General features: G+C 35.7%; 7 protein-coding genes, 3 long non-coding RNA genes and 1 other non-coding gene across 28 annotated transcripts in view; 5 read left to right on the forward strand and 6 right to left on the reverse strand.

Annotated features, from left to right (window-relative positions):
* Window positions 1-66,094: 66,094 nt before the first annotated feature.
* LOC141584598 (uncharacterized) lies at window positions 66,095-88,754 on the reverse strand. Its single transcript, XR_012517737.1, has 3 exons — window positions 88,696-88,754; window positions 88,139-88,318; window positions 66,095-70,279 (listed from the first exon to the last, which is right to left on the reverse strand). It is a non-coding gene; the product is annotated as an uncharacterized LOC141584598 (long non-coding RNA).
* KCNH7 (potassium voltage-gated channel subfamily H member 7) lies at window positions 88,665-566,169 on the forward strand. Of its 3 annotated transcripts, none has more exons than XM_003921927.4 (16): window positions 88,665-89,002; window positions 90,677-90,907; window positions 390,116-390,271; window positions 408,611-409,039; window positions 414,404-414,424; window positions 422,406-422,620; window positions 479,636-480,061; window positions 490,527-490,926; window positions 502,653-502,852; window positions 525,664-525,916; window positions 528,967-529,172; window positions 531,570-531,666; window positions 541,480-541,731; window positions 546,427-546,595; window positions 553,422-553,614; window positions 554,981-566,169. In XM_003921927.4, the coding sequence occupies exons 1-16, from the start codon at window positions 88,927-88,929 to the stop codon at window positions 555,245-555,247; spliced, it is 3,591 nt and encodes a 1,196-aa protein (XP_003921976.1). In that variant the 5' UTR covers window positions 88,665-88,926; the 3' UTR covers window positions 555,248-566,169. The 3 variants fall into 3 exon arrangements, with proteins under 3 accessions (XP_003921976.1, XP_074255687.1, XP_074255688.1); XM_074399586.1 differs by having other exon boundaries at window positions 525,673-525,916; XM_074399587.1 differs by lacking the exon at window positions 414,404-414,424.
* Window positions 251,633-251,738, reverse strand: LOC120364392 (U6 spliceosomal RNA). The gene has a single exon (XR_005579654.2). It is a non-coding gene; the product is annotated as a U6 spliceosomal RNA (small nuclear RNA).
* LOC141584597 (uncharacterized) lies at window positions 512,682-531,379 on the reverse strand. 2 transcript variants are annotated; one of them, XR_012517736.1, is made up of 4 exons: window positions 531,269-531,379; window positions 530,892-530,955; window positions 528,411-528,517; window positions 512,682-513,093 (listed from the first exon to the last, which is right to left on the reverse strand). It is a non-coding gene; the product is annotated as an uncharacterized LOC141584597 (long non-coding RNA). The 2 variants fall into 2 exon arrangements; XR_012517735.1 differs by lacking the exon at window positions 512,682-513,093 and adding an exon at window positions 525,809-526,847.
* A 407-nt stretch (window positions 566,170-566,576) lies between the features above and the next one.
* GCA (grancalcin) lies at window positions 566,577-585,475 on the reverse strand. Its single transcript, XM_003921928.4, has 8 exons — window positions 585,317-585,475; window positions 579,980-580,120; window positions 574,366-574,435; window positions 570,588-570,631; window positions 570,158-570,305; window positions 567,878-567,991; window positions 567,478-567,536; window positions 566,577-566,784 (listed from the first exon to the last, which is right to left on the reverse strand). Exons 1-8 carry the CDS (start codon window positions 585,341-585,343, stop codon window positions 566,758-566,760), a joined length of 630 nt encoding a protein of 209 aa, XP_003921977.2. The 5' UTR covers window positions 585,344-585,475; the 3' UTR covers window positions 566,577-566,757.
* A 20,972-nt stretch (window positions 585,476-606,447) lies between these two features.
* On the forward strand, window positions 606,448-658,507 carry IFIH1 (interferon induced with helicase C domain 1). Its single transcript, XM_003921929.4, has 16 exons — window positions 606,448-607,297; window positions 614,101-614,269; window positions 618,197-618,343; window positions 631,401-631,505; window positions 636,666-636,886; window positions 642,441-642,651; window positions 643,483-643,700; window positions 645,304-645,420; window positions 647,081-647,204; window positions 647,745-648,023; window positions 648,489-648,748; window positions 651,510-651,659; window positions 653,308-653,469; window positions 657,317-657,507; window positions 658,019-658,109; window positions 658,209-658,507. Exons 1-16 carry the CDS (start codon window positions 606,845-606,847, stop codon window positions 658,386-658,388), a joined length of 3,078 nt encoding a protein of 1,025 aa, XP_003921978.3. The 5' UTR covers window positions 606,448-606,844; the 3' UTR covers window positions 658,389-658,507.
* A 26,862-nt stretch (window positions 658,508-685,369) lies between these two features.
* On the forward strand, window positions 685,370-756,217 carry FAP (fibroblast activation protein alpha). Of its 3 annotated transcripts, XM_003921930.3 has the most exons (26): window positions 685,370-685,591; window positions 685,923-686,007; window positions 700,386-700,484; window positions 701,422-701,516; window positions 702,459-702,533; window positions 703,346-703,398; window positions 707,094-707,166; window positions 707,844-707,964; window positions 708,872-709,026; window positions 711,024-711,127; window positions 712,942-713,077; window positions 717,017-717,061; window positions 724,107-724,211; window positions 724,310-724,380; window positions 726,690-726,743; window positions 728,455-728,579; window positions 732,559-732,606; window positions 737,492-737,590; window positions 738,064-738,133; window positions 738,862-739,056; window positions 743,754-743,808; window positions 751,975-752,074; window positions 753,126-753,190; window positions 753,692-753,764; window positions 754,029-754,102; window positions 755,822-756,217. In XM_003921930.3, exons 1-26 carry the CDS (start codon window positions 685,586-685,588, stop codon window positions 755,921-755,923), a joined length of 2,283 nt encoding a protein of 760 aa, XP_003921979.1. In that variant the 5' UTR covers window positions 685,370-685,585; the 3' UTR covers window positions 755,924-756,217. The 3 variants fall into 3 exon arrangements, with proteins under 3 accessions (XP_003921979.1, XP_010327911.1, XP_010327922.1); XM_010329609.3 differs by lacking the exon at window positions 717,017-717,061; XM_010329620.3 differs by lacking the exons at window positions 685,370-685,591; window positions 685,923-686,007 and adding an exon at window positions 686,046-687,761.
* An 18,066-nt stretch (window positions 756,218-774,283) lies between these two features.
* On the forward strand, window positions 774,284-783,802 carry GCG (glucagon). Its single transcript, XM_010329628.3, has 6 exons — window positions 774,284-774,372; window positions 777,347-777,447; window positions 779,187-779,348; window positions 781,027-781,164; window positions 782,510-782,653; window positions 783,319-783,802. The coding sequence occupies exons 2-6, from the start codon at window positions 777,356-777,358 to the stop codon at window positions 783,323-783,325; spliced, it is 543 nt and encodes a 180-aa protein (XP_010327930.1). The 5' UTR covers window positions 774,284-774,372; window positions 777,347-777,355; the 3' UTR covers window positions 783,326-783,802.
* A 13,841-nt stretch (window positions 783,803-797,643) lies between these two features.
* On the reverse strand, window positions 797,644-855,875 carry LOC141584600 (uncharacterized). 2 transcript variants are annotated; one of them, XR_012517739.1, is made up of 5 exons: window positions 855,758-855,875; window positions 833,375-833,628; window positions 832,130-832,247; window positions 807,447-807,575; window positions 797,644-807,337 (listed from the first exon to the last, which is right to left on the reverse strand). It is a non-coding gene; the product is annotated as an uncharacterized LOC141584600 (long non-coding RNA). The 2 variants fall into 2 exon arrangements; XR_012517738.1 differs by having other exon boundaries at window positions 832,130-833,628.
* On the forward strand, window positions 855,192-936,663 carry DPP4 (dipeptidyl peptidase 4). Of its 3 annotated transcripts, none has more exons than XM_010329641.3 (26): window positions 855,192-855,392; window positions 855,855-855,942; window positions 880,668-880,763; window positions 881,165-881,256; window positions 882,575-882,655; window positions 889,221-889,273; window positions 889,383-889,455; window positions 890,220-890,340; window positions 893,327-893,487; window positions 895,032-895,144; window positions 903,512-903,647; window positions 905,856-905,900; window positions 907,974-908,081; window positions 908,344-908,411; window positions 909,364-909,417; window positions 909,794-909,915; window positions 911,485-911,532; window positions 911,771-911,869; window positions 914,188-914,257; window positions 916,647-916,841; window positions 919,657-919,711; window positions 920,291-920,390; window positions 923,159-923,223; window positions 933,572-933,644; window positions 933,906-933,979; window positions 935,538-936,663. In XM_010329641.3, exons 1-26 carry the CDS (start codon window positions 855,387-855,389, stop codon window positions 935,637-935,639), a joined length of 2,298 nt encoding a protein of 765 aa, XP_010327943.2. In that variant the 5' UTR covers window positions 855,192-855,386; the 3' UTR covers window positions 935,640-936,663. The 3 variants fall into 3 exon arrangements, with proteins under 3 accessions (XP_010327943.2, XP_003921981.2, XP_074255692.1); XM_003921932.4 differs by having other exon boundaries at window positions 855,193-855,392; window positions 880,665-880,763; XM_074399591.1 differs by lacking the exons at window positions 855,192-855,392; window positions 855,855-855,942 and adding an exon at window positions 869,091-874,588.
* Window positions 936,664-937,503: 840 nt separating this feature from the next.
* Window positions 937,504-1,153,433, reverse strand: part of SLC4A10 (solute carrier family 4 member 10) — a 374,879-nt gene continuing 158,949 nt past the window's right edge. For 3 of the 10 annotated variants that reach the window (XM_074399589.1, XM_039469956.2, XM_003921933.3), the window contains 25 exons: window positions 1,129,120-1,129,266; window positions 1,091,023-1,091,161; window positions 1,071,117-1,071,277; window positions 1,063,294-1,063,482; window positions 1,054,478-1,054,569; window positions 1,053,201-1,053,290; window positions 1,047,948-1,048,105; window positions 1,044,821-1,044,908; window positions 1,026,093-1,026,239; window positions 1,021,708-1,021,808; window positions 1,018,578-1,018,752; window positions 1,017,841-1,017,974; window positions 1,016,872-1,017,117; window positions 984,855-984,960; window positions 980,036-980,197; window positions 978,503-978,616; window positions 976,891-977,052; window positions 970,486-970,737; window positions 969,187-969,255; window positions 963,799-963,972; window positions 962,943-963,065; window positions 954,007-954,074; window positions 951,450-951,566; window positions 950,551-950,589; window positions 937,504-945,210 (listed from right to left, as the gene is read on the reverse strand). In XM_074399589.1, coding sequence (XP_074255690.1) covers window positions 950,577-950,589; window positions 951,450-951,566; window positions 954,007-954,074; window positions 962,943-963,065; window positions 963,799-963,972; window positions 969,187-969,255; window positions 970,486-970,737; window positions 976,891-977,052; window positions 978,503-978,616; window positions 980,036-980,197; window positions 984,855-984,960; window positions 1,016,872-1,017,117; window positions 1,017,841-1,017,974; window positions 1,018,578-1,018,752; window positions 1,021,708-1,021,808; window positions 1,026,093-1,026,239; window positions 1,044,821-1,044,908; window positions 1,047,948-1,048,105; window positions 1,053,201-1,053,290; window positions 1,054,478-1,054,569; window positions 1,063,294-1,063,482; window positions 1,071,117-1,071,147 — 2,811 coding nt within the window. In that variant the 5' untranslated portion in view covers window positions 1,071,148-1,071,277; window positions 1,091,023-1,091,161; window positions 1,129,120-1,129,266 and the 3' untranslated portion in view covers window positions 937,504-945,210; window positions 950,551-950,576. The remainder of the gene's footprint in view (window positions 945,211-950,550; window positions 950,590-951,449; window positions 951,567-954,006; window positions 954,075-962,942; window positions 963,066-963,798; window positions 963,973-969,186; window positions 969,256-970,485; window positions 970,738-976,890; window positions 977,053-978,502; window positions 978,617-980,035; window positions 980,198-984,854; window positions 984,961-1,016,871; window positions 1,017,118-1,017,840; window positions 1,017,975-1,018,577; window positions 1,018,753-1,021,707; window positions 1,021,809-1,026,092; window positions 1,026,240-1,044,820; window positions 1,044,909-1,047,947; window positions 1,048,106-1,053,200; window positions 1,053,291-1,054,477; window positions 1,054,570-1,063,293; window positions 1,063,483-1,071,116; window positions 1,071,278-1,091,022; window positions 1,091,162-1,129,119; window positions 1,129,267-1,153,433) is intronic. The other 7 variants (XM_039469958.2, XM_074399588.1, XM_010329677.3 and 4 more) reach the window with 4 other exon arrangements.

Genomic DNA, 1,153,433 nt, shown 5'->3' on the forward strand with positions numbered 1-1,153,433 from the left:
GATACTGAAGAATAACTGGAGAATTAGTTGGCAATTTGTCATGCCTTTTCCTAAGTTATCTAGGATGTACAAAATGCCTATGGCCAGAATTTCTTGGTGGGCAGTCAGCACAAAGAGTGTGCGATAGACAAGCCAGAGTAACTGGGTTCTAGTTCCAGTTTTTCCCTAAAGCATTGCCTTAAAGAGTGAGTTAATTTTTTCACATGAGAATGCTGATTGTCTCATTTGGTCTACCCAACCCTGCTGGAATATTTTCCATGCTTTAGGGATTAGAAACAAAGGCTAAAGCCATTATGGTCTATTCAGTTAATCTTAGATTCTTCTTACTTGAATGTCACCAGCCAGTTGTGTCACTAGGAAACCCAGTTTCTTGATCTGTAAACGCAATTTTTCCAAGGCCTTTTCAAGTATGATTGAGTCATATTTGTACATTTTACAAACCTATAAACCATAATAAATTACTTAAAAAATAACACCTTTACAGTTCACCAGTCTACATATGTCTCAGATTCTGTCAGTGAAATGGAAAACATTCCTTCTGACTATACTACGTAAGTACTGGTTGTGAATCATAGAAGTATAGATGACATATGATTAAGTAATCTGATTAATTAATAGCATATGACATATGATTAATCACATATGATTTCTTACTGTCTATACATAATTAATTGGAAAATTGTGATTGATTTTAAAAGCTATTAAATTTATTGGATTACAACCACCCATCCAAATCCCTCTCAATCCAACTTGTCTCACTAACAAACACATTCAATAGGATGGCAAAAGTATGAATAGGGAATTCATTGAAGAGGAAATGTATTTAGATAAGATAGAGGGTAGATGATAGATAGATAGATAGATAGATAGATAGATAATAACTAAATACTAAACTTAGCCTTGGTAATAGCCATGAAAATTCAAATTTAAATGAGACACCATTTTGCACACATATGGTAAAGATGTATGGAAATGGGAAACTTCATATACTGGATTATGTTAATATTCTTAAAACTCTTTCTAGCGTCTCTGGCATATGGTAAGCATTTAAACTTTCTTGTTAAAAGTCAATCAAATAATTAAATAAACTGCTAGTGAAAGTGTGAATTGTTTCAAACCTTATAAAGAGTTATCTGGAAATACTTATAAATATTAAAAGTTAACTTTTGAATGAACATTGCTACTTTTGGCCAATACTTTACAGCAATAAAAGCACCAGTACATAAGAATGTAGGTAGAAGATGTTTATTTCAACAAAAATACTGAAAGTAAAATGAATATTCAGTAGCAGGGGAACATTGGATAATTTTATCAGCCAGAGTCAAAGGGAACAGAGAAGTTATGATCATTTGAAGAGTGTTTATCCATAAAGGGATTATTTTAAAATTACAATTAGTAGGTAGAAAAACCACATGTGCTACTTCAATACCGAAGTTTAATAGTATTGGAGTTGCTAACCACTAAGTCCAAAGAGAGGAATTTGTGTCCAAAATTCAGAAGAAAAAAGTAGAGAATAGCTGGGTGTGGTGGCTCATGCCTGCAATCCAAGGGCTTTGAGAGGCAGAGGTGGGCAGATTAGCTGAGGTCAGGAGTTCGAGACCAGCCTTGCCAATATGGCAAAACCCCATTTCCACTAAAACTGTAACAATTAACAAGGCATTGTGGTGCACTACTAGGGAGATTGAGGAGGAGAATCACTTGAACCTGGGAGGTGGAGGTTTCAGTGAGCCAAGATCACGCCTTTGCACTCCAGCCTGGGTGACTGAGCGAGACTCAGACAAGACAAGACAAAACAAGACAAGAGGAATGAATGAATGAATGAGAAAATAGAGAAGAAAACTCTGAGAGGAGAAGTGGCATTCAGTTGAAAAACAGTCAAGATGAGACTGACTTGCATGAAGGGAGCCAGGGTGTAAATATACCCTCACCTTTTTCTCCTCTTGTTAATCTCCTGCCTATTTCGCAAACCAACCAGGGGGAAGGGAAATCATGGGAGTTTGCCTCCTGGAGGGCAGCATAGAAGTGAGTGACGAGCAGATCTGGGAAGTCAAGCAGATGATATCCAGAACAATATTCAGGTTTTATGGACACTGTGGAATAATACATAGCTATTAAAAAGATGTATGAATTGATATGGATGACCATGCATGATACATATTCAGAAAAAAAAAACTGGAGTGTAGGGTTTTAAATATTAATTTAAAAAAATAATTACCTATATGTATGTACATGTGTCTGTATATAATTATGTATAAACCTAAGTTTTGTATTCTATGCCATGGTCAGTCAATTAAGGCCAGAAACAAAGGATTGGGGGAAAAAAAACAATTTCTTACATTCATAGGTCCTGTAGACAGGAGGCACTGCACACCACATAGGGGTGCATGGAAAAGACACTAGGATAGTCAGGTGGCAGAAGACCAGAGCAACAGGAAGGTCCAGGCTGCTACCTTTATTGTGGTTTCCACGGTAAAGGCAAAGCAGGCATGGCGAACAGTTCAGGATTGGCTAATTTGAATAATTTTGGTGAACAGTTCAGGATCGGCTAATTTGAATACTTTTGGTGGGCTTTGACTAGAGGGGTGATCTTAAGTTGCTTGGTACCTGGCTCTGAATAATTAAGGTAGAGGAATATTGTATCCTTGGGTGGTTGGACCACAAATAGGTGATATGGCCCTAATTGCTCAGTTCGTTTAGAAAAGGGTCCCTGGCTGGGCCCTTTGTTGTCTTTAAGAATTAGCTAGCCCATGTGGGACAGTCTGTCTTCAGCCAGAAAGGATTTTTAAGAGGTCAAAACATCACACTGTAGAGAAAATATATATTTACAATATAAATATATATACATATGTATACATACATACATACGTATATATAGTATTTGTACAAAACATATTAGGATGAGGGTTTTTCACACTGACTTGAAACCACTGGATTTTTTGGGTGAATGCAAAAGGTGTGGAAGAAAGGAAGATACAAGGTTAAAGAAGGAAGGAGATTGTGACTTCTCCTTTTTGCTTACATCCTTAGAGTTCTACAGAGTGCATTCATTTGTTATTTAAAAATCTAAAAGTGTTTAATGACATAAGAAAAACAGGGAAAAAAAGAAACTTTAAGACACTGAGTCTATGGGCTAAAATATAAAAGTGTAGTCCAAATTTCTCCAGCATTTCTTTTCTTCCTGAAGAAAATAAGGACCCGATGAAAAATCTGGTGGATCTTGGTGAGTGGAAGGTCAAATTTTTTATAGTTTTTTTTTTTGTGTGTGTGTATATACCTCGCTTTATCTAAGTGGTTCACAAGTACCACTCTATCTTGGAAAAATGATGTAGCAAGTGTTCAGGAAACACCTTGAATACTACTTCTTAAGCAAGAGTGATTCTGGAGAACCTAAGTGGATTAAAACACACACACACAGACACAGACACACATACACATACACTGTCTTGTTCATACACATAATCTGCTCCTGAGATCACCTCTATTTAAATTTCAATAAATCATTATTCTAAAAAATATTGACTATAATGTGAAAAATATACCTTTTGTGAAAGAACATATCGTTGAAAGATAAGTAAATGAATGCCAAACTGCATACTGAACATATTCAAATAATTTTAAAACATCATTAAAATAACTAATTTAAATTAAACCATTAAAATATAAGTAAAGTCTAGAGTGTTTTCGTATGTTCCCAGCAGAGTTTAACTTTTATCTTATGAATATGAATGTTCCATGTAGACAGAAATTCCTCAGGACTGTAATATCTGGGGACTGATTTATTTTTTCCCTTTAGGCTGCATGTGTTTCCAATCTTTTGGCTTCCCTGCGCCACACTGGAAAAGAAGAATTGTCTTGCAACACAGATAAAATACACTAATGACAGCTGCTGAGCTAAAAAAAAAAATCATAAAAAAAACCTCATATTGTTTAAGAATGTTTACAAATGTGTGTGGGGCCACATTCAAAGTTGTCCTGGGCTGCATGTGGCCCTGGGGCGGCAGGTTGGACAAGCTTGCTTTAGGGCATCAACTTAGAATATGTAATCAATAGCTTTCCAAAACTCATTTTGGAATTCATTATCCTTAGCAAACTAACACAGGAACAGAAAACCAAATACTGCCTGTTTTCACTTAGAAGTGGGAGCTAGATGATGAGAACACACTGACCCATATAGGGGAACAACACACACTGGGGCCTTTCAAAGGGTGGATGTTGAGAGGAAGAGGATCAGGAAAAATCACTAATGGGTACTAGGCTTAATATATGGGTGAGGAAATAAGCTGTACAACAAATTCCCATAACACAAGTTTACCTATATAAGAAACCTGTACTGTACCTCTGAACTTAAAATACAAGTTTACCAAAAAAAGATACATGAATACCTATACATACTAGGAATTTTTGTTGCTTCCTTCTTAAATGAGACATACTGAGAAAATGTTAATACCATTAGAAGAGTAATAAATTGAAAACCGAGCTGCTTCTTAAGGATTTCAAAATCCAACTGCAATTTAAAGTCCAAAAGGAGAGGTGATCTTTATTTACTTGTGCTTGAAAAACAGCCTCCCAATTCTCAACCACAAGTAATTACAGACATTCATTGCTTAACAACGTGGGTATGTTCTAAGAAATGCATCCTTAGGCAATTTTCTCACTGTCCAAACATCAAAGAGTATATTTACACAAGCTTTGATGGTACAGCCTAATACAAACCTAGGCTATATGGCATAATCTATTGCTTCCAGGCTACAAACCTGTACATCATGTATTAAATACTATAGGCAATAGTAACACAATGGTAAGTATTTGTGAATTAAACATAGGTAGATATAGATACAGTAAAAAAAAAGATAGAAAGTATTTGTGAATTAAACATATGTAGATATAGAGTAAAAATGTTTATAAAAGATTTTTTTAAATGGTATACTTGTACAGGGCATCTATCATTAATAGGGCTTGCAGAACTAAAAGTTGCTCTGGGTGAGTCAGTGAGTCAATGGTAAGTTAATGTGAAGGCATAGGACATTATTCTACACCACTGCAGACTTTATAAACACTGCACACTTAGGCTACACTAAATTTATTTTTAAACTTCTGTCTTAAAAAATAAATTAATCTTAGCTTACTGTAACTTTTTTTTTTTACTTTATAAACTTTTAATTTTTTTAACTTTTTATAATAACAGCATAAAACAATGTATAACTCTACAAAAATATTTTCTATCCTTACAAGCTTTTCTTTCTAAACTCTTTGTTGTTGTTGTTAAAAATAGAGACACAAATACATTGCACTAGGCCTATACAGGATTAAAACCAAGATGTCACTAGGCAATAGGAACTTTTCAGCTCTATTAAAATCTTATGGGACAATCTTCTTATGTGCAGTCCATCGCTGACCCAAAACATCATTATGTGGCACATAAATGTCGTTTCTTACTCTGTTCAATCCTGGTTTCGGATAAGCACTGTTACTAGTATGAACATTCCCTTTCATCTGCCATGCCCCAGTTTCTGTCTGGATTGCATTAATTTTCAGTGGTCTAAGGGATTCTTGTGAGTGAACCATTGAGAAATTATTGGTTTTATTTCTCTTCCTATTCAAATGATATTTGTAATTTTAAGATCAAGCAGAAGTTTTCACTAGGGCTTACATCTGATTTTAAACTGCCAGGTGTGTGAAATACAGCAGGTTTTTACTGTTCCTACATAGTCCTTTGATATACCTTAGAAATATAAGATGTCATAAAGATTTTGAGACTATTAAGGGTACTTTGAATGTTCATGATAGGTGATGAGCAACGTAGATGAACGGCTGGAGATGGCTACAATAAAGACAGATTGTTCATAATTTACAAAAACTAATTTAGCTTTGTAATACAAATAGGGAAAAAAAGACTGTGCAGATGAATGAACCTTTAGAAAAAGAAGATGCCAATTCTGTGGTTCTCTCATATCAGCCTCATGACTGGAATTTAAATGGAGCAAAGCATACTGGGATCTGACCTGCTTTTTGAAACAGGGAAACATAATCATCATTTGTAGGCAACTGTAATGTGAGGAAGTTCAATGAGGCCATTCCTTCAGCAGCAACTTATCTCAAAGTCAGAAAGTTACTCTTTAAGTCTGGAATGTTCGTTAAATGTTATTTCTGTTTCTTCTGTTCAATTGGGATTCCCTAAATACTTGTGAATTTTTATTGTTTACTTGAGGATTTTGTATTTTGTATAACTCCATCCCTGTTATTCACAGATACCCATGTTTATAATATGTTTTCTTTTTTTTTTTTTTTTTTGAGACGGAGTTTCGCTCTTGTTACCCAGGCTGGAGTGCAATGGAATTTTTTGTATTTTTAGTAGAGACGGGGTTTCACCATGTTGACCAGGATGGTCTCGATCTCTCGACCTCGTGATGCACCCTCCTCGGCCTCCCAAAGTGCTGGGATTACAGGCTTGAGCCACCGCGCCCGGCCACGTTTTCTATTTTTAAAGTATTTTCAAACGTCATTGACTTTCAAATGTTACCTTTCACAAAGCAATTTGCAGATCTTGTTTAAAAACACATGCCAGACTTGGACTTGCTACAGATAACACACCACACTGGCACAGCTGTTTCATCAGCCTTACCTGGGATCATTTTCAAAACTCCAGGGCAAAGCAGAAGTCCCACAACTAAGTGCCTGGAACACTGCCACTTTCACAGCGCTGAGTCAATATGACACACAGTCAGTCAAAGGCGCATTAGATTCTCAGGTCTACAAGATACAAACAACTGGTACTCTCTCTGTTCTCTCTTTCTCTCTCACTCACTTTGAAGGAAATGTGGAAATTTTTACATTATGGGCACAGAGTCTACTGGGATGAGTACTAAGGGAGCCAAACTGTATGTGCAAGCTGTGTTTGTAGGAACGTAACTCACAATGGGATCTTTCCAAACATGGATGCAAATGTGGAGTGTGTCGTCCATCATTAGTGTCAACTTCAGATGCAAAAGGCAGCAATTGTAAAGCTGATTTTTAAAAGGAAAAACACATATGTAGCAAATAATTTATAAAAGGATATTAAAATATGACCCATAATTTAACTCATAGGAGCAGAGCCTGAAGTTTAAGACATTTTGTTAGTACGTATGCAATGGACTTACGTACCATTAGCCTGGGGAAAAACTGCATCAGGTTTAAAGTTTGATTATATAAAATACATAATCTACCAGACTGAAATTACACCCTTGACATTGCAGAAATATAACTTGAACTAAAAAGATCATTACTAGTAAAATCTGAATGTTGTTTATAGATACAAATTTAATGTAGGAAGCTAAACATCAGTAATATTGAAATAGCTAATATCATAATTGCTTACTTTGCTTTAGGAATTCATCTTTGTACTTCTAGGTAACTGAAAGAGTGTTACAGGAGGAGGTTCATGGAAGTATATTAAAGGTCTTACAACAAAGAAAAAACAGGCAATTGCTACTGAAAAATTTGTGTAAAGCAGGTCCAAGTTTGAAAATTGTAATGTCTTCCCATACCTTCAATTACCAACATTTGAGCACATAGGAAGCTTCCATTCTGGTGAAAAAATAGAACAGAAAGTAAAATAGAACAATAAAAAACTAAGTGCCTAAGTAACCAGTAGAAAAAAAACAAAGCAAAGACCATGGCTATTTTGTGATGCTGGGGAAGGCAGAAAAAATTGCCACCAGATGATATGACAAAATTCTTGTGAAATATGCCTCTAGAAAACACTTACAGTTTAGTATCACAGGAAGGGTGCTGGTAAAAGAGTCCTCACCTGAATAAAGAATTTTCAGCTTTTTTCTTAGTACCCATTACTCACAGTCTGTTTTCCTTATTCCTGTGGTGTGTCTAGTAAAGAGATTATACCAGGCAACAATTTTAACAGTGTCATGTCCCATAGCATGTTTGCAGGTGGGGGCCTACTGAATATACTTATTGACTAGTGCTAAATTTTTAATGGTAGTCCATGATTTAATAATGACCAATATAGGTCCCTGCTGCCTCTCAGTGTTACCAATTTTCCCTCACTGTCACTGGCTGTCTTCTACTCCCCCACACTGTGTTAGATCTTGAGGAAAAAAAAAATGCTATTATTAGGGAGCTTGTGGATTCAAATGCAAAGGAAGACACAAAGAGGTTAAAAGGCAATAAAATATTACATACACACACACACACACATATATATGTGTGTGTGTGTGTATATGTGTGTGTGTGTGTGTGTGTGTAAAATATATTTTAGAAGTAGAGTTTTACACTCTTTGACCAGGCTGATAGGCCTACTCTGTGACTCACTGCCAAATCTAACTTCTTCATATGCTTGCTAGCTGAATTTTTCACTTAACTTCCTATTGGCTCAAGAGTTCAAAGGCCACTTGTTGGGTTCCAGGAATTAGCCGATGTGTCTTCTTATCTTTCGAGTGACTGATAAGTAACAAGCACTTTAGTAGACACGTATTCTCACAACTACCCTGTGAGCTATAATAATATTAATCCAATTTAAGATAGAAGGGAGCAAAAGCTCAGAAAGAAAGGTGAAGTAATTTACCAAGACAAGGGTGACAGAGCCAAAATTCAGATATGTAGAACCCCAGGGAATATCTCGGCAAGTAATTTACCAAGACAAGGGTGACAGAGCCAAAATTCAGATATGTAGAACCCCAGGGAATATCTCGGCGGCTGCTTCTGCTATTCCACATTGCCTCTGCAATGTTACTAGCGCTTTACATTTTATGTGATTTAATTCAATCTGGAGTCATTCATTCATCTGGATTCCACAAACATTTGTTGAGCACTGTGTGGAGTACTGTGTTACTTCCTGAAGCCTTGCTAAGTGCAGTAAGGAATTTGAGTCTGGCGTGGGAGTGGGTTAAGTGGCTGCACGTTGATTATTTAGCATACGCATAGATGGGCAATACCTGCGAAGGGCCCCTAAGGACTTCATGGACTAAGAATTAGAAAATAAACTAGATCATGGAGAGTAAGAAGGTAAAAATGACCAATTTTACATCTTTTAAAAGCATCACCAAGTTTGACAGCTTTTAAATTGTCAACTTGGCTACGTTGAACTACATTTCCCCAAATTCCCTGCATGTTCCTGTATAAGGTAGGTACCAAGAAATATTTTTAAGAGAGATTTTGAGGGCAAGCGAAGCAGCACCATTTTGTCTTTATGCTCAGGTCAAAGTGGGCACTTTTGTAGCTTATGCACGTTGTCACTTCTCTGCTTGCTCGCATTATTCTGGTAGGGGTCCTGGTCAAGCTGCACTGCCTCACCTTCCCTGACTCTCCTGTAGGTTTTCTGACGTCTGGGCCAGGGCGTGTTTACTCCGTGTTAAGGGGTACCAGCTTCTCCTGAAGGACAGCCACTTCATCAAGGTTGGAGGCAGTTCCACTCTGTCCCCCTAGGGTTACAATCACCTCCTGCTCACTGGTTCCAGATTGTCCGATGCTCCTTGACTTCATACCCATCTTCCCTTCCCAACTGTCCGAGCCTATTGTATTTGAAGTTCCAGCAACAGACACACGGAAATGGTCTGAGACTGTTTAATCAGCTTCCACAATTGTGTGAAGTCAAATTCCTATGCTAAACCTTGCTTCTCCCATAGTACCCTAACATATTAGGAAGGAAAAGATCTAAAGGTTTACCCTGGCACCTTCTAGACAACATGACCTATCTGTAACTAATATTCTTTTAACATCAGATGTTTATGTTTCTCAGAGACTGCATGCCTCTCTTCTACTTGTTTCCACTTGGTCTCCCTAAGCCAACTCCTACAGCCCATGCTTTCAACTATCTCTGAGAGCCACTGTAAGCTATAACTACCACTCAGCATCAGTAGGCTGAATTTCTCTTGCAAGCTTCAGTCCTGTTCTGCTGCTGTTGCTACTGCTAAAAGTTATTATATTGGTTACACTGAGTTTAATATAACAACTTTAAATCTTGTGCTATACTTTTATTTTTTGATTTGCCAACATTAAACAGTAACAATTTACTTCCTTCAATAAAGTTTGAGAGTTCACTATAGTTAGACTATTGTCCATGCCCCTGCTACAAATTCAACATTTTTATTAATTTAGCTTTAGTTTACTTTGTAGCAATTTCAACTTTACAGTAAACTATATTTATGAATTTATTTCTTCTTTTACCAACTTTTACCACTATCTACTTAGTCTCCTCTATAAAAAATGAGATAATGATTAACTCACTGGCCTTTTCTCCGTCTTATTTTTTCTGTTCCATGTCTCAGATTCCATCATCTCTGTCATGACTTCTGTAACATAAAGATTAATAATATTGATCAGTGTATTCAGTTGCTTCACTCTACTTAAGTCTACTTTCCTTTATTTGAATGTTTTTTAATCAAGGCTGAAAACCAACAAATAACCTTTTTATATCAACATTTAAATACTATTTACTGTAGAATCAAATAAGATATGGATCATAAAAAGAGCAATAAAACCCTGTATAACTGAATCTTCTAAATGGAAAATGGCTTAATGGCTTCTGCTTTTTTTTTTTTTCTTTCCAGTGTCCTTCACTTTTTCTAGGTCATTTTCAAATATAATTTTTCTTATATCCTATGCAATACTTCCTTGGATTATCAAATAATTCCTTGGACTACTTGCATCTGCAGCTGAAAAAGTTGAGTTCATTACTTATTGCAGTAGGAAACTATGGGGCAGCATCTCACTAAGAGGGTGTTAGGATGAACCACCTATGGGACTTGGGATTATTTTACATGATTCGGGAGAGTTTAAGTAAGTAGGGCTTTCCTTTAAATTGTATGCTCTCAGGAATTGAAGTCCTTCTCTAATTGGATGTCTTAGTAAATCTATCTAGAAAAAGAGAACACTAGATAAAGTTTAAGGACATAATTGATAAGGGATTTCTCCCTTATCAGAAATTCATTCTTATTAGAATGAATTCTTATTAGTCATTCTTATTAGACAAGATAGGAAGATGCTGGTCCCATTTGTGGTTTGAAAAATATTCATATTTTGTCTGTGTTCAGACATGATTACTTGGAGGTCTTTATTTCTCTTATTTCATTATGGTCACAGAGTAGACTTGTCTCATGTTGATGTTCTATGAAACTACTTAACTTCAACAGGAAAAACCAAGGCCTATCTGTGAGTGCTAGGACAAATGTCAAGACTTAATGACAACCAGGCCACCAGTTCCAGAATGCTGACTTTCTCTCTAGAGAGAGAGGGAGGTGGGAGGGGAGACAGAGAGACAGGGAGGGAGGAAGGGAGGCGGTCGGGGTGGGGGAGAGAGAGAGAGAGAGAGAGAGGGAGAGAGAGAGAAAGGGAGAGAAAGTCGAGAGAGAGAGAGAGCTTGTGTGAAAGAGCATCCATCCATTATTATCTATCCAATATTCTAGCTATCATCTGTCCATATATTCATTTGACCCTTGAGCAACACAAGTTTGAACTGTTTGTGTCTCCTTTTGCATAGATTTTCTTCCACCTCTGCCATCCCTGGGACAGCAAGACTAAGCTTTCCTCTTCCTCCTCTTCATCAGCCTACTTAATGTGAAGACGATAAGAATGAAGACCTTTATGATGATGTACTTCCACTTAATAAATACTAAATATATTTTCTCTTATGATTTTTTTCTACCTTTATTGTAGCAGTACAATATATAATACCTATTACATGCAAAATATGTGTTAACTGACTGTATTATTGATTAGGCTTCTTGTTAACAGAAAGCTATTTGTAAATGTTTTGAAAAATCAAGTGATATTCAAATTTTTTACTGCATGGGGGGCAGTCAGTGTCCATAACCCCATGTTATTGAGGGGTCAACTATGTAATATGTATACTTTGTATAAAATCTTACATATATACATATATATATATATATATATATATGCAGGCATATAATCTTATAGATTTATATATATGAACTCTTACACAAACACCTATATGTATATAACATGTGGTTTTTGTATATGTGTGTGTGAGTATACATAGATATATACACACATATACATATATATGCAAGGATACCAGTGGTTTCTAACTAGAGGTGATTTTGATTCCCTGCTTCCACCAGACAATGATGCTGCTAAATATCTCACAATGCACTTGATACATTTTTACAGCAAAGAATTATCTGACCCAAAAAGTGTCCACAGTGCCAAAACTGATATGTATGTATATATGCATGTCAAACCATATGTGTATGTACATATTCTTACATATAAACATATATGTGTGTATCTGTATTTAATAAATGAGAAATTTCTGAGTTCCTTCATATTCCCTAATTTTTATTTTTTCTCATAATTTGTTTACATATAGAATTATAGGCTTAGAATTAGAAAATATTACTCCATTGCCTTCTATCTTTCAGTGTTGCTGATGAAACTCTGAGATAAATATGATCTCTATTTCTTGATATTTAAGTTTTTTACTCTCCCTTTTCTCTCTTGTGATCTTTCAGGATTTATCTACATATGTCTTTCTGTAATTTGTTTTATTAATTCTGTGGGTCCTTTCAACATAAAAATTTACACTGTTCCTTAGTTTTGAAAATTTTCTATTAATTTTTAAATGCTTTTCCTCTCCATTATTCCTGTTCGCTACACATTGAGTCTATCCTCCACATATTGTAACTTTTCTCATATACCTTCTTATACTTTATCTTTTTATCATATAGTTTAGGAAATTTGTTTTATTCCTGATCACATATTTGGTCTTCAGCCATTTTTATAGTGTCAACTAGAAAATTCAATATTTTTGTTCTCAAAATTATGTTTTAATTTTCAAGAACTTTTTGTCATTCTTTATCATGACAGTCTGATTTTACTTTAAAAACACAATACAACTTGAAAAATCTCTAAAGATATTAAGTACGTATTTTAATTATCTCTTTTTTCTCAAATGATTTGTTTCCTAGGCATTCTTATTATTGCTAACACCCATGGTGCTGATTGTCCTCGACTCTCTGATTAGTGTTGATTGCCTATTCATAATTAATTGAATGACTAGATTGATTAATACAGGCAGGGAGCCTGGATACCCACACAGTTGCCAAAACACGATGTGACTCTCAAGGTAAAGTAGGATAAATTCTTTTCCTCAGGGGCAGATTAGAATTTCTAGTTTTCCCCCATCCTATCTGCTGTGGCAGTTAGGACTTCTCCAAAGCTCCAGGGTGCTTCTCTCTTAGGACTTCAAACCTTCCCCAGACAGACCAGAGACTTTCTGCAATTTGCTTCTGTGTTTTACCTTGAGAGCAAATCTTTTCTTACCAGTCATTCTGTTTGGCTGTGGGAGAGAGGAAAGCCTTATGCTCTGGGCTATTTTGGATTCAATCATTTAATGACTTTTTCTATGGCCCCAAGGCCCACTTCTGCTCTTTGAATTTGTTGCCTTTTATTTGGGACTCCTTTAGGAATTATTTGGGGAAAAGACTCACAAGCATATCTTGGGCTGCTGTCTCCGGAGCCTCTCTAGATGTCTGAGCAGGTTAAACCCTGCATAAGTCTATGCAAATCGAGCCCCATATAGTTGTGCAATATGCAGCTTGAAAAGCATAGCTCTGATATTTCACCTGCCATGATTTCACTGCCAGTCTTTAGCTCCCAAAGTGTCTGCAAATTCTTACCATTGTGGTTTCCCAATGATCTCATTGTTTCATTCTCTTGAAATATTATGTAAGTATTCAATATGACCTTGGAAGAAAAATAGTACTGGCTAATAACTTGAACCATACTGCATATAGTAGTATATTTTCCTCCTGATATTACCTATAATTGGACTATGACCCTTGCATATTATCTCACCAAAACCCATAAAAGGGAGAAACAATAAAGCATAAAACAACAGGTATCTATAAATGTTTCAATATTTATGAAAAACTGTGACTTAACCAGAGTAACAAAAATCACAGAAATGTTTTGGAAACTGTGTTTGTATCAGCCTCTGATACTTTAAACATAGAAACATCAAATAAAGGGGCATGTATATAAGTGAGAGTCGTGAGGATATAAGTTATTTTTTAAATAATATTTACCAGTATGTTTGTATTTTTCCCTATTAAAAAATTTCAGGTAAGTAAATATGATTGAATGAAAAAAACGACTGGACATTCTTGAAACTTCTAGTTTAAGAGGGAAGAAAACAGAAATAAAAAGGAAAAAATAAAAGACTTATTATTGACTATCTCTTTCTTTACTATTCTAACAAACGGTATACAGTCAATTGTGACTTTACCTTAATATGCATCAATCAAGGAAGGATAAATAATGTGCCGCAGATTCCCTGAGAAGCAGATTCTGAGATGGAGATCAGTATGCAGTATATTTATGAGGGAGTGCACTTAGGATCAATGCTTATGAAAGGAAGGAAAAGAAAGTGGGAACAGCATATTGAACAACGTTGTAGTCCCAAACAAAACCTCAGCCCACCTGACTGGAAGCTCCAGATCTCATCTAGTGTTTAAGGGATCTCTCAAATTAGGATGAAGGAGCTTGGCTTTTATATTCTCAAATTGATCGGACATTAAGTGTAGGCACATCCTAAAGAGGTGTGACTTGGCTAAGGCAACTTTCTTCTGAGAATAACTCCCTAAAAGGCTGATAATTGAGGGCAGTCTTATGCTATTCCTCCCAACAGTTAGGGAAATAAGTGCTTTATTCCTGAAGGGAGATATGGGCAGTATAACCTCATACATCAACCATAGCTCACTTTCTATCACTTGGATTCACTTCTTACAGGTTCTAGGAATATCTCTATTCTCTAGATATTAGCAGGGGTTAAGTGGAAAGTTAGTGGGACAATCCAGCCCCAGACACCAGTATCACAGTATCAAACGCTTCTCAAACACTACAAATCTCTGGAATCTTAGGGGTCTGCATGAGGTTCTCCCATTAAGAGCTTGCCATAAAATCTGTATGACATTTTTTCCAGTCACTTATATCTCCAAAACCACAGGGCCTTCCAAGTCATATAACCCAACTCCAGCAGCAAGATTGCCTGCACTGCAGCCTGGAATTACTGCAGAGCTACCTCTTGCTTAAGAGCCTGTTGTGGGTGTGACTGGCTGGGGATGGTGTTGCAGGAGGTAAAAGAATTTGCCAAGACAGCTGTGAGTGAAGAAGACAGATTTATTAAAGTATGATGATACCTTGCAAGAAAGCAACAGGCAACACAGCAGAGAAGGGGCTGTCTGCAAAGCGTCAGGGACTGCAGAGACATTTTATAGGGTCATGCTGCTGGGGCTACATGCAAACCAAAGTAATTGTGCCGGTAGATTGACTGACTCTCAGAACAATTGTTCTCCCCTACCCAAAATCCCTTCCTTGTTGTTGCTTGCTTATTAGGACTTCACATTCCACCCTCCTGACAGAACAGCAATGACAAATCTTTGACATTGGGGTGGAGGTCTCATCTTCCAATTGCTTCCTGATGGTCTGGGACATAGAATTGACCCTACCTATGGTTACTGATCTTTGTGTCATTGTCCCAGAATGTGGGACTTACGATATTGGATCTGGCTAGAGGAAGGGGTTCATCAGAGAGGAGGACCACGTGAAGGCAAAACTGGTGTCCAGCTGAATCCAGCGGAGATTTGTAAAGATACCAGACATTATTGGGGAGATACTGACATCCTATTCACATCATCATTTGAAGCTGAAAATGCCGAATTCCTTCTAGAATGTCTTCTAACATGAATTTGACAAGTAAGTTACTGGAAAATGACATTCAAGTTTGGGGTGTTGGGGGTAAGGTCGAGGGGAAGAAGCAGATGGAGTAGGTGTAATTGAATATGAAGGTGGTTTGTCAGGGGAAGGTGTGGCCTCAGCTGGTTCAGCTGGATGGGGAGAACAGAAGAGAATACAGGAAGGTCCAGTCAAAATGTCAGAAGAGCCACTGAGACCAAATATTGGCCAAGCACATTGGCAGGGATCAGGATCCCCAGAGAGAGTCATTAAGGCCTGGACATAAGGAACTTCAGACCATTTAGAAGAGCTGTGATGGAAAACGACAAGTTGCAGAGGGATGCTGGGGGCAATGGTTCTGCCTGGAGGTCAAGAGGGTTCTTGACCTGGAAGGTTATAGAGTGATCATGCTGTATTACACAAGAAAATTAGATGTCTCTTTTTGAGAGTCTGAGGGTCAGATTTATCCCAAAGCTTTAAAACACAGCCCAGCGGCGAGTTGGAAGGAATGGAGGAGCTTTGTTCCATGATGGAACTGGGAAAGAATGTCCACCAGGAACATGAACACAATTTATCTCAGGGCATCCCGCCAAGGAAAGGGGGTTCCAGAGCGATGCACTTTTCAAAGGGGCATCCGACTTATTGGAAAGGATCTCCTGGCACTAGGGCCTTCCGCTGGATGAACACTGGTGAGCAAGCCCAGGTCAGTCCAGGTACAAATTACCCAGGGCCCTCAATCCAGGTATCGGGGGTTAGGGGTGGGGAAAATGTTGAAGGAAGACTCACCCTTCCTGTGCTATCGGTGATCACTTGGCTTAAGATGTCTGAAGTAGGGTGGCTGGCAGTCCTCATGTGGGAACTTGGAGAGAGAAGGAGGGAGCCTAACCCTCAAAACATGTGTAGATTCACTCTCATCGACCTTTCACTGCCAATAACGCTGCTCATAGGGACTAGGGACCTTAGACGAGTAAGGACAGGAGAGAGCCTTCCTCCCTCCCTGAGAAGGCAGCCACACCTGTTCACCTTCTGGCCTTCAGGCTAGACCAGGTGCCATCAATTGACAGAGGGCTGTTAGAGCTCATCTGCAAGACTGAAAATAAAAGCAAAACTCTAAACTTTCAGCTGAAGGGGTGATAGTCCTCAGAAGTCTTCACACTGTGACCTTCTGATCCTCCAGTAAGTGGCCCTGGCTGGGGACCTTCACTTGTCTCCAGGTTTGGACGCTATCCCCAAGAAGCTGAAGTTGGAGGAGAGGAAAGAGAGTGAGTAGGAGAGGAGATTCCAAGCAGTCCCTGTATGTGCCACCAAAATGCTATGGGTACAACATGAGATCAGCATCGTGAGTGGTAGAAGAATATACCAGGACAGTTATGGGTAAAGAAGGCAAAATTACTAGAGAAAGTATGAAGATACCTTGTGAGAAAGCAGCAGGCAGAACAGCAGAGAAGGTGCTGCCTGCAAAGAGACAAGGGGATAGAGGGAAGTTTTATAGGGCCCTGCTGCTGGGGCTACATGCAGAACGAGGTAGTTGTGCCCAGGGGTTGTTTGTGATTAGCTGTTTCTCAGAACAATTGTTCTCCCACACCTAGGACCCCTCCCTCCTGACTGCTTACTTATCTTATTAGGACTCCACAGGAAGCTGCCAGCCTTTCAGGTCACTAGGTATATCCCTAAGTGTAAAACATGTTGACTCCAAGTCCATCAGTCATGTGTTTTACCCTTTGTAGTGGAACTCACAAAGTATGATGTTATTCTTTTCAGAGAATGTCCTGGCATACTGAACCCCTAAAACTTTCATTCATTAACATGTTGTGACCCTGAATTTTTATAGAGTTTATTGCTCAAAACCTGGAGTACACGTGACTTCCCAAGACTTCCATCATGCTAGCTATTTCTGCTCATACAGTTCAACTATAATAAAGTCATTTATTTAACAATGGAGCAGAATGATATTCTGTGAGATGTCCAGGCAGCCTGGATTTCTTCAATCTATGTTATGACAGAGACAGAATAGCTACTAGAGACATCAAGCAAAGCTGTAAATATATTTTGTTGTCTGTTCCTTTTTCTCTAATAGAGATACAAAAGATAATATTCACCATATCAAATCAATGTCACTTATCAAATTTCTAAAGCCATGTTACTCCATTCTAGCAAATATACCACATCTGACATCATAGCAATAATTGGGGCTACTGTTTTCTTGAATTTACAGTAACCTACTTTATACTCCAATATTTGTTCATTATGTTTTGTTTTTCAGAAGAAAGCCTTCTATATTCAATGAAGATAAAATGATGACTACCAGCCCTGCATCTTGTAAGTATTTTAAAGTGATGCTAATTTTTGTCATTCCCTAAGAATGAGATATTGTGTTTTATTTACTCTTGACTAGGGGTATGGGTAGAGCAGTTCCAGAGATTTCTACATGGTTACAGTTGATCCTACACCACAGGCCAAGAACCTGGCATATGGGATGGCACCAACTAGCAAATAGAACGATTATACAGTTGGGGATTCTAGAAATGACTTTTGGGTGAGTCCATAAATCTGGGGGACCCAACTGCAAATTATTCCTGGGCCAGAACACCATTTATTACATATTCTCATATGATTCCACCATAAGAGGTGAGTCATGAAACTCTTCAGGTTTCAGAGTATCATAACATCTCAGCCTCGTGTCCAACATTTCTTAAAATGTTCAGCTATTTCTCTTTCCCTACTGAAGTTACCTAAGTAAATATCTGAAGTGCCCCTTGGGAAAAGACTCAGTAGCTAATCACAGCCATGTACAATTTCTGTGGCTTTGCCGGGTGCTTTCACCTGGTGACTCAGACTTTTTTCAGTCAATGAATTGGAGGTCCAAAATCTGGCTCTGAAATGGAAACTGAGTAGGTCATCTTGGCTTTTTATCAGTATATCTGCAATAACCTTCAGACTCCTGATTATTTACATCTTTGGTGTTACACATTGAGTGATACACTTTTTTGGCTACCTTCTGTGTTCTAACCATCTCCATAACTCTGAGTTGGGCTTCCTTGACCTCTTAATTTCAGTCTTATTGATCCCTATGGTAAATGCGACCATCTCCCTTCTGATGATTAAGGGCTATCATTTGGCTCCTATTGTTTTGGGTCCTGTTATTCCCATTGCTATTAGTCGTCTCAGTTCTGTATTAGTATTTCTCAACTCAACTGGCCTAGAGACGGGGCAATAGACAAACTTCACAGTAATGCCAGGTCCAGTCTCACCAGCATATTCATTATTGTTTCAGTAAATGCTGCATCCTATTGTCCCTCCACACTTCCATAAAACAGAAGTGTCTAATGGGCTTTCTTTTCTTTTTTCTTTTTTTTTTTTTGCCTACTACTCTCACCTAGCCATAGCATGCTAGCTCCCCACTGTCCTCTCCAGCTGTATCTTCTCTTTTTCTTGTATTCTGTGGCCATCCCATTCTGAAGGATTCAAAGTGAGTCTCTCTCTTTTTTTTTTAAATCAATTTATTTAGAGAAAGAATCGCATTTATGTATTTATTTTTAAAGAAAGAAAAGAAAAAGAAAAAAAGAAGAATGAAGGAGAGGAAGAAAGAGGAAGAGGTAGAGGGAGAGAGAACAGGAGTGTTGCTTTATTGCCCAGGCTAGAAAGCAGTCTAAAAATGGGTATTGAAAACCTCTTTTATGCCAATAATTGTGCTTAACAATGCAGACAGGAAGGAATAAGGGAGAAAAATAACAAACAAGCAGCCAGCCAATATTTCATTTAAACCTGTGAAATGCTATGCAATTATTGAGGAATGATTTACTGCACTTTTAGAGTAGGTGTGATGTGGTACCGATACGAGTGTATATTTTGTGTATTTGAAGTGGAGAGTTCTATACATGTTTATTAAGTTTACTTGTTCCGGATCCGAGTTCAAGTCCTGGATATCCTTGTTAGTTTTCTGTCTCATCGCTCTGTCTAATAATTTTTTTTTTTTTTTTTTTTTTTTGAGACGGAGTTTCACTCTTGTTACCCAGGCTGGAGTGCAATGGTGCAGTCTCGGCTTACCGCAACCTCCACCTCCTGGGCTCAGGCAATTCTCCTGCCTCAGCCTCCTAAGTAGCTGGGATTACAGGCACGTGCCACCACGTCCAGCTAGTTTTTTGTATTTTTTTTTTAGTAGAGACGGGGTTTCACCATGTTGACCAGGATGGTCTCGATCTCTCGACCTCCTGATCCACCCGCCTCGGCCTCCCAAAGTGCTAGGGTTACAGGCTTGAGCCACCGCGCCCGGCAATCTGTCTAATATTGATGTTAAAGTCTCCCAGTATTATTGTGTGGGGGTATAAGTCTCTTTATAAGTTTTATGTACCTGGGTGCTTCTGTATTGGGTGCATATATATTTAAGATCGTTAGCTCTTCTTGTTGCATTGATCCTTTTACCGTTATGTAATGTCCTTCCTTCTTTGCCTCTTTTGATCTTTGTTTCTTTAAAGTCTATTTTATTAGAGGCGAGAATTGCAACTCCTGCTTTTTATGTATTTATTTATTTATGCTCTCCATTTGGTTGGTAAATCTTTCTCCATCCCTTTATTTTGAGTCTTTGTGTATCCTTGCATGTGAGATGGGTCTGGATGCAGCATACCGATGGGTTTTGGCTGTGTCTTTTGATTGGGGGATTTAGTCGGTTTAAATTTAGGATTAATAATAATATATGTGAATTTAATACTGCCATTTGATGCTAGCTGGCTGTTTTGCCCATTAGTTGATGTAAATTCTTCATTATGTTGATGCTCTTTACCTTTTGGTATATTTTTGAAATGGCTTTTACTGGTCGTTCCTTTCTACATGTAGTGCTTCTTTCAGAAACTCTCGTAAAGAAGGCCTGGTGGTGATGAAATCTCTGAGTACTTGTTTGTTCACAAAAGATTTTATTTTTCCTTCACTTGTGAAGCTTAGTTTGGCTGAATGTGAAATTCTGGGTTGAAAGTTCTTTTCTTTAAGGATATTGAATATTGGCCCCCACTCTATTCTGGCTTGTAGGGTTTCTGCTGAGAGATCTGCTGTGAGTCTGATGGGCTTCCCTTTCTGGGTAACCTGACCTTTCTCTCTGGCTGCCCTTAGTATTTTCTCCTTCATTTCAACCCTGGTGAATCTGACGATTATGTGCCTTGGGGTTGGTCTTCTTGAGGAATATCTTTCTGGTGTTCTCTGTATTACCTGGAGTTGAATATTGTCCTGTCTTGCTAGGTTAGGAAAATTTTCCTGAATAATACCCTGAAGAGTATTTTCCAGCTTGGATTCATTCTCTTTGTCACATTCAGGTACACCTATCAAACGTAGATTAGGTCTTTTCACATGGTCCCATATTTCTTGGAGACTTTGCTCATTCCTTTTTATCCTTTTTTCTCTAATCTTCTCTTCTCATTTTATTCCATTAAGTTGGTCTTCGACCTCTGATATCCTTTCTTCTGCTTGATCAATTCGGCTGTTAAAACTTGTGCATACTTCATGAAGTTCTTGTGTTGTTTTTCAGCTTCATTAATTCACTTATATTCCTCTCTAAATTGTCTATTCTTGTTAGTATTTCATCAAACCTTTTTTCAAAGTTCTTAGTTTCTTTGCATTGGTTAAGAACAAGTTCTTTTAACTCACAGAAGTTTCTTATCATCCACCTTCTGAAGCCTACTTCTGTTAATGGAACACACTCCTTCTCCATCAGGCCTTGTTCTGTTGCTGATGAGGAACTATGATCCCCTGCAGAGGGAGAGGCATTCTGATTTTGAGTATTCTCAGCCTTTTTAGGCTGGTTTCTTCCCTTCGTTATAAATTTATCCATCTGTTGTCTTTGTGATTACTGACTTTCTAATTAGGTTTCTGAGTGGACGTCCAACTTGTTGATTCCCAGTGCCAGAATCTGAGCAACCCACTGCGCTGGCTAAGACAGCGGCGTTAAGATTGATGGTGCATTTCTGCCTGGGAATCTCCGGTCTCGCTTCCTTCTTGAGTCCGTCCTTCAATCAGCTGAATAGGCGGCTCTGCCTTCCCGGAGCTCCAAACGTCGGCCCAAAGGGGACCCAGTCCCGTTTACTCTGCACCAAGAACTGCCACACTGGCCACAAGAGTCACGCTGGCGACCTGTGGGGCTCCTCCTCTGGGAATCTCCTGGTCGGTGAGTAACAAAAATTCATCTGAAAGTGTGGCGTCCTCTCGTTCTCTGCACTTTCACTGGGAGCTACAATCCCGAGCTGCTAGTGATCAGCCATCTTGGATCTCTCTCAAAAGTGTCTAATGGGCTTTCTGACCACGTATTATATGTTTAACATAACCATATCTCTGAGACTTTTATCTCCTCTTCTACCATCTGCCTTGACAGCTCCAGAATCGCCACCTCACTTAGAATGAGCCATCTAAGTGGCATGCTACTACATGGCATTCTAGCTATGCGTTCCCATCGTCTTACAGGGTTCTTTTCAGAGTGATTAATTCTAATTTCTTGAAGAGTATTATCCAGGCTTATGTTCTACCCTTTCTCCTTGGGGCAGCATTCTCAGAACCCAGTCCCGGGCATACTCTCCCACATCACACAAATGTATTGACGTGTTAGTCAGGTCCTAATATTATTTAGATATGTAATTCCTTTTGTCCCTTAGTAGGCCTGGTACATTCCTTCCTAGGTGATCATAAATTTTTGCCTAAAGTATTTTCCTGATGGCCAAGGAGGTCAAGGAGCAGGGAGAGAAGGTCAATACTGAAGTAGGAATGCCTGTTATCTTTTAGGAATGATGTCTCTATGTTTTGTTGAAACAAAGGAGATTGCTAACCCTTAGTGAGATTAATTAGAACTTCTGTAAACTGGGAGGATTGAGGTGGAGTTGGAAATTCAAGACGTCTAGATGTCATCTCAGGTAGCTCCATTCTAGATGCCAATATCTCATTCTTTCCCCACAAGAACTTTACCTTGTCATAACACATTTGCCTTGTTTTCAACCCATTTTGGAGCTTGGCTACTCTGTAATTCAGTTCTAGGCCTGGTCCGCAGCTTCTTCTCGTTTCTTGATGAATAAGATGGGAGAGTTTCTTTGCATGCTACCAGGGAGGCCCTCTGGCTTTCACACTTGGCTTTTATTGCTGATTAATCACTTTTAGCTTGTTCTCTTTCACCAAAATATTGATAGAACTTAGCAATGGCCACCTGAGTCAAATCTCCTTGAAATCAGCCATACTTTCCGTAATTCTCAAATGCCTAATGCATTACACAAGCTAATGCTATCCCGTCCACATTATGCTATCTGTTTGCCACTGATAAAAGTTTTAACAATCTGTTGCTACCTTATGCTCAGGGGCTATCTGTACTCACCTACTACCAAAAATGAAATCCTCAATTTAATCTCCAGCAAAGCTCAGGTGATCCAGTTTTAAAATACCATTCAATGTCTGCTTTCTCTGACCCCACTGACATAACAGAGAGTTTTATTCCTGGGAAGCAAACTCTGAGCTACAGATTAGTATGTAGGAAGAGGTTTTTGTTTTGAGATGGAGTCTCGCCATGTCACCCAGGCTGGAGTGCAGTGGAGGGGGATCTCGGCTCACTGCAGTCTCCACTTCCTGGGCTCCAGCAATTCTCCTGCCTCAGCCTCCAGGATAGCTAGTATTACAGGTACAAGCCACCATGTCCAGCTAATTTTTCTATGTGTGGGTTTTTTTTTTTTTTTTTTTTTTTTTTTTAAGTAGAGATGAGGTTTCACCATGTTGGCCAGCCTGGTCTTGAACTCTGAACTGCAGGTGATCCACCTGCCTAGGCCTCCCAAAATGCTACGATTACAGGCATGAGCCACTGCCCCCAGCCTGGAAGAGATTTATTAAGGAATTCCCTTGGGATCAACATTTACAAAAGGAAGGGCAGAAGACAAAAGGTGATTAGACAGAGAGAGACCGTGAGTTGGGATGAAGTTTCAACACATGCCTAAATGGTACCATGGGAAGTTCTGCAAATGTAGTGGTTCATGAGAGTGGTATCAAGTTGGGACAAGATCTTTTTACATCCTTGTTAAGAAATCTTTGTATGCAAGCTCCTCCTAGAAGGAAGCTTGAAGTTGAATGAAGTAATTTATTCAGCTAAGGAAACTCTTAAAGACAATTGACATCTAAAGGCATAGTCCAAGAGTGAAAAATAAATCATTTATTCTGAAGGGTGATCTGAATGATACATCACAGAATCCACTGCATAAGATGACACATTTCAACTGGAGAGACATCTTTCAAACTGAGGATGGAAACAAACAAAACACATTGTGATAAAATAGTGTAAATACTTCTTATTGTTGTTGGTTTTCAAATGTGACTAGGAGAGGAAAATAATGTAAAGAAGAAAGACACTCATCTGCTATTCACCTATTTCTTGAAGCATAACTTATTGAACAAAAAATCTTGCATTTTAAGTATGAAAGGAACTTAGATGTAAGAGATAAAGCCCTACACTCATGAAGATTACACCCTATAGAAGGAGTCAGATAGTAAACACACTAGCAAATAAATATATATGATAATTTCAGATAATTTAATAATAAGCATATTTTAGTTGGATATTTTTGTATATTTTATTGGGCTCCAGCTTCATGAACATACTAAATACTATACAAAGTAGAGAAAAGTGTATATGTTGTCATTACCCTCAATTAATTTACAATCTTATTGGGGCAATCAGAGTGGCAAATAGGAAATCTGCAAATTGCTAATGAACGCATAATTAAGATTCAAAGAAATAAACGTAATGATAACTACTATGTGGTGTTTCTAAAAGGTTAATCACGAGTCCACTGGCATCTAAATCACTTGTGAATTTTGTTAAAAATGAAAATTCTGTGGGCTCACCATTGATTTCCTGAATCTGAGTATCTAGAATGGACCCTGAAAATGTGCACTTTACAGGCATTGCAAGTAAGTTTGATATGCTGTTATGTTTGAGAGACATATATAAAAATGTAAACTCAGAATGGATTAAAATAATTGCCAATTGGCAGAATGCAAGAGAGATCCACAGAGTCACAAGCATTGAGAAGAATCATAAAAATAGATGGAATTTATGTCAGTGAAGATGGGAGAATATGTTTCAGAGAGGGGAAATTGATTCCTAGGAATGAATAAATGGGCAAAGGATATTTAAGAGATTTTGAAGGGATCATACAAATTATAATGATGTACAAACTGAGTAACCACAGGAAATGAAATACATTTATATCAGGTAGTAGGGAGCTTTGAATCACAGACTCAGAAATTTTTACTTTATTCTGAAAGCAATGGAGAGTATTTATGCCAGAGGAAAGTGTTTATATAGGCAAAGCTTTGTTAACATTAACCTGGTTGTGGTGAGTAGGATAACTTGAAATGAAGAGACACTATAAATAAGATGTTAGTAAAGAGACCATTGAGATAGTACAGGTATATGAGCAGCCAAGATTTAGGCAGTGGAAGTGGAAGAGGTAGATGGACTTAAGGAAGATTACAGAAAGAATACTTTATACATGTTTTCATTTGCTTCTTTAAAAAAATAAAAGCTGATGGTCATTTAATTATTATACCAAAGTATGCACAGAAGATTAAATAAAATAAATATCTGACTTGATAAATGAGAACCGATAATGCATGTCATGTGCCTTGTCTAGTCACTGATGGGGAACTGATGTTCAAAAAATGTCAGCCCCAGCACCAACTATTCTCAAATGGCACAAGCCTGTGCTCTTGTGAAAGGGTAATTAACTATAATTAGGAGTTCTGGGTTCAAATACCAGCAAGGTCTTGTTTTTTGCTAGGCCGTTGCTGTTTCTTCTGGAGTATGCAAGATGGCTTTAAGGTCCTCTTTAAGTTCTGAAATTCTAAGAAATGAAAAGTTAAAATGTGCTATAATAGCTATCCTATACATAAATACGCACCATATACCATAAAAAATAGTAGCAATTTCTTGAGCCTCTTCAAGGCAGAGATAATTTCCTTCTTTTCACATAAAGTTTTTTAAAATTCATTTATTTGTACTGTTTTTGGTGTACAATATGCATTTGAGTTTAAGGAATTTTTAAAAAAACTTTAAACAAAAACTAAGTCTTATTCTATTAAAGAAGATTTAAAAATGTGGTATAACAAAGAATAGAACTGGGCGTCTTATCTTTGCCTGTACTTGTGTAAGTACTTGTAGAAATCATTTTTAAAATCCTGTTTCTAAGAAGAAAAGATACAGGAGCATGAAGATGAACCTTTAAGGCAGGGAAACTATAGAACACTCGTCTCTGTGTATTGAGTTTAGAGACCAAGAAATGTGATTTTGAAAGTCTTTTGTGTCATCTATGAAGAGGAGTGTAACCTGGCTTATGTCAGACTTGCCTTACTGAAATTCATATACTGCAAAGACAAGTGTTTTGAAGTGTGAAAAAAAATTGCTTCTCTCATCTTCGGTTTAAAATAAGACAACTTTCTTTCTGTGAAAAAAATATTTCCAGAAAAAAAAAAAAAAAAGATTGAGAGGTATGGGGACATGTGTGCCTGGTGGTTTAGTTTTTGGCAATCATTTCTAGTCAAGCACATTTTCCTTTATCAATATTTATAAACAATCTGTAACAAAAAGCAACTTAAAAATAAATCATGTTTATTTAGTAATACCTATGATAACTATGAAAAGTTTTGATATCAACAAAGATTTATAGATTTGTTTTATACCAACAAGTATCTTGTTACAAAATGTTGTACAATTTTAGTTGATTACAATTACAATTTTAATCACAACTGATTAAAAGTGTGATTTATGTTTTAAAAAGTGATTATTACTTTTATGGAAATATTCACCTTAGGAAGAGCTTGAGTAGCAAATTTCTCCAGTATATTAAAATGATATTCAGTTTTCTAACTTGTATTTTCTACTTGTTTTTAAGATTTATGTTCATTGAATTTATGTATGTAGTGTTGCATCTTAGATATTGAATTGGCTTCCTGGAATTTATTTAAGTTGATTATCCCTTATGTTGTGTACCAGTGTGTGATATAGGTCCCACTAGAGTAAAAAAAAGTGCATATAGTTTTTTATTAATTATTTATTTTATTTTTATTTTTATTTTTATTTATTTATTTTTTTAATTGCATTTTAGGTTTGGGGGTACATGTGAAGAACATGCAAGATTGTTGCATAGGTACACACATGGCAGTGTGGTTTTCTGCCTTCCGTCCCCTCGCCTATATCTGTCATTTCTCCCCATGCTATCTCTTCCCACCTCCTCACCCCCCCATCCCTCCCCCATTTCCGCCCAATGGACCCCAGTGTGTAGTGCTCCCCTCCCTGTGTCCATGTGTTCTCATTGTTCAACACCCGCCTATGAGTGAGAACATTCGGTGTTTGATTTTCTGCTCTTGTGTCAGTTTGCCGAGAACATCATTTGTCTTATTTCAGATCAGTTTGAAGATTTTTAGAGTGTTTGTTATTTTTATACTTTTCTTCTTCAAAATTTCTTTTGCACCTTTACGTGCTTAAATGATCATAATTTCAAGATATAATCAATATAAAATAAAAGCATATGGAATAGGTGTGGTGGCTCATGCCTATAATCCCAGCACTTTGGGAGGCTGAGGTGGGTGGATTACAAGGTCAGGAGTTCAAGACCAGCCTGGTCAAGATATTGAAATCCCATCTGTACTAAAAATACAAAAATTAGCTGGGCACGGTGGCATGCACCTGTAATCCCAGCTACTCAGGAGGCTGAGGCAGGAGAATTGCTTGAACCTGGGAGGTGGAGGTTGCAGTGAGCCAAGATCATGCCACTGCACTCCAGCCTGGGTGACAGAGTGAGACTTCATCTCAAAATAAATAAATAAATAAATAAATAAATAGTATTTGGTCCATCTCAAAAAAAAAAAAGTATATGGGACATATAATTTTGTAGTCAGGGTTGTCATTTAAACTCATTCTAACAGAACTAATTGGCAGAGACCAAGACGAGGGGAGTGCCAGGTCTATTATGTAGTCACAAGTGGGCATTGGCTGGGAGGCATCATTGTAGAAAGAGAATTGCAAGAAGATCAGAGACATTCCAGGGGAACCAGAAGCATTCAGGAATGAGAAGCAGGATTTAAGTAAGGATCCCTTCAGTTTCCTCTGGAATATCTTAAAGGTAGCATAAGATCTTTGTCACTGGAAGACAGATTATCAGATCTTGAAATTTATAGTTTCCTACACTATTCTTTCCAGATCTGTTTAGGAACAATTAATCTCCATCAACATTCTTTTGAAAAGAGAAAGTGAATGATAGTCTAAGGGAGATTTTAGTAACAAGTCAAGAAGGTTTGAATTTAGATGATATGTATCAAAACTAAATATTCCCATTAACTCCATAACTATGAAAAGCAATTCCTTACAGAAGAGTGCAAGATGTCAGAGGATTTGTGGAATAACTTCAGATTTTCATATCATGCTTACTTAGTTTCTAATAATGTTCATTTCCAAAAAATATTTGACAAAGTAGTGGAAGGGGAGTAGAAAGTTATCTCCATTCTGTGTATTTTTCTTTATCAATTCAAGACAAGGAACCATGGAAAAGTGACAGTTAATAGCAGGAAATCTGGGTCAGACAAATGCATGATGATAAAGACCTGAATGTGTTTGAATTATAGCATTCAGAATACATATTGGGAAATGGTTGCTGAATTATCAACTTGCTTTTGCAGAAGCTTTGTCTCAGTTTGAGAGCCTAATTTTATAAATACTGTGCTGCAAATTTCAAAGCATTTTTTATTGCATTGACTTAATTAGCAAAATAAGCACAATGCTAAGTCAGATGAATAGAAAAACAAATATTCACAGCCACTTATTAATATAACTTTGGTTACTTCTGTTTTTCTTCCTTAGCTTCCAGCACAGTGTTATCCACTATATATGAAATTGCACACCTTGATTTTATTTTGTTGAGTTTTATCTATTTTTAATGCAAAGGTTCTTCCAGACTAGCAAGCAAGTGCTGGGTAAATATGCATAGCCTGTAACATGGACCCTTGAGGCGTGAGCAGCAGATAGGCTTAAAACTTATAGAGTGAAACTGAAATTCCATGTTCCAGTTGCTGAGGCAAATACAGTATATTTCATATGTGTATACAAAATCCATTTGTTTCTGCCGCTTGTCTTGAATGAAACATGCGGGTTTTGTTGCCTATAAGATCCATAGTCAACATGTTGACACTCCTTAATTGGGTTAAGGGTTAACTAGACTGGCTTCTCCCTGTTCATCTCCTAACCCCCCTGTCCCAAAACAATCTCCAAAATTCTGGAAGTGGGGGGAAGTTTGTATTTGTGCAATACATCACTGCTAGGAAAACCAGTCAAAAGACAGGACCAGGTGATGGTGCCTTGGCAGTGACACCTTTTCATGGTTAGTGTCACATATTAAGCGTACTATTCTGATTTCTGTGACTTTTTGTGTCCTATATTTAAATATTAAACTGGATCTGAGAATATGACAAAGAAATAAAGAGCAGTAGTCCAAATAATCAAAATGAACTATTATCCAAATCTGGCTTTCAAGAAGAAAATTATAATCAGTTTAGAGTTTTTCGTTCTTTAGTAGATTTTTTTTTGTTTTTATCCTTTAAGTTCTGGGATACATATGCAGAATGTGCAGATTTGTTACATAGGTATACACCTGTCATGGTGGTTTGCTGCTTGTATCACCCTGTCATTTACATTACGTACTTATCCTAATGCTATCCCTCCCCTCTCCTCCCACCCCCTGCTATCTCTCTCCTAGCTCCTCACCCCACAACAGGCCCCAGTGTGTGATGTACCCCTCCCTGTGTCCATGTGCTCTCATTGTTCAACACCCACTTATGAGTAAGAATATGCAGTGTTTGGTTTTCTGTTCTTGTGTTAGTTTGCTGAGAATGATGGTTCCCAGCTTCATCCATGTCCCTACAAAGGACATGAACTCATCCTTCTTATGACTGCATCGTATTCCATGTTTTATATGTGCATGGAATTTTTTCTTTATCCAATCTGTCATTGATGGACATTTGGGTTCGTTCCAAGTCTTTACTATTGTGAATAGTGCCACAATAACCTTAGCGTGTTTATTGTGTGTGTAGGTGTCTTTATAATAGAATGATTTATAATCCTTTGGATATATAGCTAGTACTGAGATTGCTGGGTCAAATGACATTTCTAGTTCTAGATCCTTGAGGAATCACCACATTGTTTTCCACAATGGTTGACCTAAATTACATTCCCACCATCGGTGTAAAGGTGTTCCTATTCCTCCATATCCTCTCCAGCATCTATTGTCTCCTGATTTTTAATGATCGCCATTCTAACTGGCATGAGATGGTATTTCAATGTGGTTTTGATGTGCAGTTTTCTAATGACTAGTGATGATGATCTTGTTTTCATATGTTTGTTGGCTGCATAAATGTCTTCCTTTGAGAGGTGTCTGTTCATATCCTTCACTCACTTTTTGATGGGGTTGTTTGGGTTTTTTCTTATAAATTTATTTCAGTTCTTGGTAGATTCTGGCTATTAGCCCTTTGTCAGATGGGCAGATTGCAAATAACCAATACCATGCTATTTTGATAGTGTAGCCTTGTGGTATAGTTTGACATCAAGTAGTGTGATGCCTCCAGTTTTTTTTTTTTTTTTTTTTTTTTTTGCTTAGGATTGTCTTCGCTATGCAGGCTCTTTTTGGTTCCATATGAAGTTTAAGGTGTTTTTTTTTCCCAATACTGTGAAGAAGAAAGTCAATAGTAGCTTGATGAGGATAGCATTGAATCTATAAATTACTTTGGGTAGTATGGCCATTTTTACGATATTGATTCTTCCTAACCATGAGCATGGAATGTTTTGTCCTCTTATTTCCTCAAGCAGTGGTTTGTAGTTCTCCTTGAAGAGGTCCTTCACATCCCTTGTTAGTTGTATTCCTCGGTATTTTATTCTCTTTGTAGTAATTGTAAACGGGGTTTTACTCATGATTTGACTCTCTGTCTATTACTGGTGTATAGGAATGCTTGTGATTTTTGCCCATTGATTTCATATCCTGACACTTTGCTGTAGTTGATTATTAGCTTGAGGAGATTTTGGGCTGAGAAAATGGGGTCTTCTAAATATAAAATCATGTCATCTGCAACTAGAGACAATCTGACTTCCTCTTTTCCTAATTGAATACACTTTATTTATTTTTCTTGCATGCTTGTCCTGGCCAGAACTTCCAATACTATGTTGAATAAGAGTGGTGAGAGAGGGCATCCTTGTCTTGTGCCAGTTTTCAAAGAGAATGCTTCCAGTTTTTGCCCATTTAGTATGACATTGGCTGTGGGTTTGTCATAAATAGTTCTTATTATTTTGAACTATGTTCCATCAATACCTAGTTTATTGAGAGTTTTTATTGTAAAGATCAACAAAATACATAGATCATTAGCCCAACTAATAAAGAACAAAAGAGAGAAGAATCAAATAGATGCAATAAAAAAATGATAAAGGGGATATCATCACCAATCCCTCAGAAATACAAACTAACATCAGAGAATACTATAAACACCTTTATGCACATAAACTAGAAAATCTAGAAGAAATGAATAAATTCCTGGACACTCACACATTCCCAAGACTAAACCAGGAAGAAGTTGAATCCCTAAGTAGACCAATAACAAGGTCTGAAATTGAGGCAGCAATTAATAGCCTACCAACCAAAAAAAGTCCAGGACCAGATGGGTTCATAGCCGAATTCTACCAGAGGTAAAAGGAGAAGCTGGTACCATTCCTTCTGAAACTATTCCAAACAATAGAAAAAGAGGGAATCCTCCCTAAATCATTTTATGAGACCAACATCATCTGGTCTGATATTAAAACCTAGTAGAGATACAACTAAAAAAGAAAATTTCAGGCCAATATCCCTGATGAACATTGATGCAAAAGTTCTCAATAAAATGCTGGCAAACCAAATCCAACAGCACATCAAACATAGTATCCAAGTCGCTTCACACCTGGGACGCAAGGCTCGTTCAACATATACAAGTCTATACACATAATCCATCACATAAACAGAATCAAAGACAAAAAACACATGACTATCTCAATAGATACAGAGAAGGGCTTCAACAAAATTGTTCTTTAGTTTTGTTGTTGTTGTTGTTGTTGTTGTTGTTGTTGTTGTTGTTGTTTTAATGAAATCCTTGTGGATAGAATCATGTCTTACATTTAGTACATAATTAACATTAGTTTTACAATTACCACAGCACAAGAAGAAAGACATAGTCAGGCCTGGGTATACTTATGAAGGAGTTAAGTTTACCTCCCGGACTTTCTACTTTCCTGAAAGTATCCCTCATAGATTCTGGAATACATTCCCCAGATTCTGGGAATTGTATCCCAGGTTCCTCCTTCCTAGATCCTAAGGATTGCTGGAGTTGCTGAATCCGAAAGACCCATCGAAGCCATCCAATCAAAGTTGAAGCCCTCAAAGCATCCCTTTTTCCTTCTCCTACCCTACCTCTTTGTAACAAGCCTACTCCTTTATACTAGAAACTTCATCAAATTATAATTTCCAAAAAATCAGAGACCTTGGATGTCTTGCTTATATATTTTTTCATCTAGTTTCTATAAGCAGATCAATATATCTTTGAATAAATAAATGATCTATTCATAGCAGCTGACTTCTGGTAATCATTAGAATAAACATTTCTGATTCAGATCATTTCAAGCAACATCTCAAATTTGATCATAAAAGCGATTACATTTCCTTTAGGCCATCTCTGGAAAAGAGTCAGCTGACTCCTTGCCTGAATCCTCCAGTGGAAAATTAAAGTAGCATTTACAGGTTTGCTTGACTTTTTTTTTTTGCCAAACTTTCACTTTTTGATGGCATTTGCTACCAACAGACTGGAACCCAGCTTTGAGTTTTCAGCTTTCTCATTTATTCAGAACTATTTATTTATATACTTCTATGGGTAGTCTGCCTTACTGTTATTAAGCTTTTCAAATAGTATAATTAAAACTTACAAACTATATATATTTCATTTAATGTTTAAGATATTACAATCACACTAAAAGCAATTTGGGATCAGAAAGGGATTTCAATAATTTAGCAGTTGTTGCCTGTGGACTATACCTAATCCAACAAGGATGAATCTTTTGACATGTGATTTCAAAATATTACAATGATACAATTGCTCTCTTGTATTTACTTGAGGCTGGATAAAAATGTGTGAGGGAGATTGACAAACAATAATAATTTTACTTGTGAAATTTCTCCAATTTCCTCCCTTCCACTTTGATTATTTATAAAATGCTTGTAGATAATAAATCTATTGGATTAAAAATTATTTGAATTTAATAGGAGCAGCATCAGAAAAGTCCTCCATGATGATTTTTATAGGGAAATAAATACATGCTTTGTTTGGTGATGATTAACTAAATGTAGGATGAAGCTTTGAGAGTACATTTGTTTCCTAGGTCTGTTATAACAAAGGGCCACACAAACTGGGTGGCTTAAAACAATAGGAATTTATTATCTGACAGTTTGGGAGTCTACAAATCTGGAATCAAGGTGTTAGCAGGGCCACAGTCCCTCTGAGACTCTGGGCAAAATTCTTTGTCTCTTCCTAGCTCCTGATGTTGGCCATTAATCTTTGGCATTCCTTTCCTTCTGGGGGCATCACTCCTGTCTCTGTCTCTGACGCTACATGGCATTCTACCTGTGTGTCTCTGTCCATATTTTCTTCTTGTTATGACGATCCCAGTCATATGGAATTGGAGCACATTCTGATGACTGCATCTTAATTACTTCGGCAAAGACTCATTTCAAATGAGGTCACGTCTAAGGTACTTGGAATTGGGATTGCAACACATATTTGGGGAAGGGTTACATAATCCATAGCAGGGAGTTCAAGATAGCTTTAAAATATTCATCTTGAACTGTTGGCATGCTGATTAGGCCAGTGATAAAAACTGAGATTATAGGGAGAAGATAAATGAGATAATATTTGGGAAAAAACAGTTTAAGAGGACTATTCTCAGCTATATTAATTGTGTTTACCCAAGGAAATCACAAAGAAGAAGAAGAGGCTGTCAGTACCTTGTAAGTCAATAGCATTTTAATAAACAAGAGGAGATAGAAAAAGAAGCCAAGCAAGAATGGGCAGAATCTTGAGAGAAAATTTAGGAATATGTATAATAAATTAAATAACAATAGAATTTCAAAGAGAAGAGTGATCTATATAGTGGTAAGTTGTTTGTTTCACCTGGAAGGAAATCTTAAAATTCCACAGTTTTGTTCCTTACATATAATAGATCAGAAATTGACATGCGTTTCAATTAAAAATAATGAAAAGACACTCCATATATGCTGAAGCCATAGCTAAGCGTTAACTCAAAATTGAGGTAAGCAAAGTCCTAATTTTCCCATCACCCATGAAGTTTCCCTTGATTGTTTAATATTAGATGGCCAGGATGCAAAATAATTGATGCCGGCACTGTCTGCAGATGTTTGTGAATGTGTGGGCTGCTATGTGATAAGTCCTCAACAGCTTGGTCAAGCCCAGACAGAAACAAACCAGTCCCCTGCCTCGGCCTGCTCTGTGGTCATCATCACAGTAATGAGTACTTGCAGAGACCAAATAATTATATTCATAAGATGAGTCGGCCCTGTAATTATTATTTAAGTTGCTAATAAGTCCTAAGATTGCAATTACAAGCTAGAAGTTACTGGGTTTTGATCTTTTAATGAGTTACATTTAGAAGACCACAGTCATTACATGTTAGGAACAAAGCCCATTCAATAACCCTCCCACACCCATGCCACTTTACAAATTAAATCTGGAACTTTTCTTTTGGCTTTTTACCTGAAATTATTAATAATCAAAGCGTTGCAACTCACCATGTGGCATCCCATTTGTAGTGAAGTTTTGAAGTGTAATGGAAAAAGTGCTAGACTGGGAGCTAGCATTCTGGGTTATGGTTTTGGCTTTTCCAGTAGTTTTCTACATAAATACGAGCTGGTGACTTATCTTCATGAGCTCTAGTTTTTTTTGTTTTGTTTTGTCTTGTTTTGTTTTGTATCACGATTTGAAACATGCCTATAAATTAAAAATGCAAAGATTGTAATAGTCTGCTTAAGATGCCGTAAGAAAATACTACAAACTGAGTGGCTTAAACTAGCGGTGATCCCCAACATTTTTGGCACCAGGGACTGGTTTCATGGAAGACAGGTTTTCCACTGAAGACAGTGAGGGGATGGTTTCAGGATGAAACTGTTTCACCTCCAATCATCAGGCATCAGATTCTCATAAGGAGTGTGCAACCTAGCTCCTTTGCATGCGCAGTTCACAACAAGGCTAGCTCCTATGAGAATCTAATGCCATGTTGACCTGGTAGGAAGCAGGGCTCTGGCGATAATGCTGGCTTGCCTGCTGCCACTTACCTCTTGCTGTGCAGGAGGGATCCTAACAGGCCATGGACCAGTACCATCCATGGGTTGAAGACCCCTGGATTAAACAACATAAATTTACTTTTTTCACAGTTCTGGAGGCTACAAGTTAAGTTTGGGTTGCCAGCAGGTTATGTTTCTGGTGAGGGCTGTATTCCTGGCTTGGTTGTAACTACCTTCTCACCGTGTCCTCACATCATGTAGAGTGGAAGTGAGCAAACCCTTCTTAGAAGGGCACCAGTCCCATCATGAGGATTCTACTCCATGATGTCATCTAACCTAATTGTCTCTCAAAGACCCATCTCCAAACACTATCACATTGGGGGTTAAGAGTTCCAACATATTAATTTTTAGAGGCACAATTCAGTCTACACCAAGTATTCAAATCTACAAGAAGCAGAATCATTCTTATGCTGAGATAGAATATATTTTCAAGGTATTAAGGGAAATAATGTCAACCTTTATGCCTAACAGGAACTGATTATTCCAAGGGAGATTTGATATACTTTTACATTTACATGAACTATTACAGCAATTTTAAGGCTACTTCTAGGCAAAGAAGTGAAAGACAACGTTTTGCATCGACATAGTGACTTTTAAATCTAAGAACCTAAAGCCGCTTTAAAAATTTAATGGGAAGTTATGACCAGGAGAGCAAGTTTTAAATGGTTTGCTGGGAAAAGCATCATATCTTACTGTCACAGTTAGCAAAATAAAAACATAAAATTTTCCATTTCTGTTTTGGTAGTAGGAGTTTAAAAGAAGAAATGCAAAAATCTTGTCAATCAGTATGAACTAGGTCATACTAGCTAGAATAAACAAAAAAAAATGTATTTGAACAGAAAAAAAAATAACTGAGTAGTATATTTAATAGTCTATCCTATCAAGAGTTAACATCAAGAGATTGTTTCCACCAAAGCAGCCATGGAATTTTGGACTATGATAGATAATTAAAATCATAATTCATTCAATTTGAAATGGTTTATTCAGTACTTGGTATATTCTATATGCCAAGCAGTGTTTTGGGTGCTGGGGATAAGAAAGTGAACAAGTAAAACAATCTCTGCTCTCATAAAGATTATATTCCAATGGGCTGTGATAAGAATAAATGAACAAATAAATGATACAAGCTATTTCAGAGAGTTACAAATGCTTTTAAAGAAATGTACTACAGCAATGTAGTAAAGAATGACTGGTGATATGGGTGAAATATTTCATTATGGGGGTAACATATTTGCTGAATGCCAAAAGGCAAGACTGAACCAATGTAGTAGGCAAAATTATACCCCTTTCAAAGATATCTATGGCCTAATCCATTAAAACTGCAAATATGTTACTATACATGGCATAAGTGTCTTTCTAAATGTGATTCAATTTGAAATATCTTTTATCATTTATCTGCTCATTTATTATCTTGCCCCACTGGGATGTAATCTTTTGAGGCAGATATTATACTGAATATTTGGATGGGCTGAATTAAATCAGATGAATCCTTAAAAGTATAAGAGGAAGGCTAAGTGGATTAGAGAGATGATACATGACCAGGAATCTACCTGTCATTAATGAGTTTGCCAATGAAGGAGAAGGGTCAGGAATTGAGCAATGCAGCAGCCCCTAGATGCTAAGAATAGCCCTTAGCTCATGGCCAGCATGAAAATTGGACCTCAGTTGTTCAGCTGAATTCTGCCAACTACCCAAATACCAGGAAATAAATCCCCTCTTAGTAACTCCAGGAAGAAAGGCAGCCAGCTGATACCTTAATTTTAGTCAGATGAGACTTGTATCAGACTTAAAATGCACAGAATTGTAAGATAGTAAGTTCTGGTGTTTTAAGTCACTAAGATGCCATTATGACATTGTTACAGAAGCAATAGAAAATCAATACAACCACATTTATTGAGACGATCATGTGATTTTTGTTTTTAATTCTGTTTATGTGGCGTATCCCATTTATTGACATGGTTAAACTATCTCTGCATCACTTGTATGCAACCCGCTTGATCATGGTGGATTATCTTTTTGATATTTTGTTTGATTGGGTTAGTTAGTATTTTGTTCAGGATTTTAGCATCTATGTTCATCAGGAATATTGGTCTGTTTTTCTTTTTTGGTTATGTCGTTTCCTGGTTTTGGTATTAGGGTGGGGTGATCTGGCTTTTATGATTAAACATCACAGCAAAATCAGCATACAAGGGACATATCTCCATATAATAAAATCCATCTATGACAAATATAGTCAACATAATACTGAATGGGGAAAAGTTTAAAGCATTCCCTCTAAGAAATGGAAAAAGAAAGGGATGCCCACTCTTATCACTACTCTTCAACATCATACTGATAGTCCTAGCCAGGGCAATCAGAGAAGAGAAAGAAAAAAAGGTCGTCCAAATTGGTAAAGAGGTTGTCAAAATTTACTGTTTGCTGATGATACGATGGCTTACCTAGAAAACCTGAAAGACTTATTCAGAAAGCACGTATAACTGGTAAAAAGAATTCAGTAAAGTTTCTGAATACAAAATTAATGTACACAAATTAGTAGCTCTTCTATATACCAACAGCAACCAAGCTGAAAATCAAATTAAGAACTAATCCCCTTTTACAACAGCTGTAAAAATAAAATACTTAGGAATATACCTTACCAAGAAGATAAATGACCTCTACAAGAAAAAATACAAACACTGCTGAAAGAAATCATAGATGACACAAACAAATGGAAACACATCCCATGCTCATGAATGGGTAGAAACAATGTTGTGAAAATGACCATACTGCCAAAAGCAATCTATAAATTCATTGTATTTCCTATAAAGATATCATCATCATTCTTCACAGAATTAGAAAAAGCAATTCTGAAGTTTATGTGGAACCAAAAAAGAGACCACATAGCCAAAGCAAGACTAAGCAAAAAGAACAAATCTGGAGGCATTACATTACCTGATTTCAAACAATATTATAATGCCATAGTCACCAAAATAGCATGGTATTGCTACAGAAATAGGCACATAGACAAATTGAACAGAGAACCCAGAAATAAACCCAAATACTTAGAGCAAACTGATTTTTGAGAAAGCAAACAAAAACATAAAGTGGAGAAAGGACACCCTTTTCAACAAATGGTGCTGCAATAATTGGCTAGCCACATGTAGGAAAATAAAACAGGATCCTCATCTCTCACCTTATACAAAAATCAATTCGAGATGGATTAAGGACTTTAAGACCTGAAATTATAAAAATTCTAGAAGATAACATTGGAAAAACCCTTCTGGACATTGGCTTAGGCAAAAATTTTAATGACCAACAACCCAGAAGCAAATGCAATAAAAAAATAGCTGGTACTTAATTAAACTAAAGAGATTTTGCACGGCAAAAGGAACAGTCAACAGAGTGAATAAACAACCAACAGAGTGGAAGAAAGTCCTCACAATCTCTATATCTGACAAAGAACTAATATCTAGAATCTACAATGAACTCAAATAAATCATTAAGAAAAACAAATTCCATCAAAAGTGGCCTAAGGATGTGAATAGACAATTCTCAAAAGAAGATATACAAATATCCAACAAACATATGAAAAAAATGCTCAATATCACTAACGATCAGGGAAATGCAAATCGAAATCACAATGTGAAACCACCTTACTCCTGCAAGAATGGTCATAATCAGAAAATCAAAAAAATAGTAGATTTCAGTGTGGATGCAGTGAACAGGGATCACTTCTACACTGCTGGTGGGAATGTAAACTAGTGCAACCACTATAGAAAACAATGTGAATATTCCTTAAAGAACTAAAAAGTAGAACTACCATTTGAGCTAGCAATCCTACTACTGGGTATCTACCTAGAGAAAAAGAAGTCATTATACAAAAAAGATACTTGCACATGCATGTTTACAGAAGCATAATATGCAATTGCAAAAATGTGGAACCAACCCAAATGCCCATTAATCAACCAGTGGATAAAGAAACTGATTTACACACACACACACACACACACACACACACACACACACACACATATGCATATGATGGAATACTACTCAGCCATGAAAAAGAATGAATTAGTGGCATTTGCAGCGACCTGGATGAGATTGGAGACTATTTATGTAAGTGAAGTAACTCAGGAATGGAAAACCAAACATTGTATGTTGTCACTCACAAGGGTTAGCTAAGCTATGATGGTTCAAAAGCATAAGAAAGACACAATGGATTTTGGGAACCCAGGGGAAAAGGGTGGAAAGGGAATGAGGAATAAAATGCTATAAACAGGTTTCAGTGCATACTGCTTGTGTGATAGGTGCACAAGAATCTCACAAATCACCACTAAAAACTTTCTTATGTAACTAAACACCACCTGTTCCCCAATGACCTACGGAAATCAAAACAAAACAAAAAACTCAGAGCTGGTGGTTTGGACGCAGGAAGTCAGTGAATGAAAACAAAAACAAGGATGACTAATGATTTTGCTGCAAGGAATTGGCTGGTTGATAGAGCTATGTCTTTTTATGGGGGAAACAAGAGAGAGAAATATAGTCTCCATTGGCTATTGATGATAATCAGTCAAGAAGATTGAATCTCAAACATAAATTTACCAAAGGTAATCTGGGAATATTTAAATTTCACATTTATTTCTGAGGGACTATGTGAGTCTTTTCTATCACTCTCTCCAGCGGGTTAGAACATTTATTCAAGTGTGAGTTCCACAGAACTCAACTTAATTCCTTTAGGCATTCCTGTCAATACAACCACTAGAGCCCATATGCAGCCCATATGCTGTGAATGCTTTTTGCCCTTAGCAGCTGTGGAGTTTATTTTATTTAGGGATGTCCTATACTAGTAGTTTCCCAACCCCCCACCCCAGGGTCTTATCTTTAGATATCCTATTGTTAGAATATAAACTGATTTATGGGACCTAAAAAGTAAAACAATTGAACTCATGGAGACAGAGAGTAGAATGGATTACCAGAGGCTGGGAAAGGTAGTGGGTGGGAGGGGGAGGGAAATGGGGATAGTCAGTAGGTACAAAAATATAGCTAGGTAGAAGGAATAAGATCTTGTGTTTGATAGCACAATAAGATGACTAGAGTCAACAATAATTTATTGTACATTTAAAAGTAACTAAAAGAATATAACCAGAATGTTGATAATACAAAGAAGTGATAAATGTTTGAGGTGATGGATACCCTATTTACCTTGATGTGATTACTATGTATTGTATGTATCAGAATATCTTTTTACCACATACATATATACATCTACTATGTATTCATAAAAATTGCAAATGGAAAAAAAAAAACAAAAAGCACAGAGAAAGATGATTCCACCTCTGGAATGGCAGCTGTGGAGCTTTATGGGCTCACTCCTTACCTAGACAACCGTAACTAGTAAAAATCATTATCTAAAAAAAAATCTATTATTTTAAATGTCCCTAAAAATTGTCTTATGGATATATGAAAATATAGACAAATGTATTCAAGAAAATCTACTAAGTCTCAGGAAGAACTGTGAGAGTCTGCAGAACATGAGTCACAACCTACTCCTTCCCTAATCCCAATTCAGTTTGGCAGAAGCTTGACTATGTGTGAGTGTGGCCAAGAAGATGGGGATCTTCCTGTTCTCCCAACTTCTAATCATGGGCTAGCTAGGTTACCAGACAGAATCAGGAAAAAGGAAGAGTTACAAAGAGCCCTACTAGGATAAGAAAAAATCCATGATGACTGGCTTCAAAAACCACCTTTGCAAATTGGCCTGAATTTAATGGGATCTGACTGTGGAGCAGTTTGTGTTCATGGGAGTTGTTGAAAACAATAGAACAATCACCTGGAAATTAGTGGAAACTAATCGTGGCTGTAATACCAATAAAAGCAGAAAGTTTAACAGAAAAGTTGGGAAAAGAGATAGTCAAAAAGAGTCTTTTAAAAGCACTGTCATCCCAAGATAATTTCACAGTAAAAATTTATATTTTTTATTTTTTATTCTATTAATTTTTAAAGCAAGTGGTTAAAACAATATGTATATATTTGAATTTTGGGGCCTATAATATATAAAAATGTAATATGTTTAAAAACATAGACAAAAAGAGGAGATGAGGGAGTGAATGAAATAACATCAGATGGTAATGTGAATCCATAGAAAAAAACTAGAGAAATCAGAAATGTTAAATAAGAATGTAACCTACAAAAACTGTAAGACATATATTCAATCTCCTTTTTAGTCTCTTTATAAAACATATAAAATTATTTTGCTAAAGTTTACAAAATTGTAGTTAAATAGGAGAAATAAGTTCTAGTATTCTATAACATGGTATGATGACTATGGTTAACAGAAATACATAATTTCAAATAGCTGGAAGCATGATGTTGAATGTTTCCAACAGAAAGAAATGAGAAATATTTGAGATAATGAATATGCCAATTCCCTGATCTGATTACTATATATGTATGGCAACATCATTATGTACTCGATGAATATGTACAATTATTATGCATCAAATTTCTAAAAATAGAAACTTTTTAAAGTAAAAGAAATATACAATTATATAAAGTAATAATTATAATGATGCATTAGTTTAACATATGTAGACATAATACGTATGGCAATAATAGCACGAAATGAGGAAGAAGGAAAAGTGCTGTATAGGAGTAAAATTCCTATATCTCACTGGAAATAAATTATTGTAAATCTGATATAAATTTTAGTAACTTATGATGGATATGGTAAGCCCTAAGAAAATTATTTTTTATGTAGTAAAAAAAAACCGGAATTAAAAACGTTCCAATAGAAAAATATTTGCTTAATGCAAAAGATAGCAGTAAATGAACAACAGAGAAACTACAGATGTAAAACGCATAGAAAACAAAATTAAAATGGCAATTATAAATATAAATGTATGAATAATAATTTCAAATGTGAAAGGATTAAAACATTCAATGAAAATTCATAGATTGACAGATTAGATTTAAAAAAAAACAATATTCTACTATATGTTATCTACAAGAGTCACATTTAGGATTCAAAGATACAAATACAGGGAAAGTAAAAAGATACAAAAAATTTTATGATGCAACAGCAATCAAAAGATAGCTGGAAGAGCTACACTAAAAACAGACAAAAGAGACTTGCAAACAAAGAATGTTACCAGAGATAAAGAGAATAAAGATAAAGTATCAATCCATTAGAAATATATAACAATTATAAACATATATGCACTTCACAACTGAGCCCAAAAATATGTAAAGCAAAAACTGACAGAATTAAAGGCAAAAATTGATAATTCAACAATAATAATTGGAAACCTTAACACTCCACTTTTAATAATAGAACATGTAAGCAGAAGATAAATAGGAAAACATAGACTTTATTATTACAAAGCTTGCTCTTTAACTAAATGTGAAGAAATAGCTAACTGATTATAATCTGGGTCTTTAATCAAATTATCCAAGTTTCAAAGTTAATAAAGTCTAAATAAATGTGATTTGGAGTTGGTTCTAAACAAAACTAAGGTAATTTTTCTTTCTCTCATAGTTGAATTTCACCAAAGTATAAAAGCTTTATGATGGTCATAAAATATTTCAAGTTGCTTTGATGTTAGAAGAAATGCATGCATCTTCCTATGTTGTCTTTGGCCTTTATAAAAGTAACAATAGCAACAGAATGAGCTATACGGCCATATACTGACCATAGAAACAATCAATATTACTTTGGGCAATTTAATTAAATGAAGACCATGATAACATTTTCTCTTCTAATTATTCTTCTATAATGCTTGTATAACATAGTTATTTAAGAATTTAGTGAAAATTGGCTGGGTCAGTGGCTCATGACTATAATCCCAGCACTTTGGGAAGCTGAGGCAGGCAAATCATGTGAGTTTAGGAGTTCTATAACAGCCTGGCCAACATGCTGAAACCCTGTCTCTACCAAAAGTACAAAAATTAGCTGGGCATGCTGATGCACACCTGTAATCCCAGCTACTCAAGAGGCTGTGGCAGGAGGATCCCTTGAACTTGGCAGGGAGAGGTTGCAGTGTGCCGAGATTATGCCATTGCACTCCAGCCTGGACAACAAGAGTAAAACGTCATCTAAAAAAAAAAAAAAAAAAAAAAAGAAAGAAATTAGTAAAAATTATGCACTCTTTCAGTAAACACACACACACACACACACACACACACACGCACGCACACCCTGGAATACAAAATCTTCACATAATACCAGAGTGAGTAATGAACAATAAAGCCTAAGTTGGACTTCAGATTAAGAATCCAGAAGTTAAAATGATATAGAAATGAAAGTTACTATGCATGATATGAATTACTCTGCACACAATGTCAGCTTCATAACTAAACCCAAGTGTTCTTAATTTTATGAACTATACATAATACTTTACCTCTAAAGACAAATTTGATTTTATTTCAAATTGATATTTTTATATTTACAAAGAAACTTTTCACAATTTTATTATGTTGAGATGAAAAAAGAATTGCAGTTTTTTATTTTGAACTGTTAAGGACAGTTACTATCAAACACATTTGTTGCAAAACCCCCACAAAACCAGTGTAATTTTTATATACAATTATTGGAATGTTCATACATTTATTAAATATATGTGTGTGTATATGTGTGTATGTGTGTGTGTGTGTGTGTGTATATATATATATATATATATATATATATATATATATATACCGTGCTAGATTAGATGAGATGGGGAAATAAATGCTGATTAAAGCTAGAATTATCTTCTGTCATATGGAGCTTAAATATCGTGATAGAAATAGATAACAATCAAAAGCTTGTTCAGGTAATAACTGAGTTGAAGAAGCTTGGTGACATAAGAAGAATCTATAATGGGGAAATCTAACAATCTGAAAAGATGAGAACGACATCCTTTTGAAAAGAAAAGAAGCATTTGATCTGTAATATGAAAAAAACAGGAGCTACATAGGTGAATGGGGAAGGAAAACATACTTCACAAGAAGCAAATTATCATATGAATATTCCATGGCTGGAAGAATTATGAAACCAAAATGTTTTCTATATTACAAATATGTCTTTCTCTCTCTCTCATATATATATATATATATGTGTGTGTTCATGTTTTACTTATTTCTTCTCTCTCTTGTGCATGCATATACATATGCACACATACATATATGTGTGTATACATATATGTGTATGTATATGTATATAAGTACAAAATTTCTAGATTTTAAAAAATATCAGTAAATACTTGGCTCTATCATGATGTGAAGAAGTATATAGAGCAGCTAGAAGTTACTAGACACTTAAGATAAAGCAGATACATATATATGCTCTGCATGTATATGTATAACACTGTATGTATATATTAACACTGATATGTTATTAATCATTAGTATCCCTTTTATTCTCAAAAGTGTCTTTGTTTAGACAATGAATGGCATGGCAACCTACACATCTTCTGAGCATGTGGGAAGCTTACAAGTCTGAGTCTTTGATCTTAAAGATTCTTTTTAGCTATGAGTGCTATTGCAATCGTTTTGATAATCTGCAACTTCTTGCTATTTCTCTTTCCTTTTAAATTCAAAAGTGGTTTACTTTTGAATACTGTGCATGCAATCATTGCAAATATGTTCACTGACATTGATTCTGCTGTCTAAAGAGGAGTCAACTACTCTTATGCTTTTACATGTCTTCATATATGCATTTCTTGAATATATTATTGTCAATGACATTTCATATATTCAATGACCATCCTATTATTAACAAACTGGACCTTAGTGATTAATTAAATGACATCCTGAATTTTTATTTATTTATTTTACCATTTCATACTAAAATGTGAGAAATTACATGGTAACCTTGAGTGTTGTTTCCCTGCCACCTGGTGGCAAGAGTATAGAGAAGGCAGCAAAGCAAAGATGGATGACAGACCAAGTGAAAGTCATTTCCCATAACACACAAATGACGTTACCCAGACTTTTTCAAACACCTAGTGTAAGCATTTTTCATATCTATGTCTTGGTTCTTTCAATAAACTATACAGAAATCCCTAAAAATTGCAAGGAGTGAAATTATCAATGATTCATCAGTATATTGTTAGTGAGGAAAAAGTGAAAATAGTGAGATACCAAAAAGATCTGCTTAATTATCAGAGTATAACTTTGAAATGATTTAAGAATATATTTTTAATTTTAAGGATAAACTTTCTTTTAAACTGTCACTTTCTGTGGCCTTAATCTTGTCAGTAAAAGGAAATTAAGCAGACTAATCTTTGAAAATATAATAAATAAATTTTTGTTATCAAATAGATGTAATTCATGACCTCCCTTCTGGTTTAAGTGATTTTTCAAACGAAAATCTTCAAGACAGAAGTATCTGTTTTTAGCATAAGTGTCTGGTTTTTATTTATAGCTGCTTTATTTAGAGAACTTTTTACATCATGATAGATCCAAGTACTTGCTATTATTTTCTAAATATTATACTGTTTCTAAAAGTCTAGAAATTTTATTGTATCCTTTCAAATAATGATATTTAAGAAAATAATAATGCTGAATATCATTTTGACTCTTGCTGTTCAAGTTGTTCTAATTCATTATGCATTTAGTGAATGAATCTCATAGAATAGAATGGCTGACTTCTGTCATTTACTTTTTCTATTTGAGGAATTTCTCATTTCAAGCTTGCAGTTATGTCAAAGTTGTGCATATGTGTCTATTTAAGTTATTCATATATATTACGATGTATTTCTATATTGGCGCTAGTTCAGTCCATGTGTGTACAGTTAGTGTCAAATTATTGTTTTATGTTTTTACTAAGTTTCTTCGTATGTTCTACTACATCTGGCTCTCAAAAACCTATGTGAAGGAAGAAGGGAGGAAAACAGGGCTAATTATTCCTATCTCATAATAGGAAAATAAAAACATAAATTGACTGAAGGAGGAGTAGTTGAACCTATGAATACTGGTTCCAACACTAGCACTTTTTTCACTACATCACAATGGTCCTTTCTTTCTGTTTGAATGCCCACCAAAATCTCACACCATTAAGGGAATTTGGCATGCTTCTAAACAGACACTCCCAAGGTGGTGTGATAGAGTGAAGTAACATCACTTTCAGTTTTACTAGGTGTGTGGCATGGCCTCAGCTGAAAAATTAGAACTATAACACATTTCTCTTCAGTTTCATAAGAGGATTAGAGTTAATTTATGCAAAGCTCCTAGCAAAATTTCTGGAATATTGTAGATGTTAAAAATAGCCATTATCATTAAAGAGAAAACACGAAGCTAACAAGATTCTTGTGGATCATCAGACTTAGGCTGAAGATATGTCTTCTTTGATAAACTGAACTGGCATTTCACTACCTTAAATATACTGGAGATATTATTCCTGTATTTTAAACCTACCCTATAGTTCTGTTTGATGCCTAGCAATGACTATTTTGCTGCCATACTAACACTGACTGGGAAGAATGCATATATGTTATCAGTGATTGCAAATCTACTTCACTTATCTAGAGCCACATATAGTTTGGTCCCATTCACCCTGTCCATGAGGGCCTATCTTATACCTAGCACTGTACAAGAGAGGTTTCATAAAACAAACAGGGAAATAAAAGCCACAACCATACCAAATGAATATATATAGCTAATACAGGAGAAAGAAATTGCACATACAACACATAAAAATCCACCCTGATATGATCATTCCTAGATATGGGATATGTGTATATGTGTGCACCTGTGTGTATGTGTGTGTGTGTGTTTTAATGAAATAAAGCATAATGGCCCTGATCATACAAGCCAAAAACAGCTATGTAATTTTTGTATCTACAGACAAGTAAAGTGAGTGGGTTTGGCCAGGATTCAGAAGTGAGAAGACACTGCTATGTGCCAAGAGAATCTAAGCAATTCAGTATCTAAGAAAAGAATGTTAGAGAGGACAATAAATAAATGGCCTGGGAGAAAAACAGGAAGCGTCACCTAGTAACCACTTTACAGTAGCATGATGAGGCTAAAATGTCCTCAAGATAGCAGTGCCTTATGCAAAACTATGAGAAAGAGGCTTAGAAGAAAAGGCAGCTATGCTGGGAGCCAACGATTTAGAAGAAGAGTTTCACAGCAAAAAAAGAAGCATGTACATCATAGAAGTAAAAGAATCTTATAAAAATAAGTAAAAGTCTTTTTTGAAAATCTAGGCAAGGTTTAATGTAACAAAAATAAACTATATATTTCTATGCAAATACTAAAATGATATATATTTTATTCAGTATATTTGTAACTCTCACAAACAGATATAACTATATTTAAGCAAATATATAGAATTTACAAGAAGTCAATTTGGAATGTCTTTTTTTAAACAAAATAATAAATCACTGAGTATTTCCTTTACAAAGAAGCTTCCATTTATGCATTTAAGTTATGATTTAATTTTCAAAGGATGATGACTAACTAACAACTAGGGTTATGGCCCATGGTGAAGGGTATAATATAGTCTCAGGCAGGAGAGGTATAATAAAATAAAACTGTACACTCAGATTGTGGTTTTAAGTATCACAGAAATTCAAGCATTATAATGGATGATCTATAGGTTAAGCAAGGAAATTGACTTGCTAAAAAGAGAATATAATGTATCTCAAGGCTAATAGAAAAATGAATAAAGTGAAAAGATTCAGTCTTTAGGAACCTGAATCATCAAATATTGAATTTTTGAACTATGACTCTTCTATGGTTCCGTAATAAAGAGATGGGAGTTCTCAGTTTTTACTCAAAATTGATTTTCAGAGAAAAATAAACCACCAGAAGATTGAATGGAGATCTCTATAGTCTAGTTATAGTGAACAAAACATTCAGAAAGGAAGTGAACAAATCTGTCAGAGAAAAGGACACCTAATTGTAACACTCCAGAACTACATGAAGAATGACAGAATGAACAACTAAAAATTAACTCACAGAAAAGCTGTATGATTTTAATGAATGATTTATATTTTTAAGAGAAAAGTTGTGTGTGTGTGTGTGTGTGTGTGTGTGCGTGCGCGCGCGCGCGCGCGCGCATTTCTTCTATAACTGTGATTTTCTGCCTTGGTTTCACATTATAATCATGGGTCGCTTGAGAAGCTTTTTATAAAGAGAGATGCTTGTGCCTTGTTCTAAAACAATTAATTTAAATATATGGAAGTAGGACCTGGCCATTTTTTAAAAGTTCTCCAGATGAAAACCTGATACAACCACAATGAACAAGCACCAATATTCACATATATGTGTCAGGCACTCTTTATATGATTCACTCATATTCTCTCATTTAATCCCTCATAACAATGCTATTGAGCTAGAATACTTTATTCCTATTTACAAATTAGCAAACCGACGCTTAAGAGAGGTTAAGTAACTTACTAAGGTTATGGTGACTGGAAAAGAGAAAAAAGAGATTATCTGATTTTAGGAGCTTGCAGTCTACTTCTATTACCAAACCTGCGAATTTATTCAGTTATTTTTTCAACTGTTCATTTACTCCACAATCAAGTGTTGGGTGCTTATCATGTAATAGAATTTGGAAATGTAGACAAATAGAATGTGGCCTATGTCTTTGGGGATTTCATTCCTAGAATATTTCTAGCTTTTATGCCTGGAATGTAGCTGTGATGACTTGTGTCCTTATGCCTCTCTTGTGTATTTTTCCTATATGAATTTAGCAGCTCTTCAAGATTGCAATTTTACAGCAGCTGTGCAAAGGAATTTTAAACTGATACATGTGCAACATTCTCTATTTGGACCTTGTAATTCCAAAACGCCAGCAGGCTGTTGGCTGGCCAGTAGCTAATAGAAGTTGGACCTTAATGAGTTAATTTCCCCTTCCTAAAAGGTATATTTGGCACCTGTGTCTTGTACATATTTGCTAACATTTATATTCACAGTACCTAGCACAGTTATTACGTAGCATATAATAAATATTTTGATTAATTGAAGTAAATCAAATTGACTTGGAATTGTATCTTAAGATACCAACCCAAGTTACTAAAGAATTCATAGTTTTAAGATTCTCCTTCTTCTTTTAATAGGTTTAAGCATTCTCCTCTCAGACTTATGATAATGGTACTAGACTGCTAAAGCTAGGTATTCTGATGCATTTAAGTAACTCATTAAAATAATGTTGTCTTTTGCATTCTTGATCAGTAAAGGCCTCATTTAGAAAAATGGCATGCTTCTTTTATGTTCTCTTCTGGGATCTATTTATTCTCCTGATTTGATCCAAATTTGAAAATTTGTGAGGATGAGAGTCTTATGAGAGTGCCATGTACACTCCTGAATACTTCATTTAATATAAAGCAGATATTAATGGAATTAAACATTAAACTGATTCCACAAAATTAAACTAAGCAAGGCCATCATTTGGTGGTTGAGGTTTTATGCTTTAAGGTTTATATATACAATTACAGGAAAGACTTTGGGCAATGGACACTTCAAACTTTGGGATAGAAAAAGTTGTAGTCAAATGTCTAGTGTAGGAGGATAAATGTTTCCCCACAGAAAGGTGTGCTAACTCTTGAGATTCAAATGCCAAATGTTGAGTCCTGTCGAGAACTATCAGTGAGACATTCTCTCCAACCAAACAAAAACTGAAAGAGAATAATCTCCCTTTCACAAAGAAGCACTTTTTATGTCATCTTCCCTATAATCCAGGGAATAAAAGGAGTCTAAAAAGAAACTTAACCTTTTATATTTGTATTAAAACAACCATTTTGGTTTTTGTAAAGCAAGATGTGAGAAAAGGATAAAAATGTAATTTAATCCATTCTTATTTGTGCATACCTTTTTTGAGCAGCTTGTGTCATCGGTGAAAAGCTGTCAGAACTCTCAGATCTGATAGCAAGGGGTGGCCACAAGCCTTCATCAGCAATGAACTGGCCAGGACATTCAATTTTAATTAAGTCTCCACGCCAGGAAAGAAGGCTTTGGGGGCAAACAGGCTTTAGAGGTGCCATGTGTTCATGGAGCTGTTCTATATTTACAGAACCATTTGAAATAATTGCAGCTGCTATAGGTATGAACTGACCAATTAAAGGAATTTTGTCACTTGACTCCTGCCAAACATTTGACATAACTATAAAATGATCTTTGAATTATGCATACCTTTATGGCTGCTCATTCTCCTGGGACATGAGGAGACTTTCTTCCAGAATTGATCTCTCTCTTGAATTCAGGCCAGCATTTCCTCTTTCAGTTACCTGTCACAAATAATAAATAAAAAATAAACCATTCCATTCTTTTTGCAAAAACATCAACATCCCAGAGGTAATGTTTTTACCCTAATTCCAAAGAGGCTGGAGGAGGCCAATTACAGCTGTCGAAGGCAAGCTGGACTCTGTCGTTGCAGGTAATAAGATCTGCCTGAAACTCACCATCTGTACCTTCATAGCACCAGTTGCTATCAAATTACATTTTCCATAAAGAAATTAAAGAAAAATTGAATCATATGCCATATGTATATCCATCTCCCTGGTGTTATTTACATTTGCCTTTGCCATTGTGATTATTAGGGGAAAGGACACTGTGACTTGCTGTACTAAAGTATGGCTGGATGAGGAACCTTATGCCAGTAATGCTACCTTTACTAGTTACCTTGTAAATAGGGGACCATAGCTTTGTTGAGCTATTTCTTCTAATTCTGGAGTGTGAAAGATTGTTAGGAAAAAAGAGAGAAAAGAAAGGTAAACACATGCAAATTTGGAGTCTTACCACAAATATTTCCCTTCTGATCCAACAGTGGGTGTTTGGATAAAGAACAAACCTGGAATCCAATTGCTTTTACTGGCTACATGGCCCTGAAAGTGTTCAGAAAATTTATGTCTTAGCTATAAGGCTGTGGTTTATAGTACAACGAGAGGAGGGAGAGGCAAGCATTTACATTGGGTGAATGCTTAAAATCAAGACTAATTTCTTCATTGTTGCTCTGCATCTGATTTATAGATCTTTAACCTCTTGATACATTGCCTCTTTTCCCTAGGTATATTCATAAGCTATAATTCCTTCCATAGACTGGATAAATAAAATATGGCACATATACACCATGGAATACTATGCAGCCATAAAAAGGATGAGTTCATATCCTTAACAAGGATGGGGATAAAACTGGAAACCATCATTCTCAGCAAACTGACACAAGAACAGAAGACCAAACACCACATGTTATCACTCATAAGTGGGTGTTGAACAATGAGAACACGTGGACACAGGGAGGGGAACATTCACACACCAGGGCCTGCTGGCAAGTGGAGGGCTAGGGGATGAATAGCAGGGGGTGGGGGTCTTGGGGAGCGATAGCAGTAGGAGAAGCACCTAGTATAGACGACAGAGCAATGGATGCAGCAAACCATCACCATGACATGTGTATAACTATGTAACAAACCTGCACAATCTGCACATGTACCCCAGAACTTAACGTATAATAAGTAGATTTTAAAATTAAAATAAATACCCATCAAGTCACCTAAGGCCTCTGCTTGGCTATTGTATTATATCTCTCCTTACCTTCGTCATTATGGCTTTGAAAATCCACTTCCTCACTTTCCATCAGCACCTCAGTTCACTGCAATCTTCCTCGTCTATCCCCAGTATTCCATTGAACTAGAACTTCCCCAATACAACACACACATTTTAGCTATTATACTCTCTCTGCCTCAAGAATATTTTACTATTCCTTTATTTTTTTTAACCCCAGCCATATTCACTGCCTCTTAAATATTCTTTTCTGGTTTCCCTTCGACCTCTGTGTTCTCTTCCTCCAAGGGGCTCAATCAAGTTCATCCTCTTTTCTCATGCCCACAGTGTGACACTAATGCAAGACCCTATCATATTACCCTTTCAATGGTTTTCTGGGCTTTCAGGAATTCTTTCTTTTTGTTTCTTGTCTTACTGCTTTGTAATAACACTCATTCATTCTCCCTTGCCTTATTAGAACCTCACAGTTGACATTAGAATAAACCCAAACTTCTTATCATATATCCTGTTAATGACTCCCCAGCTTCCTCTGACTCTCATTCACAGATAAGAAGCCATACCAGATTGTCTGCTAAGCATTCAATTCCATGTTTGGGGAAAGTCCTTATTCCACTCTTTTATAAGGCTAACTCCTACTCATATTTCATGAAATATTTTAAATATTACCTCCTTAGAAAAATCAACCCAGACACCATTTGCAGATAGCCCAACCCCCCTCTTCATTACTTTCATTGTACCCTGTGTATGCCTCCATAGTCACTTATTACATTGTTTTGCTATGGTCTGTATTTTGGCACTAGACTCATCTTCCAGTAATGAATCATGATTTTAATTAATGTATTCTTCAGTATTTATAACAGTGCTAGATATTAGCCACTAATATTGAGTTAGCAGAAAGGAATAGAGAAGGAAAGAAAAAAAGGAAGAGGGAAGGGAAGAAAGGAGGAAGAAATAGACATATATGTTACTGTGCCAAACCAGCATCCATTCATCCATCCATCCATCCATCCATTCATCCATCCATCCAACCTTATAGTAATTTTCTTAGGAAGCACCCTTTCCTATTCAGTATGTGTGATACAGGTAGAGTAAATTTCACACTTGGCTTCAAGGATGCCATATGGATTTTGAAAGTATAAGTATTAACTTTGCCTGCCAATTCTGAATGCAGATGCTTTGAAAGCTCAACTACTTCAGGGATAGAAAATATTTTATGCACGTTTTCCAAAAATACATTATATTAGAAGTTAAGTACACCTTCAGCATGCATAATAACAATGCTGTCTGCTAACTATCCAGCAGATGTTATTATATCAGGAGTCTAATCTAAGAATGAGTGCATCAATTCAAGTGATGCTTGAACTCATTTAACCATGCAAATAAGTCCTTGAATTCAAGTTTACATACTGTTTGTAAAAAACTTCCTTGAATTTTATCTACCTTATCTTTATGCATATCTCTATGTTGAAATTCTTTTGTTGTCTGAGTCACAAAATCCTTTCTCTGAGATATCCTAGGTATTCCACATTGCCTCTCCTTCTCATGTTTCTTATATCCACCATCACTTTCCTTTTCCTTCTGTGTGGTGCCAGCTCCTGGAAAAAATCAGGGAATACCTCAACTCTTCACATTCTTTACCCACCAACATAGATGTGGCAAGTGGGAAAAATCACAAACTGTCTCCAGCCCACAGATGTATTTTTCACCAGCCAACTTATAATGATTTGAGGATTTAACATAAAAACTGAATTTTCAGCTTCCCTTAAAAAATCAATTTCTAACAGATCTAGAGCTCCAGTTTTTTCAGCTATTTTGGGTTGCATGATCTTCCCCATAAGGATTCATTGAAGTCTTAACCCCCAGTAGCTATAAATGTGATCTTATTTAGAAACAGAGACTTTGCAGCTATAATCAAGTTAACACAAGGTAATGTTGGATTAGGATGGGTCTTAATTTAATTACTGTTCTCCTTATAAGAAGAGAGAAATGTAGACATAGAGACATAGACACACAGAAAAGGGGAATGCCATGCAAATATACATAGACAAAGGGAGGTCATCATTATGAAAGAGATGGAGGTGATGTGTCTACAAGCCAAGGAATGCCAGGAATTACTGGTGACCACCAGAAGCCAGAAAGAGATACTGAACGATCCTCCCTTCTCCTTCAGAGAGTGAATGGCCTTGCCAACACATCAATTTAGAAATTTCAGCCTTCAGAACAAAGAGACAACAATTTTCTACAGTGTTAAGCAACCTAATTTATACTTTATTAGGTCGGCCTAGAATACTAACATAGTAACAATAGGCTACAAATAAATGAAGACTACCCCCTTTAGAAAGGGCTTGTGATCTTCAGTTCATGGAGCTAAGATAGCCTTTGACACCCCTATGATTTCTTAGTAACCAATGCCAAATGGCATTTGCTATTTGTCATCTGCCACTCAGACACTCTCCCTTACTCACATTATACCTTTGGTCTCTGTTAGACTTTCCATTTGTGATATTTTACTATTTGTATACCAATACATTCTTTTTTTTTAATTTCAGAGGTTTGTGTTTTATTTAACAACACTCTCAACAATGTCATTTACTACTGCTGCTTTTCTTTGTGTAGTTATTGACATTTTGGGTATTGATTTCATCTTGAGTAAAAAGGAGAGAAAAACCTAAGTTTTCACCTAGATATTGATATTTTGTACTGGATAATTCTTTATTTGAGGGATTGCCTTATGTCTTGTATAATAATTGGTAGCTTCTTAGGCCTCTTCTCAGTAGATGCCAGAAGCACCTTCCATAGTTGTGACAACCGAAAATGACTCCAGACAATTTTCTAGCAGGGGAAGATCCTCCCAACAAAATCTTCCCAACTGAGAGCCTCCATTCTAGGTTATTTTTCCTATGCATTCTCAAAAAGAAAGAATAGTATACTATAATGAATGTTTCAAAATAACAAATGTCTCCTAGAAAGTAATTTACAAGACTTCATGATGCCTTTATACTTTTGTCTTGTCATATATTTCTGTACATCTGGCTGTAAGAATTTTCTTTATGACAAAAAGCGTTAGGTGTGTCCAGTAACTTTTTGGCTACTCTGCCTTAATAGTAAAAAAAAATTAATATTAATTAGGACATTGCCATACAGGTAAAATGTTTTGGTTCCCAGCTAATTGTGGCCAATGAAAATAAGTGGATAGATATTGGGGAATAAGCTATGAGTGGGAGTGCTATGTAAAATGTTAGAAAGTGCCATCAAAGAAAGAGCTTACAAATATTCAGTTCTTTTTTGCTTCCTGCTGCCTGAAATTTGAATGTAATGATTGGCGCTCTGGCAGCCATCCTGAGCCAATTCACTAAAAATAGAGGAAACAAAAATTAGAAGTCTGGGTCCCTGAAGCAGAGGAGCTGCTGTGTTACTTCAGTATTGCCTCCCTTAGGACTTCAACTAAGGGGAAAAAAAAAAAACCCCACATCACTTCCGTTTCAGGTTTCCTGACACATGGAACACAGCCTACCTCTAGTTAATACATAGCTCATTCTTTTTTTTTTTTTTTTTATTATTATTATTTTTTTTTCCCCCCCAGTGGTATTAGTCTTTTTTTTTTTTTTTTTTTTTTTTTTTTTTTATTGCATTTTAGGTTTTGGGGTACATGTGATGAACATGCAAGATTGTTGCATAGGTACACACATGGCAGTGTGCTTTGCTGCCTTCCGTCCCCTCACCTGTATCTGTCATTTCTCCCCATGCTATCTCTTCCCACCTCCCCACCCCCCGCCCCTCCCCCATTTCGCCCCAACAGACCCCAGTGTGTAGTGCTCCCCTCCCTGTGTCCATGTGTTCTCATTGTTCAACACCCGCCTATGAGCGAGAATATACGGTGTTTGATTTTCTGCTCTTGTGTCAGTTTGCTGAGAATGATGGTTTCCAGGTTCATCCATGTCCCTATAAAGGACGTGAACTCATCGTTTTTGATGGCTGCATAATATTCCATGGTGTATATGTACCACATTTTCCCTATCCAGTCTATCATCGTTAGGCATTTGGGTTGGTTCCAGGTCTTTGCTATTGTAAACAGTGCTGCAATGAACATTCGTGTGCACGTGTCCTTGTAGTAGAATGATTTATAATCCTTTGGATATATACCCAGTAATGGGATTGCTGGGTCAAATGGGATTTCTATTTTTAGGTCCTTGAGGAATCGCCACACTGTCTTCCACAATGGTTGAATTAATTTACATTCCCACCAACAGTGTAAAAGTGTTCCTATTTCTCCACATCCTCTCCAGCATCTGTTGTTTCCCGATTTTTTAATGATCGCCATTCTAACTGGTGTGAGATGGTATCTGCCAAGTCAATTCTAAGCAAAAAGAACAAAGCGGGAGGCATCACACTACCGGACTTCAAACTATACTACAAGGCTACAGTAATCAAAACAGCATGGTACTGGTACCAAAACAGAGATATAGACCAATGGAACAGAACAGAGGCCTCACAGGAAATACAACATACCCACAACCATCTGATCTTCGACAAACCTGACAAAAATAAGCAATGGGGAAAGGACTCCCTGTTTAATAAATGGTGTTGGGAAAACTGGCTAGCCATGTGCAGAAAGCAGAAACAGGACCCCTTCCTGACACCTTACACCAAAATTAACTCCAGATGGATTAAAGACTTAAACATCAGACCTAATACCATAAAAACCTTAGAAGAAAATCTAGGCAAAACCATCCAGGACATAGGTGTAGGCAAGGACTTCATGACCAAAACGCCAAAAGCAATGGCAACAAAAGCCAAAATAGACAAATGGGACCTAATCAAACTCCACAGCTTCTGCACGGCAAAAGAAACAGTCAGTAGAGTGAATCGGCAACCAACAGAATGGGAAAAAATTTTTGCAGTCTACCCATCTGACAAGGGGCTGATATCCAGAATTTACAAAGAACTAAAGCAGATCTACAAGAAAAAAACAAACAAGCCCATTCAAAAATGGGCAAAGGATATGAACAGATACTTTACAAAAGAAGACATACAGGAGGCCAACAAGCATATGAAAAAATGCTCATCATCACTGGTCATCAGAGAAATGCAATACATAGCTCATTCTAATTCTACAAAGCTTTTTCAAAGTTTGCTTAACAATAATTTGTACTATTTCAGTATTTGCTCATATATAGCTCTCTTCAAAGTTCAAAAGTTGTCAAAGTGTTGTGTTTTTTTTTGTCATATGTTAAAGGCCATATATACCTTGTGAGAGTATGGGTGGATCAAGGCTAATATATGTAAAGTACCCAAGACAGTGACTGTGTGATTGACGACTGTTGCTACAATCATGAGGATAATTACAAAAATTGTAATTATCATCAGATATGAGAATGTCTTCATCTAGCATTCGTATCATTTAAGAAAAGGATTCTAATACTCTCAAAATATCTCATTTGGGAGGCTAAGAATGAAACATATATTTGACTTACCTATTTTATTTTGTGTCATATTAAATATGGTACTAAAAACAAAACTTATATCTGAAATCTGAATGCCTATTGGCATCGTCAATGGTATTTTGAAACTTACAGATGCTTCTGCACTACTCCAAGAGATTCTGGTATAAGTATTGTCGGGCACAGCCTAAACGTTAAGAATTTTTAGAGCTCTCCAGTTAATCAAAATCCACAGCAGGGTTTGAGAATCACTGCTTTAAACAACAGTAAGAGCAGCTACTTTTCCTACTGCTTGCTATTGTCGTCAGAGACCAGGGTCTGGCATTGGAAATGGGTGAGCAAACTGTAGCTCACCAGGTTGCTTGGGGACTTACAAAATAACTAGATTTTCTTCTTTTATTTTTCATCATGTTCTTCCTCACCCCCCTGCCAGGCTCCAACAATAGTGTCTGGAAGCTATCGTTCTACTTCATCTCCGTGAGTGCAATTGGATGCTCTAAAAGACATGTAAACAATGTTCACAGAGGGTTTAATGATTATATTCTCAAACTAAAATCAACCCCACCAAATCTTTGTCTTTCTGTGCCTGACTTATTTCACTTAACATAATGATCTCCAGTTCCATACACATTGTTGCAAATGAAAGAATCTCATTCTTTTGATGACTAAATAGTACTCCATTGTGTGTGCATATGACATTTAACAAAATCCATTTGTTGTTGATGGACACTTGGGCTGCTTCCAAATCTTAGCTATTGTGAATACTGCTGCAACAAACGTGGGAGTGCAGATATCTCTTTAATATATTGATTTATTTTGTTTGGGTTGTACACTTAACAGTGGGATTGCTGGATCGTATGATAGCTCTATTTTTAGTTTTTTTTCTGTAAGTATAGCTACTCCTACTCTTTTTTGGTTTCCTACTCTTTTTTAGTATGGAATACCTTTTATCATTTCTTTATTTTCAGTTTACTTGTATCTGTAGAGGTGAAATTTCTTTCTTGGAAACAAATCAATAGGTCTTATTTCTTCATCCATTCAGTCACTCCATGACTTTTGATTGGAGAATTTGGTTCATTTACAGTCAGTGTTATTATTGATAAGTAAGGACCCACTCCTGCCATTTTTGTTTGTTTTCTGGTTGTTTTCTGGTCTCCTCTTCCTTTCTTTCTTCCTGTCTTCCGTTAGTAAAGATGATTTTATCTGCTGATGTAATTCAGTTTCTTGCTTTTTATTTTTTGTGTATGTGTTGTATAATATTGGTTTGAGGTTACTGTGAGAGTTGCAAAAACTGTCTTATAGCTCATTATTTTAACCTGATAACAACTTACCACTCTTTGCATAAACAAAGAAACAAGGAAAAAGAAAACTAATAAACACTCCATGCCTTAACTGTTTCCCTGTGCTTAACTTTTTGTTGTTTCTACATACATCTTATCATACTGTCAATGTCTTAAAAAGCTGTTACAGTTATTATTTCCGATTGGTTCACTGTTTAGTCTTTCTTCTTAGGATAAGGGTAGGTACACATGACAGTTACAGTGTATTATATTCTGTGTTTTCCTGTGTACATACTATTACCAGTTTTATACCTTATGATGATTTCTTATTGCTCACTGATGTGGTTTGACTGTGTCCTCACCCAAATCTCATCTTGAATTATACTCCCATAATTCCCATGTGTTGTGAGAGGGACCTGGTGGGAGATAATTGGAATCAGATTATTCCACACTGTTCTTGCCGTAGTGAATAAGTCACAGGAGATCTGATGGTTTTATCAGGGGTTTCTGCTTTGCGTCTTCCTCATTTTCTCTTGCTGCTGCTGTGTAAGAAGTGCCCTTTGCCTCCTGCCATGATTCTGAGGCCTCCCCAGCCATGTGGAACTGTAAGTCCAATTAAACCTTTTCACTTTCTGGTCTTGGATATGTCTTTATCAGCAGTGTGAAAATGGACTAATACATTCACTAACATCCTGTTCTCTCTAACTGAAGTACTCCCTTTAGCATTTCTTGTAGGACAGATCTGGGGAGGAAATCCTTCAGCTTTTGTTTGTCTTGAAAAATCTTTATTTTTTTTTCTTGTTTGAAGGATATTTTCACCAGATATGCAATTCTAGGTTAAAAGAGTTTTTTTCCCCTTTAGTACTTGGAATATATTATGCCCCTCTCTTATGACCTATAAGGTTTCCATGAAAAGTCTGCTGCCAGACATTTTAGAGTTTCATTGTACATTATTTGTTTATTTTATCTTGCTACTTTTAGAATCCTTTCCTTTTCCTTGATCTTTGGGATTTTGATTATTAAATGCCTTGAGGTAGTCTCTTTTGGATTAAACCTGCTTGGTGTTCTATAACCTTCTTGTACATGGATATTGATATCTTTATGTTTGGGAAATTCTCCATTATTATCTCTTTGAATAAACTTTCTACCCTTACCCCTTTATTTACATCATCTTCAGGACCAATAACTCTTAGATTTGTCATTTTGAGGCTGTTTTCTAGATCCTGTAGGCATGGTTTATTGTTTTTTTAATATATTTTCATTTGTCTCCTCTGGGTATTTTCAAATAACCTGACTTCTAGCTTACTAATTCTTTCTTCCGCTTGTTCAATTCTGCGATTAAAGTTCTCAGTATACCAATTGCATTTTTCAGCTCCAGAATTTCTGCTTAATCCTTTCTAATTATTTCAATCTCTTCATTAAATGTATCTTATATAATTCTGATTTCATTTTCTGTGCTATCTTGAATTTCTTTGAGTTTCTTCAACACAGCAAATTGAATTCTCTGTCTGAAAGGTCATATATCTCTGTTTCCCCAGAATGGGTTTCTGGTGCCTTATTTATTTAATTTGGTAAGGTTATGTTTTTCTGGATATCGTTGGTGCTAGTATATGTTCTTCAGTTCCTGGGAATTGAAGAGATATTTATTGTAGTCTTCATGATCTACACTTGTTTGTACCCATCATTCTTGGAAAGACTTTCCAGATATTTAAAAGGACTTGGGTATTGTGACGTAAGCTGCATCTGATTTAAGGGGCACCCCGAGTCTAGTAATATTGTATTGTTTGCAGACTGATTGAGTACTGCCTTGATGGTCTTAGACAAGATTTGGGAGAACTCTCTGGATTACCAAGCAGAGACTCTTGTTCTCTTCCCTTACTTTCTCCCAACCAAATGGAATCTCTATCTCCATTCTGAGCCATCTAAAGCTGAGAGTAAAGTAACACAAGTATCCCTGTGACCACTGCCACTATGATTGTACTGAGTCAGACCTGAAACTAGCACAGAACTGGGTCTCACCTAAGGACTGCTGTATTCTCTCCCTGGCTACTGCCTATTTTTGCTCAAGGTCCTGTGGTTCTACAATCAGCAGGTAGAAAAGCCAGCCAGAGTGTGTTCTTTCCTTCAAAGCAGTAAGTTCCTTCCAACCCCCAGCTGGGTCCAGAGGTGCCATCCAGAAGTCAGGGACTAGAGTAAAAATAATGTTAGAAATATACCTGGTATTCTATTGTACTGTGGCTGGGATGGCACTCAAACCACAGGATGCAAACCTTCCCACTCTTTCCTCCCCTTTACAAAAACAGAATTGTCTCACTCCATAGTCACCATCACCACAGACCATGAGGAGTATTGCCAGCCTACCACCAATGTTCTCTTAAGTTCTAAGGGTTTTTAAGTCAGCTTATGGTGAATGCTGACTAGCCTGAGACTCACCCTTCAGGCCAATGGTCTCCGCTCTGGCCCAGGGAAAGTCCAGAAATGCTATGCAAGAGTCAAGTCCTGTAACTAAGTGCCCCAATACCCTACTTGGGCCTCTATCATCCTGTGACCGTGTTGGTACCTAAGGTGCAAATCAAAGTTCTCTTTACTTTTCCCTGTGCTTTTCTGAAGCAGGAGCAGTTTTTCCTCTAAACCATTAAAGCTGATAATGTGTTGAATCTCTCCTGAAGCCAGCAAGTCTCAGAGGCTCACTTGAGGCCCCTGACTTAGTACCTGGGTATCACTGCTGGTTATTCAGGACCCAAAGATTCTTCAGTTACCAGGTGATGAATGCTACCAGGACTGAATCATTTCCTCAAAGGCTGCAGGTTACCATCTGGCCCAGGGTGTGTCTAGAAATGTTGTCTGGAGCTAGGGCTTGGAACAGGGACCTCACAGCTCTGATTGGTATATCCTGCTGCAGCTGAGCTAGTATCCGAGATGCAAGACAAAGTCCTCACCACTTTTCCCTCTCGTCTCCTCAAAAGGAAGGAAGGGGTCTCTTTTGGAGCCTTGAGATATTTAGCCTGGGGTTAGGGCAAGGGTGATGTCAGCATTCTATTAGCCACCCCAGTTGATGTCTCAATAGGTCACATGCCCCTACAGTCCACTGTCTTTTGGCCTAGGTCAGCACTAGGACTTGCCTAAGAGTTGCAGTCCTTACAGGCTTCCAAGTTTACTTAGAGACCCAAAGCGCTGAGGTGGACTCAAATGGAGATGAGAAACTCGTTGGAAACTGGAGTAAAGTTTCTCTTTGCTATGCTTTAGCGAAGAGAATGGTGAAATTTTGATCCTACACTAAAGATCTTTGGAACTTTGAACTTGAGAGAGATGATTTAGGGTATCTGGCAGAATAAATTTCTAAGCACTAAGCAGTAAAGTATGCAGGAGGTGGCAGAACATAAAAGTTTGGATAATTTGCAGCTTGACCATGCGATAAAAAAGAAAAACCCATTTTCTGGGGAGAAATTCAAGCTGCTGCATAAATTTGCATAACTAACTAGGAGCCAAATGCTAATCATGAAACCAATGGATAAAATGTCTCCAAGGCATGTCAGAGACCTCACAGTAGCCCCTACCATCATAGGCCTGGAGGCCTAGAAGGAAAAAATAGCTTCCTGGGCTGGGTCCATGGTTTCCCTGCTGTGTGCAGCCTTGGGATTTGGTGGCCTGTGTCCCAGCCACTCTGGCCATGGCTAAAAGAGGCCAAGGTACAGCTTAGGCGATTGCATCAGAGGGTGCAAGCTCCAAGCCTTGGCAGCTTCCACATGATGTTGGTCCTGCAGGTGAACAGAATCAAGAATTGAGGTTTGGGAACCTCCACCTAGATTTCAGAGAATATATGGAAATGCCTGGATATCCAGGCAGAAGTTTGCTACAGAGGCAGAGAAGAGAGGTTGTCATGGAGAACCTCTGATAGGGCAGTGCAAAGGGGAAATAAGGGGTCAGAATCCCCACACAGAGGCCCCTTTGGGGCACTGTCTAGTGGAGCTTTGAGAAGAGAGCCACCATCCTCCAGAACCCAGAATAATAGATCCACTAATGGCTTGCACTGTATACCTGGGAAAGCTACAGACACTCAATGCTAGCTTGCAAAAGCCACCAGGATTGGGGCTGTACTCTGCAGAGCCACAGGGGCAGAACTGCCCAAGGCCATAGGATCCCAAAACTTGCATCAGCAAGACCTAGATGTGAGCCATGGAGTCAAAGGAGATCATTTTGGAACTTTAAGGTTTAGTGATTGCCCTGGTGGATTTTGGACTTACATGGGGCCTATAGCCCCTTTGTTTCGGCCAACTTCTTCCATTTGGAATGGCTACATTTATCCAATGCCTGTATTCCCATTGTATCTAGGAAGTAACTAACTTGTTTTTGATTTTACAGGCTCATAGGTGGAAGGGACTTGCCTTGTATTAGATGAGACTTTGGACTTGGACTTTTGGGTTAATGCTGGAATTAATTAAGGCTTCAGGAAACCGTAGGAAGGACATGATTGTGTTTTGAAATGTAGGGACTTGAGATTTGGGAGTGCCCACGGGTAGAATGATAAGGTTTGGCTCTGTGTTCCCAGCCAAATCTCACCATCAATTGTAATAATCTCCACATGTCAAAGGCAGGGCCAGGTGGAGATCATTGAACCATTGGAGTGGTTTTCTCCATGATGTTCTTCTGATAGTGAGTGAGTTCTCACAAGATGTGATTGTATAAGCATCTGGCATTTCTCCGATGGCACTTCTTGCTCCTGCTGCCATGTGAAGAAGGAAATGTTTGCTTCCCCTTCTGCAGTGATTGTAAGTTTCCTGCGGCCTTTCCAGCCATGTGGAAATGTGAATCTATTAAACATTTTTCTTTTTAAATTACCAAGGCAGGTATTTCTTCATAGCAGCACGAGAATGGACCAGTACAGTTGTTTATCAACTATTTTGAGATGAGCAGCAACTATTGGTTGAGAGATACAGTCAGTCTTAGTTAACCTTGCAAAAGCATAAATACTTTGGTCTCACTCTCTGGTTGATATACTCATTGATAAACTTAATCAGAATCATAGAGCAAGGGAGTGTTGTTGACATAGCCCATGTGGTTCAGCCTCCTAGGATAAAGGACAGGTTGGAAAATATTGGAGAACGGATTTATAGGGACAAACAGAATAAGGACTTTAGTATCATTCATAGCACTCATAGATCCTTGCAGGTTTATATGAATACTATGTAAACACATACTTTATAAATCCTCGGTAATTATAGTTTAATATTTAAAAAGAAGCAATGTGATTGTGTTAGTTAATTAAATAAATATTTATTACTACCTGCCATGTGATAAGCCTGCTTAGTCAAGTCCTGAGGATATAGTGATAAACAATAGAAACAAAACAAAACAAAACAAAAAACTCTGCTTCATGAAAATTACATATGTTAAATAGCAAGAATATATGACAGAGCTGTAAAATAATTTGTTATATGTGAGTCATTTAAATAGATTTAAAATCTAATAACCAAATCCTTTATATAGTTTATTAATTTACAAAGGTCACTTGAAAGAAAATAGATAATAAATTTCTTTAAAAGTTATATATGGAATTTTAAAAGTTTATTGTAAAAGTAAATGTAGCAAATTGTTTAAAATGTTGTTACCTGTTTGGGCAAATCCCCACTGTGTTTTCTTAACAGTTGGTGACCATGTATAGATCTCTATCTGTACGTGAGAGCCCTTGGCCATAAAGCACAAATGAATGTGAATTAATTTTCATGGAAATAACTTCCAAAGATGCAGAGTACTCCAGTTTTCAGCTAATTTCCAGCTTAATTTAGCCTCCTGCATTACCTCATTAATAAATATTTTTGGGGGTGGGGTGGGCTGGGAAAATTAGGTACTAAATCTTTCAATTTTAATACTCAATATGGTCTCTTTGAGTTGTTCCATGATAAACCAAGGACTTTTACAGGGATTGTAAAATTTTTAAGTGTTAAATATGAAAATTGCATTAATTTTATTCTCATTTCAAAGCATTAATTTTTGGTGCCATAATGAGTATCTCTAAAGACTCCTTTTATCATATGTAATTAACTCTCATTTTTCCTGTAAGTTTCCCTAAATCCTTTTCATCAAGATATCCAAGGTCAGTAGATAGTTACTATTCAAAATATTCAACATTTAGAATTAAAAGATACTTAAAGGCTTAGAATGAATCTTAATGGACAAGACCTCAGGCAGAAATTCATTATCAATTATTTTCAGACAGTCTATTATTATCATATATCAACTACATACATAGAACTATGTTGGGTACTATGGGCAGTAGGGAGATATATAGGTAATAGAAAATGTACTTAAGAAGTTTCTAATACAATTCTGGGAGAAACATAGGTGAAATAACTATCACTCAAGATAAAATTAAATTTTGAGGCATCCAAACATGGAAATCTAAGAAGATACCAACCATATAGAAACAAGAAATGCTTCAGTGGGAAGTAACAAATATTTAAGCTGATCCCTATAGAATGAAGTTTTTTTTTTTTTTTTTCTTTGTCTAAGATGGGAAAGTATAACATTTCAGGAGGAGAAAATAGCACAACAAAAAAGCAGATATTATAAAGAACAGGGGACTTTGATCATCCACAGTGTTTTGTGTGGACAAACACATGTTTCGTTTTATCCATTAGCAAAAGACTTTGAGGAACATTTCCATAACCACTTTCTTTCTACTGCATCTGAAGATTTTTATATTATTTTCAGAATAATTACATTTAGTTGAATCTTCTTAAAAAATCATAGGTTAAAAGATCAATGATTTAAATAAATAACTAATTGATAAAGAGTTTGATAAAATATGAAAGAGCAACTATTTAAAAATTGTAAAACCTTTGTCCCTCTCTAGTCATCAAAATTCTATTAATCCTTCATGGACTTATTTCTCTGTCTTTATGTGAAGATTTTCTTCTTTTAATTTTGTGTGTTTATAGCCATTTGTGCGTGTTTCTGGTACAAATAACTGTACATTAATTTTAGAATTTAATACCCAATGATATTGGTTGATCTTGAAATATTTAATTACATATCAAGCAATACAATTATATAACAATTTCATTTTCCTTTACGCCTTGAATGCCCAAAAGCATAAAGTGAATTTTAATAATCAATCATAGGTACTACATAAAGCTAAATAATGTCTATTAAATGATGTTCCCTCTCATTTAGATGCACATTTGTAAACTATACAGATGTTATAATAGGTGTTTACATGCAGCATATATTTTAACACTATTACTCTGTTTAATGGAGTTTTTCTTCAAACATGTAGAAAATATAGACAACAAATTACTTAAAATTTTATTTATATTTTGAAATATACTGTTTCATGTCAAATATCCTAATACAAAAAGTTCTCCAATTAATAATCTGTGCACATTTATGAACTACTTGTTCCCAAATAATGTAGTTAAAAGTTATGACTCTACTAAATGAACTATTAAAACAAAGGAGTTTAAGCAGAACAAACTATTTCTTAGAATAAACAGCTTTGTAAAAATTATTTTAAAAAATTGTAGTAATATGCTATTCAGTTATTCTCTTTCAACAATCTGCCACAGGTATATGCAAAAGTTATATAAGTTTAATGGAATATTTATGACTGAAAAGTAAAGTCTCTTAATGCTATATAGCTAAAAACAACAAAAGAAGCTTATGTACAATTACAGATGGTAAAACATTTGTATCAATATATATGTATCAACAATAAAATTACATAGTATTATATATATGATTATATGTATTTTTCTCAAGTTATAGTTATATTTTCTAATTAGAGAATCATGGCCTATGTTCAATCATGTTCAACTGATAATATGGTTGAAAAAGTAGCAAAAAACCTGATCATATCAACTGAGCCACCATGTGATGGACCCTTGACTGATAAACTTCTGATGCTGAGTTTTGGTGAGAATAGAAGGTAATCATTATGCTATCCTGGTATGACAGGAGGAATGAAAGAAAGTGAAACTCTTTAGAAATCATAATGTAGGTAAGAAGTAGTCCTATTTTTATGTGTTGGGGGTAGTATGATTTGAAGTACTTTAGAAAAAGAGAGTTTACTCCAAACGATTTACTAGTATATCCCTTAAATTTTGCTTTTAGCAGTTATGGTTTTGATTTAAACATCGGAAATCTAATGGTCAGAATATTGTATCACCAAACATCTTTGTTTTTGTCAAAGTATTTTGGGAAGGAGCTATGTGAGGAAGAGTATGGAATGAGGACATTTTATTGCCTGAGCATGTATACATTTTCTTAAGATCTTTGCATTTGAGAAAGGAAGAAAACTCTGGTAGAATTTCAGATATCAAGTAAACCTTGTTAAAGTAACTAGCCACTTTTCAGTTGAGGGCTGCTGTGATGCATAGTTCTGACCAAGAGTCATAAAAGAATGTTTGCTGAGTTAGATTTCTGAGAATATGAAGATTTCCCTGAATTTTAAAAAAAGGAGACAGATTCAGCTTATATATCCTTTTCTGCCCTTTCCCCCCTATTTTTCTTCTGATAAACTTCTGATGCCTTAACTCACCTTTTCTGGAATACTGATTGGAAGGCTGGAGATACAGTAGCTGTTTTACAGCCGGAAAGAAACAAACATGAGCAAAAGAGTGAAGCAAAAGTTAGAACCACTCTGTGTCTCTAATGGCATATGCTTGAGCTGTCTGGTCCAGGACTAACAAAGACTCTTATGGCTTAAGACTGACAGACTTTCTGAGTCAAGTATGTTAGTACAGAGTTTTGGGTTGCTTGCAGTCAAGTACAAAACTCTTAGATACACTTCCAAGCATACGATGAAAGGAATTGCCTCCTCTACCACTTAATCTTGTATCAGTGCCAAAGCCAATGAGATAACCTGAACTTTCCTAGGTTATCTCAGCTGACAATGCCAATATTAATTGCTTAATACAGACACAAATGTTAAAAATCTTTATAAAGTTGCCAGATTCTAGAACTATGCTGAATTATTATTACAGAAACTTATTCAACATAAAAAAATACCACACATGAACCCAATGCTCAAAGTGGTTTGTTTCATGGACTATTAAAGCAATTGTTTAGACAGATTTATCCAATCTTTTGGATGGCTTCCCTGGGCCACATTGGAAGAATCTTCTTGGGCCACACACAAAATACACTAACACTGATGATAACTGAAGAGCTTTAAAAAATTGCACAAAAGTCTCATAATGCTTTAAGAAAGTTTACAAATTTGTATTGGGCCACATTCAAAGCTTTCTTGGACCATATATGGCCCACGGGCTGCTGGTTGGACCAGCTTGGTTTAGAACAAAGGATTTCTATAGGTATAACGTCTCTTTTCTCCTACTCTTATTTTCAGCATGTTTCATAATGTAGTGTCTTCCACGTGAAAGTATAAGGAATCCCATTTTTAGCCATAATGGTGAATGACAAAATGTCATGAAACAAAAGTGAAAAGAATTGAAAGAGGAATTTCTGACCTGAATTCATTTTTTAGATTATAGTTGATAGCATAACAAGAAATGATAGTAACAAATGATCTGCCAGGGAAAATGATCCAGTATTATTTGCAGCTATGTGACATTATGCTATGAAATACTAATTCAGATAAAACATAATAAGAAATTAAATCTTCAAAAGTAAAATAGGAAGAATGTATGGCGTTGATTGGCATTATTTCTAATGCTTAATTCTATTCAGAGCTAATAATGTTAATGATTAATTCAATAGAGGGCAGACACCACACTTTTGTTATTCTGATTAATTCCATTTATAAAACACATTAATAATATTCTGCAAAAGAATTTCATTCAGAAGGCTTGAAATAAAATATTAGGGTGATACAATTTTACAAAATTATATTTTTACCAAGAAGAGGCAGAATATTTAGTTAGCACAAATTACGGAAAGATAAATGAAAAATTATGTTTGAAAAGATTCAATATGTCCTCATTGGGTAAAAACATCTAAAAGAATTTCAAGATCCCAGTGCTGTAAACCATTGCTAAAATGTGCTTGAAAGTGCAGTGTGGCTTAGACATGCAGTGCTGGTTAAAAAGAAACATTCAAATTAGTGATCAAATTTAGAAATTTAACAGATTTAGAAGAAGGAGTATGTTTTAGCAGTTAGGAAGGGCATGAAATTTATGTATTAGTTACAAGTCTGGAAACTGAACTGAACTCGTTTTTGTGACCTAAAACAAATCTCCTCTGGATCTCAATTTTCTTAGCTATAAAACTGAGCTGAGAGAGACAACAGTCTTACTCCCTCACCTGTCTCCCTCTGTGAACAGAAGATTCCTGTAAAATCAGTACAGAGAAGGTTGAAGAGGAAAAGACACTAAAAACAAATAGGAATGCACATGCAGTTGCATGTATAAGTCCTGGGTCTTGCTGTTACCATCAGTAACAACCAGTTGCAAATACGATTATTTCTGATATATAGTCAAGCACAAGCTATTTAATTGAAAATACATATTTCCATTTAGCAGTTTCAAGATGGAATTTGTTTTGTATTGCAAATAAACATGCTGCTTTACTCTATGTACATATATATTCTTCCTTGTAATGTCATTTAAATAGATGTCAGTTTGTAGGAAATTATTTCTAGTCTCCTTTGTACTACCAAGCATATGCTGTGATTGTAATCAACTTCATTGAAGCGTATCTACATTTATTTAGAAATAGATTTTTAATGGTTCTTGGAAATTAGGTAGTTCCTTCATGTCATTTGAGATGGGAGTGTTGGTGTGGATTTGGGGTAGTGCTCTTTTAATTGGTTATTAAATTGTGTAGTTGTAGGAATGGCCAACTTCCATAAAGGTTATGGTGGGCTCATGGTTACCTTAATTTCTTCCTTTCTTTTTCTTTCCTTCTTTTTTTAATGTGTGTGATTATCTTTTTTAAATTAACATACTTTAAGTTCTGGGGTACATGTGCAGAATGTGCAGGTTTGTTACATAGGTATACACATGCCATGGTGGTTTGTTGCATCCATCAACCCGTGATCTACATTAGATATTTCTCCTAATGCTATCCGTCCCCTACCTCCCTACCCCCAAAAGGCTCCAGTGTGTGATATTTCCCTCCCTGTGTCCTTGTGTTCTCATTGTTCAACTCCCACTTATGAGTGAGAACATGCAGTCTCTGGTTTTCCATTCCTGTATTAGTTTGCTGAGAATGATGGTTTCCAGTTTCATCCATGTCCCTGCAAGAAACATGAACTCATCCTTTTTATGGGTGCATAGTATTCCATAGTGTATATGTGTCACGTTTTCTTCATCCAGTCTTCCATTGAGGAGTTCCAAGTCTTTGTTATTGTGAACAGTGCTGCAATAAACATATATGTGCATATGTCTTTATGGTAGAATGATTTATAATCCTTTGGGTATATACTCAGCAATGAGATTGCTGATTCAAATGATATTTCTGGTTCTAGATCCTTGAGGAATCTCCACACTGTCTTCCACAATGGTTGAACTAATTTACACTCCAACCAACAGTGTAAAAGTGTTCCTGTTTCTCCATGTTCTCTCCAACATCTGTTGTTTCCTGACTTTTTAATTATCACCATTGTAACTGGAATGAGATGGTATTCTCTTCCCTTCTTTCTACTTCCTTCCTTTTCTTCTTTCCTTCTTTCCACTATTCCTTCTTTTTCCTTTCATTCAAACTTCCTTTACTTTTTTCTCTATCCTTATCTTTCATTTCTTTTTCCTTTTCTTCCTTCCATTCTGTCTTTCTTCTCTTGCTTCCTTCATTTCATCCTTCCTCTTTGTATTTTTCTCTCTTTTTATTTTCTCTCCCGTTCATCCCAATGGCCTCCTATCTTTTTTCTTTTTCTGTCTTCTGATGACTTCCTTTCCAATCATCCATCCTGCTTACTTTTCTTACTTGTTTGCATTCACCTTGCCTCCCTTCCATCCATTCATTCATATATTCACCAGATATGCTTTTCTTTCTTCTTTGATAAAACAACATTTCTTGGACCCTGCTGTGTGCCAGAGGAAAACTCAGTATTAGGAATACTGAAATAAATAACACATGGTCTCCAAGGAACTGAAAGTGTGTCTAGAAGAAAGAAAGAGAAAATCTTAAATGTCTTGGTAAAATCATACAGAGAACTACGGAGAAAGAGGTATGGCTTGGAATAATGTCATTTGTGCACAATCTTCAATTTCTACCCTCCAGCCTAACTTTTGCTGACCACTTCAGGTATCCAGTGCAGCCAGTAAGCCTCCTCCTCCATAGTGACACATTGTGATAGAAGTTATTACAACCATTAAAAACTGCCCCCACCATCAGTAGATCTCCGTTTTTTCTTTTAAGAATAGTCCATAACAATGTCATAAGAAAATTCACTCCAAAGAACCCTTGGATTAGTCAAGCACCAGAGATTACCTGCTTGGGTTTTTCAATGCCTGCTTTTCCCCCTGCATTCTACCCTACCCCCAAAAGGCCCATTTTCAGGAATGGTTTGGCTCCTGGGAATCAATCTCTGAGTTTCTGTAACATCCTGCTTGATAAGAGTGGTTTTTTTTTGCCTAAGGCCTTTGATAATGCTGTATCAGTTTGATCTCCGGGGATCTAGAGCCTGAAAAGCTTTAGTCAGTCACACAGGTACTGCATAGCTCTCTAACTCATCTCCAACTAAAACCTTAAGCAACAAGTCTCAGGTAAGCTTCCTTGGTGGGCAACATGTCACATGTGTGATAATACATCATTTCTGGGAAAATTAATCCTGTCTACATGTGGCTTCACTGGGAGATAGCATCTGGAATCTTACACCTGATTCTCTTTCTCTTTCACTTATGTACTTTTTCATTTTGTTGATGTTCGTCTTTGCTCTTTTCACTGAAAGAAACTGTAACAATGTTATGAGTACTGTGAGTGTTCAGTAAGCGTGAGGGTAGTATTGAGGACCCCCAGCATACCAAGAGATGCCTGCCGATTCTCTTGTACTTTCTACAGACCACATATTGTACTATAGTTATGAACATGATATCATTGGGAGAAACCCATGAAAGTATAAAAGATCACTATGTATTGTTTCGTATAATTACATGTAGGCTAATAATGATCTCAAGATAAAACATTTTTTAAACACTTATTTTAATTGTACCCTTAAAATGGGTACATTTCATTTCATATGAATTATACCTCAGTAGAAGTGATTATTAAAAAGTTCTAAATTACTTTGTTACAACATCCTAGTCCTTGGCCTTTATATAATAGTCTGAAACATTTCCATATCTCATAATGATAAGATTTTGTACTACTAAATCAACTTTTCATGCTTTTCCACTTAGATTGAATATTTCCCGCCACACAAGGCTCCTCAGTCTCTCTCACAAAACCTCTCTTGTAAGGCAGCCCCATTGTTTTGTAAGAAGTACTTTAGCATGTGGTAAAACCAGTTAGACACAAATTAAAATGCCTCCTTCAAAATAAAAGATAAATTTAATAACCCATACTCAACCAACTCAAATGTTTTTATCAAGTACTTTTTTAATGCTAACATTGTGCTAGGAATTGCAGAAATTAATACATTTTTTACAAAACAACGTCCAAGGTTTTGCAGGCCTTATCATAGTTCTGCCACATGCTAACTATGTGATCTTGGTTAAGTTTCTTAACCTCTTTCAACTTTAGTTTTCACATCTGCAAAATAGAGAAAAAAAACTACTTACCTCATAAGTTACAAAGTTTAACTTTTTCTCAGTTTTATATAAAAATGCAATGGAAATGACCTCATGGCTGGCAAAAAGTAAATATACCTGGAGATCCATGAGAAGAGAGTGAAACAATGATTAAAGGACTCCCAGAATTATGAAGATGGTAGGATTTGAGTTACATGTGGAGAAATGAGGTGGTAGAGGAAATAAAAACATGAATAACAGGGGAGGATGTTTAACACTGGACTATAAATGGAAGTGAATCTATTAACATATGATTGTGGTGGGAGATGAGGTTGGATAGGTGAAGGATGCAATTGTAGAGACTTTGAATAATAAGTAGAACTTAGATTTTTATTCAAGAAGTAATAAAAACAAGAAAAAAATTCTAATATGGGTACAATAAAAATTTAGTGTTTTCAAGATTGCAAGTGTGATATTAATTAGTAGGATGCTTTAGACTGATAATACTCTTTTAAAAAAGGAAAGAATTTAGGAGACTACTTCAATGATACAGAAATGAGGCAATAAAAGTCTGAAACTTTAAAGTTTGGACCCAAAAACACAGTGAAGAAAGATACACAGACTATGTCATTTAGTAGAATAATTTAACCTAATAAATTATTGAATGAATGGCAACAATATGATCTAGTGATGTGTTCTTTAATGAAAGAAGTATACGTTGATTTGATGGTTAGTTAATAGTTTCTATTATTATTTCTCCTTCACTGAAATTTTTTTTAACCCCCCTCAGGAACTCATTATTAATGATAATATATTAAACAAACATTGTTATTTTTTACTAAATTTGTTACATAATTATTTTCAGACTGCTCACTATTTAGCCAATGAAAAATACATACTGTTTTAGGTTTATGAAACATGTATGCTTTTATTTATGATATATTTTATAAATTACAAAGCTTCAATATATATCCTGTTTTCAATTTCATTTCCACACCCAGATAAATGTGCCCACCACAATACTGACATAAAACACCTCCACCATCCCCTAATATTTCTTCTGTCTCTTCTGTATTTAATTTACTTCTTCATTCTCTAGCTGTTGACAACCACCAACCTACTTACTGTGACTATACTTTTGCCCTTTTAAAAAGAAAATTATATAGCCGGGCGCGGTGGCGCAAGCCTGTAATCCCAGCACTTTGGGAGGCCGAGGCGGGTGGATCACGAGGTCAAGAGATCGAGACCATCCTGATCAACTTAGTGAAACCCCGTCTCTACTAAAATTACAAAAAATTAGCTGGGCATGGTGGCGCGTGCCTGTAATCCCAGCTACTCAGGAGGCTGAGGTGGGAGAATTGCCTGAATCCAGGAGGCGGAGGTTGCGGTGAGCCGAGATCGCGCTATTGCACTCCAGCCTGGGTAACAAGAGCGAAACTACGTCTCAAAAAAAAAAAAAAAAAAAAAAAAAAAGAAAAAAAAAGAAAATTATTTAACTAGAATTACACAGTTCATATTCTCTTGTAACTAACCTGTTTATAGGTTTAGAATCTCATAATGCTTCAGAGATGCACACATATTGTCAAGTGCATCATTATAGTTTTTCTATTTTGTTCAGTTGTGTGACTAGACCACAATTCCTTATTCACTCACTAGTTATTGGGCATTTGGATAATTTCCAATTTGGGATTATTATGAACAAAGTTTCCATAAAGGTTAAAATACATGTCTTTCTACAGACATATGCTGGGTCATATGACAAAATACACTTAACTTTATAAATCTTTGTAAGAAACTTTCTAAATATTTTAAGAAACTTCTTTGAGTAGTGGCTGTACAATTTTTTATTACTCTGAGCATTTTATGAAAATTTCAGCCATTCCACATCCTCGTCAACACTTGGTATTGTCAAACATATTTTTAATTAGTCATTCTATTGGCGGTAAACTGGCATTGCTTTGTGGTTTTGATTAGTGTTTTTCTAGTAAGAAAAAATATTGACCATATTTTCAAGTATTTATTATCATTCTTATTATTATATCTTATTATATCTTCACAATTATTTTTCAGTTTTATTAAGGTGTAATTGAATAGGAATTATATAGATTTAAAGTCTACAACTTGATGTTTTGACATATGTTTACGTTGTCATATGATTAGCACAAGCAACCAGTTGGTATATCCATCAAATCACATAGTTATTTCTCTATCTTCCCTCTTTCCTTTCTTCCTTCTTTCCTGAGAACTTTTAAGATCTAAGAAAGCAAATCTTCTGTAATATAGTCTCTTCTTTAAGATCTAAGACAGCAAATATTAGTGTCTATTCAAATATATCAGTCATTGTAATTTTTTTCTTGTCTTATTATTGACTTTTAAGCAACCTTGCCTTTGTATATTCTTAACTGAATAAAAGATTTAATTATATTGAATTCCAAAGCATCATTTTTTTCTTTTATAGTATGGTATATTTGTGTAGTCTTTTGATTCGATTATGCTTTCTTCTAGATATGTTGTACTTTTAGTTTTGATATTTAGGGGTATCACATAAATTGAGATAAATTTGTATATGTTGGTAATGTAAGGGTTGAGATATCTCATTTTATTTCATATGGCTTCCAATTGTTCTAGCATCAATTATTACTAAAAAGTATTACTTCTCCATTGAATTACCTAGGCTCATTCATTGAAAATCATTACTTATTACTCATATATGTTTGGGTCTACTTTTGAAGCCTTCCTTTGCTTTCATCATCTATGTTTCTATTTTTACACAATGCCACATGCTCTCGATTAATGTAGCTCTATGCTGAGTGTTGAAATCAGAAAATGTAAGTCCTCCCACTTCCCTTTTAACATTCATTGTTAAGTGAACATTAATTGTTTGGAATATTTTAGGTGGTATAAATTTTGTATAAATTTTATAATTTTACTGTTAATTTATTTAATCAAACTTTTTGGATTTTCATTATAATTATATTGAATCCATAGACCAATTTTAGGGATAATTGAAATTTTGACCATAGTAAGTCTTTAGATCTATGAATATTATATATCTTTCTATTTATTTATGTCTCTAATTTCCCTCAGTTATGTTTAGTAATATTTGGTTTATATGTTTGTTTATTATCTTTTAAGTGTATCATTATGAATTTTTACAATTTTAAACTATTTTAAATGGTGTCATATTTAAATTTATATTTCTAAATATTAATTGCTAGCATATAAAAATATAACTGACTTTTAAAATTCTCCTTGTATATTACAAGGTTGAAAAAGCTAGTTTTACTTCTTAATATTCAATGTGGCGTATGCTTTTATTTATTTTTCCTAACTTATTACACTGGTAACAACCTCCAATGGAATATTGAATAAAAGTTGTAGGTGGATATTTTTGCTTTGCTTCTGATCTTAGAGAAGAAAAATTTAGTTTTTTAATAGTTAAATATGATTTTGAAAGCAGCTTTTCTTAGGTGCCCTTTGTCACATTGAGGAAAATTCCCTAGCACTCCTAACTTAACAGAAAATTTTTAAAACGATAAATTTGTATTCAACATTACTATTATTTTGGTATGTAGTCAGATCATATGAGTGTATATATATATATGTATATGTATGTGTGAATATATATATATGTGTGAGCATGTATACATATACTTTTTTTCTGTTAACATAGTGAATTACATTGATTTTTAAATGTTACACCATCTTTACATTCTTCGGACAAATTCCACTGAGTTTTCTAAATTTTAGGGGGAAGAGGGATGCATCTGTGTTCATAAAAATATTACTATAAGATTTATTTTCTTATAATTTATTCACCTGATTCTAGTATCTGATTACTATTCTTGTGATAGTATATTCTCCGTCTTAGAATTAGTTAGCTTAGAATTAGTATTTTTCTTCAAATTTCTGGAATAAAGACATTTACAAACAGAATTTATTTTTAGGAATGTTTTAACTACAAGTTGTATTTCTTCAATAACATAGGACTATTCAGGATACCTACTTCTTGAGGAAATTGTCTTAATTTATGTATTTCAAGGACATGTGTACTTCATCTGATTTGGCAAATTTGCATAAATTTTTATAAATTTGAAAGTTATTTTTCAAATGACTGTAGGATCTGAACAATTAATGCCTGTTTTACTGCTGATATAGTTAATTTTTGTTTCTCCTTTTTTTCTCTGATCTATCTGGCAAGAGGGTTTATTAATTGTATTGATTCTTTCAATGAGCCAGTTATTGTTTTCATTGACTTTCTCTTTAGTTTTTGTTTAATATTTCTTCTCTTATCTTTATTATTTGATATTTTCCTTTTTGTGCACACTGTTGGGGGATTTTGTTTTGATGTTTCTTTTTAAGTTCCCTAATTGGGGAGTTTACATTATTGATTTGTCAAATTTGGGTTTTTTGCCACATTTAATGCTGTAAATTCCCTGTTTAGTCCTGTTTTATTTTCATCTCACAAACTCTCATATGTCATATTTTTCTTTTTCATAAAGTTTAAATTATCTTCTAATTTTACTTGTTATTTTCACCAGAAATACACAGAGAGAGAATGAGAGAGAGATTTTATATATATATATATATATATATATATATATATATATATATATATATATATATATAAATCTATTGCAAGAAAAAGGAATTGGCTTACATGATTGTGATGGCTTGCTTAGCAACTCCTACTTCTGTAGGGCAGGCAGTCAAGAAGATAGGCTGGAACTCGTAAGCACAAGCTAAAGCTGTAGTCCACAGAATGATTTTTGTTTCCAGAGAAGCCTAATTCTACTTTTGGAGACTTTCAACTGATTGAATCAGGTCCAAATATCTTCACAGCAATACCTTGGTCAGTGTTTGATTGAATAACTCGGAACTATAGATTAGCCAAGTTAATACACAAACAGGCTGCCTTAGTCTAATTTATAAAGAGTATAGATTTATTGCTCACAATTATGAGGCTGGAAATCCAAGATCAAGGGTGTCCCAGGTTTGATGTCTGGTGATAGCCTAATCTCTGTTTTCAAGATGGTGCCTTGAATGCTGTGGTCTGACATGGTGGAAGGAAGGGAAGCACAAAAGGGGCTACCTAGTTGCCTCCACCCTTTTATAAGGTTCTAATCAAATCTATAATGGCAGAGGCCTCATTGCTTAATCACCTCTTCAAGGTCCCACCACACATTGAGAACTAAGTTCCAACATGAATTTTGGAAGGAACACAAACATTCAAACCACTGGTCATCACATTGACTCAGCAGTAAAATAGAAGTACATTTTTAAATTTCTGAATATTTGGGGATTTGTGTATAGCTTTCTTTTTGCTTTCTAATTTAATTCCACTTAGTAGGAGAACATACTTTGTATGATTTAAATATTTTACATTAATAGAGTTTATATTATTGATTTTTTATCTTGGTAATTTTTCCATAACTACTTGAAACAATTTCTGTTATCCTTTGATGGAGTGTTCTATAAATGTAAAATAGCTTTAAATTTTTGTTAAATGTTCCACATCCTCACTGAAAACTGGTCTACATGTTTTATATGGCTTGGCTGTATCCCCACCAAAATCTCATCTTGAATTGCAGTCCCTGTAATCCCTACATCTCCAGGGAGAGACATGGTAGGAGGTGATTAAATCATGATACTCTTCGTGCTGTTCTCATGATAGTGAGTGAGTTGTCACAAGATCTGATGGTTTTATAAAGGGCTCTTCCCCCTTTGCTCTTCATTATTTTCTCCCCTACCACCAGGTGAAAGTTCTTTCTGCCTCTTCACCTTCTGTCACATGAAATTGGGGAAGCCTCAGGAAACCTACACCTCTTTTCCTTGTAACTGACTTAGTCTTGGGTAGAATCTTTATAGCAGTATGAGAACACATTAATACAGTAAATTGTTGCCATGAGTGGGGCACTGCTATAAAGACATGTGAAAATGTGGAAGCCACTTTGGAACTGGGTATCAGGCAGAGGTTGGAACAGTTTGGAGGACTCAGAAGAAGACAGGAAGATGTGGGAAAGCTTGGAGTGATGTGGACAATGAAGTGCAGGCTGAGGTCTCTCAGATGGAGATGACGAACTTATAGGGAACTGGAATAATGGTCACTCTTGCTACGCTCTAGCAAAGAGACTGGTGGCATTTTGCCCCTGCCCTAGAGATTGGTTGAACTTTGAATTTGAGAGAGGTGATTTAGAATATCTGGCAGAAGAAATTTCTAAGAAGCAAAACATTCAAGAGGTGACAGATCATAACAGTTTGAAAAATTTGCAGCCTGAAAATGTGATATAAAGAAAAACCCATTTTCTGAAGAGAAATTCAAGCCTGCTGCAGAAATTGGCATAAGTAACAAGAAGCTGAATGCTAATAGCCAAGACAAAGGGAGAAATGTCTCCAGACATATTGGAGACCTTCACAGAAGCCCCTCCTACTAGAGACCCAGAGGCCTAGAAGAAAAAATTGGTTTCTGGGCCTGGTACAGAGCCCCAGTTGTTGTGTGTAGCCTAGGGACTTGGTGCCCTGTGTCCCAGCAGCTGGGGCTAAAAGGATGGAAATAAAGCTTGTATTGTGGCCTCAAAGAGTGCAGACCCAAGCCTTGGTGCCTTACATGTGGTGCTGGTCCTGTGGGTGCACAGAATTCAAGAACTGAGGTTTGGAAACCTCCACCTAGATTTCATAGAATATATGAAAATGCCTGATGTCCAGGCAGAAATCTGCTGCAGGATTGGAACGCTCATGGAAAACCTCTGCTTGGGCAGAGTGGAAGGGAAAGAAGGCATTGGAGCCTCTACACAGTCACCACTGAGTCACTTCCTAGTGGAGCTGTGAGAAGAGGGCCACCATCCTCCAGGTCTCAGAATGGTAGATCCACCAACAGCTTGTACCCTGTGCCTGGAAAAGCCACAGACACTCAAAGCTGCAGGCACTCGACACTCCTCCCGGCCTGTGAAAGCCAGGAGGGGAGTTGAGTATCTGATAGAATTCATGATAGAATTGTGAAAGCAGCCAGGAGGGGAGTTGTACCCTGAAAAGCTGTAGGGACAGAGCTGCCCAAGGCTGTGGGAGCCCACCTCTTGCATCAGCATGAGATGGATGTGAGACATGGAGTCAAAGGTGATTATTTCAGAGCTTTGAAATTTAATGACTGCCTCTCTAGATTTTGGACATGCATAGGGTCTGTAGCCACTTTGTTTTGGCCAATTTCTCTGATTTAGAATGGGAGGTTTTATTGAATGCCTGCACCTCCATTGTATCTTGGAAGTAACTAATTTGCTTTTGGTTTTATAGGCTCAGAGGCAGAAGAAGGGACTTGCCTTGTCTCAGATGAGAATTTGGACTTGAACTTTTAAGTGAATGATGGAATGAGTTAAGACTTTGGTGGGAATTTTGGGAAGGCATGAATGGTTTTGAAATTTTGCCTTTTCTCAGATGAGACTTTTAACTTAGACTTTTGAGTTAATGCCGAAAAGAATTAAGACTTTGTGGGACTGTTGGGAAGGCATAATTGATTTTGAAATGTGAGGAAATCAAATTTGTGATGGGTCAGGGGTGAAATGGTATGGTTTGATACTGTCCCCACCCAAATCTTATCCTGAATTGTAACCCCCATAATCCCAACATGTCTAGGGAGAGACCTGATGGGAAGTGATTGGATCACAGGTACAGTTCACCCATGCTGTTCTAATGATAGTGAGTTCTCATGAGATCTGATGGTTTTATAAGGGGTTCTTCCTCCTTTATTCCTCATTCTTCTCTCTCCTGCCACCATGTGAAGAAGGTCCTTGCTTCTCCTTCACCTTCTGCCATGATTGTATTCAGAGACCTTCCCAGCCATGTGGAACTGTGAGTCAACTAAACCTCTTTCCTTTATAAATTACCCAGTCTCAGGTAGTGTCTTTATAGTCATGTGAGAACAGACGAATACATTGTTCTATCTTTTACTGACAAACAAGTGTTAAAATTTATAACTACAATGATAGAGTTGTTCATCTTATTTGTTCTCTCAATTTTTTTGTTTTAAAATTTTTAAATGGCCAGTTTTAATAAGACCTAATTTACATACCATAAAAGTTATCCTTTTAAGTTACACAACTCAATGGGTTTTATTAATAGTTATGTATCAGTTAACAATAGGAATGCATCCTGAAAAATACATTGTTAGGTGATTTCATAATTGTATGAACATCATAGGATATACCTACACAAACCCAGATGGTACAGATGGTACAGCCTATGATGACATAGGCTATATGGTATCCACTATTGCTCTTAGGCTACAAATCTATGCAGCATGTGACTTTTCTGAATACTGTAGGCAATTATAGCATAATGGTAAGTATTAATATTTGTGTATCTAAACATGAAAAGATACAGTAAAAATATAATATTATATTCTTCTGTGAACACAAGCATATATGTAGTTCTTCATTGACCAAAATGTAGTTATGAGGCAGATGACTGTATATTCACAGATTTGAGAAACTATCAACACAATCTAATTTTAGAATATTTCCATCACTCCAAAAATAAACCTCATACTCATTAGAGGTTATTCCCCATTCCTCTCCCCACTAGCCCCTGGCAACCACTAATCTATTTTATGTCTATAGGGATTTGCCTGTTCTGGGCATGTCACAAAAATGGAATCATACAATATATGGTTTTATGTGTCTAGCTTCTTTCACATACTATAATGGTTTCAATGTTCATTTGTGTTGTAGTATGTGTTAGTATTTTACCGTTTCTATGGCCTAGTAATATCCATTGTATGAAAATATAACATCTATTAGTTATTAATTCATGTGTGTTAAAATTCCATTAGAATTGAATACACGTTTATGACTGTCATATTTTCTTGAAAGATTAATGTCTCTATCATTACAAAATGTCCCTCATTATCCCTAGCAATTGTTCTAGTTCTTTAATCTACTTTGTCTAACATTAATATAGCAACTCCAGTTTTTTAAAAAAATAGATTGCAGGTTGAAGTTTTTCTCATAATTTAACTTTAAATTTATTTTCACTTTTTATTTAAAGTTGATTTCTTATAGATAACTGATACAGGGTCCTAATTTTAGGCTGACAAACTCTGCCTCTTAAATGGAACATTTAGATTCAATGTAATATAATTATTATTTCTCAGAATAATTATTATTGAGTTAAATTTACTACATAGCTATTTTTTGTCCTATCTGTTCTTGATTTCTTTTCTCTTCTTTTGCATTTGTTTGAAACTTTTTATGAACCTTTTTAATCTCTACTATTGGCCCAATAGTCATATATCTTTATTGATTTATGTCAGGGTTTCCTTAGGTTTATAAAATACATTTTAGAATATTACAACATAAGTTTAAATAACATACTGCATTTGTTATAAGAAACTTGCAAGTATACTTTTTAGTTCCCTCTCAATATTATTACAAACCTCACAATTCACTGTTCTTAGGTTTATCTTAAATATTCAAATATCTTTTACAATACTTTTGAAATGTTGGGAAAAAATTATTTTGCCCACAGATTTACCATTTATTTGTGGTCTTCATTGCTTTGGGTTAATTTTTCTTATGGTGCGATTTTCCTTCTTGTTCTAAATTAACAATAATTTTATTATAGGTCTGTAGTTAATTAATTCTCTTGGCGCTGTTTGTCTGAAAAATTCTTTATTTCACCTTAATTTGTGAGTGATAAATTTTATTGCATAGTGAATTCTAGATTGACAGCTGATAGGTGTTTCTTTTGTTTTCGTTTTACTATACCATTCATGTTGCTGAATTATGTTATTATAATAGATTCTGATTAAAAAATCTCCATATGTGTATTATGTCTCTTTCTTTAACTTGTTTTTAAGATTTTTTATGTCTACTACAAGTCATCATTAATTTGATTATGATATGTCTTGGTGTGACTTTACTTTTCTTCTGTTTAGGCTCTGTTGTACCTTGTGGATCTCTTAATTTAAATTTTCTACCATAGTTAGGAACTATTTAGCATTACCTTTGAAACAGTTTCCCTGTTTTTACTCCTTTTTCCCCCTGGGACCTCAGTTATATGTTTGTTTGACCACTTGATATTGTCCCGCAGGTAACAAATGCTGTTCTTTCATTGACCAGATCTTTTCTCTGTGTTTTGTTTTAAAGATTTTCTATTGCTATGTCCTCAGTTTCACCGATTTTTTTTTTTGTTTTTTGCAGTGTCAAGTTATTGTTATTGTCATCCAACATATTTTTTTCTTGGATTTTATATTGATTATATCTACATGTTTGATTTGTATCTTTTTTATGTCTTCCATTTTGTCTATATCACATTTACATTTCCTCTACTTTTTTTGTACATATATAGCATACTTACAATAACTTTATAGCATCCTTGTCTACTAGTTCAAAAGCATTTGTGTTCTTTCTGGTCTGTTTCTATTGATTGATTTTTCTCCTGGTTATGGATTAGGGTTTTCTGCTTTATTGCATGCCTGATAATGTTTGGTTAGTTGCTGGACATTGTTAATTTTATGTCATATGGCACTTTATTTTCTTATATATATTTTTAATATTGTTGAGCTATTATCTAGGACAAAATTAACATGACAGGATAATTCTTTTGAAACTTGTGTTTGAGCTTGACAAAGAAGCTTTACTTAAGTTATCATTTCACCACTCCATTAATGCAATATATTTCTAAAGATGCTAAACAGTGTCCTATGTATACAAAGGTTATTCACTTTATGTGATGAGAATAGCAACTAATTCCAGTTATGTATGAGCTTAGCTAATTGTTCTGACAAATATTTTTCTTAGTTTCTTCCCCTAGTCTTGGGTGGTTTCCCTACATAGTTGTACAAATTAATACTCAGACTTGCTCTGACCCTATGAAGATATCTAGATTTCTCTTTCTGTAAAGCTCCCTCTGTTCCAGGATGTTGTCTCCTCAGTTCAGTTCATTGAGCTCTGTTTGGTTTCTTACTCCATGAACTGTGGTTTGGAAGATCTTTTTAGCCAGTAACATAGGGAAATTGTAGGGTATAGCTTGGTTTTGCCCTTCTTTCAGGAAATATTCTCTTGTACTTCTTGCTATTCAGTGTCTAAGCACCTTCATTTCTCTATTTTGTCCAAATACACAATTGTTAAAGGTGAGGCATTAAATCCTGACTTCATTACTTTATCACAAGCAGATAGATGTACAAGCCTTAAATGACTTCCAAATTATTTAAGTTTGGAAAAAAAGCTGATTTGTTGTGTACAGATTTATCTAAATACTAGATATAGACTTTCTGTAGTCAAATTAAACCTACACAGAGAGAGACAATTTAACCATCACATTTGAAACAAACAGCTGTGCATTTTGTCCAGAAAAGAAACAATGCAATTTGCTGTAACTTGAAATCTCTATCACTATATTACCTATATCTATATCTATTTATCTGTATACACATATACATATTTCCACAAGATGTAAAGACCAATCAAGTTAGCCTTAATGAATATAGTGAAGCCATTAATTTGCATAATTGCAAGAGTAGATATGCAGGCCAAAACAATACAACAATTTTAAGGTCTACTTATATCAAAGTGTTTCATACATCCTCTTAGCCTTCAATAAAGCTATATGTAACAAAGCTCATTTTTGACCCATGTGCTATATTACTTATTAAATTTAGTATATAAACAATCTTATAAAACAGCCTTACCCATGAACTCTAACAAATCTTCACCCAGAATATCTATATATTTTTATTTTAACAAACTCACATTTATAGGTGTATATATGTATTCTTTTCATAAAATATAATAGTTTTGTTGGGTTCCTAGCTATCCTATATGTCAATTATAGATGAATGTATGATATTAACACACATATGGACAGACTATTTTCTGCAGAAATATTCATATTTTAGGAAAAGGATTGCCAATAACTTATTCTTTGCAGGGAATAATTTATTATTCTAGTAAGATTCTCATGTCATCAATAAGATTAGCCAAATCTTACACATTTGGATAAAAATTTACATGTGAAATATGTTGTCACAAAGTATCTGAGATAAAGTGACTAATAACAATTGGACTAAAACTAATATGTATAGTATGTAATAAGAAAGGTGTCTAAACTTTCTAAAGTGATATTCAATTTTCTAACTACATGTAATTATATTAATATGTTAGGAACAGTCATTGGTATTAGTCACTGGTATTAGTTCATGTTGCCTGGATGAGCATGATTCACCAATTCCATTTTATACCTTATTCTCATCCTCCCTCCCCCACAAAACACTGGGACACCCTTAATCTAAATTAGTTAAATACTACATGTTAATTTAAATATTATTTACTGATTTTGAAAATGTAGCATATTTACATCAGAGGATAACTGTTACTTAAATATTCACTATGTGCCAGATTTTGTCCTAATCTCTGTATATCTATTTTCCTACTTCACATAAAATTGAATGTTGGGAATCGTTATACCGATTTTAGAAATAAAGCTATGAGCAAAATAGCTGAACTACTTTCATCATTTTCTCCTAAAAATGGTCATCTTAAGTTAGAACAATGTTTCTTTCTTACACTTGCCACTATTCTATCCTGCTCAGAAATGTTATGGTTTTGATAAACGGCCTCAAAATCTCTGCCTCTTCTGAGATTTTAAGACTACATTATAATAATGTAAGCTGAAATTTTCCTGACTTATAACTGTAAAGTCAGACGTTTCTTCAGTTAAATGTGACCCAGTTAGTAGAATAATACCCAGGATCCTCACACAAAGCTACGTTAAAATAACCATTAAAATGTTGCATTAGGCCTGGTATAATGGTTCATGCCTATAGTCCCAGCATTTTGAGAGACCAAAAGGGATAGATCATTTGAATCCAGGAGTTTGAGACCAGCCTATGCAACAAAGCAGGATTCCATCTCTACCAAAAAAAAAAAAAAAAAAAAAAAAAAAAAAAAAAAAAAAAGTTTTAAAACATTAGCTGGCACAGTGGTCTGTACCTATAGTCTCAGCTACTCAGGAGGCTGAGGTGGGAGGATCACTTTGTCACCAAGGGGTGTGAGGCTGTAATGAGCTATATTATGCCACTGCACTCCAGCCTGGACAACAGAACTAGACTCAGTCTATAGAAAAAAAAATAAATAAAATAAGAAAAACTAAAATATACACTATAATCAGCAGATTAAGCTAGTTTTGCTAAATTGAGAAAACTTTACATTAATTTCATTGATTTATATTCTGCAGCATTGTTAAAATGTGAAACAAATCACATTACCTAATTTAATATTAAAAAGTTTTCATTCTCTACCAATATATGACTGTCACTTAAACATCTCATAATGACAGTTGCAATAACATGCTGCTTGAATTATTTCTAATGTTTTTTTAAGCAGAGTTTTATTAATTCTGTGAGGTTTTAGGCAGAATTTTGTGTGTGTAAAATTTATTGAGCTGTTATTATGTTGTAGACATTTAAAGTATTTTACTTACATAAATAGTAAATGATTTAATTTTAAAGTAATATGGATAATTAGGTAATTTTAAGAATATATCAATCTATTCTGCATTCTTGCCTATAAATAGATTGTATTGAGTGTTAAGCTGTGTACATTATAGGATTTCAACAGTTGAATTTATGTGCTTCGTTTAATATTTGGACTTCCAAAAGGGTCCAAAAGTACTAAAAGCTTATGAAACTGGGTCTCAACACAAAATGTAACATTAGCTTTTGTAAAGAGTGGTGTGGTGGAGATAATATTCCAGCCAGCAAGCAGTTATGATTACCATCCACTGGTTTGATTCTGTTATTGGCCGAATATAGATTAATGCACTTGTCTCCATTGTTTCAATGTATACTATATAAACATGATTACTGGGGTGATTTAGAAGCAGGATGCATTTAATCTGCTGCTCAGATCAATCAATTATAATACATAGGTTATAAAATGTTCTGTGATCTTACAACGAATCCTTAATAGAACTAATCTTGGACTTAAATGAAATTGGGAAATGTGTGAAGCCCACAGAGCTCACACACTTGTAACAGACAATAGAGCTTTAACCATCACATATTTAGTTAACCAACCCAAGCAAACAGAGACCACTCTGAAAGTTGTAGAGAAAGAGACAATACTTCAGGAAGCATAAAGCGACTTTTTCTCTTGAAGAAGAAAAGTGGAATTCAAGGGTTTCCAGATTCAATATCCTATGAAAGTTAGTTTTAGACTTATAATTAGAGACATTATACACAGTTACCTTCTGCATGTCAATATACGTTGTTATGTGACAGATAAACTTTGTGTTTCCTGCTGTATTTGGAGATACCTCTTTCTATAAATCTATTCATTCACTGAATTTATGTGTAGTTTTAAAAAAGTTTAGCTATCTTACCTTTGCCTAACTTATCGTTATATTATTATGCTATAAACTCTTAATTAAAATACAACTTTATGCATGAAACTTTAATCACAATCTACACAATGTGCAATTTCTTCAGTTTTTTCTGGAGTTCTTGATGCATTTTGGAAGAAAGGTGGACTTGGGTTAAGATGCTTAAGAGAGAAGAAATCTGTTTTAGAAATGGATGTAAAAAGCACTCTGTATTTCTCTGGGGATTTGGTGAAGAAAAGTGGTGTGTATGGATACATCAGGGCCACTTGCCTGAGTTTGTAGTTCTATTTTCCGTGGCTGATTGTAGGCAGAGAACAGTTGCCAACGGCAGAGTCGGATTCAGAACCATGGATAGCTCCACACGTTTAGCACCTGGGAGAGAAACTCTTGTCTCCCAAGCTCAGCTGCCGCTAGCGAACAGTATGACAGAATGATCAACATATATATATATATATATATGCAGAAAACAAAACCATACACTAGTAATGTATGGCTTTTTATATTCCCACAGAGGCAACTGTAAGGATTCAGGAAAGCTCAAACTACTATAAGAGCCTAGAGGTTGTCATAAGTAGCTTATTTTTAAAGTAAACCTTATTGGCCATAAAATTCAACATTCGTAGGAACGTATTCCGTTTGATTCATTTGCATTACTCTGATATGAAACAGGAGAAATTAATTTGGTTCTTGTTTTTGTTTAGATTGGGAGGGTTGTGGTTTTGGAACATAAAAGTTGTTATGCTTAATTCCTGGTTATTGTAATCCACCTGATTCATCTTCCTAAACTAAACCTGCTTCTCGGCCCCTCTCCGTTCCACACTCATTATTTACTTCAGATTTTAAGCTGTAACTGAGAAAATTAGAACCCAGCTGACTCAAGGTACAGGCATAGCAGGCTTATGAGCTACAAGAAGCAGCCCACCCCAACCCCCCTCAAATTCTATCATGCAACTGCACGTGTTGACAGGAATCTCTGGACCCTTATCTCCTGCAGGAAATGAGAGTTTCGTCTGTGTTCTGCTTGAGTAGATTGAAGTCGTAGCGAATTCCATCTAGAGAAAAGGACGTGGAGAGGGGCTACCAGGTTAAGGGGACGGGGGAGAAAACAAAAATAAAAGGAAAAGAAGCAAGAAAAACTAGAAAAACAATTTCAAAATCAGCTTTTCTGGCATGGATTGTCACATTTGTTTTCCTAAGTCTCCAGGAGTGCTGTTTGAACAGAAGAGTCTATACCCTGAGATTCCCACGCTGACAGCCTTTAAGAAGTGAGAAGGAAGTGGACTCTATTCTGCCATTTGAACCCTTTCTTATCCTATACGAGATGATTCTTTAGAGATGGTGGAGGAGGGCAGAATGTGGCTAGTGGGTTCCGGAGATGAGTGGCATCGGAGGTCGCAGCAAGGCTGGTAACTCTTAGCCCCACCCACCTTTTGTTCGTTCTCCCTGGCGCCCAGCCTCACCTATTTCAAACTCCTTCCTTGTTTTGTACTAGTCGCTCGCAGTCTTTGGCCTTCTCATCTTTGGCCGTCTCATCTTTCTCGCAGCCTACGGCACCTGGAGACCAAATCAACCCCCAACCTTGCAACCCTCCAGGGACTCAGGCAGAAACTGGGCATGCTCAGCGGCGCGGGCAGCTTTCAGTCTTTCCAGGCGCGGCTCAGCGCTGGGCAGGGACCCGCGTGCCAATTCAGTTCGGGCTTCAGCAGCCACCTCCGCTAAACCCAGGGATCCGAGCTGCGCCCTGAGGCTAAATCTACACCCTTAGATGGTTCATTCTCAATCTTCAACCTGCTGAGCGCCAACAGAGCTTACAAATAATCCTCATTAAGGAACTGTTTTCCCACCTGTTTTTTCCTTGCAGCTAAGGGTCGTTTAGCTACTGCGGCGTGAGGAGCTCAGCCCTGTGGCTGCTGGCTGTAGAGATCACCTTCCCCGAGTAGCTGTTTGTCACTGAGTTTTGGAGATTTCTTGGCTGGCTTCCGTTAAAGCATGCTTGAGTAATCCGAGCTGTGGCGGCGCCCAAGCTGTCGGGATAAAGGGAGCGTGTGTGTTTGTGTGTGTGTGTGTGTGTGTGTGTGTGTTAAGGGGAGAGGGCGGGGATAGAAACGTCAACCCACCCTCCCCGACCCCCAGTCTCCTTTTCTCTCTCTCCTTCCTGCAAAAGCTGCACAAGTCTTCCATCCCCTCTCAGCCATCCTCACTGCTGCTCTGGGCAACCGCCAGGTTAAGCCCATTTGCACTGAGAAATTGGCGCCGTTTGGGAGAAGAGAAACAGATCGATTGCCCTTGTGACTCCCCGCCCCCTTCCCACCCCACCCCCACCGCTCCCTCCCTCTTTCCCTCCCCCGCCACCTCCCCTCACCCCGCCTCCTTCCCGCTCCCCACCCCCAAACCCTCTCACCCGCGGCAGTCCGGTGCGAGGCCCCCTCCGGAAGGTGAGGGGAATGGATTGGACTCCAGTGGGGAAAGCGGGTGTCTAGAAGTGGTGCTAATGGGAAGAGAATTCTGGTTTCAAAAGAGGATGCTCCGCCACAAAGAGCGGCTCGCGCGCTGGCCTGGGCTCTAGCCGAGGAGAGATCCCGGGAGAACTCCAGAGCTCCGGGGGAGCGCTCCTCGGAAGACCGGGGCCAACATGCCTGTGCGCAGGGGGCATGTGGCACCACAAAATACATTTCTGGGGACCATCATTCGGAAATTTGAAGGGCAAAGTAAGTTCATTTGTTCTCTTCTCTCGCCCTCGCTTTCTGCTTTGATAGTGCAGTTGGCGTCCGCCGCTTCCAAGCTGGGGAGACCGGCAACTCCAGGCTCTGTCAAGTTAAGAGGCTGTGAAACCGAGCCAGGAGGTTCGAATGGCAGCGGGAGTGTTCTCCTTCTGATATTAATTTTGATTTACATTTTAGATTACGGTCTCCATTATAGGAGGCAATTTGATCCTCCTCTACCACTGCTCCATTATCTGCCTTGCTACTTAATGCCCTACTATTCTACTATCTTAAAGGGAACGTGCTAGGTTAACATGGGTTTATATTTTGAGGCTGTTTTACTGTAGACTTTCTGAAAGTCGGAAGCAGAGCAGACCATACTATTCCAACAAGATAATGTAAATGGTAGTAGCAATGTAAATGGCTATGCAAACTCTATTTTACCTTGGTTAAACTGCAAGGCAGTGGTATGACAGGGATGCTTGCTTGCTATTAGTTTATAGAAGCTAAATTTTGTATTGAATCAATGCAAATATATCCTCAGCAGGATAATTTGGAAAAGCAGTATCTCATCTGTGGTGGTTCCCGATGCAAATAGCTCATTATTCAAAATAACATTCCTATTATTTTTTAATCCCCTTTAAAATTTCCATCTAGAAATTTAAAAATGAAGTGTAATAAGTAAATCCCACAAAGACTGAATGCACAGAAATTTAATGTTCTCATGTTGGACTAATTACAGGGAATAAATTGTTGGTATACAAATATATTAATTTAAGATCCTGTATTTGTAAACTTATTTTTGTCCTTTTCTTAAAACTCTATTAATGCATTTGTATGCCATACATTTTGCGGTTATTTCAGCACTGTATTTAGAGATGTGAGGATCTGGTACCTTGCATATAAAATAAACTTGTATATCTTGCTTCACCATCTATCTGGAAATAGTAAATACAATCTGTGATCAAAATTAATAAGCTATTTGTATTAAAATGCCTACTACACACACACAAAATCAAGGATCTCCCAAAGTAAAAGTAAAAGATGTTATCATGATATTTACTCTGTGTATGTAAATATTTTTCTTTCAGAAAATATATATTATGAAAAGGTGAACCTTTGCATTATTGAACTGATATTAAATGTGAAGTAGTTTCATTAATAAAGCTAGTTGTCTTTGTTTTTAACATGATGTGTGTGACATGCCCAAGAGAGATAGAGAGAAGCCAAAGAATAATAACTACTTTAAGAAAGTTGTATTCAAAGGGCCAAGGTTGAAATGAGAGGTCTGACAACTACAGAATGTTTCACTGTTTGACTTTGAAAACATTTACCTTACAATTAAATAACATTCTGAAAATATCAATGGGCAGCTGCTTGTCTGAGTGTCCACTAGGATCCCCAGCAGTTGCAGGGCTTGAGAACTAGACTATTTGGGAAATTCTATTCTTGCAGTTTGAAGAGTGGTTTCTTAATATTTTCTGTTAAAATTATTTAGGATAATTAATCTCACATTTAAATTTTGCAGGGTTTCTTGTGTTTTCTTTTTTATAAAGGCTGGGGCAATTAGTAATTTGGGTGCACCTGCATTTTAGACTCATTATGCAACAAATTGCTTCAGTGTTACAGAGAATATTGTGGAAGCTTTTTAAAACATGCCATACTATTTCCCTATTACAGATAAAAAATTTATCATTGCAAATGCCAGAGTGCAGAACTGTGCCATCATCTATTGCAACGATGGGTTCTGTGAGATGACTGGTTTCTCCAGGCCAGATGTCATGCAAAAGCCATGCACCTGCGACTTTCTCCATGGCCCCGAGACCAAGAGGCATGATATTGCCCAAATTGCCCAGGCATTACTGGGGTCAGAAGAAAGGAAAGTGGAGGTCACCTACTATCACAAAAACGGTAAAATTTATCTATTTAGAATTCTTTCCATTTGATCCCATTGAAAAGATATTTTGACTATTAGAAGTTCATATGCAGAGAATCCCAAAATGTTCAATTGCAGATATGTGCTTTGCTTGTAGTATTTGGGGATCCAACATATATGGGTACTCTGATGAGGGGTCTGGTAGAAACAACTTCTTCTTTGAATAAGGATACCATGAATTGTTCAAAAGTAAAATAACATGATGTCACTAAGGTTAAAATGCTACCAATCAGTCTTAGATACTCCTTTCTTTACAGTATTATAGAAAGATCAACAATTTACTGCTTGTATTGGTATGCATTTGGTAGGTGAAAAATACAGTGTTATTTGTTTTAACTTTAAAATACTCCACAAAGCAAATTCATGTTGAAAACTGTATCTAAAACTATTAGTTATGTCTCTTGGCTCTTTAGATTTAGTTGAAAGGCAACACCTCTTGTTTCTTTTGCTCCTCTTTATGTAAGATTAAGGATAATAAATAGGAACTTTTACATTTATCCTATTAACCTGTGCATATTCAAATAATAAAGGCTGTTATGTAGTCATAATTTGTTTTAAAATAAGAAATGTAGAAAAAAATTATGATACTGTAGAGTTATTAGTATTCATTTTTATAACTACAGCAAAACTGGCACCTTAAACCTAAGGTCATACCTCAACTTCAAGGGCAACACCTCCTTCTGTCAAACTTGCTATGAGAGCAATAAGAGTTAGACATAATAGCTCTCTTAAAAAATTACACATGTAATATATAGGCATGTCTTAAATACACAATATATATGTAAATGAACCCACATGTATAAATGCTCAGATATGCCCATTTTAAGGTATATATATTCCCAAATATCTATATGTATATCTATAATGACATTTGACAATTTAGGGCTTAAAGGTAAAAATATTTTTAAAACTTTCATGTTATAGTTAATTTTGTTGATATTTTATCATCACCTATTTCTTTTTATCCCACTATCAGAAATTAGAAAGGCAGAGGGGTAACTGTTCAGAGTTTTAGAAAACTCTTAAGTTTTTAATAAATATGTAATGTGCCATAGCTTATATCATATAATGACTCATCATTTCGTAAACTACAGAGAAAAAAAGACAGCAAGGAAAATGTTTAACTCTTACTCTAATTTTCTTGTAATTCAAAGTACAACGTACAATTCTTAATTACAACATTTTCCTTAATGAACTTGAGTGGTTACAAAACATTACTGGAAAAACCGGTTTGTACAACTTTGTAGTCATCTGTAATAAAAGCAATTGTATAGTTATTAAAAAGATAGAAATTGTTTTTAAAGTTCTTCCCACATTTCTCTTACTTTTCTATCAGTAGTGTCAGCATACTAGAAACAGCCTAATTGCTCTGTTGTCTTGAAAACATTTGTTGGATTGAGCTCTCACTACCCAAATGCAACTCATGTCTTTTGAGTATCTGATGCCAACAATCTGGATGTTTGAAATAGTTTGAATGTCTGATTTTTTTTCTTATTGAATATTCATTATGATGTCAACAGTCTATATTGTGGCAACTTGAGTGTGTGTTGGTCCATCTTTGGTCATTATGTTTTCTAGACCATTTCATGGTTTTTTACAACTCATAGAATTTAAGTATGACATTAATCTGGATTGCCCAAAATGCTCAGATATTAGGTATATCTTTCAGAGTGTTTTCAAGTAGCAGTTATCTATTATACCATAAGTGGTATGATGATGTTTTGAAAGTTGTGCAATGGGGGTGTGTAAAATGATCTCAAAACACCTTAAAATAGCAATTTAATAGGAGTCACAAACATGATTAATCCCTCTTAAATTGTTGAATCTTCTGTAGTAAACATGTTAGTATATTGACAAATGCAAATCTTTTTGTTTGAATGATTTTCTTGGTTATATGAATTAAAACGCCTCTTTTTCAGTAAAGGATTTTGGTTTGGAAGCTTGTTTAGGTCTGAAAAATTAATCTTTGGTAAAAATTTTGATTCTGTTGACTTCATTTTCAGATGTAACTCAATCTCGAAGGACTTGAGTATCTTTAGCATTAACAATAAAATCTACCCGTTTTGCTTTAATTGATATGGAAAATATGAGCTGATGGACCAAGCATTTTCTATTCTTCCAAATAAAAATATTAATTTGAATGACTTTTTTAGATAGTGAAGACACAGACATACTTATTTGCTTTGCATGTAATAAATTTGTGTTTTAGCTACTAGTTTAAATACCTTGAATAGAATTTTCACTGTGTCTTGGGATTATTTATATGACAAACACAAAATCAGTTAGCGCTTATGAGGTACAAATTCTTGGATAGTCTTACCGCTTACAGATAAGACTACTGCCAGCTACGCTACGTTTATAAAAGCAGGAAGGGGGAAAATCACCAACATTTTTGTTGATTTGTTTCTCAGTTTCCTTAATTCTTTGTTATTGATGCCACGACTTTTGAGAGTTTCTTGATTTCTTAACTGTATACAGTAAATCCTTCTTTGGCTTATTCTTTATTTAGCATTTCACAAGAATGTGAAGAATGATGTAATAAGCCCAATGAGCAAATCAACAGAACATTGATACATTCTGTTTCCATTTCTTCCATTTGCTCTTACTGGAGGAGTAAAGATATCACTGAGGCATTATTTTGGAAAGCTTGTTCACTAAAGTGGCCCAGAGGCTTTATAAGCAATTTAAACCCGTGATCTATGCAATGAATTCACATTGATGCAGTTCATGGTGAATGGCATGATTGTCATTTTGAAATAACACTTTCTACTACGCTCCTGTATGTGATTGTGCTAGGTACAATTAAACTTGCTGTTTATCAGAATATCCATTTTTAAAAACCAGTTATTTGCGGTAGGAATATTTGACAGCTCTTCCTTTGAGGATTCTATTTTACAGTTTAAGTCATTATTGCATAAATCATCCTTGGCAGCTGTGAAATATTGCTTGAGGTGATAAAGCTGTAAATCTTTTGACATAAAACTCTAATTATACAAAACTATAATTATGCTGTGACTTATATAAGAATGGGCATGTATTTTAATAGCATAATAGATTCATTTAAAAATACCTTTTCAGCAAGAAAGATTAAAAAATAGCAAACACTTCAGTTATTAGCTAGTTTGTAGTTTGTAGATGATGCAAATAGAAAGGAAACAAACAAAAAAAATATCCCCCACAACTAAGTTAATCCTTCATCTTGTTTGGACTATGTCACAGAATAGAGCTAGCTAGTTTAAGTGCTAAACCCCTTCAGGCATATTTAGAAATGTGACTTTGACCTTAAATTATCAAGCAACTTTAAACATTTGAAAAATCAAAGTAAATTTCTCCAGGAAAAATAAAGGTCTTTACTCAGGTGGAAAGTAGGACTTAAAATATATTATTTTCTGAGATCAGAGCATTCTTGTATTTTTGCCATTATGCTTCCATACACACTACGGTAGCAATTTTAAAGAACTGAAGAATGATAAGGGGCTGAGGGAAGTCCTTACCTAACCCAGTCAGATATCATTACAAAGTTTCAGAGGTAGAGTTTGATTAACTAAACTCAGAAGAGGTCTTGCTTTGGTAGTATTGAACTTACTATATCTGAGAATTATGTGGAAATAGCTTCTAGAAGCAGCTTTGTTTTTGTGAATCAAGGTGAAGATGTAGATTGAGTGCCTCCTCTCTCTCATGTAATGTACCAGGCACTATAAGAACAGAAAGGGCCAGGCGCGGTGTCTCACGCCTATAATCCCAGCACTTTGGGAGGCCGAGGCAGGTGGCTCACGAGGTCAAGAGATCGAGACTATCCTGGTCAACATGGTGAAACCCCGTCTCTACTAAAAATACAAAAATTAGCTGGGCATGGTGGCACATGCCTGTAGTCCCAGCTACTCGGGAGACTGAGGCAGGAGAATTGCTTGAACCGAGTAGGCAGAGGTTGTGGTGAGCTGAGATCGCGCCATTGCACTCCAGCCTGGGCAACAAGAGTGAAACTCCATCTCAGAAAAAAAAAAAAAAAAGGAATAGTAGGAAGATATACAAAGGAGGATTTCACCTGATCTCTGTAGGACATTTGTATTACAGAGTGACTAATGTTCATTTCTATCTTCTACATAGCAGCTGTTTTTATAAAATTATTTTGAAAGGAAAAACAGTATTTGGACTATGGGGTTGTTAAATGCATAGAGAGCCTACAAAATTTAGTATTAATTGCTGTTTTCCTTCTATTCCCCAAATTTAAAATAAACATGCTTATGTGTATCTTTTTTCACCTTTGTCATGTATATATAATAATATATTAAAGAAGCAATGATGTTTAGTTAAAAGTTTATTAGCACAAACAGAAATTCCAAAAAATTTCATAATAGCTTTATATAAGTTATACGACATATAAAACATTTAGCTCTCTTAATTCTTGGATTGTGTAGAAGAGATACAGATGGTAGTTTTTTAGACAAGAACAAAAATATATTTTATGTGTGTGTAATTCAAGCAATGAGAAAGATTTTCAGAGAGTATCTTGCCTAGAGTTTGCTTGGGTGTTCATTTTAACTTCCTGTTTATAAATTTTTATGTTCTATTCAATAGACTATTGCAACAACAGTAATCCTAAAATTCATTTCTCTTATGTGCCTAAATCTTGTATCATCTCATGGACTTTGAATATTATCCAGAATTCAAATTTCATCAGTTGTAATTGTTGATAAAACAGGCATTCTCAAGAAACGCTCTTCACAATTCGAAAACAATTTCAGTATTGTCCTAAGTAAAACCAAATATCCTAAAATGTAAGTGAGCTGTGTTTATCAGTTAGTTTTCACTATTCACCAACCTCATACCTCTGAGCAGCTCTGGTGCCAACAAGAAGCCATGTTTTCTGCCAGCTTGAGAGTGAACTTCTCAAGTTATTTTCACATCCAAGGGGCTTGAGAACACGTCAGTTTAGTATTACACGAACAAAATAGGGTTAACGTGAGAAACTTGCTTCCACCGGCTTCAAAAGGTTTTTGGTTGGTTAGTTGGTTGGTTTTGGTTTTGTTGCTGTTGTTGTTTCCTATAAATAATCTCTGAGTCCATTGCTAGCAATCTGGCCTGCCCAGTTAGTTGAGCCACAGGGAAGTAATAGTTGAGGTATGAGTACTGAGGTGTCTTCATTCATCTGGGCTTGTAAACTAGAAACTTTGGCATAATTTTCCACTTTTCTCCATCCCTCAGCTCCCTAAAACCAATTGGTTACCAATCCTTTCAATATTTACATCAGAAATCTCTCTCAACGCTTCCTCCACTTTTCCAACCACTTCAAGTGGTCTGATTAAAGCCTGCTGTCCTTCTGAAGTAATCAAGTTTCTAGTTTCTCTCCTCCAATCCATCCTCTATATGCTATCGGAGAGCTATTCCCAAAACATGAATCACCTACACTAATGGCTTATTAATGCCATGAATGACTGAAAGTAATTTTTATATATCAAATAGTGGATACAACCATCCCATAAAATATATACTCTTATTATCCCCATTTTGTGGAAATAACACTGAGGCCCAGAGAGACTGAACAATGTGCCAAATTGCACATAGCTTATACATGGTGGAGTCTGAGCCCTTAACAAATTTGCCTTACAGCTGCTCTATGTACCAATATCAGACCTCAGCTTGAAAACCTGTTTTCAGTCATTAAACCTCTCAGGGTACTGGCTGCCTTCAGAATTGAATTCACTTGAGATTTCAAGAATGGTGTTGTCTTAGTCTTTTCCTGCTGTGATAACAAAATACCTTAGAGTGGGCAACTTACAAACGATAGAGATTTATTTCTCACAGTTTTGGAGGCTGGGAAACCCAAGATCAAGGCATGAGGCTGGTAAAGGTTGGGTCTTTGCTTTCAAGATGGAACTTTGTTGTCTGTGACCCATAAGGCAGAATACAGGGGTCTAAAAGGGGTAGTCATCTCTCTGAAGACTCTTAGAGGCATTAATCCCATTCAGGAGAGTGGAGCCCTTATGACTTAATCACACCCCAAAAGTCTACACTTCTTACAACTCTCATGTTGGGGTTGAAGTTCCAACATATGAATTTTGAAGGAACACATACATTGAAACCATCATAGGTATGTTTAGAGAAATCGAACTGGATTCCCAGCTCTGAAAATAACTAGACCTTCTTTGTGCCTCATTTTTCTTTTCTGGTACCTATTTGGACAATATCATCTATGTTGTTAGGCTTATTGAGTGTGTTGCGTGCAATCAAGAACATTATTTCTGGCATGGTTTCTGGGCTGTAATTTGTTCAATAATATCAACTAGTTGAATATATTGCCACCTTAATTTCTCCCACAAATCTTATGATCCAGTCATACTTGATTGCTCAGTTTCTTAAAGAAGTAACACATTTTTCTTCTACTAATACTCTTTAACCTTTAGAAATTTCTCTTTACCTATAATGAATACTTCAAAGTATTTCTAAATGGATTGCCCTTCTTTCAGCTTCTTATCCTAACGAAACCATCTTTATACTTTCAAAGACAGGTCAAAAGACCTCTCTGTGAAGTTCTGCCTGATGTTCTCACTACCTGCACCTCTGTGTCCCTATAGCACTTGATTCTAGACTCCTTGGTAGCCTCTGAAGTGTGCTCCTTGTTATTACGTATTATTGTAGTTAATTTAGTCTATTTGTCATTTATTGAGATAAAACACCAAGTCTTATTAATTTCTGTCTCCAGAATATACAGAAGAGTAATGAGTACTAAGTGGGTGCACTGTTAGTATTCACTTAAAGAATGAAAAGAAGATGAAAAATGGTACCATGCAGTTAGAAAAAAAAAACAACTACTTAAGATAATAATATCTAGGGGGAAGTCTGTCATAGGAAAAGTGTGATGCTTTGAATTTTTTTATTTTCTTAACATTTCTAAAATATTAAAAACCATTTTTACCTTAATTTTATTAGTGGCCATATTTTTTGCTTAGTAATCTAAGATATTAAATTATCTTCTTAGCCTGAAACTATATGAATAGCTAGAAAAATATTTAATGAAGAGTTAGAGAGAAACTGTCACCAGAAATTATTAACCTGTTACCTAAGTGTCACTCACTTGCTACCCCACCAATGACTTACTAGTGTCTCCAACAATCTCTAATAGAACAAATCGAAGTTTTTTTCTGTTCTCTTCTAACTTGATTTCATTGCTATGGTTGACACAATATCTAATGGAACAGTTTATCCTTCCATGTGTTCTTGAAAATTCTTAATCAGTAATGAAGCTTGATTTCAGGGTTATACAATAATGCAAATGTAAAATGTAAAGTGATAAATTTAGATTATTAATAATTAATTATGACTGACAAAGGAATATTTCCTCTCTCTGTTTACTATGCTGCCTGAATTTACAGACAGTACTGAACTACCAAGAAGCAATAGAGTCAGGTAGTTAAAAGGCATTAATTACAGTAGTGAGAAAATATGTCTTATTATGAACAAATTAAGAAAGTTAATAGGTTATGAGAAAACAGAATTCCAGATTCTCAAGGCTGTTGCTGAATATTCCATAATCTCTGCCTCATCCTCCTTTAATTTACATGAAATATCTAATTAAGAAAAGCAAAGGGCCCTTTCCATGATAGCTTGAATCCTGGCTGAGGCGCCTCCTATGACTTCTCCCAAGTTAAAGTAGGCCTGCTTGTGTGCAAACTTGTCCTTTCCATGATTCCCACTGTTTTGTAGAATGTCTCACACTACTTTTTACTCAGAAAATGGGTAAAAACAGCTGTGGCTGGTGCTCAGTGGGCAGGAATTCAAGGGAGGAGTGAGAGAGGACTGTGGGTACATTTCTGCCTTTAGTTGGCTCATTTTGTAAAATGATCTCAAACTAGACTGTGCAGGGCAGGATGTGTGAGGTTCTCTGAGCCACGTGGCTTCTGCTTACCTGCATTTTCTTTCCAGATGAGTCAGAATACAGTGTAATAGCAAGTGGACTCTCACCATTGTGGGTTTTATTGTTTCCTTTTTCTATTTTTATTTTATTCTTTCCTTCTTCCTTTGGGATCATTAGGACTGTTTTCATTTATCATTCTTTCTTAATTTTGATAGAACGTTAATTCTTCCACATTTTTTGAAATACTGGTTTTGAGAGAAATGTAATAACTGCATGAGTTCAAGACAACTTAAAATGTCTGTTACCTATCATATAGATTATTGTCCTTTAGCCTCAAAACAATCTTCTTACTTCTATTCAGTGAAATCTGTATCAATGACTTAAGATGATGGGCATGATGACAAAAATGAAAATACAAAACTAGTGGTGGTTTCATGACAAATAACAAATAAATAAAAATCTATTTGTGCTAAAAAATGATCACCTATTTTAACACAATTTTAAGGTATTTGCATATGCTAATTAACACTGTATCAATTGGACAAAATCAGTGTCAGAGCTGTGCAAGATTGTATGGTGTGTGAATGCTTTTTAATAAAGTTTCTGTTTACTCTTTTAGCTAAATCCATTAAAATTTCTTCTGATTTTGCTAAAAAGTCCTATATATACCATCTGTTTTCTTTAATAACATTAGTCATTTGATCTTTAGCTGTACATTTATTCAAGGGGTTTACATGTAATGGATGTGCTCTTTAGATTTTAATTTTCTTGGTTGTAGGCAATGGACACCAGCCCTCTACTCAGTATAGATTTTCTCCCAAAGGTCGAACATTGAGTTCCACCTCAGTGATTGGTTCTCCATATAAATTGCTTTAAGTGATTTTCATGATAGCTTTGGGAGCAGATATTATCCCATTTTACAGATAAGTTAAAGTGAGTTTCAGAGAAATTAAGTACTAATGATCACAAGCAATGTGGAAGTGTGGTTTACAATCTATGTTTATCTATGCTTGCAAACTCTAGCACATTGCCTCCAAATGATACACCTGTTAAACCTCAACCTACTCTGTTCTATATTTCCTAGTTCTAGTTCTTAATCATAGATTCTACTGATCATCCAAGGTTTAAATTTGATTAACTTGGTTCATATCAAAGAGTGAATAAAGCAAGGCATTTTGCATTTTAAACAGAACTTTATCAATCATAATGAATCTCTATCAGACAGAGTGTTAGATTTTAGTAGAATGAAGATAGCTAGAATATGCTTATAATTTGCATCATTTTTAATGGCATTCTTTTTTGCTCTTAAAAGTGTCCCAGTTTTGGACTATACATTGTATGGTTGACTTAGATTTTGGGGGCATTTTTGGTTAAGGCCCTCTCAGCTACTGTATGTCTAGTCTTTATCCACAAAGTTATGAAGAAAATTCATAGAGTATTGTGGTTCAGTAGGAGGGACATGTATAGTGTCCTCTCCCCTCTCCTTCCCACAAGAAAGTTTTATTTCTTGGCAAGATTATGTGATTTGACAAAATTCACCACTAGCATTTCAAAGGAAAGGCATAAATATACTGTGTGGAGAGAGTCTGATTGATTTAAAATGCCTCCAATTTTCTACATCTTGAGCCAAATGTCAGATTCAGTTCCTGCTACACAGCCTAATATCTTGTTTCCCTGAGCTCCTCCCAAACCCAGCATCCTCAGGAGTCCTCCCTTTGACCACTGGGTTCCTTCTTCCTGAGATAGCCTTAATGTCCCCTCCCTGAACCCTTCAACACTCCTTTACTTTTAAGCAAATTCTGTACAGCGTCAATCTCGGCTCATTTCTAAGGTCTCTAAGTCCCTTAGGCAGCCTTCTCCACATTTCCTAATGTGTTTTCCTTTTCTCTATAGGAACGTTTATGAAATTGCGTTGTAGTGATTTGTTTCCATGTCTGTCTTTTCCACTCTGTGTTGAACATTTTGACGGTACTTTTTAAGGCAGTTTTTTAAAAGTAGAAGAAATGGTGGGTGAGTAAAGAATAGACTTAGAGATCCCAGCAATACACCCATTTACAGATGAATATGTATGTTAGGTGTCAGGGTCTGTAAAAATTTTATTCATTCACCATATTGTGCCATTTTGCTAGCTAAGAGAATGGTGAAAATCAATAATTTATATTGTTTATTGACTAAGAAATTAACTTGCTGGCATATGGTTTATATATTATCAACCAATTTATTCTAATACTTAATAACCTGTAACTCATTATAAAATTACATAACAAATCACTCTTCCTAGTTAGCCTAGAAAGAAAAAGGTGAATGGTCAGAAGAGTTCAGATAGATCCCTGATGCCAACACAGTTGACTGATGCTGATGGAACATCCACAAGTTCGATAAAAGGAAGAATATCTCTACATGTTCTCATAATAATAGGTGCATGTTTACAAATCATCCCAGCCCTCTCTGGATCTCCTCAGTTAAATACACTTGATAAAAACTTATAAAACCTTTCAATTATTCTGATGTATTTTTCTGCTATCTTTTCCCACACATTGGAAGCAGCTTCATACTTACACTGGTCTCACAACACATTTAATTATTTTTCCAAGCCATGGGTCATGGCTTGAGATTGTAAGGCCTGTATGATATCAGAAGACACTTTAACAGTGACATCCTGATACAGGATTTCACCACTTCAGCAAGGACTTCATATCTCTACTCTGTCTCTGTCTCTGTCAAAGTGGTATAATTTCACTGTTGAAAAATTAGAAAATACAGAGAGAAAATAGAGAAAAAAAATCTTAATCCTAAGAGATCTCCACTGTTACAATGATGGCGTGTAGTGCAGCTCTAACTTTCCTATACAAATACACTCGTGTGTGCATTCATGCAAGTTTTTAACAAGACCAGAACAGCACTATATATATCAGACTGTAGTTTGTTTTCCTCGCTGAGAGATTTCTGTTGAACATGCATATGCTTTTTAATGATTTCATAGTATTTTTACACAGACAGCCCTTAATTGTTTTAATATCCGCAGAATATTACCAATATTTATCACTGAATAATAATTGAACACTTAACTATTTCTAACTTTTTACTATTGTGCAAATGTACCAGGAGTCTATGCACCCATCTTGATCACCTGTACTTGTTTTTCTTACAAAATACTTGTAGAAGTATAATTACTGCATAACAGTATGACTATCTTAAAAACTTTTGATACCTCTTGTCAAATTATAACTCCAAAAAGGAATATGGTTAACTGCACATTTTATGTGTCTAATACAACTTGGCATTCTTTTTAATTTTTGTTGATCAAGTAGAAGGAATACCTTATTGTCTGATCCCTAAATTTAATCCAAAGTCTTTATTGAAAAACACATGTAGAAAATATTTGAGGCAATTTATTTGTCTATTTAAAAAATGCCAAGTATTTTCAAACATAGGGAGCAATGAGAATCTCTTTAATAGTTGAATATCCTCGCTGGGTTCCCCACTTCACACCAGGTTCACTCTTCCAAATACTGCTTTTCACATTCACATTTTCATTTAAGTAATTTGCTGGCATTTTTCCAAGCCTCATATTCAGAAACTGATACCAAGTCTTTACTATTTAAATAATTTAGTATTTAAAAGTTCAAACACTCCTTGACACTTTTTCTCCTTTCTATAAATTGGATTTTAAGTTATTTTCAATATTTCTTATATATTTTAATATTTCTTGTTTCTTATCTAAATAAACTTTGATGAAAATTGTAACTAATGAAAGAGCTTTTCTTCAGTAGTTTTTATCTCAACATATACATATATGTATACTCGGATTTAAATATACTAAATATACAATATATACATATATAGTTTTGCTGAGATGCAAAGTGATGGCCAGGGAAGTTAGCAAAGTCATAATAAATAAACATTCTCCTAGGATATCCTGTAACAGAAGTGAAATGCGGTTATGAAATGCCACTTATAGTGGCATCAAATGCTCACAATTTCATATGATATGTGAGGAAAGATATAAGCAACAAAATTATTACATGGTATTAGATGAACTGCTAAATTTATCCCAATATAATATTATTGAAATGAATGCAGGGAAGGATCATTCTTTTCCTAGGCTGCCTTCCTTAACCAAGACATGCAGAGCTCTGGTAATCTGATCTTTCTAGCTGTGACTCAATTGTCAGGTCTTCCCTCCAGGTGTTCTTTATAATGAATGTCACTTAACCAAGACTCAGTAGGATTTATGGATTTTCAGATTGCTGTTTTCAGAATTTGCTCCCCAATGAAGGACTACACAAAAATGCCATTAACGATGCACAAACTCAACTGTCCTATTAGCTGGCATCTATTCATTCTAAAATCGTATAACTTGTTTCTTTGCAGGTCATGTTTCCAGAGTAAGAAGAAGGTGTCGTAGTGAAATTTCATACCCACCAACATTCATTATTTTAAATATATTCAGAGCAATGTGTCCATAGTGTGAGTTACACAACCTTTTATCTTAATTACTGGCACCCTCAATAACTTCAATAATGAATTTTCCTCTAAAGAATACCTCATCTCAGAGTTACTACTTTTTGTTATTAATCTAAACTTTTTGAAAATTGGAAAAATGCTGGTTACAGCCTTTACACCTTTACCAAGTAAGATTTTATAATATAATTCTTCATTTTTCTTCAGTATTAGAAAATGAAATTAAATGTTGGTGGAGCTAATGCTCTGCTACAGAAATGAAAATTAATTTCAAGTGTAAAAGAAAAGACAAAATTATTTTCATAGGTACTTTTTATATGGCAATTAAAAAAATAATTGATAACATTTAAATTTTCTTTTCCAGAAGAGAATAATTAGAGATTTTAGTTAGACTATCTACATTTAAAATTCTATAAATTTAAAATACAAAATATAAAGAATAAAGATGAAGCCTACTCTTTTAACAGCTTTAGTTGCATGATGAAATTCCTGGAAAAGACAAACAAAAGAAATCTCAGGCACTGAATTTTCATTCCAGCAGAAGCTATTTGTGCTGACTTCTATTAAAGATTCCAAGAAACATGGGCTAAAAAAGACCAGAGACTTTTTCTAAATGTAATGACTTTATTATACTGTAAAGTGTAATAAAGACTATGTTATAATATAACAAGGCAAGGCTGTTTTGCAACCAATCCCATAGTCCTAGAAACGGAATTATCAGCCCCTCCCCATTACCTCACTAAGTTTAACTATAACTCAAGTGAGAAATCAGATCCTGGAATTTTGTTATTTTTGCTGATTTTAGTTTATTTACATTCATGCACACTACTATATTGGTAATTATTTCAAAGATTGGGCTAAATTCTGTGGCATTATGAAATTCTATAATTGGATATAAATAATAGGGTGTGGTTTGAACACTTTAATATTAAGTATTTATTGAGTACTTGTAATGTGCCTGTACTCTTCTAAAAACTTTTTTTTTCAATTTTTAGCACATCTGAAGACATGTATATTTTATTGTTCTCATTTTACAAATTTTACAGATTGAAACGATGAAGTTCAATAACTTCCTCAACACAACACAAGTAGTACATAGCAGCTACCATCTGAGTGCAGACTGTCTTCTTTCAGAGCCACGTGCTCAGCACTCTACCACCTTGCCCATCTCCTGTTCAGGTAGATACAATGACATACTCAGTACACACGTATGTGTAGTCAGGTCTCCCCTTGATACAAAGTGTAAAATGTTTCTGGATTTTAGACATTTAGATGTTTTAGTTTTGGAGGCTGATAATCTTCTTTCCTTAAATGCAATTAAACAAGCATCTGCCTCCAGTTGTACAGGAGGACATGCTTGTGCCTTTGACACCCCAATCCTACTCTACTTTAGAAGCAACAGGCATTATAATTCTTGTGTTTCTCATGCACTGTCAGGTTTAAGAACCATTGCTATATGTTGATTTGATTATCTATGGCTTCTGGAGGATTTTAGAAATAATTTAAATTCACCTGTTTCCCACACCACCTTGCATAGAGTAGCTGCTCAATAAACAGTTTCTTTAATTAATTGAATGACTTGAAACATTAGACACATTCTCTTAACCAAGCTTGCATTTGATCTATTAGTTACTTCTTTGATAAAGTGAAAGTAGTTCCTTACCTGTTTGAAAGGGATGATAAGGAGGGACCATAGTCTAGTGTTTCAAATTGTGAACACTGGAGTTGTGTTACCTAGGTCCACATCTTGAACACACACATTGTGTGATCTGTTACCTTTCTGCCCTGTCCTCACTTTCTTCATCAGTGGAATGGGAACTATGATTATACTAGAAACTATCATACAGCTTTGTGAGGACTAACCGTGTTTACATTTGTAAAAGCACTTAAAACAGTTCCTGGTACCCAGTAAATGCAATAGAAGTGCTAAATAAAATAAGAAAAGAAAAGAAAAATGTGACAAGGAATTTGTAAAACAAATTTTGACATCAGTAGGTTAAAGAAGAAATCAGCAGCAGTTTTTGAAAATTTAAAATGTGAAAATTTAGGGGCTTTATTGTGGAGATTGTGGCCTCAAATTCTGGACATTTTTTTAAAAATTTGAACACTGAAACTCACTTTACACATAGCTGTATTGAAAATATCAGCAGTTTGAAGAACTTGGGCTCATGATTTCCCTGTGTATAGCTGTCTTTCAGCTATATTAAAACAATTTCACTAATGGTGTTCCAGAAACCACTACGTCTTAAAGTAAAAGTTACTCAATTCACACAGTGAGGTGTGAACTCAGTAAGGTGTAGATTCTTTACTCCCCAGGATTTAGTGAGACCCAAGATAAATTTTATTGAAAGCAAAGCTGTAAAAATAATTGTAACCCTATCTTTTGAAGAAAATAGGTAGATGTAAATATCCAAATATAAACACTACAGTTAAGGTGACCATATAATTTATTATTCAAAGCAAGATTCTTTTTAAAGTGAAAGAGGGAAGTTTTTATAAATTGTACCAAGATGTTAGAAAAAAATCCAGTACTGATCCAGGCAAACTGGATGTGTAGACACCCTGAATACAAACTATACCTGACATTTTTCGAAATGTATGCCATTCTACAGTATAGAGTTTTCATGAACATTTTTTAGGCTTTCCAAACCAGTGAGTTTAAAAATGTAGCCACTCATTGTTTTGATGCCTAAAATGTTTATTGTGTAGACAAAGACGATATCTTGCGATCTGGAGAAATGAGTCAGAATTGCGCTAAAGAATACATCACACCTTCTGACCTCTTTCAGATAAGACTGCCAGTGAATCCCTCTGTACATTCCATTGCTTAAGGTTCTTAGTAAAGAGAATTAACCTTAACCATTTTGTGAACCATAGTAAGTCATGAGCACAGCAATGGACTAAAGGTAAAATAGATTGAGTTCATTGTTGATGGCAGCAGTCCCTTACATGACTTTGACTTTGAAAAGGATCTTTATCTTGGAATCTGTTAAAGTGTGGGTGTGGATAGGGTATGTGTAGAGCCATTTTTTTTTTTTTTCTTTCTGGACTCTCCATCAAGCCTTAGTCATATGTGTTAGTCTATTTGTAATCCTGTGATAAAATTAGCCTTGTATTGCGTGTAACCTTTGTTATCTAAAAGATGTTTATTAAGTAGGAAGGACACCCATGAAAAAGCTGGAACTGCTACATTAAAGCAGCCAGTTATTAACATTCTAATAAAAACAATACAGAATAATGAATTCAAATTTGTAATATACAGTAAATTCATTTGTTCTCATGAGTTAAGTAGAAAATGATTTCTTCAAATTTCAAAAGTGCAGATATAAAAAAATCAAAATTAAGGAATAAGAAATTATTTATCAGAGGAAAGTTAAAGGAAAGTGATATAGCTGGCATACTCATAATCATAATTCTGCAGATACAATACAAACATAAGGAAAATTATCTTTGTGAAAATTGTGTTTGAAACAAGTTTAGCTTTTGCAGACTTATAATCCAAGAAAAGAAAGAAAAAAACTCAAAACATGAATTAGCCACTATAAATCTCCTCCCTTCTCTTTCCTTGCAAGTTCCACAAACGTTTTCTTTTAAATTACCCTTGAATGTTGAGGTCATTGTATGTGATGAAATATCACCAGAAACATGATGGCAAAGTCAATGGAGGTATGAGGAATTATATCTTCCACACCTAATTAACTGTTTTCCTGTTGACTTATGGTGTCCTTTTCACTTTGTATTTGATCAATAAAAGTTTATGGAATAAAGAAATACCCAAAAAACACATTTTAGAATTTATGTGATGTGTAGTTAGGAAATTGCATTATTGTAGGTGATTATATTTGCAGCTGAATAATGCTTTATTTTTCCTTTCAATGAACTAAGATGATACAACAAAAAAAATTTAAAAAAACAATAAACAGCAAACAGGCTTTCATTCTGCATTATTTTTAGGTTTGTCTTTGTGAAAATGTAGTATTAGAAAAGAATATCCAGGACATTCTTAGTTTAGGAGCCATTTCTTCTTGTCTACAACTCTTTTTTCCAGGGAACGATTGTCTTGTGTCCAAACTAAGAATACCAAGTCAAGGAGTGTAGAAATCCTTAGCAGCACAAAAGAAAAGTGTACTACTGTCTTTCGAGTGGCAAGCAGATTAGCATTGTTTTTGCTAAATTACAGGAAGAAATGATTCATATATCTAACTTTACTACTATAATGTTAATTAAAATTTCTGTTTCAAAAAATACTCTGACCTAGAGAAGAGTTGCAAAAATATTACAATAAACTCTCCTATAACCTTCGAGTAGATTCAGCTATTGTTTATAAGTTGCCTCATTTGCTTTAGGGCTGTCAATATTTTGTTTGTGTCATCTATTTATATACTCATTGCTATTTTGTATCTACTTATTTATTTTGCTGAGCCATTTGCATTTATTTGCACAGATGCAGACCGTTCATCTTTAAATGCTTCAATATTTTATCTCTTTGCTGAGCCATTTGCATTTATTTGCACAGATGCAGACCGTTCATCTTTAAATGCTTCAATATTTTATCTCCTAATAATAAGGAAATTCTTTGATATAACCACAACTTAATTATTCAGGCAATTTTACACTGATACAATACTATTATCTAATAGACTCTAACTATAAATTTTTCCAATTTCCTCATATTGCCCTACAGATCATTTGTCTTTAACAGTTCAGGATTAAAGCAGTATCACATGCTGTAGTTTTTTTTTTCTTTTTTTTTTTTTTCTCGTGTCTCTTTAGTTTTCTTTAATCTGGATCACTTATGCAGCTCTTTTTGTCTTTTATGACATTGATATTCTTTGAGGGTACAGGTTCATTGTTTTGTAGAATGTCCAGTTTGGATTTCTTTGATGAAACCTCTTGATATGATTTAAGTTGTAGATTTTTGTCAGGTTTAAGTGATGTGTCCTACTTTGACGATTGGTAGAAGCACTTGATGTTGGTTTGTCCTGTAATCAGTGGAGTTAACCTTAGTCATTTGTCATGCCATGTTTTACATGTTGTAACAAAAACTTGAAAAATGAAATTTAACAATACTCTGTAAGTAGCACCAATAGAATAAATTTGACAAAAATGTGTAAGGGCATGGTGGACGTGGTGACTGGACGCGGTGGTTTATGCCTGTAGTCCCAGCACTGTGGGAGGCCAAGGTGGTGGATCATCTGAGGTTGGGAGTTTGAGACCAGCCTGACCAACATGGGGAAACCTCATCTCTACTAAAAATACAAAAATTAGTCAGTCGTGATGGCTCATGCCTGTAAACTCAGCTATTCTGGAGGCTGAGGCAGGAGAATCTCTTGAACCCAGAAGGTGGAGGTTGCAGTGAGCCAAGATTGTGCCATTGCACTCCGACCTGAGCAACAAGAGCAAAACTCCATCTAAAAAAACGTACAAGACTTATTTTGTAAAATAATCATAAACATGGCTCAGAGAAGTTAAATAGCAAATAAGTTAAAGGAGAAATAGTCTATATTCATGAATTGGAACTTTAAGTATTGAAAAGATCTCCAGTCTTCCCAATTGATTTGCAATCCTTACCAAAATTATAGCAGACTAAACAAGGTGATTCAAAAATTTGTATGAAAATAGAATCTAGAATAGATTGAAGAAACATTGAAAACAACATATTCTGAAGATTCAAAGCACCTCATTTTAAGAATTACTGTGGACTGGGCTTGGTGGCTCACGTCTGTAATCCCAGCACTTTTGGGAGGCTGAGGCGGGTGGATCACGAGGTCAGGAGTTCAACACCAGCCTGGCCAAGATGGTGAAACCCGTCTCTACTAAAAATACAAAAATTAGCTCGGTGTGATGGTGGATGCCTGTAATCCCAGCTACACAGGAGGCTGAGGCAGAGAATTGCTTGAACCTGGGTGGTGGAGGTTGCAGTGAGCCGAGATCGCGCCACTGCACTCCAGCCTAGGTGACAGAGCAAAACTCCATCTAAAAAAAGAAAAATTACTGTAAAGCCATGGTAATGATAACATGATAACAGTATGGCATCGGCATAAGTACAGATAAATAATAATCAAGGAGACAGGGTAAATTCATAAATAGATTCACATATATATGATTTAATTTTTGACAAAGCACCAAAGTAAGTCTTTTCAACAAATGAACTAGATTAACTGGAAAAATATATGAGAATAAATAAATCTTGACCCCTGCATTATACTGTGCACAAAAATTAATTTGATTTAGATTGTATACCTAAACATAAAAGCAAAAATTGTAAATTTTCGAGATATAAAGAGAAATATCTTTGTAACTGTGAGCAAGTAAATATTTCAAAGAAAGGATACAAAAGGCACTAACCATAAAATTAAAAAATAATATAACATTATCAAAATTAAAAACTGGTACACTTCAAAGCATCCCATTAATAAAAGCTGTGTATATGTGTATACAGTTTCCATTAGGAAAATAAAAACTGACACAGACTGACAGATGATATTTAATACATTTATTTGACAGGGAATTATTTTCTACAGGTATGTACATATATATTAAATATGTCCATATCTCTATATTCATATATATGTGTGTCTTCAATCAGTAATGAAAAGACAAACAACCCAAATAAAAACAGGTGTAAGAAGCTTGTGTAGACACTTCAACAAGGAAAAATACACAATGGCCAATAAGCACATGAAAATGGAAGTGTGATTTAAAATTAAGATGCTATTCAAACCCTCTGGAATAGGATTAAAAAGACTGAGAACGCCAAATGTTGGTGAAGATGTGGAGCAATTGAGACTCAGGTAATGCCAGTGAGTTTAAAAAATGATATGAACATTGGAAACACTGTTTATTGTTTCATTATAAAGGTAAAAATTCAGCTACTATATGATCTAGCAGTTTCTCTTCTAAGTCTATATCTAAGAAAAATGAAAATATATGTCCACAAATGATGTGTATGAAATATTTATAATGGTTTTCATTTATAATAGCCCAAATCTGGAAACAAGCCAAAAGTCTATCATCAACAGGTCAATAAATTAAGTTGTGGTACAACTAGACAATGGTACACTAATTAATAATAAATGATAATAATGCATGATTTCCAAAAACATAATGAGCAAAAAATGCCAGAAACAAAAGAATGCACATTGCATAACTCTAATTATATAGAGGTCAAGATTAGGAATAACTAAACTATGGTGATAGAAATCAAAAGAGTAATTGCCTCCAGGACACGGGGATTAAGGATTGAGTAGAAGGGAACACACAAGAATTTTGGGGAATGAAGGCATATTCTACATCTTGATTGGGTATCAATTACTTGAGTCTGTGCATTGGTATAAATTTGCATTTCACTGTTTGTGAACTTTCACTCCATAAAGTCACCGTTTACTTTCAGTGTCAGATTATTTTTTCTATAACCACATGATCATTATGCAGACTTAGTGAGACAAATAAATGCATATGAAGGAAAATACATTCTTGAAATTCTGAGCTTTTACTTTTATGTATAGGAAAATTGACTGGTATTTAATATTCTGTTAGTTGAATTTTCATCCACAGCAGTCTATAATTTATTTTTTGTATTAACAAATTCAACATTGAAAGACACTAGAAATATCCTGACATATTATCCAGGGTTTATTTTCATGATTTAAGAAATCAGGGCTACTAATACTGATCAGCCGTTGGGTTAGTTTGTTTTCCCATTTTTCTTTCTGATTTTAACAATGTCTCAAACAAACTAAATCTATTGTTTTATTATACTTTGGCTTATTTACTATCCACACTCACTTCTTATAACAGTGATGAATCCTGAATTTTTAATCCAGTATTTCATCCTCGAAAACTATATCTAAACCAATTCCATTTAATTCTTTCCTATGTTAGGAAGTGATGTATAAGGTTTTGTTTAGGGGCCCTGTTTTTACTTAAGTGGGAAATAGATCTTCAGTAGTCTCTGAGCCCTTCAGGGTAGGGTACTTTCTATTGATTTCTGTTTGTAATTTTCAAGATTCTATTATGGGAAAGGGCAGAAATGACCATTTTAATGAAAGTCAGTTCTTCTTTGATGCAGATTCAGAGTTCAACTAAAAACACATAGTCAGTGAAGAAAGGAAACTGAAATAATAGGAATGTAAGACAGATTTCTTAGTAATTTTTTTAAAAATCTGGATAATGTTGTGAGGAAATCTAATTACGTCATTCAAAAGATACATGTGTGCTACTTATGTGGTCAGATGGATCTCTTCTTCTCCATAATCCTGAAATTTAGATGCTGGAACTTTCTTTGAAGACTGAAAGAAAACATGTTTAAGTGTATGGTTAAGTTGGGATTAACATGGCTATGCCCAAGAGATGGTACTGGTTGAATTTATAAATATGTTTTAAAAGAAAATTTGATTTGTGGCTGCTAGCGCTGAGACAAGCATATCTGAAATGGAAAATTAACATTTGATTGACTTTTGAGATGGACATAAAGTGTCTTCCTCAGTGTCTGTCTGCCCCTTGCTTTCCGGTCCGTATAACCCATCACGCTTCCTGACCCAGGTTTTGTTGTTTCTCACTTTCTTTTATTCTTTATGGTTAATAGCTTCAAAACCAATTCAAAATTACACCTAAAGCCTACTGGACATACAACTGCATTATTTCATGAGATTTTTATGACAGAATATTTACTCATAAGGAGTACTTTAACTGTGTCCTAATTATTTTGTTATGTGATAAATCATTATAATATATTGAATACATATTTTTGTCTTTCATGGGAAAAAAACATTTCTCATTTTTTATATTACTCTGATTACTTACAAATATTTGTAATCTTTAAGGCTTCCCTAGTTTGAATAGAAGGCTTAATTTTAATAATTATGTTCCTCTGATTATAAACTGAACCAACATGTTTAGAATAAGTTGAAGGGTAAAATATATCTTCTTTAATTATACTGAACATTAGATTAAGATGTGCAGTCTTTAAATTTGAAATATTTAAAGAGGTTACTTATGAAAAAAATATGACTTTTGGAGTATAAAGGCAAAGCTTATATTTGCTACTTAGCTATGGGAGGAGGCAAGGTAACCATCAAATGCAGAGGCAGAAAAAAAAGGAGAGGATTTCAAGTACAGGAAAACAAAACTCTGAGGTGTAAGGAAAATAAGTATGCGGTCTCATAGTGGAGAGTGAGCAGAGTAGGAAAACTGCTTCAAGGCTTAGGAAGAATAATAAAAGAACATTTAAAAAACAGTAACAATAACAACAGCAAAAAGACTGCAGCTCACTCCCTCCAAAAGAGAGCATGCCAATGAAATCTCTGACAAGCAGAAGTTCAAGAGGGTTATCTGAAGCTAGACACCAAGATCGTAGAAGGATGAGTTCTTCAGTGTGAAGAATATTTTTTCCTTGGATCTGTTTACTGTTCTATTTGGAGCTTAGGTGAGAGTGATGAATAATTGATAGCAGGACACCCTAATAGTCTCTGTAACAAAGGCAGAAGCACTGGAATTCATTACATCTTATTGTGTGAGAACCATATATTGACAGTTACACAGATGAAAGAGCTCCCACTCTGTAGATAACACGTCTTTGTTCCAAACGACAGATTTACTTTTCCAGAGAAGACTTGAGGCCTATTTTGCCTACCACACCTTGTGTCTTTGATGAAGCAACTAGATTAAGCCTCATGGAAAACAATAGGATAACAATAAGGGCATTTCCATCCTTGAGTCGATTTAAAACAATATTATCTAAAGATTAAATGCTGCGGAATCACACAATTTTAAGATGATAAGGAATGAGAGTCATCTATTATGTTTTCCAGGAAGCGTGCCAATGGTTTGTGGCTCAGAGTAGCTGCCTCCCAAATGCTCTCTGACTAACCAACGTTCTGCAAACCTGCTTGTATCATGAACACTTTCCCTCCATTTTCTCCCTCCCACTTCCTCCCCTTCCTCTTTATTTTCATTTTATAAATGTTGAAACCAAGGCCAAGCAATTGCCCAAGGTCACTCAGCATCAGAACCAGGGTCCAATTTGCTTTGTCCAATTTCTAGGTTTCTGTATTTCAAATTCTTTTTTAAAAATCAGAATTTATTAATGGAGTGATTTATAATTTTTTTTAATGGTAGACATATTACTATAGTGCACTGGAGTTTGTATCAATATCAGCTCTTCAAAGAAAAAGGATTTAACATTTTTATGAACCATTCTATCATGTTCGTTACAGGTTTCTTACTAAATGAAGTTTAGAAGTTAGTAATCTTGGAAGTAAGTGACAATACAATTCACTGGAACTCATTTCTTCTGGTCCTAAATAAAGCTAGGTTATGGTTTATTAAATATTTCTGTGCTATTTAGTGAGTAAAAATGCAAACAAGAATACAAATATTAAAAGGACGTTTTCCTAATGACAGACTTAGTAGAAATTTGAGTGAATTGTTGAATGTGTCAAGCTGTGTGAGCAGTGGTTGATAGTGGATAAAAATTATTAAATCACTCAGTGGTTTGATAGCTTTCCCCATCAATATTTGGGAGAATGAGCAATGGAGGTAAAGTGCTAACCCAAAGGTTTTAGAAGTTTCTCAAGTTCTAATGAGCCTCACCAATCACCTCTGATGGCAGTCTGATGTTTTACAGCTCCTCTAATAAAGTTTTCTTCCCTGGTTTTCAGTGACACCACCATTGTGTACACAAATATAGAGGAATGTACCTGATTGAGGAATGTATCTTATTCTGGCAGGCGTAAGAGTGCACATTTGGGGTTGCTTTTTATCCATGATTGTCTCACTTTATTTTGAACTAAAGGTTAAAGTGAATTGACTATTCCTGGGCCTGCTTGGGTTCTGGAGAGAAGTAATCTAATGTTAACTACACACTCACGTTTTCTGACTTAGCCTCTTATCTTCAACATTTCCAATTCCCTGTCTCCATAGTCTTCCATCAGACTTTGAACATGCAAATATATTCCCTAAATTTACAGAGGGCAAATAGAGAAGTTTATTATCTTCCTGATGGTTACTCTGATTCCTGTCCCCTCCTTTCCATGTAAAAATTCTTAACATTTTTCATGTTCTCCTTGCATGTGCTTACCCCATTCTGTATCCTCAAGTTCCAGGAATCTTTGAGTTTTAGCCATCCTAGTGAAACTGCACTTTGAAAGGTCACCAGTTACTCCAAAGCCATCGTCTTTCCTCAGATACACTCTGGTCTGCTCTCCCTTCCTGGCTTTCTTGATATTTGCAATGTCCTTTTCCTCCCATTAGTTTTTTGATTCTTACTTCCTACTGTCTTTGAATCCTAATTCTTTTATGATTATTATTACTGATTTCTCATCTGTAGTTTGACTTCTCAAACTTTACCTGAACTGTTTCTTCACGTGAAGTACTTTATATCTTAATGTCTAAAGGTTATTTCAGCTTTACTGCAAGATTAACTTGGCAAAAACCATATTTGTCTTCTCCTCAGAATAATCCTCACCTTGAACTGGTCCCAAAACGTCCTTTTCCTGTTGGCATATATGATCAGAGCTTCATGTCCTTTCTAATTTATTCCTTGCCTTCCTTATTTACTTAGGTAACAATCACCCTGTGGGTTTGTGCTTTGAAAAACCAGTCTCTACTTTTTCTTTCTTTCTATTCACAACTTATCTAGATCTCTTGACCTCCTGATCCACCCACCTTGGCCGCTCAAAGTACTGGGATTACAGGCATGAGCCACCACACTGGCCTATCTCATATCAATATTTAACTGCCAGTCTAATATCTCACTTAGGCTGTGTTTTCAATGTGTCACTTTTCCTTAAATATGTAGGGGCCTCTCTCTTCTTTCTGCTTCATGTGTACATTCTCTGCTGTGGTGTTAATTTTCCAGATATTCCATACATTACCTCTAGTCTGCATCCTGATATTTATCAAGCTATTGAACCATGACCAGATAAAATATATTTTATGTTTCAACTTAGTGTATGTGCACATGTACGCTCTCTCTCTCTCTCTCTCTCACACACACACACACACGCACGCACACTATGCTGTACATTCACATAATTGAAATAAGTTTTCTAAAACAATCTTTACACCATAATTTTTGTGTTTTATTATGTTTCTTTTAGCAGGTGAAGTACATGAGCTGCCATATTGAATTCCTGTCATGATCCCATGGTTTGAAGAGGCCCAGCTTATCTGATTTTTTTATTCCTTTATACTTTACCCCATCCGCTTTGTCCAAAAGAGTGTATGCCTGCCCTGTAAGCATGCAGTGCTAGTTTCTAAGTTTTCAGTCATGTTTTTCTAGTTCAAGTCTCTTCTAATAATGAAGCCTTCTCTGCCAATTTTAGCTCTTAAAAATCCATAATTCCTCCAAATGACAATTGTATTATGCAAGATGACCCCTAATCCGCTGCTGATTTTCAAATGGTTTTATAACAGTAAATTGTATCTCTTCGGACTATCTACTTTATTAACACTTTGAGAATAGCTCTATGTTTCCTATAACACTTTAAATAGTCTAGATATTAGATTCTTTTGTAATTGATAAAATAAGAAGAGTAATTAGTTCATTGTTCAAACTGCCAGATTTGAGTGATGATACAAAAATAATTTAGTTTCCAAGGCCTGGGTACAAACCCTTGCTCTAATATTTTTGAGTCATGTGATCTTGGGTAAAATCCTTAACCTCTCTTCCTTAATTGTAAAATAGGAACCCTAAAACTTGCCTCAGAAAATTGCCAGAAGGAGAAACTAGATGACTTATGGAAAACTTTGGCAAACATGATACCTAATGAACGTTCAGTGTTAAATATACTGTCCCTGGCATTTAACCTTTTCATAACGTTGTTTAGCTTTCTTTCTGTTTGTAATACCTTCAAATACAATCCTTTCTCTAGTCCTCTATATTACACTTTTCTGATTATTCCAGTTACTTGCTAGATAGATTTTTTTTTTAATTTCTTTGAGATAAAATATAATAAAAAATAAGTGGAAAAGTATCCATGCCTTCAGGTTTCTGTCTTCCTTCATAGTATTCAATTCATGACTCTAATGTTTCAGAGGGCAAAGGGATATAAGACCAGCATCTGTATTGTATTTACTTTGTGGAAGAGCCATTCTTCATAAGATTTGCTGCCACCAAATCTGAAAGTTCATTATATCAAATTAAATTGATTTACAATGTGTTATTTAAAAATAGAAAAATTTCTGAAACAAAAAGGGAAACATTTTGTGCTAAATTCTCATTTTGGGGGGGAGGGGGTGGCCTTTACCATAACTAGTTTTTCTACCAATTATAATGTGATATGCTTTTTTATTTATGAAGAGAGGGTTTCGTATTTTAAGATAAACTAGGACACTAAGTTTTGGAGGCACATATTGCATCAGATTTTAGAACTAAATTTAAATTCATTTTTAACATTCTGCACTGTGATATATGCAGATTAAAAAGAAAGTGGCACACATAAAATCATGTCTGTTAAGCATTTTAAATTTTAAAAAATAGTTTTTTACTCACCAAGTCTCCCAAGAGGGGTACTTTGTGGCATAAATTATCTAACATCAGTTAGATGGCATAAGGTAATGGGGACCTAAAGCAGATCTAAAGGCTAAAGATAGGTGAGAAATGCAAATATAAATATAAATGTAACTTTCCTGTTAATATTAGCTGGCCTCTACTTAAACCAAATACAGTATAAAACATTTTTCTTTCCTATTTCATTGGGTTTCTATTATGTGTGTTGCATATATCCTATGATGTGATGTCAAATTCCTGACAGAATTTCTTCTGCACCCAGTTCTTATCTTTGTTCACTCATTCATTTTCTCTCCACTTCAGAGGTATGTCCACAGTGTAATAAACTTATTTTTTATGTTTAAAGTATAACTTTTATTGGTTTCAATTTATTTGATTATACAATAAATATCATATTATAGATTTATTTGATCATAAATGTATATTAAGAATAGGTGAAAATATATGATTACAAAAGAATTCTGTAATCTTTAAATTGATAGCAATCAAAATCATAAAAACATTTATAAAGTCAAATAAATGAGTTAATGTTATTCTAGCATCAGAGTGCGTCTGCTCCTGTCAGTAATATGAAAAATTTTGAAGTTATCTATTGCTTAGATATTTACTACCTTTAGTACCTAGAAATGTGTATATGAAATGAAAAAATTATACTTTTCATTTCAAGGACTTGATTGTTCTTGTCCTAAAAGAAAGATATTTTTATTAAACTTTAATTCTTACAAGTTCCAATGGTCTTATGCTCCTCAAATATATTTCTAGCAAAATTTATTTCCAATATTCAAGTCTGATATTTATTTTTTACTAAAATGCACAATGATAGTTATTACGGGAGTGAAAAGTACTGAATAAAGCTTTATCTTCAGTGAGGTCAGGTTCCATATCAATAAAGCTTTGATATAACTAGGAGGAAGAGGCAGAACAAGAATTTATAAAATGTCATGGTTACTTATTAGTGTTGCAAGTTAAAAATTCGGCGTCTTCTGAAAAATTTAATTCTTCGTAAATTTACATCAAAAGAAACAAGAAGCTGAAGAATGTTAACAGACCTATGACTTAAACTGATAACAATTTTAATTTTTTAATTCAGATTCCATCAAGAAAAGATGGGGGAAGTTGCTAGGTAAATTTTTGTCTTTAACTTTCTGTATGCTGCAATATACGGTTTAATAATGTCTTAATTCTGTATCACAATAAAAAATTCTTCTTTTTCTAGTCTTAACATGTGGATTGACAGTTTTTAAATTTAAAAATTAATAAATCACTTAAAATTTAACACAAATTTAGTAGAACAAAATTTGAACAGACTATGTAGTATAAAGTCAAACGTTAAGTCTTTCTTCTGTCCCTTTGAAGCTCAGTTCTGCTCCTCAGAGATGAACTCCTTTTTCTCTCTCCTGGTGAATTTCCTCCATACTAAAAACTTTGCAGGGTAAAGACTGTCTCCATAGATTCAGAGCCTTGCACAGTATCTGGCATTTATGGAATAGTTGGCCTTCCTATTCCCAGGTTTTGCCTCCACAGAGTCAACTAACTATGGATCAAAAATATGTTTTAAAAAACAATAAAAATTAATACAAATTGAAAAATACAGTGTTACAACTATGTAGTGTTACATTGCATTGGGTTTCATAAGTAATCTAGGGATGATTTAAAGTATGTAGGAGATGTGTGTAGGTTATATGCAAATATCATGCCATTTTATATATCAGACTAGCGCAACCATCAATTTTGCTATCCACAGTGGCCCTAGAACCAATCCCTGTACCAGGCATTCAAGGAATATTTGCTGAAAATAAAGAAAAGATAAATTGATGAAAATATTATAAATAGTATGTGGTTTCAAGCCTCATGGTTTATAAACTATTGAAAAATCACTTTTCTACTTCGTGTCCTTATTTGTCAGCTTGCAGAGGAGTGTTAAATTCTTTTTCAAATACAAATAAGCCAGGAACTTGTATCAGAATCTCCACTGCCTATTAAAATTAACCCTTGCAAGTAAATATTTTTAGAGTTTTGTTTTACTTTTTGTTTTTTGCCTAGTCTGGAGTGCATTGGCAGGAATCCGCTTGCTGCAACCTCTGCCTCCTGGGTTCAAGTGATTCTTGTGCCATAGCCTCTCCAGTATCTGGGACTACAGGCGTGCAGCACCACACCTGGCTAATTTTGTTCGTTTTTGTATTTTTTGTGGAGATGGTTTTTCACCATGTTGGCCAGGCTGGTAGGGTTCTTGAACTCCTGATTTCAAGTGATCCACCAGCCTTGGCCTTTCAAAGTTCTGGGATTACAGGCTTGAGCCACTGTACCTACCCTTGTTTTTGTTTGTTTTGTTTTGTTTTTTTTTGTTTGTTTGTTTTTGCAAGAAATTAGTGGTAACTTACTGCATTTTGATACTATAGTTTCATATTTTCTGTTTCAGTACTATTGTTATTACTCTACTTTCCATACTATAGTTCTATTTCTATTGTTATAATTCCTTATTTTAATGATTTCCAACATAATTGTTTAAACACATAATGTTCTAATCTATATAATGGTCAAACCCTTTCTGCTATACTTTGAGTTAATTTAGTTACAAATTATCTTTAAAAAAAAAAAAAATTCTTGTTTGACCTAATTAAAAACAAAAACTTTTCCTTACTTTCACAACTTCAGGTTTACCAAAACCACAAATTTCATTTAAATTTTCAGTATTGCTAGTGGTGAGAATGCCTCACGTAATATCAAGTTATCATTGCCAGATTAGGACAACTTCTATTGTCTGAGACTACCAATATTTCTTCCATTGCTGAATTTAAGAGAATACCCTAAAGCACAATGCAAATTATAACAGTGAATAGCAGAATTTGAGGGCTAGAAGACCAAATCATTTTCCATTTTATTAACTATAATGACAGCCATTGGTAACTACCTGCTCCCTACCGAGAAATTACAGATATAAGGACATCTATGACTTATAGTAACAGTATGTGTTAGTTATCATTCAAAGGCATTTACTATTTTCTGGCATCAAGGAACAGAGCACATAGTAAAGACACAATAAATTATAATTTATAAATAACATTTTATAGTCTTTATTTAAAAGCTCCTCTATTGAAGATGATGTATGGAGAGAAAAGCTGTTATTCCTAAAATTTAGTTAAGCTTAAAATTGTTTTGTTTTTTAATTTTTAAGATTTCAATAGCTTTTGAGGTTTTCAGTTGTGGTGAATTCTGAGAATTTAGTGCCCCTGTCACCCAAGTTGTGAATGTTGTTTCCAATATATAGTTTTTTACTCCACATCTCCCTCCTACCCTGCCCCTTCGAAGTCTCCCAAGTCCATTATATCACTCTGGATGCCTTTGTGTACTCATAACTTAACTCCCACTTATAAGTGAGAACATATGGTATTTGGTTTTCCATTCCTGCCTGAGTTACTTCACTTAGAATAATGGACTCCAACTCCTCCCACGTTGCTGTAAAAGACATTATTTCATTCCTTTTTTATGGATGAGTAGTATTCTGTGCTGTATATATGCCACATGTTTTTTATTCATTCGTTGGTGGTGGGCACTGAGGCTGGCTTCATATCTTCGCAATTATGAATTGTGTGGCAACAAACACACAATTTTCTTATAATTACTTATTTTCGTTTGGATAGATACCCAGTTGTGGAATTTCTAGGTTGAATGGTAAATCTACTTTTAGATCTTTGAGGAATCTCCATATTGTTTTCCCTAGAGGTTATCCTAATTTGCATCCCTACCAGCAGTATATAAGCATTCTCCTTTCACCATATCTACACCAGCATCTATTGTTTTTTTGACTTTTTAATAATGGCCATTCTTGTAGGAGGAAGGTAGGATCTCATTATGGTTTTAATTTGTATTTCCCTGATGATAAGTGACATTGAGCATTTTTTCATTTTTGGGCCATCTGTATATCTTCTTTCCAGATATGTTTATTCACGTCCTTTGTTCACTTTTTCATGGTGGTGTTTTTATCGTTTTTTGCTTGCTGTTTTTTTTTTCTTTTTTTTTTTAGTTTCCTGTAGATTCTGAATGCTTGTTTTTTGTCAGATGCGTGATTTGCAAATATTTTCTCCCATTCTCTAGGTTGTCTGTTTACTCTGATAATTATTTCTTTTGCTGTGCAGAAGCTTTTTAGCTTAATTAGGTACCATTTACCTATTTTTGTTTTTGTTGCATTTGCTTTAGTCATGAGTTATTTGCCTAGGCCGGTGTCTGAGAGAGTTTTTCCAAGGTTGACCTCTAGAGTTTTATGGTTTCAGGTCTTAGATTTAAGTATTTGATCAACCTTGAGTAGATTTTTGTATAGGGTAAAAGACAGAGATCCAGTTTCATTCTTCTTCATGTAGCTAGCCAGTTTTCCCAGCACCATTTATTAAACTGGATGTTCTTTCCCTAATTTATGTTTGTCTAAGATAAGTTGATTATATGAATTTGGCTTTATTTTCAGGTTCTGTATTCTGTTTCATTGGTTTATGTGTCTATCTTTATACCAGTAAGATGTTATTTTGATATGTATGGCCTTGTAGTATAACTTGAAGTCCAATAATGTGGTGCCTCCAGATTTGTTCTTTTTGCTTAGGATTATTTTGGCTATTTGGGATGCTTTTTGGTTCCATATGCATGTTAAGTTATATATATATATATATATATATATATATATATATATATATATATATATAATTCTATGAAAATGACATTTGTATTTTGATGGGAATTGCATTGACTCTGTAGATGGTTTTGGGAAAGATGGCCATTTTCACAATATTGATTATTCCAATCCATGATCATGGGATGAATTTTTATTTGTTTGTGTCACCTATGAATTTTTTCAGCAGTGCTTTGTAGTTCTACTTGTACACATCTTTCATTTCTTTGGTTAAGTACATTCCTAGGGTTGTTTTTGTTTGTTTTGTTTTGTTTTATTGCAGCTATTGTAAAGGGGATTAAGTTTTTCATTTGATTCTCAGCTTGGTCATTGCTGGTATATAGCAGTACTGCTAATTTGTGTATATTGATTTTGTAAGCTGGGACTTTACTGAAATTCATTTGTCAAATCTAGAAGTCTTTTGAAGAAATCTGTCAGGTTTTGTAAGTATATCATCAGTGAGCAGTGAGAGTTTGACTTCTTCTCTTCCTATTTGGATGCCCTTAATTTCTCTTACCTTACTGCTCTGGCTAGGACTTTCAGTACTATGTTGAATAGAAGTAGTGAAAGTGGGTATCCTTGTCTTGTTTCAGTTCTTAGAGAGAATGCTTAGAATGATTTTATACATCTGCATAGTTCCTTGAGGCAGTGAAATGGAAAATTTTATGTTTGTTAATTTAGATATGCCTAATGTTTTTGTTCGTCAACTACCCATTCTTTCATTCACAGAAATAGCATTATTCTAATTTTACTAATGGTGTCAGATATACTTTTACTTTCAAAAATTAAATTAATTGGATTTTAAAATACTTTGGAGTGCAATTTCTTGATTTTTTAAAAGATAATTGTAGATAATCAGGCATGTCATGATGATCAGGGCTAGTGCACAGAATGTGTCGTTGTCCACAGGTCCTGTAAGTAAAAAATGCAAACACAAGAAAAGGGGGCACCAATCATTTGAAGTGAAGCTTCAGCCAAACTCCAAGTTTCAGTAAATGTCCCTGTTCCCTTTTTTATGCTAAATATTGTGCTGTGAATTATATACCAAAGTAAAAACTGTTCGCTACAAGCCCTCAGATTCCAGGGGTGATTCTCTCATTAGAATGAAATATGTAACAATAATTTTGACTGTCAGATAATTAATCTATGAGTGATGATTTTTACAAGGTAAAATTATATATTATCTCATGGTACAGTAAAAAGTCTTTAGGCTACTCCACAGGCAAAAATGAATCATTTAGGAGCTGCGTGACCTTGGGGAGATTATGTACTCCAAGTATTGCTTTCTTCATCTGTAAAACAGGCATGATAAACTTCTGGGAGTGGAGAGTTAAGTCCAATGTTACAATATAACTAAAACATTTCACGGAAGTATTTAATAGATTGACAGAAATGCATACAAGTTTATTGTAAACATGATTAGTTTATCAATGGCAGCTAATCCAGAATCACTTTCAAACTAATACTTTTTTTTTTTTTTGTCTATTGCTAGTTTAATCAAAGTTAATTACTCATTTATGGAAACTGAACTAAATTGGAATGTATTTTAAATAATTAAAATATTCCTCTTCTGGAGGAGACTATCAAGAAATTTAGAATAAATAATTTTGTTTGTGAATAAATTAGCGATCTCACTGGTGATGTTTGAATTGTAAGAGTTATTCTTAGTAGAGCTAGGATAGCATTTATTAATCAAAATAGAAATCTTAGGGAAACCTCCTAACAAAGGAAAGGGATTAATGCTATGTTTAAATGTACAGAGTTGGTATGTCTTTTGGGGCGGCCTCCTACTCATATATAGCTATGAGACAATTGAAATGAATATCTGATTAATAACACTGAGAAGCTGAATTTTTAAACTTTCTATTATAGAAATTAAATAAAAAACCTGAAGCTTAAAATATGTCTCTGTTAAAAACTATTATCTTTCTTACACATCTTAATTCAAACTACTAAAAATCTGGCATCTGAATTGAGATGGGCTTTACATACAAAATGGACACTAAATTTTAAAGATTTGGTACAAAAAATGTGAAGTATCTCAATAATTATTGTATATTTTTTTTTTTTTTTTTTTTTGAGACGGAGTTTCGCTCTTGTTACCCAGGCTGGAGTGCAATGGCGCGATCTCGGCTCACCGCAACCTCTGCCTCCTGGGTTCAAGCAATTCTCCTGCCTCAGCCTCCTGAGTAGCTGGGATTACAGGCACGTGCCACCATGCCCAGCTAATTTTTGTATTTTTAGTAGAGACGGGGTTTCACTATGTTGACCAGGACGGTCTTGATCTCTTGACCTCGTGATCCACCCGCCTCAGCCTCCCAAACTGCTGGGATTACAGGCTTGAGCCACCGCGCCCGGCCAATTATTGTATATTGTTACATGTTACAATGTTATTCTTGTGGCTATATGGGATTAAATAAAATATATTGTTATAATTTATTTGTTTCTTTTTACATTTTTCCCTTAGCTACTAGAAAATTAAAATTATACTTGTAGCATACATTCCATTTTTATTGGATAACACTGGTATAGGGAGATGGCTGGAGTAAAATTACTCAACTCTGAGTTAAAATATCCCACTGAGAATTAATTGCGGGCTTCATGTAAGTCAAGTCATACTTAGAATATGACCTGAAAGAGAAGGTAGCTTTGGCAGAAGTTTAACAAAAGTTGTTTGCTCTTAAAGATTCTGATTCAGAAGATAATGTGGAGTTTAGTCCTAACAACCAGTATGTGAAACTATTCAACAGCTAGAGTACTACTAACTGCTTTGACTAATAGCTTAGGTTTTTCCTAGCCCAGTTGAATATTGAGACACTTTGATAAGATTTGATAATATTGGGAAATTATCAGTCTTTTCTTTGAAAGAAACTAGAAAGTTATTAAAATAACAGGGTGGTTCTCAAAGTAGTTCCAGAACCAGGAGCATCTGCATCACCTGCCAAGCTTACTACAAATGCAAATTTTCCAGCTCCACACAAGACCTGCTGAATCTGAAACTCTGGGGATGAGGTCCAGGAGTCTGTGGCTTAAGCTTCCCAGGTGATTCTGATGCACACTAAAGTTTGTGATCCACTGTTTTGGAATATATCATATTCTTGCTAACTGATGAATAAAATTTGCTCTAATAGACTGAGATTTCAGTAAATGAACAGGTATTTAGTGAATAACTTCAAGGCCATAATGAAGTACAAGGCTGTAAGGAACTCATTTAAGTACAAGCATGGCTCCCTCTTCCAACTACTTCTTGTATTAAATCGTTAGTATTCAGGCACAACCCCAAATGGGGATTTTCCTTGTGTAGGGTTTCATTATTATTAATTGAGTTCTTAATGGAGTTTATTGCTTAGCATTCTCAAATAACTTCTATTTTATTGTGATACAAGAAAGTCTAATCCGCCGCAATGCTTTTACTTTTTATAGTGGCACAGAATTGCTGAATGTGATATTAGCTTAAATGCATTCCACTATCCTTCATCTATTTGTAATGAAAAAGGATTCTGTTGCCTTTTGAGAACATCAGAATGATTATGTAACATTTTGTGGTGCTGAATTATTTTAGATATGACATTCTTAGTAAGGAAAAAATGGTGCTTCAAGAAGTTACTTCCAAAAATGGTAAAAAGGAATTTGAGAAAAAAGAAATTACTTCAGAATCCTACTAATTTTTTATACCAAATTTGCTTGCATAAGTAAAAAAATAGTCAATTGTTGAAAATTGCTATTCCTGCTGTTAATTTCAGCACCCTAAATATTGAAGTGTAAATATTTAGGTTAAGAAAGGAAATATTTGTTTGAAAAAGCTTGTCTTTTTCATACTTCAAATCCTACTAATACCTTTTCTCTATTATTATTTATTTTTTTAGAATGGCTTTATTCTACTTTATCAAATATGCACTTGTTTTTTAAGTAGTTCTACTCTCTTCATATTAGTTCAGAATATGCCAAATACTTTTTTCTTCTTTAAAAAAAAGAGAATCCTTGTGTTTTTCCTTGCATAACTATAAACATGGATTTAAAAAACATGAATGTTATGTAAAATGTGAAATAAAATGTCCATATTTTTATGTAGCATTTGACTGCATTTTTCCTTTCTTAAGAGAAAAACCAGCAAGAGATTTCTTATAACTACCACCATCCTAAAGTCTGTTTTTCTAAATAATACCCCTTGACACCTAATAAAAAATTGTGAAACAAATAGGATAAGACTACAAGAATGCAGTATTACTTTTAGTTATCTAAAGGTAGGAGTTCTGCAACATTGTGAGGGTGTCAAAGGCAGAGTGCATTGGCATTTGCCATTCATGGTCAACATTGATGATTATTGTATTTTAGCATTCAAAGCACAACGAATAATAAAAGCCATAGAAGGTTTTATTTTCAGTAGTTTTTAGCAAATGATATTGTTGTACATGTGTATGAATAATATATTTTTTAAAACTTAGTAATCATCATCATGTGAGTGAGCAACAAAGAAACAATATTCTTTACCATGACAAGTAGGCTAAATACTTCAAAGGACACTTCACAAAGCATTTGGAATTAGAGCTTGATGTCTGGTGAAGTTAAACTGTTTTAGTCAAAGTTTTTAAGTTGGAGGTGATGGATGAAAGAAACAAACAAATTATCATTGTTGATAATAGTATGTTCAATAAAAATCTAAAAATACTGACGTTGTACAAGACTTTCAGTAAAATGACCTGGCAAATTTCCAGGTATTAGTGGGTATTTAAAATATTTTTAACATAAATGTTTCCCATCTTAATTTAAATATTTATTTGCTGAAATTATGGCAGCAATAGCAATTCTCACTTATATTCATGTTTTACAGTGCCGCACCTGGTTATTTTTCTATCCTAGTTTAATTCCCTTCACCATAAGTCCTTCTTTCTTTTTTGGAAGGCTCAATGAATGCCCTATGATCTGCGCCTGGAATACCCATTGTTTGTAGTGGTGGAATGTTGATAAGCAATCTATTTTTCTTATAAAAGATAAAATGTGTATATTTATATTTTTTGTATTCAATAGTTTTGAATTGGTGCACCCAATTCTGAGTAGCTATTCATTGTGTGTGTGTGTGTGTGTGTGTGTGTGTGTGTGTGTGTAAAATGAAGTACTTTATAATGCAAAGTCCCCTTTCTTACATTTACATAAGCACTGGTAAGACAGAAATACAGAAAAGACAAGTGTAAAATTGATAGTGCCTTGGATTTTTCTAAGGCTTTGAAATGAGAACCAGGAACACAAATTGTTTTACCAAAAATGAAAATGTCCTTTTGCATGACAGCAGTTTCTTCCAGCTGCACCTGTGCTTTGCTATGATTTGCAAATTAGTTGAACTTTTGCTCTTGGTATTCTTTTAGCTGAAAAATGTTCTAGAATTTTAAAAGTAGGGGGAACTTGATCATATATGTACTCTTAAATCTGATTTTAGATGAATTCTACTTTTATGAATATTATTTTTTGAACAGAAAAATTGGAGAAATTGAGAATTACTTATAAATATGATACATAAAATAGTCTTCTAAATATTAAAGATCTGAGTTAAAATGATAATATTTATCTCATTTAAAAAATATTAATTGATTATTACTTATGTTTCATGTGGTTCCATGAGGAATATGTAACTATTTTAGCAAAGATGCATGCACTTCAATAGTAAAATATTTTCCAAAAATGTAAGCAAGAAGATATTTAAGTTAAATAGAAAATTTAGAGAGAAAAAATTAAACACAATATATGGCCCATTCAGACCACATCATTGCTATATATGAGAATTGAATTTGGCATTGAATTTTTTGACAGCTTTAGGAAAATGTAGAAAACATCTGTTTCTCACGGGAAACAAAACTTTGCCTACTACTTAAAAAATAAAAGATATTTCTCAAGTGGGGCTTCACAGAGAGAGTCTTTGGTAATAGACACATAACTGACTCTACGCAAACACTGCTCACTAAGAATATACTAGAATTAATCATAAATGACCATTTGGAGTTTGTCTAAAAGTGTTGCAGAGTAATTAGCCAATCCAAAGTGAACAGTGTGTCAAATCATACTGGATGTCTGGTCTTTTGCAGCAGATTTGTAATTGCTTTTTATTTTCTATTCCCCTTATTGAGTTGGTAACTCTTTATAGGTGGGGATTGCTTTTCATTCATAGTATAGTACCTAGTTTATACTATACAGTTGATAGGCAAATAATTAGTGTAAAAATTGTTAAAGGTCTTCTATCAAAACATTCTATGGGGCATTTCACTATAAATCTTTTTAAGATATTTTTAAGGCAATATTTTAAAAAACATTTTGAAAAGTAAATTTTTTCATACTGCTTTTTTTAGAAGGTGACAGAATCAAACACAAACGTAAGGTGTTCAATAAATATTGCTGAATATTTTGATTTGAGCCAAAATTTCACCAATAATGCATTTGGACTGAGTATGTAACTAATATTCTTGAACTACAAAAACAATAAAATTCTTAGAAAATGAATCCTAGAAGTTTGTTCGATTCTATCACATAATATGAAGAATATGTAGTGAAGATTTTGAAACATCTCTGTATAATTTTCAAAAATTCATGTGTATTTCCTAAGAATCCTACCATATTAATATCAATTGTAATGCAGGTCAGAGATTTGGCAAAGATCTTCTTATTTGAATTTTTTTCAAAAGTATTAGCTCTGTAATTCTTCTTCCAGCAATTCTCTGGGACAGCAAATTCACAAGGAATAAAATGTAAATTTTAAAATGCCTAGGGCAAACTACTTTCATTTTTTTCTTAAAATACTCTGCTTCTAGGAAGAATGCTTCTACTAAGGAGAACAGGAAAGTGGCATAAATGATCTGTAACTATATATAGTGTGTATGGGACACAGAAGGACATAGCAACATAGCTTTTCCCCTTTGTTTTTCATTCACTGAAAGCAGATAGATGTATATTTATTTAAGGATGGCTTGAACTTACATTATAAATTCTATTATTATTCTTGTCATTGTCCACATTTTTCTTAATTTTATCAAGTGTGGAAAGAGAAAAGCAGAAATAGTCTTTTTAATTTAGAAATGGGCCACTATAAACAGCATACTCAACAATTCAAAATTGCAGTTTCTTAATGTTATGCACTTGATTAATTTGTATGAATTCAGGCCACATTTCTCTGAACTTTGCTGAATTACCAGTATACAACTTGGCTTGTATTTCCAGTATGCTTCTGGCTTACAGATCTCCTAAGGGCACCCTGCAGGTTAGTGCTGCCCGCAATGCTCTGGTGTTTGGAGATCTGCACACACAACTTCATTACCCCACCTTTAGCATCTACGTCACAGATTAAGGGTTTGCAAACCATGATCCACAGGCCAAAAATAGTACAAAGAATTGTTTACTATAGTTATATTTTGTTCTTAGAATTTTTAAAATTTAAATACCTTTGTGTCTGCGATCTGCTATGATTCTAGTCCAATCAGTCCTTGTTTTGGCATGCAGGCCATGAGACTCATGTATAATAATAGCTTGGTTCCTAAAGATATGTTAGCTTTTCATCCTTATGACCACTCCTGTTTTCCACCACGTAATGTTAGATTTTTCTGTTCAAATATGAAATGTTAATATTCTAAAAGCTATTAATAAACAGATCAGTTCTCTTAGGTGACTTAAGTGTTTTCAGTGAGAATCACCAATGCAATAATCCAGAGATACTAAATACATGACTGACTTTGCTCAAACATTGTTGGCTTCACAGAGCATAGCATTGACAATATTTCTGAGACCAAACGCAAGTTCACAATAAGAGATTGTAGTCATTGGTGGCCATAGGATACGAGAGATAGAGGCTGTCAAACTTCTGTAGTCCCAGTAAATGAGGATTTACCATATTATGCCTTGTAACAAAGTGAGTCATATGCTTATTGTATTGCCTCATCATCCTTCAACCAGATTGTACTCCTTCTAGGTGGACTTGTATCTTAAATCTACATATCCTTGTGATGTTTATTTCAGAGCTTTACAAATGGAAGGCTATCCACTTAATTGGAACTGTGCCAGATCAGAAGAGACATTTTCTGAGTCCTTCTCTTCTGCTGCAACATTACACAAAAATGGGTTTAGAATTTAAAAAGAAAACAAGATTAAGCAAAAAATTGTTTTAAAAAAGCCACAAGTGATCAAGAAACAAATACAAACATCACCTCTTTTATTGAAGCTACATTTCCGCAGTTGCTGGTGGATAGGAGTTGTGATTACTCTCTCATATATGCACCATGCTAATATCAGAAGATGCTCCACATAGCTGCTGTTACTAAGGAACCACTGAAAGTGCTTGTCCTTTGAAATATTTTCCTGATAAGAAGTGTGTGATGATATCACATATTTTGTACTATCTAAGACCAGGTGGGTTGGACATAACCATAGAACAGTATCACCTGAATTACATGAGCAAAGAATCTCTAAACTTGCTATCATTAGTTAAGTACGTAGGCGCACTAAGCTTACCTGAGGCAGATAGTTGAGCATCCCACTACGTGCTCAACCCAACAGACACTGCCACCTTCAGTTTCAATGAGCAGATTTTTGAAAACAGTGTCAGATTGCAGTCTTTATGTGCTGGGTTTCATCCTGACCCCTTATATGCATTATCACATTCAATCTTGTCAAGAAACCTTTGAGTTTCAGATTGCAAAAGCCATTTTACAGATAGGAAAAATGAAGTCTATAGAAACTAAATAAATTTCCCAATGCCATGTAGTTGTTCAATGATGGACATGAAATTCAGATACAGGCTTCTGATTACGGTGTCCATACTGTTTCTTTGCAGTCATCCGTAACTATAAACAACTTTTCATTTAAACAAGATGCAAATGATGTTGGTATAAAAGAAATGTATTCCAGAACTTCAACTTTCCTGTTCCTTGGATCTGGTTTTTCTTATCCTCATGTGTGTATATATATATATATATATATATATATATATATATATATATATTTTTTTTTTTTTTTTTTTTTTTTTAGACAGAGTTTCGTTACCCAGGCTGGAGTGCAATGGCGCGATCTCGGCTCACCGCAACCTCCGCCTCCTGGGTTCAGGCAATTCTCCTGCCTCAGCCTCCTGAGTAGCTGGGATTACAGGCACGCGCCACCATGCCCAGCTAATTTTTTGTATTTTTAGTAGAGACGGGGTTTCACCATGTTGACCAGGATGATCTCGATCTCTCGACCTCGTGATCCACCCACCTCGGCCTCCCAAAGTGCTGGGATTACAGGCTTGAGCCACCGCGCCCGGCCCTCATGTTTATATTTTGAGGTGACATCTTACACTGTGGTCTTCTTTACTTTTCTATTTCCCTTCACTTCACAGGAGTAAACTACACCCAACATTGGACTGTAATTCTGTGTACAGAGGCTGTCCCTGACCCTGTGCTCCTAGCCTTGTTTATAGGGAGAATACAGGACAGTATTCTCTCTGAATGTAAAAACAGAATCAGTCAGAGCAAGGTGTTCACAATTATTTATTGGATCCTCCAAATATGTACTCTTATTTGGGGTGTGGCTCAAGATAAGATGAAGAGAAATGGTCCCTGATTTCCAGAGGTTTTCTTACATACCTCAGTGTAATCAGAGAAGTCCTTGGTTTAGGAATCTGAATGTAGGCAAAGATCTCCTTTATAGTTTCAACTTTCTTCTCATTTCACAGGGTTGGAACTATAGATTTTCAGGGCTAACGGTCACTGACTATCAAAATAGGATCCTGAAGATGAGGCTTAAGAGCTGCTAGGAGTCAATGGGGAAGTGCCCACAGGATAGACTTCACCACGCTTTCACCAGGGAAGCTACATTTGAATTGAATGTCCTTCAAAAAGACAGAGTCCCTGAAATGAAAAAAAAAAAAAAAAAAAAAAAAAAAAAAAAAAAAAAAAATTGAACAGCATTATAGCCTAGATTCTTCATCTGTTGCTGCCCCCTTCCTTTCGTACCGTTGTCTCTCCCCTTTCACCAGCAAACTCCCCTGAAAGTATAAAGTCTTCAACAAATGTATTCCAGTTTATCCACTGAATTTGGTAATGATAAAAAAGATTTTAATAGAAAGCAATTGCACTGCCTAATTACTGAATAATAGATTATTAAATCATTGACAATATGCAAGGCAAACCTCAATATGCAACTGAGTCCCCTTGTATCTATGAAATAAGATATCTGACTAAGAATATAGATTTTTTTATATACTTATTCATTTTAAAGATAGTAAAAACTAAATCATATTCTTTACTACTGACCAACTGGGCAAAATAGTTAAGTGTGTAATGAACAGCTTGAAATAAAAAAAAAAAAAAAGTAGTGTAATTTCATTAGCTCTCAGATGTATTTTACTCAAGGTTATTCATGAGAACTTTTAAAACTATTAAAATTGAAGGATATCAAGAAACAAAATAGATGTGTTTCTATACATATTAATAGGTCATTTTCCATGTCAAATTCTTCTAAGTCTTAAACTATGTTATAGTTTGAGGTGAGGCTTTTTTGGAAGGCATTATCATATATTATGAATGGGAATGCATAAATTATACAAAAATTGGCTTAGTAAGTCTAATAGGCAACTTCAAGTAATTCAATCAGGTAAAACTTGTCTAAGACTTTCTTTTACTTTATGGGCAATAAGAATAGGCTTAAGAGTATGAATGTCTTAAAGTACATTTGTACAAGAGAAAAAGAGAAGAAGTAAACATTAAAAAGACAGCAATTGTTGAATATTTGCAAAAGTTATTCTGGCAGTTAATGTGTAAGTACCAAGAGAATATACAGAAGCCACAGTTCTAAAAGTTTCTTCAATGTTTTAGCATCTTTTTCTAGCCTAGGACTGAGTGGAGTTGTTTTTAGGAGAAAAGCAGTAATGCCATCTGCAGCACACCTGTAGCTCATAGGCAAGAACAGGAAGTAGATTACATGCTCAGTTATCAGGTATACAAGGCATCTGAGTTAGTTCCTGGCATGTAAATGATTAACATCCTCCTCCTCTCTCTCCTTCCTTCTCTCCCTCCCCACCTCCCTTCCTTCCTTATTCCTTCCTTCCTTACCCCCTCCACTCTCTTTTTTTTCTTGTTTTCCTTTCATGTTTTGACTTTACTATTAAGTTCTAGCCAGGATAAACACTTTTTTTTTTAAAGTTCTAAAAACATTCTTGCAAAATTCTGAATGAGGAACAAGTAAATTTATTTATTTTTTCACCTTTCCTGAGGAATAATTGACAAGTAAATTTTTGCATATATTTAAGGTGTGAGATGTGATGTATTGACATATGTAAACATTGAGAAGTAATCACCACAATCAATTAATATATCTACTACCTCACAGAGTTATCTTTTTTGTGGTGAGAATATTAAGTATCTTTTCTTTTAGGAAATTTCAAGTACACAGCACAGCACTGTCACCAATAGTTCCATGCTGTACATTAGATTTCCATACAAGGCAAGATGAATGCTAAGTTAAAAAACAAATAGAAAATAAAAAATAGATCTCCAGAGCTTATCTCTCCTGAACAATTGAAACTTTCTACCATTTGACTAACATCACTCCATTCCTCCCAATCCCTGGTCCCTGGCAACCGCTATTCTATTCTCTGCTTCTATGAAGTTGACTTTTTCAGATAAGGATTACATTGAATCTGTAGATAGCTTTGAGTAGAATGGACATTTTAACAATACTAACCTTCCAGTCCATGAATGTGGGTATCTTTCCATTTATCTGTGTTTTATAGTTTTCATTATATAGACCTTTTACCTCTTTATTAAATTTATTCCTAATTTTTTTAAGCTATTTTAAATTGGATTGATTTGTTAATTGCTTTTTTTAACTTTTAAGTTCAGGAGTACATGTGCAGGTTTGCTATGTAGGTACACTTGTGTCATGGGGGTTTGTTGTGCAGACTGTTTCATCACCTAAGTATGAAGCCTAGTACACAGTAGTTAGTTTTGCTGATCCCTCCACCCTCCTACAACAGGTCCATTGTGTGCTGTTCCCCTCTAGGTGTCCCTGTGTTGCCATCATTTAGCTCTCACTTAAGAGTGAAAACATGTGGTATTTGCTTTTCTGTTCCTGTGCTAACTTGCTAAAGATAATGGCCTCCAGCTTCATCAATGTCCCTGCAAAGTACATGATCTCATTTCTTTTTATGGCTGCATATTATTTCATGGTGTCTATGTACCACATGGAGTAAATAATAAAATTAAGGCAGAATTATAAAGTTGTTCAAAACTAATGAGAACAAAGATACAACGTGCCAGAATCTGAGACACAGCTAAGGCAGCATTAAGAGGGAAATTTATAGGATTAAATTCCCATATCAAAAAGTTAGAAAGCTCTCAAGTTAACAACCTAACATCACAACTGAAGTAACTAGAGAACAAAGAGCAAACAAATCCCAAAGCTAGCGGAACACAATAAATAACCAAAATAAGAGCTGAACTGAAGGAGACTGAGACACACACACAAAGAAAACATTTAAAAAATCAACAAATCCAGGATCTGTTTTTACTGCTTATTAGATTAATGAAGAAGAAAAGAGAGAAGATTCAAATAAACACAAGGAGGATCAGAAACAACAAGGGGGATATTACCACTGACTCTATAGAAATACAAACAACCATCAGAGAAGATTATGAGCACCTCCATGCCCATAAATCAGAAAATCTAGAAGAAATGGAAAAATTTCTAGACACACACACTCACTAGAAGACTGAGCCAGGAAGAAATTGAATCCCTGAACAGACCAATAATGATCTCTGAAATTGAGTCACTAATAAATAGCCTACTAACCAAAAAAAGTCCAGAACCAGATGGATTCACAGATGAATTCTACCAGATGTATGAAGAAGAGCTGGTACCATTTCTCCTAAGACTATTCCAAAAAAAATTAAGGAGGAGGGACTCCTCCCTAACTCATTCTATGACCCGGCATCATCCTGATACTAAAACCTGACATAAATACAACAAAAAATAAAACTTCAGGCCAATATCATTGATGAATATTGATACAGAAATCCTCAACAAAATACTGCAAACCAAATCCATCAGCACTTCAAAAAGCTTATCTACCACAATCAAATAGGATTTATCCTTGGGATGCAAGGTTGGTTCAATGTATGCAATACAATAAATGTGATTCATCACATAAACAGAACTAAAGACAAAAACCACATGATTATCTCAATAGATGCAGAAAAGACTTTCAGTAAAATGCAGCACCCCTTTGTGTTAAAAATAAAAATAAAAATAAAAAAACCTCAATGAATTAGGTATTAAAGGAACATACTTCCATATAATAAGAGCCATCAATGACAAACCCACATTCAGCATCATACTGAATAGGCAAAAACTGGAAGCATTACCCCTGAAAACCAGCACAAGACAAGCATGCCCTCTCTCACCAATCCAATTCAACATAGTATTGGAAGTCCTAGCTAGAGCAATCAGACAAGAGAAATAAATGAAGGACATCTAAATAGGAAGAGAAGTCAAACAATCCCTGTTTGCAGATGACGTGATCCAATATCCAGAAAACCCCGTAGTCTCGGCCCAAAAGCTGAGACTAAGCAATAATTAGCTGATAAGCAACTTCAGCAAGGTCTCAGGATACAAAATCAATGTGCAAAAATCACTAGCATTCCTATACACCAACAGTCAAGCTGAGAGCCAAATCAGGAATGTATTCTCACTCACAATTGCCACAAAAAGAATAAAATACTAGGAATACAGGTAACTAGGCAAGTGAAACATCCCTACAAGGAGAACCAATAAATATTGATCAAAGAAATCAGAGGTGACACAAACAAATAGAAAAACAGTTCATGCTTACAAATAAGAAGCAGCAATATTATAAAAATGGCCATACTGTCCAAAGCGATTTATAGCTTCAGTGTTATTCCTATTAAAATACCATTGACATTCTTCACAGAAGTAGAAAAAAACATTTTAAAAATTCATATGGAGCAACAAGAAAAAAAGAAGCCCAAACAGACATGGCAATCCTAAGCAAAATGAACAAAGCTGGAGGCATCGTGCTACCTGACTAAGTTTCTTTCCAGATAGTTTATTGTTCGTGTATTGAAATGCAACTGATTTCTGTCTGTATGAACTTTGTATTCTGAAACTTCATTAAATTAGGTTTCAACAAATTTTGTGGCATAGTCTTTAGGGTATTCTTTATATAAGATTATGTCATCTGTGAGTAGAGATGATTTAACTTCTTTCTGTCAACTTTGGATGCTTTTTATTTCTTTTCCTTGCTTCATATTTCTGGCTAAGATTTCCAGTGCTATGTTGAATACCAAGTGGCAAGAATGGGCATGCTGATCTTATTTCTGATCTTAGAGAAAGAGTTTTCAATATTTCACCATTGAGTATGATTTCAACTGTGAATTTGTCATATATGGCCTTTTTAATGTTGAGGTACATTTTTTCTCTATCTAATTAAATAAAAGTTTCATTTTGGAAGAGCTGTGAATTGTGTCAAATGCTTTTTATGCATATTTTAAGATGGTCATAGGATTTTTATCCTTCATTTGATTAATATAGTGTATCTCAGTTTTTGATTTGTGTATGTTGAACCATCCTTTTCTCCCAAGCATAAATCTCACTTGGCTATTATGAATGATCCTCATAATATGCTGTTCAATTCAGTTTGCTGTTATTTTGGTGAGGATTTTCGCATCTATGATTATTGGGGATATTGGCTTATAATCTTTTTCTTGTAGTGTCCTTATCAGCTTTGGTATCAGGGTAGTGCTGACCTTGTAAAATGAGTCATAAGTGTTTTCTCCTTAATATTTTTTGGAAGAGTTTAAGAACAATTTATACTAATTCTTTTTCATGTGTTTGGTAGAATTCACCAGAGAAGCCATTAGTTTCTGCATTTTTCTTTGATGAGAGATTTGTGATTACTGCTTGAACTTTATTTCTTCTTATTGATTATTGTTCTGTTCTATTTTTTTTTTATGATTCAGTCTTAGTTGGTGTGTTTTTCTAGAAACTTATTCATTTCTTCTCAGCTATTTGATTTGTTGGTGAGTTATTATACAAATAGTATCCTCTAATTCTTTATATTTCTATGATATCAGTGATTATGCTTCCGTTTTCACTTATGATTTTATTTGAGTCATCTCTTTTTAGTCTACTTAAAGGTTTGTCAATGTTGTTTATCTTAAAAAAACAGCTCCTACTTTTGTTGAACTCTATTGTTTTCTACTCTATATTTTATCTCTGTTCTAATATAGTTTATTTAATTTTTTGTGTTAATGTTTGGCTTAGCTTTGTTTTGTTTTGTTTCTTTGGGTTCCTTAAGGTGTAAAATTAGGCTGTTTATTTGAGATCTTTATTTTTTCTTAATGTAGGCATTCATTGCTATAAACTTTCCTCTTAGAACTGGTTTTACTATATTCCATAAGATTTGATATGTTGTGTTTCCTTTTTTATCTAAAGATATTTTTTATTTTTTGATTTCTTTGATTTATTGAATGTTTAATTCTAGCATATTTTTAAATTTTCTAATTTTCTTCCTGTTATTGTTTTCTAATTTCATACCATTCTCTTCCTGAAAGATCCTAGACATGATTTCAACCTTCTTAAATGTGTTAAGCCTTGTTTTGTGGTCTATATATGATCTATCCTGGGTAATGTTCAATGTGTGCTTGAGAAGTATCTGCATTCTGCTGTGGTTGAATGTAATGTTTTATATATGTTCGTTAGATTCATTTGGTGTACAGTGTTGTTCAAGTCCAATGTTTGTTCATTGATTTTCTGTCTGGGTGATCTATTGATTGTTGAAAGTGGGTTATTAAATTCTTGTTGTATTGCTGTCTATTTCTATTCTTATTGTATTGCTGTCTATTTTTCCCTTTGGTTCCATCAATTTTTGCTTTATATACTTAATTGGTTCAATAGATATTGTGTATCTATTACCAAATTATGATGGCCACAGTAATTTTAATAGTCTTGTCTTTTAACTTTTATATTAAAGGCAAACATCTACCTATAACCATTACAATATTAGAATATTCTGAATTTGATTATGTTTTTACCCTTACAGTGACTTTAACATTTTTATGTTGTTAGTCTGCTTTTGTTTCAACTTAAAGAAGTCACTTTAGCATTTTGGTAAGGCAACTCTAGTGATTAACTCCCTCAGCTTTTGTTTGTTGGGAAAATATCATTTCTGAGGAAATCTTTCTAATATTCTCAGTTGACAGCTTTTTATTTTATTTTATTTTATTTATTTATTTTTAATAGGTACCTGATTGTATCATCCCACCCTCTTCTGGCACCAAGGTTTTTGCTGAGAAATATTATGATAGTCTTATTGCGGTTCTCTTGCATGTTATAGGTTGCTTTTCTAATGCTAATTTATTATTTATCCTCTCTTTGTCTTTGACTTTTGATAATTTGGCTATAATATGTCTCAGTGAAGATCTCTTTCTTTTTGATCTATTTGGGGTGTTTTACATTTTATTAACATAGATATTCATCTCCTTCTCCAGAGTTAGACTTTTCTGTCGTTTTTTCTTTAAGGAATACCTCTGCCTATTTCTTTTTTTAGTTTATTTCTTCTTGGACTTAAATATCATATTAATTGGTTTACTTGATGGTCTCGAATATGCCCTGTAGGCTTTCTTCCATCTTTTTCTTTATTTATTTCTGTCTTTGTTTCTCTGATTAGGTCATTTCAAATGACCTGTCTTTGAATTTGCTAATTCTTTCTTCTGCTTTATCAAGTCTCCTACTGAAGCACTTGAAAGAATTTTAAATCTTATCTATTGTGTTCTTCAGCTCCAGAGTTTTTGTTTTGGGGCGTGTGTTTGTGTGTGTGTGTGTGTGTGTGTGTGTGTGTGTGTGTGTGTATACACATACATACGTACATATATGGTTTCTGTCTCTTTGTTGAACTTTTAATTTTGTTTTTCATTGTTCTCCTGGTTTTTATTTTAGGTAGTGGTGTTCTCTTGTAGCTTATTGAGCTTCTTTAAAATTATTACAGATGCTTCTCAACTTACGATGTGGTTATGTCCTAATAAAACTATCATAAGTCAAAACTGCATTTAATATTTCAACAATTCCATTGCAAAGTCAAAAAATCATAAGTCAACCATCATAAATCAGAGACTATTTGTATTTCGAATTGTTGCCACATAGTTCCTGGATTTTCATTTATTTAGGATAGGATATGGGTACTTCATTTATTTTTTTTCTTTGTTGGTATCATGATTTCTTGATTATAAGTGATCCTTTTGGTCTCCTCTTGGTATCTGACCATTCGAAGGATTAGGGTCCTCCTCTACTCTTTACATATTGTGTTTGGCAAAGAAAGCACTTCACTAGTCAGCCTTTCCAAAGATTCTAGGTAGATGAGCTGAAGTTCTGCAGGAACCTTGCTGCTGGAGACCTTACGTTGCTGGTCTGGTACCTAGGTCAGCATGCACATGGGCCAGGAGCCTTGGTTCACTGGAGTAGGCCTGGAACTAGGATCATTCTGGGTGGTCCTGGAGCCTGTGGGTCTGTGGGTCTGTGGGTCTGGGGATGCCAGCCTGACACCAAAGTCTACTGAGGTGGATCTGGAAACTGTGTATACAGCATGTGAATTGATGTTAGCTGGGCCTTGAGTCTGAGTCTGTGGGGGCTGGCTTGGTACTGGGCCAGGCCTGCTATGGTGATCCATGGGAAACACTTGATTTTGAGTCTGTGAAACCCAGCCAGGCACTGCAGTCTACTGTGGCAGTGTTGGCACTTGAATACAGAGAGGTGGGTCTGATGTCTGTGATTATTCGTGTGGAACAGGATCCAAGATCCATGAATACCAGCCTCCAGTCTGAATTCATGGATGCTGCCTGGTGCTCCTGGCCACAGAGGCTGGCCTGACACTGGGTTGGGCCTGGATCCTGGGGCTATGGGAGCCAGCCTAGACCCTGGGGCCACTAAGGGTACTGTTGCACTGAAGTGAGCCTAGAGCTTGGGTCCATGGTGCCAGCCTAGAGCCCAGGGCTGCAGGAGTCAGCTTGACACTAAGGTGAGCCTGGAGCCTGAATCTGAAGAGTGGGCTTGAGTTCTGGGTACTTGGGCACTGACCCGGAGTCTGAGTCCATGGAGGATATCCTACACATGGAGCCCAAATCCACAGTGCCTGCCTGGAGCCTGGGACTGCCCAGGCCAGCTTGAAACTAGGGGAAGCCTACTGCTTGGGTCTACAGGGCCTAGGCTGATACCAGGGTTAACTGGGGAAGGCCTGATACTGGGGGGTTCACTATGAAGTGACTGCCCATGTCATTTTTCTCTGCACATGCTAAGGATATTGTTCTCCATGCTGTGCTGCATGGTTTTTAGGGAAGGTTGATGCAGGTCATATAAAACTGTCCTCCTTACCACCTTCTATGCATCTTTTCTTGTTCTTGTGCTTCACTCAAATGGCTGTCATCTTTCACCTGCATTCCTTAGTTCTTGTGAAGGTATTTTCAGGTGTGGATAGTTGTTCAAATGGATATTTTTTGTGAGGGGAAACTCCTATTCTAGTATGATGCTGATGGCACTTCTCGTCTTATTTATCTTGCAGGTTAAAATGTTGGAAAGCTTGATAACTCCCTAAATTAACATAGGTCATGTTCAGTAAATTTAAGCATGCTGTGTTAGACAGCAACTTACATTTAGAATTTTTTTAATTGAAGATGTAATTTAAAAATACTTTGTTTTAAATACACTGAAGCTTTTTGAAACGTTTTCAAATATATTATACCAACATTTATTTAAACCGAATCTATAAAAATCATATGTGTTTTAAGGTTTGTTTGGTTTATAATAGAAGTACAAGCTCAAACATCACATTCCCAGGGTGTAATATCTGGCTTCGTGACTTGCTTAATGTATGGCTTTGGACAACTGACTTACCTGTATGGATGTTCTCCTATCTGTAGAATGGGGATAACTGTAGCTACATAATAAAGTTTAAGTAAGGAGGGTTAGACACATGTCAAGCTCATGAAACAGTACCTGGCACACAGTAAGTGTTTCCTGAATGTTGGCTCATGCTCCCAGTTTTAACTCAAGTTGTCAAACCATTAAAAGGGGAGTTTATTAAATAATTGGAAAAAATAATAATCTAATAAGATTGGTGCATTTACAACCCAGTGTTCATTCTCAGGAGATGCTAAGTAGTACTGATTGTAGACTCTTGCCTCAAAAAGTTGTTCCTCAAAACCAACAAAACCCAAACAGTCAACAAGCAACAATAACAAAAACAACAAAACAAAAATTCACCCCTAGATGCAAACAAACAAAAAAACAATTCTACATCCAGCCTGAATAAGGAGTAATAATGGAAAACAGAAGAAAATAAAATCTAAAACACAGAAAGTCTTTCTTTTTAATTCACTCATTTGAATGTTTAAAGCAAGTTGTACTTGAGTGGCTTTAAAAAAAAAATCCAGTGAAGAAAATCAAGACAGCCCAATAATGGCAAATTGTCATAAAATAGTAAAGTCATTGAAATATTTTAAAAATTCTGATGTAAAATACTAAATGGTCATGATATAGTAAACACTAATACTTAGCAAGAACTATAATGATATAATAGAAAGAAATGAATAGAGGGACTCCAAGTTTCGATCCCCTTCCACAAACACTCCCTTTGTGGAAGCCATCATTCTCTCTCCTGGATTTTCCCTCTGGAGTCTCCTTCCACACTCTCTCTTGGAAGCCTGTCTTCCCCTCCTAAACTCTGTCTGTTTCTGTTCCCTTCCACTCAATGTAAAAGTTGCTATCCTCCCCTGGATTCCATTTTTCTGGATTCTCTTACTCAGTGTGAGAGTTAGCTGTTTCCTTCTCTCTCTCTCCAAATAAATCACTTTCTACAGACAAAACAAAACAAAAGAAATGAATAGATAGTAAGAGATTTATTAAAGTGTTATATTTAAGACTCAATCTTAAGAACAGGCATTGATAACTGGTGTATTTAGCTAAATGTGATTCATAGTAGTCAAAAAGACTGATGTCTCTTGGTTTATCCTGTTAGATGACAAGCTAATAGTTTCTTTCAAAAGTGAAATGAATGTATAGTTAACAACATTTTAAGTTGATTCTTAAAACTAAATTAGGAAATAGTACAGACCTATCTTTGACTAGAAGAGACCATCCTTATTGGGCTCATGTCAGCTTTTACTGGCAGATTGGGAGTTCCATTTGTCAGAGGTCGAAGAAAATATGGCTCCCTCCAACACAGCTCCACCACTTCTTCCTTTTTCCTTATCCTTCATACCCTTGTGGTCTGGTCAAAATTGCTGTGGAGGTTAACAGTTAAAAAGCATTATAACCCCTGCTGGTGTAGAATTAACTTGATCATAAATTAAATGCTTCTAAAATATTTCTGTGACTAGGATGCGATAATTTTGTCAAAGATTCATTTTACCATTAAATATTTGCTGAAATTATCCAAAACAATAGTGTGTCCAAAATAGTACTACCTTCTAAGATCTTTAGGAAAGGAAGAGAATCTAACACTCATGTAATATCTTGCTCCATTTGATCCCTACTGAAATTCTGTAGGCAAAGTAAATCTTGCTTTATTTGTGGATGAAGACAATGAAACTCTGAGAGACATTTACCGAAATTTGCCAAGTTTCCAACTGGTGGATCTTGAACCTGGAGTTCTCTGGCTTAAGCTCTTTCCACGACTTGATGAAATTAGGGGAAGAAAAGAAAATTTAGCATAAAATCATTTAACAAGAAGATAATTCTTCAGTGCTCATATCAATGGCTATATAGTTAGGGACAGGGGAATTAATACATCTCTGGTAAGGATTAAATAATAAAATGTTGCAGTCAGTATTATTATTTCTATACCTAATACGACAGAGGTTGAAGGAAAGAGCACTAGTGGTCAATATGCCAGGGTCCACAGTGTAAATCAGCCAGCCACTGGGTCTGAGAAAGTGGTCAAATTATTTAACCTGTTGTAACCTCCATGTTATATAAAAGCAGCCCACAGGATAGTCATGAAGATTAAATAAAACAATGTGATGGGGAATCATGACCATATATGAGCTCAATAAATCATTGATGACTTTGAAACGATAGTATTCAGTAGCATAAATTGTTTTCATTTTTAATTTGCTGGAGACTTCCACTGCTCTTCTATAGGCAGTCTGTATTTTACAAAATCCAAATACTATATTATAAAAAAATTCAGATTAATGGGAGTTCTCCATAAACCAAAATTGTGAGAATTTCTGAAATTTGTTGTTTGAAAGAATATCAACATATATTTTACTCAGACATCTAGTAATTAGGTTTTTGAACTGCAATTAGAGTAGACTCAATATATTTAGAAAGGAGAAACCCTGAAGTCAGGAATCACCAGAGAATAAGCAGACTTTTTTTTTTTTAACATTTCAAATTGAAACATGCAGAAATATTCTCTTTAATATAGGTTCCTTATGTTCGAAGCTCAAGTATTAAAGATGGAAACTTTGTTGAGTTTTAATGACATCTTTTTATATTCATCATCTTAGAGACGTTGCCTCTAGAGGACACTGCTAAAAGGATTGGCAAAATAAATTTAAGAGAGAATATTTAATCAGTCTAGTCTCACGTTGTCTTTCCTTCAGAGAGTGTTTGCTGAGGCATCAGACCAGCAAATATATCTCTGTCAACATCTGCTCTCATTTTCTAAATTGACAGCATTCGAAAGCAGAAGTTGGGATTAAATGTTATTCTTAAACCTTGGATCATGCTATGAAACCACATTCCGTCTGCTACAGAAAAACCTTCCTGAAAACATCTCAAAACATTGTTGGCTGAGCCAAACACATCCTACAAAGAGTATAATTTTGTTTTCCAATTTTCCAAACTTGCCAATATTTGCCAAGTTTATCAAATGTTGAAACAAATGGATGTTTTTCTGCAAATGCACTATTTTAGGCAGGTCTAAACAGGGGGAGTCATTAATGAGTGTCATGGGTAGGAATTTATTATCACAATTATATCTTGCACAACTGTGGAAGGAACCATGAAAGTGAAGCCAAATGATTATTATAGTTGGATCATCAGAAAAGCAATCCAGGAAACCAAGCAGTTCCAGCCAAGGAAAGCTTATAAAGACATCTGTAGGCAACTATTGCTCCTGATATGTTATTACCTTTGTGGCTCCACAGTGAAGCACTATGTGGTGGCCCTAGCCACTGTTGAATAACAGAGTACATGGTCAGAAAGATGCTGGATGCATAGTGGAGAAGAGTTAAGACAGGCTAGGACCCACCAGGTGTCTCTGCATCTGTCCATCACAACATCTGACTGTGATGAATCTCAGAGACTAACTGCTACTCAACTGTTCCACTTTCACCTCCTAAATCTCACACGGGCTACTCTTGTCAACTTATAAAAAACAAGGAAGAAGATTTGGGGAAAACATGATTTCCAGCTTAACCAGACAAACAGTTCTTCATCCTATATGCTATTGATGCCTGTTCCATGGATGGCCTTAGTGAGGATCTTTCAGTGCCCCTTTGAAGTTTTGTCGTCAGAATAACGTAACAGAAACATACTCAGGATCATTGCTTTTCTTGATACTCAGATGTTTTCTCTTCTTCATTAAATCTCTCCAGTGACTCTCTTTCTATCCCCATTATTAAAGCAAAATTCTTATAATGACCCACAAGATTTGAAGGTTGGGCCCTTTATTTGGTCTCTGATCTTGTCTCCCAACCTGTTCTGTCTCCTTCCCTCAGCTCTAACCACACTGGCCTTCTCATTGTTCCTTGAAAATGTCAGACATGCTCTGCTGTAGTGCCTGTGCACTTGCTCTTCCTGGAATGCCTTTCTCTCAAATAGCCACATGACTCATTCTATCACCTTTTTCTGGTCTTTCTTCAAATGTCGACTTCTCAGAAAAGCCTTTCATGAAAATTTTATTTAAAACTGTGCCCCTTACTTCCTCTTCAACCTTCATGTTTTAATTTTTTTCATTGTCCTTTTCATTACCTACCTACAATGTAGCACATATGTATTTTGTGTGCTATCTTTTCTTGCACACTAGAACGTAAGTACAGTAAGGGCAAGGATTTCATCCGTTTTGTTTACTGCAATGTGTGGCACATGAGGGTGGACCAAAGCCAGTAGTGTTTCAAGTATTTGTTGAATGTATTTTATAAAATAGAGTCACAAAATTGTTTGATCTATTTGTAAGAATTATGCATGGGTTTTGTGTCATAAAAGCAAGACCTAATCTGAAATGCCATATTTCAAAATTAATAACACTAGAAAAACCTAAATTTCAGTCAGTTTTTTACTCTGATTTTCATCTCACTAATGAGGAAATCTGCAATGTGAAAAAATATTCATTAAATTTGTCTAGCTTCATAATTTCTTTCATGCAGGGTGTTGAAATAGCCAGTCACTAAAGCAAATTTTCTCAGCTGTTTTGAGCAATGTGTTCTCCAGCTAAAGGCTTGAAGTAGTCATTTTCTAACTGACCCCTGAAATGTTAAGGGTTAAGCTTAGTGACTTAAGGAAAGGACAGTCCAAAACCAAGTATCCAGATTAAACTGCTGATTCCTTACACATCAGTATGTAGACACTAATCTTTAAGTACCCTATGCTGAGAAAAGTATAATATATGTAATGAAATTCTAAAACACCTTTACTTACTATGTCACTGCTCTCTCCCATTACTACTTTCATGGTTTTTTCCACTTTGAGTCTAATTTTTGTCTTCCTCATTCTCTTCCACTAAGTGTATTTGTTCTCATTCTCTTAGATTAGCAGAATATGCATAAAGTTGAAAGCCAATAAACAGGGATTTAGTTAATAAACATAAAATTTAATAAATGTGTAAATTAATGTCAATAAACAACGTTAATTAAGTCTCTGGCCTTATTGCTTACTACAGCTTGACATTGTAAATTCTTTTTATTTCTCTTAGTTTCATCCATTAAACTAAATAATAAAAAATTAATAATAATAGATGCTATCAAATGAGGCATTTATGAGGATGAGATGAGCTAATACTCACAAAACATTTCGCACAATACTGAAGGTACAATGTAAACTAAATTCATGTTATTGCCAATATTGTTTATAAATGTGAATGTACACTTTATATATAATACTTCAAATGTCTTGTTCTCAATTTCCTCAGGAATATAATAATAAAAAAAACTAGACTATCTTTAATCGTCACATCAGCTATAAAATTCTGAGTCTATAATATATAGATTGGATGTGTAAATGACCATATTTGGATACATAAAATAGGAAATAATCTCTATTGAATGACCTTTTAAATTAATGATGGTAATTTAACATAATACATCAGTTTACCGGCTTATTAAAGTCTTTTTATGTGACTAATAGCTGTTCTAACCTTAAAAGGGATCAAATAATATTAATTTTAAACAGAACACTTTTCAAATTGAGTAATTTTTGTTTAAATAACTAGTCAAAATAATGTCTACTACAAAAAATCTCATAAGTACATTCCAAAGGTTTTGAGTCAATTGTTTGAAACTCTAAGATATTTTACATGTATCTAACTTTACAGGTTAGACATGGGGGCTGTGTGTCTCCATGCTTGAGAAAAAATTAGTTCAATAAGGAAAATACAAGAGAGTAAATAAAAATGATTTTGCAGAGTCTGAAAGCCGTGTTTGGACTTTGTCACAAAACTTAGGGCACTGGGTAGTAATCTTTAATACTATTTTCTGCTCTTAACCTTAGAACTCAATGGTTCTGTTTCTAGATATTGATTGTATAACTACCCTAGTGTGGACTGACACAGAGTTATTCAGTGCATCATTTTTCGTAGTACCAGTAAATGACAGTGGATCATTTTTTGTAGGAGTAGTAGCAAATGATTAGGAAAATATCCCTACAAACGCTTCAGTACAGAATGTGTCGCATAAGTGATGGCACAGCCATGTGGTAAAATATACTGTGGCCCTTAAAAAGAATGAGATAGCCCTCTGTGTACCTATCTGAAAACATCACTAAGATCTATCATCATGGAAAGGAGATGCAGAAAGGTTTGATTAATAGGCTACAGTTTTTTTGTGGACGAAAATAATATTTCTATACATGTGTCTGTGGATTACTACTGACTCTGTTATCTTTAAGGAGGGGAATTACTTTTCTGCCAACAAGGAAGAGAGATAGAAAAAATTTTGCTGTACTTTGTCAAATTCATAATTCATAAGTAAATTATTTAACTTTGTATTTTCCACCTGATTGTATTCATTTGTACCACTAGTGTTCGTGATATACCAGTCAATCATGAATCAGAAAGTTTTTGTTCAAACTCAATTGCAACAGAGTGAAGGAGAAAACAGATATGTACCTTGAGGAAGTGGAGGCAATTGAGAGGGGGAAGAGTGAGAGGATTTAAAAGGATATCTGAACACATGTGAGAAAGAGATTAATTAAAGCGAGATAATTACTGTGTCTAGTAATTATGCACAATGACACTGAGTTAAGCAAAATTATTCTGAGAGGGAAGAGACGGTGAGGGAAGATGGATGGCTCAGACAGTTTTCTATCACCAGGTGGCATTATCAACCCAAGACAGTTTGGATGCTATTATAAGTGGGCTAGCAGAGGGAGGGTAAAAATGAAATGGCTTTTCGATTAAAAAGCAGAAAGAAGTATGTGAGCAACAATTCAGAAGTTACAGCAAGAGTACATATAATAACTCTGCTCTTACAGGATTGGAGAAAGGTATAATATTGTGTGCATATGTATAAAATGATGTCTAAAAATTTTTAAGGCTTGCTTAAGTGCTGTTGTTTTTCTTAAGGTGAAAGCTTGCCTACAACTTTTGGAAAAAATAATTTTTGCCATAAATTTTGCCAATTAATAAAGCAAATTAAGCTGAATAGTAAAATAGTTGATATAAGTAATTAAAATGACCATAAAGTTTTTTATTTTTTTATTTTTATTTATTTTTATTTATTTTTTTTTTCACTAAATGTTGGTTTGAATGACCTAGGAAGAGAAACCCCTCAGAAAGAGAGAAAAAAAATTGGTTTATCTCCACTACAGTGTGCAGAATCAATGGGTCAATAATTTACCAAGTAGTAAATGCCTGTGACTCAATGAATAAATTTACTGTAAGTAGGCATAGGTCAGTTGTATGTCAGAATATCTTGCTAGGCTGTGATGTGTGATAGCATATATATTATTTTAAAACACAAATATCTACAATATCAATTTCACAGTGAGGTAAATGTGAAGCACACCCACTTATTCTCTATCAACTCTTTTTACATGATTTAATAATTTTAAAAGAAGTATTATAAATCACATTATAAAATATATCTTTTGATATTTATTGCATATAGGAAAGAATATTGTGAGATTATTTATTCAAGATCATTCACTGCTTATGTACCGTGTGCCAGGTTCTGTGCATGCACTGATAATAAAATCAAGAAAAATGTACATACTCCTGCCCCTCAGAGTATAGAGTAACAAGAAAATAAAGGATTTGGATTTAGACTTGTCTGGTACACCAAGATGCTGCTCATAGATTGCATTACTTGACAATTTAATGAGATTCTCTGTTTCTCCATTTATTCAAAATATATTTAAGGAGACCCTTCCATATGCCTACTACAGTTTAAGATATTGGACAAACAGGAATGAATAAAGCAAGTAAAAATCCTTGATCTTAAGAGATTTACATATCAATTTCTTTATCAGATAAATCACATATCAATTTCATTGTAATAAAGATTAAATGAAAAATTATACATATAGAGTACTGAGATTAGTTCTAGAAAACAAATTGACTTCCAATAAAGAGAAATTCTCATTTTCCTTTGATTTATGGCTCTTTAGATAAATTTTCTACAAAGCTTCATTTTGTAAGAAACATGGATCTCTGTTTTTTCCATCTTCGTATTCAAAATAAGAACTTAAAGTTTATCGAATTGCTATTATTTGGAGAATCATTTGTTTACCTAACACATGCCAAAAAGGGTCATCATTTTAGACAAAATTAGCCTTTTTTCAAAAACAAATGACAATAACCAGTCTTAGAAATTATGTAAAATCTGCCTCAAGTTATTATATTCAATATGACAGTGCAATTACTGTTACTTCAATTCATATCACTAGTTTACCTGTTTCACACAAGGTACCAAATAAAGTACATAGTACTCTCTCACTTATGGCATAGTCAGAGTCATGCATTTTAACCTTGGTTGAAATCTTGGTCTTGTTACTAGCCATGAGGCTGCTGGTAAGTGCTTCACTTGGTGAGTCCTTCTGTTTTCTTCTTTGTATAACAAGGATGGTGCAAAGCTCACAAGGTTGTTAGGAAAATAAAATGAGACACTGTAATGCAATCAGTTTATGTAAAGCACTTAGGATAGTGCTTGGCCTATATAAGAGATGCTTAACATATATTAGTCTCCTCAACTTCAGTATTTACTCTTACGCTTGTCCTACCATAAGTAGAAAGTACAGTCAGCATTCTGTATCCATGGGTTCTGCATCCATGGATTCATCCAACTACAGATCAAAAATATTGACATAAAGAATGGTTGTGTTCACATTAAACATGTTACAGACTGTTTGTTCCTGTCATCATTCCCTAAACCGTACCATATAACAATGATTGACATGGCATGTACATGGTATTTGGTATTATAAGTAATGTAGAGATGATTTAAAGTAAACAGCAAGATGTACATAGGTTATGTGCAAATACTATGCCATGCCATTTATATAAAGAACTTGAACATGCTTAGATTTTGGTATCTGTGGGGGTTTCTGGAACCAATCTTCCATGGATATTGAGTGATGTCTGTACTATAATGGTGGTATTTGTTAAACAAACAGCAGAATAATCCTATGGAGTCCAGGAAACCCTTTAGGAGTTTTGGAACACTCCTCTCAGAGTTTCTATTGATGCTAAATCACAGCCTTTATGTACTAGTCAGAGATGGCGAGTGGGCACTGAACTCCAAGTACCAACTCTAGTAACAGAAGATTGAGAACAAGGAAAGAGTGAAAAAGAAATAAAAGTTGTTAGAAGACTTATATGAAACTTCTTATAGACTAAGAAGACTGGTCTCATGACCAGTCTCTATCCAAGCCGGAAAGTTACTTCATGTTCATCTTCTCTACAGTACTTCAGTTAAAATTCTTTGGGAAATAGAAGCAGAAATATACCTAATATCGCAGTTAAAAAATCAGTGGGATCACAGCAGTTAGGATAAAGATATGAGAGTAAATCCCATTACCTTTTAATATTATGGGATGAAGTACAGTGAGGTCCCCTGGAAAGGAAATTAGGAATCATAAAGTCCTAGACTGAGCTATTCTCGTTTTTAGAGGCTACGTGGTCTGAAGCTTTTTCCTCTCTTCTCTCTCCCAATGCATGCCCTTAATAGTTCCCCTCTCTCCTTTCTCTCCTCTTCTCCCTTACCTTTCTTTCTCCTCTGCATCTCTCTCCTCTCTTTCTGTCTCTACCACCATTTTTTGACTTACACTTGGCCTAAAATACAGTCTTCAAATCAATATATCTTTTCAGCTGAACACCCAAAGATAACCAATCCAGTCTTGTACTATTTTAATTACACTTTTCAGAGAGAAACTGATTTGATTGGCCTCCTGGGGCACATGGATTGTGTACATATAATACTTACATGAATCCTCCCCCCAGAGGTTACAGGTAGAGCAGATTCACTAGAAAGGGATCATTTATATTCCTAGCACCATGCAAGAGATCTGGAATGTAGCATGTGCTCGATAAATGCCTGCTAAATAAATGAGATAACAGCAAATTGATGGCTTTTTTTTGTAAATTTATAGCTTTTTCATACTTTACTAGCTTTACTAGAAATTGACAGCCAGTGTATGTGGTGTGCTTACGAGCCAGAGATTGTTTGATAAATATTCCATGTATTTACTTTGTAATCCTCACAATATTCTTATGAGAAAATCAGGCATGGATTACTTAAATAACTTGCCCAAGTTTACAGAACTACTAAAGAGCAGAGTCAAGAATGTGCCTAGGCGCTTTGACTTTAGCATCCACACTGTTAACGTCTATGCTAAATCCAGTCTCCACATGCACTTTATTCTAGACAATATAAAGCAAGTCTATATTCACTTATACCACTACTGATATTTTAGCATTTTGTAGTCGTTATTTTTAAAAATAAGGGAACGAAATTGTAAAGCAGCAACTTAGTGGACACCAAGGAAGTTAGAGTTTTCTGGTACACAATGCAAATGAATGCCTAAAGAGTGTAATCATCTTGGCCCTAAAAATCTATTAGCTTTTTTTCCTTTTCTTTGCATTCTCTGGTTATATATCTTTATGTTCTTTCCTTTTATAATCAGTATTTTTTACTTTGATTATTCATTTTATCCATATCCATTTGATTCTCAAATATGATGGCTACTCTTTCAAAAGCATCATTTACACTCAATTTCTGTTCTGGAGTCCCAAACCACAATTCATCAATGCCTCCTCAAAGGGTAACATGTTAGTGGAAAGAAAAGCATGGTGGACAATAAGAGGAGTGTCTTTTGTTTGACAAAGAACAAGTCACAATGGCAATGTAATTTCTAAAATTCAAATACTTTATATATAATACAAAGATAATGAAATGAAAAGTACAATATAGTTCAAATTAAAACTAGACTCATTGTTAAAGAAACACAGACTAACAAAATCATACTTTTTTTTTTTTACTAAACTAGTTTGTTTTTCCGAAAGATAATATTCCTTGATATAGAGAAGGCATGCAGTAGGACTGTAGTATATTTCTAGCAAACAATATGGTTATACTTACTAAGAGCTTTCAAATGTTCTTTCACTCCTCTTTCAAAAATTATATTCAAAGAAAATTATCTCAAGGATCTCATAAATTTGTGTCAAATACTGCTCATCACTGTTCTATTTATACAAATTAAAGCCTTGTAATTTAAATGATCAATAATGAGAGAATATTAAATTATAAATTATACATGTAAAATATTGTGCTATTAAAATGTCTACAGAAAATTAACATTATTATTAATTGCCCTTGAAGTGATGCCTATGAAATTATTCCAAGAAATAAAGTATGGATGCATACACATTCATAAACAAAAGCAGACTCAAAAGAAAGACACCAAATTATTTACAATCATTATTTCAGAGTGATAGAATGATACATTACTTTTCCTTTTTTAAAAATTTTGATACTCAAAATGTTCTGTGATAAAGTTTGTTTTGAGGGTAGTATTCTTCCACTGAGTTTATAGTTAAAGAAATTTCTTTACTGTTTGACTTCATACCACACATAAGCCCAGAGAGTCCATATGCCAGTTTATCTTGAGAACAGGCTTGCTCTTGGTACATTTGGCCCAAAATCTTATGGCTCTAACTTAGAAGAAACTTACAGTTACCTTACCTCCACTCAGGATAAGAGCTGTAAAATAGGATCAAATACCACCATTCTGATAATCCCATTCCCAGAATGAAATTCTTGGCATAGGCAGCACAGAAATGAATGTTTCTATTGAATTCCTTCTTTCTCTCCCTTCCTTGTTGAGGATATAAGGTCTCTCCACTTCTGACTCATGTTTTACTAATCACTGTAAAAGCAAGTATAAAGTAAATGAGGCAAAGAAAATAAAAAGTTTAAATAGTACAAGTTTAAATGACTCAAGCTTAAAATAAGCTTAAAGTGAAAATAATAAGAATATATTTTAAATAATGATTTATAAAAAGGACATTAAAATAAGTATAGAAAGTTTCTTTTCCTGATCCGAAAGGCTTTATATTAATTTTCTTAGATTTGTATTTTATGGTATATCCCTCGATCCTGCTCTCAAAAAAAGAAGTCACTAAACTATGACATTGGAGCTCTGAAATTCAATTAAAATAGCACCTTTATTTTAACAATAATTTTATTACCAGAAAAAAATTCATAAAATATAAAGTTTGAGTGTTGAAATTAAATTGTCACAGTTGGTGAAAGCAGTGATAAAATATTTTTGTGTTTATAAATTTAATAGAAAGACAATCCCCTGCTTATCATATCGTATTATTTTTTATTTAAAACAGAATGAATAATAAGGCTGTAAACATTTATGCAATACTAGTATTCCTTAGAAGTGTTTTATCCTAAGTACTGTTTTGTGATAACACTGGTTATGATAATCTAATGTTTAATTCCAGCACAAAATGAAAAGTTATTTCATAGGTTTTAAAAATGTTGAGTTCTACGCATTTTTGTTTTTGTGGGTTTTTATTTGTTTTTGTTTCTTGGTGTGCTTTTTGTTTCATTTTGTGAGTCATAAGTTAATGTTATTTTTATTTGCTCTTCTTTCATTGTTGTTTGCTGACACCTTTAATTCAAGTTGGCAAGACATAAGTTTCTTTTTTTTTTGACAGAGTCTCACTCTGCTGCCCAAGAGGCTGCAGTGCAGCCGCGTGATCTTGGCTCACTGCAACCTCTGTCTCCTGGGTTCAAGCAATTCTCATGCCTCAGCCTTTCAAGTAGTTAGGACTGCAGGTGCATGCCATCATGACTGGCTAATTTTTGTATTTTTAGTAGACAGGATTTCACCATATTAGCCAGGCTGGTCTCAAACTTCTGACCTCAAGTTATTCCCCCGCCTTGGCCTCCCAAAGTGCTAGAATTACATGAGTGACCTACCACACCTAGTTTCTGTTTCTTTGATATTGGAGGACAGATTATGTCTATTATTTGACAGTTACAAATTACCTTGTTTAAGGAAATACAGCCATGTTTTACTCTGGGAAGAATTTTGACATGGCATAAAAATTAAACAAGTACAGGTCTACAAAATGTATTAAAAGGTCACTGTCATGACTGAGGTGAACTTAACACTTGAGGTGAAACCTTGCAATAGTTGGGTACTTGGGGAAAGATAGCAAACCTTCAAGGAGAGAGATTAGGTTAACCATGTGTAGGATTTTTCCTGTTTATGGAAAAAGCGGAAACTAGTCCTTTTTGCTTTTCTTCTCTGAGTTATATACGTCTATTTTCTCCACTGTTATAAGATTCTCAAAACATTGTATGAGAATCTTACAGGGATGATATTGTATTCACATTGGTACACATTAAATGAATGGTTAATGCACTGAATTTGTTGAAGTGGGAAAAAGAGAGAGCAAAATGCTGGAGATGTAAAAGCTAAAGTTATATTTACTTTAACTGTATTCCTAATTGGCTTCTACTACTGATTCTGTGTGTCCAAATGGGACTTTCAGTATCTTAAGTTTAAAATAGATTGACGTGTTTCCAAATATATCTGAGCCGGCTGATCTGGTGGTCACTTGACTTTAACACTTGTGGCCAATGGAAAAAGGGAGAAAATGGAAGATATTCAATACTCTAAGATGGTAAAATGCACAATACTGAATTAATTGGAGCAAAAGAAATGTTTAATATACAGAGTTATTGTCTTGGGGATTGAATGTGATAAAATGCTGTCTTTTTTAGAGATGATTTAGACACAAGAACCTGAAAACTATTTACTAATACACATACAATAGGAATATATTTTAGAGGGTACAGGGAAATTCCTTAATGACTAATAATAATAATAATAATAATAAAACCATAGCTTACTTCATAAAAAAATGGAAAGTCTGGCTGGGTGCGGTGGCTCACGCCTGTCATCCTAGCACTTTGGGAGGCTGAGGTGGGCAGACTGCCTGAGCTCAGGGATTTGAGACCAGTGTGGGCAACATGGTGAAATCTCGTTTCTACTAAAATACAAAAAATTAGTGGGCATGGCCATGGGTGCCTATAGTCTCAGCTAGTTGGAGGCTGAGGCAGGAGAATCACTTCAACCTGGGAGGCTGAGGTTGCAGTGAGCCAAGATCACACTACTGCACTCCAGCCTGGTCAACAGAGCAAGACTCTGTTTCCAAAAAAAAGAAAAAAAAGAAAAATGGAAAGTCTACATTAGTCTCTTTCCTTCTCTCTCCCTGGGATCTCATGGTCTGTCATCAACTCATTTCTCTTAATGCCTGTGCCATTCTTTATGATGTTTTAGGTCTAGAATAACAGAAAATCTAACTTCAATAGGCTTATATAACATAAGATTAATCGTCTTATATAACAAAATGTCTGGAGGTAGGACAGATTGAGCAGTGGTAGTTCAACAGATCAACTATGGCATGATGGATCCAGGTTCTTATCTTTACGCTTTTCTACCTTAGCCTGTAGGCTTACCTGTTAAGCTGGTGACTTCAATGGCTCTCAGATAAATACCTCAGTCTCAGGCGTCATTTGTCTTGAGAAATAAAAGGGGATAGTGTTCTTTCATGCACATTTCTTTTTAAGAGCACAGACTATCCATTAGGCATACTCTAACAATAATTTTATCTGTGTACTACATAGCATTATAACAATAATTTAAAATTATAAAGATTTCAAATAGTGCTAAAGATATAAACATATGAGATCAGATAAAAGACTAGAAAAAATTCAATTTTCACTCTGAGACTTTACTGATAGATCAAAAGGTTATAAGCAGTCATATGTAAATTGCTTAAATTTGTAAAAATTTTATTCATTTGAAATAATTTTTATATTTAAGTTTATTATAATAGCTGTTATATTAATTCTAAATTAAATATCATATCCAAACATCTAGTAGAAACAATAAAAAACGTATAAAAATAAGAATGATGCAAATCCAAAAGTAAATTTCAGCAGAAGGAGCAAGCAGGTCTATTTTAACAGAGAGGGAAGAAACTGAGGAAAGCTTCATGGCTTAAGGGATATTTGAACTCTAGAAGTTGGGATAGAGAAAACCTACACAAGGGAGGGAAACAGAGTAGGTATAGACTCACAAAAGCCAAGTTGCAAATACATGAATAATGTTACGGAATCATGAGAAATTTCATTTTATATGAGTGACAAAAATAACAGTAACATGTAGACTGGATCTTGATCATGAAATGCCCTGAGAGTCAAGCTAAGAAGTTTTTAGCTGTGCAGCTAGAAGCCAGAAACCATAAAATATTTCAGGGAGTCAGTAATGTGCTTCAGAAAAAAGAAATGGTCTGCAGAATGTTGGGGAAATTGGAGATCTGTAGACACTACATTAGTCTAAGCAAGAATTTGTGATTATCTCAACCAGAGTTGAATGAGAATGAAAATGAGAGCTCAAATCCATGAGATAGCACCATGTTGTAGAGGTATAAAATAAAACCATTACCTGGGTAGGAGAAAAGGCAACTCTAAGATTTTTGGACCGGACCTTAGGAACTAGAAGAAAGGTAATGGCTTTACCAGAAGTATGACAGTGAGAAGAAATTTTTTAGGAAGCTGTGATGAATTGTTCAGATTTGGATCCAGTGCAATTGAGATAACTAATAGGACATTAGTTGCAAATATTTGGGAAATTCAGTTCTGGAGCCTGGAAGAAAATTCAAGAGTATATTTAGAATATATAGGTATCATCAACTCTTAATACTCATAATACACAAGAACATAAGAGGAAGAGAAGAGATAAAAATAAAAAGGATTCATGAGATGAAAAACAAAACTTACTACGTTCTCACAATGTATGTTATTCTAACAGAATCATACAATAGTCACAGTTTTAGCATGAATATCTGTCATCTTAATTGATTCTCTTGAAGCCATAAAAGGTGTTAGTATCATCGTTTTACAGTTTGTGAAATGGATGGTCAAACAGATTAGATATTTTCCCCAAAGCATACAATCTGAAAGCAGAGATATTGGAATACTTGTGCTTGTCTTTGGACTGTAAATCTCACCTTTAATAGTTTATAATTAACTGAAAGAAATATAAGTATAAAATCTTTGGATTTAAAAATATTATTTAAAGAAGCAAAATAAATATGTATGTATATTATATCCAAGAGTAGTGTCAGGAACTCTGTATTTTAATTAAATAATTTAACATCTCGACTGTTTTCTAAATTCCTTTCAACTTTGAATTATCAAAGTAAGTTCATTCAGGTTTTATAAAGTAGAGGGATAAAATGAGTGGATTGTTGTAAGAATTATTAGGCAAATAATCAAATTGCCATATACTCAGTCTTAAGGTGTAGCACCTGTGAATAGCTGTAGTTGTCAAACCAGTCAATTGTTTCATTAATGTTACTAAAAATTTAAAGTTTAAAAGCTTCTAGTTGGACAAATGGTGAATAAATTTAAATTTTAAATAATGAGCATCACTTTGCTTTTATATTGTACTTTTCCAGAATCCCAAAGGGTTAAAATCATGATAATACAATTATGTTCAAGATTAATTTGTTTAGAAGGACAGCTGTGCCTTCCGATTTGCTTATTTGCATCTTGTTTGTGTGTTTACAGAATTTGACTGTTCAACCTGCAGATGCCGTTTTTAATGTTTTTCTTCAATGCTTTTAACCCCTTGAGTTTCTATTTTATTCCACATTATCTATCTATATGCATATATGCATGTATTTTATAACATACATATATATGAGTAATAAATATAGACTACATATAGAATATGTATATACATAAACTATAGTATATACAGTTCAGTTGGTAGGCTGTCTGTTCCTTGAAATAAAACTATATTTTTCTCTACCTTTTCCTTGGAGATGGCCTTTCTTTAGTATGGTCTGTAGAAGGCTCTTAAGCTAGTTGCAACAGCAGTATATGGGCAAGAAGACTGTAAATTCAGTGAATGTTATTAGTTTATGAATATTCATTAAATTTGTTTGTATGCAGAAATTCAACTTTGTAAATGGTTGCAGCCAAAAAAAGCTCTAATTAGAGGAATTAATTAGTATTTGGAAAGGTATACAGGGATTTGTGGGCATTTTGAAGAGATATTTTTTTCTCCTGTTGAGAAAAATACCTCCTAGGGAGCTTGCAATACAATTTGTGAGCATTATCAGGTGGAAGTAAAGTGGAGTGTTTCAAGTTTTAAGGCCACAAGAGAGTGGAGACCTGTTGTTCAAGCTAGCACAAGATTTTTGTAGATCATAGCATACCTTGTTCCTTTCTTGTTGAAATTCATCATCTTTTAAAAGATCTTGTTACTCACCAATCTTCAAAAGCTACATTTAGCCCAATGATAAAGTTAAACCCAGTTGAACAAGGATAATCTGACAATGGAAATGGTTTTCTGTGTTAGAGTGGTGCTTCTTTGCCTCTGTTACCGCTATAATATCCCTGCTACCAGACACCAAAAGGAAGCAGCTGTTCTGAATATGTACAAACAAAGGAAGCTGTTACTACAGCAACCATAGAACCCTGTGGAAAACTCTCCCTTTAATACTAGCCAATCTCTCCTCTTTACCCCTCCTTCTTTTCCTTTCCTGCACAAGCACAGACTGTCCTTGGACAGAAATGGTGGTTGGTGATTTGACATGGGGAACCAAAGTGAGCACTACAGCCTGCATTCACTCTTTGCAAGAGATGGAAGATTTGCTCCTGGCCAAATCCTGTGAAAAGGCTGCAGAACCTGACAGCACTTACGCAGCACTTTAATCCTTGATTCCCTAACCTTCCTTCATCCTCCTTTAAAAAATCCTACTGGCTTCTGTCACTCATTACTTGATGAAGTAATGATATTTCTTTCACCTCTGCCTTTCTTGCCAGTTTTTCTCTATCCTATATCCATGTTTATAGCCAAATATGGCATTGCTTAACTAAGTCTGTGATTAGCTGATTCAAGAGTTAGTGGTGAATGAGATTGAAGATAGGACAGTTTTGACTTCAGAGGTAAATGGATGATACTTGATGATCAATGCTGTTGGTTTTTTCCCTCCATATGGTAAAACGTAAAGGCACAACTTATAAAAACTAAACCCAGCTTCTGAAAATCTGTCCCAAATGATTAAAATTTGAAGCCTTTTATTCCTATTTTAATGTTATTCCAAAGTTGTGTTTTAATCTATCAATAACAAGTGACTTACTTTTTTGTGTCCTTTGATAGTCTTCAATTTACTAATTGCTTATACTCCAAAATTTGTCTTTAAATTAATCACTTATAAAGTTAAATTTGTTTTAAGTCAATAATTTAAAACACGGAACATATTTTATTGTGGATGCTACCTAATAACTATTCAGCTAACCCAGAACATGGCTGACTACCTTGCAAACACAAGTCTATTTATTTCATATTTCCCTTAAATCTTTTATCTTTGCCATGTTGTAGGATACCATTTAAGTTTTTCAATTTACATCATGGCACTGTATAAACAAGCCTTTGGATCCAACAATAACTTGAATGATGCCTTTTAACTGGGGCTAACCTTGTTAAAATTTGTTCATATTAATTTAAAATCCTGAATTATAAACTAAGACATGGAAAATTGTTCTATTGGCTATTGAACATGTTTTAAAACTTTCATAAAAAAGACTATGAAGTATTTGCCCAGGAATAAACAGATCAATGTGATATGATAAAATGAGAAAAAAGGCCAACTTACTTATACAGTTATAGTATATAATAAAGATAATCTTTTAAATCTGTGGGAAAAGGATGAGTTAATTAACAATGTTGTGGGCACTATTTTAGTAGAATCTGGGGAAAAATTCATGTATACTTTAAACTTTACATTATAATTAATTCCAAATAGATGAGTTAAATATAAACAATGAAACTACAATAGCAGTAAAACTATGGGAGGAAAATGGCGAGAGCACTGAAAAACCTCTTTTCACCTCTCAAGTTCAGGAAAAAAATGTATAATTATCTTTGGTGTTGATGAAAATGTGGGGACCAAGCTTTAATTTATTGTTCGTGGAAAGGTAGATTGATAAAATTTCTATGAAGGGAAATTCTGATATAACTTTAAAATTTGTTAATGTGTATACTGTTTATTTTTTTTAATGTGCATATTCTTTAATTTAGTACTTTCACTTCTAGAAATGAATCCTCCAAGTACAATTAAACATACTAGGAGTGAAACAAGTATGTACATGGTTATTCATTGCAGCAAAAGATTGGAAATACCATGTATGCCAACAAATATGACATGGGTTAAATACATTATTTTACATTCATATTATAGGAAAACATTCTGCCATTGTGACCAAGAGATGGAGACAGAGAGAGAGGATGCTCTTCATGAACTCTTTATAAACTTATAGGGAACAATCTCAAATATAAATTGTTAAATTTGTTTAAAAGCCAGAAGAAAACAATGTACAGAGCATTCTACCTTTTGTGTAGAAATAAAAATGGTGTGTGTGTGTGTGTGTGTGTGTGTGTGTGTGTGTGTGTGTTGTGTGATGTGCTTTGAACATCTCTGGAAGGCCACAAACACACACACACACACACACAGAGCACAGATTCCCTAGAAGCATCAAAACTTCTCTGGAAAAGTAGCTCAGTGTCTGCATTACAGCTGGGAAAAAGACTTAATTTTATATCTTTTGTACATGTTGAATTTTTAAGATATTGCCCATATGAAAATCAAAGTATGTAAAATGGCCTGAAAACGGTTGCTTTCTAACCGGTGCTTCTCAAATGTTAGGCAGAAAACGAGGCCAACAGCACAGGTGTGAAGAAAAATGACAAAAAATAAACAAGAATCAAACTTACCAAGAGCTCTCCATTAATCAAGCTTTTTTGTTTGCTTGCTTGCTTTTTCTTGAGAAACTCCTTGATCTTCTGACCACTCCTGGAATTTAGGCTTATCAAAAACTATTGAGACAACAAGGGGATGCTGGACAGACTTGAAACATTAACAAAAGGGACTCCGTTGCCACGTTTTAGACTTTCGTTTTACTAATAACTAGGTCTTTCACAAATTCACAAGCCCTTTCTTGCAGTTGAATTTTTGTTTTGTTTGCTTTTGCATAACTCCTTTCACCTCAAGGTACATGTGTAAATGTGAGCAACGCTAACTAATGCTGAAACTGAACTTTCCTGATCAGCAAGGGGCACAGGTAATTTCAAGCCTTTTTTCCTTTGTATCACACACACCTCCCCACACACGAATACTTTAAAAAGAAAATGAAAACTACAAGAAAACAAAAGCATTAAATATCTTTTAGTAGCTAAAGTGGAGAAAAGGAGAAAATGAGTCTGAATAGCAGATCATTTGTTATAAAAGAAAAAAGATGTTCTGCAATCCCAGCTACTCAGGAAGCTGAGGCAGGAGGATGGCTTGATGGTAGGGGTTTGAGACCAGCCTGGGTAGCATAGTGAGATGCAATCTCTATAAATAAAATACATAAAAATTAGCTGGCTTGGTGGGGCATGGTCTCAGATGCTTGGGAGGCTGAGGCAGGAGGATCACTTGCGCCCAAGAGTTCAAGGCTGCAGTGAGCTATGATTGTGCCACTGCCCTCCAGCAGCCTGGGTAACAGAGTGAGACCCTATCTCAAAAAGAAAAAAAAAGAGAAAAATATGGAGAATTTTATAATGAAGTTCAAGTAAAATTCATTAATTTATTGTATTTTTATTATATTTGTTCTTTACTATGTACTGAGCCATCACCATGAAAGACAGTAATATGACCACTTAAATTTATAGTTGTCGCCCCCTCTATTAAATTCAATATACATCTTTCTTATCTTTTACAAACACTACTCATTAAAATAGTGTGTTGTCAACAGAGTAAGACATATGTACCCACAGTCCCTATGAAGAAAACCTTGAAGCACATAGCTAAGAGCCTACCACATATATTAGAAGCCCCACAGAATTGAGAGGATTGAACCCCATCGAGAAGAGTTGTTACAGAGAGCAAGATTGAAAGTGTGCACACTCATCTTTGTCAGTCAGGGTTCTCACTCTGAACCACAGTGTCAGAAGTAAACTGACGGTTGTTTAATATTTAGACAAGAAGATACATGTGAGTACATTTTTGGACTTGTGTATATAGCGGGATTCAATAAGTATCATCTATTAGTGGAGTTCTGACATTTACATCTTCATTTCATTTCCCTTTTTCTGCACCCTGCAATCAGGCTTTCTTTCTCTTCCACCTTGTGCTCTGAAGAGTAAGTTTATGTTGAATGCTGGTGTTAGCAGCAGCTTGATCTGTTTTGTGCCTGCCTGTATTCTTTTTCCTACTTCCTTACCCTTCTCCTGGTTATATCCAATACAATAAAGTCAGTGTAAATATTCATGTCAGCACTGTGACATTTTAATATTTTTTAAATTTGTTTTTATAGCTCTGATGTTTATGTGGTTATATATGTCTAACAATTTAAAAATATAACAGCTTTAAAAAATTATGTTGGCTAACCAAAATATGTTGGCTGAGCTCTCTTCGCCTATTTAAAGTAAATTTATTTTGGCTAGAGTAAATGTATGTATGATGCTTCATAACATGCTAAAATATCATGAATTTGGGAAAATAAATTTAAAGTTGAAACTGCATCTGCTTAAATATACTTATGTTTACATTGGATATTTTTACAAATGTCTTTAGTTTTTTAAAAATAATTCATGAATTGATTTTTTTAGGCAGCTGTATCTAAGCCTACGTTGCTTATCCTGTCAGTTTTGATATGGATTTTGTACTTGCAGTAATCTGTAGAGAGAGTGATTATTTATGCTTAGACATAATTCTTGCAAAAACAGGTATATTCTGTATGTTTTAAGTGCATTTATGTATCATTTTGCATTTCTAGCAGTTTATAATAATGACTTAGAATAATAATGCTATATTACACTAGATTTGATCATCTTTAACAATATTTAGATAATTGGGAAAATATACTGTCTAATTATAAAATATAATGAGGGAGGCCACATGGAGAGAAGGCATATTTCCTTGGAAATGATTTCATTCTTAATACATATATAAAATATTGCCACTGTGTGCTTTGAATTTTTATGATCATGCTAGCCATAAAATCAAAGCATCATGGATTCTTGTAGTTGTTGATATTTTTCTTTTATAAAAAGAAACTTTCAGAGACTTCATACTGACTATTGATTTTCCTCTTCCTCATACTCAGTACTCTGACATGAGATTTCCATGAAACCTTAGGGAATCGTACAGTTGTAGTAACATATTATTGGGAAATTTTACCCATTTTTATGTGAAAGATATAAGCAAGGGAAAAGCCGAGTATTTGGAAGGAAAGAAATACTAAAGACGAACTTTAAAAACACTGCCTACTGGTATAAAGTCTTTCCTTAGGGCAGAGAAAAGGACTCCTCACAAACACACATTTCTCACACACACACACACACACACACGCACAGATTCCTGTGGCGTCTTTATTAAATTCCTCACATCGATTTCTTTGTAACATTGTTAACACAAAGGCAAAATAGCTAAATTTTATCTCCAGAGACTACTATAGTAGTTGACAGATAGTAGACACCAAATGAAAGAACCAATAAGCAAAAGTAGTAAAAACAAACAAACAAACAAACAAAACACTCCCACTTCAAATGCCTTCCTTCCGGATTAAATTTCTACTAGGTATTTACCAACTAAGACAACATAACCAGCCCTCTATAACTTCTCCTGGTCATTCTTTTTTCTTAACCCAATCCCTATAACCCATTTCTCTCCCTCCAGTTTGGTTGAATGTTTACTGTCTACAGATGCATCAAACTCTGGCCATCTTATTTTCTAACAATTTTGGAACTTTACTGATCCTTTTAAGTATCAGCATAGTGACAGAAACTAGAAAGAAGCACACTGTGTAACTTGCAGTGAGTAATTTGCAGTTTTAGATAATGAAAGTCAACTGCCTATGGGTGCTATTTGCAATTAACAAACTACATCTACTTGGTATATCATAAGTGGGAAGCAAATGGCATAGTAATAATTGATACAAGTAGATATAGGACTTTTGGGTTCAAAACTCATCCATTAAATGATTGTAAAAATGTTTCCAATAATATTTGTAGTGGTTACTGAGTACTTAGAATGGTGCTTAATCATGGTTCCTATCTTAAAGAAGCCATGATTTATAAACATCCATTTGTTTTTGGAAGTAAATTTGCACAGATGAGACAAAGTTATAGAAACTTCAATAAATTAGTTAGATGGATCTTGGGGTATGATTCCTGAAATATATAAAAGCGGACAAAAATTAGAAAGAGGATCATAGTAGCAGTTATGAATCTCATCATCTTTATCCTATCCATTGTATTATGAAATCTTTTCAAGATATCATGATGAATATGTTATTTTACTGGCTGAAGGTTCTTCCTCTTCAATTTTAATGAACTGCTTAAATAATTGTTTCATAAATTCATAGACTATATTGATTGCTTATTCTAGATAAAACAGATTAAGGCTCATACCTCTCATGTTTACCTATGCCTGTACAGTTTCATAAGCATATTTATATTTATATAACTTTATGTCCCACAATGATTTTATAAGGTGGACAGGAGTTATAATTATTGTATGAAAATGAATGAAGCATATACTGATATTGGGACTAAAATCCAATTTTCATGGTTCCTCCAAACTTTCTTCAGATTCTCCCATAAAAGCTCAAACTTTCAAAACGCAAATACCTGAGACATTTAGAATGAGTTCTAAATGAGTGAAGCATACAATCCTGCTAGTGTTGAGATGAGCACCCCCCCCCCCATCCCTGCTAACCTTTGTGCCACAGTGTGGTCTTTATCAATTTCACACCTGGTAATTAGATCAGAATGGATCTAAAATCCACCTTCTTTCTTTCCACTGCTCTCAAAAGTATAATTTTCTACATCTCCTTCCTTCACCACAGTCCCCAGTGCTAGGCTCTGTTTCTTTCTAACAACATCTTTCATTAGCTCAAGTTATTTGCTGGCAAGATGTTATAAAAAAAAAAGCCTATATATATATATATATATATATATATATATATATATATATATACACACATATAATTGATAAAAATGGATATAGGACTTTTGGGTGAAAAAAGTGGGCTTTTGTTATAACATCTTGTCAGCAAATAACTTGAGCTAATGAAAGATCTTGTTGGAAGGAAAGAGAGCCTAGGACTGGGAGCAGGGGGTGAAGGAAGGAGATGTGGAGAGAAGAATTATGCTTTTGGGAGCAGTGGGAAGAAAGAAGGTGGATTTTAGGTTTTAGGTCCATCCTTATTTATATAATTTCTTGATCCGTTTCAAATAAATTGTACATTGTGCAGAAACAAACAAACAAAAACGTTAAGAAAAAGGAAAGAAGATCTCTAGCCAGGGAAAATAAAATGAGTACTTAGTGAAAAGCAGTGGAGAGAAAATCAAGATCTAAAGAAGAGAGAGGGAAGTGGAAAGAAAGGGATCCTTTGTATTCTCGGGAGACAAAGAGAGCAACACTGAATTTTGGCTTCTCAATTCCTCTGCCCATTCCTGAGGAACTTGCCTTTGCTATTTTTCCCTTCCTTGGAAATTCAGCAACTCAACTCAAATTAGGTTAAGGGAGAAAAAAGTTGAGACTTATTGGGAGAATGGGAAACATCAGAATTAAAGAAATGTTTAACAGCCACACTCTAGGAAGGGAAGAGGTGCAGGCACAGCTGAGAAGCAGGTGGGGCTATACACTCAAATACCACCATCCACTCCTGTTGAATCCTTCATCTGTGCTTCTCCTTGTGTGATGCACCTCACACTCTCAGGCAAATTTCTTCCCACTTTTCGAAAGTGATAGGTAAAAGTTGCCAGATTAAAATTAGACTGCCTGACTTAGATAAAAACACTATCACTTATTTGCACTAAGACTTGGGCAGTGACTCTAATCTACAGTTTCCTCACCTGTAACATGTAGTTTATAATAATAGAGTTGCTGTAAAATGTTTAAAGTGCTTAGTAGAAAGTCTGAACTTAATAAAAATGAACTGTTATTGCTGTAATCAAATCAGATATTTTGGCTTTAGGAACTCTCTTTTTTTTTTTTTTTTTTTTTAAGTGCTTTCACCAGACAGAGACTCTCTTTAGTTATAGTTTGAAAACAACTTGAACAACTTGAGAAAGCTTCTGATATTCTGAACATATGTTCAGGTTGTAAGGACACAGGGATATTGAAACTCCCAAGTTTGAAATAGGAAAAGAAGGATGTTTCCAGAGGAAAAGGTGGAAATGTTGCTAAGCAAACCAAACAATAGATGCTCACCATAGATGCCAGCAAAATCGATTCAATATCTACAATAGAATTCCCTCACTTAAGCTTGCTTGAGTAGCTTTCTAATCAAGACTTTGATATGGACAGGGATATAAATGTACGGGAAATGTAGATGAAGCAAAAGTACTGACATTCAACATGTGTCATATGACCAAGAGAAAACTGTGGTACTCGTTTTTACAGAATAATAAAAACAAGCTTATTTTTGCTGTAATGTATCAACCTGACTCTTAGGTAGGGAATTTATTAAAGGCATTCGTAAACTTAGAAATCATAGTCGAGCAACTAGAATAATAGAGTAATTATAATTAGTTGCTATTCTGCACATAAATAATTTATTGTTCGTAAGTGAAACCATTATTCTCAGCAAACTGACACAAGAGCAGAAAATCAAACACCGTATATTCTCGCTCATAGGCGGGTGTTGAACAATGAGAACACATGGACACAGGGAGGGGAGCACTACACACTGGGGTCCGTTGGGGGGGAATGGGGGAGGGGCGGGGGGTGGGGAGGTGGGAAGAGATAGCATGGGGAGAAATGACAGATACAGGTGAGGGGACGGAAGGAAGCAAAGCACACTGCCATGTGTGTACCTATGCAACAATCTTGCATGTTCATCACATGTACCCCAAAACCTAAAATGCAATTAAAAAAAAAAAAAAAGAATAATACCCTGTGCAGATCTTTCTAAGGAAGTTTTGTTAGAATGCATTATCTAGAGCAATCTTAAGTATGCTGTTCAAAAGACCGTATTTAGGTATTCAATAAAGCATATATTTTAGAGGGAAAATTCCTGTTGAGCAGAGGCTGTGATGAAATAAAATATTAAAGGCAAGCTTATTTGTATGCATATCAGACACTAAACATTTCTGGTGTAATTAGGTTTAAAGACAAGTGATACACTACTTTTGATCTCACTGAGAATACTATTATATGGCTTAGAAGATACTATTTAGAGGAGTAATGAGAAGGTGGCCATTAATATCACTTCACTAAAAATAAAAATTTATACTATTTTGGACTTTTAATGGTAACTAAGTGATTATACTCTTAAAACCTATGATGCATAAACCTTAAGGGGATGCAGAACTACTGCATGGATCCCCTGAATTTACGGGAGAAACAAGCGTATCTGAACATTGAATAAATGACATGTCTTGCACACATAGTGATTTTTTTTTTCAAATACAACAAGTTTGTTGAGATTTATAAAAATGTAACTTAAGAGCAAAGTATTATTTTTCTACTTGAGAATTTTTTTAAATTATGCAAGGTGGTTATTAAACAGGAAAATGTTTGAATACCCCGCGTTAGATTTCCACTGAACATGTCATGTTTCAAACTATTTCAAAGTGTTTCTGAAGATAAATAAATATTCTAGCTAGCTATCATAATCTACACAAATTCATAGCATTAAGTAATTGTGTGCCATATACCATACACTTGGTTAACATAGTGAAAATACTAAGGCTTTTCCACTTAAGTGATGTTATTAGCTTTCATTTTCAGTAAACCCACTATATGCAAAATTATCACATACTCTTTATGACTCTGTATCTTTTGAATGCCTTGATAAATGGGACTCCAAAGCCAATTTTTGGCAATTTTTGCGAAGTTGAGAACAATTAGTGAAAGCAAATACACATTATTATCTAGAAAGTATTTATAAATTTGTGACATTAAATTGTTTCAAAATTCTCTCATTTTAAAAATTCCAAAAGTGTTTGTTCTCTGGATTTTTTCTTTTTCTTTCTTTCCCTCTCTTCCTCTCTTCTCTCTTTTTCCTTCTTTCCTTCCTTCCTTCTTGCTTGCCTCCCTGCCCTTGTGTTCTTCCTTCTTTCCCCCCTCCCTCCCTCTCTCCTTCATTTTCGTCCTCAAGCTAATCACACCTAGCTTGCAACTTCTTTCCAATCAACATCAGTGATAAATCTAAGAGCAATCATCGTGATGTGCCCTTACTATTCTCAGGCTGTAGAGACGCCAGGACTTACATCATTCCAGAAATTTGATTGAGAAACCTTGATTGGTTAATCCATTGTGATCACCACTGAAAATGCACCCTGTTTGTCCTAGGGATCTACTTGAAAGATGACCTTTCTGCGGTCAGGTTTACTCCGTCAGTGATGGGCTGAGCTATTCTCTCCAGATTCCAATGATACCACGCAGCTCTGAGTCCCTAGAAGAGGTATAACTTCCTAGGACCTGTGTGAGGCAAGGTTGTGGATCTCCACCATTAATAGAGAGAACAATCCAATTTACTCCTCTGGCTTGGGCCTCTTACCTTTCAATCCCAAAGTCCAAAGGTCTCTGATCTATTCCTTATGGAGGGTGTGGTTAAATATTCCCTTCACAGATCTACATTTTTATAAACAACAAAAAAAAACCCTGTTACTCCTGGAGGTGAAAGAAACCCAGGCCCAATTGCTATTCTATCTAGGAAAGAGTGGAAAGTTCCTCTTGTATTTGGAGGAGTCAAAAATTTCTCAAGCCGTTCTTTAACAAGGAATTTTCATTAAATCAATGAATTATACCATATTTGAATATTATTGGTGTCATCCTTTGTTTTATCAAAAAATTATCTATTTTTCCTTCATATTTCCTTGACCTCAAAATGCAGACCCTTAAATGTCCTCCTGTGTGTAGCAAATCATGAGACTTCAAAACTTAGCTAAAAGGCAATAAAGTTGTTATTGCTTATTTGCTTTTAATTTTTATTGAAACTTGTATAAATTGACTCACATTTGAAATAGACAAGAAAAACCTATAAGAGGATTCAATGGTAAAGCCTTAAGTATAGAAAATAATTTCTACTGAATGTAATGTTTTATCAGATTTGCTTGATTATATACTTGTTTATATATATATACATGTGTGCGTGTGTATATATGCATATATATATACACACACTTATATGTGTATACATATATACATATATATGTATATGTAGATACGCATAGTTATATTGTTTACATACATATAAACAATATATGTGTGCGTTTATGTGTGTATATATTTTGGCTTTGGGAACTCATATATATATATATATATATATATATATATATATATATATACACACACACACACACACATACACACTCACACATATATACATACAAACTTTAAGTTACTTTTAAAAGCATGAGTTTCTTCAACACTTTTGGCTTCCTGTTTATTTAAAAAAATAAATGGTGTTTCAGTTTGACTAAAGAACATAGCCTTCAATAACAATATAGCCTGGCAGCTTATACCACGTCCTTTCCAATGTTTACAGCTGCCCGGGATCTCAGGGAGCTGTCATCCCCTCCAGAGAACTTGCCTTGACTTTCCTCCCAGTTCAGGTCTGGGTCCCATGTTTTTCCTAGAACACACTCATGAAACACATCCAATTTTTCTTCAACATATATTTACTCAGCTCTTGCTATGTTTCAGTGACAACAGATCCCATGGAAATAACAGAGAATAAATTGTTTTTACTTTTCTCCTGGTTACTGATGTTAGACCCTATCTGCTTATAGAATCTCCTTTGTGAGTAGCTATAAATACTCTTACTCATAAAGTACTTACTCTAGCTCTGGGTCTGCCCAAGTACAGTGAGCTTATTGAGAATAAGGAATATATCTCATTTGTGCATGGGAGTAACTCGTATGAATTGGATGGCTGCACATATAAAAATACGGCACTCTATGGCAGTGTGTCTGGCAAGAAATTATTGAAAAACTAGATGACCATAATTGTTCCAACAAACAAGATATTCATCTGCTATTTGCTTTTCCTCAGTTTTCATGCCCTAGTTATTGCCTTGTGAGAAATCCAAGGTCTGATATGATGTCCCAGGATACAGGGGGAATTTTTTTCACATCATTTTCTATAGGATGATTATGAAACTGTAGAAATAAGTATCTCTACATGGCAGTTTCTTTATCTAGAAATTTTGGTAACTGAGATATCTTTGTGGTCAAACGTTTCTAAGGCTGTACATATTGTTTTCTGGGGATTACAGGGAGACATGGCTAACTTTATTATCATTCCAGGGAGATTTTGTTTTGTTTTGTATTTTCAGTAGATTTGAATTTTAGCAAAAAAAGCTATGTTATTTCATCAGGAACCTCGTTAAGACTGCACTTTTGTAAAGGGAAAAAATCATTTAATAGACTAATGGAGAAACCTGAAGGGTTGTCATTAAAATCAGCTGCTTTTTCAATACATGTTGGGAGATTTGTCTGGGAACCTTTCTTCCAAATGATACTGTTTCAATCATGCCTAACATTTAAATCTCTAAACACCGATATTCCCATTTTAATTTTAGCTGGCACCAGAAGGAAATGGTAAAACAGCAGATGATTACCTCAGTAATTTATTCCACATTTTTTAACAGCTTTACAGATTCAAATAAAAAATAATAATCTAAAAATGAAAAATGTACAACTAAAATTAAACATAGAAAAAGGTATTTTTAAACCAAGATTTTTTTTTCCTTTTAACCTCCCAAAAGGTAGAAAGTAAATTTCACAGTGACATGTAAACAGTACTTAATTTTACCATGATTTTATTTTGATGACTAACTTGGGCATTAAAAACATTGACATTGATTCAGGCCCTATTAATTTAAATTCGGTGATTTTTTTAGCTAAAGCCTTAATTATTGTTTGTTTTTTAGTTTGTGTCATCTAAAGCAAATCTCACTTTAGAAACATCCTGTGTATAAGTTAAATTGTCCCTTAAAGCAAGTCTTCCAGATACTTTAATTTAATTTAATTAACAATTTCAGGGCCAGGAACAGTGGCTCACATCAGTAATCTCAGCACTTTGGGAGGCCAAGGCAGGAGGATCGCTTGAGCCCAGGAGCTTTAGACTAGCCTGGGCAACAGAGAGAAACCTTGTTTTTCTAAAAGAAAAATAAGCAAAAATTAGTCAGACATGGTGGCATGTCCCTGTAGTCCCAGCTACTAAGGAGGCTGAGGTGGGAGGATCCCCTGAGCCTGGGAGTTCAAGGCTGCAGTGAGCTGAATGTGCCACTGCACTCCAACCTGGGTGACAGAGTGAGATTCCTGTCTCTAAAAATAAAACAAAAACAAGTTTAAATAGAAGCAAAAGAATTGAAGTTTTCCTCAGATGTAACATAAAAGAATTGGGAGGAGTGTCACTTCAACAGCATTAATAAAGAGTCTAATATATGACAGAATCTGTCCTAAGTTCTGGCGATAGCAAACATTCCAGTCTTAGAGTTTACATGCAAACCTATGACCTTAACTAGAATTGGAACATTGGTACATCATTCAACCTCTTTTGGTTGTTTTTATATGTAAGATTGAACTCCTGTTTAAGCTCATACTATTAAAATGTTGAATTACTTTGAAAGATTTATATAATTATATCAGTCTCTTGAAGTCTACTGAATAATAAAACTGTGTCTTTATTTTATAACTCATTTGCGATGAGGTTATAAAAACTCAAAAACAGAATTTTAGTCACCAAAATTAGAGTAGAACTCTTGAAATGTGAAACATTGAATTTAAAATATCACTTGCTTCTCTTTATTTATCTTAACTTAGCATTTTGATAATACTAAGATCTTAATATACTTAATTCAACCACAATAAAGAAGATATAAATAAGACTACCACTCTGGTTACATATACACCACTTCTAGAATTCTTTCTCATTTTTATTTAGATGTACCAAGTATATGCTAATGATTTTTTTCCAAAATACATGTTGACTATGGCTCTTAGTATTTCATATCATACATAACATATAATATGATAAATGTTTTCATAATTCAATAATGAAATAATAGTATCTGTCTGAATATGTCTGAATTGGATTGAAATTTTTATAATACTTTAAAGTAGGTATATTGTACTTCCTTCAACTTATGTTTGCTAAGAGCTGTTCAATATGAGCATCTTTAAAATAAAATCCATGCTCACATAGTGTCACACAAGGATTCTAACTAAATACTCCTGAGCGAAACACGTAGGTCAACAAACTAAATAAAGAAAATTGGTAAACTTTTAGAAGTTGATTTGTTGGCCGGGCGCGGTGGCGCAAGCCTGTAATCCCAGCACTTTGGAAGGCCGAGGCGGGTGGATCACGAGGTCGAGAGATCGAGACCATCCTGGTCAACAAGGTGAAACCCCGTCTCTACTAAAAATACAAAAATTTAGCTGGGCATGGTGGTGTGTGCCTGTAATTCCCAGCTACTCAGGAGGCTGAGGCAGGAGAATTGCTTGAACCCAGGAGGCAGAGGTTGCGGTGAGCCGAGATCGCGCCATTGTACTCCAGCCTGGGTAACAAGAGCAAAACTCCGTCTCCAAAAAAAAAAAAAAAAAAAGAAGTTGATTTGTTTTGTTTTTGAGATGGAGTCTTGCTCTGTTGCCTAGCCTGGAGTGCAATGGCATGACCTCGGCTCACCACAACCTCTGCCTCCTGGGTTCAAGCGATTCTCCTGCCTCAGCCTCAAGTAGCTGGGATTACAGGTGTCTGCCACTTTGCACAGTTATTTGTTTTTTCTTTTTGTGTTTTTAGCAGAGACAGGGTTTCACCATGTTGGTCAGGCTGATTTCCATCTCCTGACCTCAGGAAATCTACCCGCCTTGACCTCCCAAAGTGCTGGAATTACAGGCGTGAGTCAGCACCCAGCATTTTTATTTGCGTGTGTGTATGATAAATACATATTTTAACATCAGCCATATAGAACAGATCCTCTGTTTTAAAGAAATGAAATAAATTATTTTGGAAAAAGTGTTAATTTGTGTTGCTGTTGTTCTAGAGGATAAAATAATGTCTGAGAATTTTAAACACAGATAGGAAGAATGCTATAAAGTAAGAAGCATTTTAATTTCTGGGAAGAGTGTTATTGTGCCAGTTATTATGTTCAGAACAGAGTAGCTGATTCCAGCACAATGTAGACTTAGTGATCAGGAATTCATATATTCATTTTGGAGCAAAATTAATTCCTTGCAAAGTGAATCTTGTTCTTAGCACTCCACAAAAGCTGCTTTCCTAACAGTTTCCAAAAATTTACTAAGTCCTGACTACAGTGGCTTCCTCATAGTTTCATTTTTTTTCTTTGCATTTTATTTCTTTGGATTTAAAGATATTAATTCCTCTTAGTTTTACTTTTCTCAGTCTCCTTTTCCAGGTGATTTTAAAACCCATCTCTTGAATTTCATACTCTCGTTAAAGTCAAGGTATTTCTCCAAGTTTCTGTTCCTGGACTTGCTCCTGTGGCCTTGTTTCAACAATTGCGTTATTTTTTCCTGTAATTTATAAATGTATACATCCAGCCCTGGTTTTTTACCTACTACCTGGATGTCTCCATACTGAAATCCTACTAATACCCCAATCTCTCTTCTGGTTGAAAACTACACCAATAAAATATTTCCTTTCAAATCTTTTGCTTTCTCATCTATTAATTTTTGCTAGAAATCTTTTTTCTTTTTACAATTTTCATACCCTCTCTATCCCTTCTTCTAAAATTAATTGCCAAAGTTGTCGATTCACTCTCTGTGATGTCTTTCTTTTTCATTCTCTTTCCACTTTTTTTTTCTCATTTCTACCACTCTTGTATAGTTTGAGACTGCTGCCTGTTGATCTATTGCAGCAATCTCCTTTCTCCCTTCTCTGTTTTCCGTTTCTTCCCTCTCAAATTCACCCTTTGTTATTATGAAAGTCATTGTGCTGGTTTGGCATTATGCACTCTGGGAAATGAAAGGCTATTTCTAAGGATATTATAGTGGAACTAATAAATATCATCATCATTTAATAAACTATATTATTCTCTTGTATTTGGGTAGCATTTTATCTTGTTCAAAATGCTTTTATATTCATAATTCTTATAGATTATTGTAAATATTTTAAAAATTGTTATTTATTATAATGTTTAATCAAGCTTAAAATGGAAAAATATAAATAATCAACTTAATAACCCATGTGAATTACTACTCTGCAAATAAGTCTTTTACAACTTGACTGTGTATCAATTATGAGTTTGTTAAGCTTTTCAGAGGAAGATAAAGCAAAAACATAAATTGAACAGAAAGAGAAAATAATTCTTGAACCCAAAATCATTTATCTAGGAAATCTTATTAGCAAAGAAGGGGGAGCAGCTTGTGCCAAACTAATTTAAAAAATTATAAAATGAAATAATCCCATCTGCAGCAACTCCTCTAAGATGCCAACTGAGAGATTACAGAATTAAAGTGTTTCGTTTCAACAGAACTGACTCCAACTAACATAAACAAGAAATTATTGAAAAAATATTTTAAACATTCTCCAACCTGAGCTGTGGCTGGATTCACTTTAGCACCACCATTAGGGTAGAATAGAATACCCACGGGTTTCAGCCTCTTTGCCATCTGCTCAGAATTTCTTCTCATGATTCAGATTCCAGAGAGCGGGCATCTGAATGGTCTTGTTTAAGTCCTAATTCTTAATCTGTCTCATTAGCTTCTGTGAAATTAAAAGGTATATTTTAAATATAGAAAATAATTATGACTAAATTATATATATGTCCGTTTCTTTAGGAAATTGAAATTGTATGTGAGTATGTTCCATATCTAAACTTTTTTTTTTTTTTTTTTTTTTTTTGAGACGGAGTTTCGCTCTTGTTACCCAGGCTGGAGTGCAATGGCGCGATCTCGGCTCACCGCAACCTCCGCCTCCTGGGTTCAGGCAATTCTCCTGCCTCAGCCTCCTGAGTAGCTGGAATTACAGGCACGTGCCACCATGCCCAGCTAATTTTTTTGTATTTTTAGTAGAGACGGGGTTTCACCATGTTGACCAGGATGGTCTCGATCTCTCGACCTCGTGATCCACCCGCCTCGGCCTCCCAAAGTGCTGGGATTACAGGCTTGAGCCACCGCGCCCGGCTCAGCTGCCCTGTATTTTAAAAAATGCAAGCTACATACTGGAAAACAAGCAAATACTTGAGAAAACAAACAGATTTTATTTTTTTTTCTTGAAAATATCGTTATATTTTATGATCCTGTCTAGTTAGATAACTAGTTAATTAGTCTTTTGAAAGATTCAACATTTTATTCTAGCATAAAAAATGTTACTTTTTTCTTTCACTGGAAAATTCAGTGAGTTACAGAAGTACATTCTTTTTAACATTTTGATATAATATGTTATATAATAAATTATTTGCACAATCAGCCTTCATCTTAGGTAAATATAACATCAGTTAAATAGAATAATGTTTACTGTGATGTACAAAATATGAATTATGGCAAAAAGGTGACAGTGGGAGAAAAGCTAGTGTAGAATTTAATATAAGCAGAAAAAGATAAATTAGTATATTATTTCTTTATTTTACTTCCCCTTTTTGTACATCATTCTTCTAGTAGAACAATGTATAATAATGTAGTACTTTGGTGAAAAATAATTCTGCTTTATAAACCACAGCCTGAATTTCCACTTTTATTTTAATCCATTCTTGGGAAAAGATGAGTAACTTCCTCTTAAGATAAAGGTTAAATATAATGTTACATGAGATAAGAAGCCTAAGACATCCAGAAATCTGATGAACCTGAGTATCACACCGTTAGACTCCTATGCTGAGACGATGCTTTGCTTGTGAAAGAGTACTGGGGAAGGATGGTGCTTCGGAGGTGATCAACTGTTGTCCTGTTTTTTAAGTTGAATATAAGGGAACTAGTCTTGTCAAATTCAGAGGGGAAAAAAGCCAATTAAATTTTAAGACTGGAGAATTGAAAATATATATTTATCATAATATGACAATGAAGTACAGATATTCAGTGAAGTTTTGTTTTTTGTTTTGTTTTGTTTTCAGACTTAGTGTATCTTCCCCATAAATACTGAGAGGCCGAACTTCCCCCCTTGTTCTTATGTGTGAGAGAATTTGAACAAAAAATAATTCCAAGGTGACACATTCTTCCATGCATCCAAAACACATGACTCAAACACAATTTAAATACTTTTGAAGATTACATAAATCAAACTGTCTTACGGTGTTAAATGTATCTATTAACTTGTTCTTTAACTTTTATAAATGGCTTAATGTGATTCTTATACCTCTGTAAATTATCTCTAGAATAGTTTTATCATTTAAGTTCATTAATTAAATACGGTATAACCTTAAATGGGAAAATGTTTTATAATTTATATTAACTCTTTTGCACACACTTTATGGCTTGTGCTAATTATCTGCATTCTAAAACCATTTTATTCATTTTAACATGAAGCTGACGCAATTCTAAAAGCATGTTATTCTTATAGTTTATCCAGAATGGCTAAGTCTTTTATTTCTTTTACTACACAGTATATATGCCAAAATGTATCGATTTTTTTTTTTTTGTAATTTTTGCTCCCATGATTTTTTTCTTCTCTGTGACATTAAAAGTTAAGTTCCAGGGCCCTCTGTGTGCTTTCTGTCTTCCTCCAGGATACAGCAAGGCTGTAGTTCACTTTCTCTGTAACTCATTATTCCATTGCTACGTTCTTGATATGGCACCACCTTGAAGCCAATGCCCATGTATTTTTGTGGACTCCTGGGCTTTGCAAAGGCTGATTTCCTGTCACTAATGATTTTAAAGTTTTCATCCTTATCTTCTCTATGTTAATATGTTGAATCCAGAGTTGTCATTCCTTTTAATTAATCTGATTAACCTTCCTAGGCTAAGTCCCCAGTGTAAGTTTTATGTTTTAAATCACAGAAGCCCCACTTTCAAGGTCTTTTCAGGTTGTTAGTAGAGTAAAACTAAGTTTACTCATTAAAAAGATTTACCTACTCCTATTATAGAATTTATTTCATTTTACCTTCATGCTTTACCCAACTCTCAGCAGGAATGTTCTTTTCCTTTCATTCAATTCTTATTATCGTCTTTAAATTTTAATCACTTCTATGCTATCCATTCTTTTAACACCCATAGAGACCTGCTATATTCCACTAATTGGCCCTTTAGATTATATTCCTTTTGGTATTATCTGTCGTGTTTGATTTATCTATGTACTTCCCACCCACTATAATTCAAGCATCTTAAAGATTAACTAACTTGAAGATTGGCTAACTCCTTCAATCTTTGGTCAAATGTTAGCTACTTAGCAAGGTTTATAATTTAAAGTAATTTGTTACCCTCTCCCCAACACTTGTCATTGCCACATTCCTGAATCCCTTAGTCTGCTGAATGTTTTGCACATTACTTCCACATGTTATATAATTTACTTACATATTTGTTATGTTGTTGTTTATAGTCTGAATTTCTTATTAGAACATAAGACCCACATGAGCAGAGATTTTTGTTTATTTTGATCACTAACATATTCTATGAATCTAGAAGAGTAACCAATATTTAATCTGTGATCCAGAAATAGTTATTAAATGAATGAATAGTATCTATTTTCTGCTTTGTATCCCATTTCCATGTTCCTTAACATTTAGTGCAGTGTGTTTTAAAAAAGTTGATCAAAATCCTAACTGGGTAGATCTCCAATCAAAAGAAAGAAAGAACAAAAGAAAGATAAATAAAGGAAAGCAGAGGAAGAGAGAGGAAAGGGGAGGAAAATGGAGGGAGAGAAGGGGAGAGAAAGGAGGGGAAAAGGGAAAGAAATACAACCACTTTGTTCTGAGACCTGAAATTATAGAATATCTACTTGCTTCTGAAAACTCTTCGGAAAACTTCTCAGGAACTGAGATATTGTTTTCTGTCCTTTTCAGTACAAAAGAGGAGGGAGGGAGAGAGGAAGGAAGGAAGGAAGGAAGGAAGGAAGGAAGGAAGGAAGGAAGGAAGGAAGGAAGGGAGGGAGGGAGGGAGGGAAGGAAGAAAGGAAGAGAAGGAAGGAAGGAGGGAGGGAGGGGTGAGGGAGGGAGGGGGGAAGAAGTATTAAAGATATGTCTGTTGGGTGTGGCTCTGTGGAATATTGCTTTGTTAATTTCACATCTCCTTTCCTTGTGGTCGTTATCTCCATAATCTTCAGAGTCATTGGAAGTTATTACAGAAGAGAACAGCAATTTGTAAACTAATATTAGAAGATTTATTCCATTCTGTCTGGCAAACTTAAATTTTGGAAGAAAAACAATTATAAGGAAGGAAGAGGATGTCTGTTTAGCCAGCTGAATTAGCCCAATCAATAAGACTACTACATTTAGATAATCTTAATGCATGAGGACTCTTCTATTTTCATTTAGTCTTTAGTACCTTGGCATAGGTATTTTACATTCCACATGTACACAAAAATTTGTTCTTCAAACAGCTTGACTAGGCACCGAAAAATGAGGAACTAAATGAATCTAGAGAAAGGCATAAAAACTTAACACATCTTGTCTCAGTGAAAGAACTATTGTTCTAGCTGAAAAATATGTGAAACATGAAAAATTCAACCTGGATATCATTTGGAAGCACATGAACTTTTAAAACTACAGTGAAGACACTTAAGGCACATTCACAAAAGCCATAAAAAAAAAAAACCCTATGGTACTAAGAGATCTGTATTGTGTTCTGAGTACCCTGCAGGATTTCCCCAAGGGCTATGAAATAATGAGTTCCCAAGAGCATTTGCATTTCCCTTGTGCAGGTAAGTCTACATAAACCATATTTAATGTTTTTTTAAAGATTTTTCATCGTAAAATATTTTTATTTATCTCCACAGATTATCATTTCAAATTTCACTATTAGCTTTGACGCTCAGCAACCATTTCAATCACACTATCTGTAAACCATATAGGGGCTGCCAAGAAAGGCAAGAATGAAAAATTAGAATAAATATTTGCTCATAGTGAAGGTGTGCACATTATATACATTACTGCATCTTCTTTCCGGACCACTGTAAAAAGTACTGTAAGTAGCTCTTATAAGACACTGGGTCATGATATAAAACATTTTTCCTTTTAAAAAATAAACTATGTAAGTATTGGGTGCATGTGAGTATCGAGAATCCCACTCTAGAAGTCATAACATCAAACTACCTGGTTAGTTTTGCTAGCTTTCACTCCCAGCATGCTCCACTTTATAAGAAGCCTTTAAATTCAATTTATCTGGTAGAGTGATTTCAATTAGCAAGCCAGTCTACCCTCTTGAACTAGACTATTGGGTGGAATATTGACTTCAGTTCTGCCTACGCATTTGCTGTCATTCCGCAAAATCCCAGCTGTTCAACTCACACCCAACTAGAATGTACAAACAACACTTTTTAAACACATCAACAAGAAGCAATAAAAATATAACCACGTTGTTTTCAATAGTAAAAGTATAGAAAATGTACTTGCTTCTCAAAACACTTGGGAATAATTCCCAAGAACTGAGATATTGCCTTCTGTCCTTTTCAGTGCTAACAGATCAAAGTTCTTGATGGTTTCTTTTATTATTTTTAACTCTCACTGTTGTTAAACTCTCAAAACCTAACCCCCATTTAAATAAAGCTTCTTTTTAAAATTCACAGTTTTCTTACTCATTCAACTGCTGTTCACACCAGATGGCTTTTTTGCTACCATATTTTTAAGATTTTTTTTTTCTTATCTCTTCATCCAGCTCCTTCTCCATTCAATGGAATACTCAGTCTGCTACAGTCTGGAGTTGAAGTTTAAGATTCTGAAAATAAATGCATTAAGAATATTTTATAGGCAGTTTTTGTATTTTGATCCAACAGAGTGACTAAGAATTTTTATACTTTTTTTCTTTTTGCTACTTTGGCTCCTTTATCACTTTCATGTAGACAGAAAAATCTAGATTTTTAATTATCAGTGGCTAAGAGGATCATTTAAAACTTCATGGTAATCTAGGAAAGATGAAGAAAATAATCTCTGCTGGGTTTTTTTCCTCTTTTATGTCATCCTGACAATTTTGAGAGGCTGAATGGACAAGTCAAGTTTTAATTTTTACAATGCTGTTTTTTTAAATCTGATTTTGGATTTCCATATCTGACTTAGGTGTACAGCAAGTTTTATTAAATTTTCAGGACCTTAGTGATTTCATATAATTTGAATTTTGAACAAATCTGGGCTATTCAAGTGTGATTTATTATTTCAGGGGAAAAAAAGTGTAAAGTTTGGCAGTGTGAGATGAGTTTTGAGTTATCTGGTTCATTTAAGCCTGAATCTCAAAGAAAACCTCTAGGGATAAGAACCCACAGGAACTGTATCTAAATTTACTATAAATATTTTAAAAATAAAAATGCTTTCTGACCTCTGGCTCAAATTATTTTTTTATATATTAACTCTCAAAACATTACTGTCCAAATTAGTCATCTTTTTACAGGCTATAGCGACAAATTACTATTTCAAGATGTTAAATTTTGCTGTAGTATTGTTAAGAATGATTCTGCTGCAATCCACAGTTAATTTTGCAATTATTAAACCCATTTTTCATAATATCTGTTTCTATATTTATATTGAAGTTCCAGCTTAAAAATCTAAAAACCAGTATACCAAAAGGAAAGGAACTTAAAGGAAAATAATTGTTATATACTTACTTTTAAAGATATTCAAATACAGGGATGACAGTAACATTTTGCCTTAGATTTGTAAGGTAAAAGTTTGTTAGTTGCATTTTGCAAAGTATTCATATGTAAAAATAATCCTCTTTACAAAGTTATTTCAGTTTCAGTATCAATGTGTTAGCTGAGCTGGGACAGAACAAAGCTTGGCTTAGAAAAAAAAGCATACAACATGCTGAAGTGCTCCTTAATACGTTTTTTTCCCTTAATCTAAACATTAACTGAGAAAAAGCAGAAATATTTTTTAAGAGGAAAAATATCTAAGATATAGAGAATTTTTGAGATGTTTTATCTATTACATGCTTAGAATAAATTACATATTACCTATTTTTAAATTTTTGTTTTCTTAAATTATGATTAAACAAAAACACTTCAAAAGTAGAAAGTGGTATACTGCCATATATTTTTATGCTACAATATTTAATATCAAGTTGTCCTATTGGAAGATATCTTCTGTAGAGACCATTGATTTTTCAAAGAAAAATTATTTAAAGAAAGGCAATAGAAGTCATGAAGTCATGCTTACTATTTCTTTTTTAAAGGAAATTGTTATTGAAATTATCTGGTATGATTTTTATTTTCAAACTAAAAGAAAATCTATATTAGAGGGCTTAACCTTCATCACTTCCTAGATATTCCATATGATGTTCTTGGTCATTTATTTGCTCAAAATGATGGATTCTTTGGTTAAAAAAAAATAAATAAGTCTTCAGGTAAAGACATTTATTTTATCAAGCTGCAGTTATAAAAGGTAGATCCAATGCAGTAAACTAGTAGAGATAAGTGAGCCTCTTTTAAGGTAAATGAAGTTTAAACAGAATTGAGATTGAATTGACAAATGACTATATCATTGCTTCCTATTTTATAATTGTCGACAAGGCTCTTCTGTATCTTGCAAAGTGTTTGGTTACTTGTATGTGGGAGTCAACCAGAAGGTTAAACAGTGTCTGGGTGTCAGCAAGACTGACAAACCAATCTTATTTCTGGAATCACAGGTTACAGTTGTAATTGAAAGTTTTGTGAATTAGAATAAAACTGTATGTGTGGAATTAAATGGTCGGGACAGAGCTGATGAGAATATGGTTTTGAGAACTAGGTGAAACTGGGAATACCTGCCTGGTAGGGAAGCTTGTTTACCTGGAGAGAACTTAATTACAGTGCATACAAAAAAAAAAAAAAAAAAAAAAAAAAACAAACAGAACCTTGAGAGAAAAGAAAGGCTGTTGCTTAATGCTAAAAGGTTTTATTGACAGCAATTACGTATTTTAGAGAAATTATCAAAAATCAATATTTGTTTTATGCAATAAAAATACCATTAAGTCCTCCTTGACAATGAGTATTTTGGGACAATTTATATTGTATTTAACAAGGTGGGCCTTTATGGCCTTTTAAATCCTCTGTGATTTGAGATGTAAGTACTCAGGCATGTTTGTCAGATTTTCCATAATCTAACAAACGGATACTATTGCAAGGATGATTTCTTTTCTATTTCTTTATTAATTGTTTTACCTCCCTAATGATTTCTGGGTCATCAACATTTTGAGGGTATGGTGAATCCATGTATTATGTGGGATTTGAAGTAGAAAAATAGTTCTTCTCTTGGTGTCTGTAAAATGTCTTGAAATAAATCCAGTTCCCCGGAACTTAAATGAATGTGAAATTTGCTAGATAATTTTGACAAAGTGGTTATTCCGTTTTGCCCACTAGTATGATATATGAAGATATATTTTAATATATGTTATTTCTCTTTAGATGTATCTCTTGATAATGTGTCAAAATTCTTATTCTGTGATTAAGGTTTTAATGAGTAAGCCAGGAACTGGCATTCTATAGTAGCATAATTTAAATTTTAAGGACATCTTTACAATCATTCTTTGTTATTTTATTGTCTTTGCTGTCATTGTTGACAATTTGCTCTGGACTATTGAAATTTTGTCTTTTAACAATGTCCATTGATTTGCAGAGCCAATACATTAAAACATTTTATATACCTCTAATTTTTAATACCAGAAACATGATGAATCTTGTTCAGTGAGCCTACATTTTGATTCCATTTCTTAACTAGGTTTTTAACTAGTCTGCATTTTGATTCCAGTTCTTAGTTATGTTAGGAAGTTGGTGTTCTGTAGATTTTTCATTTTTTCTTTGGTAACATTTTACGTTATCTGATATAATTTTGACTTTGAAAATAGCCTCTGGTTTGTCATTTTTATTTAATCTTAATGCATTCATCTTTTATTATCTTTCTTCCCTTTTTTACTTAATGTTACTGCTTAGGAAATGCTGTTTCTGGACCTTTATTTAAAATTTATAATTTATTCATTTTTTAAATAAATGCATAATGTACAAAATTAAAAACGCTAAAAATGATATGCAAAAGGCTCTCACCTCTGGCCATCTAGTTCCACTTGCTGGAAATTAATATGGTAACTAGTTTCAGAGAGAGATGTGCGGATGGTAGACTCTATTGTACAGAGGTATGTAGCAACTAACAGGGGAGCCGGTAGGTTTAGGGGACAATCAATGAAATAAGAAGCAACAGCAACTAGTGAGAGACTCACAGGAGGGAAGCCTGAGCACAAAATCTGGTAGACAACTAGTTTCTTCTGGGTCCCCATAGACTGTGTCAGGTTACTGAAAGCAAAGAATAACATTCTACTTTACTTAAAACCTGAATGTATTACTTCTGAAACAGTTCTTATTCTTCTGTACTTTGTTTCTTGATTTAAAACAAAACAAAACAAACGAAAATACCTTCCACTACCTGAATTAGAGCATATCTGTAATTCTTGTCACAAGAGCCATTAACATATGTCACAAGCAAGTTATGTGTCTTTGCTAAACTTCTAGAATACCATCTATATCATAGGGAGGTCTCTTGCTCTCTTTGTTCTTCTCTTCTATAGTAGAAAGTTAGTACTATAATACAGAGTGAAAAGAAGGCCTAAAATGAAAACATCTGTACTGTTTTAATCATACTGTTAGTTGAATTGCAGATAATTTGCCTAACATGTTATTATGTTTTCTCTGAATAAATACGTTTAAAACTTTTTTTAGTTCTCAAGAGAAAAAAAATAAAGTATTCAATTTATATCAAGGAATGAAACATAAAAAGTATAATGTGCAAAAACAGATATCAAAATGGATTAAATATGCCAAACATATTTGCGTCAACAAGAGATTCAAGTTAACATTTAACTTCTAAAAATAAGAAAAAGTATTTTTTCACTTTATAGCTAATGAAGAAACAAAGGAAAAATTAAGAAAGGAAGTGAGGGGAAGCCCATTTTACAACTACTCCATGAACAAATATAAACTCAAAGAAGAAAAAAAATTAGAAGATAAATTAAACCAATTATTTGTGGCGTTCTTATCACACCCATTTTCGGGTCACCTGCATCTTAACTATCCATACCACCCTACTTCCTGGTTCTTTCATTCCTTAAAACTGTGTTTCTGGTAGAATCAACGAGGCAAATATCTTGAGATGTGGTCTTCAGGCGCAGAACTTTTGATGTCCTAATTTGTACCTAAAAGCATCTCCTGCTCGTAAAGACAAAATTTGGAATTCTCCGCACTATTTTGAACACTGATTATTCCATATCAAGAAATAAAATAAATATATTTTCAAAACAAAATATGAAGAAATCCAGCTATTCTCTGCATGTATAAATGTATTCACAAGAAACATGACTGCTTTAAAAAATATATTAACTTCAAGAAAACAAGACTTTTTAACATTTAAAAAGTTTCAGTATCTTATGCATAGCTCTCATTGCTTCAGAAAAATGACTGAATATTTTGTAAAGGGTTCTAATGATGTAGTAAAGTGCCTTGAGAAATATAGTGTTTCATAAAACTCTACATAAATGTAAAATATCATTATGTTTATGTTTTGAACTGGTAGTTATCCATATTTCTTAAGAGAGATGCATTAAATATTATAAAAGCTGACATGTTCATACTTGATATGTAAAACCTGCAATCAATTACCAGGCTGTTGACTAAAATAGAATTACAAATTTCTGAGCATACTAGTAAAACAGTGATGATAGATGGATAAAGCATTTAATATGTAGCACATAGCATATAACATCTAACATAAATAATACAATGGTATATAACATGGTATAGTATAATAATATAAAATATGTATAACTCAATTACAAAATGCTTTTGCTCTTCTTATCTTTTGCTTTGCTTTTTAATTTAACATGAAAGTAACATATGTTAATATGTATAATGCTAGCATATAACTATACCATTGTATAAAATTAAATAACCCTCTCCAAAGCATTGCTTTAATTTTACTTTGAGAAGACTAGTTGACTTGTATCTGGATCTGCATAACAAATTAGTCAATCATCATGTATTTCTGAAATCTATATCATATGCAAGATTTTGAATTAGATTCATAGAGAACTCCAAATAAACACTAAGAAAAATCCAAATCCTTGGATACCAAACACACATATAGAAAATTACCAAACCCAGAAAGTCCAAAAAAGTACTTTGAAGATACACACTGACTATAAGAGGCATAGCACTTCCAGTGACTTGACAGGGCCTGCAATTGTAAGGGGAAGAAAAAAGGAAATGGCAGTGGAGGGACTAGAGCAAATTCTTAGAGGTGGAAAGAGCAGAAAGTTCAAGGGGCAGTATTAGATGGCATTCTCTGATGTCGAGTGGAGGGTTACTGCTGGAGATCTGGCCAGGAATTCAGAGGACTTGGACCTTCTGTAAGATTGACAGGCTGAGGACACCAATCTCAGGATTCAAATTTGATTTCTATTGAGACATCATTACAGTTGTTGAGCATGGTATGACTATAATAAAGTTTGCTGTATTCCATGCCTTTCTCTTTAATTGGATATACTTATGAATCTCGCCTGCAGATACAAACTTCCTTCCGTCCAGTCTTTGAGGCAGGTCAGCCTCCTCAGCCACTCCATCTGGTGCTGATTGGAAGCCAGCTGAGTTAACCAATTTGTCAATGCTTGTTGTGCCTGGAGGAAGCCATGAGCTCACTTTGGCTGTTCACTCACAATGCTTCCTAACTGCTAGACAGTATCTGCTTTATTAGCTGCCTAATGCCTCAGGTTTACCTAAAACTAGGACATTTTTCCAGACCATCTTTGTATTAAGTCTCTGCCTCCTTTGAATATTTGACTGCTATTTCTTCTTAATTCCACCTTATCCTGACACATATACCTGGTGTCCAAATCCTGGCTGGGGTTCTGACACAAGAGGAAGGTTTTGCCTGAGCAATGATGACTTAACATTATCATCTTTCACTGAATCATCAGTGCTTTTAAGCACCATACACGGAATTAGAGCCACTCCAGGTACTGACATGTTGTAGCTTGTCTCTTACTTCTGACATAGTGGCCCCATGGGACACTGCTCCATGAACTACTTGGCTCCTCTTATTTGGATTCATTTCTGCAATCCAATTAGCTGTCCCCATTTGTAGTGATTTAATGAGAAATCACTTGGACTCAGTCAACACCCAGCCCTGCTCATCCATGTACTGCCCTCCTAATATTCCTATCTCATATCTCTGTCTATTCTCATTAGGTCTAATGATCACATCTTTCTATGTGGCTATTGATCTCATAATCCTCATAGTAGAATCAGATAGGAGGAATAGTCTGGGGCCTGGGACTCTGACCACCCTTTAGGGCCAGACCAAGCTACATGGAAATATTTTGAGGAGACCCTCCCAATGATCAGGTCTCAGGAGCATGCCTGGCCTAGGCTGCCCTCACTGCAGGTTCCAGCCTCTGAGGGAGACAGAAAAATCCTGGAGAGGTTCGCCTGATGACTAGGCTCCATGGAGGACCTGGAACAACATATTCCAGTGGTCAGCAACAGCTCAGCATGGTTCCCACTGGTGTGGTTACAGTAGCAATTAATAGAGGTACAATACTAGCTGGTTAAAAAAAAAAAAAAAAAAAAAAACTAGCAGATAGTTCTCTGTTTTTGCCCCAGTGATAAGGCAAAGACAGAGAACATTAGAGTGGGGTGGCTGGCAAAGTGTCAGATGAGGTATCTAAGAATCTATGGTGACAACAGTCAGAAATGAGGGTAGACTGCTGACATAAGGAATAATGTCAGCTGGGAAGTGGTCCTTGGCCATTTAGCAGGTATTTGAAGCATGGTGTTCCTAGCCCTCAAGACTAGGGTGAATGTAGTAAGAAGGAAACTTAGAGCCAAGAGCAGAGCAGGCATACAAGGGAGGTTTTGAGAAGAGTCATTGAAAGTGGGCATCAAGGCAGAAGCTCATTTATAAGATATGGGGTACACAGGGGGTGTCTGAGGCTTCCAAAGAAGATAGACATCAGTACTGCAAAGGGACCTGAATGAGAGTGGGCATGGGGAACTCAGGGGAAGTTAAGCTCTTGCACAGGTTGTGATTAATACCCAGAAGAAGAAGCAGAGCAGGTGTGTCAGAGTGGGGACCCAGTGCAGAAGAATCATGAATGAAATTAGGCTGATTCTGACTTAGACTTCATGAAAATGATGCCCTGTCAATAAAAAACACACCTTGTAACAGAGTTTAGCATAGATATGGGTGGAGGCGTATAGACAACTTGATTGTCGAGCTCTCAAGAGACAGATTCCAATTAAAATGTATTAAATGCTATTTTATATTTTTTATTATTTTATTTATTCTTCAAGGAGCCCACATGAAGTAGGTGTTAGCCTAATTTTATGGCTGAATCTCAGTAAGAATAAGAAATTGTGTAACAGCCAGACATACCAGAATAAAGGACATTGATTTTTTTTTTCTTTATGAGCATTTGTCCAATGTGCTCTATCAGCATCAACTCAGTTCCAGTGTTTCCTGTAGGTCTCTTATTTTTTGAGAAGAAGTAGGTCAGATTAAGCAACATTCAATATGAAGCTGTACCTCCTGACTGGGTCTGAAAGCCTCCACCAGCAAGTTCTGGAGAACCCTGATTAAATGAAAACCACCAAAGTAAACTTGTCTTTGAAAAATGTTAAATTAGGACAGTGACTGTCTTAATGTACAAGGGCTTTGCTCCTCTGTGCTGAAGAACTCTGACAGAGAGACTTCTTAGAAGTCAAAAAGGGAAGGTCATTAAAACCTCACTCAACAGAAATTATACACAGAGGGAGTAGAGTCATTACAAATAAAGAGTTACAGGACATTCATGTGTATATACATATACACATAATACCAAAAAACACGCATCATCAGAACACGACCAATGACTTGAGTATTAACTTTTAAGGTTAGAATTTTTAAAAGAAACTTACACAGAAAGATTCTATCTTGTTGTTGTAAAAAGTAGAGCTGTTCTTTCTTCACAACTTTTTTTTTTTTTTTTTTTTTTTTTTTTTGAGATGAAGTCTTGCTCTGTTGCCTGCCTAGGCTGGAGTACAGTGGCGCCATCTTGCCTCACTGCAACCTCCACCTCCCTGTGCAAATGATTCTCCTGCCTCAGACTCTGGAGTAGTTGGGATTACAGGTGTGTGCCACCACCAGCTGATGTTTGTATTTTTAGTAAAGACAGGGTTTCGCCATGTTAGCCAGGTGGCTATCGAACTCCTGACCTCAAGTGATCTGCCTGCCTTTGCCTCCCAAAGTGCTAGGATTACAGGTGTGAGCCACCACACCCAGCCTTTCACAACTATTTTCAAACGCCAGGCTGTATAGTCCTGTGCTTGGCCCACTTTGCCTTATAGCAGGGGACTGCAGATAATAGTGGAGAAAGCAAAATTATTTTGGACTCAGTAAAGTTTCATAGTGTGTTTGTGATTTACTTTGAACGTTATTATTCTTGTCTAGTAGTCATTAATATAATTTGCCTTAAATATAATATGTGATTTGGAAGGCCTTATGTTAGTCTTCATGTATGAGAGGTCTTATTTAATTAAATATATATAGCTCAAGTTCTATATTTTGTCTTGTACCAAATGACAGCAGAACCTTGACACCTTCCTCTAATACTTCTAAGAATGCTTGGAATACTAGAATATTCTCACTCTCACCTGCCTTTGTCTCCATGTCTCCTTTCCTCCTTCTGCCTCAGGTGAGCTCACCTGGCCTTGTGTTTTTGCAAGGCTACTACTCTCACTGCTCTGATCTATGAGCATTAACAGGGTCTTCTCTGAACCCATTAGCAGCTGTTCCTCTTAGAGCTTACAAGTCCTTACCTACTGCTCTTGGCTCACCTATCACTCAAGGCAGAGAAAGCCAAATCACACAGACCAAGAAGATCACTAGCCCCAGGGGTGCTTGGAACTACCGTTTCTGTTAGCAGATGGAAATGGGCTTCAGGCTTCGCTGGATAGTTGTACACATGGTACTCTTAGAGTTACGTAGAGAATCAAATTCTCAGTCTTCTCTGAGATTTTCTTTCTCTCCTAGTTAGAGTTTAGAGTGTGTTTTTTCCAGAACCATAGTCCTTACTTTGTTTTTGTTTATTTTGGATGCCTTGATCCATGAATATAATTGGGTAGTAAAAAGAATATACTTCCCTAGTAAAGCTACTTTAGTTGCTGAATCCTCAGGGGGGAAAAAAAAAAGTCGTTTTTTTAAGGGTTTAATTGGTAGTCCTTGGGCAGAACCACAATAAAGATAACCGCATAATCTTACAGAAGCAGCCTTACAGTGTACTGCTTGATGCTCTCTACCTTCCTCTGATTAACCGCTACAGTCCAACATCCATTTGTCCTTCTGTGACTTTGGTTACCTCATAAATTACAGAAATCCCTTTTATTAGAAGGCATCACATCACCTATAATAGGTGAATGAATGATGAATCATTTACCTTTGGGGTAATTTCCAATCAGCAACATCACCCTCAATCTATAATCACTGACCTTTGCTTTATAAAAGAAAATTACCTTCAGTCATTTCTTATAAAAAATACTCTTCCTTAAAAGCCTCTATTTTGATGTAAATCATATCTGATGGGAATCACAAAGGCATCGACATACATAGGTTCCCAGAATTTTGGAGTTCCTATGTAATGAGTGAAAAATTTAGAGTTCTTAAAATAATACATGCTAAAACATAACTTTAATTTCAGTTATTTTTCTATAATCATATTTAATTTTGATTAAGGGATTCCATTCTATTCAAAAAGCAAGTCATTGTATGAAAGGTTTTCTTAGTTGAACCAGGATTTTTAGTCAGTGTAGGGATCCTTCTCTTCTCCTTGCAGGTTTGCCAATGATCTAAGAGAGAAAGACCTACTCCTGAATCCTTACCTCCTGACTAGGTTGGCATCAGTTAACAGGAAGAGCATGCACTGATTTTTTTAATTATATGTATTATTATTTGTCATCAACCTAAGTTCCTCCAGACATTAGCTAAAATGTCCATTCCATTCATGGTCAAGTCATTGGCCCATACAAGTACCTCTGCATTTGATTATTCTGACCATGAGGCTCTGCTGGCCTTCTCTTAGTTAACTCCAAGCCCTTCTCAAGGAGTGTACTCTAATATGTAAAACTGTCACAGCTTGACAGGCTGTTCTTCCCCATTGCTCAGAAAAGCCAATGCACTGAGAACAGCAAGTATTGTAGCAAAGAAAGAGTTTAATAATTGCATAACCAGCCAAGTGAAGGATAAGAGATATTTCTCAAATCTGCCTCTTGAAGAATTTGAAGGTTAGGGCTTTTAAGGGTAATTTGGTGAGCAGAGGCTGAGTAACTGGGGAACTAAAACAATCGACTGGGGATGAAGTCACAGAAGTGTCTAAATTGTCTTAGCAGAGTCCAAGTCAGTTCCCGGGGGAGGTTTCAGGACAAGGCAGAAGGATTACCAAAATGCTAAATCTGAAAAATATCTCAAAGACCAGTTCTTTATGATTTGCAATAGTGACATTATCTACGGGAGTAATTGGGAAATTTATAAATCTTGTCACTTCTGGTTATGTGACTCTGGGGCAATAAGCAACTTATAGAAAAACAAGCAAAGCAATGGCAGGTTATTTTTTTGCTATGCTTATTCTTTAGCAGGATTCAATCTCTTATTATAATTTTAACCTTGTCATGTGAATGTGGCTTCACTTTCCAAATGAGAAGAGGGTTCAATGTTGGTTTCACTCTCCAAACAAGGAGAGGGTTCAATTTTCCTTGCTTCCAAGTTTAACTGTAAAGTGAATTCCTCTCATAGTTATCTTGACCTTCAAACTAGAATAAAGAAAAACCAATTCAGCTTCTGAGATTAGAAGCAAGATGGAGTCAGTCATGTTAGACTTCTCTCATTACTTGTAATTCTCCAAAAGCAGTTTCAAAGTGATTGGTGAGCACTGTATCTTGCATGTCTAGACATGTCATAGTCATTGCTTACTATTTCACATCCTGTGAAACTTACTGTAAGTTTTATCATGAGCCAGGGAGGAAGGGACAGGTTCTGCTGACTTTTAGATCACCAGATTACTAGGCTTGGATAGAAGGCAGAATAATAAAAAGAGTTTAAAATTCCTTTTCAAAGACTCCCATCAACATCTAAGTTTGTTGCTTTCATTTGTGATTCCTTTCCTTTTACACCACTCTCTCCAGTCCCTATTTTCATTTGTTAAATGGATTGACAAGAAAGATCACTGTCCAGTAATCATAAGTTTTTCTATGACTATGCTTTATGATATAAAGTTCATGTATTGAGTCCTACTGAGCTCTGAGTTTTAATGTTCAAAGCCATGGTTTTGAAATAAAAAAATATGTATTCTTAAATGCTCTATGGCATGAGTTTGAAAAGTTCATTTTGAAATACAAAGCACTCAATTTTTGTTTAAAAATCTGCCGCTTAGGCAAGGAGAACCACAGTATGTTTTTGGGAGGAAGGGCTTTCACATTGAAGAGAATCATGGTGGAAAAAACCAGCATATTGTTTCAAAATACATTCCATCATAACGGGCAGGAAAAATGATATATTGACAAAAAGTGAGAATGGACACCATGTTGCTTTAGTGCTTACAGATAAAGACATTACATAAAATCAACATCTATGACCACTATAATTTCTCATTTAAAAAAATTTGTTATAAAAGCAAAAAGGTTATAATCTAAAAACAAAGCATTGTTCTCCAAATTATTAAATTTTTTAAAGATAATATTCAATATTATAAAAAAAAGAGCCACCACATTTTCCTATTCATAGTAATTCTTTTTGTCCTAGGAGGAATAAAAATAAATTTTATCATATGATGTCCCAGATTCATGAAGGAATTACTATCTCTACTCAAAAATGCTATTATATTATTATGTAGAGCTTTTTGAATAAGACTTTCTAGAATCTACAGTTTAACAATGGAATGATTTAAATTAAAAAAAAGAAGAAGAAGAACATAAGCTCTGAACCAAGAAGTATATCCATTCAAATTATAGACACTACCAGTTATTTACATTTCTAAGCCTCAATTTCCTTATTTGAAAACTGGTAAAAGCAGTAATTATGCATTTCAGTAATGCTGGTGGTTTAAATGAGGTAAAGCATGAAAAATACCTGGCACATGGTGAGACTTCAGTTAATATTAATTTGCATTCATTTCACTCTAGATGACAAACTAAAGAATATTTGTACCATTTTATATAATGAGTAGATATTTCTATCTCGTTCTATTCACTTCTCTTTCTTTAAAAAAATGTCAGATTCAGATCACCGGATCAAATGCTCCTTTATTTTTAGGCAGGCAGGGGATTGCTGCTGATGTTTGACAAAATAAAATGGCTAGAGGAGCTGAAAGGATGCATGGGTTATCTTAGGCTAAGTTCTGTTGTGATGGAAAATGATACCAAAATCTCAGAGGCTCACAATAACAGTCACTTAATTTTGGCTCATGCTACATGCACATCATGAGTCCGTTTCAGCTCTGCTCTGTATCATCTTTGTTCTGAGAATAGACTAAAAGATCATCCCCCATCTGGGGAAATCCTGATCCCTTGGCTGAGGGAAAAATACAGAAGGCAGAGCCACATGATGGCTCTCACAGCTTCCGCTCTTTAGAAGTGGTGTATGTCCCAGTTCATTGGCCAAAGCAAACTACACAGCCAAGCTGGATGTCGATAAGTTGAGCAGAAACAATCCTGCAATAGGGAGAGATTTAACAAATATTTTGAACAATAATGTAATCTACATGGGCAAAAGTAATGAGTTTAAAGAAGATCAGATATAGACAATAGAGAATCTGGGAATGATCCACAGCTAACGACTCAGCTCTAGTTTATTTGCTTCCACACAACACTGGAAAGCCAGTCACCAAAGCTGTTTTTTCAAGGAAGCCGGGAGCTGATGATTGTCAATTCATAGCTCCTAGAGCCAAGCTCACCTCCTAGAAGGTCCTGGCTCCAGAGCTCTAATACCACGTAAGAATATACCAGGACTGAAAGGAATGGACTCCCACTGTTGCTAAATATGCCAAATTTTTGAGACAAGCCATAAATCTGGAATCTTAAATAAAATCTTTATATTTCCCAGTATCAATAAATTCAATATTTTAAAATAAAGTGCCAGATTAACAAAACATTGTTTCAGGCAAAATTTGGTTCACTTAGGTGTGGAGAGAGGTAACCACACTTTCCTGAATCAGCAACTTACAAGAGGGAGAAATTTGTATCTCTATCAGACATAACAGAAGTATCAGAAACTTGTAAAGGGATACTGTCCACATCTCATCATGTTATTCAAACCTCACAGTAATGCTTTGAAGCAGATATTAGCAATTATAATTTTACTGTTACAAATGAGGATATTGAAGTTCAAAGAAGCATGACCTGCTGATGTGAGTGCACCTTATAATTGAAAACGCAGACCATAGGATTCCCAATTCTATTGTCCTTCCATTGTTCCTTGCCTTCAGTTTAGTTCTGCCTACCAGATCCCTAATATGCCTAATATGTGACTTTTTGAACACTCACTCTTATCTTTAACTGGTAACTAATTAAATGTGAAGCGTTCCTTATCCTCATGAACATACTAACTCTAGGGTAATATACTCTTTGAAGAAAGATATCAAAGAATAAAATATCTATATACTGGGTACCTGCTTAACTTACTTTCAGGTTCCTTTTTCTACATAAAACATTTTGGTTTCACAGGTCCTTGATCATTGGTGACATTCTCTTTCACAGTCTCCATCAGAGGCTGTCACATCATGAGTTGAATGTTCCCTTAACTACTAATATCAGCTCAGGAGACATCTTGCTACAGAAAAGAGAAAAGAACATCTCCATCCTCTTCACACATAGTCCTTCTAAATGGTCCTAGAATCTGCCCACTACCAGTGCATCTTGCTCCCTACACCACCATGGGGTAGTGATGTCCCTATGGCTACAGGGGAGAGCAAGGTATCCCCAGACAGTCCCCTTAATATCTGCCTAGAGGCTGTAGTTACTTACTGTTAGCTTACTTTGCCATTTAGTTGAAAACTCCAGTGCCTTGTTTCCACCAACTTTATCTGCTAGGGGTCAACAGTGCAAGTTTCTAAGCCCACAGCTTTCTTCTTATATTTATATTTTTGTAATTAATATTTCAAACATAGAAAGTAATATAATTGACCTCTGTATACATACCATCCAGCTTTACTCAATTTAACTTTTGCTGCAATTATTTCAGTTTTCTAAAATTACATTCTTTAATTGTATTTCCCTGCCCTTTATAACCTTATAACCAATTCGGAAGTAACCTGCAACCCTAAATGTGGTATATATCATTTTCATAAATATTTATATGCTTTCATTCGTAGCAGATATACATAAAAATAAGGTATCGTATTCCATATTTTATAAAATATTATAAAATGACTACTTTCTGCACAGTTTACTTCTCAATCACTATTTGTTTATTTACCCAAATTAATACCTGTAGCATAAGTTTATTTATTTTAATTACTGTGTAGAAGTCAATAGAATAAATATATAAGGATTGCTTAGTCAATATTCTGCTTATGGGCATTTAGGTTTTCTTTTTTATCTTTTTATTTCCTTTTAGTTCAATATTGCAAACAAAGTTATAAAAGCAGTTCCTTACATACATGTGCAAAAAATTGTCAGTGTATATAAAATAGAAGTGGAATTGCTATACTATAAATTTTACTAAATATTGCCAAATTACTCTCAGAAGGAGTGCTACAGATTTACTGTTTTCACCCACTGGTTTAAAATCACATATTGCTTCACAGCTTCAGGAATACTTGTTTAATATCATAGGTGTACAATTATATGTCATTAGTGAGTTTGAACATCTTTTTGTATTTATTTGAAATTTGAATTTCCTCTTTTGTAAATTGTTTATTCACATATTTGCCTTTTAGAATTTAGGGAAAGTTGTCTCTTTTATTGATTTCTAAGAGCTCTCTCTCTCTCTCTCTCTCTCTCTCTCTCTCTCTCTCTCTCTCTGTGTGTGTGTGTGTGTGTGTGTGTGTGTATTATATGCAGGGCATGAACCCTTTAAGAGTCAAAATGCATTGAAGAAAGCCTTCTCAGACTCTGACTTTATGTTTTCCATGTTGCTTATGATTTTCTTTCCTTTTTCTGGTAGAGATATTTCTACTGTTGTCAGTTTTCCCCAATTGTTTCTCTTGCAGTTTGTATTTCATTTAAGACACATTTTTGCTCTGATAAGATAAAGATTTTTTATCTTATATTTTTTATTCATTTTAATTTCATATTGGGTCCATAATTCACTGCAATTCAATTTTGTGTATAGTATAAGGATAGAGCCAATTTTAGTTTAGCTTGCCTGCCTGGCTTTTTGTTTTCTTTCTGCTTTCCTTTCTTCTTTATTTTGATAACCAGTTTTCTTGGTACCTTTAATTTTGTTGAAGATTTTTATGTCTACATTCATGAATGATACTGGAACATATTTTCCTTTTCCCACTGATGTGTTTTATATCAGGTTTATAATAGAATGATTAGATGAATCAGTGAGTTTCTTGATTTATAGTGTCTGCCATGCTTTATGTAAGATTGGTAGAAATTGCCTATCATACCACATGAGCATTACTGGCCAATTTCAGAGGGAGAATATTTGGAGAGGAACATTTTTTAACCTATTACTTTTGTTGTCATTTGTTGTTCAGGTTTTTAATCCATTTTCTTGCTAGTAATATGAAAATACTAATGTAGAAATTTATTAATAGTATTCTTTAATAATTTATTAAATTGCTTGTCATTAGGTTTGAGCCTTTCACTTCTAATCATATTTGTGCATTTCCTAGTTTTGTTGATTCCTCATTTAGGAAATACAATTTTATAACAAAATATCTAGGTCTGTAATTTTTAATCTTGCCTTGGAATTTCTTTTACTTATAAACCTGAGAACTTATGTTTCACAAGAATTCTGGGAAACTCTCAAACATAAACATTTTTTTGAAATTGACTCTTCTCCATTATATTTGTTCTTTCTAGTATTCTTATTAGAAATATTTTGGATCCATAGTTCTTAATTTTTCATATATTCTTTCATATTTCCACCTCTTTTCATTCAACATCTTCTAGCTTTCTAATCTGGCCATGTCTAATATGATGTGTAAACCATTCTTTAATTTTTTTTTTTACTTTTATTACTGGAATATAATTTCTACTCATTGTATTTATATATTTTTTAAGATCAACCTGTTCAGATTAACTTGGTCTTTTTTATGTTTTTAATTTCATATTCTAAAAGTGATATAATTAAAACTACTTATTTTATACACTTGATTTTATTGCTAAATAGTAAAAACATATGAACATCTCAGGAAATGCAGAAAAAAAAATTCACAAAATAAACACACACCCAGCATAAAAAACAACCAATATAATAAGCACTTACCCTATTTGTTATCTGAGGATACAGTCATCAAAATTCAAACTGCAGAAATCCTTACAGAACGAATGACCTAGTTTAATATATGTATGTGTATATATACACACATATATATTTTATATATATGAAAAACAGAGGAAGGCTAAGTGTATAGGTCAAAATTAAAGAGGAAAATTTATAGGTAAAATCTATAGATCAAATAGAAAAGGTATATATCTACTAAATGCAATGAGTGGACTAGTGTCTCAATTCAAACAGTTTTTTTTTTTTTAATCAGAGACATTTTTATATTTATTGCTGTATTGGCAAAGTTTTAAAAGCATAGTAGTAGAATTATGACTATGCATTTGTTTTAAAAGAAAATATTCTTTTAGAAATACATGCTGAAATATGTGCAGATGAAATGATACGGTATCTGGAATTTGCTACAAAAAATCTTATGCATTTGGGATGCAGGTAAGGGTGAAAATGAAACGTTACCCATGAGTTGATAATTATGTAAGCTGAGTGTTTGCTACACGGGGTATTTTTACTCTTTTTTTTCTTATTGTGAATAGATTCTAAATTTTCCACAATAAAAAATATCCCTCTGGGCAAAATCACTTGTCCTTTATATACACAGTGTAAAAGGAAACAGGCAAGACCTAAATGAGAGTGATTAAAGAAACAAAACAAAATAAAACAAAAGCTTGCCTTCTCCTTTTTGGTGGTCTTCTTCATGAATAACTTCCCAGTGCTTCTATTATTCTGGTATACAGAGAAGAGACTGAGTAAGATAAGATAATTAAACTTTAGATAATATAGAGTACCTTTGGTAAAAAGAATTCAGGAAAGTTGTATGAACATATTCTGAATGTATCTTCCAGAATGTTTGCAGTTACCCTATAATTAAAGATTTTTGGTTACAATTACATATCTTAAAAGAGAAATCCTGCCCTAAAGAATATTCACTATAAAATATAAGCAAAGATGGTAATAAATGTTTCTTTTTACAATTTAAACATAGTAAGGAAAAAAATTAAGGAAGACTTTTTTATCAGTGTGATATTACTTATACTGTCTATTCAACTATTACAATAGGAATATGGTTAATTGTGTAGAATCAGTGAATATAAAGCATAGAAATGAGTTTTGCAAATAACAAATTCGTTTGCATTATTCAAGTTCAAAGTTGTAACTAAATCTTATATTATCCAAAACATTTGAAATAATCTTCCTTGAATCTAAATACAATCAGATTGGAAAAACACAGTCATAGCTAAAATTTGGTTTATGAACTTTCTTTTTCAAATGACAGAAATGTTCATCCGCAAGCTGTTGGCTGATGTGACCTTAGCTTTTCAGAAGACATTCCAAAAATAAAACACACTTCAGTGAGTCATGAGAAAAAGTGTTTTTCAGGGTTACTGCATAGGATTTAAGGAAGTAACCCTTTCCTTTGATGCAGTAAGTTGCTATAATATCTATTTGACTATACAGTAGTCTCCTCTTAGACATGGTTTTCTTTTCTATGGCTTCAGTTATCCATAGTCAACCATGGTTTGAAAATAGGTGTGTATAGTACAGTACAAGATATTTTGAGAGAGAGAGAGATCACATTTCTTTAACTTTTATTATATTCTTATGATTGTTCTATTTTGTTATTAGTTATTATCTTTTACTGTGCCTAATTTGTAAATTCAGCTTTATCATAAATATGTATGTATAGAAAGAAATAAGAAATATATAGAAAGCATTGGTACTTTCTGTGGTTTTAGATATTCACTGGGGGATCTCAGAACGTATCCCCAGCAGATAATTGGAGGCTACCGTATTCATTGTTAATACTATGAGGCGCACACACACACACACACACACACACACACACACACACACACACACAGAGTAGGTTTAATTATATCAACAGGTCTAGCAGATTATCATTCTAAATGGAAAATATATTAGACAGGTTGAAGTTATCATACTTCAGTACTACCTGTTACTCCAAAGTTGTTGTTTTGCTCTAACTCCGTTTCCAAATTCATAACATAAACTACAGGTATTAGAAAACTTTTCATTATAACTCTCTCAACCAATAATTTCATTGTCAAATTCATCTTTCCAGGAAAACATAACAATAACCTATATTTGAAACTGTGTAGATGGTCCTTAATTATGATTGTAGCCTACATAGTTCTGGCCCCAAAAGTAAGGCCTCAGTGTCCTTTTATATGCTGTATACTTTTTAAAGGAATTCCTCACCACTTGTGGATAACCAGATATTCTTTAAAAATTATTTTTTCATAACTAGACTTTTATCTGTTACATTTGTATTTTAAATGTATATGAATTTGCCTCATATATGTACAAAAAAAGAAATTGAGGTATAAAGATTGGAAAGTTGATTAAATTGGGATTTGTAAACAGTGTGACTATATAGAAAAATCAGTAGGATTAACAATTAGAGTCTCTACGATAGCTTAGTAAAGTTGCTAAAGGTAAACTGAACAAAATAATATGGTATCCCCCTGTCTTCATCATTTGGTGGTGCATTCTAAGGTTTATCCTGGTTGTCACATATGGCAGGGATTCCTTCTTTTTCTGGCTGAATAATAATCCTTTGTATGTGTATACCACATTTTCTTTATTCATTCATCCGTCACTGGAAATTCCTTTAATTTGCAATGTACGTACACAACTCCAGAGAAGAAACATGCACACAGAGGATTTGAGATACCCCTGGAGTTTCTGTCTGGCCTGATTAGTGGGGGGGTTTCTCCTGTAAGAGACTAGTTCATGAAGACTGGGAAAGGTGGCTGTTTTTTACAAATACACATAGAACATAGAAGAGTTAAGGGAAATGAAGAAACATGTAAATTACGGCCCAAAAAAACAAGAAATATCTCCAAAAATTAACACTGGTGAAGAGATATATAATTTCCCTAAATGATATATAAATAAAATATCATCTTTATGGAAGATAAATTAAAATTTCTTTCATAAAGATGCTCAACCAGGACAGCAGGACACCAAGGTTAGCATAAATAAATTGAGAATTTAACAGAGATTATGTGAAAATTTACCAAACAGAATTTGTGGATCTGAAGAATGCAATAACTAAATTTAAAAATTCTCTAGTAGAGCTCAGCAACAGACTAGATCAGGTTAAAAAAAAAAAAAAGCAAATTTGAAGACAGATCATTGGATATTACTCAGGGGAACAACAAACAAACAAACAAAAGAATGAAAAGGATTGAAAAAAGCTTGATGAGTTTATAGGACACAATCAATGGGCCAGTATACACATTATGTGAGTTCCAGAACAAGATAAGAGAAAGATAGGGCAAATATATATATATATATATATATATATATATATATATATATATATATATATTCAAAGAAATAATGAATGAAATCTTCCCATATCTGGTGAAGGAAATAGATATTCATATCTAGGAAGTTCAACAGATCACAAGTAAGATGATCTGAAATGGTCTATACTGAGAAATGTTATTTTATCAAATTTTAAAAAGGCAAAAGAAAAAGTCTGAAAACTCCAACAGAAAAATGACTTTTCACATATTAAGACATCCACATAAAGCCATCAGTGGATTTCTCAAAATAATTGCTTCACTTTAAAAAAAAAAAAGTCTATTTTCTCATTATCTTCTTCTGCCCTCTGTTATAGTACATCAATTTGATTTTCTTATTAAGTAAATTATTATTTGGATTTTCCATCTTGTACTTTTCTGATATACTTTAATATGCATTTCACGTTATATTGTTTATTCCTCAAGTTATTCTCAAGTCTTTTTAATGAATTCTTGTTCTTACTTTATCATTGTATCTACCTTAAACTATTTAGGTACATTTATCATGTTATTTTAATGTCTTAAATTTTCTGATAATTTTGGTTCATTTAGTAAAAAGTGTCTATATGGTTCTTTTGTCCCATGTGGTCATGTTTCCTTAGTGGTAGGTACTATTGTATTAGTGAAGTGTTGAATGTTGACCCCTAAAGTCATCGTAAAAAAGAATGCCATGATTAAAATTTATATATGGCAAAATATAAAAGTGTCTAATATTACTATTTTTATGTAGATAATTTAACATAATCACCTTTTACTGTTTCTTTACTTTTAATTATGTATAATTACTTTGTAGGACTTAAAGTTATTCTGCCACCATTTTCCTTTCATTGAAAATTAAATGTAGCTCTTCTTGTCTTTTCTTTCTTTCTTTTTTTTTTTTCAGGCTGGAGTGCAGTGATATGATCTCACTGCAACCTCTGCCTCCTGGTTTCAAGTGATTCTCCTGCCTCAGTCTCCTGAGTAGCTAGGATTACAGGTGCACTACCACACCTGGCTAATTTTGTTATTTTCAGTAAAGATGGGGTTTCTCTGTGTTGGTCAGGCTGGTCTTGAACTCCTGACCTCAGGTGATTCACCCACCTTTGCCTCCCATAGTGCTGATATTACAAGCATGAGCCACAGCGCCCAGCTCTGAGTTTTTTTTTTTTTTTAAATAAAGACAATCAGATACTTATTTGAAATTCTTATTTATTTTTTATAGTACTTGAAATGTTTTGACTTCCATAAATGAGATGTCAGTCCTTCAAAATGTCTTTGAATTTGGTGTAAAATATTTACTTAGAGCACTTGAGATACAAAATAATGAAAAAGCATACTAATTACATGTTATTGTATTTGGCCAGTAAGAAGAATGGCTAATGCAACCAAAAGATTAATCCAAGCATAACCATGTATGTTTTATTCAATTCTTCTTACTTTCCGTACTGAACACTGACATCAAGTAATATAAGGCAGCTGATCAGAGGAAGTGATCTGAGAGACAAGGTAGACCGCACCGTGACTGGGAAAAGAATCTTAGTGTCTGCATGTTTTAGTATCTTTAACTTATGTAGATATTGGGGTAAAAAAGGAAAAAAGTCTTCTTTTCTGATTTCAGATGTCTTTCCACATAAGTAGTGGTGTGCTGGTATCAGCTTGGCTGACCGACAATAGCTGATTTTTAAATCTTTAGGAATTTTTTGATGAAGTTGTTAAAAAGCATTTAAAACTACTATTAAAATTAAAGCCATTTTAAAATGCCAGCCAATAATAAAAATTAAGTTCTATAAATTTACAATTAAATTATATTCAAAAGAAAATTCATCATTTCCTTTATTAGTTTACTGAATTTTACTATTATCGATGCTCTTTGCATCTATTTTCTGAATGGTAGAAATGTCACATGATGATGTGCTGCTGCACGTCTCTTCTGTCACATTATTCAGCAACAGAAGCTGGTAGCTTGAAATTAGTCATGGTGTTAGTATCTACACCTTGGAAATCTGCAAGCCATGCAATTTAGGATTTATTTGTTGTTTTGTCGATTATCTAAATTAAGGAAAGTAATAGAGAAAATGCTAATCCAGTTGATTACAAATAAAAATGGGTAGAGACTGTAGTGATTAGCACAAAAAATGAGGGAATATTCTTCTAGTATTAACAATTATTGAACTCAACCAAGGAGTGAGTCATTCATGTCCAAGACAAAAAAGTGAAGTTTCTACACATACCACAGTCGCTTCACTTTGATCTTATTCATTATCATAAGTGAAATATCAACCAATAATCAGGTTGGAACTACACTAATTCATCAATTGCAATTATTTTGGCTATAGATACAGGATTCAGGAAAATTCAACTAAAGAATTATGTGAGAATTAATGATCTTTATGGAACTTACAACAGAATGGTATATATATTGTTAAATTGCGTGCTATACAACCTTTATATCAGCAAAAATCATAGTAAACTTGCATTTGTATATATGTATATACATACGTAGATTTTTGTAAAATACAGCTGGTTTTTAAACACCTGTGAGCACTACAACTGTGCACATGGATTAAGTCTGAGATAACTCCAAACATTCATTTAACTTCTCACATTATGGTTCATCCTTTGGTTCATTGTCTTTCACCCTTTCTCTATCTCGCCCTCTCTTTTCTTTTTAATCACACATCACTAGATAGTGATGGACATGATAGTACCCAGAAAGGAAGTCTTATAAAGAATTTGTGATTTTAGTTGCTCTCTTATACTTGACTGAGACAAAAAACCTGCACCTCAAGTCTTCTTCAATAGGGCTGTATGAATACTAGCATTTCAGCAGACCACTACTGTAGAGATGCAAATCAAATTGGATTCGATGTGAAGTGTGCAAGTAAAAATACTTGATTCTTGGACTTTCTGATAAAATCTATCTCAAGGCAGCGATAAAAGCCATACATGACCATTGTCTCAATACCTATAACAATAACAGAAAATTTGTTTGAAATTGGGGACTTTTCTTGGCCATGCCTAACAGCTCATATTTTAAATAACAGTAAACATATCCACAAATGAAGAGTGCATTACAAGTAAGGTTGAAGGAAACTATTTAAACAAAGACTCTTAACATGAAGGGCAAGTCTGCATGGCAAATTCATGCAGACCTTTTCGGTTTTGGAAGAGGTTTTTTTGTTTGTTTGTTTTTTTCTTGAATCTGAGGATGTTGATTGAAAATTGCTAACAATCCAAAATAGCGGTAGGTTGAAGTCATGTTTTTGTATTTAGTATCCAGCCCACATATTCCTATTTAAAAACAAAGTGCAAAAATTAGGGTTTTCACTCCATCTGTTTAAAACTGGTATTTGCCTAGTATGGGAGTCATTTTTTAATATTATAAAATGGAATATTTCTCACTAAAACATGTGAAACTTTATTACTAAGAAATCAGAGCTATTCTGTGGAGATTTGAAAAGAAAAAATAAGTCAGTTCACTTTAGAACAAATCCTCTCATAGCTACCCATTGTTAGTATTTTGACATTTTGACCTTTTAGAAAGCAAGTTAGGATTTATTATATGTCATTCAACAAGAATAAACAAATGAAAAATCCTGCAGCTAATAAATTCAGCATACCTGTAATGAAAATAACGCTGATATGCCATGTTTTATGCAGATTTACTACATTTTTCTAAAGAGCGGAATAAGTATAGATATTGACTGTATAAAATATTTTACGATAAGGTTCTTGAAATAGCAAACTCCCACTAATGAGCTGAATAAAAGAATAACCAGGATGGAAGGAATTGGTGTTAGTAGGCCTACATTCACATTGTAAATTCTAGGAATTAAGGCTCTGTTATCTTGTCTGAAATGTACAGCATATTGGGGACAAGAGCTTGTGTCACCTGACTTCACTTGTTTCAGAGAAAATAAAATTATCTCTTTGAAAGAGAGGTGGGAGATTTTAATTACAAATTATATTCTGCATTTGAAATTTTTAACTTTGACTCTTAAAATTGGGTAATCACACAACATGTAAGAAACATAACCACCAGGCAAAATAAAGTTTACTCAGATAATGAACACTACTTTATAGAGAGCAACTAAAAAGGTATCCATAGACAGAATCAGAGACTTTGAAATTCAAGGATTTCTGGAGACTGGAGAGGAAATGTTTTATTCTAAATTCTGTGTATGTTAACTATAAAAATGGATTGACACTTTTTAAACATAAAATATGTCATAATATAAATATCAAAATGACTGTTTTTTTCATACAATAGCATGGCTCTTATACTATGACACTCCCAGCTCAATTCTGAAAGTTCTTCTAGAGCCACTTTATGAGCAATCAGTGAAAAGGAGAGTCTCATTATGTTTCAGTCCCAACACATTTTTGATGAAAAATGTATAAGCTCTGCTTTGTTCATACCATGTTATCTACAGTGGGTTTTAAATGATTTCTGACTATTTCCAAAACCAAGTCTACTCTCTGAGAGATAAAACACATCCACTGTTAAATGTATTAATGTTATGTTAAATTTTCACAAGCTCTGAAGATAAAGAGTGGTAAGAAATTTGTTTAGACAATGACGGTCATTGAAGGCAGCGCACCACCTGCCAATAGGTTGATTTTAGGATGAAAACACTACTTGGAAGTTACAGCCTAATATGTTAAAAAGTATCTATGGCCATTCAACCCTGAATGCACCCAATCTGGTCTGATATGTTAATAAATCACATCACTGCCGGGCGCGGTGGCTCACGCCTGTAATCCCAGCACTTTGGGAGGCTGAGGCGGGTGGATCACGAGGTCAAGAGATTGAGACCGTCCTGGTCAACATGGTGAAACCCCGTCTCTACTAAAAATACAAAAAAATTAGCTGGGCATTATGGCATGTGCCTATAATCCCAGCTACTCAGGAGGCTGAGGCAGGAGAATTGCCTGAACCCATGAGGTGGAGGTTGCAGTGAGCCAAGATCATGCCATTGCACTCCAGTCTGGGTAACAAGAGCAAAACTCCATCAAAAAAAAACAAAAACAAAAACAAAACAAAACAAAACAAAACAAAACAAAACAAAACAAAACACCAAAAAAAATCACTTTTTAGGTACAGCATTAATTCAGTTACATGTGGCATGAGATTTTAAAATCAAATATTGGTGTCCAGAGTTTCTTGGGCTTCTTCTAGTTATCAGCTAAGGAATTTTATTCTTTAGGTACTATTTTTATAATTGTTGTCCTTTTCAAGTAATACTGAATTCATTTCAATAAGCAGCTCTTATCTCATTCAATTATTCACTCAAGTGTTAGGAAAACAGCTGTGGGAGAAAAGGTGCTTATTCTCCAATGAAAGAAACTAACAATAAATATGCAGTGACTACTATAGAGTCAAGATAAGAGCTATGAGGAAAAATTAAGCAAAAGAAGGATGTATGAAGGAATCCCAATTTAATCAAGAAAGTCCTCTTTGAGAAGCTGACAAATGACCATATATCTAAATGCATAGAGTGGAAGTATTTTCCTACCAAAAGGAACAACTGCATAGATTCTGAGGACTTTGAAGAATGACAAGGTGCAAATTGAGGCTGAAAAGGAGTGAGCAGGGGCTGGTGATAAGAGAGATGGACCCTGCCTTAGCATGGTGTTTGGAAAGTAATGAAGGGCACAATGCCTGGAGTCAGATCATTTGGGTCTACATATTAGCTTTATCAAATATTATCTGTGTACAATTTAACTAACTTCTCCATGTTTCGGAAATCCCCACCCGCCAAATGGAGAAAGCAGTAGCACCGTCTCATAGATGTGGCAATTAAACAACGTGTACAGCACTTTATACATTGCACCAAAGATGAAATATTAGATGAAGAGTGAAGATGTGAAGTTGTATCTTAAAAAAAAAAAAAAAAAAAAATTGGCTGTTCACATATTAAAAGGGGGAATCTTACAAAGATTCTGCCTTTTAGCTCTATCTCATCATTAGGGCTTTCCATGCTGTTATTTCTTTCAACGCTTCCTGCCACAGCTGCCATTTATTTACAGTTAGGTTTAACTGCCCTTCTTTAAGGCAGCACTTCTTCTACCCAAGATCATCATAAAAAACATAACTTTTTGATGATTTTTTTCTATAATCACAAAAATATTGATTGATAAAAAAATTTTTCAACAACCAGAATTATAAATACAGGAAAGTAATATGTGTCATGGCTGTAATAACAGAGTATCATTCAAGGTCATTGCATATTAGTGAATTGAACTCTTTCCAGTAATTTAATATTGTGGTAAATGTTTGGTCATATTTTATGGCTTAATTTTAACATTAAATTTTCTAGTGCATTATAATTTTATCTTGCTGTATGATAAAATGGGAAATTAACATTTTTTTCCAAGGCAAACATTATCATATGGCTTGATTGAAGTGCAATCTCCCCAAGAACTAAGATGTAAAAAAAGTGCTTGGGTCTGTTTTTTTTTTTTTTTTTTTTTTTTTTTTTTTTTACTTTTAATGTTGCCTAGAACTACTTTTTTAGCCAGCAGAGCCTTGTTTTAATGATTTTGCAATAGAATTAAATATATTGCATATATAATAATATAATCACAAAAGTAAAATATATTGTAGGGAAATTTACAATACATTTCTCCTCCTTAACACATTTATTCTGGTCTATTCTTAGTCTATTACACTTCCAGATACAATTTATATCATTTTATCAAGTTAAAAAAAGTATCATAGAGATTTTTATTTGAATTATGTCAAACTTATAGATGAATTTGAGGAGATTTGACATTTTTATTTTGTACATCTTTTCATTTTGGAATCTGTCGTGTCTCTATCTGAGAGAGAGTGTGTGTATAAGTGTGTGTATGGTGTGGCCTTTTAACCAAACTTAGTTATTTATAAATCAAATGTAAAAGGATTTCATTAATCCTTTCTTTAATTTAACATCATTAACTATCAGGAAAATGAAAATTAAAACCATGAAGAAATATTACTACACACATATAAGAATGTTTTTTTTTTTTTTATAAATAGGAACACCACCAATTGTTGACAAGGATGCAGAGAAACTGTGTCACTCATACATTGCTGTTGTGAATGTAAAATGGTACAACATTCTGGAATACAGTTTGCTAGTTTCTTCAACAATTAAACATGTAACTACCACCTGACCCAGCAATTGCACTCTTATTTCAGAGAAATAAATATGTGTACTCTTACAAAAACCTGTCAGGAATTTCACAGGAGCTTTATTTGGAATAGTCAAAATCTGTAAACAGTCAGATGTCCTTCAGTGGATAAACGGTTAAACAAATTGTGGTACATCCATGACACGGAATACTACTCAGCAATAAAAAAGAGAGATATTCATTCAATTCAAGTGAATTACATTGAGTGAAAAAAAGTCAAACCCAAAAGGTTACACACACACTTGATTTCCCTTATGCAACATTCTTGGCAAAATAATAGAAATGGAGAATTGATTAGTATTTGCAAGGGATTAAGAAGGGAGTATGTGTAGGAGGGAAGTGGGTATGGCTATAAAAACGATATGAGAGGACCTGTGGTGATGGCAATGTTTGTGTCATAATGGTTTCAATGTCAATATCCTGGTCTTGATATTGTACTATAGCTTTGCAAGTTGTTACCTTTGGGTGTATTAGGTAAAGTGTACGTATATGTCTCTTCTATTTCTTATAACTGCATATAAAGCTATAATTATCTCAAAATTAAAACTTTACATAAAAATAAGTGGAAAGTATAGAAAGTATTTTTAGAATTTTGATTAAAATTGTGTTAAATGAATAGATTCATTTGGGTTGTTCTGATGTGTTTACAGTATAAATCTTTCTAACTGGGAGTATGTTTTGTGTGTGTGTGTGTGTGTGTGTGTGTGTGCACGCACGCACGTGCATGCATGCACACACTTGGAAGGTCCTTTAACAAATCTTAGTAATTTTTAAAGTAATTGAAAATTTTTATTCCTTACTTTTCCTGCAGTACTATGCTTCTTATTCTAAAAGTCTCAAAATAGAATACCTATATAGATAAAATAGGTTTAAAATAGTGGATTTCCACACTTTAAGTTCTTTTCTATGACATTATCTTACATACTATCAAAATAAATCTTCTCAAAGTTCTGACTGGTCATAGCCTTCAGTGAAACAAGGCTCCTGTAGTTCATGGTGGCTGATTAGCACACAAAGCAAACCCCAGCCAAAAATTAATGTTCCAAGTTTTTTTGAAGTCCAATCATGTGATTGACATTTATTCTATTAAAAAAAAGTTCTCAAAAATTAAAAAGGCACTGAAATAGGTTTGGAATTTTTTCAAATGTACTGTTTTAGCTTCTGTGAGTTTTAAACAGATAACATTTTCTCTGAGCCTCAGTATTCTTGTCTGTTAAACAGAAGATAGATTGTATGTGTTCTTTCATCTCTGTTTCCCAGATTGCTGAGTGCTTTACATTCGCACAATCTTGTAATAAAACGTTATCCAGTTAATATATTATAGTACTTACATGCTACAATAAAGTGTTTTATATTATTTATTAGGACTTCTCAATAGGTGAAGAAATCGTTGACTATTAAGCCCTTTTGAAAAGCTCTTTGTCATTCTAATACCCAGGGCGTTTTATGCTACAAGTTTATGTGAAGCAGGAGCACAAGTTTGGGAGCAGATCATTTTAATTCAAACTGTGGCTCCACCATTTGCTGGTATAATACCAATCTTTAAATGTCACTGGACCTTTCTAAGCCCCAGATTCTGCATCTGAAAGTGAGTATTTGAGGGTTGCAGATACATCTGTATTTCTGGCACATGACAGTCTTCATATATATATATATATATATATATATATATATATATAAACTCTAGTATTTATTAAATTATAAATTTTGTAATCAAAAAGAAAACTGCAGACCAAAAAACCTCAAATTATAAGACTAGACAGCAAAGTCTATAGGAACACCATGAAGTGTGTTACAAAGATTCTGAAACATTAAGTTACTGGCTGTTTTCATCTCCATTTCAATAACTTTACTATAAAATAGTTGTTATTCATCTATTTTAAAATCCCAAATTCACATCTATTCTTACATTAAATTATGCTTCCTGCTTATGATATCAAACATCTCACAGGTGCCAAATTTTAATAATGGTCTTATGCCAATCCATGCAGAAAAATAAGACAATGCAAGAGTCAGATGAGGACCATTAATGCACAGATAATAATTAATAATTAATGCACACTGGCCAAAAGAACTAAAGAAGTTTTTAAAAACTATAAACAGACCTCAAGAAAACTGGGTTACTACTAAATGGCTCTCAACTATTAACACCCAAGTTCCTTACATTAAATAAATTTCTCAACAGAGACATGTTAGACATTTTAATTAGTAATTAGTATTTGACAATAATTATGGCTCTTTTTCGAAATAAACCAGTTGCTATTCCAAAAGGAAAAACAAATTGTATGTTTTTTTTGTAGTCTCTAAATGATCTAATAAAATATATGCCCTTGTGACTTTCTAAAGCACCCAGATGATACCACATGGGATTACAAACTATTTCTGATGTCAAATCCCGAAGAGTTCACATTGGCACCTGATATGTATGACTTACACGTAAAAGTAATGTGAGTTTTTTAAGATAGCATTCTAGACCCTATAGCCAACATAAAAAGATATTATCAATTTTTTGGTAAGAGGCATTGCTCAGTCTTATACGTGAGCACACCTTGTTTAATGTTATTTGGAGACTTAGATTCCTTATACAGTGCAATTTATAAAAAGCATTTACCTAAAATAATACTTAGGATAACATTCTCTAATATATCACTTTTAGGAAAAGAAAACATATCAGGATTGATAATAAAATTTAAATCTCTGCAATCTAAGCAGAACTTACTTAAAAAGCTATAAAGCTTGCATGAGATTTTATTTCATAGTATTTAAGATTAAGACTAATTTATGAGTTCTCTAACACATTCCCATTGACCCCTAGGGGCAAATAATTGAATTAGATTGTTATCTTTTATTTCAGGATACAGATAGATAGATATGTAAGTCTATAAACTTTTCTTTGAAATACATTTATTAAATGCATTCATAGCTCTACATAGTCTTAGACCTCTCCAGCTGCTGCTTTGTGCATTCTTCTAAACAGTTAACATGCTTACCTCTTGCATCTTAGCTTCTGTGTTTTCTTCAGATTAGATTTGCAAATAAATAACCTAAGTTCTGGTCTTAAATGTTGCGGCTTCTCTACTCTTGTAGTTCAGCAAGTGGGAGGGAGTGTTATACGTCTTTCACTCCTGCAGTTCAGCGAGTTCCAAGTTCTTGTCACATGACCAACAGGAATGGGGCATGTGAACACTGCGGAGTGAGTATGGCAGAGTAGAATTTTATTGAGCAGTGGAAAGAAAGAAAGCTCTCAGCAGTGAGAGGGCACCCAAAAGTGGCTTGCCAGCTGCAGGGCTGAATCTGGGGTTCTATGGACTTAGAATGGGGAAATGTGAACTGATTGGTTCATGGGTAGTCTTGGAAAAAGCACTATTCAGAAGGAAGTACAATACTGGAAAGAACCAACTGGGGGCTGAAGTGAAACCCTGGCCCAGATCCAGTCGGGGGCTGAGCACACCGTATGGGAATGGAAGTCCTCACTTTAGTCTGTGGACTCTATCAGGAACTGATAGTTTGGTGTTCAGACTTCAGACTGTCTTTGGCTTGAAGGTTGAATTTCACTGGGACTCATCCCTGTCTGACAAGGAATTTGTCTTCCCTCCTAATCACTTTCACTACCTGTGCCAATTACTAACTATGATTTAAGGAAATTCACAGATTTAGATTCTTAAAGAATTCGTTTCATAATATAGCTAAGTTTGATCCTTTGTAAACAAAGACAAAAATATCTACGTCACTTATATATTGGCATAATAATTTCACATAATAAACAGTCACAAAATTTAAGCTGCATACAGTTATAAACATTTATTTGGCTCACATATAAGCAAGGGTGAGCTGATCTTGACTGAGATTATTCACATAGGCAAGATCAGTCATGGATTGGTAAGGTGCTTTTGCTGATCTGGACTGAGTTTCCTCACATGTCTATGGTTCCCTGGCTGTTGACTGGCCTATGGTGGCCTTGGGTTAAGTTATGGGGTTCTCAGCTCTGTTTTATGTCTTCCATTCTTCAGCAGGTTCTCATGGTAGTGCTAGGAATGATCTGGGACCATTATGGGATCAGTCCACCATACCAACTGACATAGTTTGGATATTTGTCCCCACCCAAATCTCATGTTGAATTGTATTCTCTGATGCTGGAAGTGGGCCCTAGTGGGAAGCGTTTGGGTCATGGGGGTGGATCCCAAATGGATTGGTACTGTCTTGGTGATTGTGAGCTCTCTCGAGATCTGGTCATTTAAAAGTGTGTGGCACTTACCCACTTCTTTGCTTCTGCTTTTTGCCATGTGAAATGCCTATTCCCACTTCACTTTCTGCCATGATTGTAAGCTCCCTGAGGCCTCCCCAGAAACAGATCCTTCCTGTGAAGGTTGCAGAACGATGAGCCAATTAAGCCTCTTAAAAAAAAATTACTCACTCTCTGATATTTCTTTATAGCAATCCATAAGAGCCTAGTACACCAACTTATTACATTGCTGTGAGGATGAAATAGTGTACTTTAAAGCCCTTAGTATAATACATTTTACTCATTTTATTATTGTAGATATTCTCATTATTAGCATGACATTTGTAGCAAAGCTGTTTTAACTCACCTGTAGCTTTAGAAGAGAGGTCAGCAAAGTTTGGCCCCTGGGCTGCACCTGGTCCATTGTCTCTATACACAGCCCATGTGAATGGGTTTACATTTTTAAATGGGTGAAAAAAGAATTAAAATTTAAGGATAATATTTTGTATCATGAGAAAATTATATGAAATCTAAATTTCAGTGTCCATAAATAAAGTTTTATTGGAACACAACTATCCTCAGTTTACTGCTTTCCACACCAATGGCAGAGTTGTGTAGTTACAAGAGAAGCTATGTGGACTACATTGCCTAACATATTTACTATCTAGTCCTTTACAGAAATAGTTTGCCAAGCCCCCTGTTTTAGATTTATGTAGGGCTCCTCAGGTTTTAAACAGACATATCTAAAGAAGTCCAGCCACATTATTGAGTCACTTGTCTAAATCCTTCAGTGAATATTTGAAAGGGTTAGGAGTGTTATTATATGTGACTTTAACTAGAAATACTAAAAAAGTCCAGTTCTGGAAGCACCTATCAATTCTCCTACCCGTCACAGGCAATAAAAACTATTAGCATAGCCCTCAGGCTGGAGTCTGTTGGCTCTGACCTAACTCTTTAGGTTCAAACTAGACATAATCCTGCAGAAATAGGGGATAATAACTAGTAAAAGGAATAGCCTGGCATGGAACTCAGATATTCTGACTATAACTATTAGAATAATACTACAATGGCCAGGCACAGTGGCTCACAGCTGTAATCCCAGCACTTTGGGAGGCCAAGGCATGTGGATCAACTGATGTCAGGAGTTTGACACTACCCTGGCCAACATGGTGAAATGCCATCTCTACTAAAAATAGAAAAAATAGCTGGACATGGTGGCAGGTGCCTGTAATCCCAGATACTAGGGAGGCTGAAGCAGGAGAATCACCTGAACCTGGGAGGTGGAGGTTGCAGTGAGCTAAGATCGTGTCATTGTATTCCAGCCTAGGTGACAAGGGCAAACTCTGTCTCAAATAAACAAACAAACAGTAAGGCTACATTAATATATATATATATTTGGTTCATTAAATGTTTAACTCACATTTTAAAATTCATCCTTATTTTTAAAATTAAATAATTTTTCTTAAAATAAAAAACTCAGAATTAAAAATCTACACTCAAGCATAGCATTACATTTATATTTGCTACCTTTCAGCTTTGAACTGCTTTCTGTTATCAATATATTTAATTTTATGCTTATTCACTAAACTAGCCTGAGAAATTTTATGTAATTCTTCGTAATCAAATGTAAACATAAGCCTCCTTTTTTATCTTTCTTAATACTAAAATAAATTTCTAAGTATTCAGTACAGTTTGTGATCAAAATACTATGAATTTTGTCCACAGGTACAAGCCACATGACTTGTCCTCTATCAGATATTTTAGGGCTCAAACAGCAGTTTTCTTAATACTTCTTTGTCTCAGAATTTGCCTTCCCAGTTGAGTTGCTCTCTCTCTCTGTCTCAGTTCATGAAATAAAGTATCTACATCCCTGTTGTCTCTTGCAGTAAATACCTTGTCTATGTCTGCTTTCTCCAGTCATAAGAAATCATCTGGAGTTTGAGACCAACCTGGCCAACATGGTGAAACCCCATATCTTCTAAAAATGCAAAAATTAGCTGGATGTGGTGGTGGATGCCTGTAATCCCAGCTACTCGGGAGGCTGACACAGGAGAATCACTTGAACCCAGGGATTCATCTTGAATCATTTGTTTAAACTCTGTACACATCTTTTCCTCTATATGACTAAAAACAAGAGTGATTACAGCCAAGTAGCTACATTTTCCTAAACAGCATCCAACTGTCATTTTACAATCAAATATAAATACTCTTTTTCCTTTACTTTAAATGAAGTAGGAAGAAACTTTCTTCTGGCTAGGAAGGCTCAGTGAACTGCTGTGACAAGTGATGCTTGGAAAGTGAAAGCTGAAATTGCCTTCTGTACTTTTTAAATGGTCATCTAAATGACACGTTGGAAACTATTACCAAGTAAGTTGCTAAAATAACAGCATTAAAGTATTCATGTACTAAAAATGGCACCATAGATATTTTAGAAAGTATACATTAACCTATTTCAAGAAAATTTTGAGACTGATTTGTTGATTTAATCTTCATCTTCCTTTGTTTTAAAATCACTCTGAGAGCTTGTCTGTCTCAAACTATTATTATTTTAAGCCATTCTGAGTTTAGATGAATAACTGTGTCTGAACTACTCTCCCCTTAGGAAGCAGAAAATCAGCTTTTTATTCATGAAAAGCTAGAAGAGAAAGTGGAAGGGGTTGCAGAGTAGGACTCTTGGATAGCCCTCTGCCAGTGCCAGAGAACAACTTTATCAAGTGAGGCAGAGATGGGCTTTGGAGCTGGTGATAAAGTAAAACAGGAGACATTTTCACAAAGAGGACCAACAGGTATGCTCAGAACTGCAGAGAAAAAAAAAATGTGCATCACAGGGCAATTTTCTGTGATTCTCAAAAATCTGCTTTTGTCCAGCTGACATTAAACTTCTTCACTTTGTTTTTCAATTCTAAAGATGCCAAGAATTCACTGGCTAAAAATATGACTGGAAAAACCATGCTACATTTCAAAATTTAGCCACTTTAAGTGCTATGTAAAGAGTCTTGTACTTGAGGGCAAAGCATACTTTGATCAAAGCACTGAGGTCCTGTTGTGAAGCTTTGAGGAGAAAATGCAACATCTTAAATGTATAACAATGAAAAAAGGAAAAAGATTTGGGAAGACAGGACCGAAAAACTGCTCTCCTTTTGTCATCTTCTCCCTCTTTACCCTTTCATATTTATTGTCTTGAGCTTTTTTTTTTTTTTTTTTTTTTTTTTTTTGGTCTGTTTGGGCCTCTTCCTTTTTCCTTTCTTTTCTCTGCCCTTCTGAAGGTAATAGCTATTGTAAATCTGCGTCACTGTGGGAACTGAGGCTTCTGCTGCATGGTCTTTCTTTCAGAGGAACAAGAAAACATTTACTGTGTGAAGCTTTCAGAACTCACTCTGGTTGCAGACTTCTAAGTTGATAGCATATTTTACCCTTTACAGTTTTTGAGTTATGTTAACTGCTAGAGAGTGACATGACTTTTGGGCATTAGGAAAAGGTCCTCCAAGGTTAAATGGGCACAGAACAGCTCAAAAATTATTCTTATAATGAAAATGATATGAACTAAGTTCCCTTTGAAATCTATTACTGAAAATGCAGGATGAAGATGGAGGTGGGGCACTACTTGTGATTTTTTTTTTTTTTTTTTTTTTGAGCAATGCATGTTGCAGAAGCCTTTCAAATGTATAACCTGTTTCCCAAAGGACCAGCCATTTCTCCCATTTATATTTTATTAAGGTGTTGCTGGTCAGAGACTCTTTTCAAGTGCCTTCCTGGCAAATGCAGAGACTAATAGATTAATGGTGATAATAGCAGCCTCAGTGAAAGAGTTCTAAAAATACGGTACCTTTCAAAATCTCTGCTGATACAGAAGGCCCGATGACGACATCCAGATTATTACTTTAGGTATATTTTCGGCCCAGAGGTCATGCACTGAATAAAACAGAAGCAAGAATATCATGTAATCTACCTTTCCCCTTAATAGCTGCGGCCCCTTGCCTCGTGGTTTTCACATATCATTTCAAAGACTTTTCTGTTACTTTTAGATCAATGTTTCTTTCAGATACATGAAAATGTATTATAACTAGTATAATGGTTATTTTAAACATTTTATAGGTAAGGTTTTTTTTGACTGTGGTTATAAAGTTGAAGGGACACTGAAGAGGATCATGATATGAATCCAAAGTAAAATTGCAAAATGGCAGTTTGTAGGCCATAACACCTCTGTTCTGCTTGTCCCATAATATATTAGAAGAATTTGAGTCAACTTTTAAAATCTATAAATTTCCCATTAAGAATCAGAGTGCCCAGCTTCTCTTGAAAACTTGGAAGATCTGGCTGCACTAAACCTCCATTCAGAAAGAGTAAATATAAAAAGCTAAGTAGCAGCAGCTGCTAACAAGCAGCTCTGGCCAATGTTCGCTGGAATCCTTGACACTTACTGCATCCTTACACAGTCTGTGTGTTATGTGCCTGCTGTCCTCCTTCTGCACCCATGCATAAAACTTTCCCTGAAGGCTTTGGAGTCTGTGATCCTCATTCCAACCAAACACTAAAATGGGAAAGTGTCTTCTCCCAAATATTAATAGACAATATTGCTAACTTGCTTGCACTTTCTAAGTGTGTGTGTAAAAACAGGTTTCTGATGACTCATTGTGCAAATCTGCTGCACAGTGCACTCAGCTTCTCCGCAGGACCAGCGCCAAAGGACAAACAATAAATAGGCTTGGGTCATTAGCAGATCAATGGAAACAAAAATAGACAGTTCTAAAAAAAAATCTAACAATCTAAGCTTATCTAATTTTATCATACATGCATGTTTTGTAGTTTACAGCTTAGCATTGTTTTTGTTTCAAATTATTATGGCATTCCCCACATTCATTTTAGTGCTTCAGAATTAGCCAGAATTTGTCTGGCTAATTCTGAGCAACTGGCTTTAAAGCCCCTCTTGAGTCTTAGAGATAATTTGGGGTGTCAGGTTTATTTCATATGATACAGAGCAAAACTATCTTAACATCTAACCACCTCTGATCACATTATTGGCAAGTCTTTGGCTGTCACCCTGGAAGACTAATGTACTTCTACTTGCTCTTTTCTTTTTTCCTTATCTTTTTTATTTCATGATCATGCATGTGCAGTAGTGTGGGTTCCCTTCAATATCCACTCTTGTCCCTTCAATATCTACTGTTAAATTACCAAGCTGTATACCTTCATAATTTCAGTGACATTACACAATTCTGAGCACATAGTACATACTGGGCAGTCTGCAAGGGTGCAGATTATAAGTTTGACAGATATTCAGGGAGGTTAGTGAAGAGAAGGAGTTCTTAGGGAGGGCTTGAGTAGGGCATTTGCAGAGGCAATGAGGGTGGCTAGTAAGTAGAGACAAAGGAATTCTGGACACAGTAAGAAAAACAAAGGCTTAAAGATACGGTGTGCCTTGGGCTATGGGGAAAGTATAAACAGACCTGTTTGACTGGTATAAAATTTTACAAAAGAATAGAGGGGCCGAATGTAGCAGACCTTGAATTCCAAGCTTAGAAGTTCAAAATTTTTTCTACAGATAAGAAATAGCTGCAGAAGACTCAGACCACCATTTTACCTGAGCAATTAAGAATCTCTGCCTTATTACCCCACTGTTACAGATGATCACCCATCTTATTTTTCAGTTATTTTGGGGAAGGAAAACTGTTATTGGATTGAGAGGTTTGGTTTCCAGGGTTTTACTCAATCATTAATAATAAGGAATAAGCTTCTGGATCCAGAGATTCCCAACACTTAACTGTCACATTATTGTTCTATATTTTTTAAAGGTAATACTTTGATCCTGCCTACTCTGAGCTAAAGACTGTTTTAAATACTTTGCCTTAAATTTCCATCAGTTTTTAATCACTCTCCTAATATCTTTTCTCTCCAGAACTAAAATGAACTTTATTTAATTATCACAATAAACTTAAGAGATAGGTACTAATACCGTCTCTATTTTGGAGATGATAAAATTGAGGTATGTTTGGAATCTTAAGGCATATTAAGGTTACACACAACTTTTAAATGATGACCTTTAACATGCTGTTGCCCCACTTCTCTCGATCACAAAATCTAACCTTTATTCCTTCATTTGTATAATTCTTTAAATAGTAGCAACAAGATAAGAGCAATCATTTATTGAGTGCCTACCTTGTACTTCTCTACTGTGTTAATACCAGTATTAGGTGATTCCAAAGATATATTCACTTTTTCTACATCATATCTGTGTCACCTGATAGTCTGCAACTCTAATTTTCCCTGTCTCCAGGTCTAGATGACATTCACAGTGTTCTTTCTCTAGTCTATCTCCAGGATGTCAGGGTGTGTATGTAATGTTGATTCCTCTATAGTTGCATATTATACTTGTCGTCACATTCTCGCTACTCATAACCATTCTGCTCATCTCTAGTGATTCTCTTTGGCACTCTATTGAACAGTGATTCCACTCTTTCATCCTCCCAGAGCTCCTGTTTCTACCCCTACATCCTTTCACTTAGAAAATGGCCTTAGAGAAGAGTTTCCTGAGCTTCACTCTTCTCACAGTAAAAAATTCTCACCTATCTCTCTCCCTGCTTTGATCCTGACTTAAAAGATGAGGTGTTCCTCTAGAGGGAAAACTAATTGCTGTACTTATACCTCTAGGCATGTATCCTTCCATTCTTTTAGGACTTTGATCTTCAATACTTTCATTTTTAAAACTTATTTTTCTTTCTCTAGTCCCAACCTCATATTTCCTGGCCTACAAATAAACCCACCTTAGCTTTACTAAACCAAGGCTTTCTCTGGACCCTGACGATAGTCTAGCTGCTCTCTCAAGTCTTTTATTCCTTTGCTGTAAGGACCCCCATCCTAACCTTGTCAATACTTTGTATATTTATTTGACAATATATTGTTGAGTGCCTACTATATGTTAAGAACTATTCCATAGTCTGGCAAATTCACAGAAAACAAAATTCTTTGTCACTATGGGTCTTACATGGCAGAAGGGAGAGAAATAATATATTTAATAAGTAAGAAAATATTTTACCATAGAAATTAAGAGAACCACCAAGAAAAATAGGGTAGGCAAGAGAAATGGGAAGTAGATGGGGAGGTTACAATTTTAAGTAGATCAGAGAGGGAAGGACCACTATGAAGGAAATATTTGAATAAAGTTTAGATGAAAATGAGGGAGCAAGCTTCATGGATAACTGGGCAGAAAAGAAAGCAAGGGCAGAGGCACTGAGACTGAAGAGTATCTGGGTGTTCAAGAAACCACTAGGAGGTCAGCCTGGCCAGAATTGATCAAATGGGGAAAATGTAATAGTAGATGATCTCAGATATGTCCAATGATGTCACTTTTCTACTTCTAGTGTATCCTTCCCTGCCTTGCATTTTTTTGGGATATTAATACTTCTTTATGTCAAAACTATTTATATATATTTCCTACATCCTTATTTGAATTTCATCTTCCTTACAGTAGTATTTAATCTTGTTTGTGGTTGTATCACTCACAGATACCACCTTTGTTCTTTGAATACAATAACGTACTTGGTCAATGTTTCTTTAACTGAATTAAATTAGGTAAATGACAGTATTAAAATGTGGCATTTCTTTTAAAACATATATAAAATTATTTTAGTTAATTTTTTTCAGGTACAACTGAGGGCTAGCTACATGGTTTGTGATAGAAACTATCTAATTCATATCCTTCAGTTGTAAATAGAACGATATCTACTAATCAATTTGGCTATTTCCAACTGATGCCCATGCTTTCTCTCTTAAAGGTTAACAATTCTAGTTCTTTTTACTTATTATTAAAATTTATGAATTCTGTTTTCTCCTTGACATCCAAAGAAGTGCTGGATCTTCCTGAATTAACCTCAAATTTATAGCTAAGATTTAAAAAAAGCTAAACAAAAATGGAACCAATTAGATGCTAGATAGTTACACCAATTTGTATTGTCTTTTTTTAATTTCCAAATGCAAAGAGAATAAATGATGTTCTTTGAATGTAAAATTCTCTTAAGAGAAAAAAATGTACCGTTACAAGATGTGTTAATAAGTTATGTTCCTGGGCTTGAGTGAATGCATATTCTAGTGCACTGTTAGAGAACACCGTGAAACTAGAGACATCCCTTGGCTTTCAGAAATAGAAAGCTCCTCACTCCAATTGTACTCATTAAAGGTCTCAGTGACACACATTGTAAAAAATAAAGTGTTGGTTTAAATGACCAGACCAACCTCTAACTGTGGCTATTGTCTTTTTAAGTATGAGAGGCAATTTAAACATTATTATTTTCTATGTGGAAAAGCATTATGCCAATCCTCTTCCCTCCTACAGGCAGCTGCATTTCAGAGGTGGTGCCATGACTTCCCTGTGGGTGAAGGCAATTAGAGGCAAATAATTTATCAAAAGCTCTGTAAGCTTCCGAAATAAAAACATGTTACCAGTTAACCAGTTAGAATATTTTTGGTGGAGTTTGAACATTTTTGATTATGTCATACGGTAGGATATTAAGAGTAAAAACATTGTAGTGAGGCATATCTGAGCTCCTGACTGGGCTCTGCCATTTGCTACCTATGACCTTGTGGGGTTACCTAATGCCTGTGACCTTAAGTCTTCTCATCTGTAAAATAGGGATAATAGAATCTCTCTTATAGAGTTTTTATGAGGTTGTAATAAGGCATATAAAGTACACAGCGGACAGTGTGTGAAAACTGTTCCAATCATCATTATCAATAACAACAGCATCATCATATCATAATCATGATCACGGAATTACTAAAGTAATTTCTATGGAGATTATAGATTTTCTCTAGTTTTTTTACTATTGGAAAAATTTTTACGTTCTTAAGGTTTCTGTAGGTCGAAAGGGGGAACTTTAAATAAGTCTCCAAGGTTTACAGGTTTGGCTAAGCCAGCCTAACTGCAACAAAGCATCACGGTCTCCAGCACAGCTCCTTCGTCCTTCTATCTTTGTGTAATGTAGCACAAAAGATTTTGCATTTAACAGAGCACTCTGCTGTGACTCGAAAGTGTACCTCTGTGGGTATGCACAGCAGAAGCTCATCTGAAACATCAGGAACTTTGAAATGTGAAGTCTGACTTATAAATCAAGTAATTTGTATAGAATGTGTTTTCTTTCCAACATTCTAATTTATTGAATCATGAATACTCTGGCTGGAAGCACCAGCCGACAGTTGATTTGTAGTGTTTTAACTTAATTTTTAATGCACCTTTGGTCTTTTCCAATTTGGTTCCCAAATTCATTCATAAGAAAAATATTTTGGTGACTTAATTACCAAATACTGATTTTCTGCTGGATCCTCTCAGCAAGGATTTAGATGGGCAAAGGCTAATCTAAAACTACTTGAAACCTGAAACTACTTGAGTTGGGTCTTGCCAGTTATTCATAACATAGCATAGTCCACTTTATCAGCCCAAATATAACAATGAATATTATTATTGGACAAATCCATGAAGACCAGCTTAACATTTTCATAGTTTACACTGTAATGAACTTAAATCTGAGGAGACATAAAGGACTTATATCCAGACATAATTAACCAATGAGAAATAAGGTAAATGACTTGAATCTACTTCACAATTTCAGTGTCTTGAAAAGATAAGTGTTATATAATGTTACAACTTTCCCATAAACTCAAGATTTAGAAATAGTATCTGAGTAGAACCCTAGCAATAATACAATTGCCATTACACCTTACAGCTGCACAAGGTTGCTACTTTTTAAATACTTTAAAGTATACCATTCCATATCTGCTTTCACTTACACAGGTATTATCTCTAGTTTCTAGATTAAGAAATAGACCTAAAGAATTTGTTTATGGTTCCAATAGAACCCCATGGCAGACTACACAATGTGGACTATAGGTAAATTCTATAAATTGTATATCATTTTTAACTATCAGATTAATTTGATGTAAGTTTCCAAGCTGTTATGAAATATTTTGCATTAGATTTTCTTTTATCATATGACAATGATTTCCACATAGCTGGAGTTTGTAAAAAATATATAAAAATTGATGTGAATTACGAGTTACAAAAATCACTAAAAGTGCTAAAACACTTAATTCATTTGTTTTGTTTTACCCATCTTAATTTTGTCAAAACACGGATTTTAAAAAATAGGAGACTCTTAATGAAAGAATTTCTTCTTCCTTATCTCAAACTACTTCCAATTAAGAAGAGAGAAAAAATATTCATGTAGGTTTCTGAGTCTTTGCACATGCTGCCTGACCATGTAGCCATTTTGCCTTCAATCACTAGAGATGCCAAGTGGGGGTCATGGTTTTGGAGACAGATGGCTAACACTCAGGCTCAAAGCAGCAGGGTATCTGGAAAAGGGGATGGAAAGAAATTGACTTTTCCTTTGCCCAGTAGGGTTCTTTTTGTATCTTATCTTCTGAAGCTGGAAAGAGAAATTCTAGCTGTATAAAACTGGATTTTTGAATCACATATTTTAAAATAATAGCTCCTTAGAAAGACAAAAGTTTCTGAATTTTAACACTTACTTTCACCTTGAACCCAAGCAAAAAACTCATATAATAAAGGCTGTAATTTCTATATAATCAAATGTTATATTTCAAGTCAGTTTAAACTCATGGGAGGAAAAAATAGTGTCCATAATGTGTTTCCCTAAGATTTCATCAATTGAATTGCTTCTCTAATTGACTTTGTTGTTGTTGTTGTTGTTATTGAACATACGAAAGTAAGAATAATGATTTGCCATTATATCTTTTAATTTTCCAATCTAGCAACATCGGCCCACCCTGGAACAGGTACATTTCTCTGAGGGAACTAAAACATAGGAAATATTGTGTGATTTACTCAAAGTCAAACAATTTCAGTGACTAGGGTGGCATAAAAGGATATCTAAAACATATACAGTTATTTGCTAATATTACGGATTTCGCCATGGCCCTTTAAAAGATAATCTTGTAGCAGAAATCACAGTATTACTATAAGCAAATCTTTTGTACCTTTATATTTTTATGTTAGTGAAAAATTTTATATTGTTCTTCTCTCTTCTCTTTTCCACGAAACTCACATATAATTTTTGAGCAGTTGGCAGGTGGATTGCTTGATCAAATCACCTTCTACTGTTTCTGCCATTGTAACATCATATGTTGTGTCTCAGAAGTGCAGAAAGATCTGGCTGTATTGAGTCAGTATTTCAGATAGCTTCTCTTATTCTCCTAGTACTATGATGGTCATGGTGTTGGGGATGCCTTTCTAGAAAAAGTCAATGTTCTCAGTCGAATTGTGAAGTAGTTAAAGTTTCATGCTTCTTTATTTTATTTTTTTATCAGTTTTAAAATGTCTGCCCCTTAAAAGAGATTAGCTATCATATAGACATTTTATATAATGTTTAACATTCTCTGTGTTTAAATACATTGTCATTTGAAATTGGTTTCTTGCTGAAATGCAAACATTTATTATGAAATAGCAATAGAAATTTTATACATTCATCAAACCATTTCTTCTGACATTTTTTATTTCTGCTGGTTGTATTATCTAAAGCATACATGCTTAGATCCTTCAAGTCATGGACTCTATCCCTTTGAGGAAATAAAATGAAAAGTTAAAAGTTCAGACATGAGTATTATTATACCCTATTATACCTAGGGTTGAATTTGAACCCAAGGTCTAGTTCTTATGGCTTATTATCTATTTCACCTTAGATATATTGCTTAAGCTCACTGTAATTTAGGTGTCTCAAATATAAAGTAGAGATAAAATGGTAGGCACTTTGTGGATTGTTTGGGGGATCTAACTAGATATTGCATATTGTGTAGCATATCTATTATTAGCTATTATTATTTACCTCAGAATAGTATATTTTATTTAAATATCAGAACTACTCATTCTTTTAAATGTGTATACATTCAGCATTTAAAAGAATCACTTATTCAACCATCGTGATAATCCAGATCTTTGCTGCCTTCCTGAACTATTCTGAAACAGCACTCTTTACAGAAGCATTTATTGTGTTCTTACCGAGATCTAGTGTACTTAGGGAGCCCTATATTTCCAAAGATAAAGCAAATACTATTCCTGAGGACACATTCAGTCTAATTAGGAAGAAAGAAAATATTCAGAGATTTATAATTACTAAGACCAGAGAGGATTAAGAAAGGTTACCTGGAAGAGGTAAACTTAAAGTGAGAGTTTATAGGACAAATAGAAACTAATTTGATAGAATCAAGAGTTAGGAGAAGGATCCCCAGGAACAGAGATTAACTTTTATTAAGGACCAGAGTGCTAAGAGAGAAAGAATTAGAGATGCACTACTTTAAATGCATGAATAATAATTTAACTGGGAAATTTGACTTCTTTTTCTTAAAATATTGAAATACATGTCTTAAATTCTTTCCTACTATGTCTACAGTGCACTATTTGACAGACAATATATTATGGGATAATTGTTGCAATTATTTTTAGATAATTTTTAAGTGATTTAAGCAAATGATGAGTAATAACATTTAAGGCACAGTAATTCCATTGACTGTAATAAAGTGATAGCATATTATATTCAATGTGAGAACCAGTAGTCTCTACTTTATGATATCTTTTATTTGACAAAACTAATTGATATCATACAACTTATTTTACTACTGTAGTTAATCTATGTATAATATGATGTAATAGCCTCAGATTTTCAATACTTTAACAGAAAGGAGGGAGCTACCAAATAGAGATCTTGCTTTGTCTGACTTCTAAAGAGAATATTGTGCTTATCATAATCAGTAACAATAATAATACTATACTGAGTATTATCATTTTTGTTAATTGTTATTTCTCATTATTCTTGCTTTACTTTAAAAGAGCCTAATATTTTGGCAATAAAATTTTTCTCCATGCATTTTTCTCTAAAAAATTTAAATTAACTTATCTATACAATGGTGATGCACCAACATATAATTTTTTTTTTTTTGTCGGGGGGATGGAGTCTTGCTCTTTTGCTCAGGCTGGAGGGTAGTAGTGTGATCTTGTCTCACTGCAACTTCTGCATCCCAGATTCAAGCAATTCTCCTGCCTCAGCCTCCCAAGTAGCTGAAACTATGGGCACACACTGCCATGCCCTGCTAATTTTTGTATTTTTAGTAGAGACAGGGTTTCACCATGCCGGCCAAGCTGATCTCAAACTCCTGACTTCGTGATCCACCCACCTTGGCCTCCCAAAGTGCTGGGATTACAGGCATGAGCCACTGCACCCAGCCCAACATATAATTTTTAATTTGCTCTTATATGTTTATAAAGTTAAACTCTAACCGTTACACTTCATTTTAAATTGTCTAGTGACTACCTTCTAGAGGTATTTTAAGATGTTATAAGATTACAATTTTGAACAAAATGTGTCATGTGTCCTGCTCCCCAAATAACCATTTCTATCATATCTGGTCCCTTCTGTCAAATTCATTATTTTCTGGATACTTGGGACTGAAAATAGTAAGTGAAATTATTTTTAAAAGAGAGAAATACTATATAAATGGATTTGAACTGAGATAAATTTTTGGAAGTAGTTTATAAGTATGTAACGAGGACTTCTAAGATAGAAAATAGAATATTATTTACACACACACACACACACACACACACACACACACACACGTGTTTGCCAAACATGATAATTCTCCAGGTAGCACATTAATAATGCATGATTACCAAACTTTTTATTATGCATGTCCCACAATAAAAATATTTCCAAACTTTTTATTATGCATGTCCCACAATACAAATATTTCCAAAGTTTACATTGGAGAAGCTATAAATAAAAACTAAACCATAGAAATTAGATATCCTTATTATTCATATCTGGCAATATTGAAAATAGCTTTTGTTGTTGTTGTTCTCCAGTGACTTCTTTGAAATCATTATATTTGACAGTGTCCTTAGTAACAATTCATTGACTGTATTGTAATAGTTCTGAAGAGGCAAGGGGTGCGTCATTCCTTATTAACAACATCTGACTATGTGAAAAACTGTTGGTCTCATTAGTTATAAAATCAGTGCCCTGCCATACAGAGCAAACATAAGATAATTCCATTTCTAATGAACAATCCCAAAGCCTTAAAGAGAGCAACCAATATTTAACTATTTTAATAAGCCAAAACTCTGATTTTAAAGACACCAAAACAGATTTGTTGTATCATGTTCATCCAGGGGAAAAAAATCTAAATGAATGAGCAACAATCTTCCAATTTGTTAAAAGCTTTTGACAGACTCAAAAAAGAAACAGATTCTTAAATGTTAAGGAAAAAACTGAGAGCAACAGTTTTTAAACCTCTGACACAATCACTAAGAAACAGATTCTGTTCGCTTCAAAGAAGTTGGAAATGATCTTTATTTTTCAAATATGCTGACAGTCATGAAGTAATAGACTTTTTAAAAGAAGAGAATCCTTGCAAACATTTACATTTTTACATGTAGAATTCTAGATTGGTTGTCTGCTAGAGGAAGGAATGGCAGTCTCATCGTATTTAAGTCAGCCCCTTTTCCTTTTTCATATGTACCAAAAAGATAGATTTCAAATCATGATCTTTACAGAGTGGAAACTTTCTCACTGAAAGGAAAGCAGAGAAGCTGGCCCAAGGGGATCTCTCTGACTTTCCAATCACGAGGTCAGTCAGCTTGCAGCATGAACAGGGATTCAGAATAGCATCTCATGGTTCCATGGCAAAATCATAAGCGAATGAAAAGTGTTTGCTTTGGTATTTTCCTACAGTGGTACTCACAATGTCTCTTCTCATCTCCTCCCCTTGGCTGGGGCTCTGGGGGATTTTGTGCCCCCTCATGCCTAGTAGCCTCAACTTTTGATATACTTCTTATATTCTGAATACCTTTATATGTTAATAGGGAACACTCAAAAATTTTCCTGAAAAGGAAATACACAAAGATTTTCAAGTTTGTGTTTCTTTCCATTGCTTCTGGAATCATACTACAGAGAGGTCAATTCCAACTTGGAAGACTGATCAAGAGTGAGAAGGTATCATAGCCACTTTTAATGAAAAAAAAAAATAGAAATACTTTTTCTCTTTTCTTAATTTCCTAGGTCACATTTCCTAAGTGCTATTTTCTTTGCTTTATTTCCCCATCGCGAATTTATTTCAGAAAACAAGGAGTGGAGGGAGAGGGAGGGCATTATCTTAAAGATGTAGAACTTAATGGTTCTTTCCAGTATGTTCAAAGGGTGGCCTCCACTTTTCTTTAGAACATTATGAGAAAGAAAGCTGTGTTCACCAGGAGCAGGAAAAACTGTCGCTTAAGTTATTAGGGGTAATTATTGATGATCCATTTGTCAGTTAGCAATTACTAAGTTAAAAGCAAATAAAAGATTCATATGCTATCAACTTTCAAGCTTATCACAAAAGTAACAAATTTGTAAAAATATAAATATTTGACAAGAAGCTCAGTATGACATAAAGTAAAGATCCATTACTTAGGAGTGTAAGTCATAGAGTACCATACACGTATCTGATACGTTTCTACTATATCTTTTTGATTAAAATAAATTAATGGGGAATGTGGATAGAATGAAGTTTAAAACTGCAAATATACAAATGAAATACTTTTTTACTATTAAAAAAAGGAAATCCTGTCACCTGTGCTAACATAAATGAACCTGGAGGACATTAAGTGAAATAAGTCAAGTACAGAAAGACAAATACCACATGATCTCACTTACATTTGGTGGTTATAGGGGTTGGGGTGACTGGGGAGATGTGGATCGAAAGATACAGAATTTCAGTTACACAGGAGGAATAAGTCCAAGATATCTATTGCACAACACGGTGACTGGAGTGAAGAGCAATGTATTATATTAATGAAAATTGCTAAGAGAATGGATTTTAAGTTTTCACCACAAAAACATGATAAGCATGTGAGGTAATGCATATGTTAATTAGCTCAATTTAGCCATTTGCAGTATGTATAAATATTTTACATATGTGTATGATAAAGATATATAATTTTTATTTGTCAATTTAAGAAAACTACAAATATGCCTGACCAAAGAGAACATTTTCCCATGTAGTAACTATTTCAGAACTAAATCTACTCTGCCATGGAACATAAAATTTAGAAAATAATAACGTAAATTATTTTAAAAATAATTTAGAAATACTTAAAAAATAATAACGTAAAATATCAAAGTTGAGCATAATTACAACCTAGAGAGTATTTTAAATGCACTAAATATTTTAGGTGCATTTTGTCATTTATCTCCATTGTAGTTCTGTGATGTTTATCTTATGTTCTCCATTTTGCAGATGAAGAAATTGAGGCTCATTGAGAATTGAGGAGATAAAGTAATTTTTTTCCTAGGTAAATGCAGTACCTAGGAATGAATTACAGATCTGTTTCATATGAAGCTGGTGTTCTTTCTAATATCCAATTCTTTGAGTTTTGCTCTAACACATTTGATCTTAGGGGTCTATAATTTGTAACTATTATAAAAAAATGGAAATCTTATGTGAAATACAAACCTTTTAAAAAATACATGGCATATTAATAAGCCTGAGGAAAACTCATGCAATGGAAGTAAAATTAAAAAAAAAAAATGTTAATTAAAGTTATCCTCCAAAACAAAAAATTATATTCACTGTCCCAGAGAAAAGAGTCACAGGCAGAAAGAACAGTTAAAAGGGAAATTTAGTGCTTGTAAGTTGTCATGGCTTTCAATATACAATCGTATGTGCTAGGGAACATAACATTTCCCGACAGAGGAATTAATTTAACAGGATAAAGCACTTCTCATTGGTTATTGGTAGTATTCCATTCATATGTATAAAATGTTATCTTCCTGCAAAAATTAAATGTATTAAGGATTTGAAGTAAAAATAGAAGAATAGCAGACTCAAGTTTGAGGAAAAGTAATTACAGAAAAGATGAGTTAGAGTCCATGAATTTTAGTCTTCCTGTATCAAGTATGTGAATGCTGAATCTAATTTGTGTGTGCTCTGAAACTATGAGAGTAGTGGGGCAGCATTAATTTTAGGAATAGTAAAATCTCACATTCAAACTATTTGAAGTCCTCCTTGGGAAATTAAATATTCTTATTTTTTTCAGAAATTGAGACAAATAATATGCAGTTGTTTTTCTTAGAGAGTCAGAGACAAGAGATTAAAACGAGAAATAGGAGGAGTTAAGATGAGGCAACCAAGGTAAAAAGAAACTAGTTGTTCACTCCTTAAGTCACTTCAGCAATAATCTCATTATTATTTTTCTTTTGGAACATTAATACATAAATCACTTATACAGAAAATTATGCAAAACAAATGTTTAGTATTATTAGTTGTTAGAAGACAGACATTCATCATTCTCTAACTAGGTTGAGAAATATGGGCTATCACTTGTCCCAGAAGCCTTTCCATTTCCTCTACCAATCTCAATCTCCTGACTTTCGTCACCCCCAAATAATCATTACACTGACTTTAATATCATTAATTTATGGAATTTACTTTCCGAGTTCTCATGCAAGTTGATATACTTAGATAAAATAGTTTATTTAGCCTTGCCCATTCTTTATTAATTTAAAATGTGTTTAAAAGTATTTCAGTCTACAGGTTGTCCCTTAGTCCCTTAGTTTTCTTATAGTTGATTGGCACAAGCATACAGGGCTTTTGACCTGTAGAGTTCCCACAGTCTGTACTTTGCTGTACAGTGCAACATGATTCTCTGCACTATGTTTTCTACATGGCAACAGATGGATTCAGACTGGATCAAGCTCACTTGTACCCTTCTGGCAAAACTATGGGTGATGGGATACTCTTTTCTCAGGAGGGATATAAAATCAAGTTGCCTCTCTTTTGTGATATAAACATTCACTGGTACTCAGTACCTAGACCTATAAATTGATTGGTGGTTACAAACTTTGAGCATTTATTTTTTAATTATTAATGGATATGGTTTTATAAAGAAACTCCCTTCATCAGTTTATATAGGAAGGTTAAATAAGTGGAAATAACCAAGACAAAATACTTGATTTCTTCCATTTGTTTACTGGTTTTCAAGATAAAATGATTTCCTATCATCACTTAAAGACCAATTAGATTTTTAGAATATAATTCTGAGTTCATAAATTTAAAAATATTTAGAAGATTTCAATCATTGCAGTTACTATCCTTATTGAAGCTCAAATAGTTCTGCTTTTGGCAGAGGAAGCATTTTTACTTTGGTTCCTGCGTTTCTTTGATATGATTTGACCAGTTGTTGCTAGTTTCTTCAATAAATGATATGACAAGATTTCTCAAGCTCATTTATATTGACCTTGCTCTAAACCTAGATTAAATCTGTTTTTTTTTTTTTTTTTTTTTTTTTTTTTTAAAGAAGCCGTAAGATCTTTTTGAGGAAAAGGATATTTTAAGGCCACAATTCAAGTGCAAGAAATGCTCATTGCTAGTGCAGTGTTTTTTGTCTCTAGACTTCTTCAGTAGGCAGCATTAGGAAATACATCTGTAAAAATGAAATACCACATAATTTTCTACTCAATTCATATCAGGACTCCAGGATTTATGGTTATTATTGAAGCTCTTCTTTATTTTACACAGCAAAAATTCTAGTTTTGAAAGACTCGGGATGATAGAATTATAGGAACCTGCAATTACTTATTTATTTTATACCACATTACACATGTAACAGATGCAGAATAACAATACTACTTATTCCACTTTCAACATAACCACTAAAAGCATTCCTAAAACATTTTTGCATAGTATTTCCAGTTCTGTGCCCCATTTACATGTTTATAATGTAGATAAAGTAATACTATATATACTATTCAGGCTTTGATTTTCCTTTTTACTGTCAATAAGCCTTAGTTTTACAAGTAAAGCATATGTTTAATTATCACCTTATCACTTATTTCTAAACCTTCACTAGTCATTTAACTTACCTGAAGCTCCTTGCCTGGTAGATTCCTTATGAAGCACTTATGCAAACAATATTTCTTGATTTGAAGTTGGTCTGTCTGAGTTTTTAAGAATAGCTAGGTTTCAGGATTTATTTTCTTTTTTTGTTATTTATTTATTTATTTATTTTGAGACGGAGTTTCGCTCTTGTTACCCAGGCTAGAGTGCAATGGTGCTATCTCAGCTCACAGCAACCTCCGCCTCCTGGGTTCAAGCAATTCTCCTGCTTCAGCCTCCTGAGTAGCTGAGACTACAGGCATATGCCACCATGCCCAGCTCATTTTTTTAATTTTCAGTAGAGCTGATGTTTGACCATGTTGACCAGGATGATCTCGATCTCTTGACCTCATGATCCACCCGCCTCGGCCTCCCAAAGTGCTGGGCAGGATTTATTTTCTAACTACACATAGCTTATTTTTTGTTGTGTTCTTGAAGCAATTCAAAATATAAGCTGATTTGCTTTCCAGGATTTCATGTAGCTATTCTTTTACCCCACTTTTATATGGACATTCTCTCTCCTTCATCTCTATTGTCAATACCCAGTTGGAATTGGCTCTCCTTCAATATTTTTCCCTGGTGTGGGGCCCTGGCATGTCAATTTCAAGAGCTACAGGGCCTAAACAGCTGCTGCCCTTTCTGCTTTGAAGTTATATCTGGCTTGCATCTTTTGCACCACTCACCATTATACCAGGCAAAATCATCCCCAGATTCAACTGGTATTCTCAAGCTGGTCTTTTGTGCAGTTTAGTAAAAACTTCTAGAATGTTTTGAGATTCTCAGGGTCATCAGATGCCCATTGACTTTCCTCACCACAGAGACTCAAAGAATCCTTGAGCCTGTGGCTGGCCGTGGTTTGTTATCAGGATCTTTCATTTTAGAGTTCAAAGAAATATCTTGTCACCCAGTTTTGCTGCAACTGTTGTCTATGGATTTTTCGTTTCGCTATCATGTTTAATCTGCTCATTTTTATGTTGGGATTTGGGCAAATATGAAAACTAGGTGCTGCTGTGGCCATCACCATCCTTCCTGAATCCAATAACTGGTTGCTTCTGAGTAGGGACATAAAAATATTCTGGTTAACAGCATATAGAAAATTAATATACTTCCTTACATAGATAACCCAACCAATATATTTCCAAGTGCTTCCTTAGAAAAAGCATGATACTTTACTCTTTAAAATATTATTAGTATCCAAAAACCATTGCAAAGTAAGAATAGCTAGATTTAGTAAACATCTTCTCCAATAATTGAGAAAATAATGACTTTAAAAAGTACAGATTACTAGGCTGGGTATGGTGGCTCACACCTGTAATTCCAGCACTTTGGGAGGCTGAGGCAGGCAGACCACAAGGCCAAAAGTTCAAGACCAGCCTGGCCAATATGGTGAAACCCTACCTCTACTAAAAATACAAAAATTAGCCAGCCATGGTGGCAAATGCCTGTGGTCCCAGCTACTCAGGAGGTAAGACAGAAGAGTTAGTTGAACCCAGAAGGCAGAGGTTGCAGTGAGCTGAGATCACACCACTGCACTCCAGCCTGGGCAATAGAGCAAGACTCTGCCTAAAAAAAAAAAAAAAAAAAAAAAAAAAAAAAAAAAAAAAAAAAAAAAAAAAAAAATGCAAGTTTCCTATGATTCTAAGGTCAGGGAAAGTTGTATTTCAGGCAATCTTCTGGCTGTGAGGAGTACTTCTACTTTCCTACCTCCTCTTAATAGTTTTGCTAAAGCTTTTCCTCCATTTTTGGGGAAGTGCATTCTTGGAAGGAGCATGAACCAATGAAGTTACCTCTGATTATGAATCCTCACTCCCAGATAATGGGACATCAGATTTCTGATTGAGGGGATTAAAGAATCACAAGAGCCCGGATTCCCCATGTGAAGATCACACACACACATACACACACTCGCACACACACACACTCATTCACACACACCCACATACACCAGATGGTTCTCTATGAGTGTTTAATATTGCAAAGATCTATGAATGCCCGCTGCCTCTCTGCCAGAGTAAAATAGAACTATTTAAAGCTGAGCTGTTATGGTAGAGGAGAACAGTCTGAGTTCTGAGTTAAAGTTTTAACGATCTATTACAGATATCTTTCTCAATGACATCGGATGTCTTTTCTCTATTAGTTGTAAAAGCCCAGCCTCCAAACTATGAATGATGTTCATTATTTCTGAAGCTCTGAAGCACAGATGAGAGTTCTTTATAATACTTATGCTACATAAATTACTGAATGATAAGAGATTTAAAACTATGGTGATTAATTATAGTTCCTCAAGAATGGTTTCAGAATGGGAATATATATCATTAAAATATGTAGATACTTGTTAATAGCTAGATTTATACTTGTATAACACCTTTCTCTAAAGGACTTTGAAAACACTATCTCATCAATCTTCACAGACTTTTTCCATTAAATTATTAAATGACTGTACCATTCAAATTTAACAACAATAGAATACTGTTTTTTTTCTGTCCATAGTATATTAATTGTCTCTTTATTATCTGTAATCTCTTCTGATATAGAGGCCAGTCTTCCTTTTTTTTCTATATTCATTAACATGAGAAAAGTTTAATATTTGTGTTCAGATTATATTGCCACATTTTTCAGAGATTTGGAAATTATCCTCATTCTTCGCAGTCATTAAATAAGACATACCATCTTATTTTGTAAGGTATGACCACATGTTCACAAGCTACTGCCCCTTGGCCAACTTTCTGCTCAAGAGAAATATTGCCAGAACCCCTTGAGACATGCAGCCAACAGTGCTTTCTTCCTTAACCATTCTGATTTGCAAGGGATGTATCTGCTAAGGCCCTAACTCATTGCACGTTGAAAATAACCTTCAACTCTCCTGATGCTGCTTGAACGTAGAAGAACTCTTCCACATTATCTTATTTATCTTTAATACTTTCTGGATGCATGATATTTTCTGATGTGTGATTAGAGCTGGTCTGAAGAAAGCACAAATCTCATGCTATAGCTGAAAACTAAATTAACCTTATTCACCACACCCACCTTGAAAATTTAGCTCATTTCTTTCCCTTTTAATCTCTTATCTTCCAGACTGTTTCTAGGTATGGCAGATGGATGTATGCTGGATGTGATCGTTTTTTGGTGTGTGGTCAATTTCCTGGAGCTCCTTCATAATGAAGAAGCAGAGTTAAGCCAAAGGGCTCAGGAATGTGTTTTTCAATGAGCAGTTTTAACAAGTAAAAGATCCCTAACAAATAGTACATGAAGGTAACTATTTAGAGAATCCTTTTCCTTTTCTCCCAAAACATTCCTTCCCTCATTTATTCAGTATCTGATTGTGGACTACCCAGCATTATTATCTATGAGGATAAAATCCAAATTTTTCTTTTCACAAATTTACCTTTTTACAAACGAAGCAAAATAAATGACCATGCAGTTTCCCTTTATTTGCTTATTTAGTTCTTTCATCTGGATTATTTAGGTGCATTTAGAATCTCAGCATTAACTTCCTTTTACACTCTCTCTTGCTGGATTACTCTCGGTGTGCTGGCTACCTTATGGTGTTTCATTTTATTGGATTTCATTTATTTTGAAGTGGCTTTTAAGATCTCCCTGGTGGTCCCAAATTCTTGAACACTAATATTTGTTTTCTTCTTCAACGATTGAAAATAAAGCACAAATATGAACTTTTCTCAACCCTTATCAGCTCACCTCAAGAACTGCTTTTTCCTGCATGATATTTGTGCCAGGTATACTCTAAAATGTCAATAGAGGAAAAAAATCAAATTATCTACACTCTTTGTACCTACTGGGTACAAAGAAAAAGAAATTCTACTGGGTTGTCAGTATAAAAATATGGCAGTGAAAGTCTGTTTCTCACTGTCACAAAGACTTTTCAAATTTCATATACTGTCTTTTTATTGAAGTACTCACACACTTTAACTGACATTTCAGATGCAAAAGTGTGTGTGTGTGTGTGTGTGTGTGTGTGTGTGGTATGAGTGTGCATCTATGTATATGATGATATTTTATTCAGAGAAGTCAGGAATGGATTCTAAGATTCACAATTAATAGTACTCCTGGTGAGTAGATGAGCCCAACCAACATGATGAAACCCCATCTCTACTACAAATACAAAAAATTAGCCAGGTGTGGTGGTGCATGCTTGTTGTTTCAGCTACATGGGAGGCTGAGACATGACAATTGCTTGAACCTAAGAGATGGAAGTTGCAGTTAGCTGAGATGGCACCACTGTACTCCAGACCGGTGACAGAGCAAGACTCATTCTCAAAAAATAAAAATAAAAATCTCAATGTTGTTTGCATCGCCATTAATTTCCTTAGGCAATGGCAATGTCATAGTCCTAATGATAAGTAGATACAGGTTATCATATTTGCAGAACTAAACACAATTGATCATATCATGGCACCAAGAGATCAGCAGCAGTAGAAATCACAGGGGGAAAATCTAAGTTTTTAATTTAAGCTATCAAGAGACAACCACCAAATCTTAACCTCAGGGACACTGGTGTTTGACATAATCCTCGAAGGTCAGAATTGTTTCACAGTCTTTCAATTGACTAATATCATCATTTAAAAATTACTTAGTAGTAACAGTAATATTTGACTTTAAAATGTGACATAATCTGCCAAATTAATAGGTATTTTTGGAGGTAATTATCAAATTGTGCAGGTAGTCTTGTTTTCTATTTAACTGAGGGGTTTGTTGAGGAAATGTAGAATCAAGGAACAGTTTTTAACCTTATTTCAATGGAATTTTAAATTGTGCCTCACACCCATGTGGAAAATATAACCTCTTAGCCTGCTATCTTCATGTGTAGACATGACCTAACCAATCATAATACTTATGAACTTAGAATAACAGACTGGCCACAGTTACAAAAGGATTATCACAAAAAGTATCTCTTGCTTTTCCTATAATTCATCATTTTAAAGACTTTGCTGCTATAAAAATTTTCATAAAAGAAATGAATTAGCAGAAATCACTCTTACCTTACCTGCTAAACAATACCTCTTTGACTGGTTTTCAAAATGAGTTTATAGGTAATATTTAACTCAAACAAAGGTCTCCAGAGGTTAGAAAAAAATTAACTATTGACCCAGAGCAATAACAAGTGGTATATAAAGCCTAAAAATATAAATAGGAATGGAGTCAAGGAAGTTAAATCATAACAGTAGTCCTAGAAAAATAAAATATTTCGAAACAATTCAGAGGAAACCACGACTCTGCCTTCTCTATGAATTTATTTATCAACATGCTTTCTATTATAGTTAAGGTATATAGTCATTTAATCCCAAATGTGATCTTTACAGATACACCTGTTTAATATTTATTTAGAGAGCTGTTTGTTGTTATTGTTGTTTAATTTAGTAGTCAGTCCCTATTATTCATGGATAGAAATAACCCTACTGAGTAGAGTCTGTGGCCAGAAGCAAACAAAGTCCTCCCCATCTTTATTAGCACTTAGAGGTAGAAGAAAAGATAATTGGAACTGACCTGATATTTACCTAATAAGAGTGCAGGCAGCTGACCAAGAAATTCCAGCACATGGGATAGTGCTGAAAATGATATGAGCAATAGGCTTCCTCTCTAGAAATAAAAAGCCAACTTTCCTATGTAAGTTTTCTCTTCCTAAAAAAAGGTGCTGTTAACATGCCAATTATTTGAGAACATAAGTTGATCAGATTCTACTTTATAAGGACAGACATTGCTTCCCTTTCTTCTCTTCCTCCTTGCTGGATTGTATAAAGTCCTAGGATGCCAGTAGAAAGCAAAGATTCTTCAAAAAGCCATTGCTTATAAATAAGGTAGTAATGCTTCTCCTGTTCACACTCCTTACCCTCCTCACTCTTCTCAAGTATTTTTTTTTTATCTAAAAGGCATGTTGAGATGTTTATACATTTTCTTTATGAAACAACATTTCTAGAAATTATTTAGTTGTATACTAAATAGTGCATCTACAATCCAAGAGAAATGAATGATGGGTAAAACCAGTATTTCCTTTACTTGAGTCAGTAAGTACCTGAAAGGCACTAAATACTTTTTTAAAAAACTTGTATTTTAAGTTCAGGGGTATAATTGCAGGTTTGTTATACAGGTAAACTTGTGTCATGGTGGTTTCTTGTACAGATTACTTCATTACCCAGGTATTAAGCCTAGTACCCATTAATTATTTTTCCTGATCCTCTCCCTCCTTCCACTCTCCAACCTCTGAAAGGCCTCACTATGTGTTGTTTCCCTCTATGTGTCCTAGTATTCTCATCATTTAGCTCCCACTTATAAGTGAGAACATGTAGTATTTGGTTTTCTGTCCCTCTGTTACATTGCAAAGGATAATGGCCTCCAGCTCCATCTGTGTCCCTGCAAAGAACATTCTTTTTATGGATGCATATTTTTCCATGGTGTATATGTACCACATTTTCTTTATCCAGTCTATCATTGGTGAGCATTTAAGTTGGTTCATTGTCTTTGCTATTGTGAATAGTGCTTCAATGAACATAATGCATGCATGTGTCTTTAGTACTAATCATAGAATGATTTATCTTCCTTTGGGTATATAACCAGTAATGGGATTGCTAGATTGAATGACATTTCTGTTATTTGGGCTTCTCTCTTATTCAGTAGCACTGGAATGTTAAAAATATTTTTTCTGCTGATAAAGCAAACATAATGCTTTAGAACTACAACTCAATAACTACAATATGTAAGGTTCAGTTAAATCTGCTTAGATTGTTTCCTATTAAACATTGAAGAATGTTTAATTAATTTAATTAAATATTTTATTAAATTAAACGTTAATTAAATATTTTATTAAATTAAACATTAATTACATAAAATGTTTCATATTAAAATGTGAGACCTAAATACATTTTAACAGAAACAATGTAAGCAGATTTAACTAAACGTTGCATATTATAGTTGAGTTGTTATTCCAGGCATTGTGTTTGCTTTTTCAGCAGAAAATATATTTTTAACACTCCTGTGCTACTGAATGAGATAAATCTAAATAATCATAATGTTTAATTTGGCTGGGCAAGGTAGCTCACACCTGTAATTCTAGCACTTTGGGAGGCTGAGATGGGTGGATAACCTGAGGTCAGGATTTTGAGAGCAGCCTCCTGGCAGATGGTGAAGCCCCATCTCTACTAAAAAATACAAAACGTTAGCCGAGTGTAGTGGTGGGCACCTGTAATCCCAGCTCCTCAGGAGGATGAGGCAGGAGAATTGCTTGAACCCAGGAGATGGATGTTGCAGTGAGCTGAAATCACATCATTGCACTTTAGCCTGGGCAACAAGAGTGAAACTCTGACACAAAAACATAAAAATAATTATGATAATTAAATTTAATACAATAATGAAATACTGTCTCCAGCATTTAGTATTATGGGAGTATAATAATAGATAGAATTCAGACAAAGATGCATGATGTGCCAGATAGTGACTTGGGCAATTGGGGAACATTGTTGCGTTTCTGCTTAGAAATACAACTCTGTCAAGGTAGGAGGAAATAAATCCCTTTAATAGATAAGAAAAGTGAGGCTCAAAAGTTACCCAGCAAATAAGTGACAGGAAAGAGATTCATTCCAGATCATTCTGCCTCCATATATTAGTTCTTCACACTGTAGCAGCTTATAAAACTCTGGGAGACAAAACCATACACTAACCTGTTAAATGACAATGAAACACAACATGTCATTAAACAGCAGAGACCAAAAAAAAGGAGGTCGGGGGAAGAGTGAGGGCAGGAGAGGTAACACTTCTTTTATCTTCTTAAAGAGATAACTTCTTTTTATCTTCTTAAAGAGATAACACAGAACCAGAGAATTATATTAAAAATACCAATACCACAGTGATTTTTATGCAGACCTGATTCTAGGAGTCATTCAGTGGCTTGCATCCAGGACAAAGTTCAGTGTGAATTCCAGGTGCAAAGAGTGATATGTATACCTCGAAAACAGATTTCAAAGTTATGATTTCTGATTAAACTAAAAGAGAAACCACTCTGTTCTCATGTACTAACCACATGATTACAAATCTTAACCTTTTGTGTTCCCTGTTTGTTGAGGCTATGGAATCTCTGTATGCAGTACAACTGGGAGTGACACAAGAGAATCCTAGGCATAGTGTACAACTATGTAGTTATGGAAAGGTGCCAGTAGAACTTTTTGGGTGAAAAACTGGAATCCATGAATCTGTCTCCTAAAGTTAAATTTGACAAAAGGAGCTGAACATATGTTCAGGAATAAATATGACAGGAGACAGTTTGTATTTTTTCCTGAGGTAACTTCATTTATATGTTTAAAATTCTTAACAGCTAACGGATGAATTGAACCAGATTATTTAATAAATCATAACTAGTGGAAAACTGTAAATTGACTTTAAATGGAGTGTCTTAAATAGAGTTACCCCTGTATTCCTCTCTGATGCAATAAAATAGGCTGGTTAAATCTACATGCCTCCTAATTGCATAAAGAGTTTTAATTTTATTCTCAAAACTTTAATATTGGTCCTACATATTATAAATTATCACTACTTAATTTGCTTTTTAATTGTTTCCCATACAGTGAAATATGCTTTAGTGAAAAATTTCTCGATTAAATGTCTGATAGCATTAACCTGCATTGTGCATACAAATAGTTTTTATTTACTAGAAAGGCTTATGAGCCATTTTACTTAGAAACCCATCTTTTGAATATACTCTTGTTAGAGAAAATTAGTCCAGTGATGTTCACACATAAAAAAGCTGATATTTAAATTAATATATTCTTAATCTTGACCCATGGCTCAGCTGTCAAAACAGTGAGTTTTTACTAGTAGTATGCTAATAAATATCTAATAAGCAATTTTCTAATGAGCCAGGGAGTTGTGATTTATAGCATTTGCCAATTTTTGTGGTGTAAATATTACCAACATAGCTGATCTCTAGCTACCAAAGTGACATCACTGAATGTTGCATTAGGAAAAAATTGCAGTCACAAGGTTTATTTCCTATTAAATAATTTCTATTATACAGATTCATAGGCATACGTGACTCAAAGGCACAGAAACTAATAAAATGTTGTCCAATAATTAGAAAGTAAGAGTTTTGTGTATTTGTTACCTTTTAATAAAATATAATCTATTTAATTGTAAATGTACACAGTTTAATATTAAAAATAGTTATGTTTAGCCACTGTTGCACAAAAGTTCTGAAAATTGGTTCTTGAGAGCCACTGATATAAGCCAGGTCTAGCAGGCCATTGTTACTGACCACATTTCCTCCATGATCACATGGCAGTACAAATTGTCAAGATTTTGAATGTGAGGGAGTGGGGCATGAAGTTGCCACTGTGGAGAATATGACCTGAGAATGAGCAAGCTGAGTCAGTGTCAAGGCTGAGGGTGTTACCAGTCATATTTTTCCAAATGGGAATTTTTATTTCTGAGGAAAGATAGAGGGATACTCAGTTTTTGGTGTCTTGCTGCTTATGATGCCCTTTACAAATCTAGAGAGGGAATCCTGGGGACCGTTAGCAGCCACAACTCTTCTTTGATAGAAATACTTTCTTCTAAAAATAACCCTGTCCCATACTGAACATAGGCTTTACTGGGAATCTGGAGTATTCATATGAACAGAAAATTGTTCATCTTCAATAAAGTAGTTGTTGAAACCTCATCTGTGGCAGGCCGCATGCCAGGCAGAGTGATGACCCTCAAGAATTTTTTTGACCTTGGTAGGTTTGTCTGTGAAACTTGTTCAGGCCTAAAAGGCACAGGCACACTTATAAAAAGAAAAAAATAGAGAAGAATATACCCAATTACAGGAAGGATTAGGGAGATCTCAAAGGAGACAAGTAGAGATCCACAATTCTCTTAAGGCATGCAACTTTATTCAGATATTTAGATGAACCCCTGCCGGACTCTCTCTAAAGCCTGAACTAATTTGCATATTTTATAGGCTGACATTTGTAAAACATGATCCACATTGTCTCACTGGGTACTCCTTATGATCTAAACAGGACAAACATCTATAGCATTACTCGCTAAGTTTGGTAATGTTATCTCCGATGATAAATAGAATATAGTTTGTACTGTCTAATCTTGGCTGATAAATTACTTTTATTTATGTGGTAAATTATATTAGCAAGAACTCGGGATTGGAAATGAATTGGTACATTCACTTCTCCGCTTGGCTGAGAAGTTAACTACTTTGGATATTTTTTTGTTTTGTTTGTAACACAAGCTAAAAAAGAAAGCAAACATGTTTTTAAATTTGGACTTTTGAGTTGGAAGATTGCTGTTAATGAATTAGTGTTTAAATCCTCTGCTATAAAAGAGGAGTATATAGAATGATAGCAAAATCTTTTTAAAATATATATATAATTGCACTTTAGGTTCTGGGGTACATGTGCAGAACATGCAGGATTGTTGCATAGGTACCTACATGGCAATGTGGTTTGCTGCCTCCATCCCCATATCACCTATATCTGGAATTTCTCCTCATGTTATCCTTCCCCAACCTCCCTACCCTCCACTCCCCTTCCCTAGTCCCCCCTAACAGACCCCAGTGTGTGATGCTCCCCTCCCTGTGTCCGTGTGTTCTAATAGTTCAACACCCGCCTATCAGTGAGAACATGTGGTGTTTGATTTTCTGTCCATGTGTCAATTTGCTGAGAATGATGGTTTCCAGATTCATCCATGTCCCTACAAAGGACACAAACTCATCATTTTTTTATGGCTGCATAGTATTCCATGGTGTATATGTGCCACATTTTCCTTGTCTAGTCTATCATTGATAGGCATACGTGTGCATGTGTCTTTATAATAGAACAATTTGTAATCCTTTGGATATATACACAATAATGGGATTGTTGGCTCAAATGGAATTTCTATTTTGAGGTCCTTGAGGAATCGCCATACTATCTTCCACAATGGTTGAACTAATTTATACTCCCACCAACAGTGTAAAAGTGTTCCTATTTCTCCACATCCTCTACAGCAGGCAGTCCCCAAACTTTTTACACAGGGGGCCAGTTCACTGTCCCTCAGACCGCTAAAGGGCTGCCACATACTGTGCTCCTCTCACCGACCACCAATAAAAGAGATGCCCCTTCCTGAAGTGTGGCGGGGGACCAGATAAATAAATGGCCTCAGGGGGCCACATGTGGTCCGCGGGCTGTAGTCTGGGGACGCCTGCTCTACAGCATCTATTTTCTCCAGATTTTTTAATGATTGTCATTCTAAGGTGCATGAGATGGTATCTCAATGTGGTTTTGATTTGCATTTCTCTAATGACCAGTGATGATGAGCATTTTTTCATATGTTTGTTGGCCTAATAAATGTCTTCTTTTGAAAAGTGTCTGTTCATATCCTCTGCCCACTTTTGAATGGGTTTGTTTTTTTCTTGTAAATCTGTTTTAGTTCTTTGTAGATTCTGGATATTAGCCCTTTGTCAGATGGGTAGATTGCAGAAATTTTTTTCCCATTCTGTTGGTTGCTGGTTCACTGATTGTTTCCTTTGCTGTACAGAAGCTCTGGAGTTTAATTGGATCCCATTTGTCTATTTTGGCTTTTGTTTCCAATGCTTTTGGTGTTTAAGTCATGAAGTCCTTGCCTATGCCTATTTCCTGAATGGTTTTGCCTACGTTTTCATCTATGGTTTTTTTGGTGTTAGGTCTTATGTTTAATTCTTTAACCCACGTGTAGTTAATTTTAGTGTAAGATATCAGGAAGGGGTCCAGTTTCTGCTTTCTGCACATGGCTAGCCAGTTTTCCAAACACCATTTATTTAACAGGGAATCCTTCCCCCATTGCTTGTTTTTGTCAGGTTTGTCAAAGATCAAATGGTTGTAGATTGTGGCGTTGCCTCCGAGGCCTCTGTTCTGTTCCATTTTTCTGTATCTCTGTTTTAGTACCAGTACCATGCTGTTTTGATTACTGTAGCCTTCTAGTATAGTTTGAAGTCAGGTAGCATGATGCCTCCAGTTTTGTTCTTTTTGCTTAGGATTGTCTTGGCTATGCAGGTTCTTTTTGGTTCCATAGGAAGTTTAAGGTGGTTTTTTCCAGTTCTGTGAAGTGGGTCATAGGTAGCTTAATGGGGACAGCATTGAATCTCTAAATTACTTTGGGCAGTATGGCCATTTTCACGATATTGATTCTTCCTAACCATGAGCATGGAATGTTTTTGCATCTGTTTGTGTCCTCTTTTATTTCCTTGAGCAGTGGTTTGTAGTTCTCCTTGAAGAGGTCCTTTACATCCTTTGTTAGTTGTATTTCTAGGTATTTTATTCTCTTTGTTGTAATTGTGAATGGCGGTTTGTTCTTGATTTGGCTGTCTGTTAGTCTGTTATTGGTGTATAGGAATGCTTGTGATTTCTGATTTCTGCACATTAATTTTTTATCCTGAGACTTTGCTGAAGTTGCTTATCAGTTTCAGGAGTTTTGGGGCTGAGATGATGGGGTCTTCTAAATATACAATCATGTCATCTGCAAATAGAGACAATTTGACTTCCTCCTTTCCTACTTGAATACCTTGTATTTCTTTTTCTTGCCTGATTGCTCTGGCTAGAACTTCCAATATTATATTGAATAGGAGTGATGAGAGAAGGCATCCTTGTCTAGTGCCAGATTTCAAAGGGAATAGATCCAGTTTTTGCCCATTTGGTATGATATTGGCTATGGGTTTGTCATAAATAGCTTTTATTATTTTGAAATATGTTCTGTCAATACCTAGTTTCTTGAGAGTTTTTAGCATAAAGGGCTGCTGAATTTTGTTGAAGGCCTTCTCTGCATCAATTGAGATAATCATGTAGTTTTAGTCTTTGGTTCTGTTTATGTGGTGGATTACGTTTGTAGACCTGTGTATGTGTAAACCAGCTTTGCATCACCAAGATGAAGCTTACTTGATCATGATGGATAAGCTTTTTGATGTGCTGTTGCAGTCGGTTTGCCAGTATTTTATTGAAGATTTTTGCATCTATGTTCATCATGGATACTGGCCTGAAGTTTTCTTTTTTTGTTGAGTCTCTGCCGGGTTTAGGTATCAGGATGATGTTGGTATCATAAAATGATTTGGGAAGATTTTTCTCTCTTTGTATTGTTTGAAATAGTTTCAGAAGGAGTGGGACCAGATCCTCTTTGTACATCTGGTAGAATTTGGCTGTGAACCCATCTGAACCTGGGCTTTTCTTGGTTGGTAGGCTATTAATTGCTGCCTCAACGTCAGCCCTTTTTATTGGTCTATTCAGGGTTGTGACTTCTTCCTGGTTTAGACCTGGGAGGATGCAAGTATCCAGGAATTTATGAATTTCTTCTAGGTTTACTGGTTTACATCTACATAGTTGTTTGCAGTAATCTCTGATGGTAGTTTGTATTAGGGTGGAATCAGTAGTGATAGCCCCTTTACTGTTTTTTATTGCATCTATTTGATTCTTCTCTCTTTTCTTTTTCATTTATATTGTTAGAGGTCTGTCTATTTTGTTGATCTTTTCAAAAAACCAGCTCCTGGTTTTATTGATTTCTTGAAGATTTTTTAGTGTATCTCCTTCAGTTCTGCTCTGATCTTAGTTATTTCTTGTCTTCTGCTAGCTTTTGAATTTTTTTGATCTTGCTCCTCTAGCTCTTTCAATTTGGATGATAGGGTGTCAATTTTATATCTTTCCTTACTTCTCATTGGGCATTTATTGCCATAATTTTTCCTCTAGACACTACTTTAAATGTGCCCTAGATATTCTGGTGTGTTGTGTCTTCATTCTTATTGGTTTCGAAGAATATCTTTATTTTTACCTTCATTTCACTGTTTATTCATTCAATATTCAAGAGCCAGTTGTTCAGTTTCCATAGTGTTGTGTGGTTCTGAGTTTGTTTCTTAATCCTGAGTTCTAATTTGATTGCACTGTAGTCTGAGAGACTGTTTGTTATGATTTCCATTCTTTTGCATTTTACAGGAAAATCAATTTTAAGAAACTTTTTATGTCCATCAGATGGTAATATTATTGCCCCACCATACACTAAACTTTTCTCAATAGTAGATGAGTACACTTTCCCACTTTATGTCTCATTCCCCTTGGCCTGGGTGACTTATTCTATTAAAACTAGCTTATGGTCTGGACAGTAATATTAGAGAACAACTGTTTCTCATTTTAGCCTGATACATCTATTTTATTGTTTTGTTCTGCTTTATTCTATCTTTCCTGACTGAACAATGAGTAACAATCATTCATTATTAAGGTTATGTAAGTTGATTTTTTTAATATCCTATTTAATGTACTTTTCTCTGATTTTTAGTTGTGTACCTTTCTTTCTGTTCTGTAGGCCAGGACCTGACATGTTTCTTCCTGAATGACTACCATAGCCTCTCAAATGTATCCCTAACTTCCCATTATGGCTTTTTTTCTCTTTTTTCCTCATATATCTGAAATGTTCCTCACACCAGGCACTTCTATCCCTGCTGTAAAATGTCATACATCTATTTACTTGTTTGAACCTTTGCTTCAGTTTTCAGAACTCTACCAATCTCCCAGCACCACCTCAGGTACACTAAGATTATTGGGAATGGGATTTCATCCTAGAGTGATTCCAAATAATCCCAATATTTCCTTCCAAGCATTTGTAACAAGTCATCCTCTTGCTATACAATTTGTTGCTAGAATATATTCAGTCAGAATTTTATTCCATATTACCTTGTACTATAGCAATGTTCTAATTGTACAGGTTATCTCTTAAGTATAATGCTAAGTTCCCCAAATATATGGTCCAAAAATATTTTTTATGTTGAATGCATTATGGAATAATTTTTCAGGTACCCAACAAGTACTAAAAAATTAATTGTTGATACCAGAAAAATGCTATGTTTTAATTCGAGAGACATGATTTCTAAATAAATTAGGACATACAGGGAAGGTCTTTCTATTTTAGAAAATTAGACACTTTCCTAATGTGACCCTATCCCCATTGTTCAAAATGTCTTCACTTTGTTTCACCTTTGTGAATTCTGACATTCTGGATTAGTTTCCTTGAAAGTTTGAGCTGAAAAGTCACCTAATTTCTTTATTTCAATGCTTGCATCTCAAAAGTAAGGAAATTATAGGTGATGAATCCAAAGCTTATTTTCATCACTAAAATACTGTAATTTTTAAGGAAGAAATTTTTTTAAATGAAGAATTTTAAACACATAGATTTAAAGACATTAAGTTAATTTAAAAAATATCTACACTCTCTCTGAATAGGAAATTGTATGCTTTGTTACTGAATAAGATATGTATATTTAAGAAACTGGATATTCTGATTTGCTACAGTAAGAGGGATGCAAATCTCTATGTCCTTAAATTTAATGTGTCTCTAAGCAAATAAACATACATCATTGCCTTGTCATGCCCTGCAACAGAGAGTTCTGGTTCATTTAGCAGTAAAACCGTTTCTATATTACACTTTTTGCTACAATGCTTCAAATTTTAACTCTTGCTTCAGCATATCCTATTTCAATATCATCTCCTGTACCTATTTTTGATCCATACCCTTAGGAAGAAGAAATAAATAAAAATTAGACTACCCTATATTAACCAAGTCATACTCAGTGCCAGAACACTATAAATAGTCTTTCTGGAGTTGAATTGTATTGATTGAGAAATCATTTATTGTCTGGGTTTTTCCTGGACCAACATTCAGGAAATGATGGTTCTCCATGGTTATATATAAATGTTGTGATATTGATCATTGCAAATAGAGACAGGTCTCTTTGTCAATTTTTAAACTTAGTTTCAAGGTCTCTACAATTTGCTATTTTCCCTTTGATTCCAAAAGCAATTACTGTCTATTTAAAATTTAAATTACAGAATGCATAAAGAAAGTAAAATCGTGTATAACCCAACTACACAGAATAATCATGGATAACATTTAGTAGGACATTCTTTCAGTATTTTATGTTATAATACCTATGTCTTGAAAAATAATCGTGTCACTCTATCAATCTATCACTGTTGCCACAAATTATGAAATAAGATTATCTAAACCATGACTTTGTTGTATTAGATATGAGTACAATTTTTGTCACAAAGTTTCCCACTCTCTCTCTCTACCCAATTCTCAGGACAACTAGACTTATTAATGAATCAGTTTTCATAATTGGTAAGAATTGGGTGATGTCAACACCAAGGCTTTATGGTTCTAACTTTGAGGGACAGATTTCAATTGCTATGTACATCACACGTATGTATTACCATTCTGGACTCCCATTGCTGAGAACAGTACCTGGTACCTATGGACATTTAGATAATTTTTTTTTTCAATGAATGGTTGCATTTTGAATTGGAAGGAAAGGAGATCTGGCTCTTCCATTGTGGCTTCATGAAATTTCTGTGCATTAGAATAAGTACTGTATTCTAAGATCTGACCCATCATTTAACAGAGTCAGTAATAGCTTTATGTCTTTACCTTTGTTAACTAATCATGTAAATAAATTCACTTTACTCAATCTCTAAGAAAAAAATTACTTTTGAAAAATACAGAAAAATTTAATTTCCTGTAATAGCAAGTAACAAGTGTCAAACAGCTAAGATTTTCAGAAATTTCTTTATCTCTTAGGACTTTCATTTTATAAGACACTGTTTTCCAAATGCATTAAAGCAAGTTAAATAACACAAGGATTTCTTTTAAAGTAAAAAGAAAATAATTTTCACATACCCCAAGTCTTGACTTGAACTCTTTTTGTGTTATTTAAAAATGTACATACTTAAAACTAGTTACAAACTACTGTTATGCTTGTAGCCAACACTTAATTTTAAAATCTAAATTTACCTTGGCTTCAAACAAACTCTAAAACCTGTAACCTTTCAATTTGCAAAATTAATGGGGTGATTTTTTTGGGGGGTCCAAATTCAACCAACATGAAGAGCATGAACATAGATAGTACTCACTGCTAAGGTATGAGTTTTTGGGTAGGGCTGAAGGTGAAGTCTGTACCTTTCTCTATTTTCTCTTAAATTGATTTAGTTGTTGAAATATATAGAGAGAGCAGTGCATGGTTCATAAGCATATAGCTTTCTAAATTATCACAAATGAACACCTCATATAATCATCACAAGAACAAAAAAGATGATATCACCATAAGCCCTAACATTTTACTTATGCCTTGGTTGTATCACCACCCTCATCCTTTTTCCATAAGGTCACGTAGAAACCGTTTGTGTGTGGCATATTCATACTACTGCATTCCCCATCACTACTTAACTTATGCTGCTTTTTGTCTGAACATTGAAAGCTTTATTTTTACAGCTCACTACAGTTCATTACTGGAATATGAACATTTTACACTTACTATCACTTTATTCATTTTGTTTACACTTACTATCACTTTATTTATTTTTATTTTGCCTTTTTGCTTTTTAAAAATAGACATAAGTTCATTTCCAGAAATTGAAATTTCTCAAAAATGATTAATAAAGTGAAAATTCCCCATAATCCTATACCACAGAAATAATCACCATGTAAAAGACTACTGATGTCTTACTTTTCTTAACTGTTCTAAAAATTGTTTTTAAAGATTAAATAAAAAGGATTTATATGTATACAAAAGAATATATGTGATATACATTAGCATGATAACCCTCAGTCACACTGTACTCTGCAGCCTGAGAAGTGTAACTATACCAATTCCAAAGCCCGATGGGCATTTTCCTGATCTCATCTTGTAACTCCCCTTCTTTGGCATATTAACTCTTTAATTTTAATTGGCATTTTATAGAGTAAATACTAATATTACACTCACTTAAAAGTGAGTAAATGAAGGCTTAGAAGATTTAATAACTGAGAACCACTCAGCCAATAAGTGAACCAAACCTAAGACCCTGACTTCAAAACTCAGACTTGCAACCCTTCTTCCACACTGTTTTTTCTGGACTCTCATACAAGATTTGAGATCCTCTCATACAGAATGTCACTTTCATAGAATAGTCATTATTTTAATGATAGGTATTTATATATCTGTTAGTATAATGGTAACTTCCTACTAGATTATTAAGTTCCATGAGGGTAGAACACAGCTGTGTCTTGTTCACCACTGTAACTCTAGTTACTGGAACTGAGTATATGTCTAATGAATAAATGAGTAGATAGACTGGGGCTGATGATTCATATGCATAACACTTTATAGACATTCAGCTGATGCTATGGAAAATACATATAAAAAGACTTGAGATTTTCCTATGTTGTATATGCACATCACACATACCTAACTCCTTTTCTTTCTCCATGAGTCCTATTCACTCATTCTTGCCCAGCAATTGTGTCATCTCTTTCTGATTTTTCACATCACTCCTTTTGTTTGTTTCTCTTCACCATTTCTTCCTTGCCTGTCTTTCTCTTCAAGACTTATAGACTACTTTGGCTTGGGTAAAATATTGTTAGAGGGAGGGTGGCCCACTAGGTGTTAATCACCCAGCCTTCCACTCTTCTCTGGGAATAATCATGGTACTGTTCCAGTAAAAATTGCTTCCTCATTTGCTTTTGTCCTTCAAAGTGAATCAGCACAAAATGCCGAGACTGTAATGTTCAATACTATGAGCCCTTAAAATTGCAAAACATCAATTAGTTACATATTGCCATTATTTAACTAGAAAGATGCTATATTCTTTGTGGATTTTGTTTCTATAGCAGATTTAAATATCTCATGTGTTCCACTTTTATAAAACAAAACTTTTTTATTGCCTTAAATGTGTAAATTCCAAAGACATTACAAAATTCAAATACATTTCTAGAAAGGTTCTTCAAAAGCACATTAACTGATACTCAGAAAGATGTTTCAGAAGGCCAAGTAAAACAGAGAAATGTAGGGTGTAGAAATAAACTAAGCATAATACATTAATTAACACAAAGCTGAACCCCGCCTTGGTTTTCACCCTGAAAGACAGATAATTAAAAACAACACTGTAAAGCATTTTTGGTATGACTCTTAGGTTAATGAATGGATAAGAAATAAGATAATGATATAAAGAAAAAAGTTGAATGTGAAACTCAACAGAAAAGCAAGACATGCATACTTTGATGTTGTTATTCTGTATTTAACCCTCTAAATTGATCCTATATTTTAAACAACTGCTCAGAGTGCTTCAGTAATTAGTACATCAGGGATGCATTAGTATAGAATAATAGTATTAACTCTAGAAGTTATTAAGGCTTTAATAATCCCTCTTCCCCAAAGCATAACATTAAAACAATATATCTCAATCATCTACCAATGTACTCTACTATATTATTAAATACACACAAGCATATAAGCCTACACATGCAAACCTGAAAATATTAAAATATTAATAGTGTTGAACAGTTGTCTGGGATGACTGAAAATATGATTACCTGATAGCAACCCTTTCTATTCTGAAAACTATAGATTACTGTTCTGAGAAAGTATTATTCATCAATCTTAATTTATGGGGGCTCTTCTCTTTCCTTTACAACTCAGAGACTTATAGTCAATTTGGCTGAAAAGAGTCACCTGTTTCTGAAGTCTCACATTCCAGGATAATAGGCTGTTCTTTCCAGTTTCACACCTGTGACCTGTTATTTCAAATTTTCCCTCAGCATTAATGTACATTTCTGAAAGTTCACGTTGAAATACAAATATCCTGGACTCAAATATCCTGCAAAGGCATTGGTGACAATTGTGTATACTTCAAATTCTTTGGTCAATTTTAGTATAAATGTGTAATCATCAACTTTCTTCAATCTCAAGGCAACAGACTTTTCTCACTCTACATTTGGATACATATCCTGTGTAAGGCAAATAATTTCTCTATTCTCCAAATGGGATCAGTATCTCCTAGGAAAATATGACCAATCAAAAGAACTTTGAAAGAATTCCTGGGCTGCGATCAACAGGAAATTAGGTCACCTGATTCAAACATATGTATCCAAATTTGTTAATCGTGAGTTACAGAAGTTTCTTACTCTCATAGACTTAAAGCAAAATACACACAGAAAAAGACCCCAGAATATTCATTTGAGTTTGATATGTTGTCTAATGCTGCCAGTGAAGCCATAATCCTTAGGCCGACAGCTTTCTCAGATTATTCTGAGGTACTGGAAAACCTTACACAAGGCCCTTCTATCTAATATTTGTGAAGTCATCATGAGGAGATTTTTATTAGAAAAAAATATATAATAATTGTTGATGAAAATCTTTGATCAGCTATCAGTTGTTCCTTTGGTTTGATTTTGAGCTCCATGTAGTACAGGGATATCATCATTCCTTAGCAATGTTATTAATGCTTCAAACTCAAGTCAACTAAATTTTATAAGAGTATATATAATAAGAGTAGCTGTCATATTTATTGAGCTTGTACTACACTTCCTATTCTCTCCTGGGGAATTTACATACACAGTTTCTTACTCTCACAAGAGGAAAGTTGTTAAGAAAATGCCACATTTGGCCAGACACAGTGGCTTACACTTACAATCCCAGCACATTGGGAGGCTGAGATGGATGGATCACCTGAGGTTGGAGTTCAAGACCAGGCTGACTAACATGGAGAAAACCCATCTCTACTAAAACAAAACAAAAAAAAATTAGCTGGGTGTGGGGGTGCACGCCTGTAATCCCAGCTACTTTGGAGACCGAGGCAGAAGAATCACTTGAACCTGGAAGGCAGAGGTTGCAGCAAGCTGAGATTGCACCATTGCACACCAGCCTGGGCAACAAGAGTGAAACTCCATCTCAAAAAGAAAAGAAAAGAAAAGAAAAGAAAATGCCACATTAGGAAAACTCTCAGCCTTCATGTGATCTAGTAAATGGGCATCTTCAATATTTCATACACAGACACACACATGTATATATGTGTACATACATATATACATATTTAATTTATTAAAATGTTTTCTACTTAACACCTGCAAATTTACAAATATCCTTTTAATTGTGGTGTTTTAATCTAGCTTCAAAATAACTTGATGACAATCCAATAGAAAAAATGAACAGAAACTTTAAAAAGAGACTATTCAAATGGCCAGTAAATGAATAGATACTTACCAGGACAAAGCAAATTAAAACCAAAGGTGATACTACTACACATCCACTAGGATGGCTAAAATACCAAATGTTTGTAAGAATGTGAAGCAACTAAGATGCCCACAAACAACTGATGTGACTGTAAATTGACAAACTCAGGCTGGAAAGATGTTTGACAGAATCTACCAAGCTAAACACGCAGGTACCATATAAGTCAATAATTCCACTGAAATGTATAATATGTTTGCCAAAAGAAATGTACAAGAATGTTTATAGAAGCATTATTCATAATGAACCTGAATTGAAAACTACATATGCTCATCAAGCATACAATAAAGATGTTGTAGTATACTGTGGAATATTACATGCCAATAAGAATGAACAAACTACAGCTTCATGCAGCAACATTGATAGCTCTCTCCAATGTAAGTCTTAATAAAAGAAGCAGGCACAAGAGTATCTGAGGATTGGTGTCTTGAATGAGGTAGGAAGGATGCTTTTTCAGTGTTGATGGTGCTCTGTTTCTTAATTTGAGTGTTGATACAATAGATATATTCATTCTGTAAAAAAATCATTAGGTTATGCATGACAATTTGCTGACTCTTCTGTGGGATACATTTTAATAAAATGTTTAAGGAAATACTGTGATGAGTATGAATCAATGAATGAATTAGTGGCCAAACAATTAAACAAACATTTTTTGAGGTATATGTTCTCAGATCTCTATACTTTCTGCTATTTAATCTGTCAAAAATTACAGATTTTTGTAATTTTTGGATTTGCTATGATTGCTGTCTTTTAAAATAATCTTTTTACATTCAGTTAATTAAATTGCTTAAAACAATTACACAAGTTAAAGGATTATTGCTATTAATCAACACAAAATTATTATTTTGTGCTGTAGAGTGATGTTTTAACAAATTTAAACTAATTCCTCAAAAATTATCTCTATATTTAAGCCATGTTATCAAAATTTTTTTCATAAATGATATCCTTATAAACTCCTAGACATGAGTAGTATTTCCCAGGGAAGCATTAAGCATGCAGAACAAGAATATGAGTTTTATTCTGTCACAAAATGGACCCTTATGTGGTAGTATAGAATGGAGAAAGGTTTTCTGTGAAGTTATACTGGAGCTCTCCAAGGTACTTCTGTTTGCACCATTTCATTCTGAATTTCTTTAAAAATTGCCTCAAAAGCTCCAGAGGATGTCAACTCTGACAGTTGTATCTCCTAGACATTGAAATAGAAATTGAAAGTGCCTTGTTTACTAGGGAAGGTACATTCGGTTCTTTCTATTTTGAGACTTTTCAAATAGTTTTCCGTGTCATCCTTGCGCAGGGGCCATGCTAATCTCTGTATCGTTCCAATTTTAGTATATGTGCTGCCGAAGCGAGCACTCAAATACTGTTTTAATGCAACTATGTCAATGGAAGTAGAGGAACTGGAATGTTTGGTGTTTCTCTTCTTTCCCTAAGTTCTGAATCCCAAATGCTAAAAACTTATAATTATTTCAGAAACAGATAAGAACATGAACCATACCTGTTTTACCATAACATTGCTGTCTGTTTAAACCTAACAGAAATTTGGAGGTGCCGTCAATGAGATTTACCAAGAGATTACTTCATAGTTTTAATTGCTTATCTTTAAACCCTTACCAAACTTTTTCCAGATGCTAACATGCTTTCCTGTAAGTGAAGCAGAGCCTTAGAGGTAAATCTTCCTGCCTGCATGGAAGATAGCTTTTTAACAGAATCACTAGCATAAGGTATCCAAGAAAACACTGCGTCTGCTTTTAGGCATCCAAGTTAATTTAAATTTTGAAGAGGGAGTGTTTAGGAAAGGACATGGGAGTTAAATACAGGTAGATTCAGCACTGCTTTCTTAACTATCTGCCTCCGTCCAGACAGCCTATTTCTAATTTTGAAATGCTATTACCCATGTGTTTAATATAGTAATTGAATTCTAGTAGTTAACATACATAGGACAACTTCATAGAATCTTAATTGATTTGTATACACTGTTAATTCTAAGACTTTGCATGCCACCTTCATGATTTTTACCATACTAAATTTTGCTTAATTTTTTGAATTTCATAAAATAATTAGCATATATAAAATAGTATTTTAATATGTAAGTTAGATAGAATACCTAAGTATCCACTACTCAGCGTAAGAAGTAGAACATTTAAAATCCACTTAGGTAATCGCCGGGCGCGGTGGCTCAAGCCTGTAATCCCAGCACTTTGGGAGGCCGAGGCGGGTGGATCACGAGGTCGAGAGATCGAGACCATCCTGGTCCACATGGTGAAACCCCGTCTCTACTAAAAATACAAACAATTAGCTGGGCATGGTGGCGTGTGCCTGTAATCCCAACTACTCAGGAGGCTGAGGCAGGAGAATTGCCTGAACCCAGGAGGCGGAGGTTGCGGTGAGCCGAGATCGCGCCATTGCACTCCAGCCTGGGTGACAAGAGCGAAACTCCGTCTCAAAAAAAAAAAAAAAAAAAAAAAAAAAAAAAAAAAAAAAAAAAAAAATCCACTTAGGACATCCTCTCCTTCCTACCTAATGTATTTCTGTGTTTATCATTATTCTCATTTTTTAACAAAATTAATAAGATACCAGTAAAACGCATGGTTACGTTTGAACGTTTTTGAATTACACGTAAGTGGTAATATATTGCATCTTACTTTGTACCTGCATATTTTTTATTCAAATTACAGCTGTTAGATTTATCTTGTACTGATGCATGTATCAATAATGCATTCATTTTTACCCCTAAGTGAATACCTATGTATGAATATACTACAATTTATTTATCCAATATTCTTTAATATACATTTATTGTTTCTAGTTTTTCTTTTGCTGCTGCAAACAGTTCTGTAGGCTTTAATTTTACTAGATAATTCAAAATTATTTTTCTGAGTAATTGTATCAATTTATTTTCCTCAGGAGTCTATAGGCTGCCTGTAGATCCACATATTATCAATGCTTGATGCTATCCGACTTCTTAATTTTGGCACTACTAAATGAATATAAAATGCAAACCAACACATTTGTAGCTCTGATTTGAATCTTATTTACTACTAAGTATCTTGATCATTCCTTAATATTTTAATGTATCATATATTCTATATATCATTTGTTATGTTTTTGTTTTTCCATCTTTAAGTAGAACCAGAACATAATATATCTTGCTCTATAAAATATCTGCTTATTTTTCCTATTTTATTAGGCTATTTATTGTAGTCTTAATTATTTGTTATTTCTTTCCTGTAAAGACCATTTTCCAATTTGTAGTTTTTCATTATAAATTTTCTGAGTTGTTATTTGTTGAATAAAAGGTGTATATTATAAGGTAATCATATTGATCAACACTTTCTTTTAAGATTAACGCCTTAGAAGTCTTCATTAATAAATCTTTCCTTATTGAAAGGTCCTAAAGATATTTTCCAAGTTATCTTCTAAAACTTTTAGTTTGCCTTTCATGTGTGATCTTTAATCTACCTGGAATTGATTTTTCAGTGTACTTTGAAGTATATATAGACATTTTTCTGGTAAAATGGTCTTTTTATACACTGATTTTCTGTGCCTTTTCTGTTCTTTAAATATTTTTGTTATGTATGGAAACGTTTCTGTAATTTCTATTTTGTTAAATTGCTCTATTCATGTATATGTCTGCTATATCATCTCTTTTAATTATTATAGCCTCAGAATGAATATTGATGTCTCTTGGATAGATCCCCTAAATATTTTGTTTTTAAAATCAGTGTTCAAGCCATTCCCAGACTTTTTAATTTCTATAAAAGACTATGAATCAGCTTTTTAATTCCACAAAGAACACTTGTTAGGATTTTATTGTACTTACGTGGATTCTGTGGTTAAATTCAGGGAGAAGTAGCATAATGAAGATATTGACTTTTCTATCCAGGAATGTGGATATTGTTCCATTTATTCAGATTTTCTTAAATGCCTTTCATTAAAATTTAAAATATTTTTCCATAAAGGTTTCACATATATCTTATTAGATTATACTTAATTACTCAATAATTCTGTTACTATCATTTTTGCTACATTTCCTAAACCTTTTTTCTCTGGCGTATATAAATACAGTTGATTTTTATATTAATATGTACTCAGCAAAGATGATAAACTATCTTATTCTAAAATTTTACCATTCTTTGAACCTTCCTTGTATATAAGTATGTCATCTGCAAAGTCTTCTTTTTTAATTCATGTTCATTTTTTCCTTTGTCTTACTATGTAGGCTGGATGATATTTAATAGCAGTGATGATTGTGGACGTTTTTTCTTGTTTCTAATCTTCAACATAAAATTTATGCTATTTTATTACTAAAAATTGTAAAGTACTATGTAAGTATGTTTTGTTGTTTTGGTTTGGTATTTTGGCAGATAGCGTAAGTGAATTTCTTCATTCTCTACTTTGCTAAGATCTTTTGTAAAAATTGTAAGTAGACGTTAAATTTTAATAATGTATTGCTCCATTGAAGATTATCACAAGGCTTTGCTACTTTAATCTGTTTTGCTGCAGTAACCAATAATTAAATGTCTTCGTGGCTTACAACAAAACACTCATCTATTCCTTATGTCACGCGATTGTTGTGTGTCAAATGTATATTAATTGAGCTCCAATTTCTCCCCTTTCCAGGGGCCATATCAAATGAGCATCCTCTAACGGGGGCGTTCTATTCCCACGGCAGAGAGCAAAAGTACAAGGGAGAAAACCAAATCATGCAATCGGACATGGCGTGTTATATTTCTTCACACTCTATCAGGCAAAGTAAATCACATAGCCAAATCCCAGGCCCTGGGATTAAGAAACATCCCAGGAAGGGAAGGAATGAATTATTGTGACTAGATAATACAGTCTGATATATGGTGGATTCTACTAGTTGATATCTTAATGTTAAAGTAATATTTCTGGGATTAACCTGACTGATAATGTTGTTTCTTTTTTTTCATACCTTGTGAAATAGGATTTGCTGTATTTTATGTAAAAACATTGCACTTATATTCATGAGTGATACTGATCATACTGATCTCTATTTTTTCTTTCTACTACTGTTCTTCTCTCAATACTATTGTAGTCTAGAAAAGGTGAATATTTTCATAATCCCTTTGTAGAATATTCTGATAGAATTTGCAAATATTGCAATTTGGTAGTTTGTAAACATTCTTGGTAGAATTGTTTGTAAACATTCTTGGTTGCATGTGGAACTCTTATAAAGTATTGATACACCCCTTTAATTATTGTAATACTTTCCTCCATTTATTCTTAAATCAACTTAGATAAGCCATAGTTTACTAGGAATTAGTCTAATGCATCTAAATTGGCATTTTATTTTCAAAATATTGTCTGGTTTATCCTCTCGTTATTTAGACTACATTTACATCAGTAAATTTGTCCTGTTTTTCTTTCTTACTTTTGTTATTGGTGGGTTCTTTTATTCTATAATTTGCCTATTTTATTATTTTAAAGAATATTTGGGCTTGTTTTTAAATATCATATTTTAATATTTGGTCTAATAATTCATCATATTCCTGGCAAGGAGAATGTAAGTTAATAAAAATAAAAAACCTAGAACGATGTTCAGCGTACATAGTTCAGTAATCACTATGTGGGTGTCAGCTATTACTATTTTTTTTCAGCTTCCTCAGGTTAAAAGCTATTACTATTATTTCTATTTTTTCTGCTCTTCATTAACATTTTTTTATTATTTCATACATTCTTAAGTCTGTTGCTGAGTTTATTCATCTTGTTTTGAAAAATAAATTAGGCCAGGCGCGGTGGCTCACGCCTATAATCTCAGCACTTTGGGAGGCTGAGGTGGGTGGATCATGAGGTCAAGAGGTCAAGACCATCCTGGTCAACATGGTGAAACCCCATCTCTGCTAAAAATACGAAAATTAGCTGGGCATGATGACACACGCCTGTAGTCCCAGCTACTTGGGAGGCTGAGGCAGGAGAATTGCTTGAACTCGGGAGGCGGAGGTTGCAGTGGACGAGATCGCGTCATTGCACTCCAGCCTGGGTAACGAGCGAAACTCCATCTCAAAAACAAAAATAAAAAAAAAAAATTAAAAGAAATTAGTGTTATTATACTACCTGTAAATATTACTTTAGCTGTATCCCACACAGTTTTAACTATTTTTGTTATTGGTCATTTCCAAATATTTCTTAAGTTTGATTATTTTTTCTTCTTTGAGCCATGAGTTATATTTACAAGTGTGTTTCTAAAATTTTCAAACATTTGATCATCTTCAAGTTGTTTCTTTACTGACTGTTAACAGAATCATTGTGATCAGAAAATGTGGTGTACATAAACTCAACCTCTTGAAATTTGCTAAAATTTACTTTATGCATATTATTTGGTCACCTTTTATAAATATTTCATATAGATATTGGCAATATTTATACATATTTCCTTAAATTAAGCTTTTTATTTGTGTTTATCAAATGTTTTGTCTGCATATTTTTGTCTGCTTGAAGTATCAATATGGTGTATTAAAATCTCCTACAATTATAATGAATTCATATTTTTTTCTTATGGTTCTGTCAATCATTGCTTTATGTTTATTGAGTTACATGTTAGTTATATGTCATTAGTTACATATAATTTTTTCTTTATAGTTCATTGAATTTCTGCTTTATTGTATTATTACTTACATGAATGTTTATAGCTGTATAGTGAATTAAATTTTAATCATGCATTTTGAAAAATTCATCTCTAGTTTATCTTCAGATATTGTTTTATGTCTTAAACCTATATTATTGGTAATAATATAGCTAGATCAGCTTTCTTTGGTTTGAGTTACTTGACTCATCTTTTTTTAATAGAACATATTTATTTCCTTTTTCTCTTTTTGAAAATTTTTATATATTTCGGAGGTACAGTTATTCATGTCATGCAGACATGGATATCTTGCAGAGTGGTGAAGTCTGGGGTTCTAGTGTACACATTACCCAAATAGAGAACATTGTACCAAATAGGTAGGTAGTATTTCATCCCTCAATCTCCTCACACTCTCTCACCTTTTGTAGTTGCCAATGTCATTTCACTCTGTGTGTCCATGTGTACTCATTTGTTAGCTCTCACAAGTGTGAACATGCAGTTTTTGACTTTGTGTTACTGAGTCATTCCACTTAGGACAAAATCCTCCAGTTCTATGCATGTTGCTTCAAAAAAACATGACTTCATGTTTTTAATGGTGGAATAATCATCCATGGTATATATATTTCACATTTTTAATTGTACTTTGCGTTCTGGGGTACATGTGCCGATCATGCAGTGTTGTTGCATAGGTACATACATGGCAATGAGGTTTGCTGCCTCATTCCCCCTCACCTATATCTGGCAATTCTCCCCATGTTATCCCTCCCCAACCTCCCCACCCAAGGTGTCCCTACTCTAGCCCCCCTCAAGAGACCCCAGTGTGTGATGCTCCCCTCCGTGTGTCCTTGTGTTCTCATTGTTCAACGCCCACCTATGAGTGAGAACATGTGGTGTTTGATTTTCTGTTCTTGTGTCAGTTTGCTGAGAGTGATGGTTTCCAGATTCATTCATGTCCCTACAAAGGACACAAACTCATCCTTTTTCATGGCTGCATAATATTCCATGGTGTATATATGCCACACTGTCCTTGTCCAGTCTATTGCTGATGGGCATTTGAGTTGGATCCAGGTCTTTGCTATTGTAAAGAATGTTTCAATGAACATACATGTGCATGTGTCTTTATAATAGAACAATTTGTAATCCTTTGGGTATACACCCAGTAATGGGATTGCTGGGTCAAATGGAATTTCTATTTCCAGATCCTTGAGGAATTGCCATACTATCTTCCACAATGGTTGAACTAATTTACACTCCCACCAACAGTGTAAAAGTGTTCCTATTTCTCCACATCCTCTCGAGCATCTGTTGTCTCCAGATTTTTTGATGATCGTCATTGCAACATGCATGAGATGGTATCTTAATGTAGTTTTGATTTGCATTTGTCTAATGACCAGTGATGGTGATCATTTTCTCATATGTTTTTTGGCCTCATAAATGTCTTCTTTTGAAAAGTGTTCATTTCCTTCACCAACTTTTGAATGGGTTTGTTTGCTTTTTCCTTATAAATCTGTTTTAGTTCTTTGTAGATTCTAGACATTAGTCCTTTGTCAGATGGGTAAATTGCAAAATTTGTTTCCCATTCTGTTGGTTGCCATTTCACACTAATGATCGCTACTTTTGCTGTCCAGAAGCTCTTTGGCTTTTGTTGCCAATGCTTTTGGTGTTTTAGTCATGAAGTCCTTGCCTATGTCTATGTCCTGAATAGTTTTGCCTGGGTTTTCTTCTATGGTTTTTATGATGTTAGGTCTTATGTTTAAGTCTTTAATTCATCTGGAGTTAATTTTAGTGTAAGGTTTCAGGAAGGGGCCCAGTTTCTGCTTTCTGCACATGGCTTGCCAGTTTTCCAAACACCATTTATTAAACAGGGAATCCTTTCCCCATTGCTTGTTTTTGTCAGGTTGGTCAAAGATCAGGTGGTTGTAGATGTGTGGCATTGCCTTTGAGACCTCTGTCCTGTTCCTTTGGTCTATATCTCTGTTTTGGCACTCGTACCATACTGTTTTGATTACTGTAGCCTTGTAGTATAGTTAAAAGTCAGGTAGCATGATGCCTCCAGCTTTGTTCTTTTTGCTTCGGATTGTCTTGGCTATCCAGGCTCTCTTTTGGTTGCATATGAAGTTTAAGGTGGGTTTTTCCAATTCTGTGAAGAAGGTCCTTGGTAACTTGACATGAATAGCAATGAATCTATAAATTACTTTGGGCAGTATGGCCACTTTCATGATATTGATTCTTCCTAACCATTAGCATGGAATGTTTTTGCATCTGTTTGTGTCCTCTTTTATTTCCTTGAGCAGTGTTTTGTAGTTCTCCTTGAAGAGGTCCTTTATATCTTCTGACATCCTTTGTTAGTTTTATTACTAGGTACTTTATTCTCTTTGTAGCAATTGTGAATGGAAGTTTGCTCTTGACTTGGCTCTCTGTTAGTCTGTTATTGGTATATAGGAATACTCGTGACTTGCACATTGATTTTGTAACCTGAGAATTTGCTGAAGTTGCTTATCAGCTTCATAAGATTTTGGACTGAGATGATGGGATCTTCTAAATATACAATCATGCCTTTTGACCAGAACCGCCATCTTCCAATAATTCGCCAAAATGATGAACACAAAGGGAAAGAGGAGAGGCACTTGATACATGTTCTCTAGGCCTTTTAGAAAATATGGAGTTGTTCCTTTGGCCACGTATATGCAAATCTATAATAAAGGTGATATTGTATACATCAAGGGAATGAGTACTATTCGAAAAGGAATGCCCCAAAAATGTTATCATGGCAAAACTGGAAGGGTCTACAATGTTACCCAGCATGCTGTTGGCATTGTTGTAAACAAACAAGTTAAGGGCAAGATTCTTGCCAAGAGAATTAATGTGCGTATTGAGCACATCAAGCACTCTAAGAGCCGAGATAGCTTCCTAAAACGTGTGAAGGAAAATAATCAGAAAAAGAAAGAAGCCAAAGAGAAGGGTACCTGGGTCCAACTGAAGCGCCAGCCTGCTCCACCCAGAGAAGCACACACTTTGTGAGAACCAATGGGAAGGAGCCTGAGCTGCTGAAACCTATTCCCTATGAATTCATGGCATAATAAGTGTTAAAAAAATAAATAAAAGACCTCTGGACTGTTAAAAAAAAAACAAATATACAATCATGTTGTCTGCAAATAGAGACAATTTAACTTCCTCCTTTCCTAACATAATAACCTTTATTTCTTTTTCTTACCTGACTTCTCTGGCTAGAACTTCCAATAGTATATTGAATAGGAGTGGTGAGAGACAGCATCCTTGTCTGGTGCCAGATTTCAAAGGGAATGCTTTCAGATTTTGTTCATTCGGTATGATATTGGCTGTGGGTTTGTCATAAGTAGCTTTTATTATTTTGAGATACATTATGTCAATACCTAGTTTATTGAGAGTTTTTAGCATAAAGGCTGTTGAATTTTGTCTAAGGCCTTCTCTGCATCTATTGAGATAATCATGTGGTTTTTGTCTTTGGTTCTGTTAATGTGGTGGATTATGTTTATAGACTTGTATATGTTGAACCAGCCTTGCATCCCTGGGATGAAGCCTATTTGATCTTGATGGATAAGCTTTTTGATGTGGTGTTTCAATTGGTTTGCCAGTATTTTATTGAAGATTTTTGCATCTATGTTCATCATGGATATTGGCCTGAAGTTTTCTTTTTTTTTTTTTTTTTTTTTGGAATCTGCCAGATTTTGGTATCAGGATGATGTTGGTCTCATAAAGTGATTTGGGAAGATTTCCCTCTTTTTATATTGTTTGGAATTGTTTTAGAAGGAGTGGTAGCATCTCCTCTTTTTATGTCTGGTAGAATTCAGATGTGAACCCATCTGCACCTCGACTTTTTTTGTTTGGTAGACTATCAATTGCTGCCTCAACTTCAACCCTTGTTATTGGTCTTTCAGGGTTTCAATTTCTTCCTGGTTTAGTCTTGGGAGGGTGCAAGTGTCCAGGAATTTGTCTATTTCTTCAGGTTTACTGGTTTACGTGCATAGAGTTGCTTGTATTAATCTCTGATGGTAGTTTATAATTCTGTGAAATTGGTGGTGATATCCCCTTTATGGTTTTTCATTTGATTCTTCTCTTTTCTTTTTAATTAATCTGACTAGCCATCTGTCTATTTCATTGATCTTTTCAAAAACCAGCTGAATTTATTGTGGGTTTTTTTTTGTCTCTATCTCCTTCAGTTCTGCTCAGATCTTAGTTATTTTTTGTCTTCTGCTAGCTTTTGAGTTTTTTTTATCTTGCTCCTCTAGCTCTTTCAATTTTGATGATAGTGTGTTGATTTTAGATCTTTCCTTGTTTCTCATGCGGGCACTTATTTCTATAAATTTCCCCCTAGACACTGCTTTAAATGTGTCCCAGAGATTCTGGTACATTCTGTCTTCGTTCTCATTGGTTCCAAAGAACATCTTTATTTCTTCCTTCCTTTCATTGTTTATCCAGTCAACATTCAGGAGCCAGTTGTTCAGTTTCCATGAATTTGTGTGGTTCTGAGTTAGTTTCTTAATGTTGAGTTCTAATTCAATTCCACTGTGGTCTGAGAGACAATTTGTTATTATTTCCATTCTTTTGCATTTGCTGAGGAGTGACATACTTCCAATTATGTGGTCAATTTTAGAGGAGGTGTGATGTGGTGCTGAGAAGGATGTATCTTCTGTGGATTTGGGGTGGAGAGTTCTGTAGATGTCTATTAGGTCCACTTGGTTCAGATCTGAGTTTGTGTCCTGGATATCCTTGTTAATTTTCTGTCTTGTCGATCTGTCTAATATTGACAGTGGAGTGTTAAAGTCACCCACTATTATTGTGTGGGAGTCTAAGTCTCTTTGTAGGCTGTTAAGAGCTTGCTTTATGTATCTGTGTGCTCTGATATTGGGTGCATATATGTTTAGAATCATTAGTTCTTCTTGTTGCATTGATCCTTTTGCCATTATCTAATGCCCTTCTTTTTCTCTTTTGATCTTTGTTGGTTCAAAGTCCATTTTATCAGAGACTAAGATTGCAACTCCTGCTTCTTTTTTGCTCTCCATTTACTTGGTAAATCTTCCTCCATCCCTTTATTTTGAGCCTATGTGCGTCCTTGCATGTGAGGTGGGTTTCCCGAATATAGCACAGTGATGGGTCTTGACTTTTTATCCTGTTTGCCAGTCTGTGTCTTTTGATTGGGGCATTGAGCCCATTTACATTTGTTAATGTTGTTATGTGTGAATTAAATCCTGCCATTTTGATGCTAGCTGCTTGTTTTGCCCATTTGTTGACACAGTTTCTTCATTTTGTGACTGGTCTTTATCATTTGGTAGGCTTTTGGAGTGGCTGGTACTAGTTGTTTCTTTCCATGTTTAGTTCTTCTTGCAGGAGTTCTCATAAGGCAGGCCTGGTGGTGATGTAAGCTCTCAGCAATTGCTTGTCTGTAAAGGATTTTATTTCTCCTTTGCTTATGAAGTTTAATTTGGCTGGATATTAAATTCTAGGTTGAAAGTTCTTTCTTTAAGGATGTTGAAAATTGGCCTCCACTCTCTTCTGGCTTGTAAGGTTTCTTCCAAGAGATCTGCTATGAGTCTGACAGGTTTCCCTTTGTGGGTAACTCGACCTTTCTCTCTTGCTGCCTTTAGCATTTATTCTTTCATTTCAACCCTGGTAAATCTGAAAATTATGTACCTTGGGGTTGCCCTTCTTGAGGAATATCTTTGTGGTATTCTCTGTCTTTCCTGGACTTGAATGTTGGCCTTCCTTGCTAGATTGGGGAAGTTCTCCTGGATAATATCCTGAAGAGTGTTTTGCAGCTTGAATTCATCCTCCCTGTCACATTCAGGTACACCTATCAAATGTAGATTAGGTCTTTTCACATAATCCCATATTTCTTGGAGACTTTGTTCATTTCTTTTCATTCTTTTTTCTCTAATGTTGCCTTCTCATTTTATTTCATTAAGTTGATCTTCAATCTCTGATATCCTTTCTTCTGTTTATTTGATTCAGCTATTGAAACTTGTGTATGCTTCACAAAATTCTGGTGCTGTGTTTTTCATCTCCATTAAGTCATTTATGTTCTTCTCTAAGTTGGTTCTTTTAGTTAGCATTTCATCTAACCTTCTTTCAAGGTTCTTAGTTTATTTGTGTTGGGTTAGAACATGTCTTTTAGTTCACAGAAGTTTATTATTACCCAGCTTCTGAAGCTTGCTTCTGTCAATTCATTAGACTCATTCTCCATCCAGGTTTGTTCCCTTGCTGGTGAGGAATTGTGATCCCTTGGAGAGGAGGTGGTCTGGTTTTTGGTGCTTTCATCCTTTGTGCTGGTTTCCTCCCATTTTCATGGATTTATCTACCTGTGGTTTTTGTAGTTAGTGACTTTCAGATGGGTCTCTGAGTGGACGTCTTTTTTCTTGATTTTGAAGCTATTTTTTCCTGTTTTTTAGTTTTCTTTTTAACTGGCCCCTCTGCTGTAGGACTGCTGGACATCCACTCCAGACCTTGTTTGCCTGGGAATCACCCGTGGGAGCTGCAGAACAGTAAGGGTTGCTGCAGGTTTCTTCTTCTGTTATCTTCATCCCAAAAGGGTACCTGCCAGATATCAGCAAGAGCTCCCCTTTATGAGGTGCCTCTTTGGATCTATGGGGGTTGGGGAGCCACTTTAGGAGATAGTCTGTCCCTTATCAGAGCTCAAGTGCTATGCTGTGAGCTCCTTTGTTCCATTCAGAGCTGCTGGGCAGGTATATTTAAGTCTGCTGCAGCAGATCTCATAACCACCTCTTTTTCCAGGTGCTCTGTCCTGGGAAAGTTGGCTTTATTTATAAGGTCCTGATGTGCTGCTGCCTTTTTTCAGAGATTCCCTGCCCAGCAAGGAGGTGGTCTATTCACAGTCTGCCATCAGAGTTGTTGCTGAGCTGCCACAGGCTCTGCCCAGCTGCTGTGTAAATTTCCTTGTGGTTTTGTTTACAGAGGTACAGTTAGAACTGCCTCAGTAATGGCAGTCTGCCTCCATAATGGTGGGCTGCCTCAATAATGGTGGACTGCCTTGATAATGGTGGACTGCTTTGGTAGTGGTGGACTGCCTCTGTAATGGTGGATGCCCTTCCCCCCACAGAGCTGGACCATTAGGCTCCAGCTGTGCTTGCTTCAAGACTCTGAATACAGAGCATTTCAGATTTCTGGTCTTTGTAGTGGTGGGACCCGCTGAGCCAGATCACCTTGCTCCCTGCTTTCAGCCCCCTCCTTTTCAGCTGAATGAGCAGTTCTGTCTCCCAGGTGTTCCAGGCGTCAGTTGAAATGGCCACCCAGATTTGTGTGAGTTTTTGTGTGCAAACCGCAGTGCCTGCTGAAACAGCCATGCTGGCTGAAACAGCCGTGCTGGAAACTTGTGGTGATTTTTGGCCAGGGATCTCTTGGTCTGTGAGCAACAAAAACTGCAGGAGAAGCACAATATCTAAACCACAGTGCTGGAGTGGATAGAAAAACCCCCGATGGCCTTCTTTCGGTAGGGGGGGCTGGGTCCTCTGGGGATTGCACTTCCCGGGTGAGGCAGCATCCTATCCTGCCTTGGCTCGCCTCTCTTGGGCTACACTCACTGTGGTGACTGTCCCATTGAGATGTATCTGGTACCTCAATTTGGAAATGCAGTGCTCACTGATCCTCTGCATTACTCTCGCTGGGAGCTATCCTCCAGAGCTGTTCCTATTTGGCCGTCTTGGATCACACCTCAAGCATTCTCCACATTTTTAATCCAGTCATCCATTGGTGGACACTTAGGTTGATTCCATGATTTTGCTATTGTGAATAGTACTGCAGTAAACATATTAGTCCAAGTGTCTTTTTGATAAAATAATTTCTTTCCTTTGGGGTAGATACCCAGTAGTGGAAATGCTGGACCAAATGATGGTTCTCTTTTAGTCTTAAGAGATGTTTTCATTCTGTTTTCCACAGATTTTGGTACTAATTTACGAATAGGGTATAAATGTTCCCTTTTCTCTGCATCCTCACCAAAATCTGTTGTTTTCTGACTTTTTAATAATAACCATTCTGACTTGTATAAAATGGTATTGTGGTTTTAAATTGTATTTTTCTGATGATTAATGGTGTTGAGGATTTTTTACATACTTACGTGTCTTCTTTTGAAAATTTTGTATACTTTTAATTCCATTTGTACTTTCACTTCTTAGTCTGATCATCTTTGTTTTTAAGTTAAATTTATCATGATTACTGTTTTATTCATTTTATTTCTTTCATCTTATTTTGTGCTTTTGATTTTTCCCACCTTTTTGGAAGAATTTTTCCAACTTTCTTATGTTTTCTAAATTAGGGGTTTTTTTGGTATTTTTTAATTTTTTCTACATTAATGTTTAGATTAGCAAAACTAATCATTACAGGTTATCCTAGGAAATGTGTATCCTATATACCTTACTTGACAACAAAGTGTAAATCTTATCACTATCTCCCCTGCTCTCCGAATAATAACAGGGCAATAGAAATGTAATTGCCTCCCAATTTATATCCTATTCATTGCTAGTAATTTAAATCTATTATTTACCTTTGAATTATTGTTTATACAGTCAATATTTATGACTGGGTAGCTTTATCTTTTCTTTTCCTTTCTTTTCTTTTCTTTTTTGAGATGCATTTTCACCCTTATTGCTTAGGCTGGAGTGCAATGGTGTGATTTTGACTTACTGCAACTCTGCCTCCCTGGTCCAAGTGATCATCTTGCCTCAGACTCCCAAGTAGCTGGGATTACAGGCATGCACCACCATGGCAGATTAATTTTTGTATTTTTAGTAAAGATGGGGTTTTGCCATGTTGGCCAGCCTGGTCTCGAACTCCTGAGCTCAGGTTATCCACTTGCCTTGGCCTCCCAAAGTGCTGGGATTACAGGTGTGAGCCACCATGCCTAGCCTACTGGATACCTTTTCTAATAATCTTTTCTTGCATTTGCATTTCATTCTTTTGGGAGTCATTTTTTTCTTTCTTTTCTTTTCTTTTTTTTTTTTTTTCTTTGAGACAGAGTTTCAGTCTTGTTGCCCAGGCTGAAGTGCAATGCAGTAGTGGAATCTCTGCTCACTGCAGTCTCTTTCTCCTGGATTCAAGCGATTCTCCTGCCTCAGCCTCCCAAGTAGCTGGGACTACCGTCACGTGCCACCATGCCTGGTTAACTTCTGTATTTTTAGTAGAGATGGGGTTTCACCATGTTGGCCAGGCTGCTCTGTAACTCCAGATCTCAGGTTATTTGCCCACCTTGGCCTCCCAAAGTGCGAGGATTACAGACGTGAGCCACTGTGCCCAGCCTTCTTTCTTAAGCACATGCTTTAGACATTACCTCAGTACTATTGACATTGGGGACCAGTGGATTGGGGGCTGTCCTATACAATACAGTATATTTAGCAGCATCCCTGACTTCTACACACTAGATGCCAATAACTCCAATAACTCTATTTATTAAGATCAGAAATGTTGCAGACATTACCAAATATTCTCATATTCTCTGAATGAGGGATGCAGATAGGGGTACCAAAAATTACTCCTGTGTGGGAACCACTGCTTTGGAAGTGTCCTTGTTATTAAACTCAGGTTGTCTTGCTCGTTTGAGAGCAATAGCAAAATTAAAATCTTGCAGAAAAATTGTATACCTCCTAGACATACAATTCTAGGTTAAGAGTTGTTCTCTCTCAGCAGTTTGAAGATTCATTCCACTAGTTTTTGGCTTCTGTTGTTGCTTTTGAAATACTGTCATTTCTTTGAAGCTAATATGCCTTCTTTAACTTTCCTTTGGTGTCCTGCAGCTTTTCAATGAGGTGTCTAGTTACATGATTTTATTAATGTATGTAAGTAAGTCTACATTGTATCTGCTCTCTGTTGGATTTATTTTGATTTTTGAGTTTAAAGTGACATCTTTCAATGCTTTAGAAAACTCATCCCTTTCATTACTTTCCATTCATTTTTTTTCTATACTCCATTACTGGATATCCAGTAAAGGAGTATAGATATATAACATATAATATATAACATAACATATAAAGGAGTATAGATATATAACATATAATATATATGTTATATTATAACTTCTCACTCTTTCATCTATAATTCATAACCTTATAGATTTTAAATCTTTTCATCTAGGATGACTTTTAGTTACATTTCTTATATCTACACTCTAAGTTTAAAAAATTCTATTTAGCTGCACTATCTGCTATTGAACACATGTATTAAGTTTTAATTTCAAGTATTACTTATCTAATTTCCATAAGACTGTTCTTTTCCAAAGTTGTCAGCCATTTTTAAAGTTTCTAAATCTTGATATGTACTTATGGTGGTATTTACACTTGTAAGCAAAATAATTATAGTTATTTTATAGTTTTTGTCAAGTAATTCCAATACTTAAAATATTTGAAATTGTAAAGCTTCTGTCATTTTTTTCCCTACTGCCTTTCATTCATGATACGTTATTCTTGCATGTGTTTTGTGAGTATGTGCTCATAGTCAAAAGAATTTTTTCTAGGAGAACATTATGAGCCCTTTGTGGAAGATTTATTTTCTTTTCCAAAGAGAAGTAGTTCCCGCATTGATCAAGCCCTAGGGAAGGCTACAAACTCTGGGTCATTTTAATTCTGTACTTGGCATTTTACAGATGGCTCAGGTAACTTAATTTGAGCCACAACTCTACATCAATGATGGCCTGTGATTTTTACTTCTCATGAAAAGTTTTGTCCTCTCTCTACCTGGCAACAAGCTAAAGGAAAAAATATTTACTGTGTATTTCTGTTGAGTGTAGTTTCCTTGAAGCATAGTCTTTTGAGGCTCTAAGTTTCATATGGTCATATTTTTAAAGTTTGATAAACCCTAAACTTTATGCCTTGTTATCTACACAGTGAGAAAATGTTCAAATGTAAGCCCACCATAAACATGGATTGGTAGATGACCTCAGGGTAGCTGTCAAGTTCAGATAATAGTTACCTTCCTAGGTTCCTCCTTTCCCTTATTTTAGCTTCCTGGTATATTCCATACTTTCTTGACATCTCAGCAAAAAAATTAAAAATATAAAATAATTCAGTAAGAACTTTTAAGTTGTTTTGAAGAATAAACATCAGTCACAGGGTTTTTCTGATATACTGCTGAAAGTGGAAATCAATCTTACATGCTTTTAAAATGCTGGCTTATATAAATAAACTAAAGCCTAACAATGCTATCTACTTTAACCATAAAAGAAATATTTATTGAACATATACAATACTCTACTCACTGTTTTAAGGACTTAACGTATCATGTGACAGAACAGAATTTATCCATTCAATGACCTTAGCATATTCTAGTGGAAGGAAATAAAACAATAAACACAAAACAGGTACGTGAAAAAGAGTAGTGTTGAACATCAATGAGTGCCATGAAACAAACAAAGTAAGGTGATATAGTGGATTTATCTGAGACAAGGGTCTGATTTATCTAGGAATTGGACCCTCTAGCTCTGAGAAAGTAAAATATTAGTGATACGTGAATAATAAGTACTAGACACTCATTCAAAGGGGAAGGGTATTCCATACAGAATGGGTACCAATTGAAAAAGTTCTGAGTTTCAAATTAGTTTGAATATTTGAGGAAAGAAATATAGCAGTATAAATTAATTATAGAAGATGAAGAGATAAGTAGAGGAATATATGGTCAAGTTAAAGGCACAGGATAAATAAAGTATATAGGCCATGGTGAGGGATTTTGATATTTTAGTAAGTTGAATGTGGAACCACTAGAGTGCTTTATACACGGGAGTAGCATGATCTGATTTACACTTCTGGAAAATCCACCTAGCTGATGTATGAAGAAGGGATAAGGGTCAGGTATGGTGGCTTATGCCTGTAGTTCTAGCACTTTGGAAGACTGAGGCAGGAGGATCACTGGAGTCCAAGAGTTTGAGAATAGCCTAGGCAACATAGTGAGAACCTATCTCTATGAAAAATAAGAAAAATTAACTGGGCTTCATGGTGCACACCTGTAGTCCCAGCTACTGGGAGGCTGAGGTGGAAGGATCACTTGAGCTTGGGAGAGTGAGGCTGCAGTGAGCCATAATTGTGCCATTTCACTCTAGCATGGGTGACAGAGTGAAACCCTGACTAAAAAAAAAAAGGAAAAGAAAAAGAATACACTAGAAGGTATGGTTCTGCCAAAAGAGTGGAATGGGTGTGGGTAATGTTTCAAAAGAAAATATGCAAGAAAGAAATGATGGTATTCAACAAGAAACTCAGAGGACATGGCAGTGACTAAAGATCAAAGTAAAGGAAAAGATAATTTTTAATGACTAGAGGAATTAAAAGGCCAGGCTTGGGATTGACAGTGGAAATCTCTAAGAACATTGGCAGAGATGTCAGCAGCCAGTTGCTGACATCATCCATAAATAATATAATGTGATCATGGTTAGTAAATGACAATAAAAATAAGTAAAGGATGATAAAATTTGATAGTGTGCTTTAAAGGAGTTGTTTTGTAAGGAGGAAGGGGTAGAGAAAGGAAGGAGCAGTAGTGACCAAATAAGACACTTATTATAGCTACAGGTCTTAAAGGCACATGCGGTGTAGGAGAGAAAGAAAGGAAAAAGCAGCCTGGGTTTTATTTGAACATAGCAGGGAAACAACAGTCTCAGGAGAGAGCAAGTTTTTACTAAGAGTATGGAAGTGAAGAAAATCATAGAGGAGTTTGAGGGTGGAGGGACGTACTCCTTGGATGCAATGGGAATTCTCAAAGGTATTTTGGAATGCTTTAGGAAGGAAGTTGTGAAGGGGGTGAGGAACAGGATTTATTAGGGATTGTATGGAGCATTTGGAATATTTGGAAGATGATAAGATGTTAGATAATCTGAGAAGGCTGAGCTCCTAGTGCAGTTGGAGGTAAACAGAAGTGTATGGTATGATGACATTAGTGCTGAAAATTAGAGCATACAGGTATAATTGCAAACCAAGGGGCAACTGGCCTTTCTATTTGGCTTAAGTGTTAGTTGCCTTCTAGAGCACAAGGTAATGGAGAATCTGAACTCCTAAACTCATTCTAAGTAATAATTTTCATGAAAGGAATTTCTTGATGTGGTAATTCTTGTTATTTTCTTAATCGACACTAAAATAAAAAATGAAATTGTAAAAATGAAGAAAATATTTTTCTCTATACCCTTTAAATACCATCTTTGTTATATATGTACTATGCTGTACAAAATACTGATTTTCACATACCTTATCACATTCATGAATGCTTTGAAGCAGCAAATTTGATGAGACTAGGGAAGAATAAGGAGGTGAGTCAGAGTTGGAGAGGAAAAAAATATGCAAAGAAGCAAAGAGGACTGCCTGCATATTTTAATTGAATTGAATTAGATTAAAGAAAATTAATCAGGACATAGGATCCATGTAGTAAAACACTTGATTATTAAATCACTGGATAATTAGAAGTAGAGTGGAATCAAGATTTTCTTAGTAACAACCCAAAAATGAGTTGCTTATACAAGACAGCAGGTTAGGGGTAGTCTCTCTTTTTCTAGTTTGCAACAGTTTCTGTTAGTATTTAGAAATTTTTTTCATCTTTTTTTAGAGAGATATTAGAAAAAAACTCCATTTACTAAATGACAAATTTAGTTTTTCTGGTAATTTCACATTTTTGGTGTCAAACATAACTTTTCATCAAAATATATGAATAGTCAATATATTAGTGAGCTATATTTAAAATTTTGTATTCTTATTAGTAGAGTCTATGTAAGTTTTTAAAATCTCAATTATAAACAAGCTCATTCTTACTTGTAGACAATCCAAAATCCTTTACTGTGACTTTGGATTGATTCAATATTCCTGTAATAAAAATGAGGATTTTTGTTTGCTTTTTATACTCAGTAGTAATAAGACAATAAAATAATACAAATTCCAATTTGGCATGACTTGTGTGATATAAGATATTTTCAAGATTATTTTAAATCATTTATGTTCTTACAGAATTCACAAAAAGAAATGAGAAAAATAGGAGATCAGAATACATCTCAAAATTGTGAGCAAAATCCAAAGGCTTTTTTTCACTTTTCCTAATGCATTTATAGGAATAGAAGTACACTTTCAAAGTGAATAGTAAATGATTAAAAATATGAATTGAGATGACTACTTAAGAAAGAAGTAGAGAAAGACCAAGAGTGATATTCAAAGTATTTAACATCTGCACATCTGAACAGACCATAGCTGGGGGCCTGATGTAAACAAGCTTTAGCATTGTGATAGTGATATATTCTTTGTGAAGGGTTGGGAAGCCAGATCAGCTATAATAAGAGCACTTGGGGAATTTAATGCTGAACATTTTCTGTCAAATACTTCAATTGGCAAATACTTTTTTTTTTCAATATTTAACAATTAGTATGTATACTGTATACTAGCTGAAAGCAATATTGCTCATTTCTACCTAATACTTCTATATAAAAGGACATTGTACATTGCATATAGAATAACTAATACCTTATTCAAACTCAAATTTATTACCTGTAATCTACAATATTTCAATTATTTTCTCTGTCTCTCCTTCTTCTCACCGAGTCTCATGAAGCAGTATAGTGTAGCGAGAACAAGATGCATTTAGAATTAGATTTTGATTCATATCCCAATTTCACTATCAACTAATTGCATATCGGCAGGCTAGTTGTTTAACTTCTGTTCCACTCAGTTTCATCTTCTGTTAAATGAGGCTTGTGAGTTTTAGAGACAAAGAATAAAAGACATCCAGCATAATGCCTGGTGTATGACAGTTACCCAGTAAATGGTAACTGTTGCTACTGCCTGGAGAACTGGAAAGAAATTGCTAACACAATTCTTCACCTAGAGTTTTATCTAGGATTAGACTTCAGGATGTCCAAGAATCCTCTAAAATTAAAAGCAAGAGAGGTTATATATGCACTTCTCTGGAGAAAGGGTCAATAACATTTGTAAAGTTCTTAAAGGGTGTTTTAAATTTAAAACAGTGGGAAAGAAAAAGTGAAGGCAAGTTGGCAGAAAGAGGAAGGGGAATGACATGGAACGAGAAAGAAATGAAGATCAGGGAACTGATGAAAACTAAGCAGAGGAATCAATGTGGAGAATTTGCAAAGAAAGCAGACCACAGCATTGACGTGGTCTTGGAAGGAAAAGTTCAGTTGGTAAATGAGTAGATGAGATAACTAAAAATCAATGAATCTGGACAGAAAATATTTCAGATTTGTATTGGATTCTGCAGTAAGGCAGTGATTCTTAAAAAATTCCTGGGAAGCTATTACATTTTAAATTGCTTCTGTTTCATCTTTCCTTGGTACTCAAAACCATTTACATAGCTCAACTTATTGTAATAAGTGTTTCATATTGATATTTCTATCCCATTTTGAGACATCCAAGCCATTTCATCACTGTGATATCATATTGTCTGATGCTCCTTATTCTCAATACTAATATTAGGGTTTGATGAAGCTTATTCAGAATGCTTTTTCCTACACAGGTTAAATGTTTAGATTTGCATTTCAATTTCTATTCACTCTGACAGCTGATCATTTGATTCTCTTGAACATTTTCTGAGTGGGGAAACAGTTAATGATGGCTTTCTAGAAGAGTAAACTTATCAGTGCTACATTAAAAAGGAGAATTTAGTGATAATCAGAATCATGCATTACTCTGAAAGAAAAGTGAAAAGGAAAAAGAAATTCAACTTGAGTTTATTGTCATTAGTAAAACAAGAATTATCATCAAAAAATATCCTAAATTAAAGCTAAATATGAAAAAGAAACTAAAGTTGATGAAACCATAACAAGAAAAATTTCTGCATATGTAAAAACTTTTTCTCAGACACATAAAGTGAAAATATGGGTATTGAAATTAATATTAGAGAATACAGTTTCTTAAAATGCACATTCAACAGATATCCGCTATGTGGCTACTCTGTGCCAGGCACAGAACTTATAGTAATCATACTGTCACTTCACAATAACTCAATTACTGATTTTACAGATGAGTTACCCAAGGCTACACAACCTTTATAACAACTATTTACCAAGAACCTATCATGTGCTCACACTTCTCATTGACTGTCTTTCATCATAATAACCACCATGTAAAGGAAGCCTTATTGTTATATCCCTATTTACACCTGTTCAATAAGGCCAAGATCAATAATTGGCTTACATAAATGGAAAGGTATTAGAGGAGTAAGAAGAACCCAAGTCTTTTGACCTCAAATGTAGTACTTTTTATACTATGTCATCTTTATTCATTTACTTATTCTCAGAACAAATATTTATTGTGTACCTAATATTTGCCAGGCATTTATTAAAAGCTGTGCACACAATCGTGGTGAACAAACATTCCTATTCCTTATTCTGATGGAGTTTATACACTTTTAGGTGAAACAGGTAAACAAGCAAGCAAACAAGGGCTATAAAGAAAAGAGGACACTTTATCGAGACCAAAGAAAGGAGGGTGATCACAGAGGACCTCCGAAGGGACTAGCTATAAAGAAAGAGCTTTCATATGTCAGACAAAAGATGTGCAAAGACTCCGAAATAGCTGAGAGAATAGATTTGTTAATTTCTAATGAACACGACAATCAAAGACTTTTTTGGCACAGAGGATAAAAATGTGTTTTACATAGAAAGATTAAATAAATTGATTGACTAGTATTTCAAGTTTCTGTCTATAATTTGCTTTGCCTAAAACAAGCTTGTTTGAAAATATAAACATATATATTTTACAAATATATGTGAAATCCACAATAGTGTGTAAGTAGTGTGTTCAAAAAATGCCTTTTTACTGTCATTAATACTACATGGAAAATCAGAATTTTAACACAATATAATTTTCTTTAAAATTGAAAATGGCATCATACAACAATAATATGAGAGGTTGGAATTGCTGCTGTCTTAGAAACAAAACTACTTAACATCAGGACCTGTTATGACATCTGCAACAGACTATGAAAGAGAGATGATGCAATAGTTCTTTGGAAACATCTGTAGGTGTCATTGGATTGCTCTTTCATTTCATTTCTAAATGTGTAGGATATCCTTCTCAATATTACATGGCCTTTACCCCATGAAGTTTATGATGTTTTCATTACCTAAAAAAACTTCTTACAGAGACATTTTTGATGTGTTAGAATTCAAAGCTCCCTGTCTATACCACAGAGATTGAGCCCCCAAGATGTCAAAAATATCAAAAACTGACACACCTCATTTGGATGTGGGGAAATGTTTAGGATTTTTACATCTTACATCTTCTTTCATAAACAATCTTTTATTACATACAATGACATTTTATGTTAATAAATATAAATAACATTCTCAAAAAATTAAAGATTCCCAACAATATTTATTTTTTCACTGTATTTTGTTAAAGATGCAATACCCCACTTTATATTTAACATCTGTTTTTTTTATTTTATATATGTATTTTTTTATTGTTCTTTAGGTTCTGGGGTACATGTGCAGATCATGCAGGATTGTTGCATAGGTATGCATGGCGATGTGATTTGCTGCTTCCATCTCCCCATCACCTATATCTGGCATTTCTCCCCATGTTATTCCTCTCTAACCTCCCCATCCACCACCGTCCCTCTCCAGCCACCCCCAACAGAACCCGGTGTGTAATGCTCCCCTCCCTGTGTCCATGTTTTCTCATTGTTCAACACCCACCTATGAGTGAGAACATGCAGTGTTTGATTTTCTGTTCTTTTGTCAGTTTGCTGAGAATGATGGTTTCTAGATTCATCCATGTCCCTACAAAGGACACAAACTCATCCTTTTTTATGGCTGCATAGTATTCCATGGTGTATATGTACCACATTTTCCTTGTCCAGTCTATCATTGATGGACATTTGGTTTGGTTCCAAGTCTTTGCTATTGTAAACAGTGCTGCAACGAATATTCCTGTGCATGTGTCTTTATTATAGAACGATTATAATCCTTTGGGTATATACCCAGTAATGGGATTGCTGGGTCAAATGGAATTTCTAGTTCCAGATCCTTGAGGAATTGCCACACTGTCTTCCAGAATGGCTGAACTAATTTATATTCCCACCAACAGTGTAAAAGTGTTCCTACTTCTCCACATCCTCTCCAGCATCTACTGTCTCCAGATTTTTTAATGATTGTCATCTAACTGGTGTGAGATGGTATCTCAATGTGGTTTTGATTTGCATTTCTCTAATGACCAGTGATGACGAGCAATTTTTCATATTTTTGTTGGCCTTATAAATGTCTTCTTCTGAAAAGTGTCTGTTGGTATCCCCTGACTTTTGAATGGGTCTGTTTGTTCATTTGTTTGTTTGTTTGTTTGTTTTTTGTAAATCTGTTTTAGTTCTTTGTAGATTCTGGATATTAGCTGTTTGTCAGATGGGTAGATTACAAAAATTTTTTCCCTTTCTGGTGGTTGCTGATTTGCTCTAATCATTGTTTCCTTTGCTGTCCAGAAGCTCTGGAGTTTAATTAGATTCCATTTGTCTATTTTGGTTTTTGTTGCCAATGCTTTTGGTGTTTTAGTCATGAAGTCCTTGACTATGCCTATGTCCTAAATGGTTTTGCCTAGGTTTTCCTCTAAGGTTTATATGGTGTTAGGGCTTATGTTTAATACTTTAATCAACATGTAGTTAATTTTAGTGTAAGGTGTCAGGAAGGGGTCCAGTTTCTGCTTTCTGCACATGGCTTGCCAGTTTCCCTAACACTATTTATTAAACAGCAAATCCTTTCCCCATTGCTTGTTTTTGTCAGGTTTGTCAAAGATCAGATGGTTGTAGATGTGTGGCATTGCCTCTGAGGCCTCTCTTCTCTTGCATTGGTCTATATCTCTCTTTTAGTACCAGTATCATCCTGTTTTGATTACTGTAACTTTGTAGTATACTTTGAAGTCAGGTAGCGTGATGCCTCCAGCTTTGTTCTTTTTGCTTAGGATCATTTTGGCTATGTGGGCTCTTTTGGTTACATATGAAGTTTAAAGTTTTTTTTCCAGTTCTGTGAAGAAGGTCATTGGTAGCTTGATGGGAATAGCATCGAATTCGTAAATTACTTTAAGCAGTATGGCCATTTTCATGATATTGATTCTTCCTAACCATGAGCATGGAATGTTTTTCCATCTGTTTGTGTTTTTTATTTCTTTGAGCAGTGGTTTGTAGTTCTCCTTGAAGAGATCCTTTACATCCTTTGTTAGTTGTATTCCTAGGTATTTTATTCTCTTTGTAGCAGTTGTGAATTGGAGTTCGGTCTTGACTTGGTCCTCTGTTAGTCTGTTATTGGTGTATAGGAATATTTGTGCTTTCTGCACATTAATTTTGTATCCTGAGACTTTGCTGAAGTTGCTTATCAGTTTCAGAAGATTTTGGACTGAGAGGATGGGGTCTTCTAAATACACCATCATGTCATCTGCAAATAGAGGCAGTTTGGCTTTCTCCCTTCCAAATTGTATACCCTTCATTTCTTTTTCTTGCCTGACTGCTCTGACTAGAACTTCAAACACTATATTGAATAGGAGTGGTGAGAAAGGGAATCTTTGTCTAGTGCCAGATTTCAAAGGGATTGCTTCCAGTTTTTGACAATTCATTATGATATTTGCTGTGGGTTTGTTGTAAATAGCTTTTATTACTTTGAGATATGTTCCATTTATACCTAGTTTATTGAGAGTTTTTAGCATAAAGTGCTGTTGATTTTTGTCAAACGCCTTCTCTGCATCTATTAAGATAATTATGTGGTCTTTGTATTTGGTTCTGTTAATGTGGTGAATTACGTTTATAGACTTGGGTATGTTGAATCAGCCTTGCATCCTCGGAATGAAGCCCACTTGATCGTGATGGATAAGCTTTTTGATGTGCTGTTGCAATCGGTTTGCCAGTATTTTGTTGAAGATTTTTACATCATGTTCATCATGGATATTGACCTGAACTTTTATTTTTTTGTTGAGTCTTTGCTGGGTTTTCGTATCAGGATAATGTTGGTCTCATAGAAATATTTGGGAAGGATTTCCTCTTTTTGTATTGTTTGGAATAGTTTCAGAAGGAGTGATAGTAGCTCCTCTTTGTATGTCTAGTAGAATTCTGCTGTGAACCCATCTGGACCTGGGCTTTTTTTTGGTTGGTAAGCTCTTAATTGCTGCCTCAACTTCAGCCTTTGTTATTGGTCTATTCAGGGTTTCAACTTCTTACTGGTTTAGGCTTGGGAGTGTTCAAGTGTTCAGGAATTTATCCATTTTCCCAGGTTTACTGGTTTATATGCATAGATGATTTGTAGTAATCTCTGATGGTAGTTTGTATTTCTGTGGAATCTGTGGAGATATCCCTTTTATTGTTTTATATTGCATCTATTTGATTCTTCTCTCTTTTCTTTTGTATTAATCTGGCTAGGGGTCTGTCTATTTTGTTGATCTTTTCAAAAAAACAGCTCTGGGTTCTTTGTGTCTCTATCTCCTTCAGTTCTGCTCTGATCTTAGTTATTTCTTGTCTTCTGCTAGCTTTTGAGTTTTTTTTATCTTATTCCTCTAGCTCTTTCCATTTTGATGATATGTTGTCAATTTCAGATCTTTTTTGCTTCTCCTGTGGACATTTGTTGCTATAAATTTTCCTCTAGACACTGCTTTAAATGTGTTCCAGAGATTCTGGTACATTCTGTCTTTGTTCTTATTTGTTCCAAAGAACATCTTTATTTCTTCCTTCATTTCATTGTTTATCCAGTCAACATTGAGGAACCAGTTGTTCAGTTTCCATGAATTTGTGTGGTTCTGAGTTAGTTTCTTAATGCTGAGTTCTAACTTGATTGCACTGTGGTCTGAGAGACTGTTTGTTATTATTTTCATTCTTTCCCATTTGCTGAGAAGTGACTTACTTCCAATTATGTGGTCAATTTTAGAGGAGGTGTGATGTGGTACTGAGAAGAATGTATCTTCTGTGGATTTGGGGTGGAGAGTTCTGTAGATGTCTATTAGGTCCACTTGGTCCATATCTGAGTTCATGTCCTGGATATTCTTATTAATTTTCTGTCTTGTTTTTCTGTCTAATATTGATGGTGGAGTGTTAAAGTCTCTCACTCTTATTGTGTGGGGGTATAAGTCTCTTTGTAGATTGTTAAGAACTTGCTTTATGTATCCGAGTGTTCCTATATTGAATGCATATATATTTAGAATCATTAGCTCTTCTTGTTGCATTGATCATTTTTCCATTATGCAATGCCCTCCTTTGTCTCTTTGCTTTAAAGTCCATTTTATCAGACACTAAGATTGCAACTCCTGCATTTTTAGCTCTCCATTTGCTTGGTGAATTTTCCTCCATTCCTTTATTTTGAACCTACATGTGTCCTTGCACATGAGATGGGTTTCCTGAATATAGCACACTGATGGATATTGACTTTTTATGCAATTTGCCAGTCTGTGTCTTTTGATTGGGACTTTGAGCCCATTTACATATAAGGTTAATATTGTTATGTGTGAATTTGATCCTGCCAGTTTGATGCTAGCTGGTTGTTTTGCCTGTTATTTCATGCAGTTTCTTTATTGTGTTGATAGTCTTAACCATTTGGTACACTTTTGGAGTGGCTGGTACTGGTTGTTTCTTTCCATGTTTAGTGCTTCTTTCAGGAGCTCTTGTAAGGCAGGCCTGGTGGTGATGAAAGCTCTCAGCAATTGCTTATCTGTAAAGGATTTTATTTCTCCTTCACTTATGAAGCTTAGTTTGGCTGGATATGAAATTCTTGGTTGAAAGTTCTTTCCTTTAAGGATGTTGAATATTGGCCCCTACTCCCATCAGGTTTGTAGGGTGTCTGCCGAGAGATCTGCTGTGAATCTTATGGGCTTCTCTTTGTGGGTATCCTGACTTTTCTCTCTGGCTGCCCTTAGCACTTTTTCCTTCATTTCAACCTTGGTGAATCTGATGATTTTTTGTGTTCTTTGTGGTGTTCTCTGTATTTCCTGGGCTTGAATGTTGGCCTGCCTTGCTAGGTTGTGGAAGTTCTCCTGGATAATGTCCTGAAGAGTGTTTTCCAGCTTGGATTCATTCTCTCCATCACATTCAGGTACACCTATCAAATGTAGATTAGGTCTTTTCACATAATCCCATATTTCTTGGAGGCTTTGTTCATTTCTTTTCACTCTTTTTTCTCTAATGTTGCCTTCTCATTTTATTTCATTAAGTTGATCTTCATTCTCTGATATCCTTTCTTCTGCTTGTTTGATTCAGCTATTGAAACTTTTATATGCTTCATGAAGTTCTCATGTTGTTTTTCAGCTCCATCAAGTCATTTATATTCTTCTCTAATCTGTTTATCCTATTCAGCATTTCATCCAACCTTTTTTCAAGGTTCTTAGTTTCTTTGCACTGGGTTAGAACATGTTCTTCTAGCTCTGAGAAATTTGTTATTATCCACCTTCTGAAGCTTGCTTCTGTCAATTCATCAGACTCATTCTCCATCCGGTTTTGTTTCCTTGCTGGTGAGGAGTTGTGATCCCTTGGAGGAAGAGAGGCATTCTGGTTTTTGGTGTTTTCATCCTTTTTGAGCTGGTTTCTTTTTAATCTTCATGGTTTATTTACCTGTGGTCTTTGTAGTTGGTGACTTTCTGATGAGGTCTCTGAGTGCACTCCCTTTTTGTTGATTTTGAAGCTATTTCTTTCTGTTTTTTAAATTTTCCCTCTAACAGTCAGACCTCTCTTCTACAGGACTGCTGGAGGTCCACTCCAGACCCTGTTTGCCTGAGGATCACCTGTGGGGGCTGCAGAACAGTAAGGGTTGCTTCAGGTTTCTTCTTCTTTTATCTTCATGCCAGAAGGGTACCTGCCAGATGTCAGCCTGAGCTCTCCTTTATGAGGTGTCTCTTTGGATCTACAGGAGTTGGGGAGCTGTTTGAGGAGCCAATCTGTCCCTTATAGGAACTCATGTGCTGTGCTGTGACCATCAATGTGTGGATTTAGTTCTAGGCTCTCTATTCTATTCACTGGCCTGTGTATCTGTTTTTAGGTCAGTACCATGCTATTTCTGTTACTATAGCTTTGTCATATATTTGAAAGTCAAGTAGTGTGATGCCTCCAACTTTGTTCTACTTACTCAAGATACATTTGGCTATTTGGCATCTTCTGTGGTTCCATACCAATTGTAGGATTTTTTTTCTACTTCTGTGAAAAATGTCATCAGAATTTTGATAGAGACTGCATTAACCCTACAGGTTGTATTGGGTGGTATGGACATGTTAACAATATTAATTCTTCTAATTCATTAACACAAATGTCTTTCTATTGATTTATGTTTTATTCAGTTTATTTCATTAATGTTTTATAGATTTCAGTGTACAGATTTTTGACCTCCTTGTTTAAATTTATTCATTGCAGTTATTGTAAATGAGATTGTTTTCTTGATTTCTTTTCTAGATAGTTTATTGTTCCTGTATAGAAGTTCTACTGATTTTTGTATGTTAATTTTTGTGTCCTCCAACTTAATTTATTTATTAGTTCTAGCAGTTTTTTTAGTAAAATATTTAGGATTTTCTGTATATAAGATCATGTCTATTGCAAACAAGACAATTTAATGTCATCCATTCCAAGATGGGTGCCTTTTATTTCTTTCTCTTGCCTAATTTATCTGGTTAAGACTTCCAGTACCATACTTAATAGAAATGTCAATCAATAATTATATTGAGTTCATCACAGTATCTGTATAAATATAATTACAGGAATATATAGTTTGGTGGCATAGTTTTACCAAGTTCAACATCATACATTCTAAATTGAGAACTGTCAGGTTTTTCCCATAAGCCTCAGTTTCCCCAAATGAAATGGAACTGTAACTCTGGGTTTGCATGAAGATTAATGAGAAAAAGTAAGGTCTTTGACATAAAGGAATCACTCAGTTGTATTTGCAGCTACATTAGCTCCAAAAACAAAGAAAGGTGCTATCCACATTCAGATTCCTTGACATCCATCTATTTTCATTCAAATAGTCTACAGCTTTTAAAACTTTTTGAAAATGTGTACACTATATAGAGAAAAGGAGCTTTTTATAAATACTTGTCATTATGAAAATGTTGAAATTGAAACTTCTTTTTATAAAGTATCTAAAGTGCACTATTACTATACAACGGGGATCCCCAACCCCCTGGGCCATGAACCCATAGTAGTCCGTGGCCTGTTATGAACTGGTCCACACAGCAGGACAGCTGGAGATAAGTGGCAGATGAGCAAGCATGACCACCTGAGCTCTGCCTCTGTCAGATCAGCAGTGGCATTAGATTCTCATAGGAGAGTGAAACCTATTGTGGACCGCACATGTAGGGGATCTAGGTTGTGTGATCCTTATGAGAGGATCTAACTAATGCCCAATGATCTGAGATGATCTGAGGTGGAACAGAGTCATCCTGAAACCATTCCCCACCCCAGCCCTCCCCCAACACTCTCCACTGCCCTGTCCAAGTATTTCATAACACTGGTCCTGGTGCCAAAATATGTTGGGGACTGCTGCTATATAATTTTCTTTTTTTTTCCAAAATATTTCATGTTCTCATATAATCTTCACAGAAGTCTTACTAAGTGGTATTACTACAATTCCCATTTTCAGGATGAGATATTGAAGGCTTCAAAACTTTAGATTTTTCCCAAGAATACATGGCTAGTGTGTGGTTTTGAACCTAACAGGTTTTAGGTTACAAAGTCTCAGCTGTTTCCCCCATATCACAAGCTTAAATTTCACTACTTCAGAATTTTTATAATTAAAATGAAAAATAAATATGAAGTTCATGTGAAACAAAACATTTTTCTTTAATTGAAATCCTGTTTTACAAATTTACAAGAGAAAAAAAATCACAGAGTGGACAAAGGACATGAACAGACTTATCACTTGTGGGCAATAAGCATATGAAAAAAAGCTCAACATCACTGATCATTAGAAAAATGCAAATCAAAACCACAATGAAATGCCATCTCACACCAGTCAGAATGACTATTATTAAAAAGTCAAAAAATATCAGATGCTGGTGAGGTTGCAGGGGAAAGGGAACACTTATACCCTGTGGGTGGGAGTGCAAATTAACCCAACCTTTTCTCAAGGAGCTAAAAACAGAACTACCACTCCACACAACAATCCCATTATTGGGCATATAGCCAGAGGAATATAAATCATTCTACTCTACTATAAAGACATGTGCACAGGAATGTTGATTGCAGCATTCTTTGCAATAGTAAAGACATGGAATCAACATGAATTCCACGGTGTATATGTTCTCCATTTTCTTTATCCAATCTGTCATTGAAAGGATATCGAATATTCTCACTTATAAGTGGGAGCTAAATGATGAGAACTCAGGAAAACAGAGAGGGGAGCAACAGATACTGAGTTCTACTGGAGTGAGGAGAGTGGAAGGAGGGAGAGGAGAGGAAAAGATAACTATTGGGTACTTGGCTTAACATCTAGTTGATGAAATAATTTGTGCAACAAACCCCTGTGACACAAATTTACCTATGTAGCAAATCTTTACATGTGCTCCTGAACCTAAAGTGAAAGTTGTTTTTTTTTTTAATCCGGTTTCAAAAATTATGCACTAAGATACTTCTCCCTTACATTTTATAATATTCATATTTCAAAATTTAGCTTGGACATGCATGCAGAACTTTATACCAATTTTAAAAATGGTCAGTATACCTTTGGGCAATGTTTAATCCTTCATAAATGTTTCAAAACCTTAGAAGTCCTCCTTTACATGAAAGCATGCACTTTTCAAGACAATAATTATTCATGTTTTCAATATGCTATCTCTGAATGCTACTCATGGTGTGATTTTCTCAGAGTTTGGAGGGTAGAGTGTGGCTTTAGTTACATGTACCTACCTGCTGACAAGGCCTCAGTGAGTTCACAGGCTCTTCTCTATTTATTCAGTCACTCACTGAATATTGATGGAGTGCCTCCTACTTACCAGATATTATACTGGGAGAGAGAGTACAAAAGCATACGTAACCCTTGCTCTGGTGGAGCTGAACATCTAGTAGGGGAGGCAGCAGCACATAAGTAGTCACACTGATAAGATGGAAATTGGCAACTGAGTTAGGTTCCATAAGGGAGAATTATCCAGTGCTGCGAGAGTAACTGACAGGAGAATTTAACCTTGTCAGAAAGTTCAGAGATGGCTTCTCTGCAGAGATGATATATGAACCTAGGTGAGAAATGAATAGGACTTGATCCAATGAAGAGGAAATAAAAATTTCCCCTCATGGTAGCAGCATATGCCAAAAGTCCTTGGTAGCTTCTTTCATACTTTTGCAGATACAATATATTGAAACACAGCCCTCAAGAATATTCCTGAACACCTGGATTCTAAATCATGTAAAAGATTTACTGTAGAATTACAAATGAACTACTAAAATCATAAAAATATTTTTCTTTCATACACATCTTCATACCAAAAAGATTTTTAACTATATAATCATAGAAACAATTATGAAACATTTTTATTGACATATGAGGTAACTTTATTACATTATTTTTGAGCATGGAGAAATGTGCAAAAGTTTTAGCCATGTTGAATTCTCTAAAGACCTTCCAAATTACTACCATGTGCCAGGAATTATACTAGGCTTAAGTGATTCAAAGAAATATAAGATAATTCCTGTGTGCTCCCAGCCCACAATCAAACTAAAGATCTGTAATAGCAATGAGCTAAATAGTATGTAATATGTAAAGGGTCAAACTTAGTAGCTTATTTAAGTGCTGTAAAAACATAATGCTGGAAGCAACAGTTTTTACTGCATTCTTTTGCTTTACCTAATGGCCCAATGTATTAGGAATATGTTAACTGTCTTAAATGAGTAAACATGCTGTCAAGTAACCTGGGGTCATTACAATAAATATATATTTTTATTGCTGTTTAGGTGTATATATAAAGGTAAATGTAGCTATGTTTAATTATGCTCTTTTACTGACTCAACAAAGAGAGATTGTAGACTTCCTTTCAACTTAGAGTAAAAGTTCTGAATGGAAAATAACCTCTTAACATTTCGCCTTCTCTCTCTCTCTCCCTCTTTCTTTCTCTCTGTCTCTCTGGTACCAGTATACAATGGCAACAGACCACAGCAGTCTTTCAATGGGCAATCAAGACTCATTTCTATAGGATTTGTCCTCAGGTTCTGCCATTGTTGCACTGAGTTCTCATGAGAAGTCTCTAAGAGTCAGCGCACACAAGAAGGTACATGCTGTACTATTATACACAGGCAATGGGACTTCTCAGGAGATAGTTAATATTTAAATGCCTTCAATATAATAAGTAAATATTAAAAATTCATTGAATGCAAAATAGCACCAGACAGTTGTTATTACAGAGCTAAAGGTAAAAATCATTTTCAAATGTTTGGCATGCTTTTATTCTCTAACAATTTAAAGTTTGTATAGAGTTAAGCTTCTCTCAAAACAAAAAGCCTTGTGACATAATTATTCAGATATAATCTTAAGGAAATCTTCAGCATACAAAAAAAGGTTTTGGTGCATTTTATTTCAAAATCCATTCATGCATAACAAAGAGCCTACTCTTTGTCTGAGGTTTCTTGTTGAATAGATTAGAGGAAGAAAATACTCAGGTGAATTTATTTAATAATTGATAGTGGAAATAGAGTCTTAATGAAATTTCCATCTTGCTGAAACATGAACTCTGTATTTATTACTTCTGTTATTACCTAATACAGTTGCCTGACATAACTGTAACTCGTAATAGCAATATAAAATATTGGCTGTGAAAATTTTTAAGAACTTACCCATCTCCTTTAATTTCAAATAAAACTATATTAGCAGTATTGAAGAGAAAATTCTCATGATGGAATCATATATTCTTGCTCAACCCATTTTAATTTAAATGAGTAAGTTGTTTTTCAGCTTCAGAGACTCATCACTATTACTACTAATAGTATTTCACTGAAGCAGACAGTAGCTCTTGCAGGGTTTTTGGTAGAGTTATGTAAATTCAAAACCATGATCCTAAAAGTGGTTAAATTTACACTTTTCTTAAATAAAATTTATAAAATAATCAACACAGAATCATAACATTTTAAAAAGATCTCCAAATACTAGGGCTACTACCTCTCCAATCCTTTTTATTTTACAGACCTGAAGCCAAAAAGGAAACGAACTCCAATTGCCTAATGTTCTAGAGCCCCTACATCAGAAACCATAATAAATCATTAGTGTCTTTACCAACCTGTCATCCCAGCAAAGTAGCAACTTAACATGGCAGATAAGTGGTCATCTGGCATCTGCTGGAGCACTTCCAATGACAGGAAGGCCCAAATTGCTCTCAAACTGTCCATTCCATTTTTTAACAAAGCTATTCGTAACTTTCATTTATTCATATCTATTCTGCCATCTAGAATAACTAATTATTGTCTCTTATCTACAACCATCTTTCAACTCTGATTACAGCTCTCATGGCCCTTTGAGACACTTCTCTCTTGAGCATCTTAATTTTTCCATGCATTTGTCATATGAACTTTGCCTCAGACTTTAAATCTACTGTTGTCTCTTGCTTTGAGGTTTTATTCTATCAATTTCCCTTCCAAAAATGTCATATCAAGAATGGAAGACTATATTAATCTTATTACGATCTCATTGGACAGGTATGATCCTATTATGATGGGAGCCCAGAGATCCTATCACCATTATTTGTGTGGCCACTAAAATTTTAGAAACTGAGATTAAAATTGCATTATGTCATTTTAATATTATTTGCAATATTTTGTTGTAGCTGATTTTAAACAGATGTACTCTAAAGTGTGATTTATTAATAATATCCACATTACAAACACATTATATAAAAATTTATTTACTACATTTTTTTCCTTTGGATTTGAGGTATTTGCAATGTGCTAGAAAGGATAAATTTAGGACAAGTAACAAATTATCTACTTTGCAGATTGTAGTACTTTAATACAATGGAAAATATTCTATAGCAATGTCTAAAGCAGTGATTTTGCAATTTCCTCGGGCCAGAGAAACAGAGTCTCTGTAACGGGGAGATAATTGGAGCTCCTTTCCTAATAAGTAGGTCAGACATTAGCTAGAGGCATCTCAAAGGCTGTTAAGCATTTGTTAATATTATGCGAAAACCCAGCTGCTGTAAGCCGTAAAGAAACCATGCATTTCTAAACAAAATGCCAATAGTTATTAGCAGCTTATTTGGGAATTACTACTCTTTCTTCATCCAGGAATTTTTGTTTAATACTAATATGTAAAATTAAGTAAGTACTTACATTATGCTAGGAACCATGCTAAGTTCTTTATAATATTTCTCTTCTATTTCTCATAATGTTCTGAGTTATGTAGCACTATTATACCCATTTTAAAGATAAGGAGAATAAATTTTATAAAAATATTTTGCTGCAGGTCATACTTCTAGTTAGTGACAAAGACAGAACTTGGACTAGGCATGACTGATACACAGTGTCTTAACTACTTTGTTATCAATCCACCATTACTTGGCTAATTAATTTTAAAAATCTTTCTCCTAGTGTTGATAAGGCTTAAAGATGTAAATGTAGTTAATAAATACTGAGTCTTAAATAATATTAATGAGCTTAAACTTCTGACCCTAAGACCTAGAGCTCTATACATTGACATGGTAAAGAGATCCCAGGTTTCTAAACTACAATGTCATATTTAGCTCTAATTGTATTACATATTTTGGAATTGCAGAGACACCAACATATAGTTTGGTATCTCTATTTATCTTCTTCCCCTTAAGTTAAGCTGAAGCATCTCGAACTTTCCCACATAAATATTCCTAATAGCAGAAGAGAATGAAAATGCATCCTTGCCATGTAATAGATAAAAGTTCCTTGTACAATCTATGTATTTCTTGAAAGCTCTGACTTTTAACTTAAAAATATGTAAAATGTATACCATACTGCATGATACATGATTGTTTTCTTTCTGTGATTTTTTCCCCCAAATCTCTTTAACAAAAAGTTTTGAAAGGAAGCACTGTCTGATTTTTTTTAAATTCCTTGGTTACCATCATGTACCCATAAGACATTCGTACCTCAGTTTAAAGAGTAGTATAAGTTTCATTCAAAATACATTAATTAACTTCTTATTCTTTCATTCATTTTAAAATATTTAAGTACCTATTTTATACAAAGACAATACAGTTAGGATAAATGCACAAACAATAGGTAATATCTTTGTGTGAAAAACTTCAAAATCATAGTAAGGGAGTCAGTGTAGCAAATTATGCTAATATTTACTGAGCCTCTAGTGAGAAAGACTTTTGCAGCAAGTCTTAATAGTTATTAAGAAAATATTAACACTTTCTATTTATGTAGCTTTGCACTGAAAACCCATATGGCCTGTTTCAGAAAGTGAATGAACACTGACACCACAGATGTAAATATCCATTTTTCAATTACCTTCTCATTTAGAGCAATATTTTTTCTTTAGGTGCATTTCTTAAAACCAGCTCTATAGAAAAGTGACCTGCTTTTTTCAGGTCACTTTTGAAAGGAAAACTCCCTCCCAAATGAAAACTCTCTGTCATTACAGCATTTTTTGTATTTATTTGAAATATTCAACTCTGGACTTCAACATCTATTAGTATAATATTATTATATTTTCCACATTACAGCCTTCTTTCCTGATAACAATGTGTTTATTACCGACATCCAGTACTTCTGTTTGATCAATATTAAACAATTTCACTGTTCTCATATTTATTTTTATTTTTAGAGATGAATTCTTGCTCTGTTACCCAGGCTGGAGTGCAGTGGCACAATCTCAACTTACTGCAACCTCAGCCTTGCAGGTTCAAGCAATTATCCGGCTTCACTCTCCCAAATAGCTGGGATTACAGGTGCCTGCTACCATGCCCAGCTAATTTTTATATATTTAGTAGAGTCAGAGTTCCACCATGTTGGCCAGGTCAGTCTTGAACTCCTGATCTCAAGTGATCCTCCCTGCTTAGCCTCCCAAAATACTGGGATTACAGCATTAGCCACTGCACCCAGTCCACTGTTCTCATATTTAGACTCCCACTTTTGCAGTGTTCCTGTCCATCTTCAATATCCTATTACAGGATTTTAGTATCATTATCTATATAGATTCCAATATATTGTTAGCATTTCTTTTGTGGTTTGTCTGAGTCATTTCACATGGTTCAGCTATTTTTATACTTTTGAAGCTTTTACTTATTTATATATTTTTTGAGAGAGTCTCACTCCTTCGGTCAGGCTGGAGTACAATATTGTGATCTTGGCTCACTACAACTTCTGCCTCCTGGGTTGAAGTGATTCTCATGCCTCAGCCTTTGGAGTAGCTAAGACTACAGGCACCCACCACCACACCAGGCTAATTTTTGTATTTTTAGTAAAGAAGGGGTTTTACCATGTTGGCCAGGCTGGTCTCAAACTCCTGGTCTCAAGTCATCTGCTTCCCTTAGCCTCCCAAAATGCTGGCATTACAAACATGAGCCACTGTGCCCAGTAACACTTCTGAAGCTTTTAAACATAAGATTTATATATTCTCAAAAGCACACAAGCCATTAAGCCATCATAAACATTTATATTTTATGTACTATTACATTCCAAATATATAAAACATATTAATAGTGTATACTGGGATCAGAGGCCTGGTTTTGGCAATATGGAGTAAATACAAGTCAGCTAGGCATAGAGATTTTATAAACACTCAATCTCTAACTGTCATCGATGAATATTAACATTTATTAACTAAATAGTTTTATTCAAGTGGTCCTTGTATGTTTAATTTTTCTTTGTCAAGAACGACTTGTGAAAACAATGTCTGGCCAAAACCTGGAGAATCATGTCTGAGCATTTTATATGTAGACATAAGCAAAACAATGTGAAATGAGTGCTTAAAATGGTTATAAGCCATCTCCTGAAAACTTAAAATAAGCCTCTTCCCCCTCTTCACGCTCTGCCTCTGAGAAGAATTTAGGTAAGCTCTTGAAGAAGGTAGTATTTCAAATGGATTTAAAGCAAGAGCGAGCAAACATTTTTTTTTTTTTTTGGAAGGGGGGTGGTAATGGTCTAGATAGTAAATATTTAAGACACTATAGGAGAAGAGACAAACTAATTAAAAACAGGTGGAAAACTGGATTTGGCTGCTGGCCACAGTTTGTTGACCCCTGACTTAAAAAGTAAGATATGAATTGGGGGGGGAAAGAATATTCTAGTCTGAGAAAAAGCATAAGCAAAAGCACAGAGATGTGTATTCATGGAATGTGAACAGGCACATGAAAAGTAGAGAGAGATAAAACTGAAAACATATTGTAGGCTAGATCATGGAGGGCTTAGCAAGATGTGGTTGACATGGTTTGGCTCTGTGTCCCCACCCAAATCTCTGGTCAAATTGTAATATCCACATGTTGAAGGAAGGACCTGGTGGGAGGTGACTGAATCATGGGGGCAGACTTCCCCTTTGCTGTTCTCATGATAATGAGTGACTTCTCAGGAGATCTGGTTGTTTGGAAGTGTGTAGTACTTCCCTCTTTGTTAACTTTCTTTCCTGCCACCATGTGAAAATATGCTTGCTTCCCCTTTGCCTTCCACCATGATTGTAGGTTTCCTGATGCCTCCCAGCCATGCTTCCTATACAGTCTGCAGAACTGCAAGTCAATTAAACTTCTTTTCTTCATACGTTACTCAGTCTCAGGTAGCTTTTTATAGCAATGTGAGAATGAACTAATACAGTGGCAAAGTTTAGTTAATGGAAAAATACTGCAGGTTTTTAATAGATAATTCATTTGTAGTACTTACCAATCACTTCTTATGAACCAATATTATGCTGTCTGGAATTTGACTCCAGATTCTATATCCTAACCCCTATGACTTATTTATTTTTATGAACATCATCAATTCAACAATTATTTATTTAGTGCCCACCACAGGCTAACTAGGGATATGACAATACATATAACATAGTTCTTATTCCCAAGGTATTTAGGGTTTTCTGAATCACAAACTACAAAGGGATATGTATTAGTCTTTTCTCACACTACAAATAAAGACAACGTAAGACTGGGTAATTTGTAATAGAAAGAGGTTCAATTGACTCAGTTCAATGAGGCGGGGGAGGCCTCCCAATCATGCTAGAAGGCAAATGAGGAGCAAAGTCCCATCTTACATGGTGGCAGGCAAGAGGGCTTGCGTTGGGGAACTCCCATTTATAAAACCATCAGATCTCCTGAGACTTATTCACTACCATGAGAACAGCATGAGGGAAACCACCTTCATGATTCAGTTATCTCCACCTGGTCCTGCCCTTGACATGTGGGGATTATTATAATTCAAGGTGAGATTTGGGTGAGGACACAGCCAAATCATATTAGGATATAAACAAAGAATCTGTAAATTTGGCCACACAAATTTAGAGATAATGCCCCCCCATAGTTTTTAAACAATTCATCAAACATACTGTAAAAGCCTCATATGTAATAGGGGCTAGCTGCATTTTACTGTATCTATTAAGTATAACAATCCCCACAAAACACACTTGAACACATACACACCAAAACACACACAAAAAAATGTCAAACCCTGGTTGAAACAGGAGTTTAGGAGACGTGCAGCAACCCTGGACAACTGTAAATCTCTTAGGAGTTTGGGCTATGAACTACTTAACCAATTAGCATGGCCCCATGCCATTAGATGGACACACAAGCTAAGGTTATCTAGCTTTTCTTTTTGGAGCCAGCAACCTCATGACCCTGGAAAGTCCCGATTGAAACCTCTCTGTATTTATTGGTACCACGGACAGACTTTAGGTAAGGTCTGTGTATATTTGTTTCCTATTGCTGAGTAATATATGTATTTGTTTTCTATTGCTGGCTAATGAATTACCACAGCTTATCAGGTTAAAACAACACCCTTGTATTATCTCGTAGTTCTGTAGGTTAGAAGGCTGAATGGACTCAGCTGGTTTTCCTGCTCAAGGTTCACAATGCTAAAATCAACATGTTACCCAGGCTGGGCTCTTCCCCGGAGGATTTGCAGAAGAGTCATTTTCTAAGCTTATTCAGGTTCTTGGCAAAATCCTGTCCCTTGCAATTGTATATCTGATGACCCTTCTTTTTGATGACTGTCATCTGAGGGCTGCTGTCACTCCTAGAAATCACCCATATTTCTTCTCTTATGGCCCCGTTTATCTTCAAACTGGAAGCAGCTCATTCTCTCTGCTTTCCCCTTCAGCCACCAATTAGAGGATGCTTTCTGTTTTTCAGTCCTCGTGTCACAGAATAAGTCCATTGAATAAACTCCTTATCATAAGGTCAACTATGCCATGCAACATAACACAATCACAAGAGTGGTATCTCATTACATTTCAGGTTTTGGAGATGACAACTGACATCTTTGAGGGGAGGGGCCATTCTGTGGTGTAGGGTAGAAACAAGGTGAGAATAGAAAGAGAAAGCAGTAAAAGAATAGGAAAGAGGAGGAAGAGAGGACAGCATAGGTTACTTGTGTGTGGGCTCTGAAATGCATAACATACCAGATAAATTCATCTTCCTCTTTAGAGTGTGATGGATCATATTGATGTATGAGAAGCAGATGCAGCATTGTTGTGTTTTAGTAAGGCCTTTTACTCTGTCATACCTGGGAATTCTCAGTTCCCACATACACAAATAAAACACAAATGAATATATTTGCAAATATAAAGAGCTTATTGATACTCTCTTCTTGTTTTTCCTGGCTTGAATCCTCAAAACATGGTATGTTTTACTGTATACACTGAGTTGACAAAACTAGTTCTTGTATAATTTGACAACATGGATTGTCTATTTTTTTTGTCCCTAGAGGTTTTATGATGTCTGGAAAGTACTCATTTATGCCTTTCTAGAATTAGATGGGCAAATAACTGTGACTGGCTTATCAACCTGGGAAAAGGGTGATTGGGAGATGTGTTACATGAGAAGTTCAAATTCTCTCACTGGGCAGCAATGTACAAACTTTTCCAGGGAAACGTACACTCTCTGGGTGTTACCAGAAACTCTCAGTGTGACCTCATTTGGGAAAGAGGACAGAGAGCTGGAAGAAGTGGTTACTGTTGGACATTCTACCCATGCTCAATGCATAATGAAAACTAATGAATTGACTTACCCTCTTTTGTAAAGGAAATCAGTCTCTAGGAAAGTAGGGGATAAATACTATAATCTAAAAAAATCTAGATGAAGTTTCCAAGATTTCACAAATCTGAAAAGAGCAATGTCCTCTTTAATTTTGATGTTTATAAAGATGAAATAAAGATAATAGTGTTAAACACATTCCAAATTTGCAAATGACCTCAGATTAGCATTGTACCTCTGATCCATGGTGAATTTTTTCCTTTAAAATTTCATTTTATAGTAGGCTAGGTGAGGTGGCTCACGGCTTTAATCCCAACACTTTGGGAGGCTGAGGCTGCTGGATCATGAGGTCAAGAGATGAAGATCATCCTGGGCAACATGGCGAAACCTCTTCTCTGCTAAAAATACAAAAAATAGCTTGGTGTGGTGGCGGGCACCTGTAGTCATAGCTACTCATGAGATTGAGGCAGGAAAATTGCTTGAACCCAGAAGATGGAGGTTACAGTGAGCCGAGATCACTCCACTTTACTCAGCCTGATGACAGAATAAGCCTCCATTTCAAAAAAAAACCCAGCTTCAATCAATGTAAACTCACTTAAGCAAAGGTGGAACAAAGTGGTGCCATGGGGATTCTTTTTTAAATATGAATTTTCTGAAACATAAACTGATTTTGCTACAGCAAAGCAGAAAAGTTGTACTACTAAAATATAAGTAGGCAAAATGGTAATGATTTTTAGAAATTTATACATACACACATATATTGACTAAATTGTATTCACAAGGTTGTTATTTTCTAGTGTCAAATAATTGGTTACATAGGCATTCTGCGTATTTTGCAGTATTTGCAATTTAATGAAGCAGTGCATTAAATATAGTCTTCACTTGCTGTAAGAAGGTTTAAAGGTTTTTGGAGAAGATAAACTAAAATAATTAAAGAAAAACTAGAACCTCTGAAGAAAACAATTAGTGTCATTTTGTTTGGAAAAGACAAAGCAAAGAGGTTTCTTCCCCCTAGGTATATGACACTTTAATACAAAAAAAGAGGAGTTTATTCTGAATTGTTACCACTTAACTGAAAGTTATTAGTAAAATAAATGGTTAATATTTATTTTTGAAGTATTGATAGATAAAATCTTACATTTGTACTTTGGATAAATCTTTATGTTGGTCAGTTTTCAAACCATTGAACTACCTTTTTGGTTATATTCAGGACAGAATGGCTTAGCTCACCATTTTGGACAAAAAGAATTCTAGATATGTTGTGATAGAAACTCAGGGAACGTTTTAACTGATAAAAATAAATAGATTCAATGTATGACACTATTGGGTATTGCTCTGGGATGGTACCATTAGTCACTTTTAACCATTTTACGTGGACAACTTTACTCAAAAAAAAATCTTAATGTACTAAAAAGACACACCACTACCAATTTCCTCTCATTTAAATGACTTCTTACTTGCCAATTTCCTTTCAGAGAAACAGGTTATTTGTTGATACTGAGTGGGTCGTTGTAAATAGCACAGATACAGTTCAGTCTTTTTCTCAAGCCCATTTATTTTTCTGAAGGTAAAGGACTTCCTTGTACTATCGACAGAGATGTAGGGGGCAGGGGTAGGAGGGAATAGCAGATACGAGAGAAACATACCACAGAAAAGATAGTTAAGTAGAAAAAGAGAAGTATGGTGGTGACTCCAAGCCCATAAACTTAGTGTTTGGCCACTAAATAACTAGTTAGAACTTTCCATTATAATGTTCCCTCTATCCCCTGAGTGTGAATCACTATTTTTAAAGGTCTAGACAACTCTAACCTACTAATATATCAATCTGCTCCATTAATCATTTTTCTTTAAACAATTAAATCCATTTTACTTTTTCCATAAAGTAAATGCAATTTCATTTCAGCTATAAATTTTCAAAAATACTGCTCCTAATATTTATACCTTAATTTACTCTGTAAATATTCTGAGAAGTTTTTTGGTGGTGGTTGTTGTTGTTTGTTTTTGTTTTTTTGCAAATAGGTTCTGATGAATTCCTCAGTGTTCTAGCTAAAAAGAAGTCAAGAGTCTGACTGATCATCTCCTGGGGCTGCTCTGAGCCAGCCTGCTGCCCTGCTTGATACAAAAACCTTGGAAGGTGAATGGCCTGAGCATTATTTGGCAAAAATCACGATAAAATATTGGAAGGGCAATTCTTAGAGTCACTAAAATATTTCTAAGGAAGAAATTCTATTAAGTCAGAGTTTCTCTAAGTAATTGCTTGGGCTGTGTACAGTTTCAAGCTTTAATTGCATAAATATTTCTATTTTATCTCCATTGCACTCCATAAAATATTCTTAAAATTCTCAAACCATATGCATTCTTTCATCTTACATTTCCCCAAGTGCCCATAATTTGACCAGTATGTTATGCCTGGTTAAACTGTTTCAGCATAAAGTTAAATACAGATGGAAATCTGTGGTACTTTCCTCAGCACTTTTCTGGTTACTCAGTGCTTCCTACAGCCTCCTGGTTATCTATTCTCCATTCTATAGGACTAGCAAGAACACAGCTGCATGCTGATGTGGATTTTGAGTTAGGCAAGTGTCACTGCAGCCCTAGAGCACATCTGTGGCTTCCAACAGACATCTATAGGTGTTCCTGCTGCCAGGTGTCCTCTTGCTCCTAGAAGTTACTAGAGTGTGATATAAATGAAAGAAGCACTATAACAGCAGAAATGGTCCTGCATGAATCATTCAACTGTTGACAACAATACATTTCTCCAAGAGCCCGAAATGTAGGCTATGCCTTTTCCTGTGGAAGTACTATGAATAGCTAAATTGAGACTCTTCCTGTTAAGTAACTCAGAAATATGTGCAATATGCCTACTGGCCATAAGATCTTATAATAGGGTCACGGTACATACAGAGACAAGATTCAGAGGCAAGAATTAACTTAAGGGCCATTCAATTCATTTGTTAAATTTTAAGGAAACCATTTGCAAATGCAAATTTAAAAGAATAAATATTAAATGACAAGATAATAATGTAAAGGCAGTGTTTTTGCTCAGTGCTTCACAAACAGGATAATCAATATATATCTATTGTTGTAATTAGCGTACTAGCTGAGTTGTGCTTACATGTGGGGAACATTTTTGTGGCCGACGGTCGCCGACACTTACATATTGAATGCCTTAACAGTCCAAACAGGAGCCATCACTGTGAAGTATTTAGGAAGCCTGCAGAGAATTGTGCAAAAATGGCTAAGACTTGAGATCCTGAATTTAACTACAGCTAAAACCTCTCATACTCTACAATTATCTATTGAAAATTATTGGGCTGAAGAGTCTTTAGTTTGATTTGAAAGATGTCCTTTCAGTGGCCACATCATTGTCCTGCTTCTTTATGAGCAAACAAAATAAAATGACCATTGGGGCTCCATTGAAACTGAAATGGTTAAGAAAGGCTTTTCAGTTATTAAATGTACCTAAATTCCCTAGATCCTATGTCATATTTTTAAATTAAGATTTTTATTCTGGGATAATTGTAAACAAATGCAGTTGTAAGAAATAATGTAGAGAGATTCCGTGTACCATTTACCTAGTTTCCACCAATGATAACATTTTGTAAAACTATACTATAAGACAGCAGCCAGGATATTATCATTGATGTAATCAAGAAACAAAACATTTCCCTCACAACTAGTTTGCCCTTATAATCTCTTCCCAACCCTTTCCTTAATTCCTGATATCTAACCTGTTCTCCACTTCTGAAATTCTGTCACTTCCAAAATGTTGTGTAAGACTCTTTCTGTATTAAATAAATAAATAAATAATTTAAAAAATAAAAATGAAAAAAAAAAAAGATTGCATATGAGAGGGTCTCACTATGTTGAGGAGGCTGGTCTCAAACTCCTGACTTCAAGGCTTTCTCCCAAAGTGCTGTGATTACAGGTGTGAGCCACTGTACCCAGCATACAATATAGTCTTTTAGTATTGGCTTTTTTCACTCAACTTAATTTTCTGGATATTAACCCAGGTTTTTGTATGTATCAGTAGTTCATTTTTAGTATTCCAAGACACGAATGTACCACAGTTTGTCTAACTGTTCATCTTTTGAAGGTCTCTCTGTTATTTATGGGTTTTTGCTACTAAAAATAGAGCTACTATAAACATTCATGTACGGGTTTTATGTGAGCACAAGTTCCAGGAGTGTAATTGCTGAGTCACATGGTTGTTCTGTGTTGAGTTTTTTTTTGTTTGTTTGTTTGTTTGTTTTGAGACAGAGTTTCGCTCTTGTTACCCAGGCTGGAGTGCAATGGCGCGATCTCTGCTCACCACAACCTCCACCTCCTGGGCTCAGGCAATTCTCCTGCCTCAGCCTCCGGAGTAGCTGGGATTACAGGCACACACCACCATGCCCAGATAATTTTTTGTATTTTTAGTAGAGACGGGGTTTCACCATGTTGACCAGGATGGTCTCGATCTCTTGACCTTGTGATCTGCCCGCCTTGGCCTCCCAAAGTGCTGGGATTACAGGCTTGAGCCACCACGCCCGGCCTGTGTTGAGTTTTTAAAGAAACAGTCAAACTGCTTTCCAGAATGGCTGTATCATTTTACCTTCCCACCAGTTATGTCTGAGTGATCCAGATTTTCTAACCCTCACCATTTGGTTTTATCAATATTTTTTAGTTTAGCCGTTTTGACAGATATATAGTGCTGTCTCATTTTGGTTTTAATTTGTACTTCCCTAATGGCTATGAAGGTCGAACTTTTTTTTCATGTGATTTTTGCCATCTGCAAATCCTTTTCAGTGAAACATTTCTTCATGACTTTTATTTATTTTCTAATTGGGTTGTTTCTTTCACTGGTGAGCTTTGAGAGGCCTTTACATATTCTAGATCTGGGTATGTCATTGCAAATATTTTCTCCCATATTATATCTTATCCTTTTTCTGTCTTCTTAACATAATTGTTACAGTAAAAAACTTTTGATATTGACTAAGTCCAAATTGTCAGTTTTTCCTCTTATGTATCATGCTTTGGGTGTCAAGTCTAAGAATTACTGCCTATTCTAGATCTTGAGTATTTTCTTCCATGTTTGGTTCTAAAGTTTTATAGATATACATTTTATATTTAAACCTGTGATACATTTTGAGTTAATTATTGTACAAAGTTTGAGACTTGGGTCAATCTTCTTCTTTTTTTTTTTTTTTTTTTTTTAATGTATGGATGGGAGGTCTAATTGCTCCAGCCTCATTTGTTGAAAAAGGTTATCTTTCTTCCACTGAATTGTTTTTATAACTTAAAAAAATTAGGCAGGCATATTTATGTGGGTCTGTTTCTAGATACTCTGTTATATTCCGTGGATCTATACATCTATGCTTCCACTATTAACATGCAATCTTGATTAGTGTAGGTAGGTAATAAGTCTCAAAGTCACATAGGCTAATTATTTCCATTTCATTACTCTTTTTCAAATTGTTCTAAAACTGTTCTAATTCCTTTGCATTTCCATGTAAATATTGAAGCAATATTCTCTAGATTTACATAAAAACTATTTTGCTGGGATCTTGATAAGAATTGTGTTAAACCTGTATAGCAATTTGGGGAAATTTGAAATCATTTCTATTGAATCTTCCAATCCATAAACACACTTTATTTATTTAAATATTTGTTAAAAATCAGCATCATGTAGTTTCCATCACAGAAGTGCTATACGTGTTTTTTCAGCTGGCACCTAAGTATTTCACTTTTGGTGGTGGTTGAAATGGCATTACATTTTTAATTTTGCTCGTGGTCAGTATATAGAAATATAATGGGTTTTTTGTATATTTATCTTTTATCCTGTGTGCTTACTGAACTCATTTATTAGTTCAGGAGAGATTTTTTTTGTAAATTCCTTAGGATTTTTGCATGTGGTCAATCATGTGAACTACAAATCGGAACATTTTATTTCATCCTTTCCAATCTGGATGTTTGTGTTTCTTTTTCTCGCCTGATTACACTAGGATTTCTAGCACTGCATTTAATAAGAGTGGTGAGATTGGACATCTTTACCTTTATCCTAGTCATAGGGGGAAAGCTTTCAGTCCTTCAGTCTCTCTGATATTGTAATTTTGTCATTATGGTTAGCTATTATGTCAGCTATTTTAATGCCTTTTTAAATTTCCATAACAGGCCAGTAAAGACTATACTTAAAAACCTTATAATGCCCTACTTACATGTATGAGCTTTGGGGTTAGTTAGAATTAGCTATAATTCTTCACTCTATCAATTTCTAGTAGTGTTACCTTGGGAAAATTTCTTAAACTCTGTAAGTCTCAGTTTCTTCATCTGAAAAATGGTACAATGCATTCATTCATTCAATAAATTTAAATGTAATATTTTTAAAGAATGGATAATAAAAGTGCCTACCTATCTCACAGAACTGTGAGAATTGAATAAAATAATGCTAGTAAAATGATTAGCACAGGGTAAGAATTTAAATTTTAACTATCATCACTGCTACTGTTAGATAAAATAGTGTTGAGTAAAAGATTCTCCTGTAAGAATGTAGTTAAATTCGTTGTTCTCAACTGGGATGAAAAGAATGATCTTTCCCCATCACCAAGGGATGTTTTACAATGTCTGGAGATATTTTTGGGTGCCAAAACTGGTGGTAAGGGGAAGTGTGCTATTAGTATCTAGTAGAGAGAGGCCAAGGATTGTGCTAGGCATCCAACAATGCACAGGACAGCATTCCCCCGTAACAAAGAATTATTAGTAATGTTCATATGATAATAGTGCCAAGACTGGCAAAACCTGATTTGTATGGATAGATGTCTGTGTGTGAATAGTTTAAAAACAGCTTACAGTTTACCAGTGAATTTCCATTTCCTGTTTAACCCTTGGACTAAACCTACTTTCTCTAGGACTTCTTATTGATTGGTCTCCCCCAGTTTAGAAGTGCCCTTAGTCTGGTATACATTCAATTATATATTAATTTATACTTACCAATCTAAACTGGGTCACCAGCCAGAGAGAAAATGTTTGCACACAGAAATTTTATATTCCTTGGGAATAACTAACTTCATTTTTGTAGTACATATTGCTAATAGTCATCAAATACATTTAATAATGCTTCTTTTGGCTTTGACTTTTTGGTCTGAAATACTGGTTACTTTTTAAACTCTTGCTCATTATGACTCTTACATCAGCCTTTCAGAATTAATGATGTGACATTTTGTTTATCAATAAGTTTCAGTAACAGTGCTAGGAAATTTCTCCTCTGCTTTCAAAATGCAGAAATTTAATTTGTTATAACCCTAAGCTATTAATATTTTCTGTTAAAAATACTCCAAACACCAATGCATGTAAAATGACCTCATATTGATAGTCAAATCAGCATTTGAAAAATTGAATTAAAATCAGTATAAAAAATTCAACTGATAATTAAGTATAAATCCTCTCCCAAGGGCACCAATCTAAGGCAGAATCTAATGTTCCGTGCCTTCAGTGACTGGTTTTGCTTCCTGTGAGGTTTGTCATTGACCATAAGCACTTTTATAACGCAATCCTTGGTATTTTGAAGGTAAAGCTGGAAACGTCCAAGAAGTACCTCCAGGTTATGTTGCAACTATCACCTCAATGTCAAAAGCAATCTAGCCAAGAACTTTCTCCTTAAGTGTTATACCTGTAGCTAGAGTGAGCTTCCCATTCAACAATAAAATGTAAGGGGTGCATCCTATTTAAAAATGCTCCTTCATAGGCATGCTATTGAGTCTGATTTCCCTCAATCATGGTAACCCCTTTAAATTAAAATGTCATTTCTCACATGATGCTATCAAAAGATAATGCAAACACAGGCACTAAGATATGTAACACACTAGAACTTTTCATCAACTTACATGTAAACTAGCATATTAATGTCTGTCTCTGAAGGAACTAATAAATCACAATGATCCCTCTTCTATCTTCCCAAAATCAGATGGAGATCAGCACATCAATTTTTTTGTTTTGTTTTTTAATAAAAGTTATATATATTTATGATATACAACACGATATTTTGATATATGTTTACATTATGGAATGACTAAATCAAGCTAATTCTCAAAATTGTTATGTCATATACTTGTTTTATTTATGGTGAGAACACATAAAATCTACTCTCTGCATTATCAAGTATATAATATGTTGTTTCTAACTATAGTCACCATGCTGTATGTTAGAGCTTCTAAACTCACTTCTTCTTTCTAAGTGAAATGTTTTATCCTTTGACTAATATATTAGTTGATAGCATATGAGCTTTCTAATTAGTTAAATGGATTAGAGAACAAGGCTTAGATGTTTGCCACTTGGAACTATTGGGTATGTTTCTTCCACTAATGCAAGATGATCCAAGGGATAGTCTGCCAAGCAGACACCTATGTGGAAATTTGCAAGGGGAATCACTGCCTTACTCCACAGGCCCTGGCAAAGGAGAGAAGAACAGGTCACATAGGGAAGGATTAAGTGGTATGGAAAGAGACTAGAAATGTGGAAATTCTCCACATGAAAACAAGAGGATGGAATTCCCCTAACCATTAACATGGAAAATGGTACTATCAACTTTCAGAGATGAGAAAAAGAGGCACAAAGAGGTACATTGTGAAGTAGGCAAAGTTATAGGGGATTGTGAGGAGTGAAGAAGGAAGAAACTCCCCCAAAACCTAAAATGCAATAAAATATTTAAAAACGAAAAAATATAGAATAAATAATAGACTAAAAGTTTAAAAAAAAAAGAAGAAAGAAAGAAAAACCCAATACTGAGTTTTCTTGATTGAGTCTGTAATGAATTCTTTTAAAAGGGACTCCTCGTATAAGATTTCATTGTTTGAAAGAATGGTGGGGAGGGTGGTGCTAAGCAGCCTATGGGCCCTAGACTAAATGAAGAAACAGACTGAATAACAGCAAAGAGTTGACAGTCAAACTGTTAATGACAAAGCAAGATCTATTACTTAGTAAAATGTATCAGGCTAGCCTTGCAGAGCAATGTTAAAGACTTGGAAAATTGGAGGAAAATAGAATAAATAGCTTTGTTTCCTACCGTCAAGGGATTTGTAGATTAATGCAGTGAGATTATTTTCTTTCATTCATATTAATGAAATGTATTGCTTCCATTTTAGTGGAAAAACAAACAAACAAACACCTAAAAGCAGCTGACTATGATCGGTTTATTAAAATGTGCACTTGTGACATGACATGAAGTATGTGATGACTATGTCACGTCAATGAATTTTTATGTTCAGTCTTTGGTTTGGAATTAAAATGTTGGTGCTTTGAATCATCAAGGCCTGGGAACAAAAGGAAAATTTTATCTAGACAGTTTAAATAAAAAAGAACACAAGAAACTAGTGAAGGCTGATTTTGCATGGATTAGGAAACACAGTGAGAGTCCATCTAGCAGAAAGCAGTAATCGACACAACATTGGCTCTCTGGTTGACAGCACTTGGCAACAGCTACAATGACTGTCTTAAAAACAGAATGATCCAGGTAAATACTGGGAAACATTCAAGACAAGTCTTTCTCAGAAGAAGACGAAAGTTGTAGATACACATAACAATTTCTTCTTTTCTGTTTCTATCTTTGGCTGAGATTCTAATTTACCTCTGATTTGATAGTGCTAATTTTAGGCTTTTTTCATGAAATAACACCACCCATAAAATCTGTTGCCAAGTAGAAAAAAAAAATGTTCCAAATAAATACTACTGAACATCAGTTTGGAAGGGATACATTTTATGCATAGATACTAAAATGCCTGAAACCAGTGTCAAAAAGGAAACTAATGAAATGGACGTGGGCTCTTCCAAGAAAGGTAAAGTGAGCTTTTAATGTATTTTGTAAAGTGAGAAAAAGAATTATTCTTAAGAGAGAACCCACTAAGGAGGCATATTTGATAGCTTTTTCTGGCAGCAAGATGGTTCCAAAAATTCCTCTGGCTTGTGGATGAAAACTCGTAGGGAATTTGAGCTTTCTTGTGTGAGAAAACAACAGGGTTTTTCGGCAGCTTCTCATAAGTTAAAAATTTCAAATGTTTAATAGCAAAGAACTGCACTGTCACTGAAAATGTTGTCAGTGGTCATTTTGCACAGGCAAGTGAAGAAATATTCTAGATCAAGATTTTCTCTTTTTCGTTAGGTAGCAAAGACAAAGAAGAGGTGACTAGATCACAACCAACATAGTTATTATTCAAAAAGAATTAGCAGAAATTGTGATTCAGGTATGTGCATGGCCGCAGTTTTAGGCCTGCGTCAGTGGGTGTAAAATCAGCACTGGGATTTTCAAAACGTAAAGCCAAAAACCTGATTCTTGAGGCAATAGATAATTCAGAGCGCCCCAGATCAATCTGGAATAGGCAAGGATTATGCAATCTGAAATAGGCAACAATTCTATGGGGAAAGAGACCAGAAAAAGTACAGAAATATCCTGGGGATCTATTATTATTACTATTTATTATTATTGTTATTCCCAAGAATGGCAACTTCATTTCATTTCTTTGACACTGGATTTTGAGAAACTTAAGGAAAGAAACTATTTTATATCTCAAATCTAGCTCATATCCTGGAATACATTAAATATTTTGAGAAAATGAAATCATAAAGTGACTGCAGAATATGACCTCTGGGTCAGATATGCTAACTCAGCACTATCCAGTAGAAATTTCTGTAATGATAAAATTTTTTTTACACTCTTCAACATGGTAACTGCTGGTCACAGGTGGCTATTAAGCGGTTGAAGTATGGCTGATATAACGGAAGAACTGCATTCTTAATTTTATTTAATTTTAATTAAGTTGAATGTAAAATTAAGTAGCCACATGTTAAGTAGTATGGTGCTATATTTTACAAGAGAATAAAGGGAACAGAACATGTTGGTTTTCTGACTATTTTAATACTATTTGACTATTATCTAGCTACTCTCTAGCTATTATCTTCCAATTTATCATCTTTCATCAAGAAACCCAAAGTAAAGAAAAACAGTCTTATAGTTTAAGTTAATGAAAGGTGACAGGTCTTTTTTCTTATTTACCTTCAATGACTTTCTTTTGTTGCCTGTTCCCTCTCATAACCATTGACTCTGTCTACAGCCTAGCATAATGGAAGAATACTAAGCACACAGACCTGTTGGACTTGCACTGTAACCGTGGGGACATTCCTTAAGCCCCTGATCCTCAGGCCCCTCATCGGAGAAATAGGGATTACAATGCTCACCTGATAGGTTGTTGGGAAGATTAATGGTAATATTTTTAGTTCCTGTTGCAACACGTATACATAAAAGGCAGTAAATTGCAGCTGATACTACTGTAGTTGTTGCTAGGATAAGATAATGTGCTGATTGCTGTGAAGATAATTAAAGATATAGTTAAGTACCAATAATTTTTCTGCCTTATGTCAATATGTCCCTTGTCAATATGTCATCCTAGCTGCTGATATAAAGATGACGTGCCCTTCTACCAGGACCTGCATGCTTTTGAGGACTCTGTCTTACATATACATGTTTTCAAGATCCCTGTCTTACCTATGTTTTCATACTCCTAGCACAGAGTCTGGTATTTAATAGTATTTAATAGTGCCTTAAAATGATTATTGAATTTAAATAATATAAAAATATAGTCTTTACTGCTGCTGCTAAAGGAAAACAATGTCCTTATAGTATACAGCAGTGAGTAGCAGTGATGAGTAGAAGATATGATAAATGGAAAACATCCTAGTAACTATAGAAACATTAATTTCCCACACAATTCATTTGATACACACACAGAAAAATACATATTCCAGAAAAATATTTAACAATAAACAAGAAGGACTTATGCAAAGAAAATTGTCAAACTTACATAAATTATGCAATATATACAAAGATTTCAGTTAATGCATAGTCATGCCTTCTTCCTGGATGAAAAGGTTCAATGTTGGAGAGAAGCATAATTCTTTTGAATGGCTTGTGGAGAACTTCCAGGATATTTTTGAAAAATGAGAATAATAAGATTGCCCTATCAAGTATGAAACAAACTACAAAGCTGCAATAAGTAAAACAAAGTAATATAGGTACAAGAATAGACACATAATATGTGAAATAAAATAGATGCATTCAAAATGGTCCCTAGTAAAACAAGTTAACATAGAAAAACGGTCATCTGCAAAAAAAAAAAAAAAAAAAAAAAAAAAAATCAGTTTACCATTTCTATTTGTGCTGTACACCGAAAACAAATTCTAGACGGATTAAGGGTTCATATAAAATGACACCAAGAAATAAAATGAAAATATTATCTGATGGGTGTAGGGAAAGCATACTAAACTTTAAAAAAAGCAAATCACCTAGACAACAACTAACAGTTATACATCTGTAGAATCTTTCAACTTTGTATCATCATTAACATACGAACAAAATTAAATTATAAACCATAAACTTGAAAAAAGGTTACATAAGCATGAAGAAAGGGAAATTCATGTAGTACTGCAGTTAGGGATTATTTACCTTGGTTTAAATAGGGCATATGTAACTATATAACCTTAGCCTGATTATTTCAGGCAAATTTATTTTTCTTATATTTAAAAGGAATTTTTGAAATAATAGATACCTTACAGGTTTAACATGACAAATTTGAAAATGAATAAAATCCCCTTGTATTACCTAAAACATAGTAAAATACTTAATAAATGACATGAAGGACTAAAAAAAAAAAGCAGTTAAGAACCTAGTTATATAGCTTTATAGATTGTAAATATTAATATTAATTTCTTTCTGATATGAAACTCGTGAATATTTTTCCAAGGCAGTTACTCACTGTGACCTTTATTTCTCTTGTATGTTGCACATGAATAGTCTTTCATTTTTATTTAGCCAAATCTATCAATTTTTTTTCTCCAACCTTTGGGTTTTCCATTTTATTTAGAAAGTCTGTCCCTCCTTTACAACTTTCTAATTATTAAATATTCTCCTATATTTTTATCTAATATTTGAATTTTTAATTTATATAAAATTTATTTGGTAGGACAGAGCACTATATATTACCTAATTTTGTTTCATTTTAAATTGTTAGCTGATAGTCACAACATTATTTATTTAATAGCCTATCCCTTCCTTCTTCAGGTTTTTAAAGAAAGCTTATTCAATGTATATTTATATTTATTTATAGATCTTTTCTTGGAATCAATTCTTTTCCATTGATCAATTATGCACTCCTCAGCCAACCTCTCTGTTATAATTACAATAGATTCATATTTTGATCTCTTTTTAGACACTGTTCTTTATGAAAGTTTCCATTATTTAATATTTTCTTTTTCATATGAATTGTAGAATCAACTTAACAGGTTCTATAAATATGTTGTGTTTGATAATTTTTTTAAGTTTATAGATTCTTTTGAGGAAAACTGATATCCTAAAACACTGAGATTTTTCAATCTTGGAATTTGATATACTTCTGTAAACATTGAGGTAGGTTTAGCACCACACAATCAATTAAACTTGCAATTTTCTTCATATAGTCATATACCTTTCTTTTTAAGTTCATTCTCAAATATTTTAATGCCATGTTGTTGTTGCTATTCCAATGATATTATACTTCCATTAAATTTTCACATTGGGTATTCCTGCTTTATGGAAAAGCTATTGAATTTGTTAAACTTACCATCTTTCTGAATCATTTTATGTCTTTCAATGGTTTTCAGTTGATTAATGTAGATTTGTCTGTTAGATAACATTTGTTATTAGATAACATTATTATTATATTAGATAGCATATTATCTATTAGATAACATTTGTTATTAGATAACATTATCATCTCCAAATACTGACAGCTTTGTCCCTTCCTCTCCAACATTTATACCTTTATTCACTTATCTTTTTTTTTTTTTTTCTGTAAATGAATAAGACCTAGATATGATGCTCACTAGTGGTTTTCTACCTTGCATTTAGAGCCACCACTGTTTCTAATATTTAACCATTAGGAATTTTTTTTTTTGGTATGGGTTCCTGGTAGATAATCTTCATTAAATTTTTGGAGTTAATTAATAACATTTGTAAACAGAATTTCTTGCCAAGCTTTAATATTTCTTATGTCAAACTACATTTACATTCTTCTTAATCCTCTTAATTTTTCTAATGTCTCTGACTTCAAATTCTTCCTTTTCAATAAGCTATTAATTTCTTTCTGTGATTCATTATTATCTGGTATTGTTTCTTTTGGTTACTTTTTAATATTTTTTCTACGATGTTTCAGAAATTTTTTGGGTGTTACAGCTATATTTACCTACTCAGATAAAATGGAAAAACTTATATTATTTATGATTTAACTATAACCTTTTTTTCACAGATTTTCTGTAATTCAATATTTTAAACAAAATCTTATAAATTAAAATTAAGAAATAGTGTATGATTTATTTCAACTTTACTCTTACTTAAGAGTTAAATACAGAATCTATTCATTGATAAGAAATAGTTCAGATACATTTTTTTCCTCCAAATTTTTACCATATCTTAACCACCTCTGTTACAATCATCACAGGGAGATATACTCTCATAGAAAAATACTCAGAGACACAGGGAAAAAAGTGCAGTTTACCCCAATGTACAGAAATAAAAATGCAATGCGTCAGTAATACAGTGGTACTAGCAGTAGGGGCAGAGGGCCAGCATCTCATCAGGTGAAAGGGCAGCAGAACCCTTTTACAACACAGTTAAGTGGCAGCCTGTGAAATTCAATTGCCTAAAATGCAATTGTTGGAGATAAATGAACAAACCTTCTCAGGACAAACCTGCTCAGCTTGCCAGCCTGCTGTTCTTGAAATCCAGCTGTGAAACCTCACTCTGCACAGGTCCAGCTGCAGTTGACACTAACCTAGTAGTGGTCTTTTATTCTGGCTTTAATATGAATGCTGATGGTTCTAGGGCCTGTGACAGATAGGGAGACTCAGAACCGTAGCAGCCACGCCAGGACTCTCCAAGTTACCTGGAACCCGATCTGGGAGATGAGGCTGGCAGAACACCAAGACAGAGTTGCTTATATTTTCTCCACCCAACTTTTACCCTCTCCTTTTAAGATTAAAACTGTAGCCCACTTCCATCCTTAATGGGAGACCTTATTTTTTAATTATTTTCTCATGGATGCTATTTCCTCTGACTGACCCCACCTTTAGACCTGCTTAGAGTCTATTAATGCACTACATTAATATTGCTAATCTGTGTTTAATCATTTCTTTTACTTTGAACAACATCTATTAATATTCTCAAAAGGGATACTTTGCATTCAGTGTTTTTGTTGTCTAATTTTAATCTGCTGCCTGAAACGACTCTCCTTTTAGGAAAAGAAAAACAAATCCTAATCGGTAAAGCCAGCGTCTTCACCTGTAGCTATAATGACATTATATTTTTTTCACTTTTCTTGCATCTTTATTTTTCCATGTCTTTTTTAATGTTATTTTTTATTCCTCTTCCTCTCCCATCTATTGGTTGTAGATGTTCCTGAAGTCTTGTCCTTAATGTACTTCTCCCATCTAACTCCTATTTTCTAGATAATTATCTAGGAAAATTATCTTTCCCTGGATAATTTTCATCTAGCTTCATATTTTCATGAAATAATAAGTGTGTGTAATTCTCAGAATTGCATTTTGAATCTCTATGCTCCTCTAAGCCCTAGATCCATAGATCCTGTGGCTATTGTTTATCTATTTATAGGCCCCTGCAGAAAATTCAGATTCAATATTTGCAAATTTTAACTCAGTTTTGCATATATCTGAGTTTTTATTCACCTTGAGTTATTTTCATGCCTGCAGGATGACCTTTCCAGGCCCTAAGTCTTGTAGTTTCTTGACTGTCTTAATTCCATGGAGCTTCATATTCATTTCATTTAGGTAATTTATTCCATGATCAACATTTGGATGTTGTCATTTTTTGGACATTTTCTGCCCCTGAAAACTGAAATATAAATTATTTATGTCAGTCAGTAGAATCAGCTCAATCCAAATGTTCTCATTTAGTTCCAAGTCACAGCATAGTCTTTTTTGGGTAAATCTAAATTCTAGTGTTGTTCTATCTGTCACTATTAGTAATTCAATGTCCTGTCTCTAAAGATTCACTTCAAACAGTGGTATGCTGGTAAACATTTGATAACCAGCTCACAGAAAAGAAAACCCCTGATCTGTAGTATTTGCCCATTTCTGGGGTGTAAATACTCCTACCATGGCCAATTTCAAGCTGCTAACATGATGTCACTGAACGTGGTATTGAAGAAAATGGTGCACTATTAGCTCTGGAGAGCTTGCACGAGCAAAGATGACTCCAGCACTATCACCATTCATATTAAACCCAGAGTATAAAACCAGTACTAGTTTAGTGTCAACTGCTGCTGGAGCTAGGCAGAGGGAGGTTTCTTACCTGAATTTCAAGAACACCAGGCTGGCAAGCTGAGCAGGCTTGTCCTGGTATTTCATTTATCTCCAACAATTGTATCTTAGTTCACTTCATTGCCTCTACACTTCCTTTTCCTCTATATCCCACCTCATGACAGATTCAAACCCCATCAGGCCCTACATTTACACTTCCTCTGACAGCAATGGTAGGGGAAGAAATGGCAATGGGACTATCAGGGGAAGCAATGACCAGGAAAGAAAGCTGCTGACTCTATTATGGGATCCTCTGAGTTTCCACTAAAACGCCTCAATCATAGTCTCTCATGCCAGTGATCCAATGGAGGTATAACTACTTGGGAACACTCACCAGAGTCCTGTGTGGGGGTATTTCGCTTATTCATCAGCCCCTAGTGAGGTGAGAAAGTCAGTGTTGTCCTGTGGGGGAGACTTATATTTCCACCTCATTGCGACACAGTTCCTAGCTCTATAGAAAACTTGTGTGTATGTGGTTGTGGTGCGGGTGGGATGCCATTGATTGATTCTGGCCTTGTCCCAATCCTCTATGCTATACTGCCCTCACGCCTCACCCCAAGAGTGATGATAATGCTATGTGTTCTGCCATTCATGAACTCGGAGTCCAAAGTATATACTGGTCCTTATGTTCAGAAACACCTACAATCTTCTGTGAGGGAGGACTCTTTCTAGGACAAAAGTGATACATATAGACCATGGAATACTAGCCAGCCATGAAAAATAGAAACAAGATCATGCACTTTGAAAGGACATAGATGGAGCTGGAGGCCATTATCCTTAGCAAAGGAACACAGCAACAACAACAACAAAAAACAAATACCGCATGTTCTCACTTGTAAGTGGGAGCTAAATGATGAGAACACATGGACACACAGAAGGGAATAACATAACACCGGGGCCTGTTGGAAGATGGAGGGTGGGAGGAGGGAAAGAATCAGGAAAAATAACTATTGGGTAATAGGCTTAATACCTAAGTGATGAAATAGTCTGTACAACAAACTCCCATGATACAAGTTTACCTATGTAACGAACCCACACATGTACCCCTGAATAAAAGTTAGAAAATTCCTCACTCCACAAAGAGAAAGGAGAGTGTGAAAAGATTGGGATAAGGCACAGAAACTAAGGCATCACAAAACCTCTTTGGCCTGAAGACCTTTGCTTGTGTCTGGTTAATACTAATCTCTTCCTGGAACAAGGAAAGCATGAAATTTCCTTGTTCTATGGATCAGCAACCTAATTTCCCTGTTCCATGTATTCACTTTAAGGCATATTTCAAGTAGGAGAAGAATTATCTTTCTCCAGTACTATGCTATTTTAAAAATCTTCATTTACAATACAATTTATGCCAGTTGAAAGAAAATAATGTATTTTCCTCTTAATACCAATACTCTCATCAAAAGAGTCTATCTAGATAGATAGATACACACATATTCCTTTACTACGCTTCCAGATTTTCTGGATTTTATAAAAACTATAATTCATTATTCTTTATTTTTACTCAATTTTATGTTTTCAGTAGGGGCAACAAAGACAAACTTTCTTAAATGTTATAGTCAATAAATATGTCATTATTTTGACTAGCAACTACTAAGTGCCCATTCAGCACAGGTCATTTCAACACTATGAGGCTAAAGGGAAAATAAAGATACAGTTTCTCTTCTTAAAGATCTTAATACTAGAAAAACTTAAATGTTGGCTATGCCAATCACTCAATTAGGCAAGTCTTCCCTGGCAATCAGTACAGTGACAGATGTCATGGCCAGATTTCTCCAGAGTCCAAGCCAGCCACTGAGCCACCACAAGTTCCTTAGTGATTCCAAGTCAAATATACTGAAATTTTCATTATATAAATGATAAAATATGAAAAACAATCACGGTCTCATATCCTTCAGTTTTTACTTCATTCAAAAACATTTAGCCATGGATTTTAAATAATTCCTATTGTCTATGAATGTTATCTTAATATTTATTATTCGTAAGCAAATTAAAATTTTCAGTTATCTCAATTTTGTTTGCTTCAATGCATGTTTAGGAACATAGTTTAAGAAAATACATATTAATTTTGCTTCAGTGTCTATGGATTCAATTTTTTCATGTATTTAACTATGGCATTGATAGGATAATGTCCTCCTGGGTGAGAGATAGTAATTTCACAATCTTAATCCCTTTGTTATACCAGTTATAATGCAGAAAGATGGGAATTCAGTGGTCAATCACAGACTTCTTCAATAGCTGCTGCTATCTGAATCTGGAAGCCCTAAGTAAATCTAGTATGCAACGCACTCAATGCCTCTAGCAAAATATGAGAGGATAGACCTCAGTTTCCCCACACATGTAATCCACATGGCTGAAAAGCCTGTTTCAAGGCTACAAGGGAATTCACTTACTAATTAACAGTTTTAGAAACTCAATGACAACATGTTTTTAAATTCTTATCTTTGATTGGTACCACAGCATAAGAAAGACAACTCACTCCTGGGGTTTTGGAGAAATAATTCAGCATAATAATTGAAGTTCCATCAGCTTAGTTACCCTCTATTTCCTATAATAATAATTGTCTTTTTAACTAATTATCTTTAATGTCTACACCTTGTTGTTATACAGGGTAAGTTATTAATTCTCATGTTTTAAGAACCCTGTGTTAACTAAATATTTAAGAGTGCCGCCATAAAGAATATATTTGAACTTCTCTATGCAGTAATAGCACCTATTCCTAATGCTGACGCAGCTGGCCTACAATTCAGATAAATTGGCTCAAATTTTATGACTGAATTTGTTTTGTCACAGCATCCGTTACTTATCAAACTTTTTTTAGATGACCATATATCAGACATGCCAGTCATTTATTTTTGCAGGTAAAATAAACTTTGTATCTTCAATCACAGAAAATAAATCAGTGTACTTCATGACCTTCAGAATTCCAGTCTTATCTTATGTTAAACACTTCTCTTTTCTGTCAAATAGCATCTTCCATTTTCAAAAAAAAATTGTCTTATGATTATTTCCAGTTTTGTATTTATTTTATGAGATTTTCAACATGACTTAAAATGGCTATACAAAGTTATATTTACATAAGGCCTTCATCTTCCAAATATGCCAGTTTTCAGTAGGTATTCTACATATAAATATTTATTATCTTAATTAACAAGTTGACTGTTTGCTGACCTTTTTTCTCAGTTGTTTTTCCTACAGTTAGTGTTTTGTTTTTGAGAGTGCAACTGAAACTGTATATCAGAAAAATAGTATATATTTATTGAAAATTGAGCTAAACAATTATATATTAATATAAATAAATTTCTGCCACATCTGCAGTATCTATAGCAACTACACCCAAAGTTGAACATAATTTAACTAGTGGCCCCTAAGCCTAGCTCTGTGGCAATATCACATTCAAGTGAACTCTATCTGAAGGGCATAATTATGCATTTTTTTTACATTTTCAAATATGTACTAAGATTTCCAAAGCAAGACTTCTTAGAATCTCTTTCCCCCAGGTGACCAAAGACTCTCTTCTCTCACCTCACACACATCTCAATCTATGTCTTTTTATTTCACTCCTCCCTTACTTTTCTTATTTCCTCTTACTATAGCTTTTACTCTTTCCAATATAAATTATGCAACGTAATCCCCTGCCTGCCATCACAAATACTAGAAAGCTAAGCAGAAAACCCCTGTGAGGTGGGGTGGAGTTGTAAAGACTCTCATGTTGATATTTTTATTTGTGTTTACCCAATTCTATTTTTCACATCTTGTAAGAACTACAAAGCATCATTAAAACAGGATATTGCTTCGCAGGCCCTGATTCTGTCTAAAGCAGTTGTACTTCTAAAATGCTTCCTCCCCAGCTGGTTTGTTCACCCCTTACTAGCTCCTACTTGCCTCAAGTGAGAAAATAATAACAGGCAACTTGTGTTGAAGACTGATCACATACTGGGTAAAGTACTAAGTGCTTTACCTGCATCAACGAAGTATTCACAGTAACTCTGTGAGGCCAGGGCTCTTCTTTTCCTTCTTTTATCGATTAAAAAGTAGAAGCCCCAAGGGGTTAAGTACATTGCCCCAGCTCATAGGACTGCCTGAGTCTCAGAACTGATATTTGAACTTAGAGAGTTAGAGTTGAGGGCACTTTGGCTGGGCATGGTGGCTCACTCCTGTAATCCCAGCACTTTAGTTTGTATGTACTGGACGAAAGGATGACTCACATTTGGGGCGAGACAGAGCAGGATGGGATGAGATTTTCTCATGCTACCCAGAATGGTGTACAGTTTAAAACTTTTTAATTATTTCTGGTTTTTTCCATTTAATATTTTCAGACTGTGGTTAACTGCAGGTAACTGAAACTGAGGAAAGCAAAACTGCAAAAGGTCCTGCACTACCTCTTAAAGGCTCCTCAAATTATTGAGTCAAAAGATAATGATATTGACTAACATATATCATGAGTACCAGGTGCATTCACTGTTCTAATAATTTTACAAATGTCAGCTCATTTTGTATTTATCACAGGCACATAAAGTAGTAGTGCCCCTATTTTATAGGAAACTGAGATATAGAAAGGTGACATAATCCATACAAGGTGACATAATTCATTCACAGAGATGGGCTTTGAACTCAGTCAGCATAGCTCTAGAATCCACGCTCTAAATCTCTGCACTAAATCACATTAAGAGGAACTTTAATTACGTCAGTGTTTTTCAATGTGTGTCCATGATATTAACAGACTACATATAAAAAGCAGTTCTACCATCAAATGAGTTTATTTTTGTTGAATTATAAAATTCTTTTACAAGATAATTTATAATTCTTACTAAAGCATAAATTATTACTGTTAGATGAGACCATATGAAATTATTAATACTAAACCACTTTAGACTTACAAAATTGACAATAAAAGACAAGTTACAATATGCAGTATCTTTAGGCAAATGGTTTTGTGAAATATAAATGTTTTAGAAACGCTTAGAGTAAAGCTGTGATTGACAAGTATTTGCTTCTAAGGAAACCCAGAGGTAAAGAAAGAAGATATCTTCAACTTTTCTAGGTTAGTGTTATGGAAAATCACCAAACCCTAGTGGAATCCCTGTTTTTGGAAAACAGAATTCGGATAATCCATGAAATTTTCAAAACCACCTTGTGACTGTTTTTGAGCATAAAAACTCGTCTCAATGTATTGTGTTCTACCCATCTCAACCGTAAATAATGTAGGAACCTTTCTGAAATAAAATTTTACTTACTTTTTTTTAATCTTTGTGCTAATTTGGTTCATAGAATAAAAATATGAAATATTTCATACTTCCTCTTTGTTTTACAGAATAGAAATCTGGAGAAAAACAACCCCAAAAATTAATGAAACAGGATATATGAGAGACAAAGCCAATACCCAAAGCACAAATTCCTTGCCAGTACCTCTTATTTATTTCCTAGTCACATCTCCTAATGGTTTTTTATTCTTTGAACATTTGTAATCAGGATTTTTTATTCTTAGGAGATTTACTACCAGGTTTTATGACCGGTTGCAACTGGCATCTTAGAGGCACATAAATATAAATTAGAAAATTTAGCATTGGATTTCAGGAGTCTAGGAATTAAGAGACACAAGTTTGAACCTGGAAGAAAATTCAGAGATGAATTCATTCTTTCACCCCATCCCCAGTAAAGGACAAAATTGAAACCAAGGGAGGTACTGAAGCATCCTTAGGCATGTAGCTACTTAACTGTAACTATTCTGTGTTAAGAGGAAGCTAATTTAAATCCATTTGACCACTGCCAGCCTTGAAGGACCTGTTTGGTGACACTTGCTATTTATTTCTAACAAAAGAATGAACAAAATAGTTATGTTAGACCCAAAGAAACCATTCTGTTCTGTACATCCCATTGTGATCAGGTGGCTAACATCCTTTTCCTTTTCCCTCGCTGGCTCACAAAAGCAAAGCCTGAATATCATATGAAGGGATGGTACTGACTCAATTTTAATACTCCCTCCCATGATGTCTTATATGAATGCAGAGGTGATCATTCTCATCAGCAAGACACAGCTCCTATGGGCAGCCAACACAGGAGTATTGTATATTTGATAACTATGCATAAGAATGTCAGTTAATTCTTTAGGAGTTTAATTTAAGCCTTTCTGCAGTTTCTAAAAGTAAGTAGGAGAATGAATAGAACAGAATGTTCTCATTTTGCAGAAATAGAATAGCAAACTATATATCAAGAGAGAAATTAGAGTGAATATTCTTTAAAAAGACACATGAGAAATGGCAAAAGGAAACTACCCTTTAATAGAAATTTTATCTTTTGATAGTTTGGTTAATTTTCTCATAAAAGAAATATTTGTACTATGCATGCAACTAATGATGATACAGAGAATCATGCAAACTGATTCTTTAAAAAATGTAACTAAATAAACCTGCTTCAGTTTTGCTAAAACAAAAGTCAATGGTTACTTTGTATACTGAACAATCTCTCATATAAAACAAGATGTTACGTAAAAGTTCAGCCTCTGGAGAAATATAACAAGCCAATAATAGTTAAACTTTTTGCTTTTTCTATGCATATATACCCTGGCAGAGAGTAGGTACTGTATATATACTTCTGAATTTATTTAAAGTCTGTGACTTAAATATATATGTATATGTATATTGTACGTGGTTTTATTCACCCACTCAGCAAGTGGTATGTAATCAATTGTCAAGAAAAATGTATGAAGCATACATTGTTTTCAAAACCCCAGAGAAGTATGTATGGGCTTACAGTATCTGTTAAAAGGTTTCAGCCCTCTTTCTCATCCCTACGTTGGAGCACAGGGAGTAACATTGTTGAGTGTGGCAGAGTAAAGGAGTGTTCTCAGTTGAGAAGCATGTCATTGTGTTGTGGCTCCTCATTTGCCATCAGTGGCATGTCTTCAGTAATCCCCATGCTATGGGTCACTCTAACATATTCTCTCTCTCTCTCCTTCTCTCTCTCTGTCTCTTAAGATGATGATACCCAGGTTGTGAAGCAGAGGAAAAATAAAATAAAATAACCCTAAAATAAAATTAAAGAATTCCCTTTCTAGAAGCCACAGTGTTTAAAATTAGCAACATCCTGTGGAGACAACTAAGAGAACTGCTTAACCAAATGAATATATACACACACCATAAGAAGGTGTGAAATGAAAGAGAGATTAGGACAAGGTAATTTGATGGAGGCATTTGGAAGTCAATGAAAAAGGGTTGGGTCATTTATGTTTACAGTGACCATATGTCCCGATTTACTGGGGCAGTCCCAGCTTATGCTTTTCATCCGAGCATAATAACAGAATTCCTGTTTCTCAAATGTGTCCCAGTTCGGATAATCTGTCATACTTATGCTAGGTATTAGAGATTTCCCGCATTATTGAGCAAATGAATTATGTGACAGGGGATCTGTAATAGGAAGATTATTCTATGATTTCTTGGCACCTAAAAAAAAGGACGCAAGAAAAATTTTAAGGATGCCTCGCCATTTCTCTCTACCTGAATTGACTGTTATTTGGTGATCAGAAGACAAAAAATAAGGAGAATCTATGAGATTTCATAAAAAGGATAATTGGCATAATTTAAATATAATTCGAATAAAATATAGATGAAAGCTTCCAAAAGTAGATGCAATTGTAAATCTGAGGGGCTTGGAGAAATGACATTGTCAGTAACAGGGATGAAATGTTGGGAGAAGATTCTTAAAGAGACCATGATCTAAAATATTATTTTCAGGGGTCAAAAAAGGAAATCCAATGAAGTTATGACCTGCTCTAATGCTCAACAAATGAAGGTATAAAGAAACAGAAAATCCACATTTGAAATCACCAGCATATACATGATTTTGCACGGATCTTACAATTTCTGGACCACGATGACATTTGAATCTCTAAAAGGGACCTTTGAGATCATGGAGTTTAACACCTTCACTATAGAATTTCATAAACATATATATATATATATATATATATATGAAAAATTTCTCTATATAGAGAGATTTTACTCTCTCTATTTTGATACATATTTTATTTGTGTGTGTGTATATATATATATATATATATATATATATATATATATATAAAATAAAAGGTTACCTGACAAAAATAATTTCTAGCTATATATTTCTCTATCAATCGATTTTTCACTATTGATTGTTATACACACACACACACACACACACACACACACACACACATATTCTCTCTCTCACTATACACACTACAGTGGCTCTGAGAACTGACCACAGGTCTTCTAGTCCCAGAACTTTGGACTTAGCTCTTCATTATAATTTAGCTGCTTCCTTAGAACAAGTTGTAAAATCCCCAAAGCTTAAAGGTTAATAAGTATTATACTTAATATAGATATTTTTTGCAAATACCTTATGTCCTTTTAAAAATAAGTTATACAAATAAATAAAAGTTGATTAAAATAATAAATTAGAATGCCAAACTTTATACTCTGGAATAAGGTCTTGTAGAAAAAGATGAGTTTAATCACTATGGAGCAGCCTTCAGGATCTGGAGATTAAGTTGCAATTGCCAACAAGGTCATTAGTTTTCAGCAAATTCAAGAATAGATTTTTTTTAATCAGTGATAGGGATATATGTTGGCTTATTTATAAAAATAATCTCTTTGCAAGAAAGACATAATTGTCTTCTCTTTTGCTTTCAGACTGTGCTATCACAGAGGAAATTACTAGATTCGCTGTCATCTGACATTGATTTTCTAGGCAGAAAGAGACTAGAAAAGGGAATCAGCCTTTTTCTTTTCTTTTTTTCCTTCTTTCTTTTTTTTTTTTTTTTTTTTTTTGGAACAATTGAGTGTCCTGGACCAAGGGGCCAATTCTTATTGCTCCATACTTGTAGAGAATTATAAAAGATGTAACTACATTTCAAAGAACTTTCCAATATTATCTTAGGTCTATTTCCCTGACTGGCCACGGAATATATGCAATTAATAAAATTTTGATACTTTCTGACCTTGTACTCACCTCTCTTAGTATCTTTTCAAACCTTTTATATTTGTTTGGGACACATCTTAAAGTGAAGTGTATCGTATTTCTTATGGTGTGTTACTCTTTCTTAGTTAGTAACTGTACTTTCCATGGTTAGTGTCTGAATAGCATACCACAGTTCTGACACATAATTGATTAAAAGTAACTGAATGAATGAATAAATGAATGGCTAGGCAGATAAGTTGAACATTCAGTGGAAACTGTCCAAGATAATAATTTTCTTAAGGACACCAACTTCTTTACTTGATGTCTTTGTCTCAGAGTCTAGAAGAGTAATTTGCCCACACCAAAATATTAACAAATATTTGCTGAAATAATGAATCAAAGGAGCATAAATAAATATGCAAATGAGCCATAGCAACACTGCTTAGTTTAATATTTCCTAATCTAGCTAATTTATTCTTCTGAATCCCCATTTAATTAATTGATATGATGACATGTCTTCAAATTGGTTTGTTGTGTTAGACAGTTTTCTATACCTTCTCTAGTGTATATCAAGAATCAGAGATATTTATTAAGTTAAATTATGTAGTTTTATTATTCAAATCAGTACTTGAGGGTTTTTTCTTAACTACTGATTTCTGTGTATACATTTAAATTAAAGTTCTATGTAAGCATGTATGTGTGTCCTCTTAAGTGGTCTTCAAGATGCAGATTTTCTAATAATTAGCTTATTTAATTATATTGTAGGACCCATGCTGTAAAACTCAGTATCAAGGATTATCAGAATAATTTGATTTTATCTTTCCTAACCATAGTAATACTGTCTGAGAGAGAAATTGGGCATTTGTCATTTATGAAATAAAGAGGCCTGAAACTAAATAATAAGAGAAAAGGATAGATAAAATTCTTCAAGATGCAATAATCTATGATGACATGACCTTATAGTCATTTTACTACTATTATGCAGTGCTTACTTAGAAAATCTAAACAATCTTTTTTTCTTCATTTCTCTACTTGAGAGAATAAATTAATAACATACATCTCTTTACTAAAGCTAGGTTTAACTGAAAATATTATTATTAATTTATTTGTAATTTTGTATTAATTATAAAAATAAACATAAATATTTAAAAGCTCCCTAAATTTTAAGCTTGTGTTTATCAGGATAAAACAGCCCCAAAATCTTAAGTACTCATTCTATGATTTATGCAAGAGCTTTTAAGGGAGACAAGAAATTAGAAAAAAAATATTTCAAATTGCACATCATTTTAATGAATGTAGAAGATTATTACCCTATTTAGAAATTTAATTTTATAGTCATTATTACAGGTTTTATTTAGAGACAATTCACAATCTATTACAAAATATTTTGATTTTTATTAGACATGAATAACCCATTTAATCCCTTAGAAATATTACACTAATATTGGTTGCCAGACAATTGTTCTCCAGACAGTTTCTGTGTATCTGACTTGAGACAAGCGACCATGGTCTCCAGAATCCTATCTCATGTTCAGCTTTATATATATCACTGTTTTCATGTTTTTCTGTATCACCCATTATTCCTCCAATGTCTGACCCAATGCAATCTCTCTTGGAGACATGTTACTTTGCTTTTCTAAATTCTTTAAGCCAACTGACAACCTGTCCAAGATCTTAGTCTCAGCTGTCCTTCTTCATAACTTTGGCTACTATTATCACATTGTTAACTGACTTACTATATCTCAGATCCACCATTCCCCTCCCCAACCTTAAATTTTATTTTTCTAGGTCTATGACATGACTTGATGTATGTAGAGCCTGAGAGAGAGAGAGAGAGAGAGAACAATTATGCACAAACTAAAAGACACCCTGTAGGCAAAATGGGATGACAGAAGGCTCCTCTGTAAAATGAATTTCCATACTTTCAAGCAGAAAAGTTAGTGGCATTCTGGAGAAAAAAAATAGGGTACATTTTTAAGTAGAAATAAATTTTCTTTGTAATATACATTATATAAATGCTTTCTATCATTATAAATTTTCCCCGTGTCACAGATAAATCCCAGGATGGAAGTAAACTCTAATGGCTTTTATAGAATTTTCATTTCTATGCCACTTGTTTTTCATCCTGCTACCCAACCCAAGTTTCAACATGATGTAAAGAAAGTTAGGATGAGGCCAATGATAAATTTTATAAAAGTACAAAAAGTCTAGGACAGTTGATGGTGCAGGAAAACTGGAAGGAAGTTTAAACATCATACAATCTGACTCACTCACTGTACAGATGATGAACCAAGACACTGAGAAATTAAAAGCGATACTGTTCCAAAGATGTACAACTAGTTAGTAACACTAACACACAGGATAAAAGTCTAAGTTTTCTCAAGTTCAAGTTACTTCTCTACACCACCCCTAACATGGCACATTAATTGTTTGAGTTATTATATATATATATAAAATAAAATTATATATATATATAATTTTATTGCACTTTAGGTTCTGGGGTACATGTAGAGAGCATCCAGGATTGTTGCATAGGTACATACATGGCAAGGTGGTTTGCTGCTTCCATCCCCATCACCTATATCTGGCATTTCTCCCCATGTTAAAGATTTAGTATTCCTATGGCTTGTCTATCCCCAAAACCCAGTGTCCACATGAGAGGAGCTGTGTTATCCACTGAATTTTTAACCTTTATAATCATTACAATGTAAGGGACATAGGTTTATTTAATACATATGAATTAGATGGAGTTGAAGTTCACTCCTTTATCCCATGAGTCATAAATTGAACTTTGGAAATGGAGATCAGACTAATGAGAAAAATAAAATATGGATTGATGGGTCATGCCTGTTATAACCTGTACACAATCAGAATCTTCAGCATTTTAAAATAAATGTGCTTGATTTTCATTCCAGCAATACTTCTGATTTGAAGACAGTTTAGAAAACCGTCATGTAGAAACTCACCTCAGCAATTTTTCTATCTCTGATTCAGTAACTTCTAATTTAGTGGGAAATAGGACATCATTTTAATTACTTGAAAACTAACTTATAAGCAATCCAGGAGAAAAGTATTAATTTTCTTGCCAGGGTATTTAGAGTATCCATCATTAGTACATTTTTGTGGGTGCATTCATAATTATAATTGCATTTGTAAACACTGTCCCAGAGCTAGGACATTTTGCTGATCACAATCTTAAAAAAAAAAATAGAGTAGAACAATGGGAGAGTTTCGCCACCTCATTGTTTTACCACTTTAACAATAAATAAAAATGACTCTAAATTACTCTGCATTGAAAGAATGTTGCATAAATGATAAGTAATTATAATTAAATGTAACAATAGATAATACTTTCTATGTGTGTACTATGTAATATGATTCTTAAGACAGCTAATAAATTTTTTAAGCCTCAGGAGAATCTTACAAAGAACACACAAGTGACCCTGACCACTGAGGCAAATCCTAGCCAGATTTAAGTTGTTAATTGAATCCCTTGACCAATATATTATTAATGTCTTTTCCTTTATGTAAATAGGCAATGGAGTATAGCAACTGCCTATTTATTTACAATGGACATATTTGTAGACAATGTTTAAAGTGCTAAATAAGAAAAATAAAAAGCATGCAGTAGTTAATCTTGGTTTACAATATGAGAGGCACGGCAGTTTTCCATGATTATTATAATCTATATGTGCAATCGCCTGTGACTGGCTACAGGCTCCCTGCACACTGATGCCTAGAAAACACTTTGTGTAGAGGTAGGACTCAGGGCAAGGTGTTCAAGTGAATGAAAACCACAAGTGATAGACCTATGCTAGCTTGAAATATTAAAAACAAACCATTTGAAGTTCTGAAGAGTAAAAAATCAAATCCTTCAAGTATGTTAAAGAATGGCAGATCTGCCCGGCGCGGTGGCTCAAGCCTGTAATCCCAGCACTTTGGGAGGCCGAGGCGGGTGGATCACAAGGTCGAGAGATCGAGACCAACCTGGTCAACATGGTGAAACCCCGTCTCTACTAAAAATACAAAAAATTATCTGGGCATGGTGGCGCGTGCCTATAATCCCAGCTACTCAGGAGGCTGAGGCAGGAGAATTGCCTGAACCCAGGAGGCAGAGGTTGCGGTGAGCCGAGATCGCGCAATTGCACTCCAGCCTGGGTAACAAGAGCGAAACTCCGTCTCAAAAAAAAAAAAAAAAAAAAAAAAAAAAGAATGGCAGATCTGAATGATGGCTTACATTTAAACCATATTGCTATACTTCTAAGCTCTCAATTTACGAAATACTTTACGAATTTATCTTTTTCTTTTTAAATTATCAAATCTTTTAAACATACAAAAATGATATAAGGAATACAATGAACACACTTGAACTTTCTACTCAGCTAATGAAGTATAACAGTACAAATACAGTTCAATAGCCCTATCCAATATCATTTTCTTCCCTTTTTACCACGTAGAAAACGTAATTATCCTAAATTTTGTGATTCTTCTTCCTATCATGTTTCATACTTCACTACAAATATATATGTACATGTATTCCTCAAGAAAACATAACATCATTTTGTATTATGAATACTATCATATGACATGTATTCTGAAAATTCATTTTTCTACTCTATGTTTTTAATATTTATCCACTTTGATAAATCTGATTAATGTAGTTTTAGTTCATTCATTCACATCACTAAATATCATCAGATGTATCAGTATTTCACATTTTACTAAGCCATTTATTGGTGAGAGGCATTTAGCTAGTTTGTTTTGTTTTGTTTTGTATATTGTAATAAACAAAGCTACTTTGATTAGTCTGGTACGTTTCTCCTTATGCATGTGTTTAAGACTTTCTATAAAACAATGCTACTCAAAGTGTGGTTTGTGGATGAGTATCAATCTCTCAATTGTTAGTTATCTATGATGAGGTAAGTACAACTACCAAGAGTAAGCATGTGAAAACTTTCATAGCAATTTGGCATTGCTATAACTTCCATGTATGCAATTTTTCATTTTGCAAAATTATGGTTTTGTAGTAGATTAGGCACTTTAAAAGGTTTTTATAACCATAGATGGCTTAAGATGTACTGCTCTAGTTTATATACCTTGGAACGAGATTGCTTTGTCATGGGTTATCTACAACTTAATCTCTAAGTTATTGCCAATTATTCTTCAAAATAATGGTGCTGACTTAGACTTCCACTAGAAGTGGGTAAGAGGCTCAGTTTCTTTGTACTCTGCATATTTAAAAACAAAGAAAAACTTTCTCTTTGGGGAAGGATTATTTACGTTTCTACTTCATGCTTTCTTTCTAGTAGAATTTAAACAATGTTTCCTGTTAGAGATAACCCTTCAAAAATGCAGCATGCATATTTATCTATGATTACTCTCTTCCCTCTTATATGTTATTTTTATCCAGTATATTTCTCCTATCTCATTTTTTTCCCTTCAAATGAATAGTTATTTTATACCACCCATGATTGTCTTAGATCACCTAAATTTTAATCAGGTGGCTTTTTTGTTTTTGCCCCAATACGTTTTGGGCAATACTTTAGAGAAAAGAAACTAGTTTGAAATATAAAAAAGAACAATGTATTTTTTAAAGAGAGTCATAATTTTAAAAAGGAGTTTCAGAAACAAAAAAAAAATAATGGCAATTAAAGTGTGAATTCCACTGAAAAGCTTAGATAACAGGCTATTATAACAGGCTTCAGGGATAATTTTATTCTTAGTAACTAAGATTTTATTTTGAGTTAGAATTTTTCATTTGCTGAGGATTTGTTAAAGCAAATTCTTAGCGTTGTTTTGATTAAATACATGTTCATTCTTTGAATAAAATTCTATGTAACAGGATTTTCTCTTTACAGATTGAAGAATTTTTCTACTGTCTCCTGACTTCTATTGATGCTGTCAATATGTTGATAGTCACTCTAATTATCATCTTTTGGAGAAAATCTACCTTTCTTTCAGGCTGCTATTGAAATATTCTTTTGTACTTAGTGTTCTGCAGTCTCACTGTGATATGATACCGCTGACTGTGGATTCCTTTGTATTGAAATGTATTCCTTGATTGAAATGTATAAGACTTCCTTAATCTGAGTATCCATGCTTTTCCATTCTGGAAAGCATCCGTGGTTATTTTCTCTCTTACTTTCTCTCATTATATAATATGTTTTTTTTTTCCAGAGCCCAAGTAAATACATATTAAATATTCTTATTCTGCCCTCCAAGTTCCTTAAACTCTGTCATATTTTTCATCTTGTACCTCTGAATGAAATTCAGGATAATTCTTTCAAAACATGTTACTAATTTATTAGTGATACTTTCAATTGGAGTCTGGTGCAGACTGTTGGTTAAGATTTCCATTGGATTTTCCATTTTAATTATTATTTTTTATTTCTATAAATGCTTTTTACCTCAAAAACTATTGCTATTTTTTGTGTTTCAACCTATTTTTCTCTAAACATTTTCAATGTATATATGTATATCATATACTTAGTCACTAAATTATATAGTATTCTTATGAATCTACTTTTAATCAGTTTGCTGATTCTTCTTCGTGTATTTTTTAATCATGGAGTTTGAGTTTTTAATTGGTAGGGTGTTATCTCTGGAAATCCTAGGAAGTGTCATTTCCTTTTGCCAGATGTTCCTGTACAATATCAATCAATATCAATTACTTATAGTATTTTACTATTTGGGGTCTCCTAGGCCACCTAGAGAATGCAAATTTGAACTTTAAACCTATGTGAATATAGGCTAATGCTTACACATTTTTAGAGGAGACGATTTCTCCCACTCAAGCTCAGGTCAAGATAGATGAGTGTACTTGTTTTTCTTAAGTCTGCCTTTCACAGAGGATCTAATCTTTTAGAGATCCTGACTTTGTGTGGTACCTGCTGATCTAAACTTACATAACCATTAATATTCAATCCTCTTAATTGCCAAGACTGGCAAACTCTTGCAAAGAAGCTATGATGTCTACATCACCTTACCCCTGTATTTAGTGCATTTTTAAAAATTGATTCCTGCTCAGTACTCATCCATTTTTGGAAACTCATTTCTAAGCCTAAAATTAAGGTTTACTGTATTTTATCTGATGTTTCTAGGTCTTTTGTATTCATAGGACTTTTCAAATTATTTGATATGTCATAATGCTGAAAATAGAAGTGAAATTCTATTCTTTATATTGGTCATATGCTGTGTGATTCTGACTATTCCAAACGCCTATGCTTTCTGCAATGACTTTCTCCATTTTTCTAAGTCCAATCCATACATTAAGACAACTCAATTTCTACCTCTTTTGTGAAGCATCCCTTGACTATCCCACCCTAAACTCAACCGTCATATAAGAGTCAGATATCAGTTCAGCAGTAATATCATCTTGATTTCTACTCAGTTGCTGGTGTCTCAGGGAAGAAAATAGGTGATACCCTTCCTTAGTATATAGCTGGTATATTGTGAGTTAAAATTGCAGGTTTAACTCACACTATGCTCAAATATGCAAAAATAAAAACACTTTTTACTCTTATTATTAATTCTGTCTTTTCCCATAGCCACATGTACTTCTCAGTTTTAGAACAGTAACTTAACCCCTAATCTGTTCAATTTTTTTAGATCTGTTACTTTGATTAATCCCTCTAAGTAATGGCTAGTAAAACAACATATCTTAATATTTTATATTCCTTGGCTCATTATCATTTTCAGAGTTCCTCCTCAGAATGGCATCTGAGTATCGTAGAGCAGAGTGTATCTTACACAAACTTGTAACAGAAGGCAAAAGTCAAAGTCTAGAGGTGTGATGCTATCTGGCTACTTATGTCACGGAATAAGATCTCTTGTTCACCTCATTGCTGCTTGTTCTGCTAGAACTCTTAGATAATGAATAAGGCCCATGTAATTCAAGATCTTGTTTCTTTTGACTCTGGCTACGGAATACTGCATCCCTGCCGTAATCACCATTTGCTCCTCTGCTGGGTGGTCTACAACAGTGCCACCCAGCAGGCCCCGTGGTGGGCCCCCTGGCTCTCAAATATGTGCCAATGCCAAGTGTGTCTGAAATGATTTGGAAAAGTTAAACCACATGACTTTACTGAGAACTACCCGAAGTTTTCTATGCCTATAAATTTACTCTCATATGCTGTACCTTTAACTGGCGAGGGAGAGTGTGGCTTTTTCTCAGTGTCCCTACTGGGAGTAGGATCTGGAGTTCTCCTGACCTCATTTATCTAACACATTTTCCCATTTTGGCCAACAATTGTGTTTTCACTGAGCCTGGCTTTCACACTTATTGTCTTATAGAGCAGTCCTTTTTTGAGATATCCTTTAATACCTTCTATGACAAATCCTAATTTTCTCCACATTCTTTTCTCCCTACTGTGGGGAAAGTAGGGTAAAAGTCCAGTACTTAGAGAGACAAAAAAGAAAACACATTACTAATTTTCAGAAAATTAACCCAGTTATAATTTCAATACCTTAGCAGAGATGAGATAAATGAAGATAAAAATAGCTAAATCATCAGTCCTATGCCTATCCTCCTATTAAGTAGATTACAATTTTGCTTACATAATATTGGCAGAAAACCAAGGCTAGGAAATTGGAAGACATTTTAATAAATTGTAGGTCATATGTAAGTTAATAAAATTACAGAATCTTTGTCTCCAGAAATACGCATATAAATACAATGTTCTAACTAGTTTTATTTTCTGGCTCAATGGCAGAATAGCCCTAGCCTGTAATGAATTGAGATGCTGTGCCTAAGTCCTAGGCTTTCAGAGAAGAGCGCTTAATGGGAGTTGTTTCTTGAAGATGGTGTCGAAAGCTAGAACTAAGTGGCACAAAAGAAAAAAAAAAATTCATTTAGTTGTTCTCTAAAGGAACTGTGGTACATCAAATTAAAACATAAATGAGTCCCCAGGCATTCCGGTGAGCTTTGCCTACTCATGCTCCATACCCACTCAGGTTATATTGCTATAATGTACTTTTTCAAAAAGTTAAGAACAACACCTCAGTATGACGTTGAATGAATATACCACATTCTCTTGACCTTATTTCCAACTTTTGGTAATGTGTGACTGTGTCTCTTTTCCAGCTCATTCTGAGGTACAATTTAATCCACTATGTTATGTAAAAGTGCTGGTGAGAGAAAGAGACACACAGTAAGTGTAATAATCTTCCCCAAGCTCCCTATTCTCCTAAAGATAGCTTAGAATCTGAACCCTTCTAGAGATGGCCTAATTTGGGCCTAAATTTGACTTAATTTAGATTTGGATTCAAACTCTTCCTGACCATAATCTTCTGGCAGGTTTGTCCCAGGACCAGATCAGCCCTCAGAGTCTTATAGCACTGTTAGACCCTTTTCCACCCCTCCACCCGTTCAAATTCTTGACTCTTCGGGAGTCGCTATTATTAGTGTTTCAGTCTCTTTTGGGAATTTCTCCACTCCCCAGTCTCCCCTCCCTTTCTTCTACTTTCTGCCAACTCTCCCTTCAAAAAGGAGGAAAAAGCAGTAAGAAGTTTGCCTCAACTTCATTTATGCGTGCTTAGCACTTTCTCTCTTAACTAACTTACCTTGCCTCTGGGCCAAAATACCTAAAATACCTTGACAGTGAAATATAAGAGCAATATCAATAAAAAGGCTGGACTAAATGATCTCTGAGGGCCCTCCTAGACATGAGTTCGGTGACTTCACATAAGGACAACAGCACAAGGGAAAAATCCAATACAGTCCTTTAAAAAATTCTATAAGTATTGAAAATCCTTATGTATGAAACGCTGAGTGGGAACAGGCTAAAAAAAATGAAAAATGCATTCCCTAGTCTGAACAGCCCTATAACCTCATTAGGAAGTATAGAAGACCTCCATGCAAGAAAAGTTAAATAATATTTGAGAAATCCATTTGTTTATTCATAATAAGGAAACTGTGAGTCTTGTGGGGCTTTACTTACAGGTGAAGCAAACAATTACGAAGGGACACATGGGGAATGGGAATGTAGAGGATACTTTAGGTTTAAGTAGGAAAAGCACCCAACCACCTCCCATAGGAGAAGGCAGAAATGTGTTTTTCGGAAAAATGATGTCTCAGCAAACCCTTGAAAATGGTGTGAAGAGTGTGTGAGTCAGGGCGTGGGAGGTCTCTGTGTGTTGTATATGTTTGGTAGGGCCATGATCATACTGAAACAGTGGAGGATAATGGTCTGAGGAAAGGGAATCATCCTTGTAATGGTTCAGAAGTTGGTGAAAGGGCATCTCCTTTTCAGGCAATTAATAATACCTAAGTCTAGCTGGAGAGCATCTAATTAGCAATATAAAACCATACAGTAATGTACAGTTCAAGCAATGTCATAGAAAATAAGTGACTTGCCAATTGTGTAAGGTAGACAGAATGCTGTGGCTTGATTGGTGAATAACAAGAGTTACTTGAAATGAGGTACACTAACCCATGTGGAGAGGATAGGATGACAGGTTATTCCTGGTACAGTTAACAGTGTGATTAAAGGCAGAGTTGGAAGAGTGCACGGAACCTTCAACAGACGATAGGTGGGCCCATTTGATAAAAGTCAGGATATGAATAGAGATTCACTGGATAAAATTTGCCACCTCCAAATATACCTTTCTCCTAATGCTAAATAAAAAGAAAAATTCTGGTAACTCCACAAAGTGATCCCCACTTGCCCACTAGGAGGGAGAGGAAATTGTACTAACTTAGAAAATCAGAGAAATGGTTTCTGGGTACAGAACTGTGCCCACATTATGCCCTGCTATTGTCCAGGTGAGAAATGCCCAGGTTACACCCCAGAGTTCTGTATTGCTCTGTGCTTGTAGCATGAGCTAACTCTACTAAAGAATATTGTGTTTGGAGTTGAATGTACTTAATTATGTTGCTGATAGCTAATTATGCTATCAAACTGTCCCACAAAATCTCTCTCTGGTCCGGGCCATACCAGTATCTCACTGACTGAACTATGTGTTGTAGTGCCCTGGATGAGATATGGTCAACACATGGGAGTCGGGTTCTGTATTTAGAAAACGACTCCTTTGTAAATAAATCCCAGTCCAAGTACACCCCTAACTATTACATTTGGGACCTAGCATAATAGAATGAACCTGTCTAGGAAATATAAATATGGAATGTTTATTAGGTCTAGAAATATCTCATAGCATAAGTCAGATTTTGTAAATTAAAAAACCTCACAAGGCAGTGGTGTCCATATTTTTGTCATTCTATAATTATATTTATATCTTCGAGCTGGCTGAATTAGTTAGATTTGGAGGAGCCTGAAATATAATTTATTTTGGTAAAATCTAGTACTTTAAAATTGTATATTTTTATATAAAGATAAATGCATGTAGAATATTAACTATTAGACATTCAGGAAATAATTTGTATAAACTGTAAGGTGCTTGGAATTTTCATTCAACTTAAGTATGCAATTGTTATTGAAATATTTTTAATAAAGATTATTTTAGGTAGCTTTAATGATTATTCATTAATTTCTCTGGGATACAAATGAAACACTAGGTAGTACGTCACAATATTTTTTCAAAATATGTTCTTAATCTTTCAAAATTTAGCAACTATGCAATCAATAAGCCATTTTTCTCTTAATTTTCAAAAACTCTATTTTCCTAATTATAAAATGAATATTCATTGGCAAATAAAGGTATTTTAAAAATCTAAATTTTAGTTCCACCACCAACAAATATTCATAGTTTCATATATTCATTTCTATTCATTTTAAAAGTTGGTGTTATATATACATGTTTTTATATGAACATTATTTTTAACACTATTCCAAGTCAATATGTACTCTCAGAAAGCAGTTTTAGTGATAATATAACATTCCAATCTATAAATATAGTAATTTATTTAGTCACTATTTGATTGCTATAAAATTTAGGAAACCTCACAAGGCAGTGGTGTCCATATTTTTGTTATTCTATAAATATATTTATATCTTCGAGCTGGCTGGATTAGTTAGATTTGGAGGATCCCAAAATATAATTTATTTTGGTAAAATCTAGTACTTTAAAATTCCTTTTATCTTATTAAAATAGCATTTTGATAGGTATCTTTGTTTATATCTTTTGTTCAAGTTGCTGATTAGTTCAATGAAACAGATTTCTAGAACTATTGAATCAACTATATAACTTTTAAAATGTTCTTGCCACATTTCTTCTCAAGATATTTTGTTTGCTTGCTTTGGAACCAATTTAAGCTAAAGTGTATAAGCCTGGACACTGTTTATCTTGCTCATCATGAGAGGCAGATAATGGTCATCTGCTGCTCAAATTCTCACTGATATGATAAATACTGAGGTGGAAGGTTTTTCACATTTAAAAGTCATTTGTATTGCTTCCGTTAACTATTCCTTATTCATTAACTATTCCTTATTTTACATTTTTTCCAATTAATTAAATAGAACTTAGAATTTAAAACAGTGAGTTGAATAAAATAATTTAAGAAATAATAACAGTAAATGTCACCTTGTAACTGAATTAATACTTGAAATTATTCAGCTTCTCATTTACTGTTAGTTAAATCAATCATGATTTTAATTAACACAATAAAAATTGGGTTTTTTGGTTTAAGTTTGGCTTTGACTTTTGAGTTCCTAAATCAACCTTCTCACTCAAGATTTGTACATTGTTACAGTTTTCTTTCACTTACTCAGACTCTTTTTTTTCTCCCAGGCTACAGACTCAAATATATTACTTACTAGCAGCCAAAAATGCTGAAAAAAAAAAAAAAAATTCATGGGCCACAGAAATGAATCTTAACAATAGAATTTAAGTAGAGATTTTTTTATACACAAAAGAACCATCTTTCACTATGTAATTAGCCACTGCTTATAAAATCTGTCCAAACAAAAAATACTTTTAGCCAAATTAAAATAAATAAATGTATATCCTGGAATTTTCTAGAAGGTATAAAATACATCCACCTTATATACTAACGTAAAAGTACAAAAAGTCTTGGCAAACTGGAGTAAATATTAAATGATTATCCTGAATCAGTTGTATCTAAGTCATAGGTGGAAACTCATATTTTTTAACCTGTGAAAGTTGTGGGAAATTTCTTTCTGACTTTGTCATGGGTCTGTTTCAATCCTAAGAAAAGCAAATTATCAAGCTCAATAATAGAGATGGTGCAAACTTTCAAGGGAAAAGGGTCAACACTGAAAAATGAAACTAAGCAACCAGAATATCTTATTATATTTAGAATAGTTTCCATCAGTGAAATGATAGTTGTGAAATTCACATTGAAACAGAATTTTAGTGCTCACATCTGTCACCTTCCAGTCATCTAGATATCAAAACAAGAAAAATCTTTCAGAAGAGTGGAGGTTTTACTTTTTCCTAGCAATTTGAGAAATAAAAATGCATTCTGTATTCCTTTCCCAAAAGTTTTTAGTTGTAATTCTCTAGGTATCTGTTTATTGCTGGCCACTGGACCATTATAAAAGTCTGATAGCTGCAAAAACAAGAATCCTAATCAGATTGAACAAATCTTCCCTGAAATGATTTATCTTGTCAAAGCTACAGAGGAAGCTAAATTGAAAAGCAAAATTAATCTGCCTTTGTAAAGGTGAACTCTAGCCTAGCATGTAGTCTGTGACAGTAATTAATGCTGTCTTAGCTTTCTTTCCATGCTCAGCCCAAGAAACGTAGTAGCAATTTAGGTATGTGGAAAACCTGTGTTGAACTTCATTCATTTCCACTACACAGGAAAGGTTGGCGTGTCTGCACACTTCCAATCTCTCTTAAAGAAGCTTCTGAAAGGCATTTCCTCTTCACAATTTTCATTTCAGGTTAATGTAAGGTAGATATTTTTCTATTTTCAAATGAGAAGAAAAGTGATTGTTTATCACCTCAATGATTTACAATGCCATTGATGAGATGTTTAGGACTCATTTATGAAATAATTAAGCATTTGAAGTTATTTTCCTTAATGTAAGACTGGTTTTGAATACAAATATATTAAATACAACATTTTTTGCTGTTTAACAGTACTCCTCTTTGTATACTAAAAAACTGTTTTTAATATTTCTTTCTTCTTTTGAACACAGACTTTTCTTGCTTTGCAGGTCAATGGGATTGTTCTTTTCCTTTTTTCTATGGCCAGAAAAAAAGGTCAGCTGAGGCCTTAGCATGAAAAAGGGGGGCAGGGTATGGATATGACAGATTTAGAGAAGTTAAAATCAAAAGATTAAAAATAGTGGAAGCAAGACAACACTGAGGAAGAGGAAAACCTCCAGATTAGCTCCTCTGTTTCTGTGAAGCACTGGGTAGTGAAGGACACTTGCATAAGATAGGAAATACAAAAATAGGGAGAGATTTAGAAGAGAAAACAAAGAGCCCAGTTTGGGCTATCCTGCCTATAAATTATGTGTAGAATGGGAAGTCTGATATGCAGATGGTAGCTTAAGAATGAAATCAGAGCTTACGAAATTGATCTGGGAATCCTTAACACCTAAGAAGTCATTGAAACCATGGGCTTGGGTGGGAATCGCTAAGTAGAATGGCAATGGTCTAAAATCTATGCCAGTTTTCCAAATAGAAAATTATTGAATTTTTCTTAATTTTAGAACCCCTCAACAATCCATTATTGAACTATATTGAACATTTGGCTAAATAATAGAAATACAAAGAGTAGATTCTCTAGAATGTTCATATCTACTTCTTACTACTTTCTTTTTCATCACAGAAGCAACTTCACCATGTATAAGCTACATCATTTTATTCCTTAAAGAAATATTGAAGTCAACAGACATAATTAGGGATAATGTGTAGTTTTTTTCCCAAAACAATTTAATTTCTGATAAAATCCCTAGTATAAAACCAAGCTTTCTCCAGCTAAATTAATAAACTCTGTTTTGAAAGTGTTTGCTACTAACATATTTTTATGTCAATCAAGAGCAATTAAAACACCGTTTCCTTAATAATTTAAGTTGTAATACTTTGCAGATTGAGCTTTTATTTTTAAAGTGTATATTTGAACACTATTAGGTATTTGACTACCATCTATAACAAATGAAAACAACACTGCAAATATTTTATATGTCTTTAAATGTAATGCTAGTAAAGTTTATTAAGGTCTAATAAGCTAGCCTTTGAATTTTGGGACTGAATCTTACCATTCTTGGAGAAGAATATACCGAGGACAGTGTTCAAGTAAATATCACATACAAAGTAGGAAAGAAAAAAGTGGTATAGAGTAGACAGGGTATTTTCTAAAAGCTGATAGTTTACTTATTTCTTGTTTCTGACCAGTTCTCTGGGCTGTGTTTCTTTCTGGGCTCAAGTGATCCTCCCACCTCAGCCTCCTGAGTAGCTGGGATAAGAGGTATGTGCCGCTATACCCAGCTTTTACTTGCTTTTTAAAAACTGTAATTCTGTTGTCTTTTTTGAAGAAAGCAAGAATAGTGTTTTCACAACCACTTTTTCATTAAAACTTTAAAAATATACAACAGAAATGCTTCACCTTACATTAAAAGTATAGTATTTATATGGAACCAAAAACAATTTTTCAAAACTTAGCAAATCTAAGAACAAAATGAGAGTGAGAGAGCATCGTTAATACTCTCTTATAAAATAGATTTTTTAAATAAAAAATAAATAGTAAAACCCACCATATTCTATTTAATTGGATCATAACATATCTTCCTATGATCTGTATATCTCAAGGTCAAATTATAATCTGGCATATGGGTTGGACCACTTCACTCTATTTGTATTTTTAAGTCCTAGAACTCAGAACAAATGAAAAACAATATGATCCAAGATCTCAAAAATCACAGAGTTGTTGCCAAAACTCAGTCTCCAACTCGCAATATTTACCTATTTGGTTCTCAAAGTATCTCCTTAGTATGATGATGCACTAGCCCAGCCCTGTGTAGTTCCTGCTGTGGTTTCAAACTGTGAACTCAATGCTATTCTTCAGAAACACTAAAAAAAAAAAAAAAAAGAAAGAAAGAAAGAAAGAAAGAAATTAAAAAGGCACTCCAGCTCTTTTTGTTTCTCCTCACATTTTAATGTCTTAATTCTGAAAGACTGACTCAATCTTCGTTTTGTGACATTTTATAATATCTAGAATGGATTTTGATATTTTCAGCTTTTATCTTTACTGCTGATTTCCCCGTTACTCACCTCTGTTTATTCACTGATACAAAACCATAATTTAATGTAATATGAAATGATCGTAGGAGTTATTTAAAAATTCAGAAAAAAATTGATAACTATATTGGAATATTTTAGATAAAGTTGTTAGGGAGGTTCTTTTGTAAAACAGAGTGTTGACAGAGACCCGAATAAAGTGAGGAAGTGATTCCAGTTAAAGTCTAGCAGAGGAAACAGATGTGCAAAGGCCCTGTGATGGCAGCAATGGACTTGGCATATTTAGGAACAGAGAAGAGGCTCAATTTCGGTGAGTGAGAAACAGGAGAAAACAAAGTTTTAAAAGTAGCCTGAGGCCAAATTAGTTAGTTTTGTAGGCTGTGGAAAGAACTTAATATTTAGGACCTTCCTCAGATCGCTGACCTTGGTGCAATTTCAAACATGGTTTGGATTTGCCCATCAGCTACCATGCCTCAGGCTTCCTTGGATGAACTTGTGAAACAACCTTCCAGCTTATCTAGGCCCTGAAGCTGTAGGTCTTCTGCCTCACATCTGTCATGGTTTGACTCTCACTCGGGAGACACCTATTGCAAATTTCTTTCTAGAACCCCAACTCGCCTCTAACCAAACTTACTGGATCTTCTTCCTCACCCATCTGAAAGTATGTAGTAAAATGAAATGAAATTGTATTTTATTACAATATGTTCTAATAGATTCTCCTGTGTGGGTCTTCTCCAACCCTAACTCCACCCCCTCCTCTGAAATGACCCTAATATCTAAAGGGACATTTCTAGTTCCAGTTCCGCTCCCAGTGAGACTCGTAGCATTAAAATTTTTATGTCTGGTTAATAACATTTAGTAATGATTTCTTTTTATCTCACAACTGAACTATTTTCACTTTCCTTTTTACAACTGACATCCGTTTGTCAGAGAACATGAATGGAAACTGCTAAAAACTGTCCATCCTTTATAAATGTTAATAAGGTACATATCATGAAAAGATTATTAGGACAAATAAAGTTCAGTCCATGTTTAACATATGAAAGGGAGCATCTGAACTCACGTGTTTACAATATTTAACGTAACTTCCTAAGATAAAGTTTTCCAGAATTCTTAACTTTGATCAACTATGACTGAGGACATTGTTTAGTACACAGATAATTTAACTGAGTACATAGTTTAGTACACAGGTAATTGTGTGGATTATTAACCTTCAAAGAAGACAAGTTAGAATTAACTTTACACTGATGGTCCAAGGAAAATGTTAAAGAGATTAATTTTATAGTTTGTTAGGGAACATGACGTTTAACTACAAATTGAATAATGGCAAGATCATTAAAGGTTATTTGTGCCCTGATTTAGAAGTTCCATCTGAGAAATGTTAAAAACACCAAAGTAAGAAAAAAAAAAAAAAAGTACGTTTTTTTTTTTTTTTTTAAATTTGGTAAGTCAGAACAGATACAGGATACTCGGATGATTATTGACAAAATAGTTTGGAGCCAAATGCCCAGAACATTGATGAGTAAATTTAAAGCTTCTTCTTAAATGAAGGAATTCTCAGTCAACTGATAGCATTTGCCCTGTTATCTATAAACTAATGGCCACTGGTGGGCCACAGACTTTCACAAATGGAGTGTCGTGAACCAATCGTGTTCATCTCCAACTAGCTAGGGGAACAGACCTTCAGCTAAGTGTTGTTCTCCCAGGAGTATTGATATGAACAATATGAGTTACCCATTTCGCCCCTTTCTTTTTAGTTAAGTTCTTATTGAATCTTAGAGCAAAAAAAACTTTAAAAATAAAATAATCCAGGCTGGGCACAGTGGCTTATGCCTGTAATCCCAGTGCTTTGGGAGACCAAAGAGGGTGGATCATGAGGTCAGGAGTTCGAGACTAATCTGGCCAACGTGGTGAAACCCCATCTCTACTAAAAATACAAAAAATTAACTGGGTGTGGTAGCAGGTGCCTATAATCCCAGCCACTCAGGAGGCTGAGGTAGGAGAATCGCTTGAACCCAGGAGGCGGAGGTTGCAGTGAGCTGAGATTGTATCACAGCACTCCAGCCTGGGCAACAGAGCAAGACTCTGTCTTAAAATAATAATAATTTTTATAATATAGTCCAAGGAAAATAATAGCATATTTTCTCTGTTCTTTTCTTCCCATGGGGGACATCACTCCTCTACAGAATGTCCTTTCCCATAGAGCACAGAATAAATCTCATAATTTCTAATAGAACATTTAAGGCATCCACTTCCAATCAACTGGTACTACAGGTAAAAACCACCTGTCATACCTCATCTAGTCAAATTTTCATTTTACAGTTGAAAAACAAACAAACAAACAAACAGGGACCCAGAACTATATGGAACTGGGTTAGAGACACAGCCTGTAACCTTGAAATGGAATTTGTCTCTGTTGGAAACGTTAATTCATGCAAGAAGTAAAACCTCCATCTTATTTTCTCCATATTTTAAGTTTCTGAACCAAAATGTGTACATAGACTTGTTTAGTACAGCGCTGACTTCGAAAGGCTCAAATCTTTAGCATTTCTACCCTACACAAAATGTTAGAGCATTTAGGGGCTTGTCACTGAAACCAATTATTTTCATGCCCACAAGATAAAGTGTTCCTAAATACTGGGGGACTTGCTGCTGTCTAGAAAATCAGAAGACCAGTAAAACTGTGGCAGAGACAAAATTGTCCACCCCAAAATTATGTGGTTTGTTCATGAGTGAATGTCAAAGCAGAGTGCCATAATTTGTGAAGTGCCCTAAAGGAAGATGTTGGACTGATCAGTGATCACCTTCCTGGAGCTGCTTGATCTCATTTAATTGAATGAGCTCCCTATTTGTCTTCCTCAAAGCCCCAGTGTAGAGAATAAGGTAATCACCAGAAAGTAAAAATAACATAATGTACACCCATTGCCCCTAAGCTCGTAACAGGTGATGTTCTGCAGAGATCAGTCCTGGGTGCATTTAACATCCTTGTATGTGATTGATTACAAGCTAGAGAGAGTGGTCATTAAGTTTGCCAAGTACATCACATCATCAGAATAGGTAAGCACCTCGAAAGATAGGACTAGCATTAAAAATGACCTTAACTGTTTGAAAAATGATTGCAAGCAAATTAAATTGAGTTCCCTGCAATCAACTATGCCACAAAATACTAAATAGACCTCCAACAGCACAAATTCAAGTTTGAAATGGATGAGTTGAGACAAGTACTGGTTGTTACCTAAGCTGTACTTTAGTTGACATGGCTTCACTGATTGTACAATTAAGAAAAGCACAGTAATTTGGATTTTATAAAATGTATAATCTAATTTTTGTGAAACATAGTATATAAGTTTGTTAATAAACCAATTACAAATAGATTAATCATTCAGTAACATTTCCAAAGTAAGTTATGAGATACATAAATTAGAAATAATGAAAAACCTAAAAATGTTAGAGACAAGGTGCGGATAGAAATAATACATAATTATAAGAGTAAGTAATATAAAAAGAATAAAGGTTACACTGTTAACTTACAGCCTTGCCTGGATCCAACAGTGTGGAATATCCAGGATAATGTCACCTTGTAAAAAGAAACACTTATGTGGAGTTTAAATTCCCACTCTGAAGAACTGCTAATTTCTGAGAATTGTTTGATCACATGAGCTTTCTTTTCTTTCTTTCTTTCTCTCTCTTTCCTTCCTTCCTTCCTTCCTCCTTCCCTCCCCACTCCCTTCCCTTCTCTCTCTCTCTCTCTCTGTCTCTGTCTCTGTCTCTCTCTCTCTCCCCCGCCCCACACACCTTTCTTTCTCTTTCTCTCTCTCTTTGTTTTTGAGACAGAGTCTCACTCTGTTGCCCAGGCTGGAGGGCAGTGGCACAATCTTGGTTCACTGTAACCTCCGCCTCCCAGGTTCAACAATTTCTGGCTAATTTTTACATTTTTAGTAGAGAGGGGGTTTCACCATGTTGGCCAGGATAGTCTCAAACTTCTGATCTCAAGTGATCCATCCGCCTCAGCCTCCCAAAGTGCTAAGATTACAGGCGTGAACCACCGCACCAGGCCCTCACGTAAGCTTTCGAAGCAAAGTTACTGTTTCAACTCTTGTGAAATTATAATATTCTTTCAAAATTTCCCTCAAAACTCTTTCATATAATCTAAAATCTTGAATATTAGTTCATATAGAATACCACAAAGAATATGTGGCATTCCTTTATAATGCTTATACCCCGTAAAATTTTCCTTGTGTGAAGTAATAAAAACTGGTGTGAAACCCTGTATACTATATATGAAACTTTAATTCTAGAAACAACTTTTTTGTTCTTAGATTGTTTATTTACTAAGATTGTTTACTAATCTCAGGAAACAATTTCACTTGGCATATTCAATGTAATGATGGCTTTTATAGTTATAAATACAGGCGTGATGGTTACACAGTACTCGGCAGTATGCAGTAATATTTTTAATTGACCAAATTACTCAGTTTTGGGTCTTTCAAATGCACATAAAATACATATCCCAGATGCTAGTTTATAGATGTTACTATTATTTTAAAATATTGATTTCCCTAAATACCTAGAGGGGATTCTTTTCACATATAACACTAAAATAAGTTTTGTGACTATTTGTGAATACAGATAGTTATCATTTGTATCATACTTATCTGTCAAATTATTCTTTGTATAATTAAAGGGTTTTTTTCTCACTTGTGGTCTTAATTTCCTGAAAAGATCTCTTTTTCACAAGATTCCATTGCATTACTATAGCCTAGCTTACTTACAAAAAGAAAAACTGGATGGTAGCACCCCATTAACTTCATAGGTATTTAAAATTAATTGTTTAAAGTCTCTTCAGAAGCCACCTAGATTTGGAACATTTTAACAGGTGTGCAGAGTGTTGGCTTCACCAGCTTCTCCTTTAAAATGAGAGAAAGTTTCTATCCTGTCATCGGCTATGTCCAAGGTAAGAAAAAAGGGGAAAAAAAAAGTATAAATACAGGTAAATGGGAAACAAAATAACAAGAGATTGGCTAGGAATACTGAGACTTAGGGATAGAAAGATTCCCTGGAAAATAGTATACAAACAGAACTCAAACTTAAATCTCACAATTTGCATACTTGATTCAGTACATATTCAAAACTAACCCATATGTTAATTTGTAGAAAAAAATGAATTTTTCAAAATGTTGTTTTAGTTTTCATTCTTATTTTTAATTGACAAATAATAACTATATATATTTATGGGATACAATGAGATGTTCTGCTTCATGTATACATTGTGGAATGAGAAAATCAGGTCAACGAACTTGCACATCACCATGCATACTTTTCATTTCTTCACAGTAAGAACATTTAAAATCCATTCTTTTAGCAACTTTGAAACACACAGGATATTGTTGTTAATTATAGTGACCTTGCTGTGCAGTAGATCACCAGAATTTTTTTCACCTAATTGAAACTTTTCACCCTTTGGCCAGCATTCCCTCCCCTGCTGCCCACCACCATTAACATCTCCATACCTCGTCAGCCTCTGGTAACCACCGTTCTACTCTCTATTTCTATAAGTTTAAATTTTTAGATTCTATATGTAAGTGAGGTCGTGTGATATTTGTCTTTCTTGCCTGGCTTATTTCACTTAGCATAATGTTCTTTAAGTTTATTCATGTAACAAATGACAGAATTTTGTTTCTGTTTAAGGCTGAACACTATTTCGTTGTGCATATATACCACGTTTTTAATTGATTTATCTCTTGAGCACTCAGGTTGTTTCTTTATCTTAGCTGTTGTAAATAATGCTGCAATGAACATGGGAGGACAGATATCTCTATGGTATATTGATTTCAATTCATTTGGATATATCATCCAGAAGTGGGATTGCTGAATGACATGGTAATTCTATTATTTCTTTTTATGAACCTCCATACTGTTTTCCAAAATGGATGTAGTAATTTACATTTTGGCCAACAATGTACAAGGGTCAGACTTTTTCCAACTTCTCACAAACACGTATTTTATATCTTTTAAAATAACCATTTCAACAGGTGTGAAGTAATATATCATTGAGAATTTACTTTGTATTTCCCTAATAGTAATGTTAAGCATGTTTTGAGATTCCTGTTGGCCACTTGTGTGTCTTCTTTTGAGTAATGTTTATTCAGGTTCTCTGCCTGTTTTTAGTTGGGTTATTTGATTTTTTTTGTTATTGAGTTGTTTGAGTTCTTTGTATATTTTGGATACTAACCCCTTATCAGATGTACAATTCACAAATATATTTTCCCATTCCATAGATTGTCTCTACACTCTATTGAATATAGACTATATAGAGAGTATATATATGATACATACATATATTGTATATGTTTCCTTTGCTGTGCATAAAAACTTTGTAGTTTGATCTGATCTCATTTGTCTATTTTTGCTTTTGTTGCCTTTGGTTTTAGGGTCTTATGCAAGAGATTATTGACCAGATCAATTTCATTTAGCTTTTCCCATTTATTTTCCTCTAGAAATTTATAGTTTCAGATCTTACACATAAGGCTTTAATTCATTTTGGGTTGACTCTTCTAAAAGAAGTGACATAGTGTCCCAATTTCATTCTTGTGTATGTAGAGAGCCAGTTTTTCCAACAACATTTACTAAAGAGACTATCCTTTCTCCTTTGTGTGTTCTTGGCACCTTTGTCAAAAATCAATTGACCATAGCTACATAAGTTTACTTCTGGGCTCTCTATCTTATTCCATTAGTAGATGGGTCTGTTATTTTGCCAGTACCATGCTGTTTGGATTGCTATAACTTGGTAATATGTTCTGAAATCAGGTACTACAATGTCTTCAGTTTGTTCTTTTTGCTCTAGATTTGCTTTGGCTATCTGGGTCTTTTGTAGTTCCATATGAATTTTCAAGTCGTTTTTCCTCTCTCTGTGAAGAAAGTCATTGGAGTTTTGATAGGGGTTGCACTGAATCTATAGATCCATTTGAATAATATGGTCATTTTAACAACATTAAGTCTTCTAATTAAAGGACAAAGAATTTTTTTCCACTTATTTGTGTCATCTTCAATTTCTATCATCAATTTATTTTTATAGTTTTCAGTATACAGATTTTTAACCTGGTTAGTTAATTTTACAACTTAGAATTTTATTTGTTATGCTATTATAAATGTGATTTTTTTCTCAGTTCTTTTTAGACAGTTCATTGTTAATGTATAAAATGCTATTGATTTGTGGATTTTGTAACCTGTGATTTTATCCAATTTGTTTCTCTGTTCTAACATTTTTTGGTGCAGTCTTTAGGGTTTTCTGTATATAAGATCATAACATCAGCAAACAGAGATAATACAAGTCTCCCTTTTCTATTTGGATGCCTTGTATTTCTCTTTTTTGACTAATAGCTTTGGGCTAGGACTTCCAGTAATATGTTGAATAGAAGTGGTGAATGAATCTCCTTGCCTTGTTCCTGATCTCAAGGGAAAAGTTTTCAACTTTTCACCACTGAGTGTGATGTTAGCTGTAGGCTTGTCATATATGGCCTGGATTGGATTGAGAAACTTTCCTTCTTTACCTATTTATTGAGAGATTTTATCATGAAAGGATGTTGAATTTTGTTCAATGCTTTTTCTGTATTTATTATGATGTTCATATGGGTTTTGTCCTTCATTTTGTTAGTATGATGAATCATATTGATATGGTTTGGCTGTTTTCCCACCTGAAATCTTATATTGAATTGTAATCCCCATAATCTCCACTTGTCAAGGGTGGGATCAGATGGAAGTAATTGGATTATGGATGTAGTTTCTACCATGCTGTTTTTGTGATAGTGAGTCTCACAAGATCTGATGGTTTTATAAGCATCTGGCATTTCTCCGGCTTGCACTTACTTTATTCTAACACCCTGTGCCTGTTTCTCCTTTGCCTTCTGCCATGATTGTGTTTCCTGAGGCCTCCCCAAGCAGATAACTTTTTTCATTATGAGTCAATTAAACCTCTTTCCTTTAGAAATTACCCAATCAATTGATTCTATGAATCAATAAAAGTGTTTTCCTTCAGAAATTAGCCAGTCTCAGGTATTTCTTCATAACAGTGTAAGAATGGGCTAATACACACATTTATTGATTTACATATGTTCAACCATCCTTGCATCCCTGGCATAAATCCCATTTGATCATAGTGAATTATCTTTTGAATATGCTGTTGAATATGGTTGGCTAGTACAAACCCAGCTTGATGTCTATGGCGGATAGGTTCTGGAACCTCTCATGGATAAGTCCACAGATGCTCAAGTTTCTTATATAAAATGATGTAGTATTTGCATATAACCTATATATATCCTCTAGTATACTTTAAATCATCTCCAGATTACTTACAATATGATGTAAATGCTATATAAATTGTTGTTATATTGTTCAGTGAACAGGGACAAGAAAAGTCTGTATATGTTCAATATAAGCACTGCACAGCCATCCTTTTTTGCCAAATTATTTATATTCCACAGTTTATTGAATCTATGAATGTGGAACCTAAACATATAAAGGGCTAACTGTATTTTTTATGATTCTTGTGTCTTTATTCATCAGAAATATTGGCCTATAATTTCCTTTTCCTCTAGTATTCTCAACTAGCTGTATTATTAGAATAATTCTGGCCTGGTAAAATTAATTTGGAAGTATCCTCTGTTTTAAATTTTTCTAAATGTAGATTTGGGTTGGTTATAATCTCTTTTCCTTGCTCTCAACTCAAAGCCCCTACCCACAAGAAACTTTGCTTGGATTGGGGATGGGGAGAGTAGGAAATTAGAGAGAAAAAGATTGACAAAGATTAAAAGTAGTTAAAGCAATTGTATGAATCCGGTGGTTCCAAAGGAATATTTTCTTGTTAACAACTAGCATGTTTTTGAGGTAAACTAGAATATTCTTTTAAAGACACTTGGAATGATATACCCTCACCTTCCCCAAATGCTGAAGGCCTTCATCAAAATTTCAAGTTTAATTTGGAAGGTTTAATTTGAAACTATGCTATAAAAACCAAAGAAAACTGTTCCCATATGGGAGAAGACCTGGTCTCAAAAGGTCATGGAAGGTAACACTCCCTGCACAAAGTAATGCTACTAATGCCATTCTTTATACAAAGGATTAGCCAGTCAACTGTAAGACAGGAAAGATACCTGAGTCCAAAAATGCTTCAGTGAGCATTTCCTTTGAGTCCCATGTCAGTGCTCAAAATGTTTCAAAATTTTTTGAGCATTTTGGATGAGGGATACTCAAGCTGTACAAACAAAAATGGTAGAGAAGTCATTCTTCATTTTCATTTAGAAATGAGTTTTGCAAAATACAAAATGTCAAATAGATACATGGTCCTATTATTGTTGTGATTAATTATCAAGGCTGAAGATTTGGCCTGAAAGGAGGAAAGAAAAAGATGAAAAAATCATATTATCACATGTGAGAAGTGGCAATTTTTATTGCTGCCCCGACTATTCCAACTTCAATAACTGAAGAACAATATTGAAGATGGCATTTCAGAATTACATACGGTGCTTTTTCTGGAAGGAAAAAACATTACTACCTACAAAGGTTAAATTGGGTCACATTTTTGCTAAGATTAGACTAGAACTAGACTAAGATTGACTCTGCTTCCTGTGAGCATTTGGACATGTTTAGTATCCTTACTCTTCAAGAGAGACATCACTTTTTTTTAATAATACAGAACACTTGTCAATTCTGTCTGCCCATATTATTATCCCTATTATGCAGAGAAGGAGAAGTGTTACTATTCGATTGAAGTAAAGCAAATCCTTAAACATAACTTCCATTACTCATGCCAGAGATCAGAAAATTAAGGCCCACGGGTCATATTCAGCCTGCAGGCCTGCACCTTGCTTTTTATATACCCTCGAACTGAGAATGTTCTTAGTATTTTGAAAGAGTTGCCAAAACTGTGATTATCAAATGATAGAGACCTTGTGTGGCTCATAAGTCATAAATATTTTTATTATTTGGCCCTTAACAGAGATATAAATGATATAGTTTCTTTAAAATATAACTTAGATGATTATCAGTAAATCAAATGATTTAAATAATAATAGAATGTATCTATCTGAACCAAGAAAATAGAAATAGGCTGCAGATACTAATTCCATTTACAAAGTGCTGTGATACACTTCTGATGTAGATTAATGGACGAGATGTCAAAAATACATCAATATTTTGATAACAAGAGGTACACATTTCTATTGGTAAACTTGGCCAGCTCAAAAAAAAAAAAAAAAAAAAACTGAGTTGAGAAGGCCAATCTTTGCCAGTATAGTTAATAAATAGGAGTCATAAATAAAAACTTTATGTATTTATTTTAACATCATTATGCTAACCCAGACATATGAATAAAGTAGTGTTAAATTCTCTGGTGAGTAAACAAAGGCTCTGAGGGTCCCTGCAGGGAGAGACTGTAAAAGCATTAGCTGCAGCCAATTTTTGCAGCTTTCATTTTAGCTTCTTTGAGCCAGATCACCTAAGTCCTGACACCTGTTCATGCTGCTGAATTTCTAAGCCTACCCATAGCCTATAGCCAAGAGTCCATTTTCTCAAAGTGCTCCAGATTTTGTGGTTGAAAGACTCATGTGGAGGCCCCGATACAGTGAATGTGCTCATTCTTTTTTCATCCTCCCACACACACGTCTGGGGACTATATTTACTAAGCTGGGCACTTTAGTACTTAAGGATGTCTCCCCGGCTCTGATGGCCTCCGCCCCTTTCCTTGGCGATGTATTAAATACTTACAACCACATCAACCCCCTTACCTTAATATAACTCTAATGCTGGTTGCAGATTGTGGGTGAAACCTTTGTCTCTCTGGAGGCTAGGAATAGATCAGGAAACTCAGCACAACTGAATTAAATAACCTTTCAGCTGTGGGAGGTTTGAATCATCCCACCAACCTAATACACTATTCTTAACTGTTTCTTTGTCTATATTTTTGTTAAATAGAAAAAGATAAGACTGCCTCCCCTTCTCTCTTTTCTGGTCAATTTAGTAGAAGGGAAAAGAAAAGTGGACTGGATTTTCATCCCTTCTGCATGAGACTTTCATGATTACATCAACATTTGAAGTCTAAAAATTTTTCTCAGAAAGTTGCTAAATGGACATACATAACCAGCTGCCTGAAAATACCAGAGCTAGCAATGTAATCCCTGAGAGGAAAAAAGAGTGCTAACAAGAAGAACTGGTGTGATAACTCTTGAGTAAAAAAAAAAACTATCAATAATGAGGATTACACTTTAAAAACAGAAAAATTTAATTGCTACTTCTAAAATAAGAAAATATTTCCATTATTATTTTAATTTTAATAACAAAAATATTCTATAGACGTTTTGTGGCAGTCAAACACATACAGCTACCCATTTTTGACATAGTGGCATGATGAAACTCTATGACCTATGTCACCCCATGACTCACCAAGGGTTAAAGTTACTCATTTAGCTACTCACCAGCAGCTGCATGCAAATTAATTACACCACTATGAAGATACTTTCTATTTTTTTTATCCCTTGTGTGGTATCTATTTTTTGTGAGCGTATGTTTGTGTCCTCCACAAAATATGTCGTTGTTTAATTCTATGGGATAAAAGCTGGAATTCTGGAATAGGAATAGTTAGAAGTGAGTCTAGCTTGTTTTTATTTTTTAATAAATAATCATTGAGCTCTTGCTATATGCTTGTAATATGCTGGGCACAGTTATATATAAGGTCCGAGGAGAAAAATATGAAGGAGAGTCCATGCACTGTTGAAATCGCATTCTATTGTGATAAGACACACAAAAAAATAAAGAAAAATTAAAAGAAATGCATAAAAATAAAAGAAATGTGGCAATAGATAATAAGTTGGGTTATGTATAAAGAAAATAACCTTGTTGATAAAGGTGAAGTGGCTGGTCAAGGAAGATTTCTCTGGCAAGAGAGTTTGCCTGAGCCCTACAGGTAGAGAGGGAGACAGCCATCAAAGAGCTGGGGAAATGCAATCAGAAAGGAGGAACCAGCAAATCCCCAGGGGCACTGGGGTGAGTATATCCCAGCAACAGAAAGTGCATTGTAGCTGAAACACTGAGTGGTATGAGATGATGTCAAATGATAGGCAAGGGCCAGGCCGTGGTGCTTATAGGCTATGTCCAGGAGTTTGAATTTTGTTCTTGGTGTATTGGGAAGCCCTTTGAGGACATTAATGGCATGCTCTAATTTACACATTTAAAAATTACTCTAACAGATGTGCATGGAAAAGTTTAAAAAGAAAGGAAGAGAAGCGGAGACTATTACGGTCATCTGGGCTGCAGATGTCAGTCACTAGGGCTAATGGATTAGAAATGGAGATCAGTGGATGGGCTTGTTAGATATGTTAGAGCTCTAACTTAGAATACTTGCTGCTAATAGAATGGACCAGGGACTTTGTGATGATAATTTGGGAAAATAATAAAAAATATATCTAAAGTATATGTGTTGAGCATGAGGAAGACTAGAGAATATAATATGGTTTTCCATATTCCCTTTGCTATTATTCTGGGTCTAGGTCCCCTGTGATATGCTGTGTCGCCTTCCAGTCCAGGTCAAGTTAGGTATGATCCATCAAGATGCCCATCGCTTTAATCTCATTTCTTTGTTAGAGCTGAAATGTGAATCTCAATGGCCTTTCTGTTTTTGTCTCCAATTGCAGTTTTCAAAATACTTGCTCTAGCTCTTTCCTATTTGCAGTGATGGCACTTACTTGAGCTTCAGGAGGTGCGGCTGTCCTCCCACTCAGATGCACTAGGATAAATGCCCGGTACAAGGTGTCTTTTTTCCTGCCCTGCTGTGGTTGGGAACTTTCTAAAAGTCTTTGATTTAGGTGGGACAAAACTATCTTCAGGTGTATTTCTACATAAAAGGTTCTAAAAACCAATTATTTTCCAGCTTCCGTGTTCTAAAATTGTATATATCTTCTGCCCCTGACTTGCACCCAGCATTACTCACTTAGTGCTCAGCTAGCACTTTGTCCCTTAACAAATGCTTTCTGCGTTGAATTAAACTAATTTAGTTTTCCACATAACATACATGGTTTTCTCTTCTGTAGATTTTGTTTTCCTCCGTTCATTCCTCAGTGTGTCTTACCTTAATATGCTGACTTTAACAAGAACGTTTAAGGGAACGTATGTACCCGTGGATATTCCACAGCTAAATAACAGAGTTAGTAGCTAGCAGTCACAGCACTTTCAAAATCATTACCTGTCACTTTTTGTATTAGAAGCCACCCTAGTATAAAATCTGAAAATTTAGTGTCTTATGTTAAATCCATGGTTTTATTTTGAAACTCATTTTATCAGTGTACTCCTTCCTCAGGTGGAATTCTATATGGGATTCCAATCCCCAATACATGAAATGCATGATGAAGCTGCTCTGCTGGGGGACGGGGGGAGCTGCCCTTTCAGCTCCTTCTGCGCATCCTATGATTATGCTTGAGATGGTTATCCATGTGAGATTTTGTACAGTAAAAAATACACTTGAAAACCTCAACGTTAAAAAATTATTCCATTTCTGTTTCTTTAAAACATCAGGTTTGGGAACTTTTTTATTCGTTCTATTTTTTATGACTACAATTCACTAATTCTGATAATGAGTCACACACACACACACACACACACACACACACATACCCACACACACACCCCTCATTCCTAGGATCATGGCAATGCATCTAAGCTACCAAGAAGAGTGTTCCTTTCTCTGCCTCTTGTTAAACACTGAAGATTTTGCCTTCTGCAGATGTGGAGTTTTGTTTAGTGAATAGTGAGTCCAGCTTTCCAGACCTTGGTCATTGCTCTCCTGACTCACACAGTTTATGACCTCCACTGGGAGTTGTTTTGCCTACAAAGTCCCAGAGTGCCACGCCACATTGCCATTCGGAATTCAGAATTCTAGTTGTATTTCTTCTACATCAGCCTTGTGTGGTAAAAGTGGGCATGAAATCTTCAGCACAAATTCAAAAATGAAGAATTTAGACTACATTCGGGGGACCAAGTTAACTACCCAGATTATCTACTCATAAAAATGTGGTTTGGTGAGGCAGAGTGTCAGGGCTCCTGGTTAGCCAGGCTGTGCTCCTTGAGGATAGTAACCCAGTCCTAGGATCACACCCTCAAGGAAAGAGGGTAGGTGGGTTAATGACAATACCATTATTGGATTTTGTTAACAGGGCACAAAATTACAGCTAGATAGGAGGTACACATTCTAGTGTTCTATACTACTGTAGGATGACTGTAGTTGACAATGATGTATTATACCATTTCAAATAGCTAGAAGGAGGATATTGAATGTTCCCAACATGAAGAAATGATAAATGTTGAGATGAAAGATTTGCTAATTGCCCTGATCTGATTACTATACATTATATTTATCAAAACATTACTATGTACCCCATAAATATGTGTACAGTTATGTGTCGTTAAAAATAAAATTTTAAAGTATACAAAATAACTTAAAAATGAATCTAGAATATACCAAATAAAGACTGAATTAAGAGAGACAAATTTGATTTCAACAAGAGATTCATAAATCTGCTACACACATCACCTGACAAACATCTAACTTTTGTTTTTGAGGGAGTATAAGGAAAAGACCATAGTAATATATTAATTAGTTAATAGTAAAAAATTAATGAACATTTATATCTGCTTTACATTATATGTAATAATGAAGCTACTAAAATCTGTATCAAACAGAACCTATTTATTACATGAAAATAACATAAATTTTTTTTTTTAGAAAAATAACCAAAGAAATATTTGTGCTGCTTCTTAATATTTTCCCTAACTTTTATTCCAATATCATTATCTGGGTAATAGTCAGAGTTGTGAAGGTCAGAAGTGGGGTCATCACTGTCCTTGCCTCTTCTCGTGGTAGGTATGTGGTAGAGCTTTGGTTGTCTAAATTCCGTGGTCTTCTAACAGCGAGTTCAGTGCAGGAGCAATGGCAGGAAGAAGGCATGGGATGGCCAGTGCCACCAGTATTCCTCTTCAGTAGAATGACTGACTTTCATTTCTTGGCAGCAATTATAGATGTAAGACTGTTTCCTGGGAAATGCCCTGTTTGGTATATGCAGCAGAACTTGTAGGTATGTCGGCTGTTATCCTGTATTCTTATATATACTGACTCATTATGTGTTCTTGGGGTGTGAGAAAACAGAGAGCTAAATGAATTTGGCTTCTTATGGAATCAAAGGCAAAGCAAATGAAAGTTGACATACATTGTGGTAAGAAGTAAATGTTTGACTGTTCCATAGATAGAACCATTCACTACAAGGCAAAAAGGGAGATGCTTTTTTTATTGCTTTTTACCATTGCACATGCTAGTGTCTTTTCTGGAAAAAAAATGGGAAAAGGAAACTATATAAACCAAAATAGACTCATAAAGCACAGAGAAGGTTGGGATGTGAGTGTGTGTGTGTGTGTGTGTGTGTGTGTGTGTGCACGTGCGCGCTAGTGTGTAACTAAATATAAAAGTGGGTTTTTTGCTGCTTCTGCTATCTTATATTTTTTAAAAAATTTTACATGCTATAAGGACAAAAGCTTCACAATAAAATTGATATGAACAACATTCTCAGTAATTCCTGCAACATGAACTCTGTATTAGTTCTTCCACAGCAAGCTGTGAAAGTTCTAGGAAGTTATTCTGAGTTGATGTCATAGAGACTGGAGGAAGAAAATATATATTCCAAAGGAAACTTCATTGCACTGTATTCTAAAAGTTTCTTTGTGTCCAACATTCTCATGACAATTTCCCAGAAAAATAATGTCTGAATCTTAAAATATCTACCCAAATAAAAAATGTAGTAAACATATTTGGTGACATCTATACAAGTTTTCCTAATGAGACTGGCAAGTTATTCATAAATATGAAGTAAATGGCACAATAAACAAGCAGAAAATAAAATTCATAAATTACTGGCAAAAAAATTACAGCTATACCATGACAAAATTCATGTATATGAATTCTTCTAATGCTAACTGACTGAGTTTTGCTCACGAGTAACATTTAATCAGTAGAATTAGAGATGGAAGGACAAGCAGCTGTTTCTTATGTAGGAAAAAATATATGTGTGCAGTGTATAAATCAGAGCTTAAATTGGGAGTGGAGTCTTGACTAAATTTTGGTCATGATAATGATAGGACTATGTAAAAAAACCAGATATAGTATGGCTAACTTTACACATAAAATTGACCTCATATTGCTTATTTTCATTTTTAAATTTTAATGGGTTTATGACATGGTAAAAATATTTATACTAAGAACTTCATACATTTTGTACTATTTCCAATTTCGTATACCAAACTTAAACTTTTAATTTGAGTTGATTCTAAATTCAACATTGTATTTCTAGGAGAAAAAAAAAAAAAGCTGGGCGCGGTGGCTCACACCTGTAATCCCAGCACTTAGGGAGGCCGAGGCAGGTGTATCACAAGGTCAAGAGATCAAGACCATCCTGGCCAACATGGTAAAACCCCATCTCTACTGAAAAAATACAAAAAATAGCTGGGCATGATGGCGTGTGCCTGTAGTCCCAGCTACTCAGGAGGCTGAGGCAGGAGAATTGCTTGAACCCAGGAGGCAGAAGTTGCAGTGAGCCAAGATTGCACCACTGCACTCCAGCCTGGCACCTGGCAACAGAGCAAAATTCTGTCAGAGAGAGAGAGAGAGAGAGAGAGAGAGAGAAGGAAGGAAGGGAGGGAGGGAGGGAGGGAGGGAGGGAAAGAAGGAAGAAAGAAAGAGAGAAAGGAATGAAAGAGAAAGAGAGAGAGAAAAAGAAAGGAAAGAAAGAGAAAGAAAGAGAAAAAGAAAGAAAGAGAAAGAAAGAAAGAAAGAAAGAAAGAAAGAAAGAAAGAAAGACCATTATTATCACATCAGCTATTTACAGCATTAGTTAATTGGGCATTTCAAATCTTCTCAAATTTAGTGGCTTAAAACAAAAACCATTTATTTCCTCATGATTCTGCAATTTGGACTCTGATCAGCTGGGTAACTCTTTGGCTGGACTTACCTGGCGTCACTCTCAGGGTTGCAGTCATCAGATTTTGACTGGAGTACGGGTGTCTAAGATGGCTCCACTAACAGATTTGAGGGCTCAGATGGGATGGCTGAAATGGCCAGGTAGCCTGGGTCTTTCTCCTCATATAGTTCATTATCCTAAGGTTTTTCAGAGTCTACTGCTCTCAAAGTTCCAAAGAGCAAAATAGAAGCTATAAGGAAGGTCTTCTGAGGTCTCATCTCAAAAGTTGTGCAGTGTCACTTCCTACACATTCTGTTAGTCAAAGCAAGATGCAAGATCAGCCCAGATTCAGGGGAAGTGGGATTGGAAAGAGACTCCAACCCTTGATGAGTAAAGCAGTGATGTCACATTATAAATGGGTGCGCATAGAAAGATGGAAGAATTTGCGGGCATATTTAATAATCTGTCACAGCCATCAAACTAAGAGGACAATACTTTGATGAATTAATAATAATCTAATCATAAATATATAGGGAGAAAATCAGAATTAGTTTTTTTTTTAAAGGAAACCTTTCATTATGTGAAAATCCATTTTAGGCTTTGATAAACTTTTTAAAGTATTGCAAGATTCTGGAGAAATCATTCTGTGACTTAGTGAATTCACACACTTGTTGCATTTCTTTATAATTATAATTTATTCATTATAAATAAGTATAGATAAGATTTGTCAACATGATCAACTCCAACACAAAAAATTCTTACTATAAGCTTGAGTCAATGAAATATGACACAGAAAGCTGGACACTATTTAATCCTTAATCTAGATAGAAAATATCATTTGGTTATATAAGATATTTTAGAAATGCTTAATCAATTATCAGAAGATTAATTTAAATTTAATTACCTTACAAAATCTCTGTATTATTAGAATAAAAATCTATACATGATTAGATGTATCTCAGTTTGAAAAGAGTAGGTCTTTAGATATACTACATTTTTAAAACTTGTAGGTGTTCCATTTTATTAGATTTTATTAAACAGATATAAGTATTCAACTGTTGCTTTCTGCAAAGAAATTTGCTAGTTGTGGGACAGAAGAAGTGAGACTGGAAGAGACACAAAGATGAATAAACCGATCCTGACAGAAGAGTCTACAACTACCAGCAGAAAGATCTAAGCACACAAAAAATGTAAAGATGTTAGGAAAATAGAAATCAAGATGCATATGGGCTTCAAAGTAGTCCTATTTATGTTTCCAAATTAGTTACTTTTAAATCCCCTGGTTGAGGAGAACAAGGCAAGAGGAGAAAGAGCAAGGAGAGAGCCTGCACCCAGCAGTTACATCCACATCGTCTGGAAACCCGGAACCCAGGCTGGCTGCAGGAGCCTATTCTCTGCTCTTGCCCAGAGGTGAGGTGTTCGTTGATATTCAATTGCACTCTGACAGCACATCTTTTTACAAAGCATTTCATAAACACCCATATTCTCGTTAAGTCTTACAAAAACTTGGTGAGACAGGTAGAGCTCTTGCTACACAGATTAAAGAAAAAAAGATGAGGAAGAAAAAGAAACTGGGGATTGAATCAGGGAAAGTGACTTGCCTGGAGCTAAAAGAAAAAAATTAAAATGAGACAGAATCAGGACAAAACTTAGGTCTCATGCTTACCCCGTGACTTCTTTCTGTCTACACGGAGTAAGTTTAAGTTAGAAGCATAATTAGTGGCGAAAATCATAAGCTTGCAACAGCAGTGCCTCTGAGCTCTAGTGCTGTTTAACCTTGAGATCTAGATTCGCCAGGTATAAGAGGTTTCCAGTGAGGCGATGTATGTAAAGATGGAAGGATGGGTTCTACCTGGCAAAGCTTCTCAGATACCTCCATCACAACCTTAGGATTTATACCTCACTGTCGATGTCCCCTGTTTTTTAACCAGATTCCTTTGATATTTGAAGAAATAAACCACTTTAGGTGGTACCTGGGATCTACCTTCTTAGTTCCCAAGTGTATTAGATATTGGTTCATTTCTTAAACTAAGATCTGAGGTTCTGAAAAGTTCAAGGACATATTGTTGGGGATTAGAGAATGCTCTACAGTAACTATATTACCCATGTTGAAACTGCCAATAAAAATAAAATGGAAATGGGCATAAGATATAGACCATGTTTCCATCCCATGAGAATTTCCCAAGTTTGCACGTGTGAAAGGATGCAAAAGAGAATGTAAAATTACGTCATCACATAGCATAGGGTAGTAGAGGCCTATACACCTGTATCTGGAGTTCTAAATGCAGTAAGTAGTTTCAAAATGCAGTAAGCATGTGTGTAAGTAAGTGCAATTCCACATGCAGTAAGTAACTATAAACGCGAAGCCTGACCTGTATGCACATGAAACTATTTGCAGTATATATATATATATATATATATAATATATATTCTGTGAACATTTATATATTCTTATATTTTAATGCATAGATATCAAAGTAGTTGATTATTGAGTACTTCCCCTTCTAAAATATGAAAGACTGAAAGACTGTGAAGTCTGAAATAGATCTTGCTCCATTTTTAGAAGACATGTATAGACCCATATGGGTGAGATTACTATAAAATAATCTGAATTAGTGATCAGTGCCCATTTGCTCTTTTAAGGACAGCTTTATGAAGACATTAGTGCCCTATTCTTATTGCTGTTGTTTTCTCCAGCCAGGCACCAATAATATTAAATACTATTACTCATTTCCATTGTGTTGTTTTTGTTGTCTTAAATTTGTAAATGCATTTGAATTATAAATCTGTTAGGAACTATACACATTTGAAATTAATTCTGAATTTTGTCTCCATGTATTTTACATATTTTTATAGTAAAATTATTATAGGTCAGCACTGAAAAGATTTGGAGTTTTTTCTTTGCTGGTTTAAAAATAGATGTATTAATCATAGTTAAGAAACTTTCTTTAACATTATACTTAATAACTAAAACAAGGAAAACAAGTTGATAATTTAGTGAATTTCAACCTGTTTAAGCTCTGATATACTGACAAAACCACTCTGGAGAAATGCAGTTACATAGTAAAAGATGGCTGTGATATCTTGCTGTGTATGAGGAAGAACAATTTTTACTACTTATATATGCTCTGAAAGTATGTCTAAATTTTCCTCTTTATGGAAAGCATGATGAAAATCTCAGTTTCTTTACTATTGGAAATCTGTATCTTCTCTTTGCTACTAACCATCTGCTCACCTACCTGAAGTATCTGTAGATTCTGGTAAACAAAAATTTCCCTAAATATATTGTAACCAATTACAGTTTACAGCTATTAGTCAAGCAGCCTTGTTTAAATAGTTGGGGTATTTTAAAACTTCAAAAACACAACCAGGGATGCAATTTTGAAATTTAGCATTTACCACAGAAGTTGCCTCCATTGTTTATGCTAAAAGTAGATTTAAAATGTCTCACTTTCACTAAGCAACTAAAATACAACATTTAAAATGCTACTCAGCATGGGAAGATTTGTGAGCAAGCAATTATATCCAACTCTCATTTGTTTCTGATTTTACTTTCTAGATACAGGTGTCCCCTAATATCCAAAGCAATGATCATAGAAAAATCAGGTTCAATTTCCTTATCTTGGTTGGAAAGGCTTCCTAAGTTATAGAAGATCACACAGCTAATTAGTGTCAGAGTCAGGTCCCTTCCTTCCAGTCCAATTGTTTGAACAGTTTTGTTATCATTTGAAATGCTGTGTTGTAGATCTAAGGAGGATGTGACCTTATCTGCCACGAGGTTTGCAGATCAATCGTCTAACAGTGCAATAGGGCAAGCCCAGGGACAAACAGCATGACTCAGCCAGACCCCCTTCAGCAGGGCTGGCTTCAAAGCTGAGTCATGAAAAATTAGATTTTAGAGTCAAAGTGCTGTATGTTACTGGCCTTGTCTTACAACTAAAAGGGCAGAAAGTCTCAGGCAAGTTATGAGAGTTTCTCTAAGGAAACTCTCTGCCAGTTCTAAAGTGGTTATTTTGTGTTTTATCCCTGCTACTCCTTACTACTAAAGAGTTAAATCTAGAGTATCACTTGGTATAAAAGAGTATGGGATAATTCCTCCTGGGTTTCTTTATATTTTAATGAAGGACTCCGGAAAACCCTCTTCAATCCTAAGAAAGAATGGCTGATTGTGGTTAATGTTTTTGAGTAGCAAATCTCAGCTTAACATCACCCAAAACCAAACTATGTGGACAGCTAAATCCAAACGGAGTCTTACATCCTATTCCAGCAGGGATAATCGTGACCTTTTAGAACCACCTTTCTCTAAATCTCAAACTGCACAGGGAAGTATTGTTCAGCCATGCTTATCCAGCCCTGTCTAAATCGCCCTTCAGTTGCTTCAGCCTATTTTGCTTTGCAAGCTGGCTTGTACTTGGAGATCTCCCCAGTCCTTTCTGCAGACACTGAGCTTATCATCTTCAAATGAAAAGTCTGAGGGAGAGTGAAACTCAGCAGTTTATGCTTTTACTATGAGTATCTCATCACTAACTTTTTCTTTCTAACTTTTTTTATTGCACTGTTAGAAAGTGGGTGGGTGGGTCCCTTTGTAGCAACAAAGTTTCAGGCATCTTTCTGGATTATTGCAGTTTTCTTAATTGTAAACCAAACCAAGTTTCAATAACCTAAGATATATGACATTGTCATTTTACTCCTGGCATTTGATATCCCATTATAACCAATAAGTGCAAATATTGCCCAATTATAGATAATAACTTTCAATCAGTCTAGTGATGTAAGTAGACACCATTATATTTAAAAATTTTCATCTTGGATAAGAAAATCTGCATTTAAATATACATTTTGAAAAAAAAACTTAAAAGAGTTGCAGATAAACAAGGTAATTTTCCATGGTTGGAAAGGACAAGCAAGGGATATGACCTGCAATGCCTCTTCTTATAATAAGGTAATAAGCTCTCACCTCTAAAGGAATATGTCCCAAATACTTTTGTAATGGATATAATAAAACAATGACTCTATTCTTGCTCAGCTGTTATAGTGGTGATTTTTGTATTGTTCAGCCATTCATATAATTCATGCAGTTCTGAAAATAGCTATCCATTGTTTTTTGATTTATTGAATTCTGTTCCATTACTTATGGATACAAAAGTACAATTATTAGCAAAGTAAGTTGTATAGTACTCAATGCTTAGATTGGAATTTTTTTAAAAATACGGTTTTTAAAATTTGGGTCTATCTGCCTATTGGTTTGAATCTGTCACAAATAAAAACCAGCAACTGCTATTATTTAAAATCAAAATGGAAATTCTTCTGCTTGGAAATCGGGAAGATATTTAGGGCTTTATCAAATTTTAGTTGTCTGAATCCTGCAACCATTACCCTCTATGGCCGCTTCCATTTTTCAAAACTTGAGAAAATCATGTTGCTGTATATCCTGTCTCTCTCTCTGAGTTTCAATTATAGGAAAGCAATGTCAGTAAATGCTTCATTGACCATCTTTGTGTGCAGCTAATGTATTTTTTTAAAATTCTACCACATTTCAAAACATTCTGTTCATTTCACTTTCCCCTTTCTCTATGTAACCCAGACCTCTTGGCATCCTGGGACCATTTCTATGTAGGCATTATGAAGGTTTCTCTCTACATGTTCCTCAGTTCCCACAGGGATATTCTACTTGAATTTATGCCCTCTGTTTCCTACCCCAAACCAAACACACTTCTTAACTTCCCTAACTCCACTCTGCTAAAAAAGGTTCTCCCCTGTTAGAGTGGGACTGTCAGATCTCTTCTCCTATCCAGTCTTCTTTCTCTTAACCTAAATAATTTACTGCTCATCCAAGACACATGATATTCAAAGGAAACCTCCTTTCTAAAACAGTGCATGAAGATCTTGTCATTTTAAACTGTTGGATTAAATTGCATTAAACAAAATTGAATGAGTTAAATTGACTTGAATGCCATGGAATAGACTGAGTATTATAAGATGGAGTAGAATGGGGTAATTTTGTACTGCACCCTTCCCCTTTGAAGCCTCCCCTGTTCATATTCTTATAGTGAGCCCAAAGTTTGCTTCCTGTGGTGATAATTTCTTCCATGTTTTGGCTTTTATTTATACACTTTTATTTATAAAATGAATCATAAAATATATCTTCCTGAAGAATATGTACTGGATCTTATTCATTTCTTGTTACTTCGCAGGCACTCAGAAATTTTTTTTCTTTGCTCTGGGAACCAACTTACACCATTTCTAAGTGATGGACATGTGCTGTGAACCATAAATAATATAAACAAGTTAGCACTGCCAGAGGACAAAGGTTCAGTTAAAAAGACCTTCCTGACTATGAGCTATGATGCCTTTAGCACAAGCTCAAAAAGGTCATAGAGTTGCATTCCCTGCATATTTTCAAGAGAATAGCCTGGAGTATCTGTGACCTACTCTGTAGTCAAGCCCATTTTGAATGAAAGTAGAGAACTACTACAGGAAGTAACAATAGCTATTCAGGAGGGTGTCACCATTATTTTTTTCAATCTAAGTAAACAAGTTATACTTCTCCATTAAAGGTCATCTTAAAATCATTACTAGAGTTTGTCAGAAATGAGAAATCATTGTTTCTATGTAACTCTTTTTTCCCACATTTCCAGTTGTCAGCCTTTCTGAAAAAGAAATATATTTTCTGTCTTTGATTACTCTATGTCTCTGTCTTGACTAGGGCTCTTCATTAAACCAACAGCTTCTGCTGCCATGATAAGAAATGTAGACTTTCGGGAAGGCTTGTTGCATTTCAGACGTGCTCACCTTATTTAATAAATCGTACTTTCATATGTCCCCTTTTGCTGCCGGAACAATTTATCAGCCAATATCCCCTGGAATCGCTCCCCAGCTGTTTCACTGCACCAAAGATGAGAGACCCCACAGGTTTTTGTCCTGCAACCCATATATCAGACACTAGGGAGATTTAAGAGTCTCCAACCTACTCACTGAAACTGAGGAAAACAGAACTTTCATATTGACATAGCTGAAGATCAAGAAGGACATTACCTCCTTGGAAAAGTGATCACAATGGCTCTTTCCATAAACTTCCATCAGCCAATATGTGCTGCATCTCCCCCTACAGGAACCAGTTGAATTTTACTGATGCTCCTTTTCTATTTCCCAGGAGAGACTAAAGAGTGGCTCAGCCTACAAGGGAGCCAAGGGACCACTTTAGCATGATCTTGATTCTTGGGGAGAGAGGAGCCTCATATGCAGAAGTAGTGAAGTATCCCTTCTAGCCCCATTCCCTGCTCAGTCGGTGCAAGTAAGAAATGCCTTGGCTTGCTGCTCAAATTATTTATATGACTCAAGGATCGACAGATGTCTCATAAGCCTCATAAATGAGCTCAGAAAAAAAAAAAAAATGACGTATTTTTCTTCGTGCTAAGCCTGAATTTCGCTAACAAATGGAATTATTTTATAATTCAATCAGTCGAAGTATCGGTGTTTAAGTAGATAGGTAGAAGTAACATACAGTTGATTTCCTTGCCACAGATTAAAAATAAAACTAATAAATATGAATGAAAACTAACGTTTATTTTTAGTAGAAATGAAAATAATAATAATAATGGTAATAAGTATTAAAATCTGGCAGGATTTTTCCTCATAAGATGTTTGCTCTCCCAGTGATAGAAAAGGATGCTTAGCAAGGAAAATAGGCTCTACTTCTACACTAGGAATTACTTCCCTCCTTTGCATTTTTAAGTGGATATACCCCAGACTTCAGTTCCTCTGCCATGAATGAGCGTGATCTCTCCAGGGGCCACCTTCCAGTCAGCCCAAGGCAAAACACTAAAGAGGACAAAGTACTCAAGTTTTCTGTCTTTCTTTTTTACTGTCATCTAAGGTTCAATCCTGGCTTCCTAAGGTCCTAGTGCCATGCTCCACCCTCATCTGCCCTGCTTGGGCACTGAACTGACCTTCATAGGACAGTGAGCCCAAAGCTGAGGGTCAGAAGCCTTGGCCATATCACTAGCTGGTTTGTTATACATCACATGTGTAATTGGCTTCTCTCTGTGAAGTGGAAATAATATCTACTTTACCAGGACATGATAAGTTCTGCCATTATATATGTGGAAACATGTTTGAAAGCTGCAAAGCACAAAATAAATATGTATAAATATTTAAACACCCTGAAATAACATATTAAATGTCTGGTTCAATAGATATGAATTTGCCAAAAAATTATTTTTAATAAATGTTACTTTCAATTGCCCCTCTTTGTTATTGTCTCAGCTGGTGTTGAAGGACCGACCCACTGTCTCTCTCTCACACACACATGCATGCATGCAAACCCCCTGGACTGGTAAGGTCAGTATCTTCCCATAGTTTATTATAAAGCTCATCACACGTTATTTGTAGTTACTTATGTATTGCCTTCCTTATATATGGTAAGTTTTATGAAGCCAAGGACTATGTTATTTGGCCTACTTTTGCTTTTCCAGGACCTGGCATTTTGAAAGCACTCATTGAATGAGTGAATCAATAAATGAGTGAACACACAGACACAGACACACACACACACACACACACACACACACGCACATTTACTCACATATCACTCCAAAGCCCTCTCCCACTTCTTTTTATCATGAAATTCTTCTCTATGGAGACAAATTATTTCACTGCAAATTGCAGATAAGTAATATTCCCAGTGCAGGTTTGTTTAACGACTGAATTTCACAGTAAAATATAAATAATATATTTTAGAAGAGATGCTTTATAGAAATCAATGCTGACAAGAAGAGACCAAAAGAGGAAAAGGGTTAAGGGGAGAAAAGGCACTAACGGCCCTGGACAAGACGGTGAAATCCGTGCTCACCTTGACAATTTGACTGAACTCTAGCCTACCTCTTTTCTGAAAAGTTTCTACCATTGGTTCATTTTGGCTCCCTAGCATGGCTTCACTCAGCGCTGGGGGAGGGTCTGAGTCAGCAACAAGTAAGTCAGTGAACAGAACTGGAGAGGAGACTATCCTGTGAGTGTCACGCTTTGGAGATACGGTAGAAACAATTTGTGTGAAAATGTTCCAAATCACTAAGGGCACATTTGTATGCATCGTGCCCTAGGGGCTTGTCTCAGTAGTCCTTGGAATCCAATACTGATTGAAGAATCGTGGATTTTGGAATCAGGTGTACTTGGAATGACATCTCGGCTCAGCCACTTAGAAGTTCTATGACCTTGAGCGGATAATCTCCTTAGGTTCCGTTTCTTCAACTGTAAAATGGAAAAATTATGCCTATATGGAAAATGCTTGACACTAGTAAATATAAATACATGAAATAGTTCTCATTCATTTAGTGTGGAACTTGTGGAAAATTCTAGCAAATAATAGTCTTGTAAATAAAATGGTTCTTAGTGAGGAGTAAGCAAGTTCACTCTATGATGAAAAAATAAATGAAGTTATTTTATATTGACATAGCCTTTTGAAGTTCATGAAGTACTTTCCCTTGACTCTTCCTCATCTAAGTTGGTATGACTCTGTGAAAAAAGGAACAGGTTGTATTTTCTCAATTATGCAGAAGTAATTGAAATCAGGTTATGTGCCTTTGCTAAAATTGCAGAAGAAAATCATAGGAATAGGGAAGCTGGGGCTGGTGCTAAGAGTTGCAAATTAAAGAATTTTGATCCAAGATCATTCATTATTTTCTCCAGTAAAGGCCAGTTTCTTTAATGAGTTTCCAAATCTCTTGGAGTTCCTCAGTAGATGACCTCGATGCTTTCTTCCCAGATAGCTAGCTAGCTAGATAGGTAGCAAGACAGATAGATAGAATAGATCTGTTAATACTTCAATGTGGTCTTAAGTGAGGGGGAGTGAGGAGAGAAATTTTAGAGAAAGCTGGAGGTGTTGACTCATGCCTGTAATCTCAGCACTTTGGAGGCCAATGCAGGAGGATTACGTGAGGCCAGGAGTTCAAGAGTAGCCTGAACAATAGAGCAAGACCCCATATCTACAAAAATAATAATAATTTAAAATTATCTGGGCATGGTGGTATGCAGCTATAGTCCCAGCTCCTCAGGAAGTTGGGGGAGTTGGGTCAAGAGGTCACTTGAGCCCAGGTGTTCAAGGCTACAATGAGCTATGATCACTCCACTGCACTCCAGCCTGGGAAACAGAGCAAGACCCTGTCTCCAAAAATCAAATAAATCAAGAAAAGAAATTGCAGGAAGAGTTTATAATAAATTACCCTAATTGAAAGAGTTTCTGTTCTTCCTTGTTCTACCAGATCTAATTAAAAACTTATTTTTTCTTTCTGTCACCTCTTTTCTCTTCATTTCTTTCTCTTATTACAAGACTCTCAGTCATCATTAGTCTTTGCTAGCTCTAAAAGTATATGTTTTACCACTTTTTTTCTTTGTGCCCTCTTGTAAACAGGCAAAAAAAAAAAAAAAAAAAAATCCCCAAAAACTCAAAACCCTAGAAATGTTTTTGTGATTGAGGTAGACTCTTTTGAGGTGGAAAAGGATGAGGTACATTGAGGAAAAATATATTTAAGTGAGAAAAGGTTAAGATTAGGTAAAAAGGAAGAGTGGCTAATTTCATTAGCTGTCTCCAGTTTTCTGCCTTAAAAGAAAACATTCCATTAAAGAATAGGTCCCATTCCAAGTATTACTCTGACTTTTTAAATCTTAGCATAATAGAATTGGGAGACGTTTCATCTCCTTCCTTCTCACTGTCCCCAAAACTCTAATTTTACATATGAGAAAATGAAAGCTAGAAAGGCGATATGACGGGCAAAGTTGCGAAGAAGTTAAGGGAGCCACAATTTTTCTTGTCTTTTGCATCATGAATTCCTAATTCTTGGCCTCAAATAATGTCAAAGAAAAAAGTTTAACAAACCAAATGTTAGTAAAATCACAGTTAGAAAATTTCATGAGAGAATTTGAGTTCTTCACATCAATTAAAAATAAATATGAGTTATTTGGTATGCAGCCATGATCTTGCTTTATGCAAAGATTAGATGTTGCTATTTTTAAAAAATGCACTTTTGCCAAATTCAGACCTCTTTCAAAACTTACACATTCTGCCAAATTCAGACCTCTTTCAAAACTTACGCTTTCACTTTTAAATCAAACCCAAATTATGTAGTTCTCAAAGTTGTACATGGAAAAACCCCAATTTCTTCAAGTGAGTCAGCTGTCTGAAAGATTATTCATAAAGTTTCTAGGACTGAAATAATAAATTGTTTGGTTTAATTTTACAGATTCATGGCAAACTGAGAAATTAAGTTGCAAAATTTCTCTGTGAGCTAATTTTAAATTTTTAAAACTAACCTACAACTGACATAAACATAATCCCCTTAGTTCCAAGGCAATATGTAGTCTTTCCAGTTAATTCACAAATAGATACTCTTGTTTTAAAAAGGCAATGCAATTACATGCAAAAGAACTGAGCAGATAATAGTGGCCAGAACCTGAAAATTTATGTGTTGCCTGGGAGAGTCAGTCTTTGGGTTATCAAGTGCAGCTGTTGGTGCTGGTAGAAATATAATAACATAGTAGAGTATAAAATTCAGGACAGCATTTGGAATCAGGAGATCCAATAGAGGTTAAGTGGGTGACTATGACTTGTCAGAAATTCCAGACAGGCAGGTGGGAAAGGAGCCCCAGGCAAATCTGTATACAAGTAACAGAGCCCTGGACATTAGAAAGAGGCAGACTAAAGCCCCTTGTGGAAGATATTCCAGAGGAGCAAGTTACAAAGCTGGAATTCAGACAAGAAAGCAAGAGCAGAGTAAATGCAAGAAGAGAACCATGATTGAGGAATAAGGCAGAAGGCCAATTACTCTACTTGATATACAAGGTCAGGGTCAAACTAGCAGCAGATGTGATTTGATCCTGTGTCCACAAATAGAAGGCTTTACACGCTCTAAACCCTTTCATGCATGGTCAAATTCCCAGTTCTAGATCCTGGCTCAGCCTGCCTGCCAAGTGACTTAGCTAGAGAAGAGGGGGTTGGGGCTGTGCAGAGGCAAGACCTGGTAAGAATTCTATAATTTTTCCACAGTTACTGAAACATTGAAGGAATAAAAGCCTTACGCCTAACACTTCCACTAGCATTTGATACGATATGCCGAGGATAGCTCATACAATGTTTAGTATTCTCCTCTACCTGAGCATTTAGCGTTCCACCTGAAATACATGTGATCGTAACAAGCAACAATAGTTAATGTTTTAGTTTTGTTACATAGCATGATAATAATGTATAGAGGAAAGAACATGCAACTGAATCTCCAAAGGCAACCTTTGTGTCATGGGCCTGCTGGGACTGACCGTAGCTTCTCTGCCACCACCCAGCTTTGCTCTTGTCATGTTTCATCTGGCAGAAAGAACTCAACAAGTTTCTTTCAGCTCCAGCTTTCTGTATTTTTATTTCAAAACCCCAAGGCATGAACACTACTAAAGTACCCAAGAATTTTCTTCTAGAAAGTTCCAACAGCATTTATAACTTTTGAATTCTTAAATGAAAAGCAAAAAAACTCTTTTGGCTCTAAGTGGCTTCAGAAAGTCATTACAGTCTATTAAGTAAGTAACTTATTTCAAGTGCACTTACGCAATTGTATTAAGAGACCATAAAAAGGAATTATTACAGTCCTATTGAGCCAACTATTTACCAGGTATATGATTGAGTTTTTGTTCTTCTGGTTTTTCTTTACAAAAAAGAGGAAATTAATACTTTAAAAAATGCTGACGTTAACAAGACTATTAAAGCCCTAAAATAATGAGTTGGGACAGGCTTATCCGTCAACGTGAAGAATGGCTAATGAAAAGTGAGAATGTACAGCCCAAACTTTCCCAAGCAGTCACATTTGCATTGTATTAAACATTTATGTTTATTACTCCTCAGTGTACAGTACGTACTTTCCAGTGTCCAATGAAAAATATAAACATCCATGCCTTAGAGATGCAAAATACACCTGTGTTGTATAAATTTATTCAATGGGTATTCAGTGAGTTATGTGATTTTAGATAATTAAATACTAATATTTAATATAAATTTCAAATTCTAAAAAATTACATACTTAAACGTAAAAGATTTGATGATAATTTGGGTAAGTTAAGAATTATGATTTGAAATTTGCTCATTCTGTTCTTTTTATAGCCTATTTGATGATTTTCATAGCAACCTTTCCTCACAGGCATTTTTTTCCTAGTAACTATATGCTACAATGTCCTTGCATAGGTATTAAACTATGTTTCAAATATCTCTGCATTTTCCTTAACAAGTTGAAAATTACAAGCTCCCTGCCAATTGAATGTATAATAATATTTTGTAAAGCCGTCAAGTATACCATATTGAATATAACAACATATTGGATAAATTTTCCAAAGCAGTACCTAGAATAATTTTGTTATTCTTAATTTAGATGTAGGCAACATAAACACACACACAAAAGTGGTCAAAATATTTTTGCCTGCCTGGTGGACAGATTCTTGATAAGATATGTATTATTTTAATATACATATCTTGATATGTATTATTTAAATATACATATATTTGATAAGATATATATTATTTGTATATATGTGTAGAAAACATTACAATTTTCTAGAGAAATAGTGCATATCTTACCAAAAATTGTTAAACATGTAATTAATAAAATCTTTGTAAATTTCCAAGCAGTGTAATTGCGTATCTTGCTATTCTCTAAGGTATTTCAGCTTAAATCTTTATGCCTGATCTTCACTTATATTTTAATTATGCTATTAGTATTACGTTTATTACATCAAAGTTTTTATTCATTTTTGTATTTCTTTCGTCAGGAAATGTTTAACTGTTTCTCTTCTTCAGCCCTGGAGTGGTTAGATACTGTCATATTAAAGAAGAATGAGCTACTATTCTTATAATTGAGGGTCTCACACCCAGTCACAGCTTGATTTTGTAATTCCTCCATCTCTTATCATAATTTTTCTTTTGGCTTTTCTACACTCGATCTTATTTAAATTTTTAATTTAATTTGCATAAATTTTTCACACACATTTCACAACACTTTCTGAGGAAATTCGTTTTAGGGTATATTGAGATCAAGTGTAAAAATTATTCGGCCGTATTTGTAATTTCATGACAATTTTTTACAGAATCCAAAGTCGTAGCATCTTTTAAAATTATGTCATACATTTATGTTATACATATAATATCAGAGAAAAAATATAAAGCTACTATATAAAGCTTAAAAAGTTTACATTCTTTTATACTAGACCTCTAGCTAGATTTCTTCTATGTATTTCTTCTATATCTTTTCTATTTCCTCTTTATTTCTACTCTGTCTAACAGCTCTACCGTCATCCTATGATCCATAAGTACCTGCTTATGAATGGTCATGCAATTCAACAATAAATGTTTGACAAAGAAAAAAATGTATATTAAAATGTCACTCAATTTTGTCTCATTTTAATATTTATATAATTAAGTAGAAATGAAAATTGTACAAATTACAGTCACTTGCTTAATTATGGGGATATATTCTGAGAAATGTGTCATTAAGTAATTTCATCCTTGTGCAAATATTACAGAGTATACTTAGAGAAATCTAGAAGGTACAGCCTACTAAACATCTAAGCTATATGGTATAGTTCCTACACTACAAACCTGTGCAGCCTGTTAGCCTACTGATATGGTTTGGCTTTGTGTCTTTACCCAAATCTCATCCTGAATTGTAATCCCATAATCCCCATGTGCCATGGGAGGGACTCAGAGGGAGGTAATTCAATCATGGAGCCAGTTCTTCCCATTCCATTCTCATGCTAGTGAGTGAGTCTCACGGGATCTGATGAGTTTATGAGAATCTGGTATTTCCCCTCCTTGCATTTATTCTCTTTCCTGCTGCCATGTGAAGAAGGACACATTTACTTCCCTTTCCACCAAGACTGTAAATTTCCTGAGGCCTCCTCAGCTAGGCTGAACTGTGAGTCAATTAAAACTTTTTTCTTCATAAATTACCCAAGCTCAGGTATATCTTTATTAGCAGTGTGAGAGCAGACTAATACATCTTCTGAATACTGTAGATAATTGTAAGACAATGGGAAATATTTGTGTATCTAAACATAGAAAAGGTACAGTAAAAATACGGTATTGTGATCTTATGGGACCACCATCCTATATATAGTTTTTCATTGATAGAAACATTGTTATGTAGCATATAACTGTTTAACACCTTTAAGATCTTAAAATAAATGACTCATTGTTTCATACATACATTCATATTATCCAAATTATTCTTGTTTTTGAAAATTATTTATTGGGTCCTTACTGTGTGCCAGGCACTATTCTAGCCAGTGAATAAAACAGGGGGAAAAATACACTTATAATGCCTGCAGTCTAGAAAAGGAAGATAAACAATACAAATAAATATACAAAACTTATAAGGTATGTGCTATTGTATCATTTCCTACCATAATCACTTGGATGCTCTACTGAAGCCATACTTGCTTTTTTACTGTAGGGGGAGAGAAACAAATTGAAAACGACTTGCCACCCATGACGCACACTTCTAGCAAGGGTACAGACAATCAGTATGTATGACAGCAGTAACAGCCACTATTCTCAGTTTTACTCAACTCCAGGCCCCAATTTCGTGCAAATGCTTACCTTGTTAACCTCACCAAATGGCTTTTGGACCATTATTTTCTGAAAGGAAGGCAGAAAGAAAAGAGGGATCTCCTTTATTCCTAATGCTTTGTAAATTTCAATTTTTTATTAGAAGGTCATTTGGAAGATAGAGTAAAAGAGTTATGTTGGAATATTGTATCTTCTACTAAAGTGATCATTTTATAATTATCATCTTCTTCCTTCTAAGGAATGACTGTACTTACATTTATTCCAATATTGTCTTTGAAGGAAACTCAACTGTTTATTTGATATCTTCTTACTTCTTCAGGTTATTTTATTTTCTTGTATGTGTTGAGTTCATGCCATATACAGGTATACTAATAGGACAGCCTTTCTTCAGTGAAAAATTGCATTGTTTTCATATGTTAATAGACTTTATCCTTTGAATACATGAATCCTTCCATCCCACCCAGCTGATCAAATACTACTATGTTTTAAGACTAGGCTCGGCTGACAGCCTTGGCTTACCTATCCAGGTGTAATCGTTTCACTTTCCCTTTGGATACTCCTGTGTTTAGTACAGGTGTCCCCAAACTACCGCCTGCGGGCCGATGCGGCCCCCTGAGGCCATTTATCTGGCCCCCTGCCGCACTTCAGGAAGGGGCACCTCTTTCATTGGTGGTCAGTGAGAGGAGCACAGTATGTAGCGGCCCTCCAACAGTCTGAGGGACAGTGAACTGGCTCCCTGTGTAAAGTTTGGGGACGCCTGGTTTAGTATATACTTCTCTCAAAAATATGATATCCGTCATACAAACATATGATATTTAGGCATTTACAAATCTTGATCTCTACCTGACCATTACCTTTGCTAATCAGAATGGAAGCCCTACAATGGCAATTACTCTGTCTTGTCTTTGTAGCTTCAAGCAACAACTACCTGGTCTTTACTAGGTACTTAATAAATGTGGTCATTATTAGGTATTTAATAAGTGTTTTCTGATTAAATGCATAGTGAATCAATGAATAAATGTTGTCTACATGAGGTCGTAAATTGACTATCTCTTATTTTTTTCTCTTGTACTTAATAATGATATTTTCAAGACAACTCATTCAATTTAAGCAGGTAGTTTGTGATTGCAGGATGGTCCACATGGAATTGAGTCTGTGAGCTAAGTCTCATTCTAACTTTGTTATAAATAATGAGCTGTACATGGTTACAAAGCATTTATTGAACACCTGCAAGTCCCAAAATATTATGCTATCCCCAAATAACATTGGATTGACAAAGCGATCATGCTTTTCACAAAAACAGATTTTATAAAAGACATTAAACCTAGGTACGTGTCCTGGCTATGAAGCTGGTAAACTCCATGAATTATGATGCAAAGTAGAGGCACAGAATAATAACAGATTCTTTTTTTTTTTTTGAGAAGGAAAGAGTTGGTGCTAGTGATTCCCCAAAAGGCAGTGGCCTCTTAGGTGAGTATCTTTTGAAGGCTTTCAGTCCCCTACTATGAGCATTAATGTGGCAGATCATGGTTCCCAGATAGTTGAAGGTACCTTATAAAATATCTTAAAATGTAAAATGACATGCTCATATTTATTCAGTATTTAGTATACAAAGTACCTTATAGCTATTATATCATTGTCACAAAAACCTTTATCATCATTGTGTTTAATGGATGAAAAAACAAAGGGCCAGAAATTTGTCCAAGGTCACATACCTAAAAATAAAGTTAATATTTGAATGCAAGCACACTTACACCAAGTTGTTAGTGCATTCCTAGCCACTAGCCTGCTCTCGAACTTAAAATATATCAGGAAAATTTTTCATATGGTAAAATGAAACTGTATAAATACAGTTTCACATCATTTGTAGTAATCTTGGGAGACCAAGGACTGACATCAGACTTGTAAGGTTCTGGTATCTATTTAATGATGGCAACAAGTCTTCATTCTGTAACATCAGGATAACTAAGTGCCATTCAACAAGTGACTATTTAATGAGACAGGTTTAGATCTTTCATACAGAAAAATAATGCTGACTTTTCCTTTCCATCTTATTTTACCATTCAGTAAAAGCTATCATCCTTTGGTACGTCTTATCTAGATATTTTTGTATATAAAATATATGTTCCAGTAAGAATATATACTAAATAATTAGAATTTATTTAAATAGATTATGTTATCTAACTTACATAAATGGATGTATTCTTAGGACTAGTTTTTTTTTCCCCTCAAGCAAAATAATGTATTTGCATTGTTACCAAACAAGTGATGATCAGGAAATAAATATTTTATGTTAATTAAGCCTAAATATTGTGTAGAAAATACCTATATTGGGGGGTGGAAGCATACCATGGCAACTCCAAAAGGTTGAAAATAATTACTCCTTCCTAGGGACAATATTCAGACTCAATGGCAGGCATTTTGCCAGCCCACCAGATGGACATATTGAAGCCCCTACTTGTTGGTATGAAATATTAATAGTGAGGGCATGAATCCAACCTGAAAACATAAAAACAAATTACTTTGGAGGTTAAGGGGATATATCATTACTAATCTATCTCTGAGCTGAATTAGCCTTTAAATATAAAAATGGCTCCCAATAACATGTTTAGCCTAATATGAGGGTAATTTTAACAGAGAGGTGTTTTGGAGAGACTGTAAAAAAGCATTATGATTTTCCAAATTCATGAAACATGAAATAAGCAGTTTTATGCAGAATAAGATACATTAATATGAACATCCTGAAAGGGAACAGAATGGGGATCTAGCCTTTGATCAACCTCAGAAGTAGAACCATGTAGTAATTTTACAGATGCAAAAATATTATGTTGTACTTCCTTAATCCTAAACCAATAATCCTGCTCATCCTTGATGTTACAAAGAATTAGTGGTCAAGGTCATGCATAAAATGTTCTGCAATATGTAATAAGTGAAAATCACCTGTATAAATGTCTCTTTAAGTTTACCCCAAAGAGTCTTCCCAAGGTTTTCCAAGAAAGAAAGGCAGAGCAGATCAATTATATAAACAATTTTAGGGATTAGTGAATTATCTGTCACCGCTCTGGACCCCAATTTCCTCAGGAGTCTGTGGCCTGTTTTGTGTTGACAGAAGTGAGAAGAAGTGAGAAAAATTCTGCAAATGTAACATTCCCTTTCAAGATCTACCCTAATGCTTTTAACTGGGACTCAGCCCCTGTGAAATTTCTGCCTGGTTACTTAACCTTTGTCAAGTCATTTAAACTCTCTGTGTCATATCTATAAACCAGACAGAAAAAATACAGATTTTAACCATGCTGTCCAGGGATTCTAACAGATATTTTAAATAATAATAGAAGAGTGGAAATAGAGACGGAAAAACAGGATCAAAGGAGCAACATATTCAATCACTTAAAAATTTAATTATATGTGGAAAGATTGTTCTAAAGTAAATTGTATGTGGAAAGAAGTATATAGAAAAAATGAAATACAGATATTTTAAGGTTTGAAAGAAAATAATTTTGAATTGTACCAGTTTATTGCTATTAAAGAATGAATGACCAATGAAGACATTATTGTAGGAAACGAATTTTTAAGCCTTTGATAAGAATAGCTGTGAGTTTTATTGGGAAAATATATTTCTTAAATAATCCCACAGTAAATCATTGCTGTACACACCAGGTGCAAGGGGATGCTAAGAAGGAAAAAAAAAAAGAACTAGAAATAAGTGTTCTTTGTAAGATGACAGATTGTCAAATTTAGATGCTGTCTATAACTAAAAGGAGACAATGCCATAAAGTCCCTTCTTAATATCTAATAGGATTTCATTTTAGAGCTCTAATTACATGTTTCACCCAACAGCCAACAGGCTGTGCTGGTTTTCTTAGTTTGCACTTTGTAAATTTTGAGCTCAGTTTTCACTTCTGTTTTTAACGATTAGAAGGTAAGTAGTTATATCTGACAATTCAAGGTCACAACACAAGAAACTGAATCTTTACAAAGTCATTCTTTATCTGATAGACTCACACCCTTTCACTCTAGATTATTATTAACTAGAAAGAAAGCATAATCATTTTGTGTTCTAAGCCATGCAAGTAAAACCACCACTGAGAAGGATGTGCATATATGTGTGAGTGCCTGTGTGTATAAATCCCTATATTGTGTTAATCAAGAAACATAGGGTAAGGTAATTAAAATGCAACTGCTTGCTTATCTTAAAACTCTTATCTGTTGCTGCTTACTACATGGTACCATCTATGTGTCTAGTGCTTTTGTATAAGCCATTATATAATTTCATGCTGAAACCCCCCCACAAGAGAGTTAGAATTAATTGAAAGCATATTTCCTCAGTTAGTAGATGGCAGAGCTCACACTCAAGCTTAACCATTGTCCTTGCCTAGGAGGTGCTTATCACTGCACATTTAAACTCAGTGAATGTGCCATCCTTCATTTAGTGGCAGTTGCTTAAATTACAAGTGTCAAAAATAATTACCCTATGAAAAGTGACCCTGTGTTTCTGAGTCAGCTAAGAGATAGTTTGAAGAAAGACCAAAATCCTACCGTCATCCTTGAACGTTGCCAAGAGTCATGGGCTCTCCACCAGGACAGTCTTCTCTCCTGCAACTGCCACTTCCACACTGGGCTATGTGAACAAGTGTGGACACCCAATACAAAAGTTGGACTCTAGGGGGAATGAGTTTATGCTAGAGCATTTAAATCAGACCTTGCTAAAGACCCAGGAATAGCAAGATGGGCAAGACAAAGAAAGTAACAGACGTTGAAGAACTGGTTTACAAGATTCTCTTTTGGGGATTTGCTGTCAAGTTGCTTCTCTTTGGTGAAAGCCAGACTTTTTTTTTTTTTTTTTTTTTTTTTTTTTTTTTTTTTTTTTTTTTTTTACCTCCTGTCAATATCCTCAGTTTCCTCAAAGCCCAGGTCAAGTGTATAGGATCCAGTGAGAGGCAAGCTCACCTCCCAAGCTCAGTCATCTGAGTTAAGGACCAAGCACTTTTGCCTGGGCGGTCAACAGCAAGAATATCTACTCTCTTATACTTCACCTTTGCTACTGCATCCAGGACTCTCTCCAAAGCTACTGTGGAACTAGATCAGAACAGGACACAGGATGCCCAGCCTCCATATTAGGGATTTGCACAGTTTCACACCATGGCACATAAACAGACAGAAGGAGCCATCAAGCCCACATCCTTGTGATTGAAGCCTGTCTCAGGTACCTAAATGTAAATTATACATGAACAACATTTTAATAAAATCATTTATATTGTGCAACAAACATCAATTTTTATTTAAAAGTGATGCTAAATTTGTATATTGCAAAGCAAAGGGAAAGTTTACATTTTCACTTAAAAACTGGTTTAAAGAAAATAAAATGCTGATTCTTCTCAGCAACAACAGCAACTACAATTGCTTCAGAGCAAAAGCAGCAGCCACAGCAAAATAAATAAAGAAAAATAACAGTTTAAAGGAGAAGCTTATGTATTACGTATCATGAATGTTCAATACAAGTTAGATGTGTAATTATGATCTTGCTAAAATATAAACAAAAATTTCAGACTTCAGAGAAATCTACTGAGCAAAACTTCTCACACTATAAAATCCAACAGTCAGTAAAAACATTTCCAGATACCAAAAGGTTATTTTGTTTCTGTGTTTTTAATATGAAGCTGTCTAAGTACTATAGTTTCATATAAGAATAATTCCATTTTAACATCAGACTCCCTTGCAGACACTAACATACTGGGAAAATGGCTTTCATACTTTGTTATTTCAAGTAGACCAAATGATGGATGGGATAAGCCTTGGCTAAAGAGTTACCTTTTAAAGAATTTGAATGCAACACCATTATTTTCTGTGACTGCAATACTTTTAAATCACAAGTATTTGTAGTAACAAAATTGTTTCTATTTTAAATATACAGTTCATGAAAACTCATCAGTTTGATCTGGTGCTCCTTCATTTCAGCATCTGAAGAATGATAGAGACATTAAAACCATAGATTCTAAAAATTACCAAATTCATTTTCATACATGACTGGCATCACTTGTTCAAAAACATAAACTTTTAACCTTGACTATTGCACATAACCTTTTAAGTATCAAAGAGACACAGAATTGGGCATGATACATTATTTTCTGTCCCTCTGTCCCCTCTTTAACCTTGGTTGCTAGCCACCAATCTACTTTCTCTGATGTCCAGCAGTCCCCAACTTGGCTTAGTGAGCTCTTCCCTGTCAGCCATGGTCTCTCTTATCTTCTGAAATCTCCTTGAGTCCAGGATAGTGTGATACTTTTGCTCCAGTTCCAATGTTACAGTTAGAAGTTAACTACTTGCCAGGAGGTAAAAAGAGCTTTCAGCACAGGCATCTCTAAGTCCAGAGCCTTACATTCAGAAAAAAGTTTGAAATGGCAGAAAAATGCTTCAGAAATACAACTTCCCGACACAGAGGAAAAACTTGTTTCCTCGATTAATAAATTTTGTGGCAATGCAATTTGACATTAACTTCATCCAATTCTGAGAACATGATGTTCTAGCTAGTTGCCATGCAAGAATTATTCTTGAAGTCGGCGTCCTCACTACTGTTTGGAATTTATCCCCAAAGAGACACAACTTTATCACAGACAAACATATAAGTCAAGTTTACATGGCAGCAAATAATTATTTTAGAAAACTGTTACTAATGCCCACCGTGGGTGTTAGTTTCAAAAAGATGGTAACATGTTCTACCCTGTTTCGTTAACCAATAAATTTCTGTGATACAGCTATACATTGTAAACTGTGCTCACATAATTCAGAATTCCATCTAGTAAATATTTGTGACAAATACACTGCAGGCACACAGCCACATCCTCTTCATTTTCAGTGTTTACATAGACACAGCTATAGCTCAGCTATATAGTTCGTGCAGACACATTTTGGTGGACTACCTTACCCCATCAATATGAGATATCATTTTACTGGTCTCAGCGCTTTCCTTGATACATTCTATATTCACATCTGCAACTTCAGTTGTAAAGAGGTTACAATGAAGATTGATAATGGTAATGATCAAAATAACCAATTAGGGGACTTGGAGATAATATTATCAAATGATCATGGGCGTCTTGGTTGCATGTTTTGAAGTGATAGAAATGCTAAACTAAGAAAATCCTTGCTTTTAAGCATCCTAAAATAAATGTTTTGCAAATAACAATATTGGTCTTAGGCTTAATAGTAGACCTTGAGGCCATTTTAAGCAGTTTCTGGCATAATTTAACACCTTTATCACTAATCCTGCTGTTACTGATCACAGCTGACTCTCACACTGCTTTTTCTCTGCATGATTTATTAGAATTCTTTGATAAGAGCTCTTTGAACCTGGCCTTGTAATTAAGAGTTCCTTAGAAATTATCCATCAGTCTGGAGTATACTTTCTCTAATTCTCTGGCCTCAGATTCTACATCTGTTAATTGAAGAATCTAAATTTGATGAATTCTGTCTAAAAACATTGTAGCAATTTTTATCATTTACATTGAAAAATAAAAACTAGTTCTGATTCCATACTTTTTCAACTGCATCGTATTATCTTTTTAATGTAATAGTAATAATGCCAGAGCAAGAGTATGAAATAACTCCTACAGAACACCCTCTTTGATTGTAGTATACTGTCTCATTAAATTTTCCCTGGAATTAAACAAGGTGAGCATCATTACTGCCATCACCATGTTACTTCTTTTCCAGTTTAAAAAGTCATGTAACTTACCCCACATCACATATCTAGCTTCCATCCTTACCATACTGCAGGTTCTCATCCTTTATTCATTTGTTCTTAAAACAGTTTTTGCAATTTAAAAATAAAAAGTCTATTGAGATAATACAAAAGAAAGAGTCTTGAAGACAGAAGACCTACATTTCAATCTTTGGTACTATCTATGTGACTCTAAGGCTGTCACGTAACTGACTTATCCCTCAGTTTTCTGACCTACAAAATGGTTTACGTAGGCTCAAAGCAGGTAACATATGGGAAAGGGCTTTAGACATTGTAGGGTACACAGATATATGATATTACCACAATTATATAGAAAGGATTATCTTCCCTATTTTATTAACTTTTAAGATTAACAGAAATTATCTTGTAATTACACTAGAAAGCTTTCTTTGTGTATTCACTCTTTACTGCCTACCTTTCTTTATTCTGCATACCTCCCTTCTTTAATTACCAACTATCAAATAAGAGAGTAATCAAGACAGAAAAATAGACTTTCAGAAATGTAAAGTAGCATATTCCACAGTGTTTATATTAATTATGATCACTTGGGAAGATATCACCTGTGGTGACCAGGTAATCTCTTTCCGAGTGAAAGTGATTATTATAGTAATAATATTCATAAATTTAACCTTTCCCTGTTAGTGACATCATATATTTTTTACATCAAATATGTTTTATAAAGACTTGGTTAAAGGTGCTTTCTAATCAACTGCAGCAGGTTGTGTTTTCCAAACACAGCTGCAAAATATCTCCCCCCATCTCCCATCTCTTGCCACTGCTCCATCAAGAAGGGAAATCTCTTTCCCTATGCCTTTGAATATGAGTGGACCCTGCAGACTCCTTGATCAAAAGAATATGGAAAAAGTGATGCTGCGCTGGTTCTAGGTTTTGACCTTAATTGGCCCAACAGCTTATACTTCCTGCCTCTTGGAAAGTTTGTAACTGAACACCCATTTTTGATGCTTCTTCTAGAAACTTAGGCATCATTCTCTGAAAAGCTCAAGCCACTTGGAGAAGGCATAAGTAAACATTTCAGTTCATAATGCTGGCTGATACCCCAATCATCAGCCACAGCAGCCAACCATATGAGTACCCCATCTTGAATGTCTGAAGTCAACCTTCAGATGACAGCAGCCACAACCAAAATCTAATTGCAGCAACATGGAGGAATTTAAGCTGGAACCACCCAGCTCAGAACTTACCTACAGAGCCATGTGAGATAATCATAAACTGTTGCTTTGAACCACTAAGAGTCGAGGTGGTTTGTTACACAGCAACAGATAACCAGAACACCAACTGATCTGCTGCAAGACTTTTCCAAATGTGATTGTCATTCCTTCCTTCCTGTGAATTCATTAATACAATTTGAGACCAGCATGATTTTTAAACTAAATCCTTTAGTAGTTTCCTCATAGTAATGCTGTGTGTTTTTATGATTCTATAGTTTTAAAATGTAGACATATTTCATGTGTTTTGCAATTTACAAGTCGGTTCTTCAGAGAAGATGAAATTAGCATGCAAAGACAATGTATAAAACCTAAACCCTACAAAACAAAGATAATAATAGCTTATAAGATTGCTGTGGAATTACATAAAATAGTAAATACAAAGCACTTAGAACAGAGCCTGGAATACAGTAGTATTCAACAAATGTTAGTTTTAATTAATAACAGTTTGATGTGTAAGTTTGTTTCCTTTCAGATTTTATTCTAAGCATGCATAAATATACATATATATCATATATATTTAAGAAAAAATATATAATTATAAATGTTCAGTTTTCAAGTCAATTTTTGAGCTATTCACTATACACTGTGGACATGGTTTCATAACGATGTATAGAAATATGTCTCATTAGTTTTTGTAATCACATTGTATTCTAATTTATTAATAGTATAATATTTGTGAAAAATACCCAGGGTTCTATTTTATTTTTTAAACACTTTGAGTTAGTATAAAACACTGAAATAAACATCTTTATTTAGAAAATTATCTAACACACAGGATCTTATAAGCAGAAAAACAGGAAAAGTGATCCTGTTAAAATGTATGAAGACTTTTACTCAAGTAGATCAGAATATTTTGCTTATCATTCTAAATCATTATAGACACTCAGAGGCTGCTAATCTACATACAAATAACAAATACTGATGAAACTAATAAAAAAAGATTATAAAAACTAGAAAAACCTAAAATCTAATGATCCTATATTATCAGCTCTCTTAAACAATTTAGTTCGAAAAATCTTTTGAGTGTCTACATTAATATCAAAGCAGCATGTCGCAAGCAGAACTTTTATTTTTTATGACAGGTAAAATTCTAATCAAAAAGTAAATATTAAATTCCAAATATGCACACATATCCGAAGACAGATTTTGTGAAAAAGATATCACATCATAGGTTTTAAGAACCTGACTGAAACTGAGGTATATTGGCACATGAAAATTGAGATGACCTAAAGGATAAAATAAAATGTCAAAGAGAGCAGAAAGTTGTTTAATCGGTGTAAGTCTGGTAAATTTCGCACAGCGAGACAAACCTGCCTGTTTTGTCTTTTATCTTCAATCCCTTTAGGCAGAATCTTTGAACACTAGTAGTGGTAGAGCTAAGGGGTTTTTCTTGATGGAGGAGAGGAAGGAAGAATTTAGCTCTAATAGTTTCCTTAGCCTCTGTTCTTAATTTTCGCTTCAAATAAATATAATATCCTTGTAAAAATATCAAGCTTGTTATGAAAATACAAATCTAAAATGTGCTAGCTGCCACCTTTCAGCCAGCTAGATATATCTAAGCTCATCCATTTGGCAATTCTGGAGCCTTCACAATTGCTAGATGTTTTGGACATTTTTGTACAATAGATCTTTTACATGAAGTCATTGAAATATACATATAAATGTGTTAACAAAAGCTTTCGATTTCTCAGTGTCATCGCATAAGCTCTTCTCTATCAAGAAATATTACAGACAAAGACACATAAATGAAAGCTATTACATCTAGTAGGCTGAATAATGGCCCTGGAAAACAGTTCATGCCCTAAACCTGAGAACCTGTGAATATGTTTTCTTACATGGCAAAAGGGACTCTGAAGATGTCGTTAAGTTAAGGATCTTGAGATGAGGAGATTATCCTGATTTATACAAGTGGGTTAATGTAATTACAGGGTCCTTATGAAAGGGAGGTAGGAGGGAACAGTCAATGAAGAAGATGTGACCCACTAGAAGAGGGAGGAAAGGAGATGTCATGACAGAAGCAGGGCTCATAGTCAGAGAGATAGATTGAAAGATGCTACATTGCTTGCTTGAAGATGGAGGAAGGGACCATCAACCTAAAACTGCAGGTGGCCCCTAGAAGCTAGAAAAGGCAAGGAAATGAATTCACCCTCAGTGCCTCCAGAAGGAATGCAGCCCTGCCAAAACATTTGGGTCCTCTGACCTTCAAACTTTAAACACACCAGGCTTTAAACTAGTTTAAAAAAATATAGGACTACATTTTTGGAGCAAATTTTCACCTTTATTACTGAAAAAGGAGAAAAAAAGGCTATGATGGAGTTTGCAGTTTATATTTTCCAGAATGAAACAGCTTCATCTACTACATTTGCAGAGTGGAAAAGGTGTTCTCTTTGGTCAGGCTTATTCTTAAGAAGTAAAAAGGAGATGAGTCAAGTATGCCCAATATGTTGTCTTGATTTTACCAACGGAGTAATTCACACTTTCTCCCCAGAGGCATGGGCAGATGATATTTGTGAGATGATGAATTTTGGGTCTCAACTAGCAGTTATGATTCATTAAAGAGCCACAAGGGGTCACTTTCTCCGTTCCTTGTAAACCTTAGCATAACATGCTGCTGTTGCATGAGCAACTAAATTGATCCAGGCATGGGAGGAAATCTCAGAAAAGTGAAAGAAGAAATATTTCTCAGAGAACTAGATTCTGAGATTGTTGCCAACAGACCTTCTATTCAGTCATTTTATTGTTTATAACTCAATGTTCAATTCTTTAGATAAAGGGCATTTTTGTAAAATTTACTACCTAATAATGTTTGACCTGTTGATCATTTTAGTTGCTCATGTGGGAACCTTGTCTATCACCAATGTATTTCCTAATGTCCTAAAGTTCACATTATCTTTTGAGACAATTAACGAAATTTTCTGCAAACCTTTTGTTTCTAGTTAGTTTCCAACGCCCTTTCTGATAATGCTCAGACATTTCTTTTTGTCTTCTGAACAGTAGCATGTTATGCTAATGTCTGCAGAGGATGATGAAAATGCTCCCTGTGGCTCTTTAGTGAATCATAACTGCTGGTTTAGACCTGTGCATCATCTCATAAATATCAGCTATATTACTTCTTCCTAAAATGCCTTGCTTAGTGCCTCCACTGAAACAGCCACCAACTCATACAGTCAACATAACTCGATTTCCATACACTGTACTTCCCACCCATCAAACTTTCACTGTATGTACAAACTTCCTATCATTTTCCCATTCAACTGCCTGGACTTTTGTAAAATGTCAGATAAGAAAAATTCTAGAAGTAGGTTTTGCTGTGTGTTACTCTCCTATTGATGAATGATAAAATACCACAAATTAGCTGCTTTAAACAATGCCATTTTTCAGTCATAGTTGTGTAGGTCAGAAGTCTGGGCTGGGTGTGGCTGGGTTTTCCACTCAGTGTGTTTCAAGGCTGAAATCAAGCTGTGACTCTATGGCTGTGGTTCTCATCTGGGCTCAGGTCCTCTTCCAAACACACTGGTTAACGGCAGAATCCATTTTCTGTGGTCGTAAGACTGTGTTCCCACTTTCCTACCGGCTATTTATTCGTCACTGCTCTCAGCTCCCAGGGGCTTCCCTTCTCATCAGCTGTTCAAATGTGCATGTTTGCTTTCTTCCTGACCAGCAGGAACACCTTTGACTTCCTCTTCCGTGACAAATCTCTGCCTTTAAGTCTCCTGTGATTCTAGTAAGCACACCTGGATAATCTCCCTTTCTTAAAGTAAACTGTGCCCTGTAACATAAACTAATTGTGGGAGTCTAAGTCCTTTATTTTCACAGTCACTAGAATTTTGCAGAATGACAGAGAAATGAAATATTAGGAACCATCTTAGAATTTTGCCTGGCAAATACTGTTAGTGATTGCTAGCCAGAAAAATACCCCATTTTCCTATTTTTTTTTTTTTTTGCTTTTATTTTTCATTTGGCTCCTTATCTTTGTGAAACACTATCCAATTGAACTGTCATTCAATGTTTAAAGCCTTCTAGAACCTCTGATAAAAATCTGTTAAAATTTTTCAACAAGTCTAAAAAACTAGTAAAATAAACAGGGTACTATGAACCAGATATATCTGGGCAAGTGTCTGAATTTCACTTACTAGCTATTAGACCAGAGTCAGTAAGCAAAGTGGTTATGGAGCCCTCTTAGTCTAAGTTTCCACTGTAAAACTGGGACAGTAATTGCTATCCCTAGAACATCATCTAATGAGTCTATTAATATTCTTACCACAATGGTAGAGCCAGAGTGCTCAACTAAGAGTTTCTGAGCTTTGTTTTGTTTCTATTTTCTTTCCATTTTGGTTCTGCTTGGTTTGTATTTAAATGCAAAAAATCTCCAACAGAGGAGTCAGACCAGATTTTGCCTTATAGAAATCTGTTACCTTCCCACCAATACATTATTCTCAATGGGCTTTAGAAACCTCACAATTTATCACCAATGCCAACAGCTTGCCTCGAATTCAAGTGCTATTCTAATCTGTTCTCTCTTAAATGCTTATTATGGCAATCACATGGACATATGAATTGATCATTAAAATACTAAATTATATACTTGGGACACCCACGCTATACCTTGAGTACTTTAAGTATCCATTATGGGAGGTGATTTATTTATAATGTTTTTGTCTGATACATGCAATATATTTTGCTTATATAGTTTGGTTCTAAAACTCTCCCATATCTAGTGGAATAATTTTTAAGCTGAGTTTCCTCTTCTTCCCTTAGTATATTCTCAGTGATATGATCAAATTTGTTCCCTAGTTCACCTCTGTTTTTTTTAATCTTCCAATAATTTCTAATTTTAATTAATGACTTAGAAATTCAAGTGCCCCTCCAATTATTCTTGGCTTTGTTTTTACTTTACAACTGACTTTCATCTCTTACTAGGTTCCCCAATTCTCTCACAATTTCTACATTTTGAAAAAATTTTAAAAAGTCCTAACTTACTGCTTTTCTTCATTCATGAATATAGTTTTGTCACTTAATTGTGCAAGATTTGTGGGCAAGTTATTTTCTTGTAAACACATTGTGAGGCTTTTAAATGACTTTAAAGTTTCCCCTGAAATATTGAGTAATTTTTTTAAATGTTTTAAGCCCTCTATCAGTTTTTGCTGTTTCTTTGTTTTACTATTTGTGATTAGACACTCCCCTTCTGATGAATATTTTTAGTTACCCTCACTTTCACTAAAATGTTGAATTTGATCTTGGCAAATTATCCTTAATAATAATTTGTCATTCTTTTGACCACCACACAGAACTAAATCTATTATATTTTATCCCCCTTGAAGTTCAAGAAGAATTTAATATTGGAAAGTCATTTATCTTCTCCAGATATCTAACACCAACATTTTTGTCCTGATTAAGATTTCTGCCAATCTATACGGAGACAAATGTAGCTCCTTATTAATGTTATTATCTAGCCTTATTTTGCAGGTTCTTTTTGCCTTCTCTACCATATTCAGCTGATTCTCATTATCATAGCATTTTGCTACATTTTTATTCTTTAAATATGGAATGCCTGCTTACTGAAATTCCATTTACTCTCTTTGACAAATAATTTTATCCTGTAATACTCAGGATTCAAACATTTTGAAATACTCAAATTTGGTAATTTAAGAAGTGATGACAGGATTATTCACAAGAACTCAGAGTATTTAAGAGAAACACAAATGAATAGTGCCTTGGCCCAGGGCTAGTAACAGTATAGAGCCACTAAAAGGGGCAAGCAGCAGAAACGAATCACTCTGCTGGAACCCGGAGACAGCTAAATGCTGAGGGTTGACAGAATCTACAAACTTCAGTGAAAGATGAAACCAATACTGCAACCCCGTAAGATTCTAATCTGGGGAATAAACACTCCAACATGGCTCTCCTTCCTCTCCAATTTTTTGCTGGAAATCCTCACTGCTTGAAACCAAATGGGAAGTCAGGAAAATAAGGAAATCCTTGTAGCACCTTTATTCTATTCTGAGAAGGAAGAGAAGAATAGACAGTGAACATGGAAGGGCAAACTGAGGAAATCCAGCAGAAATATGTTACCTTTTATACCACCATCTCAATTTTTTTTCCTAGAGCAGCTGTGGCTTAGGAGTTGCATATCACAAATATTTTTGTTTGTTCCATTATTTTTCCTGAAGTTAGGTTCCAAAATACCATTTGATATCTTTATATTTTTGCCGAGCATTTCACACCACTTTGACCTCTGAAATAAGTCTGAAAATATCTATGCATTCCCCATTAAGATGCAACTTGATTTCACCTCTCTGGAAAGCCTTCCATATACTCCACACAGAGACTATGAATAGTTGTTGTTTCTTAGGTGCAGTTCTGAGAAGCAGCAGCATCTAACTAAAATAATATCAATGAAATAAATTCAGTCTTCCTGTTAACTGAAATTTGGGTATATGACCTTCTTTTTTTTTTTTTGAGACGGAGTTTCACTCTTGTTACCCAGGCTGGAGTGCAACAGAGCAATCAAGGCTCACCGCAACCTCTGCCTCCTGGGTTCAAGCGATTCTTCTGCCTCAGACTCCCAAGTAGCTGGGACTATAGGCGCACGCCACCATGCCCAGCTAATTTTTGTATTTTTGGTAGAGGCAGAGTTTCACCATGTTGACCAAGATGGTCTTGATCTCTTGGCCTCATGATCCACCCACCTCAGCCTCCCAAAGTTCTGGGATTACAGGCATGAGTCACCGTGCCTGGCCTTTATGGCCTTACTATGTTTTCCTAGTGATGTTAAAAGATGACAAATATTAGCTCCTCTCTTGTTTTCATAAGCACTGATGCTATATTATCTGCTTTATTCATCTCTAGCAATTTATAACAATAATAAGGAAAGGGAATAGAGGAAATTAACCCTTATCTTATTAAGTTTTAATCTCTTTCTTTTCAAATTTAATACATGATAGGTCAGCTTTACTAATGGTTTTATACTGTCTGTTATAATCCTACCAGTGTGTTCATTCTATTTTTTTCCCAATTCTTCTGCACTATTTGAAGGATTATAAAAAGTCTCCACTGACATCAGAGAGTCTCTCCCAGTGGCTTACCATAGTGCCTGAAATTTCCATCTTCAGAGAAACATTTCTGATACAGGGCTTTATCTCCAGAAAGTGCTTATTAAGTGGACTTAGCTTACCTAAGAGAGGTAACATTTTGACACATTCAATGATCAGCTTCAAAGTCATCAGGCAAAATGAAGGAACATTGGTGTTTTGAAGAAAGTTCCTGTTTAGAGAAGCTAACGGCTTAACCTTCAGCTGATGGAATTAACCCCAGCTTTTATATCCAACATATTTCTAGTTATGAGTAAAGCCAGAAGAGCATAGAGATTGCCGTAAAAAAATTCCAAAGCAGGAGCTGAGATTTATTCTCTTATCTTAAAATTAAGCCTCATGCATCTCTGAAGTCAGGTAGTACTTAAGGAAGACTCTTGGATAAATGTACGGACTGGTAAATTTTCATAAGGCATAAGACTCAGGAAAAGTTCAGAACTAGAGGCAAGGTCTAGGGAGGTAACTGTAGCTACAGGCTAATAGGACCAGAAATAAGGAAATAGAGTAGGCAGTCAGATGTTCACAAGGGACATGGTTATACTGCAAGCACATTCTCCCCACTCCCCAGTTAATCAGTATTGAGCCCTATCTTACAATCAATGACTTATTGGCTGCAGAACTTAAACTTATTCTTTGATATTTTCTTTATGATAATGATAACTCAGACTTTTTCAATATACAAGGCAATATTTTAAGCTTTTTTACAGATACTGGCTTATTTCATCATCACAATAACTCCATAAAGTGGGTAACACTATCATATCCATTTTACAGATGGGGAAATCAGGGTGTCAGAGCAATTAAGGAACTTATTCCAAGATGAAACACTGGGAAGTGCCAGACCCTGGAACTAACTCCTGGCAATTTATGCAGGCTTTAAGCTTATCTTTACATTTCACAGCCTCTCATGGACACAGGAAACAACCTACCACTGAGATAGATGTATGTTGCTGGATGAACAAATCACATCATCTGATCCTGCATCCTTTTCTGTGGTCTCGGTGTGAAACTGAACAATAGCAATCCCTACTCTGTTACTTTGAAAAGGGACTAAGCCAGTTCCTGAAGCCTGCTATGGGTGTAAGACACAAAAGCAACAGTAAATGTGGTCTATGGGAAGTTGAAATGAAACCTCTCCCTCCTGCAACCACCTTTGGAAGAACACATCTGGGGCAAGATGAGCCACTGCGAAGCGATTTCTGCCATCAGGCATCTGCTGCATGTTCATGCCTCTGGCAGCCTTGGGGAGCAGGGAACATCTGTAGCAGCTACATGCCACAAGGTCTGGTATCTAAGCCTGGGAGAAGGATGTTCCCAACTAAGGCTGGACAATGCTAAGCATGACACTGCCAACTGGAAGTAAAAGCCCTATTCTCACTAGTTTTCCAGGGTAGCTTTGCTACCCACTTCATTCTTCTGTAAAAATAGTATAGGCATTAAAAACATAAAAATAAAAATCCCAAGTTACAATAGTCCAACAGAATATAAACTTCTATGAGAGGAGTAGAGGCCTAAAGTACCTAGAAAAAAATACCTTCATTGTCACCTTTTTCTGCTTCTGTATCATCACACTTGTGCCTGACATAACTACAAAGCCTAATCTTAACCACACTAAAGTCTCTGCACCTATTGCAGCGGACTCTTACAAGAGCTCTGAGTCACCTTCAATAATCTGTTTGTTGTTTTAAAACATGCCTTTTCCTGTTGGCTGCAGCAGAGAATCCTGAAGATATATGCTGAAGTCAAACCCTGAAACAATATAGAGCTTTGTGTGACTTAGGTCACATCACCTTGGCCAGACATGGTGGTTCATGCCTGTAATCCCACTTTGGGAGGTTGAAGTGGGCAGATCATGAGGTCAAGAGATTAAGATCATCCTGGACAACATTGTGACATCCCTTCTCTACTAAAAATACAAAAATTAGCTGGGCATGATGACATGCACCTAGAGTTCCAGCTACTCACTAGGCTGAGGCAGGAGACTTGACTGAACCCCGGAGGTGGAGGTTGCAATGAGTTGAGATGGCATCACTGCACTCCATCCTAGTGACAGAGTGAGACTCTGTCTTAACAGACACACACACACACACACACACACACACACACACACACACACACACGGAAGGCTTCCCTCTGTTACAAAAAGACCTTGGCATGCATTAGACCATCTATGTCGGCATCCTGACATTCTTACAGACTAGCCATGTGACTTGGGGGAAATTATTTATTTTATTTTTTATGTCTCGAGTTCCACTTCTATATCGTGGGGATATTTAGTGGATGTACTTTCTTAGGGTTCTTTTGAGAGTTACGTAAGACAAAGAATGTAAAGAATGCAGCATAATAACTGACATAGAACAATTGTTTCATAAAAGTTACCTATTATCAAAACCAGATGTACTGGGAATGGGAGCAATAACATTATTTGTCCTGAAAAGAGGCCATACACCACTCACGTTGCCCTGGAGTTTCCACATTGCTCATGTTCTCCTTCCGCCTGAGATGCCTCTCCTCCTAACTTCTACCTATCACAATCACGTCAGACCCAACTTTAAACTCTGATTCTGATATGGTTAGGCTTTGAATTTTAATCCCCAGAGAGAGATCTGATGGGAAGAGATGGGATTACGTAGGTAATTTCCCCCATGCTATTCTCATAATAATGAGTGAATTCTCACAAGATCTGATGGTTTTATAAATGGTAGTTTTTCGTGCACTGACACACATGATCTCTCACTTGCTGTTATGTAAGATGTGCCTGCTTCCCCTTCCACCAAGATTGTAAGTTTCCTGATCCTCCCCAGCCATTCGGAACTGTGAGTCAATGAAATCTCCTTTGTTTATAAATTACCCATTCTCAGGTAGTGTCTTTATAGCAGGGTAACCGACTAACACAGCTTCTCTTACAAAACCTTTTGTATCCCTGAGAGGCATTACTTGTCTTCTCCTCAGACACTCCATTACACCCCCACTAGTGGATTTTTTTTTTTTTTTTTTTTTTTTTTTGAGATGGAGTCTTGCTCTGTCACTTGCTGGAGTACAGTGACTCTATCTCAGCTTACTGCAACCTCCACCTCCCGGGTTCCAGTGATTCTCCTGCTTCAGCCTCCTGAATAGCCGGGACTACAGGCACCCACCACCATGTCCAGCTAATTTTTTGTATTTTCAGTAGAGTCAGGGTTTTGTGATGTTAGCCAGGATGGTCTCGATCTTCTGACCTCATGATCCACCTGCCTCAGCTTCCCAAAGTGCTGGGATTACAGGTATGAGCCACCACGCCTGGCTGGATGCTTTTATTTTTTTAAGCAAAAGAGTCCTGTTTTTAGTTATGTTTGTAACTCCTACAATTTCTGCTATAGTACCTTGTACACAGTAGGTGCCTTACTCATTTTTGTTAAATTTTGTTCATCTACAATATCTTTTACTCATTCTAAGCTATAAAATAGGCTCCAAAGCTATAAACATAGAGCACAATGTATGGTTCCTTTTGACAGTCACAGGGACATCATGAGCACACCAGGCATATCGCCATTCATGGTCTCAGTTAGAAATGACATCCACACAGGATGTGGCTGTCCCCAGGATTCTCAATGTGGCTTGACCTTGTCAATCATGTGCACTTACAATGGCAATATGCAGATTTGCTCATATTCTAAGTACGCCCAGAAAGTTCAGGATTGTGTTAAAGCAACTTGACTAAACAAATAGCAGCTTAGTGGAATGGACCTGCAGTAAATACCTTTGAGGTTTGATAACATAAATATGTCTGGTGTAAAAAGATTGGACCAAATAACTAAATATTTGCTTGGGTATAAAAAAACAAAAAGAATTAAAAATTGTCATAAATGTGTACAAACTTCCCGATCATAAATGTAGAGTTGGTTTGCCTGGAGACTGAGTGAAACACTGTAAATCAGCCTCAGCTTGTTCTAACACTCATATTTCCCAATACACTAATTCAATCAACAAAGCTCCAAAATTAAATTGGAACCAGAGCTGAGAAGTGGGTAAGCACCACAGGGCATCTTAAGAGCAGGGTTCTGATATACGTGTCAGAAAATGTGTGAGGGTTCTTCCTAATTTAAATCACCAAATAATTTATCCACTGTTTATCAAATACAAAAAAGAGCTGACTTTGCTTTTCTAAACAATCAAATTTATAAGTATAAGAAGACCCTAACACCTGAGCATAATGTTAAGAGAATGCGTCAATGAAAAGGGGTAATAGTCGGCAATTAATTAGAAAGTTGCATATATCCATATTTTGAAAAGGAAGGGGAACAACTCCTGAGGAAACACAGCCAAAAATATTTCCTTGGATATGTCAGAGTTACCTCATAAAATTTCTGGTGCAGAATATTAATGGAGTATTGAATTAGGTCTTTCATGTTATAAAACCTGATCTCTGTCAAGCAGTATGAATTGGTCTTGGGATGTGAAAAACTCTATCATATTTTATTTAGCAATCACCTTTTAACTTAGAACAAGCTTATGAGGAAATCATTGCTTGAAGATATGTAATCAAATATGATAATGCTATTTTAACTGGATTCCTAGAATCTCAGACCAGAGCCAATATCAAGCAAAATATATCAAATAGGTGACAGTGGCCTTTGGCATTCCCTTTCCTCTCCTGGCCCAGCCCTTTGACTCTGTAGTTACGCCCTCTCCTTGGTGACTTGATTGACCTATGATATTTACTTTCCTCCCTCTCAGAAGGTGTCTTTGAAACAGGGAAGGAGCAGGACACCATTTAGTGTTTCCCAATGACATTCCAAGGAGCTAGATCTTATCGCAGACTTCTCTAAAACAGGACTTCCGAGTCAAGTAAACTTAGAAAATGCTGCATTGGACAAAGTGTTTATTTGCTTGTTTTTGCCGAATGTCTCAGAACTTCTATCACACTAATGTGCACGGAGCATCTCCTAGAGAATGATATTTCCTAAATTGGATTAATTACAGCAAGCCCTTGCCAGTAACATCCATTAACATCTCACTCTTTGGGTAACACTGATGCAAGGGAAAGAGTGAACACAGGACAAGCCTGAGCTCAAAACTTGGTTCTGCTACTTAGTTGAGAAACTTCTCTGAGACAAGGTTTTTCATTGATTGGTTAGTGTCTGCTGGATTAGGTTTCCATTGCTTTTGCTCCCAGTGTTGCAGTCAAGAAAAATATTTGGGAGCACAGAGTGATAACTTCTTAGGGTAATGTCACTTGAATAAAGTAGTGTCTTGACAGAACTTGGTTGGAGTTTGTAGAATCATCCAAGCTAAAATATTTTTGTTCTATAAAATGTATTCTGTTCTTCTCCTTCTCTAAATTCCATGTATCTCCTTTCACTGTCTGCCTTCCGGGAGGCTATGCAAAATTGGTGGAGATATTAAATCCCCAAACTAAAAGAGAAAAGCATGTGAATGTGAGTCTTCAGTTGACTTTAGAGGAAACATATTGCTTAATAGAAATGTGTGGGAAACAATGATAGTGGGCAGTAAATACCAGATTAATTACATTTATTTAATATGCTGTAGAACCAATGCAGATAGCCGAACTTTTAAATAAAGCACTATAATTTTACCATTTTTAGTACTAGACTGCAAATTTACAAACACTTGTATTGAAAAACATGATTTTATTCCTTATTACCAAAAGCAAAATTGCTCTATTACAAAACTATTAGACTGCTATCTCCACATATTTTATTTCTGGATTTCTAAAAAAATATATATATATATATATTTTTTATAGTCAACACTATACCCCACATGTTGAAAAATTTGAAACTGCCTAAATAACAAATGTGTGAACTCACAATGATATTCTAAATGATCCAGGAAATGTCATTTTAAATGGTAAAATCAATATGTATTTTGGTTCATTAGAAAAGTACATAATGACTATTTCTAGCATCTCCTCAGACTCTGTTTAACCAGTGTGTACTGTGATGCCTGGCCTGAAGCACTTCTATTTTTAGTTCTAATGGAACAGTCTTAAATTGCTTATTTTCTGTTTACTAAAGTCGTCCGGTTTGTTACCATGGAAACTATGACAAGTGCTCGAGCTAACTATTTTATTAAATGAATTGGAGACATAGCTGAAGACTGAAGATGCAGCATGCCGTTCCTAAGGCATATTTTCCAACATCTGTAAAACCGTTGTCACAAGTATAGATATGAAATTAGTTATAAATAAAGTTATCCACATTTCGAATTTGAGAGGCTGTCCACATTTGTATTATAACTAGCATATCTGAATGATAAGTAGCACATAGGCATTCCCAACTTACAATAAGTCTTTCTAAAAGCATTATTTGTTGATCAATTCCTTGGAAATTAGAACATATTTTACCCATAGAAACAATTATTTTACAAATAATTGTTAGATCTCCAGGTCTACTCTCAAAATCCCTTCCCTGTGACGTCCTCGATCTATAGCAATATCCATTATAGCTTTTGTTCTCAGCTCTAGCAGCAGGAGCCAAGATGCAGGATAAGAAGAAAGGAAATAGTTTTCTTATGCTTACTGTAGTAGAGCTTACATAGGTCACCATTTGGGAATACTCACATCTACTGGCCTTTGCAGATATTAGGGCTCCCAAAACCATTCAGCTATTTGTCTGGCCCCTGTCTCTAGCTTTCAGGGGTCCTGACACTTGCTCACATTTCCTTCTCAAGTTTCATGCCGGACCAGTCTTGCTCTCAACCTGCCCCCACCTCTACATTGAGCCATCGTTCTCCCCAAGATTCAAGGTGGTCTCAGCTAGTTGTGAAAAACAAAAGCAGTCAAAATAGACACTATTTTCTAAATCAGGAGGGTCTGATCTTTTGCTTTCCCTGGGCCACATTGGAAGAAGGATTGTCTTGGGCCACACATAAAATACACTAACAGTAACAATAGCTGATGAGCTTAAATAAATAAATAAATAAATAAATAAATAAATAAATAAATCACAAAAAACTCAACATTTTAAGAAAGTTTACAAAGTAGTGTTGGAGCACATTCAAAGCTGTCCCGGGCCACAGGTGGCACATAGGCCATGGGGTTGAACAAGCTGGTAAATGATTAAGAGCACTTTCTGAAGTTTTGGCATTTTAAAACTATTTTATTTTTAACCCAGCTGGAACTGAAATACATTTCAAAACTATGAAATTTCCATTATCTTGACTAAAAAGCATATTCACGGGGTGTAAGTGTGAGGAAACTGCTTTGAGGGAATTCTAGAAATCAGATCCAAGGAGTCAGTCAGAAGTCAGTTAATTTAATAGAAGTAAACTTTTCTAGTGTATGCTCTGAATCTTGGACCTGTGGGTTTCTGTTGGAAGATGGATGGTGGTGGTTGATTGCAAACTGAGTCATCCCTTTGATTATTCATTTTCCAGATAATTCTAATGAAATGTATCTTACTAGTGCTGTAATTTTGCTTTTAAAAGAATATCATCTTAAAGAATATATCTCATGAAGATTACCAACACAATAAGATAGACAAAATTTTGTTCTTATTTTCTAACAGAATAGAAACCAAACAAAACCATTGTAATTTGGATGTTGTGAATTTTGCCCGAAAAAGAAAAGAATTACTGTAACATATATGAGTCAATTTACTATTTTATGTGCAATAAATTAAAAGAGAAAAAGCATAAAATTTGCCTTTGTTAAAATCAATATGACATGAGTTATCTTCATTTTTATATAGCTATATTATATAGAGATTCCAATTTAATCAAAATTTATAAGAAAATGATAAGAATTATTTCCAGAAAGTTAAAGAATATATATTTTTAAAAATTAATTATTATAAGGATGGGTGTGAAAGCAAAGAGAATTTGATATTTCTGTTTTTCCGCAATGTAGTAACTGATTTTATCTGTAATGTTTTTCTAGAAAAACATATGTATTTTAAATGAATATGGTATACAATAAAATATGTAGTAAAAAAGTTCAAATTATTTTTTAATACCAGTGATCATTTAAGATACAAATTTCCTTAGGAGTGTATTTCAATTTTAATATTACTTGATAGTTCAAAATGAAGGCATATTTTTAACATTCATTTTTCATCTCCTTAGGGTCCACTTTTATTTGTAACACTCACATAATTCCAGTCAAAAACCAAGAGGGTGTGGCTATGATGTTCATCATTAATTTTGAATATGTGACGGATGATGAAAATGCTACCTCTCCACAGAGGGTAAACCCAATCTTACCAGTCAAAACTGTAAACCGTAAGTAAAAGGCAATGTGTAATAAATATTCTTGATAATTCTGCTACCATAGTCATTTTAATATAGTCTTTATTTCAATTCGGTTCTGAAAATATCTTTAAATTTGAAGTAAAATAATTTTACATGAGAAAGCATTAGCTCATGTTACCTTTTGGAATCTTCCAGAATTTATTGGCTGATCTGAAAGCCATTTAATTTGGATATCATATAATGTATTTAACCCCTGATGGACATTTAGGTTATTTTCAAACTTTGGTTATTAAAATTATGCCAGAATAAATTCTACTTATGTATTATTTTCATATGTGCATATGTGTATTATTGGGTAAACATATCTTCAGAGTCCTGTAAGTAGTATTCCTGGGTCAAGGATGATGCATATATAGTCTTTTCAAATACTGCCAAATTCTCCTCCACATGCTTTGAACCATTTTATGCTACCACCAACCATGAATTAGCCCTTTTCCCCAAAACTATGCCAACAGAGTGAATCAGAATCAGTTTTCTTGACTGTTGTCATTACCATAAGTGAGAAGTAGTACCTCAATTAGTTTTAATTGATATTTATTCTATGAGTAAGGTTCATATATTTAAGTGCAATAGACATTTCTTTATCAACTGTCCATTTCTTATGTACATTTCAGTTGTTTAGTTTTTCTATCTCATCAATTTGGAAAGTAGACAGCAAATAACTTACCTAAAAATAATGTGTTTTTTAACTTTTTCATAAATTTTGTTATTTAAAGGGTTTTTTGGTAATCTGTCTAAATCTATAACCCTTTCCTTTGTTGTGTCTTAAGTTTTGAGACATAATTAGAAAAGCTTTAACCATTGCAAGGTTCTAAATAAATCACTTCCTTTTCCTGGAACTTAGATGATTTCATTTTTTAGGATACTTGATCCATTGAAAGCTTATTTTGATGTATAGTGCAGAGTATACAGTTAATTTGTCTTTTTCCCAATGGCTCGCTCATTGTTCTAACATTATTTATTAAAAAGTATATTTTTTCATGAGTAATTTAAATGCTACCTTTATCATACATTAAACTTCCATATGTGCTTGAATCTATTTCTGTATTTTCTATTCTGTTCTGTTGGTTTATTTATCCCTCAGAATCATAGGTTCATATATATACAATAAATAATTAATATTGCATGATCCCTTATTATTTGATACTAATTTTCAGAAGGTTGAGGTTATTTTTTGATTAATTTTCCATGTGATCTTTAGAAGCAACTTTTCTAGAGCTTGAAAATATTCTTTAATATTTTTATTGGATTCACATTAATTGTATAAGTTAACTTGAAGATAATTGATGTCTCTATAATGTTGTAATTCTATTCAAGAATACAGTATGTATTTTTATTTTCTAAGTCTAATTTTTGTGTCTTTCAGGAATGTCTTAAAATTTTCCTCATTTGTTTACTTTGCTCCTTGGAATTTAACTTGTTGTTGCTTCTATTATAAATGAGACCCTTTCTCCCATTATATCTTCTTATAAAAGTAACTTTTCTTTTGGAATACATTAATTTTACATCCAATTATCTTAGTGAATTCTTAGTTTACAGTGACTTATACACTGACTTTTATGAATTTTTCAAGTATCCTATTACATAAAATACAAATTGTTTGACATTTCCTTTTCAATTCTTATATGTCTCATAGTTTTCTCTTGCCAAAATGTGCTAGGTATTATCTCCAAGGTATTATTAAAAAGAAATCAACAGTGAACATTATGCCTTGGCTCTGATTGTCATATGAATGCCTTTAATTCAAATATTCCCCATTAATTGAAATGATGACATGTGAGTTGAATTGTATGTGCCTTAAAATTTTAAGGAAGTTTCCACTGGCAAGTTTTTTAAGAATGGGTGCTTAAATTTGTAAAATGCCTTTTGTAGCCTCTGTGGAAATGAGTGTGTTATTATTTTCCTTATTTTTAAAATATATTTTATAAATGAAGTTCCTAATATAAACCATTGTTGTATCTCTGGAAGAAGCCACATTTGAACATGACACATTTCATTTGGTAGTATGTTTTTGGATTCTCTTAACTCATATTCATTAGGCGGTTTGCATCAATATTAAATAAGGAGATTGATTTGTAATTTTTGCCTGTATGTGTGCAATTTTCTAAGGTGTTTGTTCAATATTATAATTCCTTCAAAAATAATTGGGAGTTTCTTCTCTTTTTTGTATGCTATTGAACAATTTAAATAGTTTGAGGATTATCCAGACTTTAAAAGTTAGGTGTGATTTCCCTGTGAATTCATCGAGGTACTTACTTGTGGTAGCTGTTTGTGAAGTAGTTCCTTGACAAATTTATTTTTCTTCTTTAATAATGGTCAGCTCAAATTATCAATTTTAACTAGTGTCAGTTTTGCTAGACTTTATTTCCCTAGAAATTATTTCATGTAAATATTTAAATTTTATTTTAATAGAATTATGCAAGATAGTATTTTATGATTTCTTTAAAAATCCTGTTTTTGTAGTTATTTTTATTGAAATTTCTCATTTCTTTTACTATTGTTTAGTCTATTTAAAATTGTTGATTAATCAGTAGCTTTTTTTCTAAAGATCTACCTGTTTATTGGTTTGTTAATTCTATTAGTTTTCAAACTCACAAAATTTTGCTTTTATATTTCATAGTTCAGTTTTTATCAACTTACTTTGTGGCCTCTTTTTTATTGCATTGATTTGTTTTTATCCTTTCAGTATTTTGGTATATGATTTCAAGGCTATATATTTTTATCTAAGTACTGTTTAAGCTATACCCTATGAATTTAGAAATGTAATATTATTTTTTCTAGAAAATATGTAATTTTTGTTTTCCTTGTTTTTAACTTGAGTTGTTTAATATAGATAGCTTTTAGTTTTCCAGTAGGAAAAGTATTTTTAAAGTATTATTTTTTGTTAAGAAAACTTCTGGTTTTGGCCGGGTGCGGTGGCTCAAGCCTGTAATCCCAGCACTTTGGGAGGCCGTGGCGGGTGGATCACGAGGTCAAGAGATCGAGACCATCCTGGCCAACATGGTGAAACCCCGTCTCTACTAATGGTGCAAAAAATTAGCTGGGCATGGTGGCGTGTGCCTGTAATCCCAGCTACTCCGGAGGCTGAGGCAGGAGAATTGCCTGAACCCAGGAGGCGGAGGTTGCGGTGAGCCGAGATCGCGCCATTGCACTCCAGCCTGGGTAACAAGGGCGAAACTCCGTCTCAAAAAAAAAAAAAAAAAAAGAAAACTTCTGGTTTTATTGTCTTACAGTCATAAAATGCTTATATTATTTCTCCTTTTGTAATTGTCTAAGATTTTCCTGTGGTTTACTATTTGATCAATTTTCTTGAGTATGCCATGTAAATATAAAAAGAAAGTGGTATTACCGAATATCAGGGTACAAAAGTTGATACCTGCTTTTTAAAACTCTACCTTACTATTATGCTGTCTTCTATATCCTTACTTATTTCCTGTCCTCCAGATATGTCTTGGATTTAAGAAAGTGTATTAAAGACTTCTACTGTTAGGATATTTCTTGGTATTTCTTATTCTATCTCTTACAATTTCTGTTTTATGAATATTGCTGCTCTTGTTTATTTCATAGTCACATTTCATAGTCATATATTTTTATTAGTATAAATTAGTGTTTAGCATTACAAAATATCTTCTTTTTGTTTACTAATTTTCCATCTAAATGCTACTGTATCTTAAATCATGACACTTGAGTTTTCTGTTTTCTTGCTGTATTTTAAAGTTATCTTTTTGTCATTTGTCTTTGTTTCGGTTGTGTCTTTTCTATGTAGTGTGTGGTTTTGATACAGTATGAAGCTTTTCTTTATTGCTTATAGGAAAATAATACCTCTACTTTAATTGATTATAACTACAGTAGATATTTACCTTTATCAGTGCAATTGAAGTGTTTGTTTTCTTGGTATTAACATATTATATGTTAAATACACTCTCTTAAAGTATTTCATTATGTTATCTTTTCTTTGCCCTTTTAAAAACTGTTTTTTGTTGTTGTTTGATTCTGTTTTGTTTTTGATTTTTTGGATTTGGGAAAATTTATATCATTTTCCAATTCCAATAGTCATCTTTATAAGAAAATGTTATATACTGTCCTTAGCCCTTGCCTTTTTTCCTCAGGCAGTATATTTTGGTTCCTTACTTTGAGCAAAAATAAAATTATTGTGGCAAAAAACACAATTACTTTTGCAACAACCTAATAGCTTATAATCCTTTTCCTCTTCTTCCAATCATGCAGTTTTCATCAAGAATATTCTATTTCTTAAGGCTTATTGTTTTGCTCCTGAGTATCCGTAGTCTCCCGCCATTCAGTGTGTCAGTTTCAATAGCATCACTTGACTCCCATCTATTACCAGTAAGGCACTCAGTGAGCTTATCTATTTTCTTCTCCTCTCCCTCCCATTTTGTTGGGATATGGTATTTCTAGCTTGTCAGGTAGGTAATGTGTATATACTTCTTACTTTTATTTTGGCCTCACATTTCTAGCAAAGTATATTTATGTCTGTCTTTTTGTCAGAGATTCCCAAACACAACTTCTTAGATGAAATATTCCCCTTTGGAAAAGTTTTGTCAGTAAAATATTTTCAAAGTGCTCTCGTGTCTAACATGGTTTTGTATCACTTTGACATTTGAAGGACAGCCTAGGCAGATGTGACATTAGTATTTGGTCCATATTCTATGCCTCACGAATCTGGTAGATATCGTTTCATTCTTTTTTTTTACATCAGCAGTTGCTGACAACTAGTCTGATGCCAACCTGCTTGACTGTCCATTGTAAGTGAGTTTGGTATCTGGGGCCTTGTGTACTTTTTAAGCCCTTCTATTATCTCTCCAGAAACTGGTGCTCATGTTACAAACCTGCTCTTGAGATTTCATACTCAGTGTGAGGCCCTCTACTGCTGAAGGGGAACTTTGTTTAATAAGTTTTTCATCACTCCAGAGAGACTTCTGTACTCCTCTTTTCTTCATTTAGTTTCAGCTTGACTCTCTATTGCAGTGTGCTCTTCTGAGCCAATTTTGCTGATATTAGCAAATTCCCCACCTACATGTAAATAAAATTCTGTATGTTGTCTTTCTCTAGTTATTCCATAGGGATGATTTGTGGATACTTTTATTTGAACCCTCCTTTATTAATCTCAAAGGGTTATATAGGAGTCCATGAGGATTTGGAAATTTAGTTAGCTATCATTATCTATGGGAAGCTGGAGATCTTATCACAAAAACTCTAATATTTGAGAAAAGAAATTGTTATACTGTGCATAAGTTCAGATAGCAAAAATATACATATAATGAAAAACATGGTCCCAAAAGCCTATTTTGTAAACCTAAGCATAATACCAAATCAAACACTCCTCAGCTGACATTTTTTCATAATAGCAATTTCTTCCTTAAGTATGTCTAAATGACAGCACAATATTCTTTTAAAGCAGTAGTGACACAAATACATTAATGTAATATGATTCTAATATTCTGAATGTTTTACCCTGAACAATATTACACTTGGGGAAAACTCTATCAGAATTACTAATTCATCAGTCTTCCAGGTGATATATTTAGAAAAAAAAAATTGAACTACCATAAAAACTATTCTTATTACAAAGTCTTGATCCTCTAAGTTGATGACTGTTTTGATTTTGTTATACTTTCCACTAACAAATGCAATCATTAATGAATGATTCCTGGGAGTACACTGCTAATATCAACCCCATTTCTGTCATGAATACTGACAAGGTAATTTGTTTGGATAGTGGATACCTAGTTTAGTTTCTTCACTGTCTTCTCAAATTCTTATTTTTTTTCCCATGGAATAGTTGTCTTGCATGGTTCATCATATCGAATGGAAATGAAAAAGGGAGGGTACATCAGCAGCATGGCAGAGAAGGGGACTTTAAAAAAATAGTATGTCCATTTAAAACTGAAATGTATAGCAAAGACCTGGAACCAACCCAAATGCCCATCAATGATAGACTGGATAGGGAAAATGTGGTACATATACACCATGGAATATTACACAGCCATAAAAAACGATGAGTTTGTGTCCTTTGTAGGGACATGGATGAACCTGGAAACCATCATTCTCAGCAAACTGACACTAGAGCAGAAAATCAAATACCACATGTTCTCACTCATAGGCGGGTGTTGAACAATGAGAACACATGGACACAGGGAGGGGAGCACTACACAGTGGGGTCCGTTGGGAGGAATGGGGGAGTGATGGGGGGTGGGGAGGTGGGAAGAGATAGCATGGGGAGAAATGACAGATACAGGTGAGGGGAAGGAAGGCAGCAAACCACACTGCCATGTGTGTACCTATGCAATAATCTTGCATGTTCTTCACATGTACCCCAAAACCTAAAATGCAATAAAAAAATAAATTTAAAAAAAGGCAATATGAGTTCAGAAGCAAAAAAAATAAAAAAAATAAAAAAATAAAGCTGAAATGTAAATGGAGAATTAAACTTTGGTTTCCTGAGTGTAGGATAGTCTTTACAGTAGTCTCCAGGATATGATACCCAATTTATGCAACTTTATATTGCGATTAAAATAAAGTCTTATGTGCAACAAAGACATAGTTATAACAAATGTAGTAGCGATTCTGCTTCTTATTTTGTGAACATAAGTGATTTCCCTATGCTGTAGCTGTCACTTATATAGGGAATCATTAGAGAGAGTACAAATATGCAGATAAAATTGTTTCCAGAGCATTACAAAGGCCCATTATTTACCACCTGTATATTGTTTTATTACACCCTTCTGTCATTATAGAGCCTAGATTTTCCTTTAGATGGTGTCAGTCTTTGAAGAATGGATTGTTAAATCAAACCTAAAAGTTAAACAGAGGCAAATTATGCTTGGTAGCTTCTGACACTAATTTCTACTTTGTCTTTTTTCTCGTCTTTGGCAAACCCCTGCTGATTCTTTCTTCTTTGAAGTATGCTACTACCAGTGTAAATTAATGATACTGGCTATTTCAAACATTGTTGTTCCAGTGATAGCCACTTAAAAAAAATAAAAATAGAAAATTCTGATGCACCTCTTTTAGCAAACACATCTTAACCTTCAAAATAGTAATGCTATTACTTCAAAACCTACATCGTAACTGCCAGCTTTTGTATCACTTGAAATGATCTCAAATAGAAATACGGTTACAAAGGAGTATACAATGGTATCCACCAAAGCAAATTTAAAACTGGCATTTCCCTTTAACCAGGGCTTACTCTCTTATCTAAAGTGTTTGTAATTGCTTGTGTGTGCGCGCACGTACATGCATGCCTGAGGGGTAGGATTTAAGTGACAGTTATAGGAAAAAGATTGTTGTGTGTTTGGGAAGATGTGACTTTCTGAAAATTTAAATACCTCTACTGAAATAGAGACAAAAAAAAGGAAAAGATGTGATATGACTACACCAGAAGCATAGGTTTAATAAAAGGGAGGTATTAAATTGAGAAGGTTAAGTAAAAGAAAAGGAGTTAAATACAAAATAGAAAATATGAGTTATACAAAGGCATTATGATACATTGGGCTCTGTAAATTCTGAAAACTTAGAGACTTATTTTATATTCAATTAAATACTGGATCATTTCTCAGTACAGATACCTAGTTTCAGAGCCAGGAACTCTACATAAGAAAAGTGAGCAGCTTTCTCTGAGAAGATCTAATTTTTCATAAACATATTCTCTGTAGAAGACACAGAACTAGCCATAATTAGATGACTCATGTCCTTTGGAATGAAGCAAGTACAGAAGAAAGTGTTATTTTGATAAATCTTACTATCAAATTTTGATAAGCACTGCATACTTAAGCCAATTAATTGATACATAATAGATATAAATACCAAATAAAAGATGAAATTGAACACTTTCTCACTGAAGTCTTCTGTAAAAGGTTTGCAGTCTAAAAAATGGAAATAATACAGAGTAAAAGAAAAAAATTTTGCTTTCCCTATCAAGCATAGGAGTCCACATTTAAAGGAGCCAATAGTAATAAAAAAGTGTGTTCTCTTTTTTTTCAGCTGTGATATTTGGTGGTGTAGAATATTTGTGAATAATGGAAGAGAAAGAAATTATGCATTCTTATTTACATGATTAATTCCTGAGTTAATTGTCATCAAGTATAAGAGGCTTTCACTTTAACTTAAGTTGGATTCTCTTCTTTTACATTCCATGTCCCCACATTCCCTTGAGTCTTTCCACCTCTGTAACAGTTATTTCAGTACCATTTGCTTGTTCCTCTTCCTCTACTCTTAAAAGCCGTTTGTTTCTCCCCTGGGAGCTGCTTTTAGTATTCTTCCCTTCTTAGTCATCTCTATATACCCTGCTTGGGTGAACTCATTCTTTATTTATAGGGCAAAGACCCTCTCACAAATCAATATCTCCAGCTCATATCTTTCTTTAGAATTTTCTTGTTATTTACAACCTCGTATATCCCACTAGACATCTCCTTTGGAAGATTGCAGTATTTTTAGGTGATTTAGCATTTCAAACTAAGAACTGCCTTTCCATCTTCAGCTACCATCCATTTCATCCTACCAAAAACCTCTTCCTTTTCATACATTATGAATAGAGTCATTATCCAAGGCTCCCAAGCCAGAAACCTGAGCATAATATGAAACATCTCCTTCTCTCTAATCCTGTATTCTCTCAACCAAAGGGTAGCCAAAGTCTATGAAACGCATCTGTTAACTATCTCTCTCATGGCCCACTGTAATTGTCCTACTCAGACCCTCAACATATCTTTCTTGGACTGATATAATAGTCTCATAATTGGTATTCCTGCTTTAATCTTCTTTTCTTCAGGATCACATGTCATAGTATTGTACATCACATCATAATATTCCACTGTCTATATCCTTTACCGTGACCCTCTATTGCCTAAAATATAAGACTCCAAAGCCCTGTGCATGCATAATACAATCAACCTATCATGATATAACTTCTGATACTTCTTCAGTCTCATTTCCCATCACATCCCACATTTCAGTGGGGGTTCCTTGAAACCACCATTTACTTTATGACACCTAATTTGTATCATGTGGTGTCCTCTCTACTAAAATGATTTCCTTCTTCTAGCATACCTATTCCAAAGGACTCTTCATCTGTGGAGCATTCGTAACTCGCCTACATGAGTCCACATGTTCCTGCCCCTGTAACATCATAATACCTCATACCTGTCTTCTACTATCACATTGGTCATATTTGTTTGCTTAGTAAGCAAGTAACGTGAATGAAGAAGGCTAGGAGTAAAACTATAGAGAGAAGTGAGGACTGTCAAAAAACTGGAGAATATATTTATCTTATTTGAAGTGGCCCATAACTCTTCAGCTCTACTTCATAGCAGGGACATTTTATTTTCTTCCACATAGACCTAATGTTTTGCAAATAGTAAGCATCCAACACATATTTGTAGAAGACACAAAAAGTTATTTTTTGCCTTGAGTAATTAAGTTATTTTTTTCCTACTGAATGTGCATTACTCAGATTGCCTGTCAGTCTTTCTCCAAGTGTGAGACCATCAACGTCACCTTGCAATGTGTTTGAAACACAAGTTCTTGGGCCCTACACCAGAACAACTAATTCAGAAACACTTGGGCCCTACACCAGAACAACTAATTCAGAAACAAATTCAACAAGCTGTGTTTTAACAAACACTTCAAGTCATTCTGATGCCCAAGAAAGTATGGAAAACCATGATCTAGGTTAATGAATGTTTAGATAAAACTATAAAAAAAATAAATTTTAATTGAAAACAAATGTAAAAATGTAGACTCAAATTTCTGAAGTATCTTATTTTCATAGTAATTTTTAAAGGGTACTTTTTCACTTAATCTTATTAAGGTACCATAAAGGACATTCCACTATCTTTGAAAAGATTAAAATTATACTTCCCAAATCAAAAAAAATTTTACTTTTATGCTTACTAAAATTTTGAATTATTCTAAAAGCTTCAACTGAAGCTAAGCCTAACCACACAGAATATAGTTGGTAATTTAGGCAATTATCTAGCTAATTTAAGTCACTAAAAAACATATTCATATGGTTTGGGCTCAATACTCTAGCTAATTGACACATAAAATACACATTTGCCTCAACAGCTACATTACTCCCTCAAATTTGTATCTCAGTTTTTAGACCTCAAGCTAAGAAACAAAGAAATTTTCTATAACTGGTTTATAACAGGGCTTTCACAGTGTTTTTACTATTCTCCACTGGAGCTGAAAGTCATTCTTTAATTCAAAGATGAAGAGCTGCAATAGTAATATAGAGTTTCCCATTCAGTGAGCATTACTATAGAAACAATCTGTTATTCAAAGGAATTTAATTAAAGGTTTTACAGTGTAACTAATGTTTACTATTCATGTGTATGTGGAAGTTTCCTCTTTTTAAAGATTAAATCTGATCTAGAAAAAGGAACCATGACATGGTTGCAAAAAAGAAATCTGAGGAAAGTTTAGTTATAGTTGCAACAAATTTTATGTCACGTTCCCCCGCACCACCAGGATTTGAACAAAGTATCTATTTATAAGATCAAGAAAATTGCTAGTAGTTTAAAAAAACACATTATTTCTTCATTAATAATGGATGTTAATGAATGCCCAAATTGGTATATCCACAATAGAGAGCCCCCATATGAGTATCATTTGGAAGATTTTGTTACCTAGCAACACCCAATCAGGAACAGTCTCTATTCATACAGCGTTTGGGTAACTGGTGTCTGTACCATTTGTGTTTGGAACACTCCATCAAGTGTTCTGTCTATGTTATGGCTACATGATCAGCCATGTTCAATTTTGGTTAAGATGTTATCATTTTCACAGGACTCGAATAGACTTTTTAATTTGTCATTTAGAAAAGGAAGAAATCTATCAAAAAGAAATTATGCATATTGCATGTATTGATTTATTAAGCTGTTATTTTAGGCACATAGAAACTTAATTAGGTGTACATTGTGCTGCTATGTTTACTTTCATTCCCAATCCACTCTTACTGAGAGATTTTAACCCTAAGAGGCTAAAAGCAGTCCACTACCCTGTCCTGTCTTCTGCCTTACTTTCCTTATTCAAATTCATGTTTCCTGCTATTTTGCTCTCATGATGATGACTCAGCCAGATCACAAGCAGTGTCCCTCAGATATCATCAATATTTGCAAATATATTTACGGGAGTGCTCTGTTGCTGCTGCACCTCCTCTGATTGTTCTCATGCCTTGCTACAGCACTGATTTCCTCCAACCTCCACTTACTGTTTTTAACTCATATAACTTCCAGATTCCAAGTTGGTCCTATCCTCATTGCTCACTGTAAGATCTTGGTCTTTCCCTGGTACCTAATACTCTAGCAAATGTCACAGGATTCTTAGTCTTTCATGGCATTACTGATCAGATCTGCTCCTTTAAAGAATCACATATCTATCTAGCTTCAAGTTTACCAGGTCAGTGGACTCCCTGGAGATCTTTTGTTACCACTAACACAGGCCTGCACTGGCTACAGTAGCCATTGTCACCGACTACTCAGGGTAGCCACTTGGCTAGAACTGAGTTCACATTGAATGATAATCTTTCTCAGTCTAGCTGCTATCTAGATCCTTCTTTGACAATATTTTGGGTTGTTCTAGCATCTCATAGGCAACGTCATATACCTTCTTACATATGTAGGAGTAGGAGACACTCATGTCCTTGCAGGATACCTCTATGAAAATTTTCTTTTCTTCCTAAAAAGAAAAGGCAGCTATGTTAGTCATCATCCCTGCTTAACTCATGAAATTTAGTTTTCTTCTCTCTCTGATTCAGGAAATAAAGCCTTGTTTCACTGCAAATCTAGGGTTGTCTGGCTGGATAAAATTTTCACACTGATTTTAAGGCTTCAAATTTAATGTCAGATTTGTAAATACTTTGACATTAGAAAGGTACACTGATACCAATTCACACATCCCTATTTGGTGTGATAATAGCTGATTGTAGGCTTAATTCAGATCATAATTTATTTCAGGCCAAAAGATGGCTATATTTTCCTCTCTGTACTGGACACTGTGGCCCTAAGCCCAGACATCTTCCTCAGGGCTGAGGCAGCCCAGCCACTGAACATATCAGCTATTCTGGGTACATTGCTGCCCCTCCCTGGAAATTGTGGTCTAAGACAGGAGGAATCTATCCAGCATTACAGCCTTTTCCATGGTATGGTTGTAACCAGTGACTGGTAGATATGGGAATGTAAAGGCCAGGTAACCTGGCTTCAATTTGGAGGAATTCTGAGGAGCTATTCCTACTCTTGAGTTTCAGGAGGACTGGCTGACGCTTTAGCTGCATTTGAAAAGCAGTTTAACTTCCTCTTCCTAATCCTGCCTTTTTAATAGACGTAACCCATGAGAGTTCTCCCTCGATAAGCCTTTTTCACTGTCTATTTTCAGGAACCCAACCTAAGATACCCTGCCATCACTCCAACCCTTTGTAAGGGGTCAGATCTCTGCTTATGGCCTTTACAACAACCTCCACTTTACTTCCCACACAAGTCTTCTCCTATTTCACCATAGTGTCTAATTTGATTGACTACTTGAACTTAAGTTTCTCTCTACTTTTCAGTCCATAATTCAACCTGGCAGAACCAAGCAAGAATAAATTATTTCTAATTATATTTAATTGGGAAAAATATGACATAATCAACGTTATAAGAATCTATAGAAATGATGAAAGATTGAACAAAGGAAATGATTGGAAATTTGCGCTTGTGAGGAAAATCAATGACTGAAAATAGATGGATAATTTTGCAGAGATTTTTTGTTTCTCCACAAGAAAATTATTGTTTTTAATATCCTTAAATATGGTCTTAAGTTAGAAGAATTGGTTGAGGTCAAAAATGGGTGTAATAGTTTTCTTCCAACTGTAATAGATAAGAATCAATTCACACAGGAAAGAAGTGGGGCGAGAGAGAGCAAGAAAGAAAGAGAGAGAGGAAGAGAATAGCAGCAGATTGATGAGGTCTTCTCAAATTGAAAAAGTTTAGTAACGCCCATTTCTAAAGCCCCATTACCATAGGAGATAGGTTATAAAAGTAGTTATGATCATTATAATTTTATGAGAAATATGACTAACACAAATATGCAAGCAAATAAATACAAAACTAAAAGGAATATCAAGATTCAACTAATACTAGGGCATTCTAGGGGAGGTCAAAGTGGAAGGGCTTTGGTTGGAGAAGGAGGAGTTAGTTATTCAACCTATGAAATTATAAACAAAATTGTGTATATGCATGTATCTACATTTTTTCCAAGAGAAACCAGGATTTTCATTAGATTATCATGTGGGTATTTATGACTCAAGAAACACCAAACCTTGGGTAAAACTAAAATAAAATCAAGGAAACTGCTGTTTTATGCTAACCTGACATGGATTCTCTATACGAATTTGGCCAAATATTTAACATTTTTGGATATATAGATTAACGTGATTATTCTAGACTTTTCTTAGAGAAAGATGTTGGGAATATCTATGTTTTCTTGGCTGAGAACTGAAAAGTTGTTAAATATGACACAGAATTCATGAAGATGCAGACTCTAAATTTATATTCCACATTTTCACAAAAATGACATGTCCTGAGAAAGACATTATAGTAGTAGCTAATTATAACTATTATAATTATATTCATGTATATTAACAACTGTATGCCTTATTTAATGAAAAGAATGTGTTTAAACAAAATTATTTCCATGTAAGCAGTTTACCAGTACTTGTAATTCTTTCTGGAAATGTGTAAAACTGTGTGCAAAACCTTATTCTTTTTCTCTTATTTCACATTTATTGAGCATTATAGTAAATAGGTTAAAGAGTATATATTTTAACTATTCAAATTAAAAATGATATATAATAAAATCTGAAGACTTAACTTACAAGAATGTTATTTAGTATTAAGATCCATAACAGGATTACACTCATCTATGTTTTACATTTCATGCCTGAAAGTGCTAGCATTGAGCAAAATTCTCAATGTGCATTCTTTCCGGATGAACTACAGTTAGACAACTAAATCTGTAATGCAATATAACATGGTCCTATTAACCTAGTGATGCAGAAAAGACCATCTGTACCACACTGGATATGACTAAACTATAGGAATAAACTCAATGTCTTGTGTGGTCATTAATTTAAGAAAGCCAGTGAATTGTTTTTTAAAGGAGGATTGTAAAGTAAATGATAGAAAATTAATAAAAATAGGCATTGACTTTCAATGCATCATTATAAGCTTGCAGAATTGATTTGTAAACTGCTTTAAAACTCAATTTCATGTGCATTAAAAACTAATCAAGTGACTTCTATGCAGTTCGTTGATTTTCAACTTGGCAATTTACTTGAGCATATAAAAGTTATTAGTAGAAATTTGTAAGAATGCTTGCAAAACAGTTGTCACGATACTCTGTTACTTAATCTTATTTGTGCAGATTGGTTACTCTTATCTTTGTCTTATTAATCCAGAGTTTAATGTTGAATATACTTGTGGTTTGTACATTGTCATGTCTTTTACCAGAGATAAGTAGTAGAATGATGGTTACCAGAGGACAGGAAGGGTGGTAGTGTGAGGGAATGGGGGATAAAGTGGGGATGAGTAACGGGTACAAAAATACAGTCAGATCAAAGGAATTACATCTAGTGTTTGGTAGCACTTTAGAGCAACAATAGTTAACAATAATTTATTGAGTATTTCAAAATAACTAAAAGAGTAGAATTGGAATGTTTCTGACACAAAGCAAATGATAAATACTTGAGATGTTAGATATCCCAATTACACTGATTTGATCATTATACAATGTATGCTTGTATCAAAATATCACACGTACTTCATAAATATGTACAACTATATATCCATAATAGCTATTAATAATAAACTTTTAATTATATTTCAATTATTTATATTACTATTAACTACTAGACCACAAATGAAAGCTTATAATAATAAATGGGTCTGCTTAAATTCTCAAATTTACTGTAACAGGGTATTTTACATAAACTTATAGATGAGTTAAATCAAGTAGAGAGGGCCTGTTACAGAGTTCACTATTTTCCATGAACTATTGAGTTCTACTCAATCAATATTTTTTGTTAAATATCAGTCAGTACAATTCCAAGAGGTTAAGATTCTCTAATTATGATGGTTAGAGCAATTAAATATTCTAGTTTTCCCACAGTCAAAATTGAGCACATTCTGAGTTCAGTTCAGAATCTATTTGGGAAAATTCGTTTACCATGCCAAGTCATTTGGTCAAAGCTGGGACTCAATGGTGAGCAAAACAGACAGGGGCCCTGCCCTTATGAGGCCTATGGTCCAGTCCTGGAAAAAAAATGTTAAACAGAAAATCAACGAGTGCAGAGTTACTAACTGTGGTGAAAGCTATGAAAGAGGTGCTGATCTTGTTCAGAAGGAAGGAAAAGCTTCCCCATGCAATAACTTTGGTGCTAAAATCTAAGGATGAGCTCAGCAGGCAAAGTAAAAAGAATCAGACGGAAAGAAGCCATCAGTCTGAAAGAAGCACAGCTCTCCAGGGGAATTAAAATTCCATATGACTGGGTTCTAGAGAGCAAAGAACAGAGATGAAGCTGTGGGATGGAGATAGTTTTGGCTTCATCCCCAAAAAGAAAGTTATTGGTAGCAGGGGAGGATGGTGGAAGGGTGGGATTGTGCAATAGTTTATATAATCATATATTAATTTTTCTCTGTTTAGAGACAGGGTCTGTCTCTCTCGGTCACTTAAGCTGGAGTGCAGTGGTTCAATTATAGCTCACTGTACCCTCAAACTCAAGCCTTAATTTATCCTTCCACCACAGCCTCCTGAGTGGCTAGGACTACAGGCATATGCCACCATACCTAGCTATTTTTTTTTTTTTTTTGGTAGAGATAGGGGGATCTTGCTATATTGCCCAGGCTGGTCTCAAATGCCTGACCTCAAGAGATCATTACACCTTCTCTTCACAAAGTGCTGTCATTACAGGCATGAGCCACTGGCCCATCCTCTGAATTTTTTACAAAATGAAAATCATTATTTTTAATGGTGGACAATAATGGTACAAATGTGAAGAGTGATTGGCATTCTCTTGCAAGAAATTATGTGTGTCAGTATAGTAGCTTGGAATGATGGATGAGCAGTGAAGATGAGAGAAATCTAAACAGACACTCAGGAAGTGAAATGAACACAGTTAAGGGACTGATATTAATGGAATATTGGGGATGGGTGGGGAAGAGAACAGTATCTAGAATGGTCCTCAAATCTCAGATTTATATGACTGCATGGATTGTGATGCCATTCACTGAAAAAAATAAAAAAGGCCTGGTCTTGGAGGGTCAGATCATGAAATCTCATTTGTTATGAGATCGTAACATATCTTTTAAGTGGAGATGTTGATGAATCTATTAAATATACAGGTTTCGAACTCAGAGAAGAGGTCTGCTGGAGACAAATATTTAGGAATCATTGAATTGATGACAGAATTCAATATGTGCATATAGAAATAAACTATCCACTAGGAGAGTATACTCAAAATGGAGAAAAGTTCATGAGTTTTGAGAGTGTTCTTCCATGTTTTAGAACCATCTTAAATACATTGAGGAAAAGTTCATAGTAAATATATTAAAGGTAATAGTGCCCATGACATTTAAATAATATAAGAAGGTAGGAAATATTGCAGCCCAAAGATGTAAGTTGTCTACAATTAGACACTTACAAGAAGGTCAGTGTCTAATTGTAAAGCTATGAGTGATGTGGACCTAGATTGCTGTGATGACAATAAAAATGACAATCTTTGCATTTTATTTAGAGGAGCATTTACTTAGAGGAGCTTTGGGTTATGATTCTTGTTTAGATGCTTTCTCATGTTTTCATGTTCTTTGAGGAGTGAAAGTTTTACTTATCTTATTAGTTTTTAAATTTATAAACAAATGCATGCTTAACATAAAAAATAAAGATATAGAAAGAAGAATGCAATACATTATACCTCCCCTCTCCCAAACCCATCCACTGAGTTAGTCAACATTAAAAGTTTGAAGTAAGTTCTTACACATCTTCCTCTGCTGTCCTATAACATATATGAACAGATGTAACTTTTTGTTATTTTTAATGAAAATTGTGTAAACATACAGTATTTAAACTTGCTTTTTTAACTTAATATTGTATTTGAGCAACTTTTCAAAGAATATCATAAGATTCCAAAGAATAAAAAGGCTACAATTTATTCAGTAATTCTCCTTCTAATGGATAATCCAACTCTTTCTAATTTTTATGTCTTTGCAATATCCGATATATGAATCGCTGAGTTGAAATAAAAGCACATTTTTTTTCATTTTAATATATATTGTCTAATGACTTTCCAAGGAGTTTGTAGCAATCTGCAACCCCACCACCAAGATGTCACAATGTTCCCCAGCATTGTTTGCCAGCACTAGGTGTTATGCTTTCTTTCATTTACTGCAAAATTAAAGACTAGAAAAATCATATCCTCTTGTTTTACTTTGCAGTTTTTACCACTAGTGAGTTTATATAGCTAAAAATTAAAGTTAATGTTTAATGTTATATTTAGGTTAATATTTTAATTTTTAACATCTACTCCTTAAATTTTATATTTAGTTGTCCTCCTATGCATCAACCATTTTGAGATATATATAACATTTTATGCCATACTCTCTAATTTGGGGGCCAAAAAGGAGAAAACAGGAAAAAGATATCCTTATCTGTACAGTGTTTCTCTCTTTGAAGCCAAAAGTCTTTAAGAATTCCAAATGGAATGATGAGCCTCTCAAACCCAGAGGACCCCATTTTTTCCACCCAAACTTGACTCACAATGTCATTCAGCACAAATCTAAAAATGCCATTTCTATGCTTTACCTCACCTCACTTCCTTCCTGCCTACTCCATCACATTAGCCCCCCACCACCCACACATGTACATAGTCTATGCTCATTCCTAGGTCTGTTCCTGGACACATGATACTCTAGATCATCTTTTCTTAAAACTATGTTTATCCTTCAATTTCCCTGGAAAAGTGGATGTATAGTGGATGCATGTTTTTATTTTATCAAAAGTCTTCTGTAATTCAAATGCTTTTATGTCACTGGTATACATCTAATTATCAGAAACATGATAAAATTATTTACTGTTTTCTTACTACTTATATGATACTTCACATTGGTCTCAGAGAAGTTTTCTACAATATCCCTTATTCCAACCATAACTATTAATTCATAGTTATTTTCACATGGTACTTAAATATAAGTTAACAATGTCTGTTTTTGTTACAGCATATATCATTTGTCTTATAATAATGCTCTCTCCTGTCTCCATTTGTAGGGAAATTTTTTGGTTTCAAGTTTCCTGCTCTGAGAGTTCTCACTTACAGAAAGCAGTCCTTACCACAAGAAGACCCTGATGTGGTGGTCATCGACTCATCTAAGCACAGTGATGATTCAGTGGCCATGAAGCACTTTAAGTCTCCTACAAAAGAAAGCTGCAGCCCCTCAGAAGCAGATGACACAAAAGCTTTGATACAGCCCAGCAAATGTTCTCCCTTGGTGAATATATCTGGACCTCTTGACCATTCCTCTCCCAAAAGGCAATGGGACCGACTCTACTCTGACATGCTGCAGTCAAGTTCCCAGCTGTCCCATTCGAGATCAAGGGAAAGCTTATGTAGTATACGAAGAGCATCTTCAGTTCATGATATAGAAGGATTCAGCGTCCACCCCAAGAACATATTTAGAGACCGGCATGCCAGCGAAGGTATGTTTAATTTTTTTTAATGGAAACATATATTAATGGGTAATAAATGATTATTTGCATACTGTTTTAAGTTTCAACAGTAATCCCTATGCATTAGGGAAAGAAATGTGATTAAAGGCTATTAAAAACCTGAGTCCTAAACTCAGAGTTGTTACTGATTTCTTCTTTGAACCCTAGTGAGTAATTTAGTTTCTTCTGGCTTCTTTATCTGTATTTCTGAAATAGTATGATAACCATTATCTGCCTACCACATGGAGTGTTAATTAATTAATGCTTATCATACCATGTGCTTAGGTGATGAACACTATCATCTCAAGCATAATTAATTTTCCTGCATTTAGCAAATGATCATGCCCTGGGAAGAAAGAATTGTGTACCGTCAGAGGGCTAGTTCATTGACCAGCAATCTCTAAAGGGAGCAGCATAGGAACTGTGATGTACTCAGTGATGAGAAAGCTATAAGCTGACAAGGGTGCAAGATAGGAAGGAAGAAGGGGAAAAATTTAAAGGGGAAAAAAATCCTGAAAATCCTGATCTCAACTAAAACCAAATTGAAAAGCAAATTGTGTTCATATTCTTATATGAACCAACAGTGAAATTAAAGATACTTAAAAAGCAATGACAGAAGCAATTCATCATGAACATGGTAATTTATAACGTTGGTTAAATACTTACTATGTCTGAAGCAATGTAAGTACTTGACACACATTAAGTCTCATTTTACTCTCATAACAAACCCAAATTAGGACTCATTTTAAGCCCTATTTAATAAACGAGGAAATGGAGGCACAGATATGTTAAATAAATAACAAAAATAGCTAGACCAAGGTTACAGAGCTGGTCAGTGTGAGAGTCTGGCTTCAAACTCAGGACTGCCTGTCTCCATAGTCTACAATCAAATCTATGCACTTTTTCTCCTTCCTCACTCCTGCACCTCCATGAAACCTTGCCATAGGTGATTTTTGTTGAATCTCTTGCCTTTTCCTGGCATGGGTGCATCAGACCCACTTTTCAGACTTCCATAGATTTGAATTCTTGAGAGACCTGCTATCCAGGCTGCTGCTAGTTTTGTCTTTAAAACATGAATTCTTAGTATGGGGTATTAGGCACTTTGTCAGCTTCTCACACTTATTTTTCCAGCCTCATTTCTAGCCCCAGCAAGACTCCCTTCCCTACTACATATTCTATTCTACAACCGCACAGATATAATTTGCCTTTTCTCAAAAATGTAACATGTGTTTTCCTGGTTCACTACTTTGTTATGCCTGGAATACTCTTCCCCAGTTGTCTTTCCTTACACTACTACCCACTGGCAGGGACTCATTTTCCCCTTCCCGAAGCAGAAGAATTAAATCATTTCACACTTCAGTGTACAAACCAATATTTACATATAGTGCAGCATGGATTACATTTTGTATTTATTGTATATTATATGTCTGTCATTCTTCTCAGATATGTAAGCAAACAATTATGTTGCTGTGAGCTCCTCCAGCATAGGCACTCTGGCATAGTGAGCTCTGCAGCCTTAGTATCTAGCACAATTGTCTACTTCATGGCAGTTACTCAGTAACTATTGGTGTAACATTGAGAAGACCATGTGACATTGATAGGACTGTGCTCATGAATTTTGTTTCAAAATCATGCAGATTAGAAAATAGTGAGTTACCTGCTCTATCATACTCTGAAGCTCAACTGAGGTCTTAGGAGTAAATCACGTAGAGGATCTTTATCTAAAGGGTACCATGAAGTAGAGAAGGCAGAAGAGATGAAAGAAAGAGTTGGCAGGAAAAAGTTCAAAGAAAGACAAATCAGTATTTCAGAAACAGATACAAGATCAAATTAGCATATCCATTAGAGAGGGAAAAATGAAAATACAAGGCCAATTCTCAAGTTGGATAATCATCTAAGGCCCTGTTCCATTCAGAAATGGCAGGCTCAATATTTCCTGACAGAATGAAACTACTGGAATTTAATCTTTAATCAGTGAGTCCTGTGGCTGAACAGCAATGATAAATTCAATTAGGTAATTCAAATGATCAGCATATATTTAAGCTAGTTTAGTTAGTGTAGTCACTTTTAGCAATCATACTAACTTTCCAGAAATTGCCCTTTTAGAGATTCTCTAGAGAGATCCTGACTTATAACAGTAGTATAATAAAATTAAAAAACAATAAATTTGAAAATCAAACTGATACATAATTAGTGCATTGTACAGACAGCCTGTGTTGGACAGTGGTGCTGAGTAGTTTAGATTATATTTCGTGATTTAACTTCATTGTTTTCAATTTATATGATCTCCATTTAGTGCACAGTTACTGATATAATTATGAGAAAGAATGATTTAATATTTTTGGATTTCTCAGTACAGGTACTATACATAAACATTTGGTGCTAAGATCATCCTCGATTTTTCTCCCTCACCCAAAGTAAGATATTTTCAGAAAATGTATTACTTTCTTACAGATTATGCTATAGTCAACATGTGACTATAGATTCATAAATTCAGACTGTATTTTAGAGCAATTTTAGAGCAAATTTTAGAGCAATCTTTAGAGGAATTTTAGCTACAAAATCACTGATTAGCAAAAAAGAAACTACACTTCTTAAGACTTTATAATTTCATGTATTTTGGAAATTGAGACATTGATAAGGAAAGATGGAAAACTTTTAGAACTGATTTTAGTTTTATGAATTCATGTAAATGATTAACAGGTAAAATCATGCACAAGATTTCAAATTCAGATTGTGGTCTCCTCATTCAAATAAAAGCAAGTTCTCCTGTACAGGCTATCTTCACAGAACTTTAAACATTTTGCAGATATATTAATGCATAATATTTTACCTTATCCTTTCATTTAACCCACATTATCAAGTACCTTAGAACCATACTTTTCAAATCATCTTTGATAAAGAACCAGAATTTTGTTATCTAACTCATCGCTGACCAATACATTTGTGAATGCAATAAAAATATACTACTAGAAAAATGAAATATAAAAAAGACATAAAATATAAATGCCAATTTTTTCTTATTAGATTAATCAGACATGAAATTACTCTGTCAAACTGCTACTAAAGGTTTTAAAGATTTACTCCAATTTCTGTACTTACATTGTCATGGAGGAATAACAAGCAGATCTAAACTAGGTGCACAAGCCACACTCTGCCTTGGAAGTTCAAAGCAATAATAACTATATAATGTAATGTTTTGTTAGTTTTCTTGGGACTGGTAAATCTTTACATATAATTTTCAGGTTTAATGAATACAATTATAATTTATAACTACTTGGAAGTAGTTGATACTTTACTAATGGTTTTTGGACCCAGCTTTCTGATAGACACTTTCATTCTGGGTAATCAAGATCTCTTCCACTATCTCAATTTGTTTTTTTTGCGATTCTCTCAAAGAAGAAAGGGAATTGTCATCTAAGGCCACAATTTTATTTGCATGTCTTTGTCCAATGCAGTATCAACTAACAATGCAATATACCACACTCTTAGAACTACTTCATTTGCAAGCTTTGAAATTATTAAGATATATCCCAAGATTTTAAATGGGCACAGTGTTAGCATATATACCAACAAAATGCTGAACAGATTTTTCAAATCTTGGATATATTTGAATGGTTTTGATATGACAGTGACGTTTATTTTAAGCTTGTGTGTTTCATAGCTGGTAATGCATATTTTGTTAGTAGCAAGTACGCAACATTTAGATTGTTGATCTCAAAATAAACATGAAAATATTTATCTCAGATTTTAAGAGACCATCTTATTACAAATAAAATTTTTACAATTCTACTTATTACACTGAATTCATCGTGACCACATAAATAAAAATGTTTATATTTTTTAAACAGTCTAATCTTTCATTTACTTCTTGCAATTATTTTTGCCTAAGAATGACTTTTTGAGTTATATTTTTTGTTTTTAAAATATACATTGAAGAACATTTGGAGGAGGGAAGTTAATAAAATTGTGATTAATAATATAAGTTGGAGCCAAGCACAGTGGAGTCAGGCAGAGTGACATGGTTGTAGTCCCAGCTACTAAGGAGGCTGAGGCATGAGGATTCTTGAGCCCAGGAGTTTGTTTATCCAGAGAGATATAGCCAAACCTTGTCCCTAAGGGAAAAAAGGAAGGAAGGAAGGAAGGAAGGAAGGAAGGAAGGAAGGAAGGAAGGAAGGAAGGAAGGAAGGAAGGAAGGGAGGGAGGGAGGGAGGGAGGGAGGGAGGGAGGGAGGGAGGGAGGGAGGGAGGGAGGGAGGGAGGGAGGGAGGGAGGGAGGAAGGGAGGGGAGGAAGAGAAAAAAAGGAAACTGTTGGCAGGGCGTAAAGTATATGGTAGAATAATCAAAGTCAGAATTTGGTATTACAAATCTCTAAACCATTGTAGAAAGTTTTCATGTATTAATACTTAAGAAGTTATATCCCCAAATTGGAGAAAACATTTGCAAGCTTAATAAAATTTAATGTAAATATTCACTCCAAAATCTTCATTACATTTTTCAAGCTCTGGTTTTGAAAACTATTAGCAATGTTTAAGTGTCTGCCTCTAAGATTTTTCACAAAGCCATTAATATTCTAAATCAGGCTCATGGCTGTAACCCTAGCACTCTGAGAGGCAGAAGTGGGCGGATCACCTGAGGTTGGGAGTTCAAGGACCAGCCTGACCAACATGGAGAAACCCCATCCCTACTAAAATACAGAATTAGCTGGGAGTGGTGGCACACGCCTGTAGTCCCAGCTACTCAGGAGGCTGAGGCAGGAGAATCGCTTGAACCCAGGAGGCAGAGGTGGCAGTGAACTGAGATCACTCCATTGCACTCCAACCTGGGCAACAAGAGCAAAACTCCATCTCAAAATAAGAAAAAAAAAAGAAAGAAAGAAAGAAAAGGAAACTGTTATCTTAGAAAAATTTTCCTTATTAACATACTAGGTTAAATTATATGCAAAAAAGTACTTAATATGCATAATGTGGAGTCTTCCTTTGAGTATATTCTAAGTAACAGTGGAGACACTAAAACTCAGTGTTGACAAGGTTGAAAGTTTTGTCACAACTTTAGGCAGCTGGGGAAGTCTATTTCTAAACTGTCATAATTGTAAAATCTGTACTTTGGAATTCATTTAAATTGAGATATATGCTTCACATATTTAAATAAGAATGTATATTATGACAGATATTATTTTTAGTATATGCATGTTACTTGGTTGAATCGTACACAATGTTAATTTCAATTGAAGGGAAATTTTCCATCATATTCTGACTTCTCTGATTATTTTTATACAGGTAATTCAGTGTATATAATATAATTTTAGTCTTCTTTTTATATTTCTCTTTTCTTATCCTTATGTGCTCAAAACAGACAATGGTCGCAATGTCAAAGGTAATGTACAAACTCAATTTTCACCATCTGATACTCAACGTGCCCCTTTACTTGGCATGTTAACTTGCCTGCTGTATGCCCTGTCCAATGCAACACCTTCATGCTGCCCTTAGCTAGTCGGGGTGCCTGGTGGAGACATCATGGCTTGATTTTGCTAGAGACATTGTTACTTCTGCTGTGTCACCAAAATGATTATGAGCTCCTTTTGCCTGCAAGAAATATAAGCCTAGGTTGACAACAAATACTTCCTAAATATTTAAATCATTTGGAAAGAAACAAATATCATCGAGCAAAATATATTCCAATGTGACAGAGGCACAAAAGCCTATTTCAGGAAAACAAAAATTTTGAGTGGAAGATTAAATAAATTAAGCAAAGTGCTCCATGACAGCATCACTTCACTTGTTCCTCTTTTGTTTCCTTAAAACTAGTTTCACGTTCCTGGATGGCAGGGAGTATGGTTTTAAGTTTACTGTAGTAGTAAACTATACATGCATGATAGTCATTTTCTATTTTTCTCTATTATATTTTAATCATTTTTAAATGTGTTCTATATTAGTCTGAAATCACTGGCATGACCTACCACTACCATACGGTTATGTTTAACTGGGAATACTCTGGATAAATTTGGATTGGGCTAAAAATTTGAAATTCACTTCTGTTTTGTACTATATCATAGTAGATACAAGGGTCACAAAATATAGTAACCATATGATCATCATCAAATTGAAAACCGTTGGGGCTTGGTCTTTCAGCAAAGGCCATGCATGCTGCTGTGGGTGTGCAAATGGTGATAGTGACTTATTTTGTGCATGTATGTTGCATGAACACGTCTCCACCAGTAACCGTCATTACTTAGAATTCACTGTTTTGGCCAATCTCTCCTTTATGTCACTAGTACACTGACTACTGTGAAATTTTGTATATTGATTTCTTAATTGCTTCCCTAAAATAAATCTGAGTTGGTGATGGTTATGTATTAATGGTACTAGGAACCAAAGATGTTTGGTTAGCAGCCTATGGAAATTTAAAAATCAGGGAAATTATGGCAGTATCTCCCCAAAACCCACACCAATTTTATTTCGTAAGCACTTTAAAAAGGGTCTATGGAGGTTGACCCTAATAGTGAAATGGGATTTCACCTACATCATTATTATTATTTTTTTCTTTTGGCCTGTCCATTGTGATTTCTAAAACTGAGCAAATTAATGACAACTGTGTGTGGTGGTTTGCATTGATATAATTCAGAATGTAACCTCAGGAAGCAGGATACAGATAGCTTTTGCCAACTGGCTTTAGGATTTAACAGTTAGCAGTAAATTAGTAGGCATTAATTAATTCAGATGATTTTTACATGTAGAGATAAATGAATCTAATTTTTTTCAATAAATAGAAAATTGGAGTTAACTTTTCCAACTACTAGTTCACATATATGTCATACATATATACAGTTATTTCATTTTAGTGTCATAATAATTTTAGTGTCAAAATAATTCATTTACTCTCCAATCCTTTTTTCTCAACTCTCTCATTTTTAATAGGAGTAGTATTTGAATACGGATATTCTTTATTTATTACATAGATTTCAGATTGCACATCAATTTTACAATCATGATTTAAAGTATATGGTAGAATCATCAAAGCCAGAATTTGGCATTAAAAATCTCTAAACTATTGTAGAAAGTTTTCATATATTAATACTTAAGAAGTTATATCCCCATATAGGAGAACACATTTGCAAACAATAAAATCTAATGTAAATATTCACTCCAAAGTCTTCATTACATTTTCCAAGCTCTGGTTTTGAAAACTACTAACAATGTTTAAGTGTCTGCCTGGAAGATTTTTCACAAAGCCATTACTACTGCTAATTAGTTACAGGACCCTACATTAAGCATGAATTTTAAATTTTTTGACTTTGCTTTTATATCAGATCTAAATAAAAGACTTTAAAAATGCAGGTTTCTACACTGCTTTGTGTACAAAATGTAAAATTATCATTATTTCAATATCTAATTCAACCAAAAAAACATTTATTTATCATAATAAAATAAATAATTTAGGAATGTGTTGGTAATGTCTTCAAGATCATCTGGTTTATTCATGTCAGGTGAGGTGATGGCTAAATCCCTTGCACAGGTGGTACATTTATCTCTGGAGGAGGCCATTCTTTAACTTTCTTGGGAAGTCTGTGCTAGTGCCTGCTACACAAAGAGATAACCCAAACCCTCCTTTCTGATATGTATTTTTTCCCCTGCATCTATTTCTACTGGACAGAGATAATAGTTGACTACTACTAATCCTGATGCAATATCACAGTAAAAAGACAGCAAATTGGTACTCAATCTTATTTTTAAAACTAATTTTCACTTAATCTTCTTTCTTAGGATCTATTTTTGTTTCCCTTTAATAAATTTCCATAGCATTCATACTCCTTAAGCTAACACTTCAAAGTTCTTCGTTAAAAGTCTAACCCATTGTCAAAGAGTGGAAAAGCAATTTCAAATAAATTGCACATTCTGCTTATACATATGTATTATTACAATTTTTTTTCACAATTTCTCTAATATGTGAGAGAGGTACCTAATCCTACCTCCATCATTCATATACTAATTTTTTCCTCAAATATAGTGGCTTTTGTCTATTTTGCTTTCCAAGTCATCAATAAAAATCTACGTCACTTTCTGTACTTCGTAAATAAGTCATGATACAATTTTGCCCCTTTAATGCTTCCATCTCCTTGTTATCTCAAGTAATTCCCAGCTTCCCTGTGACACTGGAGTGTTCCATTTCCAGTTTATCTATGAATCTATCATATGACTCTGAAGTAAAACTATTTTCAAGGTTTGTTATAGCTTTTACCTCCTCTCTAGCCTATATGACTCATAAACAAAATAAATTAATCTAATACAACTTGTTTCTTATAGGCTATATTGACCATTACCCAGTGTCTTCTCGTTTGATAAGAATTTGCAAATTGATTTTCCATGAAAATAGTTTTCTCCTGCAAATAATACATCATGCACTGAAACAGACAATGTGAAGAAAAATAATTTGATGATTACCTCTTATGTATCTTTCTAAGTGCTAAACTAGTTTCCTTATACTTACTGACAGTGTTCTTTTACAAAGTTAATTATTAAACACCGCATTTGCATCTTCTTTCATGTTAAGTCACTTCAGCAATTTGAGTTTTATTAAACTTTAGCTAAAAATAAACTCAGTGCCCTACGAAAAATTGTACAAATACCTGATGATTTAAAAACAACCTTTGTTTGGTTTCCTTCTTTCCGATCACATTTGGCCCTCAAAAATGACGTTTTTAAGCAGCATTATTTTTTAAAAATCTATCAGATGCTCTTAGCTATATTTCCAGCACCATCTAAAAGAAAAATATATTCTCCATTAACATCTCATAACTCGTGATAAATTTAAATAGCCCCCTCATACAAATTTTAAATATTTTTAATCTAAAATTCTTCCCAGTTGTGGCTTTAGCTTCTAGCTTTATTTCTAAATGTAGGTATTTCTTTGTAGCTGGAAACTGGCCTACTTTATGTTTAATTAGACACTTGAAATATATTATAGCACTATCCAGCTGTTGGTTTAGTCTGCTTGGTCACCTGTTTTCCACCTTCTCCTAATATATTGAAAAATGTAATCTGGTCATCCATCTTGTAAATGATTATCTTAAGAACATCAAGTCCTCCTCTATGCTCTTAAATTTTACATTACTTTCTACTGAATCTCTTATTTCCCTCTATTTCTGCCCATTCATTTTCTTTAAATTTATTTACTTTGTTTTTCAGGTTATTCTCCTTTCTTTCATTAGAATCCTAAATCCCATCTGTTCATGATCACTCTCAGTGAGGCTGCCTTTCACCTTTAAATCCTCAACCAAGGCCTCTCTGAATATAGACTTAGGAGGTAGGAAACCATGTGTTCTGGTCCTTTATTCTTATTCTTTTTTGGCCTCATATTCTGTCCGCTTAGGTTTACAATTGGTGAAATAGAGATATTGTTAATACATACCTTAATTAAAATGTTGAATTTTTTTTTAATTTGCATTTAGATGGGCTTAGAGGAGCCTCAGCCAACACTGATTATCTTGAAGACTCTAGAAGACTTCGTCATTTAAACATCTGCTTTAAAATCAGTAGAAAGAAGCATAATTATCTTTTTTATACAGCATTAAATAAATTTTAAATGTCTTTTCTAAGTAGCATGCACAAGTTAGTTTAAATAATATTTTAAGTTTTGCTGAATTAATTAAAATGTATATTAAAAGAAAATCTGGATTAACTCTTTAAGACTAAGCCAAAAAGAAAAAAATAGAGTACTAGTTTAGAAGGTTCTTTCACCAGCAAATAAGAGAAGCTCAGGTAGTGAATGCAATGAGGTTGCAAATTCTGAGGCCAAATCTGAGTATGACATTTTATCAACCAGTTTCTCAGTCATATCAGATCCAATGTCTCCTTGTCTCTACAAATATTTTATTATACTTATTTTGCTATCCTGAAATGGAACTCTAAGATAATTTAACCTAGTTCTAAAATATCAACATGATTCCCTAACTGTAATATATGAGAGAAATAAAAGCAGTTTATAATAAAATATTTATTTCAATATGTTAGTGTTCAAATATAACTACACTAGAAAACATAATGCAATAATCAGACATATGAAGAAAATGTGGTTTTAAAAGCAATAAGTACATGAGAAAACATTCATACAGGTACCAGATAAAATGGTACAGCAGAAGTATGGATGGGCAGCATAAACAAAACCACCGTTGGAGTCAAGAACTACATCAGACTTATTTATATATGAGTTTTTAAAATGGGAAGTAACTAAAATTGAATTATGATTAATATACCAATACAAACTGAAGAGAAAATAATGAGCATGGTATTCTCACAAATGATCTAGCTCTTGCTTTTAATAGTGTTAAAATGATACCTTATGAGATATAATGCAATAGTAGTGACTTGCACAGAAGAAAGAAATCCCGCTAGATGTCAGGACATATATTAATCCTCTAATACATAAAAAGAATCCTGTAAACATGTTTTGCTATGTAATGAGAAACAGAAGATGGAATGGAAAATGAAATGGTAATTAAGACATTATAGAGAAGTTGTGGCAGATCTCCAGGGAATTTTGAGAATGAGATTGAAAACCAACAGGCAACCCAAAGACAAATAAATAATTTCAAGTGTATCCTTTTTAAGACATAGTTTTCTTTTCATTGTTCTGTATCACTTTACATATATAGGAGGATATTTATATGAAATCTTTTTGAAGGAACTTTATTAGTGTGATTTTAGTAATTCTCTGCAAATTTAATAATATTTGGTTCCAACACTGATAAAGAAGACTCAAATCTCTTAGCTTACATATTTACAAATGACAGATCCAAACACAGATTGTAATCTAAACTCTGAAATTTTGTATTGGCCACTCAAATGCCATAAGGAGTGTAGCTCAAAGTGGCATAATTTTCCAAAATTGTAAACAATTTCTGATAAAATTCTGAATAAAACAATATATATTCTTACCTGTACATGGAAGTTGCAGCTCTAGAAATTTCAATTTATATTAACCTCATGTAAAAGTACATTGTGGTATTTATATGTGAAGTAGTTCATTTTAAAGCTCAGTTTATGAATAAACAGGCTTTTCACCTACATGAATGCCCTTGAGACATGTAAGGCAATTCTTTAAGGCAGGATAATTGTGACACTGAAATTCTTTCATAATTGTGATGACTAAAAATGCCCCCACAAATCTCCCCTAGAGTGAAATACTACCACAGTTGAAATCACATGCTTATATAAGTGCAGCCCATTCAGTGGAGTTCATTGGAACTGGTCACAAAGGCAATTGAAGTACACACACAGTGTCTTTCTATCAACATCATAGAATCTGTGATGACATCGATGATCCATGATTTTAGCTCAAATTTTAAGCAACTCTGTGGACAGTTTACTATGGAAATGCAGCATAGAGAAGGATGATGCGGAAAGAGACTGGAAAGATGAGCTTAAGGGTTTTAAATACAATTTAACTATATATTTGAGCTCTGTCACCTATAATCTCTTAATAGTATCCCTGTTAGTTAAATAACCTAAGGAGTGAAATTATGACATTAAAATCAGTGAAAAGACAATATCTAAGGAACCTGAAATCCCAGCATAATTCAAAAATTATAAATATTAAGATATAAAACCTAGAACCCAACTATAGAACGTTGCAGACAGGGAAACACTATCCTGGTTTGCATTACAATAAAATAAATTAGTGATGTGGGCTGGAGACATCTAAAAAGACCTGAAGAATGGAGTTTCTGTTAGAGAACTATCTGAAGGCTAGATTAATTTGTAGCCACTATTAGCTTTCATTTCTATCTTTGTATAAATAGAAAAGAGAGTAAGGTTCTATATGTAAGTAAGAACATATAAGGCAATAAATGCCTGGAGAGCTCATAACATTTTTCTTCTAGATGGACTTGGTCATTATCATGGATAAGACTCAGGAAGTCAGCAGAAATGCAATTCAAGCCACATAGTATTTGTTAAATACATGAAAATTTCTTGAGATTACTTTAAACTTTTATAATAAGAAAGTGTGGACTTTAATAAACAAGCATAGTGTGATTTTTTCCCCCATAGTGACTATAAACAAAATGATGGGCATTGTTTTTTTAGTATTGTATCTGGCCTGAGTTGATTGATTGTTGTCCAAAAGGCAAATTTTTTAAGTCTAATTTTAAAGCATTTATACCATGCTTGATGCTTAAAATACACTTCAATCCTGAAAATGGGTTCACTTCATTTTGAACAAAGAAAAAAATAACAGAAGGCAAAATATGCTGCCTAACTAGTTTATTGATGCAGTTTGTATGTTTTAACCACTTCCTGGGGTACAAAAATAGGGAGCTCATGATTTTTATAAAATTCTCCCTGATGTTAATTTTTAAGAGCTAAATGACAGCATATGTAATATTGCTCATTACACAAGATGCTTCTCAGAAAATTTCCTGATTCTCAATAAGCAACAGACAACAGAGTCATCCCAAAGAAAGATATAGGTAGTCAGTCTACTCCCTCAACAAGGAAACCAGGAGTCCTGCCATCTTGCCAAGTTATCTTTGTAGGAAAGATTTAGAGAAGTGGCTAGGTACTATCAGCTCCAAACATGCCCTATTACCTAGCTGTGGTCACTTCTACTGTAAGTTGTGTTTGCCAGAGCATTCTTCTTGTGTGGCTTTTATAGCACCTTTTGTTTTTCTCAGAAAGTGGTCAAGTCTTAAATATAAGTGAAAGAAAAAAAAATCTAAAAATTCCACATATGATCCTAGAATTTTTAATAGGGTACACACATGCACACAGAAATGGCCTTTCACCCTCCCCAGCTTTATCTGTAATTCTATCTGGGTTTCACTCTTTTAGAAGCTCTATGGAGCATCTCATACAGGTAGTAGAAACATGAACCTAGAGGACTTGTCACTCCTCAGTGACACGGAGAGGGGAGTAATCCAGATTGGAGCAGGGTAAACAGCCCATTTGGGAACTTTCATGGGCAATGTGACTTTAACCATAGCTAAGTACTTCCTCAAATAATCCTCAAATTACAAAATGGAATTTTTAAACAACTTTAAAGGTAGAATTTGACCAATAACAGAGAGTGTAGTTTTTTCTTTTAGTCCAACCTTTAATGAAAGAAGCTAATTAGCAGCTAGAACTGCCTCTCTGGGTGCACAACTAGAACCCAATCTTATTCTCAGATACTCACATGCCAGTCCATGTGGCCTAAGGTGACCCTAAGCCCCGTGTCCAGGTATAAGCTGGCTGCATTTAACACACTCAAATCAGGATCATATTGGTCATGAATCATTAGCAGGGCATTCAGAACTGTCTCTTTCTTCTACATCTTCTTATATTACTCTTACAAATACTTTCCTTTTTTTTTTTTTTTTTAGGGCCCTTTAATCATATCAAGTCAAGCCTCCTGGGATCCACATCAGATTCAAACCTCAACAAATACAGCACCATCAACAAGATTCCACAGCTCACTCTGAATTTTTCAGATGTCAAGACTGAGAAAAAGAATTCATCTCCTCCTTCTTCAGATAAAACCATTATTGCACCCAAGGTTAAAGATCGAACACACAATGTGACAGAGAAAGTGACCCAGGTAGGATACAATTTTCTTATCCATTTCAACTGTTTTACAGGTTGTTTTCTGCACCATGAGATGTATTATTTTTCTTATAAATGACTATCAGTAGAGGTAAGACATTTATTTGTACTCCTAAATACCTTGAGATGTTGGGCAACTCGTTAATATAACAGATTAATAAAGCTATATACTATGATTTTGTCTATTACAAGACTAAGCAAAACTGGGCTAACATGACATGGTTGCTCCTACGTTTATAGAGGTGGTTAACCTGCTATTCATCATGTTTGGACACTTATTGTTTGGCTGCCAACTCTCATATTATTATAGCATGGGTTTTTTTTAATATAATGTATGTGTCTATTGAAGCTTAGGGGACTAATTAGGATTTTCTCTGAACTATGGTTTCCTTTTTGCACTTGCCCTACTAAAAAGAGTCAGATCTAAGTCAGTTAACCTGGGGAAAAGAGCTGTCTGAGATGATGAAAAGTCAGTGAAACAACACATTTTATTGGAACAACACCTTACTGTTTTCAAATAAATACTGCAACTTGAACTACTATAAAAAGCTATGTCTAGCAGGAGTACTGCTTCAGAGGGTAGATAGAAATGATTTCTACTTATTATACCAATATACCAACTTAAGCAGTATGTAGCTTTTGCTTGCAGTGCACTTACATTGCTGGGAATTTATAACTCTAAAATTAGTCGAGCAAGCAGTTCTTTTACGAACGATTTACTCAGTGTATTTGCTTTGCAAATCTTTGCATAAACTCTCTACAATACAAATCCAAGCTTGCCCCCATTCTCCATCCCAAACATTGTAGTTTTTGAATTAAAGAAGTTTTTCTGTAATTGTAATGACTACAAACAACACTATAGTACCGTTCCAGATAACCTCTTACGTGTGAGCTGAAACAGCTATGAAAAGACCATTAGCAAGTTATAAATAGACCTGTGCCGTCTATATTTATTTGAGATGAGAACTTACACATGCCATTCTTGAGAGCTTCTTTTCTATGTATTTTAATATTTATGTAGTAATGGGGCTTTCTATTCTCAGCATTTCACTTACATTTAGTAACAGTTTACTGTTATGCACATTGCATTAACATCCCTTTGTATTTTCCTTTCATCTGTTTTTACTTTAAAAGTTGTATTATTTATAGATTCCTACCATTATATGAATATATAGAAATCAAGAGACTTAAGAGAAGACAGAAGAAAAGTTGGAAACACTAGGGTCAGGGTCCTGAAAGTGCATAAGGGAATCAAATTCAAAGAGAAGCACAGCATGGCAGTGGGGACTGTGGCCTCATCTCAAGCAGACAGCTGATGCACAGCTCTAGCTAATTGTGGTTAGGCAGAAATACTTGACCAATCAATGAATGTTTGCCAATCTTTCCATTTTAAGAGAGAAGCTGGAAATGCAGAATTTAAGATAACATCTTTATTTCTTAAAGTTGACAAACTAAAAAATGCTTTGAACTTTCTTAGGTCAAACAAAACACATCTTAAGGCCTGTGGGTAGCTATGTGTGATCTCAGCAAGTTTTAGATGTGCTTGTTCACCACAGAGGCCACTCTGTCCTGCCACGTTCAGCAGATCCACTGTGCCAGAAGAGCGTGATACACACGCACATAGATCTGAGAAGCACCTGCTCTAGGGGCTTTCCCAGATAGTGGGACAGGAAACGTATATATAAATATCAATAATGAAATACATGATAATAAAGAATATTAGGGAGAAAGTTATTATTCTATAAGGGAAGAATTTACAGGGAGGAAAAAGAGACAGGATTAAACACTTAAGCCAGCTCTAGAGGGTCACATCAAACTGCATAGTCAGTAAATTTCAAGAGCATAAATCAGAGTCAAACTGGATTGTGTTTTATTTCAGTAATTTATTGTACATCATGAATGCAAGCAGCATTTATTGTGTGACATTAAGGCAAATTTCAGGACTGGGAAAACTTATTTATCAGAGTTGATATAAGAATTAAATAGAAATGTGGAAAGTGTTCATCACACTGCTAAGTACATAACAAGCAATGTCAGGTGATTATTATGTTTATTAATATTCTTGTATGATCCCCCTGCTCTCCTCACCATCTCTGAAGGATCTCTTTATCCCTACATCATGAGGGCCTAGTAGAACCCTGGCAGAATGGAGTTCATCAAATGTTTGCTGAATGAAAGAGTGCATAAATTGATGGAAGAGTTAGCCAAGGGTAGGGATAAGAATTTCAGGTAGAAAAAAACGTAATAACAAAGTTATGAAGGCATTAAAGCCCATATGTCTTTTTAGAACAAGTGGTCTTCTGAGCGGGTAAGAGGGTCTGGACAATTTACCTTCAAAATAATCCTTTTGTACCTTTTCACATAAATGTCTTGGGGGTCCGAGTAAAATGCAACAGCTTCCATCAGAAGCTTTGCATGTTTTCTGGTCTCATGCTTTATCTTTAAAAGCCCTCTGACTTTCACATTTAGCTTTGTAACACAACAATGTTTTAACATTTAAAAATGTTTTAAAATATTGCTATAGACCTAATGTTTGCATCTCCATCAAAATTTACATGTTCAAACATAATCACCAGGGTGATGGCATTTGGAGGCGGGACCTTTGAGAATAGGTCATGAGTATGGTTCTCTTGTGAGTGGGATTAGTGTCCTTATAAATGAGGCCCCAGAGAGCTCTTTGGCCCCCTTCTGCACTGTGAGGTTACAATGAAAAGATGAAGGTTATCTATGAACAAGGAAGCAGGCCCTCAACCAGGCCCTAAATGGGCTGGCAACTTGATCTTGGACTTCAAAGCCTCCAGAACTGTGGACAATATATTTCTCTTGTTTGTAAGCTACCAAGTTGATAAGTATTTTATTTTAGCAGCCCAAATGGACTAAGATGACTACTTACCACTGAGTGACCCTGAAGCCCACTAAAAAACTCCAGAGTTTTCCTAAAGCTTCTTATACTTCCCACAAATTGTGAAGTATCCCCTCCTACTTTCCAAAGTACCCCAGTTGGAGTACTTTGCAGGTGAAGTACAATGCAGGTACTTTGCAGTACAATGCAGGTGAAAGACTTTTTCAAGGTGCTGGAAGATCATAATTTTGATCATATTTTATATGTTCATTTTTTTTTTTACACTGTAAAAAATACAATGAATGGAAGGAAATTTTGGAGGCAGGTAAAACACTTAAGTTGCTATGGTCCTTGCTAGAAATAATAAGGCCTGAATAAAGGCTGTGACCACAAACTGGGAAAAAAGGCTTCAGTAGGAATGCTTTATCTTCTTTGTACGCACCCCCTTTAGTTCTCAGTAACAAACCTTCCAATCATTCACATGTCAAACCAAACAATGTAGAGACCAAATATCAAGAACTTCCTCCTGCAGGCATAGCCTCTTGAAATTTTATTTAAGCACTTGAAAGCAGAGCTCTTCAATAACTCATTTTTAGGATTATATACTTTATTTTGTGTTTGTGAAATTTCCTAATTACAGCTATCTTTGATATTTTCATATTTACTACTTTTTTTTTTTTTTTTTTTGAGATGGAGTTTCGCTCTTGTTACCCAGGCTGGAGTGCAATGGCGAGATCTCGGCTCACCGCAACCTCCGCCTCCTGGGTTCAGGCAATTCTCCTGCCTCAGCCTCCTGAGTAGCTGGGATTACAGGCACGTGCCACCATGCCCAGCTAATTTTTTTTATTTTTAGTAGAGACGGGGTTTCACCATGTTGACCAGGATGGTCTCGATCTCTTGACCTCGTGATCCACCAGCCTCGGCCTCCCAAAGTGCTGGGATTACAGGCTTGAGCCACCGCACCCGGCCATATTTACTACTTTTAACATCAGTTGTCCTCTAGTCACCAAAAACAACTTGCTAATAACTAAAACACTTTACTTGTCTTTTTTATTTCTTTTTTAGGCCTGCATGGATATTCTTGTCAGGAAATTTTCAATATATATGCTGTAGGCAGACAGCACTATTTTCTTAATCAAATGTTCTTGCTTATTTTATTCACATAATAGATTTGTGTGGTAATTCTTTAAAAGAAGTCGAGATTTTGTTTATAGATTATTCAACAATAAATGTAAACACTCTTCAGTGCACAAACAATAGAGCAGTCATCAAGAGAAAAAGACATAGATGTTGTTCTGTCTCACCACTTGAATCTTATCTTTATTACATTAAATTAGAATTAGGCAATTAGTTATTGGCCTCCTCAGTGAGAGTGACCTTCAACGTAGGGACTATGTGATCATTCATTCATTCATTCATTTGTTTGTTGTCCATTTGAGTGTTTGTTTATACATTCAAAAGCATTTATTGATATACATTATATATTACATTATATACACACTATGTAATAATACATATATAAATACAATATATTATATATTATGTGTATATATTATATATTATATATGGATTATATATATTACATATGTATATATAATATACATGTATTACGTGTATTATATATAATATACAATGTATATCAATATGTATATTATATGTGATACATAATGTATATCAATATATGATATATACACACACAGTGCCAGGTGCTGGGAATTCAGAGTTAAAAGGCAAATCTCTACCTTTGAATCTTGAAGAAGACAGACAAGTACAGTACCTTGGTATTATCATACAATGTAAAGTATTTTTCTATGGGTAAACACAGAGTGTGCAGACAGTGCTGAGAGAGGAAGCTTTACCTGCATTGGGAGTTTGGGATAGTGTTTGGAGAATATAAACTCTTAAGTGAGTTTTGGAGCTGAGAAGTTTCTAAGATAAGGAATAAAAATCTGAAGTGAAACATATGTGGGGATCTCTATGTACCAAAGAATCAATGAAGCATGAGGTGTTTGTATGATTAGTGTCTAGTATAATTACATGACATACAGTAGCATTGTAAGAGATTCAAAAATAAACCACTGAGGGTATTGGGTTGAATGAGGCAAGAGTAAGTCTGCGGTCGAAAATCTCCAAAGCAAAATGCCTTCTTTCTGAAACCTTTTGTTAGGCAAGACTCCAGTTCTTCCTGTTATTTGGGATCCATAGGCCTCTTTGACCTTATTAATCTTCTGGAATGCATCATGTCATATTTCATTATGCCATATTTCATCTGACCTTCTTTATTTATTTGGAGAAAAGAGAATATAATTCTCAGAAGATGTGTGTGTGTTTTTTTCCTTCACTACAGTCCAGCCAGTACAGGCTGATGTGCAGTAGTGTACATCTCAGGGGGGCAAGCCCTTGGCTGGCCGTTTCTACCAAATTCCAGTGGAGTGGTGGAGAGTTAACAATGAATTGTAAGAAAAGTTGGGCGGAGAACTAAGGTAAGGTCTCCTTTTACCAAGCAATTGCACTTCTCAATTGAAGATCAAATTATTGGCTATATTTGCCCCATTTTAATAAAAGTAAACCACAATTTTGTACTCTTCTATGATTTTGTTATTCTTGAGGCTAGTTTAGTTTGGATGTTGTGCTAATTTTTAGGATTAAATATATCATTTTGTTGTCATGTTCAGCTTTGACAAGTTTTGTATTAGACCACTCTTCCTGAATAAGAGTATCAGAATAGTTTATGAAGATGGGACTGTGGATTTCAAATCTTTATTGGCCAGCCACATGAGACTGTTTCAGTCAATACCGTAACAGAATGCATGTAACAGAAATCCAACTCAAACCACTTTAAGCAAAAAGTGAAAAGAAAAGAGAAGTTTATTCGGCCAAATTACTGAAAGGTACAGAGAAAGATCTGCTTTGGGGCGGGCTACATTCATTTTTGTATAACTTGTGACAGTCTTCCCTTTTCTTCTGTGTTGATTGCACTCCCCACCTAACAGCAAAGTTCCTCAGACTCTCCTGTCTCACTCAGTGCTCACAGTTAGTAATTTGGGGAGAAGGACCTTCTCTCTTCCAGTGTCCATATTATTCCTAGAAAAATACGACTCTCATTGACCAACTTGGGCCCTATGTTCATCCTTGTGGTGGAAGAAGTATAGCCCCTTGACTGACAGTCACACCAGAAAAACGTAGTGGGAGAAACAAGCCTGTAAAGCAAGAGAGTCAAACAACAGTGGCCCATTGCAGAGATAAAGATAGGAATTCAAACTAACAGCATTAACCACACACATGCACACACCCCTTGTCTTTACACACACACACACACACACACACACACACACACACACACACACACACAGAGTCCACATTGGGTAATGGGTAGATTCTAGAAACAAAGAAATGTAAAATCTAGTATAGATACTCAAGACATTCTAAATTACTTAGAAAAACACTACATAACAGTATATAGCATTTACACATGCTAATTTAATAAATGCTACAGAGCCATATTATGAAAGAACGATAGTTTACATTTCCTTTAAACTTAGTATTGGTCAAACTGTGACCACATAGTTCTATCAGTTGGCCTTTATTGCTAAGAGGAATGTCTGGTGAATTCAGTGGAAACCCATTTTGAGATAATGAGAAAATAAGATGTATGAAGGGACCTTAATGAACCAGAAGATTTTAATCTGCAGAACAGATGAGAAAAAATATACTATTAATCCACAAGTAGAATTTTCCTATAGCTCTACTAAGGAAAGTACTTAAGAAAATTAGTTCAGATTTAATCACAAAATAGCTTAGGTCACAAAGAAATTTCTGAATATTAAAAAGGCCATATAATCTTTAAGTCTATGTAGAACTTTAGAGCCAAAATAGATTCCCAAGATTTAAGATTCATGTAAGTATATTATTGTCATGAAAGTAGAATTATGGTAACTTTAATAATTTCTGACATTGATTGAGTGTTTAATATGTGCCAGGCTCAGTGGTAAATGGTTTAGTGGAATATCAATTTTAATCTATATGACAGGGCTATGAGATAGTGCTATTATTATCATCTGCATTTCACAGAGGAGAAATTAGAGAGAGGAAGCAACTTGCTTAGGTCACATAGTAAATGATAGAAGTAGCCTTCAAACCGAGGTAATCTGATTCCAAAAATGAAGTTCTCAGTCTCTAAAATATATCCTCTTTATGATTCTGTTCTGTTTTCCCATTTGTCCCCTGAATCTCCTCAGGAGTAACTATGGCAGTTGGACATATTTGTAACATTTGACTGTGACACCCAATGTTCCAATCTGAATGGTTAGTAGTAACTAATCAGAGAAGTGAGTTCACAAAAATAGAAAAGACAAAGTGGCAGATTTTCTCCAAAGTTCCTCAAACTCTTGAAGAAGCCTACAAAGCTATCATTTCCATGGACATTCATTTCCAGCACAGTCTCTTGTTTAAATTTACATCCCATCTACTTTATGTGGAGTTCCGATTAGAATAATGGGATGGGAATTTTTTTGGTCGTATGCTGCTCAGTTACAGTAAAAGCAAAACCACTCTGATATTACTGACTTGAAGAGCTGAAAGATTATGGCCTATTACTTATATTGAACTTTGTTCATTGTGAACAGGTTCATTCTATCTTCATTGTAATTCAGTTTCTCTCAATTTATATTTATTTTTGATAGAAATCCAAAATAAGCATTTATGATTTAGTACTTTTTTAGGAATGTAGGCTGACTTGTAATGAAAATATTTTAACGAATAAATAATATTGATTTATTTAGTATCTCAGGCTTATGAGTACCAAGTTTCTCCCATTTAAATATTAATAAGGACTAACCCTGTTTAACTTCTGAGATCAGATGAGATTGCATGTACTCAGGGTGGTATGACCATAGATATTAGTACAAAATAGTTTAACGTGTTCTGTAGTTTCCTTCAAATTGGATAAATTTAGTCCTAAATTTCTTCAATGACAGGATCTGAAACATCTTTCAGATACAACAAACTAAAAGTGATTGTATATATAGCAATACTTTTCCATAATAATTTCATGGTTTAAAAATTACACTTAATTAAACAGGCAAATTTTCAACAATTATTTGTATGAAGACTCACTGATTCTTCACTCTTGAAATTAATAAAAACAAAATTCACAATACTGATGTAGGACTTTTTGCTCCTTTGCTCAGCTAGGACTGGATTCTTGTCTCATGACCAGGGAAAGAGTAGGCACATGGATACTCAAAGAATGAGTGGAGTAGAACTTCTTAAGCAAAAGGAAAGCTTTTAGCAAAGAGAGAGGGGTTCTGAAAGCAGGTTCTCAGTTTCTCCCATTTTCAGTTGAATACAAAGGCTCCTATATATCGAAGCTAATGGGGCTGGGTTCCCTATTTGTATAAGACGTGAATTCCAGGTGGCTCCATGCCATCCGGTTAGTCCACTGCAGCCATGCTTAGGCAAGCCCCTTATCTGCACAAAACGTCTGGTGTAAGCACTTGCAGGGCTGGTCAGAGGTTCTCCAGGGACTGTTTCCTTACTGTCTGCCTAAAGAAAGCTGGCTAATTCCTTTCATTCCCTTCTTCAGGAGTGGAGACCCCAATTCCTCTTGGGGAAAGTAGACAATGACCATTCTAAACTGCTTCCTGCTGACAGGGAGTTCTGTTTTTGGAAAAGTGACAGAGCTCCTCCTGAGGTCTGTTTAAGGGTCACTAGAAGAATGGCACATCCATGCATGGTTTCATTTGCATTGCCATTTGAAGTTCAATGGCCTTTTAGCGAGAAGAAACAATTTGGGTTATCAGAAGACACAAATCAAAATGAAACTGGGGAATAAGTAGAGTTGAACAATTCCAAGACTGCCAACATGCCCAAATAACTGTGGCTATAGTTATCCCTGCTACGATTTGGGTATATGAGGCTTGGCTTTGGTTAGCTCCCTTGGTCTTATTTTCCCAAACAAAGAAACCTCCAGGTTATGGGCACCCTGTTTATTTCTATCACTTGGCAGGATTTGCAGGATAATGGCCCAGAATTAAAATAATGATCTAGATTTTTACATTACCCAGCCCTTTTGTTTCTTCTGAGCTGCAGCTGGATATCGCTGGTTGGGTCACAGGAATAAGCAGGGTTAGTCTAAAATGTAGGCAAAAACTTAAAAACAACTGATGAGATTAGAATGGAATCACAAGTGTATAAGTTTGGAAACATAACTTTTCTGTCTCCAGTCCTCATTTTTGACAAAAATAAATCATGATAGGACTGAGTTATTTGTAAAATAAACACTAGTCTTATACTTGGTTTGATTTTCTGCATAAAGTGCAGCAAGCATAGTTATATTTCACATAGGCATTTAAATTGGCTTTGATGGAACTCTGTCCTACAAGGAATCTCAGATAAGACCTTTTAAAGCCTAGTTCAGCCATGGGTTTGTACTCTGAAATACCTATGAGTTGGGCAAATTCCTCTCTTCTTGAGGTCCTCAGAACATACGGCTCCTGGGCCTGTTGGAAAGTGACATTCTTTACTCACCACAGGTTAGGAACCCTGTATGAAGACTGTGTAGAATGATGCCAGTGTTCCTAAGGAGTTTTTATTGGTTCTGCAGGTCGAGCTTGATTTCTTAAAGGGAAGCACATCCTTCCAATCAAAGCCTTGGTAAAACAACCAATTTCTCCAATTGTGACCTATTGTAGAAAGAAAATGGATTCTTATTGCAATGCTGCAAATAACTATATTGCCATAAGTTAAAAATACTCACAAATAGTTTCCAAATTCTGGAGAAGCCAGGCAGAAAGAAACAAACATGCTCCAAATTTTGTTCACAGAAGCATACCTTACTCAATTATCAAAGGCTGTAAATAGCTCAAAATAAGTTTCCTTGATTCTGAAAACAAAACAAGGATCGGCAACATTTTAAGTAATAAGTTAAAAGATTCCTTCAGTTTTCCATTAGTTCAGTCCAGCCAGTTAACTCTTGTTCTGCTTGATATTCATGAGCATTTCAGCTCTTCATGAGTCTCATATGTTTCCCTCTATTCCCATCTCACAATCTCCAAAGATACCAGAAACTTACATTTAAGAGCTCCTGTCCAAGTCCTATTGCTGATTATAAACCATTTTTTACAAAGGATCAAAGCAAGACAACAATTGTCTATGAATGACAAAATATCTAAGATAGTTATAGTCAAAAACATGATTGACAAATAAATTTTGTTTTTTCTGTGGTTTACAAAAGCTTAACATAATAACCTTTATTATGATTGACAGCATATACTCACACATTAGAATTTTAGACATCCCCTACAATTTTGAAACATATACTGATATTGTTCACTAAAATATAACCTAAAGAAGATTAAACATCAGTTTGGAAATCCCACATAACTAAACATATCAAACAATCCTGATTACCTCACTTTTGGATGTTCCAGAAGCCCTCTCCAGCATCTAAAAGTTAGGGGTCAGGAAAGACAACCTTGAAACTGAAGTTTGATTTTGTGAAGCCCGCCAAACAGGGTAAAGGATCAAAGCACTTGATATTATGAAATAGAATTCCCAATTACCCTGTTATTTATTTAGCCAAAATAATGACTCAAAAATTTTAAGAAAGGCAAAAACCTTTCATTATTCTTTACTATTACATGAAAATCTTGTTCAAGAGAGAGAAAACCAAAAGCATTAGTCTACTATTAATATCAACCCCAAATTTTAAATAAAACCTTATAGATAATTCTATCTATAGAATTATATGGTTAAGAGTATAGAATCTTAACCAGGTTGACTATGAGGTAAGATTCTTGTAAACCTTTTTATAACCCTTTACAAATCTTTGTTAAAGAACGTATCAGTACCTGAAGAACACCTTGCTGTGCCTTTATTTTACACAATTTATGGAAAAACTATATAATACCTTTTTGAAGTTAGTCAATATGTTCACACACAGAATTTCTTTTGCAGGATTATTCTTTACAAATCTTCCACCATTTGTTTAAACCTTAGGGTTTATCTTACCTATTTCAAAACAATCCTTTAACCCTAGGCAAAAATTTACATTCCTCATGCTTTCTTATAATCTTTTACTAAAAATGCATTTTACTCTCCTTACACAAATTACATATAAATCTATTTTCAATAATTTCAATTACATGGCTATGATGGCAACTGTTAGCAATTTTTAATTTTAGTGCAAAACCTGGTAAGTTATTATGTTCTAGGCATAGATAAGGTCTCTTTCCAGCATAGTTAGGGATGTGGTTAATTCATATGTCCCCAGGCCTTACCAAATTGTAAAGCAGGCAAGTTAAGCAGTTCTCAAATGCCAAAGAAGCATTATAAGCTGCCAAAGCAGCTTATAACCTTAAAACATTTAGCAAACCTATTATCTGACCTGCATAATTTAGACTACATATTTACATTTTGAAGACATTTGTATTTTACCAATAATACTTAAGACTTTTATTTTTAAAAAATTAAAGTCACATGAACCCAAAGGCATTATAGGTTTTATTTTTCCTTCTAAACATATTTGATCTAAGCACTTATTTTTCTGTAAGCCAATTAATTGGAGTTCTTTTTAATATAACCATCACACATCTAACACATATATGATTACATGGACAAAGAAGATCTAATAGTTGTACGATTTTTCATTTGCCTATCCCCTAATTGGATTATTGGCCTCAGGGTATAGCTCTCCAAGAAGCAGGGCTAGGAAAACATGTAGTTTCCATGACCAAAAAAAAAAAAAACAGGCATAGGTAGAAGACAAAAACAAATTTAATTTTGAGAGAGATCAATTTACTTTTAATTCATGGGCTTCCATGAGGAAAACAAAAATATTTTTCCCAAAATGGAGTCTATGACACCTCCTCTGTTTTTCCTTAGGAGTCCCAGGCAATCAGAAGTTATCCTAGGGCCTCTGATGTGTGCATTAAGAGTGCCAAGACAAAATGGTGAAAAGTGATTCAGTTGACTGAGGAAAAAAAACTTTTCCAAAAAAAAAAAACAAGATCCAAGAAGAGAAAAACATAGAGGCCTTTTAGATATACCTATAGCTTGGAGATCCATTTTTAATTAAACTGAGGACACTTTAAGAAAATCCTTTTAAATTCCTTATTACCTGGCTTCAGCCTTGCCACGCAACCAATATTTCTGGCTTTTGAGCTTTACCAAAAGTAACCTCATGGGTGAAACCAACAAGCCTCAACTAAGGTTATGACTTAACCACAAGTGTTCAAGGTATTATCAAAGAGGTGGTAAACAGTTTTTACAAAATCTAGAATCTTTATAGGTAGCTCAGGGAAAGGAAGATTTAAGAAAGGAAGCTAGAAGTTGTTCATGGAGGGGAAGAAAATCAGCAAATGGTAAAAGTCACAAAAGTATTAACCAGAAAGTACTCATTCTCTAAGTCAGGATTGGTACCAGGTGGCCATTAAAACGGCAGAGACCAAAAGAGAGTACTACCATGTGGTTACAAGGTCAAGCTCCCAAGGACATAAAACAAGATGGAGTTAGGTCTCATGTTTAAATCTTTAATCCAACTGGAATTAATTTTGGTGTAAGGTGTCAGGAAGGGGTCCAGTTTCTGCTTTCTGCACATGGCTAGCCAGTTTTCCAAACACCATTTATTAAACAGGGAATCCTTTCCCCATTGCTTGTTTTTGTCAGGTTTGTCAAAGATCAGATGGTTGTAGATGTGTGGCGTTGCCTCCGAGGCCTCTGTTCTGTTCCATTGGTCTATATCTCTGTTTTGGTACCAGTACCATGCTGTTTTGATTACTGTAGCCTTGTAGTATAGTTTGAAGTCTGGCAGTGTGATGCCTCCCGCTTTGTTCTTTTTGCTTAGAATTGACTTGGCTATGCGAGCTCTCTTTTGGTTCCATACGAAGTTAAAGGTGTTTTTTTCCAATTCTGTGAAGAAGGTTGTTGGTAGCTTGATGGGGATAGCATTGAATCTGTAAATTACTTTGGGCAGTATGGCCATATTCATGATATTGATTCTTCCTAACCACGAACATGGAATGTTTCTCCCTCTGTTTGTGTCCTCTCTTATTTCATTGAGCAGTGCCCTTTGTAGGGACATGGATGAACCTGGAAACCATCGTTCTCAGCAAACTGACACAAGAACAGAAAATCAAATACTGCATGTTCTCACTCATAGATGGTTGTCGAACAATGAGAACACATGGACACAGGGAGGGAAGCATCACACACTGGGGTCTGTAGGGGCAAAATAGGGAAGGGACAGCAGGGGGTGGGGAGCTGGGGAGAGATAGCATGGGGAGAAATGCCAGATATAGGTGATGGGAAGGAAAGCAGCAAATCACACTGCCACGTGTGTACCTATGCAACAATCTTGTGTATTTTTCACATGTACCCCAAAACCTAAAATGCAATTTAAAAAAAAGAAAAAAAAAAAAGCAAGATGGAGACCTGCAGCCAAGTTTGTTACTTTTGCTGGGCTGGCTTAAACAGCGGGCTTAAACGTGGGATCCTAGGCCCACGTTCCAGCCTAAGGTACCCCTCTTTATGACAGAACCATTCAGAAAGCCACACAAACCATACCAGTTTGGCTACAGCTTAAGACAAGACTCACAAAGCCTTTTTTCCAGTAATCAAAACCTTACAGAGTATATAAGCAGTGATTTTATCATTCATTCAACTGGTTTGCAAAGAGAGAGTGAAGCCAAAAGTCTGACTGGAGAAGATTTGTACCCTTTATGGGGCATGTCAGGCTTCTGAGTTCCCTTCCCCTAAGCTCAATTTAAGCTAAGAAGTTTAAGGTTTGGGGAAATTAACTTTTCCCAGTTTGGGGATACACTAAGGGAAATGTCCTGTGGTACAGGACACAATTAAAATCTGTGAAGAGAGGACAGAAGAAGAAAAGGGAAAAAGAAGGCTTTTTTCACCAAAGGAATCCAAGTGATTCAGGAGGCATTTGAGAGCAATACAGTCTGAAAATGAATGGTTACCCTTTTAGAAGGAGGGTACAAGGTGTCCCTAGTTCCTTTCTCTTCCTAGCAAATATCTGGGGTTCATGAGGGAGAGAAAGAATGGTGTTCCATTCTTTCTTTTGTCCTTATATCCCTGAGTCCTGGCAACCTCAGCAGGATGCCATCCATGGATGCCAATGCAGCTTGTCACCCATGTTAACAGGGAGGCCTAGTGGGTGGGAATTATCCACATTTACCCACATGCAAACTACTTTCTGCTGTTGGTGACCTTTGAGTTCCCTAGACCTTGTCTAGGGTCATGCTAGAATGTTAACATGACCCCTATCCATGAAATGGGAGGGGGGGCTAATTGCAGGAATTAGTCATGCTAAGATGAAGCCATGGAACTGGGTCCCCCTCAAAAAAGAGAGAAGAAAGGGAGTCTTGTGAATTGGGGTCCTGGCCTAGTAAAATGCCTTTCAAAGGAAAACAAAACAAAACAAAAAGATTCTCTTGCATAGTAAAGCTCTCTGTATCCACAGGGCTGTGTTAACTCCTGACACCCTGGGAAAAAGAAGTGAAACACTTAAGTGCAGGCTGGGGATGATGCCTGGGGGGAAAACCTTTAGCTCTATGCAAATGTGTTCCTCCACCAGGGAGAGAAACTCTTAAGCATGCACCCTCTCAGTTTAGCCAGAGGAGGAAAGACTCCACAGTTGTATGGTGGGAGGGAACAGTGACTGGGAAACACTGACCCCAACAGGCCACATGAGGGCCTTGGCCTCCCGAGATTGCTGTAGTACCCTGGCAGCAGCTGTAGCTAATTCCTGCCCTGTGTGGCCATTGTATGCAGCATGTACATGTGGAAGACGTGGCCATGCACCCTGGCTGGCAGGGGCGGGGGAGAGTTGGGAGCACATACCTCTGGCCATTGGGGTGGGGCTAGGAGCCTCTAAGAACAGGTGAAAATCACATTGTCCTGAATTGCATATTTGATGGCTTGGCCAAATGCTCATTCTACCTAGGAATATTTCTGCAGTTTGCAGCAACACCCTTAACATTATTTAAAAAGAGATTGGTGCCATGACAACACCAAAAAAAAAGAAGGAAAATGCCATAGAAAAGACTGGATTGGAACGAGGCCAACATTCCCAAGCCCTGAGAGTGACGGGCAGGGATGCTGTTGGGGTCCTATCCAGCATCCTGTCCTCTGTAGCTGCACCATTCATCCTTAATTGGCTCAAAAGAGGTTTGGTCCTGCATCAGCCTTCAGAAGAAGTCTGAGGACGAGAAGTCTTGGAAGCGAAAGTCAAAGATTTTGGGTCTCATTTACTCACCCTCCAGGTATCCTAGGTGAGCCCCCAAAATGACACAGGATATTTTACTCTTTAGGTCAACTAGGCCTGGCTTCTTGTCTTACAACCAGGAAGAAGTACGCGTGTGGACACCCGGAGAATGAGTGGAGTAGAATAAGTGAAAGGAAAGCTCTGAGCAAAGAAAGAGGTCCTGGAAGTAGGTTCCTGGTTGCCCTCCTTTTCAGTTGAATACAAGGACTATATATCCAAGCTGATGGAGCTGGGTTCCCTATTTGCACAAGGCGCTAATTCCCAGTAGCTCCAAATCATGCCTCCCGTGCACATGTGGCCATTTAAGTCTTCTGCAGGCATGTTTAGGCAAGCCTCCTGTGCAAATTTCCTTATTTCACAAAACATCTGGTGTCAGAACTTGTGAGGCAGGTTAGAGGTTCTCCAGGGATCCTTCCCTTACTGTCTGCTAAAGCAAGCTGGCTAACTTCTTTCCATGCCTCCGGAGTATGATTAACGTGTTCTCCTCAACTACATTTTGTATCTAAACCAATATATATCATGTAAACCTCAATAAAACTATATTGAATTCATCTTGAATTACCAGAAATAGTGGTAATCACAAAATTCCAAATTAAATTTGGGATGTAATGCAGGAGTACAAAATTGCCTCTGAACAATTCCGATTTAATATAACATTAATTTTGCTTCCATTACCTTGTTGTTATTTATACAATACCAGCAAGCTTGGTTCAGCAAATCAGTTTTTCCCATATTCTGAGTTTAGTATATAAACTATATTTAAATATGCAAATTGAAATGCCAACAATATATCTGGAAGCTGAAAGAATTGTCATTAGTATAATTATGGATTCAGTATTTTTCAGTGTCTGGTAAATATAAGTCAAATATATATTAAGGCTGATACAAAAAATGTAAGTTAAGATCATTGTCTTCTAGGGCCTTTGATTAAATACAGACTTCGAGCTTTGAGATCTTGGATTATGTTTTCTAGTCTCTGGTCAAATAAACATATTTTATTATCTAGTCCAAGCTTGTCCAGCCCTCAGCCCATGGACGGCATGTGGGTCAGGATGGCTTTGAATGTGACCCAGAATGAATTTGTAAACTTTCTTAGAATATTATGAGATTTTTTTGCATTTTTTTTTAGCTTATCAGCTATTTTTAGTCTTAGTGTGTTTAATGTGTGGCCCAAGACAATTATTCTTCTTCCAGTGTGGCCCAGAGAAGCCAAAAGATTGGATGCCCCTGATTCTGGCCAATGATGAGGAAAAAATGAAAACATTTTACAAACTATTGACTATTACATGCATGTTTTATGCTATGTATATAATAAATATAAAATAAGAGTGTTTCTTGAAAAGTGTGGAATTTTTAAGTAAGCAAGCAACTAATTAATTTTCTATTTTTACTAAATGCTATATGCACATCAACACAATCCCATAATGACATATATTCTAAATTAAAATTTTATTTCAGTTTAAAATACCTAATTAGCTGGGTAATTAATAAGTGTGTAAAATCACACTTCTCTATTTTGTAGATGATGAAGGAATAGCATTTATATGAAATCCTGGTACCCAACTTAGCTTGAAGGCGAACCCTAACACCATAGCTTGAAGGCAAACTAGTTATGTATAATTGCTGTTAAAAAGCACCTATTGGGTTTTACATGTTCTTCATGTCATGTGATTTGTCAGAGCCCCGGCACTGGGAAGTGGTCAACTCATGGGCTGGTAAAAATAATTTACCGGCAATAGTACAGGTTTGAAAAAGGAAAGTTTATTAGAAAGGAAGAACACTGCAAAACAGTGTTGGGGGTGCCTCAGTGAGAAGACTGAGCATGGATTTTTCTGTAGGGATATTTATGGACCTTATGGTGGGAGCATAGGATTGTAAAATGATTTTCAGCATGGCATTCCAGAGATGTATAGAAACTTTTGTTACTTATAAGATTTTCGGAGAAAAAGAAATCTGGAACCAGATGCCTGCTTTAGGTCATAGGAAGATCTAATTACTTCTCATTTTCCCCAGATAAGGAGTTTTGCCTCTGGATGGCCTGTTTGATGGTTGCCAGGTGGTCTTTGCTCCCTTCTCAATTCCTCAGATAAGGAGTTTTGCCTCTGGGGCCTGTTCCATGATCACCAGGTGGTTTTTGCTCTTCTTATATCACACATTTTAAAGCGAAGGGAAGAAAAAAGTATCATCTCCTTTAAAAGTTCTGTTGGTCAAATAATCAGGTTGAAAGCAGCTACATAAAGTAAAGAAGTAAATACAAATGCTCAAAAGAGGTAAAATTTAATTTAGCTTCTAATACATGGTAATAGCCTCGTTGCTTTGGCAACTGATACCTTGCAAAGATTGTTGATATCTGTTTCCAAGATGGTCCAGGTCTTTCTTCACCAGCTGTTGTGAGCCTTGAGATAAAAGTCAGAACCAGGAACAGAAAAGCAGCACAGGGAGAGAGTTTCTCTGCTCCTTTGCCCTTCTGGCCTGGGGGTTGGGCCAATCACATAGTTCAAGGGGGTTGCCTGATGAAAGTGAGCTAAAGCAGTAAATATTCCAAGTATCACAGAGCAAGAATTAGGCAAAGGACATTTATCACAGAAAAATTCCATAGCAGACATGGCATTTTGACACATCCAAGCAGCCCAAGGCCTTGTAAGCTTCATTGATTACAGCTATTCCCTGAATTAGAAAGTGAATTCTAACATGGGATCTTATTTAGAAAGAAATCCCATATAAAAAGGTAAAATAGGCCAGTCACAGTGGCTCATGCCTGTAATCCCAGCACTTTGGGAGGCTGAGGCAGGCAGATTACAAGGTTAGGAGTTTGAGACCAGCCTGGCCAACATGGAGAAACCCCATCTCTACTAAAAATACAAAAAATTAGCTGTGCGTGATGGCAGGCACCTGTAATCCCAGCTGCTTGTGAGGCTGAGGCAGGAGATTCAATTGAACCCAGGAGGTGGAAGTTGCAGTAAGCTGAGACCTAGCGATAGCATTCCAGCTTGGGCAACAGAGCAAGACTCTGTCTTAAAATACAATACAATACAAACAATACAATACAATAGAAGGTAAAATAATGTAAAAGTTCTCATTGATTATCTGGGTGGTGAGATGGTGAGTAATACATTTTCTCCCTCTAGCCCTATTTCTCTATATTTTGCAGATCTCATTTGTAATGGAAAAATATGTAGTTAGATAATAAACCCTCTAAAACTCAATTGTTTTTAAAGAGTTCATTAAAAAGCAGTTCATCTTCACAGGATTTTAAAATTTAAAGGAAACTTAGATATCATCTTCCCCAGGGTTCCTCAAAATTTCCTGATCAATGGACTCATTTGGAACATACTCTCCCCTCTTCATTACAGATGAAATGAAACTCCATTTCATCTGTAACCTCTTCTGCCACATTATTAATATTAGGCAAACTTGGGAAGTATAAACAGCGCAATCTTTTCATTCTGTCGTTGAAGAAGCCCAAAAGATAATCCAGTAGAGACTTGGATTGTATATTTCTTTAACTGTTATTGCAAGTTGTATCTCTTTCTGTGGATTTATTAATTATTACTAGTTCAGGTATATATTTTCATAATATTTTAATCATAAGATTTGAGTTAAAAATGAAGAAATTAATTTGTATTGACATGGTCATACTGGAGAAACAAGCTTACTTTCATTAGGTAGCTACTGTGACGAGATGACAGCTACTGTCATATTGAATGATTGTTAAAGTTCTCTAAGAAAGACCCTCCCTTTAAGAGAACTTACCTAGGCCAGAGTGCTCTAAACTATCTTCCTTGCAGTATACTGGTCTCCCAGGGATTTCCCAGAAGAAACATTTTCTTAGGTTCAAACAGTACCCTCTCCAGAAATTAATGTGGAAAATGAGCATGTTTAAGGTTATACAAATTCCTGAATTAAATAAATTTATTATAAAACATTGATTTGCCAATATTTCTCTAACTTTTTTCATGACAGAACCCATTTTTAATTACCTGTTTGCTTGTTGATATTAAAAACCCACTGATATTCTGAGGAATTAATATGGGGGTGATTTTTTTAAGGATATACATTTTCATAGGTAACTGGGCTATATATCCAACTCAAACATGAATATGTTAGAAATTTTAAAACTCTTTAAAAGGAAAGTTTGAGATAGGCATAGGGTAAAAATGACTGAATAAGGCATAAGTGCATAATAGGAATACATTTTTTTCTTCCTGTTTTAATGAAGGCCACAAAGGTTTCTTTTTCAACCATGTCCCAAATATAGAACATAGCTTAGAGGAAATAAAGAAATACCACCCATATTTCTTTTTCTACTTTAAATATACCCATTCCAAGTCCACCTGTGTTTTGAAGCCTATCTTTTAAAAATCATTTAGCTAGAAAGGGAAGAATGTGGGCTGCAGAGTAACGGAGAAAAGAATTCAGAACCCAAATCTCCCTGCTGCGAGGGACTGTAGTTGAAGCTGATCCCCTACCACATTTATCAGCCAAAGAATTGAAAATGAAGAGCCTTCTTTTTCTGCCCCCTCATCCCAATGAGCTGAGGTTATTGGCAGTAAGGATGTCACTTTAATGACCCAGGCAGAGGTGAAGTGGCCTATGGTATGAGGAGAACCAGGATATAACCATGGTCTTTTCCACACCTTCTTGATTTCTCCTTTTTTCTGTTGTTCTTCCAATTCGTTTCTGATGCAGCAGGAAAAAATATCACAAAATGGTCTGCAACCATGTCTAGTTCCTGCTTCCTAGTGACCCTTGTCACATTTGAAGTGAAGGGTCAAGCTGACAAATTTCTATGCCATCATCAGGAACACAGTCTTAATTTTCAGGTCAAGAAAATAAAGTTCAGTGAAATTGAGTGAAAAAGTTGAGTTAAAAGGGAAAAATAAAAGATGTAATAGAGAAAAGTATTGCTCTATACTGCTCTTTCTTGGTTGACTGGCAGCCGTCAGTGCAGCAGTACAATCCTGTTTCGGGGTGATAAGCTGTCATTTGTAAATTATGCCCATAGCTACATACATTATTCATGGATTTGTATCGGAAAATGATGATTTCGGGTCTTTAAGTTTTCCTACCTGCAGGCACCTGAATTACTACTAAAATTGATTGCTGTATTAGTTCTCATACATTCTCTCTCTCACTCTTTTTCTTACCACCTTCAGATTCTACCAACTCACTTTGTGTTTTCAATTTAAAAAGACTTCTCTTTCCTTCCTATATTTCCTTCTGTAGACATGAAGAGTTTCTAATGTGCAGAGTTTTCTTTAATTTTAACAAATGGACACTGCAAGTATGAGAGTTCAATATAAAGTTACCCGGAGCAAAAGTATTATCTAAATAACAAGTATTACTTCTTTCCACTTTATAAACCTATTACTTGAAAGCAAATAAGAACTAAGGCATAAACCTAATGAGTATTAAAAAGAGAAAGATTATTATCAGATTTTTATATTTAGGTACCAATAATGAATTGAACCCCTCAGCTTAGACTTCTGATTAGTCATTTTAAGATTTTGAAGACATTTCTTATATAAATTCCCCCAAATTTATTTGCATTTTGAAAGGAAGCTGCTATAGATCACTAAGGTATAGAGGGAAAAAAATTGGCATGAAAGAAAGTTGAAGGAATCTCACCTTTGAGGTAATTTTATTCCATTCTGAATCTTCAAATTTTTTGAAGTCAGAGAGAACAACAGAGACACAGATTTCTTTGTTTCTTATTTCTTTCCATGTGTCTTAATCTGTTTCATGTTGCTCTAGAGGAATACCTGAGACTGGGTAATTTATTTTTAAAAAATTTATTGGCTCATGATTCTGGATGAGTTCTGGAAAGTTCAAGACTGGGCATCTGCATCTGGTGAGAGCCTCAGGCTGCTTCCACTCATGATGGAAGATGAAGAGAAGCCAGCATGCACAGAGATCACAAGGCAAGAGAGGAAGGAAGAGAGACACAGGGAGGTGTCATGCTCTTTTTAACAACCTGCTCTCAGGTAACGAATAGAACAAGAATTCACTCATTACCATGAGGATGGTACTAAGCCATTCATGAGAGATCTGCCACCATGACCCAAACACCTCCCATTAGGTCCCACCTTCAACACTGGGGATCAAATTTCAACATGAGTTTAGGGGGACAAATATCCAAACTATAGCACAATGTAATTATCTTCTGTACAACTACTAAAAATGAATTGCTGCACACTGTATGAATAAGTGAGGATGTATCCTGATAGTTGCAGTCTCTCTGGTTTGTTTACCACATTATTAATGTAGCAACTTTGGAGGAAAACTTCCTTAAAAACATATAAAACTATCTGAAAGCAATTGTTTGAATAGTTTTGAAATGTATGCTCCTTAGCATACAGGTGCTAAAAAGGAGAATGGGCCCCTAGGAGACAGAGCATTGAGACCTGTACACTCCCCCAGATTCCTCAGAACCTGCTTCATTCTACGTGACTTTATATATTGGCTTTCTCTTAAGACGTGTGTGTGTGTGTGTGTGTGTGTGTGTGTGTGTGTGTGTTTTGAAAGACTCAACTTGTTTAGGTCAGGCACTCTCAATAAATTTGGTCTTGTTCTGCTATTTATTCTGAGCTTCCCAATATCAAAACTGTTTAGATATTTTCACTGAATCTAATCATCCAAGTTCTTATTTTTATAGCGATTTTGAATTAAGTGAACTTTCCAGAGTTCTACAAATAGTAAACTGCACACCCAAGACTAGAACCCTAATTTCGAAACTCTGAGTCAGATGCTCTTTTCACTCGGCACTTCCATTTGAAAGCAAGGTCTTTTTAATACCCATATCCTCTGTTTTTCACCTGAGTTGGCTGACTGCCAGAATTCCAACAGCTTCATAGCCTGACTCCTTCTAGTCTCCATCCTCTTCACAACAAGATAAATGCTTCAAGAAATACAGGATTGTTAGTTGAAATGAGTTTTCATAACTAGTTAAAACCAAGTAGTTGAACAAGATATTTTTGGAAGATGAAAATTCTATTACCTGCCTCAAGAAAATTAACTTCGTAGGAAAGCAAATAGTTTGATAACATAGTAATGAAAATTTAGAAGGTTATTACTCATTTGTTCTGAAAATATCCCCAGCAAAAAGGAATCTGATGCTACTTTTGTGCCAACAGGTTCAAATATAGAATTTATATTAATTGCCAAGAAGAAACACAATATTCAAGACTATAAAAAAAAAAAGAATACAGTGTACTTCTGTTCCTTAGGAAATCATTTCTATCACTGAAAATTAGGATTTCTAAATGTTGCCAATAATGGTAATTCTGCATTGCAGAATCTTTCTAGTGTTCTATGTGAAATCGAAATCTGTTTCAAAAGACCATGTAGCAAAGTATGGAAATACATGCTCCATAGATGGAGAAAATAGCCTGAAACTTGATTTTGTTAGTATAGCCTCTTATTAACCCACTTCATTCTATGTGATCCGAAGAGGTTACAATGACAAATATTAAAATAATTGGTCTAAAGTAAGATTTTAAAAATATTTCCTATGTATTGTTTTAATATATGCACCTGTTTCCTGACCATATGTAATATTAAATTATCTATTTGGAAATTTATGAAATTCAAAAATGAAGTTTTAGAATATGTTAAAATTAGGACTATACCTTGCTGTTTATCCTGCATTCCACTTTTATTTCTTTAGTTTCTGAGGAGTTAATTCCTTATTAATAGGGGTCCTTCTTCATTTCATTTCCATTCTCCTTCTTGAGAATGAATCCAAAACATAATTTCTGGTGCATGACAGTTCCAAGAATTTTCAGTTACACCAGGCCAAAAATATCTTGCTAATAGCTGCCATAAAATTATATTCAGCTAACAGTTGCTATTCAGTTTATGTTCCAGAAGATATTAAGAATACACTTTCAGTTTTATATGAAACTTTTTTTTGGCATAGCTATCCAGAAAAAGGTGGAAAGATTTTGATTACTCCATGAAGATTTGAAGAACCTGCTTCTGCAACATTTTCAATTTCCCAAAGTTCTATAGCTGTAGGAAGCAGCAGACATGAATAATATCATTCTCTTCTCTTGCTTTGACTTAATGCTTAACCTGAGTGACCTGACACACCTTGATTCTGGTTCAACCAGTAAACTTAATATAACTTTTCAAAAGTACTGGCATTGTTTGCAACAGTTATTCCCAAGTCTTAGAGAGAAAACTGTTATGTTGTAATAGGTTAATTCTTTTATTGCACTATGACCCACATGAAATTGCTTTAATTCCAAAGGGTACTTTGGAATCAACTGTTTATCTTCCTGGAAAACAAGCACACACACACACACACACACACACACACACACACACACACACAGAGAGAGAGAGAGAGAGAGAGAGAGAGAGAGAGAGCAGAAGACATTTGGGTATCTCCTCCTCACCTTCAAGTGCTCTTTCACTACTTTCACTACCTGTGCTTTCCCTCTTCCCTATCACTGTATTCTCACTCCCCGTCAGCATATCACATCTGCTCTGGTCAGTCTTTTTTAAACTCCCCTTGTCCTACTCACGACAAGCCTTGGAAATTTGCTTGCAGCAATTCCTAGACTAGACATATAGCCATACTCTTCTCTATATATCAAAGCCTTCTCATTTCTGAGATCCAAATCATCTCCAGGTAAATTTAATAGGCTGCCCAGCTTGCACTGATCTATTCCATCCTTCAACTCGAAAGACTCTTAGTCTATTTTTACACAACTAAACAATTAATTTCCATATGCTTTGTGTTTCTTGCTAGATAGCTACATGATGATAACGATGATGATGAAGAAAAAGATGGTAATGGATAGACAGATAGATAGATAGATAGATAGACAGACAGACAGATAGATAGATAGATAGATAGATAGATAGATAGATAGATAACCTGTGTGTATACATGTCTGTATGAGTTTATTTCATTTTCTTAGCTATTCCTTTAGAGGTAAGATCATAACATCTTTTAAAATATCTCTCAAAGAACCTAACAGTGCTTACTCATTTATTGGTAATCAAACTAATAAAATGCACATTTTATTTAATGCATATAATACATTTTTAGCATTCATAAGAGAAGGTTCTAACATCCGATAATACTTCCTGGATGAGAGGGAGTAGCAGTCTCATGTATCCATTCATGTGACATTTATTGAGTTTGTACTAAGTTCCAAGCAAGTCAAATAAGACACAAGAAAGTTAATTCTACTCCTCCTTTTATATACTCTGCGCTTGCTCTCTCCTTTTTTGCTAATGAGAAAAGAGACAGGGAATGATGAGGACACACCGCGCTGGATAGAAAATCTTAGATATCCTTGACTGAATTGTAAAAAGTTGAGACCTTCTTATTCCGTTAGCTTCCAAATGGGAAGATAAGAGAATATCATTTGTATTCAAATTTCTACCCCTATGATTTAATGCTGGCAATGTTCTTGACTGCATTGTTTGATTCGAATTTGTCTTAGATTCCTAATTTGTAAAGCAGGCATAATATCTTCTTTGTTGTAGACACTCAATAAAAGTTTAATTTCCAAGGCAAAACTGCAAATAATTTTTTTGTTCTCCAGATGTTTACGGGGTGCCTAATCTGAAAAGGATTCTGTTTTAGAAACTCTGGTTACAGTGGTGACACATCCCTGCCATACAATTGAGTGGGAAAAGATAGAATAAGAGAAAATCAAAGTTTGACAAAGTTTATACTGTAATAAATGGGATAATCTGTGAGCAGAAAGGGGGCATGTAACCCAGTCTGGATGAGCCAGAAGAAACAATGTCAACATTAAAGCATGAATGAGGCCAGAAGGATGTCAGTTGAATGAAGACTCAGGCAGCATGGTGCAAGGCAGTCACTGAAAGAATATGGTGATTTTCAAGACCAGTGAATAGGGGAGGCAAAGTCCCAGAGGCGGCTGTGGGAAGAGTAGCATGAGATGGTTCCAATCTCTTAACCCTCCTTTTACCCACCTCCTTTTCCTTAACCCGTTCACTTAGTAACTTCTTGCTCTATATAAGCTAGACTGTTCTCCCAGGCCAGTTATTCATTCTAAAATGTTCCTTTCATGTCATAGATGACTACCAGATAACTAGTCCAGTGTTCTCGGGTAATAGACAAAATTATAACCACAGTTTGTTTAGAAATAAATCCCCTCAGGTCCCATCATAATAAAAATCTATGTTTTCTGAATGCCACCAATTTGATGAGAGTATTTCATGAAAAAAGCTGCATGAAAAAATTGAGAGTTTCACTCTCACTGGGATATATTTGCATCACGAATGAGAAACTCATTAACTCAAACGAATCTTTTATTGATTGAAGTCTGTGAGAGGAAAGTGAGAGATGGCAGAAGAAAGATATGTTTTAGATATAGGCCTTCTGGTTTACATCCTCCCAAATTTTCTACAAGTTCACCTTCCTTAGGTACCCACCCAATTCCATTGCTGTAGTAATTTCCCTTCTTGCACCTTCAGAAGGAGTTCGGGGCTTACTAAAATAGTCTTCTGCTGAAGGAGGAGAATGAATGTGCAGTTGAGGGGAGCTTCCTGTGTTTACTGTAGACTGAATCATTTACAATGTAGTCATCAGTCAGGAAAACCACAAAAAAATTCGTACACAAGTGTTTATTTAAAATAGCAGTATTTCAATAAGCCTTAAATTTTAAAAAACAGAATTCTTATAGTAACTAACCTGAACTTCATTTTTTATAGCTTATTCTAGTGCTTGCTTTCAACTAGAGATTTTCTTTCCTCTCCTAATGTCTTAAAATAGCTTCATTAAACTCAAGCAATGATGTTCTTCGTGACAAAATCATGCTTTGTGGAATATCAGATTACATTTGCAATACCTTCAAATGAAATCTAAAATGACATTGTCATGAAGTAGAAATTAAAATAAGTTTCATTTCTTATCTTGATGTTCAGCCTGCATTTATTTTTCATTCTAAGAAAGACTAAAAGGCAGGGATTAATGAACCAAGAAAGGGCATTAGGAGGGATTCTTGGCAATGCTGCTCCAAAGGCATCCTCGCTTAGGTAAAAATACTATTTCCCTTCAGCTTTTGATATCTGATTTCACTCTATATTTCAATCATACAGTCATTTCAGCACACATACACATGCACGAATGCACACACACACAATTTCTTGATGTATCTAAAGTTGAATTTAGCTGCCTCTATCTTAGGAGACATCATTTATTGTTCCCTACTTATCTTATGAGTATGCATATAGATTTCACTTCTAATGTATAAAAATTAAATAAACAAGGAGCAAAATATATATTTATTTCAAATATGATTTATGCTTAAATCATCAAAGCCAATTGCTAATTCAGTTAAGCTTTGAATTGTGGTTTGGGTACTGATCATTTGCTTTCATCAACAAATAAAGATGCTTGCTTGAAATCTATAAGAATATATAAAGTTCACAAGCTTTTCATTTCACCAGAAATCTAAACTCTAATATTTCTATGACAAAAGTAAAACCTTTGATCAAAACACAAGGATATCCTTTAGCAAATAATTAGCATTATTTTTAAACATAAATAATTTATATTCAACTTATCAATGAATATAAGATAAATACAAGGTATTGAATGGCTTTAAAAGAAAAAAAAGTGAGGCTTTTACATTCCTTTTTTTTTTTTCCATTCTCATTATACGGTCCCATTCTATCAGTCAGAGGTAGAATTTTTCAATAATTGAGTCATTCCCACTGACCTAAATTTAGAGTGCAGTATTATACATCTCTCCCCTCCCTTGTGATTTCTGTGAACAGATCTGAAGCTTTAAAATAAAAATTGCCCATATGTTTTATTTGGATCCGTTCTGCTGCCTTCTGAAAAGAGACCAGGAAAGCCCAGGGAGTCACAATGATTAAGGACATGTTCTGGAGTTTAACCTGCTCTCTAAAACGGGATGCATTCCAGAGCATAAAAGAAACTCTGAAGTAGGTCAGAAGCTTTAACTGCCTGAGGGCCTACCTTACAGGGAAGGCAAGCAGGAGGTTTGAAATTAAATTAGTACCAGAAATATCAATGAATCGTGATTCTATGGTTCCATATTAGCCTGAAGGGTGAGGAAATACAGTGTGTAATAAGGCCTTCAAAACCTCGTTGATCTGGACTTGGTAACTTTGAATTTGCGTTAATTCAGATGTGGACTTGTTTTGAAATCATTTTGTGCAGTCCCTGAAGTAAGTTGAGGTGAAGTGGAGGAGAGAATTTGCAAAAGGAATAAGGGAACTATCTAGTGTATAAGATTATAGACGAACAAAATACTTTCCAGAATAACATGAGAATCACAGAGTAAATATGCCAATTAAAGTTGTTCTTATTACACTTAACAACATTTTATCCCAAACAAGTAGACTAAATCTATGAGATGCTCATCACTGAGGTAACACATGGTGCTTCCTGACCTTAAGCAGATCACAAATCTTGCTGGACAATCTGCTCACCCACTTTCACCTGTAATAGTCTATGGTACTATAATGAACAACTAACAAAGATGGAGTACTTGGAATTGGCAATAGAAAATGGACATAGCTTCTTGCAGGAGATACCCAGGTCATTGGGAGCCCTGAGAAGTTAATCCAGGTGCCTGAAGACATTTCCAAGGCCCTGTTGATGGGCCTAGCCCATTTCTTCAAAGATGCCTTCCTTGACTTCCTTAAATTCACCCAGTCACACACTTTCACAGTGCATTCCTTTTATTTTCTATCACACATATCCCAGTTGAGATGAAATCTTTATCTGTGTACTTATTTGTGTCATACCTATTTGGGCCCCCTAGTGACTACATTCCATGAGGACAGAGACTGGGTCTTTTTTGTTTCTCATAGTTTCCCCAGTATCTGCTCAATAAAAGTTAGGTGGATGGGCAGATGGATGGACGGATGGATAGATGGATGGGAGGATGGATGGATGTGTGGGCAAGTGGCTATATAGAAAATGTAGGCATTTGTTTGAAGAGGTAAGGTAGAGTCAGAATTCTACCACATCCCCTCCTAAATCACTTACGGTATTTGGCTGTTAAGAGAATAGTATTTCATCCAGTAATAGAAAATTATTGAAAATAAATAAGTATTAGAACAAAATATTTTTGTAGAATTTATATATTTGCTTCTTATGTGTATCAGTATTATTCCCTGTGAAGACAGAAATGACAACCTGCTTTTTTTAGGGCCTGACTGCAGGAAAATAAATAAGACTTCCTTCATGTAAAGTCCCTCCTTCTCTATTCTGTCTCTGAAGCCTGCAGGAAAAAGCCTGTTGACTTTGTATTCTCAAGTAGGCTTGCTTAGGAGCTAGGAAGAGAGCCCAAGGGAAGAAGGTCTCTGGTGAAGCAGCCAGGCAGCTTTGTGCTCCAGAAGCCCTGGGTCCTGGCTTTGACTCTTGTGCTCCCTGCCCCTTGGCAGTTGAACTCTGAGCAGTGGTGATTGATGCATGCATTCAGGGTCTTAGTTTCCTCTGGGGTGAGTCCATGTTAGTAAGTGAAGAGATACCATGGCAGGAAAATCTGCAGAATGTCAGGAATGATCATAAGGCCCTAAGATACTGCCTTTAATTGTTACTTACTGCTAGGCAAGAATTTTATGCTCCTCTTTCACTCTTGTTCTTCTTATTGCATTTAGGAAATTTATCTTTAAAGATCAGTTTTAATAGGTGGCCTGAATGATCACGCTTATATGCCTAGCCTAAGCCTTAGATGCCCTAGTTCCTAATTCCTGAGGTAACTAAGACATAAATAAATCTGATGCCCAAGGCTACAACTTCTGCTCCTGACTAATGCATTTTTAATTGCTATTATGTAAAAGCTTGTATTGCAAATATGAGACTTAATCATATGCATAACCACTTTTTAACATCTGAGAAGCTGTGTTTTCACTGGTGGTAACAATGGAAACTTAGTTTTTGAAGCTTCAAATTTGCAGTTATTCTCTGGAAAGGCATTCATTCTTCAGTTCATTAGGGAATGACACATGATGTTTTCTGCCATTATTATTTACTAAAGATAGTACAGGATTGACCTCTGTTTTGTCAATTATCTCAAGATTGGTTGTATTTAAGGATGTCTTAAAATACATTTAGTAAAATATACTAATGAACCTATAATATTAAGGATACAGACAGAGCAAATGACATATAGCTTAGTAAAATGAAAGTAATTTAAAATGAACTGGTCAGAAAACTTCATTAGTTTAAGATTCATAACCTTTATTTTAAATATGTTACATTAAAATATAATATCTGCTGTAAAAATCATCTAGTTTCAACATCTGTCTTCATAAGAAGTTAAATGATAGTTTCAAGATAATGAGTTTTGCTGAATTACTGAATGTATTAAGGTGCTCTCAAGGTATTCTTACGCAACAGTTATGCCAGGCAAATATTAATATTTTGATACAGCCTCTGGTATAATGACTATGTCTTAGAAGATTAACACTAGAAATTTGCTCCATAAAAAAGTATGCTCTATACAAAGTTTTTGTGTAATTTTGACCAGAAAGTTTAAGGGCATTATTTTAGCAAGTTTCACCAAGAAAGCTGAGGACTGGTAAAATGAATTTCATTAATGGGCACCAGACTCCTTTAATGAGATGCCAGGCTTCGGGAGACTTCATGTGAGTTATAAATGTTCGGGACAAGGCTGGCCAATTTGCTTTGCTGAAGGCACAGAGTGCCCCCCACAAAAGGGGCTTCTCCAGTTGCAGTTTTCTGGGTTAATTTATTCCAGGTTGAATTATCTCACCCATTGATTGCTGCCCTGGGAATTTCAGTGTTCATACAAACTATCAAACGTACACCAGATAAGCACCAGCAATGCCCAGCTGGCTCTTTGTCCCCCATGGGAAATTTTCTCAGTTAGAGCAGGGTAATTGTTTAGCACAGCTGCTGCAGTTTCAAGGGTGCCAGCTCATCTGAGCCAACTGTATGCACACAGCCCATGACTCATGAGGCTGAGAAAGTACACACTGCCGGTGGGTGGATGGGGGCCTTCAAGGACTCCATGTTAAATTTGCCCTCTCCTTTGTCAACTATTTGGGGGATAATAATAGTGAAAGGCAGTTATTTAAGAGGTATAAATATCCTATATCGTGACAGTCAGCTATAGGCATGCATAATAATCTCATCTTTATCAGAAAGCATTCACTATATGTATCTGAACAGTCACTTGGCTGTACCGTATGTGTTACAATAACAACTATATTGTAAGACTTGTGGTTTCTTACATACACCCAAATATGGGGCAAAGAGCTGGCATAATATCCAGAGTGAGGGACGAATTGGGTGGAGACTGGGAAAGCAAGCTCTGGTCTCCGGCCTCATGCCATGATATTTGGCATAGAGTTCAATATCAGATCTCCCAAAATTATTCTAGAAATGCCCAAAATATATTTTGTGAGACAACAGATTATTATTGTGAGGCAATTTGAATTCATTACTTTATTGTCAATTAAACATGATAATGTCCTCCTGGAAAAATTCTCCTATGCAGTACTCTGTACATAAACGGCATCTTTAAACAGTGTCAATCTGCCACATATATACCACATGTCTCCAGGGCTTGAAGTATAAATATAATAAAGTAAGAGTTCTTGATAAATTAGTTATCTATTGTTCAGTGACAAATTAACCTAAATCTTAATGTCTGAAAACAACAAGAATTTGTTGACCCCACAGTTTTTGTGGATCAAGAATTGAAGAGAGGCTTAGCTAGGGGGTTCTCCAGGTCTTCCGCAGGGCTGAAAGAAGGTGTCTGTCAGTTATGGCTGCAGTTATCACAAAGATCAACAAGGGATGATCTACTTCCAAGCTAGCTTACCGGGCTATTGGCTGGCCTCAGATGATCCTCTTCTTAGCTCACTTATGTGAGCTTTCTAGCAAGGCTGGTTTCCTTCAGAGACACCACGGCAGCTGACTTCCTCCAGAGCAACAGTCTAAGAGAGTGTGAGAGTGCACACAGACAGAAGCCACAGCCTTTTTTACAACTTAACGTTAGAAGTGACATCTTTTCACCTCTGCTATATCCTATCCATTTGAAGCAAGTCAGTAAGTCCAGTATAACTGAAGAGGAAGGGATTACATAAAGGCATGAATACCAGAAGGCAGAAATCTTAATTCAAGGCATCAGCCTTTCTCTCCGGAATTACAACAGCTACTTCTAATTAGTTTCAGAACCTTCAATTTTGATCTACTCCAATGAAAGTGATCTTTAAAAGCAGCTAATCTGATCATGTCATTTAATAACTGGTAACTGTCCTCAGGAGAATGTCTAATCTTATTATGGCCCTTTATATACAGTGCATAAAGACAGTATTAAATGATATTTAAAGTCTTAGGCTCTAAAGCCAAGTTGCAGGGCTTCTAATCCCGGCTCTGCCATGTATCATTTTTATGCCCTGGGCAAGTTTGTTAACCTTATGGGACTTCAGTTTCCTCATTGAAACCTGAAATGGCAATAGCTACTTTGTAGGATTATTGTGAAAATTCAATAAGATAATTCTTATGCAGCTCTTGGCGTGGTGTCTAGGACATAGAAAGACCTTAAAAAGGGTAGGTTGTTATTATAATTCCCCATTTTGTCCAAGCCATTTCACACCATATTGTGCAACCACAGCAATCTACATTGTTGAGTCAATTTTGACCTCTTACAAAGCTTATTCGTAAAAACTCAATTCAGAGAGTGAAGTTTTCCTCCAGAAACACTTACACATACACAAATGCACACACTTATGCATACAATTTTCGACTAGCTGGTTTTCTCTGTACTCCCTCAGCTCCTATGCATAACTCTGTCGCGGTGTTCACCACGGTGTATTGCCATTCGTTATTTCTCTATGGTTCCTAGTCTAATATGACCTCTTCTAAGAAGTCTTTTATTTCTATATCCACAGAGCCTACCCTGGTGCCTGGCATGTAATACATAGGTACTAAATAAATGTGGGTATAATGATCTAATAAATAAATGATTTGAGAGATTTTTGATGCAGTCCCCTTCTTCATTTCTTGATTCTACTTCTGCCACCCACTTATTCATTCCTTTGCCCCAGGTCCTGGTTGCATAAGAATATTTCAACTGTGGCTTTGAAGAGAAAGCTGCACAAACAAGTTGTTTAGATCAAAGCACATGTTTCTCTTCATATGCAGTTCTAAAGACACAAATTAAGATCAGTCTTGCTTTCCCTGACTTTTTGTTATTTGGGGTTTTGAAATTTACAGCTTCATAATAATTGCTTCATTCACAGTCAAACTCCTCAGTCAGGCGTTTAAAACTGCACAGAATCTGCTGCACACAGACCTCGTCACCCACACCGTCTCCAGGCCTCTTTCTCATTGACTGCTGTCAAACACATGCATACACACAAGCACAAGCATACATACACACAAATGCACACACATACAAACATGCAAATATATACATGAGAGACCAACTGCATTGGATTCACTTTAGGTGCTTGTTACAATTCAGATTCCTGGGCTTCACCTAGTCTCAGAGGGCAAAGAGCAGGAAATCTACCTTTTAATAACTTTTCCAGGTAGTCCTTCTGCGTAAAAAAAGGCTTGAGGACCACCGCCCTCATACCACTGAGCTAGTGGAATGTACTCTTTCTAAAAAGCATATTATTTTCCAACTGAAAACAAATAAAACCCAAAGCACATACCCTTCCAGATTCACTCAATTATGGCTGAGCACAGTGGCTCACGCCTGTAATCCCAGGACTTTGAGAGGCCAAGGCAGATCACAAGTTTGAGAAATCAAGACCATCCTAAGCAACATGGTGAAACCCTGTCTCTACTAAAAAAAAAAATGAAACAAAACAAAACAAATCAAAAAAACCCCAAAAATTAACCCGGCATGGTGGTACGTGCTTGTAGTTCCAGCTACTTGGGAGGCTTAGGTGGAAGAATCACTTGAACCGGAAGGCAGAGGTTGCAGTGAGTCGAGATTGTAACACTGCACTTCAGCCTGGTGACAGAGATACAGAATCTTCTGTCTCCAATAATAATAATAATAATAATAATAATAATAATAATATTCACTCAATTAGTACCCTTGTGAAAGATCCCTAGATGGCCTGCAGTAGTCAATTCCTCCTGCTTGCCTCGTCCTTGTTACTCGGTGAATATTATTGATTTCCATGCAAACTACCCATGTCGGCTCAAGAGCATCTTGGTTCAGAGACATATCTGGCAGTACTTCTGGTACAGGGCCAAAAGCATAGTTGTTCAATTGGTGTTTACTGAAGTTTCAGCTGTGGTTCTAAAATAATGATTTTGCTCTCAAATGTACTGGTTTATATGAATTGACAAGACTTTTTATTAAAACATAAAATTTCATAGCAGTATTTAGCTATCACATCCCACCTTAATTTTCAAATATACTGTAACAAAGAAGGAAGGCAAAGCACAGTGGCTCACACCTATAATCCCAGCACTTTGGGAGGCTAAAGCGGGAGAATTGTTTGAGACCAGCCTGTGCAACATAGCAAGTCTCCTTCCTCTACAAAATAAAAATTAAAAATAGGCAGATGCGGTAGTGTGCACCTGTAGTCCTAGCTACTTGGGAAGCTTAGAAGTGAGGGTCACTTGGTCCTAGGAGTTAACGGTGAGTTCAAGGTTACAGTGAACTATGATTATTTCACCTGCACTCCACACTGTTAATAGAGCAAGTACCTCACCTTTTTTAAAAAAAGGAAAAGAATAAATATATATAGAAATAGTAAATAGTCCAAGATATAGAAATAGTAAAAGAAAATTAAATTCTTCTGCAAGATGTTTTGTTGATAACCTTGCATAATTTGAGGTAACAACCTGAAAGCTAGATCATACACAAATTTCATTTGTGTTGTCTGCATAACTTTATATTCTTTGGTATGAAGACATAAGTTCAGATTGTGTTGAGATTTTTATTTAGATCTTGATATCTCAATTGTTTTAATGTTATAAGAATGCTGCAGAATTTTTCTTCCCTGATTGGAACTTTGAGAGTGTCAAATGCCCAGTAGTCAGACTGCTCCATGTTAACATAAACAGATACCAAACACATAAAAGTGGAGACACGGCTGAGCCCACTAGTGCCAAGGTGACTACTCCCAGATGGAGAGGACAAAAAGAAGTGGGCATCAAAAAACCTGAACACTCTGACAGCGTCAGTTCTGCGGTCCAAATGTTTGTATCTCTTCTACATTCATGTGATGAACCCAACTTCCCAATGTGATGTCATTAAGAGATACAGCATGTGGGAGGTGATTGGGTCATGAGGGCAAGAGCCTTCATGAATGAGATTAGTGCCTTGTCCTTTCCACCACCTGAGGATACAAGAAGGTGCCATCTGTGAATCAGAAATCAGGCCACCGCCAGATACAGAATCCGCTGTTGCCTTGATCTTGGACTTCTCAGGTTCCAGAACTGTGAGAAATAAATTCCCGTGGTTTATAAGCAACTCAGTCTAGGGCATTTTGTTATAGCAGCCCAAAAGTACTAAAGCAGTCAGCTCTCATCACATAAATGTAAGATTTCACCAGATGATTGAGCATTGTCTTTGCCTGTTTGTGTTGCTATAAAGGAATGTCTGAGGCTAGTTAATTTATAAAGTATAAAGGTTTACCTGCTTCACAGTTTACAGGTTGTGCAAGGAGTATGACGCCAGCACCTGCTTCTGAAGGGTGTTAAGGCTGCTTCCACTCATAGTGGAAGGCAAAAGAAAACCAGTTTGTGTAGACTACAATGCAAAAGAGGAGGAGAGAGAGAGCAGGAAAGTGCCAGCTGCTTGAACAACCAGGCCTCAGGGAACTAATAGAGTGATAACTCACTCATATCTGTGAGTCGGTGCAAGGCCATTCATGAGGGGTCTACCCCATAACCCACACATCTCCTGTTAGGCTTCAACTCCAATGTTGGGGATCCAATTTCAACAAGAAATTTGGAGGATCATACATCCAAACTATAGCAAACACGGTGAACTACATTTAGAGCTCAGTTTTCATGTTGATTTCACAATCTTAGGTGAAAGAATCTCTTCACCTTCTCAGTGACAAGATAGCTTCTGCTAACTGAACTTTTCCCTAAAGGCAGGCAATTCACACAGCTTTCCAAGCCTCAGACAGTGTGAACTCCTTCAGGCTGTATGGTTTTTCTTTTAATATCTTGTGAATTCCCAGAACAAAGCCTCCCACTGTCGTAGGAAAGAACTAAAATTCATCCTGAAGTCAAACAGAATTATTTGGAAATGACATCCTGGTTATAGCAATTCACTCATTCCCTCAAGAACAGATATAAGCAAAGATTGACTAAAATGATGCCTCTCTTCATTTGTAAGTGATTCTTTTAATTATTTGCTATTCTATTTTACATTTAATATATTTGAACCACCTCTCCTCATTTCACAACTTATTTATGTTAGTATCCAATTAAATTGTTCTTAAATTTACTGACAATTAGATAATTTTGAGTATTTTAGCTGAGTAGCTATCACTTAAAGCCCAATACCTGTCCTCAAATGAAATGAGCAACCAAACAAGTTCCCAGTGAAGTAACACTGCACTAAATGGCAGCCTCAGGTGGCGCTTGCTTTACTCAAAAAATCATCATTCTGCATCTATGGCAAGTACAACAAATCACAGAAGTGTGTTTTTGGTACCTGGTATAGTTTGGTTGTGTTCCCACCCAATTCTCACCCTGAATTGTTGTTCAATAATTCCCATGTAGTTACCACCATGCTGTTCTCGTGATAGTGAGTTCTCATGAGGTCTTATGGTTTTATAAGGGGCTTTTCCCCCTTTGCTTGACACTTCTCCTTCCTGCCACCATGTGTAGAAGGACCAGTTTGCTTCTCCTTAAGCCTTGATTTTAAGTTTCCTGAGGCCTTCCCAGCCCTACAGAACTGTGAGTGAATTAAATCTCTGCTTTACAAATTGCCCAGTCTTGGAAAGTTCTTTAGAGCAGTATGAGAACAAACTAATACAGTACCTTTTAAGTTTTCTTTCATAATACAATATTGTCAGGCAAGAGATCCCTAGCATATTTAACATATAGTGTCTCTCTTGTGCTATTCTTAGACTCTAGCTAACATAGCATAGTAACATAAGTATTTGTATAAATTTATATACTTATTTGCAGCACAGTTACAAAGCTTATCCCCTCTCACTGTTTATAGTGGCAAGGAAGTAGGTGTGGTGAACCAAAGAAAGAAAGATAGGGCAGTACACAAATGAGATGTTAATTGTGATTTCATGCAATACTGGGTAAATTCCAATTATCTTCACAGGTTGAGTTTAGTTCAAAGTTACATGCTATAAAATGGAGCACTGATGATGCAGTTGAAAAGTAATTAATGGTGAGCAGTCTGTCATTTGGGAAAATAGATGCCTCCTTTGGATCCATAGCTGCTTAAAAATTCGTAGAGAAAAAAATAAAAATGGGATAAGGGAATGCATGACTGCACAACAGGATACACATTTATATGATACTTAGCGGATATTTTTGTAAATGTATAATATTGATGTACACAGTTAACTACAGTCAGATTCTGCTTGTAACTGCAACAAGAGTACGATGCACACCATTACTCAGCATGAATCACTGAATTGTCCCTATACAAGACAATATCCTTGGAACTGAAATGATTGATATAAGGCAGGTTTCACTTTAGCACAGTTAGATTAAACACAAAAGACCCTAAGGTAGAAATTTTTGTATGCAGAGACCTACCGTTATTAAGTCCTGTACTGCCACATCAATTGCTTGTCTAATAAGTGTATAGGACACATATATGCTTTTAAAAATATATTTATATATTGGAAATTGGAATAAAATTTAAATGATTTTAAGAGGAAATTTTCTTTGATCAAAGAGTTTGCATTTAATATCACGAACGCAATGATTACTCTTGACTAGTGGAATAATTTGTGGTATAAATAGTGCAGTAACAATTGGAAATTCAGAGTACATTAAGACTGAAAGGGATATTAAAGATTGCTAAGCTCAACCCACTTATTTTCCACTTGAGATAATTTGTTTCACAGTTCTTTCATATGCTGATCTCAGAGCAGTGCTTCCTGATGACACAGATAATACTGTCCACAACAAAATGATAGAGATAAAACAATATATCAAGGTCTTCATAAAGTTGATTCTGCTTACTTAAAATTATTGCTGTTTATTCCTAGACTTTCCCCTTTCTGATGTTTCATCTACATATTCTTTCACAAAATGATCATGAAAGAAAAATAGTTGCTTTTCCTAACATTCATAATTGGTTAAGTCAAAACTTGGCAACCCTATGATATGCCTTATTATTTTTTTTTAATTTTATGAAACTCTGAAATCCAAGGGTTAGGGAACCACAATTTTAGATGCCAATAAGAACAGAGTCCATTGATTTATCTGTATATGAGAAGGTTAAACACATTTATCAATAGGGCAAAATTACTGAAAAGAATTATTTATGAAATTAGTTATGTTAAAAGACATTGCCTCTGTTTACCATGTAAAATTTGATGAAAGTCGCAAAGGGAGTATTACATGCCTTTTGTTATTCATATGTGTCTGGCAAGAGAGTAAATGCAGCAGTTTTAGCTGTATTAAAAAAAAAAAAAAAACTGGCATATTTTATCTAACAGTAAGAGGCAAAATGCTGTAAGAATAAAGAAATCAAGGAGCCTGGAGCATGAATGTAGTTATCTTATTACACATTCATTAAGCTAGAGGTTAGAAAGAAAGTGATAGTTGTCATCAGGAGGCATAAACTAGCTTGATTTCCATTTGTTCTTTGTCACTTGCATAATACTTTCTGTTTCGGTTTGGTATTATCAGATTCATTCGCCTCCCTCTAGGAGACATGGATAGACATAAAAAATCTTTGTAGTTTTTATCTAAAAATGTCAAAGCTAAAAAAACTTCTCATGAGATATATAGTGTAATATCAGCCAAAATGGAATTTAGGAACATTTGGAATCAAGAGAAATTACCTCCTAGGAAGTTATCCCTGTGAGATGATGCACAAAAATAGGAAGATAATGAATCTCTGGTACAAAATTATGCTTCCACATCAAGTCTCTTAAATAAGCAAGAATGCCATATTTATTTCTTTTCATTTATTTCAGATGATTCATGTACCCATTGGTTTAAAATTAATTATGAGATTAGCTACTAAAGAACTTTGGTTGATAGTTGCTTAACAGAAAAAGGAAGTTATTTTATTAGTACTTCTGGCCAGCATTTAAGGATAGCTCTTTCTTGACTATGGTAGAATCCATTTCAGACTTAATTTTAAGAGTCATCATGGCTTTCAGTAAAATACATGATTTGTTTTCTCCCTTGGAAAAACATAATATATCATAATTAAAATCTAATATTTTTCAAATTGTCTCTGTGCAGGTTTATGTGGTGACTTTTTAAAAAGTGGAATGCTTTTTTCTTTTACTTTTTTGTTATACTTGTTTGTTTTTTTTTGTTATTATTTGAACATGGAAGAAATAGATTCTTAGTAATCAATTTGCCTATAATATTATGGAGAACTATATTTCTGAGTCCTAGAGATATGTTTTTCAAAGGACCTTTCAAATTTAAAACAATGGAAATTAATTTTTCAAATAACCAACTTTATCCTTCCTACATATTTTTGAGAGTGTGGATCATAGGTTAGCCATCTAGTGAAAAAAAATAATACATTGAGCATTTTCTATATGGGAAGCAATGAACATGGGGTGGTTTAAAGTACAGAAAATACAGCAAACATGGTTAAGATCATCAGGGAGCTTAGAATCTAGTAAACAACTCTATAACCTAATTATAATTCCTCTTTTTATAGACATGAAACAATAAACCAGAAGTTTGACTTCTGTTAAAACTTTTTATTGTGGAAGAAAAAAAAGAAAGGAACAAAGGGAGGGAAGGAAAAAGGAAAAGGAGAGAGGGAAGGAGAAAAAAGTAAAAATAAATGCTTTAACACCTTACTGTGTGGAGGACACCTTGTTTTACTTCTTACAGTTCTGTGGAATTGGCCTATAGCCATTCTGGCACTTTCTACTCCTTGCTGTTCTGAATCCCTAATGAAGCTTGTCAGATCTCCAAAAAGAATAAGTCCAGAAGGCAAATGACAGCCTTCCAAGAACCTGTTACTAAAGTGAATGACTTGAGTAGATTCCTGTGGTTAGAGTCAGATTTTACAGACTCTTAATTGATTTAACCATCAGACCTGGCCCAACCAAGTAAGACTCATAAGCTACTAATTTGATGGAGATAATATATTTGCTAAGGCTACTTAGTAACTGAATTTACTCAGTCCCTGATAGGAAAATTTGGCAGGATTGAGAAACTAGTATTCCCTTTGTTTATATTTAATTTTACTTTAAAGTCATAAATAATAATTCTATATATTTATGAAATACAATGTGATGTTTTGAAACATGTAGACATTCTGGAATGACCAAATCAGGCTAATTAACATATCCATCACCTAGCCAAGCTATTAAACAGCAAAACACAAGTCTGAGAATTTGCAGACCATATACCTTATAAATACGGAGAAAATCTCTGTCAATAATGAAGAATTATGTAACTGTGCTTCAGGCAAGTTGCAATCCTTGGCTAGATTATGACTATTGTGACTTTAAATACATTCCCCACTAGTGCTACCTGCATAGCTTTATGCTTTATCTTCTATTTCCTAATCTTACTCTTTTGACTCTCTCTCTGACTCTCTCTCTTGCTCTTGCTCTCCTGATTATTCTAAATGTGTTTGTGATCATACACAATCATTCAGAGATCCATATAAATCCATGCCCTAAAGTCAGGGTTTTTAACTTATTTTTGGTTATAGATGACTGAGAATTCGATAAAGAACATAAATGCGTATTCCTTAGGAAATAAACAGCAAGCAAACACTCTAAATTACTTTTAATAACTTCAGGAGTTCAAACCCACCCATACATCCCAGGACAATACACCATGATCAAGTATTAAGTGCTCGCTCACATACATACACAGACTTTTATTTTTCCTTATTATCCTGGAATTTTCATGGGTAGTGTTTCTGATTACTTTCCTTAAAATGCATTAATCCTTGACCTGTGAATGATGCAAACATAGTAAGATCACATTAATTCAGTGCAATTATTTAAACAATGTATGTGAGTTAAGAAAAATAAAATACTGGTAGAATCTCAGAGATCCCCTAAACTTATTTTCCTATACACATCATTTCTACAGGACCTCTGGAGAGTATACTCAAATTTTTAAAATGACAGAGCCTCCATAAATACTGACTTTATTTTAAAGAAATACCATTTCATCACTTGCAGGGAACTAGAGAAAGTCATGCAATCTCTGTCCTCCAAGCACCCATCAGATGTTCCAGTCTCTTTATGATAGGTATTCCAACTAGGCCAAGTAAATGTTCCCTAGATGCAGGATCCTTGCTTTTATGAGGACATAATCAATCACTTGCTTAAATGGGGTCCTTTCAAACTGTTTGAGGGCTTTTAAAAAACAGTTGGTTTCCTAAAGTACCACTTTGCACGTGGCCCCAAATCCAATAGATAAGGTAACTGAGATGTACACAAATAATGTAACATTTTTATCTTACTAACAAACACACATGGCCAAGTGGCCTAGCCATCTGTCTTTTGCATTATCTATCTTGGCATAATTGATTTGTTCCAAGGTCACACCAGAGAGCTGGGTTTATTCAGTAATTATAATTAGCATTAAATGTTATTTGTAATTTAATTTTGAGCTACTCTGGTTAAATATGCCTAAAATGTATAATGATGATAGTAATCATTACTTACTGAATATTTATGGTAAGATAGGGACTATATGTGGAACTTTATACGTTTGTTATCTTACTTAGTTCCCAGTTGTCTATGAAATGGATATTGTTGTCCTCATTTTGCTAGGAAGAAAGTTGACACTAAGGGGAGATTTAAAAATGGCCGAGGCAGAGCTGGGATATGTAATAAGGCCAGAGCCTGTTATAGATACCAGAGTCTGGTTTCCAGAGCCTGGTCTCTTCAGTAATTTTTGACCTATTCTGAATTTCTAATTTGTGTAAATTTTCTTTATTTTTTTTTTCTTTATTTTTTTTTTTTTGAGATGGAGTTTCGCTCTTGTCACCCAGGCTGGAGTGCAATGGCACGATCTCGGCTCACCGCAACCTCCGCCTCCTGGGTTCAGCCAATTCTCCTGCCTCAGCCTCCTGAGTAGCTGGGATTACAGGCACGTGCCACCATGCCCAGCTAATTTTTTTTATTTTTAGTAGAGATGGGGTTTCACCATGTTGACCAGGATGGTCTCGATCTCTTGACCTTGTGATCCACCCGCCTCGGCCTCCCAAAGTGCTGGGATTACAGGCTTGAGCCACCGCGCCTGGCCAATTTTCTTTATTTGTAATTTGTTGATGCCCATCCATGACTATCTAGCATTCCTGTTTTGTCCTTCGTGTGTCCTTCACATTTGTGTCTATCCAAACAAGTTGCATTTAGGCTCTAGGCAAGAGGTAGTTCTACATAATTCTCTATTCTGCATTGGCCACAACTGATGAGGACTTTATTAAAGATATTTTGAAAACATCCACACGTACCTTTTAAAATATTTTCTTTCTCTCCCGGAAACAGTATGTATAGTAGGAAAACAGAAGCTTTATCCCCACAAAAAGATGAGTTACATATTGGGATGCTGTTGTATAAGGACACAGGTCCTATAGAACCAAACCACCTTGGAAAATTAGCTAATCTGTTTTCACATCTGCAGAGTGAAAGACACGATAGCACTGCATTATTTTACAGGGGCTTCCATAACAAACTACCATGAACTAGGTGGTTTAAAACAAGATATTTTATCTCTGACAGTTCTAGAAGATAAAAATTCAATGCCAAAGTGTCAGCAGAGCCATACTCTCACTCTCTTATGGCTCTGGGGGAGAATATATTTTATGGCCATCTCTGAGCTTCTGATGCTGTTAGAAATCTTGGTGTTCCTTGGCTTGTGGACACATCACTCCAATTTCTGCCTCCAGCATCATAAGGCATTTTTCCTGTGTGCCTGTCTCTGTATTTCTTCTCTTCTAAAAAAGAAGGCATTGATGAACTAAGCTGGAATGCTAATTCCGTCCTTTATATTTAAAAAAAATGTCATCACCCTTCTTATTTTTTTAAAGCAAGGACTAAAGTAAGTGTCATCCATCCTCAATATATATTTTTTTATGCAAGAACTAAAGTAAGCTGACATAGGGCATCATATGGCAGCTAAGCATGTTTCCAGACATAGTGATGGCTACTGCAGAGTGAGTTTGGTCTTCTTCTGCCAAAGGAAGGGGGTGTTGGAGAAGGCATGTCATTCCCCACAGAAGCATTCCTCCCATTTCCCTTTGGTTTGGTGGCACTGATTCTAAGGACACCCACCTGGGCAAAAAGAGCCTGGCTCAGCAAAGTGAGCATTAGCCTATCTGTTTCTTTGCATTTCCTTACTGCTATTCACCCCACTCTTTCTTGCAATGGCCATCAAACCAATGGGTGAGCTGGTTCACGTGATTTTGCATGATATAGATGTGGCTTTACTGATCTTTTATGCATTGATCATGCTCTTCATTGTTAACATCAGTTCTTAATTTGGTGACCCAGCTTTCCTACATTTGGAGGTTCCACTATCCCAAGACTTAAAGACCTAAGGTCTTGGAAGGTTCTGACTTCACGATGTAGAAGGAAAAAGGGAGAACAAGAAAGATCCACCTGGATGTCATTAACTTTGGCCAAGATGTGCATCTAATCAGACCCATGGCCATACCTGGTTGCAAATGGGGCTGCGACTGTAGTTCTCGACAAAGCAGACACATTCTAGCAATAACTTTACTTTATGAATGGTGAACAACAAATTTTGGTGCTCGGCAGCTGTCTCTATCATAATCATTTACAGATTTTCTATACTATTTGCACAGCGTCTTTCTCTTTAAGCTACAAACATGTTGAAGAATTTGGTTGCTTACTATGTACATTGCATGTGTATACTAGATACTGTGCTAAGCGCTAGGAATACTGGCTCTGCCTTTTGTTCTGCTTCCCACATTTTAGTTATTCCTTCATGTATGCTCTCTCTTTTTGTACTCTTTTGAAAAATTTAGCCACTTTCCAGATCTTCAGCCATTGCTTCTGCAAGATAAAATCTCTAGCTCCAACAACATGAGAGCTCTATCACAGACCTCCTTTATATTATTATTATTTTGAAACAGAGTCTCACTGTGTCACCCAGACTGGAGTGCCGCAGTGCAATCTTGGCTCACTGCAGCCTCAACCTCCTTGGGCTTAAGCAATCCTCCCAACTCAGACTCCCAAGTAGCTGGGACCACAGGCACATGCCATCATGCCAGGCTAACTGTTTTGTGTTTTTTGTAGAGACAAGGTCTCACTATGTTGCCCAGGCTCAGACCTTCCATCTGCCTGCCAAACACTTCCTCCTGTTGGTATCTATGCCTCTACCTCCCATTGTCCCAGCCAAACATTTAATTCTCTCTCTTATTTCTAACCTGGTTCCTCTGTCATCTGTGCTTTTGAGAAACATTTGCAAAAGTCTTACTCATGAACTAGCATGCTAGGTGTTCTTTCTCTTGAATTCTACTTTTTTTCCTAAATGAAAGCAACTTTAAGACAAAGATAAAGAAAATGGAGATAAGAATGCATATGTAGTTTCTGTGAGAAAGGTAAATGGAAAGAGGAGGAAAGGAAATAAGTGTTAGACTAGAGACCATCTGGCTACACGGTGGGCCATAAGTCCCTCAAATCCATATGGCATAGGAGCTGGGAGACAAAACCAAGAGGCATTATCTTGTTGGCAGGTGGCTTGGAGTTGAGTTTATGGCTCTAGAAGAAACTGTATTTTTTAATATGCATATATTTGAAGTAATTTGTAAATATTATAAATGTTTAAGATATCATTCAACCTATTTCTCTCACATTCTGAAACTCATATTTTGTGAAGCAGATATTTTTCATATTAGTATATATAGCTAATATACAGAACAAAGCACTAAATGACACTTAGCTGAACCTGAATCTAAATGACTCCAATTATACAGTCATCCCTACTGCACCCAATACACGTACGTGCACACACACGCACACACATGTGCACACAGCCAAATATCTATTTTAATCTAAGCCTTGCAAAATCATTTAAATAAAGAATGCTGAAGTGATTCTACTACCCAATTTTAATATTTTATTCAATTAAAAAATGACTTCCTATGTCACAGTTTTGATTTACTGTGTGATTCTTTTCCATCTCATAATTTGAATATCTAGGTAATCATCAGTGAGGTCATTAGTTTCAGTGATAATTACACAGGTATGGCCTTTTTTTGCAAATTATATGCTGAAAAGCCTGGGGAGTTTAAGTTCTTCCCAATGCTGTATAATCTATCTGATTCATTTTGTTACTAGGTAGTCTTTGTGATAGATAAAAATACACCTAGCCTATTAGTTAAGTGCAATTCCTGAGTAAAGGGTAAATAACAGACGAACAGCTTCAACCAACACCTCAGCATGGTGTTTAACAGCTGCCAAAAGTACCCTATAATTTTTGGAAGGCTTAACTGTTCCCTATTGCACTTTTTGAAAGTGAAGAGTAGTTATTAATCCTGGTGTTCGCACAAAATTTTCACAGTAGATCTTCATTGAATAAATAGTGCTGTTTCATATAAAGATTTTGGTTTATATAACACTTAACTATTAGAGGTTAAACAAATAGCAGTGTACTAGCCTGAAGCAAAATTGTATTTGGTAAAGAAAACTATATTTTAGGCTGTATTAAACTGTACTCTTAATTAGTGGTTTGAGGAAAGAAGGAATATAAATCTTTTTGGAGACCATGGAGTTTTCCTTTTTTATTCCTTATTTTTTTCTCTCTCTCCTAAAATAAAATCCTTATGATAGTTCAATTAATCATGTTTTATCTTTCTAAAGTATGTTATTTCTCAAATGTGTGGGAGAAGTTGGCATTCTTAAGGAAATATAAGACTGTGTAGCAGCTTTTTCCTTTTCAGTCATTGGCTTCTTAGAATCCTATTCATGTCGTTAAAACATTTACTTAGTAAATGTTTCATTTCCAGAAAGAATGGCTCCAAATCACTGTCTTGATTCATTTTAACTTATCTGTGACTTTTCAAAGAGATATGAGTTGACGTTATAAAAATACCTTTGCATTTAGGCCACTAAAATTGAAATTGGCCAATTCAAACAATTTAAAGGGAAATAGAAATAATTATTCTGTAAATCTAAACTCAATTTTCTGCAAGAAGAAAAGTAAAGAGACAATCAAATAACCTGTTGTCTTTTTAAAAAAGAAAAGAGAGGATGAGAGGATGGAGGAATATTTACCAAGCAAATGGAAAGAAAAAAAAAAAAAAAAGCAGGGGTTTGCAATCCTAGTCTTCTGATAAAACAGACTTTAAATCAACAAAGATCAAAGAAGACAAAGAATATCATTACATAATGGTAAAGGGATCAATGCAACAAGAACTAACTATCCTAAATATATACAGATAGAGACAGAAAATTAACAAGGATATTCAGGACTTGAACTCAGGTCTGGATAAAGTAGACCTAATAGACATCTACTGGACTCTCTACTGCTAATCAGCAAAATATACATTCTCCTCAGTGCCATGTTGCACTTATTCTAAAATGAACCATGTAATTGGAAGTAAAACATTCCTCAGCAAATGCAAAACAATGGAAATTATAACAGTCTCTCGGACCACAGTGCAATCAAATTAGAACTCAGGATTAAGAAATTACTTAAAACCACAGAGCTACATGAAAATTGAGCAACCTGCTCCTGAATGACTCTTGCATAAATAAAGTAAGGCAGAAATCAACAAGTTATTTGAAACCACTGGGAACAAAGAGGCAACATATCAGAATCTCTAGGATACAGCTAAAACAGTGTTAAGAGGAAAATTTATAGCACTAAATGCTCACATCAGGAAGCTGGGAAGATCGCAAATCAACACCCTAACATCACAATTAAAAGAACTAGAGAACTAAGAGCAAACAAATGCAAAAACTAGCAGAAGATAAGAAGTAACTAAAATCAGAGCAGAACTAAAGGAGATAGAGATGCAAAAAACCCTTTAAAAATAAATCAGTGAATTCAGGAGCTGGCTTTTTGAAAAGATTAGCAAAATAGATAGACCATGGGTTAGACTAATAAAAAAGAAAAGAGAGAAGAATCAATAGACACAATAAAAAATTGATAAAGGATATGTCACCACTGATCCTACAGAAATACAAACTACCATCAGAGAATACTATAAACACCTCTACCCAAATAAACTAGAAAATCTAGATGAAATGGATAAATTCCTGGACACTTGCACCCTCCCAAGACTAAACCAATAAGAACTCAAATCCCTGAATAGACTAATAAGTTCTGAAATTGAGGCAGTAATTAGTAGCCCACCAACTGGAAAAAGCCCAGGATCAGAAAAATTCACAGCCAAATTCTACCAGAGGTACAAAGAGGATCTGGTATCATTTCTTCTGAAACCATTCCAAACAACAGAAACAGAAGGAATCCTCCCTAACTCATTTGATGAGGCCGGAATCATCTTGATACCAAAACCCAGCAGAGATACAACAAACCAAGAAAACTTCAGGCCAATATCTTTGATGAACGTCAATGTGAAAATCCTCAATAACATACTGGCAAACCGAATCCAGCAGCCCATCAAAAAGTTTATCTACCACAATCAAGTGGGTTTCATCTCTGGGATGCAAGTCTGGTTCAACATATGCAAATCAATAAACATAATCCATCACACAAACAGAACCAATGACAAAAGCCACATTATTATCTCAATAGATGCAAGAAAGGCCTTTGATAAAATTCAACATCTCTTCATGTTAAAAACTCTTAATAAAATAGGCTTTGATGGAACATATCTCAAAATAATAAGAGCTATTTATGATAAACCCATAGCCAGTATCATGCTGAATGGGTAAATGCAGGAAGCATTCCCTTTGGAAACTGGCAGAAGACAAGGATGCCCTCTCTCACCACTCCTATTCAACATAGTATTTGAAGTTCTGCCCAGGGCAATCAGGCAAGATAAAGAAATAGAGTGTATTCAAATAGGAAGAGAGGAAGTCAAATTGTCTCTGTTGGTAGATGACATGATTATATATTTAGAAAACCTCATTGTCTCAGCCCAAACACTTCTTAAGATAATGAGCAACTTCAGCAAAGTCTCAGGATACAAAAGCAATGTGCAAAAATCAAAGGCATTCCTATACAACAACAACAGACAAGCAGAGAGCCAAATCATGAATGAACTCCCATTCATAATTGCTACCAAGAGAATAAAATACTGAAGAATACAACTTACAAGAAGTGCAAAGGACCTGTTTAAGGAAAACTACAAACCACTGCTCAAGGAAATAAGAGAGGAGACAAACAAATAGAAAAACATTCCACGCTCATGGATGGGAAGAATCAATATTGTGAAAATGGCCATAATATGCAAAGTGATTTATAGATTCAATGCTATTTCCATCAAGCTACCACTGACTTTCTTCATAGAAAGAGAAAAATCTACTTTAAATTTCATATGGAACCAAATAAAGCTGGTATAGCCAAGATAATCAATCCTAAACAAAAATAACAAAGCTGGAGAACAAAGCTGGAGATATCACACTACCTGACTTCAAACTATGCTACAAGGCTATAGTAACTAAAACAGCATGGTACTGGTACCAAAACAGATATGTAGACCAATGGAACAAAACAGAGGCCTCAGAAATATCACCACACATGTACAACAATCTGATATTTAACAAACCTGACAAAAACCAGCAATAATAAAAGGATTCTCTATTTCATAAATGGTGCTGGGAAAACTGGCTAGTCATTTGCAGAAAACTGAAACGGGACCCCTTTTTACACCTTATGCAAAGGTTAACTCAAGATGGCTTAAAGACTGAAATGTAAAACCAACACTAGATAAACTCTAGAAGAAAACTTAGGCAATATCATTTAGGACATAAGCACGCACAAAGACTTCATGACTAAAACACCTAAAGCTATTGCAACAAAAGCCAAAACTGATAAATGACATCTAGTTAAACTAAAGAGCTTCTGCACAGCAAAAGAAACTAGCATCAGAGTGAACAGGCAACCTACATAATGGAGGCAAAGTTTTGCAATCTACCCATCTTACAAAGGTCTAATATCCAGAATCTACAAGAAGGTTAAACAAAATTTACAAGAAAAAAACAACACCATCGTAAGTGGGCAAAGGATATGAACAGACACTTATCAAAAAATGACATTTATGTGGCCAAGAAACATATGAAAAAAAAGCTCATCATCACTGATCATTAGAGAAATGCAAATCAAAACCACAGCGAGATACCATCTCATGCCAGTCAGAATGGCAATTATTTTTGGAACAAAAATCTTTTTATTATATTTGCAACAGACAATTGTGATTACATAAATATACCAGAACTTTGTAAAAACTAATAGCAGTTTCTTTTATTATTATTATTGTACTTTAAGTTCTGGGGTGCATGTGCAGATTGCACAGGATTGTTACATAGGTAAACACATGCCATGGTGGTTTGCTGCATCCATCCATAAATCGTTCTATTACAAAGACACATGGACACATATGTACATTGCAGCACTGTTTACAATATCAAAGACTTGGAATCCACCCAAATGCCCATCAAAGATAGACTGAATAAAGAAAATGTGGCATATATACACCATGGAATACTATGCAGCCATAAAAAAGGATGTGTTCATGTCCTTTGCAGGGACATGAATGAAGCTGGAAACCATCATTGTTAGCAAACTGACACAAGAACAGAAAACCAAACATCACACATTCTCACTCATAAGTGGGTGTTGAACAATGAGAACACATGGACACAGGGAGGGGAGCATCACACACCAGGGCCTGTTGCGGGGGGTGTTGGGGAGGGATAGCAAGGAGCGAGGGAATTGGTGGGGGGGGGGACAACATTAGCAGAATGACAATTATTAAATGCTGGCAAGGCTGTGAAGAAACAGGAACATTTTTACACCATTGGTGGGAGCATAAATTAGTTCAACCATTGTGGAAGACAGTGTGGTGATTCCTCAAGGATCTAGAACCAGCAATACCATTTGTCCCAGCAATCCCATTACTGAGTATATACCCAAAGGATTATAAATCATTCTACTATAAAGACATATCCACACGTATATTTATTGCAGCACTATTTACACTAGCAAAGACTTGGAACTAATTCCAAATGCCCATCAATGATAGACTGGATAAAGAAAATGTGACACATATATACCATGGAATACTATTCAGCCACAAACAAGAATGAGATCATGTCTTTTGCAGGGACATGGATGTAGGTAAAAGCCATCATTCTCAGCAAACTAACACAAAAGCAGAAAATCAAAAACTGCATGTTCTAACTTATAAGTGGGAGTTAAAAAATGAGAATACATGGACACAGGGAGGGAAACAACATATACTGGGGCCTGTTGTGGGATAAGAGGAAAGGGAAGGGAGAGCATTAGGACGAATACCTAATGCATGCTGGGCTTAAAACCTAGATGATGGGTTGATAGGTGCAGCAAACCACCATGGCACATGTATACCTATGTAACAAACCTGCACATTCTGCACATGTATCCTGGAACTTAAAGTAAATAAAAGAGAGAGAGAGAGGAAACTTTTAATTCCTTAAGAGAGACCAATCATTTTCTGGAAATGAATATTAAAAGAAATATGTAATGCAAATATTTATCAAAATGACATTAAACAATGTAAACATTTTATTTAGTGGAAGTTTTATGAGAAAAATGCAAAAACATACTTCTTATATATTCAATCCAGAATGAAAGCTTGAAGGCTTAATATGTAACTCTAGTATAAAGTGAAAGTAGTTCAGTAAGAGACCTAAGGTGATACGTCTCTGAAATGGGACTGTATTTTAGTTTAACTTGATGATCAAGGTAGCTAAGTATACTCAGAGGGATGGGCATCCGCAGTTAGCATGTCTGACTATCTTGGAACATGATTTCCTAGCCACCAACTTAACAGAAGCTTAATATCAAAGAGTTCAAGGTTGGACAAAATTGGGATTATTTGCCGTCCGTATGGCTGAACAAAGATCTATATAATATGATCTAGATATTCAGAGAGCAAAGTAAACATTCTGCTGTGTAAACAGGAATCTAAATTTGCCTAAAAAGGAACCAATTCAATTCTTATGGACATAAGCCTCCATAATGTCTGTAGACCTAATTCCTTTTTTCAATCAGGAAATTCCATTCTTAACTATTTTAAACATTTCTGAATAAGAATATAGAAACTGTTTCTTAATTTGTTTATTTTGAAAATAATAAATTTAATTTATTATAAAAATTGAGAGGATAGTATCTATCCATCATCCAGTTTCAGTAAAAATTAATATGCAGCCAACAATCAGAACTTCTCTCTCCTTTTTCTCTCCCAACTCTGGATTATTCTAAGGCAAAGCCCAAATATTATAACATTTTCTTTATAACTATGTCACTCCATATTCTAAAAAGGTAAAGACTATTTTTAAAAGCACATAACTACAATACCTTCATCATACCTACAAACAATAGTTGTCAATAATTTCTGTGACAGTTTGTCTCCAAGATGACCATAACTGATTGATTCCTTCCCTTCCATATGCATGTCATTTCCCTGTCAAGAGGTAGAGACCAATTCCTCTACTTTCATGAATCTGGACTGGCCTGCTTCTGCTTTGCCCAATAGAATATGACATAAGTGAGGCTATAGAAGTTCCAGAAATTGACCCGAAGAAGCCTGGAAGTTTCCAATTCTTTTGGGAGTGCTGAGCCTTCACATCTTACTAACTTGCTTAAGAGACCATAGGAGAGAACACATGTATTTATCTGTTGATTGATCAAACTATATATAGAGAGAGACAGAGGGAGAGAGAGAGAGAGAGAGAGAGAGAGAGAGAGAGAGAGAGAGAGAGAGAGATCCATCCATTCCAACATCTTGGTTGAGCTCAGCCTTCCAACTATCTTCACTGATGTACTAGACATGTGAATGAAGTAAGTCTTGGATTCTCCAGACAAGCTCCCCGACCAACTAAATATCACTGAATGACCCAGTTGACGTTATGTGGAGGAAAAAAAATTGCCTAGCCAAGACCTGCCTAAATTTCGGATCCAAAGAATCATAAATAACAAAATAACTACTTTAAGTCAATATGTTTTGGTTTGATTTGTTACAAGAAATAAATAACTAAAACAATTTTGTAATATTATCAATATTCAGTCAATGTTCAATTTTATCCAATAAGTTTTTAAATATTTTGGGTATATAGTTGGTTTGTTTGAACCAGGATCTCAACAGGTAACTCTAGAACTCAAAACAATAATGAAAATATTTTGTACATCTATAATCATTTCCCATTTTATCAACTAATTTTGTAGATAATATCTGATGTGATATGGTAGCTCTGGATAGATAGGTGGATTTTTGCAATGATTACTATCTACATTAGACCTGCCTAAATTTCGGATCCAAAGAATCATAAATAACAAAATAACTACTTTAAGTCAATATGTTTTGGTTTGATTTGTTACAAGAAATAAATAACTAAAACAATTTTGTAATATTATCAATATTCAGTCAATGTTCAATTTTATCCAATAAGTTTTTAAATATTTTGGGTATATAGTTGGTTTGTTTGAACCAGGATCTCAACAGGTAACTCTAGAACTCAAAACAATAATGAAAATATTTTGTACATCTATAATCATTTCCCATTTTATCAACTAATTTTGTAGATAATATCTGATGTGATATGGTAGCTCTGGATAGATAGGTGGATTTTTGCAATGATTACTATCTACATTAAACAGATTTTTTTTTAAAAAAAAGAACTAAGATCTAGATATTAAATGACATATCAGAAAAAATGTATCCAAACTTTAACCCAGATTGTGGAATTTAAGGTCCGGTGCTCTTTCCCTTATTCCAAACATGGTTGAGCCTTCAAAGATTTGTATTTTACCTGATTGGCTCTAATAAGATTTGCTATTATTGGAACCACAAAGAAACAAGTATTTCTCCACTCTTCATCCTTATAGTCTGAGATGTATTTATTTTTAAAATATGTCTCCTCTTCTCAATCTCTTCCACCTGGTTCCTAGTGTAGGCTTCCATTATTTCCCTCCTGGAGTACCAAGGTCCTAATTGATCTCTACGTATCTGGTCTTCATTCTCTTTCATTTTTCCTCCATCCCATTGCCAGATGCATCTATCTAAAACCAAACTTGGCCACCTTGAATCCTCTGCCTAATAACATTTAATAACTCTTAAACTGATATCAATAGAAAGAAATATTCTCAAAAGGTGGTGAGTTCTCTTGAAAAGTCTTTAAAATTCTTATATCTTGGTGAAAATTTAAAACAATAAATATAAGAATCTTCTGAATCACTAAGATGATTACCTAATAACAAAGTACTGCCATATATCTGACTACAGTAACCATCACTGCATTTGGATTTACCTCACGATGCTGATGCTAAGGCATGCTATATAAATAAAGATTTTTGAAGTTTTTTAGCTACTAAAAGTCATGAGAATTAAGTGATCACATAAAACATGCATAATGATGCAAAAGTCAAAAGAACCTGTACCATAACATTTGGTACCATACCAATTTTTCCAAATGTATTTTCAAAACCTACTCCATTGTTATGCTTACCAAATTGCAGTGGTTCTGTATCAATAGGCATATTGGAATATAAAAAATTAACTGCCAGTACCTATGTAGAACTCAATAATGCTCTAAAGCTAAAGTTAAGTGAAGAAAAATGTTTGTGTAGTTTTCGAGTAACACCATTTAAATTGGCTTTCAAACAGCAACAGAGTTTACATTAAGAATTAGGTTAGATTATCTTGACATGGCAATTAAATCTTCAAAATTAGAATATTATCCCAACAACATACATTTTCAAAAAAGGCATTACGATTAGAATAGAGTAAAATATTTTATCTGTTAATTAAACCATACACAATAGTCAAATTTAAATCATTTTTGATATACAGAAATGTCAGATATTAAGTTAGTGACGTTAGTTCAAATTCACTGGTTTTATAAATATTTTATTTTCAAGCATTTTCTTGTTTTGTCAATGTATTACTTTTTTCGGGGCTGCCATCATAAACTACCACAAGCTGAGTGACTAAAGACAACAGAATTTTATTATTGCACAATTCTAGGGGCTAGAAGTCTGAAATCAAGGTGTTGGCAAGATTGTTTCCTTCTGAGAGTTCTGAGGGAAAATGTATCCTGTGCTTCTCTGTCTTTGAGGTTCTAGTGGCTGTGGGCAATCCATAGCATTCCTTGGCTTGCAGCTGTACCTGCTCCCATGACACATGGTATTCTTGTGTGTCTCTGTGTCTCTATATCCAAACTTCTCTCTTCAGTTATTGGATTAAGGCCAACCCCAAACCACTATGACCTCATCTTAACTTGATTTATATCTACAAAAATCTCTCTTTCCAAATAAGGTCACATTCATAGGTACTGGGGATTATGACTTCGACATATCCTTTTAGGGTACACAATTTAAGCCACAAGTCATATGAAGAGGTATAAGCATAAGAAGTTCTAATCTAGTTTTATTTTTAAACATATTTATCTAATGTTGTAAATAAGAATAATATAAATCCTCATTGGGGTTCTGCAATAATTGTCTTTCCTTTTAATAGGAGCCTGTATATTATTCATGTAGGAGAAGTTTGACCTAAAGGGCAGAGCCTGAGATTCCTCTCCTGTCGCATTAGACCTTCAGCAACCTGGAACTGGCCCTCTCCATGGCCATCCTCCACCCTAATTCCCTGGCATTTTATTCTTCCGCAAAACATAAGGCTGTATACAATTCCCCAACACACAGCACATTATTTTATGCTTTCTTGCCCTTTTTCCTTCTGTCCCCTCTGCTTGTAATGTTCTTCCCTTCCCAACTTCCTCATCCCCTACCTGCGTCATTTTCTGACTCCTATTCAGTCTCAGCTCAACTGCCATCTTTTCCCAAAAGTCCTCTGTGAAGACCACCCACCTCCACCACCAGCACCATCACCAATCTCAGGCCCTGAGTGAAGTGGACCCCAAGAGGACTCTCATTTTCCCACACATCTATCTCCCAACAGACTATAAACACCATGATCTCAGGGACCATATCTTCCCCATATTTCATTTCCAGCTTGTAGCACAATGGTCATCTAAATGTTAAATGAAGGTCTGCATATGTGAGATGGAAAGAATTTCAGCCACAGTTCCAAGATGCTGCTTGCATTCTAATTTATACTCCTGCTGAAAGAGGTATTGCAATTGCCTAATGTGGGAGGTTAGTAACAGAAGTTTGTCACCTAAGCAGTGAGCAAACTCACACAAATATATCTGTCATTAAAAGTGACTTATTTGTCCTCTTTGATTGACTACATACCTTTTTATATGAGAGAGATTTGTGGATTTAGTGATATGGAAAGATCTCAGCAGCTCAAAAATTTTAGTCTGGTTTTGCTGGAGTACCCTGGGTACGCAGAGGAATCTAATGAAAGAAGGGACTAGAAACAAAGAATGGGTACATATTTTAAATGACTTCAATGGCATTGAAAGCCAAAATAAATTTGTAGACTTTGCTTTCCATATACTGATTAGTCATGGTTTTTTAGAAAGGAACTAGACATAATTCATTTTGAACAGACCAAAATGTCACACACTGATCATCTATACTAAGCATAATGGGATCAGAGTTCTATTAATCTGTACTTCTAAAATGACAAATAATCTATTCCCATTTGGATTTTGAAACTCATATATATATGCATATCTTGGGCTTTTAGTATTTTACAGACAACAAAATCACTTTATTTTCCAGATTGCTCTTTTGCTAATAATTAGCTGCCATCATTTCTCATAATAGCTTAAAATGAAGCCCTGTTCTCTCTTAAACTGGCTGGTTCAAAGTACTCTGGATTGATTAAATGGTCAGATCAGGCTCTTTATTAATTTTTTCAAAACTAGTTAAAGCAATTTAGCAGTTATCAAAAAGCAACTTTCCCTATTTTAGCTGAATCTTTTGTTATATTTTAAAGTTATATTTTGTCTCTTTTGGAGTTATTTAACTTTTAAAGTTTTAGGGATAATAACTCATTATATGGGGATAAAATGTTATGACATATGACAATAAATATAAGAATTAAATTTCAATTATGTCTGACATAATTCATTATTATAGTCAAATTAAAACCAACATGAATAGAATTGCCAAAAACACAGAACTAACACTTTTGACTAACCAATGGGGAATTACCTGAGATCCATGCTGCAAAGCTGATGATACATTAATTGTATTTAGAAGAATCTAGTCTATGAAAATGTACTCAGTGAAATTAACTTTGAAATAGAGCCATTGTATGTGTATGGGATATTCATAGCATTAAATTATAACCCACATTTCCCTTTTTAAATGGCTCTCTGTATGCCATCTGTGGAGCCATTACAAAATTTCAGCTTTTTAAAACACATATATTAAGGCTTATATTTTACCAATAAATTACATTTTACTGGGTAGCCAGGTAACCTTTTTGTTTTGACTTTTGTTTTTAAAACTTAGTCTTAAATCACTAAATTATGTACTTTTCTGCTTGGTAGAGACAAAACTGTCATTTAGCTTTCAAGTAAACTAAAACTCTAAAAGGTGGACTGTTATAGTTCATTTGATGCCATATTAAGTATAATAAATTTTGGAAGTTAAGTACCACTTTGGGTTTAAACATTTTGCAACATTTCCAGGTCAGTATTCTGAATATCTTTTAGCATTTTCCTTTTGCAATTCTCTAAATGATGGAAGAGTTGGAATGAAAGTGTATTTGTCCCAGAATATCAAATACTCCCTCTCAACATTTTGAGGAAAAACTCCCTTGTGTTCATTTTAATCTCATTTACCTTTTTTCCTCTAATGTTAAAAACAGATTGGGAAGATTCTTCTTCTTCTTCTTCTTTTTTTTTTTTTTTTTTTTTTGACGGAGTTTTCGCTCTTGTTACCCAGGCTGGAGTGCAATGGCTCGATCTCGGCTCACCGCAACCTCTGCCTCCTGGGTTCAGGCAATTCTCCTGCCTCAGCCTCCTGAGTAGCTGGGATTACAGGCACGTGCCACCATGCCCAACTAATTTTTTGTATTTTTAGTAGAGACGGGGTTTCACCATGTTGACCAGGATGGTCTCGATTTCTCGACCTCGTGATCCACCCGCCTCGGCCTCCCAAAGTGCTGGGATTACAGGCTTGAGCCACCGCGCCCGGCAAGATTCTTCTTAATTAAAATTTGAATGAGTTGGGTTTAATGTATCAAGGTTAAATTATAAATTAAATATATGTAAATTAGATGTGACCATGGATCCAACTAGACTGCTTCTATTCATCACAACTAATCCTTTCCTAGATTTGAAAACTGCATTAATTTATCAAAACCGACTTTTTTTTTTTCTAAAAACAGCCATGTATTTTTACATCTGAGAAGTACTATGTTCCAGAGGAAATGGTAACATTCCTTAGTATCTCAGCAGCGATATTTATTATTTTTTTTTAGTGAGATTGATATTTATCAAGAAATGCCAGTGTGATTTTCTTGAGCCAAATATACTGCATAATGGGAGTTTATACGGGTTTATTTAATGTATGTGTGTGTTTCATGAATACTTTCAAGTTACATGAATTCTCTCTAGTAAATTTTACTCTATAATTAGTGACCTTAATATTTTGTAGGTTTTCCAAATTAAAAATGATGTTTTATGTAATGTATGATTTTCTTTTCCACATTCAGGTTCTCTCTTTAGGAGCAGACGTCCTACCTGAATACAAACTGCAGACACCACGCATCAACAAGTTTACGATATTGCACTACAGCCCTTTCAAGGCAGTCTGGGACTGGCTTATTCTATTGTTGGTCATATACACTGCTATATTTACTCCCTACTCTGCAGCCTTCCTCCTCAATGACAGAGAAGAACAGAAAAGACGAGAATGTGGCTATTCTTGTAGCCCTTTGAATGTGGTAGACTTGATTGTGGATATTATGTTTATCATAGATATTTTAATAAACTTCAGAACAACATATGTAAATCAGAATGAAGAAGTGGTAAGTGATCCCGCCAAAATAGCAATACACTACTTCAAAGGCTGGTTCCTGATTGACATGGTTGCAGCAATTCCTTTTGACTTGCTGATTTTTGGATCTGGTTCCGATGAGGTAAGAACTGCTTAAGATTCTTATTTTCTGAAAGATTGCAATTATAAAAGTGAATCTGTTTTAACTGCAAAAAGAGTAGCTGCTTTGCAAGCTTCTTGTATCTCACAGATAAAATTAATTTCCAATTGGGGATGCTAAAGAATGAAATAAAATCATTTTGCCATTGCAAATCAAATTCATTCTGTTTTTTGCTAAGAGATGCAAAAGACTCTCCATTCTTTACCCACCAAATTAAACTTGGAAACAAGTTGTCCATAGTGCATAGCACATTCCCAGGATTTAAAAATCTCTACTTATTAACTTCACAGGGTAAAACTGTCAAATATTAAGTATGTCTCTGTTTTGCTTAACTCATTATTATGGTTCGAGACAGCAGAGACTTGTTTTTTGTTCAAATTATGTGAATAGGGCACCTTCTGAAATGCCTTATTCAAAAATGCTGTCTCTTAAATAATACTTTGCCTGGAAATTACTTCTTGCATATCCCAATTCCTAATAAAATTGGAAACTGAGAAAATATGAGAAGTGTATGTATTGTGCATTTTCTGCATAGAGGAACTTTTAATCAGCTCCTCGAAAGATTCTTTGATCCAAAAGAAATTAAGTTTTCCTACAGTTCACTTCATATAATTGCCACTATTTTTACCATTTATAAATTTTCTGGATTCTATAAGGGAAAGATTTACAGAATGCTTGAAAAGTAGTTCCAAGGGAATAGGTTGAAAAAGATAACCTCAATATGTTGAATTTTTAAAAATTGTCTTTTTCTACATAAGAACCCTGCCTTGCACCAAGTTCCCCCTCTCCCCCAGAAAGAGAACAACTCCTCTTGGCAATGGTTACTTCCTAGCCATTGAAGGCTTTAGAACAAGGTGATTCTCCTTGACCAAGGGGAACCAAGAGATTTTATTTTTAAATCTATTTATTGGTTAGAATTAAACCTCTCCTATAGACCATGCTGATGAAATTATGAGTCAGTTAAGAACAGGGCAATGAAACAATACATTTTTCCTGGGTGCTACATTTTTGTTTTGTTTTGTTTTTGTTTTGTTTTGTTTTTGTTTTGTTTGTTTGTTTATTTGTTTGTTTGAGATGGAGTCTCACTCTGTCACCCTGGCTGGAGTGCAGTGGCATGATGTTGGCTCACTGCAACCTCCGCCTGCCGGGTTCAAGCAATTCTCCTGCCTCAGCCTCCCAAGTAGCTGGGACTATAGGCACATGTCACAACACCCAACTAATTTTTTTTTTTTTTTTTTTGTATTTTTAGAAAAGACGGGTGTTTCACCATTTTAGCCAGGATGGTCTCAATCTCCTGACCTCGTGATCCACCCACCTTGATCTCCCAAAGTGCTGGGATTACAAGAGTGAGCCACCTTGCCCAGACCCTGGGTTCTATAATTTTAAACAAAGTGCCAAACTTGACTTTCCTAATCTGTAAAAGGATGATAATTAACATTACCTTCTCTTCTCGATTTTTTTTTTCTAATTTGAGACTCTAATGAGATAATACATGTGATTTAGCAAAATTCTTTTTAAAAATCAGCTGTTCTTAAATTAGCTGAACTAATTAACATCAGCTACTCCTAACTTTGGGCTTTAACTAAAAGACAAGAGAGTAAAATACTTCTTTATTAATACATATCTTTGAGTTTCTTATAATGGGTAATTCATATCATTACACCAAATAAGCTTATGTTGATGAACAATAAAATAAAACCTCATTCTTTCAAAAGTTAAAATGTATGCACCAACAACAAACACTAGTGATTTTGTAGATAAGCTTAGAAGTATAATGGAAGAAGTTTTCAGAGGTTTGTGTTTTTTAAATTTTAAAGTCTGAATTTTAAAATACTCTGAAAATTCTGAACATAATGTGTTACCACCAAATTAAAATCTAGTACTGCTGCCAATGTAAAACTTAGAACTAGAAGTAACCATAAGAAATTATCTAGTACAATCCTCTGCCTAGGAAGTTAAAGTACTCTTCTTCCCATTTTACAGATGAGACTGTTGAAACCTAGAATTGTTCAATGATATACTCAGTCCTATTTTCTGCATTACTCTTAGTCAATAATGCTTTCTTCATTCAACAAATTTTTGTTGGGTACCCTTCAAAGTGACAGCACTGTCTTGTGTTTGGAGATTCAGAAATAAATCAGACAAATTTATGTTCTCCAGGAACTTAATATTCTAGGATTGAGGAAGAGGGGGTAGGGGATGGAAGAGGGCAGAAGACAGTTAATAAACAAACAAACAGAACACAGGATGGTTTCAGGAAAGAGTCAATTATGTGACGATGACAAAATGTGTGGATGTGATAGAGAATGGCCTGGATGGATGGCTAATTTGAATTGGAAGTTACCAAAGGCCAATGAGGAGAGGCCATTTGAGTTGAGACTTGACAGGAAGCAACCATCCACTTGAGACCACTATACAGAGCATTTCACATAGAAGAGGAACACTAGTGAAAATGTCGCATTTGGGGAAGACATTCGCTGTGGTAGAGGAACAGAAAACTGGCCATTGGCTGCCAGGCTGAACCACACAGTAAGAGGTGGAATGCTAAGGTTTGAGGAGGCAGAGACAGGGACCAAATCACATAGAGATGTGGGATTTCTTATTTATTCTCGCTGCAATGGAATCTTTGGAACGGGAGTGATGTTCTCTGATGGACATTTTGAAGACTACAAAGGCTGTCATCTGCATATTGGAGAGTCAGGGAACCAGTTCAGAGCACATGCTGTGATGTAGGTCAAAACAACAGCCAGATAGCAACCAAGGTGAAGAAAAGCAAAAAATGGGGGATATATTTTGGAGGTGAGCTGTCAAAGCTTGTTGATGGATTAAGTATTGAGTGGAAGAGTAGGAGAAAAAGCAGAATTAAGAGTGGTGCAAACATTTTTTGTTGTTTGTTTATTCTTATTGAAACATTCCTTTGGTGAAGGGCAGAAGGGTTGCCAAAGCAAAATTGTAAATGGTAATCCATTTATTCAGATGGAAAATCCTTGGGGAGACAGTGTGTTGTGGGAAAGAGATTCCTGTATTAGCAATCTTAAATTTGTGATGACTATTGGTTATTCAACTACAGGTGACATGTAGGCAGGCAAGTACTCCATGAGCACCTAGAAAGATAATATGTGAGTATAAGAAGAGAAATGAGATCCATTAATTAAAAGTTAGATATAATCTTGGCAAAGTTTGGTTTGGATCAGCTTCTGTACAAGAACCATGTATCAGTTTTGTGCGTGGATCTGTTATAGGTCTGGAGACACATATTTGACAGGTTTAAAATAAAGTCTTAAAACCTACACTTTTTAAAGTGACAGGGATGATTTTGTTGTTTAGACAAACAAGATCCAGTGGCCATATCTGGGATAAAGAGGAATCCCAGGAGAGGGCTTTCATGTGTTCATAGATGACTATTTCTACGAAATAAATGCTTAAGTTCATAAATAAATGTGTAAGTACATAAATGAACAAATTAAGAGTGATTTTCAACAAATTATAAGAATGGTCATAAATTCTTAATTGCTTAATTGTAAGACAAGTTCCTGTTCTGTCACCCAAGCTGGAGTGCAGTGGTGTGAACTCATGTCGATGCAGCCTCTGCCTCCTGGGCACAAGTGATCCTCTACCTCAGCCTCCAGAGGAGCTGGGACTACAGGCACATGCCACCACACCTGGCTAAGTTTTGTAATTTTTGTAGAGAGCTTTCAATTTATTACCCAGGCTGATCTCAAACTCTGAACTCAAGTGATCCACTGGCTTCAGCCTCCCAAAGTGCTGGAATTACAGGCATGAGCCACTGTGCCTGGCCCTAAAATGTTTTCTATCCAACACAGGATTATAGATGAGCTTAGAAGATGTAATTTTGTCAATGTCAATCAAACATTAATGTCTTCTTTGCAAATTTCCCTAAATGTTAAGCTACTGTAACACTTTTACTTTATTTACATTCAACCCTAGAAAAAATTCAAATTTTTTATCTATATTATTTAATCTATGTAAGGTATTAATAAATGCTAAGAGGATATGTTGTCATATACATTTTTACCAAAGAAGACATGGCACAACTGCTCATATTTTTCTAAATAACCATTTAATTTTTTTTCTACATAATTACAAATCACCTGCAATAGAGGATCTTCTATAATGTTAAAAACATGTTGAAGAAAATAAATACTGGCAATAACTAGGCTTGCCTATGTCATTAATATCTTCCTGATGATAATGCCATCCAGATAGACAATAAAAGGATTCTCTATTTCCTAATTTTTGCATCGTCAAACATCATACCACCCATTACCTCGATCGTTGGGAAATTTTCTCTGTGTCATTGGTGCAAAGGAGGAAGGTTATTGTCTCAGTATCCAGAAAGTTACCTTTTTATTATCTGCCTCATATTTTCCAATATTTAGCTCATCTGTGGTAAATCTTAATTTCAGAGATATTAACAGCTGAAATCTACAAAATTCTGCTCAATTACATGCTTCATTAACCTCTTACTCCCCGGAAAATTAAGATTCTTACAATTAATTATTTGCTTCATTGAACCTTCTCCTTTCACACTTTACTGTTTTTTCTGAATCCTGAATACAAGCAAGAAAGGCCTTTGAAACCTAAGTGATACCATGCTCTTTGAGGGAAAGTTCCAATAGAAAAGAGGATTTCCTATAATAATAATATGTTTGATTTATTAGTCTGATAGATGAAATGTGATATGGATGCAAGGAAAACCTTAGCAGGCATCTGTATGCAGACTCTGGTCATTTTCACAGCTGAACTCGAGCTTTACAACAGATGTCATTAGTTTACTTCTAAAACATCTGACATAATCATGTTCAACTTTTAGGAACAAATCACATTTTGAAGACACATATGCATATACATGTTTACACATAAAATTGCTAAATCTCCTTAGATAGTTTCTGGGAGTTTAGACAGAAGTTTCTATTGGCTTATATTTGGAGCTATTGGTCATGCCTCTAAAAATGTATGAGATGATGTGTAAGAGACGTAAGATCCCCAATGGAAAAATTATTTTGCTTTTTAGTTTATCATTTGTTGATTTGTATGTGATTGATTGACTACACTCATTAGAGATGGCATAAATCATAACTCTTGGTAAAATATTTCTCAGAAAAAGTCCAATTATCATTAAAAAATATGACATTCCTAGTTATTTATTTGGTGTAACATTTGCATACTATTGTTTAGAATCGTTCGATGGTGAGTGTTCTGTTACTGTAGAGAAAGCCAAAGTGAGTTCAAATTGCAGAAAAATAAAATGTTAATTATAGACAAAACAAAAATAAAAGTGTTTTAATAATAAAGGTTGTTAAATATTGAAATGAGTTTCCCAGTGAAGTTGTAAAAATCACCTCCTTAAAATCTATATGTTTTGAATATTTGTGAGGTTTGCTATAAATTAATGACAATCTAAATAATTCACCAAGATTCTAGACACGTTCAAAATATATCTCTTTGATTGTATTAGTGAGTGTGTTCTTAGAAATATTGCAATGGTGTAGTCAAGCTGAACAAAGGACTAGAAACTAGTTTCCAATATTATTGAGATTTATTACACAAATAATAATTGAATGATGTATAAAAATACCAGAACGTAGAGAGAATTAGCTGAAATGAAATCTAAAGCAAAATGTGAATGTAGAATAATGAAATTTATTTCTTGTTAAATGTTAACATTTCCCTATTTGAACCCAAATATTTATTGAAAAGACAAATGATAGATTAAGTAGAAAGCTTCAGTGATCATTCTATCAACCCTCCAGAGGAAACCAAAAATCACATACATATGTATTTTTATTTATAAAAGAATAATTATTTCACTTCTTTATAGCAAAAGTGTTAAAGAGTAAATCCCTGAAATAATATATTTTAAATATAAGATTCTTAAAAATGTTTATTAAAAATGAGGTATAATTATTTTTCAAATTTTTAAAAATATTTTTGAACAAAAGATTTTTTTCCTTTTTTTGTAGTGAATCTTTCTCTGTTTAACTGTAGACAATTTATTCTTGAGTAGAAAATTTTTTAATACTGATAAGAAGTTACTTAATCTAATTTCAAGCCTTCAAAAAGAATTCCACTGGCATGAAGAGAGAATCTTGACCAAGTTATTGTAAAATATCTACAAAAAAAAAATCACATTATGGTCTTGATTCTGGGCCTAGTATCTAATATACATACAAAACTTCAATTGTTTAGAACATATACATAATGTTTAGTTTAAAAATTAATATACTTAATAAAATAAACTAACTTCCACCTCAGTATAAGATGGTATCTGGGGCTTTAGTAAACAGTGGATGTGGATATGTTTTTAAAATTTTAAAACTTAATGATATTAATCAGCCACCCAGCAAAATGAAAAATTGAATTTTTGGAAAGAAGAGTCATTTTAGATTAAAAACAATAATATTGACAAAATGCACTAAAAATAAAAATCTTACATAGATCTTCTTTACTGTGACATTTTGGCAAAAAGAGTTGGACAATTATTCAATCACAATAAATGAGTTGAGTTCTGAGATGGTATGGGAGCTGGTAGGTGAAGACTTGAGTTGTTAGGAGTCCATTATGTCCCCTTTGCTACACTTAGTGGCAGGACTAGAAAACAAGTGTCTTGCTTCCATGTACTGCAAAATGACTCACCTCTTTTTCTGTTTTATTTTCATTATATGTTTCTATTTTATAACAATAACCACATTTTGCCATCTAGTGAGCTTTTATGCTCTTTTTAGTCACTTCCAAGAATAATGATATGCAGGCAATATTTTTCTATTACCAGTGAAAAGTTCAAGAAATATCATCTAAGAGACAGTTCTTTATCTCTAGTTTTTAAAATTGTTGTAAATAGGTTTATGGATAGTTATATTTATTAATTTTCAAAAATCAAAAAATTGAGATTTCCATAGTGTCTGGATATTACATGAAATTAGATGCACTGGGAGATAATCATGCATTCTAAAAACAATTATATCCAGTCAATTCTGATCTTAGCACAATATACTAAGGTAGTTGTTGGTGCCCTTTCTCACTTGCAAGTAACGTAAAGATGGCCTATTAAACTAAGCAATGGGGTTAGGAGTTCATAACAAATTGGAGAAGATTGATAATTATTTTAAGTCTACTATCTCTTAGATTTTAGTGCAATCACTTCTCTCTATTCTGCAATCTGGGGCAAGACACCTTAAGTTTTTAAAGCAATATTAAAATAATAAGCAGGAAAGAGTTATTGCAATTCTGTGCATCATCTACAAGATGTGTTATACACAACTGTAGCTAACAAAGAATGCCCAGTTGAGTTAGCCACAATTTTATAACAATAGAAGTAAGGTCAAGGCATTTGTTACATTATCAAGCCAGCATATGTAGTTATGCTGGGGTACATGTGACAGAATCACAAGAGAACAGCTTTGACTGTTGAAGTCAATATTCACATCCTCATAATGCAACTGAGAGGTATTATTACTACTTAGTAATTTTTTCTTCTTCCCCTTCCTTTGTGGCTCTCTCATTACTTCTGCAATTATTTAGTATGAATACTGTCATACATGTTGAGACTTCAACATGTCCCACGTTTCTTAAACTTTCTTTTTCCAGAAAAGATGTCACTTGTATGTTATTATGTAAGTTATATTGATTTATCTGCTCAGAGGACTTACTGTTACATAGATTTTAACTTCATTTTGAGAGAATGCTAGAAGCAATGTTAGAGATTTCTTTAGAAGGAAGGCAGAAAGGAAGGTTGCATGCACAGCAAACTTCATTGCTTTTCTTATCATAACACCATTTTTACTCTACCATCTTTACAACCAGCAGAGTCTTTAGTACTTATTCCCACAACATGTTATAAAAACAGCTCATTTGTTTTAAAGCTTTTCACTTCATTTCACCAACTACCTAAAGAATTTTTATTATGCTTCATTTATTTTGAGAGTTGGAGAGAAATTTTGCTCCAAAACCAAGAAAATTTTAACAATAATTCACAATTATTTCTGATTTCTCAGGAAGCCATGCTGTGTAAAAGGGGTGAAATGTTGACTCTAACAGGGTGACTCCTGTTAGAGTCTGAGCAGGCAGTGTGCCCACATGAAGTCCCTGTCTTTCAATGTTCTTGCCATTTCCTAAAAGGAGCTGCAAGGCCAGAATGGAAAGGCCCCCACTTGTGATTCCAGATATCAAAGTATTGCATTTTAAAAGGATAGAAGTCCTATCAACTCATTTCAAGTCATGAAGTTCCTGCTTATTGATGGAAAGAAAAATGTAATGGATATTTAGATAGAAATACAAAGAATTTCTGTTTATTGGTATTATCTATAACTCTGTAAGGTTGGCATTATTATTTGTTCACAGATGAAGAAACTGAAGCATGAGATTAAATGAATAACTTGTCCAAGGTGACACACTGTATGGAGGCAGAATTCAAACATAGGTTTATTCCAAAGTCCTAGCACATAACTGCTAAGCAAAAATATTGATAATACATATATTGAAAAGTTTGATTTTCTCTTAGAGATCCAGGCAATAGTAATTTAAACCCTCCATTCATAGGGAAGAAATATACTTTTAAACCTATAAAGAAGGGGAAAAAACACTATCACCTTCATTGAACTCTAAAAAATAACTCAGTATTCTCTAAACATCCCCAAATAAGTAGAGACCAGAGTCCAGTTATGCTAAATACGTGTCAACTACTCAAGCTCCTCTTACGTTTAAAGGGTTCAATACTGTAGTATAGTTTAAAGTCAGGTAATGTGATGCCTCCAGCTTTATTTATTTTTCTTAGGATCGCTTTGACTATTCAGGCTCTGTTTCAATACTAACAGAGGATAATTCCGGGGAGGCTAAGTCCCCTTTTCTTTGTGATCACTAAGGCACAAGGGGAAAACAAGAAACTATAGAACACTTAATAGAACATTTTTTTTGAAGACAGGGTCTTGCTCTGTTGCCCAGGCTAGAGTGCAATGGTGCAATCATAGCTCACTGCAATCTCAAATCCCTAGGCTCAAGTGATACTCCATCTCAGTTTCCAGAGTAGCTGGGACTATGGACATCCACCACCATATCCTGCTAATTTATTTTATTTTATTTTATTTTGTGTAGAGGCAGAGTCTCACTATATTGCCCAGTCTCAAATGCCTGGGCTCAAGCAATCCTCCTGCTTCAGACTGCCAAAGTGCTGGGATTATAGGCACAGGCCACCATACCCAGCCAGAACATTTTAATGAAATTTTTTTTAATATTTAGTGCTCCTTTGTCATCAATATTAATACATAGGGTATGGTACTTATTCCATGTACTATTTCTTCAGTTAAGATGTAAGTGTTCTTAACTTAATCAGATGTGCTTTGGGAAATAAGCAGCAAAAATGAACAGATAAAATGACTCAATAATTGATTGGTAAACACCACGTAACTATGCAATAATTACATGTCCTGTGAATTATATAGTACTTATAGTTGACATTATTTAGGAAACCTAAGAAATGAACTTGTAATTTGTACTTATCAGATTTGAAGTCCAAACAACCAGTTAAGTATCCTGTTATTATAGAAGTATCCTATCATTAGATACCTGGTCAGTAATAATCACCCAGTTAGTTGCACATATCATAGCCAAAAGCAAAATGCAATTATATCACTGGAACATCAAGAAATAATTTCTCAGTTTAGCACATTTAAGAAGAAAAAATGCATTTAAATATAGTGCCTCATTCATGCATGCAATCATCTGATAAGTGTTCCCAGGGTTATGGGAAGAAGGGGCTTGAGTTGCTCCTTCTCATTATCCAGATCATTCTCAACTCAGATGTCAGCTCCTCAACAAGTCCCTTCTTGGCCTTCCTTTTTAAAGCAGATTCTACCCCAATCTATGCCTCAAAATACCCTCTATCATATTTATCTGCTTACTATAATCATAGCACTTTTCTCTCTCAGAAATTGTTTATTTTTTAAAAATCTATCTCTCCTCAGTAGACTGTGATCTTGTTTTCTCTTCGTTAGATTAGACCCTTTGTCTTTTAAATAACTGTCTCTATTAGGAAAGTAACCACATCTGTTTGTTCAACACTGTAAACCCAGTGTATGGCCTTAGTAGGCATACAGTAACACACTAGAATGCATGTTGGTGAAAGAATGAGTCACTGAGGAGTTATGCAAAGTACTTAGAACATAAAACAAGGCAGATTATCTGCCCCATGGGTTTTACATGTCATCATACTGAATCAATGTGTCATGCACTTTCAAAGTATTTTCTAAAGCAGGTATCACATTTAAAAAAAACAACAACAACAACAACTAAGTTTAATACTTAATTTAAATAGGCAGTTATCCTTAATACTACCATATTGTCTTAAGCTGTTTTTGTCCACTTCGCTTCACATGAATGTACTTTGAATTGTTTACCAACCGTTTCTGACTGTGCACATTTATTTCTACAGACAACAACATTAATTGGTCTTTTGAAGACTGCTCGGCTCCTCCGTCTTGTGCGCGTGGCCAGGAAACTGGATCGATATTCAGAATATGGCGCTGCTGTTCTAATGCTCTTAATGTGCATATTTGCCCTGATTGCTCACTGGCTGGCTTGCATTTGGTATGCGATTGGGAATGTAGAAAGGCCTTATCTGACTGACAAAATCGGATGGTTGGATTCCTTAGGACAACAAATTGGGAAACGTTACAATGACAGTGACTCAAGTTCTGGACCATCCATTAAAGACAAATACGTCACAGCACTTTATTTTACCTTCAGCAGTTTAACCAGTGTAGGATTCGGGAATGTGTCTCCTAACACGAATTCGGAGAAAATCTTTTCAATTTGTGTCATGTTGATTGGCTGTAAGTAGCTTTCTCTTTTGTTGTCTATTAGGATAGAATAATACCTTGAAATGAATATGTCTACAATATTTAGAGTAAGGCAAAGAAAAAAAATTAGAGAAAATTGAGGAGATAATGGAATTAACATATGTGGGTACTGTGTTCCATCAAATCTAAATCTCTCTGTGAAGTGGAGACAGCAAAAGGTCTTTTTTAATCTTAGAAAACTATGGGCATAAAATTGGAGCAACACAGTTTCAGGAAGTGAAACTTGCAGTTCAGTTTCACTGCTATAAAAAGAGTATCTGTAAAATTACCAATGGTTATTTTCTACTTCAAGCTGAGGCTATATTAGAATGGGAAATACTCATTTACACTGCATGATAGATAGATAGATTTACAAACATAAAAAGTATTAATCATATGTATCATCACAGGAAAAACATCTTTCATTTACATGTGTATGTGTATATATATAAATATATACATGCAACATACACATACATATATATGCATAATGTACATGTAATTTTCCCCCATCATTGACAAAACATTTTCCTGTGACCTTATGTCAAGACCTAAGTGATTAGTTAATGTCATGAGCATCATTCGTAACACACATTCTTCGGAATTAAAAAAGCTTTGTTAAAAGAAGTTTTAATGTTATGTATTTATTAATCACACTGTGGAACCACTGAAGGTAAACTTGCTGTTTCCAGGCAGCAATTGGCAAAAGCATGATGGATTTTTATTTTCATTTTTTTACCTTTTTAAAAAATAATTTCAGCTTTTATTTTCGATTCAGGGGGTACATGTGTGGGTTTGTTACATGGGTATAATGTGTGATGCTGAAGTTTGGGGTATGAATGATTCCCATCAGCCAGATCATGAGCATAGTACCCAATAAGTAGTTTTTCAGTCCTTGCCTCCCTCCCTTTATCTCACTCGACTAGTCCTCCATGTCTACTGTTCTCATCTTTATGTCCATGTGTACACATGCTTACCCTCCACTTATAAGTGAGAGCATGTGGTATTTGGTTTTCCATTCCTATGTTAATTCACTTAGGATAATGGCCTCCAGCTGCATCTATGTTGCTGCAAAGGACATGCTTTTTTTCTTTTTTATGGTTGCATAGTAGTTCATATTGTATATGCACTACATTTTATTTATCCAATCCACTGTTGATGGGCATCTAGGTTGATTCCATGTCTTCTCCAACGTGAATACTGCTGCAGTGAACATACAAGTACATGTGTATTTTGATAGAATGATTTAGTTTTCTTCAGGTGTATACCCAGTAACGGAATTGTTGGGTTGAATGATAATTCTGTTTTAAGTTGTTTGAGAAACCTCCAAACTACATTCCATGGTGGCTGAACTGATTTATATTTTCCCCAACAGCATATAAGCATTCCCTTTTCTCCACAGCCTCATCAGCATCTGTTAACCAGATGGTATTTCCTAGGTTTTTCTCTAGGTTTGTTACTGTTTGAGGTCTTACATTTCAATCTTAAATCCATCTTGATTTAATTTTTGTAGCTGATGAAAGATAGGGGTCCAGTTCAATACTTCTGCATACGGCTAGCCAGCTGTCTCCGCACCATTTACTGAATAGGGAGTCCTTTATACATTGCTTACTTTTGCCAATTTTGTTGATCAGATGCCTGTAGGTGTGCAGCTTTATTTCTGAGTTTTCTATTCCATTCCATTGGTCTATGTGTCTGTTTTTTTGTACCACTACCATGCTGTTTTGGTTACTGTGGCCTTATAGCATAGCTTGAAGTCGGGTAATGTGATGCCTCCAGCTTTGTTTATTTTTCTTAGTATAGTTTTGACTATTCAGCCTGTTTTATTTTCTATAAATTTCAAATTAGTTGTTTATAATTCTGTGAAAAATGACATTGGTAGTTTGATAGGATAGCATTGAATCTGTAAATTGCTTAAGGAGCATGGACATTTTAACAATATTGCCTCCTTCAATTCATGAACATGGAATATTTGTCCATTTGTTTGTGTCATCTATGATTTATTTTAGCAGTCTTCTATAGTTCTCTTTGTAGAGATCTTCCACCTCCTTGGTTAGATGTATTCCTAGATCTTTTATTTTTTGACTATTGTAAATGGGATTGCCTTCTTGATTTGAAACATTATTGGTGTATGGAAATGCTACTAATTTTTGGAAATTGATTCTATATCTTGAAACTTTACTGAAGTCATTTATCAGTTCTAGAGTCTTAGGGTTGTTTTTAGGTGTAGAATCATATTATCAGCAAAGAGAGATAATTTGACTTCTTCTTTTCCTGTGTGGAGGCCTTTTATTTCTTCCTCTCGCCTGCTGGTTCTAGCTAGGACTTCCGGTGCTGTGTTGAATAGGAATGGTGAGAGCGGGCGTCCTTGTGTTGCTTCTGCTTAAGGGGAATGCTCATAGTTATTCTCATTCATGATATTGGTTGTGGGTTTGCAATAGATTGTTTTTAATATTTTGAAGTATGTTCTTTCAATGCCTAGTTTGTGGAGGGTTTTTATGAGGAAAATATCTTGGATTTTAAGCATGATTTATTTCTAAAGCTTCAAAAAGAACATCATCCTTGGATTGCATAGAAAGTTGAAAATAGATCCTAATAGTTGATTTTTAAATGTCAATATGATAATAAAATGTGCTTAGATAAGTCTCTATTAATGAAATTTAAATAAATTCACCAAGTTCATTGTCTATTTTATATAAAACGTACTTTTCATATTTTTTAGTGTTTTTATTTTACTAGCATTTGTATAAGCAAATTACAGTTCAATAACTATTGAGACATTCTATAAATTCATCCCAAGTCTAGGCTTCAAACACAGAAGTAGCACAGTACTTAGAAAGAAATGGAAGTTGAACCTCCTAGAAAAGAATAGAAATATGCATTCCAGAGAGACTGAACACAGAACACAGTTCCAACCATTTTCTGATTACAACTACTGGTAAATACTTTGTAGGGTCATCAGCTTTAGTGGCATACGTATCAAACAAGGAAAAAATTGGTCTTAATTAAACACATATATAGCAAAATATCTTTTTAATAAAATAGAGCTTGTAATTTGAAACTTAGAATTTTTAAGAAAGAGTTTTAAAAATGCACTTTAGCCAGTTCACCACTTAGTAATCCACAACACTTGTGAGGATTTTGTACTGCTGTACACAGTCAGCAGTACAAAAACTGTCTTTGCAAATAGCAGCTTTTAAAAATGCATGTAAGTATAAAAATCTATATGCATTAGATATTTACTATTTTCATTTAATGTTTTATTTTTAGTTTCCTTAAATTATATTGCTATGAGATAAAAGGTTGCTTGCCTTGTTTTCTACAACTTAGCTTCAAATTTTTCTTTTAGAATAAAGAGTAAAGTTTAACTCAGGGATGATGGGAAAGTTCGATCTGATAACCACATAGTTGTAATTAGTGTATATACGATCTTTTATCACATTTGTTGTTCTTTTATTTTTTTCGGGCTGAAAGAAGGCCACTAGTGGGTCTGAGGAGTATATGCATAGATAAAACCATACCATTTTCAAATATAGTTAGATTTTTGAGTACATAAATTTCAGTATTCTTATTATTGCTAAATTTCAAGTCCCAGTTTTACTCTTTATTTATGGCATAATAAGTCATGGTTCAGTTCTTCAGGAGTACCTATAAAGTATTTCCTGCATGATATACAACTTTACATAATCCCATTTGGATTAAGGTATATAGAACCAAGTCTTTTATTCAAATAAATGATGTTATGTGGAATGTGGCTGTATCTTACTATAACCAGTTTGACTAGAGTGTTTCATTTTTTTCTTAAAAGATGCTGTTCAACTACAGAAAACATGTATTATTCTTAATAAATCAATAGAAATAGTCTAGTGCTATATTAAAAAGGAAAGAAGGGAGGAAAGGAAGAAAGGAAGGGGAAAGGAAGAAAATTGCCTGCAGTTCCCTGATTGAGGGATTAGAGATTAGGTGTAGAGCGAGTAAAGAACTGAGCTGCCTTCAACTTAAAATAATCCACATGACAAATAGCACTATGTTTATTACAGAGAACAGTAATCAGATAATACATTTTAAAGTGTATATAATTCAAAATAAAAAAGGGAAGACTGTGAAATCATTAAATAATTATAAATATAAATGATGTTCATGTATTTATACCTGTTTTCTAACAGAGCATAATTTTATACCTTAAATATCATAAATAAAACATATATATTTAATTTTTTAAAATACATAAATCGTAAAAATAAAGTCAAATGTATTTCATCTCTGACCTGCTTGACAAACATCTTGATGGGGAGAATTTCTTCTTTTTGTAGCATATAAAAAAAGTTATTAAAAAAAAAGTTACTGGAATTCTGCTTCCATTTATGACAGAGTTACTAAAACCTTACTCTCCTTCTATTAAAAACAAACAGAAAACTGAACAAAATACATAAGGCAATTGTTTTCAGACACTGGGAAATTAATAGGGAAGTTTGATCACTGAAAGAAGGAAAACAAACGATATGGGATACAGGTTACCTTGGCTTTCTGCCTGGAGGCACTTTCTGGACCACAGTGAAGAGAGAAGGAATAAATAACCTAAGCAGGCCCCAGCAGTCTTACTGAGGGAAAAAAACTAAAAATTAAAAAAAAAATAAATAAAACCCACCAAGATCAGAGGTCATGGAGGCTAAGATGCTGGAATTTGCAAAACAGACAACTGGAGAAGTAGTTCTGGAAAAAACTCGAGAAACCTACACAGGTATCCTTTTGAATCTACTGAAGAATACTAAGTCACAAATGCATGGGGTAAAACTCCCCAAAACTTGGCAAAAAAATACCAGAAATACTATAAGCTGAACAATTTCCAGAGCTCGCATAGATGTGGGAGATTTTCAAATTTCACCAGCAGAGTGGAAAACCCTTATTGAATATGCAGAGTATTTGGTAGAAATCTCAGAAAAAAATAGTGCTGTAGTACTAGGGCTAATCTGGCCCCAAAAAAGCTTATAAAGCAAGCTTCAAAGGTATAAGCTGGTCCCCTAAGTGGTTTAACTCCTTCAAGAACATCTAACTATTTTTTTAAGACCAAAAAAAAAAAAAAAATAGTGTTACAAGTATTGAAGAATGTTAACCTTATAGTGCCCAGTATCTATTTAAAATTCAATAGATATTGTAAGAAACAGAAAAATGTGATTCTTAACAGGAAAAAAACAAGTAAAATAGAACCAGAATTTATAAAGATGATGAAGGCAAGCAAAAAAAAATAATAATAATTTAAAAATAATAGCAAAACTTTTTCCAAAATTAATGAAAAGTATAAACCGCATATGCAAGAAGTCCAGTGAACCCTTAACAGGTTAAATATAAATAAAACACACTGGAGCACATCATAATCAAATCTTAAATGCTACAGAAAAAATGACACATCCTATCTTAAATGCTAGAGAAATCAAATCTTAAATGCTAGAGAAGAAAGCAACACATCCTATAGAACGGAAAAATATAATGTTGGTAGATTTATTTTATTAGAAACAATGAAAGTCAGAAGACAATGGAACAAAATATTATATTGAATAAAGAAAAAATATCTGTCAACAGAGGAATCTATGTTTAATTAAACTGCTCTTCAAAAATGACAAAACATGGCATAATTCTTCATGAGAAGACTATGAGAAATGATAAAGTTCTTCAAGTGAAAGGAAAATTATACCAGATGAAAATTTGGATAAACACAAAGGAATAAGAACTAGAAGTGGTAAATAGGTGAATATATTTAAAAAAAAATACTTTTTTCTTATTTCTAAATATCTTAAAAAATAATTGACTCTTTAAAGCAAAAAAATCAATGAATGTGCAGGTTTTATAACATACGTAGAAGGAGAAATTATGATAATGATAACACCAAAAAATGGGAAGAAGAAATAGTAGTATATGTTGTTGTAAGAATCCTACATCATTAGTGACATGGTATTTTGCTATTTAAAGTATATGTTGACTAATTTAAAATGCATGTTATAAATCCTACAACTATAGCTAACACACCAACAGGAAAGACAAAATGGAGTAACAAAAAAAAAAAATCTAAAATACTGTAGGAAATAAATAAAAGGGAAATGCAGAAAATAAATAGCGAAGTTGTATATTTAAACCCAAACATATCAATAATTACATTAAATGTAAACTATCTAAATGCTTTTACTGAAACGGAGAAATTATCAGAGTATTTTAAAAAATAAGGCTCAGCCATATACTGTCTAAAGAAAGCATACTTAAAATATAAAGCATAAAAAAGATGAAAAATTATGTTCATACAAATCCTAATCGTAAGAATATCTGAGGATCAGTATTAACTTCAGACAAAGTAGTGGTATTAACTTCAGAACAAGTACTATTACCAAAGATAAAATAGATAAATATAGCAATCCTAAATGTGTATACACTCAATTACAGAATTTTAAATTACATGAAGCAAAAACTGACATAACTGAAAGGAGAAATTAACAAATTCACAGTAGAAATTCATAATTATAGTTTGCAATGTTAACAGTCTTCTCTCAGTGTTTTGTAGAATAAATAGACCCAATGAATAAAAATATAGAAAACTTAAATAATACTATCAGCTAAACTTGACATACTGACAATTATAAAATCCTAGCAGAATACAGGTTCTTTTCTAGTACATATGGCACATTTACCAGTAGACAAGCCACATGCTGGGCTACAAAACCAGTCTCAATAAATTTGAAAATGCTAAAATCATACAAAGTACTTATCTGACCATAGAGAAACCAGAAATCAATAATAAAAGAAGGAAGACAAGAAGGAGGAAGGGGACGAGGAATAGCAGGAAAAACTGATAGATGTTTAGAAGGTCCCCAAATGTTTGGAAAAGGTTCCAAATAACTCACAGTTCAAAAAAGAAATCACATGGAAAATTACAAACTATTTTTAACAATGAAAATGAAAATAAAATGTATCAAAACTCATACAGGGCACCCAAGGCATTTTTAGAGATAAATCCATAGCTTTAAGTGTTTTTATTTCAAAAGGAGATCTAAAATTTAAAAAATTCAAGCTTGTATTTTAAGAAGCTAGTAAAGGCAAGCAAATTAAAACCTAATACAACTGGAAGAAAATAAATAATAGATATAAGAGCAGAAGTTAATAAAAATAGAAAACAAGAGAGAAAGTTAATGGAAGTAATTTTTAAAATCAGTAAAACTGATAAGCCTACAACTAGACTGAAAGAGAGAACATAAGATACTGTCCTGTATAAAAGAAATATAGCATAAACCTTATGGACATTAAAAGAATAAGAAAAGAACATTATGAAGAACAATAAACTTGACAATTTAGATGCAATAAAAATATTATTTGAATTATACACATTACCAAAACTGAAACAAATAAAAATAAGCCTGAATGATAAAACAAAAGTTGATAAAGTGGATTTCATCAAAATTAATAACTTCTGCTCTTCAAAAACACCATTAAGAAAAGGAATAGGCAAATTATATACTGGAAGAAAATATTTTCAATACTGAGATCTAAAAAAGGACTCCTATCCAAAATATATCAATAATTCTTATAAATTCATAATAAGAAAACTCAATTTAAAAATGAGTTAAGTATTTGAAAATATAGTTCACAAAAAACATATGAATGACTAATAAAGACATGAAAAGATGTTATTAATCATCAGGAAAATGCAAATTAAAACCCTAATGAGAAATGTACATACACACAACAGTGGTTAAAATTAAAGTCTGACAAAACCAAATGTTGGAGAGGATATGGAACAACTGGTATTTTCATACATTGCTGATGAGAATGTAAAATGAGACAACTTTGAAAAACAGTTTGGCAGTTTCTTATAAAGTTAAACATACACACAACTCAGCAATTTCACTCTTAGGTGTTTAAAAGGGATATGAAAATATATGCCCACACAAAGACTTGTATACAAATGTTCATGGCAATTTTATTCATAATAGCCAAAAACCAGACACGGCTAGGTTTCCATCAACAGGAGAAGAGATAAACAAACTGTGGTATAGCCATATAATGCAAATCAATTCAGCAATTAAAAAAAAAAACAAATTACTGATACACACAACAGAATGATTCTCAAAAACATTATGCTGAGCAAAATAAGTCAGTCACAAATGTACATAATGAATATGTACATTATGATTCCACTTATATAAAATCCTAGAAAGCAAACTAATCTGTAAAGTCCTAAAGGAACTCAGTGGTTGTCTAAGGTCTGAAGTGAGTGGTGCAAGCAGCCAAGGAACACAAAGAGACTTTTAGGGTGAAGCAAATGTTCTATATCATGATTGTGTTTAGAGGGGTGTATACATTTGTCAAAACTAATTGAACTATACACTTAAAATAAATGCATCTTACATATTAATTGCACATCAATAAAATTTAATTTATTAAGTTACAGAGTTTTTTAAATTTAGTAGAAATGCAGGTGCATTTGTTTGTCAACACGTTTTAACTAATATCCTCTGACCAACCAAATGTATTAGTATGGTTAACATATCAGAATTAAGGTGTGGTGTGCTGAAGGAAGTTTTAAGATACACTTGTTTTATTCTATAATACCTAAACTAAAGCAACCATTTTGGATAAAATAAGAACTCCCAGCTGGGTGCAGTGGCTCAAGCCTGTAATCCCAGCACTTTGGGAGGCCGAGGCGGGTGGATCACGAGGTCAAGAGATCGAGACCATCCTGTTCAACATGGTGAAACCCCGTCTCTACTAAAATACAAAAAATTAGCTGGGCATGGTGGCATGTGCCTGTAATCCCAGCTACTCAGGAGGCTGAGGCAGGAGAATTGCCTGAACCCAGGAGGCGGAGGTTGCAGTGAGCCGAGATCACACCATTGCACTCCAGCCTGGGTAACAAGAGTGAAACTCCATCTCAAAAAAAAATAAAATAAAATAAAATAAGAACTCCCTATTTGATAAAACTAAAAATATTGAGTTAAGGAGAGATGTCTAAATATCCATAGTCTGTAAACTTGCTTTTGATTGATATTTTTGCCAGCTGGGCATCAACTAAATAATGTATACAGAATATAAGTATTGTATTCTCTCTAGCGTACAACCTTTAGCTCCATTTTCTTCCTAAAAAATAGGAAAAAGATTAATGTCTTTATTAGAACTTAAAAAGTCATAATCACAGAATTTCTTAAAAATAAGTATTTCAGGTCACTGTTATTTTTATTTGTTTTGAGATAGGGTCTCACTCTGTTAGCCAGGCTGGAGTGCAGTGGTGCAAACTTGGCTCTTGCGCCTCCCTGGTTCAAGCAATTCTCATGCCTTAGCTTCCGGAATAGCTGGGACTACAGGTGCAGGCCACCACACCTGGCTGATTTTTATGTTTGTTGTAGATATAGCGTTTTGCCATGTTGCCCAGGCTGGTCTTGAACCCCTGAACTCAGGTGATCCACCTGCCTCATCTTGGCAACTAGTGGAAAAATGCTTATTTATGACCTAAAGAAACATTTCAGTTAATGTTGATGGTAGAGATAACATCTAATTTGCTAAAAACTATTTACTAAATAAGAATTTTTTCTGACCTTTCTCAATCATGGTAATTATTTAGGTACATGATTTTGTGCACTCTGATTGAATCTACTTCCTGAGCACATGATAGGTATTTTGGAAAAACAGCATCACACATAAATGTTTCCCCACTACATTTAGGATGAGTAAAACATGTTTTTCACATGAATCTCCTTGGATCACAGTAATAAATTCTTGGGAATATTGTTAATTCTCTTTTTACATAACTATTCATTTACTCAGAAACAATTAGACCCACCTTTTCTTCATGTAGAAGATACAATCTAAACATCTGCTCTGCCTTACAGAGGATTAATGTCTGTTACACATGCAAGTTCAGCCTCACTAGAGATCTTCTGTATTAGTCTGGATGTCCAGCGAAGCAGTGTCAAGAGACAGATATTAGATAGACATATATGTTTAAATATAAAGATATAAAGAGATTCGTTATAGAAAATTGGCTCACATGATTATAGAGGATGAAGAATCTCAAGAACTGTACTCAGTAGCTGGGTCTAGACCCAATGGTGTGGTTTCAGTCTAAGTGTATCTCCAAAAGTCGGAGAAGACTGATATTCCAGCTCAGACATTCAAGCAGAGAGTAAATTCTCCTTTACTTCCCCTTCTTCTATTCAGGACTTCAGTGAGTTGGATGCAGCCCACCCAGAGTGGGATGGACAATCTGTTTTGCTTGTTTACTGACCCAAATGCTAATCTCCCCTGCAAACCCCTCACAGACACACCCAGAACATTTGTGTAACCAAATATCCAGGCACAGTGTGGCCCAGTCAAATTGATATAAAATTAATCCCCATATCTCCCTAACTTTCATCCCCTTAAATAGATATAACAAGGGGTCACTGCTTTCCCTGGGACATTCTCTTACTTGGGATATCTATGGTAAACAAGGATCTTGATAACCAAGCATGACAAGATAAGCAAACAAGGTAAGATGGAAAAGCAAGCAAGTGCCCAGGATGACATACTAGTTTAAAACATAGCAGGAATCTGGCCAAAGCCTACTTGGAGAATGATTAAGTGGTTTCTAGAAGCAATTGTTTATAAAATTTATTTAAGGGAAAAAAATGTGTGGTTTGAATTTAGTTTAATTAAACACTTCACACTGTTTTGTTGTTGCTGCTTTCCCTGCCCTGGTAAATAGCTATTCCAGTGACTTAAAGATAGGTTATTATCATATCTCTCAGTTTCTGATAGATGCCCAAAGATCATCATTCAGACTGTATATCCTGATGTGACTGATTGTGTAGAGAATAGCATTTCTTTTTAGAATTATTACAAATGAATACAAATATAAAAATGAATAGAGGAAGTACTTAAAGAGCTTATTTTAAATCATGAAAATTTAGTGAAAGAAGCACCAATACAGATATTCTACCTAAATGCTGATTATATAACAAGGGATCTCATAGCAGTTTCTCCCTATAGATGAAAGAACAAAAGTATATTCTATTTTTTCCCTGCCAAAATAAATCTAGTGCATTTTTATTTTATTTTGCATAAGCCAGAGATATGTTTCTTATGCAAAAATACTATGAAAATGAATTGGAATAGATTAAAAACTGTATACAAATTAACACTCTAAGGAAACTGGGTTTCTTAAAAGAATTTGGTATCCCTTAGCAAACCCAATGTATTCAAAATAATCTCAAATTTAATAATAGATTTTTCTTCTACAAGTTTAGATTTGAGGCTAAGAGGCAGAAGTAAGTTACAATTTAAAACTAATATGTTAACTCCAATTCAGAAAGGGTTTTAAAATCCCTAAAAGATGCTTTTGCTTCATATTTTTTTAAAGAAAATGTATTTATGGTGAGCCATGGCATGCCTTCTTTTTCAAATGAAAGGGTTTATTTCCAATGCATTTTCTCTCTGGTGAATGCTCCCAACCACACGCTGATATTATAAACAACCTGAGTTTTCACGTTCATTTAGAATCCGTGATAAATTTGGTTACTTTCCCTCTCCAGCTTTATCACTAAAATTACAAAATGTAAAGCAGTTTTAGTTTAACTTCTTTTTTCCCAGTAATCCAATGGTAAATCCTCACTAGACTGAGATAATCAAAATCCACATGCTTGATACTCTAACAACATATAACATGCAGTTCCCCCAATAACTTTGTTTTTTATCCAATCCAGCACTAATGTATGCAAGCATTTTTGGGAATGTATCTGCAATTATCCAAAGACTATACTCGGGAACTGCCAGGTACCACATGCAGATGCTGCGAGTAAAAGAGTTCATTCGCTTTCACCAAATCCCCAACCCTCTGAGGCAACGTCTTGAAGAATATTTCCAGCATGCATGGACTTACACCAATGGCATTGACATGAACATGGTATGTATTTCTGTTTCCAAAATGAAAGTGCCGCAGGCATTATAGTGATAGCCAAAATGGAAAAAAAAAAAAAAAAAAAATCCAGTATTACCAGCTTTGAACCCCTTGCTTTTGTTTTCTTCTCTCGGATGTGTATTTTCTCCCCTGGAGATAGTCTCTCATTCTCAATTCATGGCATTGCATGGTGCTATATCTAGTTATACTGTGTGGCAAAGGCATTATAACATGATGCAAACTGATATAACTGTGTGTAGTAGAGTTCCCACTTCTGGTGAGAGAGAGCATTGTTTTAGCTGGGACTTGGACTTTCACTACAAAGCCTCATTGCCAACACCCCCAGAAAATAGTTGGATCCAGTTGCAATAAGATTTGGCAAGTCAGCAGTAATAATTATGATGCCCCCAAACAGGGATCCCAGATTAACACACTTTAAAAGACAGGACATTGAAAACTTGTAGGAGAAGTCAGGGATCTTAACTATATATAAACATTTTATGATAGGAAGTTTCACACTTATTTTAAGAATTTTTTTTTCTATATTTTAAACAGTCTATGCTGTGCCCTCTTACTCTACCTGGTTTAATGCATCTTTCCTTTCAAGGGGAAAATACAGATGCCTTCATATTTTTCAGCATCAACAATCACCTGTCATAACTTCCCTTCCTGTATCACTGCTCAAAAATCAACACAATTAATAATACTAATGTGGTCCAAAACCCTCTTTTTATTATTAGGAGAATTGCCCACATTCTTTTACCTGGCAATATGGCTATAAAGTCTGATTGCTAAATAAATCATACAACAAATCCAAATTCTATGACATGTCACAGAGCACCAGAAAAAAATAATAAAAATAGGGTACCTTCCCATATGGCTACTCCTTCACTGGGCAAGGACCCTGTTTCTAAGAATTCCTCAGAAAATAAAAGCATTCATATTTAATTATGTCAATTGCATGAAACAATTTTTGTGTAATTGAGCCTGTACAGTTTAAATTGGTACTTTCTGTTTGACTGGTAATATTCTAATGAAAAAGCAAGTGTTCAAAATTAGCAACAATGGTGCAGGAAGCATTGCAAATATTGCCCAATTTAAAAGTAATATTTATCTATGGATAAGTTTATCATAGCTGTGTGTGATTTATTTGAGAAGGACATGCCATGACAAAAAATGTTAATTTGAAGAGCTAATCAAATTAGCACTTTTCACGCAAAATTCCATGAGTCATTTCTAATCATCCCAAAGTTCCTTGTGAAAAATTCATTTGATAAATTGATCCCGCAAAGGAACACTTTATTCTCACAAGAAGAACACCTACATATTGATCACTTTTCTATATTTCCATCATTGTTATTGTCTAACAAAGGTGTCAGCATTCAAAATCTACTGGGGACTCTCTGCTGCTGGGTTGACTGAAGCAGTGTCAAAATTTTTTAATTAAAACATATCACTCATTTTTTGTTGTTTCATACTGCCAGATTATTTCAAAAACAGTAACAAAACAACTATTTTACCCGCCCCCCGCCATGTAACTCTAGTTTTGTGACCATTTTTTGTGATAAAGTCTATTTTGTGACAACTATTTACCTTTCATTGTTTGACTCTATTACCTATGAATATGGTTTATATACCACGTGCCTATTTACAATGTACTTATGAAAGATTTATCTCTTTCCTGTCTGCTTCACACCTTAATAAATGGAATCACAACACCCACCGGTAAGAACAGGAGGTATTTATATCCAATTTAATTCTCGTGTAAATTGTGGAGAACACCCTTGTTATCTGTCAGGTTTAGAGCTTGTTAAATGATTTCCAATGTTAGTTCTGATCTTTTTTGCATGACGTAGCTGAGGAAATACAAAGCAAGAAACTGGGGAAGACAACCTGGAAGAGGCCAAGTACAGAATAGAAATCCTTAACTTTAACAACGACTTGACCTCTAACAATATTTATATACAGCTTCCCAATCCCCATAAAAATTCACTTCTCTGCCCCAGTCCCGACTCTGGTAAAGGCTATGGGTATACGGTTTGCATTAGATAATGGTCATAAATAAAATGTCATTCTCTTTCATTATCTTCTATTTTCATGATGTAGGTGCTTTCCTTTCCTCTCATCTGCATGCCTGTATTACATCATCCTGGAGTGTGTGAGCTCTAAACCATGTGCCACTGAGTCTTGCATGTGGTTTTGAGAGCTTGACTTTGCACGGACTTCTTGTTTATATATGGTGTCTACATTTCTCATTTTGTGACTGCAAAGTGAGTAAGCAAACTGCAAGATAACTCTGAACACTCAGCAAATCAAGGATGCTTACTTGTTAAGCGCTACGTACGAAACAAAGTTGATTAGAGAAAAAGCAACTGTACCCTTAGACTATTGAGAGGTTACAAAAAATATGAAAATGGATTTTTTTTTACCTCCAAAACCACACTTAAAATCCCTCTGTATTGTCAACTAAATTGTAATTTAATTGCAGTTTAAAATCATTCAAATTTATGTGTTGTCACACATAAAAGCACATTAAACTTGTATTTTGCATCAGCATTCCATGTTATTTTAAGTATAACCTTAAATATAATTTCTCATGAAACATTTCAGGTCATTTTTGCTGTTCAACCACGTCCAAATGAAGTACAAGATATTCAATCATAGTGTATTAATTGACCCAAAATTATTTTCATAAACAAAAGCATTTGATTGTTTGATAGACCGCAAAAAAATAAGAAAGAAACGACCTGTAAAGTGTGGCCATATCCTTTAATCCCTGCATCTTTTGCTTTTTGTGAAAAAGGTATTGCCAGAATGTTTCAAAATTTAAAGCACTGTAGGAACAGTTATGGACTCCCTTTTAATTGAGCCAGGTGGTTCAGAGTACAAAAGGAAATGTGCCAGAATAACGAAGCTAGTGAAAGAATCATGGTTTTTTGTTTTGTTTTGTTTTTGTTTTTGTTTTGAGACAGAGCCTTGCTCTATTGCCCAGGTTGTAGTGTAGCAGTGCCATCTGGGCTCACTGCATCCTCTGCCTCCTGGATTCAAGCAATTATCCTGCCTCAGCCTCCTGAGTAGCTGGAATTACAGGTGCATGGACCACGCCTAGCTAATTTTTATATATTTAGTAGAGATAGGCTTTCACCATGTTGGCCAGGCTGGTCTTGAACTCCTGATCTCAAGTGATCTGCCCACCTCAGCCTCCCAAAGTGCTGGGATTACAGGTGTGAGCCACTGCTCCTGGCCTAAATCATGTTCTTTTGAGTGTGATCTCATATTTATGAATAGGAAAAATTATCTGAAATATGCGCACAGATTAATTCTGGAAAACCCTCTTCCTTCTACCTTTAAAATTTTTAGTTATGTGTGAAGAGATTTTTTTTTTTTTTTTCAGAATAGGACTGATGGCATCTCAATGAATTTCTCCAAATCAAAGCTCTCTTGTGATTTAGTCTGAAACTTTCTGAAGTTACCTAACACTGTTTTAGTTACAAAACTACCACAGTAATGAAAATCATCATCTACGTCAGTGTAGAATTAAGTGGCCTCACATCATACACAGGAGTCTGGCTTGAATGAAGAAGGACTCTAATGACCATGGTCCGTACATCTTTCTGGATGAAGAGAAACAAACTACTTAGGGCAGAACCTACTCCTAAATTTAATATCATACCTGCATGGAAGAAATGCCCATATGAGCATTTAATGAAGAATTTACTCCTTACCTAAAAATAGCACCTCCACCCCCACCAAATAATGGCCAAATAATAGAAAAAAATGCAGAATAGGAACTCAGAAGACCTAAAAAAAAAAACTCTCGGTCTGCCACTACTCTTGAACAAGTCACTTAACCTCTCTGTAATTTCATTAAACTTGTCATTTTCAAGTATTTTTAAAGCACTAGAACTCAAATATGCTAAATGTGCAAAAACATTATTATGGAAGCTTTTCTGCTTGAGGATGGCAATTCTAACGTATCTGCTGCCCATCCCCCCCACTCGGGTAATCCAGAAACAGTTTTCATTTATTTTAGTAAGAGAAGGGAACAATATCTCTTTTTTCTTTCTTTTTTTTTTTTTTTTTGGCCTGGGATATTAATGGGGGAAACTTTGAGAGACAGACATAGAAAGGAGTAGGAATAAGAGCCTAGGAAGAGTTATAAACTCTCAGCAGAGTGGGTAGGTAAGTTTTTCTTAAAGACAGGAAAGAAAGAAAAGAGAAAGGGTGAAGGTGGTAGCTTGCAGGTTAAAGGGAAACTTGGTATCACTTGCACTGTGTCATTCAGTTTCCTCCGTTAAGCATGGACTAGATGAATTCTGAGAAAGAAGGAGGTGCAAACAGGATAGCTCAAGACAGGGTGAGTTTTTGGAGATTTTAATTGAGTCTGCTTAATAGACTAAAAACAAACTTAGAATCATAGTGAGATTCTGAGTGAGATTCCATTACAAGAGCATGGACTTGTAATGGACCCAATGAACAAAGCCAGTTAAAAGTAGAAAAGAGTATAATAAAGAATGATATATTGTTTAATAGAAATGTATATTGCTTGAGGCTGATATAATTTCTAAGGAACATTTTAATGAAAATTTGATTTTCTTTACCTTCATAACTCTTCTAGTTTCTCTATGATCTGTCAGAGTAGCCTCCAGTACTAATGCAGAGCTTATATCTGCATCTACAATCTAACCCTACTCCATCAAAAACTTTGTTACACTCATTCTCTATACTTATTTGAAAGACTTCATCTGGGCCAGACCTTTATATTTAGATCACAGTATGTTTTGATACACTGTAGCAAATTATAATGGTGAGCTCTTTCAGTTATGTTCAATTAGCAACTCAGATGAAAACAATCCTTGTGACAGTATACCCCATTAGAAATGTAAAAGCAAAATTTGCAAAGTAGCATGGCTTGCCTTCACCATATTGCTTTCATCTCCCTTACTTTTTCTAATGATTTTTTATCTGCTGAAGTTGAGAAATCCATGACCTAGACTGATATGTGTATCATACAGCTATAATAAAATTTTCAAAATGTGATGCCCTCATACCCAGCTAATCCTCCATACATTTAAAGGGGGCATAAAGATTGGCAGGAAAAAAAACTACATTTAAATGATAATAATCCACAGGACTGGTATCACCTTTTTTGGTTTTTCTATAAATAAATACCTAGTTACCATTTAGGAGTTGAATTAAAATAATAGTTTTGCACAATGCACTTGAAAAGATGTTTTCATCTGCAGATAGATTAGTTAACCGGAGTTATCTGGCTCTGGAGATACTGGTAAGGTACCAAAATTTCACAGTGGCAAGAAGTCTACTACTATGAACACAAAAATTTATCACTCACGATCACCTACTGCAGCCAGCCCCTGAGTAGCAGGTGCTTTTATAAGGGCAAAGTTCACTTGCCCTTCCTACTTTACACCAAAGCTATTTACCCTAAATTTCTTCAAAATATCACAGAGAACAAGAAAACATCATCTGGAACACCCTGACATGAACAATTTCAAGTTTAAGACAGGCATCTAATGTTTTCAGGTCACAAATGGTACGTGTTCATCTTTCACAAGTGATGATGGCTACTTCATCCTGGTCTCCAACCATCATCAAAGAGGACTTATTTACAGTTGGAATTATGCTGCTTCTAAGCAAAGTGAGGTCTTCAGTGGTAGGATCTGACCTTGAGCCCATCCTAAGCCAAGAAAAATAATGACAGGATGCCCTAGCGCTTTCCATATTATAAAAGTCTACAGAAACATTACACCTACTTTGGTGCTTCAGTTTCTCCATTTATTAATAATGTTACTCCTACAGTAGTTGGAAGGTGGAAGTGATGTCTCAAATTGTTTTTTAACTCCTAAAATAATGTTCCTATTTGAATAGAACTGTAGAATTAAATTTCTTATGCTGAATGATATGATGTGTTTCAAAAAACTTTGCAGTGGTAGAAGCACAGGAATAATTCAAAGTTAAGTTTCAGATTGCTTGATAATCAACACAGGTTAAACCATTAATATAAAATAGAGATTATCAAAGTTCAGTTATAAAATACTCTTTGGAAATATGATTTTAAATCTCTTTTCATTCAAATATGGGAATAACTCAGCATTTCTTAAACCTAATAGAATCAAACCATCCAAAATCTTTTTCCAAAATAAAACTTCTATATTTTCTTCAGTAGAAGACATAGCCAGTGGACTAGGATTGATATAAATGGATATGAAAATGGTCCACCCAATATGTCATATTTCATAATCACTGTTTTCTAAAGGTAAAACTTGCAGATGTAGTTCATCTTAACCCAAATTATCATATAGCCTGAAAGCAGCAATATCTCAAGAAATTTAGATATATTTTAATTGTTTTTCTCAGCTTAGACATATTGCTATCCATGTGGATGAGTGTGGATGGAAAAAATACATAATCATTACATGTTTCATGCCAGATACACCTAAAAAAAGATCTCCCTTACTCTGCATCTTGGGCTCCTCTTAGCCAGGTGAGCCACCCCCAGCAGAACTCTACACTCACCTTAGGGACCATCTGAGATGAGCCTTCTTTATTGGGTTGGGCTGGGGAGCATCACCTCTGATGATGCATTTTTAACACTACATAGCTATGCTGAATCATTTCCATATATACTGTCATTCATTATGCCCTCTCTTCTGTTAATCTTCTTAGATCAGTATGCTGTGCAACCCACACAAAGCTAAAACACGTCTGTAGTTAGGAAACCCTATCATAGTGGAAAAATAAGCCAAAGACTTACTCTCCACAAAGGCAAAATTATTTTATTTGTATCATAGAGGTGAATCTCAAGCCATTATCTGATTCTTTGCTGTGAATTGCAAGGTGTGGATGCTAGGAAAATGTGTTTTCCGAGATAGAAAGCCTAACTTAAATTTGTCTATGAGCTATTCTTCTTTCTTTCTTTCTTTCTTTTTTTTTTTTTTTTTTTTTGAGATAGAGTCTCACTCTGTCACCCAGGCTGGAGTGCAGTGGCATGATCTTGGCTCACTGCACACTCCACCTCCTGGGTGCAACAATTCTCCTGCCTCAGCCTCCCTAGTAGCTGTTACTACAGGTGAGTGCCACCACACATGGCTAATTTTTGTGTCTTTAGTAAAGATGAGGTTTCCTCATATTGGCCAGGCTGGTCTTGAACTCCTGAGAATCTGCCTGTCTCAGCCTCTCAAAGTGCTGGGATTACAGGGGTGAGCCACTGACTCCAGCCTATGAGCCATTCTTAACATTTAATGTCAGACAACACCACACTGTAGTCAGAATATTATAAAAAAGCAATTCCCTTTGACTAGATATCTAAAGAACAAAAATGAGTATAATGCCAGAAAAACAGTGGTGCAAAGTTTTACCAGCTGGACTTCTAGACGATAAACAAAAATATATAGACAGATCTAGAGTAATCAGAGACAGAGACATTCTTAGAGTAAAAGCAGAGTGGAGTCATGTAGACAGTGGGCAGAATGAAAAAAAGGACTATGGTTACATAACATTTGTATCCCATGCTTTCTAAATATGAGAATAACATTAAATAGAAGTTTAAATCTGCACCTTCCTTTACTCCTTTTCCTTTCATTCTCACCCATCTTAGTATACAGGATTGAGATTTATACTTTTTTTAAAAAAATGTGTTATTAAACATTAATAATTGGTTCCCATAAGTTTATGGCTTTTATATTGACAACTCTTAAAGAGAAAAAATGTCTTAACCAATCACTGAAGCCAAGTTAAAGAAAACACTAAGAAGAACTAACTTTTTTTCAAATTATTGAATCATTGTAAATTATCAAACAGTACATAAAAATTTGTTTTAAAGTGATTAAAAAGTACCTTCTATCTTTTCAGTTAGAGACAACACCATGATTTAACATCACCTTGCAACTATACTTGGGGTATATCATATATGTACATTTTTCTCGCTTATAGACTTATAAGAATTTGTTTTTAAATTGGGAAACATCATCTCTGATGGTATAAATTTCATAGATATGTCAATATAAAGAAAGAAACTGAAGCAAAATTCATATAGAGGATTTATTTGGACCAAGGTTGAGGATTTACAACCTAAGAAACACTGGGAAATGCTCCAGAGAACAAAGGAGAGGCTCAAAGGCTTTTTTGGTTTTGCTTCTGTGTTGTTATTGTTGTTGTTATTGTTTGTTTGTTTGTTTGTTTGTTTGTTTTTAAAAAAGGACAGATCAGGAGGGGGGCAATTAGAAAGTTGTCAGGAATTCTCATTGTTTTACCAAAATAGCTTGGTTAGTGATTGGCTATACATGGTTAAATTATAGGGCATGATTTATAGTATCCAGCATATAGTGTTGTTAGGTCCATTTCTAGCGATTTGTGGTACTACTCTCAGTCTAGGGTCCATACAGCTGGTGAATTATTTAGCTTAAGGTGGAAAGTGAGACATAACTGCTCTCACATGTCATTGCCTCTATAGGCCTCATAATTTAAAGGGGCTTGCATTCCTTAGATTAAAAAGTTATTTGCCTCCTCATATTTTATTTACATAAATAAAACTGTAATATCTCTACCTTTTTATGAGAAGGACTTTTTAAATGTAACATCTTTAAGATTTTTTTGTACTTCAATTTATTTATCCATTCCTACTCTCTCCCCACATTGCCACTTTACTCATTTCATTATCTATTACATACATGTGTAAACTTCCATGGTAATATAATTATACTTATATTTGCATGTATACACATATATACATATTTGCATATATATATAATTGCATACTTTAATCTATTAAAAACATTTAATTAAGTGCAGTCCATGTTTCTCACTTAATATCTTGTGAAAATACCCCAAGTTGGCTGATACAACTAATTCATTCCTCTTAATGGCACATACATTCCACAGTAGTTTATTTTATATACTATAACTATATAATACTTAATATATTATGTAACTATATACTACATTTATATTAATGGTGTCTTCTCTTATACTAATGTCTTCATTTCTGGGCATTCATTTGATTTCTAATTTCATGCCACTTCAAACAATACTGCAATAAACCCACTTACATATACTTCCCTTACTAACACTTTTATTTTTATGGGTAGATTCTCAAATAAGGGATTTTTGAGTTCAAGATTATATGTAATTTTAATTTTAATAGCTATGGTAACATTACATTCCAAAAATGCTTAACAATATATATTTCTATCAATAATGTTGGTTCTTTTCCCCCTTCCCTTTACTAGTACTGGGTGTCATGGTTCTTTTTAATTGTTGCCAGTTTAATGAATATGTGAAAGTTTATTTTTACTCTAATGGCAGTTCCTGAGCTACTATTGATTTTAAGCACCTTTTTCGTTCACTCATACACACACACACACACACACACACACACACATACACACATTATTTGGCTTTTTTTATTCTATGAATTGTCCATTCATAGCATTTTTAAATATTTCCAATTATCTTTTTTTGTGTTATTTAATAAGAACTCTTTGTAGATATTAATGCTTTTTATATCGTAATTTGATTCTAATGTCTTTTCAATATGTTAGTTTGTTTAAGTACTATTTTGGATACAAAAGTTTTGCTTTTTTTAAAAATATTGTCTAATTGGTTAACTTTTATTGTATAGCTTATAGATCCTTTCCTGTTTTAAAAAGACCCTACTAAACCTTTGGATTATATGAGTAATTTCCTAAATTTTTAAATAAGATTTGATATATGATTAGAAAGAAAACTTCACAATCTGTTTGAAATCCATTTTTGTAAATGATTTTCTTCACATGAATAGAAAATAATTGTGGTAGAATTTATTAAATAAGCCATTATTTATTTATTTAATTAAAATACCACCCGTGTCACACATTACATCATTGGGTATAATTGGGATACATATCTAGACTCTAAAAGCTGCTCTATTTTTCCACTCAGTGTAGTATAAGAATGGTTTGGCTTACTTGGGCACAATGGCTCATGCCTGTAATCCCAACACTTTGGGAGGCCAAGGCGGGTGGATCACATCGGGTCTGGCAGGAGTTTGAGACCAGCCTGGCCAACATGGTGAAACCCCATCTCTAGTAAAAATACAAAAATTAGCTGGATGTGGTAGTGGGCACCTATAATCCCAGCTACTTGGGAGGCTGAGGCAGGAGAATCACTTGAACCCAGGAGGCGGAGGTTGCAGTGAGTTGAAATTATGCCGTTGCATTCCAGCCTGGGTAACAAGAGCAAGACTCTGTCTAGAAAAAGAAAAAGAAAAAAAGGAATAATTTGTGTTTAGCAGCTTTATGTCATATTTTAACATCTGATAAAGTAGGCCGACACTTAATCATCTTATTTTGCTTATTTCCTATTTGAGAGCATTTATTCTTCAAAAAAAATGACTGTTTTAATTCAGTTACAACTTACTCCATGTTGGACTCTTGAGATAACCTAAAGATCAGATTATTAAATCTGGCTCCCAAGAATGAGAAATCATAACCACTGTCAAGATTTACTAATAATTTCAAGGATTAACAAATTATGAGCATAGGCACGGAGATCTTTCTCGCCATATTAGTTATGAGTACTGGCTCAGATTTAACCTAGGAGGACTCTAAATGATATATGTGATTATTCAACACTTAAAAAGGATCTCTTTTGGTCATTAAAGATTTACATTTTATATTCTGGACATTATGCAGCTTATATGACATTTTCCAGAAAGTCATGTTTTATTAAGTCTATTGATAAAAGATTGGCCTGCTATAGGTGATTATTTAGAAATATCCTGCTAAAAATACTCCACAAATGGGACTATTCCACTAACAAATACCCTTAGTATATTTGCCAGGAGCAGGTCACTAATGTTTGTCAGAAGCTGGCCATTTTTCTTCCTTGTTATTTCTTGGGAAGTATAGAAAATGGATTGTAGGTCTACTCTAACCCTTATTTAAATATAACTTTGGTATTTAAATATTAAGTTCTCATCCATCCTGTACATTCAAATCATATGAAATATTTTATAATAGTTAAATCAAAATTGCTTATAGTAGTCTGTGCCAGTATTTTTATTAATCTATTATAATACATACACAAGATTAAGAACCACTGGTTTGTATCTTAAAAAACAAAATCTTTTTCAATAAGATTTTATAATTTTCTTCCTAGAAATTTCATCTTTTTTGTTAAATTTTTTATTGATTTTTATATAGCATACTGAGTTGAATAAAATATATTACACATTTCCATTTTTACCTACTTATAGATAATAAAAAATATAACTATCTTCTATCCAGCCACTTCAACAAATTTTGTTAGAATTTTTTTGTTTGTTTTCATTTGTTTTCTCTATAACCAAGTTTTGGGTCAATTTGTTTTCTTTAACAAATTCTAAAGGACTTTTTCTTCAGTTGGTTTGGTTCAATTTGACTTCATTCTGATAATACTTCTTCTTTATTTTGGTTTAATTTAGTTTGTTCTGGTTTGTTTGAATGGTGGGAGGTCCTCTTGAGGATTTAATCTTGGATGTTCTAAGTATACAATCATATCAGCAGCAAAAAGATAAATTCACTTTCTTTTTTTAATAACAATCATTTATTGAGGTATTTTTGGTTCACTAGAATCTCCAAAATACTTTTGAAAAGTTGATTTTCATTTTAAAAATGTAATTAAAAAATAAAATTATTATTCTAAGCAAAATATTAATCATTGATTTAATTAAAGAAGCATTAAAACAAATACTGCTTAAATATCCTTGTACTCAGGAAATGAATCCTACTGGATCATAGATTTTTTTAAATATATATTTTAAAACTTGTTTCTTTCTTCCACTTTTATTTTAGGTTTGGGGGTACCTATGCAGGTTTGTTACATAGGTAAATTATCACTGAGGCCTGATGTACAAATGATCCCAAGGTAGTAAGCATAATGCCTGGCGATACGCATTCTTACCACTACTCCCTTCCATCCTCCCTCCTCAAGCAGTCTCCAGTGTCTATTGTTCCCGTCTTTATGTCCATGTGTATTCAATGTCTAGCTGCCACTTGTAAGTGAGAACATGTAGTATTTGGTTTCTTGTTCCTGTGTTTGTTTAGAATAATGGCTTCCAGCTGCATCCATGTTGCTGCAAAGGACATAATTTCATTCTCTTCACAGTTGCATAGTATTCCATCGCATATATGTACCATATTTTCTTTATCCAATCCACCATTGATAGGCATCTTTATTGGTTTCATGTCTTGCTATGAATCGTTCTGCAATAAACATACAAGTGCATGTCTTTTTGATAGAATAATTTAATTCCCTTTGGGTATCTGCCAATAGTGGAATTTCTAGGTTGAATGGAATAGCTCTTTTTTAAGTTCTTTGAGAAATCTCCACATCGCTTTCTATAGTGACTTAACTAATTTACATTTCCCACCAGCAGTGTACGAGGGTTCCCTTTTCTCCACAACCTCACCAATATCTATTGTATTCGGGATATTGAACCTTTATCAGAGGCACAGTGTGCAAATATTTTCTCCCATTCTGTAGGTTGTCTGTTTATTCTGTTGATAGTTTCTTTCGCTGTTCAGTATCTCTTTCATTTAGATAGCTTCCACTTGTCAATTTTGTTATAGTTGCAATTGCTTTTGGGAATTTAGTCATTAATTTTTTGCCAAGATTGAAAAGGCCATATAATGTTATGGCCTGGAGTGGCATTTCATAGGCTTTCTTTGGGGGTTTTGTATTGGTTTTAGGTCTTATATTTAAATCTTTAATCCATCTTGAGTTAATTTTTGTCGGTGGAGAGACGTAAGGTTCCAGTTTCTATCTTCTGTATGTGGCTAGCCAGTTATTCCAGCATCATTTATTGTATAAGGAATAATTTCCTCATTGTTTGTTATTGTCAGCTTTGTTGAAGATCAGGTGGCTGTAGGTGTGTGGATTTATTTCTGGTTTTTCTATCCTATTCCATTCATCTGTGTTTATTTTTGTACCAGTATCATGCTGTTTTGGTTACTGCAGACTTATAGTAGAGTTTGAAGTTGGGTAGTGTGATGCCTCCAGCTTTTTTCTTTTTGCCTAGAATTCCTTTGGCAATTTAGGCACACTTTTGGTTTCATACATTTTTAGAATAATTTTTCTAGTTCTATGAAAAATGACTTTGGTATTTTGACAGGAATGGCATTGAATCTGTACGTCTCTTTGGGCCATATAGTCATTTTAATAATATTTATGCTTCCTATCCATGAACATGAAATGTTTTTCCATTTTTTATGTTGTCTTTCATTTCTTACAGCATTATTTTGTAATTCTCACTGTAGATAACTTTCACCTCCTTGGTCTTCTATATTCCTACATAGTTTATTCTTTATGTGGCTATAGCAAATGAGATTGCATTCTTAACTTGGCTCTGAAATTGGGTGTTATTGGTGTATAGAAATGCTATGGATTTTTGTACATTGACTGAAAATGTACATATCCCGAAAGTTTACTGTGTTTGTTTATCAAATCTAGAAGTCTTCTGGTGGAGTGTATAGGGTTTTCTAGATACAGAATCATATCATCTGCAAAGATAGAGTTTGACTTCTTATTTGGATGCCTTTTATTTATCTTTCTTATCTAATTCCTCTGGGTAGGACTTCTGGTTATAGATTTTTTTGATACATTGTTGATACTATTGGTTAGTCAATTGTTTAGTATTTCACATCTATTATATAATGAGGTTCATTAGTGGTCATATGCTCTTCAAGTGTTAGAAAGAAATCAGTTGTAAAATCATCTGGTTGTTTTATTAGTGGGTCTTTAATCACCTCTCCCACTCTACTTGGTAATTATTTGTTCTAGTTCTTCCTTAGTCAATATAATAATTTTAATTTTATCAAGAATTTATGAATGTTATCTAGGCTTCCACAGTTGTACAATTGCACATAGGCTTCTCTTATAAGATATTTAATATTTTCTGTTTAAAATTTAATATTTTCAGCCCATATATCTGCTTTCTTGTTCCTGAACTTGCATATTTTTCTCTCTCTCTTTTCCCTTCAGCAGACCTTTGAAAGATTTATATATTTTATTTGAGTGTGTTCAAGGACTTAGCCCTTAGAGGTATTTAAGCTATCTTGCTACTATTCTTTTCGTTTTCAGTATTTGCCTCCATTAATTCCCTCTTTCTTATTTTTGTGATAACTTTATTATTGTTAACATTTGTATTAAACTATTTTGATGTTTGAGTATTTTTCCTAAGGAAAGCATTGAGTATACCTAGCTTCTGTAGTTCTACAACTGTTAATATGAAACGTTCTCATTTTTATTGTTTTCTAAATTATGTCCTCTTTTATCAAAAAGTTACAATTAAGTATTTTTCTTAATTTCTGAGTATTCCTTTTTTATGGTTACTTTTTAATTGTTTTTTTCTTATTTCTTGGATTATAATCAGAGTTTAGTGACTATAAAATTTCTACTTTTCAGACATGTAAGACCTCACACTTAATCCAACAATCCGGTTGAATTTTTCTTAATGACCCACTTTTAGAAAAGATTTTTGAAGCATTTGCTTTTATTTTCATAGTTGGGATGGGCAAGGGGAGACACTGCTTTCCTTCTTTACACGAAATTTTATTTTTTTGTATTATATGACTGAATTATATAATTCCACTAACAAGCTCAGCTGGCACGCATAGGTTTGGAACACACACAGCTGTTTCATGACTTGAGTGGTAGAAACAGAAATGTACATAGATACATTGGTATTTGGAACATTCAGGGTCCCAGGTAACAGTCAATACATTTTATAGGAGGAGAATTTGTTAGCTAAAGGAAGGGAACTTTTGCTATTTTGAAAGCTTCCAATATTTTGCAAAAAGTTGGATAATTAATAATACAGTCATCCACCTTTCCCTCAAAAAAATTACAGTGTTGTCCAGTCTTAAAATTCCAGAGGAACAATTAAACAACAGGTAAAAAATGAAAAGGGCATCTGAGCTTAATTTTTATCCTTCATTAATTTTCTACAAAACCAAAAATTGAGATGAATGGGAAACATTTTATGTCTCACTATACTGGCAGCAACTTCAGAAATCCAATTTGATGGACAGCAATGGCAAGTCAAAATGGTTGAAGGAGCCCTGGAGTCTCTTTTACAAATAAAATTCCTACTGCATTGCCTCTGCTTTCACATTTGAAAACTGGGGTGATCGCCAATGTATATTCCTCACATAATGTTGACAACTCAATTAAAAAAATTCAACGCTAAAATACGATACATGATAAATGTTTCTAAAACCATAAAACTTGATTCAAGTTCAAGATAGTATTTTAAGTACATGTTGGTTTTTAAATTATTCTTATCACCTGGTAGACTGTACCTCCTTTTTCCTTACTTTGTAGGCAAGCTAAGGTCATCTACAATCAATCCATTTGGGAAGAACTATTTGCAGGGCATTCAACAGAATCCACTATGGTTATACTCTGTTCATCCCTTCCCCCACTACCTCTCTCAAATAATTGAGGAGGGGCAAGGAGGAGAGGTCCTTAAAATGCTCCTCAGGATACAGATCCCTTCTGTTGCCCTTGGAAACCTTAATGGGTTCCAACTTTTCCCCTGAGACCTCATTTTAGAAATCCGGAGGCACCCTTTTTTAAGTCAGCCTTCTGCGGAATTAACAGAAGGACTTCAGAGCTTGGGTAACAAGGACATGTGTATGAAAGCAATAAATCCCCTCTGCCCACTCATCATCACCCACACTCCTACCCATCCTTGGCCCTGACTCAATTTAGATCAGGATAAAGTGTAACTTTCCTTCCAAAAGCAATGGAACATCTCATAGTTATATTGTTAACTGGAGTTGCAGGAGAAGGAAGGAGAAGCAGCAAAGATAATTCTGTTTCATTTTTCAAGGACTCTTTACCTTTACCAAAAAAAACTGATTTGGGATTTACAATTGTCATCTCTGTCCATGTATGACAGGTTTTTATTCTGTCCTTATTTTTTTTCCCTGAGAGATATAAATCATATGCTAAATATTGAAAAGTTACATTAAGAAAATTAACTTACGCTCTCAACACTTACAAATATTCCCACACTTCTGCATTCCATAATGCTCTGCCTTGACAAAATTCTGGCCTTATGCAAGCACTTTATAAAATAAAATTGTTCCTTATTTTCTCATCAGCCACATGAAAGTAAAATAAGAAATTCGATGATGAAACACTTTGGGCTTCAAACTAGGCAATACGTATTTGTAAGATTAAAACAACTGTTAAGAGTCCACTTATCATGTTCAGTGGTTAAAATGGAGTATTAGACATGTAGTTGCCAAAGAAACAAGAAATATGTGTTTCCTGTTTCTTAATGGCTAACCCATAGAAATAAAATGATCTTAAATGACCTGGAAATTACAGAATTCATTAAGTTGAGACATTAGCTTCTACAAACAACAAAAAGCATGGCTTAGTATCTTACAAGTGTTAAAGATTTTTAAGAAGCTGAGTGCCCACATTGAAAACAATGATTTTATCAGAATCAGGAGAGTCTATAAAATATTAAAGCTGTACACTAGGAAAGATTTAAGGTTTTAATATATTACTTATCTATTTGATAATCATGCTTGAGGTTTAGTGTTTCATAGGGAGTGTTAATTTGTGTTTTAATTAATCATAATTTGTCAAGGTTTAAGTATATTTAATGACCCAGAGAATTTCCCTAGAAAATTTCCTAATGTCGGTTATCACAGCTGCCAAAGTCATCCATATGATTAATGTACTATTTAGAGGAGTCATTTGCCACATTGACATTTCCTAAATGTGTCTTATTCAGCCTGCCTTTGGTAATTCCCCCTCTGCAAATATGCTAAGTGAAATAAATAAAAAAACCATTCATTACAATATAGATAAACCTTCTTGGACTATCTGGATATAGGGTATCTATTAGAGAATACATTTTCATTCTTTTCAGAAAGCAAATACAGGAATTTACAATCCTATGGAAGGAGTCTGGAGAGACTCTTTTTGGTATTAAAAAAAGAAAAGAACCGACTCAGTTATTGACACTCATCCAAACAGAATCAAGAAAATGTAACCACCGTAAGAGAGAGTGTTTCGGAACTTGGGCTTAGAAACAGCAAATATGGAATCTTGTATTTTTGCTTTGAGGAAAGAGTAATAGTTTATTGTCAATATATTGTGAATATTTAAATCCATTTTAGATATCTTTACCAGCAGCCAGGTAAAATTTGATCAAGAAGATTAATATCTATCTTTTCTCCTTGAAAGGTGACGGAATAGTGACATATAATAGGCAAAACAACTTTATTTATTAGGATATTTCTCTCTTCTGACTCCACTGATTGATGCATAGGACACATTTCTTTAATTAAAATCTGCCGCAGTCCTGAGCTAAACTTCTTTTCCATTTGCACCCCAACACATAAAATAGATACTAAAATTATTTTATATATTATGTTTAAATCTAAAGAATTACTTATTAAAAGTTAATAAGACATGCCACTTTGATGAGAACGTGCATCAGATCAGAAGTTCAGGCTTATATTAAATTCGGCATACATTCATTTTTGCATTCATTACTCAGTAGAAGAAAATTTGATTTTACATACCATCTAATTACAAATATTATCAATATTATAATTGTATGCCATTAAATGTGTATCAGCATATGTTCATTTTAGAGAAGTTTTATATAAATTTGAATACTTCTGAATTACTGTCTAGTCATGTTTGTTAGATGTTTAGTATGAAATAACACTTTCATTTTTGCTCTCTGTTTTGTGTGATTCCTTTTGAGTTTTGCTATGATTTAATAATGCTATTTTGTTTTGTTGCTGTCGGGTTATTTGTGTTTGAATGTTTTTAAATTGGGGGTCCTCAAGTACTAAACTATAGGGTTGATTTAACAATCACAGAAAGCATTTCATACTCACTTAAAAGAACAAATTCTCATTTGTAAGTCATGATGTGATTTTGAAAGTCTCAAAGAGTTGTATTCACATAAATTCAAGTAAAGAGGAGTTAACACATTTATAAAATCTTCAAGTAATGTTATATTATAATAAAGATAAAGGATGTGTAGCAGCCTTGAAAAAATTTTCTGTAACTTGAAATTTTTAAAATCTGCCCCAGTATAAGCCAGTATTTTAAAAACGACATTAGAGCTTTTTATTTGCCTTAAATTAATTCTTATCTTGAGAATTTCTTCGAACAACCATTTAGTATTATAAATGTATAGTCTAAATGTCCAAATTTGACAGGAAAGTAGAGTGTGGGAAATTCAGGTTATCCCTGTAATATTTTGTTTTAATTTGGGCATTTAGAGAAAGGCTTGAAGTCGAGATATATTTTCAGACATGTTTAATTCATTGTTATGCTCCCATGCTTAGCATATGCTTGTCATATAGCAGTGTATTCAGCCATTCTTGCATTGCTATAAAGAAATACCTGAGACTGGGTAGCTTATAAAGAAACGTTTAATTGGCTTATGGTTCTGCAGGCTATACAAGTATAGTGCTAGCATCTGGTCAGCTCCCACAGAGGCCTCAGGAAATTACAGTCATGGCAGAAGATGAAAAGGGAGCAGGTATGTCACATGGCAGGAGCAGGAGCAAGAAAGAGAGTGGAGGGACGTGCTGCACACTTTTAAACAACTAGATCTCATGAGAGTTCACTCATTGTCGTGAAGACTGTACCAAACCGTGAGGAATCCATCCCCATGCCCAAACACCACCCAGCAGGCTTCAACGTGAGATGAGTGGACCAAATATCCAAACCATATCAAGCAGATACTTAATAAATATTTGCTAAAAGAATGATAACTTCTATTTCAAGCTGCAGGCCATGAAACCGATTCTGGGTGGCGTTTCTTGGTCTTTAAAATTAGATTGCCTCAGTAAAACCATGGCTGCAGATGCACAGTGGAAGGTGACACATGTACCTTCAAAGCTTTAAGGCTGGATAGTCAAGAAAGCTGTGAACAATATAGTGGAAATAGATATAATAATCACCAAATCAGCATGCATCCTGGTTTGTACTTGTGCCTTTGACATAGGAACTCTTTGTAGCCAGATCTGCTAGGCCTGGTAAAATGCCAGTATCTGAATCATAAACAAGGAACTTCTACGTCAGAGTTTAGCAAGTGAACCAACCCTGAAAACAAACAAGTACAGTGAATAGGAGGCCAAAGAGGTAATACAGCTGTGGCCAATGAAAAGGGGTTCCCTGGATAAATATCTTCTTAAGTCTGCTGCCTATTTCAGACTTTTTTCAGTGTACTTCTCCCTTTATTCCACTGCAGCTCCCATTCTTAACTGTTCCTCTTAAAGTCCCTTTACTTAGAACCCAAATTCTAGAGCTGCTAACTTATTTAGGCCATTAAAACTATAGAACTAATAAGACATCCAACAATTGACTCTTAATTTTATTGAGTTTTACTTCAGTGATCTATGTGACTGACTTAAGAAAGTTAAGAAAATCTGTTAAGGGCTAACACCATATAAGAAGTCCATAACCTAGACAAGTTCACACCAACATCTGTGTATCTTCTCCATTAACAACAGGAGCTCTATGGATCCTCCAGCTTGATGTTATCCTTTCCAATGGGTGTCACTTCCAACAGAATGAATGTTGGAGGCTGAGGACATTTAATAAGAAAAAACTTTCTGAAGCATGCTTAAAGCTCTGTGGGTGATTCTAAACCTATTGGAATTCCAAGAACATATCTGCAAATTGATTTTAGTAACTGTCTAATTTCAGAAGGGATTTAGGGCAACTCACAGTGACAACCTAAGTGCAAGTATTGCAAGACATATAACAAGCCAGAAATGAAACAAGAGTTATAGCCAGATGCAAGGAAAAATAATTCTTAAACTGGTGATGCAATGATAAGCAAAACATTTAAACTCTGCTCAGGCAATAGAACACAAAACTTAGTGGAGAATATCCTATTAGGCAGACCAAAGAGAAAACACAAGAGATTTTTGCGTGTCTATTCCTAATTACAAAGAACATACTAATTTTTAGGAACAATAAATTCGTGACCAAAAAACAGAGGAAGCCCACAGTAAATTGTTTATTAAAAATCTTTTTGTGCATAGAAGTGTTTATACACATTCTTATTTAAGTTGTGGCCACAACTCTGTGAAATACATGTTATTAATTTAATTTCATCAACAAAATAAACTGATTTTCAGATAAGTTAAGTAATTTAACCAAAGTCACACTAGTAAATGATGAAGCTAGAACTTCTGTTCAAGCCTATCTGATTCCATAGCTCATATAACACATTCAGGGAAATGGAGAATCTCATCTCTATCTCTTTTCTCTCTTCCAACTCAAAGCACGCTTGCATAAACATGTATGAGCGTGTGCACACACACAGCCATACACACACACACACACACACACACACACACACACAATTTTTCTTCTATTCCAAGATTTACTTAAGGATACTTCATGGAAAATGCCAGAAGTAGCAGCTACAGGCTCAGTAGCTCAGTATTCTTACGCTAACTACTATAATCATAGGAATATCTTCCTCATGTGAAATATAAAATGCCTTCATGTACCTTATTACAGGTGAATATTAAGAAACAGATGGATATGTACTTTATTACAGGTGAATCTTAAGGTTCATATACCTTATTACAGGTGAATCATAAGAGACAGATGGATATACCTAATTTGTTAACTTGGTGTAATGCTTTATACATCTTTATCTGCATGAGGTTACTTAGAATTATTCAGAGACCACAGGAGTGGGCATAAGCGGGGAAAAGTAATTCATATGCAGAGGCCAGTATAAACTAGGTTATTTTTATACTACACCCCAAAACTGGAGTTAACTAAATTTGGCCACAACATTCTAAAATGCTGGCCCCCAAGCAAAGTGGGCAGCATTTTAGAATGCTGTGTCCATATGTATTCAACTCCAGTGGGCCATCACTTGCCAAATAGTCCAAAAAAGTGGTTTAGATGGTAGAAACAATCAGAGACCCAGGCAATTGGTTCCATGTGAAAAGCTGAGTTGATATAAGATTCCAACAGAGAGGAGGAAGGGCCTCCAGCAACCAAAGGCAGAAACAGGAAACGACTAGGCAAATTATCATGTGGGAGAGGTCTTCTATCAAGCAAGGAACCTGGAAGGAGTCCAGTCACATAGACCAAGCCGAACGGTTACAGTTAAGGGCAGAGATTACAGATGAGTGCCCAGAAACTCTTATCAAGGGGAGGCATATTTCTTTTTGGCCTGATCCAGGAAATACAGACTCTTCAGGATGAAAACCTGATTTCCTATAGCATCACCAAGCTGGATGAGCTGTGTCTAATAATTGGCACACTATTTATGAGTAATTTATTGAAATTTGGTTAAATTCAATGTTGCAAAGATTCTGATTCTATGGTAGAGAAACGCAGATTGGTGAAGTGGCTTGTACAAGAGTCAACCTGTGGCAAATCCATGACTAGAATTCAGGTTTATGAATTTTCATCTAAAATACTCCCTATCCATTTCTGTGAGTGTTCCATACAGTGAAGAAAACAAGAGCACAATATCATGACTATCATGCTTCAGGTATATTATTGATCCTCTTTATAATATACCAGTTTGACTACTTGCATCAAAGTGATGCTATACATAGTAGGATCCTTGTGCTTGCTTGAATATTTAAAAATAGTAATAATTGTATGTTTTTTCTCATATGATTTAACTTGAAGTTCCTCTGTGAGCCAAATACATTGGAATTGCCTTACAAACAATTCGTGATTACATTTAGCTCTATTTTAGCTATATATTACATACCAAGGTTGATCCAAACAGATAGGAAATCTCCAAATTGCATAATTGCACTATAAATTGCACTATACAATGTCCCATTCCTCTACATCAAAGCATATTTAAATAATTCTGCTTGTACTGTTAGGAGAACATCAACATAAACATTAAAATCTACATACAACACTCAAAATAGCAGGACACAGAGAAGCAAAAGTTGAATGTCTTTGAACCATTGTATACTGAGAATTGTGTGAAAATGACAAATAATTTTATTCAGTTCAGATTGAGTAGCAGTTGTCACAAGCTATTGTTTAATCTGTTCGACAAGTTTTAAATTAGCCCCTGAATAGGCTGTCAAAACAGTAGCACTTTAGAAGCTTACGTATGCTCTGCGAATTCTGGTGCAATTTCAACTTCAGAATATTGGACTACACTTTTAAAGTGTTTTTGCTGTTCTCCTTGCCTTTCTCTATTTTCAGTACTTATCAAAATATTTAGTATTCATAATGAGTATATGAAACATAAATATTCCAAATACTGTAAACTAATAGCACACTCTGGTATATGACATTTACAAATACCATGACTATTTCAGGATCAACATTTTTACTAATTATAACTAAGACGTATACCAGAAACGGCAACCTAAATTGACTTCAGATTCTTTTAAAAGGTTGATTGTCTTTCTAGTTGTACCACCTTTCATTAGTTATGTCTTATTAATTGTCACATTGCATTATATCTGTGCACAGTATGCCACGTAACATAATGCAGGGAAAGAGAAGCAGTGTGAAAAGTTGTAGGCATTACATTTTAATGAGACAGCATTTGTATTGAGTCTGAATGCCTGCAGTTAATTCAGAGAACAAGTATTTGAGTTAAAAATTTTGACATGTTTAGCAAACCAAGTATTCATTAAGGTAGGCGAGGTAGAAGAGTTGTAGGAACTCCAGCGTGACAATGACTACACCTGCAGTTTTGTGAGCAAGAAATAGACTGTATTTCAGGCGGAGATACCCAGAATGCTGGTAGTATGAAACTCTTTCTTTTCTTTCTTCAGGTCCTAAAGGGTTTCCCAGAATGCTTACAAGCTGACATTTGTCTACATCTCAACCAGACATTGCTGCAAAACTGCAAAGCCTTTCGCGGGGCAAGTAAAGGTTGCCTCAGAGCTTTGGCAATGAAGTTCAAGACCACTCATGCACCTCCAGGAGACACCCTCGTTCACTGTGGGGATGTCCTCACTGCACTTTATTTCTTATCTAGAGGCTCCATTGAAATTCTCAAAGATGACATTGTGGTGGCTATTCTGGGTGAGTGTTTTAGAAGTGCATGGTGACGGATTCAGTTATTAGCTTGTAATGCATAGTTTAAAATGATTAGAAAAAAGACTGATGTATGTATTTATAAGAATGGTTAAAGAGTAGTGGGTAATTTGTAAGCTGTATTTAAAATTCAGTTCAAACCAAATTAACCTTGAAGAAAATATGTTTTCTTAACTGTCTCACTTTTTCTCCGACGTGTAAATGCTTCGATGATACTCTTTAAGTTCTTGGCAGCCACCTAGACATTTGAAGCCAAATTTAGGAAAATAGTAATCATATTCCTTTTTTTATGTTAGAGGATCTTAGCTTCATGCTTGATCCTTCAACATCTTAAAATAAAATATATGTGTTGCAGGAAATACTTGCCAGCGTGTGCCAAAGCCCTGCCATGAACTGGGTTTATGTTTTGATGAATTTAATTTAACCACTGTGCACTTTTGCACTTTTACCTACTGTGTTTGATTAAATGGAATTATACAGTCCATAACTAGGTAGTTAATATAGACCTATGAACATAACAACCAGGGATAGCGGTGATAAAGAGACTAAATTAGTAATAACTTCAACAGGTTTGGGTGAAAAGAAAGCACATGTTTAATCTGCCTCTTTAAAAATAAATTTAGGCCATGTGAACTTGTAGTTCTTCTTTAGAATATTAGGACAGTGGGGAGGAACAAGGAAACAGAAAAATGCAGTCAGTTATTTTCTTCTCTTACCACATAGCTGGTAGGTTTAAGCCTCTCTCTATGATAACGTCTTTCCTTAGTTTCTATAAAAATTTGCATTTTTCCCCTGTGGATTATCCAGTTCCACTTAAATAGTGAGCATGGAATTCAATGATTTTCTGTCACTCAGTTTTTGATGTTCACATTTGATGGTTATCTCCAATAGGACAGGATGTTGTCTGTTTTCCCTGTTGCTATACAGAACCAGAGTACGACATGAAATAGAACTCAAATATATGAATAAAGATACTCAAGTGATTTTCTTATATATTTTGATAATTTTTTATTCTTTTTTTTTTAATTTCCCAAATTGACTAGGGTGTATAATTTGGTTTTCTATCCAATAAGCTGACAAAGAATAAACACATATTCTAAATCATTTCGAGGTCGCACAATCAAGTTAGGTTTTCACTAGATCCTCCTTCCAAAGTTAGATTTGGCCAGGACAGTTTGCCCTGCTGTATTGCCAGGGAAGGAGGATGCTTCATTGCATTTCTGAACTTCAAATCAGCCAGTCCTAGCTTCTATAAGAAGGTAACAAGCTTTCTTGCTTCATCAAGTAGTACTTTTAGAGTGTTGCCAAGCCACATACATGGACTGGCTTGCTCCTGGCTCGTATACAGTCATGTTGATAATTGAAATACAAAGCCCATGCTTAATATAGTTCAGAGCTTTCTTAAAAACAGTAATATATATACTAAGCTACCAAAACTATAAAAAATATCAGGAGATTACCCTTTTCTGTCCCTATTTTCATGTAAGTCAGCCCCTAAAATCCTTATAAATTATGATCATTTATCCTGTTTTTGGAAGGTTGATACATATTTATTTAAACTGTGGTTAATGTATCCTTTCTAATGTCAGTATTTCTTACAAAATTAGGATATGGTGTTCAATTTCTCACGATTGAATTCCCTTGTAAAACAAGAAGATTACAGCATTTTTGATTAATTAGAACCTTATTATTTAAAAGTCTTTGATAGCTTCTACAGTGAAGTATACATGAAGTTGTCTACCAAAAACTAAAATAATATACCCAAGGAGTTTTTTCTAAAAATAAAAAGAAGCTTCAGGATAGATAAAAGAGAGCACTGTTTTACATTGCCGTTGATTATCTTTAAAAGTTATAAAATCAAGTAATATATCAGTATTTATTAAGTATAGATACCACAAGTACAATTTTAAGTACTTTGATGGTCAGAAACAGAAAAATCTAAGTGGCCATGCCATTCAGGGAAATCACTGGAAGGAGATTAAATATACAGTATCAGGTGTGTAAGAACTTTGGCTCTGGAGTCAGGATGCATAGGATTTACTTCTGGCTGCTCTCTCCCTCCCTCCACTTCATTCAACTAAGAAGGTGATGTTAGACTAATTAGTTTATCTCTTTCATGCTTTCTGTATTCATAAAATTGGGATAATTGTGAGTAATTCCTTCATGAAATTATTTTAGGAATAAATTGAAGCAACACACCTAAGCATTTGACACAGTGCCTGGCATCTACTAGTTCTCAATAAATATTTGTTATTGTTGCTGTTGTTCTTATCTTTGTCATAAAGACCTTCAAAAGCAGGTCGTATGTGACTAGGCAGAGGTGATGGGGAAGGCCTGTTAGAAGTTAGACACTGAAAAAATCCTAGATTTTACAGAAGAGCAAGAAGGACAGACTTCCCAAACAAAGGCCATATAACAAAAAGCAGGACTACGTATGTTGAGAAAATATAACCAGATTTATTAAGCAATTGGATATACTTACTAAGTGCAAGTTCAAAGGTGGTATTAGGAAAGAAGGTGTGTTCCAGTTGTTCCACCAATCTGCTATGTGTTAAAACAACTCCACCATAACCCCTTGCTCAGCATCACCTGCAGAGACCATCCCAAGACAGAAAGATTATGAATCTGACTCACTGTGGCCTTTCTAATATTCGTGGATTGACAAAATCAGAGCACACCTACCTGAAAGTATCTTTAAAATACTCTATGGCAAGACCCTGTGCGAGCAAAGTGGGTCATACTGGACTGAAGGTATGTTTGCTACATTCTAGATGCTTAGCCAAATAATCAAAATAAGGAAATAAAAAGACCAGTCACCCTTAGAGACAAATTTCCAGTCAACAAACATGGGCTGGACATTTAGTTGAGGTGCTGAAACTTTGTTGCCCAAGTATCTGTGGGCTGTTGGCTCTTACATTTGAAATCTCTGGATCAGGGATTGATTAATTGTTTAATGACCCCCTTTTACTTTTAGAAGGAAATCATTGAATTTGGATTCCCTTTCTCAGCCTCTTTTTCTTGTCTTTTCCTTTTCTTAGGAAAAAACGATATATTTGGAGAAATGGTTCATCTTTATGCCAAACCTGGAAAGTCTAATGCAGATGTAAGAGCCCTCACATACTGTGACTTGCATAAGATTCAGCGAGAAGACTTGCTAGAGGTTTTGGATATGTATCCTGAGTTTTCTGATCACTTTCTAACAAATCTAGAGTTGACTTTCAACCTAAGGCATGAGAGTGCAAAGGTATATGTTAACTGTTTGCTTATTTTTATATTTCTGACTTTTTATTTTATTCTTGAATTGCACAAATTCTTTTGAAAAATCAAGCAAAATATTGCAGCAAAAGTTTGCCAATTTTGAATATTTGGAATGAAAGGCCAGGTGAATATTCAAATTTATGAACTAAAGCAAAAAAATATAGCCTAATCGCTTTCAAATATGTTGAATAATTTCAAGTAGATCAATTAGGTTCGATCTTGTAGAAACTGTTAGATGACATACCTGAGTTAAAATAGCCTTTGTTTATAGTGTGCCAATTATTTGCTAGAAATGAATGATTTTAAGCTGTTGAAAATTGCTTGAGTTTATCTTATACAGAGGTTAAAATGTTTTCTCAGCTATTATTTATACTATACATTGGTTATCAATGTCTTCACAATAATAATGAAAAAAATCTCATTCAAATTTAGTTTTCTATTTAATATAATTTCCAAATCAGAGAAGTACAAATTAGTCAGGTTTTACAGTATTGTCAGTTTTAATGCTGCAGAATGAAGAATATATGGTCTAACAGAAATAACAGTTTAAATAATTGTAAATGTAAGTTAACCTAGAATAAACTTCGAGTATAGCCCTTATGCTTCTCACAACTTTTTGCTGTGAAAATGTGCCCTTATGAGCTATTACTGTTCTATGGCTATAAAACTTATGCTGTAACCCAAATTTTATTACTAGGTTATTCCTCTTCCATCCTTTTTCCTTCAAAATTTCACAACTCCACTCCAATTCTAAATGCTTTTTAAAATCAGAAATCAAATACTGAGTGTCTGATACTTGCCAGTGTATTTAAATGGTCACTAATATATTCTCTGGGGAAAAAAATCCTAAAGTCAATAGTTAGGTAAAACGGGGTAGATTTAATACTTTCTGTATTTGTAGTCATTTCCAAGTACCATGAGAGGCTTAAAAGAGAAAGAGAAATTTTAAGGACCTCTAGAGACCATTTAATATCCTGATGTGCCAGTTCAAATAATTATTTCTTTTTAAAGCACTGAAAAGGTTTTTTTAATTGAGGTGGAAAAAGTCTAGTCATTAATAGCATATGTTTTTATAATGGTTTTAATTCAGTAATTTGTCACAATCCCAGTTTTATGTCACCAACCTCATTCTGACTTTGCCTTGAAAAATATCTACCTCTCTTAACTTATTTATATAAAAGTTTCATCGTCACTCAAATAAACGGGAGCTTCCATTTTTATTTACAAGGTAGACAATATTAGACAGAATGAACCAGAGAGGGAAGAAGGAGGAGCTGGGAGCAAAACAATAAAGAGTTCAAAGTGTAATGTTTATGGAATTCGACCTTATATTTATTGTTGTGACATTTAACCTTGTGATAATTACCATGTCATTTAAACATCATAGCTAATTTTAACTAGTTTATACATTTTTCTTTAGAGTATGGTAAGTTAAGCAAAGTTCTTTAAATTACTGCAATTGACTTTTGAACAAGATGGGAATTCGGGGCACCAACCCTTGTATAGCTGAAAATCCACATATAACATTTGACTCCACAAAAACTTAAATTACTGATAGCCTACTACGGATTAGAAGCCTTACCAATAATCTAATCAGTCAATTAACACATATTTTGTACATATTTTTATATATTATATTCTTAAAGTAAGCTGTAGAAAAGAAAATGTTATTAAGAAAATCATAAGGACAAGGAAATATATTTACCATTAATTAAGTGGAAGTAGATTATCATAAAGATCATCATCTCATCATCTTCACATTTAATAAGCTGTGGAAGAGGAGGGAGAGGAATGATTGGTCTTGCTGTCTCAGGAATGGCAGAGAAAGAAGAAAATTTATGTATAAGTGGACCCGCACAGTTGAAGCCTGTATTGTTCAAGGGTTAACTGTATTATTCTTATTTTAACTTTACCCAGTCACATAAAACACATTCCAGGTAAATAAATATTTTGTCTTTAAATGTCGACATCATCCATAAACATTTCTCATAAATAACTTCTACACTATAATTTCCTAAGCGAAAGGTGAAAGTACTAAAAATTGTCCTATCAGTGTATTTTATAATTAAGAAACAAGTATACCTGTAATCCCAGCTACGCAGGAGGCTGAGGCAGGAGAATTGCCTGAACCCAGGAGGCGGAGGTTGCGGTGAGCCGAGATCGCGCCATTGCACTCCAGCCTGGGTAACAAGAGCGAAACTCCGTCTCAAAAAAAAAAAAAAAAAAAAAAAACAAGTATTAAGCAAAGTATTGTAGCTGTTTGCCTGCAATCTAATAATAATTCTCAAGGTGGTTCAAACAATATGAAATAGTAGTTTACTAATAGTACATTATGTTCTAATTTAGTAATCTTTCATTTTATCTTCCTGTTCCATTAACAAAGGCTGATCTCCTACGATCACAGTCCATGAATGATTCCGAAGGAGACAACTGTAAACTACGGAGAAGGAAACTGTCATTCGAAAGTGAAGGAGGCAGAGGTAATTCATTCCATTCCTACAGTTTAAATGCAGAGGATATGGTAATTAGCCTTCTTACTTAAATGTTCATTATACTTCTGATTTCGAAAGTAAATTTTACTCAGGCTTTAGGAGAGGAGATCGTTTGCTTTATTCAGTAGCCAATGATCTGGTTTCCAGTTTCTGATTGATAGTTCTCAACGATATCATTCAACGAACCCATCTGATATTCACAAGAATATCACAGATTAAGAAATAGAGTATATTGATTTTTAAAAGATGGTCAATTAATAATAGTTGACTGTGCATTATAGTTCTGAGCAGTGTCCTGAAAGGAGGACTTTCATTTCAGACCAACAGAACAATCCTCTTACATGCCCCACAAGCACGTATGAAGGCCACATTTATTAGTCCTTCTCATCCTCAGGCTCTGTGTCAGTTGTCACTTCTTGTTTTCTCCAGGTTTTTCTGCTTCTCTGACTATTTTTTATGCTTTGCTCACGTAGCCAACAAATACTTATTTAACATTTCACATTTTCAAGGAGCTACTCAAAATTCTGAGAAATAAGCTGTGCAAAACATCCCTCATCTTCCCTAGAGAGGGAGATAGACACACCCTTAAATAGTAGGCTCTGTAACAAGAATAGGTATTCCTCAGTGGGAACCCAGATGAGTGTACATTTAATTGTTCTGGGCAGATGGGAGAAAGTTTTCCTGAAGAAGCTTCCACGCTTGCCCCATGCTGATCCAATAAACATTCTAGTCTTTACCTTATTTGGCCCCTTAGCTGCCTCTTTCACTATGAACCAGTTCCTCTCTTTTTCTTGAATACACTTTTCTTTGCATCTGTAATACTTCAATCTTCCTATTTTCCACCTACTTTCATGAACTCCCTGAAGATAATTTCAAGATCATTATCTTCTACTCCAGTGTTAATTTGTTGGCATTTTTAAGGCATAGCCTAGGCCCCTTTTTCTTCTCATTCTATATCATACTCTTTCCCTGGGTGGTCCCATTTATGTCCATCATTTAATTATATCCTCACATAGGAGATGTGCATATTTACGTATTAATCCCAGACCACCTGAGCTTCAGTCCCACATATCCAAGTGCCCATAAAATCATCTACCTGAAGTCTCAAAGGCAGCTCAAACTCAACATTTCCTAAATTGAGCTCATGGTGCACCGTGGAATCCTGTCCCCTCTTCAATTCCCATGCCTGTGTAAATGGTGTCTCTATGCAACCAATTGCATAAGCCAGATATTTTGGAGCCAAACTTCTCAAAACCTCTCCAGCAACTCTGTCAATAAGGCTTATTATTACTACCTTCAATAAATCTCCATTTAGTCTTCAAACTAGGACTTCTTTTGTTTCACTTCCCTGCATCTCCTTAGCCACAGCTTTGGGCCAAGCTACCATAATCTGCCACCTGGAATATTGAAGCAGCCTTCCAACTTGCCTTTCCACATGCAATTGCCCCTCTCTCTTCTATTCCACACTGGACTTCTGGTGATTTTTTTTTTCTAAATGCAGTTATTTTTATGTCACTCACATATTCAAAGCCCTCCAAGGACATCCCATGCCCTAAATACTTAATATGGTGGGTCTTAACTTACCTCTTCAGTAAGATATTATCTCATAATATCTTCCCCTTAACTACTCCCATCACTCCTCTTCTTTCCCCAGCAGTTCATCTCTTCGGCAACATTTACTCCAATTGTGCTTCTGGGTTTATTTGCATCATTATTTAATCAATGTTGTCAACCTCTAGATCATAAGTTCTGTGGAAGTGGAAAATATTTGGCCCCCTGTAGTTTTAGTGCTTGCTGCACAGCGGATGCTCAAAAAACATCTGTGAAAAGAATAAATGAAATAGAATTTGAGCATCTTCCTTTTTATTATTTTCCCTTTTCTTGCCTTCTTATGCCAAGTTCTTTTTTTTCACGTCTTTCCTCCTCTATGAATCCTCTTTCTAGAAGAGATCATCTACTAGCTTTAGCTTGCTCTACATTTCAATGGAAACAAACTGCCCACTCCTCCATGTACATTGTTTCTGTGGTTTTGCTTATACTCTTCCTTTCATTAAAATTTGCTTCCCTGTTCTCAAACACACACACATACATACACAATATCATACCATACCAGTTTCATCCACTAAAATTACATTTTTAATCAATATCTCCAATGATATATTTAATGTGAATTGTTTCATGATCTCCTCACATGTAAAGGTTCTCTTTCTTTTATGAATTCTCAAAGTGCTTACCTCTTATAATATTGTCAAAATATGCTCTGTACAGTGGCTGGTATATCTTTTTCCTTTTCCTTTGATAAACTGTAGATTACTTTAGCAAAGAATGTTTGAGAAATATTTGTTGAATTGGACTAGTTATTGTTTCCCCTGGCTGATGGCAGAACAATAGACTATTCATAGATAGTTGATCATTTTGTTCTGCAATGTCTTTAATTATTTTCTTGGTGATTTGTCTAAAATCAGAACCATTACTATTAAGCTGTTCTTCCACAGACTTAATCTAAATTCCTTATCCTGAAGTTCATCTCTTTATCTCACTGGAAATGAAAAACAGGTTAACAATGTTGTCAATATCATTAGGTCCTCCACATAGGTGAAGGTTTGTTAAATCTCCTTTCAATCTTGTTTGGTTTCCTCATTCTTAAGCTAAATAATCTAATGTTTTTATCTCCTGATAAGGCCCTGAGAGCAATGCCACAATTTGTACTGTGCTCATGCAACAAGACACTTCTGCTGATTTTGAATACTGTCCCTTTAATTGCAGGCTTAGTCTATGAGAACAATTTTATATAAAGTGTAGATGTGAAGGGATTTTCTGCCTACAGCTCTTTGAAGTTTCCTGGTTGTGCCAGTAAATTATCATGAGTTGGTCAATGTGAAAACACAACTCCAGTTAGCCAGAGCCCAAGAACCTATTCCAAAGTCTTTAGGAATCCAGGGTGCTGTGGGCAATTATAAAATTTGATGAAATCAATTTAGTCCCTGTCATCCAAATCTAATGCTCTTAAGGTAGGCATTCATTATATACTTCCTGATGTAGCATCAACATATGGGAGAAAAATACACATAATATAAAGAAAAGAGAACTTCCAGGGGATCATTGATGATAAACGATTTGTGGATACAGAAACTGAAATCTTCCCTTGAAATGCATTCATTTATGTAGTATTAGTTTATTGTTCATATGAAAGGAAACCTTGAAGGCAGACATTCAAGAGTGTTGATGACTGTAAATCAGCTGTGGCATCAAGAACTAGAGGGAAGACCATGTTGCCGGTCACTGGCAGCAGACAAAGTTTGAGTCCTGCATTGCCACTATCTACCTACTGAGTGAACAATGGAAATTTTCAGGCTTCAATCTACACCTGCCTCCTGCCACTCCACTTCCAATCATGCCTACTGTAAGGTGCTAAAGAGCTCAGATAGAATAAGATACAATTTTTAAATGAATATCTAGAACCTCTGGCAAGCTGAAAAACAAATTATACACTCACATTGAATACATAATGAATTTGTCGATGAGGGTGGCTTGTTCTCATGAGTTGTATATTTTTTGTCTAAGGAAAAATCCCACTTCCCTACAGGAGAGATTTGTAAATGCAGGTAGAAACTTGAGAGCACCTTGTATTTTTAAAGGTTTCTTCAAGTAGGTATCTTTTCTTCCTAAAATTCTGGCATAGAGGTGCCCAGGACTGCCCCAATATGACAACATTCATTGTAGAAAGAAGTGCTACAGTTCCTGAGATGGAAGTACAATATTATTACAGAAGTGAAGAACAAAAATGATGCTTCATTGATCTGCTCAGTGGCCATGAGCATTGTTAAGATGACTGGGCAGAAGATAAATAAATGAGAAAAATGCTGAAAAGTCACCTCTATTTACATGGTCTGAAAAGTTGACTGTGCCTACTCCAGTATGAGCCAAGTCCAATAGGTCATAGGAGTAATAATTCTTCTAAAATTCTATGTTGTGCATATTGCATAATATACAAGATTTATTTGTAAAATAGCATGTATAATGGCACAGGATATCTAAATATACATATGTATATAATATTTTATATATTATAAAATACATAAATGTGTATGTATATATGTATATATATATACATACATACATATATATACACAATGTGCCATTATACACTACACACAAACATTTATGTATGTTTACTTACAGGGCTTATATGACCAAATATTTGCAGTGTGCTGCTCAACCCTTTCTGTTGACAGAAAATACAGTATCAAAGTGGCCACTAATGGCTAATTAGGGTGCCTGCGACCTTTTGGCAGAGAATAATCCAGTGAGGGCAGCAGTGTAACCAGGTACAAATAATCACATGTTTACTTGGAGTCCATTATCATTGAGTATCCACTGTGTGCTCAGTGCCCTGAGTCTTTTCATGTTTATTTCTACTTTAGTTTTCAATAGTTTGTCCCAACTTTTTAGAGAGAATTCCTCATTGGTTAACAAGGAGACAAATGGAAATTCCTTCTGAATTGTAATTAGTATCTGCATACTTACCCTCTTTAATTTTCATTACATTTTCTGGTTACTTTAGCAGAAAAAAATTAAGTGTTTCTACAGAATTCTGCAGAAATTATTTGTACTATTTTGTAACAAGTAGTAAGTAGGAGGAAAGAGAACCTTGAAGAGGAAACTTTTTACTCTATTAGTTTTATTCCTTGGAAACTCCTCAAGCATTGTGAAAATTAGTTCTCACTGATGTTATGCATTTTAAGAGAAATCCTATTGCTATATTTTTTAACTAAAGCATTGAGGTCACCTGAGGTCACATCTCCCAAACCAACAGATTTGGCATTGATTCCTTTGCCTCCCATTCCTCATCAGAACTCTGCAGAAGTATCTGAACCCATTCTTCTTACTATCCCTTCTCTATATCTTTTCCTACTTATTTTCCCAAAAGCATAAAGAACAATGTTTAAGAATAAAGTTGGCAAGTAGCCTCAATTAAATAGGACTTGAAAAAATTATTGAGTCAGAAAGAAAATAATTTTTCTTAGCAAAAGGAACATTGGCCTGTGAAGTTAAAGAATACTGAGTTTGTCCTTCCTAACCTGGAAATATTCTTACCTTCTTGATTTCCAGAAGCTAGGAAATAATTCTCGGAGCTCCAACGACCCTCTTACTTTTGCTAATAGATATTCATAGTATACTCCATTGTAAAGAACAAACTGCTAAGCATGAAAAACAAAAGAAAACAAAAAAGTCACACGAGTAAAAAATTGAAACAGTGTTAAAGATCTGCGTGTAACAAAGGAAGAGTTGTAAATCAGTATGAAAGATTGGACGAAATGAGTCTGCATGCAGGAACACAAACAAGAACGCTTTTCAAGAGATACACACATCCCAAGAGCAAGGAAGAAAACTTTACTCATTTCCCTACCCATGTAATCTTATTAAAATGAGCTCTTCAATATTTACTCAACAGGAAAAATCCAGTGTTTCAGAAAATAGAGTGAAAGTGTCTTGAACTCATTACATTTTGCATTTCAAAGGATACTAATAAATGCTATCACTTTGCAATACTGGTTTAGTGATTTTCCATTGCCATCCAAAAACCAGTAAGTTTTAAAAGTAATTCTCGAAAATAAAATAACTCCTATGAAAATTATTGAAGGGGTAAATGTATTCACTGATAAACTTGTTTTTATAGAATAGGGATAATTCTATTCTAGTTTTATTAAATTATTTAAATATATTGGTATTATACTTCGGTATGTCTTTGAAATATCTTCCTCAATAACAAATAATGCTTAGCTTTTTATTATCCATTTTAGTGATCCATAAAAGTATCTTTTGATTTTTTTCAAGCTTTGTTGAGGTATAATTGATATGTAAAAGTACATATTTATGGTATACAAAGTGATGTCTTCATATTTGTATACATTATGAAATGATTATCACACTCAAGCTAATTTAGCACATTCATTACTCAGATAGTTAACAGTGTGTGTGCTTGTGTGTGTGTGTGTGTGTGTGTGTGTGTGTTTATGTCAGGAGAACATTTAATATCTAATCTCTTAGCAACCTTCAAGTACATAATATATTTACTATAGTTACCATACTATAGAATAGAGTGCCAAAATTTGTCTGTTATGCATATCTGAAACTTTTTACCTTTAAACCAATGTTTCCCCAAATGCATCTTTTATTTTAATTTTTAAAATTGTTAATTTTTGTATTTGTATAAAACATATGCATCTAGTCCTCTTTCAACATCCTTTAGAGCTATGGGGGGGCTAACATATGTGATCTTAAATTAAAAAATATATTTTAAACTCCAATTTTCCAATGTAATAATTTTTCAAGGCATCTGGTTGGGAATTTCTCAAATTATTTCTCAATTGTCACCAGTGGGAAATGTAAAACTCAAATGCCAAGAGAGCACCATAAATGCTTCTCTTTGACCAAAGCTTGCCTCCCTTTTGGGTCTGACAAATACAAATGGTAATTAATCTGAAAGGAAGACTGCATAAAAGATGGAGTGAGCACAAATGTTTATTACAGGTTTTTGAAAGGAAGGATTTTATATTATCATTCTTTAGAGAAATGGGTCAGCCATTCCATTAGGACACTTACTCTATGCTCTTGAATCCATTCTAAACCCAGAGAGACACTCATCAGACAAGTCACAAATGCTTTAGAATTGTGTTCTGAGGAAAAAGAGGAGGGGATGAACTGCTTGCTTATAAAAATAAGGGAGAAAAAAAGGTTTTTTGTCTTGTGAATCAAAAGCAAATTTGAGGTTTAATTATGCAGGCAAGAATTTTTCTTCGTATAAAATGATGGTAACAGGAGAGATTATGCAATCAGATAACTGCCCTTAGAATATTATTTCTACATAGGATATAAATAGAATTAAGAAAAAAAAAATAGTACCTGGTGCTATTTAATGTCTATCAAATAATTCAGTTTAACCAGAACAAGGCAAAAATAGTACAGTCCATCAAAATGTAGAAGGACCTGGAGGCTAATTATAATGCATTTCAACTGCCCAATTTCACGTACATATTACATCAGTCAATTTCCAGCCAAAGCCTGAAGAGTTTCCATTTTTAATCCACAAATAGATTGTCATTTCAACTTTCATTTTATGTGGCAGAAAATGAAGCTTTAATTTATCTAGTATGTAATGGAAAAAAATGCTTTTTCAGTGGGGTTGTATCAAATAAATTGTTCATATGGCTTGGGTGATAGTCCAGCAGCAATGAATACAGAAATAATGTAGGGGTTGGGTTTTTTTTTTATTTTCACTTTACCAGTGGGGAAAATTCAAGGACATCAAATTTTTACTTCTTCTTTTACCTGATTCTGCTTTTACCTGAAATTTTGCTGAAGAATTCTGTCCTATATATGCAAAGTAATTTTCTCCATTTTACTATGAAACTAAATGATAGTAATTCCTCATTCACCACATTTTGTAAGTACATGTTCAAGATGAAATCACCAAGTTATAATTCAATTTAACAATACATGTTAACTGGTGAATCTGGTTCATACACATCCAAAATCAAGTCATAAATTAGCAAACTAAGACTGGAGCCCAAAATGGTAAGTAGAACAGAACATTCTACCTTGTGTAAGGATTCCCCAAGGCCTATTAAGCCAAAGAGACAAAGTGGTTTATTAACTTGTGAGGTGCATTCATTACCAATATCCATGTTAGCACTATCCAGGCTTCGATTGGAAGCATTTGAATTAATGGTTATTTCAGCTTACACTGATGCTGCTGGAAAACATTCCAAAAAAGTGTAGAAATGAAAACATTTTTGAGAAAATAAGAGGCATGAACTGATTCAAATATTTTTGGTTCCCAAGTCAGGGACTACAAAAAGGTTTACTTAGGAGGAGCAAACTGGTGCAATTCACAAACCAGATAGAGGACAATTTAGAAAGATGAAACTTTTTTTTTTCACATTTACTAGCCCAAAGTTTATAACTATTTATTTATTTATTTATTTATTTATTCTGAGACAGAGTATTGCTCTGTTGCCCAAGCTGGAGCGCAGTGGTGGGATCTCAGCTCACTGCTATCTCCACCTCCTGGGTTCAAGCAATTCTCTGCCTCAGCCTCTCTAGTAGCTAGCATTACAAGCGCCTGGCTAATGTTTGTATTTTTAATAGAGATGGGGTTTCACCATGTTGGCCAGGCTGGTCTTGAACCTCTGACCTTGTGATTCACCCACCGCAGCCTCCCAAAGTGCTGGAATTACAGGTGCGAACCACCACACCCAGGTTTTTTAAGGAATAAAATATGTTAAAAAAGTAGAGAACGTTTATCAAATTTTTAGAGGGCTTTAGAGAAGGGAAGAAGTTAAAAACTAAGTTGGGACGAAGATGGCAAAATAAAAGTTTAAAGGTTTAAGGAGGTCTGTGCCAATGACACTGAAGAGAAAAGTTTTTTTGTAAGAACACTTGATCCGATTATTTACAACCAATTAGATTAATGATTAAGTGAGGATATACAAGTAACAGTAAGTAATCAATGACGTCTGTAACACTGGAGTTCGGAAAGGTCTGTGGCTTTCTCAGCAATGATGAAATCACTGAACAAGCATGAAATCTTAAAGAAAATAAGCAATCTGCTTTCGCTAGATTTAACTTTAATTGACAGAACATAAACACCTCAATAACAATTACACATAAAGCTGAGTTTTAAATTTCATCTCCTTTTACCTTGGGCTGCTTTCTGGCTTTTCATATTTTAAATTATGATTTAAAAAATAAAGGGACAAAATCTTTGTTGAATTTCTTTGCCATATGGGAATTTTTAAAGACAGTTGGAAGTTTCTCTGGCGTGGCCTTCCATCGGTTCATTTGGCCTTCTATAAATAACCAAATAAGCACACTCAGGCGCAGAGTGGATGGGGACACTGTCTTCACCATTTCTCCAGAAAATGATAAACCTTCTGGAGTTTTGTTGGTTCGTTATTAACAGAAACCAGATGGAGAATTATACTGTCTCCCCAGGACACTAATAGAAACAAGTTCTTGGATTTGTCTCTTTGAGTTTTTCCTGCTGAAATATGTTCTAACACAACCTTCAGGACTGAAATTATCCTGACATTTCAGTATAAAACAGCCAATATGTACTACCAGCTTTAATGTAATTAGGTAAAACCTACCTTAATTACTGTATTTAAGCTTTATATTCTTTGCATTATGCTACACAACCAAACTTCTTGGAATGCCAAGGCCATTACATGCATCGGACTAAGGCTGAAATTCAGCCTGCCAGCCTTTTACTACAAGGAGGCTTCCAATTTTGACTTTTGCAATGAATGAGCAGCTGAAACAGATGATAGGACATGTAGGTTAAAAAGAAATACATAACAAGTTGCATCGTGGTGATATTTTAAAATTGGGACACATTTTCCCTTGTCTTTTTCATTTCCCTAAAGAAAGCGTGTACCAGATTCTCAGAATACAAGTAACTGTTGAGCACGTTAAACAAGTTTGTAAGTTATCCTACAGTTTTCCTCTGAGACATAAACATTATTACTATTGTAAATAGTCTTTTAATTTTGAAATGAATAATTTATTTCACTAAGATAATCTAATAACCCTTGAATTAAAAAAAAATTAAGTATCCAAGTAGCTATATTTTCAATAGGAGAAAGCTATATATAAACTATATATATATATATATATATAGTTTATATATAGCAGCTATATATATATAGTTTATATATAGCTAGGTAGTGTAATATGCATACAGTCTCACATTTAATTATCTGCTATAAAATAACTTTTCTTTGATATATTTTGGCAAAGAAAACAGTACAAATGATCCTGAAGACTCTGCAGATACCATAAGACATTATCAGAGTTCCAAGAGACACTTTGAAGAAAAAAAAAGCAGATCGTCATCTTTCATCTCCTCCATTGATGATGAACAAAAGCCGCTCTTCTCAGGAATAGTAGATTCTTCTCCAGGAATAGGAAAAGCATCTGGGCTCGATTTTGAAGAAACAGTGCCCACCTCAGGAAGAATGCACATAGATAAAAGAAGTCACTCTTGCAAAGGTAATCTAGAGTTAGACATCAGGTGACCTTTCTTCAGTGCTAATCACAAATGGTGACTTTTTACAAATTAAGAACTGTACTGACACATGTTAATCTAATTGTTTTCATCTTCATGAAATGTTTGCGAAACATTCAGATTTCAGATCATCTACCAAGTGTTTGCACTGTTCTAAAACAAGTGGTAATTATGCCCAAAAATTTACAGCGTGAGAGGTTTTCGTGACCAACCAGACTCAATATAATGTCAGGTAGAAAACTGTGGGAAAGTCTATTGTAGTGATTTCAATGGGGAGAGAGGATCAATGAGTATTTTCAGACAGCTAACCAACTGGTCCTTTATATGCATCTTTTGTACCCATTTCTCACCCCCAACCTTATAATATTATAGTATGAGAGGCCAATGCAATCACACTGTAATACATGCCAACTAAAATTTAACTTTACAGAAAATATGAGAAAGATTGGGGAAAAATGGCTTCAAATAAAGTATGGTCTTGAATCTAACTCTGGTTTAGCATCCCTACCAAAAGAAATACCCAAATGAAAAGATTTTGTTGTAGGAAATGTGCATGAGTTGAGTAATAATGCTTGATTAGTAGCTGCAGGTTTAATGATAAAAATGAGAAATTCTGAAAAATTTTAAGAACTATTACATGGAAAAAAAAAACTATTTTAGCCTATTAGAGGCTAGATCTACAGATCTAGCTAGTAAGTGGTACCAGTAACAGGTGTGGGTCAGACTGCTTGGGTTCCAGGCGCAGCTCTGACATTTATTCCCTTTATGTCTTTGGGTAAATGATTTGATCAAACCGACTAAGACTCTGTGCATCACTAAAAGAGGAATAATATTATTTAACCAATTAGGCTGTGGTTATTAAGATAATATGTAAATTACTTTTCTGAAATAAAGTCCCCAACTGTTAGTATTTTCTCACAGGCTTTACTTTTCAAGTTTTAATAATTTAATATAGCCCTGGATGTATAGAAATATAAAGATTAAGAAGGCATGACAAAGCATCAAAAGAATATTTTAAAAATAAAGGAAAATAGGAAGTTCTAGGCCTGGTAGGATAGCAAAATTAGTACATTAATGCAGAGTAAGTAAATATTACTTATCCTCATTATTCCAAAATATCATATTCAGCTACAAAGATTTTATTGAATCTAGGATGTTTAGGCTTTATATTTTTCAAGAGTTGCTTTCTCTATCATGTCACATCCACTTTTTCATGACCCCACATTGAAGTAAGCTAAGAATATATGCAAGTGTTCTCTGGACAATCTAAAATCTTGATGAAGTGAATGAAAATAGTACCTCATTTATCACAATGGAAGAATGGAATATTAAATGTGATTACCAAATGTCCTATTTTAGTTATTTATGAAAATGGATTCTGGGAAGTGCTAAAAATAGAAACAGGTGGTATCATGGAAGTCAGAAGTTCTGAAGAACTTGCTGAACCATCTCTACCATCTCCAAAGGTCAACATAATGTGAACCTAATAAAAATGCTTGTTGTTTTCCTCTTGAGTTTTAGAGTCTCAAGTGGCAAATTATTAAAGATAAATTTGGGGATTTTCTGACTGTATAATGACTCTCTCTGACAATGAATTCTCAGGCCCTTCTTCTAATACTTTTCTTTGCTACCTCTTCCAACTATCTTTAATTAGCTTTTCCATATATACAAAAATAGTATTCTAACAAATTTAATACCTATATATTCTAATTTTAAAAAATTTATAGGGCAATTCCTATTCAAATAATAATCTTGAAAATGTATAGCCAAATATGCAGATCAATTGAATTGATGTCATATAGCTTCAATCAGTGTGACACATAGTTAGGCTGGCTAATTAATATCATTAACCAATGGGGAATTCTAAAACTTCATTCACTGCAAATGTCAAATGATTTCAAAATTCCTAATGATTTTTAAAGTGACATATTGCATTAATAAATAAGGTGTGACATCACTGCTGCAGTTCAAACTACTAAAACCCCACAAATTTTAGTTTCACCATCAATAGGAAATTTCACTCACTCATATTCCTGACATTTGTAATGCTCAATCCAACAGAGGGGCACATTTAGGCAAAACTAAAGTGAAAAGAGAACAGATTAAATGGACTCTGTTGCTACTTAGATTGAGGTCAAAAGTTGACTCTAGGAAAATTGTCTACTCAGAGCAAAGTGAAAGTTTACTTTCTGTTCATCCATTCCCAGAAATGTGTCTTGCAACTATAGCAACATTTTCCAAGGCAACCAAGTGCAGATTCTTTCTGAGCTATATTTAGAAAGTGTCTACAAGGATGTTCATTTGATTAAGACCACTAACCAGGATTTCCCCCTTTGAACTCCTCATTTTTTATATTGCTGTTAAAGCAAGCTAATTACATATCTTCAGATTTTCATAAAAGAATTATAATCATGGAACTACATGTATACCGTAAGAGTGTACATTTCATTCATTTCTAATAAGGTAATTATTTTTCTTGACCCCTGAAGAAAAAATATAATCCTCCATAATGTATTGCATGTGATTCACCATTGTCATTTAAAAGTCAATTTATTATATATGATTTGGAAAGAAGAGAGCTGTTAAACATAGGCAGAAATTCTGTAAGCTTTCTTTGCACAAAACTTAAGAGCATAATATGTAACTTCAATCTTATTAGTTCTTGCTTTCTCAAAAGAAAGATTTCTACATTAAATAGCTAGCAGCAGACTAGACAGAGACAAGCATCAGCATCACTAAACCATTTATATAGACATTCTGGAGGTTTATTTAGCATTATTGGCCCAATCTTTAAAACCCAGTTTGGTAAGACATTATTGTTTTGCATTTTAAACATGTTCAAATGTCTGTAAATAACAAATACTACTTCTCAGTGAAAATCTGCAGATAAATGGCTTAAAACTTCAACAATATTTTATTTAGTTCACTTATATTTTGCTACGTTTGGTAAAATGTCAAAAGAAATGGTAAACTGCCACTTTAAATAATGAAACCAGGACCCCTATAGTAACAAAGATGTAGTCAGGAAGAGTCTTTCTGGAATTCAAAGCAAGCCTTCTGAGGTCTGTTAGCCATTTCTGCCCAAGAAGGAACTCTTATTCTATATTTAATGCTGACTTTGGATATGCTAATTCCTTTGTTAAGCCTCACCCTACTGACACAGAAATTATAGACACCTCATTTGAGAAATTTCTATATATTCAATGATAAAAGATAATGAGTGAGAGGAAAACCATGAAGAAAGAATATCGACATGTCTGTCTTCTACTTGGAGAAAAGGGGATGCATTTAAACTACCCCTGGAGAAACTGTAGGAAAGAAAGGAACTTTGAGAAGTCCAATGCTCTTGTTTCCTATTTCTAAAATTATAGCTAATCCTACCCAATTCAGTTGCTTTCTGTCCAAATTTAAATAGCCAAGAATTCCATAACTTTACATAACTTTTCTCAGTGTTTAATCACAGATACTTGTCAAGTTTTTTTAGGCCTTTCTATCAAACCAAAATCACTTTCTGTATTCAAATCTCTTTCCATGTGAAAATGAATACGAGCTTTAGATAGTCTTTCCTTCCTACTAGCCCTCCCAGTGAAGGAAAATGTTTCTCCTTCATCTCCAAAGTCAACTCCCACCTCCAGTAGTATTTTTCTTAAGTTTTACTTCCAACCTGTTAATCATTCTTAGAGGTTAAGAGATCAGCAAAACCATCCAAAATATACGACAAAAATGAGGGAGGAAAGACAAATTTGCCCGCACACATTGAGAGCTTAAAAATAGAGATTGTAGGAGAAATAGGAAATTTTAAAAAGTTTAGAAAATCAGTATCTATGTGAAAGTGATCACAACCTTGTTAGACTGAATTCTTCAAGTTCAGGGTCTATGGTCACCTTCATCTTTAATTCCTCCATATTTATCAAGTGTCTGGCCCATAATAGACACTTAGAACATTTTAATAGTAGACCTGAACAAATAGTTTATTTTAAAGTAGAGTAACATAGCAATATTTAAAATAAAAGAACCACAAGAAAAACATACTAGAAAACAATGAAATTATAGTAAAGGGCAGCACAGAAAGGGCTACAAGAAAGCATAAAAACATGAAACAGTAGCTGGGGACCCAGGGACTTTTTAGACTCTTCCCATTTTTCATGGCTTAGGGCCCTTGGCTGTATTTGAGTTGGGTTGGCTGAAGGGAATCCCCCTGAAGATCAGCACTCCTCTAAGGCTCTTTTCTTGGGCCCTCTTTAAGTCGTAAGTATGCAACTCATGCTGTGGAAAAGAGCCCTAAAAATCTTAAACCCTAGGTAATGCAGTGCAAACAAATTATGCTGCTGCTTTCCAACTATAAAAGCACAGAATCATTGCTCTCTAATTAGTTTTGGTTTGGCTGTTCTTCTCTTTTCCTAGCACAAAAAGAAAGAAAATAAAATCCTAATCAACACTCAGGACCTGCTACATGTTTTTGTTCACATGGAAATTGACATGGGAGGTAGGGCCGGCAGAGTGAGAGTGGGACTCTGCTGCCAATTGGTCATGGCCCCTGGACACATCACTGAACACTTTTGTTCTCTGTCTCTCAGGTTATACTCCAATCCTTTCCAGCTTGTCTTGTGGATATCTATGTGTTATTGACACAAAAGGGCACCTAAGAGGCTTGACATCCATCTTGCTATTTTCCACAGACATCACTGATATGAGAAGCTGGGAACGAGAAAATGCACATCCCCGGCCTGAAGACTCCAGTCCATCCGCACTTCAGCGAGCTGCCTGGGGTATCTCTGAAACCGAAAGTGACCTCACCTATGGGGAAGTGGAACAAAGATTGGATCTGCTTCAGGAACAACTTAACAGGTATAAGCAGTGACAGGGCAAAAGGAGACCATAACCCAAGCTTTTACATGGGTACAGTTTTACTCCTTACAAATGGAAGATTCTTCTTGCCATAATCCCATAACTTCCTTGTTCATTTACTTCTTTAAAATAAGACTAGAAGTTGACAGAATTAATAACTTGTGTTGAAAGGAGCATTTATTTAGAACACTTGATACTTCAGGCAGCATAAATTGTATTTTTTCTTTATTCGTCATCCAATTATTATTTCACCAGCACTGGCTACCTTAGAAAGCCCTCTACTCCCATCTCAAGATAATTCCCAATGAATTCATTACCTAACACCCTTCCTCTTTGAATCCTCCTTTTACACTTTTTTTGTATATTCCTGGAAGCTTGGTTATGTGTTAGGGCATTTAAAAAATACTGACAAAGCGATTTAAACTTTCAATTATTCAGTCAGCTTGTCAAAAAATGTAATTGAATTGAAAATCCCACAGAGTTTCTTGTTTCCTTCACCTTTGATCTAAACTACTTAACATGAAGAATAAATTTTAGTTTAGGGAGGAGGTAATCCCTTCCCCGGCAGAGTCCCACTCCACTCTGCTGGCCCTACCTCCCATATTAACTAAATAAATTTTAGTTTAGGGAGGAGGTAAGTCTGGGTGGTTTCCTTTAGTTCACCACCAGGCAAGATATTCCAGCAGTCCCAGACAAAAAACTTCACTGACTAAATTAAAATGCCCTAATCATAAGATTTATTAAATCAATTTAAAACACAAATGAGAGAAGAGGGAAACCATATGGGGAAATTAACACATTTCAAATATGCACAAGCATGGTAAAAGGACTACACTACCGTAATTCTGACTTACACAATGTTCGTGCATTTGCCATAGTGTAATGAAGTTACCAAGACCAGAGTTGAGGTTTGCAGGCCTTCAGACAAAAATAATGTCCTGTGCCAGTGGCACACACTTGCTCCATAACAAGGACACAAGCTATAGTATACCTGACCTCAGCTGTGGCTTTCCAGCTAGCCAGCTCAACAGCCATGTGTTTCATTAGCCTTTCACAGGTACAGCACACATAGAGCCAGAATGCGATGATACTGGTATGTATCACCAATGGGTGACCACATTTTGGGATGACAGTTGTTTGCCTAGAGGTGACATGAGAATAATTTGCTCTTTCCGTCTCTATGTATAAGCAACACTCTTGTTTGTTACATATTTCTATCTTTGATATGCCTGGCAGGTTACTAGCATGCTGTCTGTATTTAATATATCTTACGAATTTTGCCGTATTTAACAAGCTGCTTTGCTTACTCATCTGTGCTTAACACATCTATGAGTTTTGCCTAGATCATATAAACTACTGATTTATTCACTATCTATGCTTAAAATTTTTTGTGCATTTTGTCGATGTTGTTTATTGTCATTGAACACACAAGTGAATGAATGAATGACAAATGCAGCAGTGATTTATTTAGCACAATGCTGTCACTATACGTGCAATTGGTGAGCACAGTAAAAGGTCTTAAGTCTGCTACTTAATGACTTACAGGATAACTAGGTCAAATCATTTAAATTTTCCCCCACTGCCTACTTTGATTCATACCTACTTACAATGATAAGGACTAAAATAATATAAATGGGAACTACCTGTGCTATACAAAATGGAAGATGGTGTACCTGCAGCTAGGTAAAATTTTATTAACAAGGAACTTCACTTCTATTACTGGTGTTCATCTGAGTGTATTAACCTACTCTACATATAGTTTCTGGCTTGGACCTTTCATCAGAACTAAAATTGAGATTTTTAGCATCACCTGGTTGCTCTTTCATGGGTGCCAATCACTGCTGCTAGGATAAGTCAATGATTGCTTAAGACATTTGTTTTCAGTATGTCCTGGGTCTGAAAATATAAACTTTTAAGGGCACATTTATCTATGATCCATTTGGTGTGCAATCACCCAATAGTAATAAAAATTGTTATTGCTATTTTATTACATTAGTAAGTTGTTATTACTATATAAAACTTTTCCACAAAGTGCAATTAAATCTCTTTTTGACATGTTCCCGATATCAGTATGTGTTTCCTGAAGATGTTTTGAATTGGTGCTGTGAAAGTTGTCAAAATCAAAACAGAGTCATTAATGTTAGAAAAACCCTGACAAAGAGAGCTGGGGAAGGCCAGGAAGAGAGAGTTGTGTGCCTGATAACAAAAGCTATCACAAAGACTCTATAAAAATCACAACCTTGCACAGAAGCCACTGCAACCTTACAAAAAAAGTACTTCTGCAAGGACATCTGACCAGCAACTGCCTGTCCAATCTTGGACCAGTGTCACCCTTGTTATTGACCTTTGTAGTCAAGGATAATCATTTCAAAACAATCATGCAGTCTTCCTCATTTTTTCTTTAAAAAATGTATGCCTTTGCCTCACAGAATGAGTGCATAGTTTACTATGACATGAATATTCCTCTTGAATTACATATTCCCATATAAATGTCTTTTCCTTTCAGAGTGCCTCTGTTTATTATTTAGGTTGACACTACCAACAATACTACATCTCCTTTGACATTTGTTTCCAATTATCTCTGATATTTTCACAGATGTTTTTGTTGTTGTTGCTTGTTTTGGATTTTAAAAATCCAAAATATTACATTTTTACTCTACTGCTGTTTCTAACAAACTTTCACCTCCATTTGATTCTACAAGCTAAATGTGTACAAAAAAGTTTGAAGGGGGCAGCTCAACTCAGACTTCTACTTTACAGAAAGTAAAGAGTTTTCTAGAATTGGGTCTACCCTGTTTAGCTTTGGCATTTGTTTAAATGTAGAACTGTGAATTCCTACACCATTTGTCTCATTCAAATACACATATTAAATACAAAATGCAATAAAAATAAATAAAATGGTCTATCTTGCTTTACAGAAAGTAAAGAGTTTTCTAGAATTGAGTCTACCCTGTTTAGCTTTGGCATTTGTTTAAATGTAGAACTGTGAATTCCTACACCATTTGTCTCATTCAAATACACATATTAAATACAAAATGCAATAAAAATAAATAAAATGGTCTATCTTGAATGGTCCTTGCTACCACATCTTTTCTGCTTCAATGACTGATCAACCTATAGATATTGTTAAAGGTTTACATTAGAAATGTCCTTCTATATTTATATATTATGCCTGCAGATATACCCATTTAGGTAAATCTTTAAGACTTGATCCTAGAGCAGTGTGTCTCAAATTTCAATGTGTATTTGAATCATTTGGAGATCTTATTAAAATGCAGATTCCAAGTTAAAAGCTCTAGTTGGAAGAGATTCCACATTCTAACAAGTCCCCATCAATGTCCAGTGTTGTTAATCTAAAAAGCACACTTCGGTGGGCGTGGTGGCTCACGTCTGTAATCCCAGGACTTTGGGAGGCTGAGGGAGGTGGATCACGAGATCAGGAGTTCAAGACCAGCCTGACCAAGAGGGCAGAACCCCATCTCTACTAAAAATACAAAAATTAGTGCTGGTGGGTGCCTGTAAACTACTCCAGAGGCTAAGGCAGAGAATTGCTTGAACCCAGGAGGTGGAATTTGCAGTGAGCCACGATTGCACCACTGCACTCCAGCCTGGGTGACAGAGTGAGACTCCGTGACACACACACACACACACACACACACACACAAACACAAACTCACACACTTTTGAGTAGGGAAGCCCTAGAAAATGTAAAAATGTAGAAACTGTTAGTAATGACTCCTTCAATTACACACAGAGCAATTTATCTGCATGCCGCTAGCATGGCATTGAGCACTTGCTTTGCCAGTTGTGGTTATGTATGCGTTCCCTTCATTTGTCTTTCCTACGTGGTTAGTTCCTGTTAGCAATGTGAAATCAGATTTCATATTTATTCATGATCATGTTCTTCCCTCACCATTCTTTTGTGCCTGGTACATTATGGGTCTCTGAATGAGTGAATGAAATGAAATTATTCACTTTACACAGCTTTATAACAAGGCTGACAGAAGAAAAAGTTCTAAAACTATGTTGTTTTCTGTTTTAAATACCAAGCTGGATTTATTTTAAATTTATTTTAAATTCCTAAAGCAGGCTATTTAGTCTCAAAAGAAGAGTTCACTTTTATTTTTCTTTTTTTTAGATAGTCTGTCTCTGTAGTCTGTCACCCAGACAAAAGTGCAGTGTTGTGATCTCCCAGGTTCAAGCCATCCTCCCACCTCAGCTTCCTGAGTAGCTGAGACCACAGGTGCACACCATCACACTTTGCTAGTTTTTGTACTTTTTGTAGAAATAAGGTTTTGCCATGTTGCCCAGGCTGGTCTTGAACTCCTGAGGATGAGTGATCCACCCACCCTGGCATCTCAAAGTGCTGGGATTACAGGCATGAGCCATTGTGCCTGGCCCAACAGTCCATTCCTATTAAGCCAACAGACCCTTGTCTTAGCTTAATAAACACAGAAATACAACCCTATGCATAGAAAAAACTTACCAGTAAACTTCTCCCCTTTGTTGGACTATATCTAACAACTAGTTAATAAAACAAAATTAAGTATTCAACATTACTGCAGAAAGGGATTCTGCCACCTGGACAGAGCCTCAGTGATGTCTCAGAAGGGAAATGAGAAGTAGGATATTTATAGGACTGGAGTCTGGCCTTTCAAAGTCTGGGGAGCTCACTGGAATTGGGCAAAGTTTATGATATACTTTAGGACTACTGGACACAGTAAGCTGGGGAACTTGAATTGAGTCTTGATAAATAAAGTTTGATTAAAAAATTGTTGAGATGAACAGCCTACTGTCTCTAATAAGGCAATTTATAGACATTTCCTGAAGTAGCAAAGTTATTTATTACTGTAGTCTTATTTTTCTCAAAGTCTTCCTGGAACAAACAACAATGTCATGTTGACAGAGGTGGGCTATGCTGTTATCTAATTTATACTGACACAGTCTCTGTTGTCACCCTGCACCAGCCACTTTACCTGCACATGAGCTGTCATGTGCCTGAGTCCCCCTCATGGCAGTGGGCTGCGATTACTGGACATGTGGATGCTGAAGCCTCACCTTCCAATAGATTTGTTCCTCATAGACACTATTCAAATAGGTAGAATCCATAATAAAGAGATTTTATTTCTCAGAGACAGCTGAGGTTTGGCAAAGGATTTATATGACAAAAGCATCACCATAATTTTTGACTCATTTTTGGGTTTTGAATCTCCCTTGCTGATGCAATTCTTCGTCCAGTCTTTCCGCTAAAATCCTTTTACATTCAATTCTAATAGACATTGTGTAAGCCACTCACAATTGAATGCTGTTAGTGATGGAATACATTTGTACAGAAATGTTTATGATGACCTATGAATGTAGAATTTTCTTTGGAGGCTCAGAGGAGAAAGTAATTCTTGATGAGGTAAATAAGGAAAGATTTTTGAGTACAGATAATATATAAGCTGGGACTTGAGTAGAATGAAAGAAAGATATAACACATAACAGTAAACTAATGGGTCTGCTCAGTTTAGTCGGAAGCATAAAAATTAGATCAGACCTTTAGGTAACAAAAGTAGATAAATAAACCAGTTGATAATTCAATTTTTCCCTTTTCAGTGTGTGGTTTTGACATTTGCAAAAATGACATTTGCAAAGTCATGTATAATTCATAGCTATTGGTTTAGAAGACACAAAGCTGTATGGCTATATTTACCAACTATAGAAAAACTGTAAGAATAATGTGTTATTGTGATTCTTAGAAGGAAGATTTGGAGTATTAATATCAAAATATCAAAAACTAAAAAAAAGGTATTTTCTCATGTCTTCCAGGTTTATTATGTTGTCTATTAAATTAAACACTAATTTCTACTTTGAATTCTACAAATAAGCATGACTTTAAGTGGGCAAAATTAATCCTATGATTTTACATTTTTTTCTTTTCTTTCCATTTTTTATTCAGAGGCAAAACAGCACAAATAAGTGAAGAGTTAGAAGAATTTTCTAGAGGCATATGGTCCAAATTTTCTGTTCTTATGTCCACAAAATTTCCTCTGTTTTTAATGCTGTTAACACATGCAAAAGAAGGGAATCTGACCAATTATATTTTGCTATTTTCCCTTAAATTTTAATTTAAAATGAGAATAAAATTAACAGGCCAGTTGGCTACTTGTGAGCTTTAGGGAAAAAATAGACTAGTATTTTGCAGGCCAGATGGGTCATTAGAAGCAAGTGAAGTCAAATTTGGTATACTTCTTAACATACCAAAGGCCGTGACATATTCAGAGGGAAAAAGAACTTAGCATTTAATAGCGTTAAACGTTAAAGAAAGAATACAATGAATAATACACAATACTTAATATGAATAGGAAAGAGGTAAGGCTAAAAAAGGTAATATAAATGTAAAAATACATAAGAAATTATCCTGAGTGCTACAGTTATTAAACAAATGTGCTACCAATCCATTTTTTAAGAGCCAATAAAATGTTCACGAGAAACTAAGTAAAACCTAATGAAAAAGCAAAGACAATTACTGATTAAAAACGAATTCTCAGTGTGTTTTACAGTTTGAAATCAGTGAAGGTTAGTAAACATGTAGTATATTTTGTTCGTCTGATTTTCTGTTAACTGTTAATATGAGCAGGAAAGCAATAGTCTTTATCAGAATCATTAGTGAGACATACACAGTAAGTATCCATCAGGAAAGAATCTCTGTGCTCCCTCTCCTGTCCTTCTTGTTTAAAGCAAGGCCATAATTCTGTTTGCTGGTAGTGCTAAATTTTTTTTTAATACTCTTGAAATCCTGGACTTTTAGGACTCTCTTTTCCTTCTTCTCTCTATTCTGCAGGCTTGAATCCCAAATGACCACTGACATCCAGACCATCTTACAGTTACTGCAGAAACAAACCACTGTGGTCCCCCCAGCCTACAGCATGGTTACAGCAGGAGCAGAATATCAGAGACCCATCATCCGGCTGATGAGAACTAGTCAACCGTTAGCATCTATCAAAACTGATCGAAGTTTCAGCCCGTCCTCACAAGTGAGTGTGGATACCATCCAATCAAGAGTGTCTTTCAAAGTGTATGTTTCCACGAGTCACCTAAATCAGAATCACTTGGGGTGCTGTGGAAAACAGATTTCTGTCCCCATCTCTGTTTCTACTCAATTAGAATTTCTGGAAATGGGCCCTGTAATCTGCATTTTAAACAAGCCCATGCTGATTTTTACATTCATTTAAAGTTTGAGAACAATGAAGCTAGAATAATGATTTTAAACATTAGCATTTTTTTAAGGAAAACCTTTTTTCTTTCCAGAATCAACCTGCTTAAATTTTCATGCAGTAGAGCTTTGAAATCTAAGGAATAGTCTTCGGTGCTCCAAAAAGGGCTTTAGAGAAAAATCTGGGACTAAAAACAGCTTCAAAGAAAAATCTGTAATTTGCTGCAGTGCCAAAGAAAGGCTGGGTGAGGTCTCAGGAAGAAAGGGGAGGCGAAATAGCATGCTGGCCAGATTAGACCTGAGGTTCAAACACCATCAGACTAGTAATCTTGTCTGTACCCCCACCCATCACCAGAGAGCTCTAAATTTTTTTTCACTTGGATGATAAACATGGTAAGAGAAGCAATTTAAAAAGTCCTTTCTCCTGCTTCTGAAGTCCTCAAAGAGGACCCTTTTGAATTATGTTAATATGAGTAGTCTAGCTCCCTTTTAATACTATTTTGGGAATTTGTCTCAATTAGTTAAACATTATAGTGAAATTGGACCTAAGAACAATGATTTAAATAAGGATTTATAGAATAACCTTGTAAAACTTTTTTAGATGTTTGGGAATTTAGGTTGTCCTGGAAAATGAAACTACAGTAATAACAGAAGGTTATGTGCCAGAAAGAAAAATAATGCATTATTTCTAAAATCTGAAAGTAGAAATTAATTTAACTAGTTTTGAATGACTGGGAAACACGTAAAATCATCCATTTTGTTCTTTGTTTTCAGCCTTTTTAGGTAATATTACCTCACTAGAGATGACTGACTTTACTTCCCATCTTTTCTTTCCTCCTGATACCCTCTTACACATCAAATGATCCTCTTCCTCATCCCAATTTTGTCTTAAATTTTGACTTTAACTCATCTGGAAAACTCAATGTAAAATAATACTTTTTAAATCTGATTTTTAAAATCTGGCTCCAAGGTTAAATAAAAGTTCTTGGAACGGTTGTTTAGGATTATCTATACTGATAACCAATCTCCGATGTCTTGACTCATTTTAGGAGGGAAATGTTGGCTAATGTCACTAATCAAATATAGATTAATGAGGAAAGAAAACGCTTAAGTTTTTATTAGTATAATTTTCAATGACTGTCTATCAATGTGAATTGTAAAAGCATGTTTTGTTTTCTTTCCATCAGTGTCCTGAATTTCTAGACCTTGAAAAATCTAAACTTAAATCCAAAGAATCCCTTTCAAGTGGGGTGCATCTGAATACAGCTTCGGAAGACAACTTGACTTCACTTTTAAAACAAGACAGTGATCTCTCTTTAGAGCTTCATCTGCGGCAAAGAAAAACGTACCTTCATCCAATTAGGCATCCTTCTTTGCCAGAATCATCCCTAAGCACTGTAGGAATCTTGGGTCTTCATAGGCATGTTTCTGATCCTGGTCTTCCAGGAAAATAATTCATTTTGTACTATTTACTCCACATACAATGTAAGTGCTTTTAATGGCTGTTTTCCTTTTTCTATTTAAATCCTCTCTACTTGACTCAGGGGCTCACAAGGTACCACTATATGCAAAAGTACTGTATATTTTCCTAAATTGAAGCTTGTAAGGTAAAATTGAGCAGTTAGGATGTAAATATACATAAGAACTTTTGGTTCCAAATGTTAAAACTGCCAGCATCTCATGGCACCTTATTTTTTATGTTTATTTTTTAAATCACATGCATGTTAGGAAACTCCAATTTCTCTTGCATGGAGACTCCTATTTACTGCTTTTACTAAACCAGTACTTTGATATGAAAATGCCTTCCACGCAAATAAGAAACCAAGGGATAAAACTGTTCATGGATGCAACTCAGATTCAGATGATCCTCAACTCATGGGAATTCCAGGGGGATAAAAGGAACTTAAGTCACTTTTGCAAACAGATTCAGGTCATTCTGTATCAAGATGTGTAAAGTTACATTCCTTACTCCACACTGGAAGAAAAAATACAAAGTTTGAGTTATAAACCTCTGACAGTATAGGAAGCCATCTCCAAATACTAAACATAGGCCAACGTTAATGAGAACAAAGCCTTTCTACTTAAAATTATGTCACTAATTGCATTCACAAATCATCTAAAGTATTTTCCACTGGCACATTTCCTAGAATGCTTAAGAACACATTTCTCATTTTGCTTTTTTTAGGGGGGTGAAGGGGTGGTCTCCTTAAGAACTGCTAAACTGTGACCAACACAAACTGATATCCACAGCTTTCTTGTGATTCATATTTTAAAGAAATCCTGAATTTGATCAAAATAATGGACATACAGCCTGGGCAACATGGCAAAAACCCATCTCTACAAAAAATGTTTAAAAATTAGCTGGGTGTGGTAATTCACACCTGTAATCCCACCTACTCAAGAGACTTAGGTGGGAGGATGGGTTGAGCCTGGGAGGTCAAGAGTTCAGGAGGCCTTGATGACACCACTGCACTCCAGCCTGGACAATAAAGTGAGACCCCCATCTCAAAAAACAAAAAATCGTGGACATACATAGTTTTCAAAGAATGTATGATTTCAGTGGATTTGCATGGCAAAACTAGCTTCCATTAAATACGTTACTCGATGTGTACTTCCAGCTATGGAAAAAGTGTGCCTAAAAAGAAAATGCACATACCATCAGTAAAATTTCAGTTTTGTTTAGTAATTCAAACACTTGCCAATTGAAAATTAAACAAAAATACATTATGCATGGATTGGAATGAATATATATTGACCTCAGAATATCAAAACATACAATGAAATATATCTTTCCATTAAAATATCTTCAACTGTTAGTTTTTTTGTGGGGAGCGTATGTCTCTCATAAAATTGGGGTGAAGAAAATGTTATAATTTAAGATTCTGATCAGTCAAGTTCTAGTTAAGAAATCTTATTTTTCAATTCAAGTACAAGTTAAAAATTATGAACTCTGATCCATTGTATCTTTTCTTTCAGAACAAAAATATTTAGATTTATTGAAAGTTTCTTAGTCCATTAAGAACATTTTATCTGTGCACATTTAAATGGGTTAACTTCTATCCCTTCGGGATATTCAAACTTTGACACTGATCTGTTAATCAGCTTCAAATGCAAGCTATTTATTTAAATTTACAAAAACTCTTTAAAGTGTGATTAAAGTGACCTTAGACTGCCCCCTGTATATTTTTAAATGGTCACATAAATTGGTAATCCATGTGGAAGGCAATCTGTAAGCATAAACTTGTTCTTACTCCTGCTTAATTTTTGAAAAAACAAAACATAAATGTCCAAGTGCATTATGCAAAATGACCAGTCAATTCAAACATATACTATTATACAAAAGTGTAATAATTATAACCAGTTTCCCAAATTATTTTGTGTTATGCAGATACAAACTTAGGGGCTAACTGATGCTTTCACTTCCTCATTCAACAAACATTCAGTAGGTGCCTAGCAGGGAAGAGAAAGTCCCATAAATGGCTAACTCTGATTCAGAGGACTATTTTGGGATTTTGTTTCTATACTAGGACACATTTTTGCAGCTGCAGCAAATTTCATAAGGATTGCCGGCCTAAGTTCCAGGAACATTCAGAATGAATTCACCAGACAATGTTCATTTATAGGGAGAGAGGATTTGGCAGGTGAGGTATTGAAATCTGATTGATTAATGAATGCCTCAGCTGCAACATTTGGTATGACATGAATAAAATCCAGCCTTCCACATAAAACTTCTGTTTATATTTATGAAAACTAAGCGTGAAGAAATAGGAAGATAGGGAATGGTGTGCAAGCATTCAGTTTGTTTAAATTCTAGCACAACACAAACCTTTTTCTTCATCCCTTCACATAATTGCTTATATTAAAATCTTAACCCTCAGAGAATTGGACAGGATTGGGAAGTTCTCCTCCTACAGGACATTAGCTTAAAAAGAACCTGAGCATATATATAAATATGGGATTAGTGGGCATTAACGTCAGAAGACTCAATGGCTAAAGTGACTTATAGACGACCAAAGCAATTATCTTGATGTACAAAATTCACACCCTTCCCCAGCCAAAGACCTAATGTCTAAATGCACCATTATCTCCCACCCTTCGTTGGCTGGTGCAAAAACAGTCTGACCTCTCCATCTAGGGATCATGCTGAGGGCCAGGTTGAACTGCTGTAGCCAATCATAATTGCAGTGTAGCAAATGCTTTCCTTCTAGGTAATTAGAAGCACCAACATAACACCTTTTGCTTTCCCCCTAAAACTGATGTTACCTAGTCCCCTGGCCCAAATAAAATGTCATTTAAAATCTAAAGTTTGTTTGGATCAGATGCTCTCCTGCTGTTATTAATTGCTGGGCAAAGAGCTGAAACTTAGACTTATCATTCTCCCGATAGGGGAGTCACATTCTTTAATTAGTTGAGAAAACCAGGAATAATAAATGATGAAGCAATGTTCTCATGGGGTTTTTAAATTAATAATAACTCATTCAACAAACATAGGAAGGCAGGGGGCAGATTTGGGACAGAATAGTTTCTTAAGTCCATTATACTGTACTGGTCATCACAGTGGAACTATCTTACTCTTCTGGTCAGGAAGTATGGAAAGTAGGTCAGGGCATTTGGGGTCAGGTTTAATATGTTCGTGTAAGAGTTGCTTACAAGGTACTTTTGCAGGTTGAACTTTAGCAAATGTTTCCAAAATGACTAGAAAACAAATGTTCTTATCCAAATGTCATTTTAAAACCCCATCATATATTATCTAATGATAAAATGTATCACCTTATTGGCATATCTAAAATAATTATCATTAAATAACAACAGTATCTTTCCTCTAAAGTACTTTCATGATTAAAAAAAAAATTCTGCAACATTAACTTATAACTTAATATTGTAGAGTCTTTAAAGTTCTTATCTATGGCTAAAACCAAAAATAAATAAATATATGTAAGTAAATTACTTATTTATAAAAATCAACATTGTATAATTTATCAAAAAATCAAGTTATATTTTTACAGTAAAACAAGCATGTCTCTATCATGTGAGTTTGAAGAGGCACTAGACGACAGGATGATATAGGACAGTGGTCATTAAAGTGTGGTCCACCAACCAACAGTACTAGCATCACCTGGGGACTTGGCAGAAATGCATATTCTTGGCCTCACCCCAGATCTACTAAATCAGAAACTTTAGGGGTGGGACCCAGCAATTATCTTTTAACAAGCCCTCTCTGACATGATCCTTACACACACTAAAAATTTGAGAATTATCAATATAGAAGAGCAAGCATAGATTCTGCAGTCAGACCAACTTGGGTTCCAATACCAGTTCTTTATGAATAGCTGTGTGACTTTGAGCAAGTTATTCACCTCCCCAAGTCTTTTTTTGACTCTCCCAAAATAAGATAATGGTACCTGTCTCACAGAAGCTTGAGGAAGAAATGAGATAAAATATAGTAAAGTGACTGGCACATACTAGGTGCTAAAAAAAAAATGCTGGGTTCCTTGTTTCTCATCCAGAAACACGGCATTAAAAACAAGCAGGAGAACAATTTCCCAAGATTTAGATTTTGCACAATGTGCAGCATCTCAAAGAAAATAACTGTTACCAAGATAAGTTTTTGATGCAGAAAAACCTACATATAGCTATTGTTTCCTCTCTCTTAATGCTATTTTGCACTATTAGGTTTATAGCTTTAAAGTAATACTATTTATAATAATAGTGAGAGTATCAATCTCCTTATTATAAACATATCTACTCTGAATCGATGTTACATGCCAAGTATGTAAAAGTAATCTGTCGATCAGTACTACTAGAATGTATTCTATAAAGGCTGGCTCACTGTGGAAGTCCCTCTTTAGATCTATGATTTAGTCCTTAGATGGATTTCTGAAAATACATTTACAAAATACAATTTTGAAAGTAAATATATTATCTATTTTTACAGAAAATAGAATTTTACAGTTGCAATGGTTCTTTTCAGACTCCTAGGTCACTCTTCCATTGCACAGATATGTTACACAGTCTTAAACTGGCTAAGCTCTTGTGTGGAATGGTGGAAATGGCAGGGGACTCAATGTGGTAAACCTGAGTTCAAATTCTACCTTCTCCATTTATTCTTGGGACAAACCCAAAGCAAGCTCCAGTATCCAAAATTATAAAAATGGAGGTAGCATCTAACATATCTTGAAGGGGTATGTTGAGGATCCTCTGAAATACATAAACAGAAATGTTTTGTAAACCATAAAGCACGTTCTTTCTTCTTATAGTAAATCTATAAGATCATTGTGTGACTTGTGCATCTTCACAAAGATGGTGGAACATGGTGGTGGTGCAGTAGCACTATTTAAGGTCTTCTAAAACATTTCTGTTGTTCTTTCCCTTACCCAGCACGTACATTCATATTGTATAACAAAAAATTATAAAGTCATTTTCACATACCTCCCAAAGATCTAGTTGCTCAGAGCAGAACACCAGTATACACAGCAACCTTATATTGGTCAAATATTGCCTTTGTCCACCATTCAATAATTTATACGTTTGCATTCCAGTTGTTTTCTAGGTTTGCAATAGCTCATCCTTCTCTCCCTCGTTCCTCAAGTGTTCCCATTCAAATTTTTTTCTGTGGTTCTACTTATAATGATGTGATGTTAAGCCACTTTTCAAACTTAAAGGATCATGTTTTAAATGTACAGTATTAGGTGTTGTGATTGATCAGTGCCCGAGTACAATAATTCATCACATGCATTTGTGGTACAAACACACTTTGGTTAAATGTCAAATACAGAAAAATAACAGAAAGACATGAATTATTAATAAACAAAAGCATGAAAAGAAACTACTGTGAGGCTTATATATACAAACTATTACATGGAGATTGAGAGATGACTAACAAGAAGTTATTTAAAACATGTTATTACTATGAATATATTAAAACATCTATAGAAATGCAATATTCAGAACACAGAACCATACAATCAATTGACAAATTTCATTGCTCTACCAATCATGATCAAACTTTTAAACGAGAATAGCAAGATTACAGAAACACTCCCAATAAAATAGTACTTATTATGAGAAGTGGCAATACTAACATAGTTATTCTTGAAAAGCTAATGTCAAAAATTAGATGAATCCCCTAAATTATAGTCACTACATCTTTGACTTCCATTAACTTACATTTTGAAAGATGTAAAATAATTTGGTATACCTATGGTTTTAAAGCACTATGTTTAACCTATATTCTTTGTACTGCCTCTTGTATGCTTTAATGTTTTTATATTGAAAATAATCACAACTGTTAACATTTAAACTGTATTATTTATGCTGACATATATTGCTTAGCTATATAAAAAATCCCACATTTTCATCATTCTTATTTTGGGGTAAAATTAAAGGCTCAGTAATCTTTTCTCCTCAAAGGCCCCTATAATACCACTGAAGTGATACGGCATCTTTCTCCCAAATGTTAAATAAGATTAGAAATCTTGAGGAATCTTTAGTTTTTATCTCCTAGCCACGTACTGATTTCAATTAAAGGCACGTTACCTCTTTTTAGCTGAAATTTTCATTTTATAATTTTGATGGGAAAATGTATTACATCAGAATGTTTACCAGTTAAAGAATAATACATTTCCAAAAAGAATGTGTGTAATCACTTGAAAATGTCAGTCATCTGATACAAAGCAGCTCACATCTGGCTAAGCAGGAAGTACCTTGGAATGCTTTACACAAAATGAAACAATCTACCAAAACACATACTATTTCCTAGTTTTTATGCACATAATGTAGCATGAAATCATAATGCTTTTGAAATATTCTGTGCAGAAATATTTATTTTTTAGCAAATATTTTCTTCAAAGGTTGGTATGTGGTATTGACAGTGTAATCTACTTGCACAACTAGTTTTGCAATAAGCTTCTACAGATAACTGTAAATAAGAAAAATGTACATTTCATGTAAAAATGGTTGCAAATTTTTGGTAGCTAAAGGAAGTGTACAAGTTGTATTGAAAATATAGTATATATACATAATTTAAGAATGAGCATATAATTTCTGATCTATTTATACATGAAAAATTCAAGAATTTGTAAAAGAAATTATTTTGAGGAAAAAGAAAGTAAATCTCATTAGCTAAGTAGGATACTTTTACTAGACAAGCCAACTTTTTCCAACATTTTACTAGGAACAGTGCTAGATACAGGCATGGTGGTGCTGATGTTATTTAATGAAATCACATAACAGTGCTACAGCTATTACAGAGTTCCATCAGGACACTAGTAAGCTAGACTGAGTGGCAAAGAGCATTAAATCTAAAACAGAAGAAACATGTTTCACCGATGATTGCCTGTTAAGACCACAACAGTGACTGACTGAAACATTTACTGTTTACTTAAAATTTCTGATGGATAAACAGGCTTTAACATACATGCAAATAACTTTTTATAATGTATGTTTGCTTCATTTTTTAACCAAGAATGACACTATCCAGATGTTTTATTTTGCCCGAGTTTCATACTTTCTTAATTCCTCCCCCAGTTGCTTCTCTATTATTTAAGGGGGAAAAATATCAAACTGCCTTCAAGAAAACTTGTAAATTGCATTTGTTGGCCATAATGTGGCATGTAAGCTAAGGACTGTTGAGTCTGTTTAGTGGCTTATATTTCCTAACCTTCATCTTTAAGGTTTCAAACACCAAGAGAATATTTCCCTTTGACAAATGAAAAACCAAACACAAATAGAAAAACTGTAATGGTTTTTATAACTGAGGCTGATCAGAAAATGAGACTCTAAATATGAAGCTAAATACTTTAGATCTTACCATAAGATAAATTATCACCTGCCATAATATAAATTTGAGGGTACCACATTTAGATAGCTATGGGAAATTAAATATGCATCCAAAAGTTCAGAAAAATCTTAAAAATCACTTTTAAATGGCTTATAATATTCAAAAAAATGAATGCTTAATGTTTCTGGTACATTCATACTAGCACTCTACTCTTCAGGTTATCCTTTGAAAATTGAATAATTATAGCAAAATGAAATCTGATTCAGTACAGTCAACTAGAATGCAAATATCTGTATGCATGTATTTGTACATACTTACATTTTTATGGTTAAGGGAAAACGCTGGGGTACCTCTCACAATATGTCAGAATTAAGACCTAATCATTCCTTACATAAGTGTCCCTGAATATTGCTATTATATGAGAATCTAGGCCAATTCTCACTCCCTATAAGCTTTGCAAATTGCCACCATCTCTGATGTTAGAGAAGGGGCACATCTGAAGAAAACATAACTAGCACATAGGGAAAGAGCTTCCCCATTCTCTTCCAGTATGGCACATCATAGTGATGTAGAAGTGTTGCCAATGTCTACTCACTATCTATTCAGATATATAGAAGCACACCTGAGTCTTGAAACCCACAAAATAATCCACAAAGCTGCATATTACCAAGCTACCTGGATAAAAGGAATACTAAGTATATAAGAATCTTTCTTTATATGCCAGAAAAACATATTTTAAAACACAAGCAGAAAGAGATATGGCAGGAAATGATTTAAAGCACAGATTTCCCAGCAAATGAGCTGATACTGAGTAAGACAAATTTTTCCTGTTTCCCAGTGTTTTGCTGGAAAGTAGTTTTATGCTCAGTATTCTAAATTACAGGAAAAGTTTAATATAGGTACTATGTGATGACCTCATTCTAGACTTCAAATTATCTGGGCAGTATTCATTTAAAATCCTGTCTACACTCAAATTTTCTAAATATTTACTAGTCCTAAGTATTTTTTATTTGTATCATCTAATAATAAACTCTATATTCTTGGATGATGCCCTTAGCATTACTTATTTATTCCAATGTGCTTAATTCACTATGTAAATGATTGAATTAAGACCAAAAAATTGGGATCTTCTAACAAGTTTTAAAGTAATAAAACACCCATGGTTGCATTTTAAAGCTTATGAAACAGAACATGTTAGCATGAAAGAAGTCTTGGATTTTACTCACCAGATTTAATTCACCAGATATTAACAAGTTTATTCCTATTAATCTCCCAGAAAACCATAGAAAAACAGAAGAAAACATATCATTTATGAGTTTGTCAAACATAAAAAGACAAAGAGGAGCACATTTCTGACAGAGTATTTATTTTGTTTGTCCAGTTTGGTAATGCCATAAGATTAAAAGAGAACTTGATGTCTATATTTTACTTAAAAGAAATAATCACAAATAAATTGATTTTCTGTTATTTTTTTAACTCCACAGACTTTACATTAACAGATTCTACTTTCTTCTAGGTTAAATGCCTTTTTTTGGAAATAAACGTAACTAACTTGACTACATTTCTTGTTACTTTTTTCTGGATGCATGTTTAAATAGATTAACTGAGAAATCCTTGAAATTACATTTAAAGTGGACCAAATTAAGATTTCCATAGTATTGATTTACCCTTGATGTAATTTAAAATGTGTAAACTGCCACTCAAAATAGAAGTGCAATACATGACACTTAATCATTTGGCAGTCTTTTAGTTATAGGTGAATTACTGCACTGTTATTTGAACTGAAGCATCTCATAATATATATGTAACAGATTTTGTATGATACGAAACTTTACAGCAAGCTATTTGAATGTTTATTAAAAAAATTCTCAAAATGACATGGAAACATGTTAACTGTATAAATAAAAGCACTTATACATTAAGAGTGTACATTATTCAATAATTTACATCATCATAAAAAAACTGGGGTATAAGTTAACCAGTGCAAACAACTACTCTATATTCATATTGCAGTTGTGTTCATCATAAAACTATTTAATCTTTAATAACAAATATTTATATTCGTTATTTTTAAACCATCAAAAAAGTGAACTGTATTTCAGTATAAAAATTCTAGCAAAATATTCTCTAGGCCCAATGTTTCTGTTAATAAAAGTCTGTCTAGCTAATGAAAAGTACAGAAGAGATGCCTGGCAATTGAGTTGGATCAGCACAGAATGTTAGTTTTGCTACAGAAAGGGGTTTTGTGGTCAAAAAATTTGGAAAAAAACTGGGTCAAATAAAATTAAACATGACTGATTTTATTAACCTTGGGTTTTCAGACACTAATATACATTATCAAGTTTATAAGGTGAGAGTTTCTAAATATGTTTGACCATGGAAGCTCCTTCATAGACCTCCTGTGACCAAAAGTCATAGGAACATTTTTAGATGAGAATCGTGTTAAAGAGTTCTAATACAGAATGTCATTTGGCAGAAACTTGCATGAATAATACGGTTTGTCATTTTAAAAGTTTTAAAGCCTCCAAGTAAGCCTCCAAGTAAGAGAGATAATCATAATCAACCTCAGGATAGGTCAGTAAAGACCATCTATATAACCTGGATGTTAAGATTACAGGTTGCTGAGCCATATTATCACCATTCAATGTGAACAACACATCGTGTTTTTACATCTGCTTTTTCCTACAACACTTATAATTCTGTTTTTGTTGTTTTTAATTAACTCAGTTTATGTCCTCTCACATCATCAAATATATCTTCATGAAAAAAAAGCCAGAGAACAAAATTATGTGGATTACTTATTCACACATTTTTATAAAACTGACCAAGTGAATTTGACAGCAAATTATATAAAATTATCAGTGTCAAGTGACTATGTATCACTTCCTTTCCAGGATTTTTTAAAAGTGAAAGCTGATTTAAAATTCTGTAAGTTTATGAAAGGTTTTGCTCAAGATATTGCCATCTATCCTCCATCCATTAAGTAACATGGGATTTTATAAAATATATAAATTAACTTGGTCAACAGTCATAAAATTAGTCACTCACTGTTAGCTGGAAGATACTCATTTAAAGCATAAGAAGAATATGTAGTTTATTAAATGTTCACTAAGACACAAGGTGTTTGGCAAAAAATAAATTACATTAATTGTAGTATCTTATACTAGGGATATTAAGCACTAAAGATCTGGTGATTCTACTTTGCATTTTTGACAGTTTTAATATCACTCAGAAAAATTGCTGTGGTGTCTACTATACTCAAAACCCCAAATTACCTAGATGCATTCAAAATATTTACTGGTGTTTTCAATGGCAAAGCCACCACTAATGTTGTCAAATAAGTCAAATGTATAATTTCTGAACAATTAGAGTGGTTAATTTAGTTAGGATGAATTTGAATGTTGATTTCACCAATCATATGTGCCATTTCCAAAAAGTCTAGATTTAGAGGAGGATGCCATTTTAGGTGAACTATGTCTTCACTAATGGAACAAGGTGTAAAGAGAAATACTATGTTTATTAAGAACTTTTTGCTTCGAGAAGACAATATAACATACTGAAGAAAAACATATTACAAAAAATAAAAAAGGAAAATTATGCCTTTTGTAGTCTTATTTCATCACAGATTTGACTGGGAAGATAATTTTCTTCTTTGCAGACAAAGAGTTCTAAGTTTCCTTTCCTATTATTTGATCAAGGAACAAACTATATTATGAACATAGCACAAAATCCAGGCTTTCATTTCTAGCTGACCCTCAAACACCACCAACTGCAAACAAAATTTAAAAGTCTAATTTGTAACCTTCAGATAAGTATAAATTAATTTTTTCTAGGCTTTTATCATTTGACTTCTTATACAATCTATCTTTTAAGTACATTCCTCTAAGTTTACATGGTTAAAAATTAAGGCTAAGCATTATTTAAATCAATCATACACAAATATTTTATGACAATATGCACATATCTGTAAAATGGTAACTTTCCAAAAGCAGTAATATCCCAAATTAAAAAAAAAAATATTTTATTGCTTTGAACTACCTGCTAAAATAAAAACACACAGAAAGGGAAGAGATTCAACAGGTAGGAAGAACACGGAAAAAACCTTAAAAATTTTGAAGTAGTCCAGTCCACTTCCTCCAAGCAAAAGAATTCACAGTGTCTCTTCAGGTTTAGAATTCTAGACATTCAAATTGCCATACTGCCCTGCAAAAACTAATACATAAGTAAAATAATTATCTATTAAGAATAAAATGGTTTTTAATTGTGTTTGACTAATTATATTCCATAAGAGCATTTTCTTAAGAGGGAAAGTTTGTTTCCAAGGCTTATAATTCAAGACAATAAATAATCGTAGAGTAATGTTGACCCTGTAACTTCTATCAGTAAATATAAGAAAAAAAAAACAAAAACCCTGAAGCATTAAAGCACAGGTGAAATATAACTGTCTTATAGCTTGAATTTTTAAAAACCCTGAGTATCAGGATAATAGTAACCATTTGAAATGAGAAATGAATAGCTTTGTAATCTTTGTAATCTGTACTGGATTAATTTTTCCCTCCCTGAGAAAATATGTTACCAAAGTAAACTACTTTTTAAAAAAATAATGGTGGTTTGGGCCCTTAAGAGTGATTTGAAAGATCATTTTTTTTTTTTAACTCCAAAAATCTGTCAGAAAAATTGAAAAGAATATTTACAATTTAACATGAAGTCAAATTGTTTGGCATCTATACCAACATTAATCTTATATTTTATCAAGTTGAAAAATATAGAAAAAGTATATGGTATACAAAATATATTATTTGCAGTATTGGTACTTGGGAATCACCTTTTTTTTTTTTTTTTTTTTTTTTTTTTACTAAGAATGTATCTACAACACAGTATAAATATCAAAAGCAGGATACTCACATCATCATATGCGAAATTCACAAACCCTTGTCGCAAGTGGTCTCTTTTCCTAAAGAAATCTTTAAATGAAGAAATTACTTTTTTATTGTAATTTAAGATATATAGTTTCACATATTTTGTCCCCCCCATTACAAAAATAGAATAATTTCATATTCAACTAAATCTTAAGTGATTGAATAGCCCAGGCAACACAGATATGAAGAAAATCTTTCAAAAATAACATACAACAATTTTTATCATTTCTATTCCTTAATTTTTAAAGCCTTAAAACTAATTAGATTGAACAGTAAATAAAAGGGGAAAGCATATATTATTATACATTTTTTGCTGGAAGAAATGAGACACATTATTCCAGAAAAATAGCTACATAATACTGTACCTAGTTTTAAATAGTTAATACCTGTCAATGCTCGAAGCTTCACACAGCAAGCAATATAATCATCAAAGAAAATTCTGCCATTCTTGCTATAACGTTGAACAATAACAGTTAATGTTTGAGGACTCAGCCTATAACCTAAAAAGAGATAAATTAAAACTTCGAAATGTAAATAAGAACACTGCAAGATTGCTTTCTCATTAATGAAGTCATAAAATAAATTAACTTTCGAAATTCATTCCATAAAAACGTAATTAAAAACGAATACATTAATATTGAAATTGATCAAAGGCTTCACTGTTAATCCTGTTAATCGGTATATAAATATCACAATTCTAATTTTGTAATAAAGTCAAAGCTAAGGAAAAGAAAATAATTATCTTCTTATGACTCTGTCATATATTTTTATTTTGAAATAATGTCTAATTTCACAGGCTTTAATGCTTCCATATTTCAATTATGTAACTTTTTATATTTCTTAAAGAATATTAATGCAAAGATTACTAATGATCTTTGCTATTCAAATCATATTTCCCACTGAACATATTACTTGAAAGTATCTTTTATAACTAAGGGAAACTTGAGGATCAACGTTATTGCTCTAAAGGGGAATAAAAATGGAAAAACATTATTCCTTTTTGCCCTAGAAATCTTAATGTTTCTTCACACACTGTAATAATAATAACAGCTTTCTCACTACTTCAGTGATTTCATTAGTTCTTTGTTCTAGTAATCCTATGATGTCCAAAATTTTTTATTTTATACTTATATCAATGAGAAGTTTTTGATCATTCACTCCAAGTATATGTTTTAAATTAGTTTTAAATTCTATACATGTATTACTGTTTGATTATTCCCATTTTAAAATATGCATAAAATATAAAATTTAAAATGAATGAGAAAAAAATGAATAAAAACATGAATTAATATATTCTACTTGCTGCACACTTATAGATGGCCCTAGGCTTTTAATGAGATGTGTATACTTTACTAAGAATGGTAGCCCACTATAATTGCCCATACATTACTGAATTTGTAGACTTGAACAAATGACACTAATCCATTCAATGGTGAAAACAACCAAAATAAATGCAATAGGAGAAAATGACTTGAACAAATGACACTAATCCATTCAAAGGTGAAAACAACCAAAATAAATGCAATAGGAGAAAATTATGCATGTAGCTAAATACAATAGAATATAATGCAGGAAACCTGCTAAAAGTAAAAGAAAGTAAAGGTATAAATTGAAAGACACATTAAAACATGCAAATTAATATAATTATATGCAAATATAGTTTGAATTTCATATTAGAGAGTTATGATCCAAATGTGGTACTGACAAAATTCCTAGATTTTTCCACAGTATTCTCACCAAGATAATCTGATAATTTTTAAATATATATGAAGATCTTAAATTTGAATAATCTAGATTACCCTTTTTACATCCAGCTGCCTAACTGAACTCTGGAGGTTTACTTTTCTGCTAAAGATTTAGCACGCCTAAAGATTACACACGCCTGTAATCCCAGCTATTCAGGAGGTTTAGGCAGGAGAATTGCTTGAACCCGGTAGACAAGCCAACATCAAACCATTACACTCCAGCTTGGGCAACAGAGCGAGACTCCATCTCAAAAAATATAATAATAATAAAATCACAAACATAGAAACAATTCAGGAAGCTACCTAGAACTGCATTGACTTTAAGCAAATTAAACACCACTGCATGTTATCCATTTTGAAAGTACACTAAGAATATTAGCTTAAAAGAGGTATGATAAAAATAAAGTTATATACTTTTAAATTACTCTAAAATGCAATCTTTCCAGCTTGATGTATTTTGGTACCTGCTATGTGTTCTGTACTATATCTGAATTTAAAAAAAAAAAAAAAAAAAAAAAAAAAGACAAACAAAAACATGGCTTTTACTGCTGAAAAGCTCTTTGGTACAGATTTGTGACTGACAGAGGCAAGCTTTAGCTCCCAATTAGAGATCCTGCCAAGTTATAAAAGAATACAATGTAAGTGGTGAGTATTAACAAAGAAATAAATTTAAACATACTCAACAGAAGAAATTCAGAATGTATGCATGTATGGAAGATCACCTTTTGGAAAAAATCATAATTAAAATGGTTTTGTTGAAGTCTTTGATCAGAATTTACCTACGACCTTGAAAACAAACAAAGGAACTTGCTGGTGAAAAATATATCACTTTATTACTTAGCAAATTGAAGCAATTAAGCTTCATCTAATCAAAGAACAAAGAAGAGCTTTATACATTCTAAAGAATGTTAATATTCTTACCCATGAGAGCAATGGCTTCACCCAACTCATGATGTTCTATTGTGCCACTTTGGTCTTGATCAACAGTCATGAAGTTTTGCTTCCAGCCATTAAGAGCTGCCCATAGCTCTTTGAATTCATTAAATCCCATTTTTCCTGTGTAATCTCTCTGATTGTTTTATTAACAAAAATAAATTTTGATAGCTGAGAAAGTTTATCTGACTCTAAATCATTGACTAAAACCTAAGTATGCTTCTGTAGAGTTAGCCAAACTCATCATATGAATAGATTTCTGCATTAAAACTAAAAAATCTGGAATTTAATCAGGATCTTACAAAGTATTTTTAAGTTCACTAGTTTACTATGGGCACTGAAATCTAACAACTGGTTTAATATTCAGGAAGCAATTACTCTTTAGTATTTTCTATTTTCTATTTCTATTCAAGGATACATCCAACATGGCAATCATAATTCTACAGGTTTCCAAACTGAAGGCTGTAAAACATATTCAATATTTAAATTAGAGTATGCCCAACTTTATCTTTGTACAATTATGACAATCTCTAGTTCCAAAATAAAACATTTAAAAACTGCCAAAATATATAAAATTGCCATAATCAGCAAGCTTTTATTGAATGTTAAGCACTCTTTGTTTAAAAAAAAAATTACTGTCTCCGAAGTACTCATATCTAGTGAGGGGACTAAGACAATTAAATGAGCAATTATAAACTAACTGAAAATTACTGTGACAGAGATTCCGTAAAGCATTTGGCTTCACCCAGGCCGGAGGAAAAGGAAGGCTTCCAGTCTTCACAACACAAATAACAAATGGAGTTTAAGTAGAAGTTGGCATGTACTCAGAGATCACAAAACTTGAGTCAGAGTACATGGGAGAGAGTGACATAAGATGACATCAGAAAGGCAAATGAGGGCCAAATCATGAATCTTTTGAATACTACTGCAAAAAGTTTGAGCCAATAAAAGCCACTGAAGTGTTTTCAGAAGCAGAAGGGAAATTCTAAAATTTCCATTTTAGAAACTTTAGTTTACAATGAATAAACTATAAAGTGAGATGATGCTGGAAATAGGTTAAGTCCTTTGGTAGTTTATTGCAATAGACCAAGTAAGAAAAAATGAGCATCTGAATAGAAGCAACTGGTTTTTCTCTGAGGTTAGGAAGAGAAAAAAGGAAGAAGAAATCAATACAAGCTATCTTAAAACCAAGGTGATTTGAAGTATTAACACTTTCGTATTTATAGAACTACAACTGATGACCTATAGATAAAATTCAGTTTTTCTAATCCTTTTCACAATTACATTCAACTAGTATGCTGACTTATCCCAAGACTAATTTCCTAGTCCTGATAAAGAAAATATCATGTTATTACAGTTTAAACTTACCAAGTGTTTACTAGCAGCTTGTTAATGTGACTGAATAAATAAAAATTTTCAAAATTATTTTATTTTATTCATAGCATTTTAACATTTTATAAAGAAAATTATTTCAGCTAAATTTTAGACCCACTAAAGAAAAAATTATAAAACACTCCAAAGTTAAAATCACTGATTTTCTTTAAATGTTTAAAATGCTATCAATGTTAAAATTGTTGGTTGTAATATTTTCAAATTGACAACTCAATAGGTACTCAATGTGCTCTTATTATGAGTAAGGTGGTATGTGTTACATGACTTCACATAAACATGCTAAACATATAAAAGTTCCAGTTTTGAAAAGGAAGTAACTGGGACCCAGAAAATTAATTTCCCAAACTTATAAAGCTAAGTCTATAAAACTATCAGACTGAGGAGATTATGTGAGAAATTTCTGGAATGGCATTCCTCTTTTGGACAAGTAAATAATATCTATTTTCCTTTATGATTAACTTGGCACACATTCATAAAGTGAGAGAATCTGAATTAATGGTAATAGATGGCTAAAACTGAATCAGCAAATAAGCAGATCTTCACTCTCAGAATAGGTATGTGTATGTATAAGAAGAAATATTTTGGACAAACAGTGAGGAGAGAGACTTTTTAGGAAATATGACAGATTTTTCACTTCCTCCCACAGCCCAACAGAATGGACAGTAAACTGATTTTTTTTAAGGCATAAAACTTAAGAGAAAAAGAGAATTAGTCAAGACATAAAGGAACAAAATTTTGCAAGTTGAAGAGTTGATGGATGTGAGTTAGCCAACCTAGATCTGAAAACGTGGATTCCTGAACTTGTAAGGAGAAAAGCTGAGAAGCAACCCTTGGAGAAGACCCCAAATGTCTAAGAATTGGCAGTACTTCTGAAAGTGGGTGTGAAAGTAGAGATAAAAACAGAAGAATTGGCTGAATGTCTACCTAAGGAGCATTCAAAACCTCATACCCCCTTCCTGCCTCAGTTCAGTTGTATGGAGCTACACCTACTTCCAATCCAGCAGAAGTCTGGAATGTTATTCTCTGGAGAGGTCTCTGAATTGCATGATACCAGAGCTGAGACAAGGCTATCTTCTAAAACCAAAGCAATTAAGGGACAATCTACAAAAGGCTTGAGAACCCTTCTGAGTCCACCTCTCCTTTCCAGGTAGAAGGCCAACAGAAAACCCAGCCCAAAAGGGAATCCCTAAACATACTGACACCCAGAGTTCCCAGACAAAACTGCCCAGCCAAACCACCATACACTGAAGCCCACTATCAACACCCAACCATGATCTCTGGTTCTAATCAATGTTTTCGTTAAAATACGAGCAAGGCAGTATTATCAGATAACTGAGAAAAGCATTCAACATGAAAGACAACCAAAACAAACAAAGTGAGGGGAAAAACGACTTGGAAAAAAAAAAAGGTTATATAGAAAGAAGTAACTTTAAAAATATATTAATAACCTCAGAGAGATAAGAGATAACATCACATTCATGAAAATAAAACAGAAGCTCTTGGATTTTAATGAAAAGCAAAAATGAAAGACTCAATAGAAGGTTTAGGAAACAAAGCTGAGGAAATTTCCCAAAAAGTTCAGAAAAAAAAAAAGGAGGGAAAAGATGACAAAAGTAGAAGTCCTAGTCAAAACAAAAAGCATTCCAGAAACATAAAACATCATTGAAGAAAATGTCCTACAACTAAAGCAAAGGAGTTGCCAGGTTGAAAATACCCTCTAAGTTCCCCACACAACACAACTAGGCACTTCACTGTCAAGTTGCAGAATACTAAAAACAAAGATCTCACAAGTTTCTAGAGAGGAATAACAAATCACATCACATCCAGGCAGGAAAGAGAAAGATAAAGCAACAGGAACACTAGAAACAATGAAGTAATACCTTTAAAATTCTGCATGGGAATCATTTGTAACTTAGAATTCTATACCTGCCCAGACAATCAATTCTGAAGGTAGAATGAAAGCATTTTTAGATACATAAGCTCTCAACAATTTACCTCCCATGTATTCTTTTATTAACAAGCTACTTAACTATATATTTCACTAAAACAATGAATTTTTAAAAAGAGGACAAGAGATGGAGTAAAATGGACATTCAACTCAAAAGAAATGGGGAAACCAGCTCCAAAATGATGGTGAAAGAATCCCAGCATGACAGCTATGCATAAAAGACAGCATGTCCCAGAGTTCTAGGATGATGAAAAAGAAAGAATGCCCAACAACAACTGATTTCAAGAAAAGCAAAATATTATATAAAAAGGAAAAATAATTATACATGAAAGTAATTATACATTACTTATGATAATAAGACACAGATATAAGCAGCATTCAGATAGTATAAATAAGGTAAAGACTAATGTACCTAACCGAAATTATTATATATATAATGACACTGGAAGGACAGGAGGATGGGAAAGGTTCCAGTGTGGGGTACAGAGACGGGAGAGTTTACAGTGGAAATAAAGTGAAATCCTCATCTTCCATAGCAGGATATCAACTGACAATCATAAAAACTGAAACTCAATCGTGAAAAAAAAATGTTATCTTGAAATCTGGAAGCAAATTTCAAAAGAATCAGGGTTTTTTTTAAGCTAAAAGAAGTCTCCTCTACGAGCAGTTAGTGTTGAGGAGACAGGAATGCACAATGAACAGTTATTTTTATAACAAGTTTTACAGTTATTTGATTCTTTAAACTATGTTCATGTATAATTGTGGTAATTTTTTAAACATTTTAATTACAGAAACAAAAAAGTAAGAAAATAAATTTCCTATTACAATTTCAACAAGAGTGGAAAAAAGATCTCACGAGAATAAGTGCCGTTAATTCCAGACTGTGTCAAACATCTCTGAAGTTCATCAGCATCCACTTCACCATCCTGTTTAAAAATAATTATGACCTAATTTAATGTGCAGTTGTATAAAAGCATATTAAAACATTAATTGACTATTCTAGGCCAATCAAGACATATGCATTCTTTGAAACATTATAATTAACTACAAAATTCTAGAGACAATTACTGGCAACAGAGGCATATTACAAAATATCATACAACATAAATAATTTCTTCTACTTCTCAAAAATAGCACAATTACCCTGTCCTATAATGGTTCAAGATAATCTTATGAGAGTCATCATACTTCTATTTAAAACAGTTAGAAAAATGCCTAAAATGTGTTCAGCAAAGTCTCGAAAACATCCCCACTCATGCTGTTTTGGAAGGAGATTATTTATAAATAACACTGAAGCTTTGACTGGAAAGGGAAAATATTTTTTTCTCCCACCACTACCCTAGCAAAATTCTAGAGTCCCTCTGTATTCTGCTGCTATTCTTCTGATTACTGTCCAAACATGTCTTGCCTGAACTTATTACAGAAAACAAATTTTTAAAATGCAAACAAGAAATCACAATGGAAATGAAATAGGTTGAGTGTTCTCATTATGATTCAGTATCTCATCCTGTTTTTGACTAAAATAAGTAATTCCTTTGGGACCATTATATACATTAGTAAAAATTTAAAACATTGGCCATAATGAAGGATCAAGGAGGCAAATTTAAAACATACTCTTCATAAGATACCCAAGAAACAACAACAACAAAAAACTTTTACAAACTATTTCTAAGAAATATTATAAACACTGATATTCTAATGGATCTTCAGCAAAAGAATCCCTTTTTAAAATGCAGTTGTTCTAACAGGAATTACAAAATACTAAGCAGCATTCTTCTCAATCGACCACATGTATGGTATTCCCTAGTCAAGAGTATCTAAGTGTTCCTTTCTTTGTCTTTTTCTGGGAAGCTTGCTTACTATATTTGAAATTCTGTAGTTAGAAAATTACCTTTAAAGAATCAGGCATATTTTTAGATTGGGGGACAGTTTAGAAAATGTTTCCTCTAATTAATAGATGTTTGAAGGCCTTTTTGGCAGTGCAGGAGCAAGCTATGCAGACACCTGAGAGAAAAGTGTTCTATGCTCCTGCTATTCTATACAGTGGCATTAGCCCTGTGTTCCACTGAGCATTTGAAATGTGGCTAGTCTGAATTACAGTGTTCTGTGCATATAAAATACTAGATTTCATATATTTAGTAACAAAAATGTAAAATGTAATTGATAATTTTTATGTTGATTAAATGTTGAAATGTTAGGATTTTTATATAATGGGTTAAATAAAATATCAAAATTCATTTCATCTATTTCTTTTTACTTTTTTGAAATATGTTGTGAGCCATTATATATGCACTTTACATTTGTGGTTTGTGTTATATTTACTTTGGGCAGTGCTGTTCTCGGCAAAGAGACCAAGTAAAAATTCCTGGTGTTGTAATCATCTTCACCTGTTCACCTTTAGTACATCTTTCCCCATATTGTTATCGTTTTCTATGTGTCTGTATCTCCCTGAGTACATAGAGATCTGACTGTTTGTGACCATGTTCATTTACTATTTCAGAAGGTTAAAAAGATTGGAATTTCTCACTCAAATGTGAATTACATTTAAAATTTGGTACAATGAATGGAACTCTTTTCAGAATTTTTGGAGTTGGGAAAACAACCAGAACAGCTTTGCTGGAAGTTAGTCATTGCCATCAAAAAGCATTCTGCTAGTATATACTTCATAGATGTTATGAAAACATGTTTTCTTAATGACTAACTCACAAATAAGCAATGTCTTCCTAAACTACATGTATAAAATCCAAGCGATACTTTTGAATTTCTTCTCCTATAGTAGAAGCTGATGATCAGGTTAACTACATAAACCTTTAACTGAATTAGGTAGCATTAGTAATAGAAGGCTGAATTTCCTAAGTAAATTACAAGAGCATCAGGTAGATAATCAATAAAAATCAATTGCCCTTGGTTAGGCAGCAAGATTTTAAAATAATATCCAACTTCAAGTCCTATTTGTTCAGTTTCTCAATTTGAGTCTCCACTTACTTATCTATAATATAAAGGTACATGTGTCATGTCCACATCACAGTTGCCATGTGGAAAAGCAGAAGCAGTGTGCATACAAAAGTTGAAGTTGTTGGTATTATTGTAATGCCCGTGTATGTAGGTATAAAAACAAAACCGGAATTTCCCCAAATTAACTGATGATTGAACTCTTCCTGTTTGGAATACTTCATCCTACAAATAAGAACACTGCAGAAACCTTTAATCATATGTTTTTCATAGAGCATAATTAATTATATGAGGCATCCAAAAAGGATATGGCAATAGATATGAGTTCAGTAGCTGGATTCTGGGAGCAGTATACGTAAGTTAGATATTACACCTAATCCCTCAAGGCTAGATAGAATTCAGCATGTGAAAGATACAGTCTAAATATTTAGACTAAAAATTGAAAATGCATCCATTCAAAATATTTATCGACTATCTCTGAATTCCTAGTACCTATCTGTCAAGTAAGGGAAAATATGACCAGAACCCTGTCTTCATGAAGTTTATTTATTCAAAAGCACAAGACTGGAAAATTTAAGGAAAGTATCAAATAGTTCAAACATAACAAACTTATTGCTGACAATTAAAATGATGAAATAGTTTAGAAAAAGTCAAAAAGTCTCCAAATATATGCCCAGTTTATAAACTTTAAGTTGTGATTTTATATGAATGTATTATATAGTGAAACAGAGATAATAGATTTTTCCCAGTATAATAGTACTTATTCCCAGTATAATCCTTTAAAATGACAATGATATAATGAATATAACAGTTAGGGTCCCATTTAGCTGCAAACAGCAGAAAATATTACTAAAGATGTTTAACCAATAGGGGTTTATTGTTTCATACAATAAATCTCAGTCTAGACAGAACAGGGCTGTATGCCAACTTAGACATGTCAACAATCTCTACATTTTTCCACATTCCCTATGTACCGGTCTTTATCTCAAGCCTGTGTCTCAGGGTCACAAGATGGCGGCTGTACCTCCATAATGAAGGGGCAAAAACAACCAAAGCTTGCTCTTAGTAAGGCTTTTTTCATTTGAGATAGAAAGATTTTCCAAAGATACTGCACCTGCTTGTCAATAGTCAGTCCTATGACACATGGCTGCCTTTAGTAGCTACAAAGTTTTCTGGGATGGTGAGTAATATAGTTCCCCAGCCTCTAATACAGAAAAAAAAGGCAAAAGGAGGTTGTAAATGAAGCTGGGATAGCCAAAAAACAATGTCTGCCATATATATTAATTCTGTGCATATTGTCTATTCCTAGAATAGCATATTAGACCTAGTGAACATGTTATTAATGTTCTATAAAATTCTACCTATGTCAATAAATCCTTCTTGACCATTATAAAAGAAAAGAGCTAAGACTCAAGAGTGAAATTCTGTCTCTGCCCATTAGTCTAGTGTTGGAACCTCATTCTGCCAGTTTCTTTACCTTTTCCTAATCTGTTTCACCATAAAGCCTGTCCCAGAATCATCCACACTTTACAAATCTCCTCTCTGATACATTGCCCCAACTACCTCAAGATGATTTTCATATAAATCTCTTTTTCCAAATCCTCTCTGGCCCACAGTCTCCATACACCAATCTATTGTATCCCATAAACCCAGAAAAACTTTCAATATTCCACCAAAATTGTTAAACAAGTAAATGAAACACACCAAGAAAAAAAAGGCACATCTTAAAAAGACAATGCTCCCAAATATTTCATTAACACATAGAACTATCTTAGTTAATCACTCTTCTAAGAAGCTTTGTATACAAAAACACAAATAAACAAAAACACAAATATAGCAGGTACTGCAATACACAGTAAAGCAGCAAAAAAAGAAAAGTTCATTTATTTCAACAATAGGAGATAAACACCAATATACCTTCTTTTCAATCCTTTGATATATCTGGAATTAATGCTACTACACGGTATGGGATGAGGACACACATCTACTTTTAGGTAAATTGTTAATTATTTGAGGATAGTTAATTCAGGAATGATTCTTTCCCCATCGATATGAAATGCTACCTTTACCATATACTGACTTCACAGTTAAGCTTCTAGGCTCTTCAGCATGTTTGTTTTTACATTAGGACCACACTATCACTATTATTAATTTTTATAATACATTTATATTATGATATACTATAATTTAATATTCTCAATAACATAGCATACAAGACAGACTATAGATTCATTGCAGAAAGTGCCAAAAAAAAAGAAGAAACCTTTAGAAATTTGACTCAAATAATATTACATTATTTATTAATTTGGAAGAAATTCGAATTTTTTAATATTGCATTCCTTCCAATTGTGAATATTTACTCAACACTTCTGTCAAATACAACTAATAAGTGATACAAAGGGGTTTAATACATATCATATTTGCTTAATTTTCCTTGAAATTTCACATGAAAAATACATATAAAATTACTTAAAAAAGAATAAATTGTGGCATAGTGTCACAGGTATGTAGAAGTAGAAGAAAAGCTTCACCTGACCACAGTATACACAGATCGTCAATTACAATTCACCCACAGAACTAATGTACTTGAATTGGCAGGCTCACCCTTCCCTATTGACTATTGGGCATCAGAAAGTCAGCCTTTTAAATAATCACTCAGATTTACTGGAAACTAATAGTACCCTAATACCATACCACAACATAACATAATAAACTATTTACTTTAATTTTTAATAGATAAAAATAAATCCCAACATGATTATTTTGGTAATCTGGAAAATCTACCACCCATATACAAACAAACAAGATTACTTACTGTAAATGACATAACTTCACCTGTGAAAAATGTAATTACCAACTTGAATAAATTTATAACATTCTGACATGATTTTCAATCATATTGTTTGACATACTTAGGTTTTAACTGAGATTTTTTTTTTTAAATAGGAGTGAGGCCCAAGATAGAAATATTGCTCCTTGTAACTGTTCTAAGTAGTTTCTACCTTCCTCAAATTTCCAATACTCATTTTTGCATGCTATAAAAGAATAGACAGGCTAAACCTACTTAGCTTTGTGTTATCAATCGCCCAGGGAGAGTATGATGCTTCTAAATGTCAGACTGAAAGAAATAAAAATATTTAAGTGATAGAAAAATGGTAACTCATAAGAGGGTATTAATATATACGTTTTGGTAGTGTTAGTGACTTAATAAGAGGAGCCCCTTGCAGAAGAATTTCAGTAAGGCAAGCATACTAGGTAAGAAAGAATCGCATTTCCCCACTAGGAAAAAAAAATGTTTTCTCTTTTAGTCAAATGAACAGTATGTCAAGCATCACATCTATAGACTTTTAAAATGAAATAATTATGACTATGCTTATCTCTGATCTCAGGAAGAAAATTAGTCTAGATAAATTTAAAATATAAAATTCATATCATTTTAAATGATACCCTAAGTAAAACAGTTGACATTTCTCTTAAATAATAATTTTTTAAAACATGCAATAAATTTAGCATCTCACCTGTCCAGCAACAGCACTGAAGTAAGCATACATGGTGTCATCAGCTGAGGAATAAGGGTCTGAATATGCTGGGTACCCAGAGTATCCACCAAGGATCACATCTGGACCTGCTCCTGGCATCTGACTGTTAAAATTTCCAAACTATAAGAGTGAAAGGGGAGAAGGTTGGTAATACAAATATTACCTATTATCTATAAAAGTGGATTAAAAGAAATCATCAGAAGGACATCAAAAAGTAAACACAGTTTCCAAAAGCTTCTAATCTTAACTATCTATCACAAAAACTTTAACTACAAAGTGCTAGATGTCCTACATTAAGACATAATTCAATTCATTAACTTATATTACCCAGTATTAAAATAAGTGTAAAAGAAAAAAGAAAGTTACTAGCCTTTAAGAACCTAATTCAACAGAAGTACATGAGGCACAATTTTTAAAAATGTTTACTATCATCCCCGAAGTAAACAAAAAGAAGAAGAAAAAAAAAAAGAAATGCAAGATTTTACCTAAAGTAAAACTAAGAAGTACACCTTAAGGCACATACTTAAAAGAATACATGGGTAAATACAATGAAATTGTGACCTAATGGGAAAACGCTCTGAGCTGAAACACGACTTCCACCAGAAAACTTTCTTAAAAAGCAAGATGACAAAGAAAAGATTAATAAAATAATAATTCCAACCACAGACTAGGTATAATCATTATCCTCTTCAAAATGAATAATAAACAAGAATATCAATAACAATAAGCAACTAATATTTATTAAGCGATTTTATATACTAAGCATTATTCTGTTGCCCAGGCTAGAATACAGTGGCACAATCAGAGATTACTGCAGCCTCAACCTCCTCCTGGAGCTCAAGTGTAATCAAATATATATGGACAATCTGACCCTGGAAGCTACACAGTTACTTATTTACTGCTATGGCTCTCTTCATTTCTTTTCACTTTGGGAAATGGTATACATTTTTAATACCTTAAAAAGGCATTTTACTTAGCATTTTTAGGAGGAAGTGATATCAAGATTATTCACAAGTAGTTTGAACAGCTGCAAAAAGAGAAGTGAGGGCGAGTTAATGGAGGAAGTATTGGAGCTCTAAGAAATGTGTTTGGAGAGGTGGTCAAAATCTAGATTATGAAGCAATGAGGTCTGAGAAAGAAAAAAAACAGTAAACATTAAAACAGAATATATTAAAAATCAAAAATAACTCTTTGAAAAGAAGAAAAGAGACTGACCAGGAAAGAACAGGCCAATTACAGAAATAAAAAAAGGATATATAATCACAAATAGAATTTGAAAGAAATATATATTTAATACATCTGTACATAAGTATATGATATATATAAACAAATGTTATGAATATCTTTATACCAAAGTATTTGAAATTGGGATAAATATAGATGAAAAGGAACTTATAAAAGTACCTAAATTACTAACATTGACTCAAGAGAAAAAAAAAACCTTCCTACTTTTAATAATGGCAAGCTAATTTGAACCACCCTAATACTGAAAACAAACAGTTTCATTAAGCATTATTTTAACATCTTCTCAAGAGTACTGATAAGAGGAAACTTCCAGGCCAATATCTGGGGATAAAGCTAAACCCACAGGTAAAAAATTAGCAAAATTCCCAAAACAGCTTTTACTCTGAGAACATGTGGCAGTAACAGATACCTGGGCTTTGGTTTTAAGACCTCCAGGGACATGGAGGACAATGAAGTCCTAGCCTATATCCTAGAATTTAAATGTAAGGTTTATTGGTGACCCTCCTTATTTTAAGCTTTGCAAAAGGAACAAAAACTGAAAAACGTTTTCTTGAAAAGAGAAGACAAACAAAGTACAATTACATTGGTGAAGAGCTAATGCAGAGATGGTGCCACAAGAGTGGCTATGGACCCTTAACTGCAGCATCTCCATTTGTGAAGGACAAACACAACTTGTTTTGTTAACCAAAGTCAGGCAAGCAGTATTGTATGAAGAATCTGTCCTTAGGAATAACCTTTAATCTAGTTTCCCTTCCCAATTTGCAACATTAACTTTCCCAAATCCCATAATTTGAGCACCTGGTGGTCAGATTAATGACGATTACAAATTCTTTGCCACTCCCCTTGTCCAAAGCACAAACTATTTCTCCACTTCCTTCAATACAGGCTGGGCCTGTTTCAGCCTTATCTGGTAGAAAACAGTACAAAAGGCATCATGGCGGTTTCAGATTTAAGATTTTAAGAGGACTGGCAGCTTCTGTTCTCTCTCTTAGAACCTGACTGCCATGCTATGAAGAAGTGGAAGAGCCATGTGAAAGGGCCCATATGGAGGAGAACTGGGGCCCTGGCCAACAAGGTTCATCCCTAAACATGGTTTACATAAATTTGTATTTCAAGTTGTCCTCTTAATAGTTTCAAATTAGTCAAAATTGATCATTATTATTACTAATAGGTAATGTGATTAAAGAAAGGCTTAGACAATATTTTCATGTCCAAGCCTTTCGTGTTGTTTTGCATGCTTTTGAATCTTTACTATTTCTATTTTGTGATGGCTTCAGTTAAAAGTAGATCACATAATCTATAACTTGAGAGAATCCCACATATATTAACTGTAATAAGTCACAATCAGCTGAAAAGAAACAAGTGAGAGGCCAGCATACAAAACTCGATCTCATCCCTCAGGACATTATCAGAACCAAAGAAGTTTCTTTAAACATTTTGCTTCCCTCCCCTTAAAAGATTTTTGAAAAACTATATACCCTTTTCCCATATTTTATATTGACATATAAAGTTTTTAAGTTTAAATAGTTGTAAAGAATACGATGACCAACATATTGTAAATCTTGACATTTAAAAAATTTTACATCACTCTTTGGAAAGTACATACTTTTATATGTGTATATATATATATATATGCACACTATTATAGTATGTATTACTATATATAATATTGTGTATTTTATAGTGTGTACACCATAGTATGTATTATATATAATACAAAATATGTATACACACAGACTACTACAGTGTATATTACTATATAATACTTAACGTATTACTTAATATATTATTCATAAGCAACTTAGTGTGTATATTATATAATAGTGTGTAAATATAAACAGTATGTATTACTACATAATAGTGTATGTATAAGCATATATATAATAGTGTATATATAATGTAAAATAGTATAACACACATACACAGTACCATATATAGTAATACACACTATAATAGAGTATACAATACACACACACACACAGTGTCATCTATACACTATGATAGTCTGGTACTTGCTCCCTCCATTTTTAAACAGACCTAAAAAGGCTATTACATAAAATTTACAAGTTTTATGTTTTACTTTTTGAATTTTTTTTTTTGCTATTTCTTGTGTGAAAATCTAATCTGTGTAAGTTTTTGTGCTTAAATTGTGCTTTTATTATTGAAAACTCTGAAGCCTGTATAATACAACATGTACAATAAAAACATGTAACAAAGTTTTAGATTTTGTTTCATTTCCTGTGACCAAAATGAGCAATGAAGAAAAAGAAAAAAAAAATGTCCTTTACAATTGAGTTATAATTTTTATTAGTATACAATTAGTTTAAAAAATTACAATTTTGATAAACAATACTCAAAAGAAAAAAGTAAATTATCTATTGGAAATGCATCTCCTACAGACATAAATCATGCACTTAATTAGATAAAAGTATACTATCAAAACAATTAGGTCCAGCAGCTAACATTTTACATTTTGTTAAAAGAATATAAGAAATATTAATAAAGTATAGGTTGCCTTTATTTACCATGATTTATAAGTCTCAACTCTCTTATTAATATACTCCTATTAAAGAAATTATGTAAGTTTTATCCCCAAATTTTATCCAATGTATCTTAAAATATTTCAATTACATTTTTTTAAATCAGTGCCTCTAATCTATATTGCTTCTCTTTCCAGCTATTAATATTGAGCATAACAGCTGAAAATAGCTGTTTATTTCAAATACATGGAAAAGGGAATTTAAATGCTCAAAACATATACAGACTTTTTTTTTTTTATTATTATGTTGTGGAACTCTCCATAAAGTTCAAGCCCTCTGACAAAAGTTGAATAAGGAAGCAGCAAATTATTTGAATGAAAATGTATTATTCTTGCCACATCACTTTATCATATATATATATGAATTCAGAGCACACCAACAAATGTAAATATATCACACTTCTAACAGATAGCTTCAACCAAATGAAAATAAGTATAAGCTAGGGACATTTTAAAAACCCTACAGGTTTATGCTATCTTGACTAATCTTTGAAGGGGGTTTTACATTCCCTTAGGCACTTTAAACTTCCTTACTAAATTTAAGGAATGAGGAGGGGTAGGCATGACAATGGAAGGTGCCAGAGGGAATTGAGGCAAGTCTGAATTTCAAGCAAATCAATTTTAGGAACGAATACATGTGAAAGTTGAGGACCTGGAAATTCATACCCTAAAACAACAACAAAAACCATGAACTCCCAGGGGTAGGAGTAACTCTTTTGAAGACCACAACCATAGCCCTAAGTCAAGTCCTATGTTAAAAATCAGTAAAACACAATTTCTGTTTCTAGGTAAAAAAACAAATATAATAAAAATAGAAAATATATTATCTTCTACCCACACCGCAGTGGATCAAACTAATGTTAACTTTGTTAACACAGCTCGCTCACTGCACTTTGGAGATCACTGACATCAATATTAAAGGTTTGGGTTCCTTTCTGAAAATAAGTGGGTAGCTACCAGGACACTAGGATTACAACTTGCAACTCCCAAAGGTGATGTAGGATAAAAGTTGAAAGAAAGTTGTAAGTCAACTTGCCCCTGCCTGGGGTCGAGGGAGAAAGTCTGAACAGATTGCCCTTCGAATAACAGTAAAGATTAGGTGTCATTTACCATACACCTTAATTTATTCATAAGGAACTTAAAGAACAAGAAGTGGTTAAGAAATTCAGAAAGAGGATCTCTAGCAACACCGAGTGAGGGGCGGGGGACTGATGGACCACAAAAGGTTACTGGAACAAAAAGAGGGCGGCTTGTTCCTCCATTCCAGGAAATAAATTTCCAAATACACATTACTCCCTCGGCTCCACCAGGATGCTCCTCGAGGGACCTCAAGAACGCCTGAGCTCCAAGTCACCCCAGGGTCAACGCCCGCCCCGACCCTGGTTCCCAACATCCCCTGAGTACCGGCGCTGCTGAGTACCAGGCACGGACGCAGGGAGCAGGAGCCGCGGGCGTACCCGCACGCTGGCACCGCCCCCGGGGGCGCCACATCCCGCGAGGGAGAGAGGCACGGCCAAGCGGCTGGGACTCACCTCTCCTCCGTATCCCGGGTAGGCCATGAGGAGCGCAGCGAGCGTCACACTCCGAGTCAGCGTCGCTGTGCAGGGAGGAAAGCAAAGGTGCAGGTGCAGGGAGTTGCAGCTGCAGGTGAGGCTGAAAGACGCACTAACGGCACAGTTCACTCCTCCGAACCCGCCCCCTACCGCAGTCCAGCCCCACCCCGCCCGGTTCCGATTGGCTGAGTCCCGCACTTCGGAGCCAACTCTGCTGTAGTCCGCCCCTTCCCTCAGCCTAGCCTCACCCATCTCTGCCCTGATTGGCTACACCCGCCGGGAGGCCAGCCAGTCCCTGCTTATTGGCTCGCTCAGGTTCTCGCGCTCTCTCCTTCTAACTCGCGAAGAAGCCTTTTGTTAACTTCCCATTCTCTTTGGAAAGGTCTCCAAGCTTTCAGCTGCTCAAGTTACTTTTCTTTCTGGAAACCCCAAACCGGCAAGTCTGTGACTTATTTAAACCCATTCCTCCACTCTTTTGAGCTGGACTTCAAAGCCCCATCTGTGAATTTCAAAGTTTGCAGTTACATTTACTTTTGTAGTGTTGATGTCACATCAAAACTTTGCAACCAGTACCACACCCGTGCTCTCAGAGGAGTGCTTCTGTGCCAAAACCCACTTGAGGCCACATTGTATGAACAAGTTATCAATTTTGTTTAGTAGATAAATGGTGACCTGAATTGTGAGATTTGGCAAATAAAAAACAAAAACAAAAACAAAAACAAAAACCATATCTAGTTGAATTTTATTTCCAATTTTTTTTTTTTTTTTTTTTTTTTTTTTTTTTTTTTTTAGTGTAAAGATGTCCCAAATATTGCACAGGACATGAATATATACTAAAAAGTTATTTGCTGTTTATACACTGATAATGTAGAAGGTGTCCGGCACATAATCTCAATCAACCTTTGGGCAAACTCTTGTTAAATGTTCAATTACTTTGACTTATTAAGTAATAGCAATGGACAAGTCTGATTTATCTCTGGAGCTCAAATGAATTTTGTAGCTCTGACTTTAAAAGGACAGGGAAGCTGTAGAAATAAAACCAACCAAATAAAAAGATCAAATGATATTATTTTGAGTTATCTCTGAAGAACAAGAGAAGGGCTAACATGTTTCTTAAAAATAAGGCTGTTAAAAAAAAAGTGTTAACTGCTCACAAAGGAAATCAACCTTGCAGAGCTAAGTATCTATTTGAAAAATAGAAAATGGCCTTATTGATGCAACTGCATTTGTGTAGTTGGGAGTTAAGTCCCCATGAATTTCTTGCCTTTCTGCACATTTAATTTCAAATATACTATTTCCTGCCAGGGCAAAGTTTGGGTAGGTTTGCTATGCTACAGAGGAGGATGTTAGACCTTGTGAAACTGTTCTCAGAGGAAAAGGCAGAGAGAAAGGAAGATTGCTGATGTGGAAGCCACTCTTGGGAAAGTGTAAGTTTCTTCAATATTGTAAGAAATACTTAAGCCACTAAAGTTAAATTATTGGCATAAATATATAGACGGGAAGAGTAAAACCTACTTGATAAGAGGCAAAAAAAAGGCATGGCTTATGAAGGTATCAAGTGAGCAAGCACAGAAAGAACAAAGCGTTGCAAAATTTTATTCCAAGTGATTAACTACATATTCAAAGAAATGCTTAGAAGGGATTGAGTGTTTGCATTTACAATATTAGTCTAACTCTGGTCAAAATTTGTGTGCATCTTTTCATGAAAATAGCCTTATTGATGCAACTGCATTTATGTAGTTGGGAGTTAAGTACCCATGGGTTTCTTGTCTTTCTGCACATTTAATTTCAAAGATAATATTTCCTGCCAGCGCAAAGTTTGGGTAGGTTTGCTAGCAGCCTTCTTAGGACTTTCCTAAGCATGGAGTTCTTCCAGTTGCATAACAAACCCAAAACATGTACAGCCCCCATCTAGCAGCTCCTCTTCACCCCGTGGGATTTTGGAATGAAAGGAATCTATGGAAGTATGAAGCTCATGCTGCCTATTGTCCTTGGAGTAATAAAGTTCTTTGTATCTGACTCAGGAATCTAATGCATTCTGCCAACTTCCATGAAACTGTGGCACTCTACTTGTTTGTTTACGAATAGGGTAAAATATCAGATCCTTCACAGTTCCCGATTCTTAACTTAGAAAAAGGGTTACCAAAGAAAGTTCCTACCATGAAGATGCAGAGGAGGACTTCGAACAACACAACATCTCTCTCCCTAAAGCTAGTGTTTCAAATTATAAATTTTCTAGTATAAAAATTCAAATAAGCCTGTAGCGTTATTTTTTTAATAATAGTAATGTTAATTTGTCTCCATGAGTCAAGTTAATACTATGAACAATAGTATTTTACAAAAATATCATGTATAATAAAAAATTGCTTTTTAAATATTTAATTTTAATAAAATCCTCTTTATCTGATAAAATAATTATAGAGTGAATACTGTGTACCAGGCACTGTGTGTTGTGAAGTGTTTTTGCTCAAAACAAGTCTATTTGGTATATGCTATTATTCCCATTTCACAGATGTGAAAAGTAAGGTGGAGAATTGTATTTCATTTACCCACAACTGCAGTCACATAGTGACTAACAAAGCTGAGAGTTCAGCTGCAGAATGTGGTCTCTTAAATATTTTATGTTCCCTTTCCTTTCCACCCCCAACCATAGTACTGTATTTCAGAATATAATAAAAGTATTCACACCAAAAAACAAAAAAAGTCTTTAAAAGTTTTTAAATGGCAGTGGAAAATATAACTAGAGAAATAGTCAAGGAAATGCATTGTTTTGACCAAGATTAGCCAATTTAATTACTTCTGTTACACAGGATACATGCTTTCTGGTGACCATAAACCTTACAGGATTATGTCTAACTGTGGAATTTCTTCTGAACCTTGATGGCATTGGTCTTATCATAAGTTTAGATATTCAATTAACTGGCACATTTACCGGTAAAATACAAACAATAAATTAATTGCAGTTCTTTTTCCTATCTGTTACCACCTCATTTTCTCTTTTCCACTACATAAGTGAGGGAGAGACAAGAGTCACAGCTCCTCAGCAAATTTAAGTCACAAAGCCAGAGCCTACATTTCTCATATAAATCATATATATGTAATAAATAAGAAATACCAGCTAATGAAAATCAACGTTAATGGAATTTATTTTAAATCACTAAGAAATTTCATTTAGATAGAATAATTCATTTAGTCAACAATTATATATTGAACATATATGATGTAACACCACTTTAGATGTGGAAAACATACATCAATACGAGGGGAAGAATGTCCTTGCTTTTCTGGAGCTTACATTCTAGCAGGGAGAACAGACAATAGTAAGTAAAGATAATGAATAAGTCAATTATAAACCATATGAGAAGATGATAAATGCTATGGAAAAATAAGGAAACCTAAGTCAAGGTTAAGGGTAGGGAGATTGTAGAGTAAGTTCCAGCTCTAAATTGAGTACTTGGGTAACCTTATTGAAAAAGCAAGATTTGAGCAAAAACTTAGAGTTTATGAATGAGTTAGACACTTTGTAGATATCTATAGGAAGAGATTTCCACAAAGTAGACTTAAGGTCATACAGCAAAAGCTTGCCTGACCTATTTGAAGAATAGCAAGGAAGCCAGTGAGCCCAGAATAGTTTGAGCAAAAGGGAGAGTAGTAGGAGTGGTTGCAGAGCAGGGACGTTGGAGCCGATCATGCAGGGCTTTACGGACCGTTGTAAGCACTTTCTTTTATACTGTGGGTGTGATACAGAGCCACTGAAGAGTTTGGAACCTAAGTGGAACATGATACGATTTAGGACGGCTCCTTCTTTCAGCTGTGTTGACAATAGACAGAAGGGGGTTAGTGTAGAAACAAGATCTGTTAGCAATCTGTTGGTAATCTAGAGATGATAGTGACTTACTAGGGTATAGCAGTTGAGATAGTGAGAAGTAGTGAGATTATTATTCTTTTTTAAGGTATAGCCAGCAGAGTTTACTGATAATTTGGATTTGCCCTTCAATGACATGGTGAAGACTGGAGGAAGAGCAGTTTGGGATAGTGCCAGATCAAGAATATCGGACATGTTAAATGTGAGACGCCTGTGATACTAAGTGACTATGTCAGGACTGTTGATCTAAGAGGTTACCTGGAGTGAACAATTTCTGGTGAGGGTGCCTACCAACCACTCAGCATTTGCGTCTTCGCAGACCTTTCTCCACTGGATACATAGGCAGCAAGTGTTGACAAGTGGCAAAGAATTTATTTTTAAAGAGGGAGGATTCCTCCAGAATGGTCCTAAATAACAAATTGCTGATGCGGATAATGAAAGTGAACGGGGCCTAAGAAATTAAGGCCTCTTTGGGCATCATTGATTATAAAAATTAATGATTAATATAAATAATTTTATGATTTAGAAGATTAAAAGTACAGCCCATTACATATGCAAAATAATTCTGACAACTTCTAAATCCATATAACACTTGAGAAAGTACATACACAGTGTCTGTTAGCTCAGGCTGCCGTAACAAAATACCATAGACTGTGTGGCTTAAACAAAAGGAATTTATATCTTACAGTTCTGAAGACAAAGCAAGCGTTCTGGTGTCTCTTTTTATAAGGGCAGAATTCTCATCATGAGGACTCCACCCTCATGACCTCACCTAAACCGAATTATCTCCTAAAGATCTATTTCCAAATGTCATCCCATGTGGGTGGTTGGGGTTGCAGCATGCAAATTCGGGGAGGGGAGCAATTCAGTTCATAGCACACAAAATCTGAAAGTTGAAAAAAAGAGACACTTGATCATAATGTTCACTGTTGTGCTGTCACTTTGATCCACCCTAGTATTTATCTCTCTTATGCTAAAATCAACTGGATTTCCTTAATTGCATTTTCAATATTCCTTTAAATGGATTTCCTTAATTGATCAACACACACTAATTACCATACTTTTTCCAGAAATTATTCATTGTGTTTTTAATATGGAATAATGAAGGCTTATATGTGTTATTTGCATAAGACATAAAAATATGACAGTATCAAGTGAAGCCATACAGTAATAATTTTAACTAAAAGTTCTTCCTTTCAATATCTGTCTAAGGGTTACTGCCCACCAGTGAGGACAGAGGAAAAATAATAAGCATGCCAAATAAGACAGAAATAAATATTATTTATCATTTATTACCTCAAGCAGCCGCTTGAGAAACTGACCTTTCTTCAGTTAAGCTCTCAATAACACAGTTTTCTGTTTCTAATTCTGAAAATACTAGTACTCTTTTGGCAGGAGTACAAACTCCAAAGCAATTTAATAATAGTGCATTTTAGCATAAAACTGTTATCAAGGCTCTTCAGAAAAGTGATGATTGGTATGCTTTCTGCGTATATACATACTCACTTTGATTATTAAGTCCATTAAGCAATTTGGATTCAATGAAAACTTCTTGAGAAATTATATATACGTATATAATGTTGATCACAATATGTGCCACAACAAATGCTGAATAAGAAGAGCATTTTAGTACGACTAAAAGCCTCAATAAGTCGTCTACTTTTCAGGCAATATCAGAAAAATACCTAACTTAAATTTTAAATCCAAGTTGCAGGCTTTTGAATATCATTTAGACTGTACTTAGATAACATGGGATGATATACCCACAAAGCTGTCTCTCTAGAAAGATATAAATGAAATATGTCAAATTCTTTTTTGTTGGTGCTTATCCCATTGGTTAGTAACTCGCTTCTGTATAGTGTCAGTTAAGTTAGAGTAGTCCTGTTACAAAAAATTAAAAATAGTTTCATCAAAAACATAAAAGCGGCCCAATTCTTAAATATATTATTAGCTTACTAAAAGATGAGATCATTTCATTTCCACATTAATCCTCAGGTGTTTCGTGCATGTGTAAAAAAATAAGACTGCTCCCCTTCATATTTATGTAAAATTGTTGGTGGAAATAAAACTGTTAATAAAAACTTTAAAATTACAACTTATTCTTTTATATAGCACTTGGTATTTTTCACAGCTACTTTGCATGTTATCACATTTGACCTTCGCAACAATCTTGTGAAATAAGTAGCACCAATTACATTTCAAGAGGAAACTAAGTTAGTAATAGCTTGCATTGTGGATGTAGACACAGATCAAAGCAGTTGCAAAATATTTTTAAAACAAAATATGAACTGATTATTTTTCATGTTCAGAAAATGGTACACAAAATCTGAAAGTTGAAAACAGGAGACATTTGGTCATAACGTTCACTGTCCTGCTGTCACCTTGTGCTACACAATTACCAGTGCTTGGGTAGTTTTGAATGAATGTGAGTGAATGAGTCCTATTCTTAGAGCCTTTAATGTTACTTAAAACCTAAGAATTAAACCGTAAAACACTTCATTGCTTGAGTTATCCAAAATTAGAAACTGAAGTAAAAGAAAAAAAACCTTGGTACTCTCCTGGTACAAAAAGAAGTAAGAATTGTGATAGGTACTAATGTAGATGAGGACCCATGATCTGTTATGGGTGGGTGGAATGAGCCCAGTTCATGCACCCCCCGAGATCTGCTCAACTTAGTTTACCTTGAACACTTAACTTTGTTTTCTGTCTTTTAGCCATAAAGCTCAGTTGCTGCGCTGCCACTTTCACCAGAAAGAGCAGATGGCACATTCAGACACAGTAATTGAGGGACTGTAAGAAAGTCACTATTTGCAAAGGTGTTAACATAAGTAAGACACACCAATCAGGCCTGATATAGTTAGTGTCTGAGTGCAAGCAAGGTTGAGAACCCATCACCACCATCAGGCAGAAGGTGCAAGGCAAGAAAGCAGTATCAAAACCTGAGTAGAATTATTGTATCAAGAGGCTCCCCTGACACATGACTTTTAGTACTCAGATGCACCATGACCTGCATTAAGATTAGCCTAGGGAATAAATACCAAAACCTCACTCTTCTCCCCACCTCTGATTTCCTGCTAGTGTTTCCATTGGCTGAATCTGATCAGAAGCTAGAGGAAAAGGGAGCTCATTGATACAGTTCAAAAAGGTCAGCCTCCCCAGGCACACAACAACGTAGAAAAAGGTGAAAAGTAGATCTTTATGGGCAGGTGGAAAATGTCAAGCACACTGAAGAAAAAGAAATTCCAGAATGTAAATTCCCAACCCTGCCCAAATTAAACAACTCTTGAGTTAAGAGTTTCAACCCATGAAATTGTTCTGTAAGGTAAACCAAAAATTCAGATAAATTGCATAAAGTAGATATGTATAGAGTAATTCAATGATTATGTATAGAGTAATGTATAGATATGTATAGAGTAATTCAATGATTATGTATAGAGTAATGTATAGTAATTCAATGATTATGTGTAGAGTAATGTATAGATATGTATAGAGTAATTCAATGATTGATCTGTATTTAATTAAATCCAAATGAAATTCCAGAACTTAAATTCCCAACTCCGCTCAAATTAAGCAACTTTTCAATTAGGGTTTCAACCCATAAAATTGCTCTGTAAGGTAAATCAAAAATCCAGATAAATTGCATAAAGTAGACATTTATAGAGTAATTATATTGAATGATTAATCTGGGTTTAATTAAATCCAAATACTTCACTGAGCAAGTTGGCTATATAGAAGACAGAAAGAGAGAGAGATACTTAGGTTTTTATTCAGCTTCCATGATTACAGTAAGGACTTGAGCCACCCATTGCAAAAGGCATTATGGCAACCAGCCCAAAAGAAAGGGAGAGGAGATGGGAGAGGAAAGGAGGATGCTACCTAGCAACAGAATCTTCAGGCAAGAGTTTGCTCATAAAGAGTCTAAGAAAATGGTAGTGATTGATATCAAAAAAATAATAAAATGAGAAGAAGATACAAAAAATGGTTGAGTAGGGACATGGAAACCATTTGGTATATGGATAACAAAGATAAAGTCATCATGTGTTTGATTTCCTATGTAAAATATCTTTCTGTACATTGTTTTAAGTAAATCTACACATCAATAAATAAATGTTTAGAAGGAAACAAAACTAATTTCTGTTAGAAAGGCATTGCCTAAAATATAGCTTTTCGAGTATAAATTTGAAAATTTAAATTATTTTTGAACTCAACTTTGAACCGTTAACTAAGTAAAACATATAGGTCCAGGCTATGAGTCTATCATAGTATTACAATAATGAAAAAAATCAGCTGATATTCAGATCTTAAATTTCAATATTTTTCCTTATTAATATTTAGGAAACATCCATGTAGGAAACTATCAGCTAACCATGTTATGCAGATAATAAATTAATACCAGTGTAAGAGTTTGGACAATTTCTCTTTATTCACATTTTATACTTTTAACTTTGTTAATACTGATTTCATTCATTCACACACACATTCTGATTTCAAGAGAATAGTTTAATTGGTTCTAGTCGTTATTGTCCATGCTAATTCTAGAAGAAACTGCAATAAAAAACCTAAGGAATTGACAATTGACTCCAAGTTCATTTTGTTGGCAATATGACATTGGAATATATAATGCGCTTTCTTTAATCAGAGTTCCTCCTTTGCAAAATGAGCATACTCTCTATCAGAAGATCACTAAGTCCTCTTTATGACAGGAAATCCAACTCAATATATCTAAATAAGAGAATTTATTGGCTCATGTAACTCCAAGTCCTGCACTAGCTTTAGATTAAGTTTCATCTGGCTCCGAGGACCCACATTTCTCCAGCCGTCCCTTCTGCCTCCATTCTTAGGACATAGAGGGATGCCCCCTCCCAACCCTTGACCCAACCATAACTCACTGTTACAAATAACCACAGGGAATTTCCACTTTTATTTCTCTGGTTCTTTTTTTTTTTTTTTTTGAGACGGATTCTTACTCTGTTATCCAGGCTGGAGTGCAGTGGTGTGATCTCAGCTCACTACAACCTCCACCTCCCAGGTTCAAGCAATTCTTCTGCCTCGGCCTCCCCAGTAGCTGGGTTGACAGGTGCCTGCCACCACTTCTGGCTAATTTTTTTTTTTTTTTGTATTTTTAGTAGAGATGGGTTTCACTATGTTGGCCAGGGTGGTCTTGAATTGCTAACCTTAAGTGATCCACCTGCCTTGGTCTCCCAAAGTGCTGGGATTTCTCTGGTTCTAATTAGGCCCCATGGACATAGCCAGGGAGTGGAGTATTTTGATTAGGTTAAACTAACCAGGCTCTAGCTCAACAGCTGGGAAAGGGGTCAATCCTACACAAAGACAGTTTGAGGATGAGGAAATGGGTGATTTTTCCAGAAGAAAATCTAGGAGCAGTTTTACCGAAAACAGAAGGAATGAATACTGAGCAAGAGAAAACAACAGGCCCACTCATGGAGTTGTGAAAATTAAATGTGGTAACATATAGAAAGCCCAGGAAAAGCATAGGTATATATCTTTATTTTCCTAACATCTCCTAGCACATGGTAGGCATTTGATGTTCATTTATTCACTAAATATGCATTGAATACCTCCTGTATGCCAGACTCTACACTACTATTGAGGATTCAAAAATAAGGAAGACATGTTGCCTGTCCTTGTGAAGCTCATAGCTTATTAGGAATGGCAGATAAATGAAAATGCAATTGCAACAAAGTGAGATGAGTGAGGTGGCTAGAGTTAAGTTCAGAATGCCATGGAATCACAAAAGGAAGGTGCAGGGAAGTGTAACATAGGAATAGTCATAAGAACAATCCCTATAAACATCCTCAGTACATATTACCTTGTCCCTTACCTACAGACGTTTACACTGTTACCCCCTGATTCTGTAGCAGAAGTATCTTGGGCCCTGAGCAGCTTAATTTTAAATGATTTTTTTCTGAAGCTTGGGGAGAACATTAGCAGTAGACGTAATGAAGTAGAAGGTTATCTTCTCTGCCTTTATAAAATATGTTTTAAGTTTAAATTATAGCTTTGATTTTACCTTCATAGTGGGAAATATAGATTATCTCCCTTTTCTGTTAACTGATCAAAAAAATCTATAATTATACATAGCTACAATTTCGTTTAACTCAATCAGCTTAATTTGTTCCCATGCAGTTAAGATCTGATAGTTAAAGCCCCACAAGGTGGCGGCAGAGGAAATGTCATCTGTGAGCAGCTGTGCAGAGAAGCCTCAGGAAGGAAGCAAGGGAAGGCTTTCCCACTTACACCTTTCTGAGAATGGCATAGATAAGACAATGTCTAGGATTTGGCCTGAGCTGCTTCCTGTCTGCTACCTCCTCAGAGGAGACACCGTGTCATCAAGGTTCGAGGGAATAAGATGAGCCTTAGGCAGTAACTGACCTCATCTGAGAACTTTGATCAGCCTCCAGAATTCCTTTTTTGAGATAAGTTTCAGGTTTTCTCTATGGTTTATTGTGGGTGTTCCACAATTATTAAATGTTAACGTTACATTTAATTGGTAATTAACAGCATGCAGCACATTTGTGACCACACAAGCAGTCTGTTCTTGAAATGAATAAAGCATTCTGAAATATCTATCAGGTATCACTCACAATCCACACATGCTGCCTTATTTAGTTTTGTCTATTAAAATTATAAATACTTCATCTTTAAGTATTTTTAAATAGATTATATGGAGTAACAAAATAATTTGGATCACTCTATCATTTAAAAACCTCTCACATAGGATGAATATGCCCCTGGCGACTCTTACTGCATTTCAAGGAGAAAGGATGAATGAAATGAAATCATCTGGTGGGGGCAGGGTTCTAAAATTTTCAATGAGTTCTAAGGATGAGGAGGGATTATGCGATCTCCCTAAAGCTGCTAAATCTATACAACCTCAACACAAATACTCAGATAGAAAAATGAAACACTTAGCCTATTTATTGGGAATTCAGAGGAAAAAAAGTTAATTATTTTAGGAATAATCAGAAAATATATTTTAATATGCAGTATGCATTTACATTATGAAATATGGTACAATTTGTGACCTTTATAAATAGGGGTCTCATCTCCTCATTCATTTACTGGCTTTACTCATCCATTCTTTCGTTTATAACAGTAGTAGCATGAAAGAATTGAAGTACCTTTCTCACCTTCAACAAAGTGGTATATAGGTTTCAGAGCTTGCTCAACTTTTCTAGCATTTAATTCTATGAAAAACTGATGGTAAAGGCAGCTGCCTGCTCTGAATTCATATTGGTACTTATTGAGTATATATAAATGTAAGGCAATCTAAGAAAGGCCTGATACCATATTTCTGTTTTTGTGAGAATTCTTTGTACATCATGTTTTGATCTCCTATCAGAGACTTTCAAACACCGTTCCAAAAATGTGTATTCCCAAAATATGAATTCTTTGTAAAATGTACTCTTTTTGTAATAGAGATGGGACCCAGCGATCTACTCACTGAGCCGCCCTCCATCACCATCTTAGGGATGTATCACTAAGTCAAATTAAGTCACCTCAGTTTAAATATTAGTCACCTAGACCATGATAAACTTGCAATAAAAGTGACTTTGCATTATTTTTCTGTGGAAGTTGAATTTCCTTATAGTCTCCATAACTTCCCTCCTCATGGTGGTAAAAAAATAAGAAACTCCAGTTACTTACTATGAGCAAGACAGTTTTTTCAGTGATCTAGAACAGGCGTCCCCAAACTACGGCCCGCAGGCCACATGCAGCCCCCTGAGGCCATTTATCTGCTCCCCTCCGCACTTCAGGAAGGGGCAACTCTTTCATTGGTGGTCAGTGAGAGGAGCACAGTATGTGGCGGCCCTCCAACGGTCTGAGGGACAGTGAACTGGCCCCCTGTGTAAAAAGTTTGGGGATGCCTGATCTAGGACATCCTCCTTCAGTCCCTCATTCTCTTTCCTGAACCACAAGTTGAAGGACTGCTATGGGCCTTGTTAACAGGCATGAGTTAACCAAAAATTCTTCGGAGTAACTCTGATTCAGATTTCCTGAACTTGCTACTTTGTCTCCAGTTTACAGACGTTGAGGACTTTTCAGCTGAATTTACATGTAATTTGATTCTTCCAAATATTAGCTAAGGATTTATGCTCTAAAGTGTCCAGGAGGGCTACTGCTATGAGGTTATATATTTTATATAATGCATAATAGGTTTTATTTGTTCTAGGCAAATATGTGACAATGTCCAGGCCAATGAATTTAGCACATGAATGTTCCAGACTACGTGTCCTTTCATATATTGCTGAAAATATGTGTCCACTTATAGCTTTAGCCAAACTGAATTATGTATGATTCAGGAAGGTATCTAAAAAAACAATCCAGTTTCCAAATTCTCCTGCTTAGGCCAGCAAGATATATATATATATATATATATATATATATATATATATATACACACACACACACACACACACACACACACACACACACACACAGTTTGTCTCAGTCTGTTAGTTCTGCTGCAATGAAATACCTGAGACTGGGTAATTATAAAGAACAGAAATTTATTTTCTCACAGTTCTGAAGGATAGGAAGTCCAAGATCAAGGGCACAGATAGGTTCAGTATCTGGTGAGGTCCTCAGCCTCTGTTTCCAAGATGGTGCCATGAATGCTATTTCTTGACACGTTGGATCAGAAGGACAATATGTGCTGAACTCACTCACTTTTAAAAGGGTACTAATCCTACCCACTAGGCCAGAGCCCTCATGGTCTAATCACCTCCTAAAAGCCCTACCTCTTAACACTGTTGCATTGGGGATGATATTTCAGCATAAATTTTGGTGGGCGGGGACACAATAATTGAAACCATAAAATAGTTGATACTCATTATTCATGAGTTTCATATGTGTGACTTCAGCAACTTGCTAATATTTATTTGTAACCCTCAAATAATCAATATCTGTGGCACTTTCACAGACATTTGCAAACGTGCAGGGCAGTGAAACATTTGAATCTCATGATGCACAGATTCCTAACTGAGGTCAAACAAGGCAGTGCTCTGCCTTCTTGTTTCATCTCTCATGCTATAAATAAGTGAATATTTAGTGCCACATATTTCACATTTTTATGAAATCACATCTTTGCTAGTGATTTCACTGTTTAAAATGGCTTCCAAGCACAGTGCTGAAGTGCATTCAAACATCCCTGAGCACGAAAGAAAATAAGTATGTTAGGTAAGCTTTGTTCAGGTATGATTCATAGTGCGATTGGCTGTGAATTCAGTGTTAATGAATCAACAATATATGCTAAATAAAATGTCTTTAAACAGAAATACACACAAAACAAGGTTATATATTGACTAGTTGACAAAAATGTGACTGGGGCTCATAGGAACATAACCCTGCATTTTCTCTAAAAGCAATGGCTCACTATTCACTAATTCAGTGCTTATAGTTACTTTATAGAATTTAACTACGACCGAAAATGAGAATTGATGATCTCTTCAGTTGGCCCTAGACTAAGAGAGGCACTTATTTCTGGTTTGCACCTCTGACTGAAGAATGAAATTACAAGTGGGTTTGAAAAGAAAAATAACTGGCACTAAAGTTCCAATCATGGAGATTGTAAGGCAATGGATAATTTTATACAGGTTTCCATGTGAATCTAATCTGGAGATAGGTTGAGAGCAACTTCCTAAGTGGTCACCTGGCTCACTTGCCAACACAAAACCGGACTGAATGGGCCATGTCAGTACTTCCTATTGAAGACAGTCTTCAAGGGCAGTGTGTGTTTGGGTACATGAAACAACTGGAAAGCAAGTTTTCTAGCATTCTTTGGGTCATTCTTTTATTTTAATATCTAAATAAAATGGTTTGACCTACTGTAGCATTGCCTTACCATTAAAAATCAAAATTATTGACTACTACTAAAAAGTCAACAAATAGCAAATGCTGGCAAGGTTACACAGAAAAAGGAACACTTACACACTGTTGGTGGGAGAGTGAATCAAAGACCTAAAGACAGAAATACCACTTGACCCAGCAATCACACTGCTGGGTATATATACAAGGGAATACAAATTGTTCTGTTATAAAGACACCTGTGTGCACGCATTCATTGCAGCACTATTCACAATATAGACATAGAATCAACCTAAATACTCATCAGTGATAGACTGGATAAAGAAAACATGGTACATATATACCATGGAAATCTATGCAGCTATAAAAAAGAATGAGATCATGTCCTTTTCAGGGACATGGATGGAGCTAGAGGCCATTATTCTTAGCAAACTAACATAAGAACAAAAAACCAAATACTGCATGTTCTCACTTATAAATGGGAGCTATTTGATGAGAACATATGGGGGAACAACCCACACTGAGGATTATTGGAGAGGGGAGGGTTCAAGGAGAGAAAAAGATCATGAAAAATACCTAATGGGTACTAGGCTTAACACCTGGGTGGTGAAATAATCTGTACAACAAACATCCCGAATTTAAAAGTTAAAATAGCAATAATTATTATAAAATAAAGTTTTGATTCCTATCATTAAATATATTTGGCCATGGACCCCAGTAAATATACTTGTATTCATTCAGAAAATCTTCCCATCTACAACTGTAATAATATATCATAAAACACAATAAAAACTAAAAAGTTAAGAATCAATTGAACTAATTAAGATTTTAAAATGTGATTATATAATTCAGTGCATTGATAATAAAAAAATTTAGTTGATAATGCTTATTGTTAAAAATCTTAGTTTAACGCTTCGTGATTTAGCAGTTCAAAAGTTTGGTTCAATTTATCTTAATATTTCAGTAATTAATTCTACTGCTTTCCTACTCCTACTTTAAGATTTTGTCAATTATAATACAGATACAGAAATGCTGGGAAGGGAAGTGCCATCATTTAAAGTCCTTGTAAATGATGCGGAAGCCGGGAAGGGCAGTGCTAGGTAGAGGAGAGCATGATCCCTAGCTAGGGCTCCATCCTATGGACCTGGGTCAGGAAAGTCATTTCCTGCCCAAAGGTTGCATTTCCCAAGACCACCCTGGCCTGACATGCCCCCATCCTATGCCTACTGAAAAAAAACCCTCAGAACCTAGCAAGCAGATACAGAGCAGCTGGACATTGAGAGGAGCACATCAGCCGAAGAACGTATCAGGGGCCGGATGTGAAGAGGGAAGCACTGACAGGCACCGGCAGGCTATGAGGTCACTGACCGGCAGAAGCAGAATGATGCAGAGTTTGGCTGGGGCAGTCAGTGGTGAGCCCAGGCCACGGAGAGGCCCAACTCCAGGGGAAAAGTTCCCACTCAGTCCCATTCTGAGTTCCCCCAAGCTACCTCCACTCAATAAAACCTTGCACTCATGCCCCAAGCCCAGGTGTGATCTGATTCTTCCAGTACACCAAGGCAAGAACCCAGGATACAGAAAGCCCTGTGTCCTTGCGACAAGGTAGAGAGTTTAATTGAGCTGGTTAACAAACACATGCCGCCTATAGATAGCAAAACTGAAAGAGTGCCCTGTAACACACTCCCACTGAGACTTCAGGAGCTGTAAATATTTACCCCTAGACACCACCATGGTGTCGGACCCCCACAGCCTACCAGTCTGTGTGCTCCCCTGGAGGTTTGAGCACCCAGGCAACTGTTCCTGTTTCAACTGGGGGCTCACCCAAGTTCTCAGAATGTGAGTGTGAGTGAATGCAAAACTGTCAGGTTCTTCTCCTGAAACCCTGCCACCTCTCTCTCTTTCCTATGGGTAAGAGGCTCTATTTTCTTTTCTTTTGAGAGCAGGTCTTGCTCTGTCACCCAGGCCGGAGTGCAGTGGCGCAATCTCAGCTCATTCCAACTTCCGCCTTCCGGGTTCAAGCGATTCTCCAACTCAGCCTCCCAAGTAGCCGGGATTACGGGTGCATGCCCACACCCAGCTAATTTTTTTAAAAAAATTAAAACCGACTCCACAAAAGGAGGCCATGCTTCACGGAATAAACAGGCCCAAGGAACTCAAAGTTTGCCAACAGCAGGGAAAAAGGGAAGCATAGGTGAGGGTAGTTAATTCCTATTCTCCAGGTTTTCCCTGCCTCATGGTACATACCTAATTGGTACCTATGGCTGGCACCTGCCAAGATCTCTGGGGCTTAGGGATAAGGGGTGGAGAGTGAAGGGAGAATGCTTACTTTCTCTCTCCATCATACCCTGAATTTTTCACTGAAAGAAGGAAGGGACGGCCAGACATGATGGCTCACACCTGTAATCCCAGCACTTTAGTAGGAGGCTGAGGCAGGAGGATCACCTGAGGTCAGGAGTTTGAGACCAGCCTGGTGGTCAACACGGTGAAAATACAAAAAATTAGTCAAGCATGGTGGGGTTTGCCTATAATCCCAGCTACTCTGGATGCTGAGGCAGGAGAATCACTGGAACCTAGGAGGCAGAGACTGCGAGGCAGAGATTGCGCCACACACTACACTCCAGCCTGGGCAACAGAGCAAGACTCCATCTTGGCGAAAAAAGAAAAAGAAAAAAGGAAGGAAAATCAGGGATGCCCCTATTCCCTGTCTTTCCTAATGGACAACCAGTTCTCTTTATCACCCCCACTCCTCTGGAGTATATCCTGAACCACTGGGACTACTTTGACCCTTGGAATCTGGAGGAAAAATGCCTCATAGCTCTCTGCACAAATGTTTGGCCAAATTATGTTTACAGGAAGGAGTGGATTGGCCTCAGGAAAGGACCATTCATTTGAATACCATCGGCAATGGGATCTTTTCGGTAGACTTCAGGACAGATGGTCTGAGGCCCATATGTGCACGGTTTCTATACCTTGTAAGGCAATCTAGACCTTTGCCGACAATGTAGGATTGATCTAGCCCTCCTGTTTGCTGTCTCAGGATGCACCCCCAGCAAAGGAGCCAACTCTCCTAGCCCTGCTCCTCCAGGCCCACCCTGACATCCTCATCCAGCTTCAGCCTCTCACTTGCCCCCTCCTAGAAATCCTCACCCTAAACAAACCCCAGTCTTACTCTTGCCCCTCCAACAGATGCCCAGCGAATTTGGGCCCGGTAAGGTCCTGGTCCCCTTCTCCCTGCAGGACTTAAGGCAAATGAAGGGGAATCTTGGCAAGTTCTTAAGCATTTATTTTAAAATAAAACAATTACAATCTAGCCTTTGAGGTGAAAGTACTGTTTTAACAAAAACATTTGCAAGTAACTTGTTTTGAAAAGACTTTGGGCTATGGAAGGAGCACTTGAAAATTGAATATTTCAAAAACTATCTAATAATACGTGACTTATTTTTTTGCCAAAACTGCTATGTAGGAAAGTTTTTATACCTGAATACCTAAAACTAAAATTTTAGTTGAATTGGTGAACGTGATTAGGAAATTATTATTAAGATTTAATGAAGTTAGCCAGAGTTAGCCAGAATTTTTTTTCTGTTTTAGGCTTACTGCTATTTTTGAAATAAAAAGCTATGACAGTTATCCTTTTAATAAACTTCCCTGCTAAATCAGCCTATCAGTTTCTTACACAAAGGCATCATCCTGCTTAAAGTCTCAGTTAAATGGCTAGCTATTATATAGTGTTTATATATTAGTTAACTAAATTATTTCCTTTATAAATTGTGCATCCTTTGAAGACTGGCACCATCTCTTCTTGACTTTTTACATGAGCGTAGTGGGCTGCTATCACATATTGGGCACATGAACACGTCAGGCTGGTGCTAGTGTTGCTACAGTCTATCCTTAGAACAACCTTATGACACGGTACCAGAATCTTTCCATTTTACAACTGATGTATTTAGGGTGGTTTTTCTAAGCGCAGCAATTAAGAAATAGTATTGAGATGTGAACCCAGACACTGTGAATTCAGAGTCTCTGTGCTTAACCATACCCCATACTGCCAGGTTGGGAGCATCTTACACTTTAAATTACACGGAGCAGGCTCATTATTGATACAAATGAGCAAACAAGTAAAGGAACAGACCAACAATTCCAGGGTTTCTCACTAAACTAAAATTATTGCCATTGTCTTTGAAAACGACATTACTACTATGACATTCCTGTAGGGGACACACTCTCTTTTTATGTTGCCATATCCTAAACCGGGTGGAACAGAAGTGTGTGCAGGTGTTTTATAGCTGCCCTGACACGTAGTGCTGGGGTGGAGCAGGACACTAGGATACGCCCCCTCTCTTTGGCGATGGCTTGGGAGCTTTGCCTGTGCATGGAGAGCAACAGGGGTGGGCCCTTCTGCTCTTCTCCACCCTCTGCAGCCTTGGCCAGCTTTTTATTTACTCAAACTGCATCCTTCTGTGGCGTGTGCAAAAACAAATGCTACACTACTGTTCCTTCATTCACAAACATTTCACTCTTTCCTTGAATCATAGTTGTCACTCTTTTCCTTGAACCATAATATTATTTTTACAGGAAAAAAAATGAGCAGTTTCTTTCTAATATTATCCTATTAGGTGAAACCTTTTATTGTGAAAGAACAGAAATAAAACAGAAAGTTGTTATAAAAAATGGAAAAGATTCTGCCATCCAATTGTAGTGGCAGCTGTAAGTGTTACTACTTCTTAAAAACTCAAATGAAAAGTTGCATGACAATGGGAAAATACATAGTTCAGCAGGATCTCCTACCTCAAAGGAGAAAGAGAAAATAACTTATATTTGAGAACCGGTGACAAGGAAGAAATGAAACCTATTAGAAGAAACTTGATAGAAGAAAACAATTAATTACTCAAGTGAAAAACAGAAAATAAACTGAATCATGGTGCAAAAAATATAGATGAAAAAAGGGTACATCGTGAGAGATCATGTCTTGGTTTTTGTTTCCTTGACCTCTTGTCCAGAAAGGGTCCCATCAAGATTATGGAAGATTCCTAAAAAAGAAATCTCTCTCACCCACGCCTAATCCTTACTACTCAGACCTCATCCAGTGACTCCTACATATGAGAAAATATGAATTGTTATTGTTGGATATTATGTGATGCTAATAGGGTTAGATGAGAATGACTATTTGGGAAATCAACCTGTGAAACTGTAATATACATTATTATCTAGATTTACTATGGTCTGCATGGCATTCATCCTCACCCGACACACTGCATATTTTTTAGTCATTGCTTAGCATCTATCTTCCCACTCCCATTAGAATGTGAACTCCATAAGGTTAATTTTATTAACTGCAAGTAGAACAGTGTTGGTCATGTAGAAAATACTTAATAAACATATTTTAAATGACTGAATGATAAAAATGAATGATATAATTTGAATGCCAAGTTTTTAAACATCTTTGGTTTAAATGTTTGGTATTTGAGAAAAGGTCAAATACCAAACATTTGACCCTTTCTTTTCCAAAGCAGCAATTAAGCAGTATTAAGAAAATAACATTAACTGGTTCCCCATATTCAATCAGTAACCCCTTCTCATTCAATCAGTAACCCCTTCTCATTTTTTAAAAAATTTTTATTTATTTATTTATTTATTTTCAAGAAACAGAAGGATAAATGCCAGGAAAAAGAATGCATTGTGGTTGGCTGATTTGTGCTTTAACATGTTGAATAAAACCCACTGGCAGCTGGGGGATAGGAGTATGTTCTTGTAATAGCCCTAAAAGGTATTTTTATAGACCCGATACTTAAAATGAATAATGTGAGTACTTTTGTAGAAACATGTAATTGGATTATCTTCTATCTGAGTACAAGGTCAACTGCCAAAATTAAGTGAAAAAGGAGTAGGGTTCTGTGAAGAAACAAGGAACAGTGTAAATGAAGTCAACCTGCAAGGCCAAGGTTTCATTTACTTCAACTTTCAATGTATTTGATATTATGCTAGCCGCTAGGATCAACTCAAATACAACTCCCGGGAGAGATATCATCAAGAGCCCATTAGTTGTGAGTATTGTGCTGGTTACTGTGTAAATATATCCCTTCTTCAAGCAGCTTACACTGGTTCGGGGGTAGAAAAAGGCTTCCTACATAAGATAGAGAATAAAATAAGAAACCTTACCATAAAGTGCTCATTTGGATATTTTGTATACCCCTAGTAAACACTCACCAAGACTCTGTACTTCTATTACCCAGTTCAAAGCATCACCAGGTTTTCCTGGCCCATGTAGACTTTACTGAATGTACTTTGCTAACAGATTATTTTTCCTAAATATGTCTCTTTGATGACCTAAAAGATCTCTCCATCTTTTATACAATTGTGGACCATGAGGCTCTAGTTATGATGTGTCGATGCCCACCACCCACAGTCACCCGGGGCTACAGAATGCCTCCTGAGTGAGTAGTAACCTTAAGGACTCACATTTATGTGGCTTCTGTACTAAAATGAAGCTGCCATTTTTCAGTGTGAATATGTTTTTTTTCTCTTATGACATAGACAAATGTTGATGTTTACTACAAGTTGGTACATTAGTTGCTAATTAAGTTCCTAGCTGCTCCAGCCAAAACTTGCTGTATTGAATCCAAGAAAAGAATGGCAGCTATATCAAAAATAAGTTGTTGGGGGATTTTTTTGTTTTGTTTTATTAAAGGAAAGTTGTATATTAAAGAATATAGGGAACTTACACGCTGGGATCTAGGAAACCTTCTGTCGTGGCTTCCTTCTAAGCTGAGTTAGTGGTTCAAGTCCGTCCACATCTGTTACCAGGTCCTGGTCAAAGCTGCATAAATACTAGCAATCTAAATATGAGGCAGTAAAGTTAACTGTTTATTGTGACTCACTTTTTTGTACCCACCTCCAAATTCTCAGGGGAAAGAGTCTGTGTTTGGGAACCCGCGGGAGGTCAGGTTTATTTTAGGAAAGGCACAGAGGTGGCTTCTTCCTGGCTTTTCCATATCTCTGGAAAGATGTCTTCTGTCCTTCGTCTCTCACCTGTCCCTCGTCGTCTCATCTTACCACCCTCAGCCAGGCCTGTGTGCATTCACCAGCTGAGGGTTAACTCCCTGTTCACGTCCCGGTCTGTGTCAGTTTCTGTTCACTTCCCCATTGGAAAGTCCCAAATCACACGCTCTTATCCCCTTTACATTTTGGCCTACAAAGGACCTGATTGTTAAGGCAGAACCCCGCTGGGAAGACAAAATACCCGCAGGAGGAGCTTTGCAAGAGCCTTGGTCTTGGTGCCAGACAGAATTCGCTTTCCTTTTCTGTTTCCCGCGGTGTCCTTGACCAGAGGTCTCTCTCGCCCGCCCCGGCCAAAAGGTGGCTCCTCCCGGAGGAAACTCCCTCCCCGCCCGGCAGATTACGTTTGCAAAGTCCTGCGAAGAGAATCGAAACAGAAACTGAAGTCAGGCAACTCATAAGAACTGCCCGACAGAAAGCTGGACTCGAAGCTCCCACTCGAGCGTGCAGCGGGATCAGCCGCGTCCGGGACCCCAGGCGCGCACCGCAGAGTCCAAAGTCCGCGTCCGCCGGCCGCACTTGCCTGCCGCGGCCCCACGCGCCCCGCTGCCCACCACCTGCCCACCTGCCCAGGTGCGACCGCGGCGCCGCGCGCCGGCCGGAGGGCCCTGCGGGTAACCTCGTTGCTGTCAGGCACGGAGCGGTCGGCAGACTCTGCTCCTCTAAGTGGGCAGGGGACAGCCGCACGCACAATTCACCTGTCCCGCGGAGAACAGCACCCTCTGCTTGGGAGGACCCTCTCCCTTCTCTGAGAAGGAAGGATGTCGAACGGGTATTCCACAGACGAGAGCTTCCGCTATCTCATCTCGTGCTTCAGGGCCCGGGTGAAAATGTACATCCAGGTGGAGCCTGTGCTGGACTACCTGACCTTTCTGCCTGCAGAGGTGAAGGAGCAGATTCAGAGGACGGTCGCCACCTCCGGGAACATACAGGCAGTTGAACTGCTGCTGAGCACCTTGGAGAAGGGAGTCTGGCACCTTGGCTGGGCTCGGGAATTCGTGGAGGCCCTTCGGAGAGCGGGCAGCCCTCTGGCCGCCCGCTACATGAACCCTGAGCTCACTGACTTGCCCTCTCCGACGTCTGAGAACGCTCATGATGAATGTCTCCAACTGCTGAACCTCCTTCAGCCCACTCTGGTGGACAAGCTTCTAGTTAGAGACGTCTTGGATAAGTGCATGGAGGAGGAACTGTTGACAATTGAAGACAGAAACCGGGTAGGTGTCAGTTCAGATGGAGCTGGCCTTTTAGGCATATTTTGCAAAGCAGCCTTCCTTGTGCGTTTGCCCCATTCCAAATGTGCTTGACATCTTTGGGCAAATCTAGCTAGTTCCTTTGAGAAGACAACATTGGTGCACTTTAAGATAATTTTAAAAATTTAAACACACAAAAAAACTACTTCTCTAATTCTTTCACTGAACTAAAAAGGAGTTAACTTTAGAATCGTATATTAACGGGTAACATTTATTGAACACTTACTATGTGCATTTTGTATCATTTTCACAATGTATTACTACAGTTCCTGTTCAGAGTAACCCACTGAGGCTCCTAATGTTATTAACTCCATTTTACAGATGAGAAAGCTGAGGCAGGTTAAATAATCTGCCAGGTTAAATAATAGTCTCCCAGGAAGAACAGTGGCAGAGCTAAGAATTTAGCTCTTGCCAGTGTTGAATTTTTTTCTTATTTAATGTAGTTCCATGGAGCAGGGGTCAGCAAACTAGGGCCCACCAGCTAAATCCAGCCTACTACTGTTTTTTTAAGGCCCACAAGCTATGGATGGTCTTTAGATTTTTCAATTTTAAGTTTTCAGTGTTTATAAAGTTTTATTGACACAGTTCTCAGTCAATACACACAGTCATGTTCATCTGTTTACATATTGTTTGTGGCTGCTTTTCTGCTCCATAGGCAATTGGAGACTGTGTGACCTTAAAGCCTAAAGTATTTATTATCTGGCACTTTAGAGAAAAGGTTTTCCAATCTCTGCCCTACATTACACATTGTACCATTTATGGGTAAATTACAATCAGATACAGACAGACACACACACACACACACACGCACACATACACACACACACACACCTTTTTTCTTTCTTTAATCAAAGTTTCAACATTCTCTAATAATCAAAATTTAGAAGCAATTCATTGGAAGAATGCGTTGCCAGTTTCGGTTTTTCATATTAGTGAAGAAACTGGATTTTTCTTAAGGTGACATTTTGACAGGGTGAATTTTACTGATGACTTTACATTGAATGTGATATGAATTATTTTTTGATAAGTGAAGATGTACTGTGATGTGTATAAATGCTGACCTGTTTGAATTTGACTTACTCAGGCTCGTAAGTCAAAAGTCTTGTTTTGAAAGACATGTAGACAAACAAAGCCATGACTAAAAGTCAAAGGCTTTGTCTACACCTTACTATGATTTTCACATGATTTTTCTCTCTTGGTGGTTCATCCATTGTTTGTATATTCATTACAAAATTCTGGGCATTTGATTGATTGGCTATAGCCTATGGTGCAAGTTAGTCTTTAATGAATAAAGTTAATGGTCTTTTGGAGACTTGACAGACACACGGCCTGTCCAAAGACCCAAACATGCATCTAATTTTGATGGCCAGTTTTCCCAACAAGTAAATTACTTTGCACTGTTGTCTGCAATGTTTATGTCGTTTTGTGTATTGAGAACCAGCTAGAACGCATTATAGTAGTCCAGCTGGATATGACAAATGTGTACATCACTGTGGCAGAATCTTAATTTGGAAGAAAGTATGCAGCCTTCAAGCCAGCTGGAGATGGAAGATGGCATTTCCAGCCACAGTAGCTGTTAGAAGTCCAGAAGCAACAGAGTCCAGTAACACCACAAAGCTGTTTATGTTTGGTGGATATGATGTCCCGATTGCCAGCGAAACAGCACTTCTCCCTATTTACTCTAAATACTTCTGCCTATCAGCATCACTTTTGTCTTGCCTGGATTGAATTTCCGCCAGCTAGATTTTATCCAAGTTCTTGATTCTGGCAAGCTTGGAGGCAGCTAGCAGTAATGTAAGGGATTTGACACAAAGAAGATACAGAGTGAAGGGACTTTTGTGTACTGGTAGCAGTTAAGGCCAAAGCAACCCAAATTCTCCCTCTGATTCACATTTCAAAAAAAGGCCCTGAAAGACTGAGCAGCTATAACAGTAGTATCTCTATGAGAGTCTGGAATAATTTTTGTATGCATCATTTTACATGTATTACCAGTTCCAAAAATAAGCTATGGTGGACAATGAGAAGGAAGCATTACATTTGGGAGAATGATCTATATTGATGTGGGGGTCATTGATGAAAGTGTATCTTATAGCAGCAAAGTGTGATAAGAATGTAGAAGGGGAACACATGAATTTGAGGTATATCCTGGCTTCTTACTATATATGTTTACTTTGGGCCAAGTTATTTAAGTTCCCTGATACTATGTTTACCCGTGAAAATGGACATCATAAAATTTCTCACAATATTTTAGTCAACATAAAATCAGAAATAGTGTTTATGAAAAAGCTTATAAATCAGAGCTATTTGATATGATAATGATGTTGACTTTTATTACTATTCATCTGATTACAGTTCTTTGTAAATTTGAGAGACTAAGGTAAATTACCCGTGTTTCAATTGAGATATACTTTTTTTCTTTTTGAGACGGAGTCTCACTCTATCTCCCAGGCTGGAGTGCAGTGGTATGATCTTGGCTCACTGCAACCTCCTCCTCCTGGGTTCAAGTGATTCTCCTGTCTCATTCTCCTGAGTAGATGGTACTAAAGGCACGAGCACCACACACCCAGCTAATTTTTGTATTTTTAGTAGAGACAGGGTTTCACCTTGTTGGCCAGGATGGTCTGCATCTTTTGACCTAGTGATCCACCTGCCTCAGCCTCCCAAAATGCTGGGATTACAGGTGTGAGCCTCTTCGCCCAGCCAGAGATATACTTCTTAAAGTACCTAGATTACATTGATTTGAAAAACAAATTACTTTTTTCATCCCAGAACCTAACCAGAATTAGGTATAGGGTTGGTGTCTAGTAAGCATTGATTACTTGATTGATAGACTGATTGAGTTTATTTCTGAAAGTGTCTGGAATAAGTGTTGAAAACACATCATGTATTGGATTGCATTGCCAGGCGTTAGAGAATGGATGAATGATGAACATAAGATTTCCAAATTTGCTTTTTAGACAGCTTAAAATAGCATGTAACAAAGTAATGAAGACTTCTATAAAATGGTCTTGTATTTTCATTCTTTTTCTGTTTTACCATAGATATTTTCTACTGGATCTCTTATTTTAGTTTAGGATTCCCACCCCATCTCCTAGCTTCCGCCCCTGAGTACAGCTTCTGAAAATGATTTTAGACTTCAGTTTGTATCCAGGAAGTACCCCAAAACTCATTCATTCAGTTTGAATTTATTGAGTCTCATCTTTGTGCCAGATGCCATGCTAGTGGAGAAAAGATAGGAGAAAGACACAGACACTGTTCTGTCCTTTCATGAAGTTGTGTTGAGGTATTAATCAGTGTTGATTAAAGAATGTCTGCTATATTGAAGGCACTATTCTAAATACTAGAGACTCAGCAATAATATGCCATTTTATCAATATATGGCATTTTATCAATCATTATAATACAGCAGTCCTTAACAGTAAGTGGGTACCCCTGTATGGCCCTGCTCCTCTTTTAGGATGCTTAGTGATAACTTGGCATACCCATCAACTTAGACAGTCATGAACTCTGGGAACAAAAATGATCACATAAACATTTCCATAGTGTCTCAGTAAGCAAGCTGAACAGCTAAAGAGAGATGCATGTTTCCTTTCTGGCCAGCTGAGAACACAATGCAGTTGTAGTCCTGGAGACTGCATACACCTTCCATTTACACAAGAGAGCCAGAGATGCCATGACAAGTCTAGCTAAAAACAGTCCAGTTTCCCAACATGAGTACCCAAGTCAGTCTCCCCAAGAACATTGTATGGTATGGCAAATTAGGAAGGATAAGGGTTTCATTTGCAAAAAAAAAAAAAAAAAAAAAAAAAAAGGTATGAATAAGAAATTAGCTATTGTCAAAGTCACAATAACATCCATTTGGTTAAGACATTAACTGCTTGTGGGAAACTGGTTTTTAAACATTATTTTTATCATACAAGTTTTGCTCCTTGATTTACTTTTATCTGAGAGTTCAACTCTGCTGGGTGATTTAAATATAAATTTAAATATAAATCACAATTATATTTAAATAACTGCCTAAGATTATTATGAAGGGAAGAAAGCATTTTTATTAAACTATACGATTGTGTTGGTAAGCCAATTGTATAGTTTAATAAAAATGAAAGAACAAAGTGTGATAAGAATGTGGAAATGGAACACATGAATTTGAGGTCTATCTTGGCTTCTTACTATATATGTTTACTTTGGGCCAAGTTATTTAAGTTCCCTGATGCTACATTAGATGCATATCAAAGAACTCAGAATATGAAAGTATTGAATTGTATTATCCCCAAATTCATTTTATTTCATATTTCATAAATTAGTTAACAATGTGTTAAATAGACTACATTGTCATAAAAACATCCATCCATTTTTAACTTCACAGAGGAAACTTCAAGTGGGAAGGGGCATGGGTGAGAATCGTTTATGGTGTGTTGCAACCTCAAATCTAAATAGTCATCTCCAACAAATTTCTATATGTTTACATATTGGGATCTAATATCTTTACAATGTTTTACGAGAACAGATTAAATTTTATAAATCATATAATTGCTTCAAATGGAGTTGATGTACTTTCCTGCACCAAAACTGGGAAGATTTCTTAAGAATTCAGCATCTTGATGAGGCTACTAAAATTGCACAGATATATGTAGTTCCACATTCAAATTGTAAGAATATGTTTAGGAAATAATGGCATCATGATCCTTACTTGCTTGGACTCAGTAAAGGCAAAGAAATCTTGACAAATATGATTCCACAGTAAAAGTCCACTTAATAGATTAGTAGTTGAAGAAAATTTCGTGGACAGAATATGCTTAGGGTTTTTTAATAACAGTATTTGTTACAGTGCCTCACTAGTTCTTTTTAAGGAAATCCTTCCCGATTGCTTCAGTCAAATATATTTAAAGCTGATTAAAGGATGGGATAGTAAAATATGAGAATGGCTGAGTTAAAAGAAGGCACTGAAACCAGTCTTATTTACATCTATAGCAGTTATTTGTTAAATTAGCAGATGATAACCAAGATGCCATAACACCAGAGAAGCCAAATAATTGCCATTAGGAGACCAGGAGAGTTAGAAAAAAACGGTTAAAAAAAAATGAGCAAAAATCTGCTTAGAAAATGTTGTGGAGGACATGAACTGAAATCACTTGAAAGTTACTGAGCTCAAATAGTAGTTTTTAATCACTTCTTGCCAGAAAATGAACTTAGAATTGGAGAAAAATGAAAGCTATAATTATAGTTCAAGAAGGTAGGATTCAGCCTCTAAATCCAATTGCCTGGGATCAGATTCTACTTCTGCTGCTTACTGGTTTTGTGACCTTAGAGAGGTAACTAAACATCTCTGTGCCTTGGATTTCTGATCTGTAAATGGGTTAATACTGACACCTACTCCTGGGCTGGTGGGTTAATATATTCAAGTTACTTAGAACAGCTTGCTTAACTACTAGATGCTCAGATGGAAGTATCCCTTGGGTGGAGATCATGTTGTATATGCTTGTGCAGGTGAGATGTTTGTAATGACGACTCTTTAATAATGATGACATCCATAATAATTGCTAGCACTGAATTAGTGCCAGACATTCTTCCAAACATGCTAACAAATTTCTGACATAAACGGTTATGGAATATATGTATTGAACTAGAAAACACATACATTTTGTAGGAAAGAACTGAGCAATCCAAATTACACATGTGGAAGATTGGCTGATGTTGAGAAGGACCCTTGATAATATCTAAGTCAATATTTCTTATCTGGAAGGTTGATAGAATCACATGAGATGCTTTAATTTTTCTTTAATATCTGAGTTCCCAACATAGACAACATAAATCAGAATATTTTAGGAGTGTTTCATAGACATCAGTATTCTTTAAAGCTCCATGGGTGATTCTAATGTGCAGCTAAGCTATAGAAACTCTGAAATTTCTTTTCAGTTGCCTTGTTTTCCACATACTGAAACCAGTCCACAGTGATGAAGTAAATTGCCTAATGCTACAGAAAACTAATTATGTCCCGCCTAACTTCTTTTAGGTCTAAACATGACTTGAGTTAATCTTTTCTCCAAATCCTTATCACTGTATTAGGACGTGGGGAGATGCACTGTGACAATTATTACACAAATGAGATTAATCTAGATTAATCTAAAACAGAAAATAAATTAAGGCTAAAAGACTCTAATGAATGAATATAGAAATAATTCTCCCTCATATTTCCAAAGAAAAGGTATAAAAATAAATTTCTCCTAATATTAAATAAACACAAATTTGAGAAAAACTGATTATAGTAGTAATGAACTGTGCAAATATTAAATAGGAAAGAAATTATCTACATAGTAATTACTTATTTCATAATGATGATCATGAAGAAAGAAGAATTAGATAAGAAATGTTTGAATTTCCGTTTATAGATTCCATAGGTTGAAAAAGTATAACCAGAAATAGGTAAAAATAGATACAATATGGCTACAGACTAAAGATACTTTCTCTTGTGCTTTTTATTCAGGAATGGCTGAGGTAAAAATTATTTTCTAAGTGTCAGGTTTGAATAATTCAATAGCTTTATTAAAAAGATGGTTCATATTTAAAAGGGCACTTGGTCCAGAGATTTTTTTTTTCCCTGCTGACTTTAGAATTGCTACAGGTAACATTGCTATTTTCTTTAGTGTTTCAATATAAAGCTTTATTTATACTTATGCTTAATTGCTGTTTTTCGAAAAGGTAATTCCTGTTTAAGGTTATTCAAAAGATGTTTGATCTTACTTAATTCTAATTTTCTCTTACAACAGATTTCTGCTGCAGAAAACAATGGAAATGAATCAGGTGTAAGAGAGCTACTAAAAAGGATTGTGCAGAAAGAAAACTGGTTCTCTACATTTCTGAATGTTCTTCATCAAACAGGAAACAATGAACTTGTCCAAGAGTTAATAGGCACTGATTGCTCAGAAAGCAATGCAGGTATTTATAATTTTACTGAGGAAGATTGTTCAAATTCTGCCTAGTGATTGACAGTTCAATAAAGCAGATAGACACAATGCTAAACACCAACATTTTTAGAATCAAAATTTTCAGAGTGGAAGGTATGTGATATGTCATCTATTTTATTATCTTCACAAATGAGAAAATTGATGCCTGGGAAAAGATCAACTTACCAAATACCATTTTTACTCCAACCAACACTCTTTCTACTATCTTATTGTAGAAGCAATATGACTACCAGAAATTGTTATCAAGCTTATTTAACATTGAATACACACAATATTCAATGTTAAATGATTTGGAAGAAAGTATTTTAGTGGTTATAACAAATTTGCTTCATATTCTTCTGAACATTTTTATACATTTTAAGCAATGTATTAAGCATTTGATTAAAGAATTGTTTTGTCAGTATATCACAATATTACCTAATGTGAGATTTTAAAAAGCATTCAGTAATAGTAATAATATAACATTTTATAGCTCTTCTCATATACCATTTGTAAATCTCACTTAAACTGCTCTTATTTTTCTTTTTGTAGCATGCATCTCATGGTTCCAAAAATATAAGAAAGACAAATTGAAAGTTAACTATTAATTAATTAATTATAATCACTGCAGTCTTGTTCTGGTGAGCCACACTAATGAAAACTTTGGTGTAAAAAGTGGGGTGCTGCTGTAACAAATACCTAAACATGTGGAAGTGACTTTAGAACTGGGTAATTGTTAGAGACTAGAAGAGTTTAGGGTGAATGGTAGAAATATGGATGTTAAGGGTGATTCTGCTGAGGTCACAGAAAGAAATGAGAAAAATGTTATTGGAAACTGGAAGAAAGGTTTATAACAAACCCTTGTTATAAAATGGTATAAAATTCAATCTTACAAGTAATGAACTTGGATATTTGGCTAAGAAGATTGCTTAGAAAAATGTTGAAGGAGCAGATTGATTTCTCCTGTCTGCTTATAGTAAAATCCAAAAAAAAGAGAAGTTAATTAAAGAAATTGTTAAGCAAAAAGGATCCAAAATTTAAATATTTGGAAAATTATCAGCTTATTCATACTGTAAAAAATGAGAAACTGTGTTATAAAGAGAACACTAAGGGCATGGCTCAACAACCGATTGATAGCAAGATAGTGGTGCCACTCATGTACTTAATCAGCCATTTCAGCAGAAGGCAGGAATAGATATCATATCAGCAAATACCCTTCCAGTTTGAACTGAAGGAGACAGAGAAGGCAGGATGGAATGAGAAAAGGATGCTGGACTTTTTGGATTCTACAGAGCCAGAACATAGAGCTATTTAGTTGTGAATGTGTGCTGTTCTTCAAGGAAAGGAAAGAATGCACCCAAAGTGATTCTGAAGTCATGAGGGTTGCCACTTCCACCACAGGCCCAGGGGCCAAAGCAGTTTCCTTTTTCGTTTCAAAGGGCAAGGCTGTCTCTGGTTTTAGTGAGCGAGGATGACTCTGCCTGGTGTCTCAGGAACAGGACTATCCTCACAGAGAGCTGTATGAATGGAGCCCTTAGAGAGAGCAGAAGGGGCAAGGCTGTCTTGCAGAGCCTGAGAAATGAATCTGCCATTCCATTGACCTGGAAGGCAGAGCATCAAACCAAACAGAGCTATTCTCAAGCCTTACAAGCCTTAAGATCTGATGGAATTTACATTAATAAGTTTTGGGTTTGCTTGGACCCCATCACCCATTCTTTCTTTCCTATTTCTCCCTTTCGGAATAAGATATTCATCCTATGCCTGTCCCACCATTGTACTGTGGAAAGGAAACATACAGCTCATCTGGTTTCACAGGTTCACAGGCAGTGGTGAATTTGCTTCATTATGAATCACATCTCCATTCTTATCCATGTCTGATTTAGACAATGTTTAGGTGAGACTTCTGACTTTAAACTTAGAGTTCATGTTGCAGTGAGTTAAGGCATTCGGGCAGATGAGATGAGATTAATATATTTTGCATGCAGTAAAGATATGAATTTTAGGAAGCCAATGGTAAAATGCTATGAATGAAATTTTGTCCTTCCAGTATTTACATGGTGGAGCCTTCTATGACTCTATCTGGAGATAGTGATGGTAGGATATAATTAAGATTAAATGAGTCAGGCCAGGCTTGGTGGCTCATGCCTGTAATCCCAGCACTTTGGGAGGCCAAGGCAGGTGGATCACCTGAGGTCAGGAGTTTGAGACCAGCCCAGCCAACACGGAAACCCCATCTCTACAAAAAATACAAAAATTAGCCAGGCGTGGTGGTGTGAACCTATAATCACAGCTACTCAGAAGGCTGAGGCAGAAGAATTGCTTGCACCCAGGAGGTTGCTGTGAGCTGAGATCGTGCCATTGCTCTCCAGCCTGGTGACAGACCAAGACTACATCTCAAAAAACAAAAAGAAAAACATTAAATGAGTCATAAGAATGGGACCTTACTCTGTTAAAAATTGTGGCCTTTTAAGAAGAGGAAGAAAGAGAAACATCTGTCTCTTTCTCTCACTTAATCATATGAGGTCACAGAGAGAATCTGGCCATCTGCAAATCAGAGAGAGCCTTCATCAGACATTGGCCCTGCTGTTACCTTGATCTTGGACATCCAGTGTCCAGAACTATGAGAAAACAGGTTTCTGTTATTTAAGCCACTCAGTTTATGGTGTTTTTTTATGGCAGCACAAACAGACTAATGTAGGAGCTTAGACTCTTGATCCTGATGCTTATCAAATCCTGGATCGGTCCCTGAATAGATGACCTTTGACCTTCCCTGAATGTGTGACCTTCTCTGTGCTTCAGTTTACTCCTCAGTAAATTGGAGATACTAACATTACTTATCACCTCAGTAAAATGGAGACAATAATATTACTTATCATCCAGGTTTATTTTGAGAATTAAATAACTTAATATACATAAGGTATTCATACAGTGAATGCAAAATAAATTAACGATATCATAGTCCCAAACATACCTAATATCTAACTGCAGACATTACCAAGTTTTCTTTTTGTCCAAAGTCACAATAATTCTCTTTAGGAAATTTTCCATACAAAGTGGGGCACATTTTCCCTTTTTCTTTAAGATGAGATAATCAAATAGGATACGTTAGAAAATTTTCCTTATGGCATCAGTCTTCTCTTGACAGATTGCAGCTTCTTAAAGGCAGAAATTCTTGATTTTCTTTTTAACCCACATAAGCCCTTAATAAAATACCCATTTCATGTAGTTGAAGTAAGAAAAGCTAGAAGGGAGGAATGGAGGAAAGGAGAAAGGAAGGACACAGAATATTTGATTAAATGTTTTAAAACTCCCCAGAAATTCAGAATACATGAATATAGGCTGACATTAAAGCAGATGTACGTCTCGTGCAGAACACACAGTGAGGAAACAAAATGGCAAGAGCAAAGCTAAAGAAAACTACCGAATTTGCATTTTCATTAATTCAGCCTTAAATGTAACTTTGTGTCAGTGAAGAAGTGACTTACTTCCTAAACCTGATGGTCAGACAGAAAATTACTTTTCTTACAATTAGCATAATCATTATATTGTCTTTTTAGCTAAAATGTAATCATTATAAAGAACTACTCATTGTATCTATATTAAAATTAAAAATACCATGCCATAACAAAAGCACGTTCTAAGCCTTTCAAAATATCAACATATTAAAATATATTAAAGCAAATCTCTATTGGGGGCTCTCCATCTTGTTTTCAGAATAACAGTAACAGTTATTTATATTGTATAAAATCTTGCATTGTAATACAATTTACGTTCTGTTCAGAACTTCAAAGTATTTGAATATATTCAGGTAACCTCTCTTACTAACTGCCACTTTGTTTTCAAAATAACAGTAACAGTTACGTATGCTCTATAAAAACTTGTGTTGCGATGATTTGCATTCTAATGATTTCATTCACAGAGACTGAGAATTTATCACAAGATGATGGCCCTGAAGTGGAAAAGCTACTTCTTTCAACCACAGATCAGCCCCATCTGGAGAAGGAGGTCTGGGGCATGGATAATAATTCATCAGAATCATCTTTTGCAGATTCTTCCGTAGTTTCAGGTACTTGAAACACATACATACTTTAATATACTAATTACTACTTCAAGAAAAAGCAATTGGGCAGAACCTATTAATCAGAGGGAGAAAATGTAGGCATTAAGGTTAGTGAACATTTATATTAAAATAACATCTTTAAAGAAGATTAAATTGAAATAATTCTTGGCCAAAATGCTTTTAAAAACTAATCCAATATCAAGGTGTTATAAATATAAAAATGTTTGCATCTAATTTTAGCTTATAAGGAATTCATAGTCATAAGTATCATAAGAATGCCCTATATTTCATGGTTTTCAAAGTACTTTCAAAGAGATTAGTCAATATAATGCTTCCAGAATCCTGAAAATAAAATAGAGCCATTACTTTTTTCTCTCATTTAAACGGGGATAACTCAGAGAGGTTCAACTGGGTTGAAAAAATTAAAATCAAAGCTATGAAAAGAAAGATGGTCAGATGCTGAACCAGGGTTGTCTTGAATTGCATAACTAATCAGTGAGGACTGAAGACCACCATGTCCACCTTTTCCATACTGAAATAGCCCTGGAGGAAACAAATTATTAATTATTTTCCCCTTTCTAATCTGCTCATGATAGGAGAATCCACTTCTCCCCTTCTCTACCAAAGGACCATATTCTGTTTTCACAAAAAGTAGTAGCTTAAAGTCTGTGGTGTGCTGGTAAATGTAACGAGTAGCTGTCTGGGGGAAAAGAAAAAGCCTCAGTTTGTAGCCTTTGCCAGTGTCTGTGGTTTCAGTGTTCTTGTTAATGCTTATTTCAAGCCTCCAACATAAGAGCATTGAACACAAAGCTGGGAAGAGATGTGCAGTGGCATGTCATTGTACAGCATTCCCACCACACAGATGCAAAAGGCAGAGATAGCCTCCAGATCAAATATTACAATAAAATGACTCAGTGATTAGTTAAATACTTATTACCTTTGTTTGAAAGTAATTTCTTTAACAGTAACTTTATATAATTTAACTTTTGTAATGGCTATGATTAAAAACTCAGAAAATTCCTGAAAAGCTACCAGTTAGCTCCTGTGAGCCAGTATAAACTAACTCTAGCACACCACTGAAAAGTTTATTATTTTTTTGGTTTTGTTTTTATTTTTGTTTTGGAGATACGGACTCTCACTCTGTTGCCCAGGCTGGAGTGCAGTAGCATGATCTCAGCTCACTGCATCCTCTACCTCCTGGGTTCAAGCAATTCTCCTGCCTCAGCCTCCCAAGTAGCTGCGATTACAGCTGCCCACCACCATGCCCAGCTAAGTTTGATATTTTTAGTAGAGACAGCCTTTCACCATGTTGGCCAGGCTGGTCTTGAACTCCTGACCTCAGGTGATTTGCCCGCTTCAGCCTCCCAAAGTGCTAGGATTACAGGTATGAGCCACTGTTCCCAGCCTTATTATTTTGTGCATAGAGAAGTAATACATCTTCATTGCAAGAAATCTGTAATACATAGAAACACACAAAGAAGTCACCAATATTCTCAGAGTACGGATATTATATTTAACATTTGGATATGTGTGCTTCTGGGCTTTTTACATACCTGAATGTGTATATATAGTGGCATTTCTCTCATGCTCATTAAATATTCTTCTACAGCTTGGTTTTTAATGACTAAATAATAGTCCCACCATTTGGATGCAGCGTAATTAACCAATTATTGAACATTTAAATAATGCCTCAATAGCTCTCTTTATTCTTATGTCACAGTTTCCTTCTTAAAAACATATTATATAATTGGAATTTCTGGGCCAAATGATTTATACAATTTTAACACAGTTGATACTTAATGTCAAATCTCACTCCAGGAACTTGTACCAATTTACATGTTCTCCAACAGTATGGGATATGAGTGCTTACTTCCCTGAATTCTCTTCTACGAGAATGAAAAAGATTGAAAATGAATATTATCATTTTCAATCTTTTTCAATTTGGCTGCTATTAAAAATGGTATTTTGTTATTTGAATTTACATTTTCTTATTTCTGCTGAAAAAGAATTTTGTAAATTTATTCTCTTTGTTTTGTTAATTATGAACAGTTTTAAAATTCACTTTTCTATTAGGATATTCGTCTTCTTTAGCTGGCTTATATGAACTACTTAAGTATATTAGATATCAATTCATTGTCATAAATAGTATCAATTTTTTTTAATGGTTGGCTTGCTTTTTTAGCCTGATTGTAAGATGTTTTGGTGGGGGGGGGGGTGGGGGGTCGGAAGGGAACAGGGTCTTACTCTGTCTCCCAGGCTGGAGTTTAGTGGCAGGAACACAGATCACTGCAGCCTTAACCTCTCAGGCTCAAGTGATCCTCCCAACCTCAGTCTCCCAAGCAGCTGGGACCACAGGTATGCACCACCATACCCAGCTAATTTTTGTATTTTTTATAGAGATTGAGGTTTCACTATGTTGTCCAGGCTTGTCTGGAAACTCCTGGACTTAAGGAATCCTCCTGCCTTGGCTTCTCAAAGTGCTGGGATTATAGGCTTGAGCTGCTATTTGTTTTTCAATGAAATGCTTCTGAGGCTTTAATGTTCAAATGAACTACACTGAGAGAGTCTTACTGATACCCAGATTATGATTCAGTAGATCCTGAGTGAGGCCTGAGATTTCACCCTTCTCATAAACTCTAGTGATGCTGCTGTTGCTAGTAGCAAAGCATATAGAGGATTTTTTTTTCACTTGAGCAGTTGCACTTTCCTTTAGAAATCATGATTCTGTAGGAATGCCAAAATCCACTGAATGTGGAGTTTTCATGTTTTAATAAATTTCCTCTATAGGCTACCTGACACCTCTGTGAGTTACTGACTGTTTTCTATAAATTCACGGTAGAAAGAAGCGAAGATGGAGATAATGCTGAGAGATGACCCTGCATCTTAAAATAGGGTTTATCTTCAAAGATTATCAGACTAATGCATTGCATCAGCTTGTAGTTAATCTACTGTGAATTTTGAGTGAACAAAATTAAAGGCAAAAGTTTTAAATTTTAAAAATTTTTACTTCTTAGTGTAAAACTTAAAGATGCATCTTGTGGGGAAAAAAAAAGTCTTAATACTGACATTAGGGGACAGAAAGGGTTTTTGGTTTTTTTTTTTTTTTTTCCTCTTGGGTTCCTCTCTATGTCCCTCCTTCCCTTCCTTTCCTTTCACTCTAACTTCCTTCCCTCTCCCTTTCACTTCTTTCATTTAACAACTATTTTCCAAGCTCCTATTACGTGCCAGGCACCTTGTTGGATACCATAAACACAGTTAGGAACATAATAGAAATGGCTTCATGGCTGGGCATGGTGGCTCACGCCTGTTATCCCAGCACTTTGGGATGCCGAGGCAGGTAGATCACCGAGGTCAGGAGTTCAAGACCAGCCTGACCAACATAGTGAACCCGCCCCCCCCAACCCTGAGTTTTAAACTTTGTATTTACTAAAAATACAAAAAAATTGCTGGGTGTGGTGGCAGGTACCTGTAATCCCAGCTACTTGGGAGGCTGAGGCAGGAGAATCGCTTGAACCCAGAATGTGGAGGTTGCAGTGAGCTGAGATCATGCCACTGCACTCCAGCCTGGGCAACAAGAGCAAAACAGTCTCAAAAAACAAACGAACAAACAAACAAAAACAAAAACAGAAAAGAAAGAAAAGAAAAGAAATGGCTTCAGCCCCCACAGAGCTTTCCACTGAGGGAGGTGTCAGCCCAGCAGTAGTAGTAACTGTATAGCTACACTTGCAGTAAGTGCCATGAAAGAAAAGTACAGAGTATTAAAATACAGAATAATCTGAGAGCATGTAAGAGCGTACAGTAAACTGCATAGTAATCTGAGGATCCATCGAATTCACAAACATCTTAACAGTCTTCTAGTCCATAGGTACCTTATGATATCTGGATTTCTCATGTGGATTTGAGAGCAGGCTAGTTTAATCCATTCTGGTCCCTTCCGGAACACCAGCAAAGAGTCACTTAATTATGAAAATGTAGTGTGTTTGCTTTAGAGACTGCTGCTGTCATTCCAAGTGTCTGTTTCCTTGTTATCTTAAGGAATAAGAATTATGAATATTAATGATTTATAAAGTACCATTAGTCCAGATAAATTATTGTGGTTCTTTTGATTGAAGTTTTTGTTGAACAATTTACTATGGAAGAGTTTTGCCTGCATAGGTATTTTTTGACAGAATTAACAAGGTAAATGTGAACATACACCATAGCTTCTAATATGCATCTGTGTAATTTTGTTTTGTGTTTCTTCTTGATATTGATAATGTTTAGTCTTTATTTCGAATTCCATTGTATTAGGCTAAAATTTTAAATAGTTGCCAAGATAGCAATGAAAACAACTTGTCACTTAAGCTGTACACAGTCTGTAAATATGATTTTTATGTGTATAAAGAAAAAAGTGGCTCAAATTATTCGTAATTTTAAATTGAGATATTTGTAATTATTGTGTCTGAACTAGTTTTTGAAGTATTTTCTCACTGCATAGTAGTCTTGGTGCTTGCAAATGTTAATTATTTTAACTTTAATGCAAAGATTATGTGTGTGTGTGTGTGTGTGTGTGTGTGTGTGTTTTAGCACCTTTTACTCCTTAACACATCTCATGAGTAAGATACACTACCCTCAGTAACAGTGGCCCACCTTGAAACTAAATGTAAACGCAAATCTCTTTGACACTAGGGGTTCTTTAGTGGATTGTTCTAGAGAGTGATTTCATCATCTTCAAACTTGGGGGCTGGCATGTATCCTTTTTCCTCCTCACACCTCTATTTGTAATCAATTGCTTCTCATTTTAAAAAAGTGGTTAGTAATTAAGATATACCAGTTTTTTTTTAATTTCCCCTTTCCCATTAACAAAACAATTTCTCAACAACATTTGAACAATTCTTTCTAATAACGGGAATTTAATGCTGGATGCTACAGTTCTGCTTTCTTAAGCCACTGGTCACCTTATAATAAGAAGATAACTGCAAAACTTTGATGTTTCTCTAGCCTAGATTTCCCTAGGAAACATCAGAGGGACACAAAGCCCGCTTTCATTTTCTATTCAAAGCATTTTAATTATAGCAAATAATTGACTGGGTTATTTTACTTCAATAAGCTTACGGTAAAATTAGTTGTACAATCCGTCTTTGTCTGCTACCATTGCTTTGTCAAAACAAGTTGAGTAGTTACTTCACATCAACTCTTTATTATACTATTTTAGGAATTAATGCTCTATAATAAAATAAAAGAAAATTAAGTGACATTTAAAACTAAGTAACTTTATTGCATTTGGTATAAACTTAGTTTTATGCAGAGTGGAGCAGAAAATCCGCCAAACTTTTTAAATCATTGTGCGATAGCTCCCTATTGTGAAAACTGGAAAATGCAAATGCCTCAGATTGGGCAGCAGAGGGCGCTTTTACATTTATAAAGCCAATGGAATTTCACTGTTTCAGCGTGAAAGATTATAATGTAAGTGTAGAGTGTGCCATGTGTGAATATACAGTGCGCATGACTGTGAATGCATGTGTATATTTTGATTTATATATTCGTTCACGTGAAGATTTTAAAATTCCACCCCAGCTAATGAGCTTACCAACCTGCTTGTTTTCAGACTTTAATACCTTCTTTCTCATATTTCCCCATATGTTCTACTCCTTAGGTTTATCCGGTGACATTATGCTTTGGAATATATTGTGGATATATTTTGCATAGATCATGTTCTGTAGGAGGGGTTTAAAAATTGACCTTTATAAAACAGCCTTCTTCTCCCTGGCCCAATCTGTTATAGCACTTTTTTTTGTTGTTATTTTGTTTTGCCTTTTTATAGACTGAAGTCCAATCTTAGATTTGGTCTATACTAATTTCTGTAAAAGTGCCACAAAATTTATCCTTGCACTTGAGTACCAGAATAATGTTCTGTAGCACTAACCTCTAGAAATCTAGAGATTTTTAGACTCTCTAGAAATAAAACCATAGCATTTGAAACCTAAGTGGAAAAAATAATTGATACAGTAGTTTACAATAAGACTGTTTCCGAATCATTCATGGTATATCAGGACTCATTTGAAGTTATATAGCACTCCTTTACTTTTTTATTTTTCTATCTTTAGTTATCATTAATTATTGAGAACTAGTAGTACTGCTGAGGCAATCCAAAAGATAGATAGCAATTTGGGCTGAGAGAAAGAGAAAGAGAGACCTTCTAATGCTGATATTGATAATGGTACTTGTTAAAGGATTATGTAAGTTTGTATTTTATTTGAAACCTACCACAAGCCATCTGGGTCAGTTATATGACTTACAGTTGCATAATGGTTCTAGGAGGATTACCATTCATACCTCAGGAGTGGGAACATAGATATTATGACAGAAAGACAGAAAGAAATCTCCCTAGTGTGCAGTTAATACATGCTGCATTTATTTTCATGATATCCGTTTATGGCTGCAAATGTAAAGCTTTTTTGTAGCAGAGTTTTAACAAAAGCAGTGATTTTAATTTGGACTATCAGATCTTCCCTTCACAATTTTGGAACGTGAATGAGGCCAGAAGCCAGAGAAATAGAAAGAAGGAGGTGAGTTGGTCAGATAATGTAGTATTATTGAGAGAACCAAGCACTGAGGCATTGCACTCACTCTCAGAAAGTTTATACTCAAATTCAGGAAAACAAGTGGCATGCCTCTACAAAGAAACGGTAATCTAGCCATGGTAAAGAGATGCAAGATCTATATTAAAGGACGAGGAAAGATCTGTGAAAGAAGGAAGACTGATGAGAGAAAGCTTACCAGATGAGGAATATCAGATATTTCATCTGAGCCTTGGGAGCACTATGCTGGATTTGTAAACAGAGGTGGCAGGCAACATTTCAGCTTTCAGGAACATCACAAGCAAAAACACAGGTACAAGAAAGCTCAAAATGTGTTCAGAGGAACAGTTTGATAAGAGAAGAGCATTTGTGGAGGAGGGTGGTAGGATCTAAGACTTCTAAGATCAGTGAAAGTTAATGAGTTTCTCTAACAGTAATTTTTATAGTGCCTCACGCACACACTTATACACACAAACACACACAAACTTTTAAAAGTATACCATTTATCATTTGGATAATTATAAAATACCAGTATAACGCATGTGTGACTATCTCAGATGATGATTGTAGGGAAGCCCTTAGGTAGAGGACTATATCTAGTGGAGTGCTGGAATTAGATCTTACTGGCTTGTAAGAGTGTGCACATCTCTTTCCAGCTCCACTCAGGGATATCATGCTGGTAGCTTGAAATTGGCCACGGTGCAAATATTTACTCCATGGAAGTTGACAAACCTTTTAAAAATCATGTCTCCTCCCACCAAAGAGCCAGTTGTTGAACATTTACCCGGAGATGTGACTCCCTCCATCCTTTCTTCATACCTGCTTAAGTCTGCTTTAACTCCTGTAGCGTTTCCTGAAAGATGCTTACCAGCGAAAGAGGTTTCTAATTCACATTCTGCCTTACCATCTCCAAACTTTGTTATTGCCAAGATTTACTTCCCTTGAGGTCACCTGGCTTCTCGCTCTTAACTGATTCCACTCTAGGACTTTCTGCCTTCGTTACTGACTGGCAGTGAATGAATGGGTCATTCTGGTGGGTGTTGTTATCCTGGCAACCTGTGCTTTAATAACCACCTTTCTTTGTTAGAACCTAAGTGCAAAGGCTAAAGGGCATAGACGATACAATCTAAGCCAATCTCATTACACACAATTGAAATTTAATTCCGTTAGAAACATTTCAGCAGTAGAAATTCTATAAAGAGGAGCAGAGGAGCTCCATGGATAGCCATGTGGGCCTGTGGCTCTAGGAGAGTGATTTTTCTCTTTGGGGAACTCATTTCCTAGAAGCTTGGATCCAGGAGAGAATATGCAAGGTGGGTGGAGGTGGCTTCTCTCCATTCTGCGGGAACACATGTTCCCTGGCACGGAGAGCAAAATCTGACAGACCAAAATGTGAGTGTGTGTGTGTGTGTGTGTGTGTGTGCTCGCGCGCGCGCGTGTGTGGATCCATATACATAGAGCTGAAAATAAAGTGATCTATTTCCTCTCAAAAAAGATTAAGTTATTTCAAAAGAAAAGGAAATACATATTATTAGCAGTATGAGTGTAAGCCCACTTGAGAAGCCCATGCAGTCTTTACGTGTGTGTGCCCAAATGTGCACACGTTTCAAGCTTTCGGGATAGCTTGGATGTTCTAGGCATGAGGATTATGAAACTGGAGGGAAGGTGGGGATAGCTGCAAAGGTGAAGCTAAAATGCATCCCGAGGTCAGAACTAGGATAAACATGAAATTACCATGAAAAGTGAAGTTGGGCTATTTAAAGACCTTGTCAACACTGACTCGCAGGAGAACAGGAGCAGTTGGTGCTGTTCTTTCTCAATATGCCCAGCGGCCCTTTCCCCTCACGTTGTTTCCTGCTGTAATGCAAAACCACTTTCGCGAAGAAGAATGTGTGGCAGACTGAGGCCAGAAGAAAGGAAGGAAAGAGATTGTGCGGAGTGATAAATGCCTCAGGGCCAAAAATAGGAGGGGCACTACCTGGTAGGAATAGAAGCAAGAATCAATTTGAATTTTACCTAATGAAGCTTAGCTCTTTGAATAGAGAATACCTAGCTACTTGTCCACTACTTGCTATATTGGCTTTATCCAGCAGAGGGCAGACTTGACATTGAAATAGAACTAAAAAGGACTTCAACCTCCTGAGTTGGTTTTTTTTTTTTTTTTTTTGGTTTGAATTTTTTTAAACTTCAATATTTTTGGTTTCTAAATGATTTTAAAATATTTTAAAGTATTTAAGGTCTAGAGTATGGTAAGTATGAAATTTCTTGGATTGCACTTAATATTCCTGCCTTATTAGCAAAATACTCAAGATGTGATTGCAAAATAAGGCGGGTTTTTTCCATGGCTTTTGGACTGGTCTTAGACACTTTCTGTCATTGTAGGCAAAGCTGTTCTTTTTTGTGTTGTTTACAAAATTACTAAAGAAAATCCTTTCTCTTAACTGTATGGTTTTAATTTCCGTTCATTCCAATAGCATTTGATATGAATATAACAGTTCAATTACTACCATCTTCTAATCTGTTTCATAGCTAGCTTTGATATTTTCCCTAGAGGAAATGACACCTATATAAAACTTAACTAAACTTATTATACAATATAACTTCAATACTCAAAGCTCCTTTAGTGAGAATTTGAAATTTGTTTCTCTTCGAGTTTCATTTTCTTGGTCTAACAATCTTTCTCGCAATAAGTGAGAAAATAGAGACTACTATCTCTCTACTGTTCTAAGCATGAGGTTAATTCGCTTGTTCACAGTGGCTGAGTTCAGATCTGGAGAGCGATCTGTTGGACTCCAAAGCACAAGTTCTTTTCACGCCAAGGCCTGTCTTTAATTGACTCTATACAATCTACTTATAAAATCATAAACACACGATTTTATTTATTATGGTTTAAATTCAGACTTACATAGCTTGAAAAATACAAAGAACCAAACAAGATAATCCTAAATAAATCAATTTCAGAAATTCTTGGCATTTAAACTCAATAGGTTGGTTTCATTTTGGCATCATGTAAGCACTTTCTTGATCTCGCTTTTGGGGAGTGTGTGTGTGTTTCTGTGTAATGTGGTTTTTAAAGTGAATGCAGGAGGAAAATCTCTGAGGAAGGCATTCTTCCTGTTACAATAAATACAATATATTTTATTTTATTATTAAATTTTACTTAAATTTCTATGAAAGCAAAAGCATATATCAAAATGCATAAGAATTTGCTGCCTAGGAAACAAAATTATTTTTGTGTAGAGAAACTGAAGATTTATATACCCTTAAAATGACAAAGAAATTGAGCTCTATATATTCACTTTCACTTTCATAATCATTTCTACATGACTATTGTAATTAATTTTATGTAATGAGGATAGAGGTGTTCTTTTTATTTGAGCACAGAAAAAAAGTTTTAAAATAAGAGTAGATGTTTAAATGTAAAGTTAGTAAATATCTGTCAACGAAACCAGAAATGTTAGCAAAGTAAAACCATCTCTCTAACTTCTTTTCATGGTAATATAAGCTCTGTTTCAAGATTGATAGAAAATTTGACAATAAAATGAAAACGTCTCTTGCTGTTAAAAAAAAAAAAAAAAATACCACCATCACAGCTATTATTTCACTTAATACTGTGTTTACAGAACTTCACCCCCAATCATCAGCCATGCTTAGTGTTGGGGGGAAAGCACTGGAACATTGCTCTTGGATTCAGAAATGGGGATTCCGCCCCACTCTAGCTGTGTGATATGGATATATCAGTTAACCTCTCAGAGCCTTGGTTTCTCACCTGAAACAGGAGATAATGGGTATCTACCACATAGGATATTGATTTTGAGAGATTAAAATGAAATTTACATTACATCTGTGAAAGCTCTGAGTTCAGTGTCTTCCTGACACATTGCTGATTGGTTTGTTAGATCAAAATAATCCAGATAATAGACTTTATTAGTAATATCCTATTTTTGGTAGCAACTTTTAAAACCATTTATAAATTATTCATGCACATTGTATAAATAGCTCCCTCCCAAAACTTATGGATGTTAGAACAAAGCTTGGAAGAAATCTTGACTCTACATGTCGATGAAGTGGGTTTAAGATTAAGGTTTAACTACTGGTGATTAGAAAATAAAGTGGAAGTTAAATGTAATTTTCATTTCTCTTATACTTGGAAAATTTAATAATACAGTCTTAGATTTTAGGTATTTGTTAGTAATTTTTGTATTCTCTTCAGTTCTCAATACTACATTTAAAACAGCAAACGAAAAGCAAGTCAAATTCACTTTTTTGCCTCAAAAATCTTAGCCTATATTTCTAGATCTAGAATTATTCTTGCAATGACATTTTCCCCATCTCATTTTACACCTTGCCTTTTCCTGACAAATCATATTCTCTTTTCATCAGTACATCTGCCCAAAACGCTCTTCTACTTGACAGTTCTATCCTACACTCGCCTCTGAGCTTCTAACAAGACATACCTCTGGGAATTGCAGAGTGCCATATTCTGAATCTCTCAGTGAGATATACAGGTTTTCCTGTGTGATCATAAGGGATTCCTCAAATCTGAGTTATAGAGCTAATCTGCAACAACTAATAAGCACAGTATTTTCACATTAGTATATTTATGTTGTGCTAATACACTTAAACAGTATGTATGTCCATTGAGAATTTTTCTACAAATTTCTTATCAGCTTGCTTTTAATTTTTAAGATGTCTTACATATTTGATTGGCATTGGCTGTAATTCTGTTATAGCTCTTAAAATAAATAGGCTTATCCAAACTGGAAGGGAGATTTAAATGTCACAGCTTCTCAATGGAACACTAGTCAGCAATAAAAAGGAACAAATTAGTAATATACACAACAACATAGATGAATTGCAATTATTATAAGCTGAGTTTTAAAAGACACAAAGGCTACATATTGCAAGAATCCATTCATATGACATTCTGGAAAAGGAAAAACTATTGGAACAGAAATTAAATCAGTGGTTGCCAGGGGATAGCCAGAGGGATCTATTACAAAGAGGCTTGAGGAGACTTTTGGGGTGCTGGAAATCTCAATCGTGAGGGTAGTTGCAAAACTGTCTACGTATGTCAAATTCTTCAAAGTTACAAAACGGTATACATTTGTCAAACTCCTCAACTACAAACATAAAAAGAGTAATCTTTTTTGGTAAGTAAATTGTATCTTAATATATGTGACTTGAAAAAATTAACTAGTTAAGGAAAAAGGAAATATTTGCAGTTTTGAGGAATTGTATATCCTCTCTTTGCAGAGAAGTTTTATTAAAACATACTATGTGTCTATTTTTCATACATTTTTATTTCCAGCCCTAAATTATGACACCCAAACTAGTTTTAAATAGCTAAGTGCTACTTCATTGATGTGTTAAGGAGCTTTAGGATGAAATAATTATCTAAGGATAAATGTTATAAAATATTGTTTATTATAAGAAGAACATTATCTGATGGAACTCCTGTCCTAGGAATATATCATTACTTGATTTTATTTCATTTTTCAATCACCAGCAATTAAGGCCCTGTGCCAAGAGCTTGTTGTAGCTAATATTGTTACTTAAGGGTTATCAAGTGCTGTGAGGTAAGGGGTATTAGCCTCATTTTAAATAAGAGGAGCTTGTTAGGTTTAGAGCAAAAAGAATAGCAAATTTCACAAGTCCTTCTGATTCCAAAGCCAACATTAGTAATCACCATTATTTTTAATTTTTCCAGTTCTGGTGCTTGAGGATGAGATTGTGTAAGTGTTTGGAAATAAACTGGAAGAAAATAATTCTTCCCTTGAGCGAAAGAAGGTTTTCAAAAAGAATTGATCCTGAGTACTGAAAACAGAATGTTGAGATTAATAAATGAAGGATGTGTACTGCCATCCACCCATACTAACCATAACTCTTTGATAGAGGCTTAGTCTAATTATAGCAAAGAAAAACATGTATTTCCAACCTCACATGAGCTTCTAGTACAACTGCGATGCCAAGCTTTAGTGATACTCTTTTTGAACAAACTCTCTTTGATATTTTACATTTATGTTTAGCACCAAACTTCATTTTCATAACTGATCAGTAGATCCAGGTACTTTATTAATTTTTTGTACTTTATTAATTCCCTGTCATTTTAAGTGAAAGTAACTCAAAGGTTTCTTATGTATTACTTTTTGTTTAGAAGACATTATCAAACCTAAATATTGTTTTCTTGGGCAACATTTACATGTAGAAGGGCAACAAAAGTTATAAACCCTTAGGAATGTGCACTAGCTCTTATATTGGATGTATAGTACTTTAAGTAGGTAATATGTATTTGAATCACTACCCGGCAGCTGCTCATCCACAGTGGATTTTTTTTTTTAATATAGCCTGCCAGAAGTGCTTACCTTTTATTCATAATTGTCTGGGTGTGCCTTCCCCACTTGAATTGAACTGCATGTACTGTGTGCTGTAGAGGTGTGCAGTTAAAATACGTTTATTCTCAGAAATATTTTTAAAATATTTTAAAATGTTTTCCTTTGCAGAATCAGACACAAGTTTGGCAGAAGGAAGTGTCAGCTGCTTAGATGAAAGTCTTGGACATAACAGCAACATGGGCAGTGATTCAGGCACCATGGGAAGTGATTCAGGTACTGCCTAACTGTTGTGTAAACCTTAAAAAGTGTGAAATAAGACGCCATATAGTGGAAGCATGGGGGCTGTTCATACCCTCCCTAATGTATTTATGCAATTAAAGCAATTCTTTTCTACCGTGAAATAGTTTTGGAACTTTGCCATTCACTTTCTTTAAAAGTGTAACTTACAAAAGTCTTAAAACCAAACTCTCTAATTTTGATCCAGTTCATATCTTTTTGGTCTGGCATATGCCACATTCCAAAGAGTCATGTCATCTATTTTATTTATGAGATCTGTGTCAATTAATTTGACTGCATTTAAATTGTACTGTATTCAATTCGGTACATTTGCTTACTTCAAAACCCTACTTTTTAAATTAAAATACATTTTAAATAAAAAATTAATACTATCCATAAGAGAAGTATGACTATAAATTAAATATATAAGTAAAAGAAGTCAAATTTATATACATATCTTTTGAATAGGAGTAGAGTTAGCAAAATATGTTGGTCACTAAATGAATATTTTACCAGATTACTCTCCATATTGGCTGTATATTCTACCAGCAATAAATGAGAGCACCTCTTCCTAATTCCCCACACTTTCATTACTACTTCCTGTTATCAGTTTTCCTAATTTGTTAGTCTGATAGATTTCAAATTGTTTCTTTCTTTGAGTGTGTATTTCCATGATCATTACTAAGCTAAAATGTTGACATTATTAAGTGTAGGTGATGGGTTTGTGGGGGTCTATTATATACCTTTCTGTATTTGTCTATGTATTTGAAGTATTTCACAATTAAAATGAACAAATCACAAACAAAAAGAAAATGCTTTGCAAGAGGTCCAGCTGAGAAGCATTGGAAAAATGACAGATTAAGAAACAAATTACTTGATTCTCCATTTGTGATTGAGTTGTTTCCCCTAAGAATATATTAAATAATTCAGATTATCCTGCATTGTCAGAAGAATTTAAAAAATTAGACCCCCAAGAGGCTTAAGGGGGCAAAATAGTGTCTAGAAAGATGGTCATCAATCCTAAATGTTTTCAAAATTAGACTGTAGCACGTCTTTTTTCGCATGTCCTTTTCTCACAATGACACTCCTGAATCCCTTAGAACAAATTAGTTTGCGGAAATCCAATTCACCAAATATCAGTCACAACTTTAATCTTCATTTAAAAGGGTTAATTCATTTTCTGTTCAATTCAGTCAGTGTTTATTGAGTTCTTGCCATGTGCTTATTCCTGTATATTATATATTTTTTTCTATCCTTGTCATAAATTGTTCAATTTAATAATTAACGTTTCTATTACATGCTATGCTAGAACTCAAAATAGATATCCTAGCTAACAGTTATCATCCTGATAGGTTGTTGTAAGGTTTTGGACATCATCCTGATTTTTATTTGTCTAAGTAAGGGCTTGTCAACGATATCCATTCATTCGATAAATATTTAATGTGTACCTTCTATGTGCAGGGCATTTTGCCTACTTAGAGTTGTTAACAAATGTATTTGCTGATTTTTGGTCTTCAATGTTGCATGAAAGACATGATAAATCTGAACGCAATCTACTTTTGAAAAGTAAATACATTTTCAAAGGCAAATACATTTTTGAAGATAAACACATTTCAAAGAACACACTTGAGGTTCTAGATGGATCAGTACTTAGGAGCAAAGAATTACTTTGCATAGTGGGTAGTCAATGTTTGAAGTGGTAAAATTATGAAATTCCTTACCCGCAAGTGCCTGATATAAGCTAAAATAGAATTCAATTCAAAAGGAAGTTTAGATAAATTGGTGAACTGTTAAACACATATTGAGGCACTGAAAATATTACAGAATCTGCAATTATGTTTTAATCTTTGAACTTGACATCAAAAAGGACTTTATTCTATATGTCCTTCCTCCTACTGCAGAGGTCATATATGGGCCATAAGTTGTGACCCAATACAATCATATTATATTCCTTTGTGGTAGTGTTATGCAATAGTAAACATAATTACCAGTACTTCTAAAGTATAAATATTCTAATTTTATTATGAAAGGCTTTTTTTTTCCTTTTTCCCATTTTCGGAAAGATATACTGCCTCTCAAAAGGTGGCAATGTTTTTGGCAATACACATTGGCCTGATATGTAGAAAATGTTTCCTTACTATTTGAAAGTAATGCCTATTAATATTTGTCCAGCTGGAATGGTGTATTTTTCTGTGGTTATATACTATAGGTAAAGGAATACTTTGTAGATTTCAAACACATGCAGTGACAGACCTTTTCTCTCCAAGAATAACTCAGCTGTCAAAATCAATGTGAGAATGAAATTTGCCACATGGTGTAGTTCCAATAGAATATTATTATTTAAGCCTTATTTGATTTTCTTTTTTGACCATTTATATGATATAATCTAATTTTAAGATGGTTTAATCAATACTTGTTGTAGAGGGAAGGCACAGTGTTATTTAAAGCTTGTGCATATTTTAAATGCTACTTTCATTTAATTGATTACGCTCTTCAGAGAAAGCCAAAAGCAAACAAACAACAAACAAACAAAAACCCAAACACTTCTTTTATAAAATATATTGGCTCCTGGCTCATTGATACCAGCCCAGTTCTCTCCTTCTGGTGACAGAGAAGAGAAAACTCTTTTCATTGCTTCTGTAGATAAATTCTTCCATCCCTATGTCAGAGGATGTGATAAGGCAAGAATCAGGCTGAATATTTAGCACTCACCCAGCTTTTTTTCTTTGGATGCTAGTCTCACATTGAATCCAACTCTAATTTTTTCTGTCTCCACCCTGTGCTTCTTTTTAAACTTAGGGTCACCTACTAAATCTCCTAGTCTTAAATCAGAAATATGGAAGATTACTGAGCTGTCTGTCTAACCAGGTATTTTGTATGTGTGTCTGACAGCAGTATAATGCCCTAGACTTTGAAGTCCTTCAGGACAATAACTGTATTCTTGTGAGTGCCTTGCATTTAATAGGTGTCCAGTCAATACTGACTGAAGAATAAATGTGTGGTACATGCCTAATTAAGTAGCAGTAAAACCTCATGACTTTGGTTCTGAAGTTAAATTGTAAACAATAGTCCTTTTAACATTCCAGTTCTCCTTAAATGTAGCAGCATAATAAATAATTCAAATGCATGAGTAATATTGATATTTTAGTCATTTGCTTTGGTTCTAGATTCTTGGGAATGAGACTTAGGAAATCGCTATTATGTTTCTCTTTTTAATATTTCTTACCCAAGGATATAGTAGTAAGCATGGAAAATGGGGGAAATTATTATTAAAATGTACTCTTTTAATAGTTTATTCTGCAACTATTATGAGGGAAGCAGCATTTTATTAGAATTCTTAAAATCTATGCAAAAATGTACTTCAGATGAAATTCAACAAAGAGGATATATTGATATATTTTAACAAACATCCTGGATCAAATAAGAATTTAGCAGTAGTAAATTTCTGGATCTTTGTTTAGACAATTTCTAATGCATCTTTCTTTACAAATATACTGGCTCTTTTGGAAAAATTGGGTGATAAATTCTCTTAATGCAGGTGAAATATCAGGGTTTTGATAGCCTATAAAAGCTACCATTGTTCTTAAATAAATCAGAGCCTTACATAAATATAATACAAGATGAATTATTATAAATACCTATGTAGAGTTCAAAACAAGCTTGGAAAGGATACTTATTAAGGTTTATTTTAAATGCTGTTGATTTTAAATGAGTTTTTCATAAAAATCATATTAAATGAATCAGCAGATGATCCAATGATAGCTTAAATGCATTGCATCTGTTTTTACTCATCCATACAGAAGGCAAATTTCCTGCCAGGTTAGTAGATAATTCTAAGTGGTATTTGGTGTGAATTTTTCTACCTATCACAACAAGTTAAAACCCACTCAAATAGAATTACCCAGTGACTGAAATGGAGACATCAGCAAGTTTTTTGAAGTTAATGGGATTATGTTAGTTTAGTTTCATTGCAATCACTGATAAGAAAAAGAACAGTTATTTCATGTGTGATGAAGTACTGATAAATATTGTTATTTAATTTTTTTCTTGTGATTATGTAAGGCATAAGATGGAATTTTAAATTGGTATAATATTTATTTTACTTCATTTCACATTATAAGCTATGAATTTTTAGATCTTTTTCCCCTGGCTAATATAATGCAATATGGTCACTTCTAAATAAAATATATCATATCTAAAACAAGATATGTTATAATAATCTTATTTTAATGTTTATAAATGTATGTTAGTACTTAATCAGCATTTTAAATTTAAGAATCTATTTTAATTGAAAATATTTTCAATATATTATACTTTGGATTTTAGAAAAAGTAGGAATATGTGGAGTCATATACATAAGGAAGTAATAAAGATCACAATTCACAACTAAATGGCAAAATTAGTCATAATTTAGCTTAAACCAACAAAATTATTTTTTATCTTTTAGGGAAAACCTACCAATTAAAGGCTAGCATAGGAAGAGTTCTTTCCCTACTCCCTAAATATCACTTCTGTACAACCTGGTTGCCTCAGATGGAAAAAGGAACTTGAGATAAATGTGTGTGTGTGTGTGTGTGTGTGTGTGTGTGTGTGTGTGTGTGTGTGTGCTTGCTTTTTGGTATTTGTTTGTCAGATAAAGTTTCTACAAATGAAAGAAGATAGTATCAGCCGTAATACCTTCTTTGTAATAAAAAATAAGGGGAAGTACAGAACAAAGACGACGAATGATTTCTACTTTCTCAGCTCCTTTTGATTTTGCAGGTGGTAGGTCTAAGTGAAATAAGCAGGGAATAATGGCTCAACAAAGAAATGGGAAGTCTTACACCTTCACAACCATACCTGCCAATCCCGCACCACAGCCCTTTCTACAAATTCACTCACTTTGCGAAAACATTCCCCCACGGTGGCCCTTCCTAGTCTTCTATTCAGTTGACTTCCTCTTCACCCCCACATCCTTAGGTCCCTTCTGTGACAGGGAGCCTGGGTTGTGTTCTGCAAATGCAGAAAGCAGACGTTCATTGGTACAGAAAAGAGAAAATGGGTTGGACTACATGTGAAAAGGAGTTGAAAGTATGAGAAGCCTATGTTCAGTTTCAGGCTTCTAAGCTCTGTTATTTTGTTGTCCCTTCTCTTATTTTCCTTTTCAACCTTCTTCAGATGAAGAGAACGTGGCAGCAAGAGTATCCCCGGAGCCAGAACTCCAGCTCAGGCCTTACCAAATGGAAGTTGCCCAACCAGCCTTGGAAGGGAAGAATATCATCATCTGCCTTCCTACAGGGAGTGGAAAAACCAGAGTGGCCGTTTACATTGCCAAGGATCACTTAGACAAGAAGAAAAAAGCATCTGAGCCTGGAAAAGTTATAGTTCTTGTTAATAAGGTATTCAAAGAACATATAACATTAGTTGTTCATTTTCATTATATTATTCTGAAACTTTTATATGATGGCAAATGTGGCAATGACTCACACAGATTTAGTTTAATTAAGAGTCATGTCAAAATAAGCTCTTTATTTTATTTTTAGTCTCTTTTTAAGGTATGTGTAATATCTAATTGATGAACCTGAAAATGGAAGATTTCCAATAAAACTAGGACATTTTACCAACTAGCTGTAAATTACATAGCCGCAAAACTTAGGAGCTAGTTTGATTCATCTACTCCCTTTACTCCCCTTATCTGGTCACAGGTTATATTTACTCAGATATACTTTAAGGTTAATTGGCTCATTTATCATTGCATATGAAAATGAATGACCCCAAAATATCACTAGAATCAAGGATCAAATATTGTTTTTTGCTTCCTCTTTAGCTGTTGACCCTTAGTCAAAGATGGCAAGTCCTCTTTATCCAGAATATATATAATGTGATTTGGAGATAAAGAGAAAATTAAGTGAATGTTTGATATCTACATCAAGTTAAATAGATTTTAAAATGCTCAAAAAGTGTATGTATTATATATGCATATATAACATTAAATGCAACTGAGGGTTTTCTTCAATAATTTGTGTCTTAGGGTATTTGAAGGTCATCTTCATAAATAAGTCTGTCTGCTTCACTATAAAACAAAATCTAGTTATTGGAGCGTTTGCAGATAAATTATGGTTTATTAATTTATAAATATATAAATTGGGGATGTGAATATTTGCTATTTTATGGTATAAAAATGAGTATACTTTTCCTCTGTCAGAAAGTCTTTTTTCCACTCTCATCTCTTCCTATACAAGAAAAAAGCAGTAGACTGTAAAATATTATGATTTTTTTATTTCTATTATGCTAAAAGTTTTAGTTACATCCTGTTTTCAGTACTTACAATCCATGATCTGAATGGTTCTTGTCACGCAGTTCCAAATGCATTTTGTGTGTATCTGCTAAGTCTAAAGAGCTCTCCTTTATACTTGTATACTCACTGTTAAAACATTTGTATTTATTTTGCTGGTAACGATGACACATTCAAATTAGTTTGCTCATAGCCTTGCATATATTCCCTTTGTAGAGAATATTATTTTTTTAAATGAAATAGGTTTGAATCTTATTTTTACCTGCTGGTAGTTTGATTAAAGTGAATTCTAACTTTAATTTCTTCATCTTTAAAATGAACAAAATAATAACTACCCTACTCTGAAATTTCAGTTGGATTATATATGGCCTAGTAATGACTCTTTCTCCCATTCTTAAATACTAGCTTTCTTTTGCTCCTTCCTCTTCACCTTCGTAACTCATGAAACTGAATAACATAGAGAACAGGTTATAAGTGCCAAATCTAGAGAAAAGAACCAAATTAGCTGGATTCAAAGCTACTTAAACTGATGATTTTGAAACCATTTGACCATCCACCATTTTCTCAAACTCAGCCTCACCATCTGCCCTCCCAAAGGCTCTTCTTCTCCATTTACCTGTTTCTTTGTTAGTAATACCACCCCCTCCAAAGCATGCAGCCCCCACACCTCAGAGTTAGTTTTAATTCATCTACTTCCTTTATTTCCCTTATCTGGTCACAGGGTCATAGGCTGCTAGAGTTGAAAGGGGGCTTTGTGATCCAGCTTTCTTCCTCTGCAGAGTGGTTCCTCACTTCTGCCAGATGACTTCCTAATATTAAGGAAGTTATCCTTCTAACAAGACAGCCCCAGCCATTCTTTGGACAACTGACACTGTTAGAAAGCCCTACTTGTATTCATCCAAAACGGTTTCTCTGGAATCCCACGGTCACCGGTTAGAGTTCCTTCCTCTGCAACCAGACGAAGTCTTAATTATCCAGCCTAAGGACAGCCCTGCACATAGACAAGGCAGCATCATGTAGCTCCTAAGTTATGTTTCTTTTGGTCCCTGGGAATAAATGTCCACAGTTCCTTTAACTGTCTTCCATATAACATGGTTTCTAAACCTGTCATCACTCCTTAGTGCTCATACTCTTTCAGACATTTTTCTAGGACACGCCTAAATGTGGTGTCCAGAGTTGGACAAAAAACTACAGATAAGATCTTACCAGTGCAGAAAGCAGGAGAGATGAGACTTGACACCCAGCTCATGACCACTTTTGACTCTGGCATCCTCAGACTTATGTAGACCTTGTCATAAACTCGAATTCCTCAGTTCCTTTCTATTTGAAAATCTCTTACACTAGAACACTCTTCATTTATTTTTGTGTAACCAATTTTTGAGCCTAAATTCAAATACTTAGATTTATATTTTAAATATTGATCTTTTCAAGTCTTACATTTTTGTATGTGTCTAATGCATCTTCCTTTCTATAATATTCTCTTCTCCTCTCAGTGCTATATTCTAGCCAGGAATCTTTCATTGCATTGGATCTAGGTGATTCTTATGAATGCACAGTTATGGCTATGTTTAAATATTAATTTATCCTCATTAATTATTCATAGTCACTGCATTGTTGGGTGGATATTTGGGGACTTGACTCTAATCCCTTATCTGCTTTCCTACTGTTTTTCTCCTTAGAATTACTAGGAACTCGTCTGCTAATTATTTCATCTGTGTCATAATTGTTTACTATACCATCTCTTTGAATAATTAATTTCAGCTTTAGTTATTTTTGACTGAGTCAGAGCACCTCTGTCCCAGTAAGTCTGCATAAGAGGAATCCTGTGTCTGGCCCAATAAGAAGGTATTGTTACCCTTGATCTAGAAAAGAGAAATCCTGTTCCCTAACACCATTTACTTTCATTTCCCTTCCTCCGTCCTTTCCAAAGTTATAGCCTTCAAATGCAGAGAGAAATGAAAACACCACCTGTGTTCCCAGACTTTCCATTTCCTATCTAGGGCTTCAACATCATGAGAGATAAATCCCAGGTTCCTTCAGATGCTGCAATGCAGCCCCATATGATTCAGCAGAAGTGGGTAGCAGTTGGGTTTGATTAGTCTTGGCAGGCACTCTGTCACATCTCAGGAAAAGGCTCCAAGAGGACCACACACCTCCCAATTAGCCATGTCAGACTTGCATCTGGCTTTCTCTGTGTCCTTCAGTAGGAAGTCTACACCACCCGGAGCGAGTATCAGGATTTCCAGCACCTGCTATCTCCTGTGACAACTCCTTTTTGTTCTGTACATCAGAGGGTGCTGCTGCTTTTGAAGATTTTTGACTCACCTTTTATGGGCAGAATTTTGTGGTGCGATGCCACTCCATAATACTGTACAGAGATTCTTAATTAAATCATTCAGCAGGGGTATATTTAAAGACAAATCAAATGCAGATCTTGTCCTCAAGGAATATACAGTCTAGAAGAGAGATGAGAGATATATGTTGATAATTAATATTTTAGTGTACTTTATAAAGCACTCTCAGATAGATTATCTCATTAAATTTACACAGCTACCCAATAAGGTAGTCATTATTATTATTCCAATTTCTCCCATCAGAAAGCTGAAGCTCCAAGACTTTTAATTGGCAATTCAGGAATCATCCAGCCAAGAAACAGCAGAAATGAGACTTGGACTTTTATATTCTGAGTCAACTGGTCTTCCCTTGCCACTGCACTCTGCTTCTAGAATAAAAGGATGGGTGAAATATCAGGGAACTTTTAGTACTGACAATATGGCATCCTCTATTTCATTTAATTTTCAAAATAATAGGTTAACATTATCCTCATTTCATTAATCTGTATATTGAGAGCATTAAGATGATTCAGACCTTGTCCAAGGTACACAAGAATTAAGTGGCTGGAGTAGCTGTTTTCAGGGCTTTCTTCCTTCTGCATCATGCTATCTCTTTTCACTACACTTAATTTTCATTCTTTTCCACAGAATCCTTCTGTCTTGCATAAATGGAATGGAAAGGATACTTCCAGAAAATGATTCAGGAATGGCTTTGTGGAAGAGAGAAGAAATAAGCTGTGGCTTTCAAATTTCGAAGGTTTAAATGTCATTAAAGTGAAGGTTTCAAGCCTCTGTCCCCAGAAATGGTCCCTAGATTCAGTAATTTTTGAGTGCCATTCAGGAGTCTGCATTTTCCAAACTTCTCAAGTGATTTTGTAACAGACAGATCAGAGAGACTTTAGAAGAAAAAAAAAAAATAAACTAAATGAAAGTTTCTCCTTTTACACTTTCTACCCTTTCCACCTTGTGGTAAGGTCATGTCCTTTCAGTCACCAACCTCATTATCGATTTTAGTCCACTTTGCTTTCTTAGAATTTGTGGATTTCATTTTAACTCTTCTTGCCCACCCTTTCTTCCACTCCACCAAGACATCTATTTTTCAAAACCTCCATCCTTTCCACTAAATAATAATGCAAACCAGTATTCTTCATAAGATGTTCCCCTTAGGCAGGGGAATCAGCCGTTCTTTATTTAACACCTAAGTGGGGCTCACCTCAAGTAAAAAGATGAAAAACACAAACCCTACAGACTGGGGAAAAGGTAACCACTGATTGCATTTCGGGTGGAATTATGGAGAATGAAAAATATAACGTGCATTCTTTGAAGTTTGCCCTTGAAACTCTTCCTACCAACTCTCTGTTTGCCATACTTACACTGCTGGGCTTCTATTGCATAAATCTTTCTAGGATATGACCTTCAAGATGGCCTGATATATTTCCCCCTAGTGCAGAAGGTACTTTGAGTGACTAGTAATGTGTAGCATTCAGGTGTCAAACCACCTACCTTTAGCAGATGTTACAACATACAGAATCAGCTGACAAGTACCAGAAGTTTCCACTTCTTTTGCCAAGTCTACTTGCAGTTTTGTTCTTGCTCAGCCACCACAGCTATTCCAGCGGTTCGTTTCTTCACTTCACATCTGTTCTCCACTAGGATGAATGCCCTAACTCCTCACTCGTTGTTCCCTGCTTCTTCCAGTCCTGTGATCCTGTTGCTTCTAGTCTAATCCAAAAACAAACAACAGAAATAAATCACTTCAACAGTATAACTGGTAGGGATCCTGTAAACTGTATACTAAATGTAAAATACTCTGCTTGATGTTTACAGCCATTTATAGCATGGCCCTGCTCTACAAATTAAACAATGTATTTCTTATTCAACCTTAGCTTCAGTTTATCTTTTCACTGACTCAAGGCTTACTAGATTCAAATTCCTTCCAATTCCTCCTTTCTTTTCAGTTGCTTCTTCTCTTAACTGTCACTTAGTGTGTGTTTCTAGGGGAGCATAATTACATTGTGTTGTAATAATTTGTCTTGTGTTGTTTAGTCTTGGTCTGTATGCTCAGCTAGACAGAGTTCCCCAAAGTTGTCAATCAATCTTAAACATCTTTGTGTCCCAAACACAAATGCCTACACCTAACAAGCCTATAATAAATGCTTATTGAGAGATGAATGAAAGGACTGATGGGTAAGTTGTTATGCCTGATTCGCTGATAACGTAAACACCTCTTTTAATGCTGAACAAAGAATAGGCCTTTGATTAATACTCCTTTGGCTTTGACTAACTTTCTCTTTTTAAAAAAATCTTCACTTTTTTTTTTTTAAGGTACTGCTAGTTGAACAGCTCTTCCACAAAGAGTTCAAACCATTTTTGAAGAAATGGTATCGTGTTATTGGACTAAGTGGTGATACCCAACTGAAAATATCATTTCCAGAAGTTGTCAAGTCCTGTGATATTATTATCAGTACAGCTCAAATCCTTGAAAACTCCCTCTTAAACTTGGAAAATGGAGAAGATGCTGGCGTTAAATTATCAGGTGAGTTGAAGTGTTTATTTAAAAAAAAAAATAATAGTAATATTAATGATAACAAAAGTTGTATTTTTTAATTAATTTTTAAATGTTTATAAAAATTTACTTTGTTTTAAATGGTCTTTTCTTGTTTATGGTTTTATTAAAATCCTTCTACTTCCTGGAGGAAACGAAAAAAGCAAGTTTTTAGTTAGACCATTTTATTCTGCAGAATACCATTATTAAAGCAAGCACTCACTGGACTTTCCATTTATTCTGACAAGTTCTTTTATTTGTTAGTGAATGTTGTTAGATTCGCTTTCCTTTCCCGTAGAATAAAAATACAAACCTTGTCTTTTTTGGGGATAGGATGAGAAGGTAGGAGAATGAATGGGAAAGAAGTAAAAATAATTTATAACAACTAAATGCAATGTTAAAACAAGGCACATTTTTCTCTTTTAAAATAGTGTCGCTTTTACTTGATGCAATAAAAATAAAATTCACCAACCTAAAATTCAATATTTTATTAAAAACAAAAGTATAATCCTGAGATTTGATTTGTAGTAAACCAGGGTGTGAATTCCACACCTAACACTTCTTAGTTCTGTAAACTTTCTGAATCTCCTCTATTAAAGAAGGAGAATGTGTAACAGGGAGTTTCATGATTAGTATGCATGAACTGTGTGTGTTCAGGTGCTAGTATAGTTAGATTTCCCTCCTGAAAACTGGAAGTGGGCTGCTCTTGTGTCCTGCCCAAGAAAAGGCATCCCCAAGGCAGCTCAATTCACTGGTCTAAAGCTATTTCCTTACTGTAGTGTGCTGGTGTAGAGAAATTAAATCTTTGAATTTTCTTTTAAGACTTTTCCCTGATTATCATTGATGAATGTCATCACACTAACAAAGAAGAAGTCTACAATAACATCATGAGGCGTTACTTGAAGCAGAAGTTGAAAAACAATAATCTCAAGAAAGAAAACAAATCAGTGATTCCCCTTCCTCAGATACTGGGACTAACAGCTTCACCTGGTGTTGGAGGGGCCAGAAAGCAAGCCAAAGCTGAAGAACACATTTTAAAAGTAAGTCATAATTTTATGTGTAACCAATGAGAGCAAAGCTAAAATAAATGCCAGTACCTCTTGATCTTGTTAGATAAGTTTGAGTTCAAGTGCCCTGATCTTAAGTGAAATCTGTTTGCTTTAGTACAATAAATATACTCGATCTTTTATAAAATAGTGATATGCCTTAATACATTGCAATAACACAAACAATATCACAAAAATGATGGATAGGAATATAATTAATGGGAAGTTTAGACAAATAGAATGCCTTCTCCTGAACATCTACCCTTATAAACTTAATGATCTACTTGATATAGAAACATTCATAAACTATGAAAGTTTTTAGTTGTCACACGTAATAAAGTCTTATTCTATGAGTTTTAAAACTGCATGTTTTCTGTCTTTCAAATGTTATTCTAGAAATTAGATAATTCAAATTAAAGAGAAATAGGGATATGAAGATCTTTAAAGATGAGCTTATCAGCTGCCCCAGAATGGTAACACCACATACAGTGCTGCTGTTGATCTCGACTGTTAAATAAATCAGAGCAGCCCAGGAAGTATTTTTGTACCAAGGCAATTACATTTCAATTTTTTTTAATTGCAGTGTAGGTTTTGGGGTACATGTGAAGAACATGCAAGATTGTTGCATAGGTACACACATGGCAGTGTGATTTGATGCCTTCCTCCCCTTCACCTATATCTGGCATTTCTCCCCATGCTATCTCTTCCCAACTCCCCACCCCCCGCTGTCCCTACCCTATTTCCCCCCAACGGACCCCAGTGTGTAGTGATCCCCTCCCTGTGTCCATGTGTTCTCATTGTTCAACACCCATCTATGAGTGAGAATATGTGGTGTTTGATTTTCTGCTCTTGTGTCAGTTTGCGGAAAACAATGGTTTCCAGGTTCATCCATGTCCCTACAAAGGACACGCACTCATCGTTTTTGATGGCTGCATAATATTCCATGGTGTATATGTGCCGTATTTTCCCTGTCCAGGCATTTGAATTTTAAGTCCCTTACTTTAAGTTGAATTCAATAAAAATTATATAGAGTGGACACAACATTCTGAGATGCAATTATAGGCTCCAAAATATAATTTATTACTAAGATTAAGGGCTAATGTCAAGCTAATAATCCAGGCACATGGTTAAGGATCACCCAGCTTTTTATTGCCTGCTTTATGTGTAGAAGAAGGTGGTAGTATAATCCATAGATGTTAAGATGACTTTTGATATGCCTATGTAACGTAGTTATCTCAAAATCATTATGTGTCAATGATGGCAAACTATTGTACTCTTTCCATATCACCTTTCCACCTGGAAAATGGAATTTAAGAAATGAAAATAAATACACCATTTTCTCTGGAATTACCCACCAACTTGATTTAGAAGCTCTTTTTCCCTGTATTAGGACCAATGTTATCAATTGTTTGTTAATGAAATCCATAATGAAACAATGTTAAAACACCATATTTAGCAAACAGTGCTGTACATTACTGTCATGAAATTTTATGCTACAATTTAATGCTACATATTTTTACATGAAAAATAATTCTACATTGAATAAAGTGAAAGGGAAAAATAATTGCATAAATATTGAAAAATGTCTCTTTTTCAGCTATGTGCCAGTCTTGATGCATTTACTATTAAAACTGTTGAAGAAAACCTTGATCAACTGAAAAAACAAATACAGGAGCCGTGCAAGAAGTTTGCAATTGCAGATGACACCAGAGAAGTATGGGCTTAACATTTTATATCTATTTCATTGGCAATACTACCCATTCAGTTGAAAGGTGGCAAAGCCTATTTTATATTGACCATCTGAACAGTATTATTTTAAAATTTTAGCAAACAAATTTCAGGGTTTTTTTTTTAACTGATATTTGGCAGCAAAGCACTACAGTGAATTCTCTCCTCCAGTCCTTTTTCAGTTTTCTAATTTACATGAGGGATAGCTCATTCATTGTTTGGCTACACATGAGTTATGAGGGGTAGTCGGGGACGATGGGCAGGAGGATGTATAACTAAGCCGGAGGTGTTAATGACAGTTCGTTTTAGTCTTTTTTATTTTCTTCATGAATTCCAAGATTGATTTTCTGACATTCCACAGAACCATTTTGTTGCTATCAAATTACATTTGGCAATGATAATGGGAATCCTACCTAATTTGCATACTTGCATATTTACTTTCTTAGGAAAACAGTGCAATGGTAAAGAAGTGAAATATTTACTTTAATGATGCTTTTCTGATGAATTTTTCGGTAAAAGTAAACTGAGAGTCAATTTGGACATTATGACCAGTAAATTATGTCAATACTTTATTTTGCAAAATTTATAAAGTACTGCAAATTCTGGTCATATGTACTTGATAATACCATTGGAAATAAGAATATTGGGATTAAATAATATGAAATATGCATAGTAGATAAGGCAATGCTTGAAATATAGTAGGCACTAAACCAATGTTAGTAATATATCTCTTTTTTTAATTCTGAAGAAGACTGGTATCTATTCCAGCTCCACTAGCAGAGTTGAATACACTTTATTCACCTTCCCTTTTTTACTTATTTGGTTTCACTTGATAGATTTACATGCATATTTCTACACATAAGGATTTTTAAAACTACATTTCTCAGGATATATTTTTAAAAGTATTTGCCATTTTTTAAACTTACTTAACTTTTTGATACATTTTGAAGTATAACATACATACGAAAAAATGCAAATTCATGTGTGTACTGATTGCTGAATTTTCATAAACTGAATACACATATGTAAACAAAATCCAAATCAAGAGACAGTACATTGTCAGTAACCCAAATCTTCTGGTTCCCCTTGCAGTTATCATACCCCAGGGATAGCTACTATCTTGACTTCCAAAACAAAAAATGAGTTTTCACTGATTCTGAACTTTATATAAATGGAATTATAGGGCATGCACTCCTTTATTTCTGACTTTTTTCAGACTGCACTTCAACTTTTTGTTTTAGCAGAAATAATACTGAAACCAGTTTGACAAAGGGTAAATGTTTCTTAAGTTACATTGTAAGCTTTCTAAATTATGGTGACATTAAAGCAATATGTGATTTCTAAACTACCTTTAACATGCAAGGTTTATATTATTTATTAACCTTTATTATTTTCACTAACATTTTAAGTTGGAGATTCCAGCGGAGGTAACATGGTGTTGGTGTGGGTGTGGCTTGATGACAGACTTAAAAGAGAAGTTGACAAAAGTAGATGAACAGACAAGTAATGGGACACTAACCTGTTACATTGTCTAAACAAAGATTCTGAATCAGATTTATCATAGCCTGGAACTTATTTTAACAAAGATAATGTTATTCCTTTAACAATAAGAATACATGAGAATAAGTGTATACTTTATTTTTAAGGATCCATTTAAAGAGAAACTTCTAGAAATAATGACAAGGATTCAAACTTATTGTCAAATGAGTCCAATGCCAGATTTTGGAACTCAACCCTATGAGCAATGGGCCGTTCAAATGGAAAAAAAAGGTAATTTTGATTTGAACCTAACACTTAGTTTATCCCATGTTTATTCCAAGATGTCAAATGAGTATATCATAGATTCCCAAAAAAATTGAAAGTAAATGTAGTTTCAGATAGAATTTCTGTGTTCTGTGTAGGACAAGCATAATAAACATGTTCTAATTCCTTTTCTAAGGAAAGAGATTCCAAAACCATCCAAATTTCTCTTTGTCTCCAGAGTCTTACATTTATTGTATATTTAAAGTATAGAGGTAAACATTAATAGCTCTGTCTCCAAAGGCAAACTCAACTAACATATTTTCATGCCATTTCTCTGTGCATCAGCTACATATTTTTGCTGAGGCAGAACTCAAGCAGCAAGTCAAGGAGTTGGAAAACTTGCCCTGTTTCAGAGCTCATAACATACTTTGAGCCTTAACTTGCCCATTTTAAACCAAAGGTGAAGCCAATTTTGGAGTTAGTAACATAAATATATTCAAGTCCATGGGACTATTTTAGGGAGTTTATATGCTTATTATTCAAATTACCCAATATACTTTTTCACAGCTGCAAAAGAAGGAAATCGCAAGGACCGTGTTTGCGCAGAGCATTTGAGGAAGTACAATGAGGCCCTGCAAATTAATGACACAATTCGAATGATAGATGCGTATAATCATCTTGAAACTTTCTATAATGAAGAGAAACAAAAGAAGTTTGCAGTCCTAGAAGACGATAGTGATGAGGGTGGTGATGATGAGTATTGTGATCGCCATGAACATGAGGGTGATTTAAAGAAACCTTGGAAACTGGATGAAACAGATAGATTTCTCATGACTTTATTTTTTGGTAAGATTCAAAGTAACATGTACTGGTCTCATTCATTTACCTTTTCAACATGAACCTACTGCTTCTCATAAGCTCTTTGAAAAGAGAAATATCTGAAATCCCACTCAGACTGGAGCTATTTCTAATGCTATGACCAGATTAGCTACCAGTTGCATGATCACAGTCAGTCATTTGGTCATTCAGTTTCATTGCCAAGACAGCTGTAATGAATTTATTTATTAAACCATCCTAATAGTTAGATACAGCACAAGTTTGTAGATAAGCCACAATTCATGAAATCTTCTAGTGTAATTAGTTGTATGTTTCACTAATTTAAAGTTTAAATCATTTTAAAATTAATTCGTTAAATTTTGATCAACAAAACTGTATCTTTTTTTGGTGTACAAAATGGTGTTTGATATATGTATACATATGGAATGGCTACATCAAACTAGGTAACATATCAGTTGTAATTATTTCTTAAAGAAAACAATAAAATGTTGAAAAAGCTGGCTGAAAACCCAGAACATGAAAATGAAAAGCTGACCAAATTAAGAAATACCATAATGGAGCAGTATACTAGGACTGAGGAATCAGCACGAGGAATAATCTTTACAAAAACACGACAGAGTGCATATGCTCTTTCCCAGTGGATTACTGAAAATGAAAAATTTGCTGAAGTAGGAGTCAAAGCCCACCATCTGATTGGAGCTGGACATAGCAGTGAGTTCAAACCCATGACGCAGGTATAAATATCCTTTTGGATCGCTTTTCCTTTCTTTTCTCTTCTTTTCTTTTCTTGCAGACAAGGCCTTGCTCTGTCACTCAGGCTGAAGTGAAGTGGCATGATCAAGACTCAGCTCCTAGGCTCAAGCAATCCTCCAGCCCCAGCCTCCCAAGCAGCTGGGACTGTGGGTGTGCAGCACCACACCCAGCTAATTTTCTTTTCTTTTCTTTTCTTTTCTTTTCTTTTCTTTTCTTTTCTTTTCTTTTCTTTTCTTTTCTTTTTTCTTTTTTTTTTTTTTTTTTTTGGTGGAAAAGTTGTCCCACTATGTTTCCCAGGCTTGTCTTAAACTTCTGGGATCATGCCATTCTTCTGCCTCTGCCTTCCTAAGTGTTGAGATTACAGGCATGAACCACTGCACTCAGACTGGACTTCCTTTTTAATGCTGTTACTCTTCTCAAATTGTTTTTAGTCTTTTTCTATCAATCCTCTCACAAATGCGTTTACATGATAAAACATTTGTTTTTGAAATAAAATCTAGGTCTAATTGCAATCAAATTTGTGGTTTTTAAGAGGTTAAGTGTTGCTTTAGGAGTCACTTTTTTCCTGCATAGTTAGAAGAACCTTCTAAGTTAACTTTCCCTTGCAAAAATGAGTGACATGTAAATTTAATAACGAAGTTCAGAAGTGGTTGCAATATAATATCAAGTATAAAAGTTCAAACTCCCACAAAAATATGTGCATTGTAACTAGAACGATGCAAAATATGTTTACATAGAATGAGACCTATAGGAAAACTTGGAAAAATTAAAGAATTTGATACATTAGAGATTTGGGATTCTGGTGAGTAGGTTTTCTGTTCCTTTTTAAGGTGTTTTGTTTTATTTGTTTACATACTGCTTACTGTGGACACAATAGAAAACATTTAGATAAGAAAAAAGACTTTTGTAGACATTACAAGCATGCATGAAGCAATCATGTCTTGTTAGAGTAAAATATTCTTCTGAGTGCTAGTCATATTGACCCTGAGTCTTGCTGGGCAAATGGATACTTCCTTTATATTATAGTCATCACTATCCAAGCCAATGGAGCAAATTCTGTTTCAGTGTTTTCTGGGGAAAAAAAAAAATCCTGAAATGGTTTACTATAACTCTTTATATACGCTCTTCATGCAGTCATGTGAGCATTGCCAATAAAATTAATGCCGGGCAAAGCACTGTTTTCCTTGGATAACAAGTTTGCTTCCTTCTTTTTGGTGAGATGTAGTTTGCTTAACATGTTTTTCTTTTTGTCTTAGCTTCCAGAAAGCTACCAGGCAAAACTCAAGTTCAGTTTCACAGCCTCTGTGTTGATTCTTAGGAGTTCTGTTTTTAAATTTATATTATATTAGCATTAGCATTATGACTTTTACTGTAAAAGGGCTCAGCTTCTCTTTGAAAAAAGGTAGAGTACAAATGAACAGCCTATATTCAAGCTACTTTCTGCTCCTTATTCATTTTCAAACCTAGGGGCTGTATGCCAAAGTACAGAACATATTTCCTTCCTTCCCCACTCCTTGCATCCTCCGCTTGTAAACTGGGGTGGACGAATTTTTTAGCAATGGTGTTAGGCAGCTACATGATGTGACTTGAAGCTCTGATACTGTCTGGAATTTTTGTCATTAATGTTACTCTGTTGAATTAAGACACAGACATCTTCTGCTAAAATCCAAGGACATGTAATTTTTTATCGGGAGAAGTGAGGACAGGAGAGACAAATTTTCAGAGAGAACTCAAGAGAGGCCTTTCTACAGGGTTCTCCCACAGTTAGGAGTCAAATAAGGACTCACACTGCCTCTGAGAAGAAAGGGAGGGGGATAGAAGAACATACTTTTGGTCTGGCAGCTTTATTTTTGTTTAATGTATGGGGGCAAAAGACAGTGTGGATGTGCACCAAATGCCAACTGGACCAACAGCTTTGGTGAGAGTGGTTATGAAAATAAAACCACATTGTCCATATCAAGCTAGGTTTCTTCTCATTCATTTCTCCCACGTAAGGATGAGGGGATATTTTAATTTATTTATATTGACTTTCAAAATTTAGATTGTTTTCATTTGAAAATAGTTTTAATTACAGTTGTATAACCTCTTATTTTTATTTGTATTATCCCTTTATATAGATAATATATTTACCTCATTCAAAATTAATAAGGCACAAGGCATACCTTTAGACCTATAGTCTTCCAGCTCCCCTCCCTAGATGAACCCAATATTTTCATTTTCTCTTGTGCCCTTTTAGGAATATTCCATAGCTTCTCACTCAAATGACTCTTAAAGTGACCACATGCATGTACAGTGTGCATTTTCTCTGTGACTGAAAACAATATGTAAAAGCATCTCTGCGTCTTATCTTCTGAATATTAGAGATTCTGAAGTTAATATAATGGGGGAAAATGTCCATTTTAGCTTCTGATTGCCATATCCTCTTCTCAGCTGACAGCTCCTCCTTTCTTCCTCTGGAGTCACCCATCAATTTATTTCCTTGGCATAAAAAAATGGTCTTTCCACCTCCAGACTGGATGATGGAAATATTTTTGTAATTGTGTGGTAATCCCAGATTGGAAATCAAATGTTGTCTCACCATTATGTCTTTGTTCAATGCCAAAAACAGATGGCAACAAATCCGTGTATGATCTAATCCTTTGATTTACACTGACCAGTTGCAATTTATTATTTCTTGTCCTAATTAGAAGATTTTAATGTGTTTAGCATCACAAAATTTAATTTATTAAAATGTTTCTACAGAATGAACAAAAAGAAGTCATTAGTAAATTTCGCACTGGAAAAATAAATCTGCTTATAGCTACCACAGTGGCAGAAGAAGGTCTGGATATTAAAGAATGTAACGTTGTTATCCGTTATGGTCTTGTCACCAATGAAATAGCCATGGTCCAGGTACATTCAAATACCTCTACTTACTATGTTAATTTTTATTCGTGTGTTCTTATTTTAATTGCTTTCTTTTAGTTAAACAGCACAAAATATCTCTTTAGTTTTAAAAACAAAGCACTTTTCCTGTTAAAGGGGCATTTTTTAAATGCTGTGCACTGTTGTCTTTCATATTGCTGTCAATTCATATGATAACCAGATACCTGTTGTGTGTTTAAACATCAACTCCTTTTTGGCCATTTCTGTACCTTAAGGCTTTCCAGGACCGTGACAGTAGCCCCGTTTGTAAGCATCAAAAGCAGCCTCCTCATTTCTAGGATGTCTGTGAGCCCTGACCCGGACCAGGAATCTAAAGTATACTGTACCACAAAGTCTGATTAAGTAACATGCCCAAACCTGAAGGAGCCCTGCTGTTTCTGCATTTTCCTCCCTTATCCTTTCCATTTTTCTATATGTTCAGAAGATTTTATGATAAAATGTTGGTTGGGGGCAGACTTATAACTGCAAAAGTGAATGAAAGAGTGAGACATTCTAGTTTTCATTCACATTTCACTTTATTGCTTACCTATGTTTGTTAATGGCATTATTGTAACCTTTTGTTAAGTATGCATAGGTGTTATGATGATTATAGTTATACTGTTCTTCTTATAAAATTAACTAAAGGATTTTTTAAATAATTTAAACTGGATCCTTGAATAAATGGCAAGTCCTAGAAGACTAAGATAACCAGACTGCCATCAAATTAGAAAGTAATTTTATTTCAGGAATTTATTTGTAAGTCAGTGATAAACTTTGGCCAAAGTGAGTGGATCACAAGGTAAAGAGATCAAGATCATCCTGGCCAACGTGGTGAAACCCCGTCTCTACTAAAAATACAAAAATTATCTGGGTGTGGTGGTGCACACCTGTAGTCCCAGCTACTAAGGCTGAGGCAGGAGAATCGCTTGAACCCGGGAGGTGGAGGTTGCAGTGAGCCAAGATCGTGCCACTGCACTCCAGCCTGGTGACAGAGCGAGACTCCATCTCAAAAAAACAAAAACAAAAACCAACAAACCAAAAACTTAGAATGCATTTTTCCTTGAGGATAATTTTATATTTGGCAGTTAGGCTTCTGGGCCAGGCCATAGAAGTTTCTATTAGTCAAAATGTACCGAATATCACTTTCTTAAAGAGGCTTGTAGAAAGTTGTCACCATGTTAAATATGTTTCCTTGGGAAAATGTGCTAAAAATTCAATGTAGGATGCTAGAAACTGACTTGCCTTCTCACCAGGTGTGCTTCTCTCCATTCATTCCTCCCAGCTTTCTACCATGAAAGATGACTCCTCAGTTCGAGTCATTGATCATGGTTCTAATAGTTTGAGAGAGAAGCTCTGGGAGCAAAAAGGCCGGACAGGATGATACGATGTCATTGAGGCCTAACCATCATCACTCTAGAACACTCTTTCTGTATTAAAGCATATTTTAAGTTTTAAAGAGCTGACTTACAAGGAATGGGTTAATAACTAGCTTATTAACTTTATCCATTTGAAGACTGGCATGCTGAACCACCCAGTATCATTTCATTCTGGGCAATGAATACCATTTCAAGCAAAACCCAGAAGGATTTCTATCAGAGTGGGCCCTTTCATTCACTTCATTTGTTTGTGTTTTCAGGCCCGTGGTCGAGCCAGAGCTGATGAGAGCACCTATGTCCTGGTTGCTCCCAGCAGTTCAGGAGTTATTGAACGTGAGACAGTTAATGATTTCCGAGAGCAGATGATGTATAAAGCTATACGTCATGTTCAAAATATGAAACCAGAGGAGTATGCTCATAAGGTATTGTTGACCACCTCTGAATTTGATTTTCATTTAAAGACGGCAGCATGTGGTTGCCATTGATACCTCTGTGACTCATTCCCCAGACAAAAATCGTGCTGAATTATAAGTTTCTTTTTAATGAACTGTGCTTAATACAGATTCACATGCAGAGAATCAAGATCCATGGTGGGCTAGAAATTATCGGGCAGCCATTGCTTATTCCAGTAAAACCAACCATAAATTTTGATAATATAAATTTAGGCTGACTTGTTCCAGAAAGACTAGTACAACTCACTGATTCAATCCAACGTGGTAATTTTGGTTTTAGCTAATTTGTTTGTACGAGGACAGTTTTTTTAATTTCAGAAATATAAATGAAATGCCTACTGTGTGCCAGGCAACATTATAGGAACAGCCAAAAGAGGCAAACAAGACACAGACGACTCCTGCTGCATGAAGTTTGTATGCTAGTGTGTTCCTGGTGAGGTCTAGAGGAGAGAAACAGTAAACAAAAATTTAAAAAACAAGAAATATAACATAGATAAGTACGAGAGAGTTAGAATAGGATGATATGAAACACGTGACAAGTTGGATGTTTTCAATTTGGTGGTTGAGGAAGGTCTCTCAGTGGGAGTGACGCTGATGCTGGATCTGAATAATAAGAAAATACAGACTATGTCACCTAGCTATATCTCAGTTTACTAACACATAGTTACTTGAGTTGTGTGAAAGAATGCAGTGAAGAAAGAATGCATTTCTATAGTATTTCAGGAAATCCCCCATACCACTGAATTAAAGACTGTAACTACTATAATAGCAAACAATCCATTTAGAAGAAAATTCACACCCTTGCATATGGGTGTGAATGTTAGTTTCTTAACATTGGAATTGGCTCTACCTTAAATAGAGATTCACTAAAGGGATGTTTTCAAATTGGTGTGCATTGCTATTACCAACTCCAAGGTTTCCTGTCCAGGTTTCTACACAAACCTTTATTTTAAAACCCCATTAAATACAAGGCAAAGCAAACATTTTAGAGTATCAGTTCAAACTTTTGTCACCAAATTATGCCACTGGAAAGTTACTGCCTCCCAGTTAATGTCCTAAAAGAATGAATCAAATAGATGTTTACAAAGACTGATGTTTTAAGACTAGTTTTTTTGGGGATTAACACTAGGACAATCTCTGGAGTTTAAGGGTCAAACTCTTCCAGACATTGTTTAGAATAAGACAACGGTCCCTTTGGGAGCCACAGAATGGATTATCTTTTTAGGTCTCCTTTGGCCAAGAACCCTGCCCTCCTGAAACTACTTCAGGTAGATGAACTTAGAGCAGGAGTGGCAATGGTGAAGGGGGGCTACGTGCCACCTGTAGTCTGTTCAAAGCTTGCAGAAAACATTGCTATTGGGAAGATGTTTCCTTTCTTCTGATTTGAGCATCCTTCTCAACACAATCTTCAGCCAACCGTCAATGAATGGAGATAATTAACAGATAAAATCTTTTTTCCATGTCATAAACAGGTTTATACATAATAGAGCTTCTTAAAATGAAATCAGACTACTAGGAGCAAGTTGACAATCATAAGTGTTTTTCTCTAGCATTGATTCAACTTTTGCTACATTACTGCATTTTATTTGGACTTGGGCTGATTTTAGCTGTGCCTCCTCTATATTTATTATGAGCCCTTTTTTTGTTTGTTTGCCCCTCTAACTGCTTCAATTTCCTTTACTATTTTAGAGCTGGTTTTTTTTTTTTTTAGCTTCTTATGTTCTGGTTACAAATCTATACACTTTTTTTCTGTCTCATTTATACACATTTCTTAATTCCCACATGTATGTGATCCTATGATATATTACCTTACCAGCTCACTGAATTGTAATTGTCTTATAAAAGTAACCTATTTAAACTTCCAGGGAAAAATATTTCAATATATTATTTTGCTATTAATTACAAAGGAAATTAATCTTGGTACTTGCCTGATTAATCTATTATATAGACTCCAAGCTTGCTTGCAAGGGTTTAATCTCTTTTCTGTGCTATATATGGCTGCCTTGAATGGAGATCTAAAATGTAGAGTTAGGAGCCAAAGAGATGGGCTTTGTTCATCAGCACCGATGACTTACTTTTCTGAAAACCTTCCCCTCAGTCTTAAAGAAAATAGTTACTTCCTCAATTATTTAATATAAATATATCATCTATGAGAAGTCAGTTTGGAGGTAAATTATTCAAGAACCAGATTTTTGACTGTGAAGTTGGGTCGTTATAAACACTAGTCAGTCCCCATGTCAAGTTTCATATGTTAAGTAAACTAGATTGTTTCTGTTATGAAATAAGTGCTGATGCTACTCACAGAGCCTAAAATAAAGGTGTCTCTGGGCATATTCTCTCACATAAGGAATCTAGGCAGTGTTGACTCCATGATGTTATGAGGAATCTAGGCTTTTGTTTGTTTGTCTGTTTGAGATGAAGTCTCACTCTGTCACCCAGGCTGGAGTGCAGCGGTGCTATCTCAGCTCACTGAAACCTCCGCCTGACAGGTTCAAGCAATTCTCCCGCCTCAGCCTCCCAAGTAGCTGGGATTACAGGCACGTGCCACTACACCCAGCTAATTTTTGTATTTTTAGTAAAGAAGGAGTTTTACCATATTGGTCAGGATGGTCTCGATCTCTTGACCTCATGATCTGCTGATCTCGGCCTCCCAAAGCACAGGAATGCAGGCCTTTTCTCTTTTTTATGCCATTATAGCATTGGGCTTTCATTCTCAAGGTCAAAGATGGCTTTTAGAATTTTAGCTGCCACATCTTTATTCTAGGGAGGAAGTAAGAAGGAAATGGAAAGGGCAAAAAGTACACATGCCAGCTATCAAATTTTTAAGAAGATTTTCTGAAAATTCCACTCAACAGCTTTTTACATGTCATTGACTGCTGGTTTGGAAATGTAGTCATTTAGCTAGCATATTTCCACCCAGAATAAAATTATGGTTCTGTTCTTAGGAAAAATGGATACTGAGTGCGAAACTAGCAGTTTCTGTCACAAATGTGTAAAGAGTAGACTGATTAAGATGGTGAGGGGTCTGAAAATTATAAAGCATGAAAAAAGATTAAAGGAATGTGGGTGCTTATCATGGATTAGAGAAGATGTTCATAATGTAGTAACAGTGTTTAGTAAAGAGACTCCACGTGGAAGAAAGTTTAGACATATTTTATGGAACATAATTAAAACAAAGGGATTGGATGGGCACAGTGGCTCGTGACTGTAATCCCAGTACTTTGAAAGGCCGAGACAGTTGAATCACTGAGATCAAAAGTTTGAGACCAACTTAGGCAACATGGCACAACTTCATCTCTACTAAAAATCTGAAAATTAGCTGGGTGTGGTGGTGAGCACCAGTAATCCTAGATACTCAGGAGGCTGAGGCAAAAGAATTGCTTGCACCCAGGAGATGGAGATTTCAGTGAACTGAGTTAGTGCGACTGCACTCCAGCCTGGGCAACAGAGCAAGACTCCACCCTAAATAAATAAATAAACAAATAAATCAAATAAAACAAATGGGTAGGCTAGACAGAGAATTTTGAGAAATTTGAGAATGTTGAGTATTGCTAAGGACTTTCTCACAACAGAACTCTTCTGAAATGGAATGGGCTACTTTTTGAACACTTGAAGGTTCCACATTTTCACGGTTACAGGAGATGATTACATACTAAATTCTTTGGAGGATCATTACCTCATATTTTTATTTCCTAGACCATAAGCTAAGTGTGTATTTTCACAACAAAGACCTCTAAGTTTCAGGAGACTTACTTCTATGAAACTGTGAAAAAAGAAAACGAACCTAAAACCACTAACTCTTCCTTTCTCTGTGCAGATTTTGGAATTACAGATGCAAAGTATAATGGAAAAGAAAATGAAAATCAAGAGAAGTATTGCCAAGCATTACAAGGAAAATCCGTCACTAATAACTCTCCTTTGCAGAAACTGCAGTGTACTAGCCTGTTCTGGGGAAGACATCCATGTAATTGAGAAGATGCATCATGTCAATGTGACACCAGCATTCAAGTGAGTCCAGAAAGAACCATTTTAAAATTTTTTTCTACCGGGGTGAAGCAGGTTGCATTGTAAATGTTCTTTCAAAATAGTGCCAATGAGATTTTACAACTCTCCCTCCTTTAGCCCCTCAATTATATTCCTATTTCAAATGTCTATTTTTTAAGTAAACTGCACTGGGGCAGGAAAGGAGAAGTGTAAGAACCAAAGGCATTTTGGTCCAAGGCACGTATTTTTGTATGCTCATCATTTGTTCTCAAATTTCTGAACAACTAAAGTCAAGTTAATATAACCAACAAACTTGAAAGAAGTTACAAAAGGTAACGTGCCCTTTGAGAGATACGTGTAGAAGAGAAAGATTGCCTGAGTTGCCGTAACAAGCCTGGGAAGCAGGAGGGAAAGAAGGAATGCCATGTAGAAGAACGCATGCCTGTGGATGAGCTTCAGGAACCCATGAACAAAAAACCCATTGGCCTTTTGTCAGTTCTCTGTGATGATTTTTCTTCCCCTTTGATACTTATAGGGAACTCTACATTGTGAGAGAAAAAAAAACACCGCAAAAGAAGTTTGCTGACTATCAAACAAATGGTGAAATTATCTGCAAATGTGGCCAGGTGAGTCAGTTGCTGTGGATCTGATTTTGCTTTAGCCAAAAGGAATGTTTAATTGCATGTGCATTTAATTTTCCTCTTGCTTTCTCTTTTATTTTCCAGGCTTGGGGAATAATGATGGTCCACAAAGGCTTAGATTTGCCTTGTCTCTTAATAAGAAATTTTGTAGTGGATTTCAAAAATAATTCAACAAGGGAAGAATACAAAAAGTGGATTGAATTACCCATCACATTTCCCGATCTTGACTATGCAGAACACTGTTTATTTAGTGATGAGGATTAGCACTTGATTCAAGATTCTTTTTAAATACTATCAATTAAACATTTAATATGATTTTGATTAATGTATTCATTATGCTACAGAGCTGATATAAGAATCAATAAAATGATTGTTTTACTCTGCATCGAGCTCTTTTTAGGAACATATTATGCATTATCCATCATGTTGGTGGGCAGGGGTAAGGAAAATTTACCAATAATTCTCATTAGTGTGGAGCATTGTAGTCCTGTGGAAAGAATGATGGAGTACAAATGAGAATTCAAGGTACCAATCTCAGGTCTGTCACTAATTGTCAGAATAAAATTAAGCAAATCAGTTGATCTTTCTGAACCAGTCTCCTTATCGATGAAATGATCATTACGTTCTCTGCTTTTGCTTTTTATTAATTTTTTATTGCTGTATAAGGAATTGCCACAAATTTAGTGGCTTAAAACAGCACTCATGAATTATAACGCATGTCCTGTTGGTCAGAAGGGCAGGTTTCTCTGCTCAGGGTCTCACAAAATTGAAATCGAGGAGTCAGCCAGACAGTGTTCTCATCTGGAGGCACAGAGGAAAGAATCCACTTTCAAGTTCATTCAGAGTGTTGGCAGAGTTTGTTTGCTTGCAGCTGACTAGGACGGCTGTTTTGCTATCTGTCCACTGGGGATTGCTCTCAGCTCCAGCAACCCCCCCACCATACCACACGGCACGCTCAAATCTCTTTCACAGCACAGATATTTGCTTCTTCATGGCAAAGAGAAGAATCTCTGTCTCTCACGTCTGCTAAGATGGAGTCTTAGATAGGTTAACTGTAAACATAGAAGTGACTCTCTGGTCATATCCATAGGTCCTGCCCACACTGAAAGGAGATTATTTAGGGAATCACTTCAGCCAGTGGAAATTGTGGGGATCATCTTAGAGCTTTGCCTCCCATGTCACTTCCCCAGTCTTTGCAACTAAATGATGTCATAGGAAAGCACTTTAAAAGCTATGAAGTACCATTAAAGACCAGTTGAGGAGCAGCATCAGATAGCTTAAGGCTTCCTTCCTAGGCCCTCTCTTCAGGGAACATAATACTATGCTGCAGAACTACTACGTAGCAGTGGCTAAATTCTGGCTGACCATTAATTCCAACAAGATTACCCATGTCCCTGGACAGCTGTTCACCTCCCACTCTAGAATCAGTTAGCAGTGAGTAGATACTGGGTGTTATTGGAGAATAAAGAGAAACATGTCTACCTCTGCCCCTCCCAGAACACCACAGACAATTCTCCTAGGAGAAAAGCAGCCTCTTTTGAAAAGGAAGAGCCTCATTATTCAGACAGAGCCACAAATGACCATTTTAACCAAAACTTAGCAAGTCTCACAGATGGCTTGCTCCAAGGGAACAGTTACCTCCTGTGACTAAGGAGAAACAAAATGTTGGAGGGTGTGAAAAGAACATTCCTCTGCAGTTTTGATGGATTAATCGAGTTGATATTATAATACTTTTGAATCTTTTCTTGATAATACCTAAGCAGAGATGAATATTAACCAATCAGATCTCTTGGGTATGCAGGAGGACAAAAGAAGACACACATAATTGATGGTTTTCTTAAAATACTTTTAAAACTCCAGCTGACTCCATTTAAAGTATTGCTGTCTTCTAGAATGTTTTGGAAACTATGCAAGAAACCAAATGCATAAAATAGCTAAATGTACTACTGTAACATATGTAGACTGTTTTTGAGGTGTCAACAAATATCAGGTTTTTTCATCTATGTTTTTCAGTAACTTTTTTCAATTAAAAAAGTGTTATTTCTACTTTCAAGTTTTAAAATAAATGTTTCAAATAGTGTGAAACTTAATATGTGATGGTACCTGAAAACTTGAACTGTGGTGCATATGTTTCATTCAAAAGCTAACGATGATTATTGTAGCATTTCAGTTGATTGTTACTGAACAGTTCAATATTCATGATATGTGAGGGACACTTACAGAATGTTAGATATCAGCATGTGAGTTACAATGCCTGAGTTTTAGTCTCCATAAGACCTTCTGCCAGGTGTGGTGTTTCACGCCTGTAATCCCAGCATTTTGGAATGCTGAGATGGATGGATCACTTGAGGTCGGGAGTTTGACACCAGCCTAGCCAAATGGTGAAACATCGTCTCTACTAGAAATACAAAAATTAGTGGTAGCTGGCATCTGTAATCCCAGCTACTCAGGAGGCTGAGGCAGGAGAATCGCTTGAATCCTGGAGGCAGAGGTTGTGGTGAACTGAGATTGCACCACTGCACTCCAGGCCTGGGCTAAAGAGGGAGACTCTGCCACAAAAGTAAAAAAAAAAAAAAAAAAAAAAAAGACCTTCTATCAGTAGGTAACTTTGAGCAACCTTAGTTCACAGTGTTCTCTCCCCTGGAAAATGAGTGGTTCGATTAGATAATGTCAAAAGTCCCTTACAACAATAGCATCCTCATAGTCCATGTTTCTGGCTCACTTTCTGCTTTCATTTTAAGACCTTGTCCAGTGACTTGTGGTAATATCAACTGTGGACTAAATACCTGCTCAGAACTTTACATGTTGAAAGGTAGCTCATGTATTTTAAAAGAAATTATAAGGATCTCATAGAACAGGTACACCGTCTGGAGTCATGTGTCTTAAGCAGTTTCAAAAGGCCCAAAGGTATCAGGAAATTATAGAACAAGCATTTGCAAGACAACAGATTATTGGCAGACCTGGTGGATAAGAAATATAAAGCATAATTCTAAAAGTCTGACATCATTTCAGACCATATGAAATTAAAATACAGTAACTTGGAGTTTACATAAATATCTTGAATGCAAGGCATCGATTATGGCAAAACAAACATAACTAAGAAATGGTTTTCCAAAGAGTGATTAATTAGTGCAAGTCACAAGTAATTGTTGAAAGTGAATAATGCTGTAGATTCCTCTCTGCAGTCTAATAGTCCCTACAGCAGTGTTATGCCTTAGAGAAAAGAATTCTGGTGTTTTCAATTCAATTGACCATAAAACCAAAGAGGATTGTTGCTTACCATTGCTGCTTTTAAAATTTAAGAGACTCAAACATGTATGTGCCAATGGGGAAGAATAATAGAGAGTGATAAAACATTAGCATTGTTCAACTCCAAAGTAAATTGCTTCTTGGGCATTATTGATACATTCTACCAAATGCTCTTGCTTCAGTCTTTTCTAGTCTCCCTTATCCTTTCTGAATGAGTGCCCCTGCACATGGTTAGAAGCTGTTCTTTGCCAACTCTTCAGCAGATATCCTTCATGGTCTTCAAACACAAAACCCAAATTTCACTTCCCAGAATCCAGCATGGTTCACATTTTCAAAACTGGAATGGAAAGAAATGTATGGAAATTATCACTCACTCCTCCTGAGCATGATAAAATGCTCACTTCCAAAATCTGGCTAACAATTATGTGAGTCATAACAATAAACAAGAAAATTATTATATTTTCTTCTAAGACTTAAGAAGTTAATTCGAAACTTCTGCCTTCTTCAGTTTGTGCATTTCTCCTTAGTTAATCTTACTAGATATACGATTTTATGTATTTTATAAGGACAGCCCTTTTATTGGCACAGCGTAGAATGAAACAAACTTGAGTTTGGATCCTCACTGGCTTTGTGACTTGGGCAAGCCACTTAATTTCTTTGAGACCATAGGGAACTATAATAATATCAACCTTGAAGAACTATAATGAAAAATTGAATATTTCATGGAACCAATTTAGTTGTCACCTCATAGGATTTAATGTATAGAATTTAAGAGCAGGAGTTGCCAGAAGAGTGTCAGCAGTTGTAGTAGCCTCAGCTGTAGGTAGAGCATAGTGAATTTTAGATCTATGTTTAACATTTAAGGAGAACATAAATAAGATTGGAATCCTCTTTTCTTCATCAATGTTTAGCTCAAAAGACTCATCCCAAAAAGTAAGTAGTATCTCTAATGAAACCTAGTTGCTATGAATATGCTATTCAGTATGTCTGGGGGACAATTTAATGTTCAGATCTTCTGTGGACATAACAAAAAGATACAGATCATCAATATCAATACTTATTCATGAAGTGACTATGTTACTTAACAAGGTCTGTTATAAAGACAAAATTTTAATAAGATCCTATCTTCACCTTCAAGAAAATATAATAGTGCTATTGTACTGGCCCAGTCATACATAGCAGGAAAAGGAGACCGAGAGAAAAATTAGGTTGCAGCGTGTCAATAGTAATTTTTGTCCAGCACAAGTGATGGTTGTCTTATATTCGTTTTTAAATTCCTAAACATTTTTCTCAAGTCATAGATCACAAAATATTTTTTAAAAGCATTGCAGATATACTTTATAATTTTCAGAATTTTTTCACACAGAGTATACCAAATCCTTCTTATATGAAATCAATCATTTCATAAGCATCTCACTTAAAAATGAGATGTCAAGTGTGTTGAGCCTTATTTATTAGTTCATAACTTTTAAATCCAAGTTAAAGCCCAGATGCTATATGGGGCTGTAGGAATACTATTTTTAGAAAGTACTACTTAAACATATAGTTACTAGAATATCTTTGGGCCACTACTTAAATATGAAGTATATTAGTTTTTTCCCATACTAACTTCAAAAATGGGCAGCAACAAGAAGAAAATTGTGTGATTAGTTCAGTTACATATATAAAACAGTACTGAACGAAAGATGAGCATTTTTTCATTTTAACTGTCTCTTTCAAACCCTGGCTTCTGCTTTTCTTTATGAGCTTGTGTCTTATTGTAGACACATAGGATCAATGGACTGCCGGATGTTTAGGTCTTTCATTTTGCACCCCTAACAGCCCATGGAAATGATCTTATAATTCATCAACCTATGAGAATTTGTAAAATACTAAAACGGTCAAAACAACCCATTTGGAGTTATCTTGGACTGCTTTGCCTGTCTGAGATCAGTATCAATTCAGTACCACACCAAGGTTTCTACCTTCTAAATTTATTCTGTCCTCAGCATTTGCCCCAGGTTTGTACTTTTACTAATTTACTTTGTACAATTCATGCCAAATAACCTGTTGGACTCCAAATTACCATTTACTATAATTTTCTGAAGATTTCTCTTATTTGACAAGTGAATCCCAATTTTTTATCTAAAACATTAATGTTTTTGTGGTTAATTACACTAGGTTTTTTTTTGTCTATTGAAAGCCACTAACCTCATAGAGAAAAATCAGTTAAGATGCAATAAACTTTGTAATACACAATTGTTTAGTATTTTAAAAAAATTTTGTGGGTACATAGTAGGTGTATATGTGTATGGGTTACATGAGATACTTTAATACAGGCATGTAATGGGTAATATCAGTGTTTTATTTTTATCACTTGTTTATTTTGACATAAACTGCAAAAAAATAACTATAATAAACATTTTAAAATGTTGCCTTCCATGTAAAATATGCTCCATGTAAAAAAGGAAAAAGAAGAGGAAATGAAGGGAGAAAGGCAATAAATAGAAACAAAATCAACCAAGAGGAAAATGATAAAAAAAAAATTACACACATTAAAACATGTAGAAAAAGAGATGAGAAGAGAAGTAGGAAAAACAAATTTATCTGAGCAAGATACATACATTAAACAATGACCATCTTTTAAACTCATTTTTCAGGTATTTTTAAGGTTTACTATTTGTAAGAAACTGTATTTTAACCACAGAGAATAGTGAGTAAAATAAGGATCTTGTCCACATTGCTTTCAGGATTTGCTTACAGAGATTATCCATGTTCTTATGTATCTATAGTATATGGAAGACACTGATTAATGCCATAAGAGAGGAGAAGGAGAGATTATTTTCAACAGGAAGGGAATAAAGAATATCACACTGGATTGCGAAATGTCTAGAAGATTTCTCAAAGTCCTTTTGGGGATTGTTCCATCTTGGGGGTGACAGTGTCAAAGAGATGTTATAAGGATAAGAAAAATGTGGAACACATGACAACTCATAAAAGATACTTGTATGGATTTATGGATTAACATCATAAATATTATAATCACCATTTTGGAAAGCAAAAAGCCATTTTGACTATGTTCAAAATAAAATATATTTGCTTTAAAGTATATAATTTAAGATAATTTTGTCAGTATCAGCAGTGTGTAGATAAAATAATGTTTCATTTCAAAGATGCTACCAAAATTCATTCTTCTAAGTAATTCTGTAGAAGTCGAGCTAATATTCATAAGATTCAACTTCAATGTATGTGACTGAGAAGGAAATAAACTAATAAGTAAAATGGTAAGTTCTGATCTAACAGTTCTGTAACAGGTCAGGATTATCTCAATGGAGCTAAAGATGGGAGAAAAACTGTGAGATCCCTGTGCCCTGATCACATGCATCCTGTTTAAAAAGATGCCTGGAGACCGTATTTTCCCAACATTCTTTTAGACAAAGGACTTAGTAACAACTCCAGCAGAGTCTTCTTCTGGCCCAGGTGAGGTCATAACCATTCTGAGAAAAAGAATACCCAGATAATCATAGTTTGCTCTGAAGCCAGGGTGGCAGATGGAGTGATGGGGAGTTGGAGGCATGTACATCTTTGTTCACAGCATCCAGTGATTAGTGCTCAATTGGATTAAACTATGTAATTAGGCTATGGAATGGTGACCCATATCAAGTTAGGCTTGTAGGTGTTCTTCAACAAAGGATGAATTGGGAAGTGAGGAAATGCATGTAATAACTTTACATCTTTAAATGGGCTTTGTTAAAACAAACAAACAAAACAAAACAAAAAAAAAACAAACAAACAAACAAAAAAGAGGACAGGAGTGGGGATAACATTTTGAAAAGAGGTTCAAAGTTTCAAGCCCTATTGGCGGGCTGAGAAATTGGAGTAGGGAAACAAGGAGAAACTTAAGACAAAAAAGGGAGAGAGGAAGAATTAAGTGTTGACACAAGATGCCTGGGGAGATGGAAGCGGATGAAACCAAGAGCACAGAAGTCTATTAAGGTTGGGCAGAAGGGTAGCTGCTGCTGCTACTTCTAAAGCAGGGGAGAAAGATGAGTGAAGGAAACAGCTTAGTCTGTAGAGATACAAAAGTAGAAAACTGATGGAATTGATTCTCCTGGCATCAAACACTAGGCTGTCTGCTTAGGGTTGGGCTGTTGATTGGAAGATGGACATAAGGATCTAAGGAGAATAGTAAAGATTTTTGAGCCTACTTTGATAAATGCAAAATGACCACTCAGAAACTGAGAGAAGGATCGCCATGTAGAATTATTAAGTCCTGCTGAATTGAAAATAATAAATGTGGAACCAATGATTAAATAAATATGTAAGTGCAAAATACTAGATTAAGTTCCGTTATAGACTGGAAAATCTTTAAAATGTTGTGGTCACTGTAACCCAGTTGAAGCTGGGCCTCCTTGTGGCTTCTCTCAGCATGGATTTGTATTTACACGAAAGTCAACATCAGCATCTAAATTAATATAAAACCAATTTAAAAGGTTATTCCTGACATGCAAATGAAAAAATTCCAAAGAGAAATTATATATTATACAATATTTTAAAGAAATTTTTTAACTCTGTATTTCCCAAAGAACCGTTCAGTATAGCATGAACACTACTTCTTAGTGTACTTCTCCTTTAAATTATCTTCCTAAAGAGCATCATGTGTTGTTTATCTCTTTGACCTCTTCTCCCAAGCTCTCCCTGATTGCTTCCTTTATAATGTAAATCAATATGGTTTTACTGTGTTTATTTCCTTGCCTCATTCTGTTCATTATCCCAGACTTGATGGATGCCCGAATCTCAAACGGTTTTTAAACCTTAGAAATAGAAATAGGGAGAGGGGGAATTTCTGTGAATATTCATATTAATAGTTTTAGTCCCTACAATATCAGAAAACAACAGTGCCAGTTATCAATTTGTTGACTCTTATCTCCAAATTCAGCTTTTTTGTCAGCCCTCTGAAAATGCATCTGGGCCCTTTAACTATTTCTTCTGTAACTCCTGGCATGATATTAAGCTTTGCAAGAGGGAGGTATTGGAGAGACATTGCAGGAAAAAAGGGTTGGGTTTTGCTTCCTTGTTCTCCTGTGCTTGCTTAGCCAGCTTCTGCAATGTGGGTGGCTTCTCCACCATCCAGGTCCTGTAGTCTATGGGGCTTTCTCCAGCAGCAAGCTCTTACATTGCACTGCAGCCAGCAGTGTTCAGTGGCCAGCAACCCTGCTGGCATCTCCTCAGACAGTTTTGTGTGGAGTGTCTCAAGTGACACCTCTTATGAACAGCTTTCCCTGGAACTCTAGGGGGAACATTTCCAGCAAGTTCCACTGGCACGACAGCAACTTCACCATTCAGTGACCACACCTATGACTGCCTTCTACAGTAAGGTCTTGATCTCAGCCTTGCATGCTCTCTCTCAGGTCTAACAGTGGTGGCTGCTTCATATATCTGCTATTTCTATGTTCTTTAGAATTATTTTTACTTTTTAGTACATAATCCTCTATTACTTCAATACAGTTATAGTTCATAATTATTTATGTTAAACTTTGCCTGTTCACATTACTGTGTGGTTTCTCCCTTCAGACTGGACTCAGACTGATTCAATCATAACTAGCAAAATATGAGAATTACTTCATAAGAAGTTATAATTTCCAAAGAGCCAACTGCTCTCATGTATGAGCATTGTATTTCACACAGGAAATGACTCAAGCACATCTGACCAATTCTCTAACCAAATAATTTAGAAACAGTGCTGGATGAATTTCATAACTGGATAGTTTCATTTTCCGAATCCAAACAACCCTTTTGCAACACTAGTAACTGAAACAAAAATTTCTATCTCCTATGAAAGACAATGAACTTATTTTTTTAATGTATTTAATTTTCAGTTTCAGGGTACATGTGCAGGTTTGTTACATAGTTAAAAGTGTGCCATGGTGGTTTGCTGCACCTTTCCCTTACTTACCCCCCTATTACTGAACTTTATCCCTGATCCTGTTAAAAACATGCAGGTGGCCATTGATAAAGGTAAAATAAAACCATAGGGGATACTAAATTCTCAAAACAAGATTAGTGAAAAGGGAACCAATGTTTACTAAATATACTGTATATGCCAGGCACTATCTTTAGTGTTGTACACAAATTATTCAGTTAAGGATTCTTTATTTTACAAGACATATTGTTGTTCCCTTTAGAACCCCAAAGCTAGCATTGATTCTCTTCTAAAGAATTACTGTATTGTGACTTTGAGGACAAAAATCCCTTAAAAAGTGCTGACTTGACCAATGTAGTCAATTCTTTAAAATGTCACTTTTCTTTTATAAAATCTGCCTATTTACATGCAATATAAGTGTTTAGAATCTTATGACCTAAGTAAAAAATGGAGCTTAAAAAAAGCAGGAAGAGGGTTTTTTTGTTTGTTTGTTTGTTCAGGTTTTTTTTGTTGCTGTTGTTGTTGTTTTTTAAGAAACCACCAGAACCCGAGTTTGCAAACGAATTTTTTTTCTCTCTTGGGAGTTGTATTCAAGTTCAAGTTATGCTGAACTTCTCCACTAAGTCTTGAAATGTCTTCAGTTGTAAACTCTTCAGAGCATACTAATGACATATTAAGTAGATTGATGTACTGAATAGATAGACAGATAAATGGAAAACTAGCTATAGATAAAGATATTAATATCAGTAGAGTGAGATATTAAATTTGACCCTTGATATTAGTAATAGCATATCACCATTTCATTCACTGGGTTTGGCTCTATGTAACTTTTGTCTATTTTCAAAAATGATATTAATCCAAAAGAGCAAATATTTGCTAGATGAAATAAATGAGAAAAAAATCGAAGAAAAAATACATACTGTACTCTGGGCCATTTCACAGGAAATCTTCAAAAAAGTTTTGATCAACAATGGCAATATTACACTGCAAAATTTCTACTATACTTTTCTAAAAATCAATCACTAATATAAATTTACAATTGCTATATGAACATGTCCCTATTTGTGTCCATCACAAATTGACCCCATATAGTTATTATTATTACCCTTCAGCATAACGTCTCAGATCCTATCAAGTTAGATTTCTTAGAGCTTCCCTCTATCCATAAAAATTTCTGCCAATCCAAAACCATGCAGTACTTCACAGCAAAGTCTCACTACCTCCAGTAAATTATCTCTGAATAAGTCTCTATGTTAATCTCTCTTTTATTTTAGCTTCTCTTACACATCATGCTTTTAACCTGTACACACTGGCAAACATTTATTACATATTACCTTAGACTTGTTTTCTAGTTATTGTGTGTATTTTTGCTTTATGTTTCCAATGGATCTAGCAGTCATTGTACTTATTTATCTATTCAATATCATCCATTTTGTATACCCATTCTCCAGTGGATCTACTTGCTATTTATTTATTTATCCATCTATTACACAAGAAGCAGACATGGCAAGTAAAGAATATAAAGGTTAAGGAGGGACTCTGAATGGAGGTAGCATTTTAGAGGGTGACCTGGAAAACAAGAAAAGGCCCACCTTAAAGGGTGGAGAGAAAAGGCTTCCCATACAAAAACAAATACATAGGCCGAGTCCCACATGAAGAAAGCCTGGAATATTCAAAGAACTGCAAAAAGACCAGGGTGACTAAAAAGTGATGAGTAAGGAGAATGACCTAAAATGAGGTTGGAAAAGAGGGCAGAGTCAGCTCACACAGGGCCCCATCAGTCTGGAGCTGGATTTTCGTCTGAGGACAATCAGAATCCACTGGGGATTTTCATCAGGGGAGTGACAAGAATTGATATACACTCCAGCTACTCTGACAAATTGGTTGAAAGGATAAAATAGAAGCAGAGACGGCAGTTAGACGTCACTAGGCAAGTCCACTGAGTGGGATAGGGTGGAGGAAATGGAATGGACTAGACAAGAGGGATATTGGTGGCAGATCTGTTGATAGACTGGATATGAGAAAATCAAACAAAAGGAGAAATTGAGCATAAATCTTAAAAAAGTACTGACCTACCCTTCAGATCTCAGTGAATTTGATATACACAATTAAGTTACATTAAGTACGTGTTGGGGAAGCCAAGTGAGGAAAGCAAGAGAAGGACAGAAATGCTGCAAAAAGGAGAGAATGAAACATAAGACCCTGGTGGACAAAGCAAAGGCTTCAGTCACATTAGTCACCATCTGAGTGACCACAGAAGATCACTTAACCTCTTGAAGTCTGTTTCCTTCTCTGTGGGGCAGGACAGCAACATCAAACTGCCTAGGTTTTTATTCCAGCTCTTTCACTTATTCTTTTAGACAAATTGCTAATCTTCACTCTCAGCCTATAAAATGTGAGTATTAACAATACCTGTGTCTTGTGTTTATAGTTCAGGTTAAGTGAAATAATATGACTAATGCACTTAGAACAGTGCCTGGTGCATAGTAAACACTCAATAAATGTGTATCACTAGCTGCTGTGAAATGGATTATTGGGAGGATTAAATGAGAAAATGTTTGCATAGTAGAGAAAAATTACAGCTTGCAAAAAACTAAACTCCTTTATTTTAAAGAGAGAGAGAGAGAGAGAGAGAGAGAGAGAGAGAGAGAGAGAGAGAGACAGAGGGAAACTGTCATTGTGCTAGAAATGCCCTAATGGGTGAATTTATTTTTTAAGACAAGACCTTCTTGTGACTCTACTGGGAATGAATCAAAGAAACAGCTAAACTGTTCTGTGCAAAACAGGATCATTTAGAAGGAGCTAGAGAAGAAGCAAGAAAATGTTGGAGAAAGACAAAATGCTTGGAACAGGAAGGAGGCTGGAGCCCAAGTAGAAGAAACAACTAGTGGAAATTCCACCATCATTGTCCTAAAATACTAGTAAACCTACTACTTTCTTGGGTTGGTGTTATCTGGCATGAGTAGTAAGGGCTGTCTGGCAGGGCAATGTGGAAATGATGAAGGCGGAGCATGCACACACACCAAAAAAGTGGATTTAGAGAACTCTGAATAACAAACGTTGAACACAGAGTGTGACTGGCACAGAGAAAGCATTCAATAAATATTAATTTTCTTTTCTGATTTGAGATATAAAATGTAATCTCTGACCTTGGGGAGTTAACAAATTGGTTGAGAGTTCAAGGATTATAGGCATAAAATTATTAGAAAAAAATAAGCATACAACAGCAGCATGGTATACAAATTATAGGTGCTGTAGAGTGTATAAAAGTCAGGGACCAATCAAAAGAAGTTCTAGATTATTTGAGAAAAGATTCTGAATTATAATAAATAAATAATTCAAATAATGTCTTGCATATATGAAGTGTTAGACCCATATTTAATATTATTTAAAGGTAGGAAAAGAGAAGGATTTTCCAAACAGAGATTAAGAGGGAGAAGGAAAAAGACTAACACATTTTGCAAGTCTACTAGAATGCTACACTGTATCCGGGCTTAATTGGTAACCAATATGAAGTTATTCTTGAGCAGGGAAATGGCATGTTTTAGAAAAGTTGGCCTATGAGGAGTTAACAGCCTAAATTAAAGATTAAAGAAAAAATTGGACGGAAAAAGATCAAGGAAAAAGCTGGTTGCAGTCATTCTGGCTGAGGTTAACGAAAATCTGGATTTGGTCATTGGCAGTGGGAGGGGGAATGGGAGGAATGAGTGGTTCTGGATGATGTTCAAATTAAATCATGAGCTGGGGAAAGCAGGCTAGCATGACATTGATGGCAATAAATAAAATAAATATGAAAGTATAGCACAGTTGGTGATGGAAACAAATGCAAGTAATTTATTTGCATTATCTTATTTTTGCCCTAAATATGACTCATAGTTCTGCTTGGTCATCAATCAGTGCACATGTCATGTTCCTGGCATATGGAATAACTATTTTATTATACCCAAAAACTTGCTCACTGGGCTCCAGCTATTTCATAGTCTATCCACACTGAGCCATGGCAGATACAATTCTCTTGTCCTGAGGAAAATGTTTAAAGTGAGTCAGAATCTCTTTTGAATATGAATAGAGCAAACCTTTTCACTTCCCAGAAATTCTAGTTCCCTAGAAGAGTAACATATGAGTCTTGAGGACTTCTTATGCTCATTCCTACTCTATCAACCAGGGCAAACTAGTGGTATGGCCTAGGTCCTATCAAGATGGGTCTCTGTCATGAACTGAATTTTTTTTAATGCACTCCAAAGTTATATATTGAAGTCTTAACTCCCACTGTGATGGTATTTGGGTATGGGGCCTTTGAGAGTTAATTAGGTTTAGATGAGATAATGAGGTGTGGCCCTTGCAAAAGAAGAAACTAGAGAGCTCCTCCTGCTCCCTGATCCCACTACCTTGTGAGTATGTAGAAGGAAGGTGGCTATCTGCAGGCCCAGAAGAGAGCCCTCACCAGCACCTGACCATGCTGATACCCTGATCTCAGACTTCCAGCCTCTAGAGGAGAAAATTAATTTCTGTTGTTCAGGCCACCCAGTCTATGGCATTTTGCATAACAGCCTGAACTAATACAGTCTCTCCATAACTAAGTGAGGAGCCCAAAAGGTTACCAATTTAGAAAGGCCAGGGAAATATATTACTGAGAATGTTTCATAAGGAGAATGTCCTTTATGTTGTGTTTTCCATTTCTGCTGTGCTACAGTCTGTGGCCTATAGACATAACAACTGAGATAAAAACTTTATCAGACTTCAAGATTATCCTGGACCAGTTCTGTCCAATAAAACTACAGTGGGATACACATGGCTAATTTAAAATTTGTCTGATAGCTTCATTTTAAAAAGTCCCAAGAAGTAGGTAAAATTAAATTTAATAACTCATTTAACTCAATATAGTCAACATATTATCTTCTAGACGTGCTACTGATATAAAAATTATTAACAAGATAGTTCACATTTTTTCCTACTAAGTCTTTTTTTCTTTTTTTTTTTTTTTTTTTTTTTTTGAGATGTAGTCTTACTCTTGTTGCCCAGGCTGGAGTGTAATAGCGAGATCTCAGCTCACTGCAACCTCTGCCTCCTGGGTTCAAGACATTGTCCTGCCTCAGCCTCCCGAGTAGCTGGGATTATAGACACCCACCATGGCGCTAATTTTTGTAGTTTTTTTGTTTTGTTTTGTTTTGTTTTTGTTGTTTTTGTTTTTGTTTTTGTTTTTGTTTTAGTAGAGATGGGTTTTCACCATGTTGGCCAGGCTGATCTCGAACTCCTGACCTCAGGTGATCTGCCCGCTTCAGCCTTCCAAAGTGCTGGGATTATAGGCATGAGCCACTATGCCCAGCCCCTAGTAAGTCTTTTAAAATTGTTGTGATGTGCTATTTACACTTACAGCACATCTCGATTTGGGCATGCCACATTTCAAGTGCTCAATAGACACATGTGGCTAGTGGCTACTGTATCGGATCGTGCAGTTTTAGACATTTCTTTCTTCTTTTTTTTTATTTTAAGAAAGACACAGACACCATGTATTTAAACGTGAAGTCCTAGTTTTGTTCTTGAGGATTGTTACTTGGCTTTGAAGTTCTTTGTTTTCCTCTTAACTCTTTGAAGTCTTCTCTTTCTGATTTCGCCCATCTTTATATAATAAAACAATTAATTATGAGACTACATAATGGACACTGTGGTCCTGAAATGGTTTGAAAGTTTGTGTCCCCTGGCAGGGCATGGTGGCTCAGGCTTACGCTTTGGGAGGCTGACGAACTGTGAGGATAAAATTAATTTCTCAGCACTTTGGGAGGCCAAGGCAGGCAGATCACCTGAGGTCAGGAGTTCAAGACCAGCCTGGCTAACATGATGTAACCCCGTATCTACTAAAACTACAAAAATTAGCTGGGTGTGGTGGTGCATGTCTGTAGTGCCTATGCTCCCAGGTACTCAGGAAGCTCAGGCAGAAGAGTTGCTTGAACCCAGGAGGCAGAGGTTGAAGTGAGCTGAGATGGCACCATTGCACTCCAGCTTGGGCAACAAGAACAAAACTGCATCTCAAAAATAATAATAATAATAAAGTGTGTGTCTTCTAAAGGTTCGGATGTTGGAACCTAAAACCCAATGTAATAGTATTAAGAATGGTCTGTAGGAGGTAATCAGACTATGAGGCCTCTGTCCTTATGAGTGAAATTAGTGGCCTTATACAAAGGCTTAAGGGAGTGAGTTAGGCTTCTTTTGCCCTTCCACCTTTTGTCATATGAAGGCACAGCAAGAAGACCCTCACCAGATATCAAATGCCAGTGCCTTAATCTTGTACTTTGCATTCTTTGGAACTGTGAGAAATAAACGGCTATTGTTTATAAACTACCCAGTCTCAGGTATATTGTTACAGCAAAGGAATGGACCAGAACAGGTTTTTTGTGAGGATTCCCTCTTCAGGGCCAAGGCAACCAGCTTCCTGGGGCTATGACTGTGACGGCTGGTAGTTCACAGCCACCTCTCTTGGTGTATATTGTCATAGGCTATAGGTAACTACCTCCCCTCAGGCTATGCACCCTGGAGAGTAGACTGAAGCCAAATAATGACTGATGAGGGGCATAAATCTATTTCATTTACTCCACTTGAGACAACTCTGAAGGGACAGTCCAAGCCCTGAAGTCTCTGAAGGGTTGGCTGAGGTCTCCTTTGCCACTGTACTACAGTTCAGCATTTCAAACTGCCCCATCCTGTTTCCTTCACATTCCTACAGGTGTCTCTTATAAGAAAAACTCCCCCTTACTCCTTCCAAAAAAATAAACTGATTCTGCTTGCATCTCTTTATCTGAAAATCTGTTTCCAGGGAACTCAGTTTAAAAGAGAATATAAAGTAGTCTCTTTTTTACCAAAGCAAGATCATTAGCAGTGCTTGAGGTAAGAGAGGAAAGGCAGAACCAGGCCCTGATTCATTTTTGTGTCTTATACTTCCCCACATGTAAGCAAGGCAAGGGCATACGCTGACCCTCCAGCTCTTCATTTCTGTTCACTTCCATTGCCTTTCTTTTCCTATATTTTTCCCAAAGATCAAACTGACAACTGAATAAAGAGTATGGTCAAAACTGAGACTCAGCAACAGCATTGGGTTGAAGCATGAGAAACATATCCCCAAATGTAAAAGATATCAATGGCACAATATGGCAGCCCGTACATGTATTGACACCACTAGAAAACACTGGTCTTTTCTTTCCTTTTCCTGGATCTCCAGGGCTGATCTGCATGGGTAGAGATGCAGAGGAGTTCTGCCGTTAACATTAGTAGCTTCGTCTTCTAATGAGATAATTGCCTTCATTTTCTTTCTTTGTCCTCAGGGAAATTCCACCCTTCTAGCCTTTATATTTATAACCCCTGCTGGTGTCTGTGGGTCTCTGCTTTCCCAGAACACCCTCTTCACTGCTAGGCATCTGAAAGCTTTAGACTGGTAGTCTAGTCCAGACTGATAGTCTTTAAACACTTGAAAAGATAGGGTGTGGGGAGATCAAATCCTCTTGTCTTAAAACTTGGGCTTGTCTGCTACACAAAGTCCTGCCCATGGTAGTGGCAGTCACATAATAGGACAATTAATGCCTGAACAGATTGTGCGATTCCACGGAGTCCACCTTCCTCGGCTTTCCTTTCTCCTGCCTACTGCTTCCTCCATCCTTCTTCACAACTCCCTCCCCTGTGACGCTTTCTTCTAGAGGATGAGTCTGGAGGAGGAGGCAGCATGAAAGGGAGAACTTGCTGCATCAGAGTCTGTGCCAATTGGTGGGAAAGCTCAATCCCTCAGCAGCCTGATGCTCCAGATGGCCCCATAGGCTTTGCAGAGCTCAGAGGCCCCCAGACAACTCCTTATCTACATCAGCTTAGCATTGCCACCAAAATTGATGTTATACCAAGTCATCCCCCAAAAGCATGGTAAATCACTTGTTAAAAAAAGAGTCCCACAGTTTTGGCACATGAACCTCACAAGGATTTTTGGAGATTTCTAGCATTTCCAGAATTTAATTGAATAATTGTTCTTATAATTCTGGTACTATTCTATGTTTTTATAAAAACTACAAGTTGCTGAAAAAAAAACACAGTGGAACACAGTATTGATTAGATTATGCATTCATTCAAATTTCACTAATTAAAATGTCAAAAGGAATTAAACATGGAGTTCAACTAATTCTCACTTTACTAATCCATAAAACAGATACTTCTCAGAAATAGCTGCTAATCTTTCTTCAGTTCTCAGGAAAAAAAATAACTGAATAGCTGCAGTAAAGTCTCCTATTACTAATTCTCCACATTATAATTTTTTTTAATCTGCAATTTATCTTGAAAGTCACCCTGAAGTAGCAGCTCAAGGATTAAATGACGATTTTTAGATAACAATGGTTGACATCTAATTGTTTAACAAAAAAAGGAGCTTGACTCTTTCCTAGTCACACCCAGAAGTGCTCCCTTTTGGTGTCTTCTAGGTTGGGCCGCAGAGGGCAGAAGGACAACTCCATATCCTCTCTGTTCTTCATTAATTAACTAATTCATTCATTCATTCAGTCATTCACTCATTCAGGCTACAATATTGATTAAATACTTATTTTATGCCAAGCATTGTTCCTCAGCTCTTGGGATATATGACTCAACCAAACAAGTGATTGCCCTCATGAGCTTCATGCAGGAAAAAGAGGCAATAAGCAATAAAAATAATAAATATTATAAGATGTTGGATGGTGGTAAGTTCTGTGGAGGGAGAAAGTAAGATCAGAAAAATTGGAAGCTAAGGGGAGCTGATGTTAAATGGGGAATCAGGCCTCATTTAGAAGGTAACATTTGAGCAAGGACTTAAGCCCATTTTGGTAATGTCTTTATTATTTTTTCATCCATAAATCTTATTTTCCTATCATTCTCTTTATCTTTCCCAATGCCTTCTACCAAACACATAAGAAACATTATGCATGTATGGGCTTAAAACTACAAAAACCTTGAGTCAGGCCAGTTGATTTTTTCCTGATAGCATCTGATTTATCTCTTGAAAATCTGAGGTCTGGCCTTACTCATGGTAACAGTAGGTGGATACCTGAATGATACGATGCAAGATGTGCTACACAAACTTATGTCTCCTCCTTTTCTAGTCTCTTCACTGCCTTAAAACCTACTTCCTGAAATAGTTACATAACCTTCCCATCAGCCAGCCATGCTGCCCGAATTCACCACCGGTAAGATAATCATTATTTTAGATTAAAGCATGGCATTTTTAGGGATTTTCTTTTAAAATTCAAACTTGCCATGGAAATAAGACTGAAAAAAAACCATTCAAGTTCATGAGAGAAAAAGGCTGCATCTGTGGCATGGATGGTAGGTTTGTGGAGAGAGGACCCCAGGCTCCCATTGATGGGTCAGGAGCCAAAGTAGAGGACAGGGAGTCCAGGAAGTCCAGAGGGGAGACCAGGCAAGGACTGGAAGTTCTTATACTTGGCCTGGTATTTTTTACTCACACAAAGAAATATGTTCTGTAATTTTCTTGATCAGCTGGCCCTCTTATCTAATTTTATCTTCTCACTGGGATATCATAATTTTGACTTCTGATGAAATAGCACACCAAGGAAGGGGTATGGTTGGAGTAGAGTCATCTGCCTCCACAGGAAAAAATGTTTTATCTCGAAAATAGCTTAGAGTTTCTGGATAGGATGACAATAAAGAGAAGATCAACTTTTAGTGAGATTTTACTACTATTTGTAAATATACTGTAGACATTATAACACTTTTCTTACCTACTTCCAAGGCAGATCATGGCACCAAGCCCCCCACCTTGGTACTCATGGCTCTGAGACATGTATTTCCAGAGTTTCCACTATGCACATAGCTACATAAACATTTCCTTCTTACCCTCCATGAAAATAAAGTCATCTTAGATATACTAAGCAATTATAGACATTTTCTATGTCAACAAATTTATACCTGCAGCATTCATTTTTATGTGTTACATAATTTATTTGGCTGATTTTGTCTGGATGAATTCCTAAACAGTTTTAATTTCTGGATGTTGTAAATGGGATTTCAACAAATATTCTTGAATTTGCATCTTTGTGCACTTATCCAATGTTAATCTTAAAACACATTCATAGAGGTAGATTTGCTATACCAAAAATATGCATAATTTTGACATTCACTCCTATATTTCCCTCTAGAAAGTTTTCAGTCCTTCTTCTACCACCAACTGAGTATGAGTGTCAGTTTCTCCGTAGCCTTACTATCACTGTGATTCTCCAGTCTTTTAAATCTCTGATAATCCAAATTAAAATGATACTATTTTGATACTTTATTTTGCATTTCTTTGATTCCTGGTAATATTTAGAATCTTTATTTTTATATTTTCACCTTTTTTGAATGTGTGGGTTTGCCTGCATGAACTGCCTGGTTTTATCCTTTACCCATTTTTTTTTTTCATTGCACTGTGGAGCAAATTTTCCAAAAAAGGGAAAAAGATGCCAAGCACAAGTTTCATCTATTGTATGAGACTATTTGGCAATAGACCTAATACCCATCACATGAGTTTGTAGACATATTTTTGAACTTCTGAAATTACATGAAAAAAATCATATGGCTTCTATATTTCTATGAATATAAGTATTTACTTCCTACCATGTGTCCTCAATACCATTTGGTGATGACATGGCAGGGACTGCTATGTGTACCTCCATTGGTTATTCTGGTTTTCACAGGGGAGATTTCTTCACTATCTGCTTTGGGAGATAAAGACACAGGCTTTCATGCCCTCTGCATACCTTACCTACCTTTCTTCACTCTCTTTCACTTCCCAACTTTGGTTACATGTACATTTATTTTTATACTTGTGAAGTTGATAATTTCTCTGATTATAAAGGTCTTAGTGAATTCTAAAAAGTTAAAATCAATAAACAGTTTAAATTACTATGACTACTTAGCCATCACTCTTGAACTAACTTGTTCGGTAGAATCATATTTCTTTCTCTGTGGCTCCAATTCCTGTGGTTTTCAGTGGAGAAGGTACATAGAGATTCTGCTTTTATAGTCCACCTAGTACCGCCAAACATGTTGTGAATACCAGGAGTCTTGGTTCCAAATGGTATGAAAAACAACCCAAACTTAGAAGAAAATTACTTACTCAAGAAAATAGATCTGACTTCAGAAGTGGCTGGAGATAGGAAGTCACACAATGTTTGTTGTTAGCATCTGATCACTTCATTTGCTCTCTGAGTGATGACTCTAGTACTTTACTTCTTTATTTTGCTGAAATACACCCCTGAATGCCTTTCTACAAAAGAATGCTTGGAGTATAAACTCCGAATTATCACACGTCTGAAAATACCTTCATTTTATCCTCATATTTGGCAGTGTCTTAGCTAAGCAGATTCTAATTTGATTAGCATTTTATTTCAGAACTTTGAAAAAATAGATCCGTTGTTTTGCAGCATCCGATTGGCAATGACAAGTATGTGGTCAGTCCAATTCTTTCTTCTTTCACACGATACTTTTTTTTTTTCTGAGAAAGAATATAATATTTTCTCTTAATAATCAGCATTACAAAATTTCACAATTATGTGTAAGTCTTTTCTCATACTTTGTGATGGACATTTTCTGGGTCCTAAAAAACATAATTTCTTTTACAGTTGGGGAAAGTCTCTTGCATTCATTCTGTAATAACCTTTTTTCCTTTGCCTTCTTTACCCTTTATTTCTCAAACTTCCTGAGTTAATAATTTACGTCTCTTAATTTCCCATCATATTATCTAACTTTGTCTTTCTATTCTGAGAGACTTCCTAAATTTTATTTCACAAAACCTATTTTGATTTAAATAAATTTTGGTGATCATATTTTCAATATATTAGAGCATATTCACCAAGCTTCTTGAGAGAAACTAATGGGAGATAGGTAGATAGATAGATAATAGATAGATAGATAGATAGATAGATAGATAGATAGATAGATAGATAGACAGATGACAGATAAAGAGGAGACCTATTATGGGTTGGCTTATGCAATTATAGAGTTTAAAAGCAGGGAGGGCTCTGGTACAAGTTTCAAAATTGGAAGGTCTGAGAACCAGGATCCTACGGCAGGACAAGATAGATGTTCCAGCTCAAGAAGAGAGAGAGGATCATCTTTCCTTTGTCCTTTTGTTCTATCTAGACCTTTAACGGATTGAATGATTTCCACCCACATTAGTAAGGACTGATCTTCTTTTCTCAATGCTGATTCAAATTCTAATTTCTTCCAGGAACACCCTCAAAAACACACTCAGAAAAAAATGTTTTACCTGCTATCTGGGCATTCCTTATCCCAGCAAGTTGACACATAAACTTATCTATCACAGAGTTTTTTTGAATGTTACATTTTTTTAGCTTCATCTCTAAATTGTGGGCAATATCTTGTTGAATCTCAAGATATGGAGAATGCTAATTCAAACTTTTGTAAAAGACTTCTGGTCTCAGAATTATCTCTATGGTGATTTAAACAATTTATTCATCTTGCTTAAAAAATTGATTTTTCTTTCGTGTTTTAGGGTTTGATTAATTTTCTTTTTTAAAAATATTATTCTTGTCTACTGATTCTTATTTTTGTAGCAGATTAAGAGTGAGGTGAGAGGCCTGGCATGGTGGCTCATGCCTGTAATCCCAGCACTTTGGGAGGCAGAGGCGGGTGGATCGCGAGGTCGAGAGATTGAGACCATCATGGCCAACATGGCGAAACCTTGTCTCTACTAAAAATACTAGCTGGGTGTGGTGGCCTGTGCCTGTAATCTCAGCTACAGGAGAGACAGGAGAATTGCTTGAACCAGGGAGTCGCAGGTTGCAGTGAGTCAAGCTTGCACCACTGCACTCCAGCCTGGAGACAGAGTGGGACTCTGTCTCAGCAACAACAACAAAAGAATGAGGTGACAGTGGAGAGATCCTGTTATATAGTTGGTGGATTTAAGAATAAAGGTCAGAAAGCCATTAAACGGAGGACTGGATTGACTTTGGTGCACTGACTCCCATCCATACTCCTGGGATAAATAAGTAGCTGCAGATTTTCTTTTTGCACCCAGAGGTGAAGAGTCCATGTGTAGATTTCCAACCAGTCCTCTTTTTTCAGCCCCATTTCCCTTTTTTACCCTCAGTGGTAAATGCCATCTCAAATATGGAACTGTTTCATGCTTCTGCCAAGCAAAATGATTCCTTTCTGGGTGTAGTCCAGGCAGTTGCTATTTCTGTTCTGCTTTATCCATTGATGATACTTCTCCAGTCTCTTCATGTCATGTCTGTATCCTTTTCCTCCTTTACCAACAGTTTAATGGAATTTCCAAAGGCAATATATATGTTCAGTTTGGCATCTTAAACTGGAAATCTCTCCATCCGTTTTATAAAGAATTGGGACGATTTCTCCCCTGTCCTTAATTATAGCCATAATTTGCAGCAATTTAAGTTCCCAGGTGATTATCCCAAAGGATATCTTAGTCTCTCACTGCTTTGCCAACTATCTCTCTGAGGATCTTCACTTCTTTCTTCTGTCTTAGCTACTCACTTCTGTGACCAGACCTTAGGCTTTGTTGTAACTTGAACTGAAATCTTAAATACAACCTGCTGCTATCTCATAAAAAATAAAAAATAAAAAACTTTTATTTCCCACATTATTACTAGTTACTACTACTACTCATACTTTGAATTTATCAAAATTTCCAGTTTATTAGCCCATGTATTTTTTCCTTCCATCTTCAACTCCTTCCAGTTCCAACTGGATTATACATCCCAATCACTGTACCAATAAATACCCTTTTATCAGAGCCCTAAGCATGAATCAATCAAATTGTGTTATATAATGTGAGACTACTTGGGTTTATCCCATCTCTACCACCCTTAAGTTGTGGGACTTTGGGGAAGTTATTTAAATTTTCTGTGCTTCCATGCTCTCAGCTGTAAAAAGAGGATAATAATAGTATGAATGTTCTGAGGATGAAAGGCAATAGTACATGCAAAGTGCCGAGAAAAACTTCATGATCAATAAAAGTGTTCATTAGACATTAACTACTAGTAGCAATATTCTCTACCTAAAAGTGCTAATGAAATAACAATATGTGTTAATAAGTTATGTTAAAGTCTATAGGTGCTTACATATTCTATTTATATTATTCAAACAGTCTACTTGTTAGTTACCCACTTCTAAAAAGATGCAATATTTCAATTTTTAAATGACAGTGAAGCACTGATTTATCTTCTGAGTCTTTGTATCCTCAGCACTCAAAGAAATGGGTGGTGTCTCTGTTCTGTTTCTTTTCTAATCCCATTTTGATAGTCAACCCTTCGGGTCTCCAAAGAGAACTTGCCGTAATTATGATAAGACAATAAAACAGTGACATCAAATTCTAACATTGATGAAGGTAGTAGGTACAAATTACAGACTGGGAGGCATGTGGCTTTATATTCTTCCTTATGTAACAGTTGTGGTTTTAGAAAAGAGATCAGATTCAAAAAATAGTTTGAGCTATATCGTTTCTCACTGGTGCTATATTATGCCACTTCTTCCAGATCTATAGCTATGTGATAGTTATTTTGAGCTTTGAAGACCTCAGGACTCTTCCTAGCTTGGAACTCGAAAATCTCTTTAGATGATGGGTATGTTGACGAATCCTTTCATTTAAGCAAGTCCGTGGAGGAAGAGATTTTAACCCATGCACTATATAAATAATTATCTGATTACTAGACCCCAATTTTTAAAAAAATCTCAAAACAAATTAATATGTTGAACACAGTCTTTGTAGAGTGAAATTGTGTTTTTTTGAGATATGGGTAACAAAGTACTCTGAGGATCCGAAGATCATTAATATTTTAGCCTTAATTATTTTACCTTCACATCCCTAAGGTGTCCCCCAATAGCAGATCAGTGAAATGTCAATTATAATTTAAAAAAAAATATTTATCATTTTGGAATAAAACTTGAGAAAGTATCACAAAGAAGCAATGTAAGATAGTAACACCGGGTCTTGTTAAAATCCTGGGCAAGTTATCTAGTTTTTCTGGGCTGTTTCCTAATCAGCAAAATGAGTTTTGGTATGGATCATATGAAGTAATGTATTAAATCACTTTGTAGATAACAGTGAACAATAAATGTGTATTGAATCTGAGGAATCAAATGGGTAGGATGTTAGGAGCTTTTGCTTTCCAGAAGCAAATTTTTACTTTAAAGAATGTAAAATCGGGCTTATGTTTACTGCACTTGTACCCTTGTTCTCCTAACTTGTAACTTGCCCTTAAATAATTTGCTATGGCTTTTGGTTTATCGACATATCTCTCTTTCATCTCCCCAACTTAAATAAAAATATAACATCCTTATGCTTTCAGCATGGTCTTACCTTCAGACTCTAGGAATATATCTCTGTGTTTTTCTGGGAAAACATATAAATCAAATCATTTTTGCAGACATACGTTGGCTTCTAATAAATAGTTCTAGTAAGCTCTCCTCCTTATAACCTAAGGATTTATGTTATAGTTCACTTATCCAGTAGGCTTACCAGAATGTAATCATATTCCAAAGTCAACCTACAAGGTCCCTCTCTGGAAAAAACTCAGTTGATGAGCCTCTACTCTCCTAATTGTTGTCCTTACATTTTTACATGCCAACGTCATCCTTTCTGATCTTAGAGCATTTTGATAGATCCAGAGTTGCTTTCTGAGAAAAGTCTCAGTCCTAACAAAGGTTAGACTTGACCTAAGGATTACATGCATGTAGTATGTGTCCTTTCTGTTGCTCCTCCCAGGTCCATGCAGAAATCACCAACCAGTGAGAAAACTCTTTCTACTGAACACAAGCTCAGCTTCAGGCTATTTCTGAGCAAGAGATTTAGGAAGCTGAAGGAAGCAAGCAGGTAAGAATGTACCTGCCATACTTGTACTAGAATGTAAGTTCCTTAAGGACACAGACTGTGCCTGATTCATTTTTGTTTTCTCAACAAATGTAAAAGTAGGAATACGAGTTAGTTTCCTATGTGTTTTTAAAAAGTTAGCAAAAGCATTTTCATTTTGACTCTAAAATTTAAAAAAAAGCTCATAAAGATGTTATAATATTTTAAAAATCCAAATTTTATAAGATTTCTTGTCTGGATGAAAATTAGAACACATTCACATTATCACAAATGAATGAACATGTGTGACTCTATAAAAACAATACCTCCCTAAACTATGAAATCAGATGGAAAAACTTGACATCTTTATTTCTGCAGTCTAAGTTTTCTTAAAACAGTTCAAACTAGTAAGAATTTTCCAGAAGTTACAGCTTGACCTACCCAGCCTTCCAAGGAAAAAACAAAAAAACTTAAAAGGCATTGTTTCACCCTCATCATTTTCCCCTGTTACTAAGTTTCAACTTAAATGTATGTTAAAGCACCCCAACTTCTTCACAGAGCCTATTAAATGAGTATCTTGTGTCCACATGCAGCCATAGAATCCTAAGTGGTGCTCAGACCAATCACATGTCAGTGCATTCTTAATTGCTAGAACTAATGTGCTCTCAGCATGGTCTTTTAATTATACCCTAATCATTTATTATAGTTTGTTTCTCTCTACAATGTAAAGTCTTGATAATCACCCACTAAAAATTACTGTGTATTCTGGGGCTTTGGCAGGTTAGGACAGAACTTCTGAGAACACACTGTGTTCCAGAGAAGGCAATCAATCTGAGAGGACTTACACAGAAACAATTCATTCAGGACTTGGCTGGTGACTTTTGTCTCAGATCTGAGTGTTGCACAATCACTTGGAGATACCTGCAAGTGTATAGCACCCCTTGGATTTTACTTTTAATGATTACTTCAGTTTGTAAAGAGGTGACTCCACCAACAGCAAAGGAGAGGGCCCAGCCCCAAGCCACCAGGAATACAGTTCTCTGCCAGTAAATGTCTAATGATTCATTTTCCTCAACAGAATTTTCATAAGGCTGGAATTCAGGGAGGGATGTCTGGAGAATGTCTGAAAGGAAGTTCACAAGCAACTGTCCTGCTCTTTGCTGGAGAAAATGTCCCATGGTAGCCAGACAAGTTGACTAAGGCAAACAGCAACATGTTTTGGTAATATTTCCCCATTACCTTTCATGTACAATCCAAGAAAGTTTGCCATGAAGTGTTTTAAGGGGGTTGGGAACATTATGAATTTCCAAAAAAGAAAACCATTAGTGGAAAAATTAAGGACACAGTAGATTTAACAACTGTGTTTACGTGGAATCACAAAATCTATCCAAGCGAATTGCATTACAACAGACAGAACACTCCAAGAAACTGTTGTATGTGTATTTTTTTTTTAATTCAGTCAACCATTTTACTAATCTGTCAAGATGACCAATTTCTTTGGAATTATGTAGAGTTAGCCAAAATGAAATTGTACATAAGATTTACTTCTCTTTTCAGATGCTTTTTAATTTATTTTTAAATCTTTATAATTACTAAATGTTCTCCTCTCTCAGAAGATATTCTGAGAGGAAAGCAAAAATACCACTCTTGTAAAGCCATTTCCATTCTTCCAAAGGTCTGCTGGTAAATTATTCTTACTGATCTTTCCATCTTTCTAGCCTGTGCATACACACCTAACCCATACTAAATTTCACCAGATGGCATTTTATTTCTTTAAAGTAAAGCAGCCGTGGGTTTAGACAGTTGAATTTTTAAACTTCTGTATTTACTGAAAGTGCATATGGTGCTATATGGACAAAGAAATTGTGCTGAAAGAAAAACATTTCTGTCTGCAGTACCTCATAATCTTCCAGAGGAAAAAAAAGTGCAGTTATATGGTACATTTCTCACAAAATCTTATGTGGTTTCAATGTTCTTCCCCTGTTAAAAATTAGATATATGTTTAATGTACAGACCTACAAGTTTCATTATTTTAAATTCATCTTTTAGTTGCAAATAAAAATGCTATACAAAACCCAATGACTTGCTAAAGCGATCCCTGAGTGATTTCTAGAAGAAAATGAAACATAACCCTGAACTTGCAAAAGAAAAAAAAGAAAGAAAGAAAAAAGAAAAACCTCTGTATGTCAACGTAAGCAGATGTTGGTACAGAATTTACAAGGATGAGAAGGCTATAAAACCTCCCTTGAGCCACTCACAGTTCATTTGAGGGCCAAGAACGCCCCCAAAATCTGTTTCTAATTTTACAGAAATCTTTTGAAACTTGGCACGGTATTCAAAAGTCCGTGGAAAGAAAAAACCTTGTCCTGACTTCAGCTTCCAACTGCAAAGACAGACTTGGTCATTTTCAACGGTTTTCACAGATCCAGTGACCCACACTCTGAAGACAGAATTAGCAAACTTTCAAAAACATCTGGAAAAATGAAGGTTAGTATAAGCAAACACAGGTATTGCTTAAAAATGAGGGTTGGCTGGATTGAATGTAATCAGATTTTTCTATTGTTTGGAAGGTGAGGATTTGTACATAAGTATTTACTTCCTGAATGGGTTGGGATTGGAAAATTGCTCTAAAAATATTGTAGAAACATTTTTTTCCCTGCAGAGCTGGAAGAATTCCAGCAATTATAGCCAGATCAGTGGAAGACAATCAAAAGCTTTGTAGGGTGAGAGAAATAGGATTTAAGTGTAAACAAAATCTTGCCATTTCTACTATTTAGCAGAAACTGTGTGTATGCCTAATTCTCTTTATTTTATGTAGACTTGGGTAAAAGTTCTATCTGGAGTTGCCACCTCTGCTGTGCTTGCTTTATTGGTGATGTGCATTGTCTTACGTCCTTCAAGAGGTAAGAACTTTCTCTGATTTGCTCTTTCTGCCTAGAATAGCTTGGAAAATGTACTAATGCAAGATCGCAAGTGGTTGAACATTTCCTAAGTGCTTATGTTCCAAAGTAAGTCTGTTATTTCTAAGAAGACATATAAGCTCACAGATATGTTGTTGTGCAAGACCAGAAATACTGAGGAATTTAAGGCACTGGTAGGAAGAGATTTACAGTGTTATTTCAGCAATAGAAAAACCTAAGAACTATGCTGCATCACCCCCACAACCCCCAAAAATATATGCTAAATACAAGCTTTGACAGGCCTTTAGAGACAACATTTTTAACTAGCATTGCTTTTCATTATTAGGTTTGTCTCATGGAAAGTAAAAATAAGTAAGAATGGAAAAGTTAAAACAGAATCTATGGACTTTTTTTATTACTAAATAGTCTTTCCAAAAATTTAGGGAGGAAGTTGAGAATACAGCTCTCAGGAATAGCTGTATAGAAAAAGCGAAGTTGTTGTTTTAGATGTAGTAGCACTGCACATCAAATTAGAAAACTAAACATTGCTAAGCAAGTGTTATGATCAGTGATAAATTGAATCTTTTACAAAAAGGCTTAGATTGACATTGATCTGACTTTGCTAGGTAGTGTGGGCTGATATCAGAGGTAGTTTAACTATGAAGTAGGACTATATTGATAGATAATCCAGTGACATTAGGGGAATAGCTTTTTATAAAAATATTTATGAAGAGAAACTCAAGCTTCTGAAATGGAAAAAAAATCTAATAATAACAGATCTTATGTCTTTGGTTCTAGGAAAAAGGGAAAAATTTGTATTAATAAATACTAAAAGTTTATAACAAATGTGGGAAGTATCTTTGGTTAAAAGTTAATTGATAGTAAAGGAAGATCAACAAAATAACTTCAGCTAAAGAATGTATGACACCTGCATGACTGCTGCTATTAAAAAGGAAATGTAGAAAAATGCTTTGGAAATTGGAAATAATCATGAGATTTTCACAGAATTACAACGTGAAATAGGTTAACCCATAAGATGGATTCAGCTTATATCTTCAGTGTTAATTTCAGTCTTTGTTCCTGTTCTCTGCCAGCACAGCACTGTTCTTAGGCTGTTGATAGGTATCTAGTGTGTGTCCATATCTTTCATAAATTTTCATGTTAAAATTGTTTTCAGACCCTCAACTCAGTGGTCCTGGGACCACATTTTCCTCATATCAGCAGTTGTCAGGTGGTGCATTAGGTCATATTGATGCTTTGAATGTTAATTCATTAAAAATTAGCTCCTGATTTTTAAAGAAACTCAACCTTGAAATTGATGCTTTGCACCCTCAGAAATAAATGTTCTTGGCGCAAAAGTTTGTTAATTTTACTGGGCACTTGCCTCCATGTCCAGAGGGAAGGATGAATTTTACCACGGAATTCAAACTATAATTTCTAATAAGAAATATATTATATTTACATATTTACAAATAATATATAGAAATACACATACACTGATATTTGGGTAATCACATGTAATCTCTATGCCTACCCTCTTTCCAAGTTTAGGTATGAATAGCTTACATATAAATATATGTTGTAAACTATATTCAGTGTAAAAGTCCTATGTAATTTATAACCCACTTTTCTATTTTCAACTAACAGGAAAATTCTGAGAATAAAGTGATTTCTTGATAGGGTGAAATAATCAAATTAAACTCGAGTACTCAATGAAATTTGAATACTCATTCAGAAATAGAAAAATCATAAAAAAGGTGAGAACTATTGTTTTTGGTCCATTATATCATTCTTTTTCTGTTTGAAATTTGCTGAATAACTTCTTGAATGTCAACCAAACGCTTGTGAATGGCACTAGTCATTCCCCTACTTTCCTGAGAAGGACCCAGGGAAGTCAGTGCCACGGGCAGCCCTGAAGTTAGGGGTGGTGGCTCCCTTCTGACTTTGCTCCTCTCCTCTCACATCTCACTCCTCAATTATCTCCCGTCTGGAGTGCCAGGCCCAGTCCTCACTCCCACATCTGCCCAGTGCCTATGAGAATAGGATCTGAGTTGGTAAGGCAGGAAAGGGAAGGAGGAAGGGGAAAAAAGAAGAGAGAATTCAAAGCCAAGGGAGCTCGTACTTAGCCTCCTTCTCACACTTCATCAGAAATCCCATTACCTCACATTTGCCTTAGAAGCCCTCGTATTCTCAGCCCAGGATTTTATGCACCAGTAAATGAAAAGTCTTCTGAAAAACTTAAAGCCACACTTAAGAAACATTCATTCATTCATTTTCATATTAGTGCATTAATCCCACTAAATCCTTGCCTATAATCATGCCAGTTGCTGAGAATATGGAGGTACAGCAGTCTATCCCTCTGCAAGTTGGGGAGTAAGAATCCAGTGCTTTCTGAACCCAAAGATGCATGGTCAACACCACGAATACCAGAGAAGGATTTCTGTTATTTCCCACCAGGTCTAAAGGAAAGAAAAAAAGAGAAAGGCTTTTCCATCCCAGGAGAACTAGCCTCAGGATTTAAAAGGTTTAGGAATAATTAAACTGGATTGTAAGAACAAATATGAAAGTGTAGTAGTGAAATGAGAAAAATCCATTTAGCTCACTTACAAAATATTAACTATAAGGACAGATTTTTTTTTGAAACTTGTAAAATATCCCCTTTTTGGTTTTGCCAAAGTGGGAGCACACATGAGTTTCTGCCCCTTACTCCTAGGTTGTCCTTGCCTTCGGCTTATACCCCTTCAACTGACTTCTTTCCTCTCTCCTACCTCTATTCCCTTTTTCTTTTGAAGTTCTTCTTCACAAGCATCACCCCTCTTCTTGTGTGAATATGCAACAAGGCTGAGAGTGGAAACTAAGCTCTTTTACTTCCCCTTATTTTTGTTGACCCCAGAGACAAACATACCGACTTTCTTGTTTGAAGAGATTTAACAGAGGTGATAGAAATGAAAAACTAGAAGTGGAAAGGTGCAGAGGTTGCAGAATTTTGCAACTAAATTCTACATGAACTTGCTTCATGATTTATATTTTCTGGATTCCTAGACCATTCCTCCTTGGCTTACAGAAAGAAACTGCAGGAGCTATTTGACCTCATCTCAGATTCTATTGAGTGTAGAGGTCAATACAATCTCCTTTTTGCTCTCACTCAGCCTTATTCTCCATTTCTCCACTCTTAACTTCTTATATCTTTCTTCTTTTGTTTTGAGAAACAAAAAGTTTTGTTTTGTTCCCCACATGGTGATCAACAAATACTCAATAAGTGTTAGCTATTATTTTTCCAAAATTTCTAACATGTAGTAAATACTTCGTAAATGATAGCATTCTGTGTCTGTGTTCTCCATTGTCAAGAATATATACATATGCACTCAACAACAGCAATTTGGCCCTTCTATGCGATGTATTTCAATTTCAAAAATGTCTTAATTTTGAGAGTAGGGAGTCTTTATACCAGAATATCATCTCTTATCGCCCACTTTTTTTCCCAAAAAACAAAATGTTTCAGAAACTTTTGTGTCTGAGGCACTCATATAGAACATTGATGGCTCTATGGCAAAAGCAAAACAAAAGAAAAGAAGAAAGATATAGGAAGTTAAGAGTGGAAAAATGGAGAATAAGGTTGAGTGAGAGCAAAAAAGAGAAGGGTGGGTGGGTGTGTTGGCTTATGGCTATAATCCTAGCACTTTGGGAGGCCAAGGCAGAAGGATTGCGTGAGCCCAGGAGTTTGAGACCAGGTTGGGCAACATGGTGAAACCCTTTCTCTATAAAGAAAAAAAACACACACACACAAAACTTAACTGGATGTGCTGGTGTGCACCTGTAGTCTCAGCTATTTAAGAGGCTGAGTATCAGGAAAGTGTTTGGGAAGTTCAAGAAACCAAAAGGAAACTGATAGAGCTATGAGGCCAAAATTATTTAAACAAATGAACAAGGAGAATATGTATATACGCATGTAATTGTGATTCTGCACATATACATATATGTAACATGTCATGATTATTTAGCTGAGTATTGCCTTTTATAATGCATTGAAGAAAATATTTTAAGGTCACAGAAAATTTGGTTAGAACAGAGATCAATATTTTTTAAGAAAAAATATCATTTGGAAAGTCTGAATTTTAGGCAGAAATCCATTGTTGTTATTAGTAGTAGCAGTATTATATTACTACTATAATTTCAACAATCACTTTTTGGTAAAATAAGATTTATGTGAGAAAAAATCATCTTCAAAGGAGACATAAATATGTAAGTTGTAAGGTTAAAATTCCTCCCAGGACACACTGAGCCTGGTGGCTCATACTGTAATCCTAGCAGTTTGGGAGACCAAGGTGGGCAGATCATGAGGTCAGGAGTTCAAGACCAGCCTGGCTAATATGGTGAAACACTGTCTCTACTAAAAATACAAAAATTAGCCTGGAGTGGTGGTGCATGCCTGTAATCTCAGCTACTCAGGAGACTGAGGCAGGAGAATTGCTTGAACCTGGGAGGCGAAGTTTGCAGTGAGCCGAGATTGTGCCAATGTACTCCAGCCTGGAAACAAGGAGACTCCGTCTCAAAAAAAAAAAAAAAAAAAAAAAAAATTCTAGGACCAACATTCAGTCTATGATGAAACAGATTCTGTCAAACATCTTAAGAGTTTTAAGCTTATTTTTTCACTATTCTTAAGGACAAAATACGTGGAAGTCTAAAAGGTTAAGAAAAAGTTTCAGAAAGTTCATGAATATAAAAGAGCTTTTTAGTCAAGATAAAGAAATCAAATTTGCAGTTTATACTTATCTAATTTGCACGTGAATTTTAAAATCACAGATTAATCTTGGCAAATTCTCTTTGAGTTTTTCCAAATTCTAAATAATTTAAAAAGAAATCCAAATCCTTGTATGTTTTTCATAATGGAGAGGAGTTTACCTGTTTCAAATTTCCAAAGCAAATTGAGTTACAACTTCAACAAGAATATCCAGTCATAGATATACCGTGAAAAACATATTCAAAAGTTTGAACCAGAGGTGTGAAATATCAAGATTAAAAGTTCCTAAGAAACAGAGACAGTCAAATTGAGCCTTAAAATATAGCAATAATTAATACAGTAGGCATGTAATAAAATGATCTTCTTATAGGACAGTTAATCAATCAATTGCAAATCAGTCTTTTTTTATTTCTCATTGTATAGAGAGCCAAGAACTTATTTTTCATTTCCAGTGTCCTTTTGAATAGACTAAAATTATGCAATAAAGAATAGAATAACTTATAATATTTGTTTACATAAATTCCCATTAATAATAAAAGCAGGATTGTTTAGTATCTAAATTAAATTTTAAATACAGGTTATGTCTTGGTGGAAAAGCAGATATGTTAGGACTTTTTAAGGAACAGGATATGACAATTGTGTGTAAAAAGAAAAAAAAAAAAAAAACAGATAACTGGCCGAGTGCAGTGGTAATCCCAGTACTTTTGAAAGCCAAGGCAGGGGATCACTTGAGGCCAAGAGTTTGAGACCAGTCTAGCCAACATGGAGGAACTCCATTCCTACAAAAACACAAAAATGAGCAGTGGTGGCACATGCCCATAATCTCTGCTACTCAGGAGGCTGAGGCAGAAGAATCGCTTGAACCTGGGAGTCTGAGGTTGCAGTAAGCTGAGATTGTGCCATTGCACTCCAGCCTAGGGGACAGAGCAAGGCTCTGTCCTCCAGCCCCCACCAAAAACAAAACAAAACAAAACCAGATACCAAATGAAGTGGGCACATTTCCAGAAAGATACTAACTACCAATACTTGCTCAAGAAGAACAAGATAACATAAATGAAACTATAACCCCGAAAAAGATTGAATTAGTCATTTTAAACTTCCCACACACAAAAAAATCTTAGGCTCAGAAGGCTTCACTGATAAATTCTACCAAACACTTAAAGAAAAACTATTACAGATTTTTCACAAATGTTTCCAAAAAATGAAAGAAAACACTTCCCAACTCATCCATAAGGCCAATATTACCTGCATTACTATAATGCCAAAACCAAAGATGTCACAAGAACACAAAATTATAAATCGATATCCTATGAATACAGATGCAAAAATTTTTCATAAAATACTAGCAAGCCAAATCCAGATTGTACACCGTGACAAGTTGGGATTTAGCTTGAGACTACAAAGTTGGTTTAACTTTTTAAAATCAATTAATATACTAAATTTTATTAATAGAAAAAAGGACAAAGACCTCACAGTCATTGCAATAGATACAGAAAAAGAATTTGACAAAATGCATCACCATTTCATGATAAGAAACATTTAATGAACTGGGAATAGGATGAATTCCTCAACCTTGTCAAAAACATCTACAAAAAAAAAATAGCTAATGTCACACTTACAGATGAAAGCTAATGTCACACTGTTTTCCCTCTATAATCAATAACAGGACTTGATGTCCTCTCTCATCACTTCTATTCAACATTTTAGCAGTGGCTCTAACCAAGGCAATTGACAAGAAAAAAATATATAAAGTATCCAGATTTGAAAGAAAGAAGTAAAGCTATTTCTACTAATAGATAACACAATCTTGTTTGTAGAAATCCTAAGTAATTTACTAAAAAGCTATTCAAACTAATAAAGCTCAGCAGGGTTGCGGAATACAAAATCCATGTATAAAGATGAATAGCATTTCTATACACTCCCAATGAGCAATCCAAAAAGATCTAAATAAGTAGAAAGACATCCCATGTTTATGGATCATAAAACTCAATATTTTCAAGATGGCAATACTGCCTAAATTTATCAACAGATTAAATGTAATCTCTATCCAAATCCTAGATAGCTTTCTTTTTTTGCAGAAAGTGACAAGCTGATCCTAAAATTCATACAAAAATGCAAGGGACTCAAAATAGCTAAAACAATATTGAAAAAGAATAATAAACTTGAAGGAATCACACTTCCTTATTTTAAAACTTACTACAAAGCTACGTAATCAAGACAGTGTGTTACTGGCATAAGGATAGATATATAGATCAATGGAATAGAATTGAGTGTCCAGAAATAAAGCCTTATACTTAGTTAATTGATTTTTGATGTGTGTGCCAAGACAATTCAATGGGAAAAATCTTTTCAGCAAAGGATGCTGAAACAATTGGATATCTATGTGCAAAAAAAGATGTTGGATATCCAGTTCCTCACACCAAACACAAAAATCAACTCAAAATGGATCAAAGACTTAAACTAAGAGTTTAAAACTATAAAACTCTTAAAACATACAGATACATTTTTATATTTTTGAGTTAGGCAAAGTTTTCTTAGATATGACCAAAAATGCAAGAAACAAATGAAAACCTACATAAATTGAACTTCATCAAAATTTAACATTTTAGGGTGGCCAAGAATACCATTTAAAAAGTGAAAAGACTACCTACAAAGTAGGAAAAAATATTTGCAAAGTATATATCCAATAAAGGCCATGCATTCAGAATATATAAAGAATCCTGACAACTCAATAATAAAAAGATAACTCAATTAAAAAATGGACAAAGGACAGACATTTTGCCAAGGAAGATGCACAAACAACTAATAATCACATGAGTGATGCCCTACGTCATTAGTCATTGCAAAATGCAAAACAAAATCACAACAAAATACCAAGAATGAAATTGCAGAGGAGCATTTAGACATCCGTTAAAGCCTACCAATTGAATGCTTGCCTTTGGGAGTGGAGTAGAAATGGAAACAAACAGACAGTAGAGAGAGATATAGTAGAGAGCCCTGGCAGGTATGGATGTTGGTTAAGGAAGAGAAAGATTAAGGAGCACACTAAAGCATTTCTGTTGAGAAACTACATGAATGGTAGGTAGTGCTATTTACTTGGAGAAATTTGGAAGATGAGCACGAAATATTTTTTTTTCCTTAGCATTTAACATAATGATTTTGAAGTTCTTGTGAGATATATAAATGGGGATTTTAAAGGAAGTTTAATATACATGTCTGGAGTTCAAAGGACAACTCAGTGAAAGTCGGGTGTGGCAACGGTGGCAGGGGGTGGGTCAGCCCAGGGATATGTAGTAGAAACCCTGGGAGAATAAAATGGCCTAGGAAAGTTGCTCTTCCTGAAGCCCCACCTAGCAGCAGTAATGGTCATGCCAAAATGTCAAGTGGAGATTAGAGGAAAATGAGTTGGCAAAAGAGACTGAGGTCTTCAAAAATAAACAAGGCTTGCTTTCATCTTCAGGATCACCAAAGGGTCATGTGCCATTCATGTTCTTGCACATTATGTTGATCATATCTTATGATATTTGAAGGCCTTAGTTATCCAGAAAAATAAATGAACCCTAATTAAAATAACGTAACTCAACAATAAATATAACACACAAAAGGGCTTTTTTTTAAAAATAGTCTGGCAAGTCTTTCGAATAACTTATGTTATTCAGTATTGTACATAGAGAAAACTATGGAAAATTGCTGTTAGAGCTGAGACATTCTTCAGGTAGAGAGTAATAATAATAGCACTAGTAGCTTTATAGCTAGTAACCTATTGGCATTGAAAAAGCTCAAGTTACCTCACTTTCTCTTAACCTAGGTTTTGGGATACGATTATTCTACTCCTTTGTGTGTTGCTTGGTTCTTGTCTATTTTTGTGTTTGTTGTATGTTGTTGTTTTATGTGTACACTTATACTTTAATTATAGTATAGTGGCAAAGTACACTGTATCTAAAACAGGATGCAGCTGAATTTAAACCCCAGGTTTCCTTTAGTTCACCTTGCTAATATTCATTTCCAAATCTGTAAAATGGTCTTCATTATAATATTTACCTCAGATGGCTGCTGTGAGGATATAACAGGACTATGCATGTAGAATGCTTGGTATGTGCAAGAACTTAGTAAATTATAACACTTTCTATTACTCATCTAAAGCTACCTCATGTACTTTTTCTTTTTAAGTTGTTAGTCTTGTCCCAATTTGATCATAATAGCTTGAAATAGTATCTTTCCCCACTAATATTTTCTGTCCTTGCCTGCTTTGCTGCTCACTTCAGAAACAAACATGACCTGATGTGATGATTGGAGACAATGCCTCCCCATAGGTAGCACCTCTGCAGAGCCAGCAAGAAGATGGGTGTGTTTTGCCTAGGAGCCCTAGTCTCTTTCCTTGGTATGACCTCATATGCATCAATTACAAATCAAGTGCAAAAGCGAAAACAAAAAGACCTGCCAGCAGTTTCTATGCCCACTTAATTATCTCATTTGGTTTACAATGAACATTAGAACTAACATCAATGTTCTATCATCAATGGCAGAAACAGAAGCCTAATACAGAAGCACAACATTTTAAGAAAGAATTAGAAGAATGGTAAATCATTACTTGCTTGTGAACCATTTCTGTGAATTGTAATTTTTTTATTCTTAACGGAAATAATTTTCAGCTTTGCTTTAATAAGTTGAAAATGCAAATAATTAAAGCATAGTTAATTAGAGTGTTTAAGCAGTGTATGAGTAACTATGCTAAAGATGGGCCAAAGAGAAGTTAAGGGCACTGGCAAAAATTAAGAGCTAACCAAGTAAGTGTTAAAATATACAGAGGAGAGATATGCTTTCAAAATTCATGTCTACTTCTGTTCAACCATTAGAATTTAAAAATTATAGATGTCAAAGCTAATCCTCCAAAATCATCAAATAATTACATTTAGTATTAAAACATTATTTGGAAAGGGATATGAACATTCATTTACTCATCAAATAATTATTAATGGAATATTTTCTGGGTGTCTAGAACTTTTTTAGTGTATTTGGTGCTGTAGAGATAGATTTTATACTGATTTACACACAGGCACACACATATGCACAGTCCAAACACTAGAAAACAATGACCCTAATGCTTTTTCCATAATCTTACATAATCAATTCTGGGTCAGAATCAGTCCCCTTGTCTTTTGCCCACTTTTCCAGGTTTGGGAAAGGGAATATACTTCAAGAAGTCAATGTAGTCGAAGTCAATGAGCAAGGTCACTGAACAGGGGCACAAACATTGACATTGACGGAGACCATTTACATCTTGGAAGCCATGTTCTATATTCAGTTATGTGGAATCTCTTCCCCTGACACGTGTATTACTCTGCAAGCCAGCCTCAGCCACCTACCATGAGTTTGTAGTCAAGGAATGATTCCAACTGATAGGCACAGGAGTGCATTAAGCAGAATAGATTCAGTGAAATCCTTAAATTGAGATTCTGAACCTTTGCAGAAGAATCATCAAGGAGGCTGGGTAAAAATTAAATTAAAACTACCAGAACCCCACCTCAGAGATTTGGATTCAGTAGGTTTGAGATAAGCAGTAGGAATGTTTTTATATAAGCACACTTCAAGGAGCTCCAAGGACCAAATTTTTAGAAATATTTAAATGAAGACAAAGGAGTCTACGAATGATATTTACAACATGTAATAGAGGGCAAAAGTAAGGGCAGATATGTCTTTGGGGGAAAATTACCCAAAACAAGTGAATACAAAATCTGTCAAGTTGGTTTTGTTATTTTTTTTAACAAATATTTATTGTGATCCCATGCTATATCAAGCACTGTCCTAGCATACAACTGAGCATACAATACTGAGAAAAATCAATCATTGCTTCTACTTTTATGGGTGGAGACCTACAACTTATACAATTCTTTGCCACATAAATATAGAGATGAAAAATATTCAGGTTCAATACATTTAGATAAATGTTGAGAAAACAAAGACTCATGTGTACAAAGAATCAAAGCTTCGATTGAAAATTCTAACTAATCTTTATGTTTTATTTTTATTCTAACGTGCCTGAATGCAGCATCTCAGAGGAGACACATTACTTCACTGTGTTTATGAACATGTGGTCATTTTTAGCAGAAAGAGAAGAATGCCTAATTTAAATTTCTCCAATTATGTTGGGGATGAATTTAATGTACCCAGTCTGACATCAACATAGTTACACTTCCTAAGCCCTGGATACATCACATACGAGGTGGTTTATAAAGCTAACTTGAGGTTAGGCATCGTCATCCCATCCTGACTTGTGCCTGAAATCTATTCCCACATACATGTAGCTGGCTCATGATGATATGATATTCATACATCCACTCATCACTTCTTGGGTGATGGTGAGGATTATTCTCATTGTGGCAATTAGTAGTACAATTAATACATGTTTACCATTACAGATATTTTGTGTCATATGCTAAGTTTTCTATATCGATTGTTGGCATTTATAGCTACTATGCACTCATATAAAATTAATTGCTAACAAGGAAGTAATATGAAATTTAGTATCATGTACAACCTTCCTGGATAATCTAAATTAGAGGTTGAAAGGAATAAATAACTAATTCTTAGAATCTTTTTGAGAAATCTGATAAGATCAAAATGCTTTTTAATGATATGACAAGGAAAATGAGTAGGTATTTAAAAAGTAATTTGAAACTTGTTTTTTATGTTTTATTTATTCATTGTACAACATGAGTACTAATTGCACTTATGATTTTAATTGTAACAGTTCAGTTATAGAGCTAGGCAATAGACAAAATGTTCAAATATAACTGATGAATTTCATTAAACTAGAATAGAAGTACAGCTTAATTGGATATACTAATAGCCTTGTCTGGAACTGTGTTTTCAAACTCTGGTTTTAGTAGATACTCAGAAGCAAAAATTCCCAGTGGACAAAGCTGTTTGGGAAAAACTGATCTAAAATATTTATTTGAAAATACTGATGAGTTATGATAATACTAAAAGGTAACATGTATTGACTGCTACCATGTGCCATGTGTAGAGCTAGATGTTTTAGTTGAAATATCTCAGTTTAGCCTTCTATGAAAACAAAGATTAATCATAGCTATGAGTGTCTTAATTGAACATAACTACAAATGAGGGAAATTATATACAAAGATGCTTAAATAGAAAAAACTATGTCACCAGTCATAACTGAAGCATTATTCATGCTTTAAAAAAAAAGGTTATATTCATTTATTGAATTAATATCAAAAACATTCTTTAAAAAATTTATTATCTTGTTGTTCAGAGTAAATGGACTTACTACATTTTAAAATTTTCCATTTAGATATTCAGAATTGTGTAGGCACAAACTAAATGCATCTCAAATGGAATATAAGTTCCACTATAAATAGTATTATAAATTTCCCTTTATTACATTAGAAACAGATTGTAACTTGCTCTTAGGAAAGTTAAATAAAATTGAATTAAATACAATACTTGGCAATTATTCTAATGCTGTTGTAATAAACGGCCTTTATTTATTGAATGAGAATTACAAAATCAATGGTATGAATTCTACATTAAGACCGTTTCACTAAATAGAAGATATTTCATTACAAATAACCATATAGTGCATACAGCCTTATTTAGGAGGCACAGATAATACAGAAAGATAATTATTTTTTTAAAATTGAATAACAATTATATTAAGTATTCAGTGTCTAGTTGCAAAGGGCCTCACCAGTCACTGTTATTAACAGCTATGGAATAAGTTTAAGCAAATTAAGAAAACAAATAAACTCATGATCCTAATCAAATGTTTGGAGCATACATGCATCAGCGTAAATCAGTTAATAGCAGATGATATTATTCCATTTTTTTTTTTTTGCTCTTACTACATACATAGCAGAACATTAGTGTAACTACAATGTTAATAGAGCTGGCTGAGTTTCAGATTTCAGAATCTAGCATGGCATAGCTGGAAGAGATTGCCAGCATCTTTTAGTCCAGTTCTTTATATTATCAGTGAGCAAGCCAAGGTACCAGAGATCTACTTACCAAAAGCCATGCAGAGAATTAAGAAAAGGCACACATCTCATCCAGCCAGCCACCCAACCAGCCATCTAGCCAACCTTCATTTCATTCATTCATTCATTCATTCAACAACTATTTATTAAATGTCTGTGCTACACTCTCAGGATGTGATATGAGAAAAACAAGCCATGACTCTTACCCTATGGTTACTGTTTTGATTATACAGGGGTAGGTGGGAAAATATTAATCAAATAATAACTCAAATACACACATGATTACAAACCAAGACAAGTGTTCTAAAAGCAAGGAACATGGTCTATGAGAAGGTGTAAAAGGAAACCTGAGCTAAACCAGGGAGTCAGAAAGGGCTTCCCAGAGGAAGTAAATAGCTCTTGGATTGAGCATTAAAGGTGAGAGGGTGGAAAAGTCTGTAGACACTCTGCAGAAAGAGTATATGAGGAAAAGAAAGCCTGGCTTGTTTGTGTCTAGAAAGTAATGCGAGAGGAGCAGGAAGAGCTGGCAGGGTAGATTGCCCCATACCAGCTAGTGCCTGTAGTCCATTCAGATCATCATTTGTGGTCTTTACCTGAAGAGACATGGAGGGCTGCAAAAGAGTTTTAGCAGGATAAAGTTATAGCTCTTGTCTTTGACAGTTTTGTTTTCACCTGGACAAATGCCAGATTCATGAATGGCATTCAAGGTATAGGACCTTCCTGTAAGTTGTAGTGGTCTGCGGAAAGAGTAAGGTGGGAGAGATGGAGAATGGCAATACGGATATAAAGGGATTGGGCTTTGGTTGCCTTATTATCTGCTGGTGTAGCTGCTTGCTTCAGGGCTTTGAAATAAATGTTTGTTCTGAGAATAAGATCATGTTTGAAAAACACAATGGTTTTGAAGGATTCAAATATAGATTGCATTTATTTGTGGTTTGTGAGTTACACTAGATCAGCTTTTCTACAGAAAAGCTTCTACTTGGGATTTCTAAGATATTTTGTATAGATCCGGGGGTTTTCTTTTCCTTTTGGTCTGATTTCTATTTATAAATCCATAGTCAGTAAGAGAAAATTACCTACATTCATAATGCCTCTCTTGAAATTTCTTAAGGTAAGGGTTCTGGCCAATCTCATTTGACCAACTGGGTTGCTAAAATACATTATTGACAAATCAGTTGAGATCTGAACCAAACCTATGTGAGGAAATACAGTGAATTACCCGTGAAGAGGTTGGGATTTTAGCCAAACCTACATGGTCCGTAACCCCAACTCTGTAATGAGTAGAGTTTTTGGAACCTCATCTCATCTTCCTTCTGGAAAACCTTGACAACTCTTCACAGCCTGAAGAATCATATTCTAGCTGCTCTGGATGGTCTTCCTCTGTAATCTTCATCTTTCTCTACAGTTTCCCACCAGCTGTCCCTTCCAGACAGTGAAACTACCTCCCTAATTCTTAATTATCCTGTCTACAAAAAAGGAGATACTACTATTAATAATAATAGTTATTATGATAGAAGTTCAGCAAGCACTTAGCAAATAGCAGATCTTATTATATAAGAAAGAACAGATGAAGGCCAGGCTTAGAATTTATTTGAGCTGTTAACTTTATTTTTAATAAGAATGTGTTTGCTCTCCCCTCAAAGTTCATAACTCTGAAGAAAATACAATGACAGCACTCACACTGCAGGATATTTTAAATGGGACATTTTCTTATAAAACATTTTTTCCAAACTGGATTTCAGGTAAGTGCATTATTTCTTTGTCTTTTGGGGTTTTTAAAATGTATTTTATTTTGTTTTTATTTTAGTGCCAATGCATCTCTATAGTAAGTGAAGCCATATCAGTGGAAATGTACAAAAAGAACAATTATCTGGATGATTCAAGTCCTCAAAAAAGCACTTTTGACAAAACCATTCATACTGGTTTTGCCCCATAGTAAAGAGGCCAATAGGGTTTTTAACAGAAAAAGAAAAGTGGAAAATGCATTATTGAAATAATTTGAATGCCTGTAATCACTTTTGAGAATGGTAGAAATACTATTATTTAGGAAAAGTCACAAAAGTTTTACCAATGGAGAAATTCCATTATTAATCTGGAAAGCAGAAAAATCTCACTCTGACAATGAACCCTTTAAGGGTCACAAAATTGATATTTTCATATGGTTTTTCAAAATGGGATGTTATAAAGCAAATTTAATCAAATAAATAGTGATCAACTAAATAGTCTATGACATTTTAGTTGCATATTTTAAATCACTGAACAAATTAAATATTTTCATTTTTCTCTTTAGAAAATAAAATTAATATAAAGTGAGTTGTAAGTTGAATCAAACACAATCTAAATGTAATTTATGTTAATTATTGCAAAAGAAATGTACTATTTCAAACTAGTTTATCCCCTTTGTAGCTCAGAGAAAACAAAGTTGTATTTCAAGCACCCTGAATCAGCTAAAATAAGGCTGCTGTTGGCAAATATGGCATCTTTGTGTGAAGTAGAACAAAGCATTCTATCTTCTTCCTTCTACCACCAACTTATTATTTTACATTTGGCAAAGCAATATGTACTGGACATAGAGGAAAAATAAAGTAGATCTGTGAGATAGGAGAGATTTCTTTTGTTAGGAATGTATTTCCTGTTAAGAGAGATCATTTCAAATTTTCTTTTCTTTCTTGTTTAAAGGACAAGAATATCTACATAAATCTGCAGAAAACAATATAGTACTTTATAACATTGAAACAGGACAGTCATATACCATTTTGAGTAATAGAACCACGGTATGTATCCAACATCAGCTTCCCCTCAGAAATCTTTGCCAGTTCTTCACTGACCAAGAAACAGATTTCAAAGTCTTAGCACCTGATCTGGATCCAACCTGCCTTCCTATCTCCATACTTCACTAAAATCTTCCAGTCCTCTTTGCTAGTCCCATTAGACTATTGCCTTTGCCTCCTTCTAAATCACCTATCACTTTTCCTCCTCTTTGAATATAGTATAGCATAAGATAGGTGTTAAGAACTCAGTCCTTAGTGTCAGACCAATTGAGGTTCAAATCCTGGCTCAGTCTTTTACTGGTCCTGAAACCTTGGGTAAGGGGTTTCACTGCACGAACCTTACTATGCCTTAGTGTTTTCCTCGGTAAAGTGGGAACGTAAAAATACCTCTTTGGGTTAATAAAAGAATTAAATAAAATAACATTTGAAAGTGCTTAGGGCAGTGCCTAACGTAAAATAAATGCTTAATAAGTGGTAGCTATAAAGTGTGAGCACTTAACTGTTCTGTATCCCTGGGTTCTCAGTCCTCCAACTTTCTCCACCCTGAAAAACCTGCTAATTTTTTAAAGTCAAGCTTAGATAATACTCTCTTCCTCTTTGCAACCAATAATCCTCTTATTTGAATTTGATCACTTCTTTCTTAATGATTTTGCAATGCTATATTGAATATTTTATAGATGATTCTAATTTGTAATATGTTACTCCTTAACAAGTTTATAAGTTTCTTGAAATCACAAAGTATACATTATCTCTTGCATCCTGCTCCCATAGTATCTAGTTAGTTTCTTTGAACTATAATAAGTTCCACATTAATTTTTTTAACTGCATTGAAAGTCTTTGTATGTAGGAGTATGTCAGTGATATAATATTCTTTTAAAACTACAAATTATTACATGGCTCTTTGTTATCTTTTCTGTATTCTAATCAACCTCCTTATAATTTCAGAAAAGTGTGAATGCTTCAGGTTACGGCTTATCACCTGATCGGCAATTTATTTATCTAGAAAGTGATTATTCAAAGGTATCAACTATTTAATTTGGTTATATCCAATTATATCTCCTACTAACCCACAAGGTAGTCTAATAAAGTAAGAGAAAGCAAGAATCTGTCTCTATCTTTAAATATTAGGGCTCTGGTCACTAATAATCTTCAGCAAGACATGTTTCAATCTTACGGAGCTTGTTTGTTATAAGTTTGAAAGCCCTTTAAGAAATAGAGTCCAAAGTAATGCTTGCATCATTCATTAACAACAGCATAAACATACTTAACAAGAAAACCAACAGTTTTGTTGAGGAAGAATTATAAGTTAAATATTATTTAATTTTTCAATTATTATTTCTTAAAAACTATACTGAATTAAAGACAGGCAAGCATTTTGCAGCAAAAGTACATGTTGAATGAAATTCTCTTTACCCAATTTTAAAGGGTATAATTAGAATGAATTACCCAGATGCAGGGTAATCCTTATGGGCTGTGGAAATCACTGTGGTTTTACTTCAATACAGGTAAAACATAAAGGGAAGATTTCTGGGATAGAGTATGCAAAGATAAGCTTTTTATGTTAGGAAATTTCTGTGGGTATGCTTTTTATGGAGTGAGGGTTGAATCACTGCTGAGATTAGTTCTGGAACTCGCACAAACGGCACAAAAGTCCACAGTAAGACTCTTTAAATGAAGACTCATTTGGAATTGAAACATATTCTTCCCAGTGCCTTGTGAAAGCAGTCCTTTTATAATTCTGAACTTTGAATCGAATGATATAGGATTATACATTATTGATATGAGCTTTTTGATAATTGCAATTTGTTTTTTGTCTCTCTTCTTTCTGACAGCTTTGGAGATACTCTTACACAGCAACATATTACATCTATGACCTTAGCAATGGGTAAAACACCTCTGTTTATTAATTAACAATACTACTTAAGTCTAGTATCGAGACTGTTTTCATTCCAAACTCTGATTTGGGGTTAAGAAGGCTTTATCTTTTTACTGATCTTTGTTTCTTACTTTTTAGTAATACAGTATATGTGTACCCATAAAGCTTCATAAAGTCTACAAAATTCAAGAAAATACTTATAAGGGATACCCACTTCTTTTTATTTGACTAATATTTTTCATTTTTATTCACAATATAGTTTTGTTTTTTCTGTTTTTGAATATCAAATTAAATGTGCTATTTATGGAAAAAAATGTATATAGAAAAGTACAAAAACATTCTTGGGAATGAAACACTATTTTTAGGAGAGCAGCTATTTCACTGATGGGAAGAGGAAGGGAGGGAGACAGATGTAGCATTAGCTGTGTCTGAACACATACTCCATTAATTGTTTTAAAATTAATTATTATGAAAATGACAAAATGTTAAAATTATTTTTTAAATGAAAAAACATATGACATGTAAAATATTTAATATTCTTTTGAACTTAGATGGTATGTAAATAGACAAGTACCATTTTCTTTATTTAGATCTATATTTTTTAACTGTTGGAAACATTTACCATTTAAAAGAAAAAAATTAAATGAACGTGCGGATAGGCAAAGGATTGATGAAGAGAATTTCTGGCAGCAAGAAGAATGTGTAAAGGCCTAAAGGAGGGAGGGAGAGCATGGTGCAATCGGGAAATGCAAAGTAGGTCAATTTGTTTGAAATCGAAGGAGGAGCCCGCTGACTAGAAGGAGGTGGTAAAGATTGGGCAATAGTCAAAGCCAGGAAGCACAGGCCAAATATTAATGAGGAAATCATTAAAATGAGTTTAGATCTTTCTTTCTGATGACAATAAGGATTCATTCAAAGGTTTTAAATGGAAAATGATATGATCAGATTTGCACTTTAGAAAAATCACCCTGGTTAAGTGTGGACAATGAATTGCGCTAGCTACTCATCTTAATGTGATATCCTCTTTGCTGTTATATAAAAGAAGAAATAATTATATGGCTTGAAGAGGTATTGAAAAAATATCTTCTGGTCTGTTTCTCCTTTTGTCTAGCAAGAGCACAAAAATTTAAAAAAAAATTATCTACTTTCTTTAAGTGTTCAGAAAAGAATTACTCTGATCTACTTAAATTGTCAAATTAAGAAATAGGAACTGCTTCTTAAAGTAGAATCTAAATCCGTCTAATGCATTCTGAGTCCTTCTTGTCTCTGAATCCATATAATCACCAAATTTAAGAAATATTTATTGAGCTCCTACTATGTGAAACACATATAACAGTGAGATGCAAATGAGCTTGGGGCACCAACACCACTCTTAAGAAACCTTTCTATTAGTGAGTGGGGAATCTTAGTCTTTCAGCCCAATTTATCAAGGCTCTGATTATGTCTTTGCTTTTCTTTTAATCATTTTGAAATTCTTTTGTTGAGGTTCACCAAACTGAACAGCATTCAAAAGGATGATAATCCTAATATTTAATCATAGATTCTATAAGCTTTATGGTCTAAAATCACATTAAATATTTAGTTTTTCTGCAGTGAATTCAATCAAACCACTGGTTTTGTTAATTTGTTTTTGTTTTCTGCACAGCTGTCTAATATTTTGGATTTTTGGGGGGGAAGTGGGTAATACAGCATAATTTAGGAAGTAAAGAATAGATGGCAAATTGTTTGAGGTTCCAGGCATCATTGAATACCACTAGTTTCAAGTCTTTTATATGCCTCTGAAGACTCTATACAAATCTAGCATAGAGAAAATAAGATAGTACTGGTTTCAAGCTAGGGAGGCAAGACTGAAGAGATGAACACCTTTGTAAAGCATCCTCCGTCACCTTATCTCATACCTTAGTGACTCAGAAAACAGAAAATGGCAGCTGTGGTGGCTTGAGATGTGTGCTGAGATTTGTGCTGAGATTTGTGCTAAGATTTTTAGCTTAGTGCTGTCTGTGTGATTGCATAGATAATTCCACTGTATGTAGAAAACTGAGATAGTATTACAGTATCAGAGATAACATGAGCACTGGCTTGAGACCAAATTGTGAACCAGGTGAAGAATGTCTTCCTGCTGTCACTCAGGCTAGAGTGCATGGTACGATCTCAGCTCATTGCAATTTCCTTCTCCCGAGTTTAAGCAATTCTCTCGCCTCAGCCTCCTGAGTAGCTGGGATCACAGGTGTGCACTACCATGGCTAATTTTTGTTTTTGTAGGGACGGCTTTTCTCTATATTGGCCAGCCTAGTCTCGGACTCCTGGCCTCAAGTAATCCGCCACCCAAAGTGCTGGAATTATTGGTGTGAGCCAGCAGGCCCAGACCTGGGTCATTCTTTTAACTGGACTCTCCCATGCCTTTCAAAATGTTCCGGATCACCCAAGGGCCAGGTGCTCACCTACTTCCCTCTGGTGGCCAGGACTCTCACTGCAGCACCAATGGTCACTTTCCATGGGCATCACTCTCCCCATCCAAAATTATGCCATGTTCCCTCATTACTTGCTAGGCCTCATGCAGGCACCTAAAAAGTTACATCAAAGCAGTGTGTGTTACAGATCTTCACAACTGTCCAAACATTAAAAGAGTGGGAAAGGCAGAAATGTCAGGCACGTGTTAGGTTCAGGTTGGAGAGATTTTTTTGGAGGGGCTGGACAAGAGTCTTTTTTGAGGCTCCTCAAATTGTGCTTTGGAGGCAAGTTTTGCTTTGCCTTCACACGAAGGCAATCTTGGTGAAATTGTTAATACAATCTTCAATATGACAAAAGTCAAAAAGTAAGCATGATATTCTGTGACTCTGTAACACTTACAAAAATCTGAATGCATTCTTGCTGAAGAACTACAAAAGCTCCACAATGCAAGTCACTTAACTGAGTACCTGCAGAGGGACTCTAAGCATCAAAGTGGGAATTTTGGCCAATAGGCGATTTGAAATTTCCCCATGGGTGGAGGACTTTACAAGCTTAAGGCATACTGCCCAGTATACAATCCATTTTTCAGTTTAGCTTGAGATCAGATGTTCCTTTCCTTTTCTGATTTCAAGTCAGATCCCTGGGGAGATTGTCAAATGGCATCTTATTTTCAAAAATTTGAAATGCATATGCATTCACAGAGATGGGGGTTGTGAATGAGAATGTAGAAGAGCACATACTAAACTTCAGTACAATTATAGAATTTCAGAGCTGGAAGGCACTTCAGTGACCATTTCAGTCTAGTGTGTGCAAATTTTGCAATCCCAGGGGTTAAAAGGACTTGAGTTTAATTCAAGGTCTGCCAAGAACTGGCAATGTGGTCTTAAAAAGTTCTATCAGCTGGCTAAACCTCATATTTACTTTCTACAAAATGAGGGGGTTCTATTACATAATTTCTAGAGCTGTTCCCCACTTTCACAGTCTGTATTTAATCCATTCACCTCACTATGAAGGTCAGAAAACTGATACCCAGGAAAGTTAAGGGACTTTTAAGTATCTACTGGAAGAACAGCAACCACCATCTATGTCTCCATTTCTTCATTTCTGCATTCTTTTCATTAGGTTTGTAGCTGCAGAGGGGCAGATACTTAATTTTAATTGTTTGTTTATTTTTTCTGTTTATACAGATATTTTTTTATTTGCATTGAACAGCAAGGTTTGTTGTTTTTCTTTCTTTCTTTCTTTCCTTCTAGAGAATTTGTAAGAGGAAATGAGCTTCCTCGTCCAATTCAGTATTTATGCTGGTCGCCTGTTGGGAGTAAATTAGTAAGTGTTTAAATTTTTGAAGTGTTTAATCATGTAAATAAAAGAGGAGCCATTTGATTTTGGCCTTTGTTAAATTTCCCTGCCTGAAAGAAAAAAAAAAATACATTCATGACTATTTTAGTGGTTAAAAACGGGAAGAGTTTTGATAAATTGAAACCCATCTGAGAATTCCGCAAAATCTCAAGCTCATGGATAGACTTCTTTAAATATAGCAGTCAAAAACTTTATCCTTATACTCAGCCAGAATGCGTTGTGCCAGAAAGCTCAGGAAAAATATGGTTTTCACAAGTTTCCCAGACTAGCTTCAGACAACATGAAATTTGGTCCAAGCTCTTATTTAAGGACTCTAAATAAAGATTAGATCTGGCTAGCTATTAATATTCAGAGATTTATTCTACTTTCTGTCAATATACATAATTATTTATTGGGGGGTAATGAAACAACTAAGAAAACAGTAGGCTTTATTCTTTAATTAATTCAGACTTTAAAATTTATAATTAATGTTAATGTGGGTTTGTTGAATTTTTTTGATTTATTAAAATAATATTTTAGTTGTGAGAATCCTGTATTGCCACTCCGTTTAAAGGTATTAGATGAATAATTAAAACAAATATACAGCCTTCATTGAATTTGTTATGGAATTTCCCCCTTAATGACTGACTTACCACCACTTCCAGGCATATGTCTATCAAAACAATATCTATTTGAAACAAAGACCAGGAGATCCACCTTTTCAAATAACATTTAATGGAAGAGAAAATAAAATATTTAATGGAATCCCAGACTGGGTTTACGAAGGTAAGCTATGTTCCTTTCTTATTGCTAATGCTTTAGGCTTTAATTTAAAATAATTTTATTTATTTAGTAAGATTTAGATGAGTAGTATCTTATTTTCAAGAAGGGTAGCATTGCTGAAAATTGTCACTAGGTTAGGAATAGGGCATACATATTTTAAAAGAACAATTTCTTTTCATCAGAAAACTGGTACAATTGATTTTCATTAGCATTACTATGAAGCAGTAGTAATGATTTAAAATCCAAAAGGTATATGGTTCTTAGGTACTGCATTAGCACATTTTCTCATGTTTAGTTTTTCTTCAGAAAGACTTTTTTTTTTTTTTTTCAAAACTAAACCACTGTCTATCTTATCTTGTGGGAAAATATTTTTACTTTCTGTTACTCTGTTGATTTTGTCCTCATTCTAGATCATGTCGAATTCTGAACTTAACTGGACTTTAAAAAGACTTCTAGTATCTATCTATCTATCTATCTATCTGCCTACCTATCTATCTACTAACTCTATTTTCTTTTTTAATTCCTAGGAGGGAAATGCAACTTTTAATGTTTATGTCTCTCTCCAGTACAATTATAGTTCTTTCTGTTTTCGCTATTTTAGGTGACTAATAAAAACCAGAAGCTTTTCTGAAGGAAAACATGAATTATTGTCAACATGTTCATTATTTATTTTAAAAGTTACATTTCTTATTAATGTCATATTCTAACAAGACTGGTTGATGTTTGATATAGATTAAAAGGTTAAACTGTTTGTCTTAACTCACATTATGTGATTTTAAAATAACCAAAGTATGACATATGTCACATCCACTTAAATTATTTCAGTCAATAAATAGCTATTTAGAAGTATTTACAATGATTTTAGGAGTAAGATGTAATTATAGTTAATATGCTAGTACTTATTTTTCAGAGGAAATGCTTGCTACAAAATATGCTCTCTGGTGGTCTCCTAATGGAAAATTTTTGGCATATGTGGAATTTAATGATACAGATATACCAGTTATTGCCTATTCCTATTATGGTGATGGACAATATCCTAGAACAATAAATATTCCATACCCAAAGGTATGTTGGATACTTTCAGCAGATGCTTCCATTTTCCTGGTATCAAATGAGCAATGATTTACCATGAGTGAAGGTGGGATCAACAAGTTTGGAGAGCTTCTTATCCTTGTGCATTGTAAGGCAAACATTGTACTGTGCTCTATTATTTATGTGGACATCTGTTGCTTTGGACATCTGGTTGTGCTGGATGAAGTAGTCTTTGCAAAATCTATTGCAGAATCTTTGAAAAACATATGGTCTTGATCATGGAGGAAAAACAAGCTTAACTTAATTTTAATTTTTTTCATATTTCATGCTCCAAATTCAGGGTAAAGTTCTGTTTTGCAATTCTCTCTTGAATTCTCATGTAAATGCAAACCAGAATGAGAAATACAAACGTTGAATTTGATGTTCCTGTCAGGTAGAAGCAGGCATGGTTTATAGTTTTTTCTGGATATACAGATAGGTTAAATTTATAAGTCTCAATTTCTCCCTTGAAAGGATTAGACATGGTGTGAGCCCAAAGTTTCTTGAATATTTAACACTGTAGAGTTGTTATACATTCTTTTTATTCAGCCTCATGTCTGGAGGGAGGATACCTGAGTGTGCAGTAGGAGAATGATCAGGTCTCAGTGAAGAAGCAGCATATCCTAATTTCAATGTAAAAAAGGTATCAGAAAAAAAAAATGGAATCAAAGCACAAATTCACCTCCTGCACAAGGAATCGGATGCAATTTTAGAATTCATTCTTTGTTCTTTGGATCCTATTGCGTTTACTTGCCAAGGGGAACATTGTAATGGCTAGATACAGTGGGTCCCTGTGTGACAAAGATGGATGGATGTGGCATACACACAAGTGAATTCTAAGCAAGCCAAAGTAGACATAGAAAAAGAAATAGAATTGCAGTTAGTCTAATATTTATGTTAAAAGTCTAAAAGCTGAATAAAACCTCTAAAAGCTGAAGATGTTTGGGTGAGGCCTGTCACTTCTGGGGGACCCAAGATGTGAAAGAACTCAGATCTTTGGGAGGATCTATGGGAGCAGGAAGAGATGGGGAACCCAGAACTGAAGAGTGACTGAGAATGATTGGGAAGTTGGGACCCACATTCTCCTGTTTCCTTGAGGCTTAAAGTTGCTAAAACATCTAGCATCGGATGAAGATGTGGGACAATTCCAAAGAACTAAGGGAAGTCCCTGCTAAACTTGGGAATGAACAGGGAGGTCCTAGGGGAGATTAAACAATTCTTTAGATGAATTCAAACAGCACTGAGTCATTAAATACTGTGTACCTACATTCGATGAATTTAAATTTTATTACAACAGCAAGATTCTCTCTTTCTATAGCAAAATAACAGAGGAAGCCTAAGAAATTGTCTAGGTATGAGCTATACTGTCATGTAAATTTTAAGCATACAGCAGTATAGAAAGCACAAAACAAGAAAAGTATAAATCTCATGGTACTTCATATAGAGGTGAAGTTTCCCTAATCTTTTGGAGATGGTGGCAGTAATAATACAAGCAGGTAGGAGACTGAGCATTTGGTGATTGTCCTAGACCAAATCATATGGCAAAAACAAAAAGTGTCTTTCATTTATATTTCCTTTCCGTTCTCCTTCCAAATTAATCCCCCTCTGAACTCTTCTTGGCATACAGAGATATGATTATTATTATAATTATCCAGTAATTAAAATGAGAGAGATCTGTCTTGGAAATCAGAAAAGAGAATACAGATCACAAAACCGTAATTACATATCAAAAATGATTTTCCCTAAAAATTAAAGTTCTCTCATTAGACATTTAAAATATCTATTTTCACTCTGGTTGAAACAACATTTGTGATTGCCCTGCAAGTAAAATTGAAATAAAATTCCTGGTCATGCTACAAATAGAATGTATTCCACAGTGATGTATGTAATATTATTAGCTTAGAAAAATATGTCTAAATTCCTAAAGTTTCTTTAAAATGTTGGTAGTACATGAAATTTTATGAGCTTATATATCTTAATTTTTTTGACAGGCTGGAGCTAAGAATCCTGTTGTTCGGGTATTTATTATTGATACCACTTACCCTGCATATGTAGGTCCCCAAGAAGTGCCTGTTCCGGCAATGATAGCTTCAAGGTAATTCATCTCAGATCTCTCCCATTTTTCTAGTCTATATTCTAGTGAGTTTATGCTATGCATGCTAGAAGGAAAAACAAATAAGTAAATAAAAGTTGCATACAAAGCTAAAGATATACAAAATTCAAATTGACAAATAAGTTTCCTTAATTGGTTTTTCAAAATTAGCCCTTTCGCACACATAAACATGTCCTCACTAATCATTCTAAGTGGAACTTTCCTCAGATGTACATATGTGAACTTGGGACCAAGAAGCAGATAGTAAAATACATGTATGCCCTCACCTGGGCTTCTTTCAAGTTTGACTGACTTTATCTCAAGCCAGGGTTTATGGATCTATGTGAATCACATGTGTATGATAAACAAGAGAAGATAAGGTAACCCTCTCTAAAAATTAGCATTTTTCACTGTGAAGCAGGCAATTCTCATTTATCTGGTTTTAGAATTGTCTAGAGATGAACAGTAGGCAGGCAGGGACATGAAGCATTCTTACTTCCCCAGCATGATGCCCTATGTCTGATTGTCTGATTAGTCCAGATTACAGCAACCTTCCGTCAGTCCTCTGTGGTCTCTCTGGTTGAAGTGGGTAAGGGGAAGAGAGGCCCAAGCCCTGTATGCTGGGCTTTCTTAACACTTCCAATGCCTAGCAGGCCAAGTTTGGGTCTTCTCCTCCAGCCTCATGAAGAATACCCAGGATCAAATGACTGATCACTAATAGGGACAAGAACCCCATGAGAGGCCTCTACTGGGCCTTGCTGAGTCCACTCTTGTATAATCCAACATGACTTTACGTTTTTGAATTATCTGCTATTCCCCATTCTGATAGAGTCGATGAAAACTTGACTTGATACATCATTTTTTTTTTAAGTGTCATTCTCCATTGGTGGCAAATGAAATAAGCATAACACAAGGAGTCCAGAGGCTTGTTTAAACAGCTGCAAAATACTAACAATAAAATAGTAGTAGCAAACATGTTCTGAACACTCATGATGTGGCAGGCATATTTCACAAGCAGTTTTAGCACTCTCAGCCAATGTTTACAGCAATCTTTAAAATAGGTAATATTAATCTCATTTTATGTAAAACTAGAATAGTTAAGTAACTGGCCTAAAGACATACAACTATTAGGACATGAAGCCAGGATTTGAGCCTGAGACCCCTTCCAGTTCTGTGATTCCCTTTACATCGATGTTCCAGAATTATGTGATTCATTTTATGCTGATGTTTTCTAGCTACACGTTCATCCTTAGAATTATATCATCATTGCTGCCATTCACTGACATCTAGTATGTGCCAAACACTATTTGAGTTATTTTGCATATATTACCTGTGATTTATTTCACAAGCCTAAATTTCAATACTTGACCTCACAGCTAAAACTTAGCTTCCAACATGAATTTGCCTGGAGACAAAGACTGTCCTTTTATCACACTTGTCTCTCTCTCAACTAATTAAAAGATGAAAAATTGAGTTGATTTGTGCAAAATAGCCAACTTATTGCATTTTTACCCCTCTAGATTAAGCAGTAGCTTTGGCATTATGTTTTAAATTCTTTTCTAAGATTTTAAAATCCAGAAATGGGGAGAAAACCCACATATGAAATAATTTCATTAGATGAAGAAATTCTCATAGATAATTTTTAAGTAAGTGGAGATATTTAAATTTTCTCTCCGGAGGAAGAAAAGTTTTGTCTTTCTTGTCTATTAAATAAATATGGTATCGTAATGAAATATATCCTTTAGAAAACAAAAATTAAGAAACCATTTGTGTGTAAAACTGGTTTAGGTTTGTGACTGTTTCTATTTTATTTGCAGTGACTATTATTTCAGTTGGCTCACATGGGTTACTGATGAACGCGTATGTTTGCAGTGGCTAAAAAGAATCCAGAATGTTTCGGTCTTATCTATATGTGATTTCAGGGAAGACTGGCAGACATGGGATTGTCCAAAGGTAGGGTATATTAAGGTCACAGATATGTATTTCTGAAGATCAGAGAACAATAGTGGGGTCTCATTTATAGCTAACATTTTATGCTATAAAGCCAGGATTACTGCATTCAACTCCCAACTGCTTTGCAAAAAAGCACTCTGTATTCGTGGGTCCATCATTTTATTAAATAAATAGGATACCTTTTATTTTCTTGAATGACTTAAACCTTGAAATTGAATACCAAAAAACAAAAAATGTGACAACATGACACTGGGAAAATCAGATATCTGGTTCTCAATTATCATGGTAAACCAGCCTTTTGAGATTATAACATTGACAGTCCAATAAAAAGCAAAATAATGCAGATAAAACCATTACATTGGTCTACTAGGGAAATACATATGTTTTAAACAAAAGAACCAGAGAAGAAATGTAAATGGGCCATGTTTTATTCAATGTTAAAAATTTTAAATGAAAAATTCGAAAGGAAATGGATATTATCAAAAGAAAGCCAAATATTCTGATTCTTGGTTTTTGTTTTTGTTTTTTTTTCTTTTGAGATGGAGTCTCGCTCTTTCACCAGGCTGGAGTACAGTGGTGTGATCTCAGCTCACTGCAACCTCCACCTCCTAGGTTCAAGTGATTCTCCTGCCTCAGCCTCCTAAGCAGCTGGGACTACAAGTGCCTGCCACCATACCCAACTAATTTTTGTATTTTTACTAGAGACGGGGTTTCACCATGTTGGCCAGCATGGTCTCGATCTCTTGATCTCATGACCCACCCGCCTCAGCCTCCCAAAGTGCTGGGAATACAGGTCTGAGCCACAGGGCCTGGCCCAAATATTCTGATTTTAAAACCAAATGAGAATTACTAAGAACATGACATATATTAGATCAAGTTATTCTGATCTTAGGATAGTTATCTTAGGATAGTACCCCATATGTACTAATTTTGGGCAGAAAAAGCCTTGAAAACTAATCACAGATTTATTGTTGAGTTTTAATTGTTTCTGTTGCTCAAATTCAAACGTAATCTGTTGAATTAATGAGTCAGAAAAACCGCTTAACCAATGTATAAGCTTTAAAATAAGCCTGTTCTTAATTACTCATATTAGAGTCTAAGAGATACAAAATGTTTTCTTCAAATAGGAAATTTGATGGGTACATTACATGAGACTTCTAATTATGAAGAAATGTTTCATTAAAACAAACATAGAACAATCATATTTTATAAAGTAATAAGAAAAGCACAGAACAATAAAAGTAAATCACTAAATTTCATCTAGAAATTAGGACATTATGTTTTGCAAGAAAAAAGTCATATGAGTCTGTTTGGAAATATATCAGGACTATAATAGTCAACATTACTCAGGCTAAAAATATTTTTTTAAATCACTACTGTGTCTGTGAGAGGCTTGAGTAATTTTGATGGAATATGCTAGAAGCATATTTTTATCTTATATATATTTTGATATACAAAGCAGAAAGATTTTGGCTTTAATGCAGTATCATAGGCAAAGAAAGGATAGACTAATCTTGATTATATTAGTTAATTAGTCAGCTTTGTGTGGCTATATCTTCAAACTTTTCAATAAATCTAGGTATTAGGGACTATTGCTTTAATTTTATTAGTTTGAACATGATGAGATTTATAATGTAGACACAATTTTTAGCTCCTAAAACTAGGAATTTTAAAACTGTGATTGCTTTGAAATCTGAAATTCTAATTTATCAAAATCTGAGACAACTTTAATCCAAACTGACAGAACATTTAAGATGCTCATTCAATGAGGTGTGGAAGTCCCTGGAATATAAACTTTAGTTTTACAGCCAGAAAACAGTGCTTAAATTTAGAATATCATGTTTGAATAACCTTAGAATTTCTAAACACCTCTGTTTCAAAATAGTTTGATAAATACATGCAACACATTTTTAGATTTGAGAACAACAGTGTTGAATTTCCCAGAAACCATCCTCATGACTGATATGTGTGTGTGTGTGTGTGTGTATGCATGTGTACAGGCACACACTTTGAAAACAATATTTAAAGTTAAGTGACCCAGCAACATTTTATTCATCCTGAGAGTCATGCCCAAAACAAAGAGGCAAAGGAAACTGGCAAAAGTTACTTGTAATAAAATTACATTAGTGAGATTTATCAAGAAATTTATAGCTAGAGAACGAAAGATCTTTTATATTATGCTTCCTCCTCTGAAAAGGGAATTAAAATTAATTTTACTTTTATGGCTAAAAATGATAAATCAAAAAAGTTTCACTGTTTTTTCCAAGTCTCATCTTACCTGTTCTCTCTGAGGCATTGGCCCATTCCTGTAAGAGAAAATCCAGACTGTGTTCTTAAAATTTGTTATTCCCCTGCCTTTTATGACAGTACACCCTCTCATGGTTCTCCTTCTGCTTCATTGACTGTTCTTTTCCTTTCCAGCTCTTCTTCTGACTTCTCTAGAAATCTTATTATTCTCCAAGTTAATGTATTTGCAAGGTAGGCTCACTGCTCTAACAACAACAATAAAAATCCTCCAATAATTCAGTGAGTTAATACAGTAGAAATTTGTTGCACATTCATGTAACCATCCAATAGTGAGTCCAGGTAAGTGGGGTGTGGTGAGGGTTGGGGAATGGGGCACTCTGCTCCATATAGTCATTCATGAACCCAGGTGATGGCATTTCTGCTAACTGGCTTCCAACACTATTCCAAAGTTTGTCATACCTGAGCATCAACATCCAGCTGAGGCATGGAGAAAACAATGAAAAATAATGTATGTGAGGCTTTTATGGAGTAGGCCTAAAAGTAGCATGAGGTATTTCTGCTCACACACCATTGACTAGAACTTATCAAATAACCACAGTCAACTGAAGGAAGCCTGGGAAATACATTTCATAACTGTATCCCTAGCAAAAATAGGAAATGGTCTGCTGATTATCCTGCTGTCTGTCTCAACTCTGTATTCATTCACTTTGGGTAATTTTAATCTATACCAGAGCTTTATATTATACTTGCCAGTAACTTCAGATTTATGTCTGAGGATTTGAGCTTTTCAATATGTGTGGCTACATTTTCTCTGTTCCATTCTCACTGCTATGAGCTTGCTTAGAGTCTTGATTAGAGCTTGATTAGAATCATTCTTTTCTCAAACGTTACAATAGCCTTCCAGTTGGTCCCTCTGCCTACTTCCATCTTACCCACTTCTAATTTATCTGCTGTATCATATTCATAATTATATTTTCCAAATTGTGAGTTGGAAGACCTTCAAAAGATTTACCAAATAGGAGAAATTGAAGCTTCTTAGGCTACCATAAAGTTTCTCCAAGATCTTGCTGATAAATATGCATTCTCCTTCATCTTCTAACTCTTTCCTGTAGTCACTCTCCACTTAGCCATACTGAGCCATCTGTTGGGTGACTAAGCGAGTCTGGTCTCTATGCTATTTATTTTACCTATAACATTTTTCCTTTTCTAATTATTTATCTAGAAAAGTCTATTCATGTTTTTAGGATTACTAAATATTTATTCAGTAAATAATCAGTTTTATTATTTTTAAAATATAACCCAAAATAAGAGTCAGTGCAAATTTTAAAATTTTGGCTACTTCATAAGACCCAGAACAGAAAGAGTTTAACCTAAACTCCATTGTTTTACCTATACCGCATCCAGTGGATTGTGCCAGGCCTCCCTCCATAGATGTAATAATTCCAAGTCATTGCCTCATGGAAGATTTAAGCATAATTGTTAAAGATCTGCAAGAAAATCACCCATGTGTATACAACAGTGCTGTTACATGAGATTTTTAATATTGCCCTCTTAAACTCAAATTTGAAGTTAGTTGACTAGTAATGGTACTCTCTGGTCAGGCAGCTTAACTGTTTCCAAATGTCCAGATTATATTTAGGAATAAAACATGTTCTCCTAATACTATGTTTGATGTGACCTTTTGTCTTTTAGACACAGGAGCATATAGAAGAAAGCAGAACTGGATGGGCTGGTGGAGTATGATTTTGTTATCTTTTTCTTACGTTTTAATGAAATTTGACATTCTCAGCTATCAAAGGACTATTTGCAATGTGCCCACTGGCACTATTTGTTTTCATAGAGAAAAATATAAAAATAAAAACACATAGGTAGTGATCTCTTGAGTGATTTTGTGCTAGACAATTTCAATATTCATCTTTTTAGAATTCTATTGAAAATAACTCATATTCCTCATATCCCAATTTTAAGTTTGTCAGCTGAATCCTTGATATCTATAACTAATATTACTTTTTAAAGAAATACAATATAGATTATTTTTCAAAATGAAACACAACCCCTGATATGGTAAAATAATTACTAGCCATTTGAATGCAAGAAAAATAAACACATTGGTTATCCTTGTAATTTAAAGGCAATCTACCTCTTATCAAATTTCATATAACATGTACCAAATTTTATATATGTATACTCTTTCCAGTCTTTAGATAATGATTTGGTATAGAAAAATGTGTGTTTTGTTATTTGTGATCATTTATATTTGGAAGTTTAGGATAGGTTTATCCAATAATTTATGGGGATTTTAATGTAAAATCATGCTTTAGGTAATAGTAATTGTACTTTATATAGTATATGAAGAATAAAAATTAAGACAAGAGAATATGTGAAGATTGGTAGATGCTGCCACTTACCACAAACATATAATTCAATTCAATTAGTATTTGAAGAGGAAAGGCTACTTCTCTAAGTTTTGGACACATTATGTGATGAAAAAGGAAACTCTTAGGACCTGTTTTAACACATTAGCCCTTGATCCAAGGACAATAAAAAATTCAGAAATCAATGCTAAGATGATAAATTATATAAAAATTTAAACCTAAATTGGCTAGGAAGAAGATAAATTGTAAAGTGACAATCTTCAAACATTAAAAACTCTTCATTGTACACTTTTTTGTATCCAGTGATTTTGGCTTACATGCTATTGAATGTATGCTTTGTCTTTAATTAAAATACCTCTGTTTTATTCATTAACTAGGGAATAGTTACTTTATTTATTATATACAGTAAATGTAAATTACATTCTGAGGTAACAAGGTGATAAGTATGTAATTCAGGAAAAAAAAAAAAAAAAAAACCTCTTCTATTTAAATTCACTTTTTCTACTGTCCTATATAGCACAGGAAAAAAATAGTAGTGTTCAGTGAAAGAAAAGTATTCTCTAAATTTTATGGATCCTTAATCAGTCTGAATCTTATCTTTTAGAAAGGTAATTCTTAGACTGGTATTTGAAATTTTGAGAAAAAAATTAATCTACCAGTTCACTTACATTACAAAGATTTCTAGTAAAGAATAAAGGGAAGGAAGAATGCCTGTAAATATTCTTTAGTTACGTTCTCCAAGATGATAATATAACTAGATTTACTATACAGTTACATGAATAATGTAATTTTGCAATTAGATCAACAATAATACCAAAAACCCTTTCAAAGACATTATTTTGAGCATCTATATACATTTATTTTGAAAATGCTGCAGTGTTCAAAACACTCCAAAACATTTTAGAATGCATCTTCTGAAAGCTCCTGTTTATAATCATCTTCAGGTCAATTATATCTTAATAATTTAAAAAGTCTGTATTGCACCAACCTTGCATTCTCATCAAACTAAGCTGAATGAATGAATGAATTGCCTGCAGAGCTGTAGAACTTTTAAGAAAAATACCTACTCTCAGTGGAGGCACATATGTCTCCTTTAAGAGAAAATGAGGTCCTTACATTAAATCAAAAGTCATTCCCAACTAAATCTAGAGAGTAAATGAGTTATTTATCTGGGACATGTGATTTTGTGCCAGAGCATTTTAATATTCATAGTTTTATAATTCTATTGAGAGCAACTTATTTTTTTTGTACTAATCTCAATCTCTTAACATCTATCCAGTAGTCAGTAAAACTTCTAAATTCCAGAAGAGGAAATATCAAAAATTATTTGCAATGATCATTGCCGAGAGTAAGTTTACATCCTCCCCCAACACACTATCTTTAAATGAATTATTAACTAACTTTTGTAAGCTCTGACTTGCCTTTCAAAAAAGTCTGGCCACAATTTTTTATAGCCATAACTCATATGTCATAATATATTGTATATTGAATAACTTCCTTTGACATATAATCAAACTAGTGACTTAATAAAATTAATCAGAAAAAAAACTAGAAACATGTACTTATTTCAGACATTTGTTCAAGTAACATTTATAAGGTTTTAGTTAAAGCACACAGGATAGTCATATTAGTATAAATTTTAAAAGCTTTTTTTTTTTTTTTTTTTTTTTTTTTTTGAGACGGAGTTTCACTCTTGTTACCCAGGCTGGCGTGCAATGGCGCAATCTCGGCTCACCGCAACCTCCGCCTCCTGGGTTCAGGCAATTCTCCTGCCTCAGCCTCCTGAGTAGCTGGGGTTTTTTGTATTTTTAGTAGAGGCAGGGTTTCACCATGTTGACCAGGATGGTCTCGATCTCTTGACCTCGTGATCCACCCGCCTCGGCCTCCCAAAGTGCTGGGATTACAGGCTTGAGCCACCACACCCGGCCTACAAGCTATTTTTGATATGTGGTTTCTTTTGAATTTGTGAAAGATATTTAAAATGAAAAACGACTCTCAGAAATCACCTATGAATTATAAAAGAGAGATTAAATGACTGGCTAAACGTAACTGATCTGTTAGTTGCAGGCACAGAACTAGCAAATAGGTTTCTGAGGGCTTAACGTACCACTTTTTTCCTCCAATACTGACATATCCAGTCTCTTAATTTAGGATTAATAACCTAACTTCTTTTTTGGTATTCGATCAGAAAAAACAACAAATTTGCTTTTAGAACATTGTTTTTGGCCTGGTGCAGTGGCTCCCGCCTGTAACCCCAACACTTTGGGAGGCCAAGATGGGTGGATCATGAGGTCTGGAGTTCAAGACCAGCCTGACCAACATGTTGAAACCCTGTCTCTACTAAAAATGCGAAAATTAGCCAGGCATGGTGGAGTGCACCTGTAATCCCAGTTCTCGGGAGGCTGAGGCAGGAGAATCGCTTAAACCCAGGAGGCAGAAGTTGCAGTGACAAGATCGCACCACTGCACTCCAGCCTGTGTGACAGAGCAAGATTCCGTCTCAAAGCAAAACAACAATAAAACAAAAAACATGTTTTTTTTTTTTTCTTTTGCCCTGTAAAGAACAGGCAGAAAAGTGAAAAGTTAATCAAAGGAAGCTTGTACTTAATTCCTTAAATTTGAAAAACAGGCACTGAAGGCATTATGCTTAGACTGTAAAGTCACACCAATTGTTTTAAAATAATTTAAGCAATACACTACACCTTCTTTCGGTGGTAGGAAAAATCCCTTGGTTAAAAAAAAAATGAATTTTCTTCTTGATGCTTGAAAGCTTGTGCTTTTGACCAAATGTTCACTCAGTTTAGGGAATCAGCTTTAGGTCATTTAACAGCTATAGCAAGATATTCCATGGAGGTAAACAACCTCATCTTCCAAGTAAAATATTTTAAATGGCTTTGCACTTCATATAGAGATGAGTAATCTATCAGGAAATCTAAGCTTCATAGAGAAACCACTGTATGGTCTTTGTTAAAACTGAGAACTTAGTGTGCGTGCTTATCTAGGGTCCAGGTGTGACTTACAAGAAGCACTTAACTTGGAACACATTATGGGTCTAGCTCTAGTAAAATGAATGTGGACATATTTCACACTCTCTTTACCTCACCCGAGCTACCTGTTCATCTAAAGCAGCTGTCCTCAATGTGCGCAATGAAAGGGGAGAAGATAACAGTCTGCTTATCAGAAATATTCTTCCTGTTTGTCTAATATCTGAAAACATAACACTCTGCCCTGTATTTTTTTCTTTTCAGTAAAAATTAAATGTTAAGTTTTAATCTAGAACAAAGCTCCTTTAAAAGTCCCTTAACTTAACTGACTGCAGGCTTGCATACAATTTTTTTTTAATGTGGTACCTTGAAAAATTATGTGATTCAGGTTTTATTTTAGTGATTAAGGCAATATAGAACCAATTTTTGTGTTTCACAGTGAAGACTAAGAAGGAGACATAGGCTGGGTTCGGTGGCTCACACCTGTAATCCCAGCACTTTAGGAGGCCAAGGTGGGTGGATCAACTGAGGACAGGAGTTCAAGACAAGCCTGACCAACATGGTGAAACCCCATCTCTACTAAAAATATAAAATTAGCCAGGTCTGGTAGTGCATGCCTGTAACCCAACTACTTGGAAGGCAGAGGCAGGAGAATCTCTTGAACTTGGGACATGGAGGTTATGATGAGCCGAGACCATGACATTTGTACTCCAGCCTGGACAACAAGAGTGAAACTCCATTAAAAAAAAAAAAAAAAAAAAAAAAAAAAAAGGCCGGGTGCGGTGGCTCAAGCATGTAATCCCAGCACTTTGGGAGGTCGAGGCAGGTGGATCACGAGGTCAAGAGATCGAGACCATCCTGGTCAACATGGTGAAACCCTGTCTCTACTAAAAATACAAATAATTAGCTGGGCATGGCGGCGCATGCCTGTAATCCCAGCTACTCAGGAGGCTGAGGCAGGAGAATTGCCTGAACCCAGGAGGCAGAGGTTGCGGTGAGCTGAGATTGCGCCATTGCACTCCAGCCTGGGTAACAAGAGCGAAACTCCATCTCAAAAAAAAAAAAAGAAGGAGACATTATAAGAGGTTACTAGTAAGTATGTATATTATCATTTAGCTAAGAGGGTGAAACTTCATTCTGAAATGAGAGAAGGATTTTGTTAAAGACTTATAGTAATAAAATTCTACCCACAAAATTGCTAATCAGAATTTCCTATTCCTGGGCCTCTTGGTTATTAATTTCACTAGGAAGTATTAGTCTCAATATGCAAAATCCTACCAAGGTTGGTCTTATTATTAATGAAACGAATCTAGGAATCATGTAAGGAGGCAGCAGTTTCTCATTACTCCATTTTTCATTTTTTTTTTCATTTTAAAGAAAAAGTTTAGACAAGTTAAATGTAGTTGAGTTTATCTGAACAAAACCAACTCATAAATCAGGCAGCACTCAGAACCAGAAGAGGTTCTGAGAGCTCTGCCCAGCAATGTGAGCAGCCAGCTTTTATAGGCCAAACAGAGAAGCAAGGTAGATAAATCCCTGGTTGGCTATAGCTAGGGGTTCACCTTATTGGGTCATAGAGTGATGAGGTATCCACCTTATTTGGATGTGGCGTGAGACCATGGCTGCCTGTGACTGGCTGGAACCCTGTTTGCTGGACTTGTGGTTAGGTTTTGGTTTGTATATGTACTAAGGTTGTGTTTCATTATGTAGGAACTCAAATTACAAAAACAGCCTCAGATTAATGCCCTCCTATTTATTTGATTTAACTGATTTATGGATTCTAGGTAAATGTAGTTAAGACTTGGGGCACTGTATTAGTTTCCTTGGGCTGCTGTAAGTTATGGCAAACTTGGTGGCTTAAAACAATATAAATTTATTCTGTCACCATTCTGAGAGCTGGAAGTCTGAAATCATGGTGTCAGCAGAGCTTTACTCCCTATGAAGGCTCAAGAGAAGAATCCTTCCTTGTCTCTTCTAGCTTCTGATGGCTCCTAGAAATCCCTTGGCATTCTCTGGTTCATAGCTGTATCACTCTAATCCCTGCGTCTGTCTTCAAATAATCTTCTTCCCTGTATCTCTCAGTGTCCTCCCCTCCCATGAGGACACCAGTCATTAGATTTAGGGCCCACTCTAATCCAGTACAAGCACATGTTTGATTCCTACCTTGATACATCTAGAAAGACTCCTTTTCCAAATAGGGTCACATTCCGTGGCTCCAGGTGGACATGAATTTTGGGGGAACTTAGTCCGTTACAGATATCACATCAAATTAGTTGCATTTTAATGTCACACAATTATAATTATTTCATGAGAAATGATCAATTGTATCAAAAAGGCATCAAATATGGGGTCATCAGTGACTTCCTTCACTCTTCTTGCTCCAAATGGGTCCCACACTACGTCTTAGCAGGACAGGTATTTGTAGCTAGAAGATACTGGTAGCTTTTAGTTGTTGTACTTGATGCAGTTCTCATGTGGAGGGACACCAACTAGAGAGAGCTGGCTTTAAATCTCCTCTGCATGATGTAGAGTAGCTGTTTCCTTATGTAATTCTTTTAATGATTTGCCATCATTTCACCAAACAATAACCAATGGGGTAAAAAGTCAGCAAATCTAAGACAAGTCAATTAATTTTTTAATGGGAGAAATATGAAGCTATTTTCTAAAGTTTGGTGTAAGAACATTTGCAGAATTAAAGTTATATTTACTATTTAGAATGTTGATGTGTGGCTTTTTCTGTTTTAAGGCACCCTAGAGCCTAGCATGCCTTAGGTAGTTAAGTGGTTCCCAGCAAGTTCTGCATGGAGTTACCTGTTAGAGGTCAAACTGGAGCATTGAGGTCAGTCGGCAGTCTTCTACCTGCACTCAAGGAGTAAACCTTCCCCAACATAGGCAACCTTTTTTTCTCAAGTCCAGAAGCCCCTCCTTACCATTAAAAACTGTGGCTAGCAAGCCATGATCTTTTCATCTTTAAAATGTCTTCATTGAATCACTGGCATTAGGTGCTTGGCATCAGAGAAATCAAGGACTAAAAGAGGTATGAGTCTTAATGAGCATCACACTGTGGTGCTCATTTTAAAGTGTGCTTTGGTTAAATATCAACATTTGTTTGTGATTATTTTACCTCTGTTTCAAACCACATAAATTTCAACTTAGAAATTTAATCAAATTAAACATTGTAAATCCAAGGGTATGCAGTAGCAACCAAGCAGTGATTGGCATGTTCAAGTGCCTGTTAGAATCACTACATACGCTGTTTATCTGAAAGAATGGGATTTCAGATGTGAATGACAGAAGACAGGGGAGGCAAGACATTCTGATTTCTATAACTATGACCATACATCGCCTTTATATATTAAAAAAAAAAATCTATGGTTTAAGTTTGGTTTGTCTTTTGAACATAACCTCTGTTAATTTTTTTCAGTTCTTTGTTTCAACACCAGTTTTCAGCTATGATGCCATTTCATACTACAAAATATTTAGCGACAAGGATGGCTACAAACATATTCACTATATCAAAGACACTGTGGTACGTTCCTTCCAAGATTTATCTCCTCAAAGATCATTCACTTGAGGTTGCTCAAATAACGCTCAGTTTCACACAACATAATGTTTGTCTTTTTATAGGAAAATGCTATTCAAATTACAAGTGGCAAGTGGGAGGCCATAAATATATTCAGAGTAACACAGGATTCACTGTAAGTATTGCACGAAGCGCGATGCACCATTCAGGTTTTAATTGGCACCGATGGACGTAAATGATACTGTACCAACTCTCTTAGTTGAGAAGATTTTTGTTACTCTGTAATTCAGACAGTTGTGAGTTCATTTATGATTGTACATTTTAAAATAACTAGTCAAAATGATTTGGAAAAAAGTCTTCAGTAGGTAATAATTTCTTTTCTGATACTTGGTAGGTGATTATATAAAAAGTATATGATTTTAAAATAATAACTGGCTCTAAAGGCAAATTTTACTCTTCACCACTTGAAGCAATGAGCAAGTTTCAAAATTCCCTGGAGGGCAGCCCATAGATATGGAGCATCTTTTGTAGTGATTCATTGTTATATAAGTTTAACATTATTATTTATAACAGCTATCATTTGTGGAGCAATTACAGTGTACCAGATACTGTAAAGTAGAAATGATTATCCTACGTCTGTAGATGAGAAAAGGGATACTCATAAAATTTAATTAACTTGGCCAAAGGCCACAGTTAGTTAGTAGCAGCCTAGGATTCAATTCTAAAGCATGAAATCTAAGGCTGTTATTATTAACCTCAACAGGGGACTGCTTTCTTACAGTTCTTTCCTCTTTAGTCCATTCCGCATACTATCTAAATAAACCATCTTCAAATAATCATTTATCATGAAACTTCTCTAATCCCCAAAGTATGCTTTCTATCATTTCTAATGTAGTCTGCATCTAGGAGTCCTCTCTTAGTGTTCAAAATCTGCCAGCTATTAGCTGGAATTCTAGGAGCAAAAGGTGAAGACCATTAGTCCAGGCTCATAGGATAAAAGCTTGTCAGAAGTCTATTGCCAATCTTTGGAATTCTTCGAATGGAAGGCAAAGGTATTTGGACATTCTTTGGAGCAGCCATTAAAATCACTAGAGTAAAGGGGAGTGACATGTTCAAAACAGGTAGGAGATTCATCTCAGGCATAATGTGTTGAGGAGGTAGGGAAAAACTGAAGGTGGAGAGCCCCAGCTCTGGTCATAAGAAGTGTGAACTAGAATAGTGGTAATGCAGTAGATGCTCTGAAGACAAAACTGCACCTCCTTCTTTGTTTGCATCCTTAGCCCTCAGCACGGCACCTGACACAGAGGAGTTCAATACACACTCTCTGGAAATAGAAGAGAGAATTGGGTAGATGATAAAGACAGATGGAGACTAAACAGGACTGGCAAAGCAAGACTGTGAGGGAAAAGAGAGAGAAAAGAGGGAAACTGGACTCCACTGCAAGGGTTAGAGAGGGAGACAATCAGGGAAGCTTCCACATAACAAGGAAGCCACAGGGGGATGTTGGAGAAAGATCCTGAGTCCTTTTTTCACAGGTAGGTTGAGATGATGTGGGGAAGGCAAGGGAAAGTGACGATGAGAGTCATGCGAGGTTAGTAAAGATGCATAGAAAGATGTTAGTTTAAGAGATACATTTGATACTATAAATGAGTTGTATTCCATTGCTTTCTTCCTTTGCTTGTTGTTAATAAGATTTTCATGGTATCTGGGATGCAGTGAGAACTGGACTGCCTAATTATCCTGAGAATTAAACCAAACTTCAGTTATTTCAAACTTTTCACATTCCTGAGGGGGGGGGCGGAAATGCCTGTTTCTGATACTCAGATGTACACACAGCAGAGTGAAAAACATATCATGAAACTTTATTTCCCACTTCACAGCTATTTTAAGACAGACTCAAATCAGAACCTGGATACTTAAGTAGCAAGCGTGTTCTCCCATGACTTGCTTTGCATCTGGCTAAATGTACATGCCCTGTGTGTGGTATTCAGTGTGATATCCTCGATTAGCAGCAAACCTATTGACAGACCTTCTATAAAATAAATTCCAGGTGCACTCAGAATCACAGATAAAATTAAATAATATAGTACAGATTAACAGGTAAATTGTTAATTAATTAAACTGGTTAATTAATTAAAATAATTAAGCTGGTTAATTAATTAAACTAGTTAAAGTGTTCTTAATCATGGAAAAGACAAGGTGCAATATTAAACAAATTTCTTAGTTTATTTTGCATGTCTCATAATGAATCAGAATATAATATACCTGTAATAAAAACAGTATTCAGCATAATTTGATCTTCTGCTGATGATTTGGAAGTCAGAATAAATACCCAAAGTTTAGTTATAAATGGCAGTTATTTGTGTACCTAAGCATCAATTAACAAATAGTTTAATTAGATGAATGCTTATCTGTTAATATATTAGTAACAATTATATTATCACTTATTTATCAATACTTAATAATTTCTGAATATATTTTCAGGTTTTATTCTAGCAATGAATTTGAAGATTACCCTGGAAGAAGAAATATTTATAGGTAATTTATATCCATTCATTCTGATATTTCTATATATTTATATTTTAATATTAAAAAGTCATCATCTCCAGGAGATGAAAAATATTTTTAAAGTGTGGGATGTAATAAAAATCATTTATGAATTGAGAGGAAACATTTAGAGAATGTTGTATACTACATCAGTATTAAAAACACACATGCTCAAAATGTTAGCCAATTCAAAATATTTGTTTTCAAAAGGGAAAAACAAGGAATTCTAATGCTCATCTAAATGCTAAATACTATTTTGGTACTAAACACTTTACATATAGAGGTAATTGAGGACATTTCTTTATTGAACACACATTTATTGAATACCTAGTATGAACCAGGCATTGTTTTTATTCTTATGATATGTGATTTCCTTTACTGTGGCTCACTTTGGCATAACTCATCTCCGTTCCTATATTAGGGTTTAAGTTTAGTCCAGTTGTCACCTTGATGATTGAAATGGTGCCCTTGACAGCCCTTTCTGGATGTGGAAAGAAAAACAATAGTTACTACTTGCTGATTGCCTATTATATGCCAGGCACCTTTTAATCTGACTTACCTATGTAACTTCATTTAATTCCTACAGCACTAGGAGGCAGGCAATGCTGTTGAAGCAAGGATTTGTACCTGGGCATGCTGATCTCTGAGCCCTTGCGCTTAACTATCTCCCTAGTGTCTCCAAGGTCACACCCAAATGAGGTCATATGCCAGCATACTAACCCTAACAGAGGAAATGCGAAATGAGAAAATAAGAAATTTTCCCTCTGTCATATTTCTTCGTTCCCTCCTGGATCGTGATCTTACTTTATGTGTTAAGAGGAGTCACTCTCTGGGTCCAGCAATGTCTGTGGCTTGGCCACCCTCTGCCATGCCCAAGGCAAAGTCAGGGACAACAGCAAAAGAAACTCAGAGGTGGCACAAGAAACCCTGGCAGCTACCATGAGGTCCTGACCTGCCCAGACCCTGGCATGACATCATCTAAACTCCTCCACATGGAATTCTGATTCTGAGGGTGTGGGGTAAGGTCCCTGAGTCTGTGTATTAAAGCCAATCAATCACCCTGTTCAGAAACCACACAGATGGCTCTGCAGGGTGAATGTGGGGCCAATGTGGGCCATGCAGATTGGCTTGTATAGACTGTGTGGAGGGGGCATTCCCAGTCTGAGCTTCCATGAGCCCAAATTTCCTGCTGAAAGGAATGAAGGCACAGAAGGCACTTAGAACTGTGATTTCTTGTTTCCAATTCTTATTATTAATCTCCCCTTCCTGATGTATAGTAAGAACAGGGACTCTTTCTTGGTAGCACTGCCAGATTTTCCTTGTATGTTTTGCCATGGGGTGGGAAAAGAGAGATAAGAAGATGAAGAACTATGCATTCCCAAGCACTTTGTGAAGAGTAAGACTTGAATAGTTATGGAAAGTGACTACCTCACTACCATTTGAGGTGTTAGATATTTCTCCCACTCCAGGGAAACCACATAGGGCTTCTTCCTCAAGGTTTGTGCCTATTAAGGCAAAGATGGATCAAAAATCAAGCTACATCAAAATACTGTAATTCCCCTTTACTTTAAATGATATTGGCAACAGAAAAATAGAGTGGGTTTGATGTCAATATGTAAATTAGTCACTTTACATGGAGTAGTACATTTTGATAAATACAATCTCAAAATTTCAGCTTAGTTTTATTTTCATTTCCCTCTAGAATTAGCATTGGAAGCTATCCTCCAAGCAAGAAGTGTGTTACTTGCCATCTAAGGAAAGAAAGGTGCCAATATTACACAGCAAGTTTCAGCGACTACGCCAAGTACTATGCACTTATCTGCTATGGTAGGTAATGGACCTCACGTAAGCGTGTCATCCCCATGGCCACTGTTGTCATCTTCATCACCTCTATCTGATCAATTCTTAGCTACAGTTAATGAGCACCTGTTATATGTAACAATCTTATCTTGTGCTCAGGGAAAATAATGAAGGGAGGATAGGAAGGTATTATTATCTTCACTTTTTTGCAGCTGGGGAAACAGAGCTTGGGGGAACAGAGTAATGGGACAAATGTCCACACTGCTGCTAAGCACCAGCCAGGATTAAAGCAAGGGTCTGTTGCCTCTAAGTCCCATGCTCTTAACCACCACGTTCTGCAGCACTAAGACTGCATGCACAGGCAACCTACCAGCTAGCCTTGGCAGGATTTGAGCAACAGCAGAAAAACAAGTGTTCTCTGATAAAATGGTGGCTGGACTTTCGGCCCCATTTGCCCAGATAAATGTCAAACCTTCACAGCCAGGGGAATGAACAATGGCTTAGAAACCTGAGATCCCCACCTCAGAGGTCAGTCATTCCTTAAACTGCAGTTTCAATGGGGATAGAAAATGAACTTTTGTCACTCAGTTTGTCCTTTCTAAACATGGAAAACATGGTTAGCAATGGATTCAAATATAAAAACCCATAGGTAATAAAACACACAAAACATTTCCTGATTGTTTAGGACATATGTACATTTAATGAATAATTTCTACCCACATAATTTTATTTTATGCACAACCTTTTATCTATATCTTGGGCATGTGGCAAACAATAAAACCGGTTAGGTTAAGAGGCCAATATAGATCAGTGAAATATATTGGTGTCTAAGTAGTCATTATGGGGACTTGGGAATCTCTAATTCTCCAATCTCTGTCACTTCCCCCCAGCTTATTCCTGTTTTGGGGCTGGGAGATAGAGTACTTGGAAAAGGTATTACAAAATGTATGGTACCCTCCTATTTTGGTATCATCTCCCCTGGTAGGGGTATGTGGCTTAAAAAGAACAAACGGAATCTTTGACTACTTGATATCCCTGCTCAGTTGCAGAGGGCCTGAAGATCCCATAAAGGAAACCAGAATAAAGGCCACCCTAAGATGCCACTTCCCTCAGTCCAGCCACCTGGCCCCTGAACCTGAGCTGCAGCTCCTTTGATTATGTGGACATGAATAAGCATTTTAACCCAAATGCTCTCTTCAAGATAGCACAAAGATGTCAGTTTGAAATAACACTTTCATAAAATGTTTGGTCAGTGGCATCTTTGAAATGTCAAGAGATTGTTGTTCATGACCATATGTGCTGATTGTGGTTACTGGCATTTAAAGGTATACATTAAATGTCCCTCTCAAGTTATATGCAACATTTTTCAACCCAAGCTATGTATTTACGCAACATAGATTGAAAGCTTACATGCCAGGCACATAGTATCATTGAGCTAACCATACTGAGTCATCTGTTTATCTTTTTCTCCTGAAAGGCAAGGGCTTCTTTTCATCTTTGTATTCCTAAGACCAAGAAGAATGTCTAATACATAATAGACATTCAATATTTGTGGAATTAACATAGATATGAGGTAATATCAAAGCATTGCTGTCCCTTGCAAAGTCTACCAAAAAAACTGGTTTTATACTGATGTATTTGCTGATGAATGCATCAGTGACACTACATTTACATTCATGTATTTATATATGTATACATTCTGCATTTGTATAATGCTTTAATGTTTTGGGAAGGCATCATCCCACATTTTATATTGTCTTCCTAATATCTACTTGAGCCTATGTGCCCACTGAAGAGATGAAGAATAAAAGCCTAAGCTCTCATCAAAAGTTGGTGGAAGAGTCCTTTCTAGAACTTGAATCGCCTGACTTTTCCACCACTCACTCTTCCTCGGCAGTATGGTAATTTCCCATTTAGCAAAAAATATACTGTGTGGGAAGCATCACATCGTCTGGTGTTTTTGAAGCTCCAGTAAAATGAGTCACTGCGCCATCATAGGAAAAACCTTGAAATCTTTCCCTTCAGGACTAAGAGTAAAGCCTCATTATGTAACTTCAAACTCTCCCGAGGGATGGTGAGTAAGTCCCAGATGACAGGATTAAAACAGGTAAAATCATATCGATGATCGGAACAAAAGCATACAAGGTAGGTTTCTTAAGGACTGACGTTTAGGCTGCTATGATCATACCCTCTGTCCAGTGTCAAATGCAGTCAGTCATTAATTTGTCTCATTTTTTAGACAAAAAAAGGAAAAAGATATGCAAGTTTTTGTTATTGAAGCTACGCACCCATGAAAATTCCACAAATTAGATACTAGTTGTTTAGTCTAGAAATTTAGATTCATGCTCACGTCTTTACATGCTGACAGAAAATGTAATATGTGTGTTTGTCCTTTTTCATAACTTTGATGCAAAACTGACCAAAATTAAAATCTCTGCAATAACATTCTATAAAATTCTGAGATTCCACACAGGAACCTTTGGGTCTTGAGGTCTAATAAAATACTATCCCTTTTTCTCATTTCCAAATTAGACTAGGATTCAGATGGGAAACCAAAATATTATCTTTATTATTTGTAAAGGCTAGTTGGAAAATGTGGTAAAGCTGTGTGGCTTTCCAATACCCTACATTGCACCCCAGAATTATACTTGCACAAATATGGGTACAACAGGGCAGCCACAATCTTCCCCCATGGGGCCTGGCACTGGCACAAATATAGCACTGAGGAACAGATCAAAAGCGTGTTCTCTGCAGGCAGAAAGATGCCAGAAGCAAAACAGAAGGAGCTACTCATACCCAAGTCTTCTCAGAACTCTACAAAAAATTCATTTTTCCTCTGCTTTGCATGGGCCAAGCATGCTATTCTAATGGGTTCCCTCCACACAGAAGACAGCATCCTCACCTGTATCTGAGGAGAGCAAATGAACATCTACCCCCAACCTCCACATTTGTTGCTTTTAATTTATTGAGTGCCTGAGGAAATTTACGCTTAAAAGGTATACTTCCAGACATTGTTTGATTCTGTACTTCAGGTAAGGAATAGTTAGTTTTTAATTATTTGCAGGTCTGGTTAAAATGGCCAGTCTCTGAATAGAGAAGCTGAATGCATGTTGGACTATGTAGTGGACACTGGTGTCCCAGCCAGATCCCTTCATCCCCATATTCAGGACTGACTCACTCATTTCTCCAGCTGCTGAGAGTACTAGTGGCTCATGACTCACAGCTGACCACCCCCCACTTCTACCTTCCCCCCACCACACACTGGAGTTTTCTCTTCTCCCAGACCACATCCAATGACTGCTCCATGCTAGAGGTTAAAGGCCAGCCTTGTTGCCCGACTGAAGACAACTCTACACGTCATCTAGGGGTCTTTATGTGACAGTGCTGACTTCCACCTTTCTTCCCTGCCCTATTCTTTCTCCCCTTCACCCACAAGTGTGGATCTCAGTACCACCCCCGAAAACTTCCTTCCAGAACTGCTTCCCAGGGACCTGCCATAGCATATTTTTAAAGGAAGTATATCCCATATAAACTTCTGCATGTATTATTGCATGGAAAAAATACTGGATTTTACCCATCCAAATAAACTGAATATTGAACCAGGAAGCCAGATTGAAGATACAATCTGGGTACTGGTGAAGGTTATTTGATAATAAAGACACAGCCAAAACTGGCCCAATACAGCATGACATCTTCCCAGAAGGCCATTTGTCACTGCAGCTTCTGGGGTGCATTTGTGTAATTAGATATTAACAATTCAGGATTCGTCTTGGAAAAGTGCACAGGCAAGGCTTCTCTCACAGCTGTTCTTTGAGTGGGTTTTGATCTCATGTATTGTTTAAATGTAACTTAAAAGTGATGTTTTCTTTTTATGGGGAAAAATAGCTGCAGAATTAAAAGATGTACTGGCACTTGACACTAATCATAAATACAATCAGCAGCCCATCTTGAAAACACAGTGTTATTTTAACACTAAGCCATGATTTTGTTTTCATCCTGCACACAGGTCCGGGCATCCCCATTTCTACCCTTCATGATGGACGCACTGACCAAGGTACTCTCTCTTGCATGCTATTTACCTTGTCTCAAAAAATCCTGAAATCTCTGTGATACTCCGCTAGAGAAAGCAGGACAGTTTTCCCACACCAAGGGTAACTGCAACGGAATCCTGTTATCACACAACTTATTATTGCACAGATTTGGATATTATTTGGGTCAAACCCAATCCTATGAAATTTAATAATTCTTTGCAGTGAGAACCTGGCATAACACAGATGAGTTATATCAGAGAGTTTAATTCTATCTTCTCCAATCAGCCTTATAAAAAGCACAGATTAGAATTGGGAAAAAACTTAGCACATTCAGTACGATCTTCCTTCCAAAATAGAATTCCTAAGATTTTTTTTGCTCAGGGGGTTGGGGGTAGGGGATTGTTTGTGTGTGTGTATGTGTGTGTGGTAACATCCCAAACCGGAAACAAATTCTACATGTAACTTCTTCATTTCGGAGCAGAGGGTGACTGGCATGCCAGCCTTTTTTGTTTTAACAGCTACATCACATTGTTGTCATGTATGAACGCCCTGAAATTTGGAGGCTTTTTCCATTTTCAACTGCTATCAAGGCAGTCCTCCTGAATCCTGTATTTGTGATACGGGTTCAAAATAATTCACATCTTAAAGACGACCGTTTTTGCTCTCAACAGAGTTGTCCAAGTGTCTAATTGTTCTGATACTCTTCCTGCTTGCTGTCTATTATATTTTGATTTACTATTAAGGAACATTATAGGGTGGAGTTGTTTGAGGCCAGGGACAATGAGGCAGATGCCACTTTCTTCAGCACTCGTGCCTGCGATTGTCCCTGGACAGCTTTGGTGACAAGTCAGGAGACTGCCTTGGGATTAGTTTGGCTGCAGGTCAATGGCTCATGTATAGGTGAAAATAACGAGAAAAAAAGTAGAGTTGATTCAGGAACTCTGGACAGGACGGGCATTGTAATTATGGGACTGTGAATTTAGTTTCATTTTAAGGATTTTTTTTAAAACTTTGTGTCTAATAAGGAAATACTTTTAAGAAAAACAGGTTTTATTTATTAATTTGACCACCTCAGTCAGCGAGATTGATTTTAAGTTGACAAGGATTTGTTTTAATAGAAATCACCATCAGTGTATAATTCTCATTTTATGATGACTGCAAAATAATAGCTAGCCTTTTTTTTCCATACCATAAATTTCTACTTTTTTGAGATCCTTATTAGATTCCTGGCAAATCTCTGTACTGATTTTGAAGCTCTATTACTTTACTCACTATTTACAAAATAGGTAGTGTTCGTGTCAACCTCAGATATGTCTGACGTAATTAAATAAGTGCTAACTGAAAAAAATAGAATTCAAATTATTTCAGAGCACAGTTCCACAACTTGCCTAATGTGAAATTATTCTCCTGTATTCATTATAAATACAGATTTGCAGGCCTTCCCCAAAGATTTTAGTATGGTACATCTTAAATTATGCTTGAAAATTTGTATTTTTCTCAGTAAATGTTCAGCTGCTGATTTGCAGCAGACGCTGCGTCTCTTATTTACATTGAATTTGGTGTCAGCAATCTCCATTCAACAAATATTTATGGAACTTCCACCACATTAAGCCACGCACTGTGCTAGGTCCTGGGTCTATCTATAAAATAAAGAGATACCAGGTTAGACAATGTCCTTGTCCTCAATGAGGTTATAAACGAGTGGGGAATATGAACATGGAAATGGGCAGTTACAGTACAGTGGGGTAAGTTCTAAGACAGGAGCGCTACAGAAAGCCTGGAAGCACACAGGAAGAGCAGCTCATCTGGGTTGAGGAGTTAGGAAATGTTTGCCAATGACAGCTACCACAAACCTGAAACTCATGAATATGACGTAGGTGTTGATGTTGTTTGGATAACTGGCTTGATATTAATGGTTTTTTTTAATTGAAATAGAGGACTCATTGTGGAGACCAGCCTTTGAGATGATGATGAATTTTGTTTTAAATGTTGAGTTTGAGAGGCTGATGGGATATCCAAATGGAGCTGCTCTGCAGTGACATCATTTTGGATCTGGATGCCAGAAGATCAGTTTGGACTGAGATAATGATGGAAGTTATTAGTTTATGGAGCACATGGTTACTAAGGCCTTGGAAGTGGATATGAGCAGAATGGACAAAACAAGAGTGGATAGAGTTAGTGGAGAGTGAGCCTACAACAAAACTGTATGGAACATCAACACTTGAGAAATGGAAGGAGACAAATGAGCCTGGAGAGGAGACCAAGAGGGAACAGAAGGAGCGGGATAAACTTGAGAGTATGGTATTGTGGAAAGCAGGGGAGGAGAAGAGCTCAAGGAGGAGGAAATAAGCAGCTGTGTCAGATGCTGCAGAGAGTGAAGGAAGACTTGCTCTAAATTAATGGACTCAGCAAGAGGGAGATTGACATTAGCTTGGTCTGAGCCATTTCAGTGGAGCAGTGGAGGTGGAAGCCAGATTAAAGCAAAATTAAGTCTGCATAAGTAAGTTTAAAAAGGCAGTATTTCCAGTCAGTCTGTGATGAGAAGAGGGGATTGGTGGGATGGAAGCTGTAAAAGATTCTTGTAGGTTTAATTCTGTTTTTGAAAGAGGATAAACATTTGAGTATGAGTAAATGTTGATAGAGAAAATCGGGAGAAAAAATGGATTGAAAACTTGGAGGAGGGAGGTTCCTAAGAAGTCGAGAGAGGATTCAGTTCAGAGAGAGATGAGGAGATTAATATCTTGTGATGGGATGGGAGAGAATAAAGAAATTGTTAGTATAGTTGGATGAAAGTTGGAACATAATGAAATGGTTTTATTTTCCCTGCAAAGAGGGGGAAGGTTATTTGAAAACAGCAAGTAATACTTGAACCAGATTCTGTGGGAATCCAGAAGAGCTGGAATTGACAGGGAGGGCCTAGTTAAAGTTAGTTGCTTTGGGCACAGAAAATGCTCATTAAAATTAACCAATTCATGACACGCCCCTATTAATCAGCCTTTCCATGGATTCTTTACATGATTTAATTAATGAACAATATGGGATAGTAAAACGATTCAAAAAGAAATCAAGTATAAGATCCATCATTCTGACAACTCAATTTTATCACGATGAAGTCTACAGATACATATGGAGCATATACCTCATGCCAGATACCAGGTAGTGTGTGTGCAGGGTACTGAGTATACAGTGATGCGTGAAAGAGTAAAAGGTATAGTTTGACCTGTACTCCCCTTGCTAGGTTATAGATTTTTAATGCACAGCCTTATTGAGAAGCCAGCTGCCACCTCTCTCCCTCCCCACAGCCCTGTGAGATAGTGTTTGTGCTCCAAGAGACGAAAAAATTGCCCACTCACTATCCATAAAAATGCAACTCTGAACCATAAAAGCATTTAGATTAAATTTGGCATTTTATTAAGTCATGTATCAGAAAAGTTCAACAGCTAACAACAGAATGGAGAAGGAGTCAAAGCCATAAGAACATGATAACACCCAGATATTGTCTCCCACTTTTAGTGCTTGTGGTAAAATAATACAAATAGTAATCAGTCAATCAATCAGCCACTCTGTGTGCTTGGTCTACACAGGAGTCTCTTTATCCATGGCAGCTCTACAGAATCCACGCAAGAATGAAGGGGTTGGCTCTACTGTACTTAGAATTATGTATTCATTTTACTTTTTTGGTTTTAATTTTTAAGGTGTCGTAAGTATCTCTTCCCTGATGGATTACCCAAAGTTAATGTGAAATTCATTATGTATCTTATACAAATCATACCCAAAACATCTATACTTGTGCTAAGATTAAATATAACATGTTGGAGCAAAATGCCATGAGTATATGAAAACTGAGAGTTACAAGAGAAGTGGTTTGGCAAATTTAGTATAGTTACAAGCACTCCTCCAGTTCCCTCTCTTCAGAGACCACTCTTTCAAGAAGGCATAAAAACAAGAAGTCCATGTACATTTTTTGCAGCAATAAACATATCTCACAAGTCATCCAGCCCCTCTTTTAAAAGATAAATCTAGAACTTCACATATTTGAAAGATTAACTTTTCTAGAGAAGATGCTGATGTCAATCTCAGGTTCAAAATAAAGTCTATAAAAAACCCTCTATTGCTAGAAACCTATTTGCATCTATTACCAATCTACAGATTCAGAAGATCAATGGATTTGTTCCTTTTCAAATATTAAGGTGTGAAATATAACTGTGTTCAAGCATAAATAGTAGTGTTTTTTTTTATTTTTAAAGGTTTAAGACAGAGAAAGAGCATATTGTGTGTGTATATATATTGTTGCCTTACTCAGATATATAGCTATCTTGAGAGAAAGCATTTGAAACAATAGCATACACAGTAATTCAATTTCAAAAAAAGGGAGGATATCCTATATTAATCAAGTACAACAGGAAAAGGATAAGAAAAAGACGTTTCAAAAATCACAGAAATAATATTCAGCTTTATACATTGAAAATTAAAAAAAAATTTGTAATTACACAATTAATTATTTTAAATTTGAAGACTTAGGAATCCAGATTGTATTTCCACTACATTTTTTTTAGTATATGACAAAAGAAATGTCACCTAATTAGGTCATGGCTTTAAACTTAAAAACAAAACAGTTTTAGATGGAAAAACCATGGTTAAATAAACATTGTTGCTCCTGTGATTTTGCTCAAAATATGTTTTGATGCCATTAGGATTAACTAGGGAGATAGCGATTAAAATGTGATGTCCTTCATAAGCTTGTATCTGCTCTAAAGCCTGGATTATAAATACATTTGTCAATATGAAACTTCTTATGCAAGCATTTCACAGTTTCGGTTTCACCCATATTGAAGTCAAAGGAATTTTAAGGAAAAAATTGTTCATGGAAATACTATTGATTAAAAATGAACATTTAACTTTTTTCAGAAATTAAAATCCTGGAAGAAAACAAGGAATTGGAAGATTCTCTGAAAAATATCCAGCTGCCTAAAGAGGAAATTAAGAAGCTTGAAGTAGATGAAATTAGTAAGATCTTTTAAAAACTTTTCATTTATAGATATGAAGCTGAGCTTTTAAAAAAGTGTAGGGTAAACATTAGAGTGCAAATTCTGTGATCTATTAATCTTACAGGATTTCGTTTAAAATAATCTAACTCTAACAATATTTAGTTTTACTAAATATCTTTAATATGTTTTTGAATATGGTTGATCTTATACCTTTTTAATAGCTTCCTGTCCACATTGACATTTTTTAAAAAGAACTTACCTAATTTTAATTTTAAAGTGTGTCTTTCTAGAACAAACAGTAATTCAATATTTCTAGTCATTTATACATTAAACACAAAAATTTAATGAAAGTTACTTTTAAATATATCCTCAATTCTTAACAATTCAGTAGTTGTAAATTGATTTTATGGTATATATTGTTATTAAAGACAATAAATGATGCTATGAGTACTGTGAAATATAGATTTTTCTCCTTTTTTTTTTCCCTCAAAGCTTTATGGTACAAGATGATTCTTCCTCCTGAATTTGACAGATCAAAGAAGTATCCCTTGCTAATTCAAGTGTATGTAATATTTTCTTTGGTGTAAAAACTATTTACTGAAAATATGTTAGATGAAATACGCATTTATGAAATAGAATGAACCATTCTCCTTGGTAACAGTTCCTATTGATGCTGTTTTTATATATTCCTCAACTAATCAGAGTAAATAAAATATGGCTATTTAAAATAGATTGAGGAAGTTTTGAGATTTTAGCTGGACTTGCTTGCATTTGCTGTGTCAAATTTCCTTTGTATGGCAATTTGCCGAATGTGTCAGAATACCTTTGAAATAGAGACATTGCAGCCAAAAAAATATTGTAAATCATCTTCACGTCTTATGTAATTGAGTTAGAAATGAAATAAAGGAATAGAATACATTTAGTGGAATCACACCCAAAATCAGTGCTGACCTACACACAATTTGCTTAAAACACCAAGCATTTTTTTTAGTATATCTTATGTCTGCTTTTAGCAAGTGGCAGGTGGCAGAAATGACGAAAAACCCACACATATTCCTTGAAATGCCAACCCTAGATGTATCCGTTTTGGGGAATAGGAGAGGCTGTGTCCCAAAACAACTTCCTTGTAGCAAACCTCTGGGAAAAGCCTGGACTCCTTTTGATTTTGAGCCAGTTCTAACGCCATTGTTATTTTATCACATAATTGTACTGGGAATTACTAGAAGCAATGCTTGGCAAGGATGGGAAATTTAGTTTTATAAAAGAATTAAATTTTTTTTTTTCCTTTAGGTATGGTGGTCCCTGCAGTCAGAGTGTAAGGTCTGTATTTGCTGTTAACTGGATATCTTATCTTGCAAGTAAGGAAGGGATGGTCATTGCCTTGGTGGATGGTCGAGGAACAGCTTTCCAAGGTGACAAATTTCTGTATGCAGTGTATCGAAAGCTGGGTGTTTATGAAGTTGAAGACCAGATTACAGCTGTCAGGTGAGCACCTTCTCATTCAAGCAGATGTCAACATTCAACAAAAGTCATACAATCACTATTGTGTTCCTGCATTCTTAATGACTTCATTCTTTTTTTTCTCTCTCTTTTTCTAACTTGGTCTAAAACTATCACTAATCTTAAAGGGGTATTTTTGCCAAATATGGAATAAAAGTATTTATGGAAGAGAGCTAATAAATATGTAGAAAAATGATTTCAAGTGCTAAATGACAACCTCTTTTGATGTGTTATCATTCATTCTAATATCTTTTAATTTAGTTACACTACTTAACAATTGATAGGAAAACCTTTAACTCTAATGATGATCTTCAGGAAAACAAATATCTGAATTTGTTCAAGCATTGTGGATTCTACCTCATAAGTTTAGAAACAGCTCCAGATTTTATTATCACTGCAGACTTTTAGATGTTAGGCATTCATTTGTGGTTAAACTAGCTATCAGTCAGCCATGGCAGCATAAAAGTGTTTGCCTATTTTCATTTGACAAATCTTAGTCATTTTACACAACAGAAATTATATTATGAAAACATTTAGGGGACAGACAGATTCATAATCTGATTTCTTCTTCACAACTATATTTTCAAACATGGTTTATGGTTCAATCATTTTTTTCTGAAACAGGACTATATAGGTATCAAAATTGTGACTTTTTAGAAACAGTGCAAATATTTCTTGCAATGTCTCTGCAGTTGTTGGGCTTCTGTTATTATGTCATGTGTAGGTGAAGCTAGAGAATAATAGTTCATAAATCTAAAAGGTAGACTAATTGCACTCTCTAGTCACGAATATATATGCATGTGCGGAGCTAAAGGTCAAACACTGTTTCACAGGCACACAGCAATTTGGAAATTTCTTTAGTATATTTTTTATCTCCTTAATGTCATTAACACTTAATTATTTCACAACAACATGCAGAACTAAGATTATATTTAACAGCCAGGAGCCAGGCCTAGACAACACTTTTCTATGTTTTTGTGTCTAATCAAAGCAGAAGAGATCAGACTCAGAAGTAATTATTTTTAAAAATATAAAGGTATCCATAGCTCATACATTTTCAAGTGTTTCTTTCATGCTATGAGCACACAAAAGGTTTAATAAAAAATAAAGTCTATCTGAGTACCGTATGATAAATTAGTAAGTAGGTTACTAATACTAAAATCTGTAGCTGTCACTCAATTTCTGGAAGCTCCCTCTTTCTTATGGATTTAGACTTTTGGCCTTTCAACTATTAACTTGTTTGAAGAAGATAGTTCATAGAAAAACCTCACTGAGATATCAGTTTCTCATATAAAGGCTGTCGTGTGTCTTAATGAGAATATTAACACAATTCTCAGAATTATAGCCTAATTCCATGAGGAACTTTTTCTAGCACCATGCCTCAAGTCTATTTGCATTTAAACCACACAATAAACATCAAGGACATGTAATCCTGGAACTATATGGAAACAGATGACAATTATGCCTCATTGGTAATTTAATTAGATCTTTTCCAAAGCTGAAAAAGCTAAAAAGTGGTTTCTTTTGGCATTGGTTAAAAAATCATTGTCTTCATCATCATCCTCATCAAAACCCACCAGTAACAACAAAATATATCATTATACTTTTATGCATTTGTTTACCACCACAAGTGTACAATTTGAACCTAAGAAGAAATACCTTCTCAATATTTTGCTTGGATGAAATGAAACATTAAACCTGAGCCATAATGTTCAACATACAGGACACAAAGACATAAATTCTAGCTTCTACTGATTTTCACAGTAATACTAGTTTGTCTTTGGCATTTAGAATTGAAGATGGACTAGAGATGGTAATCAGATACCTTTACTTACTCTGAGCCATTTTTAGGATGCAATTTGAAGAAAGTCTTCCTGCTGTAGGGAAAACATATGTTCACCCATTTACTCAGCCATTCAACAACATATCTAATATTAGTATTAATATATACTATTGCAGTACACCCTGTATAAAATTGTGCAATTTACAATCTCTGTTTTCAGTGTGCTTACAATCTGGTAAAAGTGAATAAGCCACCTACACTCTGAAGGGACAACATTGTTGCTAGATCAAACTCTTATTAAACACCCCAGAGAACATGGGCGCTGTGTGGTCCCATGCAAAACCCATAAACAACAGTAGTGATGACAGATGATGAGCTGGCCTTGGTTTTTGCTTGAAGTCATTCTTATGCAACAGTGAAAAGGAAACCTTATAATCCAATGCTTTGAGAAAACAAAAGCTAAACAGGATAGACTTAGAATGATAATCCTGGGAAATAATCAATATACCTCCTAAGGAAGTGTTTTAGGAATCAGACAACGAATACCTGACCTGGGGCATTGAGATCATAATACTTCTACTTAAATTTCCTCTCAGAGAATAAAATTTGTCCCCTGAATCTTTTATAAAATGCAATCTGGCTAAAAGCTTTTGACATACCAAAAGAAAATTGTATGTACGTATCTGGAAACAACAGTAATTACTACTCAAGGCCATCAAATAGATTTAAACAAAGCAAAGTAGGGAAAAAAAAGAAGTTATATCATCTTATAACTTTTGTCTATATGAAAGAAAATGCTTCAGAAGAGATGCTTGTGAAGCCACAAACATAAAGGAGACTGGGACCTGCTTTCTTAGGCTTCTCTCCAAATGGTACATATGTGAGACCCTTAAAACTTTGGTGGTTATAAGGGCAACTTTGCTCATTTGGAGTATATTTGGCATTTTTTATATTCCCACAACTTTAAAATTTTATATAACTGGAGGGTTAGTGGTGGGGAAGAATTATATGGGATGAAATAGTCTATCATGTTTTATAGATGGTATCAATAAGAATATTTCAAAAACAGGATAATAATTGATCACTAGGACCTTTGCTTCAGGCCATTTTTATGAGAGAAAAATTATAAAGTTCAATCCAGCCTCCAAAATTAGAAAAAACATCCTTTTTATTTATTACTGACATTTTGTTGATACAACCGCATTATCAACAGTATTTACAACCCTCTGGGAAACTCTTCAGAATTTGAAGGTGAATTTTATAGTGCCTCCTTGGTCTTGAAGTGCTGAGCTTATCTAGCTAACCTTTAACCTAGTCCTGCCACATTCAGTGTTAATGTTTCATTTCCATGTTAACTATTGCACTATCATTTCCTGTAAATGTCATCCTTTTAGAATAAACCTAGGAAGAGAGCTGTTAAGAGTTTCCTGTTCCCATGTATCACCTGTTATTTGCTTTTTACCCCAGATGTAAGGCAGTATGATTGCTAGCTTCTGGGAAATCATAAAATCACGATTGATTTTATGGCTTAGAACTGTCTTCAAGCACTAGTAGCAAGATTATTTTTTTAACAAGAAAGTGAACCTTCTCTTCCTTCATTTGGTTTTTGAAGTTTGTGCAAGAATTGCTCAAGTGCCACAATTTGCTGCACATTTTCTCTGCTATACCATGAGCAGCAACCACACAGGTAGCGACTTTCCATTTGCTACTGCATTGCTTCTCTGTAGACTCCTCAGTGTCCTTCAGAATCAGTGTCGGGTAAGCTGTGACTAACGGGGCCTCTTCCCATCTGTTTGTCCCGGGCATTTGCCCAACTCCTCTGTGCATCGGAAACGTGCATGTTGAATCAATGCAAGAGTGAAATGGTTGCTGTGAAATCCCTTTAAGAAACTACATTATTCAAGTAATGAAAATCACTCAGTTCTACTTCCAGAGAAGAACTGATGAGAAAGGTCATTAACAGTAATTGAATGGAACAAGAATGTGGTGCTTTTCTGGGACCGTGTGTCTCCCTACCGTCTCCTCCCCTCCCTGTTACTGTTGTATACAGTGGCTTCTGTAATGGCTGGTCCAGTTTGCTACATTCTACTCCGGCTTCTATTTCTCTGAAATTTTCTGTAGTTTTTATGAAACCAATCCCCAGATAAATCACAATTGCTCTGGAACACCAGCCCTCAGGGGAATATGATAGAACTTAACTTGAAACCTTCAATTTTGAGGGTTTCCCATGACTTTTTAAGGGTTGTCCTTCAGCATAGCCCCTTGCTCCTAAGGAAAAATTTATTTTCAAAATAGTTTTCAAGTGGATGCTCTTCTGCGATGGAGCTGAAAGGAATTATTTCCATATTTTAAAAGATACATGTAATTGCCCCATATATGATGAATTGAGGATGCCTAAGTAGAAAATGGAAGAGGGTTGTATATTTCTCTCAAATGTCACTCAAAGTAAAATGGTGATTATCATTAACAACTAAACAAACAAGGTGATAAGAAATTAATGCATTTAAAGCAGCAAGAACAAAGTCCTTCTTTCCACTAGCTGGGAATTTGGAAATTTGGTCCTGCTCAATGGTATTGCTACTTCCTGTGTTAGTATGAACTGGTATTTTGGCTTCTATGAGTCTCAGGTACCCTCCCACAATTAGGATACAAGGCCTTACAGCTCTGAGATTACCACTCAATAACTGTACAATAGAGTCTAAGAGGATCATTTTATCTCTTTGCAGAAAACATGATAATATTATTTTAATTATTTGTAAATGCAGCCTTATTATGCATGTGTTTAAACAAAGAAAATGCAGCATTTCTATTAAATTTTTGGATTAAGTATGCTTGTGTAATGAAGTAAATGTCATGTGTACACACTTAACATTCTAAAAATTTGTTTCTTTTACTTTAGAAAATTCATAGAAATGGGTTTCATTGATGAAAAAAGAATAGCCATATGGGGCTGGGTGAGTTGTTTTATGTTTTTTATGCCTGTTATTCAGTTCAGCAATCATCATTTTCTGAAGTGTTCGTTTAGAAGGTTTCTCATGAAATGTTAATGTTGCAACATAATTTAATCTGTCAATGGAAACAGTCAATTTGGATAATCTGGGCTTCAAAGTGGTGGTTTTAAGTGTTTGTTTCTTTTTTTCAATCTTTTCTTCCTTGTACAGTTAACTCATAATTGACATATTTTTACTTAAGCCTTTGTTACTAGATTATAGCATACCGAACTGAACCATATCCATCAGAGGTTTAAATTCCTTTGTTATTTTAGAGTTAAATATATAACTCTTATTTTGTATTTTTCTTTTACAAAAATCTGAGCTACAACTTGAAATCACAGGAACTTTCAGAATATAAATTCCTTCCTACCTAGCCTAGCAGTCATATCTTAGCTGTTTGATTTTGCTTCTTTTTATCTGGCAATCAAATTATTTTACTAGACGGAATGTTCGTTTGTCTAACTGGAGAGACGTACTATTTAGTTTCCTAATTATAGGTCATGGAGAAAACTTCTCACATTTGAGGAGCTGTGCATATTTTGAAAATACACATTTAAAGGAAGTGGCAAAACTTATCAGTTATGGACAATGAAGTCACTGGAAAGTTTAGAGAAATATTGGAAAGACTTTAGATTTGCCCATTATAAATTATGATAATTACCCTTCAAAGAAGATTTCCTGTTTCACTTTTTGGTCTGAATTTGTACATTTGCAAGTCAATTTGCAGCCATTTGTGCCTAGGTTGTTTTTCTTGGCTGTTTTCTCTGAGAGTGGCCTGCACCAGGAGAAGAAGGGAATGAAACCCAATATTGAAGGGAATCTGCAGGATTCAGCTCCACTCAGCTCAGTGTCCAGATGAAGAGCTGTTAGGAATTTGAAGAAAGTTGTTACTTCAAGCCATTTGGTCCTTCTTAAAACTATCAAATGTTAAATATCTAAACAGAATAAAATTCAAATGAGTAGAAATAAATGAAATATTTCTATAGTGAAATATTTCAGAGAATACCTTCCCTATCATCCATTTTTATAAAATTTCCTAAAACAAATCCTTGAAAGATTCTAATTTTAAGCTGAACATATACATATAATCATTAACATTTCTCTTAGAGTTGGACTTTGCTTTTGCTGCAGGCTTTGAAATAACCATAAAGTAGAACTTTTCATTTTATTTATAGCATTCTAGGTATTAGTTTGGTAGAAAACCATCTACGTGGGATGATTTTCTAAAAACCCACTCATCACCCAAAAATATATTCCTATCAGCCTGAAATTCTTCAATAATAGATTCACACCACATCTAGTTGGACAAATGCAACTGAAATAGTACATTAGAACCCCCACCCCTCAATTTCTTACTTTCCAACATAGTGGTAACTGTGAGGTCAGCTCTGAGAGCAAATTTGAGCAAAGAAACTAAGAAATGGGCTGCCACGTGATAAAGCATCTGAGCAGAAGGAACCGGTATATAGATAAAGACCTTAATACTATACTGGGTTTTTAAATCAGTTCTTCAGGTTTAACATATGTTTATGAATCCATCTGTCTAATCACTGACTTGTTCATTCTTTCATCCATATAGTACATTTTCTACAAGGTCTTGTACTAGATTCCTTAGGGGATGAAAAGATGAGTAAGTCATAGTCCTAGACCTCTTGTAGGGGAACAGACAACAAAATAAGCAATGGCTCAGCAATGTTCCAAGTGTTAAGAGAGACGCAACTTGCTGTGGAGTACAGGGGGACAAGAGTGGATAATTATGGCTGTGGAGCTAAGGGAGGATTCCAAAATAAGTTAGCATTTGAGATTGGTGAAGATAGCTGAGGAACGGAGCATTCCAGGCAGAGGGAAAACCACATTGCCCAAGACCTGAGTTAAAGAGCATGCTGCACACGGGGAAACCGAGCTGGCCAGGGATGCCTGAAACTTGAAAACTCTATAAAGTATCTTGAGGAAAGTATAGGAAATGAGTCTGAATAAGTAAGCATACAGATAATAGGCTTTCAGTTCACTTAAAGGGGAGGGGCTTTGTGCATGGCTGTGACATCTTCCTCTTCATTCTTCTGTGACTCTATGATCATTATACCCTTTCGTTTTGGTTTGTTTTGTTTTGTTTTTGACAGAATCTCTCTGTCCCCCAGGCTAGAGCGCAGTGGCGCAATCTCGGCTCACTGCAACCTCCACCTCCCAGGTTCAAGCAATTTTCCTGCCTCAGCCTCCCAAGTATTTGGGATTACAGGCACATGCCACGAAGCCCTGCAAATATTTCTTCTTTTGTTTTCAAGACAGGGTTTTGCCATGTTGCCCAGGCTGGTCTCAAACTCCTAGGCTCAAGCAATCCACCCACCTCGGCCTCTCAAAGTACTGGATTACAGGCATAAGCTACCATACCAGGCCTTCATTTATTATTTAAATATTGGTGTTTTTCTGGGTCTGGAGCTCGCCTTACCCTCATTAGTCTTCCTTTCCTTCGGCAACCCCTTGTGGCGTCAAAGATGGTGATGACTTCCAGATCCCTGCCACCAGCACACGCTTCTGTGCTCCGTGTTTCAAATGCCTTTTAGTCATCTCTCCCACATCTCACGTGGGCCTCAAACTTAACTTCCACCTAAGGTAAACTTGTTAAAGTCTATACTAAAACGAGACTTAATCTTCATTAAGAGTTCTCCACACACTTATTCACCCTAATTAGAAAGCTGAGAGCTGTTTTCAACCTCCCCTGTCCCTGATTTCAAAATTCCATTGATTAGTAAGTTCTGTCAATTCTACCTTTAAACCTCAAAGTCTGTTCTCATCATCGCTACTGACACTGCCTTAGTTTGAGTTTCTTCGTTTATAATTTAAGTCAGATATTCTCAAACGTTAGTTTCCACAACATCACCTGGAGAGTTTGTTAAGACACCAGAGATTCTGAGTCTGTGCTTTTGGGGTGGGGCCCAAGAGTCTTCATTTCCAACAAGACCACAGGTAATGCTGATGATTGGATCCATGGAGGACAGGTTGGGTGGCATCTTTTAACTATTCTAATTGCTTCTTAACTATCCTCCTGCTTTGGTCTCACAAGGGCCAATGTGGTTAACGAAGTTATCATTCCAAAACAATTTTTACTGTGTGGCTTTTCTGCTTGTGTATTTTATAGGACTCTGCATTGCCTGCAACATAAAGCCCAGACACCTTTCTTGGCATGCAAAGCCCTTGGCAATCTGACTCCAGCTTAGTTTTCCACTCTCATTTCTTGCCACTTCTCCCTGTGCCTTGAGCAATTTAAATTATATCCATGCCTCCTTGTTCCCATGTTTTGTACATGTTTCTCACATCTTCGACGTCCATTCTCTTCTTCCATTTCCCACCTCTTCCTCACTTTCAAATGGATAACTCACACTTGCTCTTTAAGAGTCAACACAGATATTATTTTCTTTGTTCTCCAGTAGCTCTTTGTATTTCTCTTACAGTAATTATCATGTTTTATCTTCATCTGTCTAGTTAGTTTCTACCATAAGAATGTAGGTTCATCAAAGGAATGGACTGTGTCTCATTTTAGCTTTGTTTCTGAGCACAAAGCTAGAATTGTGTTTGTTTAGCACAATGCTTGGCCACATCAAGCATCTATGATGTTGTTTAAACTGACTTTAATCCTATAAATCAATGTCTCCCCTCAAATGTGTCCCACTAGTACCAGGAAAATGTTATATGGTCTAATAATTTGGCAAATCACAAATTCTATGTAATGGTGAATATAGGCTCTACAAAGACTGGTAAAGAAAACTGTCAAGTTTTGTTTAACACAGTATTACCAAAAAGTATTCGATTCCCCAATTCCTTATTCCTCCACCGTCCCAGAACACAAATTGACAATGTTTTCTATGGAGACCCCTTTGTAAGTTGCTTTTGAAGTCAGCAGGGCATGGTTTTGGTGTCTTACAAAGATAATCTTGGCTGCAAAGTGGAGGATAATCTGACATGTGGGGAGAGGATGGGACAAGGGGCTAGGAGAGCAGTAATACTGGGAATGGATATAAAAGGCCTGAATTTAGGCAGGGAAGTGGCAGTTAAAAGATGTCATAGCTCTGTATGCTCTTATACAATGTAATAAACAGGGACCTCTGGCAAATTGGGGATGGAAAAGAGAAAGATGTTGAAAATTACCATGAGGGTTACTTAGCTCTTATTGTGTTTCATATTAGGGAAAAATATATGTGTTTCCATGAAGTCTTAGTATAGTGGTTGGGGAAATACATCATACCCAAACAGACAAAATTTTTTGGAGTCAGTTGGTCAATAATCTCCAAATCCCACATTACCCTCCATTATTGAGCTCAAGAAATGAAGAAGAAACCCTTTTGTCTTCTCCTTTCATTTTCTGGCTCACAAAAAACAAAGCCCACTAACCCTGGTTTTAGTTACTTGATAAATATTCACTACATACCCACCACAGTGCCTAAGAAGTATTTGTTTATAACAGTGGTTGTTAACCAGGGTGATTTTGCTCCTTGGGACATTTGACAATGTCTGGAGGCATTTTTAATTGTCACACTAGGGGAGTGCTACTGGCATCAAGTGGGTAGGGGCCAGGGATGCTGTTAAACATCCCATAATACACAGGGCAACCCCCATAACAAAGAATTATCCATCCTCAACTGTCAATAGTGTCAGAGTTGCAAAACCCTGATATGAAAAGAAAACTCAACACAATTATTCTGACAATTGAAGAGCAGCGAGGGTTTTGCCTAAATTATTAGAATAACAGCCTCATTTCTGGGCTTCGCTTTGTTAATATAGGCCTAGCCAGGTGGTGTTGAATAAGCATTAGTTCATGATTTAATCTTAGTTCCTTTCTCTCCCAGTGACTAATTATAAGTAATTTGAATTGCTATGTGTGATCAACGATGTAAAAGTAGGACAAATGCACCTCTAATGAGACTATATTAGACTCTAAACTTATAGTTTCCCCAAAAGAGGTTGGCCTAAGTATAGGGATACAGAGGAAGGGGCACGGGTTACTGAGTCAAGTATCCTGGGTTTGAGTCCCAACTCTGCTGCTTACTGACTCCATAGTCACTATAAGTTTACTCTGAGCCTCAGTTTCCTCATTGTGAAATGCAGCAATAATTTCCTCACCGAGACACTGTGAGGATTAGATGAAGTAGTAGCAAAGTCACATATTCAGCAAATATTTATTCCATTCCTATGTCTCAGGCCTTATTTTCAGTGATAGGCATACATTCATTGACAAGACAGACAAAAATATCTACACTTACAGAGCTGGGAATGGTTGGGGAGGACAACAATAAACAAGATAAATTAGTAAAATATAGAGAGTGTTAAATGACGTTAAGCACTGTGGGAAAAGACAAAACAAAAAGAGGAATGGTGCAGGTTGGTATGATTTTAAATCAGAACGGCAAAGAGGGCTCATTTGAGGTGACATTTGAAGAGGGGAGGAAGTGAAGCATGACAATGTCTGCAGAAAGAGCATTCCAGGCAGAAGGTCACAGCATTTGCAAACGTCCTGAGGCCAGATCATGCTTGCAGAGTTCAAAGAACATCAAGAAAGCCAGTGAGCAAGGGGAAGAGAAAGGAAGGGAAGAAATGAGGTGGGAGAAGGCAGACAGATTGTGTGACACCACAAAGGCCATTGCAGTAACCCTGACCACATAAATGTTAGCTAGTTATTATTATTGCCTATAGGTAAAATGTTTCAGTGTGCATTATGCCTCAAGTAAGAGTGTTTCGTAAACCCTCCTTCAAAATCCTGTGCCCTTCTAAGAATGTTTTTAAAGATATCCTTCATTTAAACAAAATGGCAAGGCGTCTAAGTGCAAAGGACAAAATTCCAGAATTCTCATGGCCAATCTGCTCTGTGGGTTCTTTTCTTGCAACAGCCACCCACTCTGCCTGGGAGCCCCACTCATGGAGGGGGGGCAGGAAAAAGTCAACTCGGGTTTTCTCTTTCCCCCCCTTCATTTCTACAATAGGAATAGCTTTTCCAAGCTGCCCGAGAATTTAAAGTACACCTTCTTTTGTTGTGCTGCTGATACCATTGCTGTTGCTCTTACAAATTCCCACAGAAAATTTGTATTCATTCTGAAAACAGGAAAATTTTATTTAAATACAGCACTATCACCTAATCACTGAATAGATACAGATTAATAATTCCTGAGATTTTCAACAGAAATGTTCAAAAACCTTTTCACGATATACAAAGTCTTTTAATCTCAAGTCTCACTTTATTTCCTGCTCTGGGGTATAGGAAAGGAGAAGCAGGACCCGGTATTTTTATTTGAGGTAAACACACTTTGCCGATAAAACCATAAACGTTAACTTTTTTTCTAAAGGTCTCAGGGTTACTCTCTTCTCACTTGAACTTGAAATTAAGAAGGAAGGAAAGCCCTTCCATTTCAGCAGAAGTTGCTGCAAACCTGCTAATCAAAACAAGTCATTTTTTAAAATTATAAGTGAAAGTTTAAACCAGACAGAGAATTTTCACTTGCAAGAAGGATTTTCAAACCCCAAGTGTATCTTCTGTTTTTAAAATATACTTTTCCCCTATTAAAACATGGTTCAGTTCTCTTCCAAGTATAACAGAGAGTCCATGGTACAATCAGAACCCCCTCTTTTATTCTGTGTTTTGTAGCTAAAGGTCTTCAATAAAATTCCCCAAGGCTAGAAATATAAAACCGTAAATTAGTTTGAGAATTCTTCATTTAACTGTTAGATTCAGCAAGATTGTTTAGCTGATTCTCCCATTCCATGAGTTTCCCGAATTAAAAATAGACCCCTGCCACTGACCTATTACCAGCACCATGTCTGTCTACATTCTCTCTCTCTCTCTCTCTCTCTCTCTCTCTCTCTCTCTATCTATCTATCTCTATCTCTATCTCTCTGTCTCACTCATTCTCCCTCTCTAAAGAGTGACTTTCTCTGGAAAGAAGATATGATCTGTCCTGGTCTGAGGGAAGTGACTCCCAGAAATCTATGGTCATAGGTCCTTAAAACAAGGTATGGCTTTAGTTGGAGAGTCACGCTGTCCCCTTATGATTTTTAGAGACGTTCTTGCATCAGGGCAAGAATAAACACTGAGAATCACTTCCTAATCTAGTGCACACATTTTTTTTGGTCCATGTCCCAGACAACTGCTTAGTCCACGTTCCCAGGAGAAGCACCTCTCTTACAGCGTGTTTGTACAGACCAAATTTGCTTCTCACGAGGCAATGCAACCTTATTTGGATGCCCTGTTCATTTCTTCATATTTAAGAAAAGGTTCAAATTTCCAAGTGACATAGGCAGAGAGATCTCTTTCTGTTAACAGGATCCCATTTCAGAATCACCTCTTTATTCCTTGGAGAAGGAAATCTATGAGAGCTAAACCTACTCCTGACTCTGAAATTTGCGTCCTGTTTTGTATTTATTTTCTTTTCCTTAAATTTGCCAGAAGAAATATAAGGTTTTTAAAGACACCGATGACTTTTCCTTCTTTGAGCTGCTATGTCAGAAATCCTTAAAGCAGAACATGTACTAGTACATCATACACAAACGATGGCGTGTCTTAAATTATCCAAAAAGTTCTCATGGCCATCCTTTGGTATTCTGTTGTGAAAATAAATAAGTAAATACATAGATGCATGTTCTGCCTCACAGGACTTTTGCAAACTGTGAGGACGTATCTTACACTTGAATTTTGATAATTTTTTTTCCCCTGCATCTCTTTCAAGTAAAATCCAGTTTTTGTTCCAGCAAGGTCCTAGTTGGAAAGGTATAAAGAAAAAAAAGGATATATATATATATATATATATATATATATATATATATATATATGTTTTTTTTTTTTTTTTTTTTTTGCAAAAGGAAAATGCAATTCTATCCATCTCTTAAACTGCTCCTACCATGTTTTAAGAGAGTCTGTTCTGATCAGCACACCAAGCATTTCTAATACATTAGGGATGAAATGACCAATATGTCTGGTCATTTTTCTGGAGCTTGCTGCTGAGGATGCAAGATAGACATTTAATTCACCGTTAGCCATATTCTCCAGCTCCCTTCGGTCTGGATTGTGAGTAGAGTTTCTATAAACATATGGAGGAAAGCTTATGAAAGTAAATCTGGGTCTGATTCGTAACAATGTCTCTACAGTCCTATGGAGGATACATTTCATCACTGGCCCTTGCATCTGGAACTGGTCTTTTCAAATGTGGGATAGCAGTGGCTCCAGTCTCTAGCTGGGAATATTACGGTACGGAAACATTCATAAATATTACTGTGAAAGCATTTAACACATAATTACTCTATATTTGATGTTGCTAGGAAAATGGATTGTGCAGTAAAAATCACCCCAATGTCACTGGGGAAAATAAAATCTATAAACAAAGTTGTTTATATCATTCATTATAAACATGTAACAATCAAAGAAATCTCAAGAGTGGGGAAAGCCTCTTTCATAATTTACTATATCTTATTTTCTCCCAGAAACCTTGACTCCCTGCCGAACCAAGTCTTTAAAATCAGAGCTAACTCTGTTTTTGCAGGCACACAGCTACAGCATAATTGGCTTTTAAGCACATCTTCTGTACGGTCAGGCCAGAGGCCAAGCAATTCACCTCCGTGCTACAGTTAGCAATTGCCAGCTCCACTGCTCCAGAAATTGAAGTCACAAAAACTTTACTGGAGAAATACTCCTGTGCGTGCCTATTTTTATCATTACATAAATGCAGGATGATTATTTAGAAAGAACTCTAATAATTATACAAAAATTAGCTTCATCAGATTCTCTCTTCTGTATTGGGGTAGAAATAAACCAGTTGTGACTTGTAGGGCATCTTGATTAAGAAAAAAAGGTGTATGCATCAATGTGTGTGTGTAGGGGGAATGGATCTGGGGAACATATTTTTATCTCAGATGAAATATCAGTAAAAGTCCTAAAGATGGCTGTTTTTTTTTGTTTGTTTGTTTTCTTTAAAACATATCGAGACCATTCTACAGGTCATTCCTACTTCAGCATTTGCCCCTATAGACTAGGAGTGAAAAATATTAAGACTAGTCATAGAAAGAAAATGTTTAGATGCTCCTGTTTCCATAATCTCTTCCTTCGTACTTCTCTAACCACGTTGAGGCAAATTGCAGAGATGACACATATTCTTTGAGGCCAATCATTATAGCAAAGTAAAGCAAGAATATACATCAAGAGCTCAAGATGGGAAAATGCAGAAACAGTTATTAGAAGATCTTGTTGGTTAATGAAATGACATGCATCGCATGCAAACAATGTATTCTTATATATTTTATAGCGTCTATCTACACAGAGAGATTCATGGGTCTCCCAACAAAGGATGATAATCTTAAGCACTATAAAGTAAGTGTTGCCGTTTTATTTAGGTTATTAATTAATTTCCAATAGGCTAAATAATTTTAAAGCAGTAGTTCAGAGTTTACAGTTTTAATTCTGGGTCCCCAGACAAATACAATCTTTTGTTAATTGCAAAACACATCACTAGAAAGGATTTTACTCCTTTTGGATTCTGTTCTTTCTTTCCCCATCCTCCCTTCCCTAACCTCTCTTTTCCCAATCTTCCTCCCCACCCCCAACCCCTACACAGCTTGAGCGGGCATCATTTATGCCTAAGGTCTCACTCATATGTAACATATGACACATAAACTTTCAGTTTTTCAAACTAAGAATCAGATGGAAGTAATGCAAATGATGATGAAAATGTGTTGCTCTGACTCTTAAATATTTATCAACCAAAGCAATACATAATTTCAGTATTGGTGCTAAGTCCATTGCACAATGATTTAGCTAGTTTTCTATTAGAACTTACAGCAACTAAAATGTTAATTTTTTTCTCTTTTCCAGAATTCAACTGTGATGGCAAGAGCAGAATATTTCAGAAATGTAGACTATCTTCTCATCCACGGAACAGCAGATGGTGAGGTTTAAGCAAGACTCTTACACATAAAAATACTGAGCCAGCATCACTTTGTTTAAGAAACATTAAGCATCCTCCTATGCCTATGCTCAGGGTCAGTACCTAAGAGTCAGGGACATTTCCATATCTGAGTGTGATTACTCACTGCTGACAATGTCAAATGCATGACTAGATAATTGTTGGTGTTCATTTCCAGGCAGTACATTGTCACTCTATGCTTTCTGGTATTTAGCAGCACTTTAACTCTCTCTCTCTTTGTTGCAGATAATGTGCACTTTCAAAACTCAGCACAGATTGCTAAAGCTCTGGTTAATGCAGAAGTGGATTTCCAAGCAATGGTACATAATTTTGTTTTACTCATGTTCATGGCCTTAGACCCTCAAACTAAAAGGAGGGGTTCATATTTTTATTTATTTATTTTTAACTTTTAAAGTAAAATCTGAAAGAGGCTGCAGGATAGGGTAGGCAGAACATTCACAAATGAATCTTGGATCTTTCTTTAACTCCTGAAGGACCCGAGACAAACCACATCACCTCTCATGTTCCCATTTGAGTCATGTAAAATAAAGGAGTTCACATGATTAAATGATCTTCTAGTTCAAACATCCAGTAGTTCTGAAATCCTGTGTACATAAGTGTAATTACATACTTAGAGTCCCTTCAAAACCTGAGCATCTTTAAGCAGCTAGAAGATTCTGTTTGTTCAGTAAGAAGCAGTTCCAGAATGTCATCACAAACCTCTAAGGCTCCCTGAAATCATATGGCTCCATTGCGGGTTAGAGAACTTTTCACCTATGTATTCTCATCCACTGGCATACACCTGGTCTATCACAGATGCTCAGCTTCTTACTGAGTGAGTGAATGAATGAATGAGCCAAATGTAAAATCCAGGTTGCATGAGAAATGAGAAATGGAACCAGAAAAGAAAATAAGGTAAAAGCCAAAGCAAGTGGGCGGGGGGTGGGGGGATTCTTGGTAGCTACCATTTCCTCTCACAAATGCTCCCTCAATTGCTTATGTTGAACAAGAACCCCGAAAAGGAGACCCCCATCTTTTCAAGATTTGTTTAAAAAAATTACTTGCTAGGAAGGAAATGGGGAGGGCGTATAAGAAGTTGGTTAAGGGGTACAAAAACACAGTTAGATAGAAAAAAATAAGTTCAGTGGGAAATTATGGTCAATAATAACTGATTGTATAATTCAAAGTAGTTAGAAGAGAAGAATTACAATTTTCCCAACATAAAGAAAAGATATTTGAGGTGATGGATATTTCAGTTATTTTGATTTGATCATTATACATTGATTCAGCCATCAAAATATCCCTGTACCCCTAAAAGATCTACAGCTATTATATATCAATTTTTTTTAAATGTACAGAGTCAGATGAGCTTTCTCTTCCCTTTTTTATTGTGATCCCCAAAGTAAATTCAACTTAGTAAATATATGTTATTACATCATGACCACTGCTACCTTTATTCAGCAAAAGCAATAATCTTAGTGGCATCTCTCCAACAACAAATTATAATACTATCTTTCACTTTTTTAATGCTATTTTTAACTCTTATAAAGGATATTTATGGTTATATGTGAATACATTATATTGTGGATTTTCTGCAACAGAGAGGAATTAGATTCACAGGCTGAAAGCCTCATGGAATTTTTGAGCTACAAGAATTCTTAGAGAAAATCAAATCCAACCCCTTTGTTTTTCAAATGAGAAAACCATGCTCCAAAGAAGCGAAGTAGCAAACCCAGTGCATCACTTCTGGAAACTCTAATTCCTGATGCTGATCCGCCAGGACACTGGATGCTGCGAGGGCTCGGCCACTGAGATCCAAAATAGGTTTAAATCATGTGAAACAGCAGTGGAGGTTAATGAAAGCTCTGTGAATATTCCTGCTGTACATATTTACCTGTAAGCTATTTTATTTATTGGAGTGTTCTTAGATAGAATTTCCCCATAATAGAAATATTAGCAGGTCCTGGGAGCACAAAAAAGTCCAAGCTAATTGCGTTTTGTGGCTACAGGAATAAAACCGTCTTCTTTCTTTGTTTCAGTGGTACTCTGACCAGAACCACGGGTTATCCGGCCAGTCCACGAACCACTTATACACCCACATGACCCACTTCCTAAAGCAGTGTTTCTCTTTGTTGGACTAAAAACGATGCAGATGCAAGCCTGTATCAGAATCTGAAAACTTTATATAAATGCCTCAGACCGTTTGCTTGTTTTATTGTTTATGTTGTAAAATGCTGGCATAAACAAACAAATATTGTTCTAAGGGCTAGTAAAAGAAAAATGATGAGGACTCAGAAGTTCAAGCTAAGTATTGTTTACATTTTCTGGTACTCTGTGAAAGAAGACAAAAGGGAGTCATGCATTTTTCTTTGAACACAGTGTTTTATCACCTGTTTGTTTGAGGAAAAATAGTAAAGTCAAAAGTTCAAGTGCTATTGTGTTGTCTGTATTCATTGCTTTCAGCTTCCAGGTTCTATCACAGGAAGAAGTGTTTGTGCAAAGCAAGTGCATAGATAATATTAGGGTGGTCATGGAGGAGAAGAATCTAGAAGTGGACTTGGCTTTCTGTCATGAGAACTCCAAATACTAAAACCAACAGCTCAGTGTAGGCAAAAGCATTGTTCAGAAAATGTAAGTGAATCGCGTTTGAGATGTTTGCACTCTATGCTGTCCCTCCAAGAAATGTTTATTACATTTCTCCCAGAAGATTTCTTCAACATTGCCAAAAGCCTTCGATAAAGATAAAGTCAGATTTTTGAATTCAGGCTCCTTTTAAAAAATGCTTCTAATTTGGAAGTGTTCCTATTTTGAATCCATTTTTAGAGCTAGTAATGGTAACTGCTTTCAGATTGCTAACCTATAACCAAACCAAACAAAAATAAATAAATAAATAAGTAAATAAAATGGACATCAATAGCTAGAAGAAAAATTTTATATCTATGAGGTTTTTCTGGGGTTTTAGTTCTACGTTATAAAATTTATATTGGAAAAAAAATAGCTGTAATGCCTACAGTCTCAAAGCAATGCATTGCCAGTTATTATCACCTTCAGTTAGAAAGTACTGGTGACCTGCAATCTCAGTGATTGCCTCAGAATAAAAAGATCCATATCAGGTCACCAGAAGATATTTCTTGAATGAATGTTGGAAGTATTCACCATGCTGCTGTCCAAGGGACTCTTTGTTGTGTAATCCCTAGCACTAGATTGCCCTGGGTAATTTCTCCCCATCCCTTGCCTGATACTTTCTTTCCAGTTGCAGGTTAAATCCTCTCATGCCTTGTAGCCAGAAGAACAAATCCTGGCCTGGAATATTCCAGCAGGAAGGCCACAAAGAGCAGACATGCAGTCTTCGCTAGAGTTTTCTGACTTTTTCCAATCCTTCTGCTTTCTGAAACCATTGCCCCCAAATCAGGCCACATAGCTCCACCTCACACACCAGGAAGATATGTTTTGTGGTGGTCAGGAATTCTGGACAAAAACTCCCCAGATTCAGGACTGGCCGTAGCTCCTCTTCTCCTCCTTTATGCAATAACTAATGCCCTGAGGATCAAAGGAAGCTACCATCTTCTCTCTCTGTGCTACACAGAGCAGCATCTGAAGCAAGCCCAAGAGATTTTCTCATTATTCACTCTCTCCATCTAGGAAGAGATTAATAACCAGTAATTTTCTAATACTCTATCTAGGAAGACCACACGGTCATTACAAATAGGAAGAAGAAAACTGCTATTTCTCCAACTGATTTTCTGCCTTTGTGACATCTGCAAAACTGGATTCTAATATCAATGTGCAGTAAGTGGTCTTCAGCCTCAGGTCTTTGTTCCCACTGCCGCAGAGGCAACTGCTGAGACAAAACGAATCTAAGTCATTTTCCCACTTAGAACCCTTCAATGATTCTCCATTGTCTACAAAACAACACTTAAAATCAGCATGACACAGAGAGCCCTTGACTGTCTGTCCCCATGCATGTTTTCCAAACCCTTCCCCTGACGCCAGCTTCCGTAGACCCTTAGATTAAAATTAGATAGAGCTTTTTAGTCACACTTGCCACATTTCCCTACTCTGTAGCCACATGGTTAGCACCATATTGGACAATGTTGATATAGAACATTTTCATTATCACAGAAAGTGCTGCTGAACAGTGGTACCCTAGAGAGAAATCTTCACTGCCCTTGTCTTAGAATGTGCCATACCACAGAAACTCACTAACTGTTGAATGAATGAATGCCTTTGTATTCATGGAAGATTCAGGTTTTCTATATTACTGTTGATGAAGCCTTCCCTGACCGCCTCAGGTAGAATCACCTAGGTCTTCCTCAAAACTCTCCATATGTTTTCAGTTATTTATTCATTCATTTATTCAACAAACATTTACTGAGTCGGATTGTATATCAAACACTGTGCAAGACTTTGAGGATGTAGTAAGAGCAAGGCAGCAACTTGTGTGGCAGTTTTTAAAGTGTTTAAATCTAATAAAGTGCTTTATTAGATTCTTATTTTAGCTAGGAAGATAAAAGGTACATGAAGTATAAAAGGGAGAGATTTTAAGTAGAAAATATCAAACTAAAAGAAAAATTTGAAAAATATCTTGCCTTTTCTATCTGTAAGTAGCTGAAGTATAATGATAATAATCATTTACCACATTTCATTCTTGGATATGAGACATGGGAAAGGGGGGGTCTCCCAATAACCTAATTAAAGCTGCAAAGTATAATCATCCTTCACATACAACAAATGAGATTTTCATTCATTCATTCATTCGTTCAGTGACTGCAATTGCAAGCCACTATTTTAGGCACTGTAGGTGACCCCCTGATTAAAAAAAAAAAAAATCTAGTGTAAGGGGGAAGCCATAAATTTTTAATTTCTAAAATTTATTTCAAATTTTAGTCCCACAAGACTGGCCTGAGAGCTATTTTTAAAGGTTTCAAAATTCTAGATGACCATCTAATATTTCTTAGAGTAAGTAAGAAAAAAAAAGCAGCAAGCAAATGAGTATTTGGTTAAATGTAACACAAATGAGAGAACTTTTATTGGAGTTTTTAATGTTTTTTAAAATCTACCCTTATTTATGAAATGCGTTATTTATTTCCTTAAGGAAACATTTATTGAATACTTATGCTGTGCATAGTCGTATTCTGTGTATTGCAGGGGTTACAAAGATGAATATATATGACAATTTCTCCATTTCTAGACTGTTTCAGTAAAGACGACTTAACGAATCTGATTTTCCCAACATTTGAGCATTTTTCAGAAACTGACAGATCTTTATGCAAATGTTGTTGCCAAGCTGTTTGTAATGGTGAAATTATACTTTGACAGTAACTCTTTAAAATATATTAAACCCAGCTAAGGTTTTTTTGGAAATGTTGCCAATTAAGTGACTTTAATGAGCTTCTTGATGGTAATGTAATTAAAATTCAGATGTTCTAATTGTAAAAAAAAAAAATAGTTCTGGGAAAGTTAACAGTAAAATAAGCAAATGTAAAATGAATTGGGGCTAATTTAAATGGTGATAATGTGGTCTTCTGAGAAGATTCTACCAAAACAATGCTTTCAATTATGCTGTTTGTAAAGAAGAAAGAAGGCACCTAACAGAGATTTTGAATTTATCCAATAAAGCAGATATTTTGAGTTTATCCAATAAAACAGATTGAAAAATTCTGAACGCAGTAAATCATTCTCAGCCTGTGAAGGAGAACTGCTAAAACACTTCCTTGGCATTATGGACAGGTACCTTGGCAATTTGAAGTGGAATAATTTTTAATTCAGGGAGAAATAAGCTTAGACCTTACCAAGATATTCATGGGGAAAACAATCTGGCTTCTAGAATAAACCTCGAATGACCACCTGCTCAGATTACTGTCATGCGATACTAACATACTGGTCATAAACACACTTCTTTTGACACACAGGTAACATCTTTGGCAAGCTAGAGCGGTCTGCTTTTATTCCATTGGTTTCTAATTAATACTCCATTTTTACATACTTAAAACATTGTGTTGACAGTATATGTTTTAACAGATACTCATTGGGATAGCATTCCATCCTTTACTCTGTGGTTATAGAGAACCAGTATTGTGTGAATAAGATCGTATCTTTTACAATCAAGGTAGGGTCATGCCACAATGGCTTGACAACTCATCTTCCTTCTTTGATATTTACTGTTTGTTGACAAGCAAAGATAGGAACATCTTTGATAGCCATTATTTTTATGGCTAGGAATTGTTCTCACTGCTACACAAGGTGAATATTTGAAATAAGTGTCATAATGAAACAGTAGAATATTAAAAAGTGATTTGTATGTTAAAAAACTACTACCTATTTGCAAAATTAGGCTTCTTATTGAAACACCATTTTAGATATCTATGAACACAACAAAACATTTTAGATATGTGATAAAATTTCCTTATATCCCACTGGTACTACACGAAATTTCCAACTTTGAGAAATAATCATTAAAAAGTGATGATGCTTTAAAATATACAAGTGCTTTGTACATCCACAGGAAACAATGCTTCTCTCTAATTTCCTTCAGAAGATTAAAGCAGTGTTTTTCAATGTTATAAATTTCTTTCTTTCAAATGAAATACAACATAGCTCACTTGTCAATTTTGTAAACAGAGCATGTTTACTACAACTCATTTTAGGGGCAGCACTGTAGTGGGTAAGGGAATGGAGGCTAAAGAGAATCTACCTGGTTTGAATCCCAGTTCAGTAATATATAAGCTATGCAACGTTGATAAATTTTCATAAGTTCTCTCTGTTTCAGTTTCCTTATATGTGAAATTGAAGTAATAACAGTTACCTCATGGAATTGATTGTTGTTTTAAAACAGTTATCATTTGTAGAGCAGTGTCTTACACATGGTAAGAATTTTGTAGGTGTTTGTTAGATGCGTAAAATGAACCACTTTTTAATGGTCATTTTCAATAAACTAATTCTCAAGAAATTAATCGTCTCAGTTGAAAGCCAATAGTTTCTTTCCCATGCTGGAGAACATAGTGTGAGTGTCTTCAATCACTTATACACGAGTCTTTATTTCTAAAACAAGATGGCCTTTTAGGAATAACAAATATTGAAGTCATGCATATCCAAGGAAACTCATCTTCCTTGGTACTTACCTTACATGAGTTGTTTATCCTTGTGTTTCACTCAACACCTATCTAAGGAGTCTAATATTTGATAGCAGTGAAACACCTTTGAGAAAGACAAACTGCCAGTGCAATGTGTAGTCGAAGGACGCGGGCAGTATATTTATCCAGCTTCCTGTGCAACCTGCAAAGCACCACCGTGGCCCTCCTCTCTGGCCCTGTCTCCACTGCTCTCTCATCACCTACCACAATGCGGTCACCCTGGCCTCCTCTGTGGATTTTGTGTAGGCCAAACTTATTTCTGTGCCAGGGTCTGGAACATCTTGTCTCAGCTTTTCACTTGGTTGTCTCCTTCTTATCTAGGTCTCAGCTCAGATGTCATTGCCTCAGAGAGAATTTCCCTGATCATTGGATTTCATATTGCTTCTGCCATAGCCAGAGACTTCCAACCACATTATTTAATCTTGATTCCTTGGTGGCACTTAGAAGCATCAGAAATTCTTTGATGTAAATTAAAGAATTTGATTCATTTTTATACTGGTTGTTCCCTACTTTTCCCATTGAAGTACAAGCTCCCTCTGAACAGAGAGCTTGTCTTTATTATTTTTTTTTTTTCACTTCTCTGTCTCCAGGATCTAGACAGTACCTGGAATAATGTAGGAGGACCTCAAACAGTATTTGCTGAATGTATCCTCACATTCTGTGGATGAGAGAGCCCATGAAACTGGAATCCTGATGTGCAATCTGACAGTAGGTACAGATCATGCCCTTTCTGGAGCTTAGTATATAATAGGAACATGCTGTTGTCCTCCTCAAAGCAAAGAGAAAGAAAAATCCCTGAGCAGCAGGTGTCCCGGTCAGAAGAATAAGGTTAGGGAGGACATGAATTTTAGCCAGAGATCTAAAAGAAGTTAGTCTTTGAAACAAAAATAATTTGGATTAGGAAATGGAAACACAGCCTACTTCACTGTCCTAACTTAGATACTTGCTGCCTCTAGATGAATCACCACCGGGACACTGCAGGCTGAGGAAGTTTGGCACAAATGTTCGGGCTGGAAAATGACAAATAAATATCTGGAATGTAATTGATTACTCTAGCAGCTTTTATTTTAAGAACAACACTAGTTTTTAAAAAATATATTTTACTTAATAAGTATATTTCGAGTACTAGTGGTTTCTTTTACATTATAAAACAAGGATGCCCATACTTATTCTGTTTCTGTCTCCCGGATCAAATTACATGTTCAAAACCTGAAAGTCCGGTTGGTTTGGTTGGTTCTTTTAAATTTTAATTTTAAATTCATTATAAATTTGGAGGCACTAAAAATAAATCAGTGAAATATCTCTTGCAAAGGTTTTGCATTTTAGATCTTTTTTTATTTGTTGTTGATCATTCAACATGGGTCAACTGAACTTCCTTGTATCCCACTGACACAGTCGAGTGTAGTCCTGTGTACCTGCAAAGTTGGCAAACAAATTCAAGAGAAAAGAATTCCAATTCTTGTTATTTGGGCAATGTCCCTCTCCTCCTGAGATTCAGTTGCTCACTACATGCCTCAGTTACTGGGCTAGATTCATGGCTTCCAAATCACATTTTGCAAGCCTTAAGAATTATTTGGCATCCCTTTAGGAATTAGTGCAAAGCAATTCCTGATACCTAAATCACCTTCCACAATCTGAGGCTTGTAGGTTAAATAATAGGAGTCAATTCTGTGTTTTCATTTACTATTTTCTCCCCTGAATCTCAACATCTGCTGGGATTATAGTGGTTTCTCTCAGTATGAAGCTCTCAAGAGTTCCTTTTGAGGCTGTATTTATGGGGTTGGAGTTGGAAATCTTTGGTTGGATGGCAACTGTAGATCCCTTAGAAACGCTGAGGTTGAAGTGTTCTCTCTGACTTAGGCAGTAAAAGTGAGGGCAGCCACCCACCATGGCATCTTGCTTGATGGTTATATGATTATATAATAACATTTTCTTTCTTCTTTCTTTCTTTCTTTCCTTCTTTTTCTTTCTTTCTTTCTCTTTCTTTCTCTTCTTTCCTTCCCTCTTTCCCTCCTTCCTTCTTTTTTTTTTTTTAATTTGACAGAGTTTTGCTCTTGTCACTCAGGCTGGAGTGCAGTGGCACAATCTCAGCTCACTGCAACCTCTGCCTCCCAGGTTCAACTGATGCTCTGCCTCAGCCTCCCGAGTAGCTGGGATTACAGGTGCCCATCAACAAGCCCAGCTAATTTTTGTGTTTTTAGTAGAGACAGAGTTTCACCATGTTGGCCAGGCTGATCTCGAACTCCTGACTTCAAGTGATCCATACACCCAGGCCTCCCAAAGTGCTGGGATTGCAGGCATGAGCCACCACACCTGGTGATAACATTTTCAAAAGGGCTATCATCACCATCACCATACAACATCTTCTTTCATAAGACTGATTTCATGTGAGTTAAATTGATAGCTGAAAATCTTGTATTGGATAAATGTAACAGGTGTCATGGAGTAGAGTTCCCAGTCTCAAGAACCACTGAGTCCAGGCAAGTGATCAGAATGCATAAAGCAACCCAAGAAAGGGGTCGAGGAGATTCCTGGTAAACTAAGGCTGAGACTCTGACAAGCTGGTGACTGCGCTAAAGGGATAACAACTACTGGCTCAAACTGCTGCCATTGGAAACGTGGGCTTATTGTTGCTAGATATTCTGATTTGCCAAAAGAAACTGGAAAACCGGATTTTTATATGTAAACTCTCCCTCAATTTTGAACCCTTGACAACTAATTTATGAGTAAAAGAAACTCACCTGTGTGCCAGAGTTCGTCCGTAGGTATCAATTTTTATTTTAAGGAATAATTTGATTGCTTTCTTTTGGATGTGAATTGTATACCAGGTGCTCCATATATATTCTTCCATTTAATTTTTGAAACTCTGTAAATTAGAAATTAAAATATATGTATTTCTGACTAGGAAAATGAGGTGTAAGTTACAGTACTCACCTAAGATTTCATAGATCCAGGCCCACTGGACTACAGTTTATGTACCACTGTGTAACACTGGCAGTGCCTCTTCTCAGGTATTCTAGAAGAAATATGTAGAATTCCTTTTCAGATGGCTTTGTTATCTATTAATGTCACTAATCAAATATTGAATACATGGGGAGTATAAATAAACACAACCCTAATAGCAGGCCCTTATAAGTCATTATTAGAATGTAAGTACACAAAATGAAGTCGCCATTAAGTGACTGCTAAATAAACATTTGACAGCTGTTTTTGAAACTGAAGTTTTGTGCCTCCCTGTATAACTTGGTAACTTCTATAGGGTCTACATCTTGTTTCTGGCCCCAGCAAAACTGTGTGCCTGTCCAGATACACCAATGAATATGCAAATTCAATTCATGACTAGACTCAAAATGGCATTGGCTTTCCAGTCTTCCCATCACCCTCCTCCACTTGCTGCTGCTGTCTCTTGATGTCTTCTCTCTCATGTCACCCCTGCACTGTGGCACACTTGCTCTCTACAAGTTTCTACACTTGCTCTCCTGCCAACTTCCATGCCGTGACCATGGAACTACAGATGGGGGCAGGATGGTGGGGACACTTGCAAGATATCACACAAGGATGGTCCTCAAATTGCCATCAACCCTGTCATGCCAACTGCACCCAGGCTGCCAAAGCAGAGGCTCCAGAAATAACAATGAGTGCATAAATCTGAGACTTTATTCCTCTAGATTAGGTTTTTAGAAGAACAAAAAAGTACAATTTAGAAGATTACAGGTAAAATGTTTTTTATGGCCAGGCATTGTGACTCATGGTTGTAATCCCAGCACTTTGTGAGGCTGAGGCGGTTGGATCACTTGAGGTCAGGAGTTCGAGACCAGCCTGGCCAACATGGCAAAACACCATCTCTACTAAAAATACAAAAATCAGCCAGGCATAGTGGTGTGTGCCTGTCATCCCAGCAACTAGGGAGTCTGAAACAGGAGAATTGCTTGAACCTGGGAGGTGGAGGTTGTGGTGAGTTGAGATTGCACCATTGCACTCCAGCCTGGGCCACAGAGTGATACTCTGTCTCAAAGAAAAAGTCTTTTATGTCTCTCCCCATTTTTAGTTAGTGGATATCAATTCACGCTTTCAAAGAGTCATGCATCTACCTCCAGGTTGCAAAAGCACTTCCAACATATCCGGAGTACTTTTGCTATTTACTTTTTCAAGTTACAGTATCAGGAGCCATAAAATATTGTTGACATAATCTTCTTTGACGAAAAAGCCATGCTCAGTGAAACCTAAAGGAAATCCTAGTATCATCCTTGTGTCATATTTTCCAGAAAATAAGTAAAGTAATGGAAACTATGAATGTAATTATTAAGATGTATATTTTATTAAAATGCATAATTGTTACCATTAACATTTCATTCATTTTTGGTAAATAACAATACATATTATATACATATTTGTATATATGTCTCATAGCTGTATACACATACATATTTACACATATACCCATATAACTTTATTTGTAGGGTTCAGTATCCAGAATATACTAAAAACACAGTTCAACCATAAGAAAACAGACAACACAATTTTAAAATGAGCAAAGGATTTGAAGAAACATTTCTCCAAAGAAAACATACAAATATCCAACAAGCACATGAAAAGATGCTCAGCATCCTTATCCATTAGTATAACACAAATCAAAACCACAATGAGGTATAACATTATGCCAACAAAAATGGATATTACAATTCCAGAAAATAAAATAAAATAAATATTGGCAAGAACATGGAGAAACCGGAACTCTTGTGCATCGCAGGTGGGAATGTGAAATGCCTCAGCCACTGAGGAAAACACTTTAGCAGCTCCTTGAAAAGTTAAACATAGAATTACCATATAACTCAGCAATTCCACTCCTACTCCTACACACACACACACACACACACACACACACACACACACAGAGGCATATATATGCACTCAAAAGAATTAAAAGAGGTACTCAAACAAAGGCATGTACAAGCATGTTCACAGCAGTATTATTCACCATAGTCAAAGAGCAGAAATAGTCCAAATGTCCATCAATGGGTGAATGGATGAACAAATTGTAGTATATACATACAGTGGAATATTACTGCACTATGGAGGTGAGGAAGTACTAACATACACAACCACATGGATGAATCTCTAATACGTTGACACAAAAGCTATTGTATGATTTAATTTATGTGACATGTTCAGAATATGTAAATCCATACAGAATTCAAAGTGGTGGCTGCCAAAGGATGTGAGGAGAGGGATGTGAGAAGAAACTTCTTATTGAACATGGGTTCTTATTTTAGAATTATGGAATTGTTTTGGTATCTAATAGAGGTGGTGATTGCACAGCATTACAAATGTACTAAATGCCACTTAATTGTTCACTTTTAAAGCATTGATTTTGTTATATAAATGTCATTTCAATAATTTTTCAAAAACTGCTTTTGACAATCTTATTTGTAGTAATTTTCAGTATAAGTAATCTATAATAATTATTGCATTATTTCTAAATTGTACTTTAAAGCTTCTGATATAATAGACTAGCCCAGGAAATTAGGCTTTTAGGTGCTTTAGAAAAAACTTGATCCATTGCTTTTGCTACTAAGAGGAATATTTTTATTCTCATTGAAAGAAAAAAATAAAATTTAAGTTATACATATTTTACCCAATTGCCACTCATACCACTATGTCTCTGTACAAAGCACAAAGGAAACCATAGGATTTACCCCACCCCCGCCACTACTCCAGATCCATGTCTTACATCCCATGAGCACTCAAAGTGCTGAAACCTGTCATATTAGAAAATCCCTTTTCTGACCCCTACATTCTCAACTTTCAGCTTTCTGCTAAACCGCACTCAGTAGAGCAGCTCTTCCAAGGAGACTTTTTCCAACATCCAGCCTCATCTTGCCTCCTTCTCACTGACGCTCCAATTCAGTCTAGAGAAAGCAAAAAGCATGGTCTCTCCTCCGTGCCAAGACCTGCCGCACCACTGAGCTCTCAATCTTATGCTCTTTTATTATCCTCATTGAAATCTGTAACTGTTGAAAAGGGCGAAAAAGTCAATCGTGTGACATATCCAAAATTCGTGGATCTGATTCTTAAAAAACAGAATCTCCACTGTCGCTTTGGAAAGCAGTTGGCAGTTCCTCAAAAAGTTAAACATAGAGTTAGCATATAAGCCAGCGATTCTACTCCTAGGTATTTACCCAAGAGAATTAAAAACATAGTCCAGACAAAAATTTGTGCATGAGTCTTCACAGCAGCATTATTCATAGTAGACCCAAAGTGGGATCCACCCAGATGTCCATCACTGATAGATGGGTAAACTAGATGTGGTAAACACATACCATGGAATCATTTTCAGCCATAAAAAGGAATGAAGTACTGTTTCCTTCTACAAAAAGGATGAACCTTGAGAATATTATGCTAAATAAAAGATATCAGACAAAAAAGTTATATGTTGAGTGATTCCATTTATATAAATACACAGATCAGGCAAATGTGTGTACAGAGAAAGTAGATCAGTGATCAAGAGCTGGGAAAGATGGCAAGGGGGAGGGACTGTTGGTGAGTACAGGGTTTCTTTTATGGTTGATGAAAAAGTTCTGAAATTAGATAATGGTAATGGTGACACAACATTCTGAACATACTAAAAACCACTGAATCATACATGCTTTAAAAACTAAGCCCAAAAATACCTCAATCACCAATTGTTTAGCATTTAGGTGTATTGATATCTTGGCTATCTGGAAGTTCTGAATAGATTCAGACAGCAATCAAAGCTGATTTGAGGAGCTAAGGAGATTTTGCATGGCCACCCAGGACTACTTTGCAAAGCCTTGCTCTAGAAAAGTTGCAAAGCAATGGGGTCTTGTATTCAGACCCAGATATGGCTTTAAGCAACTTGGTTGCCTGTGTCTTGTTATTCGTAAAATGAAGACAAAAATATTGAACTAGCTATGTATTTTGAGGATTAGACAATAATATACTCAGAGAGCTTTGCCTTTGGTACATATTCAGGAAATGGAAGTTATTTCTATTCTTAGAGGGCTTGACACTCATCTCTGGATTGTAAAAAATGCTGGGCCCAAACAAAACAAATATTTTTCTATTCTGCTCATCTTACTATTTTTAAATCTGTTGCCTACAATTAAATCTCTATATGAATTCCAGGTGAGACATTTAAAAAGTAACAGTCAGCTGATTGAAGCTATGTGCTAACCAATGGAAGGAATGACTATTACACTTTACCCCATGTGTTTAGTCAAACGTGGCTCTGAATTTATAATTTCTACTTGATTCTTTGCATCAATGTCAACTATCTTAAACAATACATTTATTTAGGACAAGTGTTCATAAAAACATTAGAGACAAATTGATGCTTAATAAATTAAAACCATTTTAAATATATTATTTGTATCACCTTTTTTTTCTGCTGTAAGTTTTTTACATTATTTCTGGAGGAAAAACACACACACACACACACACACACACAAACACACACACACAAACAAAGGTTTAAAAGCCATGGTCTTTGACCTCTAGAGTTTTGTTGCTAAGCATTTATGGAGGAGAATGCTGGTTATCATGGGCTAGACATATAAGAAACAAAGGGAGACACATCTTTCTTCAACCTTAGAAAGGACTCATAGTCAACTGTGCTTTATGAGGAGAAAATAATTTTTATTAAAATGGAAGTGAAAAGTCAGTTTTTTCATCTTCTGACAACATGGCAACAAAGAAATGATTTACTTTTCAGTAAGAGCCAGGATTAGAACACAGATATGGAATACTTCTGGTCATAGAAATGTTTCTGGCTGCAGAAATATATTATTTTGATAATTTATTATAAAATGGAAATGTAGAAATTTATTCTCCAGGTTTGTAAAATAAAATAGTCAAACAATGAATTGTAATAAATTAAATAAAGCTCTGCTTAAAAACAGGGAAATAGCCTAGATGGCTTTATGAATTATCCTCTCTTCTATGGATATTGCATTTTGATTTCACCGGAAAACTGGGTGTATCTTGATAATACATCTGACAAAATACAATTTGGCAATACTGAGTAAGTCTCAGGCAGGGGCAAGTATTATTAAAAGGTATAATGAACAGGAAAAAGTCTTTATCACTCAGTTTTGCATTCTCTGCATTTTTTTAGTGTTCAGACTTCAAATGTTAAATTTTCTAATGGCTGAAGTTACTTCCTTTTACAGAAGACTTTAAAAAATTGCAATGTTTTAATTGGTTCACATTAAAGACTCTCAGAAGCTTGAAGAAAAAAAGTCTTTCCAGATGAGCAAGAGGTTGGATAAATGTAATGACATATGGTTTGTTTTTTATAGCTACAATATGCGAAAAATAGTAGCATAACACATGTATTCAATGATATATATGTATTTATACATATAAATATATATTCTGCTTGTAAATTATGAGATAAGATTCTTTTGTACAAATATGATTTTGTTTTCTTTCTCTTTCTTGTTCCCTTTAGGAATAAAAATAACAACTGAAACTTAGAACAATTTTAAACATCTCATTATACCAGGGATTTTGCAAAAGATAAAATCAACGAATGCAAAGCCATGATGCCACACAGTCCCCTGCACAGACTTGTGAGCAGGCTGTCTGCAGGGTCTTGGAGCCTCAGGGCAGGAAGACTGTCCATTGATCTTACTACTGAATCTTTCCCCCACCCCAGCAGGCTTCCTCAGAATCCTTCCAGATGGATGGGGTCATGAACTGATTTTTAAATATCTCTCAGGAAGGGTATTTCTCACATCCTCTGGCAAACTCAGAACTTCCCCTGGAAGTTCTTCTTTTATTATCCCTGGATCCCTGAGCCCATTAAGTCACCCATAGAGATGTGAAGGACATTTGATTATTATATTATATGTACTCAATTTTTAACTTTTCAAATGCTCTTGTTAAGTGGCTCTTGATCCTTTTATCTTCAAAGCTAAAACTAATCAATAACAATTTTTTCCTCAAATGCTATACATAACTTTTCTTTGCTCTTTTGAAGGTTCACACCTGTTTTTAGAAGACCCTCATTGCAACCCTTGGATGGTATATTAATACAGTGTGCTCTTCCTAGGCACCGCATATTCAAATACTGTCCAAGAATCAAAAATGGACCTCAAGCATATCAGGAAAGCTTGACTCGTCACTATTGCAGTTTTGTCAAACAGAGCTGAGGCAAATCCTAGGGATGGGTATTGAATAACACTGAGAAGAAAGGAGCAGTGATTTTGATTCCGTTACCTCTGCGTGGTGGCTCCCTCTCTCTGCCTTCATTGCAGTTGTTTTTTCATTGCCTTGGCTCTGGCCTATGCTACTGTTTTTCATCCAGGCTCTGTTACCACCATGTGTCAATGAAGTTCACTTATTTTACCTAGCTAATCCTTAGTCATTGAAAAGTCTCTCTTTAGTTTCCAAAGTGGTAACCGACCAGTTGGTGCTAATGCCCCATTCCCACCATCATTTGATTATGGCTTTAACTTTTAAATATGGGAAATTTCAAATATAAATAAAATAAGCAGAATTGCACAATAAACCCTGTTTATCCACCAGCCAACTTCAACAATTATCAGTATTTTTCCATGGTTGTCTCATCTGTACCTCCACCCACACCTCAGACTTCTTTTATTTTAACTATTCTTTTTTTTTCCTTGTAGGTAAAATTTACATAAATTAAAAATCACGAGTCTTAGCTGTACTATTTTGATAATTGGATAAACCTGGTAAAACATACCCTTATCATAGTATAGAATATTTCTAACTCCCCAGAGAGTTCTCTCTCAGGCAATCCTCTCCCATCCTCTTCCAAGACACAACTACAATTCTGAGAGGGTTTTTTTTTTGACATCGGTTTTGCCTGTTCTTGAACTTCTATAAATGGATTCATACAGTATGTAGTTCATGTCCATCTTCTTTTATGCAGCATAATGTCTGCAAAATGCATTCACATTGCTGCCCAAGTCAGCTGTTGCTGTATGAATTCCGTATCACAATTTGTTTACTCTTTCTCTTGGTGATAGATAGTTCAGTTGTTTTCAGTTTTTAAGTATTGTAAATAAAGCTTCTTTGAACACATTTTTACAAGTCATTTTGTGAATATATGTTTTCATTTCTCTTGGATATAGTACCCAGAAGCGGATTGCTAGATCAAAGAGTAATGATACTTTTAGCTCTAAAGTTTTACCTTTTTCCAAAGTAGTTGTACTGTCATTCATTTTTAAATTACACTTTTTTGTTTGTTTTGAATGGGTAATTCAATCAAATGGTCAAACAATCCAAACCATATAGCAGGTATATATAAAGAAGTATTATTTGCATCCTGTCCCTGTCCACATGCACCCCACTAATTTACATTACACCCTACAGGTAATCACTTTCATCAGTTTTTTTTGTCTATTCGAATGTTTTCACGCAATTATGAAAAATATACATGTATTTCTGCCCTCTCCCTTCTAAAACAAAAGGTAGCCTACTACATACCCATTCTGGACTTTCCTGTTTTCAACTAACAACATATCTTGGAGTCTTTCCATATCCGTAAATTGAGAGCTTCCTTTTTTTTTTTCATAAACAGTGCTCTATTGCTGGCCCCTTGGATTCATTCCAACCTGTTACTATTATATGCAATATAACAGTACTAGCTACATAGCAATATATGTGGGATAAATGTTCAGAATAGTGCTTTAGCCTTATTGGGCCAAAAACGGTAGGTATTTGTCACATTGATAAAAAATTACCAAATTTCTTTTCAAAGTAGTTAATATTTTGTACTCCCACCAGCAATGCCTGAGAGTTCTCCCTGCCCATAGACTTCCTACCACAGCACACTGTGAACCTGGATCTTTGCCATTCTCAAATATTCCTACCTAAGTATTCTGAGCAGCACAGAAAATAAACATGTAATAAACCCACAAGACATGATTTTGTGTAAATTATTAAGAATTTCAAGATGGTAAAAGCATTAAGGCAAGCATGCAGCCTCATGCAACTACACAGACTGTAAATCTGTGGAAATTGTCCTTAGTAGTAAACATCATAAAGAAATCATATATGACACTAATCATATAAATATAGGGCTACCCCTCTCCTTGCCGCACGTGTAAATCACTGAATAATTGTATTGATAGGAACAGGCCAAGTAGAGGCTCAGGCTGGAACAGTCATTGGAAGAAGATCTGCAAGTCCAAATTGCACTTGACTTTTGTCTTAATTTCTGACAATTCGGTGTCCATGAAGAAGCCCGACTTGCCCCTCCTAGAAAGGAGAACAGTGCATGGTTCAATGGGCTTCTTATTGCTTATACAACTTCAGGATACTTATCCTTATGGTACTAGGGAACCTAGGTATTAGTGTCAGTGGGCTGGAAGTAAAGTCACAGGAAATTTTCTGAAACAACTTGGGATGTCACTTCTAGAATAACGGAAGCAGGTTGAGTGGAGGGGAAGAAAAATGTTTGGTAGTTAAATATTTGGAGAGGATAATTACTGAGAGGCCAGTGCTATGTTGATGGCTTTATATACATCATCTGCAGATCTCCTTTCTTAGGGCTGCTTCACAAACAAGAAGAGTTTAAAAAGGAAAAAGAGAGACAGAGACACAGAGACAGACAGACAGAAACATCTACTCAAATAACGGGAAAAATTGAACGGAATCTGCCAAAACAGTTAAAAAATACAGCTAATAGTCCCATGAAGACTATAGCCAGAAAGGCAATGTAATCATATATTAAATCAATCCACTCTTTCAAGATATTATAGTATTTCTAAATGTTAATCTCTGACCTGAGGTGTGACACCTTTCTCTGCTCTTTCACCCCCTCTGCTGGTAGTGCCAAGAAGCAGGCCTCAGATTAAGACACCAGCAGTAACAATGAAGAGGTACAGTGAGATGGATATTTTATGCAGCTGTGCTTCTCAAACTTTAATATGAAGACAGATTTCCTGAGGATTTTGTTAAAATACAGATTCCGATGGGCATGAGGTTCAGCATTTCTAGCAAGCTCCAAGATGGTGCTGGTCCTTGGACCACACTTTTTTTCTAGCAAGGCTTTCTAGCATCAATAATTACCAACACAAAAATGCCTCAGTGAGATGTCCTAGTCTGGTTTGGAACTGATCTCTAAGTAGCTCTACATTCAAACGTTGGTCTCATGTGCAAATTGAACAGTTAAGTTCATTTGGAATATTTCTCCAGGTGCCTCAATGATTTACCTCCATACAAGTCATCAGTTACGTCACGTGGTTTGTTATATTAGAATATTAGAATCTAATTAGGAAATGTTGTGATGAGTTTGCAATATGGAATAAAATTTCTATTTTAGAAGAGACTTTTACCAATCCCTCTCTTTACAAATAAGAAGGCAGAAGCACAAAGAGAGTGTGTGACTTGACCAAGGTCACACAGATGATCAACAGCAGCAAAACTAAAATCAAATTATGCTGACACTGCTTCTTATGCTGTCTGTCCAGATTATTTACCATTTTTCTATTTCTCTGCGGTGACCGGAATAATTTCTGCTGGATCTTATAGGTCATTAAAGGTCTATGTGGCCAGTCATAAAACTCAGGGAACATGACAACATGCATCTCATCGCAACAGTTTTCTTCATTTATCATTCTTTTGTAACAGTATCCCACTCTCTTATCAGTAAAATCAGATTTTAAATATACGTCAGAAGGAAAAAAATACCAGATTATTTCCTATTAACATCAGCTATCTTGGATATTCAATCTTCGTTTCGCTTCATCCTTTCACCTTAATTCAATTTATTAAAACAGGATACATTGGAGCTTAATCAACATCCTTAAATTTCCCACAAACATAACATAAATAAATTCCATGTAGTGAGGAAGAGATTGTTTTTAATAAGTATCTGTTGAATGAATGATCTTCATTTAGATAGATGAATGACTAAAGTTATTGCTATATTCAGGTAAATTCATCATGGCTAGGTAGTAAACCAGAAGACTTGTAAGAACATCAAATGAGATCATGCACAAACTGAGGCTGGCCATGGGCTATGTAATTTCAAGATCTTTTGTCTTCAACATCAAAATTCACTTTAGAGAACTTAAGTGATTTTCATGCGTGACTGAAAGTGGAAGGTGAAATTTCCAAACTGCTCTTTTCATTCCCAACCAAAAGAAAAAAAAAAAAAAAGACACAAGAATATCTAAAATGTTTCCAGGTCTCTGAGGTCTCTCACCCAATACAAGCGTAGAATCCAGATGAGTAAAGTGAGTGGGCGAGGGAAATCATTTGTAACAAAAACTCATTATTTACAGATGAGAAATTTATATTGTCAGCGTAATATCTGTGAGGCTAAACAGAGCTGGAGAGTATATAAAAGCAGTGTGCCTTGATGCAGAAGTGCAGAGCTCAGGACACAGAGCACATCAAAAGTTCCCAAAGAGGGCTTGCTCTCTCTTCACCTCTTCTGTTCCACAGCACACTACTGGAAGGTAAGATGATTATAAGATGTAAAGCCGGTTTTGGGGACAGTTAAGTATTTTTAAGGGATCAAAGTATTATAAATTAAAATGTTGTTCTTTCATCTTAGATTTTATTACTAATAGTACACAGAGAGGAACTGAGATGAAAAAGTTATATCAAATGAATTTACATGTACTTTAATATAGCAAAGCCACAAAGCGAGTTGGAAAATAATTCCATGCAAAAATATAAAATAGAAAAACAAAGATTCAAATCAATGCACTTGTTTTAAGACTTAACTGTTATGAGAATTGTATTTTAAAATAATTGGTAACATTTTGAAGAATAAATATTTTTCTTGGATTTGATAGATGTGTATACTACTTTGAACAGAAGGCGCCTATTAAAGTAAGCAGAAATGTGTCCATTAGGGAGGCTATAACAGAAATTTCTCTTTACCAATTAAAATCTCTGGTTTTCCAAAAGAGTAAAATCAATATCATCTTTCAAATATTCAAATTTCAGACATCTATCAAAAAATCAAAGTCCGTGAAAGCAACTCTTCATAAATAAAACATAGCATACTGGGTGCGGAGAACAAGTATCATCTATTTTGGGGTTTTCTTTGGATGGATCTGAGTGAAGCATAGATTAATAACTATTTACTGTGTATTAAGGATAAATAGTAATAAAATCTAAAGTAGCTACTCTCTGGAATAAAATTTTAGTTTGTCTTTTTAGATTAAGCTCCCAAAGACAAAAAAACAAATTTACAAAGATCTTCGATGGAGTAAATGATTAAGTGGTATATTTTTCCATACATACTGAATACCTATTAGATAAAATGAGCTAACCAGTTTAAAAAAGTATTTATGTGGACTACAATGCCAATGTATTTGGGGATATAATATATGTCTTCTTTTTTAGATCTAAGATTAATCTTTCTGTAAGACTTCCTACTTATTATTGTTACCATACTTTTCTTTAAATTTAAGTGGAAATTTGTAGTTCTTACAAAACTGCAGCCTCTCTTTAAACCTAATGGGGGAAAATTAAGTGGAAATTATTTTCTTATTGAACAGGATTTTGATACTAAAATATCATAAATATTTACTTTCTCAGCCATTGTATTCAAACATTTAATTAACTCTATTCTTTTTTTTTTTTTTCCAAAATTTGGTAGACTTTCAAAAACAAATAAGTGAGATTTTTAAAGTCAGTTCTTTCTTCAGAAGAAGTCGTTTATTGTTGGTAATATTATTAGATTCAAAACTCTCACTTATTTATGTTGTTTATGGCTGTTCTTTCTTCCATCAGCTCCTGAAGTGACAGAATAACTCCTGCTCTAAGTCTGCCTTAATGGAACATAATAGGAGATACTACAAAATGCTTAGGACTTTGGGTGAAATGAGATATTTAAGAGTAAATTGACAGCTCTCAGTCTTTTACAAGAATTTTCCAACAGTGATATAATTTTAAAAAGAAGTGCTTACTTAATATTTAACTATTCCTGAAAGCATGGATATAACAATTGAGAGTTATAATCAGAAAACACTACCCAAATACATGGCAAGGTTTCCAAAATCTGCCAACTGGTTAAACTGAAGCATAGCAAAATGTCAAATTGGTAATTTAAAGCTGATGAATGAAAAAGGGTAAATATATAATTCCTATTATGTTCCTTTGTCTAAATGTCCATTCAGTCTACAAAAACCCTTAATATTTCAAAGAAAGATGTTACTGCTGCAGGTATTCCAGTCTCTATGTTTTGGTGCCAGAGATAGATAGTAAACACAGCTAAGATGTTAAGGAAAAGATTGATAGTTTAAAATGATGGTATTTGTAAAATTCTTATTCCAAACCAAATGTCATGTGCTAAAAATACTCATTCAAATTATTTATGGATAAACATAATCAAACCTGGATTGAAATGCCCACTTCTCAAAAGAAACACTATTGGGTTTCAAAGTAGCAGAGATCCATAACAAATACTGGACTTGAGGCTCCCATTCAGAAAATAGAAGAGCTTGCTCTGTGGGGACATTTCGTCCCACATACATGTTGGTCCCAGTCCCCATCCACACTGCATCGTCATGTCCTTAACTTACTATGGCTTCTCAAGGCATCTGCTTGTGACGCAAGGATAAGCCATCAGGTGTATCCTATAACCAAGTCTACAGTCTCACCAGCAGTGAATTACATGTCCTCATCTAAGTCCAATTAGAAAACAACCTGGGGACTTCTATGACTTTAGAAGAAAGCTCTCATTTTCTTTTAGATAGTAATCTCTTAGTTTTTTAGTTGTGATTGTTCAGGTTGCCAGAAGCATTAGTTCTTGTTGCAAATTGCTTGTCTTTAAAATGATTTTTTTCCCTTTAATTTAGAACAGGTCAAAGCACCCTAAAATACCTCAAATCTGTTGGCCGCTTTATAATTACAAAGTCTAGACCAAGTTACACTATTTAAAATATAAATGAATAATACATCTGAACCGACAGCTGGTATGCCAAGTTGTAGCCTGAGGCTGCTTTAAGATGGTTGAAATGCAGTATAATGTAAATGCTTGGAAGTGAAGGACTATTAATTGAAAGCCAGACTGATAGTGAGGGGGGTGGCATGATGGATAAGGTGCCATTCAGGCTAACCATATGTAGCGTATCATCTACAGTGGGTATTTTAAATGTTGATTGTGGACATTTTAATTTCCAGTCTGGAAATGAGCCTTCTAATTATTAAACAGAAGTGTCCCTACATTAATGAAAAAGCTTAATGGTGGAACACATCTTTTGTATCCTTTTTTTTGCCTCCAAAAAAATCTAGGGAGAAAAATATAATCCACTCTTTAAAATTAAGCTGGAAATATAATCAGAATAAAACTCATAACACTGGCTTTTTCTTTCTACTTATGATATCTATCTAATCAAATCTAACTAATTTAGACTGACATGTTTAAAAAATGCTTGCTTGTCCCCCTCACCCTACCCCCACTCTGTGTTCTGACAGACAGCAGAAATGAAAAGCATTTACTTCGTGGCTGGATTGTTTGTAATGCTGGTACAAGGCAGCTGGCAACGTTCCCTTCAAGACACAGAGGAGAAATCCAGGTATTAAATCCATAGTCTTGAACTAACATAGTGATATGGTTAGAATAAAGCCTGTGAAAACTATGATTAGTGAATAGGGTCTCAGTAAATATTCTGCACAATGATCAAATGTTTAAAGTATCCTTGTGATAAAAGCAGACTTTGTTGGAGTGTAGATCAGAGTATGTGTTTTTCATAACCAAAGGGGTGAGAAATGTTGAAAAACATGTTACATGGGAAATTATGGCTCTTTGAAATCTTCAGATGATCCTATCTATCAATTCATTACTCACACACTGCATAATAGATTATTTCAATTATTCACATGAACCATTTTCTCTTTTTTCTTCCTTATAAAAATAACACTATTTCTTGCTAAATGTAAAAGCCATACATGTTCCTGACAGAAATTATAAAACATATGCAAAAAATATTAAGAACTCAAAATTCCACTGTCCAAAGAAAGCTAGTCAAAGTAAACAAATCTGGTATATTACTTTCCTGTGTTTTATGTAAACTGTACATGAATGTCTCTCAGCTCATTATACAGCTTTGTATCATTCTTAATATATTAACATTGTTTTATGATACAATTTTATTATATTATTTAAAAATATGTTAAACATATGGTATTTAATAGCTGCATACTATTTCATCTCATAAACATACAATATATTTATTTAACTATTTATTCTGGACGCTTAAGAGGTCTTCACATTTCTTCCACAAAGAATGTTGCAAACAACATTTTATATACACATTTTCCCTACATTTCTTACTATTTTTTGCACATAGGTTTCTAGTTGTAGAAATATTGTGTCAAGGGTCTGAATGAGTTTAAACCTTTTATAATATCTTGCCAACTTGCTTTCCAGAAAGTTCATACACATGCACATTTTCATCAGCAGTCCAGAATCATAATATCCTCCTCAGTATTCAATGTTTGCTAATTTCATAGGTAAAAATAGTATCTCATTTCTAAGTATTAATTACATTGACTATTTTCCCATGTATTTACCATGCCAACCAACTGTTGATTGCTGGCATATGGATTATTCATAATACAGTTTCAAATTAGCAAGTGTCCTTTTTCTTGCCTTTCTTTGAACTTTTAATTGTCTTCCTTCCACTATTAGCCACCATATAACTGGATAATTGTGCTGTTTTCATATTAATATAGGCAAAACAAAATTGGGAACACAAATCTGCTGCCGAAAGAAATGATTTGGGATTCTTCACTCTTCTAAAATATTCAAGTCACTACTCTCTTTTGTCACTATTAGCATAATCATGAGTAGATTAATTAGTAGAAAAAGATTTATTTAATCCTATTTCAGAAAGAAAGAAGCTAGTTGAGTAACCTGTTAGTAGAATCCAGAATAATAGTGTATGCAACTATACTAAAACGATGGGATTCTCATGACAAGCAAAGGAAGATCTGTCTAAACAACCTACTGAAATACTCTGGATGCCTGCCTTATTGTTTTGTTTTGTTGTTGTTGTTGTTGTTGTTGTTGTTGTTGTTGTTGTTGTTTTGAGACAGAGTCCTGCTGCACTGTCGCCCAAGCTGTAGTGCAGTGGCGCGATCTCGGCTTACTGCAATCTTCGCCTCCTGGGTTCAAGCAATTTTCCTGCCTCAGCCTCCCAAGTAGCTGGGCCTTATTGTTTTATATGGTCTTGTATTTTGTAGTGAAGATGCTTCTCAAGTGAGTCTACTCTTGAAGAGAGATTTATGTTGTACCCATGACTGTTCTTCACAGATCATTCTCAGCTTCCCAGACAGACCCGCTCAGTGATCCTGATCAGATGAATGAGGACAAGCGCCACTCACAGGGCACATTCACCAGTGACTACAGCAAGTATCTGGACTCCAGGCGTGCCCAAGATTTTGTGCAGTGGCTGATGAATACCAAGAGGAACAGGTAGGAGTCTAAACCTGGTTCAAAACTTGCACATAAATGTATTAAGTAGGTCTAAAATTTCTCTTGACAGTATTAAGTTCTTATGTTCATCAGATAGTGCCCATAAGCTCTTATAATTTTGAAGATTTTCAGGGTTGGGGATGCTCTCCCTTGTATTATGCCTCTGAATGTCTTGACCCGCACCCCTCTAAACCACGTACTCAATCTCCAGTGTGACATAGACTTTAAATTATTTTCCAGTGGTAGTCCTAGCAATATTTACTTGCTTACTCATTTCCCTTAAAGTGAAAATTTACTTTTGTGGACCTACGAGGTTACCAATCTAATTTTTACCAAAAGATGGAGCAAATATAACATTCTCTTATGGGGTTCAAACCCAACATTAAAATTATCCCCTAGCCAAGGGTAAGGAATGGAAACAGATGCATTCCTTTTCTTGTAGAATAAAATCCAAGACATGCATTTAAAATTACAGCCTAGCTGCACAGCATAGAGAGAGAAGGCAGCAAATAAGAACACAAGCCTATCGTGAGGCATACATTTTAATGTTGGATTTTCTTTGACGAGTGTTGGGTTTTTTGCTGCATCTAGGCTACTGGAGGAAATTAACCGCAAGGGTTTCACAGAGATGGTGGAATTTCACAATTTTTTTGGAGGGTGGCCCACAAGGGGAAGGGAGTTATGCATAGAAAGTAGCTGAAGATATCTAAAAATCAGGAAAAGGACATAGATTTGTCTGGATAGAATGGAGAAGAGAGAGAGTGAGAGTAAGAAATGGGGGGGGGGAGGAAAAGAGAGAGACAGAGAGAGAGAGAAGGAGCAAGCAGGAGGAATAGGAGAAATAGAGTTGCTAACCAAAGGTTCCTAAAGTAAAGGGTATAAGCACAGGAAGATGGCAATCATGGTCAAAGCAGACAACGGGAGAGGTCCCTGTTAAGGACTATAGTGAAAAGTGAGAAATCACAAATTTATAAAAATGAAAACAATGGTCCTCATTTTCTAGAATGGGAATGCCACAACTTGGTAAATTGATGTAAAGCAATTCTCACACTCAGGCAGTGTTGGCTATACATTTAAGATGAAGCGATATGGGGTAATATGTGCCAGGGACACTGACAGCAGCTGACGGCTCACCTCCAAGGCGCTCTGCACACCCGTGATGTTGATATGGGGTCATCTTCTTTGCTTTCCTTGTTTCTAGCAGATCACATATTTTCTTTAATCCATTATCATGTGGTCCTTTTTTGGTGACAATTCAAGATGGTCCTTTGCTTTCCCTCAAATCAGTTAACTGATGCTGACCCCATATTTACTAATAACAAACAGCTGCCTTGCTTGCAAGTCGCATAGCACAATGCATAGCCTGTATCCATTGAGACTAAAGTCAAAGGTAAGGCAGTTTTAATAACCAATGGTATGCATAAACCGGGGATTGCAGATGGGTATGCTGGGAAGGGATGGGGAGCTTTAGCCCACTGATTGTAATTTGCCCTCTTCCACCAGTCTTCAATCCAGAACATTAACGTAGCTTCACGACAAATCCCCTAGCAAACTTCATCTCCTAAACTCCCTAACCCCTTCTACATAGAATCCTGAACCCAAAGTTGCCACTGCTTATAGGTGAGAACCATATTGCCAAAGAGACAGATCTTCAATTTAACTTTCACATTTCTTTCAGGAATAACATTGCCAAACGTCATGATGAATTTGAGAGACATGCTGAAGGGACCTTTACCAGTGATGTAAGTTCTTATTTGGAAGGCCAAGCTGCCAAGGAATTCATTGCTTGGCTGGTGAAAGGCCGAGGAAGGCGAGAGTAAGTCTGTACATTCTTATTTGACATTTTTTGCCTTGATGCAGAAAATTTAAGACTACAGTTATCTATATATGGAGTTGAATTATAGAAGCAATTAGTATAGTCTTGCAAAGTAAGGAAATAACTCCTATTGATGAGAAACATTATACAAAAGTCAAGTCTGTTTTGTTTTGGGTAGTATTAATAATAGAGCCAAGCAGGTTACATTTTTATCCCTCTTATAGTTGCATTACAATGAGGTATTAAATATTTAGCCAAACCAGGCCACCTCTGAGAGTAAACAGGGTGTTTTTAATAACTACACTGAAACAAGTTTAAACTAGGACTGTTTACTAAGGAACAGTGCTGAAAACTTCAAATATTTCAAGAAAACATGTAATATTTCAAGCTTAACTTTAAATATTTACATGTGTGATCAACATATATTTATGTGTTGATAAATATTCAGATAAAAATGTGATGAAGACTGAAAGTGACCAAACATAAGACACTGATAAAATAATACTCAAAGTACAGCTAGGTAAAGGCATCCACATATTTAACTACATATCTAATTCTGTATGGGGCTGTCAGATAGAAATTTATTAAATTATCAAAGTTGAAAACGCATCCAAGACCATTAATTGCTTGCTTGGATCTTAACAGAATCAAACAGACCCCCAAACCTTCTCCTTTCCTCCTGATTTATTTTATTGGAATTTGAAATATGAGAGACAGAGAATTTATGTTCGACTCTGATTTTTAAATTTGATTTAAAACAAGCTTACCAAAACTTAAAGAGATCTCAAGATGAAAGAGAACTAGCATAATAGTTGTTTTTTAAAACATTAACAATCAAACTTGTAAAACTAATGGTAAAATAGTTTCTTACTTTTGATGACATTTTGTAGTGTTTTAAAGGAATATGAAAAATTCTACAATGGTAAATCAGTGAAAGAAAATCTAAAACCGACGAAGCTTTAACTCCTTATTGCATTTTGCAAGGCTGTTCCAACAATCTCTGGTTTTGTAGGATATGATATATTCTGTTAAATTATAGACAAATTAATAATCTCAATAATAGTTTTTGTATTGTCAATATACTAAATCTTTGAAACAACCTAGAAGATTGAAAAGGGCATGAAATTATGCAGGTTTGGTATTAGATCTTAGCTCTGCTACTTTCTCTTTCAGGCAGTCACTGGTTCACGTGGGTTTTCATCAGGTGTTTCATAATATTCCCTCTATAAACCTAATTGTTTACTGTTTCCTCAAGACACTTGTGAATGTTATCCATGATGGAAAATCTGTGATCATTTATTTTAAATGTCTAATCAAATGCCAATTTTAACCCTTATTTTCTTAGTTTCCCAGAGGAGGTCGCTATTGTTGAAGAACTTGGCCGCAGACATGCTGATGGTTCTTTCTCTGATGAGATGAACACGATCCTTGATAATCTTGCTGCCAGGGACTTTATAAACTGGTTGATTCAGACCAAAATCACTGACAGGTGACTGCTTTTTAGTTAATTCTGAAAACCATCAAGCTTTCACAAATACTGACTTCACAAATACTGACTGTCATACTGCTACAAATTGTCCTCCACGTAGGGGAAAAGTCTGTAATATCTCACTATATGAGAAATAATTATGCATGTTTAAGTCCTGTAAGAGGACATCATTATGTTTGTTTTGTATCATTATAGTTTTTATCCATTTATTCATTTATTCCAGGAACATTTACTGTCTATTAGAATCAAGAAGCTAGAAACACAGATAGAAATGAAACATTGGAAATGTTACATCATGCACATATTGTCACATTAAAAATTGCTATGTATGCTGAAATTTTAGCACAAAGGTAAAATGAGGTATATGCAATATTACATACTTTATAAGAGGAGTAGTAAAAACTGGAAACCAGAAATACTTATCTTGATGGATTTTGATTTTGTAAAATAATTATTCATAAATCTTTAATTGCTTTGATGGGCAGATTTTAGGATAAATAATCTTTAAATTAAAATACTTTAAGAGTCCATAGGACAGAGGGATTTATAGACAAAGGAATTAGTAAGCAACTTTTATCAAAACAATTCATTGAAATATTTTCTGGATGTTAACTATATCATCTTATTATAGTTATGTTAAATAATTTTCTTTTTTTAATCTCTAGGAAATAAACTATTCAAGATCATCTTCACAACATCACCTGCTAGCCACTTGGGATGTTTGAAATATTAAGTCCTGTAAATTTAAGAGGTGTATTCTGAGGCCATATTGCTTAGCATGCCAATAAATAAATTTTCTTTCAGTGTTGCATAGCCAAAAATTATAAATGGAATAAGCTTTTGTCAAAATATTGCTAAAATATCAGCTTTAAAATGTAAAAGTGCTAGATTCTGTTTTCTTCTTATTTTGGATAAAGTACCCCAACCTGTTTACCTTTAGCAATGAAACTATTTTTCTATGATATAATTTGTAAATGTAAATTATTCCAATCATGACGTATCTGAATTATAATAATAGGAAAAGAGAAGAACTGATAGCCACATTGGTGAAACTGGAAAGATAACTTTCTTCTTGAAACCTTTGTCTTAAAAATAATCAGCTTTCAATGTATCCAAGCAAGACACAATCAAATAAAATTTTCAAGTTTCTTTATCATTGTCTGTTTTGTTTTTATTTCCCCCCTTTTTCATGCCTCACTCCTTCCACACACCCCTGCTTGCTAAGCTGAAGTCCACAAGTCAAATCTGGTGCACAGACATGATGACTTCATGCTTCAAATGGCTGCACAGAACTTTTAACACTTTGAGCCAACATTGAAAAACCAGGGTCTTTCATATAAAACTATTGATTTTTAGCATCTCTTGAAAAAGTAGGTCATCAAGCAATATTAGACCCAAAAGTCAAGTCTATCCTGTAGCTAAGTAGCAGCTGCCTCTTACTAAAGGATCAAGTGTTCCCAGCTCATGAAGTGCCCCAGCACACACCCACACATGCTCACACACCCCACCTACATAATGCAGGCAGACATCAAGGAACTTACCTCTGGCTCACTTTACTTGCACACTGAACCTACAGGCATTTGAGTTTTCCCATCATGCCTTTTACCCTGTTATCTTTATCCTGCAATGGCCAATATCTTGGGACAGTCTGGTGGTGATTGCCAAGCCTGAGACATTTCTTTGCTGTGTTCAGCATTGCCAACTCTCTTTTTCTATCTCTATAGTGCTCCCATAGGGTTGACATACCCACCAGTAAGATTCTATCATTTGCAAATTACTTGTATACTTTGATCAGCAGTAGTGAATTTGAACTAATACCTGTAATAATCACTCTCACTTGTTTACCTAGTGATGAGCTTTTCCTGAAATGGATAGATATCTTAAGACCACAATTGTCTAACTAAGGCTACTGCTAGCTGTAGGATTTTGAGCAGGTCAAATATGCTTTCTGGAACTAAGTTTCTCATGTGAAAATATAAAGTTAAAATTGTCCAGTAACCATTATTTCTTAAAGAAGTCTTTGATTATAACTGTATTTTGCCTTATAATGAGATTTCAGTAAAAATAGCAGCCTGAAGTATTCATCCTAAAATGGTTGTCACAGGGCAGCTCAGGGCAGAAGTGGCCAATGTAAGTATCAAAATTATGTCTGTCAGCTTCTCCAGAACCGAAACCATCATATCTTCCTCCAAAATATCTCAGTGAGGGAGGCTCACAGGCCACACAAGTATATTCTCACAGGAGGGTTTTTGTTTGCTCATTTTCTTACTTTTTTATGTTAAAGATGGCTATGTTGATCATTAAAGTATTCAACTGGTAAGATCAAAATACAATACTTTTCACAGTTCTCACTGAAGGAGTTCAAGATAACTTTCAGATGTTCACTATGTTTTCTTTTGTGCAATGTGCTGCCTTTACCACCCCTACACGAATTAACCACAAGTGGCCTAAAATGTCCTATTTATAACTAAAATTTGATCTGGAAACTGAATATCTACCTCCGTATGCATGCATGCATGGGGCAGGGGCAGGGTGTGTGTGTGTTTTCAGGAAACCAAAGTCAAAACCTTGAGAACATCTCAGAACATACATAGTGAAACACCAGCACTCAGAAATCCAGGTGCGCTCATACAAAGGAGAGAAAGTAGTCCACTTAAGAAAACTGGCACATAGCAGAGGTAAATGGAAGGGAGAAGCATAAGACAGTGAATGTGAATCAAGCTCAAAAGAGTACCAAGGGTCAAAAACAGAACTAGATAAGTCTGTCCTGAAGTTCAAGACGCAAACGACGAGATGTCATTGAGAAAGGAAGCTAAAGAAGTGAGTGAGGATTCAGTCAAGTGTAGAAATTAAGTAGACTCAGTTAGTTGTGTTTGACTGTGTGTAATATAAACCCCATGACAAAGACTAAACTAATAAAAAGGTAATATGTTTCACAAAATCAGAAGCCCAGAGGCAAGAAGACCAAAGGTAAACATGTCAGGGATAGCTCCTAGTCTTTTTCTTTCTGCTCTGCCATCACTAACAAATTACTTTCCTCCCATGGCAACTCCAGACTGAAATGTGTCTGCTCCATCTCTAGCTCTGCTTTCCAGGGAAGATGCAAAAGGAAAAGGAGAAGGAGAAGAAGGAGAAAGAGGAAGAAGATAAAGACAAAAACAAGAAGAAGAAATGTAGGAAAGGAGAACTGACAATCAGCAAGAGGATGTACCAATTTAGAGAAAGCAGAACATTCCCCCAAAATACCAAGTAGATTTTCAGTTATGTCTTGTTGGCCAAAAATGTGTCCCATGACCCATCCTGGCTACAAGGGAGGCTCAGAAATGTCTCTCAGCTGGATATATTGGATCCCATAGAAAATTCAGGATCCTATTGTAAGAATAAGGGAAATAATGAATATTGCATAGACAATTAAAAGGCATATTTCCACAGTCAGAGTTGAAATACCCAGGGTTAATTTCACTGAGTGTCATGTTTGTAGTATGGGGATGTGTTAGCCTGATTTAAGTTCAGGCGGTTTTCCAGAACCGTGGACTCCCTCAGAATGGAATATAAGTAAAGCATCCAACAAAGAAGAGACTGGGCACAGTGACTCACGCCTGTAATCCCAGCACTTTAGGAGGTCGAGGCAAATGGATCATTTGAGGTCAGGAGTTCGAGACCAGCCTGACCAACATGGTGAAACCCTGTCTCTACTAACAATACAAAAGTTAGCTGGGTGTGGTGCTGGGCATCAGTAATCCCAGCTACTCAGGAGGCTGAGGCAGGAGAATCACTTGAACCTGGGAGGCAAAGGTTGCAGTGAGCTGAGATTGCCCTATTGCACTCCAGCCTTGATGACAAGAGAGAAACTCTGTTTAAAAAAAAAAAGAATTATTGAAGAACATTCAGCATAAAACTTGTATGACATTTTATATCCTTAATCGTAGACTAAGATTAAATAATGAACATGAAAGAGTAAAGGAATCAAGTTGAATAAACATATAATATTTTGTTAATAGAAAAGAGGAGGTAGACATTTAAAAATACTCAAAATATATTTTTGAATATGAAATGTCATAGGATTCTTTCTGGAGAAGTCCTCAAAGTATTTCTATGTGACTCATACAAGACCACAGTCTTGATCTTCAAAGAGTGGACCACACAACAGGTCAAGTAGCATCAATATCCACAGGGACACAGTTACAAAATACAGTGTCTGAACCCATCCTAAAAGTCCCATATCAGAATCTACATTTGAATGAGATTCCCCAGTTGAATTATATATGCATTGAGACTGGACATATTCCGGACAGAACAGCTTCTCAAACTCCCCAGTGTTAACATTTTTGCTACATAGTTTCTGTGCTGTGGGGGGAGCTGTTCATTGCAGGCTGTTGGTCAGCATCCCTGGATTATTTGTCATAATCACATGAAAAAAAAAATTATTTGATAGGTAGAATTAGGAATACTCAAGAGTTTTACATTGCAATTATTCCCTTTCTGCTGAGACTGAGTATACAGTATTTGCTGGTTTGTTATTCTTTCTCTATTGCAAATTTTGCAAGTTTTTTGCTTTTATATTCTAGAGTCTGAGCGTTTTTATTTTTTTATTGCATTGTTTCAAATAAAGAATTAGAGATTTTTCACTAAAAAAAAAAAAGAAAATCTGCTCTTCCATATAACCTTTTCCCTACATAATGCAGAATTTTAAAAATTTTGCATTAACAGGTATTTTAAAAATTCTTCTGCAGCCTCCTAATCTGCAGAAGCTGCCTCATTTACCTGCAAGTTTAATACTTTGCATGCTGTATCACCTTTTGAAATACAGAAACCAGTACTAGCTGCAAAGTGTTTAACATTTGCTTGACCTTGGACAATGTATGCCATTCTTTCGCTTTCAACCTCAAAACAGTGCTGTCCACTATGCTTTTAGAAATCAATAGTCATCTCATGAAGCCACAAATTTAGCCGCTTCTTGCACTTATGGACACTAGATAGCACTTCAGTACTACACTTGGGAGCCTTTTTATTTTTTTTCTCGAGACAGGGTCTTGCTCTGTTACCCAGGCAAGACCTGGTGGGAGTGCAGTGGCATAATCATGGCTCACTGCAGCCTTAACTTCCTGGCCCCAAGTGATCCTCCCACCTTAGCCTCTCAAGTAACTGGGACTACAGGTGTGCACCACCTTAGCCAGGTAACTTTCGTATTTCCCCATGTTGCCCTGGCTGGTCTTGAAAGCCAGGTTTGAGTGATCTGCCTGCCTCATCCTTCCAAAGTGCTGGGATTACAGGCAAAAGCCACTGCAACCAGCCAGGAGCCATTTTTAAACAGAAATTACCAAAGTACGAAAAAGTGGTACTGAACTGACTGCTTAAGGGACACTTATTTATCGTATGAGAGCTAAAACAATAAGGCAGAGTGACACCTTTTTTCTGTCTCAGCTGGAATTGTGTGCATTAGGGGACTTAAGTTTTCCACCACTCTACGTGTCTGTGAGTAACCACGAAAGTGCTCTGAGTATTGATTTTAGGTTATAAATAAATTTTAGCGAGTAGGTGAGTTTGCAAATATGGAATCTGTAAATAATGAGGATCAACTGTAGTTCAAACAGAAACCAGAGTAAGGTGGCAGATATAATTCAAAATACAATAAAACTAAACATATTTTGTTGTAAACTAAAGATAAGTGGACTAAATATTCAAATTGAAGACTCAGGTCATCCAAATGAGTACAAACATTCAACCAACAATTACAAGAAGTATGTATATAAAGACATAAAAATGCTTGTATGTCTTTATCAAAATTAAGATTTATTAAAATAAAAAGATTCTAGAATTTATGACATGCAAATACTAACACAAGAAAGCTTATGTGGCTATATTGATATCAGAAAGACTTGTTAACAACATTCTACAGATAAAGAAGAACATTTAAAAATGATAGAAGAATAAATTCACTAGTAATATACAATCATTCTAAATATTTATGTGACAAATAACATAGCTTTAAAAGTAGATGAGGTTTAAAATGGCTGAATTTTTTAAAGTTGACAAATCTGTGACCATAGTGGAAGACTTAAACAACTTGTTTAATATCTGATGGAGAAAACAGAAAAGTCTGTAGGATTCAATAAACACAATCAACAAGATAAACAATATTTATAAAATCATACACAATAACAACGAAATGAACATTTTTTCAATCTGCACAAATAATATTTACCAAGATTGAGTTTATGCTGGATTTTAAAATTTCAACAAATTTCAAAGATTGAGATCATTCATACTATGCTCTCTAACCACCATGGGATTAACCTAGAAATCAATAACAGAAGATATCTTAAAATGCACAACTGCTTAAAATTAGACAATCACTTCTAAATAACCAATGGATCAAAGAAGAAATCATAAAGAAAATGTTTAAAAATACTTTTGTACTCTGTAATAATGGAGATGCAATAAAATTCAAACTTGAAATCCAACTAATACAGTTTTTAAAGAAAAAGTATTGCTTTATATGCAATGATAAGAAAGAAAAAAGTTTGAAAAATCAATGGCAAAACTTCTACCTCAAAAGTTTGGGAAAAAAGGGACAGCAAATCTCAGAAAGTAAATGACAGGAAATAAAAAGGTGGAAATAATAAGGTAGGGAAAAATCTGTCATAATTTTTTTAAACTGTAAGTTAGTTCTTTGAATAAACAAAATTAATAAATTCCTAGCAAGACTAGTCAAGAAAAATAAAAAATATATTAATATCAATAATTAAGGTGACATCTCTAAAAATCTTATGAACAATAAACAGGCAATAAAAATACAAAAATTGTTTTGCAAATCACAAATCAATTGTCAAAATAAAAATAAAAATTATATGCCTGATAAATTTGACAGTTAGATGAAACGAAATTTTTTTTAATGTTACTAAAACAGATAAAAAATAGAAAAATTTTAATAGTCCTTTATCTATTATGGAAATTGGATCTGTTATTTTATATATCTCTCTGCAAAAAGAGCTTCAGCCCAGATGGTTTTCCAGGTGAATTCTTCTAAACATCTTAGGAAGAAAATATACTAATAGTACATAAATTCTTCAAGACATGGGAGAAAGAAAGGAAATACTTCTCGGCTTATAAAACCAGGATAACTGTAATATAAAAATCTGACAGATTTTACAAGAAAGGAAAACAACAGACCAATCTAACTCATGAACATAGATGAAATATCCTATATAAACATCAAAGAATCAAGTCTAGCAATATATAAAAGGAATAATACAGTAAAGACAAACAAGGTGTATTCCAGAAATTCTGAGCTGATTTGTGATTGGCAAAACAATTGATGCAATTGACAGAAATAAAAAGAATAAAATTATATGATTGTCTTAATAAGTGAAGCAAACACATTTGTTGAAATTCAAAACCTATTTAGGATTTTTTAAACTCTCAGAAGGAAATAATAAAAGTAAAAAAGGGTAGAAAACAAAATAAAAACAACAGCTCTAATAAATCAAAATTATTCTCTGAAAAGAAACAACAAAAGAGAAAATCACAAGCCAGCCTAAGCAAGGAAAAAAATGACCAACAATACTTAAAATGAACTGGGAAACAACCATTGAAACAGAAAAAATTAAAACAAGTAGACTATTGAAAATGCTGAACAAATGTATTTGAAAATCTAGAAGAAATGGGTAAAAGTTTTTACAAAATGTAACTTAAAAAATTGATACCAGTGGAGAGTATAAGCTTAAATAAACCAATTTACGTAGAAGAAACGGAGAAAAGAGTTACCTCATAAATAGGTACCAGGTCCAGATGGTTTGCTATGTAACCTGTACCAAACTTTTAAAGAATGGGTAATTATGCTGTATAAACTGTTCCAGAGGTCAGAACAAAAAACATTCTCTTTTTATAAACTGAGTATAACATTGATACCTAAATTTGATAAAGATAAACAAATGGATTAATTTCACTTATGAATATTGATTCTAAATCCAGAAACTATAATTTAATAGCTATTAAAATTTTTAATAATCCACTATGACCAAATGTAATGTATTCTAAAATTGTCAGGGGTGTTTCAATGTTAGAAGATCCATTAATGTAATCTACCATATTAAGAGATCTAAACAGAAACTTTTTATTAACTTCACCCATATTGCATAGACCTTTGACAAAAATCAAGACCTATTCTTCATTTAAAAGTGTCAGTAAAATGGAATTAATGCATTATATACTCATATTAAATCTGCATAAGGCAGCAGACTAAATGATGTTAAAAATGTGGAATAACTGGAAGTCGCATATACTCCTGGAGATGGTATAAAATTGGACACCTGCTTAGGACAACTGGCAATTTCTTATACAGTTACATATACACCTATCTTTTATATATATACACTAATATAAATATGTAAACATTCTAGATTACCATCTGTAAGATAATTGTTGAATAAATCAAGTTACATCAATAAAATTAAATGATTAATTGATTGAACGAAGAATGTTCTCAGTGGCCTTCATAACAGCCAAAAAATTAGAAACAACCCAAATGTTCATCAGTAGAAGAATGGGTAGAAAAAATTGTATATTCATGCAATAGACTATTCTACTGCAATAAGATATGTAACAACAGGGATAAATCTTACAAATAACAAGTTGCAGAAAAGAAGCCAGATACAAAATAGGACATACTGTATTATTATACGTATATGAAATTTAAGAACAGGGCAGACTAAGCAATGGTAATAGAATAGTTTAATGGTTGCCTCTGGGAAAAGGAAGTGTGGAACTGAGTCGAAATGAGAATACAAGAGTTTTCTGGAGTGATGGAAATGTTCTATATATTGATTGGGGTGTGGAAAACCTGGGCAAGTCCATACATTTATCAAAAGACAACAAAATTAACACTTAAGCCTTCTGTACTTTGTGATAGATAAACTAAATTATGCCTTAATAAATACATTTAGATATACAAATAAAACTATATAAACCTATATAAATAAAACTACAATGAGATAGTATTTCTAATTCAAAAACCTGACAATACCTTCTGTTGACAAGCCTGTCAGTACACAGAGCCATATAAACAGTGCAGATGACCATACAAAATGTAATAACTGCTCAGGGAGGGGAATTTGGCAGTGTCTGCCAAAACTACTCAGTAGCCTCAATTCTAGAAATTCACCCTAAAGATACACATCCAAGCATTCAAAACTACATATGCACAAGGTTATTCTTTGCAGATATTGATCATTCATTGTGAAAAATGAGAAACAATCAAAATCACCATCCATAGGTTACTGATTGAACAAATCAAGTATGTTTATGAAATGGGGGACTATGTAGCCATTAAAAAAAAAGAATGAGTATCAGTTCATAAAGATAAGTTTTGTTTTTACTAATATTATTGATATACTAATTCTGAAACTCCTTCATGTGTGGTGAAGGAGAGAACAAACGAGTAAATATATTGAATTTGTTAGAAAAGGAAAAGGGAGAAACACACATGGAATAGGAAAGGTGAGAGCAAGTGCCATGTGGATTTGAATTGGTGATATTAGTATAAATGTATATTCATGAATATATGCTTATTTGTGTACATACATATACATGAATATATGTCTGTAGATGTGTATGTGTAAATATGTAAGTGTGTGTGAACATATATATATGTATATACACACACACTAATTTTGGTTTAAAAATCCCTGTAAAAAATCAAAGGCACCTTGGAGAAGTGCTTGAATCTTCCAAGATATGTAAAGTGCAAGGTGAGTTTGGAATATCTTGTGATGCCAGAAAACATGGAGGTGCTCAAAAGCCAATGGAGGAGCATGTACAAATGTGACAGTGCTACCAACTGGTGTACCTAGAATGTGAATAGCATGTAAGTGTTCATTATACTATTTTTTCAACTTTTCTTCAGGTTTAATAATGTTTCTATAAAAGCTTATTTATTTATTTATTTATTTATTTATTTATTTATTTATTTTTGAGACAGAGTTTCACTTTTGTCACCCAGGCTGGAGTACAGTGGCACAATCTTGGCTCACTGTAACTGTTACCTCCTGAGTTCAAATGATTCTCCTGCCTTGGCCTCCTGAGTTGGGATTGTAGGTGCCCACCACCACCCCCAGCTAATGTTTGTGTTTTTTAGTAGAGGCTAGGTTTCATCAGGTTGGCCAGGCTTGTATTAAACTCTTGACCTCAGGTGATCCACCTGCCTGGGCCTTCCAACATGCTGGGATTACAGGTCTGAGCCACTGTGACTGGCCTAGAAAAGCTTTTTTTTAAAAAAAGCTATTTATCACCATTGATGAACAACTCGTTACTCTAAAAAATGACAGATATAGGAAAAGAGAGAGGCATTTGTTACTCCTTTTTGGTACCAATTATTATTCAGAGTAACTAAATAGTTGATGAGAGAAAGATTTTTCTATAGAAACCTAGCTAAAAAATAGAAAATAAAATTATAGAATGAGAAAAATCACCATTTTGCAATCTCAAAGAAAAAACTGAATCCACTCAATTATCATCAAAAGATACTAAAACTATTAGGTGAAAAACCGATGTGAAACTGGGTTATGCATGGATCAGACTAGCAATATATGAACATACTAATCACGATGTGATGTGATAGAACCCACCACCCTGAGCTAGTGCTGCCTAAAAACTTGAACTTGCATCTAATGGAAACTCTTAATCTGAATGTCAGTTAATAAAGAATATTAGGGAATGTGTGAACTAAATGCAAAATGTGTAATACTCTACAGGACAAATTATCAAGTTTATCAAATAACTTTTTTAAAAAAAGAAAAAAAGGAAAGAATCTGTTACAGAATAAAAAAGACAGTAAAAATACAGCAACAAAAAGCTGCAGAAAGGCATTGTGTTAAAATCAGGAAAATCTAAAAATAATTTGGGTCTTAATAATATTAAGAAATGACCATTAATTTATTAGAAAGTAATAATATCCTGATACAGACTTAACTCAGATATGAATATTAAGAATTTGAGTGAAATAATATGGAATTTTTTTTCAATTACTCTAGCTTCTTTCTCTCTAATGAACAACAACAACAATAAAAAGCAGGGAGCAGGAATAAATAAAACAATACTGGCAAAATGTTGATAATTATTAAGTTAGGTGACATATGGGAGTTTATCATGCTATCCTCTCTACTTTTGTCTGTGTTTGAAACTTTCCTTAATTAAAGAAAAATAGAAAAAGCAAAAGCTAATAATTGTTTGTTCAATAATGTAGCAATAAATCTGACATCAATGGGCAGACTTGAAATACAATCTGGAGGACACTAAGAGAACTAGTTGGATGTGGAAGAGGAGTGGTGGGCAGTACTGTGTAGGTAAGCATTTAACAGACCATTCTGGGAGGGTCAGGAAAGATCCCTGATTTGTAGTATTTGCCAATTCCCATCATGTAACTACTCCCACCATGGCAATCTCAAACTTAATGTGTATTTGGGAAGAGATGTGCACAACTGCTTCTTCTCAGTAGGTGGGACCAGTGCCAACACACCCCAGGATAAGAAAAGTGATGAAACAAAGATTAGGCCTAAGTTTTTGGTTTCAACAGTTGGGTAGAATAGCTGAGATCCCACATTAGGTAAGTGAGAGTCCTTGTAATTTAAATATTAAAAGTAAATATACACGAGAAAGAAAGAAGTCAAATTTCAGAATAGTGGGTTATCTGTGGTTGGGAGTGCAGGGGAGAAAGGGGGTCTGGGGCACAGGTGCTCTGATCATTACCATATTTGGAATATATTTTAAGGTTGGTGGTGAGTATATGGGTACTCATTTAATAATTTTTTTATTTTATTTTTATTTTTATTTTTTTGAAACACCATCTCACTCTGTTACTCTGATGCCCAGGCTGGAGTGCAGTGGTGTGATCTCAGCTCGCTGCAACCTACACCTTCTAGGTTCAAGAGATTCTCCCAACTCAGCCTCCCAAGTAGCTGGGACTATAGGCAGGCATGTGCCACCATGCCCAGCTAATTTTTGTATTTTTGGTAGAGATAAGTTTTCACCATGTTGTCCAGGCTGGTCTTGAACTCCTGACCTCAAGTGATCTGCCCACCTTGGCCTCCCAAAGTTCTGGGATTAAAGGCATGAGCCATGGTGCCTGGCTTAATCATTTTTTATACATTTTTGAATGTCACAAGTGTATCATAATAAATGACGAATGAAATAAAAAGAAAAAGTAAAAAAGCTATCATGTTTCAAGTTTGTGATAAAATATGAAGACAAGATAATGATAATATTGAGTAATAATAACTCATTATTTTGAAGCCATAGCTGGTGATTCTGGTTATAGTTCTAAAACCTCAGCTCCTCTCACCACCACAAACACTCATGGAGTAATATATGCTCACACAGACTACATTTTATCTATTGGTGTTCAATTATAGCATAATATTCTGAGAGGTGAGTGTTTAGGAGCCCACTAGTCCACATATGTTTCAAAGCTGACCCCTACATTTCCATGTCTTTGGTCTCATTTCAATTTCTCTCGCCATTAAAAATAAAATTCTTGGTTGGGCATGGTGACTCACACCTGTAATCCCAGCACTTTGGGAGGCCGAGACATGTGGATCACCTGAGGTCAGGAGTTCGAGACCAGCCTGGCCAACATGGTGAAACCCCATCTCTACTAAAAATACAAAAAAAAAAAAAAAAAAATTAGTTGGGCATTGTGGCAGGCACCTGTAATGCCAGCTACTCAGGAGGCTGAGGCAGGAGAATCACTTGAACCCTGGAGGCAGAGGTATCAGGGAGCCAAGATCACGCCATTGCTCTCCAGCCTGGGCAACAAGAGTGAAAATCTGACTCAAAAATAAAAATAAAAATAAAAATAAAATAATAATAATAATAATAAAATTCTTCCTTTAGCGGTCTTAATACCACAGGTATCTTTTGTTTTGGACATATATATGTATGTCACCTCCACCTAAGAACTCCCCATTGGTTTCATAAAAACAGCAACAACAACACAAACTTAAAAATTAAAGGAAAGTAGCAGTTTGGAAGTGCTTCAGTAATTCAGCTAAAAAATAATAAAGACTATGGAACAGGACACAAAAAAGTGGAAAGATATTCCATGCCTACAGATTGGAAGAATAAATATTGCTAAAATTTCCACTCTATCCAAAGCAATCTACAAATTGAATAAAATCTCTTAAAATACCAATGACATTCTTCACAGAACAAGAAAAAAAATTCCAAAATTTATATGAACTGCAAAAGACCCAGAATAGCCAAAACTATAATAAGCGAAAAGAGCAAAACTAGAATAATCACATTAGCTGACTTCAAATTATTCTGCAGAGCTGGAGTAACCAAAACAGCATGGTACTGGCATGAAATAGACACATAAACCAATGGAACAGAATAGAGAATCCAGAAACAAAGTTATACATCTACAGTGTACTCACTTTTAGCAAGGGTGCCAAGAACATACATTTGGGAAAAGACAGTCTTTTTAATAAATGGTGCTGGAAAAACTATACATCTGTATACAGGAGAATGAAACTAGATCTCTATCTCCCACCATACACAAAAATTAAATCAAAATGGATTAAGAACTTAAATCACAACCAGAAACTATGAAACTACTAAAAGAAAACGTTGGAGAAACTCTTTAAAACATTGATCTGGACAACGATTTTCTGAGTTAGTACTCAGGAAACCCCACACGCACAGGCAATCAAAGCAAAACGGACAAATGAGATCACATTAAGTTAAAAAACTTCTTTACAGCAAAAGAAACAATCAACAAAGTTTAGAGACAATCCACAGAATGAGAGAAAATATTTGTAAATATTAATCCCATCTGACAAGGGATTAATAGCCAAAATATGAGGAGCCTAAACAGCTCCCTAGCAAAAAAAGTCTAGTAATCTGATTTTGCCCAAATGGGCAAAAGATCTGAATAAATATTTCTCAAAAGAAGACATACAAATGTCAAACAAGTATATGAAAAGGTGCTCAACATCATTGATCATCAGAGAAATGCAGATCAAAACTACGAAGAGATACCATCTCACCCCAGTTAAAATTGCTTTTATCCAAAGGACAGGCAATAACAAATGCTGGAGAGGACATAAAGAAAAGAGACCCTTGCACACTGTTGGTAGGAATGTAAATTAGTATAAGCACAGTGGAGAACAGTTTGGAGGTTCCTCAAAAACTAAAAATAGAGCAACCATATGATCCAGCAATCCCACTGATGGGTACACACTCAAAAGAAAGGAAGTGAGTATATCAAAGAAATCAGCACTCCCATGTTTATTGCAGCCCTGTTTAGCCAAGATTTGGAAGCAACCTAAGTGTCCATCCACAGATGAATGGATAAAGGAAATGTGGTACATATACACAGAGTACTATTCAGCCATAAAAAAGAATGAGATCCCGCCGTTTGCATCAATATGGATAGAACTGGAGGGCATTATGTTAAGTGAAATAAATCAGGCAGAGAAAGACAAACTTCGCATGTTCTTATTTGTGGGTGTTAAAAATTAAAACAATTGAACTCATGGAGACAGGGAGTAAAAGGAAGGTTACCAGGAGCTGGGAAGGGCAGTGGGGGAATGAGAAGGCAAGTGGGTTAATGGTGCAAAAAAAAAAAAAAAAAGAAAAAGAAAAAAGGAAAAAATGAATAAGACCTAGTAGTTGAGAGTGCAACAGAGTTACTATAATCAAAAATAATTTAACTGTACGTTTTAAAATAGCTAAAGGAGTAAAATTGAATTGTTTGTAGTACAAAGGATAAATGCTTGAGGTGATAGATCACTTTTCAACAATTATAATTTTGTTTATGATGTTTGGAATCATTTCAATCTGACATCTGGAATAATTACATAGCGTTTCAAGGAAACCAGCTTCTTTTCTCCCAAGAAAGTTACATATATAGTAACATACCCTCTTAATGTGATTATTACACATTGTATGCCTGTATCAAAATATCTCATATATTCCATAAATATACACATCTTTTTTTTTTTTTTTTTTTTTTTTGAGACAGAGTTTCGCTCTTGTTACCCAGGCTGGAGTGCAATGGCACGATCTCGGCTCACTGCAACCTCCGCCTCCTGGGTTCAGGCAATTCTCCTGCCTCAGCCTCCTGAGTAGCTGGGATCACAGGCACGCGCCACCATGCCCAGCTAATAGATATACACATCTATAATGTACCCACAAAATTAATTTTTTTTAAAAAGATGAAAGTTTCAATTAAGAAACCAAGAGTGAGCGGGAGGAGGTGAGTGAAATTACTTTTTTTTGAGAAAGGGTCTTGCTCTGTTGTTGCCCAGTCTGGAGTGCCGTTAGCACAATCTTGGTTCACTGCAACCTCTGCCTCTTAGTCTCAAGCCATCCTCCTACCTCAGCCTCCCAAGTAGCTGGGAATATAGGCTCACACCACCATGCTCAGCTAATTTTTCTATTTAATGTAGAAACAAGGCCTGACTATGTTGCCTAGGCTGTTCTTGAACTCTCCGGCTCAAGCGATCCTCCTATCTCAGCCTCCCAAAGTGCCGGGATTAGAGGTGTAAGCCCCTGCACCTGACCCAGAATTACTCCTTTTAAGGTAATGAAGACGACATGGATAAAAGAAAGCAGTATAGAGTTGCATCCTAGATTTCTGGCTTGACACTTAAATTGTGCCATTCATGGAAGTGTAAAAACTGCTCAAAGAGTGAGTTTTAGAGGTTGGAGGGGAAACAGGAGGTTAAGCTTGGGACACATAAAAGGCACTAAGTTGACATCTACTCCTACTCCTACCCCACAAGAACTCAAATTTTTGTGAGACAAGTGTCATGATCTTACAAAGGAATGATGGAGCAGATGGAATGACAGTGCATTAAGAAGAGACGAGGAAGTGAGGGATGCAGATAACAGTGTAGATCATTGTGGTCTTTTAAGATTTGCCAGGAGGTACGGGAGGGAGGGAAGCTGTCAGATTTACGTATCAGGGCATAGGCACAGTAGCGTGTGTGGAAGACAGGTGGAAGCTGAAGCTGTATCTGCATAGTATTTACTACGACATTAAGAAAATTCACTAATTGTTCAGGGAGAGGGCTAATTAGCAGAACGAAAGGGTAGTTGTTGTCTGATTAAATATTTGCTGGTCAGTTTAAAATGAGATGACTTGAAAACAAATGTATATATCCTCCCAGCCTCAGCAGACCACATGGAAAGCGTAGTTGGGAAAGGTTAGTATTAAAAATAAAGTTGCACTCTCCTCTCTTCCAAACAGAGAGAACGAGAAAAGGAAGAGGATCATGGAAGTAAAATAGCATCCCTCCTTGTCTCACATGTCAAATTATGTAGGCAACAAAATCCAACAGAAGAATGACACAATGTCAGAAACTTTCATAGGACAGAAGTATTTAAAGCATACTTTGCTGAAAACTAATTCAGAAGTTTTGCTTCTTAGAAATGATATTTCCCCACGCAAATTACAGGTTTCTGCCAAGACAGAGAGAGCTTTTGCTTTCCCAACTAATGTTTTTGAGTGATCCCTCTCACTTTTCAACAATTATAATTTTGTTTTTGATGTTTGGAATCATTTCAATCTGACATCTGGAATAATTACATAGCATTTCTAGGAAACCAACTTTTTTTTTTTCCCCAAGAAAATTACATATATAGTAACACATCTTCCTTGAAAATTCAATGCTTTAGATTCTTCACAATTTTGCACTCCACTAGAGAAACTGAGCCCAGCACAGTGGCAGGTCATCATGGAACAGAAGATAGACTTTACAATCAAGCAGGCTGGAGCTCGACTATCAGCTCTGTTAGCAACTAGCTGCACTTCTGTGCTGCTCCAAGCCCCAGTGAAATGGGGCTTGGATAATAATCTCTGCCTTGTGGTTTTGTTGTCACGCTTAAGTGAGATAGCAGATTCCAAGCTCAGCTACATGGTACATAGTACCTGTTCAATAAATGGAATCCTCTAGTACATAAATTCCTTTAAAACAGTTGATAAGAAGTTGAGGTTATCAATAGCCTAGTAAATACTCACTTATTTTGATGTGGCTTTGGATAATGAGAACACAGTATCAAGAAACCTCTATAAATAAAAAAAAATGCTCTGTTGAATAAGACCATGAAGTTTGAGACAAGCACCGATTTACATTTATAAAGTGTATGTTTCTTATTGCTGCTGTAACAAATCACCACAAACTTAGCTGCTTAAAACAACACAAAGGTATTACTGTACGGTTCCTCAAGTCAGAAGCCCAAACAGGTTTCAGTAGGCCATGATCACGGTGTGGGCGGGTCAGGGCCATGCTTCTCCATGGGAGTGTCAGGGTCAAATTCATTTCCTCGCCTTTTCCTGTGGCTGCACTGCTTGGCTTGCGGCGTTTTTCTCCATCCTCAAACCCCATCTCTACCGCCATCTTTTCTCTTTTACCAAATCCTCCTGACCTCTGTGTTTTTTTTATTTGTTTGTTTCTGTGTTTGTTTTTGTTTTTTGGGACCCAGGCTGGAGTGCAGTGGCATGATCTTGGCTCACTGCAACCTCTGCCTCCCAGGTTTAAGCAATTCTCTTGCCTCAGACTCCAGAGTAGCTGGCGTTACAGGTACGCACCTCACAATGTGTTGCTAATTTTTGCATTGTTTTTTTAGTAGAGATGAGGTTTCACCATGTTGATCAGGCTGGTCTCGAACTCCTGACCTCGTGATCCCTCAGCCTCAGCCTCCCAAAGTTCTGGGATTACAGGCATGAGCCACTGTGCCCGGCCCTGCCCTCCATTTTATAAGCACCCTTGTGATTACACTGGGCCCACCTGGATAATTTTGGATACTCTCCCCTTCTCAAGACCCTTACTCACATCTGCAAAGTCCCTTTTGCCAGGCAAGGTAACATAGTCACAGTCCTGGGGACCAGACATGGACATTTTTGTGGTGAAGAGGCATTACTCAGTCTATGAAAAAACCAAAGACAAATTACACAGATATGACATGTAGAAAGCAGCAATTTGACAGTAAAAGGCTTGAGGTTTATTGTGGAACCTAATCTACACCACAAACAAAAAGGAAATGCTGTGATCTAAACAGCAAATATGATACTGGAGTAAGATAAGACACAAGCTTTGCTGTTTATTTACAGCTGATTACGACTTGAAGAGAGCTGCTATTACGAGTTACATATAATGAGCTATGGGACAGACCCTAAGGAGAAAAGGTATAAATTACAAAAGTAATCGAAGAGGGAAAAATAAGTCTTCTGAAAAAATAAAGGAATTGTAACTGCATAGCTTGGGAGGGGGAAAGTAGCATAAATCCTAATAATTAATTGCAAGAGTATGGGTGTGGGCCAGAGATAATTACCAGGAAAGGTTGATCATGTGCTCTCCATGTTCACAGAGAGCTGAAAAATAGAGGAAATGAGCCAAACTGCAGTAAGGAGCTGGGCTTTTAAAAAAGGAAGTTCTTGACCATGAAGATCAGACTACCAAGGGAAGCTGTGTAATCTCCATCCTTAAAGAGCTTTAAAAATAGTATAAACAGCCATCTGCACAAGATGATTTATGCATTGACCTTCAGGAGGCGGGCCCAGATCATCTCATGAAGTCCCTTCCAAGTGTGGGATTCTATGATTTAATCAGTATGTGATTTTTCTCAGCTCTACATTTTGTGAGATAACCAGCAGATGGAAGCCACAAATTCCCCAACATCATACCAAAATCATGGTTCCTCACACTGGTAGGGCCCAGTCAAGCTTGCCAAATTGGCATCCGTTGTAAAAATCATTGAAGGACCCACCTCAAACATTTATTTATCTCCTTGTGGGTGTCTGGACCACCCATGTCCACAAAATGCAGATAATCCTTATATCGATTCATGTGCATTTCGCTCTGATTTAGCATAAGAGAAAGTTACATACATTAAAAGCATTTGTCTGATTGTGAAGCCTGAGACAACAGCTCTCAAAAATGTTATTAGAGATTTACAGACCCTAGTTTAAGCAGAAATGAGGCTAGTTGGACACTTTCCTGTGAAAAGATTTACAGCCCGTTTGGGCCTCAGTGTTTCTCACTTAGATAACAGACATGGTTCTCTGTAAATATTCATTTGTTTATTGAACTAATATTTGGGTGCAAACTGTATTCTAGGTAAAGTACAAAGCATCGGGGATGTAACAGTGAGGCCAATACTGTCCTTCCTCTTCAGAGCTTAGTGTCTCCTCCAAACAAACAGGCCATTTTGATGCCAAGTAATAAAAGCTACAACACAGTTGCAAACAAGGTGCTGTGGGATAGCATATGAAGAGCAGCCAACCCAGTCTTAGGGAACCTAAGAGGACTTTTGGAGGAAATAATGCCCAAGCTGGGATCTGAAGGATGAATCAGTACTTCTGGGGAAGGACTGGTGGAAAAGTATTTCATGGAGAGGGAACAGTGTGGTGAGAAGCTGGTAGAATGCAGCAGCATGGGAGGTGAGAGGCATTGGGATATGGCTGGAGCATGGAGAACAGACAGACGGGAAGGAGAGAGGGGGTTGGGAGGAGGGAGACAGCAAGAGCCAGTCAGAGATGAGGCTTCAGAGGTCGGAAGAGGCCTCAACAGTCATGTTAAAGAATTTGCCCTTGATGTGCAATGAGCAGATCAGGTTTGTTCTTTCAAAAGATTTATCAGCACATTTTTGAATGTAGAGGACAGAAAAACATTTACATTTGCTTCAGCAAAAGGAAAGGCTTATCTGAAGAATACTGGGAATCCGAGGAATCCAAGGAGTAACTGAGCATCCAAATGGAGCGAAGCAACAGAGCTAAGGAGGGGGAACACAGCGGTGCTGCCTCCTTCATCACCCGCTGCTGCTTCTTTGGGCTTCATCCTCTCCACTTGCTCTTTCTGTTTCTCCAGCTTACACTAATGGACACCCAAAGCTTCTGAGTTTTAAGCTCCCAGTCTTGACAATCCAGAGATAGACTGGCCCAATTCTCTTGTTTCCAAATTCAAAATTCCAAGGAAGAGGAATTACAGGCCCAGCTTTAGTTTAGGAGCTCATCTCTGGACCGAGGAGCTGGGGCCAGGAAGCTCTGTGCATTCCAACAGGGCAGCTGCTGCTGCAGCCACTGGGTGGGAAAGAGGGTGCGTTCCCAGATACGGAAGGCAGGACTGCTTTCTAGATTAGCCATGTGTCCTTGCAGCAGCCTCCATGGACTGATAGATGGGAAGACTGAAGGCACAGACCCAGTGCGGAGATGGCTGCCTGTGTGCAGCTTGTGCCTGAGGCTAGCGGGGAGAGGCGCAGTCTCCACCGAGCCCAGGAACTACCCACCTGTACTGGCCTCTGGCCCAGGGCGGGCTCTGGCCCTCCCTTAGGCCCCATAGGCCACAGGACAGGTTGTTCCCCTGGTGTTCTCTATTCAAAACTGTAACTGCTGGCAGACTCTGCTCTCATATATGAATTTCCAATCAGCACGCTTTTACTCAGATTGTTCTTTTGTTTCATTGTGTTACTAAAAAAAGTCTGACAGGTTGGCATGCTTGTTTATGTGAATGTCTGGAACTGCAATTTCTTGTATGCTCATGCAGTATCACTATATAGGCTACAGTTTATAGTATTCTCTGAAACAGTCAGTATTTAAAAATGTTTTCTTAAATTAGTGCTGAAGTGTGAGATGTAAACCTTTTTATTAATGAATAATTTACCTCCCTTCAAGTCTCCATCCGGTTTAAATTTCTGCCATTAGACGCTACATAGAACAATAACAAGATGTGTGCAATTACATATTTAACCACTAGATGGCACCATACATCTTTTATTCTAATTATCTCAATAACTTCAGAAATGGGATTTGCATTTTTGTTTTTATTTACCTCTTTCCAGAGATAATGATATTTTCACACAAGTTATTGAATATTCATTAGTGACACTACTTATTTGTGATACTCCTTTTAATCATATACTAAATTTTTATATATGCTAGACAATATTTCCTAGGAATTTCATTCCTTTATCTGTCAATCCTTCCTATAAAACCATGCTGTTTTAATTATTCTTGTTTTACAACATCTTCTAAAATCTGCTGTCACCACTATTTATCTTCAATTACGTCTTCATTTTCAAAATCCTTTTTATCCATTAATTTATTCAAATGAAATTTAGATTTATTTAATCAATTTTTTAAAAATCTACAATGGCACTTGTATTGGACTTGCTAATAAATTTAACAATATCAGTAACAACAAATATGTCATTTTTTAAGAAAGTTCCAACTTTGCATTATTTATTTCCTTCAGCAAAATGAATGCTTTGAACCAGTGATGTAGACAACTGCATATATATACTTCTTGGCGTGAGTGTGTGTGCATGTGCAGAATAAAGTAATACAGAGAGTCAGAGAGAGAAGCATATTCAAACATCCATTATAAAAGAGGAAAAAAGTAGAGGGAAATCTTTTCACATCTAACTATAGGCAGATTGGCTAAATATATTATTATATAATTCAAATGGGATATTTTACTCCATTAAACATAATTTCAAATGATATATACAGCATGATAACATATTTGTTTTTAAAAAGAGAGACAGAAGAAAACAGGTAGTAAGCTAACTCATTCTCTCTGGGAGGTAAAATTATAACTAACTCCTATTCTCTTAATGCTTTTCAGAATTTTCTACAGTGACGTATATTGCTTTCATAATCAAAAAAGAAAAGCAGGCTGGGCACGATGGCTCATGCCTGTAATCCTAGCACTTTTGGAGGTAGAGGCGAGCGGATCACAAGGTCAGGAGATTGAGACTATCCTGGCTAACACGGTGAAACCCTATCTCTACTAAAAATACAAAAAATTAGCCAGGCATTGTGGCGCACAGCTGTAGTACCAGCTACTCAGGAGGCTGAGGCAGGAGAATCGCTTAAACCCAGGAGGCAGAGGTTGCAGTAAACCAAGATGGCACCACTGCACTCCAACCTGGGCAACAACAAGAGCAACGTCTCACAAAAAGTAAAAAATAAAAAAAAGAAACATAAGCTGCAAAGATATGCCGTTTTCTTATACAGATTGATTTATTGCTCAATTTTTCATAACAATCACTAATTCAATAAATACGTCTAGTGAGAGTCAAAGTAAGGAGAACTTTCGTAACTGGGAGAGAAACTTTATGACACTTTCCTGCGCATGTCCTTTGCTAGAGCCTCAGGGAGCTGGTGTTACCACATGTTGCAGGTCACAGTGGTTGGAAGTGCTCATGCAGGACTCTTCACCCCCACTACTCTTGATATGTCCAACCTCTCAGCCTTCCCAGTCTTCACCTTCTAGTGAGTGACAAAAATCAGAGCTTCTTAAATTTTCTGGTCTTCGGACCTCTCTTAAAAATTGACTATCCCCAAAGGACTTTTGTTCATTTAGCATATCCAAAATTAAACAGAAAGTCCTAACTATTTGTTTCATCAATTTAAGTTAAAAGAATAGTCCCATTACAAGTTAACATAAATAATATGAAAAAGAGTGTAATTTCCAAAGCAAAAAATAACAAGAAACATGGCATTGCTTTACATGTTTTGAAATCTCTAACTGCTGACTTAACAGAAGACAGGTAGATTCTCATGTTTGCTTCTGTACTCAGTTTTTATGATCATATTTTGCTATTGTATGTTCTCTAGCTTCTGGAAAACACTCATAAGACAAAAAGAACAAAAACAGCCAATGACATCTTAGTATCATTAGTTATGACCTGAAAAAGGTCTTAGGGAACCCCAGGGGTTCCAAAACCCCACTTTGAAATTAATTACTCAGCTGGACTAAACGAACTGAATTATCATCACTTCATATCCTTTCCTTTTCTTGTTGGTCTCTAATATTCATGAGCTGAACTACAACTGAAAAAGAATAATGGTGAGAATAAGAACATGAGCATGAAACAACGGTCCCTTGTTATCCACTTGCTTGTGTGGAATGACCAGAACATTTTAAGCTGGATGTGCATGCATTCTGGAAGTGACTGGGTCTGTTGAGGTCATCTGTACACCCAGGACTCCACTGTCACCAGCACTACCTGGTTACTTCTTGCTAATCTTTCACTCTGTCTACCTCTACTTCTCTCCTACCTATTAGTGAGTCCAATATTCCTATGGATGATGCTCTCTCAGTTCCTTGGCCTCCCAACCTCTAGAGATCCTGCTCTCCTCTTTACCTTGGCCACACGTTCCCATGGATAAACACTTGTACCTTTACCATAACTGCAAACCCTCCATAACATCCATTTTAAGCGGCTTACTTTTCCGGTCAATAACTGCTATTTTTTCAACTCATGTCCAATAGTCCCCCATCTCGACCTCATCAACACCTACAATCTGCCTGGACCTCTCTTCCCTAATTAGCCACTGGGCTAAATCCATCCTGCCATCTTCAATCTGTTGATCCTGCTGGTTTTTCTTGCAACCTCACTCACGCTCTCATTATCTTGCTTCAATTTCATGGTCACTCATTATAATCACTCCCTTAAATGTGCCCCCATCTTCTCTGTCTTACTCTTGTTCATCAAACTCTCTTGAATAAAGCCAAACCTTAGTTAAATTTGGCATTCTCCCTACATTGTGACTACACTCACATAAATGAATATATCTAGAGAAAATTCCATTAGTAACATCAGTATAGATTCATGATCATTAACATTATGAGGGTGATTAACACTGCCAGCAATTATACTGTATTTCCCTAGATAGTTTACTGTTCTACTCTCCAATGTGGTAATTTCTTAACTTATCTCTTCTCAGATTCCAACACCTCCTCCTCCATCCTCATGCCCAGCTGATGGCCTTGCTTCCTGTGTAACTGGAAATACTGAAGCAATCAGAATAAATACTCCATATCCTCCTTTTATGCATGTGTGTACACATGTTCCACCTTTCTTCTTGTGATATAGTTGAGCCATCCGAATTTCTGAAGGCCAGTCACTCCAGTACGGCATTAGATCTCATCTGCTCTAACCTACTCAAGTCATTGTTCCAGCAATTTTCCTCTCTCTTGTCTTATCAATGTAGCCTCTCTTTTTTGTCTGTATTGCCTGGTAAAACCTTTCATCATCCTATTGTATTTCCAGCTATTGCCCATTCCTTTCCTTAACTTAAGAAAAAAAAAAAAAAAGTAAAGAAACAAAATAAAACAAAAACAACAGGCTGGGCATGGTGGCTCACGCCTGTAATCCCAGAACTTTGGGAGTCAGAGAAGAGCAGACCACAAGGTCAGGAGTTCAAGAGCAGTCTGGCCAACACAGTGAAACCCCATTTCTACTAAAATATCCAAAACAAATTAGCCTAGCATGGTGGCACGTGCCTGCCATCCCAGCTAATTGGGAGGCTGAGGCAGGAGAATCACTTGAACCTAGGAGGTGGAGGTTGCAGTGATCTGAGATTGCACCACTGCCCTCCAGCCTAGGCAACAGAGTGAGAATTCATCTCAAAAAAATAATTGCCTCTTAATCTAGCTCTTCCTGCTCTCCATTGAACCTACTTTAATTGAAATTTATTTTATTTTTTCCCCCAAATTTGCTCTTTTCGAGCTCACTGGTAACTTCCACATTGCTAAATCCAATGGTCAAATCTCAGGTTTCATCTTCCTTGAAAACAGTTTGACATTGACAGAACTTTTCACTCTCTCCCTCTTAAAAAAACTCTCCTCACCACTTCCAGAGCGTGTTGGAACGTCTTCGGTTTCCTCTGCGTGATAGCTGTGAAGGAAGAAAAGAGCGGCGTGTTGGTTGAACTGGAATTGCACAGGTCTCCATAGGCGATTAGGTCAGAAAGGAAAAATAGAGAGAGAAGGCTCAGGTGGCTCACCTGGCATTGAAAGAGAGCAAGAAAATGACCTTTGCATGATGCAACAGGAAGACATCGAGCCTGGTAAGATCATCTCGGTGAGCAGATGGATATTGACATTCAGCACATCGGGTCCTGAAGATCAAGGATCTAAGCAAAAAGCCAAGAGATGCCATAATGACAGGAAAGGGTAAAGTTAAGGGTAATAATATTAGAAATCCCAACTCCAGCATGGTAACCAGATTGTACTAATGTATATACATGCACTACCATGAATATATTTATTCCCTAACTTTTATTAGGTGTTTTCACATCTACTAATTGATTTCTTCACTGTATCCCTAGACAACACAACTATTGTTATCCCAGTTGAGGCTTGCAGAAGTTAAAACAACTGTCTAAGATTATACCAAGAGTTTTAACAGAGTTAATACAAGAAACCTGATCCAGAAAAATCAAGAAGCAGTTCCCAGGCAGTTTCTTTCTAACACAGAAATCCTGGGCAACTGAGTCAGAAGCATCTAATGGATTGGTCCAAAGAGACCAGAGAATCAGCATCAGCTCTTGAGACTTGGTGTCAGGTATGGATGGCACAGGGCTGGATGGAAATAAGTAGCAGCACTGACAAGCCAGTGTCTGTGAAAGGGGCAATTCATGAGGGCCAGGACCCCAGTGGAAGCAGATGCACTGAGCTGAGCTGAGCTGAGCACAGGTAGCCATAGCAGGTGGGTTCATCTGATTGAGGGGTACAGTGGAGGTAGAGGAAGATAAATAATATCTGACAATCATCCCAAAGAATAAATCAACCCACAATTCTCTGTGGAAAATCTGATGTTTAGTTCCTGGAGTCCTTAAGCCTCCAGCCTAGGGAAGAGGAAAGTATTTGATGTTTGATAGCCATTAGAGACTGAGTGAATTTAACTTAAATTCATCATTTGAGGAATTTTAAACAGTCCATGGAAAGTGCATAATCCTTACAACGTAGAGGAATAGACAAGTTATTTCCTTGACATGCCATTTGACACTTCTCGTTGGAGCAGGGTTTTTGAAATTTCAAGTGTAAGAAGCATATTGAACAAGCAGAACCCATCATAAAATCACAGCACTCTCCTTCACATGTTCAGTGGAGTTAACCTTCCCTTGCCCCTAGTTGAACATTCAGGTGCATCCCAGGACTTTTCTAGATACTCTTGGGTGTGTATGTGAGGACAAGAACATCCTACAATTCTTTTAGTAACAGTGAGTGGAATTCAGTAATCAGAACATCTTACATAACCAGAAACTGAAACTGATTTAGCACTGAACCTTCTCCTGTTCCTGTTCCTGGACTGCTCCACTGTGGATGGCTTATTCTTTATTCCCCACCTGGTGCTTTCCCTCCCCACTTCTGTGCCCTACCCGCAGCTTGCTAGCCAGTTTCTGGGTTAAGGCCAGAGCTAGAAGAGAGACATGGTAAAGGAGCAGGAAAGGTCCTTCTTGTATCAGCTTTGGGCTGTTCAGGCCTGGCAAATGTTTGCAGATGAGTCTTTCTTTCATGGGCACTTTCACAGGCATTCTGTAGGGTCCCTGATTGGCCCCCATCCTGCAATCCTGTCCAGGGTTAATACATCCTATTATGGGTGGTCTAAGGTAAGTAAGGTAACCAACCATCCCAGCAGAAATATTCCCATTTTAGCCTAAAGTTTCCACATCTTATGAAACTTCTGAGATCCAGGCAAACCAGAATGGTTAGTCAGGGGTTACTCATGAGTCCTTTAGCCTTTATCTGATATTAACTTCAAATTCTGGCTTCTGGTCCTTCTATCATCTAGGGCCTTTGGATAAATTCATAAAAAGATCCACACTGACTCACTTGCACAATCACCCCACACATAGCTAGTCCACAGAAAATATTCCTTTGCCCTTTGAAATCTGAAAGTATAAGCTCTGCATTCTGCCTGGATTCAATATTTGTGAAGGTCATCTCCATGTGCACAGGCAAAGCAGCTCCCTGGTCTCCTTTCCACTTTTCTGGAGAGGATTCAGGATTGTCCTGGGACGATTAGAATGAATTCCTTCCCAGCACCTCTGAGGCGACTTGGTAATGGCCAAGGGGCCTCAAGGAGTGCGTAGTCTGGGCTTCTTGCAAAGATGCATATTTTTTGTGGATGTGATCAAATCTCCTATCATCCTTTTGATATATCTGCTGAGCCTACAAATTACAAATTTCCCTAAAAATAGAGGCCCCTATCTAGGTCTGTTTTATATAGGAATAATAAATACCTTACTGATTAAATCACCTTTTAAAAACATGAATTTTAGTATGGGCACAGTGGCTTATACCTGTATTCCCAGCACTTTAGGAGGCCAAGATGGGCAGTTTACTTGAGGTCATGAGTTGAGACCAGCCTAATCAACATAGTGACAACCTCATCTCTACTAAAAATACAAAAAAAAAAAAAAAAAAAAAAAAATAGCTGGGCATGGTGATGCTCGCCTATAATGCCAGCTACTACAGAGGCTGAGGCAGGAGAATCAATCACTTAAACCCAGGAAAGGAAGTTGCAGGGAGCCAAAATTGTGCCACTGCATTCCAGGCTGAGTAACAGAGCAAAACTCTGTCTCAAAAAGAAATAAATACAACAAAACTGCTAATTTTAATAAAATAAAGCTGTTAATTTAAATGAAAAAATAAATAAATAAATTTAATACACACAAGATTGTTAACGAAAAATAAAAATAATGCCTTATCCTCTTGCCATTACCCTCTTTGACTTTTTACAGCATGAATTGCTTCTAGCTTGAAGGAATATAATTTAAAACTTTCCAAATGGACTCTTGGAGGTCTCCCTTACTAAACATGGGGTAAACCAGAATGGAGCAACTGATCTTTCCAAAGAAATCATTTCAAAATTCTCCTGCACGTCAACTCTTTCCATTCTGAAAATGGTTGAGGGGATTCAAGTCGTGGAATGTAAATTTCACATACTGTGATCTGGCTTTGGAATATCACATCAATTCTATCTTGGTGTCTCAGTCTCTAACTTTAATTTTAACACTCTATTACACAAGAAACAAAATAAAAACTAACCCAGTAGGTGGCACCTGCAGAAATATATGCAAAGCATGTGTGGCAGATTGTATTTTCCAAAAATGGCCATAGCAATATTTATGTTCCCACATACTCTCCCAGAACCTTGACATCCTTCCATCAAGCAGTGGAATCTATTATCTTCCCTTTGAATATGGGACACCTCAATGACTTGCTTCTAACAAATACAGTGTAGTAGACATGATGCTGCCTGACTTCCTAGATGAGGTAAAAGAAGGCAATATAGCTTCTGGCTACTTCCTCTTAACCCCCACCCCTCCTGCCGCACTCTCTTTCTTGCTTGCTCTCTCTCTCTCTCTTTCTTAATACGGACCAGTGACAAAATTTGTGAAACCCAGGATAAAATGAAAATGAGCAGCCCCTTATTCAAAATTAAGACTTTCAAAACAGTGACAAGCACAGAGCCCTCTTCTGTGTGTGAGCCTTGTGTAACTACACAGTACACAAACCCATGAAGCCATCCCTGTTCAAGATGCTTATCTTTGAAAACCAGCCACCATGCTGAGAGGAAGTCCAGGCCAAATGGAGGAGTTATGTGTAGCTATTCCACTTGACAGCTGCTTAGTCAGCTTGGACGGCTATACCAAAATACCATAAACTGGGTGTCTCAAACCACAAACATTTATTCCTACAGTTCTGAAGGCTGAAATTCCAAGATGAGGATGCTAGCAGGGTCAGGTTCTAGTGAGGGCTCTCTTACTAGTTTACAGACAGCTACGTTTTGCTGTGTCCTCAACATGATGGAAAAAGGATGAGCTACCTCTCTGACCTCTTCTTATAAGGGCACTAACTCCGTTAATGAGTTTTCCTAGCTCCTGACCTAATAACATGCCAGAGGCTCCACCTCCAAATGCCACCCCACTGTGGATTAGATTTGAACATATAAGTTTGTGGGAAACACGATCATTCAGTCCACAGCAACAGTCCTGGAAATACCCTCAGCAACAGCCAGAAGCACCCTCCAGACATGTGAGTGAGCCGGCATTCAGATGCTTCTAGCCCCAGGCTTTGAGTCTTCTGGATATGATACCTGGCCTCACAGAAAAAAAAACTATCCTCCTTGTGCCGTGGTCCAAAGATTCTATGGACATGATGAAAGGCTGTTTTGCACCCCTAGATTTGGGGTCATTTGTTACTCAGCCAAGTAATTAGAATAGCATGACTTACAGACAGGACTTATGAAAGACATGCAGCCCAGTCACACCTGCCCTGTCTCTACCATGGCAGAATCTGTCCACCAGCATGTCTTCCAATACCATGCAAGTCCTCCCCAGGGTTGATCCAAGTCTCTGGACTACAACACCACAACACCCTAGCAACAGAACCCAAAACTCTCCCTCTGCAGCCTTCTGCTGTCTGAAGCAGCTGCTGACTTTGACACCTTTTCCAGTAACAAACCTTCACAGTCCTCTCTAAGAGGCTGTGCAGCTCCCTTCACAGGGCTTCAGCCTCAGGACGTGAGGACCATGGAGACCACTCGCACAATACCACAGCAACCCTTCAAGTACAGTCATCGTCAATGAGACAAGTCCCCAGCTTCAGATTTGGGGTTACCCTTCCAGCAACCACACCCATTAAATTGGCCTGTTGGAGTGGATTGGGAATTTATGTGTCTTTTATATCAGGGTTTCTATGAAAATGAGTCTGATACCCAAACCTCATAGTTTTGAAACTCAACCTTTTCATTGGTTCAGAACCACAATCGAAGCTGTGATTGCATATGCTCCATTTGACTTAAATAACTGTTGGGATTCAATAACTCTGTCCTTTCTGCCTGCTTATCTGAGTGCCTTTGGAAGCCATATCTCTTGGAATTTAAAACATTCAACCCATAGCAAATTAATATGTCATAGCATAGAATTTTGTACTTCTAAAAGAAGTACAAAAATAAAAACTCTAACTAGAAGGTTAGACATTTTTTAGGTTTTACAAATTATGAAACCATGACCACTAAAAGAAACTCATCCATTATACAAAATGATCTTATGAGTTATTTTGAAAAATATAGGAATGTTCTCAAAGTAAATGGTGTTTTTACCATAGTAAATTTATTCCATGCAACAACTTACTGAATTATTTGCTTTGCTCTTGTTAGTTCCCAAATTCAGCTGTTCCTAAGTGAAGATGTCTTTTTTTCTAAGTTTTCCTTTCAGTCATATATTAGTGCCTGTACCATTTCAAAGCCATGTAAACATTAACTTACATAATACATACTTTTTAAAAGCCAAAATGTTCTCAAATTTTGAAAATATTTCTTACATTTCTCTTTGGTATCCAATTGCCAAACAAACTTAAATTCAAATTTCTATCAAACTTGTTTTCTGTATTCAAATCACTCTAATTAAACACATCAAGCATAATAAAAACTAAAATTAAAAATTAAAATAAAATGGCATTGCATCCTTAAAGGATTATGTTGAATTATTAAAAAAACAAATCTGAGTGTTGCTTTTCTGTTTTCTCTTTTCTTTTTCCTGAACCACGTCCAAATTAAACCAAGCATGACCATAAAGAAAAGTTATCAAAATACTCGCAGTTCAGGCTCCCTACAGGACCTTTTATACTGCTATAGTACTACAAAGCAGTAATAAAAGTAAGTTAGGAGGAAATGTGAATTCCTAGCTGGAAAATATAAAAACAGGATGTTACAGAACAATAGAAAGCCACCCTGCCTAGTGGTATATGTACAGTTAGAGAAATTGACCAACCAATTCTATTGTAAAATAAAGAGAAACAATATCATTTTTAAAGCACTTTGGAATGTTTTTACAGTATTTGGCTCCAAGTAGACACTCAATTATACATTTGCTAATAAAATAATACAGCTTATCTCATTGTTTTACTCCTCAAAACCTTGCAAAAAGGATAATACTATCACTATTACTCAGGAGAAGTTCTGGAGTTCTACAGCTACCATTGTGACCAGTGTTCTTCCAGTATGACACATCTGACACATCTGACACTCATTCATTCACTCATTCATTCATTCATTCATTTATGAACTCTTCAAAGCCAAACTTGTGATTAGTGTATTCAAAGAGAACAGGAGAGAGCAATGCAGTGGGAACAGAGACATGTAACTGCAGCAGTGCATTGCACAATACTGGTGTAACAGAGACAAACTGCTCTGGGGTCAGACAAGGCTCCCTGGAGCAGCTGACACTCAGCTGAATCATTAAAGCTGAGACAAACTAACGATATTGTTTCAATTCATTTTGTCTAAATCAGCACTTCTCAAACTACACTTGAAGGAACTCTAATATGTGGCTTAATAACAAATATTCTGTGGATGACAGAGTATCCCTATTTGCAGCAGTTGCTCTGTGGTTTGACCTAGTTCTTCATTCATTGCAAATGATGCAGGTTGGCCTACTGTTTCACCAAGGAGCCTGCTAGATTTGACCATTCAGGATTAGCCTGTCATGATCTGACTCATGCATGCAGTAAGCCCCCTTGGTGGCCTGAGAGCTGAATATTCTGAATTCGAAGACTAAGGGACAAGACTCTGGAGCAGAGGGGACACTGTAAGACATTGCATCATACCACAAGTCTCACTCTGCAGTTAATACCTTGGGTAGCTTTTCTTAATTGTTTAAGGAGAAATTAAACATTCTTTGGATGGATTTGTGGGTGTGATAAAGAAAGAATTTATTTTAAAAACAAACTGGAAGTGATAATAAGCTGGATTGTTCTATATTTAAGTTAAGAAGCCAAAATCAACTTATCAAAGGGCCTTTTGAAGTTGTACAAGGCAAAAATCTTCTCTGCTCCAGGGTGAGACCAAGTAGTGCATATCATGGAAAGCCACTCAGCTCCCACAGTTTCTGGGAGAACAGAGAAGAGAGTCCATGGGTTGCCGGTTTAAAGTGAATAATCTGAGCACGGAAATGTTGAAAGCTAAAATCAGAAATAGATTAGTTAGAAAAAAAAGTTAAAGTGAGAAGGAGGCTCTCCAGGCATCTCCCATTGTACACAGCAAGTGGCCAGGCCTCCATAACAACCCTGAGAAGAGTGCACCACTTTGTGAATTAGAAATTTGGCAGCAACCTACGTAGGCCCACCTTTCCACACCTTTCCAGTGTGTTTCATGTCATTTTTATAGAAGTCTCAAGTTGGTACTTGTGATTTCTACTAAAATTTTCCCTCGGAATGCATTTCCCATGTGTTCATGGGAACTGTTTGTGGGAGTTCTAAGGTTTGCTTCTGCTTGCCACATTTCTCAATGTTTGAGGCAAGACGGCACAAGTTCAGAGTGGAAGGCATGCCCTCTCCCACATGACACAGCCCATCTCAGGGCCTGTGTTCACATCTAAAGAGGCTTTGATATTGAGTGGCACACACTACTCCTTATTTTAGGTGATGCTTCAGTTGTGCAGAAATCTCCCTGGAAGTTGTGCGGTGTGGTTGTGTGAACACTGAGGCTCCTGCAACAAAGAGTCTGAAGAACAAAAAATGGTACTTATGACTGAGACTTCACTCTGCGCTGGGCCTTCCCGTTACCCGTTGCCTATCTTATCAAAGAAGCAGGACTCTCTGAAGAAAGGAAACATTTCAGCCATTTATGGCGTTTGGCTTTACTGTGTTTGTACAAATACCAACTCAGTCAGTCCAGTGGAAAATGAAACTGAGAAAACAAGTAATAAAATAGAAAGTGAGCTATTTTCTTAGCATTTTAATTATGAGGAAATTTCACAATTATACACATATTATTTGTATGTGCAAGTCATCTGGTAAGCTTATTTACTCATGCAACAAATGTTTTTCAAGTGTTTACAATATACCAAGTATACCAGCCTCATGCTAGGTTCTGAAGACACAGAAGTAGAGTGGTGTTTTGATTTTCTGTTTCTGTGTAACCATCTCAAAACTTAATGCCTTTAAACTACAATTCATTATGCTCTTTCAGTGAATTGATTGGACTCAGCTGGACAGTTCCTACTTGGCATTGCTCGTGTATATAGGGGTTGGAGCTAGAGGCATATGAAGGCTTGACTGGTGTGGACATCCAAGTTGTTTTGTGTGCCCACAGCTGGGATGGCTAGAAACTTCTGAAGCTGTCTAGACCCTTTCTCAATATCTCTCTCTCTCTCTCTCTCTCTCTCTCTCTCTCTCTCTCTCTCTCTCTCTCCTTCTTTCTCTTTCTTTGTCTATCTCTCTCCATGCATATGGCCTATGCAAATGGCCAACATGAGCTTTCTTACAGCAAGGTAGCCTCAGGTACTCAGATGTCTTCCAATTTTTTCTGGAGCACAGAGACAAAGGCAGAAGCTGCAAGGCTTCTTATAACCTAGCTCAGAGTCATGCAACCTCACTTCCACTGAATTCTATTGACTACACAGGACAAGTCCAGATTCACTGTGGGAGAAGATGGCCCAAGCCTATGAACATAAGTTTGGTTTGTTAACGGACCATCTTTAAAGGCTAACCAGGACAAATAAGCATTGTCCCTAGCCTCAGAATTTATAATAGTTAAATAAACAGTGGATTCAGAGTTGTAGCCCTGACTACTAGCTTAGGTCTCGCCATGTGATTGTCAAAGTGATCACACATTTAAAAACTGGGTATATATCCAAAGGATTATAAATCATTCTACTATAAGGACACGTGCACACGAATGTTCATTGCAGCACTGTTTACAATAGCAAAGACCTGGAACCAACCCAAATGTCCAACAATGATAGACTGGATAGGGAAAATGTGGTACATATACACCATGGAATATTATGCAGCCATCAAAAACAATGAGTTCACGTCCTTTGTAGGGACATGGATGAACCTGGAAACCATCATTCTCAGCAAACTGACACAAAATAACAAAATCTTAACTAAAATCACTATTGAAGAGGATTTTTAAATGTTATATACAACTAAGTACTTGACAGCAATTAAAAGCTATGCTCTCAGCCAGCCTAGCACTTTGGGAGGCCAAGGTGGAAGGATCTCTTGAGCTCAAGAGTTTGAGACCAGCTTGGGCAAAATAGTGAGACCATGTCTCTAAAAAACAAACAAACAAACAAACAAACAAACAACAAAAACATAACAAAAAAAGAAATCTATGCTTTCAAAGAATCTTTGTAAATGGGTAGATGGAAAGTATTCTAGTTAACAGCAGACCATGTAACCAGTGTCTGTAGATCATTCCTAACCTTTGTTAAAATATACATGTGTATACACACACAGGTACATATATAAATACACTCATAGAAACAAGAGTAGAAAGAATCCCATGAACATAGTTAAGATGGTTAGGATAGTCTGCCAAATTTACTGTAATTAAAATGTATTGCTTTTATAACAAAAAATGTGATATATCATATAAAAAACATGTATAACTAACATCCTGAGAAGAAAGGAAAGTGAAGAGTTAATTTTTATACCTATTTCTGAAACTTAAGCTTTCCAAAACTACATAGGAAGACAGCAAATAAGAATGGAATCCTAATATGATACTTGGTAAAAATGAAGACTTTAAGATTCTAGCTGCTTGTCTGCAATTTAGAATACATAATTTACATTGATGTTGAAGTACTAATAGTCTTATCTGGACAATCAACTGAGTTAAAGCTGATGAATATGTTTTATCATGTGAAATGTACTAAGCTTAGTGATGATAACATTGTTTTGCTTGTTTTAGAACTTTATGTAAATAATATTATAATGTCATATTTAGTTTTTTGCATTTCTACTTATTTTCTCCATAGCACTATTTTATTATCTTTTAAAATGTAATATTGGATAATATACAAAATAATACTTTTTTTTTTTTTAGATGAAGTCTCACTCTGTTGCCCACTGGAGTGCAGTGGCGTGATCTCGGCTCACTGCAACCTCTGCCTCCCAGATTCAAGCGATTTTCCTGCCTCAGCCTCCCTAGTAGCTGGGGCTGCAGGTGCTCGCCACCATGCCTGACTAATTTTTGTATTTTTAGTAGAGGGATTTCACCATATTGATCAGGCTGTCTCAAACTCCTGACCTCAGGTGGTTACATATAAAAACTATAAAGCATACCAGTAAAATAAACCCTTACGAAGTCCACCGCCAGCTTCAAAATTAAAACATTTTAAATGCCTGTCCTCTTCCTCATAGTATCCCTGACATCTATAGCAAGACAGTATTCACAGTAATATGCACAATTATAACATGGAACTGAAACCAACACAAATATCCACCAGCTAAAGTAATCATAATATATTTACCCAATAAAAGACACATCAGGGAAATGAGTAAACTACAGCTATACACAGTTGAGTACAGATAAATCTTAGAAACATAATAAGTGGAACAATCAAGCCCCCGAATACCATACATTGAGCCCGTGCTCTGTGCTAACTTCTTCACGTTATTTATTGCCTATCTTAGAGAAGCAGGATTCTTTGATTCCAAAGTACCAAAACTCTGATGGACATGCCTGAAAATTTGTCCCCACAGCACCTGACCCAGGACACAGTAGGGACCTGACTTTGTGCCTCAGCCAGTCCCATAGTTCTTTTCTACAACTCACCTCTCCCATTTCAGTCTTTTTATTTGGATGGAGTTTTGCTCTCATTGCCCAGGCTGGAGTGCAATGGCATGATTTTGGCTCACTGCAACCTCTACCAACTGGGTTCAAGCTATTCTCCTGCCTCAGCCTCCTGAGTCGCTGGAATTACAGGCATGTGCCACCACGGCTGATTAATTTTGTATTTTTAGTAGAGATGGGGTTTCACCATGTTGGTCAGGCTAGTCTGGAACTCCTGACCTCAGGTGATCCACCTGCCTCAGCCTCCCAAAGTGCTGGGATCACAGGCGTGAGCCACCGTGCCTGGCCCATTTCAGTCTAGTTAGAGTGTCTTTCTCTGTTACCTAGGAGATTTTTTTGGTTGGTGTTTATTTCAATAATGAACTTCAAATCAATAAAATAGTACATAATTAGTTTATCAAACAGTTTGAACTGGAGGGGTTCAAACCTAAAACAGTTTTTTTTTTCCTCCAATTTGCTGCATTCAATTGTGCTAGAATAAACCTTCCTTCCCTGTTACTTTAAGGTTACTTCCATTCTAATCAATTTTAATCCAGTTAAAACATCATTCTCATAGAGTTCCCTCCGCTGCCCAGAGCTCGTGCTACTTGACCCATGGCCTGAAACCTGAAGGACAGAAAGGTGTGGTCCTCACTTTCTTTTGGTGGCCCCACTGTCTAGGTGACTGGGTGGGTGGAGGAATAGGAGTTATGTAAAGGGATAATTGAGTCCTGCTTAATTAATAAGTGCTGTCACATGGCTCTCTCTGGGCTACACTTTTTGATGTGGTAGAAGTCCAGACACTAGCTCTTTAGGGGAACACAGTACAAATTTCACTTTTGGGCATAGTGTGTTCTTGTGGGAGAACCCACTCACTGCATTGTTTTGGGTATAGGAGATCTGTTCTGGTTCCACTTAGTCTAATCTCTATATCCAGTTGTACACTGACTCATATCAGCCTATTGTTAAATTTTCAGGAATGTTGTGAACTGGTTGTTAATCCATTGGTAGCTTGAAATTGACCATGGTGAGAAAATTCACACTACAGAAATTAGCAAAAATTATAACTTTGGTCTACTTTCTTTATTTCCTCTTAGAAAGCCAGTTAAGCCATATACTAGCACTTACTAGAATGTCCATGGCTTTCATCTCTTCTCCCCAGTGACCTACCCCACAGTCTCTTGCAGTTTCACCTAGAGAACAGCTCTTTGGGAAGGGGGTACTGGCAATATAACTGAAGGTTGATTATCGCATAAAGCATTTGAGTGACTCAAAGAAAAATTATGCACCCTTCCCACACCAATGTGCAGGAGTGGCCACAATGGCATTGTGGCTCTTCACATCACCCTGTCATCTCTCTTCGAATTTCTGCACTTTCCACTCAACTTAGCATAGTAGCAGTTCAGCAGTCAACTATATAAGCAGGCATGTGCTCAAGGAAAAAATATTGACCTCCCCTTCTTCTTCCCTTTAGAGTACCCATGATCTCTGGAAGCAATTGTCTCAAAGTCCCCTTCCCACTCAGAGAGAGTCTCATACAAACAGCACTTCAAGGTCTTTTCTCTCTGATGATTGTCTTGGGGCAGCAGTTCTCAAACTTTTTGTTCTCAAGATTCCTTTGCCATTCTAAAAACGATTGAAGACCTCAAAGAGTTTTTGTTTATGTGGGCTACATCTATCAAATCTACTGTATTAGAATTAAAACAGAAATTTTAAAAACATAGCCATCGTCTCATTTCATGTAAGCCTCTAAAAATCTCCACTGTAAATTCATGAGAGAATGAAAGTGAAAACTGAAAATAATATTTTAGCATAATTATAAAAGTTTTGGCCTAATAGGGTCCCCATGTAAAGGTCTTAGGGACCTTTAGAGGTCCCCATCAAGTGTTGGGAAACAATTCTCTATTAATCTCTCATGTTCCTGTATGCCTTTCAGCATAGGCACCCACCTTTTTGATAAAGACTATCTTTCCAAGGATGTTTGTATAGCAAACAACCTTGGGAATACAGACAATGCTTATCTCCAGAGCAAAGGGAAGGTTTGTTTACCGTCAAACAAAAATGAAGATAATGTCTCCCTTTGTGACAAAGGCCATTAAAAAAAGACTGTAATACCCGTTATAAAAGATTCCCAAAGCTTGGGGTTTCTCTCCTATAACACAGCCCATTGTATGTGGAGATAACACCAGATACTTTTCAAGTTGCTTTGTGGGAACTGGGCTTTCATGAACTTAGTGCAAAATTGATGGTACTCTGGCTACTTCCATACTTGTGAATAATAGACTGTTGCCTCTGATACAGGAATCTCATGGCTTCTGCCAGCATCTATAACTAAGGTAGGCTGACCTACTAGCTTTCAGTAACATTTAGTCTTACTGCATTTCACAGTTCTTGACATCTACATTTTGAAAACTGTGTCCTAGAGATTTCTCAATATCTCATAAACATACAAAAATGATATTTGTCATAGACACATCATGAGTAAACTCCAAGGTTGTCTGGAGACTAGTATAAAATGTATTACATTATTTTTATATTATGCCATTATATTATGATAAAAACACAATACAATGCCTGAGGGAGGATACTAAATATTGAATTTTCATGAAACTTCCATATGAAATCTTTTCAAAAGATTCAGTAAGAACTAAAGTGAGCTTGCTTGTTTGAACACAATCTTTATGCCAGATTTTTTAAATGAAGTGCCCCTATGTACTTTCTAAACATGACTCTCCTAGTAATAACTATTAGAATGATAAGTTTCTACAAATACTACCTTAATATACTCAGGTTTTAGAAATAAATTGCTTTGTAATGAAAGAATAATGTGCATATAGGAATGGCAAGTAAACCTACTCTATCCAAAAGTCATTGTTCCTGTCACAATTCTCATTTCTATCCATATCCTTCACTGTTGATAGAGCAATGATTATTACATACTCCTATACAGATCACTGAGAACTAGGATTTGCATAATGCCATTTCAGCTTTTTAATGTATTTTTTAAAGGTTAAACTTATTAAAGTATAATAATCATACAGAAGAGCCCGCAAATTTTAACTACCTAATAATTTTCACAGAACAAATACATCCATGTTGCCAGCAGCCAAATTTTTTATAAAACTCTCTAGCCAGGCATGGAGGTGTGTGCCTATAATCCCAGCTACTTAGGATGCTGAGGTATGAGAATCGCTTGAACCCAGGAGGCAGAGGTTGCAGTGAGCCGAGATTGCACCACCGCACTCCAGTCTCCAACCTGGGTGACAGAGAGAGAGTCTGTCTGAAAAATAAAATAAATAAAACAAAATAAAATAAAATAAAATAAAACTCTCATCACAGCCCACCTGGTGCTTCCTTAGTCACTTCTCCCCTCCACAGGGAAACCATTATCCTGACTTCTAACTTCAGATTAGTTATGCCTCAATAAGATTTTTTAACAGCTTTATTGAGATATAATTCATATGCCATGTAATCTTTCCATTTAAGTTGTACAATTCAGTGGTTTTTAATATGAGTTTGATATCACAGAGTTATGTAGCCCTAACCACAATCTAATTTTAGGACATTTTCACTATCCCCAAAAGAAAACCCATAGTCATTAGCAGTCACTCCTGTTCTCCCTCATTGCCCTCCCTCAGCCCAGAATAAGATTTTTACTTCTTTTTTCTAAGACAGAGTCTCATTCAATTGCCCAGGCTGGAGAGCAATGATATACTCATAGTTCACTACAGGCTTGAACTCCCCAGGTCAAGTGATTCTCCCACCTCAGCCTTGTGACTAGCTGGGGCTACAGGTATGTGCCACCATGCCTAGCTAACTTTAAAAAAAATTTGTGGGGATGGGGTCTTGTTATGTTTCCCAGGCTGGTCTTGAACTCCTGGCCTCCTGGCCTTAAGGGAGCCTTCCTCTCTGGTGTCCCAAAGCACTAGGATTATAGGTGTAAACCACTATGCAGGCCCAGAGTAAGATTTTTAAATCTCTCTTTATATTTTTTTTGGAATTTGGCATCAATAAAACCTTTATTCTTTTAAGTAGGCAAAACTGTCAATTCATCTATTTATAACTAATCAAATATTTCCAACAGCTGTAATTATAAAATAGAATCTGAGAATCTAAAGAATCTAGAAGTCATTTCCTCCTTAATAAATCTAGTATTAAAATTTCCTATGAAAATGTAAATGTACTTTTAAATACTAATAAGCTTCTTCATTTTGCATTATCTATTGCTGAATAACAACTGATCTCACAATTTAATGGCTTACAACAATCATAAAAAAAATAATAAAACAAACTAATATAACAAAAAACAAAAATAATACAAACTTGATATCATCTCACCAAGTTTCTGTGGATCAGGACTTTAGGAATGGCTCATCTGGGCATTTTTGCAGTCCAGTTGTCCGCAGATGCGGCAAAGCATCTGAAGGCTTGGGCGGCGACAGAGGGTCTGCCTCCAAGGTAGTTCACTCCCATAGTTGGTGTGGTAGGCTGAATAATGGCCCCGCCAAAGATGCCCCTGTCCTAATCCCCAAAATTTGTTAATATGTTAAAACGGTCTTTGCAGGTTGGGGCTCTATTAAGATCTTGAGGTGAAAGATTATCCATGTGGGCCCAGTGCAATCATGGGGATTCTTTTAAGAGGGAAGCAGGAGGAGTAGGGTGAGTAGGAGAAGATGTGAAGACAGAAGCTGGAGGTTTGTGCGATGTGAGGGAAGACGCATGAGCCATGAAATGAAAGTGGCCTCAAGAAACTGAAAAAGGCAAGAGCACACATTCTCCCCTCAGAGTCTCCAGAAGCCCTGCCAACCCCTTGACTAGCCTGGTGAGACTGATTTTAGACTTCTGATCTCCGAAACTGTAAGATAACAAATTTGTGTCATTTTGAGCCACTGAGTTTGTGGTAATTCATTATAGTAGCAATAGAAAACTAACACAGCTGGTGGGTTGTTGCTGGCTGTGGGCAGGATTTTTCTCAATATCTCATAAACATTTAAAAACGATATTAGTCATAGGCACATCATGAATGAGCCCCAAGGTTTTCTGGGGACTGGTATAAAATTTATTACATTATTATTATTTTATTTTTTATTTTTTTGAGACGGAGTTTCGCTCTTGTTACCCAGGCTGGAGTGCAATGGCGCGATCTCGCCTCATCGCAACCTCCACCTCCTGGGTTCAGGCAATTCTCCTGCCTCAGCCTCCTGAGTAGCTGGAATTACAGGCACGTGCCACCATGCCCAGCTAATTTTTTGTATTTTTAGTAGAGACGGGGTTTCACCATGTTGACCAGGATGGTCTCGATCTCCTGACCTCATGATCCACCTGCCTCAGTCTCCCAAAGTGCTGGGATTACAGGCGTGAGCCACCGTGCCCGGCCTATTACATTATTTTTATATTATGCCTTTATGACAAAAACAGAATGTAATGCATGAATTTGGTTTTTTTTACAATATGGACATCTCCACAGGGCTTCTCGAATGCTCTCATGACTTAGCAACTTGTTTTCCCAGAGCAAGTGATTCAAGAGAGCAAGGTGGAGGCTACAACATCCTTCATAATCTAGTCTTGAATAGAACACTCAAAATTGTTTCTGTAGTATCTTACTGTTTACACAGGTGAGCCTTGTCCACTGTGGAAGGGGACTGTAGGGCATGACTCTGAAGAGGCAAGAACCATTGGAGTCCACTTTGGAAGAGAATTACCACACACATCAAGTATTTTAAATCATATTGGTTTACAGAACACATTTGTGACTTACAGAGCAGCCAGCTTATCAAGTTTCCATGCTACTAATGAGCACATCAGCCAGAAATGGACAGATACACAATAGAGGTGAAGACAGAGACTGGGGCCTGAAGGTCACAGGAGCCCCAGCCTAGCTTTCCTGACACTCTCTTTCTCCCTACTGCTGGCCTTGAGTTGGAGCAGTGTTCTTTGGGCACCAGTAATATGAATTCCCGCCAGCAGCTCCATGGACTTTAGCATAGTCTGGATCTCAGAAAAAGAGCCTGAAATAAAGGCTTGCATGTGGATAGTTTATTTGGGAAACGAGTCCAGAGTGCAGGGGTTAGGACCCAGGAGAGTGAAGCAAGAAAAAGGGAAAATCAATCAAAGGATGTGTTTACAAACTGGCTGCCATTAAAGGTGACTGGTGTTCAATCCACAGGACTTTCTGGAGATTCTTCTGAAATGTATCTTAGAATGCTGCCAAGTAATGAAAATGGGAAGCATTGATTTGTCAGTTCCCACCTCCTGCATCAGAGATGGCTTTGTGGGTGTTCATTTCCCTACACCTCCAGGCTGTACATGCATGAGTGCCAAGCTGGTCCTCACAGGAACCAAAAGCCATGGCACTTGAGACATGGGGCAGAGAGCAAAAGGCACATGGAAAGAATGCTGTCTCAAGGAAAGCTGCTGTCCGGTGGTACCTGTGGGAAGCTGCTAAGTCTGTGTGGAACTGGTCACCACAACAGTGGCTGCAGAGGTAGACTGAGAGGATATGAAGTGATTCACAAGTGCTGTTCAATATTGGTCCCTGGCCAGAATGAGTGGTTTGCAACTGGCTGGAGAAGGAGATAGATATCCAGATGGCAGAGTGCCACCTTGGCATGTGACCAGGCAGTATAGTTTGCAGAGTAGCAAGCACTATATATTTCTTCATGCAGACCTCATTGCACTGTCTCTTCCATGGGTTAAGGGCTCATATGAACCTTTTAAAGTGACAAAGACTTACCAACACATTTGTCCTCAGCTTTTGGTTTTAATTAGCAATGTTAAAGTTTAAGGAAAAAATCCCAAACTGTTCATAAGTATAAGCATCTGGATCATTCAGATGGTCACCACATTTCCAAAAAAGCAGGGGGAAAGGATGCTTTTTAAGTGTCCTACATCAGTATTTGTGTCAAACAAAAGAAATCATCACAGACTATGATAGCTTTAAAAAGTAGCAAAAAAGTCTTTGACCATTTTCTCATCAAGAAACTGAGAGGTGGGCTCCATACCCCCTTGGTCTAAATCTGGGTACAATTGCGGCTCACTGTAACCAGTAGAATACAGAGGAAGTGACATCATGTGATTTCTGAAGCTAGGATGAAAGACATGAGACAAGTTTTACTTTGCAGGCTGGGACACTTGGGAGTCAAGTCTGGCTACCCTGAGGGTACGATGCTGAAGAACCTGGGGCTACATGGAAAGGCAGATGGAGAGGCTTCTGCAACAGTGGCAGCTGAGGCTCCTGGTGACAGTCAGGATCAAAGCAACTGTCTTCCCAACTGAGACCCAGGTGTCATGGAGCAAAGATATGCCATTCTCACTGCACTCAGTCTGAATACCTGACTCACAGAATCCATAAGCATAATATAGTGGTTGTTTAAGCAGCTAAATTTTGAGGGAGACAATAAATTAAATGAAGGTCAGATGACATCACAGCACATTGTACAAACAGAAGACACTCGAAAGTTAACAGCAGTGAAAAGATGTGGAAGAAGGGAGTCATCCTAAAACACAAGGTATTATAGGCATGTTGAACTCCTTTACAAATAATGAACTTAATCATTTTTTACACGTTTATTTCAGGAAAACATCATCCTTTACATTAAGTTAATGTTAATTTGGATTTTAGAGTTTATATGGTTTTGTTTTTATCTTTTATGTAAATTAATTTTGGTTCTTTAGTTCTTCAGTGTAAAAATTATAAGCAAAATGAATTTATATATAACTAGTTAAAACTGACACATACAGGATACATATTACAATAAAAACACTTTAAGTTAATCCTGAAAATCTCAAAAATATTCTCATTGGAAGGGTAAATGTAATAGTTATCTCTGAGAAACACCACTTTTTACTTATCAGTTACCTACTGCTTGAAAATTCACCAAAATACCCTATTGCTTATATCCTTTATATTAAGCCCAAACAGCCCTTCCAATCCACATCCAAAATCATCTTATTTTTTTTTCTTTCTTTCATCTGCTTGCTCTCAGCTCAAGACCCTTGAGCTTCTCCCCTCTGCCCTCACGATCTCTTACTCCTCCATAAAGACCCAAGTCAATTGCTACTTCCTCTGTGAAGTCTTTCTGGAATCCCCACAGGATTTAATGCTCCCACAATGCATCAGTCAGGGACTTGCAGGAAACACGTGGCACGTTCCAATGGGTAAATGAAGGACATTACAAGAAAGGCACTGTGACTTCTGAGAAACAGATAAAGGCTGTGGAAAAAGCTGAGGACACGCTTAGTACCCCACCTCACACTTCCCCTTCCCTCGTATCCGCTACCAGGGTCTTCACTGGCTGAACCCAATCAGAAGCCAAAAGGCAAAGGAACCGTGATGGTTAATTTTATGTGTCAACTTACTGGACTAAGGGAGGCCCAAAGAGCTGGTAAAACATTATTTCTGGCTGTTTTACCAGAAACAGGATGAAGATGTTTCTGGAAGAGATTAGTATTTGAATCAGAAAACTGAATACAGGTCACCTTCACCAGTGCAGCTGGGCATCATCCAATCTCTTGATGGCTGCAATAGAACAAAAAAGGCAGAGGAAGGAAGAATTTGCTCTCTGCTTGAGCTGGGACATGCATCTTCTCTTACCCTTGGACATTGCACTCCTGGTTCTTAGGCCTTCAAAACTGGGACTAGAACTTAGTCTCAGAGTTCTGAGGCCTTCATGTTTGGATGGGAACCACACTGCAGGCTTTCCTGGACCTCCAGCATGCAAATGAAAGATCATGGGACTTCCCAGCCTCCATAATTGCATGAGCAATCCCTTATAATAAACCTCTTTATATGACCCCTTTAAAGTGGGATATACTTGCCACCACATTTGTCCTCAGCTTTTGGTCTTAATTACCAATTTTAAAGTTTAAGGAAAAAATTCCAACTATGATACTGTTCATATGCATAAGCATCTGGATCATTCAGATGGTCACCATATTAACAACAACAACAAAAAAAAAAAGATGCTTTTTAAGTGTCCTACATCTGTCTTTGTGTCTAACGAGATATATTATCACAGATTATGATAGCTTTAAAAAGTAGGAAAAAGCCTTTAACCATTTTCTCATCAAGAAACCAAGAGCTGGGGTCCATGCACCCTCACTCTAAATCTGGGTAGAGTGTGTGTGTATGTATATATATATATATATATATATATATATATATATATATATATAGTTTTAAACTGTGCAGGTCCACTATACATCATTTTTTTCCCATAGTTACGCTGAATGTGTCTGCCTCTCCTGCCTTTCCTTCTACCTCTTCTGCCTCTTCTTTTGCCTCTCCAGCCTCTGAGACAGCAAAACCAGCTCTTCTCAGACTACTCAATATGAAGGCAACAAGGTTAAAGACCTTTGTGATGATCCACTTCCACTTAATGAATAGTAAGCATGTTTCCTCTTCCTTATGATCTTCTTAATAACATTTGCTTTTCTCTGGCTTACTTTATCATAAAAATACAGTATATAATCCATATAAAACACAGCATGTGTTAATTGACTGTTTATGTTGTGTTAAGTCTTCCAGTCAACAGTAGGCTATTAGTCAAGGCTTTGGGGAATCAAAAGTTCTACATGGATTTTTGACTGTGCAGAGGGTCAGTGCCCCTAACCCCTGCATTCAAGGGTCAACTGCATATCCTATTGGTTCTGTTTCTCTAGAGAACGCTGACTAATTCAAGAACCCACTGATATAGTCAATACAAATCAGCCTCCCCAAGGAAAAGCGTAAAGGTGAGAAGGATAGAGAGTGGATACAGGAATATGAAAGAACAAAAATTAGACAGACTTTAAACTGATACTTCAATTACATTCTATTGCTTTGACCTGTTTTCATGAGTACTTTTCCACTGGACTATGTATGACCCTGACTTTGTTATCTCCCTATTCTCTGCACTTGGCAACAGGTTTGGACTTTCAGTTTAGGTCTCTTAATTAGTATTTGAGTTAATGAATTAAGTTAATAAATTAGCAGGAGAATGACATGGACATGCAAAGATATGTTCTTGAATGTTCTTCAATTTTTATTATAATGACTTTTCCTTATATTTAGTTTATTTCCATCTTTTGAAATCCAATTCTTTTTTTTCTATATTAAGTGCTTGTGATTTTTTTTTCCTAAGCAAAGCAGTTGTTTGTATTGTAATTTTATTTGTTTAAATCTTGTTAATGAGATTTCAGTTATTAGGCCAGCTAGAATTACATCTTATAACAAAGATTGTTTTAATCTATTTTATTTTTGCATGGACAATTGTGGCACAATTTAAATTATAAAATAGAACACGTTTGTGGCACATTGTTTAAAATTTTCTTTTCAGTTTTGTACTGATTTTCTAAATTCCTTTACACTATTTGTATGGATCTTGTCAATCAAATCTATTCTGTATAAGAGATTAATAGTGGAATGCTACATTATAAGCCTTCCAGTTTCCTTGAATGATTTTTAGTATTCTGTAACACTTTTTTGTAATTAAGATTTAAATACCCAATCCCTCAAGACTTGCCATACAGAGAGCTGTCAATCAAGGAATTGGCAGGCTCTATGAACTGCATGATGAAGTCTTTATCCCTACCCTGATGCCTTCAAGACCAGCTTTTGCGAGCTGATCCTTCATTTCACATGTCTTAGAACTCACTCACACTTCTTATGCTTGGAAATGAAACACACAAAGTGACAACGTAATCCACAGCTAATAAGTTAGCGGCTATAAAAATGAACATCCACATTAACTTGCCAAGCATGGAGAATAGAGGTGTTACACTGCACTCGTGTATATATGTCTGCCAGGGCAATAGTACATATGCCTTTGGAGATGCTTCTAAGTTATGCAGAGAAGCCGACAATAATTCTTGAACTTTGTTATCAGGATCCAGTTTCATTTAAGAGCCAAACCAACAGCATCAAAACACTTGGCCATGATTAGCCACAATCCAGCAGGTGAGAAAAGCATGCAAAACTAGCCACTGAGTTGTAAATTTTGTGGTTGTAAATTTTGCTATCTCAGTACACTCTCTTGTGCCCTGGTTTAGGGTATATACTTTCACAGGAAAAGTAACAGTAATGAAGAAATTCTATCTCTTGTCTGCATGTCTCTTAATTCATTACATAGTGAAATAAAGCAGATAGTTACTATCATTATTTAGAGAAAAAATGTAGTCTAAAATGTATATCATTAGTCACCATGCATAAAAATACAACTCTAATTTATATATTTTATTTCCATTTAAAATATGAAATTGTAAGAGTATTTTTAATTGCAGTGATATTTAAGATAATGCACTGTAAAATTAAGTAGTAGCCTAAAATTTGAACCCTACACCATAAAACAGAGCTCGGCCTATTGAAATCCTTTTCTTGGAGTGGGATGGGGGGAACAGAGTCTCACTCTGTTGCCCAGGCTGTAGTGCCATGGAATGATCTCAACTCATTGCAACCTCTGTCTCCCAGGTTCAAGTGATTCTCCTGCCTCAGTTTCCCAGTAGCTGGAATTACAGGCATGTGCCACCATGCCTGTCTAATTTTTGTATTTTTAGTACAGGCAGGGTTTCACCAGGTTAGCCAGGCTAGTCTTGAACTCCTGACCTCAGACGATTCACCCGCCTCAGCCTTCCAAAGTGCTGAGATTAGAGGTGTGAGCCACTGCACCCAGACTTGAAATCTAATTTTAAGTTTACTTATCCTGTTCAGTAGAATGGGATATTTGATATACAATGCTTTAAATATTTATAAGTTATTTATCAATACATATTATTTTAATGTATTATATGTATGAATATTGTTTTTAATTAAATTATCTTAATTGTTTTAATTGGATTATCTTAGTTTTTTTCTTCAATATGATTTTTTAAATTATGTAGGCTTGCAATCACATAAATGATGGAGGAGCATCTCGAGCTCTCTGACATGGTGAGCAAAGATGTGAGTTAAGTGGAAGCAGAGCTGCGCTTTGGCAAGGAGAGGATCCAGCATCTTTGAGTGCCTATAATGGCACACGTTTAACATTGCTTACTTTAGTGCTCACAAGAACTCCACCAGAAGGACATCTTTTGTACTGTACTGATTTATATTTTGAGATTCAGGAAGATTGGATAAATTACTCAAATTGACTGAGCTGAAAAATTATAAAGCCAGATCTAATTAAAAAGTTATTCGTTTTATTATTCCACGTAATCATCCAATATACAGACAGTAAAGCAGACTATAATCCTTCAAAAATAGGAGCTCTGCTCAAAGCACTATTTTGTATTTTCTATGGCTATCCATATTCATTCATTCATTCATTTGTTCATTCAACAAGCCTGCACTCAGTGACTCCTCTGAGCTAAGCAATGTGCTAGGCCCTGGGAATACAATGGTGATATTTGCAGATTGCAGAGAATTGCAGAAAAGAAAAAAGATAGTGAAGTATAGTATAGTTAGTGCTAAAGGAAGAGAGAAGTAAAGGTACCAGGAACATTCAGATGTTCCAGATCTAGGAAGGCAACTTGAAGGAAGCAGCATTTAAGCAGAAGCTTTACAAATAGGGGCCGGGAGTGCTCGCAGGGACAGTGTTCCTGAAAGAGGATTCTGAATAAGCAAAGGCCTGGATTGAAGGACAGATCAAGACCAAGAAGGTGGCAGGGAGTGGAGGCGATGTTGCGGAGGAATTTACAGACATGTTTAAGGGATTGGAAACAAAAGAATCCCACTTGCATTTGAGGACAGTCTCATGAAGCATAGTACAGAGAATTGATGGAACAGTAGGAAACGAGGTGGGCAAGGAGCCTGGAGTCAGAAGGCTAGATAGGAGAAGTGCTGGTAACCTGCAGCCCTATGTGGCAGTAGGGACTGGATATGGGAAGGCCAAGTCTTGGGACTGGATGTGATGGAGGGAGAACACTTTGTAGGCTGCTAGGAAGATTTGTTACATTCCTCAGAAATACTACAAGGAAAACACTGAAACAACTGATACAGTTAAAATACCATCACATGGAACTCCATCGGGAAACAATTCTGTTTTTGTTATTTCCTTGAGATGGAGTATCGCTCTGTCACCCAGGCTGGAGTACAGTGGCGTGATCCCAGCTCACTGCAACCTCTGTCTCCCAAGTTCAAGTGATTCTCCTGCTTCAGCCTCCCAAGTAGCTAGCATTACAGGTGTGCACCACCACATCCAGCTTATTTTTGTATTTTTAGTAAAGACGGGGTTTCACCATGTTAGCCAGGCTGGTCTCGAACTCCTGACCTTAAGTGATCTACCCATCTCAGCCTGTCAAAGTGCTGGGATTACAGGTGTGAGCCACCACACCTGTCCATGGAAACAATTCTAAATGACCACTCCCCAGTGATGGAAATAAAGATTTCCCATGAGTGCTAAAGTGCAACTCTTCTATTGAAAAAACAAAAACTGCAGCATCTGGGGGTAAAATCTCTAGTAATGAAGTAATAGATCATTTTAAGATATTTATCTCTGAAGTTGGGGGGGTCTCAATTTGGCACCCTGGGATTGACAGAGGGGAAATCCAGTCTTTTCTCTCGGGTAAAGATGCAGTCATTCCGATTTTGCATTTTCTTGCTTCCCACAGGATGAAATGTACCCCTAGATTAGTGAGCCTGTTAGTCTCCTTATGTTTATGCTGTACGATGCCATCAGCTACTAATTAGTTAGTTCCTTTATTAATAAGACTGTCTATGAGATGTGCACGGACTGGGGAAAAGCATTCACTGTTTTGGATAATTCAGAGTTGTAAATTATTACTCTACCTAGGACCAAAATATAAACGGGGGAGGGATGACTTTTGGATATTAGTCAGAACTTTTCCAAAACAAAAATAATTCATATATTTCTTAGAGTTCTCATTATAACAGTCAACCAAAATTATTATCAGCCATATTTCATTAATTTTACATGTTAGCACTTTTTATTCATATGCAAGGTAGTTTTAATTTTTTTACAGTATTTCTTATTGAAATATTGCAGTGAACTAAATGTTTGTATTCCCCCAAATTTATGTTAAGACTCTCATCTCAATGTGCTGGTATTTGGAGATGGAACATTTAGGAGGAAAATAGATCATGAAGAGGGAGCCCTCATGAATGGGATTAGTGCCCTTCTAAGAAGAAGCCAGAGAGCTAACCTGCCTCATTTCTGCCACATGATAATACAAGGAGAATCCTTCGGTCTGCAATTTTGAAGAGGATCCTCATCAGAGCCAGAGCAGGTGGGCCCCTGACTTCAGATTTCCAGCTTCCAGACTGTAAGAAATAAATTTCTGGGGTTTATAAGCCTCCCAATACATAGTACTTTGTTATAACAGCCTGAACATGACTAAGACAAACGTATAGACTTCAGGGAGATAAAGGAAGTGTTCCTAAACCTCTATATAGTTTGTCTGACTCATATAACATAGTTAAGAGTTGTTTCATAAAATGTTATTGACTCCAGGGCTTAGGGTAAACTAATATTAATACATTTGTTTATATCAGTTACCATAATTACAAGGCTTCTATTTAATTACTAGGTACAAGATAACATAATTGTGTCATCAGTGACCGATTTATTATGGCATTTTTATAGCTGTATTTAAAACAGTTTTGAGTGTATCTTCTTAAGTATAGTATGCCAGTATTCCAATGTCAATTTAACATTTGACATAATACATACTGTATTATTTTATGAATAAACCTTAACATATTAGGTTGTATTATATTAAATATTTATTTTTGTAGCTCAAAAATGGTCAAAGATCAGCAGTTTCATATGGTTCATATCTAATCTTTCCATGCAGTTTTTTATCACTTTCCATTATCAGGAACTACTGCCACCCAATCATTAAGTAAAATGCCAAAAGCAAGTAACATCCGTGTAGTATATATCCTATAGATTATCCCCAATGTCATATTTTAACTCTCTTTAGAAGTAGTTTACCAATTCCTAAAAATTAACTTCACATAGGGTGGCTGGGTGGATTAGAGGTCCAGAAATATGACTGTGTGTATGCTTAAGACTATGATTTTCTCTAGAAGAATGAAGTTTGGTCGTTTTACAGTAAATTCTGTGTTTGGATAAAACTTCAATGGGCAATTGGTGAACAGAAATGTTCTACTTACTAATCAATGCCTTTCAAAAACAGAGAAAAAAATGCTACTGAAAATTGTCCACCAGCAATACCTTCAATGGATTATATGGAAAAAAACAAACAAACAGAATCTTCTTTGGAAAATAGGAAGATCCATGGATTTTCATTTGAGAACCTGGTTTGTCCAGATTTTATTTCACTCCCCTCAAAAGTGAGAATCCTTTGATCACTTCCCTCTCAAAGCAGCTGGAAGGCCTGGCAAGCACAGCAGGACCACAGAGGTAGAGATGCTGGCACACTCACCCTTGCACTGCTGAGATCCAAGAAAGCAGTCACATCTGCTGAGGGCAGAGGCCTCTGAGGTGCTAAGGGATGCCACGCCTTGCCACTGTTGCTAGAATACCAGGTGTTTCACAAAATCTTTCGGTAGAAACTCTTGCCATTTATACCTTTTATGAATTATATTTATATGAAACTCTACATTTGTTTAGCAATAGAAGTAGCTTAAATTTCTAGATTTGTTTTATCCATATGTGCATTCTCAGTCCTTGAAAGCCCTGAGAAAGAAAAAATAGTTTATAAATACAAATTAGAAGAGGTGGTCCTTGCCCATAAAGGGTGTATATTCTACTTGGACAGGAAAGATGAATATACATGAAAGAATTACAGAATACATCTCCTTACACAATTCCCCTCTTGCCTAAGGGCATTCATTATTACAATACACTTATATAGCACCTCCTTTCCAATAGCCCAAACACCAGCTGTGGAACAAACTGTTGAATAAATACTTGTCACAATCCCCTTTTAAAAAGTGAGTCCATCTGGAAAATCAATTCAGGTCCTTCATTCTAATCAAAAACTCTTCTGATTTGGGGATCTACTTTAATTTTTTTTATGATAGGACAATACTTCAGAAATTAAGAAAATAAAGCTGGTAAAAAATTATTCTAATGACAACTTTATTCTCATTCATTAAGCATATCATATGCCCTTTGGGTAGTATTTTAAATATTCTTTAGACCTTTTTAGTATTTACATTATTTGCAAAGTGCTGCTCAAAAAAAGACACTGAGGCCTGGCGAGTTGGCTCACACCTGTCATCCCAGCACTTTGGGAGGCTGAGGCAGGAGGATCACGTGGTCAGGAGTTTGAGACCAGCCTGGCTGACATGGTGAAACTCCATCTCTACTAAAAATACAAAAATTAGCCTGGCATGATGTCACATGCCTATAATTCCAGCTACCCAGGAGGCTGAGGCGGCAAATTGCTTGAACTAGGACCCGGAAAGCAGAGGTTGCAGTGAGCCGAGTTGGTGCCACTGTACTCCCGCCTGAGCTACAGAGTGAGACTCCATCTCAAAAAAAAAAAAAAAAAAAAAGAAGGCCCTGAGGCAGAGCCTGAAGAAACAACTCGCCCAGGTTACAGAGCAATAGGGACCACAAGTCCATGTTCCATCTACTATACCAATGTGTCTCTCAAACGTCAGTTGCTAGAGAAACCAGAGAGAAGAACATGAGAATTGTTTGCATGTCCATGAAAGCCTGACCTACCCTTCCCACCCGAAGTTGTCAGTTTCTAGAAAAAAATCTACAACATAATTTTTTAATTTACAGGAAATTTTAAGTGCTCATTTAGAAAAGAAAAATGCACAATACACCAATGCCCCAGGATTTACCATTATTCCTCACTCTGCCTGGGTCACATGGAACTGAGGATACTCTTTTCTAATGTTTTGCTGAAGCTGCAGCTGTCTTGTCCCTGGTAAAGTTGTGCTCTTTCCCTGCATCAGATCCTTAGAGGGCCTCCAGGCCCCGTTGCACATCCCTCTTCTCTGTGAGGCCAGTGACCATCTGCTCACCATCCTTCAAACCAAAGCCCATTCATGTACAGCCCTTTGGGCCACTGGAATTTTGACACCCAGTCTTTTCCTCTTGAAACGCAATTGCAATATATTTTTAGTCGTGTGGATCATATTTTTCAACACTTGAGTCATTTTTGTGTCTCTGCTTATTTTCCTCCTATTTCTCCATGTTGTGTAATATTCCTTTGAGTTATCTTTTCCCAAGGAACTCAAAGAACTTGATGATTCAGCCCTCCTCCCACACACTGCGTGAGGCAGGAGATTCTCCCCCTTGCTTTTCTGAGGTACAAAACTGGCTCAGGTGCAGCTCTATTTTTCCAGCTGTCAAGCAGCAGCTGACCAGATTTTTTTCTAAGCACTAAAAATTGACATGCAGCGAAGTGTGCTGTGGTATGGTGGGGTGAATACAGGGTCTCAGAAGAGCACTAAGGCAAAACAAAATCATGGAACTCTCAGAGTAGCAAAGACCCTATGCAGAGAGACAAACTTAGCAATTTTCTTATGTGCCAGGTTCCAAGCTAGCTGCTAGAAATAAATGGAATAAAGCCCAATCCCTGCCCATCAGGAAGGAAAGACACAAATGAGTCAGCATTTATTCACTCAATAATAAGCAATTATTATGTGCCAGACATTATTCTAGGCCCCATGAGTACATCAGTGAAAAACAGAGACAAAATCCTTGAGTATTACTGGATAATGGTAGATAATTACAGGGTTCTGGAGTCAGGTCTCCTAGGTTAAAATACTGGCTGTATAATACTGAGAAGAGTATGTACCTTTCTGCACCTCAGTTTCGTCATCTGCAAAGCAGGGATGACAATGGTATTTCTGCATGGAACTGTTATGAGGACTAAATAACTATTACAAGTAAAGAGCTCACAGGAATGTCCAGCATCTAGCATGAGGTTCATGAATCTTAGCAATCATTACATTAGATAACTGCATTGCAGAGTGATGAGTGCTTTGTTAAAAAACAATGAGGCACAAGGCTTTTTGGGAGCACAGAGCCATGCACCTTGCTAGGGCAGTGTGTGGGCAAAGCTTCTTGGACAAGATGGCACTGTAGTTGTAATCATTGACTAGGACCTTAGCTAAATGAAAAACAAAATGAACGAACTCCAAGCAGTGGGAACGTTGTGTTTGAAGTTTCAAAAGCAAAGGAGAGAGCAAAACAGAGATTGCATTTCAATTCTTAGAAATGCATACATGTAGCTTAGAGTGTAGGTGGTGTGAGGTTGGGGAGGAGCCATGAGAAGGAAGGCTAAGCAGGGACCAGAACAGGATAAGGGATTTGGATTTGATCCTGCAGCAGGGGAAGCCACTAATTTTAAGCAGGAAAGTAATAGAGGCTGCCACGGAGAAAAATGACAAGAGGAAAGGCTAGTTAGACAGACTGGGCAATGACCTGGTCTAGAAGAGAGGAAGGCCTGAGCAAAGGTGGAAGAGCGAGCATAGAGAGATGTGGACAAAGGAAAGGGAGATTTGGTTTTTATCCTTTGACCTACATCTTCCCATTTTCTCCCCATCCCCAACCTTGGTCACCACTGTTTTAGTCTCTGTCTATATATTGCATGCTGTCACTTATATATGGAATCTTAAATGAAATGAGCTTAGAATAGATGAAGTTTGAAAAAGGAGAGAGGTCTGTGTGTGGAATAAGGAGTGAGCAAGCATCAAGGAGGACTCCTGGGTTTCCGGCTTGGGCCATGTGGTGGTGATACGTCTCATGACAGGAGAGCATGATGGAGAAGGATCTAATTTGGTGACTAGCAGGTAGGGGAGTAGAGTTGGTAATTATTAACTCTCTCTGGCTAAATTAGTTTTAATAGGCTTGTGAGTCATCTAGGTGGGGACCTCCAGAAGAGAGATTCCAGCTAGAGAAATACATGCAGAGACATCAGCATAGAGATATGTTGGAAGGCTTGAGGGTAACTAAGATGATTCAGTTCTTACCTCATTAAATCTCTGTGACTCTAGGAGGAAGGTTTTTAAAAAACAGCCAAGGGCACATAATGAAAGTTTTTAAAAAACAATCAAGGGCATATAATAATTGGATTGCAGACCCAGGCTTGTCTGACTGTAAAGTCTTCACTTGTTTCTCTTCTCCCTACAGCCTTGTAGGTGGCCTGGTGAGTGGCTGCAAGAAGCAGGTGCCTCCGTGTTGCCAACTTTGACACATGACTGAGTTTACTCTAGCCCAGCACTGATGTAACAAACAATAGAGCATGGCTGCCACACTTAAAGCAAGGTCAGAGAGATCATTTTAATAAAATATGCTCAAGGAGTGAAGGAGGTGTGAGCAGGGCACATCTTTGGCACAACTTTTAAGAATTGGGAAAGGCCTCTCAGCTCCAGAAGTCCTGATGAAACACATAGGTCAATCCTGTCAGCCTCCATCAAGTCTACCAGAATAGATGAAGTTTTTTCTTTTTTAATAAATGTTACTATGTATATTAAAGATATACAATATATTACAAGATACATATGTATAGCAAAATGGTTTCTAAAGGGGAACAAATTGACATATCCTTTCATCTTACATAGTTACCCAACCCCATCATGGCAAAAGCAGCTATATCTACTCCTTCAGCAAAAATCCTGAATGCAATACACTACTATTAACTAGAGGCCTCATGTTGTGTATTAAATCTTTCAACTCGTTCATCCTACATTTTCTACCTTTTATCTTTTGACCTACATCTCCCCATTTTCTCCCCATCCCCAACCCTGGTCACCACTGTTTAAGTTTCTAGGTGTGTATATTGCATGCTGTCACTTATATATGAAATCTTTAATGAAATATAGTTAGAATAGATAAAGTTTGATAGCAGAGAAAGAGAGAAAGAGATTGGGCCTTTGGAGGGGGACTGGTTGGAAGGAAATACTACAGATAGGGATTCTTGGCATAGAAGAGACTTTGAAAAAGAGATGGCAAGACCTAGGAAGGAAACAGGACACTTATAGGCTGGAGCCAGGAGGACCACTACACTGTGAACACCAGATCCATAGCCCAGTGGATTAATATGGCCTCCAGGAATTCTAATCTCCTTCCTCAGCTTCCTCTGAAAAATGCTTAAGTGGGGTTGGGGGTGAGGGCAATAAAGCCTAATTATCTCAGACTTAGTCTTCCTAGTCTTTGTTAGCTTTCTGAGTTTTGCTAGCAAGCTCAGATGGATTAACAACTGTAAACTGGGTTGTAAACTGTAATCCTGGAGATGATCCTGACTTGTTCAACTTAATATTCTCAGGACATTTCCTGACATAGTAACTTCTCAGTATGAGTCATCCTTCAGCTTCTCCCGAGATCACTTTTAGTTTATCTGCCAACACACTAATGCTAATACTCTAGTGGATATATTAGAAAGTCTTACATAAATATATACAAATATTTCTAATGAAATACTCAAAAAGTAAACATTTGAGCATGGATTTTTTTTTTTCCTGGTCCCCATCAAAGTAAAGCATTCAGCAGCATTTTTATGTAGGATTTCTTTTGAGAAACTTTGGCTAGGTCTTTTACTAACTTCCTGCATTTTCAATCACCTTTGAATATTAAGGTTACTGTAGTCAAATGGCAGAGATGCATGATCTGAGTTATTAAAATAGTGTGGCTGAAAAGGGTAAGATAAATAATGTTAACACAGCTGTAGGGGTGGTTGAAGACAACAGAGATGGATGAATGAGACATGTTTGTTGCCAAAACACTGGAGTGGAACAGTTATTATCAGTGGTGTCTTAAATGTGTAAGGCCTTCCATGGCTGCATCCCCATTCTGCATTATGGAAGTAAATGAAAACCACCCAAATGAGAACAAACAAGATTATTTTTTCAACGTTTAATGTAGCAAGGGAGTCAGTCACTATTACTTAGCAAGTAGCAGAGATTCAAAGGCAGGCAGGGCAAGGGGAAAGCTTTATAGAAAAAAACAGGAAAGGCTTCAGGTGTGCTCTGATCAAAGCCTGTTGGTGTAAGAAACAGGAGGTAGGCTAACTAAAAGCAGGACATCTGACAAGATTGGTGTGGGAAGCATAGAAATACTTTTCTGGTTGGTCCTGAATTAGAAGCAAAATTTACAATCCTGACTGTTTTGGGGTGATTAAAATAGAGGTTGTGGGGCAGAGTCCAATTGTCATGTACAGTCTGGCCACTAACTTTTTGCATATTCATATTCAGTCTTTTAGCACTAAGATGAGGCCAGGTGTAGTGTCTCATGTCTGTAATCTCAGCACTTTGGGAGGCCAATGTGGGTGGATCACTTGAGGTCAAGAGTTTGAGGCCAGCCTGGTCAACATGGTGAAACCCTGTCTCTACTAAATAAAAATTAGCTAGGTGTGGTGGGAAACACCTGTAATCCCAGGTATTCAGGAGGCTGAGGCAAGAGAATCACTTGAACCTGGGAGGTGGAGGTTGCAGTCAGCCTAGATAGCGCCACTGCACTCCAGCCTGGGAAACAGAGCAAACCTCTGTCTCAAAAAAAAAAAAAAAAGATTTCAGATGTGAGCTTTCCCAGAATGAATTCAGTATTTCTATCATGTGCTGAAAGCAGCACTCTAAAAGAGCAGTGATACTCAGCTGATCCTGAGTCACTGACATGCTCATGTTGTAAGTGCATGTCTCCAGAGCATGCATTCTGAATGAGGGTAATATTGCCCCCAAGGGAATGAAAATTGGTTATTGAGGGCAAAAGCAACCCTCTTCCTACAAATGAAGCACAGAACATATATATATATATTCCAGATAGTGCATAAACACAAATACAATATAGTATATCTGTGGTATTAAAATTTCATGGAGGATGAGTGGGAGGAAAAAAGTCTAAAATATGCTTAGGTCAGGGAAGTCAGTGTAGAGAATTTTAAAAAAGCAGGAGGTGGCGGGGGGGGGGAAGCCTGAGAAACAGGCTGCAGAACCTATGTAAATATTTCCATCCAAAACTATATTTTTCAGCCAAGGAACCAAACAGCATCTGACCATTCTCATTGGACTGCATTTACCTTGTAATTTCTGGCTTTCCAAAGATCTTTCCAGTTCATTCTCTTTCTATTTGAAGGACTAAAACTATTGTCATTTCTTCTCTCAAAGCATGAGGAATCTCACCAGGATGAAGGCACTTGCATACGCTATAGCAAAAGCTACTATGCGGTATCACTAGGAAGACCCAACTTCCTATGTAGTTATTGTTTTCCCTCTTATATTTCCTTTATGAAGAGCAACTCAAGCAGCAGAAACAGAATCCCAGTTCAAAAGAGATATGATGTGAGTAGTTAAGTCATACTCTGCCATCTTGCCAAGGAAAAGGGGAGTCCTACATGAATAATTTGAAGTTCTATGTTTAATTCACTAAAATTACATTATAAGCTTTAGATTACTCTGTTTAAAACTACACACTGAAAAATGGTTAAGATGGTAAATGTTATGTGTATTTCACTACGATTTAAAAAAAAAAAGATGAGGGATCCAAGATGGCCAATTAGGAGCAGCTCAGGATTGCAGCTCCCAGTGAAAGTGCAGAGGGTGAGTGGACGCAGCATTTCCAGACAGATTTTTATTGCCCACAGACTAGAAGATTCCCAGGCAGAGGAGCCACAGGTCGCCAGCTTGGCTGGTTTGGCTGGTGCAGCTGCTTTGCCAGCACTCTAGCACAGCAGTTCTCTGTACAAAATACATGGGTCCAGGTGCCATTTTAGCTGGTGATTAGAGCTCTGGGAAGGCAGAGTCGCCCATTCATCTGATTAAAAAGGGGACTGAAAAATGGAGCCAGGCCAGGAGATTCCCAGGCAAAAAAGTGCCATGAATCTGAGCACTGCTCTTTCAGCCAGTGCAGTGGGTCGCCACACGGGAAATCATACAGATCTCGGCACCTTTTCAACAGGCAACTGGAAAACCTGGGAGACAGTCAACCATTCAGCTAACAACAACAACAAAAAGGCTCTGAGGCAGGGAGCCAGGTGATCAGGCTCAGCTGGTCCCACCCCCACAAAAATCAGCAACTGGAAACACTCTGGATTGAGAGTTTCACAGCAAGCACAGCTGAACCTGGGATGGTCCAGCTCTGTGGGGGAGGGGTGTCCAGCATTACCGAGGCAGTCCACCTCTACAGAGGTAGTTTGCCATTGCTGAGGCAGTTCTAACTACATGTGTATAAACAGGACAGCAGGGAAATTCACATGGCAGCTGGGCAGAGCCCACAGCAGCTCAGCAAAGCCTCTGCAGGCAGACAGTGACTAGGCTGCCTCCTTGCTGGGCAGGGCAGCCCGAAAAAGGCAGAAGCACAACAGAAACTCATAAAGCCCTAACTCCCTGGGACAGAGCACCTGTGGAAAAAAAAAAAGGTGGGGGGCGGTTATGAGTTCTGCTATAGCAGACTTAAATGTACCTGCCCAGCAACTCTGAATGAACAATGGAGGTCACAGCTCAGCACTTGAGCTCCTACAAAGGACAGACTGTCTCCTCAAGCAGCTCCCTGACCCCTGTATATCCAAAGAATCACCTCATAAGGGAGAGCTCAGACTGACGTCTGGTCGGTATCCTTCTGGGACAAAGATCGAAGAAGAAACTGGCAGCAACCCTTAATGTTCTGCAGCTGCTGCAGGAGATCCCCAGGCAAGCAGGGCCTGGAGTGGACCTCAGAAGTCCTACAGCAGAGGGGCCAGAATGTTAGAAGGAAAACTAGAAACAGAAAGAAATAACTTCATCATCAACAAACTGGACGTCAACTCAGAGACCCAATCTTGTTCTAACCCAATGCAAAGAAACTAAGAAACTTGAAAAAGATTTAACAAAATGCTAATGAGAATAAACAACTTAGAGAGGAATATAAGTGAACTGATGGAGCTGAAAAACAACACGAGAACTTCGAGGAGCATACACAAGTTTCAATAGCTGAATTGACCAAGCAGAAGAAAGGATATCAGAAGTTGAAGATCAACTTAATGAAATAAAATAAGAAGGGAAGATTAGAGAAAAAAGGGTAAAAAGGAATGAACAAAGTCTCCAAGAAATACGGGACTATGTGAAAAGACCTAATCTATATTTGATAGGTGTACCTGAATGTGATGAAGAGAATGAATCCAAGCTGGAAAATACTCTTCAGGATATTATCCAGAAAAACTTCCCCAACCTAGGAAGGCAGGCCAATATGCAAGTCTAGGAAATACAGAGAACACCACAAAGATATTCCTCAAGAAGAGCAACCCCAAGGCACATAATTGTCAGATTCACCAGGGTTGAAATAAAGGAGAAAATGCTAAGGGCAGCCAGAGAGAAAGGTCAGGTTACCCACAATGGGAAGCCCATCAGACTCACAGCAGATCTCTCAGCAGAAACCCTACAAGCCAGAAGAGAGTGGGGGCCAATATCCAACATACTTAAAGAAAAGAATTTTCAACCCAGAATTTCATATCCAGCCAATCTAAGCTTCATAAGTGAAGGAAAAATAAAACCCTTTGCGAACAAGCAAGTACTCAGAGATTTCATCATCACCAGGCCTGCTTTACAAGAACTCCTGAAAGAAGCACTAAACATGGAAAGGAACAACCAGTACCAGCCACTCCAAAAACATACCAAATGGTAAAGAGCATCAACACAATGAAGAAACTGCATCAACTAACAGGCAAAACAGCCAGCTAGCATCAAAATGTCAGGATCAAATTCATACGTAACAATATTAACCCTAAATGTAAATGGGCTAAATGCCCCAATCAAAAGATACAGACTGACAAATTGGATAAAAAGCCAAAACTCATCGGTGTGCTCTATTCAGGAAACCCATCTGACATGCAAGGATACACAAAGGCTCAAAATAAAAGATGGAGGAAGATTTACCAAGAAAATGGAGAGCAAAAATAAGCAGGAGTTGCAATTCTTGTCTCTGATAAAATAGACTTTAAACCAACAAAGATCAAAAGAGACAAAGAAGGACATTACATAATGGTAAAAGGATCAATGGAACAAGAAGAGTTAATGATCCTAAATATAAATGCACCCAATACAGGAGCACCCAGATACATAAGGCAAGTTCTTAATAACTTACAAAGAGACTTAGACTCCCACACAATAATAGTGGGAGACTTTAACAACCCATTGTCAATATTAGGCAGATCAACGAGACAGAAAATTAACAAGGATATCCAGGACTTGAATTCAGACCTGGACCAAGCAAACCTAATAGACATTTATAGAACTCTCCACCCCAAATCCACAGAATATACATTCTTCTCAGCACCACATCACACCTACTCTAAAATTGACCACAAAATTGGAAGTAAATAACTCCTGAGCAAATGCAAAAGAATGGAAATCGTAACAAACAGTCTCTTAGACCACAGTGCAATCAAGTTAGAACTCAGAATTCAGAAACTAACTCAGAACCGCACAGCTTCATGTAAACTGAACAACTGGCTCTTGAATGTTGACTGGATAAACAATGAAATAAAGGCAGAAATAAAGATGTTCTTCAAAACCAACAAGAACAAAGACACAATATACCAGAATCTATGGGACACATTTAAAGCAGTCTCTAGAGGAAAATATATAGCAATAAATGCCCACATGAGAAGCAAGGAGAGATCTAAAATTGACACCCCATCATCAAAATTGAAAGAGCTAGAGGAGCAAGATCAAAAAAACTCAATACCTAGCAGAAGACAAGAAATAACTAAGATCAGAGCAGAACCAAAGGAGATAGAGACACTAAAAAACCTTCAAAGAAATCAATAAATCCAGGAGCTGGTTTTTCAAAAAAATCAACATAATAAACCGCTAGCCAGATTAATAAAAAAGAAAAGAGAGAATAATCAAATAGATGCAATAAAAAACGATAAAGGGGATATCACCACAGATTCCACAGAAATACAAACCTCATCAGAGATTATTACAAACAATTTTATGCACATAAACTAGTAAACCTGGAAGAAATGGATAAATTCCTGGACACTTGCCTCCTCCCAAGCCTAAACCAGGAAGAAGTCAAAACCCTGAATAGACCAATGACAAGGTCTGAAGTTGAGGCAGCAATTAAGAGCCTACCACACAAAAAAAGCCCAGGTCCAGATGGGTTCGCAGCCGAATTCTACCAGACATAAAAAGAGGAGCTGGTACTACTCCTTCTGAAACTATTCCAAACAATCCAAGAAGAGGGAATCCTTCCCAAATCATTTTATGAGACCAACATCATCCTGATACCAAAACCCGGCAGAGACTCAGCAAGAAAAGAAAACTTCAGGCCAATATCCATGATGAACATAGATGCAAAAATCTTCAATAAAATACTGGCAAACCGATTGCAACAGCACATCAAAAAGCTTATCCACCATGATCAAGTAGGATTCATCCCAGGGATGCAAGGCTATTTCAACACATGCAAGTCTATAAACACAATTCACCACATAAACAAAACCAAAAACAAAAATTTAATACCCCATACTATTGCCAACCCTAAAGACAAATCTAGACATTAAATGGACTTTAGGAAAAGTTTTTAGAGAAATTGAACTTAAATTGCTGAAAGCATTACCTCTGGCCCTTATAAAATTTCAAAATACTCCAAATAGAAGATACGGATTAACCCCTTTTGAAATAGTCTTTGCCTACTCTATGCCTACTGGCATCTCTAAACTTTCTATTCTTAGAGTGAATAGACACTATATGGATTTAAGTAAACAATGTGATGTTGTGTCTAGCTATGTACAGGCACTCACTGATATATACTTGGAGCATATCGATCAGGTAAAAAGGATGTGGCCTCTGCCAACTGACAAGCCTTGCTATCCTTCTCAACGAGGAGACTCTGAGTCCATCAACATTTTTCGAGGAAAGCGCACGTTGTTATTTTACTGGGAAGGCCCTTATGAAGTACAGCTGACTACCTACACTGCCATTAAAATAAAAGAAAAATCCTCCTGGGTTCATACAAGTGACACCAAACTAGATCCTGATCAGTACTTCCAAGTCAATTGAAAGATCACCACTACAGGTGACTTTAAAGTAAGGATTTCCAGGGCTAATTCCCAAGCCCCAGAAGCAGATGGCATTTTTTCAAAGTGGACGGCTTTTCCCAAGATAAGGGATCAAGAAATTTAACTCCACCTATTTTCTCCCCCTTTTATGTCTCCCTAATACTCTTCCTTAAAACAAACGAACAAGCAAGCAAACACAAAAATCTCTTTTTTTGTGGCAAATGCTTCCTAACCCCATCTGCTGATAGCCTACTTAAAAAGCTGACTGAAGATTGCCTTGATCTAACTATCCTCCCTCTGCTCCTCCACTATGACCTTTCTTCAAACTACATCTCACTCTCATTAGCCCTCACTATTTTTCCAACATGTCAGGCTAGATGTGGCAACCCTTTGTACTAGTCTTCCAAACCCTCGCTATAATAACTAATCAATCTGACTACTGATCACGTCAACATCTAGATTATACAAATTAAAACGCTGACCTTATTTTTGTTCCTGCCAATGCAAGTGTCTAGTGGATTAAGTTTGGAGAATGGATGTATGTTAAGACATGGCATTTGCCACCCAGAAGAAAACAACACACTATTTTCTTTTCAGTGAATCAATTAGACACAGAGAATCTCTGTAAGAGCTCAAAGACTGTCCTTGCTCTAGTAAAGTCATTAGAAAGGAATTTTTCCCTCTGCAGTATAAACAGGGATAATGGTGAACTTCTCTTAAGTAACATACTTTTCTTAAGTAATGAGGCATTGCAGTCAAAGCCTGTGGTTTGATTCCACCCATAGCACCCTTATGAAATGCTTGGAGCATATCAATCAGGTAAAAAGGATGTGGCCATTCTTTTCTTTGTGAAAGACCCTTAAGTCTTTCACAAAGGTCATAAGCAGTTCTGACACTGAGTCTTACAGTAGAAACACTTGCCAAATCACCAGATATTATAAAACTTCCGGTCAGCCCTGTGTAATTGGATACTCATTAGGCTAGCAGATACCAAAGATTAAAAATGGGTTGATCAAAATTCTGGACTGACTTGGCTTAACAAAATTAAGCCTTATATCTACCAAAACTGAACTAATGGCCTCCTGTATCAGATATTTCACAGTCTTTCTTTTGTGTTCCTGTGGACTGACAGAATTCATGGAGGATGGAGACTTGCAGATGTCAATATGCTAGAAGACAAGGCACAATAAATCTCAACCTGTGATGTCACAAGTTACACTCTGACCTTATTTGTGAACAATACTGGTCTTTCTTCTTGTGTGGTAACAAGTTATATAAAGGATTCCCACCTAGATGGTCCAGGTAATGTAAACACCTTTTGTTTCCAGGTACCCTACTTTAAATGCTAGCCAAATTACGAACTTGGGATCTTTTGTTTATAAAGTGGTACCACACAAATGTACTAGAGGTAATATTCAAAACACACTTGTATATCCACAACTCCAAGTTCTTTTCAATATTGAGAGCTTCTTTCACAAGCATTGGAGATTGTGACATTAAAAAAGCAAATCTAAATCTTTCCAAAGTAATAGAATGAGAGCTCAATATTTCTACGCAAGCATTGAAAATACTCCAGTCAGAAGCTAATATTTAGCCATTGCTGTACTTCAGAATCCCCATATCCTGGATGCAATGACAAACACCGGAGAAGTACACTTTCTATGTAAATATTTGGGGACAAATAGAGCTTAATCGGCATCATTTAAAACACAAGGCAAATGCTCTTCATCAAATAAATAAGGCTAAACCATTTTATTAGATGGAACTATTCCCAGGATTAGGAGGTGGGTTTAATAGAGTATGGGGAACTATGCTTAGATTGGTTGTTTTTTGGTTTGCAAATCCCATGGGACACAGCTACTAACTTGCCGTTTCTTTCCACAGCCACCAACTCAGCTTTTAATGTTGGAAATGTCTAGTGAAGTTTCAGACAGGGGAAATGAAGGAGTGAAGGATATGTTATCCCAAAATATGCCAAATTGGTTTACTGATTATTTCAAGTTGAAAACATTGGAAGAATTGAAGCCTCAGAAAGGGATAGTTGGCCTTTCTTTTCCTGCGTGTGGCAAGCCATAAAGATTCCTCTGGGAGGAATATTCCTTGCTGGAGCAAGAAAATAGAAAGATTTTTTACTCTGGAAAAAAAAAATATTTTCTTACTGGAGCAAGAAAATAGCCATTGTCAACAGAGACTGGAAATTGGAGGCTGCAATGGACCTGAATAAATATACTTAATGAAATAGCTCTTATCTTCCAGTAGCTTAACATCCTCCCCTCATATCTCCTACTAACTCCCCTAGAAATGTATGGCTCTTAGTCAGATTCCCTTTGTCCCACAATTTCTTCTCTGATTTGTCATTATTTGTCTAAAAAGTATGAAAGTATCTTGCTTTGGCCACTTCAGACTTCATTTTCTTGTGAAGATCCCCATGTACATGTAAAACCAATAACATCTGTTTGCTTTTCTCTTGTTAATCCGTCTTATATCAATTTGGTTTCTAGATTCAGCTGTATGGCTGAATCTAGAAGAGTTACTTAAAAGCTACAGGGGGCTGGAGGTGGTCTCTGGCTTCCCTACCCTGTCACCTCATCTACCCCATGTTCACAGCTTGGAGAACACTAAAGAGGAGATGTCACTGTAGCTACAGACACTTTGAGAAATCAGGCTTCCTGAGTCATTAAGCCATATTTTTTTTTTCTTAAGTCAGGGGCTAATATAAGCAAATCCTTCAAATTAAAAAACCCACAGAATATCCAAACGATATCATCCAAACAGGAGCACAAATGTGTCCTTACCCCTAGGCTGGGTTCTAGTCTAAAAGGTAGAAAAAGTCCTCTTTTATCTCCAGAGTGCTGAGTGTTAGAAGAACCCCTTACTTGGTATTACTGATAATTGGGGCAAGGAAAACACTATGACCATAGCTGAGAAACAGTTTTTAGAGAGCTACATTTTAACAAGAATAAATAAGCATGATTTACATGCTTGTACAACAAACTTTGCAGAGAAGCACTTACTCAGTTAATTTTGTAACACCCATGGTTTTCTGACTCTCACCCCAACTCAAGTTCTTCCCTTTCTCATTGCATCTAACAGACACTATTGCCTGTTTTTTTGAATCTGAAGTTCAAGTCTCATTGGGTTTCTTTCCTGGGTAAAATTTCAGTGGCTCCTTTGTACATACTGAATATTGAACTGAAGACTGAAGAATATGTCCATGGCCAACTTTCATTTCCTAATACTTTCTAGAATACTCTATATCCTGACAAAACAAAACTAATATATATTCCCTAAAGATCTTCCAGCTTTCTTACTCAAGCCCTTGTATGTGTTATCCATTGGACCTGACATCCTTTCATTTACCAAAATCCATAGGATGATCTAGCTAGCTAGTTGTCATCTATTAATACATATCTTTTGGTAGAAATGAATTTTGTTAAAAGTTGATTCAACCTGGAACACAAGCAGGGTAATCTTCCCAAGTATGGTTGGAAGGGAAAAGAGAAAATTAAACAGAAACAGATGTTGAGGATAACCTGGAAGATGTGAGATTAGATCTTCAGTTCAAAGGAGGTGAAATGTGTGGTTTGGTACTAAGGCAGCTGGACATCATTCACACACAGGTAGAGCAGAGTTATCTGATTACATGAAGGGCAAACATTCACTGATCAAAGGAATAAGCAAGTACCTTTGTATTGTCCTTTACTTACCCTTCAGAACTGAGGGCAAAAAGTAATTTTGTTCCTTTTCCTCCCTGTCCCCCACCACACTTCACCTCCCCACCCTCCACCCTGCCATCTCTCCTCATACAAGATCCTATTTCTTTCTGCCTTCTATTTCCAGCCCCCAAGAACACAGAGAAGGATTTGATATTTTCTTCAGTTGTCATTTCATCTTATAATTTATTTAACAACTACTGACTACTCGTTTATTTCAGGCACTTTACTAGGCACTGGAGAGAATCGTGGATGAGAAGATAAAGGAATAAATGGAATTTTTCCAATCTCCATAAGGAGACAGTTTAGCAAATCATAAGTACTATATGGAGTTGCCTGGTTATGCGGTTCTTTTTCAAGTTCCCCCTCCCTCTAGCTATTCTCCACCCTTCTCTTCCCTGCATTGCACAGCCTTGCAGGTTGATCCCTGAATATACATTCTGTATTAACCAGGCTCCTTTGCCCTCTGTCTTTATTAGACTCAATAGATTGGAGGCACGAGCAAGATATTGAAAGGAGAGAAGAGAAAGAGACTGAGGTATTTACTCCTTAAGCTTTTTATCTGCTTTGTTGTGCTGCAATCTGGCAGTGGCTGTATCCCTCCAAGACTACAGTTCACCCGAGGTAACCCCAACTCCAGGACTCAGCCTCTCAAAGGGGGATATTGCCATAAACAGTGGCAGGAACAATATGATAATCAGGACACTTGACTTGCTATGGTGGTGGCCCATTTACCCCAAGATACTTAAGAATGAAGTTAGTGGGCAACATTCTAAATTATAGCTTGATTTAAACAATCAGAAGAATTCTAGGTGTGATGGGCAGAAATCTGATTTAAGTTTGTATGGTAGTAATAAATGACTTCTTACCAAGTTCCCAGATTCAAACCAGTTAACAGAGCCAGAAAGCCTAGTTTGAAATGCAGGTCAGATCTTTCTCAGGAAGGACTTGGAAATGCTGTCACAGTACACACCTGACACATGACTTACAGCCAAGTTTGAAAATGATCTGTGAAAAGGGATATCTCAGACCTCCCAGGAGTTATTAAATATGGGCCCTAGGTTTGTGCTAATTTCTATGGAGTTAAAACATCACTGTTGTCCTGAGTTATGTTAGGTTTCCAATTGCTACAGTAACAAGTTACCATAAACTGAGCAGCTTAAAACAATATAAATCTATTAACTTACAGCTCTAGAAGTCAGAGCCTGAAATGGGTCTTCCTGGGCTAAAATCAAGGCATCACCAAGGCTCTGTTCCTTCTGGAGTCTCTAGGGGATAATCTGTTTCTTTGCTTTTCCCAGCTCATAAAGCCTGCCTAAATTTCTTTGCTCATTTATTCTCTGACCCAGGAAGGGACATTAAGGAGGGAAAAGTCAAGTGGAAGATTGGTACTGACCCTGCACAACAATACGGGAAACTAAAAGTAGTACTGCGTCCGTAAATGCAGAAATTAGTGCCACTATGTAAAAATCTAAAAGATGCAGAGGAGCTGGTTCCCGTATCCCATACTCAATTAACTTGCCCATTCAGCTTGTGCAAAAACTAGGATGGATTATGGAAAATAACTCAGTTGCCATTTCAGATGTGGTAACTTTACTGAATCAAACAACATGGGCATCTGAGCTGTTCACCTGCAAACACTGTTTCCCCTGAGTGTAAATTATTAAGAAGAATCTAAAATAATTTGCCTTTTCTTGGAAGGAATAGCAGTATATTTTCACCATATTATTCCAGGGCAATGTCAACTCTTGCTTTCTGTCATATTAAAATTTCCCAAAACCTTGATCATCTTGCCACGCCACAGACCATTACATTAGGCCACTACATTGATGACTATGCTACATGGACCTGATGAACAAGAAGTAGCAAATTCCTTACATGCATTAGTAAGACAAATGTGGGCACAAGGTAGAGAATAAAATCCATGGAAATTTTTCAAAGTTTCAAGGGATTCAGTGGTCTGGGACATGTCAATGTATCCTTTTTTTTTTTTTTTTTTTTTTTTTTTTTTTTTTTGAGACGGAGTTTCGCTCTTGTTACTCAGGCTGGAGTGCAATGGCACGATCTCGGCTCACCACAACCTCCGCCTCCTGGGTTCAAGCAATTCTCCTGTCTCAGCCTCCTGAGTAGCTGGGATTACAGGCATGCACCACCATGCCCAGCTAATTTTTTTTTATTTTTAGTAGAGACGGGGTTTCACCTTGTTGACCAAGGTTGGTCTCGATCTCTTGACCTTGTGATCCACCCGCCTCGGCCTCCCAAAGTGCTGGGATTACAGGCTTGAGCCACCGCGCCCGGCCGCAATGTATCCTTTCTAATGTGAAAGACAGTCACTACACCTTGTACACTCACCATGAAGAGGAGCACCATTTGCCAGAACTCTTTGGATTTTGGAGACACCATGTACTATACTTGGCTGTACTTCTCCAATCATTTACTCAGTAACATATAAGGCTGTCTGTTTTGAATGGATCCTGAAGCAAAAGAGGGCTCTGCATGTCTAGACTGTAGTGCAAGTTGTACTTGTATCTTATGACCTATCAAACACAATACTTATTTAAAATATATGTGGCAGCCAGAGATACTGTATGAAACCTCTGGCAAGCCCCAATGGGAGAATACAGAAGATATATGACTTTCAGAGCAAAGTCATATACTCTTTGCCAATTTATTAGTTATCTATTGTTGCATAATAAATTACTTCCAAAACCTTAGGGGCCATCTTGGAGGCTGCCTACAATAGCCAGTGACAATTCATTACTTGACAAGCAGCAACTCTCTTGCTACTGGGCTCTTGTAAAGACTGAAAGCATGATCATGGATCAGTATATTCATTCATTCACTAGGGCTGCTACAACACAGTACCACGAATTGGGTGGCTTAAACAACAGAAATTTATTATCTCTTAGTTCTGGGAATAGTAAGTCCAAAATCAGTAGATCGCACAATTGGTTCCTTCTGAGGACTATGACAGAAAGATCCACTGTGATATGGCTTGGCTGTGTCCCTACCCAAATCTCATCTTGAATGGTAGCTCCCATAATTCCCACATGTTGTGGGAGGGACCCAGTGGGAGGTAATTGAATCATTGGGGACAGGTCTTTCCCATGCTGTCCTCATGATGGTGAATAGGTCTCATGAGATCTGATGGTTTTATAAAGGGGAGTTCCCCTACACAAACTCACTTGCCTGCCACTGGGTAAGACATGACTTTGCTCCTCATTGCCTTCAGCCATGATTGTGAGGCCTCCTCAGGCATGTGGAACTGTGAGTCAAGTAAGCCTCTTTCCTTTATAAATTACTGTCAGCAACAACACTGACACTCAATGCTAGCCTGTGAAAGGAGAAGGGTTGTACCCTGCAAAGCCACAGGGGTAGAGCTGCCCAAGACCATGGAAAACTATCTCTTGCATCAGCATGACTTGGATGTGAGACATGGAGTCAAAGGAGATCATTTTGGGGCTTTAAGATTTGACTGCCCAGCTGGGTTTCAGATTTGCATGGCACCTGTAGCCCCTTCATTTTCACCATTTCTCCCATTTGGAACAGTTGTATTTACCCAATTGTAAATACAACTATATCCCCATTGTATCTAGGAAGTAAGTAACTTGCTTTTAATTTTACAGACTCATGAGTGGAAGGGACTTGCCTTGTCTCAGATGAGACTTTGGACAGTAGAGTTTTGAGTCAATGCTGAAATGAGTTAATACTTGGGGAACTGTTAGCATGGCATAATTGGTTTTGAAATATGAGGACATGAGATTTGGGAGGGACCAGGAGTGGGATATGGTTTGGCCATGTTCCCACCCAACTCTCATCTTGAATTGTAGCTCCCATAATTCCTTTGTGTTATGGCAGGGACCCAGTGAGAAGTAACTGAAACATAGGGGTGGGTCTTTCCTGTGTCATTCTTATGATAGTGAATAAGTCTCACAAGATCTGATAGTTTTATGGAGGGGAGTTCCCCTACATAGGGTCTCCTGCCTGCCACCATGTAAGACATGACTTTGTTCCTCATTCACCTGCAGACATGATTGCGAGGCCTTCCCAGTATGTGGAAGTGTGAGTCAATTAAGACCCTTTCCTTTATAAATTACTCAGTCTCGGTATGTGTTTATTAGCAGTATGAGAACAGGTGAATACACACTGCAAGCTTCTTTCCTTGGCTTGTAGCTGCCATCTTTTCCTGTTCATATCAGTTTCACTCTGTCTCTCGCTGTATCCAAATCTCTCCTTTTTATAAAGTAATCAGTCGTATTGGATTGGGGCCCACCCTAGTGACCTCATTTTAACTTGATTACCTCTGCAAAGACCCTATATTCAAACAATGTCACACTTTGAAGTTCTAAAAGTTAGGATTCTAATATATCTAATAGGACACAATTCAATCCATAATACCAAGAAACTGCACAACCTAGCTACCCTAGTGAACTGAGTGTTGTCTAATCCACCGCATGACAAGGTTGGGCATTTGCAGGAGCATTCTATTATTGAGTGAAAATTATATCTATATGATAAAGGAGAAAGGCCCAGCAGGTCCACAGGGCAAAAGAAACTCAGAGGAACAGAAAACTTAGACTATATGGTGCCTTCTTCCATTGCCTCAATGTCTCTCCGCCAGTGCACACCCATAGCTTCACCAGGAATTTCCCATAACCAGACAACAGATGAAGGAAAGGAGTCAATGTTATGCAAGGTAAGCTGGCACCAGCAATAAGTAGATGGCTGCTGCATCAGAGTCCCTCCCAGGGGTGTCCTGAAACATAGTAGAAAGGGAAATCTTACTGACAAACATAACTTTAAGCAGAGCATCTGCTTTTCTATTTTGCAAGGAAAAAGAGATGGCCCGATGTAAGATCTGCACTGACTCATCAGTGGTGGCTAATGTGTTGGCCAGCTGCTGCCTTAAGGATTTGGAAAAAACAAGGTTGAAAGACTGGTGACACAGAGATCAAGATGGGGGAGGCACGTGAAAGTCTCTTGAAATGGGCACAGGGTGTGAAGATATTTGTATCTCATGGAGTGCCCTCCAGACAACAAATTGTTCTGTCCCCTGGATGTCAGCCAGCCTCCCGCCAGCTTCCTTGGGGCTTTCTGAATGCACAGTAAGTGCCAGGGTGCTGGCATGGAGGTGAAGCACAGGCTCAAGTCTATGGACTTCCTTCACCAAGGCTGATGTGGCTACCACCAGTGCTGATTGACCAAACTGCTGAGAGCAAAGGACAGCACTGAGCCCCCTATGGCACCATTCCCCATAGTCTGTGTTAGATGGTCTCTCTTGACAGCGTCAGCTCACAGGTTCCAGGAACACTATTGACTAACATTCCTCAGCAGTTGGAAGAGGGAGGAAGAGAGTTTAGTTTCAGCCTCTGGAGTTGGGAGTGAGTAAGGATATTGATGTATCACAAACAACTAGCGGGCAAGAGGGAAAAGATGACTGAGTTCAGAAACAACGTCTGGAAATAAAAGATGGAAAATTGCATTAATTCATAATCATGTGGTAATGCCCCATAGGACTCTGCATTTTTAATCTTTTACCTCTACTGACAGAGAGGCTTTGCTTTTCAGCTGCAGTGAACAAGCTGAAGAGAACTTATCCTCTTATCTGCAAGAGTGGAAGTAATCATAGGGGGACCCTAAACGCAAATGTTTACCTGTGCGTTTTATCCTGAAAGTGCCAAGGGTCCAGACCTCACCTCTTTTGTACCACTTTACCTCCAGTACCTAGAAGAGAGGCTGGCACATTGTAACCACTCAAATATTTGTGGATGAGTGCAATACATGGGAGGATGTAGGAATGAATGAACGAAGGGATAATCCCTTAAAGAATAATCGAGAGCTGGGGAGGGAGAAGCCATACTTGATCTTTTATTCTTCTCCAAAACCCTTCAAAAGACTGAATGAGAGGCCGCATAGAGTAGTCATTAAGACCTTGAACTCTTATTTTGGGATCTACAACTTCCTAGCTGAATGGCTTGGCCAAGTTATTTAACCTCTCTGTGCACAGGCTTCCTTCCTGCAAAACAAACACAATAAATGCTTAGAGCAGCACCTGGGAAAACGTCAAGGTTCCTCATAAGTATTAGTGTCATTTGTGGCATCTTGATGAGTGTGTGAGTCTGCAAGACAATCGAGAAATTCTCTGGGAGGGTGAATCCAGATACTCAGCTTCCAAGGGCCATTCAAAAGGGAACAATCACCTTTTCTCTTGGCCTTTCACAGGGCTTTAGACACGTCACTGCCGCCTAACATACCTTTCACTGGCAAGAGACAGAGGCCTGGGTTTCAGTTCCAGTTGCCAGCGGTCAGCTGTGTGAGTTTGTCAAACCCCCTGCCCTCTCTGGGCCTCGGTTCCCTCGCCGGTCCACGCGAGGTTGGAGGAGCTGAGCGCCGACGTCCCTTTCAGCTAACAGGAAGCAGGGTCGCCGCGTCGCCGGCCCAGGGTCTGCGGATCTGAGACCTCGCGCCCGTTCCCCTCCCCCGTGGCTCCTCCCGGGCCCCGCAGCCTCGCGCCCCGGCTGCCGCCCAGCGCCCCGCACCGCCCTCAGGGGGGCCCTCGCGGGCTGCCCCCGGCCAGGATGCCGGTGCCCCGCGCCCCACGCGCCTGCTCTGGCGCAGCCTGCCCTGCGGCCTGTCCGCAGCGCCTTTATAGCCGGCGGGCTGGGCGCTCACTAATGTTTAACTCGGGGCAATAACTCGCCAGAGGCGAGGGACTCCGCCGCCCGCGGTGACTTCTGCCTGCACTTGTTCTCCGAACGCCCACTTCCGAGGAGACGCCGACGATGAAGGTGAGTGCCGTAGGGACCTCTTCCTCAAACTCCCCAAAAGGCCCCAAAGCTACTGGAAACGGACCAGGGACTCCCCTTAAGGCGGAAGCCCCAGAGCCACCCTCTGACAGGTGAGGGGACGTCCCAGAGCTCCCGCTTCGCTCTCGGACCTTGGCTTCTGCTAGGACCCGGGCGTCGAGCTTTGAATGTCCCGGAGAGCCACCCGCAGAACGCACGCCCGAACCCGGCAGGGGTAGAGAAACCAACACTTGTGTGCTCTGAAGGCACAAGTTCAAGGGCACCCGCTTTGGCGAGCTCCGACTGGCGCACTCCAGACGCCACCCCCACTCCCAGCCCACCGTCTCCCTCTTCTAAGGCACTCCCACCTGCAAATCCTGCTGCCTCTGGAGCAGCCCGGACCCTCTCACGGAAACTGGGGCCACAGGCTTCCCTCTAATTGGATTTGATCTGCCCGGCTTGCAGACGCCGTGGAAGGTTCTCCTGGGACTGCTGGGTGCTGCTGCGCTTGTCACCGTCATCACCGTGCCCGTGGTTCTGCTGAACAAAGGCAGTAAGTTTGCAACATTTGTAAAAGGACAGGTGGAGCTCAGGTCAGGGGCTCCGTCTTACCAGGCGAAGGGAAACGAGGGATTTTGCGGGGGTTGGACCAGTGCCCTGGGGTGCAGCTGAGAAGGCTTCCCTGGCGTTGTTGCTGCTTGTAGAGCAGCAGCTGAGTTCACTTCGCGGGGTCTTCAGCGTTTAAACTGCAACTCCTGCCGCTTTCCCGTCTTGTTGCGTATAACAAATGCATACTTCCTGGAATTAGCGGGGAGTCGGAATTTTAAAAATTTCTATTTTAAATTTAATTTGTAAAGTTTTAAATTTACACATAATTTTTAAGAAAAGTTTTTGAGTGTGATCTGCAAAGGAAAAAAGAAGATGTTTAAAGAGCCCAAATAAAGCAGTAAGGATATCTGAAGAGGAAAGGAAAAATGAGAAGCCCCAAAATATAGTTTTGATAAAAAGACGTTGCACGGGTAACTCAGGTTCTTTTCCCTCAGGGGTAGTGAGAATTCAGTTGGAGGATGGGGAGGCAGGCAAGTAATTATTTGGCCAATTTAGTAGTAGTGCAGAGCTAAATCATAAAGCTGGTATGCATGATAATATTTCAGAAGGGGATGGAGTGAGTGATGTTTGGGTGGATTCTTTTATTTAAAGACTTTCATGTCTTTTTAACTTGTCTAAATGTTCCAGTTTTGCCCCAGCTTTTAATATAAAACACTCAGATAATGGAATAGTCACTGTAGGGTGCAAGCAAGAATGATTAGTTTCAGTCACCCCTGGCCCTACTTTCCTTTTGAACACTTGCTTTCATTTCAGCATTACACACTGTAAATTAGTCAGCCACTTGAAGCAGTCACTCTGGATGGTTTACTTAACTGAGGAATATATAGTCAGTGCTTGCATGCTCAAGGGGTCTGATCTAGATTTCACGATGACAGTTCAGAATTAGTTTGTAGAGTTGTCAAAACCATGCTTGCTGTGCAATTCCAGGCCAAGGCAAAGGTTCCAAGGGTTAAGTAACTGAATGGATTGACCTGCTAATGAAATTTGAAGAAACCAGTGGTTGCTACAATTATAGACTATTAAATGACAGACAGTCCACTTAAGCTTGACTCTTTCTTGTGGACTGTTAAAATGTAACTGTTTTCATAAAGCAATACTTTCTATAAGCCATACTTGCAAAGTCTTGTGGGAGAAGAATGGGCAATTCATACAATTGATAAATATAAGGCTTGCAGGCTTACATTATGTACCAGGCACTGTGTTAGTTGCTACAAATACAAAGATTAAATTTTGTAAATGTAAATATAAAGGCCCCTGACCTCAAGAACTGTATAAGCTAGTGGAAATATGCAAACAAATGTGATTTGTTTTACGTGTGTATACAAAAACATACACAGAAATAATCTGTATATAGCCTGTTTGTCTCCAAAACATCACTGAGGCATCACAGCATGGCCGGAAGTTTGGGTAAAACTGTAATAACCAGAACTTCCTTTAAAGAAAGTTGGAAGGAATACTATACTCTGATGAGCCAAATGAGATGGCCAGTGAAATGGTCTAGGAACCTGGGGCTTGCTGCAATTAACTCTGGAGATTTTGTTTTGCTAGGTAGGGTATATATATAGGCCGGGAAGTGCTGTTTTGCCATTTCTGCTAAATTTTACCTGGTGTATTGTCCAAATGAAATTTGAACACACTTCAAGAATGTTCTCTTGAGGAGGACTTCCTAAGAGACTCACATGTCTCTATCTAACTACTCCTAAGATTCAAAGATAACTTAGAGGTGTTTGAGTAAACTGCTCTGGAGAGTGGAAGGAACACTTCAGGGAAAGTCAGGAGACACTTCTTATAAGGTTTCTTTGGTGGGGAAGCTTAAATAGCTAACATCAGTTTCTGGAGATAAGATAATCCAGAAAATGTGAATGTCTTATGTTTCAACACAGAGACACTGAAAGGATCCAGGGCCCCAGAGGAGGGTGGGCAACAGGCAAAGGAGTTTAATTCTAAGCTGGAGATGATGTAGTGAATGAGGTTTTGAGCCATGAGGCTTGAAAGGTAAGTTGCAATGGAGCAACCCTGGAGGGGAAAGTGAGGGAAAGACCCAGGACACTTACAGTACAGGTCATAATTTAGACTCCAGAGCTACTCAGAAATGTGAATGACTGAGATTCAGTAACTGGTTAAACGTGGAGTGCTAAGGGAGAGGGTGGCTAAGCTCTTGGGCAACCAAGTAGAGATGTGGTTTCATGGTGGCTTTATTTACTTACCACTCTAGTTATTTCTTGTCTGTATTTCTTCATTCGTATGTATATATGTTTAAGAAAACAGGGAAGTCATCTTAACACTTTTGCCTTATCATAAAGATTAGAGATAAAAGCTCAGGAATACAGCATTTTCACTAAATCAGCAATACCTTTCCTGGGCTGTACCACAATAAAGGTCAGCATTCTTACAAAGAAGTCAAAGTCTTCACCCAAGAAATGTCCTCCATACTGTCATCAAGATTTCAAGTCAAACAAATACAGCAAAGGAAGAAAAGAAGGAAGTAGAGAGGAAGGAAACATAAAAGAAGGGGAAGGGAAAGGAAAGGAAGATGGAAGGAAAGGAATTTGATCGAAAAACAAAGCAAAAACCTAAGTTATGTGGACATTAAAGAATTACACAGCCAAAAGGAAGGAGGAAGCAGTGAGCAAACCCAAGTTTATCCCCTGAGAGGCTGGTTTAAGAGGTCAAGCATTTCCATATGAAACACTCATATTCAGCAAAACTAGACACACCCAGGACAGGACGGGGATTAGTGGGTAGGGAGCAAGGGTGAGAGCCGCAGCAAGAGCCAGAGAGAGAGAGAGAGAGAGAGAGAGAGAGAGAGAGAGAGAGGGAGGGAGGCTTAATACTATTGTTATATATTTAAGAATAAAAATTCCTTGAAGTCAGATTATTCATTTCACCAAGCACAGTTAAAAGTTCACCCTCATCTGTGTATATAATAAATGATTGTATGTTATAATTTTTTTTCAACTATTCTACTATAGGAGGATATTGTATGTGTAAGCATTCAGTTTCCCCAAGAATCAGTGAGAAATATATAAAAATACTTGTATGAAATTGTACAACACTTCATGGCTTAGTGGAAATGAAGCCCTCTCAGTCAGCATTTATGATTTATTTATTTTTCCTTTTACAGTATATTTTACCTTAAAATTTAAAATATTTGGTTATTTGTCAAATAGTTTTATTATTATTGAATTTTATTTTGGAATAGAATTATACCTATTCTTTTGCTCTTTACACTGCTTTAGCAGAAAATTTCTTCTATACCTACTTTCAGTGCAAAGGAAATTTGACTGCTTTCTCATCCATCTGTAATAAAAGAAAACCCAAATGTGAAGGAGACAGGAATAATCGGAGAGAAAAGATAGCAATAATGAGGTTTGCTTGAGGAAGTCCAGGACATGTTCCAGGTTTAAAAGCACAGAAATGAGCCTGAATGAAAGCTTTGTACATTTCACGGGACAATTTCTAAACAGTATGCTCTGTAAAATCTGGAATTGACTCCAGTTTGCTCAGTTAACTATTGTCAACCTTTGCGGAATGCTCATGAGGTCAGCAGGTTAGTCTTTTTCAGGCCAGTTATTTTGGTTTTTGCTTTGCTAACCATAGCATGTGCCTTAAGTTTCTCTGCCTTAGAAATCTCTTGCTCTTTTCTCAAAGGGGATCAGAAAGAGACAGAAAAGGAAGACTATTTACCCAATTAATGATCAGAGAAAGATAACATAAAAAGACTGGAGCTGGATCAGTGTCTTTCAAATTTTATGACTTAAGAAAGTACTGAAGCCCATGGATAACGCAGGTGTAAATAACATGCAAGAGCATCTTGCTTCAGGAAGAGAAGGCATGCAAGCATGCAATAATAGCCAATATGCATTTACTATGTGCTAAATTTGGGGCTGAGGGCTTTCAATATATTTTTTTATTTAATCCTTAGAACAACTCTTTGAAAGAGGTACTATTACCCTCTCCATTTCTACAGAAGATTTATAGAAACTTTGAGAGGGTACTTTAGTTTTCTATAATTCCATAATGAATTACCTCAGAACTTAAAACCATAAATATCTGTTATCTCATTGTTTCTGTGGATATGGAATTTTGGAGTGGCTTAGCTGAGTGATTCTGCCTCAGGATGTCTTATGAGGTTGCAATCAAGATGTTATCTGAAAGCTCGACTGGTCATGAAAAATCCCCTTCCAAGCTCATTCATGTGGCTGTTAGCTAGAGGTCTCAGTTCCCCAGTATGTGGGCCCCAGTTCCCTGCTATGTGGGAATTATATTATAATTTCATGACGTCTAATCTCCATGTGCAAAGTGTTGAGGAAGAGCCTACTGCTGATGCCTTCATTCCTGACCTCTCAAGCTTTTGAATGGTTCTGTTTAGTAGTAATAATAGGTCCAGATTTACTTACTTGCACTAAATTATACTTAGGATAATATGGTAGCTACTTTCTGTTAGAATGAAGGATCCAAGAGAGGAACGAAGCAGGAAGCTGAGTTTCCTTTTATAACCTAGCCTCAGAAGTGGCAGGAATACCATTCCTTCTGCTGTGGACTATTGGTCACCCTATACCAGGCATCCCCAAACGACGGCCTGTGGGCCGCATGCGGCCCCCTGAGGCCATTTATTGGGCCCCCGCCAAACTTCAGGAAGGGGCACCTCTTTCATTGGTGGTCAGTGAGAGGAGCACAGTATGTGGCAGCCCTCCAACGGTCTGAGGGACAGTGAACTGGCCCCCTGTGTAAAAAGTTTGGGGACGCCTGCCCTATACAATGTGGGAGGGCACTATACAACTGCATAAATACCAGGAGGTGGAGATCACTGGGAGCCATCATGGAGGCTGGCTCCAATGACTATCAAAGAAGTTAAGGAACTTGCTCAAAGTTCCACAAAGCTGGGATTCTTACTCAGGCAATGTGACTCTGCAGCTGATACACAGTACAGTTCAACTCCCTATCATTCTGTCAGCTTGCAATCAAGTATAAAATCAACTTGGCCATATTAGCATAATTGTTATAATTTCTCATTTGCATGGCTATATTATAATTTCATGACTTCTAATCTCTACGTGTTAAGTGTTCTGAGGAAGAGCCTACTGCTGATGTCTTTATTCCTATATACGACTGTATAAAGGCAATGACTGGCATCTCAAGCTTTCGAATGGTTTTTTTATTTTGTGGCATTAGTAGTAATAATAGATCCAGATTTACCTACTTGCACTAAATTACACTTGCTTTTTTTCTGATGTAAGTTACATTATTTCATTTGATCTTCACAGAGCAGTTCATGTCAGAAGATATATTAATATATTGACTTTTTACATGTGAAAGTTTAGGAGTTTTCAAATAAGTACTGGATCTTGGGAATCCAGATCTTTTGGCTACCAACCTTCCCTGAGGTTGCTGGTTCCCATGAATGGCTAATTTATAGAAATTCCTTGGTGAGAGTTTTTCTGGGTTAATGTTTAATCACTACTTTATGGTTGGATGTTAATCCTTTCATTACCGTAAATCAGTATCTTATAATTATTTTTACCTTCCATCTTCATAGCCTCATTATGACCTCCAAAAGAGGGTGCATCTCTCAATTTGAGAGAAACCATGAAATTAGAACTTCTGAGTAAACTGTTTTCTTGTTTACCAAGCACTGTATTTTCTTTTATATTTTTCTTCAACATTATAACTTCTAGGAAGCTTTTAAAAATTTAAATATAAACTATGTGCTTTCTTTATCTGGATGCATTAATGTGCACATTTATGAATTATTTGGTTCAGTGAGGAAGCAAGTAGACCTATGAGTTAAGGTCATACGATTTCAGCATCTAAGGCCCCAGAAGAGGAGGTAATTTAAGGCAGAGCCAAAGCCACCAGAGATTTCATTCATGGCACTCTAGGAGTCATGGTGGCTCAGGATATATACTTGAGGTAGAGGGAGTAGGAGAGGTGAGTATCAAGCAGGTCTTATCATCCACCCCTTCCCTGACTTCTTAAAACTGAGACCCCCAAAACTGAGCTTAGTGGCCCTTTGGTCCTAACACCATTTCTATGAGGCTGGAACCCTCTTCTCTTGCTTTTCTCAGTTATTTTAAAGCCCACCCTGGTCAAACTCATGTCCATAAGTTTCATGGATGACTCTTATTTCTCTGTTATATTCCTCCATTCTTTGATTCCCGGCATAAATCTCTTTTACTATGAGATTTAAAACCTTTTCAGGGCCAAGGTCCTACAGTGGCCAGAGACAACATTTGTCAATTCAAAAATACGTATTGAATGCTTACTGCATGTCAAGTGTTATTAAAGGTATGGGTAGGGGATGATATGGCTATTGAATGCTTACTACATGTCAAATGCTATTGAAGGCCACTACATGGCCTGCTATGATTGCATATTTGTCCCCTCCAAACCTCAGGTTAAAATTTGATCCTCAGTGTTGGAGATGAGGCCTAATGGAAGGTGCTTGCATAGTGGGATCGGGGCCTTCCCACAGGGTGAATGAGTTCTTACTCTGTTAATTTCCATAAGAACTGATTGTTAAAAAGAGCCTGGGACCTTCTGCTTTCTTGATTTCGTTCTCACCATGTGATGTGATCTCCACATATATCAGCCTCTCTTTTACCTTCTGCTATGAGTAGAATCATCCTGAGACCATCATCAGACACAAATGCCCAATCTTGAACTTTCTAGCCACCAGAATCATGAGCCAAATAATCCTTAAAAAAAAAATTACTAGACCGGGCGCGGTGGCTCAAGCCTGTAATCCCAGCACTTTGGGAGGCCGAGGTGGGTGGATCACGAGGTCAAGAGATCGAGACCATCCTGGTCAACATGGTGAAACCCTGTCTCTACTAAAAATACTAAAAATTAGCTGGGCATGGTGGCGCGTGCCTGTAATCCCAGCTACTCGGGAGGCTGAGACAGGAGAATTGCCTGAACCCAGGAGGCGGAGGTTGCGGTGAGCCGAGATCGCGCCATTGCACTCCAGCCTGGGTAACAAGAGCGAAACTCCATCTCAAAACAAAAACAAAACAAAACAAAAAAATACTAGCCTCAGGTATTCCTTTATAGCAACACAAAACAAGCTAAGACCCAGCCCTAAGCAGTATACATGATGTCTCTGTTCCATTGGACCTTTACAATCCACAGAGCAGGCAAATTATAGGCAAGTGCAGAAATAATTTCAGATGGTAACAAACGCTGTAACAGAAATAAAGTAAGATAGAGATGACTGACAGACACAGAAAGGAGTTTCTCTCTTATTCCAAGTATGATTTTGAGCTTCTGGAGGATTTCGGCATGAGTACAACATGATCTTATTCACACTTCAAAAATATGCCTCTGACTCTTGTGTGGATAGAAGTTTGGGGCTGGTGTAGTTTGTCCAGGTGATAAATGATAGTGGCTTGGACAAGGATGGTAGCATTGGAGGTGAAAATAAGTTTAAAAAACAAAAAAGAAATGCAGGATATATTTTGGAGGTAAAATAATGTGCAGGCATGTCAAGAGTGAGGGAAGGAGAGAAAGTAAGGATGACTCCTTAGACAGCTGGCTAGATAGTTTAAGCGGATAATTTATCTTGCCTCTTGGCTGTCTGTTTCCTTTTCATAAGAATTTGTCTGCATAGGTTCTTCTGGCTTAACTCCCCTTTCCTATTGGATCAGGCTTCCCCTTTTAAGGATGTGCTCAGGAACACCTCCTAATTCATATTCACCCAGCACAGATTGTTGACAGAAGGTAATTCTCCAACTCAGCAAATATTTATTGGGCATTTTCTACACGCTAGGTACTTTGTTGGTCCCTAGGAATAGAAAGACAATAGATATGGCCTTTGTCCTCCAATAATTGACAGTATTAAAGGACACATAAACATTAACCATAATCCAATGAGCTAAGTGCCCTTCTAGTAAATGATCAAAGTGCTATGGAAGCACTAGTGAGTGACAAATGCTGCCCAGGGAAATTTCTACATAACCAACTGAGCATAAAGCATTAATAATTAGTGGGTCTTAATACAATTCTCTCAATCCTCCAGCCACCAAACTGGCTCTGAGGCATGCAGTGCACCTCCATGTCAGTCCTCACTGACTCACAGTCCTCTGATGCTGTATGAGGATTGTATCAGGATGTTTTGGGCTTCAAGGAACAAATACCTGGCCAAAAGTTGTTTGAATGATAGTGTTTTATTATTGTGTTGTCATTAGCATCTTTTATAATTGGAAGTGCAAAAGTAAAGTGGTTCTTGAGTTTGCTAATGTATGGCCTGAATGCATCAAGAACACAGGGCTTTTCCACCTTTCAGCTCTGCCATCCATGGACTTTTGTCTTTTGTCCTCCAGCATGTCATCTCATGGTGGAGCATGGTTTCTGCAGCTCAGCCCAGCACTTGCTCATATAGCTCTTTCATAGGGCAGAAGAGGATGCTCTTTCTCATTCATGGTCTGGTTAATCAGGGAGGAAAACCATTTCCGTAAGTCCTCTGACTGGATGCAAACTTTCAGGTCTTAGAGGCTAGATTTGTGTCACTTGTCTATATCTAAACTAATCACTGGCAAGGAGAATGAATTTCCATGATTGAACTAGACTAATCTAGACTCACTTTTCCAGCTCTGGAGAGGAACTTCCTTTTAACACATGGAAAGAAAAGTGCAAATATTTAAGTCAAACTGGAAATTCCGAAAAGACAGAAATCGGCGATGGGGGTGGGGAACAGCATATGTAGGCACATGGTGTATTTGGTTATTGGTCTCTTCTCATGACATTAGAAAGATTTAATTTTCCAACAAAAGAGAACAGATATTAAGCCAGCTCTGATCTCCAAAAATCCGGAGCTCTAATTCTCTCCTTTCATTCTTCTCACTTTCTTTCCTAACCAACTGGGCTTATTGCAAAGCAGTGTGCTTTGTTGCAGCTTTTCTGATCTCAAGGACATTTTGACCTCAGCCCTTGCTTTCTCTTGGCATTCAGAGTGATGGAGAGGAGGAAAGAATTGAACTGCAATATTAAAATCTGAGACAACAGTGCAGATCAGAAACATCTACTTACTCACAATTTTCCCCTAGGAAAATTGTGAGTAAGTAGATGTTTCTGATCTGCACTGTTGTGTGTGTGTGTGTGTGTTTAGTAAAGACGGGGGTTTCGCCATGTTGGCCTGGCTGGTTTCAAGCTCCTGATCTTAGGTGATTCACCTGCTTTGGCATCCCAAAGTGCTGGGATTATAGGTGTAAGCCACCATGCCCAGCTCGGTGATTATATTTAAACTTAAGTCAAACTATACGCTTCTCTGCTTAACACCGTTCATTGGCTTCCCATTGTGAAGGCTCCATGGCACTTGTTACCACCTAACCTGTGGCATTACTTACTTATTATTTGCTCATATGTCTTCCCAGTTAAAATGTAAGCTTCAAAAGGCAGGAGTTTTTCATACTTTATTCACTGTGATGTCTCTAGTGCCTAGAACACTGAATAACCCATAAGTGCTAAGTAAATATTTGGTGAATTAAATAAATTATCTTGGAGGTCAGGCAAGAAAAATTTTTTGATGAACGTTTACTAATGTTGCTATAATTCTGATTAAAATACTTTTATTTATAAATCATTCAGTACTAAATTGTGTATATCTACAATTTGTAAGTGCTAACAACTGTTTGAAAAAACATACAGTATGTTCATCCTCATGGCTTATTAATAGTTTAGTTAAGAGAAGACTGTTAAAGTACTTAAATAGATATAAAATTACTTGATTAATGGGCAAAATATGTGACACAGAAAATAAATATTTTAATAAGATGAGAAGAAAGAACTGAATGTGGACTAAGTAGTAAGGGATAGATCAAGAGGCATGTGGAGGGAATAGCAAGAAAATGAAGGCCATGGATGTGGATTGTTTATTTGAGAAGTTTGTCCAGATGGCTTGAGAACACAGCAGAGTCATATAAGTATTTCTTTAAGATTGGTACACATTCTGCAGGCTTAACTACAGAGCAGAAGTGAGCAGTGGGAAGAAACTGAAGATGCAGCTGGGCACAGTGGCTCACATGTGTAATCCTAGGTCTTTGGGAGGCTGAGGCAGGAGGATCACTTGAGCCCAGGAGTTCGTTCAAGGCTTTAGTGAGCCATGATCACGCCACTACACTCTAGCCTGGGTAACAGAGTGAGACCCTGTCTCAAGAAAAAGAGAGAGAGAGAGAGAGAGAGAGGGAAAGAGAGAAGGAGGGAGAGAGGGAAGGAAGGAAGGAAGAAAGGAAGGAAGGAAGGCAAGAAAGAAGGAAGGAAGGAAGCGATGGAGGGAGGGAGGGAGGGAGGGAGGGAGGGTAGCTGTTTTAGAGGAAAAGGTAAGCTTTAAAAAAATCCCTTGGGAACAAGAAGATAAGCATCTGAAGTATAGGTTGGGTGTGGAACAATTAAGGAAGGAACTCTAAGGGAAGAGTTAAATAAGGGCAGGACAGACAGATACCACAGAACTGATGAACATGGTAGAAAAAAAGCTCCTTATGGTAGCTTTTGCTGTAAAGGAGGAATCATTGAATCTTTTTGTTGAATAATTTCATAGTTTTTTCAATGTATACTACAGGACCTGAGTTGTTCAGCATTGTGTAATATTTAAAATCTAGGAAACACGAGCAAAAGGGAAGAAAATAAACCAATTTTTTTTTTTTTTTTAGATGGAGTTTCGCTCTTGTTACCCAGGCTGGAGTGCAATGGCGCGATCTTGGCTCACCGCAACCTCCGCCTCCTGCCTCAGCCTCCCGAGTAGCTGGGATTACAGGCACGCACCATCATGCCCAGCTAATTTTTTGTATTTTTAGTAGAGACGGGGTTTCACCATGTTGACCAGGATGGTCTCAATCTCTTGACCTTATGATCTACCCGCCTCGGCTTCCCAAAGTGCTGGGATTACAGGCATGAGCCACCGCGCCTGGCCAAAAGAAACCTATTTTAAAGCTTATGTGACTACTTTTTTATGAGTTCAGGAAAAAGATGAAGAAAGTTACTGGATATTCCATGGGAAAGAGAACAGAGATGGTATAAATTCCTTTCTAGGAAGTCACAGAGGTGCCATCCTTCTTACTGTCCAGAGTTTTCTAAGAGAACTTGTACTCTTTTGACTTAGAAGCTGTAGAACAAATGAAGTTTCAACTGACCCAAGTCCTAATGTTACTACCAGCCTGCCTATTGAAAATAGTTGCAAACAGTGAATTTAAACACTTCTATAAAGCTTACTTCATCTCCACTAATTCGCAAAACGTGCCAAAAAGCATTTACCATGTGCATTCACTGTCCCAAAGATAGAGAGGGTTAGAAGAGTGACTGTAACCATAGGCTTGGTACCACATTGCCTGGCCCCAATGTGGCTTTGGTGCATAATAATCACAGGACTTTAGTCCAGCCACTGGCTATGCCTGTCTGTGCCTCAGTCTCCTTATCTGTATAGTGGGAATGAGCATATGAAGAATAAATGGGTTGAAAGTCTACATTGCCTAGAACAACCCAGCAAACTGGAAGAACTCCATAAGAATGTGTAATTATTATTCTTTATATATTTTAACTTTTTTTTGTTGTTTTAACAGATCCAGAGGCAGATAGTATAGTAATTTTTGCCCCATGCTGCTGAATGTTTTGCCTGAAAAATAATGGGAAAGGAGTAATTCCTGTGGCAGTTTTGTTTTCCAATAATTGTTTTTTCTTATATCAGGGATGACAAATGCCTGTCACAAATAGTAGCCTTGTTGATTACACTTATAAATCTCTGGGAAAGTTCTTCAACAAGTCAGTGTTAGAGCTTTCAGCTTCCATAAATGCAGATTTCCTTTACTCAGTTTCCTTTCTAACATAAGCTGATCTTTCTTAGCTTGTACTGTAATACCTTCCACTGATGTCTCACTACAACTGCTTTTAAGTATATGTCAAGGGAAACTGGCCCTTTGCTAAAATAATTGCATCTTTCATGGGCCTGTGGATCATTTGGCCATATCCTTAAGAACTCTCCACCTTTCAAGTATTTCTCATCACCTTGGATTACACTGGCCCAATGCCAGTCAAATTCATGAGACATAAAAGTCTGCACGTTAGTTTGGGCCATTATTGTACTAGTCTTGTTTATTCCCAGAAAAGTCCTGTCAAGAAAAGTGGGAGTGACTATAATCAGAAAAAAAAAAAAAAAAAGCGATTTCATTTCAAAAAGGGATAAAGCAGTCCTACCACGCTGATTAGTGCTGGCTGCCTGTGTGTGTAGGGCTTCCTGGCTCTGCTGTGGTGGCAGAGCCAACCAGGTGGTATAACTGGGCTTAGTTCTGTCAGCCCTTCAGCCTTGCATTTCTTTACCAACACGTCCATATTTGGGTCAAGATGAAAACAGATATCCGATACTTGAATACTGAGACATACATATTCTGCCCACTTTCACTTTTCTGCTTCATATATTGGAGTCATGTGCTGATATTGTTTCAAAGCAATTGGAGTTTCGATCTCAATATTTGTCTTTCAAATCCAATCTTATGAGTAGTTTTTGTTTTTGTTTTAATGTTGCTCACAATTTTGAGGAATGTCTAGATGAGGTTGTCAAACTATAATCAGGACTGGCCACCAGATTTTTTTAAAATAAAATTTTATGGGAACATAGCTGTGCCCACTCACCCACACATTGGCTGTGGCTGCTTGAAGGTTACAATGGCAGACTTGAGTAGTTATAACATAGACTAAAGATCATAAGGTCCACGAAGCCTAAACTATTTACCAACCAGCTGTTTAAGAAAATGTTTGCCAACTCCAGGTCTAGATGTTGTATTCTTATCACTTAAAAATACTTTCCTTATAATGTCTAACTTAAATAACGAGATTCAGAAAAATGATTAAGTATAGAGTTTACTCCAGTACAAAGCTTGAGGATGACCTCTTGGAAAACATACTCCAGACAAAGGGGATTAGCATTACAAAGTGAAGAATTGTACTTATATGGGTAGTTAGCAGGATTGCAACATTTTCCATGCAAGGTCAGTATATATATATATATATATATATATATATATATATATATATAATAGTGATTTTATTGGTTACAGATTGCTATATTCCAACTAAGATTGCTCTGATATTCCATGAACAGGGGTGATGATCTGAGGGGTGTCGTACCTCTGGCATCACAAGGCCTTTTCTGGTCATTTACAGGAAAAAGCAGAAGTTGTAGCTGCATGTTATGTGACCCAGGCCACATAGCCACATTCCTCTCAAGGCTCAAAATAACCTGAAGTTCCAACAGCTTTAAGTTCTAATTATTTAATTTCATCACAATAGGTAAGATGAATAAGTTCTTATATCAGTTAGAGAAATCACACTAGGGCCAGGTGCAGTGGCTCACACTTGTAATCCCAGCACTTTGGGAGGCTGAGGTGGGCAGATCATTTGAAGCCAGGAGTTTGAGACTGGCCTGGCAAACATGGTGAAACTAAGAATACAAAAATTACCTGGATGTGGTGCCACATGCCTATAGTTGCAACTACTTAGGAGGCTGAGACAGAAGAATTGTTTGAACCTGGGAGGCAGAGGTGCAGTGAGCCAGGAATGCACCACTGCACTCCACCCTGTGCAACAGAGTGAGAGTCTGTCTCCAAAAAAAAAAAAGAAAGAAAGAAAGAAAAGAAAACACACTAGATATTTCAACAGAGGGCTTTAATGTGAAACCTGGTTACACAGATAAAAGAGCAAAAGAGGAACTCTGAGGTAACAGAGACAGTAAATGCAAGGAGTCACCTCTAGGGCTTGGAAACAAAGAGGAAGAGGAACACAAAAGATCTCAGATCAAAGCTCTAAGGTTTAAAATGCCCCCAGCTGCTACTGGTACCTCTGAGAGGCATGATGAAGCAGGTTCCAGATACTACAAAGGAAGACAGAGGCTGGAGCAGGTGCTACTGCTGGGTGCATGCTGTCAGCAAGAAAGAGGAAAGGAGGAGCCCCTCCTCTTTTCTGATTGCAATCCGATTTTTTTTCTCTATCTTTTCCAATTAACAGAATCTAGCAGGAATCCTGCAAATGAGGCTTCTTGGAAATATAGCTGTAGATTTCTTCCCCAGAATTACTGAGCAAGAAAAGGTATATATATTTGGAGCTGAAAGTAAGTAGGAAAATGATTGGCTCAGGCTTAGAGAAGTGTGCTGACCTAACAGCAGCCAGTGGTGGTCTAGAACCTGAGTTGTAATAGCCTGACAGGTTCTTCTTGCTCACTGCACAGATAAAATCAATTTACTGTGACAGCGATATTGCAATAGAGAATTCCATAATCATGGAACCAGCCAAGTGAAAGAACAGGAGGCATTTCTCAAATTGCCTCCCTGAAAGCTGGGAGGCTAAGGCTTTTAAGGATGATTTGGCAGGCAGGAGGATAGGGTATAAGTGTTGTTGATTGACTGGGGATGAACTCATAGGAGTGTCCAAAATGATCTTTTTGCATGGAGTCATTTTCTGAGTGAGGGTCACAAGACTAGTTAAGTTAGTTCCTTGGTATGAGTCACAGGTCCTGGTGGAGTCAGCAGGTCCACCTGAATGCAAAAATCTGAAAAATATCTCAAAGACCAATCTTAGGTCTTGACAATAGTGATGTTATCCATAAGAGCAATTGGGGAAGTCACAAATCTTCTGACCTCTAGAATAATGGCTGATTATCATTTAACTACCAGCCTACATCTTGGCAGAATTCAGGCCCCTCGTATAATCCTCATTTTGTGGCTTTTTCTTCATCTTAGAAAGGCGGTCCTTGAAGGGGATCAGTTTTGGGAGGAACTATTATCATCCTTGCTCCAAAGTTAAACTGTAAACTAAATTCCTCCCATAGTTTGCTTGGCTTTTGCCCAGTAATGAGCAAGAGTAGTTAGCTTGTGAGACTAAAAGCAAGATGGAGTCAGTAAGTTTTGATTTTTGTCACTGTCATAATTTTTGCAAAGTCCATTTCAGAGGCTCTTGCGCCCATTCTGTCGAGTCCTGTCTGGCTAAGCTCACTGCTCTTCCTGCACTACAGCCACTTAGAGTTTACGTGCTGTATTTGGAGCTGTTGGTTCTTATTTTCTTATTGTTTGACTTCTATCTTTTCATTCAACAACTATTTCTTGAGTGACTGCTATGTACCAGGCAACTGTTTTAGGCTATAGTAATATAATAGCAAATAGAATGAATCAAAATGAAATCAGTGTCCCCATGGAGCTTACATCCAATTAAGGGAGGCAGACAGTGAACAATATAAAAAAGTAAAATGTATAATAAGTTAGGTGGTATCATTGCTAAGAAAAAACTGACTAAAGCTGGAAAGAGTAGCAGAGAATGCCATGGGGAAGAGTCTGCAATGCCAGTCCGGGAAGGAATGCAGCATTTAAATAAACACCTGAAGGAGGTGAGGGAGCAAGCCCTGGCCATATCTGGGGGAAGAATGTTCCAGGAAGAGCATATAGCAAGTGTGAAGTCTCTGAGGCAGGAATGAGCCTGCTGTGTCTGAGGAATTCCTGGGTGGCCAGTGTGGATGGAGTGGAAAGATAAGAGAGGAGGAGGAGAAGGAGGAGGAGGGACTAAACCCCATTAAGATGTTTCATTTTTTTCAAAATGTTGCTATTCTGAGAAATGTACATTGTACTATTTGGTTGGCCTTTCATGTGGACACACTGGAAAGTGATTATGTCCCTAATGAAAGTTTGGTCACCTGACACTCTGATCCTAAGGTAGATGCTGAGAGTATACAGTCCCCACATTCTACAGCCTCCAGCTAAATGGCAATGCATTTATTATATGACCCTGGATGTACCACCGTGTTCTTTTGTTGAAAAGGTGAATCTGCTATTATGATTATATTCTGATGTTCCTTGTGTATAGTGATCAGACAAACATCAGTCTTTAGACATCCTCTAATTCCATTAAGTCAAATATTTTCCCTTCATTCTGTAAACTGCTGATTTCAATATGGGTGCTATGGTGTTAGGCATCATTAATAGAAGGGAGAAAGTTATATTCATTGGCACTTAGGAAATGATTAGGTTGCACTTATCCTAAATACTTTTATCAATGTAATTGTCTCATGCTGTCTTATTAGAATCATTTTTCATTATGAACATAGTAAAACTTAACTGGCTTTTATTTTGTTGCAGTTAAATTCTTAATCTCACTGTTAGGTGCTCCAGAGCAGACTCTTTCATATTCATTTTTGTATTCTGGTTGCCTAGCACATGCTTGGAACAAAACAAAAGTAGTGCATAGTGTGACTCATCTACAGGTGCTTCCTAAGTTCTAAGTCCTGAGCTAAGCATATGACATATATTTTCTCATTTAATCACTGAAAATCCCTATGGACTATTAGTCTCATGTTATAGATGTTTTAAATGAAACTTTAAAAGGTGTCTTGGTTTGTGCTACTGTAACAAAATACCACAGACTAGGTAATTTATAAGCAACAGAAATTTATTTTCTCACAGTTCTGGAGACGGGAAGTTCAATATCAAGGCATTGGCTTTTGGTGTCTGGTGAGGGCCTTCTTGCTGCCTTCTCACATGGCAGAAGAGTAGAAAGGCAAAAAGGCTTAGGCTAGTTCCCTCCAGCCCTTTTATAAGGCACTAATCCATTCATGAGTGGGGAGCCCTCTTGACTTAATCACTTCAAATGGTCCCACCTCTTAATATCTTAACAGGGATTTTGTTTCAAGACATCAATGTTGGGCGACACTCAGACCATAGCATTCACCCTTGAATCCAAAACTTCATGTCCTTTTCATATGCAAAATACATTCATTCCATCCTAATAGCTCCCCAAATCTTAACTTTTTCTAGCATCAACTCAGAAGTCTAGAGGCCAGAGTCTGATCTAAATTAGTTGTCATCTAAACTAGGTGAAACCCAAGGTAAGTTTCACCCTGAGGCAAATTGTTCTCCAGCTGTGAATCTGTGAAATCAAACAGGTTGTATGCTTCCAAAATACAATGTTGGGGTAGGCATAGGATAGATGTTTCCATTCCAAAAGGAAGAACTAGGAAGAAAGGGTTAACAAGTCCCAAATAAATCCCAACTGGGCAAATAATATTATATCTTGAGGTTTGAAAATAATCTTTGACTCCACGTCCCATGTTTCAGACATGCTAGGGTGGGGGTTGGGTTCCCAAAGCCTCAGAGGATGCCCCCTTGCTCCCACTATGGCTTTGCTGGGCACAGCCCATGCTGCAGCTCTCTTGGGTTGAAGTCTTGTGCCTGTGGCTCTCCCAGGCTGACATTGCATGCTGATGACTCTACAGTTCTGGGGACTCAAGGATGGCCCTGCCCAGCAGCTCCATTAAGCATTGCCCTCGTTGGGACTCTGCAGTAGCTCCTGCAGCAGTTCTCTGCTTGGGACACTAGCCTTTCTGAGGAATCTTTTGAAATATAGGTGGAGGTAGTCATGCCCCTACAGCTCGTGCACTCTATGCTCCTGCAGTATTAGCACCACATGGGTGTTGCCAAGGTTTATAGCCTACACACGCTAGAGCAGCAGCTGAGCCTGCCTGAGTCACATATGTGAAAGCTGAAGAGTGCTGCACCAGAATGCTGAGAGCAGAGACAAGGAGGTGCAGGGGAGTTAATGATGAGGTCCCATGGGTGCCCAAGCTTCTTTTTTGATGTAATTCTTTCGCCTAGGCCAAACTTGTCCAACCTTTGGCCCAAGGGCAATATGTGGCCCAGAATGGCTTTGATGTAGCCCAGCACAAATTTGTAAACTTTCTTAAAACATTATCAGATATTGCTGGGTGCAGTGGCTCACAGCTGTAATCCTAGCACTTTGGGAGGCTGAGGTGGGCAGATCATGAGGTCGGGAGTTGGAGATCAGCCTATCCAACATGGCGAAATCCAGTCTCTACTAAAAATACAAAAATTAGCTAGGCCTGGTGGTGTGCACCTGTAATCCCAGCTACTCAGGAGGCCGAGGCAGGAGAATCGCATGAACCTGGGAGGCAGATGTTGCAGTGAGCTGAGATTGTGCCACTACAATCCAGCCTGGGCAACAGAGTGAGACTTCATCTAAAAAAATATTATTACAAGATACTTTTGTGTGTGTGTATTTTTTTAAGCTATTCAGCTATCATTAGTGTTAGTGTATTAAATGTGTGGTCCAAGATAATTTTTCTTCCCATTTGACCCAAGGACACCAAAATATTGGACACCCCTGCCTTAGGCCGTGGCACTCTGGCCCTGTGATGTGAGAGGCAGCAGTAATAATCTCCAAAATGCCTTCAGGGTCATTGTTCCATTGTCTTAATGAATAGCATTAGCTTCCTATTCTCCATATTAATCTCCTTATTAAACTTAAACATTGCTTGGCCACACCCTTGGTATTCTCTCTGAACTTGCCTTTTTGTCTTTACAACCTGGGCAGGATCAGGCCAGACTGAGACTTTTCAACTCTTTAAGTTCTGTTTCCCTTATGATTATGAATTCCATCTTTAATTTGTTTCTCTCTTCTTATATTTTCCTATAGGATGTCAGGAGAAACCATTCGGCACCCTGAACATGTTATTTTTCTTCTGTCAGACATTCTTATCTTCTAAAATTCTGCCTTCCAGAAGCCGTAGTGCATGGACACAATTCAGCCAAGTTCACTACTACTTTCTGGTATGAGTGGCCACTTCTCTAGTTCCAATGAGATCTTCATTTCTGTCTGAGAGCTCATCAAAAGGATCTCTACTATCCATTTCTCTGCCAACATTCAGAGCACAATCACTTAGATAATTTCTACGAAGACCGAGGCGCTCTCCACAGCTCTCCTCTTCTTCTGAGCCCTTACCAGAATTGTGTTTAACACTAGGCTTTTTCTAGCCTGCACTTCAAAACTATTCCAGCCTCACCCATTACCCAGTTCCAAGCCACTTCTACATTTTTAGGTATCTGTAACAGCAATACTCTATTTCTCTGGTACCAATTTCTGTCTAAGTCCATTTGTGTTGTTACAACAAAATACCTGAGAATGGGTAACTTTTAAAGAACAGAAGAAATGTATTTCTCACAGTTCTGGAGGCTGAGAAGTCCAAGCTCAAAGTGCAGGCAGGTCAGGATGTGGCGAGGTCCCACCCCGTCAATGGCACCGTCTCTTGAAGCAGCATCCTCACATGATGGAAGGCAGAGGGCCAAAAGGCCTCAGTGAGTTCCCTCCAGCCCTTTTATGAAGTACTAATCACTTTCCAAAACAGACCTACCTCTTAACACTACCACAATGGGGATTAAGTTTCAACATGAATTTTGGAAGGGACATCGTCTTTCAAATCAGAGCAAAGATTCAGTCATTTTCCCAAGGCCCCAAGGCAAGAAATGGACCTGGGTTCAAACCCAGACTCTCTGATTCAAAGCAACCAGCTGCTCAACCACTTGACTGGTGCTTGTTGAATCTGTGGAGATGGGTGGCAGCCTGCATGTGCAGCTGGAGAATACAGACGCAGGGTGAGGGGACATTGCGTCAGTTTCTTCTTTTACCTCCTTGATTTTTCTTCTACCGTCTCTGTGTCAAGGCTGTTAATTTGCTAGAGCAAATTTTGAAGTAACGTTCATTTTATTTCTTTATACCCATGGTAGATACAAGCGTCAATATGGAATGTTAGCTGATTACCATATGGAACACAGGAACTTTATAACCAGATAACTCTTTTGCCTGTTTTTAACAACTTTACACAGTTATGTGCCGTCATGAGCACATTTCTTTTTAGATGTATTACATTAGCCATTTATTTACCAAAGCAGTTTATTTTTGTGGAGTGGAAACATTATATGTCACTTTAATACAGACAAAATAGTATGAATGGATGACAATATTCAAAATATCTCGTTATCATGCAGAAGCAATTGATCAAAGCAAGAATATTCCCTGGAGGCCAGGCGTGGTGGCTCATGCCTGTGTCCCAGCACTTTGAGAGGCTGAGGCGGGCAGATCATGAGGTCAGAAGTTCAAGACCAGCCTGACCAACACGGTGAAACCCCGTCTCTACTAAAAGTACAAAAATTCGCCAGGCATAGGGGTGTGTGCCTGTAATTCCACCTACTCAGAAGACTGAGGCAGGAGAATTGATTGAACCCGAGAGATGAAGGCTGAAGTGAGCCGAGATTGTGCCACTGCACTCTAGGCTGGGCTACAGAGTGAGACTCCATTTCAAAAAACAAAAAAGAATATCCCTGGAACTATATGACTCTCTTATTTGGATTTTATCAATCTGAAATTACTGTTTTTCAGAAATGACTTTGACACTATAGCAAGTATTCATTAAGACACCTTAATGCTTTTATAAGAATTTATTATTACATTGAGCCATTTTAAATGCTGCCATTCTACCTTTTTCTAAACTAATAAAAATGGTATTTTCATATGGTTCAAGCTAATAGTTGCTTTAGCTAAAGAATAAAAGCATAACATTGTAAACTTATATTTTTATTTTTAAATTATAAAGATTTGAAACCGGAGTTTCTGCATAAGCTGATGGGTAACATATGATTAATTACTTTACTTGGCTGCACAATGCTTTGAATTGATAGGTCAAATGAACATGTCCCAGGCCGCACTAAGAAAACCACGCAAGCAGCCAAAGACCTTCATCTGTTGCTGCAGCAGTGCCCTGTCAGTGAGCAAGTAGACAAGGAAGAAGAATCATGAGCTTGTCCTATAAGAGTCTGACAAAATAGGCTGTCACTTGGCAGCACACTCTGAACCTGCTAAAGGTCAAAACCTGGAGTTGGCAATCATGTCTTACAGAACTCGCTTATCTAGATGTTTCAAAAGCAACTTGCAATGTGCCCTACTTATCAAACGGCAAGGCAAAAAACAAGGAACATTTGTGTTGTTCTGCTTATTCCAGTTTAGCTGTGCTGCTCTTGGACTGGCAGCTAATATGTGGAAACTGGGTTGCAGGGTTATTCTAAAGCAGCCAAGTGAACCTCACACAGACCAGAGTAAGAACGGGGCTTGCAGGGATGTCCTGGGCTCCAGCAAATGTGGCACCAGAGGCATTCCAGATATCTAGAACATGAGCTGATGGATCCAATTCACAGGGAGCCGTCATGAGCAGAAAGGAGCCTGAACGTGGTAGAGATGATGGGTTTTCAAAAACTGTGGACCAGGCCAGGAACAGCAGCTCATGCCTATAATCCCAGCACTTTGGGAGGCCAGGGTGGGAGGATTGCTTGAGCCTAGGAGTTTGAGACCAGCCTGGACAACATGGCAAAAACTGTCTCTATTAATAATACAAAAATGAGCCTGGTGTGGTGATATGTGCCTGTAGTCCCAGCTCTTCAGGAGGCTGAAGTGGGAGGATCGCTTGAGCCTGGCAGGTTGAGGCTGTAGTGAGCCTTGATTGTGCCACTGCACTCCAGCTTGGACAACGGGAGCGAGACCCTGTCTCAAAAAAAAGAGAAAAAAGAAAGAAAGAAAAAAAAAGCTGTAGAATGGTGAGAGAATGAACCCAGCAAGGTCTGAGGAGGACAGATGAGTTAAGTGCACAGGGAGAGCACATCATGGACCTGAAGATGCAGCCCCCTGGGCAGCAGGTGATGTCAAGAGAAAGTTTCCTCAATTATTTCAATATTCCCAATGTAACCGTGGTGTCCTGAAAAACCTGGGTAAATACCTTTAAGCGAGATGCATTTAAATGAGATAATACTATATGTGATCTATTATAGGTATTTAGTTAATTCCCTTCTTATAAAATTAAGTTAGTGATAGATATTTCATGTTGATATATCTGTTTTATTGTATATACATATATGTGTGTGCAGGTATATCTAGATATCTACATCAGAAGACTGTCAGACTTGTGGATGTCAATTACTGTCTCTTTTTCAAATTACACTAATTAAGGGATATGTTTTATGTACATTTTAAACTGATGCCTGTTGATAACAGTATATCAAGAGGTATCAGCAAGAGGTATCAGTTTGATATACTCTGTTATATCAATAGTATTTTTTAAATAGTACTCACTTTTTAACTATTTGATGTATGAAAGAGCGGTTGGTATACAAGTAATTGAGTGGCATGCAAATAATTGAGAGTGTTTTATGAACAAATCCAGTTACTATTCCCAGTAGGAGTTTCAAATATTTTCTGTAGCATAATGCTTTACTTCTTGTTTGAAGGTTAGCAAATTCAAGGACTGATTTTACTTGGTTGATTTCTGCTAGCAAACACGAATCTCCTACTTATTTTTAGAAATGAGATGCAGGACTAAATTGGCCAAAAAAAGTACTTGTTTTTGTTTTTTGTTTGTTTGTTTGTTTTTTAACTCTCTTTAACTTATTAAATGAACTAGGTTTAAATAAAATTAATAAAGTAATAAAGTGAAATACAGCAATTTTATTTCTTGAAACAAGGTTTTTTAAGGCTGGTACAAGGCTATTATCAGATAAGATCTAAAGAAATAAAATATTTTTTTAATCTTCAACTTGAACCTGTATTTTCTGTTTTATCTTCATTTGTAATGATGAAAACAGAAAGCTTTATCATTTTGAACTGAGGCAACGGCCCACCTCAGAAATATTCTTATCTTATTTTTCCTTTCAACTCTTATTTTAAGCTCCAGGGTACACGTGTAGGATGTATAGGTTTGTTACATAGGTAAACATCTGCCATGGTGGTTCACAACACAGATCAACCTGTCACCTTGATATTAAGCCCAGAGACCATTAGCTATTCTTCCTGATGCTTTTCCACCCCCTGTCCCCACCCCACCCCCGACAGTCCTCAGTGTTGGTTGTTCCCTGCCACGTGTCCATGTGTTCTCATTGTTCACCTCCTTCTTATAAGTGAGAACATGCAGCATTTGGTTTTCTGTTCCTGTGTTAGTTTGCTGAGGATAATGGCTTCCGGGTTCATCCATGTCCCTGCAAAGGACATGATCTTGTTCCTCTTTATGGCTGCATAGTATTCCATGGTATCTTTGTACCACATTTGAAGAAATAATATCTTAAGAACATTGTTTGAAAGGGTATTTTCTATAAGAAAATTATAAGGGAAGCATTTCCTGTAAGAAAAGTCATAAGAGAAAGGGCTGCTGGCTTCCCAGTCCCCCAAACTGTAAGAATTGCAGTTATAGGAATGTTATAATGGTGGCTGATTATGAGAGTGTATGTTTGTATATACGTGGAAAAAGTAGAGGATTTGAGAAAAAACACTTTAAGCTCTTTCATCAGTAGATAGGCTCTGGGACTGGAGAGGAATCATGTTGAATTGATTATGCTTCTAGGATGATATCCTATATCGACCAGTAAAAACTCTGTGTGTGTGTGCCTACTGTGCAGTTGATCTGTGTTAGGTGCTAATGGTTGATATAAAAATTAAAACAAACAAGAATCGAGACCTTGTCTTCAAAGACTACATGGCCTAGCTGAGGATACCACATAGGTAGGCAGAGCAAAACAGAGTGTCAACTATTTTTCATTAAATGACAAGAACCAAATGAGTAGTTTTGGGGCAAAATTCAGAGGGTGTAGAACTAGTCTTCATGGAAGAGATGAGAATTGGCAGGTGGTAATTATGACAACCAGGAAAGCAGTGAAAACATTGCAAAGAAGTGGTTTAGAAAAAGAAGCAGAGGTGGAAAAGCCCATGAAGATCTTCTGGGTTTGGTGGGCAGATCACAAGAGTGAATGAGACGGTCCCCGCAAAGAGTAACATGAGCCTGGGAAGACACTCTTGTGTCAATTATGGAGGGTTGTGAGTGTCAGGCTAAGGAGTTTTAATCTTCTTCCTGTAGGCCACGGGGAAACATTGAAAACTTTTGGAGAAGAGATCACCAGAATGAAAGTAATGGTTTAGAAAAATTATTCTAGTGGTGGTGCAGAGGAGGGATAGAATTGTGAGAATCTAATGACAAAGATACCTGGGAAAAAAAATTCCAGGAATAATCAAGAGAGTCAAATAGATGGGCATGGTGGGAAAAGATAAAGATATATCAAAAATGATTTTCAGACTTTGAATTTGGGTCACCAGTAGTAGACTATAGAACCACACAAATTCTGTCAAGTTCAAAGAAAAGTGATGCTATTAATGAAGATCCCTGAAGTGGGTGATCAGCATGTCCTAAAGGTCTCTGAGAAGCAAGAGGGCTTGACAGTGGGCCCCAAGGCCTCCGAAAAGGAAGATGCAGCTCCAGGCCATCCGGTACAGTAGTTGTTTAACACATGGCCACATGTAACTAATGATTCAAAATCTCCCTAGTCAAATGGAGATGCGCTGTGGGTATAAACTACTTATCAGATTTGAACGTCAGAATGAAAAAGAAAACATGAAAGTTCTCATTAATAACAGTTAAATATTGGTTGCATGGCAAAATGATATTTGGATGTATTGGGTGAAATAAATGTGCTACCAAAATTGATTTTACCTTAAAATTGTGTTTCTTATATAGCTACTAGAAAATATATACTCACATTATATTTCTATTGGACACTGCTGATCTAGGCCTTCACAGTAAAGCCCACTAATATAGCATAATAGAGCACAGTGAAACACACACACGCACACACACTTCATAGTTAAATGCATGTTTACTCCATCCATTTAGTCTGAAGTCTTTTAAAATGTGTCTTGCATTTTGTGAGTGTGTTTCTGAATTTTGTGAGCAGGGTATATTGTAGAGATCCATTTGTTTATTTTATCCAAAAACTTAGGTTATTCCATCTTACTGAACATTTGGCTGTTTTTTTAAACCAGCAGATGATGCTACAGCTGACGGTCGCAAAACTTACACTCTAACTGATTACTTAAAAAATACTTACAGACTGAAGTTATATTCCTTACGATGGATTTCAGGTAAGAATTTTTGGGGGTAGGGCAGAATTTTATGCTTAATGTTCATTCTAGTTAAGTTGAGATGTGGGGTGGTTTTTTTTTAATGGCGCTGAGAGAGGTAATCCTCGTTTTAAACACCTCTATAGAGAGTTTTTCTTTCTTTTTTACTTAAAGTGCAAAGGAAGAAAGACTGAAAGAAACACAAGTATTTCTATAATAAAAAATTAAATATGAATTGAAACCTTGACAGTAACGATGGAAAAATGAATGAATGTTAGTATAATATCATTCATGTTTTCTCAACTTAAAAATGCCTATTTGGTATTTGTGAACTAAATCTTACATTGTATTCCATAATTTTCAGCTTATGAAGATGTTTAATAACAACTTGAAATTTTGATCTGGTTGTTTTCTCTCTTTAGATCATGAATATCTCTACAAACAAGAAAATAATGTCTTGCTATTCAATGCTGAATACGGAAACAGCTCAGTTTTCTTGGAGAATAGTACATTTGTATGTTTAATCCGTAATTAATTCATGCATAGAATTCTGGGGATTTTTTTCATTACCTTTCAAATCATGAGTACTGTCATTTCTCAGCCTGTTGGACTCTTTCTGCAGCATATGGAAAAGTGGATCTTTCTCTCCTTCTTGAAATGCTCCCTGCCTTGGCTACTTTTTAGTCTCCTTTGATGATTCCTCTTACTCTGCCCATATTTTTAAATGTAAGTGCTCCTCAGGGCTCCATCTTCACTTGCCTACCTCTTCACTTTGCATGCTCTCCTTTAGTGATTTTCATGCAAACCCACAGCATTACTGCTTTCCTCTCTGGCTTGACTTTCATATACACGCATTTAACACTAACCTTCTCCCAGATCTAAATTTTAATTTCTAGCAGGCTGCTGGCTCCTATATGTGGATTTTAAACTCAAAATCCCATGCAAAACTGCTTATGTTTCCTCCACTGTCCTAGCACACTGAAAGCATCTTATACCTTTTCATGAATTCCCAATATTGGTAAAAGTTACTTAACTCTCTTTCAAGTCACTTAAGCTATAAACCTCAGAATCATCATTGACTCATCTGTCATCCCCATAGTTAGTGACAAAAACCCTGTCAATTCTCCCTCTGTATGTCAAGTATCTCACAGTTTCCATTTCCACTGGACAGTCCTTGCTCAAACCCTTGTTTAATATTGTGGTAGTGAGTGCTCTAACCTGTGTCCCTATCTGCATTCTGTAGACCAGACCACTGCACTCCCCACATCCAGGCTGATACGAGCCCTCTGCTCTTCCCTCTCATTTCAGCCACTGTGTCTCCCACCAAAGAATCTTTGTAAAAGACAGATATGATTTGATCACTTTCATATGCAAAAAAAAAAAAAAAAATAGGTCTAGCTCCACATCTTATACTTAGGTCCCATCTACTTCTCTAATTTGTTGTTCTCTCACCTTCCACTGTATCTGACACCCACTCTCCCAAACTATGTTCAGGTTACACATGACCCTTAAAGAGTCTCTAAACATGCATGTCTTTTCCCATGCCTGGCTTTTTCTCATGCTGTTCCCACTGTTGAGAACATTCTCTTTTTCACATCCTCACTCTTGTGGTCATCTTTTCTTGGTTAGGATTAATCCTTCCCTTTCTGGCTAACACTGGTTACCACCCACCTTCATCACGGTCATTTGTTTGGGTGAATATGCCACCTTTGCTAGACTGGGAACTCCCAAAGCACAAGCCACATGTCTAGAACAGTTCCCCCTATGAAGTAAGTGCATGATGATGGCAGTGAAATTGAATTGTTCAATTTTTCTTTGTTCTTGTTTGACAGGATGAGTTTGGACATTCTATAAATGATTATTCAGTATCTCCTGATGGGGAGTTTATTCTTTTAGAATACAACTATGTGAAGGTAAAAGAAATGCTTTCTTACTGTAACATTTAAATAATCCAAGAGCATGGTATGTTATAACTGATTTCAAGTGTATGGATACTTAAAATTAACACCTAAATAATGTAGTAGGCACTAAAACTCATTAATTCAGAATCAGAGTCATTCTTATTCTTAAATACAAGTCCAATGTTTTAAAAGAAATTCATTTTTAGTACTTTGAAATACCAAAAAGCACAGTTAATATTATATAGTACTAATATATACTAATAACATAAGTCAATAAAATGTGTACTATACACTTATGTTTAAGTTTATGTGTCTGCTTTGACAAGTGCCTATAGTCCCAGCTACTTGGGAGGGGAGGCTGAAGCAGGAGGATCGCTTGAGCCCAGGATTTGGAAGCTACAGTTAGCTATGCTGTGCCACTGCATTATAGTCTAGGTAACAGAGTGAGAACCTGTGTGTGTGTGTGTGTGTGTGTGTGTGTGTGTGTGTGTGAGAGAGAGAGAGAGAGAGAGAGAGAGAGAGAGAGAGAGAGAGAGGAAGAAGAAAAAGAAAGAGGGAGGGAGAGAGGAATAAAGAGAGAAAGAAAGAGAGAGAGAGAGAGAAAGAAGAAAAGAAAGAAAGAAAGAGAAAAAGAAAGAAAAGAGTTAAACTTTCCATCCTCCAGAGAAGGTTCTGCAAGATGGCCCAGACCACCTCCCAACCTTCAGGCCCCACCATATACAAAGTATTCTAAGGAGGAGAGCCTCACCACCGATCTTAAAGAATCCACCGAGAGCACTCAGCTTCCCCCAGTCACCCAGCCCAACTCCAAATCCTCACACATTCAGGAAAGGTTACAGTTTCATCACACACCCTCTTCATGTTTAGGATGCATGTGGATCACCCTAGCTTTAACTGCAGCTTTTTGGTTACTCATGAATTTGACAACAGTTGTTCAAGTATAAGAAATTTTGAGACATGCAGGGAAGATTAAAAACCTGTAGAGATACCCTGTATTGCTAGCAAAATACAAGGTAAGGATTCCCACCCCGATTTTTTTTTTTTATAAGATAAATAATATTGAGGACACACCAACACTGCTGTACTCAGGCCAAGCAAACCATTCACTTGCTGCACTGACCATCTCAGGATGGTGACTCTCAATCATAATATTTACTCTGGATTTTCTGGACTGGGCTCCTTTTCCTGGACATGAAGACTCTATGCTCTACTAAACTTAACTGTAAGCAAATCAGAATCCTGTACCAACTTTAATGGATCTGTTTCCAGTTAATGGATTATTTGTTTAATTAAGTGTTTCTTATTGCTAGCTAAGGAATACATTCACTTGATTTACTTGAGAAACTTTAAAAAATACCCAGTGTCCAGGTACAATCAGTAAATGGATGTTTCTGGGGTAATGCCAGAATCAGTAATTTTTTTTTCTTTTTTTTGAGACAAGGTCTTATTCTGTCACTCAGGCTAGGGTGCAGTGGTCTGATCACGGCTCATGGCAGCCTCAATCTTTTGGGCTTGAGTGATCCTCCTACCTCAGCCTCCTGAGTAACGGAGACTACAGGTGTGCACAATTATGCCTTGCTAATTTTTAATTTTTTTTAGAGAGATAGGGTCTTACTATGTTTTTTAGGCTGGTCTCAAACTCTTCGTCTTAAATGATCCTTCCGCCTCAGTTTCCCCAAGTGCTAGGATTATAGCCATGAGCCACTGTGCTGGCAAGCATCAGTATATTTTTAACTGCTGTAGGTGATTGTAATGGCAAGCAGGGTTGAGAACCACTGAATAACAGTTGTCCATGTTAAGGACTAACAGATGAAGGTAAGGTAGAAACACAAAGGCAATAGCAGCTCACCTTACTATATAGCCAGGTTAAACAAATGCCATTTGATGTGCACTAATGCATGTATTCCACTAGTGGTCCTTGGAGATTTGTATCTGTTGCATCACTGGATTTTACCCGTATATTTAACTGCTTTTGCTTTTTTCACTCTGTTGCCTTCCCCCGCCACCCATGCTTCAGACAGTATCCAAAGTACTACTTTGTTTCTTTTTCTTTCTTTCTTTCTTTTTCTTTTTTCTTTCTTTCTTTTTTTTTTTTTAGATGGAGTCTCACTTAGTCGCCAAGGCTGGAGTGCAATTGTGGGTCTCGGCTCACCACAACCTCTGTCTCCTGTGTTCAAGCAATTCTACAGCCTCATCCTCCAAGTAGCTGGGATTACAGGTGTCCACCACCACCCCCCCCGCCCCCAGCTAATTTTTGTATTTTTAGTAGAGATGGGGTTTCGCCATGTTGGTCAGTTTGGTCTTGAACTCCTGACCGCATGATCCATCCACCTCAGCCTCCCAAAGTACTAGGATTACAGGCATGAGCCACCGTGCCTGGCATACTACTTTTAAATCCTAAATTAGTTTATGCCAAATCTATGCTGCTTCCCATCACACTTGAAATAAAATATCAGCTCTAACCCTGGCATCCTGAGGCTTATGTGATTGGAGCCCAGTCTGCCCGGCTGAACACATCTCCTACCTGCTTCTCCTGCACTCAGCATGCTTGGCCAGTGCTTCTCACCTCACCTGCACCTTAGGATCACTTGAGGAACTTTTGAAAAAACACAGATATCTGTGGCCTGCCCCAAAGGAACTAACTAACTCAGCATAGCTGTGGGCGTCCTGGAGATTCCATGATGCTGAGTTGAGAACCCCTAAGTGCACAGCACTTTCTTTTTCTCAAGCAGCACCCTCATTCCCACCTAAGGGCCAAAGCACTGGCTATTCCTTCCTCATGAAAGCTTCCCTATCATCATATGGGTCTCTCTCTTTAACTCAGGTCCAGATTTGTTGGGTCACTTAGCATTGCCCTCTGCCACACGCTTCCACCTACACCCCACAAATCTGTCTCTGTCATGTTAACCCATTGTAGTTTCATCACAAGGTTTTGTGACATTTTGTCATTGATTTCTTTGCTTGCTTGTTGCCTGCCATATTTGGTGCTAGTTTCCCTGTGATTTAGTCACTGCCACACCTCTGTGCCTAGGACAGGGTCACATAGCACATGCTAAGCATCATTGTTAAATGAATACATGTTATATTGCAAAGTGCTAAATTATAAGGCTATTGAAAGTAGGGATCTATATCTTCAACTTTTTTATTTTTATTTTTTACTTCCAAGAGTGTCGAATAGAATTTTCTGTACAGCATATATATTTTGACTGTGTGTATCGAGAAGAAAGGAAAGTCTAATTTGATTACATTTCCTTGGAGGTCTACCTTTCACTGATTTTTAGATTCTACTATGTAACTTCTCCATGACTGAGTTAGTGTATCTAGAATGACTAATTATCACTGCTAAGCTGTGGCTACAAATAAATGAGTGAGTAAGTGAATGAGTGAATAAGTATCCCCACAGTCTGTTACGAATATTCTCTTAACATCTCTGCTCATTGCCTAGTGTGCTGGAGATACTGATAATAGCTATGTCATTGATTCCATGTTGACAATGTTCCAGAACCCTGCTAAGTGTTTCCCATGCATTCTCATACATCTGAGATTGTTGCGGGCATTATTCTCGTTTGTCAAAAAGGAAATTGAAGCTTAGAAAGAAACTTGCTTCTTATTACACAGTGAAACTCTGAATCCAAGTTAGAAGACTCCAAAGCTTGTGCTCTTAAATGTGATCTTTTCTATCTTTGCATTCAGCTTCTCTTTGCTACGATGCTCTTTTACTCTTTCTGTCACCCTGTATCACTAACCTCAACCAAAGACTCATCTTTTCCATAATCCTCTCTGCCTCCCCAAGGCCTAATTTGTGATTCCTGCCTCTCCCATCCACCTCCATTATATCCTAGGCACAACCAATAATGATTCTTCTATTGTAGTTTACTATTTCATGTTCTCCATTCCACCAAAGCTCCTCCATGGGAGGGGCCTTGTGTTATTCAGTGATATCTGATAAATGATACCTACCAGTGGTTATAGACTAAATAGAATAATGAATCAGTTTCAAAAGATACTGAACATCACGGGTTTTCTTTTACAACCCGTGATAGTTTGTCATGTTGAATGATCTCAGTCCATCTTAATATTTTTAGCTTGCACCACACCTTTTGGCTTTAGTGAATATTTTGCTTGAGGTTGCCCAGAAACAAGCATGGGGTGTGTCAAAATAATCCAAGATTCAGGAAAGGAATGTATGACTTGTGAAAAGCATAACTTAACAAATATTTGTTGACATGAGTGCATAGGAGGGTGAGAAGTGATAAGTAGTTAAGGTTAGAAACTCTGACTTTGTGTCTCAGTTCTACTATTATATACCTGCATATCCTTGGAATACCTGTTTAATCCATCTCATCCTCATTGGTACAATTTGAATTTTACTATAATTTGGTGTATTTCTTGAACACTCACTATATGGCTTGCACTAGAATAGACTCCAGGCATCCAAAGATAAATAAGATACAATTTCTTACCTCTAGGAGTATGGTAAAGAAGGCAGACATATAGACAAGTAACTTCTTTGAGAATATCTTAAACATATATGCATCTATATTCAGACATAATTTTTCATAAATGCAAATACGTGATCATACACATTTTTATCTTCAGTCTTATTTTTTCCCTTTTTCACTTGGCTCTCATAAAATCTAATGTATATCTCTCCATATTTTTATATTTTTCTTCTTGTTCATATGACTATGAAAATATATAGGGATGTTTTTAGTTATTACTTGGTCTATAAAAATAAAATCCTATACTTTTTGGTAAATTGCATTTCTCGCTCAATGATACCATGTGAAACTCCTTCCAAGTCATCTGGTTAGCTCTGATTCATTTTTTTTTTTAATCAACATAACTTTATTTTTCAGAACAGCTTTAGGTTTATAGAAAATAAGCAGAGAGTTCCCATATACTCCCTTGTCCTCCCTCCCCCACTTTCCCCTATTATTAATGTCTTGCATTAGTGGTCCATTTGTTATAATTGATGAGCTAATATTAATACATCATTATTAATTCAAGTCCATAGTTTGCATTAGGGTTGACTCTCTGTGGGTTTTGGCAAATATATAGCATGTATTTACCATTATAGTGGTGAATTCTGACAAATCTATGGCTCTTGAGAAACATATAATAACATGTATCACCATTATAGTATTACACAGATTACTTTGACAGTGCTAAAAATCTCCTGTGATTCAGCTCTTCATCCTTCCTTCCCTCAGACTCCAAGCAACCACCAATCTCTTTACTGTCTCCATAGTTTTACTGTTTCCAGAAAGTCCTATTGTTGGAATCATACAATATGTAACCTGACTACATTGGCTAATTTCACTTAGCAATATGTATTTGGGATTTATCCATTTTTTTTGTGGCTTAATAGCTCATTCTTCTTATTACTAAATAAGTTTCCATTATATGGATCTACTACAGTTTGTTTATCCACTATCTGTTGAATGACATCTTAGTTGCCTCCCAGTTTTGACAATTATGAATAAAGCTGCTACAAACATTTGTGTATAGATTTTTGTGTAGGGATAAATTCTCTGCTCATTTGAACAAATCACAACGAGTTTGCTGGTAAAGTTATTTTGCCTTGGTGTTTTCTCTATGTAAAGCTTCTTATTTCTGAATTTAATTTGTTTATTAGATATAAGACTATTCAGCATTGTTTTCATTTTTGAGAAATCATTTTTTAAGAAATTTTTTCCTTTTCTCTAATTTTTAAAATGTATTGACAAAAAATGTTTATAATAGTCTCTTATGATCTTTTAATATCTGTGGAGTCTGTTGTGGTATCCCATTTTTCCTTACTGATACCAGTCTTTTGTACTGTTTACACATAAGTTTTACTACGTTTGCAATTTTACTAGTCTTTTCAATCGAGTTCTGGCTTTGTTGATTTTTCTCTATTGTGTGTCTTCTATTTTATCAGTGCTTTTACCTTTATTTCACTTTGATTACTTTGGATTTAGTTTGATTTCCTTTTTTTAAAAAAGTATTTCTTTCCCTATGCTTCTGCAGTCACTGAAAGTTTGACTTTCATCCCTAGCTTCTTGAGATGGTTGTTAAAATATTGATGATATATGTATTTTAATTTTAATATATCTTGCCGGGGGTTTTCAAAAAATTTATAACACTTTATATTTCATCATCAGTGTATGAAGTTAAACATTTCTTCACATCACCATCAGCAATAGCATCATATATCTTTTAAATCTTTTGTCAATAAGATAGGTGAAAAGTGAAAATTTATGTTTTCCTAAGTAGGCAATCTTAGCATACTATGGTGAGTGCTAGGGATAACATTTGTACAAAATGACACTTTTGGTGCACTGTGGTCCTGGGAAAGCTCCTTGGAGGAGGTGGAGCCAGAGCTAGGTTGTAGATGAAGTCTAGAGGAGTTTGTACTAGAAGATCTCCAGGATACATTTGAATCCCAAAATTATAGGAGGAAATTACAAGATATGATAACATGTGACAATTATACAACCATATATTACCAAATCTATCATCTTGGTCTCCTACAGTGAGTTATTAAATTATCAATAATCACAGAAGCCTGAAATGTCTGTTTTTTTTTTCATAGCAATGGAGGCATTCCTACACAGCTTCATATGACATTTATGATTTAAAAAAAAGGTCAGTGACTTCCCAATAAAATCTATTAGGCTTTTCTAGTGTCATTTTTTTAAGGAAACCCCACTGTGAGTTATTCTTTTTGGTAATGTTTCCTTTCATCTTTTTCCAGGCAGCTGATTAGAGAAGAGAGGATTCCAAACAACACACAGTGGATCACATGGTCACCAATGGGTCATAAATTGGTAAGTCTTCTTTTCTGTTGTCAGAAAAATATTGGCTCAAATTTTTCACAGGCGGAAGTTACTAACCCTGATACAAAGCAGACATCTTAGGAAGTCAATACTTCACTATAGAATATAGTGTTATTGCCCAAGATAACATTTTACTAGCTTAACAAACTAAATGCAATTCCTGACAGTTCCCATAGGGAATATTTATTCACTGGGAAAATGCATATCAAATTCTTAAGTTCTAGTCATCTGTTGTGCTTAGATATTTTCTGAGTCACACCTGCTTTCTGCTAGTTCTGTGTTCTCTGTTATTATGGATATATCTTTACGTTCTATATTGCTAGGAGAATCTGAGAAGTCCAAAAGAATCTTAACAAGTGGATCTAATGTTTATCTGCCATTGAACTTCTCTCTTCCAGAATGTAACTACCCTTCCTCCACTCACTCTCCCAATATACAAGAAATATACAAGCATATATTATCCTGTAGAAGTGGTCAGTATTCTAGGTTTTCTCATATACTTTAGCATTCAAATAGTGGTAGTTCTGTGCTTCTATTTTTAACATATTATTAGCGTTGTTAGGATTATTCTGGGATGATAGGCTGCGAACTTGTAATTTAAGAATGAGAGGGAGGAAATAAATGACTCTTCCTGTTTAAATTGAATATTTGACTATGATAAGCCTTACATTTGCAACTGATACATGTTTCTAAAACTCCAGGATAAAATATAACATGTTATTATTGATAATCAATTCTTGTTTTTTTCCTTCTAGGCATATATTTGGAACAATGACATTTATGTTAAAATTGAACCAAATTTACCAAGTCACAGAATCACATGGACTGGGAAAGAAGATATAATATATAATGGAATAACTGACTGGGTTTATGAAGGTAGAAACCTTGAAGCTTTTTCAAATCAGAAAATCTACAAGGTTTTAAAATAGTTAAACATTTCTTTTAAAATTGGAAAATTTAAATGAGCTTTGAAATAAGTTGCATTGTTTAAAATGTCATCCAATTTGTCTTTGAACTCACAGCACCAAGTGTCTTCTAGACCAAGAATTTAACTATTCCTAGCACTCCTCTGTCCTCATTGTCTGACAATACTGCTCTTGTCTCTGGTTTATTGATACAAAGGGCTTTTCTGTGTAGGTAGATGTTTTCTGCCTTTACCAGGACATAAAAGCCTCCAGATTAATATCAGATATTTCTCTAACTAGGCCTAACTAGCCCAGAATTTACTAAGGAAAGCTAAATAGTCCCATTACATTGAGAAGATGACAAAATAACATCTGCAGGTTGGAGAATACAGGGGAAGAAAATGACTGTTTTATAGAGAATTTGTATTCACTTAAACTTGGACAAACTATGATTTCCTGTTTTTAGGAATGAAAAAGCAATTAGAAAGGCTTGGGAAAAAAATGACTAATAAAACCAAAAAAGTTAAAAAGGAATATTCTTCCTTTTAGGATGCAGAGTTTTCGAAACTATTAGAAACACATTTTAGAAACTTAGAAAATATTAGAAAAACAATTTTTATGTCTGTATTTGCCAAGATAAAAGATACTTGGAGGCTGTTCCAAACTGTTCACAAGGTTTCCTCATACTTATTCGAAGACTCGTCTGTATTTCATTGTATTATTTTTTTCTTCTTTGAAGTTAAAAAAAAAATGGTTTTTCTTTATGACAATATTCATTCTTACCAAGTCCAAGTCAAGTTTAATTGACTCATAACAACAACAACAAATCACATTAAAAGAAAGATAAATTTTTATGTGCTAGAAGTAAGTGCTTGACTAAAACTTACAATGACATTTACTAACACTAGCTATTTAGAGATTTTGTAACACTTGGACAGCACAACTCAGCCTCTAGGATCATTGACACGAGTGGCCTCTTTCCAAAGCTGTGACCCTCCCTCAGAAACAGCTGGCGTTCTGGAAGATAAGATGGCAGCTAACACTATCATTCTTTTTTAAGTGGATAATCGCTGGAGAGAGTCTTTTGCATGACTAGGCCATTCACATGCAGAAAAACAGCTTCACAGCTCGAACTTGGGGCTGTCTAATATCTCAGTTCCTAGAAGGAAATTATTACATTGTCAATATAGAAAAATATGTTCTGCATTCCAAATAGCCACTAATTCAAGACAAAGATCACTACCTGCTACTTATACTTACAAGTAATTCTCAAAACCAAAATCTAGCTCTGATTATATGGATTTTATGTCATTGCAGCTGTATTATAGATCAGAATCAATGGATAAAAGTCACAAAGAATGAGAATTCAACTCAGTATATGAACAAGTTCTTAGTATAATAGAAACCATGACTTGGAGTCATAAGGGCTGGATTCTAGTTCTTGTTTCAGGCAATTCACTCAATCTCTTCATGCCTCAGTTTCTTTCTCTGTGAAATGAGCCATGAATCCTCACCCAGAGATCATTGTGAAGATGAAATTGATACATTTTATAAATTCTAACTTGCTACATGAGTGTGTATAGATCAATGATATGAATATGAGGCAGTCAAAGGAAGAATAGGCTGCCTAACCCAGTAGTAGGTTTTCTGTTACTAGAAATACTAAAATAGAGGCAGGAAAGGGCACTATACCACTGAGATGAAAAGCATAAGTTGAAAGAGATTTGGGTTGATTTTTGATTCTACCAATTCTTAGCCATGTGTTCCTAGACAAATTTCTTAACCTCTTCAAGCTCGTCTCACTTTGTTTATCAATACAATGGGTTATTGTGAGCATTAACTGAGATGATAGATGTCAATTGCTTATCAATGTCTGGTGCACAGTTAGCACTCAAAGAATGCCAGCTGCTCATCACAATAATTATTATTACATTTTTTTGCAGTAATTATTTTTGCTGTTATTTTTGTTGTTGAAAAAGAGCATTTGGAAATAACTCATAAAGAGGTATCAGGCTTCTGAAAACTGGTTAGAATTCATGATTTCCCAACCCTAAGATTCCAGTTTCTATGCTTTTGCTTTTACATTTACACTTACATGAGACTTGTGGAATAATGAAGAGTCTCCATCCAGTCTACTTAACTCCTCCATTCCTAGTTGGTGAAAGAGTTTTCAACATATTAAGAGCCAGAGATTGAATGTTCCCTGTGTAGACCCCATAATAAACATAGGGACGAACAATCTTTGCCAGAGATTGAGAAGAAGCCCAACAATGCACTGGAAAGCAAGATCCTGTCTTTTATTTGCCTCCCTCTTTGACCCTCTTCTCTTACCGATCAACATATATACCAGAGCAGCATATTAATCTAAGGGAGTTTTCAGTTTCTGGGCTGGGCAAGGAGATGTTTCTCAGTAGGGGGTCTCAATGGAGTTCCTTGCCATTCTAAATCCATCCTTCCCACACCTTGTTTGTGCCAAGAGTAGTAAACTCTGGGCACCATATTGGTTTGATAGCCTGGAGCTACATACCACCCACCAGTACCCTGCGGGCTCAGTACAAACTGAGCCCAGTTGGGGAGAGTATGCTGGCATGTTGACTGTTTGAAAATTAGAAAGGAGAATCAGCCTCCTGTGTGAAATTTACTTTTAGTATGTTTTGAGGCATAAATTTAGAGGATTATAAGATAAAGAAAAAAATGTAGAGCTTATATTAAATATTGCATGCTAAAATATTCTAAAATGGTCCAACGGGTTACTTATTTTTACAATCCAGATATATCCTTGAAGATTTTATTTTTATTCATTTGTATTACTCTGATTTTGGAAGCCCAGCAAATGCAAAGTGGTTCATTAGTTGAACTCTACTGTAATTACTAAAGCTAATGAGAACAATATTTTGAATGCCAAAGCCAATTTATCAGCTACTTCTTGTAACAGAACAATTTATGTCTTTTTTCAGAGGAAGTCTTCAGTGCCTACTCTGCTCTGTGGTGGTCTCCAAACGGCACTTTTTTAGCATATGCCCAATTTAACGACACAGAAGTCCCACTTATTGAATACTCCTTCTACTCTGATGAGTCACTGCAGTACCCAAAGACTATACGGATTCCATATCCAAAGGTCTGTGCTCCTGTTTGTACAGTGGTTCCATGATTTGATGGGAAGAGAATGGTTTCATTTAATCCCTTCCTGCTAATGAAAATATTGTCAGTCTCTCTTCAACAGCTTGCTGTGATTACTCTTGCTGAAGTCAACAGCATCTGGCAATTTTAAAGTATTTTTATTATCCCAGGAAAGAGTGTGATTTAAGGTTTTGTAATTTCTCCAAAAACTTTGAGGAATGACAGCAGAAAAAATGGGGAAAATGCTTTTGAAAGAGATAGGGGGAATGAAAATGTTTGAATGGAGGAAAACAGAGGCTATAATTGAATCAGAAGCTCGTCTCATTTGTGGAAGTTGGATTGTGCCCTAGATGAAGTTGCAAAGCTCAGTTATATATCAGATTGTATTACTAATTAACGGGACACATGACTAGTTTTAGTGGTTCTATTATAGATTTGGCACTAATGTAAATTTTTCATGTCCTACATTTGGAATAATAGTGTTATGTCTTGGTTTTCAAAGCTGTTCTCCCCCTCAGGGTTGCATGTTTACTAAAATTGAAGAGCTTTGTTAAGCAGTGTAAGCTGGGGAAGAGGGGGTTTAGAAGAAGGGAACCAAGGATTCTTCACTAGTAGAATAATAATAATGGCCACAGTGTTGTCTGTAGGAAAATCTAATAGTAAATTGTTTTTTCTGTAAGAAATTTGGAAAAGGGGATTTTTATTTTTACCAACTCACTCAATTTGCTTTATGAAGAGCTGCCATTTTAGGAAGACAGAGGAAGTTAAAAGAAAAAAAAGATCAGAGACTAAATATGGAGATGTGTTTTCAGTGGAATGTTATTTTTTGATGAGCGAAACTGGCACACACAAAAAAACTCCATCAAGTGTTCTCACTAAAAATATCATATTATTTCTAACTAATCTGTCAATCAAAGATCTATGTGTATATTTTAAAAGGTTTTATAGGTTTTTGTCATAATATTGATCATAAAGCTGCAACATGGTGAACCTGAATTTAGAGTTGAAATGATGGCTTCCTAATTAACATCATTGGCTCAGGTAAACTGATTTTTCCTGGTGGATTGTGTCTTCGGCAGAACTCAAGCTTCATACTGACAGCCATCAAAGACTTTTGGTCTCAGGGAGTCAGGGTATATTTGCAAATAATAGAGTTTATTTTAAGAAATTTATCCTTGCTTGCACAAAGTTATAAATTATAAAGATATAAACATTCCTTATTTAAACAGAAGTGCTTTGGACCTTCAAGTTTTATATATATACTGTGTGTGTGTGTGTGTGTGTGTGTGTGTGTGTGTGTATGTGTGTATGTGTGTATGTGTATGTATATATATACACGTATTCTGTTTCTGCCTCACCATGAAAAGGTTGCATTTCATGACTCTCCCTTATGTTCATTTTATTTATATTAAATTGTTGGAATGTGCCTGATTGTGATAATTTTATGGCCATAATGCAGACGTTTTTGTATAGTTTTAAAATGTGCGCAATGATGTTACATTTTTTTTCATCAATACCAATTCTGTGATTGTTTTTTCCTAGGCAGGAGCTGTGAATCCAACTGTAAAGTTCTTTGTTGTAAATACAGACTCTCTCAGCTCAATCACCAATGCAACTTCCATACAAATCACTGCTCCTGCTTCTATGTTGATAGGGTAAGACTCTAGTCCTGAATGCTTGGTTTGTAAACAGTTTTGTACCTTCTAGGGAGAACTTTTCAAAAGTGAATGACAAAGTGGATTGCAGCCTCTCACTGTGTCATCCCTGCTGAAGGTCATTCATTCTTTCCTTCAGCAACTCTTTATTGAGCACCTTCACGTTTTCAGGCTGGGCACAGCTCTAGAGACGGGGATGACAATGAACAGAGCAGCCAGTCCCTGGTATCATGGAGCCTACACTCAAACTGGGGGAAACAGACAATAATCAGATAAACAAAGAACTGTGTAAAATGCCAGGTAGTAAAAAAATGTGATGAGGATAACCTAAGCAGAGCAAAATGGATGGGGCTGATGAGGGGAGGTCAGGGAAGCCTCATGGATAAAATGACCTGTGGCAGTGATGTGAAGAGCAGGAGGGCTCCAGCCACACCAATAGCAGGGGACAGAGGGGATGTGCTTGCAGTGTTGAAGGAACTAGTAAAGAGGTTGGGGTGACTGGATGAAGCCTTTTGAGTGAAGAAGAGAGTGGAGGAGACAAGGTCAGGTCCCAAAGAGCCTTAAAAGACCTAGAGAAATGCAGGGAGTCTGTGGATTAAGTTTAGGGAGCTCCAAAGTCATTTTGTGCTCCAAGACTTCACTTGCTGAAATCATGTCAGTGGTTTGAAATTCTGCCCTGAAGCGTCTTCAGCCCCTTGTTTATTTTCCTGTAAAGGAACCACCACACTGTGTACAGTTTATGGCTATCTGATAGCTCCAAATTCACTCACTTCAGTCATTTCTTTGGTTTTATTGCTGTTTTTAAATAACAACTAGCATACATTGAGTATTCACTATGGACCAGATACAGGGATTGTCACATACTTATCTTAGGACTCATTAAAGTCACTCTGTCTTTCCAACAACTCTCATTGTGTGCCTGTTCACAGATAAGATATGAGGCCTACAGATTAAGAAAATGACCTACTAGGAATTTATATTAAAACCTGACTTTCTGGCTTGAAAGAACAAGCCAGTAGAGACTGCTTTGTGTGATTACAGCTGGTGCCCTCACATTCCCGTATGTACGCTCAGAGCAGTATGGAAGCATCCATTGTCTCTGGGGTTGCATGACCTACATCAAGAAGGCTGTGGGCTGTGCTCTGGGTTTAGTATTTTGGTTAGAAATATCTATAATAACCCATTCATTTGGAGGAAAATTAATTAAGTTTAAAAAAAAATTCTGAGTTTATCCAATGGAATAAAAATTTACCCAGAAGTTTTAAATTCTGCCTTTTGGTTACATCTAGCCACCTCTTTAATCATCATTGATGGGCAGCTGTATATCTACTTGCAAATGTCCATAAAAATCCTGTGCCCTTATAGTGCTTATCATCAGTAGATGATAGAAAACATTCAGATAAATGCCTCCAGGGGTTCGCTGAGAGGTATGAGCAATAGAATGGAGGCATTCTGAGGAGGAGAACATGGGCTTTTCATGACCCCAGGATCAAAACATGCCCCCTGGAGAATGTGCAGATGGAGCAGTTGGTTTTCAGCAGGGCACAGTGAGGAGGAAGGACACTGAGGTGGGACAAACAGAGCATGGAAAAGTCAGGGCTGCTCAGGAAAAGCCCAGCAGAGCCTGGTGTGGCCTTTCGGTCTGTCACCAGTATCTGTCTTTAGGGAGAATGAGCCACGCATGAGCACCTACTCTAAAAATGATTCCATCTGGAAGGGACTTTAGACCTCATCGATGGTTTATAAACTTTTTAAAGACCTGGAAACCTTTGTTGAAGTGAGATAATATACAGAAGTGCGTGGCCAGAAAACAAATAGGAGATTGCGTCTCAGTTTTGGCAGGTCTAGCCCTTGTCCTCCCTCCTTCCCCCAGCAATCCTGAGAGCTTAGACAGAACCTGGAGTGGTTCCAGGACACACTCAGAACACTGCTGTGAGACACAGGTGAGAGAACTGGGGCTCAGAGAGGTAAAGTCATTTGCTCAAGGTCACACAGCAAGTTAGTGTGGAAGCTGGCAGTGGGACCAAGGCCTGTGCCTGCTGGACCATAATATTTGAATAATTGAGTTAAAAATGTATTGAGTCCTTTTTATAGGCTGGGACTGTGTTCAGTGCTCTGCTCTTGCTGTCTCATTTATTCCCCAAAGAGACAAAGTCTTTCCCACTTAGAGATCCCTTTCCAAGGCACAGCTGTGCAAAGTGCTGGGCTCAGGAAACGCAATTCTCAGGGTGGATTTTTGGCCTTAATGTGAATTCGTCATTAAGTCCCTGTTCTCAGTAGTTCTTTAAGTCTCACTCACGGTGGGGGCTGCCTCACTATGGAGATTTGTGTGAAATGTATATTACCAAAGAATATTGTTTTTTGGCAATGCCACAGGAATGTGTTTTCTAGAGAATTTAAAATACAGCGTTGGTCTCTGTTAACACTGGTAGGGCTGCAGTTTTTCTAGAATTAGCCTCTAGATGCTCTCTGGGAAAAATGCCCTAGTACATGACGAAGCACCATTTTCTGGCCTCATGCAAAGATCCAGCAGGGCCCATTAAATCCAGGTGAGTTAACCGTCTTAGTAACCTGCCCAGCCTGTTACCTGGTGATTTACTAGTTCCTGGAGTGAGAAGCCTGGCCAGTATTAGTGTCCCTCCTCCTACCTCTGCCCATGTTTCCCTCATTCATTTTCCCATTAGGCCGTGTCGCTTTGCCACAGCCTGCAGCAAGTAAAATCCACAGGAAGATAAGGCTGGTTTGCAATTTTGTTAGGAATTAGCAGAAACGGGTGGAAGCCCTGCTTCTCTGATAACAAGTGAGAAGGGCAGCCAGGCTGCGTTTCCAACAACCAAGGCCTGAACTTGAACCAGAGTGAGCCTCCCTGCTACCTGCACTGATTTAGCGCTAAAGTTGATTAGATTTGTTATGCTGTTAATTTGTGTTTATGGTTCATAATGAGAACTAGAAAGCTCAAAAATTTGAAGAAGAACAGCACATAATGTAGAATCATAAATCTCCTAACTTTTATCTAGAGCAGTACATTCATTGTTAACTAAAGTAAGACAGGTTCTATGCAGTAGTGGCCAATCTCACAATCGTATCTCTAGTGTGTAGCACGTGCCTGGGACATAGCACATGCCCAACCAATATTTATAGAATAAATTAATAGATACGCAGAGGGTGGATGGATAGATAAGCAGAGGATAGATGGATGGGTGGATGGATGAATGGAGGAGTAAGTTATCCAGGTGACTTTGTATGTATAGAATAGTGGTTCACACTTCCAGCACCATGGATGGACTTCAAAATGACCTTGCATAGAAATCCCTCCATTTTATCTCTTCGCTGCCTCTGCCCATTTTGTGGCTTGAAGCTAGGGGATTGAAGAGGGCATGTTCTATTGAGGTAACCCCACCCAACATCTGTTGAATGGCTCTGGGACTCAATCACACCGGGCTCATGATGTACCCCATCCCTGCCCTCTCTGCTCCTGAATGACACACTAGATAAAGTCTTGCTGTGTCTTTTCTGAACTGTTATGATCCCTGGTCTATAAAGGCTGTGACATTTCACCTCAGATTGTCACACAGGAGATAAATAAACTGAAAGCTAGTGACACCTGGAAGAGGCACATTAGGGCTTGCATGCTATGACTGTGTGGGTGTACTGGTGCTGCAGCCCTCAGATCTGCTTCATCTCATCCCATCCATTCCTCTCCTGAGGAATTTGTCAGCGAACCTGGGAGGATTGGCATCCCCATCAGAGCAGAGGATGGCATGGAGCCCATGGCCAGCACTGGCAGTACGCCCGCTTCCTCGGGTGATTCACTGAATTAATCATTCCATGGTTGCAATTGCTCTTGGTACATTTTTCCCTCCAATGTTATTTCCAGTTAGTAATTAATACCTTATTTTAAGTATCCTTAATGTACCAAAAGAGACATTTACACAAATTAAGGGAATTAATTGTACCCAACAGACATTTGTTAAATGCCTACTGTTTGCAAGGCATTATGCTGGGACAGGCGTTCGCTTTCCAAGGGAATTCTCTGCTGTGTGATTCTCAACAAGTCTCTCTCAGTACATCCACATATAATTTGCCTTACAAAATTTAGTTTATACACAACTCTCTAGGAATAGATTTCTTCTTTGAGTGAAGAGCTTAATACTGAAAAGAAGGAAGAAGGTGAAGCTAGCTAGCAACATTTCCCAAAGGGATGGGTGGAGGTTCCATAGATGGAATGATTATGAACAGGGAATCTGAAGCCAACAGCTCAAGTTGAATCCTGGCTCCAACACTTCCCAGTGGAGTGATAGTGGGCAAGCTACTTAAATCCTCTGCTGTTAAGTTTCTTTATCTGCAGACCATGAACTATAGTACTTACCTCATAGGGTGGTCATGAGCTTATGTCAAGCACTTAGAACAGTTCCTGGCACATAGTAGACTCCACATGGGTGTGAACTCATTATTTTACATTCAGAAATTACTCCATCATTTTAGTATTAAAATCAACCATATTGTCCTTGGACTAATACAGCTGCAGAAGGTAGAAGAGCTTGCTGGCTCATATGTCTAACCTGGGATAAGTTGCCCAGGCTTTCAGGAAGGCCTGGCCTGCAGGGGCTGTCCATCTTCTACCCCACCACAACCATTACATAAGAAAGCTATTCAGTAATGACCTCTCTGTTTTTACAGAATAAAAGCAGCATAAAAGCAGCATGCAGTGTGCGAAGTATAGGTGATAATCCTGCCAGTTGGATTTTTCTGGTTTTAAGTGGGTACTTAAACTTTTCAGTAAAAAGTACAATTGAGCCATTGGCTTGCTTTATTTATTTATTTATTTATTTATTTATTTAGAAATGGGGTCTCTCTCTGTTGCCCAGGCTGGAGTGCAAAGGTGCAATCTCTGCTCACTGCAACCTCTGTCTCCTGGGTTCAATCTATTCTCTTATCTCAGCCTCCCAAGTAGCTGGGATTACAGATGTGCCCCACCACACCTGACTAATATTTTATATTTTTAGTAGAGACAGGGTTTTACCATGTTGGCCAGGCTGGTCTCAAACTCTGGAACCCAAGAGATCTGTCCACCTTGGCCTCTCAAACTGCTCGGATTACAAGCATGAGCCACTGTGCCTGGCAGGAATTTTTTATTTTTATTTTTTTTTTTATGAGTCTTTGACATCTCAGACTGGCATAATCTTGGCTCAGGGCTGCCACTGAAGATACGTATGCTTATAAGAAAATTCAAAAATTTCTGTCTGCACCACGGTTGAACTGCCTTGCTGAGCATGCACAGGGTGCACAGTACACCTGGGGTCATGGAGAGTAACCCAGGCCATGCAGGGCCCAGGACCATGAACCTTTGATCTGAAAATGGGCAGGGAAGATGACTGATGCACGTGAGTTTCCTGGCTGACTTCCCAAATTCCATTACTCAACATTTTCAAATGGGGAAAAGTTGCTTGTATGTTGCTGATTTCTGAACCTGACATTTAATTTATGACTTTTAGTAGATAGAGCTATTTAGTTTCTTTGACTGCCATCTGCAAATTTTGTGGCCTGAAGCTAGGGGATTGAAGAGGGCATGTTCTACTGAGGTAACCCCACCCAATATCTGTTGAATGGCTCTGGGGCTTATAATTAGTGATCCATTAATTATGGTCAAAAGTATTTCCCCCCATCACCTACCCCTTCACTCTACCAGAACACTTTAAAAAAGGAGAAGAATATTTCTGGAGCCTAAATTCCTAATCGATGCCCATGGAATTTTTAGATGTTGTACATATGTCAGTGGAGAGGCTTTTTCCATCTTGAGAGAGATACATCAGTTTCATCAGATTATCCAAAGGATTTTGGCCTGAAAAAAATACACTGATATAGGACAGGGGTTAGTACACCAGGGTTTATGGGCCAAACGCAGCCCACTGCCCATTTCTGTATGGTCCACAAGTAAAAATGGTTTTTACTTTTTTTTTTTTTTTTTTTTTTTTGAGACAGAGTCTTACTCTTGCCCAGGCTAGAGTACAGTGGCACCATATCGGCTCACCGCAACCTCCATCTCCTGGGTGCAAGCAATTCTCCTGTCTCAGCCTCCTGAGTAGCTGAGATTTTAAGTCTGTACCACCAAACCTGGCTAATTTTTGTATTTTTAGTACAGGCAGGCTTTTGCCGTGTTGGCCAGGCTGATCTTGAACTCCTGAACTCAGATGATGCGCCCAGGTTTTACATTTTTAGTGGTTGAGAATAAAAATCAAATAATATTTCATGATACATGAAAACTTAAAGAAATATAGATTTTAGCTTTTCAGTGGAACATTAAATGAACTCATTCATTTAATTATGGTTTCTGGCTGCATTTGCGCTACAAAGGCAGAGCGGAGTAATGACAGAGAAGACATGGACCACAAAGCTTAAAATACTTACTACCTGACCCTAAGCTGGAAAAATTTTCCAACCTCTGGTGTAAAAAAGCTATTTCAGAAAGCTTCCTCTTCTATCTTGCTTTTCATACTTCCATTATCTTTGCATGGATTTACTGCCTGTCTTGGGTAAAGTGTATTTGCCTTTCCGTGTTCTCATTTAGTTTCCTGCATTGGGCAGATGCAGAAGCTCAGACTGGATGAGCTGTCTGTATTCCTGAGCATGGAAAGAGGTGGTTGCACGCTCAGCCCCTGCAGCCTTGTGGTTTGTGATGAACACAATGAGACCGGGGAGAGTGGTGTGGGAGAAGTAGGTTTCCAAGAAGATATTGTGGATGAGGGGACATTTAGGCCAAGACCTAAGGAAGTTAGAGCATGGCAGCCACTTCAGAATGAAGGGCAAGACTGAACAAAGTGGGGGCAACCAGAGAGCCTCATGGTGTGTTCAAGAGAATACCAGCCACCCAGATTAGGTAGTATATATGTTCTTCAGAAGCAAGAAAAAGGACTGAAATGAAAAGGCCTCCCTATTTTTGGAAATGCTGTGCTCTGCTTCTGGGTGAAGGGATTTGGTCTTCTTTCAGTACGTGCACCTTGCAGCAGGGTAGCCTGGAAGCTCGGTGTCGCTGGGTGCATTCACACATTAAGTGTTCTCAGCTGTAAAATGGGGATGATGAAGCTATGTGCAGCTTAAAGGGCTTTATCCAGCACCTGACCCACCCTGAGTGCCCAGTAAATGTTGTGTGATTAGGTGTCTGTGAAGGGAGTGGAGACTGGAATTGAGCTATGAATTCTGAGGAGGGACAGAACTATGTTCCTTCAGTATGACAATATGACAGTTTCCACAGGTCAGGAGAGCACTGTCCTTTCTTTGGTGCTGCATTCCACAGGCATGTCATTAGCGCTTGTGTTGAGCCGGGCATTCCGCTACGCCCTGGGGACACCCTGTGAAAGAGCTTGCAGTCAAGCAAGGAGAGGGGTAGGCCCAGCCTGTGAAGGAGGGAGCAAGTGGATCATGTGAGAACATTTGGAATGAAGAGGAGATATGGCCACCAGACCAGGCTGGAAGAGGGGGATTAACACACTCATTTGGAACCTTCTAATGAAAAAGCAAGGCTGTGATCAGACACTCGAGAGCAGGGATTTGTGAACAGTCATCCAAAACCACACTGGGGGAGGAGGAGGGAGCAAAAACATAAACTATCCATAGCCAATAATGTGAGGGAGGCCAACAGAAAAGTAGACAATGAATTCCATGCATTTCCCTGTTAATCAGAAGGTGGTGCCAAAAATTTTTAAGTATGTGTCGGGGAGGATGCACTGCTAGATACTTCTGTTTACATAAATTTATGTTAAAATACCACAGGGTTCCTTCATTTCTTCGCAGGGTTCATGTTTTGACTCTCAAGAAATGTCTTTTTAGAACATACTTCTTTGATTTTCAAAGTTTGTGGAGGTGTGAGTCAATTTTTTCCCTTTGAGAATGAAGTTGAGAAAAGGGTCAGATGTAGTCTCACCCTAATAGAAAGAATTTTCTGGAGAAGCACGTCAAATTACCAGAAATACTCAAACCTTAGCCAGTGTCCACAGCCTCGCTTCCCTCAAGGCAGCAGAAAGTAGATGTGAAAACATCACCCTTGACTCCCTGGCACCACCAAAGGCCAAGTTGAGGACTTGATAAATCCTGAGCTCCTGGTTTGAGTCACACATATTAAGCCACTGTAGAATATTGTTGCTGCTTTTCCTGTTGGATATATTTTAATTACCATTCCAAATTAAATTACATTTTAAGTTTTAAGAAAAGGTAAAATATTATGATATTAAGTGGTTTCATTAACCATTTGTAATTCTACTTCCCATTAAGATTGATTTCTGTTCACTGAGTAAAATGTCTGTTTGAACCAAGGTCTAGCAATAGTCATATTCACTCTCTCTCTGTCCTTCTTTCCTTTCTTCCTTCTAGGGATCACTACTTGTGTGATGTGACATGGGCAACACAAGAAAGAATTTCGTTACAGTGGCTGAGGAGGATTCAAAACTATTCAGTCATGGATATTTGTGACTATGATGAGTCCACTGGAAGATGGAGCTGCTTAGTGGTGAGACTGAATGGGGATGTTCTTCTTTTAAAGCAACATGTGATCAGAGTCTATGCAGTCGGGGAGAGTGAAGGCTGGGAATCAGGGAATGAGGTTTGAGTTTCTCTTCTGTCTGATCCAGAGGCAAGAAAATCTTCAATAAGACTCCTAGATAACCTGCCATCCTGAGGTGCTTGTGTTTCTCCTATATTGACTAGTCATACTGTTTTAGTTATGGATACTATCACTTGGGAAGGGAAGAGGAGGTGACTGGAAACCTACAAGATAGAATCTGATGTTAATATTTTAAAAACCAAAGAGGGCCAGCAGCTGCAAGCTCAACAGTGTGTTTTAATAAAGATAATATAGGCAATGAGGAATAACTGGCTGAATGTAAGCTAAACAAAACAAATATCATGAGTCCACAAACTCATTACCATACTGTCACTGTCTTTAAGCAGGAAATAGCTTTAGAATGCAAATAAATAATTGCCAGTCTGAGAGGGTGGCAACCCAGAGGCCGACTCTGTTCATCCAACCTTGAGGTGCTGAGAGCCTTCTAGCCAGGAGACCACGAGGTCCAACCAGAATGGTGGTCAAAGTTAAAGTCCCTCTGGGAGCCCACAGCTTAGGAGGGGTGGATCCTGGAAGAGGTTTGCTGGTGTATGCCAAAGACACCTCCCTAATTGCCCTTATCTAGTCACGGACCCTGTGCCTACACATCTCCCCTCCCTGCTCCCATTCTGGCTAAGCTCAGGGAAGATTCTCATCTCCCAGAAATGGAGTCCCACCTATCTTGATTCCCTTATTTATTTACACAACAAACATAGAATGCCTGTTACAGTCCAGGCTCTGTGCTAAGCTATGGATTTTTCTAAAAAGTGAATTAGTCAGCATGCCTGCCCTCAAAATGTTTCTGTTCTAGTTTGGAATATTATCAAAATAAATAATAAAAACTACCACTTATAGTATACCAGGCACTGTGGAAGCTGAGGATCAATGTTTAAAGAGCTGGCTCAGGTCACAGGGCATAGTCAGAATTTAAACTGCAGAACTCAAGCTCTTTGCTTGCTGCCAATGAAATCCTCATAATATCAAGTTTGTGCCATAAAAAGGGTTCAACCAAGGCACAGAGGAAACAGGGCAAAAGAAGATGATCAGCACTACTGAGCGCAGGTGGAATGAGAAGGAGATGACATGGGTGAGCTATAGAGTAGCCTGGGATAATAAGTTGCCATATGCTGAACGGATAAGAGCAAAAGGCTGTATAAGCAAAGGACTGTGCAAAGGCATCCAATGTGACTAGCTTGGACCATGCAGGGACTAGGGAATGGGGGAGAGGCATGGTGGGGAGCACTGAGGCTGAGCATGCAGGGACTAGGGACTGGGGGAGAGGCACGGTGGGGAGCACTGAGGCTGAGCATGCAGGGACTAGGGACTGGGGAGACACACAGTGGGGAGCACTGAGGCTGAGCATGCAGGGACTAGGGACTGGGGAGACACACAGTGGGGAGCACTGAGGCTGAGCATGCAGGGACTAGGGACTGGGGGAGAGGCACAGTGGGGAGCACTGAGGCTGGGGATACAGACGAAGGCTCAGGTGCCATTCTGGGAGTTTGGACTTATCTCTTAAGAAATGGGGAGTTGTTTCAAGGTTTTAAACAAAAGAGTATCACAATGAGACAGACCTATCTATTGCTAACTAAGGTCAACAGAGAAGAGCAGCAGGATCTCCTAGGAGATTCTGCCAACAGACCCCGAGCAACCTGCTGAGGACATGAACAAAGTCCTTAGCAGCAGAGAAGGACAGAAGTCAAAGAACTAGGTGACAGGGGCTGAAGGAGGTGACTATGAGGAGGGCAGGAATCTAGAATGATCCCACATCTCTGGGGCTTGGGTGAACAGGTAGGTGCCACTAACTAGAAGAAGAAGGAAGGAGTAGAACAAGCTGGTGGGACAGAGGGAAACGAATGAAATTCCCTTTAGTATTGTACATGCTGGATTTAAAACACCAGTGGAGCTTCCAAAAGGACCCAGGCTAGAACTTTAGGCAAGAGAGGCAAATGATCTAATGTAGTGACTTAAAATATGCTAACATAAATAAAATATATACATGGAGATAGTTTCCAATTATTATAAGTATAGCTCTATTTATATTACCACAATTATGGCTACAGATTTCATCTTACTTCTCTTTGAAATGTTGTTATTGTATCTTTCCCTTTCTAGGCACGGCAACACATTGAAATGAGTACTACTGGCTGGATTGGAAGAGTACGTGTTATGAGTTGTGTGGTTTTGTGGATGAGTCAGCTACTCAGCTATTTGATATGTAGTTATTCAAAACTAGGGCTCTAAGTGATATGTTATTAATAGCAATATTAGTTAACCTATTTCTCAAAATATGTAAATGTTCCCTAAAGAGAGATCGTTTTTTAGAGAATACATAACACACACAGTTGGAAAAAGTAAGAGGATAAGTTAAAAATCAGAAGCCGAGACAACAAAACACAATGCACTCCCAGCATGTTGTGGCTCCCAGCTAGTTAAAGGGCAACCATTGCTGAAAGTCGGCCAAGGTGTCCAATGTGCTCATTGACCTCACATTTGAAGTTATGTACCTTAAAGGCAGAAAACACAGGTTCTGTGTCCAGCCTGCAGAGATGCCTAAGGAGATATGACTACAACCAGCAGAAAAACTCAGCAGCAACCACATAGTGCCTGCTCCTCTCTTCGAGAAAATCATACTCGTGGGCTCACGCTTTATTAGGCGTCTGGATACAGAGCTTTATCCAGAAAAGTGTGGTGACTTTCAGGGACTTGTCATGCTTCTCAGTCCCACTGAGTTATATATGTTTTGTGCAGAATCACTACCCAGATTGCTACAAGACCATGGAAGGTAATGGGTTGATGAAGGAACTCCAGTCATCATGTCACGTTGCATAGTAGATGATGAATGAATCTCACTTAATTTTTATGATCATTTTCATTAAGCTCCCTTTAAGAGGGAAACAAAGTGACCCCCCAAAATGTAAAGATTTTACATCTCTTGGGTCATAGAGGTGAGGTTCCCAGTCCAAGAAGACAACCCCTTCCAGCTGGGCTTGGAGCTCCGGCAGCATTCACACGTCCTTTTCTTCAGGCATTCATTGGGCAGAGGGGAGAGGTTTGCCAACATGAAAAGTGGTTTCCTCCATGGCAAGAGACACGCTACACTTCCTCACGACTCTTTGAAAAAAATATGTTTTTTCCTCTCTGTATTTAACCAGACAGATGCCACTTTTCACACATTTCTACTAGGCACAACTCCATCCAGGGGAAACAGGGAAATGTATTAAAAAGATAAGGCTGTGAACACAGGTCTAGAGAGGGGAATGTGTTTTAAAGCTCTGTAATGAGAACACCAAGTGTACCGCACGCCTCAGCTTGCTCCATAAATGAATTCGCTTTGAATCACTAAATAGAAGAGGGAAGCATTTTTCTTCCTTCCCAAAATGGGAGCTGATGAGAGAGGAAACATCGAGGGTGAAGTGAACCAACAATTTTAAAAGACCATCTCCTACCTGCTCTCAAATGTAGCTAGGAAATCGAAATTGTAAAGCAACATATTCCTTTCAGGCTGGGATAGACTCCCTTCTACTTAAATTGCATTATGTTCTGAGTACTATCTTTTATTGAACTGTAAAAAAATGGAAATTTTGTTCTGTATTTCTATACAAATATTTTTTGTGAATTGTTGATCATATTTAACAAAATGAAAAGGCTTATAATAAAAATAACTATATGAATGTTTTTATATGAAATATACAGCAGACATTTCTTATGGCATATAGTCCAGAAATGGTTAAATACTAAATCTGACTTTCAAAAAGAAATACGTGTAAAAGCAGGAAAGAAAAATATCCCATAATTACAAACCACCCCAACCTGAAATAATAAAAAATACCATGTATGTTTGAAGAGAGCACATTTGTGACATTGAGGAAATTTACCGCTTCAAAGTAAAAGGTTAATGCTATTTTCCAAATGCCTGCAGTCAGAAGTCAGTTATTATCCATAAAGAAAAGATGTCTACAAATCAGCAACAACTTCTCTTTATTGTTTTCTACAAACCTCTTTATGTGCATTCTCTCATTTACTGCTCACAAAAATTACCTATGAGTATGGTCTTTTGTTCATATTTTATAGAAAGGGAATTTTCTTTTTGAGAAACTCTACTTTCATTTAGCATACAAATGGAGCATGGATTTTTGAGCACGGGTATTGGGGAGGACTTTCTAAAATTAAAGTTGGTAGTGAGATGAGACCCTGTGCCTTAATGTTCTTTTGTTCTCTATGATTTTCTAGTTTAGGCCTTCAGAACCTCATTTTACCTCTGATGGTAATAGTTTCTACAAGATCATCAGCAATGAAGAAGGTTACAGACACATTTGCTATTTCCAAATAGATAAAAAAGTGAGTATCCTAACATAATTTATTTCATGTTGATCTCCTATTTTCTGAAACCAACTTGAAGTGGAAATCATTTGGTAAAGTGGATCAATGTGTATAAAAAATCAGACTAATTCAAACTTCTCAGTGGTGTATTGTGTAACGTGGAATGGGGCGGGGAAACCCCACAAGAATATTCAAGGTTATTTGAATTCCTGATATAAATGATTTAACCCTCCACTTTAAATAGAGTCTCTAATCAATCTCTTTTAAAAAAAAAAATCAGGACTGCACATTTATTACAAAAGGCACCTGGGAAGTCATCGGGATAGAAGCTCTAACCAGAGATTATCTGTGAGTATTGTAACAATCGATAGGATATAAACCTACTTGTCATAATCATGCCCTCTTTGCCCAGAAGCAGGGAAAAAAATCTCCTACAAATAAAGAGTAGTCTTTTTGGAATGTGTTCAATACTTTTTTTCTTTTTAACATACGGAAGCCTTAATGATTTTCACATATGCTTAGCAGATTTGATATCATGCCACCAGGCAGCTCTACCTCTGCTCTTACCTGCTTTACATACAAGAGCCGCATCCTCTTTTACTTGAACGTGGTGGAACGCTGAACTAGCAATCAGGGGCATTTTGTTAAATTTCAGCTGGCACTGATTTTTTGGAAGGCTTGGAAAGGCAATTTTATCTGTCCATGTCCCGGTCTTAACTCTTTGCAAAATGGAAAGCTTTGCAGAAGCTGTCAACTGCCATATATGAGTTGGTAGAAAAGGGAGTGTTATTTTTCATTAGAATCTTAGGCACTTCTATGATTCTTCATGGGTCTAATTGTGGAGGAATCTTGCCACTGCACAAAGTAGTTTTTGAAGACCCTCTTCAGCAGTGACTCTGCTGCTCTCAGGAATGTGGGGCTCCTGCCATGTAGTAGCTTATGTTATAAGATGGAAAATACAGCAATCGGGATCAATGAGTGGGGTCTAAATTTCAGGCTAGCCGTTCCAGTCCTATTTTTCTGACAAAAGCCTTCTTTTGAGTTTTTACTTTTCACTCTAATTAAGGAAGAAATCCCTGGTTTTACATATTTTAGCCTGTTAAGAACAAGACCTTTCTGTTTAGAGATGATGGAGAAAAATGGCTTCTGCAGGGTGAGGGATGGGGAAGTGAAGGCAGAGGGCAGCAGGCACCCGTGTGTGGACTGGGTGCTCCCTCAGGGTTGGGGTCTGAGCGCTGTGGAATGCTTCTGACTTCTTAAAAAACATAATTAATATATGTTTCATTTTTTCTTTTCCCAGATACTACATTAGTAATGAATATAAAGGAATACCAGGGGGAAGGAACCTTTATAAGTAAGAGCTCTGTCAAGTTGTTGACTTGAGTCATTTTAGCTGATGAACAATTTCTGAACTCTATTTTTATTTTTTGCCTTGTCCTGACTAATACTAAACTGGTATTGCTATTGAGCATTTTTTATTCCTTTATAAGTCAATCTGCACGTCCACAAAAGAGAATGGCTTTGTTCAATGTCCTGTGATATTTCTAAATAATGGGAGGTTTGAGATTACTATTAATTCATGTATTTATTTCACATTAAAAAAAAAAAAAAGAGGCCTGAAGATTGCATTGGCATTCTGCTATCTTTGCAACTAGAATATGGCTTTATTCAGTTATTTCCTTTCATTTATCTTTTCATCAAGCACTTAATTTCCACTGTTGGTTTTACAGAATTCAACTTAGTGACTATACAAAAGTGACATGCCTTAGTTGTGAGCTGAATCCAGAAAGATGTCAGTACTATTCTGTGTCATTCAGTAAAGAAGCAAAATATTATCAGCTGAGATGTTCCGGTAAGTCTGAGCTCCCTGGGAGGGAGGGCAGTCGCCACTGTTACTTCGAAGCAGCTCCCTCTGTTCCTTTTGAATCTGAGGAGCTCTTGAAATCACCTAAGTCCCCTTCTCTTCAGTCACATTTAAGTAGTGAGTTTCAACAATCTTTTCTTACCCTTCTCACTGAGAGACTTGCATAGCTTGCTTTAGACCAAACACACACACACTCATGCACAATCACACACCCTTGTGTATTACAGAAGCACTTCTGCCTTGAATACATACATAGTGGGGGTTTTAAATGATTATTTTATGCGCTCATCCCTTTCAATGAGAAAAATATATGTAGCTGGTGCGTGTCACCCTACACACTCACTGTTCCATCTTCTGCTGTTGCTATTGCTATTATTTATTATAAATGAAGAAACCCGGGCAAAGAGTGGCCAGGTGACTTACACAGGTGGTCACATGGTGAGTTACAGGCACAACAGGAGTTGAAACAGGCCTCTGCCTCCTGAGCCCTCCCTTTTAAACAGTGTGCCAGGTTACTTCTCAAAATGGGAGAAAGGATCTTGATATTCTGAAAAGAACTGTCCATAGCACAAATAAATAGTGTTTTCAAACCAATTGTCTGAGTCTTCCCTCACCAGTATATTTATTATTATGCTTTCCTTTATGGTTCTTTACTATGACTGTTTTTAGTAATTATTCCTTGGGCATGTGTTCTATTCTAAGCACTGTGCTCAAAGCTTTATATTCATAATCTTGTTTAATCTTTAGGAAAGCTCTATCAAGCAGATATTATTATCCTCATTTTATATGTGAGGAAATCAAAGCACAGCGATGTTGTCCTAAGTTATACAGACAGTAAGCCAGGATTCATCCCCAGGTCTGTATAGTACCTTCACTGTGGTTCTAATCCAGTATAAAAATTAATATTATCATCCAAATGCATAAAATTAAAGAGCTCACAAAATAGCTTTTCTATACATTACCTTCCACTCTGCAACTACCACAGTTGGGATAAATAGTGACGATATGGGCTTGTGAGAAAAACACTTTTGCATGCCAGAAAGAAATCGCTTATCCAAGTCAGGCACTGTGCAGATGTGCTGCCTGGCTCTGGGACTCCTTGGGAGTGGGGGCAGCGGGGGGAAACCCACCCCTCCCTAGGGAGGCTGACTCCAAGGCTCTGCAGCCCACTTGGGCAGGGCCTGAAAAGCCCTGTGGTTATCCTGAGATCACGGCTTTAGAGTGGAGAAGAATAACAGCTCACATTTTCTCTTGCAGATGAGTCTATTAGGCTGAGATGATAATGTGCCCAAGGGCCCAGCAGGGCACAGTTTCATTTCCTGATTTATTCTACTGAGTCCTGTGCCTTTCCAGTAATACCTCTTACACTCAAGTTGCAACTATTTTAAGGAAGGGAGAAGGAGAAAGAGCTAACACTTATTAAACTTCTTATCTGTTATAATGTTTATATGTTCTATTACAGTTAAATGATAACAAATGATATTTTTGAAAAGTCATGTAGACTATCTTTTCTAAAAAAGTATTCATTTAAAACATTTTTCCCGATTGTGTTAACAGGTCCTGGTCTGCCCCTCTATACTCTACACAACAGCATGAGTGATAAAGGTATTTTCTCATATTTTACTCTTCATTTGCTTTTAAGAAAGTGTTAATAAGACCAACATGTACTTAGCATTGTGTGATTTTCTTTGGCTTTGTGACTTGACAATGAGTAGACCACAAGCCTTATAAACTGAAGTATGTGTAGTCCGATCAGTGAGTTTCGTGTTTGCTCATTATTGTACTGCATAATCCACATTGTTCACATTGCAATGAATGACTGCTGTCTCCTGTATTGCTTTAGAGCTGAGAGTCCTGGAAGATAATTCAGCTTTGGATAAAATGCTGCAGAATGTCCAGATGCCCTCCAAAAAGCTGGACTTCATTATTTTGAATGAAACGAGTAAGTTAAATTCCTTTAACTTACATGAATAGTAATTTTCATGGAAACACCGATGCACTCTAACTAAATATAGTAATTTGATCTGAAAATATGTATTTTATATTATATATAAATCTAATTTAGAAGGTTATTTCTCCATGATATGTTTTGTCACAAGAACCACTAGTTTTACCTCCTTTTGTCTTAAAATATAATACCATTCTGCCTAAAACTTCTTCTGTCAAAAGGGAAGGGACTGTGAGAACGTGCTCTATTGCTAGTTCAATTTTATCCCATTAGTGATTCTATTCTATTAGTGTTAATTGTGTGTTTAACTTAATGACATCCTAATGTATTTCACCTTTAACCCAAAGAGAGCAAGGATATCTGAGAGAGTTGTATAAAACAATTCATGTTAGCTATAAAATGTTAAAACTTCAGTCTTGGGAGAGAAATTTTGAATTTTTCCAAACCCTCCTGACATCCCAGAGTGTGGTCCCTGGTCTGGTTGTGTAATTATGGATTATATTCAAAGACCAGTAAGAACAATGGGTTTCTTTGAGTAGAAAATCTTGTTATTTATTTTTTGTTTTTCTTTATTTTTTCCACCAAAGGCTAACAGCCTATAGGGGAGGGAGGAATCTATATTAGGATTGATTCCTTTTAGGTTTTTAAAAAAGTTTAGGATAATAGAAAAGCTTCAATACATCTAATTTTAAATATCAGGAAAAGCACAGGAAAGTATAGCATCCTCACGAAGAACAGTTTAGAGCAGTGCTACTCAAACCGAATGTGCATGTGAGTCACCTGGGACCTTGTTAACATGCACATTCTGACCCAGCAAGTCAGGAAAGGTCCAGGATTCTGCATTTGTAATAAGCTTCTAGGTGATGCTAGTGCTACTGACCCTTAAGCCACATGTAAATGGCAAGAGCTTAGAGTGTTCCAGAGCTAACGTTGACAGCCTGGTACAGAAGGCACTGAATACTGAGCTGTGACATTCTGTTTCAGTTGTAAACACCAGGGAGCCCCTGCAGGTTTTAGGGTCAGGGAAGCCACATGTGTAGATGGATGACTTGATACAGGATGTCAGATGAAGCTATGAGGTGGAGATGTCTTATTGGGAGGTGGTTATCTACATTCAAACTACAGAAAGGAGGGATGAATGGTGGGTCAGGGAGTAGGGAACTGGGAAGGCAGGACTCTGAGAATAGAAAGAAGCCCCCAAATAGAAGACTGTGCATCTCCAAAAAAGTGGAACTGAAACACCTTCCCATCAACTAATGCCAATTCAAACAAAGCAGAGATCAAATGATGGGTTTCACATATTCATTAAAAATATCGTGGTCAACTGATAGTTTGGTGTTCTATTAAAATTATAATAGAGACTTAAATTTTGCTCTTACAAGCACATTCAATCAGAAGACATAACAGTAGTCAGCAAAATATAAATTGAAGAAAAATCTATTTATAAATTTTGCTCCCAAATCTTTCTTTTATTTTCAAGTAAAATAATTGTAACAAACATAAACAAAAAGGAAGATAAATGTCAGGAAAAAATGGCTCTAGAGATAAGGATTTTTTTTTCCTACAATTTAAATCTACTGAATCTGGAATAATCTTATTTAAATGTGGGAAAACTCTTTTTTATAGATCTATTAGTAAACTCATCTTTTATTTGGGAGTAAAGGAAACTGACTCATTATTTAGGGACAAATTTATTAAACTGATGTTAAATCAAGCACAGAGAATGAAACAGACTCGTGGGAGATCATACAGAATGTACGCAACAGTTTGCTCCATATAAACCCGATCTCATTCTGTGAAACACAGAGCTGAAAATGGGAACTCAGCTTTGCGGTCTGGGATGGCAATAAGAATTACAAAAATGTTATTAAATCAGAATTCTAAAATAGATTTGGGGCCAACTAAAAATCCTAAACAGCTTCAAGAAAATTCAAGAAGAGGAAAACATTTTGGAGGAAAACTTAGAACATAAGCCATAAACAAACTAGATAAGTAGATCGGATGCCAAAGAACAGAATCATAAAAACAAAACATTAGAAATTCTAAGATGCACTTTTATTTTACTAGGCACCAATGTATTTAATAGATACATTAGAAACAACTTTATGTTTTAACATTAACTAGTATTTTAACCTGAAAGAAAATGTTGTTACATCTTAAAAATGTGCTGAATCCAAGCAGTTCATTTTCTTTTTCTACTCTCATTTAACAAATTGTTAAACTCTAGAAATCACTTGCTACTGACAGAGACAAGGGACAAAATCTTGTGCTAATAATTTTTAACTCACTAATTAATCTTTCTGTTCATTTAGAATTTTGGTATCAGATGATCTTGCCTCCCCATTTTGATAAATCCAAGAAATATCCTCTACTATTAGATGTGTAAGTATTCAAGAGAAGGGAGCAATTTAGAATTATTGGAATCATATATATTTTTCTCAGTGCAGCTTACTGAAAAATGGAGCCAAATGCATCCTTTCCCTCTTCCTGAATCACTGTTTACTATTTCTTCCTTTCACTTTACAGCCACAAATCCCAACCTGTGTTTTCTCACATCTTCTTAATAGAGAAAAGAGACACTCCTTTTCTGTCATAATGGCATATAGGTTTTCTATTGTTTTGCTTTTCTGAACTCCAGGGGAATTCCAAAGAAATTCTTAAGTCTGGACATTTTAACAAGCAAGAAATGGGTATTAACAGCCTTGACAGTCCTCTTACCCCAGCTCCCACTGGCTGGCTCATGTTTCTCTTCCTTTAGTTCCTGAAATATTATCACCAGCTATTTTCTATTCCCCTTTTTGGTGAAGAGAAGTGATATAAGAGAGTGTTCATTATCAAAACTTCAAGTATTTGAGAAAGTTACGAAATCACAAGTCTTTGAACATTGAATGTGAACTCATATGAATTCTAAATATGACAGCTTTGTAAAGTACTTTTTATAATGATTAGTAATACACCCTACCTTAATCCTTCTAAAATTGCCCGAGAGTCACCCATGATGCCATAATGTCACACTCTTCCTTTCCTGGCATGTATCATTTCCTATATTTAAAACAAAATGAACCAACAACATGTGTGCAGCAGCCTGCCGAATGCCAGCTGCTTACCGTAGTTTGCCTTAGTTTATTCACACAACAAACCCATGTAGTAAGTTCTGTTGTTCCGTTATACAGAAAAGACACTGAAGCTCAGGGACATAATTTCTCTGTTGTTAGTGGCAAAAGAAAAAAAAAGTAGGGGGAGGAAAGGAGAATACAGATATTAGTATCAGACATAGCTTGGATCCACTATATTCACAGTTCCATGAAAACAAAACATGAAAGCACAAAGAAAGAAAACGACAGATATTTTAAAATTCCAGATGTGCTATCTAATTTCAAGTAAAATAATTGTAGCAAATGAAGTCAATTCATTCGCGACACTAATTTGTTTCAGGCTTCGGCTCCAATGCTAAAAAGGCATCCTTTAGAAAAGAGTGATATTTTATCTTCTTTGACTCCCCAGCAAGTAATGATTTGATCTCCATTAGAAAAAGGTTTTAAAAAATGATAAATTTAACGCATATTTCTGTTCAGTTATTTTCTTCTTCCTATCTTTTGAGGTCTAATTTTTTTTTCTATTTTGAAAAATAATCTTGTTTAATCTTGGCATTAGGGAACTTGATATATACTTAATATTAAGGCAAGCTCTTAATCTACCAAATGTAATATAATTGAGAGGAGCAAGGCATTTCACATATTGTGAAAATATGTGTGCTTGCCCAAGAAATGTGTGAATGCATTTTCCTGTTTAAAGTTAAAATGTTACGGTATTTTGTTTAAAACTAAGGTTCTTTTGACTGAAATCCCTAAGTAGAAGGAAAACATTAGCAAAGCCATGTAAAAAGGACTTGTCCTATCCTGTGTTGGGGACAGTGAGCAGATGAGTAGAGAGATGGGGTGGGGAGGGAGTAAGTTATTGGAGACTATCCATGTCCACGAGTTGTGTAGATAGTGCAAAGATGACATATTTAAATGAATTGAAATGAGCTATAAGGAGCTCCTCTTGATTAGCAAGCAGAAATGAGAGTGCTTTATAGAGCTTTACAGCAATTGTGCATGCAGCTCTGTGTAGAGTAGATGGTAGTCTGTGAAGATGCAGATACAAGGGAATTAAACTTGTTAGTAAATAGAATGCCCAATGACATGCCCATTTTCCAATGCAACCCGTTTCTTCCTTTGAAGTTTTAAATACTAGCATTCATTCATACTGCTGTCCATTCCACAATGATTTACAGTCATTCTGAGCAGGACTGTGCTGGCTACTATGGGAAATGCAAAGCATATAATGCAGGAGTGAAATTCCTTAAAGAAGGAAATAAACTTGTAGTCCAAGAGTATTTGTAAGCTGAGAGGGAAAGCTATCCAAAGCTGCATTTATTGTTGTCATTATCATTTTTTTATAACACAACTCCCCTTCTTAACTATGAGAGAAATTATTTCTTTGATTTCCAAGATGACAAAATTGTTTTAAAATGTTGGCCTATGAAGTCTGTGTTTAATAACCATCTTCAAAGACAAAACTGACAAGTATCTTTGAAGGAAATACACAACCATGGTAGTTGTGTTGCTAAGTTTTACAGGACCTATTCTGGACACTCCAGAGGCTGGCACAGTTTAAGGCTCATGATTGGGAAGGATGCACACTTCTTGTCCCCGGGGAAGAGAAATGTAAGCATTCTTTATTTGATTCAGGAAAACCATGAAAGCTAACAATTTGGGGTTTTTCGTAGGTATGCAGGCCCATGTAGTCAAAAAGCGGACGCTATCTTCAGACTCAACTGGGCCACTTACCTTGCAAGCACAGAAAACATTATAGTAGCTAGCTTTGATGGCAGAGGAAGTGGTTACCAAGGAGATAAGATCATGCATGCAATCAACAGAAGACTGGGAACATTTGAAGTTGAAGATCAAATTGAAGCAGCCAGGTGAGTGACTAGGAGATGAAGTCAAAGGTCATCTGATTTTATTGCCCTTTAAAATTTCCATTTAAAAATGTAAATAATTTAAAGTGTTCTGGGGTTAATTTGTAATCTTTATCCTTATGGTAGGTTTTAGTGAAGATGTTATGTGTAGAAAAAATATATTACATTATCGATTTATATTAAGTTTTTTTAAAAAAAGCATTTCCTAAATTCTTCTCTGTATGTGACTCTAGAAATGGAGTTGGCATATGTCCTACCACCTTCTAAGAACAAAAAGTCAAAATTCATCAGACTCGGGGACAAACTGAGGGATAAATGTACCCTAGCAAACATCTGACTAAACAAATCAAGCCCATTGCTTCACAGTCAAGGATAGAGAGGACTTCAGTGTACATTTATATCATAGGCGGTGACAACTGTGAAGTCCTAAGTAGCTCCTATAGGCTGGATGAGAGTGACTGCTATTTTGGGAAAATTGTGGAGCACAACCATCATCAGTCCCACTTATAAGGGCTCTGTTAAGTATGAATCACATCTCATTCTTGTCCTCTTCACTTGTGGGACTTGAAATAGATGTGATCTGGCTCAAGAGATGTTAACCATGAATAATGGTTACCCATGAGATGCATGTAACATGGGAAGTACTTTACCTGCAGGCACTGTCACTGAAGCCCTGAGAGGTGGGTGTTCTTACCCCCTCTTTCAAGTAAAGAAAGGGAGATTATTAAGTTAGGTAACTTGCCAAGGTAAATCTGGATTTGAATCTAGCCTCATTCCAACTCTTATATTTAATTACATTCAACTGGTATGTGGGAAATGTAACTTTGAGTTTCTACAACCAACAGTCTGAGTGTCTGGGGAAGCATTATAGGGAGGGTAGTTTAAAATAATGTTATGAAATCACAGACTAGGAAATGTGGAAGGATCCGTGAATGATTAAATAGCTGGAGAGAGGAGAAGATGACAATTTATTAAGGATTCCTGAGTGAATGAAATTCTCTTTTACTAAAGTTAATGATTAGCTATTTTCCTTAACAATTAGAAAATAGAGATTTAGAATAAACAGGGTATACATTTGTTCAAGAGTAAGGCTTTGATATTTAAAAAATAAACTTGTATCTATCCAAATCGCTTCTCTGTGAGAGAGGGCATAGTTTTCAGGCGCTCTCAAATCTGATCAACAAAAGCCCTGCCGGGCGCGGTGGCTCAAGCCTGTAATCCCAGCACTTTGGGAGGCCGAGGCGGGTGGATCACGAGGTCAAGAGATCGAGACCATCCTGGTCAACATGGTGAAACCCCGTCTCTACTAAAAATACAAAAAATTAGCTGGGCATGGTGGCGCGTGCCTGTAATCCCAGCTACTCAGGAGGCTGAGGCAGGAGAATTGCCTGAACCCAGGAGGCGGAGGTTGCGGTGAGCGGAGATCGCACCATTGCACTCCAGCCTGGGCAACAAGAGCGAAACTCCGTCTCAAAAAAAAAAAAAAAAAAAAAAAAAAAAAAAAAAAAAGCCCTAAAATTGCAGAATTGGGTACTTACTATTTACAACCCAAGTTAAATAAGTAATAAGGGATTGTGTGTTTATACAATAGCATACACTATTGCAGCAACTAAAAAGAACTAAGCATAATAATATTGATGAATCTCACATACTGTTGAATCAAAGAAGACAGACACAAAAGTGTACATCCTACAAGATCCAATTTATATAAAGATAAAAACCAGGCAAAAGTTCAGGTGAAATTGTTATAGAATCCAATAAAAGAAAAACACTTCCTTTTGTCCCTTTGCAAAGAGTCAAATGCCTTAGAGGCTTCTGATTTTATGCACAGGCCATGATTTCAAGGATACATTCATTTTGTAAGGGTTGATCAAGTTATACAGGAATGATCTGATACACATTGCTGTATGTCTGCCTCTTTCAATTTGAAAAAGTTGACATGGAAAAGATAATGAGTTGAAAACTATTTTAATTTTTTTCCAACATTGCTTAACTTAGGGCAACCTAGGACATACATCATTAAGTGAAAACACAAAAACTTTCAAAGTCAAGATAGGTTAATGCAAAGGTCCCCAACCACTCACAATGCTAAAAAGTTGAGTTCCATTTGCCAGGTATTTTTAAATAAAAATATTTTCTGCTGATGACAGGCTAAGATTAAGAAATAAATGCATAAAACATTTTTCTTATTTCTTTACCTGGATTCCAATTCTGAACACAGTTTAGTGGCAAAAAAGGTTTCTTAATCCATCAAGGAAACATTTATTTATTTTGAGTGCATGGTGTTGAGCTGACTAATCAACACCCACCATAAGAAGGGATTTATTTAGAGAATGGTGTTTAAGTACTCAGGTAGGGGGCCCAGAGCCCTTCCTAAGCCCTACTCAGAAGTTTTTCATGCCCTTATCTTTCTCCATTCCAGGGGCAGACTCTCTCAAACTGAAAAACATCTGGAGAGATTTAAATTCAATTATGTAAAGAAAAGTGCATCTGGGCTGCAAATTTTTATATGAAGCTGTGAAAAAAACTGCCAGGATTTGTTTTCTGTGAATCATACACACACACACACACACACACACACACACACACACACACACAATTTTTATGAACTCCAACAAAAGTAAAACTTGTTCATCTGGATCTTAAGTTAAAATGATTGACAGATATTTATCTCAGGTGTTTAGTTGGCTGCTGGCAGCAATTCTTAGTCTCTAATAGAATGAAGCAAAGAACAAATGGCAGGAGTTCACATTTGTGCCTTATCTTAGTTTTCTATACACAATGCAGTACTGATTGTGGACTTTTCCATGTGTTTTAGACAATTTTCAAAAATGGGATTTGTGGATGACAAACGAATTGCAATTTGGGGCTGGGTGAGTAGCTGACTGATGAATCTGTATTCATTTTTTAGTGACTATCACTCAGAACAGGTTAATTTATCTTTTGTATATAAATACTTGGAGATGAAAACACATCTATCAAGTCTTAGGTCTCCGGGCAGTAACCCTGCAGAATCTCCACTGAGCCAGGCTTACACCTTTGTTTATTATGATGAGGGAGGGAGGTGAAGTAGAAAGAACAAGAAGGAAGGAGTGAAAGAGGGAAAGAAGAGGGAAGGGAAGGGAGGAGGGAGATTTTTTTCTTATGCATTAGTCAGTAAAGATTTTGTGTTATTGTTTTTAAATCTTCTGTAATTGGGACCATCCAGTCACTAGGGTCAGCAAATTTTCCATACGTTTCCCCTTATACCTACCAAGAAAGAGATTAGGGCTCTGACAGTGTAGTCTTTAAAGATACTGTCCAATTAAGGCCAATTTAAACCTCCTATACCATGCTTTTTATCTCTAAAGAGGCACAGTATATAAAGATGTGAGAAATGTGGAAACTGCGACTCGCTTACCATATGTCCTTATTCTTTTACCTCCATAAAAATAACTGTTTCCATTCCTTAGTCATATGGAGGGTACGTAACCTCAATGGTCCTGGGATCGGGAAGCGGCGTGTTCAAGTGTGGAATAGCCGTGGCGCCTGTATCCCGGTGGGAGTACTATGGTATGTAATTGCTGTCAGGTACAAAGTGATACGGAGTGTTGACCTTAAAATGCCAGTAACAAAGCCATTCCTTTCTGAGTTTCAGTGTTTTTACAGCGAATAATAGGCTGATTCATCTTAGAGGTTCTTTTTGGATACCTATAATAAGATGATCTCATTTATTCTGCTATTGTGCAAGGCTGGGTGGTATATTTTATTACACATTTGGTTTCTTATCAACAAATTTTGTTTTCCAAATTTCAAAACAGCCCCAATGCTACATTTCTACAGATAAATCATTCCTTATCTTTACTCTAATTTGATTCTTGGGTTTCACATACTAGCAGAGTGAGAGAAGTGTGTATCTCTTTATCTTCAATTGTCAATTATAAGATAAGGGCTTTGGATGAGAAGAGGAGAGGAGGAACAGTGAAAATACCCATTGGGTTTTTTTTTTCACTATCTCTTCATACGTGAAAGCTACTCTAGAATATGCTCTTTGTTATTGAGAGAATATTATTCTACAAGACATCGTACATTTTTAAGACTACAATTCTCAAAGGGGAGGGAGTAAGCAATGGAAGACGAGGGAGGAGGGACGAGTTGGAGGTGGTAAGGAAGGAGATGAATGATTTACCTCTTCTGATCCCATCTCAAGTCTTCTGTCTAGTGTAAGAAAAGAATGGTTGATGATGAATAGCTCGTTAAATATTTTATATCCAGGAATATGGTAGTACCCAGAGGAAAAGACTCTTTTAAGTCTCTCCCAGTCAAAATAAACCAATGTAAAAAGACATTTCTATCTTGCTGTTAAGAAAATTGGAGGGCATAGTTATGATTTGATCTATGCACAATGAATTCGTTTTCATATTTCTCTGCTTGATATTAATTGTTCTGTTGGATGGCTTGTTTTTGGAGACCTCTGGTGGTCTATAAAATAAAGGAGTAAATCTCTGCAAGTTAAAAACTATATGAGAAGAAAACTTCATTTAATGTATATAGACCAAACTAATACATAGGAATTTTATAGAGTTCTACCTGTAAATTTAAACAATTTTACCCAAAGATAGGACAAAAGAAATGTGTAAGTGGTGTTTGAAGGCATATTTTTAAAAAGTTTACAACTGCATTATGTAGTTATACATAATATTTTTAAAATGCTATTTTTAAAATTTCAGATCTTCTTATACATGTAAACCTGGTTAGCATAAATAAGAAAGGAGCATTGTGTTATATGACAAGCAGAAATGAAGTCTGCAACTATTTGGGGAAAATGTGTTTTGCTCTTAAAGGCCATTTTTTCCCCATCTAACGTACTACCTAAGTTATTAATATTTCAATGCTAAAGTTAAAAAAGATATGAGCATTTTATAAAGAACTTATATTTTAAATTTTATAAAGCATTTTATAAAGAACTTATATTTTAAATATAAGTTGTCATTTAAATTGTCATTTAAAATATCCTATTTTTATATTAGTGTCCTTTATATATATGAAATTATGTATAGTCAGCATTCATATCAATCAAAATGATAAAATATCACTGAAGGAAATTTTGGAGGAAAACATTTTGATTTTCATAGAAATGGCTTAAAGTATACATATGGAGCAACTAACACTCATTAGTGTAGCTTCTAATCTACAATACCAGTCATTCAAAAAGTGTTAGAATGTTGAAGTTAGATGATATATCCATTTTTTAAATTAATGAAATCAGTTTTGAAATACTTGTAAAATTATAGCGAAATTCAAGCTATTAACCTGTATAGCACAATAGTAAGATAAAATCTTAGACTTTTTAACTGTAATCTGGTCACTTAAGGAGGCAGTTTTCAAAGCAGTTATGTCAGATTTTTAAAGTTTTTTTGCAATTTGGCCACAATAAATTTTCTTGCTGATATTTTAGGCCAAATATATATAATGTATCATTTAATTTTTTTAAATCAGGCAAAATATGTTTAACGATCCAAAATAACCAAACCAATTATGCAACCTGTTTTTCAACCGTATTTATAGATACGGTTATGTCATTTCAGCAGACAGATATTAATGTAATCTGTTTCACAATGCTCAACTGTTATACCACTAAAATTGAGGCTTTACCACAAAATGAGAGAAAACAAATGTTAAAGTTGCATTATGATGGAGTAGCTGAGCCAATATGGGAATATACAGCAAATAAATAACTGAATTATTTCTTTTTATTATAATGAATCATAACCTTATCCTCAAAATAAAATATAATCTAAATAAGCAACTAATAATTGAACACTGTTAGGGGTCTCCAAAAGAAAATAGATTATCATAAATCAGGGCATATACTTGTAACATAACCAAAATACTTTAACACAATTGAGACATTAAGTGACTTCTAACTAAAATGTTTTTACAGGGTCATATAATAATGTAAAGATCCCGTACCCCTGAGCACTTTACATTTGACCTTTTTGCAGGTGGTTTATTGATTGGCTTTTAGATCATCAGGTTTGATCTCCCTTTGCCCCATCATAAGGGGAAATTGAGAATGGCTTAGGACTGAGTGTGGAATGGTATGCAGGGATCTGGGAATGAGCATCTCTGGCTATATTAGCAAGCCAAGTAAGAAATTACCTCAATGAGCTGCTTTAGACACCCTTTTCTTTTTTTATAACCACATAGAGATACTTCTGAAAGTAACTCTATATTCCTATACATGAGTTAAGACATATGAAAACACTGAAGTGGCCCATTAAAAGAAAGAAAAGTTGTTATTGTATGAATTAAACTTTTTTCTTTTTTTTCTTTCACAGACTCGGTGTACACAGAACGTTACATGGGTCTCCCAACTCCAGAAGACAACCTTGATCATTACAGGGTAAGAGATGAGGACCTATACCTATTTTATAACCTATTTATAAATGGTTTAAGAATCTACTTAAGTGTGTCTATTCTAGAAAAAAAAATTTTATTTCCAACAAAATTTTTGTTAAAAAGAAATAACACAGGTGGTTTAGAGATACTCCAATAGCTTCCCCTACTATATTCTGCATAATTACAGTCTTTATCGTATGCTATATAGGTCACAATATGCATTCATTTAGAAATACAAAGCAACATCAGATAATTACTTTAATTATAAAAATTTCAGTTTAGAAAACCTATTAGAAATTCAACATATTCCTTTAGAACCCAGAAGACTCTCTAAACCTTTAGCTATATATTGAAATTACTTACAGTATTATCATAAGTAAGATGTATATATGAGAAGATAATTTTCTTACTCATAGCCAATTATGTACAGTTTTTTTCACACAAGATTTGAATAAAGCAGGTGAGAGGTAGGTACAGTTGGGCAGTACCCTTAAAAAGCCCTAAACCTAAATCACTGAATAGCATCCAACAGGCTGGTTGCCTGATGGGAGAACCAGTGGGCAGGTTGCTCTACAGATGGGCTATAGCATTTAAAATATGGTATGGGTGCAACTATCACTGACAGCCCCCATGTGCTAGTGTGGATGCCACAGCAAAGCCAGAGCATTGTCTTTGGTGCCACATTGATGCAGCTGGAAGTGCTAGTGTTAAGTACTAGGGACCCTTCTGGTACTTTGATCCTTCCAAAACTTTGCTGATTGTTTGTCATGTTAGTTGGAAAAAATGTTTAAAAAACCCTGAAACTTACAGCAGACAAGGTAAATCATTTCTGATGTTTACATTTTCTAAAGAATGTTCACAATTTTTCCCAAGATGGTGAATTAAAGAGGAAGAAAAACAATAAGAATAATTTAAGAACACAATTTATTCTCATCTGTGGCATGATTTCATGTTAATACATTGCTCTGAGCAATATCTGTGTGTTTTTGTAAGATGTCATCACTTTTACTATGAATGCTGAAGTCATCTGATCGAAACACAATAAACTTCTAGTTTTGCAAGATAAGCATAGATAATTTAGTTTTACCAATTACTTCCAGCTTAATGAGTAAGGTGTGTGTGGGTGTGGGTGCAGGGAGCTGTGATGGCAATGTTTTTGTGTTAGTGCCTGTATGACTGTTTTCATGTCTGTTTATCAGTCACGATAGAAAAGTAACAATCTGCAAAGGGAGATGCACAAATCATCTACCTCTACAAAACAGTCCCATAATTAGATTGTCCCCATTTCTGCTAAAGGTGATACTTAGGGCTCAGTTCTTCCCATTCTTTCTCCTCCATCTCCCATAAGCTGCTTTAGACACTCATTTCCTTTTTCATAACCACATTGCTATTGTCACATAACCTGTGTTCTTTTGTAACAAAAACCCAATTTGTCTCCTCTTATGTTGTCTTCTTACACTCCAGTCTATTGTGCAACAGAGTGGGGAGATTAACTCCCACCCACAACATGTCCACGGTTCCTTCTTGTGTACTCAACTAAGCCCAGTCCTCATTCTTCACCCAGGTGTTCAGCACCCTTCCTGCAGTAGCCTACTTTGTCTGGAATGCTTGCTGTTCTCTGAATGTTTCTGCGGCTTTCCCTTTTGTGCCTTTGCCCTCTACTCCTTTCACCTAGAGTGCTAATTCCCCTCCAACTCCACCCATTCAGAAACTTACACAGCCCTCTCAGTGGAGTTGCTTCCCCATTTGAATCCCATATTTTCCTTATATATCTCTGAATCCTCATTTTATTCTACCTTGAACTGATAGTTATCTTGTGCTGAATTTTCCCCTTTTCAGTACTGTCAGCTATTCAAGGTGTACAAGCTATTCAATGTTGTGTTCTTTGCCTTCTCCTTTAAGAAGTATAAACTCCCAAACCTTTCCTAATTTAACTTAAAAGCTTTTTGAAGGGAAACATTGTTATACAAGAATTTCTCCATCACTGCCTTCATTTTCCAGTTCAAATTTTCTTGTTAACTACCCAACCAGAATACTTAAATTTGATTGCCAAAGAGCTTTCTCAGATATCTGAAAGTACTGAAAGTTCCTAAAACATCAGAGGTGTAATTGCCTAGGGTCCCAATCCCTCACTTGAACACAGTGGATGATGACTCCAAAGTGTTCATTGACAAAATTATATTCTAAAAAGTTGAGTCTGGAACAAGCCCAAACCCTGCCATCTAAGGAAGTTCATGGCACCTACCCTACTTCCTCAAAGAACATCAGCCAATGGGGTATTTCCTCTTCGACCAGCCCTCCTATATAATGAGATAGGATGATTCGTTTTAGTCTGCCATTTCAACCTGCATAATTTTCCAGTCTTTCCTATCGGCTCCTCATCCCCACATAGATCCCCCTCTTCTCCAGCTCTACCCCCCACTGCTGTGGCCATTTCCATCTCCCCCCTTAGGTGTTCGCTGCATGAGGTAGTCATGTAAATAGAAGTCACTTCCTCCTGCCAATGGCAACACACGCACACTGGGTGCACAAAGTCACTCTTTCACTTCACTGCACAGATGGCACCCGAGGACTGTTTAATCCTTCCACGCCAGGAGTCGGGTTTTCTTGGCACAAAATTCATTGCTGGCAATGGACACATTAAAACTGCCAGTACCAGGGAGCTAAAGGTTCCCAATGTGTTACTAAGAGGAATTATTTGGGAGGGTGATAGTTAAGGTGGGCAGGATACAAGTGAGGCAAATGCACTAACTGAATTGTCTCCACTCTGGTAAGTTGCTTCCTCCGAAATGTGAAGAACTGAATCTGTGTGGAGAACTGAATCTAAGTGCCTATTTTTGGTGCACAGCAGGCTTTAGAATAAAGCTGCCCTCCTTTGTTTTTTAAATGAGCCTGTGCTTTTGTCTCTGGCAGGAATATATTCAAAGATTCTATTTTCCCCCAAGGCCCCAGCTGCCCCTCTGGACCCCATCTTTTACTTTTCTTTCCCAGGTTGTTTCTCTCTCTCTCTCTCTCTCTCTCTCTCTCTCTCTCTCTCTCTCTCTCTCTCTCCTTCTTTTCCTCTCTCTCTCCCTCACATCGTTTTTTAAAAGACAAAGGAGACAATTCCTTAGAGATTTTACCACCCTGTGCATTTCAGTGGGTCAGCAGGAAATATTTTTAAAGTGTTTCATATTTAGTCTGGATCAGTGACTCTTCAGTACACTGAGGATTAGGAATGCCCCAAGTGTGTAGCAAGTAAGGCCTTGATCTTTGTTCATGTTTTCAGCTAAAGAACCACTGATAGAGTGGCCAGAATTACACCCTTTGGAAGAAAACGCAGTTTTTAATGAAACTCAAATGAGAAAAGGATTTATTATTAGGTGACTGTTGACCTGGATTTGGAAGAACTTAGAGAAATCCACATCACCAAGAGAAGCCCATCTTGCAAAATCAAAATCCTACTCACCACTGAGGAAAGGGAATTAGAAGAGCCATTTGCATACTTGAATGGAACAGGCGGGGATGCCATGTGCAGTTGTTCAGCCTGTGCCCTGCTGAAAGCTAGACCACACTCCATTTTCTAAGGCACACACCTACATGGCTGCGGCAAACCAGACAGAGCACCCTTTTCTATTCTTTCAAAGCTACCATGTGGATCCTAAGACTAGGGCCTAGACCCAGTGCAGTGACACAAGCAGTGACTCTGTAAGACTCTTTTTGGAGATAATCGTCTACCTACTGGCAAGAGGCCAGGGAGAAGCACTTTTAAAAGATATCCAGACCTCAAAGAGGAAAGGTGATGTTCATTACTCTAACATCTCAAGGAGCTGAATTCCAGAAGCTCTAAATGGGCAGTCAAAGTGGAGGGGTGACAAATCTGGGCTAAAGGGTAGTATAGCTCTTTGGAAACATCTTTTCTGCAATATGTCTCAGTCCACAGCAGACAAAAATGATGACAGGTTTGAGCAAAGGAATCTGATCCAGAGGGGCAACCCTTACAATGTCAATCAGCACACAGCAGCTGTGGCCACATCTTGAGGAGTAGGTTCCTAGCAGTGGGGAATGGTCTCTCATGTGGTCAATCAGGTCTTTTAGTCAAACTTGTAAAAAATGTTAACATGTGGTAGACTCATTCACCCATTCGGGATGCCTGGTATTTTAATCAGTCAGAAGGTTATTCCTTGTCAGTTAGAAAAAACAATATTTTGGGAGAGAAATAAAAGAGGGTAAGTAATAAAAGAATAATTTGAATATGATGAAGTGAACAGCATGTCTGAAAAAGACTTGTGGTTTTCAAATTGTGATGATGAAGCCCCAGGAATTCTTTACCTTAGGAGCATGTAGGAAGCGGAAGGGGGGGTGGCCAAGAAGTTGGGGTTTCCCCTTCTCCACTCCCTAGCCAGGAGGAGCTCTAGTTTCACTTATTTCATTCATGCTTTCATTCATTTATTAAGTGCTTCTATGGCCAGACATCATTCTAAGCTCTTTACATGGAATATCAGGTTTAATTCTCCTCTAGATCTTCCTAAATAAGTACTGTGTTTCTATTTTACTGACACAGAAACTGAGGCACGAAAATGCTGTGCAACATATTGATATTGAGGGTTAGAAAAGGGAAAGAGGGCACTTACCTGAATCATTAGAGAAAGACTTCGGAAGATAGGGAGGATGAGCATGATGCTTTCAATAGGTTATGTATTGGGAGAGGCAGATCAGCACAGGAGGCAAATGAATAGCAGGAAGAATGGTTTTCTGGGGATGTGTGAAGCAGGTCCAATGAACTGAGGGATAACAGAAGAAGGGCTATGAGAAGAGCAGGCCAAATGCTAGCCAACAAGGCAGGACATCAGTCTGAAGAGGGAATGGATTTATGAATACACACAGAGAGAAGTATCAGATCAAGGGCAAGAGAAATAGGACCCAAGTCCTGAGCCTTGTTGCCAAGAGAAGAGGGCAGCCTGGAACACACAGAAGGGACTGATTTAACTTGTAGAGGAGATTTATTTTGCATTTTGCTCAAAATTTGATAGGCTTTTGGCAAGTGTATGAAACAGTCATAGATTTGGCAGTCTTCTGCTAGCAGATTTGAAATGTTCAATCCTTAAGAACTGCTGCATCGTTAGGTTATGCAAAACAGGGTGCAATTTTGTAAATATGCCATCTTGTACTGATTTGACATTTGTTCTATTATCCCAGAATATGCCAAAGGGAAAGAGACCTTCAGATTTAAGCCAAACCCTAACTTGTTTGTTGAGTGCTGATAAAATGTTGACTGCTGTGTGATCTTTAAAGAAGCCAGTGTTGCTTGGTGAGGCCTGAGGTAGAGCCCCCTGTCTGGGGTTGATGGGAGCTCTCTCCTTGGCATCCCATGGGTACAGTTGTTTGATAGATGTAAACAAGTAAAACATCTGATTTAAGAATTTAATTCATTCTTTTATTAAACATTTTCTGTGGCCCCTGTTGTGGTATTAATGGTGCTTCCAAAAGTGGCATCATTTAATATTATTTATGCAGCTTTGGTTACAAGTAAGAGAATTCATAGAGCAAGCTGCTAAATCCAAGGTCGTATCTTACTGAAGTGCTGGGTGGTTGCCCGTTAGACCCAATGAATGTGTGCTCTTTCTATAAGATCCTATAAATGCGATGAGTTGTTTTGTTGTGATGTCAAGTGCCAGTAGAATGACAGTAAGGGACATGGGCTTTTAGGGTTAGGCCAACATATCTTCAATTTGTTTCAGCCACTTACCAGCAGTCTGAGCTTGAGGAGACTACTTAACCTTGCTGAACCTCAGTTTCCTCATCTGGATAATAAGATAATCAGACCTACCTCACAGGGTTATTGAAGTGATTAAATGAGATGCCTGCACCTGCCATGAAGGAAGCTTTCAAAACATGGCAGCTGCCACCATTATTATCTTCAGGAAGCAAATTGTCCTTATGGTTGCTAGATGGCACTAGGGGTAGTTTAAAAATTGTCATACCTTCTGTTTCTCATAGTACTCTCCTCCTCTTATCAGCTCTCTCTTTTAATTCAAAAATACAAAGATTTATTTGTTGGAAGGTAACTGAGGAACCAGCATGATCCAACGAGCAGCTACAGATGGTTCTTCTTGGGGACTGAAGGAAAAGCTCCTCAGAGATGCTGTGGAGTCGGCACTGCCACTGGACCGATCCTTCCCACTTCTCCTTGCCAGGCTGTTGCTGGCAGCGGGGCTCTCCGGAAGTTTCTAGCCTCAGGAGAGTGCCAACTGCACCACCATTGCATCCTTGCCCATTTATCACTCTGAGTTTCCTTTTTAGTAGTTGGTGATAGACTATTCAGCTTCTAACTTAGTCATCCATTTCCTTTTTTATTTCTGTTTCCATGGATAGGCAAAGAGGGATTATCCTATTTTGGTAGGTTAAAATAGCACAATTAATTTTTTTCTAATCATTAATCATACCTTAAATTTATTCCCACATTTCTTTGTCTGGCTTTGTGTGTTACCTTTACAGCTTAAAGTGTGCCATACAGTGGACTGTAAAGGGTGTTAGTTGAGAAGCCAGTATGCACAGTTGAGTAGGGAATGATCAATGGCTCCAGAAGCAAGGTGACCCAGCTGCCTTTTTTTTTGGGGGGGGGGAAGGGGGAAATGTTCTGGGTAGCCTGAGAGCCTTAAAGTGGGTGTGTGTCGCTCGGCTGCCTCTTTCCCTCTCACAGAGAGGTCCCTCTGGAGGCTTCTCCCAGTGAGCAGGGAAAGTGTGTGTTTGAAATGGCACACTTATCTTGCAGTTGCAGGGGAAGCTTTTGTTTTATTTTTCTCTTGCTGCATTAAAGTATTTGTCTTTCTTTCTTTGTAGTGTAATATTGTTAATGTAAAACAATTTGCATCATGACACTTTTATCACAGTTTTCGTCTTTTTCTCAGTATGTTGCATTTCTCACCATGTCTAGTTCATCACAGCTACAGTGTGTACATCACAACATTTATCTTAGGCTCAGGGTTTTACTTGTTTATAAAAATTGTCTTCTTTCAGCCTGTATTCACTCCATTTAAGAAAAAAAAAGGCAGCCAGAAACTGTTTTGGTCCAAACTCCAGTAGTTATCACATTCCTTGCTAACTGTCCTGCGTATTTATATGTCTCCTAACTATTACTCTATGTTTCAATGACATTTCTCAGTTTTATGGCTCGGGGAGGTTGTAGGAGCAGCTTTTGCTATTCAAGCTGCCAAGCAAGGGAGGCCCATGAGGCTTTTGGAGGTGAGGTGAGGTGGCACAGTTGTATATTTGGGTCAGGTCTGAGTGTTAAAGTTGACTGTCTTCTGCAAGCAAAGAGCTAAATTTAATTTGGAAAGAAACGAGGAGGGAGGAAGTCAGTGCAGGCTGAGAGCATGGCTAGTGGAAAAGATCACCAAAGAGGACTCACACGGCGGCACCTGGGCCTGCAATTCAGGCGATTAATGTTCACGGTCAGTGCTCAAGATTCAGCTTTTCTTGTCTCCAGCTTTGAATGCTGCACAAAACTATCTTTTAGGAATATTTATTTTGCCCCTTTCCTCTCTGAAGGCCAGAAAATTGCTCAGAGTTCTATTGTCCCATTAGGCTATATGTCACTTGCACAGTCATAGAATGTGCCTCTCAAATCGCCCAGGGCTGTGCTGGGCAATCTCTCTTCTGATTAGTGCAGTCTGAGAACGCATGGGGTCTTAGGAGGATGCCAAAGGATACCCACTATTATTGTGCACTTCAAATTCCAGGACAGTTCATTAGCATTTTATTTCACACGGTTTCTTTGCCAGAAGATCACATCATAAGCAGCTTGGAATTTCAGTAAAGATGCAGTGTAACGTAGGAAGTAAAAAAGGATTTGCTGTCAGACTTTATCCATCTCTGACCCTTGCTGTAGTTGTAACCCGCTGCAAGTTACTCACTTTCTGAGTCTTAATGCCTCCATCTAGAAAGCAGGATTGGTCTAGACCTATTTTACGTGAATATTGCAAGGATTCGATATAGCAGTGCTTTTAAAAACCCTTATTTATATGTAATGCTTAATATAGTGACAGGCAAGGAGTAACTGCTCAATTGAATGTTAACTATTATCATTAATGGCATGGTGTATGGATTGAAAGTGGGCAAAACATATCTCAATACATTTCAGAATGAGCACATTTTATTCTGCCTACCCCCAGCTGATAACACTTGATTCTGCAAAACTAGGATCAAATATAGTGGACACTGAAAGAGGTTGATAATTTATTTCATTTACTCATTTAATTGATAAATATTTAGCATTCTATTAGATGTTAAGAGTAATGCACAAGATAGGCAAACCTGTTTTCTTATGGATCTTATCATTTAGTAGAATATATAATAAGTAAATATTGATTGACTAGATAAAAAAATGAATGAATGGATGAATTATGATGTTGGGATGGATGGATAGATGGATTCATATTTGGATGTATTTATCTGAGACATCATATCAGACAAAAAGTTTCTCCAAAATAAAGTAAGATAAAAGCATTACTTTTAAGGAGTGTCACTCAGGTTTTTATTCTGAGAGTTCATGAGTAAAATTCTCAATTTGAGTAAGAAATGGAATATGGTCAGGACAGTGGGAACTAGCCTCCACAGGAGAGGAAGGGGGTTTTAAGCCTACTAGGTCAGGATGACCTTGCGACATTCAGTTGACTGAAACATTTTGGGTGGCTGTGTCCTGAAAGTTGTAGATAAAATGTCTTTTTTCCAGAAACACTGTTAAAGAATTCTCACATCAGCATCAGAAATTTAACCCCCCAAAATGCTTTTGCCATATCTCTTGGTTCCTATTATTGTGATGGAGTAAGAGGAGTTACAGTAGCCCACCCTCATTTAAGGCAAGTACATTCCAAGACCCCAGTGGATGCCTGAAACTATGGATAGTACTGAGCCCTCTATACATTATGGTTTTTCCCCCTACACATATACATACCTACAATAAGTTTATAAATTAGGTATCATAAGAAATTAACAATAGCCAATAATGAAACAGAACAATTATAATGACATACTATAATAAAAGTTAATTGAGTGTAGTGTCTGTTTCTCAAAATACCTTATTGTATTATACTGCAGGTAACTGAAATCATAGAAAGCAAAACTGCCAATAACGGGGGACTACTCTATTACAATTTTACAGAAATCAGGGTTCAGAGTAGCATGTCTCCAGTTGCATAGCTCACTGATACTGAAACTGGAACTTGAAACAAACACTGTTACTTTAGCCTCATCCCCTTCCTGTCAGGCCACCAAGGTTCCCATCAAAAATATAAGCTGGTATGAGCTACAGAGATATCTGTGAAATATAAACCTTGGTTTTCGTAAAGTTGAATTTGATTCACTAAGGTGCCGCAGGACCAGCTGGCTGCTTTAAAACCCATGGAGATATTGCTGCCCCTTCCCTGCCCAACCCATAACAGGATCATCACAGTGGACTCTAGCTCACCCTCTCCCCAAAACACTACAGTGTTTTGCGACATTTTTACCTTCATCCCCACTTTGGTAAATATCCTCAAATTAAAATCAGACAACCAGCTCTACATGCTTTCAATGACTTTTTCATCCAAGACGCCTGACCCTCATTCTAGGAGCCCTGGCTCAGGCCACATAGCAGTCCCAAAAAGCTGACCTCCCAATTTTTTTTTTATCCTACTTCCTTAGCTAATTTGGGTATGACTTGATCTAATAGCATCACTTTCAATATACGGAATGAGGCAGACAACAACTCACTGATTTTCTAAGGCCATTTTTGATCTTTTTTACCCCCTTCCCCTCCCATATGCTACATTTGCCTAGGTTTTTAACATCTGTTCCCAAAGAGGTAATATTTGCTTTTCATTCAGAGCTTAGCAATGTGGACCAAAGTTCACATGACATATTGCAGAGTATGTTTAGTTGCAAATGCTATGTACAGGCTCTTTGAAATGTAGCATGTATGGCACCATGTGACACATGGTTGCCATGGCAATACAGTTTTTGGCTGAACTACAGCAGAAGCCCATGGAACATACATTGCTAATATGAGACTCTGCCCTGTGCTAATGCATAGGACACAGCCAATCTGGGATCTGGGACTCAAGGGGTTTTGCATGCAGGCTGGGTGGCAGGTGCCCTCTGCCTGCATGTGCAGGGAAGATGTGGCATCCTCCCTTTCCAGTCCTGTCTCCCAGGCACAGGGCATGCTGTGCATTCTGCCATGCATGGAGACAGCATTTGCTTGAATATCGGTTTGCTATATTTTGTATCAAAGGGGGCCCCAGCTGAAAACATTTTATTTTGTAAACTGAAGTGAAAAATCAGTTTATGGCAGATCCTTTTTTGAATAATGACATTCTTTTTCCCAATTCCAGAATTCAACAGTCATGAGCAGAGCTGAAAATTTTAAACAAGTTGAGTACCTCCTTATTCATGGAACAGCAGATGGTGAGTTTCAGTTAATTAGACTTTTTAGTATCACAGACAGGTTTGCAATTTCACTACTGACAAAACAAAAGCATGAGGGGCAAGACTGTTACATTTACTTCAATAAAACAGTGTTGCTTTCCACAAGTCACTTGTCTTGGGCTAAATGGGATGCTGAGTCCTAGAACTTCAAACAGTCCCTTTCTTCTTGTGCCTTTCCCACCCCTTGGTACCAGAAAATGGGCGGCTATTAGCTACTTTGTTTCCTTTCTCTCCCTGCAGATAACGTTCACTTTCAGCAGTCAGCTCAGATCTCCAAAGCCCTGGTCGATGCTGGAGTGGATTTCCAGGCAATGGTATAGAAAAACTTTGTGCAAGGGGAGGGAAGTTGCTGGTGGAGTCTAGTTTCCTCTCTCTGGGCTAATTCTCTTAGCAGTGCTAGAGACAGAACAGAATAAAAACATTGATTTTTTTTTTTTTTTTCAAAGTGAAGTCAGAGGAGTGATATCCTTGAGCCATACACAGAGTAATGTTCAATAACATTAGCAAGTTTGCGATTAAGAATATTGCTTATCCTCGGAGTATCAAGACACTGCTTGATGTGATAAGTCTCTCCCTATTTTGATTCAAAAGTAATCACTTATTCAGTAAATGTGTGGCAGAGTAATTCTAAAGTGAAACCAGCATGATAATAGCTCAGCTCAAATATGAAAATCCATTTCTGTCTGGTATGTATGACTAGCCATTCTAACAACAGTAGGATCTCAATAATCAGCATGCTTCAGTTTTTGCAATTGTAAGGTGATCTTTTGTTGAACAACCACAGGCGATAAACAGTTGTTTTACAAAGTCAGAAATGGCTAGAGCTGTTTTTGTCTATGCAGAGGATATTTCTGAGTATTATGTCAAATTCATTTTCTACATTAGAGATTTTCAGATTAAGGAAAAAATACATATTCTTATGTATGTATTTATATGTATTTATGTGTCCTCTAATACACATGATTTGCTCTGTGCTCAGTTCGAATGGTGCCCAATGCATAGGGGTGGGACAGTTATTTGATACTGAGAAAAACTTGTATATGTTTTGGGTCAGTGTTTTATAAGAGGTTGAAGTTTATTTTTCTACTATTCAAAGGAAAGAAATATACTACTTTAATTAAGCTTTTTTTAAAAAAATTAACATATCTCCAAAATCTATGTTTTCCCAGCAATGACTTCCCAATTATTTAATAAGATATGAATTGATAAAATTTTGCCCCAGATCATAAATGCCTTTTACATAAATGTCAGATATACAGATTTTTTAAATACCAGTTTAAAATCTAAGTGTTTGCAAATAATACATCTGACTTTTGAATTCACTTCTGTTAAACATATATATGTAATATTGAAATAGATTTTTTTTCTGGTTTCTTAGTGATATATATTAGGCAACATTGCTTTTAAAAAATCATTTATTTTAATACAGTTTATCTTACTAGAGTATAGAGAAATTTAACACTTGGTAACACTTTAATTAAAACAAGTTGGCTTAATAGGATAAGCATTCCTTCCTATGCATAGTGTGTTTCTAAGTGCCCTTTGAGTCAAATTTGGAAGTGGATTGGGTGCTTAATTAAAATTGTCATATCTTTAAAGCAGTAAGCAATAAAGCCAAATTCACAGTGAGTTCTCTCAGCACCTGCAAAAGAGGATCAGAGACTTCTGCAGGACAGAACAACATGCCCTGGAAAAGCTCTGGAAGAAAATTAGACACCCTCTTTGATCCCGTTTCAGTTTATAAACTGCTTCGGGAGTCAGAACACTCTGTTTTATACAATGTATGCTCCTGGGAGCACATTTGAATTTATTTATTATTGTTTTTTAAAGACAACAGACTTACAATTCTAACTTTTTTCTTTCTCTCTTTAGTGGTATACTGATGAAGACCATGGAATCGCAAGCAGCACAGCACACCAGCATATATATACTCATATGAGCCACTTTATCAAACAGTGTTTCTCTTTACCTTAGCACCTCAAAACACCATGCCATTTAAAGCTTATTAAAGTCATTGTTTTCATTATCTCAAAACTGCACTGTCAAGATGATGATCTTAAAAATATACACTCAAATCAAGAAACTCAAGGTTACCTTTGTTCCCAAATTTCATACCTATAATCCTAAGTAGGGACTTCTGTCTTCACAACAGATTATTTCCTTACGGAAGTTTGAATTATCCGGTCGGGTTTTATTGTTTAAAATCATTTCCACATCAGCTGCCGAAACAACAAATATGAATTGTTTTTATGGAAGCTTTGCCTAGGCTCCCTGAGCAGGATTTTAATCTTTTTCTAACGGGACTAGTTCAAATGTTCTCTTCTTTAAAGGAATGGTAAGGTGTGGGCAGTGATGTCACTAGGGTAGAACAGGGTAAGAGGGATTATGGAGAGAAGATAGCGGGGCATGGCTGGGAACCCAAGTCCAAGCATACCAACACGAGCAGGCTACTGTCAGCTCCCCTCAGAGAAGAGCTGTTCACAGCCAGACTGGCACAGTTTTCTGAGAAAGACTATTCAGTCTCAGGAAATCAAATATGCAAAGCACTGACTTCTAAGTAAAACCACAGCAGTTGAAAAGACTCCAAAGAAATGTAAGGGAAACTGCCAGCAATGCAGGCCCCCAGGTGCCAGTTATGGCTATAGGTGCTACAAAAACACAGCAAGGGTGATGGGAAAGCATTGTAAATGTGCTCTTTAAAAAAAATACTGATGTTCCTGGTGAAAGAGGCAGCTTGAAACTGAGATGTGAACACATCAGCTTGCCCTGTTAAAAGATGAAAATATTTGTATTGCAAATCTTAACTTGAAGGGAGTCCTTGCATCAATTTTTCTTATCTCATTTCTTTGAATGTCTTAATTAAAAGAATATTTTAACTTCCTTGGACTCATTTTTAAACATGGGACATAAAATAGAATGATATGTATTATTGTTCCCATTCTACCTACTATGGAATCTCTCCTGGTCATTTAATAAATGGGCCTTCATTTTTTCAGAAGTAATGAGTTATGTCTTGAATCAATACAGTGAAACCACACTGGCATATGGACACATTTATCTCGAAAGTCTCTTGTTTATTTTGTTAGTAATCCTAGACTACCTTGTAAACATGGAAAGAGTTCAGCTTTGGTAAAAAATTAGATATATAAAAATGTGTTAAGTTAAACAGTTCATAGGCTTTTGTCTAAAATGCAATTTCTCATTATAAATACATAGAGCTTTTCAGAAATCAACTGAAAATAATTTTAGTTATTTATATCATACACAATTTATAATTGTATTCCAGGGAACTATGATGAGGCTTATATAAGAACAAATAAGATCAGAAATATCATTCTGGCAGTTCTGATGGCTCAGTAGAAGTAGTCAAGTCAATCACTTAAGTGTTTGACTAATTATTTGCAGTTGACATTACTATAAAAATGAAAGCATAATTTTTTTTTTTTTTGAGACAGAGTCTTGCTCTGTCACCCAGGCTGGAGTGCAGTGGCATATTCACGACTCATTGCAACCTCCTAGGTTCAAGTGATTCTCCTGTCTCAGCCTCCTGAGTAGCTGGGATTACAGGTGCCTGCCACCATGCCTGGCTAATTTTTGTAGTTTTAGTAGAGATGGGGTTTCACCATGTTGGCCAGGCTGGTCTTGAACTCCTGACCTCAGGTGATCTGCCCGCCTCAGCCTCCCCAAGTGCTGGGATTACAGGGGTGAGCCACTGCACCCAGCCCAAAGCATAGATTTTAAATGTTGGATTTGACCTAGCAAAGCAATATCTAGATAACAGAAATCATCATTAATTATTTGCAAAACAGCCTCATTTTAAAAATTTTGACTTTATGAGTTTAAACTTAGCTTCAGACCATTTGCTAGACAAAGTTTTTCCCAGACAGGGTGAGCTATAGCACAAAAACCTAAAAATGGAAGAAATGGAAAAAAGTATATCAATTCAACATGAGACTGGTGAGTCATGCATAGGCATGGACAGAGGATTGTAAAATTCATCTTCAACTATAATTTCAAAGCATGCCATTGAGTAGCTTCACCTTAATTAAATCTCAACTCCCACTCTTCCATTGGAACCCCAAACTGACCTTCCAATCTGTAGGTCTCTTGTCAAAATTCTGTTTCTTAGGATAGTTCAGTCATTGTGAGTAGATGCACCAACCTTTGCAGAATTATATTTTAAGAAGCAATAGTAATATAAGTTCACATCCTGGACAGCATTAGTAGTCATAAAAGCAAATGAAATTCTCCTTTTATCTTAATTGAAACCAGACATTGTACAATGTCAGATATTGTACAACACTGGATATTATACAAGTCAGATATTACAGTAATATCTAAGTCAGATACTATTTAATATTTGTACAATATCAAAATTATGTGGACTAATATTCCTTTAGTTTCTAAGCACATGCAGTATTTTCTCTGGAGCCACAGGTAATCCCAGCACGTATTTTTCAGGCATTGAAGGCTGCAAAACGTAATGATGTAAGTCAAGTTAAAGTAGTTTTCATTTGACCCTCATAGGACAAGTTTTACTTTCCAATGAGAGTTTTAAATTAGTTTATGGAAAAAGAAGAAAATGTACAAATAAAAAAAATAGAGATAAACTTAATCTGAGAAGAAGTTTAAAACATACAGGAACCAGTCATACCACTAAGATGTGCCGAGTTGTCTTGTCAGTCTTAGCTGCAGCCTCTGCAGACACAGGAATGGCTAAAACTCTTTTCAAAAATAGCCTGTTAGAGTACACCAGTGACCAGAGGCCCATACACGAAAACAAAGGAGAAATGGCTTATATCTCTTCCACGGATACAGGGTTTGCTTTTTAAGTTTCTATCAAGATTTTCAGAAAATCACTGTTAAAAAATAATTATTTTTTAACATGCTTTGTTGGAAATTTTGCTAAATATGATTACATACCTTCATACTTTCTTAAATATCAGGCCCAGAATATAATTCAATGCATCCGTGATAACTCAGAGCCACTACCATGAAAGTTAATGAACTCATTGAGCTTCATGTCATTCTGGGTATTTTCTGTTTCTTTTCTTATTCACAGGTAGTCACTGAGACTACTAGTTCCACTTCTTGGCATTTACTACTTTTGCTTGAAGTTGATGCGCGAATACTGATGTATAAGACTACTAGATTTGTGCAATATTTAGGATTCAATAAACTCTAAATAGAAAACATACCAAAACACAAACATGGATTTTTTTCCATAAAGTAAGAGGATTTCGTTGGCCAACTCTGTGACAGTTATTTCAGCAGTGTCAAAGAACCCTTTTGTGTACATCCTGAGTGACCTAGAGTGTGTATTTAGGATGTCTGAGGGATACAGATGGTTGAGAATGATAGACAAGTGGGGGTTATAAAGTATAACATCATCGCCAGGCACAATGGCTCAAGCCTGTAATCTTAGCACTCTGGGAGGCCGAGGTGGGTGGATTACCTGAAGTCAAGATTTGGAGACCAGCCTGGCAACACAGTGAAACCCTGTTTTTACAAAAATACAAAACAGTAGCCAGGTGTGGTGGCACCTGTAATCCCAGCTACTCAGGAGGCTTAGACAGGAGAATCGCTTGCACACAAAAGCAGAGGTTGCAGTTAGCTGAGATGGTGTCACTGCACTCCAGTCTGGGCAACAGAGCGAGACTCCATCTCAAAATAAATAAATAAATAAATAAATAAAGTAGAACATCACCATCCCATGAGGAAAGCTCAGAGCATGGTATGAATGGGCCAATGTTAAGCTCTGTAGAAACGTATCATCTTTCTGTACGGTCTTTCTGTGACAATATTAACATTTAAACACAAGAATTTGAAAATTTGAATTAGTAGATAATTTCCTTACTTAATTGAGATAATAGCTTTTTTTTTTTTTTTTTTTTTTTTTTTTTTTTTTTTTTGGTGCTTGCACGTTTGAAGCCTCAACAAACTCGATAAAAGTTCTTATTCTATATAGCCTTTCATCTGAACCAACTCTTCAAATTATTTAAAAAGCATGTGAGAGTATGGTGTGAAGTGTGACCATCCAACAATTAAAACTCTTATTTATTTTTTAAACTTCTTCTATCCAAAGTCCTGATATTTGTGACGTATGAGCAAAAAAGGTATTTCACTGGTTAAGTCTGGTTTCCAATGTTCGTAAAAAAAAGATTGGTGGAAAAGAAAATGTAACAGATTAAGAAGAAATATTAATCATCATAACTTCATTCTGGTTCCAGGAGCCAGAATTAATAACCTGATAAGGAGGAAAGCAGTCACATCTCACCTCCTGCTGGAAACACAGTGCACTGCAGCTGAGGTCAGATGGACCTGGGTTAAAGTCTCAAAACCACCAGTCACTAATGGGAAACATTTAAAGAACAATACTTAGTCTTTTGAACTCCAGTGTCTTAATTTGTAACAAATAAGAAAATACCTACCTTATAGAACTGTTGCATTGCTATGAAGATTTTCATAGATACAATGCCTGACACCTTCCTTTCACCTTTTCCCTCCTGCTAGTCACGACCGTTTAGCTGCTTCTCCTTGATGGCTCCATAGGTTACATAGATTCTTGCCTTAGTCTTCTATTTCCTCAGGTGCTGGGTGCTCAAAGGTACTCATTAAACATTTGCTGTGTTCCAACACTGACATGGCAGTGAGAATTCTTTCTGGATTTTTAATCATTCTTAATAAACTGAGCAGCAGAATCTTCTGGTATATTTTACTTATATCAACAGCTATTGCTGGCCGGGAAAACAGCAGAGCACACATGTGGGCTCTGGAGAGTTACAAAAGAGGGGCAAAACACCAAACATCATCCCTACCTTCAAGAAACTTATAAACAAATGGACAAAAGAAGTCACATGAAAAAAATATTTAACTCTATACACACCAGAAAGCAAGAGGATCCAGACAGAAAGCTGAGTCCAGGGTAAGAATGTAGGGTTGGATTCAAGGGTAGGCAGAGAGAAGGTGGTTTCTAGATTATTATGAAGCAGCCATTGTCTGAACTTTGTACCATGTTTAGATTTCTTTAACACTCTCAGGCTTGCTGTAGACATTGCTTTTCAGAACTTTTTTTTTTTTTCAAATATAACTATATACACAAATATGTGCAATATAGATGTATGATCTCCATATATAAGGGAATGCACTACATAAAAGTAATTATAATAAAGCTATTGTGTCTAGAGTTACTTGTTAGGTGCCTAAGGAGTATACTGAAGCCTGTTTCATTTCTATCCTAATAGAAATGTATAGATCACTCATGAAAACTTTGTTTTATCATCTGAGAGTCATTGTGGAAGGGAGATCCATAAGGAGAAGATTCCACTGTTTCCCTTTTATATTCACTACTGTGCTGCTCTATTAATCATTTCAAAATTCCTTACTCAAAATTCTTAATGGGTAAAATTCCAACTGTTCTAGGATAGGATTTAACATCATTTATAATGTCTCTGACTTGTGTTTCTATCTTTTCCTACAAGTCTTCACTACCCTCCTAACACTCCACCATATTGGGCTGTTTGCTGGGTTCCAAATATGCCATACATCAAATATGCCAGGCTCTAATTATGCCATATAGCTTTACTTTTAAACTTCATCTTTATTTCAATACTGACATAGGTTTGAGAATCTTTGCAGTTTCGGTGTAGCTAGAAAAGGGGTCCCGATCCAGACCCCAAAAATGGGTCCTTGGATCTCACACAGGAAAGAATTCAAGGAAAGCCACAGAGCATAGTGGAAGAAGCAAAATTTTCAGAAACTACTTCATTACAGTGTGGGGTACCCTCTGAAAGCAAAAGGAGGAATCCCCTGTCCTTTTTTTAGCTCCTCTACTTTTATAAGAAGTTACAAAGAGCTACAATTAAAGTCGGAATGTACCTACATGCTCATTAAGGGCAGGGGCTTCCGGTGTCATTGATATTACATGACCCTTAATCTTTTAACCTAAGCTTGCTGATTAACATTATCTCTAAGTAAAGAAGGCTGCATTCTTTGGACACTGGGACATTCTGCAGGCATGGGGGGAGATGCTCTGTATGGTCATAAATATTCTGGAATAATAGGTTGTAGCCAGCTTGGAATGTGGCTATTTTCAGACCATAAACATTAACCTTATAGGTGTTCTTCACTTCAAGATGGGGTCATTCTGGTCATATATCATTAGAAAAGAGGCCTAGTAGGCAGGGGTTCCTTCAACAGCTGGAGTGTATTTCCTTCCTCATTTCCATTCTAATTCATGAGGTACCTCTTCTATAATGTTTTTCTCAAACTCTGCCCTATTTTAAAAATGGCTTTACTCATACATCAACTCAGTACATATCACATTATTTATAGTTATGTATCCACCCTGCCCTTAGAAGCAAGAATCATGGTCTTATTTTCAAAGTTCCAGCAGAAATGACAGTACCCAATACACCAACAGGAACTGAACTGGTGTGACAGTTGAATCAGTTAGCCGCAGCTTTCCAAGGAGAATATCAAAATAGATCTCTAAAACATAAAGTATTTCAAGTAAACTTTGATTGTTAGGCCTCTTCAATGGGACTGACTACAATTAGCCTCTCAATGTAGACATTTAAAGAACCATCATATTATCCAAATGACTCTCGTAGAACTTTCAAATGTCCGTAATCTCATTTCATTTCATTTTATTGTGTAAATAGATGAGATAGATACTAACATACTGGAAAAATTAGAGAGCAATCTTGCAATACTACTAAAATAGACAAGTACCCAGGAGCAAATAGGCCAAAGTTAAATCAAAACGGAGGTAGGTCAATGTCACAGAAAACAGAGTAAGTCACACTTTTAAGAGGTAAGAAAAATCCTAAAAGATCTAGGAATCATGTTGAAATACAAATTGCTTATAGACCATCAGCGAAGAGTTTCTATCAAACTATGGGTTTAAACTATACCAAGGAGACATTCAGATTATATATTCCTATATTATACAGAAAAAAACTTTCCAATATTGTAGGTTGTGACACAGTAGCAATTACAAAGTAAATTCACTAGTCAAGAGAAAAATACCAAGCAGTAGGTTAGATAGAATTCTGAATGCAATTATCTCCACAACACACTGCCAGATGGCTACAAAAGAATAATGGTCCCATCTGACTTTTGTAACAAACAGGGAGGCGACAAATTTTAGGAAATGCTTTCCCCATGGAAGTTAAAAACGGAAGTCTAAATAGAGTTCTAATAATGAGGAATATTACTAATGACCTTGGAGGTTTTTACTAGCATAAGAAACAATGTCATCTGCACCCAATTCTGGAAAAATGAGTAAATAATATCCCTATATAGTTATCATAATCTTCTGTTCATAAAGTTCTAATTGTTTACTCCTAAAACATAGTCCTAAGTTGTTTATATCACCACGAGTTCTTAACTTTGGGGGTGTCTAAATTTATGTTTTACACTGATTTACTAATTAAAGAAAAAAGACAAGGCACTTTGTATCACAATTTAAAATGTGCAAGGAAATTAGTTAGGATAAATATTTATTTCCACATAACATTTTTTAATTGTGAAAAACACAATGTCCTAGTCACATTTACACGTTACTTAAACTTTGCACTAAATTACATTCAAGATATTCAGTAATTTTGACCAGGAATCAGAAATTAGAAGTAAATATATAATACTACATTTTTCTTTTATAAGATTTCAAAATATTAGAATTAACATAGGGATAGCATTAAAATTCACACAAGAACAAAATGACTATAAAAATACTCAGAAATACAGAATTTCATTGGATATGATTGCTTATTCAGATAAGTGATCATGTGAAGATTTAATTTCACTATGATCATTTTTAACAGAACAGTTATTAATATATTAAAACACTAACAGTCTGCTTTGGGGAATGACTGGCTAAATCATAAAACAGTGGAAATGGTTACAATGTAGTATCTGTATTATAAAATACACAAAGGCAACACATTTGGAACAGAAAGTTTCTGTATTTTTCAGCATTTATAAATACAAACTTTATTAACTTAAAATTCTTTCTATAATTTTTAGGCTCATGTTCCATAAAAAGGGGAGCTCCTTAAAGAACTGTGAGGGTAATTTTTAAAAGGTATCAAAATGTAGAACTTAATGGAAGCTTTGTTGATTTTATTTCCCCTCATTAGATTAATCACAAGAGGAACTTTTCTTCACTTTTCACATGTACTTCTACGCAGAGTACAGAATTAACAGTCTGTAAAAGCCACAGGGCTCTGAATTACTGTAAAATTGAATATTGAAGTATTACAAAGTTGATTGCCGCTCATACTTAGGAACCAAGAGCATTATGAGATTTAGATTTATTAACTTCACATTCATTGAAAGTGAAATGAAATACCGTATTTTTAGTAATGGCCAAAACTTCTTAACTTGCTCTCTTCTTACATAAGTTTAGTAAAGATGTATTATTTTATACAGACTGAAATATCTACAGAACCTTCTTAAATGGAATCTGAAATTTTCTTTTAAAAGACTGTTTTTCCAAAACATGCATTTAATTTAAAAGTGGAAAAAAGAATTCTGCAGAAAAAAATGACAATTGGAGAGCTGCTGGTCTAACATGAGAATGTGATTCAGGACCAGCATTAAGCAGTGCATGAACATTAGCCACAGAGTAACTGTACAGGAGTGGAATTTCACATACAATGATTCACCATGTGGCATTCCACAAGTATGTATAGAATATATTTATTTGGAAAACATCTGTTGTCAGTGGGAGAGAAACAGCATATTTCTGATAAAGGTTTATATTGAAAAATCCCACAAAACCATTACAAAGTTTTCCTAAAGCATTTCATGTAAGCCTAATATTTGATCATGTAGTCACAACCTGAATTTTAAGCAAATACTGCTTAACTCTGCATTATGTCTGATTCTTTTTAAGAAGTTGTAAATAGGTTTCTATATATTTTTTCAAATGACTTTAAGTTTTAGTTACATAGAAATTGTTAAGTATTAAATGTATCATATTAAATCAAGGAAATGCATAAATACAATTATTAAAAAATGCTTTCAAACTAACTTTTGATTTGGGTCTTTTTAAATAAGTCACTAATGCTAAGCTATAAAAATTAAATAGAAGTAAGACTACCTTTCAAAAATTCTTCTGAACGAAATTATCAGGCATCTTCAGGTCACTAAAGTAGGAAAATACTAAGTAGATAAATATGACTTATCTCTTTAAGGAAGCTATTGCTCTCATAAACTGACAATCAGAATCCAGTTTGCAAATGTCTAACATACAGCAAGGAACACGCGTATTCTTGCATTGGCTATTGTATCTGTTCACAAGAGTGTCTCACCACTCAGAAGTTTAAACACAGAAATGGAACAAGTATTGCACTACTTACAGTATGAAGGTGGATTTGGGTTGAGAGAATTTACAATACATGATCAAAGCAGTTTTATTAATAATTGTGACACTCTTCTCATATATATGTAAAAAATAAATTGAAGATCGAATCATAGACAAGTTTCCCTGTCAACACCTTTCCCTGAGTCAGCTTTCTTCTCTTTTCGGCTTTCAATGCTACAGGAGGGAAAAAAAGGAGACATTTGTTACTGCAATCCAGCATGGCTACTACAAGATCTGCTTGCTCAGACATAAAACCGGTCAACCCCAAAGCACCACAAGAGCCCTTAGGCATTGCTCTCTCATGCTGCAAAGCACAGGTAGACAGCAACAATTAAAATCCTCTGCACTCAGTGAGATAGAAACCAAGAACTGCAGAGAAGGGGAAATTCAAAAACAGACACTACACAGCAAAAAATCAGCCATTTTTAAAAACAGTTCCAAAAACATGCAAGATTAATATCATGGTCCTCATTTGGGCAAGTGACTCACTGATTATTGTTGAAAATGGCAGCCATGCCCCCATCTTAAGACAGTGCCAACTCTAGTAAATGACACAAACAAGATGTCACAGGAGGCATTTCTGGGCTCTGTTGCAAATGGCTCCTCCCTTGTACATGGACTGGATCTTGGCCTTTGATGAAGACTATACTTTGGCCAGGTCAGACAAACAGCTCCACTGGTCTGGAGGACAGGCTGCTATGCATGCTGCTCTCCAGACACCTGTGCTCTCTCTTTACAGACAAACCCTTACCCTGTACATCAGAGGAATGATGCTTCACCTCACTCCTTCTCAGATAAACTCATTCCCAAGTAGCTTCTGTTTAATCTCACCCCCTCATTAACTTTACCAAGGAGCAAATTGGTCATGTGACTCTACCATTTTTGTCTATTTGTTTCAATATTTTTCCATTGTACACTTTTCTCACTATCATGCTGACAGTTTTCATGGAAAATTCAAATAACGTCATTAGAGGGATGAAGCTCACACCAGGTTCCAGAGGGGCCAGAAATGCTTTTCCCTGATACTTGCAGCACATGGAAAAACCCTCTTTATCTAAGGCTTCTATGTGACTCTCTGCACTGCTCACACTCACGGCAGCCCACAGCCAGCTACGGAGGCCCTAAGCTGGAAGAATCAACACATTTTTACTATTAACTTCAGTCCTTAATATAAATTTATGAAACACTTAATGATGGAGACACCCTTGGCTTTATAACTCTTCTCCAAGTAATAAAGTAATAAACTCCATTTTTCTATGGGGCCTCCTGTACAGCTTTCTAAATGGTCAATAACTTAGACACATTCTAAGAGTGTGTTTTTAAAATTGTTTTTCCTCCAATTCAAGCTAGAAACAGCCCTTCTCAGTTGTCACCACCACCCGGCACCATCAGGTAAGAAGTGCCGGAGCTTCTGCCATCTGTGGCATGCTGCCAGCTCTGAGAGCTGGTGTGAGCGCGTGTCTATGGCGCCCGGTTTTGTGCCTGCCACACTTCTCAGCACATACTACTTACAGGTCAGAGCAAAGCAACTTTTCTCCCTTTTCTTTTCTCCTTCCATGAGAAAAGATGACAGTGTGCACATGATGTGTTGAGAGCCTTAACTCGTATTTTTAACTCCTCTATCTGTATGACTCACTTTCTTCTACTTTAAGTTCCTTTTATATGACAAGTGTCTGCTCTCCTGCTTTCCAAATTAACTTTTCCTTAAGCTCTACCTGCCTTGCAGTCTCTTTTGCCAAACAAAGTCAATGAAAAAGGGCAGCACTGGGCTTGGTGCTGGAAGATCTGGGTTCAGTTTTCAGAAGCTCAGAATGAGCTGCACGACCTTGGACTAGTTGTTTAATCTCTCTGATACCTGGTTTCTTTATCTGTAAAACTGGTTTTGGACTAGATGGCCTCTAGGTTCTCTGGTAGCTCGAATTCCAGAATTCAGAGGCTGGTATTTCCAATTTCAGTGAACTCTTATCTTTTGAAAGATAGAATAATAGATCCTATCTGCAAGAGATTGTAAGACAGAGACATACTGGTCTCTACATATGCATCATTGCTGTGTGCACAATGCTTTGAAACGTAGGAGGTGTTCCATAACCTTGTGATAAATGAATGTGTTCCCAGTGCCACTAATAGTCACCAAGCCGTAAATAAAAAAAACTGATAATATCAACTTGATCCACAGATGTGCTTCCTCCTGATTCCCTGCTTTGGTTGTTTGGTTACAAAACAATAATGTATTAAATGACTGGGCTTTTTTCCACTGTTCATCATAACCATAGTTTTGGTATCAGATTAGATTTCAGGAAACTATGAAGCAGAAATTTTATAACCAACTCAAGACCTCTAGGAGCTATTGTTCTGAATTCCTTGTTGCTTTTGTGGAGGCCAATCAATTTTAAGCTTTCACTGTAACAAATATGTATTATGCATCTGTTATCTGTCATTGTAATAAACATATACTGCATTATCTATTATGTGCCACGAACTCCATAATGACCTGGAAATACAAGATAAATAAGAGTGTCCCTGCCCTTGAAGAGTTAAAATTTAAAATATAAGGAAGTAATATTTCAAGAGAAGGCAAAAAGTGACCTGGTACTGTCATCCTGCTAAGCAAACTATGAAACTATTACTTCTTAATGGCACTAAAACAGTGAGGGGCTTTTTTGTTCTTTTTCTTTTTTTTTCTTTTTTTGAGATGTTGTCTTGCTCTGTCACCTAGGCTGGAGTGCAGTAGCATCATCTTCACTCACTGCAACCTCTGCCTCCTGGGTTCAAGTGATTCTCCTGCCTCAGCTTCTTGAGTAGCTGGGATTACAGGTGTGTGCCACCACACCTGGCTAATTTTTGTATTTTTAGTAGAGATGGGGTTTCGCCATGTTGGCCAGGCTGGTCTTGAACTCCTGGACACAAGTAGTCCACTTGCCTCAGATTCCCAAAGTGCTCAGATTACAGGTGTGAGCCATTGCACTCAGCCTAAAGTCATTTTTATGAATAATATTTCCAAGAAGTTATGAGAGAGCCTAAGCCTAGGCAATCAGAGCAAAGAAAGAGAATCTAGGACAGAAGAAGGTGGTGGAGAGTACAGGGGTGGGTGTTGGGGGATAGTGAGTAGTCCCAGAGCCTAGCCTCTGTCACCAAGGCAAAGCTAAGTGCTGCTTTTCCTAACATTGCCAGGGACCTTCTCCAGACACACTGATCTTGGGTATCAATTTTATAAAACATAGCATTGCTAACCTATTCTGATGAGATATGGTCGTTAATGAGCCCCATTTTCACCAGTCTATTTAATAAGCTGCAGAGGCTCTTGTCACATGTATGTATGACATCAGGATCAAAATTAGACATCCTCCAGATAAGACAGAATTTGCAGTTAGATTCTACTGTCAGTTAAACTGATAAAATATTTTTGACAACAAAAAGTGAAAGATATAATTGAGAAAATATAACTTCTATTCCAAACTTCATGGAAAAAAAGGGTTTCTAGGCGTCTCTGACACATATTATAGCACAGGATGGGATGGAAAATAACTCAGGATGGGGGTTGTCAAAGGCAGCATAGAAGCCAGCTCAGGACTCAAGAGATACAGACCCTTACTAGGGTCTATATCTGGCCTTTAGGCCTCTTTTGCCAATGGATACTCTACCAGGTACTAAATTTTCACAGTTTCTGGTCATCATGCTTTAAAACCTTCAACAGATACCATGAAAAAGCAGTGGCTTTGGGAACTTTCTTAGTATCAGTAGTTTTAGAATTCTGTAAGCCCTATTCTTTTTACCAACCAAGAGAGGGTTCTCACATGGAAAACCACAGATGTTATCACATCAAAAGGTAAGGAAAGCTGAAACCTGGATAAACTTTCATTCCACAATTGTTTGAACCTCATGTCAGTGAAAATACATTTAAAGAATAAGAAAGAAGTGGTTATATCTATATATAAAGGATAATCTATTAAAAATTGGACCTGCTTTAAAACACCTTATGTTGTTCACTAGATTCAACTACTGTCTGAAGTCATCTAGATACATATTTTTAAAACAAAAAGATTTTTTTCTGGTGAAATGTATCACTTGACTTTAAGGAGTAGCTAAAATATCATGTCACAAGACTTGCTTGAACCAAAGAAAAACAGACAAAGAGTTTGGACTTTGAATCCATATAATACAGAAAGAAAAAATTTTACAAGTTTGATTGTTTCAAATTCTCCACATACTGACCAACAATTGCATCTAATTTTGAGCTCATAAAACTGTATCTAACATTTAAAAAAATCAGATAAATGTCATACTTTTAATGTGAAAGGGTTCACAAGTACAGATTTCAATGGACTTGAGAAACTGCTCTTCTCATAATTCTCTATGAGAAATATTCATCAGACTGTAACAGGGATCTTTGAGAAAGGAAGTTAAAGCTTGCTTTAGAATAAAATGTTATTTTGTCCTGAGCCAAGCAAAGAAATACAGGAAAGTTTTAAAGTACTATTAAAAGACAGAATACATCAACCCAAAGTCTTTGAAAGGTAGCCCATTGAGTAATGTATTCATATATTATCTTCATTTGTAGTAAATATTGAAGGTGGTTGAGAGAGAGAGACAGAGAGAGAACTAATCCCCAGCTTCTGGGATGAAGATTCTGTGTACCTTTTTTTGTCTTGTCTTGTTTATGCTGTTTGGTATAGAGATGACACTGAAGCAGCATGCCATTTTGGGGTGACAAAAACCAGCAACAAGAGATACATTCTCCAAGTCTAATGTAGCTTTTTTCTCTAGTCCATGTTTCCAATGATGTCTCATGAAGTGAGATACAGCTTGCTGGTTTGGATGCATGGTGGTACATAATGAGAGCTGAGGATCTCAGCTTTGCAATTTCTTTCTTTCTTTTTCTTTTATTTATTTATTTTTTTAAGACAGAGTCCCAGGCTGGAGTGCAGTGGCACAATCTCAGCTCACTGTAACCTCTGCCTTCTGGGCTCAAGAGATCCTCCTGCCTCAGCCTCCCAAGTAACTGGGATTATAGGCATCCACCACTATGCCTGGCTAATTTTTTTTGGTATTTTTAGTAGAGACAGGGTTTCAACATGTTGGCTAAGCTTGTCTTGAACTCCTGACCTCAAGAGATCTGCCCACCTTGGCATCCCAAAATGCTGGGATTACAGGCATAAGCCACTACACCCGGCCAGCTTTTCAATTTCTTAAAGGGACAAATTTAATTTTCCCTATTCAGAAATTAGATGCCATTACTAACTACAGTTCTGTGAAACTTGTTGATTTATACATGATGCATTTGTATAAATCAAGAAAGGAATAAAGTTTACTCAAGTTTCAGACTCACTTACAGAGCTGAGTTGTTACAGAAATACCATAAAACTCAGTATGTTACTGGATCTGAGCCAAACACTGTCCATGCCTTTTGCCTCCCCAAAACTCACACAGAGGACATAGACTGACCAGGTTTCTAGAAGACACCATTTAACATAAGGAAATGCAACCAAGGAATAGGTTTGAGGGAGAGGGTCTTACCTTTGGGGAATCAGCTTCTAGAGTGATTAGGAAGGGGAGCTTATGACAAAAATGTAATATAAAAATTAAGTAGAAAAAGTTAATTTAAGGTTATGAAAATAAAGGAACTTAATAATTATAGTAAACACTGTCCCAAATCCCTCAATCACTCTCTAACAAAAAGAGATATTAGCATAACATAGGAATTCTTTTTCCTTCAGATCAGCATCTAAGAAGACTGTGATTTGAACTCTTATTTATAAATTCTGAAAAATTCAGTTGGAAATCCCATGATCACTGTTGATTTAGGGACACACTCTTCCCCCCAGCATGCACTTAAAACTACCATCCACACTACTGGAGGTGTTACATTCAGAAAAGTAAGAATGGATAGTACTTTCAGGAGCTGAATGTTTTGGGATAAGAAGTTTAGGGAAGACTTTCAAGGGGTTGGAATCAGGGACTAGAGCTATACTAAATATAAATATTTATGCATATTTATAAAATATAAATATAAAATATACACTATGCATATCAATTTTAAAAAGGGAAAATAAGGGTGTGTAAAATGTGGTTAGACATCTAAAGGGGTTCTGGGGGAAGTGGGTGATGAGGGAGTAAAATAAAATCATACTGAAAAATAGTAGGCCAAGATGAATGTCCAAAAATGTTATGCTTTGTGACTCATTTCTCGCATACTTCCCCCAATACTGTAATAGCTTTGGAGTAAGCTTTTAATTTGAAAGGAGGATGTTGAAAAACATGCCAACATTTGAAATAATTTCTATCTAGTTTCAGAAAGAATTTTCTGGAATATTTAGATCTAAATTTGATGGAAACCGGTATTATTCTTTTGCTTATGGTTTATGTCAACAAACAACAGGAATTAGTATAAATTCTTATTATTTTAAAATCCAAACCTTTTAGAAGGAAAGCTTGACTCCTTATCTTTTGAGTTATCAGCAGTAATCAGAAGGTTCCTCCACAAGGCAGTCTTTGACATTTCATCAGAAATATTGATCATAGATGGATCATCTCTAGACAGGAGTGTCCCCAGATGAAATAATAAACATTAAATGAGTACTGCAGTTTTTCAATGACAGAAACTACATACAGGACAATCATATATTTATGGAGAGTATTTTTCCCAATTTTTAAATTGTGGTAAAATACACATAACATAAAATGTACTACCTTAACTATTTTTAAGTGTACAGTTCAGGGTTATTAAATACATTCATAATGTTGTGCAACCATCACCACTATCCATTTCCAGAACACTTTTTAAACTATAAAACTGGAACTCCATGCCGACTAAACCATAACTCTCCATTTTCTCTTCCTCCCAGTCCCTGGCAACCACCATTCCACTTTCTGTCTCTAGGATTCTGACCATCCTAAGTACCTCATATAAGTAGAATCATACACCATTTGCCTTTGTGTGACTGGATTATTTCATTTAGTATAATATCCTCAAGGTTTATCCATGTCATATGCCAGAATTTCCTCCCTTTTAAACCTGAATAATGTTCCATTGTATGTATACTCCATTTTGTCTATTGTATACTATTTTTGATAATTAAAAATGAAGAAGTATTAAATATTTCTCTCATTTATTGAAAACAATCTTTGAAAAATAAAAAGATCTAAAGAAAAGATCCCAGTTGTATAGATACTGATCTGACCTGTGGTATTTTTGGTTCATTTCAAATTACAGAGATTGGGTTCTGCTAGTCCGTTGCTTAAACTCTTGCCTGGTACATCATAACATCCAGATCACTTCCCTCCTTTGTTCATGCCTTGCAGTAGTTCCCACTCACTTAGAGTCCATGCCAAGTTCTTATAATGGCCTAAAAGCTCTGTCCCCACCTCACTCTGATTTCACCTTCTGCCATTGCATCCCTGCTCACTCCTTTCCAGCCCCAATGCAGTAGCCTCCTGACTGTTCTGGACCACAACGTGCATGGTGCTGTGTGGGAGCCTTGTCCTTGCTCTTTCCTCTGCTCATCAGATGGAAGCAACTTTCACATGGAGCAACCCTTCTCCTTCTTTGTTCACTTTTTCAAAGAACCCTGATGGGTGATAGGCCACAAGACAGGAACAAATGTAACTCTTAAAAGGAACAAATCCTTGGGTCTCCCTCTCTTGCCCAATCTGGAAATGCATTCTTCATTTCCTCTTAACCCTTCAGCTATTTTGGTCTTCCTAAAAAGATAGTTTCCTGGTAACTCAAAGCAACAGATTGACTACTTTCTTAAAGAAAGCATCATGTGGAATAGACATTTTTCATGATATAATGTGAGGAAAGGTCTTGTGAGCAAAATATTTTTTAAAATACTTGATTAAACAAAGCTATATTTTAAATGCAGTACTATTTAGATTGTTTAATATACTAATATGCATTGTGAATCTCCAAACTGGAATGTAGTATGAAACATTTTTTAAAACTTATTTAACCACATAGCCCTTTTGAGAGTTGTACCACGTGAGACTAGGTTTCTACAGAATATACTTCAGAATATGCTGGTTCAACTAAACAATCAACAAGATTTTAAAATTTAAATGTTGTATAAAAGAAAAAAAAGGTAAAACATCTTATACTTGTGCTCCCTCTTAAGTAGGATATAATTATATATTTTTTATTTCTAGAGAATATGATTTTAAAGTCAGATCCTAAAGACTCAGAAAATTATCTCCTATTTTGGTTTCTAACACTATGACAAAGTCCCTTCTCAGAAAAAACATATTTTCTGCTTTTTTATTGGCATAACCTTAAATTACTCATAAAGAATTTCAGACTATGAAATTGGTTACTAACTGATAAATACAATTGTACGAGAAAACTATTTAAACTAAACTATATTGAGAGGAAGACAGAGAAGAGATTGAGAGGGGAGAATCTGGGGCCAAATTCTTGCAAATGTTTTCATTCTAACTTCAGTAGTTTGCTTTCTTTTGCTATGTCTTCGTATATAGAGAAGATTAACAAATTTTGGAGAATTGCATAAATATTTCATAAAATGGCTGATATGACTGAATCCTTTAACTTAAGAAATAGGCTATCTCTTTGGAAATTCCTTTTCTTAGGGGAAAATTCCCAGTTAAAACATTTATCTGTGATCAACTTAGTGAATACCTAGCTCATTGACAGCAAAAATAAACCTTGATCTGTCTTCTGGTGCTACTTTCTGAGAATATGAAAGGGATCCTTCATAAACATTATAAAATAGGAAAAAGAAAGACTTCCAACAACAGCTTCCTGCTTCACTTCATTTAATGGTATCTAATTATAGTCACACAGATATTACTGACAAAACTTAGTAGTAGGACCCAGGTTATCTTAACTCTTAGTTCTTTCTACTCTAATACAACTTCAAGAAACCTCTCTGGGATCTACACAGTATGAAATTCTTAAATAGAGTATAGAGGAATGCATTTAATTACTTAAATTGATGTGTTTTTAAATTTATGCCTTACCGATAGTGCCCTTCCAATGGGAGTTGTACTGTGCCCTCATCTTCCATAGCTAGCATACTTTGTTCTTCCTGAAAAGACAAATGTAAAGTATATAAAATGAACCTGATGAGTCTCCATTTTACATTAAAGAAGAAACACAGATTAATGTTTCATTATCTCATTAACCTCAAGACCTTCCACTCTGTTTGCATTTATTAATGTTTGCACAGGTCCTTTCAATAAAGTATCAGCTACCAAGAACATAAGTAATTAATGAGAGTCTCATAACACAAAGTAATTTAAATGCTAACAATAATCTCCTTCATGTCACTCAATAAAAACATGTTAATTTCTAAGCACATTGAAAAAATTAATCTAAATCTTATAAGAAAGAAAAGTATGGGTGATATCATCAGTTTTATTGTTATAAAGGTGAAATTATAATTCCAGAATGCTCTATGAGGAGGGATGAGGGGTGTACTCAGAACAGTGGTTTCAAACTTCAGTTTACATCAGAATCCCCTGGTGGGCTTGTTAGCAATATCCCCAGAAGTTTCATACATCTGGAATAGAGAGGGCATAAGAAACTCTAGTTCTAACAAGTTTTCAGGTGATGTTGTTTATGCTGGTCTGTTGACCATATTTAAAGAACTACTACTCTAGAGAGTTGAAAAGAGACAGTAGAAGATATTAATGTCTTCCTGTACAGATCAATACACAGATGTGCCTTGATAGAGGAGAAAATGGAAGGCTTGACTCTATTTGGATGTGTTTTCGGCTTTTGTTTTATGCCTCAAATGTTTTCTCATAATGACAATATTTCACCTTTCCTCAAAGGGTGGAAATGATTTATATATTCATATATGCATTTTAAAACTAAACCTTTGAGATGAAGAGGATCTATGGCTACCATACTGAAAAAAATCTGGTTTAGTTTTCAAATGTTATCATCAAACTTTTTCCATGAACCAAAAAAAGTTATCCATAGATTATAGCTCTTATTTAATGCATTTATTTTTAAAATAATCCAGTTCAAAGAATCATTTCAGGCCATTTAAAAATGTTAGTATTATTGGTTCTAACTCCAGAAATTGAATTTTAAGATGTGTAAACATAAAAAACTAGTTGATTCCCTGCCCAAGTGGAAACTGATGAAAAAAAAAAAAAAATGATGACCCTGAAGGTTTATTTCTTTCAGTAGCTTAGCAGAGTTAAGCTGGCCTGAACCAGCTTCCAGAGACACTTTGACCTTTTGCTGATTTTATTATTCCTGGCACACAAGACTGTTTCAAGTGTCCTTGGCAATCAGATTTTGGCCTGCCCCTTGGATATCCCATAGTCTGAATATACCATGCCGCATTTCTTGTTACCTGAAGAAAAAAGTGTTTTCTAGTGCCTCTTAAGCTAACCTATGAATATACAATTCAATGTGTGAGCACGTCTTCTTTCTTTCTTGGAGTATTCTCCCAACCTGCTAGCCATGGAAAGCCCCTCTCTGGTAGGGCACAGAATCTCTATGCCCATCCTATGCTGTGTGGGATAATGGAGAGGCCAGAGGCCAGAGACTGCATGAGCTCTGCTACGACCCTGCTTAGAAGCTTTCCCCAGAAACCTATGTTGTATTTGTACTCTGTGAAGCTAATGGTATGTGTGTTACCCTTTTGTATCCCAGCAACTAATTTTATTCTCTCTCTTTGCTGTTCTTCAAGGAAAAAGTTTTCTTGAAGAATATTTCAAGAAAATGAAAGCACGGCAGCCACATTATTAGAACTAAGTCAAGGTGAATGGAGATTATCATTGGTTTAAAATTATCCCTTCAAGCATTTCAGGAGAGCTGATGTACAGCCTAGATTGAGGTTTCCCTTACAACTACGTTAGCCATAATATATGGAATATATTACATACATAATATATATTGTAGGCACACTCTTGTGGGCATGGGCAGAGTATATATATCATTTCAGGTAGAAAAGGTTCCTTTTTCTATAAGATTACCTTAAGGTACATGGAGGAACATAAAAAGTAGACACTCAGTGATACCAAAGGCTACATAAGAAAAGACAAGATAGGAGAAAGATGCAGTTCTTTCCTTGGTTGCCCACTGAAAGGTTAAGCCTTGTATGTGGTATCATTTCTGGTTAATCAGGAGTAAAGTGTCAGGAAGCAAGGTAGAATGGTTTAAGAAAGAGTAAAATGCAAAAAAGATGAAGAGAAGAACAGTGCCGTCAATGCTTAGGTTACCTGGCAGCAGAAAATGAATGCTCAAGATTCAATCTAACAGCAAAAAATTGGACCAAAGCTCTGGGAACAATTTTGTTTCTTCTTCAGATGATTTTCCACTTTTCTCTCAAATTGCTTTCAATAATTATTTTGCACTCTGTGGCTTGTTAGCATGTGTGGGCTTTATACTAGTCATAATTCTATCCAAACAAAAACTCATCACCTCTAAAGATAGCTTTTCCAAGCCATGCTTATCTGAAGAGAAGGGTGGCAGAGCAGCCGCTGCCTTCAGTGCCAGAAGGAAGCTGGGTGGGCCCCGGAGCGCGGGGATGGAGGGCCGGCTGCATCCCGGCAGCACTGTGAGAAAGCCAAAAATTGAGGCTTTCTGAGGAGGAGCAGTCAAATCAGGCAGTAGCTGTCACGACAGCCACAACCTAGGTTATCTCAATCAGATCAGAAAAGAAAGAGGCAGTGAGAGCATAAAGCTAAATGAGTAGTCGCCAGCTTAGACGTCAGAAAAGTACCTTAAAATGAGTCCCATTCAGCTCTTAATTTACACAGGATCCATTAAAAGCATGCTGAGTTCTACAACATGAGGAATATGTTAAAGGGATGATGATGAAAGTTTACCCAAGAACCTTTGAGAGAATTCACCAATTTAACTAGAGGGATGTTTATGATATGATTTTAATGCCACCTCTTAATTAAGATAGCCAAAGCACTTTTCAGATATGAAACAAGTGAAGGATAATTAATGCTATGTCCAGCACAGGGCAAGATAATTGAGGCTTAGAAAAGCAAATCTACTCCAGAACACTCAAATATTTATTAAGCATGTATTATGTGCTATGCACATAGTAAAAAGAAGGATAATCCAGGGGCTATTAATTAATCCATTCAATGGCAGGTAGTCTGCTAGGTACTGGGCATACGACAATGAAAAGAAAGCTATAAACTCGACTCTCAAAAGATGTAAGGGATAATCATGAAAAGTACCAAAGTCGAGGTTGTAGCAAGGAAGAAACTCTAGGTAGGAAGAAACAATGTAGGCCAACCATAAAAGCGAGGAATAAATAAGATGTGTCTGCAAGTCAGTGAACAACTAGCTTGGTTGGAGCCAAAAGTCTGTGCTGAGTAGAGGTGGAAAAGATAAATCGGAGTCAAATCCAGGTGTATTTTGATAATAGGATGTTATATATTGAATTACATCATGAATTTGAATTGTATTTCATGATTGCATAACATTTATAATTCATATATCATGAAACCTAACAAATAACAAAGGTGGTTTTCCTTTAATGACTTTTAGTGACACAAGTTACATTTATAATTACATACATTTTCAGGCAAAGTGTGTATCTATGTAGGAGCCCTCAAATATCTTCAAGTAAAAACAATGGCAGCAGAGATCAATATTCACAAATATGCTTAGAGTATTACAGAGGGAAAATATTCAGCAATTTTACAATTCACATCTTAAGAAATGAAGATTCTTCAGAAGTGAAGCTCAACTCTTTTATTTTTCCAAAGAGGAAAACGAAGTCTACAAAATGTAGAAGTGTCAAACCATTTTCTTCCTCAACTGCTAATACAATAGACAATGCTGCAAATATTACATAAATACATAATCTTTGAAAACCGTAAATTTTACATTTATAATAGATATTACTTATGGTTTCCAATGGGCAGAAGAGCCAATACATAAAACTACTCAACAATGAAAGCGGAAAAGAAAAAATGGAGGGTTCATATAGAGTTCCTATCAATACATCAGTGTAATATTTGTTTTTTAACAGAATATTTGATTCTGTGTCTCTAAGTAATTATGTAAATTATTACAAGTAAAAACTTCCAATAGAGTACCTTCGTATTTAGAAGATTATATTTGATTCTGCAGTTTTAGGAAAGGACTTATCTTAAACTTTAGCACCAGAATCACCCAGAGGTCTTGTTAACAGAGATGGCTGGCCCCATTCCCTGAGTTTTGATTCAATAGGTCTGAAGCAGGGTCCAAGAATTTGCATTCTAGGTTGCCAGGTGTTGGTTAATGTGGCAGTGATTCTGGAAACATACTTTGGGCAATGATGGCTTAAGGAAAAAGAATATGCTTTCCCTACCCTAAGATTCAACTAGAAATGACATTTGTCTGAGTAATAATTTGGCCATGCTTCCCAAATCCATAACCAATTCTGACCTATCTTAGTAGTAAGACATCTCTGTAATTTGTTTAGTTGCACGGGTTTTTAGATTGCTTTTATGTTTTCTTGGCCTTTTTCATGATCCTGCTTTGGAATCACAGTGTCCCATTTGCCCTCTTTTTGTTTTCTCCTATAGTGTATATGTTAGAGTGAACCCACAGTAAATCAAGAAGTATCACTATCATGATCACTTCCACAGAGTAGAATTTCTAGGATTTAACCAACACTAAACCCCTTTCCCCTTGCTCAGGAGCAAACATTCTGCTGGTATTTTCTGCCTTTAACAGTAAGTAGCCTTTTGTCAAATGTGTACAATGGCCTAGAGAATATTTAAGTAGGAAGGAAGGCATGTTGGTACTCTGAGCACATTTGGACATCCAGAATTTGATTCTGCAGTCTTCCCTTTACACAGAGCAATGTGCAAAATGTCAGGGTTCCAATATTCATTTCTACCCTGATTATAATCCTTTCTTTCTAAAAACTGAAGCATATGCATATGCATATGCATGAAGTACATGAAAATTTGGAACAGAAGCTCTGCGACCTTGGACTGGCCTGTGTAGCTATTTATTCTGCTTAACTCATTATTGAATTTTAAGGTCAAATGAATGTTTTCTCAGTGCCATAAGACCAGAAATGGGCTACTGATAGGAAAACCCTGGAGGCTAAAGGTACAAGCTTCAATCTATCATCAAAAGGACAAGAGGTGAACCTACTTTAAATTCAAGTCTCAGGGAGCTGAGACATTTCTGCTATTTACCATCTTGCCAGATCATGATCAAAATTACTCAATTAATTTGAGCAATTGCAGAAACGCAACATTTCTGGAGAACTTGTCCGTTTACCACCTTAACACACAATCTCTTAGAAGACTGGGCCTTAGTAAGATGCCACTGTAAGATCACATCCTTCCACTGAGTCTATAAGCCTCAAGAAAATAGAATACCAAGATCTGGGCAAACAAGTAGAAAATCAATGAGAAATTTAACTATTAGTGTAACTATTCCAAATCTTCCTACTGTCTTTACTGACCATATCCTTTTAATACTAATTCTAAGCTGGAAAGTGAACCTTTTAAACTTCCTTTTCTCTCTCCTGTTTGATGGAGAATTAAGCTGTGTTTGTATTAGTCAGAGCTATATTTTATTGTTCAATTATAGATTATTTCTTGACTGTATTTTTTGGTTTTCTTGTTTCTTTCCATGTATTGAGGATCACATGAAAGTAATCATCATACTAATCCATCTGAGATTTTAAGGATCTATAAACCTGCCTAGGTAATGTACTGCGAGTCTTTCCTTCTAACTTGGATATGAAGGATTTAGCAGGAAAATTGCCCCAGTAAATCTTTAATCTATTTTTGTATCTTTTCAGAAAGCATGAGTTCTAGGAAATGTAGCAATATTTAGTTACTTCCAAAATCTTTATCTTCATAACCAGAGAATAGTAAACACCCATTAAAGTACAGTGGGTACATAATATAAAAAGATTAGAAACTCATTACATATGGTCTCTACCCTATGAGATTCATAAATTCTAAAATGGGCATATGGCACAAACACATATAAGTACCATACATGCATAGCTATGTGAGTGGTTCTGGGCAGTGGGAATGGCAAATTCTAATAAATTTATAATTATTATCAAACTTCTTCTCTCCTATTTCACAAAAAACTAAAAGGAGAATCTGAAATTTTCTTTGACTCACAGTCAGAAATACATTAAACATTACGTAATAGATCATATATTTTTCATTTTGTGAACTTCTAAAGGGGAAGAATGTTTCATGGCATGAGTATGGTCTAAGGAGAATACTGTGAAAGAGATGATTATATGTCTGGGGCTGTGTTAGTTTTTTTTTTTTTTTTTTTTTTTTTTCCCAGAAGCAGTAAAGACAGTTAACTAAAAAAGGAGCAAAATAAAGCAAAATTACATATGTAAGTTACTGTTTGAGTATAATTAATAGTGCAGTAAGTGCTCACATAAAGTTGTTATAGGTTCTTGGAAACTGTGACATTAAGTAAAGAAGAAATAAAACCAATTTTACCATAGGCTAATTGATATAAACAAGAGTTGAATTCCTATGGCATATTTCTGGTCAGAAAAACATCACCAAATTTTTAACTAAAGACTCAAAATATGTTTAATATTAAACATTGAAATAAATGTGGGCTATACAAACATGTAAGAAAAATTAACAAAGAAAGTAAGATAATGAATTACCAAATTTCTGGTGAGTCAGTGAGTGACTGAGGTTATAGTAGGGGTGAGTCAAATCAAGGAATAAATGTTTGCAAAGTGAAAATTGTAAGGAGCACAACCTACCACAAAACAGTTCAAAAACAATAGCAAATATGGCTGGGTTCATGGAACATTTTCATACCAAATTGTTGTTGTACATTTGTGTGATTATCATATACTTGATGAATTTTTATTTTACAGTCATTTGTATTCATTTATTCACTCCTTTTCCAACCCACTTATTCCAGATCAAGGTCGAGGGTGGCTGGAGCCTATCTTGGCAGCTCAGGGTACAAGATGAGAACTAAGACTGGCCAAGACGTTATTCCTTCACAGCACACACTCACACACACACCCACATTCACTCACATTGAGCCAATATAGACACGTCAATGAACCTAATGGGCACATTTTTGGGATGTGGGAGGAAAATGAAGTGTCCAGAGAAAACCCACACAGATATGAGGAGAATGTGCAAACTCTACACAGACAGTGGCCCTGGCCAGGCCTTTTTTTTCTCACCAACATTTTAACAATACTGTATTATTGGAGGGTCTGCTGTACTGAAATTATCAAAAAGACTGGGAGCGAAGCTCATAACCAAGTGCTTTGTCATCAAAATTAAATCAATTTAAACCTTCTTGGATGCTGTGTTTGATCTCAATAATTTTATTTACATCAAATATGGATAACTAAGGGCTTTAGAATTTCCGTGTTCTAGTGTCTTATTTAACTTTAACTTGTGCCAAATTATACCATATTTTTCTTAAATCGTACTTGAGGATGAAAGCAAACTTTTACTAACTCTAAAAAGAAATAGAGACTATCAAAATAACCTAGTCAAAGTGTTATTATCATTATTAATTTTTAGATGCATCTCACTCTGTCGCCAGGTTGGAGTACAACGGCACCATCACAACTCACTGCAACCTCCGCCTACCGGGTTCAAGCGATTCACCTGTCACAGCTTCCTGATTAGCTGGGACTACAGGCATGCACCACCACACCCAGCTATTTTTGTATTTTTAGAAGAGACATGGTTTCACCATGTTGGCCAGGATGGTCTTGATCCCCTGACCTTGTGATCCACCCACCTCAGCCTCCTAAAGTGCTGGTATTACAGGCATGAGCCACCGTGTCCAGCCCAAAGTATTATTTTTTTAAAAAAGCTCTAATATTTAAATAAGAATATACCAAACAGAAAAATAAATGACACTTTTATAATACGATTTTTAGTGTTAACATTAATATTACTCGAAGTATGATTCTAAGTATTGCCTTCTATAATATTTGGGAAAATTAAAATATTCAGACAGAATTAAGACATATCATCATGATGAATCTCTGTGGGAATCCATTTTCAGTGATAGAACATCATGGAGAGTAAGGGAATTACCAGTCACACATGTAGCCATATTGGTAGAAATTTCTGAGAAAAAAACCTCATTAGATTTGTGGGCTGATCTGACCTCATTAAATGACTAAGACCTCCAAAACATTTCCAAATGAACTCCTCAAAGGAAACAGGAACTGTATCTACGGTTTGAGAAAATACGAAGTTTTATAGAAGCAAGAAAAATGGCATAATTATCAACAAATACTTTATTTCAATTTCATTTCTATTTACTTGGAAACTCTGTTTTTGTGTTTTACGTTATAAGGCTCAAACATTCTGCTAAATGTACCACTAGTCATTTCCCCCTCATTTATACTCTAAAATAGGATAAATAAGTAGCCCATAAAAATAATTAAATTCCAGAAGTTTCTCAAACAACTAACTACTCAATCTTGAATCACTTTGAAAGCAAATCAGATCAACATTTTTTCTAGTAAATATTTCATCTATTTTAGGAATAATTATTCATTAGAATATTTTAATAAGACTCTGTGCCCTAGGAAAATACCAACAGTAATAATGTCTCTTCTTTTGGTTCTCATATATATAACAAAAAAAAATCACTCCATGATGATAATTTGGAAATAGTTAAGTATCAGCAAGTTTATGCCATTCATGGGGGAGGAATCAGAAAAATAAGCCTCACAATTTGGAAGATATTTAAGTATAAAGTATTTCTATATTTCATTAGGATTTGGTTTCCTCCTGTAAGATCTTCATTCTCTCTTTGTTCAAATCTTCATTATTTTAATCATTAAATTTCCAAACTAGTCTACCTGTGGTTGTTAGTGATCACTATCTAAAGACAACTGTCTAAAGATAAAAATAATAATTTCGTTTTGCAAAGAAATATGACTATATTCCTTTTTTCTTTCATTATAAAACATTGATTTTGTTCTTACTTCTTTTTCAGCATCTTCCAGTTTCTTTTTCTTACTCTCGGGCATTAAATCATCCAACCAGCTGAGTTCCCGCTTCGTGAACAACAAGTCCATCAACTTTCTTACAAATACCAGGGCCAATACCTGAAGTAAATAATAAACTAGTTTAAAATTGAAAAAAATTAAAACAAGAGGTATAGATTTGCCTGTATGGGTTTGGTAGAAACAATTTCCATTAGGCTTCAGGTTAAAGTAAAAATTAAATACATATATGTATAAAACATTGTCTAGTCTTCTGCTTCCTTCATTTTCTTTTCTTACTACATTCCCACAGTAATGACTATGATTTTACCTAATATAAGAGTCAATTAAATAAGCTATTTTTTAAAAAGCTATAAAATGTATTTGACTATGTTTCCTTAAATACATGTAGTTAGTAGTTTATACTTTATTAAATGAACACTAGAACATTCTTATCTTTACTAATAATTACAAAATTATTTAGTCATTAAAATTCACTATAGTTTTTGAAGTATTTGAAACTTGCCTGAAACATTTAATACAATGTTATTTTTTAAATCCCCCTAATTTTTCATATTTGTCAGTATCTTTAATGTTAAATTTTGGAAGGCTGCATTTTTCCATTGAGCTTCAATTAATTCAGACTACCACAAACATTCAGAGTGATAGAGACAAAACTAATAGGAATCAGTAAAATTCACAGGCATTCTTACTCACTACTTTTGGTGCCAAAACTTATATTTTTTGATATTTGTTTAAAATAACTCTGTTGTTCCAATTTCAGTTCATGTATTTATGTTTCCTAAGAGACTAGCAAATCAGAGGAAGAGAAAAAGAGTTGACAGAAGTTTCATACCATCATGGGAAAGACAATAGCAGCTCTTGAAACTTTTATTATCCACAAAAGGCCAAGGCAACTCATCTGAATAATTGTGAAGAGATGCACTTTTCGAAGCGGTACGTGCCTTAGGTATATGAAATCTGGTTGATGTTTTGCAGGCATCCAGAAGAGCTTTATCCTATCAAAGAACTAAAAGATTAAACAGACTAAATTGTTTTTAGGTTGAAGACAACAATAGAAGTAGGACAAGTTGATATTTAATATGGTCCAAAATTTTAGGTTAAATAACATACCTGGATCACACTAAGCTGATATCTGGGCATCAAGACAATGGGATTTTTTATGCTTACCCTCAGAAACACTACAATTTCAGTTTAATAACAGACCACATTTTCTTGAATATGGAGACATTTATAATTTAGAAGAACTTAAAAATAGAAAGCCAGTGTTAAATATTGCTACCTTGAAGAGTGGAGCCCTGTGAAGCAAAACATAATCACCATCTTCTTTTTCATCATCATATCACAATCTCTTCCTTTATTTGCCCCTAATATTGGGCTTCCTGGACTCTCCTCTGTCTTCTTTTCTCCTGGAATAGTTCATCCATACCCGTGGCTTTGACTTTCACATACTTGCTAATAATTCCCAGATCTACACATCTGCCTTAGCTCTCTCCTGAGTTCTAGACCCTTATCCAGCTGCTAAGTATAGTATTTTAACCTCCTTATTTTGACTCTGCTCTTCTGACTTTGCCCCTTTAATCCCCAACAAAAGTTTAGACACTGTCTTTTTGAACACAAACATCTTAACCATAAAAATTTAACCTAGATAAATTTTTGTTAAAGCATGTTCCAGAGCAAATTTTGTTTAACTCTAATATCCTGATTAACTTTATATACAGCACGAAGTCATTTGTATATTATCAACTGTATTTTATTAAAATTATTTTCATCTCAATCCATGTTATTTCTGTTTCAATCTTGCCCAAAGAAGTACATAATATTATATAAAACTATTGGTATAGTACTGTATACTATTATGTTACAGCTTTGACTTTGAGGACTTTTTTTAATCAAGCAAACCAATTTTTCTCAATTTGAATTTTATAAATTAAATGTTCACAAGAAGCTTAAAACTTTAATGACATTTTATTTACTAACAAATTATACTGCATGATAGTTTTATTTTATATATATTATTTGGTTTATTGTTCTTAGGCCAGTTTTTGCAGTTTTCAGTGTTTCCAACTAGAAGTGATTATTTAGAAAATAATGGTTTCAATCACTGTCAGTCACTGTTTTATTTCATGCCATCTCTACAGTAACATCCATTATACATTTTCAGAGAGTAATATTAGATTTTTTTCTTAACTAATTTATTTTTAAATCTGTAGGCAAGTCTCATCAAATATGTCAAATTAATATGCAAAGGAACAGTTGTCCATTGAGTCAAAATGTTAGAGTCAAAACACCCTGTTTTACCAAGACCTGCTTGTATACATAATAGGAATCTCAAACTTAGAATAAACCTATCTATCCTTCTGTGTTCTGTGTCTTATGGCATGGAATGGCCTTCCTTTCCTCAGTTATCTAAGAATCATACGTACATTAATTTTCCAACCATTCATTTATTCATATTCATCCATATATTTCAAAAATGTTATTGAAATATTCAATGCAGACTACTAAGTGCTGAACTCATTCCTGACTAACCTCTCTCCATTCTGTCCAAGTACCTGTCACTAGGTTTTAAAATTTCTATTTCCTAAATATTATTTAAACTTAAAAGTCATTAAGTAAACAAAAACTTGGTGCATGGTGGAGGTGGGAATAGGAAAGAAATAAAATCCTCTGGCTTACAATGGAATATTTCCTTTTCTGTAGAACTAGTTTTTCCCAGCCACCATTTCTCATTTGTGAGGCTGTGTTATTGCATAAGTGTACTTCAGTGTGTGGGTGCTTCAATTGTTATTGTTTAAATGGCACATTTGCTTTACTTTGGATTCCTGAAGTGTTGGAATGAATATAGATGTGGGTATATATCTGAATACAGAAACAGTATTCATGAGAACACTGTGATCTGTTTTTTTCTGCCATGTTTCACAGTGAGAAGCCCAGATAATAAGTTTCTTAATATTGCCAAGCAAGCAGGTAACATAGATTCCTTCAATAGGGTAAGAAAGTAACAGGCTCCTGGAACTGTTGATACTCAGCATATGCTTAAATAATAATAATAATAATAATAATAATAATAATAATGGTAAATGTAATCTGGGTTTTACATTTGGTTTTTATCATCTAGTATCAATATCACATTTCCCCACCCAGTTAGCTACAATTCCAAATGAGAATTTCAACTACCTGAGCTTGGGGCTCACTTAAATTTTCACAAACCCTGTTTCTCAGTGTGAGACCCTGTTCATCAACATGTGCCCCAGCTTGCTGTTTCATTTGTGTTCTTTAAAACTCATTAATTTAACTCATGGGGCTGTGATAATGTTTTCTTCAATTTTCATTTAAAAGATTAACACCCCAAATAATTCCAAAACTTGACATCCTTGTTTAATTCTAAACCTCATGCGTATAAAGTCATGTGGAATTAGAGGGGAAAAATCTGTTGAAACCTATCATCAAAATGATTTTACTTTGTTTCTTAAACTTCTGCTGCTATATTTATGTAAGCCTGGGGCCTAATAATAAATGCTTTTCACTTACACATGAAATTAGTACTCATGGAACTTTTGCCAAAGGCAGAAAAAAAAATAGGAAAAAAAAAAAACCTCTTCACTCTTCCCTGTTTGCCTTATTAAACCAATCCTATCAAACTACACTTTTCATACATGACATTTTAAATAAGCAAATTAAATTTAATTTGAGTAAAATTAAAACATATAACATGGCTCAATCACCTCCCTCTCCCAGTTAATTTTTCACAGTGTCAAGATGAAGAGCCAGTTACCCTATCAGCTTCGGGTGTCTGTGACCTTGCTATGACTTCATACTTAAGTTTTGCCTCAGCCTGGCATCCAGTACTGTCTTAAGGCCTAGGTGCTGCTGGTTGGTCATTTGGTCAGGAACAGAGATCCTGTGCTGCCTGTCCTTCAGGTTAACTATCCTCTTATATGTCACAAACAGTGGTGAGTCTAGCTGTGTTATAGAAAAAGCTGCAATTTATTTTTGCTTTTCAGTGGACAAAATACTCTATGATAAATAAGCCTCTAGTCTCTTTTTCAAGAACTTTGGAGTGCTGGGCTAAATAATGTTAAATTATAAAACAAGATTATTCAAGGGACAATTTAAGTAGAAATCTATTAGTTTGCTAGAACTTTCCTAACAAGTTACGACACTTGGTGGTTTAAATCAAGAGAAATACATTCTTTCACACTTGTGGGGCCAGAAGTCTATAGCAAGATATTGGCAGGACCACACAACCCTCTGAAGGTCTCAGGGGAGAAAACTTCCTTGCCCCTCCCAGCTCAAAGTAGCTCCTGGCATCCTTGGTTTATGGCAGCAAAACTCTTATCTCTCCCTATTTTCTATATTTTTTTTGGAGATGGAGTCTTACTCCATTGCCCACGCTGGAGTCCAGTGGCATAATCTTGGCTCAATGCAACCTTCACCTCCTGAGTTCAAGTGATTCTACCTCAACCTCCCAAGTAGCTGGAATTATAGGCATGTGCCACCACACCTGGATAATTTTTGTATTTTTAGTAGAGACAAGGTTTCACTATGTTGGTCAGACTGGTCTTGAACTCCGGACCTCAGGTTATCCGCCCACTTTGACCTCCCAAAGTGCTGGGATTAAAACGTGAGCCACCATGCCCAGCCTTACTCCATCTTCATATGGCCTTTTTCCCTGTGTCTCTCTGCGTCCTCTTTTCTTCTTATAAGGACCACAGTCATCAGATTTAGGGCCCACCCTATATCCATGATGATCTTGTCTTGAAATTCATATCTAATTACATAGGCAAAGAGTCTATTTCCAAACAAGGTCACATTCTGAGATTCCAGGTGGACACAAATTTTCAGGAAACACTCACTATTCAACCCATAGCAGTATCATAAAAGAAATATGTGGGAAGAATTTGCTAACAGCCTCTGTAAAAATTTAGAATACACTTGCAGAGGTTTTAAAATGTGTTCACAAATTCTTTAATACTCTTCTTTTCAAGAGATACAGTCTCCCTTTTCCCTTCACTTGGATGCAAGGTGGACCTAGTGGACAGCCTCTAACAAATAGAAATGACCATGCATGACTTTGAAGACCAAGCCATAAAGCACTGTTCATCCTCTTCTCTCTCATTCTCTTCTCTTTCCTCCCTCTCTCTCTCTCTCTCCTCTCTCTCTCTCTCTCTCTCTCTCTCTCATATTGCTCACTCTGGAGGAGTTACGTTCCGTGTTCCCAGGACATACTAAGTATTCCACGGAAAGTCCAGTGTGGCAAAAAGACTGAGTCATCCTACCAACAGGTAGAAAGGAACTGATGCCCCGTGCCTACAGTTGTGTAATAGCCATTTTGGAAGCAGATCCTCCAGCACTATCAAACCTTCAGATGCTGTGGACCTTGTCCATACCCTGACAGTAACCACATGGGACATCTTAAATCAGAACCATCTGGCTGATCTGTTGCCAGATTCATGCCTAAAATATTTATTTAACCAATACTTACTTAAAAATGCATAAAGTTCCCCTTATACTTGAAACTGTCTTACCCTGTATCTTTATTTTGTTGAATATAAAAAATAGCCCTATAAATACACATATAACACTAAAACAAAACAAGGGGGAAAACCCTAGTATATCACTATCTCAATAAACTGTTTTTATTTCTACACCTTCCTTTATAGCCCAGCTCAAACACATAGCTTTATAAACCTATGGTCAGAAGTTTCTTACTTTGTATTATGTCATAAGCATTTTGCCATGTTAGTTTTGTAGTCCCATAATTATAATTTTTCAGTGAATATAGCACAAATATTTTACTGCTGTTAGGGAATTGGGTTGTTTCCAATATTTTAATAATATGTGTTATAACGAACATATTTGTACATAAAGATTTTTCCTATTCTTACCAATAGATGTCCATAAACATGATTAAAGTGTCAAATATTATAAATATTTGGATATATGTTGAAATATACTACTATAATTTTTCTTAAAATGCTGTAAAATCTAAGCCTCTTACAGTTTTAATATACTTATGATAAATAAAAGTACCATAAGATTATGATAGATGCTGGAGAGAATCTTCTTTAACTTTTGTGACTCTGAAAATTTGAAGAAATTTAATTGTGGTCTAAAAGCTGTTCCTCAGGTGGTGTATTTTCTTAGCTGTCACATGACTTATCAGTAGACCTTAAGATAATTCATCACAGAAGTGCCTGTAGTATTGTAAGTAATTTACCTGAATTCCCTTTAGAGATGAAGCACCCATATAAAGAAACACTCCATATAGCACTGGCATGGGAATAAACTGTAAAAGGACAATTGGAGAAAAGGCACAAATCATTTTAAAATATAATGTGCTTTTGCACTTATCAAAAAAAAACAGAGGAAAAAAAGGCATTTTTGAATAGAAACAGTATAGTACAGATCCAGAAGACATGGATTAAAGATCCAGCTCTAGTACTCTTTAGCTGTGTAAACTTAGGTAAGTTATTTAAGCTCTCTGTGCCTTAGTTTCCCAATATCTAAAAGTAGATAATAACAATAGGGTTGTTATAAATATTTAATAGGTCAAAATCTATTTTTAAAAGCCATGTAGTCTATAATGAATAATAATACACTATGCCACTTTAAAGACAATTTGAATTTTGTAATATTTGGATTAAAGATAAAGAATGAAGCTAACATTTAGATGTGTTTCCTTCGTTATGTCAGGTATTAGTACATACATGGATTATTCAGATTTTCTCTTTTTATTGGAATAGTTCACTATCATCTTATGTCTATAAGATATTACTTATGTAACAAGGATTAATTCTTGAGAAGGTACTCGTGTTAATGATCAAATACAAGTAAACTAGAGTGAATGATTAAATAATTAAAAACATCAAATTGTAGGCAAATAAAACCAGTTGCAATTTATAATGCAATTAACACACCTTGGTAATATCTGACAAAATTACATGACAAAAAAATTACTAGTTAATTCTCTTTAAAACAGATTTCAAGTTTTGTGTGAAAAAAAATCATTACATGCAATGATGATATCCAGACAGCGGTTTTATAGAGCACTTAAAATGGAAAACTGCATATGCGACTGTAACCAGGGCTGTGCTGTTCCCTTCACCTCTATCTTTCATTAATAATAAGTAATATTAACTGCTAATATGTTTATCCACTGACAAGAAAATAGAATCTTTATGAATGCCTGCAGTGAATTCAGGTCACAAGTCAGTCAGAAACAATGAATGACTTTTTCCCATAGCTTGATCACCATTTCAAAATTGTTACAATAATTTACTGATCAAATTTTACTTTGCCAGACTAAATTTTTATGTATTTAAGGGTTTTAAAATACAGGACATAATTTCCCTCCCTTACGTTATGAAGAATTATATAAACATGGTTAAGAAATTCATCACTTTCATCACATGCCACACAATATTTGCAAATTTATGGCTCGGATTCAAATGAAAATTTTAAATGATGATAAATATATTCTTCTTTCTCCCAAATTCATAAAGACAGATTTTATTACCTTCAGAATACTGGTCATAAAGACTGATGAACCCATAAGAATAAAAATCATAAGCCCAGTAACCCTTTGCTCCCGAATGCCGAGAAATTTGGGTTGTTCTCCTGGAGCTGAACATTCTGATTCCAGTTTTAGGCTATTGACATGAGTGATGGAGAGGACGGTAGCAGCCACAAACCATGGCAGGCCCATGATGGAGCATACACCAAGCATGACAGCCACCATTAATAGGTCCAGATGGTACCCACAGCCTTTCTGTTTAAGAAAGAAAGAAAGAGAAAAAGAAATTGTGTCAACAACAGAGCTAAGGGTGGCCTGGTTGTGCACAGAAACCATTTCCTGATAATACTCAAGAAGCCCTTTGTATCAGATCTCCTGGAGTAAACTCTTAAACACACATTCAGTTTCCAATTGCCCTCTTTCGTCTCATGGGTGACTTTTATTAGAAAAAATAGTATCATGGAGCCTAAGCTCCCTGGTATAGTCATTTTTTCCTCAATGTAGTGCTATCTTGTTATAATTTGTTTCAGTTTCAGCACTAGAGCACCTCCTTAAAAATCACAGTTTTTGTGTTTTCTATTTCCTCTGTTATGCTACTCCATTGTCACTGACCTCCAGGTGGTGCAAACTAAGTGCTTCCTAGGTCCAGGCAAGAAATGTAAAGGAAGAAAAATAGGTGCAATAGGCTGTGCGGAAACTATCCTCTTGCACAGACAGGGTGTTCTTGGAGGAGAAAAATCAAAGATGGGAAAGAGCACTCCCTCCATGCCCTGTAGGAATAAAAAGTGTAGAGCCTCGGAAGCAGCCAAAGGGTTGGCCTATTTTATGTTCCAACTTTTATTTTTAATTTTTAGTGACTACTTCATGAGAGACGGTATAATAAAGTGGTTAAGAATGTAAGTTTTAGAGTCAGACTGCCTGGAATCAAATGCTAATTCAACCAATAAATCACTGAACCTCTTGCACCTCTTTTTCCCTATCTGAAAAATGGTGATGATGATAGTAGAAGGGACCTCACTGCACTGTTATGATAATTAAATTAGTTAATGTTGTAGATCATTTAGAATAAAATCTGTTGAACAGAAAGCACCCAGAAAATGTTAGGTACTATTATGTTGTAGTGGTTAAACAATAAATGTTTCTTTTGTACTCATTAAGTTTCAAGGCTCCTTAATAAAACTATTAATAGGTTTTTAAGAGCAGATAACTTACATAATTTATCAATATTTCCTCTAGTTTTTAGCACAATCACTGGCACACAATAAGCAATCAATAAAGGTTACAAAATGACTTAAAACATAAACTATGCATCATTAAACATTTCAAAATCAAATGTAATAAGCGTAATTTAAAATAAATACAGCAGTAAATTTGTTATTATGATCATGAGCAGAAATTACCAATTCTTCTAGGAGAATAATTGTCTTTTTTAGAGGTAGTTTTATATAACTTCAAGCAGTTTGTAGTTAATCTGAAAGCTCTTATAGCCTGGAGTATGAAACACACTGAGAATTTGTGGCATATATGTCACAGTAGTGTTTTCACTGTGATTTTGTTTTCTTGTTTTCTTAGTAAGAAGATTCTTAAAGTCAGTTGTACTCCCTTTCCTTTCTGCTCATCCCTTCCAAATTATAAAAATGCAAGAGATGATAGTGAGGAGAAAATGGGAGTTATGTACCTAAGGACCTGTTCCTCGTGTATTGGCACCAATGCAATGGTACCCTTCATTGGGTCAGCTTACTGGGGCAATGTTACACTTCACCAAAATGTCTTAACTCAATTTCCTTAATGAATATGACTCTGGAAACTTTTCTTTGCAAGTAACTCAGGAAACAATTTGATTAGTAAGAGTTGAAGAGTAGGAAGAGAAACTGCCTGGTGCTCCATAACCAAAAAGGCCTAGGAAAAAGTTTTGCCCTACCATAACATGGTCCCTTGGCCCTTTTACAAAACATTTTGGGAGATGTAATTCCATAGAAGAGAACTCAGATTTCGGTCCCTTTAAAGGACAATGACTTAAGCAGTTTGAGAAGTATTTTGTCCTAGCAACTCTGGAGTTAGAAGGATACAGAACAATGAGGACCTTGTATGGAAGCCCATCTCTAAAGTAGTATAATGTGCACGGTGCCCCCTTGGAGCTGTTTTTGCAAAATTGTGGTATTACTAAGAGAGAATGGAAGATGTAAGAGGAGCTGGTGGCTATGAGATGAACATCAGAGGAGGGCAGAAGACAGCGGCCCTTGAGAGTCAGGCTTATACTTTTTAGCACACCTGGACTTTCTCAGAGTCCACATTCGCTACAGCTCAATAATATAAGGGAGACCTTCATCATGATAGTGATTTCCTATAGTTCTTATTGAATGTTTTAAAAATGATACAAATGTAAACAGTGGGATTCTGAATTGTGGGAAGTGGGCAAAATAATTCTTTCTGAGGTAATAACTTCTTTTCTAAATTTATAAAGCTAACTTTGTAATGTACAAATATATAATAACAACAAAAATGTAACTTCCCCCAATTTTGCTGTACAACAATGGAAGCATCTTGATTTAACGTAAACCAAAGGAAATAAATAAATCAGTTCTTGGTCTTTCCCTAACTAACCAGCATCTTTCTTGCCTTTCATTTAAAATGCCTTTAAAAACTTGGGCTTTGTAATGAAATTATTAGCTGATAGGCATGCCAGCCAAAGGGAACTATCCTTTTGTCAGAGAGAGAACTCTACACCTTCTAACATATTTCTGTAGATTTTTTTCTGAAATAAAGACAGAGTTAGAGCTTTTATTTTCACATTCATCCATGAATCACAGGAAATGGACATATGGGAGAAAAAGGGAGCATAGCAACAGGTGATGCTACACCAGACCCCACTAAAACCAACATGCAGCAAGACAAGAGGCCAGCCAAGAGGACCATCTGATACCCAGATGCCACTGCTGAAAAAATTCATTTCAAAGCTTGGCAGCAATTTCCTGCATCTGTCAAGTTAACCACATAAAAGACTATAGATTGACATGAAGAACCAGGCTGACAAAGAGGGCAAAAAAGAACATATCAAATGCCATAATCATCAAGAGAATATGGTGCCAAATGAATGTGGCAAATGCATTCATTTACTCAAGTGATCCGGGATTGTATTGCTGTTTATTAAAAATGATGTCAAAAGAAGCCTGAACTGTCTACAGAAACATGTAGAAAAGCCCACAGTTGTATCTTAACAGAAACTTTCTTTTTTATAAGATTTTATCTATTTTTTCACATTTAGAGAATGTGCTTTAAAAAACCCAAGAAGATATTTTTAATGCTTTTCAAAAGGATGCAGTTAACTTATGCTTAATCCACTTCTCTAAGGGAGAAACAAACAAACAAACAAATGCTAGAGAGAGTATGGATTTATATGTACATTTATATATAATATATATGATACTTCACATTCTCAAATTTTTATATTTGTCACTTCTTTCACTCTTGAGCATCCAAAGGATCATGGGATACAATGAGTTCGAGTTTACTAATTTTGAGCTCCCCATTCTTTGGGAGGAGTAAGTCACCTATGCAGTGCAACATAGCTTTACTGCTTACATAGTGACACTTGTGAAATGATAAAAACTTTTTTTTTTTTTTTTTTTTGAGACAGAGTCTCACCCTGTCACTCAGGCTGGAGTGCAATGGTGCTATCTTGGCTTACTGAACCTCCAGGTTCAAGTGATTTTCCTGCCACAGCCTCCTGAGTAGCTGGGATTATAGGTGCCCACCAACACACTCAGCTGATTTTTGTATTTTTAGTAGAGACAGGGTTTCACCATGTTGGCCAGGCTAGTCTTGAACTCCTGACCTCATGATCTGCCCTCCAAGCTTCCCAAAGTGCTGGGATTACAGGCATGAGCCACCATGTCTGGCCGATTAAAAACATTTTTATCGTCATGAGAAATATGATCTCAAAGTAAACCAACTACTATTTCTGGCAATAGAGGTGAAGAAAAAGTGAAAAGATCTAAAATATGTTTGGGAGAGACAAATAATGAAATGAGGAATTCTGAGTTGACTTGAGTATATGAAGACTAAGATACATGATGTGGAGTCTACCAAGTGTTTGATACAAAAACTAGAAAACATGATTCATTAAAGAATTTCAGGGAGTGCTCCAGCCGGCAAAAATGGGTTTTCACGTGAGAAAAGAAAACCTGTAAAAGCTGAAAATGCTTTCACAAGTAGTTAGCTTGTGGTCGGGTGATATACTCAAGAAACACATCTTTTAGTGAAAATGTGGTTCAAGTCAAAGCCAGGAGACTTTGCAAACATTTCAGTGAAGCAACAGGTGGGGAGAAGGACTATGGAACAAGCCATTATTCTGAGTAAATAATGTTCTGAGAAGATGATTTTGTTGTTGTTAACAGGAAAATCAGTAGCATCAGACCACACTCTACAGAAGCTTAGAGGACACAGGATTTATAGGTCCCATAGGGGTTCAATGTAGATGAAATATATCTTGACAGGAAGAAATTTGCTTTGAAAGTATTTATATCTAAGGAGGAGGATGGAGAGCTCAGACTCACAGTGGCTAAGAAGAGACTGACTCTTCTGCCTGTGGTCAGATATCGACTTTATGATTAAGCCAGATTTGCTGTATCATTGACAAAATCCAGAGTGGTAAAGGGCAAAAATATGAAACTTTTGACTACATAATCATTTATTTGTACAATACAACAGATTTAGTAATGTAGCCTCAGGTTTATTTCAGTGACAGAAATATTAACCGCTCTAGGTCTGCATTTAATTCTATGAATGCAAGTACTTGAAAGGATCACTTAAAGAATGTTTTACTGCATTTCTGTTATTCCACAATATATGTGAAGGGGGAAATTAGTGTATTTGTCAACGTGAAGCTTTGGAAAGGCTGTGAATGTCAAGAGTTCATGAAGAACAAGGAGTAAGAGCAAGTGTAAGTGTCGTGTGATTTATAGGTTGAAGGCTCAGGAAAGCACAAAGATTCAGAATGGCCAGGAAGGTAATATCAATCTCAGTACACCTTTCACTTCCACACTTTGTTTTAATATGATTACACTTACACTAAGAAAAAAAATGCTGCCTGAATCAGTTTAACTAATGGCCCTTACAAAGGATAATTTTTCAGTGAACTGACTAGAATTTCTGTCTAATTATAAAGGCTAAAAAAACTTCTTTGAAAGGTAAATAATAATAAATATATGGCTTACTTTCTTGCTAAAACAGGGGTTTTTTTAGTTGATTTTAAAATGTGTCGTTTAGTAAAACATATACAATTGTGAGAATTCTTAAGTTACTTTCTACAAAGAGAATGAAGAATGTCCTTTGCTTTAAGATATACACACATTCTCTCCAGCATATACTCAAAATTCCTTCTTCATATGATTTGTTGCAAATAAGTGTGCTTTCTTACATTTATGTTATTATTATTTAAAGTAATGACAAAAACCGCAATTACTTTTGCACTAACCTAACTCAATTGCATCAGAGTTTAATCAGAGATTTTTTTCATCTTTCTAACATTTTTATAAAATCCTACAAAGCATGATTTCTGTTACTCTGATAATAATTTTTTTCTCTTAGAGTTTAAAGGGTATGTGAAAATAGCTGGCAATTTTCCCATGGTACCAGAACAAAAACAAGATTGTGCATATTCTGTTTTTGCAAGGTTTGATGCAGATTATTTTTAACAATTTAATGATTTATCGATTTTATATAACATATTTCTGTAAATAAGTGATAGTGCTTATATTACATATCTTAGGCAAATTGCATACCAGTGAACAATTTTGATTATTCAAAACTGCAAAATGGCAAGGTCAGAATGTAACTAAGATACATCTATAGTTAGTCTTATAAAAACAACAACAACAGAAAAGTGAAATCTGCAATGAAACTCAAAGCTCTCACTTCCAAACTGTAACATTTATGTCAGGATTTTGTTGTTATAGGCAGACAGAAAAGTAATTAAAGAAAAAAAGTAACAGCTGAAGTTGTAATTTATTCTGATAATGAACTGAATGTAATAGATATACTTAGGGTTAAATAGAGGAATAGAGGAATCTCAGATGTGAGACAAGTTGGTATGGTTGTACTACACCAGAATAGATTGTTATTTCATTAATGTCACATATGACAAAATTAGAACTTTGACAGTGTTTTTTATTTTATGCCCTGAAGGTGAGTTCTCAGACTTGAGCTCAGCCAAGTGCTACAAATAAGTAAATTCTCATCTCATTGTAAAATCAAGTATCTTGTATGGCAATAAAAATTACACATCTGAAAACATTATTTTATATATTTCACTGTATGAATAAATATAGGATACAGGAGAAGTCTAATGAACATCAGTTGATATCAGTTGTCATAATTATTTACATTAAAATCAATGTTAAAATATACCTTTAGCTTATGCTCTTTTCTGTTGATGATGACAGCTGTAATCTGTTGGTCCATAAATATTAAAATAGTACAAAGCAGAGCTGGAATAATAGCAGCTATTACTGTCCACCATGGGTTTGGACCCAAAGGTGTAACAAACCAGCCACGATCATCTCTGGTGGGCTGTATAAAGTAAAGAATATACATAATTATGAACTGTATTAATACTTGATCAAATTAAATCTTACAGATGCTACCAGAAAAGCCCTAATTATAAACAGTGGAGCTGAGTGGGCTATAATAAGTAATGATGATACTCATAAAGCATTAATAAGGTAGCAGGCGCCATTTGAAGAGCTTTAAATATTTTAACTCATTTTTTTTCTTCACAACACTCTAAAGATGACACAGACAAGAAAACTGAGGCATAGAGAGACCTAATAACTTGCCCAGTATCTCAAAGCTAGTATGTGGTAGAGATGGGATTTAAACTCTGACAGACTTGTTGGAAGATCTGTGTTCTTAATCAATACTTGTATTAAAATAATATTAATATTTACCATTTACTATTGGAAAGTATATTGATATTTATAAATAGTGCATTGGCACATTGACCACTGTGCTAGAACTGAGATGCAAAGATAAATCAGAGGCTTCCTTCAATTTAGAATCAGAGGCAGACATCTAAACACAATACATCATTATGGTATTGTAACTGTTATTTTTGATGTGCAGAGGCTATTGAGTAAAAATGAAAAAAAAAAAAAGATATTTGGTCACAGCAGAGGCTCAGAAAAGGGTTCCAAATATGACTACTGTCTAGGATGATTCTAAAAACAATTCACCCTGACAAGAGCCCTATATAGAAGTCTCCAGCCCTGTTTGACAGAGAAAACAAAAGGGTGCCCCTAATCTGAAAAGCTGAAATCTGAAATGATCCAAAATCTGAAACTTTTGAGCACTCACATGATGCCACAAGTGGAAAATTCATGTCTGACTTCATGTGATAGGTCACATATATTATCAAGAACGTTGTATAAAATTACCTTTAGGTTATAGGTATAAGGTATATATAAAATATAAACAAATTTTGTGTTTAGACTTGGGTCCCACTCCAATATACCTCATTATGTGTTTGTAAATATTTCAAAATTTGAAAAAAAATAAACTCTGAAATGCTTTTGATCCCAAGTACTTTGGATAATGGATATTCAAACTGTACCTCATTAGTAACATGGTCAGAATTCTATTCCCAATCTATTTGTATCTGTTTTTCAAGCCTTATTCACTGTACAAGTCTGCCAAGATAATACTTTTCTTTTAGTTTCAAACGCTTCCTTATCTTTTGAGAATGTTATGTATAGGTATTTCAACTGGCAGAATTGACAGGAAATTTTTTCAAGCAATTTTTATATTTATAATCATTTATATTTTGTAATTCTTATTTTTTAAAATATTAGACCCAAGTTTTAGCCATGCTGTGTGCATTTCATGTACTGCCCTTCTAATCTGTATTCTTTATATTTTCATGAGAATCCCAACTACTAGGGTTATAGGTATCATCTAAATGAAGATTAGACTGAGAGAGATGGAAAGAGAGAGAAAGAGACAGTAAGTGCTATCATAAATTCACCTTGAAAACACTTGGTACTTGTAGTTTTGGAGATGGGATCCCAATGGCATAGTCAATTAAAACCATACACAAAATTGTAAGAAAGACAGCAAAGTCACTCACTATGGATCGAACCTAAAAATAATGAAAACACTTGTCACTTAAAGTAGCTATAAATATCAAGGAATACTCAGGAACATAATCTAGAGTCACACTTTATAAACACTTTATGACATAATATCATAATATTATATTTTATGCATACTATAAGATTACCATTAGCTCTGTCAGAACCTGAATATATATTTATGTATCACTGTCGTTAAGATTGGTACACACTCAACCTTTCCAGAATGAGGCATTATGGAATAGCTACATCGTGGTTGTGCTGTTTTCAATGTTTATTTAAAATCTAACTTTATGATGAACCCATGCGTGTGAATATTCAGAATGCAGAATAAGGTAGCATGGGCAGAATTTGGCTGGAATTTAGGGATTTCTTTTACACAGGTAACATTTTAATATGATAAACTTGAAGCATCATAAAATAAAATTATCTGTTTTTATCAAAGAAACATAATGTTTTACTTTATCTAGAATATAAGCATGACAGTTGGGAATGTACACAACAGAGTGGGCAAATTTAAAATTTATTCTCTGTGAGCCAATTTTTAAAGCCATTTCTCATTTATAAAGCCAATTTTGAGCAAATATTCTCATATAATTATTATCCAGATCTAGTTTAAGATGCCTTTATGAAATAGACAGAAGCATACACAAAATGCTTAAGTTTATTGTTTCAGCTTAAACAACGGTTTTTGTATTAACCAGACTAAGTTTTTTTGGGAAATAAATGAATCTTCCACCTTAGGGAAGAAAGTAGTGACAAAAAAGAAGCCCCCTTCGGAAGGAACAGTTCTTGAAACATTTCCCAGAGTGGAATTTTGATCATAATCTATAGCTCATCCCTAAGAAGCTTGTTTCCTTGTTTCTTTCCCTTTTTTTAAATTTTTTTTTGGCGGAATCAGACATTATAGGTGTTACTTTGCAGTGTTAAATATTGAACTAAGCTGTTTCTCTGTTTACTTTCCTTTCCAAATATGCAGATGCAAACGTGGTGGGTTAGGGGGAGGGACTGACGGTTTAAACACTGAAAAAGAGAATATTGTTCCAATGAGTCTTGTGGGGGCTTTCCCAATTAGAGAATGTAACATAGGCTCCTCTGAGGTATCTGTCAGGCTGGAATAGTTCCCACTGTTCACTGGGCAAAAAAGTGACAATCAGTAATGCAGTGTGTGCTGTGAATTTCCAAAAATGTCAGTAGGAAAGTAGGAGTTGATCCGTGGGGTTTGCAGTTAGGAGAAAAGCCTGCATATGCGTTCCCAGCACCTGCATCACAAAATCTTTCTCTTCAGCCCCTCATCTTACCCCACAACTAACCTGTCAGCTCACTCACACAAAAGCCTTTCAGTGGCTCCCTTTAGTACATCAATTTCTCTTTCTTTTGTCCTATGTTATTTTACATTTAGATCAATAAAATTATAGTCTAAGTACCTTGGTTGGAAAATATCTGCTAGTCTTGAACTGCTTGAGGGTGGCTGACAGAGTAACTGTGGAAAAGAACAGGATCACAGACCAAAATAGAACATCTGGAACATATGGGTGATCATGGCCACAGGCTCGTCCAACATATTCTCCATGCAATGATTTGCATTCCTGCCAGAGGAAGTAAAACAAATGGAGCTACTAAGAAAAAACCAGACATATTTCTTGCAGAAAACTAATACCTTCTGATCAATTGTAGTTGAGATGCTGAGGCTTTTCCTTTATGGCTCTCAAAATGATTTAACAGGCATTTTTACATTATGATTTTCAAGTTAATTTGGATAAGTGGTGAGAAACATCAAAGAGTTTTGAAAACTTTGAACATGAACTAGTTTTTAAATTTAAATTTTAAATTTATAAAACTAATTGATTTACCAATTAATTCGTGTGTATTAAACTTAGTATCTACTAAGTTCCTAACATCAGGTGTATTGAAAATATGACATATTCAATAGTGATCAGTTACTAAGGTTGGATGGTATGCCAAGTCATTTAAATATGTCATTTGAATTACTTTTCATACCAATCCTATAAAACATGTTCATGTCATTATTTCTATTCCATGTCTGAGGAAACTGAGGCATAGAAGGGTTAAATAATTTGTTGTGGCCTTACCACTGCTGGGTGACCACAGAGCTGTGATACAAACACAATTCTTGCAGTGTGATTATTATTGCTTATTGAAGAAAAACAATGACTTTGTAGAATTATCTAGTCCAAAAGCTGCCAAGAAAGATGAGAAAGGCAACAAGAAAACTATGACATACAATGACCAAAATGAAACTGTAAATCAAAGATGGGACTATCAAACTTGGATTAAGGAACAAATGAGAAAAAATTACTACATGAGCAAGGCAAAGCTCATATTTACTATGACTTCTCCATGGGTTATTTTTTATTCTGCAACTGTAGTTCTGTAAGAGCCTAAAGAATTATTTCTAATTACTGCCTTAGCCATGAGGTGGCAGCAAAGTCAAAAAAATTTTTTTTCCTCCAGGAAAAACTGAGCATTTTAAACATTAAATATTTTGAAAGGAAAAAAAACATTATTTTAAACTTACTTTGGTTTATCTTATTTAAAAAATAGATTCCTAAAGTATTTTTACATTTCAAAACAGGAAATAATGATTTAAATGATCCAATGATCTCATTAGTTCTTGAGATATTCTTTCCCCGAACATAAATTGCAGAGACATCTTGGAGAAAAATATGAACTGATAGATTGATCACCAACACAGAGTCTGCCTAGTGAATCAGACCTCAGGCCTGAAATCCTTGTATAGCTAAAAGTAAATACATTTCAAAGATTGTAGATTAATTACAAATAGTTACACTGTCATCTGAAAACAAACAACTAGTAAAATCTACTTGGAGTTGCTAGCTACTCTAAGTCTGAGAGTCTTAAGAAATATAGTTAATACATCTTTTTATTGTCTTAAAGAATCTTTCCCCTGTTATAATCTAATTGCAAACATCCTCCTTGATAGGCAAAGTTAAATTCCAATTATTCATGTTAAGCTAATACAAAGTACAGTAACTTGGCTAATTGAAAAACCACAGAAAAATCCTCCAGGCCTTTAATAATTAAAGTTTTAATTTTCCCTCTTTCTAAATGCTGTAAAAATAGATAAGGTGGCAAAAATGAATCCTTGTGTTTTTCATTCTCTTCTGCACCTGTCCAGAAATGCTAGCAGAGCAATTATTAAGCAATATAATGGGTAGCAAAATGACTATGTAGAAAAAGGAACTAAAAGTTCCATGATAACACATTATGTATAAATTTGTGAACATTTTTTCATCATTTCTGCAGATATAAAAGTCATTTGGTGGGATCTTGTTCTTAATTCTTAAGAACAAAGATGCCATTTAAAGGATCCCTTAGCTGTCTTACATTCTATAATGAGTTGTGAATGGCCTGCCTAGTCACATTAATTCAAAGCATATTTGAAAATGTTATTTACTCTCTCTTTGGGAAGAAACAAAATGCTAATTTTAAAAAAGAAAAATTGTGACCTGCTAAATTTGACGTTTATTTTCAGGTTCATACTAATTGTATCCCCAACACACACATGGAGGTGCACACATACATGCACACATACACACAGAATAAGTACTGAAATTTAGAAGTGAAAACCGAATCCAAATCCTGCTCTCTTCTTTCGAGTCTAACATATGGTTTCAGTTACAATGGGTACTCAAAAAATGCTTGTTGACAAACTGATTTCTACTAATTGCTCTTCAAACACATTCTAAGTTTCAGCAATTCTATAAGTTGTCAAAAATTAAGTTTGATAAAATAAATAAAAGTTGGCATTAGTGTCCTGCCCCTTATATATGTACAAGCTAAATATGTAATTCAGGCACTGAAACACCAAATGCTGGTAAACTGCTTGTGAATATTTTAAATTTTGCCTAAGGATTTCTTATAAAGGCTGATTTTGGGGATACTAATACATATATGTATATATATATACACACACACATATATATAAATAGAAACTTAAGTACTCTAGCTTGCCATAAATATTTGTATTAAATAGTATGATTAAACTGTGTTTCAAAACAGACATTAAGTATTTATCAAATGTTTAACACTTACTATGCATATAGCAGTTTGGGAGAATCAAAGAAAGCTAAAGCTCTTTGCCCTTGCTGAGTTGGCAAGGTATAAATAATAATTCATGAGATATGTAACAACTCAATGAAACATTACAGGACCTGCCAAATAAATAATATGTAAATTAAATATCACTATTTTAACATTTTAGTTATAATAGCCACTAGTTCAGTGCTTTATTTATAAAATACTCTTGATGACAGTATGAGTATATTGAGGAAAAATTTCAGCATAACAATTAGACAAAAATTTTAATGGTCTTTTTTTTTGAGTTAAAAATTACAAGATTGTTTTCATTATATAGTATTCCCTCTGGTGGTAAAGGCCGTTTCTGGTCAAGATTAGCAATTATTCACTGCAAAAATTGCTTTTAACTAATGAAAAACAATATGAAAAATTTGCCCAAATGTTAATACCTAGTACAAAACTTTTTAAAAAGTCAAAAAAAAAAAAAAAAATCCAACAACCCCACAATGCTGTATTTGCTTTAATTGCAAAACATTTTTCACTATTCTGCTTGACCTTAAAACTCTGACTCACAGCTAGCCTGATAACTGTGTTGTATGTCTGCTTCTTAGAACTCTCAAAATTCAGGATTTACTAATACAAAGAATGAATATTATTATTTAGTATTAAACTATTCACAGAATACGAAACACATATAGAGTAAATTATCATGTTATATAACTTAGAGATGGGATCACTTGGGTTTTCATATTGAACAGGACATCAAGGCTCTGTAAACATAATATAGTTTACCAAAAAAAAAAAAAAATGTAGACAGAAGACCCATTACTGAATTGATTAATCATGACCCCATGTCTAAATTCTAAATAACTATAGTGTGTTTTCTTGATCAGCTCATCAATTCTTCTATTGTTCAATTTAAATAGCTCTTTCAGTGGAAGCGGCCTGGCAATGTTATTTTTCTAGAGGAAAATAGATGGAACAGAATAAACAATAACAAAAAAAAAAAAACCAACAATAGCAACTGAAGGCTTATTCTACAGAACACAACTTGGGTAAGAATTGAAGCAATGAAATATAGATCAAGATAGAATTTTAAACAAAGAGTAAGCAATTTGATTTCAATTTTGAAAGAACATGTTCAATAGAGAAAACAGGCAATAGATTATATGCTCTTTACAAGAATGGTGTTTAGCGTTTTATAACATAAGTCCAACAAAAAAGATTTCTATATTCCATTAACTGGACCATTTACTAAAATAGTATGTGTTTGCTCAAATGAACTAGAACTCATATAGTTTTGTGCTGATAGTCATAATAAAATTTGAGCTTATATGAGTAGGTAAAGTGGCAGAAGCTTTGAAACTGTAATGTTTATAACTGGCAAGAACAGAAAAGAAAGTAGGGCTACTCAGATTTTAATATTTACTAAAAGCAGAACACATTTTCAGATTACAAGATGTTATTGAACCAGAAGAAAAGAATGCAAACATAGGTAGGAAAAGATGCATAGTCATAATTATAGATTCAGAAAAATTGAGAAATGCAGCTATAAGAAAAAAGAAATCACTAAGCAGAGAAAAGTCAAAGAAAATAACACAACGGTACAGGATTTAACTGTTACAGGTGAAATATATGTTGCCATCCCCTTCTTATCTCCCCCTTCAGTGGGAGATAAGAATAAAATAGAAAAAAGAAAGATCTTGTTGAAGGAGGTGCCTGAATTTTGTGAAGAAAAGTGATATTTGTTCCTTCCAAAAATTTTAGTATTGACACTAGAATATTAGAAACATCCCCTTCCCCCCAGCAGATCCAGAACAGCTGGAGCAGCATTACAGAGTAAAATAAGAGCATTCTGAGTTCTTTACACAGAAGGCAGACTTAGTTCGTCATATGGTTTCATTTGGGTCAACACCACTCATATTTAATGGGCTTTCAGTCCATCTCAATCACATAATTCGTATAAGTGAGCTTTTTGAGCAATTCTGGTCTTATATTAGAACAAACTTAATAATGAAAGACCTGTTTACTGATGAGTATCTGAAATGATGAAATTAAAATTAAAACACAACTATCAGTTTTATAATACTATGCAGTCAAAAAATTTTTACCTTAATGGCAATAATTGAGTCAAAATTCAACAGAAGCTCTTAGATATGACTTATTTTTCAATATTTTACTTACGGACACAGTTAGGTTCTCCCAAATTATGTCAGAGGCAGAAATATTGGATTCCCTCCATTCCTTCAATGTATCATTGCTGGGATTATGTGGTTCCACGCAGTTACACCTGAAAAGGTAAAATAGTGTCTTTTGTGAAATAAGTAGCATTTTGTGACTGTACCGAGGACTAATGTATAATGGGTCTTAATGTATAATGGGTCTATTTTCTCCAGTCACAACATCCTCTATTTGACAGACAAGTAGTTAGATTATCCTAAATTACTCGACAATAGACTATTTTCAAAAATCAAGATAGATAGACTGCTAGGATACTAGACTACTCTACAGTGTTTCCTGGAATGAGATGTCCTTATGACACCCATTTAGCCCTAAATTACAAGTCAAATAGTAAAATGATAAATATCCAAATCCATTGTTACTATTTTAGTTAATATTGTAAAATCATATCAGTTGGAATTAAAGGGGGTATTTAATTCATATTCTGAAGATCATTTATAACTGGCATATAATTCAAAATTAAAGCCAGTTGAAGGCAGTACCCAAAGATATATGAAAGAGAAGATACAGACAAAGATACCTACAAATTAATGGCCTTAGAAGTTAACCTTAAGTTATAGTTTGTTTTCCAAAAATTCATTAATAAACTTGCTATTTGCCCTTCAGAAAGCATTTTCGTATAGAGGCATTTCATAAACATTGGCAGGTCTCCCAGATTAACCCACATATGCCACATAACTTGAAGGTTCATTGGATGGCTCTTTTAGTGATATTAATTGAACTATCGAACTGAATTGCCATTTCTAAGATTATTACAATAGGAAAATATCTTATAGTTTCTACTTGGTAAACTTCTCTGCCTAAGCAACAGTCCCTCTTCTGTCTTCTACATCAGGAACTTTGTCTGTTTTACTTCACCACCACTTATTCATTCTTTAAAGAGTTGTCTATTATTCTAAAAAAAAAAAAAATGAGTTGGGCAGTACAGATAGATATGGTTCTTGTTCTCACTAGGGAAATTGGAGGATTCTCCAGGGGGACTCAGCTGGAGACCCCAGAGAAACCTTAAAACCTGAGCTACTGTTGATGTCCGAACAGTAGATCAGCCACACCCTGTTACACCAGCTACCGTGCTAAGCACCAGTAAGCTTTCATTCCTAAGGGTTAAACAGAAACCGGCTCTTTTGAAAGACTTGCTCCATGGCTGATTTCAACCAGTCACGTTAGGCTGCCCCTTGCTTTCCGTAGTTTGACACAGCAGCTGGCTAGCATTCCCTCCTGATAAGAGACCATTGATCATGAAGTGGTTCAGGCCAGTTTAGGAAGGCTGCATGCTGAGTACCTTCAAGTCCTCTTCTTCACCTTTTGACATATAGAGCCTAATTTTAGTATATTTAAATGTTGTTTCCACCCCACAGTGAACATGAGACATATATTACAGACATGTTAGCTTATAACATGTGTGCCCCTTCATGAATATTCATAGATCCTCCTATAGCCTGTTGAATATGTATGCTAAGCCAACCCATTCAGTAGGAATTCCTGTCTCATTTTTCCTCCTTCAAAGCACCTGCTTTTCAGTTTTAACCAGAGGCTCCATTTCCCACTTGCAGGTTGTGATACCCCCTTTTAGAAATAAAGCCCTCCTCTCTAAATTTATAGATTTTGATACTTTTTCAGTAAACATTACAAAGAGAAAAAAATTTTAAATGTGGAATGGTTTTGAGCCTCTGGTGAAATGTTGAAAAGGATAACTCATTTCATTGTGATGTTAAGAACGTTGTTGTTTTCTTTTTTTCACTAGTATTTTTTGAGTTATTTTCTTAGTGGTAACTCTAAGGCTTATCACATATATCCAGCTACTCTGTTCTAGATTGTTCTGTTGTTTTTTACAATATCCTGAGACATAAGTTGTTCTAGGGGTCTGCTCCAATTAAATTCCAGCCTTTTTTGCTGTGAGTCTTGTTTTTTGTTTCTAACATAGAGACAGCGTCTTGTTAGGTTGCCCAGCCTAATCTCAAACTCCTGGGCTCAAGTAATCCTCCCACCTCAGCCTCCCAAAGTGCTGGAATTACAGGTGTAAGCTACAGTGCCCTGCCTGGTGTGGTCAGTTCCTGAGGTTTGTTCTGGCCCAAGAGGACTCTTCTTAGCTATCTCTTTTCCTGATTCTCTCTTATACACTAGCTGGTCTGGTTTAGTGTGTCTCTTGCATGAAGCTACCAATCTCCTCTTAATTGCTTTCCACCAGAACTTATATTATTTTTGATAATATCTTCATCTTGAACTTCCCTTTACTCTGTTTCAAATAAAGTCAGTTCCTTTGCGAAGAGCTTCAGTGCTCCCATTGGGGAAAATCTCTGCGGCATGGCTTCAGAGCTAGGGATGAGGACAGCATCGTGTTTCTCTCTAAGTGACTCCTCTGCTTTAGGAGCAGGAAGCTGAGCGTGGGCAATAATCAGGGTCTCATTAATAATTGGGAACCCATACTATTCTCAGTGTTCCAGGCCTGAGGTTGAACCTCCACCCTATGAGTAGTAGCTGCGTGAGAGACGGGAACCCCAGTCTCTTGCATTCATCTAGCCAGAATGTAGCTTCTGGAGGCGAAGGGTGAAAGGAGACAAGAAACGCTGCCAGCCTTCTCCTCTTGGGAATGTACATGCAGTTGGCCTCAACTAGAAGGGAGAGAAGCCCTGTGTTCTTGGTCTTACTTGCCCAGAGTTAAGCTTCTGTCATGCTGAGCTGGGACGAGAGGAAGGGAAGTGGGTTGTGACTCAAGTACCTCAGACTCATTGTTCTTATCAAGATTTAGTACACTTTTTGGAATAAATGTTTCTTCATTTGCTGTATATACTTAAGAAGATTTCCAGAGACTTTTCATGGAAAAGTCTTTTAAAATAACTTTTACCAGTACAGTTGTTTCACTAGGGAGAGGATCTGCAGAGCTTCTTAAACTACCAATCTGCAAGTATATAATCATAACATTATTTTTAAAGTGCTATAGAAGTCATGACACTGGAGCCATGGAGAAGGAAGCATTGCACATTACTTGGTTCTACAGTAAATAATATTTACATAATTATAATTACATAAAGATGTTTACATTTTATTTTTTATTTTTTAGAATCAACCTTTAGGCAAATTACTTAACATTTACCTTGGTTATAAAATAATATATGTTAATAGCTGTTACAATAGAGTCAGGGGTGGGGAGGCAGAAGGAGGGACAGAGAGTTTGTTGGAAAGGTGAGAATTATTCATCTCCTCTTACAAGGTAGAATGTAAAGGCAGTTACCTATGGCTGATACAATCAGAAGTGGAAATTTACATATATTATTTGTAGCTATTTATTTATAGCTACAGAGGTTACAGGGATAATGGAACTTAAGAAGTGATATTATCATATTGGAAAGGGAGGTAAAGTGAGGAGGAAGGTTGGGAATCGGTGTAGAAAATTAGCTAAATCCACATTTATAAGAGCAGAAAGTAAATTAGTCACATTTAACATTGGTAAAACAATAAATAAAAATACAAGCATGTTATTCAGAGATTTAGGTGGATCACCAAAAGTAATTTTGAAAACTTTGTTTAAAATTTTGCCTTTGAGTAAACTGGTACTTTGAATTATAATATGCCTGTACTATTTCTGCTTTTTTCCCAGGATGTATTTGGACTATTTTGATAACAATAAAATGTACTTGAAAAAAAAAATAGTTCTTTTTGTGGCAGCCATAAGTTTGCTTTCTCATTTCAGAGTGTTCAAATTATCTCAAAATGTGTCTTATATTTGCTTTATCTCTTTTTTTCTCTCTCTTGTAAAACCCTGAAAGGTTTGCAATCATGGGGAAACCAGCTGGATATTTCTCTTGTACATATTATGCCCTCATCAATTTGAATTATATGTCCAAATGTTTGGATTATTTTCAACAGCAGAAAGCAACTTAACATGTTATAGGTTATAGATTACTATTGATATTGATATTGATACTGATGTAGTTATCTACTCTCATATACACACTCTGATGTGATTTTGCACATAATGAATCTTCATCATTTGTATATAAACTATGAACTCAATTGTTGCATTGGAGCAGTCTGACAGAATGGATCCCAGGCAATAGACCTTGGTCCATAGTCCTCAGACTTCCAAATAAAGGTAACTTTTCTTTCTTTGATTAATTAATTAATTTTGGAAAGACAGTGTCTCTCTCTGTTGCCCAGACTGGAATGCAGTGGTGTGATCTCAGTTCACTGTAACCTCTGCCTCCCAGGTTCAATCAATTCTCGTGCCTTAGCCTCCCATGTAGCTGAGACCACAGATGACTGACACCAGGCTTGGATAATTTTTGTATTTTTAGTAGAGATGAAGTTTCACCATGTTGCCAGTTTGTCTCCAACTCCTGGCCTCAAGCAATCTGCCTGCCTCAGCCTCCCAAAGTTCTGGGATTACAGGCATGAGCCACTATACCTGGCCTGATTTTTTAAAAGCTTGTTTTTTTTTTTTTTTCTTTAATCAGCAGTGCTTCAACATATGAATTTGGGTGGGGTATGGAGAACAACTCCTTGTTCTTCACTTCTCCTTCTTAAGACAGAGTAACCTTCAAGTAAGACTCCACCTTAGGCTACGCTTTCAGGGGAACCTAGATCACAGTAAGTTTTATTCCATATGTTTGGTAACACAGTAAAAGGATCTATTGAAAGCTTAGGCATCTAAGTATTATGCACAGTGCTTAAATAACTCAATAAAAAATTAATAATTGTCATGCAAGACACCATGCTAAGTGTAGTGTTGGATGAGCTAGATATAATCTCAGGGATTCCTTTAAATGCAGGAGAGAAATATTAAGTAGCCAATTACACATTTATTTGAATACATCTGTAAAATGTACTATAAAGAAGTCTGGACTTCTAAAAAGATAAACAAATAGGGATCCACACCTTGAGTCTGGGTGTTCAAGGAAAACTGAGATCTAAAAGAGGAGCAGAATTTAGTAAGACATCATGTGGGCAGGGCGGTGGGAGTGGGGAACTAAGAGAGCAAACAGTGTCAGTCTGGTTGACCAGAAGGGGTGGAGAAAGAGATGGGGTATTGATCTGAGACAGGCAGGGCCCAGACTGTGCAGACTGAGTGTTGGGGGCCCTGGTAAATATATTGAATATTAAAATAATAATATGAAATAGCCTTTGGCTTGTGACTAGCATTGATTACGCTGCTGTAATTTAAAGTCCAGATCATTAACTGAAATGATACTTTAAATCATTCTGAGTATCTTTTTTTAACACAATAGTGTGAGACTAGAAATCATTAACAGAAAGAATTCTGGAAAATGCAGAAATATATGGAAATTAAACAACATACTCCTTAACAACTAGTGAGTCAATGAAGAAGTTAAAAGAGAAATTTTAAAATGTACTGACACAAATGAAAATGGAAACACAACATGTCAAAAACAAATACTTTTGTGACTGCAGCAAAAAGAGTTCTAAGAAGAAAGTTCATGGCAGTAAACACATCAAAAAGGGAGAAAGATCTCAAACAACCTATAACACTGAATCTCAAGACATACAAAATCAGAACAAAGTAAGCATAAAGTTACTAAAAGGAGGAAATTAATAATCAGAGCAGAAATAAGTGAAATACAAAGTAGAAAAACAATAGAACAGCTCAACGGTCTATTGTTGAAATTTCTAGAACGTTGTATTCTATTCTATCTAACAATGAACAGCTCAACTAAAAAGCGGTGTTTTGAAATAATAACAAAATTAACAAATCTTGAGCTAGACCAAGAATAAAGGAGAGAAGATTCAAATAAATAAAATCAGAAATGAAAGAGGAACATTAAAACACAACACAGAAATGCAAATGATTATAAAAGACCACTATAAACAATTATGATCCAACATATTGAATAACCTATAAAAAATAAATTCCTAGACACATATAACCTACTAAGGTTGAATCAGGAATAAATAGTAGATATGAACAGACCAATAATAAGTAAGGAGATTGAATCAATTACCAAAAGCCTCTCCCAAAAAGAAAAGCCCATGACCTAATGGCTTCAGTGCTGAAATCATCAACCACTTAATGAAGAACTAATACCAGTTCTTTTGAAACTCTTCCAAAAATTGAAGAAGAAAAAATACATTCAAAACTCATTTTATGAGGAAAGCATTACAATGATACCAAAGCCAGACAAGAATACTGCAAGAAAAAATTATAGGCCAATATCCTTGATGAACATAAATGCAAAAATCTTCAAAAAATACCAGCAAATCAAATGCAACAACACAGTAAAATAATAATTCATCATGATCAAGTGAGATTTATCCAGGAATGTAAGGGTGATTCAACATTTACAAATCTATAAACTTGATACTCTATATTAATAGAATAAAGAACAAAAAACATATGATCATCTCTACATAGAAAAAGCATTTGACAAAATTCAACATTCTTTCATGATAGTAACTCTCAAACATTAAACATATAAGGAAATGTACCCCAACGCAATAAAGACACATCATAAACTGAGAGCTAACATCATACTCAATGGTGAAAAGTTTAAACGTTTTCCTCTAAGATCAGGAATAAGACAAGAATGCCTACTCTTGCCACTTTTAGACAACATCATACTGGAAGTTCTAGTCATAGCCATTAGGCAAAAGAAATAAATAAAAGGCATCCAAACTGGAAAGAAGAGAAAGAAAGAAAATTCTCCCAATTTGCAGATGACATAATCCTATGTGTAGAAAACTCTAAAGACCCCAACAAAAAATTTTAAAACTAATAAATTCACTAAAGTTGAATAATATAAAATCAATACATGAAAATCAGTAGCATTTTAATACCTGAACAACAAAATATCTGAAAAAGAAAATCAGGAAAACAATCCTATTTGCAATAGTTACCAAAAAAATTTAAAATACTTAGGAATAAATTTAATCCAAAGGATGTGAAAGACCTGTACACTGAAAACTATAAAACATTGATGAAATAATTATAGAGGACACAAATAAAATGAAAAGTATTTGGTGTTTATGGATTGGAAGAACTGATATTTAAAATGTCCATACTAACCAAAGCTATCAACAGATTCAATATAATCCCTGTCAAAATCCCAATGACATTTTTTACAAAAATAGAAAAAAGCAATCCTAAACTTTGTATATCCACAAAAAACTCTAAATAGTCAAAGAAATCTTGAGCAAAAAGAACAAAACTGGAGGCATCACAATATTGAACTTTGAAATATACTACAAAACTGTAGTAAACAAGGCAGCAAGGTACTAGCATAAAAATAGACACAGAGACCAGTGGAAAAGAATGGACAACCCAGAAATAATGCTATGTATTTAAGGTCAAATTACTTTCAACCAAGATGCTGACAGCATACAATGGGGAAAGGACAGTATCTTCAACAAATGGTATTGGGACAACTGGGTATATACATGTGGAAGAATGAAATTAGACCCTTATCTCACACCATAGTAAAAATGGATTAAATACCTTAAACTACTAGAAGAAAACATTGCCCATTTATCTGCATAATATTTTTTTTATTTAACCCAAAATCACACACAATGAAAGCAAAAATAGACAAGTGAGATTACATCAAACTAAAAATCTACACAGCCTAGAAAATAATTAACAGAGTGAATATAAACCAAGAAATGAAATAAAATGTTTACAAACCATAAATCTGATAAGAGGTTAGTGTTCAAAATATACAAGGAACTCAACACAACTGTAAGAAAAAGAAAACACAAGGTTAAAAAAAATGGGCAAACTATCTGAATAGACATTCTCAAAAGAAGACATACAAATAGTTAATGGTATATGAAAAAAATGCTCAAATCACTAATTATCTGAGAAATGCAATGAAAACCACAGAAATATCACCTAAGACCTGTAAGAATGGTTATTATCATAAAGATGAAAACTACTCACAATAGGCAAGATTTTGAAGCAACCTAAGTATTTACCAACAGATGAATGAATAAGGTACATATACATGATAAAATACTATTTAGCCATAAAAAGAATGTCCTGTCATTTGTAGCAACATGAATAGAAATGAAGGTCATTATATTAAGTGAAATAAGCCAGGCACTAAAAGACAAACCTTGCATGTTTTCACTTATTTGTGGGAGATAAAAATCAAAATAATTGACCTCATGGAGATAGAGAGTATAATGATGGTTATCAGAGGCTGAGAAGGGTAATGAGGAGTGGGTAGGGCAGTATCGATGGCTAATGGGTACAAAAAATACAGTTAGATAGAATGAATAAGATCTAGTATTTGATAGCACAGCAGGTTGACTACAGTCAGCAATAATTGATTGCACATTTTGAAATAATTAAAAGAACAAAATTGATTGTAGGGATAAACACTTGAGGTAATGAATACCTCATTTACTCTGTTTTGATCATTACACATCATATGCCTGTATCAAAATAATCTCATGTACCCCATATGTACACTAAGAACACACAAATTTAATAATTAAAATTTTTTTAAAGATGAAAGACAAGTGTTGGAGAGGAGGTAGAGAAAGGAAAACTTTTCATGTTGTTGATGGGAATATAAATTATTATAGCCATAAGGAAAAGAGTATGAAGTTTCCTCAAAAAATTAAAATAGGCCTACCATATGATCCATCAATTTCACTACTGGGTATCTACCCAAAGGTAATTAAATCAGTAAATGGAAGAGCTGTCTACATTCTCATGTTCACTGTAGCATCATTCACAGTAGACAAGATGTGGAAACAACCTAAGGGCCCATCCATGGACGAAAGGATAAATCAAACATGGCACTGGAGCTGGGTGTGGTGGGACATGCCTGTAATCTCAGCATTTTGGGAGGCCAAGGCAGGAGAAATGCTTGAGGTCAGACCTTTGAGAACAACCTGGGCAACATAGCAAGAATGCTGTCTCTATAACAAATTTTAAAAATTAGGCAGATGAGGTGGCATGGGCTTGTTGTCCCGGCTACTCAAGAGGCTGAGGGAGAAGGACTGCTTGAGTCCAGGAGTTCCAGGCTGCAGTGAGTTATAATTGTGTCGCTGTTGTGCCACTGCACTCACTGGATGACAGAGTGAGAATCTATCTCTAAAAGAAAGAAAGAAAAGGAAGGAAGGAAGGAAGGAAAGAAAGGAGGGAGGGAAAAGAAGGAAGAAAGAAAGAGATAAATGGCATATATACATCATAGAATACTTTTTGGACTTAAAAAAGAACACAATTCTCTCATTTTGACAATTTGGATGAATTTCAAGGACATTATGTTAAGTGGAATAAGCCAGGAACAGAAAGACAAATACCTTGTGATCTTATTTATATGGGAAATCTGAAAAGATTAAACTCATGGAAATAGAGAGTAGAATGGTGGTTACCAGGGGCTCAAGGAGTAGGGGGAGAAAAGATCAGACCTACACACATCTAGAGCAACTGTAGCTGCAACTCTCAATGAATGGCATTAAAGAAAATTACTTGAACCACTGAGAGGTCTTTTCAAAAGAGTCAGTGGACCAAACTCTCTACAGTAGTAAAGAATTGTGGTAGAAAGATTCTATACCTTTCATTTCCCAAAAGGAAGTAGGAGGAAGATCAGATGAGTCCTGAAGTTCTAGAACCACCACAGATGCCTAATACATGTCATCATCCATATAAGAGTTGCATGTTCCTCCACGATCTGATCCTGATTTCCAGGTTGGGACTCAGAAGCAAGTCCTAATAGAAATAACCTTTCATTCTTAATGAAGATACCCAAGTACTAGACTAAAGCTAAGAATAATAAAGCTCAGTAGCATTTCCATTGTCGGAAATGAGATGAATGCTTATTTTAAAAAGTAGAAACTAATGTATCCACATTGATCTTGGAACTTGTTCCAAATGGAGTTTAGAGATTATACCCAAGATAGCCCTCTCAAAGTGTCAACTGGGTCTGCAATGACTCTTTTGCTTTAGTTTTATAGTAGTGGTAGTGTTAGGTAAAAAGCATTAGATGAAAAAGCAAGGATCATAGGTCTGCAAATGTCTTGCTACTGTTCTGTTCATACATATCTGAACCTGCCAATCTCAGTCTGTAAGCCAGTTCACTAGTAAGGAGTAGCATGTTCCCTTAATGGGAAGATTCTCCCAAATTGATTTCTCTGTTACCTTATCTCAGAAAAAAGGCCCAATACCATAGGAGTTTGATGAGAAAACATTTTCATACTCTGAAATTCTAGTATAAGTACATTTATTAAGGATAAAAAGGAATCTAAAATGCAAAATAGGGAAAATATGGCAAATTTCCTGCAGGAGTATCATAATAAGAGAGAACTAGCATTAAAGTGGATATATATGTCAAATGCACATGTGTGTACATAAAGTGTACATATGCACACTTTTATAACATCTATAAAACAATTTTATTTGAAGATAAGTTGAGAACAAACACATTAGTCCTTTGATCTCCTTTATATTGTTGCCAAGTGTCACATCAATAGAGATTCAAAGCTATCCCATTTTTATATTTTAACAAAATCACTGTCAGCTCTTCTAAGTTATCTTACCCGCCCAAGTAACAAAACCAGAGCAAACTGTAAGTTCTACTCATTTGAATAGTGGATTAGTAAACTGAAGACATAACTGATGCTAAATTAAAATTTTTTAAGCTCCATCTTATGCCTTTACTCTGATTTACCCTGGGGAAAAACAATATTTAAAATAAAATTAGTCACTGCTGAAAGATTTAAAAAGTATTAACACATTTTAAAAATACATAAAAAATGATGGATTTCGGTGATAGTTTCATCCCACCAGAGAGCTCTTCAGGTAACTTGGCTCCTGGGAACCAGTGTCACGGTGTTTAGCTTTAGGATTGGCCCATTCATCCTCAACAGCAACCTGGTCAATTTAGGTACCAAATTACTCCAGATGCTGGGGCTGATTATTTGCAGCTGGATGAAATGTATAGGTATTTTTTTCCCAACATCACCTTTGGCCATTCTGTGGTAGAAAGTCTCTGAAAGAAGCTAGGCCAGAATCCCATCTTTGACATGCACAGGGTGATGTCCAGGCCAGGCCAGTGGCTAAAGCCAATGGCTGAAGCAAGAGCCAATCAGCAACCATTCATCTCAAGATACTGAGCACAAAGGGGTTTTGATTTAACACATGTGTAGACCAGCCTAGGCAATACGGTGAAACCCCATCTCTACTAAAAATACAAAAATTAGCCAGGCGTGGTGGTGCATGCCTGTAATCCCCGCTACTCAGGAGACTGAGGCAGGAGAATCACTTGAACCTGGGAAGCAGAGGTTGCAGTAAGCCAAGAGTGTGCCACTGCACTCTTGCCTGGGTGATAGAGTGAGACTCATCTTAAAAACCAAAAATATGTGGCAGAATTAGATGAAGATTAGATCTTATCAGAGAATTTTCTTCAACTTTGCTGGAAGGGCAGCTTACTTAGTGATTTCCCTCCTTTCTTAATCTTATCTACCATTTTTAATTCCACCTACCATTTCATGACATTAGATAATGCTATTGTGTTAGCTCTGAGTAGAAAGGAAAAGTATCGCTTCTGTAATTAGTAATATTCAGTAATACTTGGGTTACTTCAATTTGGAGGTAATATTGAGTTGAATGCTGATTCTGCCCTTTTCTAGCTATTGATCTTAGCAAATCACCTAACTCCTGAGCTTCTATGAATTCATTATATACCTAATTAATATAATTATACTATAAATTAGTATAATATATTCATTAAGTGTAACAACTGGGCAGGATTTGTTGAGATTAAAAGAGATACCATTCTATATGTAATGGTATATAAAGCTCCTAGTACTATTCCTAGAGTTTCACTGATGTTCAATACAAAGTAACAATCATATGACTTTGTGTTTTATGAGTTATAAACTACAGTATTTTGATACAATTCCATTAAATCTGCAAATCACTCTTATGAGTGATAGGAGAGAGATTTTTGTTCTGTTTAAAAATGAAGAAACTAAAGCTCAGAACAGAATTTTCCCATGGAAAGAATCCAGTAAGGGCATGTGATTTCTGGTCTGTATTCTTTACAAATGGAGCCTTTGGGAGGTAGGGTCAACAAAGGAAGGTTCTCTTACTTAATATTGTCTTATTTCCAGTCTAAATTTACCCTGTAGCAGAACCAGATGGCTATGAATATTGTGAAACTATAGATCTTGGTTCCAAGAGGTATATATATTTATTATTCCAAGAAAGACCAGATAGCTTGGGAGATGACAGGGTACAGAATTAACCGACAAACTGAAAGATTTATATAGTGTCCCAAATTATACTTAGATAACAAATATGTATTAACTACTTCCTTCTTATAAATATTCTTGCTAGATAACACTATGGTAAGAAATAAATAAAAAACCAGGATGGATACTCTGCTTTTTTTTTTTTTTTTTCTGCTTAAATTGAGAATTTGAAAACAAATGTAAAAATAAATCTCAAGGCTCAGGTTGAGGGCCTCCAACCTCGTGAGGAAGAGATATTTTCCATTTTCTTAGAATTTTAAGATCCTTGAAGATGCTTCCAGGAATAAACTGAACTGAGAACAATAAAGGGAGGGCCAAAAATGCTACCTGCCTTTGCCTCCCTACTGGGAATTCCAACTATGCATGTAGAATTGAGGAAGTAGAAATGGCCTGGAGGGCTAGCTGGCTGAAGATCTGTCATCTCTTTGGACCATCCTGATAGATGATGTTCAACTCATTGGTCAGGGTTCCCTAGCTTAGGTGCACGTGAAATATGTGCGACTTGTTGAAACTGCCATATGCTCTCTAAAGTCTGTTAGAATTATAACACGTGTTTAAACTGTTAGCAGAGCATGGAGTAACTATTTTAGATATTTGCCTAGGCACATAGATATAGTCCTGTAATTCTGACTTAAAACATCTGAACATAAAGAAGCACAATGCATCTGCCTCAGATCCTAACCCAGCATTGTCATGAATTCAAATAATTATATCTGCACAGTAGTGCTATCAACAAAACAAAATTAATATCATTCACTAGGAGCAAGAGTCTCTTTCTTGTTGTAGTAAATTATTAAAATATTGTCTGAATCTGTTTATTAAGTGGCAAACATCCTACTTTTTTAGGTAGCTAACAATTAGAATTCCCCAAGATGGTCAGTTAGTTAATCTCAGAAATAAAAGGCCTAGAACTATAGTTTAGTGGAAAGTTACTTGCATATTTTGAAAATTTGTTTAAAGTAAATACATATTTAAGAAACTAAAATATAAAATAGAGAAAATATGCCAAGTTTCTTGCATAAGTAACATAATGAGGGGAAAGATAGCACTATAGTAGATATATGAATACTTCCACGTACAAAAGTATATGTATAGAAAACATACATATATATTTTCTATAGCTACTGAATATCTATGCATATAGATATGGTATGCATACAGTTACTATATGCATGGAATGTGGCACATTTAGGTTTTTGAGTTTAATAGTTTAATTGCTACATTTTATAGATGGGAGGAACTAAATGCTTGATAACTTATCCAAGGCTACACTGATAGGATTAGATTTGAATCCAGGTCTGTCCCAACCTGAAACTCCTACACTTTTTTTTTTTTTGAGACAGAGTCTCACCCTGTCCCAGGCTGGAATGCAGTGGCGTGATTGGCAACCTCCCCCTCCTGGGTTCAAGCGATTCTCCTGCCTCAGCCTCCCAAGTAGCTGGGATTACAGGCACATGTACCATGCCCAGCTAACTTTCTGTATTTTTAGTAGAGACGGGGTTTCACCATGTTAGCCAGGATGGTCTCGATCTCCTGGCCTTGTGATATGCCCACCTTGGCTTCCCAAAATGCTGGGAGTACAGGCAGGAGCCACCATGCCCAGCCCAACTCCTACTCTTTTTGCTATTACATGTTGCCTCAAACTTGGTGCCATTTCTATCAAGAGAGCCAGAAGAGAGAGATGACTCCAGAACAAATGAAGTAATCTACACTTCATGTGGTTCTGCAAGCTTCCCCTTTCAGGACCTCTCTCCTCTAAGACATTCTTCCAAAACACCCTGTAGCTCTGCCCTCTTATCATGAAAACTACACCATCCCCATTTCCCTCAGCCCTACTGTACAGTTTCCCATAATGCTGTTGAAACCTGATGTTATGGCTTCTCCATTTATTTTGCTTTACCACTCCCTCAAGACCATGGTCTCTGCTTTCCAAAGTGGTTGTACTCTGTTAGTGAGTACAATGGCATGTGTTACTCCATTCCTGCTAGTTTATTTACATTTTAACAGTGAGTTTTTGAAAATGCTAAGTTAGATATTTGATTTACAAATGTCATAGGAGAGACATTTTTTTGAAGAGTTGGGTCTACAAGTGGATATTAGTTACCTACATGCCTCCCTGTCAGGGCTATCTCTGGGTTATGACATTACTCGCCTATAAATCAATTCCAAAGTGGAAAATATGTTTTTAATATAAAAAAATTACTTATATATATATATAATAAATAAATTTAAATTTAAAAATAAATAAGCTCAAGGTTTATTTGTATTTTATACATGAATAATATCACAGATATCATGAATTGCCAAGCAAATTATTGTTCTTTCTTGAGTCTGCACCTCTGAGATCTAAAATCTCAGCAGACAGTTCTCAGAGGCTGCCTAATTATGTAAGGACATTTGATATCTCTGTACCAACTTTTGGTGGCTCAAAGAAGACTTTTGACTACTTACTTCTTATGTACTTAAACATCAAAAACAGATATTCTAAATTAATCAATCAAGAAAAATGTAAGAAAAATCCCATTTTCCTGTCTTTATATTGATGAAATTATTTCAAATTATTCCAGTCTAAAACTACAAAAAGTTAAAGACGAGAAATAAAAAAGAAAAAAAAAAGAGAAAAGAAAAATGGAAATAGCACTGTGAGGAGACAGAATATGACTTTGGAAAAAGCTTTTTTGTTAATCTCATAAAAAATAATTTCTAGTGACTCTGGCAATAAGATAGAGTATTATTAATGCAAAAAAATTCTTTAGATGCATAGCATAGCGTGAGGTCTCCAGTCAGATTTCCTCTGTTCTTTCAAATCCAAGCATTTAGCTGAGCAACCTTGGACAAGTCATTTAATCACTCTATGTTTTAGTTTGCTCATGTATAAAGTGAAGATAATGATAATAACCTCATGGGGTTATTATAAAATTAAATGAATTAATATACATAAAAGCACCTAGAATGGGCCCTGACATAAGTAGACAGAGATTAATTGTTAGGTATCTCATTTTGGTTATTTATTATTGTTACTATCACAAGCTCATAGACTGAAAAGCCCAACAATCACAAAGCAGAAAAAGGGCTGTATCTGCACTTCTCTACATGTTTAAGACACCAGTATAAAACGCCAATAATTTTTACTTGTGGTGCTGAATTATTTGGCTTAAAATATACTTTTTCAAAATACATCCTCTACTACCCTTTACTGTCCACAGAAAAGCAAGTGCTCTAAGTGATCTTGTTTATATAAATGGCTACAGAGTGATTACATAAACATTATAATTAAATGCCCTCATCCAGAAGTCTTTGCTGTTATTTCAAGGCTAATGGAGGTGATCTGTCTTCCTTATACAAGACAAGCCTGTGGCTGTCTTCTGGAAAACATAATTTGGTAGAACTCCCTTCAACATTCTTACTAATTTTAGTCCCTGGGTTGCAGAGGCTCTCCTTTTGGCTTTAAGTTATTAATAGTACCTTCCTGTGTGCACTAAACAGTTAACACTTTGTGATTCATTTTTTTTTTTTCAGGTCTCTTTATTGACTTAGCTCCCGGAGGGCTGTGTACCAAATCAGGTATTAACACAAAACATATAATCAGAGAGTCAGAATCTATCCATAGAACACAAATGTGTTTTTTTAATGATTATTCTTTTTCTACTTCAAAATGTGTTTTTAATTGCAAAGATAATAAAACCACACTACAGAATATTAAAAAAGAAATAAGAAAAAGGTATTTCTCATAGTCTTTCTACCATAGCTATAAATTTTTGTATACTTCTTTCAGTAGTTCTTCTGTATATTTTCAACATATTTTTATAAGCATACAATATTTTTATCATAGCACTTTTTTTACATAGCACTATAATGCAAGCATTTTCAATGTTGCCACATTATCCTTCAGAACTATTATTTTTAAGGGATACAACAGAGTTTATTCTCATATTATTAATCATTTAATTGAATTGTTCCTATTAAGATGACTATTTAAATAACATAGGGACAATCCTTTTATGAATACATCTATTTCCATATTTTGAGCTTATTCTTTGAAGAGATTTGCTTAGTATTTATACTTTTCTCTTTAAGATATCACTTAAGTATATAACCATACTATATTTTGAGGAAAATAACTTTTCAAAAATATTCATCATAGCTTTGCAAAATACCACCACCATTAGCTAACAGTAAAAATATAAATACTCTATTATATTCTTAAACTTTTTCTCATCTGAAGTTCATCTTCATTCAAATAGACATATCCTCTCCTTAGCCTCTAAATATATAAGTTTCGAAATATTTCTCACTCTCTTGGCATCCTATACTTTTACATGATAGCACTTATGTCATTTTTGTAGTGTAATTTTGTATAATATTTAATGTCTGACACTTTCAATAGGCTATAAGTTCCATGAAGGCAGGAATCCTGTCTATGTGGTCATTTTTTTTAACCCAAGTGCATGGCACATAGCAGGCAGCCTTGTTTGATGACTGACTGATTTAACAATTTAAAATTATATTATACAGAGTACTGTGCTAAGTCCTACTGGAAATACGTAGACATATATCACAGTCCCTACCTTCAAGGAGTTATAATCATTGCAATCCTTTGCCATTATTTTTAATTTAATATGTCAGAAAGCTTGTGAGCTTTAAGACCAAATGGTCCTGGGTTTACCCCCATTTATCATTTATTGTATAGGTAATATTGAGAAATTTTTTAACTTGTTGGAGCCTCAGATTGACTGTAAAGTTGGGATAATACTTGTCCCACAAGGTTCTTGTGAGGTTCAAATGAAGCCATATAGGCAAAGTTTTCAGAATAGCTCCTAGAAATTAGAGACTGTTCCATAATTACATGTTGAACAAGTGAATAAATTCTGATAATGTTTGTTTTTCATTTTTCCCCTTTTTTGTTTTTTTGCTTTCCTCCCATTACCATTGTCTCTGCCAGTAGTCAGGACTTAAACACTGCAGGCCTAGGCAATTGCTCCCTGGGATCACCTTCTAACCTATTGTCACACAATTCTTCCCAGAGCCTTGTTATCATCCCCAGTGGCCTTCGTACCAGATGAAACTTAGAAGTTTTAAGGCTCTCTGCCAATTGGTCCCCAGAGTTCCATTTTACTCTACATAACTACTCTCAACCCTAGTGATGATCTGTACATCATCACTAGGAATTCACAGGTTCAATGAAGAGAGAGAGAAAGAGACATAGGTATACCACATACAGTAAACTCATGTGGCAGCCTTCCTATTTCTGTGAATGCTTCTGAGCTCAGCAGGGCAGTTAGTTACTTCCTCTCTTAGGCCATTATACAGACATCTTGTATAGTGCTTATTATATCACATCGCAATTATTTAACCATGTATTCGCTAGCCTCCCTCCTCATTTATTAATTCAACAAATACTATTTGAGTGGCCATCATGTCCAAAGGGCATCTCCAGACACTGTCTGATCATCACTAAGGTCTTTGAGAGTAGGGACCATATTGTATTCATTTTTTACCATCAGCACTGACATACACAAGGAAGATCAATGGATGTCGAAGGAGTGAGTTAAGTGGGTGAATGAGCAAGCACATGTATGAACCTAACAGTAAATCTACTTATTATTCCTTGAACATTTTGCCCTATTCTACTCCTGAGTTTTGTAGGTTGCTCTTTTCCTGAATTTGAAAATAAATATTGTTACATGAAAACTAATCTGACGAGCACCACTGGTCCAAATTAGCTCATCCTATGGTTTGTCACAGGACTTGAATTTCCCAACACAAAACTTATCTTTAGAAAGAAATTACAAAATAATTCATGAATACAATGCAAGTTGAACAATCCAAAATATGCAGAGAATAAAAAGTACAAGGTTTCCTTCACCAACAAGATGAACTCTTTCACAACCCTTTGTTTTGTCCTCTAAGTACTATAAGTTTGGTATTAATGCAATATTTCCAGACTTCTTATTCCCTATGCACTTCCCATAGTCTTCCTACTTTTTTTTTCTTCAGACATTGTCTCTAGAGATTGCTCTTAGGGGTTTATCCAAGGCCACTAATTGGGTTAATGTTACAGATCCCTATCCCAGCCTTTTAAGCTACGTTATTACTGTCATGTGGTTCCTGGGGTGTCACTCTTCCAGCCGGAAACCTCTGTGGCCAGTGGCGCCTTTGCCTGAGTTTTGTTTGGGCCCTCTGGGTTCATTCTGCCCACTAGGCCTGGCAGATTGTGCTCAGCACGTGCTACCAGCCTGGATTCCATGCCTACCAAGGAGGCGGAGGTGAGGGGTGCATGAGTGTGCAAGCATACAGTCTAGCCACTGTACAGAGCCAGGCACACTGACTGCTGTGGTAGGGCAGGTGGTTCCAGATGCTGGCATAGGAGTCAGCTCTGTGCATGGTTGTAGCTGGACCAGGCATGCTGCAAGTGGCTTCTACTGTGGGCTCTGGGGAAACACGGTGGCACCTGGAAGCTTGGAGACACCAGGAACTGTAGAGCCTCAAAGAGGGTGTCACAGCCATGGCTCAGGGAGCTCCTAGGTCTGGGCTTCCTGGAGGGCTGCAGCTCTTCCCTCCTTCTGTCTTCTTTCCTCCTCACCTGCAGCATAGTGAGCCAGGGGTGTGTTTCAGCCCTGTTTGTGTTACAGCTCTTTCAGTCCTGCCACTAGATGGGTCCCAAGTTCTTGTCCTGCACCCAGGAAAAATGGGATATGCAGACAACTAGAGCGTGAGCAAAGTGAAGAGGTGCTTTATTGAGCAACAATACAGCTCTCAGGAGGCCCAAAGTGCGTAGCTTCTATCCACAAACAAGTCATCCCATCGAGCATGCAGCTCTCAGCGGACAGGAGACCTGGAGTGGGTAGCTCCTACCCACAGGTAGGTCATCCCAACATCTGCACAGCCCTCAGCTAAGAGGAGACCAGTCAGGGTAGCTCCTTCCTATAGGCAGGTGGACCCATCATCTGCCTAAGTCTGGTTGAGTCGGGTTTTTAAGGGCTTCAGAGGGGAAGAAGTGTTTGCTGATTGGTCCATGGGCAGCCATGGGTGGGCAGAAAAAGCACCATAGTTCTCACTCCAGTCTGCAGAACTGGTAGTCCAGCCCCCAGGCTTCAGGCTGTCCCTGGCTTGAAGGTGAGGTTTCAATGGGGGCCCCTTTCTGCCCAGGATCCTGTCTGCTTCTTGCTGCCATTCATGGTGCCCAGGCTGTTTGTGCCAAGGGGCAACTGCAGACCTGTATCGATCCACCCTCAGCCACACCTCAGCCTCCCTCTCATGCTTGTTGTTCCAGAGGGGGCTGAGATGACAGGAGGCTGGTATGTAAGTACCACCCCAAGTGTGCCCACAACTGTCCAGGTTGCAACAGCACCTAGGCTTGGGCACAACTTTGCACCAAAATCAGAGGAGGCACCCAGATGGAGGAGAGGTCAGAGAGCAGGAGCAGGTGCTTCTGAACCTATGGGGGAAGGGGGTTTCCTGGGCTCTGAGAATGCAGGGATGCCCAGGTCTGTAGCAAAACCTGGGCAGCTGCAGTTGCACCAGGCAGTTCAGGGCTCCTGCTCCACCAACTCAGAAGGAGGGGCATGGTTCCCACCTTTCTTGGATCACCAGCTACACAGAGAATGCTGCCCCAGCCACACCTCCCCTGCTGCAGCTAGCGTCTTTGCAGCAGCCACTCCAGATAGGCCACTGCTGCCATCACTACCAAGTTTCTTAAAGGAACAAAGTGAAGTGGGGCTTCAATGTGATGCAGAAAACTCATCTCCAGCCAAGATATTTTGCCCTCCTTGTCACATACCTATAAATGGTGAATTTTTATAATCAAAATAAGCACAATTATGTTCTAATAAGCTCTAAGAGACTATGTAACCTTATAATATTATTTTAAAGATGTTTTAAATCCTTCTATTCCTATACTTTTATTTCCTGTTTGAAATTTAAAACTTCTAGGTCAGATGTGGTGGCTCACACCTGTAATTTCAGAACTTTGGGATGCCAAAGCAGGAGGATCACTTGAGGTCAGGAATTTGGGACCAGCCTGGTCAACATAGCAAAACCCCTTATCTACTAAAAATACAAAATCTAGCTGGGTATGGTGGTGCATGCCTGTAATCCCAGCTGCTCAAGAGGCTAAGACAGGAGAATCACTTGAGCCCAGGAGGCAGAGGTTGCAGTGAGCTAAGATTGCGCCACTGCACTGCAGCCTGGGCGACAAGGAGAAACTTCATCTCAAACAAAACAAAACAAACAACAACAACAAACTTCTTAAAGATATTTAAGAGAGCTAAGTAAACTAATAATGTATGGAAACTCTCCTATAATCTAAGTATTAATCATAAAATGACTTGTACAAACCAGTGACCTACAATGCAGTGCAGTGTTAAAAGTGTTTGACAAAGTGTTAGATGTCTTGGGGTTTACCTTAGCTCTTTCACTTGGGCAAGCAATAAAGCCTCTTGAGTCTCAGTGTCTCAGTGCTTTCTTTTTTAATTATTGTTATTTTTAGCTCTGAGTAGAGGTGATAATCATTCAAAATCCATTCATTTGTTTAAAAAATATTTATCAAACACATACTTTGTGCCAGGAATTGATCTGGGCACTCTGAAAACAGGCTAAATCCCCTGCCCTTTACTCTAGAGGGGAGAGACCTAATAAATTAGACTGATAAGTAAAAACACTACTACATACCAGCACAACACCATGTGATAGTGAGGATGCAGAAAAATTGGAATATGATTTCATATACTGATCATAAGAATACAAAATGCTACAACCACATTGGCAGTTTCTTTTTCTTTTCTTTTCCTCTCTCTCTCTTCCTTCCTTTCTTCGTGTCTCCCTCTCTTGCCCAGGCTGGAGTGCAGTGGTGCATGCAATCACAGCTCACTGCAGCCTCCACCTCAGGGGTTCAAGGCAGTTTCTTATAAAGTTAAACATACACTTTTTATATAACCTAGCAATCTTGTTTCTAGGTATTTACCCAAGAGAAAATTTAAATAATCCAATTAAAGACCTGCATGTGAAGAAAAAGAGCCCCAAACTAGAAGTAACCCAGATGTCCATCTACTTGTGATTGGATAAATTAATTGTGGAACATCCATATAGTAGAATACTATCTGGCAATACAAAGGAATAAATTGATACATGCAACAAAATCAGTGAATCTCAAAAGCATTATGGTAGGTGAAAGAAGGCAGGCATACTCTATGGTTCTGTTTATGTAAAATTCTAGGAAAGGCAAAAATTTAGAGATGTAAGTTATATCAGTGGTTGCCAGGAGGTGGGGATGAAAGATTGACTGCAAAGGGACACAAGGAAACATTTTTGGGAAATGTACTATACATCGATTATGGTGGTATTTATTTGCCAAAACTCATTTAAGGGTATACTTTAAAAGGGTAAATTTTATTGTATATAAATGATCCTTCAATAATTTTTACTTTAAAAAGATAAGTAAATTATATACAGTACCCTAGAGAGAGAGAGAAGGGAGTTGAACATTTCATAGAAAATTATCAAGTAGGTGATTTTGAAGGAAGTGAAAGAAACCACATAGATATCTAGGAAAGGCACTCCAGGCCAAAAAAAAAAAAAATTAAAAAGCCAGTGTGAAGGGCTAGAAGCACACACACGCCAAATATGTTTATGGAAGGGCCAGGAGATCATATGGGTGTGGCTAGAGCAAAAGGACAAAGCAGCAGGAGGAGATAGAGCATAGAGGCACCTGGGAACAGATGAAGCAGCACCTTAAACGTCATAGGAAGCCATCAGTGGGCTTTGAGAAGCAGAGTGACATGACTTGACTTGAGTTTTGAATGAATAATTCTTTCTGCTTCATAGAGAATAGTCTGTAGAAGAATATGCATAAAAGGAAAGACACCAGCTAGAAGGCAATTGCAACAATCTAGACAAGAGATTATATATAGGTAGAGAGGGTGAGGAAAAATGTTTGTATTCTATAAAGAGAATTAGCTGTGAACCCTGGATGTGTGAGAAAAGAAATAGACAAGAATAAATCTGTGATTTCTTAGTCTGAACAGCTAAAAGGATGGGACTGTCATTTACTGAGGGGGAAAAAGTTGCAAGAGTTTGCTCATAACTCCAAACATAAATAGGAATAAAATATAAGCATTTATTTAATGTATTAGTTTGCTATGCCTGCCATAACAAAATACCACAGATTGGCTGGCTTAAAAACTGAAATTTATTTTTTCACAGTTCTGGAAACTATAAGTCCAAGATCAAGGTGCTAACAGGGTTGGTCTTCTCTGAGACCTCTTTATTTAGTAGATGACCACCTCCTTGCTGTGTCCTCACATGGTTTTTTTCTGTAAGTTTGGAAATATTTCTTACTTTCTCAGCATCTTTTATATGATAGTACTCTTATATGATAGCACAACTATAATTAAATATACATTCCTAGTGTCTCTTTGTGTGTCCAAATTTTCTCTCCTTATAAGGATACCAAAAAGATTAGATTAGAACCCCTGTCTCCCATAATGAAGAAGGATATTTTCTTGAGCCCTTCACAGGACTTGTGACAGGGGTACCCCATTTACTCAGCCCACTCTGCTCAACCCTTGCAAGAGGGAGTGCATGAGTGAATGAGTGTGGAAATCAGAGCAAGCAAGTTCAGGAACTAGATGTTTGCTTTAGTGCCTGCAAGAGCAAACTCTGTCCGAGTGGAGTGTCTGTGACCCCAAGGCCTCAGAGGGCATGCTACAATGCTCTCTTATCTCCACTGTCTGCAGACAGCAGTGTGTTATCAGCTAGTGAGTCCTTTGCTTCATTGCACTGGGAAGCTGCTTTCCATCAGTGAGGGCAATGGGCCAGTGTGATGGCCTCTTTGGGTAGCTGCACTTGGAGTGTCGTGAATTCTTGTCTGGTGCACAAAAGTAATGAGGTCACACGGACAAATTGAAGGATGGTGAATGCAAAGAATTTTTTGAGCAATAAAAGCAGCTCTTAGCAGACAGGGAGATGAAAAGGGGACAGGAAGGGCAGATTGATCTCCTTTGAAGTCAAGCTGCCTCTCTGCCTCTCTCCTCTGAAGTCAAGTTGCCCCTTTCTAATGTCCAGCCACCATCCCTGAAGTCAAGTTGTCTCTCCCTGAGGTCTAGCTGCTTCTACTTTCTACTGGCTGAGTCTGGGGTCTTTATAGGCACAGGATAAGGTATGAAGTAAACTGTAGGTAGTTTTGGAAAAGGCAACATTCGGTCAGTAAAAAAGATATTATTCAGAAAGAACCACTCAGGAGAGCACAGACACACAAAGACGGAAGTTCTCACTTTGGGCCACAGGTTTCAGGCTTTTTGACTCAAAGGTGGGGTTTTGCCAGGGACTCACCCCTGTCTGCCTAGAATTTCTCTGCCTCCTGTTACTATCAATATGACTTCATTTAACCTTAAACATTTCTTTAAAAGTCCTGTCTCCAATTACAGTGACATTCTGAAGCACTAGGGTTAGGGCCTCAACACAGAAATTCAGCCTATAACATTGAGTTGTATCATTTCAGAGTGAGGAGAAATATTCCTGCTAGCTCCCCCAAACCTGTTTTTATTATTGAAAAAAAAAAAAAAAAACTACCATGAGTACTTCATTCATTTAGATATTCAAATGAAAATTTGGGGAAGAGATAAAATTAGCCTCCCACTGATCATCTTTAGAACAAGTTTTATAGACTGTGAAGCTACCTGACACATTTGTAATGAAGAGAGAAATTATATATTATAGTGATATATTATAATGAAAAGAGAAGTGGTACATTATAGTAGGGGGAGTTGAAGCAGAGGACTGGCCTGGACATAAACATCTTTGAGCCTGGCAATGTGTGTTTCTTTACAGAATACATTTTGTGATCCTTCTCATAATATTTAAACAGTCTTGTAGAGAGAGAATTAATAATGATTTGGGGGAGTATTATATAAAAACTGTCTTGCCTACCACTGAGAGCTATGACTGCAGAATGCCTTCATAAATTAAACTTTTCTTTTTCAAAGTTGTACTTATACTTCTTCACTTGATATTTTGTGGTATGTTAAATAACAAATGTAAAATGCATAAGCTGAACACCTTGTATTATCAAATTTGCATAGATAAGTAGAAAAATATGCTGAGCTGACTGAATTTGGCTAGGTCTATAAATATCTAGTAACAATAGTGTTCAGAGCAATTAACATATTCATTTTTATAGTTGAAGGGAAACGTTTCTTCCACTTCTTAGCAATGTCTCTAAGCCTTCATTTAACATGACTAATGCTATAAAGTATGTAGCAATGACACTTACATCATCTAGCAGAGATGAATGAATAATGTATCAACATTTTAAATGAAAATGAATAATTTACTCAATTACCCAATAGAAGTGGCAGATATCCTGAGTAGAATTACACAATCATATATGAAGTATCAAGGCCAGCATCACGTTAATCTCAAAAAGAACCCATAATAAAATGACAACAGGTGAGGATCTGTTGAGTGGAAGAAAAGAACCTCTTCAAGGAGAACTACTTACCACTGCTCAAGGAAATAAGAGAAGACACAAACAGATGGAAAAACATTCCATGCTCATGGTTAGGAAGAATCAATAATGTGAAAATGGCCATACTGCCCAAAGTAATTTATAGATTTAACACTATCCCCATCAAACTACCTTTGGCCCTCTTCACAGAACTGGAAAAAACGACCTTAAACTTCGTATGGAACCACAAAGAAAGCCCACATAGCCAAGACAATCCTAAGCAAAAAGAACAAGGCTGGTGGCGTCACACTGCCAGACTTCAAGCTATACTACAAGGCAAAAGTAATCAAAACAGCATGGTACTGGTACCCAAACAGATACACAGCCCAGTGGAACAGAACAAAGGCATCCGGAGCAACACCGCACATCTACAACCATCTAATCTTTGACAAACCTGACAAAAACAAGCAATGGGAAAGGACCCTCTATTTAATAAATGGTGGGAAAATTGGCTAGCAGTGTGCAGAAAGCAGAAACTGGACTCCTTCCTGACACCTTACACTAAAATTAACTCCAGATGGATTAAGGACTTAAACATAAGATCTAACACCATAAAAACCCTAGAAGAAAACTTAAGCAAAACCATTCAGGACATAGGCATAGGCAAGGACTTCATGACTAAAACACCAAAAGCAATGGCAACAAAAGCCAAAATAGACAAATGGGATATAATTAAACTTAAGAGCTTCTGTACAGCGAAAGAAACAATCATTAAAGTGAACCAGCAACCAACAGAAAGGGAAAAAATTTTTGCAATCTACCCATCAGACAAAGGGCTAATATCCAGAATCTACAAAGAACTAAAACAGACTTGCAAGAAAAGAACAAACAAACCCAACCAAAAGTGGGCAAAGGATATGAACAGACACTTTTCAAAAGAAGACATATATGAGGCCAACAAACATATGAAAAACTGCTCATCATCACTGGTCATTAGAGAAATGCAAATTAAAACCACATTGAGATACCATCTCATGCCAGTTAGAATGGCAATCATTAAAAAATCAGGAGACAACAGATGCTAGAAAGGATGTGGAGAAATAGGAATACTTTTACACTGTTGGTGGGAGTGTAAATTAGTTCAACCACTGTGGAAGACAGTGTGGCAATTCCTCAAGGATTTAGAAATAGAAATTCCATTTGAGCCAGCAATTCCATTGCTGGGTATATACCCAAAGGACTATAAATCATTCTATTATAAAGACACATGCACATGCATGTTCATCGAGGCATTGTTTACAATAGCAAAGGCCTGGAACCAACCCAAATGCCCATCAATGATAGACTGGACAAAGAAAATGTGGCACATATACGCCATGGAATACTACATGGCCATAAAAAATGATGAGTTTGTGTCCTTTGTAGGGACATGATGAACCTGGAAACCATCATTCTCAGCAAATTGACACAAGAACAGAAAATCAAACACCATATGTTCTCACTCATAGGTGGGTGTTAAACAATGAGAACCCTTGGACACAGAGAGAGGAGTATCACACACTGGGGTCTGCTGCAGGGGGCTAGGAGATGGGTAGTGAGAGGGAGGGTGGGGAGGGATAATGTGGGGAGAAATGTCAGGTATAGGTGATGGGGAGATGGAGGCAGCAAACCACCTTGCCATGAATGTACCTATGTACCTATGAAACAATCTTGCATGATCTGCACATGTACCCCAGAATCTAGAGTACAATTATATATATATAGTAAACAAACATTTATTGGGAAATATGGGCAAAGCACTTCCTATAATCTGTCTCATTAGCCTGCTGAAGTTCCAACACTCTTGTTTTTGATACTTTGAATTCATCTTGCATGAAAGATTTACTCAAGGATGATGTGGCAATATTCTATAAGCAGGATTCTAGTATTGTTTTAGTGATATCAGGCACCAAAAATAGCTGGACATAGGATCAGTTATGAATCGAGCCTTGAGAATATCTCTAGGAGTTAAGACTATGTGATTCGCTCACTAGATTATTATATCATCTTCTGGCAAAACTAGAGATGTCACAACAACCCTCATAACCTGGGTACATTGCATTTTAGTATACTGATTAACAAATCAGTAATATTGCCAGTGAAAATCAATTTCTGACATTCATCACAGTCAGTGTTGACTGAGATGTGGCTAATAGTCATAGGTTTGTAGTAGCCTTTTCTGGAGTGTAGTAGCCTTTTCTGGAGTGTAGTAGCCTTTTCTGGAGTGTAGTCTCTCTGCTTTAATGCTAGCTGACCACTCCTAGAGTTTGGACTCCCGATCAGAATACTAGCTGCCCATGGTTGTAACTTGACCTAACATACGTATATTATGACAGTTTCTGTGCTGAGATATTTTAATGTAAGTTAAAACATTACTACATTCCACTTAAAATATTTCAGAATATATCCCTGAATCTAGGTCAATTCAGGAAGCAAAGAAAAATAGGGTCAGTACTTCAAAAATTGTGAACTCCTTGAGAACACTCACCACATCTCACTAAAAAATGGCCACATAATTATTCAAACTTCTTTAAAGGAAGAAACCAAGAAAGCATTGTTACCTGCTTAGCACTTGCCCATTGATATTAAGTTCTTGTGGAAATAGCTGCCTTTTTATAGCTATTTGACAATAAAATGGGAAAGATAATTCCATTTAAGATCTGAAAGTAGTTATAAAGAGTAGCATAGTTGAAAGACACTTAATAGAGCTTTACTACCATCTCACAATCCCTTAGCTCTCTGTAGGTAGAAAGACAAAGAAATATAAGTTCTGTCAAAAAAGGCTCATAATTCATTAGCGATAGTGAGAAAGAAACAGATAAATAATGAACTATTATATTGGATACTAGTGCTACTCAAAATGAGACTTTTTAATTAATTTACTTTAAAAGCAGGAACAGAAAACAAGGATAGCAGGTGTTTGGATCAAGAATCAAGAATGAGGTGAGTTGCTAAAAGTTTATTTACTGAATAATAATTTATTGAGTGCCTACTATAATATTTATTTGAATCTAAGATGTCAAACAATCCAGTGTTTTAGGAGGCAAACTTTATGTGAAATGTGCCTATCGGTTGTGAGAAGCATTTTCAGAAATGTAAAAATATGAATAAACATGTTCATACAATAGGTACCAAGCACTGTGCTAGGTATAGTAGGTACATAGATGTGCCTAAAAGTCATGATCTACCATTATGAAGATTAATCTACTGGAGGTACACAGATTAAAAAACACTTAAAAATATAATTATAATGTTATGTTGCAAGCAATTCTGGATACATCTAGTCAAGTGCTTATGTAGCAAAAAAATGTGATTTAAAAAGGTTGAAACAGATATTTCTCTAAATCTATTTTATTCTCTATTTTTTGACTAGTGAGTGCTAAAAGATTCATGCAGTATGATTATTCTGTTTCATCTTTTTCCCCACATCTATCAATCACCCTTTGGAGTTCTGTAAATTGCAGTCCTGTTTCTCATGCCTTTTTTTCAGATAATTTCTCCACCATGTTGGCACCTTGTCTAAATTATCAATCAGCATTAGTTTTATGAATTCAAATTGATAAACCTTTCTCGCATATTGAGAATTTCATAATGTGTCAAATTTATCCAAAACCTCTAGCTAAAATCTTAAAGAGTGCTGTTAAAGACAATGTAAATAAGCACTATTTTCTTTATGCAGCAAACAAGATTGGCCAAGTAATGTCAATTATTTTGCAACATGTTCCCTTAATCAGTATACATTAAGTATCAATTAACCATGTTTACAGTATTGTGCTGGGACTATGGGAGAAAAAATCAGGGACAGTGAGAATGAAATTCTCATTGTCACATGTTTTCAACTTCAAAAGAGGTTCAGATCTAGTTGAGGAGATCAGAGAGAAGATATTCTGTATGTCAGCCAGTAAATAACATTTATTCAAAACTGATCACTATCCTGAGTTATGTAAAGGACAGGGTGTTGGAGAAACAAAAAAGAGAAAAAAACAAAAACAAAAGAATTTCTCATAACCTGTTAATGAGAACACTCATTCAACAGCTTGGTAATCATTATATTTTGTTTCACTCTAGTCTACTTATGTATCAGAAACTGCAGAGATAATCAGATTCTACTGCTTTGAACCAATCAATTATAAAACATTAATAAATATATTCTCAGTTTTTCTTTAGCTAGCTGTCTTTGAAAACTTTATTATCCTCAATCCTTGAAGAAACATTTCATCTTATGCAAGCAAAACATTTAATTCTATTTTTGCCATTTCTTAAAAGCAAAGCCACCAAGAAAAGATTATTCCCATAAACTTGTTACTTATTGCTAACTTGGCATATTCAACTGGACTGTCTTGTATAATGTATATATTCTCAAAACTAAATAGATTATCTTGACACTTGATCTTGGCACAATGAAAGAAAAGCTTATATTTTCAAATATAAGGTCTGCATATTACTATATTATAAGGTTAAGATGGCAGAGAAGCTAGGTATGTCTTTAAAAGTCAAAGACATTTTGTCATTTGGTTGACAAACTATGAATTTAAGGAAATCTGATTATAAGAGGCTAAGTAATAAAAATAACTGGAATATAAATCCTAAACATGATGACTTTTTAAAAATATTTTGTACCCAAATGAGTATGTGCATTATAGGCATATTCAGTTTGTGATGGTTGCAATCTCAGATATATTATGTTCCAGCTATAACATTTTCTAGGAATTTTTCTAATGAACCTGCATAACATCTCATAATAAATATGAGGCGAGCAACATCTAAAGTAGAAAACATTAGGTGGGTATTATTATAAATGACACTGATATAGTGTAAAAAGGTCACAGTAACAAGAAAGCCACTAAAAGTGTCATCTGGACTTCATGGGCAAAGTAAATGTTTTGTACAAAAGTGTGAGATTATAAAATACATTAAAATAGCAGTTATCAGCAATAACATTATTTTCTTTAATGCACATAATTAAAAGTATACTAATAAATAATACATTCTAGGCACAACATAAGAAGATTGATTTTGCTTCTCCAAGGAGCAAGTGATGGGAATATTTGATCACATTCATGTACACAGTGTAAGTGGTACTGGAAGCCAGGCAGTAAGGGCTTAACAACTGGAATGATGAACCAGTGCAGCAAGGATATTTGGTCAGACCCTGTTTCCCATGGAGCCTGTCACTGTTTCTGTCACACACACTCATTTCAGGTGCCAGGTGGCACTAAAACCTCATGCCCATCAGGACGAATCAGTTGTTCCATCCCTTCTACTTCCCTAATTTGGGTTGAGAAGGGCATTTGAGCAATGGAACACAGTCATCAGCACACATTAATGTTTACCCTTGAAAGAATTCGGTTTTAGATGTCCACACTGATCCAAGTGAAACTTAAACTTGTGGGGATTACTTTTTTTAAAATCAGAGATGGAAACGTGGAGAAAGTCAGGACTTCTGTCACTCCTCTTGATCACCATGACAGGCAGGGATCATGGCCACATAAAGCTACTTTAGCTTTCAAATTATCCTCTGAGCCTTTGCTTTACTTAACCCCTTGATCTCATCATTTTTTGACTTCTGGGAGGTGGCAGTCCCGTGTTTATCTACTCTCTCTTCATCATTACTGTCTCCCTTTCCTCAGTTTCTATTTTTCCATTTTCAAACATGCATAGATCTTTGCTATCACAAATTGTCACTCTTATGATTTCATTGCGCTCTTCAAAAGGCATTCTGTTTCCCACTTTCTTTGACACAAAGTGGACTGTGTACCTTTCTCCATTTCTTTACCACCTACTTCTTTGTTAGTTTTTTTGCAAACTAGCTTCCATTCTGCCTCCTCTCCAAACCCAATACCATTTTTTAAAGCTATCAAGTATCTCTTTTCAAATGCTTTTCCTTATTCTGTTTGATGTCCATGCCACTGTCCTCTCTAAAGATTTCTTGATACATTTCTTGTTCCTTGCCTTCTGCGATCTGACATTATCCATAGTTTTTCTCCTTTACTAATGACTATTTCTTGTTTTTATTTATTTATTTCAGCAAGGATATCCAAATTCAGTGAGATTCTCTTTCAAGCAAGGATAAATGAACAGGCATGTATCAATGTTAATCCCTGGTTCTGATCAAATTGCTCTTCCCATCTGCCTGTTTTCTGAGTGTCCCTGACACCTATGCTCAGTCCTTTCTTAGCCCTATTTACAACATTTTCACTATTTTCTTTTATTGGGAAAGTTATTTTGTATTTCCATTTTGATTTTTTCTTATCCAAAAATAGGTGCCCACTGTTTAAAGTTATCTCTAAATATAAAATAAAAGTATTAACACATTATTTTCAACATTGTATCATTACATCATTCTTAACAAAATTATAACATTGTGCTATTTTGGTCTGTTTTCAACAATTTAAACTTCTAATGGTAAATAAGGATTAAAAGTATTAAAAAGGTTCAAGGCCATATCTAAGTGGTTTATAGGGAAAGCATTGGTGGTTGCTGGTGGTTGATGCAGAGATTGTAACTGTCTCCTAAGAACATATTGCTTCAGATATCTGCAGTATAAAAAACTGTATACAAACCCAATAAAAAGTTCTAATATTAAGTAATGGGGTCATTTAAAGGCCACATATGTCTGCAGACAAAGCCTTAGAGACATTCCAGACTGCTGACATATATCAAAACTAGAAGGAGCAATAGATCCAATCACATCTTTAATCCTAGACCTTAACATCACCTCAACAAGTAATACCTGAATATTTCTGTCACAAATGTCACAAGTGCCAAAACCAAAGTTAAATTTTCATTCAGTGATTTATGTTTTTATCACACTTTCAAACATAAAGCTAGTAAGATTTAGAACCAGTAAGTTTATTTTACCTTCTGCTCTAAATCTGACCTCTTATATTTTCATTACTATGTTTCTTTGGATTATTATTAATTTAAAAGACCCTGAAATAACACCAAAATAACACATATTTTCCTGAAGCAAAATTCATTAAATTATGATGGACTTGGTTCCTTATCTACCTATTTTAGAGAACACTAGACAAATACAACTTTAGAAAGATATTCTTGGCAGAGATGGTATAATAAGAATGCAAGTAACAGATGAGTGGTTGATTAAACAGTTTTAAAATCCTGTTCAACTCTGAGAGTCAGAATTTAGGTTATGAATCAATTTAAGGCACATTCTCTGCTGGGTAACTTCTTCATATTTCTTGTAACAATAGCAATATTTGTAAAAAGAAAAGCCCCAAGGCCAGGAGGGGAAATGGTACTTACGAGTATTGTGTCAGCAGTTCCAGATCATTATGCATGTTGATTGGATATGCTTCACTGAGTTCAAACAACTTCTCCAGGGCCTCATAAATGAAAATGATGCAAATCAGGGAAGCAAAAGCTTCTTCAGTAAACCGAGTGATGTAGCAGACAAGGGAACTAGCATCAGTGGCCACAAGTATGATACACAGAGTTGCAGTCCAAAGTCCAATGCTAGCTCTTAAAGATAAGTATGACAGCCCATACTCTCTGGGAGGAGGAAAAGGAAAGAACAGTGAAAAGAAGGTCATTTAACAGCTTGCTCTACTTTAAGCAAATGAAAATAAACCTCATTCAGGAAGTGAAAGTAAATAAGCTTCACATCCCATGAGTATCTAAACTCCAAGACTTTGTCTAAAGCAGAAGTCCCCAGCACCTGGTCTGTGGCCTGCTAGGAACTGCATTGTGCCGCAGGAGGTGAGTGGCAGGTGAGTGAGCATTAATTACCACCTGAGCTCTGCCTCCTGTCAGATCAGTGGTGACGTTAGATTCTCACAGAAGCACAAACCCTATTGTGACCTGTGCTTGTGAGGGACCTAGGTTGTGTGCTCCTTAGGAGAATCTAATGCCTGATGATCTGAGGTAGAATAGTTTCCTTTCAAAACCATCCCCCCAACCTCTTGTGGAAAAATTGTCTTCCATGAAACTGGTTCTTGGTGCCAAAATGACTGGGGACCACTGGTCTAAAGGGACAAAATCAAAAGAGATTTCTCAGTGCTTAAAACTGAGCTTTACTTTAAAAAATATTACATAACAATATATACAAATCTTTTACTTTTCCTCTATTCCCATGACAAAGCAAAAAGGACAAACTGAATCAAATCAGGCAATTCTGTCTCTACCAACAGATCTCCAAAAGTGATGTTGGGAGGAGTATAAATATAGTCAAGAAAAAAGAAAGGGGCTAAGGGCCAAAAAGTACATAACACTTACTTGCAAAATTTAAACAAAATCTTTTCAAACACCAAAACTGGTCCTGTACTGCCTAATATGGTAAGAGGCTGTCCACCAAAGAGAGAATAGGCTATCCCGGTCATGGATGCTCCAAAGAGAGATTCAATTGCACTCTGTGTAGAGATATAAATGGTTCAGTTACCTAAGCTGTACAGGCAGCCATTGTAGCTAGGGAGAAGACATTTAAAATACATGGATATGTGCTTTCTCCTTCACTATGAAAAGCCTAACAACCCTGGGCAAGACATGGGGTGGGAGGCTGACTAAAGGGACCAACAGCAAGAAGAAAATGCACAGTAACAAAGGTGGTGGTGTTCTCTTCACTTTCCTATCTCACGTTTCTGTTAACTTACAAAAGGTTTAGATGTATTCAGGATTAGTGTCTGGATAGAAACATGGCCCAGGTATATAAGAAATGGATCTCTTGTGAGATAAGAACTGAACCTAAGCCTAGCTTAGGATTGGGGGGCCGAAGGCAAGGCATCAGATGAGAACCTTTTGTAAGACTCAGAACTGGTCATTCTGAGACATTCCACTCCCAGATTGCAAGTCTCACTAGCCACAGCCATCCAGGAAATTCATACAAAGTTTATCTGCCAGAACATATCTCAAATCTCTCCTCATAGAAGAATCCAAAATTAAGTGCTCATTTAATCTAACTGAGAATCTTAAAAATGGATTATGTTTCAAAGTTCAGAGAAAAGCGTAATACATACTATGCGCCCTTCAGTTGCTTCTCCCAGCAGTCCTCCAAAGGTGATGACAGGAGACATACACGCGCAGTAGAGAAACAGAAAAGATGCTAAGCACTGCAGGCTGAAAGCATCTCTGAAGTCACTCCAGAAGTATGGAGCTTTTCTTTTGATATCTAAAATAAGTCCCCCAAAAATCCTAAGACAGGGGGGAAAACACAATAGTGAAACCCAAATATAAAAAAACACACAAGTCAAAATGCTCATTTGCTTTGTTGCCAGGTGACAGTATACGTTTTCCATCAGCAGAGGTGAGACCCACATTAACCTGCTGCATTGCGTTATAATGCATTACCTCAATTCCTAACCCAATATCGTGTCAACCACCAAAAATCCCAGGTTCTCTTAAACAAGGTTCAGAGCCGTTCACCAATCATAATCCAAATAATGAGATTCAAGGATTACTCTAATCTCTGTACCATTTCTACGTCAACCTACTCCTCCTAAACTCAGGCCTACGATCCTCAATCATTGGCAGGTTTTCTAAATGTTTAATTCCATTTGGCATAGCAGGAAGTGAGGGAGGGAGGGTTAACTGGCTTATACTCCAGTAGTGAGCATCACCCTAGAGAGAAAAAGCAATGTTTAACCATGGCTCCAGTTACCTACTCTCTCTGCCAAAAAACAAACAAACAAAAATCCCTCACTTGATATTGTTGCAGGAAGACATCCAAATGTCCTTTTGTATGGCAGCAATACTTAGTAGAGACAGATAGGTTCCAGAGCTGTTTTCATTTTTAGAAAACTAGGAGGGAGTCTTTATAATAATCAAGTAGACAAATGTAATTTTGATCCACTATTGTATTAACATATCCCAACATCTGTGATTCACAAGACAATAGTGACTTAACTTGGTATAAATTCATTTACTCCAAATATATTCAAAACCATGTTGAAACACTTGAAAGGGAAATTTTTTTGGGGGGGAAAATCTATTAAACTATAAAATGATGCTTAAAATTTGAGAGCTTTTTTATCTATTAGAAATGAGAGCATTAATAAGTAGGTATTTTCATTTTATGAACATTTAATAACAATATGAAGACTTAACATTTGGCCACTGTAAGTTGTTTTGTTCCATGGAATAATAATGTGGATAGCAAAATGAATGAGACTATGAGTAAGTTCCTACATGAAGGTAAGTGTTAATGGTGAAAAAACTTATTACGTTTCAATATACTGCCAGCATGCTGAGTATACTCAGATCATATAAAACTGTCAAATTTTTCTTGTTTTATGTATAGGAATATTCATTTGGCAGGCCTAGAATCACCTCAGAAAGGATTATTCTTTTTAAAAATAAATTCTGGTTAGACTTTTAAATGAAAGATGTACATATTATGAATAATTAAAATATTTTACCAACTAATTTCCCTGATCTGATTTATCTGTAATAGTTACCAATTAATAACTATCCTACTATTATGCATGTATAGGATCACTATGTTTTCCTGTATTGCTTCCATAAAAGAGCTATGGAGTAGGAGAGGGTTGAGAAGAATGAAACTTCAATTGAATTAAAGGACATTTGAAACTCAGAGAAGCTTGCAGAGAACCTGTGAAATATTTGTACACAAAGATGATCTTAGGCTTCTCTACCCATGTTTGGTAAAACATATACATATTTTCTTAATTTTTGGGATCATTTCTGAATAATTTATCTTATCAAAGTCACAATTCAAAACAGATTTTCTCTACCAGTCTATTTATGCATTCATTTATGATTTATATCCCACCTAATCCCAAAAAGAATTTGCAGTGGTTATGAGCTAATAATTAGTAATTAATATTTATAGTTTTGATACCACTTTATATTAGACCATTGATTCTAACCAATTACTTATTAGAGCATACATTAGTCTGAATAGTTGTTATAGTACTGTGTAATAAATGTGCTTTTAGCAGTAAAAATCTAAATCCGGAAGTGGGAGTTCATTACAGAGAACAGTGCAAGAGCAGCCCAGATGTACACCAGCAACTCCAGGAGAGCAGATGAGTAATGGATACTTCAAGTCATGTCAGCAACAGAATCTGTGGAAGAACTCTGGAGAAGCGAAGATACCGGATATTGGTGACCTGGGAGGATTTAGGAAGCAGTAAGGAAAAGTGAACTTCGAAAAAAATCTAAGCTATGTGGCATGTTACACCTGAGAAAGAGAAAAAAAAATACCACCGAAAATAAAAAGACAGCATTTGAAAGTATGAAAGCAAACAGAATGAAAACAAAGCTTCCAGTGAAGGGAAAAGGAAAAAATTGTTTAAACCATCTCAAATTAGGTATCAAGCTCGAGGAAGACATTAAAAGACATTTCCTCAGAGACAACACATAGATAAAGGGAAAGAACACAGAATTAAAATGCAGAGTGCTCAGGAACTGGAAAGTCAGCTTAGAGGACACATTGCAAGCAGTACAGGAAACGGCCTTGAGGGGAGGGGAGCACCAATCCTGCAAAGCCTTTGCAACTGCCTTTAATTATAATGGAGGCTATACACACATATTCCCTGAAGAGACATCCACCCAAGGGTTTCTGATTTTCTGCTCACACATTGCTTAGAGAGAGACAAGCTGTCAAAAAACCATAAAGCACCATTTTAAGAAATAAATTGAAGCTTTCATCTCTTCAAAGATGTGTGATTAGAAAAATAAAATTATATAGCTCTTTCAAATCATAGCCATAAAAATAAAAAAATACCATTATATACATCCTACTTGCATTTAATGAGATAGGGCCTACAAAACTGAGTTGTTGGTATTTAGTTTTATTTCTATCCTGAACTTGAAGCTTTCAATGGGTTCTTTTGGAAGGGTCAATTGATGGCTTTTCTTCTCATTCTAAGAATCTGGGAATGCATTTTATGCACAGCAAAATGAGAGACTAGGAAAGGTATAATGGAAGGGTATATCAACTGTTTCAGTTTAACAGTCATAACAATCATTAGTAACTTCAGAGAAATCAAACTAATTGGCATTTTCACCCTCAAAAAGCAGGTATTAAAAGTATAAAATAAATTAGATCCCAAAATAGCAATTCCTGACAGAGAAGAATGGTATGTCATTTGGTCCTTGAAGTCCATAGAAGTGATTTTCACTAACCTTCCAGTTCGCTGGAGTTCAGGTCCACTATGTCCTCCGTGGGGCTCTGCTTCCCCATGAGCTGCTGTTCCATTTGGTACAGCAGGTATCTTCCTCTTCTCCTGTGGAGAGTTTGTTTGTGTGTTTTGTTTTGTTTTAATTTCAGGTGTTAATTGTAAATAACAGTTTGTTTTCCTTGAAGCAGTATGTACAATGGCCAAGAACCCAGGCTCTGTACTTATTTGTTGTTTGACCTCTGGGAAGTTATCTAACCTTTTAAAGTGTTAGTTTCATCCTTCGTTAACTGGGGGTAACAACAGTATCTATCATATAGTATGGCTAAGAGAATTAAATGAGGTGATGAGCACTTACTAATTCTTTCAACTAATGCTTATTGAGTGCCCAGTGCCTAGTGTGTGCCATTCATTGTAATGAATGCTAGAGCTGCAAAGGTGGGCAAGAAAAAGCATTCTGTTGGCTAAAAGAGACAATAACTTTATAATATCTGGTACAGATGGGAGCTATGAAGAAAAATGAAGTAAAGGCAGGGGAAAGAGAGAGACCAGAAGGCAGGTAGGTTGGCATGAGGAAGTGTTAGTTATGGTGCTGTTATATGCCTAGCATAGTTTAACTGTTTAACAAACGGTAACTATTATCACTATTTTTAAAAGTATATTTCCCTCTGTGATTCCAGTTTGTATCTTTCTACCCAGTAAATAGTTTACAATATGGGTCTTTCTAACTTATAAAGCACCAAAGACTATTGTAAAAGGAGGTTGCTAATTTAACCAATGACAAATTACTGGAGATTCAGGTAACTGCTGTTTTCCCATAGGTCTATTCAATTCACTTTTATTAATGACAATGATTTTTTTAAAAAATCAGAAAATTCTATTTAAAATCCTACCTATGGTGATCTTAGAGCACACCAATGTGTTCAAAAGTACTTCAAAGGATAATAGGAAAAATCATAAGTGGTACAATTAAGATTTTTACTTGACCACCCTTCTAAAATAGAATTAGTGTAAACATGAAGAACAAATTGACTCATCAACTGATCTCACGTGAAATGAGACATTTAGGTAGAATGATACAGGATTAAAACATGAAAAAAAAAAAGGTTTTGAAAAATACACAATACAAGAAAATTTATTGCTTAATATTTTAACAATTTTCCCAGGAATATGGATGGACACACTAAGACTGAAGTTCAAAGACAAAAGAGAAGTATCTGTCAACTGATGAAGGAACTGTCTTTACAAGTAAGTAGGTAACATTAGTAACGGGATTTAAAAGTTGCCCTCAATACCTACTTCCCAATCACCTAGCAAAACAATTCATAGCTTTCACAAGTCTCAGAAAACAAGTTTTATTATGTGGTCTTCTGCAGGAATACTACTGACTAAATAAATTAACTCCGTTTTACAATGGCAAAACTAACAGAAGGTGATGTTTTGGGAGCCAAGTGTTAAGGAAAAGCAAGTCGTCAACTCTTAAATGTTGCTCATTGACAGGTTAGATGAAATGCAGGCTGAGAATTGACCACGGGACTTAGCATTGTGGAGATCATTGTTCACATACATATTTTAGTGAGGGGCAAAAGCCTCTGAGAGTGAATGTCAAAAGAGAATTGGAGGCTAACTGGAGGCAAGTAGCATAGAGAACTCTTCCGTGGCATTTTGTTACAAAAAGGAGTAAGAAGGGTGGCAGACTGGGCAGTGGTATCAAGCGTTCTTTTATTTAAGACTGGTAAATTTAATAGTATGTTGTATGCTAATAAAAGTGGTAAAATACAGAGCAAGACTTGATGATATAGAAGAGAAAGAGGAGAATCAGTAGAGTTGTGCTCTTGAGTAGATTTGAAGAGACAGGCTCTTTCTAGCATACAAGGAGAAGGCTGGCTTTGGCTAGTTCATCAATAATAATAAACAGGAAGGCAGAGTATGTGGATGCAGATGCTGGTCGATGGGTAGGTATGATGGTAGCAATCTATAGAAGTTCTTTTTTAATTGTGCTAAATTTCTCAGGGAAGTAAAAGGCACATCAGCATATGAGAGTGAGGGTCAGAAAGCATGCGCTGAAGGTTTGAAGAGAGAAGATTCAGTGTGAAATAGTCATCAAGGAAGAATGATTAGACTAGGGAAGTGTAGATGAACTTGCAACATGGAGGGCTCACTTGAGGTATGTGGTCATGAATTTATGTGACACCAGTCGGTATAGTTACATGCTTTCCTTCAACTTCAGCTTCATCAGTGCAGTACAGAGTAAAGTGCTGGATTCTCACAGGGTTGTGGTTTTGACAAGCAAGTGCATGACATGAGAGAAGAGCCAATAAGTTGAAGATACACAAAAGGAGGTGTTTTTAATGACTGATGCAAAGTTCTAATGAATATTTTCAAGGTTATCCCTTGAGGTGACAGGTTACTCTTCTCTTAACTGTAAGGAAGAGAATATTTAAAATGCTTGCATTTTCACATTTCAAATGAATAAAAACATGGAAATTATCCCAATGGTGAAAATATTATTTGAATGAGTATGAGTTCAGAATATTTAATATATATTAACTCATTTTGCTCCATCTAACAGAAAACAGCCTCATGCTATCTTTTGTTTAATTACAACATATCTTTAAAACATGAATGTTGAAAAGAAGCATAGAGCATATCTCTAATTCAAATTTGTTGTATAGAACTCTGCTGTCTAATATGACCGCCACAAACTAAATGTGTCTATTTACACTTAAGGTAATTAAAATGAAAAATTTTGTCCATTAGTTGCAGTACGAACATTTCTAATGCTTGCTAATGGCTTGAATACTAGACAGCATAGATATAGAACAGTTTCGTTATTGCAGAAAACTCTGTTGGACAGTGCTGATACAGAACATCAATAGAGGGGTTAAAATATTCATTCAAGGTCATACAAATAGATAACTGCAGAACCTAGATGCTTTGATTCTTAATTCAGTATTCTTTCTATGACTACCTCTCAATACCTAGAATCCAATAATTAATTCTGATTTTAAGGGTGTCATAAAATCATTAAAAAAATTGGCTTCCCGTCCCTCAGCTTGCCTCAAAAACATTATTGTTCAAAAAGACGTTTTCAAAAACACTTACCTTCATCTTTAGCGTTTCAATAGCTAATTGGTATAGTGAATTTTAAAGTCTCATTCCAAATGTATTAATATTTTGCTGAATTTCTCTAAATAACATTAATTAAACAGTTTCTACATATTCAGGAGGCATTACATTGCTCCTTTTAATATCATTAATACAAAGATATATACTACAAGTACAGAAATGAGATAACCTATAATTCCTACAATTAATAAGTAACTGTTTTTATTTTAGTAATAGATCAACTGAAATATGTGGCAGCAGTCACAGAATCATAAAACGGTAATTTTGAGAAAAGGAACTAAGTAGTCTTTAATAATTATGAAATGACTTCAGAATGAAAATATACAAATGAAGTATCCATATGGTTTCTTTAAACTGACAGTGAGATTGACATCCCCTTTTCAAGTACTCATGGTTGAGTGGTGCAACTGCTCATTTGCCCACCTCTGGCAAGGCAAAAACATTTCGAATTCCAGGGCTGGGTCAATTAGGCCACCTGTCGCTTTGAATAGGGCAGCAGAGTCAGGCCAGGCTGGACTCCACAGAGCAAGAGCCAAAGGCAAGACTAAATACGTAACAACTTAGGAGGGTTGTGGGAGACAGATTCAGCAGGCATAGAGGTGGCAGTATGAGGAGTGAGCTTAACAAACATTTGGTCATCGCTCTTAATAGTCATGCCTGCAATTTTAAGAATCATCCAGAAAAGAAAAATGCTTTGTATTTCTATCTTTCTGTATTGTATGATGGGTAAAATACATATTAGATGTTCATAAGCAAAATTTTAAAAACCTTTATATCATACATCCACACAAAAGCAAATATAAGAATGATAATTTTTAAATCTTCCCAATATTTACTGTTATTCACAGTTATATGGAGTTTTCTACATAATATGATTAAGTCATGTCTTTTAATTTTCCTAATGCTTGCCAATTTCAAAATGATGTATGGAAACATAGAAAGACAGTAATGGGCTTTTTCTCAGGTCATATTTTATATTGTTATTAAAATTTCAATCTTCCTTTTGTATAATATCTTTCAAGTAGAGGCTAAAATCTTTCCAGCCATATGGGACTCTTTGATTAGTAGGTTATCAAACTGCCAAGTTTCTCAGTGATGTGTGTTGGGTAGTATCAAGAAAGATCTTGTAACTTCATGCTCCTTCTGTATTAGAGGCTATAATTTAAATCCTTTGAATTCTTGATGGGTTATGCTATTTTAAAGCATGCATTTAAAAGACAACGAAATAATATAATTTCAAAGAATGTCTTCAATTATACATACCTGGGAAGGAACATTTTTGGGAGGCTCTATTCGAATGCTTGGGTCCCATTCTCCTGGAGGGAGAACAGTAACCTGATCCAGAAACTCATCAATCCCTGATACCAAATCATTACGATCTTTAGCTTTGTAAGCAACATCATGAAATACCTTTAGAAGAAATAGAAATATTATTTATAGTTTGCATACAATTATCAAATATTAATGTGTTCAGTGTTTTCAACCCAGTTATCTCCCACGATTGTAACAATTTTAAGAAACAGATAGCTCTGACTCTAAAAAAGTTTATAAAGTAAAATATTATAATTTTATGGATCAATACAGATAACTATTTTTCTTAGTATGTCAGATGAATGTTGAAACTTCTAGAGGGAAGGAGTAAGGGAAAGAAAAAGGAGGATGAAAGAAAGCTCATTAAACCAGAATTAGGCAAAAATTATTTATGTGTGGGAAAACCAATTTCTAGAGGAAGCTTTTGCTTAAGAAATAAAAATTTATAAAATATGTTGGAAATTTCAGCAGTATTTATACCCTGGCATAAATAAATTAATTTAAAAGTTTAATTTTGTTTCGATTTTGAAAATAATACTAAGTATTTTCTGGATATACAGTCATTCCTCAGCATCTGTCAGGAATCAGTTTTAGGACTCCTTGCAGATACCAGAATATATGGATACTTGAGTTCCTTATATAAAACGGGGCAGTATTTGCATATAACTTATGCATATCCTCCTGTATTTGGAGGGTCTCCAACTTTCTATGGTTTCTCTTACAACCTTTTGACTTTACAATGGTGCAAAGTGAAATGCATTGAGTATGCTCCTCAAATTTCAATGGGGTTAAGTCTGAATAAACCTATCATAAGTTGAAAATATAGTAAGTCAAAAACATAGTTTCCACTTGTGATATTTTCAGTGTGGGACATAACCCCCCCTGCTATATAAATAGTTGTTATACTGCATAATTTTAATGCATATTATTTTTATTGTAACATTATTTTTTATTGTTTCCCCCCAAAAAATATTTTTAATTTTGGTTTTTAGAGACAGAGTCTCACTCTGTCACGCAGGCTGGAATGTTGTGGCACCATCATAGTTCACTGCAGCCTCGAACTCCTGCTTAAGCTCCTGTCTCCCGAGTAGCTGGAACTACAGGTGTGCACCACCAAACCTGGCTAATTTTTAAAACATTTCTTGTAGAGGCAGGGTCTCATTATGTTGCCTGGGCCGATCTAGAACTCCTGGCCCCAAATCATCCTCCTGCCCTGGCCTCCCAAAATGCTGGGATTATAGGTGTGAGCTACTGCATGCTGACTTTTCAAATATTTTTGATTTGCAGTTGGTTAAGGTCAAAGGCGCAGAACTTGCAGATACAGAGAGCCAACTCTGTATTATACCTATACAACAAAGAAAGTGTATTTCCATTCAAAGTATGAGTAACATTTCATATTTACCCTCTCCACTTCCCCTCCTCATACATGTGCTATGTTAGTCATGTAGGCTGTTCACAGATATTCCAGGTCTTCTTCTAGACCACATGGTAAGATTGTACTTCTTTGCCTTTTTTGATACTTGGATTAGGTATATTCTACCTGGGTGTACGTACATACGTCACTTTGAATGGAAGTTATGAGTACTAATGTGTAATTTATCACCTTACTTTTTTTTCTGGTTTAGTGACTGAGAAAACACAGGTCTAGATAGAGCTTCTATAAGCCCAGGGGGCCTAAGTGATAATGAGTAGAATCTCTCTCCTATATCTTGATGAACATTAGGCATGATATAAATAAACCCTTATAGTTTTAAGTCATTAAGATTTTAGTTGGTTATTCTGGCAGCATAACCTAATGTATCCTAACATACACAGGAATTCTGTACTTAATATAATAAGTGGGGAAAATAAAAATAAGGATAAAGAAAAAAATTAATTTACAGTGAACACAATATAAATATTTCTGATACTTTTAAAATTTCACTTAGGATGAAATGAGACAAGTATTTGAGATTAGGGACTCCTATATTATTGTTATTATTGTTATTATTTTTTAGATGGAGTCTCATTCTGTTCCCCAGGCTGCAGTGCAGTGGCATGATCTCAGCTCACTGTAACCTCTGCCTCCCATTGTTCAAGTGATTCTCTTGCCTCAGCCTCCCGAGTCGCTGGGACTACAAGTGTGCACCATCACACTTGGCTAATTTTTTAAATTTTTAGTAGAGATGGAGTTTCACCATATTGGCCAGGCTGGTTTCGAACTCCTGACCTCATAATCTGCCCATCTCGACCTCCCAAAGTCCTGAGATGACAGGCATGAGCCACTGCGCCCAGCTGGGACACCTATATCATTCTTTATGCTGGCCTATATTATAATGATCAAATATCTCAAAATTGCCAGGTAAATACTGCTTTCAACTATTCTGTTCTGCTTTTAAACTATTTGTTTCTATTTCTGGTTTGATACTCAATATAAACTGTTAAGTAATAATGATTATTTTAAAAAGCTTCTTTTTGCCTTTCCAACTAAGACTACCTCATGAAACATTATTGGTGTGATAAAGACTTTGCTTAGGATAACACAAAAATATCAATGATCTATTAATAGTTTTGTTGTATTTTGAAAAAGAGTTTTTTAAATATAAAAGCACAGATTTCCATGGCACGAGCCTCTTCTAAAGATGGTTACATGGCCCTGAGACTTCATTTGAACACTTAAGATCTTCAAATGTTCTTAGTCCTCAATAAGAGTTTAGCAACTCTACCCTTTTCCTGTTAGTAACAACTCTCTTGAAATCTTTCTTAATTTGATCACATTTAATTAGAAAACTGCTTTGAGAGATCACATGATCCTATACCCTGTTTTAGGTAGATGAATCTCCAAATTCATTCAGGACAACAGATTTCCTATTATTTTAAAGTTCCTTAAAGGTATAGATGCCATAATTTGTTTGATTTTAAATCATAAATGGCATTTACTGTTGTTTCCCTATTACCAGTTTTATCAATAATCTGATTACTTTACATTCCTCTTCTATTTTCTCTTTGTCTAGAAAACCTAACTGTCTGATTTCAGTGTATATCTGACTTCTCTGACCCGCTTCTCAAACAAGATGATACACTTTGTTAATACTCTTAACAGTGTCTCCTTGATAGCTTTCACTGTAATTATAACATTCATTATAATTATTAATTATATAATTCATTTTTTAATGCCTGTTTTCTCTGATAAAACATGAGCTTGAACATTCACTCAGTAAATATTCATCAAACTATTCAAGTGCTAGTGATAGAGCAGTGAACAAAACCACAAAAAAATCCCTTCCCCATGGGGCTTACATTCTAAGGGGAGGGATAAGATGAAAAGTAAACAAAATAAATGAGTATATATTTTGGTAGATGATGGAAGGTGCTATGGAGAAAAATGAAGCAGGAAAAGGGAATAAGGACATGACTGGGGACTGTTACAATTTTGAACAAGGTGATTAAGAAAGGCTTCCATGGGTAGATATTTCAGCAAGGACCTGAAGGAGGTAAGGATGCCTGCCCTATTATTGGAACAAGAGCTTTCCAGGCAGAAACAATTACCAGTGTGGAGCATGCATGTCATGTTTGAGAAGCAGCGAGAGGAAGAGTAGCAGATGATGTCTAAAAGGCAAGGTGGAGGAGGTGGAAGGACATCTTGTAGGACTTTGTAGGTCATCATAAGAACTTAGACTTTTACTCTGAATGAGTAGGAAGCCATTAGACGGTCTTGAGCAGAAGACTGTTGTGTTGAGCATAGGATGAAGTGGGGTAAAGGCAGAAAGAAAAACCAAGAGACTATTGCATTAATAGAATAATAATAGTGACATGAACCCACTGATGACAGTGGAAGCCAGGTGATAACAATGCAGAAAATTAGTACAGTGACAGGATTATGGAGATATTGTGAAAGTCAGCCCAGGAAGATTTGATGATAAATTGTATTTGGAATGTGAAATAATTAAAGCAGTCAAGGATGATTTCAGGATTGTTCTATGAGGCCGGTGACCATGTCTTTAATTTCTACCACCTTATCTCTAATATACAGTAGGCAATAAGCATATACTAAACATGATAAAAACATGAAATAAGACAATCATTATCATTCCCAGTTTAAAGATGAGGAAAGTGAGGCACAGAGAGGTGAAGTTATTTAATTTATCCCATATCATACAACCAAGACATGCCTTTCCTTCTTCCCTATTTCCTTATTCTACTTCTCTTTCTTCCTTTCATTTGCTTCTTATTTTTTATTATAAGTTCTAAAAGATAGGAGATTCTACATCACCTTTGTGAACTGATAAAACTTGTGAAGAAGAAGCCATAATAGATAATTAAGGAGTAAAGTTCTCAATTTAATGAGTGAGAAGAAGGACAGATCCAGAAAAAAGGCAAGAAGGAATTAGGAAGAAATCCCAGCATATGAGGTTTTATTTCCTTTTCTTTCAAGCCTGTTTTTACTATTCTTGGACTTTCAGATATTTCTTTTGGTTGATATTTCTTAAAATAAGCTTTTGAAGCTCCTCAGTAAATCTTGTTGGGATTCGGATTGGAATTGCACTGATTTCTCTCTCAGGAACACTGCTTGCCTGGACTGTGGCAATCGCTTCTCTTTGGTCTCTCTGCTTTCATCCATCCCCCTCCATGACCTATTCGTGTGTGTGTGTGTGTGTGTGTGTGTGTGTGTGTGATGCAGTTTTGCTCTTATTGCCCAGCTGGAGTGCAATGATCTTGGCTCACCGCAACCTACACCTCCAGGTTTTAGCAATTCTCCTGCCTCAGCCTCCCAAGTAGCTGGGATTACAGGCATGCACCACCATACACAGCTAATTTTGTATTTTGAGTAGAGACAGGGTTTCCCCATGTTGGTCAGGCTGATCTTGAATTCTCGACCTCAGGTGATCCTCCCACCTTGGGCCTCTCAAAATCCTGAGATTACAGATGGGAGCCACAGCACCCAGCCAGCATTTTAAAATATAATACAAATCATGTCAACTCTCTAATAAAAAGCTGTTTGCTTCCCAACTCATTCAATGTCCTTTTATAATCTACAAATATCCTGCACAGACTCGCCCTCATCCTATAAATTCTCTGACCTCATCCCCTACTGCTCCCTCCATTTCTTACTTCTGCCCACCAATGTTACCCTTCTTGTTCCCCCGATGTTCCAGACACACTTCCATCCCAAAGCCTTTGCTCTTGTTTATTCTTTTGCTTGGAAAGCTCTCCTCTCAGGTACCTACATAGGTTGCTCTCTTTTTTCCTTTAGGATGTTTGCTGAAATATTACCACAGTAAAGTCTTCTCTGACCATTTTATTTTAACTTGTAACTCTCCCCAGCCCATCTCTACCTCCCTTTACTGCTTTCATGATTTCCTTCACAGCACTTATCACCATAGGCCATATATTTTACTCTTCATATATTAGTCTTTCTTTTCACAAGACAGTTGGCTCAATTACAAAGAAAAGTTTTTCAGCACAAAAAGCTGAAAATTCCAAAAACCAGAGTGCCTCTTCTCCTTCAAAGAATCACAACTCCTCACCAGCCAGGTAACAAAACGAATAGAGAATGAGTTTGATGAATTGACAGAAGTAGGCCTAAGAAGGTGCATAATAACAAACTCCTCCAAGCTAAAAGAGCATGTTCTAACCCAGTGCAAGGAAGCTAAGAAACCTTGAAAAAAGGTTACAGGAATTGCTAACCAGAATAACCAGCTTAGAGAAGAACATAAATGACCTGATGGAGCTAAAAAACACAGCACAAGAACTTTGTGAGCATATACATTTATCAATAGCCAAATAAATCAAGCAGAAAAAAACAGTATCAGAGATTGAAGATCAGCTTAATGAAATAAAACATGAAAAGAAGATCAGAGAAAAAAGAAGGAAAAGGAATGAACAAAGCCTCCAAGAAACATGGGACTATGTGAAAAGATCAAACCTATGTTTGATTTAATGTACCTGAGAGTGATGTGGAGAGTGGAACCAAGTTGGAAAAAACTCTGCAGGATATTATCCAGGAGAACTTCCTCAACCAAGCAAGACAGGTCAATACTCAAATTCAGGAAATACAGAGAATACCACAAATATATTCCCAAAGCAGAACAACCCCAAGACACATAATCATGAGATTCACCAAGGTTGAAATGATGGAAAAAATGTTAAGGGCAGCCAGAGAGAAAGGTCAGGTTACCCACAAAAGGAAGCACATCAGACTAACAGTGGATCTCTGCAAAAACCCTACAAGCCAGAAGAGAGTAGAGTCCAATATTCAGCATTCTTAAAAAAAAGAATTTTCAACCCAGAATTTTATATCCAGCCAAACTAAGCTTCATAAATGAAGAAGAAATAAAATCCTTTACAGACAAGCAAATGCTGAGAGATTTTGTCACCACCAAGCCTGCCTTACAAGAGCTCTTGAAGGAAGCACTAAATATGGAAAGGGAAAACCTGTACTGGCCACTGTAAAACAATGTAAAAACCATTGACACTACAAAGAAACTGCATCAACCAACGAGCAAAATAACCAGCTAGCATCATAACGGCATCAAATTCACACTTAACAATATTTACCTTAAATATAAACAGGCTCATTGCCTCATTAAAAGACACAGACTGGCAAATTGGATAAAGGGTCAAGACTCATTGGTGTGTTCTCTTCAGGAGAACTCATTTTTTATGCAAAGATACACATGGTCTTGAAATAAAGAAATGGAGAAACATTTACCAAGCAAATGGAAAAAATAAAGTAGGGGTTGCAATCCTAGTCTCTGATAAAACAGGTTTAAACCAACAAAAATTAAAAAAAAGACAAAGAAGGGTATTACATAATGGTAAAGGGGTCAATGCAACAAGAAGAGTTAACTATCCTAAATATATATGCACCAAATACAGGAGCACCCAGATACATAAAGCAAATTCTTAGAGACCTGCAAAGAAATGTAGACTCCCACACAATAATAGTGGGAGAATTTATCACCTAACTGTCAATATTAGACAGATCGATGAGACAGAAAATTAACAAAGATATTCAGAACTTGAACTCAGCTCTGGACCAAGTGGACCTAACGGACATCTACAGAATGCTCCACCCCAAATCAACAGAATATAAATTCTTCTCAGCATAGCATCCCACTTATTCAAAAATTGGTAACACAATTAGAAGTAAAATGCTCCTCAGCAAATGCAAAAGAACAGAAATCATAACAAACAGTCTCTCAGATCACAGTGCAGCCAAATTAGAACTCAGGATTAAGAAACTCACTCAAAACTGCACAACAACATGAAAACTGAACAACCTGCTCCTGAAGGACTACTGAGTAAATAACAAAACGAAATAGAAATAAATAAGTTTTTTGAAACCAATGAGAACAAAGGCACAATGTACCAGAATCTCTAGGACATGGCTAAAGCAGTGTTTAGAGGGAAATTTATAGCACTAAATGCCCAGAAGAGAAAGCAGGAAGGATCTAAACTCGACACCCTAACATCACAGTTTAAAAAACTAGAGAAGCAAGAGCAAACAAATTCAAAACTGGCAGAAGGCAAGAAATAACTAAGATCAGAGCAGAACTGAAGGAGATAGAGACTGGTTATTTGAAAAGATTAACAAAGTAGATAGACCACTAGCCAGACTATAAAGAAGAAAAGATAGAAGAATCAGATAGACACAATAAAATAAGCATAAAGGGGTATCACTAGTGATCCCACAGAAATACAAACTAACATCAGAGAACACTATGAACACCTATATGCAAATAAACTAGAAGACGTAGAAGAAATGGATAAATTCCTAGACACATACACCCTCCCAAGACTAAACCACAAAGAAGTCAAATCCCTGAAAAGACCAATATATAAGTTCTAAAACTGAGGCAGTAATTAATAGCCTACCAACCAAATAAAGCCTAGGACCAGACAGATTCACAGCCAAACTGTACCAGATACAAAGAGAAGCTGGTACCATTCCTTCTAAAACTATTCCAAACAATAGAAAAAAAGGGACTCCTTAACTTATTTTATGAGGCCAGCATCATCTTGATACCAAAACCTGGCAGAGACACAACTACAAAAGAAAATTTCAGGCCAATATCCCTGAAGAATGTTGATACAAAAATCCTCAATAAAATACTGGCAAACTGAATCCAGCAGTGCATCAAAAAGCTTATCCACCACAATCAAGTCAGCTTCATCCCTGGGATGCAAGGCTGGTTCAACATATGCAAGTCAATAAATATAAACTATCACACAAACAGAACCAATGACAAAAAAACACATGATTATCTCAATAAATGCAGAAAAGGCCTTCAATAAAATTCAACATCACTTCATGCTAAAACCTCTCTATAAACTAAGTATTGATGGAACTAGATCTCAGAGATTTAGTAACAAAATGAAGCACACAACAAAATTTAGCAATTATTCGTGGAAAAAAAGAAAAATAGAATGTTCAATAATTCCACACTGAATATACAATAGCATACTTAGTAAATGATAACTTTATTGAGAACAGTTTAAGTAAAATTACAGTGGCAAACATAAGATTGCAATATGATAAGAAATGAATGAAGCCAAAAATATTCAGGATCAAGTAGAGACTACTCCTTCAAAACACTCAAGATTCATATTGAACCAACCCTTCTTCAAAGTACATGCTTCAAAAGTACATGCTGTTCTAAGCAGTAAAGAATTTTTTTTTAAGGATGGGGTAAACCTAGACATTCATTTCATATGTATTTCTTCCAAGTAGCTAATATGCGTTGTGCATGCTTGCTGTCAGGGTTCACTTAAGATCTAGAAGAGAGAGGAAACTGTTCACTCAAATATCCAGAAAAAGAAAAACAACACCTTTCTTAGTATTTTGTTTTCATTTTCATTAAAGTATATTATTTATATTAACATAGAATGGCTTTACTGATATTATATATTTGTTTATTTTGAGACAAGGTCTGGCTCTATTGCCCAGGCTGGAGTGCAGTGGTGCCATCACAGCTCACTACAACCTCTGCCTTTCTGGCTCAAGTGATTCTCCCACCTCAGCCTTTCAAGTAGCTGAGTAGCTGGGATTATAGCTGGGATTATAGGCAGCTAATTTTTTTTTTTTTTTTTTTTTTTTTTGAGTTTTGGTAGAGACAAAGTTTCACCATTCTGCTCAGGCTGGTCTCAAACATGTGCCATCAAGTGATCTACTCATCTTGGGCTCTGAAAGTATTAGAATTACAGATGTGAGCCACTGTGACTGTCCTATTGTTATTTTTAAATGAATTCATTAACACATATTTTTTAAATTTCTCAGTTTTAAGTTCCATTACGGTAAATACCAAAATATGTATGTATTCAAAAGCTCTTTGTGGTGCTTAGTAATTTTTGAGAATGTGAAGGAATCAACACATTAGCAGCAGTGTTGATAAGCACAATAAGATTTATCTCTATTAAAGCTCACAGAAATGAAGAAAATTATTGGCTTGAGTCAAGATAGAATATTGGTATGATAACTAGAATATGCAGTCATTGATTCATTGTTTACAAATTTGTGGAACCCTGACTGAGGGTCAGACACTGTGATAAGTCCAAAATTACAAAAGGAAGACAGTCTACCTAGAATGTGTTCCAAGTACAGAGAGGGAAAAAAACAGAACTTAGCTCAACAAATCTTTAATTGAGCAACTGGCAAAATCAGGGCACAAAAATGAATATTCAATGCTAAAATGCTAACTGTTCTCATGGAATTTATAGTTTGATAATGTAATCCAATGTACTATATTTTTTAACTAAAGTAAACTCTATGAGTCAACATATTAAATTCTATTCTGAATGAGTACAATTGTTCCTTTTTTCTTTTTTTTGAGACAGAGTCTTGCTCTGTCACTCAGGCTAGAGTACAGTGGCCTAATCTTTGCTCACTGACATTTCCACTTCCCAGGTTCAAGTGATTCTCCCCTTCAACCTCCTGAGTAGCTAGGACTACAGGCACATGCCACCACACCCAGCTAATTTTTGTATTTTTAGTGGAGACAGGGTTTCACCATGTTGGCCAGGCTGATCTCGAACTCCTGACCTCAGGTGATCTGCCTGTCTTGGCCTTCCAAAGTGCTGGGATAACAGATGTGAGTCATTACGCCTGGCCTAGTACAATTATTCAGTAGCCTTCAAAGCAATTAGATAAGCAGAACAATTGTTTCACCTCAGCTTTAAACAATACAAAACTGTTTTCACTTTTAAAAAAATTTAGAGGAATGCTGGGAAGATGGCCGCCTAAGAACAGCGCAGGACTTCAGCTCCCAGTGAAAGTGCAGAGGGTGAGTGTACGCCGCATTTCCAGACGAACTCTTATTGCCCACAGACCAGGAGATACCCAGGCAGAGGGGTCGCCAGCGTCGCAGTCCCAGCCGATGCGGCTGTTTTGGCCCCCGCGGGGCTGATTCTGTCCGCTTGGCTGCTGTGACCACGCCCTGTTGCTGCGGTTCTCCGTACAAAAGTCACTGGTCTGGGAGCCCTCATAGCTGGCAAGCAGAGCCCTGAGACGGCACAGTTCCCCACTCATCTGAAATAGCGAGTCAGGCCAGGAGATTCCTAGGCAAAAAATCCGCCAGGAGCCAGCGCCGCAGTTCGAGCCGACTCCGTGAGTCGCAGCACGGGAGATCCCGGCGCCTTTTCAACAAGCGACTGGAACACCGGGTCATTCAACTTAAAAGACTCTGAGTCAGGGAGCCAGGTGATCAGGCTCGGTTGGTCCCACCCCTCCACCCCCAACAACAACGAAAACAAAAACAGTAATTGGAAACCCTCGGGGTTGAGCCCTTCAAACCAAGCACAGCTGAACTGGGACGGTCCGGCTCGGCGGGGGAGGGGCTTCCGCCATTACTGAGACTCCCCACCTCTATGGAGGCAGGCTGCTGTTGCCGAGGCAACCCGCCGTTGCCGAGGCAACCTGCCACAACAGAGAGAGTCAGCCATAACAGAGGCGGGGCCACCATTGCGGAGACAGTTCTAACTAAGCCCATATAAAAAGGACTACAGGGAAGAGCTCAGGGCAGCTGGGCGGAGCCCACAGCAGCTCAGCAAAGCCCCTGGGGGCAGGCAGAGGCTAGGCCTGCTGCTAGCTGGGCCGGTCAGACCTGAAAGAAAAATTAAAAAAAAGGCAGTAGTGCAACGGAATCTCATAAAGCTCCAACTCCCTGGGACAGAGACAGACAACAGGTGGATAAACCCACAAAAATGGGAAGAAACCAGCGCAAAAAGGATGAAAACTCCCGAAACCAGAACACCTCTCCTCCTAAAAGGGATCACAACTCCTCACCAGCAAGGGAACCAGACTGGATGGATAAGGAGGGTGATGAAATGACAGAATCAGACTTCAGAAGGTGGGTAGTAAAAAACTACAGTGAGCTAAAAGAACATGTTCTAACCCAACGCAAAGAAAAGAGGAACCTTGAAAAAAGATTGGACGAACTGCTGACGAGAATGGATAGCATAGAGAGGAGTATAAGTGAATTGATGGAGCTGAAAAACGCAACACGAGAACTTCGTGAAGCATGCACGAGCTTCAACAGCCGAATTGACCAAGCAGAAGAAAGGATATCAGAGGTCGAAGATCAACTCAATGAAATAAAAAGAGAAGGCAAGAACAGAGAAAAAAGCGCAAAAAGGAATGAACAAAATCTTCAAGAAATGTGGGACTATGTGAAAAGACCTAATCTACGTCTGATAGGTGTACCTGAATGTGATGAAGAGAATGAATCCAAGCTGGAAAATACTCGTCAGGATATTATCCAGGAAAACTTCCCCAACCTAGCAAGGCAGACCAATATTCAAATCCAGGAAATACAGAGAACACCACAAAGATATTCCTCAAGAAGAGCAACCCAAAGGCACATAATCGTCAGATTCACCAGGGTTGAAATGAAAGAGAAAATCCTAAGGGCAGCCAGAGAGAAAGGTCGGGTTACCCACAAAGGGAAGCCCATTAGACTCACAGCAGATCTCTCAGCAGAAACCCTACAAGCCAGAAGAGATTGGGGGCCAATATTCAACATCCTTAAAGAAAAGAACTTTCAACCCAGAATCTCCTATCCAGCCAAACTAAGCTTCATAAGTGAAGGAAAAATAAAATCCTTTGTGAACAAGCAAGCGCTCAGAGATTTCATCACCACCAAACCTGCCCTACAAGAACTCCTGAAAGAGGCTCTACACATATAAAGGAACAACCAGTACCAGCCACTCCAAAAACACGCCAAATGGTAAAAAAGCATCAACACAATCAAGAATCTGCATCAACTAACCAACAAAACAGCCAGGTAGCATCAAAATGACAGTATTAAATTCACACATAACAATACTATCCCTAAATGTCAATGGACTAAATGCCCCAATCAAAAGACACAGACTGGCAAATTGGATAAAAAGCCAAAACCCATCAGTGTGCTGTATCCAGGAAACCCATCTTACATGCAAGGATACACAAAGGCTCAAAATAAAGGGATGGAGGAAGATCTACCAAGCAAATGGAGAGCAAAAAAAGGCAGGAGTTGCAATTCTCATCTCTGATAAAATAGACTTTAAAGCAACAAAGATCAAAAGAGACAAAGAAGGACATTACATAATGGTAAAAGGATCACTGCAACAAGAAGACCTAACGATCCTAAATATATACGCACCCAATACAGGAGCACCCAGATACATAAGGCAAGTTCTTAATGACTTACAAAGAGACTTAGACTCCCACACAATAATAGTGGGAGACTTCAACACCCCATTGTCAATATTAGATCAACCAGACAGAAAATCAACAAGGATATCCAGGACCTGAATACAGACCTGGAACAAGCAAACCTAATAGACATTTACAGAACTCTCCACCCCAAATCCACAGAATATACATTCTTCTCAGCACCACATCACACCTACTCTAAAATTGACCACATAATTGGCAATAAATCACTCCTCAGCAAATGCAAAAGAACAGAAATCATAACAAACAGTCTCTGAGACCACAGTGCAATCGAGTTAGAACTCAGAATGCAGAAACTAACTCAGAACCGCACAGCTTCATGGAAACTGAATAACTTGCTCTTGAAGGCTGACTGGATAAATAATGAAATGAAGGCAGAAATAAAGATGTTCTTCAAAACCAATGAGAATGAAGACACAACATACCAGAATCTCTGGGACACATTTAAAGCAGTCTCTAGAGGAAAATATATAGCAATGAGTGCCCACATGAGAAGAAAGGAGAGATCTAAAATTGACACCCTATCATCAAAATTGAAAGAGCTAGAGGAGCAAGATCAAAAACACTCAAAACCTAGCAGAAGACAGGAAATAACTAAGATCAGAGCAGAACTGAAGGAAATAGAGACACAAAAAACTCTTCAAAAAATCAATAAAACCAGGAGCAGGTTTTTTGAAAAGATCAACAAAATAGACAGACCACTAGCCAGATTAATAAAAAAGAAAAGAGAGAATAACCAAATTGATGCAATAAAAAACGATAAAGGGGATATCACCGCAGATGCCACAGAAATCCAAACCATCATCAGAGATTATTACAAACAACTCTATGCACATAAACTAGTAAACGTGGAAGAAATGGATAAATTCCTGGACACCTGCATCCTCCCAAGCCTAAACCTGGAAGAAGCCGAAACCCTGAATAGACCAATAACATGGTCTGAAGTCGAGGCAGCAATAAAGAGCCTACCACCCAAAAAAAGCCCAGGTCCAGATGGGTTCACAGCTGAATTCTACCAGACATACAAAGAGGAGCTGATACCATTCCTTCTGAAATTATTCCAGACAATCCAAAAAGAGGGAATCCTTCCCAAATCATTTTATGAGACAAACATCATCCTGATACCAAAACCCAGCAGAGAGTCAACAAGAAAAGAAAATTTCAGGCCAATATCCATGATGCACATAGATGCAAAAATCTTCAATAAAATACTGGCAAACTGATTGCAACAGCATATCAAAAAGCTCATCCACCATGATCAAGTAGGATTCATCCCGGGGATGCAAGGCTGGTTCAACATACGCAAGTCCATAAACATAATTCACCACATAAACAGAACCAAAGACAAAAACCACATGATTATCTCGATTGATGCAGAGAAGGCTTTTGACAAAATTCAACAACCCTTTATGCTAAAAACCCTCAATAAACTAGGTATTGATGGAACATATCTCAAAACAATAAAAGCTATTTACGACAAACCAACAGCCAATATCACACTGAATGGGCAAAAACTGGAAGCATTCCCTTTGAAATCTGGCACTAGACAAGGATGTCCTCTCTCACCACTCCTATTCAATATAGTACTGGAAGTTCTAGCCAGAGCAATCAGGCAAGAAAAAGAAATAAAGGGTATTCAAACTGGAAAGGAGGAAATCAAATTGTCTCTATTTGCAGATGACATGATTGTATATCTGGAAGACCCCATCATCTCAGCACAAAATCTCCTGAAACTGATAGACAACTTCAGCAAAGTCTCGGGATACAAAATCAACGTGCAAAAATCACAAGCATTCCTATACACCAGTAATAGACTTCAAGAGAGCCAAATCAAGAACAAACTGCCATTCACAATTGCTACAAAGAGAATAAAGTACCTAGGAATACAACTAACAAGGAACGTAAAGGACCTCTTCAAGGAGAACTACAAGCCATTGCTCAACGAAATAAGAGAGGATACAAACAGATGGAGAAACATTCCATGTTCATGGTTAGGAAGAATCAACATCATGAAAATGGCCATACTGCCCAAAGTAATTTACAGATTCAATGCTATTCCCATCAAGCTACCAATGACCTTCTTCACAGAACTGGAAAAAAACACCTTAAACTTCATATGAAACCAAAAGAGAGCCCGCATAGCCAAGTCAATTCTAAGCAAAAAGAACAAAGCAGGAGGCATCACACTACCAGACTTCAAACTGTACTACAAGGCTACAGTAATCAAAACAGCATGGTACTGGTACCAAAACAGAGATATAGACCAATGGAACAGAACAGAGGCCTCAGAGGAAATACAACATACCTACAACCATCTGATCTTCGACAAACCTGACAAAAACAAGCAATGGGGAAAGGATTCCCTGTTTAATAAATGGTGTTAGGAAAACTGGCTAGCCATGTGCAGAAAGCAGAAACAGGACCCCTTCCTGACACCTTACACCAAAATTAACTCCAGATGGATTAAAGACTTAAACATCAGACCTAATACCATAAAAATCTTAGAAGAAAATCTAGGCAAAACCATTCAGGACATAGGTGTAGGCAAGGACTTCATGACCAAAACGCCAAAAGCAATGGCAACAAAAGCCAAAATAGACAAATGGGACCTAATCAAACTCCACAGCTTCTGCACGGCAAAAGAAACAGTCAGTAGAGTGAATCGGCAACCAACAGAATGGGAAAAAATTGTTGCAGCCTACCCATCTGACAAGGGGCTGACATCTAGAATTTACAAAGAACTAAAGCAGATCTACAAGAAAAAAACAAGCCCATTCAAAAATGGGCGAAGGATATGAACAGATACTTTACAAAAGAAGACATACAGGAGGCCAACAAACATGTGAAAAAATGCTCATCATCACTGGTCATCAGAGAAATGCAAATCAAAACCACATTGAGATACCATCTCACACCAGTTAGAATGGCGATCATTAAAAAATCGGGAAACAACAGATGCTGGAGAGGATGTGGAGAAATAGGAACACTTTTACACTGTTGGTGGGAATGTAAATTAATTCAACCATTGTGGAAGACAGTGTGGCGATTCCTCAAGGACCTAAAAATAGAAATCCCATTTGACCCAGCAATCCCATTACTGGGTATATATCCAAAGGATTATAAATCATTCTACTACAAGGACACGTGCACACGAATGTTCATTGCAGCACTGTTTACAATAGCAAAGACCTGGAACCAACCCAAATGCCCAACGATGATAGACTGGATAGGGAAAATGTGGTACATATACACCACGGAATATTACGCAGCCATCAAAAACGATGAGTTCACGTCCTTTGTAGGGACATGGATGAACCTGGAAACCATCATTCTCAGCAAACTGACACAAGAGCAGAAAATCAAACACCATATATTCTCACTCATAGGAGGGTGTTGAACAATGAGAACATATGGACACAGGGAGGGGAGCACTACACACTGGGGTCCGTTGGGGGGAAATGGGGGAGGGGCCGGGGGGGTGGAGAGGTGGGAAGAGATAGCATGGGGAGAAATGACAGATATAGGTGAGGGGACGGAAGGCAGCAAACCACACTGCTATGTGTGTACCTATGCAACAATCTTGCATGTTCATCACATGTACCCCAAAACCTAAAATGCAATAAAAAAAAATTTAAACATTATTTGATATTCAATCAATGTCCTACTATAATTGACATGTCCTATTATAGCTAATAGCTCTTATCTTCTAGAGTAACTTTCCGGTTGAGTTTCTGCTTCTCTATCCTATAATCTACAAAGAGTTACAAATTACCTTTTAAGCTGCGCTCTAAAACTTTCAAGCCTAAATAATTGAAAAAATATGTTTTTATTAGATGACTGATGCTTATGCTCACATTTCAGTCTTTATTATATGATTGATACTTATTCTCAAGTTAGGTAGCTCTTACTAATCAAAGAAATAGATGGGAGTCCCTTCTCTGTTCTCATCCTAAATCTGTAATTTATAGAACATGGATGTTTCCCTGTTCTATGTCCACTTGATTGATTAGTCAAGAAAACTTTGCAGCTGACATCTTTCTGTTGAGAAACATTTTGATTCCCAATTGAGGAAGTAGAGGATGAAAAGAAGAGAGCTACATTGTTATACATGTACTCCCATGACATAGTAGGATCCTCTCACATTATCACATGTCTCATGCCCCACCGAAACCTTAAAATAATGCCCTAATTTCTTAGGTGGGGAAAGATTAAATTGTAGAATACCAATCACAGCATCATTTATTTTGCAATACTGTAAAAAATGCAAAATACTAATAAATATGGAAGTACTAAGAGCTTTTATACTGTGAGTGTTTTCTCAAAGAGAGTTCTGCTAGCTCAGTTGTGTGGTCCTCATTAAGCTATTTTTTTTTTCATCCTCCTGTCTTCTCAGAAATTTCCTGAATAGAGTAAGTTTTTCAGTACAGTGGATTGAATAATGTCATCCCAAAATACACATCAACCCTGGAGCCTCTGAATGTGGCCTTATTTGAAATAAGGATTTTCTGCAGATGTATGTAAGGTAAATATCTCAAGATGAAATTATACTAAATTAGGATGGGCCCTGAATCCAATGATTTAGATGAATTTAGGATGGGCCATAAATCCAATGACAACTATCTGTCTTCATAACAAAAAAATGAGAAGACACACAGAGACAGCTAGGAGAAGACCATGTGAATATGGAGACAGAGATCAAAGTTCTGTTGCCAAAAGCCAGAGAAGACCAAGAGCCACCAGAATATCAAAGAGACAAGGAAGGATCCTCCCCTAGAGACTTCAAAAGGAGTGTGGCCCTGCTGACACCTTGACTTCAGACTTCCAGCCTCAAAAATGTGGGAAAACAAATTACTGTCATTTAAGCCGCCCAATTTGTGGTAATTTGTTATGGCAGTCATTGTAAACTAATATACTCATTAAGTTGGTTCTTTTTGAAAACTGAGGGAAAACAATGTTTTTCTTCTAGCTTTTGCTTTCCTATGTATAAATATCAAAAACTAATTCATATGACTATAAAACATAATTTGGACAGATAGAATAATTTATAATATTGAACCCCCAAAGCAAGTTCAAATTTTAGCTTTTGTAAACTTAGAAAAAGTAATGCACAATACTAATTGATTCTTTTTACAGAATTTTCAAATATGTGCAGCCATGTATTTCAATAAATACATTATTAAATTATTTAGATGAAATCTAGAAAGTATATAATCCTATTTGTTCACTTACACTGAATTTTGATTTAATGCCCCTTCTGTGATCTACTGCATCTGTTCTTCCCGTTAACAGAACGAATTTCCATAATGTGTTGGAGAATCCAAGTCAAAGAGAATAGTGGTTTGATACTACTTTTTATGTTCTTATTTTAAAGATCTTACATTTTTGAGACATACACCTCTTTGAAAAGCTGGTGAAAGTTTTTCCAGTATAAAAAAATCTACATAACAAAACTTTTACATAGAAAAAGTTATGTGCTACATTTCAGAAATCACAAGCCCTTTGAAATCTATTTGCAACTTCTCAAATAGTTCCCAAACTCCCAGTTCAAAAACATCTATATTCAGACAACTGTAGAGAGTAGATACTGCATGCATTTTGGTGTCATGTATTCTATTTAGATAAACTGCTATTGTTTTTTCTTTAAACTTTGAAATTATTTACCTAAAACAAGATTTCCAATGATATTAACAATGGTGCTTATTTTGGCAGCATATATACCACAAAGGGAATATTAATAATACATTCTAAGTGTCACTGAAAAAATTTCTTTAGACTATGAAGTTTTAAAATATTACATTCATGTGTATTAATTTATTATCACTTTGGAAAACATTTTTCTAAAGGAAATTATATAATGGAAGCATGGGAGAATGGCATTCAATACAGAGAAATCTGATTCACAACAAACTGTCACGAAAACAGGACCTCCAAAAGCTTTAGGTAGACCTAGTTGGGGAAAATGCTCCCAATGAACTTGAATAAATACCTCATCTGTCATTAGGGTTGCAATTGATCTGCCAATCTCATGGTACTGTTGACCCTTTCCCAGGGGTCCCAGGAGAATGAACAAAAATCTGTAATTAAGAAGAAAAAAGTTTTAAGGTAGAAACATAAAAATAATTTTAATAATACAGAATCACTCATCTCAAAGAAATTACTGAAAATGATGATTTTGATGTGAAATACTTTCATGGATTTTCACAGTTCATTATTATTTTGAAAAAAATCTATAATGATGGACTCTTACGTTTAAGGTGTTCAAGCAATGGGAATGCATGCTATTTTTTTTTTTTAATCACAATGTTTCTCCATTTAGTTATCTGTAGAGCCTGTACAGTTATTACTGGAAATTTAAGGATTCTATGATCCTTACAGAAAGAGAGTGGGAAAAGTAAAATCTTATTAGACCTTTCTAAATGGGAAGGAAGAAAACTCGCTTGTTTGCAAAATAGAGAACAGTTCAAAGGGAGGAAAGATAACACAAGAACAAAACAGAGAAATATACAGTCGAAAACAGTAGGTGGATGTACAATTTTCATTATATAAAATAATTGTCAGGAATCAAAGATCAGTGAGGTGGAAGAAAATGGGGAGTTAATGATCTATTATTTATAATGCTAAGGAATAAAAATAGCATCTGCACTATAATATTCCATCTAAATTAGGTTGAACATTTGGCAAATTCATCATCACAAATGGTACTTTTAAAGAAATCAATTGATACTCTAACTTTAGCAGATTGGTAATTGCCCTGTCTCTGAGAAGGTCAATCCTTTGGGGAATTGTGAAAATTAAAGAATATCCTATATTCTGCCATATCATTCTGTTGTATTAATTTGTTAAATGATTTATGCTATTAAGTATGAATACTAATGGCTTTACAAAGTGTACTAAAATAGTTACTGTAATTCTACTCCTCATTTAGTTATAATCTTTAGAGATTTTACATGTTTTTACATGAGACAAATATTACACAATTTTAGGGGATGTGACAATATGTGTGTGGTTTCAGTTACAATTGAACCCAAGCCAATTTCTACTATGTAGAAATGTCCAGTATACATTAAAAACAGGGATGGTTTAATGTGGTGGCAAGTGCTTTATCAACTGTAATTTTTTTAAAGAAACTTCCTATGCACATCTTGCTGTTTTTCAGGTTTCCATTCCACAGGCTATTTTTAGTTCTAAAAGATTATTTTCTGACATTTCTACTATGTGTTGCCATTGTATTAATAGGATGCCCTTTTGTCTTAAAAAAAAAAAAAAAAAGGATAATTAGAAACCCTGAGTGGCTTTCTTTATTCTGTTTGTCCAACTAATCTTCCATTTTTCACCTTTCCTAACTAGTCTTGTCTTTAAATATCTTCTCATACAGTTGCTTTGCAGTACCCTAATTTTTTTTCTCCATTGTTCTCTACAAATATTTTGCTATCTCAGTATGAAATAAGGTCACTTAAACCTGACAGTTTTCAAAGTAAGGGTATATAATTGCATTATGGCTTTTTTCTACTCATAGAAATTTTTCTTTTCCTCCTTTTGAAATACAAGTACTATCATTGTCATAAATAGCCATCTTTTGCTCATAGTTTACCAGACACCTTCCTAAGTTGTGGAACACAAATGCACTGCTTGGAGGACTGAAAAGAAATTTGAAACTGCTAAAATAGTACCTCTACAATTAGTAAGTTTGACATCTTAGATATGAATCCCAGATTCCCAGAAACCCTGGATAGGTTACAGTTTGTCCATAGAAAAAAACAGCCTGAATCACACAGTCAGATGCCATTTTAATATGCTCAGTTCATCCTTTCCTTTTGTACATAAAAGTTGATGTGTATCAGAGCTCTCAGTAACCCTCAAACAGGATAACTAAAAAGTTCTTTCTATAACCTGAATAGTAACTAGATTCCTCCCTCAAACCATAGACAGACATAGGTACTTAAACACTGAATATTGTTCTAGTCAGCTGAGCTCTTACACAATGAGACCTCTCCTGCCTATGCTATTCCATAGTTGTAGAATATTTTATCCATAATCAAAACATGGAGTTATGTAATCTGCTGTATTGTGAGTTAAAGCCAAAGATCCACAGAGGACATATAATTCTACAGTTAACCCAGCACCTGAATTTTTCATCAAGGCAACTTGGCTAAGGCATTCAATGTTTGTAAGAGGAGGCATGCTAACAGCATTTGAGATAGCTGTAGCATCAAACAAAGGGCACCAGCCATATGGGAACAGGGCCCTAAATAGACATGTTTTGCTGTGGGAATAGGACTAAAGTAAAAGGCTATCTGCATTTTGGAATCACACTGATGGTAAGAGAATGGAAGAAAACAAGGCTCCTGGGTAAATTGCTAGGAACCTAATGTGCTAAAGTCAATATTCTGTTTTCCTTTCTTTCTTTTTTTTTTTTATAGTTTTAGTCATGGACAGCCTTATTCTATAAACTGATAAACAGCATAATTCAGTTTGTATTATGCCTAAGTTGTTAGTTTATTGTTAAATGAAAAACAAGTTCAGATCATCAAATTAAATTTGTATTTTAACTCAGATTCAACCATACTGCAATAATACTTCCATCAGTGATTCTACAGATCCTGTGGGTGGGAAGCCCACTGTTCCTAGCATTGAAACATATATTTGACAGGGGAGGGGCTATCCTAACTATGGCACTTACGTGCATCTTGAAGCCTTATTCAAGTGTAAGCAAACCTTAGTAACTGTTCTTTTTGAATTGGACCATACTCATGTACAGAATCCTTTCTTTCTTTAGCAGACAATTTAATGCAATCTTTAAGAAAAAGACTTAACATGTTACCACTTCTTTTACCAAAAATGTAAAAAAGAAAAAGAATTCGTATGCTTTCAGAGTACCTTGAGATGAGTAATATGCTTAAAATGAAACAAAAGTTTGAGAAAAGGGAGAAAAGAATAGAATAATTTTTAAAGCACCTTTCCCCTCCTCCACAAACAAAATTTAATATTAGTTTTGTGAATTTCATGTTAGTTTCTAGTCAAACTTCTAACAGAAAATTATATTTAATCCTCATTTTCTTTCCACAAAAAAAAATGGTTTAAGAAAAATACAAACGATGCTTTTATACTTTTACCTGGTTGGGATTGGTACTTCAGCCAATCCTTGAAGCAGTACAGCTGGAGACAACCTGACAAATGCAACTACAGTTCGATCCAAGAAGTCCAGTTCTCCCACTAAGATGTTTGATGCTTCAGCACCTGGAGGAATCTTTTTCATAAAATGCAGATCAACCTGCAAGCATCACCAGGCAAATACGATAAATCAAAACTGGAAAAATCTGGCAAATCACATTCTTGCACAGTGCTTCACATATAGGAATCCATGAATAAATATAGTTTAAATAAATATACACAGTTTGTTCATCTGTGTGTATCTCATTTGCCCTTTTTCCATAAAAAACTTTTTTTTAAATTGTGGATTATTTTAACTTATCATCAATAAGCTGAGTACTCTAGTTCTTCTATTTATTGTTTTTAAAATAAGTTTCTCCAGCGTCAACGATCTTGAAATGTTAGACAGGGAAAAGTATGTGAGTTCAGTTAAATAACTACTCTTTAACCATAATTTAATTAGCATTTGCCAATAGAGTTAATATTTTTATACTGTATTACTTAATTTTTGTACATAACACATTTTAATTAATATTCAAATATGCTTATTTCAAAAGAAATATAATCGTTTCTCTTTACAGTATAAATTATGACTTTAACCTCCTCTCTTTTCTAGTTGTTCTACATTATTCACATTATATACTTGGCCTTGTAATTATTCGATATTAGTTTTTCATCTGAGAATTTAGATATGACAGAGTAGAAAAAATCAGAATAAAATATTAACATTTGGAGTTACTGAAGAACTATAGTTGAATTTCTGACATGAGATGTTTGTGATTGAAATGAATATACACAAAGCAAAAGTGATCATTAGCAAGAAGAAATGCTCAGAATAAAGGATGAAGTCTAAAAATGAATGCAAAATATCCTTAACAATAAATATCAATTTTTATTGGCAGGGCCTCAGTGGAAGACAAGCAGTGACTTTAATGTAAACTGTGCAAGATCTATGTTTTGTTTCTAATTCACTTGAGTTGCTTTTTATGTAACGCTGTTTTTAGGGGAGTAAGAATTTATCTGCTCTAGTAATTGATCTTATGCTCTGATGTTAATATAATGAGGGCAAAAGATCAAAGTGAGAATAGCCAAGAGAGAGAGGAAAGAGCTCTGGCTAATATGAGTGAAGCTGAGAAGATTTTTTTTTTTTTTTTTTTGAAGCCCAGATAGTTCTTTTGCAGGTTTAATGATTTGAGAATATTTTCCCCAAAAACTTAAAATGAAAAAATATATAGTAATACTTTAGTGACTACATTAAATACGTTGCTTTCTGAAATCAAGACCTTAGCACAGCTATTTGGAAGTTTTATAACTAATAAATCTTTCCAAAAAATAAGGATACCACAAAATATATAACCTACCATATGAAGCATACATTCTTTCACAAGGATTAAATATAAAAATATTCTGTGGTACTCCATCAAAAATATCAAATAGAGCCAATATTTTATTTTAAAGAAAAGGAAGAATGATTTAACAAAGAAAAATTGCCTATAAAATATATAACAAATATTATGCATCCAAAGTTTTTAAGCTACAAAAATACTCCCAAATATAAATTTGTAAATTCACAATTCATGTACACTGGATTACATAGCAAATATTTTGCTTTTGTGGAATCTGATCTTTTAGTTTACAGATAGCAAAAGTACTTATTTACTATAATAAGTAAGGTTAAATTTCATGAAATTTATTGTGGTATTTTTGTAGGTATTTATCTAGCTAGGAGAAATGTACACATTTTAAATGATTTAAATTAGTAAAGCTTTATATTTTCATTGTAATTCAAAAATTCCAAAGGAGGGAATAAAAGATTTGCCATATACTGTTAGCCCTTTGAGGAAAACATAATAAATTTTCATAATCTTTTCAGTTTCTAAAAGAATAAACAGTTAAGTTTTCTCTCTCAATGGAAAGAACAATGATACAATATAAATACCAAAAACAATATTTAAAATGAGGAAACATCTTTTAAAAAAATCCAAAATTGATAATATGCATTATACTGATAATACCTGACATTTAAATTCCACCTTAAAAACTCTATAAACTCATTTATCACTTGACAAATGCCATTGTCTTAACTACTAAACTCTGTGCCTCAGGCAGATGACGATTATAGAAATAATTGTTTTAATATGAAATTTAATTACATCAAGAAGTACATAGTGTGTTAAAATAGTTAAATTTTGTAAAAGGAAATAAATGGTCATTACACATGATTTTTAAATTTACATAATACTTAATGTGTCATCAATAACCTTTTATTTAGAAAAATGCATTAAAATATACAGCATTTAATTTCAGGATAAGCAAATTCATCTTTTGATTTCAAATGGAGTAAGTTATAGTTCTATAACACATATCTGGGGTAGCCATTATATTATACTCATTACATTATATTGTTCTTGGAGTAGTCATATACTTTGGGAAGTAATCGACTATGTATTATCTAATTATATTATTCTATAGTCTATATAATTATATATTATTCCTGGAGCAACCTTACATTTTGTGTTGGTGTACTATATACTTCATGAAGAAACATATTTGACAAATCAACTACCTTTTTTTGTTTGATTATTTTTTGAGACAGGGTCTCACTCTGTCACCCATAGTGGAGTGCAGCAGTGCGATCCCAGCTCACTGGAGTCTCAAACTTCCTGGCTCAAGCCACCCTGATCTCCCAGTTCAGCCTTCTGAGTATCTGGGACTACAGGTGTGCCACCATGCCTGGCTAATTTTTTCTAGATTTTGTATAGATGAGGTCTCACTATGTTACCTAGGTTGATCTCTAACTCCTGAGTTCAAGTGATCCTCCTGTCTTGGCCTCCCAAAATGCTAGGATTACAGGTGTGAGCCACCATGCCCTTGGCCCCTTAAGCAACTTTTAATATAACAAAGTATTATGTTTAAAGACCTGAATGTAATGTCTTATAAAATTATAAATACCTAATGCAGCTCTAGGGAATGTAGGTTGAACTACATCCCTAAGACAACTGTCAAGTGAATGCAAACACTTGGAATGGACAAGAAAAAATCCTGGAAGCTTCTGGTCTTCTGAACAGGATCTTGAAGAAATCAAGCTATACTATTCTGGGTCCGTATTTACACTCATGCTTCTGGGCTCTCCAGACCTCACCTTTATGCTTAAAATGGAAAGATTTCTTTATTCTAGGCCTTTGATACTTAAGCTGTGGATGAGAAACAGTACATTTCTAGGGGAACAGGGAACAAAATTAGATAGCAGACCAAGGTAAAATTGGAAGTGTTTGGGCAAACTGCACACTAAAAATTAAAGGAAAAACAGATAGAAATTTAAGAAGAAAGTTTAAGTCTTCAGAAAATTATAGAAAGTACAAGAATATTCATAGGGATTCTCTGGGGAGAAATGTTGTCTTGACACTAACTTGCCAGTGATCTTGAGCAGCTCTCTTAATTGCTCTGGGATTCAGCTTTGTTGCTGACTAAATGAGATGTCTAAGGTTCCCTACAGTTCGAGGATTAAATAATAAAACTCTTTGTAATATGTTTCTTACACTAAACCTAAATGCAGAAGAAAGTTCTTTCTATGTAAAAAATTATGTGAAGCCTTCTCTGGGTCATTTGAAGTAAAAGAAAACACCACCAACATAAAAATCACGTTCTACTGTCAGTTTGAAAAAGACAAACTGTTTTGACACATCTGCTTTTTAAAAGTATTATGGGAAAATAAAACCTGGCAATTCAGGATATTTTTCTAAATCATTCCTTAAGTAAGTTTGATAGGTCTATCCACTGGAAGGCTTATAAATATGTAGGTTAAATGTAGATGGAATAAATATGATCAAATCATATATGATGAATAAAGACCTTTTTTCTCTTAACACCACAAAATGTTTGGAATTTGTATATTAAGATTCTGGGGTTCTGAATCTGCATATTAAGACTTAAAATACTAAAATAGTAAACTAACCTGGAAACTAGACAAATTTTGATAAATTCAATGCTAAACTAAAATCATAGGCTAAAAAAAATCAACTCATGCACCTGCAAAATCTGGCACTAAAATTTGTTTCCATAATGATAGATCACAATTGCTCTTTTTAAACCCTCGTTTTCTGCCCTCTCAGGCTTTAAAGTCAAAAATCTTACTGTCTTTTTTAAATTCCAAAACTAGGCTCACATTATTTTGAATCTTAAAGGATTCATTCAACAAATATATACCAAGTACTATTTAAGACACTAAAGATCCAGTAGAGACCAAAATATTTAATTTCTGACACTACCATCTCTACTACTAATGATAACAACAGTAAGCGTAACCCTTTTATTAAGTACCTGCTATATGCCTAGCACTGTGTCAGGATCTCTCTATATGTTATCTCATTAAATCTTCACAATGAAATTGTAGTTTTCTTACTTTACAAATGAGAAGGCTGAACTTTTGAGAACTTCTCTAAGATCAGACAGTTTATAATGCCAGAGTTGGGATTGAAGATCTCATACTGTTTCTCAAAAGCCATGTTCTTTCTAGTGTGCCATGCTATGAACAAGAAATTGAGGAATATAGGAAGCTGACACTAAGTAGAGGGTTCTAGAAATTTAACTTGCCTATTAAAAAAAATGAAATGGGCCAGTGATCGAAAATGTGATGAGAAAGAAAAGGATTAAAACAAAGGAAATTGACTTTTGACTCTTCCATAGTTTTAATTGTTTGGGGGAACCAGAAGACGAGACTACTGCCTACAATTGGCAATCTTCATTTTCTTTAATATGTTATAAAGTATTTTTGAAGGCTGCAAAGATAGGTCACACAACCAATAGCAAAATGATGTGGGGATATAAAATTCAGTATATAAAGGTTATATTGTTTTTAACAAGTTAAATCACAATTTATTTGAAAGGAGGAGCTATGTGATTTATAAGGATTGTTTCTGAGGATGTTAAATATGCCTTCTTTATACTGTTAATGTGTACATACATAAATATGCAGCTTGTTACATTACTACTTTTAAGATCATTTCAAATTAAGAATATCAGAAATTAAATGTATGGCAGATTGTGACAACTTTTTTCCAACTTGCAGATGAATGAAGATGCAATGCTTTAGAAAGATAGTTCTTAGAGTGGTAGATGGAATACATTTGAACTGGCTTAATGTTTGAACCACATGCCTCCACACAGTGAAATGAGCTTTGAACCACTGTAGAAATATAGCCCGAGTATGCCCTCACCTCTCTCTCTTGCTGGTGTGGAGGTCCTTTTTCATGTCTTTGTTTCATCCCACATGGACTAGTATGCCCCTTTTGTTGGCCTCCCAGTCCCTGCACGCATAATTAACAGACTTAAGCTGGTACACCATGCTCCCACGGAGACTCCACCAGGCACCAGAGGGAGAGCATGCACACAACTAGACCTAGATCATTTAGGCATTGTCAGAGGGATTCTGAAACAGGTCCAAGTAGCTGATCACTATTAATCTTTTCAGAACCTTGATTCAGGCTACTTCCTCCACTGATGCCACCCATTCCCACCTCCTCCCACTACTACAATTATTTCGAGTGCTAAGGGCTTTATTAAAATATTACCCTGAGTTACTTCTATTTCAGCCACTCAGATAAACAGAATTGTTAACCTGCCTTATTTTCACCAAGTATTGAAACTCCTTCTTTTTTGCCTTGTCTTTTTTTTTTTTTTTTTTTTTTTTTGAGATGGGGTCTCACTCTGTCATCCAGGCTGCAGTGGCATGAACTTGGCTCACTGCAACCTCTGCCTCCTGGGCTCAAGCAATCCTCCCACCTTAGCCTTCCAAGTAGCTGGAACCACAGGCACGCGCCACCACACCCGGCTAGAAACTTGTCTTTTCTACTCAATGTTACTTTGCCATAGCTTGCAACGGCAATTGTACAATGTCAAGAATTTGCTAATCAAAATCACATTATTGTAACTGACTCATTATTTTCTGAGAATACATTCAAGTTAATGATTTCATTTCAGTTGTCCCCAATTAGATGTAGATGTATTCCTCAATACAGTCAGTTCTTAATATGATTTTATTGAAAACTCTGCTCGGTTTTACTATGTCCTTCTAGGATTTCCTTACGGTAATGACTTTTTCTTGATTACATTAACAATTAAGTTTTATATTATGATTTGCTTTCCCACAAATAGAGGAAAGGTAATTTTGAACACAAACTAGCCAAGGTTTTTAAACAATAGATTAAACTTCTGTTAAATTCCCCGTGAAGCCCAGTTATTCTTTTTATTGGAAGAGATAATATTATACCAAGTGGCTGAAACCTGAATACTATGCATAAAACTCACATGTTCAGTTTTTTTTTAATAAGCAAAATATTACATGTGGACTTAATGCTGACATTATCTGTAACAATATCAAACTTTGACAAGAAACAAAAAAAGTGCATGCAAAATACTGTGTCAACACCTCTTAAAATGGGTAGTAATTTCTAGTAGTAATTTAGCAACTTACATGAGAGGGAGAAAAGCTCACCTTGCTAAAGTCAACAGTGCTGTTTTCTCTGCTAACATCATTTTTATTTTCAACACAGGCTGGAGCAGACTGAGGAGAAACAACTTGACCTGCTAAAAGAGATTGTTGTGACAGAATACAACCAATTACTTACATAGTTCTAGATATATTAAGTGAAATATGCACTTCAATTAAACTAGACTAACAGGTTTCTTAATGAATTTATGATGTAAGCATGAAGGGTCAATATAAATAGTTCTATATTAATACAAAAATTCTTATTTATCAGTTGCAGGTAGAAATGGGAGAATTCAGCAACAAAAAAACAATTTTCAGACAAAAATTCCAAATGATTCTTTTCAGTAAAGATTATCTACAAAAATATATAAATGTTACCAGGATTTTGAAGCATCATTGATTTCAATCAAAATTAATGGTATACATTAAAAGACAAGATAGACATCTGTTAAGATTTAAGCTCAGCCTGAAGAATTAAAAATGTAAAGTATTAAAAAGAACAAATATTTATCAGAAAATGACACGGATATTTTTAGGTTCTATTGCATCTAAAAAGCCAATGAAAAACATTTATCTGGCCATAAATCTTAGAGTTTTCTATATATGGGGGTTCTTTTAGAAATACCTTTATTTCACACAATATGAACCCAAGGATGTGATTTTATGCTTGACTATTCTATTACATAAGCATACTGATATTTGTCTGTGATGTAAAAGATAAAACTTGAATTGTTTTACTTTTCGGTTAACACTAAACTAAAACATAATTATTTTGTAGTTCTTTTCCCTATTATAGGGAAGATGATGAGAGTTAAGTGGATAGCAACGCTGGGAGTGTGGCAATGACCAGAAAAGGTTAAATTCCATCATTCACTAAATACGAAACACTGTTGCAGTGAGTCATCTGAAATTTGTTCATAATTAGCAATGCAACGAAAATTAAACCTCTCCCCATTTTATTGGTTCTTTTTCTGTAGAATGAGTAATGACAACCCAACTTTGAAGCCTTGCCTATGTTTATGATAATAACTCAATGACTCAAAATACTGCTTTTATTCACATCCATTGTAGATGGTAGAAGCAGTCTCTCTGCCTGGCTCTTCTCTCTATCTACCTAAATCCTAATTTTATTCTAAATTCACCTTTAGTGCCATTTCTCATTACTTCAGTCTCTTTCTGAACTTCTCTAAACTCCCAGTGTAAATGCAACCCCCCCCCACAAAAACCCATTTCTTTACATTGTCTCCTGAAACCCTATTTATTCTTTGTTACCTAGAAATTACCAACTGCAGCTAAAAACACTAATTATTTACTTTCAAATATTACTATAATTTTGCTTTTTGGATCAGTAAGCCTCTCAAACAGGGGTCATTTATTAATAGGAATAATTTCATGATTTAAAGTTGTTATAATGCCAGAAAAGTAATAGGATTAATATTCTTCTAGAACTTAAAGATTTCACTACTTTCATTAAACAATGTAAAAGAATATATCTGGAGAAGATAAAAATAAAATGACTTTTTAAAGTAAGTTCACCTCAAACCATGTTCACAAATTTCTGATTATAGCATATTCTAGGGAAATATATAAACTTCAGATAAATGTAAGAAAGCTACATAAATTATGTTCATTCTCCCATTTCTAACCACGATGTGCAGCTATGACTGTGAACTGTTCATTAGCAGCCTTTCAATTTACCATTCTCAAAATAATAACTGTAGTTTTAAAAAACCTTTTACATAATGCATTTGTGCTACTAACAGATGTCTTCAATCACCAGTTTCACATCATTCTCCATATTTTAATGAGTTAGAACAGTAGATATATTTAAAACTAAATTTATTGACTATTCTGTAAAATTGAGTAGTGAAATTCAAGTCATGGAAAAATTAAACATATATCTGCTTTCTTATTCATTTAATGTGGTATAAATCTACATGGAAGAACAATTATTTAGTTCTATCACCAAACATGTACAAAACAAAAGTCAAACCAGTGCAAAATCATTAACTTTGAAGAGATTAAATTTTGAATTGAATAGAAAATATATGGAAACTTAAAATTTGAAGAAATTGAATACCTTATGTTTTCATTTGTATACTTTAAGAAGACCATTTCATAAATTATCTTCAGCTCAGGAAGTATCTTTAAAACACTGACAGTTGTATTTCTCCTTGTAAATAATTATAGTAATTAATAATTAATATTATATGTAATAATTATAAGTAACATTTTGAGATTTATTGTTGTATGCTATTCTTGTTCTAAAATAAGAACAACTTTATAAAATATTACCTTATATGGTTGATAATGAAGAAGGGATTTAGAAACTATTTTTTATAAACATTTTAAGTAATGTTGATAATGACCTAGCTGAGAGTTTAACTAGCAGGAGACATATCAGATTACAGTAAACTTGCTAGTCCTAGATTTTAGATATGTTTATAGAATGTATGTTAATATAAGAAGCATAAGAACTACTAGCCCATGATATAAAAACCACAAATTGTTTATATTTCATATTTCATAGTAGCAGTAAATGGAGGAATTATTCATAATTAAATATATTTATTCACATCAAAAGTCCTGCAAAGTTTAAATAGTATTTCAAATCTTGTTATTATTTCTAAAAATGAAATAGTATATAGAACAATGTATTGGTAGTATATAGAACAATGTATACATACTATTTAAAAATTAAGCTAACAAGTTTGAATTGGGTTATTTCGAAAAAACAAGTTTTTTTAAAAGCTTAACATTTTATTTGCTGTATATATATAACTAACATTCACACATAAATTATAGTCCATAGAACTAACTGAAACCTCATAAATTAAAAATTTTTTATAGGTCTGTGATCAATTGTAATCTTTGTTTAAATATATTTTTCTTTAGTTTATGCCAGTTATTGCCACCTTTCAGAAGAAGATGATGGGAATAAATTTCAAAAATAATTTCATTAACTGAAAAACTATTACATAAAAAGAATCAAAAATTCAGATTTTGGAAGGGCATCTCTTATTTCCTTGGTGATGTCTAAGGCAATAGTGGTTCACAGAATGAAAATTTTTAGATACATAATTTTACTTTTAGCCAGAAGTGAGTATTTTCCTAACAGAATTACAAAGAATTTGCTAAAATATTTTCTCCTCACAGAAAAAAAATAATATAAAGTTAGGATTTAGCATTCATATATGTGTGGAAGCTTTATGAATGCTAATCGTACACAGTAATTTTTTAAGTGCTATACCACAGCACTTACAAATGCTTTTTACCTGTTTTTTAATATTACCTTTGTCCACTGATCACTGCCCATATTATTTCCTATAAATGAATGTCATTGCAATGTTTAATTATTTCTGTTATAATACCCACATAATTTTGAGGTATGAGATCACTATGAAAAAAGGCATTAATTCAGTAATCTTATTATATTCAGAGTAAGTTATTTAAAAACTAATAAAAAGTGGGTATCACTAAGATTAACTGGTATCTGTGATTATTTAAATGTAAATAGAAACATTTGAGAAACCTAGTATCATTTGCTATTTACTAAATACATTTTTCTGACCTGTTAAGCTCAAGAGTTCCTCACCTTAAATGAAAATTTCTAATATCTGTTTGATATCTTATCAATTAAGATGCATATTATATAGTATTCATGTTACCACCCGTTTGAATTCCTTTTCTTTGAGTTATATGAATTTATTTTTTTTTCCTCTGGACCTCCATGTAGGAATCATATATGTCAGATAAAAAGTTACTCTAGACCATGTATATTTCTAGGGCAAATTATAATAGATATGAGGGAAGTATAGGAAAAAATTAAGAGTATTTCAAGTAAATACTGACTAGAAAAATGAAGCTCTGTTTTTCTGCTTGTTACAACATAACTTTTTCACTAAGTATATTGTGAAACTGGCAAAGTCATTTTCTTTATCATAAAGTTGTGGGGAAGGAACATGAGATTACATCAAAAGTATTATTTCATAACTGTAGGCAGTATTATTAGAACACCTCATTATTGGAAAACAAAAGGTATATTCTCAAAAATCCTGTTGAGCATTATATTAACTCATTTGTCTTTAGCTATCATTCTCTTCTTTAAGTATGCACATATGTATCATAAAACAGCAGCATAGCAACTTTTAAATTTATATTTGGCCAAATTCGTATCAATAGAATATACTGCATAAATGTATCATTACTTTCTACTGCTTAATCCACTGTAAATCATGTGTACTAGAAGGAAACTGAGATGAAGACATGAAGACATTACTATTAACCTAGAGACCAAGCTGGGTTACACTACCTCAGAAACCTTCAACGCATTTAGAGTACCCAAAGGGTAGGAGATGAGGGAGGTACAGAGATGAGATGAGCCTGTTAGAGACAGACACAAGACAGAGCAAAATAAAGAAATATAAAGATGAATGACAAAGTTACATACATGTGTAACAATACATTTATTCATGGGAATAGAAAACATGAAGAAAGAGGGCTAAATATTTAGAAAATGTTGATTAGGTGAGCTACACTTCAAAAACATGAAAAGTATGCACACAGTTAAACCTGGAGAAAAATTAGTATGCCTGAAAATAATTAATGCATATAAGAAATAAATTCTAACACATCATACTAGAATTATGTTCACTCTTAAAATCTAGTCTTGACATTCCAAAAGTGTAATGACAATACAGCCTCCAGGCAGAACCATCAGTTGTGTCAGTAATGTCATCTCAATTTTCTTGGAACAGTGGAAAATATCCTATTTATTAAACAATGTTTAATTATTTAATATACACAAATATTTTAATGTGTTTCATCTCAAGCAATTTTAAGAATTATTATTCTAGCTTTAGTTTTCTTCAAAGGTAGAACATTATGAGGGACAAACTTTAAACTCTGGATATCTTATTTATGAGACCATTGTATTAAAAAAGCAATAAAACATATAAATATCTAAATACATAAAGGCAGCATGCATCTGAAAATTCAAAGTACAGCATTTGTAAAAGGAGCAAATATAATGTCATAAATCTGATTTCCAAAACCATAAATAAATACCATGCACAATATGTATGAGTACATTGCTTTAAAGGCTGGAATCTACCCAGGCCTAAAGAGTGAACTTTATGTCCCATCCTCCCAAAAAACTGTTCTTCAGTGACCTATGGCTTTGAACAGTAGTTAGAGACATTCTGCACTTTAACTCCTTTTGAGATCCTAAATAAAAGGTACAACTGGAAAGTATTCAGATTAGGAAAGACAAAAGATATGTGAAGGAAAACGAACAGAGTTAAAAATTATTGGTAACGAATAGGGCAGAATAAAGACACACTATACTTAAGAAAACTAATAATCTCAAATTATCTTCAAAAATATGAAAATTATCACAGGGGCAATAATATTTTATAATAGGTTCATAATCCCAATGTCTCAAAAGGCAATTGAATACATGACCCAAATGATAAATACAGGTACTGATAAATTTTGCCTTCTGGATCGCTTAACACAAGTCTTCTTTTTAGTTTTAGAAAATCTTCCTAGTACAAATAATTATTTGAATATTTTTGATATATTTATTTTGAGTGTTTTACCACCCATACTCTTTTCAGGGTACTAATGTCAAAGTAGATATTATATTTCTATTATTTTTGCTGTTGTTTTGCCAAATGTAACTGTCACTTTTTATTGAAACACCAGAATGAGACATTTAATTCTCACAGTTTTGATGCTTAATGAAAAGTGAAAGTTAAACACAGCATGGTGGCATTAAAAATGCATAGTGAATCCATAGCATCCTGCATGTCAGCCCTGAAGAGAATGTGGAATACCAAGAAAATAATTATTCAAAAAAGTAAACTAGTGTATTTAGAGATGAGATTGACAAATTATCACAAATCACTAAAAAAGGAATGAACAAAAGATAGTAGACTAGGGAAGGAGAAGATAAAGGAAATATACTATTTTATTAACATAATCTATAAAATGGGGAAGACCCCATTTGAAATACAGTGTCTGAATATTTCACCCCAAGAGTATCGCCAAGGTAGCCTACTCAAGATATAAGTCAATTAAGAAGTAGAAACTTTATTCTCTATGACTCTTTCAGACTTACCTACATAAGCATCAATCTGTTTTTGAAGAAATTTCAGCACACATTAAACAAGAAACAGGGACTTACTTCTACCATTATGATTAGGGAGGAAAATGTGTTCTGTTTTCAAGTTTCTGGAAACATCTTTGCTCTATTTAATTTCTATTCTATAATATTTTTTAAAAGCCAATCATTTTGCATAATAGATTTTACTCAAGAGATTTTTAAAAATTAATAGTATCACCTCTACTTTTTTGAGTTTTGAAATCCTTTTGAATCTCTGTATTATTGCACAAAAATTTAAATCTCTATTGCATATTTAAAACAGAATGTCCAATTTATATTTATGGTTATTAATTTCAATGTTTATATATCTAGAGTTTGTTAGGTTTTAGAGTTCATAAGTAGATTGAGAATCTTAGTAGTAAAGGTCTTTCATATTTTTTTCACTTTTGGGTAGAAGATTTATTTCTAAATTGGTGAAGTCTATACATATTTTCAGAATTCTCAACACACATAATTATGCAAAGTGTGTGAGGAAGCAAAACAGAGTCATAAGGAGGTGTTATAAGCTTAGGCTTAGAAAACCACTTCTGACAGCATACTCTACAACAATACTTAATTGGGTATATGAATCTTATTAGAAATGTTTCCAAGTTTTTATTGCCCTTACGTATGCCTCAAAAAGATTGTATGTGTTCAGATAAAGGCTGATTGTACAGATGGTGACAGAATCACTTCAGAACCACTCAGATTCTGGTTTTCGGGAAAACCAAACCATTTCTTAAATAAGACAAAAAGCAGGCTCTCAGAAAACCTTGTATCTATATGTAGATTTGTGATTCACAGTTATAATTCTATCATCTCTTCTTATGTTTAATAGAAGTTTAAAGTAGTAACAAACAGTGTGCCTAGATCTGCATGATATTACAATAAATAATTGATCCAATAAATTCTATAGTCTCTTAGTTCAAAAAAATAAAATGCAATGAAATTATTTGTGTAGTAAACATTATCTCCAATGAAATGTAACGTATAAATCATAAATAGTTCAAAATCCAAGATCCTTGCCTCTTTGAAGAAACATACCTCTTTCTCAAAGACATAGCTCTTATTATCTGATTTTCAGCAAAAGTCATGAAGGCGAGAGTTCATTTTTATAAAATCTGTGTGCATTCTTAGAAAGTTAATTCCTCCGTATATTTTAATAAAGTTTTTGGAATCATGCAGACATAAGCCCATAGCCAAAATTAGTAAATATCTGAGTCTATTTTAACATTATCATACCAAATACTAGAATTATAAGCATAACAAAAGCACTACTTTTGTAATACATCTCTTAGAATATAAGAGCCTGAAGTTCTGTTACCTTACGTATCACATATTTTAAAGCAAATTGTGATTTAGAATATAAATATATTTTGAATATACGATTTTATTCCAAGCAAGTTAAATCTCCTCAGAATGGTCAGTAGACTCTATGTTTATAGAGTTGGTTTTTACCATAAAGTATTCACAATTATTTTATTGAACTTAATATATGTACAGCTATACACTCTTCTATATAACAAAAATGATTTATATTCAGACAATAAAAAGTCACAAAAATCAAATGAGTATTTCAAAAATGATTTTTGTCATTAACAAACTGGTTTTATATTCTGAGACCAAAAAAATTATACCTAATCATCTTTATCTATTTAATAAAGCATTTCTTAATATTTGTTTATGTATGTATATTTAATTCAGTAGTAGGAAAACTCATTAAAATTCCCATATGAAGTAAAGTCTGGAGAAAACTAATTTTCATACATTTTTATTTAAGGCATCTCTGAAGCTTTTGAAAACAGGGTGAGATTACATGATATTTCATGCTGTCAATACATGTGCTTTCATCCATTTGTGGAAGTCAGTCTTTCCAGTAAAGCATTTGAAAATACTTTTCGTTAATTTTTATCTTTTAGAACTGGAAACTTTTAAAGCTGATTGAAGTTTAACAAATTCAAATCATCTTCAAGGAAATCTCATTTTTTTCATGAGAATAATGGAAAGGATTGATGATAACAGAAGATTCCTAAGCAACTTCCTTAGTGCAAATGATGATGAGTTAAATAAATGCAAGGAGAGAACAAAAAAAATACAGGAAAGATAAAATAGTCTGGAGCATAAATCACAGTAAGTCAAGATTGCTAGGAAACAACAGTGGTCATCTATGTTGGTATATATGATGGTGAGTGGGGTGGCTCCAACAATGTTGAAGATGCCGCACTACAAACAGCAATAAGCCCTTGAGCTGGAATCAGCCTTAATGAATGTAAAGCTGCAATCAATGCACTGACTAGTCTTTTCATTTTCTCGATTGGAATTTGTTAACTATAACCAATATGAAACCAATATCTTTCTTCCACAAACACTAGATGATGACCATGATGGCATAAGTCAAAGCCCTTCATTACATTTTTAAGCTACAGGACAAAGGCTAGGACCTTATTTGGTATTTTCATTTTTTTCCTGAACCTTTTGGGAAACTTAAATTCTTTTATAAAATTTTTACAATTTGATGCTTGATAATAAGACCATATACTCCTGTGAAAGAGTTTACAATAATCTGAATTTCAAAAAATCACTTTCTTATAAAACATATTTTAAAAGATTAGAAGCCCTTTGATATTTCAGAGATCTATAGTAGACATAAAGAGCACAATAAACAAACATTTACCATTTTTGTCCATGGAATTTGGTTCTGACTGTTTCTTGCCAATATCAGCAAAGGAACGAACAATGGGAATCCTGTTAGTGAGTTTTTTCTGATTCTGATGATGATGCTGTTTCATCAATGCCTCATGGACCCTATGGCGTACATCTTCATTCAGTTGACCTGAGCTCACTTGTTGGTCAAGAACCATATCTGAAGAGAAAAGGCCGGAAGAAGATGAGCACAGCTTTCCTCTAGCACATATGCCAGCCGTGAACCACTGAGTCCAAATATGCAAGCCCTAAACAACGTTATTCATCTTGAAATAGGAAAAACTTCCTTAAAAAATGTCTAAGTATGGTTTTATAAACAGAAATTTATCTTCCATTGTAGAAACGTTGTACAAGAAGAACTTGGGCAAATTTTAATTATAAACCATTCTATTTTAAATATATAATTCTTATTAAGTATTATTTTTCAAATGGGTATAGTTGCATTGAGAAGAAAGTTCTTTATTTCTCATTATTCACACTGATGGTAGGAAAATGTATAGAGATAATATCAAAATTCATAGTGTGTTTAAATTTGAAAAGTGGTCTTATATTTAAATATTCTTCCCATTTTCTAGTACAGAATAATTTTCTTTCTTCCTCATTAAGTAAACAAAAGTCTATCTGTGAAAATCTGATGCAAGGAGGCCTGTGACGTGATCTAGCTACTGAATTTGGAGAGTAAACAATTCTGTTTCATATGGATAGAAAATCAGCCCTTTCTCAAACTTTCCTTGAAACACACTCCCTTGAGAATGCTAGATTAAAAAGATATTCTATAACTGCAAAACAAAGACTGGAAGGTGATATTTCAGAAGTCTATAATTAAGCAGATTATTTACCATACATAGTATCAGAGATGTCAATAAAGTAGATTAGTAAAGGCATTTTAAATTTGTGATATTAAGATCACATCAATAAACATTAGTGTAATTAATCTGCTTTCTGATTATCAAATGTGAATTCTAATTTTTTTAGGCATTAACACCTTATGTAAAGCAGATCACAATGAACTGCCTTCCACTGCCTTTTTGGGTACAATAAAAGTTTTAAAGTTGGCAGAATGCTCCCTTACCAACAGTGTTTTCCTTCAGTGTGAAAGGGAAATGAACTATGGGACAGATTTAGGCCACTTTATGACATTCTAGCTAGATGACTTTGCAGAGTTGAACAGCCTCAGTGTCCTTACTTGTAGAATGGAGATAATAATACCTATATCATATGTTGATGCCAAGACTAATGACATAAAGCACCTGATTGGGATATTGAGGCTATCAGTAAATATTTCCCAGTAGAGGATTTTCTTTGCAATTTTCATTACATAGATTATGGGTTCCTGGTTTGAAATTTGTGGTGGGTTTTAATATATTCCTATCTTATAACACTTTATCAAGTAGAGACAAAACTGAGCTTATTAATAGCAGAAAACCCAAATTAAACTCTCTAAAACAATTTTATTGACTCACATAACAGAAAGACCAAAGTTAAATTGGCTCTAATTTTGCTTATCTGTGATTCTGTTAACCTCTCCTCCTCTAGAGTAAGCTTTAACCTCAGGCTGATTTTCCTTATGGTAATAAGGTGGCTTCCAGCAGCAACAAGGAAATATATATTTTTGTTCATATACAGTGAGAAATATATTGGTATTTTGTGACTTTCTCTTAGAAGAGTTATTTTTTGCCCTGGCCAGGAAAAATCATAAGTCTAACTGACATAGCCCTGCCCATCTTGAACTAATCACTGGCAAAGGAAATGGTATTCATTTGACTGACAGGCTAATAAAGAACTGCCCTTTGCTCTAGAGTTAATTCTCTAAACCAGAGATAGACAAGCTCTTTTTGTACTGAGCCAGCTAATGAATATTTTAGGTGTTATAGGCCACATGATCTCTCTCACAAATACTGAACTTTGCCTTTGTAGCAGGAAAGCAGCCACAGGCTTTCACAAATGAGCCTAGTTATGCTCCAATAAAACTTTTTTATGGATGCTGAAATTTGATTTTCATATAATATTCACATCAAATATGTTCTTATTTTTTTATTATTTTTCAACCATTTAGAATATAATCACCATTCTTAGCTCAAATGCCCTACAAAATCAGAGAGTAGGCCATATTTGGCACATGGAGTATAGTTTTCTCTATCATTTTTGTGTTTACAATGGAAAGAGGTAGAATGAATATTTGGAAGTCACCCATAATATATACCTGGAATGTTTGAAAGTCAGTCACTATAATTACCTCAAAGGTCCCTTCCAATTCTGAAAATGTATGATACTATAGAATAATATTTAAATCTATTTTTCAGTTCTTTGGAGATCAGTAGTTATAATACCCCTGGGTTAATCTGAAATAAAGGAGATAATAAATTGTCAACATATATGACATTACACTGAAACCTTGCTAAGATGGAAAAATGTATATAAAATATGCAAATACTTCATAATAGAAGTTGTAAAGTGGTTATAAGAATACCAATATGATATCATTATAAGGCAGTTCCAACCATAAGCCATGATATGAATTCCCCATTTAATATTCTAGTCAGAATTAAAAGTATTCACATAGTAAACCTTGAACGCATTTATAATTTTTAATTTCTATTAAAGCACAATGTTTCCAGGTTCGAACACTACAAAACCCATAGGTCACTATCTTCACAGTTTTTCAAAGATAAGATTTTTATTTGAAACAGTTATGTATGGAAAAGTAAATGTAAAAGAAAAAACATATTCATCTGTTCATTAGTTACAGAGAAGTACACAGTAAACTTCTCCAAAGTATAGCCGTATCAAATTATATCTTACTTGTCTGGAAAAAATTAATCATTTTTCTTAAGAATATAACTTATAGTGGGGTAAGATTTAAGTACCAAAAGGAATCTGAATTAGTAATCACTGACATTGTTCGTTTCACCACTACAATATATATTAGTATTAACTTGAAAAGTGTGAAAGGATAATGGACCATAATGGCTTTGGGTCCAGAGTGCAGTCCTGCAATCTCAGCAGGCTATGATGCCTAAATAATACAGTCTAGTCTGCCCCAGGATCTGGATGATAAGAGATAAAGCAAGAAAAAAAAAAAAAAGGACAAATAGGTCACACTCTACTAACACTAAGTACGCTCTAGAAACACTAGTAGCATTTGTGGGAAAAGGCCTCAGAAAAATGAAAAATTGTTTTTCATCCTATCATAATCCATCTTGAATGAAAGCCACTAGAGGCTATGACGTATTGCAGATTCTATATAAATCTCTGCGTTTTTGAAGATCATCATCTCAATGTTTTGAAAATCATCATCTCAATGTTTTGAAAATCCTTTGTCTTACCTTTAAAAGATATTGGGGGAGATGGGGGAATTTGATATGAAGTTCCTAGATTCTGTGATTTGGTTTCCAGCACTAACAGGATTGTGTGTACTAAAGATGTAAATTACAATAGAATACTTACTTTTCAGATCAAGGATTGTCACAGTATAGGCAAGTTAAAAAAATATATGGTTATTCCTATACTCTCAAATCTATAATTACATTCAGTGAAGCAAACTGTAGATTCTTTTTTCAATGAAAGATTTTATTTTTTATTTTTTTCCCTGAAAAACATTTATTTTATTTATTTATTTTTCTTTTTTTAAAAATTATACTTTAAGTTCTGGGGTACACGTGCAGATTGTGCAGGTTACACAGGTATACACATGCCATGGTGGTGGTTTGCTGCATCCATCACCCCATCATCTACGTTAGGTATTTCTCCTAATGTTATCCTCCATGAGCTCCCCACCCCCAGGCCTTAGTGTGTGATGTTCCCCTCCCTGTGTCTGTGTGCTCTTATTGTTGAACACTCACTTATGAGTAAGAGTATGCAGTGTTTGGTTTTCTGTTCTTGTGTCAGTTTGCTGAGAATGATGGTTTCCAGTTTCATTCATGTCCCTGCAAAGGACATGAACTCATCCTTTTTATGGCTGCATCATATTCCATGGTGTATATGTGCCACATTTTCTTTATCCAGTCTATCATTCATGGGCATTTGGGTTGGTTCAAGTTTTTGCTATTGTGAACTGTGCCACAATAAACATACATGTGCATGTGTCTTTATAATAGAATGATTTATAATCCTTTGGGTATATACCCAGTAATGGGATTGCTGGGTCAAATGGTATTTCTATTTCTAGATCCTTGAGGAACTGCCACACTGTTTTCCATAATGGTTTCATTAATTTACACTCCCATCAACAGTGTAAAAGCATTCCTATTTCTCTTTAAATGAGTTGGGGGCTATGATTGATGATCTGTCCATTGTACTAACTTTGGTTTGGTTTTAATTTCTTCCTAATTCTCATTGACAGAATTAGGCTAAAGTATACACACACTACAGAGAGGATATTTTCATCATTAATCTTCATAATGCTTAATTAAAAGAGATTAACATAGACCATAAAGTTCCCTGTAATTTATATGAATATAATTCAGAAACATATTCAATACAATTAATCTGCATATCAGACTAAATTGTGGTAAGAAAATATATCTGGAGAATTTTAGATTTGAAAAGGTTAAGTAATGTTTTGAAGGATAAAGTTTAAACTTATTGAGTTTCCTGAAACATTGGGAAACAGATATATTTTAAATTAACTTTAGCCAAAAGAAAATCCCACTTTAATTATACCAGAAATTCTTGTCAGACCTGCCAGATACAAAAGGGATTTTTTGCTACTAAGTCTACAAAAATCTCTTAAGGAATTATCTGAGTCTGTTAAAAACATAACAGAACATTGCTGTAAAGATCCTTGATCATTACAAAACAATATCTGGGTCATATTCATCTACTAGAAAATGTCTGAAAAACATAAACACTGCAAAGCCTCTGCATTCACAAAGTACTAGTGATTAGAATCCTTAAAGGTAAACTCTTACTTAGCTTTTGTAAAACTAAAACTAGTGACTAATGTATGTGAATTATGGCTAAGAGAGAAAAATAATAAATAAGAGCTGAGAAAAAAAGTTTCAGGACTGACTATTAATCACTATAGCCATAAATTATCATTAAATAGAATAAAACAAAAATTATGACTGGGCACAGTAGCTCAGGCCTGTAATCCTAGCACTTTGGGAAGCTGAGGCAGGTGAATTGATTGAACCTAGGAGTTTGAGACCAGCCTGGGCAACATAATGAGACCCCATCTAAAAAATATTATGATTAGAGGTTAGTAAAATAATTATTTCAATTTCTGCAAAGTTCATCTTCGATAAGAAACTTTCTATTTATCTGTTTATGATGAAATAGTCTCTTTCCTACTTCATATGTTGCTATGATAATAAAATATAATGATGTGAAAACACTTTGCAAAGTTAGAAGTCTTAGAAATGGAAAGTATGCTTATTTATTACAAATTTAGTAATGCAGCTCAATTTTTATAAAATAAAAATAGAAATAAAAAATAAGAAAATTACAAGCATAGAGAGAAAATGTTTTAATGAGATTATATTGAGGGCACAAATAAGTAACTTTTAAATTTAGTTAAATTATAGTTATTAATGAGAGGGACTCTCTTTTCAGTAATGATTGTAAAGGAATCTAAGGTAATGATCTATACAAATTTTTGTAATCATATTTTTCTATGTGATGTTAGCTCTAAACCACTGACATATTCTAAATGTCATTCTACAGGCTGCTTTACACTGAAAAATGGGACATTCAGGTTGGGCTACTTCAAAGTCAGAAAGATACACCCTAATTAGAAGAGCAGAAAGAATACTAAAAAGTTATTTAGGGTATCAAGACGTCATTGAACTACTTTCACTGTAAGGATAGACTTAGAAAATGTAATTTGCTTGAAAAGGCTATATTTAACCCAGTTAACCTTCACATATTCTACAGAATTGAGCTTGGGAAAGGGGGACACAGTTAGGAAAAAGTAGCATAATTTTAGACAATGAAAGTAAACTAAGTGATAAAATGAACTGTGTTTCAGTCAAATTACCAGGGGAAAATTTCCTCATAGGAATCCTGAGAAAAGCATTAGAAATTACATAATTTAAGAAATGTAAAGGCCAGCAAAAGCATAAAGGGTATGTTATGAGGCTAATTTTGCCAGGTGGTAGAATGTGACAGTTTCGTTTCCCATTTGGATTAATCTATTTTCAAAGGTAATGCCATCAGGTATTTAAGCAGCAAAAACAAACCCCTTAGAGCAAGGCCTTTAACCTTCTAAATCTTAGTTTCTTTATTTATGAAATAAGGATAACAATAATAATACCAAGCCCCAGGTTTGAGTATTAGAAAGATAATTACAAACTTAAGAGCTTTCTATACTTCAAAGTAGTATGAAAAGCCTAGCTGTTTTATTCTTAATTAAAATATAAAAATGTTTATTGGGTATTAGCAAGACCCTGTAATGTAAAGGTAAGAAACTGAGTACTATTTCAACATTCATAGGGAGTTTGCTAATTTCTTAATCTTTTTCTCTTGATTTAGTGTAGCTACAGTAGCCTGCATACTTCTAAAAATTATACATATATGTTTAACTTTATAAAGTCTTTTAGGCTACAGTTATATAATTTAAAGAATAATCTCTTTACACATGTTATATGAAACAGAAGAGGACTGCTTATCTTTCTGTTTTACACATACTGCAATGCCTATCAACACCAATGACTAAATCAATAATTTTTAAGGTGATAATTGTGCCACCAAAATTTGGGTGACATCCACTTCAAGACATCTCTTTTTCTTCAGACAGTAGTTGTAATGGAATAGAAAAAACACTGGGCTTAAAGTTAGGGGCCCTTGGGTGAAATGTAGGCCATGACAATTTTAGAGGTTCTATTTTCTGATTGAAAAATGAGAATGACATCTACTTCATAGGGCTGTCTGCAGATTAAATTAGATATGTTATTTTTCCAATACATTATTCTCATATATATTTGTAAAAACACACATACAGTTTTTTTCATTTCTATAATATACTTGAAGTATTAGGTCTTTCTATATCACAAATAAATATTACATAGAACGAATTTTACTTTTTCCCAAACTAATAATTTTTTAAACTGCCTCTTTTCTTTGTTTGTATTTTAAAAACCTCCATCAACTATTTCATTTATACTCTTTCAAAATTCATTTCTGTGTTTTTGTATTATTTTGTTTTTACTAAAATATGTTTGTCTTCCAGTAAAAAGATACAGGAGCTTTTTTACTCAATTTCTGTAATAATAACACATTTCCTAAATATAACTGTCTGTATTATAAGATATCATTGGATTCTATTACTAATCATTCATCCTAGGGACAGGTTATAGTATTGAATTACAAAACAAATCTTAACTGTATCACTTGACTTCCTCTGGAATTCAAGAGTTTTTATTAAGTTTAAAATAAATTGCCATAACTTTCTATGTCCATTCTAAACCAACATTTTTCTGTTTATTGACATTTTTTCATTTGGTTATTTCATGTGTTTGACTATTGAAAATAAGTATTTAGCTTGAGGTTTTCTTTTTTTCCTTTAAATTTCTAGTGGTGAGAATCTAAATGCGATAATGAAGATAAACGATGAATGGGAATCAAGACACTAGGTTCTTGTCCTAGACTTGGCACTGCCAAATTAGACAATATTTCTCTGAGATTCAGCTTCTTTTATCTCAAAAAACAATGTAAGAGAAAATGACTTTTAAGGCCTCATACAGTGATTGTGAGAATTCATTTTCCGAAGTTCATATATATATTGAATTATAAGGAAAAGAGAGTAACAAAAAAGTAGCTGTGCCTATAAAATAGACTAAGAGAGAAAAAATATACCTGCAATTTCTTCTAAAGTGTTGGCATGCATGTCCAGCAACACAGTTCCATTCAGAATACAACTTCTCAACTCAAACAAGCTGTGCAATGAAAGAGTAGCCACATACGGCTTGCTCCACCTTTCTCCTCCATCTTCCACATCTTCTTCAAACTTCAACCACCTATACAAATAAATATTATCAGCACAGTTTATATTATATTGTAGATGAATGATCCTTTATCCCAAAAATAAAAGGTTGGAATAGAAAAATAGTCATATTGTGTCTTGCTTCATAGGTTTTGGAAGTATATTAAAAACTAGCTTAAGCCATTTGGCTTATTTCATTTTAATTCAATTTAACTAGTATTCTTTTGTAATTAAAAAAATTGAAAATAAAGGAAAATTCATGATATTTTGTTAACTTGTCTAACCCTGAAGAAACATTTAAATATAAGTGTTTAACCAGTGATCACAGCTAACCTTATGTACCACTAATAAAGAACGTATACTTCATGGAAAGTTAATGTTAATTGAAAAAGAAATGAAAGAATACTTATTTTTCTTTAGTGGGAAGTCTTAAACATGAATATTTTAGTCTCTTGGTAATTTTCTTATAAAATCTTGAGGTAGGCTAGCATGATTTGGGGCCTATTATATGGGAAAATAATTATTAGGCTTGCTTGGATGGAAGCTAGTAATAACAGTCACTCCCTAGGGACTGAATATGTGAGACTTGAGCTCAGACTCCATCCCTGGGTGTTCCTGCCAGGTTAGATAATCAGAGAAGAATCTTGATGTCATTATATCAAATACGAGACTAGTGTCTTCTTGGACTGAAATGAATAGTAATACCATATTATCTGTAAGCAAGATAAATGGGATAGATAAAGAGAAACCAATGATTTTATTGCTCTGGCACAAACTTCTTAATCTCTTATCCTTTTAGGAACTTGCTCTCTAATCCTAATAAATGACTAATGTAGTTTCACCATTTCTAATGACCCTTAGTCTAAATTGTCTTGCCAACCTCCATCTCCACCATTTCCTTCATTCCTTTTCTCCTTAGTCATTTTTGACCCTAATTTCTCTTTCTAAGTAATATCATTCAAATCCTCTACATAATATTGTATCACTATTTTGTGTAATAAAGTGGTCCAACTTCAACACACAACAAATACGTGGGAGTAATCAAGTGGATTAGCCAAAAGTAGCTAACCGAAAGAGTTAGTCAGAATGATTAATATGAAGAGTAGTAAGAAGGATCAGGAAAGCTATGGATCTGTCTCCAGTGTTTAGGAAGCAAAAAGAAAAAAAAAAAAAAGTGGCATTTCTATTTGACCCAGCAATCCCAGTGGGATTGCTGGGTCAAATCCCAAATGATTATAAATCATTCTACTATAAAGACACATGCACATGTATGTTCACTGTGGCACTGTGCACAATAGCAAAGACTTGGAACCAACCCAAATGACCATCAAGGATAGACTGGATAAAGAAAATGTGGCACATATACATCATGGACTACTATGCAGCCATAAAAGAGGATGAGTTCATGTCCTTTGCAGGGACATGGATAAAACTGGAAACCACCATTCTCAGCAAACTGACACAAGAACAGAAAATCAAACACTGCATGTTCTCACTCATAAGTGGGTGTTGAACAATGAGAACACATGGACACAGGGAGGAGAACATCACACACTGGGGTTTACTAGGGGATGGCGGGGCTTGGGAAGGGATAGCAGGGGGTGGTGGGATTGGGGAGATAATGTTACGAGAAATACCTAATGTAGATGACAGGGGAATAGATGCAGCAAACTACCATGGCATATGTATACCTATGTAACAATCCTGAACAATCTGCACATGTACACCAGAACTCAAAATATAATTTAAAAAAAAAGAAAAAAAATGGTCAGAAATTGAAAAGGAAACCAATAGGGAAGAATATTTATACTCACCAAAATTTACAATCAAGTAAGAATAGGTATGGCTATATAGAATATATGGATATTGAAAAAACTTACATTTAAGCCACAAATCACCAACAGTATCTCTTCAAGGCTGAGTATTTTATAGGACATTTTTGTCTACACAGAAAGTTTTCATATTAGTTATTCTTAAAGTTTTTCAGTCCTAAACAGGGCCATAATACCTCATAAATCATATGATGGTCTTTAGTATTGTTACGAACTACAACTGGTTCTCCCTCTCTTCCTAGAAAAGAGTAAAATAACATTACCTGACTCTCTTTTAATTGAGTGAGTCCATGTGTCTGTGATTAGTTCTGGAAATGAAGTGGGGACAGATATTACGTGTGTGTCACTTCCAGACTGGAGCATTTAATTGTCAAGAGGATGTCCTCTGGAGCTCACCTTTTCCTTGACATGCAACCAGCAAAGTTCATGATAAAGGCTGTTCTATCAGTTGAGGTCTCTAAGTAACTATTTAATACAATGAACAGATGAGCAAAACTCCAATGATCCATGATGGCCATGAACTGTGAGTCACAAATAAACAGTTTTAAGCCACTGAGACTGCAGGATATTTGTATAGCATAATTTAGCCTATCCCGTCTGACACAGAACACCATTTTAGCTATTCATATCAGCATAAAAATCCTAATCAGAATTAATGTTGAAAAAAATGTGATTTTAATAAATATAATAAATTAGTATTTCTTGTCAGATATGAGAATAAGGCCATGGTCACATTATGATTTCAGTATCACAAAGGAACAACCTCTTGGCAGACATTTTAATGGAATAGTATTATATAAACTATCTTTGACTAGTTGAGAATAAAAAGAAATTTATGTTTTGTCTGTAAACTACAACTAAACAACTATGCAATAAAAGGAAAGTCTTTTAACTTCTCTGGGCCCATTTTCTCACAGTTAAAATGATGAGACAAATATAACACATTAAGTAATTTTCCAAAGATCACCTAGCCAGTGACCTTGTCAAACCAGGATTCAACTTTAAGTTTTTTTTTTTATTTTTATTTTTCTCCAGAGTCTGTGCCTATTTCCCTCCATAATACAGTGATTTGAGTTGAATTTATAGTCTTTTTTAGCTCAAAGATCTTATGCTAATGCTTATAGCAGAAATACGTTTAATTTTCATCCATGTCTGGAGCCAATCTTAAGTTGCAAAATGTTTTGTTCTCACTTTTTCTTTTACATTATTCTGATTTGTTTTCTTTATTACCTATTATGCTAGATAAAAATAGATGGTTTTCCTTTGTGAGTAAGACTCAAGCATCCTATTCTGTTGAAGTGCTATAATGAAACTTTCCATAAAGAAGTGGTGTCAGGGGAGTGGATACAGATTTTATTAAATCTCCTAATTAAATTATAATCTACTGACATATGCTGTGGGTTTCAGATAAAAAGAGCAAAAGGACGGAGACTATTTAATAGCATGTATGCTGGTGTTATTTTGGCTGACAAACTTCATTAAGTTGGAAATTTGCTTTCTAGTCTATTTGATGGTAAAGGAAACCTAGAGTTTTAAAAGGGTGTACTACAATTTGAGGAAATACAGGTTTTTCTCTACATAAAATGTCCTCAATTAACATTTCTAGAACCATGGTACTTTCTGTCATCCCTGTCTATAAAATTGATTCTAAAATGTAACAGTGAGATGACGGGTAACAGTGATGATGTCTCTACAAGAAATAAAAAATTTTAACCAGGTGTGGTGGTGCATGCCTGTAGTCCCAGCTGCTCAGGAGGCTGAGATGGCAGAATTGCTTGAGCCCAGGAGGTGGAGGCTGCAGTGAGCCATGATAATGCCACTGCCTTCCAGCCTGGGTGACACAGTGAGATCCTGCCTCAAAAAAATCAATTAATTAATTAAATTGAATGTAATCTTCAAAAATTATACTCAAGTACAAATTCCTGAAATGTCTTTGTACATTACTAAAAAAATCACATTGTTTCTTAACTACTTAAGTGTAACTATAAACTTACCCATACAATAATATTGTGTGTAAGCTGTAATAACGTTAATAACAAATTCACTTTTAAAATACTCCTGGACCTCTTGATCTATATAGAATGATAAAATTCTTGCTTTTTTTTTTTTTTTTTTTTTGAGACGGAGCCTCACTGCAACCTACGCCTCCTGGGTTCAAGTGATTTTTCCGCCTCAGCCTCCCAAGCAGCTGGGACTACAGGCACGTGCCACCATGCCCATCTAATTTTTGTATTTTTAGTAGAGACGTGGTTTCACCATGTTGGACAGGGCGGTCTGATCTCTTGACCTCGTGATCCACGTGCCTTGGCCTCCCAAAGTGCTGGGATTACAGGCATGAGCCACCGTGCCCAGCCCAATAAAATTCTTTCTTATAATAAAATTCATAGTTTTGAAATGTACTTCTGGATAACAGTGAAAATGACTAAATAAGTGACAAAGCATCTAAACCATTTCATCTTGGCTCCTTTGAAAGTAAGTTTTAAATTTTAGGAATGCTAAAAAGGGGTTGCTGTTTTTACTTCAGAAAAAAATGACTAAACCAAAGACAATCAAAAAGTAAAAAGAAGAGGTTCACATAAAAATAAAATGCTCAATTAAACAAGAAGATTTAACTATCTTAAATATATATGACCCCAAACTGGAAGACCTAGATTCATAAAACAAGTTCTTAAAGAGTTATGAAGAGACTTAGATAACTACATAATAATAGTGGAAGACTTAAACACCCCAATGATGGTATTGGACAGATCACTGAGACAAATACTAACAAAAGATATTTGAGATCTAAACTTACCACTTGATCAAATGAACCTACGAGACATCTACAGAGCACTCCACCCAATAAAAACAATTCTTTTCATCTGTACATGTCACATATTCCAAAATTGACCATATACTTAGCCATAAAGCAACTCTGAACAAATTTAAAAAACCAAAATCATACCAATCATACTCTCAGAACACAATGCAATAAAAATGTAAATCAATACCAAGAAGAACTCTCAAAACCATACAATTACATGGAAACTACACAACCTGCTCCTGAATGATTTTGAGTAAACAATTAAATAAAGATAGAAATCAAGAAATTCTTTGAAACTAATGAAAACAAAGATACCACATACTAGAATCTCTGGGACACAACAAAAGCAGTGTTAAGAGGAAAGTTTAAACTACTAAATGTTGACATTAAAAAAAAAGTTACATTTCAAGTTAAGCTAACATCACACTTGAAGTAATTTGAAGAACAAAAGCCAACTTATCCCAAAGGTAACAGAAGAAAAGAAATAACCAAAATAGAGCTGAACGGAATAAAATGGAGATGAGAAAAATCATACAAAAGACCAATGAAACCAAGAGTTGGTTCTTTGAAAGAATAAATAAGATTGATATACTTCTAGCTAGACTAATTAAAAAAAAAAAAAGAAGATAAAAATAAACACAATCAGAAAACACAAAGGTGACACTACTACTAACCCCACAGAGATTTATGAACATCTCTCTGCTCACAAACTAGAAAAGCTAGAAGAAATGGATAAATTCCTCGGAATATATTATCACCCAAGATTAAACCAGAAATAAATTATTATAATTAAATTTTATTTTTTTGAGACAGCGTCTCACTCTGTCACCCAGGCTGGAGTGAAGTGGCACGATCTTGGCTCGCTACAACCTCTGCCTCCTGTGCTCAAGTGATTCTCCTGCCTCACTTCCCAAGTAGCTGGGACTACAGGCATGCACCACTGTGTCCAGCTAATTTTTTTGTATTTTTAGTAGAGACAGGGTTTCACCATATTGACCAAGCCGGTCTCAAATGCCTGGGCTCAAGTGATCCACCTGCCTCGACCTCCCAGTGTAGGAATTAGAGGTGTGATCCACTGCACCTGGCCTAACCAAAAAGAAATTGAAACTAAGAACACATCAGTAATGAGTTCCAAAATTGAATCAGTAATAAAAAACCTATCAACCAGAAAAAAGCCTTGTATCAGATGGACTCACAGCCAAATTCTGCCAGATGTATAAAAAAGAGCTGATACTGAAACCATTCCAAAAAGTAAGGAAGAGGGGCTCCTCTCCAATTCATTCTATGAAGCCACCATCATTTCTAATACCAAAACAAGCAGATACACACCAAAAAGCTTCATATCAATATCCCTGATGAATACAGATGCAAAAATTCTCCATAAAATACTAGCAAACCAAATCCAGCAGCACATCAAAAAAACAATCCACCATGATCAAATAGTCTTGATTCCTGGGATACAAGCTTGGTTCAACATATGCAAATCAATAAATGTTATTCATCACATAAACAGAACTAAAAACAAAAATCACATGATCATCTCAGTAGATGCAGAAAAGGCTTTTTGATAAAATTAAAGATTCCTTCATGTTTGAAATCCTAAAATAAACTAGACATTGAAGGTATACACCTCAAAATAAGAAGTGTTATCTACAACAAACCTATAGCCAACATCATACTGAATGGGCAAAAGCTGGAAGCTTTCTTTTTGAAAACTGGTACAAGACAATGATTCCCACTCTCACCACTCTTATTCAACATAAGTCCTGAAGTCCTAACCAGAGAAACAGGAAAGAATAAAAAATAAAATGCATCCAGATAGAGAGAGAGGAAGTCAAACTATCTCTCTTAGCAAATGATATGACACTGTACTTAAGAAACCCCATAATCTCTGCTTGAGGCTCCTAGATCTGCTAAACAACTTCATCCAAGTTTTAGGATACAAAATCAATGTGCAAATGGTATACATTTATATACATCAATAACATTCAAGCTGAGAGCTAAACCAAAAATGCAATCCCATTAGCAATAGCCATGAAAACCATAAAGTATCTAGGAATACAGCTAAACAGGGAGGTGAAAGATCTCTGCAATGAGAATTACAAAACAGTGCTGAAATCAATCAGAGATGACACAAACAAATGGAAAAACATTCCATGCTCATGGATAGAAAAAAATCAATAACATTAAAATGGCCATATTGCCTAAAGCAATTTACAGATTAAATGCTATTCCTATCAACCTACCAATAACATTTTTACAAAATTAGAAACAAATTATACATTTTTACAAAATTAGAAAAATAATCTAAAATTTATATGGGACCAAAAAAGATCCCAAATAGCCAAAGTGATCCTGAACAAAAAGAACAAAGCTGGAGGCATCACATTACCTAACTTCAAACTATACTACAAGGTTACAGTAACCAAAACAGCATGGCACCAGTATAAAAACAGACATGTAAGCCAATGGAACAGGTTAAAGAACCCAGAATAGTGCTGCACATGTAGAACCATTTGACCTTCAACACAGCCAATAAAAATAAGCAAGGAGGAAAGGACTCCCTATTCAATAAATGCTGCTGGGATAACTGGCTAGCCACATGCAGAAGATTGACACTGGACCACTATCTTTCACAGTATACAAAAGTCAACTCAAGATGAATTAAAGACTTAAATATAAAACCCAAAACTATAAAAACTCTAGAAAAAAATCCAGGAAATATCATTCTGGACATCAGCCAAGGAAAAAACTTCATGATGAAGATGCCAAAAGCAATTGCAACAAAAACAAACATTGACAAGTGGAACCTAATTGACCTAAAGAGCTTCTGCACAGCAAAATAAACTATCAACAAAGTAAACAACCTACAGAGTGAGAGAAAATGTTTGCATCTGACCAAGGTCTAATATCCAGAATCGTTAAGGAACTCAAATAAATTGACAAGCAAAAACCAAACAACCCCATTTAAAAAGTGGGCAAACAATGTTAGCAGACACTTCTCAAAGAAGACATATGAATACAAGTAGCCAACAAGCATATGAAAAAATGCTCAGTACCACTAATCCTTAGGGAAATGTAAATCAAAATTATAATGAGATACCATCACACACCAGAATGCTATTACTAAAAAAATCAAAAAATAACAGAAGCTAAAGAGGTTGCAGAGAAAGGGGAATGCTTCTACATTGCTGGTGGGAATGTAAATTAGTTCAGCCACTGTGGAAAGTAGCTTGGAATTTCTCAAATAACTTAAAACAGAACTATCATTTGTCCTAACAATCCCATTACTCGGTATATAACCAATGGGATATAAACCATTCTACCACAGAGACACATGCACATGTATGTTCATTACAGCACTATTCACAATAGCAAAGATATGAAATCAACCTATGTGCCTACCAGTGGTGGACTGGATAAAGGAAATGTGGTACATATACACCATGCAATACTATGCAGCTATAAAAAATGAGATCATGGCCTTTGCCACAACATGGATGGAGCTAGAGGCCATCTTCCTAAGTGAATTAATGCAAGAAGAGAAAACTAAATACTGCATGTTCTCACAAGTGGGAATGAAATATTGAGTACACATGCACACAAAGAAGGGAACAACAGACACTGAAGCCTAGTTGAAGGCAGAGAGTGGGAAGATTGAAAACTATCTATTGGGTGACAAAATGATCTGTACACCAAAGCTGTAACATGAAATTTACCCATGTAACAAGCCTGCACATATACCCCTTTAACCTAAAATAAAAGTTGGAAAGAAAAAAAAAAGAAATCCTGATAAGATGTTGGCTCTGTGTGTTGATGTGTGTCTGTGTGTGTGTGTGTGTGTGTGTGTGTGTGTGTGTGTGTGTGGTGTGTATGAGTGTTTAGTTCTATGCATTAAAAAAATTTTTTTTGAGATATAGTCTCACTCTGTCATCCAGGCTGCAGTGCAGTAGTGCAATCACAGCTGACTGCAGCCTCAACTTCCGGGGCATACGTGATCCTTCCACTTCAGCTTCCCAAGTAGCTGGGACTATATAGCAAGGAAATATGTCTGGCTATTTTTTTTAATTTTTTTAAATAGGTATGGGGTCTTGCTATGTTATCCAGCCTGGTCTAGAACACCTAGCCTCAAGTAATCCTGCCTCAGCTGACCGGGATTACAGGCATGAGTCACCATGCCCAGCCTCCGTTCTATGCACTTCTATCCCATGTATAGATAGATGTAACCTCTACCACAGTCAACATATGAAGCTGTTCCATCAGCACAAAAGAAATCTGTTGTGCTGCACCTTTATATTCCCAATCCTCACTATTTCTATTCCCTGGAAATCACTAATCTATTCTTCATCACTATACTTTTGTCATTTTGAGGGTGTTATCTAAATGGTATTACATAGTTTACAACCTTTTGAGACTGATACTTTTTTACTAAGCTTAATGCCCTTGAGATACATTCAAGTTGTTGCATGTATCAGTAGTTTATTCCTCTTTATTGCTGAGTATATTTCATTATAAAGACGGATGTATCAGTTTGTTTAATCAGTCACCCATGGAGGACATTTAGGTTGTTTGCAGGTGTCGTCACTACAAATAAATCTGCTGTGAACACTCATGCAGAGGTCTTTGTGTGAACATGTTTCATTTCTCTGGGATAAATGTCCAAGAGTGTAATTGCTGGGTTATATAGTAAATGCATGTTTAGTTTTATCAGAAATTGTCAAACTATTTTCCATAAGTGGTTCTACTATTTTACATTCACACCAGAAATGTATGAAAAATCCAGTTTTTTCATATCCTCACCAGCATTTGTTATTATGATTATTTTTAATTTTGATTATTCTATTAGGTATGCAGTAATACTGCAGAGCAGTTCTAATTTGCATTTTCCTAATGACTAATGATACTGAACATTTTTCCATGTGCTATTTGCTATAGGTATCTCTTCTTCGATGAAATGTCTGTTTGTGCCTTTTGCCCATTTTTTTAGTTGATTTATTTTCATACTGTTGAACTTTGAGAGTTCTTTATATGTTCTACATATAACACTTTTGTTGAATATCTGGTTTGCAAATACTTTCTGTCTGTAGCTTGCCTTTTAATCCACTTAACAGAATCTTTCACAGCACAAACATTATAATTTTGGTAAAGTTCAATCTATAAATATTTCCTTTTACAAGTTGTGCTTTTGGTGTTATGTCTAAAAACTTGCCACCTAGCCCTAGGTCCTGAAGATTTTCTCTTATGTTTTCTTTGAAAAATTTCATGGCTTTATGTTTCAAATTTAAATTTATAATCTATTTTGAATTAATTTTTATGTACATGGTGACGTTTATATCAAGGTTAATTATTTTGCCTGTAGATGTCTAATTGCTCCAACATTATTTTTTGAAAAGATTATTCTTCCTTCATTTAATAGTTTTTGTCCTTTGTCAAAAATCAGTAAGCTTTACTTATGCTGGTCTATTTCTTAGTTCTCTATTTTGTTCCAGTGATTTATGTGTCTGAAATGACATTTAAAAAAAATCCAATTATTCTTCCTTCCTTTAGAATAATTTTCTTCAAGTTGAGGGCTTAATTCTATGAGAAAAGAATGGAGCTCCTTTCAGGGAGTTTGGAACTTCAGGGAGTTCCAAACAGTTTGTTAGTTAAGATGACCAAATATAAGTTATATGCATGGATGGTTTGATGTACCCATAGGTTTTTTGAATATTATAGGAGGAGGCAGAAGGTACTTTCCATAAAAAGGTACCCACATGTTACAAATATCATGTTACTAAAGATACTAAACATTTCAAGATTCAGTGCTTTATGCCAGCTCCAGAATGATGCCAATTCTTTAAGAGATATTTAAATGAATATTGTTAAAGAGACTATTAAAAATAATATGTATACATAAATACATAACTATATCTCTCTTTTCTGTTCTTTTAAATCCTATTTCATCCTTCAAAGATAGACATGAACAGATCTGGGAACACACCAGACACTGTTTTAAGATTTGTAGTCACTGAATATCCTGTCAATTGCAAAATGCCTGATTGCAGTTAATGACCTAAAGTGCAGCAATTTGGTCCAGTTTTCAAATAAACTCTGCTGACATGTGTTTGAATAGCAAACCAAAGCAAACAAGAGTTTCAAAGCATGAATGAGATGTAATGGATAATGCTAAAATAACAAATAAGTAAAATTGTTGGCCAATTGCATGACCTTTTCTGTGGAGGGAGAAGGGAGGATTTAAACTCTGAGAAGATTATTTTCATTTCCTTCAGTATGTCTGGAACTGTTTTCATCCAAGATTAGCACACTGGAGTCTCTTTCTACTAAGCAACATTAAATAGGTGTTTCACAAATTCTTTGAGTATTAAGTTGATTATAATCTCCTCTAAAATACTCATATTAAATCATACAGAATAAAATTATTCTTCCAATTAGAAATTGTTTTTTTCTAGAGAACTTAACTCTTTCTCAGTGTTCTAGTCTCACTAACTCAGTTTAACTTTTCTAAGATTTTTAATTCTCTCATTCTACACAAACAAAGAGTAACCATATCATCCAAAAGGAGTTACTATATCATCCAAAATTATAGCCTTAAGGGAAGTAATGGATGTCTTCAGAACAACAACAACAAAAATCCTCTTTTAGGAGAGTTGGGTGACATGGCTAGGGTGAAGCTAGAGAATAACCTGTAATCACAGAATACATGTAATCATCTTAAGAAGAAATGAAATATATCCAAACCTAGTGTTTACAGATATTAACTCTTCTTAATCCATATTATTTTCATACCTGTTCTTAATCCATACTATTTTCCACTGAAAAATCCAGATGACCTAAACCATTACTAATTTTGAATATTAAATGCCTTCACAGTATCAATAAAATTGTTTTTTGATCTAATAATCGTTTTCTATGCTGCAATGTATATATCAGAAGCCTAACTGTTACCCCCTGCTTTGCCTCTTCTGAGCTCATTTGTGGGAAGCATTTACAAAGGGCAACTACAGTGAGTCAAACATGTTGTCGCCACAATTGCACAGCTGTGGTAGCTTTGCTCACTTTTCTATAAATAACATTATATGTTATTTATAAGCAGGACATTGTAATTGTGTTGATTTCATTAGTCTCTTCATATGGCTTCTTTTACGGTTTTTAAAAGTGAACAGCTGGTTTTTACAACATTTATTAAATAATTATGATTCAAAAATTTAGCTTCAAAATCTAAAAGTTTGCTTAAGTTTTACTTGGCAATGACAGTGGGCATAAATTATGCAAGATGTGATATGTGACAGGTGCAATGTGCTGATAAAATATCCTTTTTATTTCTGCTATGAGGGTAGAAAATTATTAATCCCATCTGGAATACTAATCAAAAGCCAGAAGTGCTTTAAATGGTGATGCTAATGATTTACTAGAATTAAACTGCATTTGAAAAATCAGAAGGAGTCATGAATTAACAAAAAATTGGGTTTTTTAGATGAACTAGGGCAATCAGAACAAAATTACTTCTGCCACTTTAGAGCCTATTACTTTTCAAAATCCTCAATAAATATGTTCTGCTCTCCCGTGAAGCACTGTGTCTCAGTTAAAACTTTATCTACCCCTCCTTCAATAGCTGTTATTATTTTCATTGCTCATCAGATGTCTCCCTGAAGCTCAAACAGCTATACCATGCATTAGATTCCAGAAGCCAGACACGAATATAACTCCTAATAATACTAGAGAATGCAAATATTAACTGGATTACCTTTTTTATTCTTTATAAATCAACAGCAATATATTTTGGTGGTTTAGGATAAACATGGTATTTGAGTTAGTCCATTAGAGCATAACAAAATTCTACCTGCTCAACTGTAACAAGGTGAAAATGCTAGATTCTAGTATCAATTCTGCTTTCTCCTAGCTTTATGAGAGTGGGCAAGTTACAAGAAATTTTGGTTAAAAGAAATAGATCACTATTTGATCTGTAAGATGAAAAATCACCAACCACTATTAAGAATAGGGCATTACTCCTGCCAAAATATATATTTCAAGCTCTATTATGTAGTATGAGGAAAAAGAAGGGACTCTTTTAAAAAACCTTCAAAAAAGTACTTCTTTGCAATAGATTAGAGACTCTAATTAGCCAAAGCTGTCTAGTCATCGCAGTCAAAAGATCTCTTTCCTTTAAGTCACTCAGGAACATCTGTTCCTTGTAATTCATAGAAGACAGATGCTTCTGGTCTTAGAGAGGTGTGCATTTTAACTTTCTATTCAAAAACCATAGAAGAGCTAGTTACATCACTAGTTTGTGAAAAAGATGATCATATATAACTTTTCTGTAACCGAATAAAGAAGATGAGCACATATATTACATATTTCTAAAACTCCCACATATTTTTTTGATGCAGTTAGGACAAAAAGCAAGGTAGAAGTCTTTTAATCTTAATATGTACCTGGTTATATAAAAGCTATTTTAAATTTAAGTCTATATTTAAAATGTTATAATACAAAACATTATGAGGAAACTTACGTACAATTTTTATTAAAAAATCAGTTCATACAGAATAACATGCCATTTAAAGTGTTCAAAAAGGCTAATAAAAATAATGAACAATTTGATATAAAACAGATAAAGAAAATGAATAGTTCGTTCACATGAAAAAAATAAAAACATATGAAAAGATGTTGAATCTCACTAATAATTTGAATGATCAAATTAAAACAGTGAGATTTATGTCTTATTTATAAAACCAGAAAAAAACATTTTAAGTGGTTTGATAATTTACTGTGACCAGATATAGAGGAAATAGGCACTCTCAAACAATGTTGATAAAAGTGCAAATTACAAAAACATTTATGCAGGTAAGTTTACAGTATTTATCAAAGTGAAAAATGTCTGCTCTCTTTGCCACGTATGTTCCCATTGTTAGAAATTCACTTTACAGAAATAGCTACAAAATAATGACAAAATATTTGTGTGAACAATCATTGCAGTTGTTCCTATGGAAAAAAATAAACAACCTAAATGTCAATCAAGACTAGCTAATAAATAAATAAGAGAAAGTTTATCCATATAATTGAATGCAATGAAGCCATCAAATAGATGACGTAAATTTGAATTGCTGATATGGAAAAATGTGCCAAATATATTAGGTGGAAAAGACAAGGTATGAATACTATACATTATATAATCCCCATTGTATAAATTTAAAAGGGCATATATTTACATGAAGATTTAGGTATTAAAATTTGGGGGAAAAATACACAAAAAATATTAACAGTGATTACATTTGAAAAGAGATACTGTGAATAAACATAGAGAAGTACTTTTACTTTTCTGCCATTCTATGCCTTGTGAATTTTAAACACTGGCAGTTATTAGTTTTATTTATTTTAAATGTTAATAAGATAAACTAGGTGGTAGCCATTTTGGTTTTCTCATTTTTCGTGGGGTTTTTTTTTTTTTTTTTGAAATAAAGGAGAGCCGTAAAGACCACTAGAAATATCTCAAACAAGAATTAAGTAGGCCAGTGTTATTCACAACATTCATTTTCATAATTGAGCATTTAATTCTACACTGTTTGAGTAAAGTCAATGAATAAAATGCAGCTACAAGTTTAACATGATCCAGTGGAATTACTGTGGCTTTCAGACAGCAGTGGCACTCTAAGGACCACTAATAAATATGATCAAGATAAAGATTTTCTAACAATAAAGCTGTGCTATCATGGAAGAGATAGCCTAACAAAACAATAAAACCTCTGTGAGCTGGGGCACTGTGGCTCATGCTTGTAATGCCAGAACTTGAGGAGGCTGAGGCAGGTGGATCACTTGAGGTCAGGAGTTTGAGACCAGCCTACCCAACATGGTAAAACTCCATCTCTAATAAAAATACAAAAAGTAGATGGGTGTGGTGGCAGACACCTGTGGCTCCAGTTACTAGGGAGGCTGAAACAGGAGAATCACTTGAACCCAGGAGGCAGAGGTTGTAGTGAGCTGAAATCTCACCACTGCACTCCAGCCTGGGTGACAGAGAGAGACTTTCTCAGAAAAAACAACAAAACACCTGTGTCAATGATGTCTTTAAGCACATTCTGCTATTTATGCCTAGAATACTGTCCCCTCTGCTTTTCCACCTAGTTAACTCCAACTCAACTCACAGGAGCCAGCTCAAGCATCACCTTTACCAGGGAAGCTACCCTGATTCTCTTTCACCTTGTGGTTTAGAAAACCCATCGGTGTTCTGTATACAGGAAACCCATCTCACATGCAAGGATACACAAAGGCTCAAAATAAAGGGATGTAGGAAGATTTACCAAGCAAATGGAGAGCAAAAAAAGCAGGAGCTGCAATTCTCATCTCTGATAAAATAGACTTTAAACCAACAAAGATCAAAAGAGACAAAGAAGGACATTACATAATGGTCAAGGGATCAATGCAACAAGAAGAGCTAACAATCCTAAATATATATGCACCCAATACAGGAGCACCCAGATACATAAAGCAAGTTCCCAATGACTTACAAAGAGACTTAGATTCCCACACATTAATAGTGGGAGACTTTAACACCCCATTGTCAATATTAGACAGATCAACGAGACAGAAAATTAACAAGGAAATCCAGGACTTGAACTCAGATCTGCACCAAGCAAACCTAATAGACATTTACAGAACTCTCCACCCCAAATACACAGAATATACATTCTTCTCAGTACCACATCACACCTACTCTAAAATTGACCACATAATTGGAAGTAAATCACTCCTCAGCAAATGCAAAAGAACAGAAATCATAACAGTCTCTCAGACCACAGTGCAATCAAGTTAGGACTCAGAATTCAGAAACTAACTCAGAACCGCACAGCTTCATGGAAACTGAACAACTGGCTCCTAAATGTTGACTGGATAAACAATGAAATGAAGGCAGAAATAAAGATGTTCTTTGAAACCAACAATGAAATGAAGGCAGAAATAAAGATGTTCTTTGAAACCAATGAGAATGAAGACACAACATACCAGAATCTCTGGGACACATTTAAAACAGTTTCTAGAGGAAAATATATAGCAACAAATGCCTACATGAGAAGCAAGGAAAGATCTAAAATCGACATCCTATCATCAAAATTGAAAGAGCTAGAGGAGCAAGATCAAAAAAATTCAAAACTTAGCTGAAGACAAGAAATAACTAAGATCAGAGCAGAACTGAAAGAGATAGAGACAGAAAAACCCCTTCAAAAAACAATAAATCCAGGAGCTGGTTTTTCAAAAAGATCCAACAAAATAGACCACTAGCCAGATTAATAAAAAAGAAAAGAGAGAATAATCAAATACATGCAATAAGAAACGATAAAGGGGATATCACCACAGATTCCACAGAAATACAAATCATCATCAGAGATTATTACAAACAACTCTATGCACAAAAACTAGTAAACCTGGAAGAAATGGATAAATTCCTGAACATTTGCACCTTCCCAAGCCTAAAACAGGAAGAAGTTAAAACCCTGAATAGACCAATAACAAGGTCTGAAATTGAGGCAGCAATTAAGAGCATACCACCCAAAAAAAGCCCAGGTCCAGATGGGTTCACAGCCAAATTCTACCAGACATACAAAGAGGAGCTGGTACCATTCCTTCTGAAACTACTCCAAACAATCCAAAAAGAGGGAATTCTTCCCAAATCATTTTATGAGACCAACATCATCCTGATACCAAAACCCAGCAGAGACTCAGCAAGAAAAGAAAACTTTAGGCCAATATCCATGATGAACATAGATGCAAAATTCTTCAATAAAATACTGGCAAACCGATTGCAACAGCACATCAAAAAGCTTATCCACCATGATCAAGTAGGCTTCATCCCGGGGATGCAAGGCTGGTTCAACATAGCAAGTCTATAAATGTAATTCACCCCATAAACAGAACCAAAGACAAAAACCACATGACTATCTCAACTGATGCAGAGAAGGCCTTTGACAAAATTCAACAGTGCTTTATGCTAAAAACCCTCAATAAACTAGGTATTAATGGAACATATCTCAAAATAATCAAAGCCATTTATGACAAACCAATAGCCAATATCATACTGAATGGGCAAAAACTGGAAGCATTCCCTTTGAAATCTGTCACTGACAAGGATGCCCTTTCTCACCACTCCTACTCAATATAGTATTGGAAGTTCTAGCCAGAGCAATCAGGCAAGAAAAAGAAATAAAGCATATTCAAATAGCAAAGGAGGAAGTCAAATTGCCTCCATTTGCAGACGATATGATTGTATATTTAGAAGACCCCATCGTCTTAGCCCAAACTCTCCTGAAACTGATAAGCAACCTCAGCAAATTCTAAGGATAAAAAATCAACATGAAAAATCACAAGCATTCCTATACACCAATAACAGACTTAAAGAGAGCCAAATCAAGAACGAACTGCCATTCACAATTGCTACAAATAGAATAAAATACCTAGTAATACAACTAACAAGGAACCTAAAGGACCTCTTCAAGGAGAACTACAAACCACTGTTCAACGAAATAAGAGAGGACACAAACAGATGAAGAAACATTCCATGTTCATGGTTAGGAAAAATCAATATCATGAAAATGGCCATACTGCCCAAAGTAATTTACAGATTCAATGCTATCCCCATCAAGCTACCAATGACCTTCTTCACAGAACTGGAAAAAACCACCTTAAACTTCATATGAAACCAAAAGAGAGCCCACATAGCCAAGTGAATTCTAAGCAGAAAGAACAAAGTGGGAAGCATCACACTACCAGACTTCAAACTATACTACAAGGCTACAGTAATCAAAACAGCATGGTATTGGTATGAAAACAGAGATGTAGACCAATGGAACAGAACAGAGGCCTCGGAGGCAACACAACAAATCTACAACCATCTGATCTTTGACAAACCTGACAAAAACAAGCAATGGGGAAAGGAGTCCTTGTTTAATAAATGGTGTTGGGAAAACTGGCTAGCCATGTGAAGAAAGCAGAAACTGGACCCCTTCCTGACACGTTACACTAAAATTAACTCCAGATAGATTAAAGACCTAAACATAAGACCTAATACCATAAAAACTCTAGAAGAAAATCTAGGCAAAACCATTCAGGACATAGGCGTAGGCAAGGACTTCATAGCCAAAACACCAAAACCATTGGCAACAAAAGCCAAAATAGACAAATGGGACCTAATCAAACTCCACAGCTTCTGCACGGCAAAAGAAACAGTCATTAGAGTGAATCGGCAACCAACAGAATGGGAAAAAGTTTTTGCAGTCTACCTATCTGACAAAGGGCTGATATCCAGAATCTACAAAGAACTATATCAGATTTACAAGAAAACAACAAACAAGCCCATTCAAAAGTGGGTGAAGGATATGAACAGATACTTTACAAAAGAAGACATACAGGAGGCCAACAAACATATGAAAAAATGCTCATCATCACTGGTCATTAGAGAAATGCAAATCAAAACTACATTGAGATACCATCTCATGCCAATTAGAATGTCGATCATTAAAAAATCTGGAGACAACAGATGCTGGAGAGGATATGGAGAAATAGGAACACAATTACATTGTTGATGGGAGTGTAAATTAGTTCAACCATTGTGGAAGACAGTGTGGCAATTCCTCAACGACCTAGAAATATAAATTCCATTTGACCCAGCAATCCCATTACTGGGTATATATCCAAAGGATTATAAATCATTCTACTATAAGGACACATGCACACAAATGTTCATTGCAGCACTGTTCACAATAGCAAAGACCTAAAACCAACCCAAATGCCCATAGATGATAGACTGGACAGGGAAAATATGGCACATATACACCATGGAATACTATGCAGCCATAAAAAATGATGAGTTTGTGTCCCTTGTAGGGACATGGATGAACCTGGAAACCATCATTCTCAGCAAACTGACACAAGAACAGAAAGTCAAATACCACATGTTCTCACTCATAGGTGGTGTTAAACAATGAGAACACATGGACACAGGGAAGGGAGCATCACACACTGGAGTCTCTTAGAAGGAAATAGGGGAGGGAAAGGGGAGGGTAGGGAGTTGGGGAGAGAGAGCATGGGGAGAAATGCCAGATATAGGTGACGGGGAGGAAGGCAGCAAATCATACTGCCATGTGTGTACCTATGCAACAATCTTGCATGTTCTTCACATGTACCCCAATATCTAAAATGCAATTTTTAAAAAAGATAACTGCCATTCAAAGTTTGGTCTCAAACCCAAAACATTTTAAACAACATCAACTGGGAGCTTTTTAGAAATTTATGGTCTGACTATGCCTGAGGTCTACCAAGTCTACATTTTACACAACATTTTTGGTAATTTGCATTTACATGAAAATCTGGGAACCAGTGGGTAAATGACAACCCTGGGTGTGACCACAGTTTCTTGTGCACACCTGTATCATAGCATTCATTATACAGCATTTACAACTTTGTTTCCTTGTCTAAATTAGACTGCAAGATCCCTAAAGGCAAGATCTAAGATTTTTGTTGTGAAAAATTCATACCTGGCACATAATGGACACTCTATAAATGTTTGTTAAATGAGGAAATCAGAAGGAATAAATGAAAAGTAAACACAAAATTTAATTCTAACTTTACAGAATGCTGTCAATTATATAGCAATATAAAAATCTTAATTACAATGATAGACAAAGTGATTTTAAAAGACATTTAAAAAAATCACTATCCTTAAATGTATGCATATCCTAGAAACATATTACAAAATATTTTTATCCTCACCAAAGAGTATATGAAATCCAGCACTATACCCAAAGCGTTTTATCATAATATTTGCCCTTTATTTTTTTAAAAAGCCCACTTTCAAGTTACCATGTAATATCATAAATTTAGGTGCAAGCTGAAAAAATAGAAATAAATTACTTTTAGATTTCTCTTGTTTTGTTGATGACACACAAATTATGTTACTGTTTATCTTTAAGACTGCAGCTGTTGGCTCTGCATCACTGTTTACTGTAATTACTGCCTTCAGATTTCTTTCTGACCCATATCCTGTTATAGGATATGCTCAGGCCAGATCAGCAACTTCAGCAATCATGGATGTTTGCAAAATTGTTGCATTAGAAATCTCTTTTTCTAGTAACATGAACATTCTTCAACAAAAATTCTCACCTGGCTGTTTCTCGCCACTCAGCGTCCTCACCTTCACGCCAACAAATCTCATCCAGTTCTGTGAAAAGGTCATGAGGAATGTGTTCCTCATCATCATCCTCGGTTCCAAGAATAAACTGTACCCTCTGTGATGGGGTGTCTAAAAAAGTCAGAGACATGAACATATATTACCATGACTCTGAGTTTAAAATGTCCCAGTCAGTGCCTTCAACATCACCCGAAACTCATACCTCCTCTGCTCCCCACTGCAACACTCATCCAAAACAGACTCAGGAACTAAAACCAAATTCATCATTACATGAAGTCCAGGGTAATTTGGGATCATAAATATGTAAAATGTATATATTAATGTATATATATATGTATATAAAATAATAAAATAAAATATGATTATTTTGGATTATTTTAACACTCATGGAAACTATTTTTATTTCTCTCACACATATACTCATTTTCTCTCATCACATATGCTATATAATGGGTAATATTCAGAAGAGTAGACTATGATAAAATTCACTTCTACTAAAACTATGCAGAATATTATTCACCAAAAAAAATTCCTTGTGATCCTCCTTTGTAGTCATCTCTACCTCACTTCTGTAGCCCCCAGCAACCACTAATCTAGTCTCTGCTGCAAAATGTCATCTAAGTGAAAACACAGCATATAACCTTTTGAGACTGGCTTTACTCACTTAGCAAGTGCCTTTGGGATTTTGAGAGTTATCTGTGCCATTGTGTATATTAGTAGTTCATTCGTTTTTATAGCTGAGTAACAGTCCATTGTAGGAATGTACCACTCTTGGCTTATGCATTCACTTGCTGAAGGACATTTCGGTTTCTAGTGCTTGGCAATTATAAATAGAACTACTATAAGTATCTTGTGTAGGCTTTTGTGTAAACATATATTTTTATTTCCCTAGGGTAACTGACTAAAAGTAGGATTGCTAGTCATATGATAAGTGTACGTTCAGCTTTATAAGACACTGTCAAACTACCTTCCAGAATGGCTGTACCATTTTGCACTCCCAGGAGCAATGCAGGTGAGCTGCAGTTGTTCTGAATCTTCACCAGCACTTGGTATTATCAATTGTTTTGTAGACAATCTATGTAGTAGTATTTCATCGTGGTGTTAATTTACATTTTTGTGATAGCTATTGTTGACAATTTTTCCTGAGTTTATTTGACATCTATATTTATTTATTTTTATCGGGTTGTTTGTTCCTTACCATTGAGTTTTGAGACTTCTTTATACATTACGGATACACGATTTTTTTTTGAACATATGATTTGCAACATTTGTCTTTTCTCCCCATTTATAGTTTGTCTTTATGTTCTTTTAGCAGTATCTTTCACTGAGGAAAAGTTTTAAATATTGATAAATTCTAAATTTTTTTGTGTGTTATAGATTATGCTTTTGGTATCACATTTGAAAACTCTTTGCCTAAAGGCCACAAAAATTTTCTCTTACACTTTCTTCTAAAGTTTTGTAGCATTATATTTTACATCTTGGGACTATGGTCCATTTTGAGTTAATTTTTGTATAAGATATGAGGTTTAGTTCGAGTTTTTAAAATTTTTTAAATATGGATGTTAAATTGTTCCAACAGCATACCACTTATGGAAAAGACCCAAATAAAAGACACAGAAAAAATATATTATCCATTAAATTGCCTTTGCATCTTTTTCAAAAATCAATTTGCTACATTTGTTTGGACTATTTTTCTGGACTTTCTAATACGTTCCATTGATCTAGGCTTATGCTTCAGTCAGTCCAGGATGTTATAACAAAGTACCACAGATTGAGTGGTTTATAAACAACAGAAATTTATTTCTTGCAGTTCTGGAAGCTAGATATCTGAAATCAGGGTTCCAGCATGGTTAGGCTCTAGTGAAGGCCTTATTCTGGGTTGTAAATTGCTATTTTCTCCTTGCAATATCACATGGTGGAAAAGGTTGAGAGAGCTCTCTGGGGTTCATTTTATAAGGGCACCAATCTCAATCATGAGGACTTCACCCTCATGACCTAATTTCACTTCAAAGTCCTAACCTCCTAATACCATCATATTGGGGTTAGAATATCAACATATGAGTTTTGAGGGGACACAAACATTTAGTTCATGGCTTTGTCTATTCCTTTGACAATATCACTCTTTTTGATCACTATAGCTTTAAAGTAATTCTTAAAGTTAGACAGTATGAGTCTCCCAACTTTGCTCTTCTTTTTCAAAACTGTTTGGCTATTCTAATCTTTTTGCCTTTCTATGCACATTTTGGAAAAGTTTTTGTATAACTACAAAATTCCTGCTTGGAATTTGATTGAAATTGCATTAATTCTATGGATTAATTTGGGGAGAATAGTATCTTAACTGTGATGATTTTTTCTAATCCATGGAAACTACATGCATCTTCATTTATTTAGGTCTCTTTCATTTCAAATCATTTATTTCACTGAATTTTATAGTTTTCAGAACACAGATATTCTACCTGCTTTGTTAAATTTATACCTAGATATTTCATTTCTTGAAACTATTATAATTTTTAATTTGTTTCCAATTATTTTAAAGCAAGTATAGGGAAATGTGATTTATTTTCATGTGACCTTGTCCTTCAAACTTGTTAAACTTACTTATAATTTCTAAAATTTTTTTGTAGATTCCATGGAATTTTTCAGGTATACAACCATGTCATCTGTGAAAATGAACAATTTTATTTTTTCCTTTCCAAACTATCTCTTTCCTTATTTATTATTGTTTTTTCATTATTATAATAGCTAGAATTCCAGCAGGATATTCAGTGGCAGTGGGGAGAGTGGCCATCCTTACTTTGTTCCTGGTCGCAGGGGTAAAATAGTCTTTCATGAATAAGTATGACCTTATTTCCCTTTGTCTGAGAATGCCTTTATTTAACCTTCATGCCTAAAGGTATGTCACTGAATATAGAATCCTGGACTGAATGTTCCTTCAGCGTTCTCAAATGCTGTTCCACTTCCTTTTAGCCTTCATGTTTCTTAATGAGAAATCTGCAATCATTGGGATCATTGTTCCATTTTTCTCTGACTACTATTAGAATCTTTTCTTTGTTTTTAATTTTCAGAAGCTTCATTATAATGCTTTTGAATAATTTTAGGATTTTGGGTTTTGTTTCGATGTTTGTTTTAGCATTTATCTTGAGAACCCTGAGCTGCTTGAATGTGTAAGGTTTTTTTTTTTTTTCCCAGAAATAATTAATTAATTATTTATTTATTTATTTATTTAGAGACAGAGTCTTACTCTGTTATCCAGGCTGGAGTGCAGTGGTGTGATCTCTGCTCATTGCAACCTCTGCCTCCCGAGTTCAAATGATTCTCCCATCTCAGCCTCCCAAGTAGCTGGGAATACAGGCATGCACCACCATACCCAGCTAATTTTGGTATTTTTAGTAGAGATGGGGTTTCAGCACATTGGCCAGGCTGGTCTCAAACTCCTGACCTCAAGTGATCCACCTGCCTTGGCCTCCCAAAATGCTGGGATTATAGGCGTGAGGCACCACACCTGCCTTCCAGCAATTATTTCTTCCATAGTTTACTGTTTGTCTGTTTGCTTCGTACTCTTTCTCTTCTGCTTCTGATATACTGATAGCGGAATCCACTGAGAATGGTCATCAACAACAGCCACAGCTTGTTTTGACATCATCTTTTCTCTGACTAGTTTTCCCATAAATATGCTATCAGTCACTCTGATAAATCTAATCAATAGAGAGTGGAAACAAATTCATTCACTTTGTCTCATACATGTCTTTACTTAAGATTACCATCAACAGGACTCAAAGTAGAAGGATGGGACCAATCTATAGTATATATCTCAACCACACTCTCAATGTATTTAGCTGCTGAACCCAACCAACTGAATAAATCCCCCAAACCCTAAAGATCTCCCTTACAAAGCCACGTGACTTTCTCCTTAAGTTTCTATATTAACCTTTCCACTTGGCCGGAGGCATTAGATCAGGTACAGCAGGATGTATGAGCAATTGCTTGGCCTTTTCCTTGGACCACAAAGAGGTAGCTGAGGGCAATCTTATCATCCATGAAAACTTTAGTCCATGAATTGAGGCTGGAGAAGACCGCAATGGTATTATTAATCTTTTAGATTAAAATCAGGGGCACATTTCTTACCAATTTTTCTAATTTGATGATTCCCATTGCAGGGATAACTGCCTGTAGCGTGCACATAACTAATAAGTCAATTATACCTCCAGGGAGCTCATCCTCATAGCCAAGTGTAGATTTTGTAGTTCTCTCCAAAATCATCTGAAGCCCACATAATCCACTGGTGGTGTTTGCTTAAACATTCAAAGGTCTCTTAAAAACATCCCTGTGGCTCAAGTCACTGTGTTCTTGGTAGAGAGGGAAAATAATACACAATTTGCAAATAAGATATACAATCTTGGCTGGGTGCGGTGGCTCATGCCTATAATCCCAGCACTTTGGGAAGCTGAGGTGGGCAGATCACGAGGTCAGGAGTTCGAGACCAGCCTGGCCAGTGTGATGAAACCATGTCTCTACTAAAAATTCAAAAAATTAGCTGAGCATGGTGGTGCACACCTGTAGTCCCAGCTACTCAGGAGGCTGAGGCAGGAAGATTGCTTAAACCTGGCAGGCAGAGGTTGCAGTGAGCTGAGATTGCACCATTGCACTTCCACCTAGGTGACAGAGTGAGACTCCGACTCAAAGAAAAGAAAAAAAAAGACATACAGTCTTGAGGGTTCACACAATGGCCCTAGAAAGAACATGTTATTTACAATGATTGTGGCCCAAAAATTGACCATGTCAGTTAGAAGACACAGGTTGGCAATGCCTCCAACAAGGCCCCCAGGCCAGCTAGTTGGTCTTGGAGTTCTCAGTTCAGTTCAGATAATTGAGATTATCCCTATTTTTTAGAGAAACTGCCTGGGGACAGTCAGTACAATCTGATCTATTTGTCCATGCCAGCTTCTAGGTTAGTGATGGGTATATAGAGGGGAGTAAAGAAGATACTCAAAGTTGTTAATAGGTGTGTGTGTGTGTGTGTGTGTGTGTGTGTGTGTGTGTGTGTGTAGGAGATAAAGGATCTTTTCCTGGTGTTTCTAAAAATCTTCTCCTTCAGGTTAAAAGCAATGATGATCAAAACGCAGGCAGAGCCATCTGATGAAGAATGTTAAGCCAGCAGGCAATTACATTTAAAGCATATCCACAGTTTGAGAGACTCACACAAAGATCTTTTCTTTATGTGAGAGGCTCCAGGGTTAAGTTCTGAAAGATCATTAATTTTACTCCCGCACCTGAAACATAGAGTGTGCTCCATTCTGGTAGGTGTAATTTCACTTTTTTTCTAACCATCCTCTATAACACTCAGACCTTTAGTTGGGAAGGGTCAAAATAAGGGAGAAGAGGGCATTTTAATAAAATTTACAGAGACTTGTTATGTCCCCTACAGTAGTGGAGCATTTGGGCAGTTGTAGGAGGTCTTGGCAAGCAGTGTATTCAACTAAATCGTTACTACTCTTGTAATGCAGGACCATTTCAAGTCAACAAGCGTATCCAGTTAGCTATACAAGAAATAAGTATAAATCCCTGAGGTCTCCTTTTAGCTGAGCTATTATTTGGAGGGTGTACCAATCAGGCTGGCCTGAGGTTTCTGTAAGAAGAAAGAATAATGCATCATGCCCAGAAATAGTCATGGTGGAATCCTGATTTTTCAGTATAAGTTTATATAAAATCTTAACCCTTTCATCCTGATTAGGATCTACATAAAGGCCAAGAGGAGATGATCTCTTTCTGAAGAAAGCCATTCGGTGACCAAACCATGTTACTTGTATGTGTGGACCAGAGGGAGATGAGAGAGGCAGAGTTGGAAACTTTTTTTTTAATTTTTGAAGAAGCTCTTCCAACACTCAACAATACCAGATGCCCATAGATTATAGGAAATGTGGAAGGTCTATCAGATACCTTGACTATCAGCCAATTGTTGCATGGCTTTGAGAATTAAAAAGTGCATGACTGTCTGACTGTGAATGGTCAGAAATCTGAATACATAACACCAATTAGTTTAAAGGGTCACATGGTATGTCTAGAATAAGCTAATTGGCTGTAACAGCAACAACATAATCTCAGACTAGATGTATCTGCTGCCCTACTATAAATCCAACATTTATTAAGTTCTTGCTGGGTTTCAATATAAGGGTTATAGAACTGTTCTAGAACTTCAGGCTGACCACACGAATTTATCTAAATTTCTTTGTTGATCTTTTCATTCTCCAGTGGGTCACTTATATCAGCATTATGAAACCAACCTGGGGTTGTAAGAATGCAATACTAATCAATGCCTCATCTATAGTTTCCCCTTGACTTTGTCTGTTTCAGAAAAATCTCCATAAAAGGGCCAAAGTTCTCTTACAGCAGATGGAATCCATTACAGAAAATTCCGAGACTTTTTACTGTCATCTCCAAATGGATTACAAGTTTGCATGATAGTAGCATAGTCTGAGCAAAAAATACATCCCAGTTGTAGTCATTCTTCTGTAACCAATATTATATGACCCACCTCACTCATTTTCCAAGAAAATCAACCAAAGTTCTAATGATTTGCCTGGTTTCTCTATGTAATAGTCATGAATTTTCCTCTCATACTCACTGATGGTATGCATCTCTAAAACTGTTGTCTGAAAGAAAATGCAAACTTGTTCCTCTCTCCTCACCCCACAGTCCAGATGAATCTAAGTACTAATTGTTAGAATGGGTGAACCTGAGACTACTGCCAGACTGTAATCTCCCTACCTAAAGGAGAGTTAAAACCAAATCTACTGCATGGTTCCCAGCTTGCAACTCCATTCCCAAATCCTCCTCATTAATAGGCAATAGAGAAGAAGAATATTTAGTACTCTGCTTACTAGACAATTTGGTCAGTAAGTTTGCTACCAATACCAAAGGGACTTCTCTCAAAGTGTTTTAATTAGCTGTGAGGCCATAATCCTTCTTTCTACAAAAGCCATGTCTCTGTCAGTATCCCTTCCTCACTGCCCAAACTGACAAGAATTGTGAAGGCTATCAGTATTGCCCTGCTAGTTTTGAGGATGCTAGCAAGTCATGAGACTCTTGAGTCAGAGATAAAAGAAAGTTTATTATGCACAGAATAGTAGTACCTAGAGTATCATCATTTGTGTTGTATTCTGTGCCCCAACTCCCACAGAAGGATGTGCAAAGGGCCAGGAGATGCTGTACATGCAGTGGGATGTATGACAGGGGAGAAACAAGGTAGGGAACTCAATTCTTTTTATAACAGACATTAATCCTCACTGATTGTTGCCCCATAAGGAGACATTATCTTTACTGTATAAAGATAACAAACCTACCCTTTGCTCCAGAGAGAGACACTACCTATATCTTCCTAGTGTGTTCACAATACAAACATACTAGTAGAGATAGAAGGCACAGACCTCTGCCCACAAGATATTTGGAATCCATTACAAATTTGTCTCTCAACAGTCATCTTCATGTTGTCATCACTCTCAGAAAAAAGAAAGAAAACTCTTTGAATTAAAAGCTTTTTTGTTGAAATTGAAACTTCTTTGTGAATCTTTTCACTACCTTTCTACCTCTAAATATTCCCAATTTTGTGTGCCCATTCTTCAATGCATTCTTTGAGGGGGGAAAAAAAATCTTGGGATTTTGCTTTCATTATTTCCTCTTTCATTACATTTTGTAAAGATTACATGATTGTTACCTAGAAATCTTTACTAGGTTTTAAACAGAAAATTCAAAAATCAGTTACAAGTATATAGTAATACTGAAATTCCTATATGGCAGAAAAAATTGTTAGTCTAGTCAGAAAAAAATTAATATATCTTAGAAGAAAAAGACAAGAATAGGAATAAACCCAGCAAAATTATGTAGTACATTTGTGAAAAAAATTATGAAACTTTACTGAATGATGTAAAAGAAGACCCAAATATATGCATCAGTTATATTGATGGGAAAGACTTACTAATAAAACAAATCATGAATTCAATGTTAGTCCAATAAAACATCTGGTATGTTTTAAACATTTTAAAACACAAAAGAATGAGTAAATCAGTAACAAGTATATAGTAATTACTGAAATCCATAATGTTAAGCATTTCATATGTGAAAATAAACCAATTAATAAGTTATTGAAATAATTAGGTTATAACTAAGTCACAATGGAGAGGACTTCAGAGGGCAAAGGTGAAAAATAACCAAACAATGATAATAGTGTCATATTTCTGTGTAAGTAAATATGGTAACTCTTGCCTAACAGCCTCATCTTCTGCCAGTCTTTCCCTTGCTATTACCTTCTGAGTACATTAGCCTTCTTTAAGACTCTTAAAAATATGCTCTTTCCCACCTCAGAATCTTCTAGCTGTCTTAGACATCCACTCTCCACTTAATTGTAGTGTACTTTGGCACACCTACATAATCATCCTTATAAAACAGACATATGAACACATACATATCCACATCTGAGCATGTTCATATACAAATCAGGCCCCTATTATCCTAAGTCACAGCATTCTGCATTTCTTGATCCACTTATCTCAATTGAAACTAATCATTATTGTATAATAATTGATTTTACATCTATCTCTTTGTTATAATGGCTAAAATATAAAGGCAGGAACCATGTTTGTTTTATTCACTGCTAAATCAAAGATTTAACAAATATTAATTTATTTAAAAATGGAAACCCTGTACAGATATTAACTTATGGCCAAGATGTGTTTTATATACTTTTTTTAATTAATCCTCTTGTATGAACTTTATGCATAGCTTTCTGGGTGAAGTCGGGTAACAAAATATATCTTTTCAACATGTCAGCTTGTTTTTTTCTGGGAGTTTTTTTCAAGGAGAATATAAGCTTGTTCAAAGTTTCCGTTCTTATTCTGTACCGGTAATCACAATAACAGTTAAAAAAAAAAAAGAAAAAGAAAAACCCATCTACCTGAAGAGCAGTTAGTAGTTGAGAATAAATTCATCAGTATGAAAGGTAACCTTCACGTATTAAACTAAATAAAACATTGGCATGTTATAAGAAATAACTAACTGCTCTAAAGAAAAAAACAAATTCCTAAAGTAAATCAGGTAAGAATAGATGTGGTTATTAAAACATATGGAAAATATTCTTTACCTAACTCAATAAAACTGCCCTGGGTTTTGTTGTTGTTGTTGTTGTTTTTGTTTGTTTGTTTTTTGTTTTTTTGCTTTAGTTCCTACAATATGCATTCTTCAGGAGTTGAAACCTGCAGAACACTTAGCACACTTACATCAATTTTTAAATACATATTCTATAGAAAAAAATTGGTATGTCCCCACCCAAATCTCATCTTGAACTGTAACTCCATAATTCCTACATGTTGTGGGAGAGACCCAGTGAGAGATAATTGAATCATGGGAACAGTTCTCCCCATACTGTTCTTGTGGTAGTGAATAAGTCTCAAGAGATCTGAGAGTTTTATAATGGGAAACTTCTTTTGCTTGGCTCTTATTCTCTCTTATCTGCTGTCATGTAAGACATGCCTTTTGCCTCCCACCATGATTGTGAGGCCTCCCCAGCCATGTGAAACTGTGAGTCCATTAAATCTCTTTTTCTTTATAAATAACCCAGTCACAGGTATGTCTTTATCAAGAGTATGAAAATGGACTAATACATAAATATAGAAAACAAGTAAAATATATTTAAACAATATATTTACAGAACATGAAGAAACACTCCTTTATTATTGAAGTGAAATGATATGACTGCAAATAGCATAAAAAACAAAGTAGAATAATTTAGATGAATTAGAAGTTCAATTATATTGCGATTCATGAGAATCCATGATAATTTTGCTATCTTATTAGCCAAGAAATTCCCATAACCGGGCAACTAATTAAATGATAGCAAGCAAAGAAGTTGTGATTCAAAAAAATGTGAGGGTAGATTTATTTTGCAAATAAAGTATCTTTTTAAAAAGTAAAATACTGCAGTTTTCAGCATGGCTGTACTTTGATTAATTACCTGGTCAATTCATAACTGTAGGATAGTATCTACTGCAGTTCACATATATGCTATACCATATTTACTGTACTTAAATTGCTTATAATCTGGTTTTAAAGATAAGATGAATCCATAATAACAGACAATGTAAGACAATAATAATTAGGTACTAATATGTCTGGTGCTTAGTGCTGCAAGAGTAAAGAGGTATGAAAATAAATGAAGGCTACAGTGGTCAAGGAAGTTTTCACAAGAGGAGATGGGATTATATCAGGCCACATCAGTATTAAGAACATAATATTTTTGACTATATGGTAAAGAAAAGGATCCAGAATTACTGAGACAAAATTAATGATTCAGTTTAGGCAATGGATTTAGAAATAGAATAATGCAAGGAAACATCTCAGTAGCTGAAGTTCAAGATGAAATCTCAGGTCTGAAATCCACTGCATGCTCTAGAGAGAAACTTTATGCAGATAATACATACAGGGCCAGGAATCAGAATCAAGGAAAAGTTGGAATCTGACTGCACCTGATGCGTTAAGATTCCAGGTAAGCAGTAAAATAATAGCCATGTTGTCTGCATCAAATAAAGATGAAAAAATACCAAAGAGAAGAAGAGCAAAAATTCCAATGCAAAAAAGGCAGAGAGAATCCTTTCCTGTGCATCTATATGTAATAACGGTAAATAATATGTACATATTTATACATATAACTAAAATAAGCATATATAAATATATACTAAATATTTAAAATATATAGAGATATACAACATTTTAAATGAGGATTCTATCTTTAATAGTTAATGACTGGTTGAAATTAGTATGAACCAAACTGGAAGCAGTCAATATCAAGAATTCAAAAGCTCAAGAAAAAAACAATTATTTAGTTTTATAAGCAAATCCAATGGTAAATAGTATAAAAATGAAATTCCAAAAAGCAGAACTGCAGCCAGAAGAAAAAGAATGAGTGAGTCATGAATGCTGTCTTGTAAGAATTTAATAAAATACAGTAACTTGGTTTGTCACACTAGTTTGTATCATGTAATGAGCACAAGTAGAAATATGTAGGCTTTCTCTAGCAAAGTAGTTCCATCATAGGAAAACTAGAGTGAAATAAACTTGGTTGCAAGACAGGAACATGGCTAAGAGAAAGAAACAAAGAAATAATAGCACTGGAGAGCTGGGCATCAAAGTCAGAGTAAGCCCAGGAGTAAGACTCTTACAATGGTGAATAAGCAATCTACTCATACTGGGCTCCTTATATTTCTACCTGCCAGAATTGGTCTTCCAGAAAAAGATTGGACCAAGCCCCAAAAGGGAAAATTATAGATGTAAAAATAATTTTCAAGCTAGAAAGAATTACATAAATATTACTGATGATGATATTAATGGTAAGGGTGATGTTTATAATGATGATATATACTTACCTACCAGAAATAGAGAGTTCTGCAAATTGAAGCAGGGAAAATAATTACACCATTAATTAAAAGTGAGTTGTCAGAATGAGAGCCAGCATTGCAGGCCGGGTGCTCCAAAAAAAATTTTGCATATGTTAAATTTGAGATGACTAAGGGAACATCATATGAAGAAGGTCATAAGACAGCTGGAGATTTGAGATTGGATTCTGGAAGAAAGAGCAGGGTCAGAGATAGAGACATAGATGGCATTTAATGAAAGATATCACATGATTACAATGATGATGACTCAAAAATGAAAAACTAGAGAGAAGAACACTAAACACTGGAGAAGTTAATAAGGTTTAAGATTTGGCAGAAGGAAGGTAAGTTATCAAAAGAATCAGAAAAGGAATAAATATATAAAAGGATTAATACATTATACAAATATATAATGAGCACTTTCCTTTTGTCAAGATACCATTCTAAGCAGTAAATAAGACAAATATAAACAGGAAAAAGCCTCTGCCTTCATGCAGCTTATGTCTCATGGAGAAAGTAGTATAACCAGGAACAAAGTAGAAAAGAATTAAAAAAAAAAAAAAAAAAAGAAGTCAATAAAGTTGGATACTGTAGGGTGGTCAATGAGAACTGTGTAAGAGAAAAAGGATCTGGCTATCCTAATTTTAAATAGCATTGGATAGCATTAAATAGCATGTATTACTGTTATAATCAGAAATAGACAAATAAGGTATTTCCATTTGGAATATGGACTATATTTACAATAAATGATTAGTTGAGGAGAACTGCTTGAACCTGAGAGGCAGAGGTAGCAGTAAGCTGAGATTGCACCACTGCACTCCAGCCTGGGTGACAAAGCAAGACTCCATCTCAGAAAAAAAAAAAAAAAAAAAAAAAAAATCAACTACTGACAAACATTGATAAACACAACAATGTGGAAAAAACTGCAAGATGGCTGAATAGGAACAGCTCTGGAGTGCAGTTCCCAGCAAGAACAACACAGAGGGTGAGTGAACACTGAATTTCCAAACGAATTATTACTGCTTACAGACCAGGAGATTCCCAGGCTGTAAAGCACCATGAGTTTCTAGCATGGCTGATTCAGCTGGCATAGTGAGTTTCTGCACAAAAACTCACAGAAATCTGGGTGGCCGTTTCAACAGGCACCTGGAGTGCCTGGGAGACAGAGCCGTCCATTCAACTGAAAAAAAGTGGGCTCAAACGGGGAACCAGGTGATCTGGCTCGACAGATCCCACCCCCACAAAGACCAGCAATCTCAAATGCTCTGGACTGAGAGTTTCACAGCAAAGTGCAGCTGGACCTGGGTAAGTCCAGCTCTGTTGGGGGAAGGGCATCCACGCTTACTGAGGCAGTCCGCCACTACCGAGGCAGTCTGCCAATGCTGAGGCAGTTCTAACTATACCTCTATAAACAAAACCAAAGGAAGTTCACAAAGCAACTGGGCAGAGCCCACGGCAGCTCAGCAATGCCTCTGCTGGCAGACTGTGACTAGGCCACTTCCTTGCTGGGCAGGCAGCTCTGAAAAAAGGTAGCAGCATGTCAGGAACTTATAAATAAAGCCACACCTTCCTAGGACAGAGCAACTGGGAAAAAAGGCAGTTATGAGTTCCACTGCAGCAGACTTAAATGTACCTGCCCAGCAGCTCTGAACAGAGCAATGGAGTACATAGTTCAGCACTTGAGTTACTATAAAGGACAGACTGTCTCCTGAAGTAGCTCCCTGATTCCCATATATCCAAAGAGTCACCTCATAAAGGAGAGCTCAGTTTGACATCTCGTGGGTATCCTTCTGGGATGAAGATAACAGAAGAAGAAACGAACAGCAACCTTTGCTGTTCTGCAGCTGCTGCAGGTGATCCCCAGGCAAGCAGAATCTGGAGTGGACCTCCAGCAGTCCTACGGCAGAGGGGCCTGACTATTAGAAGGAAAACTAAGAAACAGAAAGAAATAACTTCATCATCAACAAAAAGGACATCCACTCAGAGACACCATCCAAAAGTCACCAACTACAAAGACCACAGGTAGATAAAGCCACTAAGATGGGAAGAAACCAGCAAAAAAGGATAAAAACACCCAAACCAGAACACCTCTCCTCCTCCAAGGATCACAATGCATCACCAGCAAAGGAACAAAGCTGGATGGAGAATGAGTCTGATGAATTGACAGAAACAGGCTTTAGAAGGTGGATAATAAACTTCTCTGAGCTAGAAGAATATGTTCTAACCCAATGCAAAGAAACTAAGAACCCTGAAAAAAGGTTTGTTGAAATGCTAAGGAGAATAAACACCTTAGAGAAGAATATAAATGACTTAATGGAGCTGAAAAATATAACACGAGAACTTTGCAAAGCATACACGTTTCAATAACTAAATCGACCAGCATAAGAAAGGATATCAGAGATTGAAGAACAACTCAATGAAATAAAATGAGAAGGTAAATTAGAGAAAAAAGAGTGAAAAGAAATTAACAAAGCCTCCAAGAAATATGGGATTACGTGAAACTACCTATCTACGTTTGATAGGTGTACCTGAATGTGACAGAGAGAATGAACCCAAGCTGGAAAATACTCTTGAGGATGTGACCCAGGAGAACTTCCCCAATCTAGCAAGGTAGGCCACCATTCAAGTCCAGGAAATACAGACAACACCACAAAGATATTCCTCAAGAGGAGCAACCCTAAGGCACATAATCGTCAGATTCACCAGGGTTGAAATGAAGGTAAAAAATGCTAAGGACAGTCAGAGAAAAAGGTCAGGCTACACACAACAGGGAGCCCATCAGACTCCCAGCAGATCTCCCAGCAGAAACCCTACAAGCCAGAAGAGAGTGGGGGGAAATATTCAACATTCTTAAAGAAAAGAACTTTCAATCTAGAATTTCATATCCAGCCAAACTAAGCTTCATAAGTGAAGGAGAAATAAAATCCTTTACAAACAAGCAATTGCTGAGAGATTTTGTCACCACCAGGCTTGCCTTACGAGAGCTCCTGAAAGAAGTACTAAGCATAGGAACAACCAGTACCAGCCACTCCAAAAATGTACCAAATTGTAAAAAGCACTGACACAATGAAGAAACCACGTCAACTAATGGGCAAAACAACCAGCTAGCATCAAAATGGCAGGATCAAATTCACATATAACAATATTAACCTTAAATGTAAATGGGCTAAATGCCCCAATCAAAAGACACAGACTGGCAAAGTGGATTAAAAAGTCAAAATCCATTGGTGTGCTGTATCCAGGAAACCCATCTCACATGCAAGGATACACAAAGGCTCAAAATAAAGGGATGGAGGAAGATTTACCAAGCAAATGGAGAGCACAAAAAAGCAGGAGTTGCAATCCTAGTCTCTGATAAAATAGACTTTAAACCAACAAAGATCAAAAGAGACAAAGAAGGACATTACATAATGGTAAAAGGATAAATGCAACAAGAAGAGCTAACAATCCTAAATATATATGCACCCAATATAGGAGCACCCAGATACATAAAGCAAGTTCGTAATGACCTGACCTACAAAGAGACTTACACTCACACACAATAATAGTGGGAGACTTTAAAACTCCACTGTCAATATTAGATCAATGAGACAGAAAATTAACAAGGATACCCAGGACTTGAACTCAGATCTGCATCAAGCAAACCTAATAGGCATATATGGAACTCTCCACCCCAAATCCACTCAGCATCTCATGGCACCTACTCTAAAACTGACCACATAATTGGAAGTAAATCACTCCTCATCAAATGTTAAAGAACAGAAATCGTAACAGTCTCTCCAACCAGTGCAATCAAATTAGAACTCAAGATTAAGAAACTAACTCAGAACCACACAACTTCATGGAAACTGAACAACTGGCTTCTGAATGTTGACTGGATAAACAATGAAACGAAAGCAGAAATAAAGATGTTCTTTGAAACCAACGAGAACAAAGACACAACATATCAGAATCTCTGGGACACATTTAAAGCAGTGTCTAGAGGGAAATTTATAGCAATAAATGCCCACATGAGAAGCAATGAAAGATCTAAAACAAACACCCTATCATCAAAATTGAAAGAGCTAGAGGAGCAAGATCACAAAAACCTCAAAAGCTAGCAGAAGACAAGAAATAACTAAGATTAGAGCAGAACCGAAGGAGATAGAGACAAAAAAAAAACCTTTCAAAAAAAATCAATAAATCCAGGAGCTCGTTTTTTGAAAAGATCAACAAAATAGGCAGACCACTAGACATTAATAAAAACGAAAAGAGAGAATCAAATAGATGCAGTAAAAAAAACAATAAAAGGGATATCACCACTGTTTCCACAGAAATACAAGCAACCATCAGATATTACTACAAACAACACTATGCACATAAACCAGTAAACCTGGAAGAAATGGATAAATTCCTGGATACTTGCTCCCTCCCAAGCCTAAGCCAGGAAGAAGTAAAAACCCTGAATAGACTAATAACAAGGGTTAAAGTTGAGGCAGCAATTAATAGCATACCAACCAAAAAAAAAAAACACCGCAGGTCCAGAGGGTTCACAGCCAAATTCTATTAGGTATACAAAGAGGAGCTGGTACCACTTCTTCTGAAATAATTCCAAACAATTCAAAAAGAGGGGATTCTTCCCAAATCATTTTATGAGACCAACATCATCTTGATACCAAAACCCAGCAGAGAATCAACAAAACAAGAAAACTTCAGGCCAATATCCATGATGAACAGAGATGCAAAAATCTTCAATAGGATTGCAACAATCGATCAAAAAGCTTATCCATCATGATCAAGTAGGCTTCATCCAGGGATGCAAGGCTGGTTCAATATACACAAGTCTATAAATCTAATCCACCCATAAACAGAACCAAAGACAAAGACCACATGATTATCTCAGTAGATGCAGAGAAGGTCTTTGACAAAATTTAACAGTGTTTTATGCTAAAAAACCCTCAATAAACTAGGTATTGACAGAACATATCTCAAAATAATAACAGTTATTTATGACAAACCCACAGCCAATATCACACTGAAGAGGCAAAAACTGGAAGCATTCCCTTTGATATCTGGCACCAAACAAGCATGCCTTCTCTCACCACCCCTATTCAATACGGTATTGGAAGTTCTAGCCAGAGCACTTAGGCAAAAAAAAAGAAATAAAGGGTATTCAAATAGGAAAGGAGGAAGTCAAATTGTCTCCATTTGCAGACGACATGATTGTATATTTAGAAGACCCCATCATCTCAGCCCCAAATCTCCTGAAACTAATAAGCAACTTCAGAAAAGTCTCAGGATACAAAAATCAATGTGCAGAAACTACAAGCATTCCAATACACCAATAACAGACTAACAGAGGACCAAGTCAAGATCGAACTCCCATTCACAATGGCTACAAAGATAATAAAATACCTAGGAATACAACTAACAAAGGATGTGAAGGACCTCTTCAAGGAGAACTACTAACCACTGCTCAAGGAAATAAGAGAGGGCAAGAACAGATGGAGAAACATTCCATGCTTATGGTTAGGAGGAATCAATATTGTGAAAATGGCTGTACTGCTCAAAGTAATTTATAGATTCAACAACATCCTCATCAAGCTACCTATGACCCTCTTCGCAGAACTGGAAAAAACCACCTTAAACTTTATATGAAACCAAAAGAGAGCCTGCATAGCCAAGACAGTTCTAAGCAAAAAGAACAAAGCTGGAGGCATCATGCTACCTGACTTCAAACTATACTACAATGCTACGGTAATCAAAACAGCATGGTACTGGTACCAAAACAGAGATACAGACCAATGGAACAGAACAGAGGCCTCAGAAATAATACCACATATCTACAACCATCTGATCTTTGATAAACTGGACAAAAACAAGCAATGAGAAAAGGATTCCCTTTTTAATAAGTGATGTTGGGAAAACTGGCTAGCCATATGCAGAAAGCGGAAACTGGACCCCTTGCTGACACCTTACACTAAATTAACTCCAGACGGATTAAAGACTTAAACATAAGTCCTAACACCATAAAAACCCTAGAAGAAAATCTAGGCACAACCATTCAGGACATAGGTATAGGCAAGGACTTCATGACTAAAACACCAAAAGCAATGCCAACAAAGCCAAAATAGACAAATGGGATCTAATTAAACTCCAGAGCTGCTGCACAGCAAAGGAAACAATTATTAGAGTGAAATGGCAACCAACAGAATGGTAAAAAATGTTTGCAATCTACCCATCTGACAAAGGGCTAATATCCAGAATCTACAAAGAACTAAAACAGATTTACAAGAAACAAACAAACAAACCCATTCAAAAGTGGGCATAGGACATGAACAGACACTTTTCAAAAGAAGACATTTATGAAGCCAATGAACATATGAAAAAATGCTCATCATCACTGGTCATCAGAGAAATGCAAATCACAACCACATTAAGATACCATCTCACACCAGTTAGAATGATGATCATCAAAAAACACGGAGACAACAGATGCTGGAGAGGATGTGGAGAAATATAAACACTTTTACACTCTTGGTGGGAGTGTAAATTAGTTCAACCATTGTGGAAGACAGTGTGGCAATTCCTCAAGGACCTAGAAATAGAAATTCCATTTGACCCAGCAATCTCATTACTGGGTATATATCCGAAGGATTATAAATCATTCTATTATAAAGACACATGCACATGTATGTTTATTGTGGAACTGTTCACAATAGCAAAGACCTGGAACCAAGCCAAATGCCCATCAATGATGACAAGGAAAATGCAGCACATATACACCATGGAATACTCTGCAGCCATAAATAACAATGAGTTCATATCCTTTTCAGGGCCATCGATGAAGCTGGGAAACATCATTGTCAGAAAACTGACACAAGAACAGAAAAACAAATACCCCATGTTCTTACTCATAGGTGGGTATTGAACAATGAGAATACATGGACACAGGGAGGGGAGCATCACACATTGGGGTTTGTTGGGGGAGAATAGGGAGGGACAACAGGGGGTAGGGAGGTTGAGGAGGAATAACATGGGAGAAATGCCAGATATAGGTAATGGAGGAATGGAGGCAGCAAACCACATTGCCATGTATGTACCCTAGAACCTAAAGTGCAATAAAATATATATTTAAAAAATAAAAATTAAAAGATGATTAATTAAGGAAATCAAATTTAAATAATTATACTATTTGGGGAAAGCCCTTGTAGAATCATAACTGGAAACAGGCAAATTTTTTAGCAAACTTCTATCTTTGTATTATTAGCTATATTACTCATATTTCTTTAATAACTCATATACTAATTAACTAGGGTCTTAAAAAGATTGCTCCTAATAAACAATGAAAGCACTCTCCTTTTGTAGGCCCTCTCCAAAAATGCTCTATTTTTTAGGCCCTTTCTGGACAATATTTAACAAAAATGTTGAGAAATATATTTATCATGTCAGCATTGCAAGTATAATGACAGAAGTGAATTGAAAAATTCTATTTTAATATGTGATCTTGCTGTCATGAAGTACATAAGCCTTGGTTACTATGACATTTAGCTTAAGAGAACAGATTCACAGAATGCTTACCATTGTGCATTTCTGAATCACAGACACTTTTCTTCCTCTTTATTCCTTGTTATACTTCAGATGAATCCATATTCAGATAATCTATCTTATGAAATTATGACAAGTTTGGTAGTTCTGTTCCAAATTTATGTCTCCAACCTCCTTGAAGCTCAATAATATTTTCCATTTTCAGATGAACTTTAAAATTTTGCTCATACTATTTGAATGTCATGAACATTCTATTCATTGAAATTCCTATATTTTAATTAATTTACATAATTGAAATAATATAATAATTATTATCCATACTAGTTAGTAATTTCATTACAGGGTAATAGATTGATAAAATAAATGTTTCAGATAAAGCACCAAGAATAAATAAATATTTCTTTCCACATGAGATATAAGATTATATGCAGAATTTGCAAATGATGCTCTAAAAACCTGGTTATGTGACTGCAATTTTTCACCCATACAGAGGCTATAAAGGGTCATGAGATGAAACAGTAGACACATTTTAGAGTAGAGTCCTTCGGAAAGGGCTGTAACATGACTCTTACATTTCCTTGTTCTCCTTTAAAGGGATGGCAGTAGGGGTATGATTCCTGCCTGAGAAACACAAAGTCAGCCTAGCTGCTGATGGCTGATACTGCTTCATTCAATAACACTTTCATTATCGGAGCACTGAGTGTGTGTGTGTGTCTTCTGTGAATCATACGTTAAGTCACAAACAGAACGGGAGAGGGGAGAAAAAAAGAGAGAGAGAGTGGAATATAGAGTCATCTTGGGTTGCCACAGAGCACTGAGAAGATTTCAGCAGAGAGACTCTATCACTATAACTGAATTCCTAGGGGATGAAGACAAATAAGTAGTAAGGCAGGAAAGAGTACAGGTGAGAAAATCTCCAGGAGAGAATGAGTAAACTCAAAGTCTTGCTAAGCCTAGAAAGTATGACATTAACTTTTCATAGCAGCAGTGAAGTAGGAACTTTCCTGCTTTACCTCCATTAGAGAGATAAGAAACTAGAGCTAGGAAGATTATGGAGCATCTAGAGGAAGAAAATTTCAGCTAGAAAAAAAAAGCAACTAAAGTTGATCCTTTAACAACACAAGTGTTACGGGCATCGATCTCCCACACAGCTGAAAATCTGTATATAACTTTTGACTCCCTCAAAATTTAACTACTAATAGCCTACTGCTGACCAAGAGCCTTAATGATAACATAAACAGTCAATTAAGACATAATGTGTACGTTACATGTATTATGTGCTGTATTTTTACAATAAGCTGGAGAAAAAACTAAGAAAATCATGAAGAAAAGAAAATATATTTACTATTTATGAAGTGCAAATGGATTATATAAAGGTCTTCATCCTCCTTGTCTTCATGTTGAGTAGGGTGAGGAGGAGAAGGAATAGGAGGGGTTGGTCTTGCTATCTCAGGAGTGGCAGAGGCAGAAAAGGTAGAAGGGAGGCAAGAGAGGCAGACACACTTGGAGTAACTTTATGGAAATACATTGTAATTTCTGACCTTTTCACTTTTCCATTTCTCTAAAACTGTTTCCATGAGATACCGATCCTTCTTTCACCATTTACTTTAGTTTCAGTGCACATATTATAAAAGGGTCCATGTAGTAAAAGAGGTTGAACGTAGTCTTGAATAATTATAACTCTTCTGCCAGATTGTCTAATGTCAATTTGTTTTCTGGCACTGCTTTTTCAATGTCTTCCTCATCTTCTAGCACTGGTTTAGAAGTACTCATCTTCATTGAGTCATCTACTAATTATTCCTCTAACATGGTGTCTGTTTGCTCTTGAGTTTCTCCAGGATCTATATTCTGACACCTTTTACATCCACCTTTTTTGCCACATCCACAATCGCTTTCATAGTTTCCTTGATTGGCTCTGTTGCAAATCTTGTGAAGTCATGCACAGTTTTCTCCAGCAGGAATTTGTTGTTTCAAGCTTGATGGCTTTCATGGATTTTTCCGTAGTAATGAAGGCATCTTCAATGGTGTAATCCTTCTAGAGTTTCATGATGTTTTCTCTATTGGGGTTCTCTTCCATAGCATAGACAATGCTTTCCATAGAGTACCATGTGTAATGAGCCTTAAACGTCCTTAAAAAACCTGATCTAGAAGCCGATTACAAGTATTGTATTTTGGGTCAAGTAGATCACTTTAACACCTTCTTAAGCATTAGCTTATGGGATTCTAGATGGCCAGAAGCATAGTCCAATATCAAAAGAATTTTCAAAGGCATTTTCTTACTGGTAAGGTACTTCATGACTTTGCGGACAAAGCATCAATAGAACCAAACTAGAAAAAAGGTTCTCATTGTCCAGGCCTTTTTGTACAACCAAAAGACTGGCAGGTGGAATTTATCTTTGCCTTTCAAGGATCTGGGGTTAGTAGTTTTATAGATAAGGGCAGTCTTGATCATAAACCCAACGGCATCTGCACAAAACAGTAGAGTTAGCCTACTCCTTCCTGCTTTAAATACTGATGCGCTCATCCTTTGTGGCGTTTTTCCCCCAGAATTGGGCACTTTTGTCTGAACAGGCATTAAAAACCTGTTCAGGTTGGGTGTTGAACGATGAAACACATGGACACAGGGAGGGGAGCACTACACACTGGGGTCCGTTGGGGGGAAATGGGGGAGGGACAAGGGGGTGGGGAGGTGGGAAGAGATAGCATGGGGAGAAATGACAGATACAGGTGAGGGGATGGAAGACAGCAAACCACACTGCCTTGTGTGTACCTATGCAACAATCTTGCATGTTCTTCACATGTACCCCCAAACCTAAAATGCAATAATAAAATAATAATTAAAAAAAAAACCTGTTCAAGCAGATATCCTTTCTCCTACAAAAATCATAAATGAAAGAAAGTACACTTACAGTACTATACTATATTTGTTGATAAGTTTATGCATCTATTTATGTAATACGTCTGGAACAGTGGGCAACTACAGCTGTAAACCTCAATCTGCAGTACGTATCAAGCAATTCAGCTTTGTCTTGTAATGTTTTGACTTTTCTCTGCTTCTTTGGAGCACTATGGGCCTCACTGTGGCACTTCATATGGGTTCTATGGTTTTATTCAAGGTTCACAATATTATACAAAATATGATGAAAAATATGTGAGAACCATAAGAGATCATTTTTTACAGCAATATGCCGTTTAGTGGAGAGATGAACTGCTCAAGCAGAGATGGTTAACATCACAAGGTGTTTTAAGTGGTACTGGAAACACTTGAACCACATAATAGCAACAGCAAGTGGATACAAACATTACTACAGTAGTACAATAAGTACAACAGTAAATTGAATGCAGTTATGATTTAATACTGCATTTTTACATTTGTTTACATTTGTCTCAATTGCCAATGATACCATGTATAGTCCATAAGTGTTTGTGTACCTAAGGCCTGATAAAGTTCAACTTTTACAATAGATTTGTGTATATTTTATGGTAGTAAATGACACAATAGACTAGTATCTACCTATATGTTATGCATTTATGACATACTTTTTTCCTATTTGTTTTATATTTCTAAGCTACGCAGTTTGTGAGTTTTTTCAAATTGTCATAAATCTTTTTTTAAAAAGTATATATATACACACAATTTTTTTTTAGACAGTTTCTTTCTGTCACCCGGGCTGGACTGCAGTGGCACTATCTCAGCTCACTGCAGGCTTCATCTCCTGGGTTCAAGTGATTCTCCTGCCTCAGACTCCCAAGTAGCTGGGACTACAGGTGCGCATCACTATGTCTGGCGAATTTTTGTATTTTTAGTAGAGAGGAGGTTTCGCCATGTTGGCCACGCTGGTCTAAATCTCCTGGCCTCAAGTGATCTGCCTGCTTAGGCCTCTCAAAAAACTGGGATAACAGACATGAGCCACTGCAACTAGCCCATTAGTTTTTAATATCCAAAAAATATATCACTTTGGGAGGCAGATCAGGTCAAGAGACCAAGACCATCCCAGCCAACATGGTGAAACCCTGTCTCTACTAAAAATACAAAAATTGGCTGGGCATGGAGGCACATGCTTGTAGTCCCAGGGCAGACATAATAATTTTGCATTGTATGACAGCCAGTTCTGACTACCTAATCACTTCTCAGAGGTCACATCTCATAGCAGCAATGCTTCAACATTGGTATTACGGTCTTCATGTCTCTGAAACATTTTCTCTCATTACTGTTTCCAAAGACTTATTTCAGTTCACTCTGCATCAATAATCTGGATGTTTATAATAGCATGCATGCAAACCCCAAATCTCAATTGCTATGTATGTAAGTGTTAATTTTAAGGCTTATTAGTGTTCCTTCTTATAAAGCATGAGGATTACTCACTACACACCTTTAAAATACTATTTTTAAGTAAACATGAGGATATAATACCCTCACAATTATGAATAAGGAGTATTTGAAAATGTGAGATAGGGTGTCAGGTATTCAAAAGATTTCTCTAAAACACAATGATAGCAGCAATAGTAGAGAAAATGTTAATTTATTGAAATTGGGTCATCTTCTCAGTGACAAGAAGTATTTTATTTTGATTCACGGTAACATATGGTTCCCTGTCTCTGGCTTTTCATTCTTCAAAATAGAAATGATTTCATAGGTATTAGGTTATTTTCACAGAAGATTTTTCATAACCATCCTACTAACATATTTTTAACATCTTAAAGAGGGATTCAAATTATGTTTCAATACAGTAAAATTTCCAAATGTGTAATGCGACACCCATTTTTCATGTCTATTAAAAATAGACACCTTAAAATAGTATTACATATTTCATGTAAATTGCAGTACTATCAAAATCAGAAAAAAAATTCTTGTTAAAAATTGTTACTTTTATTAGGGATGGGGTCATGCTCTGTCACCCAGACTGGAGTTCAATGGCATGACTGTTGTAACCCTGAACTCCTGGGCTAAGCAATCCTCTCACCTCAGCCTCCTAAGTAACTGGGTTTATAGGTGTGAGCCACAGCACCTGGCAGAATTTTCTAAGTTAATAGAAATATTTCTCCTGTGTTGATGAATATTTATTTTTATGATAGCCACTAAAACCATAGAGCAATGAAATACAGACTTCAGCCAAGAATATAGAAGATCAAGATATGGGTCTGCTTCTATATATACCAAAACATATAATAGAAATAAATAACACAGAGAAATTTGCCAAAAGAATAAAGGTCTCAGCCTCTTAGCAGACTCTGCTGGAATCTGCAGCCGCATCAAAACCACCATTATGAAAGTAATATCAAAAGCCACAAGAGTGAGAAGGTATTTAAAACATATAAAACAAAAGACTTATTTCCATAATATGTAAAGAACTTCTACAAATCAATAAAAATCCAACTAAAAATATTACTTTAATAGGCACTTCATAGAAGAGACTATCCAAATGGCCAAAACCATATTCAATGTTACTCAATCTCATTGGTAATCAAGAAATATAAATTAAAACAATGAGATATAATTATACATCTTAACAGAATGGCCAATGTTAAAAGAATGAATTTACTAAGTGTTAGTAAGGATGCAAAGAAACAAAAGTTCTCATACCTCATTGGTGGGAATGTAAATGTGTACCCCAATTTGGAAATTTATTTGGCATTAGCTACCAAAACTGAAAATATGCATGCCCTGTGACTTAACAATAGATAATTTCATTACTCGGTATGAAAAATGCATATGTATACAAAAAGACATATACAACAATGTTCACAGCAGTATTATTTTTAGTATCTCCTAATATTATATGATCCAAACATCATCAACAGTAAGATGCAAATATACCATGCATATAGAAGCACATTAATACACTATACAATAATGAAAATGAATACACTGAAGTTACATCCAAAAACTTTGGTGAATTCCACAAACGGAATATTGAGCAATGAATTCCTCATTCATTTGTATAACATTCAAAAGCAAGCAAAACACCCAGTGTAAAAAGAAAGGCCAGAGATCCTTTTGAGGAGGAGGGAAAACATAATGACTTATAATGATCACAAAGGGAGTTTCTAGAGTGCCCATCAAGGAGGTAGTTACATAGATGCTTTGGTGTGATAATTCATTGGGTTCTATATGTATGTTTCTATGCTTTAACACTTGTGAATGCTTGTCTTAAACTTTACGATAAGATACATTTGTAAAAACATCTTGATATTCTTATATAACACCTAATTGGGAGTTAAAATAGGAACAGAAATCCATTGCCCACCAAAAAGTAGCTCTTTGAAGTCATGTTTCTTTATTTACTTCATTTTTCCTGAAGTGTGTGCACAATTTACCATCTAAGACTGGTAAAATCCTATTATAATTCCAGGACTATGTTAATTTATTCAGTATCTTTGTATACATATTTCAAACATGTATTTAATAGAGTCTGTATTTTTTAGATTTATTTCTACTTCTTATAGATTAGCTAATTGTAACTGGCATAATCCTATCATCTTTCCTATTATTTTTCTGGAGGATGAGGAAAAAAATAAACGTTCCAAATTTCCCTTATCTTTCATATTTCCACTGACTCAAGCTTATGTTGCAAACTTACCATTTTTAAACAGATTATCTATGTTCTCAGTTGAAAATATATTTTCAAATAATACAAGGTGAATAGAAGATGACATCAAAAATAACAAATGTGAAATTTTAGCAGCTTTCTGTTACTGGGGAGTTGATTGTAATATGAAGGAGAATTAATTAATCATCATCACATTCATATAAACAAATTATTGTATTTATTAAGTACAGTAGCCAAAGTAGGTTGAACTTATTTGTGAGCATCAAAATTTTTCTGTGTGAGCAAAACGTCACCACCATCACTACCACACAAACCAAAAGCTGGTCCCTCTTTAGACTCACCTAGGAATCATAGCCCAGCCATCAGGTCTGGTAGACTGGAGCCAGTCATTGTCTGTGATGTAAGTGTAAACTTTTTCAGCTGTATTAAAGGCCTGTTCTTTTACCTGAATGCAACACTAATACAACTAGGTTTCTGTGTTTGTTTGTTTTTTAACAACAATGGATTCTATTATTGAGTCTTATAATAAAGAAGGATTCTGCTGATGTTGCTTATACATTGGATTAATAAAACTTTTTAAGAGTGCCCAAATTCCAGGTTCATCCATGTCCCTGGAATTTGGGCACTCTTAAAAAGTTTTATTACTCCAATGTATAAGCAATATCAGCAGAATCCTTCTTTATTATAAGACTCAATAATAGAATCCATCATTCTCAGCAAACTGACACAAGAGCAGAAAATCAAACACCGCATGTTCTCACTCATAGGTGGGTGTTGAACAATGAGAACACATGGACCCAGGGAGGGGAGCACTACACACTGGGGTCCGTTGGGGGAAAATGGGGGAGGGACAGGGGGGTGGGGAGGTGGGAAGAGATAGCATGGGGAGAAATGACAGATACAGGTGAGGGGACAGAAGGCAGAAAACCACACTGCCATGTGTGTACCTATGCAACAATCTTGCATGTTCTTCACATGTACCCCAAAACCTAAAATGCAATAAAATATATATATATATAAAAGAGTGCCCAAATTCAAACATTTTCCAAAAAAATCTTTCTGTTAAACTGATGCCTGCTTCATAATTTGGTCCCAAATTATTTCATGACTTCACAGATTCATACTGCAATTTAAAACATATATCTAGCTTCATAGAAGAGATATCTGATACGCTCTTAAATTCTGCTCTATTCTATACTTCTTTGGAGGTTGAATTCCAAATAACTTTGAGGTACCTGCAGTAATAGCTTCAAAATATTTTCTTTAGAGTACTTCCAAGTAAAATAACTATTTTTTAAGTAGGCAGAAATTTTCTTTAATGCCTTCAGCATGGATATATCATATATTCCCACTATGCAGAATATCAAAAACCAAATCAAATAGGATGGTGTTTAGGGTTTGGTTGAAGTCTCTGTGTGTGACTGAGTACTTACTATAGCAAATAAACTGAGGGTGGAATAAGGATAAAGGCAGAGGATTAGTACTAGAGAAACTGAAAAAAAGTAAAATCCAGAAAGTTCCACTACTGGAAACCACCAAGTGCCAGACGTTTGTACCTGATAAACTGTATTAGGTCTAAATATCAGTAAAGATATTCAGATAATTGAAGGAGGAAAAAGATAGGGGGCATCCAAAAATAGCAGCTAAAATGTAAAAGAATCTGGGCCATTGGACTTATTTCCAATTCTCACCAAATTGAGAAGCAGAAGCTTCTCAGAATCTGATTCTTGATCATAAGTGGTTATTTAAATAATTTGGAATACTTCTTAAAAATGCCAGTGCCTAGGGAAACACCCAAGATTAATTAAATAAAAAACCTTGAGGGCGAAGCCTAGCAGCAATTATTTTTTAAAAGCTACTCAGATGATTCTAATGTTCCAGAAGGTCCAATAAGTACTGTTCTAGAGCATTGTTTGTCAAATTTTAAGAGGCATGTAAGTTACTGTATTAGTCTGTTTCACATTGCGATAAAGAAGTTCTCTGAAACTGAGTAATTTGTAAAGAAATGAGATTTAATTGTCTCACAGCTCCACATAACTTGGGAGGCCTCAGGAAACCTACAATTGCAGTAGAAGGGGAAGTGGGCACCTTCTTCACAAGGTGGCAGGAGAGAGAGAGAGCAAAAAGCAGGGAACACTCCCTTATAAATCCCTCAGATCTCCTGAGAACTCATTCACCATCATGACAAAAGCATGGGGGAAACCACCTTCAAGATCTAATCACCTTATTCCTTTGACACATGAAAATTACAAGTCTCTCCCTCAACAGGTGGGGATTACAAATGTAGATGAGATTTTAGTAGCGACACAGAGCCAAATCATATCAGTTACCTAAAGACATTTTTATTGTACAGATCCTGACTCAAGTGGGTAGGGCCTGAGATTCTGCATTTCTGGCAAGCTCAAATTTGATGCTAATACTTTTGGTTTTGTTCTTTGAGGTAGAAATTTATTTTTACCATTTTTATTATAAAATAAATGGTTTATTTATTAAAGAATTTTTAGAAGCTAGCAGTACAGCTTTCTTTCTTTATGTTTGGCAACTTTAAAAATAATTCCAACTTCTATTTTAGATTCGGGGGTACATGTGCAGGCTTGTTACATAGGCATATTGCATGATGCTGAGGTTTTGGGTATGATTGATCCTGTCACTCAAGTAGTGAGCAGCATAGCACCCAATAATTACTTTTTTAACCCTAGTTCCCCACTCTTCCTCTTCTCTTTGGTGGCTCCCAGTGTCTATTGTTGCCATCTTTATGCCCACAACTACCCAATGTTTAGCTCCCACTTACAAGTGAGAACATGTGGTATTCGGTTTTGTCTTCCTGCATTAATTCACTTAGAATAATGGCCTCCAGTTGTATACATGCTGCTACAAAGAACAGAATTTTGCTCTTTTTTATGGATGCAATGTATGTTATGGAATATATGTACATTTTCTTTATTCAATCCACTGTTGATGTGCACCTAGGTTGATTCCATATCTTTGCTATGGTGAATAGCACTGTGATGAACACTCACATCCATGACTTTTGATAGAATAATTCGTTTTCCTTTGGGTATATACACAGTAATGACATTGCTGGGTCAATAGTAGTTCTGTTTTAAGTTCTTTGAGAACTCTCCAAAACGCTTTCCATAGTGGCTAAACCAATTTATATTCCCACCAACAGTGTATAAGCACACCCTTCTCTGCAGTCTTGTCAGCATCTGTTATTTTTTGACTTTTTAGTAATCACCATTCTGACTGGTATGAGATAGTATCTTATTGTGGTTTTGATTTGCATTTCTCTCATGATTAATGATATTGAGCATTTCTTCAGATGTTTATTGGCTGCTTATATATCTTCTTTTAAGAAGTGTCTGTTCATGTCTTTTACCCACTTTTAAATCACATTTTTGCTTGTTGACTTGTTTAAATTCCCTATAAATTCTGGATATTAGATTCTTGATGAACCAAACTTTAAATAAAAAAGTTTCCAGAGCAGTGGATATTAACTTTCTGTGTAGCTATCAACAGCTCCACAGAAGAATCACCTGGGGGTACTTTTTTAAAAATATTCATGCTTAGGCCCCAGGCACAGAGATTATGGTTAGTGTAGGGGTTGAGCATTAGCATGGTTTTAGAGCACTCAAATGCAGTCAATACTGAGAACTACTGTTCTAGAAAAACTGGCACGATGCATACAGTTATGGAAAAATAAATAAAAAGAGGCACAGGGAACAAACAAATAATAAATATAGCTTAGTTTTATTTGTTCACTAAACATTTGTAAGATGATACAAATATATTTTCTCAAATATGAGAAAATGATGAAAAGTCATCATTAGAGCATAGCCCAACAGATAATCCATTCCTAGTGTCTAAGAGGGCATCTCCGCTAACTTTAAGCAGATGGAACTTGAAAGAGAAAAATATGCCAAATTGTCACTTTTGTACACTCTAAGACTTCCCCTCATGAAACAGAAAACATTTAAAAACGTGGAAGATACTTAGTACATCTTACACTCTCTGCCCATCTGCCCATTCTTACAGACAACCATCCTTCTATCATGGCGGTGCAGGATACCTAGAGTACTTTTCTTTACACACTCTGCCACCAACAACCATGCTGCCCCGCGTAGAACAGGGCATTTGAAAAGTGTAATGCTTATAATTACACATACCGTTGGAAACATGAAACATACTGGTAGCAGCCTCATTAAGCAATTTTAGGATAAAGCTGAGTAGATATAGCAGCAATCTACCTTGCCTTGTTTAAAAATGAGAAAAAAAAAAACCTGGGAGTCCATAAAAAGTACTAAAAATCAATCAAGAGTAAAAATAATCTGACAGTCCAAAGGAAGATCATAGCTCTGAAAATTATCCACTTTAGCATAAAAAGAAACTATCCAGAAATCACTGGAGATACACTCTACCAAGCAGAAAAAAATAAAAAGTAATCAGGAAAGGACAGGCTAAAATGTAAAGAAAACAGAATGAGATAAGAAAGAAATTCAAAACTAAAAATTCAACAGCAATATCAAAACCCATAATAAAAATCAGAAAATGCAGGATTTATACTGCAGATAATCAAATGGTAATATAAAAGACTAATATTAAAATACAAAGGAAAAGGATACGGGGTAGAAATCAGAAGTCTGACAGGTACTTGTATGTTCATCACAGTGCTATTCAACACAGCAAGGACATGAAATCAATTAAGTGCCATCATGGTGAGGTGAATAAAGAAAATGTGGTATACATACACCATGGAATACTATGCACTATAAAAAGAGAAACATCATGTCCTTTTGCAGGAACATAAATGCAGCTGGAGGCCATTTATCCTAAGCAAATTAACTCAGGAACAGAAAACCAAACACTGCATGTTCTCACTCATAAGTGGGAGATAAACACTGGGTACTCATGGACATAAAGATGGCAACAACAGGTACTGGGAATCACCAGAGCTGGGAAGGAGGGCAGGGAACAAGGGTTGTATAACTATACTCTGTGCTCACTACCTGCATAATAGGACCATCCATACTTCAAATGTCAGCATCATGCAACATACTCATTTAACAAACCTGCACATGTACCCCCAAATCCAAAGTTAAAAAAAAAAAAAGAAAGAAAGGTACATGTGGTTAAAATGTTTGAAGAAAGTAGAGGGATATAAGCAAAGAAAGTCTTCACAAAGATATCAAAGTAAACTGAACAGAATAAAATATAATAGGAAAATGTTCTCTAGGTAGAAAACTATCTATGTATGCAGGCTGGAAACACTTTTTAATACATCTACCATTAGGTCAATCTTAGCAATTTTCTTCATTAAGGGACACAGAAAAATGTCTATAAACATTCAGGACTAAAATAGATAAATCTAAAAATTAAGATAAAAATAGGAAGACTAGACTTATCTGCAATACTTACTAAAGCAAGATATTAAATAAAGCAAATAGAGCAATATCAAGAGATATTTAAAAGTAAAATTGTTATCCCAAATATTTATATGCCATTAACTCACATATCTGAATGACTAAAGGTGGATTTGGAGGAGGTTGGGGAACTGCTTAAAATGGTAGAGACTTTATCATGTTTAAAAGGTGATAAGAACAATCTATTTGAAGAGGAAGAGGTCAATTAAATTAGAAATGGCGTAAGTTTCCAAAGTGGTGAGAGGGAATAGAAAATAAACATAAAGGAAAAGATAACTTCATTATTTTCGTGCAGTTTTAACTGTTTAATAGGAAGAAAGGTTGCAGCTATAACTTTTTAATAGGAAGAAAGTAAAGTGAGTTATTTCTGATGATATATTTTCCCTCTGAAGTAGAAAGCAAGATTACTCTAAGTAATGGTGGAAAGAGAGGATGTTGAGGATTGATGAAGAAGGTGAAGAAAGTTGAAAAATAATTATTTTAAAAGTCAAAGATACACAATGGAATTAGGAGGAGACGTTGATTGTCTCCCTGAGTCACAATTTTATAATGGTTACAATCTGCCCTGTTGAATGATGATTTCCAGCAGAGTATCTCTGCTTGTGGAAGCAAGGAGAAAAAAGGGAAGTGGAGAAACACCAATATAAGTATGGCTTTAAAAGCCAGTAGAAGAAAAGAAATTATTAAAATCAGAGAACAACTGAAAGAAATTGACATGCAAAAGTCCATACAAAAGATCAATAAAATGAAAAGTTTGTTTTTTGAAATAATAAACAAGATTGATAGACTACTAGTTAAATTAACAAAAAAAGAGAAGACCCAAATAAGCACAATTAGAAATGACATTACAACCAATCCCACAAAAATACAAAAGATATTCAGAAACTAATCAGAGACTCTCGTGAACATCTCTATGCAAACAAATAAGAAAATCTAGAGGAAATGGATAAGTTCCTGGAAACACAAAACCTTCCAAGATTGAACAAGGAATAAAGTGAAAACATGAATAAGCCAATAACAAGTTCTGAAATTGAATCAGTAATTTAAAAAAACCTACCAACCAAAAAAAGCCCTGAACCAGATGGATTCACAGCTGAATTCTACTAGATATACAAAGAAGAATTGGTACCAATCCTACTAAAATTCTTCCAAAAAACCGAGGATGAGGGGTGGCTTCTCACTAACATGTTATAAAAGCCAACATCATCTTTATACCAAAATCTGGCAAAGACATACATTAACAGGAAACTTCAAGCTAATATCCCTGATGAATATAGACAAAAAATCCTCAACAAAATACTAACAAACTGAATCCAGCAGCACATCAAAAACTAATTCGCCATTATAAAGTAGGTTGCATTCCTGGGATGCAAGGTTGGTTCAACATACACAATTGAATAGATATGATTCCCTACATACACAGAATAAAAGCCAAAACTATGTGGTTATCTCAATAGATACAGAAAAGTCCTTCAAGAGAATCTGCAATCCCTTCATGATAAAATACCCTCAACAGGCTAGTCATTGAAGAAGCATGACTCAAAACAGAAAGAGCCATCTATGAAAAACACACAGCTAAAATCATACTGAATGGGCAAATGCTGTAACTATTCCCCTTGGGAATCAGAACAAGAAAGGGATGCATACTCTTACCACTCCTATTCAACATAGTATGGGAAGACCCAGCCAGAGCAATCAGGCAAGAGAAAGAAATAAAAGGCATTCAAATAGTTAGTCAAACTATCTCTCTTTGCTGATGATTGTAATTTTATAAGTAGAAAACCCTAAAGACTCCACCAAAAGGCTATTAGAATTGACAATTTCAGTAAAGTGTCAGGATACAAAGTCAATTTACAAAACTCAGTAGTACTTCTATATACCAATAACACTGTATCAGAGAGCAAAGCCAAAAACTCAATCCCATTTATGATAGGCACACACACAAAAAATGAAATACATCTAACAAAGGAGGTGAAAGATCTCTACAAGGAGAAAGTACAAAACACTGCTGAAAGACATCCGATAACACAAATAAATGTAAAAATGTTCCATGCTCATGAATAGGAAGAATCAATATCATTAAAATGACCATTCTGTCCAAAGCAATTTACAGGACTCAATATTATCTCTATCAAAATACCAACATTGTTTTTCACAGAATTAGAAAAAACTATTCTAAAATCAATATGGAATCAAAAAATAGCCCAAATAGCCAAAGCAATTCTAAGCAAAAAGAACAAAGTAAGAGCCATCAGGTTATCTGACTTTATACTATACATTAACCTAAACAGCATGCAAAAGCAGACACATACAGCAATGGAAAAGAATAGAGAACCCAGAAATAAAGCCAGACACCTACAACCATCTGATCTTCAACAAAGACAACAAAAATAACCAACAGAGAAAGGATTCCCTGTTCAATAAATGGTACGGGGATAACTGTCAAGCCATATGCAAAAGAATGAAACTGGATCCCTGCTTTTCCCTATATACAAAAATTAACTCAAGTTGAATTAAATAATTAAATGTAAGACCTTAAGTTATGAAAATTATAGAAGAAAGTCTAGGAAACACCCTTCCTAATATTAACTTTGACAAATAACTTATGGCTAAATCTCCAAAAGCAATTGCAACAAAAACAAAAATTGACAAGTGGGACCTGATTAAACTAAAAACCTCTGCAGGCAAATCTCAGTAGTCTAAACAGACAGTTTACAGAATGGGAGAAACCATGCATTCAAAAAAATGTCTGATACTCAGAATCTCTAAGCAAAATTTAAACAAATTATCAAGTAAGAAACAAATAATCCTATTAAAAATGAGCAAAGGATATGAACAAACACTTCTCAAAAGAAAACATATGAGCAGTCAACAAACATATGAAGAAATGCTCAACATCCTTCATTATCAGAGAAGTGCAAATCAAAATTACAAAGAGATACCAACCCATACAAATCTGGATGGTGATTATTAAAAAGTCAAGAAATAACAGATGCTCACAAGGCTGCAGAGGAACTGGAAGGCTTACATACTGTTAGTGAAAATATAAATTGGTTCAGCCATTGTGAAAGATGAATGCAGCTGGAGGCTATTATCCTAAGTAAATTGACTCAGGAACACAAAACCAAATACTGTACCACGTTTTCACTCATAAGTTGGAGCTAAACACTGGGTACTCATGGACATAAAGATGGCAACAATAGACACTGGGAATCACCAGAGCTGGGAAGGATGGCAGGGAACAAGGGTTGTAAAATTAACTATACTCTGTACTCACTACCTGGGTGATAGGCCCATCCATACCCCAAACGTCAGCATTATGCAACATACTCATGTAACACAACTGCACATATATATCCCCTGAATCCAAAGTAAAATAACTGAAATACATACATAATCAAAATGTTTAAATAAAATAGAGGGATATGAACAAGGCAAAAACTATGAGCTAAAATATGAATAAATTAATAAGCTGAAATAAACACTTCAATGTCAGGACAAGGAGAAAAATGATGAAAAAATATAAAAGAGGGATCAAAATAAGTTGAAAATGAAACTGAAAGGGACATGCCTAATGATTTTTTTTTTTAAGTATTTAAATAAATGGGAGAGAAAATAATAGAAAATAGTACATGTTTAAACATTTTAAAGAACTAATAATACACATTCTCATTAAATATCAACCAAGAAAAGCATAAAAGTCATAGATATATTTATATATCTCAAAACATCATAATAAATGCAAAGCTAAATACCAAAAGAAAGGAAATGATTTAAACTCATAAAAATATAAAATCCAAATTAAATATGGAACAATAGATTTTTATCTCTTTTCTTGACATGTTCATGAAATTGACAAATCAATGGACATTATGTTGAAAGTTCTGAGTTAAAATACCTGTTAATTTGGAATTGTATACCTAGCTAAATTATTTTTCAAGATTGTGAACAAAATGCAAATTAATTTATACAAGCAATATAAACTACATTTAATTCAATTATTTACATCTTTAAGAAATCTATTAAAACATTTTAAATAAAATGCTGTTTCCTGTTAAAAATGAAAATAAAAGAGGCAGTAGAGGTATGAATAAAACGAAAACTTAGAACCTAAGATATTTAGAATACTAGTATTACTAAATAGACTACTGGTAATATTAATGAAATACTAGTAATGCTAAAGTATTCCTAAATTGCATGCTGTGCAATCAGAGTAGAATAAGCAAATAAAGACAAACTTAAGGGGTTAAGTAGTTGCAAAAGCAAGAAAGGAGTGAAACTGTGGTCAGAGAGAAAGATAAGTGAATTAGTGCCTTCAGGGTTAGAATAATCATGGATGAGGAGGTAAGCTAAGTACAGTGACTGAGAAGGTCACAAGTTATGGGATAGTCAAGGAACTGAAAACCAGATTGTCATTTATGTCATTTACATGGGCTCTCATGGCACTCAGAAAATTTTGACAACTACAAAAACACGTATTTTGGTATTCTTAAACACTTTTAAAGGGAGAGCATTCACAATAGTAAAAAGTTCACATCTGAAATGGTTTGGCTATGTCCCCTTCCAAATCTCATCTTGAATTCCCACATTTTGTGGGAAGGACCTGGAGAGAGGTAACTGAATCATGGGGTCAGGTCTCCCCGTGCTATTCTCATGATAGTAAGTAAGACTCATGAGATCTGATAGTTATTATAAGGGGCAGTTTTCCTGCACAAGCTCTCTTTGCCTGCTGCCATCCTTATAAGATGTGGCTTGCTCCTCCTTGCCTTCACCATGATTGTGAGGCTTCCCCAGCCATGTGGGACTGTAAGTCCAATTTAACGTCTTTCATTTGTAAATTGCCCAGTCTCAGGTACATTTTTATCAGCAGCATGAAAACATACTAGTATGATAAATTGATACAAGTAGAGTGGGGTGCTGCTGAAAAGATACTCAAAATGTGGAAGTGACTTTGGAACTGGGTAACAGGCAGAAGTTGGAACAGTTTGGAGGGATCAGAAGAAAATAGGAAAATGTGGGAAAGTTTGGAACTTCCTAGAGACTTGTTGAATGGCTTTGGCCAAAAACCTGAGAGCAATATGGACAATAAGGTCCAGGCAGTCTCAGGTGAAAATGAGGAACTTGTTGGGAACTGGAGCAAAGGTAACTCTTGTTATGTTTTAGCAAAAAGACTGGCAGCATTTTACCCCTTCCCTAGAGAGTTGTGAAACTCTGAACCTGAGAGAGATTATTTAGGGTATCTGGCAGAAGAAATTTCTAAGCAGCAGAGCTTTCAAGAGGCAACTTGGGTGCTGTTAGAGGCATTCAGTTTCAAAAGGGAAGCAGAGGATAAAAGTTCAGAAAATTTGCAATTGACAATGCAATAGAAAAGAAAAATCAGTTTCCTGAGGCTAAATTCAAACCAGCTGTAGAGAATTGCCTAAGTAATGAGGAGTCAAATGTTAATTCCAAAGACAAAGTGGAAAATGTCTCCAGAGCATGTCAAAGGTCTTTATGGCAGCCCCTTCCATCACAGGCCCTGAGGCCCAGGAGGGAAAAGTGGTTTTGTGGGTCAGGCAAAAGGTACCCATGCTGTGTGCAGCCTAGAAACTTGGTACCGTGCATTCCAGCTGCTCCAGCCATGGCTGAAAGGGGCAAATGTAGACCTTAGGCTGTGGCTTTAGAAGGTGCAAGCCTTGGCAGCTTCCACATGGTGTTGAGTCTATAGGTGTAAAAGAGTCAAGAACTGGGGTTTGGGGACTTTTGTCTAGGTTTCAGAGGATGTATGGAAATGCCTGGATGCTCAGGCAGAAGTTTGCTGCAGGAGCAGGGCCCTCATGGAGAACCTCTGCTAGGGAAGTGCAGAGGGAAATGTGGGGTTACAGCCCCCACAGAGAGTCCCCACTAGGACACTGCCTAATGGAGTTGTGAGAAGAGGGCCACGGTCCTCCAGATCCCTGAATGGAAGATCCACTCACAGCTTGCACTTGTAAGCCTGGAAAAGTGACAGACACTCAATGCCAGCCCTTGAAAGCAGCCAGGAGGGTGGCTATAACCTGCAAAGCCACAAGGACGAAGCTGTCCAAGACTATGGGAATCTACTTCTTGTATCAGTGTGACCTGGATCTGAGACACAGAGTCAAAGAAGATCATTTTGGAGCTTTAAGTTTTGACTGCCCTGCAGGATTTTTGATGTGTATGGGGGCTGTAGCCTCTTTGTTTTGGCTAATATCTCCCTTTTGGAATGGCAGTATTTATCTAATGCCTGCACCCCAGTTGTATCTAGGAAGTAACTAGCTTGCTTTTGATTTTACAGGCTCACAGGTGGAAGGGACTTGCCTTATCTCGGATAAGACTTTGGACTGAGGACTTTTGAGTTAATGCCGAAATGAGTTGAGACCTTAGGGGACTCTTAGAAAGGCATGATTGGTTTTGAGATGTCAGGACATGAGATTTGGGAGGCCAGGAGCAGAATGATATGGTTTGGTGGTGTCCTTACCCAAATCTCATCTTGAATTTCCACATGTGTGGGAGGGACCCAGTAGGAGTTAACTGAATCATTGGGGCAAGTCTTTCCTGTACTGCTCTCATGATACTAAGTCTTATGAGATCTGATAGTTATTTTAAGGGGAAGTTTTCCTGCAGGAGCTCTCTTTGCCTACTGCCACCGACATAAGACATGACTTGCTCCTCCTTGGTTTCCACTGTGATTGTGAGGCATCCCCAGCCATGTACAACTGTAAGTTCAATTTAACCTCTTTCTTTGGTCAATTGTCCAGTCTCAGATATGTCTTTATCAGCAGTATGAAAATGAACTAATACAACACCCTAAGACTGAAACTTGGGGATCATCAATAAAAGTGCAAATGGAAATTAAATTAAGGCATTTTCCCCTGGATTTTTAAACCATTTTGAATAATAATGATTATTTATACAAATTATCAAGAGTTTATACAATTAAGCTTTACTTCTTAATTCTATTTCCTATACAATTCTCAACTTCAAAAAACAAAGATCAAGCTTTAACTCTCCACTTCTCTCCAACCTGCCCAACATCTTTTATAAAAATATAAACAATTTTATGAGCATAAGGTATTACTCCTAATTATAAACTGTAGAAGCAAGTATATTATCATAATTAATTTAATAAAGACAAGGAAAAGGATTCTTACCAAATGAAGGTGACTCCCTTCCATCCTCTAATCCTGAATCTCTCTCTCTGTCTCTCTTTCTGTGTTTATGACCACGATGCCTGTGACGTCGATGGCTTTTTCTTCCTCCCAAGGGTACATGTACTCCAATAAATAGTGTTCGATGACCTTCATTAGGAAATAAATGCACAAATTAAACTCCAAATTATTCCAGGGCACAGAGGTGATAATTTACATGTAATGAAGACTCGATTTAATTTAATTCAGCAAATAATTGTTGATGTTTATGATACATAAAGCTTGGAGCTTGGCACTCTCTTCTGGCATTTTGCCTAATTAAGTATACCATAGCTCTATCACAAACATTTATAATACTAATTGTTTGCTTAAATATTTTGCAATGATCACTGTCTTTATAATCTCTATGTATCTATTCCCCAAGCTTAATTACACCCTTCTCATTAGAAAAAAAAAAAAATTGTTGTATCTTCTCTCTACCTTCAGATAATTGTGTTATCTCATCAATTCCCTTCCCTTCACAGTTAAGTGTTTTTTAAAAAGTCACTATCCGTAATAAAACAGGTTTCACTAAAGCCTGTGTTAATGCCAAATCCCACGGAGGTTTTTCTATTCTCTTTCTGTATGTTGCACTTGATATTGGCCATCTATTATACTTAAAAAAGGTCCCAAAGCATAAGAGTTGTAACTCTGGCATATTGGTATAATTGTTCAATTTTATTATTAGCTATTGTTAATCTCTTAATGTGCCTAATTTATAAGTTAAATTGTATCATAGGTATGTATGTATAGAAAAGACACAGTATATACAGGGTTTGGTACTATCTGAGGTTTCAGATGTCTATTGGGGGTCTTAGAACATATCCCCTACAGATAAAGTGAGATTACTAGAAAAAGAAATGAGCTATCAAAACAAAAAAGACATAAAAGAACCATTAATGCATATTGCTAGATGAAAGAAGACAATTTTGAAAGCTACATGCTATCATATTCCAACTATATGACATTCTGAAAAAGCTAAAACTGTAGAGACAGCAAAAATATCAGCAGTTATTAGGACTTCAGTAAGAAAGTATAGGGACGAACAGGTGGAGCACAGGGCATTTTTAGGGAAGTTAAACCATTCTTGATACTGTAGTGGTAGGCATATGTCATTACACATTTATCAAAACCAATAGAACTGTACGACACAAAGTGTACCCTAATGTAAACTATGGACTTTGGTTAATAATTACCTATTAATGTTGTTTTATCAATTGCAACAAATGTACTGCATTAATGTAAAATGTGATTAATAGAAGAAATTATATGCAGTGGGGAGAGGAAATATATGGGAACTGTCTAAACTTTCTGTGCAATGTTTTTATAAACCTAAACTACTCTGAAAATAAAGCCTATCCAAAAAAGTTAACATTCATAGCTACCTATAGCACTAAGTAGCCATAGAGAAATTTATTTTATGAGGAAGCAAAAGGACAAGCAAACAACCAGATATTTGTGTCAACAAGTCGATTACATATAGGAGAATGTTGTATCAGGGGGAAAAAAACTCCAAAGAAAACATTAAAATACTAGGTTTAAACAAATCTTACTTTCTCAAGTGCCAAAGTCTACAAAATATTATAATGGCAATACTATGGATGAAGGCTATGTCCCCCTGAGGTTTATATTTGGAAGTCCCAACCCCAAATGTGATTGTATTTAGAGATAGGGCCTTTATAGAGGTTAAGGTTAAATGAGGCCATAGGAGTAGGGCTGGATTTAATTAAGGTTAAATGAGGCCATAGGAGTAGGGCTGGATTCATTCCTGTTCCTAAAAGAAGAAACACCAAAGAGCTATGTCTCTCTTGCTCTCTCTCCAAGCACACAAAGAGGTAACACAATCATGCAAGGAGATGGCAACTTCCCATAAGCCAAAAGAAAAGTCTTCAGAATGAGACCCACGTGGCTAGCCCTCTTGATCTTATGTGTCTCAGCCTCCAGAACTGTGAGAAAATACATTTCTGTAGTTTAAGTTTCCCAGTCTGTGGCATTTTCTTCTGGCAGCCTGTCAACTAATACAGCAGGGAAGGCCTAAACCAAAGCCATACGATAATAAGTTTCAGAAGACACGTAATTGAAATTGCAAGATTTCTAAACTATTCAATATATATCACTTAGGCTGATAGTGTTTCTTTGAAAGGGATAACTGAATTCTACTAAAATGAATGAGCCTACTTTAGTAGATATATTTGTACTTAAGTTATGTGATTTTTCAATAAAATGCAAAAAGGAAAATATTTATTTTTTATACACAGGGTTAAATTACCTCCAAATTCTAGCAGGATTGAAGGTGAGACTGGCATGAAACTATAGAATTAGTTATTCTTCTATTGCTGGAAAAAATACGATATTATATATTTTTTAATAGTGGATATAAATCTTTTATAATCCTAAAAATAATTATAGATCAATCCTCTGGCAAACTGAAAGCTGAAAAATAGTTTCTATATTCAGGTTTCTGTCCTGTATGCATTCATGGAGGCAAGTGAAAAACTGTAATTGGTTCAAGTACCAGATTATAGACAATTAAAACGAACAAAAAGCCCTTTACCAATAAGGCTCAATTTTGAAAAAAGAAAATAAAGGAAAATGAATTAATATCTATATGTGTTAAGTACTATTTGTTATTTTATTGACCACAATATTAAGTTATATATGTACGAAACAATAAAGTATTAATTAAAAACATGATCTCTGAGATTGAGTCAAATGCTTACATTCATATCCATATCATTTATATTTATGCAACCTTGAAAAAAGTACTTTATCTTTCACTTTATCTATAAAATGAAAAGATTAGTAGCTATATCTTTAAGAAAGTGGTTTTTTTCATCATTCATGAAACAAAAGGTTCAAAAAAGTTGTCACATTTTAAGTCCCACAGTTGACGAATAAATGTACTTTCTCTCTCTTTAGAGTTTAAGACAGATCAACAGAGCACAGGGAATTTGAGGAAGTAATCAGTTGCTACCTCTTAACTATTGAAGAAAATGTTGAAAATGTAGGTGGCAACGTTAGCATCAGTTGGGGAGAATACTGTCTTCTCTCCTGTAATTCCTTTTAGGTTAAAGCTTTCTTTGATTAAGGTAGAGATGCTACCTGTCAAAATTAGTACTAGTGTGATGCATATTGCACAGTCTCAACTACAGCTAAAGTGAGGTGGGAGGGGGGAGTTGAAGAAAACAGCAGACAGTTTAATTTTGAAATAGAATGATAGGAGAAATAGTAAAGAACAAAAAATGGTAAGTGAGAAGCTGGGCAAAAAAGACTAAGAGGTAATAAGCAGGATATGAAGGACAGAAATGATAAAAACAGCAAAATTAAAAACAGAGAAAAAATACAAATAAAGAAGAAACAAGTAGAAAAGTTTTATGAGAATAGGAAAATGGCCTCAGGAAATATGGTAACAATGATTGCAGGAGACATCCTTATCTATGTTATCAGATAAAGCAAGAGAAAAGACAGTCAGTCTCATTAGTTTTGCAACACATGTAATACTCGTGAAGTTATAAGCTGGTAAAAATTACCTTTGTTCTCTCATTTCTTCCCAGCTGCTGAAACCCTTCCAGTGAGCCAAAATGAATTTTCTAAGTGTTCCCTTTACTTTCCTAGATCTAACATAAATCCGTCTTCTCTGGAGGACAATGCTTCCCCTACAACCTCTCAGTGACGGCTGCTTCTCTCCCACAGTTCTTATGCAAGGTGGAAAGGTGTTATTCTTGTTCCTGTGATGTCCGGTTGGGTGAGTGGAATGAGCAAAGTGGTGCTTCTTTGCTCCATTCCGACATTTTCAGACCATTTCCCCATATCCTTCCTGACATCCTTCAGATTTAAATATCATGGTCGGTATTACTCACTACATACTTTTGCCTCATGGTTGCTGCTATCTACTAAGGTCCAGGTAATTCCCGCTCAACTATCTGAGCTCTTTGCACACTCATTCTCCTCCGTACTGCCTTACTTCTTAAGATTTCAAAACACATGTAGATGATTTTTGTGATATTCTGGCCTTTCAATTTCTTGAACTTTAATCTTCCAATGATCTTTTCATCCTAGGCTTTTCATTGGCAATAATTACAACCCCTCCACAATCTCAATTTTATGCATTCCACCCCCAAAGTTTGTAAATATAAGCAAGGCGGGTATCTCTGAGTTGTCCACTGATGTATTCCAAATACCTAGAACAGTACTTGACAGTTTTTGGTGCTCAAAAAATATCCATTGAATAAATAGATCTTTTATAGAGAGAGGATGATTTTCAAGTGAAATAGACAGCAGACCTAATAATGCATTATACTACTAAGCACTGTATGAAAGGAATGGAAACAAGCTAAAAGCCACAACTTTATAGCAACAGTACTGAAATTGCTAAAATTCATGATTGTGGAACTATAGAGAACATGTTTTCATGGTTCTGCATAGTTAGGGACTTATAAAGCAAGACAAACTGAAATCTGGATTAAAGATGGACTGAATAGATAGAGACCTTCAGAGATATGCAGACAATTACCTTCTAGAGGTCTATGTTTACATTTCAAAGAAGAACAAAATCTCAGAGCTACTGGTTTACATTTCAAAGGGTTTAAACTGGGACTTCCTCATTCTTCCCCCTAAAGATTTGCTTATTGTATATAAGGGAGATAAGGTTTCTCTTCCTCTCTCAGAAAAGGAGAAGACAAGAGAAGACCATTTGCTATATAAAGAATTTATATAGTAATTCCTATATAAATTCCCAGATTCATAATTTCAGGGCTCCCCTCATGTGCACATATCCCTGTCTTCTTTCCAAGGTGGCTATTGCTATAAGTGATAATAACGGTCTGTCTTGATCCAAAAACCTCATTTGTTTTCAGGACAAAATAAATAAATATAGATATTTAAAAATTACTAATATATTTAGGAGAGTTTCTACAAAGATTACATGAGATAATACAATAAATATAAAATATTAAAGGCAATGCCTGGTACATGGAAACTCTAATACATGTTAGTTCCCTTTTCACAATGCTAATGACTTAAAAAAAGGAAAAAGAAGGATGAATCATGTTTTCCTGTCCCATTTCATTTTCTTCTTGTTTCTCTCTGCATTACCAATTTTATAATGCCAGGAATTATCCTGACATAATTATCCTGACATTTTATAATTGTCAGGAATTATAACACTAGCCTAAAGAATTGGAGTCCTCTCAGGTCCTGCAAAGAATAGTATAGAAATAACATTTTCAGATTAATATTACCATAAATTTTTCCAATATCCATAATTCAATTTTTCACCCTGATAGCTATCAGTTGAGAAGGAAAAAAATTGAAGAAATTTAATGACAGGTGGTTATTGTTCTAAAATGACTTAACAATTATTAACCTAATTTGATTCACTACTCAAGAACACATAAGGAATAATTTTTATTTTATAAATAAAGGCAAAAACTTTAATTAAAGAAGGGATTCCAAAAAAAAAAAAAAAAAAAAGAAGGGATTCTTTTCAAGTGGACATTTCTTAAATCAATAAAATGGTCAACAAAATTAACTTTATATAATGTTAAAAATAAAAAATTAATAAAAATACAAAACCATTTAGATATGAATATGTTTTGAAAACATTAGTGAGTATGGAACAGTATCATTAAAAGAAAAGATTTTTTGAGATAAGCAGAGAACACTAGAATTTATTCAGAATTTATCTGCAGTTAGTACCATTTGCACAATTCAGGCTCAGAACTGAAAATGAGCTGATTCTTTTCTTTTGTCTTGTAAAACCTTATCTAAAATGCCTTCTTCAACTAACACTTCAAATAGTTAACCAAAATTTCTCCCTGCAGAATCTCTGTTAAAAAGCAAATTTTGGCTTCCAAAGGCCTATACAGAATTCATAATGAATTCTTAGAAAAATAATGCACAGGTAGAACACAGCTATTGGTAAGGAAAAGTCACAGAAAAATGTCAAGGTCCTCTCTCTCTCTGTCTCTCTCTCTCTTTCTCTCTCTCTCTCTCTGTCTCTCTCTCTCTCTTTCTCTCTCTGGCTGGCTGTCTCTCTCTTCTCTCTCTCTCTCTCTCTCTCTCTGAGACAGAGTCTCAGTCTGCTGCCCATTGCCAGGCTGGAGTGCTGTCAGCTCACTGCAACCTCCACCTCCTGGGTTCAAGCATTTCTCCTGCCTCAGCCTCCCAAGTAGCTGATACTACAGGCACATGCCACCATACCCAGCTAATCTTCTGTAATTTTAGTAGACACAGGGTTTCACCATGTTAGCCAGGATAGTCTTGATCTCCTGACCTCATGATCGGCCCACCTTGGCCTCCCAAAGTGCTGGCATTACAGGCGTGAGCCACCACGACTGGCCTTCTCTCTTTAACTTAAAGATATAGATATCAATTCAGACAAAATACAGTTTCGTCATTAAGAAAATCAAGGTTTATATATATTATTTTCTGAGCACAAATCCTGGATATTTGACACTTAAGTTGTGTGGATATTATTTTGTTAAACAGATTCAGAATTATTGAAAGTATTTTAATTATATAATAAGTACTAGTATTGAAATGATTCTTGATGTGACTATGGTCACACTAAACTGAATGTTTATAAAATGTGGTGAGGAGAGAGATGTATTTGGAAACCGATTAATAATGCTATTAATAAACTATTCTCCTTCATTTAGCTGGGAGGGAAGGGATCAAGGTGTCTACTCCTTAAGATCACTGTGTCTTTTTAGGTTGGGTTTTTATATGAAATAAACATAGCACAGTTGTTGCATAATGACTGAGTTGCTACAGAAATTTAGATGTGTCAATCACAGGAAAAGGTCAAGTACATTAAGCTCAGTAAGCATATAATGTTTAATTCCATGGTGACTCTAACAGAGTCAGAAAACACAAGGCATCATTAATCATAATACATCAAAGCACTCGAAGTCCAACGGAAATTTTCTGCTGAGAGAGAGAAACAGAGAAAAAGAGACTGAGAGAATAGCAAAGAGGTATTATTAGGCTACTGCATCATGGTTCCTTGTGTTGTTTTGTTAAAAGAAAAAGATAGTGTTAAACTAATGCTGGTCATACTCACCTGACCCTGGGAAGGTATTTATAATATAAAACGAAATGCTTTGTGACTACAACTATTTTAGATGAGATTAGAAATCTTTAAAGTCCTAAAGTCGCTCATCAAAAGGGCCACTAACTGAGATTTACTATTTTAGAAGGTACTGTGGCACATTTTCAAAATACTGTTTCTTACAAGTTTCCAACACTGTCTTGAGCAAAACATCAGAACTAAATTAACTTTGTATCTTGAGATAGTGTTTATTTTTAATCTTAGAACATAATAAGCATTTAATATGTCTTGAATAAGTAAATGAAACCTAATATGTGTTTTCTTTAAAAAAATGACATGATAATTCCCAATTTTGGTAGATCATAAAACAGCTTATGAGGCCGGTTGCGGTGGCTCATGCTTGTAATCCCAGCACTTTGGGAGGCCGAGGCAGGTGGATCACCTGAGGTCGGGAGTTAAAGACTAGCCTGACCCACATGGAGAAACCCCGTCTCTACAAACAACAACAACAACAACAACAACAACAACAAACAGGCTAATGAATTAAGCCCAACAATGAAAACAGCAGCAAATAATACAAATTAAAATACACATTAAAAGCATTAAACAATACCAATCTGTAATGAGGCAAATGTTCTTATGTGGTACCAGCCATTAAATGCTGTAGGAGTTCACAAAAGAGTAAAATCAAGGATAACCTAGGCAATGAGTGAAAACTTCATGGAGGATATAGGACTTGAGTTGCTCTTAAACAATAACCAGGTTTTACGTCAGCAGAGGAGTGAAAAGTTTAGAAAAAGGAGATAAAGTGAGCAAAAACAGAAGAACAATTGGGGGGAAAATGTGAAGTTCATATGAGAGCAGGAGAGAAAAGGCGAGATGAGATAGAGCACATATTTTTATAATCAGCAAAGCTTGCAATTTCACTATTATTTTAAAACATTTTGTTGTTTTAATTTGCAAGGAAGAGAAAGAAAATAGATCAACATATGTCCTAAGATCCTTAAAAAATGAATGCAAAAGAGAAAGTGGTACTTCCTTACCTCCCCAATCTCATTTTAATTAAATTATAAATTTTGAACAGCCCTGTCAATTTGCTTCAGGGAAATAGGTTAGGAAGTGAACAAAAAATGTAAAGCTGTAAAATTTTCCACATTTAGTTTTGTATTATATTAATTTAAAAGACATGTGCACATGTAGAAAGTAGCTCATTCTGAAAGTTACAGTAATTAAGAACAGAAAGGCTTGCCTGGAAAAACTGAGGAGTTGCTGAGGAGAAAAACAGATTTCCATGAGGAAAGTTTATGAAATTCAACTGTGAAACAATTAAAATATCTGAAAGCAAAGATAAAAACACTTGGCATTTCTGTATAGATGTTTACAAATGAAAAATACATAGATATTGTGGTAGTTTTTTTTTTTAAATGGCCATATTTTAGCAGCCTCCTCCATCAAGAGTTGGAATATATTTCTCCAACCCTTGAATCTGGATCAATGAGGCATTAACAAATGTGACATTAGCAAATGTCCCCAGCATAGCCAGTTGGATAATCAGTGACCATGGAGAGAGAAGTCCTAGCTGGCAGTCATCCAGCTGAGGACTTCACAAACCAGCTAGCCTCTGTTGTGACATCATTAGTTGATTGTAGATGTGGGCACCAGCCAACTCATATTAGAACTAACTAGCTGAGTCCAACCCAAATTCACAACCTACAGAATTATTACCTAAATAAAATGGTTGCTGTTTGAAGCCACTGAATTTGGAAATGGACTGTGACACAGCAATAGCTGAGTGCTAAAATTTATTTGGAAAAAAAAATTATAAAAGACAGATGGACAGGATATAAAATACAAAATTTAAAGTACCAGGAAAGTGATCCAAATTGGAAAACAATGGAGAATGTTAACTTATGACAGGTATCTCAATGGGCAGGCAAATTAAGAATCAAGAATTAAAAAATATTGATACTATATTATGATCAACGTTGATAGGAACAACGAACTATGTATAAGAAGCTGCGTTGCCGGGCGCGGTGGCTCAAGCCTGTAATCCCAGCACTTTGGGAGGCTCTGGTGGGTGGATCACGAGGTCAAGAGATCGAGACCATCCTGGTCAACATGGTGAAACCCCACCGCTACTGAAAATCTAAAAAATTGGCTGGGCATGGTGGCGCGTGCCTGTAATCCCAGCTACTCAGGAGGCTGAGGCAGGAGAATTGCCTGAACCCAGGAGGCGGAGGTTGCGATGAGCCGAGATCGCGCCATTGCACTCCAGCCTGGGTAACGAGAGCAAAACTCCGTCTCAAACAAACAAACAAACAAACAAACAAACAAGAAGCTGCGTAAAGGTACAAACTGAGGATACTAGAGGAGGCAAACAAAACCCAAGGAAGAATATAAATAAATGCCAATTCATTTGGAACTTAAGATAGCTGTAAGAGTTTACAGCTAAAAAAAAAAAAAAAAAGAAAGAAAAAAAGAAAAAAGAAAGAAAAAGAAACCAGCCTTTATAGAAAATTTACCATGTACCATCTACTATGCTAAGTGTTTTATTTATGTCTTCTCATTTAATCTTCAAAAATTCCCTGTAAACTGTAGACTATTTTTCCCAACTTACAAATGATGAAATTGAGGTTCAAAAAAGTAACTTGCTAATAATAGCATAGTGCCTTTAGCTAACAATACTATATTGTATGCTTAAAAATCTTTCAAGAGGGTGAATCTTATGATGTTTTCTTACCACATACACACTTATAATGATAATAATGATAATAATGGCATTAGGAAGTTTTGGGAGGCGATAGATATATCTGTGGCTTTGAGGCTAGTAATGATTTCATGAGTATATACTTATTCCAAACTCATTGAGTTGTGTGCATTAAATATGTGCAGTTTTTTACATGTCGATCACCCCTCAATAAGTTAAAAAAACAAAAAGGGCAATTCCCCAAAGCCATACAATCAGAGACTGAATCAAAATTCAAAATCAGGTCTACCAAATCTAATTTTATCACTTATAATTGTCAGTATACACTCTTAACACCTTACACTTCCTTATAAAACTTTTCAAAATTTCAATTTAATAACATTATACAATCAAGCGTATAGTACCTATGATAGGCTGCAGCATGGTCTGCCTAATCATGTTTATATTTTCAGTACCTGGCATATTAAAAGCTCATAAGTGTTTCTTGAATAAATAAATGAATGACAACAAATCTAAAGCCTTTTTCCCAGCATTATAAGCTGGAGTAGGCTGAAATAATCAAAAACAGAGAAGAGAAGGTTTTAAGAATGATAAGATCCGTATTGGCAGGTATAGAAAAATAGCATGCCTTGTGAGAGGAGGCACAGGAACACAGAGAGCCCAGGGACACAAATGAACATACTTCATCTGTTTTTATCAGAAAGTAAAAAGAATATTTACCTCCTTCAATGCAATAAAAATTGATTTATACCGACACATAGAAACTATGTTTCTCATTTTTTAATTATTTTTGGAGGACATTTTTGATGAAAACTCGGCTTACAATCTACTGTAGATAACCTGGGAGCAGTGATATGCTAGGGCTGGCTTCTCCAGCTTACCAGCACCAGTTACATGCATCTCTTCCTAACTTTATGTTAACTGAAAACCACTCAGTGGTATGAAATTGGCCACAGAGAAATAATTTAACCACATATATTGGCAAATGCTACAAATCAAGGCTACTGAGGAGGCAGAAGGATAAGGGGGAAGAGCAGGAGTATTATTAGAATGTCGGTGCCTGGTGCCAGGTGTGAACATAGAGATGAAACAACCTAACTTTCTTTTTCTAGTTGCTGACAATGTTCTATACCCATCATGGACACATCAATTTACTTTAATAAGGCTCGTATATTAGACTCTTTCATAGATTCATCTTCTTCAGTGTGTCTACCTTAGGTATATTCAATATGGAAAGGGCCACAGAACACATCGGGGGCACATGGGTTATATCCATGTGAACTTACAGCGCTTACATGTAGAAATATATCTATCACCTCCCAAAGCTTCCTAATGCTTTTAGTATCATCATTATTGTTATTTGTATGTGTGTGTAAGCACACAACATAAGATCCACCCTCTCAGAAGATTTTAAGTATACAATACGGTATTGTTAGCTATAGGCACTATGCTGTATAGTAGATCTCTAGATCCTATTTATAGGCGAGTTACTTTTTGAACCTCAATTTCTTTATTTGTAAGTTGGAGAAAATAATCCACAGTTTACAGAAATTTTGTGAATTCAAAAAGGCTGAAGACAGAGTGCTGGCAGTGAGTAGCACTATTTTAATATTTAGGATTCATATTCATAAGCCCTAAGAGAAAATTAGTGTGGTAGCATGAGAAAAATAGGCCATTTACATATAAGCAATGTTTCAATTTCATAAACATGACCTTTGTTTTCATGAACAATAGTGTTATTAATTTTATCGATGCTGATAGTTTTGGATTAATCACTGTGATGTCATAAAATGCTTTTATGCTATATTGTCATCTAATTCAATCGTGGCAATTATTACAAGAAACAAATTGAGTTTTGCAAAAGAAAAAGAGGCATAAACTTAAATAATTTAGCTCAAAATTAGAAATATTTTTTTGCTAATAAAGCTGTCATATTTTTGTATTACAAATGTACCTAAGGTATTTAGAAGCAGTTTGAAAGTGTCAAAAAAGAATATTCATAATCTTCCTGCCCCAGAGACCAGACAAAAGCTTATTGTACCAGCAGGAAATTAAAATTTTACTTTCTGCTAATAACGATTACAATCAGTTTGGTTTCTTTTATTATCTTCTCACCTGAAACTCATTAAGAAAATAGAGAGAAGGGAAGAAAAGAGAAAGGATTTTATTTCACTGTGCTTTCAGCAGTTCTGACACACTGTGGGCACTAGGAATAACTAGGTAGTAAGAAAGAGGTAAGATAGAATGGGAAAGCAAACACATAGAACTGGAGAGTAGAATGATGGCTACCAGGGGCTGGGGCACTTGGAGGGCTGAGGAAGGGGCTGCAGTAATGCTGGTCAAAGGATATAAAATTCTAGTTTGACAGGAGAAATAAGTTCAAGAGATCTATTGTACAACATAGTGACAATAGTTAATAACATAATGTATTCTTGAAAAATAGTGAGAGTGGATAAGTATTCTCACGACAAAAATAATAACTGTGAGGTAAGGCATACATTAATTAGCTATATTTAGTTATTCTATAGTGCATATATATACATATATATATTTCAAAGCATCATGTTGTACACTATAAATACAATTTTATCTGTCAATTTTTAAAAATAATTTCTAAAAAAGAACAGGAAAGCAAACATTACTTGGAGAAAATATATAGAAATTCCATTTGACCCAGCAATCCCATTACTGGGTATATACCCAAAGGATTATAAATCATTCTATTATAAAGACACATGTACACATATGTGCATAACAGCACTGTTTACAATAGCAAAAACCTGGAACTAACCCACATGTCCATCGACAATACACTGGACAAGGAAAATATGGCACATATGCACAATGGAATACTATGCAGCCATAAAAAATGATGAGTCTGTGTCCTTTGTAGGGACATGGATGAACCTGGAAACCATCATTCTCACATGGACACAGGGAGGGGAGCATCACACACTGAGGTATTTTGTGGTGGGGCAAGGGAGGTACAGCAGAGGGGTGGGGAGGTCAGGGAGGGATAACATGGGGAGGAATGCCAGATGTAGGTGACCGGCAGCTGGAGGCAGCAAACCACATTGCCATGTATGCACCTATGCAACAATCCTGCATAATCTGCACATGTACCCCAGAACCTAAAGTACAATTAAAATAAATAAATAAATAAAAGAACATTCAAAATAGTAATCTCAGAATACTGATATTCCAAAATAGAATTAATCCTATTAAGGTTGCAGTGATTCTGGTACTGCTAAGATTATAGGTGTTATGTTCTCCAAACCAAGAACATCATCACTTTCAATTTATTATTCAATATTTATTCATTATTATCAGTATTTATATCAATTGATATTTTATATGTAAACATTGATGTGCAAAGTAATTTATTTTTCCCAATGGGTTCTAGAACTCCAGCACCCTATTGACAGAACCAGTAACTAAACCGCCTTGGAGAATGAAGAATGTGAAATAGAAATTTAGATCAGTGCCCTCAGTGCTAGGCTCAGTACATTATTAGCACTTAATTAATATTGGTGAGTGCTGATAATTTCTTGAGACATGTCTCAATTGACTGGTAGCTACACCTGCTTATATGGCAACAGGATTCTATAGAAAGGAGATAACCTGTGAAGAGTATGTACTGTATGCAGCTGAGGAGCTTTTAAGCTCTCATTCTAGGGGCAAGATAGCTGAAATAGAGATTTAAGAATTTAGTTGCGAAGTGGACTAAGTTGATCACCTTCACAATGCCACCTTCATAGTACTACTCCCACACTATTAAACTGTATAACTAAACAAGAACATACTTAAGTCTCAGATGTCTAGAAAACTCAAAACAAAAGTATAGTGTTAATATAAACCTATGTGGTAAATATTAAGAGGCTTTGGTCATTTGTGGTTTGTCTTTAAAGTATTGAATACTTTTCAGGAAAAGTACTCAATGACTAAAGGAACAATGCCTTGCTGTAAATTTCCTCTCAATACGTATAGGATTATATTTAATGTAATGAAAATGAGTTTCGTTTTATCTATTTTTTTCTCTGAAATAGTGATTGGTTGAAAATGTTATATATACATATATGCACAAATACACAGTTCTCCTTATCCACAGAAAATGTCATATGTCACATTAAAGAGCAAATATACCAAATAGTGAGTTATTATGCCTTTGATAAATAGAAAATCATACTAAACAGTTTGACTCATATGGAACTATGAAGGGAGAATAACAATATGAGTTCTTATTCTAAAATCAGCTGCCTAAAAACCAGCATCCTAACCTAGAGATATAAAATGTATAACTAGGACCCCCAAATTATGAGACTGTACTTTTGCAAGATTTCTTAGTCCTATATATACATGAAAATATATGTTATTGAACTCATGCAAACACAGGCCTGAGTACTTGCAAATTGTCAAATAAACCATGATCAAATTCAGAAAAATACTTCAGATTTTTCAAATTTACCTGGAAATAAAATACATGATAAAAGCAGGGTATAGATACTTACCCAGTTACCTTTCACTTCAAATAAACAAAATATCAGAAATAAATTATATATCAAAATGTATTGATGTGAATCACATTCACAAATTATGTGAAAAAATAAAATGATGAAACACGGAACATCTGAGAGTTAATTTTGGAACAAAAGTAAATTCTTTTTTGTTTTTAACTCCAGTTTTTATTTTGAAGTTCAGATGTACATGTGTACGATGTACAGATTTGTTGCATAAGTAAATATGTGCCAGGGTGGTTTGCTGCACAGATCATCCCATCACCTAGGTATTAAGTCAAGCATCCATCAGCTATCCTTCCTGATGCTTTCTGTCCTTCCACCTCCCACCCTCCAGCAGGCCTCAGTGTGTTGTTTCCCCCCAGATGTCCATGTGTTCTCATCATTCAGCTCCCACTTGTAAGTGAAAACATGTGGTATTTGGTTTTCTGTTACTGCTTTAGTTTGCTGAGGGTAATGGCTTCCAGTTCCATCCATATCCTTGCTAAGGACATGATCCTGTTCCTTTTTATGGCTGCATAGTATTCCAGGGTATGTATGTACCACATTTTCTTTACCCAATCTATCATTGATGGGTATTTAAGTTGATTCCATGTCTTTGCTATTGTGAATAGTGCTGCAATGAACACACATGTGCATGCATCTTTATAACAGAATAATTCATATTCCTTTGGGAATACACCCAATAATGGCATTGTTGAGTCAAATGGCTTTTCTGCCTCTAGGTCTTTGGGAAATCATCTCACTGTCTTCCATAATGGTTGAAGTAATTTACACTTCCATCAGTAATGTAAGAGTTCCTTTTCCTCCACAACTTCACCAGAATCTGTTTTTTTTTTTTTTTTTTTTTTTTTTTTTTACTTTTTACTAATAACCATTCTGACTGCTGTGAGATGGTATCTCATTGAGGTTTTGATTTGCATTTCTCTAATGATTAGTGATGTTGAGCTTTTTTTCTTACGTCAACCTCATGTATGTCTTTTTTTGAAAAGTGTCTGTTCATATCCTTTGCCCACACAAAAGTAAATTATATTACTGAAGACTTTAAAAGAATCATCTCTTATTTAGTTCTTATTCTTAGGATACCTACTGAAAAATAGAACAGTTTATTAGAAGATGTGCACAGGTGTCTAAGATAGCTCAACAAAAGACTGTAATTTACTATTGGCTACATTTTCTGAAATGAAATGTTCAGTATTAGTCCCTCTCCACATTTTTTATCCTGAGATGTCCAGTATTTGTCAGGCAAAACCTATAATTTCAAATGAACCTTGTGTAATTAACTCTACTGATTATTACTAATGGAGCAAACACCCTTAGAATTGCTCCATCAGTTGACATTGATCTTATATCAACACTAATAAGTTGCACAAAAATTAATCAACCAATAATATCAGAAATAAATGTTTTTTTCTTTTTCAAAGAAAAACATTTGAAATAAAGAAACTGTTAAGTCTTTATGTTGTGGTACAGCAGAGAAGGTAATTTAAAGTAAGATATCATGAGGCTATATTAAAGTAGTCTCCAATGGGAGGTTGGCTTTCCTAAAAATGGGAATATATCTTAGTTCAATGGAAATTTTCTAACTATAAAACTTTTCAAACTTTTGCTAAAACATTTGTAAAACTATTATGATATGGGTACTAAATATCAAATTCCTTATTGCTTTTATAGTAGAATAGTCTCAACTTTTAAAAAACTGTCATAAAAAATCAGTAAATATGTACAAGCCTTCCTTGTGGGTTTGAATCCCTGCCCTACCACTTACTAGTCAGGTAACTTATGTAAGTCATTTAATCTTCTGTGCTTTAGTTTCCTCATCTGTGAAACAGAGATAATAGTGTCCTTACCCCATAGAGTGACTTCAAGGATTAATCCATTCTCCACAATTTGACCTACCTCTCGTAAAGATTTAAACTTTATATCCAGTCACATTTTATGCCCCATACACAATCCCAGTGCTTCAGCCACATCATATTTGTCATTCCAAAAATACAACAGATACTTCCTTCTTTGCCTTCTGAACTCCTATTTATCCTTCAAAGTTCACCTCTGTCTCTGTGAAGACAACATCGATTTCTAGAAGTAGAATGCACTTTCTAATTCTATTGGCAATTTGTTTTGTGCAGTCATACATAATGATGTTTCAGTCAAATGATAGATCACATATAAAACAGTGGTACCATAAGATAATGGAGCTGAAAAATTCTTGTTGCCTAGTGACATAGTAGCCTGTAACATCACAGTGCAATTACTTTTATTTTTATAACTTTATTGCAGCTTTTTTTTTAAATCAGGATGACGGACTAGGGATGTCAGATGCCAGTTCTTAGAAAGATCAGTTACAGACAGTTGAATGGTCATGATCCAAATGGAAAACTGAGGGAAGAGAGCCATGAACTTCCAGAGAGCTCATGATAAGAAACTGGGGTGCAGACAAGGAAAGCAGCCAAAGTCTAGCAGGCACTGACCCCTGAGGAAGTTGGAGTCCCATGTAAAGGGTAGGTTGGGGTACTTCTCTGCTCCCTTCACTCCTATGACAAACTGCTGACTGACAAATTGTCAGAGAACCCTTCTGCCCTTACAATCCCAGGCAACGCAGTTGGTGGCAATATGGGAACTCTCTAGGGTGGGAGCCTCAGGTGGCCAGTTCATGCTGGTGTGCCCACACTTCCCTCAGATCCTAACTGAAATGGCAGGTGCCACACTGGTTGTGCACCCATTGTGGGCCACTGCCCTGTCCAAGGAACCTCAGTCCTTGTGTTGCCACACTACCGGATCCCCTGCAATCATACCTCAGAACCTGCTCTGACTTTGGCTACCACGGGAGACTGGTGGATCCCTGGGGAGCTGGAGGTTCCACGGAAATCTAGCCCTTGGTGCAGGTCACCCCTATGGGAGGGCTGAGAACATTCTGCCAAAGCCATACTTGGGAAAAGGAAATGCCGCACAATGCCATTGCTGAAGCGGGTGGCAGTAGTGGCTGTAAACAGACAAGGAGAGTGAGTCATCTCCTGCTCCCCTGCTGCCCTGTTGTGAACACAGCAGAAGTTTTCCTGCTGAGGACTGACTGAGTGCACGTGTAGATCGCCTTTCCAGCACCATCCGTGGCAGCTACACCTCATTGAAAGTGAGCCCATGGCACCCAGGTATGCATGAAGGGTAGGGCCTGTCTCCCATCCCTACACAGACGAGAGGCAGCGCTGTCTACTCTAGGCTGGGGGAAGAGGCTCTGCCCTGAGCCCATTTTGGTGGTAGCCACCAGATGGGCAATTCTACAGACTTCAGTCACACTGCAGCCTGGGAGCCAAATAACAATATCTATATGCTGAAAATGCGAGCCCTGTGACAGAGATGTGATAGGAAAATGGATCACATTCCTGCCTGCCCAGGATAAGAGGCTAGCGCAGCCCCGTGCCCCTGCCCTTACCACCAAGACCTCAGTTCACTCCAACACAAGCTCCCCACACTAACCTCAATTAGGGCAGCTGTCTCCATTCATCATTAGTCTGCCTGAGGATGAGCTGATTCTTACTCTTAAGCACCACCTACTTGACTGGAGACTGAATTGCACCACCAAATAAAAATCCTCTGTCAGAAGGGTATAGTACTAGTGTACAAGATGTTTCGTTAGACCTCTGCACTCATAATCACCCAGAAGATAATGTGTTGGCTCATATGCCCAATACATGGGTACAACAAGCAGTATTTGAGAAAGCAACCACACAAAGGCTATCCATAACCAAAGAGCCCATGCAGAGTCTTGGCATCATGAAAGCACCCAGAAAAGAAGCCAAACAATCATACACAACATACACCATAGTAATACCCTCAAGGGAAAAAAGAATAAACATTATAAAGTCCCATCCAAACAATAGCAAATTCAAAAATTAGAAGCAACCACTCCTTCGAATGAGAAGAAATCAGTGCAAGAACTCCAGTGGTATAAAAAGAGTGTTTTGACACCTCCAAAGGATCTGGCTAGCTTTCTAGCAATGGACTCTTAAAAAAAAAAAAGAAAAATGACTGTTAGGCTGAGCATGGTGGCTCACACCCGTAATCCCAGCACTTTGGTAGGCCAAGGCAGGTGGATCAAAAGGTCAGGAGTTCAATACCAGCCTGGCCAACACGGCCAACCTGTCTCTACAAAAAATACAAAAATCAGCCAGGCATGGTGGCGGGCACCTGTAATCCCAGCTACTCAGGAGGCTGAGGCAGGAGAATCACTTGAACCCGGGAGGCGGAGGTTGCAGTGAGCTGAGACCATGCCCTTGCACTCCAGCCTGAGCAACAGAGCGAGACTCCATTTCAACAACAACAACAACAAAAAAAAAAAAAAAAAAAAAAGAAAAAAAAAAAGAAAAGAAAGAAAAAAAGAAAAACAAGGAAAAGAAAAATTACTGATAAAGAATTCAAGATACAGATTCTAATATCTTGGATATTATTGCACTTGATTCTAAAGAAATGCAATGATATCAAGAGAATGCTGAAAACCAATACAAATAAACAAGAAAAACAGCTCAGAAAATGAAAGACAAGATAGTTATATTTAAAAATATAAAACTTCTGAAAATAAAAAAATTCACAAAAGTAATTTCCAAATACAACTGAAAACATTAACAAAACACTAGACCAAGTAGAGAAAAAAGAATTTCAGAGCTTAAGTCTTGTCTTTCAAATTAACACAGTCAGACAAAAATAAAGAGAAACGTATTTAAAAAAATAACCAAAGCCTTTGAGAAATATGGAATTACGTAAATTGACCAAACCTATAGCTTATAGGTATTTCTGAGAAAGAAGGAAAAGTAAGCAATTTGGAAAATATATTTAAGGGAATCATTCAGGAAATTTTCCCTGATCTTTTTGGAAGGTAGTCATCCAGATAAAAGTTCAGAGACCACCTGCAAGATACTATGTAAGAAGAACATCATCAAGGCATAAAGTCATCAGACTAACCGAGGTCAACGCTAAAGAAAAAATATTAAAGAGAGTTAGAGAGAAGAGTAAAGTTACCTATAAAGGAAATTCCATCAGACTAGCGGTGGATTTGTCAACAGAAACCATATAAGCCAAAAGAGTTAGGTGGCCTACTTTTAGCCTTTTTAAGGAAAAACATATTATAGCCTGAAATTGTATATCCTACCAAACTATGCTTCATAAACAAAGGAAAAATAAAATCTTTCTCAAACTAGCAAATATTTAGAAAATTCATCACCATGAGACTGGTGCTATAAGATATGATCAAAGGTTGAAAATATGGGGAAGAAGGGCAATACTATTTGTCATAAAAGAGTATACTCTTGGCCGGGTGTGGTGGCTCACGCCTGTAATCCCAGCACTTTGGGAGGCCGAGGCAGGTGGATCACGAGGTCAAGAGATCGAGACCATCCTGGTCAACATGGTGAAACCCCGTCTCTACTAAAAAAAATACAAAAAATTAGCTGGGCATGGTGGTGCGTGCCTGTAGTCCCAGCTACTCAGGAGGCTGAGGCAGGAGAATTGCCTGAACCCAGGAGGCGGACGTTGCGGTGAGCCGAGATCGCGCCGTTGTACTCCAGCCTGGGTAACAAGAGCGAAACTCTGTCTCAAAAAAAAAAAAAATAAAATAAAAAAGAGTATACTCTTTTATGTAATAAAAGAATATAGGACAATACTCTTCTGTCATAAAAGCTCATATAATTACAAAATTCAAAGATCATGGAAAGCAATTACACCACTGGGACTATAAAACAACTAGCTAACAATACTACGATTGGAACAAAACTTCACGTGTTAATATTAAATTTGAACAGAAATGACATAAATGAAGATATAGATTGACAAATTGCATTTAAGAAACAAGATACAACATCTGCTGATTACCAGAGATCCATTTAATGTCAAAGGACCCCCACAGGCTCAAAGTAAAGGAGTGGAGAAAAATATATCACACAACAGAAAACAAAAAAGAGCATAGATTTCTATTCTTACATCAGATAAAACAGAATTTATACCAATAATCGTTTTCAAAAAATACATAATGATGAAGAGTTCAATTCTATAATAATATTTAACTATTTTATACACACACACACACACACACACACACACACACACACACAATAACAGTGGAGGACTTCAACATCCTACTGACAGCACTAGACAGATCACTGAAGCAGAAAACTAACGAAGAAACTCTGAAATTAAACTGCACTCTTGACCAAATGGACCTGATAGACATCTATGGAACCTTCCATTCAACAACCACAGAATATACATTTTTTTTCTCATCTGCACAGCCCTAATTTTTTTGACTCTTTTCATTTCTTTATTTTTAAAACTGTTTTTCACTTTAGTTGCAAGATACTGTATTACAGTTACGAGATATGCACTTACTATATTTGGCTTTTTAGTGTAAAACACTTGAAATTACAATCATTCTGGTCAGAAAACAATTTTAGTTATCTATAAGAGCTGAGGAATGTAGTGGGTGAAATGAGAAAAGTAGGAGAATACTACCACTGATAGAATTATGTTTTATAATAGCTTTCTGCTAGGTGCTTATATTTTCTTTGAACTTTGGGTCTTGCTATGGTTTGGATATGGTTTGTCCCCATCAAAACTCATGTTAAAATTTTATGTGGCAGTGTTGGGAGGTGGAGCTTAGTGAGAGGTGTTCAGTTCATGAGGGCAGATCCCTTATGAATGGCTTGGTGCCCTTCTCATGGTAGCGAGGGAGTTTTCACTCTTGTAAGATCTTACTAGTTCTTGAACAAGTGGGTTATCTCCCTCAAGAGCAGGTTGTTATAAAGCAAGGATGTTTCTTGAGTTTTGCCCTTTCACACATAACCCCTTCCACTTTGGCCTTCTACCATGTTATGATGAAGCACCAAAGCCTTCACTAGAAGCCAAGAAGATGCTAGTGCCATTGTTTTTGAACTTTCCAGCCTACACAACTGTGACCTCAATAAACTTAATTTCTTCATAAATGACTCACATATTCTGTTATAACAACAGAAAGCAAACTAAAACACATATATAGTGTACTATGTGGCCCTAAAAGGAAATAAACTAGTAAGCCAATTATTTCTGCCCAGATGCAATGAGCAAAAGAATAACAACATAGGGACATAACTTTCTCTATTAAACTTCTGACTTAAAAGATTTTAATATCTGCTAAAAGTAATATATGTTTTTGTTTTTTGTTTTTTTGGTTTTTTTGAGATGGAGTTTCTCGCTTGTTACCCAGGCTGGAGTACAACGGCATGATCTCGGCTCACCGCAACCTCCGCCTCCTGGATTCAAGCAATTCTCCTGTCTCAGCCTCCTGAGTAGCTGGGACTATAGGTGCATACCACCATGCTTGGCTAATTTTTTCTATGTTTAGTAGGGATGGGGTTTCACCATGTTGACCAGGATGGTCTCGATCTCTTGACCTCATGATTCACCCGCCTCAGCCTCCCAAAGTGCTGGGATTATAGGTGTGAGCCACCATGCCTGGCCTAGGGTTTTTAAAAAAGTATCTTTAAATTTAATTTGCAGGGCAAAATTTTATTATTAACTTTTTCATTAAAGTTTTATGAATTCCTGAATGTCAGATTGAAATGTAATCAGATTTATTTATATTAGTATATGCAACATATTAGAAACTTCTGTATTTATGTGTTAAATGTTTGATATTTGATGAACATTTATTTATTTACCTAATTACATTGTAAATTAAAATTATTGCATGATCAGTGACATAGTATTGAAATATATATGAATGGCACTCAATGCAATACATTTTTTAGCACCTATCCAGTTTAAGTAAAAGTGCTGGATCCCAGGGAGAATGCAACAATGTGTAAGATGAAAAATTGTCCCTCAATGAGTCTATAATCAAATACCAAAAACATAGAGATATGTAAAATAATCATATAAGAAAAGGCATAAACTTTCATAAAGAGAGATTAAGAGGAGAAAGGTAATTATTATCATTATCTGGGGAAAGATAATAACTCTTAGAAGGTAACACAACTGGATGGGCAGAATGAACATTCTACTTTTGTGTAGAGAATAACACTAGCAAATGAATGCTATGAGAAGGCATTAATTTGGCATTGGACAACATAAAAGGTTTTTGAACAGAAAGTCTGTAGTAATATTCCTAATGTGTTACTACTACTTTGTTCTCAGTCTGTAGAAAGTAGCAGAAATTACGTAAAAAATTCTTCTTAAAACATGGGAAATGACATTCTCTCTCTCTAAGTAGGTTGTCTATATATCAATGATTTGGAATAAAATTCAACCTCTATAAACCTAATGCAGGTTATAACAAGTGTGATGTTAAGAAACAAAGAGATATAATGAGTAAAGGTATCCTATACCACACTCAAAAATTAACTCAAAGTGAATCAAAAACTTAAACTTCAAGACCCAAAAGTATAAAGCTCTTGGGAGGAAACTGACATGGTTAGGCTCTGTGTCCCCATCCAAATCTCATCTTGTAGCACCCACAATTCCCATATGTTGGGAGATGACTGAATCACGGGGTGAGTCATTCCTGTGCTGTTCTTGGATAGTGAAATGGGTCTCACAAGATCTGATCATTTTAAAAATGGGAGTTTCTCTGCACAAGCTCTCTCTCTTTTGGCCTGCTGCCATCCATGTAGGATGTGACTTGCTCCTCCTTGCCTTCCATGATTGTAAGGCCTCCCCAGCCATGCGGAACTGGAAGTGCATTAAACCACTTTCTTTTGTAAATTGCCCAGTCTTGGGTATGTTTTTATCAGCAGCATAAAAATGGACTAATACAGAAACGTGGGAAAACACTTCATATTGAATTTGGCAAAGATTTCCTGGCTATGATATTGAAAGCATAGGCAATAAAAGTAAAATATACAAAATGAACTATATCAAACTAAAAAATTTCTGTGCACCAGAGTACACAACTAATAGATTTAAAAGGCAACATATAGAATGGAAGAAAATATTGACTAATCATATATTTGATAAGAGGGTAATGTCTAGAATATATGAAGAACTCATACAACTCAACAACAATAAAACAGCCATGTTAAACTAATAATAATTTAAATGTTTATTTAATCCTATTAAATTTTTTAATTTAGATATTAATTTTAAAATTAAAAAAATTAAATTTAATAGGGTTAAATGTCTATTCAAGTCATTTGTCTATTAAAAAAAAATAGATAGGCTGGGCTCAGTGGCTCACACCTATAATCCCAACATTTTGGGAGGCTGAGGTGTGTGAATCATGAGGTCAGGAGTTCGAGAGCAGCCTGGCCAATATGGAAACCCCATCTCTACTAAAAATGCAAAAATTAGCCTGGCATGGTGGCATGCACCTGCAGTCCCAGCTGCTCAGGAGGCTGAGGCAGGAGAATTGCTTGAATCTCAGAGGCGGAAGTTGCAGTGAGCCAAGATAACGCAACTGCACTCCAGCCTGGGTGACAGAGTGAGACTGTGTCTCAAAAAAAAAAAAAAAAAAAGACAAAGGACTCGAATAGAAATTTCTCAAAGTTGATATACAAATGAGGAACAAGTACATGAAAAGATGCTAAGCATCAATATTAGGGAAATGCAAATCAATCTACAGTAAAATATTGCCTCATAGCCATTACTATAAATATCAAAATACACACACACACACACACACACACACACACACACACACACACAAACATACCAGAAAATAACAAGTGTTGGCAAGGATGTGGAGACCCCTTGTGCATTATTGGTGGGGATGTAAAATGGTGCAGCCACTAAGGAAAACAGTATAGCAGTTCCTCAAAAAAATAAAAATAGAATTATCATATATGATTCACTATTCCCACTTTTGGGTATATCTTCAAAAGAATTGAAAACAAGATCTCAAAGAGATATTTGCACATCCATATTCACAATAACATTATTCATAATAGTGAAGCAACTCAAAAGTTCTACGGTTGAAAGGACAAGGGAAATGTGGTAAATGCAATGAAAGGTTATTCAACTTAAAAAGGAAAAAATTCTGGCTCATGCT

Source organism: Saimiri boliviensis, chromosome 5 (genome assembly GCF_048565385.1).
Source record: "Saimiri boliviensis isolate mSaiBol1 chromosome 5, mSaiBol1.pri, whole genome shotgun sequence".
NCBI lineage: Eukaryota > Metazoa > Chordata > Mammalia > Primates > Cebidae > Saimiri > Saimiri boliviensis.

Excerpts from the sequence above, each read along its gene's own strand:
- GCG (XM_010329628.3), top strand. The coding sequence starts at position 777,356 with ATGAAAAGCATTTACTTCGTGGCTGGATTGTTTGTAATGCTGGTACAA. Across the intron at positions 777,448-779,186 it reads GACACAGAGGAGAAATCCAG|ATCATTCTCAGCTTCCCAGA; the intron begins GTATTAAATCCA and ends TGTTCTTCACAG. Across the intron at positions 781,165-782,509 it reads AAAGGCCGAGGAAGGCGAGA|TTTCCCAGAGGAGGTCGCTA; the intron begins GTAAGTCTGTAC and ends TTATTTTCTTAG.
- FAP (XM_003921930.3), top strand. Across the intron at positions 711,128-712,941 it reads CCGGCAATGATAGCTTCAAG|TGACTATTATTTCAGTTGGC; the intron begins GTAATTCATCTC and ends TTTTATTTGCAG. Across the intron at positions 728,580-732,558 it reads CTATGCACTTATCTGCTATG|GTCCGGGCATCCCCATTTCT; the intron begins GTAGGTAATGGA and ends TCCTGCACACAG.
- DPP4 (XM_003921932.4), top strand. Across the intron at positions 908,412-909,363 it reads GCTCTAACCAGAGATTATCT|ATACTACATTAGTAATGAAT; the intron begins GTGAGTATTGTA and ends TTCTTTTCCCAG. Across the intron at positions 933,645-933,905 it reads TATTCATGGAACAGCAGATG|ATAACGTTCACTTTCAGCAG; the intron begins GTGAGTTTCAGT and ends CTCTCCCTGCAG.
- GCA (XM_003921928.4), bottom strand. The coding sequence starts at position 585,343 with ATGGCCTACCCGGGATACGGAGGAGAG. Across the intron at positions 580,121-585,316 it reads ACCCGGGATACGGAGGAGAG|TTTGGAAATTTTAACAGTCA; the intron begins GTGAGTCCCAGC and ends TCACTCTTATAG. Across the intron at positions 574,436-579,979 it reads TCAGTGCTGTTGCTGGACAG|GATGGTGAAGTGGATGCTGA; the intron begins GTGAGATGCTAA and ends ATTTTTAAACAG.
- KCNH7 (XM_003921927.4), top strand. The coding sequence starts at position 88,927 with ATGCCTGTGCGCAGGGGGCATGTGGCACCACAAAATACATTTCTGGGG. Across the intron at positions 422,621-479,635 it reads TGACAGAGAAAGTGACCCAG|GTTCTCTCTTTAGGAGCAGA; the intron begins GTAGGATACAAT and ends TTCCACATTCAG. Across the intron at positions 531,667-541,479 it reads CGAAAGTGAAGGAGGCAGAG|AAAACAGTACAAATGATCCT; the intron begins GTAATTCATTCC and ends ATTTTGGCAAAG.
- IFIH1 (XM_003921929.4), top strand. The coding sequence starts at position 606,845 with ATGTCGAACGGGTATTCCACAGACGAGAGCTTCCGCTATCTCATCTCG. Across the intron at positions 642,652-643,482 it reads TGCTGGCGTTAAATTATCAG|ACTTTTCCCTGATTATCATT; the intron begins GTGAGTTGAAGT and ends TTTTCTTTTAAG. Across the intron at positions 648,749-651,509 it reads AGTTCAAACCCATGACGCAG|AATGAACAAAAAGAAGTCAT; the intron begins GTATAAATATCC and ends ATGTTTCTACAG.